This window comes from Lissotriton vulgaris, chromosome 3_1 (genome assembly GCF_964263255.1).
Source record: "Lissotriton vulgaris chromosome 3_1, aLisVul1.2, whole genome shotgun sequence".
Classification (NCBI taxonomy): domain Eukaryota; kingdom Metazoa; phylum Chordata; class Amphibia; order Caudata; family Salamandridae; genus Lissotriton; species Lissotriton vulgaris.
Window position 1 is genome coordinate 1,283,617,097 of NC_141689.1, and position 1,153,433 is coordinate 1,284,770,529.

A 1,153,433-nucleotide genomic window follows, 5' to 3' on the forward strand; every position below is an offset into this window, starting at 1 on the left:
GGGACCTTTGGGTAATTGAACTTTTTTCTAAAGACAGTGGTCCCCAGACAAAAAGTAGTTGAAAGACAATAAATATAGACTCAATCAGTACTATATTTTAGAAATCTGTCCAGCCGGACAGATATTTAATGTGCAATCAATTCAATATTTACAAAGAGTAAACAAGAAGCAGTTTTAAGTCGGACACAAGCCTGTATCCAACTTTAGAAGCACCTAACAATGTTATTCTTTGGCAGTATTGTAGAGGCAGATCATTAGGTACGGACAGAGGGACAATAGACATGTGGCCTGGAATGTTCTTTGGCCGTCAAAACACTATTTCATGTTGGCTGAGCTTTGTTACTCTCTCTGAGATACTTCTCATGGACAACAGAGCAAGCGGCAGAGCATCAATCCATGTCCATTCAGTGGATGCACAAATCTTTCCTCTTAATTTTCAACACTTTGTTTTTCCCATCAACAGCAACCGCTGCTGGTGGATGATAGGCACAATGTAGTTTCTGTGTAGCTCCTAGCCCCCTGTATAACCCCTCAATCACATCTGAGATAAAAAGCTGATGCATTGTCAGAACAAAAAAGCAAAGGCACTTAAAAGCATGGAATTAACTCTTTCAGAAGGAATTTGGCAACAGTTTGTGCATCACAGTTCTTGGATGGGTAGGACCCAGTCCTTTTGCTGAACATGCACACAATAACCAACACGTACTTGTACTTTTGAGTAGGGGGGCATGTTGATGAAGTCCATTTCATGTGGGGAAGGGAAGTGGCCTTGGACAGTGGAAGTACCCTTTCCAATTTTACCATTGTACCAGCATTAGGAAAACAGTCTATGTTACAGGGGCAAGATGGCCGCTGACAGGCCGTAGGGAGCAGTCGCTCCTCTCTTTGCTCCTGTGGAATGGTGAAATGGTGAAAAGTGTATGGAAATGGCTATGAGAGCAGCTGATCGCTGCTGCTACAGATTGTGGAGGAAGGAGGAATATGATTTATCCATCTAACCTGATACAACGCTTTTCCCTTTGGATAGTGAAAAGCGCACCAAGACTGTCAAAAGTGCTGTGCTGGCTTAACACGCTGAAAGTTGGCACCTCACGCCCAAGACATATAGAGAAACAGAATATGGCTCCATCGCCTCCGAAAAAACAAAAGGATTCGCAAAACGAGAAGGAAACAGACAAGGCTGTCTCTAGTGACCCAAGCAAGACCACAATGACGGCTAACCTGAAATCTACGACCCAGATGCTTAGGAGGAAAAGGCAAGACAATGTGGAAGCTACTGAGAACTCCGCGATGCCAAAAGAAAAGGAGAATGAAAAGAAAGCTGCGATAATCAGAAAAGGCGCTAAGCGCCAGAACAGTGAAGTTTCCAATAAGGAGGGAAACCTGCGGCAACCTACCCTCCGTGAGTCTTTTGCGATCCAAGTACCAGAGCCGGTACTCTCCCCCTCACGAACAGTCCCGGTGGCGAGCGGGAACACGGGCGAGCCAGCCGAGTTGGGAGAGGCGAGCCCAGGTCTGCCTGATGACGGGTTGGGGACGGGGACAGGAGTCGCAGTCAGTGAGAGGGACGTGCAGATCCCAGAGGAAGCGCTTTGCTCAATGTCTCCCTCAGCAGCCTCATCGGGATACGCTCCGGTTTCACAGGCTGAGCAGAACGAACAGACTTCTGTGGGGGGAAGCCAACCTGCTCTGGTAGCTGATCGGGAGAACTCGGTGGCTGGTGCTGAGGTCAATGCTGGAGGAACACAGCTACAACAAGCAGACTTTCTGGACTTTCTGGACATTTCTTATCACCGCGGTAAGGAGGGCGCCTCTGGGGGAGGATTACTGCCTCTGCTTGGGCCCGATGCTGAGAGAAGGGATGCTGTTAGTGAAAAAGCGCCAGGGGCAGATAATATTATGTTCCCCCCTGTATGATTAATGCCTGTGCATGTATCAACCAAGGCACAATGCATCCCCGCAACATCCGAGAGCATGACATATCCCTCTGGCCTTTCCAAGGGGGGTTTAGAGGTCACCACACTTTCACCTAATGGCACAGAGCAGGTAACGCATCCCAAGGTTATTATCTCTGAAATGCATAGTCGTGACCATGGGCCAAAAAAGCACAACGAAGACTATGGGCAACGCTCAGGAGGTGTACTTCTGAATCCTGGTTCTCCCAGCGACGACTGTGTTTTTTCTGTGAACGATGAGGAGGAATATGAGGAAAAGACCGCCTCGGGCTCTACAACAGAAATTGATCCTGGCAGCTCAGAATTTGAGGGGGGCTCAGACTCAGCAGTATCATCTCTAGAAAGTGACCTAACGCATAAGGCATGCACTAAACGGAGGGCCAAGAATTTGAAAAGCATCAAGAGCAGATCTCATAACAGGGCAAAGTTTAATGAGAGTCCTTCACACCCGGAAGTATCTACAAAACTGGATTGGGATTATTCAGCCACTTTCCAGCTCTATCAAGAGGGGGTACCATCACATCTCAAACCCAGATTGATACCCCAGGACAGGCGACCACCATGGATATGCTATACGCTACTCTGAAACAAAGGCAGGGGGAGGGCCAGAAGTGAATCCCGGAGGGCAAAGCAGGCCAATCAAAAAATACAGGGTTCACTACATGAGGTGAATAAACTCTATGCAGAAATGGCAGCCAGGGTCACTGAGGTGGAAGCAAGAACTGAGAGACTGGAAGAGGATGTTGGGAAGTGGAACGAATTTAAAAATGAACAGGAAAAGATGGTGTTGGTTGTGCATTGGACGATTTACAAAAAGGGGGTGGTGATGAACAGAGTGTCTGAGTTAAACAGACCACTCTTACTCAGTCCAAAGATCAGGGCTTGATCCATCACCGTTATTTATCTCACTGCCCCATCCCAGCTCAGAACCTGGCTATATGCAAATCAGTCTGTCCCTGGCCCAGTGCATCATGGGAACAGGGCAGACTAAACTACCAAGCCAATTCTTCACCAGAAAGGAGACAAGCTACCGGGGACCGGTTTCTGGCATTTCAGCCTTCTTCGGCCCGGCTTGCTGGGGATGCTCAGACCCAGGGTCCCAGGCACTCCACACCTCTGGAGTCAAGCTAGCCAGGCTGATGAGAGTTGTTACCTCGAAACCGGTCCGGTCCCCGGATGCTTGATTCCCTTCTTGGGAAGGACATGGCTTTTGTAGTTCGGACTGGACTGTTCCCATGGGGCACAGGGTCAGAGCTGATTTGCATATTGCCATTGTCTAACCCGGGGTGGTGTGGAGTGCAAGAAAACGATGGATTTGGGCCCAGATCTATGGACTGGGGTGAATGTTTGACATTGATCCACATTCTGTCCATCACCTGTTTTGTTTGCAAGGGTTATTTGGAGGGGCAGTAAGTGAAGGATTTGATGAGTTAGGAACCTTATCAATCTACTCATTAGTGCTAGGAGATCATGCTGAGAACCTCTTCCTGAAATTTACGGAATACAGTTACTTTAAGAGAACTAAATTTAAAACGGTTATGGCCGCCCATAAGATCTGGACCTCCTTTGCGAAAAAATTTGGCCTAGGCAGGTATAATGCCTACACTAGGCTGAGTAATAATCCTAATTTCCCTGGTGATATATTTTCAGGGGCAGTCTTTTCTGAATGGGGAAACCATAGGATCATCAAAATGGGTGATCTGATAGGATCGCAGGGGTTGATGCAGTTTAACAGTTTACAGGCAATATACGGATTAGACTCAGCCCATTTCTTTAAGTATCTGCAAATTAGGAGCTTTATCCTGACAAAAACTGGAGGGACAGCGGGATTAGCAATGAAATCCATCCTGGATATCATACAGGCCAGTACAGACTGTACAATTAAAAGACTTTATGCTGAACTAATAGAGCACCAACCAGATGATTTGGAAAAGTATGAAGGTAAATGAATGCAGAAGTTGGAGGCAGAGAAAGAAAATTTCCATTGATCACTGAAACTAGGTCAGAAACTATTGTGTTCAGCATCGTTTCAGGCACAACATTTTAAGACATTGTACTTTCTATATTACACCCCATCCAGGATAGCACAATTGGGAGGGCTAGCTGGTATCACGTGTCCAAGCTGTGATAGCACCGAGGCTGACTTACCCCATATGTTTGCTACTTGTACTCACTTAAAAATGACCCAGGAGGAAATCAAAGTATTTCTTAAAAGATCACTAAGGATAGAGATCACCTTAACGCCACCAGTTGTATAGAGGACAATGTTAGTCAGACCAAGCATGAATATTTCATTTTTGTGGCTATGGCTGTCTTAAGGCTCTGCATAGCCATGGCATGGTTGGACCGTTTACCACCTACGTTCCACCAATGGCTAACGAAATTACTAGCTGCATTTTAATCTTGAGAAAGCAATCTATGCAAGGAGGGGTAGAAATGGCAAGAAATGAGGAAAGGAAATATGGGAACCTATACAAAGGTGGAAGGAGAGAGACCTGGTGTAGGATAAAAAATTAAGGGGCCTAGGACTTAATTTATTTTTCTTGCTTTGCTTTTACTTGTATTTTGTTCTATTTGTATATTTTGTATGTTTTGTCACAAACCTTGCATGTTAAACTGTAATGAATTTTCTTATATGCTCTGTACAACACAAAAATGGGGGGGGTGGAAATCAGAATAAAAATATTTTTTTTAAAAAGAAAGCAGTCTGATCATTTCATCACGTCCTACAAAAATTGACAGCATCGACAGAGGATTATTATGCTCGAAGCTTGCTCGAAGGGGAATTCCTCCTCCCCTCCTGAACCAACTCATTTTATTACATACTGAAACATGGTTTCAAATAAAGCTAGGGAGCAGCACTATCGTGTCCAGGCGGATTCCAACGACCAGAGGCCTAAAACAGGGCTGCGTCCTCGCTCTAACTTTATTTAACCTTTTCATAGTTGACCTCTCGTCTGAATTTGATAAATACAAACATCACGCACCAAATCTGGGTGGCCTCCCTCTTTCAAATCTATTGTATGCCGACGATCGGGTATTAATCAGCCAAACCCAAGTATGCTTACAGCACTCACTCAACACCACAAATGACTTTGCTATAAACAACGGGCTGGAAATCAACTTAGATAAATCAAAAATTATGGTATTAAACCACCGAGGTGCAAAAACACGATTGAAATAACAACTGGGAGATTGTAATCTCTAAGTGGTTAAAGAGTACAAATACCTAGGGATAATCATTGATAACAAAGGGTTGTACGACCAACAAAAAGAGGCAATACAAAGGCGAGGGACCCTCCGAGCTATCACCTTGAAAAATCTTAAAAATAAAATAACCGGTCCAAACCTGCTCCCATTGCTCGAAGTACTCTGAGCTAAGCTCCTCCCAACGATAACCTACGGCAGCGAGGCCATGAGAGGGAAGGACGAAACAACCTTAGACAAAACAGTCTCCAAAGCGCTGAGAATAATATTTAAGCTGCTAAAATATACCTCTGCAGCGCAACTAAGACTCTAATTCGGATTCCCAAGGCAGGCAATAAGCCGGAAAGGTGCGTACCTTAAAACCTGGTACAAAATAAAGAGGTCCGCTGCTCGATCACTGAACTAATTTCTATGGAAAGAAGTCACACGGAAAAACAACTCCCCGGCCAAGGCATATCTTCAATTAGGGATCAGTGAGCTGGCCCTTCAGAACATTTGGGAATCCGGACTTCCTTACAACAATGTCAAAATCCTGGTCAATAAGTTAATTAACCTTGTCTCTACTCAAAAAGATTGAGCAGACTTAAATAGGAGGGCACATAGCTGGTTTGTGATTCAAAGTTACTCAAAATGCTCACCACAATTGTATTTGGGCACCAGCTTCTCCAGAATAGTGAAGGAATGCTTTTTGGCAATGAGGATGGGGATTTTACCTGTTCAAACTCATATTCCCCCTTGGAAACGTCCACCTATAATCACCCTCTGCAGATTATGTGTAGAAACCTAAGAAGATATGTTGCACCTTCTGTGTATCTGCAAGACTCTCGACCTGGAGAGGAGAGAACTGTTAAAACCACATATAAACAAACTGCATATTCAGTCCTGCAGACAGGCAGTGAAGGCGTGCTTCGAAGGGGCCAATGTAAGATTATTCTGCAGCTTTGTCTGCTTTATGGAAGCAGTGCAGAAAAATATCAGAGCACATTCAACTACGTCTGTTGTTTCCCTGCCAGGTGCCTACTTATGAACCTAATCCCGCAGAGACACTAAAACAAGCGAGTAATGATCAATTAAATAACTATTAAGATCCATAGGTCCAGGAGATGATGTAAGATCCGGATTCACACACAGTCTCTGCCTGAATTAATGAAATTCAATATAATTTTAATACATGTATTTTTAACTAGTTTAAATTCTTGCTTTTAGAATACAGTGTTTTTGCTTTTAAGGAAATATGAAATTGTGCTATATAAGTGTTTGATCATACAGACTGCTAATATTTTAATTAATCAAGCAATAAAGATTACCATTACCAATTAAAAAGAAATCCATTACCTCCAAAAGCAAAAGGAGAGTTAAAACATTGTACTATAGCGTGTCCCAACAGCAAACACAGATGAAAATCTCTGTCACAGTAACATATTTGGGAATCAAAATACTCAAAGTTGTGAAACCGTGCCAAATACCTTATACCTTGAAACCTATTTGCAAACACCCTTAAAGACTGTACCTGTATACTAGAAGACATATTAAATCTGTACAAATTGTATTCTTAAATCATTATAATACGAAGCACAGTTATTCAATGCACACTATCCTTCTGCATTATCATATACTCATTACTAAAGATCAATATATAAACATAATTTTACTACTTTTGATCCTATCCTTTGTAGCCCCTGGCGAATGCACTGCATTAGAATGCATTTTAGCATATTCCACCTTACAATGTAATTTGTTATAATATTATTTTCTGCAACTCTGAAGAACCTAGAATCTAGAAATGAAAAACATTAATATACATACACATTATCTCTTTTAGATACATACATAAAATAGTACTTCTCCTTGCACCCTTTAATTAGGCAAAACCCGTTAAGAACTAAATATACCTTGTTCTATTCTATATGTGCTTGTGAGGTTTGAGGTGTTATACGTTAGGTGGCGGTCTGTGGAGTGAGAAATGGGGAAATCAAGCCATCCGCCTAACCTGACCTAATTCTGTGATCCAGGGCATTTTATTTCCATTAATACTTTTGGGGTACTATTTTCTTGAAGGTGATGCTGTGCAGGGCACTCTGGCTACCTCCCTTCAATAATATAACTTGACTTTTAAACAAATGTTTGCCTCCATATCTGAACCTCTCACTTATTCCAGCGCTTAGTCGTCAGAGTAAACAGCACCCTTCTACTTTTCATGGGCTCAGATATGACCGCCAAGAGGGCTGTATGTGCCCCCTCCCTCTCCCCAGGCACCACTTTCACTTTTGGAGTGGGTGTTGGCCCTTCATACATACTTGCTGTTATACCTGCTATAAAACCTGCCCCTGCTTTTTAATTAAGTCGCTATTTGTACAATGTAATGCAATCTTTTATTCTTTAAAACAGCGGATGTATCCTATTGTAAATGACTCAGGGAGATGAGGGTGGGGAACCTGTGGATGCCATCACTCTGGCCCTTGCAATGTCAATTGACAAGAGACATACCAGGAAGCAAGATAAAAAATAAACCCGTACGACAAACAAACATCTGAAAATGAAAATTGTAGGAGACAAACTGTTGCACCAAAACGTATTAAAGAGTGTATTCACAAAACAATACTTCTGTTCGTTAAGTATTTACATTCCTTTCCATTCTCCGCTGTGAAGAATACATTTTTTTAACCAGTTCTATTCATACCCACAGAAAACTATTGTAGTGTGTGGTTATATTTACATCCCTGGCATTAAATTGCAAAATTAAGACCATTCCCTCTCTGAACAATGACATACAGGCTATTGTTCTTGAACTTGGTAATCTCAACTTATGTCTAATCCATTTTTATAATGCTGTTAACAGGGGAAAAGGCTGTAAGATCGCAGAGCTGCATGAATTCATTAGAATGCATCGTGGCCTATACAGAAAGAGTATAATGATCATGGGGGATTTTAATATCCACCCATGTGGAAAACCCGGGCTAGCCAAAATGAATGAAATGGGCTGCCAGAGGGTGAAGGGCTTACACTTTGATCACTCAGTAAAAGGTGATGCTTTAAACAATATGTTTGATGATTTTGACCTCTTCCTAGCCACCAGCTTGTTACCCCCACTGAGTATACAAAAGGTACCCGCTTTTAAAGGAGGTCATTGTGGGTTCTTTATTGATCACATATTAGTATCTACCAACTTCCACACCTCGATTATGGGCTATACAACGCTTGAAAGCTATTTTAGTGATCACATCCCTGTCTGTGCCAAAATAAGTACTAATCTATTGCACAGAAAGGAGCTAGCGCAGGCATTGGGTACCCTCAAAACATCTAGCAATAGGCGGCGTCTTAAGTGGACCCAAGTAACTCCCCTATCATTTTATGAAAATCCGCAAGAATTATGCAAAGCAGAATTCTTGTACTGCCTGGATCCAGAGTCCTCTGCCTCAGGTACAATAACAGCCTTTGAAGGTATAATTAGCAAAGTAGGGACTCTGCTAACGGTTGGCTGTCAGAATAAAATAATTGATGATCCAAAATGGTTTGACCATAGCTGCTCAAAAGTGGCTAGGGACTTAAAAAAATGCACAAAAAAGCACCCCTAGGGACTATGTGTTAATTTGTGCGGCCCGAGCTACATATAAAAAACAGTTAGGCCTACGCAAGAGGGAGGTGAAGGAGGACATTTGGTGGGAACTTCTAGAACCTCAGACTTTATCATGTAGCTCTAGATTCTGGAACATAATTAATAGCCCGCTAATCCCACTTAACAAATCAGAAGAAATGGGAACAAATATAACCGAGGAGGAATGGATAGACCATTTTAGTGCTATATTTAAATGTACAACATCTGTCCCTGTGCCTCAAATTAATCCAGAGCATGGAAATGAGATTATATTTACAGCCAAAGAGGTGGACAATAGCATCAATAACCTTACCTGTAAAAACGCCCCAGGCCCTGATGGTGTTCCACCCGACCTTTACGAATCTAATTTATCATTGTGGGCACCTGTCTTGGTGGCAGTACTGAATGCAGCAGTAAAGGCTGGATGCCCTGAATCTTGGGGACTGTCTACAATAGTTCCTGTGTTCAAAAAGGGGGACGGGAATTGTACAATGAATTATAGACCTATCTCCCTGATTGATTCAATCGTTAAAGTTGTAGGGGGATTAGTGTTGAATAGATTGAGGGCTTGGGCTGAAGAAAACAGCATCATATCAGAAGTGCAGTATGGGTTTTGCCCGGGAAGATCTACTGTGGCCCAATGCGTTAATTTACATCTCATACTGGGACATGTTCAGACATGGCCATATGCAAATCAGTCTGACCCTGTGCCTCATGGGAACAGTCTAGGCCGAACTGCCAAGCCATGCCTTCCCTGGACCAGAAACAAGCTACCGAGGACCGGTTTCTGGCATTTCAGCCGTCTTCAGCCTGGCTTGCTTGAATCCAGTGGCAAAATGAGCAAGGGACTCACGTCTGAGCATACCCTGCCAACGTATGGCGAACAAAGAAAAACCAAAGGAAATGATGGACGGAGCGTTGACAATACAAGCACTCACCCCCAGTCAACTGATCTGGGTTTACTCCATCACTGTTCTTTAGCCCACTCTGCCACCCCAGTTCAGACATGGCCATATGCAAACCAGTCTGACCCTGTGCCTCATGGGAACAGTCCAGGCCGAACTGCCAAGCCATACCTTCCCTGGAACAGAAACAAGCTACAGAGGACCGGTCTCTGGCATTTCAGCCGTCTTCAGCCCGGCTTGCTTGAATCCAGTGGCAAAGTGAGCAAGGGACTCACGTTTGAACATACCTTGCCAACTTATGGTGAACAAAGAACAACCAAAGGAAGTGATGGACGGAGCATTGACAATACAGGCACTCCCCCCCAGTCAACTGATCTGGGTTTAATCCATCACAATTCTTTAGCCCACTCTGCCACCCCAGTTCAGACATGGCCATATGCAAATCAGTCTGACCCTGTGCCTCATGGGAACAGTCCAGGCCGAACTGCCAAGCCATACCTTCCCTGGAACAGAAACAAGCTACCGAGGACCGGTCACTGGCATTTCAGCTGTCTTCGGCCCGGCTTGCTGGACTCCAGTGGCAAAGTGAGCAAGGGACTCAGGTCTGAGAATACCCTGCCAACTTATGGCGAACAAAAAAAAACCAAAGGAAAATATGGACGGAGCGTTGACAATACAAGCACTCACCCCCAGTCAACTGATCTGGGTTTAATTAATCACCGTTCTTTAGCCCACTCTGCCACCCCAGTTCAGACATGGCCGTATGCAAATCAGTCTGACCCTTTGCCTCATGAAAACCATTCTAGGCCGAACTGCCAAGCCATGCCTTCCCTGGACCAGAAACAAGCTACAGAGGACCGGTTTCTGGCATTTCAGCCGTCTTTAGCCCGGCTTGCTTGAATCCAGTGGCAAAGTGAGCAAGGGACTCACGTCTGAGCATACCCTGCCAACTTATGGCGAACAAAAAAAAACAAAGGAAATGATGGACTGAGCGTTGACAATACAAGCACTCACCCACAGTCAACTGATCTGAGTTTAATCCATCACCGTTCTTTAGCCCACTCTGCCACCCCAGATCAGACATGGCCATATGCAAATCAGTCCGATCCTGTGACTCATTGGGAACAGTCCAGGCCGAACTGCCAAGCCATGCCTTTCCTGGACCAGAAACAAGCTACCAAGGACCGGTTTCTGGCATTTCAGTTGTCTTCATCCAGGCTTGCTTGAATCCAGTGGCAAAGTAAGCAAGGGACTCACGTCTGAGCATACCCTGCCAACTTATGGTGAACAAGGAAAAACCAAAGGAAATGATGGACGGAGCACTGACAATACAAGCACTCACGCCCAGTCAACTGTTCTGGGCTTAATCCATCACCATTCTTTAGCCCACTCTGCCACCCCAGTTCAGACATGGCCATATGGAAATCAGTCTGACCCTGTGCCTCATGGGAACAGTCCAGGTCCAACTGCCAAGCCATGCCTTTTCTGGTCTATAAACAAGCTACCCAGGACTGGGTTCTGGCATTTCAGCCGTCTTCAGCGAAGCTTGCTTGACTCCAGTGGCAAAGTGAGCAAGGAACTCACGTCTGAGCATTCCCTGCCAACTTATGGCGAACAAAGAAAAACCAAAGGAAATGATGGACGGAGCGTTGACAATACAAGCACTCACCCCCAGTCAACTGATCTGGGTTTAATCCATCACAGTTCTTTAGCCCACTCTGCCAGCTCAGTTCAGACATGGCCATATGCAAATCAGTCTGACCCTGAGCCTCATGGGAACAGTCCAGGCCGAACTGCCAAGCCATGCCTTTCCTGGACCGAAACAAGCTACAGAGGACCGTTCTCTGGCATTTCAGCCGTCTTCAGTCCGACTTGCTTGAATCCAGTGGCAAAGTGAGCAAGGGACTCACGTCTGAGCATACCCTGCAAACTTAATGCGAACAAAGAAAAACCAATGGAAATGATGGACGGAGCGTTGACAATACAAGCACTCACCCCCAGTCAACTGATCTGGGTTTAATCCATCACAGTTCTTTAGCCCACTCTGCCACCCCAGTTCAGACATGGCCATTTGCAAATCAGTTTGACCCTTTGCCTCATGTGAACAGTCCAGGCCGAACTGCCAAGCCATGCCTTCCCTGGACCAGAAACAAGCTACCTAGGACTGGGTTCTGGCATTTCAGCCGTCTTCAGCAAGGCTTGCTTGACTCCAGTGGCAAAGTGAGCAAGGGACTCACGTCTGAGCATACCCTGCCAACTTATGGCGAACAAAGAAAAACCAAAGGAAATGATGGACGGACCGTTGACAATACAAGACCTCACCCCAGTCAACTGATCTGGGTTTAATTCATCACCGTTCTTAAGCCCACTCTGCCACCCCAGTTCAGACATGGCCATATGCAAATCAGTCTGACTCTTTGCCTCATGGGAACCGTTCTAGGCCGAACTGCCAAGCCATGCCTTCCCTGGACCAGAAACAAGCTACCGAGGACCGGTTTCAGGCATTTCAGCAGTCTTTAGCCCGGCTTGCTTGAATCCAGTGGCAAAGTGAGCAAGGGACTCACGTCTGAGCATACCCTGCCAACTTATGCCGAACAAAGAAAAACCAAAGGAAATGATGGACGGAGCGCTGACAGTGTAAGCACTCACCCCCAGTCAACTGATCCGGGTTTAATCCATCACCGTTCTTTAGCCCACTCTGCCACCCCAGTTCAGACATGGCCATATGCAAATCAGTCTGACCCCATGCCTCATGGGAACAGTCAGGCCGAACTGCCAAGCCATGCCTTCCCTGGACCAGAAACAAGATTACAAGGACCGGTTTCTGGCATTTCAGCCGTCTTCAGCCCGGCTTGCTTGAATCCAGTGGCAAAGTGAGCAAGGGACTCACGTCTGAGCATACCCTGCCAACTTATGGTGAACAAAGAAAAAACAAAGGAAATGATGGACGGAGCGCTGACAGTATAAGCACTCACCCCCAGTCAACTGATCTGGGCTTAATCCTTCACCATTCATTAGCCCACTCTGCCACCCCAGTTCAGACATGGCCATATGCAAATCAGTCTGACCCTGTGCCTCATGGGAACAGTCCAGGCCGAACTGCCAAGCCATGCCTTCCCCGGACCCGAAACAAGCTACCGAGGACCGTTCTCTGGCATTTCAGCCGTCTTCAGTCCGGCTTGCTTGAATCCAGTATCAAAGTGAGCAAGGGACTCACGTTTGAGCATACCCTGCCAACTTATGGCGAACAAAGAAAAACCAATGGAAATGATGGTTGGAGCGTTGACAATACAAGCCCTCACCCCCAGTCAACTGATTTGGGTTTATTCCATCACCGTTCTTTAGCCCACTCTGCCACCCCAGTTCAGACATGGCCATATGTAAATCAGTCTGACCCTTCGCCTCATGTGAACAGTCCAGGCCAAACTGCCAAGCCATGCCTTCCTTGTACCAGAAACAAGCTAATGAGCACTGGTTTCTGGCATTTCAGGCGTCTTTAGCCCAGCTTGCTTGAATCCAGTGTCAAAGTAAGCAAGGGACTCACATCTGAGTATACCCTGCCAACCTATGGCGAACAAAGAAAAACCAAAGGAAATGATGGACGGAGCGTTGACAATACAAGCACTCATCCCCAGTCAACTGATCTGGGTTTAATCCATCACCGTTCTTTAGCCCACTCTGCCACCCCAGATCAGACATGGCCATATGCAAATCAGTCCGATCCTGTGCCTCATTGGGAACAGTCCAGGCCGAACTGCCAAGCCATGCCTTTCCTGGACCAGAAACAAGCTACCAAGGACCGGTTTCTGGCATTTCAGTTGTCTTCATCCAGGCTTGCTTGAATCCAGTGGCAGAGTGAGCAAGGGACTCACGTCTGAGCATACCCTGCCAACTTATGGTGAACAAGGAAAAACCAAAGGAAATGATGGACGGAGCACTGACAATACAAGCACTCACGCCCAGTCAACTGTTCTGGGCTTAATCCATCACCATTCTTTAGCCCACTCTGCCACCCCAGTTCAGACATGGCCATATGGAAATCAGTCTGACCCTGTGCCTCATGGGAACAGTCCAGGTCCAACTGCCAAGCCATGCCTTTTCTGGTCCAGAAACAAGCTACCCAGGACTGGGTTCTGGCACTTCAGCCGTCTTCAGCGAAGCTTGCTTGACTCCAGTGGCAAAGTGAGCAAGGAACTCACGTCTGAGCATTCCCTGCCAACTTATGGCGAACAAAGAAAAACCAAAGGAAATGATGGACGGAGCGTTGACAATACAAGCACTCACCCCCAGTCAACTGATCTGGGTTTAATCCATCACAGTTCTTTAGCCCACTCTGCCACCTCAGTTCAGACATGGCCATATGCAAATCAGTCTGACCCTGAGCCTCATGGGAACAGTCCAGGCCGAACTGCCAAGCCATGCCTTTCCTGGACCGAAACAAGCTACAGAGGACCGTTCTCTGGCATTTCAGCCGTCTTCAGTCCGACTTGCTTGAATCCAGTGGCAAAGTGAGCAAGGGACTCACGTCTGAGCATACCCTGCAAACTTAATGCGAACAAAGATAAACCAATGGAAATGATGGACGGAGCGTTGACAATACAAGCACTCACCCCCAGTCAACTGATCTGGGTTTAATCCATCACAGTTCTTTAGCCCACTCTGCCACCCCAGTTCAGACATGGCCATATGCAAATCAGTTTGACCCTTTGCCTCATGTGAACAGTCCAGGCCGAACTGCCAAGCCATGCCTTCCCTGGACCAGAAACAAGCTACCTAGGACTGGGTTCTGGCATTTCAGTCGTCTTCAGCAAGGCTTGCTTGACTCCAGTGGCAAAGTGAGCAAGGGACTCACGTCTGAGCATACCCTGCCAACTTATGGCGAACAAAGAAAAACCAAAGGAAATGATGGACGGACCGTTGACAATACAAGACCTCACCCCAGTCAACTGATCTGGGTTTAATTCATCACCGTTCTTAAGCCCACTCTGCCACCCCAGTTCAGACATGGCCATATGCAAATCAGTCTGACTCTTTGCCTCATGGGAACCGTTCTAGGCCGAACTGCCAAGCCATGCCTTCCCTGGACCAGAAACAAGTTACCGAGGACCGGTCTCAGGCATTTCAGCAGTCTTTAGCCCGGCTTGCTTGAATCCAGTGGCAAAGTGAGCAAGGGACTCACGTCTGAGCATACCCTGCCAACTTATACCGAACAAAGAAAAACCAAAGGAAATGATGGACGGAGCGCTGACAGTGTAAGCACTCACCCCCAGTCAACTGATCCGGGTTTAATCCATCACCGTTCTTTAGCCCACTCTGCCACCCCAGTTCAGACATGGCCATATGCAAATCAGTCTGACCCCATGCCTCATGGGAACAGTCAGGCCGAACTGCCAAGCCATGCCTTCCCTGGACCAGAAACAAGATTACAAGGACCGGTTTCTGGCATTTCAGCCGTCTTCAGCCCGGCTTGCTTGAATCCAGTGGCAAAGTGAGCAAGGGACTCACGTCTGAGCATACCATGTCAACTTATGGCGAACAAAGAAAAAACAAAGGAAATGATGGACGGAGCGCTGACAGTATAAGCACTCACCCCCAGTCAACTGATCTGGTCTTAATCCTTCACCATTCTTTAGCCCACTCTGCCACCCCAGTTCAGACATGGCCATATGCAAATCAGTCTGACCCTGTGCCTCATGGGAATAGTCCAGGCCGAACTGCCAAGCCATGCCTTCCCTGGACCCGAAACAAGCTACAGAGGACCGTTCTCTAGCATTTCAGCCGTCTTCAGTCCGGCTTGCTTGAATCCAGTATCAAAGTGAGCAAGGGACTCACGTCTGAGCATACCCTGCCAACTTATGGCGAACAAAGAAAAACCAATGGAAATGATGGTTGGAGCGTTGACAATACAAGCCCTCACCCCCAGTCAACTGATTTGGGTTTATTCCATCACCGTTCTTTAGCCCACTCTGCCACCCCAGTTCAGACATGGCCATATGTAAATCAGTCTGACCCTTCGCCTCATGTGAACAGTCCAGGCCAAACTGCCAAGCCATGCCTTCCCTGTACCAGAAACAAGCTAATGAGCACTGGTTTCTGGCATTTCAGGCGTCTTTAGCCCAGCTTGCTTGAATCCAGTGGCAAAGTAAGCAAGGGACTCACATCTGAGTATACCCTGCCAACTTATGGCGAACAAAGAAAAACCAAAGGAAATGATGGACGGAGCGTTGACAATACAAGCACTCATCCCCAGTCAACTGATCTGGGTTTAATCCATTACCGTTCTTTAGCCCACTCTGCCACCCCAGTTCAGACATGGCCATATGCAAATCAGTCTGACCCTGTGCCTCATGGGAACAGTCCAGGCCGAACTGCCAAGCCATACCTTCCCTGGAACAGAAACAAGCTACCGAGGACCGGTCTCTGGCATTTCAGCCGTCTTCAGCCCGGCTTGCTTGAATCCAGTGGCAAAGTGAGCAAGGGACTCACGTTTGGACATACCTTGCCAACTTATGGTGAACAAAGAACAACCAAAGGAAGTGATGGACGGAGCATTGACAATACAAGCACTCACCCCCAGTCAACTGATCAGGGTTTAATCCATCACAATTCTTTAGCCCACTCTGCCACCCCAGTTCAGACATGGCCATATGCAAATCAGTCTGACCCTTTGCCTCATGGGAACCGTTCTAGGCCGAACTGCCAAACCATGCCTTCCCTGGACCAGAAACAAGCTACGGAGGACCGGTTTCTGGCATTTCAGCCGTCTTTAGCCCAGCTTGCTTGAATCCAGTGGCAAAGTGAGCAAGGGACTCACGTCTGAGCATACACTGCCAACTTATGGCGAACAAAGAAAAACCAAAGGAAATGATGGACGGAGCGTTGACAATACAAGCACTCACCCCCAGTCAACTGATCTGGGTTTAATCCATCACCGTTCTTTAGCCCACTCTGCCACCCCAGTTCAGACATGGCCATATGCACATCAGTCTGACCCTGTGCCTTATGGGAACAGTCTAGGCCGAACTGCCAAGCCATGCCTTCCCTTGACCAGAAACAAGCTACCGAGGACCGGTTTCTGGCATTTCAGCCGTCTTCAGTCCGGCTTGCTTAAATCCAGTGGCAAAGTGAGCAAGGGACTCACGTCTGAGCATACCCTGCCGACTTATGGAGAACAAAGAAAAACCAAAGGAAATGATGGACAGAGGTTGACAATACAAGCACTCATCTCCAGTCAACTGATCTGGATTTAATCCATCACTGTTCTTTAGCCCACTCTGCCACCCCAGTTCAGACATGGCCATATGCAAATCAGTCTGACCCTTTTCCTCATGTGAACAGTCTAGGCCAAACTGCCAAGCCATGCCTTCTCTGGACCAGAAACAAGCTACAGAGCACCAGTTTCTGGCATTTCAGCCGTCTTCAGCCCGGCTTGCTTGAATCCAGTGGCAAAGTGAGCAAGGGACTCTTGTCTGAGCATACCCTGCTAACTTATGGTGAACAAAGAAAACTAAAGGAAATGATGGATGGAGCGTTGACAATACAAGCACTCACCCCCAGTCAACTGATCTGAGGTTAATCTATCACCGTTCTTTAGCCCACTTTGCCACCCCAGTTCAGACATAGCCATATGCAAATCAGTCTGACCCTGTGCCTCATGGGAACAGTCCACACCGAACTGCCAAGCCCTGCCTTCCCTGGACCAGAAACAAGCTACTGAGGACCGGTTTCTGGCATTTCAGCCGTCTTTAGCCCGGCTTGCTTGAATCCAGTGGTAAAGTGAGCAAGGGACTCACGTCTGAGCATACCCTGCCAACTTATGGCGAACAATGAAAAAGCAAAGGAAATGATGGACGGAGGTTGACAATACAAGCACTCACCTCCAGTCAACTGATCTGGATCTAATCCATCACTGTTCTTTAGCCCACTCTGCCACCCCAGTTCAGACATGGCCATATGCAAATCAGTCTGACCCTTTGCCTCATGTGAACAGTCTAGGCCAAACTGCCAAGCCATTACTTCCCTAGACCAGAAACAAGCTACAGAGCACCAGTTTCTGGCATTTCAGTCATCTTCAGCCCGGCTTGCTTGAATCCAGTGGCAAAGTGAGCAAGGGACTCTTGTCTGAGCATACCCTGCTAACTTATGGCGAACAAAGAAAACTAAAGGAAATGATGGAGGAGCGTTGACAATACAAGCACTAACCCCCAGTCAACTGATCTGAGGTTAATCTATCACCGTTCTTTAGCCCACTCTGCCACCCCAGTTCAGACACAGCCATATGCAAATCAGTCTGACCCTGGGCCTCATGGGAACAGTCCAGGCCGAACTGCCAAGCCATGCCTTCCCTGGACCAGAAACAAGCTACTGAGGACCGGTTTCTGGCATTTCAGCCGTCTTTAGCCCGGCTTGCTTGAATCCAGTGGCAAAGTGAGCAAGGGACTCACGTCTGAGCATACCCTGCCAACTTATGGCGAACAATGAAAAACCAAAGGAAATGATGGACCGATCGTTGACAATACAAGCACTCACCCCAGTCAACTGATCTGGATTTAATCCATCACCGTTCTTTAGCCCACTCTGAAACCCCAGTTCAGACATGGCCATATGCAAATCAGTCTGACCCTTTGCCTCATCTGAACAGTCCAGGCCGAACTGCCAAGCCATGCCTTCCCTGGACCAGAAACAAGCTACCGAGAACCGGTTTCTGGCATGTCAGCCGTCTTTAGCCCCGCTTGCTTGAATCCAGTGGCAAAGTGAGCAAGGGACTCACATCTGAGCATACCCTGCCAACTTATGGCGAACAAAAAAAACCCAAAGAAAATGATGGACGGAGCGTTGACAATACAAACACTCACCCCCAGTCAACTGATCTGGGTTTAATCCATCACCGTTCTTTATCCCACTCTGCCACCACAGTTCAGTCTTGGCCATATGCAAATCAGTCTGACCCTGGGCCTCATGGGGACAGTCCAGGCTGAACTGCCAAGCCATGCCTTCCCTGGACGAGAAACAAGCTACCGAGGACCGGTTTCTGGAATTTCAGCCTTCTTCAGCCCGGCTTGCTTGAATCCGATGGCAAAGTGAGCAAGGGACTCACGTCTGAGCATACCCTGCCAACTTATGGCGAACAAAGAAAAACCAAAGGAAATGATGGACGGAGCATTGACAATACAAGCACTTACCCCCAATCAACTGATCTGGGTTTAATCCATCACCGTTCTTTAGCCCACTCTGCCACCCCAGTTCAGACATGGCCATTTGCAAATCAGTCTGACCCTGTGCCTCATGGGAACAGTCCAGGCCGAACTGCCAAGCCATACCTTCCCTGGAACAGAAACAAGCTACCGAGGACCGGTCTCTGGCATTTCAGCCGTCTTCAGCCCGGCTTGCTTGAATCCAGTGGCAAAGTGAGCAAGGGACTCACGTTTGAACATACCTTGCCAACTTATGGTGAACAAAGAACAACCAAAGGAAGTGATGGACGGAGCATTGACAATACAAGCACTCACCCCCAGTCAACTGATCTGGGTTTAATCCATCACAATTCTTTAGCCCACTCTGCCACCCCAATTCAGACATGGCCATATGCAAATCAGTCTGACCCTTTGCCTCATGGGAACCGTTCTAGGCCGAACTGCCAAACCATGCCTTCCCTGGACCAGAAACAAGCTACCGAGGACCGGTTTCTGGCATTTCAGCCGTCTTTAGCCCAGCTTGCTTAAATCCAGTGGCAAAGTGAGCAAGGGACTCACGTCTGAGCATACACTGCCAACTTATGGCGAACAAAGAAAAACCAAAGGAAATGATGGACGGAGCGTTGACAATACAAGCACTCACCCCCAGTCAACTGATCTGGGCTTAATCCATCACCATTCTTTAGCCCACTCTGCCACCCCAGTTCAGACATGGCCATATGCAAATCAGTTTGACCCTTTGCCTCATGTGAACAGTCCAGGCCGAACTGCCAAGCCATGCCTTCCCTTGACCAGAAACCAGCTACCGAGGACCGGTTTCTGGCATTTCAGCCGTCTTCAGTCCGGCTTGCTTAAATCCAGTGGCAAAGTGAGCAAGGGACTCACGTCTGAGCATACCCTGCCGACTTATGGCGAACAAAGAAAAACCAAAGGAAATGATGGACGGAGGTTGACAATACAAGCACTCACCTCCAGTCAACTGATCTGGATTTAATCCATCACTCTTCTTTAGCCCACTCTGCCACCCCAGTTCAGACATGGCCATATGCAAATCAGTCTGACCCTTTGCCTCATGTGAACAGTCTAGGCCAAACTGCCAAGCCATGCCTTCCCAGGAACAGAAACAAGCTACAGAGCACCAGTTTCTGGCATTTCAGCCGTCTTCAGCCCGGCTTGCTTGAATCCAGTGGCAAAGTGAGCAAGGGACTCTTGTCTGAGCATACCCTGCTAACTTATGGCGAACAAAGAAAACTAAGGGAAATGATGGAGGAGCGTTGACAATACAAGCACTCACCCCCAGTCAACTGATCTGAGGTTAATCTATCACCGTTCTTTAGCCCACTCTGCCACCCCAGTTCAGACATAGCCATATGCAAATCAGTCTGACCCTGGGCCTCATGGGAACAGTCCAGGCCGAACTGCCAAGCCATGCCTTCCCTGGACCAGAAAAAAGCTACTGAGGACCGGTTTCCGGCATTTCAGCCGTCTTTAGCCCGGCTTGCTTGAATCCAGTGGCATAGTGAACAAGGGATTCACGTCTGAGCATACCCTGCCAACTTATGGCGAATAATGAAAAACCAAAGGAAATGATGGACGGATCGTTGACAATACAAGCACTCACCCCAGTCAACTCATCTGGATTTAATCCATCACCTTTCTTTAGCCCACTCTGAAACCCCAGTTCAGACATGGCCATATGCAAATCAGTCTGACGCTTTGCCTCATGTGAACAGTCCAGGCCGAACTGCCAAGCCATGCCTTCCCTGGACCAGAAACAAGCTACCGAGAACCGGTTTCTGGCATGTCAGCCGTGTTTAGCCCCGCTTGCTTGAATCCAGTGGCAAAGTGAGCAAGCGACTCACATCTGAGCATACCCTGCCAACTTATGGCGAACAAAAAAAACCCAAAGAAAATGATGGACGGAGCGTTGACAATACAAACACTCACCCCCAGTCAACTGATCTGGGTTTAATCCATCACCGTTCTTTATCCCATTCTGCCACCCCAGTTCAGTCTTGGCCATATGCAAATCAGTCTGACCCTGGGCCTCATGGGAACAGTCCAGGCCGAACTGCCAAGCCATGCCTTCCCTGGACCAGAAACAAGCTACCGAGGACCGGTTTCTGGAATTTCAGCCGTCTTCAGCCCGGCTTGCTTGAATCTAGTGGCAAAGTGAGCAAGGGACTCACATCTGAGCATACCCTGCCAACTTATGGCGAACAAAGAAAAACCAAAGAAAATGATGGATGGAGCGTTGCCAATACAAGCACTCACCCCCAGTCAAATGATCTGGGTTTAATCCATCACCGTTCTTTAGCCCACTCCGCCACCCCAGTTCAGATATGGCCATATGCAAATCAGTCTGACCCTGTGCCTCATGAGAACAGTCCAGGCGGAACTGTCAAGCCATGCCTTCCTTGGACCAGAAACAAGCTACCGAGGACTGGGTTCTGGCATTTCAGCCGTCTTCAGCAAGGCTTGCTTGACTCCAGTGGCATAGTGAGCTAGGGACTCACGTCTGAGCATACCCTGCCAACTTATGGCAAACAAAGAAAAATCAAAGGAAATGATGGACGGAGAGCTGACAGTACAAGCACTCACCCCTAGTCAACTGATCTGGGCTTAATCCATCACCATTCTTTAGCCCACTCTGCCACCCCAGTTCAGACATGGCCATATGCAAATCAGTCTGACGCTTTGCCTCATGTGAACAGTCCAGGCCGAACTGCCAAGCCATGCCTTTCCTGGACCAGAAACAAGCTACCGAGGACCGTTCTCTGGCATTTCAGCCGTCTTCAGTCCGGCTTTCTTGAATCCAGTAGCAAAGTGAGCAAGGGACTCACGTCTGAGCATACCCTGCCAACTTATGGCGAACAAAGAAAAACCAATGGAAATGATGGACGGAGCGTTGACAATACAAGCACTCACCCCCTGTCAACTGATCTGGGTTTAATCCATCACCGTTCTTTAGCCCACTCTGCCACCCCAGTTCAGACATGGCCATATGCAAATCAGTCTGACCCCATGCTTCATGGGAACAGTCCAGACCGAACTGCCAAGCCATGCCTTTCCTGGACCGAAACAAGCTACAGAGGACCGTTCTCTGGCATTTCAGCCGTCTTCAGTCCGACTTGCTTGAATCAAGTGGCAAAGTGAGCAAGGGACTCACGTCTGAGCATACCCTGCAAACTTAATGCGAACAAAGAAAAACCAATGGAAATGATGGACGGAGCGTTGACAATACAAGCACTCACCCCCAGTCAACTGATCTGGGTTTAATCCATCACAGTTCTTTAGCCCACTCTGCCACCCCAGTTCAGACATGGCCATATGCAAATCAGTTTGACCCTTTGCCTCATGTGAACAGTCCCGGCAGAACTGCCAAGCCATGCCTTCACTGGACCAGAAACAAGGTACCTAGGACTGGGTTCTGGCATTTCAGCCGTCTTCAGCAAGGCTTGCTTGACTCCAGTGGCAAAGTGAGCAAGGGACTCATGTCTGAGCATACCCTGCCAACTTATGGCGAACAAAGAAAAACCAAAGGAAATGATGGACGGACCGTTGACAATACAAGACCTCACCCCAGTCAACTGATCTGGGTTTAATTCATCACCGTTCTTTAGCCCACTCTGCCACCCCAGTTCAGACATGGCCATATGCAAATCAGTCTGACCCTTTGCCTCATGGGAACCGTTCTAGGCCGAACTGCCAAGCCATGCCTCCCCTGGAACAGAAACAATCTACCGAGCCCAGTTTCAGGCATTTCAGCAGTCTTTAGCCCGGCTTGCTTGAATCCAGTGGCAAAGTGAGCAAGGGACTCACGTCTGAGCATACCCTGCCAACTTATGCCGAACAAAGAAAAACCAAAGGAAATGATGGACGGAGCGCTGACAGTATAAGCACTCACCCCCAGTCAACTGATCCGGGTTTAATCCATCACCGTTCTTTAGCCCACTCTGCCACCCCAGTTCAGACATGGCCATATGCAAATCAGTCTGACCCCATGCTTCATGGGAACAGTCAGGCCGAACTGCCAAGCCATGCCTTCCCTGGACCAGAAACAAGATTACAAGGACCGGTTTCTGGCATTTCAGCCGTCTTCAGCCCGGCTTGCTTGAATCCAGTGGCAAAGTGAGCAAGGGACTCACGTCTGAGCATACCCAGCCAACTTATGCCGAACAAAGAAAAACCAAAGGAAATGATGGACGGAGCGCTGACAGTATAAGCACTCACCCCCAGTCAACTGATCCGGGTTTAAGCCATCACCGTTCTTTAGCCCACTCTGCCACCCCAGTTCAGACATGGCCATATGCAAATCAGTCTGACCCCATGCTTCATGGGAACAGTCAGGCCGAACTGCCAAGCCATGCCTTCCCTGGACCAGAAACAAGATTACAAGGACCGGTTTCTGGCATTTCAGCCGTCTTCAGCCCGGCTTGCTTGAATCCAGTGGCAAAGTGAGCAAGGGACTCACGTCTGAGCATACCCAGCCAACTTATGGCGAACAAAGAAAAAACAAAGGAAATGATGGACGGAGCGCTGACAGTATAAGCACTCACCCCCAGTCAACTGATCCGGGTTTAATCCATCACCGTTCTTTAGCCCACTCTGCCACCCCAGTTCAGACATGGCCATATGCAAATCAGTCTGACCCTGTGCCTCATGGGAACAGTCCAGGCCGAACTGCCAAGCCATGCCTTCCCTGGACCCGCAACAAGCTACCGAGGACCGTTCTCTGGCATTTCAGCCGTCTTCAGTCCGGCTTGCTTGAATCCAGTGTCAAAGTGAGCAAGGGACTCACGTCTGAGCATACCCTGCCAACTTATGGCGAACAAAGAAAAACCAATGGAAATGATGGTTGGAGCGTAGACAATACAAGCCCTCACCCCCAGTCAACTGATTTGGGTTTATTCCATCACCGTTCTTTAGCCCACTCTGCCACCCCAGTTCAGACATGGCCATATGTAAATCAGTCTGACCCTTCGCCTCATGTGAACAGTCCAGGCCAAACTGCCAAGCCATGCCTTCCCTGTACCAGAAACAAGCTAATGAGCACTAGTTTCTGGCATTTCAGGTGTCTTTAGCCCGGCTTGCTTGAATCCAGTGGCAAAGTAAGCAAGTGACTCACATCTGAGTATACCCTGCCAACTTATGGCGAACAAAGAAAAACCAAAGGAAATGATGGACGGAGCATTGACAATACAAGAACTCATCCCCAGTCAACTGATCTGGGTTTAATCCATTACCGTTCTTTAGCCCACTCTGACATCCCAGTTCAGACATGGCCATATGCAAATCGGTCTGACCCTTTGCCTCATGGGAACAGTTCTAGGCTGAACTGCCAAGCCATGCCTTCCCTGGACCAGAAACAAGCTACCGAGGACCGGTTTCTGGCATTTTAGCCATCTTTAGCCCAGCTTGCTTGAATCCAGTGGCAAAGTGAGCAGGGGACTCACGTCTGAGCATACCCTGCCAACTTATGGCGAACAAACAAAAACCAAAGGAAAGGATGGACGGAGCGTTGACAATACAAGCACTCACCCCCAGTCAACTGATCTGGGTTTAATCCATCACCATTCTTTAGCCCACTCTGCCACCCCAGTTCAGACATGGCCATATGCAAGTCAGTCTGACTCTGTGCCTTATGGGAGCAGTCTAGGCCGAACTGCCAAGCCATGCCTTCTCTTGACCAGAAACAAGCTACCGAGGACCGATTTCTGGCATTTCAGCCGTCTTCAGTCCGGCTTGCTTAAATCCAGTGGCAAAGTGAGCAAGGGACTCACGTCTGAGCATACCCTGCCGACTTATGGCGTACAAAGAAAAACCAAAGGAAATGATGGACGGAGGTTGACAATACAAGCACTCACCTCCAGTCAACTGATCTGGATTTAATCCATCACTGTTCTTTAGCCCACTCTGCCAACCCAGTTTAGACATGACCATATGCAAATCAGTCTGACCCTTTGCCTCATGTGAACAGTCTAGGCCAAACTGCCAAGCAATGCCTTCCCTATACCAGAAACAAGCTACAGAGCACCAGTTCCTGGCATTTCAGCCGTCTTCAGCCCGGCTTGCTTGAATCCAGTGGCAAAGTGAGCAAGGGACTCTTGTCTGAGCATACCCTGCTAACTTATGGCGAACAAAGAAAACTAAAGGAAATGATGGACTGAGCGTTGACAATACAAGCACTCACCCCCAGTCAACTGATCTGAGGTTAATCTATCTCTGTTCTTTAGCCCACTCTGCCACCCCAGTTCAGACATAGCCATATGCAAATCAGTCTGACCCTGTGCCTCTTGGGAACAGTCCACGCCGAACTGCCAAGCCATGCTGTCCCTGGACCAGAAACAAGCTACTGAGGACCGGTTTCTGGCCTTTCAGCCGTCTTTAGCCCGGCTTGCTTGAATCCAGTGGCAAAGTGAGCAAGGGACTCACGTCTGAGCAAACCCTGCCAACTTATGGCGAACAATGAAAAACCAAAGGAAATAATGGACGGAGGTTGACAATACAAGCACTCACCTCCAGTCAACTGATCTGGATTTAATCCATCACTGTTCTTTAGCCCACTCTGCCACCCCAGTTCAGACATGGCCATATGCAAATCAGTCTGACCCTTTGCCTCATGTGAACAGTCTAGGCCAAACTGCCAAGCAATGCCTTCCCTAGACCAGAAACCAGCTACAGAGCACCAGTTTCTGGCATTTCAGCCGTCTTCAGCCCGGCATGCTTGAATCCAGTGGCAAAGTGAGCAAGGGACTCTTGTCTCAGCATACCCTGCTAACTTATGGCTAACAAAGAAAACTAAAGGAAATGATGGACGGAGCGTTGACAATACAATCACTCACCCCCAGTCAACTGATCTGAGGTTAATCTATCACCGTTCTTTAGCCCACTCTGCCACCCCAGTTCAGACATAGCCATATGCAAATCAGTCTGACCCTGGGCCTCATGGGAACAGTCCAGGCCGAACTGCCAAGCCATGCCTTCCCTGGACCAGAAACAAGCTACTGAGGACCGGTTTCTGGCATTTCAGCCGTCTTTAGCCCGGCTTGCTTGAATCCAGTGGCAAAGTAAGCAAGGGACTCACGTCTGAGCATACCCTGCCAACTTATGGCGAACAATGAAAAACCAAAGGAAATGATGGACGGATCGTTGACAATACAAGCACTCACCCCAGTCAACTGATCTGGATTTAATCCATCACCGTTCTTTAGCCCACTCTGAAACCCCAGTTCAGACATGGCCATATGCAAATCAGTCTGACCCTTTGCCTCATGTGAACAGTCCAGGCCGAACTGCCAAGCCATGCCTTCCCTGGACCAGAAACAAGCTACCGAGAACCGGTTTCTGGCATGTCAGCCGTCTTTAGCCCCGCTTGCTTGAATCCAGTGGCAAAGTGAGCAAGGGACTCACATCTGAGCATACCCTGTGGTAAATAAAATTACCGGGACAATTTTTCTATACATTAAATGACAATAAGGATAGCTCATAAAAAATGAGAGGCAGAGTCCGTGGTATCAGAGTCATACGGGCTTTAATTAAGATGACTCGAGTCATTAAGAATCGGGTTCCATCACCACTAAGGTTCAGGAAGGGATATCTAATGCTTTAATAACATCACACATTATATATAGTAAAACTGTACAATTGCAATGAATACAGTAGGCGTAACAAGTGAAAAGAGAGATAAGAACACATGGGCGTAAAAGAAGGCGTGTAAAGGGGCGTACACGGAGGTGTGTACTGGATGCGTCACAGAAGTGTCATAGGTGGGTGGATGCATAGAGAAAATTTGCAGGGTCAGCAGAAACCTTTACCATACATGCGCGCGCAACTGAATATGACGTGGGATTGACGTGTAACTGGAAAGAGCTTGGGGGCTTGACTTTAGCACTAGTAGAGGAGTCTGGTGTCTGGGATGTTAGAACAACCTGCACCTATAGCATATCTGATATCTTGTGTTTGGAGGATGTGTTGTCTGAAGTAAAAGGTCTCTCGGGCAGAGGCCGTTCATCACTGAATACTAGTGTGTGCATATATTTCTTTCGTGCAATGCGCGGGGCCATGGGCCTACTATGGCTACGGGTGCAGTAAATTACTTGCAGGAAGACAGGGAGGCCGGGCCCTTTGCTCTGCAGGCGGGAATATGTTTACCTATTTCACTAGACTGGAATGTGTTTTTGCGGAGGCTGAGCAGATAACTGTAGGCAAAATACCGTCTTGGCAGGCAGGCAGACCAAGCCGGGCACCGCTCGGCTGGGCAGGGAGTAAGGTAGAGGTCAGGGATGCATACCTAAACTGCAGTTTTCTGAGACAGAATTGGCTCGGAGCCCGAATTCAGGGCTTGGCTCGAATGAGCCACAAAAACGTGTGCTTCGCGATATTTAAAAGTGCACCATGTAAATACATTGGAAACGTAGGCCTGGATGCGGAATTGACATTAAAACCATGAAGGGCCTAATAACTGACATGCTAACATTTGACGGAAATGCAGGGGCATTATTAAAACAGGCACAGGAAAGGAATTACATGATAACAGGGACATACATGGGACATAGCTACATGGATAGGGTGTGGGGGGGGGCACACTGACTACCTAAAAATTTCTGTTTCCTCATTCCCTCTTTGGCCCCTACTGCGCCCTTTAGGATATTTCTATTTTCATGAGACCATCTATCTGTTCGTATAACATCATTTGCTCGTCTTTTTTCATTCGAGCACGGGAACGTGAACGTGGGCGGGGAATACAAGCCGTGGCGCACAAGCCGCAAATCGCTGGGCCACATTGCAGACAGAGACAGCAACTGAATACTATAAGCAATACTAGTCCTAAGAATGACAATACGGTCCAGCCCCATCCTGCTATTACACTCCAGAGCCAGCCGGACCAAGACCATGGGTCCTGATGCAATTCACGGGCTATCTTATGGAGTCTTGTTATTGCAGCATACACTGATGGTGCGTTATTAGGAATGAAAACACAACAACTGGAGCCAATCACTCTACAAGCTCCGCCCCTATCGGCCAGGATGACATCAAGAACAAGGCGGTTCTGAAGAACAACAAGTCTCATAGCAGACTGCTCTTCGGTTAAGTTTCCTAAGGCAAAAGTAGTTTCGTTCACTACTTCTTCAAGAGTTTTTGTTAACCTGCATATTATTTTACTATTTTGGACGGGACCTATGAACCAGAAGTATCCTTTAATGTAATCTTTATACTGGTCCCTCGCTGACTCGGAGTAATCGATAACAGGAGGAAGGTCTCTCTTATGTCTAACATGCACAAGACGGGTATCTCGGTGATAATTGGATGGGGCTTAGAAAACTGGTGGCAGTAGAAATGCAATATAACATGTTCCACCCCAATCTAAGGGCAGACGTACATAAGCTGTCTGACCACAAATAAAATAAGAATGGCGGGAAGCTTTGAAAGTAGACTTTCCTTTATCACTGAATTCGACCACAGTATTACAATCACTGTGTCCTAGGTGTACTGAACCATTTTTTCTAACGCATAATTCACCTTTCACGGGTAAAACTGTTATAAACGGTAAGTCCGAATTAGTCTCGGACTGGACGTTCAGAATCATGAGGTTAAGGGAAAAATTACCTAAATCATACACTTCATTTTCTAGATCGGTCCCTGTCCTTTGGGGAAGACCGTCTTTGTCCGGGAAACAGGCTTTATTCATAACTGTATTCAGGTCTCCCCATATCCTATTGCTCTGGGAAACTGTGGACTTACTGCCTAGTGAGAACATTAAAGCAAACCATGCTCCGTACGAACCATTGTGCGAAAACGGATAAGGAAAGAGGGGCAGAGCTCCCTTCATTTTTTGGTAAGGTGAGAGTCGGCCACATACCCAGCAATTCGTGACATTGCTGGTCTGGTGAGAATGGTGTAACATACGGATAAAAGTGTTGTTGCGCAGTGCGAGTCGATAGGATAGTTCGTGAGGTGGCAGGTCACTGAATGTGTGCTCTACAGTATCATTGAAAGAAGAATGTACATATGAACCAAGAGGAGGAAAGAAAACATGTAGTGTCAAGCTTATACATATAATCGTAATACTTAGAAAAAGCATAATAAGCAAGGTAACGATGCATCTACTACGTAGATTTTTACAATATTTCATTTTCATTATTTCCTGTCTATCTCTCTCACTATTTGGGTCTACAGTCTCATACATATCAGGAACCTGTCTAACCGCTTCACCCGAGGGGGACTTAAACAATTAAACGCTGCCTGACTTACTAGACCGTAGCTTGGATCTGTACTCCTGCTGCGGAGTTTTTTCTAACAAAGGGAGTTTAGTGTCATTATCAGAAATGTTCTCAGAAACCTTCGTGAAACAGTCTTTGGAATCTGAGCCAAGTCTATGAAGTTTTTTTTACATGATGGGCATGGATCCAGCCCTTACGACCTTCCACTTTTATAGCCGTCCTCGTTGTTAGCAGCACAAGTTTCGGTGACTTCCAGCGCGGCTCCAGGGGGCTTGACCGGTCGAAATTCCTTACAAATACGATGTCGCCCGGGACAATGGCGTGATCCTTAACCTGGGTTTTGTCTTGAAAGGCGGCGGCAACCTGTGAACGACAAGAGAGTAGTGCAGACATCAAGGAAGCCAGGTAATCTGTCAGCATATTACTGTCAACGTCGGTAATTTTCCTAGGCATCGGTGTACCCCAAATATTTGGGGGTCTACTGAAGACAACCTCATAAGGAGATAGTCCGGTTCTGGAATGAGCTACCATACGCATGTAAAAGAGGGCAACCGGCAATGCTACCATCCAATCTACTCCTTTTTCTGCACAGATCTTTGCTAGTCGTGTTTTCAGAGTCTGATTGTGTCTTTCGACAAGGCCAGCTGCCTCTGTATGTCGTACGCAATGGAACTTCCACTGGTACCCTAACAGAAGAGATACTTGTTTCATTAGTTCAGAAGAGAATGGCTGTCCATTATCTGAGTACACGACACGGGGCAAGCCGTATCGCGGGAAGAATTCACGGACCAACTGTTTGGCAGAGGTCACAGCAGTGTAATCTGGGACTGGGTACACTTCTGTCCATCTGGATAGGGCACATACAACTACGAGGACATACTTGAATCCTCGACATCGGTCCATCTGGATATAATCCATCTGGAGGACTTCAAAAGGGTGGTCAGGAGGATGAAATCCACCTTGTTCCACGGGAATGCCTTTGCCTGGATTGAACTGACAACAGATCATACAGGTACGTACTTTCTGTTTTGCTGCTGCACGTAAATGTTTGTTGGACCAAATGTTCTGTATGCTGTCTAACATAGCTTTTTCTCCTAAGTGTGCTGGACTATGTGCTGTATTAATGATAACTTGAACCATAGAGTCGGGGAGAAACCATGTGGCTTTTCCCTTTGTCATCCATCCCTTGTCTGTCTGGACCCCTACTTGTTCAGTCCATTTCTTGATTTCGTCTGGAGTGGCATGTGTCTGTATGTCGAGTACATCTTGTGTGGGATCCCTGACTGTCATGCAATTCGCCAGTGATGGTACTTCGGTCTTTGTCGTGTCAGCTGGAATGTCTGTATGAGTCTGAGCTGTAAGCTTGGCTGTTCGATCTGCCCTGGGAAATAGTGTGAGTAACTTTCGTATGTGCTTTGCACTTCATGATGGCTATGGCTGTAGGCAAGTGTATTGCATCTAACAGAGCTTGAATGAGGGGACCATGCTGTATCTTGGCTCCATGAGAAGTCAAAAAACCTCTCTACTGCCAGAGGACACCGAAGTCGTGAACGACTCCGAATGCGTACTGTGAATCTGTGTATATGTTTACTTTCAAGTTTTTGGCTCGTATGCAGGCTTGGGTCAGAGCGATGAGCTCTGCTGCTTGGGCAGACAAGGTGTCAATACGATGTGTTTCTATGACTTCAGTTTCAGTGGTCACTGCATATGCGGCCACTAACTCTCCTGTGTTTGTTCTCATACATGAACCTTCCACATAAAGTGTCAGGTCTGGGTCGGGTAATGCAATGTCTGTCAAGTCTTGTCTTGGCTTCGTCATGGTGTTAATGACTTCCACACAATCATGTGGCGTAGGGTCTGCTGTAATCGAGGGTAACAGTGTAGCAGGGTTTAATATGTTGCAACGTCTGATCTCTATGTGTGGCTGAAACAATGTCAGTTCGTATCCTGTCAGTCGTGCTATGGTCAAGTGCTGTGTGTCCTATTTAAGAGAACTTCCACGGAGTGTGGAACCTGTACTGTCAGGGGATGTCCTAACACTATGGAGTCGCTTTGTCTGATTGCTAGAGCTGTTGCTGCAACTGATTTTAAGCATGCATGCAAAGCCTGGGCTACTGGATCCAATGTACTAGAAAAATAAGCACACGGCTTGTGTCTTCCTGCTTGATCTTGTGTGAGAACAGATAATGCTGTGCCATCGCGCTCAGTGACAAAAAGTGTAAAAGGTTTGCTGTAACATGGTGTCGCTAAAACAGGTGCTTGACATAGGGCTTTTTTCAATTCATCAAAAGCAAGTGTATGTTCCTGAGTCCAAGGGAGGACAGTCGAAGTCGCTGCCTCCTGTGTTGTCAACTGTATGAGTGGTTTGGCTAGATATGCACACTGGGGAATCCATTGTCTGCTGTAAGAAGTGAGGCCAATGAAGGCCCGTACTTCCTTTTGTGTCTTGGGCTGTGGAAGATGTGCTATTAACTGAATGCGGTCAGGTGTCAACTGTCTACCCCTCTTGGACAGCAAGTGTCCAAGGTATACCACTTGCTGGGCACAGAATTTTAGCTTCGAAGGGGACACTTTATGCCCCTTTTCGGCCAGGAAATACAAGACTGTCAGTGAAGCACGTTCGCAGTCTCGTTCTGTTCGCGCTGTGATCAATAGATCATCAGCGTACTGGAGTAGGGCAGTGTCAGTAGGCATGTGAATACTGTCTAGTTGTCGTTTCAGTGCTTGACTGTAAATACTGGGGCTTTCTGTGAACCCTTGAGGAGCCCTTGCAAATTTGAAGCTTCGGCCATTTAAACAGAATCCGAAGAGATACTGGCTTTCCGGATGGATGGGGACACTAAAGAAGGCGTTCTTGAGATCAATTACACTGAAGAACGCAGCTTCGGAATCAATGGCAGTCAATAGGGAGGAAATGTCTGGGACCACTGGGTACTGGGGTATTATGCATTTGTTTAATTCTCGAAGGTCAATCACCAGTCTGTAGACCGGTGGTGCATTAGGGTCAGTTCGTTTAAGAATCGGGATGATAGGAGAATTACATACATTGGAGTCAGTTTCTACAACCACTCCTTGTGCAATTAGTTCGTCAATAATTTTCAGTAAGGCCACTACTGCCTCAGGTGGTAACTTGTATTGTCGGATTCGGGGCAGTACAACTCCTTGTTTGAGAGTGACACAGTATGGTGTAATGTGCATGCAACCTACATCAGTCGGACCTTGCGCCCATAAATACTGTGGTACATTCTGTAATCTGGGATCAAAATCTCTCAACACATAATGTCCTTTAAAATCACGTAAAAACAATCTCACTCCTTCCGGAGAACAACAAATCACTGCTCCTAGTTCTTTCAACGTTTTTATACCAAGCAAGTTTTCTGGACATGATTTCGTAAGTAACAAGTCTGTAGTGCGGGACAATGGACCAACTTCTAGGGAAACTGGCTTTGACACTTCGTTAACAATAGGCTTTCGTGAAAATCCCAGGGAAACATTTCATGAGCCTGAGAGGGGTGCCCCTGGAACCTCGTCATGACTGATGGTAGTCCTGCTCGCCCCTGTGTCAATCAACAATTTTCTGTCTGTCCCTAATACATGGCTATGTACATAGGGACCCTCTTGATCTACAGGAATCTCGATAAGGGGCAAGCAAACCTCCCTCTCTAGGCTGTTTCATGAATACTGTTGATAATCTGGGTAATCTGACTGAGCGTACTGGTACATTTGCTGTGTAACATGTTGTGTGGCAGCTATGGGCTGGGGTACGGCTACTGTCTGTTGGGCGTTCTGAGGAGGTTGCGTGTTCTGCGGAATGTGTTCCTGTCTAGGAGGACGCGGTCTTTCTTTCGTCTTGCCTGTAGCTATATTGTGTTTCAGGACGGCACATTCTTTTATATAGTGACCTGGCTGTTTACAATAGTTGCACGTCCCTTTTACAGGTGGCGCGCCTTTTCTCTGACCATCAGCTGCCGGAACAGTTTGGGCAACTAATACTTTCATTTTCGTGTCTTCCATGCGTCTCTTTTCGTGTTCCTGCTCCTCTCTAATTCGGTTCTGATGATATTGTAACATTTGTAACATTTGGGAAGGGGTATTAGCTTGCCAGGTACTCTCAACCTTCAGTACTCTATTCTTAACCTGGGGTAAGGAATTCTCTACTAATTTGGACACAAACAGATGTGGATACGATTCACTACTTGTTTTTAGGCCGCTATTTATAATGAAACATTTTTCAAATCTAGAATAGAAATCACTAGTGTCTTCATCTTGTTTCTGTTTGCAGGCTGAAATGGCATCCCAATCTTCCTTTTGGTAACCAATAATCTCGGCAAAACCTGTATCAATAACTCTGGTAATTCTTTAGCTTTATCCCCGAGACCATTACCAGGGACACGTGTATTGTCTTCGTTTTCTAATTCTGTCCAGTTAATCTTTTTCTCTCCCACCTCCCATTCTTTTTCTTTAAGTTTTTCGTAAATGCCTGCAGGTAACAGGACTTTTAACATTTTAATTGTATCAGCATATGTATATTCTCCCATGCGGAGCATGTCCTTTAATTCACGGTGGAACCCTGCTGGATCTTTATCATGGCAGGGCAGTAATTTTTTCATTTCCAATAATTCCATTTTCGTCAGGGGTGTGTATACGAATACTCGTTGAAGCGCACCCCCATTAATTCTGATTGGATGAACCTCACGTAAAGGATTCTGTCTGTCTATGTAAAAGGTCTTCCTTTCTGGGTGTGAAACAGGAACGAAATGTGGAGTCAGGAAAGTCCTGTATTTGTGTCGTTGTTCTAGAATGACATTAATTAATTCAGTACCTAGACCTCTCCATCTTGCTAGGAGTAAATTGTCCAATAATTTATATAGGGGACCTGGATCAGAATGCTGACTCTTGTACAATGTAATGAGATGTTGAATCATGTACATACCAGCCAATCGCTGTTCTTCCGGAGGAAGACTCAAAAATGTTTGCGCTACTATGTCATCTTTATATACGCTAGTGTTGCCAGCCCATTGTACTGCTGACCGGGCTAGTTCCTGTTCATGCATGGTACTAAGTTCACTACTCCCTATTCGTCTTTTTAATGCTTGGTCAGTAGCTTGAAATATGTGTTCGAGGGAATACTGTTCTTGTATGGGAGAAAGAGAACGTTTCTTGTATTCTAGTCGTATGGGTCTATCAAGGGTCTTGCCCTACCTACGTACTGTATTTTACTCGGGTTCTCAATTGCTAAGTCATCGTCCTCTGAGACTTCATCATCCTCTTTCTCGGCCTCTCTCTCCGCCCGTTCCCTCTCGTGTATTTCAAGGATTTCTTTACGAATCTTTCTGTACATGGCTTCTATACAACTCTGTTTATCATGTTTACCATCAGCTATGTTGTCACTCCAGTTTGTCAGGATTCTCATCTCATCTTTATCTTTACCTGGCTGATCTTGTTCCCTTATTAAACAATTAATCAAAAACTGTAAGATCATACGTTGAATCTCCGCTTTCCTATGTGCCATGGCCTCGTGAATACTTTCTGGTCTCTCCCCCGTTCTAATAAAGTGATATATGTCGTCTAAATGTTCCTTCATGTCTGGTAGAATACTCAAATAGTTTGTAACACGTCTTACACGTAATGAGTATATAAGCATTTGACCTTCACCTGGTACTGGATCATATATGCAATCAGTAAGGTACTGTCTAAGGGTTGTGTGAGTAGCTGCTTTTGGCGTGCGCTGTAATGCTAGTTCTCGTAGTGATGTTCATTTTAACTGAGGCGGGGTGGAGGGGCCTCCTTCCGCTGCTCCCATACTGGGATCGCCTAGGCCTGCATCGACCTTTACTGGCTGTGCTGTCGCTGGTAGTGTAGCTGTAGCTACTGGTACCGTTGTCACTGGTAATGGCAGGTTGATCTTGGACTACAGGTGGTGGGAGAAAAGGATTGGGAGGGGGGTTGGTATCAGGAGGAACAGTGGGGGAAGTCGTGTTAACAGGGTGGAGAGGAGGATTAGTAGGTGGTACATGTACATTTACATACTCTGGAGCAGCGTTATCTAAATAGGAAGAAAGGAAAATGTCCGCTGCGGTCTGTTTATGACGGAGCTTAGTCGGGATCAGTGGTTGCGGCAAGTTACTGGGTACTTCCGGGGTCGCCTTAGGTAGGCCCTCTGCGAGAAGGGGGTACATGCCTTTAATAAGGGCATTTCTTTGTCTGTCTAATTGTTCTGCTCTGACTCGTTCACCTTCTTCTAGTAATTCTTTTTCTTGGGCCTTCTCTGATGATTCTCTACTTCTCTCTGCTTTCCTGATTTCTTTCTCTGTTCTTCTATGCGCTTCTTTGCGCCACAATTCTATGGCATCCTTCTGGGATTGTCTGGCTTTCTTTTTCCACAGTGCTTCTTCTACTCTCATGATGCAATCAGCATCCCATGTCCCTGAGACAGGCCATCTTTATTTCTCTTCCAGATCCTTAGTGTAGTCTATCCATAAATCTAAGTACAGTATGGCATCTAAGCCATGTTTATGGTACATAAAATGTCCGGGAGTATCCCTAGGCGGGACGGGAACTGCCTCTTCGAGTATCCCTTTCCTGGTTTCTATCTGACGTAATTTCGAAAACAGCGGCATATTTGAACTGATTTGAACAAAAACACATTAAACACAATAATAGACTGCAAACAATCATTCATACCATGACATTAAAACATTGCGAACAGAGATTACCTGGTACATAGAATAACACAAATTTTGAGAATCTCGAAAAAACAATACTAGAATACTGGATGTACTGCTAGAACAGTGCAGTCATACCGGTCCCATAAAGAGACACGTCATACCGTATCCGCCTAAGTGGACACGTCTATACCGGGTCTGTGTACCCAGACCCGTCTTGACCGGGCTCGAATAAATGAACCCATCTATATGCGTTCCCAACAACGGTACTCACCGGGAAGCAAAACTGAAGGCCTCGGAAACTCGACACTGGACTGGACTGGACTGGACTGCTACGGCTTTTGACTGCTACGCATGCGCTTCGGAACAGGTGGGCCTCCGGATACCTCGGACCTTGCTCTCTCGGCTTGGGCTCTGGTCGGGACAGTCCGCATTCCTCACCGCCTCGTGTGGATGCCTGGTCGCAGTCTCCGTCTCCTCCGTGGGCCTGAGGGAGTTAGCAGGAAAACTCGCGAATGTGCACAGAAGGGGGTCCGTCACGGCTGTAGAAGGGGTCAGGGGCCTGCGTTACATCGCCGGCGCGTGGGGAAGGGGACTCGTCCCTGTTCGGGCGCCAGATTATGTGGTAAATAAAATTACCGGGACTATTTTTCTATACATTAAATGACAATAAGGATAGCTCATAAAAAATGAGAGGCAGAGTCTGTGGTATCAGAGTCATACGGGCTTTAATTAAGATGACTCGAGTCATTAAGAATCGGGTTCCATCACCACTAAGGTTCAGGAAGGGATATCTAATGCTTTACATCACACATTATATATAGTAAAACTGTACAATTGCAATGAATACAGTAGGCGTAACAAGTGAAAAGAGAGAGATAAGAACACATGGGCGTAAAAGAAGGCGTGTAAAGGGGCGTACACAGAGGTGTGTACTGGATGCGTCATAGAAGTGTCATAGGTGGGTGGATGCATAGAGAAAATTTGCAGGGTCAGCAGAAACCTTAACCATACATGCGCGCGCAACTGAATATGACGTGGGATTGACGTGTAACTGGGAAGAGCTGGGGGGCTTGACTTTAGCACTAGTAGAGGATTCTGGTGTCTGGGATGTCAGAACAACCTGCACCTATAGCATATCTGATATCTTGTGTTTGAAAGATGTGTTGTCTGAAGTAAAAGGTCTCTCGGGCAGAGGCCGTTCATCACTGAATACTAGTATGTGCATATATTTCTTTCGTGCAATGCGCGGGGCCACGGGCCTACTAGGGCAACGGGTGCAGTAAATTACTTGCAGGAAGACAGGGAGGCCGGGCCCTTTGCTCTGCAGGCGGGAATATGTTTACCTATTTCACTAGACTGGAATGTGTTTTTGCGGAGGCTGAGCAGATAACTGTAGGCAAAATACCGTCTTGGCAGGCAGGCAGACCAAGCCGGGCACCGCTCGGCTAGGCAGGGAGTAAGGTAGAGGTCAGGGATGCATACCTAAACTGCAGTTTTCTGAGACAGAAGAGGCTCGGAGCCCGAATTCAAGGCTTGGTTTGACTGAGCCACAAAAACGTGTGCTTCGCAATATTTAAAAGTGCACCATGTAAATGCATTGGAAACGTAGGCCTGGATGCAGAATTGACATTAAAACCATGAAGGGCCTAATAACTGACATGCTAACATTTGACGGAAATGCAGGGGCATTATTAAAACAGGCACAGGAAAGGAATTACATGATAACAGGGACATACATGGGACATAGGTACATGGATAAGATGCGAGGGGGGGGGCACACTGACTACCTAAAAATTTCTGTTTCCTCAACCCTGCCAACTTATGGTGAACAAAAAAAACCCAAAGAAAATGATGGACGGAGCGTTGACAATACAAACACTCACCCCCAGTCAACTGATCTGGGTTTAATCGATCACCATTCTTTATCCCACTCTGCCACCACAGTTCAGTCTTGGCCATATGCAAATCAGTCTGACCCTGGGCCTCATGGGAACAGTCCAGGCCGAACTGCCAAGCCATGCCTTCTCTGGACCAGAAACAAGCTACCGAGGACCGGTTTCTGGAATTTCAGCCGTCTTCAGCCCAGCTTGCTTGAACCCAGTGGCAAAGTGAGCAAGGGACTCACGTCTGAGCATACCCTGCCAACTTATGGCGAACAAAGAAAAACCAAAGAAAATGATGGATGGAGCGTTGCCAATACAAGCACTCACCCCCAGTCAACTGATCTGGGTTTAATCCTTCACTGTTCTTTAGCCCACTCTGCCACCCCAGTTCAGACATGGCCATATGCAAATCAGTCTGACCCTTTGCCTCATGTGAACAGTCTAGGCCAAACTGCCAAGCCATGCCTTCCCTAGACCAGAAACAAGCTACAGAGCACCAGTTTCTGGCATTTCAGCCGTCTTCAGCCCGGCTTGCTTGAATCCAGTGGCAAAGTGAGCAAGGGACTCTTGTCTGAGCATACCCTGCTAACTTATGGCGAACAAAGAAAACTAAAGGAAATGATGGACGGAGCGTTGACAATACAAGCACTCACCCCCAGTCAACTGATATGAGGTTAATCTATCACCGTTCTTTAGCCCACTCTGCCACCCGGGATCAGACATGGCCATATGCAAATCAGTCTGACCCTGTGCCTCATGGGAACAGTCCAGGCCGAACTGCCAAGCCATGCCTTCCCTGGACCAGAAACAAGCTACCAAGGACCGGTTTCTGGCATTTCAGTTGTCTTCAGCCCGGCTTGCTTGAATCCAGTGGCAAAGTGAGCAAGGGACTCACGTCTGAGCATACCCTGCCAACTTATGGCGAACAAAGAAAAACCAAAGGAAATGATGGACGGAGCGTTGACAATACAAGCACTCACCCCCAGTCAACTGATCTGGGTTTAATCCATCACCGTTCTTTAGCCCACTCTGCCACCCCAGTTCAGACATGGCCTTATGCAAATCAGTCTGACCCTGTGCCTCATGGGAACAGTCCAGGCCGAACTGCCAAGCCATGCCTTCCCTGGACCAGAAACAAGCTACCGAGGACCGGTTTCTGGCATTTTAGCCACCTTTAGCCCAGCTTGCTTCAATCCAGTGGCAAAGTGAGCGGGGGACTCACGTCTGAGCATACCCTGCCAACTTATGGCGAACAAAAAAAAAACAAAGGAAATGATGGAGGGAGCTTTGACAATACAAGCACTCACCCCCAGTCAACTGATCTGGGCTTAATCCATCACCATTCTTTAGCCCACTCTGCCACCCCAGTTCAGACATGGCCATATGCAAATCAGTCTGACCCTGTGCCTTATGGGAACAGTATAGGCCGAACTGCCAAGCCATGCCTTCCCTTGACCAGAAATAAGCTACCGAGGACCGGTTTCTGGCATTTCAGCCGTCTTCAGTCCGGCTTGCTTAAATCCAGTGGCAAAGTGAGCAAGGGACTCACGTCTGAGCATACCCTGCCGAATTATGGCAAACAAAGAAAAACCAAAGGAAATGATGGACGGAGGTTGACAATACAAGCACTCACCTCCAGTCAACTGATCTGGATTTAATCCATCACTGTTCTTTAGCCCACTCTGCCACCCCAGTTCAGACATGGCAATATGCAGATCAGTCTGACCCTTTGCCTCATGTGAACAGTCTAGGCCAAACTGCCAAGCCATTTCTTCCCTGGACCAGAAACCAGCTACAGAGCACCAGTTTCTGGCATTTCAGCCGTCTTCAGCCCGGCTTGCTTGAATCCAGTGGCAAAGTGAGCAAGGGACTCTTGTCTGAGCATACCCTGCTAACTTATGGCGAACAAAGAAAACTAAAGGAAATAATGGACGGAGCGTTGACAATACAAGCACTCACCCCCAGTCAACTGATCTGAGGTTAATCTATCACTGTTCTTTACCCCACTCTGCCACCCCAGTTCAGACATAGCCATATGCAAATCAGTCTGACCCTGTGCCTCATGGGAACAGTCCACGCAGAACTGCCAAGCCATGCCTTCCCTGGACCAGAAACAAGCTACTGAGGACCGGTTTCTGGCATTTCAGCCGTCTTTAGCCCGGCTTGCTTGCATCCAGTGGCAAAGTGAGCAAGGGACTCACGTCTGAGCATACCCTGCCAACTTATGGCGAACAATGAAAAACCAAAGGAAATGATGGACGGAGGTTGACAATACAAGCACTCACCTCCAGTCAACTGATCTGGATTTAATCCATCACTGTTCTTTAACCCACTCTGCCACCCCAGTTCAGACATGGCCATATGCAAATCAGTCTGACCCTTTGCCTCATGTGAACAGTCTAGGCCAAACTGCCAAGCCATGCCTTCCCTAGACCAGAAACAAGCTACCGAGGACCGGTTTCTGGCATTTCAGCCGTCTTTAGCCCAGCTTGCTTGAATCCAGTGGCAAAGTGAGCAAGGGACTCACGTCTGGGCATACCCTGCCAACGTATGGCGACCAAAGAAAAACCAAAGGAATTGATGGACGGAGCGTTGACAATACAAGCACTCACCCCCAGTCAACTGATCTGGGTTAAATCCATCACCGTTCTTTAGCCCACTCTGCCACCCCAGTTCAGACATGGCCATATGCAAATCAGTCTGACCCTGTGCCTCATGGGAACAGTCCAGGCCGAACTGCCAAGCCATGCCTTCCCTGGACCAGAAACAAGCTACCAAGGACCGGTTTCTGGCATTTTAGCCATCTTTAGCCCAGCTTGCTTGAATCCAGTGGCAAAGTGAGCGGGGGACTCACGTCTGAGCATACCCTGCCAACTTATGGCGAACAAAAAAAAAACAAAGGAAATGATGGAGGGAGCTTTGACAATACAAGCACTCACCCCCAGTCAACTGATCTGGGCTTAATCCATCACCATTCTTTAGCCCACTCTGCCACCCCAGTTCATACATGGCCATATGCAAATCAGTCTGACCCTTTGCCTCATGGGAACCGTTCTAGGCCGAACTGCCAAGCCATGCCTTCCCTGGAACAGAAACAATCTACCGAGCCCAGTTTCAGGCATTTCAGCAGTCTTTAGCCCGGCTTGCTTGAATCCAGTGGCAAAGTGAGCAAGGGACTCACGTCTGAGCATACCCTGCCAACTTATGCCGAACAAAGAAAAACCAAAGGAAATGATGGACGGAGCGTTGCCAATACAAGCACTCACCCCCAGTCAAATGATCTGGGTTTAATCCATCACCGTTCTTTAGCCCACTCTGCCACCCCAGTTCAGATATGGCCATATGCAAATCAGTCTGACCCTGTGCCTCATGGGAACAGTCCAGGCCGAACTGTCAAGCCATGCCTTCCCTGGACCAGAAACAAGTTACCGAGGACTGGGTTCTGGCATTTCAGCCGTCTTCAGCAAGTCTTGCTTGACTCCAGTGGCATAGTGAGCAAGGGACTCACGTCTGAGCATACCCTGCCAACTTATGGCAAACAAAGAAAAACCAAAGGAAATGATGGACGGAGAGCTGACGGTACAAGCACTCACCCCTAGTCAACTGATCTGGGCTTAATCCATCACCATTCTTTAGCCCACTCTGCCACCCCAGTTCAGACATGGCCATATGCAAATCAGTCTGACCCTGTGCCTCATGGGAACAGTCCAGGCCGAACTGCCAAGCCATGCCTTTCCTGGACCAGAAACAAGCTACAGAGCACCAGTTTCTGGCATTTCAGCCGTCTTCAGCCCGGCTTGCTTGAATCCAGTGGCAAAGTGAGCAAGGGACTCTTGTCTGAGCATACCCTGCCAACTTATGGCGAACAATGAAAAACCAAAGGAAATGATGGACGGAGGTTGACAATACAAGCACTCACCTCCAGTCAACTGATCTGGATTTAATCCATCACTGTTCTTTAACCCACTCTGCCACCCCAGTTCAGACATGGCCATATGCAAATCAGTCTGACCCTTTGCCTCATGTGAACAGTCTAGGCCAAACTGCCAAGCCATGCCTTCCCTAGACCAGAAACAAGCTACCGAGGACCGGTTTCTGGCATTTCAGCCGTCTTTAGCCCAGCTTGCTTGAATCCAGTGGCAAAGTGAGCAAGGGACTCACGTCTGGGCATACCCTGCCAACGTATGGCGACCAAAGAAAAACCAAAGGAATTGATGGACGGAGCGTTGACAATACAAGCACTCACCCCCAGTCAACTGATCTGGGTTAAATCCATCACCGTTCTTTAGCCCACTCTGCCACCCCAGTTCAGACATGGCCATATGCAAATCAGTCTGACCCTGTGCCTCATGGGAACAGTCCAGGCCGAACTGCCAAGCCATGCCTTCCCTGGACCAGAAACAAGCTACCGAGGACCGGTTTCTGGCATTTTAGCCATCTTTAGCCCAGCTTGCTTGAATCCAGTGGCAAAGTGAGCGGGGGACTCACGTCTGAGCATACCCTGCCAACTTATGGCGAACAAAAAAAAAAACAAAGGAAATGATGGAGGGAGCTTTGACAATACAAGCACTCACCCCCAGTCAACTGATCTGGGCTTAATCCATCACCATTCTTTAGCCCACTCTGCCACCCCAGTTCATACATGGCCATATGCAAATCAGTCTGACCCTTTGCCTCATGGGAACCGTTCTAGGCCGAACTGCCAAGCCATGCCTTCCCTGGAACAGAAACAATCTACCGAGCCCAGTTTCAGGCATTTCAGCAGTCTTTAGCCCGGCTTGCTTGAATCCAGTGGCAAAGTGAGCAAGGGACTCACGTCTGAGCATACCCTGCCAACTTATGCCGAACAAAGAAAAACCAAAGGAAATGATGGACGGAGCGTTGCCAATACAAGCACTTACCCCCAGTCAAATGATCTGGGTTTAATCCATCACCGTTCTTTAGCCCACTCTGCCACCCCAGTTCAGATATGGCCATATGCAAATCAGTCTGACCCTGTGCCTCATGGGAACAGTCCAGGCCGAACTGTCAAGCCATGCCTTCCCTGGACCAGAAACAAGTTACCGAGGACTGGGTTCTGGCATTTCAGCCGTCTTCAGCAAGTCTTGCTTGACTCCAGTGGCATAGTGAGCAAGGGACTCACGTCTGAGCATACCCTGCCAACTTATGGCAAACAAAGAAAAACCAAAGGAAATGATGGACGGAGAGCTGACGGTACAAGCACTCACCCCGAGTCAACTGATCTGGGCTTAATCCATCACCATTCTTTAGCCCACTCTGCCACCCCAGTTCAGACATGGCCATATGCAAATCAGTCTGACCCTGTGCCTCATGGGAACAGTCCAGGCCGAACTGCCAAGCCATGCCTTTCCTGGACCAGAAACAAGCTACCGAGGACCGTTCTCTGGCATTTCAGCCGTCTTCAGTCCGGCTTTCTTGAATCCAGTGGCAAAGTGAGCAAGGGACTCACGTCTGAGCATACCCTGCCAACTTATGGCGAACAAAGAAAAACCAATGGAAATGATGAACGGAGCGTTGACAATACAAGCACTCACCCCCAGTCAACTGATCTGGGTTTAATCCATCACAGTTCTTTAGCCCACTCTGCCACCCCAGTTCAGACATGGCCATATGCAAATCAGTCTGACCCTTTGCCTCATGTGAACAGTCCAGGCCAAACTGCCAAGCTATGCCTTCCCTTTACCAGAAACAAGCTACTGAGGACCGGTTTCTGGCATTTCAGGCGTCTTTAGCCCGGCTTGCTTGAATACAATGGCAAAGTGAGCAAGGGACTCAAGTCTGAGCATACCCTGCCAACTTATGGCGAACAAAGAAAAACCAAAGGAAATGATGGACGGAGCATTGACAATACTAGCACTCACCCCCAGTCAACTGATCTGGGTTTAATCCATCACCGTTCTTTAGCCCACTCTACCACCCCTGTTCAGACATGGCCATATGCAAATCAGTCTGACCCTTTGCCTCATGGGAACCGTTCTAGGCCGAACTGCCAAGTCATGCCTTCCCTGGACCAGAAACAAGCTACCAAGGACCGGTTTCTGGCATTTCAGCCATCTTTAGCCCAGCTTGCTTGAATCCAGTGGCAAAATGAGCGAGGGACTCACGTCTGAGCATACCCTGCCAACTTATGGGGAACAGAAAAAACCCAAAGGAAATGATGGACGGAGCATTGACATTACAAGCACTCACTCCCAGTCAACTGATCTGGGCTTAATCCATCACCATTCTTTAGCCCACTCTGCCATCCCAGTTCAGACATGGCCAAATGCAAATCAGTCTGACCCTGTGCCTTATGGGAACAGACCAGGCCGAACTGCCAAGCCATGCCTTCCCTGGACCAGAAACAAGCTACAGAGGACCGGTTTTTGGCATTTCAGCCGTCTTCAGTCTGGCTTGCTTGAATCCAGTGGCAAAGTGTGCAAGGGACTCACGTCTGAGCATACCCTGCCAACTTATGGTGAACAAAGAAAAACCAAAGGAAATGATGGACGGAGGTTGACAATACAAGCACTCACCCACAGTCAACTGATCTGGATTTAATCCATCACTGTTCTTTAGCCCACTCTGCCACCCCAGTTTAGACATGGCCATATGCAAATCAGTCTGACCCTGGGCCTCATGGGAACAGTCCAGGCCGAACTGCCAAGCCATGCCTTCCCTGGACCAGAAACAAGCTACTGAGGACCGGTTTCTGGCATTTCAGCCGTCTTTAGCCCGGCTTGCTTGAATCCAGTGGCAAAGTGAGCAAGGGACTCACGTCTGAGCATACCCTGCCAACTTATGGCGAACAATGAAAAACCAAAGGAAATGATGGACGGATCGTTGACAATACAAGCACTCACCCCAGTCAACTGATCTGGATTTAATCCATCACCGTTCTTTAGCCCACTCTGGAACCCCAGTTCAGACATGGCCATATGCAAATCAGTCTGACCCTTTGCCTCATGTGAACAGTCCAGGCCGAACTGCCAAGCCATGCCTTCCCTGGGCCAGAAACAAGCTACCGAGGACCGGTTTCTGGAATTTCAGCCGTCTTCAGCCCGGCTTGCTTGAATCCAGTGGCAAAGTGAGCAAGGGACTCACGTCTGAGCATACCCTGCCAACTTATGGCGAACAAAGACAAACCAAAGAAAATGATGGATGGAGCGTTGCCAATACAAGCACTCACCCCCAGTCAACTGATCTGGGTTTAATCTATCACCGTTCTTTAGCCCACTCTGCCACTTCAGTTCAGACATGGCCATATGCAAATCAGTCTGACCCTGTGCCTCATGGGAACAGTCCAGGCCGAACTGCCAAGCCATGCCTTCCCAGGACCAGAAACAAGCTACCGAGGACCGGTTTCTATCATTTTAGCCATCTTTAGCCCAGCTTGCTTGAATCCAGTGGCAAAGTGAGCGGGGGACTCACATCTGAGCATACCCTGCCAACTTATGGCGAACAAAAAAAACCCAAAGAAAATGATGGACGGAGCGTTGACAATACAAGCACTCACCCCCAGTCAACTGACCTTGTCTTAATCCATCACCATTCTTTAGCCCACTCTGCCACCCCAGTTCAGACATGGCCATATGCAAATCAGTCTGACCCTTTGCCTCATGTGAACAGTCTAGGCCAAACTGCCAAGCCATGCCTTCCCTGGACCAGAAACAAGCTACAGAGCACCAGTTTCTGGCATTTCAGCCGTCTTCAGCCCGGCTTGCTTGAATCCAGTGGCAAAGTGAGCAAGGGACTCTTGTCAGAGCATACCCTGCTAACTCATGGCGAACAAAGAAAACTAAAGGAAATGATGGACGGAGCATTGACAATACAAGCACTCACCCCCAGTCAACTGACCTTGTCTTAATCCATCACCATTCTTTAGCCCACTCTGCCACCCCAGTTCAGACATGGCCATATGCAAATCAGTCTGACCCTTTGCCTCATGTGAACAGTCTAGGCCAAACTGCCAAGCCATGCCTTCCCTGGACCAGAAACAAGCTACTGAGGACCGGTTTCTGGCATTTCAGCCGTCTTTAGCCGGGCTTGCTTGAATCCAGTGGCAAAGTGAGCAAGGGACTCACGTCTGAGCATACCCTGCCAACTTATGGCGAACAATGAAAAACCAAAGGAAATGATGGACGGAGGTTGACAATACAAGCACTCACCTCCAGTCAACTGATCTGGATTTAATCCATCACTGTTCTTTAGCCCACTCTGCCACCCCAGTTCAGACATGGCCATATGGAAATCAGTCTGACCCTTTGCCTCATGTGAACAGTCTAGGCCAAACTGCCAAGCCATGCCTTCCCTAGACCAGAAACAAGCTACAGAGCACCAGTTTCTGGCATTTCAGCCGTCTTAAGCCCGGCTTGCTTGAATCCAATGGCAAAGTGAGCAAGGGACTCTTGTCTGAGCATACCCTGCTAACTTATGGCGAACAAAGAAAACTAAAGGAAATGATGGACGGTGCGTTGACAATACAAGTACTCACCCCCAGTCAACTGATCTGAGGTTAATCTATCACCGTTCTTTAGCCCACTCTGCCACCCCAGTTCAGAAATAGCCATATGCAAATCAGTCTGACCCTGGGCCTCATGGGAACAGTCCAGGCCGAACTGCCAAGCCATGCCTTCCCTGGAGCAGAAACAAGCTACTGAGGACCGGTTTCTGGCATTTCAGCCGTCTTTAGCCCGGCTTGCTTGAATCCAGTGGCAAAGTGAGCAAGGGACTCACGTCTGAGCATACCCTGCCAACTTATGGCGAACAATGAAAAACCAAAGGAAATGATGGACGGATCGTTGACAATACAAGCACTCACCCCAGTCAACTGATCTGGATTTAATCCATCACCGTTCTTTAGCCCACACTGAAACCCCAGTTCAGACATGGCCATATGCAAATCAGTCTGACCCTTTGCCTCATGTGAACAGTCCAGGCCGAACTGCCAAGCCATGCCTTCCCTGGACCAGAAACAAGCTGCCGAGAACCGGTTTCTGGCATGTCAGCCGTGTTTAGCCCCGCTTGCTTGAATCCAGTGGCAAAGTGAGCAAGCGACTCACATCTGAGCATACCCTGCCAACTTATGGCGAACAAAAAAAACACAAAGAAAATGATGGACGGAGCGTTGACAATACAAACACTCACCCCCAGTCAACTGATCTGGGTTTAATCCATCACCGTTCTTTATCCCACTCTGCCACCCCAGTTCAGTCTTGGCCATATGCAAATCAGTCTGACCCTGGGCCTCATGGGAACAGTCCAGGCCGAACTGCCAAGCCATGCCTTCCCTGGACCAGAAACAAGCTACCGAGGACCGGTTTCTGGAATTTCAGCCGTCTTCAGCCCGGCTTGCTTGAATCTAGTGGCAAAGTGAGCAAGGGACTCACATCTGAGCATACCCTGCCAACTTATGGCGAACAAAGAAAAACCAAAGAAAATGATGGATGGAGCGTTGCCAATACAAGCACTCACCCCCAGTCAAATGATCTGGGTTTAATCCATCACCGTTCTTTAGCCCACTCCGCCACCCCAGTTCAGATATGGCCATATGCAAATCAGTCTGACCCTGTGCCTCATGGGAACAGTCCAGGCGGAACTGTCAAGCCATGCCTTCCTTGGACCAGAAACAAGCTACTGAGGACTGGGTTCTGGCATTTCAGCCGTCTTCAGCAAGGCTTGCTTGACTCCAGTGGCATAGTGAGCTAGGGACTCACGTCTGAGCATACCCTGCCAACTTATGGCAAACAAAGAAAAACCAAAGGAAATGATGGACGGAGAGCTGACAGTACAAGCACTCACCCCTAGTCAACTGATCTGGGCTTAATCCATCACCATTCTTTAGCCCACTCTGCCACCCCAGTTCAGACATGGCCATATGCAAATCAGTCTGACCCTGTGCCTCATGGGAACAGTCCAGGCCGAACTGCCAAGCCATGCCTTTCCTGGACCAGAAACAAGCTACCGAGGACCGTTCTCTGGCATTTCAGCCGTCTTCAGTCCGGCTTTCTTGAATCCAGTGGCAAAGTGAGCAAGGGACTCACGTCTGAGCATACCCTGCCAACTTATGGCGAACAAAGAAAAACCAATGGAAATAATGGACGGAGCGTTGACAATACAAGCACTCACCCCCAGTCAATTGATCTGGGTTTAATCCATCACCGTTCTTTAGCCCACTCTGCCACCCCAGTTCATACATGGCCATATGCAAATCAGTCTGACCCTTTGCCTCAAGTGAACAGTCCAGGCCAAACTGCCAAGCTATGCCTTCCCTGTACCAGAAACAAGCTACTGAGGACCGGTTTCTGGCATTTCAGGCGTCTTTAGCCTGGCTTGCTTGAATACAGTGGCAAAGTGAGCAAGGGACTCACGTCTGAGCATACCCTGCCAACTTATGGCGAACAAAGAAAAACCAAAGGAAATGATGGACGGAGCATTGACAATACTAGCACTCACCCCCAGTCAACTGATCTGGGTTTAATCCATCACCGTTCTTTAGCCCACTCTACCACCCCTGTTCAGACATGGCCATATGCAAATCAGTCTGACCCTTTGCCTCATGGGAACCGTTCTAGGCCGAACTGCCAAGTCATGCCTTCCCTGGACCAGAATCAAGCTACCAAGGACCGGTTTCTGGCATTTCAGTCATCTTTAGCCCAGCTTGCTTGAATCCAGTGGCAAAGTGAGCGAGGGACTCACGTCTGAGCATACCCTGCCAACTTATGGGGAACAGAAAAAACCCAAAGGAAATGATGGACGGAGCATTGACATTACAAGCACTCACTCCCAGTCAACTGATCTGGGCTTAATCCATCACCATTCTTTAGCCCACTCTGCCATCCCAGTTCAGACATGGCCAAATGCAAATCAGTCTGACCCTGTGCCTTATGGGAACAGACCAGACCGAACTGCCAAGCCATGCCTTCCCTGGACCAGAAACAAGCTACCGAGGACCGGTTTTTGGCATTTCAGCCGTCTTCAGTCTGGCTTGCTTGAATCCAGTGGCAAAGTGTGCAAGGGACTCACGTCTGAGCATACCCTGCCAACTTATGGTGAACAAAGAAAAACCAAAGGAAATGATGGACGGAGGTTGACAATACAAGCACTCACCCCCAGTCAACTGATCTAGATTTAATCCATCACTGTTCTTTAGCCCACTCTGCCACCCCAGTTTAGACATGGCCATATGCAAATCAGACTGACCGTGGGCCTCATGGGAACAGTCCAGGCCGAACTGCCAAGCCATGCCTTCCCTGGACCAGAAACAAGCTACTGAGGACCGGTTTCTGGCATTTCAGCCGTCTTTAGCCCGGTTTGCTTGAATCCAGTGGCAAAGTGATCAAGGGACTCACGTCTGAGCATACCCTGCCAACTTATGGCGAACAATGAAAAACCAAAGGAAATGATGGATGGAGGTTGACAATACAAGCACTCACCTCCAGTCAACTGATCTGGATTTAATCTATCACTGTTCTTTAGCCCACTCTGCCACCCCAGTTCAGACATGGCCATATGGAAATCAGTTTGACCCTTTGCCTCATGTGAACAGCCTCGGCCAAATTGCCAAGCCATGCCTTCCCTAGACCAGAAACAAGCTACAGAGCACCAGTTTCTGGCATTTCAGCCGTCTTCAGCCCAGCTTGCTTGAATCCACTGGCAAAGTGAGCAAGGGACTCTTGTCTGAGCATACCCTGCTAACTTATGGCGAACAAAGAAAACTAAAGGAAATGATGGACGGAGCGTTGACAATACAAGCACTCACCCCCAGTCAACTGATCTGAGGTTAATCTATCACCGTTCTTTAGCCCACTCTGCCACCCCAGTTCAGACATAGCCATATGCAAATCAGTCTAACCCTGGGCCTCATGGGAACAGTCCAGGCCGAACTGCCAAGCCATGCCTTCCCTGGACCAGAAACAAGCTACTGAGGATCGGTTTCTGGCATTTCAGCCGTCTTTAGCCCGGCTTGCTTGAATCCAGTGGCAAAGTGAGTGAGGGACTCACGTCTGAGCATACCCTGCCAACTTATGGCGAACAATGAAAAACCAAAGGAAATGATGGACGGATCGTTGACAATACAAGCACTCACCCCAGTCAACTGATCTGGATTTAATCCATCACCGTTCTTTAGCCCACTCTGAAACCCCAGTTCAGACATGGCCATATGCAAATCAGTCTGACCCTGGGCCTCATGGGAACAGTCCAGGCCGAACTGCCAAGCCATGCCTTCCCTGGACCAGAAACAAGCTACCGAGGACCGGTTTCTGGAATTTCAGCCGTCTTCAGCCCGTCTTGCTTGAATCTAGTGGCAAAGTGAGCAAGGGACTCACGTCTGAGCATACCCTGCCAACTTATGGCGAACAAAGAAAAACCAAAGAAAATGATGGATGGAGCGTTGCCAATACAAGCACTCACCCCCAGTCAAATGATCTGGGTTTAATCCATCACCGTTCTTTAGCCCACTCTGCCACCCCAGTTCAGATATGGCCATATGCAAATCAGTCTGACCCTGTGCCTCATGGGAACAGTCCAGGCCGAACTGTCAAGCCATGCCTTCCTTGGACCAGAAACAAGCTACCGAGGACTGGGTTCTGGCATTTCAGCCGTCTTCAGCAAGGCTTGCTTGACTCCAGTGGCAAAGTGAGCAAGGGACTCACGTCTGAGCATACCCTGCCAACTTATGGCGAACAAAGAAAAAACAATGGAAATGATGGACGGAGCGTTGACAATACAAGCACTCACCCCCAGTCAATTGATCTGGGTTTAATCCATCACCGTTCTTTAGCCCACTCTGCCACCCCAGTTCAGACATGGCCATATGCAAATCAGTCTGACCCTTTGCCTCATGGGAACAGTCCAGGCCGAACTGCCAAGCCATGCCTTTCCTGGACCAGAATCAAGCAACCAAGGACCGGTTTCTTGCATTTCAGCCATCTTTAGCCCAGCTTGCTTGAATCCAGTGGCAAAGTGAGCGAGGGACTCACGTCTGAGCATACCCTGCCAACTTATGGGGAACAGAAAAAACCCAAAGGAAATGATGGACGGAGCATTGACATTACAAGCACTCACTCCCAGTCAACTGATCTGGGCTTAATCCATCACCATTCTTTAGCCCACTCTGCCATCCCAGTTCAGACATGGCCAAATGCAAATCAGTCTGACCCTGTGCCTTATGGGAACAGACCAGACCGAACTGCCAAGCCATGCCTTCCCTGGACCAGAAACAAGCTACCGAGGACCGGTTTTTGGCATTTCAGCCGTCTTCAGTCTGGCTTGCTTGAATCCAGTGGCAAAGTGTGCAAGGGACTCACGTCTGAGCATACCCTGCCAACTTATGGTGAACAAAGAAAAACCAAAGGAAATGATGGACGGAGGTTGACAATACAAGCACTCACCCCCAGTCAACTGATCTGGATTTAATCCATCACTGTTCTTTAGCCCACTCTGCCACCCCAGTTTAGACATGGCCATATGCAAATCAGTCTGACCCTGGGCCTCATGGGAACAGTCCAGGCCGAACTGCCAAGCCATGCCTTCCCTGGACCAGAAACAAGCTACTGAGGACCGGTTTCTGGCATTTCAGCCGTCTTTAGCCCGGCTGGCTTGAATCCAGTGGCAAAGTGATCAAGGGACTCACGTCTGAGCATACCCTGCCAACTTATGGCGAACAATGAAAAACCAAAGGAAATGATGGACGGAGGTTGACAATACAAGCACTCACCCTCAGTCAACTGATCTGGATTTAATCTATCACTGTTCTTTAGCCCACTCTGCCACCCCAGTTCAGACATGGCCATATGGAAATCAGTCTGACCCTTTGCCTCATGTGAACAGTCTAGGCCAAATTTCCAAGCCATGCCTTCCCTAGACCAGAAACAAGCTACAGAGCACCAGTGTCTGGCATTTCAGCCGTCTTCAGCCCAGCTTGCTTGAATCCACTGGCAAAGTGAGCAAGGGACTCTTGTCTGAGCATACCCTGCTAACTTATGGCGAACAAAGAAAACTAAAGGAAATGATGGACGGAGCGTTGACAATACAAGCACTCACCCCCAGTCAACTGATCTGAGGTTAATCTATCACCGTTCTTTAGCCCACTCTGCCACCCCAGTTCAGACATAGCCACATGCAAATCAGTCTGACCCTGGGCCTCATGGGAACAGTCCAGGCCGAACTGCCAAGCCATGCCTTCCCTGGACCAGAAACAAGCTACTGAGGATCGGTTTCTGGCATTTCAGCGATCTTTAGCCCGGCTTGCTTGAATCCAGTGGCAAAGTGAGCAAGGGACTCACGTCTGAGCATACCCTGCCAACTTATGGCGAACAATGAAAAACCAAAGAAAATGATGGATGGAGCGTTGCCAATACAAGCACTCACCCCCAGTCAAATGATCTGGGTTTAATCCATCACCGTTCTTTAGCCCACTCTGCCACCCCAGTTCAGATATGGCCATATGCAAATCAGTCTGACCCTGTGCCTCATGGGAACAGTCCAGGCCGAACTGTCAAGCCATGCCTTCCCTGGACCAGAAACAAGCTACCGAGGACTGGGTTCTGGCATTTCAGCCGTCTTCAGCAAGGCTTGCTTGACTCCAGTGGCATAGTGAGCAAGGGACTCACGTCTGAGCATACCCTGCCAACTCATGGCAAACAAAGAAAAACCAAAGAAAATGATGGACGGAGAGCTGACAGTACAAGCACTCACCCCTAGTCAACTGATCTGGGCTTAATCCATCACCATTCTTTAGCCCACTCTGCCACCCCAGTTCAGACATGGCCATATGCAAATCAGTCTGACCCTGTGCCTCATGGGAACAGTCCAGGCCGAACTGCCAAGCCAAGCCATGCCTTTCCTGGACCAGAAACAAGCTACCGAGGACCGTTCACTGGCATTTCAGCCGTCTTCAGTCCGGCTTTCTTGAATCCAGTGGCAAAGTGAGCAAGGGACTCACGTCTGAGCATACCCTGCCAACTTATGGCGAACAAAGAAAAACCAATGGAAATGATGGACGGAGCGTTGACAATACAAGCACTCACCCCCATTCAACTGATCTGGGTTTAATCCATCACCGTTCTTTAGCCCACTCTGCCACCCCAGTTCAGACATGGCCATATGCAAATCAGTCTGACCCTTTGCCTCATGTGAACAGTCCAGGCCAAACTGCCAAGCTATGCCTTCCCTTTACCAGAAACAAGCTACTGAGGACCGGTTTCTGGCATTTCAGGCGTCTTTAGCCCGGCTTGCTTGAATACAGTGGCAAAGTGAGCAAGGGACTCACGTCTGAGCATACCCTGCCAACTTATGGCGAACAAAGAAAAACCAAAGGAAATGATGGACGGAGCATTGACAATACTCGCACTCACCCCCAGTCAATTGTTCTGGGTTTAATCCATCACCGTTCTTTAGCCCACTCTACCACCCCTGTTCAGACATGGCCATATGCAAATCAGTCTGACCCTTTGCCTCAAGGGAACCGTTCTAGGCTGAACTGCCAAGTCATGCCTTCCCTGGACCAAAACCGAGCTACCAAGGACCAGTTTCTGGCATTTCAGCCAGCTTTAGCCCAGCTTGCTTAAATCCAGTGGCAAAGTGAGCAAGGGACTCACGTCTGAGCATACCCTGCTAACTTATGGCGAACAAAAAAAAACCAAAAGAAGTGATGGACGGAAGGTTGACAATACAAGCACTCACCCCTAGTCAACTGATCTGGGTTTAATCCATCACCGTTCTTTGGCCCACTCTGCCACCCAAGTTCAGACATGGCCATATGCAAATCAGTCTGACCCTTTGCCTCATGGGAATAGTCCAGGCCGAACTGCCAAGCCATGCCTTCCCTGGACCAGAAAAAAGCTACAGAGAACCGGTTTCTGGAATGTCAGCCGTCTTTAGCCCGGCTTGCTTGAATCCAGTGGCAAAGTGAGCAAGGGGTTCACATCTGAGCATACCCTGCCAACTTATGGCGAAGAAAAAAAAACAAAGGAAATGATGGACGGAGCGTTGACAATACAAGCACCCACTCCAGTCAAATGATCTGGGTTTAATCTATCACCGTTCTTTAGCCCACTCTGCCACCCCAGTTGAGACATGGCCATATGCAAATAAGTCTGACCCTGTGCCTCATGGGAACAGTCCAGGTCAAACTGCCAAGCCATGCCTTCCCTGGACCAGAAACAAGCTATCGAGGACTGGTTTCTGGCATTTCAGCCAGCTTCTGCTCGGCTTGCTTGAATCCAGTGGCAAAGTGAGCAAGGGACTTACGTCTGAGCATACCCTCCAACTTATGGCAAGCAAAGAAAAACCAAAGGAAATGATGGACAGAGCGTTGACAATACAAGCACTCACCCCCAGTCAACTGATCTTGGTTTAATCCATCACCTTTCTTTAGCCCACTCTGCCACCCCAGTTCAGACATGGCCATATGCAAATCAGTCTGACCCTTTGCCTCATGGGAACCGTTCTAGTCCGAACTGCCAAGCCATGCCTTCCCTGCACCAGAAACAAGCTACCGAGGACCAGTTTCTGGCATTTCAGCCAGCTTCAGCCTGGCTTGCTTGAATCAAGTGGCAAAGTGAGCAAGGGACTCACGTCTAAGCATACCCTGCCAACTTATGGCGAACAAAAAAAAACAAAGGAAATGATGGACGGAGCGTTGACAATACAAGCACTCACCCCCCGTCAACTGATCTGGGTTTATTCCATCACCGTTCCTTAGCCCACTCTGCCACCCCAGTTCAGACACGGCCATATGCATATCAGTCTGACCCTCTGCCTAATGGGAACAGTCCAGGCCGAACTGCCAATCCATGCCTTCCCTGCACCAGAAACAAGCTACCAAGGACCGGTTTCTGGCATTTCAGTTGTCTTCAGCCCGGCTTGCTTGAATCCAGAAGCAAAGTGAGCAAGGGACTGACGTCTGAGCATACCTTCCAACTTATGGCGAGCAATGAAAATCCAAGGGAAATGATGGACAGAGCGTTGACAATACAAGCACTCTACCCCAGTAAACTCATCTGAGTTTAATCCATCACTGTTCTTTTGGCCACTCTGCCACCCCAGTTCAGACATGGCCATATGCAAATCAGTCTGACCCTGTGCCTCATGGGAACAGTCCAGGCCGAACTGCCAAGCCATGCCTTCCCGGCACCAGAAACAAGCTACAGAGGACCGGTTTCTGGCATTTCAGCCAGCTTCAGCCTGGCTTGCTTGAATCAAGTGGCAAAGTGAGCAAGGGACTCACGTCAGAGCATACCGTGCCAACTTATGGCGAACAAAGAAAAACCAAAGGAAATGATGGACGGAGCATTGACAATACAAGCACTCACCCCCAGTCAACTGATCTGGGTTTAATCCATCACCTTTCTTTAGCCCACTCTGCCACCCCAGTTCAGACATGGCCATATGCAAATCAGTCTGACCCTTTCCCTCATGGGAACAGTCTAGGCCGAACTGCCAAGCCATGCCTTCCCTGTACCAGAAACAAGCTAGCGAGAACCGGTTTCTGGCATGTCAGCCATCTTTAGCCCGGCTTGCTTGAATCCAGTGGCAAAGTGAACAAGGGACTCACGTCTGAGCATACCCTGCCAACTTATAGCGAACAAAAAAAGCACAAAGGAAATGATGGACGGAGCGTTGACAATACAAGCACTCACCCCCAGTCAACTAATCTGGGTTTATTCCATCACCGTTCTTTAGCCCACTCGGCCACCCCAGTTCAGTCTTGGCCATATGCAAATCAGTTTGACCCTGGGCCTCATGGGAACAGTCCAGGTCGAACTGCCAAGCCATGCCTTCCCTGGACCAGAAACAAGCTACCGAGGACCGGTTTCTGGAATTTCAGCCGTCTTCAGCCCGGCTTGCTTGAAACCAGTGGCAAAGTGAGCAAGGGACTCACGTCTGAGCACACCCTACCAACTTATTGCGAACAAAGAAAAACGAAAAGAAATGATGGATGGAGCGATGACAATACAAGCACTCACCCCCAGTCAACTGATCTGGGTTTAATCCATCACTGTTCTTTAGCCCACTCTGTCACCCCAGTTTAGACATGGCCATATGCAAATCAGTCTGACCCTGTGCCTCATGGGAACAATCCAGGCCGAACTGCCAAGCCATGCTTTCCCTGCACCAGAAACAAGCTACCAAGGAACGGTTTCTGGCATTTCAGTTGTCTTCAGCCCGGCTTGCTTGACTCCAGTAGCAAAGTGAGCAAGGGACTCACGTCTGAGCACACCCTACTAACTTATTGCGAACAAAGAAAAACCAAAGGAAATGATGGACAGAGCGTTGACAATACAAGCACTCACCCCCAGTCAACTGATCTGGGTTTAATCCATCACCTTTCTTTAGCCCACTCTGCCACCCCAGTTCAGACATGGCCATATACAAATCAGTCTGACTCTTTGCCTCATGAGAACAGTCCAGGCCGAACTGCCAAGCCATGCCTTCCCTGGACCAGAAACAAGCTACCGAGAACCGGTTTCTGGCATGTCAGCCATCTTTAGCCTGGCTTGCTTGAATCCAGTGGCAAAGTGAGCAAGGGACTCACGTCTGAGAATACCCTGCCAACTTATGGTGAACAAAAAAACCACAAAGGAAATGATGGACGGAGCGTTGACAATACAAGCACTCACCCCAAGTCAACTGATCTGGGTTTAATCCATCACCGTTCTTAAGCCCACTCTGCCACCCCAGTTCGGTCTTGGCCATATGCAAATCAGTCTGACCCTGGGCCTCATGGGAACAGTCCAGGCCGAACTGCCAAGCCATGCCTTCCCTAGACCAGAACAAGCTACGAGGACAGGTTTCTTGAATTTCAGCCGTCTTCAGCCCGGCTTGCTTGAATCCAGTGGCAAAGTTAGCAAGAGACTCATATCTGAGCATACCGTGCCAACTTATGGCGAACAATGAAAAACCAAAGGAAATGATGGACGGAGTGTTGACAATACAAGCACTCAGCCCTGTCAACTGATCTGGGTTTAATCCATCACCGTTCTTTAGCCCACTCTGCCACCCCAGTTCAGACATGGCCATATGCAAATCAGTCTGACCCTTTGCCTCATGGGAACAGTCCAGACCGAACTGCCAAGCCATGCCTTCCCTGGACCAGAAACAAGCTACTGAGTACCGGTTTCTGGCATTTCAGCCGTCTTTAGCCCAGCTTGCTTGAATCCAGTGGCAAAGTGAGCAAGCGACTCACGTCTGAGCATACCCTGCCAACTTATGGCGTACAATGAAAAACCAAAGGAAAGAATGGACGGAGTGTTGACAATACAAGCACTCACCCCCAGTCAACTGATCTGAGCTTAATCCATCACCGTTCTTTAGCCCACTCTGCCACGCCAGTTCAGACATGGCCATATGCAAATCAGTCTGAGCCTGTGCCTCATGGGAACAGTCCAGGTCGAACTGCCAAGCTATGCCTTCCCTGGACTAGAAACAAGCTACCGGGGGCCGCATTCTGGCATTTCAGCCAGCTTCTGCCCGGCTTGCTTGAATCCAGTGGCAAAGTGAGCAAGGGACTCACGTCTTAGCATACCCTCCAACTTATGGCGAACAAAGAAAAATCAAAGGAAATGATGGACGGAGTGTTGACAATACAAGCACTCACCCCCAGTTAACTGATCTGGGTTTAATCCATCACCTTTCTTTAGCCCACTCTGCCACCCCAGTTCAGACATGGCCATATGCAAATCAGTCTGACCCTTTGCCTCATGGGAACAGTCCAGGCCGAACTGCCGAGCCATGCCTTCCCTGTACCAGAAACAAGCTACCGAGAACCGGTTTCTGGCATGTCAGCCGTCTTCAGCCCGGCTTGCTTGAATCCAGTGGCAAAGTGAGCAAGGGACTCACATCTAAGCATACTGTGCCAACTTATGGCGAACAATGAAAAACGAAAGGAAATGATGGATGGAGCGTTAACAATACAAGCACTCACCCCCAGTCAACTGATCTGGGTTTAATCCATCGCCGTTCTTTAGCCCACTCTGCCACCCCAGTTCAGACATGGCCATATGCAAATCAGTGTGACCCTGTGCCTCATGGGAACAGTCCAGGCCGAACTGCCAAGCCATGCCTTCCCTGGACCAGAAACAAGCTACTGAGGACCGGTTTCTTACATTTCAGCTGTCTTCAGCCCGGCTTGCTTGAATCCAGTGGCAAAGTAAGCAAGGGACTCACGTCTGAGCATACCCTGCCAACTTATGGAGAACAAAGAAAAACCAAAGGAAATGATGGAGGGAGCATTGACAATACAAGCACTCACCCCCGTCAACTGATCTGGGTTTATTCCATCACCGTTCTTTAGCCCATTCTGCCACCCCAGTTCAGACATGGCCATATGCAAATCAGTCTGACCCTTTGCCTCATGGGAACCGTTCTAGTCCGAACTGCCAAGCCATGCCTTCCCTGCACCAGAAACAAGCTACCGAGGACCGGTTTCTGGCATTTCAGCCAGCTTCAGCCTGGCTTGCTTGAATCAAGTGGCAAAGTGAGCAAGGGACTCACGTCTAAGCATACCCTGCCAACTTATGGCGAACAAAAAAAAACAAAGGAAATGATGGACGGAGCGTTGACAATACAAGCACTCACCCCCCGTCAACTGATCTGGGTTTATTCCATCACCGTTCCTTAGCCCACTCTGCCACCCCAGTTCAGACACGGCCATATGCATATCAGTCTGACCCTCTGCCTAATGGGAACAGTCCAGGCCGAACTGCCAAGCCATGCCTTCCCTGCACCAGAAACAAGCTACCAAGGACCGGTTTCTGGCATTTCAGTTGTCTTCAGCCCGGCTTGCTTGAATCCAGAAGCAAAGTGAGCAAGGGACTGACGTCTGAGCATACCTTCCAACTTATGGCGAGCAATGAAAAACCAAGGGAAATGATGGACAGAGCGTTGACAATACAAGCACTCAACCCCAGTAAACTCATCTGAGTTTAATCCATCACTGTTCTTTTGGCCACTCTGCCACCCCAGTTCAGACATGGCCATATGCAAATCAGTCTGACCCTGTGCCTCATGGGAACAGTCCAGGCCGAACTGCCAAGCCATGCCTTCCCGGCACCAGAAACAAGCTACCGAGGACCGGTTTCTGGCATTTCAGCCAGCTTCAGCCTGGCTTGCTTGAATCAAGTGGCAAAGTGAGCAAGGGACTCACGTCAGAGCATACCGTGCCAACTTATGGCGAACAAAGAAAAACCAAAGGAAATGATGGACGGAGCATTGACAATACAAGCACTCACCCCCAGTCAACTGATCTGGGTTTAATCCATCACCTTTCTTTAGCCCACTCTGCCACCCCAGTTCAGACATGGCCATATGCAAATCAGTCTGACCCTTTCCCTCATGGGAACAGTCTAGGCCGAACTGCCAAGCCATGCCTTCCCTGTACCAGAAACAAGCTAGCGAGAACCGGTTTCTGGCATGTCAGCCATCTTTAGCCCGGCTTGCTTGAATCCAGTGGCAAAGTGAGCAAGGGACTCACGTCTGAGCATACCCTGCCAACTTATAGCGAACAAAAAAAGCACAAAGGAAATGATGGACGGAGCGTTGACAATACAAGCACTCACCCCCAGTCAACTAATCTGGGTTTATTCCATCACCGTTCTTTAGCCCACTCGGCCACCCCAGTTCAGTCTTGGCCATATGCAAATCAGTTTGACCCTGGGCCTCATGGGAACAGTCCAGGTCGAACTGCCAAGCCATGCCTTCCCTGGACCAGAAACAAGCTACCGAGGACCGGTTTCTGGAATTTCAGCCGTCTTCAGCCCGGCTTGCTTGAAACCAGTGGCAAAGTGAGCAAGGGACTCACGTCTGAGCACACCCTACCAACTTATTGCGAACAAAGAAAAATGAAAAGAAATGATGGATGGAGCGATGACAATACAAGCACTCACCCCCAGTCAACTGATCTGGGTTTAATCCATCACTGTTCTTTAGCCCACTCTGTCACCCCAGTTTAGACATGGCCATATGCAAATCAGTCTGACCCTGTGCCTCATGGGAACAATCCAGGCCGAACTGCCAAGCCATGCTTTCCCTGCACCAGAAACAAGCTACCAAGGAACGGTTTCTGGCATTTCAGTTGTCTTCAGCCCGGCTTGCTTGACTCCAGTAGCAAAGTGAGCAAGGGACTCACGTCTGATGACAGGTAAAATACCATCACTCCGCATTTTTTACTCCTCATACTTTCACTCCTCATACCATTAGTCCGCAGGTACCTTTACTCCGCATTTTTTCATTCCGCATGCCTTCATATATTATATGCTTTTATCTCGCATGCTTTTATGACGAAAATCATTTTAAAAGCATGATTGGTAAAAGTATATGTTTTAAGGTAAGTTGTAAGGTAAGTATATGGGTTTAAGTTATGGGGTGCAGGGGTATTTAAGGGTTAAGGGGTACAGGGGTATTTTTAGGGTTCAGGGGTAGGTTTGCGTTTTGGGGTACAGGGGTATTTTTAGGGTTCAGGGGTAGGTTTGCGTTTTGGGGTACAGGGGTATTTTTAGGGTTCAGGGGTAGGTTTGCGTTTTGGGGTACAGGGGTATTTTTAGGGTTCAGGGGTTGTTTTGGGTTTTGGGGTACAGGGGTATTTTTAGTGTTCAGGGGTTGTTTTGGGTTTTGGGGTACAGGGGTATTTTTAGGGTTCAGGGGTTGTTTTGGGTTTTGGGGTACAGGTGTATTTTAAGGGTCAGGGGTTGTTTTGGGTTCTGGAGTACAGGGGTATTTTTAGGGTTCAGGGGTTGTTTTGGGTTTTGGGGTACAGGGGTATTTTTAGAGTTCAGGGGTTGTTTTGGGTTTTGGGGTACAGGGGTATTTTTAGTGTTCAGAGGTTGTTTTGGGTTTTGGGGTACAGGGGTAGTTTTAGGGTTCAGGGGTTGTTTTGGGTTTTGGGGTACAGGGGTAGTTTTAGGGTTCAGGGGTTGTTTTGGGTTTTGGGGTACAGGGGTATTTTTAGGGTTCAGGGGTAGGTTTGGGTTTTGGGGTACAGGGGTAATTTTAGAGTTCAGGGGTTGTTTTGGGTTTTGGGGTACAGGGGTATTTTTAGGGTTCAGGGGTTGATTTGGGTTTTGGGGTACAGGGGTATTTTTAGGGTTCAGGGGTAGGTTTGGGTTTTGGGGTACAGGGGTATTTTTAGGGTTCAGGGATTGTTTTGGGTTTTGGGGTACAGGGGTATTTTTGGGGTTAAGGGGTTGTTTAGGGTTTTGGGGTACAGGGGTACTTTTAGGGTTCAGGGGTTGTTTTGTGTTTTGGGGTGCAGGGGTATTTTTAGGGTTCAGGGGTATGTTTGGATTTTGGGGTACAGGGGTATTTTTAGGGTCAGGATGGGTTAGTGTGTAAGGGTGCTGGGGTATTTTAAGGGACTAGGGTGGAATTCGTTTTTAGGGTTTTATATATATATATATATATATATATATATATATATATATATATATATATATATATATATTTATATATATATATATATATATATATATATGTGTGTGTGTGTGTATTATTAATATAGTTCTAAATATAATGTAAATTTAAAGACTAAATTCTTTTTATTTAAAATTATATATATATATGTGTGTATACATATATATATATATATATATATATATATATATATATTCACTGAAAAAACCATAGGTTTCACACCAGTTATAGTTAGGAATTAGCATTTAAAAAACCTATTAAATTCACTGAAAAAACCATAGGTTTCACACCAGTTATAGTTAGCTGGAAATTTTACTGATATAAAACCATTGAAATTCCCACGTTATAGTTAGTCGGACTCACTATAACTTGCGCGTGCAATGCACTGCTGATGACATCACATATTACATCACTCATGACATGGTCAGTGACATCACTCATGACATCACTGATGACACCATCCAGTGAATATGTGTCTTTCTGAAAAATAAATATTAGTGAGTTATGTTTAAATATTTAAATACATATATTAGTGTTTCACTTTGTGTATAAGTGACTACATGTGTTGATAAGTAGCTACATGCGTATGTATATGGGTTATTTTATATTTTTATTAGTATCACTATGAGTGTCTATATGGTTTGGTGGGGGTATTACTTAGCACATAGATGCATGAGTGACTGACTCTTTGTTTGTATGTGTTTTGAAGACAGCATATGTACAGGACTGTATGGGTGGATGAGTGTCTATATGTGTTTGTTAGTGAGTGAATGACTGTCTCACTAGTGTCTTTATCAGTAACTACATATGTTTTAATCTAGTATATATGAATATTGATGTATATAAGTGAGTATATGTGAGAGTAAGAGATTGTAAGATTTCCTGTTTAAATAAGTATGTGTTTCTATAAGTGATTGTTTAAGAGAATAAATATGTGTAATTTTCAATAAAAGTAAGGTGGAAGTGTGTGTATAACTCTATATTCAAATAAATGGTTGTTCAATAGTTTATTTGCACGTGTGAATATGTGTGTGAGTAACTTTTGGATGAATGTCGGTGTGTAACAGGATGTATAGGTGTATCTCTTCATATGATGAGTGAGTATATGTATGAGTGACTATATAGAACTGTTGGTGAATGAGTGGATGTGTATATAGATAGTGGAAGTACAGAATTGCTTGTTGTAACTGATATAGGTATGTCCATTTTTTAAAAATTTCAGTTTCTATTTTTGAATATGTGTCTCAAGGGTTACTTTACACTGAGAGGAGGTCTGTGACTGTGTCACAAGGATGGTGTCATCAGTGATGTCATGAGTGATGTCACTGACCATGTCATGAGTGATGTAATATGTGATGTCATCAGCAGTGCATTGCACGCGCAAGTTATAGTGAGTCCGACTAACTATAACGTGGGAATTTCAATGGTTTTATATCAGTAAAATTTCCAGCTAACTATAACTGGTGTGAAACCTATGGTTTTTTCAGTGAATTTAATAGGTTTTTTAAATGCTAATTCCTAACTATAACTGGTGTGAAACCTATGGTTTTTTCAGTGAATTTCAAAGGTTTTTTTAATGCTAATTCCTAACTATAAGTTTCACTTTATAAATAAGACTGTTAGCACTCTAGTTGTTCTTTTTAACACTCTGGTACATTTTCTCATTGGGCTACAGTTGGGCTACATCTAGTTGAATTTTGGGCTACATTTTCAATTTTTGATCTCTGGTGGCCATCTTTGGGCTACATTGGGCTACTTTGGGCTACATTTGGGCTACATTTTGGCTCTAACATATATTAAGCCCAATGTAGCACAATACATATTTTTCTAAAGTTAATGTTTTTTACAAACCACTTCAGAATAGAGCTACCTGTCCCTACAATTTTCCCAATTTTTTTAAAAAAAATTATTTTGGGGAGCGCTCCCGGAGCGCGCCCCGGGGAGCGCCCCGAAAAGCGTATTTTTACAAAGCGCCCCGGGGCGCGCTCCGGGGAGCGTCCCGTAAGCGCCAATATCGCAAACGAAAACATAATCGTGACGTATCGCGTAGCCGCGACCGCGTGATACGCACGGCGTAAGCGCACCCGGAAGTACTCGAGCGAATACGATCGCACAACGTAAACTTCCGACGCGCTTACGCTGCGCGACCCGGGGCGCGCCCCCGGGCGCGCCCCGGGCGCGTAGCGTAAGCGCGTCGGGTCATGTGAGCAGAAAATAACACTTTTCATTGGTTCATAACAGTTTTGGTTTCATAATGATGAAGCCCCTGGTCTTGTGACCTGAAAATAACACTTCTCATTGGTTCAGGACAGTTTTTTTTCTAAATGATGAAAGACCCCACCTTTTTTCCTTATTCTGACTTTGTCCTTTGACTGAGGAAGACCTGTTTGTTGCTCTCTCTACTTTTTTGCTCTTTGAGTAATATTTTGTACTATAAAATGGCTTCATTAGTAGCATCAGCTGGTGCATCTGCCCCACCACCACCACCACAACCACCAAGAGGACCAGCTCCAAATTATGTTGGTGGTCAAGAACAGGAGGAGGAAGAGGAAGAGGAAGAGGAGGAGGGGAGAAGAAGATGGCTGCCTGAAGAAAACACACCTTATCACCTTGGCTGCTAGGTGTTTTCCCCCCCTGTGCTGGAAATTGCTCTTAGTATGTATTCATGACGAGCTCAGCTCGTCATCAGCACAGCTCAACTGTGCATCATGACGAGCTGAGCTCGTCATCAGCATCGAAAGGGTTAAAAACCCAAACCACACTTCATTTGGGAGTTTTTTTCAATTCCAGAGGGGAAAAAAAAGGTGAATGCGCCAAAAGTCACTTGCCTCATCTGCAATGATGAACTTTCACGGGGCAACCCAAATAAGAAATATTCTTTTGGTAACTATACCATGATTCGGCACATGACAAGAAAGCATCCAAACAACTACTCTCGTGCAGAGTTCCGGGAACTGGCCAGTAACCTCCCCCATTCATCAAGGACCCCCTCCCAAAGAAACCAACCCACTTCCTCGCAACCAGAAACATCTGAGGTGATGCCTTGCATTCAGCCGAGGTTTGCTGATTTTAAAATTACTTGCAAAGCTTGTGGCAAACTTATCTCCTATGGGGAACAAAGTGTGAAACTCATCGTCCTTGCAGGTGATAATCACAAGTGCCCCAAAAAGAAGTAATTTTTTGGGTTTTTTGTTTTTTTGCTCCAGTTGAGCCAGTTTCAATTCCCTTTTTTTGTTTCTCCCCCAAAAAAATACAAAAAAATATATAAAACTGTTTTGAAAAGCCAAAAAAAGTACAAAAAGTTCAAAAAACACAAAAAAAATATAAAACAACAAAAAGAAGAAAAAAAAAGTTCTTTTTAGAACTACCTCCAATTTCTAAATCAAAACTTCATTTTTTAAACACTCTGTCACCTTTTTTCATCATAGTGCGCTCCCAGGGCCGCTCCCCGGTGCGCGCACCGTGCGCTTCCCCCGCGCAAAACGAAAAAAAAAAAATATTTTAAATGCCCCGCGGGGCCCTTTTATAGCCCCCACATCAAACCTAGGGGGTCAAAGGGGTCTATCCCTGACGCCTTATGGTCAGTTCCCACTTTGTTTTAGCCACCTCTTATGTCTCGATTTTACCGAGACACAAGATGGCGACCGCTCTGGACTGTTTCGAATGTTTACAGACACCCGAGAGCCAATCAGCTTTCCATGCGCACCTCGCGTGGCGCGCCTGGAGCGCTCCCCGGTGCGCGCACCGGTGCGCTGCTATAGATATATATATTTTTTTTAACCTAAATTACTCAAAATCCACTGGAGCACATATCTTGAGACATAGCAAAGGCACATCGGGCTACCAGTCCCTACAATTTTGCCAAGTTTGGTGGAAATCCATTCAGCCGTTCGGGCTAAAAGTGAAATCGACCGCCCTATGGAAATTAACATGGGGAAAACGCGTTTTGGGACCCCCCTTTTATCTCGGCCCCCGCTTGACAAATCCCCCCCAAACTTTCAGGGAAGGACCGGAACGCCGCGAGGCCATTTTCAGGAAATTTTCAGGCAGATTCGTCAACCGGCGCAAAAGTTATTCCAAATAGAATTTTGAGATTTAACATTGAAAAAAATCCTAACTATAACTACCTACTGGCGACCGCCAGTAGGTAATATATATATATATATATATATATATATATATATTAAAAGATAAAGTACTTTTACAAAGTATATGACTTCACCACACATGCATTTGCGTTATAATTGCATGCGGAGTGAAGTCATATGCTATGTGAAAATTTGCGGAATCATGGCATGAGGAGTAATGGTTTTTGCGGAGTTAAAAATGCGGAGTGATGGTATGCGGGATTTTTTTTGGCGGAGTGGAAAGACATATTCCTGATGACACCCTACTAACTTATTGCGAACAAAGAAAAACCAAAGGAAATGATGGACAGAGCGTTGACAATACAAGCACTCACCCCCAGTCAACTGATCTGGGTTTAATCCATCACCTTTCTTTAGCCCACTCTGCCACCCCAGTTCAGACATAGCCATATGCAAATCAGTCTAACCCTGGGCCTCATGGGAACAGTCCAGGCCGAACTGCCAAGCCATGCCTTCCCTGGACCAGAAACAAGCTACTGAGGACCGGTTTCTGGCATGTCAGCCATCTTTAGCCTGGCTTGCTTGAATCCAGTGGCAAAGTGAGCAAGGGACTCACGTCTGAGAATACCCTGCCAACTTATGGTGAACAAAAAAAACACAAAGGAAATGATGGACGGAGCGTTGACAATACAAGCACTCACCCCAAGTCAACTGATCTGGGTTTAATCCATCACCGTTCTTAAGCCCACTCTGCCACCCCAGTTCGGTCTTGGCCATATGCAAATCAGTCTGACCCTGGGCCTCATGGGAACAGTCCAGGCCGAACTGCCAAGCCATGCCTTCCCTAGACCAGAACAAGCTACGAGGACAGGTTTCTTGAATTTCAGCCGTCTTCAGCCCGGCTTGCTTGAATCCAGTGGCAAAGTTAGCAAGAGACTCATATCTGAGCATACCGTGCCAACTTATGGCGAACAATGAAAAACCAAAGGAAATGATGGACGGAGTGTTGACAATACAAGCACTCAGCCCTGTCAACTGATCTGGGTTTAATCCATCACCGTTCTTTAGCCCACTCTGCCACCCCAGTTCAGACATGGCCATATGCAAATCAGTCTGACCCTTTGCCTCATGGGAACAGTCCAGACCGAACTGCCAAGCCATGCCTTCCCTGGACCAGAAACAAGCTACTGAGTACCGGTTTCTGGCATTTCAGCCGTCTTTAGCCCAGCTTGCTTGAATCCAGTGGCAAAGTGAGCAAGCGACTCACGTCTGAGCATACCCTGCCAACTTATGGCGTACAATGAAAAACCAAAGGAAAGAATGGACGGAGTGTTGACAATACAAGCACTCACCCCCAGTCAACTGATCTGAGCTTAATCCATCACCGTTCTTTAGCCCACTCTGCCACTCCAGTTCAGACATAGCCATATGCAAATCAGTCTGAGCCTGTGCCTCATGGGAACAGTCCAGGTCGAACTGCCAAGCTATGCCTTCCCTGGACTAGAAACAAGCTACCGGGGGCCGCATTCTGGCATTTCAGCCAGCTTCTGCCCGGCTTGCTTGAATCCAGTGGCAAAGTGAGCAAGGGACTCACGTCTTAGCATACCCTCCAACTTATGGCGAACAAAGAAAAATCAAAGGAAATGATGGACGGAGTGTTGACAATACAAGCACTCACCCCCAGTAAACTGATCTGGGTTTAATCCATCACCTTTCTTTAGCCCACTCTGCCACCCCAGTTCAGACATGGCCATATGCAAATCAGTCTGACCCTTTGCCTCATGGGAACAGTCCAGGCCGAACTGCCGAGCCATGCCTTCCCTGTACCAGAAACAAGCTACCGAGAACCGGTTTCTGGCATGTCAGCCGTCTTCAGCCCGGCTTGCTTGAATCCAGTGGCAAAGTGAGCAAGGGACTCACATCTAAGCATACTGTGCCAACTTATGGCGAACAATGAAAAACGAAAGGAAATGATGGATGGAGCGTTAACAATACAAGCACTCACCCCCAGTCAACTGATCTGGGTTTAATCCATCGCCGTTCTTTAGCCCACTCTGCCACCCCAGTTCAGACATGGCCATATGCAAATCAGTGTGACCCTGTGCCTCATGGGAACAGTCCAGGCCGAACTGCCAAGCCATGCCTTCCCTGGACCAGAAACAAGCTACTGAGGACCGGTTTCTTACATTTCAGCTGTCTTCAGCCCGGCTTGCTTGAATCCAGTGGCAAAGTAAGTAAGGGACTCACGTCTGAGCATACCCTGCCAACTTATGGCGAACAAAGAAAAACCAAAGGAAATGATGGACGGAGAATTGCCAATACAAGCACTCAGCCCCGTCAACTGATCTGGGTTTAATCCATCACCGTTCTTTAGCCCACTCTGCCACCCCAGTTCAGACATGGCCATATGCAAATCAGTCTGACACTTTGCCTCATGGGAACCGTTCTAGTCCGAACTGCCAAGCCATGCCTTCCCTGCACCAGAAACAAGCTACCGAGGACCGGTTTATGGCATTTCAGCCAGCTTCAGCCTGGCTTCCTTGAATCCAGTGGCAAAGTGAGAAAGGGACTCACGTCTGAGCATACCCTGCCAACTTATGGCGAACAAAAAAAAATACAAAGGAAATGATGGACGGAGTGTTGACAATACAAGCACTCACCCCAGTCAACTGATCTGGGTTTAATCCATCACCGTTCCTTAGCCCACTCTGCCACCCCAGTTCAGACTCGGCCATATGCATATCAGTCTGACCCTCTGCCTAATGGGAACAGTCCAGGCTGAACTGCCAAGCCATGCCTTCCCTGCACCAGAAACAAGCTACCAAGGACCAGTTTCTGGCATTTCAGTTGTCTTCAGCCCGGCTTGCTTGAATCCAGTAGCAAAGTGAGCGAGGGACTGACGTCTGAGCATACCCTGCCAACTTATGGCGAGCCATGAAAAACCAAGGGAAATGATGGACGGAGCGTTGACAATACAAGCACTCACCCCAGTCAACTGATCTGGGTTTAATCCATCACCGTTCTTTAGCCCACTCTGCCACCCCAGTTCAGACATGGCTATATGCAAATAAGTCTGACCCTGTGCCTCATGGGAACAGTCCAAGTCGAACTGCCAAGCCATGCCTTCCCTGGACCAGAAACAAGCTATCGAGGACTTTTTTCTGGCATTTCAGCCAGCTTCTGCTCGGCTTGCTTGAATCCAGTGGCAAAGTGAGCAAGGGACTCACGTCTGAGCCTACACTCCAACTTATGGCGAACAAAGAAAAACCAAAGGAAATGATGGACAGAGCGTTGACAATACAAGCACTCACCCCCAGTCAACTGATCTGGGTTTAATCCATCACCTTTCTTTAGCCCACTCTGCCACCCCAGTTCAGACATGGCCATATACAAATCAGTCTGACTCTTTGCCTCATGGGAACAGTCCAGGCCGAACTGCCAAGCCATGCCTTCCCTGGACCAGAAACAAGCTACCAAGAACCGGTTTCTGGCATGTCAGCTGTCTTTAGCCTGGCTTGCTTGAATCCAGTGGCAAAGTGAGCAAGGGACTCACGTCTGAGAATACCCTGTCAACTTATGGCGAACAAAAAAAACACAAAGGAAATGATGGACGGAGCGTTGACAAAACAAGCACTCACCCCAAGTCAAGTGATCTGGGTTTAATCCATCACCGTTCTTTAGCCCACTCTGCCACCCCAGTTCAGTCTTGGCCATATGCAAATCAGTCTGACACTGGGCCTCATGGGAACAGTCCAGGCTGAACTGCCAAGCCATGCCTTCCCTAGACCAGAACAAGATACGAGGACCGGTTTCTTGAATTTCAGCCGTCTTCTGCTCGGCTTGCTTGAATCCAGTGGCAAAGTGAGCAAGGGACTCACATCTGAGCATACCCTGCAAACTTATGGCGAACAATTAAAAACCAAAGGAAATGATGGATGGAGCGTTAACAATACAAGCACTCACCACCAGTCAACTGATCTGGGTTTAATCCATCACCGTTCTTTAGCCCACTCTGCCACCCCAGTTCAGACATGGCCATATGCAAATCAGTCTGACCCTTTGCCTCATGGGAACCGTTCTAGTACGAACTGCCAAGCCATGCCTTCCATGCACCAAAAACAAGCTACCGAGAACCGGTGTCTGGAATGTCAGCCGTCTTTAGCCTGGATTGCTTGAATCCAGTGGCAAAGTGAGCAAGGGGCTCACGTCTGAGCATACCCTGCCAACTTATGGCGAACAAAAAAAAAACAAAGGAAATGATGGACGGAGCGTTGACAATACACGCACTCACCCCCAGTCAACTGATCTGGGTTTAATCCATCACCGTTCTTTAGCCCACTTTGCCACCCCAGTTCAGACATGGCCATATGCAAATAAGTCTGACCCTGTGCCTCATGGGAACAGTCCAGGCCGAACTGCCAAGCCATGCCTTCCCTGGACCAGAAACAAGCCACAGAGGACCGGTTTCTGGCATTTCAGTTGTCTTCAGCCCGGCTTGCTTGAATCCAGTAGCAAAGTGAGCAAGGGACTCACGTCTGAGCATACCCTGCCAACTTATGGCGAACAATGAAAAACCAAGGGAAATGATGCACGGAGTGTTGACAATACAAGCACTCACCCCCAGAAAACTGATTTGAGTTTAATCCATCACCATTCTTTTGCCCACTCTGCCACCCCAGTTCAGACATGACATATGCAAATCAGTCAGACCCTGTGCCTCATGGGAACAGTCCAGGCCGAACTGTCAAGCCATGCCTTCCCTGGACCAGAAACAAGCTACCGAGGAACGGTTTCTGGCATTACAGCCAGCATCAGCCCGGCTTGCTTAAATCCAGTGGCAAAGTGAGCAAGGGACTCACGTCTGAGCATACCCTCCAACTTATGGCCAACAAAGAAAAACCAAAGGAAATGATGGACGGAGAGTTGACAATACAAGCACTCACCCCCAGTCAACTGATCTGGGTTTAATCCATCACTGTTCTTTAGCCCGCTCTGCCACCCCAGTTCAGACATGGCCATATGCAAATCAGTCTGACCCTCTGCCTCATGGGAACAGTCCAGGCCGAACTGCCAAGCCATGCCTTCCCTGGACCAGAAACAAGGTACCGAGAACCGGTTTCTGGAATGTCAGCCGTCTTTAGCCCAGCTTGCTTGAATCCAGTGGCAAAGTTAGCAAGGGGCTCACATCTGAGCATACCCTGCCAACTTCTGGCGAAGAAGAAAAAAACAAAGGAAATGATGGACGGAGCGTCGACAATACAAGCACTCACGTCCAGTCAACTGATCTGGGTTTAATCCATCACCTTTCTTTAGCCCACTCTGCCACCTCAGTTCAGACATGGCCATATGCAAATAAGTCTGACCCTGTGCCTCATGGGAACAGTCCAGGCCGAACTGCCAAGCCATGCCTTCCCTGGACCAGAAACAAGCTACAGAGGTGCGGTTTCTGGCATTTCAGCCGTCTTCAGCCCGGCTTGATTGAATCCAGTGGCAAAGTGGGCAAGGGGCTCACGTCTGAGCATACCCTACCAACTTATCACGAACAAAGAAAAACCAAAGGAAATGATGTACGGAGCGTTGACAATACAAGCACTCACCCCCAGTCAACTGATCTGGGTTTAATTCATCACCATTCTTTAGCCCACTCTGCCACCCCAGTTCAGACATGGCCATATGCAAATCAGTCTGACCCTGTGCATCATGGGAACAGTCCAGGCCGAACTGCAAAGCCACGCATTCCCTGGACCAGAAACAAGCTACCAAGGACCGGTTTCTGGCATTTCAGCCGTCTTCAGCCCGGCTTGCTTGAATCCAGTGGCAAAGTGAGCAAGGGACTCACGTCTGAGCATACCCTGCCAACTTATGGCGAACAATGAAAAACCAAAGGAAATTATGGACGGAGTGTTGACAATACAAGCACTCACCCCCAGTCAACTGATCTGGGTTTAATCCATAACCGTTCTTTAGCCCACTCTGCCACTCCAGTTCAGACATGGCCGAATGCAAATCAGTCTGACCCTTTGCCTCATGGGAACAGTCCAGGCCGAACTGCCAAGCCATGCCTTCCCTGGACCAGAAACAAAATACCGAGGACTGGTTTCTGGCATTTCAGCCGTCTTTAGCCCGGCTTGCTTGAATCCAGTGGCAAAGTGAGCAAGGGACTCACGTCTGAGCATACCCTGCCAACTAATGGCGAACAAAAAAAAACAAAAGGAAATGATTTACGTAGCGTTAACAATACAAGCGTTCACCTCCAGTCAACTGATCTGGGTTTAATCCATCACCGTTGTTTAGTTCACTCTGCCACCCCAGTTCAGACATGGCTATATGCAAATCAGTCTGACCCTGTGCCTCATGGGAACAGTCGAGGCCGAACTGCCAAGCCATGCTTTCCCTGGACCAGAAACAAGCTACCGAGGACCGGTTTCTGGCATTTCAGCCCTCTTCAGCCCGGCTTGCTTGAATCCAGTGGCAAAGTGAGCAAGGGACTCACGTCTGAGCATATCCGACCAACTTATGGCGAAGAAAGAAAAACGAAAGGAAATGATGGAAAGAGTGTTGAAAATACTAGCACTCACCCCCAGGCAACTGATCTGGGTTTAATCCATCACCCTTCTTTAGCCCACTCTGCCACCCCAGTTCAGATATGGCCATTTGGAAATCAGTCTGACCCTGTGCCTCATGGGAACAGTCAAGGCCGAACTGCCAAGCCATGCCTTCCCTGGACCAGAAACAAGCTACCGAGGACCGGTTTCTGGCATTTCAGCCGTCTTCAGGCCAGCTTGCTTGAAACCAGTGGCAAAGTGAGCAAGGGACTCACGTCTGAGCATACCCTGCCAACTTATGGCGAGCAAAGAAAAACCAAAGTAAATGATGGACGGAGCGTTGACAATACAAGCACTCACCCCCAGTCAACTGATTTGTGTTTAATCCATCACCGTTCTTTAGCCCACTCTGCCACCCCAGTTCAGACATGGCCATATGCAAATCAGTCTGACCCTGTGCCTCATGTGAACAGTCCAGGCCGAACTGCCAAGCCATGACTTCCCTGGACTAGAAACAAGCTACTGAGGACCGATTTTTCCATTTGACACCCCGATTGTATGCCCAGATGTGGGTCCCTTGCTCTCCATGCCACTAGAATCAAGCTATCCTGATTAAGAAGGGTGAAACTCCGAAACCGGTACTAGGATGCTTGTTTCCAGTCCAGGGAGGACCTGGCTTGGCAGTTCGGGCTGGACTGTTCCCATGAGGCACAGGGTCAAGACTGATTTGCAAGTGCCTGGATTCAAACTGGAATGGCAGGGTAAGCAAAAAAATTATGGATCGAGGGCCAGATCTCTGTACTGGGGTGAATCTATAACATTGTTCTGCATTCTGTCCATCAACTGTTGTTTTTTCATTTGTCACCTCGATTAGGACGTTTATGCCCGGACGTAGGCCCAGTGCTCTCCATGTCACTGGAATCAAGCTATCCTGGCTGAAGAGGGGTGAAACCCCGAAACCAGTCCTAGGATGCCTGTTTACAGTTCTGGGAGGGCCTGGCTTGGTTGATTTGATTTGGACACTTCATCTGCTGTGTCGAATATTGCCGCTTTGATTCTTTAGCGCTTAACTGGTTATTTCCACAGCGCTTTCAGTCCTATTAGCGCGCTAGACTGTAGCGCTACGCTGTGCCCCCCCCTCCGCCTCCATTTTGTTTGTTGTTGTCCTCGTGTGCCCGCCCCGCCTCCCAGCTGTGACGCCCTCCCACAGAATAGTAAGAGCGCTCCACTCCCCACATTCGACATGACTCGCTCCTCGCCTACAAGCTGAGTGGTCGCTCCCAGTGTCTCTTGCAGGCATCTGGTTTTATCGCGCTGCATTGTTAGAAGTTTGAGCTTAAAAGCGCCTTCATTTGCTTTTCATATCGCCTGCTGTAGTAATCATTTATTAGCGCTGCCTGTTTAAACTGCTTTGTGACTGCATTCCGCCTGCTATATTAACTTTTACGTAGCGCTGACTTGCCTGCACTGTTTAAATTGTGTAATTGATTTGGACACTTCATCTGCTGTGTCGAATATTGCCGCTTTGATTCTTTAGCGCTTAACTGGTTATTTCCACAGCGCTTTCAGTCCTATTAGCGCGCTAGACTGTAGCGCTACGCTGTGCCCCCCCCTCCGCCTCCATTTTGTTTGTTGTTGTCCTCGTGTGCCCGCCCTGCCTCCCAGCTGTGACGCCCTCCCACAGAATAGTAAGAGCGCTCCACTCCCCACATTCGACGTGACTCGCTCCTCGCCTACAAGCTGAGTGGTCGCTCCCAGTGTCTCTTGCAGGCATCTGGTTTTATCGCGCTGCATTGTTAGAAGTTTGAGCTTAAAAGCGCCTTCATTTGCTTTTCATATCGCCTGCTGTAGTAATCATTTATTAGCGCTGCCTGTTTAAACTGCTTTGTGACTGCATTCCGCCTGCTATATTAACTTTTACGTAGCGCTGACTTGCCTGCACTGTTTAAATTGTGTAATTGATTTGGACACTTCATCTGCTGTGTCGAATATTGCCGCTTTGATTCTTTAGCGCTTAACTGGTTATTTCCACAGCGCTTTCAGTCCTATTAGCGCGCTAGACTGTAGCGCTACGCTGTGCCCCCCCCTCCGCCTCCATTTTGTTTGTTGTTGTCCTCGTGTGCCCGCCCCGCCTCCCAGCTGTGACGCCCTCCCACAGAATAGTAAGAGCGCTCCACTCCCCACATTCGACGTGACTCGCTCCTCGCCTACAAGCTGAGTGGTCGCTCCCAGTGTCTCTTGCAGGCATCTGGTTTTATCGCGCTGCATTGTTAGAAGTTTGAGCTTAAAAGCGCCTTCATTTGCTTTTCATATCGCCTGCTGTAGTAATCATTTATTAGCGCTGCCTGTTTAAACTGCTTTGTGACTGCATTCCGCCTGCTATATTAACTTTTACGTAGCGCTGACTTGCCTGCACTGTTTACATTGTGTAATTGATTTGGACACTTCATCTGCTGTGTCGAATATTGCCGCTTTGATTCTTTAGCGCTTAACTGGTTATTTCCACAGCGCTTTCAGTCCTATTAGCGCGCTAGACTGTAGCGCTACGCTGTGCCCCCCCTCCACCTCCATTTTGTTTGTTGTTGTCCTCGTGTGCCCGCCCCGCCTCCTAGCTGTGACGCCCTCCCACAGAATAGTAAGAGCGCTCCACTCCCCACATTCGACGTGACTCGCTCCTCGCCTACAAGCTGAGTGGTCGCTCCCAGTGTCTCTTGCAGGCATCTGGTTTTATCGCGCTGCATTGTTAGAAGTTTGAGCTTAAAAGCGCCTTCATTTGCTTTTCATATCGCCTGCTGTAGTAATCATTTATTAGCGCTGCCTGTTTAAACTGCTTTGTGACTGCATTCCGCCTGCTATATTAACTTTTACGTAGCGCTGACTTGCCTGCACTGTTTAAATTGTGTAATTGATTTGGACACTTCATCTGCTGTGTCGAATATTGCCGCTTTGATTCTTTAGCGCTTAACTGGTTATTTCCACAGCGCTTTCAGTCCTATTAGCGCGCTAGACTGTAGCGCTACGCTGTGCCCCCCCCTCCGCCTCCATTTTGTTTGTTGTTGTCCTTGTGTGCCCGCCCCGCCTCCCAGCTGTGACGCCCTCGCCCCTCCCCCTCCACCATCCATATATGACAGGAGTTCCCGTGCGCAGCGTTTACGCGCAGCGTTCGCGCCCAACCCGCGCCGAAGGTGCGCCAAAGGTAAGCCCGTCTACGCCCGTCCGCGCCTGGACCGCGCCCAGCGCCAGACCCCCTGCCCCTCGCGCTGCCCAGCCCTCCCGCATTACCTACGATGCCGCCACCCTCCTAGCCCTTAACCCCGGTCGCGCCCCCAACTGCGTCCAAGCAGCTCCTGGACGCACCCATGGACCATTCTCCTGCCTCTCCTGCAAATTTAGCGGCACCGACATCTACACTGCTACGACCACTCCACAGACTCCCGACCCCAACCACCTAGAATGCATCCTTCTCAACACCCGCTCGGTCCACAGGCACGCCATTAACCTTTGGAACCTACTAGACACCATCTCTCCTGACGTCGCCTTCCTAACGGAAACATGGATGAACACTTCCTCCGCCCCTGACATCGCCATCGCTATCCCTGATGACTATAAGATCACACGCAAGGACCGCACCGACCATACAGGAGGCGGAATCGCTATCGTCCATAAGAAATCAATCCGCATCTCAACCAGCTCTGACGCCAACCTCGCTAACTCCGAACACCTTCACTTCCAGATCCACATCGACCCCAAAACCACACTCAGAGGCACCCTCCTCTACAGACCACCAGGACCCCGCGCAAAATTCAGTGAAGACATCACAGACTTCATCACCCCACACGCGCTCCCCTCCAAAGACTACATCCTTCTGGGAGACCTCAACTTCCACCTTGAAAAGATCAACGACCGCAACACCGCCACCCTCCTGGACAACCTCGCCAACCTTGGACTTAAACAACTGGTCACTTCCCCCACCCACATCGCAGGTCACACACTCGACCCCATCTTCACCTCCAGCAACCATGTCTCCTTCAACCACACTACGGATCTCCTCTGGACTGACCACAGCTGCGTTCACTTCACCTACAACAAGCCGAAACCCATCTACCACCTCCAACCAACTCTACAAAGAAACTGGAACAAAATCACCACGGAGCAGATCTCCTCATCGCTCCTTCAAACCTCCCCAGCCCTCTCTTCTAACGCCAACGAAGCCGCCTCCAACCTCACCCTTTGGTTATCCAACACCGCCGACACCTTAGCACCACTGAAAAAACGTCAACACAAACTTGGCATCAAGAAGGCCTCATGGTTCAACGATGACCTCAAGAAGTCCAAGAAACTGTGTCGCTCCCTTGAAAAGGCCTGGAAAAAAGACCCATCCACCAGCAACAAGGACGCCTTCAAAAGCACCATCCGTACTCACCACCAACTGATCCGAAAAGCCAAGAAAACAGCATTCAAGGATCGACTTGACAACAACGCCCACAACAGCAAGGAACTTTTCAACATCGTCAAGGAATTTTCCAACCCCTCGGCCAATTCCAACGACATCACCCCCTCTCAAACCCTCTGCGATTCCCTAGCCTCATTTTTCCACAACAAGATTGCTGACATCCACAACAGCTTTGACAACCAACCCGGAAGCCAACCCACCCTACCATCAGCTGACCATCTTCCCCCCGTTAACACCCTTAACGCCTGGAACCCAATCTCCACTGAGGACACCATCCGCCTGATGAATTCCATCCACTCTGGATCCCCCACAGACCCATGCCCTCACCACATCTTCAACAAAGCAGACTCCGTCATAGCTCCGCACCTCCGAGACGTCATCAACTGCTCCTTCAACTCCGCTACCTTCCCAGAAGACTGGAAACACGCTGAACTCACCGCCCTTCTGAAAAAACCAACAGCAGACCCCACCGAACTCAAAAACTACCACCCCATCTCGCTTCTTCCATTCCCGGCCAAAGTCATCGAGAAAGCTGTCAACAACCAGCTCGCCGCCTTCCTCGAAGCCAACAAATCACTCGACCCCTCACAATCTGGCTTCCGAGCCAAACACAGCACTGAGACCGCCCTCATCGCAGCAACAGACGACATTCGAACTCTACTGGACAATGGAGACACAGTCGCCCTCATCCTCCTCGACCTCTCTGCAGCCTTCGACACAGTCTGCCACAGCACCCTTTTACAACGCCTCAGCAACATCGGAATACAAGGAAAAGCACTCGAATGGATCACCTCGTTCCTCACCGGAAGAACCCAGAGAGTCCGCCTCCCACCTTTCAAGTCCGAGGCCTCTGAAATCATCTGCCGCGTACCACAAGGATCCTCACTCAGTCCCACCCTCTTCAACGTATACATGAGCCCCCTCGCGGCCATCGCCCGCCAACACAACCTCAACATCATCTCTTACGCGGATGACACTCAACTGATCCTATCTCTCACCAAGGACCCCAGCACCGCCAAAACTAACCTACACGAAGGAATGAAAGAAGTCGCCGAATGGATGAAACAAAGCCGTCTGAAACTGAACTCAGACAAAACAGAAGTCCTCATCTTAGGTAAATCCCCCTCTGCATGGGACGACTCCTGGTGGCCGGAAGCCCTCGGAAATGCACCCATCCCGACAGACCACGCACGGAACCTTGGCGTCATCCTGGATTCCTCACTCTCAATGAACAGACAAGTCAGCGCCGTATCCTCTTCCTGCTTTAACATCCTTCGCATGCTCAGAAAAACATTTCGTTGGATCCCCTCCGAAACAAGGAAAACAGTCACCCACGCTCTAGTCACGAGCCGACTGGACTACGGAAACACCCTCTACGCAGGTACCACCGCTAAACTCCAGAAAAAACTACAACGAATCCAAAACGCCTCAGCCAGGCTCATATTAGACATCCCACGCAACGAACACATCTCTGGTCACCTTAAAGACCTCCACTGGCTACCCGTCAATAAGAGGATTACTTTCCGACTGCTTACCCACGCACACAAATCACTCTACGACATCGGACCAGACTGCCTCAACTCTCGACTATCCTTCTACACCCCCTCCCGCCAACTTCGCTCTTCCAGCCAAGCCTTCGCCACTGTACCTCGCATCAACAAGACCACCATGGGAGGCAGATCCTTCTCATACCTAGCTGCCAAAACATGGAACTCACTCCCCGCTTACCTTCGCCTCACCCAGAATCACCTAGCGTTCAGAAAGCAGCTTAAAACATGGATATTTGACAAATAATCCTCCTCCCCTTCCTAAGCGCCTTGAAACCCTCTGGGTATGTAGTGCGCTATATAAATGTTATGACTTGACTTGACTTGACATGATGCACAGGGTCAGGACTGATTTGCATATGGCTGGGTTTAAACTGGAATGGCATGATGAGCAAAATAAATGATGGATTTAGGCCCATATCCCTGTACTGGGGAGAATGTATGACATTATTCTGCATTCTGTCCATCAACTGTTGTTTTTCCATTTGACACACCGATTGGGACGGGTATTCCCAGACGTGGGCCCTGTGCTCTCCATGCCACTGGAATCAAGCTATCCTTGCTGAAGAGGGGTGAAACCCCAAAAACAGTGCTAGGATGCCTGTATCAAGTTCTGGGAGGACCTGGCTTGGCTGTTCAGGATGGGCTGTTCCCATGAGGCACAGGGTCAAGACTGATTTGCAAATGGCTGGGTTCAAACTGAAATGGCAAGATGAGAAAATAAATGATGGATTGAGGCACAGATCTCTGTACTGGGGTGAATGTATGACATTGTTCTGCATTCTATCAATAAACTGTTGTTTTTTCATTTGTCACCTCGATTGGGACGGGTATGCCAAGACATTTGTCCCATGCTCTCCATGCCCCTGGAATCAAGCTATCCTGGCTGAAGAGGGGTAAAACCCCGAAATAAGTCCTAGGATGCCTGTTTCCAGTACTGGAAGGGCCTGGCTTGGCAGTTCGGGCTGGGCTGTTTCCATGAGGCACAGGGTGAAGACTGATTTGCATATGGCTGGGTTCAAACTAGAATGGCATGATGAGCAAAGAAATGATGGATATGGGCCCTTATATCTGTACTGGGGTGAATGTATGACATTGTTCAGCATTCTGTCCATCAACTGTTGTTTTTGCATTTGTCACCCCGAGTGGGACGGGTAAACCCAAGAGGCATAGGGTTCAAACTGGAATGGCAGGTGGGTAAAGAAAATGACAGATTTAGGCCAAGATCTCTGTACTGGGGTGAAAGTTTTACATTGTTCTGCACTCTGTCTATAAACTGTTTTTTTTCATTTGTCAACCCACATTGGGACGGGTATGCCCAGACGGGGGTCTTGTCAAATGATGCCTGTTTCCAGTTCTGGGAGGGCCTGGCTTGGCAGTTCAGGCTGGACTGTTCCCATGAGGCACAGGTTCAGGACTGATTTGCATATCTCTGGGTTTAAACTGGAATGGCATGGTGAGCAAAAAAATGATGGATTTAGGCCCATATCTCTGTACTGCAGAGAATGTATGACATTGGTCTGCATTCTGTGCATCAACGTTTGTTTTTCCATTTGACACCCAGGTTGGGACAGGTATATCCAGACGTGGGTCCCTTGCTCTCCATGCCATTGGAATCAAGCTATCCTTGCTGAAGAGGGGTGAAACCTCGAACCCCGAAACCAGTCTAAGGATGCTTGTTTCCAGTTCTGGGAGGACCTGACTTGGCAGTTAAGGCTGGACTGTTCCCATGAGGCATAGGGTAAAGACTGATTTGCAAATGGCTGGGTTCAAACTGGAATGGCCTGGTGAGCAAAGAAATGATGGATTGAGGCCCAGATCTCTGTACTGGGGTAATTGTATGACATTATTCTTCATTCTGCCCATCAACTGTTGTTTTTCCATTTGACACACCGATTGGGACAGGTATGCCCAGACGTGGATCCTGTGTTCTCCATGTCACTGGAATCATGCTTTCCTGGATAAAGAGGGGTGAAAGCCCGAAACTGTCCTTTGATGCTTGTTTCCAGTCCAGGGAGGACCTAGCTTAGCAGTTCGGGCTGGACTGTTCCCATGAGGCACAGGTTCAAGACTGATTTGCAAATGGCCATGTTCAAACTGGAATGGTATGGTGAGCAAAAAAATTATGGATCAAATCGAAACTTGATCAGTAGGAAGCGCTTGTGAGCCGACAAAGGCCACGAGAGATATTGCTCCATATCTAGAGTGGTTTTGAGCATCATATGCTTAGGAACACTATTTTTTAACAGTTCCAACTCCTCTCTTTTTACTTTCTTTTGCAAGATAAAAGTTTGTTTCACAAAAGCCACATCTGTTCTGGTAATATGATCAGGTATTAAAAAAAGTTCTGGACGCCCTAACTCGCTAAAGCACCCCTTTAGATACTTCAACCACGGTATTTCAATCATGAGGTCCAGGCTCAAGATCTCTTTCAATAACTCTTGTGTATAGGCAAGATCTTAATTCAGCCAACATTTGAGCCAAAAAAGCAATGGGCGCATACCCAGAATATCACAAATATATGTAAGACCAGTCTCTTCATGCACTATTAAAATCGAGGTCCCTGTAGGAACCGCCAGCAGCTGTTTAAAAAAATAATTTTCTGTCACTTGAATACCCTCCAAACCTATATAACCCCACAATTCACTGCCATAGCTGGCAACCGATACACTCTTTGTTTGATACATTTTTAACATCGCAGCTATTGGACGCTTGCCCATTTTAGTAGCAAAGTTAAAAATTGCTGCATTGGACCTGTGCACCTCCCCATTTTCTTCTTAATTATGGGGCCCCAGTCAAGTCGGTTGTCCAGTAGAACATCCAAATAGGAGATGGTCGAAGATATGGGCACTATTTCTCCGTTCACCTTAAAGGCATACTGCCTCTTGGGGCGCAGCCCGACCTGCATTATGTAGGATTTCAAATTATTTATGGCCAGATCTCGCTAGGCCATAAACCTACGAAAGGTGTCGAGCTGGATCTGTAAACCTTTAGGGGTACGTGCCAGGAGAATTGCATCGTCTGCACAAAGCAAGATGGGTAGGCCCCTGTGTCCCACATACGGAAAGTCAGCCCCAGTTTCTGACAAGATCTTATTTAAGTCATTGATATAGAGGTTAAAGAGAAACGGGGATGAAATACACCCCTGACGTACTTCCCTTTCAGTACTAAAGTCCCTAGTAACCCTCAAATCCTGAGCGTATCTAATGTTTGCTCTAGTATCTCTATGTAGGTCCAACAGAAAGCCCACTAAATTTGCCTCCATCCCCATGGCCCTCATTGACTGCCACAACCTCCCCCGATTGACACAGTCAAAGATGGAGGGGAGGTCCATGAAGGCCATGTAGATTGTCCCCTGGTGGGCAACAGTGTACTTCCTGAGGATCAGGTAGAGATTAAGGCATTGTGCCATAGTAGAGTGACCTAGGCGGAATCCATACTGAATGTCAGAGATGATTTAATTTTCTTCCGCCCAGGCTGTCAATCTATTTAGTACGACTCCGCCTACAACCTTAACCACAGAGTTGATAAGGGAGATTGGTCTGTAGTTCATAGTGCTGTTACGATCTCCCTTTTTAAACACAGGAACAATTTTAGATACACCCCATGACTCTGGACACCCGTCCTTAGCGGCGGCATTAAGCACTGCCATCAGGATAGATGCCCAAAGGGAGGTATTGGATTTAAAAAGGTCCGGCGGGATACCATCCGGACCTGGTGACTTATTACTGGAAATGCCTTCTTCCATCTCTCTTTGAGTAAATACAACTACATCCATATTCTGAGTTCTCGCTTGTATCCGAGGTAAGGATGAGGCACTTTTAAAAATACTGCTAAAATGGGACACCCATTCCTCTTTGTTATGTTAGAGCCCAAATCATCAGATCTATCCCTTTCAAAAAGGGGTCTGTTAATAAGGCTCCAAAATCCAGAACTACTAAATAGAGTTGAGGGATCCAAAAGTTCCTGCCATATGGCCTCCTACAATTCTGTTTTACGGTTAGCCAGTATTTTTTTATAATTAATGCGGGAAATGCGGATCTGAGCTTGGTCCCTAGGATTCGCTTTCAATGCGGTCTTTAGTTCTCTAGCAGCTTTGGAGCAAAATGAGTTAAACCACTTAGGGTCAGCAATAATCCTTCTTTTGGCCAAGACAGAAAGCAGTGTCCCCGCCTTAGCGACAATCCCAATAAAAGCATTAAGAATACCCTTAGTAGTAGAATGTGAATACACACAGTAAGAGAGTTCTGTCGCACAAGATTCATAAAGCTTTTCATAAAAAAGGGACGGGGTAACTTGGGCCCATTTAAGACGTCGCCTACCATCAGTAAGCTTCAGCGTACCTGAGCATCACCCTTTCCTGTCTTATCAATAAACTCCCCCCCCCTCCCCCCCAGGTACACACACACGGGATTATGATCACTAAAAGCGCTTTCTAATATTGTAAACCCCAATAAAAAGGACTGGACACTACTAGAAATCAGGATATGATCTATGAAGGATCCTCCTCTACAACTTTTAAAAGATGGATCCTTTTCTTTACTAGATGGAGCTACAAAGCCCATGGCTGAAGAAAGATCATTTTCATTAAGCAGTTCATTAAGAACACCTCCCTGAGTAGTGTGCTCGATATGGAGACCCCTGATCCTTGGACAACCCAAATCACCCATTTTAGTAGATTCAGAATCCCCACACGGGTGAACGTTAAAGTCTCCTACTATCAAGAGGCTATTTCTTATGGGGCTGCTATGCTGCTTTACAAAGTTGTCCAACTGAGTTATCTTACAGACAGACCCCTTGTTTGTGCACTGCATTATAAAAATGTATCAGACACAGGCTAAAATGTTGCTGTCTCAAAACAATTTCTTGGAAATCACTATAAGCAGAGGAGATATCCTTAATCCTACATTTCAAAGACAAGGAAATACAAATAACCAGGCCACTCCTTGCTCGTCCACTGGTTGCTCGAATTGCAGGGACACAAAAATATTTATACCCCTCCAAAAAAAGATTACAGTTAACTAACCAGGTCTCCGGCAGACAGATCACAGGAAGTGCCTAACAAACTGCATCCATAGTGGGTCTCCTATCTTCTCTGGTAGCCCAGCAATATTCCAGGACAGCACATTATAATCCTGGATCTTTATTTGGTCCTCATAGAGTACATTAGAAAGATCCTGCAGCGACACAGGGGATGTCATTCCTGGCAGCTCCTGAACCAAAGGCCCCTCGCCCATAATAACCTCTAATGACTCTGCATTTGATATCACTGATGGTAATTGGGTTTGGAGCTCAACATCCGGCATAATAAATTCAACATTCGCTGGCATCTGTGCTATTGGATCTAGAAGAACTACATTTTTGCTCAGTCAATCACAATCCTTCAACCCTGGGAGAACTGTATATCTATTTTGCCCTTGAGCAAAAGAAGAGAGATAACGAACCACCCAGGGATTATTCCTTTATACACAGGGGTTGAGAGAAACGGTCCTAAACTGCACTATTTGGTCATCGGGTCAGGTAGAGCACTCTGTGTGCAGAAAATTCTGTCTAAGATTCTCTGCCTTATAAAAATATCCCAGAAGCAGTATCTGAATACCTTGGCCCCTGTCTGCTGGACCCACATTGACCTCCCTGAAGATTCTCTCTACAGGCAAAGGGTTGTTAAAGTTCACAACAATGCAGTCCCTCCTCTTTGTTTTCCTTGAGCTTCCCAACCAGGCAACACGACGGACCATAATGATATTGTGTACGGTTATTGGGCCAGGTCTGTTAGTCAATTCGACAGTTTGTATCAACATAGTATTGTGACATTTCAAAGTAACATTTGTATTAAGGCAGGCTGGTAATTAGTCAATGGGCATACAATCAGCATATGAAAAGTTAGTCGCAAAATACCTAGAATCTCAATAAATTAAAATACATTATGTGACAATCAAAGACAGCATATCAAAACAAAGAACTTCAAATAAATGCATACAATACAATAACTTATTGTCTGAAACAGTGGTTCCTGTGAAATAATAGAACCAATATAGATATGTAAGGTGCACAATTGCAATAAAATGGCTAAAATGATGTCAGAGGGTAAAGAAACCACATACACCTATGGTTTTTGTTGGATACAATCATATTTTATATTTTACAAACAAAATTCTATATATAATGAAAAAGAAAAATGTGCATAGTGTCTCCAGTGAGAAACATGAACCTAAAATATTGGTGACATAAATGTGACAGTATTGTATAAGGTTTCCAAGGTATTCAAAATAGTCAACTATTTCAAGTTTCAAGTTTCAAGTCTGTTTATTTATGATGACGGAACTCTCACGAGATCCACATAAAAGACGTAGTAATACCTCCAATAAGATCATAGATGAAAGTACAAACAAGTACATAAAATGAGAATACAGAGAAATCAAGACATCTGAATTACCACTTAATACAAATCCAGGAAACATTTGAAAAATGTGTACAGTTTAAAGCAAAACATTTCATTATGGGGATTAATCATAGCCGAACTAAAAGCGGAGGCAGACAGAATATTCAATTGAAGGCAAATGGGTCTTAGCCATTTTCGCCTATAAGACATCAGAGCTGGGCAGACGAAAATAACATGGAGCAAGTCCTGATCTTTCATATGACAAAAATCACAGACAGCTGATGAACCATACTATCTGGATAAGAGCAATTTCAAAGGGAGTAAATCCTGTCTTACTAGAAACAGTAAGCGTCTGACACCATGAGGAATGTTCCAAAGAACATATGGTTGTGCTTTCCTCACCAGACAGGAGTCGCTAACTGGAGTAACACCCTTCAAAGTGCGGAGCTCTCTATCCAGTCTAAACCCTAATTGAATTGAATTGAAAGGAAATTTATAATGCGCAAAACAATAACCCGCAGGTATCAAGGCGCCTAGCAAAAAGATCAGAGAATGATCAGGAAAAAGACATGAAAACCCTTCTCATATGCTTGCTGAAAGAGAAGGGTTTTTAAGGCAGTGCGGAAGTTCTGTAAGGACGGGAGAGATCTCAGATCCAGAGGAAGTTCGTTCCACCACTTAGGGGCAAGAGTGGAGAAGGCTCTGCCGCCCCATTTGGCTCTTCGTACACGGGGGCTGCCAGAAGCAGTTTCCCAGAGGAGCGCAAGTTCCTTCGGGGGACATACTGGGAGATGATGGATCCCATTCCAGTGTCGCTCTTTTTGGCGATGGCTCTGTAGGTCATACATAGGACTTTAAACCGGATACGATATTCTACCGGCAGCCAGTGCAGCGTTTTCCTGGCTGCAGTGGCAGAGGAGCGTCTGGGAATATCCAGAACAAATCTGGCTATGGCGTTTTGGACTACCTGTAAGCGCTGCAGCTGTCCTTTGTTGAGACCACCATACAGCGCATTACAGTAGTCCAGACGCGAGCCGATAAGAGCAACAGCTATTTGTTTTCTTGCCTGGAGGGAAAGATATTTCCTGATCCTTCCTAGGGTGTGAATCAGGCCCCAACAGGTGGAAACGGTTCTGCTCACCTGGCTGCCTAAGTCAAGGGCAGGGTCTATTAGCACCCCGAGATTTTTAGCAGAAGATGTGGGGGAAGGGCATGTTCCAAGAGAGTCAGGCCACCAATTGGCTGACCAGATGTTTTCTTTCCCCCCAAACACCATCACCTCCGTCTTCTCCCCATTCAGTTTCAGAGAGTTCTGGATCATCCATTTACCAACCGCCTCCATGCAAGATCTAAACTTGGAGGCGATTAGTTCATCTGAGTGGGGAAGAGAGACGAGGATTTGAGTGTCGTCTGCGTACGAGGCTACCTCCATCCCAAATGATCTTATTAATTTGGCTAGTGGGGTAACATAGATATTAAAAAGGGTCGGGCTGAGTGCTGACCCTTGAGGAACCACGAGGAAGACTTCAAAAGGGTTTTTAACTGATATGGTTACAAAGAAAAAGGGTTTTTAACTGATATGGTTACAAAGAAAATAAAGCAGCTTTGTCTAGTTGTAAATTACTGACAGCATATCTAATTTTTTTTATATTTAATGAATAATCGTTAAAATTTCCCAGCAACTCAGTTTTTAGAAGATAGCGTGCCTGGCTCAACCCTTGCTAGGCTAAAAACCCAGCGCAAGATCCCCACCAAACTTTGGACCCAGCTACTGCGCAGGCCGAATTCCTGTCTAAGAGCAGCCGTTGAACTAGCTGTATTGACGGATACAAGGCTACGTAAAAATTTTCCTTACGAGGAATTTAAAAAGCCCCAGTTTTTTATATAAATTAGCTCTATTCCATAGAGTAAGGAGGCAGGGATTTTTGCTCGAAATACATCTAGCAGTATCGAAAAATGCCTTCTACCTGTAGCCTTATATAAGGATACCAAACTCTTTCCCTGGACAATAGCTTTCCGGGAATTATTAGCTATATGAGCTTTTTCGCTTAAATTACTCATAACAATTTTACCAAGGAAGGTATAAGATTTCACTGTTTCCAATTTTTGGCCCCCCACAGTCCAAAGAAAGTTCGCAAATTTAGTTTTCTTCCTACCCGACATACACATCACTTTGCTTTTTGCAATATTTATCAGCAGAAAATGTTTTCCTGCATACTTATATAAGGCATGCAGGCGATTATTCAGTCCCTTAGGCGTTAGGTCAAGAATCAAAATATCATCAGCATACAGAAGGCATACAATTGGGGAACCCCCCAGGATCGGAGCAATACCTGAACATGCAGAAAGGACCTGAGGTAAATCAACTATATAAAGGGAAAACAGCAGAGGAGCCAATGGGCAACCCTGCTTTAACCCGTTGGACGTGGGAATGGTTCTAGATAGTCCTCTTTCCCCGCCTAGCAACACTCTGCACCAGGTGTCCAAATGCAGGGCACGGACTAATGTCTGGGCACGGACTAATTTAATAAGAAGGGATGGAATCCCCAAATCGAGCAACTTTCCTCACAGCAATGATCTGTCCACTTTATCGAAAGCTGTGGAGAAATCGATGAAGGCGCCATAAACTCTCCCTCCACGAACTTTAACATATTTCTCCGTTATAACCTGGAGTGCAGTCAAGTTATCTACAGTACCGTGCTTTTGCCGAAAACCTGTTTGTTCAAAGGGCAAAATATCGGCCTTAGATACCCAATCGGTAATTAAAGTAAGAAGACATTTTGCAGAGACCTTGCCAATGGCATCTAGCAAAGCGATTTGACGATAGTTTTTGGGTAGGTCTCTGGCCCCTTTTTTAAATAAAGGGACTAGAATGCTCCCCTTCCAGGATGGGGGGACGGTGCCACTAATAAAGCAAGATTTAAACAATGGAGGAAGAATTTTGCTCCATAATTCGCTCTGTTACACAAGTTGACCCTGCACACCAAAACAGTTAGTGAACACAATATTAATGCTTAGTATGCATTTGTTCATAAAAGAAATCCAAATGTTCTCCCAAGAAAGTCCAAAGTCAAGTGTCTTCTTTATTCAATCCTTTTATTCAAAATTGTAGATAATAGGACTCATGTAAGGAAGTAGTGGAAATCATGTTCAGTGTTATGTTCCTTGAGGACCGACTGCAATCTGCATATCCATTTAGATTCGGTTTGCCTAAGTATCGGATCCCGGTTGCCCCCGTTTGTTGGGGGAATGTGGTCAATTCCTTAGAAAGTGAAGGACTTATCCCCCACGTGAGCCATGTTGTATTGCTCGGTCACAGGGTATTGTGTGTCATTGTTGATGAGGGCACAGCGATGTTCCTGAATGCGTGTTTTGAGACATCGCACCGTGCTACCCAGGAACACTTTGCCACACGGGCACTCCAAACTGTACACTACATATTTAGTGTCACAATTAATGAAGTGCCATGGGCCAGATGTAGGTAGACATTTACCGACCGGTAACGGCCGATTCGGCCATTACCGACCAGTAAATGGCTATTCCAGATGTAGGTGGCCTCATTTACCGATTCGGTAAATTTACCGAATCGGTAAAATACCGAATCGGTATTTTTACCGATTCGGTAATTTTGAAATGTAGGTGGGACACTTTGGAGTCCCACAGGCCTTACCGAATCAGTATTTTACCACCCAGTCCAATTGGGTGGTAAAGTACCGATTCCAGGTGTGCATGCACATGTGTGTATGCACACCTATGGCATGTGACAGACGGACATGCCCTTAGGGCATGTCTGTGTGCCACATGTCACACATGCCTTAAATCGGGGTGCTAGAGGGTGTCAAAGTGACACCCCCTGCACCCTTGCAAAATTCGATATTTACCGAATAGGTAAATACCGATTCGGTAATGCCCATTGATTCCTATGGGCTTCAATGCCCATAGGAATCAATGGGCATTACCGAATCGGTATTTACCGATTCGGTAAATACCGATTCCTACAGAATCGGTAATTCAATTACCGATTTTTCCTACATCTCCCCCCTTCTATTTTACCAATTCATAAATACCGAATCGGTAAAATTCGGTATTTATGAATCGGTAAAATATACTTACCTACATCTGGCCCCTAATGTGGTGTACCCTGTTTTTGCACTTGTCACAACCAAAGGTGCATACATTACATGTACTGCAAGTGTAGAAGCCAGTGTGGGGGAGGTGTGGGAGGCAACCAGGTGTTGTTGGTTTTCTGTGTAGTGACATAACTGGGACACAAAGTGTTCCTGAGCATGCGTCCCCTTCTATACACAAGGGAGGGTTTTGCACTAATAAGGTCATGAAGTCTAGGAATGGCCAACAGTAAGTGCCAGTGCTTCCTAATTGCTTTGAAAGTTTTGTCACTATGTGCAGTATAGTTGGTGAAAAAAAAAACCCTGTCTTGAAATCTGCAGTTTGTGCGGGCGCTATTGAGGATACTAGTTCTAGCGTGTTTTAGGGTTTGAGTCCTGGGTAGCTCCAGGGCCCGGTGTTCTGCTCTGATAAGGATGGTTTGGTCGTACCCCCTGTGTGTGAAACCTTGTTTAATGTCTGTGATGTTCTCCGTGAATCTCTTCTTTTCACTGCATATGTGCCGAGTCCTTACCATCTCACCATGTGGGATATTGGAGATGACTGAGCTTGCATGTGTGCTGGATGCATGCAAGATGCGGTTGTAGGTGGTTTGTTTCCTAAATAAGGTGCTGTGTATCCGGCCCTCTTTGTGTCCCAGGCCAGATCGGATCTTCAGGATTCATTCAATGCTCTGCGGGATCCACCTCTCAACCGCCCCAAGTCTGGATTTGAACAATACACAGACTAAAGTATGGTTAAGTGAGGGAAGGATGGGAAAAGGTAGGGCAGGAAAGGATGGGAACAGCAGGGAGGGAGTCTGTGGGAAGACACAAGAAAAGAGAGGAAATGATTACTAACAAGACTTTTATCTCTCCCTGTAAACTGTATCACACCACCCTTTACTTTACTAACCTGTAAAAGAAAATAATGAATACTGTATTTCAGGAGTAATTTGTATGGGACTTCTATACCTTCAAGAAGCTGCTAAGAGGTGAGGAACCACTTCTGCTCATACATAACCCCTGTAATAAGAAGGAACAGCGTGCACTGAATGAATAAAGGTCTTAAGCATTGTGCCTTTCTTTCATGGCAGCATATCGCAACATCAGACATCAGGCAATAGAAGCAATACACATTTGAGTAATAAGCAAGCAAGAGTTACGTTACTCCTACTAATTACTGCATGAACCGGAATCACGAGAAATAATCTCTTTTCCACAAAGATCAACTGGTCTAATAATTCTTTTCCTTGCATGAACTCGTATTCAGCAAATGAAAGAGGGAGGTCGCCAACGTAGTGAAATATAGACCCAAAGTACCAAAAGTACTGTTGCGCATCTACACCAAGCAACAGCTTGGACTGGATCAGCCAGCCCTAGTGTCAAATCAATGAATGTACTCCCAAATATCCGATACGGGGAGAAATATGGCCCAGGGCGGAAATCCAATGAAGCAAACAATAATGAAACTTGGGCGCAATTCCAATGAGTCTGGAAAGAGGATGAGCGGTGCCAACGGCACCCGAACCCTACGATTGACTCCACCGCTACGCCCCTGCAACTTGGAACTCCTCCAGAATAATCGGCAGCAATTCTCCTCGCTGTCCGATCTAAAAGCGCTTCCACATCACGTGATGTCGGAAGCGTTCCGACCACATCGTGCATCGTGCTTAGGGCTCTGGGTAGTGTAGTTCCTACCGCATCAGCGCCGGTCTGCGCGATCATCGCCTTCGTGTCCCTTGACACCTTGACATAGAAATGTATATCAAGTAAGTCAGTGCTCTCCTTACTGTATGACATAGTGAGTAGTACATTGTAGATGTTGTCATTCAGGTATGTGAAATATTCTTTGACCTGAGTTTCTGAACCGGACCATAGACAGACAATGTCTTCTATGTACCTCCTCCAAACACAATGTTGTTGATCCAGGGGGAGGCACTTTTGTTCCAGGCATGCTCCCTCTCATACTAGCCCAAGAAAAGACCAGGGAGCAAACCTGAAACCTGGAACTGTTCAGGTACAGGACAAAGTTGTTAAATTCAATCTCACTACCGGACCAGATAAGAAAAATGTCATCTTTTTTTTTTTACAATCTTGTACCGCGCAGACTTAGCCCGGTGGGCATCAAGGCGCCTAACAGAAAGAGTGGAGTAGGAGCCGGGAACCAGGTTACAGATAGGCCTCGGCAAAAAGCCATGTCTTTAATGCCTTCCTGAACAGCGAGATGGACGGTTGAGTTTTTAATTAAGAGGGGAGGGTGTTCCACAGTTTAGGGACCAAGGAGGAGAAGGCCCTTCCTCCCCATTTGGCTCTGCGAAATCGAGGCACCGACAGGAGGTTCTTCCTGGAGGAGCGAAGGCTCCTGCAAAGGACATAGGGAGCCAGCAGAGCCTTCACGCCCGAGCTCATTCGCCGCACAGGGCCCCATAGACCAGGCACATGATCTTAAAAGAGATCCTTGACTGGATCGGGAGCCAATGCAGGCTCTTCCTAGCGGCTGAAGCGGACAAAAGCCTAGGGGCATCGAGCATATATCTGGCCGCGGCGTTCTGGACAGACTGCAGGCGTTGTATAAGGCCTTTAATTAACGCCAAAGTATAGCACATTACAATAGTCCAGCCGCGAGGCGACTAAGGCAACCACGATCTGTTTGCGGGCTTGCAGGGAAAGGTAGTGGGTAATTTTCCTGAGAGTCCTATTGACACCCCAGCAAGTGGCGACAGTCCTGTACACCTGCTGTGTCATAGAAAGTGAGGGGTCGATCATCACGCCCAAATTACGTGCTGAGTTTGCGGGTGATGGGCAGGTTCCAAGGGATGATGGCCACCAGTCATTAGACCAAATGTCCTGATTTTCACCGAAAATCAGGACCTCGGTTTTCTCTCTCCATTCAGCTTCAGTGAATTTAAGATCATCCACTGTGAGACTGCCTCCATGCAGTTCCTGAATCTGACGGCGGAGGAACTAGCCGAGTGGGAGAGGGACACCATAATCTGGGTGTCATCAGTGTACAATACCACCTCCATCCCATAAGATCTTACTAACCTGGCAAGTGGGGCCACATAGATGTTAAATAGCGTGGGGCTCAAGGCTGACCCCTGTGGGACCCTACATTGCACAGGTATGAACGGCGATAGAAATTCCCCCAATTGGACCTTCTGTTCACTCTGGTCAAGAAAGGAGGCCAGGAGGCTCAGTGCTGGGCCTTCTACCCCTATCCCCCTGAGGCGGGATGTTAGAATGGGGGGGACAGGGTATCAAAGGCTGCTGTCAGGTCAAGCAGGACCAGAAGGGTGGTATGGCTCTGGTCGACCTTAGTGCAGATGTTATTGAGCACTACAGTGAGCGCTGACTCCGTGCTGTGAAACCTCCGGAAACCATCTTGTGACTGGTCCAGGAGGCCAGAGGTGTCCAAGAAAGCCGTCAAATGCAGGTTGAGGTTTGTCTCAAGCATCTTTGCTGGGGCGGGAAGCAGGGATATAGGTCGGACGTTCTTTAATGTCTCTGGGTCTAAAGTCGTTTTTTTAGCAGAGGCTTAACCTCTGCACTATTCCAGGAAGATAGAAAGATGCCCTCCATCATGGCACGATTCATCACGTCGAGCAGGGGGGGCAGTAAGACTTTCCTACAGTCTTTAAGGATTTTGAGGGGACATAGATCCAATGGGGAACCAGATTTAGTCTTACTTAAAAGCAGGTCTAATTGCTGGAGGGTAAGGAGAGGGAAATTGGACAGGCTCGCAGGCGGATCTTTTGTCCGAGATTCTATGGGTAGAGGGGTCAAGGGGCGAGGAGAACCCAACAGGTCCCTTTGCGATTCGAGGGAGGCATGAATGTCAGCTATTTTAGAGTGAAAGAAGAAGGAGATCTTGTCACACAGCTCTTGGGAGCCAACAATGGGGTCGGGAATTTGCATGGTGCACAGGGAATCTACAATTTTAAACTGTTCCCTCGGGGAAGTAAGGGAAGCGGTTAGGTTGGAAAAGTAGGCCTGCTTTTTATTAATTACCTTTGCTTTGTACTCTCTAAGAAGACGTTTATGCTTTTTCCTCTCCTGGCTATCCCAGCTCACTCGCCAGAGCCTATCCTGTTTCCTACAGCCCTGTCTTAGGAGTCTGAGGGTTTCTGAAAACCAGGGGGCCGAGGCTCTCTTCCTCGCAGAATAGCGGTATGAGGCAGGGGCTAGGAGATCCACTGCAGTAGCAATAGAGTTGGAGAATTCAAGTGCAGCCATATTGACATCCTTCAGTGAGGCTGGCATAGCGTTCGGGAAAAGGGGGGCTAGGGTGTCATTGGAGATTTCCTATAGTTCCGCTTAGGTTCCAGTTTCCTGGGAACACTCAACCTAGTGGAGGGGGGCGATTTCAATTCCAAGGGGACAGCTAGGTGGGCAGACCATACCAGGGGGATGGGAGAACCTGTTGTTAGTCTAGGGTCATTTGTAAATACCCCGTCTAGAGTGTGTCCTGCCCGATGGGGAGGGCTGTTGACTAATTGCCGAAGACCGCAAGCGGCCAGGGAGTCCAGAAGGGAGAGGGTTTCACTGGAGCCTGGGTCTTCGAGATGGAAGTTCAGGTCTCCCATAACCGTCATATGGGGGTAGCCAAAATAGGGTTCTAGGATATTCAGTAGATTCTGACTGAACTCAGACCGGGGTCCCGGGGGTCTGCAGATTAATATACCAGCAAATGAGACAGAGAAGAGGGAGGTTATGGAAAAATAAAGGGCCTGGAAATGGTCAGAGGGAGAGGAAAGGGTGTTGATACGATATGTGGAGGATACTTTGAACAGGATCCCCAGCCCTCCTTCCCTACGTCCCACTCAGCCCATCCTGGCTAGGGCATATCCATCAGGGATAGCGTTCACCAGTTCAGGACCAGAGGAGTCCGAGGCCCATGTTTCTGTGATGAAGACCCAAGAGGGCTTCCTGACAGAAACAAAATCACTAAAGGCGATGTTATTCTTTACCAGCGACCGAGCGTTGATAAGGAAACCACTCTTTGTAATGGCCGTAGGTGTAGGAGACGATTTGACAGAGGGCTGCATACTCAGGTTATCAGCTGTTGTGGAAACATTGTTTCTATAATAGCAGCAGCAGCCGGGAGACCCCAAGAAAGCTTCAGGAGGGAGAGTGTGGTGGCAGAACAAACAGGGGGGTTTAAGGGAAGTTAGGTCATGATGGGAGTGGTTATAGCTTACTCAATGGGCACCGAAAGCTCTATCTTCCCCCTCGCCTGCCCCGTCACCATGCGCGTCCTTAGCGCGGACGGTCACAGACGGGCTGGACTTTGGCGCGACTTCGGCACGCGTCCGCTGGTCGCGGAGAAAGACATCTGGATTAAGTAGCGGTGCAGCTAGAGAGCAGGGCCCACATGATCCTGTGCATCCAATCAGGCAGGGGTGCTCAATATTTGCCTGCACCCTCCACAACAAGTGGGATATCCCATGGTGGACCGGGGTGCTGACCGGGGGGACGTGGATGTGGTAAGAAGCGCGATGTTACACAGAGTGAAAATATTGCATTACAAGTTTTTAAAAATTAAAGTGTATCAGTGCGACATGGCATTCATGCAGCACAAAGTTATACAATTTCAGTTTCAAAGATTAAAAGCGTTTAGATCGCATTAAAAAGCACAGCACAGAACGGGACATCAATCTCATGCACCAGGCACCTTGGAATCAACCGGCCCAATTTTAGACTTCCGGGTTAAGTAGCGGTGCGGCTACATAGCAGGGCCCACGTGATCCTGTGCATTCAATCAGGCAGGGGTGCTCAATATTTGCCCACGCCCTCTACAACAAGTGGGATATCCCGTGGTGGACCGGGGCGCTGGCCGGGGGCACATGGATGCGGTAAGAAGAGAGATATTACACGGAGTGAAAATATTGCATTCAAAGTTTTTAAAAATTAAAGTGTATCAGTGCGACATAGCATTCATGCAGCACAAAGTTATAAAATTTCATTTTCAAAGATTAAAAGCGTGTAGATCGCATTAAAAAGCATAGCACAGAACGGGGCATCTATCTCATGCACCCGGCACCTTCGAATCTATGTATATTTTCCAAAATTTGATGTTGGAGCAATACATATTGGTGATACTTAGAGCAAATTTTCGTTCTATATGGTTCATGTAAATGTTAGCCAGGTTGGGCGCAAAAACGGCTCGCATGCTGGTCCCAGAGCATTGTTGATAGTAATTACCATGGGAAACAAAATAATTTCTTTGCAAGGCGATGGGTAGGATAGAGATAATGAAGGAAGTGGGTACTTGAATCGGTCTAGGTCTAGTGTCTAGGAGCTCCTCAATGACATGAATGCTCTCGGTTTGTGTGATGTTAGTGCAAAGCGATGACATTTCTAAAGTCGATAGCCAATCAGTATCTATGTTGTAAAGCATGCCATCAACCAGATTAATCATGTACATTGTATCTCTCACATACGTTTCTTGTACGGGTACACATTCTTTGAAAAAGTGATCTATATATCTCCTAATGGGCTCTAGAATGGACCCGCACCCTGACAAAATTAGTCAATCAGGGGGATTGGTGGTGCTTTTGTATATCTTGTTGAATGTGTACAGTACTAGTGTCCTCGGGTTCTCTGCATTCAAGAATTCAAAATCTTTCTTATTTATGTAACCTCAGTCATGATTTCCAGTATCTCCTTTCTAATGTCAGCTGAAGGGTTACTGGGCAATTTAAATATTGTCCCCTTCCTGTCCCCCTCTTTTGTTGTTAACAATTTCTTGTAGTGCCTTTCTTCTCCTATTTGTTTCAGGATTTCAGTGACGTAGTCTTTGCGGTCCTAGAACCCTATCCCACCCCCTTTGTCAAAGGGTTTACGAATTATGGTTTTGTCATTTTTGAGTGTGTTTAAAGCTTGGGTTCCTCTAATGTAATGTTGTAAGGTACGTATTCTCTGTTGTTTTTTATCCCATCCAGGCCCACTAGCACTGGTCTTTCAAAGGTAAGCAATTCTGATGCCATCAAGGCATTGGTGGGATAGAAAGTGGATGGTGGTCTCAACCCTGTCACAGAGTCTTGTGTCTTAAGCTCTCTATCTTTAAAGAAAATCTTCAGGCGTATTTTCCTGAAATACTGAAACTATTTTGCCTTTATGTTAATGAAATCTGTCCTTTACGTGATCACATAAGACAGACTTTTACTTAAAAGTGATATTTCAGATAATGATAATCTATGTTGGGACAGATTGAACATTGGAATGACTTCCATTCCACTTTTGTTTTGACTTAGTTTGGTTGAGGACCCCACTGTTAGTGTTTCCTCCTTGTTTTTCTCTCCCCTGGGTATTGGTACAAAGTCTTTGCTTTTGCTTTGCCGCCTGATCTAAATAAGGCTGACCTGGGTGATTGTCTGACCAGCATGGATCACAATAACAGCACTTCAAATAATGCCTATAAGGCAATACCAACTCACTTCTTGTTGTGAGTAGTTGGACACCTATTAAAATCTGGAGACCACCCTTGTTATCCAGCAGAAGGCAGTGCACCAGAGCAGACCGCTCTCTGGCTACACTGTGGTGTGGCTACCAGCACAACACCAGGGATGTCACAAAAAACAGAACAAAAAATGTGGTGCAACAAACGGGGGGGGAAGCACCACCTGCGCCCCCTACGATATTGTCATGCAATCAATACCAATGCCAAGCCAAGTAGCAATTCCTGCATCAACCCTAATCCTGGGGAGCATTATCTGCTACTGCTACAATGCTAAGCAATGACTGCTACCACCCAAAATCTGAGGAGGGTAAACCTCCTCCAGCACTCTACTAGTGATGTCCCACCCGGAATGCCCATCAACCTCTTGTGTTAATCATGGCTGAAGCCTTCAGCCCCTGGCTGGGGAGTCTCTGCTGGCAAGACTGGGGAACTGCGGTACTTCACCCTCTCTGACACGCCATCAATCAAAAGGCTGCTTAGAATCAGAGAGCCACTGCTAGCAAGGAAAACATTGCAGAATATTTGCCCTCTCCAGTGCCCTGGGGGGAAGGCAACAGCTCAGTAACTAAAATCCGAACTGAAACATGACTGAGTAAATATGGAAACATATGGTTATGTGGCATAGACTGAGAGAACTGCACCAGTAGTGCAAAATCAATGGGGCCAGGCAGTGGATCAATGGTGAATGCAATGCAAAAAGTTACCTATGGTATTTCTGCGCAGCTGCATAAGATCTCCTGCAAAGTGCGACCATGCACAACATCGCAGATTGCCTGCAAATTCTAATTGCCGCTCCAGCATTCGAGGAACATTACTGTCCCTTCAAGGATAAGAATTGGATTGCTTCGCTTTTCTCACATGATGGCAACAATAGCCTTTTGGAACATTATGCATCTCAAGCCGCTGAAGAACTTCTGGACTGGAATCTTGAAGACTTGTAAAAAACTCACATTATTCTTGGATGGATTTTTTCCATCTTTTTTCAATTTTTCCTTGAATTTTTTTTAATACACTTCAATTGTACTACTTTGATATAATAACTTACATACTCAGACATTTGAGCTTTGTCTTCATTACTGCCACTTATATCTCTACTCTAACTAGGGATTGTTGATGTATGGCCTATGCAAATACGCAATTTACTTGCAAAATTAGCCTAAACCCGACACCCATTTAGAAACTACGTCTATTCTTTGTGCACAGGTCTCTCTGCCTGCCTCTTATCCACGAAGCCCTTTCACACAAATTTACTCATCCTCAGCCTGTGCTCACAACCTGGCAATCAATTGAAATAGGACGACATTGTTTAGGAACTGGTTGGTACAGTGTGGTAATCATATCCTCCCTTTATTTTCATTATACAATTTAGTCATTCATGTCTAATAGTTATTGTTTATGTCACACAGAACTGTAACATGTAATGGGGAATTCACTGATGCAGGAGCTTATGTTTAAATACAGCAGAAGTGGTTCAAGTTTGTATCAGCTGGGTGCCTTAGCTCTTGCACCAGTGGGTCCATTTATGCCACTTAAATAAAGACACTTTCTATATAACTTGCAAACTCCATTGCTTTATTACACACTGCCACTTTCTTAGACACAGCTCATTTCACCATTTGTCTTCTGTGGCATTGCAACATTCTGCATTATATTCTTCACAATTATTTCTTTATTCTTGCTTGATAAAACTCTGCATTTGAGTCTTCAGACCGGTAGGTGTGAGTAGTTCACTTCCCACTCCCTGTATATTATAAAGGCATAGTGACACTACTTACACACATATGCTACAGCGGCAAGTATGCTACAGCACCCACAGTACATGAAATGAAAAATTATATTTGTATAGCGCGTAAACTACCCGGAGGCCTCGCAGCGCTTCAACTGAAATCCAAGCAGTAGGCAGGGGTGATTTACAGGCTCTTCCGAACAAGTGGGGTTTTAAAGACCTCCTGAATGCCATCCGGTTGTTGTTCTCTCTAAGGTCAAGCGGGAGGGAATTCCATATTCTCTCAGCATTGTGTGAGAATGAGCGACCGCCCCAGCGAGCTTTGTTTATCTTAGTCGTAGTGGCTAGATGCAATGTACTGGAGCGGAGAGCTCTGAGGGGAAGGTGGGGGTGGCTAGAGGATACATTATGGCTGGACCTGTTCTGTGAATTGCTTTTTGAACAAGGCACATGGCCTTAAATTGTATCCATTGCCGCCACAGGAAGCCAATGTAGCTTCTTTAGGGCATGTTTGGCCGACTGCCAGCGAGGAATATTGAAGAGCAGTCGGGCTGCGCAGTTTTAGGTGACCTGAAGTTTGTTGATCACTGCCACCGGGGCTCCTAGGTAGAGACCATTGCCGTAATCCAGGTGGGAGAGTATCAGGGCCTGGACCATGACTCTCCTCGTCTGGAACCGGAGCAGAGGGAGCACTTTCTGGAGCATTTCATCATTCCAAAACTTGTGGATGCAGTTTTAGTGGCCTGGAAGGTGAAGTCCAGTGATTTGTCAAGCCACACTCACAGGCTCTTTATCTGACGCTTGGGGGGGGGGGACCTAGACACGTGGGCCAGATGGAAGCCAGAATGGTAGGTGAGGGGTTGCCCAGTAGCATGATTTCTGTCTTATCCCCGTTTAGTCTGAGGCAGGAGGATTCCATCCATTTAGCCCCTGCCTCTAAACATGGGCCCAATGTGATAGACGACCCCTCAGTGTGGTCCAGTGAGACCACCAACTGAGTGTCGTCTGCGTAGGTGACAATACGCACGCCAAAAAGATGGACTATCTCAGCTAAAGGCCTCATGTAAGCATTAAAAAGTGTGGGGCTCAGTGCAGAGCCCTGAGGGACTCCACAGCTGAGTGGCTGCTTGGTGAATACTGCCTCCCCCTCAAACACCTGGAAGAAGCGCTCGTCCAGGAAGGAGGTTAGCCATGACAGGGCCGCGCCCGACACTCCCATGCCCTTAAATTGATGTAATAGGGTGGCATGGGTAACCGTGTCGAACGCGGCGCTGATGTCTAATAGTATGATGGCTGATTTCCCTCCCCGGTCTAGCACAGTTCTTGTTTCTTCGGTAACTGCTAGCAAGGCTGTTTCAGTCCTGTGTTGGGGGAGGAATCCCGTCTGGGATGTGCATAGCAGATTATTAGATTCTAAATAATTTACTAGGATATTATTAATGTGCTTTTCCAGCAGTTTACTCATCCAGGATAGTAAGGAGATGGGACAGATGTTGGCTAGATTATTTTGGTCTAGGGTGTTTTTTTTAAAAGGGCTTTAACCATTGCACATTTCCACGAGGTCAGGACAGTGATCGAGGTGATAGACGAGTTGAGAACGTCGAGGATGACTGGGCGGATAACATCAATGGCCAAGGTGAGGACCTGAGGGGTGCTGGGTCACTAGGGGATCCTGAGATGACTTTCGGAATTATTTTATCCAAAGAGGTGGAGTCTAAAAGAGGGAATTTGTCCAGCAAAAATGGGGATAACGTTTTGGGGCCTGCTATGGTGGCAGCATCTAGGTCAGTTCTATCAGTGGCAAAAGAAGAGTAGATGGTCTGGATCTTCTGAAAGAAGAAAGTTGCTAAATTGTTGCAGCGGGCTGGTGCCCCTTCTGGTGACATTCGTTCGGGGGGGGGGAGATCAAAGATTTGGCTATTTTAAAGATTTCGTTTGGGCATTTGCAGCCAATTTAGTTTTTGATTCATACAATTGGGCTTGGGCTGCCTTAATTTCCTTTTTATATAGCCTGATTGCGGCTCTGTGGTCTGCTTTCTTAGGCTGTGAGCGGTCCTGTCTCGAGGCTCTTTCCAATTTGCGACAGGATTGTTTCATGTCCCTTAAAGTAGGAGTATACCAAGGGGCTACCTTTTGCCTTTTTATAGAATGTAGAGGTTCTTTCGGGAGGACTAGATTAAGGGAATTGATAATCCAGTTATCAAAGTTGGTATTGGCTATATTGGGGTTTGTGGCTATCGAAGGTTTGAGTTCCGCAAGCACCGATTTGCATTTGGAGGAGGGAAGTGAGGCCCATTTCCTGCCCCAATGATTTTTTAGAATCATTTATAAGAGGGGGATTTCTAGTAGTCCATGTGAAGGGTATTAAGTAGTGGTCGGTCCAGGGCAGTGGCACAGGCGACTCGGTGTCTAGACTGTCAAGATTACTATAGATATGGTCTAGAAGATGACCTTTGATATGTGTAGGGAGGAATTCTTTTTGGGTCAGGTCGATAGCTTGAAAGTTCAGTCGAAGACTGTTAGTTGCTGGGTCAAGCGGGTCATCTAAATGCAGATTTAGGTCACCTAACACGGTAAACTTTGCCGAGGTGAGCACTAGGTTGGCGACTAGGTCAGTCATGTTCACGACAAATTGACCTGGTGTTCCAGGCGGTCGATAGACCAAAAGGCCTGTGAATGTGTTGGCTGTGTAAAGAGTAAACTCTCACAGACTGGCGTAGTGGAGGGGGTGATGAGGCATTTATACTGTTCTCTGTAGATGATGGCTAGCCCTCCTCCTCTACCCGTGTTGCGATCTGATCTCTTTATGGTATAACCTTGTGGGGTAGCCCATACAGTGGTAGTATCGGCGTCCAGCTGGAGCCAAGTCTCTGTTAGAAAGGGAACATCAGGCTTATGCTCTTCTATTAGCAGGGCCAGCTCTGTGTAATGTTTAGGCATCAATCTGCAATTGAGAAGAAGCATCTTTCAACAGTGATCAGAGGAATATTTCCCTGTGGAATTAGGAGGGAGTTTCCAACTACAAATAATGCAGCTGGCCTTGCTACCTACAGGGCGGACCGAGTACAGACATTGGGGGTTGACGGTAGGTCTTAGTTCATGCAAAGATGAGGAGTTGTAGGAAATTAAATTACCCACCATAATGCCAGGGGTCTAGGGAACTGGGAGCGGATGGACGCGGACGGGCGCAGACTGGCTTCTCTTAGGCGCCTCTTCGGCGTGTCTATGGCGTGGCCGGCTGGGCGTAACCGCTTCGCGGTAAAGACAGGAGGTTTAGGTAGACTGGGCTCGAGCGTCACCCTGCTAAGATGGCCGCCCGCCAATGGCACCACAAGGAAGTAAAAGCACTCATCTCACACTTTAGACACAAGTTTTCATCCCGGACTGTACCAACAACTCACCTCAGCACCATCTCACTCTTGGCAAAACACCACTTTCACACTGGTAAGGGTAATACTTCTCTTCACACTCCCTTAATCGCACACCCTAACCACCCTATAGAGCTCACAGCGATCCTACCCTCCTCTTTCCTACTCTTTTTGCCCTTTTTACCCCTTAATCGCTTCAACCGAATCACAAAATGGCGGCCAACACATCCTAGTTGCAACCGCTCTCAGCCAAAAAGGAGCAAGCTCGTGCTTGTAACTCCTCATACAATCAGATGGCAGAATTCCCAAATATCAATATCTGTAAATTTCAATATTTCTCTAAAACTACTGAACAAATTTACACCAAAATAGACAAACGTGTGCTTTCTGGACCAAGACCATTCTCGCTGCCAAATTTGGGATAAAACCGTTCACCCGTATGATCTGTAGCCTTGTCTAAAGTTTCCTATAAAAATTAACATTGAGAAAACACCTTTTGAGATCTCCCTTTTTTTCTCAGCCCTCCCTTACCGAACCACCCCAAAACTTTCAACATAAGAGCTGATATAAACAAATAATTAGTTTTGAAAGTTTCATGAGGATTCATCAAACCAAGCTAAAGTTATAAGCAAAACAAAAAAATTTCTTCCTATGGAAACTTGGTCCTAACTATAACTACCTACTGGCGACCGCCAGTAGGTAATATATACATATATTTCCAATTCCTTCCCTCTTCTATACCTCCCAATCCTGTTCAATCCAAATAAAAGACTAACATGTCCACCACTCAAACTAATTCCATATTTTACTACACTAATTTGCTACTAATCCTTCATGGGTTCCGGAAAAGCGCACTACTCACAAAAAAGGCACTTCTACACCTCATATGAGATAGCAAACGGTATATAAATATAAACCTTTTTACCTCTTCTACCCTTTTGCTATCCTTCTTAATCCAAATAACTGACTAACATATATACCACTCAAATTACTTTCATATCTCACTATACTAATTCCCCACTAACACTGTATGGGTTGCGGAGTAGGGTGCTACTCACTGAAAAAGCACTTCAACACCCCATCAGGGGTAGCAAGTGCTATATAAATGCAAACTTTTTTTCCCTTTTCTATCCCTCCACTATCCAAATAACTGAGTAACATATCCACCACACAAATTACTTTGACATTTTTACTATGCTAATTCACCACTAATTCTTTATGGGTCCTGGAGTAACGCGCTACTCGCCCAAAAAGCACTTTGACGCCTCGTCAGGGGTACTAAGCACTATATAAATGCAATTACAATACAATAGAATACAATTCACTGTATTTTTCTGGAGTCCCCCTGATGTGTCCATGCTGCTCAAGTGATGAGGCAGACTTGTATTATATGGTCTGGGATTGCCTCGAGAACTCTTGTTTATGGGGAAGGTTATTCAGGCTTTGTCAAAAGTTATGGACCTCACTCTGATGTGCAACCCGTTACTCTGCCTAATTGGCATGCTTCCATGGACACTTAAAAAAAAAAATTGTTGCCCTGACAACGTTAGGGCTATTGAAATGCTGCATACTATGGTTTGGAAAGTGGCTGCAGCGCTGTCATTATCCCTTTTGGTTAAAATATCTCCTTAAATGTATCACAGTCGACGGTGCAATATAGGTATCCCTCCTCTTGATGCTAGGGCAGCACCACCTCTAGATGCACGGGGTGCATACCTGCCCTAACTGTTGTCCGAAATGATGAGCTCCTTCTCTTGACAGTATAGGGATTTACCAGTGTTCAGACCTATTGATGCGTGACACAACCACCCTCCCTTGGGTGATTACATTAATCCTCAGTCCCTGAATCAGAACGAGAGGGGTTTCATAACTTTCTACCACACACAGGACTCTGGCTGGCACCGACACTGTTGTCCTCGCATTCCTGGTTTCCCCCTTTTCCTAGTCCTGCTCCCCTTGGGGATTATTATTTGGTCATTCAGTCTACAATGCTATGGCGGGTGTACTGCAGACTGTAATCCTTGTATGTTGTACATAGTTTTGGTATCACTGATATTCTGTGAATTAGTATTGCATTACCTGTATGATTACTTTAATGTGTGGTTTCCCTGTGCTGGGCGCTATGTTTGTATTTGTATTCCTCTTCATTTTAATAATAAAGAGCCACTCGAAAAAAATAAATTAATACCATGGGTAATCCCATGCACTTTTATTCAATACATATTAAGGAGATTACAAGAATGATTTTACCACATTGAAAACACTTCTGTGGTGAAAATGCTGTTAATAAAATCAATGCTATACCCTGATTTTTTTTTCATAATTGTCTTTGGTTAGAGTTTCAATATTTGTGAAATTTGCACCACTTTATGCTCTGCATAAAAATACCCCCTATTGCACAATGTACCTATTTAATTACACATTGTAAGCACTACTGGACCACAGGTGGATCCCTGTGATCAAATACAAATTATATACCAATATTTCCAAAATACTTTATTTCGGCAACGTACCATAAAAGATTCCTCCATCAATGCTCATCACAAATTGCCATACAATTTTTTTTCCCAGTCCTAGTTAATTGTTTCAAATGCATCCACTATAGTTTGATAGTTAAACACAGTAGCTAAAACATGCCTCAACTATTAAAAAAAAATTGCAATACAATATCAAAAAGACATACATCACACATAGCATCTTTGTAATAAAATTGATTGGTAATTCCCTGTAAAGTAAAAGGGAGAGAAAACTCTCTTGGAATCAAAGTTAATCAACGTTAAACTAATAATATTTAAACACCCACAATCATCAAACAGGCATTTTCCCAATTTGCATAGAAGTTACTCTCTGAACCCAAAATAACTGTAATGCCCATGAAGGGCAGGGAACTAAAAAATCCACATTAAAAAATGTCATTTATTAATGTACATTAATTGCAGTTAAAACAAAAAAAATATTTTACAATAAAAATATGATTCATAAAATACATCAATTTCAAAGATCAACAAGCAAAAACATTGAGAGACAAAATATCATTAAGAAACAAAAAAGGTGCAAAGTGATCAATACATCAGAATGCGGTTGCTCCAAAAAAGGAATCACTAAAAGACCCTTCTTTTGGTTTTGGGTTGCATTCAAGGAGCCATTCTAAGTCCACTGATATTATGACATAGTGGACTGATAAAATTATCATTTAGTGATTCCTTTTTTGGAGCAACCGCCTTCTGATGTATTGATCACTTGCACCTTTTTTGTCTCTTAAAGTTTTTTTGTCTCAATGTTTTTGCTTGTTGATCTTTGAAATTGATGTATTTTATGAATCATGTTTTTATTTGATTTGATTTAAGCTTTATTTCGATATAGTACATATCATAAAAGCAATACAAAACATCAGTAATAACAGTTCAACAGTACTCATATAAAATGTCCTAAGGGATCAGCAGTAAGAAGAACGATAAAACATTAATGGGCGAAATATAAAAGACAGTACAAGCAGGGAGCTCATTACTGGATCAACAGCTTCTTTGCAGTTCTTATTCGCCATGCCCAGCCTAAGAATTTTGCCATACAGCAGGAAAAAAAGGGGCGGGCATCTGTACGCAATATGCGTAAGGCTTCCGAATGTGATCTCGTTCCCAGGCTCCTACATAAGGGCTTTAACCATCTCGATCTAGGCGCTGCATAAGCATTGCACTCGAACAGCAGGTGGGCGACGGACTCGACCCTTGAGTCACAGAAGGGACAATGTGGTACAGTTTGTAGTGGTGGTTTCCAGGTGGAAGTTAACAGTCCTAAAGGGAGTACACCCACCCTGAATTTGAAGTACAATGATCTGTCGCCCGAGTTATGGATTAAGTCCAGATAGGGTTCCCTATAGGGGAGCTCCTTAACTAGCAGAAACTGGGCAACAGATTTACAATGATTTGGATTGCACATTCTCTTATTGTCCACCCATGACCAATAAGCCTTCTTTAGGAGTTGTTTAGGCGGTGCCGATTTATTGACCCAAGCGTCTCCTAAACCCAACTCATAGAGAAGCCGTTTAACCTCCCTGAGCCAGGTTACCTTATAACAACCCGAAAGGGACAAAAGTTCACTTAGGGCATCTGCGTAACTACACAGTTCAGGGACATTCCATATCCTGGACCATAATAACAGGGGACGCAGTTTTGCTTGCTCACATATTGGGCGGGTGCCTGCATCCAGCAGGAGGGGGATTGTAGGGGTACTGTGGGGTAGCCTCATAAGATCTTTATGAAAATTATTTTCGAGGTGGGCCAAGGTGTCAACTCTCTGAGTACCCCACAGTTCTGCGCCGTACAATGCTGCACTCACAACCCTTGCCCTGTAGATGTCTAATAGTGCCCCGACTGGTTTTATAGATGAGGCACGTTGTTCCTTGAGCAGGGCACCTGCGACCCTCTTATGAGTCAGAAACACCTTTTGGTGGTGTGCCTTCCAACTCATTGTGTCGCAAAGACGTATGCCCAGATAGTCAAATTCTTTGACTCTTTCGAGGGGAACAGAGTCTAGGACAGGAGGGGAAACAGATTTCTTAGGGGGGTTAAGGACAAGGAATTTGGTCTTGCCTATATTTATAGCCAGGCCCTTGGTGTCACAAAAGGTTTTGAAACTAGAAAGCAATTTCTGAATGCCCGCTGGTGATTTCGAGATTAGAAGGGTGTCGTCCGCAAATAGGAGCGTCGGAACTTTCCTTCCAGCCAGGGAAGGTGCATCCGATGGATGTTGAAGGAGATGCTCCACCACTCCGTTAACGTAAAGAGAGAACAGAGTGGGGGCAAGCACACACCCCTGGCGGACGCCCCTATCTACAGGGATACAGGATGTTTTTTCCCCCTGGACACCCCATCTGATCTGGGCGAAATTGTTTTCATGGAATTTTATAAGCAAGGCCAGCAAATAAGGTGGTAGACCTAACCCATCGAGGACATTCCATAATAGGGATGTTACAAGTTATCTGTTGGTCAATGGGCTTATTCCTGGCTCTCAGTAAATCCCAGAACCCCTTTGAATCTTTCCTGGTACTTGCCTCTACTAGCTCCCACCAAAAATTGGATTCGTAAGCCTCCTTTGCCTCAGCCACAGTTTTTTTGTAAAATTTCCTCGCGGATCTAATACTAACTGGGTCCTTATTCTTTACTGCAGAGATAAGTTCCCCCTTAGCAGCTCGGCATTTAGGGAATACCATTTGTCTCTAGCCTTGGAAACGCCTTTCGGTACAACCCTGGCACTGGATTGGGGAATGGTAAACAATTCACTCAGTGCCGCTATAGTCTCTGTGAACATTGGTAAAACTTTTTTACTAGAAGGACTTAATGCGTCAAGCCGAGGCTCCACCACTGACAAGATGGTCCCGGCTTGCGCCATCCTTGCCTCGTCCGCTACTACTTTTGCCCACTTTAGACGCCTGCCACAGTTTGAGGGAACAATTTCATGGGATGATTTCCACTTGTGGACAGTCTTATCTTGTTTCCCCACCTGCCAAGGGGGAGTAAGGGTTAAGGAAAGAGGGTTATGGTCGCTATCACAAGACACTATGACCTCCATGTCTTGATGGAATGACCAGAGATTATAATTCAGCATGATGAAGTCAATTCTGGAGGTGTGACCCGTCCTGTTATACGTATGAGCACCCATAGAGTCCGATTTCGATCGACCATTTGTTGGTCTCAAGTTGTGTTCCATGCAAAGAGCATTGATGTCTATCGCACTTTGCATCCATTTGGGAATCGGGTCGAGGGTCAGGATAGGGATACCTCTCCTTGTATCCTCATCAAAGGTATCCAAAATGTCTTCCCTAGCCAGTGGCTCAAAACAGCAATTGAAGTCGCCTGCAAGAAGTACGTAGGAATCGATCTTGCAAGCAGCTAGATCGTTGCTTAGTCCTGTTGAGGTTAGACATGATGCCCCGCCCCTGGCGCCCCTCAAATAGATGTTAAATACTTCTAAGTTCCTTCCCCCTTGACAGTGATGGTTATTCTCTGGAGGTCAGGAGATTGGGTAGTCCTTTGACTTACTTTTAAACCCAGAGCAATGCTGACCCATATAAGAAGGCCGCCAGACGGGCGACCTTTGGATCCATGTTGTTGGGAAGCTGGGACAAAGTAGGTTGAGAAGCCTACTCTGTGCCTGGGTTCTTGGCACCAGGTTTCCTGTAGGATGCAGATGTTGTAGGGTTCCAAGAACGCGTTCCATTCTGGGTTTTCAAGGTTACGGGCAAGCCCTGCCACATTCCAGCTTACAATCTTTAGCAGGGGTTCACCTGGGGTAGACTGCCTAGAAGAATAGATAGGTGTAGGTGGATTGGTCACAGCCACTCTAGATGGCCTTTGTGGTGGCTCAGTCTGAGGGTAGTTAAGAGCCATAGCTGCCCCAGGCAGCTTTCTCTCTAATAAGACAGACTGAGTGGGTGACAGGGGTAGCATATAGGGTAAAACCAGCTGATCTTCCACACCTTGAAGATCCAAACCGCCTGGAGCAATCAACCCCCCTTGAGGATCTAAGCCGCTTGGAGCTATCAACCCCCCATCAAAAAGCAAACTATTTGGTGTTCCTACTGGACCTGCTGGAGGGTCAGGAGCTAAAGGTTCGGTTAGCAAACAGGGAGATTCTAGAAGCCCAAAAACCTGTGGTGGCGGTGCTTTTCCCATTGGTTGATGAACAGGTTGCCTAGAGAGTCAATCTACCTCCTCCAGGCCACCAAACCTATTTGAGGTTGGAAGGCCATTCCAATGTGAGAGGAAATCCTCATGGTTGTTAGGGCGGCTTTTCCATGAATGGTGATGAACCAATGACCAGTCATCCGCCTGGTTATGTCTGGGGCGTGGTGGGTATTAAAAGGACAGCGGCCTAGGTATGACAGAAGACCCTTCACTGCTGGGCCATGAACAGATATGCTGTGCCGTATGTGGGTCGTCAAAGGTCACCACTATACAATCCCCAGGACTGGTTTTCCTTGTAGGGCCCACCCAGGGAGTTCTACGAACCATCAGGACTCTGGTTCTGCGGTCATTAGGGATAGGTCTATTCACGTTAAGCCAATACATTATCTTGTTTTTCAGAGACCAGTGGTTCTCGTGTTGGCAGTTACCAATCTGGGGGACGCCCGTCAGCACGACCACATAATCATTGGCCTCTGGGGGAAGATCAATGTAACCCTCTCTAAAGTTATTCTTTGCAGGAGGGCCCTGAATAGGCTGGTAAGCCACTTCACTAGAATGGGGTCTAAGAGGGACTCCAGGGTTAGGGTTTACTGATTGGTGTGTGGAAGCCCGTTTGGGAGCCTTAGGTTTTGTGGCAGTGGAAGTTTGATCCACAGCCACGGTCCTTGGTTTAGGAACCGGCCGTACAGTGGCTGGTACTGGGGGGGGAGGTTGCTGGGCTTGAGGTGTAGGAGCTAATGATGTTGGATCAGCTACAGGGAGACCCTGATTTTCAAGACTTCTCAGGCCGAGAGTGGCCAGAGCAATGATGCTCTTTTCCATCTCGAGTAAGTTGTTTTCAATCCGTGAGAGTCTGAGGTCTAGGGAGGAAAGGAGTTTTTTAAGGGTTTCCCAAACCAGATCTATAAATTCCCTTTCATTCTTGCCCAACCCCTCTGCCTGTGAGCCCTCAGCCTCTAGGGTAATGGTAGATGAAGCAGCAGTTGTTCCCTCCCCCCCTCCTTCCCTTGATGGCTGCTTCCTAGGGGTACGCTCTCCTTTTGCGTTAGGTGCCGGGACACTCGTCAATGCCAGATGTTGTGAAACCGCAATTTTCGCCTTCTTGCGGGAATAGGCAGAGCGGGAGTGGCGTTTTCTTTTGGGTTGTGTGCCACTAGTGGCGTTAGAAAATGCCGGGGGGGTGGGTTGAAAGTAGCATTCTGATTGCGAGAAGCGACAGATACATTTGCTTCGTCTAATTTAAATAGTTGCTCTAGGGGCGGGGAAAGGGCGGAGGGAAGCGGGGTCTGGTGAACATCAACCTGCGTGACTACACAGTGGGGAATAACAGGACGCTCCGGGGTAACCGCAGCGGCTATGTGGCCTAGGGAGGATTTTTTAGAAGTTGCAATAACCTGGGACAGTCTTCTAGCAGCTACCAATTCTAGGGAGACCCGAGTTTGGAGTTTAGATATTTCTTGGTCTCTAGCTAGATTGGTACGGGTAATGAAGTCATCCATGGGGCCACTAATTGGTGGGCCACCTTTGGAAGCCTTACTCCGGGTTAACCTAGTACACATAGCTTGGTATAAGAAGGGAATTGCCGATCTAGCAGTGAAAATGGGATAGTACTCGAATGAGTTTACCTTTTTAGGCTCAGTAGAGGTTGATCGAGGAACAATGGCGAAAGAGGGTGGGCCAGTCCAGTCCGCTCAGTCCTCGAACGGCCTCAAACGGCCCGCTCTTAGCCCGGTCTTCGCCCCGGCCTTTGCCCCGCGTGCGTCCCGCGTGCGCGTGGCTGTCACAGATTATCAAGGGGAGGGACAGGTGGAGGGGGCGGGAAGAGGACCAGCTGCGGCCGATCAGTGCCGCTCAGCAGGCTGGTCCTCGCAGTCCCGCCTCTGGCCTTAGTGTGTGGAAAGTTGATTACAGCAAGGGCGTTGGTGCTCCAATGCACATACAGGGACCAAGAGTCCAAATCCCTGGCAAAGTCTTCAGCCTACGCGCGGCCCCCGCAGAGCGGGGGCCGCGAGGCGTGGCTTAACGGCCAGCAAGATGCGGGCAAAACCGGGACAGCACTCCCGAACAGAGCCAAAAATACATTTTTTTGTTTTTAACTGCAATTAATGTACATTGATAAATGATTTTTTTTAATATGGATGTTTGAGTTCCCTGCCCTTTATGTGCATTACAGTTGTTTCAGGTTCGGAGAGTAATGTATATGCAAATTTTGAAATTGCCTGTTTGATGATTGTGGGTGTTTAAATATTTTTAGCTTAACATAGATTAACTTTGATTCCAAGAGAGTTTTCTCTTTCTTTTACCTGTGGTACACTGCCTCTTGGCAAGTGAGGTTACACCCTCTTTTGTGTATATTCCCTGTAAAGTGTTAGAGCAACTTCATAACCTTCTGGCCAAGGGCCCCTCGCCTGATGTGCCACACATGGCAAAGAAATTTGGCAAAGGCATAGGTGAAGAAGGGTCTAGCATCTGAGTTAAAGATTCTCATGGCCATCAGGAAATCTCATGTGCCCATTTGCCTACAAAAAGGTTTTAGCCCCTTCAGTCTGGACTGTAAGTAAGCCGGGCAAGCAAACATATCGTGAAGCATGGATTCTTTTTGGGACACACAAATCAGGGCACATTTTTAGCAATGATGCATTGTTTTGCCACCCGCTTTGGAAGTCAAGCAGAGGCAGTGAGCCAAACCTGAAATGAAAATACAGTTTTCTATCAAGAGGCATTGTGATTAGGTCTAAGTAGGGCTCCAAAAATGTGGTCTCCTTGTGGAGTCTAAATTCCATCATATGCCTCCCCCAAGAGCATTCCTGGTGGGCTGTCTGTGTAACCCAATCCCAATAATGTTCCTTAATTATACTCCTTGGTAGCAGGTTGTACTAGGGTTGTCTCAAGCTTCATGCATTGCGCAACCAGCTAATCTCTTTGTTTTTATCAAGGCAAATTAATTCTGTCATAGCATTTGTGTACGAGGAGAGTTCCTGGACAGTATTAAGTCTAGCTCAGAGTAGCAGTGACCGGAACCTGGCAGTGTTGAATGTTGATCTCCTGCCCATATCCAGCATTAAGGGGTGAAGTGGGGTTCTTCGGGGTAGCAATACCAGATATCTCAGGAATTTATGCTCAGATTTGGTCAGCTCCTCTGGGTTCTCAAAGCCCTATAGTTCTTACCCCTACAAGGCAGAATTACTGCCTTTGCATCATAAACGTGTAGGGCCATGGCTACTGTTTTGCCTGATGACTGGTGGTGTTATTTTCCAAGTGCCCCTATCTGTTTGTGTTTTAAAACCATCATGAAGTTTCCACAACATATTCTCAATTTGATGCCTAGATATTCAAACATATCTACCCTTTCTAGCGATACTCCTCCCAATGATGGGCTGCCTCAGTAGGAGTTATGGGGGTTTAGCGTCATGAATTTGGTTGTGGTGGTATTTATCATTAGGCCCAATGTATCAGAAAAGCTTTTGAATCTGTCCAGGAGTAGCTGAAGCCCACTTGGGGTTTTGGACACCAGCAGGGTATCGTCTGCAAAAAGGAGGGGCACAATATTTTCCATATCTAAGATTGGAGCGTTGGCAGGTTTTAAGGGTAGGAATTGTACGTCATTCATTATAGAGTGAGAAGAGTGTGGGCACTAAAACGTATTCCTGCCGGACTCCCCTGATGACAGGAATAGGTTCCGTAAGTTTCCCGTGGGTGCCTCACCTCACTCTAGCAAAATTATCTTGGTGTAACCATATGACTAGGTTTAGAATTTCAGCTGGGATTCCAATATCGTTGAGTGCCTGTCACAGCTTCTGCCTTGGGACAAGGTCAATCACTGTCTTCAGGTCGATGAAGGCAATACACAGACTACCCTTGCCAATTACCACAGTCTTCCAATAAAGGGGAGGAGTCGGAACACTTTGCCAATGGTCCCAGTTTTTTCCCTGAAGCCCGCTTGAAAAGGGGTTAAGAAGGCATTTTCATTAGCCCACACTGAAAATTTTCTGCAAGAACGCTCAGCAGAATACTTTCTAAATTCAAATTACCTTTATTGTATGATTAGTTAAATTCTTTACAAAAAGCAGAATTCATAAAATGCTCCATTATGTACATTTTTGGATAGCAATAAGTCCCTAAAATTACATATATCTTTAGTACAAAAAGTTTGTAATAAAATTAATGTGTTTAAGACTTTAATAGAAAAGTAATCATTCTTATTTTACAGTTTCATGCAGTTCTAATTTTTCCCATACTTTTACTAAAAATGTTGTCAAAGCAGAGTTGATGAGTTTATCATCTGCACAGAGCCATTGAATCAAGGCTTGTCTGCATGTCCTTATCCCTCTTTCGGTAAATATTCTTTTTAATATAATTAGTCTTTCGTTTTTTAGTTCTGGACAGAGACACAAGAGATGGATAATATTTTCCTCACCAGATTTACAAAGCCTACACAACATGGTGCCTTAAAGTTTCTTCCCGGTGGTGCATGGGTTTGGCCAGGCCATACTCCAAATCGTGCTTTAATAAAAGTCTGTTTGCTTTTCAATGACCATGCCTTCTCAAGATATTGCTGAACCATCTTTTTGAAATAGCCATTGATTACAGACCATGCATGTTTTCTTTTGACAAAAATGGCCTTATCGCTTATCAATGATAGGTAATCAGTCATTTTGTTAACAACTTTCTTAAATGATTTCTGGGTTATAGTGGAGTCCCAGACCTCCCTAAGCTCAAATTCGTCCAGAGCTGCGTCCGGAAATTTCCAGGCAGATGATTTGTTATTTCCGTTAACTTCTTTCCACAGTAAGTGGGACATTAAATTGTCTTGGTCATTTTTCACTCTATTCCAAACCTTGATTGCATGGGCCTTTTGTACATAGAGCTGATTGTTCAAACCAAATTCAAGCCTAATCTGAGCTTGCGATGCATTGTTAGGAAGATGGAAAAGAGATCTAAAAGTTTTGAGATAGCATTGTTGATGGTGACAGCATCTTTTCCATTTAGGGCCTCACTGCCATATGTTAAAGAGGGTAACAATTTGGCAGGTATCACCTTAAGGAGAGGTCAATATGTTAGGTCGCTATTTGATTTTTGGATGTTCCTAAATGCAGCTGTTAAAGCATTAGCTTTCCTATTGATATTGAGTTTCTGATGGATAAAATTTCCATTTTTGTTAAATATGACACTAAGATATCTGTAGGTTTCTACTTGTTCCAAGTGCTGCTTTCCCAAAAACCATTTGGAAATATGTTTCCGTCTTAAGTTTTTAGTAATGACCATAACTTTAGATTTTTTTTCGTTTAATACCATCCTATTTTTCATTGCGTACTCAAGCATGCGTGTTATTAAGCGTTGTAAGCCCACCTTTGTATTGCTTAGAAGAATAACATCATCTGCATAGAGAAGATTTGATATATGTTTGTTTGCAATCTTTGGTGGATGAGCATTTGTACCATTCAAGGCCTCCGTCAGGTCAGCTAAGAACAAGTTAAATAATAAAGGAGCCGATACACACCCTTGCTTTAGTCCGCATGTTGTTAGTATTTCATTGGTGAGTGACCCCCCATCCCCAATGCGCACTCTGACCCAGGTGTGTAAGTGCAAGAGACGTATCAGGTACAAAAGTAAGGGTGGAATATAATCCCCTGAGTTCGTAGCTTATCCCATAAAAATTCTTTATCCACACAATCGAAAGCCGATTTAAAATCGATAAAGCATAAGTACAATAGTTGTTTTTTAAAAATTGCCTTGTCGATTGGAACGGAAAGGGTTAAGATGTTAGTAGCTGTTCCTAGGCCTTTAATAAAACTGGTTTGGTTAGGTGGAAGAATGTTGTTGTACTTCGCCCAGTCAGATAAACTCGTCTACAAAATCCATGCAAGCAATTTTGCATCAGTGTCCTGCAGGGTTATTAAACGGTAAATCTCAGGGAGGGCTCAATCTCCCTTTTTAAAAATGGGGGATATTAGAGACCCTCTCTAAGATAATGGTATAACACCTAACCGGACTACTTCTTTAAAAACCTTGGTGAGATGTTCTGCCCATATAACTGGATCCTCCTTGTACAGGGCAAAGGGGATACCATTAAGACCCGAAGCCCCGTCTTTTTCCTTTTTTTTTTAGCTTAAGTACTTGATCTTGAGTTATTTCAAGTCCGTTTTCTTGATCAGGATTAGAACTTTCCTTCCTTTTACAATTGGTTTCATTTTTTTCTTTTTTTTTTTTTAACCTGCAATCCGGGTTCAAATGGTGCGCCAGAAAGTTCCCCCATTCGATCTCGGTTAATACTGATGCTACTACAACTTTATCTGTTCTTATTAAGTTGTTTATCATCTTCCAGAACTCCCTTGAGTTTCCTTGATTACAGGCATAAAAAATCTTGGTCCATAGATCGTTCTTAGCTATGGTTTTTTCATTCCAGATTAATTTCCTTATGTTTTGATTTAACTCCTTTAAGTGTGTTTTTGTTTCTTCTTTGTTAGGTAAGTTCATCAGTTGTTTCCTGAGTTTATCTTGAGTCCGTTTCATTTTCCGCACAGTGTAGGTAAAGTTGATTTTCGTTTCCTTTTTTCCTGTGCGTGATTCGTATCTCTCCCTAACTTCAATATAGTTATCCTGTTGTTTAACTAACTTACATATAACATTTACCCACTGATCAATTACTGATATAGAGGTTTTTCCCTGGAAGCATTCAATAAACAGTTTTTGTGCTGAAGCACGGATAAGACCTTTATTATTTGGTTTCTATATTAATTTCCGATAGTTGATGGTTCCAACCTGACCTTGCATTGATAAGTTCAATTGATGTTTTGTGTTGGTGAATGTTGTACTAATTATTTGTTGGCAATGATCGCTCTCAGGGACCTTCTTTAGGTAATATGCGGTACAGTTGTTAAAGATGTTCAGTGATGCCATTGTATAATCAATTCGAGATTTTGTATTTTGAGAATGACAGGACCTTGCTGGAGGCGAATCAGTTGGAAATCAACCATTGAGTATTCTTAAACCCAAAGCTTCCATATCCCTTACTAGGTTTAGGCATGTTTTAATTTGCCTGGGCTTGATTGTTGCGTCCATTGCCTGTACAGGGATAAGCCATTGTTGATCTTGTGACTGTGTATCGTCATCCCATGTAAAGGGTACCAACAGGCTTAAGTTAAAATCTCCTGAGACTATAAAGTCCGTGAAGGGGTCCTCTACCATTTGCTCAAGTAAGTAGCTGGATAAGGCAGCGCACATTGTTTTTCTTGAGTTAAATGAGGGAGGGATGTATATGTTGACCAGCTTTACGTTTTTTTCTTGTTCATGCCTCTTATATTGTAACATTACCGTTTGAATGTTACGGTTGTCTGTGACCAATTGCAAATGTTCTGCTTTTAAATCAGTTGACATAAATAATGCTAGGCCACCACAAGGGCGTCCGTAATTGTTCTGCCTGATCGCAGGTTCAAAGTATCCTTTGTATCCATGCATGATAAACGGAACCATTGCCCAAGTCTCTTGTAGTAATATTATCTGATAGGGCTTAAATAGTTGAGATGTATTATCCAGTTTTTTGCCTACTCCATTTATGTTCCATGAGCACATTGTATGGTTTCCTTATCCTTACCTACATTTTTAGTTGTTATTTTGTGTTTTTTTGCCATTGTTTATCATTTCCATGTAAGGCCATCGTAATCCATTCCCGTTTATCCCGTTGTGGTTCTCTGTCATTTTGTCGCCCGGTGGATTTGCGAAATCTATATCTAGTTCCTTTAACGGATTTATCAGTACAGAGAAGGCTGGTGCCCCCTTTTTTTCTTTTCCATTACTTAACAATTTTTCTGTTTTTATCTATGGTGTAGGATATTCCTTTGGCGCTACTTTGCTAATCACTATTCCCGAACTACGAAAAGTTTCTTTTTCTTTCATAATTTGTTCCACAGCCGATGGGGATGTTATTGTTATTACTGTTAGTGGCAGTGAACCTTTGGGATTTTGTAAGAAGCCAACGCATTCAATGTCTTTAGTTGAGACATTAACTAAAGATGCAACAGAGTTGAATAGGCACAAGAGATTACCTCTATTTAAGATGTCTTGTTGCCCCCTGGACTCATATACTGGTTTAAAAATTATTTGTTCTGTCCTTTGAATTAACAGGTCCCTTCCAATGCACTTATTTGGATCTTGATGGACTATATTTATACAACGTTTGTTCATACCACTTCTTACTATAACTAGATGATCTTGTTTTATCGGTTGGATTGTGTCTTCTATTTGGTCTATTACCTCTGGTTGGTTACCTAATTCATTGTTAGAGGAATCATGATGGGTTGATAGTTGCGTGTGGCTCAATTGTGTGTTTGTATCTTTATTAAGATCTCGCAGACTTGATTGTAGTACCGTGATGCCACTGCTTGATAGACCTATATCCCTTTTATCTACCGTGATTGTAGTTATTTGTGAGCTTACCGAACTCATCGGTTGGTCCCCCTTTGTTTGTATTCCTCTTAGGTTATCCTTCTTTGCCCTATTTTCCACACAGCCAATTCCAGGCTTATCATGAGGGGGCTCCTTTGCTATAGAATTTTTCCATACTTCAGAAGGATCATCAGGTATGAGATCTGGGGTATCGTTTAAGGTTACTTTTTCCATTTGGATCTTACTTTTTAGTTCTTTTTGAGAATTCAATCGATTTCCAGTTTTTGCAAAAATATCAAAATACTGAATGTTTGTTGTGATGGTTGATATTGGCAGGTCACTACCTATATCTGGATTTTCTGTTCCAAGTGTTTCTTCCGCGAGCAGTTTTACCTTAAGATTCTCATTTAGTTTTGTTCCTTTGAATGGGTCTGACTCTATTAGTTCCAGCGCCTTAGCTTTATTTCTTGCCTTGCGCAGTTTTTTCCTATTCCTTTTGGTCATTATAAATGGTGATGTCGGGGCCACTTCTCTATCTTCTTGTTCATCCTTTCGTTCTTCTAAAGATTGATCTGATGGTTTACTGTCTATTGGTTTACTGATGATCTGTAGATTATTTAGGATTATTGGAAGGCATGATCGATCATTTGCATGTATATCACTTTGAGTGGGTTGATCATCGGCTTAGTTAGTTTACTTTCAAATGTTAAACATGTGCCTTCTTTATCATTTAGTGTACTGTTTCCATTCAGTTGAAGGCTTTCCTTGACATTTTCCAATATAGCACTGATTACTGCAGGTATTGTTGTAAGTTTATTAATTATTGGCACACAAGAACATTCTAGATAGGTAGTTGAGGGGTCTGTTTGAGCTCTAGTTATCAAATAATTAAGTTCAGCTAATTTGTGATCTATTCCTGCGACCGCATTTGCCATTGTTCCCAGTATTTCAATGTGCATGTCCATTTTATTTGACTGAAGTGTCAATGCATCAAGAGTAAGGGATAAAGTTTGATAAAAGGTATCCCAAATGGAGCCCAGGTCCTGATTTTTTATTGTGTTAGTGTTTTTATCCCATTGAGGTTTCTGTTTGTTGGTGTGGGCATCTTTTTGATAGCTGCTGTTTTCACTATCCAATTGTGCCGATGCCGATTCCTTTCTTAATTTATTTCCTGGGAATTTTATTAATTCTTCACCCAGGCTTAATTTTTTGGGTTGCGTAACTAGGTTACTAGACAATAGTTTGGGTGATTCATTTCTCTGTGCAGTAAGATCCATGCAATGAGTTTTCAAATTTATAACCTCATCAGAATCTCCTCTGATCTATCACTAGCGCTGGGACGCTCATGGGCAGCCATGCGCTTTACAAATCTGTAAGATAAATAAATAAATATATACATTATCTAGGTGCATGGTTATCTCTGACAAAGGGAAAGCATATCCTTTTTTCCTAAGTTGGCTTTTGTGTAATGGATCATCTAAGTTTGCACTCTTATCTCCTGCTATATTCTGGTTAACAGATACCAGAACCAAGCTTTGAACAGTATTTTTTTCTTATTTCAACTTGGACCTCTATAGATAACCTAAGTGGTGTTCTTGCAATTCCAGATTTCATGTTCATTTCTTCAAGTGACATCTCACTTTTTGCAGGGTCAACAATATTTTCTACGTTTAAATATTTTTGACACAGGGATGTTATACTTAGTAATTCATGGTCACTAATTTGAGTAGCTGTTTGATCCATTGATTTAACTGGCATATTTGGCTCTATGACCACATTGTTTGTTATCTTCTCAAGATATTCATCTTCATCTTCATCTTGATTTTGCCCACATTTTTCTGTCATTTCACTCAGGGTAGTAAACAGCTTACTTGGTGCCTATAAGTTTCTTACTTCTAGGTCACTTTGTATTGACATCATGACCCTCGTCGGGTCCTTTAGAAAATCAAATTATGAGGGACTTTTAAGGATTTTTCTAACATCCTCCCTATTGGAGATATGAGCGTCTGATTCAAATCTCTGGGTTGAGCTTTAACTTTCCTTAAAACACTTGGTACTTGAGATTTTTGGGACCTTCGTACTGGGGCGCCGATTGCCCTTTCCTTTCCTGAGCGCATTTTTTGTGCATTTACAAGATCAAAATCCACTGAGGGTTTCCACGGATCCTAGTAGATAGCACTCTGCTAACTCAGAACACTAAACACTCAATATGTTCACCCTAAGCAGCTTGTGCTCAAGGAACACCCTCAGTGACTTGAGGAATGTGCATGCAGTTTTTTTTTAAGGGCTTCAAAGTTATCCAAGAACAAACGTGAACCCAAGTTATCGGAGAACCAATTTACCAAGATTTATCAGGTTTTGTCATGTTTTGTCAGAGAGTTGTGGCTAGGTCCACTCCCACACTTCCCTCACCTCACCTGTACTGAACCCCCACTTGAACCAGAACCAACGATGCACACTCTTTCTCTCTATCTCTGTACGTTCTGCACCGCCTCCGTCTGGGTGTGCTACCGGAGCTCCGGAGCCACCCCTCCGACTCTCTGCTCACTGCTCCGAAGCTTGTTACCCCCGCCGCAGCCTCATGCCGTATGGGCCTCCAGACTCCGGGCCAGCCGCGGATCAACAGCGGCAATGGCGGCAGGCAGCAGCGCAGGTATCAGTAGGGACGGTAGCGGTGGCAAACAGTCTCTAATCAACTCTAATCATGGGAGCACCAAACAATGTGGCAACTGGCGGCAATGAGCAGCAACCACAAATGTGTGTGGCTCTGCCCACTGATCAACAAGCTGTCGGGCAACACTGACACTGTATACGGCTGTAGGTAGTAGGTAACTGTAGGTGGCTGAGAGAAGACTGTATGAGGCTGGGGGAGGCCCAAGGACATGAAATTGCTGAATTATCACAGGCCCCCAGGCTCCACTAGTCTCCCACTGTTCCCACCGGCTCCGCCGGCCCCGCCTAGGTTTTTTTACCGATTTCCGCTGCTCCGATTTTGCTCCGGTTTTTCGAAGCCCCCGGTGCTTCCCGCATCTCTGCTAATTTCCCAGGAGGGGGGGAAGAGCAGTGGAACAGCATTGAGGTTGTAGATTTCCAGGCTCACCGCATTGCTTTCCCTTGCCTTGCCTTTCTCGCTTTTCACTGCGTCTTCAGCGTCTCTTGGTGCAGTTTCTAGCTGGCTCCGCAGGCAGGCAGTTCCCTCTCTGCTCGCTGCTCTCTGATCTGCTCTGCTGGTCTGCTGGTCTGGCGCTGAGGCGAGATTGCAAGCCCTGACAGGTTTCCTGGATTCCTGGATTCCTGGAACTTGCTTCCTCCTGTGTGTGGTGCACTCCTGTATCAGGAGCAACTCACGACCTACTACCTCACTGGCCCAGCACGCAAGAAATTTGCGCCGTCACCAATGTAGTTTCCAGCAGCGGCCCTCCCTGAAGTCAAATGTCTACACATAGCATACTTGTCAAAAGTGTTTCTTTCTAAATAGCTTCAATTAGGCTGATGGGCCTATCATTACATGAGAGTTCTTTTTTTCCTTTTAGTAGATGGGGACTATCTCAGCCCCTCGCCAGGAGCTCAGAATCGAAGCACCTATTGCTATGGCATTTGAAAGCAATAAAATATAGCGGGACCAGTTTGGGCTATCAAAAAGAAAAGATCATCCGGTATACCATCTGGGCCTGGGGCTTTCGACTGAACAATTTTACCAACATCGGCTTCCATGTCCTTTATTGTGAATAGGTCACTGCCTAGTAGCACAGCCAATGTGTTTGGAGCTTCCATAGTCAGTGGGTGTCCGTCGTTGCCTTGGTAAATTTGGTGGAAGTTGTCATAAAAGACAGATGTCAAGATATAATTCGGTGGAGATAGCACTCCTGGTTCGTCGCCCCAGACTATTAGTGCCCAAAACATATATATATATATATATATATTTTTTTAAACTTATAATGCGCAACAGCTACCCGCAGTAGGTTTCCCGGCGCAAGGGATAGACTGAAGAAGAAAACAGACCTCTCAAACAGCACCATAAGACAGCTAAAGCGGCATGAAGATCATTGGAAAGTATGGTTTTCAATTTTTTCCTAAAACAGAGAAGGTTGGTTTCTGATTTCAGAGTGATGGGTAGCGCATTCCAGTATTTGGGGCCTAGATGGGAGATGGCCCGACCCCCCATCCTTACTAGCTTGAATCTTGGGACAACAAATTTGCAGTTGGCAGAAGATCTTAATGTGCGACTGGGCTTGTAGGGTTGGACCAGACTCTGCAAGTATTTTGGGGCCGCACCCTGCGTGATTTTAAAAAGTTAGCATAGGGCTTTGAATTTAATATGGCTGGGGATCCTAAGCCAGTGTAGATCGCGCAGGGCCTGTGTGGCCGATGATCTCCTTCGGATGTTACAAAGAAGTCGGGCCGACGCGTTTTGGACAACCTGGAGCTTGTTAATGGTAGCCGCGTCGGCACAGAGATAGAGTACATTTCCATAGTCCAGGCGAGATGTTACTAACGCCTGGACAACGGTTCTCCTGGTGGCATGAGGCAGCATCCATAGAATTTTCTGGAGCAATCGCAAGGTGGCAAAGGAGATGGCAGCCACCTTGGTGGCCTGCTGTCGCATGGAGAGTTTGTCGTCTAAAAGAAATCCGAGGTTGCGAACCACAGAAGTTAGCTGGGGAATGGGTCCCATGTCACTGGGCCAATGTTGGGGGCCCCATAAATCTTTATGCTTCCCTAGGATGAGAATCTCGGATTTGTCACCGTTTAGTTTGTGGAGATGATTCTGCATCCACTCAGCTAAACGTGACAATCCGTTTTTCAGAAACGATACACTGTGTTGAATTTGTTGTATTTGAATCTCTTATTTCACAGGCTTCCTTAAGGTGCTACCAAGCGTAGTTTGCTCCACGCTTTTTTAACTTTTTGTAGGGATGATTTATATTCCTTGCTCACAAATTTCTATACAGATTTAATTGCCTTAGATAAGTGGGTTTGGAAGGTTCTACACTCTTTGTTAAACTAGGTTGGATGGTCCTTGTGTTGTTCCTATATGTTGGTCACTACCTGGCTACTGTGAAATATGACCCTAGTTGCTTAAAGATGGCTGTTTGGACATTAATTACCTCAACTAGGCCTCCAGTTTTCTCTTGTAGCAACTCTAGTTTAGAGACACCTTCCTTGAGATCATTGTACAGCCCGAATAATTTGTCTTCATGCAGAATTGCCTTATGCCACTTTAGGCGGAGTTTGTCATCGGATGCCTGGCTTCTTTGGTCATCAGGTGGTCTACTTTCTGAGTGATAGGTCCTACCCAAGATACTCTAATACTTAGGCTCAATGGGTTATGGTCGCTGTCGACTGTATCATCAACAGACATGCCAATAACTTAGCTCCATAGCTGCAAATTTATAGGGATATAGTCGATTCGACTCGGGCTGCTTGCCCTATTGAAAGTAAGGGCACCCGTTTTGTCTGAGCTAGTTCATCCATAAGCTGCCCTTAGCCCATACTCAAGCGTTAAAGCTTTTACTTGGAGCATCACCTTGGACATTTCATAATAGGGGGCGGTCTAATTGGGGGACAGACCACTGGGCGTCTTCCTCGCTTGATTCAATCATATCACTTCCATCTAGAGGCTCGAATGTGACATTCAGATCCCTCGCTATCAACAATGGATTTTGGGTGATACTTTTATCCAGTTGTTCTTCTAGCAGTTAATAGTGGCAGATGGATGACACCCCCTTGTTACTCTTGCATATATGTTGTAGATGTCAATGGATTTGGCTTCAAGGCCATTCAGGCAGATTCCAAATATGTCTAGGCTGTTTGGGCAGATGGATATAATCTTGCAGCCTAGGGCTATTTTGACCCATATTAGCAACCCTCCAGCTGGGCGGCCTTTCCCTGTTGATATGGTGGGGCAGTGATAGCTAACATACTCCGGCTTGTGTAGGTGAACTAAACTCCAGGTTTCTTGCAAAAGGCAAATGTTGTAGCCCTCCATTAAGTTATTCTGATGGGGGAGTGACAGTTTATTGCTCATCCCTGCCACATTCCAAGAGATATGCCTTATGTTCATCCCTTCGTCTGTGCTGGCGTGAGGTATGTTATTCGGGCTTGCCTGGTTTTCTAAAACCAATAGGTATTACTAGCCCACCATGGGCTGCTATGCTGGTGTCTAAAGGGGTTCTCCTTATGAATGGGTGTCCCCCTTCTGCTAGTTACCACTTGTCCTTCGTTAGACCCACCCCTAATGCCTAACAGCAGGCTGTCCTCAATGTGAAGGCGACTTGTAGGTAAAGAGAGCTCAGTAGTATAATGGCCAACAATTCCTAAAGTTGGATTTGGGAGTCAGTCAATTGCTCCAGCGGGGTGGTCTGGCTGGGACAATCAGTTGTGCGGGGATAAAGTGCTTTTGCCTTGCCTTTAGGCATGTACTGCTTAAATTGAATGATGAATGTCTCTGGTGGACAGGTTCTGGTGTAAAGGAATATTAGATTTTCGACTAGTTCTTCACTTCTTAGCAATAACTCTATGATGTGAAATGGAGAGTCATGGAGGTTATGATGCCTTGGTCTTAGGATGTCATCTCTTATGAGTGATCGGCACCCCCTTACGTGTCTGATCCAGTGTATCGCTTTATTTTTAGGTGATTCCCCACCCTCTTTGGGCTTTTTTTCCGTGTGACAGATTGGCTTCCTGTCTTACTTAGTGCAACCCCCTTCCACTGGCTGTGGCTATTGGCCCCTGGGGTGGTCCAGCCTGATCTTGGTGTAGTTATGGGGTTTACTTTAGGGCATCTTGTATCAAATCCCCAATGAGTGTTATCCTTATTTATCTGGGTAAGTTCTGGTCTAGAAAGTGTAGGAAGGGCCACTCAGGACTTAGTTGGTGGCTCGGTGGTATGCAACCTATCTATCAATTGGCTAGCCAGATTTAAACTTCTCATGGCATTTTTGAAGGAGCTACAACTGGCTTCCAAAAGCTTTTTCATTAACCCTTTAAGTTCAACTATTATAGATCTAAGAAACATCTACTCCTCCCTGAACTCATGAGTAGCCTGATTATTGTACTTCCCAGGTGATTGGGCGACTGTTGGTAAAATCCTGATACATTCATTATGGGGCACACAAGGCCTCTTGAGGACTGTTGGTCAAGTCTGAAAGGGGGGAAATTCTATTGCTGCAGGGGAAGTCTGTCGCATGTGGGCTCAACCAATCTTTCTCTGGCGTTGGCAGAACACCCTTTCTTTGGAGCTTTCTGCCATAGAAGGGCATGATGCATGACTCTTATTTGTGGACTTGTTGAACATTTTGGAGATGACTGGTAAAATGCTAGGGCCTGTATTTGCAGTTAGCACGGAGCGGCTATTACTAGGGGGGACGCAACTGTTTGAGGTTCTAGAATGTTTTCACAAGTGTTGGTGCGATCAAGGGCGTAGTTGCTACTAATTGACATTTTACAATAAAGAAAGCTTGCATGAGTGAAAATAGGTTGAATTTACTGCTCTCGTGTGTGTTGTCTTATTACAAGTGCAGAGGAACACTTGGACAGGCAGTGGTGGCATTTGGGCATGAATAGTTTGAAGTGCATGCTTAGCCAGATGAGAGAGCTTACAGCTCATGAAAGGAACCTAGAGCAGACGATGGACACTGCGGGCTGCTTTGGAAGATAAGCAGGCATGAGCACTCGATTACAGGAAGGTCTGCACCCACCTGAACCCATTAATATTCAGATTCCCTGAAACTCAGTGTGTATAGATGATTTGTTTTTTTTGCGGAAGTGTAAATTCTATTAACGTTATTTAAGAGTTTCATGATTATAGTGTAACGCACTTTTAATTTGCAATGGGACTGTGTACACATCGGCCCACATGCATCATTGTGTCATTTTGCATTTCTTAATTTGCGAAAAATAAGGAATCGCAAATTAAGAAGTGCAAAATGCTATGCATCATTTTTTTCGGTATTTCTTTGTGATTCGGTAAAAATCGCAATTTTTACCGAATCCCAAAGAAATACCGAATTCCTAAGTTAATTTTCGCAATTCCCATTGATTCCTATGGGCCAAAAGGCCCATAGGAGTCAATGCAAATTGCGAGTGGCACTTAGAAAATTTCATGGGTGCAGGGGGGGTCCAAAGGACCCCCCCGTGCACCCCTGAAATGTATTTTTCGCATCATGTTGCACACACACATGTCCTAAGGACATGTGTGTCCGTAACATGAATGTTGAAAAAAAAGCATTTTCAACATTTTAAACACTTTTTCCAAATTTACCGAGTGGTTCAACCACTCGGTAAATTTGGCACCCTATTTGCGAATTTTCACTTTTTAAAATAATGATGCATTGCTTTTAAGAAATCGCACATCTGCGACTTCTTAAAAGCACCAGCAATTTTAGAATTCACAAACATGTTACGAATTCTAAAATTGCTTCATGCATCCCAAAAAGCACTTTTGCATTCGCAAACGGCCGATTTTAAGGAATCGCACCGTTTGCGAATGAAAAAGTGCTTGATGCATGTGGGCCATTAATTCAATGAAGAGAGTCTGAAATTACCCGCAATTGCACTCTCTGGTGACTCCTTTTCCTCTTTTTAGGTGGCTTCTTTCTATCTCATCCGGAAACAAGCATGTTACAAACTATAAAACACCGTAAGTGCAATATATAATCATACAGTGCAGAAACTTACAATTCACTTTGAATACAATTTCTGTGACTAATACTCTGAGCAGCATCTTCATTTCTCCTAGCAAATAAATGAGCTATGTCGTCTCAGCTAGATCCAGCAATGATAGTAAAGGCCATTGAATTGAAAATCCAAACTTGACGCAGAAAAGTTCAACATTTATGGATGGAATTGCTTGAGCCAAAGCTTCTTATCCATTGGAATTCCTCTCGGCAGCAATCCAAGACCTTGAATTTAAGCTCATCTATTACATTAATGAAGGAGACCAACACGGGCTGAGTAGCCTTAGCTCTGCTATAAAGGACAGTACAGCCCGAGTGGTCAGGTCATCCTATAGGGCAGGGGTCTTAGCAGGGACAATAGCTGTATTCTGTCGGGAAGGAAGATTGAAGGACACGTTTACTTTTATAAAGGCTGATAAATTAAACAGGAGGAAAAAGTATTAGGGACTTACAAAAAAATGGGAGAAATTATTTGCAACAATGCTAGGTTTTCATTTACAACCAACTAATTGGTTGTATCCTGTAATAATAAAGTATTTGACCAGTTTGTGTTTGTGTATGAGCTTTTAGATTAAAAAATGCTTATGAAATACAGGCATCTAGTTTTATAAAAAATTGTGCATTTAGTTTCACATTGTTACATTTTTGACAATGTGATACCCTCTAGGTAAAACATGTATATTATAGTAAAAGAGGATTCGTTTATTTGTAGGTGGGAATAGGACCTGCAATAGTGTATTCATTGTGAACTTTGAAACTGCCTTGGAACTCTGGGGCTTTGTGCTTGCTATTTTGAATCGTCCATTAGAACTGAAATGGCTTATTTTCCCAACACAAAACTATCGCCAACTGAATTATTTCATTCTCCTTCTTTTGATAACAGGGACATTGGAGTGGAGAAGATGGAATGGCCGTATCCACTCCTATGGTGTAAGTGTTTTTTTATTGATATAAGCCGGTTACAATTGCTATTTGCATATATGTCATTAGTGAGTCTTACAACACTTGGCCGAGGGTATGAGTTCCATTCAGAATATGTTGCCACATTCATAGCTGAGAAATGTAGCAAGCACAGTTATGGCAGACAGCTGCAGCCCGTGCAGGTAAACGCAGTGGGGCATTGCGGCCGGGTGTGGCGGTATTTCGACAGACGATGACAAGGGAAAATTAACTATTAATTAATTTTCCCTCGCCATCGTCTGTCAAAATCTCTCCCCCACCCGGCCCCACATCCCCACCCTGCTTACCTGCATTGGTCGCTGCTGTTGGCAGAGGTCTATTGGGTGACAATAGTAGTTCAGTTCAATGGGCCGATTCCACCACAAAGCACCACAAGGTAAGTAGACAGTTCCTTTGGCCAGAGAGGGGCATGGGTTCAAGTCTCAACAAATTGTTCAGGTACTTTACTTTGGCTCCTTCGTGAATACTCGGTATATATTGTTTGCTCTGACAGTATGTAGTCTTTGCATGCTCAACATTTCCTACAGACTCCTAAATGACCAAACTAACTGGTTGGCTGTTCACTGAAGCTCCAGGACTGTGTCCTTCAAAACTACAGCGATCTAAGAGCCAGATGTATGACCATAGAATTGTGCGCCTCGGAAACTGCAACAAAAGGCGTGTCACAATTTGCCAGTCGCAAAATTCAATGTACAATAGTGTCTCAGACACAGTTCGCAAATCCCAATGGGGTAGCACATTGCATGCCTTATTAATATTAATGAGGCTGTCGCAGTTTGCTACCCCATTGGGAATGGCTGGCACTCCCAGGGATGGTGGCCTGGTGGGCTCAGCAGACCACCATTTCAGGGACTGCTTTGTCAATAAAGCAGTTTTTTTTAAATGCAGCCTTTTTTACTTATAGGGAAACAGGATGTATTGAAAAACTAAAATGAAACTGTTGTAACTTTATCTCCATAATGGTATGTCCCATCCACCCCTACCCCTTGACCCAGTTGGTATTCCCTGCCCTGGAGCTTGCCTTGGAATTCTGAGACACTCTCCCGTGAGGAGAGTGGATGGTTAATAAACAGACGTGCTTCAACTGATGTCTGTGTCATTGAGCTTTTTACTTTCTAACACTGGCGACGGAACTGCGCAGGGGGCAGTAGTTAACCATCTCCTCTTTGAGTGCTCTCTCTACATGCACACAAGATGAGGAAGAAGTACTTGTGTGGGAAAAAAACTATTCTGGAAGGTCAGCCACCGATGGGAACTATGCCATAAGACAGTGCATATCATTTCAAGACAAGCGGTTGGAAGGACTACATAAGTAAACAAGGTCAGGAGTGTGAGAGCCAACCTGCTGTCTGTGGCGTCCTGCAAGTCATATGTGCGTAAAGAACCACAGTTATAATTAACCTATCCTGCCCTGTGTGACAGAGGCTTGTGGCGTACCAGGCAAGACACGCATTTTGGAAATAAAGGAGGATGTGTGATTATGTCCACGCTGTGAAGGAGAGGTTAGCGTGAATTTCACCTTCATGTCGCGCCTCGCATTTATAGACAAAAGACAGTCTTAAAATAGCCTCCCTGCCTTTGTAGAGCTTCGCCTCCAATCTGGAGAGTGTGTGCGGCGCCTGGGGTGTTCACGGAGCCCAAGCTGTGGTGGAGAGGAGCTGTGCTGCGTGAAGTGGGAAGGAGCCTTGCTGCGTTCTGTTCGCTCTGTGTGCCTGCATCCTTGGGGCGAGCATGGAGGAATTATGAGGCCATGTGTCGTCGTTCGGTGAGCAGAAACTGACGATTTCCGCAGTGTTGTGCTGGGTGTGTGAAATTGGTGCTCCGGTTTCCCCACGGATCGGTGTCCACCGGAGCCTGGCGTGAAGATTCGTTTCCAGTCAGGTGGGCTGTTCGCTCGGAGTGCCTGCATCGTTGGGGCGAGTGTAAAAGAAAATGAAGTGGCAAAGTGTCCTCGTTCGGCGCGGTGAAGCTGACGAGGCTGCAGTCTTGATTCCAGTCAGAAGGGCAGTACATCCTGCCTAGCCGGTAATCCAGGAAGCTCCCGGAACACACGCAGCTAAGGGCCGTACCTGGAGGAAAAAATAAAAATAACTCTTTCCACTGGCGCCCGATGTGCCTGCTGCCCTGTTAGGCTGCCTAATGGGCCTTTTGCAAAGTACTCTCTCTCTGTTTCAATTGGAAGCGAGCAAATTATTCAGGAGTTCAGGGACTAAAATAGTCTTCAGGTCGTGGTGGAGAGTGTGATAGCCTACATACAGTGTGGAACTGGAGCAGCTATTAGAAGACATTACTATTAACTGTATTGTGACCTATTTCTTCTGTTGGGAAGTATATATGCTCTATATGATAGAATTTCCCAAGGTGAAGCGTACTCTCTCAGGCGTCATTCCTGTAACTATAGTTTTTGTGGTGGTTTAATTCAAATTTATATTTCCTTTATGTGTGTAAGTGTGCAACCATGGCAGCAGCTAGCATTAGCCACCCCCCACCCTTTTTGAATGAGATTGGCGACCCAGAAATCAGTTGGAAGGAGTGGGTAAAAGTATTTGAATCATATTTAATAGCTGTTGAGGGCGAAAAATACAAACCAGAAAGGAAAAAACACATATTATTACACAATTTGGGTAGGCAAGGATGCAAGGTCTATGAATCTCTACCCATGCTAGAACAGGAGGGAGAGAATGAAACAGGGGTTGATGTCTATGAGCAAACTATGGAAAAGCTAGAAAAACATTTTGGGGACAAGATAAATGTAGTGTTGGAACACCATATGCTTTTCAAAAGATGTCAAGGTAAGCAAGAGTCTGTGCAAAATTTTATTGCAGCATTGTGGGGTCTAACACAACTATGCGAGTTTGGTAATTTACCTGATTCCCTTATAAGGGACCAACTTGTAAGATGCACGAATAACCCACGCATCCAGGAGAAGCTGTTAGCAAAAAACCCAGGGTTAAGAGAGGCCATTGAAATTGCCAAGTCTGTAGAACACACGGCAAGATGCATAAAATAAATAAAAACTAATGGGGAGGAAATAGCCGCTGTAAAGGATGAAGAAGATTGCAATGAGGTGTGTAAGATTAGGCCCAAAGAAAATTACAGTGCGAGAGGGGAATCTAAGGAGAAAGGTCCTAAATGCTACAGGTGCAGCAGCAATAACCCTTTTGCAAACTTTTACCAGTGCCCTGCCAGGTTTGTCACGTGTAAAAAAATGTAATAGAAGGGGGCACTTTGCGAGAGTATGTAGAGATGGTGAACAACACATTAGAAATGAAGGGAAACATATGGAGAAGAGTACAGCCAGGGAAGTTAAGTGTATAGAACAAAGATGTGAGAAGATAATTTTGCAAGTAAAAGACATAGACAACACTGTAAACTCTATTTACCCTAAATGTGATGTCTACCTCAATGACCAAAGTGTAGAAATGTACGCAGACTCATGCTCTCCATATACCTTACTGAACAAAGATGACTTTGTATCCATGGAAAATTGTAATGTGAAGCAGCTGAAAATGCCTGACATTTCTCCCACAGCGTAAAACAAGGGAAAATACCATTGCTGGGCATGAAAAATGTACAATTACGCTTTAAGGACAGGGAAACATATGGGACAGTGTATGTGGTAGAATCAGGATCCAATTTACTGGGATGGGTTCACCAAAAAAGCTGGGTATCATCCTAGATCCAAATAGTCCTGAACAAGTTTTGCTCACTGACAAGTTCCAGGGAAGTGAAAACATTTGTGAAGAATTTGGGCAACTATTTAGGGATGAGCTTGGTTGTCTTCACAAGTTCCAACACAGAATCAAGTTGAAACATAATGCTAGACCGGTTGTACATAAACTACGTCCAATGCCACAAAAGTTGAAAATACCCCTAGAAGAGGAATTGCGCAAGCTCTGTGAGTTACATATAATCCAAACCGTAACATGCACAGAGTGGTTGGCCCCGATTGTTATCGCAGCCAAAGCCAATGGGGAAGGCATTCGTCTTTGTGTGGACTTGCACAGTCTCAACGATAATATATGGGTGGAAAGACATTCCTTGCCGATAATTAATGAAATGCTGAGCACCTGTTGCGTGCTTATCTAGGTTCCTGATCGATACTGTGACCTTATGCCCCTATTCGGCTATAAATCCATTTATTCCCTATATTGGCATAACCGTTCAAGTGCGATTTTCTGTAAAGTCATCTCTGGCCTCACACGAACAGAGCCACATTCCAGCATGACTCTCTGCTACTTCCTTTGCGACCAATTAGTGCAATGACAGAGCAGCAGTCACTATCTGATATTCCTAGATAACACTCCGAGTTCTTCAACAAGATAAAAACTTAGCAAACCTGGAAATCCCCGCTTGCTATGTTTTGATTAGTAATGGAACTCTAATGAGCAACTGATAACTGTCACTTCCTAGTGACATCTTTAATTGACGTCTTATGTCCAGCAAACTTGCGTCAAACCCGGCACCTGTCAGGTATAAATATTACCAACGTTGCCTTAAGCAATGTGCGGTTCGTTGCCTGTTGCTGATGCCAGCTGCCTGCATGACCCCGTGTTGGTAGAAACTAGCACTCTGTCGCTGCAGCCTGCTATCCAGTGGTGGTGAAGCTACTGATTACCATTATCGCCGCTACAGCGCGAACTGTGGTTCAGTACGCTTGAGGAGCCGTGCAGCCGTCCTCTGCGAAGACATCCAGCCCAGCTGCCCGCGGACGCTGTCACCCCTCCTTCCTCCCGACGCGCTGAGAGAAGCCGCTGCCTTTCTCGTGCAGAGAAATCCAGTCCCGGCGCTTCCAGTTTACCCTCGCGGGTGACTGGGATATCGAGAGAGACCCCTGAAGGAGATACCAATCCTCCATCATTCTATTCAGAGGTATGGTGTTGACTAAACCCTTAGACGAGAATTCTTGAAACAAACCTTGGCAAAACCAACTTAACTTAAGCTACTTACTTACTCCCCTTTTCACGTGTTAGGCCTAGGTCAGGCACACTGGGGTAGGCTTAGTTAGAAGCACCAGTTGAGTATGTTAGCCTAATGTATATATGACTGTATATATGTTTTATTCCTTTTAAACCATTGTATGGCTAAGAAACCATATCAATGCTTTTACAGTTCTATTTCGCTATTCTTATCTTACTGTACGTACTTTTTATAATAACAGTTATTGCAATTGTGGCAATACATTTCTCTTGTACGAGAAGAAAGACTGTTCAATAAATGTTAACCTTTATTGATACACGCCCGTCTCTCTATTCTCTACATACTGTGAAAGTAAACTGCACTAGACTGACTGAGTGAAATCTATGTCTATTGTTTCACACGACCCTAGAGATCGACTCTTGATCTGAGGAGCAAAGTTGTCATGTTGCACGGTTGTTGGAAAACTGAATCCCTTCTTGTCTGTGCCAAGGAAGCTGATCACTTCCTATGCAGAGAAGAAAGTTTCCAGTGACCTCTGAGCTAGTTGGTAACACAACCCAATTAAGTTTAGCATAGTCAGTGGAGGCCTGGAATATCCGCAGTTCCACGTCGATACTACTGTTTATGTTATTCCAATGCGCAGGGCCTAGTGGGAAACTAGGAACTACACTACATGGCGCCCTAACGTTTGGTAAGGCGATAAACTAACGCAAGACTTGTAGAGTAACTCAGTCGTGCATATTTCACACCCCTTTCTCCCGTAAATACTCCAATAGACGTCTGGAGTGGGTGAAAGGTTAAAATCCGCTCGACCTTAGTAGGAAGAGATTCCTATGTAAAGCTCTGGTTTATTCAACGTTGAAGGATACAGTGTTCCAAAATATTGTGCATCTAATCTTTGTCTCCTTGGAGACCTACTCTGCAAACCTCGCATTTTTACAATGCCAGGAGAAAATAACGGAACCAATGGGGCCGCAGTAGATGCGAATCAGCAGGATTCCGAACACACAGACCCGGATGCTATTATCATCCCGGTCCACTTAAGAAGATCTATAACTTTAAAACTTATAGAACATGGACTGACACCTCAAGGTGGTACAGTAATTTTCGTGATAGAGGCTCACGAGTATCGGCAGACAGAGGTATTCTATTCATGGATAAACTTTCCAGCGGTAAACGCTATAACACAAGAGTTTCACTATTACAAAATAGAGGAACCTCCGGATGAGTACGCCCCTTTCGAGGAGGTTGAAATTCCACTTAAATTTCAAGAGCACCTGCTCTGGTTTAATGGCGCCCTAAAACATAATGATCACATAACTAGGCTCGGTCCACTAGGTAGACCAGGAGCCACGTGGCCGGTTCTAGCCAGCTACACACCACATCCTGACATTACAAGAATGTCTAGAGAAGAGCTTTTAGCACAGCTAAACACATTAATAAAAATACATAGGCAATTAGTCCAATATGTAATACGGACTGCAACAGTCCAGCCAGCTGTTAATACTCCACAGCTGACCCCTCATCAGGGGAACACAAATAAAATTACACCACAGAACATACAGTCATGTCTTGGTAAAACACCCGTAAAACGGGAACAAATTCCTTTCTGGTTAGCCCAGAAAATCACTCAAATAGAGGCAGTATTTCCTGATACTACCCCTATAGAGAAACACAGAATCTTGACCATCTGCCTTCCTATAGGAATCGCACCACACGTGGAGAACTGCAACACTTGGGGTACAGTCTTTGCTTCCATTTACACAAAAACACACGGTGTTCCGTCTATGGCGGTAATACCAGACGTGCTAAAACAGATTCAAAATGAATTCGGTCCAGAACCCGCTTTAAATCTAGGTATGAAATTACTGAAAGACTTCAAGCAGGTCACGGCTATATTATTAGCCAACGTAAAGGGAGAAGCAGCATCTGTGGCGATTCGCCAGAAGTTGAAGGAAACAGATATAAAAGATCCTGTTGAGCTTGCAAAAATCATAGAAAAATGCTATGAAGAATTAGGTAGAGACAGCTTGGGTGGAAAACCGGTAAAGCCCCAACTGCTCGAAAATCCTGAAAAATTATTTATTAAAAATAATTCAAACACTCCTAAAAAGAGCTGGGATGGAAATAAACAATCCACTCCCAAGGAAAAAGTTTTCCAGTCCAGAGGAAGGTCTCCTCGACGGAGGGAAAGAACTCCGACTCGAGAACGCCAGTCTCCCCAATGGGAGCCCTCTGAGAAAAGATATAACCTTAGAAATAGGGATAATCTAAAAAAACCTGATAGATATCAAAGTATTGATACACGTCCCTCTCGATCTCTTCCACAGACTTCGGAAAGAAGAGGACGGTCAGACCCAGGAGAGCACACCAAGTCCAAAGACAAGGAACCTGCTCAAAATAAGAAATCTCAATTTCAGACAAAGAAGGTAGCCAGTATTAGAGTAATCAACCATGCCGAGAATACTGAGGACACAGTTGAAAAACGGGGAGTGGGCATTGACAATGTTGGACAGTGCAGCAGAAATCAGTATAGCGCGCAAGATCTTGATGAGTCATCTGGAGACAGTGGACACGAATGAATACATTCAGGTCGAAACTGCCGACGCCAGACTTAGCGAGCCCCATAAAATATACGAAATAACATTGCGTATGGAGGGTGATAAGGCTAGGAAAATTAAGGGTCTATTTTGGGATAAGCTCTCAAAAGGCTATGATATTCTGTTAGCTGAAAAAGATTGGCCCCCGGAGTTTGTCAGGGAGTGCCCTCGTGGCGAAGAGGTAATTATGCCTGCCTTCTCGAATCACATACCGATTCACAAAAAATACACATATGCAAGGAAATGGGCAGTAGCCCAGGCACCTGCATTGTATAAAAATCATGTAGGATGGGATGAGGATTCACCGCCTCACAAAATCCAATTAAAAAGTGAACCAACTGCCCAACGGCAGTATCCCATAAAGCAAGAAGCTAAAAAACAGGTCAGGGAGATCTTAGATCAACTTGAGTACCAGGGGGTGATTGAAACATGCACCTCTCAAATGAACAATCGTTTGTTTCCTGTCTCCAAGCCAGACAATTCATATCGTCTAGTTTTGGACTACAGACACCTTAATACATGTTGCAAAACTTTTGCAGTACAAAACTCGCATAGTGCAGCCCTAATGAATAATATGGTTAGGAAAAAATACAAAACGACATTAGACATTTCTAATGGCTTCTTTTGTCAAAACATTGCACCGGAAAGCAGATACTTGACCGCTTTCTCCGCATTTGGGTCGCAGAAAAAATTCTGTCGACTCCCACAGGGGTTCAACAGCCCAGGACTATTCTCAGCTAGGGTAACAGAGTTACTACAAATCTATGATGATGAAGCATTATCTTACGTAGATGATATTTATCTCACAGACGATGACTTGGATACTCACTTGAAAAGAGTGAACACCATTATACTTGGGTTCGCAGCAGAGGGTTACAAATTCAACTTTAAAAAGTCCCGAATTGCCCATCTGACAGTACTATTCTTGGGGTACGAATTATCAAGTGAAGGGAAGAGCCTAGCGGACAACTTCTTAGAGAAGTGCGCTGTACTCCAAGCTCCAAAAACGCTGAAGAATTTACAATCAATACTAGGTTTTCTGAATTTCGGAAGAACTTACATTCTAAATTACGCAGAGAGGGTTAAACCTCTCTACGAACTAATTAAACCTGATTTAAAACAAATCAATTGGACTCAAAAACACACAGAAATTTTGAGATCACTGCAAACAGACATGTTAGCAAAAACAAAATTAGATACACGTGACAACACACGTGATCTTGTAATCCGAGTCATCCCAGGAAGATGCGGATTCACGCACCTAACCTCTAATGAGGGAGAAAAGGTACCTATTTCAATAAAATCTCACTTGTACACACAAGCAGAAAGAACATTCAGTCGCACAGAAAGAACTGTGAACGCAGTGCAAATCGCATTAGCAAATGAAAGAGAACTAGCACACGGCAAACGGATTAATATCCTTACAGCGGAATCCGCCTTCGAGGCGCTATTCAGCCCAATAAACCTGCCTTCAGTGTCACTGGATCCGAAATGGATACAGTGTATAGATTCTCTAGGAGCGGAAGACGTGAAATACTATTTCGCCCCGCAATACGAAGAACTGAATGATTTAGAATATGAAGAAGAATATCCTCTGCCAATCGAAATCCTGCCTCTCCCACAATACGCATGTATAATCTATACAGATAGCTTTGTACAGCATTTTAATGTAGAGAGTAAATCCTACAATGCAGCATGTGCGATTATTAAAGGTCGTTGGCTGTGCGGTAAATTCAGACTGAAAGTAACAAAAACTGAATCAGTAAAATACTGTTCGGTTCAAAGAACTGAAATCAGATGTTTAAAGATGGCGCTCGAAAATGCAGAACGCGAATTCCCCACACTTATCGTGTGCGATTCTCATTTTTGCGTCAATTCTTACAACAATAAACTGCAGAGTTGGATCGAAAACGACTACAAAGATGACACAGGTGCCACAATAAAGCATAAAAAGCTCTGGAACGAGGTAGCTCTTTTACACAAAGAACTACGAAAGACTCACGTGATTCACGCACAGAGTCTTCAACGTGATGGCGTTCACGTTGCAGGGAATTCATTGGCTAATACAGCCACCGCGGAAGCAACTAACCCGGCTTCCGTAGCCACAAAAAAGCGTACAGATAAGTACATAGACGGGGAAACCATGCTAGCAGTAAAAACGACCGTAAAAGGCGACTGTGCAGCACTACCCATAAACTATCCACTCAAATATGCATACATAATCGATGCAAACTCCGTTCCTTTTGCTCGAATCCCTGGAGTGGGGGATAGAGTAATTCCAAACATGAACAGGAGAATATTTTTAATAGCAGACGCACATATGGGTTTGGGTCTTAGGCACAGAAAGATCAAGGAATCACTGACTGAATTACAATCAGTATTCTGGTGGCCGGGAATGAGTGTAGAACACCAAATATATGCAAACAACTGTGAAAACTGCAATAGGGATCGCAGTAGCGAACCTTGCTACCGGCTACCAATCAGAAAGAGCGTAACGCTGCCTACACCCCGCCCTGCGTCCTATTAATAGTTGAGACGAAATACACTTAAAAAATGAGGTCTCCAGCGCTCGGCTGACGCTAGAACGGTTATAAAAGATTAGCGAGTCCATATCGGCATATACGCAATTACCACGTTCCATTCTGACCAGGGTCCTGCTTTCAGCTCTTGAGCTTATAAGGAGGCCATGGCCAGCATGGGAATTGGGTTGTGGTATTCTTGTCAGTCATACAATAGTGTGATAGAAAGAAAAAACCGGGGCATAAAGCAATCTATAACAGCGAAGGTATTAGGTTCAGGCGCTGGGTGGGTCAAACATTTAATAAGTGTCCAGACTAGTCTTAACAACATGCCAAGAAATTCTCTAAAAGGTTTCAGCCCATACGAACTATTGTTCGGAATTAGAATGAACGTTCAGGACCTCGATAGTCAGATGTCAGTGGTACAAGAAGAAACAAAGCAGTTTGATGTAAAGGATCGTTTGGCTGTTTTACAGGAACTGAATGAAACAAGAAAATCATTAAGCAACATAAAGTTAAAGCAACAACCAAGTACCACTGAAGAGGCACCACCCGCAACAACCCCAGCAAGGCCTGTCTGGATTCCAAAGATTGGGGATCTAGTCAGAGAAAAGATCGCGGTTAAGAAGGAATTTGGGCCTTCTTACAGAAAAGCAGTACCTGTCTTAGCAGTCACCGGAACAAGATCAGTTGTGCTACCGCCCCTTGCTGGTAAAAAGGAGAACAGAATCGTGTCCATCGATCTGGTAAAACCACAAGCATGTGGCCTATAATCAACAGTAGGCCCAGTGGACTCCCAAGAAACAACAGAATACCCAAACTTGCAACAATCCAAGAGGTTCAAACTGAAAGACTCATCACATTCGATCAGCCTGCAGTGCACAATGAAGGACTATGCAATAATGCCATGGAACTTGTGCCTCTTGAAACACAGATTGAAACAGTTCGTCAAGAAACAACACCAGTCTACAATGATGTGGCATCAGAAAATGCTACCGAGAGACAGATTGAAAGAACAATCCCATCAATTGACAGAACTGCCTCTGGTTATTTCATCAACTTCGACAACTTCTCTGAAGATTTAAACGACCCCGAAGTGATGCCAGAAACAAAAAAAGTATTCTAAAGAAAATACAACAGGACTCCTTCAACAAATCAAAGAACTATATCTGGATTCACCGTTGATTGAGCATTGGATAATTTCAGGGGTATTCATACTCCTACTCTGCCTAATTTTAGTTTTAATTTTAGGAAAGTTCATTACAATTGAATGGACACAGCAAGTCAGAACATCCACCTAGTCCTGAAACCACACAGATCATCCCTCGTGAAGAAAAGAGAACTGTCAGCAGTAAATGTCACAGCAATTCCAATACCTGGTGGGGTAGTATGGGAGAAAACAGACTATGAGATCTATGGTCCGGTCGAAATCCTGAAGTATCCTCATCAACTAAAGGTTTCCTTAAGTGACTTTGTTACACCTAGTACATTCTCTGATGATTGGGACTTTAACAGTATTAATGACATGATGTCTGATTTAGTAATGTCAGCTAGATTCACAGATCATGATTATTTACAAGGTTCATCTAGTTATGAGCAGTTATTCTGTTACACCCACTATGGGGATCATTACTTGCATAAATCTGCACAGCCTAGAAATGTTTTTATGTATAATCAATGGGAACATTGTTCTACACCACCTAAAAGCAGTTCTAAAGCATTTTTTGAGAAATTCAAATACTTCTCAGGTTTTAACACAAGTGATGCAGAAACGTTTTATTATAAACTGTTAGATAAAACAGGAATGAAAACAATGCTGACAAATTCTAAATTGATATATTCAGAAGCATTTTATGACAAAATGATGACATTTGGTTTTGATTATAGGAAAAAAAATATTGAAACGAAAACAATTTGGGGTACAAAAGATTGGCAGGTGCAAGGCATAGAAGCACTATTTAGAACCTGCATGATACCAGAACAAATGTTGTTTTTAAATGACACTGTACACCAAACATCTTGTCTTGGCCTAGCTAAGAACAAAGACCTTAAAACACCGTCTATACCAAAGCCAATAGCTGAGAATGCAACTGCAGATAATGAGTTAGACGTGTCACACATTTTACATTTCAACAGAACACATCCTGATTGGAAAAAGTGGTTAATCTGGCCTACAGACACAAATAGCTGTCAAGATAGATTCCTGAATAAAACACAGGGTTTAAAAATGACCAGATTAGACTCAAGATACTCCCAGAGACAACATCCGGGAATAATAACGACATACAGTGTAGGGAAACTCTGCCTAGAATGGCTAACTACATCCACACTGGCTGAAATTAAGCAACACTTGTCTTTATTAAAAGATGGTGCTGATTTGCGCGATTTCATTCTTGGACCACGCAAACAGCGTCAAAAGCGTTTCATAGCGACCAGCATCTATGCTGCTTACAACGAGGCTTGGAAAGTAAAGCAAATTGAAACTGCTGAAAAAATACGAGAAATTGATCGTATTAATTTGGAGAAATCACTTTCTGTGGTAGACAATGGGTTAATGACTCTGTCTTCCAGAATATATTCTTTGGACAATATTGTATCCTCTGCCTTTGATGTGATAGACAGAGATTTGCTAATGTTACAACATGGCCAGTCTCAATTACGCTCTATTATAGAACTAGGCTGGACGCTGCAAAATCTTCGTTCAGGCTATGTGCCTTGGCGTCTGATAAACACAACGTCATTATTTACCATTTTTAACCTTACTGATAAACAGATCAGTTTGGCACAGAAAGGAGCAGACTATACAATCTTGAGCATCGAGAAACTCGAGAGATTACCATTGACAATGTCAGAGAGTCCTGTCATTGAATGGATAATACACGGAATTATCACAATTCCGATAACAACTTTCCGCTTTAAAAAATGCCTTGAATACATACCTGCTGGCCAGTATGAACAATTGGGTAAGGGATATGTTAAATCCAAATGGAAATTACCATACACTCATTCTTGCTATAGTGACAGTGACAAAAATGTATTTCTTAGTGGTGACAACTGTAAACACTCACTAAGCGGTATACTTTTGTGTCAGGGTATTAATTTACACGGAGCATGTGATGGAAATTCAAACAACCTTTCATGCCACCAGCTAGTCACACCTGCAACTCAGATAGAGCCCTTCTTTATGCAACTCGCAAACGGGAGTTACATTCTAAGAACGGATCACAGGTGCTGTGGCCTCGCGCCCGGACTAAGTTATCTAGTAGAAGTAACGTCCATGGTCAAATGTTGTATGCAAGCATTGTTTCCGAGCGGGCCTCCAGACATAGTGACTCCCATCTGGCCTCGTCTGAATCTCTATTCTATACGAATTGATACATTAAGCAAAATGACATCTGTGCTTTTACAGACAACAGTGCCTATAACGTCATCTAAAGAGACGTATGATCTTCTAGTCGCAAGGACGGCTACTGAGGTCCATGACCTTTTATCAACAAATTGCCCCGTGCATTTCGTATAAATGCTCGACCAACTCCTTAACATGTCTAGTGCTACAAGCATCCCAGGCATATTTAAGACAGTCTTTACGGGACTGCTAACACCCTTCCAGGCAATTTTGGGAATCTTTCCTAATTTTGTGCACTCCATCTTTGGTGGTATTCCACTATTTTTTGGACTCATCGCAGGGATTCTATTTTTGACCCTCCTGCTTCGATATGGCAAGCCTCGGCTCAGACATAGCTCCCATGGGAATGGAAGAGACAATCCTAGCAATGCGCTACAGGGACAGGATAACTAACGTCCTTGGATTGGCCAGGCTGAGAGATCTAAACATGACCTGGTTCCTTTCATTCAGACCGATATGGCAAAATTGCATTTTACCTGTGCTACGGTGTATGCTTTGCGGCGATGAATGCGTGTTGGACATCTGTCTTTCACTTCCATCAGCAGTACCAATGGACGTCGATACTTTGCTCAGTCCAATAACGGCTCACGCATTGTGTTGTCCCCAGCGGCTACCAATCCTGATGACGGCATTCGTGGAGACTCCTGTACTACAGCCAAGTGGTAACAGTGGAGCGAGTGACAAAAGCAACATCATCCAGGTACAACGTTCTGTGAGCATTGCTGGTCCTACCTTCGATGACAGCAATCATTCTCACACCTGCCAAGTTACAGCGCTATCTAATTTGGTTGAACTATCACCTGATTTTGTAGACCAATTCTTTGCGAGCCTGTCTGATACGATGTTCTCACCCACAGAGAAACAATAACTTTTTGAGAAGCTTTCCGACACACAGCGTTCCCATGAACTCTGAATTCGGCCTTCAGTTTTGATCAACAAAAAACTGCCAGGAGCTTTGGTAAACTGATTTTTCTTTGAATTGGACAATTTTTCAAATATTGACCCTTTTCTTTTTTGGCACGAACAATTCTTTGCTTAACGTAAAAACTATTCTTAGAGAACAGAAGCTTCACACTTCTATTCCTAAACACATCTAGAGACATAACAACATAACACCAGCCTCTAGCACACATGTTATTACAATACATTTTTATGTGATGATTTATCTCGCATTTCTTCTGTCAGAGATACTTCATGTGTAATTCTTTTTTGCATAATCGTTCATTGCTTTCATATGCATTACTTTTTGAATGATTACTATGTTTTAAAAAACGTACAGTACCTAAATTCCATGTATTGCAAGTACGCCTATTTCGAATGCATTTATGTATTTTGGGGTGGGCAATGTTACACATACACCTAATTGCTTAGTTTTTAGTAATTTTGATGGACATGTATACGTGGAGTGGGTGTTGCGTGCTTATCTAGGTTCCTGATCGATACTGTGACCTTATGCCCCTATTCGGCTATAAATCCATTTATTCCCTATATTGGCATAACCGTTCAAGTGCGATTTTCTGTAAAGTCATCTCTGGCCTCACACGAACAGAGCCACATTCCAGCATGACTCTCTGCTACTTCCTTTGCGACCAATTAGTGCAATGACAGAGCAGCAGTCACTATCTGATATTCCTAGATAACACTCCGAGTTCTTCAACAAGATAAAAACTTAGCAAACCTGGAAATCCCCGCTTGCTATGTTTTGATTAGTAATGGAACTCTAATGAGCAACTGATAACTGTCACTTCCTAGTGACATCTTTAATTGACGTCTTATGTCCAGCAAACTTGCGTCAAACCCGGCACCTGTCAGGTATAAATATTACCAACGTTGCCTTAAGCAATGTGCGGTTCGTTGCCTGTTGCTGATGCCAGCTGCCTGCATGACCCCGTGTTGGTAGAAACTAGCACTCTGTCGCTGCAGCCTGCTATCCAGTGGTGGTGAAGCTACTGATTACCATTATCGCCGCTACAGCGCGAACTGTGGTTCAGTACGCTTGAGGAGCCGTGCAGCCGTCCTCTGCGAAGACATCCAGCCCAGCTGCCCGCGGACGCTGTCACCCCTCCTTCCTCCCGACGCGCTGAGAGAAGCCGCTGCCTTTCTCGTGCAGAGAAATCCAGTCCCGGCGCTTCCAGTTTACCCTCGCGGGTGACTGGGATATCGAGAGAGACCCCTGAAGGAGATACCAATCCTCCATCATTCTATTCAGAGGTATGGTGTTGACTAAACCCTTAGACGAGAATTCTTGAAACAAACCTTGGCAAAACCAACTTAACTTAAGCTACTTACTTACTCCCCTTTTCACATGTTAGGCCTAGGTCAGGCCCACTGGGGTAGGCTTAGTTAGAAGCACCAGTTGAGTATGTTAGCCTAATGTATATATGACTGTATATATGCTTTATTCCTTTTAAACCATTGTATGGCTAAGAAACCATATCAATGCTTTTACAGTTCTATTTCGCTATTCTTATCTTACTGTACGTACTTTTTATAATAACAGTTATTGCAATTGTGGCAATACATTTCTCTTGTACGAGAAGAAAGACTGTTCAATAAATGTTAACCTTTATTGATACACGCCCGTCTCTCTATTCTCTACATACTGTGAAAGTAAACTGCACTAGACTGACTGAGTGAAATCTATGTCTATTGTTTCACACGACCCTAGAGATCGACTCTTGATCTGAGGAGCAAAGTTGTCATGTTGCACGGTTGTTGGAAAACTGAATCCCTTCTTGTCTGTGCCAAGGAAGCTGATCACTTCCTATGCAGAGAAGAAAGTTTCCAGTGACCTCTGAGCTAGTTGGTAACACAACCCAATTAAGTTTAGCATAGTCAGTGGAGGCCTGGAATATCCGCAGTTCCACGTCGATACTACTGTTTATGTTATTCCAATGCGCAGGGCCTAGTGGGAAACTAGGAACTACACTACACACCATGGGCCCTGCTAGATACTTCAGTGTGATTGACCTGTCCATGGCTTATCACCAGATTAAACTCCATCCAGAATTGAGGCCTCTCACGGCGTTAATCACCCCATCAGGAGCTTACATGTTCAAACGGATGCCTTTTGGCCTAGCGTCTGCAGCAGCTATTTTCCAGAAAGCGATGCAAGAGGTATTGGAAGGAGTAGAACACACCATGTGTTTTCAGGATGACATCCTGGTCTACGGGCAAACAGAGGAAGAACATGATGGGGTCGTGAGACAGGTGTTCAGCAGACTTATGGAGGCCCGTCTGACAGTGAAGAAAGAAAAATGTAAAATAAAGGTGAAGGAAGTTGAGTATTTAGGCCACAAGATTACAGAAGACGGTTTCAGACCGAAAGGCAGCTTAATTCAAGCAGTAAAGGAAGCACCCAGCCCCAAGAACAAAGAAGAACTAAGGTCCTTTTTAGGACTTTTAGAGTATATGTCAAAGTACGTAGAACATTTTGCCACCAAGTGTGACCCAATGAGAGAGTTATTGAAGAAAAACTAGGATTTCCAATGGAACAAAGAGCACGATGAAATGGTCAAGTCACTAAAAGAAGAATTAATAACCTCCCCAGCATTAGGAACATATGATGCTTCAAAGAAAACCATCCTGGCCACAGATGCTTCTAACAAAGGCCTAGGTGCAACCCTGATACAGAAGGATGGAAATGAGAAGAAAATTATTGAATTTTCTTCCCGGAGTCTCACTAACCCTGAACGGAATAATTCTGTAATTGAAAGGGAGGCTCTGGCCTGTTTTTGGGCTGTTAGACATTTCAGGTTTTTCTTGTGGGGCTTAAGGTTCTCCATCTGGACTGATCATAAACCCCTCACCTTCATCTTTTCCGTGAAGAGACTAGAAAATTGCACACCATGCATCAGCAGATGGATCCTAGGGCTGGAGCACTATAATTTCAATGTGGAGTATGTGCCAGGAAAGGAGAATAAGATCATGGATTTCCTGTCAAGATCACCGTTACCAGATGTGGGGGAAAGAGAAGAAGCCCTCGACAGTCCGATACTGATGACAAAGATTCCTGCAATCACAGAAAAGGTACGGGAGAAAGAGACGGAAGATGATAAGGAACTAAATGTGCTCAATGAATACATGGAAAAAGGATGGCCGAACAAGAAGAGTGAACTTGAGGCTGGCATACAAGAGTATTGGGAGGTGAGAAACGAGTTAAGTTTCATAAAAGGCAGAATCTATCGCAATCATAGAGTGGTTCCACCCAAAAGCCTCAGGAAGACGGTCATCGACTTGGCACACGAAGGCCACCCAGGGCGCAGCCTTACCAAAGCCAGTGTCAGATCCAGTTTCTGGTTCCGCAGGATGGATGCCTTGACTGAACAAGCCGTTAAGGATTGTGGAGAGTGTGCCAAAAGCAGAAAATCTAAGGTGGTACAGAGGTCTCCATTATCTCCAGTGATTGTGCCAACCAAACCATGGAGCAAGCTGGCCATGGATATTATCGGACCTATGAGGGAACTAGGTGAGAGGAGGAGGTTCATGCTGGTTTTAATCGATTACACTACCCATTAGATCAAGCAGAAGTTTGTCCACACTGTCACCACAAGGACAGTGATCCAATTCCTGAAAGGAGTATTTGCTGAGGAAGGTATTCCTGTGACTTTGGTGACAGATAACGGAGTGCAGTTTTGCTCAGAAGAGATGTGTGCTTTCCTCAAGGGTTTGGACATCAAACATGAGACAACAGCTTTATACTGCCCAAAAGCCAACTGCCTAGTCGAGCGGGCAAACAGAATCATAAAAGAACATATCCAATTAGCTGCAACCAATGGGCATGACATCGAAGAGTCCCTTAGAAGGTGTCTGTGAGCTTACTACACCTCCCCTAACAAGGTCACAGGAATTTCACCCTTTGTAGCACTGCGAGGAAGAGAACCTTGCACCAAGCTGAATCCTAGTTGACTGAGTGGGGGTGAGCCCAGAGTAGTGGATCAGGAAGCAATGGCAGAGAAGGTTCAACTCCACCAAGTCACTTATAAGCAGTGGTATGATAATAAACATGGGGTGAAGGAGTCCAAGTGGGTGGTAGGTGATAGGGTAAAAGCCAGAAAGAACACCAAAGTGGGAGCCACCCAAAGCAAATACTACATGTCCTGTAAAATTGCTAAGGTGTATAAGAATGTGGTTCAACTTGAAAATGGTCAATGTTGGAGCTTTGACAAAATTGTAAAGGCACATGAGTAATGTTGTGTGTTCCAAGTTACCCTCTTATGTGTCTTAGTACAGTTCCATCCCACCTCCGTGGGTCCTATTCCATGCCCTGTGTCAACCCTATGGAAAGGAGATGTGTTGTCACTTTATCTCCATAATGGTATGTCCCATCCACTCCTACCCCTTGACCCAATGGGTATTCCCTGCCCTGAAGCTTGCCTTGGAATGTTGAGACACTCTCCAGTGAGGAGAGTGGATGGTTAATAAATAGACGTGCTTCAACTGATGTCTGTGTCATTGAGCGTTTGACTTTCTAACAGAAACATTTCCATTTCATTTTTTAAGGGCAGGAAGTGGTCCCTTTGAGCACTGCCTACTCTTAAAAAATATTTGCTCATCCATTCCCAAAGTGGAAGGGGTCCACTGGACCCCTTCCCATTTGCGAGTGTCATACCACCCTCCTGAGAAGGGTGGTAAACTGTGAGTGTTTTGCAATTGCGGTCTCAAAACATTTATACATAGGTTATGGTCTCACTAGTAGGAAGGGGCGCCACGCGCCCCTTCCTAATAGCAAGTCGCTAACCCTATTTTGCGAGTTGCATTGTTTAGCTACCCGCAAAATAGGGTTAGTACATTGCGCTGACCTATTTTGCGATCGCAAAGGAGCCGAAATCCCCTTTGTGACTGCAAATAACGGTTGCACATCTGGCCCCAATTGTATTCTAGCAGCAACCCAGACCTCTTCACCTCCCAGGGCTTCTCCGCGTCTGCTCTCCAAATGCAGGCCAGCCTGGTGCCATCTCAACCCCTCCCTTGTGTCAAGACCTCCCCCGGCTCCTCTCAGATCCAGACAGAGGATGCACATTCAGCATATGCAAACAGAAATGCTTAAAAAACAAAACTCAGCATCTTTCTAAAAGAGTGGTTTCTGAAAACACAGTGACAAAGCCACTTTCATAAAAAGATGTGTTATGACACTGTGAGTTCATACATACTAAACATCACCTCTCCATTATAAACGTATAGGAAACTGGGCTAAAAAATGCAATACCCAGCCTCCCCCATTCTGTTCAAAGGGCAGAATGGCCTTTCATGAGTGAAAACGAAAAGGAGTGTTTTTCACTTTCAGGACATAGCATACATCTCACTATATGCCCTGCCGGGCTGAAGACGGCTGGAATGCCAGAAACCGGTCCTCGGACGCTTGTTTCCGGTCCAGGGAAGACATGGCTTGGCAGTTTGGGCTGGACTGTTCCCATGAGGCACAGGGTCAGACTGATTTGCATATAGCCATGTCTGAACTGGGGTGGCAGAGTTGGCTAAAGAATGGTTATGGATTAAACCCAGATCTTTTTTTCTGGGTGTGAGTGTTTGATTGATGCAGATGCTCCGTCCTTCACCACCCCCTTTTGTACCGAATTAAGCAAGGGGTCATGTGTGTAAATCCATCAAGGTTTCTTTATAGAAACTAACAGTTAAATATTGGAAATATGGAAAAATAATTGAAAAAAACAGTGTTTTGTGTCAACGTTTTCACCTGTAACTTCTTCTAAATATGACAGCTCTTTGAAAGCAATATATACCATTACATCTACTGGACCTTACTGGTTGTGGGTATATATAGGACTTGTAGTTTCACCAAGAACCTGACAAACCCAGAACCAAAAACTGAGCAGCGTCTTGCAATGGTTTTTTATTATGTACCTTTTATATAGCAATTTTTGTATAAATGTATACATCGAAAATTTGGTATGAAAGACTCCTTTGTATTCTTCAATGGAAACAAAATATATAGTTTAGAAACAGTAGATATTTGCATATTTCCAAAATTGTTACCACTCATACTAGCATGAGAATTTTCTGTCATTTTTCAAAATGATTGTTTTTTTTACATATTGTCTTTCATTTGGAAGGCAGAAATGCATCGCAATTCAATAGGTAAAAAAAGTTGTTTTACAAATCTGAATTACCCTGTCTCCCGATAAAAATGGTACCTCACTTGTGTGGGTAGGCATGGTGCCCCTGACAGTAAAGGGGTGAAAATGCAACGTGAACACTCCACATTTTCACAATAAAAAAAATATCCCTTTTTTGCAAAAAGCCTAGCTGTAGCTTTTGAACCCTTGCTCTGCCGGCACCCAGGGAAACCAAGCAAACTTATACATTTTTGAAAACTAGACACCCATGGGAATCCAGGATGGGGTGACTTAACTGGCTCTCACCAGGTAATGTTACCCCAAATCCCTCACAAACCTAAATATTTGTCCAAAAAAATTGATTTTCCTCACATTTCTGTGGTGGAAAGTTCTGGAATCTGCATGGATCCACAGATTTCCACCCACTGCGAGTTCCCCAAAGTCTTCCGAAAAAAATGGTATCTCACTTGTGTGGGTAGGCCTAGTGCCCCCAACAGGAACCGGCACAAAACACAACATGGACACACCCCAATTTCACAAAGAAAACTTACCCTTTTTTGACCAAGTGCCTAGCTGTAGCTTTTGAACCCTAGCTCTGCCGGCACCTAGAGAACCCTAGCAAACCAATATATGTTTGAAAACTAGACACCAAGGGGAATATAGAATGGGGTGACTTGACTGGCTCCCACCAGGTTCTGTTACCCAGAATCCCTTGCAAACCTAAAGATTTGTCAAAAAAACACATTTTCCTCACATTTCTGTGGTGGAAAGTTCTGGAATCTGCGTGGATCCACAAATTTCAACCCACCCCGTGCTCCCCAAAGTCTTCCGTACCTCATTTGGGTGGGAGGCCCAAGTACCCGGGACAGGAAAAGGCCCAAAGCGCAACGTGGACACACCACATTTTCGCAGTGAAAAATGACCCTTTTTCAACAAAGTGCCTAGCTGTAGATTCTGAACCCTAGCTCATCTGGCTCCTTGGTAAACCCATCAAACCTATACATTTTTTTAAACTAGAAACCCAGGGGAATCCAGGATGGGGTGACTTGACTGTCTCTCTCCAGGTTCTGTTACCCAGAATCATTTGCAAATCTAAAGAAAGTATAAAAAAAAACAAATTTTCCTCACATTTCTGTGGTGGAAAGTTCTGGAATCTGCGTGGACCCTAGCCATTATCGGGTACTAGGGCCTCCCACACGAGCGAGGCACAATTTGTTATGGGAGAGCTTGGGGATTGCTGGGTGGTAGGAAATGTGTGTCTGTCCAGCAATGCCACAACTTTCCTACACAAAAATGTGTGGAAAAAGAGATTTTTTCAGCTAAATTTGAGGTTTGTCGGGGACTATGGGTAAGAAAACATCAAGGGATCCACGCAAGCCATACCTCCCAAGAACCCTCCTGGTTTCTAGTATTCAGAAATGTGTACGTTTGGTAGGTTTCCCTAGCTGGCCGCCGAGCACAGGGACAAAATCCGAGGTGACCCCCCTTCGCAAAATAAGCTTTGGGCTCTAGCCTGTCGCGGGTACTAGGGCCTCCCACACAATTGAGGCTCCATTTTTATCGATAGAACTTGTGGAAAGCTGGGTGGTAGGAAATTCATGTCTGCCTGTGATGCCACAACTTTCCCACGCAAAACTATGTGGAAAAAGTAATTTTTTCAACTAAATTTGAGTTTTGCAGGTGATTCAAGGTAAAAAAACGTTGGGGGATCCATGCAAGCCATACCTCCCTAGACCCCCCCCCGTGTGTCTAGTTTTCAGAAATGTGTGGGTTTGGTAGGTTTCCCTTGCTGGCTACCGATGACGGGACCAAAATCCCAGGTGACCCCCTTGCTAAACAAGGTTGTTTTTTGATAGGCAATTTTGATGTTGCCTCAATATGTTTTTGGGCCCTAGCCTAATGTGGGTATTAGGATATCCTACACGAGTAAGGCACCATTTTTAACAGGAGCCAGGTAGGAAATTTGTGTCAGCCTGGTGATGCCACAACTTTCATACACAAAAATGTGTGAAAAAAGTGATTTTGTTCAATTAAATATGAGGCTAGTAGGGCATGTTGTGTACAAAAATGCAGTGGGAGCCATGCAAGTCATTCACCCTTGTACTTCTCCCATCGTCTACTACTCAAAAATGTAAAGGTTTGCCTAGGTGACTACTGAGGTAGGGCAGAAAGTCCCCTCCCACCCATTTTGACAAAAATAGAAATCTTACAAAAGGCCATTAAACCGACACAAATATAAATCTAACACTAATTTGATAAAGCTAATTCACCACTAACACTAGTTGGTTTTAGCACCTCCAGAAACGCTGGCTTCAAAGCACAAATAGTTATCAAAGTATATAAATATTGAAGCCAAGCCTTCTGAAGGGGAGCCATGAAGCTACTTCACGGCACCAACCACTTTATGGTCCATTCACATGCCATTCACACACCACACACAAGACTGCCATACCGTAAACCATAAGCCCAAACAACCATATCACTTGCACTCACACAAACATACTGCCACCATGCAAGGGCCCATCATATTCATGTGCCACAAGATATAATGGCGTTGACTACATTTTACCACCTGTCAAGTCACCACCTCCTTCTTACAGAACGTTAAGAAACACATGCCCAGGGAACATTTACTAATGGCTTCCATGACAGCCACATGAGGCTCAGAAAGTCATGTCTTTCATGCACCTTTTAGTGCACTCACAATGCTAAATCTAACTCCCACCAGTTTGTGGATGCAAGTTGGGGGTGCCCAAGTATGCTGCAAAGCCCATTCCTCAAGCAGAGCAAGCATATCTACCTTTGAAACTATGGCAAACATGCTGGAAATTTTCAAAGGATAACATCATACATTATGAATGGATGAATGTGAAACAAGGGTAGTAGTGAAAACGTAGCATATGTCCAATCCACCGATATGTGCAGTGACTGTAATGCACTTATCATACAGCAAACTGACCATCTACTAAGTTCTAACAGAGGATGAACATGGCAAGCAGCATTGACCCATAAGTACAACAGTAATATCAGTGTGAGTGTGGCAGCAATGGATTTGAATCCATGGGTGAAGAAGTCAGGACATGTATCTATACTACCTTTACTATCTGCCTTCTACCTTTGCAATATTCCTCGAAAAACATACCTACCGTAAGCTGTTCTTACCCGTTCGTGTGTCTGTCATCAGATTCCTGACTAACCCTGTCCAATTGTTAAGAGACCCAATACTAATGCCTTCTGTTAGACCTGACACCCTTGGCGTGGTTTTCCCCCATCTTTTTGCCTCTGCCTCCTGTGTATTTGATGCTGTGCTGGATTTCGTTTTTTGCTGGTTTAGATGCTTTGGTTACTCTGCCACTGCTGATAAGTGCCAGAGTGTAAGTGCTCCCTATGTAAATTATCATATTGATTGGGTATACCTGATTGGCATATTTTTTATCACCATGAAGTCCCTAGTAAAGTGCACTGTGTGTCCCAGGACTGGTGATGACAGATGCTACTAGTGGGCCTGCAGCACAGATTGCGCTACCCACATAAGTAGCCCAAAAATGGTGTCTCAGGCCTGCCAGCGCAGTGCCTGTGTGCAGTCAGTGGACTGCCATGTCCGCCTGGCCAGTGTCCCCACTGGCTGGGCCTAACTCTTTTTTTATTTTTTTATTATTATTATATTTCTTATATAGCGCCAGAATCGACCCCCGAAGGGGTATCTCCGTGCTTGCCTTGGGAACCCGTCCTGGTTTTTCCTTGTGAGATAGCCCCTACAGGGCATCCCCTAGGTGAAAGCCAGGCATCCCGCCGTGGGGGGGCCGTTGTGGAGATTAAGCAAGCTTAATGCCCAGAGTTGCAGAGTGTGAACCCATGATTAGGTCAGGCACCGAAGCGAGAATGATCGAGTCCGTGGACATTTGAGCTCAACACCCTGCCGCGTCGGGAATCGAACCCTGGTCCAAGGTCTGACCTCTGCTTCAGGGTCTGCCTGCTCTAACCAGTGAGCCACACTTCTCCAAGAGTTCTCCATAACTCTTCCCTGTCTGTGCACATCAGTCACCCTATGAACGGCTCAAGGTACCCCACTGGGCAGGGTGCAGTGTATGGGTAAGGGAGAGCATGCACTAGTGCAGGTAACATGCTCTGGTAGTGAGCAGCAGCCATTTTGTGTGCTCACTGCTGCAAGGTTATCTTGCTCCATAGACTAAAATGGGGGAGGCTGGTCCCAATGGATACCAGCCTATCTTCCCATAGGAGCAAGATGGGACATAAGTGATTGATATCCCTGAACTCAGAATTTAATAACACATATTTTAGGAAAGGTTATTTTTAAACTCTGTGTTTGAGAATAGTACTTTTAGAAAGTGGCTGTTCTCTTGTCTAACCTTTCTGTGTGCCTGGGCCTGCTTGTGGATTAACTGTCTGGTTTGAGGGTGACAGAGGCTGCAGAGCCCTCAGGAGGTTTTCTGAGTCAGCCTGTGGTTGAAAGGATGCATATGCTGCCAGGGAAGTGGGAGGAGATAGCACCTGGGAGTGAATAGGGCTGTACCTGCCTGACCACAATGCTGGCTCCACCTCCCGCTGGGCAACTGTCACCTCTGTCCCTCACACTGAAAGAAAGAAGGAAGCCAGGAAGCCCAAGGGCTCCAGCAACATCCAGAACTGGTTTGGACCGGGCTCAGAGCCCACTTGCACAAAGACTTCAAAGACTTTTAGGGGTATAAGAGAAGGACCCCTGACAACAGAAAATCAGATTCTACAATCAAGAGGAACCTCTGCTGGAAGAAGGACCGCTGAAAAACTGAGGAAGATTGCCTTGCTGTGTGCTCTAAGGCAGGGGTCTTCAAACTTTTGTAAGTTGAGCCCCCCAGCTGGATTTTTTGAAATGTCGGGCCCCCCCACCACCTGACAGAAATATCTGGAATCTGGTACACTACATAATTCCACATTCACTCACTCATCCATCAATCCATCCATCCATGCGCCCGGTTCCTGAGCTCCCTAGGAGTCTATTTCCCATTCACTCACATATCCATCCATGTGCCTGTTTTCAGCGCTCCCTGGTAGCCAGCTTCCCACAGTTGCTTCTAAGCCCTCCCTGCCCACAGGCTTTCTGCACCAGGGCTTGGAAGGGCTGCAGGTTGAGAGATCATTCACTCATCCACCAGTGCGCCTGGTTCTTGCACTTCCTAGGAGCCGGTTTCCCAGTCACTCGCTCATCCACCCATCAGTGCACCTGGTTCCTGCGCTACCTAGGAGCCTGTTTCCCATTCACTCATCTATCCATGTGCCTGGTTTCTGTGCTCCCTGTGCGCCACCTTCCAAGTTTCTTCTAAACCCTCCGTCCCCAGAGGCTCCCCCGCACCAGTTCATGTCTGCAACAAGTCCCTGCTCGACTCGGGAAAGCAGTTTCGATCAGGCTGCCCCTCCAGGGGCGAAAGGGTGGGGAGGGTGACGGGCAGACTTGTGTTCCAGCCTGTCCCTTCTCAAGGGACATGGCCACTCATAAAGCTTCACTGAATTATGCCATCATGTGAAAGTAATAAAAAGACAAGCCTAGGAAAAACCAACAGTTTTGTATACTGAATGGTTTAAGTGCCATGATCATCTCAGGACGATGCAGCAGTACACGTCTCTCCTACCCCAGCCGTGGCGGCAGACGTGCGACAGACAGACACACACACACACACACTCAGACACACAGACACACCTTCCTTCCTCCTACAGGAGGGGAGATATATATGTTTTGAATTGAAGCACTCTGTTGTGGCCCCACTCAGCAGGGAATGATTCTAACGTTTATGACTTAATGATACCGAAGAAAAAGTCAGTCTCATACTGAAGAAAACCAGACTGCATTGTGAAGGCCCCAAGAGAAAGTGAACCACCAATAGCGCAAGAAACCTTAGGAGAAATATTATCCTACAGCAGAAAACCAAGTCAGCAGAGTGGAAGAACTGCCACAGAAACAATGTCATCTTTAAGAACCCACAACCAGCCTGTGGGATAGAAGGCTCCTTTGAGAAACCCCCCTTGAGGTTAGAGACAGACCAATCAAAGAGGAGGAAATATGCATATACCCCACTAAACAAACATGTATGTATGCTATTCACAGATCTACTATTTTTCATTGACCTTCCCACAGTTCATCAGTACTACCATTACCGTCCGTTGTATTTAGACACTCCTTTTTTTGACAGTACCCACTCTAACCCAAGCGTTGGCACTTCTTCCCTCAGCACTGCCTTTTGTATCCCTTTCCCTTAATTCTTCCACTTTTTGCTACACTACTATCCCCCCTTCCATCAGTGCTCCTTCAGCCGTCCGTGCTTCCATCCCTGCTCTTTGACACTGCTTGAGTTTCCCTCAGTGGCTTCGCTCAGAGTAGTCACCATCCTCCCCCCTTCCCCCCTATCATCACTATCTGCACTTCCCGCAGCCACCATTATGCTTTTATGAATTCACACAGCGAAAAGGACCAAGAGAGAAGAAGGGAGGGGGCAAATTGGACCACCGCTCGAGATGTTAATTCCTACAGCTGAAATGCTCCAGCTGCACTGGGAGGCACGGACCGGTTCAGTTTTAGCAGAGGAGACTCCGTGCCTCCCAGAGCAGCCGGAGCATTTCAGCTGTAGGAATGAACCCTGTGAAACTCCAGAGCAGCAGCACGACCATTCCCCCTCCCTCCAACCCTCCGTTATGGGGACACGGACGAACATAAGCCCAACATCCAGAACACCCCTCCCCCCACCCCCGATCTTTGAAAAAGCCCTCTTATCTGTCTAGATTTTGAGAATCCGCTTTTCACAGCAAGGAAGAAGAGGCAACCAAAGTATAATGCAGGAGCTTTATGCCCGCAAATTTCGTGTAACTTCCTGCGACCTCAGCTGCTTCCCCCCCTCATTGGTAGACCGCCACTGTTGATATTCCTGTGCTGATTGGTTGCTGCTCCTACTTTAGCCAATCAAAAATCCCCATTGGAAATGGGTGGTTATTTGCGATGTAGAACAGAGGGAAAACTAAACAACAAACGTGAGCTTTTAAGTGGAGCCGCGCACCCCCTGGGATGGAGCCGCGCCCCCCCAGGGCGGCGCGCCCCACAGTTTGAAGAACTCTGCTCTAAGGGCTGACCTGTTCTGCCGACCAACTGAAGCTGAGAAGAGGGACTTTGCTGTGTGCTGTGACCCTGCCTGCTTGACCTACAAAGACTTTGTTGTGTGCTGTGTCTGTTAACTGAATCTCCAAGGGCCTTAGAAGAGCAGGCCTCCTGTCCTGGAACCCAGGGTCAAAAGGTTCCACTGCAATTGAAAACGCTGTGAAGATTGTGCTGCAGTTTGTTTGGGAGCGTGAGTTTTAACTGCGGGCCTGGGGCCGAGATCGGTGTGCTCATCGGCACGCATTCCCCGAGGTCTGGGAGATTGTGGTGTCTCTGCTCGTGGGTTGTGGCCCGAAGAAGATCTGTGATCATGAGGGCGGTCTATTGCGACCTACACCCCCAGAAACCCTGTGCCGCCAAGTTCCGATCTTGCCCGGGGCCTGGGAACACCCTACCCAGCCTGCTGTACCTTGCTGGTACCAACGAAGCCGATAACGAGCCCGCTTCTCCCTGATTGGAGGAGAGAGCCAAGCCCCCTCACTAACGCCGTGACGGGATTGGCCCGTGCGCGTAGCGTCATCACTGAGGCCGTGTTGTGGTTGTTTGCCTGCGTGAGCTTCATTGAGGGCCTGCCCCGGGAGCCGCACTGCCATTGGCTGACTCCCGGGTGAGTGTGGAGGCTTGTGGAAAACGCCGCGACCAGATTGGCCCACGGCGTCATCACCATCGAGAGCTGCAACCAGAGAGGGATCAAACGTCGAGTCCTCTCCTGGACCCGATCTCGCCGATGGAGCCGCGTGTGAGTTCACAGCCCCTGGCCTGTTGTCCCTGCAAAAGAGTGCTGCTCAATCCCCAGCCGCTCATTGGATTGTAGAGAGCGGGCGGGAGAGCATTCGGGACCGGCCGGGGCTGACGTCGAAGGCTCTACCCACATCGAGGCTCCTAGAGTGAGTGCATCAGTAAAAGGAGCAGGATATTAAACCCCTAGCGTCAGCGAAGAGCTGATTTGGGCCAATAACATGGTGGCATTGTTTTTAGTATTGATTTAAATAGACCTGAGGCTATTTTACCTTTGAGAACTTCCTGATTTCTTAAGCAACCATCAAGACAAAGTGCAACATTTGGTGAAAAGAGCAATCACCCTGTAACTGAATATTTTTACTGCATAAACTAGATAAAGCTATATTTTGAAATATACTTACCTGTGTGGTCTCAGTTTGTGGTGGATTGGGGGTCAATGATTGTGTTAAGTGCATTTATTATACACATTGCCTTGGGGATAAGCCTGTCTGCTCGAGCCAAGCTACCTAGAGGGTGAGCAGGGGTTATCTACTGTGTGTATTCCTTCACCCTGACTAGAAGCAAGGGTCCCTACTTGGTCTAAGGTACTTACTTCTGCCAATTAGAGACCCCCAGATCTAACATTGTTGGACAGCGGTGTGGATTTTGAACTAATATTTGCACTAAACCTGCAGTGATTTCTTGTACATCACTAGTCTAGTTTAACAGCACAGATTGCACAAGATTTTTCTTTTTGGTGAAACCTATTTTTGAAAGACTAGGAAGCATCATGTCTCAGAAAGCAGTAAGCGAAGGAGTAGAATTGGAATTTGAAATTCAGGAGTTGCTCATCTATAAAAAGGAGCAGCTGAAGCAATTCTGCAAACAGCTTGGATGTCCAGTGAAGGGCAGCACAAACTACAGCTAGAGAAAGCTCTAAGGGCCTGGTGGGAGGCTAAACATGTTGTTTCAGAAGAGGTTACTGGAGAGGGAGGCACACAGGAGAATGCTTTTGAATCCGGTGATTTGCCAGTGAGTAGGCCAACTTTTAGGGTTGGCAGCAACCACTCCAGTAGGGTTATTTCTCCAGAAGAGCTGGAGGATAATCAGAGAGCTAGGCCCATGAGATTGAGCTTTTTAAACTCAAAGCCCAAGCAGAAGAGAGGAGACTGCGCCTTGAAAGTGATAAGAAGGCGGAGGAGAGGAGGAATGCTCTTGCTTTTGAAGAGAGGAAACTCCATTTGGCCCATGAGTTGAGCATGAGGGAACTGGACATTAAAGCTAAACAGGTGGAGTCCAGTCCTAATGGTGGCAGCACACAACCAGTACAGGCGGGTAAAGTATACATACCAAATGATCTGGTACAGAATTATCAGAGGGGTGAGGATATTTATGCGTGGTTTAGATCGTATGAGCTTGCCTTGAAGATGAATGAAGTGCCAGAGAAGAGTTGGGGGCAGGTTTGTGGAAGCATTTTGAGGCCTCTGGGAGGGATGTCTTGGCACCCTTAGAAGCAGCGGGTACTTTAACCTACCCCACTATGAAGGAGGCTTTATGCCTCAGGTATGGGCTCACTCCAGAACAGTACTGCCAGAAGTTTAGGAACCTCAAGAAGCTTGATTCTAGTACTTTGGTGGAGTGTGTGAGTATGTACATGGGTGCACTGGAAATTTGGATAAAGGGCAGCAAGGTAACTGATTATGTGGGGTTGTGTCTAGGGGTGGGCGTAGTTCGCGAAGTAGCACTATGCGAAGCTACGCGAAGTGCACTTCGCACTACGTGAACTTCACGTAGCACTACGCGAGCTGCGTAGTAGCATGTTCGCACTCTGCAAGATGCGTTTTCAATGATTGGACAGTGCGGACAAGCATCCTGCACTGTGCAGTCATTGAAAACGGCAACTTGCACAGTGCAAGCTGTAGTTTCCTGCTGCTTGAGTAGATTATTACTCGAGCTGCAGCTTTCTCAATGCCAACTGGTAGTTTCTCATTGAGAGCGGTCGCGAGCATGCGCAACCACTCACAATGAGAGACCTTACCTCCCCGCGTTGAGAATCTTGCCGGGATGTCATTTTGCTTGCTCGCGTTCGCGAACATGACGTTCAGGACCGCGAACAAGCAAAAAATGAGCACTGCACTACGCTAAGCTGCACTACGCGTGTTCACACTGTGCTATGTGCAGCTCGCGTAGTGCGAAGTTGCGCAAACTTCGCAAACTCCGTGAGCGTAGCGTAGTGCTTTGCCAGGCCTGGTTGTGTCACTTGATTAGTTTTGAGCACTTGAGTAGTCTATGTGTTCCAAAGCAGCGCCACCATCTTTTAGACAGCAAGTTAACTGATCCCAGTGAACTTGCTAAGGAGGCGGACCGCTGGACTAGCACCAGGGTCCACAAGGGGGTTTTAAGTACCCCAGCCAAAAGTGGACAGGGTCCCCAGCAAAAGACTGGGGGAGACAAGGGTAATCAAAAGGAGTCTTCTAAATGTCCCAAAAATAGGTCCCATGAGAAGGAGTCTCAACCCCCCAAGCCTAAGAAGTCCTTGCCCCATAAGGGCAAGCAGGACAACAGGTCCCCGCCTACTTGCTATGCATGTAGGGAGGTGGGGCACATTGCCCCCAAATGTCCAATCAAACCTCCCACACCCACTGGTGCTCCAACCCCGGGGTTAGCCAGTGTAGCTTTGGGAGGGGATTTGATTTCCAGTGGGGAGGAGGGGTTAGCAGTGATGACCCTTGTCTCTTAAGGAGAACAAGAGATGGCACAGGAAACCTTACTGCCCCTCAACACAAAAAAATATGGGCAGAAGGTGACCATCAATGGAAAAGAGATAGAAGCTCTGAGAGACACAGGGGCCAGCGTGACATCTGTCAGGTGTCAGTGGGTGTCTGAAGAGCCGATCATTCCCAATGTACTCCATCCTGTGGTGGCAGCTGACAGTTCAGTGCGCCTCTGCAAGTTGGCAAATGTTCCCTTTGAATGGAGAGGAGTCTGCGGTATTTTGAAAGTTGTTGTAAGCAATGCCTTGCGTGTAGATTGTCTATTAGGTGACGACCTGGAGAGCTCTCCATGGAAAGATGTGGAGCACAGAACTCGTTTGGAAATGTTGGGTTTGCCTGCGTGGATCTGTGTGACCACAGTGCTATGGCAGCCAGTAGGGGTGGATTAGCAGAACTGGAGCCTGGAACAATGGCCCAGGGACCTGCCAAGAGAGGAAGGGGTAGAGGGCGTGGGAAACCAGCCCCCACCGTTCCCACAGTCCAGAAGGAAGCAGAACCTGAGGGGGATGCCCTGGAACCTACAGGGGAGCAGGTGGCCGAACTGGGGAAATTGCCTGAGCTGTCCCAGTGGCAGCAAGATGGTGGTCCCTCCAGGGAGGAATTCTGCCACGCTCAGAAGGAGTGCCCTTCTCTCATTGGTGTTCGGCAGCAGGCTGCAGACCAGGCAGCAGGCCTGGGGTCCAAGGAACATTTGATTTACTAGGAAGATGACTTACTTTATAGTGAGCCTAAGTTCGCTGAGCCCGGTGCAGCCCGTGTGCTGGTGGTACCCGAGCGCTTCAGGAACTTCCTACTGGGTCTGGCTCATGACGTGCCCCTTGCAGGACATCTGGGGCAAGACAAGACCTATCACAGGCTTGTCACCCACTTTTACTGGCCCCAGATGAAGAAGCAAGTTGCTGCCTTTTGTAAGTCTTGCCAAACTTGTCAGGCCAGTGGCAAGAGTGGAGGGAAGTGCGTGGCACCCCTCCAACCCTTTCCTGTGGTGAGCACCCCTTTTGAGCGGGTGGGCATTGACATCGTGGGGCCCCTGAACCCCAAGACAGCCTTAGGCAACAGGTTTATCCTGGTCTTGGTGGACCATGCCACCCGGTACCCGGAAGCAGTCCCTCTCAGGACAGTCACGGCCCCCGTGGTGGGCCGTGCCTTAAAGGGGATCTTTTCCCGTGTGGGGTTCCCCAGAGAGGTGGTCTCCGACCGGGGTACAAACTTCATCTCTAGGTACATGAAGTCTCTGTGGGAAAAGTGTGGGGTGACATATAAGTTCACCACTCCTTACCACCCTCAAGGAAATGGGTTGGTTGAAAGATTCAACCGCACCCTAAAAGGCATGATTATGGGCCTAGAAGAGCCCATGAGGCGGAAGTGGGACGTCTTGTTACCATGCCTGTTGTTTGCCTATAGGGAGGTGCCTCAGAAATCCTTAGGGTCAGTCCCTTTGAGTTGCTGTATGGCCACCCCGTCAGAGGACCTCTCACTCTGGTGAAGGAGGGGTGGGGGAAATCCCATGGGAAAACCCCTCAGGATGTGTTCAGCTATGTGCTGGCCATCCGCAACCAGACCAAGTGCTTCAGGAAGCTCGCTTAAGAGAACCTGGAGGCTAGCCAGGAGGAAATGAAAAGATGGTATGACCAGAACACCTCTCTGGTTGAGTACCACCCTGGTCAGAAAGTGTGGGTGATGGCGCTGTTGGAGCCTTGTGCGCTCCGTGACAAGTGGACAGGGCCATATGAGGTGGTGGAGCGCAAGAGCGAGGTTACCTACTTGGTTAACATGAAGACTCCTAGGCAGCCCCTGAGAGTGTTGCACGTGAACCACCTCAAACCCCACTTTGAGAGGTCTGAAGTGACTATGCTCATGGCTACAGATTAAGCATGGGCGGAAAATCCTTTCGCTCGCGGATTTTGCGGATTTTTGGTAAATTCGCAATCCGCGAGATCCGCGAATCTCCCGCAAAATCCGCAAATCCGCGAGCAGCGGATTTTATGGCTTGCTCGCACTGTTCGCGTGAGTTCGCGGCTTGCCAGTACAACTTCGCACCCCGCGAGTAAGTGCTAAATTGCAGAAATACGATCTTAGCAAAACTGAAACTACTTACCAGGTTCAAAAGTTCAGGCTCATCATTAGTACCCATTTCCTGTAGTGCTTCCTGAGGGGCCCCTCCAGAGTTCAGTTGCCAGTTGCAACTATTATGTGACCCTGCTCTGAACCTCAGAATAGTTACACATATGCCACAAAGGTCCTGAATTACAGCTAAGGGAGACAAACAGGAGCCAGGCTGGAAGTTAAAATCCATTAATCAGCCCCTAATTCATTATTGTCAGTTGGGGCAGGGCAGGTGTTGTAACTAATTTTGCAACAATGAAAGCACTTAGCAAGTGCAAAAGATCACTAATCAGGAAGCACTAAGGAAGCAGGTGCCAGCTAAAAAAATATTCTGTGACACATTAATCAGCCCCAAATTAATTCAGGTCACTTGAGGCAGGGAAGGTGTGCTTTGCTTTGCCGAAAATAATGTACACTGGACAACCAGAGGGTGTGGTGATGAAACAGAGGGTGGCATGGGTGGGCCAGAGGGTGGCATGAGTAGTCAGAGAGTGGCAGTGGTGACAGAGAGTGGCAGTGATGAAGAAGAGTGTCCCAAACAGGCTGGACACGTAGAAACAACAAGTTCGCAAAACTTGCGACCCGACAGGTAAGTTCGCAAATTGCGAAATTGTAAAAACCCTCGCGAACTGGCAGAAACACGCGCGAACACAAAAAAAAAATCCGCAAATTCGCGGGAATTCGCGGATTTTGCGGATTGCGAGTTCGCAAATCCGCAAAATTCGCGAACGCGAGATTCGCAAAATTCGCCCATGCTTACTACAGATGCTGGAGGGGAGGAGGATAGTGATCCTCTCCCTGACCTCCTGGCAACCAAGGAGCAAGACGGGTCAGTGGATGGTGTGATACTCTAACCCACCCTGACCCCAGAGCAGCAGAAGGACTGTCACCAGGTCTTGGGTCAGTTTGCCACCCTGTTCTCCCTGACCCCAGGTGTCACCAACTGGTGCGTCCACGATGTGGACACTGGAGATAGTCTGCCTGTGAAACAGAAGTTTTACAGGGTGGCTGACAAGGTCAGAGCTAGCATCAAGGAAGAAGTTTCCAAGATGTTGGCGCTAGGGGTAATTGAGCCCTCCAGCAGCCCCCGGGCTAGCCCAGTGGTCTTAGTGCCAAAGAAAGCTGCTACCCCAGAACTCCGTTTCTACGTGTACTACCGTGGGCTCAATGCAGTCACCAAGACTGACACAAACATCATCCCCAGAGCTGATGAGCTTGTGGATCAGTTGGGAGCTGCCCAGTACCTGAGCACCTTTGATTTGACTTCAGGGTACTGGCAGATTGCCTTAACTGAGGGGGCCAGGGAGAGGTCAGCATTTTCAACGCCAGAGGGGCACTTCCAGTTTCGTGTCATGCCCTTTGGGGTGAAAAATGCCCCTGACACATTCCAGAGACTGGTCAACCAGGTATTAGCAGGGCTGGAGGAATTCAGCGCAGCATACCTGGATGACATTGCTGTGTTCACCTCCACTTGGGAGGAACACCTGCAACACCTCTGTGAAGTGTTGAAGGCTCTGCAGAAGGCAGGCCTCACTATCAAGGCCAGTAAGTGCCAGATAGGGCAGGGATCAGTGGTGTACTTGGGACACCAGGTGGAGAGCGGCCAGGTGGCGCCCCTACAGGCAAAGATGGATACCATTCTGGCTTGGGAACCCCCCAAGACCCAGACTGAGGTGAGAGCCTTTCTAGGTCACTAGCGCGGCAGGAGCGTGTCCTGAGGCGGAAGCCGGGACTGTACTTTCCTCCCGTTTTTACTGTGTAATTGCTGCTAATTTTAGAATACAGATTGCGTGTATTTTATGTTGTTCCTGACTACTTTAAAAACGTACTTGCACATTGTGTACCTAGCAGGGCGCGAACCCGCGTTCCCGCCTCACCAGACCCGCCATCTTGGTTGAGGGGGACGAGCTGGGCGAGCACTCTAGTGCTCCACCCCGCCCGACCCTGCCTGCATAAAAGCCCATTGTGACCTCCAATCGCGCTGATCACTAGTGCGGCAGGAGCGTGTCCTGAGGCGGAAGCCGGGATTGTACTTTCCTCCCGTTTTTACTGTGTAATTGCTGCTAATTTTAGAATACAGATTGCGTGTATTTTATGTTGTTCCTGACTATTTTAAAAACGTACTTGCACATTGTGTACCTAGCAGGGCGCGAACCCGCGTTCCCGCCTCACCAGACCCGCCATCTTGGTTGAGGGGGACGAGCTGGGCGAGCACTCTAGTGCTCCGCCCGGCCCGACCCTGCCTGCATAAAAGCCCATTGTGACCTCCAATCGCGCTGATCACTAGCGCGGCAGGAGCGTGTCCTGAGGCGGAAGCCGGGGCTGTACTTTCCTCCCGTTTTTACTGTGTAATTGCTGCTAATTTTAGAATACAGATTGCGTGTATTTTATGTTGTTCCTGACTATTTTAAAAACGTACTTGCACATTGTGTACCTAGCAGGGCGCGAACCCGCGTTCCCGCCTCACCAGACCCGCCATCTTGGTTGAGGGGGACGAGCTGGGCGAGCACTCTAGTGCTCCGCCCGGCCCGACCCTGCCTGCATAAAAGCCCATTGTGACCTCCAATCGCGCTGATCACTAGCGCGGCAGGAGCGTGTCCTGAGGCGGAAGCCGGGGCTGTACTTTCCTCCCGTTTTTAGTGTGTAATTGCTGCTAATTTTAGAATACAGATTGCGTGTATTTTATGTTGTTCCTGACTATTTTAAAAACTTACTTGCACATTGTGTACCTAGCAGGGCGCGAACCCGCGTTCCCGCCTCACCAGACCCGCCATCTTGGTTGAGGGGGACGAGCTGGGCGAGCACTCTAGTGCTCTGCCCCGCCCGACCCTGCCTGCATAAAAGCCCATTGTGACCTCCAATCGCGCTGATCACTAGCGCGGCAGGAGCGTGTCCTGAGGCGGAAGCCGGGACTGTACTTTCCTCCCGTTTTTACTGTGTAATTGCTGCTAATTTTAGAATACAGATTGCGTGTATTTTATGTTGTTCCTGACTATTTTAAAAACTTACTTGCACATTGTGTACCTAGCGGGGCGCGAACCCGCGTTCCCGCCTCACCAGACCCGCCATCTTGGTTGAGGGGGACGAGCTGGGCGAGCACTCTAGTGCTCCGCCCCGCCCGACCCTGCCTGTATAAAATGTCATCTGGCACCAGGGAGCGCAGCGGACGGGCGCAGCGGGCGCGCCGGACGCGCGCCAAAGCCGCGCCTAAGCCAAGCCCGTCTGCGCCCGTCCGCGACCAGACGCGGCCAAGGGCCACCCCCCCTGGACCTGCCACCCGCATAAGGTGGAGTCGGAACAAGCTTGTTAACCTATACACCATTATATGCAACCCCGGTCTCCACACCATAAAGATAGGGGAGGAAACTGGCTGTAATCACTGTCAATTTCAATGCACTACGTCTATAGCTGACTCCCGGGGCTGCTCTACCCTGTCCTGTGGCCTACTCAATGTGAGATCGCTACGACGCCATAAATTTGATATCCATGACCTACTTATGAATAGACAGCCAGACCTATTATTCCTCACAGAAACGTGGCTGGATGGTCAATCTGACCCTGACATCATTCAGGCATTACCGGAAGAATACCTATTGGTGAGTTGGACAGACCTGATGGCAGAGGAGGAGGCATTGCCATTGCATTTAAACAGCAACTGGCCTGTCAACTGGAACAAGTCCACAAGGCAGACTGCGAGGCAGGTGTTTTCACCGTAAAAGTCAATGGGGGCACCACGGTGAAGGGCTATTTAATCTATCGCCCCCCTGGCCCCGTGGCAAGGTTCAAAAACAACTTGATAGAGTGTGTTACTGAGATGGCGCTGAGGAGGGATAAGCTTCTATTACTAGGAGACTTAAACATACATTTAGAGGATCAGATGGACAAAGGAGCAATGGAGTTTCGACAAGAACTCCAGGCCCTACAACTAGAGCTAAAGGGCCAACTCCCAACCCATCAGCATAATCACCTGCTCGACCCAGTGTTTGCTAACTGGGAGGAAGTAATAGCGGCTTCCCCCATACCTCTCCCCTGGACTGATCATTTCCTGGTTCCATTTAAAATTTCCCTCCCAAAACACAAGGCGACAGACTCTACTCCCCTCAACTACCCCAGGCGTAATTGGGCCAGGTTCTCCCTACCAGACTTCAATGAAGCTCTCATGGCAGAGGGCCCCCCTGGAGGAGATGACGCGGACACGGCAAACAAACTGCTTAATGCCCGCATTACGGCGGCGCTTGACCAGACGGCCCCTCTCGGCAGGCCAAAGGTGGGCGGTCGCAAATAGAGAACGGCCCCATGGTTCAACGAGGAACTACGGAGCGCAAAGAAAAACTGTAAGCAAGCAGAAAGGCAGTGGCGGTCAGCATATGACAGCCAAGTAAAAGAAAAGTACCTCGCTAATAGACGAGCATACCACAACCTTATTAAGAAAGTAAAAAAGGCCTACTACTCCAGCAGGATTATGGATGCAGAAAATTCAGCTAAGGAATTATTCTGCGTCTACAAATCTCTGGCAGTCCCTAAGTCCTCGACAGGTTCAGAGGATCGCTCAGGCGCTGCATGCAACCGCATTGCTGACTATTTTATCAACAAAGTATCTAAAATCTATTCTGCCTTCCCTGTCCAACCCATAGCAGGAGGGGAAGTTAAAATACCAGCTAGAGAGGCTGACGGACAAAATATGCTACTCAACTTCTCCACCCCACCAACAGAAGACCTGATCAAAATCTGCAAATCCGTAAAATCAGGCTCCCCCCCGGGACCCAGCATCTCCCAAACGGTTGGGCGACAGCTTGACAACACTTGAACCATACATTAGGCATCTGCTGGATGTCTCCTTCAGCTCCAGCTGCATGCCTATGGAATGGAAACAAGCTGTGGTGCTCCCCCTCCGCAAAAAGCCAAATATTAGCTTCGATAAGTTGGAGAATCTGCGTCCCATCTCCCTTCTACCCTACTTCTCAAAAGTGGCGGAGAAGGTGGCCAATCTGCAGTTAATGCAATTTGTGGAGAACACGAGTCTCCTACACCCCACGCAGTTTGGATTCCGGCCCCGACACTCTACGGAGTCGGCTCTTCTCATGGCAACCGAATCCATCAGGCAGGGAGTCGATGAGGGCCACACGATGGCCCTGATCCTACTGGATCTAAGCGCTGCATTCAACACTGTAGCTCATTCCATCCTGCTACAGTGTCTGAACAAAGGAGGGGTAGGAGGAGCAGCCCTAAAATGGATCCAGTCGTTTCCATCTGGCCGTGGGTTCCAAGTCAGGCTAGGTGACTGCTACTCCGAAAGAGTTGCTCTAGACCAGGGGGTCCCGCAGGGCTCGTCCCTGAGCCCAACTCTTTTTAATCTTTATGTTGCCCCAGTTGCCACCATAGTGGAGAGTCACGGCTTGCGCATGGTAATGTACGCTGACGACGCGCAGCTGGTCATCTCCCTATCACGAGCGCCCGGTCTTGCGGCAGACATCTTCAGAGCATGCTTGCAAGACCTAGCGGCCTGGATGTCTGCCAACTGTCTCAAGCTCAACGGAGGCAAGACCGAGGTGCTGGTGGTAGGGGGAGACCGAGCGGCCTGGACGTCAGAGTGGTGGCCACCCTGCCTCGGACCCACACCAATCCTTTGCCAGGAAGCGAGGAATCTCGGTGTTTGGTTCGACTCCAACCTCAATTTCGGACCCCAGGTCAACCGTGTGGTTGGCTCATGTTTTGGGACTTCCAAGACCCTCAGGAAGTTCTTGGAGTTCCTCCCCATCAAAGCCCGCCAAACACTTGTGCACGCACTAGTCACATCCAAAATGGACTACGGCAACCTGCTCTACTTAGGGACTCTCGAGAAGAACTTAAACCGCCTGCAGGTCCTACAAAACGCCACAGCTCGACTGGTCCTCAGACAGCCCAGAAGATCAGCAGCAAAATCCGCGCTCCAGACGCTGCACTGGCTCCCGGTGAGACACAGGGTGGAATTTAAAGCCGTCTGCACGTGTCACCGGATCATCAACGGCAAGGCACCTCTCCCCTTGCAGGATCTCCTGGCACAATATGAACCCAAGCGTTCTCTCAGATCTTATGGCATGGGCCGCTTGTCCATCCCAAAAGTGTCCAAGGCCAGGATGGGTGGCAGGTCCTTCAGGTACCTGGCCGCGTCCAGCTGGAATGAACTCCCTGTGGCGCTTCGCCTGGAACCCTCAGAGTCCATCTTCAGAGCTAAATTTAAAACATTCCTTTACAACCAATAGCGACCCTCCTCTTCACCTCTCCTGCTAGTACTAGGATCTTCAGTGCGGGGACACGCCGTAGGCGTCACCATGCGCTCTATAAATCCCCCTATTATTATTATTAGGTCTCACCAGGTATTACAGACGGTTTGTCAAAGGATATGGCACCCTTGTGGCCCCTTTGACAGAACTGACATCTAGAAATCAGCCCTGGAAAGTAAATTGGACCGAGGCCTGTCAAGCTGCTTTTGATGCCCTCAAAACTGCCATGTGCATAGCACCGGTGCTTAAGGCACCTGACTTTTCCAGTGAGTTCATTGTGCAAACTGACGCTTCAGTGCAAGGCGAGGGAGCAGTACTCTCACAAATCAATGAGAGGGTGGAGACCAACCAGTGGCTTTCATTAGTTGGAGGTTACTCCCCAGGGAACAGAGATGGAGTGCAATTGAAAGGGAAGCTTTCGCTGTGGTCTGGGCTCTGAAGAAGCTAAAGCCCTACCTGGTTGGGACTCACTTCCGTGTTCAGACCGACCACAGGCCCCTCAGATTGTTAATGCAGATGAGGGGTGAGAATCCAAAACTGTTGAGATGGTCCATTTCCCTACAGGGGATGGACTTTACGGTGGAGCACCGCTCTGGTACAGAACACGCCAATGCTGATGGTCTGTCCAGATTCTTCCGCCTTAGTGATGAGGACTCCCAAGAGGTTGGGTAGTTCTCCCCTCTTTCAGCTAGAGGGGACACGTGTTAGACCCGACACCCTTGGCATGATTTTCCCCCATCTTTTTGCCTCTGCCTCCTGTATTTTTGATGCTGTGCTGGATTTTGTTTTTTGCTGGTTTAGATGCTTTGGACACTCTGCCACTGCTGATCAGTGCCAGAGTGTAAGTGCTCCCTATATAAATTGTCATATTGATTGGGTATACCCGATTGGCATATTTGTTTCACCATGAAGTCCCTAGTAAAGTGCACTGTGTGTGCCAGGGCTGGTGATGACAGATGCTACTTGTGGGCCTGCAGCGCAGATTGCGCCACCCAGATAAGTAGCCCCAAAATAGTGTCTCAGGCCTGCCAGCGCAGTGCCTGTGTGCAGTCAGTGGACTGCCATGTCAGCCTGGCCAGTGTCCCCACTGGCTGGGCCTAACCCTTCCCTGTCTGTGCACATCAGTCACCCCTATGGGAGGCTCAAGGTACCCTCCTGGGCAGGGTGCAGTGTATGGGTAAGGTACAGCATGCACTAGTGCAGGTAACATGCTCTGGTAGTGAATGAGCAGCAGCCATTTTGTGTGCTCACTGCTGCAAGGTTATCTTGCTCCATAGACTAACATGGGGGAGGCTGGTCCTAATGGATAGGAGCCTATCTTCCCATAGGAACAAGATGGGACATAAGTGATTGATATCCTGAACTCTGAATTTAATAACACATCTTTTAGGAAAGTTGGTTTTTAAATTCTGTGTTTGAGAATAGTACTTTTAGAAAGTGGCTGTTCTCTTGTCTAACCTTTCTGTGGGCCTGGGCCTGCTTGTGGATTGACTGTCTGGTTTGAGGGTGACAGAGGCTGCAGAGCCCCCAGGAGGTTGTCTGAGTCAGCCCGTGGTTGAAAAGATGCATCTGCTGCCAGGAAAGTGGGAGGAGATAGCCCCTGGGAGTGAATAGGGCTGTACCTGCATGACCACAATGCTGGCTCCACCTCCCGCTGGGCAACTGTCACCTCTGTCCCTCACACTGAAAGAAAGAAGGAAGCGAGGAAGCCCAAGGGCTCCAGCAACATCCAGAACTGGTTTGGACCGGGCTCAGAGCCCACTTGCACAAAGACTTCAAAGACTTTTAGGGGTATAAGAGAAGGACCCCTGACAACAGAAAATCAGATTCTACAATCAGGAGGAACCTCTGCTGGAAGGACCACTGAAGAACTGAAGGAAGATTGCCTTGCTGTGTGCTCTAAGGGCTGACCTGTTCTGCTGACCAACTGAAGCTGAAGAGAAGAGGGACTTTGCTGTGTGCTGTGACCCTGCCTGCTTGACCTACACAGACTTTGCTGTGTGCTTTGTCTGTTAACTGAATCCCCAAGGGCCTGAGAAGAGCTGGCATCCGGTCCTGGAACCCAGGGTCAAAAGGTTCCACTGCAACTGAAAACGCAGTGAAGATCGTTCTGCAGTTTGTTTGGGTGCGTGAGTTTTGACTGTGGGCTTGGGGCCGAGATCGGTGTGCTCACCGGCACGCATTCCACGAGGTCTGAGAGATCGTTGTGTCTCTTCTTGTGGGTTGTGGCCCAAAGATGATCTGTGATCGTGAGGGCCGTCTATTGCGACCTACGCCCCCAGAAACCCTGTGCCGCTAAGTTCCGATCTTGCCCGGGGCCTGGGAACACCCTACGCAGTCTGCTTTACCTTGCCGGTACCAACAAAGCCAAGAACGAGCCCGCTGCTCCCTGATTGGAGGAGAGAGTGGAGCCCCCTCACTAACACCGCAACGGGATTGGCCCGTGCGCTGTAGCGTCATCGCTGAGGCCGTGTGGTGGTTGGTTGACTCCGTGAGCGTCATCGAGGGCCTGCCCCGGGAGCCGCACTGCCATTGGCTGTCTCCCGGCTGAGTGTGGAGTCTTGGCCCACGGCGTCATCACCATCGAGAGCCGCGACCAGCGAGGGATCCAAAGTGGAGTCCTCTCCGGGACCCGATCTCGCTGAGGGAGCCGCGTGTGAGTTCACAGCCCCTGGCCTGTTGTCCCTGCAAAAGAGTGCTGCTCAATCTCCCTGCCGCATTTTGGATTGTTGAGAGCGGGCGGGAGAGCAGTCGGGACCGGCCAGGTCTGACATCGAAGGCTCTACCCACATTGAGGCTCATAGACTGAGCGCATCAGTAAAAGGAGCGGGGTATTAACCCGCTAGCGTCAGCGAAGAGCTGATTTAGGCCAATAACATGTTGGCCTTGTTTTAGTATTGATTTAAAGAGTCCTGAGACTATTTTACCTTTGAGAACTTCCTGATATCTTAAGCAACCATCAAGACAACGTGCAGCATTTGGTGAAAAGAGCAATCACCCTGTAACTGATTATTTTTTACTGCATAAACTAGAAAAAGCTATATTTTTAAATATACTTACCTGTGTGGTCTCAGTTTGAGGTGGATTGGGGGGTCATTGCTTGTGTTAAGTGCATTTATTATACACATTGCCTTGGGGATTAGCCTGTCTGCTCGAGCCAAGCTACCTAGAGGGTGAGCAGGGGTTATCTACTGTGTATATTCCTTCACCCTGACTAGAAGAAAGGGTCCCTACTTGGTCTAAGGTACTTACCTCTGCCAGTTAGAGACCCCCAGATCTAACACCTTCCATCTCTAACTACTTGAACCTTGATTGAACATTTCTGTCACAAGTTATCAATGATCTCACAATGCTCTATCCAACTCCTTCCAGTTTGTGGATGCAAGTTGGGGGGTGCCGAGTATGCCGAGTATGCTGAGTATGCCACAAAAACCTTTCTCGAGCTGAGCAAGCATATCTACCTTTGAAACTAAGGCTAACATGCTGGAAATTTTCAATAACTTCCTACTGAAAATATCATAAACTACAAAGAATGGTTGAATGTGAAATATGGGTACTCTATAATAACGTGGCATATGTTCTATCCACCGGTATGTGCAGCGTGGGGACTATAATGCACTTGTCAATTGACGAACAGAACAACTACCAAGTTCTGAAAGCCGATAAAGATGATAAGTCCATATCCTGAAGTAGAGTAAGAAAAATCCTGCAGCTGCTTGCGTAGTGAAGGAGTGGCCCATAGACAGTAGGTATCCATTCACACCAATTGAAAGTTTATCCTATTGGAAGCTCCACCTCAGTCAATTTTCCAGTATTTTGCTTTAGTGTGATACAACATAAAGCAAGTAGGAAAACAGAAGGAAGGCTTAATTGGGAACTGGGGACAGTAGACAAGAGTCTCCTACATCTTTCCCTGCATTGAGCTCACTTTACAAGGACGACATGGTCACTCCTTTTTGGGTGATGCAGGAATTTTATCTGCAAAGTGGCGCTCCTACAGCCTTGCTATGTCCTCCAGAACACATGAAGTGGAGGCTTCAGCTTCTGTAGCAGTAAGACTTTCAATCACAAAAAACTGAACGGCAAGAAAAGACATGAGTCTTCCTGTAGTGGTCTCACGATAAACAACATCATATTGTATGTTGCCATCTGGATTAGGTGCGTAAACAGTTTCTTATAGCAAGTGCGAGTTTTACGATTCGCATTGTATGGCTGAAGAACCTGGTCATTCTTGTCCATTCCGCCCATGTACTTGTTGTAATCAAGTATACAGGTGGGCTTGTGGACTTCGGCCATCTGACCCCAAACCGTAAGGTAAGTACTCTCAGCATGAATTGTAGTGAGCACGGACTTGTCATGCCTATCTGAGAACTTGACTGGAAGCAGTTTGTTGGAACGCAATGCAGTGCTCTGGGATTTATGGAGCTTCTTGCAACCAAGCTCCTGCAGGAATCCTTTGCGTCGACAACAAATTTTACTGCAGGCCATGATGCAAGCTTTGTAGAGCTCACTGAACAGCTCTACTCCTGTATAAAAAAATTCCACATGAAGGTTATAACCTTTGTGAAGAAGTGGCTGGACAAGCTCCCATATGATCTTTCCTGTGATCCTTAGCGTGGGAGGGCAATCTACAGAGTTAAGAGTTGTACCCTTCCCTGTATACACTCTCAAGCTGTCCACATAGCCAGTGGAGCTCTCACACAGCATGTAGCATGATGCTGAGCGCGTTTGCTCGGAATGTACTGCCTAAACAGCATCCACCCTTTATACAAGATCAAGGACTCATCAAAGGCTATATTCCTTCCAGGAGTATAAACCTCTGGAAACCTGGCAGACAAGTGTTCCACGACAGGCCGATTTTTGAACACTATCCTACGTAAAAGGCAGATAGATTCCTGGTTTTAAAGTATAGGTGGGTATGTGCGTGAGTGAAGAGTTTAAATCAATAATGACTAAGTGACCGTACCTTTGCAAAATCAGTACGCTCTACAAAAAGACTAATAAAGAGAGAAAAAAGACACAGTATTACTTTACCTTGCCACATACCCATCATCGCAGCCTTTTAGCGCTGGTGGGAGCCAGTGGGACGATCATTTGGGTGCCAAGATGCCTACAGGTGAACGTGTGCTTTATAATTGCACAGTATGACCTCCTTTGATGCGCCCACTACCATCCTTGCAAACGTGCTCCGCATCTCTCCATAGCCCCTCTCTCACATACATTTATTCTGTTACAAAGTGTTTCTACTGTGCAGCTTTACTAATCCATTTAGCTGTCTACATAATACAGATCTGTTCATTTCAGCATACCCTTTATGGCATTAAAACTGCCACTACACAAAAGTCAGATATCTCTATCCAGCAGAATTTTTTTTTGTACTCTGCAGCAGTACCACATTTAACTGCCTTTCAGGTAACTTCAAAGAGACTCATTATAGTTCTTTCACAGTCTCATAATTTCAGCACTGAGAAATATCTCTGTAAATAAATATTTATATATATATATATATATATATATATATATATATATATATATATATATATATATATATATATATATATATATTTATATATATATATATATATACCAATTAATTCCCAATATCAGCGTGCTAAATACCTGGTGCAGGCAGCAACGGGTAGAATCCTTACCCTATATTTAAATTCAGAAACACAAAGGATGCCGCACTCCAGAGACAGGTTTCAGAGTTGCTTTATTTTTACCACCACCAGTCGTGGTGAAAATAAAGCAACTCTGAAACCAATCTCTGGAGTGCGGCATCCTTTGCGTTTCTGAATATATATATATATATATATATATATATATATATATATATATTCTTTCACTCCTTCTCCACAGCATACAAAGTAGGCACCGACTCTGTGAAGTAAATTTTCAAGGATTATTCTTTATTCCATACCGTAGGCGCGTTTCGACTGACCCAGCCGCCTTGGTCACTACATCTACTACTCCCAAAGTGCATACATGTTTTATAGTGTTCACAGACACCATGTGACTCAAAAATAAAGAAAAGTGAAAACAGTTCTAGTGAGCGAAAAATTAGAAAGCAGACCATTGATTGCCATGGTAATAGGCACCTGAGTGATAGACATAGTGGAGTTGGAATGATTCAATTTTGCAAGTCACGGTAAATTAAATCAAAATTAGACACAACTTCACAGTATCATTTGCAATATTCAATTAGCATAATTCGACGTTTACTGTTTGTGAATACAAGACAATAGATAGATAAATTTACTATATCGAAATCTGTAAGTTAAGACTATTTTTGGGCGAGTGATGGAAAGTGGGAACATATTGTTGGCCCCTCGTATAAAGTTCTGCTTGCGCGCGCAGTCTGTAACTTCATTCTGTAATAACCTCAGCTTACAACAGAGAGGTTAGTGCTGCAGTGTGTTTACAGGGCGCTTTGCAGGGAATTCAGCCGTGTTTAGGTGAGACGCCGATTTTGTTAATACTGAAATAGTAGGGCACTCGTGTGTGTGAGTGGATGTTTGGGCGTATGGCCATGTAGCTTGGGACCTCGTTCGGGACTATACGCATATGGGTTCCTGGTGGATTCACGCATTTGGAGAACCCGGGTCCGGGTCAAGCAATTGTTTGTTCGTTTAGTGACATATAATTTTGTATGATAGCGGGACGCCTGCCTGCCTGTTGATACGCATGCTAAGGGAAACTATGGAAGCCGTTAGTCCGGATTTCTGCTAGTTTTTAGAAAGTGCAGCGTTGAGTGACGTTAATGTCTATGAAGTGAGGTGCCTGGTCCTGCGGTGTTTAGTGATTGTGATATCCTTGTGCGGTGCAGATATTTACAAGAGATGGTGAGTTTCAGATGTTTTAGGCGGAGGAGGAGCTGTCAGGACGTGGGATAGTGAGTACTAATCAGAATGGTGTTCTCAAAACGGGGGATCTGTCAGAGATGTACGTTTAGAGCTTCATCTGCATTAAGCCCATGTGGGGCTCTGCTGTTTAGTAAAATATATATTTAGATTCCAGTCTCCTCAGTGTCAATAGTCTGATTCCCCCCCTCCGAAGTTTTTGGACACTGTCCAGCACATAGTAGTTCAGGTCTCCTGCTCTGCCATGGTGGTCTCTGTTTATGTGTCTCGCTACTGGGTAGGCCGGATCATCATTGGCCATCGCCCTGAAGTGTTGTAAGATCCTCACATGTACAGGGTGTAGTGTGCTGCCTACATAAATTTTGTTGCAGGTGCAGCGCAACACATATACCGCGTAGTCTGTTTTGCAGGTGAAGTGGCCTTTGATTTACACTGGACTTTTTCTGAGAGGTGTTGTTATGGAGTGGGTATTTTTTGCATGTTTACAAGCCTTGCACTTAGTGCACTTGAAAAACCCTTCTTGTGCCTTAAGCCAATCTGGTTTGGGTACCTGAGTTGGTGCATTGTTCACCAGTTCTTCCCTCATCGATTTGGCTTTCCTAAATGTGAGTTGTGGCAATTTGGTACACTTTGCACCGATCACAGTGTCACATTGGACAATCGGCCTGTGCCGGTATAGGATCTTCCTTAGGTTTGTGTGACATTTGTTGTAACCTGTGATCATGCGTGGGATGGTGTTATCTTCCTGAAGGGGTGCTTTCTTGTTGTGGACCTTATTTTTTAGAAGTTCTTCTCTGGTGTATTTCCCGCTTCTCTCTTTTGCTTTGATCAATGTGGTGTCCTTATACCCTCTCTGTCTGAGTCTTATGAAGAGACTGGAAGTGCAGGTCTCTAGATCTCTGGTGGTGCTACAGTTTCTCCTCATTCTTAGGCATTCTGCGTAGGGAATGCTCTCAACTAGGCTTCTAGGATGTGAACTTTGTGCGTGGAGAATGAAGTTGGCCGCAGTCTCTTTTCTGTATGTACGGGTCTGAATTCTATTGTCTTCATGGTAGATTTCTAAATCTAAGAATGTGATCTTGTCTTTGCTTGAATTGCAAGTAAAGGTCAAGTTTAGGGCATTGCTGTTGATTTTGTCAGTGAAGTCAAGTACTTCCTGTTCTGTCCCTCTCAATAGGATGAAAACGTCGTCAATATAGCGACGGTATATCATCACTTTTTCAGGCATCTCATCCTGGAATTGTACCCTGAGAACCTGCTCCTCCCACCAGCCCATAAGCAGATTCGCATAGCTGGGGGCAAATCAGGTACCCATGGCTGTGCCCTGTGTCTGTCTGTACAGGAGTTTGTCAAAAAGGAAGGCGTTGTTCTCCAAACACCATTTTACCATGTGTAGGAGCATTTGTGAGTGTTTGTAGAATTTGATCTCTCTAGTGCCCAGGTAGGATTGTAGTGCTTTAAGGCCGTCCCTGTGCTTAATGCTAGTATATAGGCTTTGTATATCAAGTGTTACCAGTACATAATCATCCTGCCATATACAATCAGAAATCAAAGAAAGAAAATGACCAGTGTCTTTTATGTAAGCAGGTAGGGCATTGACAAGTGGTTGGAGAAAAAAGTCCACATATTGGCTTGTTTTTTCGAAAAGACTTCCTATAGCTGATATGAGCGGCCTTCCAGGTGGTTGTAGGCGATCCTTGTGGATCTTCGGGATCAGGTATAGTTGGGGTGTTATAGGGTAATAGTTTTTTAAGAAATCAAATTCTTGTTTTGTTATCAGTCCTTGTCTTATCCACTCATATAGGCTCACATCAAATCTTTCTTTGATATTCACGATGTTTGTGGATGTAGTCCTTATGTAGCAGTCCTTGTCCTGTAGTTGGAGTTGTGCTTCATGATTATACATTTTCAAGGGCCATAGCACAACATTACCCCCCTTATCTGCACAACGTACCACAATATCTGTTCGTGATCTTATTTTTTCCATCAGTTTACTATACTTCATACTTTGATTAGATGTTTTCCTGTTAAATTCATTGCTACTAGATAAGGCCAATGTTTTTAGATCCTGTATCACTTTGTCAGAGAAATTGTCTATGCTATCCTTTGGCATGAGAGGGGTAAATACTGACTTTGGGCTGAATGGTGTTTTACAAATCGCCCCAATTGAGGTTTCAGACGTTCTTGCTGCCTGCGTGTAGCTCATGCTCTCATATGTATTGGCAGCATCTAAATGTATTTCAGTTAAATCTCTCAGAAGTTCCATGTCTGTGACGCTTAGAGTTTCACCCTCTGTTTCGCCAGTTGTAGGTAGTTGTTTTTCTTGAGTCCTTTCTTTTGTGTTAGAGAAATATTTTTTCAATTTAAGTTTTGGTGTGAATTTGTACAAGTAGATCCTGGTGTCTGTGTAATTAAAAGTTGCTTCTTTACAAAAAGATAAACCTAGAGCCAATGTCTTTTCTTCCTCGTTTGTCAGAGCCATATCAGTTAGGTTTAGGACTGTGTTGCCTGAATCCTGTGTGTCTATCATTGTCTCGTGTTCCTTCTGTAGGTATTTCTGGTTCTTTGAGCTATTTCTCCCCCAATGCCTGTTTTTCTCCTTCTGTTCTTGGAGGGGGCGTAGTTGTTTGCGCCTGTCCCTGTCTTCGCGTCGATGGTATATATCCATATGAATCATGATTAGAAAAGGCGCCCTTCCAGGTGCACCATGGCATCGTAGCGACATCGCCTCTTTACTATTCCAAATGAAAATCATGCCGTATTATAGCACAAACTAAGCCCATCAGTCGAGAAAGCAGGTAACAAAAGTTGTTTTAATTAATAACCAGCAGTCAAAGAGTACGTGTGTATATATATATATATTCACTGAAAAAACCATAGGTTTCACACCAGTTATAGTTAGGAATTAACATTTTAAAAACCTATTAAATTCAATAAAAAAAAAAACATAGGTTTCACACCAGTTATAGTTAGCTGGAAATTTTACTGACATAAAACCATTGAAATTCCACGTTATAGTTAGTTGGACTCACTATAACTTGCTCGTGTAATGCACTGCTGATGACGTCACATATTACATCACTCATGACATGGTCAGTGACATCACTCATGACATCACTGATGACACAATCCAGTGAATGTGTGCCTTTCTGAAAATTAAATATGTTATATATATGTATATGTAAAGGTCGATGGAAGAATAAATGTTTAAATAAGTGTCTAAATGGATGTTTTTTTTAAAACAAAATGATTGGTTAACTGGCTTATTAAGTGTATCTTAGTGAATACATATATTAACGAGTAATGTTTAAATATTTAAATGTTTGTAGCAGTGTTTCACTTTGTGTATAAATGGCTGCGTGGGTTGGTGAGTAGCTACATGTGTGTGTATATGGGTTATTAGATTTTTTTTTAGTATCAGTATGAGTGTCTTCATGGTTTGGTGGGAGTGTTACTTAGCACATATATGCATCAATGACTGACTCACTGATTGTATGTGTTTTGAAGACGGCATATGTGCAGGACTGTATGGGTGGATGAGTGTGTATATGCGTGTGTTAGTGAGTGAATGACTGTCTCATTAGTGTCTTTATCAGTAACTACATATGTTTTAATCTAGTATATGTGAGTATTGATGAGAGTGAGAGATTGAAAGAGTTATTGTTTAAATAAGTATGTGTTTCTATAAGTGATTGTTTAAGAGAGTAAGTATGTGTAAGTTTCCTTAGAAGTAAGGTGGTAGTGTGTGTATTGCTGTAAATGCAAATAAATGGATGTTCAATAGTTTATTTGCATGTGTGAGTATGTGTGTGAGTAACTTTTTGATGATTGTCGGTGTGTAACAGGATGTATAGGTGTATCATTACATATGATGAGTGAGTATATGTATGACTGACTATATAGAACTGTTGGTAAATGAGTGAATGTGTATATAGATGGTGGAATTATTGAATTGGTTGTTGTAACTGGTATGGGTGTCTCCATTTTTTGAAATTTTCTAATTTATATTTTTCAATATGTGTTTCATGGGTTACATTACAGTGAAAGGAGGTCTGTCACTCTGTCACAAGGATGATGTCATCAGTGATGTCATGAGTGATGTCACTGACCATGTCATGAGTGATGTAATATGTGACGTCATCAGCAGTGCATTACGCGCGCAAGTTATAGTGAGTCCAACTCACTATAACGTGGAATTTCAATGGTTTTATGTCAGTAAAATTTCCAGCTAACTATAACTGGTGTGAAACATATGGTTTTTTTAGTGAATTTAATAGTTTTTTTAAATGCTCTTTCCTAACTATAACTGGTGTGAAACCTATGGTTTTTTCAGTGAATTTCATAGGTTTTTTAATGCTAATTCCTAACTATAACTGGTGTGAAACCTATGGTTTTTTCAGTGAATTTCATAGGTTTTTTAAATGCTAATTCCTAACTATAACTGGTCTGAAACCTATGTTTTTTTCAGTGAATTTCATAGGTTTTTTTAATGCTAATTCCTAACTATAAGTCTCACTTTATAAGCAAGACTGTTAGCACTCTAGTTGTTTAGAACACTCTGGTACATTCTGTCATTGGGCTACAGTTGGGCTACATCTGGCTGATATTTGGGCTACATTTTTTTTTGTCTCCGGTGGCCATCTTTGGGCTACATTGGGCTACATTTGGGCTACATTTTGGCTCTAACATATATATAGCCCAATGTAGCACAATATATATTTTTTCAAAGTTAATTTTTGTAAAAACCACTTGAGAATAGGGCTACCAGTCCCTAAAATTTTTCCCAATTTTTATTTTTTTTGCTTTGGAGCGCTTCCGGTGTGCGCCCCGGGGAGCGCCCCGAAAAGCGTACTTTTATAAAGCGTCCCGGGGCGCGCTCCGGGATCGTTCCGTAAGCGCCAATATCGCGAACGAAAACATGATAGTGACGTATCGCTTAGCCGCGTCCGCGTGATTCGCACGGCGTAAGCACACCCGGAAGCACTCGAGCGAATACGATCGCACAATGTAAACATCCGATGCGCTTACGCGACGGGACCCGGGGCGCGTAGCGTAAGCGCGTCGGGTCATGTGACCTGAAAATAACAATTTTCATTGGTTCATAACAGTTTTGGTTTCATAATGATGAAGCCCCTGGTCATGTGACCTGAAATAACACTTTTCATTGGTTCAATACATGTTTTTTTTCAAAAGGTTGAAAGACCCCACCTTTTTTCCTTATTCTGACTTTGTCCTTTGACTTAGGAAGACCTGTTTGTAGCTCTCTCTACTTTTTTGCTCCAAATAATGGCTTCAGTAGTAGCAGCAGCTGGTGCATCTGCACCACCACCACCACCACAACCACCAAAAGGACCTCCTCAAGATATCATTGGTGGTCTTCAAGAAGAGGAAGAGGAGGAGGAGAAGGTGACTTCAAGACGGCTGGTAGAACACAATACCCCATACCAGCCAAGACCACACATTATTTGGGAGTTTTTTACTCTCCCAGAGGGGAAAAAAAAGTAAATGTACCCAAGGTCAGTTGCAAAATTTGTGGCATGGAACTTTCCAGGGGGAAACCCAAATAAAAAATATTCATTTGAGAACTACACAATGATACGCCACATGCAGCGCAAACATTCTATAAACTATTTTCTAAATATATTCCCACCAGAAGCTCTCTCAAGCCTACCATTAGCCATTGTTAGCTCAGTGTTGTGTTGGACGGATTCTTCACTTTCCCTATAGCGCCATGAAGCCCACGGGCGTACGAGCGCTTTACAAATTGATTTTAACATAACATAACATAACATTCTGCTGCAGAAATGAGGGAACTGGCCAGTAACCCTCCCTGATCCACAAGAACCATCTCAAAAAGGAAACAACCCACTGCATCTGCACCAGAGGAAAGTGAGATGATACTGTGCATTCAGCCCCGATTTGCAGATTACAGAATTATCTGTAAATATTGTGGGAAGACCATCTCCTACAGAGAACAGAGCGTGAAGCTCATCGTCCCTGCTGGGCACAACCATAAATGCCCCAATCAACCCTCATTTTTTCTTTTCTTTTAGTTTTTTGCTCCAGTTGAGCCATTTTCAATTCACTGTTTTTTCGTTTTTCCCCATGAAAAATACAAAAAAAATCTAAAACTGTTCAGAAAATCCAAAAAAAGTACAAAATGTTCAAAAAAACAATATAAAAAATATAAAACAACAAAAAGAAAAAAAAATTGTTCTTTTTAGAACTACCTCCAATTTATAAAAAAAAGGCAACATTTTTTAAAAACTCTATCATTCATTTTTCCTCATGGTACGCTCCCCGGTCCGCTCCCCGGTGCGCGTACCGGGGACGCCCCCCGCGTCAAACCAAAAAAAAAAAATGTTTTGCCCCGCGGGGCCCTTTTTAAGCCCCCACATCAAACCTAGGGGGTCAGGGGGGATCTACCCTGCCCCCTTATGGTCATTTCCCCCTTTGTTTTGGCCACCTCTTGTGTCTCAATACTACAGAGACACAAGATGGCGGCCGCTCCGGAGTGTTCAGAAAATCCAAAAAAAGTACAAAATGTTCAAAAAAACAATATAAAAAATATAAAACAACAAAAAGAAGAAAAAAAAATTGTTCTTTTTAGAACTACCTCCAATTTATAAAAAAAAAGGCAACATTTTTTAAAAACTCTATCATTCATTTTTCCTCATGGTACGCTCCCCGGTCCGCTCCCCGGTGCGCGTACCGGGGACGCCCCCTGCGTCAAACCAAACAAAAAAAAAAATGTTTTGCCCCGTGGGGCCCTTTTTAAGCCCCCACATCAAACCTAGGGGGTCAGGGGGGATCTACCCTGCCCCCTTATGGTCATTTCCCCCTTTGTTTTGGCCACCTCTTGTGTCTCAATACTACAGAGACACAAGATGGCGGCCGCTCCGGACTGTTTCGAGTGTTTAAAGACACCCGAGAGCCAATCAGATTTCCGTGCGCAACTCGCGTGTCGCGCCCGGTGCGCTCCTCCGTGCTCGCACCGGAGCGCGCCTATAGATATATATATTATTTTTAACCTAAATTACTCAAAATCCACTGGAGCACATATCTTGAGACATAGCAAAGGCACATCGGGCTACCAGTCACTACAATGTTGCTAAATTTGGTTGAAATACATTCAGCCGTTCGGGCTAAAAGTGAAATCCACCGCCCTATGTAAATTAACATGGGAAAAACGCATTTTGGGACCCCCTTTTATTTAGGCCCCCGCTTAACGAATCCTCCCCAAACTTTTAGGGAAGGACCGGAACGCCGCAAGACCATTTTGAGAAAGTTTTCTGTCAGATTCGTCAACCGGCGCCAAAGTTATTCCAAATAGAATTTTGAGATTTAACCTTGAAAAAAATCCTAACTATAACTACCTACTGGCGACCGCCAGTAGGTAATATATATATACATATATATTCACTGAAAAAAAACATAGGTTTCACCCATGCTATAGTTAGCTGCACATTTCACTCATATAAAACCTTTGAAATTTCCCCGTTATAGTTAGTTGAGCTAACTATAACTCGCGCGACCACAGTGCACTGCTGATGACGTCACATATTACATCACTCATGACATGGTCATATTTTTGAAACATAATAAATGTTTTTATTGCCCTTTCGTGGTCCTTTAGGGACCCCCTGAGAAGGCCTAGGGGGTCAGGGAGACTCTACCCTGCCCCTTTTTCAAGTTCTCGACTTTTGTTTTTTACTCTCTTCTGCCTCATACACAAAATGGCGGCTAAAGGGTGCGAGTGATGGAGCGGTAATTTCTTCTGGTAATTTCTCATTGCAAAACCCTCATGCTACCTCTAATTTACCGCTCAAAAGGTGTTGGGCCCTTCACACCATGTATTACCTTCAGGAGACTTTAATAATCATGAACAGTCAAAAATGCAATTATTATTTAAAGTCAATAAAGAGAGTTGTTGAGTATTTAAAGGGTTTTATTTTCTAGTTAAAAGTTAAGTTTTTCTGACCCTTTATTCATCAGTAACATCAATCAGGTTACAGAATTTGGAAAACAGAAAAAATAGCATTAATACAGAACATTTTACAGTCTGCATATAATCATTACCTATAGGATAGAAAATGTGGCGCAATATGTCATTCAAAATTCTTAAGGAGTTTCTAAGAAAAAATAGTCTTGCAAGGCTAATCAAAAATCAAATAGTTTGCAAAAATCTCCCATTAAGAAAAATAAATGCATAAGACAAATAAATAATTTCAGACCTAATTAATTAGTAAAGCATAACTGAAAGTTTAGCATCTAATTCTATTTAATCAGCTGTTCTTCTGCATCTGTCTGTGTCTAAAGAGCAAGCAGGGAGTGAGATAGCCCGCCCTTCACAAGACCTCAAAGGAATGTGGCCAAGATATGACGTGGAAGCAAGAAACCTCCCCCTGATTCTCCTCGGACGCCCATGCAGCACCCGTGACGATCTCGTACCTAACCCATAGGCTGTCTGGCCTAATCTGTTCCTTCTCTTCAAGAGCTCACACACCCCCTAATGAGCCTAGAAGCCAGCTGAGCTGAGAAAAGCCCGCCCGTGTCAGTTTTTATACACAAAATTTTGGCAGACTACACAAAATGTTGCATTTCAGGAAAACCTGTATGTTGATTGGTTAGTCATGGTGGCATGAGTTCTCATCACCCTGACGCATTCTAAAAACCTGACCATGCCAGTTTTTAACAAATGAAGCATACATAATAAATACATTTTATAAGTTTGCAACAATTGCTAGGGAAAATTTTCAATAGTCTTCCTTCCTTCCTGCCAAAGCGCAGTCAGATGGACACTTTTAACTAACACTGGTGCATTTGGCAGAATCACAAGGATGTACAGTTCAAGGTGTTCTTGACTTCTTGGCATGAGGAAAGCTGCCACGGTCTGCGCATGCTCCCTTCTCATTCAAAGCAAGCCATAGCTTTTGATGGTTTCACAGGCAGCCATTTAATGGTAGGCCCCAAAAATAAAATAAACAAAAAGATAATATTAATGTCATGTATAAATGTTTACCTAGCCAAGCTACTAGTGTAAAGCAGCTTTTCTATTATTTATGTCAACATGCAAAATAAAGGTGCAATGTGCAACATAGAAAAATAGGTGTTATTAACTGAAAATATTTATCAAAATATGCAACAAGTCAAAGTTTATTAAGACAGAAATAGTGAATGTAGATTGCATGGGATGAGCTGGGAAGAGAGAAACATATTCTATTAATCTTCAAAGCTAAAAAGGCCACTTTTCTCTACATTGCAAAAACACATGTTAATTCAGCAGAAGCATTTCAGACTAAATAGGCCTCACTTTCATGTTTATTTTACGTGCCATGTTTTTAACTTGCACCAAAATGTGCGTGGCAATTTAAATGCAGTCTGTCTGAAGCACAAAAATAAAACAATGCCTGACTGCAGAGGAAATCTGCTCCATCAATCCACCCTTCTGATAATTCAAATCATAATAAAATGATTTATAATTAATCACACATATTTCCTTTTCACAAGTGACATTTTTTTTTTAAATTGCAAAAGCTGAGCATATAACAATTTTAAATCTATTTCTAAGGCAAACACAAGTCTATCTGTAATCAGATCATATATATAGCCAAGCTCAAATGTTTTAGTGCAGAGTTCTGTAAGTAGCTTCTTGAAACAGTTAGTCTTCTTTAAAATAAGTAACTAAAATAATAAAAAAAGGAATTCAACAGGACAGTTTCAGCATTTCTTTTCTCTTTGTCATCAGCTTGCCATCAGAATGGCTCATTGGCATTCTGTACCTTTTTCAATGCAAATTAGACTACTTAGGTGCTGAGAAACTCGGACAGAGCACCATCAATCCTTGGCACTTTTTCAATCAATGCCTTTCACTCTTATTTTCACTTTGATCAGATTCAGATGATTCACCACTTCATCCCTCAGACCAAAGCCGTTGCACCATCCATTATGCAGATCTTGTGTAGCAGCTGCAATCTGGTGAGAAACTGCACACTGTACATCAACCAGACCTACACAGCCATGGCTAGTGTTCTCCTCAGTGTTTTCCACAAGTGCATTTGCATATGCATTTTCAAGCCACTTTGGTGTTGGTGAGACACCGTCTTTGGCAAAAGGTAACTCAGTGCTGCCATTGTGTTGCTTTATTATGCTTGAAACTTTAGGCAGATAGCTGCAATCCATTCCTTGTCCAATCTGTTGTTCTGCACTCATTATCTTTGTGACCACATTATAATCTGATTTCAGAGAAACTGGCAATCTATACCTGGGCATCAGTCTTTGCAATAACACTTTTGCCACTATGCAGTTGTCACTTTTCTCAAAAACAGTTCTGATACAACCCTGTTGTGCTGCTTCAAAAACATTTTCTTGAGCCTCTTTTAATTCACCTGTGAAGATTCCATAGAATGTGCATGCTAACAGAACACAAATGTGTGCAACTGAATAAGCATTTCTCTCTCCCATGACAACAGTGACTCTCATTTGAGCAGATATACTGCATGTTATGGTAAGGGCAATCAATTTCGAATTTTGGACTGGGGTAATTACTAAAAGCCATGAAGCTTTGACAACATAATGCATAAGGAGCACAGCATGTGCTGCTTTTAATGTGTCACCTTTCAAACATGGGCCATCTACAAAATGGACATTGTTGGGCTGACTCAGACATTCATCATTAAAGTCTGATTTTGGCTTTATGCATATTTTCATGATATTTAGACACTCATATTCAGTTTCATCACAATCCAATTCATTTGCTGACATTTTTGTGAAGTTAGGGACAAAGGTCATTGGGCAATACATCACAGACCTTTGAACACAGTCATCTTTTTGAATAGGCAATGAGAGAGTGCAGCCCTCCCTCTCACTGCAAATTGGTGTATTTTCTTTTAAATAAACTTTCATTCCTAGTGCTGGGGCGCAACATTCTTTCTCTTTCAACTCCAGGAATGCTTTTGTGCAATTGTTGTCCAATGGAAGCGGATCAGACACATCTTTGTGTGTCAGCCTCAGTAAAGGCTTAGCCACTAGGGAAAGGTTTAGTAACCACTCTCTACAGCAGCTAACCATCCCCAAAAATGTCCTGTCTTCTTTCTGAATTTGAGGTGGATTTTTCTTGGAAATCATTTCCACCCTCTCTGGTGACACCTTTCTACCTCCCTTTCCAATTTTGTGTCCCAGATATTCATCTGCTTTTTGACAGTACTCCTGACTATTCTCATGCATTGGCACTGTGACATGGACTTTGCAAAAATCAATAAAAGTAAGCCATTCTTCAGCACATGGAATGTGAAAAAACATATTGGCTGGATTCGGTACCACAGGACAACATGAAAAAAATATGCTTTTAATCTCCTGCACTATTCTGTTCTTTTCATTTATTTTCTGTGAGCCTGTGATCAGAAAGTTACACAAACTTCCAATCAATTCCATCAAAAATCCTTTTATTGGTAAAATTTCTGCAACTGATGGTGTACCTGCATGCATGTCATTTGGTTCTAATTTTAATAAGACATGTTCTGCACATGTTATTAATCTGGCATCCTTCTCTGTGAACTCTCTAATTTCTGTTTTTTCCAAAGCAGAAGGTAATTTTTCAACTGTCTTTTCTGAAAATAACGCTACAGCTGTTTCTTGTTGGGCCATTTTAAAATGCACATCCTCATCAGGAATCTGAAAAATAACATTATCTGATGTACAGTAATCTGTGCTGTTTAATTTGCAAAAAAAATGTTTTTCTGCTAGGCCTGAATCACAGACAACAGTTTTGCAATCTTCCTCAAATGGGCCTAATTTTGGTTCAAATTCTTCTAAAACTGGGTTTATAATTTCTTTCCTTAAAACTCTTGAAATTAAGTCTGGACTTTCCACTGCCTCCACAATGCACTTGGTAAATTCTGAATTGTGAGGGTTAAAACTCTCATTTTCAAACACAGCAACCTGTTGGACTGGGTTCTGATTTTGCCTCTGGAAATAATTCACATTTGCTCTGGTCACCTTATTTAAATTAATTTGAGCTTTTTCCATATTTTGTGAGACCATCTTTGCTTGGAAAATTCCTGCCATAGGTACCTGTTTCTGAACTGACATTTGCATTTGCTTAGCTTGCATATTTTGCATCTGCATGTCTCCATGTTTTTGTGCATCATGTTTAAATTTACTTTTCTTCTTCCAATGCTCAAATCTGCTATAAAGATGGCAAAAGGACACATTTTCCCGCAGTACAACATCCATACCTGAATTTTCACATACCAAACCAACTTTACTTCCATCCTGTGTTCTTTTAATCTGTATCCAATCAACATCCTTTACTGGCACTCCACCCTTAAGGAAAGTAATCACTGCTATATTTTCTTCCATAACAACAGAAAATAATGGTGCATTCATGCAAACCCTTTTCACTGTCTCCTCACCTGGCCTTTGCAAAACTTTAGATTCAAACCACAATTCAGTCTGCATGGCAATGTAAAAGAACATTTCCAAATTAATGCACAACTCTTTTAAAATTTCAACAAATCCCTCAACATTTGGGTACCACAGCATAATTCTGTCTCTCAATTGTGGGATTGTGTTCAGAAATGCTGCAAGTTCACTTTTATTCGGTGGCATAGGAACATGCACTTCTCCCACCTTTTCTCTCAATGAGTAAGCAAAAGCTTCTCCCTCATTCTGCTTATTATTTTTCTCAATTAAATCTGGTGGCTTCTTTTCCTTATCCAGTTTCCTAGCTAGGTCTGGTGGTTTCTTTTTCTTCTCATGTTTTCTTTCCCATTTGTCTCCTAATTTCTCAAACCCATTGCATTTAAAAATATACTTTATTTCTGCAATGTGCAATTTCATTTCTGAAGAACATATTTTCTCATTTGCTTCATCATCCATATGTACCCTAAAACTTTTCTGAGATGTAAAACTTCCTGAAACATCAGTTTCATATTTTTGAGCCAAATCTGTCAGGCCATTATGGGTAGTTAATGCACATGCAACTGTTTCCTTACTCAGGGAAATTAATTCTTTTTCCTGACACTTGTTCACATTTTCATTATTTAAACAGCATGGACTGTTATTTTCTTCATGTTCAAGTGCTGAGTTTAAAACACTACGCTGTCTCTCTTTTTCAGGGCCTGGGCTAATATGTTCTCCCATGTTTTCTATCTTTTTAATCACTGCTGCTTCCTCTAAGCAGGTTTGAAAAATAACATTTTCAATTACATTTATTTTATTTGGGGCTGCAGATGTTGTAAATACCATGTTTCCCTCTCCTTTCAGTGCTTGGGGTAATTTCTGTTCAATAATCTGTGTATTCTGAGTTTCTGAAATAAACTCTGCCATAATCACTCCTTCTGCAGTTCTTTGAACCTTTTCAGTAGGGACCATATTAATTGTGACAGTCATAATTTTTCTATGCATTATCTGTGCATCTGCAGTTAGCAATTCTTGGACTGAATCGGGCACATTTGAAGCAGTAACACCTGGCGGTATCACTGTCAGTGCTGAATCAACAGGTAATGGGTCAATCTGAAATGTTTGCACAGTTTTCTCAATCTGTGTTTTTCTCTGCTCAACAGAAGCAGTAGCCACTGTAGTGCTTACTGGTACACTATTTTCTGTATTTTTAATGGGAACCACATAAAGTGGTGGACACTCAGTTAACCATGCATCCATTATTTTATCCCCTGAATCAATATTTATTTGAAGCTCTTTATCATCATTAATTCTCTTCTCCTGTATTTGGTGCTTTACCTTTTTATCCTCACTTGCTTTCTCTCTTGCTACCTTTTCCCACAGACTTAAGGCCTCAAATTGTGTAGCTTTAGATGGTGTCTTTATTTCACATAAGACTTCCCTTAATTTGTCAATAATTTGCAATTCAAAAGTACCATCTTTTGGAAACCTCAAAGCACCTTCTTTTTCAGTAATCTTGCACCATTGGTGAACCCACATACATGTATTTTGTCCCAAATTGGTAGACATAAAATGCACAGGTGTTCCTTCAGGAGCATCACCAATAAAAAACGAATTTTTCACTTTACCTCCTAACAGCTTCTTTAAACCTTCAAACATTTTCATTTTTGTAATAGTTCAATGCAATGTCTTTTTTCCAAAGCTGTCAGTCTCAATATCAGTCAGTTTTACTCCCACTACTGACCCTCCACAAAATCTTATTGCAATATTTTCTTAATCAATAACTCTGTTAGTAACAACATAAATACATTCGCTACTCTGTCTGTTGTGCTAAATAAAGGATAGATTTATATTCACTGCGAGTAACACATTCCGCTTACCCTTCACAAAGTAAGACTTTCCGTTTACTCTGCAAACACTACAGGTAAATCCCTTCCGCTTACCCGTCACACAAGCTCAGAAGAACCTGCTACTCCTTTGGACTTATCCTTCAGGATATATCTTAGTCCAAAGTTTCACCAGCGAACCCTTTTGCTGTCAATCAAGTTCAGAAGAACCTGCTACTCCTTTGGTGTGACCCTTTCTAGGTGATATCAGACCAAAGTTTCACCAGCGAACTCTTTGCTATCAATCACTCACACAGAAAATAGTCCCTAATTTAACACTGCCAGCCCTACCTAGCTTCTCAGTGCTATTCCAACAGACGAGTAACCTCAGTGCAGTGTGGCTTCCATTTACCACCCGCTATTCCTTCCCGGGATTCCACAGGTGTACATACCTGCGTGTTCAGACAACATAGAACAAGACACTCACTTAACACGGAGAGTTAAAACATGTAATCAATAACCAAAAATTATGTCCTATGAAAGTACCAATATAATCAATAACACCATCAATTCAAAATGAGCAAAATGTCACCAACAGTAAAAAATCCTTACTATTTTCAACACTTGAAAAAAAACATCCTAGCATATTAACAACATTTCACAACCCTATTCATACTCACACCACTTCTTGCATCACCTTCGAGTACTGCTTTGCCAATCTTCAGGTTCTGAGCATTGGAGTCAGGAATCAGGACTTGGACATTTATCTAACTTGGGCAATTATTTTACTTCCCTCTTAAGGTCAATGATCCATTAGTTGAGTAGTTGATGGTGAAATCAATAATCATTAATCACCAAACTAATCAATAATGACCATCCTCTGATTACCAAAAACTGATGGAGCGGTAATTTCTTCTGGTAATTTCTCATTGCAAAACCCTCATGCTACCTCTAATTTACCGCTCAAAAGGTGTTGGGCCCTTCACACCATGTATTACCTTCAGGAGACTTTAATAATCATGAACAGTCAAAAATGCAATTATTATTTAAAGTCAATAAAGAGAGTTGTTGAGTATTTAAAGGGTTTTATTTTCTAGTTAAAAGTTAAGTTTTTCTGACCCTTTATTCATCAGTAACATCAATCAGGTTACAGAATTTGGAAAACAGAAAAAATAGCATTAATACAGAACATTTTACAGTCTGCATATAATCATTACCTATAGGATATAAAATGTGGCGCAAAATGTCATTCAAAATTCTTAAGGAGTTTCTAAGAAAAAATAGTCTTGCAAGGCTAATCAAAAATCAAATAGTTTGCAAAAATCTCCCATTAAGAAAAATAAATGCATAAGACAAATAAATAATTTCAGACCTAATTAATTAGTAAAGCATAACTGAAAGTTTAGCATCTAATTCTATTTAATCAGCTGTTCTTCTGCATCTGTCTGTGTCTAAAGAGCAAGCAGGGAGTGAGATAGCCCGCCCTTCACAAGACCTCAAAGGAATGTGGCCAAGATATGACGTGGAAGCAAGAAACCTCCCCCTGATTCTCCTCGGACGCCCATGCAGCACCCGTGACGATCTCGTACCTAACCCATAGGCTGTCTGGCCTAATCTGTTCCTTCTCTTCAAGAGCTCACACACCCCCTAATGAGCCTAGAAGCCAGCTGAGCTGAGAAAAGCCCGCCCCTGTCAGTTTTTATACACAAAATTTTGGCAGACTACACAAAATGTTGCATTTCAGGAAAACCTGTATGTTGATTGGTTAGTCATGGTGGCATGAGTTCTCATCACCCTGACGCATTCTAAAAACCTGACCATGCCAGTTTTTAACAAATGAAGCATACATAATAAATACATTTTATAAGTTTGCAACAATTGCTAGGGAAAATTTTCAATAGTCTTCCTTCCTTCCTGCCAAAGCGCAGTCAGATGGACACTTTTAACTAACACTGGTGCATTTGGCAGAATCACAAGGATGTACAGTTCAAGGTGTTCTTGACTTCTTGGCATGAGGAAAGCTGCCACGGTCTGCGCATGCTCCCTTCTCATTCAAAGCAAGCCATAGCTTTTGATGGTTTCACAGGCAGCCATTTAATGGTAGGCCCCAAAAATAAAATAAACAAAAAGACAATATTAATGTCATGTATAAATGTTTACCTAGCCAAGCTACTAGTGTAAAGCAGCTTTTCTATTATTTATGTCAACATGCAAAATAAAGGTGCAATGTGCAACATAGAAAAATAGGTGTTATTAACTGAAAATATTTATCAAAATATGCAACAAGTCAAAGTTTATTAAGACAGAAATAGTGAATGTAGATTGCATGGGATGAGCTGGGAAGAGAGAAACATATTCTATTAATCTTCAAAGCTAAAAAGGCCACTTTTCTCTACATTGCAAAAACACATGTTAATTCAGCAGAAGCATTTCAGACTAAATAGGCCTCACTTTCATGTTTATTTTACGTGCCATGTTTTTAAATTGCACCAAAATGTGCGTGGCAATTTAAATGCAGTCTGTCTGAAGCACAAAAATAAAACAATGCCTGACTGCAGAGGAAATCTGCTCCATCACGAGCACCGTGCGCGCACCTCGTGATTTCTTTTTAAACAAAATAAATGTTTTTATTGTCCTTCGTGTTCCTTTAGGGACCCCCTTAGAAGGCCTAGAGGGTCAGGGAGACTCTACCCTACCCCCTTTTCACATTCTCCACTTTTAATTTTTGCTCTGTTTTGCCTCTGTTAGCCGGAATCATATGCAAACCTAAAGAAAATATAAAGAAAACATATTTTCCTCACATTTCTGTGGTGGAAAGTTCTGAAATCTGCGTGGACCCTAGGCTTTCGCGGGCACTAGGGCCTCTAACACGAGTGAGGCACAATTTGTTATGGGAGACCTTGGGGATTGCTGGGTGGAAGGAAATTTGTGTCTGTACAGCAATGCCACAACTTTTCCACTCAAAAATGTGTGGAAAAAGTGATTTTCTTCAGCTAAATTTGAGGTTTGTCGGGGATTATGGGTAAGAAAACATTGGGGGATCCACGCAAGCCATACCTCCCTAGAACCCCCCTGGTGTCTAGTTTTCAGAAATGTGTAAGTTTGGTAGGTTTCCCTAGCTGGCCGCCGAGCACAAGGACAAAATCCGAGGTGACCCCCTCCGCAAAACAAGGTTGTTTTGTGATAGGCAATTTTGATGTTGCCTCAATATGTTTTGGGCCCTAGCCTGTAGGGCCTCCCACACAAGTGAGGCACCATTATTTTTGGGAGACCTTGGGGAACACTGGGTGGTAGGAAATTCGTGTCTACCCGCAATGCTACAACTTTCCCACACAAAAATGCGTTGAAAAAGAGATTTTTTCAGCTAAATTTAAGATTTGCAGGGGATTTTGGGTAAGAAAACGTTGGGGGATCCACGCAAGCCATACCTCCCTGGAACCCCCGGGCGTCTAGTTTTCATAAATGTGTGGGTTTTGTAGCTTTCCCTAGCTAGCCGGCGAGCACGGGGCCGAAATCCCAGATGGCCCCCTAGCAAAACAAGGTTGTTTTATGATAGGCAATTTTGATGTCGGCTCAATACGTTTTGGGCCCTAGTCTGTCACGGGTACTAGGGCCTCCCACATGATTGAGGCACCATTTTTATCGAGAGACCTTGTGGAACGCTGGGTTGTAAGAAATGCATGTCTGCCTGTGATGCAACAACTTTCCCACACAAAACTATGTGGAAAAAGTAATTTTTTCAGCTAAATTTGAGTTTTGCAGGCAATTCTGGGTAAAGAAACGTTGAGAGATCCATGCAAACCTCCCTAGAACCCCCCGGGTGTCTAGTTTTCAGAAATGTGTGGGTTTGGTAGGTTTACCTTGCTGGCTACCGAGCACGGGCCAAAATCCCAGGTGACCCCCTTGCAAAACAAGGTTGTTTTTTGATAGGCCATTTTGATGTCGCCTCAATACGTTTTGGGCCCTAGCCTGACGCGGGTATTAGGATCTTCTATACGAGTGAGGCACCATTTTTAACAGGAGACCTGGGGGAACGTTAGGTGGTAGGACATTTGTGTCCGCCTGGTGATGCCACAACTTTCCTACACAAAAATGTGTGAAAAAAGTGATTTTGTTCAACTAAATATGAGGCTAGTAGGGCATGTTGTGTACAAAAGAGCAGTGAGAGCCACGCAAGTCATTAATCCTTGTACTTCTCCCATTGTCTACTACTCAAAAATGTAAAGGTTTGCCTAGGTGACGACTGAGGTAGGGCAGAAAGTCCCCTCCCACCCATTTTGACAAAAAAACAAAACTTACAAAAGGCTATTAAACCGACGCAAATTTAATCTAACACTAATTTGATAAAGCTAATTCACCACTTACACTGGTTGGTTTTAGCACCTCCAGAAACGCTGGCTTCAAAGCACAAATAGTTATCAAAGTATATAAATTTTGAAGCCAAGGCTTCTGAAGGGGAGCCATGAAGCTACTTCACGGCACCAACCACTTTATAGTCCATTCACATGCCATTCAAACACCACACACAAGACTTCCATACCGCCAGCCACGGGCCAAAACAATCATATCACTTGCACTCACACAAACATACTGCCACCATGCAAGGGCCCATCACATTCATATGCCACAAGATATAATGACCTTGACTACATTTTACCACCTGTCAAGTCTCCACCTCCTTCTTCCAGAACGTTACAGAACACATGCCCAGTGAACATTTACTAATGGCTTCCATGACAGCTACATGAGGCTCAGAAAGACATGTCTTCATGCACTCGCTATGCTAAATCCAACTCCTTCCAGTTTGTGGATGCAAGTTGGGGGATGCTCGAGTATGCTGCAAAACCCATTCCTCAAGCTGAGCAAGCATATCTACCTTTGAAACTATAGCAAATATGTGGGAAATCTTCAAAGGATAACATCATACATTATGAATGGATGAATGTGAAACAAGGGTAGTAGTGAAAACGTAGAATATGTCCAATCCACCGATATGTGCAGTGACTGTAATGCACTTATCATACAGCAAACTGACCATCTACTAAGTTCTAACAGATGATGAACACGGCAAGCAGCATTGACCCATAAGTACTACAGTAATGTCAGCGTGAGTGTGGCAGCAATGGATTTGAATCCATGGGTGAAAAAGTCAGGACATGTATCTATACTACCTTTACTATCTGCCTTCTACCTTTGCAATATTCCTCGAAAAACATACCTACCGTAAGCTGTTCTTACCTGTTTGTGTGCCTTTCATCAGATTCCTGACTAACCCTGTCCAATTGTTAAGAGACCCAATACTAATGCCTTCCATCTCTAACTACTTGAACCTTGATTGAACATTTCTGTCATGAGCTATCAATGATCTCAAAAATACTCTATCCAACTCCTTTCAGTTTGTGGATGCAAGTTGGGGGGTGCCGAGCATGCAGAGTATGCCGCAAAAACATTTCTCAAGCTGAGCAATCATATCTACCTTTGAAACTAAGGCAAACATGCTGGAAATTTTCAAAAACTTCCTACTGAAAATATCATAAACTACAAAGAATGGTTGAATGTGAAACATGGGTACTCTATGAAAATGTGGCATATGTTCTAGCCACCAGTATGTGCAGCGTGGGGACTATAATGCACTTGTCAATTGACGAACAGAACAACTACCACGTTCTGAAAGCAGATAAAGGTGATGAGAAGTCCATATCCTGAAGTAGAGTAAGAAATATCCTGCAGCTGCTTCCGTAGTGAAGGAGTGGCCCACAGACAGTAGGTATCCATTCACACCAATTGAAAGTTTATCCTATTGGCAGCTCCACCTCAGTGAATTTTCCAGTATTTTGCTTTAGTGTGATACAACATAAAGCAAGTAGGAAAACAGAAGGATGGCTTACTTGGGCACTGGGGACAGTAAACAAGAGTCTCCTACATCTTTCCCTGCATTGAGCTCACATTACAACGACGACATGGTCGCTCCTTTTTGGGTGATGCAGGAATTTTATCTGCAAAGTGTCGCGCCTGCAGCCTTGCCATGTCCTCCAGAACACATGAAGTGGAGGCTTCTGCTTCTGTAGCAGTAAGTCTTTCAATCACAGAAAACTGAAAGTCAAGGAAAAACATGAGTCTTCCTGTAGTGGTCTCACAATAAACAACATACGCATTGTATGTTGCCATCTGGATTAGGTGCGTAAACAGTTTCTTATAGCAAGTGCTAGTTTTACGACTCACATTGTATGGCTGAAGAACCTGGTCATTCTTGTCCACTCCACCCATATACTTGTTGTAATCAAGTATACAGGTGGGCTTGTGGACTTTGGCCATCTGTCCCCAAACCGTTGTAGGGTATGTACTCTCAGCATGAATTGTAGTGAGCACATACACGTCACGCCTATCTGAGAACTTGACTGGAAGTAGTTTGTTGGAATGCAATGCAGTGCTCTGGGATTTCTGGAGCTTCTTGCAAACAAGCTCCTGCAGGAATTCTTTGCGGCAGCAACAAATTGTACTGCAGGCCACGATGCAAGCTTTGTAGAACTCTCTGAACAGCTCTACTCCTGTATAAAAATTGTCCACATAAAGGTTATAACCTTTGTGAAGATGTGGCTGGACAAGCCCCCATACGATCTTTCCTGTGACCCTTAGCAAGGGAGGGCAATGTACAGGGTTAAGAGTTGTGTCCTTCCCTGTATACACTCTCAAGCAGTACACATAGCCTGTCGAGCTCTCATACAGCATGTAGCATGATGCCATAGCGAGCGCGTTTGCTCAGAATGTACTTCCTAAACAGCATCCACCCTTTATATAGGTCAAGGACTCATCAAAGGCTATATTCCTTCCAGGAGTATAAACCTCTGGAAACCTGGCAGACAAGTGTTCCACGACAGGCCGATTTTTGAACACTATCCTACATAGAAGGCAGATAGATTCCTGGTTTTAATGTATAGGTGGGTATGTGCGTGAGTGAAGAGTTTAAATCAATAATGATGAAGTGACCATACCTTTGCGAAATCAGTACGCTCTCCAAAAAGACTAATAAAGATAGAAAAAAGACACAGTATTACTTTACCTTGCCACATGCCCATCATCGCAGCGTTTTAGCGCTGGTGGGAGCCAGTGGAACGATCATTTGGGTGCCAAGATGCCTACGGGTGAACGTGTGCTTTACAATTGCACACTATGACCTCCTTTGTTGCGCCCACTACCATCCTTGTAAATGTGCCCCTCATCTCTCCACAGCCCCTCTCTCACATACATTTAATCTGTTACAAAGTGTTTCTACTGTGCAGCTTTACTAATCCCTTTTGCTGTCTACATAATACAGATCTGTTCATTTCAGCATACCCTTTATGGCATCAAAACTGCCACTACACAACAGTCAGATATCTCTATCCAGCAGATTTTTTTTTGCACTCTGCAACACTACCACATTTTACTTCCTTTCAGGTAACTTCAAATAGACTCATTATAGTTCTTTCACAGTCTCATAATTTCAGCACTGATAGATATCTCTGTAAATAAATATTATTTTATATATATATATATATATATATATATATATATATATATATATATATATATATATATATATATATTCACTGAAAAAACTATTGGTTTTACACACGTTATAGTTAGGAACTAGCATTTGTAAAACCTATGAAATTCACTGAAAAAACCATAGGTTTGACACCAGTTATAGTTAGCTCGAAATTTTACAGATATAAAACCAATGAAATTCCATGTTATAGTTAGTTGGACTCACTATAACTTGCGCGTGTAATGCACTGCTGATGACATCACATATTACATGACTCATGACATCACTGATGACACCATCCTTGTGAGAAAGTGACAGATATCATTTCAGTGTAATGTAACCCTTGAAACACATATTCAAAAATAGAAACTAACATTTTCAAAAAAATGGAGATACCTATACCAGTTACAACAACCAATTCAGTAATTCCAACATTTATATACACATCCACTAATTCACTAACAGTTCTATATAGTCACTCGTATATATGCTTACTGATTATATATAGTGATACAGTTATACATCCTATTATATACCGACAGACATCCAAAAGTAAATCACACACATATTCACACTTGGAAATAAACTAATAAACATCCATTTATTTACATATACAGATATACACACACTAACACCTTACTTCTAAGTAAACTTTCACTTACTTACTCTTTTAAACAATCACTTATAGAAACACATACTTATTTAAACAGGAACTCTTTCAATCTCTCACTGTCACATATACTCAGTTATATATATCAATACTTACATAAACTAGATTAAAACATATGTGGTTACTAATAAACACACTAGTGAAGCAGGTATTCACTCACTAACACACACATATACACACTCACCCATCCATACAGTCCTGCACATCCATTAACCCCTTAAGTGCTGCCTCGGTGCGTTGGCCGACGGCAGCACTACCTCCCCAGTGCTGCGCACGACCATTGGACGTCCATTCAGCACTAGTTCCAATGGACAGCGCAGCACTGGGGAGGGATGTTTATTAGCATCTATGAGGTTAAGACACTTATTTAAACATTTATTTTTCCATCAACCTCTACATATACATATATAAAACATATTTATTTTTTAAACAGACACACATTCACTGAATAGTGTCATCAGTGATGTCATGAGTGATGTAATATGTGATGTCATCAGCAGTGCATTACACGCGCAAGTTATAGTGAGTCCAACTAACTATAACGTGGAATTTCATTGGTTTTATATCAGTAAAATTTCCAGCTAACTATAACTGGTGTCAAACCTATGGTTTTTTCAGTGAATTTCATAGGTTTTTCAAATACTACTTCCTAACTATAACGTGTGTAAAACCAATGTTTTTTTCAGTGAATTTCATAGGTTTTTCAAATGCTACTTCCTAACTATAACGTGTGTAAAACCTATGGTTTTTTCAGTGAATTTCATAGGTTTTTTGAATGCTAGTTCCTAAGTATGAAGGATATACCTGAAATAAATATCGACATACCAATCTTACGTGCACAACCGAGTGCACTCACCCACCTATTTATTTCATGAAGCTTTCCAATTTAAACCTAATGAATTTCTTCATAGACCAATGAAAAAACTTATAGTACGTTAAAGACACTGAACCTAGGCTTTTTTTCTCCTATAAACTTTTTAATTAAATGGAGCCGAATTTTTTTTAATCATTCGTGCGTGACTGATTGTACACACCTTAATATTTATTTTGAAAAATATAACAGATTTTATAATTTATTAATTGTATACTTAAATCGAGCTGTAAAAATATGTCAAATCCGTATGTGTTTGAATTCACTTCTTTTCACGTTTTTAAACTTCAGTAAAGAACATCGCTACTTCCAAATCACGTTTGTAACTAGATAGTGTCACCGCCTACACGTCCTGAGAAGCGCATGTAAAGTCATGTGACTTGAAAACAAGACTTCCAATTGGTTCTTAGTAGTTTCTGTTCTGTAATTTACACGAAGCACTCCACCCACTTTCCTCACAATCTTTTCTACTCTCAAGAGACAACAACGTCGAGCATCTTCCGGAAGACTTTGCTGAAATGGCTGCCCTTCCACATTCATCTTCCGAATCTGAAGGAAATGAGCACCACCGTTAAGAAGAAAAAAGGAATCTTTCATTTGGCAATTTTTTACTTATCCTGAAGATCAAAAGAAAGTGAATGCGCCAAAAGTAACCTGCACGATATGCAATTCGGAGCTCTCAAGGACAAATCCAAATAGAAAATATTCCTTTTCTATACACACCATGCTGCGGCATGTTAAACAAAGGCACCCTGAGCATTATGCAAAAGCATCGACAAGAGCCCTGGCAACGCTATTACCATCAGAGGTGGCCAGCACATCTTCTGGTGGAGGACCTGTATCTCCATCGAGTGCTGAGATGGACTTGAGACCATATCTTGCGAAGGTACACATGAAATGCAACCAGTGTGCAGAAATTCTTTTGTATGGAGAGCAGAGCCTTGTTCTTATTAAACTCAAAATTGAAAGTCATAAATGCCCGAAGAAAAAATAAATTTCTTCACTTCATTTTCATAGTATTACATACTGAAAAATGTAGTAGCAACTTTAAGAAATCTAAAGCATCATAACACTTGTTTCCAAAAAAAAAAAAAAAAAAGTTCTTTTCAGAACTAACTATTTCTACGAAAACATGCTCCAAGAGCATCTTATGACATGTTTTTTCGGCGCTTCATTGTAGTGCGCGACCGGGTGCGCGCACCCTCCTATTGCGTGCAGGACCTGAGACTTGCATGTGAAGTCATGTGACTTCAAAACAACACTTCTAGCTGATATTTTCTCGCCGCTTTCATCTTGTGCGCGACCGGGTGCGCGCACCCACCTATCACGTACAGGCGTCGAGACACGCATGTGCAGTCATGTGACTTTAAAAGAACACTTCCAATTGGTTTTTACTAGTTTCTATTCTGCAATTTACACGGAACACTCCACCCACTTCCCTAGAAAACCAGTTTATCGAAAAACTTTTAAAGCCTCCCCTTATGAAACATTCGACATCGTTCACATAGCAGTGTAGTAAATAGCACTACATACACTCCGTCCCTTAATTATAAAAGACTTATCAGTATGTGAGAAAAACTTTTCTTTTCACGTGATAATGTGAAATTCTGAGCCTGTTACCGAATTTTTTTTCACATATGTTACTATTCTCCTTCGACCACTAACACCATAGAAAATACCACCAATAGCGGTGATATTTTGTACACCGACAACGGTCGATTTCTATTGCTTAGAGCCCTTGCCATTATAAAGTTTTATTTCCTAAGTCTCTGATCTCCAACTGTGGAACGTGACTCCCCTGTGTCTCTTAATGAGGTGCTAGGAGCAGCACGTACACTATACTGCGACTAAGCATCCATAAATTCCGCTGACATTTCTACCCTGCTATCTGCAATTATAAACATCAAAAGGAGCTACGCTGCCCCCCTCTCTGTAGCCCGCCCCGCCTCCCAGCTGAGCCGCCATCCCACTGACCAGAACAGCGCTCCATTACCTGATAGCGCCGTGACTCGCTCCTCTCCCTCGGGCTGAGTGGTCGCTCCCCAGTGTCCCCTCATGACACTCGGTATCGTTGTGCTGCTTTGCCTTGTCAAAACTGCCTAATTATTATTGCCTGCTGTGTGCCTGGTTGCCGATTTGAATTATTTGCACTTTCCGAAATTTAATCTGTTGCTTTGACTGTTTTTGCACGTTTGCCCTAGCGCTCCGCTGTGCTCCCCCCGCCTCCATTTTGTTGTTGTTGTGATCCCTGTAGCCCGCCCCGCCTCCCAGCTGAGCCGCCCTCGCCCCTCCCCCTCCACCTTCCATATATGACAGCTACTTCCGCGCGCAGCGTTCACGCGCAGCGACCGCGCCCAATCCGCGCCGAAGGTGCGCCAAAGGTAAGCCCGTATACGCCCGTCCGCGCCTGGACCGCGCCCAGCGCCAGAGCCCCTGGCCCTCGTATTACCCAGCTCCCCCGCGTTACCTACGATGTCACCACCCTCCTAGCCCTTAACCCCGGCCGCTCCCCCAACTGCGTCCAAGCCGCTCCTGGACACACCCATGGACCTTTCTCATGCAACTCCTGCAAATTCATCGCCACCGACAACTACTCCGCTACGCTCATACCACAGATTCCCGACCCCAATCACCTACATTGCATCTTGCTCAACACCCGCTCAGTCCACAGGCACGCCATTGACCTATGGAATCTACTAGACACCATCTCTCCGGACGTCGCCTTCCTAACAGAAACATGGATGAACGCCTCTCCTGCCCCAGACATCACCATTGCCATCCCAGAAGATTATAAGATCACACGCAAGGACCGCACCGGCCACACAGGAGGAGGTATCGCTATCGTCCATAAGAAATCCATCCACATCTCAACCAGCTCTGATATCAATCTCGGCAACTCTGAACACCTTCACTTCCAGATCCACATCGACCCTAAGACCACACTGAGGCACCCTCCTTTACAGACCCCCAGGACCCCGCGCACAATTTAGTGAAGACATCACAGACTTCATCACTCCACACGCGCTCCCCTCCAAAGACTACATCCATCTAGGAGACCTCAATTTTCACCTTGAAAAGAACAACGACCACAACTCCACCACCCTTCTAGACAACCTCGCCAACCTCGGACTTAAACAACTGGTCACTTCCCCCACCCACATCGCAGGTCACACATTCGACCCAATCTTCACCTCCAGCAACCATGTCTCCTTCAGACACACTACGGCTCTCCTCTGGACCGACCACAGCTGCGTTCACTTCACCTACAACAAGCCCAAACCCAACAACCACCCCCAACCAACTCTGCAAAGAAGCTGGAACAAAATCACCATCGACCAGATCTCCTCATCGCTTCTTCTTAACCCCCCAGCCCACCCCTCAAACCCCGACCTAGCCGCCACCAACCTCACACTATGGTTATCCAACAGCGCCGACATCCTAGCACCACTGAAAAAACGACAAACCAAACTAGGCAGCAAGAAGGCCTCCTGGTTCAACGATGATCTCAAGAAATCCAAGAAACTCTGCCGCTCCCTTGAGAAGGCCTGGGAAAAAGACCCAACCACCAGCACCAAGGACGCCTTCAAAAACGCCACCCGCATACACCACCAACTGATCCGAAAGGCCAAGAAAACTGCCTTCAAGGACCGACTAGACAGCAACGCCCACAACAGCAAGAAACTTTTCAACATCGTCAAGGAATTTACCAATCCCTCGGCCAACTCTAACGACATTACCCCCTCTCAAGCCCTCTGCGACTCCCTAGCCTCATTCTTCCACAACAAAATTGCAGACATCCACAACAGCTTCGACAACCAACCCGGAGACCAACCCACCCAACCACATGCTGGACCTTCACCCCCCCCGAACATCCTTAACGACTGGAACCCAATCTCCACTGAGGACACCATCCGCCTGATGAACTCCATCCACTCAGGATCCCCCACAGACCCTTGCCCTCACCACATCTTCAACAAAGCAGACTCCATCATAGCACCACACCTCCGAGACGCCATCAACTGCTCCCTCAACTCCGCCACCTTCCCGGAAAGCTGGAAACACGCTGAACTCAGCGCCCTTCTGAAAAAAACCCACACCGGACCCCACCGAACTCAAAAACTACCGTCCCATCTCGCTCCTTCCATTCCCGGCCAAAGTCATCGAGAAAGCTGTCAACTACCAGCTCGCCGCCTTCCTCGAAGCCAACAATTCCCTCGACTCCTCACAGTCCGGCTTCCGAGCTAAACACAGCACGGAGACCGCCCTCATCGCTGCAACAGACGACATTCGAACTCTACTGGACAATGGAGACACAGTCGCCCTCATCCTCCTCGACCTCTCCGCAGCCTTCGACACAGTCTGCCACAGCACCCTTCTACAGCGCCTCAGAAACATCGGAATCCAAGGAAAAGCACTAGAATGGATCACCTCGTTCCTCACCAGAAGAACCCAGAGAGTCCGCCTTCCACCATTCAAGTCGGAGGCTACTGAAGTCATCTGCGGCATACCACAAGGATCTTCAGCCAGCCCCACCCTTTTCAACGTATACATGAGCCCCCTTGCGGCCATCGCACGCCAACACAACCTCAACATCATCTCCTACGCGGACGACACCCAACTGATCCTATCACTCACCAATGACCCTAACACCGCCAAAACTAACCTACACGAAGGAATGAAAGAAGTAGCCAAATGGATGAAACACAGCCGCCTGAAACTGAACTCAGATAAAACAGAAGTACTCATCCTAGGTACCTCCCCCTCCGCATGGGACGACTCGTGGTGGCCAGAAGCCCTTGGAAAAGCACCCATCCCAACGGACCACGCTCGGAACCTGGGCGTCATCCTGGATTCCTCACTTTCAATGAACAGACAAGTCAACGCCGTCTCTTCATCCTGCTTCAACATTCTTCGCATGCTCAAAAAAACTTTTCGTTGGATCCCCACCGAAACTAGGAAAACGGTCACCCACGCTCTGGTCACGAGCCGACTGGACTATGGAAACACCCTCTACGCCGGTACTACAGCTAAACTCCAGAAAAAACTCCAACGAATCCAAAACGCCTCAGCCAGGCTCATACTAGACATCCCACGTAAAGAACATATCTCTGGTCACCTGAAAAACCTCCACTGGCTCCCCGTCAATAAGAGGATCACTTTCCGGCTCCTAACCCACGCACACAAAGCACTCTACGAAATCGGACCAGAATGCCTCAACTCACGATTGTCCTTCTACACCCCCTCGCGCCAACTACGATCATCCAACCAAGCCCTCGCCACGGTACCTTGCATCAACAAAACCACCATGGGAGGCAGATCCTTCTCCTACCTGGCAGCTAAAACCTGGAACTCACTTCCCACCCACCTTCGCCTTACCCAGAACCACCTAGCATTCAGAAAGCAACTTAAAACCTGGATATTTGACAAGTAATTCCCCACCCCTTCTCAAGCGCCTTGAGACCCTCTGGGTATGTAGCGCGCTATATAAATTCTCTGACTTGACTTGACTTGACTATTATCAAGGGGGTTGATCACCGCTTTTTTGGCTTTAAAAGCCAAGAAAGCGGAGATAAAATTATCTCCCTATTATGAAGCTGTCGCTAACACCAATTAGTGACAACTAATAGCAGATAGCAACCATCTTGGGCCCCGCTTTACATGTCGGTGATATTTATCACTAATGACATCCAAAGTGTGTATGCCAAAATGTTAGCCACTGCAAACAGTCCCTAACATCGCTATCTCCTATTATCAACTTTCGGAGATACTCGCGCGAAGCGCAAATATCTCCGAAAGCTAAGACCTGCCCTGAGCAGTTCTTAGCCATGTTATCCAATAGGAGGTGGATAACATGGCTAAGAGCATTTGCTCGATAATTCATGAATATCTGTGACTTTTCATCGATATTCATGCATTGCGGCCGTTTTTTAACGCATTTACGATAAACCTTGCTAATAGCAAGGTTTATCTGCGATAAAATTCGCCAATGTGCGGCGATAATTTTTGTCTCTAAACAAGTTAGAGACAAAAATTATCGCTAGTTCTTGGTAATATGCCCCTAAACATTTACCGCAGCGCTGCAGCGATTTCTTCCGCAAATAAACCTTGGTATTAATAAGGTTTAACGCAAATGCGGTAAAAAACGTTGCAAAGCATAAGTATCACAAAAAAATCAGGATTATTCATAGATAGCGACCTAATGCTATTAGCCATGTTATCCACCCCCCATTGGATAACATAGCTAAGAACTACTCAAGGCAAGTCTTAGCTTTTAGAAATATTCCCGCTTAGCGCAAATATCTCCAAAAGCTAGTAATTAGAGATAACGATGTTAAAGACTATTTTCAGTCGGTAACATCTTGGCACGCCCACTTTGCATCTCATTAGATATAAATGCAACTGACATGCAAAGTGCACCCAAAATGTTCACTATCTTCTACTAAGTGTTCCTAACTGGTGTTCGCAGCTGCTAGGTAATAGAGAGATAATTTTATCTCTGCTTTCTTGACGTTTAAAGTAAAAAAAACACAGATAAACACCTTTCATAATATACCTCTATATTCAAATTGAAGTAGGCGTAGGTCTTCACGCAGCAATCACATGTACAGATTTGAAAGAATATGGCCCAGAAAGTCACTGAGTAAAATCTCATAAATGACAGTCAACCAATTTCAATACGTATTAGTTCAGAAGAACAGTTCTTTATGATACAGGGCTCTAGAATGACAAACATATCTCGTCTTTATAAAAACCCTTCAGGTTTTTTTAACAGCTGTTAAATGGTTACATACTCATCACAAACGTGCTCCATCATGAACATTGTCTGATCTGTCCTCAGGACGAACAACATTTGTGATGAACTTGCCGCTATGCATGCACAACACTAACATTGTGCTTCCTGAACACGTTCTATTCACTAAGCAGAACCATGACGGAACCACTCTATCATAAACACATCTGAACCATGGCTCATAAAAGGAGTACCTCAATCATGACCATGCAAGTCCCACTAAGCCCCCCAGACCCCTAATCTTGAGTAAAATTGGAACTACAACACAGGATTTAAAGTCCTGCAAAGAACACCATGTAACATTTAATACCATATACACCATCGTTTTCATATATCACTTTTCCTAAACTCACTCAGTGAAATATCGCTCATTTTATTTAATCACTTTTAAACCATACCTTCCAACAATGCACCCAATCCTATGTGGAAGTGTTCAATATAAAAGATGACATTGTTTTAAGAAGGATAGAGAAATAAATAACACAATGTTGTAAAAATGTCTTTATTATATATACTTACCTAATAAAAAGAAAAAAAAATTAAATGTCTTATAAAAACGTAGCACCTGTGGAAAGAAATTAAAAATAAAATTATAAAGTATATTATTTATAGAAAAAACAATACGAAACAATAAGACAGGTGCAAACAAAACTGTCAGATATTATTAATTAAACTTACCTTATAAATATAATATCTGTGAAGGAGAGTAAAAAAAAATCTGTTATAATACATATTTCTGAATGCAATGTAGCAAAATAAGTAAACAACATATTAAATGATTTATTTTTGCTGTCCTCAGAAAACATTGATTTTCACTATCAAGAGTGATTTCAACATTAATCATCATATAACAGCGGGGAAAAAAAAACACAATCAAAATGATTGTGTTTAAAAAACCCATACAAAATCTGCATACATATTATAAATACTTGAAAAAAACATGTCTTAAATGTTTTCCTCAAATTCGCAATTTCTTGAGTAAGCACACTACATCTTCCACAGTTACAACCTAATTAAAGTATTTTTCAAGATATCTCAACAAAATCCCGTGCAGCAATCTCCTATAAAAAATGTATTTGAAAGACACAGTTTCTTCTCTCATACCTTTCCGCGTGGCCAAATTGTATAAGCTAACTCATTATCTTTTAAATACCTCTCCGAAACACTTACGTCCATATAAGTTTCTAAATAATTCTCAAAAGTACTCATTTTCTTCTCTCATATTTTTCCACGTGGCCAAATACTATGGGTTAAGTAGTTTTTTTCTGAAATTTTGTAATCTTAGTCTCATCCATTATTTTCTGTACTTTTACAATCAAAATTTGTACCATATTTTATACCATCAAACATTAAGTAAATTTGTACCTGATGTTATCAATATGCAAAACACAAATTTCATGTATAGATTTGTACACCCTTATTTACATGATATTTCTAAACTAGTAAGTTTCGGATCTTTATAGTATACATATTCCTACACCAAACCACTCTACTGAAATTTGGGTTCCAAAAATAACAAATAAGAGTTACTTAAGGCAAAAGGCAAACGTTTTTTAAAAGTCAATTGGCTATCATTGCAAAGTGTCCAGCCAGTAGCACACTTCAAATAAGCCGTATAATGTCCTGATGATGTAGATTGCCATTCATGATAAATAATGGCTACAGTTACAAATGTTCTTCTAGAAATAGAAACTTGAGAAGCCACAACATTTTTAATTAAAGTGGATACTTTACTCCCATCAGCTCTGAATCGTTGAAACATTAAAATTAAATATTGTCCGTATCTATGGATAAATAAAGTTGATAAAATTTCAGACTTGCATTGAGAACAGACCATATTTTGATGCGCATCTTTAACTAGTTCATTAAAAGGCACTTCTTTGCAGTCTGGTAATGTCAAATATAAAAATCTTTCGCTGGGTATCTCAGTACTACTTAAAAATGAACAATTATCACACTTATGTTCCCATTTATAAGAAAGCCCAAAAAGACTATCAATATCTACACCTTCATCTTCCAAAGCTGTAAACATATACATAATAAATTCCTGACAATCTTGCTGTATATTCTGAGAAAACTGATTTACTTCTGCACATATATCTAAAACATTCCTTAATTCCGAAACACTTCCTATTTCATTATCACCACTACTACACGTTTCAAATATAGAATTTAAAGAATGACAAAAGGTATGCTCCTGATTTTCTATAATCTGTTCCTTAACATTTTTCAAAAAGAAAACAACATTAACTACTACATTTGCATAGCAGTTGACACCACACCTATTTTCCAACTTAAATCCAACAATCTCTTCAATACTAACAGTTTTCCTAGAGCTACCAACAACAGCTACATCTTTTTTTCGTCGTTTCTGGACTACTTCAGCACATTTGTCCTCATTTTTCCTTTTCTGACCAACTATACGCCTTTCAATTAAAGGATATTGAGGTAAACTTGGAGCATATTCTCTTCTTAACCTATTGTACTCCTTCACACAATTTAAATCTGCACTAATCTTTGTCTCATCATAATCAATTAGATAAAGTCCACATAAAGTTCTAACACGCGACAGAGCAACATACGCCATACCCTCTTTGAATACAGTACTTCCAATATTTACCAAAGCACAATCTACACTTAAACCTTGCGATTTATGTATAGTCACTGCATATGCCAAACAAATTGGAAATTGCTTACGACGGACATATAAGTCTTTCACAAGCAAAAAACGAGTTGAACATCGACTAATTTGTTGAACTTCATCAATCCCATCAAATTTTATCCTCAAAAATTCAATCTCATCTCTATTGGTATAATTCACAAAACCAACAACATTACCCATTGCTCCATTTACCAATCCTCTTTCTACATGTAAATTTCTTCTTAAAATTATCCGACAATTTAAACATACATACAGATTTTTCTCTAAACCAGCAGTTTTAGAAATAGTTTTTTGAAGAGAATCCAATTTCAATTTCAACTTTTCAGACAAAACAATAGTACTACCTTCATGCTCTATTCTATCTTTAGCTTCCAGTTTCTTAATTTCTTGCTTTTCTAAATTCAACATTTTCTCATTAAAAACTGAACATTCTTTCAGAGTTGGCATCAAGCATATCACTGACTTATCTACAACCTCTTTACTATATATTCTCTCAGGAACATTATCTTCATTAGGAAACAGCTTGGAAAGTAATCGCGTTCGTAGAGTCTGTTTCGCATCTTCAGTTAATTTTCCAATCCTAACATCTTGAAGAATACTTCCATATTTAGTATCCTTTGCCTGTCGCATATTTTGAATCAGTTCAGTATATTTGAAATGTGACCATATATTTACATTTCCAACACTGCCCAGGCACTTTCTGGTCTCCTCATGTGTAACAGTTTCAAATACAGGTTGTCCTTTGACAGGAGTCAGCTGGAGTAGATCTCCAAAAACTATGACATGTTTACCTCCAAATAACACATCATACTCTGTCTTAAGTGTCTGTTGCATTCTTAAATACACAAAAGCAAGCATTAAATTAGAGACCATGCTTACTTCATCAATAATAAGAAGTTTCATTTTTTAAGGACTCTAGAAACTTCAAAACAAGCTTCTCCAGAAAGCTTCTGATATTGTAATTTATTTTCATGTTCAACTGGCAGCATCAGCAAACGATGTAAAGTTACACCTTTTATATTATGTGCTGCCAATCCAGTTGGAGCAGTAACAACACACGACAGTGTTGATTGAGTTGTTTGCTGTAAATATGTAGTAATTCCTTTAATTAGGAAACTTTTACCAGTCCCAGCTTCTCCACTTACATATAATCGAATAGGCTCAAATGATATACATGAGCAATCTTTTCTCTCATGACGAAAGCCATGCTCAATGTGCTCTGTCACTTCATCATATATCTGTCTTTGCTCAACATTAAACTGCTTCTTTAATTCTTCTAAGTCGATTACTTGCTCTTGACCTTGCTGCATTGCGCTTTCCACCTCATCCATGGCGGTGGCTGCTTCATTTTGAATAATTGGTTGTCCCAGTGGATCTTGACTTAATGATGCCGAACTTTGACTATCTTGTGAACTATCTCTAGCAATCTCTGCTGCAATTGTTGCTTCTTCCTCTATTTCGTCATTCAACATTTGGAGATAATTGGTGAAAACAGGACATTCAATAGTACTTTTAGATGCGTTGAATGAATCTTCATAACTATCAAAGTCTCCAAGTAGTTCCTCTTCTCTACGCCATGGTTTAAAGAGTTGCAAAAGAGCAAAATAGTAAAATTCTCTTTTATCAGGTGTTTCGCAACTCAGTTTCCGATGATTTATCAAGTGTCTTTTTCTTTGTTTTACCAGACATCCTTCATGTCCAATTACAGCATGTACACCTTTATCAATATTCTCGGTAACATTTCTCTTAAAAGTATAATTTTGAAGTATTTCATACAGACAAATGTTTTCAAGCAGAGTACTTCTATTTGGATAGTATGTATCCAACATATTTTGTTTTCAAAATGTCTGTACTGTTTGGTTCTTTCTGGGCTAAGTACTCAATTTCTTGCACAGGTTTTAGAACACGGTTTCGTGTTTCTGCTAGGCCCAAACTCACCCAGAGAATAGTCCTTGACTTCGCATAAAGACTTGCTGATGATAATCTATCACAACATTCATATGCTCCAATTTCTCGATGAGACAGCATCTTCAAACTGTACGTATATAATTTCGTGCTCAGGCTCTTTTCATGAGAAATGTCTTCCCACATCTCCTTCAGTTCCATCTTTTCAGATTTCGTAATGTAAGACGTTACATATCGAGCCACAGCAATAGAGTTGTCTGCAACATATTGTATGTCCATGTTAGCATTCCACATGGACAAAATGACTGGATTATAGTCATTAATATATTTCGATTCTTCACCTCTTCTTAAATTGTACGTATTTTTAGGTGACCTCCTTCTGATATTATGTCGCAAACATGACATCAAATTGTTGACTCTTCCTTTTGAAAGTACCGGTCGTGCAAATCCAAAGCGACATTTGGTATAAAATTTGCTCTTTGATTTGAATTTTCGCCGACAATATTTTCCACAGCGATGACTTTGGAAACGTAACACTTTTCCTCTTAAGTCCTTATCATTGGTACTATTAGGTATGTCACAAGTGGCATACTGTTCAATAAAAGACAGTACAGTCTCATCAGAGTCTATTCCAAATTTAGCAGCATCCTTGATCCATAGTAGCATATGAATATGAGGAGCACCTCTTGCTTGATATCCTTTTCTCCAAAAGAAATCCAGTACTTCACCAAGAGGCGGATTTTTCTTGTTAGTAATGAAAGACATCATAGCTTCAAATCTATGATTAAAATACCTGCAAACATTAACTGGATCTAATGAACACAGTTCTCCAGGTGTCTTGTAGTTTATATTTTCTATATTTGCATTCGCCTCCCGAAGAAATTCAATTAAATCTTCCCAAGCATACTCGGCACAGCTTAGAGTTAAAAACCATGTTGGTGCTCCTAAGTTTCTAAGCATACACTTTAAATCTCCATGACGACGGTACCAATACTCATTAGTACCCCGCTGACAGGCCATTAAATTAATTAAATGAGAATCCAAAACACTATCTTTCTGATGCACTCTATCCATAAATTCCTTTGCTGAAATATTTTGCAGATGTACACCACTTTTTAAGATATGATTTACTGCATAAGACAGACCAGATAAGTCACTCTCAAACAAAAGATGAAACAGATATGGAATACATTGCTGAAACCTTGGATCTTCTGCATATAATCTAGTTGTCCGGTACTCAGATGCAGGAATCTGCATAGGTCGATCATCATATCGTGTACCTTCACCTGTAGGAAATAACTGTGGGACACAACGACCTTCTAAACTTTCTTCCCAGACACTAATCAGATTTTCTTTTGCCTTTCTCATCTGAAATAATTCAATAGCATTCCCTATTGCTTCTTTGGAATGCAGTGGATGAACACTGTAATGTTCATAAATTTCTTCAGATCTAGATACATCAACTTTTTCAATTTGTCCACTACACAAATCACTATCCTCTTCTTCACTTACATCTTCTTGTTCTACGTATATATCTTTGTAATACTTATTATTTTGCACTAAATACAACGTTGCCTTTTTCACTTTCCTAACATCCACTAAATCTTGCCAGATTTTCTTACTCTTTGTGGGTACACCATTCACTAGAATAACTAGAGGTCCCTCTTCTACATTTTCAACACCAATTGTTTCCATATTTTTTTTAAGATCAAGAGGCAAATACACAACTCTACCCTTTAATCCTCTTAGTAAATCTGAAGGATTTAATTTACCAGTCTTAGGCTCCATTCGAACAATAGCCTGAAAAGGATGTACACATTGAATCAGAATCGTCTCATAAGTATTTAAATTCATCAATTAAGATGGAATATTTACCAACTCTAAATTATTGTGAACAGCTCTAGCAGGCATTTTATTTTCAGCTAATTTATTATAACAATATTTACAAACACTTTGCTCAAAACCCAAATCAAAATAGTTTTCCACAAACAAATAAGTTGCAAAATCTTTCCATTGACCATTACTTTCATCTTCACTTTTTGAATATAAATCAACTAACCTCGTTTGACTTTTGTAATGAATTCGTCGACAACAGACACAAGAAAAATTTGGTTTCTCACATGCAATTACCTTAAACTTTATTATTTCTTGTTCAAAGTTTTCAATATTTACATGCCCAACATTTTCTAACACATTTCCTTCTGTAATTATATCACCTTCTGCATTATCTTCCTCGGGACCAAAACAACTTACCTCAATTTCTGCACAAATCTTCTTAACATCTAATTCACATCCATACAAAAGAGCACTATTTAACTGTTTAAGTTTAAGTGCTGGACTTTTTGCATAGTACAACTTTCTCACTAATTTTCTCATTTTAGTGTGATGCACTGCTAACATCCGGAAGTGATGAAATACACTCTGACATATTTTTTTAGAGAGACAAGCCAGAGAATGGCCTTGCAGACCTATTTTCTAACGCACTCTGCATTCATCTAATTCTTGCAACATTTTAATTTTTTTCTTTAGACTTTCTTTAGTGTACTTACGTAAGAAATTGCGAAAGAAATTAATTGAATCCTGTCGTACACTACAAATGCTACTACAATTCCAACTGTAAACAGGAGCATTAGGACGTCCCTGTAAAGCTTCTCTAACCATAACATCTTCTGCATTTCTAACCACAATTTTCTCTTTCTCAATAACACAACCATCCTTCACCTCATACGCTCGACCAGTGGTGTCAACTGCATGCAACAGATCGTTACTTTGAAAGTAACTCTCTTCATTAAAAAATGGCTCAGAAGTTGAAGTATGCATCCACTTCCCAGAAAACACTTTACAAACATTACTCCTATTTATATGTCTCTTCCATTTACTTTTACTTTTGAAAACTCGAATCGCCTTATTTAAAATATTTATTCTATTAAGTATTAAAATAAATAACGTTCGTTTTGTCTCAAATGCACGCTCAACAAAAGCCTCTATGTATAGTTTTTTTTTAAGAAAAACAGATCTTTTTTTAGAAACTTTTTCCTTTTGTAATAAATTCGCAACGACTCTGTTGTAAAACATACGCTTCCTGATTTGGCTAAATTGATTGGTCCGGGTTTTACTGTACTAACTTTCATCTTTCCTAATTGCAGTAATAGTAGTTTCTTTAACTCCAGATGTCTTTTTAGATGATGAAATCGTTTTCTCCTTCTGAACTTCAATAGTTACATTTTTCCTCCCCAAAATACTTTTCACAAACTTTTTAGTTTGCTTACCAGGAGTACTCTTCTTTGTAACCGTCCTCTCAGTCTTTGAAAATAATTCTGTAGTTTTCTTCTTTAAACTGTACGTCCGCTTGTAGAGTTTCTTTTTTTCAATTCTGGTCGGCATCTTAATTTAACATTTTGATGAGATTGTGAACCTGTAAGACACAAAAATAACAAATATTATAGTTCAGTACTACCATATACCGTACAAATTAAAACCACACATTCATTTTTTAATAAAATACACATAATAACAGAAAATCTCTGAACAAAGTAGTAAATCCTGTAGTTAATTTTCCTTGTAAATTTATCACACTATATATTTCTTTAAACTTCATAGACAATTTTAAAAAATGTTTTAAAAGCATACAAACAGTACACTTTTTTCAAAAACTATCGGTCATCATAAGTGTTTTAGTCTTTTTTTCTACGATCTCTTTTACACTTCATGAGAACATATCTTATCACTCTCATGAAGCATTTCATCGACGAATATATCAAGAAAACTGTCATCACGAATGCTTTGCTATCATTTTTTTTTTATTTATTCAAAACTTCATAATTTAAAAGAACTTCCAACATTAATTCATCAGGGACTTCTTCAAGTCCATTGTCCTCATCTTCTTCTATCAGCTCTAAATAGGCTGAATCTAAGGATATGTCCATAAAATAATAATTTTCATCAGCTTCCTCTTGAACAACCACGTCTAAAATTTCCTCCATCAGTTCATTAATGATGTCAAAAGGAATTTCATTCTCTTCTGAACAATTCTCCATAGTTATTTTGATTAAATTCTTCTTTATTTAGACACTAAATTATATCTTTTTCCATAAGTGTATAACTAAAAACTACCTTTACTAATTTTTAAACTACAGATCATTTTATAATCTCTAACTTATTAACTCTATAATTTGTAATATACCACATTCCTCTTGTTTTGAAAAAGAAATTGGCAATATAACTCTAAACATTGACACTTTGTTTTTTTAAAATTGAATAATTACTGTTGATAAAAGACATTTCACTGTAAAATTTATTTTTAGATTTTCTACATATTTGAAATATTTATTACCTGTACAATAATTTTTAGAGACCCATTTCTTTTATTTCATCACTACAAAGTGCAATATAAATATATGCACTCTAAAGAAAAGAATCACACTATACAAACCATTTAATTCACTTTACAGATTACTACTTCCCACAGAGACAGTTCCATTTATATTACAACAGTATACTCACCATGTCAATGTCTTACCATATGCAAAATATCATACTTACCATGAACAACCACCTCATAATAAAACTCTACATTAATATTTAAAAAACTGCCTATACATAGTATATTCACAGATATACAGGAAAATAAGCATTACATTTCGATCCATATCATAATACCTCTCTCTAATTAAAAATAGAACACTACCAAACATAATACAACAAGATTTTACAAATAATAAGCACTTCACAAGTATTACTAAAACAAACCTAAAAGAATTATACTCCAATGATTTCTAAATCTCAACTCCTTGTAAAAGATCACATAGCCCAAGCTCATTAAAACATAATTTGAACTGTCAATGGAGAACATCTCAAAAAACATATGTACTATAAGCAGATAGAACCACATGTAAAAAATGTGAGATAAAATCATATTCAAAACATTTACAAATTACTCTTTATTATTTTCATCACCACCCACAGAAATTGCCAAACCATAAAAAGAAACTCACCTGAAAAAAAGAATATATATTCTCAATATATAACTTCGACAGGTTAATCCTTACAGGCATCAAACACTCTAAGAATAGAAAGAATAAACTTGTATTAACTTATAACAAACTTATTTCCTACACAATATACAATCATTATAGCATTGAACAAGCATAAGTAATAAGATTCCCAAAATACTCTCCATTAAAAATAAATACAAAATTTCTCATTTATAAAAACATTCTGCCACAGATATGTCACTTTTCCTTATGTTAAAATTTATGCACCTACAACAGTAGGCTTTGAAAAGTAAAAGGCCAACTCACAAAACAAAAAAAGCCTTATTAATGAAACATTGCGTCGCCACTGCGTCACTTTTAGCATGGGAAAAGTGACGCACTAGTGGCGCAAGGCCGTCATAAATAAAGCCCGATGTCCATACAGAAAAACTACAGGGCCAGCATTATACACATGCAAGCAATACACTTGCACAGAACCACAAAACACCAGGAGCCACCATGTTAATATATATCCTTAATATAATAAACCTCTGAGAATGGATACATATTTCCGTGGCAAACTCCTTAGCAATATTTAAGTGACTAAGGGCCCAATGTAGGTAGCCCTTTACCGATCCGAATCGGCCGAAAATACTGATTTTTGGCCGTTTCCGATCGGTAAAGGGCTAACGAGATGTAGGGGCACATTTTCGGTAATTTTACCGATTCGCTATCATTACCGAATCGATAAATTTACCTATTCGGTAATATTTACCGATTCGGTAATGATAACGAATCGGTAAAATTACCGAAAATGGAATGTAGGTGGGCAATGTACCATCAGCACATGGCTTACAGAATCGGTATTTTACCATGGAATACAAATCCATGGTAAAATACCGATTCCTGTGTACATGCACATCTGTGCATGTACACATGTGCCATGTGACAGACAGACGTGCCCTTAGGGCATGTCTGTGTGCCACATTGCACACATGCCCGTTTTGGGGGTGCTAGAGGGTGTCAAAGTGACACCCCCTGCACCCTTGTGAATTCTTTAATTACAGATTCGGTAAATACCGAATCGGTAATGCCTAATCATTCCTATGGGCTTCAAATCCCATAGGAATGAATGGCCATTACCGATTCGGTATTTACCGAATCGGTAATTAAAGAATTGTTAAGGATTCGGTAACGAATCCAGATGTTGGGACCTACATCCCATTTACCGATTTTGAAATACCGAATCGGTAGTATTCGGTATTTCAAAATCGGTAAATGGGATTTACCTACATCGGGCCCCTAAGACTCCTAGAAAATTAATCAAGTCATTATGCTCCTCTCCACTGCATAGCCGGCAACCTAATTCTGTGGAGTTCCTATACGACCGGCAATACTGCAGCATCCAACAGATTACATACATGCACCTCTCGCCATTTTGTCGCTTTTGGCGCCTTTTTTTTCCCCCTCACATACATTCACCTCTCGCCATTTTGTCGCTTTTGGCGCCTTTTTTTCCCCTCACATACATGCACCTCTCGCCATTTTGTCGCTTTTGGCGCCTTTTTTTCACCTCACACAGTAACATAACACAAACTTGATAGTGCTTCGCATGTAGACAGCTGATTCATAAAGTAATGATGTATAACAACTTGCATTTTCATATATCCTTCCTAAACTAAAAGACCAGAGACCTTCTTCCACTTATTAAAATATAATATACTTCCTTATAAGAGTGTACAATGTTTTTTTCCAACTATATTCATTTTTCTTCAACTATAGCGTTTGTATTCCATGTACTACTGACAATACCAATTACTGTGTTTTTTGCAATTTCTGTACTCATGTTACATAATGATTTGCCTTTAAAACAGTACATTTCTAAATAAACATTTCAAATATTCACGGTTTCTCTTTTAATCCATAATCTCAACTGAAATGATTTCGTATTGAAAAACTATTCATGGGTTCCACATAACCTTAACTGTAGACACGGAGGACCTTATTTATGAAGACCTTCCGCCGCCGGTGCCTCATTTTTTAAAATAAGAAAAAGTAACGCACCGGTGGCGCAAGGCCTTCGTAAATAAAGTCCTGAATGTTTTCTTTTCTCGACCTCACTTACTGATACTAGAACCTGCAAGCCAATTACGGCCCGTGAACTCTTTCTTAGTAGGTCGCGCACCGTAAAGACAGTTATACCACTGTTAACATTTTTTTTACTGTTACCAAGCACCGCCACAGTTCCACTTCACTCAGACTTAATCACTGCTCCCACGCTTCTACAGGCCAAACGCTATGTCGTATTTCTCTCCTTATAACCCTTTCATCTCCACAATAACAAACAGTTTGCCGCCAGCCACCAGAGAACAGACTCAGATGCAGAGGCACCAAAGAGTGAAATACGACATACCCTCTGCTCTGAGAAAGCAACCGAGCGGTAATTGTGAAACAAAATATTCAGTAGCGCTTTAAAAATACCAATGCAATTATATAATTATTTTTTTGAAAACGTTCCAATCACTTTAATAGGACTATCTGTGTGTGCCTCCACAGCAACACACAGACAATAAGATAACACAGGGCAACGGAGATGCAAAACAGAAGGGACATGAAGATGGAGTCAAACAGCAGAACTGAGAGAGATATTTTTATGCTCCGTTTCCAACCTCAATGTACGAACACATTTACTACACAAATCTCTATACAACCTCATGGTCAAAACTTTTCATTTTATTTCACTCGACCACCTCCCTCACCCCACCAGTGCAAACGACGACCAGAAACCGCACTATAATTTTGACGTCTAACAGAAACTTTGTGAATACCTTAATCATTACCACTTTAACCCCCTTCCCCGATCCTCCCGCCCCACCCCCACCAGTGCAGGCCACGGCCACCAACCAGCCTAAAATGTTGTCGACTGACAAAAAGTTTACGAATTCAATAACCATTACCATTTTTTCACAACGGTATCACTAGTAATTTACCATTTCTCTCTCTCTCTTTCTGCATTCTCTGTGTCTCTGCTAATATTATTTCTTCATATCCTCAACAACTTCTCTCATTATATATAAACGCTTCAAAATTACAAAAATAATTACTCTATATTAAAAATATTTTTTACTGCGTATTCAACATTTAAATGGAAGAAATTACTTTTACAAATACAACACATTACGACATTACGACAGCCATAAATTAGTTTTCACATGGAAAATCAATGATTGTTTCTGATTAAACTATATTATACGATACATGACAAAACAAACAGTTACGCACTTACCTTTACAAATGCTTTGAACGATGTAGAACAGTGAAAGTCACAAAACAGATATTCGTTAGCGGAACTCTGAATATTGCTTCTATCACTGCAACCAAAATTCAATGGCACAGATATCCAGTCAATACACACTCATATAACTCTCTTCAACCAATCACATTTCCTGACGGAAAATTGTAAAATCAAATTTACATTTCAATTGGTTGTCCTTAACAATATTTTCAGACTCACGTGAGAGACACCCATCACCAACTGCCATCTCCGGCTGTTTCCATGGTAACACCTCATTCTGCACCTTGCTGAAGGCACAGGTCAAAAGTTCATGTCTCAACGTTCTACAGCAAACTAAGAAGACTGTTTTCACTCCAGAAACACCTGCCAATCCACAACTCAGTTACATGTCTTTTTTTCACACCCAATAATACTTTTCGTTTAACATAAACATTAACATGCAACGTACTCTTCAATCTCCACTTATTATAATCAACCAATCATTTTTATTTTATTAACCACACCCAGCCTCTTCCATTTTTTTATTTAGAATTTCAACTTGTAACTACCATTCCACTTCCAGAACCGATCGGACGCCGACTACAAATCCATTAAAAATGAAGGTCTGGCTAATAGGACACAGTTATATTCACTGGAGTGAAAAATATGCACTAAGGAGACGAATTTGCAACCTCGGCTTACCAAATGTACACATAACATGGATTGGCAAAAGAGGATTGAAATGTCACCAATTGATTCCATTGGTGAAAACTTTTATGCACCTCCCAGAACCAGACCTTATAATTGTGCACTTTCGTGGGAACGATCTAGGCACAATCACTGGGGTATACTTTCGTGGGAACGATCTAGGCACAATCACTGGGGTAGGTCTAGAAATGCTAAGTGTGCACTTTGGTAGGAACGATCTAGGCACAATAACTGGAATAGGTCTGGAAATGCTTCTAAAAGACACCTTTCGACAATTGATAACACTTTTTCCTCGAACTGCCTTGGTATATTCCAATATATGCCAAAGACAGAAATGGAATTGGTCCAATCAACATTGTGCACAAATTGAGAAAACAAGGAGACATGTAAATAAATCTATTTCTGCTTTCCTCAGAGATTATAGCATGGGTTCTATTTACCACAACAACTTGCGATACCACATGCAAGACGTCTATAGGAGAGACGGTGTTCATTTCACGAATGAGGGAAACACAATCTTCCTCTGCAACATCAGGCTCTGCATCGGTACTTACTTATAAATGCAGAAAACACTCAATTAACACAAGGGCTCTTTTCAGAGCCACTTTATATCTAAGCACTCAAACTTCTAATTTATCTCCATTTTCACACTCTTGTGAATAGGTGTGCGCGACCGGGTGCGCGCACCCCGTTATTTTTTTCGGGAAAAAATATATATTTTTTCGCGTTTAAGGGCCTTACTACATACCCCGAGAAAACCTACGCAGCAAGACAATCACTACCTTCTCCCCTTTCCATGTTTCAACGCTATGAAATGAACAATATATTTACTCGCAGTGACAAAATGGCGGACACAACTTCCTCATTTCCTTTGAATCGAACGTTAACAGACGTCACGCCGCCAAAAAAAATTCCGCTCACGCGCAGCCGCTTGGGTGCGCGCACGTGTGCGCGCCTATAGATATATAATTGACTTTAACTTTAATTTTCTCAACAACTACTGAACGGATTTACACCATTCCAAAGAAAGCGTAATCTGCGAACAGGACTTTACAGTTTTGCCAAATTTCTTATAAATCCATTCAGCCGTTCGACCTGTAGCCGAGTCTAAAGGTCCTATGGAAAATAACATGGAGAAAACACGTTTTGGGACCCCCCTTTTATCTCAGCCCCCACTTGACCAATCCCCCCCAAACTTTCAGGAAATGAGCGCAGCGGACCGAGCCATCTTCCTTGAGAAATTCACAAAGATTCATCCACCAGGGCCAAAGTTATTCCAAATAGAATGTTGAGGATTTCCTATGGAAAACAATCCTAACTATAACTACCTACTGGCGACCGCCAGTAGGTAATATATATATATATATATATATATATATATATATATATATATATATATATATATATATATATATATATATATATATTCACTGAAAAAACCATAGGTTATAGACCATATATAGTTAGGAATTTGCATTTACAAAACCTTGAAAATTTACTGAAAAAACCATAGGTTATAGACCATATATAGTTAGGGATTAGCATTTACAAAACCTTATTTTACTTGCACAAAACCATTGAAATTCGCATATATAGTTAGTTGCACTTTCAAGGTTTTGTAAATGCTAATTCCTAACTATATATGGTCTATAACCTATGGTTTTTTCAGTGAATTTCAATGGTTTTTTAATAGCAAATATCAAAAGCTGTAAAATGTCAAGTACGTGGTAGGTAAAATTATTTTCGTATTTATGCACGCTGATGTGCTTTGAACGCTGCCCCCCCTCCTCTTTTCTTTTAGGAATATTCTCTCTTTGCAGATAGTGAAGGGTAGGTAACACAGGCCTTTGTCCCCGTTGTAATCCGTCGTGCCAGCTTCCATCTCCATTTGATTGATTTTTATCCTAGCATTTATTGTTTTGGAATTGGTTCTCTTTGGTTCATTCTCTATTTACAAACAAGCACAGAGTCGCAATACTCTATTTAGTCTTTTGCAGATAGTGAAAAATCGTTAAAAAACAAAAGGAATCAAGCAAAATCAGTAGGCCACTAATGGGATCTCTTTTTGACCTCGCTAAAATAGAAACATTATGAACAACCCCTCATGACAAATACGAAACTAGTGAGAGGAACTGAGCTCGACACCCTGATGGCTGCAAGACAGCTCGGCTCCGCCGCCCACCCCACCCAAAATAACATCAAACCCTATGCAAATATTATACATATACACAACACACCAGCAAAGTAACAGGGTAAAACGTTTTATTAAATAACTATTTACATGGCAGCCTGCTGCAACATCCATCACTGTTCCTGTCGAGGTAGCATAGCTGGCGGCCTAGGGGTCGAGGACCGTTGTGCAAATTGCCCGGGGACGACACCATACGCCAAGACTCGTCCACAGTACATCCAGAGCTGATGTCCGACAAGTTGTGGGTGAGGAAGCCTTGCTGATGCCGCCACCCCCACCACCACCTTTTTGTTGCCTGATCCGGCTAGCTCAATCGATCGAGCATTAGACTCATGCACTCTGATCTCCTTGGCCTCAGTCAAGCATCAATAGTAAGATTTTCATACGTGAGTGTAGGTTCATGGTTTTCCATCCACAGACTAAAAGCCTGGAGTGGGAGTGAAAGAACAATAACTAGGTAAGAAGGAAGGCAGAGGTTGTGGGAAAGACTCTGGATATGATATGTTGCTTGGTCTCTGAGATGCTTCGATGTCACTGCCTTGCACAAATGGCATAAGTCCTGGATGTTGTGTGCCATAGTTGAGGGTTCGGAGCAGTGCTTGTAACACTGTCTGAAGCTTATTTGCACCTGCTGCAGCTTCACTATTCTCAAAGTAAGTGGGGGCTGTTTGTGGACCTGACTGCATTGGAAAACAATGTGATGCGGTGCCTCCCTGAACCACTTGACGGAGGCCACCGAGATATATATAGTTAGGATTTATTCTCTAAGGAACTTTTGAAAATTCTATGTCTAATAACTTTGGCGTTTGTGGACGGAATCAGTTGAAATTTTCAGGAAAATGGCACATTTTGTTTCTGATCAGCCCCTAAAAATTTGGGGGGGTTTCGTCAAGGGGGGGGGCGAGAAAAAAGGGGGGTCCCAAAACGCGTTTTTCCCATTCATTTTTCCATAGGGCGTTTGGCCTCACTTTTAGCTCGAACGGCTGAATGGATTTGCACAAAACTTGGCAAAATTGTAGGGACTGTTAGCCCGATGTGCCTTTGCTGGATCTCAATATATGTGCTCCAGTGGATTTTGAGAAATTAACATTTAAAAAAATGTATATATCTGTGGCAGCGTCCTGGATAGCGCACCAGTTCGCGTACTTTTCGCGTAACGGAGCTTTGCGAAGCGAAGCTGATTGGCTCTCCGGTGTCTGTCAACATTCTAAACAGTCCAGAGTGGCCGCCATTTTGTCTCTCGGTAGGATCCAGAGACAAGAGGAGGCCAAAACGAAGGGGGAAATGAAGGTAAGGGGGCAAGGTAGACCTCTTCTGACCCCCTAGGATTGATGAGGGGGATATTAAAGTGGCCCGTGGGCAAAAAAAACAAAAAAAAAGTTGCGATTTTTTGTCATAGAGGCGCAAATCGGTACGTGAACCCAGCAGCTAACCGGGCAGCTAACCGGCAGCGTAACGGGAGTCTGAGGAAAAGCTGATTGGCTGTCAACATTGTAAACAGTCTGGAGCGGCCGCCATCTTGTCTCTCGGTAGGATCGAGAGACAAGAGGTGGTGAAAAACAAAGGGGGAAATGAAGGAAAGGGGGCAAGGTAGACCCCTCCTGACCCCTCCTGACCCCCTAGGATTGATGAGGGGGATATTAAAGTGGTCCGCGGGGCAAAAAAAAAAAAGAAAATTGCGATTTTTTGCCGTAGAGGCGCGTCCCGGTACGCGAACCGGGCAGCTAACTGGGCAGCTAACCGGCAGCGTAACGGGAGTCTGAGGAGAAGCTGATTGGCTGTCAACATTGTAAACAGTCCGGAGCGGCCGCTATCTTGTCTCTCGGTAGGATCGAGAGACAAGAGGTGGTGAAAAACGAAGAGGGAAATGAAGGAAAGGGGGCAAGGTAGACCCCTCCTGACCCCCTAGGATTGATGAGGGGGATATAAAGTGCCCCGCGGGGCAAAAGAAAAAAAAAGAAAATTGCGATTTTTCGCGGTAGAGGCGCTTCCCGGTACGCCAACCGGGCAGCTAACCGGCAGCGTAACGGGAGTCCGACATCTTGTATTTTTGGAGTGTCCGGTTTGTGTACCGGGTAGCGTTCCGGTAAGCGTAACAACGGGAAAACCAAGAGAAACAGTAAAATAAAATTTAAAGGAATAGATTTCCACCAAACTTGGCAAAATTGTAGGGACTGTTTGTTTGATGTGCCTTTGCAAGGCGTCAAGATATGTGCACGTGTGGATTTTGTCTAATTAAGGTTAAACAAATATATATATATCTGTAAGCGTGCTCTGGCGCGCTTACGTTACGGGTTTTGTTTGCGCTGCAGAGACGATACGTCACATTTATGCGACGCGTCATGAGGCGTCTCACGTGGCTACGTGATACGTCACGTAATAAAGAATATATTTTACAGCTATAGATATTAGCTTTTAAAAAACCAATGAAATTCACTGAAAAAACCATAGGTTATAGACCATATATAGTTAGGAATTTGCATTTACAAAATCATGAAAATTCACTGAAAAAACCATTGGTTATAGACCATATATAGTTAGGGATTAGCATTTACAAAACCTTAATTTACTCGCACAAAACCATAGAAATTCGCATATATAGTTAGTTGCAATAACTATATATCGCGCACCCGCAATCCATTGCTGATGATGTCACATATTACATCATTCATGACATGGTCAGTGACATCACTGATGACATCACTGATGACATCTCAAATGACATCACTGATGACATCTCAAATGACATCACTGATGACATCACTGATGACATCTTAAATGACATCACTGATGAAAAAACTGATAACATCTCATTTGACATTACTGATCACATCACTGATGATATCATTCATGTGATAATACGATGAACCTCTTCAGACTATAATATAACCTTAGATACAATCAGTGTAAACAGACACTCACAGACTGTCACTCATCCATGGAGTTACTCACACACCTAGTCAGTCATGCAAAGAATCAATCACACCTCCATTTCCTCAACTATACAGTTATACACACCTTACTTAATCAAACATATACTAACACATATTTACCCTCTTATACAATCACTGATACAAGTTCACAATGATCCATACAGCCACTCACACATTTACTGGCTCTTATGCACAGTTATTTATATATGTCAACTCTTACATGTACTGTGTTTTACATATGTACTTACTTTGATATGTAGCACTGAGAAATCCAATCACTCACCAATACACTCATGCAGACAGTCAACCGCCCATACAGCTGTTCCACATGCAATTTTGAACCCATACATCTACTGAATCAACTGCTCACACATCTATGCACAGAGTCACATACCTCCCAGCCACCCCCACACACACACTCACTCTCCCATACAAATATTTGGGCAACCAATCAATAACCCATATAGTTACTCATAGAGCTACTGATCAACACATGCAGCAGTTTACAGAACTACAGAAATAATGATGCACAAATTAAGACAGTTTAGTCACTAACCCATGCACTCAGTGAGACACATTTAATCATTCTCTCATACAGTCAGTCATGCACCTACTAAATCCTTCATCCAAACACTTATACATCCACTCATTCTTCAATATGTAAGACATATTTTAACTTTACAGAAACATACAGTCACTGGATGTTGTCATCAGTGATGTCATCAGTGATGTCATTTGAGATGTCATCAGTGATGTCATTTGAGATGTCATCAGTGATGTCATCAGTGATGTCACTGACCATGTCATGAATGATGTAATATGTGACATCATCAGCAGTGGATTGCGGGTGCGCGATATATAGTTATTGCAACTAATTATATATGCGAATTTCTATGGTTTTGTGCGAGTAAATTAAGGTTTTGTAAATGCTAATCCCTAACTATATAGGTCTATAACCAATGTTTTTTTCAGTGAATATATATATATACATATATATATATATATATATATATATATATATATATATATATATATATATATATATATATATATATACATAAATATATATATATATTACCTACTGGCGGTCGCCAGTAGGTAGTTATAGTTAGGATTTTTTTCAATGTTAAATCTCAAAATTCTATTTGGAATAACTTTGGCGCCGGTTGACGAATCTGCCTGAAAATTTCCTGAAAATGGCCTCGTCGAGCTCCGGTCCTTCCCTGAAAAATTGGGGGGGATACGTCAAGCGGGGGCCGAGATAAAAGGGGGGTCCCAAAACGCGTTTTCCCCATGTTAATTTCCATAGGGCGGTCGATTTCACTTTTAACCCTAACGGCTGAATGGATTTCCACCAAATTTGGCAAAATTGTAGGGATTGGTAGCCTGATGTGCCTTTGCTATGTCTCAAGATATGTGCTGCAGTGGATTTTGAGTAATTTAGGTTCCAAAAAATATATATATCTATAGCAGCGCACCGGTGCGCGCACCAGGGAGCGCTCCGGGCGCGTGACGCGAGGTGCGCATGGAAAGCTGATTGGCTCTCGGGTGTCTGTAAACATTCGAAACAGTCCAGAGCGGCCGCCATCTTGTGTCTCGGTAAAATCGAGACATAAGAGGTGGCTAAAACAAAGGGGGAACTGACCATAAGGCGTCAGGGATAGACCCCTTTGACCCCCTAGGTTTGATGTGGGGGCTATAAAAGGGCCCCGCGGGGCATTTAAAATATTTTTTTTTTTTCGTTTTGCGCGGGGGAAGCGCCCGGTGCGCGCACCGGGGAGCGGCCCTGGGAGCGTACTATGAGGAAAAAAGGTGACAGAGTTTTTAAAAAATGAAGTTTTGATTTAGAAATTGGAGGTAGTTCTAAAAAGAACTTTTTTTTTTTTCTTTTTGTTGTTTTATATTTTTTTGTGTTTTTTTAACTTTTTGAACTTTTTTTGGCTTTTCAAAACAGTTTTATATTTTTTTTGTATTTTTTTAGGGGGAGAAACAAAAAAAGGGAATTGAAACTGGCTCAACTGGAGCAAAAAAACAAAAAACCCCAAAAATTACTTCTTTTTGGGGCACTTGTGATTATCACCTGCAAGGACGATGAGCTTAACGCTTTTTTCGCCATAGGCGATAAGCTTGCCACATGCAGAACAAGTGATTTTAAAATCAGCAAATCTCGGCTGAATGCAAGGCATCACCTCGGATGTTTCTGGTTCTGATGAAGTGGGTTGGTTTCTTTGGGAGGGGGTCCTTGATGACTGGGGGAGGTTACTGGCCAGTTCCCTGAACTCTGCACGAGAGTAGTTGTTTGGGTGCTTTCTGGTCATGTGCCGAATCATGGTATAGTTACCAAAAGAATATTTTTTGTTTGGGTTGCCCCGTGAAAGTTCATCATTGCAGATGAGGCAAGTCACCTTGGGCGCATTCACCTTTTTTTTCCCCTCTGGGATTGAAAAAAACTGCCATACAATGTGTGGTTTGGGTTTGTAAGGTGTATTTTCTTCTGGCAGCCATCTTCTTCTCCCCTCCTCCTCTTCCTCTTCCTCCTCCTCCTGTTCTTGACCACCAATATAATTTGGAGCTGGTCCTCTTGGTGGTTGTGGTGGTGGTGGTGGGGCAGATGCACCAGCTGATGCTACTACTGAAGCCATTATTTGGAGCAAAAAAGTAGAGAGAGCAACAAACAGGTCTTCCTCAGTCAAAGGACAAAGTCAGAATAAGGAAAAAAGGTGGGGTCTTTCATCATTTAGAAAAAAAAACTGTCCTGAACCAATGAGAAGTGTTATTTTCAGGTCACAAGACCAGGGGCTTCATCATTATGAAACTAAAACTGTTATGAACCAATGAAAAGTGTTATTTTCTGCTCACATGACCCGACGCGCTTACGCTACGCGCCCGGGGCGCGCCCGGGGGCGCGCCCCGGGTCGCGCAGCGTAAGCGCGTCGGAAGTTTACGTTGTGCGATCGTATTCGCTCGAGTACTTCCGGGTGCGCTTACGCCGTGCGTATCACGCGGTCGCGGCTACGCGATACGTCAGGATCATGTTTTCGTTTGCGATATTGGCGCTCACGGGACGCTCCCCGGAGCGCGCCCCGGGGTGCTTTTCAGAAATACGCTTTTCGGGGCGCTCCCCGGGGCGCGCTCCGGGAGCGCTCCCCCCAAAAATAAAAAATAAAAATGGGATAATTGTAGGGACAGGTATCCCTATTCTGAAGTGGTTTGTAAAAAAATTAACTTTAGAAAAATATGTATTGTGCTACATTGGGCTTAATATATGTTAGAGCCAAAATGTAGCCCAAATGTAGCCGAAAGTAGCCCAATGTAGCCCAAAGATGGCCACCAGAGACCAAAAATTGTAAATGTAGCCCAAATTTCAACTAGATGAAGCCCAACTGTAGCCCAATGACAGAATGTACCAGAGTGTTAAAAAGAACAACTAGAGTGCTAACAGTCTTATTTATAAAGTGAAACTTATAGTTAGGAATTAGCATTAACAAAACCTATGAAATTCACTGAAAAAACCATAGGTTTCACACCAGTTATAGTTAGGAATTAGCATTTAAAAAACCTATGAAATTCACTGAAAAAACCATAGGTTTCACACCGGTTATAGTTAGGAATTAGCATTTAAAAAACCTATTAAATTCACTGAAAAAACCATAGGTTTCACACCAGTTATAGTTAGCTGGAAATTTTACTGATATAAAACCATTGAAATTCCCACGTTATAGTTAGTCGGACTCACTATAACTTGCGCGTGCAATGCACTGCTGATGACATCCCATATTACATCACTCATGACATGGTCAGTGACATCACTCATGACATCACTGATGACACCATCCAGTGAATATGTGTCTTTCTGAAAAATAAATATTAGTGAGTTATGTTTAAATATTTAAATACATATATTAGTGTTTCACTTTGTGTATAAATGGCTACATGTGTTGATAAGTAGCTACATGCGTATGTATATGGGTTATTTGATATTTTTATTAGTATCAGTATGAGTGTCTATATGGTTTGGTGGGGGTATTACTTAGCACATAGATGCATGAGTGACTGACTCTTTGTTTGTATGTGTTTTGAAGACAGCATATGTACAGGACTGTATGGGTGGATGAGTGTCTATATGTGTTTGTTAGTGAGTGAATGACTGTCTCACTAGTGTCTTTATCAGTAACTACATATGTTTTAATCTAGTATATATGAATATTGATGTATATAAGTGAGTATATGTGAGAGTAAGAGATTGTAAGATTTCCTGTTTAAATAAGTATGTGTTTCTATAAGTGATTGTTTAAGAGAATAAATATGTGTAATTTTCAATAGAAGTAAGGTGGAAGTGTGTGTATAACTCTATATTCAAATAAATGGTTGTTCAATAGTTTATTTGCACGTGTGAATATGTGTGTGAGTAACTTTTGGATGAATGTCGGTGTGTAACAGGATGTATAGGTGTATCTCTTCATATGATGAGTGAGTATATGTATGAGTGACTATATAGAACTGTTGGTGAATGAGTGGATGTGTATATAGATAGTGGAAGTACAGAATTGCTTGTTGTAACTGAGATAGGTATGTCCATTTTTTAAAAATTTCAGTTTCTATTTTTGAATATGTGTCTCAAGGGTTACTTTACACTGAGAGGAGGTCTGTCACTGTGTCACAAGGATGGTGTCATCAGTGATGTCATGAGTGATGTCACTGACCATGTCATGAGTGATGTAATATGTGATGTCATCAGCAGTGCATTGCACGCGCAAGTTATAGTGAGTCCGACTAACTATAACGTGGGAATTTCAATGGTTTTATATCAGTAAAATTTCCAGCTAACTATAACTGGTGTGAAACCTATGGTTTTTTCAGTGAATATATATATATATATATATATATGTATATATATATATATATATATATATATATATATATATATATATATATATATATATATATATATTACCTACTGGCGGTCGCCAGTAGGTATATATAGTTAGGATTTTTTCCCTATGGGATTTCTGAAAATTCTATGTCTAATAACTTTGGCGTTTGTGGACGGAATCGGCTGAAGTTTTCAGGAAAATGGCACATTTTGTTTCTGAGCAGCTCCTGGAAATTTGGGGGGGTTTCGTCAAGGGGGGGCTGAGAAAAAAGGGGGGTCCCAAAACGCGTTTTTAACATTGAGTTTTCCATAGGGCGGTTGGACTCACTTTTAGCTCGAACGGCTGAATGGATTTGCACGAAACTTGGCAAAATTGTAGGGACTGTTAGCCCGATGTGCCTTTGCTAGGTCTCAATATATGTGCTTTAGTGGATTTTGAGAAATTAACGTTTAAATCAAGATATATATCTGTAACAGCGCTCCGGGCAGCGCTCCGGTTCGCGTACTTTTCGCTTATTGGAACTTTGCGAAGCGAAGCTGATTGGCTCTCCGGTGTCTGTCAACATTCTAAACAGTCCGGTGCGGCCGCCATCTTGTCTCTCGGTAGGATCGAGAGACAAGAGGAGGCCAAAACAAAGGAGGAAATGAAGGAAAGGGGGCAAGGTAGACCCCTTCTGGCCCCCTAGGATTGATGAGGGAATATTATAGAGCCACGCTGGGCCCAAAAAAAAAAAAAAAAAATCAGTTTTTTTCGCCGTAGAGACGCGTCTTGGTACGCGAACCGGGCAGCTAACCGGGAAGCTAACTGGCAGTGTAACGGGAGTCTGACGAGTAGCTGATTGGCTGTCAACATTGTAAACAGTTCGGAGCGGCCGCCATCTTGTCTCTCGGTAGGATCGAGAGACAAGAGGAGGCCAAAACAAAGGGGGAAATGAAGGAAAGGGGCAAGGTAGACCCCTTCTGACCCCCTAGGATTGATGAGGGGATATTATAGAGCCACGCTGGGCCCAAAAAAAAAAATTCCGATTTTTTCGCCGTAGAGACGCGTCTTGGTACGCGAACCGGGCAGCTAACCGGCAGTGTAACGGGAGTCTGAGGAGAAGCTGATTGGCTGTTATCATTGTAAACAGTCTGGAGCGGCCGCCATCTTGTCTCTCTGTGGGATCGAGAGACAAGAGGTGGAAAAAAGGTGTAAATGAATGAAAGGGGTAAGGCAGACCCCTCCTGAACCCCTAGGATTGATGAGGGGGCTATTAAAGTTCCCTGGGGGGTGAAAAAAAAATGCAATTTTCGCGGTAAAGGTGCTTCCTGGTACGTTAACCGGGCAGCTAACCGGCAGCGTAACGGGAGTCCAACATATTGTGTTTTTTGAACGTTTGTGATATGTGCACGTGTGGATTTTGTCTAATTAAGGTTAAAAAAATATATATATCTTTAAGCGTGTTTTGGCGCGCTTACGTTTTGGGTTTGGTTTGCGCTGCAGAGACGATACGTCACGGTTATGCGATGCATCATGAGGGGTCTCACGGGCTACGTGATACGTCACTTAATAAAGAATATATTTTACAGCTATAGATATATATATATTAGCTTTTAAAAAACCAATGAAATTCACAGAAAAAACCATAGGTTATAGACCATATATAGTTAGGAATTTGCATTTACAAAACCTTGAAAATTCACTGAAAAAACCATAGGTTATAGACCATATATAGTTAGGGATTAGCATTTAAAAAACCTTATTTTATTTGCACAAAACCATTGAAATTCCATATATAGTTAGTTGCACTAACTATATATCGCGGACCCGCAATCCACTGCTAATGATGTCACATATTACATCATTCATGACATGGTCAGTGACATCACTGATGACATCACTGATGACATCTCAAATGACATCACTGCAACATGTACATAAGACTAAATGCTTTTTATATGCAATTTCAAACAGTGACCACCCCTTCACAGTGACATAGTGAGTCATGTGACTTAATAGATATAGAAAACATACTGCCACAGTAAGTGTGAGTACATCTAATGGTAACATACCAAAAAGAAACATCACTGGTTAAATCCATATTGAGACCATAATAGACAATAATAAATAACTGGTTGAATCCAAGAATGTAGATATACATTTAGTGCTGTCAATATGTATTTTGCTAACATTTTTACATCATGTCATATCTAAATATGACCCAACTTAGTTTCTTTGGGTGAATAATGACCAGCTGTAAATGTCAGGAAACTTCCTCATCCACAAATGTACAATTAATGTGTCTGATCTCATAACCATGGCAGTTATGATAAAGTGCTAAGTGAAGGTTAAAAAATAAAGTGCAAAGTTTATGAAAAAAGTGCGCGGAGAGAGAAAAAGCTGTATAAGCTAAAGTGCAATACCATTAATTATCTCAAGTACGAAAAGAATATATCTAAACACACTTCATTCTCATATGGGTTTAGATAGCCACAAAATTCTATGTGCGTATTTCGTACCTTAATAATAATAAATAGTATAAATAGTTAAAAACCTCCATGAACATCATTAAATACACCTAGATTTGTGGTAATCAATTGATGATATATATACACATAAGTTTAAATAGCATATATACACATCTATATAACATATCCACAACCCACAACAATTTGTGTGTGGTGTTTTCATGTTCATATCTGAGATATCTGTCATCCTATCAAGAAATACCCGATGTAAAAAAGTAGAAAAGTAGAAAAGTAGAAAAATTACAAATATACATATACAAAAAAATATATATATAATGAGATATCTACACAATCATATTTACGAAAAGGAAAGATTTCATATGATTATTTACAACAAGCAGCAAGAACTATGCTCGGACCCATCCTCAACCTCAAAATAGGGAACCTAACTAAGAGGGAGGTGAAGATAGTGGGTATGGGTCTGGGGCAGTATACAGGAAATATGGGCGGAAGGACAATATTATATTTTACAAAAAATGATGCATCTCATCAATATTGTTCAATCCGTTCGGCCAACGTGTATCAAGCTCCAATATCATTCTAGTCTCCAGCTGTCTTAAAAGTGCTTCCCTGTCTCCTCCTCTTTTCAGTGGCGGTACGGCACCGATCACAAAGTATTTTAAGCACGAAAGATCTTTGTTGTGCACTCTTTTAAAATGTCGGGCCACCGGATAGGCAGGGTCACTGTGCAAAATCGTACGCAGATGTTGCAGAATCCTGACGTGCACCTGCAGCTTGGTACTACCAACATATTGTAAACCGCAGGTGCACGTCAGGACATACACGGCAAAGTCTGTTTTGCAATTAAAATTGCCTGTAATCTTTTTTGGCTCTGTAGAAAAAGGAGTCAAATACTGTGAAGTAATAACGCCAAATCTACAAGCGCGGCAGCTGGAGCATTTGAAGAAACCTATTGAAGGTTTTAACCAAGGGGTTTTAGCTAGGTATGGGCGGAAAATCCGTTCCGCTCGCGGATTTTGCGGATTTTCGGGAAATTCGCAATCCGCGAGATTCGCGAATCTCCCGCAAAATCCGCAAATCCGCGAGCAGCGGATGTTGCTCGCACTGCTCGCACTGTTCGCGTGAGTTCGCGCCCCGCGAATAAGTGCTAAATTGCAGAAATACGATCTTAGCAAAACTGAAAGTAACTACTTACCAGGTTCAAAAGTTCAGGCTCATCATTAGTAGCCATTTCCTGTAGTGCTTCCTGAGGGGCCCCTCCAGAGTTCAGTTGCCAGTTGAAACTATTATGTGACCCTGCTCTGAACCTCAGAATAGTTACACATATGCCACAAAGGTCCTGAATTACAGCTAAGGGAGACAAGCAGGAGCCAGGCTGGAAGTTAAAATCCATTAATCAGCCCCTAATTCATTATTGTCAGTTGGGGCAGGGCAGGTGTTGTAACTAATTTTGCAACAATGAAAGCACTTAGCAAGTGCAAAAGATCACTAATCAGGGCGCACTAAGGAAGCAGGTGCCAGCTAAAAAAATATTCTGTGACACATTAATCAGCCCCAAATTAATTCAGGTCACTTGAGGCAGGGAAGGTGTGCTTTGCTTTGCCGAAAATAATGTACACTGGACAACCAGAGGGTGTGGTGATGAAACAGAGGGTGGCATGGGTGGGCCAGAAGGTGGCATGAGTAGTCAGAGAGTGGCAGTGGTGACAGAGAGTGGCAGTGATGAAGAAGAGTGTCCCAAACAGGCTGGACACGTAGAAACAACAAGTTCGCAAAACTTGCGACCCAACAGGTAAGTTCGCAAATTGCGAAATTCTAAAAACCCTCGCGAACTGGCAGAAACACGGGCGAACACAAAAAAAAAAATCCGCAAATTCGCGGGAATTCGCAGATTTTGCGGATTGCGAATCCGCAAAATTCGCGAACGCGAGATCCGCAAAATTCGCCCATGCTTAGTTTTAGCTTTCAATTCAGGGGCAGGTATGTCCAATGTGGACCTCATACTTTTCGCCCGTCTGAAAGTAATGATGGGATTGGCTGGTAACCTAGTATTTAATATATGGTCACTTAGTACAATAGGCCAATTCTTCTTAAAAATTGCTTTTAATTTCCTGTCTTCGCTGCTAAAAGTTGTGATCATTCTTGGGCCATCTTGTTCAGTATCAGGACTTGCGCTATTTTCTGACTGTGGCTGAGGGGAAGGGAATAGACTTTCTCTAGGTCTAAGTTTAGATTTTTCCACCGCTTCCCTGAGAATTTTGTCAGAATAACCCCTGACTTTTAGTCGTGCCAACAATTCATCTAAACATTGTTCAAAGTCAGTAGGGGAACTGCAGATTCTCTTTAATCTTAGTATCTCTCCATAGGGTATCCCCATGATGGTATGTTTAGGGTGCATACTGGCAGCATGTAAGGTCATATTACCAGCTGTAGCCTTCCTATGGAGTGTAGTGCTAAGTTTGGCATCGGACACATAGATCTCCACGTCCAAAAATTGCATTCTGATTTGGCTGATGTTAACAGAAAACTTGAGATTCATGGAATTATCATTCATACTGTCTATAAACGACAAAGCCTCATTTTTAGACCCTTTCCACACCATGAATATGTCATCTATATACCTCAGATAACAAACAACATGTTCCCTCATGGTAATGGAGTGTAAAGCGGTGAGGACCTGCTCCTCCCACCAGCCTACGTGTAAACACGCATAGCTGGGGAAGAAACAGGCCCCCATCGCCACCCCTCTCATTTGTCTATAAATGTCTTTGCCAAATGTGAAAAAGTTATTGTGTAGACATCAATTGATTAGTCCCACTATGACCTTGTTGTGCTCATAAAAGGCCATGGGTTTCTTGTCCAAGAAATATTTAATTGCATTCATGCTTTGTTTGTAGTTGATACTCGTGTATAACGATTCAACGTCCAACGATATCAGCCACATATTATCTTCCCAATCAATGCAGGCAATTTTGTCCAAGAAATCACTGGTGTCACAGACATAGCTTTCAAGGTTTTTTGCAATGTCTTGAAGAAAGAAGTCAATATATTGGCCAACGTTTTCGCCCATGCTTTTAATGGCAGAAACAATTGGCCTACCAGGCACTGGTGTGACTCCTTTGTGCACCTTCGGAATCAAATACAAAGATGGCATTACATCTGTCTCAGTGTCGTTAGTAGAGGTATTCAGGTCATTTGCATCCAGAAAAGTATGTACATCCGAAGCTGATAGCATATTTAAGTTGTCAATGATTGCTTCCTCACATGTATCATCAGTAGAGTCTTTGATGGTCTTGAGCGCAAAATGTTTTTTTAGTTTTAATTTTCTTATGAAAAAGAACAGATCAACTCTGGTCATTGTATAATTAAAACTCTGAACAGGACAACAATTCAAGCCTAATGACAGTAGTTGTTTCTCTGCCTTAGTTAATGTTATATTTGAAAGGTTTATTATCGTGTTATCATTTAGCGGCGTCTCACCCATGGTTTCTTCTTTCTGGTTTGTGTTTGGGTGCCGTTGTTGCCGCTTATATATATATATATATATATATATATATATATATATATATATATATATATATATATATATATATATATATATATATATATATATAAATAGATATGTATATTGATATGTATATAGATACAAATATACATATATATAAATCCTTCCCTCCAGGGCCAGCATTAGCGCTTGTGAAGCACTGTGCGACAATGTCTGCTGATGCCCCACCAATGACCACCTCTGCCATGGATTCCCTTACTAGCACAATTTAACAGTGCCCATCAAGTCTCAATAGCCACTGTCTCTCAGATTTATTTAGTTTTATAGCAACACTCACACCAGTGTGCAGTGTCTGAGCACTTTACACCTCACACAGACATTACACATAGACATTCGTACATCAGTTTATAGGAAATGCTACATCAGACAGGACAGGGTGTAGTGTAGCAGTAACATGCCATCTATACTTGCAGGCAATATCGTTTTAGTCCTTATTCTGGGAAAGCACAAATCCAGAATTTAAAATGTATCATCATTGTTAGAGGTTATCTTTCATAATAAGAATTATTTTCTACCCAATTGAACCCTTTTCACAAGATTAAGATGATGAAACACTGGGCAAAAAAACATAAAGCTCCAACATAGCCATTGAAGTTTACATACAGCATTAGTATGACAGTTTAGATCAAGAAAAGCACGAAAAACAAAAGGGCACAAAAGCAGTAAACCACTAACCTCTTTACAAAATATGCACTGTTTTATTTGCATGTCTATGGCTCCCCTGGGGGCTGATTGTGGACCCCACCGAAATGCCCATATTTTTATAAATAAATATTTGCTCCCACAGGGGGACCGGCCACTGAGCAGAAGAACCGACCCCCTGCCAATATGCCAATATCACTGCCATTCTTTTTTTTTTTTACTTTTTGTTTTAATAGCCAGGTAAATTAATTTTTAAATATGCCTGTAAAGCATTGCATTTCCCCCACTGGGGGTTGGTCACTGAGCAGAAGGACCGACCCAATGCCAATATCACCGCCATTTTAAAAAAAAGTGTTTTTTCTTTCATTATTGTGCGGCGATCGCGCCCCCCATGGAAAGCCAGGTAAATTAATTAAAAAAGGTGCCCCCGGGGGAGGGGGGGGCGACCCATCACCATGAGGGCCGACCCCCCCAAGACATCCCTGGTGTCTAGTGGGGTTTCCTGGCCGGATCCATGGCCAGGAAACCGTTTCAGGAAGGCCTCGTTTGAAAGGGGAAACACTGACTGGAAAAGAATCCCTGTTGATTCAGGCCATGTTTCTTCCCTACCAGCCCAAAAGATTCCTAAGATCAGAGGGCAAATATCTATTAACAGTTCCAAAAATTAAAGGAACAAGGATTGGAGGTCGCCTGTTTTCATATAGTGTTGCCAAGTTTTGGAACTCCATTCCCTTTCATATTTGTTCCCAATCTAACTACCAGCACTTCAGCAAACAGTTAAAAACCTTCCTCGTTCCCTGATACGTAATGAATTCAATTTAGTGTACTCCTTAGCGCAGGGATGCCCTCGGGTAACCGGGCGCTTTACAAGTGCTTCCTTATTTATTCATTCACACAGGAAGTAACATACAGCACCAGCCAGTTCAATTTCACATCTCATCAGTGTCCAACACGTCTGGCACATAATCCAGCACAGGGCCCGGCATCCCATTCTCTGATTCAAAGTCAAAGTCAAAAGAAACTTTATTCGATTGAATTTACAATCATAAAAGTACATATATAAAATATTTACAACATTTTGTTTTTGTATAGGAATGTGCGTATGAACAAGAATTGGCTGTTATATACAATAAAATCGGTTTAATCGTTAAATGAGTCGGCTTTACGATGGTACCCAAAACAGAATAAAGATAAATATTTACTGTGCAGAGGCCGCAAGTTGGGTGCGAATTTTTATACAAGCTTTTAAAAAATAGGCGACTGATTTGGCAAGAAAAGGGGAGTCTAAGCATTGTAATGCCAGAAGAGCAGGTCTGCATCTTCTCAGTCCTAATAGTCTAAGCAAAGGGACCAACCAACGTTTGCGAGGGATTTCATAAAAAGTACAGAATAAAATTACATGTAGTGTAGACTGAGGAGAACAATCGTCACAGGGGCATTTGATCAATTCTTGCGACCAGTCAGAGGGCACAGGAAATGAGACAAGACGATAAAATGAGTCAAACCTATATCGAGTTAAAACATATCTATCATGATTTGACAAATAAAAAGACAGATAATGTTGGAGGCCAAATGAGGGTTGGATCATCATTAAATGTGTAGTCGACTGTTCGCCAATTTCAGAGCACAAGCGCAAATCACTCAAATGCGAGACACATAAGTTCTTTAAAGACTTTCTTGATATGGTCGTGAGTGATGTAGGATTTGTGAAAAACACTGGACAGTTCAAATCATTCAAAAAATTAAAAACGTACAATAGCCAAGGAATCTTTTTCCAATGGGTCAGAGTCAGACAGTCTGTTATTAGCGACCGGGTTAGGAGACATTGCTCCTTGGTCCATATACGGTGCCAAAGGAGAATCGGTTGGTATCTAATGATGTCGGATAGGTAGTCCCAACCGAGCTCTGTGTGGCTACCGTAATTTGGGGCACTTCGGGGGAGAGCTAATACGTATTTCAGAAAGTCATTTTCAATTACTTGGAGCTCGTTGGCAGGAGCGTAGCTCCATACACCTGCTCCGTAGGTTGCCACACTCATGCATTTGGCTTGATAGATTTTTAGTATTACAGCCGGAGCGGGCTTACCCAACTTCCTTGAGATTGAGGTCAGTGCTGATGTTGTGCGCTGGAGCTGCAGTGTCCTGCTGGAGATAGCAGGTTTCCATGACATTTGATGATCAATGAGGATTCCTAAATATGGATAGTTTCTAGCGCTATCTAACCTAGTGTTCTCAATATAAATAGGTTTGCATTTCTGGGCTTTCTTGCCAATATGCATGACAAAAGTCTTGGATTTATTGACTTTAAGGCCAAGAGAAAGCATATAATGGCAGTACTTGTCCAGTTGCAACTGGAGCTGATTAGGTGTCCTTGCTAAAATTACCGAGTCATCAGCATAGAGCAATTCTCTGATTCAGTCATGAGGGGAGACCTGTTTCCCAGTGATGTCTCTAGTCCCCCCTTGCCCTGCACCCACATAGTGCCATCCTCCTGAATTGTCATCCACTGGGTGCCCATGGGGTCAGAATCCCAGCAGTCCCCTCTGGCATGGTCACTTCTGGGGACCTGACGAGGCCTGGATCTCAAGTTCCTCTGCTTGCTCCCAGAGTTCCAACCGTTCCCAAACTTCCTCTGGGTGGTCACAGATGTGTGCCTTCCCCTGTGAGATAACCTTCAGCCTCAAGGGATTCAGGAGCATGTACGTTAGCTGCATCACTCGCAGTTTCTCTTTCACACTCAGGAAGGATTTACATTGACCCTGCATTCGTAGTGTAGTCCAGGCAGATGGCAAGTCTACAGTTCTCGAACAAGGGCACTGCCTGTTTGTGGAAGGCATGAAGAATGCAGTCCCTGTTACAATAATTCAAGATCCTCGCGAAGATGCCCCTCAGTGGGGCCACCAGCGTCAGGGGAGGGAGTGTACCAGGGCCCTGTGTGCCCTTTCCACCAGGAAAACGTCAAACAGACCCTTTTCCCCCAGTAGCCTTCACACCCAGTTTTTCACGAAGTTCTCCACTGAAGTCCCCTACACTCTCTCCAGGATCCTCAGGGACCCTCCGCATCCTCCACCTGGCATTCAAGAGCACTGGAAGCCATGGGCAACAGGGCCATCTGGAACTTGAGGGTGGCGACCTCTCCCTGCAATGTCTCAATGTTACATTTGACTGTTGTGACCTTGCCCGCCACCTTCCTCAGATCAGTGTGCAATACATTGATGTCTATGGAGACAGTCTACATTTTATGTTCAGTGCAGTCCGAGAGTCATTTATTGCCATCTTTGGAGAGCCCTCTGCATTGCCTGACTCATTACGGCATGCAATTCGCTGAGGCTGCTGTCATAGTGTCATATACTGCATTATAGTGTCCTCGGGTGCAAACGCGCTGGGCCTCTCCTTCCCAATGTCTTCTTCACTGGAATGCCAATGTGCACCCACTGCCCCTCTCCAGTGAAATTACGGGCAGTCAAATGACACTTGCTCACCTGCGCTGAACCTCACAGCCCCCAAGCCATGCACCAGGCAGTGTCCAACTGCAAGCACTCCATTCCGGGCAGCGTTGTTTCCCCCCCCAGTCTCTAGCAGTTAGTCTCATTGAGTGTTCTTCTCTGATACATCTACCAGCTGCCTCGGTGCCCACGTTCCAGCCAACCGGTGTCAGTGACTGCAGGATGCCTCCTGCCAGCAGCACCAATACTGTCCCAGTACCAAGAGATCTCCCAGTCGAGGCGCTTACCTGTGGCTCTACATCACCTCCTCGGCCCAATATCACTAGTCTGGGCCCTCCAATGGCATCCCTTAGGCCACCTCCCTGCTGAGCTTGCACTTCACCTGGCTAGGCCTCATTTCCTCCTTGTGGTCACTCATGGGTCTCCATTCCTAAGGCATCCACGACTTCCCACTTAGGAGGCTCACAGGTGCCATGCCCTGCCCCTCTGAACTATCATCCAGCCTACAATCCACCACTCACTGTGATTGATCAGGCCAGCGCAATGAGTGACCTCTGCACTCTTCCAGAATCCTCTGGGGGTCCAGGGCCCTCTGCTTCTCAATGGAGAAGCAGGGGGCTAGATGAACTTGCCTACTTGCGTCAGCCGCCCCTGGCTGAGCTGTGGCACCTCCAATGGCTCATGCAAGGATCGACACAGCCCGCCGCGCACCTTGTAGAATGGGCATCCTGACCCCTACCGCCACAGGGCCTTCTGGATAGTTTCAGCCCCTGCTCCCATAGTGCCAGTTGGCAAACTTGTGCAATCAACAGCACCGCCCATGTTGCTCTCCTCCTGAAGTGGGCCCCATGACTCCCACTGCTGCAGAGCGCCCAGGCGGTTTCTCTACCCCCACTCTCAGGGTCACCAGCCAGCTGCAGGCCACATGATTAGTAGCCGGGGAGCTGGCTTGATTGCTGCAATGCACCTCAGTGGGCTAGCTGGCACTGCCTGTTCACCGCCTTGGCGATTCTGTCCTCTCTTCCGCATTAGGCCTCTGTTCTGCGACGGGGCTCGGGATCTCGTTGCAAGGAGATACAAACAGCTCCAACTACCTGCTGTTTTGTGGCTATTCTGCTGGGGGTCCTCACAGCCGTCTCGTCATGTTCTGGTTGGGGGGATTATGCAAGATTACAGTGGGTAAACTGGGAGCTTGGAGGCTCATGTCCTGTCAGTGACATTGTTTGGCCAAACAACCGTTTACTTTGCATTTAAGCTCATTATATGTTTTCAACTAGCAAATCTTCACGCCAAAATTGTGATCTGGCCCACATTCAAGATTATTACGGACTGCCCAAATATTGAACACTTCAGATGGGCTGCACTCAATTATTTGAGGGCATTTCAAGACACTATTTGTCCTCAGCCCTACATGTGTTTAATTGTTATTTGTGGCAGCTTTTTGGCACGTTTTGTGTTTGTTGCCTTGGAAGCTTTCTAGACAATAGGATCCTATGGTAGTATTCATATTCTTTTCTCCACCTGTTCTGCCATGACTAGTTTTCTGCATGTTCAGGACTCACTACTTCATCCATCATTCTCTCCTTATAGAACTATCCTGTTCCTTACTCCCTGAAGCCATTGCTCACCAGACCACTTTTGGGTAAGGACTGTGCTCTTTTTCTGTTTTCCAGGTGAGTAACTTCTTATTTCTCACTTGTTTTAGCAGTACAATACAATTTGGATGCTAGCTTTGGTAAGGTCGTCTAGACCATCTGTGCCAACTGTTCTACCTCCTTCATCCATTGCTGGATTAATTGTTGCTGCTGAAGATTAAGGAGAGTCAGCAGGTTCTTAGTTGGCTTCTGCTCCACCGAGCAGTCCATTCCTGGGTTTGGCATTTATTCTCTTACACCAATTCATCAAAACATCACCTGCACATATGGTGTATTATAATTCCTGTCTTGCTTTTTTTAATGTGCGGTATTACAATGTATATCTTCCTCTGCCTGGCCACCCACCTGGTTACAATCTACTGCCTCCGCCATCCTCAGTCAGCAAGCCTAGCTGCTTCACCCGTGGCACCATATGCTAACCCACACTATCTACTGCCTGCAGTCACGTTCTAACACTATTTCAAATCCTTGCTTTCAATAATGACAGACGGCGGCGTGTGGGACAGCGTCTATTTTCATAAATGTTGCTGTAGTATTTGACTATGCATGCACCCATCAGCCCACCCACCCTAAGTTTTCTCTGATTTCCCATTGCTGTTTATTTGTGCCTGGGCTTTCACCTTAAGTTGTTTTTTGACTTGTGCTTTTTTCTAGGCCCCCACACTTTCCTTTCCCTAAAGAAGAAATTCTTCTTCTCAGAATTACCAGAGAGCCACAAAGAGTGAGTTCACTACAAAAGTACACACGGTTGCATAGTGTTGTCCTATTTTCTCTGTTTTATTCCGTATTTGTTTTTATCTTTACTACTCCATTCAGCTCTCCATTTAAGTATTTGGCAATTGTTTGTCACACAATCTAACTGTAACCAATGTATACTCGTTAGTACTTTAAACACTAAAATAGGAAATAAAACAATAAAATGGGATAGGGCAAGGAAGGTGGTAGAAATAGCCTTGAAGAGAAAAGAAGCTGGGGATAGTCTTAAGGAAGGATAAGAGAATAAATAGCATTTGGAGGTGGAAAGATAAGAGATACCAATAAACACGAACTTGCGCCACTAGAAAGTCACTTTTTAATGCTACAGTGGGGCAAGACTCTCAATTATATCTACGCGGCGACACAAAGTCGCCTTGCATGGCTTTGCAGGGCCTCATTGATAGGGAGTAAAGATACGGAGTAAGACAAAGCAGCGCAAGTCGCTGCCTTGCCTAACTCTGCGTCAAGAAAGAGTTCCATGAGTGTTGCAGTGGCTTTTCCCACACAGCACCTGTTGGACTTGGCCGTTTTGGCAGGTTCACCCCGAAACGTTTTGTGTTCTCCTAGCCTGTTTCTCTAACCTGGTGTTGGTGATCTTAGGTCTTTGCACACATTAGCACTGTGTTCCAGTGTTAAGTGCGTGCGCTCTCTGTGTATGTGTGGTGAGATGGACCTGCCCTCCCATAGGAATACATGGGGGATATGTGTCTCCCTGGTAGTTCCTGATATGAGAGGAGTGCAGGGGCGAGTTTGGTATGTGCGAACTCTTGAGAATAAATGCTGTGCAATGGTGTGCAGATTTATTGTGACTAGTGGAGAAATGTCACTTTGTGAATTTGGCACTTCTGTGTTTTGTGTGATGTGAATTGCCTGTCTTGCTTGTGAGTGACAGGTGCTGGATGGTGTGGCGACTCCAGGTGCAAGTAGGATGAGTCTGCCCGGTGGTGAATAGGGAGATCTGCATGTAGATGGGAGGGAGGAGTTGCACCTGGGTCCTGAGTAGGGCTGTGCCTTTCCTCCACAATGCTGGCTTCGCCCCCTGTGGTGCGCCTGATGTCCCTGGCCTGTCTTGTGAATAGAAGTGAGGAGCTGAGCAAAACAAAGTGCTTAGGAGCTCCCCTGAACCAGTTGTATCTGGTTCTCTCATTATCTGCACATTTAGAACAAAGGAAAATGTGGTATAAAAGAAGGGGCTGTGACCCCATGAAGATGTTCTGCCTTTGGATCCTAACAGAGGGGGGCTTTATGCTGGTGGGGACCAGGAGGGACCGCCATGGGGGCTGCCTCCCTGCTGGAGGGCCCTGTGTGCTGGCCCCTGGGCCCTACATTGCCCCCTGATACCTCCAGGACTTCTGGAAATGTTGGATTTTCCCTTTTACTTTGCTGCCTTTTTGTGCCATGTGAACGCGATGCTGTGATTTGATTCCCCCCCCCCTGCTGGAGAAAAAGAGGGTTCTGCAGCGTGGCATTGCAAACTTCCCCCTGCTGGAGAGGAGAGAGGCAAGAGCCCACCCCGCATAGTCGCCTATTTTGGGATTTTAATTGCAGGTGCCCACCCTGCATAATGGCTGCGTATTTCTATTTTTTTATTGCGCGGGTGCCCTCCCCGCTTTCCATGTTTAATAGAGGGAGCCTACCCCTCATGAAGCCTGGAGTGAAGTGACTGCCGCATCGGCTCAGCCGTGGCCTCCCAGAAGTCAGGCAAGTCTGCCTGTGACCTGGGCGGGCCCAGCGGCTGGGCTGGAAGGAGTTGCAGGGTTCCCATGAGCTATGAGGAGCCCCGTAAGAGGAGTCAGCCCAGAGCCTCGTGGGCTCCAGGTCCCAAGTCCCAGTCCCGAGACAGGGGACCGGGTAAAGCAAGGCAGGTAAATCAGGCAGGGCTCCCATGAGCGGAGAGAGCCCCGAATTCGCCGCAGCCTGTCTCCTGCGGAGATGACGCGAGGCACATTGCCAGTGCCTGCCCCCGCCACATCCACAATGAGGAGCCATCCCCCTCCAAGATCCGTTAAGTTGCCAAGGCTAGAGGGGGGAGGGCACTCGACTGCACATGGTGCCAATTTAATGAGTGGGCCAGCAGTTGCAGGCCACTCCACGGCGGGGCATCTTTTGTTTAAGCACCCGCGTGGCCCTATTGATGGGTATAATTATTTTGGAAGCAAGTGCGGGCAGGTTTATTTTTTGTGCCAGTGCTCGCCCTTGGGGCATATTTGTTTCCGAGCAGTGTGGCTCCAACGATGGGGCTAATATGATTTAAAAGCCCCCAGTGAGTAGTGAGGCACATTGTTGGTACCTGCGCGGTCCTGCCATTGCGGGCCACCCCAACAAGGGCACAGTTGGTGTCGGAGCCCCCAGAGGCTCCAGCATGGGGCATGTTTTGTTTCTGAGCCTGTGGACCGCAATGATGGGCGTAAGTATTTCCCAGAGGGCCCATGTTCTCCCATGTGGTGGGGCACAGTGGGGCCCACGGTTTTGCAGTTATTAAGAGAGTCCCAGCGAGGGACAGAAGTGGCACAGTGGTGCCAGGCCTGGAATGCTTACTACAGCTGCCCAGCAAGTAGTGGGCAGCTGCACCGTTTAGGCGCAATTCTTTGAGGGCATGTCTGAGTTAGGAGTGAATTGAACTCCTGTGCCCCGGATATTCCCAGCTGCCGAGCAAGTAGTGGGCAGCTGCAATGTTAAGGTTCGCGCAGTGGCGCACCCTTGACTTTCGCTGTATTGGCAGCACGCCCTGACTCGGGACATAGGGCATTTGAGCCCCTTTTTGAGATGGCCAGTTGGCCAGGGGAATTGTTAGGGTTGTAGGGCTCCAGGCCCTAATGTGATGTGGTGCTAGGAAATGTAATGTGTGTAGTATGTTTCATGCACCCTGTGTTATACCTCTAAACTGTGGTTTATGATTATGAGGTTGTTCTGAATATCATGGCTTATGCTAGTGAGATTATGTTTCACTGTGTGATTTACGCCCCTAATGTGAGTTATACTTAGGAGGTTAGGGTCTAATGCGTTTAGACTTGTGAGAGAGTGCTCAATGTATTCATGCTGGTGAGGTTGGCACAGAATGTAATTTGCGCCTGATGTGATACTGTGCATAATGTAGTTATGTTACAGGCTGGAGCTAAGTACAGTGATTACCAGTGCTTACTGGTTGTATGCTTATGATCTGTTTAACTTTTACCAAGGTAGCTTTGTGATGGTTCTGACAGAGGTCCATGTGGCCCTGTCCTGTATATATCATCCCTTGTGAATATTGCCAGTGCCAGTTGGCACAGTGTATGCTATCTCTTTACTATTCTAATGTGTTTATGAGAATACAAAGCCTATTTTTTATATAACCTTGTGTGGAGTCCCGTTTGTGGTGTACCTAGTGTGTTGCTGCTGTGTGTGTCTGTTGCACAAATGCTTCACACATGGCCTCCCGGATAAGCCTGACTGCTCTTGCCAAGCTACCAAGGGGGTGAGCAGGGGTTATCTTTGGTGTGCAACTCCCAAGACTTGACTAGAGTGGTGGTCTCTGCCTGGCTTTGTCGCAAGCCTTAGCCAGCCAGAGATCCCATTTCTAACAGCACCCATGGATAAACTGGGGCAGTGCTAAACCCTTATGCCTCCTCAGAGCAGGCGTTAAAAGGATAAATATTTGTATTTCTCACCATTTTCTCTGCTTTCCATGTGTGTTGCATTCTGGATTCTTCGGCATACATATGAAGGGAAAAACTCCTTTTTGGATTGTTTTTATGCAGTAAGGTCGTGGATTGTTTTTATGCAGTAAGGTGCCCCTTCCTGTACAAAAACAATCCTGCTTGCAACTGTGGCACCCATGCACCATTGTGGTGCTAGGCAGAAAATTTTGCACTTGCGCTGGGGAGAAAGGACATGAATGCACCACATTTCATAAACACAATCTATTCCTGCCCTTTGACTTTGGTGTAGGGAAGCGCAGCAAGAGGACTTGTGGTGCTGCTCTATGCCATTTCCTCATAAAAGAGGCCCATGAAACTTTGATTGATTGGAATCTTACCGAGCTGTCTCACTAATCAAAAGAGAAAAGTTTCTTTATTAGTTAACCGCATCGCTGCGGCGGTAATTTTTCCCTTGTGCGGCAAAATTTAAATGGCAATGTTACATGACGAGCTCAGCTCGTCACCCGCACACAACCACCGTGGCTGATGATGAGCTGAGCTCGTCATTAGCAGCGAAGGGGTTACAGAGTTTAAAAGCCCACACCAATTTTAAACCGGCCACACTAATACAAAAAAAAGAACCCTTGAAATTTGTATTTTACTTTACTTAATGATTCCCAATTTGTTGGAATTCTGTTTTATGGCTTCTATAGATGAAAACGCTTTTATCAAGCAGGAGCATGCTTCTTTATCCCCATGTGATTCCTGCCCCAGCCGCCTGTAAGAAAAAGATACCCAATACAATCGATCTACTAGATGCAATCGTAGGTCAAGCAAAGTACCAATCCCTGTAGAGAAAGCTATGGTACTTCCACTGCTGAAGAAAACAGCACTGGACCTAAACGAGAAAGCATCTTATCAACATTTTTTGAATGTGTTGTATCTTGCAATAACTGCTGGATGCAATGGTTAGCTAAGAACTGAGTTCCATTCTTTTGGTTCCTAGTATTTTCTGCAATGCGCCAGATGCTTTTTTTCCCTCTTTTTTTCAGAGTTTTATATAGCGCGAACTTGACCCGAATCGGGTATCAGAGTGCTTTATACAGCACCAGTTGCATTGCATTAGGCACGGGGAGATTAACTGATTTGCCCAAACTCACTGGATGTTCAGCGTCATTGCCAAGACTCAAACCCGGTTCCCCAAGTTTGAGGTTGACCGCCCTACTGGTTAGGCCAACTCCTCTCCTCAACTCCCCGACTTTAATCCCAAAGCAGAAAAACACTTCTATCACCCACTAGAAAGTTAAGAATGTTTTCCTCTCCAGCCACTGCTTGAGACTAGAGAGATACAAGTCCACAGCTGCATCCAATAGGTGGCAGTAATTTGATGCTACTGTTGAGTACCATCTTTAACCGTGTTAACTCAGGTTTCTGCCAAACACTCTCCCTAATTCCCCTGGGTGGGCAGTCCACTTTGGCCACTTGGAAAAGTCATAGGGGAGTTTTATATGCAATCTCATGAAATTTCACAAAGGTAGGATTGTGGCACTCCTACATCAGATCTCTCAATAATTGTGAAATGTGTGGATCCTCAATAACGTTTGAGCCTGGATTGCTAATAAAATTAGCCCGAACATTAATATCTTCACACACCTAAAGAAAGAGCAAGCTCCATAATTTTCTTTGGGGCAATAGACTACGATAGATTTGATTTTAGTCAATGTATTGCTAAGGCCTTCATCAATTTATGTTCAATCGAGCCTCAAATGTTCTGATATGGTTCTTTACTACCAAGAGTGCTATCTATTGAATATCATTCTGGGATTCCAAGAGTGGCTGTCGTGCCACTGCCATCATTTAACAAGGTCTCAATGTCTTTGAACGAGGTTTCAGTTTTACACAAATCCAGTTGTTTTATCCTGCCGTCTTGGAAAGCACTAATCCGTTATTGCCTTCTGCCAAAGCATTCAGTCAAAACTGCTAAAGAAGGAAAAGGGTAAAAATCAAGAAAAGTTAACTGTGGCAGATTTCTAATAACTTAAAAGGCAAAGAAAGATAAGGAAATAAACACAATAAGGAAGCAACAAGAATAAGGAAATTCATCCAGATGTTCAGAGATTACCATTCAATTACAGGTGCAGAAAATGACATATTGGGAACCGTAAGAAATGTGGTATATGTATTTTACATTCTACGTCACATTAACATGAAACAAAGGTGTTTTACGTACGTTTTTCCAGAAAGTCCAACCTTAGGAAGTAGGATATATACAATAATGTCAACGGCATACATCAGACTACTCAGGGATTGTAACAGGCAACGTTATTGCGCAAACGTTTGCAGGGGATGTCATATTGTTATCTGTTAGTATCAGTCAGTTCTTTTAGGACACCGATTGTTCTAAATACATTGATCTTATTTTTAATTTTTGTTGTCTTTATCCTTTACAGTCGAGGAGGAGGAGGATGAGGATTATGACACCGAGGTAAAGCAATTATGTTTCACTTATTTATTGTTTGTTTAATCTTTATATATTGTCAACAGTACCGGTGAGGTAAAAGATCGTTTTACATATAACTCGAGAACAAGATGGCGTGATGAATTAATATTGCACTGAAGGGAAAGAGCAAAAGCTTAAAGACTCAATGCAGCATCCGTGAATGAGAGGAAATCACCCAGGATAACAGTCGAATTGGAATGCAAAGCTTTTAACCACAGCAGCGTAACCAGCTGCGGCCCGTGGAGGGAGTTGCGGTGGGGCAGAGAGGCGGGGCGGGGGAGGGCCAGGGTGGGGGGTGCTAAAAACCGGCATAAGGATAACAAAATTTGTTTGCTATCCTGCGTCACATTTTGCAATGCAGATCGCGCTATGAAATTCGTTTTATTTATTAAATTGTTTACTTACCTCCAATTATCCATATGCCGGTTTTTGAGCCGCCTATATCTTACAGATATTCCTTGTGTTTGAGCTCAATGAGGGGCTCCCTTGAAGTGTTGAGGGCCTTCTGGAGGGTGTGGGGCTCTCTACCCTGCAGGGCCTGGAGGGGCCTTCATAGCTGCCAAGTTTTTAGATTGCATATTTGTGAAATTGTCATGCTTTTAGTGTGCATATGAGTGACATTCAACAGCCAAATAGGTGACAATTAGAAAGATAATTTTTTGCAACTAGATCCACGCAAAGAGATAAATGTCAGGCATTATATCACAGCACTTAAATACAGCAATATGACCTAGTTAGGGCGACTCGTGGGGTAGCACCAAGGAGTTATAAATGCATGTTTAATGCATTTTAGTGCGATGATGCAGACACCAACACTACAATTCATTAGTCTAACCCTCAATGAGTGGTACTTGGCATGGGTGTCACTACTGCATCAAATGATTTATCAGTTTGGAGCTTTAGGGCACCAACATGAGATTCAGCAATACACATATACATCGAACATATTTAAGACCTGAATGTTTCAGAGTCAGAGTCAGAGTCAAAAATACTTTATTCGATTATTTTAAAATCATAAAAGTATACTACACATACAAATACACAGATATACACAAATATATACAAATTAACAATACAATTCAATTTTAAAAAGATTCAATTAATTAATGGACAATGTAGACAACTAATAAAAACAAATAAAAACAGTTACGTAGGAAAAGTAGGAAACAATTAAAAACATTAAAAGACTTCATGTACCCTAAATCTGTCATATTAATGAAGGTTACATATAATTTCATTTTACCGAGTTACTTAATCCCAAAAAATCGACAACTCTAGTCAGTATAAAGTTAAACTAGTCCTTTATACATTCCGTCATTGGGGTTGTCTGCAGTCTATTCCGTTTAGCACGTATAGATGTTACCAAAAAGTTTGCAACCCCAAACATCACAATAGGGGACACCATAAGTTGTGAAAACATCAAAGCGGGTTTCACCTGCTTGAATCCCTTGTCCCTTAAAAGTGGTATGATGTATTTCTTTCTGCCCTCAGCAAAAAAAGGGCAGAAAAAGACAAAATGTATCAAGTCTTGATCAGTAAAGTTATCACATTTGCATTGGACATTTTCACTTGGAGTACACCATTTCATATATTCACCCAGTAATAGATTTGAATGTTTCAATTATTCAAACATGAAACTACACTTCTCAGCAGCTAAGTGAAGGTGTTTCATATGAGGTCTGAGCATGAAGTTATTGATATGATGTAAGGCTGGCAGGTGATGCCACAGTCATTGCCCTAGCAGAGTTTCTCATAAGACCTCCCATACATGTGCTAAAGGAAGCCACTATGATTCCTGTGTACACCTTCCCTAGAATGTACTTCCAGCAAATGCTCTAAGGTGACAACACTGGTTTAAGCCAAAATGTGGTGGTTATTTATTCCAAGTAATACCTGCTTGGATGAAGAAATGGTGCCTGCCTGAGGAAGTCAGTTTGAACTTGGTGTCTATACATTAAATTAACCAGGACAATTTGGAAATATAGTGAAAGAGTATAATGAGTGATCTTCCAGTAATGTAATAGAAATCATCTGCATCCGAGCGTGTAACTTCAGGAGGGATTGAAACGAATAACGAGGAAGGGGATGCACCAATACTTGAATAGATCTGCCAAATTTAACCTAGTGATTAATGGAGGAATTATAATGAATTATAATGTCCATCACATCCAACCAGATTTCTCTAGGGAGTAATGTTGTCACTACCGTCCCTCAGGTCCCACCTCTTACGGTATTTTGCATACAGAGGCAGCCTGGTACGCAACTTTCTACTTAACCTCTGCCCACAATGTGGAGAAAATCCCAAGGCCACGCCCCGTAACATCATCATGTGATTAGAAGCATTTTGTATGCTTCCCAAATTTTTTTCTTTATTTTAACACAGTCAAAAATAAACCAACAAATATGTTGATGTTTCACTAACTACATTAACCAACAAGGACATGATTAAGAATCATTATAGACTATTGCGATCATTACAACTGTGACTTCAAACTTTCTGTGGTGACCAATGTGGTAAGTATGCAGCATGCCTTGTCCAACAAATGGTTATAGGTGTTCGCAAGGGCAATGAGGGTTGAGGTACTCCATTGACTAAAACAAGGACCTTCTCTGACTTAGTGAGCCATGCACGTCCCTGCCGACACTGTTCCAGAAAACCAGCGTTTCGGCACTTTCAGCTTCCCGGCTGGTGATTGTTCATGTTTGCAGCCCACGTTTACGTCTCTCCATCCTCTCCTTTGTTTCTCACCTTACCTCACCATAGCCCATCAGCTCGTTGCCTACTTGTCCACTGCTTAGTCTCTGCCTCCTGTGGCTGCTGGAGATAGACTCAGAAGGCTATATTTGGCAGTGGTTTTAGCCTGCCTGCCAGCCTTCTCTACTCTCTTTCCTTGTTTTGCTGCCTGGTGAGGTAGTCTTCTACACCCTTGGGGAACTGATGGTGATTGGGAATATTGGTAGCTGTGGCATCCTGGGGTATCATTCAGAGAAGAGGAGACTTCTGTATTCTGGTGCACTGGAGGGTGCTGAGGGCTCAGTTAGCACCTGAGATCACTTAGCTCCGTTTCAGGTCGATCTCGTGCTACATTAAAAAGCAAAAAACAGCGGCTGTAAAAGAAAGCTCTTGGTGGGGTTGTGGTTTGAGGTGGAGGTGGCAGATCGAAAGAACAGCAGGGAGGTGGTAAGAAGCATGGTGCAATGTGCATTTGCTAGTGATATTGAACTGAACTGGGTTGAAGTGAGGAAATAGAAATTTTCAGGTAGTCAGTGTGTCCCCCCCCTCGCACCCTATCCATGTACCTATGTCCCATGTATGTCCATGCTATCATGTAATTCCCTTTCCCGTGCCTGTTTTAATAATGCCTCTGCATTTCCGTAAAATGTTAGCATGTCAGTTATTAGGCCCTCCATGGTTCTAATGTTAATTCCGCATCCAGGCCTACGTTTCCAATGCATTTACATGGTGCACTTTTAAATATCGCGAAGCACACGTTTTTGTGGCTCATCCAAACCAGACCCTTAATTCAGGCTCCGAGCCTCTTCTGTCTCAGAAAGCTGCAGTTTAGGTATGCATCCCTGACCTCTACCTTACTTCCTGCCCAGCGAAGCGGTGCCCGGCTCGGCCTGGCCTGCCTGCCAAGACGGTATTTTGCCTACAGTTATCTGCTCAGCCTCCGCAGAAACACATTCCAGTCTAGTGAAATAGGTAAACATATTCCAGCCTGCAGAGCAAAGGGCCCGGCCTTCCTGTCTCCTTGCAAGTAATTTACTGCACCCGTTGCCATAGTAGGCCCATGGCCCCGCGCATTGCACGAAGACACATATGCACCCACTAGCATTCAGTGATGAACGGCCTTTGCGCGAGAGACCTTTTACTTCAGACAACACATCCTCCAAACATAAGATATCAGATATGCTATAGGTGCAGGTCATTCTGACATCCCAGACACCAGACTCCTCTACTAGTGCTAAAGTCAAGCCCCCAGCTCTCCCCAGTTACACGTCAGTATACGTCATGCTCAGTTGCGCGCGCATGTATGTTAAAGGTTTCTGCCGACCCTGCAGATTTCCTCTATGCATCCACCCACCTATGACACTTCAGTGACACATCCAGCACACACCTCCGTGTACGCCCCTGTACACGCCTTCTTTTACGCCCATGTGTTCTTATCCCTCTCTCTTTTCACTTGTTACGCCTACTGTATTCATTGCAATTATACAGTTTTACTATATATAATGTGTGATGTTAATAAAACGTTAGATATACCTTCCTGAACCTTAGTGGTGATGGAACCCGATTCTCAATGACTCGAGTCATCTTAATTAAAGCCCGTATGACTCAGATACCACGGACTCTGCCTCTCATTTTTCATGTGCTATCTTTATTGTCATTTAATGTATAGAAAAATAGTCCCGGTAATTTTATTTACCACATAATCTGGCGCCCGAATAGGGACTAGTCCCCTTCCCACGCGCCGGCGATGTAACGCAGGCCCCTGACCCCTTCTACAGCCGTGACGGACCCCCTTCTGTGCACATCCGCGGGTTTTCCTGCTAACTCCCTCAGGCCCACGGAGGAGACGGAGACGGAGACCAGGCATCCATACGAGGCGGTGAGGAATGCGGACTGTCCCGACCAGAGCCCAAGCCGAGAGAGCAAGGTCCGAGGTATCCGGAGGCCCACCTGTTCCGAAGCGCATGCGTAGCAGCCAGAAGCCGTAGCAGTCCAGTCCAGTTCAGTGTCGAGTTTCCGAGGCCTTCAGTTTGCTTCCCGCTGAGTACCGTTGTTGGGAACGCATATAGACGGGTTCATTTATTCGAGCCCGGTCAAGACGGGTCTGGATACACAGATCCGGTATAGACGTGTCCACTTAGGTGGATACGGTATGACGTGTCTCTTTATGGGACCGGTATGACTGTACTGTTCTAGCAGTACATCCAGTATCTAGTATTCTAGTACTGTTTTTCAGATTTGTGTTGTTCTATGTACCAGGTAATCTCTGTTTGCAATGTTTTAATGTCGTGGTATGAATGATTGTTTGAAGTTCATTATTGTGTTTAATGTGTTCTTGTTCAAGTCAGTTCAAATATGCCGCTGTTTTCAAAATTACGTCAGATAGGAACCAGGAAAGGGATACTCGAAGAGGCAGTTCCCGTTCCGCCTAGGGATACTCCCGGACATTTTATGTACCATAAACATGGCTTAGATGCCATATTGTAATTAGACTTATGGGTTGACTATACTAAAGATCTGGAGGAGAAATATAGATGGCCTGTCTCAGGGACATGGGATGCTGATTGCATCATGAGAGTAGAGGAAGCACTATGGAAAAAGAAAGCCAGACAATCCCAGAAAGATGCCATAGAATTGTGGCATAAAGAAGCGCATAGAAGAACAGAGAAAGAAATTAGGAAAGCAGAGAAGAGTAGAGAAGCATCAGAAAAAGCCCAAGAAAAAGAATCACTAGAAGAAGGTGAACGAGTTAGAGCAGAACAATTAGACAGACAAAGAAATGCCCTTATTAAAGGCATGTACCCCCTTCTCGCCGAAGGCCTGCCTACGGCGACCCCGGAAGTACCCAGTAACTTGCCGCAACCACCGGTCTACAGACTGGTGATTGATCTTCGAGAATTAAACAAATGCATAATACCACAGTACCCAGTGGTCCCAGACATTTCCTCCCTATTGACTGCCATTGATTCCGAAGCTGCGTTCTTCACTGTAATTGATCTCAAGAACACCTTCTTTAGTGTTCCCATCCATCCAGAAAGCCAGTATCTTTTCGGATTCTGTTTAAATGGCCGAAGCTTCAAATTTGCAAGGGCTCCTCAAGGGTTCACAGAAAGCCCCAGTATTTATAGTCAAGCACTGAAACGACAACTAGACAGTATTCACATGCCTACTGACACTGCCCTGCTCCAGTACGTTGATGATCTCTTGATCACAGCACGAACAGAACGAGATTGCGAACGTGCATCACTGACAGTCTTGTATTTCCTGGCCGACAATGGGCATAAAGTGTCCCCTTCGAAGCTACAATTCTGTGCTCAGCAAGTGGTTTACCTTGGACACTTGCTGTCCAAGAGGGGTAGACAGCTGACACCTGATCGCATTCAGTTAATTGCACATCTTCCACAGCCCAGGACACAAAAGGAAGTACGGGCCTTCATTGGCCTCACTTCTTACTGCAGACAATGGATTCCTCAGTATGCATATCTAGCCAAACCGCTTATACAATTGACAACACAGGAGGCAGCGACTTCGACTGTCCTCCTTGGACTCAGGAACATACACTTGCTTTTGACGAATTGAAGAAAGCCCTACGTCAAGCACCGGTTTTAGCGACACCATGTTACAGCAAACCTTTTACACTTTTTGTCACTGAACGCGATGGCACAGCATTATCTGTTCTTACACAAGATCAAGCAGGAAACCACAAGCCTTGTGCTTATTTTTCTAGTACATTGGATCCAGTAGCCCAGGCTTTGCCTGCGTGCCTGAAATCAGTTGCAGCAACAGCTCTAGCAATCAGAAAAAGTGACTCCATAGTGTTAGGACATCCCCTGACAGTACAGGTTCCACACTCCGTGGAAGTTCTCTTAAACAGGACACAGATTCAGCACTTGACCATAGCACGACTGACAGGATATGAACTGACACTGTTCCAGCCACACATAGAGATCAGACGTTGCAACATATTAAACCCTGCTACACTGTTACCCTCGATTACAGCAGACCCTACGCCACATGACTGTGTGGAAGTCATTAACACCATGACGAAGCCAAGACAAGACTTGACAGACATTGCATTACTCGACCCAGACCTGACACTTTATGTGGATGGTTCATGCATGAGAACAAGCACAGGAGAGTTAGTGGCCGCATATGAAGTGACCACTGAAACTGAAGTCATAGAAACACATCGTATTGACACCCTGTCTGCCCAAGCAGCAGAGCTCATCGCTCTGACCCAAGCCTGCATACGAGCCAAGAACCTGAAAGTAAACATATACACAGATTCACGGTACACATTCGGAGTCGTTCACGACTTCGGTGTCCTCTGGCAAGAGAGAGGTTTTTTGACTTCTCATGGAGCCAAGATACAGCATGGTCCCCTCATTCAAGCTCTGTTAGATGCAATACACTTACCTACAGCCATAGCCATCATGAAGTGCAAAGCACATACGAAAGTTACTGACACCATTTCCCAGGGTAACGACCTGGCAGATCGAACAGCCAAGCTTACATCTCAGACTCATACCGACATTCCAGCTGACACGACAAAGACTGAAGTACCATCACTGACGAACTGTACGACAGTCAGGGATCCCACACAAGATGTACTCGACATACAGACACATGCCACTCCAGACGAAATCAAGAAATGGACTGAACAAGGAGGGGTCCAGACAGATCAGGGATGGATGACAAAGGGAAAAGCAACATGGTTTCTCCCCGACTCTATGGTTCAAGTTATCATTAATACAGCGCATAGTCCGGCACACTTAGGAGAAAAAGCTATGTTAGACAGCATACAGAACATTTGGTTTAACAAACATTTACGTGCAGCAGCAAAACAGAAAGTACGTACCTGTATGATCTGTTGTCAGTTCAATCCAGGCAAAGGCATTCCCGTGGAACAAGGTGGATTTCATCCTCCTGACCACCCTTTTGAAGTCCTCCAGATGGATTATATCCAGATGGATCGATGCCGAGGATTCAAGTACATCCTCGTAGTTGTATGTGCCCTATCCAGATGGACAGAAGCTTACCCAGTCCCAGACTACACTGCTGTGACCACTGCCAAACAGTTGGTTCGTGAATTCTTCCCGCGATACGGCCTGCCCCGTGTCGTGTACTCAGATAATGGACAGCCATTCTCTTTTGAACTCATGAAACAAGTATCTCTTCTGTTAGGGTACCAGTGGAAGTTCCATTGCGTACGACATCCAGAGGCCGCTGGCCTCGTAGAAAGACACAATCAGACTCTGAAAACACGACTAGCAAAGATCTGTGCAGAAAAAGGTGTAGATTGGATGGTAGCCTTGCCGGTTGCCCTCTTTTACATGCGTATGGTATCTCATTCCAGAACCGGACTATCTCCTTATGAGGTTGTCTTCAGTCGACCCCCAAATGTTTGGGGTACACCTATGCCTAAGAAATTAACCGATGTTGACAGTACCATGCTGACAGATTACCTGGCTTCCTTGATGTCTGCACTACTCTCTTGTCGTTCACAGGTGGCCGCCGCCTTTCCAGACAACACCCAGGTTAAGGATCACTCCATTGTCCCGGGCGACATTGTTTTTGTACGAAATTTCGACCGGTCAACTCCCCTGGAGCCGCGCTGGAAATCACCGAAACTTGTGTTGTTAACTACGAGGACGGCAGTGAAAGTTGAAGGACGCAAGGGCTGGATCCATGCCCATCATGTTAAACGATTTCATGGACTAAGCTCAGATTCCAAAGACTGTTTCGCGAAGGTTTCTGAGAACATTTCTGATAGTGACACTAAACTCCCTTTGCTAGAAAAATCTCCGCAGCAGGAGTACGGAACTAAGCTACGGTCTAGTAAGTCAGGCAGCATTTAATTGTTTAAGTCCCCCTCGGGTGAAGCGGTTAGACAGGTTCCTGATATGTATGAGACTGTAGACCCAAATAGTGAGAGAGATAGACAGGAAATAATGAAAATGAAATACTGTAAAAATCTACGTAGTAGATGCATCGTTACCTTGCTTATTATGTTTTTTCTGAGAATTACGATTATATGTATAAGCTTGACGCTACATGTTTTCTTTCCTCCTCTTGGTTCACATGTACATTCTTCTTTCAATTACACTGTAGAGCACACATTTAGTGACCTGCCCCCTCACGAACTATCCTATCGACTAGCACTGCACAACAACACTTTTATCCATATGCTACACCATTCTCACTAGACCAGCAATGTCACAAATTGCTGGGTATGTGGCTGACTCCCACCTTACCAGAAAATGAAGGGAGCTCTGCCCCTCTTTCCCTATCCGTTTTCGCACAATGGTTCGTGCGGAGCATGGTTTGCTTTAATGTCTTCATTAGGCAGTAAGTCCACAGTTTCCCAGAGCAATTGGATATGGGGAGACCTGAATACAGTTATGAATAAAGCCTGTTTCCCAGACAAAGACGGTCTTCCCCAAAGGACAGGGACCGATCTAGAAAATGAAGTGTATGATTTAGGTAACTTTTCCCTTAACCTCATGATTCTGAACGTCCAGTCCGAGACTAATTCGGACTTACCGTTCATAACAGTTTTACCCGTGAAAGGTGAATTATGCGTTAGGAAAAATGGTTCAGTACACCTAGGACACAGTGATTGTAATACAGTGGTCGAATTCAGTGATAAAGGAAAGTCTACTTTCAAAGCTTCCCGCCATTCCTATTTTATTTGTGGTCAGACAGCTTATGTACGTCTGCCCTTAGATTGGGGTGGAACATGTTATATTGCGTTTCTACTGCCACCAGTCTTTCTGGCCCCATCCAATTATCATCGAGATTCTCAACTCTTACACGTCAGACACAAGAGGGCGATCAAATCCCCAATTGTCGATCAGACTGAGACAACATTGGAGCAATATACAGATTTCAATAAAGGTTTCTTTTTCTTCATAGGTCCCATTCTAAATAGTAAATTAATACGCAGATTGACCAGAACCCTTGAAGCAGTAGTGAATGAAACTACTTCTGCCCTAGGAAACGTAACCGAAGAGCAGTCTGCTATGAGACTTGTTGTTCTTCAGAACCGCCTTGTTCTTGACGTCATCCTGGCCGATAGGGGCGGAGCTTGTAGAGTGCTCGGCTCCAGTTGTTATGTGTTTATTCCAAATAACGCACCATCAGTGTATTCAGCAATAACAAGGCTTCATAAAATAGCTCACCAGATACACCAGAATCCAGGCACCTGGACTTGGTCCGGTTGGCTCTGGAGTGTGATATCAGCCTGGGGATGGAAAGTACTGTCGTTCCTAGGACTAGTATTCCTTATAGTATTCAGTTGCTGTCTCTGTCTACAATGTGGCCCAGCGATTTACGGCTTGTGCGCCACGGCTTGTATTCCCCGTCCCCGTTCACGTTCCTGTGCTCGAATGAAAAAAGACGAGCAAATGATGTTATATAAACAGATAGATGGTCTCATGAAAATAGATATATCCTGAAGGGCGCAGTAGGGGCCAAGGAGGGAATGAGGAAATTGAAATTTTCAGGTAGTCAGTGTGTGTCCCCCCTCGCACCCTATCCATGTACCTATGTCCCATGTATGTCCATGCTATCATGTAATTCCTTTTCCCGTGCCTGTTTTAATAATGCCTCTGCATTTCTGTCAAATGTTAGCATGTCAGTTATTAGGCCCTTCATGGTTCTAATGTTAATTCTGCATCAAGGCCTACGTTTCCAATGCATTTACATGGTGCACTTTTAAATATCGCGAAGCACACGTTTTTGTGGCTCATCCAAACCAGACCCTTAATTCAGGCTCCGAGCCTCTTCTGTCTCAGAAAGCTGCAGTTTAGGTATGCATCCCTGACCTCTACCTTACTTCCTGCCCAGCGAAGCGGTGCCCGACTCGGCCTGGCCTGCCTGCCAAGACGGTATTTTGCCTACAGTTATCTGCTCAGCCTCCGCAAAAACACATTCCAGTCTAGTGAAATAGGTAAACATATTCCAGCCTGCAGAGCAAAGGGCCCGGTCTTCCTGTCTCCTTGCAAGTAATTTACTGCACCCGTTGCCATAGTAGGCCCATGGCCCCGCGCATTGCACGAAGACACGTATGCACCCACTAGCATTCAGTGATGAACGGCCTTTGCCCGAGAGACCTTTTACTTCAGACAACACATCCTCCAAACATAAGATATCAGATATGCTATAGGTGCAGGTCGTTCTGACATCCCAGACACCAGACTCCTCTACTAGTGCTAAAGTCAAGCCCCCAGCTCTCCCCAGTTACACGTCAGTATACGTAATGCTCAGTTGCGCGCGCATGTATGTTAAAGGTTTCTGCCGACCCTGCAGATTTCCTCTATGCATCCACTCACCTATGACACTTCTGTGACGCATCCAGCACACACCTCCGTGTACGCCCCTGTACACGCCTTCTTTTACGCCCATGTGTTCTTATCTCTCTCTCTTTTCACTTGTTACGCCTACTGTATTCATTGCAATTATACAGTTTTACTATATATAATGTGTGATGTTAATAAAACGTTAGATATCCCTTCCTGAACCTTAATGGTGATGGAACCCGATTCTCAATGACTCGAGTCATCTTAATTAAAGCCCGTATGACTCAGATACCACGGACTCTGCCTCTCATTTTTCATGTGCTATCCTTATTGTCATTTAATGTATAGAAAAATAGTCCCGGTAAGTTTATTTACCACAGAAGGACTGCTTTTTTAATGGTCATTTTTCAATCACTTTAATGTGTTCCCTGCTCTGGAGTTGTGGATCGAAGTAAATTGTAATTGTATTTACAGTGTAGAGAGTTGGAACATTGTGGAACAATGAGGGTCCTGTATGGCCAGGAAATCTTAAATTATTATTTTATGATTTAGGCTCTTCGCAGGTTTGAGGGGGGAACTGTCTGAGATATCAACCAAACTTTGCCAGCTGTCATATTTAAAGCCTTAACAGCCTCAACAGCCTTAACGTCTGGTGACAATGGGGGGTCCTTACTATTTGTCCCAGACGGCCCGGACTTCATTGTTCTTGATGGGAGAAGATGTCATTGTCAGAGCCGAGTGGACACTTATATCATACCTGTCACGTGAGTGCCAGGGCCAAGTGTAGGTCCTATTACGGCCGGCTGGTGGAGGCTCTGCTGGGTTCCTTATCGCTCTTCTAAGTACAACTTACCTTAAATAACAGCTAGCACTCATGGTGAAAAGAAAGCTCTCGGGGGGGTCGCAGAAACAAGATTAGGTCTAGAAGGTTCAAAGTTTTTTATCAGCTATTGGGGTGATTTCTAAAGAAATAGAATTAGCTGAAAGGTGCTAGTCCTTGTTAACTGAAAAAGTTGTAACCAACCCAGCTGCTCCTGTGGCCCCTGTTGCCCCATCTATCTAATTCGTTAACAACTGTAGTGAAAGTAATTCATGTTTTTTTCTACTGACTCGCATGTTGACACCCATTTTCAGTCTGTATCCTCTGCCTCTGAACCTGGCCCTGTCCCGAAAAAACAGAATAAGTCAGTTAAGGCACAGACTATTAAACCCGAAAGAACACTCACTCTTCGCAAAAGAAATAGCCTTGGATTTTTTCACAAGTGACATGAATGTCTTTATAGATGTGCTCTGTGGTAAACCTATGTCAATCTTGCAAGAGAGTTTACAGACTCTATATGATGGCTAAGTGGTCATCGACCTGGTGCTCGTAAGTTTAGAGAGAATAAGCTAGCAGAGTCTCATACTGGGTGGGGGCTCAGGAGTTGATCAACAAGGATTATCTTTGTTCTTTTTTAATGCTAAAAATACTGCCCATTGTTCTCGAGAACCCCCTTGTGCTGTAAGTTACCTTTGGGGTGTAATCAAGCTCCTTGCCAGACTTTAGTGCCTTGACTCTTTGGGTAGGAACTTGCTAGGTTTGAACTTGCTGCTCTAGAAAACATCAGTTTGGAGCTAAGTGTGTTGTCTATCAGTATTCCTGCTGGTAATCTCCCCCCTCTGCTTATCCATATGTTATAATTGTATTTAATGTTCCCTCTTTAGCAGCCTTTGGTATGGTAATAACAGAACAATTAAATAATAAACTTGTTTATTGGCTAAGTAGGCCAATTAGTAACAACAGCTAAAACCCCAGTGATATTGTCAGGTCTGGGTGTCCTCAGGATCGTACGATGCTCAATGGGTTCCACCACAAGACAGCCCCTAGGTCTGAATTACCACAGACTCAAAGGAGTGGTCAAGTGAGGCACAAAAAACAGGGAAGGGCAGGATGGGGACAGCAGGGAGAGAGAGCTGAAACGCTGAAACGAGAACAAGGCACTATGAGTCAAGCCCACACAATGCGACCACTTACACATAGATTAAAAGTGTTACAGGCTATCTTTCTGTACATAAACAAATACGTTGCAATACCTGTAAAGGAAAATAATTGTGCTTTGCCTGGCAATCTGGAGAAGCAGAGAACGTCCAATTCTAAAATGCAAAGAACTCTATGATATACTGCTATCAACAGATCAATGACATGTCACTGTAAAAGGCATCGCCACTACATACCAAAAGGATAAATGCAATAGGCTTCAACAGGGGGCTTGGGAAAAACAGCCTGCCAGGCGAAGCTCAAGTACCCCTGTTGCAAAGAGACAAAAGTGCGCAATAAGTCATTCAATAATCCAAGCCTAAGTATTTCGCAATGGGCTGAACTCACCCTTAAATATAGGACATGAAAAAGGTTCCAATGAAACTCAGGGAGCACCTAAAAAAGATGCTTCTTCCGTGCCCGCAGGCTAGCACAGTAATTTAAAGTCACGAGTGCTCTCTTACATCAGAGAGTCGCTCCAAGTCACCTCCTAAGCGTTCGAAGGTGAGCACAGTATTTCAAGGCCACTTATACTCTCTTAACGCAGAGAGTCAACCAATGTTCCCAATTCCGTGCCCAGAGGTGAACACAGCAAACAAAGTCATAAGTTTACTTGTAATGTAAACTGTCGTGCCCGGAAGGAGCACAGCAAACAAAGTACTGAATACCCCCTATTGCAGAGAGGCAAACCAAATGCCAATGAGGAAACAGCTCTCCCACTGCTGGAAGATCGGGGCGCCACCTCACGTAATTGAATCAAAACAAACAGACTTCGGGTTAATGAACCTTCGGAATAATGCCTTCAAAATGAAAACCAACAAGGAACTGGAACCGGAATGGCAACTGATAGATGATCAGTAGAGGAATAAACATAGATTCGGTGCAAACACCCCTACCGTACTCTTCCTAGGTGAAAGTAGAATCAACGGCAGCGCTCCGCAGTTCCCGGCTTCCTCATGAAGGTGTGCGCGATGACGTCACCTGCCTCTTCCGCCGCGCGCTTCCGCTTAGGAGCCTGGGAATTGTAGTAGATCAGCAAAAGACTTGTCTCAAGGCAGTGTTCGAGGCCGCACTCCGCCATGGGACACAACAGTACATCCCCCCCCAGAAAATCACTGACAGAGACATGGTTTGAGCGGGAACCTGTTGTGAAATTGTTTTACATACCTGGGAGCATGAACACCAGCTGCAGGCTCCCATGAATTCACCTCATTGCCATACCCCTTCCAAGCCACCAAATACCACAATCTGGTGCGGTGTTTCTTTGAATCCACAATACCCCTTACTTCATGTTCTTCCTCACCATCTATCGTGACCGATGCAGGGCGGATTCTCTTCGTAGAGTGTGTGGGTTTGACCAGAGAAACATGAAAGGCTGGGTGTATCCTCAAAGTGGAAGGGATGGCCAGCTTGACCACCACAGGGTTGACGAGCTTGATTATTCTATAGAGACCTATGTATTTTGGGTTGAATATGCTGTATCTTTTGAAACGATGTTCTTTGTCGAGAGCCACACATAATCCCCCTTTTTATACACCGGAGCCGGTTGTCTGTGCTTGTCAACATAGGCCTTGTAACTCGTTTTGGCATGTCTCAGATTATCCCTGACCTCCTTCCATGTCTCATGAATGGCCTGTACCCTTTCCTGTCCTTCTGGGACTGGTGTTGCTGATGCAGGGTGTTTGAAAGGTGTGAAATTGGGATGGAAACCATACGTCCTATAAAAAGGGGCATGTTTTGTGGAGCCATGCACTGCACTATTACAAGCTATTTCAGCCAACCACAACCTGTCCACCCAGTCCTCCTTTGTAACATCCACATAGCATCTTAAATACTGCTTTAAAGTTTGATTAACCCTTTCGGTTTGGCCATCTGTTTGGGGGTGGAAACTAGTGGAAGTGTTCGATGTAATTCCTAGGGCCTTCCACCAGGTCTTCCAGAATCTGGCTGTAAATTGACTGCTGTAAAGAAAATGTAAGGAGGGTAATAGGGCATGTTTAACGACCAGAGCTATTTGTGCCCTAACTACAACTAGCAAAAAAGAAAAAATAGCCTGGTCTAGATGACTGTAGGTGTGCCGTGTTGAGTCTAGAACCCGGAATCCATTAGTAGCACTGGAGTGATAGCACTGGGCAGGAGAAAATTCCCATCAGCCCACCCGTCTGGTGGAGGATCGTCACTTGGGAGATGTATCATCAATCCAGATCTCAACCAATGCACATATTGATGGTGCACAGATGGATTATGTGATGTAAACTCAGACCACAGTGCTTCACTGGTGATGCTAATGGGGTGCAGTGCAAATGAAAATTAATGTGTGAGAAAAGTGAGGATAAAATTGACTCCTAGGACCAAAAATAAGTTTAATAGGTACGGTACTATGGTCAAAATTAAAATACCAAAAATAGTTTTAAATAATAACTATATGAAGGCAGAGTTGGTGAAGGTCGACATGTTTCAGCTAGATGGACTCTCTGATCCAAGCTTTCGTCAGGACCAAGTGAAAAATGCGACTGCAAAAACAAAAAAGTGACTATGTACACTATATATTGGATAAATCCTACCAGCTCCTCTGAGCCCAGATGTATACAGGTGGTACTCCAAGTCTTGTTTTGTCTTCTGAAGTGAAAAAAGAGAGAAAAGTGTACAACAGAAAAAAGTTAGTGTCTAACGGTATCAAAGATACAAGAAACAAACACTAAGCACACAAACAGTACGGTGGAGAAATTATCTCCCCGCTACCACAGTAAACGCTAGGATTTACCGGTTTCAGTGCGTCTAAAATCACTGACAGTTTAGACAGATATGGACTCACCCAGCGTTGTGTGGGAGTCTGCCTCACCTCACCCGGCACCCACTTGAGAAGAAGGAGGCCCCGCTCTGTTAGGGTGGAAATGTAATAAACATCCTCAGTGAGATATCAGAGTTGTTTACATGCATGTAATTACATATTTCCAACAATCCCCTAACAAATACCAGTTGTATGAAAAAGAGACTCGACCTCAATTGAGCTAGTGGCTAAGACCATGCAGGGAAAGTTTAAGGAGAAATTAAAGCTAAGAAAGCTGGATTTGTCAATGTAATGAATACGAAAAAGGGGGGGAGGGCAGCAAAGATTGAATAAAGTGCCCTACCTGTCCGTCGGTACCTCTACACCAACATCCGAGAGGGAGTGGAGGTAGCTGGCTAGTGAACGCGCAAGTCCTTTTATACCCGTAATGATGGAATAATTGACTACAGCTGTAACAGGTATTGTCGATAGACTAATGCGCAAGGTCAAAAAAGGAACCCTATCGCTGATGTGCGCTTGCGCCGAAAGAGATGTCATAACACCTGCGCATGCGTGTGCCATGAGATCTCTATGTGTATTAACTTCACCCAAAAGAATATTATGTTACAGTGGTAGAAATTTAGACACATCACTAATTTCTATTCAAGAAGGAACGAAAGTGGGTGTTTCTTTTGAAAAACCATTTTCAGGGCCTGAATGACGACATACCGTGGACATCGCTGTAAACATCTAGTTCCGGTATGTCGTAGTTCACCACTGTAACATAATATTCTTTTGGGATTCAGAACAGCACTATATGAGTCGATCCAACATCTCTTATAACAATCTACACACACCGCTCCAGGCATGGCGCCCTTAGTGTAGAGCTGCATGGTCTATCATTTCACTACGCATGCGTGAAGTTAATACACATAGAGATCTCATGGCACATGCATGCGCAGGTGTTATGACATCTCTTTCGGCGCAAGCGCACATCAGCGATAGCGTTCCTTTTTTGACCTTGCACATTAGTCTATCGACAATACCTGTTACAGCTGTAGTCAAGTATTCCATCATTACGGGTATAAAAGGACTTGCGCGTTCACTAGCCAGCTACCTCCACTCCCTCTCGGATGTTGGTGTAGAGGTACCGACGGACAGGTAGGGCACTTTATTCAATCTTTGCTGCCCTCCCCCCCTTTTTCGTATTCATTACATTGCCAAATCCAGCTTTCTTAGCTTTAATTTCTCCTTAAACTTTCCCTGCATGGTCTTAGCCACTAGCTCAATTGAGGTCGAGTCTCTTTTTCATACAACTGGTTTTTGTTAGGGGATTGTTGGAAATATGTAATTACATGCATGTAAACAACTCTGATATCTCACTGAGGATGTTTATTACATTTCCACCCTAACAGAGCGGGGCCTCCTTCTTCCCAAGTGGGTGCCGGGTGAGGTGAGGCAGACTCCCACACAACGTTGGGTGAGTCCATATCTGTCTAAACTGTCAGTGATTTTAGACGCACTGAAACCGGTAAATCCTAGCGTTTACTGTGCTAGCGGGGAGATAATTTCTCCACCGTACTGTTTGTGTGCTTAGTGTTTGTTTCTTGTATCTTTGATACCGTTAGACACTAACTTTTTTCTGTTGTACACTTTTCTCTCTTTTTTCACTTCAGGAGACAAAACAAGACTTGGAGTACCACCTGTATACATCTGGGCTCAGAGGAGCTGGTAGGATTTATCCAATATATAGTGTACATAGTCACTTTTTTGTTTTTGCAGTCGCATTTTTCACTTGGTCCTGACGAAAGCTTGGATCAGAGAGTCCATCTAGCTGAAACATGTCGACCTTCAGCAACTCTGCCTTCATATAGTTATTATTTAAAACTATTTTTGGCATTTTAATTTTGACCTTAGTACCATACCTATTAAACTTATTTTTGGTCCTAGGAGTCAATTTTATCCTCACTTTTCTCACACATTAATTTTCACTTGCACTGCACCCCATTAGCATCACCAGTGAAGCACTGTGGTCTGAGTTTACATCACATAATCCATCTCTGCACCATCAATAGGTGCATTGGTTGAGATCTGGATTGGTGTAAATTGACTGCCCCTATTAGAGACTATCAACCTGGGCAAACCATGTACCATCACTATGTGTGATAAAATTAAACGGGCTAACAAACTAGCAGAAGGAACCTGTTTACATGCTATGAAGTGAGCCATTTTTGTTAAATAGTCAAAAACTACCAGGATTGCTGTACACCCTTGGTTGGCAGGCATGCCCACCACAAAGTCCATAGAGATGTTTTCCCAGGGCACCTCAGGAGTAGGAAGGGGCTGCAACAGTCCAGTTTGTTTGGTATGTAGATTCTTCATTTGACTGCATATAGGGCACTCAGCTACCCAGGCCGCAACGTCTTTTTTTATATTGGGCCACCAGAATTGTCTCGGTATCCTTTCCAATGTCTTAACGGTCCAATTATGTCCTGCACAAGGAGCACTATGACACCACTGAAACGCCTGTTTCCTTAACGCCTGGATGGGTAGTAGAAGTTGTTTCTTACGCATAGGGAGTCCCTGGACCATCTTCCACTCTGTGTTGTCCTTTAGCCATTTCTTCCATCCATCCTGTAAAATGTTCCTGGCAACACTACGCAGAAACGTTTGGGTACATGTTACACCGATAACCTTATCCGGACCGATGATAGAGTTTTCGTGTACTTCGTTGAGTCTGGACTTGGCTGACTGTCTAGTCAATGCGTCTGCTTTTTTGTTCTCCTTCTCTGGTTGGTATGTCACAATAAAATCGCACTCAGCAAAGAACATCATCCACCTCATCTGCCTAGGTGTTAAGTGATGGGCTGCGGCCATGAATTGCAAGTTCCGGTGGTCAGTATACACCGTCAGAGTATGACGGGCTCCCATGAGATGATGTCTCCATTCCAAGAATGCAATACGTATCGCCAGCAGTTCCTTTTCCGAAATGACGTAATTCTGCTCAGCCTGATTTAGTTTTCTTGATAAATATGCAACAGGATACAACTGGCCTGTGTCACTATGGCGTTGAGATAGGACAGCTCCTACAGCTGAGTCCGAAGCATCTGCTTCAACTATGTATGGTTTGTCTGGGTCCGCATGTACTAAAACGGGTGCTGAAACAAAGGCCTCCTTGAGATTCTCAAAACCCTTTTGGGCTTCTTCTGACCATATAAGCGGCACCTTCTTCTTTAACAACCTTGTTATAGGAGTAGCCAAAGCCGAGAAGTTCACAATAAATCTGCGATAAAAATTCTCGAAGCCGATGAAACACTGGATATCCCGGACTGTTTTGGGAGTAGGCCAATTCTTCACTGCCATAATCTTTCTTTCGGACATCTCTTGTCCCTTTGGGGTGAGCATAACCCCTAGGAATTCCACGGAGGTGGTATTGAACTCGCACTTGCTGAGTTTGCAATATAGACGATGTTCCAGCAATGTTCTAAGGACAGTTTTCACCTGCTCTGTGTGTTGTTCCCTTGTGGACGAATTAACCAGAATGTCGTCAATATAGACTACAACAAAACGCTCCAAGTATTCTTTGAGCACGTCATCCAGGAAGAATTGAAATGCAGCAGGCGCATTACATAGCCCGAAGGGCATCACTAAGTACTCATAGAGCCCGAAGCGAGCTTTGAAGGCAGTCTTCCACTCATTCCCGGGTTGCATTCTAACTAAATGGTAGGCTCCCTTCAGATCTAAGCGAGTGAATATAACAGTTTTCTTCACTTGCTCCAGCAGCACGTTTATAGTGGGAGCGGATATCTGTTCTTTATAGTGATTGTGTTCAACGCTCTGTAATCCGCACAAGCACGAAGTTCTCCATTTGCCTTGGGAATAAAAAACAGAGGCGAGGCCGCTGGGGACTTGGATTCTCTGATGAAACCCAGCTCCAATAACTTGTCCAGATATGATCGCAGGTGTACAGTTTCTGGCTCGGTAAGCGCATAAACTCGCCCTACTGGTATCTTCGCCCCTGGAATCAAATCGATTTGACAATCATAGGGCCTGTGTGGTGGTAGCACTTCAGCCATAGCCTCACTAAAGACTTCCGCTATCTCCTGATACTCCGATGGAAGCTCCACGTCCTGTTCCACCGCGGTTGCGATATAATGTATACAGGCTAGACCAGAAGCGGGACTGTATTTAGAGGGGTAGCAGTTTTGCTGACAGTAGTCCGATGTGAATTGAAGGGTTGGCCTTCCCAATCCACCGTGGGATTGTGTTTTCTTAACCACGGAAGCCCCAGGATCACCCCATATTGGGGGGCATGAATAATGTTGAAAAATAAGGTTTCTTGATGTTCCATACCCATGGTCATCCTGAGGTCCCCTGTTTGTAGCCAGATAGGACCAGCATCTAACTTTCTACCGTCTACTGCAAATACTGCTTCTGGTACTTCTTTTTCATACAATATGAGCCCTAACCTGATAGCCTTGGATTTGTCCATGAAACAGCCCGTGGCCCCGGAAACCAGCAGAGCACGGATCATTGACCATTCATTCCTTATTCTCAGCCGAATGGCAACATAAAAATGCATTCCTTCCTTTATTACTTCTCCGTCCAATGAAGGGATGAACAAACAACTTGAAGGGGTCTCTTCATCCTTCTTTAAGTTCTCTCGTTTCCCACCACATGGTCTGAAGCTACTACAGATACCTTTTTATACTCATGTTTGGGCCTTGACCTCGAAGGGCAGTCCCTGATAAAATGTCCCTTTCTTCCTTCAGTACTCTCTTTCCTCGTTGGTTAAAGGAGATCTCACCGCTCCTATTTCCATGGGTTCTGTCTTCGACACGGTATTCCCCTCTGGGATCCTAGACTGTTCATAACGTGGAGGTAGATTTTCCTTCCTCCTATTGTCCCCCTTCCTGTCGCTAAGACGGTGATCCAACCTGATTACTAGGCTAATCATCTCTTCACACGTGGTGGGCTGAGGATCAATCTGAGCCAATATGTCCTTCATCTCATCCTTCAACCCTTTGTAAGAGATAGCGAGGCATTTCTCCTGTGGCCAATCGGATTCTGCGATGAGCCTTCGGAAATCATTGAGGTAAGCTATCAGATCTCGGCACCCCTGTTTCAGATCCAACAATTCCCTATCCGCTGACAGAGTGGCTGCCCTACGATTGAATGTTTTTTCAAAGTCTACCAGAAAGGCCTCCCAATCCCTCAATATGGGGTCGTCTCTCTTTACCAGCGGTACTGCCCATTGAGCAGCATCCCCTGCTAAGTACGAAATAAGGAATGCTACTCTGGCATGATTGGAATTGAAGACTTTAGGCTTACAGGAGAAGTGGAGCAAAACCTGTGTGAGGAATACCTGTACCTTACTGCTATCCCCATAATATTTTTCCGGTGAGGCTAATGGTATCGGAGCGGGAACCTCCACCACCACTGAAGAAGCCGGTGGTGTACCTGCATCAAAGGGATTTCGGGTCATCCTATCCACCTGAGCTTGTAGCGCCGCTGTCTCAGCCCTAGGAGCCTGCAACTCTGAATGCATTAGTGCTAACGCTGCCATGAAATCCTCTATGGTAGACATAGTATCTTATGATCAGGAGGACTATTATTTGTGGGCCGTTGATTCTGTCAGGTCCGGGTGTCCTCAGGATCGTACGATGCTCAATGGGTTCCACCACTAGACAGCCCCTAGGTCTGAATTACCACAGATTCAAAGGAGTGGTCAAGTGAGGGACAAAAAACAGGGAAGGGCAGGATGGGGACAGCAGGGAGAGAGAGCTGAAACGCTGAAACGAGAACAAGGCACTATGAGTCAAGCCCACACAATGCGACCACTTACACATAGATTACAAAGGTTACAGGCTATCTTTCTGTACATAAACAAATACGTTGCAATACCTGTAAAGGAAAATAATTGTGCTTTGCCTGGCAATCTGGAGATGCAGAGAACGTCCAATTCCAAAATGCAAAGAACTCTATGTTATACTGCTATCAACAGATCAATGACATGTCACTGTAAAAGGCACCACCACTACATACCAAAAGGATAAATGCAATAGGCTTCAACAGGGGGCTTGGGAAAAACAGCCTGCCAGGCGAAGCTCAAGTACCCCTGTTGCAAAGAGACAAAAGTGCACAATAATTCATTCAATAATCCAAGCCTAAGGATTGCGCAACGGGCTAAACTCACCCATAAATATAGGACATGAAAAAGGTTCCAATGAAACTCTGGGAGCACCTAAAAAAGATGCTTCTTCCGTGCCCGCAGGCTAGCACAGTAATTTAAAGTCACAAGTGCTCTCTTACATCAGAGAGTCGCTCCAAGTCACCTCCTAAGCGTTCGAAGGTGAGCACAGTATTTCAAGGCCACTTATACTCTCTTAACGCAGAGAGTCAACCAATGTTCCCAATTCCGTGCCCAGAGGTAAACACAGCAAACGAAGTCACAAGTTTACTTGTGATGTAAACTGTCGTGCCCGGAAGGAGCACAGCAAACAAAGTCCTGAATACCCCCTAATGCAGAGAGGCAAACCAAATGCCAATGAGGAAACAGCTCTCCCCTTGCTGGAAGATCGGGGCGCCACCTCACGTAATTGAATCAAAACAAACAGACTTCGGGTTAACGAACCTTCGGAATAATGCCTTCAAAATGAAAACCAACAAGGAACTGGAACCGGAATGGCAACTGATAGATGATCAGTACAGGAATAAACATAGATTCAGTGCGAACACCCCTACCGTACTCTTCCTAGGTGAAAGTAGAATCAACGGCAGCGCTCCGCAGTTCCCAGCTTCCTCATGAAGGTGTGCGCTATGACGTCACCTGCCTCTTCCGCCGCCCGCTTCCGCTTAGGAGCCTGGGAATTGTAGTAGATCAGCAAAAGACTTGTCTCAAGGCAGTGTTCGAGCCCGCACTCCGCCATGGGACACAACAGATATCCCGATGGTGAGAAGATCTACCTGGGTTGGTCTGCTGCACAAGCCATTTTCTGGGGATTGTGCGATAGTTACATTTAGGGACCCCCAGATGATGGTCTGCTGCCTGGAATTAGCCAAGTTTGGTTTTCTGTCTCCGTCTTCCATAAAGCTTTTTACTTTAGGCTACTTTTTCCATAATGTGAATCAATGGTCTAGGAGGATGGATCCTTTCTTATGTCCCTCCATATCAGAGAGGCCTTTAGCAGAACTAGTCCCAACACTTAGGATTCCTACCTCCAAATGGTATGCCCCACTTGCCAGTTTAACAGCACTGGATTGACTTAAACGAAACGGTCATTGTAACACAAATGTCCCTATTAACCTAGGATCACAGAGAGTGGCAGGAATATCTTCTAAATTGAGCAATACCGACTGGCATTCTGTCTTCCAGAAACGTGGGCACCGAATACCTTTCATGTCTATGGCTTTGCTATATATGCCACTGTTGCCCAATTTTCTAGAGCAGGGTGTGCAAAAAGAGGTCTAGCTCCTTTTGTTTCTAATCCCTTACCATCCAAATTGAACTGGTTTATTAATGACTCTGTCTATTTTCATTTGCTCTCTTTAGGTCTCATCAAAGGAGCTGATTTAGTTTTAATTAGTTAATATAAAAACTGCCTGGATATAATATTTATGGCTGCCTTGGAAGCTTTAAGTTTAGGTCTTGATATACACACTTCCTGCATTAAGCACCATATGTTCCTTTCTTGGGTGGGAGATTTAAACATTCAGCCACATAGATATGACTCAAAGATAGTTTGGGGATTTGAAGATGAATTGGATGAAGGGCAAGGTCAATTTTACATACAACTCATGGTGATTCTTTAAACGCCCTATTTACCTCATTTAATATGAGATTTGTGAGTGATTTTTGTTATAACTCTGAGGTATTCCTACCAACTTTTACAGGTACAGACGACACAAGTGCTATGTATCATATTCTCATCTCATGAAGTTTAACACTTTATAGGTGTTCCAACATGATTGTGCGATCTTAACATAGTAGAAGGAAAGCTCAATCTGAGGATGCTTGGGACAGATTACTTCCTAATAGTAAGTAATATAATTGTTGATAGACTTAATGGGGTATGCAATAAATGATCTGTCATTGATACCAAGAAGCATCTTTGTGACAAAATCTTAGGAAATAAGGAACGTTTTGAGCAGACAATTGTAACTCTACCGACGTAGTCAAGTCCTTTGAAGCTATCTGTTCAGCCATTAATGCAAAGCTAACAAAAACAGAAACCATTTAAAGTAATTGCGATAAAGCCTGGTTTGATAAATTGTCTAGATGGGAACACATGAAGTTAAAAAAAATCCTTGAAAGCTGATCCTAAAGACCATGCTAAAATGCCTCGATGTAGACTGTATTACAATCAAGTGATAAAGAAGCGCAATCTGTGTATTAGAGAAGAGGCTTGGGACAACCTGATTAAAGCAAGTGTTTTAAATGATTCTAGGTTATTTTGATCTTTCTATAATTCCCCATCTTCAGAGAGAACTATCTTTCTCTCAAACAGGGAGTTTTAGAAGACCAATTGATAACCCGTCACAGTAATGTGTTTTCGGATGACATAGACACTGACAGGCAAACAACTCTTGCATCTAACGAATTTAGTGTCAATTTTTGTATTGTTGAAATATAACTGGTTGTAAATAGGAGTCAAATAGGCAAGGCAGTAGGGCCTGGTGTTGTTCCTGCTGGTTTGTTTAACCCCTGCACTGTGGCAGCTATTCCGCCGCAGTGCTAAGGGGACGGGGCGGAAGAGCAGGGGGCGCATGCTGGTGATGGAACCGCACTGTCACCAGCTTCGGTTGTGCTGTGCTTATGACGGAGCTGTACCGTCATGACCCCGCCCGCTCGATAGAACGCTCCGCGCAGGCGCGGAATTTGCGCCGCGCATGAGCGGCAGGCGAGCCATGGCGGAACCGCTCCGTCATCAGCACAGCGCCACCGCAGCTGATGACGGAGCGGTTCCATCATCAGCGCACAAGGGGTTAAAAACAATCTAACACTTTGGGCTCAGCTATTAACTAATGCTTTTAATGCTTTAATAGGGGTGGGTTCCCTTCTATTTGGTCAGTTACACCAATTGTCCCTATTTTTGTAAAGCGGGATAGAGTTCAGTTAAAATTTTAGGTTACAATTAAGGCAAAGGAACATTCTATTATTCCTGACCTGCTCTACGGATTTAGGAAAGGCTTAGGTACTTTAGAACAATGTCTGAATCTGGATCTGCTGGTGGACAAATACATTAAGGCTTCCTATTTTTGCCCTTTATAGACCTCACCAGTGCGTTTGACTGTGTTAATTATACCTAATTGTGTTAAACTATGTATACAATGGGTTGCTGATGTTCATATTATTAGTTTAGCTAGTCACCTGTAAAAAGTGCTACTACGAGAGTCTGGTTTGGCCCGGGAGTAAAATCTACAAGACCTTTTAGAGTAAAGAAGGGTGTCAGAACAGGGTGTGTCTTAACCCCATTTTTATTTAATCTGAATATAAAAGGCCTGGAAAAAACCTCTTTCAGTCCTCTGTTGAACTATCTATGATTGGCTATTGATTGATACCATCCCTGCTAAATGCAGACAACGCGGCTCTCCTGGCTCGTACTGCAAATGATCTTCAGTTGCTGCCAGACTCAAATACACTGTATATGAAGTAATTACACCACAAAACTAATGTAAAAAAGACCTACGTAACGATTTGAAGGAAGAGAAATGCTAAAACGAGGATGTCACAATGTCAAAAGTACCTTTGTTTTCGTACTTGGGGCTGTTATTTGATAGACAGGGGAAATGATCCACTCAAATACGAGTGAATGTTAATGTTAATGTTAACTAGACTAATATAGCGCACAGCTGCCTCAGCGAAGAGGTGTCCCAGCGCTGAAAGCAGTGTAACATAGAGGCTAAGAACTAGGCGTCCCGGCACTAAAGTAGTGAACATAGAGAGTCAAAACTAGGCCACGGGGAAAAGGTATGTCTTAATGGCTTTTCAAAAGGCCAGCAGGCTATCCAGACTGCAAATCTCAAAGGGCAGGGAGTTCCACAATTTGGCTGCCAAACAACGAAAGGACCGTCCCCCAGCATGGAGACGGTTTACTTGAGGGACAAAAAACAAGTATTGCCCCAGAGAGCGCAGCTGGAGCATAGGGACGTATGGTACCTGCAAGTTGGACAAAAGTCCGGGAGACGCAAGCTTCAGAATTTTAAAGGACAAGCAGAGAGCCTTGAATTCGATCCGCTTGGCCATAGGCAACCAGTGTAACTGCCGGATGGCACTGACTGTTGAGCAGCTTTGTGGGAGCCCCAGCAGGGCTCTGGCTGCTGCATTTTGAATTTGCTGCAGGCACACTACCTCTGTCTGATTAGCTCCTAAGAGGAGCGAGCTGGCATAATCCAGTCTCGATAAGATAGCTGCTTGAACGATCAACTGATGGGTGGTTGAATCAAAAAAAAAAACAGCAGGGGCCTAAGTCCCCGGAGGAAGCGAAACAGATGCCGGCCACTTTCTTGGTGTGATTGAGGAAGCTGAGTGTAGAGTCCATCCATACCCCTAAGTTTTTTTACCACCTCCTTAGGGGTGGGTGCACTGCCAAGGGTGATGGGCCACCATTGCTCACTCCATAGTCCAGAGGTCTTCAAACTGTGGGGCGCACCCCCCTGGGGGGGCGCTGATGGGTTCTTAGGGAGGCGCAGATGCCTCTGCAAGTATTTGTAAATGAAGATGGCCTGGAAGTGCAGCGATGTTTATTTGCTGCATTTCCAGTCTGCCTTCATTTACTTGGAGCCAAGAAGTGTGAATGGCGATCAGAGTGGTGGGGGTGGGGGTCAGTGAGGGTGCTGGCAGGGTCAAGAGGTTGCTATAAAAACAACGCCCAATCTAGCCTCCAAGCTGTAGCAGTGTAGGCTATTTTTGTATTGACATGCTCTGAAAAAGGTAGAATGTTAGCTCTGTGTGCTTTATTTTTTTCTATTGTAGTGTAATGTAGTAGTTAAAAGGGGTCTGGGATTCCAAGGTTTCACAGATGTGAATTCTGTTTTGTTGGTGCTATCCAAACAAGCTATTTAGCGCCTAATAATCTTCATTGGTGCCCCTTAATGTGGTGCAGCTGTTTAGAGCAGATTCATGCCCTACATGTCGGGAGAAGAGCACTCACCAGGGAGTCCAAGGCCTCATCTACATGTACTGTCTCACTCGAGAGGGCCATCACTGAAGTGTGTGAGCAGGCCCACAGTCAGTGGTTGCATGTGAATAACACATTTTGAACTTTAGGAAAACAGTGTGTTTCTTTCCGCAATTGAGTCTGGAACATTGTTATTCCATAACAAGAATATTCTAGCCACTGCGTTTTGTTTTGGAACTCATTGCCCTAATTTGTGAGCATTATTTTGGGCTCTTCAAAATGAAAGAAATATTCTTTTTAGATTATTGGCAAAAATAATTAAATGTGTGCCGGAGGTTTTCTATTTGTGACAGAAAACATTTGACCCATGGAATAATTGGACTGAGATTAAACTAACCTAGAAAATTACTGACTTGAGTAAACTGAGCTGCATCCACCATACGAACTTGCTGGTAGAAAACGAATATTACATATTTACCGGCTTTCTTCATACGCCAAAGCTTCCATCTTATTCATTTATTTATAAAGTTTTATATAGCGCTTGCTGATTGTATCACCAGTGTCTGTACCATGTCAAATGTTTTCTTTTTTTTGATTATGACCGAAACCGAGTAATATTATATTGAATGTTCTGTAAAATGAAATACCACCTTCTCTAGGTGCTCTTCTACAACTGTATTCAACACTAGGCCTTTTTCAATGCTCCACATCTGAATGCAAACTAAGCAAGTGTGAATTTTCCTTGGTTTTACCACACTCACCTGTGTATTTCATTGGGAGTGGCAGAGCTGGCACACATTGGGTGCACACCGGGGTAACTTCTGCTTGTTTCCTGCCACGAGTAAGCTAGCAGGGGGGGGGGGGGGCGGTGGATTGTGGGGGGGGGGGGAGAATCAGCGGATTTAGAAATATGTGAAAGGCAAATCGCTCCCTCCGGAAAGCAATGCTGTGTCTGGTGGCTTGGTGGACTAGAGCATTCTCTGCAAGGGCATGTTTTTGCACTCACCCCCTCCACCTCCCTTTTACTCATACCTAGCCTCCTACTGCTATGAGCTCCAAAACAAAAAAACAAAACCAAAAAATTCAATCACTCCATCTTCTATCCCTCCACTATCCTTTTCAATTCAAATAACAGAGTAACATGTCTACCACTCAAATAAATTTCATATTTCACTATACTAATTCACCAGTAATCCTTTATGGTGTGCAAGGTAACGTGGTACTGCTGAAAAAGCACTACAACACCTCATGAGGTGTAGCAAGCACTATATAAATACAAACCTTTTTCCCTCTTCTACCCCTTCGCTATCCTTCTCAAACCAAATCACTGACTAACAGCCCACCACTCAAATTACTTTCATATTTCATTATACTAATTCACCACTAATGCTGTATGGGTTCCAGACTAACGTGCTACTCAATGAAAGAAAACATTTCAACACCCCACCAGGGGTAGCAAACGCTATGTAAATGCAATTACAATACAATACAAAGGGTTTCGTGTTTTCACCGTCATTTAAGTGAGCATAAAATATTGCAATAACAGCTTAATAATTATGTGGAAAACGCTCCTGCTGCAGAAACCCATAGTTCATGTTGCCCTGACTTTAAGGGACTTCATCAATTAATGGCTGGTAAGAAGGTTGGTTTCTTCAATAACTTTCTGCACTACCACCACACCTGTCACTTTCAGGCAGAGTCTCCTAAAAGTCAGCATCAACCATTCAGGGGCAGTTTTTTTGTGAAAGCGGAGTCCATGGGTGCAGGCAGAAGGCCAGCAGGGTTGCATTCAGATGCAGAGCTCTAATCCTCTCAACACGTGGGGCCTCACAGTAATGGTCTATGAGACAAAGGAAAGGATTGAGATACTAGATATTGTCAAAGAGAATGCCCAGAATAGGGCACACTGTATGGGGGCTCATTTTTATGTTTACAAATGGGCAGAGACAGCTTCTTCAGAGAGATACTCCAAAGAAGGGGACAATATAAGTGGACTCTTTTTTTTTTTTAAAGTGCCATTCATTAGTGAACCTGGAACTGCTGCCAGGTGTGTAAGTGGCCACTTCTGGTTATCATTAAGGAAGCAATTGAGCAATTGAGGCCGGACTGGGGTCCAGACGTTTCAGGGGCCCACTGCATCACAATTAAGACTGTGTACCTTTAAAAAAAGGGCATGGTAGCTCATTTTTCTTTCTAGCATTAGGACCGAGGTGATGGTCCGTCATGGTGGGGAAGAGGTAAAAGATTCAGAGGCTATTGCCTGCTACTCAGGACTGCAGTTATGATTAGTGCAGCAGGTGTGGTTGCATTGGGGGTCCAAGAGAGTGAGGGGCTTATAACACCCCAATTATGGGGATAAGTATGTTTGGGATAATACATGTTTTTGTTTGATGCATTTGCTTTTTATAAATCTCATAGTTAGTGCAGTTTATAAGCTATAGAAATAGTACTCACGAAAGTATGTCATAAGCCCCGACCCCTGCACGCAGCCATGTCCCTCCTGCTACCCCAATCCTTGCCATAAATTGTGGCCGTGAGGCCCGACTTTAAAACATTTTACTTAGGGGGGCTCTGAGCAAAACATTTTGAAGACCTCTGCCATAGTCCCTTGTGAGGCAGTTGGTGGTCATCCACACCGCAACTGCCACCAGCCATTCCCAAATTTGGAGGCGTCCTGCATGGAGTAGTCGGAGAGGGCCACCACCAACTGCATGTCATCAGCATACGAGACCATGGTAAGGACTTTGGGCCATATTATCAAGAAAGGGCGATACATTATCACAGCTTTTATGGGCAGGAAACTGCCACAAAAGCGGCGATAATGGGCATGATAATATGCCCTTGTGAATTCCCATAGAAGTCTAGGTTAACACCAGAACCTGGGCTTCTATGGGAATTCACAAGGGCATAGTATCAAGCCCATTATCGCCGCTTTAGCAGAAGTTTCCTGCCAAGAAAAGCGGCAATAATGTATAGCCCTTTCTTGATAATATGGCCCTTTGTCCCTAGCCACTGTAGTAAGAGGTTAAACGTACAGGTTAACTAGTACAGGACTCAGAGCAGAGCCCCGAGGAGGCGCATCCTGCCTGATGGACTGGGCATGGGAGTGAAAAGGGGGGTAGTCACTTGGAATGTTCTCTCTGGAAGGAAAGATCTGAACCATTCTAGAGCTAGGCCAACGACACCGGCCTCCTCCGGACAATGTAAAAGAATCTTGTGGGAGACCGTGTCAAATGTGGCACTGAGGTCAAGCAGTATCAGTGCCGCAGTGTGCCCTGCATCGAGAATGGTCCGTAGATGTTCGGTCACAGCCAAGAGAGGAGTCTCCGTACAGTGACCAGGCCGGAAGCCATTCTGGAAGGGGTCAAGGTGCCAATAATATTCAAGAACCCCCTTAAGATGCTATTTGTGTAAGCCTCAGCAATCTTGGCTACCCATGGTAGGAGAGATATAGGATGAAGTTTTCCAGCTTAGCCGGGTCCAGTGAAGGTTTGTTGAGTAGAGGAACTACCTTAGCCTGCTTCCATAGCTCAGGGACAACAGCTGTGGAAAAAGAAGTAATAATAATCTGGCACAAAGGTGCCAGGAGCATAGATAGGGAGTCCCTGAACTGGGCAGGTTTCAGAGGGTCTACCAGAGAGCCAGATTTAACTTTACCACTCAGTAGTAAAAACTCATCCTGCGAGATGGAGGGAATAACCTCCAAAGAATGAATAGGAGGGGGTCCGTGAAGAGCAGTAGAAGAAGGAGGTGCCAGAGGGAAAGACCTATAGATTGTTTTCACTTTATTTACAAAGAAAGTGGCAAGGCCTTCACAATGTTGCTCAGACATTAGGCAGTAGAGTTTTTCCTAATTTGAGATCCTTAAGTATTTTGAAGACACACTTGGCCGGGTTGCAGCTTAACTTGACTTCATTGGCAAAGTAAGCCGCCCGGACAGAATGTATAGTCCTATGGTATCTCTTAATAGCAGCCTGATAGCATATTTTTCCCACAGGGTCATAGTTCTTTCTCCAGGCATGCACCAGCTTTTTACAAGATTTACATATTGCGGCTAGAGAATCGTTAAACCATGGGTTAGGGTCAGAGTTACACCCTTTAGACCATTTGGCTGGAATAAAGGAATTAAGAGCATGAAGAATCCAATTACAGAGTGATCTATAGGTCAGATCGGGGTCACTATGCAGTTTAGGAGGGTGTACAGAAAGAAGGGCATGGAAATCCTCAAGCTTCAATCTACACCAAGGGCATTTAAAAGAGGGCTGTTGATAGGCTCTATACGGGGGCTTGAAGGCCGGGAAAGACATAGAGACCAGAGAGTGGTCAGACAAACAAACTGGACTGGGCGGATGGAATATTTGAAAAGATGGGGTCAAGCAATTGGCCGGCAATGTGGGTAGGACCTGAAACCAATTGAATTAATTGGCAAGCCGCCAGATCTGCAAGCAAGCTGTCGATTTCATTATCATGTTGGAGGTCATAGTGCAGATTAACATCTCCCAAAGTACTGGTGACATCAATAAGAGCAGATTTAAACTCCTTAGCTGGCCCAGGGGGGGCAATAGACTATCAACCCTGACATGGCCGAATGAGCGCTAAAAGTGATTACGAAACCGGTGCATTCGCAGCCCGCCACAGACTCTTTGACAAATGAGTAGGTGCAACAGGACCTAATGATCCCCTCTAGTCTCCATGTTTAAGGTCAGGATCCTATAGCCTAAAGGAAGCACTAAGCTGGGTTCTGCCACCATATCATCCCTAAGCCATGTTTTCGTTAAGTTCAACACTACTCACCCGTTTAGTTAAGAAAACAACATCAGGGGACTCCTCCTGTACCAAATCATAAACATCCAGATAATGTTTGGCCAGGGAGCGAACATTAAGATGAAGAATTTTCATTAAAAAACAGGACGAAGGAGGGTGGTGTGAAGGGGGCGGAAGCGTGTGTAAATCCAACCCACAGCAAAGACAGCAGAAGGGCCCTTTCATGGAACCTAACAAAGCCGAGCTACAAGGACTTACCAGATTACTGATAGCCAACAGCTCGGCCCTGGAATGAGTACATGATCCTGTCGTGCCACTGCCAGCTTTTCTGGCGTCTGGCGACGTCCAGGCCCAGACGGGCGCAGACCGGCTTGCCTTTGGCGTGCCGCCTGTGCGCCCGCTGTGAGCGTCCGCTATATCCCGGGCCATGGCTCGAATAAATAAAGGCTATGGGGAAGTGGCCAAGAAACTAGACCGCCTCACCAACAATATGGCGGCAAAAAATGGCCCTCCAGAAGTAGGAGACTCGGGCATCAGCAGTTTAATGCTCCCTGCACAACATTCAGCCCGCTAATGGCTGAAGTGGACCAGGGAGTCAAACAGCCGCCAAAATACTCCAGGCCAAATTTGGAGCTAAAAACAGGTCAGAAACAGGCTTAGGTCAGTAAATAAAAATACAGAACACTAAGTACTGTTAATTTACACTTTAAAAGTAAAAACACTTTTAAACACTAAAACAATGCGCAGCACGATCTTGTAGTGGAAATCCTCGTAGAAAGCTCCCAGGTTATCAATTGTGCTCACGCACCATGGCCCAAATAAATATCGCATCAGGGAAGTGGCCAAGAGACTACAAAGCCTTATCACCAATATGGCGGCAAAAAATGGCCCACCGAAATTAGGAGACTCCGGCGTCCGCAGTTTAATGCTCCCTCCACAACAATCAGAAACAGGCTTAGGTTGGTAAATAAAAATACAGAACACTAAGGTTCATTTACACTTTAAAAGTAAAAACATGTTTAAACACTAAAACAATGCGCAGTGCGACTCTGTAGTGCTTAGCCTCGTAGCAAGCTGCCAGGCCATCCTGACACTGCGGTTAAAGAATACAGCTATCTCTGTATTCAGATTTGGGGCTAAATTAGGGGGTAGGCCCATTAAGGGGGTGCTCACAAGCTATAATGGGATAAGCATCTCATCAGCCAGTTATGGAGCTCATATCTGGGCCTATGCTGATTCTGATGCATTACTACGGGCTGAAAATAAAATCATTGGAAAACTCTTAGTAGTTCCCCAGGCTAGCCTTGCGGTTATTTGTCACATGGAACTGGGTTAAATAATGTAAACAACAGGGACCCCCTGCAAGTAATAAGATTCCTAGGGCAGGGCAAAATGTGCAATCAAAGGAAAAATCCCTGGGCAATGGATCGGCCTTCCTAATTAACAAACCAATGCAATGACCTCAGTGTAACAGAAATTATTTTAAAGTGCAATATCTTTAATTCAAGGTTGCTAAAAGGTGTTGGAAACAATCTCATAGGAGATTTTAAAATAAAGCAAGTTTGCATCAGGATACAAAAATACAATTATGACAATGTAACAAAATTAAGCAGTGACAAAAAATGACTCATCTATATATAAAAACGAATGTATGTCTGTCTGTCTGTCTGTTTGTCCTTCATGCATAACTACACCAGGCTTTCGATCGCCATGAAACTTTGGGAAGTTGTTGAGTACACTCCTGCGAAGGTTTCAGGCATATAATTTTTTTAAATATCGTCCCCCAGGGCCCTCATAATCTATTGAATATTGATGTACCGAACAGACTGAAAAACAACAAATTGTGTATCCACGAGCACTCGAATAAGTAAATAGAATTAAAACACCATTCATCCGATCGCCATGAAACTTTGGGAAGTTGTTGAGTACACTCCCGCAAAGGCTTCTGGCATAACAAGTTTTTAAATATCGGCCCCCCCCAGGGCCCTCATAATCTTTCAAATACTGATGTACGCACAAGATGGAAAAACTAAAAATTGTGTATCCACAAGCACTTGAATAAATAAATAGAATTAAAACACCATTCATCCGATCGCCATGAAACTTTGGGAAGTTGTTGAGTACACTCCCACAAAGGTTTCTGGCATAACAAGTTTTTAAATATCGTCCCCCCCCCCCAGGGCCCTCATAATCTTTCGAGAACTGATGTACGCATCAGATGGAAAAACAAAAAATTGTGTATCCACAAGCACTCAAATTAATAAATAGAATTAAAACGGCACTTTGAAATATTTTCCACATTAAAATGAATATGTTTCAATAACAATTACACAATGTAAATTGACTGTTATCATAACGAGTTTCCTTGAATTTCCTTTCTTTGGAGATCGCAGCAACGCGCAATGGGTAAGCTAGTTACATATAAATACCAATGAGGAAACATTTTCCAAATCCATTGTGTAGCCATGCTTTTTTTCCTGATACTGTTTTGTATGTCTCTGAGTATTTTTCACTTTGGAAAATGTTTGTTGGTTGTATTTGTATTGGATTTTTCCTTCGATTGCACATGGAACTGGGTTTCCATAAATTAAGTACACTGTAAAATAGTGCCCGTTGCAGATATGGCACTTACTTTGGGATGAAAGCCAAGCCCAACTTAAATAGGGCTTTAATTTTCAATTTTCTGTTCCTACAAAATACTATGGTTGAGCTTTATTGGATCGACCTATTAACTTTTAGTCTTTATGATGGGCAATTTCGAAGGAAGCTTACTCTCCGCGGTTCTGAAATATGCAAAAAACAATCATAAGGAGAATTTGATAGCCAAGATGACTCTGGCTAGAGACTAACGTGAACATGTCAAGAGCTCTGTGAAAGCCAACGCCTTTATCCCTCCCTTTTATCGCTCACACATTTATCTTTTTTATATGCATCAATGTTTTATTGTAACTCGATTTTGTTTTGGTGCAATCCATTTTATAGTGACCCATCCCACACCAAGCTTCTGGTTCAAGGACATTAGAGTGTGCCCATTTGATGAAGTGTTTGCACAACGCACTTTACATACTGTCATTTTTTGCAAGTTTTATACATTTCCAATAGCTTGATTTTTAAAACAATTTGTTTATGTTTATGTTTATGTTTACAGATTTGTAAAGCGCATGGCTGCCCATGAGCGTCCCAGCGCTGATGATAGAGCAGAAGAGGTTGAAAGGGGGAAGATTAAGGGAACAGCCATGTCTTAAGAAGTTTACAAAATAAAGCAGATTGGGCTGGGTCCGGATGTGTAATGGCAGTGCGTTCCACAGTTTGGAGGCATTATATCAAAAGAGACGGCCTCCAGATCGAGCCCTCTTGATCCTGGGTATTGACGTCAGGTGTACGTATATTGAACGGAGGGTTCTATTAGTTTTGTGGGGGACGACAAGGTCCTTTAGAATGGGAGGGGCCTTCCCATGCAGCATTTTATGACTGGTACGAAGGGCCTTAAAGTGCACCCTTTCTTGAATAGGCAGCCAGTGGAGTGACTTAAGGGCTGGTTTGGCTGAGCAACGGCTGTTCGTGCCCGTGAGAAGTCGGGCAGTAACGTTTTGCACAACCTGGAGCTTTACCATCACCTTGTTGGGGGCCCCAAGGTACAGGGCATTGCCGTAGTCCAAACGGGACAGTACCAGGCCTTGGATCAGCAGCTTTCGGGATTGAGTGGGGAGTAAAGGTAAGATTTTTCAGGAAGTGCGTAAGAGGCCATAGCAGGTTCCAGCAGTTTTTCTGGCTTGGGTGGTAAAGGTAAGGCCTTCGTCCAGCCAAATCCCCAGACTTTTAATTTCACACTTAGGGATGGGGTTTTTTTCCCATGCAGGGAGGCCACGGGTTCTCTGGGCGATAGTGTGATCGGTTGCCCAGAACCAGGATCTCCGTCTTGTCGCCATTTAGCTTCAGATGGGACCTGTCCATCCATTTGGTAATGTCCCCAAGACAGGAATAAAGATTGATAGGGTAATGATCGTGCTGACTTAGGGATACAACCAACTGGGTATCATCCGCATAGGTTAATAGCTTGATACCAAATGGGATAAACAATCTTCTCAAGGGGGGACATGTAAACGTTAAAAAAGGTTGGGCTCAGGGAAGAGCCCTGAGGAACACCACAGTGTATCGGTGTTATTTTAGAAGTGAAATTACCATCCGCCACCTGAAAAGACCAGACATTCAAAAAGGATACCAGCCAGGATAGGGCAGACCCTTAAATGCCCAGACCCTCAAGTCTGTGGACCAGGGTAAGAAGGTTAACGGTGTCGAAGGCTGCACTCAGATCCAGCCTACCCAGCCGGACTTTGGGTAGACCTGGACCCAAGCACATACTATAAGGTTGTGATTATTAGCAAATACTAAATGAATGGTCTATTGTAGAACTATTTTCACAATCTTGGGCCAAATGTATTATTTTCTCATCGCAAAATACTGGTTATAATTTAGGACCAGTATTTTTTCGACCAGTCAACATTTTTATGAACCGACCTAAAGGCTGTTAGGTCGTTTTGAAACAAAAAAAGCGATTTAGTCACAATCCTACAAACATACGTCCGACTCATCAGGTAGGTTCAAAATTACGATTCAGTTTGATTGACAAGCAAATACAGAGATGATGGCATGTGGTAACCGGGTCTGGTGGATCAGCGGACAAATGCGTCTACTGCAGGGTCAAAGGTACAAATCTCAGAGGGTTCAATCAGCCTTTCAACCATCTGAGGTTGATAAAATGAGTTCAAAGAGAAATGTTATCCCGATGAGTACCATTGAGTTGGGTAAAAATAAATAACTGTTATTCAGTGCCAAGATGCCTGCGGGTAAACATGTACTTCAAATACACAAGTTATGATAAATACATTTCCATAATTACATTTATATTGCTATTAACATGTAACCTGCAAAGGTACTGAGTGTGATTTTCCTATTTGACTATACCTACTCTAGGCTTCATTTTAACATGATTGTCTTTTGGTGGCTATCTTGCTCTTCAAATATATCTATTTATTTCAGGAGAACCTAACTCCATGCATATTATCTCAATGTGCCCATGGTGTTTTGCTGTCATGTCAAATGTTTCTTTTACACAATTCTTGTACAATGTATTAACATGCTGTTGCAATGTACTTACAGAGCACCAATGTAACTGATGATGTTGCAGATCACTGTTAGTTTGAAAGACGTTTCGAATAGTCTCATTATGTAGTGGCTTGGGAAAAATACTGAGTGTTTATCATCTGCAAGTTCCTTAACCTGATTGGGCATTTGTGTAGGAATCATGATTAAAGGTATCAGGTGTTGGAACCTTGTTTCATGCTTATGCAATGTAGATGGAGATTCATAAGCCTTTAGAGTTGATGCCCTTCCAGATGCCTTTAAAGCTGATGCCTTTTCAGATGCCTTCAAAACTAATGTAATTTCCCGTTACTTTAAAGCAAATGCTTTTCAGATGCCTTTATGGTCGAACTACTTTTTCTTGACTTATTGGTAAATCTTTTCCCGACTTAATAAAGTAGGGTGTTCTCCTTGTGGGAGAGTCGATCTTGCTTATCTTTCCTTTTGACACAACTTTATAACCCCCAGAGCCCTTTGCGGGGGACGCCGCTCCTGACGTTTCTGCGCCCGGAGGCACTTGAAAAAGCGAGGACAGCTCCGGTGGAGCGGGCACTGTCATTACTCCTGAGGGAGCACCTACCTGCTTTCCACGATTTCTGCTGCTTTGCTGGGCCTCCCTCCCTCCCGCCGTTGCAGTATTCCATCCCGCGACCGCTGTGCGGAGGGGGGACTACAACCCCAAGAGCCCTTTGCGGCGGACGCCGCTCCTGACGTTTCCGCGCCCGAAGGCGCTTGAAAAAGCGAGGACAGCCCACGTGTCGCGGAAGCGCATGGGCAGCGCCGGGCTAAGCCCGGGCAAGGGCGGGCCGTCTGTGGACGTACGGGGCCAGACGAGGCCGGGCAGGACCCCATCCCTAACATCTGCATAAAAAGACTTCTATCGCTAAAAACTGTAAGAGGATCTTGTTATTTTCTTTGTGACTGTTAGCGGTTGGGGTTTAGTTGTCACCTTGTTTGTATAAGCAATAACTGTTAATATCTAGGCCCCACGGCGAAACTCAATCAATGGAGGGGGGGAAACGGAACTGGTAACCCTTCGAATCTCCGCAAAAGGAAGAGAGTATCAAAAAGGTTAACTCAGTCAGCTGGTAACAGTGTAATGGATCGTATTGATACTCTTGTGGAGAAGTGCAGGGAGATTCTTGTGACTGATCAAGGTCACATCAGTGAGGTTGCCACGAGTGATAAGGATGGGGTTCCCTCAAAGCTAGCAAAAGATCCTGTCGAACCTCCAACAATCCCAGATATGTTTAAAGCAAAAAGGAAATGTGAGGATGGTACGGGTAACTCCACTGGGGTGTTTGGACTAGGGCCTGCGTGCCCTTAATGGTAGAACACGCTCTGATAGGCTTGGCAAAGACACCTTTGGTAGATATAGCAGCAGAATTGATTATGTACTACTGGATGTTAAATTGTGGCCCGTGGTGGTGGATATGGAGGTAACATCACGCCCAGAAAGCGATCACGACCCCCTGGTGGTGGAACTAAGGGACTCAAGCTTTACAGGCCCAGACAACTGTGTGCCTAACATAGTACTGGATGAAGTAATACTCACCAATGATACGAGGAGAGTACGCTGGCCAAAAATCTGTCTCGATCCTGAAGCTTGTAAAACTATCAGATCTTTGGTTTCCGATTCCCTTGCTGTTATTACCAAATGTGAGTCTCAGGAGGCGATTAATTCAATGATCACCGATACTCACACCTCCTTGTTTAGGTCTTTAAAGAAACTTTTCATTAAATCCCTCTCTAAAAGGGGTGGTAGGGGGAACAAGAAAAGGCTAAACTGGTTCGATGATGAGTGCCATCAGACTCATACAGAATTGTTTAAGGCCCTTAAACTTAAAGATCTGTGTTTAATAAGGGCTTGTAGGAAGGCATTTAATGTTGCCAAACATAGAGCTAGGGTGAACTGGGATGAAGACAGGTGGATAACTCTAGCAGACGCATGTAGCTCCAAGAACTTTCAGCAGTTCTGGCACTTACATAAATGGGGCCTGTCCCAGGATGACCGGCCAAGCCCTTCATCGGTAGGTCAGCAACAATGGGCCAGCTACATTGAGAACCAATTTAAGGGTCCAGTTAGTACACAGGAGAACATCTGCTGGCCACTATCGGTTCATCCCCTAGTGTTTACATGTACTGAAGTAAAATCTGTTCTGCAATCTATTTCAAAGGGGAAGGCACCTGGTCCAGATTGCATTCCAGCTGATTTATTTCATCAAGACCAAGACCTTTGGGTTCCATATCTGGTTCAGTTGGTTAATGCCTTGGCCACTGGTGCCAGAGTCCCTGAATCCTGGGCCGGGGCTGAAATCTTGCCCATATATAAGAAAGGTGATCGGTCGGTTCCCTCTAACTATTGGCCGATCAGCCTTATAGACGTGGAACATAAAATCATAGCCCGTCTTGTCCTTGCCAGGATTCACGAATGGATAGATGTATATAATATCTTAACACCACTACAGGCTGGATTCAGGTCTCATGTGAGCACCTTAGATTAGGCCTATCGTTTTATGCTTCTTTTCTAGAAGACTTTTTTTTAGGAAAGGGCAATCTATATGCAGCCTTCGTAGATCTTAGGTCTGCTTTTGACCTTGTGCCGAGGGCTGGGTTATGGAAGTGCTTATTAGCCTACACAGGAATACCTTTGCCCAAGTGCGCTGGGGCAAACCAGGGGAGGTGACAGACAGGTTTGCTGTGGCCAAAGGTGTTAGGCAAGGCTTTGTTCTAGCCCCTACCCTTTTTTCTTTATATATTAACAGGGTTGTTAATTATTTTGCTAATCACCCCACAGACGCCCCGTCATTAGCAGGAATGAAAATTCCTCTACTCATGTTCACTGACGATACTCTTCTGATCTCTAAAACCAGACAGGGTCTCCAGCAGGCCCTGTCTAGGTTTGAGTTATTTTGTCACGAACATGAGCTTGAGGTAAATGTTTCCAAGACTAAGTTTATGGTCCTAAGATGCAACAAACAGATCAGCGCAAGGGTCACTATGGGGGGTATGCCCCAGGAACAAATGAAGCTGTTCACATACTTAGGAGTTACATTTAGTGAGACCTTAAGTTGGACCCCCCAGGTTGAGTTTATGGCCTTGAAACATATGCAGATAGGTGGTGCGCTGATCAAAGAGCATAAAGGCTCTTTTACTCGGCCTATTTCACCCTTAATTAAGATTTATGGTTCCAAGGTTCTTCCTTCTATTCTTTAAGGGGCGGAACTATGGGGCTTTAGTAATTTGGACCCGTTGAGAATAGCCCAAAACAAATTCCTCAGGGTGGCTACGGGTTTGCCGCAGTCTACCCCAAGGATCCCGCTTATGTATGATCTTGGGTGTCTACCGGTTGAGGATCAGGCTAGATTTCGCCCATTGGCATTTTAGAGGCGCCTATGGATGACGCGGGAACTCAACCTGTATGCTAGGGCATGCTTAGATGTCAGAGACCTTTCTGGCTCATCGAACATAAGCTGGTTTAGGGATTTAAGATCAACCCTCCATGCTCTAGGGTTAAGCAAACTGTGGTTAGCTCCTGAATCAGCAGCTTTTCCTTCAAAGAAAACTTTAAAAGTGCTCTATTGGGACTGGGTGACCTCAAACAGACATCGGAGATTGCCTGCAAATAATCTTACTAGTACATTTATTGACTTTAAAGATGCCCCCAAGCTCGCAAAATATTGGGACTTGATTACTAAACCAGTGGATCGTAAATTGTTCCACCAGTTCAGATGTGGTACGCTTCCATTAAGGGAGTTTACCAAAAAATGGTGCTCGGGTGGGTCAGGGTGCTGTCCACATTGTCATGGCCAGGGTGAAAGTTTAAATCACTTTTTGTTTGTATGCCCTTTGTATGCTGCCCCTAGGTCTAAATGGCTTAGCCCGGTCTGCAGAAGCTTGGGTACTCGCTCAGCTATTGAGGCCAGTAGAATCCTAAGAACCAACCTAACTCCACTTATTGTAGTTGGTGTGGCAAAATACCTTGGCTGGGCGTGGCTGATCAGAACTAGGTTTATCAAAAGCAAATAATTAGAACTAGGTTTATCGAAAGCAAATAACCAGTCCTTGTAATGATTGTGTTATGTTCACTCATATGTGATTAGTTATTACATTTCTATGGTCTTCCAGGTTTTAGCTTGTGTTCTTTTTTTAAACTCTTGTACCCATTATAAAAATGTCTGTTCAACTGATTTAATACGTATTAATGTTTTAAAATTATATATTTTTTCTTTTTTTTTATCATGTATATACTGTATGTATGTCTTTTATGATGAAACAATCGAATAAAGACTTCTTAAATGGACAATGGACTCCACTGGGGACCTCCTAACTACATCTAACGAGTCTCTTAACAATGAAGGTCCAATTATCCACCTTGATCCCGAGAGTGTGAACCTGTTATCGCCACCTGCCTCCCATGTACTACTTGGCAGCAGGTTCGCAGTCCTGGCAGAAATCCATAATGAGCCCCCGCCCCCTTAAATACCAACATTAGCATGGACAAGGCAATGACCGGGGAAGTTGGTGCTTTGACTAATCTTGTTATTTTATTGCGGGGCGAAATAGAGTCACTGAGGGCACTGATCATTAATCTAACTTCCACGGTCAATGAAAAATGTGAGGGCCTAACAAGGTCCACATCTAATGTGACACCTGCAGCACGTAATTTCTTCCCTACAAAAACTCATGAAGTAAGCAAAGTACATCTAGCCAAAGCCTTGAACAAGCATAGTGATCATTCGACTGTGAAAGTTGCTGTTCTTAGTCCTGGCCTCCCACCTCTGAAAGCCAGAAAGGAAGGGCTGCCTACCGAACAATCTAGTGGAGAGGGAAGTGGACAAGAGTCAAGACAAAAAAATACTGGTCTAGCAGGACAACAGATAAAAGCAACTGGGGTGGCTACGGGGTTGACGGGGAATATCGCTTCCAATAAAACTCTCCCCCAAAGGAACAAAATATATATGACTAACGTTCCTAAACTAAAGAATGTGAAATCTGGTAATAGCGAGCACCCAGATTCTCTAACTAACAAAGCCATTCATTGGCTGCGCCATGTTAGAGGATGCCGCTCGGTGATCAGGGAGGATATCTTAGTTGCAAAAAGGTTGAGTTCCCCAAATTTAACATGTGACTCTATAGAGTTAACTTTGAAATCTGCATTCCTTGCTGACAATCTCTTTACACTGGAGTTTAGATCCAGTGCCCCACCCAATCCCAGATCCAACTAAGGAAAACATGTCCCCATAATCTGGTGCCCACTTCCAACGCTATAGGTAGAGTAAGTGCAAGGAGCTGCTCTGGGTTAGATAACAATGATTGACAAACAACTGTCTCTCCGACAGCAGGAAGTGGAAACTTGGTGGACCTGAAAGGTGGGGTATGCTTGGAAGTACAAGAAACAATAGAGGTAGCGGGGATTGTACTATGGGATGCCACTCTTCCATTGAGCCCCAATCTAGAGGTTAACACTAGATGCACGGCTGGTTCTAAAATCAACCAGTACCAAGGGATGCCATGTGAATTAGATCAAGGGCAAACTATAGATATCCCTGTAATCACTCTGTCAAAGCCATCTGATGGTATCAAGGATGGTGTGGGGAAGTTAGTTTCACGGAACGTTGCTGGGTTGCGTTCAAAACAAGATTCCCAGGATTGGCTAAACTTTGTTAATAGTTTTGATATGTGTATTTTTCAGGAGACATGGCTATGTGAACCATCTTTTGTCCAGGGATATTTAAACTACTCTGTGCCAGCATCCATGGGTACAAAGGAAAGACCTATGGGTGGCCTAACGATTTGGGTCCGCCAGAGCCTTCCGTTAACTATTAAGGTGATAGATACCAGAAACAGAGACATCCAATTTATTAGATTAAACTCAGGTATTCTGGGTCAGTTCGATATCTACAATATCTACGCAAGAGGTAGTAAGGGTGGAAGGTCGGAAGTTTTAGCGGCTCTGCGTCTCCTCCTTGAAACTCACTCCCAAGACAATAATATTGTTATTGCTGGTGATCTAAATCAAACCTTTGAACCCCGGGCAATTGACGACGATTTCCTTGGGGACAAAGAGGACAGACAATGGGAAGTCCCCAAATTAGATCTGAAACCAGTTTCTCGCTGGCCTGAAGATGTCATTTGTCTGAATGCCATATGCTATGAAAGGTGTCTAAGAGCACTAAACGGGCAGACTCTGAGTGATAAGACTGGGTCCAGTACATTCGATAACGGGTGGCACAGAAGTAGAATTGATTATGTTTTATGCAGTTTAAAAATATGGACCCTGGTTTGAGACATGGAGGTTAAATGGAGGATCGAAAGTGACCACAACCCATTGGGCGTAGAGCACAAATGGTGGTCACCTGTTAACCTGATCACAAACACTGAGGGGGTTGTCTCACTTTCGATTGACCCTACAAACGACACGCGCAGGTTAAGATGAACACACGTTGAAACCAATCAACAGGCCATTGCTACTATTAATACTGAAGCTGACAAAGCAATACTGGTCATCGCACAAATTAATCTGTCCAATCCCGAAACGAGCTGTGTCACTGTAATCCATTATACCCTGTTTGGTGCCATCAGGAATTGTTTTTTGAAACCTACTAAAAACAATAGAGGGGAAACCCGCAAGCAGGCAAAATGGTACAACGCCCAATGCAGGGAGGCACGTTTAGCCCTAGGAATTGCTATCAAAGGTAGACAACCTATGGCTATTCGTTCTGCCTGGAAAGAATTTAAAGATAGTGTAACAAAGGCTAAAAAATTGTGGGACGAGCTCCATTGGTTAGAGTTAAAAGCAGCTAGCAATAGGAAAGACGCTAGGTTCTTTTGGAACATCGTAGAGTGGGGCAGAGAGGGAGTACCCGACCCTTCTAACAATAACGCACCCAAGGAGGATTGGGTCAATTATTTTGAACCTCAGTATGCCGAGACAAAGCCTGCCACCGTGGCGGTCAACATGAATCCTGTTTACTATAAAGATAACTCTTTTAGTACCAGTGTGGTTATGAGGGCCCTCAGTACAGTGCCCAGTGGTAGAGCCCCAGGTTTAGATGGCGTGCCAGCAGACGTCTTCATAAACAACAAGAGCGTTGGTGTAAGTACATATATCTCCTTACCAATGCAATAGCTCAGGGTGCATCCATTCCAACATCCTGGCAGGGTGCAGTAATAATATCTGTATACAAGAAAGGTGACAGATCCCACCCGGGCAACTATAGGCCCATGAGCCTTATCGACACCATTCAAAAGGTAGTTGATCGATTGGTTGTAAACAGGCTCCTTGACTGGGCTGAGAAGATCAACACTCTGTCCCCATTCCAAGCGGGAGTTCGTAGGTTTACCAGTACGGTGGATCAGGTGTTCTGTTTCACCTTACTGCAGTGGAGGACCGTGTTGCTGGGCGGGGGTAGCCTGTACGCGGCTTTTGTCGACTTGCGGCTGCCTTCGACCTAGTACCTAGGTCAAAGCTGTGGAAGGTGCTGAGGAACCAGGGTCTACCAGGAGAGTTGCTGACAATGATCATGAGGCTCCACGAAGCTAACTTCCCTACGATCCAGTGGGGGGCCCGGGAGTGGTGACTGCAGACTTCCCGGTGGAGCGGGGCGTCTGATAAGGGTGCTCAATGGCGCCCACACTTTTTACATTATATATCAACGGGGTTGTGGCTCATATGCTGTCTTCGAACGTGGATGCTCCCTCATTAGCTGGCACTAAAATACCTATTTTAATGTTCGCAGACGACACGCTGATTTTATCTAAGACCCCGAGTGGACTACAGTGTGCTCTGTCTATTTTAGACCAATATTGCGGGGAGCATGGCCTAGAAGTGATTGTGGCTAAAACAAAACTTATGGTCTTTAACCCCCACCGTAGCTTCAAATCTAAATTAACTATGAATGGTCGTTCTTTAGAAGTAGTGAATGCCTTCACATGTTTGGGTATCCATGTATCTAATGAACTTATTGCTACAATAAGGCATAGGCAATTGGCTGGAGCTCTTGGTTCGGAACACAGAAAATCTTTGACGAAACCAATTAAGCCAGCCCTGCAGGTATACGAAGCGAAAGCTCTCGGTTCTGGCGCTGAGCTGTGGGGATTCGAGAAGGTAGTGGCACTCCAAACCTTGGAAAACAAGTTCTTTCGGGCCATTACCGGTGTCCCTAAGAGCACCCCACTGCTGCCTCTCTGGTATGACTTGGGCAGAAAAGCGGTTGCAGATTTTGTCAAGCTCCGCCCGATTCTATACTGGCAAAGGCTTTGGACTACGCCTGAGCTTTCCCATTATGCCGAGGGGTTTCTAGATATCATCAAAGCGGACGTGTTTCACAAAATCGGATGGCTTAAAATACTAAGAACAATTCTGAGCGAACTTGATCTCCGGTCGCTTTGGGATGATCCAGCAGGAACCATCTTTCCTACTAAAAAAATCATAAAAGAAATCTATTAAGAGATGGTGGTTGCTCGGAACTGGAGTAGCTCTAGTGCAGCGACCATGGCTGGAGGTTTTTTAGAAGCCAAGTTTTACCCCTGCCTCGAACCCTACTGGGACGCTATAACTAGACCGGGCGACAGAAAGCTCCTTTTCCAACTAAGAGCGGGTGCACTTCCCATTAGATCTCTGACAGGAAGGTGGGGAAGCGGATCTACTGATAGCTGCCCCGCTTGCGGTGCCGCCAAAGAAACAATTGGACATTTCCTATTTTCTTGCACAGCATATGCTGATCCAAGAAGCATTTGGCTAACTCCAACGTGCAAGAACCTGGGTACCACTAGTAGCAATGTAGCTCTACGTATTGTATGCACTAGCACTTTAATGCCTCTAGCAATAGCCACAGATAAGTACCTTGGATGGGCGTGGTCTATTAGACAGAGATTGTTAGTCACGTGATTGTTTTTTATTGTTAGTCTGTCTTCATTTTATATTTGCTATTTTCGTTTTTTTAATTTTTTTATTATATAAATTTTACTCTCCATCAGTATCTAATTTTTAATCTGTTTTATAGTAATCAAGTCCTACTTTTTAACTGAATGTTTTATCTTGTCACAGAAACGATTGTTCATCTGATTTTATGTTCTTGATTGTTCATGCTTTTATGAGTGAAACCTCGAATAAAGCATTATTTGACTTGACTTGACTTGACAACTTTATAATAGTTTGTCCCTGCTTTTGTGACTTTGAATAGTATTGAACTAATCAATGACTTTTGCATTAGTGTATTGATTATCAATTTAACCCTAATTTGAGGATTCGAGTATTTAACGTGTTTAATCCATTAATAAACTTTCATGGTTTTTAACTTAACCTCTCTCTGTCTACTTGTGGAACCAAATGTTCTTCACATGAATGAAATCGATCTGATGTTACTTTTAGCCTCAATTACAAATAAAGATTAATCGCAGAGCACTTTCTGAACTTGTACCAGAATTTGCATGGAACAAAATGCTCTATCACCTACCAGGGTCAGTTTTGAACAATGTCTGTGACTGATGCAGCCTAACACTTAAGAACATCGCACACCCTTATCTATGCCAAAACAGACCCACCATCCACACACAACTCCACAGCCCAACCCTTCCATTTCAATCAGACTCACCACCCCCCACACTACCAGAACCAAAAATATATCTTCTAAACATTTTGGAAGAACATAATGATAACCATAACCATCACTTCCTCTCTCCCCGACAGTTAACACCACTAACAGTAGCACACCACCCATAACGTCAATAAGTAATACTCACCCTCCTATAGCACAGATTCTCTTTACCTCCACATTAAATTATTTACACTGCCTACTGGTAAATGTGTTTTCCATGTCAAAAACCAAGTACCACATGTTTAACCTATTTGTAAAAGATCAACCAGACTTTATTTACAGAATCATGGCAGGAAGAAGACATGGCACCGATATTGCATTAACCTGTTCCACGAAGATATACAATTGTTGCATAAAATTGCATAGGAAAAGAGGAGGTGGCTAAGCCATCATACTCCCAAAGCTGTGGATGTTTCTTTACAAGGTGTGAGACCCTTCTTGTCAGATGAACCCTACAGCACATGTACATGTTACTTTCTTCTCTACAGACAACCATCTAGTAATTCTACATTCAAAGACACATTGCTAGACACAATCTCTAACATTCTTACAATGTACTCAAACCTATGCATCCTTTGGTTTGACAAACCTAATATGCCACACCCCAGGACAATCCTTATTGGCCTAGGCACAAACAACCAACAACAACTTGTTGCTAAATTGATACACATCCCTGAACACACATTAAATATCATGTTTCCTCTCCCAAACCTAGTAACACTCCAAAATGTTACCCCTTTTATGTGGTGAGGCCACTTTCTCATTGCCTTCCAACACAAGACACCAAAGCCCACCACAACTAAAACTTTCCTGCCCCAAACCAAATACAGACCATGGAACAAGCTGAATTTGGAAGAACTAAACAAATCTACTTACCTCCAACACAGATTTGGACCCAACAATTCAGCTCAAAAACTTTATGGATGTTCGCAGACGGTGAACCGTGGGCGGTCTCCTGCGCATCGCCTAAAACCCAAAGCCCACATCTTCACGCAGGAAAGAGCAACGGCTGTCGCGGAGGTGGCCAAAGAAACATAATCCTCTGACTCATTTCTACACCCAATGGGGGGTCACTTATCGCATACAACATGCTAACGGGCTGGAGGGGTGATGAGCGGGGGCCACATTGGTTGCCGCTGAACACGACCCTTGTAAGTAACTTTACCACGGCCCTGTGTGAACTGGCAGGACTGAGACTATGCGTTCTCATGGTTGGGGGGCTCAGAGGTGGTTGGGGGAGGGGGATGTTGAACTTTCGGGTTTGGGAGTTGGGGTTTCCGGGGGGGGCAGGAGGAGGAGGGGGCATGCTGGGGCAGAGTTGGGGTTGGGGTCGAGAGGTGGGGAAGGCCTGTTGGGGTGCAGTTGGGGCGGGGATTGGGAGTGGGATTGCGGGTGGGATCCAGTGTGCCGGGGGGTTATTTGGGGCTTGGATGCTCATTGCGTCTTCATCGGGTCCGACAGTGGGATTGCATTCATATAGCGCACAGTTCACCTGTCCTCCTATGATGGACTCCAGTTTGAAAATATTAACCCTTAATGTGAAGGGCTTGAACAATCCTGTTAAGCGGAGTGCTGTGATCTCGTACCTGGAGAATTCCAGGGCCAACATCTGTTTATTGCAGGAAACCCATCTCCTGCCTAAAGACTGGCACAGAATGCGCTCACGTGCCTTCCCCCAGCAGTTTTTTCATCTCTCCCGTCAAAAAAAGGCAGGTGTGGCTATTCTGGTGTCCGGGTGATTTCGGGGCAGCGTGGGAGATAAGTTGGGGAAGATCAAAGGCAGGCTGTTAGCATACACCTTCTTAGTTGGGGGCCAGCGCTTCACAATCGTCTCCCTCTACACCCCGAACTCGGGACAGGAAGCCTTTTTAAAGGGCGCAATTTCCGAATCACTTCAATCCTCTACTTTCCTCTTGCTCATTGGGGGGGGACCTCAATCTAGTGATGGATACAAATATGGACAGGTTGGGGTACCGCTATGGGGACATCAGCGCCATTACGTCCACTAGTAGGGAATGGTTACAGGAGAGGGACCTGTTAGATCTATGGAGGGCTACACATCCCAACACACCGCACTTCACGTTTTACTCCCACGTACATCACACGTATGCCAGGTTGGATCACTACTTGGGTTCCTCTGAACTACTTGCCACACTCAGAGACGTGAGCATTGTCCCACCAGCTTTGTCTGATCATGACGCGGTTGAGTTGACACTTCGGGTCCGAAGGTACACCCATCCCCCTAGATCGTGGCGATTGCGCGAAACCCTCTTACAACGACCGGATGTCGCCAAGCAGCTTCACGCATGCCTCACCGAGTATTTGACTAATTATGACACCCCCAAGACGTCAGTGTCGGCCCTTTAGGGGCCTTGAAAGCGGTGGCCCACAGCGAACTTATTGCGAATGCAGCGGCAGAGGCCAAGGACCGCAAAGCCAAAAGGGATGAACTCACTGCTCAGGTCTCTGAACTGGAGAGGGTTTATAGCCGCACCAGTGCTGCGTGGGTCTGGTGACAGCTGAAGGCCGCCAGAGCCCAGTTAGCTAGCCTAGATACAGATAGGGTGGAATTCGCCACTCTTCACCTCCGTCATACCTATTACGTTGGGGGGAACAAAACTGGCCGCTTACTTGCTAGTGCCCTGAAGGCGAAAACCCAACGTTCCAAAATCTCTAATCTCACGGATGACTCCAGGTCAGCTATCACTGGGGAGACCCAGGTTCCACAGGCGTTCCGGACTTTCTATGCCACTTTATATAAAGCTGACTCTGTATCGTCGGAGGACGTTGACGTCTACTTGGATTCGGCAGAGATCACGGAGCTGCCTTAAGCCTACGCGGACGCCCTAGATGCCCCTATCCGCCTGGATGAGGTGCTCGCTGCTATCTCCTGCCTTCGCCCTCTCAAATCCCCGGGGCCTGACGGCTTCTTGGCCGGGTTTTACTAAACAGTCAGTCAGCTTTTGGCTCCTGCTCTCACCCAGCTCTTCAATTCCTTTAAGGGTCCAAGTTCCATCCCACCAGATATGCTTGCATCTGAGATAGTGGTGCTGCCTAAGCCGGGTAAGAAACCCACACACTGCTCTGCGTTCCGCCCTATATCGTTACTTAATCTGGAACTGAAACTCTTTACGGGTGTCCTAGCGGCAAGTCTTGGTCCATGTCTGCCCGGTATCTTGGAACCCGACCAATCAGGCTTCGTTCCAAATCACCAATGCAGCGATTACATCAAGAGGATACTCCATTTGATTGACAAAGCTCACTTCCAGAACTCGGACTCTGCACTGCTGGCTGTTGACGCTGAGAAAGCGGTTGACCGGATCGACTGGATTTACCTACGATGGGTCCTACGGCGCTTTCGGTTAGGAGACCGCTTTCAGGCCTGGATCGCGAGCTGCTACCACCATCCTCAGGCTCGGGTCCACCTGGGTGGCCTACGTTCGGACCCTTTTGAGATCCAGCGCGGCACGAGACAGCGGTGTCCCTGTATGTAGAGCCCCTTGCGCAAAAGATTCCCGACAACCCTGCTATCCACGGCATTACATTTGGCCGGGAGCCTCATGCGATCGGCCTTTACACCGACGACATCATAGCCACTCTGGATTGTCCGGTCCACTCTGTTCCCCCCTTCCTGGCGGAGTTGGACTCCTTTGGAGCTGTCTCCGGCTTCAAAATCCACCGGGGTAAATCCCTCATACTTCCATTGGGCAAAAATGCCCAACTACCGTCAGATACACCCGTTTATTGTCCACCGCACAGCTCCCGTATTTGGGCGTTACTCTTACCTCATCTACAGAGTCAACGGTCACCCTCAACTATGCAGCCCTCACCTCCCAAATTCAAACCGACCTCGCGCGTTGGTCCAAACAACCCCTTTCCCTGCTAGGACCTGTTGCGGCAGTAAAGATGTCGGCTCTGCCCAAAATTCTGTACATTTTTCAGACCCTCCCGGTGTTCCCTCCAGCTGGAACCATTGCGCGTCTGCAACCCAACTTCCACCATTTTATCTGGGAAGGTAAGCGAGCACGCTTACATAAACAACTAGCATACAGGACCGCGAACGAGGGGGGCCTTGGGATCCCCAACCTTTTGCAGTACTTCCAGGCCTCGCAACTCCGATGCCTGGTGGAGTGGTACAGGCCGGAATCCGAGAAGCGATGGTTATTTCAGGATAGGGTGATGGCCCAGACATCCCTTTGGAAAATTCCGTTCCTCCCCCGGCAGCATCGGCCACGCTACCTCTTGCGCTCCCCCATCACTCGCACCGTCATGCAGGTCTGGAACGTGGTCGCTGTCAAGAGGGGGTTGACAACCTTCCCCTCCCCACTTACCCCTCTCCTGGACAACCCGGAGTTTCCACCGGGCAATGTCCCTCATGCATTTCCGCAATGGCGTGGTATCACCTGCCTCTCCGCCGACCACCTGTTTGACCTACGGGGCTTTCTCCCCCTCTCGGACACAATTCAGGGCTATGACGTTGTCTCCCCCCACTTATTTCAGTATTTGCTCACACACCCAGACGTCGCTCCCCTGGTTGGTAGACCTATGACGGACTATGAGAAGTGGCTGGTGGCAAAAGAATTGGATAGGCATCTTATCTCGGACCTCTACAAAATGCTCACACCCTCAGCCATCTCGGGCAAGACAGCAGGCCAGAAACGTTGGGAAGCGGAACTAGGGAGGGCCCTAACGCCCAAGGAATGGAGTTATGTATATTATAGAGCCTCTCATACCACTCGCAACACCGCAGGTAGGGAAGCGGCGACGAAGTTGGCCATGTACTGGGATCTCACTCCGGTCCGGCTCAACAAGAGCAACCCGATGCGTAGCGTGCTGTGCTGGAGGGTACCTTGACTCACCTCCTCTGGGAGTGCTGTGAAATCCAGGACTATTGGAGGACGGTCCTGGATGACATTGATTCCACCTTTGATACTGAAATCCCTAGATTCCCATCTTACAACATTTTAGGCCTACCTAACACACTCACCTTTCCCATAAAATTCCCCAGAGGCCGTCAAATGGGAATCGCCATGCAAGCTGCAAGACAACATGTTCTGTCTCTATGGGGCTCGAATACCAGGCCTACTCACACGGGATGGCTACACAAAATCTGGTTCACCTTGGGGATGGAACGTCTCCAAGCCACGCTCACACATTCAACGACTGCATATCAGAAGTTCTGGCTCCCACTGCTTTCCCTCCTGTCCAAAGAATTTAACGAGATCACATGCCCCAAGTACCTTCGCTTACTACGACTCACAGAGCCTATACATGCTCCTTCATGACCCCATGGATAACTATGATACTTACTCTATGAATGCATCTGTGAGTTCTTTACGAATTCGGTACACTGGGTGGGGTGGGAAGGGTGGGGGGAGGCTGGGAATGGGGGGGAGTTCTGGTTTTTGTTCTTACAATTTTGTTACATCACTACGCTTGACATTTGCAGCCTTGGCACTATACCTCTGTTATGGCAACTGAACCTAGCTTGCTCTTTGCTTTGTAAAGAAGACGTACTTATCTGTATCGACTGCCCTCTATGCCTGATGCATTTCTTTTGTACTGTAGGGCCTACTGTTGCTCTTAAACTCAATAAAACAAATTTTAAATAAAAAAGTTTATGGATGGCTCCAGAAAGCTTTTGATCTCTTAAGTACTTTGAAGATATCTAAGCATATCAAAAGAACACATGTCTTACATGAAAGCATAATTAAAAATGATCAAACAACAAAATGCTAAGCTTCAACTCAACTGGCTCAAAACAAACAACCCTGAAGATAAGATGTGCCTACACAGACGCAACGGCATCTGCAAGCCAACAATCAAAAAAGAAAAAAACCTATTCTATTCAAGCAGAATCCACAATGCGAAGTGTGCAAATAACGCATTCAATAAAATGATCACCGAATTCCGTAAGTCAAAATGCCCAAAAGCTACCATTGCTGAGGAGTTTTCTGACAAACTGGCTAACTATTACACATCAAGGCAAATATGATGGATACCAACTTCAACAACAAAAGAAAAAAACAGTCCCAACCCATTTTCCACAATAGGTAACTGCAAAAGGCAAACACAGCAACTACTACGCTACCATCAAAGAAATATCACACACTTAATTTCGGGATCTTGTCAAAGAAAACAAGACAACCAACTGCTACACTGACTTGTGTCTACCTGAAATCTTAAAAAACATCCCACAATCAGCTTTAGCTGCCATCCCAATAAGAATACTCGTCAACAACTCTTTGACAACATCATGTTCTTTAGAAGACCTTTTTCAAAAGCATACGTATGCCCTTTTAAAAAGCATAACCTGGATCATCAAGACCCCAACAATGGACCTATAGTGAACTAACCATTCCTATGCAAACTTATAGAAAGAGTAGTTTCCACCCTGATGTCACAATTCATTGAAGACAATTCCATTCTTTCTGACTTCCAAACTGGATTCCTTCCAGGTAGAGGCACTGAATCAGCCCTACTCTTTATCTAGGATTACCTCAAAACCACCGTGGATAAGAATGGAGTTGCTGCCCTTCTTTTTGTGACCTTTCAGCAACCTTTGACACAGTGAATCATTATACACTCTTCCAAAGTCTTAAGTTAGCCAGAATAGAGGGCACAGCTATCTACACAACAGAACACATTTTATACATACCCCCATTTTCTTCAAAACCATACAACATTAAAGCAGGAGTCCCTCAAAGCTCATTTATCTCACCAAATCTTTTCAATATCTACATGAAATATTTGCCAGATCTGCTCAATAGGTTTGACATCACCTCCTATAACTATGCAGAGGGCATGAAGATGCTCATTGAATTGGAAACACCAAAGGGCATTAACAACTTCAACACTCTTTCATTGCCATTGGGCTGTTGACCACAGTTTGAAATAGAGCCTCCTCAAATTTGATGCCTCCAGAACTGAGACTGGAAAACCTATGACCCTCTCTGCACCTGGCCTGACAATCTAGGACCACCTCCTAAAATATCTAAGGAGGTACAAAACCTTGGCTTTACCATGGAAGCCAAACTGTCAATGAATCTATAAGTGGGTAAAGTAGTCATATCAAGCTTTATCACAATGAAAAACACTGCAATGCATTTCCGCACACCTAGGATTCCCACACAAGGTGCAAGCTACTAGTCTGTATTATGGTTCAGCATTGTCAACTATGAGCAAACTTCAAAGAATTCAGAGCACTGCTCCTAGATTCTTCCTATATGTAAAGCCACACACATGCATGTCCCCGGCTTTGAGGGTGCTACATTGGTTACCAATTACAAGAACATTATCCTTCAAACTGCTTTGTATCACACATAAAGCAATCAATGCATGGCAAAGGGCCACTTTACAGAAAAACAACCAACAAATAAAAAACAAAAGAACATTAACTCAAGAATGGCTCCGTGGCCTCATCACTCCTACTTACAAGAAAAAAACAATGAGTGGGACATTTTCCTCTATTCAAGTAGCCAAACTATGGAAATACCTATCCACAACCAAAAGATCCACAGACAACCACTTCTATTTCAGAAGACGAGTCAAGAGCTGGCTCTTCCCCATATGACCACTATACTCACAATTAAATATATATCACAACAGTATATTTATATATGAAAAACTATACTTCTCACAGTAAAGGAAAGGAACAGTTGCTATGCAAGTACACATCATTGTAGTTTGAACAATACCTTTACATATAGGGAAATCTAAGTGTTCCGCATATACATGTGTATATCAGACCAGGTGTATTGCTTCAGAATTGAAACAACAGGGCACACGTGCACCCAAAATGTAACTAAATACTTTCAAAACCAGGTAAATGTATTTATCACTGCACCGCTAAATGATGTACATAGAAAAGGAACTCGGCACTCTCAAAATGAGGCATGAAAACTCATCAAGGTGCTTTCAAAATGAAGTGCATATATTTATTTTATACAGCACTTGTATAAGAAAGACAAAATACACGTATTACTGTTCTGTCCGAGATCTCAACTGAAAGGACTCAAACATAGATAACTTGTACACAAAGCATGCAGCGGGGAACATGGCTGCTGCGAGCTAGACGCTCACGGCTGCGGGCGCCATTGGGAGCAGCTGCTATCTGGAGAGGGCTGCTTGGGAGATGCTATCTGTTGAAAATAATTTAAAAAAACATATTGCATTGCTGAAATGCTTCAGATGTGTGAGCCAGGCGGGCGCGCAGTGTGCCGGGGAGAATTTTGGGAGGCAGCAGTGGAGATCCGATGCTCCTGGGAGGCTGGCATTAGAACTGGGGGCAGAGCAAGTTGAGCCTGCCAGCAGCACTCTGTTGAAGTGAGGAAGATGGCTGGAGCACACTAGGAGCGTGGAAGGGAGGAGAGCTGTGCGAGAGAGCGGGGCAGCCCTCGCATATGGAGACATGTACTACCAAGCAAGGTGAGGCTTCCTCCAGGTACACTTTGAGGACCAGGAACACTGGAGGTAAGACAAATTTTGCATCTACTTCGTCTGATACATTTCCAGGATCAAAGCAAAAAACTAAAGTAATTGTTAAGGCAAAGAGGGGCGGCAAGGAGGAGGGAGTCTCCAGGGTAGGGGAGCAGGGAAATCACCAGGACAAATCAAGGAGGGTAAAATAAAAGGTAAAACTGTAAACTAGCCGACCAAAATAAAAATTACTCCCTCACTTAAATAAAGTTTTAGCGTGCTTCCAAGTATGCAGAAATATGGCGCAGAACATGCAGGTCTCAGTATTGAAGTAGCTACATCAGGTAAAAGTGCTACTCAGAGGAAATCGTAATAAGAACAGAAAAAATACCAAATTGTGTTGGTGGTCCCTTGCAATTGAATGAGCCAGCTGTAATACTTCGGCACTTCAAGAGGAAGCTATAATAATTCCCGTGAGCAACAGGTTTACGGTGCTGGCACTATCCAATGACGTAGGAAATCCTGTTCAAGGTAATACTGGAAATAGATAGGACAGATCGGATACAGGAATATCTGAAGTAAGCCATGGGGACCTGGAAGCTTCAGAAGCCAAGCTGGCAAGTATTCTATTGGGTCTAAAAAATGAAATCAAGCATCAATTTGAGGTCTCAGAAGCAAATCAGTTGGGCAAACAAGCATCCTGCTTGGAGTTAAGTCAAAAACTGGATGACGTAACCCTTCATACAAAGAAATTAGAGGAAGAGGTGGTCATTGTAAAGCAGAATGTGGAGAAGAACGCCACGGAGATCACTAACCTAGCAACACAAAACCAAGTCTTAAGGAAAGACATTGAGAGAGTGGAAACTCATTCCCAGAGGAATAATTGAGTTTTCTGAATGTCCCGGAAACCAAGGAAGGGTTCGATATGAAGCCTTTTATCATCAAGTTATTACGGAATACAATATTGAAGGGCAGGGAAGAAATCAATCTTGAACACATAGTTCAAAGCGCACACAGAGAGCCTTTTCGTCGTAACCCTCAAAGGGCCAAACCTAGGAAGATTCTTATGAATTTTCTCTCTTACACTACAAAAGAGGAGATCCTTAGAGGGGGCCTAAATATGCCCCATACCTAGTAGACGGCTACTCACTGCTAGTCAGGTTAGGCTTGTGTAAAGCTACAAATCATAGGCAGTGGAAGCTAGGAAACAAGATGGAGGAGTTACGGAATTTGGAAGCGAAAGGTCCAGTTCAAATTTCACGCAATGCTGCGCATTATTTGGGATAATAAAATGTAAATTTTTCCAACAGTAGAGGATGTCCAGTCACTAATCAATAAGGTAAAATAAAAGGGAGATACTGCCAAGTGACCAACTTCAGAATACTGGGATAGTTTTCTCTCTTGTATATTTCTGAAATAGTTTAAATTCACCCAATGGTGCAACCATAGGCATTGTTTTGCCTAAAAAGAGAGGGAGGATTCCCTGGGGTTGGTTAAAGGGGATGGGGTGGGATGGTGGTGGGGAGTGGGCATGGGTGGGGTGCAGTGGTTTAAAGAAAACAAACAAAGTCCTCAGAACCTCTTACGTGGGATAGTTTGAATAATCAGTAATGAAGCAGAAGGTGGAATATGAGAGGAAGTACTATGGTCAGAATCCCAAGTATTGATATATTCACATGAAACGTCAATAGCCTTAGGTCCAAACCCAGACAGAGAAAAGTGCTGAAGTACGTAGAATACCAACCAGGCACAAATCATGTATTTACAGGAGACACACTTACTAGCAAATGAAAGTAAGGAGCTCTTTGGCAGCTGTAGCTGGGTCCAAAATGTCATTGCCTCTGATCAAGCACAATGTTGTAAGGGGGTTGCAACATTAATTAAAAATGGCAGTGGGATCAAGCTTAAATCATCTAGCATGGAAAGATCCAATAGATGGGCTCTAGCTTGAATGAGATGGACAGATAGTGATGATATATGTGTCAGGTTTTATGAACCCAATGAGGATGATCCACAGAATATTATAGATTTGGAATTGAGATTGGCGGATGTTTCAACACCTGCAATTTTGGGCGGGGACTTCAATGTACTGTTGGATCCTATAATGGATCGTTCAACGCGAAGAGAGAGTACTTCTGTTCCCAGGATGAGTAATGCGTTGAAATGTCTGATGCAGGATCTAGATTTACTAGATGTATGAAGGGATCTGAGAGGGAAGTTGAGAGGGTACACTTACCATAGTAAAAAATACCATCACTTCTCAAGATTAGACTACTTTTTGGCTGATAGATGCTTTGCAACCAATATTAAAAAGATTGAGCACCATCGAGCCCAAATCTCTGATCATTCAGCAAGCATCATTACTTTACAGGCTCCAGGACCGCGGCCTTGCAAGAGATGTACGCTAAAGCGCATCCTTCTCCTAGGTGGGGGAGTAGACATAACCCTGAAAATGACTGCACTGGAATACTTTATTAATAACCAGCTTACCCGTCACGCGTTGCTGCGATCTCCGAAGAAAGGAAATTCAAGGAAACTTGTTATGATAACGTTCAATTTACATTGTGTCCTTCTTATTGAAATGTATTCATTTTAATATGGAAAACATTTCAAAGTGTCCTTTTAATTCTATTTATTTATTTGAATGCTTGTTGGGTACACCATTTTTTGTTTTTCCGTCTGGTGCGTGCATCAGTATTCGAAAGATTATGAGGGCCCTGAGGGGCCGATATTTTGAAAAAAATTATGCCAGAAATCTTCGCCAGAGTGTACTCAACAACTTCCCAAAGTTTCCTTGCGATTGGATGAATGCTGTTTTAATTCTATTTATTTATTCGAATACTTGTTGATACATGATTTTTTTTTCCGTCTTGTGCGTATATCAGTATTCGAAAGATTATGAGGGCCCTATATTTAAAAACATTTTATGCCAGAAACCTTTGTTCCTGGCGATCGGAAGAATGCTGTTTAAATTCTATTTATTTATTCGAGTGCTTGTGGATACACGATTTGTTGTTTTTCCATCTGGTGCATACATCAGTATTCGAAAGATTATGAGGGTACTGGGGGGGGCCGATATTTTTAAAACAATTATGCCAGAAACCTTTGCGGAAGTGTACTCAACAACTTCTCAAAGTTTCATGGTGATTGGATGAATGGTGTAGTAATGCATGAAGGACAAACAGACAGACAGACAGACATACTTTTGTTTTTATGTATTTAGATAAATATACTGCCTCCCCTGGAATATTATTGAATGCCTTTAAGGCATATATACTCGGGGTCCTAAAGGGCCTTGCCTGCATGATAATAGAGAAAAATGGGTGGAATTAATAACCATCAAAAAGGAAGTGGGGGACCTTGAGGAAGCGTTGTATTTTATAAGTGTGGGAGAGGAAAGGGAGAGATTGGAAAAGAGGTTAGAAGAGGCCTAGCTTAAATATAAGATCAGGTTGGAGTTAAAGTGTAAGGTAAGGTGGCAAGCTGCAAATGACAAGGAATTTGAGCAATGAGAGAAGGCGGGGTTTTCCTGGACTGGAAGTCTAGGGTTGAAAGAACCAGAAATGAGATAAAGGAGCTAAGGGGTGAGTCAGAAGAGGTGTTTGACAGCTGAGATGCTATGAGGGAACATCTAGTGACACTTTTTCACAACTCTACAAGGAAGATATTACCCCATACTGCCAAAAGATCAAAAGTTGGGTTAGTACGCTTGGTCTCCCTGTTCTGAATGGTTAAGGGGCAAAAATGATGGAAGTTCCATTAACTCAGGAGGAGATTAGGGGGGCAATAAAATGAGGTAATTATAGGAAGGCCACTGGTTTAAATGTTGTCCCCTCAAAAGTATATAGAATTTTAGTAGAGAAAGTATTGCCTGTCTGGGAAAGCCTGTGTATTATGTTATATATGGGGGAGATACAGGCCACAGAATCATGAAGAGAGGCCTCTATAGTTCTGATATTAAAACCAGTCAAGGACCCGGCAAAAACAGTCATATCGACTGATATACCTGCTACATGCAGACTATAACATATATGTTAGCATTTTAGCAGGGAGGCGGGCTATAGTTTTCCTCAGCTCATACATGAAGATCAGAAGGGACGTATCCATGGGAGGAAGATGCACAAACTGACCCAGCAGCTGATTGGCTGTATCAATATAGCTACATTAAGGTCGGTACCCTTGGCGGCGGTCACACTGGATGTCGACACAGCTTTTGATTGGGTTTGCTGGGAGGATGTATGGGCTGTATCGAAGACATGGGGTTAGGGCCACATTTTATAACAATACTAAAGGCTCTATATCATTGCTCTACATCCAGGATCCTCTTAAGTGGCTCTCTCACTAGGAGTGTTTTCCTTTAATCGGGACGAGACAGGGATGCCCCATTTCCCCATTATTGTTCGATATATATCGAACCATTTGCCCAGATGCTTCACCAAGATGATGAGGTTATCGCTTTTCGTACAGGTATATATGAAAAGAAAATTGTGATAAATGCAGACGACCTAATAATATACACAGCAGATCCAGCTGGTACAATCCCCAGGGTGGAGATGTAAGCAAAAGAATTTGGAGCTTTTTCAGGCTACTTTTTAAATAATGAGAAAACCGGGATAATGTGCTGGAATGTCTCAGACTGGAAAGTAAGTGTCCAGAGAGAGAACAGGTATCTCGGAATAGGTATTATTAATTCATTAGAGAGAATCCCTCAGCACAATCTAGAGAGGGTAGAAAAGGAAATCGAGAAAAGACCTACCAGATGGAAGAACTTGCCTTTGTCATTATATGGAAGAGTAAACTTAATCAAAATGGTGTTACTTCCCGAGTTGACATTCCTTTTTAATTCGTCCCTCTTACTTTTCCCAAAGGCTTGATCGATAAAATACAGGCCAAATTGGGCAGTTTCGTCTGGGCAGCCAGGTGAGCACGGTTGTCTTGGAAAAAATTGAGGCGTAAATTGTGAGAAGCTTGTTTTCGGTCCAGAAAAGACATGGCTTGGCAGTTGTAACGACCGGATTTTCAGACCAGATATCACCAGCTCACCAAGACACCACCAATCCAGCCGAAACGTAACCATCTCCCTCCCCAGAGCCTACTTACCACAGTACCTAGGTACCTTCCTGGGGATGGGGAATTAGCAATGTACAAGCTTATATAATCAAAAACACCACTAAATCTATAGGATTACTAGGAATACTCACTGATTACTAAGGAATTCCATGTCACATCCTATGATCTCGCCTTATAGTCTCACGGCAATCTGGCCCAGACTATGCTACTCTCTTCCTCATGGTGGAGAGCAGTTCTAATGCACCTACCATTACACACTGACCTCAATCAGTGCTCACGCCAGCCACAATCCTGTGGGTATACACACCGTATCATCCCGGTGCTCTCTCAAGCTGCAATTCTGTGGGTATACACACCGTATCCTCCCGGTGCTCACGCTGCCGCTACAATCAGGTGATGATACACACCGTATCCACCCGGTGATATCAGTAACGCCACTACACAATGGCGATCACTGTCCTATTGATACCTTCAACTCTCTCTCTCTCTGTTGGGAAGTTTCTCTATATGTCTAATATCTACTGGGGATGTCTCCTACACAATTGTTATCCCTTATGTGGCGAATAGGAGATCCAATCCTCTCACACAAGAATGGCCAAATTGTAGCATGTAAAGGTTATCTCCCGACCTGATCTACGCACAATCTTCCATGCTCAATTATCTGCAGGGAAGGGAATGTCACATCCTTCTCCTGTCAGCATTTGGGTAAAAAGAAGGGTTAGCTCTGTCCTAGAAGATAACAACCAAATGTAATTACTATATGCAAAGGTTATTCCCTGATTTAGACGCTCCTTGCTCCCTTGATCAGTTACCACTTACCTGGACGGGAAACACATCCGTCCACATAACATCATCTGGCTAGAAGAAAGGTTAGTCATGAAGAAATAACACCTGCACAGCTGTTCACTAAGAACTGGGGTCCCTTTATTACACAATAGCATATTATAACATCACAATAACTAGCAATCTAGACATAGCCTGAAAAGTAAAGGGGAGTAGACACATCTAAGGAATACATAGAACTGCGGGGTCTCTTTATTACAATGGAAAGCTTTATTACTAACACATCCACATATAGCTGAATAATAAATTATAACAGGACTGCACCCCGCTGAAAGAAAAGGGATTAATCAGTGTAACAATACAGTAGGGAATATGGCCTAGGAAATAAAGGAAAGTGAATGATTAAGTGTAAAGAAAACTAGTTTAGAATACCTCACCCTATAAGAAAGGAATGTTTCTCTCTCTCTGACGGACCAACTGACTTCTACCATTCCAAGATCCATCTGAATGCTCCAAGATCCATCTGAACGCTCCAAGATCCATCTGAACGCTCCAAGATCCATCTGAACGCTCCAAGATCCATCTGAACACTCTGCCTCTCTGCACTTCGCTAATATAGAATGCTCTCTCCTCATGGAAATTTCCAACAGAAACTACTTCCCACCGAATTCCTGTGCCAGCTCCAAGGCTCTCCGCACAACTGCAGTGGCCATCTGCATGGACCCAAGAGACAAACTGTGACGGTTAGCAGCGGACAAGTAATCCCAATGAAGAATACACAAGCCACTAACCTGAAGTGTCCAGCTAGCGGGGACCACGGCGAGATGATAGTCTTCCCTATTCCCGATAGCACTGACCCTCCCCGTGTGACATACACACCGGAGACAGGTGGTCCTCCAGGCAAGGGGAAGGATAGTTGATCGGGGAAGGTTGTTGTGAAGACACCCCTCAAGGTCTGGTCTGAGACTTCGGAGGACTTCAAGGCACAACAATTGTCTGGAGACACAAGAACACTTGTTTAGCACTACAAATGGGCAAATACTATAATTGTTACCTTTAGACATATAACCAAGTATTCACTTACGGATAACCACCGCTTGTAATATCCTGAAGTCTGGGTTAGAAGAGACTCAAGTTCAAGCAAATGGGTTGCTGTTAACTCACAGCTAGATCCACAGGAAAAAACAATTTTCTGAAAATACCAACGCGTAGTTTGAATCACTACTGGTGGGATGAATTTGTTTAGTATCTGAATATCACAACTATCCTCAGGGGTGATCCGAAGGTCAAGTAGAAAACTATACTCTAATAGCACGGCCGTGCTAAATGTATGTACCTGAATTCTACTTACTGAAAATAAACAAAGTATCTCGGTGTCCTCAGCGGGAAGGCAAGCGTCCGCGCACCCTTGGCTCTCGGCGTCCTCAGCGGGAAGGCAAGCGTCCGCGCACCCTCGGCTCTCGGCGTCCTCAGCGGGAAGGCAAGCGTCCATGCACCCTCGGCTCTCGAATCCTCAGCGGGAAGGCAAGCGTCCGCGCACCCTCGGCTCTCGAATAGCTAGTTCCCAACACGATCATAAAACCGGGAGGATTGAAAAGCATCTGGTGATGGGACAAGAGTGTTTTTATACACTCCCAGAGGGCCTGGACAGTTTCGCCAGGCTTCCCTGGATTCTGCAGATGAAATTGTGTCACCAATTCGGGGCATTGGAGATTCTGCTCTGGTTCCCAAGTTCTCTCCTCAACCCCAAATCCCTTCCAACCAACCAAATACTGCACTCTGCCCCGATGGATCCGTGAATCCAACAACTCTTCTACCTCGTATTCCTCCAATCCCTCCACCAACACAGGGGCAGGATGAACGGGTTATCTAGTGTCCAAAGGACAAGGCAGGAGCAGGGAGACGTGAAAAACAGGATGGATTCTCCAGTTCTGGGGAATCGACAATTTCAATGCCACAGCGTTGATGACTTCCTCAATGCTATAGGGACCAATGTATCTAGGTTTGAGTTTGTTAATACCCCGGAGATGAATGTTTTTAGTAGAAAGCCATACCTTGTCCCCCACCTGTTAGACCGGTTCTGGGGTGCGTTTCTTGTCGGCGTAGCGTTTCTGCGAGGCCTGAGCTTCCGCCAGGTGGCGTTTCGCATCGATCCTTACAGCCTGTAAATGCGCATGATGTTCTTGAATACTGGGCAGGTTGGTTGATACCGGCCAATCGAATGGAAGTATGTTTGGATGATATCCAAGCAGGCAAAAGAAAGGGGAACAGCCCAGGGTGGAATGGTCAGAGTTATTGTACGTGAATTCCGCTAGCCATAAGAGGGTAACCCAATCCGTCGAGTTTTGCAAAGTGAAGCAACGCAGCTATTGCTCAATAGTTTGGTTGAGCCTTTCCATTTTGCCATCTGTCTGCGGGTGGTAACTGGTAGAGAGCCTGACATCTATAGCTAACGATTCACAAAGGGCTTTCCAAAAACGGGATGTGAATTGAGACCCTCTGTCGGTAATGAAGACTCTCGGAATGCCATGTGCCCTGATGAGATGCTGCAATATTACCATGGATAATTCCGCAGATGTGGGTAGACCCTCCAAAGGTACAAAATGACCCATTTTGGTTAAGTGATCCACAATCACCAGTACGGTCGTTTTTCCTTGACACACAGGCATTTCCACGATAAAGTCCATTGAGACCGTATGCCACGGTTTAGGGGGTACTGGAATTGGACGTAGCAGCCCCGTAGGTCTGGTGTGTTTTGCTTTACCTTGGGTACACACTGAACAGTTCCTTACATATTTCTTGACATCAGTTCGTAAGGAAGGTCACCAGAATGATCGCTCTATAGTCGCAATAGTCTTGTACACCCCCCAATGCCCACCTAACACAGAGTCATGTGCCCAATTGAGCACTTTCATTTGTAACCCAGGGTCCAGCACAAACAAGGCTTGCCGGTAATATAGGAGTTCGTCGGTTTGTGACCGCCATTGGGGATCTTCTTGCAGCCATGTTTGGACATCGACATCCGTTAAAGCTACTCTTATATCCTCGATAAAGTCTGTGGAGGTGAGCAAAGCAATGGTGTTTTCGGGAAAGGATTTTTCAGGCAGGATTGATGATGGTTCAACGGGGACTTCTGACTGGGTTTCTTGAGTGTCTAGATTCCTCGAGAGGGCATCGGCTTTCCCATTTTGAGGGCCGGGATGATACTTGATAACAAAATCATAATCAGAGAAAAAGAGAGTCCATCTCAATTGCCTAGGAGTTAGAGCCTTTGCTGTTTTTAAGAACAACAAGTTCCATGGTCCGTATAGATTTCAATGGTATGTCGTGCTCCTAGCAGGTAATGTCTCCATTCCTCACAACCTCTCTTGATGGCAAGCAGCTCTTTGTCTGTAATGGAATAATTGATTTCACTGGGACTGAGTTTCTTTGAGTAGAATGCCACCGGGTGGATCTGTCCTGTTTCAGGGTGGCGTTGCGAGAGCACCCCTCCCAAAGCATACTGTGAGGCATCGGTTTCCAGAATGAATGGAAGTTGGGAATCGGGATGTCGCAATATGGGGCCTGGGTGAAACTGTCTTTTAGAATACAGAAAGACTGTTCGGCTTCCTCACCCCACTTGAAGGGAACGTTTTTCCGTAACAGAGTGGAAATGGGGTGGATGATTTTAGAGAAGTCCTTAATGAAACGTCTATATTAGTTAGCAAAGCCGAGGAAACTCTACACCGATTTCACGTCTTTTGGGGTTTTCCAATTCGTGATGGCTTCAACCTTCCCACTTTCCATCTGAAAGCCCTTGGCGTTGATCACGTACCCCAGGAAGGAGACTTCTGTGGCATGAAAGAGGCACTTTTCCAGTTTGGCAAACAGCTGGTGTTGTTGTAGACGACTCAGAACTTCCTTGACATGCTGTTCATGTTCCTGGAGAGTACTGGAGTATACCAGGATGTCGTCGATGTACACCATACAGATGGTATCCAGAAGGCCCCTGAGCACTTCGTCCATAAAAAATTGGAATGCTGCAGGGGCGTTGCATAAGCCAAAGGGCATGACATTATATTCGAACAAGCCGAACTTTGTTCGGAACGCTGTCTTCCACTCGTCACCCTTCTTTACTTGGACCAGATGATACGCTCCCCTGAGATCTAACTTGGTGAAGTAACGAGCGCCCTTTATCTGGTCCATCATGACTGGAATCAATGGAAGGGGGTATCTATTCTTCACCGTGATGTTATTCAAGGCCCTGTAGTCTATGCAGGGTCTTAATTCTGCACAATCCTTCTTCGGGATGAAGAATAGGAGCAAAGAAGCAGGTGACGTGGAATGGCTGATAAATCCAGTAGCTAAGTTCTCCTCAATGTAGCTCTGTAGATATGTGTTTTCATGTTCTGTCAAGGCATACACTCGACTACACGGAATAGCCGCACCAGGGAGGAGTTCGATGCAGCAGTCGTAGACCCGGTGTGGGGGTAAACCGGTAGATTTCTGTTTGTCGAACAGAGAACGGAATTCATTATAAATCTCTGGTAGACTGGAAGTACTGCATAGGTTTTTCTCTACACATGCTACAGCCAGATGGCGGATACCAAGACTCTCTTCTTCTCCAGTTGACAAAGAAAAAGGGTGGTAACAATGTTCCATACAGTAGAAGGAGGTTAATGCTACTGTGCGAGCAGACCAACTCACCACGGGATCGTGTAGCGTGAGCCATGGCATGCCTAAGATCAGACAAAACTGGGGAGCAGCAATCAAATCAAACTGGATATACTCCGTGTGTTTCCCATGCTGCATTTGCAAAGGGATTGTAAGTTTGATAACAGGCCTAGATGACAAGGTGGATCCATCCACGGCCTTCACATGTTCTGGTTCCTCCTTCTGTTCCCACGATATCCCAAGGGACTCTGCGTAGTCCATGTAATTTCCTGTGGCTCCTGAATCTAACAGCGCATCCATCTGCGTCACGTTATCCCTCGTTGTCCATAGGGACACAGGCAAGTTCATATGAGCTACAGCGGGCATCATTGTATTGGCAAGTAAGGTGGAGATCGTTGATTGTTGTCGATCCTTCCCAGAGATCTCAACCTGGGTTGGACATTCTAGTTTTCAGACGTCTCTCTGGTTCCAAGAGCTGCCGATTTTCGTGGGGCGGAATTCCTCTCTGATTGTGGGGCTCTGGCTCTGCACTCTCGTATGAAGTGTCCCCCTTTGCCACAATAGAGGCATAGTTTCATCTTCCGCCGTCGCTCTCGTTCCTCAGAAGTCAAGGGACCTCGAATACCCCCGATCTGCATGGGCTCAGTACCATCAGAACTTTTGGCACTGTCTTCTTGTGGGAGTTTGAATTTAGGGTACCATCCACGTCCATCACCCCTGCTCCTATCTCCTCTTCTCTCCAACAGCCTATGATCCAATTGTACCGTTAGGTCGATGAGTTCTTCACAAGTTGCAGGCAGTTGGACTACCTGGGACAAGACGTCCTTCAATTCACTCCTCAGGCCTTGATAGAACAGTGAGGTCCCTTTTTCTTGTGGCCAATCTGTTTCGGCTAAAAGATGATTAAAAGAGGTGATGTATGACAATAAGTCCTGTGACCCCTGTCTCAGTGTCAAAAGCTCTTTATCCAAGGACAAAATGTGGGTTTTTCTATCAAATAGTTTCCTTAAGGCAGAACAGAAATCGGTGAACTGGTGCAAAACGGGATCGTTCCTTTCCATTAAAGGGATAGTCCAACTTGCAGCGTTTCCACCCATATATGACATCATGAATGCGGTTTAGGCCGCGTCGTCCTAAAACACAGAAGGTTTACACAAAAAGTAGAGGCGGCACTGGTTCAGGAATGTCTCAAATTTCTTTGGATCTCTGTAGAACCTCTCAGGGGGAGCCAAAGGAATCCCTGTATTCTGTATGACGTGCACCATTGGAGTATGGTCCATAGAGGACGAAGGTATGGCAGAAGGAGAAAAGAACCCACCCCCAGCTGCCATAGCGGTTGTAGGCTGCAATACGGTTTGTACGGGAGGGTATAAGCGTGGCTTCTCTAATATAAGACCCTGCCCCGGGATTCTTTCGTGACATGCCAGCGACTTCCCTACGCATGGTATTCATATCCTTTCTGAGCTCTTGGTTCTCAACTTGAGAAGCATGCACTTCTTGCTGTAGTAAGCTAAACCCCACAAGCAACGAGACCAAAGTCGCACTCGTATCCATGGCACAGGCTAGTCTTCTTTCTTGGGCTTGTTAATCTGTCACGGTTAGCAGCGGACAAGTAATCCCAATGAAGAATACACAAGCCACTAACGTGAAGTGTCCAGCTAGCGGGGACCACGGCGAGATGATAGTCTTCCCTATACCCGATAGCACTGACCCTCCCCGTGTGACATACACACCGGAGACAGGTAGTCCTCCAGGTAAGGGGAAGGATAGTTGATCGGGGAAGGTTGTTGTGAAGACACCCCTAAAGGTCTGGTCTGAGACTTCGGAGGACTTCAAGGCACAACAATTGTCTGGAGACACAAGAACACTTGTTTAGCACTACAAATGGGAAAATACTATAAATGTTACCTTTAGACATATAACCAAGTATTCACTTATGGATAACCACCGCTTGTAATATCCTGAAGTCTGGGTTAGAAGAGACTCAAGTTCAAGCGAATGGGTTGCTGTTAATTCACAGCTAGATCCACAGGAAAAAACAAGTTTCGGAAAATACCAACGCGTAGTTTGAATCACTACTGGTTGGATGAATTTGTTTAGTATCTGAATATCACAACTATCCTCAGGGGTGATACGAAGGTCAAGTAGAAAACTATACTCTAATAGCACGGCCGTGCTAAATGTATGTACCTGAATTCTACTTACTGAAAATAAACAAAGTATCTCGGCCTCCTCAGCGGGAATGCAAGCGTCCGCGCACCCTCGGCTCTCGGCGTCCTCAGCGGGAAGGCAAGCGTCCACGCACCCTTGGCTCTCGAATCCTCAGCGGGAAGGCAAGCGTCCGCGCACCCTCGGCTCTCGAATAGCTAGTTCCCAAAACAATCATAAAACCGGAAGGATTGACAAGCATCTGGTGATGGGACAAGAGTGTTTGTATACACTCCCAGAGGGCGCGGACAGTTTCGCCAGGCCCCTAGGCATTCTGGGAGATGAAGTGCTGCAGCGGTATTTTCTTACACTAGCTCTCCAGGTATGGGTAATCGCTACACAAACCCATTTCTTCGATAGGAACCAGTCTCCGATGGCTCTTCTCTAGCACACAACAGGCTTAACTATAAACATTACCTTTACCCTGCAAGCTCCTCAGCCAGCAGAGGCAGAAAGCACAATGGAGTCTCTCTGGTTCTGGGCCTTATAGGCCCGAAAAGGATGAAATGGACACACAGCTCTATCAGAGTACATACACAAACCTACCAATAGGTAATATAAAGTCAGAACTACAGGATCCACCCTCTACTATAGGTCTTCAGGCCTGGGAATGATGAAAGGACACATAAATATGTCAAAGCCAATAGGCAATAGATGGATTAGAGTCAGAAATAAGGGATCTATCACCATATAAAGCGGCTATCCTCTAGTTTATGCTTCAAGGTCTGAAAAGACTCCTGAAAAGGACCAAAACAAGCTAAGAATAGGGATCTAGGATGGTAGCAAGCTAAAGTCACCATCACTCAGAAATAGAACCAAAAACCCTGTCACTACATTAGTTCGGGCTGGACTGTTCCCATGAGGCACAGGGTCAGACTGATTTGCATATAGCCATGTCTGAACTGGGGTGGCAGAGTGGGCTAAAGAACGGTGATGGATTAAAGCCAGATCTTTTGACTAGGTGTGAGTGTTTGATTGATTCAGATCCTCCGTCCATCACCACCCCCTTTTGTACCGTAAATTGTGAGAAGGCGGGTTGGCACTTCCTGACTTAAGAAAAGTTTGCATGGCCTTTCAGTTCAAGAATTGCAGAGCTCTCTTAGGTACACTGCGCCCTTGGAGTGGGGTGGACTATTGGAGGAGATGGTAAAGGAGTGGGGCTCAAAAGGTTTTTTTTTACAAATTTGGGGCAAAAACATTCAAAAAGGTTAGACTGAAGAGGCTTAAGGCAGCACTCACCTTATGAGTAGGAATTAGGAACATACTTGAAATGGGGTATTTGTCTGATGGTGCACCAATATGGGACTCACCATTTACAGCAGAATGTCTGTAGGACCAGTTAAGTATCCCACAAAGGAGGGCGGGAATTGAGTTATGGGGGATCTAGTGGTGATGAAAGAGGTGGTGTCATGGGAAATCTTGACGTTAAAGACAAGGTGTTCCCTCTCAAGGTTTAAATACCTGCAGTTGCTATCCTGCAGGGAGGCAAACAGGCAAGAGATTGGTGGAATCTGGGAGTTTGAAAAGAAGATACAGAATGATGCCCGAAAAGGAAGGAGTTTACCGACTGGTATTGGACTCTGGTGTTCTCTGAAGATAAGAAGTTGAAAGCACCATATGAGTTCTGGGATGGTGCTATTCAGATGATGGACCCACAGAGAATGTGGCAATGTACTTTTAAACTACTCTATAGGGTGGTCAAGCCAGCAAATCCTAAAAGGAATCTTTTTTTTTACAGTCAATAGGCTATATCGTGTACTTTTAAACTACTCTATAGGGTGGTCAAGCCAGCAAATCTTAAAAGGGATCATTTTTTTTACAGTCAATAGGCTATATTGTACACCCCCAACACTGGCAAAATTCGTAACAGCCGTAGCCCCAATATGTCATAAATGAGGTATCTTAAGTGCAGATGAATGGCACAGGTTTTTCGAATGCCCCTGATACAGGCCGATTGGTCTTCGTCGAGAAAGTAATAAACATTTTTCTCTGTACTCATTTTAAAATGAGCTTAATGTTGACCATGATAGGGCTGCAGGATTAGCTGACTTTGTCCATATCTGCGAACCAGAGGCCCCTACTCTTCTATCTGATCCTTCTAGCTAGGAGAGAGATTTGTAAAAAATGGATAGACTCTGCACCACCTCATGGTTCAGACTGGCACCAGGCAGTCAAAACTATTTGCAAAATGGACATAGGAACTGAGGCCAGTACACATACTAAGATCTGGGATGATTTTTTGAACTGGGATGTTATAATAAGAACTTGGTCTCTTGCGTCCTAGGATTACACCAGTGTAGAATCAGCAACCCGGAAACTATTTGGGCTGGAACACAGGACTATATGTGTTATTGCAAATAGCCTGGGTGGTACAGGTCGGGTGTCAGGCTTGATTTTGCAAACAATGGTGGGAGGAGAACAAAAATAAATACATAAATATACATAAAGCAAGAAAACATATGTAATATCTACACAGAGCAAGGAAACGTATGAAATATATACACAAAGTAAGCAATAGAAATAAATCACTGATAGACTGTCTTTCAACATTCTGGCCAGCTCCTATCCATTTCACATTGAAAGGATATAGAACTGCAAGACCCCCTTATTTAAATAAAATGTATCTTATTTAAAAATACCGGGTTAGCCCCCACAGGGATGCAGTGACATGAACAATGAATGGTGTAATGATTTTATACCACAACTACATCTGTTAGGAATTAGCCGTATAGACCAGCTAAAAGATTGGGGGCCGTTTGTATCAAGCAAAATTGCTATCGCAAATGCCGAAATTTGCAGAATTTCAGCGTTTGTGATAGCAATTTTGCTAAATGGTATGCATGAAGGCAACTCTGCATGCCAAAAAAGGAATCTCAAAATTTGCAATTCCTTATTTTGCGATTGCATTTTAGGAATCGCAAATTTTGCGATTCCTTAAATGCAATGTAAGAAGCACCAAAAAATTGCAATTTGGCCTTAAGTGATCGCAAATTACCACCAATTCAAATTGGTGGTAATTTGCAATTTCTTTGAAAAATTTACTTTTTTGCATTTTTCAAAGTGCATTGTGAAGCACATTCATTCCCTAAGGACATTTATGTGCACCACTGTGCTCCCATACTTATTTCAGGGGTTCAATTGCATTGCACAATTTTGAATTGCATTCACAATTTGCGAATCTCTAGTTGCTAATCGCAAATTGAGAATGTCTTCCCAATCCACCCATAGGAAAGAATGGGAAGTACTCCTTAATTGCGAATCGCAATTTGAGATTTGCAATCAAGGGATATGTAGGATTCGCAAAATTCATTGCAAATTCTACATACAAACAGGCATATGCATCAAGCAAAGAAATAGAGAATCCTTATTTGCGATTTTTAAGGAATCGCAAATAAGGACTCACTATTACCTATTCATAATGCAGAAAGCTATAAATAAAGAATCGCTAAATTACATTAGCAATTTTGAAATAAAGAATCACAAATGTAAAAAAAGATATTATCGTAATTACCTAGTTCACAAATTGCGAGATCGCTAATTGCAAGTTCGCTGATTGCGATAGCACAAAACTACAGAGTCGAATTGGGAGCAGGCGGGTGACCTCACAACCAGGAAGTCAATCAGCCCATGCTGCTTTCTGTGCACAGAAGAAGTGGGAGCTAGAAGCAGAGTGCTGGGGGAGAGAGTGAAAAATGCAAACTGTGGTTTGCAAACAACAGAAGACAGCCAAAATGTCCCAAACACCAACAGAGGAGGGTGCAGTGGCCAGGAAGAGAAAGTTAAAGTTCAGTGAGCGAGAACTGCAAAGAAGTCATTGAGGAGGTGACAAAGAGCCATGATAAGCCCTTTGGTAAGCTCTCACTAAAAGTACCTGAAGCAGAACAATGAAGAATATGGTACAGGATCAAAAACAAGGTTAATGATGTGCGGGTGACACACCGCAGCATAGAAGACTTAAAGAAAAGATGGTACGACCTGCACAGTCGTGCCAAAGAGCGGATTGCACGAAGGCTGAAGGAGGCTAAGGGGACCTGAGGAGAAACTTCAACCGTCCCAGACAACACAGCCCTGGAGTACCTGGTTGAGGGCACAATCCAGCCAGAAGCAGTGGTGGGAGTAACACAGCTGGAGGCGGGGCGGCCTGTGGTACACAAGGTAAGATGCATGAAAATCAACATATCAATGGACATACTAATTGTGCCCAATCTGTAATTTACTGCCAAAATCACAGTAATAAATTCCAGTCCACATTTTACATAGGGACCCAAATGCATTCTGGGACTTGTAGGCTGCAGAACTAAATTGGTAGTTAAAATACAACATGTAAGCCTAAATGCCACTAAAATGCATTACAGTCAGTGATTCGAGACAGTGAGAGCTTAAATGTAAAATAATTTAATGTGGCACAACTTTAGCACCAACACAAAATAATGGGAAACATCACTTACAACGCAAGCATTACAACGTACTACCATTACATCGCAACCATTACAACGCAAACCATTACAACGCATTGCGCTGGGGGGCGCTCTAGGATAGGGAATATATTTAATTTACTATCCAACACCTTCCCTACTATCCACGGGGACTGAAGTTGGAATAGTAAATTAAATAATTCACTATCCAGCGCCTAAAAGCACTATGCGTTGTAATGGTATGCGATGTAAAAACCGCGTTGTAACTGCAGGCGTTGTAATAGCCTGCGTTGTAACGTCATAGATCCCAAAATAATGTTGCACTGTTTCACATCACAGATGCTGCAGAAGTAGACACTGATGACAGTGAATGTGGAGACAGCACACATGCTACCGAAGACGCTGCCGAGTCGACACCTGTGACACCACAAACCCCACCCTACCGCCAAGATGCATGGCCACAGTCACACCTCTGGAGCCAATGGAGACAGATCAGGATCATGAAACAGCTCCTGAGAGAAGCCAGCCTAGTGTAATCCCCACAACTACACCTCAGGCACATGTCCGGATGATTCGAAGACGCAGGTCAAGGGTCCGCATCGGGGCACAGGAGGCAGAAACTCCCAAAGTGTAGGGTGGCGTGGAGTCCCAGATGATGAGGTTGCAGTGCCTGCAAGCGAGGCATATGGGAGCCATCAATATTCAAATGACAAAAATGAATAAGAACATATCACTCATGGCCGAGTGTGTGAGAGAACTAACTACAGCAGTTGTGGAAGGAAACAGAAACAGACAGACAAACAACACACTGCAGGAGCTGGATCGTGTGATGCAGGAGGGACACAAGACACAGAGGAGGAGGCATTGCCAGTTCATAATGTGCATGGCTGGCTATACCAGGTCTAACAACAAGATATGCAACAGCATTGCACAGCTGTCCCGTAGGTCGGTGTCAATGCAAATAGATATGGGCCATTGTTGTGGGGATGTGGCCAAAGCACTTGCCAAATAACCACTGCCGTAAAACGGATGAAGGATGGTACTGGTGAGGACAGCACTGGTACAGGGGAAGAGGGTAGTGAGGCATCCAGTCTTAGCTGCATGTCAGCACTGGCAGGAGGTGCAGTACCAGTAGATCAACACCTACCGCTGCATCCGGGAGTGATGATGCAAATGCAGATGAAAGATGTTTGGGTGTGCGTGGGAGAAAACGCTAAACAGATCTATACTCCTGGATTTTAACATGGTAACGTAACCATGTCCAAAACATTCATTGTGACTGAGTGTCAATTCCATTCTATTGTGTGTCTCATTTGTCATTTAGTGCATGCAGTTATTGTGCTAATAGCCACCAGCGATGTTTATCTAAACACCACTACTGGTTCACGTGCTAGAAAATAATTTTCCTTTCCTGAAATTAGGTGTAGTGTCTCCTCATTACATACCTTAGAAATAATGCTGGGTGATGTCTGTACGTTTCCTTTGCCCCTCCGTTGAACTTGCAAAATGCGCCCGTCGTGGGTGTGCCTGGGGCTGGTTATCCTCAGTGTCGGACACCTCTATGGGAATACGTCTCATTTTTGCTATGTAGTGCAACATTGCACATGCAGCCACTATCCTACAGCATGTATCCGGCTGGTACAGCATTGCTACTCCAGTTTTATGCAGGATACGGAAGCAACCTTTGAGCAATACAAATGTCCGTTCAACCACATTACGTGTCCTGATGTGGGCTGCATTGTACCTCTGTTCTTGTGCGATGGCTGGGTTCAAGAATGGAGTCATGATGTAGTTCCTCGCGGTGTATGCAATGTCACCTACAGGGTACTAAGCAAAGTGTTAGTGTCAGGTATGCATTGCCATTTCATACTTCAGTAATGAGTATATGTATTTCATTTTACCTAGCAGGTGTCCTTCGCCAAATTCTCCCTTGAGCAGACGGGTGTGAATGCCACTATGGCGAAAGATGTATGAATCATGGGTGCTCCCAGGGTATTGATCTACAATGTCGGTTATGATGTTTATCGCATTGCACACTGCTTGAACATTGATGGAGTGATACGATTTCTCGTTCCGGAATATATATTCATTGTGTGCTGAGGGACATATGGCTACGTGGGTGCAATCTATGCATCCGATCACTTGTGGAAACTGTGCAACTTGGTGAAAGTAAAGTTTTGTTTGGGTCAGTTCCTGTTGGGTTGTGGGGAAGGTGATGTGGTTGTGGATCATAGCCATCATGGCGGCCAGGAAGAATTTGAAGATCTGTGAAAGGGAACTTTGTGATACCCCTCCTGCTTCTGCCACTACCCCCTGGAAATTGCCTGACACAAGCAGGTGCAGGCAACATAGCACCTGGACATGAGTTGGGATGGCATGGGCCCTAAGTGTCCGGCGCTGTATTAGTGAATCATTGCAACATTCAGCCTGCACTTATCATATATTTGCTCTGCTGTTTGTCCCAACAAAGTGATGTGCAGTCAGAATATCCTCTCCTGTATTCTCCTTCTGGCCTGGCCTGCTTCATGGATCCTCATACTCCTCGCAAACACATAGAGTGCTGCCGTTGTGAAAGGCCTCTATTGCCTCATGGGTCAGTTTAAATAGCATTCTGATGATTTGCAGCTGAGTAAAGTTTTTTTTTTAACCTCCTGATTGTGATTTCCTTTAATCTGCACTTGCTAAATAGCGATTTTGAGGGGAATGGCTATTTGCGATTTTTCATGCATAGTATTGTGATTTATTTTTGTGATTCCTTATTTGCTATTGCATTTTTGTTTTCTCGCTATTATGGAATCGTAATTTCTTGTTTCCCTATTTTTGAGACTCTGTATTTTGCAATTCTTTTTTTTTTTTTATTTTTGAAACCTTTATTGTGCAACATAAGCATACAGATACGGGCCCACAACCATACAGGCCGGCCTCGAAAGCAATTGGGAGCACAAAAAAGTAAGGATAGATCGGCCCAGCAGTCCTAAAGATAAAAGGCAGCAAGTGTCCAAAACATGACATGTGAAAGGAGGGACCGCCGGGTAAAGGAGAAATTAGGTTAAGTTTTAAATTTTATAAAAACGAAGGATCAGACGCATACAATCAATCGAAAGTGCATTACAGGCAATGAACCCGGCAAGTTGGCTACAAAACGAAGGATGATAATCAATAAGCAGCATACAATAACACTAATCAGGATGATAGCACAGTCCAACAGAACATACTGGCCATTGCCCGCCCCCCGGACGTATAACATCTAATTCCCCAAAGGCACAGGACTATCAGCGGAAAGAAGAAGCAGCTCTACACCCAAGAATCCTACTGACCCGAAAGGAAGAAAAAGTGAAAGAAAAACAAGAAGAGAAAATAGAAAGAAGGCCCATAGAAACTGAAACAAAACAAAATCCCCACCCCCCGACCCCCACCCTGCACGCATGCGGAGGCTACGGCCTACCCCCCCCCTAGCAGTGTGCCTGTCGCCCATAAGAACCCGAAATGTAGAACAAGAAAAGGGAAGAAGAAAGAAAAAGAAATAACACAGTTCACATAAGCCCGGGGGAGGGCCATACGGGTATACCCAAAACTACCTGCATGTATTACTCTGGCCTCCCTTACCCCGACCCCATTACCAATACAATACCAATGTGCAATATCCCCGGCAGACCATCAGCATCTCAGCAGTACAAGGAGAACAGTCCTGACTTGAGAGGGGACACCCTCAACCTTGCCCCCTACGGTACGGTGCAGCGACGCAGTCCAACTGCATTATAGACATCCTGGAAGAAGTGAATGAATGAGGGGACCACATCAGAATGGGAAGACGGCCACCAAAGTCCATCCGACACACAGCAATGTGGTCAGCAGTGGTATAAGAAAAAGCATCACGCGGCAGTGGTCCACCAAAATCAGCTAGTCCAAACAATAGCAACCGCTCCAGGAGAAGGGAATGAGTCCCGCCAGTAGTCCGCGAAGAAGCCGCCAGACATGGCGTCCAGTGACGTCTCCCCAGCCATAACACAGCTCCAGAAACTTCAGACCTCCTTAAGGGTGCTCCTGCCGGCACCTCAGCAGTGTAGGGGTCTCTCAACCCCAACGTTTCAATGGCGACCGGGGCGGAGGAACCACAGGATTCAGATACAGGGTGTGGCGCAGTGTCCGGCTCTGGAAGGCATCCGCGGTCAGGCAAGGGGGTTGCAGACAGAATTGCATCCAGCCGATCCCCCAATTCACAGGCAACAGTACACAGGGCAGCTCTCAAAGTGCCTAGGGCGCCCAGAATGTCGCCAATCAGCAGTGGCGCCTCAGGGAGAGAGGACGCAGCATCATCCTGTACACGGGGTGAACAGATGCGGAGCTGTCCCGATAGTCGGCCGCCATCACCCCTCGCAAACCTCTGATCACCCTGCCAATGCTCAGCATGGCGAAACCAGTCTGCGGGTACAGGGGCAGCATTTTCCATCTCCCACAGTGTTGAAGTGGCGTGGGCAGACGCCCGCGTCCGCAGTAGCAGCCCTGAGCCCACACTAGCAGGAGCTGAAGGCAGGCAGGAAGATGGCGCCCACCTCAGCGCTCGGGGAGACAATGTATCAGCGGAGCTGTCCCCAGGCCGGAGAGACGAAACAATGTTTCCCCTTCAGCGGCGGTGCCCAAAGCCCATGAAGCGGCAAAACAGGATGCTGAGATCGCGATGCAGCTGCCACGTTACACCGGCCGGTCCTGTCCTGCCTGTAATGGCCGCCGTCGTTATGTGCAGGGCCGGTCGCACTCGAAGAACTAAGACCCGGACCCAGCCGTGCGGCGTCAGGAGGAGGTGAGGGCGTCTCGGCAATCCACTGCCGGGATCAAGCAGAGAGGCACATCGGTATGACCGGGTTCGCCTCCTGATTCCGCTGACGCCACGCAATATGAGGATAGTCAGCAGGATGAAGCGGAAAACGGGAGAATGGCGAGAGGGTCAGCTGAGCCGAGGAGTCAGGCGGCCATCATGGTTGCGAGCCAGGCTCCTCCCCCAATTTTGTTTTTTTTGGTTGATGCATTGGAAAATGCTTAAAAGTGCTCACAAATAACTATTCACTGCTGAGCTACCCAATTATGCTGCGGCCCTCAGCGAATTAATAACAGCTGATACAGGGAACAGGATTAAATGGATATCTAATCTTAGGCAGCTTTTAACTGACATAGGATTTGGGGAGGCTTGGGTCAGTCAGATCCCGCCATCAAAGCAGGATCTAAAATGTGCCTACTGGCAATGGGTACAGGCAGAAGAGATACGCAACCCCAAAATAGGGAAACTCACTGAGGATAAATCCATCCGTAAACTAGAACCCTACCTTGATTTTATACAAGCACCCAGGGACAGGGTGCTCTACATGAACATGAGATTAAGGACCCTCCCGCTCAATAATGTGACAGCAACCTGGAAGGGGCACAATTCACCATCTGCACCGTGTCCAGGTTGCGCAGCTCCTAAAGAGTCTACTGCCCATTTCTTCTTTGCATGCCTAGCTTATCGGATGGCTAAAGCCAAATGGCTCAAACCGGTCTTTAAAATGCTGGGCTCATCAAAAAATTGTGTCGCATTACGCATTTTAAAAACTGACACTTCCTCTCTTACTATGATTTGCGGTGTGGGTAATTATCTGGGATGTGCATGGCTGATAAGAACAAAGCTCCAAGCGAAAAATTTGTAGCGCAATATCCATTATGCATGTTATCCGATGTATTTGCTTGAATATTGTTATTTTTGTTGCAATGGAATCTCCCTTTTTATATTTTCAAATTGTATGAAGTACGTTGAATAGTATGATTTATTTTTTGACCTGTTACATGATTTTAAAACAAGATTTTTGGATGTGCATGCTTTTATGATAATTTTTATCGAATAAAGCTCATACTACTACTACTATTGCTATTCGCTATTTTTGCGAGAACTTTTTTGCTTGATGCATGTGGCTGATTTTTTGCAATTCTCAAATAGCGATTCGCAAAAAATCACTATTTGAGAATCGCATAAGAGGATTTTGATACATATGGACACATGTGTATGTGAAACTACTAACCTTACTGAATAAACAAAACTGTAGCCCCAACTAGACAAACAAATGAAATATGTACATCAAAATAGAGAACGGACCGGCTTCAGGATCATGTGTTTTTGAAACAAATAACGTTATTGAACAAATAAAACTATAGTCAGTGCAGATAAAAATATATACAAATAGATGGGAAATTATCACAACACCATCTAAATCCAGGGCCGATCATACATTTTCGATGTCAAAGAAAAATGTCTAATTAAAAAGCAAAAAAGTATGGCATATGCAGATATGAGTTTCAAATCGAGAGACTCCATTTCCCAGGTTTGCTGATATGGCATTTGTGTGACGCAAGGGGATGTCGACTCCACAACGGTATACTGGGTAAAAGCAGACCACCACTTTGGATCTAGTCACCCGGTGGCAGTCTGCGAAGAGAGATAGGTAATCCCTCAGTGCCCGGTCATTGAGGAAGTATGTAAGTATGAATGGGAGATAGACTGCCGATGTATGAAAAAGCTGTTCATGAATTAGGCCCTAAACCATTACAGAGAAAACTTTTGTGGTACTTGCCTGCAAGAAATCTCTGTTCCTCCTCAGCCTATCTAGTAAATACCACAAAATTCAAAAGATCTAGAACAGGAGGGAGATCCTTCAGTTCGGTGGCCATTCTGGTTATAGAACAACCTTCAGATGGATATTAGACAGTGTGACAATCTCAGGCATTTCAGGAAAAAACTGAAAACTTGGCTGTTCCAGAGAGAGGAGTAACATGCAGTTCTATCTTGTCCTCCCCTACCTAGTACTATCCTTGCATGACTAGTATGTAGTTAATGGTATCAAGATACAAGGGAACCCGTAATAGTGGCCAAGGACCACGGGTAGTACTACTTATGTTTATTTAACAAAGGTCCTAGGCTTCAGTAATACTCAAAGGAATTTTCACAGGCTTGAAATAAGGACTGTGTGTTTTTTCTTCTTCAGTGTCCAGCCGGACATAGAAGTGTTTATTTTGAACATGAATTAACGTTATGTACAGAATAAGGTGAGACAAGTCACACATTAATAACTGGGCACAAGCCTGTACCAAGTCAAAGAAGGACAATACATGGGGGAAAATTAAAGAAAGGAAAGAAATAACAGGCAAACGAGGAGAACAGGGTGGCTTATAGAACAATAGAAAATTTAAATAAGCTCAAACCCACAGTAACTGCCATAGAAAATACAATTCATGGAAAGAGCAGTACTGCACAAACAGTCGACGAACGTTTCAATCCCTATCTCCAAAAATATAGTGGGATCATCTTCAGGACTATAATGAAGAACTTTGCCTGATTGGTCGAGTGAGCCTGTAGGGTTTAAACAGGAGGAATGAAGAAGGGGAAACAAAAAGAAAGGTTTCTCATGGATTATTTACATAGTAAAAAGCTAAACAGCTAGTCAGGAACCACTCTTCAATGTGGAGTGCAGCAAGTGCACATGCAGTTATTTGTTCCAAAGGGCACGGGTGGCGAGGTGCTCATATTTGGAGTGTATAAACTTGCCGTTTTTTTGCGGCATACCGCGTTGTGCACTAGGATTTTGTGCTCAGTGACGGAGTGCGCAGTGTTTGAGCAAAAAAATGACGTGGTGGGGAAGTGTTGGCCAATTATCGTCAAGATTATGAACTAACCATAACGCAAAAAATCGCGTTCCGGTTTCAACGGACGGTGCACCGTACGCAAGACCTGGCTGTCACGCATCAGTTGGCGTTCAAGTTCCAATTAGTTGATGCGGATTATATCCTATAAGGAAGGAGTTATAACGTGAGAATTATGAATAACAGATTACATAATGAAACGGAATTAAAGTGGCTGAGTTGACCGTGTTAGCCTAGCGAAATCGCGTAGGCATCCGGAAGGATTAATGGCAAAACCAATTTGGTCGGTCCAATTTGACCTGTAAAAAGGTAGGTTAGGAATTAGACCATATGAGGTGGAGTGAGAGCAGTGATTAAGGGCGATGGTAGCAAGAACAAATATTACCATTGGAGCCTAGCGTTTATAGAGTAGGCTTGATCCGTGCGTACTGACAGGGAACTATAGTTGATCCTCAATAAAGGTGAGCCTGTGAAAAAATATTAAGGTGAGAATTAGGTCAATGGTGGTGAAAAGTGAGTGAAGGTGAAGGCGGCGAGTGCAAGCAGGTTATTACAGTAAGATAATACTTATGGTCTGAGCAGGGCGCTAGATAGCGTGGACCTTTTCCGTGCGAGCCTGCAAAAGGAAAGTGAAGGGTGCACATGAGTCCTATGGAAATATAACGGACCCTTGTTGTACCAAGGTCGGGTAAGTTCGCTGGATCAAGGCTTACCGCAAGGTGCTCGTAGAGGGGCCGAAGTTGGATCCTGTCTGGAGGCACAATGGCCGAGTACTGGGTGCCGGCATGCAGGGCTGCCTAATGTGGTCCTCGGTAGTGGTGATTGAAAGGGCAAAAGGACTAGTGACAAGTGATAGGCGTCACTCGAGTGTGGGCGCCATCTTGGAAGGGTGTAAACGGGGAGTGAGTGAAACAGTTGCCAAGGGTGCATTAAATTTGCGGGTCTTTAGAGTGACAAGGTCGCAAGTTATACATGTTAAAATCAACTGACATTTTTTGGAAGAGTTAAAATGAACACAGACAGTTATATATGGGCTCATGCAAAAAGGAAAAACCATAGATAACCAGCCTAAATTAAGCTAGTCCAGTCCTCGGTTCGGTTGAGACCATCCTGGATAAAGTTGAACTGTATGATGGACTTCAGCTCTTCTTTGTTGAGTAGCTGTCCCATGTTGCCACCTCTCGGTGGAAGTTTCAGTACTTTCAAGACAGTCCATTTTAGGTCGTTCTCAGAGTGTTTTTGGGCAGCAAAATGTTCCACCAAAGGTGCATTGGGGGTCCCGCATCGGATGCGACTTTGGTGTTGCCCAATGCGGATTTTTACTTTCTGGCTGGTTTGTCCAATGTACACTTTTTGGCACGGGCATAAGATTAAATAGATGACATTGCAGGTGTTGCAGTTTGAAAAGGAACAACATTGTACATTTACATTGTTAAAGGTGAAACTTTTTCCTTCTATAGTGCTGTCACAGTTATTACATCCACCACATTTAGCATGCCCAACAATGGGGGACAGACCCCATACAGTATCAAGTGTAGCAGAAGGTGGGGGACTGGGTAAAATAGCCCTCACAAGGTGGTCTCTAAGGTTCTTACTCTTTTTGAAGGCAAAGACTGTTTTTTTTAATGGAGAGGACACCTGTATTTAGTATTTGCCAGTGCTCAAGAATAGATTTTCTTAGTTGGCTAGAAATTGGTGAGAAGGTAGAGACACAAGCTATGCGTTTTGAGTCAGTCTTTTCTTTGGGTGTAAGCAAGGCTTCCCTTGAGCAATACCAAGCGCGCTTAGTAGCATTCTTCACTAATTTCTTTGGGTACCCCCTCTCTTTGAGTTTGGATGCTAGGGTGGCAGCTTTTCGGAAGTAGTCATCCTTACAGGAGCAATTCCGTCTGATTCGCAAGAATTGCGAGTAGGGGAGGGAATCGCGCAATGCCCTTGGATGGTTGCTGTTGTAGGCCAAGAGGGTGTTCTTTTCCATGGGTTTGCGATATAGGCGTGTAAGTAGGGAGCCTTCGCTGTGATAAATTGTAAGATCCAAATAGGAAATGAAATCATTACTGGTGGTAATGGTGAAGGTGAGCCCTGAACAGTTATTATTCAGCCAGTGTAAGAATTGGCGCCAAAACTTTATCCCTGAGAGGAAGGGGTTGGTGGGATTAATGATCACATTGGTCTCTATCTCATCCATGAATAGTACCACCAAATTTGGAGCAAAAATTGAGCACTGCCATGGTTGCAATTTTTGCTCCAAATTTGGCGGTACTAACTGTTTAGGGCTCACCTTCACCATTACCACCAGTAATGATTCCATTTCCTTTTTGGATCTTACAATTTATCACAGCGAAGGCTCCCTACTTACACGCCTATATCGCAAACCCACAGAAAAGAACACCCTCTTGGCCTACAACAGCAACCATCCAAGGGCATTGCGCGATTCCCTTGCCTACTCGCAATTCTTGCGAATCAGACGGAATTGCTCCTGTAAGGATGAATACTTCCGAGAAGCTGCCACCCTAGCATCCAAACTCAAAGAGAGGGGGTACCCAAAGAAATTAGTGAAGAATGCTACCAAGCGCGCTTGGTATTGCCCAAGGGAAGCCTTGCTTACACCCAAAGAAAAGACTGACTCAAAACGCATAGCTTGTGTCTCTACCTTCTCACCAATTTCTAACCAACTAAGAAAATCTATTCTTAAGCATTGGCCAATACTAAATACAGGTGTCCTCTCCATTGAAAAACCAGTCTTCGCCTTCAAAAAGAGTAAGAACTTAGAGACCACCTTGTGAGGGCTGCTTTACCCAGTCCCCACCTTCTGCTACACTTGATACTGTATGGGGTCTGTCCCCCATTGTTGGGCATGCTAAATGTGGTGGATGTAATAACTGTGACAGCACTATAGAAGGAAAAAGTTTCACCTTTAACAATGTAAATGTACAATGTTGTTCCTTTTCAAACTGCAACACCTGCAATGTCATCTATTTAATCTTATGCCCGTGCCAAAAAGTGTACATTGGACAAACCAGCCAGAAAGTAAAAATCTGCATTGGGCAACACTGAAGTCGCATCCGATGCGGGACCCCCAATGCACCTTTGGTGGAACATTTTGCTGCCCAAAAACACTCTGAGAACGACCTAAAATGGACTGTCTTGAAAGTACTGAAACTTCCACCGAGAGGTGGCAACATGGGACAGCTACTCAACAAAGAAGAGCTGAAGTCCATCATACAGTTCAACTCTATCCAGGATGGTCTCAAAAGAACCGAGGACTGGACTAGCTTAATTTAAGCTGGTTATCTATGGTTTTTCCTTTTTGCATGAGTCCATATATAACTGTCTATGTTCATTATAACTCTTCCAAAAAATGTCAGTTGATTTTAACATGTATAGCTTGCGACCTTGTCACTCTAAAGACCCGCGAATTTAATGCACCCTTGGCAACTGTTTCACTCACTCCCCGTTTACACCCTTCCAAGATGGCGCCCACACTCGAGTGACGCCTATCACTTGTCACTAGTCCTTTTGCCCTTTCAATCACCACTACCGAGGACCACATTAGGCAGCCCTGCATGCCGGCACCCAGTACTCGGCCATTGCGCCTCCAGACGGGATCCAACTTCGGCCCCTCTATGAGCACCTTGCGGTAAGCCTTGATCCAGCGCACTCACCCGACCTTGATACAACAAGGGTCCGTTAAATTTCCATAGGACTCATGTGCGCCCTTCACTTTCCTTTTGCAGGCTCGCACGGAAAAGGTCCACGCTATCTAGCGCCCTGTTCAGACCATAAGTATTATCTTACGGTAATAACCTGCTTGCACTCGCCGCCTTCACCTTCACTCACTTTTCACCACCATTGACCTAATTCTCACCTTAATATTTTTTCACAGGCTCACCTTTATTGAGGATCAACTATAGTTCCCTGTCAGTACACACCGATCAAGCCTACTCTATAAACGCTAGGCTCCAATGGTAATATTTGTTCTTGCTACCATCGCCCTTAATCACTGCTCTCGCTCCACCTCATATGGTCTAATTCCTAACCTACCTTTTTACAGGTCAAATTGGACCGACCAAATTGGTTTTGCCATTAATCCTTCCGGATGCCTACGCGATTTCGCTAGGCTAACAAGGTCAACTCAGCCACTTTAATTCCGTTTCATTATGTAATCTTTTATTCATAATTCTCACGTTATAACTCCTTCCTTATAGGATATAATCCGCATAAACTAATTGGAACTTGAACGCCAACTGATGCGTGACAGCCACGTCTTGCCTACGGTGCACCGTCCATTGAAACCGGAACGCGATTTTTTGCATCACGGTTAGTTCATAATCTTGACGATAATTGGCCAACACTTCCCCACCACGTCATTTTTTTGCTCAAACACTGCGCACTCGGTCACTGAGCACAAAATCTTAGTGCACAATGCGGCATGCCCCAAAAAATCGGCAAGTTTATACATACCAAATATGAGCACCTCGCCACCCGTGCCCTTTGGAACAAATAACTGCATGTGCACTTGCTGCACTCCACATGTAAAGAGTGGCTTCTGACTAGCTGTTTAGCTTTTTACTATGTAAATAATCCATGAGAAACCTTTCTTTTTGTTTCCCCTTCTTTATTCCTCCTGTTTAAACCCTACAGGCTTACTCGACCAATCAGGCAAAGTTCTTCATTATAGTCCTGAAGATGATCCCACTATATTTTTGGAGATAGGGATCGAAACGTTCGTCGACTGTTTGTGCAGTACTGCTCTTTCCATGATTTGTATTTTCTATGGCAGTTACTGTGGGTTTGAGCTTATTTAAATTTTCTATTGTACTATAAGCCACCCTGTTCTCCTCGTTTGCCTGTTATTTATTTCCTTTCTTTAATTTCCCTGCATGTATAGTCCTTCTTTGACTTGGTACAGGCTTGTGCCCAGTTATTAATGTGTGACTTGTCTCACCTTATTCTGTATATAATGTTAATTCATGTTCAAAATAAACACTTCTATGTCCGGCTGGACACTGAAGAAGAAAAAACACACAGTCCTTATTTCAAGCCTGTGAAAATTCCTTTGAGTAATACTGAAGCCTAGGACCTTTGTTAAATAAAAATAAGTAGTATGTAGTTAACATCAAGGTAACTCTTTCAGCGCCAGGATACCCATAGGGTGACAGAGCACATTTTACTTTACATTACAGTACATTACATTATGAGAAAGGGGTTGAACACACTCACCCGGGCATTTACAAAAGAAATTTTGTGGTTGATACGACTAGTCAAAACAAGTAAGCCTGATGTGTGCGCATGCATCATTGGACAGCCAATGCCAACATTATAGTTATTAGAGAATTAACCAGATATGACCTCTGGCAGGAGCATACCCCAAACACGCACAAAGGAAGTATGGGGGGATGACAAAACCTGAGAACGGAGTCACTTTGAGCTGTGTAAAATCATAACCATCGACTAGAAAGTGCCCGTGGTTTAGAGAAGAGGAAATAGGGCTAGGAGGGAAGGAAAAAAGATCTGGGGATCTTTAACTTAATGGTTAAACCAGGATGAAAGTCTAATTTCGGTCTGAATGGAAGTATGTACATTTTTGTTTTTCTTTTGTTTTTAATTTTCCTCTTTTTTTCGAGGGGATCCACAAGGGTGGGGGGAGGGCAGTGTGAATAATGTTAAAAAGTGGTTTTGGATATAGTTGTTCATTCTTTTTCTTTCCCATATTATGTTATATTGTGTATCTATGTCTGATGCCCTAATCAAGAATAAAAAAAATAAAAAAATAAAGTGCCCATGGTTTAACAGAGCACATGTAAAAAATGAAACCACCAGTACAAATCACCCCTGCCAGGAGCACATGAAAAGGAATGAATGATTCGACCACTAGCAGGTTGATCGGTACATGGATGTGTGTTCTCACTATCGGCTCAACTACAAAACTAACAATATTCAAGTGTGGAATGAGGGGATCACTACCTGACAAGTAAAATCGCTGTTTTTTCTTAATCAATTTCAATAGACTACCCAACACTTGTGCCTTTTGCACCCCTTGCCCATCTTTCCTTTATTTTCTCCCCTAAAAAAAGTGTGACTGCAAGACGACACCTCCTGCGAGAACTGCATGACCCTTGTCTTTATTAACTATTGGATAAGACTTTATTTTGTAAGCACATGTGAGACACTATATAGGTTTCCTGAAATAATCATTACACATAGCACAAGAAACCTATTATATTTGGACCAGTATCCAAACAACCAGGTACAACCAAGTGTCATAGGAAATTTGAAAAGAGAACAGATAAATAAAACACTCTGCACTTCACATGAGAGCACCACAGCCACCATTTTATTAGGGATATAGTTAGTATCAAAACTGATATATATAAAAAAAATGTTTTATAGTGTCACAAGAATTCTGGCAAATGGACATGTTCCAGACCTTGAACACAATTCTCAAGATATACATCCAGTAAAAATGACACCTCGTATTTGTCTTTTGATTGTTCTTTCTGCCTTAAGGAAAAACAGCTCTGGACTACTGACCAAGACAGGTGAGAGCTGTAGGACTCACAAGTGTGCATGGTGCATGTGCACATAAGATCAGGGATACAAATAAAACACAGCCCTGGCAAAGGGCCCGGACCCGATCGGGCATTTGGAGTGGGCCGAAACATGTGGGTACAATTGAATGAATATATATGTTTTAAAACACAACCTTTTGTTTTTATTTCATACACCAGGTACCCTTTAAATAAAGAATTGTAATTGGGTATACTTAGAGGTATTTCTTAACCACCCTTCTGGATCCCTACTTATCCAGTTTGATATTATCTAAAAACTCCCATTCCGTCTAGGGTTGATTCTGTCCTGGTGGTTCCACCTTACCAGGGTCTGGATAGGCGCCAGAGATTAAGCATGTCACGATAAGTGAGTGAGGCATCTACTCCAATATCTTTGGATCTTGTAGAGAGGTGAACTAATATCCTGAGGTAGAGGGCCTACTCCACTATTTGAAATTCTCTAAGAATATCAGTTGCTCCTGTGTGTGAGTATTGTTAGTGGGAGAGTGCAAATGGTTGAACTGTCTCTCGCTCTCCTTTGTGGTAACCAGCCCTCACACTTAGACAGAAGTCTCGATGGGATAGCCAAAAGTCTCTGTGGCAACATGTCATTCCACAACAACCTCCTGTCTGAGAGCCAAGATTCCCCATCTTTAATACTGTTACTCAACCCAAGGAGAGATTTCTAGAAACCTTTCACATTTCCTTCTGTTGTGAAAACCGAGCTAACCATACCGGTCTGCGTTGAGGGCACTCTAAGAAGCAGGCCAGGCCCCCATATTTTCAACAAGGCAGAGGTTTACATTCCGCACATTTCTCTGGCAAAACAATCTCAACCCTGTAATCTGCAACAGGTGCATATCCCACATTATAAGTTCTAGCTTACTGTGCATGTTCAAGAACGAAAATCGTTGAAGAGGAAAAACAGGTAATGAGCAAAAATCTCTCTTTGGTACCCAGTAACTGTGTGAGGGCACAGAAATATTGGTCAGTTATATAAAATGGAGTTGATGGTGAACATGTTATTCCTTATAGAATCACATTCCACCCTTTGACCATTGACTCTAATAACATATAAGTCTGAAATCAACAGTTTTAATCCAAAATATAGATATCAAATTAGGCACTCGTATACAATAGAACACAAATATCAGAATACATATTGGCATTATTATCCCACCTAAGAGAGAGTGAAGTTACCAAAATCTGGTAACCATCGAAGTAAACAGTCCAACCATCCTTTATCCACATCCTGTCTCACTCCCTTGAACAGTTCAATTAAAACTCTAATGTGAGAATACATTGATTTAGAGTGATCTGGAAGATTAAATAAACACATTCCTTTCAATTCTGAACATACATGATAATGTTTTAAAAGCAAATAATCAAGTGCTGCTCTATTTTGCAAGATGACCTTTCTTCCCAACTGCAAATCTAATAGCAATTCTGCCAAAGTAACAGTGGTGTGATTAATATTCATAACCATCAAACAGGCTAATTAATTAAAAATCCTAGCATTATAAATGGTTAAGGCTTGGAAGTCCTACTAATAAAGCGCCTAAGCTTATATATTCCTTCCTAGATACTAAGGAAACCTCATAGTCACAATTTTCATCAGGCTAGACAATACCCCCAGTACTCTGGATAGCCGATGCTGTATTCAACTGAAACATCAAAAGCCCCAACCGTATGAAAACACACGGGCTGCCTATTACATTTGATAGAATGTATGTATACGTAACATTACCACAAGAAAGTTACCATCCCATAGGCAATTTAACATGCTTGATTTGACTGGCTGCAGATACTACATTTTTACATGACATACTATTATGTACATTTTTACAGAAGGTTTCATTTTGACTCTCACACTCGTTTGTTGTTCCCCAATCTTCTTAGAATTTTTCTCTTCAAATCACATCTGAACACATTTAATAATTTTTGCTGGATCACAGGTCAAAGTATAACAAACCTCACCTATAGAGACATTGTACGTTATTGTTGGAGGCTGGCTTAGTATATGCTGCCCACTAATTTAAGAGAATCACCTTGCACTATTCCTGGCAACCCTAATGGGGTTTTTAGCGGTCCTAGACAACCATAGAAAGCTCTCTTAAGTGGTAGCTGTGGAGAGCAGCCTTTAGGCTTCTCCAGAAGTGTTAAGCAGCTTGTTTTGCGAGATCTAATCCTAAAGTGTAGGTTAAATGAAAAGGAACCACACAATGTATATATAAAAATATAACAATGTATCCCAACATGAGATAGTAGGATACGACGAACTCCACATCAAAATGTACAAGCAAAGGTTTATTAAAGCGTGTGCAGAGTGACTGTCTTCAAGTTTCAACTGCTCACAGCAGCCTTGATCACAACAGTGATCACCATCATTTACAAAGCATATACAGTGAAGTAAGTGAATCATAGACATGAACAAATCATGCAAAGTACATAAAAAACATATCCAATGGAATTGTGTACATGCTCAGGCAAAAAAATAAATGTAATTCAATTCAGAGGACTTGCAGTAATTCCTTGCCTGGTTCATATAGTACTAAATGAATGTAAACAGAGTCGGATGGCTGGGTGATAATTGCTCTGAGTTGTGGCAACAAAGTCTCTATATCTATTGTAAGGCAAGCTCAAAGGATAAGGTGATGGCCATCCACCAACAACCTATCAGGTAGAGAATAAATCAATACCATGTATAGTGCTAACACAAAATATATCCTGAGCTAAAAACAAGATGTGAAATGTATACAATTAATTTCAAGTAGAGTATTTTTAATTTCTTCATTTATTCAAAAAGTGATCTTCTCAACACAGTCTAGATGCCAACACGTGTTTTGTCTTTAGTGGTATCATCCACAGACTTCTTCAGGGCTAGAATATCATAATAAATACAGTCAGACAATTTCATGACACAATCTAAAAAAGTGACCTAAATTCATCAATCAAAACAAACCAGTTTTTTACAAAAAGAAATCAAAACAAGAATGAACATTTAGAAGGTGGCTAAGTGCTCAAAGATAAACAAATAAAGTTCCATTTTACAGTACACAAAAAAATAACAACTGATGGGCTGTGTCAAGTGGTGGACAGACAAGCATGAAAAATTACAAAGATCTAACACAGAACACGTGTCACTATTAAGTCAACACATCAAAACTGTGATATAAAATAGTAGTAAAGAATCAAAAATAAAAGCCAAATCACCCAGTGTGAGAGAAAAAGAAAAAATACTCAAAGAGAACGAGTCACCGTTGATGAGGCATAAACCTAAGAAAGCTCACCTATAGCTAGGCTACCTATTCTTTGTCATCAAACAGTAGATGTCGATAAAGTAATGGTACATCTCATATGATCTATATATAAATCAAAATAAATATAATCTGTTTGTGATAGTGACTAGGAATGTATGGTGGAAGTATTCATAAATAAGTCAACTAATCATAACTCACCAAAAAATCGGAAATTCCAAGTTCAATATGTCAAACATTCCAGTGCGAACTCCAGCGTCAGGAGGAACCAAAAATCACCTGGTAATTGAGAGCAGAAGTAAAAAAAACACATCACTATGATGAACTCGAACTGTCATATTAAATGAGAGTCATCTCTAAAAGTGTATAGAATTAAAACGCTAATATAAATCATTCTTCATCGATCCAATTGTAACCCCACACAATTTTCAGAAACCTAATTATCAGTCCTGTCTATGATATAAATTAATAATATGGAAAAGTGGTGTAAGCAGTTTAATGCTGTGCCGCGGACACGCACATATTCAATTTGTGCCATACTTAATTCTACAAACGAATAACTCTAAAGTGACAGTCTTCAATATTACCCCAAAATTGCCTACTTTTTCAATACGGTAGGTCACAGCCTAAAGGTCGCAAACCCCAACGACAAGTGCAAAAGGCAAAGGAAACACCCAAGGAGTCAGAAACGTACTGAGGACCGAGTATAGTCTGACACGAGGAGTGAGAAACGGCATCTAGCATCGGCGCCATGTTGGTAAAGCGTTTAAGTACTCTCCGTGAAATAACATCAAAAAGGGACAACTTGTCCCAATAGCATCATTGTTGTGGGTAAACCAGATTGAGCTCCCTAATGTGTAAACCAAGCGGACTCGCCCGTCTAACAGTAACGAAAAGAGCCACTTTACTGTCATCAAATTCACAATCTAGATGGACGATTCCTATAACGATCCTTTAAAACATACACAGATAGGTGTAACCATGCAATTATTTCGAAGAGCTGTGTGTTTCTAACCATCACCAAGGTTCGCCACATATAAAAAGAAAAAAGTATCAGCAAAGTTCAGTGGGGAGTCTTACAATATGATATAATTGAAATACTCCTCTTATGTATTATTCAAAGTAAGAACTTATTATACATTGTATTGAATTTACATGTCTTTTGAAAAAAAATCTTTGCTCGTTTCTCTCATGGTTTGTGTTTGGAATGTATGACTTATCATATCATGTAGGATTATATCTCTCATATGACTTTCTTTATGCTGTTTAAATATCCACACTGTTCTCCTTTTCAAGATACAGCTCACTCATTGAATACATGGATAATTGTGATTTTAAATATCCGCGGGAATTACTGTACTTTCGGCTAACTTACTTCAGATCTACTTGTAATGGTTTTACATGTATGTCTTAACACTTATGCAAGAGATAAAATAGATATCCCACAATGGAACATTGTTGTTGCAGAAACTCAGTATGTATTTAATCATGAAACGATGTTTACAACACTATTTAGGAATAGGGTGATTTTATTCCTTTCTTGTTGGATTCACTTCATTTCCCCCTATATGGTCTCTCCACACTGAACTTTGCTATTACTTCTTTGTTTTTATATGTGGCGAATCTTGGTGATGGTTAGAAACACTCAGCTCTTCGAATTAATTGCATGGGTACACCTATCCATTTATTTTTAAAGGATGGTTATAGGAATTGTCCATCTAGATTGTGAATTTGATGACAGTAAAGTGGCTTTTTCGTTTCCGTTTGACGGGCGAGCCTGCTTGGTTTACACAATTTGGCGCTCAATCTGGTTTACCCACAACAATGATTCTTTTGGGACAAGTTGTCCCTTTTTGATGTTATTTCACAGAGAGAACGTACTTAAACGCATAACCAACATGGCGCCGATGCTAGACGCCGTTTCTCACTCCTCGGGTCGGATTAAACTCGATCCCCGATAAGTTTCTGACTCATCGGGGGTTTCCTTTGCCTTTTGCACTTGTCGTTGGGGTTTGCGACCTTTAGGCTGTGACCTACCGTATTGAAAAAGTAGGCAATTTTGGGGTAATATTGAAGACTGTCACTTTAGTGTAATTCGTTTGTAGAATTAAGTATGGCACAAATTGAATATGTGCGTGTCCGCAGCACAGCATTAAACTGCTTACACCACTTTTCCATATTATTAATTTATATCATAGACAGGACTGATATTTAGGTTTCTGAAAATTGTGTGGGGTTACAATTGGATCGATGAAGAATAATTTATATTAGCGTTTTAATTCTATACACTTTTAGAGATGACTCTCATTTAATATGACAGTTCGAGGTCGTCTTAGTGATGTGTTTTTTCTAATTCTGCTCTCAATTACCAGGTGATTTTTGGTTCCTCCATGACGCTGGAGTTCACACTAGAATGTTTGATATATTGAACTTGGAATTTCCGATTTTATGTTGAGTTATGATTAGTTGACTTATTTATGAATACTTCCACCATACATTTCTAGTCACTATCACAAAGATTATATTTCTTTTGATTTATATATAGATCATATAAGACGTACCCTTACTTTATCGACATCTACTGTTTCATGACAAAGAATTGGTAGCCTAGCTATAGGTGAGCTTTCTTAGGTTTATGCCTCATCAACGGTGACTCGTTCTCTTTGAGGATTTTTTCTTTCTCTCTCACATCGGGTGATTAAGCTTTTATTTTGTATTCTTTATTACTATTTTATATCACAGTTTTGATGTGTTGACTTAATGGTGACACAGTGTTCTGTGTTAGATCTTTGTAATTTTGTCATGCTTGTCTGTCCACCACTTGACACGGCCCATCTGTTGTCATTTTTGGTGTACGCAGAAAGACTGCAAAATTGAACTTTATTTGTTTATCTTTGAGCACTTAGCCACCTTCTAGATGTTCATTCTTGTTTTGATTTTTTTTTGTAAAAAACTGGTTTGTTTTGATGTACTTAGGTCACTTTTTTAGATTGTGTCATGAAGTTGACTGTATATATTATGATATTCTAGCCCTGAAGACGTCTGTGGGTGATACCACTAAAGACAAAACACTTGTTGGCGGCTAGACTGTGTTGAGAAGATCACTTTTTGAATAAATGAAGAAATGAAGAATACTCGACTTGACATTGATTGTATACATTTCACATCTTGTTAGCACTAAATGATTGTCATGAAATATCAGTAAAAAGAAGAAAAACTCACATTATCCAATATGGTAAATGATATGCTACCATACAAATTCATTGGCCTTTTTAGAAGGAAGGTAGTAATTCATATATACACACAAATATCAACCCTTGCTGAGGCAGTACTAACTTCATTGCATGAACCACAGTTGGTGCAGAACCTCAAAATCTGAAGCATGGGTCAAGGACTGAACACAAACCAAGATCTATACAAAGATCAATCATCCAAAGGAATGAGTAAGGAAGACATGTTAATGGGCAAGTGCCCCTATGCCATACGATGTGTCTATAACACATATCATAAAGTGCACTAGTGTAAAATAAATAAAAAAACACAGGTATTTACAAATTCAACTAAGGGCATTAACCCAATCATTCCAGGTAATGAGCCGTCAGTGAATAAATGGAATAAATGGTATCCCTTTATATTGTCATTGGACCCTCTAATACAGTCAAAAGGATGTCAAGGAAAATAGGAGTATAGGATAGTGATTTAGAAAAGAGGTCACAGATACTGTTAGACATGGCTGTCTCTAGTTGGCAGAGGTATACACTTCTGACAAATAGGGACTCACCTCCTCTAGTCAGCGCAAAGGGATCACACACTTAGATAACCCCTGCTCACCCCCTTTGTTAGCTTGGCAAAGCAGACAGGCTTATCTCAGAGGCAGTGCGTTAAGCATTTATGACCACATACAGTAATAAAGTGAATACACTACAAATGGACACAACACAGTAGTGTTATAAAAATACGGATGTTTATATAAGGCTTAGCACAAGACCAAATAATGAAAAAAAAATATACCACAATCTTAGTAAATACACTTGGAAGGAAAAATAATAGTTCAATTGTAGTTTCTTCTTAGCACAAAAGTCTTTAGTAACAAAAGCAAGTCTTCTTCTTTAGATTACAGTTCTTGGTAACAATGTAACCCACACAGTAGTCACACGATGCTGAGGCAAAGTTAATCCAAAGGTTCGGCGTCGACGGCTAGGAGCGCTATGTCGAGCCTGGAGTCACACGGACCCCCCACAGCACAGTACCTTGGAAAAACGAAGCACATGATGATCAGCGGAGTCGAGATGTCCGGCGTCGCGTCTTCGGTGTCAATCAGGCCTCGGAGTCGGGGCGATCTGCAGCGGCGTCGACAGATGTCAAGCAGGAGCAGCGCTCACGAGGTGAAGCAGGATACGGCGTTGTCATCAATGTTGATGATGATGTTGCAAGAGTGAGCAGCGCTCACTGCGTCGAGAGGGCTCGGGATTGAGGCGTCGGCAGCAGTTTCGCTAGTAGCGTCGATCGGACCCAGCGGCCGGCGTTGAAGATGCAGAACACGGGAGCTGCACTCACGATGTCGAGCTGGATTCGGCGGCGTCCGTCCGTGTCGGGATTGCTGGATTTCTTCAGAGGTGCTAGACTTTCAGGTTCCAGCAACAAGCACTTTCAGCAAATGGTGAAGTCCTTTAGCCCTGTGACTTCAACAGGAGGCTGGCACTCTTCCTGCCCTTGGAGATTTCCTCGGCAAAGTTTGAAAGTACACACTCCGTTCCTCTCTCCTGGTTCCTTGGCAAAAATAAAGAAGCGACTGCAGGATTCCCCCCAGCAAACAGCAGGCTTCTTGTCCTTGGTTCAGGGTTCCTTGTCAGAATTTATCTAAAGTCTTGGTTCAGGGGTCCTTCTCTAATACCCCTTTTTGGCTTTGATCCCTTTGTCCATGCAGGGGAACTCCCCTCATTCCGGGTTTGTTGTGGGTGTAGCCGAGCAGAAGCACCTGGCCTATTCACTGTGCGGATTCAAAAAAGGGGGTTGTGATGAACAGAGTGTCTGAATTAAGCAGACCACTCTTACCCAGTCCAAAGATCAGGGCTTGATCCATCACCGTTATTTAGCTCACTGCACCATCCCAGCTCAGAACCTGGCTATATGCAAATTAGTCTGTCCCTGGCCCAGTGCATCATGGGAACAGGGCAGACCAAACTACCAAGCCAATTCTTCACCGTAAAGGAGACAAGCTTCAGGGGACCGGTTTCTGTCATTTCAGCCGTCGTCGGCCCGGCTTGCTTGTATCCTGATGGTGCAGTGAGCAAGGGACTAATGTCTGAGTATACCCTGCCACACCTATAGTGGCCAAAAACGATTCAAAAAAGGGGGTGGTGATGAACAGAGTGTCTAAATTAAGCAGACCACTCTTACCCAGTCCAAATATCAGGGCTTGATCAATCACCGTTATTTAGCTCACTGCACCATCCCAGCTCAGAACCTGGCTATATGCAAATTAGTCTGTCCCTGGCCCAGTGCATCATGGGAACAGGGCAGACCAAACTACCAAGCCAATTCTTCACCAGAAAGGAGACAAGCTTCCGGGGACCGGTTTCTGGCATTTCAGCCATCGTCGGCCCGCCTTGCTTGAATCCTGATGGTGCAGTGAGCAAGGGACTCATGTCTGAGTATACCCTGCCACACCTATAGTAGCCAAAAACGATTCAAAAAAGGGGGTGGTGATAAACTGAGTGTCTGAATTAAGCAGACCACTCTTACCCAGTCCAAAGATCAGGGCTTGATCCATCACCGTTATTTAGCTCACTGCACCATCCCAGCTCAGAACCTGGCTATATGCAAATTACTCTGTCCCTGGCCCAGTGCATCATGGGAACAGGGCAGACCAAACTACCAAGCCAATTCTTTACCGGAAAGGAGACAAGCTTCCGGGGACCGGTTTCTGGCATTTCAGTCGTCGTCCGCCCGGCTTGCTTGAATCCTCATGGTGCAGTGAGCAAGGGACTCATGTCTGAGTATACCCTGCCACACCTATAGTGGCCAAAAACGATTCAAAAAAGGGGGTGGTGATGAACAGAGTGTCTGAATTAAGCAGACCACTCTTACCCAGTCCAAAGATCAGGGCTTGATCCATCCCCGTTAATCTGGCCTCGGACTTGGGGCGATCTGCAGTGGCGTCGACAGATGTCAGGCAGGAGCAGCGCTCACGAGGTGAAGCAGGATACGGCGTCGTCGTCAATGTCGATGATGATGTTGCAAGAGTGAGCAGCGCTCACGGCATCGAGAGGGCTCGGGGTCGAGGCGTCGGCAGCGGCTTCGCTACTCGCGTCAATCGGGCCCAGCGGCCGGCGTTGAAGATGCAGGACATGGGAGCTTCACTCACGATGTTGAGCTGGATTCGGCGGCGTCCGTCCGTGTCGGGATTGCTGGATTTCTTCAGACGTGCTGGACTTTCAGGTTCCAGCAACAAGCACTTTCAGCAAATGGTGAAGTCCTTTAGCCCTGTGACTTCAACAGGAGGCTGGCACTCTTCCAGCCTTTGGAGATTTCCTTGGCAAAGTTTGAGAGTACACACTCAGTTCCTCTCTCCTGGTTCCTTGGAAAAAATAAAGAAGTGACTGCAGGATTCCCCCCAGCAAACAGCACTCTGGCAGAAGGGGTAGGCAAGTCCTTGGATCAGCCGGCTTCTTGTCCTTGGTTCACGGTTCCTTGTCAGAATTCATCTAAAGTCTTGGTTCAGGGGTCCTTCTCTAATACCCCTTTTTGTCTTTGATCTCTTTGTCCATGCAGGGGAACTCCCCTCATCCCGGGTTTGTTGTGGGTGTAGCCGGGCAGAAGCACCTGGCCTATTCACTGTGCAGGGCTGGGTCCTCAGATGCCCAGCAGGAGGTGGAGCAAGTATTGTTACTGGCAGGAGCAGAGCTATCCGTCGCTCGGCAGGAGGTGGAGCCAGCATTGTATCGGGCAGGGTCGGCTATCAAGAGCTAATCTCAACGCAAATGCCCCACTCACCCCACACTGATTCATTCAGAACTCGGGAGCCACCCAGCCCCTGTCACACACACACCAAACCAGCAGAAACCAGTAATAGTTAGACAGGAAAATAGCCACTTTCTAAAAGTGCTATTTTCAAACCAAGAGTCCAAAAACCATCCACCCAAATGGATACATTATTAAACCCTGAGTTCAGGGATACTAAACTCGACATTTTGCCATGCTCCCCGAGCCCGCTAGGATTATACCATTAATAATCCCGGCAGCCCATTCTAAGTTATGGAGAGCAGGCAACCTTACAATAGTGAAAAACGAATATGGCTGTAATTCACTATTGGGACATGCCAACTTCATCAGGCTTGTCCTACCTTACTCTTACAATGCACCCTGCCCTCGGGCCTACCATAGGAGTGACTAAAATGAAGTTAAGGGAAGGTTTGGGGACTGGCAAGTAGGTCTACTCGCGCAGTCTGCGTGACAGTACCAGACTGCACGTATGTCTAGCAATGGCAGACCTTTAGACATACTTTTACTAGGCCGCTCATCTGGGTGGCACAACACGTGCTGCAAGCCCACTAGCAGCATTTGTATTTACAAGCCCTGGCACTCCTCAAGCGCTAGACTAGGGACTGCTAGTAAACCAAATAAGCCAAACATGGAATTCAATCAATACAGTAATTTAACATAGGAAGCACTTGCACTGCGGCACTGATCAGCAGTGGCACAGTGCCCAAAGCGATATACCAGCAAAAACATCGTAAACAGAGGAGGCAGACAGGAAAAAAATGGAGGAGAGACTCAGGCCAATGATGTCAGGTCTAACAGATACAATTAATCATATATACATATATACACACATATATGGGGTATCATAGTTCAAAATAGTCCTACAAAAAGAGATACTACATCATAGCTCTCATGACATACAGAAATGTGAAACATGCAAAAGGGACTGATATTTCAAATAAAACATGCTCGACATTTACACAAATACCATAAGCACAAAAACACCTCATAACGACAGAACTAAGTGTTGCGTACTAAGGTAGTTCCCTCATAGAAGGAAGGTGTGCAATTTCTCGTCCATATTGAGGCCCATGTGTTCCGGGCTATCTAATTCTAAGATGAACCATGTTTCAGGTTTACTTACTTCTTTCTCCGCCACCCCCTCTTTTTTTGGGGGGGGGATTTGTGCCACACAGCTGTATCTCAAGGCTGTTGGAACTTACTGATGGACATTTTTTGAATTGGGGGGCATCAGGGTAGCTCCGATCTCTGTGTATGATGGCACAAATGTGTTGCAATATTCTTTTGTGTGCCGGCAGCATGGTGCTCCCTACATAGATTTTCTTGTAGAGACACAAAAGAATATATACATCAAAGTTGGTTTTGCATGTTAAATTGCCCTTAACTTAATGACATTGTTGCATGGTGTCTCTATGCAGGTCGGGTTCTCCCTGTTCCTACACGCCTTACATTTAAAGCATTTGCTGAAGCCATCATATTTTGTCAGCCATTATTGTTGTCTGGCTTTTCTTTTGAAATCCTTTTTGACTAAGCTGTCTCTCATGGCCTTTGATTTCCTATAAGTAATCATAGGGTGTGTGGAAATTGAAGAACCTATGATGTGATCTTCTCTCAGAAAATGCCAATGTTGCGACATAATTTGCCGTACCTTTTGATTTTCTTGATTGTATACAGTAATACATCTAGGTGTATTACTGGTGTTCATTCTTTTTATACTGGTTTTTGTACCTTCAAATAGTGCTTTCTCCCTATTCATACTTCCAGTTCTTTTGCATGCTCTATCTAGGATTCTATCTGAGTATCCCCTTTGCTTAAATCTTTTAAGCATCTCACTTTCTGTAGCTAGCAAAATAGGATTCCTAGCTGCTACATATTCTCTTAGCTCGATATAATTGCCCGAAGGGAATACTTCTGATAAGTGGTACAGGTAGAAGCTATTGCCGTGAAGTATAGTGTTACCCACAGTAGGCTTTCTTAATACCAAGGCGTTGGTTCCCACCATAATGCGGATATCCAGAAAGTGCACTGTGGTAGGACTGATATTCGCAGTACATTTCTCATTAAGATTGTGTCCTGCCACAGCAGAAAGTGGTCATCAATATACCTGAGCCATAAAACTATGTGTTGCAGCCACTGGTCCATCTCTTTACCCCCGAGCACCTGCTCCTCCCACCTGCCCATGTGAAGATTTGCATAGCTGGGGGTGAAGCAGGTGCCCATTGCAGTCCCCCTCTGCTGTTGATACAAGTGTTTATCAAAGATAAAATATTATTGGTGAGGCACCATTTTATCATCTCTAAAAGTATATTATTATGTAAGGTGAATCCCAATGACCTCATACGCAGTAAATGATGTACCGCCCTTAGGCTAGCTGCATCATGGATGCTCATGTATAGGGTAGAGACATCCAACATTATTAGTCTCATATCACTTTCCATTTGACATCATATATTAGTTTGAGGAAATCACAGATGTCTCTGATATAAGAGGGCAACAAACTCACAAAAGGTTTGAAAAAGAAATCAATATACTTAGAAGTGTTTTCAAAGGTACTGTCCTGGGCTGATAATATTGTTCTCCCTGGTGGTTTAGAGCTGACTTTATGAACGTAAGGGATCATATAGAACATGGGTATGACAGGATGATCTTTTCTTAAAAAACAATATTCATCCCAGCTCAAGTATCCCAAGTCTTTCCAAAATTGTAAACATTCATGAAAGCTCTCTTAGATTAATACATAATGTTGCATTGGGACTGGAATAAAGCAGTCCTTATCTTTTAATTGGGACAAGCTTTTTTCTCATTGAGGTCTCGATCCTAGAGGACCACATTCCCTCCTTTATCTGAAGGTTTCACTATAACCTCATGCATTTGTTTTAGTCTTCCCATAGTTTCAAAGAAGTCTTCATCTCTCTGATTGTATATATTGGGAGTCTTTGTGGCTTTCATGCCCCACAGTTCTGAGGTGACCATTCCAAACAGGTAAATGTAGAAACCATATGTTTATTGACCGTTCGTATCCACATCTTTCAGGGAATTAACAACAGTCCCTGGCAATTTAAACATCAACATTCCATAACAATAGAGATAGGTTCACTGAACTAGTAATAGTATTACTACAACATCTCCCTTCTTTACAACCCAAACAAAAAGGGAGAAACAGAAAGCAAAACTATGCAAGAAAATAAGCGAAAGAAAAGACACAAGAAGGAAAGAGAAAAAAAGATGCAAAAAAGAAAAGAAGCACTCAATGCATAGCAAATATCAAATGATAGCACAGGATAACAGAATGTGCACTATATTTCATTTTAAAAGGAACAAAGACAATATCACAGATTCATGTGTTGTGTTGGGACTCTCTTTCTTCCTCTTCTCTGCAAAAACGGAACATGAGCAGGACTCCCTGGGACACTAGAATTAAAAACACCTTGATCAGACTTGTCCAATGAGCGTTTTAGACTGAAATCCAGTCCCATTTGGCATACAGTTTGATTAGAAACCTGTAAATCCTTGATAAATTCAACCAACACTTCCCGTTAATTCTTACAGCATAGCGAGAAGTAGCATTCACTCGAACAGGGGTACCTAACTTTGACAAACCCTTAGGTACATTATGAGGAAGTTTGATTTTCACCCAATCACCCACTTGAACTTAAGAACACCATTCCCTCTTCTGCTTGTTACTCTTGAAGAGATCTTCAACATGAGATTTGCTAAGTTACCCACCACCAGCCACACCTGACATAGGGGTGGTAATCTTAGAACACAAACCCCAACGCCTCATCCACGCCGGACACATACCAAAAGTGGCCACACTCCATCCCAACAATTTAAAAGGACTCTTCCCAACAGCCTCACAAGGGGTAGTGCAATAAGCCCACAACATGCTCTGCACAGCTTCTCTAACCACCACTCTGTTTGAAACAGCCCATTGAACACATTCAAACAAAATGTGATTAATTCACTCGATAAAACCATTGGCCTGAGGGTGATAAAGTGCGGCACAGCGATAAACAATACCAGACTGACCAAGAAAATCTGACATTTTCTTGGAAAAAGATTGTACCCCATTATCCAACACTAATTTGTTAGGAAATCCCTCTCTGGCAAAAAGGCTCTCATCATTTGATAACTTCTTGAGTGTTGGGATCAATCATAAAATGTACCTCCCACATCTTGCTATAGTAGTCGGCTACCACCAATGCAAATTTATATTGGTTGGGTAGAGCAACAACATCAACAACCAACTTCATCCACAGTCCAGATGGGAGCTCTACAACTTATTTTGAAGGAGTAACAGTTTTGACAACTTTATCACTAGAGCGACAAATAACACAACCTCTGACTGCATCGTTGATTTGACAATCAATGGAACGCCACCAATAGACTGCACAAATTCTACATTTGGTGTTGGTATGTCCAGGATGACCCTCGTGGCCAGCATTAACGATGCAATCTCTCAGACAAACAGGAGGTCCAAACTTGTCACTCCAAAAATGATTTCACAACCCTCAAGTGACAGTTCATCAGCAATTTTAGAAAACGGTTGGAGATCACTAGCAAGATGTTTGTCCATAAGCCAACCATGGAGAATATCATCCTTAACTTTTTTGAGTAAACAGAGTCCAAAGCCTCAAACCATTCCTTTTCATTTAAAAAAACAAAATTACAAACAGCTGCAGTTAAACATTCCTCATCTTCATCACCAGGTAAATCAGTCTCACAGCAAGGTAACGGTGATTTGGATAGAAAATCAGGTCTGATATTTCTTCCACCAGGAATATAATCAACTGAAACATTGTATTTACGCAATTTAGAAATAAGGCTGGCAATCCTTGGGGTGTGCTCTTTCACCACAAGCCCATTCAAAATGGGAATGAGAGGCTTGGGATCAGTTAACAATTTGAAAGTCTTACCCCACAAAAAGATCTTAAATCTTTTTACTGCCCAACAACAAGCTAGTAGCTCCCTCTTAATAACAGAGTTGTTTTTTGACTTTGATGTAAAGAACAAGAGACAAACCCACTGGTGTGCTCAATCAACAGCTTGATTTGCGTAATCATACCACCAAGACCTTCCAAACTGATGTACCTAAAAATCCTCATACTCCTTCTCAGGGGTCTTACCAATAAGCAGTCCATTCAAAAGCAGCCAAGAAATCAACTGAGAATCTGAAATATGAAAAGACATCTTTATTACAATTAATTGTGAGGCTACGTCGCCCAGTCACACCTAAAGCAACTGAATGAGATAGCCTCCTGAATGGTCTCCGCACAGACCTTTTATACTGTTTATTATGCCCTAGGCAAACATTCCTCACTTTACAGTGTATCATACAAATATTTTTACTACAAAGAAAAAGCAGAGTCATGATGACAAGTCCCCATTGCAGTTTATCCAGTTCATGATAGATTACGCGGCAAGGCCCAACATTTTTGCATCAACAGAGACAATGCACTGTAACAAAGGATCAAAAGGAGATAGCATTTCACAAACACTAATTTTGTAATGAATCTGATCAAATTCATTTTGACACACCAGATCCCACAAGAAGGTAACTCTCCTTTTGAGGAGATCACGTAGATTAGCTGTTTTGACAGCAAAATTAGGGATAAACTTAGAATTAAATTCACCCCCCCTCAAAAAGAAAGATACTTGTTCCTTCGATTTAGGACATGGTGCCTTAATGATGGCAGCAAGCAATCCCTCTATCTGTATAATTCCTCACCGGTGATACAATGGTCCAGGTACTCATTGGAATCTACGCCAAAATAACACTTATCTTTATTGGCAACAATCCTTTTCTCTTGTAATCTGCTCAAAACTTCAGTAAGATTCTTATCATGCAAATCTTTACATTTTCCAGATACCAGAATGTCATCCTGGAACACAATGGTGTCTTCAATTCCCTCCAACACCTTTTCCATAAACCGCTGAAACATGTATGCTGCAGCAAACGGCATCCTTTAAAACTGAAAAGTTCCAAACAGAGAGACAAAAGCAGTTAGATGCTTTGAAGACAAGTCCAGCTCGACCTGATTGTACCCTGAGAACAAATCAAGCTTAGAAAAACACTTAGAACCTGCAAAGCTTCAAATTAGGAAACAAATTCATCGACAATGGGTAGAGGGTGTGAATAGGCTCATATCTCCTTATTCAAACTGTGCAAGTCAATGCAGACCCTACGATTACCATTTGTTTTGCTGCCACAACTTATGGGGATAACCACAAAGATGATTCAACCAGCTCAATGACTCTAGACTCACTCATTCTCTTGAGTTGCTCTACCGAGTCATCTCTTACACTGAACGGTACATTCTGCAGCTTATATTTCAGAGCCACAGCTTGATCCTTCACCTTGATAAGATGTTTGAAACCCTTAATGTGCCCCAAATTGTCATCAAAAACACTACAGGACTTACGACCCCAGTGAAACACAATCACCCTTGATCATTAGAATCAAATCATTCATGGAACTAACCACATCCACAGACTTGTCACACTTATCTTCATAAATCCACACTGTGTTGACATTTCCCCTGGAATTACACACTTTGGCAAAATGACCTTGTCTGCCACATTTTTGACAAGAAGCACTCCTCACAGGGCACAAACAAGAGTTTGGAAAACTACACTTCGGACAAAGATTCCTTAGTTGACCATTTTTTTTTCCGGCTTAGTGAAAGGAACCTTGTTTCCCTTTTGTTCACTAACATGTTTTTCCCCCTGGTCTTCTCCTCCTTTATTGCGCCAATAGCTGCTTTGTTGGGTTTCAATTCTCTAGAGGTCCTATGTGACATCACTACTTTTAACAATAGAAATGGTTTTTTGTAAAGAGGGGTTTTTCAACATGAGAATTTTTTCTTGCACTTTTGTATCCCTACAACACACCACAACTTGATCTCTGATCAGCTGTGAGCTGAAATGCTCAAATTTGAACTCAGATGCCAAGTACGCAAAAAAGCTACATGAGACACAATATTTTCATCTGCTTCTTGCTCTCAAGTGAAGATCTTACCCCTAGCCACAACTAAACTACCCTCAACATCAAATTGTATTTCTAACATAGCGACAGCTTGATGAAAATAACTGAGAGGCTCTTTACCTTCTACTACTGCAAGAGGTGGTAAATGTTCCAGTACAGACTTGTCTTTCAAGCCCAAGTTTGTGCTCCAGAATATATTTGGTTTGTTCCACACTAAACCTAATACCCTCAATAGCCCCTAAATACTTTGTAAAAGCCCTATACCAAACTTTCCACCTGACAGGTGGGTCTCCTGGAAGATGTAAAAAGGGGGAGGAGCTTGTAGATTTTGCATGCTGTAAGTAAATGAAATACAAATGTGTGAATACAGAAGAAATAACAGTACTTAAAAAACCAGCACAAATAATAATACACCAAAACTAAATTTGGAGATGACCTAACTTCCACCCCTCTTTTTTCAAATCCTGAACATGCGAATATGCAAAAAGAAAGCCAATGTCATACACTCTTTAGTATTAAAGAAAATAGTGCAGAACAAAAGATTCCCCTTTATACATACTAAATTGCCACAAAATCAATTAGATCTGAGCTCTAACTGTCCAAATGCTCGCATTGATACATGTGATAAGATGAAAAGGATAATCCAAGTGTGTGTCTCACTGTATAAACATGTCCTAAGGTCTTAGACAAGATTGCCAAAAACAAAAATAAGAGAATGTCTCACCGCCGATTTTCCTAAATCTGATAAAGAGTCAAAATCCTAACTGCGACGCTCACGTGTAAATCCAATAGGAGAATATTGAAAACTTTGCAGTAGATTCCTCTGCGCATACAGCTGTGAAGAAGGGAATTTACTTCAACGGCATGTGTGAACATAGCAGATGGCTTACGTCACACACAACAATCAGGAAATCAGGAAATAAAAGACGTACGTGAATGTAGCTGACGGTGTACATCAACAACATCACCAATAGCGGCACAGCACCTGAAGGGAACAGATGGATCAATTCCCTTACAGCACACCACTGCAGGCCATGAATGGACGAGTGCAGACCAGAAGACCCCTTTTACCGGTAGGATCTCCTGATCAGCATTGGCAATACCGGATCACACCCAGATTAAAATTGGCCAGCCAAACCGAGCTGAGACTCGACATCCCATCAGCTCAACAAAACCTTCCTGGGCAAACTAACTCTGGCAGACAGCTCAGCAGAGAAACATAATGAAGACTTGATTGGCCCAACAGACCTATCGGTATCATAAGGCCCAATGCAATGTTGGCTACTGAATTTGCGATATTTGCACATTTTACACCTTGACCACTCTTTACTCCTGGGGACCGCTGTTTTAACGTGGGAACGCCATCTTGAGAGGAGGCAGGTCAGTGGGCTAGTCTTTCAGCCCCTAACTGTACAAAGAATGCGGCTGGCGTGAACGCATAGCTGACGCGTGTAGTGGGCACGGCAGCGGGTGCGATGAGGGCGCACCTGAGGCAGGCCCGTCTGTGCCCGTCCACACTCGCCTTGCGCTCAGCGCCAGTCCCCCTGCACAGTTTTGCTCAGGGAAACTGAGCTCAACAGCCTATTCAAGTAGAACACTACACAGCCTCAACACCAACAAACACACCAGCTGTTAATGTCTCCATCCCAGTCACTGTCTTCCACACTCCCAGCTTAAATGCCTGAGTTGTGGAACTAAACTACCTGAACTAATACTACAACCAATTAAATCCTTAACTAAAATAGGCAGGAACATAGCAAGCATAGTGCCTAATCAAGTTTGGAATTGTGTTGTTTTTAATGCTCAATCTCTAGTCAAACACAGTTCCGAGTGTGCAACGTTAATTGAGGATGTGGAAATAAATATTGCTTTTATCACTAAATCTTGGATGGATGATGCCTCAGGTCTAGACTTGGTTAAAGCCACTCCTCCTGACTATCTCTGTTTCACACTGAATAGGCCAAATAGGAAAGAGGGTGGCCTTGTGGTTATCTACCACAATTCAATAAGGGCATCTTTTAACCCACTTGTTAATTCTGAATATGAAGCATTAGATTTCTGTTTCTATCTTTCACATTACTTTACCTTCAGAAACACCCTCATGTACAGGCCGCCAGGCCCTAGAAGTCATTTCCTAAGGCATGCGAACAGCATGCTGGAAAATGCACTAAGCGCCAACTCACACATGATAACTTCCACTTGGAATTACTCTCTGATTTAGATACCTCAAACTTGCAGTACTTGGTGAGCAATGATGGTCTAAAGCAACTGGTGTTAGGCGCCACGCACCAGGCTGGTCATACACTGTATGGCATCTTTTCAAACGATACACAACTGCTCTTTATGGGTGTTTTCAGATCACAAGGCGGTGATATCTGAGCTTACTGCTCCCGACCAACACACTTTGAGACCAGCAAAAAACAACTGGTGAGTAGAGCCTGGAAAAAGGTAAAAGCTGTGGAACTTCAGGAGCTATTAATTGTGACATCTCCTTCCTTCCCCACAGATCTAGATGAGGGTACCCAAACATATACTAATTGGTTAGAGGCAGTTGGTAATAAACTTGCTCCCAAAAAAACTCCTCCACCCCAATAGGGCACGTCCATCCTCCCCGTGGTACTCCCAAGAACCTAGAGACCAAAAAGTGGTCTGCAAGCACTTAGAAAGAAATTGGAGGAAGGAAAACAGTGATAGAGATAGGAATGAATACAAACTAAGCTTAGCTCACTATAAACAGCTGCTTCAATAAACTAAACAAGAGTTCTTCACCAAACGAATGAATCTTGCAAATAACTGTTTAAAACGGTAACATCCATGAGACACCCAGCTACGCTGACTATCACGGCTAGTCAGGAAGTATGCAACAAAATTGCTAAATTTTTCCTGGTCAAAGTGGATTCAATCTTTTCCATATTTACGAATGCAACAACCAAATCTATTTCCACACAGACCAATGTCTGTAAATCAGGAAAGGGCTCCAAGGCACTTTTTGATACGTTTGCCCCAGTTACACCTATATACTCTTTAAAACTCATTGCCAAATCAGGCTCCCCTTAAGACCCATGCCCAGTTTCTCTACTGTAAATGGCATCAGAGCAAGTCGCACTGGCACTGACCTCTGTTATAAATTCTATGTTTTTGGAAAGTTACTTTCCTAAAGTCTGGAAAAGCACCTCAATATTGCCTCTGCTCAAGTGATAAACTCTATACCCTAAAGATCCAAATAACTTTAGACCGATCTCTAGGCTCTCCCTCCCTGGGAAAGTGGTAGAGAAATTCATGAACACACAACTTAGTATGTTTGTGTTAGAATCGCAGGCGCTGGATCCACTCAGTACGACTTCAGAGCAGGGCACAGCACCAAGTTAGCCCTCATCAAGTCCACAGAAGAGATTAGGGCCGTACTAGACCTAGAAGGCAAAGTTGTGATGATCATGTTGGATCTCTCGGTGGCCTTTGATACGGACCGTCACGTCTTATTGATGGACCGACTACAGGAGATTGGAATCCAGGGCACCACCTGGAAACTACTTGAATCCTTTCTCTCTAATAGAATTAAAATGGTCGCACTGGGGGAATTCCAAACAAATCTCCTTGCCATGTGGAGTTCCCCAGCGTTCTTCCTTGAGCCCAACACTCTTTAATACTTATGTCTCATCAATGGCTACACTGATTGAATCAGACAGCTTTACTCTAACCTCCTACGCAGACAACACCCAAATTGTGGTATCGTTGATGCCAGGGTCTGTGATGGGAACAGCATCACAGCTCCAAGACTGCATGTCAGCCGTGGGTGGTTGGATGGCTCAAAATTGCCTTAAGCTTAACTCCGGAAAAAATATTGTGGTGTTGTTTGGCAATGACTCCAGCTTTTGGACTGCTGCCTGGTGGCCGGACACACTGGCTCCCCTCCCCACCCCAATAAGGAGGCAAAAAAAGATTGGGGTATGGACAGATAACAAACTCAGCTTTAAAGACCATGTGAATACGGTGGTTTCTTCTACCTCATACTTCCTTAGAGCATGCAGAAAAATTATGCCATACCTACCCAAAGACAGTATTCAAACAGTTATCACTACCCTATCCTTGTCAGGGCTGAACTATTGTAATGGTCTTTACATCAGCCTGCAGGAGGGGCTTATGAATAAACTGGAACTCCAACAGAATGCAGTGGCTACACAGCTCACCGGTATACCAAAATATGCCTCTATCTTGGCTGAGATTAAAACATTTCACTGGTTGCCGATAGGAAAACTGGTACAGTTCAAAGCCATGTGTCTGGTCTCTAAAGCTCTCCAGGGAGCTGGCCTGAGTTCCTCAAACAACAACTTCATTGGTATGTACCAAAAAAGATCATTACGCTCAGCAGAGTGAAAACTGATATCGTTACCCAGGGTATGTAAAGCCAGCTGGGGGGGCAGAAGTTTTGTAGCCTGCACATTGAAGGCCTGGAATGGCCTTCTGCTACATCCTAGATGCAATACAAATTTACTGTCTTTTACAAAGGCCTTAAAAACTTGGCTTTTCTCTATTTAAACTCCATTGATAGTCTCTCTGTCTTTAGGCCTCTATAGGACTTCACACAGCGCCAGGACACCTTTGGGTAACAGTAGCGCTCTGTAAATTGCAATAACATTAACATTAACACACACAGGAAAACAACCCCAGATGAACTCGAAGGTAAAGTCCAGGACCCTAGATCTTCACTCAGCAGCAGCCACACGAGTGGGTGGAGACACGGAACGGCAAACCAACTCGTCGCCAAATGAGGTGACCACTCCAAACAGGTAAGTGGAGAAACCATATGTTTATTGACCATTCGTCTCCACAACTTCCAGGAAATGAACAACAGCCCCTGGCTGTTTGAATGTCAACATTCCATACCCATAGAGGCAGGCTCACTGAACAAGTAATAGTATTACTACAAGTTCCCTGATAATAGTATCTGAGAATGCATCTATGTTACCTCTAGGTATATTAGGCATGTAGCTGGATCTCGGTCTAAATGAAGTAATACAAGCTCCTTTTATCAATCCTGCAGTTCTTTCTTCAGTTGTATCCGTTACCCCTTTGAAATTTGACCCCCTTTCTCTCGTAGGGCGAAATGATTCTCAAAAATGTCATCCTCAGACCAGTGAGGGCTCCTGGAGGGAGTGCTGCCGGGAGGTGGAGAGGGGGAGGGGCAAGGTGGGATGTAGTCAACTCCGACATGCGGCGGAACAGAGTTGAGTAAATAAATAAATAAAAAAAACAAATTATATTGTGCGTGCTGCAACACCAAATCAGCAATGCAGCGCACAATGTCATTTCTTTTATTTATTTATTTACTCAACTCTGTTCGGCCATATGCCGGAGTTTACCACACCCCACCCTGCCCACCCCACACCACCCCACAGCCCTGCAGAACTCCCTCGAGGAGCCCCCACTGCATCAGAAATATCATTATCTGTCGGTTGTACATCCATGTCCGCCTCTCCAGGGATGTGGGGTCTGTGAGATCACATGCAAAGCATGTGTGTTTTAGTTAAATTAGGTTTCCTTGTGAATTTGTAGAGGTCGAGTCTGATGTTGGGGCAAACAAAAATATTTCTATGACAATCCCAGTTCTAATGTCTTCAAGTCCTTGTCCATTAGGGGGGCTGTGCTTAGGTTGACAACAGTATTGTTGTTGTTCGTCACTTGCCTACTTTTTTCCTCTAAGTACTTGTGACTCACTCTGTTAAGTCTCTTTGGATTCCTTCGTAAACCTTAACCAACCCTCCTTTGTTTGTGCCTCCTCATCCTCTTCCCCGTCCTCTCTCCATCTTGAACTCTTTGCCCCTGTTCTCCTGTAAAAAACGCAATACATCTTATGTTGAGAATTTGGCTGTCGCTCCTTCTTTCCTGGTTTGATCTTCTGATTCAATCTCCGATCCAGTTTCTGAGCTGATTTCACTTTCCATTTGCAACTGATGTGTTTTAATAATATCTTGCTGTTGTTTGCGCCATATACTTTCAAAGTGCTTGGCAAATGTGTATATCTGCCCCCTTTGGAAATGAAGTCGGTCCCTTAGGAATTTAGTTGCTTTCCTATCTTTAATGCGTCATTCGAACTTTCGCAATCGTTCTTTCAGTTCCCATTTGAATTTCGTAACTCATTCTTGATTACTATCTTTCTCCAGTTGGACATCAAGTTCTTAATTCTTTCTATCCCGCTGTCCCGCCTTGATTACTGCAATAGTCTCCTCCTATAAGCCCAGCAGGGGCCGCTCAATAAAGTACAGATGCTGCAAAATGCGGCTGCTCGACTAATTACGGGCTTGCCTAAGTTTGCACCGGTGGCACATGAATTGAGAAAATTGCACTGGCTCCCGGTACGCAAGCGGAAAATGTTTAAATCATTATGTATGATATACAAGGCAGTAAATGGACTAGGTCCCTCCTTTCTTCAACAGCACTTTCAAATGTATACGCCAGCTAGACAGTTAAGGTCGGCCAACCAAGGGCTGGTTAACACTTCTCGGATCAGGAAAGCACGATGGGGAGGCCGTAGTTTTATCTCAGGAGCCTCCAACGTTTGGAATACACTGCCATTGGCTTTGAAACAAAGTACTAATCTGATGGCCTTTAGGAAAAATATTAAAACCTGGCTCTTTGGCCTTTAGAAACCGATGAACATCTGAGGGGAGATATCATATAATTTCAGCGCCAGGACACCGTGCAGTAACAGCGCGCTTTACAAATGGTAAAAATAAATAAAAATAAAATATCACATCCACCCATTCAATCTCAGCATATTTGATTAGCATGTGAATCATCCCCATTGAGCATTATGTATTATGGTCTGCGCATTCTTTGAGGAGGTGTGGGTGTGTATTCTCATAGGTGGGCGTGATCATGATTCGCAGTCCCCTTGGCACATGGCAAACTTGGACATATTGCTTGAGGGATGCGCTTTCCCACCAGCGCAAGAGTTCTCTCTTTTTTAAGTTTTTCAAACAAATTGAGATTCTTTTCCAAATTGCTTGTGATTATAATTCCAGTATTGCCCTCACTTATCCACTCTGTAATGTTGTCATTAAATATTTTAAGGGGTTCCTGTTCCCTTGCGGCACATTCGTCCTCACTCATAGCACGCTGTTTCCAGTGCTTGCTTATGCTTTATCTAGCACGGGTCTTTGAGTTAACACCAAAATATGTCTATTTATTACACAACACTCACAAACACACTGGTATATCACCTACCCGGCGATATCAACATAATTACACAATAATACTTCAATAGCAAAAATGTTAAGTAGCACAAAATACAGTGGTCTTCAGGGGGAAAAAAGTGGAATGCAAACTTGTCCCAAAGTCAAGATTTGGACCAGGAGGCTCAGAAGAGCTGGGGACAAAAGGAACCACCCTAGAATGCTGATCTTGGCAGGAAGATGTGCTGGTGCTTCTTGGAGCCAGAAGATCTCTAAAGTGCAGAACCAGCAAGGATTGGCAACAGCAAGTTGACAAAGTGCACAGCGGTTCAATCCCAATGGTACTGACGAGGGATACTAACCTCAAAATTGCAGGGAGGATAGGTCAAGCCTTGAGGGAGTTCCAGAACCCACCACCTGTGTTGCGGAGCCTTTTGTAGTCTGTTAGACGTCAGGAGCAACAGACCAGTCAGCTTTGTTGCAGTGCTTCACTCCAAGGGAGATTACTTCAGGTGCCCTTGATGGCCACCGGTCTGTTGAATATCGTGGAAGAAGCACAGACATAGATGACAAAGAAGACTTGCAGAATGGTGATACCAGGAGCAAAAGGACTCTTCTGTGATGCAGTTTAAGTTCCAGGCAAAGTCTAGCAAAGTCCAAGTATCCTGACACTCATCATCATCTTCAACTTTATTCATTTTTTACGAGAAACCCGTAAAAGTCAAAAAACATCATTAAAAAAGACTTTATAAAATATTTTAACACAAACAATTCATAATGCCGAAGTAAATAGCAAACACTTTTGATGAATCCAAAATAAAACATTTTATATTACCTCAGTGACTCAGATTAACTATAAAAATGATTCACAGCCTGACCTAAGCTTTATTGCAGCCCTTAAAAAGCTAAGGGCCATATGTAGGTAACTAAATACCAGTCTGCAACGGCCGAAATTCTGTAAATTAGCCAATACCGACCGGTGTTTAGTCCTTCGAGATGTAGGAAACCAAAATTAAGGATTCAGTAAATATGAATCCGTAAATACCGATTCATTTTAACCAAACCAGAAATACCGAATCGGTAAATACCAAATTCATATTTACTGAATCGGTAAATAAGAAATGCAAAAGATGAGATTCTAGATGTAGGTAATTTCTAAAATACCGAATTCCATGAAATTCGGTATTTGAGAGTTGGTAATTACCATGGATTGAAAGCAGGTGGTAACCAAGTGCAGGCCATAAAAAAGCCCCCAAAGTGCAACAGTGTGACCAGAATGATGGCATTCAATGTGATAGCGAGGCGACTACGGCTACAGGCAGCAGGAGAAAGGATCTGGAGATGGGAGGAGCAAGTCTACAGACAGCGGATCACACTCTTTCAACTTACTTAGGCAGAGATCCATGAAAGGTACAGGCTACACCCCCACACCATACTGGACTGCACCCACTCCTGGAGCACCCAGCACCAAGGGCGCACACCATACCACCACATGTGCAGGTGCTCTGTAGCCTACACCTGCTTGCATCTGGCAGTTAAAAGGGGGTGATAGCTGCGATAGGTGGGGTGTCCCAGAGCTGCCTGTCCCGTTTCTTCAGGAAGATCCTGGAGGACATGATGCAGAGAATGCATCATTACATCAGCTTCCCTGACACACATGCGGAACTGTTAAAGACCAAGACTGACTACTACCAAATAGCAAACTTCCCACATGTGATCGGCTGCATTGATGGCACACACATCCCAATCTGCCCACCTGCAGCCACAGAATACGTTTACAGGAACAGAAAGTCCACCCACTCAATAAATGAGCAGGTAATCTGTGATGCCAACAACATAATCACAGACATTGTGGCCAAATTCCGAGGAAGCACCCACGACTCCTAAATCTTTCAGAACAATGGGATCTACACACGCCTGACAGCGGGGGAATTTGGAGAAGGATACCTGCTTGGTAAAACACTGTGACACACCTTGATATATATTGCATATGTAGGTTCTGTTGCACATGTGATTAATGGCTCTCTCATTTCTCCATAGGTGATAGCGCATATGCCGTCTGTTCGTTCCCCCTAACACCCTACCTGAACCCATCAACCCCGAGTGAGAGACGATACAACGTGGCACACGAATCTACTCGCAACGTTGTGGAGAACACATTTGGGCTGTTAAAGAGCAGGTTCCGCTGCCTCCACAAAAGTGGAGCTGCACGTCAGTACTCACCCCTCCCCTCATCTCCTGTAAGATCATCGCAGCTTGCGCAATGTTGCACAACCTTGCTACAAAGAAAGAACAGAAGTAGAATTAAGTGATTGTGAAGACCACGATGATAAATGTGCACAGCCTGAGCCCAACACAGCAGGGGTGGTGCCAGCAACAGATGGGAGACAGAGACGGGTAGAGATCACACAAAATTACTTCTAAGTAAGTAAGGAGACACAGCCAGGAGCAGTATGTACACAACGTAGTTTAATTGTTTGGCACTACGCCAGTACACAAAGGATCATATGTGCAGAACAATTGTATGGCATCCATTCTGGAAGTCCTGGGTTACTTCACCCATTCCATGTCAGGGAGTGTGGGCAGCATCAGTTTTTGCCGCCACGCCTACCGGTGCAGGTTGACATTGGCTGGCTGTCCTCACTGGGTGCGTGGGCAGTGGCAGCCCCATGGAGCCTGCTGCTCCTCCGTATATCAGGAATAGGGGGTGTTGTCATGTTGCTTCTACTGGGGCTCTCCTTGCTCTCACCCACATCCAGAGCAACAGTATGTACCAACTGCACAGTCAGCAGGACCTCAACAGCACTTGTCACCCTCACAAGGCCCTTGGAGACTTTACTGCTGCTGTGTGCCAGTGCCTCCTGCATGTTTACACATCACCTGCAAAGCAGGGAAGTGGCAGTGGCCAGGTGGTTGACTGCCCTTGTATGTCGTACTGCCCACTTCCTCTCCTTCCGCCTTGCTGCCCTGTCCTGGTCAAGCTTGCTGCACAAAAGCAGTACAGACTGGGACATGTCTTGTATGCCAGCAGTCATCTCTCGTATGCCCGCAGCCATCTCTCCACTCCCCTCCACCATTGAGCTGATGCCCTTTTCTATGTTTGCCATGTTCTCATTCAGGTGCCTCATCAGGTATTGCACCGACTGGATGGCCTTCCCCTGAATGTGCTGTACTTTCACCATGCTACTCTCCAAGCCTCAGAAGACACTGGGACCTTCACCATGCGGCAATTCACTGCTGTCTCTGGCCCTACAGTGTCTGACGCCTGTGCAGGCCCCCTCGGCGCTGGATTGCTGATTGACATTGCTGTCCTCACCGGCCACGGTTGATGTTCCACCCCCCACCGTGTCTCCTGCTGATGACTCCATTCCTATTAGTGTGGCAACTACATGCCTCTTGCTTTTTTGGACTGCAGGTAGTGTGACAGCCGGTGACACAAGCAGTTCAGGTGAGGACAGGAGTAGAGGGAAGCCAAAATGCTCTGGGGAGGCCTGCAGCTGCAGTGACACTGGAAGGTCTTGGGAGGCTGGCTGTACTGGCGGTGCAGAAATTTCCTGGGTGGTATTCCCTGCACTTGTACTTGCCTCCTATGTGTCTTCCCTCTGTGGTGCACTGCCTTCCTCCTCCTTGGTAGGTCTGCAAGATGTCTCGCCTGTGGACAGAAATCCATACATTAGCTCTGTGGCCCTGCATCCCTGCTTATAAAATTAAATTCAGATCTCTGAAACACTGTTGCTATTGCCTCAGCTTGATTATCACTGATCTGTGTTGCATGCCTTGTTGTTTGCTGTGCTGTCGGACATGGTTGACTACATCTCCCATAATGCATTGCTGGTGTATGTTGCTACCTGTACTGGAGTGGGGTTAACACTACCACATAGGGGAAGGGAAGAGGGAAGAGGATGGGGTGGGGGTGATTGCTGTGCATGCTTCTTACCTTTTCTGGTGGCAGCTCGGGCTAAGCTGTCTGCATCCCAGTCCACAGACACTGTCTAGTTCGATGGTGAAATCCACCAGCTCCTCCAGCTCAGTCAGGGCAGGTACCCTGTTCTTCCCTCCTCCAGTCAGGTTTGCCTGTTTGTGGGGCTCAGCTATCTTGCGCTTTGTCAAGCTCCGGACGTCGTAGCACCTCTTCTTCAGGTTGTCAATCTCCCATGTGGTTACTCCTATGGCATTAACTTTGGACTGTATTGCCAGCCAAATCTTCCTTTTGGCAGATTCTGCCACCAGCAGGGACTACTTCCCAAACAATTTAGTGTGCTCCTTCACAACCTCCACCAGGACCTGCAGCTCCATGCTGCTGAATGTGATCTTCCTCTTCCTCTCTGCAAGTTCACTTTCTGTGTCTTTGTTTGCCATTTTTTCACTTTCCAAGGAGTAAAGTTTTCAAGTGGCTCACTGGCTCTGCTCTGCTCTCACAACCTCTCCAGCAGCTTCAGATTGCTTGCACCTGCCTGGTTGGGGCCACTTCCTGATTGGGAGGAGGGGTGGTTGCACCTGATTGGCTGAATCCTGTTTTTTTCTGATTTGAAATAGCTGATTCGGTATTTACCGATTCAGAATTTACCGATTCTGTATTTTCCGATTTGGTATTCCCCAATCGGTGTTGGGGATTCGGTATTTATTTACCGAATTGTACCGATTCGGTAAATTTTACCGAATTATTACCAACATCCCAAATACCGAATTCTTAATACCGATTCGGTAAAATTTGATAAAATTCGGTATTTAAGAAATGGTATCTGGGATTTACCTACATATGGCCCTAAGAGTGTTTAATACCAAGTTGCTTGAAAGCAGTTGTAAAAAGATAAAAGCAAGTCCAACCTGCCTACAACTGACAGTCTGAATCAATCAGTCCTCCTAACACTTGAATGCCTTTGAGAGCCAATCCAGATTGGGGTGCCATCAATGCCTAGGGGAATCTGTTTTCCGCCCCTGTCTCAATGAGTACCATATCTATTCCTTTGAGTCTGTACAGTTTTAAAGCATGCAAATCAAGACCTGCAACCTCTAATGTCGCCTGGTATGGAGCCAAGGCTCCGGGAGTTGGTCTACCCATACAAGATAGTGTCACTGGCCACATGAGGCTGAATCTGCAGAGCTGGGGTTAGCATCTGCATCAAGGAGATATTTGTTGTTGCCAAGGGTCTATTGTTAAAAATTTGGAATGCTTCATTCATATTACCGCTCCAATTTTTCAAGGACCCATCTGACAATTTTTTCCCTTTGCTTTCAACAATCCATTCATCCTTTGGATGATACCCGCAGGCTACGGGTAGTAAGGAATGTGAAAGTCCCACTCTACATTGTGCTGTTCACATTAATCCTGCACCAATTTGCCTTTAAAATTAGATACATAATCACTTTGGTTCTGCAGTGGAATTCCATAGTACGGAATCAATAAGTCTAACGTTTTGAGTGTTTTCAACTGAGTAGCACATTTACATGGAAATACTTTCAAATAGCCAGAACAAGTATCCACCGCTGTGCATTCATATTGACATCATAGACTATTTGGCATGGGCCCAATGAAATCAATCTACCATATCTGCGCTGGTAATTTTCCTCTACCTGACTGACCTCTCACAACTTGTGGGACTGGTCTGTGTTGTGTATGCTGACAAATAGGACATTGCATGATCACAGTTTTGATCAAATCTAGAAGAATAGCTCTGCTAATCTGTTAGTGGTTTTCTCTCCCCGGTGTCCACATTTGTTGGTGTGCCAACTGAGCCATTCCCACCAAATCAGAATCTTGTGTTGCCAACCTCACCTCCGAGATTTTAGCCTTTTCATTAAGGGTGGGCAGAGTTCACTGAATTTTTGACCCTCCGTGCTGCGCTTGGAACGCGGAGTTCTGCAAAACTGAGCTGACCACTGCGTAGCTGAGTTTACTGACCCCTCCCACTCATACTTACCAGATCACTCTCTCTGCCGTGTGAGCTTGACCCATGGTTAATGCTCCCTTCCAGCTCATTCTTAATGCTTCCTGCTATTCCCCTCGGGTGCTAGGCTCACCACAGAGTTTAAGCTCCTGGGCCACGCAGACCAGTAAAGGAGCGGAAAAGGAAGGAGCAAGAGGGCATCGGCCAGTTCAAGAAGGCACAGTAAGAATAGCACCCATAGTTTATTAGCAGGTTTTTTTGTTATTGGTTTTATTTATTTCTGTTGCATTCTTTAACGTAATGATTACGATACTGGCATAACGTATAATTTGAATTCAGAAATCCTGAATTAGTGAAACGTTTTAGTAAATGCGTGAATATTTGATTTTAGTTTCATAAAGTTTATGATGTGTCTAATAATAATATACTTATTAAAATATAACAAACACAATTATTACTTTGTAACTTTAAAATGTAGTAAAAATTATAGTAATGAAGGTGTGTGGTCATAGTTATGGCAAAACGAAAAAACATCGAAAGCATGTGCATACGGTTAAGAAATGTTGGTGTCACTAATCAAGCTCAACCAGGACCAAATCCTAAACGTTTTTCTGCCCACAAACTTGTGTCCCATTTAAACACCACCATTACTGTTCACTCTTGGTTAGGTTACCTTGAAGTTTCCCTGAACCCTTATCCTCAGTGAGAGCTTTCCCGCTTATCATTAATGCTTCCTGCAATTCCCCAGGTGCGCTCGACTCACAGAGTTGATGTTCATGGGCTCTTCCGGGGATATGGAGGGGGCAGGGATCATGGAAGGAAGGAGCAAGGGGGCATTGATGAGTTTGCAACAGCACGGTAAGAATGGTGTCCCATAGTAAATGAACTGCATTCTACAGCTCCCTCACATCCATTGTTTATCAGTACTGTACTCTCCAGCAGTGCAGAGCGGAACACTGCGGAATTCCGCTGAGTTTTTAAGCAACGCTACGAACTCCATCCACTCCTACTTTTTTATTTCTATAGGAATAAAAACATCATTCTAATGAATCAGTGGGACATTGGGCATCTACATGATCCACAGCAAATGTGCTTTGCTGTAATATTCCCCAGAATTATTGCCACAACTCCTTACCCAACACCTCATGTAAATGTATCATCCAGCTATGGGCATGGAATGTGTGAAGCTAGGTGGCTAACTCATTGGCAGCAGACCACAAATCTGTATTGATTTGGTACTTTCCCAGCACCTTTTGTTTCAAGGTTTGATATACAGCATATAGTTCTGCAAACTGGCTACTCTTTCCCTCTCCAGTAGTAGTCAACAATGTCTTGGTCAACAGGACTGCATGACACTGCTCTCCAATTCCCCATAGCCCCTACATACCTGGCTGAGCCATCATTAAACCACACATTTTTCTTGTCTTCTGAAAACATTGCTTTAACCACACGGCTGCTGCCGAGGATACCTCTGCTGTGCTGAGAGCCTTTGAATCCCATGGTTCATAACAACCTCAGCTCGTTATGAACACAGGAGCACTGTACTGCATGACGGGCTCAGCTCGCCATGAGCATGGAAGGGGATAAAGGGCTTACTCCATGTCACAGTGGACTCCTGTATCTTAGGCAAAACCTGTAACAACTCTGTATTTTCCACTGGGGTCTGTGCCATCCTCTCATACAACAATGCAGTACCTTTGGGACCTAATCGGGCTCTATCTTGCATGTACCACTTCCGCTTGATTCTGCTGGCTTCTTGTGCTTGCCCTATTGTATGACTCTTGGTGCAACTCATCACCCATTATAATATATGAATCTCTGGTCACAAAATCACATTGTGCCCCAAGGTCAACTGATCAGTGTCAATCAGGACCAAATATTATGCAAGCAGCTACTTTTCAGAAGTAGTGTACCACTCTCCAGCATCTGCTAACTTCTTTGCCCAAAAACCTAAAGGCACCCTCCTCTTTCCTTGTTTCTGCCACAAACTCCAATTGGCATACTGTCCCTGTACTGTCACATCAACCTCAACATCCCCCTCTTGTGCTGGCCACAAATCCAATATATAGCCTCCTTTGCTAATTCAAATGCATTCGGTTTCTGCTCTCACAACTCAAAGTCATTTTTCTTTCAGATGGCTTTGAACAAAGGGACCAAAATCTGGCTTAAGGGAGGGGTATGCTGTCTCCAAAAGCCAAACAGGTGTGTCACCACCTTTCTGTGTCCCTGATGCCATTGGATACCCAAAAGCGTCACATTTTGAGAGGGTCCTTGTACCTTTGTAGGAATTACCTCCTGCTATGTACTCTGCAATTGCTCAACAATTCTGTATAGTTGGATCTACACATATTCTATCATCACAGCATCAATGTAATGGAAAAGCTACACCCTGTGAAAAACCAATACCTCATCCAAGTGCTCCACTATCAGCTGGTGACAAATGGTAGGACTATGGAAATATCTATGAGGGAGTCTTTGGAATATAAACTGCCTACAATGCTAGAAAGCAAATTGTTCTGGGTTCTCAGGGGTTATTGATATAGAGAATAAAAAATTTGCAATGTCAAAAATTACCTACCATGTTGCAGTGTGTTTCTATATTTTCCGAATTAAGGTAATCATGTCTGAGACAGCAGCAGTCAGAGGAGGAGTATGCTTATTCAATTCAGGATAATCAACTGTCTCATGCCAACCATTATCACAATTGCGCACAGGCCACACAGAATTATTCCACTCAGTGCTGATTGAAATCATCACCTCTGCCTCTATCAAATCTCATATGGTTTCACTAATCTCCTCATGCCCTCCTGGAAGTCTGTACTGTTTCATATGAATTATCTAAGTAGCTTGGGCACCATTACTTGAGGAATCTTTAAATGGTCCACTCTTGCAGCGGCAATTAAGATGTACCTTTTTGATCCAAATTGATAGCACCCGTCCTCCAAATACAAAGTCATTCCCTTAAAAATTTTGATTCCAATAATATATTCAGAGAGGGGCACTTTCAATACAGTGTACTATTTTTTTGGTATTCTCCCTATTTTCATTTGGACCTTGGTTTGCACAGCTGGTGTTACCTTTCAGCCCAAACCAGTAATAGTGAAGTAGGGTCCTTTCAACTTTTTTGGGTTTCCATATATCAAAGTGGCCTCTGCTCAGGTGTCTACTAGGGCTAGGGCCTCTGAACATTATGATTTATCCAATACATTTCTATAGGTTCTATTATCTTTGCGAGCTCATTTCTGTACCTGATTTTGGTCTATTCCCTAATCCGCTTTTAATCTGTCAACTTTTGGCCAACTCAAATTTAGGTACAAGCTGTCATACTATTGGGGAAACTCCTCCCCCCTCCTCTTCTCACTGAGCCACTCATTGTCAGAATCGTTCTTCCCCATCACCTTCAAATGGACAGTTCTTTCTATCTCTTTTTCCTCTTCCACCTCCTCTGGTTTTTTTTGACTCACTTGCTTCTTGTCCTGTTTATTCCCCTTCCTTCTTTCTTATTTTTTGTCCAGCCTTCACTTCTGATACATCTCCTACAGACTCCTAGTCTCTATTCCATCTAACTGTTCTTTCTTCATTCCATCCTTTAACAGGGCCTTAAACATATCTGTCTAGGACACCCTATTGTTGTCGGTACTGGTCCCAGACTGGGGGGCTCTTTCAATCTTCATCCAGTCCCCTAACTCTCCCAACTTATGGACTACCTAATCAACCTATGCTACATTATTACAGGTCTGGGTAATTAGCATGGTCATCATTATCTGTTTGTAGGCTGGGAGAGCTGAACTAATGATGTGCAAATTATTTTATTTCACACTGATACTGTCAACAGTCCATTCATTAACTCAAGTGAATTCCTGAGGAAAATAGACATTTTCATTACTTTTTCCTAAAGTCCCTGCATAGCATCTCTCAATGTAAGCCAACGTGTGTCCTTCAGTGGTCAATCTGACTCTGTAGCATACTTACGGCTTCCTTAACTCTTCCTGTTCAGTGGGGTTGGTGCTAAGTGTACAAAATTTTACTGTATGTCTGTGATCCGACATCACCCTAGAGGCTCCCATATCGAAATGTCGCACCATCCACGTAAAAACAAAAGGGGCTTTTAGGCAACACAAGCCTACTGGACTCAAGTGCGCACAACGTTAAGAAATTAATTTGATCTCACTAAATTAACCATGATGCTTAGCACCTTATGCGTGCCTATTTATTCATAAGTAAACAATCAGTTCACAATTTCTAGAACAATAATTATACATACAATTGAATTTGTATAAACAAACGATTAAATCAAGAAATACATAAACTCGTTTTCATTTGAAGATGTTGATAGCCCAATGCATTTCGGGACAGAAATGAAGTCCTTTGTCAGGGGAAAACTCTAGAGAAACTGAAAATATATTGCACCTTAAAGTAATTCATACATGTACTCACCTAAATACTATTTTTTGTATGAATGACTTCAGGATACACTGCTAAATGTATACTAAATGCCAGTGACCTGTCAGCTCACTTTGTTTGCCTGATAACTTTCCCCACTTACCCTTACCCTCTTGCCCTCCCCTTTCTTGAATGGCACAGGACTGTGCCCCTATTTAACCCTTATTGTTTGGGTTAAATGCTGTAACTTTGATAATCCAAAAAACTTGAATCAATAAATATTCCGTGGCCGGCTGGTCATGGAATTTTGAGACTATATAGAGTTCCATTGTGTCCTATATATATCCAGTTTTCCTTATTCTTGTTTGCTCAGGACCTTTTGTTGTTTTGATAAATGAAAATATATTGCAAGCACATAAGTACAATTCTGGTACATATGGATGGAGTACTTTCAACAGATCGATTATTCAACCATATAACAAACATTAAAAAGTAATCGAAAATAGTCAAAAATAGTGAAAGACCATCACCAAAAGGCAATCCCCCTAAAGTGATAATAAGCAATTCATAAACTCACTCAATGAATGTAGAACACACTCTTCTTGAAGAATGAGACAAAATATGGAATATGGAAAATACCTAAAACCCAAAGATATATACAATGCAACATAAAACGGTGTGTCAATATTGTGCACATCTCATCTAAATTACAAACTAAAAGATACTCACGACCTAAGACGATGCGCTATCTGCAAATTGAATTAAAAAACTATCAATCAATGAGATTCCTGCCAGCGTTTAGAAAGGACATTTCTTAGCCATTCCAACAGTATCGGCTGTCACATACCATAAGACTTGGAATCCAGGCCTCTCATAATTCTGCCAAAATTACACAGCTACAGGAACCTACACCAGCTGCCAATATACAAAAAGAATCTACATCAACATTCCGAACGACCCTACTTACTTAAGACTACTCTCTTGAGTTGCGTGTAATCAACGCTTACCTTGAAGACACAAGTAAAGCCCTCCTTGTTGCCACGTTCTGAGAAGCTCACCCGATGATCATCACGAAGAGTTTAAGAGCGTAATGCGTCATCCCATAACTAATTCTAATTGGTTAAGCACTGTAAAGGTAACTATGGTAACGTTGAACAACAACGATACACCGAGCTGCCATACTATCGGGTTTCTAACAGAATCCATGCTAGGAAGTATTCAACAATGAAACCTGGACCATTTCAACATAACTTTACGCGAACAAACATAAGCGCTGCTTCTGAATCCCAGCAATCAATCCTCTCATTTTAAGGGAAAATGTCATTAAATAAACGAAACAGTTGTGAAAGCCATCATAACCAATAGTACTGTGCCATGATGTGCATATACATCTAGAAACACCATCAATAAGGATATACCTTGCTCAAGATGTGAAAAGTGAGTTAGAAAGAATGAAAAATGTCGAGAAAAGAACAATTTAGGGAAAAGAAAATGAAGAGAAAAGAAAACAATATATAAACAGAATCATTTTTCAAAGATTATAGAATTAAGGACAATTACATAAAATAAACATCGATCCTATAAATCCATTGTACAGCCACGTAAGCAAAGCCTCCACAGGGCTCAGTCAGAATCTATCTAAAATCTCATAACTTCTTGCTGGGTAAAATCCTCCATGGAGTCCATCACACCTCCCAGCGAATATTTGGACCACCCTGTATCTATGAAGTATGTTTTGTGCATGGAGAACATTTAGGTCTTCAGACTCACCCTGGTTACTAGTTTGGCCATACACTCACCTAGAATCTGAAAAAATCAGAAGAATCCCATATGTTATCATTCCATTTCTCCGGGCCCAAGTCTGTTCCTGCCTTCCCAATGGCTAAGTGAACTTTTATCTTATTAACCTCCCCCCTCCATTTCTTGTATTTATATTGCCCTACATACACAGAAGCTCTCCTAGCCATAGTCTGGTAAGTTTCCAATTTATCTTGCAATAGCTTATTCTGGCAGGTTAGCATAGTGGAAATATATTTGGGTTCCACCAGCTGCTTTTCCATTTGATCATATTCCTGCTGTAACTATTTCATGCAAGTAACATTTTTATGCATTTTATGATAAGCACATAACATGATTCAGACTCTCAACCCTAATGTGCTCAACTCTTTCCCTTTCATGATTGGCTGTTTCTGCAGACATGCCACTACTAGGGCTGGCTCAGCATCAGCTATAGATACATTCCAGTTTTCACTCACCCCAGCACAACAAGACCACTCATGCAAAAGCATACTGTATCTCATTTGGTACCTGGGAATCTGTCTTTATCTTTTTAGAAAACATTTTCCCCTTTCATTTTGTTTCCTGCCGACTACAACAAAAAAGCCTATTGCTTCAGACTTGAACCAATAGGACACACTTGCACCCAAAAAGGAACTCAATACTTTCAAAATGAGGCAAATGTATGTATCACTGCATCTCAAATCGATGCACATAGAAAAACAACTTAGCCCTCTTAAAATTACACAAATAAACTTATCAAGATGCTTTTGAAATGAAGCGAATATATTTATTAATACAGCAATTTAAAAAATAATTATCAATACATTTTCCAAAAAATCAAATAAAAGAATTCAAATATAGATACATTGCACACAAAGCATCAAAACATATGATATATGTACACATCATGCTATTTAAAAGAAAAAGTGCATCCTTCTCTTCCCTCAATCTCCCCTTGTGTCTCATCCTAAAACATTCTGACTACTATTCTTCTCAATCATTTGCCCATCCTTTAGCTATCCCACCCAACAAACAGGCACACATTGTCAGACGTGGCGTTTCCCTCAGGATCTGCACGATGATCGTTGTGGCCCATCTCCTAGTAGCTGCTAAAGATTAAAGAGGCCAGGTGATGGGAAGGTATTAGGAGTGATTCAGCACTTGCACCCTTCAGGGTATAACAAGGGTTGGTCACTATGTAAAACAGGAACATGAACTATAGAATTGTGGGTGTCTCAGGCAAGTCTTTTCTAGAATGTTTGATCATAGGTATAAAAGATGTGTCTCATGAATACACACTCTGACACTCTCATGATTCACATTCTGAGACTCTCATGAATCACACTCTGACACCTTGTCAAGAGTTTACTCTAGGCATTATATTGTGTGGCTTGTGGGCAATCCTGAACACAACTCTAATCCATCTTACATTCGCAACATGCTTGTGGTGACCAATTAAATATATAGCACGTCGTTTTTGCAGTAAGAGTCTTGAGAGAATGTGGCAAGATTATATTACAGTTACTATGCAAATAAAACACCAATGCTGCCCAAAATGGCACCCCTATTTTGCCATCGCACTACCAAATACCATGTAGGTCAAATGCAACATGTTCATGGAAGCACTCGATGGCCATCCAGTGAAGCATTGAGAAATTCTTAAATTCTTAAGAAGCCCTGCGTGAGCAGTGATTCCACCAGTGCGCCACCACCACAGCCTCATGGGCCTTCTTGCACTATAGACCAGTGCCTAGTGGGACTTGGCACAGGGTAGTTTGTATTTGTGTAGAGACAATCCATCCAAGGGATTGTGTGGGGTGGGCAATAGATCGTACACCGCCTAAAGTCTGACACACACGACCTAAAAAAACTGTTACTCTTATCTCTAGACTCCCCCTTCTCAAACCCATTCCTATAATTCTACCCCTATTCCAAACTCTAGTAAACATGCATGAAATCAAGAATACAAACCTAAATACTAAGGCACAAGTAAAAAATAAAACAAACCTTTTTACTAACTGCTAATCTCGCAGACAAATAGCTTCACTGCCTCTTTAGGGATTGTAAGAACTATATAAATATGTTTACAATTACAGGTACAATTGATTTCTGATGAACGTTTTTAAATGTAGCTCATTTTCCTTTAAAATAACATAGCTGTTTAAAACAAAATGTTTACTTTTTGAAAAAAACTGTTTCACATTTGGCAGTGGACCAGTGGACAATTGCCTACTCCTTAACAAACTTTTTTAAAGATTCCAAAATTGAAAGGGCCTTCAGGGACCCTTCACCTTGAATTAATGGGGTACCACTCCTGTTTGTGGGTCTGCACGTTTCAAGGGTTTTCAACTGGTGTTTTCATCATAAACCATTGATACATGTGAATAGGAATTGCTATTCCAGAAAGCAAATCCTTATCATCATCATCAAATAACTTTATTTCCCATTTAGGAAAAAATGCATAAAAGTACATAGGGCAAATAACAGTTCAATAAATTAAGCTAAAAGGACATCATAGGGATACATTTGTCCTTAAAATCCTAAAGCAATAATAAACATCCCATCAAATTTATGTCTATATAAAAAATATACATTCAATCAATGATTAATTAAGTTGCTAGTTTTTATGGCTGCACATAAAAAAGAGGCAGTTACAAAACCCACATAATGCGTCTCTAGCTGTTGCGTAATGGACAATCTGTGATAAAGCTGCAGAGGTAAAAAGGTTTTAAAGAGGGGATAATACATCTCTTTCTTTCCTTTGCATACAATTGGCAAAAAAATAAAATATGTACAATTGATTGTTTTGACATTTTGTCGCAAGGGCAACAGTCCAGCTGATTTGGGGAAAATACATTTGCAGGAGATCCTAACATTAAAATTACATGATTGAGATTGAATCTTGTCAAAATAAATTGATGACGTTTATTTCCTACAAAAGTAAGATATGAAGATGGTCCATGTAAAGTAGGTGGAATCACGGTATAAGCAATTACTATAGCTTTTTCTTTGTCTCTATTCCACCTATTGTCTGCACATTTCTCTAAGAAAATTCTTTTAAAACCCTACTCCTCCAATTTGAGGGTACACCTTACATATTGTAGCCAAATGACTTTTGAGGCGTGCTCCATTTTCATTATGTCCCTCAAGATGGATTGGTTTGGCTGTACCTCCTTCTGTTTCCATATAGACAACCACAATAGCAAATGAGCTAATTTGATTGTATCCGTAATATATGGTAATGCAAACTCTTTGTGGACTATGTCATTGGAGGAAGCCTTTGGCAAAACTGTCCTCTATCATTTGTAGACTATCCACTCGAGTTGTGCCCCAGATTGCAGTCCTATTTGTTGCTACGGAAACTGTTTTTGCCAAATAAATTTTAAATATCTCATGTATTGGTTTATTACCCAAGTTAGAAGCAAATCTAAAAATTGCAGCTATACTTTTCCTCATCTTTGTAGCTCTTGAGGTCACCATAACATTCCAATCTAACTTATTGTCAAAGGGGAGCCGCTGCGCTGTCTGTTTTCTGCCAGCAAGGACCGGAGGACTGCTGACAACAGGTCCCACGGGGCCTCAGGAGAGGACACACCTACACTGCATTGCCCGCACCTAATCGGCAGCAGCGTAAATGCAGCTTGCCGCTCCCGCTCCCGCTTCGCGGGAGCCATTGCGCTGTCTGTTTTCTGCCTCCAAGGACCGGAGGACTGCTGACTACAGGTCCCAGGGGGCCTCAGGGAAGGACACACCTGCACTGCATCGCCCGCACCTAATCGGGTGCAGCGTAAATATAGCTTGCTGCGCTGTCTGTTTTCTGCCCACAATTAACGAAGGCCTGCTGACAACAGGTCGCAGGGAGCCTCAGGAGAGAACACACCTGAACTGCATTGTCCGTGCCCCACAATAGAACATCGTCACTACAGCTGCGTGGTACGCGCACGGGCGCCTGCCGGGCGAAGCCAGGGCCAAGGGCGGGCCCGTCTGAGCCAGTCAGAGACTGAAGGAGGCTAGGCTGGGCCACCCCTCGAATTTTGGTGTATCTGTAAGACTGTTAATTATTGGTTTATAGTATTTTTAAAACTGTACTTTTGACTTCTGATACTTGTTATATTATTTGAGAACATCATTGTCTGGGTAAAGGTATAATTTGCTGTATTTAAGAATAATGGCGCAATGTGTAGGGAAAGGGAGGAAGGCAGCATTGGGCTCAATAGGTGGTAGTGTCACTGAGACATTGGAAAATTATAATCAGGGTCACATCAGTTCTGGAGCGTGAAATTGCGCTGACAGAATGGTGGTTATCGTTAGAACCCTTGTATAATAAAATATCATCACTGGGTGCAATTATGCTGGCCACTACACCAGAACAACCGGGAGTAGGAGTAAATAATTGCGATATTAATGAGGGAAATAGCAATGCCCATAAGCCGTTGGTATTGATCAATTTATCACCAACAATAGAGGCCAGTATTATTATTGCAAGCGATGACTCTCTTTTGGATAATACATCCAAGGGAACTACTTCGCGTTCTCCCATATGGTCCACAGCCAAGAATATTTGTCAGGATAAAAAACAATCCTTAGGATTGGGAACAACTGGTAAGAGGAAACAAGGTGGGGGTCCTCAGATGGGAAGGAGCCCAAAAATAAACAAAATGTCCAACAAAACGTTAAAAAAAGCTGGGAACTTGGCAATGGTGACACACCCATTACCAATTAGCACCCCCCGACATTAAGCTCCACTCCAAGGCTCTGCCCGTCTAGTTGTCTGAGCCTCTTATGCCTCCGCCCCAAATTTATGATAGCTTGATAGAGAAAGTTGAGCATTTAATGAAGTCCTTAATGTTACCACTGTTTGAGAGAATCAAATGGATAAGTGAAAGACTAGGGATGGTCGAACATGCAATTACAGCCAATACTGATGTTTTGAAAAAACTTGCTGATAGTACAAATAATCAAGGTACAGTAGGATATAATGTAACAAGGGATCCTATAAGTACTACTACCCGATCACCAAGCCTGACAACATCTAATATCCCCTTCATGTTATCTAAAGGAACCAAGCAAGATGAGAAAAACATGGGAACAAAGAGATCAATTCCAGAAGGGGAGAGATGAAACAACAGGGTGGGAGAGGTCGTAAAGGACCTTGGGGATTTAGTACGGGACAAAAAGGCCATATATACAGCTAAGGAACACACAAGTATTGCAAAACTAAAGAGTATTCACCCACGCATTGATTTACCACCAGATTCTTATCCATATACTTTGGTGCTGTCTGGGGTACCGGAGATAAGTAATGATAAAATTGAAACTTACCCTGAACTAAAAAATAAGGTTACCCACTGGCTAAACAAGAATAGGCCCCTCCCGGCTAACATACATGGTGAAATTCTGTATGTGAGAAGAGTAAGCTGGGTGTGATATAGGTCAAATGACTTAGTGACTGCATCATTGTTAATTTTAGGGACAGACAGGTGGTCAATCATATTTGCGATTGGTATTATCGAAAAGGACATGGTGGTATACAAACCCTTAATTTAATCTTCTTTTACCCTTCTTCTTCTTTTGTCCCACCAAATATTCATCTGGCACGGTGTGGAGGTTTTATGGCTGTACATAGAAATGACTTCAACATTCCAACATTTATTAGATATGATATGCTCAGTGGGCTAGAGGGGGTAGATTGACTTGGATATGGTCACACCACCGCTAAACTAGTGCCTAACTTTGTAAATGAAAAACCCCTTAATGTGAATGCCCCTGAAGTAGTAGACTGCCCTCGGGCAGATCTCAGGGTGAGATCTGGGCCAATTAACTTCAAAGAGCCTGGCGTATTGAAGGTAAGTGGAGTAGTCGTGAACAAATTGCCAGGAAATAAAAATGATATTCCTGGCCCTATGGGTAGTCTGGATATTTTAGCTAACACGGGCAGGTGGTCGATAATGTTTTGGAATGTTGCAGGACTAAAAACAAAACTGTCCAACCAAACGTTAGTTAACCTTGTGAATAAGTACGACATTGTGAGTTTGCAAGAAACTTGGATTACAGAGGCTCTCCATTTGTGTGGTTTTAAAACTTTGTTTTAACCAGCAATGAGCTCAGTACATGGCAGGGCCAAAGGGGGTTGTGTACTTATGTATCGAACCTGTTTAATTGTAAGAAAATCGAGATTGTTTTTAATAAGAGGTATTACCACATGGTTAAGATACATATTGATATTGCGTTTTGCTTGATTATTGTTAATTTTTATAATAATGTTCCTGCAGGAGATATGGAAGAAACAATGAAAGCGTTGGGTATTAACATCAAATGTTTCTTGGGGGGAAGATCCAAAGAAGCCTGAGTTATTTGGGGAGGGAATTTTAATTGCTCTCTATATAAACTAGAAGATTTAGGGACATGTGGTATAATGCTGAATAATGACATTAGTGTAATCCATTTTTGAACATACTACATGTGGGTACCTCCTGAACGAAATTATGTTTTGTTGCGATATGGGTTTCACAATTGGAATTTGTAAAGCAGAGGTCCCTTTTTGCCCCACCTTTAACGGCATAGGAGTCTTCTCAACCATAGATTTTATATTGATATCGGCTAGTTAATGAGGACATGTTCAAACCTTTAATACTCTAGACTCTCCATTGAGTGACCCTTTTCTTCTGAGCATGGAAGTTTCAAATGTATACAATAACCATGATAAAGTCAAAACACCAAGCCAACATGTACACAATATTGCCTTGAAGAGACAAAATGGCTACTCCCTAAAGTAGACCAAAGTGGTTTTTGAGGATTTTCTTTATAATTTAATCAAGAAATGAAAATCCAATATTGATCTTTGCCTGGATGAAAATTCGGATGATTTTGCAATTATTAATAATTTTATGGTTATTGCCTCAAACATTAAAAGTAGCCTTTGGGTGGATATGAACCTTTTTCATGAGAAATCAGTGAGCTGGTTTATACAGCTTGCACCAAAGCTTATTCCAATCTTAAGCATGCCTTTAACGCCCCAGTTAAAGATCTGATTTTAATCAGGGAGTTGCGAAAGGTCTATAAGAAGATATTGAAGAAGAGAAAGGATATCCTTAAAAAGGAAGCCTGGGATTCTTTGTGCGAGGCATCTTTGAACAGAGACACTGCAGCTTTTAGGCTAGCAGTTAATGCCCCTTTTTTAACTGATAAAAAAAAGGCAAGGGTTGATTTAGCCATTATTGATAATGAATGGATAAAGCATTACGCAGACTTATACAGTGCCCCGAGACCTTTGGAGCCAATATTACCTCAGAACCTTGTGGTTGATGAGACCACACATGCCAACATTAAATTGGATCTGGCTGTTACCCTGAACAAAGTAATTTTAAGTATTAAAGCTAGTTTGGTAGGAAAGGCCCTGGGCCCCGAAGGGGTTCCGGTTGACCTGTATAAAAGTAATATGGACATATGGGGCCCATTTCTTACACAGTTGTTTAATGCATCCTGCTCTAATAGTTTGCTACCAACATGGTATGAGTCTAATATTGTCCCTATTTTTAAAAAGGGAGATAGGGCAAGTTGTTTATGCTATCGTCCTATATCACTATTGGACTCAACCATCCAGATTTTTGGCCATGTGATTTTAAATAGACTAAAAACTTGGGCTGAGGAACACTCAATAATTAGCGATCTTCAATGGAGAGTGTACCAAGACTCTCCCCATCGCAAGAGGAGTGCGGCAGGGATGCGTCCTTGCCCCTTTTTTATTTACAATCTTTATAAATGATTTTGGAAAAACGCTGTTACGGGAGTGCAGGGACATGCCGATGATAGCTAATAGATCTGTCCCTGCACTCCTATATGCTGATGGCGCGGTCTTGATGGCCAGAATGCCCTTGGCCATGCAAAGGATGGTCACCTCTTTTTCACAATTCATGACCAAGCTAGACTTGAGAATGAATTGTACTAAGACATTCTGCATGAACTGTGGACCCAGGGCAGATAAGAAGAAAAAAATAATGTACAATAATTCAAAACCATTGGATTTTACCCCAACCTTCCCATACTTAGGTGGATTTTTGATCAATCTGGCCTATGGACTAGTGCAATAAAGACAAGGAGGCTGTTATTCTGTAAATCTATAATGGCCTTGAAAAATGTTAGTAAAAAGATGGGCAAAAAAACAATTAGTGAACTTTTAACTATTTATAGAGCAATGTGTTTAGCAATCGCTATATATGGGGCAGGAATATGGGGTTACGCAAATGTTCAATCGTTGCAGTTGGTGGAAAACATTATTATGAGATACCACCTAGCAGTCCCTGATAGTGTTTCAATGTACATTTGTCACACTGAACTAGGTCAATCATATATTGAAGATATTATTAAGGTGGCACCGGTTCTTCTGTGGCATAGGGTCTGGACCATCGAGGAGTGCGTTCTCTATCGCTCTCTTCTGAGGGACGTGATGAGCCTGGATAATGGTGGCAAGATGGGATGGTTAAGCTATGTAAAGATGTTTCTTATACATATAGGCCACCATGATTATTATGAGAATATTGTATTGCTGTGTCAGGTATCTAGAAAAGACCTAAGGAATACATGCATGAAGTATTTCGGTGAGCACATAATCAATGCTAAAATGACAAAAAAGACTGTGGTTGCGCACCAACTAATAATGACCTCAAATAACATGCAACCTTATGTTAAGCTACACATGAGCGACTTTGAACGTTTTTAATGAATACATTTTAGTGTAAACCGTGTATTCAGATTTTTAAGTTTTCCAGATAGGAATAATTGGTCGAAACAACTCAGTAAATGCCCATGTGATGATTTGTCTGAACAAACAGGCATCCATATCTTGTTTTTCTGTAAATTTTATACAGTTCCTAGGAAAAGATGGATTGTTTCCATTTTGAAGATCATGGAAGTAAATCAGTGCCGTTCTGCTTTTTTAGCTCTCCAAAGATTAGATAATATATTAACTGTTGCATCTGTCTCTGTGTTTCCTAAAAATGTTTTTAGATTTCGGAAATCTATTTATTAATGAAATGTAACAGGATTATTTTTGTCATGTCATTTTAAATGTGATATTAAATGTACTTTTATGGTTGTACTTTTTATTGTAACCGGAGAAAGTAAATAATGTATGAATGTATGAATGAGTGTCAAAAATCAGAACTAGATATGATAAATTGTCCACATTTTCAATTTTCCTTGCTTCAATAATATAATTTGCTTTTTTTATACTTCTTTTCTCATTTGACATAACAAAAGACTTTGTTTTGTTGACATATTGATCTAGGTTTTTCATGAAAAGGGCGTTGCTTGCAATACTCTTTTGTAAGGATAGGGCTGTTCAGGCAAGTATAACGGCATCATCTGCATACAATAAATTGGAAATTGGGTTGTATTCGCTCTCTGCGTAGCTATAGACCTTTCGACCAGGATGTTGTTTGGGCAATTAGTAGATAGTGAGAACGGAAAGGGTGCGAGCATGCAGCCCAGTCTTCAACCATTTGCAATAGTGAATGGTCTTGTGCATTTTCCTTGTTTACCATGACTTAGCCTTGTAGTGGTTCCTATATACAATTGTCTGATAAAGCAGATAATAACGCTGTTCCCACCCATCTGCTCCATATGATGCCACAACATATTAGGATTGACACAATCAAAAGGAGACAAAAGGTCCATAAATGCCATATAGAATACTTTCTTAATTGGCCTGCATATATTTGCTGCTAGAAGAGCCAGGTTCAGGCATTGGTCCAGAGTTCACTGCCCTTCCTGAACCCATATTGCACTTAAGCAAGTATCCCCTTTTCAGCTGCCAATTCTTTCATTCGGTTTAGCAGTACTTGTCCCATTAATTTAACAGTGTTGTCAATTAAGGCTTTCGGATGATAATTTACAGGAACCGAACCATCACCTTTCTTATATATTGGCACAATTATTGATTCTTTCTATGACGGGAGAGGACCTATAATACTGATGGTGTTAAACACGAGTGTAGGAAAGGGTACCCAGAGTGATCTGTTTATTAAAAATATGTCAGCAGGGACCCCGTCTCGGTCAGCTGCTTTAAAAGGCATAGTTTGAGTCAGGGCCTGTTCTATCTCTTCCATTTCAAATACCAAAGGGGTAATTGCTACAGAGTGTTCGGGAATTTGTCAGTACTACCTTCCTTATCTTTTTGGAAAATGTTTTTAAAGTGATTTTTTACCAGTCTTCCTCGTCAATGAACACATCTGTTGACGCACCTCCCACCACCTTTATAAAGGGAATATTTACATGCTATCTCCAACTCAGCGATACTTCCATGGGAAACTGTGCTGCACCAACCTACGCCAATCTCTTCATGCACCATTTCGAACAACACAATATCCTTAATCTACCCCAATGGTAGCAACATGGAAAACTATTTCTAAGATACATTGATGACATTTTCATTTTATGGTCTGGATCATGCATTGAACTAATGGAATTCTTACAATTGTTAAACACCATCAACGATCGTATTCAATTCACGTGGACATTCTTTTTTTTTTATTTTTTTTTTTTATTATTTTATTGCAAGGAAATACAGCAATACATAACAATGCCATAAACTGGTAAACAAAGAAACAAAGGAAAAGAAAACAAAAACAATCTTCGTAAAGAACATAGCATCTTATAACAGAGAAATGAAAATAGATCAGGCAAACACGTAGCTTAAATCCATTCGGCAATTGGTGCCCAAATTTTCTCCCCCAGAGCTCTTTTTTTTACCCCCTTCAACTTGTATATGGCGGATTCAATATTATACATAAATAATAACTTTTCACGCCACATAGAGAAAGACGGCGGAGCTAAACTAATCCATTATTTGGTAATGCAAGACCTGGCTGCAGCCATGCAAATAAATAGAAAATATGAAGTTGATCTTGGCCTAATAACTGCATGATCAAAACCTAATAACAGCAGCTCTGCTGTAATCTTAACCTCATGTTTAAGAATAAGAAATAAAAAAAATTCAATGTGTAGGAACAAATTAGAAAGTTTAGAACAAGAGAAAAACATATGTAAAGCATCACCTGAAAATAGACCACATCGGCTGCAGTTCGTACCGGTCGTGGTGCTCCACTTAGCAACCTTACTGGGAGTATAGTACAGATTGTGAATACACATAAAGTGTTGTGATTTCATCATCCCTGTTATTAAACACTCTGATGCCATTTTAATTGATAACAAAATATCAACTTCCGGTATACCGAAAGTATTAGCCCATTTCTGCTGACAATGTCCTAGATCGGTACCATATTCCTGAATTAAACTTGTACAGATTGCTCCTATGCGGGGTTTTTTTTGCAAGAGTTCTAACAGTGAAACTTTAGATGGGGGAGTAAAAGGATAATTAAGTAAGTAACTTCATAATTGAAGAAACTTAAAGAAATCTCTTCTTCCCACAGCAAATGTGTTCATAAGCTCCTGAAATGACAACATTTGATCATTACTAAACAAGTCTCCCAAATAGCATATTCCTCTCTGTTGCCATCTATACATAGTTAAATCACAAAAAATTTCTGGTAGCAGACCTTTTGATATGAGAGGGGTATAAAAGTTCAATTTACATAATTTCAGATGTTTTCGCACTTTTTGCCAAACTCCAAAGGCAGCATTCAATATGTTGAATTTAGTTTTTTTATGATAACTGGGTTCTACAATCTTCAGAAAGCTACCCTTAACTTTTTCACCTAGGATCATTTCATAAATTGACGGGGTTTGATGTCTCTCCATCTCTACTCTATCTCCCAAAATCAAGGGGCTTATATATTGCAGTGCGGCAGATAAATAATACAGAAGAAAATAAGGAACATTCCATCCACCACATTTATTGCTCAGTATCATTTTCTTCGATGATTTCCTATGGCCTTTATACCCCCATAAAAACCGAAAGGTAGTTCTTTCTAAATTTTTAAAACAGCGGTTGGAATTCTAGTGGTATTGTACGATAAAAATACAGCACTTTTGGTAGGACCAACATTTTTAGAATATTAAGTCTGCCATAAAGTGATAAATGTAGGTGGTCTAGGCACTGTAATGAAGCATTCATTTATGTTATTATGGGATTTATATTGCGTTCGGGTATCTTCTCTATGGGGAGGGAGATCTTAATTCCTAAATAAGTAACCTCTGAGGAAGTGGAAATATTAGATGTTGGTTTATCTCCGGAGCAAAGAATTTGAGTCTTCTCGAGATTGAGCTTGTACCCCGAGAAAGATTCAAATTGCCTAGCAATATCATCAATCACCGGTGGTAGTTATCACTATATCGTCAGCATAAGCTAAAACTCGGTAATTAACATTAGCTAGGACATTAGGTTTAATTTTCTGCTCCAAAAGAAAACGATTAATTAACGGATCAATGTAGAAAGCAAAAAGTAAGGGGGAGCAGGGACATCCTTGTCGGGTGCCTCTTATAATCATAAAAGGCGTAGAGATCTTCCCATTAATTCGAATATGCGCTTTAGGAGCAGCATACAATGTTTTTAAAGCTCTTATTATACCGGAGCCTAATCCCTTCCTAGATAAAACATTCCACAGATAGTCCCAAGAAACCCGGTCAAAAGCTTTTTCAGCGTCTAAAAATACAAGTCCTACATTAGACCGAGTTGCTTGAGACCAGTCCAAAAATGAAATCACTCTCCGAATATGGTCAGCAGTTTCTCTAGTGGGGATAAAGCCATGTTGGTAAATAGAGACTAAAGGGGAAATAATGTTAGACAGTCGTATGGCTAGGATTTTAGAAAAAATTTTACTGTCTGCATTTATGAGCGATATGGGGCGAAAAGATGAAGGTAATAGCGGAGGTTTGCCTTTTTTAAGAAACACAGTGATTATGGAATCATGCCATGATTTAGGGGCATTTCCCTGCTGAGCTCTTAAACACAGGTCCATTAACTCTGTTTTAAGGATAGATCTAAACTGTTTAAAAAACTCTAGAGGGATAGCGTCTGGACCCGCTGCTTTTCCTGATGCTAAGGACAATAGAGAGAGTTCAATTTCTTCCCAGGTAAGTGGTGAATCTAATTTCTCCTTTTCCTCACTAGATAGCTTGATATCAAGAGCTGAATCAGCAAACGGAGTGATCCGATCTGAACCGAATACCCTAACATCTTCTGTATACAATTTAAAATAAAAATCCTTAAATACTTCAAGAATGTCTTCTGTTTTATTAACTGTTGTTCCTGTCAGATTATTTATTTTATCAATATTGGCAAACGTTGCTTTCTGTTTTGCCCTCTTAGCCAGGTGTTTACCGGTATTTTCTCCCACCTCATAAACCTCTGTCCTAAAGGCAGAGATTTGTTGAGCAAATTTTGTAGCAAATCCTTGATGAATCTTAACTCCTTTAAAATGGTTTCAGTAGCTAATCCTTTATTATACCCCTGCATAAGTTGGATCTCTAATGTTCTTAAATTTTTCATTTCTGCTGCTTCTCGCCTTATAACCTCTTTTTGTTTTCTTATTGAATAACTCAGTGTTTCTCCCCGAACCCCACAGTTAAAAGCATCCCACACTATTTCTGCAGACGCAGTGCCTCTGTGTGTAAGAAAAAATCCGGGATCCAATTGTTCATATATTCAACATAAGATAAGTCGTATAGTAATTTGCGATCAAAAGACCATGATCGAGGAGTGATAGGAGTAGTTAATTCAAACTTAAAAATAATAGGGTTATGGTCTGAAATGATTTTCGGTGACACCTCATATTCCACTTGGGTAAGCTCGTTATATAAGCATTTGGAAATAAAAAAATAGTCTAATCTAAAAAATTTCTGATGCGGGACAGAAAAGAAAGTATAGCCAGACTTCGCATCCCTATTCATAAACCCCACATCTAGCATTCTGAAATCCTGAATCATCTCTTTAAGTGCACCAAACACTTTCCTCTTCCTACCTTTATATGGAATGCTGCCATTGATATCATAGGTTTCATCTAGGTGTAGATTAAAATCTCCACATAATATGATATTAGATGACCATTGAGCTAACTCCACGTTTAGAAGATTAAAGATGGTGGGGTCGTCCAATACCGATGCATAAATTGAACAAATAGTAGTGATTAATCCTCCCAATTTTGATTTCAACAATGACCCATCATCCTAGTAAGTCTTCTTTAATTTTTTTAATTTCCCCCAATCCAAATTGCTTTAGAATTGCCACTCCTCTTATAGTAAAGCTTTGGCGAGAACATCCTACCACTTCCACTCCAAGATCTCTTAACCACTTTCTATTAGACCAGGCAATATGGGTCTCCTGTACACAAACTATATCCAACCGCATAGTTTTAAGTATCTGAGCCATTATACCCCTTTTTCTTTTATCATTTAAACCGCACACATTGATGGAACATATATTCAGTTTAACCATTATTTGTTTTTAGTGATCTAGAAACATTAAACACATTGGACACACAATAACAAAAACAGCAAAATATTCCGAAATTCGGCACCTGCCCTAAATGGATCATAAGTTTGCATTGACAACATCTTCCAGCTGTATGACCTTGCACCCCAAAACAAAAAAATGTTGCCCTCCCCCAACCCACCCAGCACACCCCCCCCAAACCCACCCACCCCACCAGTCCCCCCCACCAGAAGCGTAAGGGCTATTGCCCTCATTGATGGAAAGTGAGTATAGGCTGTGAGTTCCGCCTGAGCCAGTCCGACCTAAGAAATAACAAATACCTACTAGAAAGAGAAGAGAAAAAAAAAAAGACATCAAGATAAAGCACAACTATAAGGACAGCCGATCAGTCTACGTGTAGTTCTGGTCTTCATCATTGATCCTATAAATCATTATTGCATAGTTTCTAGAAACTGTTGTGCCTTGATTTCAGAAACAAAAAAAATCGTTCTCCCCTTATACACAACCTTAAGCTTAGCAGGATTTAGAAGGAAGGCTTGTCCCCCTTTAGATTGTATTGGTGTCATTAGCTGTTTAAGTCTCCAGCGTTGTTGCACTGTTGCAGAGCAGAAGTCTGGTCAAACAAAGAATTCATGCCCCAAACCCTTTCTAGTCTTAGATGGTCTTGCCAGATCATATAGAATCTCACAAAGTAAATAGTTCTGTAAGTTTATAAGAATAGCTCTTGGGTTTTTGTTTCCTGACTCCTGATCTTGTTTTGGATTGAAAGGAAAGCGAGGAGCTCTTATAATTTCTTTGTCCCAATCCCATCCAGTAAGATCCGGAAAGGCATCTGAGAGCATCTCTACTACAAATCGTCGGGTGTCTTTTCCCTCTGCCTTTTCTGCCACTCCCAGTATACGGAGGTTATTGCGCCGAGCGCGGTTTTCCAAATCAGTTAGTTTCCAGTCAATATCTTTTCTAGTGCCATCAAGTTCTTTGATTGAAGTTTTTTGTGTGGCTAATTCGTCCTCAACCTCAGATATACGGGTCTCAGTCTCTTGTACTCTCAAATTTATGTCAGTACTGGACTTAGCCAGCCGGCGAACAGCATTCTGAAGTTTACGCACCGCTCCTTGAGTGCAAAGTCCCTCTGCCTTGGTTTCCTCTCTATGAGTCACAATCATTCTATACATGGAAGTCTGTAACTGATATATTGATTTCAGAGTTACCTCGTCATCTCCCTCCAATAGCTCAGGGGAATCAGGATCATTTCCAGCATTCGAATCTGCTCTTTCCCATTGCGGTTGAGTTATGGGATCTGAATTTTCAGCCGATTTAGCTTCTATGACCCTGCGGACAGTGCTTCATTCAATAAAAAATCTGATCCGAGTACATCTTCTTCAGAGACTAGATTGCAGTCATCAGCCCAATTCTCAACAGGAAGTCCGCCCTCAATAGGCAATTCGTCATCCAGGTCCCCTTCCGACGTGATTGAACCATCAGACATTGAAAATAATTGACCCCCAGATTCAATCGAGTCTGCATCGTGTTGTTCGTTTGGTTCATTTGGTCTAGGTGAGACTCTGACTCCTTCAACGGCTTGACATAATTCAGATAATGCATCATCCGCCGCTCCTGATCCTGCCCCACCTCCTTCCCCTATCTCTTCAACTATCACTGCTGAATTTACAGAGGTTAAAGGGGAGGTCAGCTGGCTGAGTTACGATTGATTTTTTGGAAGTAGCACCGGATGAAACTTTAGAAGGAGTCTGCTCACTATTTCTAGTTTTAGAAAAATTGTCTGTGTTCTTTTTTCTAAATAGCTCCGGTATTACAGGCTCTTTAGTGCTTCCATTTACAATCACTGTCGCTGAAGCTGCCGTTTTCTCCATCATAGAGTTGGAATTAATTAAGGTGGTAGTATTTTTTTTAGCACCTCCCTTAGGGGCCATGACTAAGCCTTCAATTATTGCAGTTTGGTTAATAAGTGCCTTTAACACAGCAAATTATGCCCCTTATAAAGTTTTTCAGTAGCAGTTTGTGTTTGTTTTCAATTATATGTAACTTGCAAAAGTCTGCTACACTCGCTTTCCCACTTTGTCTCAATTTGAGTTTTTTCCCCCCTTTTTTTTTTTTCAAGAGTCAAAAGTCACAAACTCGGGGCAAGCACTAGAGAAAACTCACAAACTCCACTTGAATTCCAGACATATGATTCAGTAGTTGGCAGACCTTACCGCTAGTGTTACCGCTGCCGCTGCTGATACAATGTTGCTGCAGTGAAAAGCAAACACAGAGACGGGCAGGAAAGCTCGCGTCTCACAGTCTCTCAGGCTTTCAACTCAGCCCAGCTCTCCGATGCAATCCTCGATCCTTCTCCGCAGCTCTCAGCCTCTCTTCGGTCCCATCAGCGCCCTCCACCTTTCCAGCGAGGACGCCACAGATCGCGTCACTGCTGCTGCCGGTCTAGGTCAACGCCCTGCCACGAGGGAGCGGCGGCTCCTGACTCTGACTCGCCACGGGGAAAATGTAGCAGCGCTTCACGCCTGACGATATAAAATAATCACACACTGTTGGTGGTAGCGAGGAGGGCACTGATAAACCGAAAAACTGCCAGGAGCACTACTACGTGCAACAATCTGAAGACGGCAGGGAACAAACGCTGATTAGCACCAGGTCGGCTGGGTCCTCAGGTGGAAACGCCGCAGCTCCTCACACGGCTGCAGTAGCAGCCGCCATCTTGCTTCTCTCAGTCCCTCTAATTCACGTGGACATTCAAAAGTTGATGGTTTTTTGATCGAACGTGGACATTCGATCAAAAAACCATCAACTTTTTGGACGTCAAAGTTCTACTGATCGATAACAAGTTTCAAACTTCTCTGTACCGAAAAACCATGGTTCGCAACAGCACCCTACACTATTCTAGTTTTCACCGACCCAGCCTGAAACACAATTTACCTCTGTCTCAACTCATGAGAGTAAAAAGAATTATATCGGATCCTTCAGACAGCACCTTACAAATTGAATCTATGTGTCAGAGATTCCAAGACCGGAGTTTTCCTGACAACATTCTAAACATTGCCAAGATGAAATGTAACAACATGAACAGAGAGGAATTGCTCTCCACCAAAACTAAAACTGACAACAAACGCATGATGGTGGTTTCTAAATATTCCACATTAAGCACTAAATATCGCAAAATCATCTTAAAACACTGGCAACTCCTCAGCAGAGAATCAGACTTTCAAGGTCTGTTTGAACAACCTCCTATTTTCTCTTATACTCGTGGACCTAACCTCAAAGGAATACTAAGTCACCCCAAACACCTCAAACCTCATGACACATATAAAGCATTTAAACCGTGCTACAACTGTAGCAATTGTAACAATATAATCAAGGGTAACACATTAAACCATCCAATGAAAGGGAATCCTATCAAATTGAAGGTGAACACCACGTGCAATACCAACAATGTGATTTATTTGCTTAAATGCCCTTGTGGCCTCTGCTACGTAGGGCACACTGAACACAAAATTCGGACAAGAATTCTGGAACATAAAAGCAACATCAGAACCAGCAACATGAAATCCACTGTTGCATCACATTTCACTGAAAATAGACACAATGTTGCACAATTTAAGTTTACTGTACTTGAAAACGTACAACCTACAACTACCATGAACATGAAAGATAAACTGCTCCAAAGAGAGAAATTTTGGATTAGATACCTGTGCACGATGCAGCCCACTGGGCTCAATGATAGAATGGAATTTCTTTGCTACCTATGAACCGTACCATCGACATTACAATTGTTCTTTTCATTTTTAGATTTGTTATGGCTTTCTGAATTATCCTATATGTACTTCATATCTCTTTCACCTGCTCTGCACATTTACCACACATTTTCTATCTCTGTTCTATATCTTCCACTGTTGACTTTTTCACCCCTTCAAGATGTCCGCCACACTTTCACATCCGCAGGCCGCTTTCTATATTTATTAACCTGCTACGTTACTCGCACACTTGTTTTTCATATTCACCAGAACGCTAGCCGCATGGCACCCGAATGGCAGTTTGTCTGTCCCTTGAATGCTTGAAGTAGGTACTAACTCTCCAATATCGCTCATATTCACCCTTGGTGGACCATGTTTCTACTCGTTACCTTACTGACACTACTTCGTATACTCTTTGGGCTTTTCCGACTTAGACTATTCTTATGCTTAATGTCAGTACCACGTTTTCCACGCACATGCATTTACAATTTTCACTTATACTTGTTTTTTAACACATTCTGTTTTGTAATTTAATGCAATTTGTATCATTCCGTTTGACTCAACTTTGAAGCACATGGCACATAATGATGGTGATTATCCACTGTGTTTTTTTAAATTATGATTGCTTCAGTATTATGTTCATGATATACTAAATGGATATATATTTTCGATTTATCAGACCGCTCATTTGTTTTTCATTTTAGATTTTCCCTGACGAAGGGCTCACTGGACAGCCCGAAATGCATAGGGATTTACAATTCAAGCATTTTGGACATTGTTTGTTACATATAATCTATTATCCATGAATGAACTTTTGAAACCATTAATGAGATTAAATCAATAATGGACTAACCTTTTGATTTGGATTCAATGTATTATACCCTTGGTGGGGTATTTTGAACGCTGTGTGTAGGTGGACAATTCCAACTCTGGATTTGCAATTTTGATATTTACAACCTCCCAGAATGACTTGTTATTGTTGCTAATGGCTGCTGCCCTTAATTTCCCCCATTCTTCCCATCTCAGTTGTTTTTCCGCTGCTCTTCATTTGATTGATACATTGCTCAGAGATTTGGGATTAGTAACTTATCCCTAGATTTCTCCTTTAGACCCTTATGTAAATTCCTCAAAGCTTTCGATCACGTTTTGTCAAACCGGCGATTATCTTTACTGTTTCGTACTGTTTTAATGCAATCTAGAATTTTAATAAATGCTTTGACTACCTGCTCCTTATTTGTTAGCAAATCTAAACATAACAAGATTTCATTATAATTAGTGGATATTAACCACTTGAGGAGAAGATCTTCATCAACTTTATTGGACCATAATGAATATCCATTCTGCCTGGCCAGAATGGGTTTATGGATTGTGGCACTCCTTCCTATAGGCCCTTGATCATTCTACAGGAGGGTAGTGAAAATGATTGCATGATCACTAAATTACATCATCTTGATGTTTATTTTATTAGAGATATTTTCCTGACTTTTAGTTGTTATTATATGATTTGTAGTCAACGAGAGCCCTCCTCTATAGAATGTAGGGACCATTTGAGTGTTGTTTTTACGCTTTGAATTCTAAGCTCTAAGTGCCAGACTACTAATATGTTATTCAAGACATTTCCATATGTGGAATGTATAAAATGGCCTCCTAGCTCATCAGGATGTGCAAATTGTGGGCACACATGGTGAGCTTCATTCATGCATTTTGCTATATTAAAATCACCCGCCCAGAAGATATAGACTGGTTTTACTTGAGATAGGATTACATCCTCCCGGGCATTTTCGAGTTCCTTAGCCACCAACATTGGGTTTTCAAAATTGTTATTATAGTAATTTATTATCAACCAATTGGTCTCTGGTTGATATTTATCACAATAATATGGAAATATGTCAATTTATTAATAAAACTTACCAATTTAAATATCGTTAGTAATACATGTTAATAGGCCACCTTTTGCTCTCCCTTTCGCTGATGGTAATGCTGGGGTATGAAAACAACAATACTGTTAAGGTAGATTGGCTTTACCTCCCATGTCTCTTGTAGACATAGTATTTGATAATGAGAGACTGTTTTTTGCCAATCATTATTATGTTTTTTACTCTTGTAACTTGCTATATTCTATGATAGTAAAGAATAGTAGTTGTTGGCTCTTATGGTGTCACTTACTTGGTTTGAGCTATCTGTGTCCTTTCTACGGATAGACAATGAGGTGGTGTATAAAGAGGGAACTGTATCAGTACTGTATCAGTACTGTATCTCTTATCTGAATTTGCATTTTGCATTATTAAAGTAGTCATCAGTGCATCAGGCCCGTTCTAGTTCGGGACTAATTTCAGGAGGAACAGAAAAAAAGTAGTTAATTGCAGCTATTCAAATCTGTTTGCACCACATATTTCTGCTATTAACAGTGAGAGTTTGACATTCCCCCCTATCTGAGCAAATCATTGCTTTGTTACCCTGATGATAAACACTGTTGGGAGAGAAGAATCCATGTGTTTGTAAAGGTCGGTAGAAGAAACCTAATGAAACTAGATATATTTGTGAACTGGAAATGCGGCCTATTGGGAGTCGAGCTAACAATTTGCCTACAACAAATCTATTTTCAAAGTTTAGCACAACACAGTCGTCATCAATTACTTTCTCAGATGTACCTACCCAGGGTACCCTGGCTATGATTAAATGATCATAGATAGACAGTGGAAATGTGGCGGTCTTACCTAGCCAATACCTCTATTTATCCATCAACTGGGGGGTTGTTTCTTGCTGCTCTGCTTTAAGGGATGGAACATTTACCATTACTATTACTTGCGGGCAGGCTGCTGGTGGAAGACTTAAAAATGTGATTTTGTTGGGGCCTTTTTTGTTCAACGAGCTATTATCATTGGGCAGTGAAGTGCCTGCCATAGAGCTTAACCTGTCGCCCCTTCGAGCGCCAATCGTGCATGCCATGTTTTGAGAGGTCTTACCCGACTCAGTGCTTTCTATTACCATAGGTGCCCCCTGTCCTAGCTTTGACTCAGAAATTGAGTTGCTCGCAACTGGGGCTCTACCTCCTCCTTTTTCAAATTGCTTTTCGGGAGGGCAAATTGACATGGGACGAATTTATTATTTGGTGACGTGCTTATATTACAATTACATTTGCATTTACATTTAGTTAGAATCACCCTTTTACTCAATGGCTACTTGTTCAATGCTGATTCAACTATTTCTTCTAGTGAAGTCAATCGTGCCAGTACTGGTAAAAGGGAGGATAATATTTTTTCTCCCACAATTTTTTCTAAAGAACGTTTATTCCATGGCGGGTGGCATAGGAGGCGTCTTTTTGAGATGTCTTTGCTTTCTTAGGTGAGAGTAAACTATTTGTCTCCCTTTTCAGCTTAGGTGGATCCTTTTTCAGTACTGGGTCAGGCGGGTCAGGTATAGGGCAAATTGGGGGTTGTCTGTTCACTACAGATGAATCTATAATAGGGGTGGTCTGATGATACATTTTCATTCAGTAAATTATCTACTTCCAATGCAAGTTCATTTATAGCGTCATTCCCAACAAATCACAGCCTTTTTTCAGTTTGAGCAATATGTTTTGAGGTAGCTGTAGTAGCTTTCAGCAGAAATGAGTCTAATGTTGAAACCCCCCCTGCTCCCATTGACGTTATCTTTTTCTTTCGCATGCTAGTTCAGAAGGCTCACTGGGCATTAGATGTTAGAGGGGTAGCCCAGCTTTCTTAGAGCTCCGATGGGCGTGGACGGGTCGGGCATGACCTTGTGCGTCTCGCGCCACTGGAGCACTGAGCAGATTTATAGCACATCCTGGCGGGTACTGGCATTGTCGGCGGCCGTGAGGGTCAGACAGGTGCCTGGAACCTGTAGTACTGGTCCTCCCTCTGGTAACACAGAAAGCGGACAACTGGCAGTTACGAGCTCCCACACCGCGGGAGCCCCGAACAGATTTATAGCATGTCCTGGTGCATACTGGTGTAGGCGGCAGCCGTGAGGGTCATACAGGTGCCTGGGAACTGTAGTCCTGGTTCCACCTCTGGCAATACAGCAAGCGGGCAACTGTCAGTGACGGGCTCTTGTGCCACAGGAGCCCTGAACAGATTTCTAGCGCCTCCTGGCTCGTACTGGCATCTTAGGCAGCCGCGAGGGTCACACAGGTGCCTGGGACCTGCAGTCCTGGTGCACTCTCTTTCAACACAGCAAGAGGGCAACTGGCAGTGACAGGTGGATGCTTATCCTGTGGTACGGATGGTAGATTCCTTGTTGGCATTGCAAAGTTAGCATGTGCTTCACTGATTCTAAGATGTAAACCTTTCTTCTAGCTCCTGAGGTACGGGGCCTGCTGACAAAGCCCAGAGGTCTTCTTTTTTATAATAAACTATATCCGATCACGGGGATAGTGGTTAGGTACTGTTGCAAGGATCCTGCTCATACACAGAACTGTACACAGAGACCTAGGACATCAGTCAATTGTGGTGTACCACAAACTCACCTCAGTGCCTAGAAAAACCCCAACCAGCTAGCATCAGTGTTAGATTTGCTCTTCGTCCTATAGCAAAGTAACCAATGATTAGACAACCTAGAACATGCGACTTAGTATGAAACTCAGGAATGTTGGGAAGTGAGAACACTCTTTCATTATACTCTCATACCAGTCCACAACAGGAATAAATAAGAGACACAGTAAGGTTAAAATATTTATTTTAACGACGTGATCTCAGGTGCAGAATCTTAGCCAACATAAGCAGACATATGATTAAAAACAATATGTTCAGCATTGTTACAATTCCATAAAATACAAAAGGAGAAATATTACAATGATGGTGAAAACAAGTCTTATAGCACCTAGTTTTAACACCCTCCCCATATAGGAACTATGTATTATAAACTAAAGAAGGATTCTTAGGCTTGTTTGGGGGACCCCATTACCTTTCCGCTCAGTAAGAGTAAATCACATCAGAATCAGCTAAAACTCTCTACATCCCTGGAAACGGAAAATCTTCCAAGTGTGTGAAATCATGGCAACTGTGCGATAATAAGGGTGCCAGAATCTCAGTTGGCTCACAGCTGCCAAATTGTTGTGTCTAAAAAGCATTTCTTGATCATGTCGAACAACAGCTATGTTATGATAATCTTGACGACTACAGCACTTACTGTGCAGACTAGCGTCACAATGTAAGTCTAGAGATGTCGAAAACAAACCTTTTCCCATGTTCAGACCTTCATGAAGCCTAACTTACAAAAACAGCTATGCAGTGTCGTGTGCAAAAGCGGAAACATTTAAATGACATTTAAACTTCTAATAAGACATTCTAACATAACATGCTTGCAAAGCAGGCCTTAGGCCACACGACACCCTCACTTGATCCGAGAACGCATAATAAAGGGGGCCAGAGTCATAGTACGCAAAGTTCATGTTTGAATTAGACAGAACCAAGTTCAGAAATGTTGCCAAAGTTGATAATTGGGAATAGTAATCCAAATTAAAAAGTAACCAAGTCAGTGAAAACATCCACGGGTGGCCATGTTACGAATAGGAACTCCCCCAAAAATTGTAAAAAACAACAATACATTAGTGAAAAAAAAATCACGAGTTCAGTACGTGTCTATACAGCAGAAAAAAAATTCACACTTCAATCCAACAGCGTGTAGGCACTGTATGTCGCAACTGCCTCCAACAGGAAGTCGTTATCATCAAACAAGAACATTTCAGCCATCCAATTAGGTAATGGAAATGAACATACATGTTCTTTAACTGCCGGAGCCTCTAGCACCATCAGAGGACAACTCTGGATTTCTTCAATATAATTGCGTGCAAGAAAGTCATTGACCGCAGTACAGATGTTCCAATTGCCCAGGACGGCTAAACTAAAGGACTCATTAGTAGATTAAAATCCAGGTCAGGACACAAGTGTTGCAGATACACAAATCCAGGGCCCATTCAAATTCACAATCCAGGCAATGGAAAACAGGCTGCACGCAAGTAACGTATGAGAACCAGAAAAAAGAAGCATATGCCACACTCGGAGTCGGCAGAGGCAGCGATCCATAGTATTCAAGCATCCGTTTATGAAGCTGGAGCAACCGGGGCAGATCGTCGTGGGGCACAGAATGTGCATCCATTTTGGAGTAAACAAATTAACAGCAGTACGCCCTCTCCCAAAGCAAGAATTAATGGGAAATCACCGAAGACACTCGAAAAATTTGAATGAAAAAATGCTGGGATCATACCAAATATAGCTTAGAACAAGGTCACAAGGCCAGAACTTGCTACTTTAAAAAAGTGGGCCAGGCCCATGGTCGATGAGGCATTAAAGATTGTATGAATCAAAGCACCGAAATGCAGGGGCAGGTCTGTATTTAATAAGGCATGTACCTCAGTATGTGTGTTTGCAATGTGAAGGACAAATGTTTCACACGCAGACATAAGGGCGACTTCCTTCTGGGACAAAAGATCTCTTATTCAACCCATCTTTTTGAACTCTGCTTTTTAAGGTCAGGATTGACGGCCAGATGAAACATCGAGCCTCCCATGTGGAGGAGGAAACAGCACATTCTTACAGCAAACTACATGTTGGGAAACTGTAACGATATACAGAATGCCAGCAAGCATATCACAGCAATCTTTATTATTTAATAACAAATAACTTTGTGAAAGTTGGTGAAATAGCCGGTGTGGGGGTGCCTTTCAAAACACAAGCAAGATTCGGTGCCATCACATTATAAGAACCGTGCAATTGCAGATTTCTAAGGACTAATGAGTGATTGGGTGTGGATGTGCAGTCTTCACCTTTTAAAAAAACTTCCTTTCCTTCCCTCAAGCACCTATATGTAGATAAGCGCCACCTAAAGGTTCAAATCTACCTATGGCATAGTGTTTCAAACATGACTCAAATTTAAACAGGGGAAAAGGCAAAGTTATTAACCCATGGATGAGCCAAACTGCCAAATTAGACTCAGCCACTGAAAATGGTAACGGCTCCAGTTTTTCAGTATGCAGCAGTGAAAATGTGGCATCTTTCATTGACATAAATTGTGGTTTAACAGTCAAACAGTCAAATTAAAAGCCAAAAATAAAAAAGTTGTGTTCATGTAATCCCAAGGCACCTTCACAGATTTTAACTTTGAAGATTCTGAGCAAACTGCATTATAGAACACAATAGATTTTGTCAGTGGTACAGAACTGCAACGTCTTCTTGTACAATATCAACAACAGATGAAACAACATTATCTAATGTGTAAATACAGGAAGAAAGGGTGTTAATGCTATTGTCTACTATGTAAATATGGGGTATTTACAAAAGCGCACTGTTACTCTAACCGAGTGTCCTGGCGCTGCAGACCGCTGAGGAACCCGTCCTGGTTTTTCCTGTGAGATGGTCCCTTTCTGGGTATCTCCAGGGTGAAACCAGGTATCCCCAGCGTCTGTGGGGGGCCGTTGTAGAGATGAGGCAAGCTTAATGCCCAGAGTTACCGAGTGTGTTCCCTGGTTAGAGTACGCACTGAGGTGAGAATTATAGAGTCCATTGACCCCAGGTCCACGACCCTGCCGCGTCGGGAATTGAACCCTGGTCCCGGGCCATTCTCTGCTTACAGGTCTACCGCCTCTAACCAGTGAGCCACCGCATTATAGAACACAATAGATTTTGTCAGTGGTACAGAACTGCAACGTCTTCTTGTACAATATCAACAACAGATGAAACAACATTATCTAATGTGTAAATACAGGAAGAAAGGGTGTTAATGCTATTGTCTACTATGTAAATATGGGGTATTTACAAAAGCGCACTGTTACTCTAACCGAGTGTCCTGGCGCTGCAGACCGCTGAGGAACCCGTCCTGGTTTTTCCTGTGAGATGGTCCCTTTCTGGGTATCTCCAGGGTGAAACCAGGTATCCCCAGCGTCTGTGGGGGGCCGTTGTAGAGATGAGGCAAGCTTAATGCCCAGAGTTACCGAGTGTGTTCCCTGGTTAGAGTACGCACTGAGGTGAGAATTATAGAGTCCATTGACCCCAGGTCCACGACCCTGCCGCGTCGGGAATTGAACCCTGGTCCCGGGCCATTCTCTGCTTACAGGTCTACCACCTCTAACCAGTGAACCACACCTCTCCACTATGGCAAGCACTTTTTCTAAATTGGCCTGATCAATAGCTCTGAGACTAAAAGCATCCTCAATTTGGGACAGTTTCCAAACCTCAATGTAAATAGCATATATCCATCTTTTCGATCTGCCTGCCGTAGGCCCTTTCACCAAATCAACAAAATCAACGGCGTTAGTCAGTTTAAACAAATGTGATTTAACTGATGCTAAGGTAGATATTTTGAGCCAACTTTGACACAACTTGCAGACAGAATAGGTGGCGACCGAATGTTGACTCTCGTATCAGGGATCTACTCTAACCTCTGTATAGCCAGGGGTCAGACCCAGAAAACAGTGCTGACATGAATCTGCACTTTTTAGCCACAGCAACCAGCCTTCAAGATTAATGCGAGAAACATTAAAAGAGGAATTTCTCAACAGGGCTCGTAAATCAGTAAGGGAAGTACTAGTGTATTTATTCCAAAGGGGGTGTTCACCTAAATCAGGAAGTGAAGGAGCATTTAATTTTTTAGAAGTAGCCAATCCAAAGCAGATGGTTTGTGAGATAGTATCATTCAGAAACAACATGTGGTTCAGGATGAGACATGCACAATGCAAAGCCTCTGAGCCTCGCACTTGCCAACTTTTAGAACCCCAAACAGATTTAGGATGAACGGTATCTTTCCACAGCTCATAGCCCCCAACAGCCAACTGGTCATAAAGGATTTAGGGCCTGATGTAGGTAGGCAAATACCGGTCGGAAACGGATGAAATTCGGTAATTTCAGCCATTACCGACCGGTATTTGGAAAATTAGATGTAGGGGCATGTTAAATTACAGAATCGGTAATTTTACAGAATCTGTAATTTTTCCGATTCTGTAAAATACCGAATCGGTAAAATTACCGATTCTGCAATTTATCATTTAGGTAGAACTGTAATCAGTGCTACAAGGGTTTAAGAATTCGTTATTTACCACCAACTAGAAGTTGGTGGTAAATAATGAAAACCCTTCTAAAAGCATTTTTCTTGCTTTAAAAAATTTGCCATGTTGCAAACATACATGCCCTAAGGGCCTGTATGTCAGCAACATGTGCACCCATGCACAATTGAGGGGTGCAACAGGGTGTCAAAGTGACACCCTGTCCCCCTTGCAAATTCGATAATTTTACCGAATCAGTATTTACCAATTCGGTAATTGGCATTGATTCCTATAGGCCTCAAGGCCTATAGGAATCAATGGCAATTACCGAATCGGAAAATACCGATTCGGTAATTACCAAATCATACAGATTCGGTAATTTTAAAAAAGAAATTACCTACATCCCATTTACCTACTCTTAAATTCTGAATCAGTATGATTCAGTATTTAAGAGTAGGTAAATCGAGATTACCTACATCGGGCCCTTAAAGAACAGTAATTTTGTGTGGGTAAGTCTAACCTTGGAGGAGGACTACTGAGTCATCTTAAAATAAAATGCATCAGGGTTTGATTGATAAAAATCTGTAAAATAAGAAAACTATTTTAAAAGACTTTTTGAGCTGCCTTTAACAGGTGCGGGACAATGTTCCCCCTTGTGTAGTTAACCACATTTCTAAATGTATTTGCTTTTTGCAGAAGGTGATTTCCAAATTGCTGGTAACAAAATAAATCGCCATAGTTAGCCGAATCGAGATACAAATCTTCAGCATCAAAGACAGCATAATATTTAAAATCAGAATATAGAGCCTCTATGGCGTGGATGTCCCAATCATCAGAGCAAATATTGTGTTTAACCACACCCCCCATAGAAACACGGACTACATTGGGAACATTAATAACCTCTGTGGGCCTATGAATTTGGAACTTTGCAGCATCCCATACAATCCCATCTAAATTGGGCCAAGCAATTATATTCACAAATGTTTGGTCCCTTTTCATGATGTGTGAAGAGGAGTGGGGAGCCAACGTTTCATCAATTAGTCTAGTTGAAGTTCTTTCCTGAACGTAGTGTCTATTTATAAAATGAAAAAAATACACCACAAATCCAATGGACATGAATAAAAAAATTGAACAGAGCACCAGCCAATTGTAAGTTGCGCCTTGGGACCCTCCGGGTAAGTAGTGCGCTATATAAATGCCTATACATTTACATTTACATTTACATTTACATATACATTTACATTTAAGTCAAAGGGGGAATCCAAAAATGTTTTTTAAACCAGGTAGCAAAAATTGAAACTTTAAAAGGGGACTTTGATGTGGTTGAGCCAGTGTCAAATCAAAAACGTGATTGATTAGCCACACAGGTCTCCATGTGAGGCATAGACAAGTCAGTGGGGTAAGTATATTCAGTATGATTAAGAGGATCACCAGCAGGTGGATTCAATAAAGAATTCGCAACTTTATTCATCTCAATGGCAACATCAGACCTGATGGCAGGATCCGGAGCCAAAACAGAGTGTTGCACCAATGCTGGACACAAAACCGCTAGCGTCATACTAAGAAGAATCGGCCACCCTGTGTAGTTTGACATTTTCAATGGAGAAGTACCTGTTTACCTTTCGCCCAGGAAGAAGAGATAAAATGACTCTTCTTGTACCCTGCACGGCAAGCGCAGGAATTGGAGCTCGATAGGAGGGACCAAATTCCTTCTTGTTCTCGATCTTCTCTTGGACCAGTTCTCCAACTTGGGGTATCCAGCCGACTACTGGAATCAGCAACACAGCATCAGATGTGGACAGCAAATGTTCCTTTGCAAGACTGACTCTGGTCTTTTGTATATTCTGTAAAACATTAGAATGTTCATCTACGTCAAAGGATGTGGCAGCCACCACCATGTCTAGACCCTCAAGGTCTGTAACAAACATTTTGATGCCAAAGAGAATTTCGTGTGGGGTCCGCCCACCCAGAGACCTTCTAGGAAAATTATTTAGTGCATGCTGTATGGTATTGAGGTGGGTTAGCCAGTCTCGGCCAATACCTTAGCTGTCAAGGATTGCTTTAAGTCACTGTTCATTCGCTCCACAACACTATCACCCTCAGGCCGGTATGGAGACGAAAGCTTGACCTGGACCCCAACCAACTCATGGCATCCTTGTACGCCTAAGAGGCAAACGCTGGACCCTGGTCTGAATGGAAGGAACCAAGCGCACAAATTCCAACAAAGAAATGCAAATCCCTTACGACAGTTCTGGAATCAGCACTGTGCTGAGGCCACAACCACACAAAGCGTGTGCACGAATCAACTGCAACTAAGATGTACTTATAGGCAGTATCAGATGAGAAAGGACCGCTGTGATCTAAATAAACACACACAAGCGGTTTATTAGATATGTACAACTGAGTTTGGGATGAGGGTGTAGCAGTAGAAGGTTTAACTCTGAAAAAAACAAGGACCCCCTGCTATGGATCAATATCCCGGGACAGGGAAAACAATATGTGAGGTAACAATCCCAGGCATACAACCAAGGTAGTGGCACACTAGACTAAGGCAAACACACAACTAATTCAATATGAAAAAATACATTTTTAATATGATAAAGACATACGATAAAAATCAATACATTGATCCAAATCGATAAAATAACATTGTACTAATACATATGTTGTCACAATAAAAAGTAGTTTTTAAGAAAAATATATGGTTTCCTGTCAACCATCTATTTTTCTTAAAAACGACTTTTTATTGTGACAACATTTGTATTAGTACAATGCTATTTGATCAATTTGGATCAATGTATTGATTTTTATCGTATGTCTTTATCATATTAAAAATGTATTTTTTCATATTGAATTAGTTGTGTGTTTGCCTTAGTCTAGTGTGCCATTACCTTGGTTGTATGCCTGGGATTGTTACCTCACATATTGCAGTAGAAGGTTTAATCTGCTGACAAATGCCACATTGAAGTGCATAATCATGCATCTGTCTGTACAAACCCCACTACCATTATCGTTGCTGGAGCAGAGATACAGAAGCTGACACGCCGGCATGCGGTGAAGCCATCCCAGCATGGGCTGCTGTAATCAAAGTCTGTAAGGGAAACCTCCAGGGTAATTACCTCCCTTCTTTGCGGCTTCATATGCAAGACAATTTCCAACAGCGTGAACTCCAACACGCTGGTGACCCAGAGTATGAATTACAAAGACAAAGTGGCAGCCATTGTTTAAGCTCAGCCACTCAAACCCAGATCACTTTATGTTTTATTGTGTGACCCTTGGAGTCACGGTAATCATTTTGAGTCCAGAAGGGTACATTGTCATTGTATGATTGAACACAGTAGTAAGAGTCACTTACGATAAGAGTAGTCACACTGGGATCTGCCTACTCCAATTCAAGCATCAGAGCACAAAGCTCTGCCAACTGGGGGGTACAGCTCCCTAATGTCTGTGCATGCATGACATCAGACTTGAATTCACCATCCACCATAGAACCAACCACAATTGCGCAGGCCAAAGAATATACATGCTTTGAATCCATAGCCGCTTGCGCGCTACTGTCAGTGTAAATGATACAACAAAAATCCTCAAGTAGGCGCATGGTCAGAGGAGCAGGATGAACAAATTCATACAGCAAGAAATCTTGAGTCTGCAGAGAGGAATCAAAAATGAATGTGACATCCCGGGATGTCAAGGACGTGGCCCATTGTATCCATTGTGGGTGCAAAGCCTTTGAATTTGTACACTGGCTTTTGTCACTGCCTCCAAAGCAGAATATGGAGTAACAACCAAAATGCGCTTTCCCTGCGACACTGCACGTTCCTTAAAAATCACCATTTGCACTGCTGTCAAAACTTTTTCCACAGAGTCAAGTCAAGTCAAATAACTTTATTCGGTTGTTCGAATTGACAACCATAAAAGTATTTACATTACAGAAAATAGCATGACATACACATAAACTTAAAAGGTCATAATCAATTACAGGTAAAAATCACAGAATTAAAAATACATCACTATTTCAAGATATTGAAGTATTGTTATCCTTCCATACTGTTTCTGAATTTGATCGCCATTCTCAAAAAACCGCATACAAATAAAGTGTAATCACAATTTAGCAGCTGTAGAAAAAGTTGTGCAGGACGATATTGATGAAAGTTCAATTCTTTCAAACAGGGTTTCAAGCATAACTTCCTTGGTACAACATAAAAGGGGCAAAAAAACAAAAAGTGTGCCAGATCTTGCGGAGACTTATCGTCGCAGCCGCAAGCTGGCAACACTTGACCTCGATGAGAACCCCTGGGTACCGCCAGCAAAAGGTGAAACAGGTTGAACCTGAACCTTGTTAACAAAAATCGGTCATAGCTTGACATTTGCCATGTCAGGTAGGGTTCCATAAGCAAAGTGCTTTTGATTAGTATGTGATTGCGTACACTTTCTTTTTTTAATTCACATGATTCCCTTTCCTGTTTTCTTAAGTCAATAAAGGCATTTTTGACAGAGATGAGATCCAATTTAGTAATGGATTCCGGGCATAAAAAGAGTTCAGGACGGCCTAAATCAGAGAAACATTTAAGTAGATATTTAAGCCAAGGAATCTCCAACCTGTTATCCCATGTAAGTGCTTCTCTTAGAATAAGCTTGGTCAGAGGAATATTGTCATTTAACCAGCTATTCATCCAGCATAACATGGGATTCAAAGCAAGTTTATCACTGACATACGGAACCCCCAGTTCTTCATGCACAGAAAAATTTGCTGTACCCCTTGGAACCCTTAAAATCTGTTTTAAAAAATTGTTTTCAACTATCTGGAGTACATCCAAGGGAACATATCCCCATATCTCACTGCCGTAACAAGCTGTGGTTACACTTTTGGCTTTGTATAGTTGGAGTAGCGCGGCAACTGGACTATTTCCCAGCTTTTTAGAGAAATCTAATATAGCCGCGTTTACCCTTGAAACGTCTCCCTTTTTTTTCTGAATCACGGGTCCCCATTTAAGTTGATTATCAAAGAGGACCCCGAGATAGGAGAATGTGTGCGTTACAGGTATTTCCACTCCATCTACATTTAGGCGATTTGGTTTCTTAAAACCTTCTCCGACCTTCATTATGTAGGATTTGGTGTTATTAATACTTAAATCTCTGGTTTTCATAAATGTGTAAAAGGAGTCTAATAAAGTTTGAAGTCCATTGGCCGTTCTAGATAAAAGGACTGCGTCATCCGCGTATAATAAAACCGGCAGACCTTTTCGGCCAATGTATGGATAGTCTATGTTGGTACTTAAGAGGGTCTCTTCCAGGTCATTAATATATAGATTGAAGAGGAACGGGGCCAGAATACACCCTTGCCGGACGCCCCGAAACACTCCAAAATCTTTGGTCACTTTTAGGTCCTGGGTATATCTAACATTCGCTTTGGTGTCTGAATGTATATCTTCTAAAAGGTTTACTAAATTTTTGTCTACGCCCATTTTTTCCATGGCGCCCCAGAGTTTCCCACGGTTCACACAATCAAAGGCCGAAGAGAGATCCATAAACGCCATGTGAATCGTTCCTCTTCGTGCCTTGGTGTACTTCCCGACTATGAGATACAAGTTCAGACATTGAGAAATGGTAGAATGTCCAGGCCTAAAGCCATACTGGATTGGCGATATTATATTATTTTCCTCTGCCCAACTAGTCAATCTATTTAAAATTACTCCTCCTATCACTTTTGCCACAGAGTTTATTAAAGATATCGGTCTGTAGCAGGCCGGACTGCTACGGTCTCCCTTCTTGAATATAGGGACTATTGTAGATACCCCCCATGATTTAGGGCATCCACAAAGCACAGCTGCATTAAGTACTGCTGTGAGTACCGGCGCCCATAGTGCCTCACGTGACTTAAAGAGATCAGGCGGAAGTCCATCGGGACCCGGAGCCTTATTATTTGACAAGCCTTTAATTCCTTTAACTATTTCCTCATTTGAGAAACATAGAGAAATATCTCTGCCTATACCAGGATTGTGTTCTGCCTGTGATGTATTATTTATAAAAATAGAACTGAAATGGTCTATCCATTCGTCCTCTGATATATTTGTGCCCACATTTGGAATGGTAGGACAGTCAAATATTGGTTTGTTAATTATCTCCCAAAACTTCGAGCTATTTTTTAAAGTCTCGGGCTCTAGGAGTAATTCCCATACACTTTTTTTGACTGCTCGCTTACGAGTGGCCAGTGATTTCTTATACTCATTCCGCAAGCCCCTGATGATCAGTGGATCTCTTGGTTTTGTATTTAGGGCTTTCTTGAGCTCGCGACTGGCCTTTGAGCAAACACTGTCAAACCATTTTGGATTGCAGTTTGAATTTATCCTTCCCTTATTAGGTACCGTTAAAAGAGACTCCACCTTTTTAGCTATCTCCTTAAAGGATGTCAGGATTTGCGACGGGGCTGATGCAGAGGATGTACAAATCATTAATTCTTGATTACAAACTGCACTAACAGAGGTATAAAATTGATCGCTATCCACCATAGCCCATTTTAAGCGACGCTTCCCATTTATGCATTCTAAAAGGCCACGGTCCTCGCGAGGGATGTGTTTTTCAAGTAAACTCATGCCCAAAGTAATGCACAAAGGGTTGTGGTCGCTATAAATACTCATGAGGATCCTAAAATCCTCGATGATATTAACAAAGTCAGCTGAAATGAGGATGTGGTCTATATAAGTGCCTGTTGCATGGCCTTTATAAGTAGGGATTGGGAATACAGCTTGATCGGGTACAGTCGACATTGCAGTGAACAGGTTGTTTTCATTCATTAATTCGTTTAACCCTGTAACCCTGTACCCCTCCGCGAGTGTTCAGAGGAAAATCGCAACTTAGACGGTATACAAGTGTGACTTGTAAGCGATAGGGACTGTGCCACCCTCATTAAAAGTGAGGTACGTGAAACCCACCGCCCTGGCACGATTCTTATCACCAGGTTAGTGTGGTTATCACGTGTCAACAAGAATTTAGATGCTAGAAGATTAGCCTGCAAAGATTGCAAGATGGCTGAATTTTCAGGCAGCCAGCACGATTTGGAAACAGAAGGTTGTATCAAGGCGTAAAGAGGCTTGATGCGCTGGGCATATTTGGGAACTTAAGTACGGCCGAAGTTCAATAAGCCCAGTAAAGATTGTAGTTTTTTCAGTGTTGTGGGAGCGCACAAAAGTGCATATTCCTCCAGGAAGTGAGGTGCTAAACCCCAAACTTCATTCTTGAGCTCATAGCCCAGGAACAACAATGTGTACTCTGCAATGTGACTTTTCACAAAGATAAATTTATAGCGAAAATCTGCAAAACAGCAAATCATAAGGTCCACACGGCACAGATGCGGCCATAATTCATCGTCCGTGAGATAGATGTCATCCACATATGAACATGCATCTGCGCCGAGCCTCTCCAAGAGGGAGATTATGCGGGCTGCAAAGTCGCCTGGACTGTTTTTGTAGCCCATAGCCAAATGGCGAAATTGGCGCTGTTTACCGCCACTTGTAAAAGCAGTCCATTGACTACTAAGAGGGGACAGTTTGTGGGCAAGAAAACCATTGGATATGTCAAGTGTTGTTTTTAACCTTTTACGCACACGTCTATCCACAAGAGCTGAACTGTGAGTATTCTGCACCGCACACGTACGACAATGGGAGTTTAAGTGGCTCTAATCCAATACCAAACGGTACAAGCCATCCAGCTTGGTCACAGTAAAAAAAGGGTTATTCATCAGGGAAACAGATGTTTCAATTACACCTTGATATTCCAATTTTTAAAGGACTTTCGCAACAGACGCCTTTGCTTCACGTCGCATGGGGTATTGGGGTTGAGGTTGTGGCATTGACTGCAAAGGAATCTCATGTTGAGGGGAAAATTTGTCCCACCCACAGTGAGTACGGTACAAAGCCAGCGCTAGAGCCTTAGCCCAATCTTCTGCAAAATGCATTGCCTGCTCTTTCTGCACTGTGTGCGTGAAACTAGGGAGGATTACCTCCTCCCCTTGGGAAGCAGCTAAGACAAAGGGTGGGGGCCAGTCGACCATCGCCAACAAAATATCCTAGGTAGTTGTTAGATTTTCCCAAAATACCCCTTTTATGGTATGTTCTATGTCACCTTCAATCATAAGGACAATTTCATAAAGTCTTTCAGGGGGGGCCATTCTAGTGTCATCTGTCTCCACTACAACGGTGTCAGTCACTGTCCCCTTCAGTAGTGGACGCAACGCCTCTCAAGTTATGGTAATCTCCGCCACGCTGTCAAACAGTGTCAGCGCCCATTTTTAGATTCCGAAGCTGCGTTCTCACTATCTGTGGCACATCTCGTCTGATACTGCAGCAACTTTCTTCTTTTGAAACTGGGGCCTTTCACAAAGTGACTAGTCCTGCTTGCCTTTTTCGTCAGCCTTGCTTGGCTGCTCATGTCTCTGTGGGAACCTTGTCCTCTGCCGCCGTCTCCTCCACCTGTGAGTGAGACTGATGTTTCCTGCAAAGAGCAAGGAGAACGTTGTTCAGGAACCTGAAATCTATCAGGTGACTTAATTGTAGTGCGGTCGCGCAACTCATATGTATGCTTAGTAGAGGCAGGTGTAGGTGAAGCCGGACAGGACCATTGTTTCTGCTGCTGTTTCCCCTGTTTTTTGTTCTTACTCCAATTTTGTGTTGGAACTTTCTGGTGTTCATCTTTATCAGAAGACGCCTGCTGAGTTTGCCACTTTGTTTGTTTTTTAGCAAAAGGCTTAACACATAAACTATTATGGCAGATGGTCTTGTAAGCCTCCGTAATAGTTCTCGGTAACTGACGGAGTCTCTTGGCCTCGAGAACATCGCACAAAGCATTTGACACATGGAAAATCACTGCATCCCCCTTAACATTTGCAAGGCCGAGATCCCGAACCATGTCAAATGCTCCCACGAGTCGCATTCCCAACTCTACAGCTGCCTCCGCTCCGTGTTCATCCTGAACACGCTTAATGACGGACGGCAGGACAGCAATTGACGGGGTGCCAAAGCACCTAGTATAGACTGCCGCAAAAATCACAGCCCAGGTGGTACAGTCATTTACGTCCGGCACTAAGTCTTTCGGCAAACTAATAGTAAGGATCCTGTGTTTCACCACAGGAGGGGTATGCAGGAATTCTGCCTCCAGTTGGTCAAATTTCTCGGCAAGCCAGAAAGGCATTGCATCCTTATCCTGGAGACGATTGCCCATTAACGGGACTAAGCATCAGCCCTTTGGCCCAACTGGATGCGCCGCACCACCCGGGGCCCCACCAGGGAAGTTGCGGGAAATGTAATGAACCAGACCCCTTATCACTGACACTGCAGAGGCATAAAGGGGCATTAATTCAACAGCTGTAAACGTGCCACATTAGGGTGCGGAGTGTAACCTCCTATAATAGGCCAAGAAGCGCCTGCAATTGACAACGTTCCCATTCTGACCGCCATCAAACTGTGGGGAAGGGCGCCTTTAAACCAAACGGCATGCTGCCAAACAGAAATTGGAACTTTCTGTGTCCGATACGGAGCGTACTCTGAAGGTACGGCAGCTGGAGTCTAAGTTTGAAAAACACCAGTATTAGCATCAACCGCAGGAAACGTGACCCATGAGTAATACAACTCAAACAGGTACGCTGCATCCGCAGATACAAGAAAAACCACTGCCTGGCCATTTACAGAGACTTGGAAATCCTGCAAATTATTGTCCACAGCCAATAGGCTGTGTACTGGAATATCAACCGCAGCCATATCGACACAGTGAAAGATAAGTACAATGCAATTGAAAAAAATCACAACTTGGTAGTAATTCATTAGAAAACTGTTTTGAAATATCAAGCTTGAAAAGACCTATGTAAATATAGGTATGTTTATCCGTCACCACTGTCAACTGGAAACAATAGTGATGGGGTTGTGGACTGATACAATCACTACACAAGAATCTCACAATAAGACCACAGCGTTGGTGGCATCATGTTCGAAGGATCCTGCTCATACACATCACTGTGCTCAGAGACCTAGGACATCAGTAAATTGTGGTGTACCAGAAACTCACCTCAGTGCCTAGAAATACCCCAACCAGCTAGCATCAGTGTCATATTAGCTCTTTGTCATATAGCAAAGTAACCAATGATTAGACAACCTAGAACATGCGACTTAGTACACACTCATGAATGGTGGGAAGTGATAACACTCTTTCATTATACTCTCATACCAGTCCACAACAGGAGTAAATAAGAGACACAGTAAGGTTAAAATATTTATTTTAACAACGTGATCTCTTGTGCAACATTTTAGCCAACATAAGCAGTCATATGATTAAAAATAATATGGTCAGCATTGTTACAAATCAATAAAATACAAAAGGAGAAATCATATTGCAATGATGGTGAAAACAGGTCTTATAGCCCCTAGTTTTAACACCCTCCCTATATAGGAACTATGTACTATAATCTAAAAAAGGTCTTGTTTGGGGGACCCCATTACCTTTCTGCTCAGTAAGAGTAAATCACATCAGGATCAGCGAAAACTCTCTGCATCCCTGGAAACAGAAAATCTTCCAAGTGTGCGAAAACATGGCAACTGTGCAATAATAAGGGTGCCAGAATCTCAGTTGGCTCACAGCTGCCACATTGTTTTGTCTAAAAAGCGTTACTCAATAATGTCGAATAACAACTACCCTGTTATAATACCCTTGATGGCTTCAGCACTCACTGTGCAGACTAGGGGCACAATGTAAGTCTAGAGATTTCGAAAACAAACCTTTTCCCATGTGTAGACCTTCACGAAGTCTAACTTACAAAAACAGCTATGCAGTGTCGTGTGCAAAAGCGGAAAAAGGTAAAATGGCGTTTAAACTTCTAATAAGCCATGCTAACATAACATGGTTACAAAGCAGGCATTAGGCCACACTATAGTAATATATAGCCCATTTCCACTGTCTTTATAATATGACATCCCCTTTTCTATTTTATAGAATTGTAACAGTGCTAACAGTATTGTGTTTATGCATTTTGCTGCTAGTAATGGCACGTGTACTGCACCATAGAGCATGTTAGTTAAAATAAACATTTTAAACTATACAGTCACTCTGATTACTTTTATGTGAACAAGTATGAGTGAGTGAGCACAAGAGTTGTCTTGCTACCACGATTTTTGAGAGAGTTGGGATTGTCATTTTCTGGGTTCGTCTAATCATTGTGAGCTTAGCTATTGATCAGAGATCGAATTAGACATGATAGCTAGTTGGTTTTGAGATTTGGGCATATACAGTCACTCTGATTACTTTTATGTGAACAAGTATGAGTGAGTGAGCACAAGAGTTGTCTTGCTACCACGATTTTTGAGAGAGTTGGGATTGTCATTTTCTGGGTTCGTCTAATCATTGTGAGCTTAGCTATTGATCAGAGATCGAATTAGACATGATAGCTAGTTGGTTTTGAGATTTGGGCACAAAGGTGATAGGTTGGTACACCACTATACACCGAGGTTCTGGTTTCCTGTGCATAGTTCTGTATATGTGCTGAATTCCTGCAACATGGCGCCACCAAAATTTGGTCTGGTTCTTGTCTGTAAAACGCTTGAGTAGTGCTTGTGCTTGTCCACAATCCCTCATTCTGTTTCTGGAGGCAGTTGTGATGGTGTATCCTCCTATAATAAACGCTTTTATAGGTTTTTCAAACTTGAATTTAAAAAGGTCTTTTCATTTACTTGTTATACTCACTATTGTGCTGCCCGCATAAGTTGTCTTTCCCTATTTCTTGAGCATGGCTGCTGTTAATATTTCAGAAAGTGAATGTGGATTGCGCACACCTATGATGTAATGTGAGTTCTCAATGTTCAATTATTTACAAAATAGCCACTTTCACGGCTGTTAATATTCCCCCACTAAGATAGGGCTGCTGTCAGAGCGTTTTTGGCTCAACATGGAGGGCCTGATGGTGATGTTGCGCTCATTTTTGTGGTTGAGGTAAATGCAGCTTATCCTTTTGAGGTGGGTCGCATTTCTGGCAGTTTGACGGAATGGATAATCTGTTTCACGGATATTCTGCCACAGCACTTCCTGTAGGCTATTGCCTTTACATGTCTCTTGAAGCTTAGCTAATAGCTTGGCAACACCAAATATGGTTTAATGGCGCCCTTCCTCACCCCATAACGCCAGTACGTTTTGGCCACTTATCGAAACATCTGGCCACGTGGCCCATTTTCGCTGGCTATACTCCACAGCCGCATAATGCTACAACAGAATTTCCTTCTTCAAAGTTACATTGAAGATCACACAAGTTATCCGGTAATGCTCATGTAGGCACCTGATTGTGAGTAGCATGCTTGTTCATTCAGCTTGCTGAATTGGATGGCATCCCTTTTTTCTATTATTGACAATAATGTCCTTTTGGAAGGGGTTGCATCTTTTGCTCACACACTCTAATGGGTTGGCTGCCCTAATGCACCAACGGTATCTATCAGGTTCTTATGCTTCAAAAACATTTTTCTGATTTTTTCCCAGATGTTTTTTTCATTATTTTTTCTTCTCATATGAAAGCGCTTTTGAACTCTGCTTGTCTTTTTGTATTATGTCTTTATACTATGGACTTACCAGGGGGAGGGTGTGGTATGGATGGTAGATTCATTGTCGACGTTGCTAAGATAGCATGAGCTTCACTGCCATGAAGCTTCTTTTGGGCACCTCACTACACGCCTTTATCTCATAAAAATTATGTTTGTGCCTTTCACATGAGAACTGTCTGCTTTCCATGTTCTCTGCTGCTCTCCGGGATTTAGTCTGCAAACAATGTATAAGGTCAATAAACAATGCCCTTTGTTATTATGCTCTGGTCGGTCCCTCGCACCTAGACATAGCATGACACACAGCTGCACAAGTGAAAGTTGAGTGCTTTTATTACTGCAGGCATTCATGCTAATCACACACTTGGAGAGACACCTATCCAGAGAGAAGAGCAGTGCTGATCCTGAGACATAAACCTTTCAACTAGGCCTTGAGGTATGGGGTCTGCAGACAAAGCCCAGAGGTCTCTTTTTTATAATAAACTATATACTATCATGGGGAGGGTTGTTAGGTACTATAGCCCTTTTCCAATGTCTTTATAAAATGACATCCCCTTTTGCATTTTATGGAATTGTAACAATGCTGACGGTATTGTGTTTATGCATTTTGTTGCTAATAATGGCACATGTACTGTACCATAGAGCATGTTAGTTTAAATAAACATTTTAAATTATACCGTGACTCTGATTAATCTTATTGTGGACAAGTATGAGTGACCAAAAGAGTTGTCTTGCTACTGCGATTCCTGAGACACTCTGGAGTATTGTATTCTGGGTTGTCCAATCATTGGGAGCTTTGCTACTGGTCGAAGAACGAATGAGACACTATAGCTAGTAGGTTTTGGGGGATTTTGGGCACTAAGGTGATAGGTTGGCACAGCACTATACACCTAGGTCCTGGTTTCCTGCTCATAGTTCTGTATATGTGCAGAATCCCTGTAATAATCCATATTAGATTCTTTAGAACCACTGTATCTCTCTGACTTTACTGCCCCAGATAATATCACCAACAGGTAGTAGGAGGGGCAAATGCGAAAATAACCACCTTACTGAACACAATGACAAGACATTCTGATAAAGAAGCATTATGTTAAAAAGGGATAGAGCCTCGTGTATAGGAAGCACCCGATAGGTGAGCGTTGTAGAGCCACAAAGCACTGCATAGGCCAACGTAAACTGTGCCAGGATAGAATAGGGTGTAACACTCATTATTGGGCCCTGGGAAGACAACATGTCACTACCAATTTCTAAATGTATACGAAATTCACCTTTCCTCTTTCCCTCTTAGTCCCCCATCCACCAGGTGACTTCTATGTGCGCAGGTCACCCTCACTGGTAAGGAGTGTGTCAAGAAAGTGTGGTGAAGTGTGATGAACCACATGAAGCAAGTTGGCGATAGGATAATATGATTTTTCACATGTTAACATTAAAGACCAGGAGCACTGTAAGTCATCTGCAAGTTAAGCCCAAGCGTGTATGTCATTAATTTTTACTGAAAGACACGCTTTTCAGTGAGCACAATGTACAACTGACATACATGTTGGTTAATATGGATAGGTAAACATATGTGGGTTACAGAAAAAGGAGGCCTTTTTAAAGCCTTTTATATGATCTGTGAACTTGTTCATTGCCAAGTGTGATGTGAGAAAAGTGACATTTTGCTTCCAGTCTGCCAGCGTTCAGAAGTTTGTTGCTCAAGAATGGCTTTGCAAATGTATCCCTATTGGTGAGTGCTAGTGTATGTCAGTTTGTTGATATCACAGTGTGTTATGCCTGCTTTGATAGATGGCATTCGAATTCACTGCTAAACACTGTGGTTTCCATAATGTGCGACAGTGTACACTTTGTTTTGTCCAGGTTTGTAATCACCAAATGAATTGCATAACAAAGTTGTACTGGTTAAGGCACTAGATTTGGTTAGCTACTAAATTCACGGAAACCGGTCCACTTTATTCTGGTAGGTCATCTACTGGGGCAGATTAAGTCGAAATTATGACAAAGCCAATACTTTCCACCTGTACTATTACATACCGGGTATTAAACAGGGAGCGTCCGTCAATGTATGATACTCCTTAATAGCAATTTGGGGTTGATGCCGGGCACGCACATATTCTTTGTCTATATTCTATTAAGGCATGGTTATAAATGATCCCATGGTCTTGTTACATTTGATATGTTGATGTACCGGAGGGTGGACACAGCCTGTACCCCTGTCCTGTTGCATGGTGGGAGCAGTGATTATGGTAATAGTCAGGGCTGTTTGTATGACCATTTCAAGATTCACAATTTGGAACAAGCATAGTCAAGATTGGCGGGTATTTGTCCCTGTCAGTAACATAAAGTGTATTTGTAAAGCGAACGTATCACCCAGGGGTATCAAGGCGCTGAACAACAGATGCTTATTGTTACCCATCAATAGTCTTCATTTTACAGACCTCACATGGATGAAAAGCGGAAGGACCCATCCAGATTAAAACCTGTAACCACGAGACCAAACACAGGCCCCTACAGTGGGCGCATTGATCCACTGAGCCACCAGACTAAGGACAAAGAGAAACTCCAAATCAGGAGATGGAATGCGCCACTGTTTTTCTGTTACAGTAACATTTCAGAAACGTACCCCAGTCAGAGACACTTCGGTGCTCTCTGGGTGAGACGGGCAGGTGTTGACAGACTCAAGGGCTTCCCTCCCCCAACAGGTAGGTTGCTACCCGCAAAAGCTAATGATGCCGTTTATCTTCATATACACATGTCGGGGCATATTATCAAGAAATGCCGTTAAAATTGATGCCACTTTAGCAGCAGAAAACTGCCGCTAAAACGGCTATAATGGGCTTGATAATATGGCCTTGTGAATTCCCATAAAAGCCTATGTTCTAGTGTGAACATGAGCTTCTTTTGGAATTCACAAGGGCATATTATCAAGCCCATTATCACAGTTTCCTGCCGCTAAAGCGGCAATAATTTTAAAACCGTTCTTGATAATATGCCCCGTCATGCGCCAGCAAGGTTTCTTGCTGGCGGCTGGTGAAACTGAATTACTGAAGTAAATCAGTAAAGGAATTATCAGTTTTTCTGGAATGTATTGATTTCTATTATTCCTCTGTTATTAAGAATGCAACCAAGGTCTTAAATCTGCTGAGTAAATCAGGCACACTCCTAGCCTTTTCATTATTTAAAAACTCTTCCTATTGTTGGTGAGTACACTGCCCTAAGTACCACATAAACCACAGGGCTGCAAATGGTGCGATTTAATAGCAAGCATTGTTTTTGAAAAGATAGTAAGTTCCAATAGGCATGCAATAACTGAAAATATAGGGGCATATTAGCAAGAACCTAATTTCCTGCCGCTAATATGGCGATAATGGGCTTGCTAATATGCGTTATAGAATGCCAATAGAAGCCCAGGTTAGATGTGCAGGACATTTAAACTGGGCTTCTATCGGAATTCTATAAGGCATATTAGCAAGCTCATTATCGCCGTTTTAGCGGCAGTTTCCTGCCACTGAAACAGCGATAATTTTAACGTGGTTCTTGCTTCATGGATCCTAAGCATGTCAAATAACATCCAGTTAACAGTCAGTGTTTGCAAAAGCAGTACTAATTTGAATCTCTCATGTATCTATTTTATTTCAGGCTTCATATGAAGACGACGATGCCGTTTTCATACAGTAAGAATCGTATAATCTTCCAACACTGTTTTTTGATTCATAAATTCCTGTATGGCTTCTCAAAATAATCCGAGCTGCTTGTGATGGATGTGTTTTATTTGTCTTGAGGATGTTCTGAACTCAGTGGCGGCTCCTCCGCTAAGGCAAAGGAGAGCCACCCCTTCTCACAGAGAAGTGTAAAATAAAATAATAATAACTGAAGTCATCATTTTATTCTTAGTATCATCATGGGATGGGAGCGGCTTGACTCCTCTGACGTCGGGGAGGATGAGTGGTTTCTGTACTCTGAGTGCCCATGACGCTTTGGCAGATCGTTTTGGGCCGGCCACAGCTCCATGCACACTTTGCATGCTCTCCACCCAGGCTGCATTACTGCCTGGGCGAAGAGCATTGATCAGGCCCCAGCTCCTGTCTGAGCACCAAACCATTGCTCTCAGACCAATCACAACACTGCATTGCAGCTTGTGATTGGCTGTGGGGAGCCAGAGTGTTTACTGGAAGAGACATGACATGGGAGAGACGGAGGAGGTATGACGCAAGATCAGGTAAATAAATTAAACATTCTTTTCAATTGCGCTATCCAACCCGACCCCTGCCCTCACGCTGTGGCAGTGCAAGCCTGCTACACATAATAAAATTGCATTTATTACCTTTTTCTGGATGCGTGTGCCTGCTGCGCTGGCCGCAGACGGGGCACGCTCCTCCGCCATGACGAAGGATCCGCCTCTCTATTTCGATATCATGCAGGAGCATGGTACTGCTTGTCGAACTTTGGACAAAAAAAAAAAAATTCTGAGGGGTACCAGAAACTCTGTGACCAGTAGTCCATTTCTCTTGATTAACTTATACAGTGCTGTTGTTACACCTGAACCCACAGGAGGAGATAAATGTATGTATGTATGTGGTATTTGTGTGGTCCAAACCTAGTCAAAAGGCAGCAAAGCACTGCACAGGGGCAAAGACAAACATACAGTCAACAACAGAGAGCAGAAGGATACTGTTAATGCATGGTGGTGTAGCAGGGAACAAGTCCTTAAGAAGCATTTGCAATGCAATAGGTCTCACATTACTGAAAGTTTGACCTAGTGCCATTGCACATAATAATGCAATGAAATAACTCAAACTTTCAGTGATGTGAGACCTTTTGCATTGCAAATGCTTTTTATGTGTGCCTCTAAGTAGCTGGGGAAGACAGCCGGGGGACAAAGTTTGAACTCCTTTGCAGATAGCTGCATATTAAGCATTTGGAAAGGTTAGATAGTCTCACCATGCTTGAGACCTTTGCATTAGTAAGGATACTTTTGGTGTTTATCTCTAACAGTCTGTAAAAAGCTGGATCGCTCCTAACTGGCAAGGGTTATTATTATTTTTGAAAGTGTGTAATTTTGGATGCATTTAGAAATGTTTACCAGCTGTACCAGAAATGGTGCTCATAATTCGCTTGTACTTGTTTTAAAACAAGATAAAAGTAGCTTAAAAGTAAACATTGTTATCTTTATTGCAATGATGTGTGGAATGGAGATTAGGGGGCATATTCTCAAGGACTTACCGTCGAGTTATCAGCACTTTATCAAAGCCAAAGTGGCGATAAATGTTTCGCCATATTCACAAGCTGGCTAACATCCAATATTACCAGTTTCCCTGTGATAGCAACTGCAGAAAACATCGCCACAAATGACCTCGGCAACTAACGCTAGTGATATGCAGAGTAGGAGTCCCCTAACCTCATAGCTGCTATTACACATTCCTCCCCAGTGCTGCGCTGTCCATTAGAACTAGTGCTGAATGGACGTTCAATGGTCGTGCGCAGCACTGGGGAGGTAGCGCTGCTGACGACCATTGGGCGCCAGCAGCACTTAAGGGGTTAAAAGCAAAAAAAAAGCCTTGACAACACCACTTCACAACATTCTCAATGACCAGCCAGATTGGCGATAAGATCACAAAACAGACGATAACGTGCAGGAGCAGTAGGGACTTAACACCTGCTCTTACCTGGTGTAAAGTCGGACGACAACCTGCACCATAAAAGGGAGCCCAGCTCAGAGCCAAACCTGAAGAACAACAGATGCCATGCAGCTACTGATCATGCAGCTCGGAGACCCAAGAGGGCCACAACACCCACCAGTACCATCCCCAGGCCCGCCACCCCTCCCGATTCCCCCTGCTCCTGCTCCCGGACTACCACAGAAGCAGCGCAGACAAAGACAGCGGGTCTTCAGAAAATGCACCAGCCTCACAGACTTAACACCAGAGGTTGTCATTTCCCATGATAGGCTCAAAAGGACAACCATCCTCTGCATCCTGGCCATCATTGCACACAGGCTGTTGGTACCAACACAGCAGGCAAGCAACATCCCTCCGCAGACAAAGCTGCTAGCAGTGCTGCACCTGTTAGCTACTGATACCTTCAAACCATCAACTGCCAGAGTCGGAGAAGTCTCACAGCCAGCCCTATCAAAGTTCCTCACACCTGTCTTGTATTCCATCATCAGCTTGGTACCCCAGCACCCTCACTACCCCCACACTGCACAGGAACAGCTGGAGACCAAGCAAGGGTTCTATGCTTTAGCTGGCTTCCCGCACGTGTTGGGGGCAATTGACCGCACACATGTCCTACTTGTGCCCCCTGCCAACACTGCACACAATTAGAGCAATGGAAAGCAGACACATTCCATCAATTTGCAGGCATAGTGGACCACTGGGGGCTCTTCACCAATGTCGTCGCCAACTACCCAGGCAGCGTGCATGATTCCATCATCTTCTGACAGTCCATCATCAACCAGCGCTTTCCAAAAAGCACATATGGAAATGCGCTGCTTGTTGATAAGTACCAAATGAACACATCACACGCCTCAACTCCACAATCATGCAACTCACAACTCAGAGAAACTCGCATTCAACTTGCCGAACAACATGCCCACCTACCAGACACAACAGTACAACTTACTGTGGTAATCTGGGCTAGACATGTACACAAGCCATCAACGGCATGGCGACTCAGCCACAATAGCAGAATGTGGGGAGAGGTGGGACCCAGGGATGTGCGAAGGAGGCGAGTGACCCATGAATAAGAATGTACACAATGCCAAATGCGGCGTGGATGTGCTGGCCACACTGCAGTATGCAGACCACGGACATGTCCATGTCAACATATACAGCGGGTGTTTTGAGTGCAGTGGACAGTGGATGCAACCAAGTTACCCCAGGCTGTGGGGAAGATTGTGGAAATGTAGCTTGTTACACCCCCCTCGTAAGGGTGAGTAAGGGTGAGCGGAGTGGGCCAGCCCCGTGTACATCAGGCCAGCAAAGGGGTGTGAATAAAAATCCTGTTGCACTGAGTGTGTTTCTTTTATATAAAGGCCAATGTGTCTGCCAGGGTGATGCCTCTCACCCCGCCACAATTCTGACGCTATGGGCAGTGGTGCCTACGATCCTGTGCGCCTGCTGCACCCGAGGCTGCTGGTCCCCTGACCCATCTTGGCCACCGTGCGCACCCAGGCTTCACTGCTCACCTGCCGACACCAGGGTGTGTCAAAGAGGGCCCACCACATGCTGGTGCAAGCCCCAAGCCAAAGGCGCGCAGTATTGGCAACCTCCTCAAACCATTGCTGGCCTCCACTACACAGGTCCCCAGCACTCCTTTCTCGCAGATGCACCCCACTGCTGCCTCCGGCATACACTGTGGTCTAGTAAGCCCCATATTTGGAACTGAGTCTTGATATCAAAATGGCGGAGTTCATATGTTAATGAGACTTTTGATATCACTGTACTCCCTCGATGTGGTGCCACCAACTCTGTGCATAGCATTCCAACGACACGTGTCTGTGGTCCCTTGCTGACTACTGCATTCGACCTACACTACGGTCAAGTAGGTCACACATTAGGAAATGATTCTTGATTTATTTAACCCAGAGTTTGTATCATTGTAAGCAAGGAGAGGAGTAAGATGAAGACGCGGTTCAGTCCGGAGGAAAAAAGGATCATCGTTACGGAGGTGATCGAACACTACCAACAAATGCTTTGGTGCCACTAACTCTGTGCATCTCTTGCCAACGACAAGTGGCTGTGGGCCCCTGCTGACTGCTGCCACCGGCCTACACTGTGGTCAAGTAGGTCACACATTTGGAACTGAGTTTTGATTCACTCACGGCAGAGTTTATATCATTGTACAGACCTCTTTGCAGGCTGCATCCCCTTTCAGCTCTGGTGCCAGTAACTCTGTGCTATTATCATTTTTTGAACGCTTGTCTGACGGACACTCTTCCTTTGTTTATTTGCTATTGACTGGGGACCGAGAGTGCCCGAATCCCTTTCTCTCCTTTTGTTGATTGGCAATGTAGCATGCCCCTGAGTGTGGGCTCGGCCAAAGGTGTAAATGAAGGAGTGCCAGCCCGCTCAGGGACCAGGATCATACATGCCAACTGGGTGTGTGTCGCTATTACGGCAGCATAAACCAAAGATCTCCCCTCAACCACATTGCGAGTTCAGCCAGCAATGAACTCTAAGTCTGTGTCCGCCCTATCCTTACCATAGGCCTACAAACACGTGGGCGCCCACCTTCAATGCACAACATCACAGTGTCATTGTCAGGCTTGCAGACAGGCATGATAATGGTATGCCGTAGGAATGCAAGTGATGCAACCCGCTGCATACACTATTAAATAGGCTCTGGGAGAGAGGAGCAGCAGTGAGGCTACGTAATACACATTGGTGATGCTCATTTGCTACAAGCAGTACATGTCAAACAGGAATCACTAAGTCTCACATATCACACACCAATGAGCCAGTGAGCCTGCCAATACATTGTGCAGAACCAACTATTGACTCATGTCTCTCTGCACTGTCACAGGTGATCAAGGATATGCACTCTGCCCTTGGATGGTGACACCCCTCTGAGCCCCGAACACACTGTAATGTAATGTAATTGTAATGTAATTTTATTTTTGTAAAGCGCAGCTTACACTCCAAGGAGCATCCTGGTTCAGGCCACTCATGTCTAGAGGTGGTTTAACAGGGAGCTAGTGGGGCACCGGTAGAACAATGTCTGGTGTCTCTGGGGGTTAGTTTTAGACTAAGGCTAAACAGGCTGTGTCTGTGAGTTTGAAAATCCATATCTTTAGAGCTTTTCGGAAAAGAGTCTCTGACGGGATCTGACGCAATTGGAGTGGTAGTTTGTTCCAGGCCCTGGCTCCCAGTACTCCAAGGGATTTTCCTCCTTTCATAGCCAGTCTAAATTTGGGGGTCACCAGCAGGTTCAGGTTGGAGGATCTAAGTGGGCAGGAGGGCACATATCTTCTAAACCTTTTTGACAGGTAGGTAGGGCCTAGCTGGTGGTAAGACCTAAAGGTGATTACTAAAATTTTGAATAGCACCCTTTTGTGGATGGGCAGCCAGTGCTGGATCTTAAGTGCTGCTGATGCTGACGACTTCCTGGGCCATCTCAGCACGAGGCGGGCGGTGGCATTTTGGACCATCTGGAGTCTATGCAGTAGCCCAGAGGCAGTACAATGCGGCCCACAATTGCACCACGGGCATCCTGGAATGCACATTTGGCGTGTTAAAGTCATGTATCAGCTGACTGGACATCACAGGTGGAAGGCACCTGTACAGGCCAGACATTGTGTGCAAGATGTTCGTTGCATGTTGTGTGTTGCACAACATATGTGTGCGCACCTATGCCCCATGGATCCAAATGCCAGATGCATGAGGAAGATGAGGCAGATGGACCACACCCCACTGCAGGGGCAGGAGGAATAGCCCGTAGTAACGCCATCATAGACAATTTTTTCACAAGACCACGTCGCATTCTCACAGTACTTAGCAATTATGGGACAGTACACAATGACCACAGGCACAGCATGTACAAATAAATGCATTACAACACACATATATCACTCCTCTGTACAAGCACATCACTCTGACAAGTGTAAGTGCAACATGCAGGGCCAACAATTTCATAATTTGAAAATAGATGGGTGTGTCACCTCTGTACAGAGAGGCTGTTTAGGGTGTTACATACTCGAAATGCCATTTCTGTGTGTCAAAGATAGTACAGAATCCCACTCATCAGCATTTCACATGGGTCCCAAATCATTACATATAGGCTGTCATCTGTGACCTACAATTCACAACAAGCCTTCTTTTGGAGTCAAATATGTACCACCATGATGCAGGGATGCACCCTGTGACTCAAGTCCCACAACATGAGCAACATGGATATAAGGGGGAATCACTGCCCCTACATGTGTCCATGCTTTCATGCTGATTAATCATAGACATGACACATCTGTGTGTATCAGAATGTATTATTCACGTTAAGTGGAGTGTTGAAGCTGTCTTAGTCCTGGCCATGCAGACAACACTTTACAATGTGGCACCGTGGAGGACAAGCCAGAGTCCTTTAGGGATTGACAAGTGACTCGGAAGGGGAAGAGGAGGAGTCCAGCCTGCTGGCTGATTGCTGTGTCATTGTCAAGCAAACAAAATATGGCAGTCCCTGTCGAGGTCCAAGGTTTGTGTCGCAGAGTGTATTGGGGGATGGTGGAAGGTGTTAATCCATTGCATACCAAGCAGAAACAAGCCATATGGTGGAGATGAGTGCTACTGCTTCCTTCTTAACACGAAGGCAGATTCATCATCATCTAAGTCCTCTGACTGTGTGACACTGACACATCAGGGGACGGAGTTGTGGATGTAGAAGTAGCAGCAGCATTCATCTGTGCAATGTCTTGTGGGGCATGGAAGATCCCATCTACAGATTTATAGTGTGCAGCCACAGTGGCCATTCTTAGCGCCTGAATCCACTCCATATTGTCCATGCTCCTCCTTATGGTTCCCAAATCATGGATAACATCACTGTAGCCACTCTGACTAGACAGTTGTTGTTGTCTCCGGGTCACGACTCCAGCGACTCCAGCCATGGATTGATGGAGGGCATGGGGCGGACTGTGGGTGTCCATTAGGGAGTGTAAATGGTCCCTGATGAGACTTAGAAACCAACGTATGGCATCTAGTTTGGATGCCATGAGGTCAAACACCACTGCACCTGTTCAGCCTGCTCCTTCTAGTGGTCTATCACATGGCGTTGGAACGCCATGTGTTCTTCAGTGAGGTGCTGGGATCCAGACGTGGTGGTGGGTGCTTCCTGCTGTGTGGTCTGTGCAGGAGGTAGTCTCAACTTGATGGTGCTGGGCTGCCCTGCTACTGGAGGTGGGGTGCAGAGGCTGTACATGGACTATTGGAGTTTGTCCTACTTGTTGTCCTGGGGGTCATCTCCATCATTACTGACATGATGTAGGGTCTGCTCTGCAGGTGGTGTTGATTGTCCCTCTGCAATGTAAAGGGGAGATGCAGTTTCACAGTGTGTTCCATGTATGTTTACACATTGGTGAACTTTACATACAGACTGCATAACAATGTACATTGTGACTATTTGTGAGGAAATGCTTATTTAATGCGGGACAGTGGACATTTGTACTACATCACAGATATGAAGTTGTACTCGTACATTGTCCTTCCACAGTTTTTATTCTCTGCTTTTATGGTGCATTTTCCAGCATGACGCGTGGGAATTGCAGGCCTGTCTGTGGTTATCGCTGAATTTTGTATCGCAGTTTGGGACATCGCAGCATTTTTGCGTTCATATTTCGCATTTTATAGGCGTTATTTGATGCATTATCGTGAGACTATCGCATGGTACCGCCTTGTTGAGAATACAATGTTAACACAGAGTTTTTTCCTCGTGATAGACTGTGATATGAAATGTTGCGTTACGCTAATTATCACAAGTTCTTGAGAATATCCTGCTAGATCTGAACCTAAAACAGCCAGATGTGAAAAACTGCATAGAAAATAAAACATAGTCACAAAGCTAACAAACTATTTTAAGGAAGAAAAATGCAGCGACCATCAAAGAAAAAATGCATTTAAAATGCACTGGAATCAAGTACTGTAACCCTGTGAAATAGCAGTGGTGCTCAATATAATTCATAGAACATTTTTACTTTTAAAAGGTGAAACAGGTAAACTTTGCTTGGAAAAGGTCATCAACAGGGGCACTTTAACCCTCCAGACAATGTGTCTATTTTGACTGCACCTTGCTGGGGGAGAGAGCCTGGAGCATGGCATCTATAACAGGAAAGTGATGCCTCCTTTAACAAAGACAAAAGGAGTGCCTTCAAAATCACATTAATTTAAGACAGCAGAAAACCACGTTTAACAGGGGCTGTCCACAGGAGTTTCTAAATGACCAAAAGGTGGGAGTAATTGGCCATGCTGATGAAACAGAAGCATGCATTTCTGAAATGCAGAACCAGGAGCCGATGAAAAAAAGAGGAGGGCTTTCAATTCCCAATGTATATTACAGCATGCCTCGCGGAGCAGTGCATGTGCTGCCCAGGCTCAAAATAAAAAATAATGTGGAGGGGACTTACCAAGTTGGGCTGTATGCAAGTGCCATAACATTGTGTGGCATCAGGGTGAGTGACATCGCACGTAGCATCCCAGAAAGTGGCATCACGACCCATCACCTCATAGGAAGTGACATCACAAGAAATGACACTAGATTTAAGCCCTCCCACATATGTTTAGCAGGTCTATCATGAGTACATTTGAGCACATTACAATATCTAAAACTGAGATTTTGTGTCAAGGTTTTGCTAAAAAAGTGTGCCAACTCTGACGCAACATCTGAGCCTCAGCTTGTACATTCAGTTTTTTAAGACACTGCCAAAAATACAAGAAGAAACGTGCAGTAAATCTGTTCTACTTAATTGGTTGTAAAATTAGTATTTTAAAATATCATATATCATATAGTTGGCACACAAAGATCTCTGCAGCCGCCTGCTGCAGAGATCTTTGTGTGCCAACTAAATCTCAGGGAATAATAACAATGATAAGACAACTCTGGAGGTTAACAGTTGTTCTAGAGAGATCTGTGTGTTGTCTAGTCCCAGTTTTGAATCAAAGAGTTAAAATGTCTACTGCAAAGCACATTATGTAACACGCAGATGACAGATTTTTACTTTATGTTAATGGATAAGTGGGTCACTGCTTTTAGCACTGAGATCCTTTTGTGACTTGCAGTTCATAAATTGTAATCCTTCTAATATAGCAAAGTGAGCTACGAAGGAGGCGTGGCTCCTACACCGTGTAACTCCCACTGCCTAATGTAACATGTCCTACACATTGATTTACACACAAGATTTTGTGTTAATGTATAATTTGTCCGTGTGATGTAAAGCACTCTGACACCCTGCATTGGGATGAGTAGCACTATAGTGCTATGAAAAGGTAAAACAAAATAGTGGCATTTTAATTGGTATTTTTGTAAATACTGGGACATACCAGCACTTCTGACTTTCTCAGAATGCATGTATATGTCTTATATAGTGGGACTGAACAACTTCGTCAAAAGCACGCCTCTCATAAGTACCTGTGAAGTGGCTTTGTGTGGCTTTGTTTCCCTTCCATTACATTTAGGTGTAGGCTCCTAAAACCTCCCAGGAAGGATACTCCAACAAAAGGAGGCCTGATAGCTCCTTAACTTGGGCCTTTGTTATGGGCCCAGCTAGAATCTGATAATCCCTCTCCCCGCCTTCAAGTTGCTGCTCAGAAGGAAAGCTGGCAACATGCAGGCACCTCTGAATATTGAATCTGTTTTTCCCTGCACTTTAACTATCCAGCTCACTTTTAATCTCAGCTTGAGTTTTATCACTGCTAATAATCTGTTTGTACCTTCACTGTAACTATCCCGCTCCCCCGGTCCGCCACGGTTTTACAGTTTGTGTGGAGGGAAGCAATAATTACCATTTAGCTTGCACGCCAAACACACTACCAGCTGGGTTAGTATTCTAGTGCACAGCAAGGCGTCCTGCTATATCAGTCAGTCGATGGGCCAGACGTGCAGCGGATGTGTGCAATGGGAGTGTCACAGGCACACCGAAGGTGCGCCAAAGTCAAGCCCGTTTGCGCCGGTCCACGCTCGGCCCATGATCAGCGCCAGCCATGCTGCCATTTACAAGACAGAAATTTCTTCCTTTAATTCTAAAATCCAATATACTAGGGAGTTCCTAATGGACCTAAAAGACACAGGTAGGAGATGCAAGGGTCTGCTCTTTGACCTCCTCTCAGCTAAAGGTGCCACATACTGCTCCCTTTGTGATCAGATGCTCCAGTACTCCCTACTGCCCAATGGGCTTCTGCAGGCTCCCTCCTCATCTCCAAAAGGGGACTTAAAACTCTTGATTGCATGTGCACTTATTAATACAAGATCACTATTAAAAAATACTATTGTTTTCCACAATTGTTTAGAAAAACACCAAATTGATATGGCCTCTGTTACTGAAACATGGGCTGATATCTCCGCTGACTCAGATTTACTACTGGCCATACCAGCAGGTTTTAGTATACACAAGGTTGCCAGACTGGGTAGAAAAGGGGGTGGCATGGCTCCTATTCTTAAGTCCAGCTTCAGGTCATGCATTAATAAGCTACCTGATAACCTATTCTGTGAAGCCTTGAATTTCAGGATCAAATTAGACAGTCAATACATGCTCAATGGTATTCTACTCTATCAGCCACCGAATACCAAAGGTCCATTTATTGATAGCCTTAGTGATCTCCTACCACACAAGGCCAATCTTTCTGACTTCCCTATCCTTGGTGACCTTAATTTTCACACGGACAATGTCACGGAATTGGACACAGAAGCGCTCCTTGATCAGATGGCCAGCACAGGACTATGCCAACTTGTCAAAGGGTAAATGCATACTGCTTGCCACTGCCTTGACGGGATTTTCTTAGATAATCCCCATATAAGTTGGCCAGCTCTTCCTTTAACATGGTCTGACCACAAATCTGTCCTCTTGAAACCTCAATACCTCGAAGGTCATGCCCCAATCATTCTCGGGAACTGTTCATTACTCGCCACTGGAATAAAATACGGGCAAATCAGCTACATTTTCACCTCTTAGAAACTCTTCCTAAAATGTCTGCTGAGTTTGAATCTGCAGAAGAAAACTACCACTCTTGGCTCAAAATGGCAATGACAGACCTAGTCCCACAAAAAAATATCTGCCGCCTTCAGAGCCCTGGTATAATGATACACTCAAAGTTCAGAAACAACTCTGCTGTAAACTGGAGAGGAAATGGAGACTTGAGGAAAGTACTTTAACAAAAAGCAAATGCAAATCTTCCCTTAAAGTTAATAAAAATCTTATCATCAGGGAAAAAGCTGCATATATTTAACTGAGAAAATTAGAGCGGCCAATAAATGACCGAAAACTCTATGTAGCACAATAAAAAACCCTGCCAACCTCCCAATTCCACAGGACACCAATGCTAGTCAGGAATTCTGTAATGTCCTTGCAGAATCCTTTCAACACAAGCTCAAGGCTGTTTTTGAAACATTTATAGACCAATCCAATGGCTCAGCACAGTTTCCCGCTCACCTCAGTAGGATATGACTCGAAGCTGGTGCAGTTTCTGCAACTCTCTCCTCTTTTACTGCCTTGACAACCAAAATAATTGGTGCAATTAAATCTGGCTTCCCCTCAGACCGCTGTTCCCCAAAAATCTTGCATCTATTTCCAGAAACTGCAGTTATTCCCCTCCCTGAAACTTTTTATGCTGTGTTTTGAGGTGGCCGCATTTCAGTGGATTGGAAGAAAGCTTCTATACTCCCTCTACGGAAAAGAAAGTTTGGACGCTAAGGACACCATGAACTATAGGCCATTATCCATACTTTCCTTCCCTTTGAATGTGATTGAAAAGGCCATTAACACTGAATTGTCCTTCTTTAATAATCAGAACTCAATCCTGGACCCCTCCCAATTTGGCTTTTGTGCCCATCATTGCACAGAACTGGCTAATTTCAGCCACTGAGGAGCTCAGACAGACGCTAGATGGAGGTGAGAGCACAGCCCTGATCCTCTTAGATCTGTTAGCAGCTTTTGATACGGTGAATCATGAGCTGGTGCTGGACCGTCTGGCCGCCATTAGAATAAGGTATAAAGTGCTCTCCCTATTGAGCTCCTTTCAGTCTGGGCGGTCTTGATGGGTTGAGTTGGGTAGCTATCAGTACCCCTTATTCTCATTGCCCTGTGGCGTCCCTCAGGGCTCTTCCCTGAGGCCAACACTTATAAAGAAGAAGAAAAAAGTGTTTAGGGGATAGTGTCAGTAAAAGGTAAAGCCAATACAGAAAAAAGCCAAATGTCCTCAATGTGTCTTGCCTACCTTTATAACTGTTTGGCCATGGTGCATAGATACCACTTAATCAATCAATGAAGGACACTGAGCATACTGAATTATAGTAGTGAAATATGAAGGTGAGGGTTTTTGTGTGCCTGCCTTCTTTTCTAAAGTGCTTCCTGGAGGTTCAAAGAAACAGATCTCTGGTTTATTTCAAGTGTAAAGGGATCAGGGTATTAGTAAATAAAGGCATATTGTATATGAAGAATGCGTTCAAGAAACAGTTTTCAAGGTTTGGAGTTTAAAGAAGGCTTTGTAACTACCTGATTGATATGATAAATATTAATATATAGATCTATTGATAGCACCCTAGGCCCAAATTCTTCTTTTGAAAGCCATAATTAAGCTTCATTCATACTTTGAATGTTGCTTGCATGTATTGTGAAATATCCAACATTACTCACACCTTTTATTGCTTCCTAAATCGATTTCATAATTAGATGCCCGTCAAAGTATTAATAACTTTTATATATCTCTAGCATGCGTGTAGAATTACGTCATAAGTGCATTCGATTTACAGTTTGTTTATCTCAAGTAGAAGGTTATTTCATGTCTTTTATCACTGAATGATAAGTAAGTAAATCAGAATATTGATGAGAATACTATTCTTTTCGATTTTGATGCTAAATTAGGTCTTTTGTCACATTAGTGTCCTATAGTCAACTATTGAGGTCATCTGTGGCTTATTTTAAATTGAGAATTGCTCTTGATTTACTACAGTGTTTTCAATAATTGCATTTATCACTGAATCTATAACTTATTTACGAAATGTGTCATTCATTCCTTTGAGGTGGCATACTGTGTATAAACCACTGAAACCTAGTTGGTATATGTACTCAGTTCAACTAAGACTTTGCAGTACTGGTGGGACGTTAGTGTGACTATAGGGTTGGAGCTCGCCCTGCCTCCACTGTTTTTATCTCCTTAGAATGTTATTTGATCTAAAACTGAGAGTCTGATGCACAAAACTATGCGATAATCAAGTTTCAACATGACAGCAGCTCATGGATTACATAGAAATGGCATGATGTTTGTCAGCAATGGAAGTTTGAGTAGCCATGCAAGCGATATCCCTGCAACATATGTCACCCTGTTGGGTTCCATCTTTGCTTTGGATATAAAGCTTAACACATTTAAGCTTTCTTTACCCATTATTGCTCCATGTGCACCCTTAATCAAGCTGTGTTCTTGATAGTTTTGGGTGGCTCTTCTGTAAAAGAAGTATTTGCTCCAGTCTGTCTCCAGGGTATTATAAGTGCTACGCTCCCTTCTAGAACCTCCAAACATGTCTCATAAGCCAGTTGCAGATGCAACTGATGATAGTCAAGCTCCAAGTCTTCAGGCACATCCAAATGAGGCGCTTTCTTTAATTGTTCCTGAACAATAAATTGGAAACTCTGAACACAAAAGCGACTACGCCACCAGCATCATCATGAATTGCCCGGTATGGGCAGCATTGTCCATTCCAAATGATGGCTTCAATATTAAATAGTTTTATCAAGTGTCTCTGGCGTCAACACTCTTTCATAACTATTTAAATTACTGAGTGAGCATGACGTTCGTATTATCATCCAGGAGTGAATGAAACAAAATTGATGTAATTCAAAAGGTCTACAAGAGAGAAGCTGGTGGTGTAGTCCTGCTTTGTATGTCCTGAGGGTCTCTTTACTTGGGTTTTCACCTTGGGTGTTATGCCCCACCAGCTCCTGCTGCAAAATGCTGGAAGCGATGCTTTGGGCCTGAATTTCCCTTGACATCCTTTTGAACAGGATAGGAAATAAAGCCATTATGAAATTCCATTGCTGATAGTCATCACACCATATCTGCCTAAGAACAAGCAAATCTAGCTAGTCAGAACAGTGTCCTCTCCAAGATCGACCACAGCGATGTACTTCCCATGGGTCATCTCCAAGGACCTCTAGGATAATTGTAGTAATATTTAATAGTGGAGCTAGGGTGATCTTCAATCTCATGAATTGACGCTATAATACGTTTGAGGTGGAGATGCAGAATCACTAAGGTTTTGGCCAAATTCAGAGCCATAGAAGGCCTTGTATTCGAATACCAGCGTAAGAAACACTTGCATAGTGGCAAAGCTTGCCATATACAATTAGACAAAAGTTTATTTTTTTAATTGCATATTCAAAGAAGAATAAGAATCTTATTTCCCAAAAATTAATTAAGCTTAAAATTTTCCATAAATTAACAATGAGCGGAACATTGAATTCACCACATTTTTTGTAATACTTCACTTTTCAGAGTTTAGGATGTCATGGATTAAAGTCATCAAGGGTGAATTAGTTTTAGAATCCTATTCGATAAGGAGATAAAAAAGAAGAAAAAAGTGTTGGGGATAGTTTAATATTTATGTCACTTCTTTGGCTCAATTGATAGAAAGTTATGGATTTGACCTTGTTTCGCATGCACACGATACCCAGATTATCGTCTCAGTGAGCAGCTCAGTCAACTCTACAGTCACCATATTTCATGATTGTATGAGCCACATTTGGAGTTGAAGGGCAGACAACTGTTTAAAACGTAATTCCTCAAAAAGAGAGGTCCTCATATTTGGTAATAATCCCACCATCTGGACAAACAACTGGTGACCTGTCCAGCTTGGTCCCCTGCCCACGCCAGTACCTAAAGCAAGCTCTCTTTTAAAAACACAGATCAACTCCACCACTTCGGTCTGTTTCTTCACCCTAAAAATTCTCAGGAAAATACTCCCCATGATTCAATGGTGGTATCTGTCATAATATCACCAAGGCTGGATTACTGCAATGCTATGTTCACCAGCGCTTCCAAACACAGTATCCAGAAGTCACAAACTGTTCCAAACACTGCCACAAGAGTACTATTAGGAAGCTCTCAATTTAATTCTGTGACCAAAGCCCTAGTCTACCTCCAATGGCTGCCGGTAGCAAAGCGGATCCAGTTGAAATCCCTCTGCATTGCAACTGGCCGACCACTTTAAACCCTACATCCCAGCAAGATCCCTCCGATCCACCAAGCTGTGGAATTTTGTTGTCTCAAGAATAAAAAGGGCCAAGTGGAGTGGAACGAGCTTCTCCAGTACAGCAATCAAACTGTGGAACTCCTTACCAACATCACTCAAAAAAGAGACAAAGTTGCTAAAATTCAGGAAAGGTTGATACCATGGCTGATTGGGCATAATGCTTCGTCTATTGAGCCAAATCTTTCTGCTTTCACATCTAGCGCCTAGACACCCTAGGGTATCAGCGCGGTGTCTTAAAATTACACAAGACAAGTTTAGAGTATTTCTGTGGGCCCAACCCCGTAGCTGGGTATACGGCGTTCACCCTTCGAAAAGAGTGGGTAGATGCTTTCTACCTGTGTGTACCCTTGATTCTCGCCTTGTGATGTACTTTTCCTGAAAGAGGTGTGCCTCAAATTTTACCTAAATTGGAGCAGCGTTGAGGAGTTCCTGAGGGATATGTGGATGTTATTCTAGGTCCTGGGTGCTTTAGATGGAAGAGCCTTGCTGCCTTATTTTTTATACCACTTCTTAGTTTAGAGTCTGACACTGATCTGGCTAGGGGTTTGGTGAACCTTTATTAATGATGCAGAAGATTTTGAAGTATGTTGTCTGTTGTGGATGGTGGAAGAGATCTAAAATGTGCTGCTAGCAAAGCCTGTCACATCTTTACCTACCACACCAGTGAGTAAGGAAAAGGAACATCCTCAAGCCTCTTCCATAGATTCTATGAGACACAGGGACAAAAAAACGATTGTCAATGACATCATTGATGAAGACAACTGTTAAGCTCTATACCATCAACAAAAGCCTCTTTAACTAAGAGCCATCAACTGTGAGCATTCTGACACCACTGACATTTTCGGCAACAACAGCACTGTCAACGTCAAGCCCATCGACGACCATTCAGTCAACGTAGACCCTGTCCACGAAGACGCCATCAATGAAGACCCCATCCGCGAAGACCTCGTCAACGGCAGATCTACCAATGACCCCATCAATGATAACACCGCCGATGACAGCAATTCTTGTATCATTGATTACAGTACCTTCGAGGCAACCATTGACAATGGTAAACATTGCTAGGGTGATGAAAATCATTTTGCATTTGGAGATATCTTCATTCAGTAAGACTTCTGCTTTGCTTCCTTCACACCTGTTGGCCTTATAAGAATCTGATGATTAGCATGATGATGGAATGTATGGGGTAGCTCACAGCCTGTCTGAATTACATGTTAAATGTCAGGAGGAAGACAATGATTATGAGGAGCAATATTATCAACCGTATCTTGTTCCAACATCACATTATCAACCTTATGTATATCCTCCTGAGCTGTGTCCCAGAGAAATGTCACACTAGCCACTTTCTCTCATTCAGGACCTTCAGGCGCTGCTCACTGACTATAGACAGAGGTTTCCACCTCAGGATGGCCAAAGTGAACCACCACCACCTTACATGGAACCTCCAGGAACACCGGCTTTACCACCACCAGTGATACTTAAAATAATGCAGTGCCATCTTATACTGGCTCCTGTTATGAAACAGGCTTCCTCCTCAGATGAGGATAGAGAAGGAGAGATCTTGAATCCTGACCCACCTACAGATCTTTTGGATGATTACATCATCCCCACTCCCTCCCCTTCATCATCTCATCCAGCGGACTTGCCCCTCAAAGACATTGGGGGGTTCCACAATTTAATGGAAATGGCTACCACCAGATTTCATCTCCCAATAACTATGAATCATACAGACTGTTCCCTGTATGACTTCAAAGAGGAAACTAGAAAATCCATAAGATCAATCCCCATAATTGACTATATTTGACAGGAGGGAGTAAAAATAATCTAGACACCGGCCACAATATTGTCAGTGTTCCCCCGTGGATTGATCAGAAATACAGGGCCTCCGCAGATTCCCCTTCTTGCTTGACAGGCCATCCGAGACCAGATTCTGTCTTTTCACAAGCAGCACAGAGGAGATAAAAAAATCCAGGCACTCCCATTTCAAATCTCCCTGATACGGAGAGGTGTAGGCTAGGCATTATGGCGAAGCATTTTTCCGGAACGGCTGCTGTCACATTTTGGGTGGTCAACGCTCTTGCAATCAGCTGCTATGATTATCAGATGTGGCCTGACATGACTTCTATCCTAGACCTCATCCCAGAAGATAGGAGATCAGAGGCTTGGAAGATCCTACTGGAGGGTGAGCGAGCGGCCTCAGAGACCATCCACTGTGCTATGGATAGAGCCAATACAGGTTTCCACCAGCTGACAGGCGTGGTCCTGTTAACGTCCCAGGATTGGTTAAAAAGCACTACCTTCAGACGTGACGTGCAAACAAAGATATTAGACATGGCTTTTGATGGGGACTCTTTCTTTGAAAAACATATTGACGAGGCGCTCTTGTCTATTAAAACGGACACTGGTACAGCAAAGGCATTGGGAACCCTGCAATATAGAATAATGCTTTTCAGAGGAGCACAGGGATGAGGTTTTATGGCATACAGAGGCGGTTATCAGAGAACCCATCAGTACCAGGCCTATCAACCGCAATATAGACAAAAATACCAGCCTCCTACATATCGTCTGCCCTCTACGGCTGGTTTATCTCATCAAGGGGGCCGCAAAAGAACACCAACCCAGGGGCGAGACACTGAAATAAAGAAATGATCTAGACCGGGTACCAACTCGCCCCAGTTTACACTCCAGTGGGTGCAAAAATTTCCAACTTTTTGCGTCAATGGGAGAACATAGCAACGGACCAATAGGTATTAGATCTGATCACCTTTGTCATACTCTAGAGTTCACTAATAGACCTCCCACTACTTCACCCAAAGGAGTCCCTCCCCATTGTCTTCACTTATTGCACAAGGAAGCAAAAATCATGCTCTCAAAAGGAGTAATCAAGGAAGTGCTAACTCTACAATAGGATACCAAAGGGGATGATGGACGGAGCCTTTGAGCAAATCAAACACTCACCCTCAGTCAACTGATCTGGGTTTAATCCATCACCATTCTTTTTTTTTTAAACAAAGTGTCAGCAAAAAAATCACAGTACAGAGGTAATGCCATACAACCAGTGTCTCATCAGGAAGTAAAGGAAGAGTACATAAATACATGATTCGGGACATCATGGGTAAGAGGGTACAACTAATTCAACAATTCTTAGTGGCACTCAAATCTCACCTCAGTAATGATTCCAGGGTCCCCATATCAATGCCCATTTTTTGTGGCGACCCCTCGCAAGATAAACAGTTTTTTTCCCTAAACATACACCAGTCTAAGTTATTTTCCCATATTTCCAGGGTGGGAGGTTGTGCGGCTCCCCATAGTTGAACAATGTTTCTTTTTAGAATCATGAAGCCCAGTGTAGCCCACTGTATTTGTGCAGAATTTAGGTCAGTTGGCTCCCATATATCAAGGAGACACCTCCTTGCCTCCAGCATCAGAGAGACCCCCAACACCCTAAGCATAGTGTCATGAATTTTGCTCCATAATTTGATGATATGCGTTAATTCCTAAAGAATGTGATAAAAGGAGCCAGTCAAGCCACACTGACGTCTACACAGACCAGAATCTGACAGACCCATATGGACCAGCCGGGGTCCCTTGACATAAACCCTATGCAGTACCTTTAGCTGAATCAGCCTCAGTTGAGCCGGAATAACAACCTTTCTTGGGGAGGATACCGCCGTCTGTCAGTCCTCATCATCTAATTCTATACCATCTTGGACCCACTTTGTTCTCAACGTTTCAAGGGGATCAGGTCTATGATGGATTAGCTTCTTATAGATTAGGGAAATTGTTTTTTTGGAGAGGTGGCCATCGAGGATTCTATCCTCAAGTGGTGAGGCCTCCGAGGGCTCCACGTCTCTGGGCAGAGCAGCCTGGATCGAATGGCGGACTTGCGCATAGCAAAAATATTTAGAAATAGACAATTTGTACTCCGCCTGCATTTCTGCAAACAATTTAATCCTCCCCTTACTCCAAACATCCCCAATGGTGGAGATCCCTATTCGGTCCCATTTGTCGAAACCTTTCGTTCTCCAAAGCTTGCCCAGTCTTTCGGAATCAAAGAGTTGGGTAGCCAAGGTCAGTTTATCTTTCCATCCTAAGGAACTGGTGGCATCATGCCAGATTCAAACAGCATGCTTAGTCAGCCCGATCAATTTTAGTTTTGTCGGCTTCCAATATAGCGCCCTGCTATAAACACCCCACCCGGAAGAAGCCATTTGTCCATGGCATAGACCGGGTTAGTCGCCGGACCGTACGTGCAGTGGTTAATCGCAGCCAGTTGGGAAGCCCAATAAAACCATCTAATATCCGGGAGGGCAAAGCCTCCGTCGTACCAGGAAAGAGTCATATAATAATAGATTACGCTGCAGCCCCTTGATCTCGCGAAAATAGCTAGCCAGCAGGATATCCAAGGTGTTCTGAAGGGCGTAAAGGAAACGAGGCAGAGCCATCATTTTGAAAAGGGCTGCTCGAACCTAAAGAGAAAGAGGGAGTCTCCTCCAGTTAACAATATCTCTCCCAAGCCTCTGCAGAGGGGGAAGAAGGTTTCGGACATACCTAGCAGCGGGGTCAAGAGAGATGAAGATTCCCAAATATTTGAACCCATCCGAGTTAATTTGTATAGGACAGTTCTGAGCAGGGACCGGAGGGTCACCCTTTAACACATACACCAGGGACTTCCCCCAATTAATGGAGAGCCCAGAATTCCTACCAAAGGAGGCCAAAATATCAAAGACAACAATAAGGGACTTCAGGGCGAGGTAAGATAAAGCAGAATATCATCTGCTTATAGTGATACTCGGTCCTCCCACTCCGCGGACCATCGCAGACCCCGAATAGACGATTCCCAGCGCAGCCAGGCGGCAAGTGGCTCCAGTGCCAGCGCAAAAAGAAGGGGGACAGGCGGCATCCCTGACGGGTGCCCCGACCAAACAGAAATGGTGCACATACTCTATTGTTTATGGCTATTTGGGCCATTGGTTTAGAATACAGCAGACACACCCATCTAATGAATTTGGGGCCAAACCCGAACTTGGCCAGAGCTGCCGACAAATGGAGCCATTCCATAGTATCCATGGCCATGGTTGCATCTAGTGAAGCAATCACGGCCGGCTCGACCAGTGTATGGGCTCTTGCTATTACACCGTGGAGCCTACGTACATTTAGTGCCATATTTCTGTGGGGCATGAAGCCCGACTGATCAGGGTCAATAAAGTCCTGAACCACTTTTACCAATCTGTTAGATAAAATCTTGGTCAGTATGTTTGGCTCAGCATTAAGTAGAGAGATGGGGCTGTATGATGCACAGTTAGTCTTGACCTTACCCTCCTTGTGAATGACCACCACTGATGCCACTCATTGGTCTCTAGGTAGTATCCCCTTGTCCAGTGACTCAAGATACATGTTTTTCAAGTAGGGAGCTATTTTATCTGGCTTGAGTTTGTAGAGCTCGATTGGGAGCCCGTTTGGGCCCTGCGCCCTCCTTGAGTTAAGGGAACGAATAGCTTGTGCAATTTCGTCAGAGGTTAGGGCACTATACATAAAGTCCCGATCATCCGAGGAGAGACAAGGAAGCTGGTTTTCCAGAGTAGCAGACGAGAGTCACCCTCCGACCGAGAAGAAACTGGGGTATAAACTTTCTGAAAATGAGCCGCAAACCTATCAACTATATCTTGTGGGTTTGTCAGCAGAGTTCCCTTTTCGGTGAGGAGTTCAGGGACAATGCGGCTTGCCCAATCCTTTTTGTCTAACCACGCAATGAGTTTCCTGGCCTTATCACCCAGGTCATAAAGCATGCCCGGTTGTTCCCTACCTAGAGCCTTGGCCCTATCAGTTGCAAGTAATTTATAGTCGTGTCGCTTAAGGCTCAGGAAATGTAATGTGGCCTGCGTCACTCCCCGCTCCAATTCTCCTTCGAGCGAACCGATCTCAATCTCTAAGTCCACCAACCCCTTATTCCTTTCTTTTTTGGAGCCCGCAATAAGTGAGAGGGCCTGACCCCTAAAAACTGTTTTAAAGGCCTCCCAGAGGGTCACTGAAGAGGCTACTGATCCCTCGTTCATAAGGAAGTAGTCGTCCAATGCACCAAGGAGATCCTTACGAATTTTGGGATTGCGGAAGTTGCAAGGATTAATGGGGGCAACTTTGCCAGCCCTGCCCTGTGTAATAGTAATGTGGATCCACAGTGGAGAGTGATCCGAGATACCCCTAGCAAGGTGTGTGACCTCAGTTATGTAAGATGCTTGTGAAGCTGGGACCAAACAGTAGTCAAGTCTGGAAAGGCTACTGTGTTCCCTCGAGTGGAATGTGTATTATTGTTGATCGGGTGCAGTAATCGCCAGCCATCGACCAGTCCCAATGCCTCCATAAATTCCGGCAACCACCGCATAGCACCTCCCATGTCACACAGGGGATGTCTGTCAAGAGCTCCAGAGACACCGGGAGATTGAGGAAAAGTCTCCCCAAATCAGCAATTGTGGTGCTCTGCAGTCCTGGTGGAATATAGACCGAAAGGAGGGTAACCTTATGTCCTTCCCACCTGCCCATGAGCCCAACATATCTACCCCTGTCATCCTCCCACACCAAAGCTGTTGCCAATGGGAACGACCAGCAAATCAATATGCCAACACCTTTGGATCCTGATGTGAAACCAGAGTGTGCAACTAACTGATAACCCATTCTATGTAGGGCCTTGCATGAGTTTTTTACCAGATGCGTCTCCTGGAGTAGAGCGACGTCTGGTGAGTGTCGCTTGAGATATTGAAAGACCAAACCACGCTTAATTTTGTCCCCAACCCATTCATGTTCCAGCTGAAAAGCTTGATTTCCCTACCCCCCATCATCCACATAGAACAATCGACAATCCTCTGTACGCTGCAAACAATCAAGTGCAATTTGCTGACAGAGCTTGCAAACCATCCTACCGATGAAACAAAGTGCCCCTCCCAACACCGCCCCACCCCGCTGCCCTGCCCAATAGAATTCGAACTGCCTCTTGAAAACTGCAGAGTGCCTGTCGCTCTAAACATTCAAAAGAAAGAACCCAAAGTTACCTAGGGGGTGAAAGTCCAAAAGTCCGAGTCAGCACCCTATTCTAAAGCAATACCAAGCCCGTGGTCCTGACCACCAGTGCCCATTAGGAGTCCCCAGGCACCCATCAAACAAGTCAGTGATACATTCCCATCTCTCCCCCACACGCCCACATACCCCACACACCGCCTCCAGCAATCACTCAATCATCCCACTGGCCGCCTATTTAGGAAGGCAGAGTGTCTGCATCGTCACGGTATCCCTTGTCCGCCGGGGCCCGAGAACCCCGATATTCGAGCCACTCCATCACAGCCTCCAGTTGGTCAAAAAACCATGCTTGGCCCTCTGCCTCGACCCTGAGACGGGCCGGAAACAGCATTGAGTACTTCATGCCTCTCTCCATCAGGTCTTGTTTTACGAAGAAAAAGGATTTCCTCTGCTCTTGCACTCTTTGTATAAAGTCCAGGAAGAAGGAGATGGTAGCGTTGTCATACTTGAGAGGGGCGTTGGCCCGTGAGCTCCCAAGGATTGCGTCTCTGTCTCGATAATTAAGAACTCGAGCCAACATGGGCCGCGGGGGAGCGCCCAGACTAGGACGGCCGCCTGGGACCCTGTACGCCCGTTCAATGACAAAGAACTTGCTGAGACCCTTTGGTTTCAGGTATTTCAGGATGAGTTCCTCCACGAAGAGATCCGGGGTTTGACCCTCTGTTTTTTCCGGTTCCCCTAAGATGCGTAGATTATTGCGGTGGAGGCGGCCTTCATAATCAACAAGCTTGAGGCTGAAATTAGCACAGGAGCCTCGCAACTCCTTGACCTCCAATTGCAGTTGGGAGACATTGTTAACGAGGCTGGAAGTAGTGAGCTCAACCTGCTTCAACTTCTCATTCAGCTTCCCCATATTCGTGCGAATCAAGTTGATGTCGATAGCCATGGAGTCCACCTTATGTTCAAGCGATGTTTTGACCCCTGTTATCGCGTCCATGACGTCTTTTAGGGAGAGTTCAGGCTCCTCCACCAGCAGCGCTCCCTTCAAAGAGTCCTCCGAGGGCCTCCCCATTTGCGTTTCCTTCGAGATCGTGTACCAATCCAATTTTTTAGTCTGGACCGGCTTTAGGCCCCTGGGGCCAAGGGTCCTTCACCCGTTTCATTATTCGAGCAGTAGTACTCAGCAGGGGGCCAGCCGCAAGAGGCAGACAAATAATATTCCCCATACAGCGCACCAATTATCAGACCACCAACCCAGCGAGTAGTCAATGCGTCCACTCTGTACAGAATAATAACTAAAAGCAGAGGGGAAGCTCTGTGGGAGGGTTCACCACCTGCGTCCCTGCGGTGATAGTATTTCTTCAACCACTGAGGCAGTAGCGGCGGTGCAGCTTCTTCACTACCAATCATACTCCTAGGTGCCCAAATGCTCCAAGCAGAAAGAAACCATGATGCAGGGAATGTGGGCAGATCAAACGTAGCAGAGCTCACCGTCCGGTCCGAAGCATGCAACCCAGGGGTGGTGCTGGGGAGTCGACGCACAACTCCAAAACACTCCAGTCACCGAGATCGTGCCCCTCAGGATCGATGTTTTAGAGTCACACCTCAGACCTACACTCCGGGAGACCCCTACCCCAGCATCCAAAAGCAGCACCCCAACTCCGCCGCCCCAGCGTCCGCAAGAGTAGCAAGAAAGTCACTTACCCGCCAGCAAATGTTCAGCGGGACCAATGAGGAGGAGGAGGAGGGGGTGGGGGAGACACCAATAGTCCCTAGGGCGGCCGGCAGTCTACCCGGGTCTCGCGGCAGTCCGTGTGTCCAGAGACCGCTGTAGGAAGGTGGATATCTGACTATGGTTACCCCCAAACTTTTTGCCTGGTGTTTAGCTGGTTTTTGACTTAGTTGGCCTGGGATCCTGCTATTCAGGGCCCCAGGCTGATTGCTCTCTCCTTAAAATGGACTCCATGTACCTTAGGTGCATAACACAATTGGAATTGGTTCACCTTGTTGGCCCCTGTAACAGTGTACCCTAGGTACCCAGGGCATAGGTGCATCCAAGGCCTACCAGGGGCTGCAGCACATATTGTGCCACCCCTGGCCTGGCCTCCATATTTGACACAACTGGCTGATCACTCAGCTGGGGTAAGTTGGTGTAATCACCTCTTACTTAGATATAGTACCGCTATATCTAACCCTAAACTGGACACATATGTTCCTATCAGCCACTCCTATGGAAGGCCTCTTCAATCCTGGAGGCAGAGTGCTTGGAAATATGTGAGATGGTGCTCTAGCATGAGCTGAGCCTGTCTGCATCTGTCGGGAACCACTCCCTAAGCTGTTCCGGGATATTGCCATACCATATACTCTTAAGTGCATTATAATCCTCGCAGTTATATGCTATCTTTGGTTTGGCTTTATCAAAACATGTTGAGTAAGGTGTCATACGAATTGGAATACTATCCCCTCGACAGTTCTGTCGACAGTGATAGCATTCCACCCTTCTAGAGGGACACGACATGTGTGTAGACTTAACCCCGGTTAAAGTTAACCAGAGCCTCAGCATCACAAAATGGATGCTGCCACCACAGACACAAGTCTGGCCCCCTGCTGCTGGGAGTCCTTCCAGCGGGGAAGCCTAGACAAAGGGTTTCCTGCCTTGGGAGGTGCGAGCACCTCCCCAGACAGGGTTTATGTATTGGGTAGGACAGGGCTGAACAGAAACAGACATGCCCGGGGCACACAAGGTGTCCCCGTGCATAAGCCAGTCCAAACCGGTCCTGGGACTTTCCAGACCCAGGCCTGGCAAGGAGCTGGACAAAGGAAAGGAGGTGTAACCGCCCCCCTTCCTGGTTCCTCCCAGAGGAGGGACCTAGTAGGTGATTCACCTCTCAGATTGGGAATAAGAGTGGGAGCAGTGCCATTGCACAGCAGATCATCCTGAATCAACTTTACACGAAGAAGAAGACTGGACTTTGACATTCTGCTGCACAGAAGACTGAAGAGAATCTCCCTTGTGGCTTAGGAGTGGCCACCCTGTGAACACAGGCACCAACCAGCAACTCGACGTCTGCTTTGCCGCCGCCTCCCGCCGGAGCCCGAGCCCAGGGCCTGACAAGACCCAGACTCCCAGACCTCTCACAGCCCGATCCACAGTCCCTGCAAAGAAGGGACCCGTGGAGGCACCGAGCGACATGGGACCAGACCTCTTGGAAGACACTTGAAAAGCTGACTGCGCAGCAACCGAGGCATTGTCGATGTTGTACTTTGGGGACTGAAAACCCCCACCACCGAGCAGCCCTTGCACCCAAGATCAGCCCCCTGCATCTCCACGATCTGCGTGGGGCCCTTTTGCATTGTGCCACTCGACGCGCCATCCTGGCCACTAGCCACATGGTCAGCGGCCATCTTGGCGACGAAACCGACAAACTACACTGTGGGTCTGGTTGCTCCAGACTTGCCCAAGCTCCTGCAGAAAGGAGCCCCGCTCTGACCTTGCTGGTCCGAGTGTTAAGCATTTTTTTATTCCTGCGTGGCTTGCATTAGCCAAGGCCTGTTTGCTCCGATCAAGTTGCCGACACCGCCAACAGCGAGAAGCCTGCGTGGGACAGCTCGTGACCGACTCCTGGACGTCCTCGACCCCCGGTGTCCACGTGGCTGCAGAGAGAAGCTACACCTCAACGCCTGTTTGCACCCGACATCGCCTGGTTCCAATCTGGTTCCACGGTAGTCACTGGCTAGTGACTTTGAACATTGTCCCCTCTGCTTTCACGTCTTCACATCTTCAGATCCACCCTTGGATCCACCGGAACTCTTCACATCGAGCCTCCTGCAGCCTCTTCAGCTCCAAGCACCATCGACCAGCGTGACGAAACCCGACACTACTTCGACCCTGTGCACCCGCTTCCTGTGGGTGAGGTAACTCAGCTCCGCCGGTGTTCCTACACTGGTACACATCTCAAGGGCCTGTGTCTTAAGTTTCAGCTTTCTAGGTCACTCGGAAGGTTCCGAACTAACTAACTTTGTACTTTTTATGCACCATAGACTTTACATTGGTGAGTGCGTGCACTTTAAACACTGCACCCGAGTCCCGCGGGCCTTTCCCGACTTAGTCACTGCTAGTCTCAAATAGCTCCAGCGATTCCCAAGGCCCTAGGCCTGTTTCCGTTCTGATTGGTATCTCTTATACCACTTTCTTAGTATATGGTTTAGGTGGCCCCGAGGGCTCATCCATATTGTGCAACTTTTGTGTATTTTAAACTGTCATGTGTTTAACGCTTGTGCTTCTGTGCTCATAAAGAGTCCCGGGAATACTTTTAGTTAATAAACCAATATATAATTTCAATATATATCTGTGTGGTGTCCTTTCATTTGGTATTCAAGGGGGTTGTGTATGGTAATACAGCTGGCTTCACATGCCTTTCAGAGTTTAGCCTAGGACTGCTTTGTCCACGTTACCACTAGGATAACTGGTCTATAAGGTTGACTTACAACCAATCATCATAAGGGTTGCTTGGCATGGTACAAAGTGATCACTAGAATTAATGAGCATTATATACCAGGCCAACTTCTCACAACCGCTGAGTATGATCAATAAGAGACTGTAGCAGAAGCTGATGATTTTCAGGCAAAGCTGAAGCAGTGAATTTCGTGTTTCTCCAATCCAATTCCCTCCTCATCCACCTCTGCACGGTCTGCTCCGCTCCACTCTGAATCCAGACCCAGTCTTAACCTGCTCCAACTCGAAAACCACAAAGTAAGCCTTTTTCCCGCTTCTTGCTCCTGCAAGAGTAAAACTGGCATTCACCTTCTCTTTACACTCTGCAGTAAACCGGAGTCAACTTCCATTGAACACAGCTCAAATTTTCTGTTACTGCTCCGAGTCCGTTCCAGCCAGCTCCAGTCAGCGTGAACCCGGGGTATTTAACGCTCATACAGCCAAAAGGTCTAAACTCGGCATCAGACTCCTTTTCCAGGCCTGCGCTGTGATGGACCTAGCAGCTCAGAAAACGTCAAAAACTCCATGCCGCCACTGCAGAGGAGAGAGGTGTAGTCACAGCAACAGTATGCACAGGTCCTACCCTTCCTGAGCAGCGCTTTCTCGCTCCAGTTGATCGGGGCGTTCCGTTGCCAAAAGGGGCAGGGCCGCGGTCCAACCACCGCTCGGCATCCGCCGCGACTGCGGCCTCTACTGCCCAGCCGACCGGAAGTTGACTCCGCCGGGCACCGACATGCACTGTGGGGCCCGGTCTGATGCCCAGTTTCGGTCTCGATCCACGATCAGGCCCAGCGCTGCAACGAAGCCCGTCGAGGACCTCGGGATGAGTGGTCTTAACTCCGCTCCCTCTCCGGCACCAGGGGGGGACACCGGGCCACAGGATAGTTTTCAGGATCGTCAAGAGGGCTCACTGCCTACAGAGCTCCCATGTTACGCGGCCATTCCTGTTCGTGCTTGGCCACTCCTCCACCCATCACCATTCTTTAGCTCACTCCACCACCCCAGTTCAGACATGGTCATATCTAATTCAGTCTGACCCTGTGCCTCATGGGAACAGTCTAGCCCAACCTGCCTAGCCATGTCTTCCCTGGACCGGAAACAAGCATCCTGGGACCGGTTTCGGATTCATAATCCTCATCAGCCAGGCTATCTTGAATCCAGTGGTAGAGTGAGCAAGGATCCCACATCTGGGCATACCCTGCCAACTTAGGGTGAACATAGCGATACCAAAGGGGATGATGGACGGGTATGCTCAGACGTGAGTCCTGCGCTCTCCACGCTACTGGAGTCAAGCTATCCTGGCTGAAGATGGTTGATGGCCAGAAACCGGTCCTAGGATACTTGATTCAGGTCCGCGGAAGACATGGCTTGGCAGTTCGGGCTGGACTGTTCTCATGAGGCACAGAGTCAAGTCTGATATGCATATGGCCATGTCTGAACTGAGGTGGTGTGGTGAGCAAAAAAACGAGGGATTTAAGCCCAGATCTCTGTACTGGGGTGAATGTATGACATTGTTCTGCATTCTGTCCATCAACTGTTGTTTTTGCATTTGATACCGAGTGGGACGGGTATGCTCAGACATGAGTCTCATGCTCTCCACGCTACTGGAGTTAAGCTATCCTGCCTGATGATGGCTGATAGACAGAAACCGGTCCTAGGATGCTTGATTCCGGTCCAGGAAAGACATGGCTTGGCAGTTCGGGTTGGACTGTTCCCATCAGGCACAGGGTCAAGGCTGATTTGCATAAGGCCATGTCTGAACTGGGGTGGTGTGGTGAGCAAAAAAACAAAGGATTTAGGCCCAGATCTCTGTACTTGGGTGAATGTATGACATTGTTCTTCATTCTGTCCATCAACTGTTGTTTTTGCATTTGTTACCCTGAGTGGGACGGGTATGCTCAGACGTAAGTCCCGTGCTCTCCACGCTACAGGAGTTAAGCTATCCTGCCTGATGATGACTGATAGCCAAAAACCAGTCCTAGAATGATTGATTCCGGTCCAGGGAAGACATGGCTTGGCAGTTAGGGCTGGACTGTTCCGCTGAGGCACAGGGTCAAAGCTGATTTACAAATGGCCATGTCTGAACTTGGGTGTTGTGGTGAGCAAATAAACAATGGATTTAGGCCCAGATCTCTGTACTGGGGTTAATGTATGACATTGTACAGCATTCTGTCCATCAACTGTTTTTTTTTGCATTTGTCACCCCGAGTGGGATGGGTATGCTCAGACTCGAGTCCTGTGCTCTCCACACTACTGGAGTCAAGCTATTCTGGCTGATTACTGCTGATAGCCAGAAACCGACCCTAGGATGCTTGATTCTGGTCCAGGGAAGACATGGCTTGGCTGTTCGGGCTGCACTGTTCTCATGAGGCACAGGGTCAAGGCTAATTTGCATATGGCCATGTCTGAACTGGGGTGGTGTGGTGAGCAAAATACCGATGGATTTAAGCCAGGATCTCTGTACTGGGCTGAATGTATGACATTGTTCTGAATTCTGTCCATCAACTGTTGTTTTTACATTTTTCACTCCTGAGTGGGACGGGTATGCTCATACATGAGTCCCATGCTCTCCATGCTACTGGAGACAAGCTATCCTGGCTGCAGATGGCTGATAGCCAGAAACCCATCCTAGGATGCTTGATTCCGGTCTAGGGAAGACCTAACTTTGCAGTTCGGGCTGCAGTGTTCTCATGAGGCACAGGGTCAAGGCTGACTTGATTATGGCCATGTCTGAACTGGGGTGGTGTGGTGAGCAAGCAAACGATGGATTTAGGCCCAGATCTCTGTACTGGGGTGAATATTTGACATTGTTCTTTATTCTGTCCATCAACTGTTGTTTTCGCTTTTGATACCGAGTGGGACGGGTATGCTCAGACGTGAGTCCCGTGCTCGCATTGCTACTGGAGTCAAGCTATCCTGGCTGATGACGGCTGATAGCCAGAAACCGGTCCTAGGATGCTTGATTTCCAGGGAAGATGGCTTGGCAGTTCGGGCTGGACAGTTCCCATGAGGCACAGGGTCAAGGCTGATTTGCATATGGCCATGTCTGAACTGGGGTGGTGTGGTGAGCAAAAAAACAATGGATTTAGGCCCAGATTTCTGTACTAGGGTGAAAGTATGACATTGTTCTGCATTCTGTCCATCAACTGTTGTTTTTGCATTTGTTACCCTGAGTGGGACGGGTATGCTCAGACGTAAGTCCCGTGCTCTCCACGCTACTGGAGTTAAGCTATCCTGGCTAAAGATGGCTGATAGCCAGAAACCGGTCCTAGGATGCTTGATTCCGGTCCAGAGAAGACCTGCCTTGGCAGTTCGGGCTGGAATGTTCTCATGAGGCACAGGGTCAAGTCTGATATGCATATGGCCATGTCTGAACTGGGGTGATGTGGTGAGCAAAAAAACGATGGATTTAGGCCCAGATCTCTGTACTGGGGTGAATGTATGACATTGTTCTGCATTCTGTCCATCAACTGTTGTTTTTGCATTTGATACCGAGTGGGACGGGTATGCTCAGCAGTGAGTCTCTTGTTGTCCACGCTACTGGAGTTAAGCTATCCTGCCTGATGATGGTGATAGCCAGAAACCGGTCCTGGGATGCTTGATTGCGGTATAGGGAAGACATGGCTTGGCAGTCCGGGCTGGACTGTTCCAATGAGGCACAGGGTCAAGGCTGATTTGCATATGGCCATGTCTGAACTGGGGTGGTGTGGTGAGCAAAAAAACAATGGATTTTGCCCCAGATCTCTGTACTGGGGCGAATGTATGACATTGTTCTGCATTCTGTCCATCAACTGTTGTTTTTGCATTTGTTACCCTGAGTGGGACGGGTATGCTCAGACGTAAGCCCCGTACTCTCCACGCTAATGGAGTCAATCTATCCTAGCTGATGACAGCTGATAGCCAGAAACCGACCCTAGGATGCTTGATTCTGGTCCAGGGAAGACATGGCTTGGCAGTTCGGGCTGGACTGTTCTCATGAGGCACAGGGTCAAGGCTGATTTGCATATGGCCATGTCTGAACAGGGGTGGTGTGGTGAGCAAAATAACGATGGATTTAGGCCTGGATCTCTGTACTGGGGTGTTATGAATTCTATCCATCAACAGTTGTTTTTGCATTTGTCTCCCCAAGAAGACGGGTATGCTCAGACATGAGTCCCGTGCTCTCCACGCTACTGGAGTCAAGCTATCCTGGCTGAAGATGGCTGATAGCCAAAACCGGTCCTAGGATGCTTGATTTCCAGGGAAGATGGCTTGGCAGTTTGGGATGGACTGTTCCCATGAGGCAGAGGGTCAAGGCTGATTTGCATATGGCCATGTCTGAACTGGGTTGGTGTGGTGAGCAAAAAAACGATGGATTTAGGCCCAGATCTCTGTACTGGGGTGAATGTATGACATTGTTCTGCTTTCTGTCCATCAACTATTGTTTTTGCATTTGTCACCCTGAGTGGGACGGGTATGCTCAGACATGAGTCCGTGCTCTCAACACTACTGGAGTCAAGCTAACCTGGCTGAAGATGGCTGATAGCCAGAAACCGGTCCTAGGATGCTTGATTCAGGTCCGCGGAAGACATGGCTTGGCAGTTCGGGCTGGACTGTTCCCCTGAAGCACAGGGTCAAAGCTGATTTACAAATGGCCATGTCTGAACTGGGGTATTGTGGTGAGCAAATACACAATGGATTTAGGCCCAGATCTCTGTACTGGGGTTAATGTATGGCATTGTACTGCATTCTGTCCATCAACTGTTTTTTTTGCATTTGTCACCCCGAGTGGGATGGGTTTGCTCAGACGTGAGTCCCGTGCTCTCCAGGCTACTGGAGTCAAGCTATCCTGTCTGATGACAGCTGATAGCCAGAAACCGACCCTAGGATGCTTGATTCTGGTCCAGGGAAGATATGGCTTGGCAGTTCGGCTGGACTGTTGTCATGTGGCACTGGGTCAAGGCTGATTTGCATATGGCCATGTCTGAACTGGGGTGGTGTGGTGAGCAAAATAACGATAGATTTAGGCCCAGATCTCTGTACTGGGGTGAATGTATGAAATTTTTCTGCATCCTATCCATCAACTGTTGTTTTTGCATTTGTCACCCCGAGTGGGACAGGTATGCTCAGACATGAGTCCCGTGCTCTCCACGCTACTGTAGTCAAGCTATCCTGGCTGAAGATGGCTGATAGCCAGAAGCCGGTCCTAGGATGCTTGATTCCGGTCCAGGGAAGACCTGGCTTGGCAGTTTGGGCTGGACTGTTCTCATGAGGCACAGGGTCAAGGCTGATTTGCCTATGGCCATGTCTGAACTGGGGTGGTGTGGTGAGCAAAAAAATGATGGATTTAGGCCCAGATCTCTGTACTGGGGTGAATGTATGACATTGTTCTGCATTCTGTCCATCAACTGTTGTTTTTGCATTTGATACCGAGTGGGACGGGGATGCTCAGACATGAGTCTCATGCTCTCCACGCTACTGGAGTTAAGCTATCTTGCCTGATAATGGCTGATAGCCAGAAACCGGTCCTAGGATGCTTGATTCCGGTCCAGGGAAGACATGGCTTGGCAGTTCGGGTTGGACTGTTCCCATGAGGCACAGGGTCAAGGCTGATTTGCATAAGGCCATGTCTGAACTGGGGTGGTCTGGTGAGCAAAAAAACAATGGATTTAGGCCCAGATCTCTGGACTTGGGTGAATGTATGACATTGTTCTTCATTCTGTCCATCAACTGTTGTTTTTGCATTTGTTACCCTGAGTGGGACGGGTATGCTCAGACGTAAGTCCCGTGCTCTCCACGCTACAGGAGTTAAGCTATCCTGCCTGATGATGGCTGATAGCCAAAAACCAGTCCTAGAATGATTGATTGCGGTCCAGGGAAGACATGGCTTGGTAGTTCGGGCTGGACTGTTCCCCTGAGGCACAGGGTCAAAGCAGATTTTTAAATGGCCATGTCTGAACTTGGGTGTTGTGGTGAGCAAATAAACAATGGATCTAGGCCCAGATCTCGTTACTGGGGTTAATGTATGACATTGTACAGCATTCTGTCCATCAACTGATTTTTTTTGCATTTGTCACCCCGAGTGGGATGGGTATGCTCAGACGTGAGTCCTGTGCTCTCCACACTACTGGAGTCAAGCTATCCTGGCTAATGACTGCTGATAGCCAGAAACCGACCCTAGGATGCTTGATTCTGGTCCAGGGAAGACATGGCTTGGCTGCTTGGGCTGGACTGTTCTCATGAGACACAGGGTCAAGGCTGATTTGCATATGGCCATGTCTGAACTGGGGCGGTGTGGTGAGCAAAATAACAATGGATTTAGGCCAGGATTCCCTGTACTGGGGTGAATGTATGACATTGTTCTGAATTGTGTCCATCAACTGTTGTTTTTACATTTTTCACCCCGAGTGGGACGGGTATGCTCAGACATGAGTCCCATGCTCTCCACACTACTGGAGTCAAGCTATCCTGGCTAATGACTGCTGATAGCCAGAAACCGACCCTAGGATGCTTGATTCTGGTCCAGGGAAGACATGGCTTGGCAGTTCGGGCTGGACTGTTTCCCCGAGGCACAGGGTCAAAGCTGATTTGCATACGGCCATGTCTGAACTGGGGTGGTGTAGTGAGCAAAAAAATGATGGATTTAGGCCTAGATCTCTGTACTGGGGTGAATGTATGACCACCCCAGTTCAGACATATCCAGTGAAGTAGTGTGGCTCACTGGTTAGAGGCGGCAGACCCGAGAGCAGAGGACGGCCCGGGACCAGGGTTCGATTCCCGGCACGGCAGGTTTCTGGACCAGAGTCAGCGGACTCGATAATTCACTCGCCTCGGTGCCCACTCTGATCAGCGATCACACTCGGCAACTCTGGGCATTAGCTTGCCTCGTCTTCACTAACGGCCCCACCAGACCGCCGGGGATGCCTGGTCTCACCCTGGAGATACCCATTAAGGGACCATCTCTCAGGGAAGCCAGGAAGGGTTTCGCAGCGGTCGAAGCGCCTTGGGACCCTACGGGTAAATAGTGCGCTATATAAATGCCAATACATTTACATTTACATTCTGCATTCTGTCCATCAACTAGTTTTTTTGCATTTGTCACCCTGAGTGGGACTGGTATGCTCTGACATGAGTCCCGTGCTCTCCACGCTACTGGAGTCAAGCTAACTTGGCTGAAGATGGCTGATAGCCAGAAACCGGTCCTAGGATTCTCGATTCCGGTCCAGGGAAGACCTGGCTTTGCAGTTCGGGCTGGACTGTTCTCATGAGGCACAGGGTCAAGGCTGATTTGCATATGGCCATGTCTGAACTGGGGTGGTGTGGTGAGCAAAAAATGATGGATTTAGGCCCAGATCTCTGTACTGGGGTTAATGTATGACATTGTTCTGCATTCTGTCCATCAACTGTTGTTTTTGCATTTGATACCGAGTGGGACGGGTATGCTCAGACGTGAGTCCCGTGCTCGCCACGCTACTGAAGTCAAGCTATCCTGGCTGATGATGGCTGATAGCCAGAAACCGGTCCTAGGATGCTTAATTCTGGTCCTGGGAAGACATGGCTTGGCAGTTCGGGCTGGACTGTTCTCATGAGGCACAGGGTCAAGGCTGATTTGCATATGGCCATGTCTGAACTGGGGTGGTGTGGTGAGCAAAATAACAATGGATTTAGGCCAGGATCTCTGTACTGGGGTGAATGTATGACATTGATCTGCATTCTGTCCATCAACTGTTGTTTTTGCATTTGTCATCCCGAGTGGGACGGGTATGCTCAGACATGAGTCCCGTGCTCTCCACGCTACTGGAGTCAAGCTATCCTGGCTGAAGATGGCTGATAGCTAGAAATCGGTCCTAGGATGCTTGATTCCAGTCCAGGGAAGACCTGGCTTGGCAGTTCAGCCTGGACTTTTCTTATGAGGCACAGGGTCAAGGCTGATTTGCATATGGCCATGTCTGAACTGGGGTGGTGTGGTGAGCAAAATAACGATGGATTTAGGCCCAGATCTCTGTACTGGGGTGAATGTATGACATTGTTCTGCATTCTGTCCATCAACTGTTGTTTTTGCATTTGTCACCCTGAGTGGGACGGGTATGCTCAGACATGAGTCCTGTGCTCTCCACGCTACTGGAGTCAAGCTAACCTGGCTGAAGATTGCTGATAGCCAGAAACCGGTCCTAGGATTCTTGATTCCAGTCCAGGGAAGACCTGGCTTTGCAGTTCGGGCTGGTCTGTTCTCAAGAGGCACAGGTTTAAGGCTGATTTGCATATGGCCATGTCTGAACTGGGGTGGTGTGGTGAGAAAAAAACGATGGATTTAGGCCCAGATCTCTGTACTGGGGTGAATGTATGAATTTGTTCTGCATTCCGTCCATCAACTGTTGTTTTTGCATTTGTTACCCTGAGTGGGACAGGTATGCTCAGACGTAAGTCCCGTGCTCTCCACGCTACTGGAGTTAAGCTATCCTGCCTGATGATGGCTGATAGCCAGAAACCGGTCCTAGGATGCTTGATTTCAGTCCAGGGAAGACTTGGCTTGGCAGTTCGGGCTGGACTGTTCTCATGAGGCTCAGGGTCAAGGCTAATTTGCATATGGCTGTATCTGAACTGGGGTGGTGTGGTGAGCAAAATAACGATGGATTTTGATCAGGATCTCTGTACTGGGGTGAATGTATGACATTGTTCTGCATTCTGTCCATCAACAGTCTTTTTTGCATTTGTCACCCAGAGAAGACGGGTATGCTCAGACATGAGTCCCGTGCTCTCCACGCTACAGTAGTCAAGCTATCCTGGCTGAAGATGGCTGATAGCCAAAAACCGGTCCTAGTATGCTCGATTTCCATGGAAGATGGCTTGGCAGTTTGGGCTGGACTGTTCCCATGAGGGACAGGGTCAAGGCTGATTTGCATATGGCCATGTCTGAACTGGGGTGGTGTGGTGAGCAAAAAACCATGGATTTAGGCCTAGATCTCTGTACTGGGGTGAATGTATGACATTGTTCTGCATTCTGTCCATCAACTGTTGTTTTTGCATTTGTCACCCTGAGTGGGACTGATATGCTCAGATATGAGTCCCATGCTCTCCACGCTACTGGAATCAAGCTAACCTGGCTGAAGATTGCTGATAGCCAGAAACCGGTCCTAGGATTCTTGATTCCGGTCCAGTGAAGACCTGGCTTTGCAGTTCGGGCTAGTCTGTTCTCAAGAGGCACAGGTTCAAGGCTGACTTGCATATGGCCATGTCTGAAATGGGGTGGTGTGGTGAGCAAAAAAACGATGGATTTAGGCCCAGATCTCTGTACTGGGGTGAATGTATGACATTGTTCTGCATTCTGTCCATCAACTATTGTTTTTGCATTTGATACCGAGTGGGACGGGTATGCTCAGACATGAGTCCCGTGCTCTCCACGCTACTGGAGTCAAGTTATCCTGGCTGATGACAGCTAATAGCCAGAAACCGGCCCTAGGATGCTTAATTCTGGTCCAGGGAAGACATGGCTTGGCAGTTTGGGCTGGACTGTTCTCATGAGGCACAGGGTCAAGGCTGATTTGCATATGGCCATGTCTGAACTGGGGTGGTGTGGTGAGCAAAATAACAATGGATTTAGGCCAGGATCTCTGTACTGGGGTGAATGTATGACATTGATCTGCATTCTGTCCATCAACTGTTGTTTTTGCATTTGTCATCCCGAGTGGGACGGGTATGCTCAGACATGAGTCCTGTGCTCTCCACGCTACTGGAGTCAAGCTATCCTGGCTGAAGAAGGCTGATAGCTAGAAATCGGTCCTAGGATGCTTGATTCCAGTCCAGGGAAGACCTGGCTTGGCAGTTCAGGCTGGACTTTTCTTATGAGGCACAGGGTCAAGGCTGATTTGCATATGGCCATGTCTGAACTGGGGTGGTGTGGTGAGCAACATAACGATGGATTTAGGCCCAGATCTCTGTACTGGGGTGAATGTATGACATTGTTCTGCATTCTGTCCATCAACTGTTGTTTTTGCATTTGTCACCCTGAGTGGGACAGGTATGCTCAGACATGAGTCCTGTGCTCTCCACGCTACTGGAGTCAAGCTAACCTGGCTGAAGATTGCTGATAGCCAGAAACCGGTCCTAGGATTCTTGATTCCGGTCCAGGGAAGACCTGGCTTTGCAGTTCGGGCTGGTCTGTTCTCAAGAGGCACAGGTTTAAGGCTGATTTGCATATGGCCATGTCTGAACTGGGGTGGTGTGGTGAGCAAAAAAACGATGGATTTAGGCCCAGATCTCTGTACTGGGGTGAATGTATGACATTATTCTGCATTCCGTCCATCAACTGTTGTTTTTGCATTTGTTACCCTGAGTGGGACAGGTATGCTCAGACGTAAGTCCCGTGCTCTTCACGCTACTGGAGTTAAGCTATCCTGCCTGATGATGGCTGATAGCCAGAAACCGGTCCTAGGATGCTTGATTCCGGTCCAGGGAAGACTTGGCTTGGCAGTTCGGGCTGGACTGTTCTCATGAGGCTCAGGGTCAAGGCTGATTTGCATATGGCTGTATCTGAACTGGGGTGGTGTGATGAGCAAACTAACAATGGATTTAGGTCAGGATCTCTGTACTGGGGTGAATGTATGACATTGTTCTGCATTCTGTCCATCAACAGTCTTTTTTGCATTTGTCACCCAGAGAAGACGGGTATGCTCAGACATGAGTCCCGTGCTCTCCACACTACAGTAGTCAAGCTATCCTGGCTGAAGATGGCTGATAGCCAAAAACCGGTCCTAGTATGCTTGATTTCCATGGAAGATGGCTTGGCAGTTTGGGCTGGACTGTTCCCATGAGGCACAGGGTCAAGGCTGATTTGCATATGGCCATGTCTGAACTGGGGTGGTGTGGTGAGCAAAAAAACTATGGATTTAGGCCTAGATCTCTGTACTGGGGTGAATGTATGACATTGTTCTGCATTCTGTCCATCAACTGGGTTTTTTGCATTTGTCACCCTGAGTGGGACTGGTATGCTCAGACATGAGTCCCGTGCTCTCCACGCTACTGGAGTCAAGCTATCCTGGCTGAAGATGGCTGATAGCCAGAAACCAGTCCTAGGATGCTTGATTCCGGTCCAGGGAAGACCTGGCTTTGCAGTTGGGGCTGGTCTGTTCTCAAGAGGCACGGGTTTAAGGCTGATTTGCATATGGCCATGTCAGAAATGGGGTGGTGTGGTGAGCAAAAAAAATGGATTCAGGCCCAGATCTCTGTACTGGGGGGAATGTATGACATTGTTCTGCATTCTGTCCATCAACTGTTGTTTTTGCATTTGAAACCGAGTGGGACGGGTATGCTCAGACGTGAGTCCCGTGCTAGCCACGCTACTGGAGTCAAGCTATCCTGGCTGAAGACAGCTAATAGCCAGAAAATGGCCCTGGGATGCTTGATTATGCTCCAGGGAAGACAAGGCTTGGCAGTTCTGGCTGGACTGTTCTCATGAGGCACAGGGTCAATGCTGATTTGCATATGGCCATGTCTGAACTGGGGTGGTGTGGTGAGCTAAATAACGATGGATTTAGGCCAGGATCTCTGTACTTGGGTGAATGTATGACATTGTTCTGCATTCTGTCCATCAACTGTTGTTTTTGCATTTGTCACCCTGAGTGGGACGGGTATGCTCAGACATGAGTCCCGTGCTCTCCACACTACTGGAGTCAAGCTATCCTGGCTGAAGATAGCTGATAGCCAGAAACCGGTCCTAGGATGCTTGAGTCTGGTCCAGGGAAGACATGGCTTGGCAGTTCGGGCTTGACTGTTCTCATGAGGCACAGGGTCAAGGCTGATTTGCATATGGCCATGTCTGAAATGGGGTGGTGGAGTGAGCAAAAAAATGATTGATTTAGGCCCAGATCTCTGTACTGGGGTGAATGTATGACATTGTGTGGCAGTCTGTCCATCAACTGTTGTTTTTGCATTTGTTACCCTGAGTGGGACGGTTATGCTCAGACGTAAGTCCCGTGTCTCCACGCTACTGGAGTTAGGCTATCCTGCCTGATGATTGCTGATAGCCAGAAACCGGTCCTAGGATGCTTGATTCCGGTCCAGGGAAGACATGGCTTGGCAGTTCGGGCTGGACTGTTTCCCCGAGGCACAGGGTCAAAGCTGATTTACAAATGGCCATGTCTGAACTGGGGTGTTGTGGTGAGCAAATAAACAGTGGATTTAGGCCCAGATCTCTGTACTGGGGATAATGTATGACATTGTCCTGCATTCTGTCCATCAACAATTTTTTTTTGCAATTGTCACCCCGAGTCGGATGGGTATGCTCAAACGTAAGTCCTGTGCTCTCCACGCTACTGGAGTTAAGCTATTCTGCCTGATGATGGCTGATAGCCAGAAACCGTTCCTAGGATGCTTGATTCCGGTCCAGGGAAGACATGGCTTGGCAGTTCGGGCTGGACTGTTCCCCTGAGGCACAGGGGCAATGCTGTTTTACAAATGGCCATGTCTGAACTGGGGTGTTGTGGTGAGCAAATAAACAATGGATTTAGGCCCAGATCTCTTTACTGGGGTTAATGTATGACTTTATACTGCATTCTGTCAATCAACTGGTTTTTTTTGCATTTGTCACCCCAAGTGGGATGGATATGCTCAGACGTGATTCCCGTGCTCTCCACGCTACTGGAGTGAAGCATTCCTGGCTGATGACAGCTGATAGCCAGACCCCGGCCCTAGGATGCTTGATTCTGGTCCAGGGAAGACATGGCTTGGCAGTTCGGGCTGGACTGTTCTCATGAGGCACAGGGTCAAGACTGATTTGCATATTGCCATGTCTGAACTGGTGTGATGTGGTGAGCTAAATAACAATGGATTTATGTTAGGATCTCTGTACTGTGGTTAATGTATTATATTGTACTGCATTCTGTCCATCAACTATTTTTTTTGCATTTGTCACCCCGAGAGGGATGGGTATGCTCAGACGTGAGTCCCGTGCTCTCCACGCTACTGGAGTCAAGCTATCCTGGCTGATGACAGCTAATAGCCAGAAACCGGCCCTAGGATGCTTGATTATGGTCCAGGGAAGACATGGCTTGGCAGTTCGGGCTGGACTGTTCTCATGAGGCACAGGGTCAATGCTGATTTGCATATGGCCATGTCTGAACTGGGGTGGTGTGGTGAGCTAAATAACGATGGATTTAGGCCAGGATCTCTGTACTGGGGTGAATATATGACATTTTTCTGCATTCTGTCCATCAACTGTTGTTTTTGCATTTGTCACCCCGAGTGGGACAGGTATTCTCAGACATGAGTGCCGTGCTCTCCACGCTACTGTAGTCAAGCTATCCTGGCTGAAGATAGCTGATAGCCAGAAACTGCTCCTAGGATGCTTGAGTCCGGTCCAGGGAAGACATGGCTTGGCAGTTCGGGCTGGACTGTTCTCATGAGGCACAGGGTCAAGGCTGATTTGCATATGGCCATGTCTGAACTTGGGTGGTGCGGTGAGCAAAAAAATGATGGATTTAGGCCCAGATCTCTGTACTGGGGTGAATGTATGACATTGTTCTGCATTCTGTCCATCAACAGTCTTTTTTGCATTTGTCACCCAGAGAAGACGGGTATGCTCAGACATGAGTCCCGTGCTCTCCACGCTACAGTAGTCAAGCTATCCTGGCTGAAGATGGCTGATAGCCAAAAACCGGTCCTAGTATGCTCGATTTCCATGGAAGATGGCTTGGCAGTTTGGGCTGGACTGTTCCCATGAGGGACAGGGTCAAGGCTGATTTGCATATGGCCATGTCTGAACTGGGGTGGTGTGGTGAGCAAAAAACCATGGATTTAGGCCTAGATCTCTGTACTGGGGTGAATGTATGACATTGTTCTGCATTCTGTCCATCAACTGTTGTTTTTGCATTTGTCACCCTGAGTGGGACTGATATGCTCAGATATGAGTCCCATGCTCTCCACGCTACTGGAATCAAGCTAACCTGGCTGAAGATTGCTGATAGCCAGAAACCGGTCCTAGGATTCTTGATTCCGGTCCAGTGAAGACCTGGCTTTGCAGTTCGGGCTAGTCTGTTCTCAAGAGGCACAGGTTCAAGGCTGACTTGCATATGGCCATGTCTGAAATGGGGTGGTGTGGTGAGCAAAAACACGATGGATTTAGGCCCAGATCTCTGTACTGGGGTGAATGTATGACATTGTTCTGCATTCTGTCCATCAACTATTGTTTTTGCATTTGATACCGAGTGGGACGGGTATGCTCAGACATGAGTCCCGTGCTCTCCACGCTACTGGAGTCAAGTTATCCTGGCTGATGACAGCTAATAGCCAGAAACCGGCCCTAGGATGCTTAATTCTGGTCCAGGGAAGACATGGCTTGGCAGTTTGGGCTGGACTGTTCTCATGAGGCACAGGGTCAAGGCTGATTTGCATATGGCCATGTCTGAACTGGGGTGGTGTGGTGAGCAAAATAACAATGGATTTAGGCCAGGATCTCTGTACTGGGGTGAATGTATGACATTGATCTGCATTCTGTCCATCAACTGTTGTTTTTGCATTTGTCATTCCGAGTGGGACGGGTATGCTCAGACATGAGTCCTGTGCTCTCCACGCTACTGGAGTCAAGCTATCCTGGCTGAAGAAGGCTGATAGCTAGAAATCGGTCCTAGGATGCTTGATTCCAGTCCAGGGAAGACCTGGCTTGGCAGTTCAGGCTGGACTTTTCTTATGAGGCACAGGGTCAAGGCTGATTTGCATATGGCCATGTCTGAACTGGGGTGGTGTGGTGAGCAACATAACGATGGATTTAGGCCCAGATCTCTGTACTGGGGTGAATGTATGACATTGTTCTGCATTCTGTCCATCAACTGTTGTTTTTGCATTTGTCACCCTGAGTGGGACAGGTATGCTCAGACATGAGTCCTGTGCTCTCCACGCTACTGGAGTCAAGCTAACCTGGCTGAAGATTGCTGATAGCCAGAAACCGGTCCTAGGATTCTTGATTCCGGTCCAGGGAAGACCTGGCTTTGCAGTTCGGGCTGGTCTGTTCTCAAGAGGCACAGGTTTAAGGCTGATTTGCATATGGCCATGTCTGAACTGGGGTGGTGTGGTGAGCAAAAAAACGATGGATTTAGGCCCAGATCTCTGTACTGGGGTGAATGTATGACATTATTCTGCATTCCGTCCATCAACTGTTGTTTTTGCATTTGTTACCCTGAGTGGGACAGGTATGCTCAGACGTAAGTCCCGTGCTCTTCACGCTACTGGAGTTAAGCTATCCTGCCTGATGATGGCTGATAGCCAGAAACCGGTCCTAGGATGCTTGATTCCGGTCCAGGGAAGACTTGGCTTGGCAGTTCGGGCTGGACTGTTCTCATGAGGCTCAGGGTCAAGGCTAATTTGCATATGGCTGTATCTGAACTGGGGTGGTGTGATGAGCAAACTAACAATGGATTTAGGTCAGGATCTCTGTACTGGGGTGAATGTATGACATTGTTCTGCATTCTGTCCATCAACAGTCTTTTTTGCATTTGTCACCCAGAGAAGACGGGTATGCTCAGACATGAGTCCCGTGCTCTCCACACTACAGTAGTCAAGCTATCCTGGCTGAAGATGGCTGATAGCCAAAAACCGGTCCTAGTATGCTTGATTTCCATGGAAGATGGCTTGGCAGTTTGGGCTGGACTGTTCCCATGAGGCACAGGGTCAAGGCTGATTTGCATATGGCCATGTCTGAACTGGGGTGGTGTGGTGAGCAAAAAAACTATGGATTTAGGCCTAGATCTCTGTACTGGGGTGAATGTATGACATTGTTCTGCATTCTGTCCATCAACTGGGTTTTTTGCATTTGTCACCCTGAGTGGGACTGGTATGCTCAGACGTGATTCCCGTGCTCTCCACGCTACTGGAGTGAAGCATTCCTGGCTGATGACAGCTGATAGCCAGACCCCGGCCCTAGGATGCTTGATTCTGGTCCAGGGAAGACATGGCTTGGCAGTTCGGGCTGGACTGTTCTCATGAGGCACAGGGTCAAGACTGATTTGCATATTGCCATGTCTGAACTGGTGTGATGTGGTGAGCTAAATAACAATGGATTTATGTTAGGATCTCTGTACTGTGGTTAATGTATTATATTGTACTGCATTCTGTCCATCAACTATTTTTTTTGCATTTGTCACCCCGAGAGGGATGGGTATGCTCAGACGTGAGTCCCGTGCTCTCCACGCTACTGGAGTCAAGCTATCCTGGCTGATGACAGCTAATAGCCAGAAACCGGCCCTAGGATGCTTGATTATGGTCCAGGGAAGACATGGCTTGGCAGTTCGGGCTGGACTGTTCTCATGAGGCACAGGGTCAATGCTGATTTGCATATGGCCATGTCTGAACTGGGGTGGTGTGGTGAGCTAAATAACGATGGATTTAGGCCAGGATCTCTGTACTGGGGTGAATATATGACATTTTTCTGCATTCTGTCCATCAACTGTTGTTTTTGCATTTGTCACCCCGAGTGGGACAGGTATTCTCAGACATGAGTGCCATGCTCTCCACGCTACTGTAGTCAAGCTATCCTGGCTGAAGATAGCTGATAGCCAGAAACTGCTCCTAGGATGCTTGAGTCCGGTCCAGGGAAGACATGGCTTGGCAGTTCGGGCTGGACTGTTCTCATGAGGCACAGGGTCAAGGCTGATTTGCATATGGCCATGTCTGAACTTGGGTGGTGCGGTGAGCAAAAAAATGATGGATTTAGGCCCAGATCTCTGTACTGGGGTGAATGTATGACATTGTTCTGCATTCTGTCCATCAACAGTCTTTTTTGCATTTGTCACCCAGAGAAGACGGGTATGCTCAGACATGAGTCCCGTGCTCTCCACGCTACAGTAGTCAAGCTATCCTGGCTGAAGATGGCTGATAGCCAAAAACCGGTCCTAGTATGCTCGATTTCCATGGAAGATGGCTTGGCAGTTTGGGCTGGACTGTTCCCATGAGGGACAGGGTCAAGGCTGATTTGCATATGGCCATGTCTGAACTGGGGTGGTGTGGTGAGCAAAAAACCATGGATTTAGGCCTAGATCTCTGTACTGGGGTGAATGTATGACATTGTTCTGCATTCTGTCCATCAACTGTTGTTTTTGCATTTGTCACCCTGAGTGGGACTGATATGCTCAGATATGAGTCCCATGCTCTCCACGCTACTGGAATCAAGCTAACCTGGCTGAAGATTGCTGATAGCCAGAAACCGGTCCTAGGATTCTTGATTCCGGTCCAGTGAAGACCTGGCTTTGCAGTTCGGGCTAGTCTGTTCTCAAGAGGCACAGGTTCAAGGCTGACTTGCATATGGCCATGTCTGAAATGGGGTGGTGTGGTGAGCAAAAAAACGATGGATTTAGGCCCAGATCTCTGTACTGGGGTGAATGTATGACATTGTTCTGCATTCTGTCCATCAACTATTGTTTTTGCATTTGATACCGAGTGGGACGGGTATGCTCAGACATGAGTCCCGTGCTCTCCACGCTACTGGAGTCAAGTTATCCTGGCTGATGACAGCTAATAGCCAGAAACCGGCCCTAGGATGCTTAATTCTGGTCCAGGGAAGACATGGCTTGGCAGTTTGGGCTGGACTGTTCTCATGAGGCACAGGGTCAAGGCTGATTTGCATATGGCCATGTCTGAACTGGGGTGGTGTGGTGAGCAAAATAACAATGGATTTAGGCCAGGATCTCTGTACTGGGGTGAATGTATGACATTGATCTGCATTCTGTCCATCAACTGTTGTTTTTGCATTTGTCATCCCGAGTGGGACGGGTATGCTCAGACATGAGTCCTGTGCTCTCCACGCTACTGGAGTCAAGCTATCCTGGCTGAAGAAGGCTGATAGCTAGAAATCGGTCCTAGGATGCTTGATTCCAGTCCAGGGAAGACCTGGCTTGGCAGTTCAGGCTGGACTTTTCTTATGAGGCACAGGGTCAAGGCTGATTTGCATATGGCCATGTCTGAACTGGGGTGGTGTGGTGAGCAACATAACGATGGATTTAGGCCCAGATCTCTGTACTGGGGTGAATGTATGACATTGTTCTGCATTCTGTCCATCAACTGTTGTTTTTGCATTTGTCACCCTGAGTGGGACAGGTATGCTCAGACATGAGTCCTGTGCTCTCCACGCTACTGGAGTCAAGCTAACCTGGCTGAAGATTGCTGATAGCCAGAAACCGGTCCTAGGATTCTTGATTCCGGTCCAGGGAAGACCTGGCTTTGCAGTTCGGGCTGGTCTGTTCTCAAGAGGCACAGGTTTAAGGCTGATTTGCATATGGCCATGTCTGAACTGGGGTGGTGTGGTGAGCAAAAAAACGATGGATTTAGGCCCAGATCTCTGTACTGGGGTGAATGTATGACATTATTCTGCATTCCGTCCATCAACTGTTGTTTTTGCATTTGTTACCCTGAGTGGGACAGGTATGCTCAGACGTAAGTCCCGTGCTCTTCACGCTACTGGAGTTAAGCTATCCTGCCTGATGATGGCTGATAGCCAGAAACCGGTCCTAGGATGGTTGATTCCGGTCCAGGGAAGACTTGGCTTGGCAGTTCGGGCTGGACTGTTCTCATGAGGCTCAGGGTCAAGGCTGATTTGCATATGGCTGTATCTGAACTGGGGTGGTGTGATGAGCAAACTAACAATGGGTTTAGGTCAGGATCTCTGTACTGGGGTGAATGTATGACATTGTTCTGCATTCTGTCCATCAACAGTCTTTTTTGCATTTGTCACCCAGAGAAGACGGGTATGCTCAGACATGAGTCCCGTGCTCTCCACACTACAGTAGTCAAGCTATCCTGGCTGAAGATGGCTGATAGCCAAAAACCGGTCCTAGTATGCTTGATTTCCATGGAAGATGGCTTGGCAGTTTGGGCTGGACTGTTCCCATGAGGCACAGGGTCAAGGCTGATTTGCATATGGCCATGTCTGAACTGGGGTGGTGTGGTGAGCAAAAAAACTATGGATTTAGGCCTAGATCTCTGTACTGGGGTGAATGTATGACATTGTTCTGCATTCTGTCCATCAACTGGGTTTTTTGCATTTGTCACCCTGAGTGGGACTGGTATGCTCAGACATGAGTCCCGTGCTCTCCACGCTACTGGAGTCAAGCTATCCTGGCTGAAGATGGCTGATAGCCAGAAACCAGTCCTAGGATGCTTGATTCCGGTCCAGGGAAGACCTGGCTTTGCAGTTGGGGCTGGTCTGTTCTCAAGAGGCACGGGTTTAAGGCTGATTTGCATATGGCCATGTCAGAAATGGGGTGGTGTGGTGAGCAAAAAAAATGGATTCAGGCCCAGATCTCTGTACTGGGGGGAATGTATGACATTGTTCTGCATTCTGTCCATCAACTGTTGTTTTTGCATTTGAAACCGAGTGGGACGGGTATGCTCAGACGTGAGTCCCGTGCTAGCCACGCTACTGGAGTCAAGCTATCCTGGCTGAAGACAGCTAATAGCCAGAAAATGGCCCTGGGATGCTTGATTATGCTCCAGGGAAGACAAGGCTTGGCAGTTCTGGCTGGACTGTTCTCATGAGGCACAGGGTCAATGCTGATTTGCATATGGCCATGTCTGAACTGGGGTGGTGTGGTGAGCTAAATAACGATGGATTTAGGCCAGGATCTCTGTACTTGGGTGAATGTATGACATTGTTCTGCATTCTGTCCATCAACTGTTGTTTTTGCATTTGTCACCCTGAGTGGGACGGGTATGCTCAGACATGAGTCCCGTGCTCTCCACACTACTGGAGTCAAGCTATCCTGGCTGAAGATAGCTGATAGCCAGAAACCGGTCCTAGGATGCTTGAGTCTGGTCCAGGGAAGACATGGCTTGGCAGTTCGGGCTTGACTGTTCTCATGAGGCACAGGGTCAAGGCTGATTTGCATATGGCCATGTCTGAAATGGGGTGGTGGAGTGAGCAAAAAAATGATTGATTTAGGCCCAGATCTCTGTACTGGGGTGAATGTATGACATTGTGTGGCAGTCTGTCCATCAACTGTTGTTTTTGCATTTGTTACCCTGAGTGGGACGGTTATGCTCAGACGTAAGTCCCGTTTCTCCACGCTACTGGAGTTAGGCTATCCTGCCTGATGATTGCTGATAGCCAGAAACCGGTCCTAGGATGCTTGATTCCGGTCCAGGGAAGACATGGCTTGGCAGTTCGGGCTGGACTGTTTCCCCGAGGCACAGGGTCAAAGCTGATTTACAAATGGCCATGTCTGAACTGGGGTGTTGTGGTGAGCAAATAAACAGTGGATTTAGGCCCAGATCTCTGTACTGGGGATAATGTATGACATTGTCCTGCATTCTGTCCATCAACAATTTTTTTTTGCAATTGTCACCCCGAGTCGGATGGGTATGCTCAAACGTAAGTCCTGTGCTCTCCACGCTACTGGAGTTAAGCTATTCTGCCTGATGATGGCTGATAGCCAGAAACCGTTCCTAGGATGCTTGATTCCGGTCCAGGGAAGACATGGCTTGGCAGTTCGGGCTGGACTGTTCCCCTGAGGCACAGGGGCAATGCTGTTTTACAAATGGCCATGTCTGAACTGGGGTGTTGTGGTGAGCAAATAAACAATGGATTTAGGCCCAGATCTCTTTACTGGGGTTAATGTATGACTTTATACTGCATTCTGTCAATCAACTGGTTTTTTTTGCATTTGTCACCCCAAGTGGGATGGATATGCTCAGACGTGATTCCCGTGCTCTCCACGCTACTGGAGTGAAGCATTCCTGACTGATGACAGCTGATAGCCAGACCCCGGCCCTAGGATGCTTGATTCTGGTCCAGGGAAGACATGGCTTGGCAGTTCGGGCTGGACTGTTCTCATGAGGCACAGGGTCAAGACTGATTTGCATATTGCCATGTCTGAACTGGTGTGATGTGGTGAGCTAAATAACAATGGATTTATGTTAGGATCTCTGTACTGTGGTTAATGTATTATATTGTACTGCATTCTGTCCATCAACTATTTTTTTTGCATTTGTCACCCCGAGAGGGATGGGTATGCTCAGACGTGAGTCCCGTGCTCTCCACGCTACTGGAGTCAAGCTATCCTGGCTGATGACAGCTAATAGCCAGAAACCGGCCCTAGGATGCTTGATTATGGTCCAGGGAAGACATGGCTTGGCAGTTCGGGCTGGACTGTTCTCATGAGGCACAGGGTCAATGCTGATTTGCATATGGCCATGTCTGAACTGGGGTGGTGTGGTGAGCTAAATAACGATGGATTTAGGCCAGGATCTCTGTACTGGGGTGAATATATGACATTTTTCTGCATTCTGTCCATCAACTGTTGTTTTTGCATTTGTCACCCCGAGTGGGACAGGTATTCTCAGACATGAGTGCCGTGCTCTCCACGCTACTGTAGTCAAGCTATCCTGGCTGAAGATAGCTGATAGCCAGAAACTGCTCCTAGGATGCTTGAGTCCGGTCCAGGGAAGACATGGCTTGGCAGTTCGGGCTGGACTGTTCTCATGAGGCACAGGGTCAAGGCTGATTTGCATATGGCCATGTCTGAACTTGGGTGGTGCGGTGAGCAAAAAAATGATGGATTTAGGCCCAGATCTCTGTACTGGGGTGAATGTATGACATTGTTCTGCATTCTGTCCATCAACAGTCTTTTTTGCATTTGTCACCCAGAGAAGACGGGTATGCTCAGACATGAGTCCCGTGCTCTCCACGCTACAGTAGTCAAGCTATCCTGGCTGAAGATGGCTGATAGCCAAAAACCGGTCCTAATATGCTTGATTTCCATGGAAGATGGCTTGGCAGTTTAGGCTGGACTGTTCCCATGAGGCACAGGGTCAAGGCTGATTTGCATATGGCCATGTCTGAACTGGGGTGGTGTGGTGAGCAAAAAAACTATGGATTTAGGCCTAGATCTCTGTACTGGGGTGAATGTATGACATTGTTCTGCATTCTGTCCATCAACTGGGTTTTTTGCATTTGTCACCCTGAGTGGGACTGGTATGCTCAGACATGAGTCCCGTGCTCTCCACGCTACTGGAGTCAAGCTAACTTGGCTGAAGATGGCTGATAGCCAGAAACTGGTCCTAGGATTCTTGATTCCGGTCAAGGGGAGACCTGGCTTTGCAGTTCGGGCTGGACTTTTCGCATGAGGCAGAGGGTCAAGGCTGATTTGCATATGGCCATGTCTGAACTGGGGTGGTGTGGTGAGAAAAAAAAACGATGGATTTAGGCCCAGATCTCTGTACTGGGGGGAATGTATGACATTGTTCTGCATTCTGTCCATCAACTGTTGTTTTTGCATTTGATACCGAGTGGGACGGGTATGCTCAGACGTGAGTCCCGTGCTCGCCACGCTACTGGAGTCAAGCTATCCTGGCTGATGACGGCTGATAGCCAGAAACCGGTCCTAGGATGCTTGATTTCCAGGGAAGATGGCTTGGCAGTTCGGGCTGGACTGTTCCCATGAGGCACAGGGTCAAGGCTGATTTACATATGGCCATGTCTGAACTGGGGTGGTGTGGTAAGCAAAAAAACTATGGATTTAGGCCCAGATCTCTGTACTGGGGTGAATGTATGACATTGTTCTGCATTCTGTCCATCAACTGTTGTTTTTGCATTTGTTACCCTGAGTGGGACGGGTATGCTCAGACGTAAGTCCAGTGCTCTTCACGCTACTGGAGTTAAGCTATCCTGCCTGATGATGGCTGATAGCCAGAAACCGGTCCTAGGATGCTTGATTCCGGTCCAGGGAAGACATGGCTTGGCAGTTCGGGCTGGACTGTTTCTCCGAGGCACAGGGTCAAAGCTGATTTACAAATGGCCATGTCTGAACTGGGGTGTTGTGGTGAGCAAATAAACAGTGGATTTAGGCCCAGATCTCTGTACTGGGGATAATGTATGACATTGTCCTGCATTCTGTCCATCAACAATTTTTTTTTGCAATTGTCACCCCGAGTCGGATGGGTATGCTCAAACGTAAGTCCTGTGCTCTCCACGCTACTGGAGTTAAGCTATTCTGCCTGATGATGGCTGATAGCCAGAAACCGTTCCTAGGATGCTTGATTCCGGTCCAGGGAAGACATGGCTTGGCAGTTCGGGCTGGACTGTTCCCCTGAGGCACAGGGGCAATGCTGTTTTACAAATGGCCATGTCTGAACTGGGGTGTTGTGGTGAGCAAATAAACAATGGATTTAGGCCCAGATCTCTTTACTGGGGTTAATGTATGACTTTATACTGCATTCTGTCAATCAACTGGTTTTTTTTGCATTTGTCACCCCAAGTGGGATGGATATGCTCAGACGTGATTCCCGTGCTCTCCACGCTACTGGAGTGAAGCATTCCTGGCTGATGACAGCTGATAGCCAGACCCCGGCCCTAGGATGCTTGATTCTGGTCCAGGGAAGACATGGCTTGGCAGTTCGGGCTGGACTGTTCTCATGAGGCACAGGGTCAAGACTGATTTGCATATTGCCATGTCTGAACTGGTGTGATGTGGTGAGCTAAATAACAATGGATTTATGTTAGGATCTCTGTACTGTGGTTAATGTATTATATTGTACTGCATTCTGTCCATCAACTATTTTTTTTGCATTTGTCACCCCGAGAGGGATGGGTATGCTCAGACGTGAGTCCCGTGCTCTCCACGCTACTGGAGTCAAGCTATCCTGGCTGATGACAGCTAATAGCCAGAAACCGGCCCTAGGATGCTTGATTATGGTCCAGGGAAGACATGGCTTGGCAGTTCGGGCTGGACTGTTCTCATGAGGCACAGGGTCAATGCTGATTTGCATATGGCCATGTCTGAACTGGGGTGGTGTGGTGAGCTAAATAACGATGGATTTAGGCCAGGATCTCTGTACTGGGGTGAATATATGACATTTTTCTGCATTCTGTCCATCAACTGTTGTTTTTGCATTTGTCACCCCGAGTGGGACAGGTATTCTCAGACATGAGTGCCGTGCTCTCCACGCTACTGTAGTCAAGCTATCCTGGCTGAAGATAGCTGATAGCCAGAAACTGCTCCTAGGATGCTTGAGTCCGGTCCAGGGAAGACATGGCTTGGCAGTTCGGGCTGGACTGTTCTCATGAGGCACAGGGTCAAGGCTGATTTGCATATGGCCATGTCTGAACTTGGGTGGTGCGGTGAGCAAAAAAATGATGGATTTAGGCCCAGATCTCTGTACTGGGGTGAATGTATGACATTGTTCTGCATTCTGTCCATCAACAGTCTTTTTTGCATTTGTCACCCAGAGAAGACGGGTATGCTCAGACATGAGTCCCGTGCTCTCCACGCTACAGTAGTCAAGCTATCCTGGCTGAAGATGGCTGATAGCCAAAAACCGGTCCTAATATGCTTGATTTCCATGGAAGATGGCTTGGCAGTTTAGGCTGGACTGTTCCCATGAGGCACAGGGTCAAGGCTGATTTGCATATGGCCATGTCTGAACTGGGGTGGTGTGGTGAGCAAAAAAACTATGGATTTAGGCCTAGATCTCTGTACTGGGGTGAATGTATGACATTGTTCTGCATTCTGTCCATCAACTGGGTTTTTTGCATTTGTCACCCTGAGTGGGACTGGTATGCTCAGACATGAGTCCCGTGCTCTCCACGCTACTGGAGTCAAGCTAACTTGGCTGAAGATGGCTGATAGCCAGAAACTGGTCCTAGGATTCTTGATTCCGGTCAAGGGGAGACCTGGCTTTGCAGTTCGGGCTGGACTTTTCGCATGAGGCAGAGGGTCAAGGCTGATTTGCATATGGCCATGTCTGAACTGGGGTGGTGTGGTGAGAAAAAAAAACGATGGATTTAGGCCCAGATCTCTGTACTGGGGGGAATGTATGACATTGTTCTGCATTCTGTCCATCAACTGTTGTTTTTGCATTTGATACCGAGTGGGACGGGTATGCTCAGACGTGAGTCCCGTGCTCGCCACGCTACTGGAGTCAAGCTATCCTGGCTGATGACGGCTGATAGCCAGAAACCGGTCCTAGGATGCTTGATTTCCAGGGAAGATGGCTTGGCAGTTCGGGCTGGACTGTTCCCATGAGGCACAGGGTCAAGGCTGATTTACATATGGCCATGTCTGAACTGGGGTGGTGTGGTAAGCAAAAAAACTATGGATTTAGGCCCAGATCTCTGTACTGGGGTGAATGTATGACATTGTTCTGCATTCTGTCCATCAACTGTTGTTTTTGCATTTGTTACCCTGAGTGGGACGGGTATGCTCAGACGTAAGTCCAGTGCTCTTCACGCTACTGGAGTTAAGCTATCCTGCCTGATGATGGCTGATAGCCAGAAACCGGTCCTAGGATGCTTGATTCCGGTCCAGGGAAGACTTGGCTTGGCAGTTCGGGCTGGACTGTTCTCATGAGGCTCAGGGTCAAGGCTGATTTGCATATGGCTGTATCTGAACTGGGGTGGTGTGATGAGCAAACTAACAATGGATTTAGGTCAGGATCTCTGTACTGGGGTGAATGTATGACATTGTTCTGCATTCTGTCCATCAACAGTCTTTTTTGCATTTGTCACCCAGAGAAGACGGGTATGCTCAGACATGAGTCCCGTGCTCTCCACACTACAGTAGTCAAGCTATCCTGGCTGAAGATGGCTGATAGCCAAAAACCGGTCCTAGAATGCTTGATTTCCATGGAAGATGGCTTGGCAGTTTGGGCTGGACTGTTCCCATGAGGCACAGGGTCAAGGCTGATTTGCATATGGCCATGTCTGAACTGGGGTGGTGTGGTGAGCAAAAAAACTATGGATTTAGGCCTAGATCTCTGTACTGGGGTGAATGTATGACATTGTTCTGCATTCTGTCCATCAACTGGGTTTTTTGCATTTGTCACCCTGAGTGGGACTGGTATGCTCAGACATGAGTCCCGTGCTCTCCACGCTACTGGAGTCAAGCTATCCTGGCTGAATATGGCTGATAGCCAGAAACCAGTCCTAGGATGCTTGATTCCGGTCCAGGGAAGACCTGGCTTTGCAGTTGGGGCTGGTCTGTTCTCAAGAGGCACGGGTTTAAGGCTGATTTGCATATGGCCATGTCAGAAATGGGGTGGTGTGGTGAGCAAAAAAAATGGATTCAGGCCCAGATCTCTGTACTGGGGGGAATGTATGACATTGTTCTGCATTCTGTCCATCAACTGTTGTTTTTGCATTTGAAACCGAGTGGGACGGGTATGCTCAGACGTGAGTCCCGTGCTAGCCACGCTACTGGAGTCAAGCTATCCTGGATGAAGACAGCTAATAGCCAGAAAATGGCCCTGGGATGCTTGATTATGCTCCAGGGAAGACAAGGCTTGGCAGTTCTGGCTGGACTGTTCTCATGAGGCACAGGGTCAATGCTGATTTGCATATGGCCATGTCTGAACTGGGGTGGTGTGGTGAGCTAAATAACGATGGATTTAGGCCAGGATCTCTGTACTTGGGTGAATGTATGACATTGTTCTGCATTCTGTCCATCAACTGTTGTTTTTGCATTTGTCACCCTGAGTGGGACGGGTATGCTCAGACATGAGTCCCGTGCTCTCCACACTACTGGAGTCAAGCTATCCTGGCTGAAGATAGCTGATAGCCAGAAACCGGTCCTAGGATGCTTGAGTCTGGTCCAGGGAAGACATGGCTTGGCAGTTCGGGCTTGACTGTTCTCATGAGGCACAGGGTCAAGGCTGATTTGCATATGGCCATGTCTGAAATGGGGTGGTGGAGTGAGCAAAAAAATGATTGATTTAGGCCCAGATCTCTGTACTGGGGTGAATGTATGACATTGTGTGGCAGTCTGTCCATCAACTGTTGTTTTTGCATTTGTTACCCTGAGTGGGACGGTTATGCTCAGACGTAAGTCCCGTGTCTCCACGCTACTGGAGTTAGGCTATCCTGCCTGATGATTGCTGATAGCCAGAAACCGGTCCTAGGATGCTTGATTCCGGTCCAGGGAAGACATGGCTTGGCAGTTCGGGCTGGACTGTTTCCCCGAGGCACAGGGTCAAAGCTGATTTACAAATGGCCATGTCTGAACTGGGGTGTTGTGGTGAGCAAATAAACAGTGGATTTAGGCCCAGATCTCTGTACTGGGGATAATGTATGACATTGTCCTGCATTCTGTCCATCAACAATTTTTTTTTGCAATTGTCACCCCGAGTCGGATGGGTATGCTCAGACGTAAGTCCTGTGCTCTCCACGCTACTGGAGTTAAGCTATTCTGCCTGATGATGGCTGATAGCCAGAAACCGTTCCTAGGATGCTTGATTCCGGTCCAGGGAAGACATGGCTTGGCAGTTCGGGCTGGACTGTTCCCCTGAGGCACAGGGGCAATGCTGTTTTACAAATGGCCATGTCTGAACTGGGGTGTTGTGGTGAGCAAATAAACAATGGATTTAGGCCCAGATCTCTTTACTGGGGTTAATGTATGACTTTATACTGCATTCTGTCAATCAACTGGTTTTTTTTGCATTTGTCACCCCAAGTGGGATGGATATGCTCAGACGTGATTCCCGTGCTCTCCACGCTACTGGAGTGAAGCATTCCTGGCTGATGACAGCTGATAGCCAGACCCCGGCCCTAGGATGCTTGATTCTGGTCCAGGGAAGACATGGCTTGGCAGTTCGGGCTGGACTGTTCTCATGAGGCACAGGGTCAAGACTGATTTGCATATTGCCATGTCTGAACTGGTGTGATGTGGTGAGCTAAATAACAATGGATTTATGTTAGGATCTCTGTACTGTGGTTAATGTATTATATTGTACTGCATTCTGTCCATCAACTATTTTTTTTGCATTTGTCACCCCGAGAGGGATGGGTATGCTCAGACGTGAGTCCCGTGCTCTCCACGCTACTGGAGTCAAGCTATCCTGGCTGATGACAGCTAATAGCCAGAAACCGGCCCTAGGATGCTTGATTATGGTCCAGGGAAGACATGGCTTGGCAGTTCGGGCTGGACTGTTCTCATGAGGCACAGGGTCAATGCTGATTTGCATATGGCCATGTCTGAACTGGGGTGGTGTGGTGAGCTAAATAACGATGGATTTAGGCCAGGATCTCTGTACTGGGGTGAATATATGACATTTTTCTGCATTCTGTCCATCAACTGTTGTTTTTGCATTTGTCACCCCGAGTGGGACAGGTATTCTCAGACATGAGTGCCGTGCTCTCCACGCTACTGTAGTCAAGCTATCCTGGCTGAAGATAGCTGATAGCCAGAAACTGCTCCTAGGATGCTTGAGTCCGGTCCAGGGAAGACATGGCTTGGCAGTTCGGGCTGGACTGTTCTCATGAGGCACAGGGTCAAGGCTGATTTGCATATGGCCATGTCTGAACTTGGGTGGTGCGGTGAGCAAAAAAATGATGGATTTAGGCCCAGATCTCTGTACTGGGGTGAATGTATGACATTGTTCTGCATTCTGTCCATCAACAGTCTTTTTTGCATTTGTCACCCAGAGAAGACGGGTATGCTCAGACATGAGTCCCGTGCTCTCCACGCTACAGTAGTCAAGCTATCCTGGCTGAAGATGGCTGATAGCCAAAAACCGGTCCTAATATGCTTGATTTCCATGGAAGATGGCTTGGCAGTTTAGGCTGGACTGTTCCCATGAGGCACAGGGTCAAGGCTGATTTGCATATGGCCATGTCTGAACTGGGGTGGTGTGGTGAGCAAAAAAACTATGGATTTAGGCCTAGATCTCTGTACTGGGGTGAATGTATGACATTGTTCTGCATTCTGTCCATCAACTGGGTTTTTTGCATTTGTCACCCTGAGTGGGACTGGTATGCTCAGACATGAGTCCCGTGCTCTCCACGCTACTGGAGTCAAGCTAACTTGGCTGAAGATGGCTGATAGCCAGAAACTGGTCCTAGGATTCTTGATTCCGGTCAAGGGGAGACCTGGCTTTGCAGTTCGGGCTGGACTTTTCGCATGAGGCAGAGGGTCAAGGCTGATTTGCATATGGCCATGTCTGAACTGGGGTGGTGTGGTGAGAAAAAAAAACGATGGATTTAGGCCCAGATCTCTGTACTGGGGGGAATGTATGACATTGTTCTGCATTCTGTCCATCAACTGTTGTTTTTGCATTTGATACCGAGTGGGACGGGTATGCTCAGACGTGAGTCCCGTGCTCGCCACGCTACTGGAGTCAAGCTATCCTGGCTGATGACGGCTGATAGCCAGAAACCGGTCCTAGGATTCTTGATTTCCAGGGAAGATGGCTTGGCAGTTCGGGCTGGACTGTTCCCATGAGGCACAGGGTCAAGGCTGATTTACATATGGCCATGTCTGAACTGGGGTGGTGTGGTAAGCAAAAAAACGATGGATTTAGGCCCAGATCTCTGTACTGGGGTGAATGTATGACATTGTTCTGCATTCTGTCCATCAACTGTTGTTTTTGCATTTGTTACCCTGAGTGGGACGGGTATGCTCAGACGTAAGTCCAGTGCTCTCCACGCTACTGGAGTTAAGCTATCCTGCCTGATGATGGCTGATAGCCAGAAACCGGTCCTAGGATTCTTGATTCCGGTCCAGTGAAGACCTGGCTTTGCAGTTGGGGCTGGTCTGTTCTCAAGAGGCACAGGTTTAAGGCTGATTTGCATATGGCCATGTCAGAAATGGGGTGGTGTGGTGAGCAAAAAAAAATTGATTCAGGCCCAGATCTCTGTACTGGGGGGAATGTATGACATTGTTCTGCATTCTGTCCATTAACTGTTGTTTTTGCATTTGAAACCGAGTGGGACGGGTATGCTCAGACGTGAGTCCCGTGCTAGCCACGCTACTGGAGTCAAGCTATCCTGGCTGAAGACAGCTAATAGCCAGAAAATGGCCCTGGGATGCTTGATTATGCTCCAGGGAAGACAAGGCTTGGCAGTTCTGGCTGGACTGTTCTCATGAGGCACAGGGTCAATGCTGATTTGCATATGGCCATGTCTGAACTGGGGTGGTGTGGTGAGCTAAATAACGATGGATTTAGGCCAGGATCTCTGTACTTGGGTGAATGTATGACATTGTTCTGCATTCTGTCCATCAACTGTTGTTTTTGCATTTGTCACCCTGAGTGGGACGGGTATGCTCAGACATGAGTCCCGTGCTCTCCACACTACGAGTCAAGCTATCCTGGCTGAAGATAGCTGATAGCCAGAAACCGGTCCTAGGATGCTTGAGTCTGGTCCAGGGAAGACATGGCTTGGCAGTTCGGGCTTGACTGTTCCCCTGAGGCACAGGGGCAATGCTGTTTCACAAATGGCCATGTCTGAACTGGGGTGTTGTGGTGAGCAAATAAACAATGGATTTAGGCCCAGATCTCTTTACTGGGGTTAATGTATGACTTTATACTGCATTCTGTCAATCAACTGTTTTTTTTTGCATTTGTCACCCCGAGTGGGATGGATATGCTCAGACGTGAGTCCCGTGCTCTCCACGCTACTGGAGTGAAGCATTCCTGGCTGATGACAGCTGATAGCCAGACCCCAGCCCTAGGATGCTTGATTCTGGTCCAGGGAAGACATGGCTTGGCAGTTCGGGCTGGACTGTTCTCATGAGGCACAGGGTCAAGACTGATTTGCATATTGCCATGTCTGAACTGGTGTGATGTGGTGAGCTAAATAACAATGGATTTATGTTAGGATCTCTGTACTGTGGTTAATGTATTATATTGTACTGCATTCTGTCCATCAACTATTTTTTTTGCATTTGTCACCCCGAGAGGGATGGGTATGCTCAGACGTGAGTCCCGTGCTCTCCACGCTACTGGAGTCAAGCTATCCTGGCTGATGACAGCTAATAGCCAGAAACCGGCCCTAGGATGCTTGATTATGGTCCAGGGAAGACATGGCTTGGCAGTTCGGGCTGGACTGTTCTCATGAGGCACAGGGTCAATGCTGATTTGCATATGGCCATGTCTGAACTGGGGTGGTGTGGTGAGCTAAATGACGATGGATTTAGGCCAGGATCTCTGTACTGGGGTGAATATATGACATTTTTCTGCATTCTGTCCATCAACTGTTGTTTTTGCATTCGTCACCCCGAGTGGGACAGGTATTCTCAGACATGAGTCCCGTGCTCTCCACGCTACTGTAGTCAAGCTATCCTGGCTGAAGATAGCTGATAGCCAGAAACTGCTCCTAGGATGCTTGAGTCCGGTCCAGGGAAGACATGGCTTGGCAGTTCGGGCTGGACTGTTCTCATGAGGCACAGGGTCAAGGCTGATTTGCATATGGCCATGTCTGAACTTGGGTGGTGCGGTGAGCAAAAAAATGATGGATTTAGGCCCAGATCTCTGTACTGGGGTGAATGTATGACATTGTGCTGCAGTCTGTCCATCAACTGTTGTTTTTGCATTTGTTACCCTGAGTGGGAAGGGTATGCTCAGACGTAAGTCCTGTGTCTCCCAGCTACTGGAGTTAAGCTATCCTGCCTGATGATTGCTGATAGCCAGAAAACGGTCCTAGGATGCTTGATTCTGGTCCAGAGAAGACATGGCTTGGCAGTTCGGGCTGGACTGTTCCCCTGAGGCACAGGGTCAAAGCTGAGTTACAAATGGCATGTCTGAACTGAGGTGTTGTGGTGAGCATATAAACAGTGGATTTAGGCCCAGATCTCTGTACTGGGGTTAATTTATGCATTGTACTGCATTCTGTCCATCAACAATTTTTTTTGCAATTGTCACCCCGAATGGGATGGGTATGCTCAGACGTGAGTCCCGGGCTCTCCACGCTACTGGAGTCAGGCTATCCTGGCTGATGACAGCTGATAGGCAGAAACCGGCCCTAGGATGCTTGAGTCTGGTCCAGGGAAGACATGGCTTGGCATTTCGGGGTGGACTGTTCTCATGAGACACAGGGTCAAGGCTGATTTGCATATGGCCATGTCTGAACTGGGGTGGTTTGGTGAACAAATTAACAATGGATTTAGGCCCAGATCTCTGTACTGGGGTGAATGTATGACATTGTTCTGCATTCTGTCCATCAACTGTTGTTTTTCCATTTGTCACCCCGAGTGGGACGGGTATGCTCAGACATGAGTCCCGTGCTCTCCACGCTACAGTAGTCAAGCTATCCTGGCTGAAGATGGCTGATAGCCAAAAACCGGTCCTAGTATGCTTGATTTCCATGGAAGATGGCGTGGCAGTTTGGGCTGGACTGTTCCCATGAGGCACAGGGTCAAGGCTGATTTGCATATGGCCATGTCTGAACTGGGGTGGTGTGGTGAGCAAAAAAACTATGGATTTAGGCCTAGATCTCTGTACTGGGGTGAATGTATGACATTGTTCTGCATTCTGTCCATCAACTGGGTTTTTTGCATTTGTCACCCTGAGTGGGACTGGTATGCTCAGACATGAGTCCCGTGCTCTCCACGCTACTGGAGTCAAGCTAACTTGGCTGAAGATGGCTGATAGCCAGAAACTGGTCCTAGGATTCTTGATTCCGGTCAAGGGGAGACCTGGCTTTGCAGTTCGGGCTGGACTTTTCGCATGAGGCAGAGGGTCAAGGCTGATTTGCATATGGCCATGTCTGAACTGGGGTGGTGTGGTGAGCAAAAAAACGATGGATTTAGGCCCAGATCTCTGTACTGGGGAGAATGTATGACATTGTTCTGCATTCTGTCCATCAACTGTTGTTTTTGCATTTGATACCGAGTGGGACGGGTATGCTCAGACGTGAGTCCCGTGCTCGCCACGCTACTGGAGTCAAGCTATCCTGGCTGATGACGGCTGATAGCCAGAAACCGGTCCTAGGATGCTTGATTTCCAGGGAAGATGGCTTGGCAGTTCGGGCTGGACTGTTCCCATGAGGCACAGGGTCAAGGCTGATTTACATATGGCCATGTCTGAACTGGGGTGGTGTGGTAAGCAAAAAAACTATGGATTTAGGCCCAGATCTCTGTACTGGGGTGAATGTATGACATTGTTCTGCATTCTGTCCATCAACTGTTGTTTTTGCATTTGTTACCCTGAGTGGGACGGGTATGCTCAGACGTAAGTCCAGTGCTCTCCACGCTACTGGAGTTAAGCTATCCTGCCTGATGATGGCTGATAGCCAGAAACCGGTCCTAGGATTCTTGATTCCGGTCCAGTGAAGACCTGGCTTTGCAGTTGGGGCTGGTCTGTTCTCAAGAGGCACAGGTTTAAGGCTGATTTGCATATGGCCATGTCAGAAATGGGGTGGTGTGGTGAGCAAAAAAAAATGGATTTAGGCCCAGATCTCTGTACTGGGGGGAATGTATGACATTGTTCTGCATTCTGTCCATTAACTGTTGTTTTTGCATTTGAAACCGAGTGGGACGGGTATGCTCAGACGTGAGTCCCGTGCTAGCCACGCTACTGGAGTCAAGCTATCCTGGCTGAAGACAGCTAATAGCCAGAAAATGGCCCTGGGATGCTTGATTATGCTCCAGGGAAGACAAGGCTTGGCAGTTCTGGCTGGACTGTTCTCATGAGGCACAGGGTCAATGCTGATTTGCATATGGCCATGTCTGAACTGGGGTGGTGTGGTGAGCTAAATAACGATGGATTTAGGCCAGGATCTCTGTACTTGGGTGAATGTATGACATTGTTCTGCATTCTGTCCATCAACTGTTGTTTTTGCATTTGTCACCCTGAGTGGGACGGGTATGCTCAGACATGAGTCCCGTGCTCTCCACACTACTGGAGTCAAGCTATCCTGGCTGAAGATAGCTGATAGCCAGAAACCGGTCCTAGGATGCTTGAGTCTGGTCCAGGGAAGACATGGCTTGGCAGTTCGGGCTTGACTGTTCCCCTGAGGCACCGGGGCAATGCTGTTTTACAAATGGCCATGTCTGAACTGGGGTGTTGTGGTGAGCAAATAAACAATGGATTTAGGCCCAGATCTCTTTACTGGGGTTAATGTATGACTTTATACTGCATTCTGTCAATCAACTAGTTTTTTTTGCATTTTTCACCCCGAGTGGGATGGATATGCTCAGACGTGAGTCCCGTGCTCTCCACGCTACTGGAGTAAAGCATTCCTGGCTGATGACAGCTGATAGCCAGACCCCGGCCCTAGGATGCTTGATTCTGGTCCAGGGAAGACATGGCTTGGCAGTTCGGGCTGGACTGTTCTCATGAGGCACAGGGTCAAGACTGATTTGCATATTGCCATGTCTGAACTGGTGTGATGTGGTGAGCTAAATAACAATGGATTTATGTTAGGATCTCTGTACTGTGGTTAATGTATTATATTGTACTGCATTCTGTCCATCAACTATTTTTTTTGCATTTGTCACCCCGAGAGGGATGGGTATGCTCAGACGTGAGTCCCGTGCTCTCCACGCTACTGGAGTCAAGCTATCCTGGCTGATGACAGCTGATAGCCAGAAACCGGCCCTAGGATGCTTGATTTTGGTCTAGGGAAGACATGGCTTGGCATTTCGGGCTGGACTGTTCTCATGAGACACAGGGTCAAGGCTGATTTGCATATGGCCATGTGTGAACTGGGGTGGTGTGGTGAGCAAAATAACGATGGATTTAGGCCCAGATCTCTGTACTGGGGTGAATGTATGACATTGTTCTGCATTCTATCCATAAACTGTTGTTTTTGCATTTGTCACCCCGAGTGGGACTGGTATGCTCAGACATGAGTACCGTGCTCTCCACGCTTCTGGAGTCAAGCTATCCTGGCTGAAGATAGCTGATAGCCAGAAACCGGTCTTAGGATGCTTGAGTCCGGTCCAGGGCAGACATGGCTTGGGAGTTCGGGCTGGACTGTTCCCATGCGGCACAGGGTCAAGGCTGTTTTGCATATGGCCATGACTGATTTGGGGTGGTGTGGTGTGCCAAAAACAACAATGGATTTAGGCCCAGATCTCTGTACTGGGGTGAATGTATGACATTGTTCTGCATTCTGTCCATCAACTGTTGTTTTTGCATTTGTTACCCTGAGTCGGATGGGTATGCTCAGACGTAAGTCCCGTGCTCTCCACGCTACTGGAGTTAAGCTATCCTGCCTGATGATGGCTGATAGCCAGAAACCGTTCCTAGGATGCTTGATTCCGGTCCAGGGAAGACATGGCTTGGCAGTTCGGGCTGGACTGTTCCTCTGAGGCACAGGGGCAATGCTGTTTTACAAATGGCCATGTCTGAACTGGGGTGTTGTGGTGAGCAAATAAACAATGGATTTAGGCCCAGATCTCTTTACTGGGGTTAATGTATGACTTTATACTGCATTCTGTCAATCAACTTTTTTTTTTGCATTTGTCACCCCGAGTGGGATGGATATGCTCAGACGTGAGTCCCGTGCTCTCCACGCTACTGGAGTGAAGCATTCCTGGCTGATGACAGCTGATAGCCAGACCCCGGCCCTAGGATGCTTGATTCTGGTCCAGGGAAGACATGGCTTGGCAGTTCGGGCTGGACTGTTCTCATGAGGCACCGGGTCAAGACTGATTTGCATATTGCCATGTCTGAACTGGTGTGGTGTGGTGAGCTAAATAACAATGGATTTATGTTAGAATCTCTGTACTGTGGTTAATGTATGATATTGTACTGCATTCTGTCCATCAACTATTTTTTTTGCATTTGTCACCCGGAGAGGGATGGGTATGCTCAGACGTGAGTCCCGTGCTCTCCACGCTACTGGAGTCAACCTATCCTGGCTGATGACAGCTAATAGCCAGAAACCGGCCCTAGGATGCTTGATTATGGTCCAGGGAAGACATGGCTTGGCAGTTCGGGCTGGACTGTTCTCATGAGGCACAGGGTCAATGCTGATTTGCATATGGCCATGTCTGAACTGGGGTGGTGTGGTGAGCTAAATAACGATAGATTTAGGCCAGGATCTCTGTACTGGGGTAAATGTATGACATTGTGCTGCAGTCTGTCCATCAACTGTTGTTTTTGCATTTGTTACCCTGAGTGGGAAGGGTATGCTCAGACGTAAGTCCTGTGTCTTCCCGCTACTGGAGTTAAGCTATCCTGCCTGATGATTGCTGATAGCCGGAAAACGGTCCTAGGATGCTTGATTCTGGTCCAGGGAAGACATGGCTTGGCAGTTCGGGCTGGACTGTTCCCCTGAGGCACAGGGTCAAAGCTGAGTTACAAATGGCATATCTGAACTGAGGTGTTGTGGTGAGCATATAAACAGTGGATTTAGGCCCAGATCTCTGTACTGGGGTTAATGTATGACATTGTACTGTATTCTGTCCATCAACAATTTTTTTTGCAATTGTCACCCCGAATGGGATGGGTATGCTCAGACGTGAGTCCCGGTCTCTCCACGCTACTGGAGTCAGGCTATCCTGGCTGATGACAGCTGATAGGCAGAAACCGGCCCTAGGATGCTTGAGTCTGGTCCAGGGAAGACATGGCTTGGCATTTCGGGCTGGACTGTTCTCATGAGACACAGGGTCAAGGCTCATTTGCATATGGCCGTGTCTGAACTGGGGTGGTTTGGTGAACAAATTAACGATGGATTTAGGCCCAGATATCGGTACTGGGGTGAATGTATGACATTGTTCTGCATTCTGTCCATCAACTGTTGTTTTTCCATTTGTCACCCCGAGTGGGACGGGTATGCTCAGACATGAGTCCCGTGCTCTCCACGCTACTGGAGTCAAGCTATCCTGGTTGAAGATAGCTGATAGCCAGAAACCGGTCCTAGGATGCTTGAGTCCGGTCCAGGGAAGACATGGCTTGGCAGTTCAGGCTGGACTGTTCCCATGAGGCACAGGGTCAAGGCTGTTTTGCATATGGCCATGACTGAACTGGGGTGGTGTGGTGAGCCAAAAAACAATTGATTTAGGCCCAGATCTCTGTACTGTGGTTAATGTATGACATTGTACTGCATTCTGTCCATCAACTGTTTTTTTTGCATTTGTCACTCTGAGTGGGATGGATATGCTCTGACGTGAGTCCCGGGCTCTCCACGCTACTGGAGTCAAGCTATCCTGGCTGATGACAGCTGATAGCCAGAAACCGGCCCTAGGATGCTTGATTTTGGTCCAGGGAGGACATGGCTTGGCATTTCGGGCTGGACTGTTCTCATGAGACACAGGGTCAAGGCGTATTTGCATATGGCCATGTGTGAACTGGGGTGGTGTGGTGAGCAAAATAACGATGGATTTAGGCCCAGATCTCTGTACTGGGGTAAATGTATGACATTGTTCTGCATTCTATCCATAAACTGTTGTTTTTGCATTTGTCACCCAGAGTGGGACTGGTATGCTCAGACATGAGTACCGTGCTCTCCACGCTACTGGAGTCAAGCTATCCTGGCTGAAGATGTCTGATAGCCCGAAACCGGTCCTAGGATGCTTGAGTCCGGTCCAGGGCAGACATGGCTTGGCAGTTCGGGCTGGACTGTTCCCATGCGGCACAGGGTCAAGGCTGTTTTGCATATGGCCATGACTGATTTGGGGTGGTGTGGTGAGCCAAAAACAACAATGGATTTAGGCCCAGATCTCTGTACTGTGGTGAATGTATGACATTGTTCTGCATTCTGTCCATCAACTGTTGTTTTTGCATTTGTTACCCTGAGTCGGATGGGTATGCTCAGACGTAAGTCCCGTGCTCTCCCGCTACTGGAGTTAAGCTATCCTGCCTGATGATGGCTGATAGCCAGAAACCGTTCCTAGGATGCTTGATTCCGGTCCATGGAAGACATGGCTTGGCAGTACGGGCTGGACTGTTCCCTTGAGGCACAGGGGCAATGCTGTTTTACAAATGGCCATGTCTGAACTGGGGTGTTGTGGTGAGCAAATAAACAATGGATTTAGGCCCAGATCTCTTTACTGGGGTTAATGTATGACTTTATACTGCATTCTGTCAATCAACTGTTTTTTTTTGCATTTGTCACCCCGAGTGGGATGGATATGCTCAGACGTGAGTCCCGTGCTCTCCACGCTACTGGAGTGAAGCATTCCTGGCTGATGACAGCTGATAGCCAGACCCCGGCCCTAGGATGCTTGATTCAGGTCCAGGGAAGACATGGCTTGGCAGTTCAGGCTGGATTGCTCTCATGAGGCACAGGGTCAAGACTGATTTGCATATTGCCATGTCTGAACTGGTGTGGTGTGGTGAGCTAAATAACAATGGATTTATGTTAGGATCTCTGTACTGGGGTGAATGTATAACAATGTTCTGCATTCTGTACATCAACTGTTGTTTTTGCATTTGTTACCCTGAGTCGGATGGGTATGCTCAGACGTAAGTCCCGTGCTCTCCACGCTACTGGAGTTTAGCTATCCTGCCTGATGATGGCTGATAGCCAGAAACTGGTCCTAGGATGCTTGATTCCGGTCCAGGGAAGACATGGCTTGGCAGTTTGGGCTGGACTGTTCTCCTGAGGCACAGGGTCAAAGCTGATTTACAAATGGCCATGTCTGAACTGGGGTGTTGTCGTGAGGAAATAAACAATGGATTTAGGCCCAGATGTCTGTACTGGGGTTAATGTATGACATTGTACTGCATTCTGTTTATCAACTGTTGTTTTTGCATTTGTCACCCCGAGTGGGATGGGTATGCTAAGACGTGAGTCCCGTGCTCTCCACGCTACTGGAGTCAGGCTATCCTGGCTGATGACAGCTGATAGCCAGAAACTGGTCCTAGGATGCTTGATTCCGGTCCAGGGAAGACCTGGCTTGGCAGTTCGGGATGGACTGTTCTCATGAGGCAAAGGGTCAAGGCTGATATGCATATGGGCATGTCTGAACTGGGGTGATGTGGTGAGCAAATAAACAATGGATTTAGGCCCAGATCTCTGAACTGGGGTGAATGTATGACATTGTTCGGCAATCTGTCCATCAACTGTTGTTTTTGCATTTGATACTGAGTTGGACGGGTATGCTCAGACGTGAGTCCCGTGCTCTCCAAGCTACTGGAGTCAGGCTATCCTGGCTGATGACAGCTGATAGCCAGAAACTGGTCCTAGGATGCTTGATTCCGGTCCAGGGAAGACCTGGCTTGGCAGTTCGGGATGGACTGTTCTCATGAGGCACAGGGTCAAGGCTGATATGCATATGGGCATGTCTGAACTGGGGTGATGTGGTGAGCAAAAAAACAATGGATTTAGGCCCAGATCTCTGAACTGGGGTGAATGTATGACATTGTTCGGCAATCTGTCCATCAACTGTTGTTTTTGCATTTGATACTGAGTTGGACGGGTATGCTCAGACGTGAGTCCCGTGCTCGCCACGCTACTGGAGTCAAGCTATCCTGGCTGAAGATGGCTGATAGTCAGAAACCAGTCCTAGGATGCTTGATTCCGGTCCAGGGAAGACCTGGCTTGGCAGTTCGGGCTGGACTGTTCTCATGAGGCACAGGTTATAGGCTAATTTGCATATGGCCATGTATGAACTGGGGTGGTGTGGTGAGCAAGAAAAGATGGATTTAGGCCCAGATCTCTGTACTGGGGTGAATGTATGACATTGTTCTGCATTCTGTCCATCAACTGTTGTTTTTGCATTTGATACCGAGTAGGACGGGTATGCTCAGACGTGAGTCCCGTGCTAGCCATGCTACTGGAGTCAAGCTATCCTGGCTGATGATGGCTGATAGCCAGAAACCGGTCCTAGGATGCTGGATTTCCAGGGAAGATGGCTTGGCAGTTCGGGCTGGACTGTTCCCATGAGACACAGGGTCAAGGCTGATTTGCATATGGCCATGTCTGAACTGGGGTGGTGTGGTGAGCAAAATACGGATGGATTTAGGCCGGATCTCTGTATTGGGGTGAATGTATGACATTGTTCTGAATTCTGTCCATCAACTGTTGTTTTTTCATTTGTCACCCCGAGTGGGACGGGTATGTTCAGACATGAGTCCCGTGCTCTCCACGCTACTGGAATCAAGCTATCCTGGCTGAAGATAGCATATAGCCAGAAACCGGTCCTAGGATGCTTGATACCGGTCCAGGGAAGACCTGGCTTGGCAGTTCGGGCTGGACTGTTCCCCTGAGGCACATGGTCAAAGCTGATTTACAATTGGCCATGTCTGAACTGGGGTGTTGTGGTGAGCAAATAAACAATGGATTAAGGTCCAAATCTCTGTACTGGGGATAATGTATGACATTGTACTGCATTCTGTCCATCAACTGTTTTTTTTGCATTTGTCACCCCGAGTGGGATGGATATGCTCAGACGTGAGTCCCGTGCTCTCCACGCTACTGGAGTGAAGCTATCCTGGCTGATGACAGCTGATAGCCAGACCCAGGCCCTAGGATGCTTGATTCTGGTCCTGGAAAGACTTTGCTTGGCAGTTCGGGCTGGACTGTTCTCATGAGGCACAGGGTCAAGACTGATTTGCATATTGCCATGTTTGAACTGGTGTGGTGTGGTCAGCTAAATAACAATGGATTTATGTTAGGATCTCTGAACTCGGGTTAATGTATGATATTGTACTGCATTATGTCCATCAACAATTTTTTTTTGCAATTGTCACCCCGAGTGGGATGGGTATGCTTAGACGTGAGTCCCGGGCTCTACACGCTACTGAAGTCAAGCTATCCTTGCTGATGACAGATGATAGCCAGAAACCGGCCTAGGATGCTTGATTCTGGTCCAGGGAAGACATGGCTTGGCATTTCGGCCGGACTGTTCTCATGAGACACAGGGTCAAGGCTGATTTGCATATGGCCATGTCTGAACTGGGGTGGTGTGGTGAGCAAATTACCGATGGATTTAGGCCCAGATCTCTGTACTGGGGTGAATGTATGACATTGTACTGCATTCTGTCAATCAATTGTTTTTTTTGCATTTGTCAACCCGAGTGGGATGGATATGCTCAGACGTGAGTCCCGGGCTCTCCACGCTACTGGAGTCGAGCTATCCTGGCTAATGACAGCTGATAGCCAGAAACCGGCCCTAGGATGCTTGATTTTGGTCCAGGGAAGACATGGCTTGGCATTTCGGGCTGGACTGTTCTCATGAGACACAGGGTCAAGGCGGATTTGCATATGGCCATGTGTGAACTGGGGTGGTGAGGTGAGCAAAATAACGATGGATTTAGGCCCAGATCTCTATACTGGGGTGAATGTATGACATTGTTCTGCATTCTGCCCATAAACTTTTGTTTTTGCATTTGTCACCCCGAGTGGGATGGATATGCTCAGACGTGAGTCCCGGGCTCTCCACGCTACTGGAGTCAAGCTATCCTGGCTGATGACAGCTGATAGCCAGAAAGCGGCCCTAGGATGCTTGATTCTGGTCCAGGGAAGACATGGCTTGGCATTTCGGGCTGGACTGTTCTCATGAGGCACAGGGTCAAGGCTGATTTGCATATGGCAATGTCTGAACTGGGGTGGTGCGGTGATCAAAAAAATGATGGATTTAGGCCCAGATCTCTGTACTGGGGTGAATGTATGACATTGTGATGCAGTCTGTCCATCAACTGTTGTTTTTGCAATTGTTACCCTGAGTGGGACGGGTATGCTCAGACGTAAGTCCTGTGCTCCTCCACGCTACTGGAGGTAAGCTATCCTGCCTGATGATGGCTGATAGCCAGAAACCGGTCCTAGGATGCTTGATTCCGGTCCAGGGAAGACATGGCTTGGCAGTTCGGGCTGGATTGGTCTCATGAGGCAAAGGGTCAAGACTGATTTGCATATTGCCATGTCTGAACTGGTGTGGTATGGTGAGCTAAATAACAATGGATTTATGTTAGGATCTCTGTACTGGGGTGAATGTATGACAATGTTCTGCATCCTGTCCATCAACTGTTGGTTTTGCATTTGTCACCCCGAGTGGGACAGGTATGCTCAGACATGAGTCCCGTGCTCTCCACGCAACTGGAGTCAAGCTATACAGGCTGAAGATGGCTGATAGCCAGAAACCAGTCCTAGGATGCTTGATTCCAATCCAGGGAAGACATGGCTTGGCAGTTCTGGCAGGACTGTTCCCCTGAGGCACAGGGTCAAAGCTGATTTACAATTGGCCATGTCTGAACTGGGGTGTTGTGGTGAGCAAATAAACTATGGATTTAGGTCCAGATCTCTGTACTGGGGTTAATGTATGACATTGTACTGCATTCTGTCAATCAACTGTTTTTTTTGCATTTGTCACCCCGAGTGGGATGGATATGCTCAGACGTGAGTCCCGCGCTCTCCACGCTACTGGAGTGAAGCTATCCTGGCTGATGACAGCTGTTAGCCAGACCCCGGCCCTAGGATGCTAGATACTGGTCCTGGGAAGACATGGCTTGGCAGTTCTGGCTGGACTGTTCTCATGAGGCACAGGGTCAAGACTGATTTGCATATTGCCATGTCTGAACTGGTGTGGTGTGGTGAGCTAAATAACAATGGATTTATGTTAGGATCTCTGTACTGGGGTTAATGTATGAAATTGTACTGCATTCTGTCCATCAACTGTTTTATTTTCATTTGTCACCCCGAGTGGGATGGGTATGCTCAGACGTGAGTCCCGTGCTCTCCACGCTACTGGAGTCAAGCTATCCTGGCTGAAGACAGCTAATAGCCAGAAACCGCCCCTAGGATGCTTGATTATGCTCCAGGGAAGACAAGGCTTGGCAGTTCTGGCTGGACTGTTCTCATGAGGCACAGGGTCAATGCTGATTTGCATATGGCCAAGTCTGAACTGGGGTGGTGTGGTGAGCTAAATAACGATGGATTTAGGCCAGGATCTCTGTACTGGGGTGAATGTATGACATTGTTCTGCATTCTGTCCATCAACTGTTGTTTTTGCATTTGTCACCCCGAGTGGGACGGGTATTCTCAGACATGAGTCCCGTGCTCTCCACGCTACTGGAGTCAAACTATCCTGGCTGAAGATAGCTGATAGCCAGAATCCGGTCCTAGGATGCTTGAGTCCAGTCCAAGGAAGACATGGCTTGGCAGTTCGGGCTGGACTGTTCTCATGAGGCACAGGGTCAAGGCTGATTTGCATATGGCAATGTCTGAACTTGGGTGGTGCGGTGAGCAAAAAAATGATGGATTTAGGCCCAGATCTCTGTACTGGGGTGAATGTATGACATTGTGATGCAGTCTGTCCATCAACTGTTGTTTTTGCATTTGTTACCCTGAGTGGGACGTGTATGCTCAGACGTAAGTCCCGTGTCTCCACGCTACTGGAGTTAAGCTATCCTGCCTGATGATTGCTGATAGCCAGAAACCGGTCCTAGGATGCTTGATTCTGGTCCCAGGAAGACATGGCTTGGCAGTTCGGGCTGGACTGTTCCCCTGAGGCACAGGGTCAAAGCTGAGTTACAAATGGCCATGTCTGAACTGGGGTGTTGTGGTGAGCATATAAACAGTGGATTTAGGCCCAGATCTCTGTACTGGGGTTATTGTATGACATTGTACTGCATTCTGTCCATCAACAATTTTTTTTGCAATTGTCACCCCGAATGGGATGGGTATACTCAGACGTGAGTCCCGGGCTCTCCACGCTACTGGAGTCAAGCTATCCTGGCTGATGACAGCTGATAGCCAGAAACCGGCCCTAGGATACTTGATTCTGGTCCAGGGAAGACATGGCTTGGCATTTCGGGCTGGACTGTTCTCATGAGACACAGGGTCAAGGCTGATTTGCATATGGTCATGTCTGAACTGGGGTGGTGTGGTGAGCAAAATAACAATGGATTTAGGCCAGGATCTCTGAACTGCGGTGAATGTATGACATTGTTCTGAATTCTGTCCATCAACTGTTTTTTTTGCATTTGTCACCCCGAGTGGGACATGTATGCTCAGACATGAGTCCCGTGCTCTCCATGCTACTGGAGTCAAGCTATCCTGGCTGAAGATGGCTGATAGCCAGAAACCAGTCCTAGGATGCTTGATTCCGGTCCAGGGAAGACCTGACTTGGCAGTTCGGGCTGGACTGTTCTCATGAGGCACAGGGTCAAGGCTAATTTGCATATGGCCATGTTTGAACTGGGGTGGTTTGGTGAGCAAAAAAAGATGGCTTTAGGCCCAGATCTCTGTACTGGGGTGAATGTATGACATTGTTCTGCATTCTGTCCATCAACTGTAGTTTTTACATTTGATACCGAGTAGGACGGGTATGCTCAGACGTGAGTCCCGTGCTAGCCATGCTACTGGAGTAAAGCTATCCTGGCTGATAATGGCTGATAGCCAGAAACCGGTCCTAGGATGCTTGATTTCCAGGGAAGATGGCTAGGCAGTTCGGGCTGAACTGTTCCCATGAGACACAGGGTCAAGGCTGATTTGCATATGGCCATGTCTAAACTGGGGTGGTGTGGTGAGCAAAATAACGATGGATTTAAGCCGGATCTCTGTACTGGGGTGAATGTATGACATTGTTCTGAATTTTGTCCATCAACTGTTGTTTTTGCATTTGTCACCCCGAGTGGGACGGGAATGTTCAGACATGAGTCCCGTGCTCTCCACGCTACTGGAATCAAGCTATCCTGGCTGAAGATAGCTGATAGCCAGAAACCGGTCCTAGGATGCTTGATACCGGTTCAGGGAAGACCTGGCTTGGCAGTTCGGGCTGGACTGTTCACTTGAGGAACAGGGTCAAGGCTGATTTGCATATGGCCATGTCTGAACTGGGTTGGTGTGGTGAGCAAAAAAAGATGGATTCAGGACGAGATCTCTGTACTGGGGTGAATGTATGACATTGTTCTGCATTCTGTCCATCAACTGTTGTTTTTGCATTTGATACCGAGTAGGACGGGTATGCTCAGACGTGAGTCCCGTGCTCGCCACGCTACGAGAATCAAGCTATCCTGGCTGATGACGGCTGATAGCCAGAGACCGGTCCTAGGATGCGTGATTTCCAGGGAAGATGGCTTGGCAGTTCGGGCTCGACTGTTCCCATGAGGCACAGGGTCAAGGGTGGTGTCGTGAGCAAAAAAACGATGGATTTAAGCCCATATCTCTGTACTGGGGTTAATGTATGACATTGATCTGTATTCTGTCCATAAACTGTTGTTTTTGCAACTCTGCAAAGGAGTCAGGGTATCTACGCCTGGTTTTTCTTGAAAACAAATTAATCAGGGGAGTGAAGACCAATGCTCGATCTCAGGAATCTAAACAAGTTCCTAAGAAAGCAAACATTCAGAATTGTAATTTTTGCCGAGATCCTGTATCGCCTATACAGAGGAGATTTCATAACCTCTCTCGATTTGGAAGACGCATATTTCCACATCCCCATCCAATGAAAACATTAAAAAAATCCTCAGGTTTATTGTAGGTGGTATTCACTACCAATTCAAGGTCCTCTCTTTTCGTCTCAAATTGGAACCCAGAATACTTACCAAATACCTCACTCCAGTAGCCGCAGCCCTAAAGTTTCAAGGTCACCAAGTATTACCCTACTTAGACGACTAGCTGATGAATGCCCCAACAGCACATCAGGCTACCAGAACTACAAAGGCTTGTCTTCAATTGTTCAACAAGCTAAGACTGATAGTGAACTTCACAAAGTCATCATTTCTTCCTAGCCTAATCATATTTCTGGGAGCTAAACTAGATACAGTCCAATGCAAAGCCTTTCAATTGGATGAACTCCAGATAAGACTACAGCTGTTGGCGCTGGCCATCTCAAGAAAAAAGTCTGTTTCCGTAAGGAGGTACAAATCGCTCCTAGGAATGCGCTCATCATCAATACAGTCTGGCTGTATTGATGATGACTCATCTTGATCATGTATTGATGATGACTCATCTTGAGACTGGCTTTTGCCAGACTCAAAGTCAGTCAAAGTCAAAAATAGCTTTATTCGGTATTTGACAAAACACCATATAAGCAAACATTACAAAAATACAGTTTAAAACGACATTGATGAGTATTTATACACTATAAAAGAGTGTTACACAAGAGTTGCACAAGTTCAGGAACTTACCCTGGTCATCACTACATTAGATATTAAAAACCGTTTTTTTTAAAAAAGAACTTTTTCCTCTAGAGAGTGATTAATGCATGAGACTTTGCAATTTCATGATCATTGGGTCGAGGTAAATATGACATATTTGTGTATTATATGATGTTATTAGGCACATGATAATACTCCAAAAACCCTCAACCTATTAATCATTTCTCATAGACCCTCTACATTTTATGATGGACGACAGAAATGTTATCATTACTCTAATAGTACATTCATCCTGAAGCAAATACAATCTGTGGAGGGCTGCTTTACAGCTTCTTAGGCCCCACAGTTTTAGCAGGGGTAATAAATGTTTTTTTCTCCCCCATTGGTAGTATTTGCAGAAGAGTATGCAATGTATGTTGGACTGGGTGGCTATTCCATCACACGGGCACTTGATCATTTTCACTGACCAATCATTCGGGGCAGGGAACGTTATTAGCCTAAAAAAGCAGTCTGTCCTCATACGAGCTAGCAGCATTCTATGGTAAGGGGAGATATTTGGTGCCAGATAGGGATGTAAGCCATGTTCATACAAAATCTGGCGGTGAGCTATAATGGTGGACTTACTCCCGTCTAAATAATGTCTCCTGTCCTCCAGTAGGGCTAGACACATCTCTTTTAGTGCTTTTTTGGGGATTTGGGCACATGATGCTGGGTCCGAGAATAATTCTGGGTTGCCAATGGAGTTCAGGAATTTTTTTACATAGGTTAGCCAAGGTTGGTTAGCCCCATTTCCTTGTTGCATGCAGTCCTGAATCACCTCCCTGTTAAAAGTCGTGTCCTCACATGTCCAGATCTTATGCCACAACATGACTGGCGCTATCTTTATGATGTCGCTGATGTGGGATCTGTCCAGTTCTTTGTGGCAGATGGTGGTGGATGTGGAACGTGGGACTCCAAGGAGGTACCTCAGGAAGGCATTTTCCATCCTTTGGATTTCGGAGCTATCTGCAATTCCCCAAATCCCCGCCCCATAGACAGCTGTGGACACGCATTTTGCTACATAGATCTTTAGTAGTGTGTCTACGGGTTTCCCTCCCAATTTTTTGGCAAATTGCTTCACCGCCCCTATTGTGCGGGTAAAGGCCAGGTTACGGGAAGTGATCGCTGCAGCCCAAGACCCCCTATTGCTAAAAATGATACCCAGGTAGGAAAAAGTTTTCGACATCGCTATCTTTGATTTATTAACGAATGTTTTGCACTCTGGGGCTTTTAGTCTCATTGTGCATGACATCGTGAATGTTTTACTCACATTTATTTTAAGGCCTCTTGAGCTCATGAAGGTTGCAAAACCTGTTAGTGCCTTTTGGAGTCCCCGCTGAGTGCGGGCCATTATCACCGCGTCATCGGCATATAACAATAGCGGGACTGCAGATCCGTTTATCTTGGGGTAGTCCACCTCTAGGGCATTCATCGAGTCCGCTACCTCGTTTATATATAGGTTAAATAAAAACGGTGCGAGAATGCAACCCTGGCGGACTCCCTTACCAATTGGGAATTTTTTCGTTCGCTCGCCATTTTTGCCATGTCTCACCGAGGCTCCTGCATCCCTATAGAGTTCCTGGATAAAAATTAGAATATTTTTATCTATCCCCATTTTGATCAGGGATTTCCATAGGGTTCCATGGTCCAGACAGTCGAAAGCCGAAGTTAAGTCGACAAATGTCAGGAACAAGTTCCCTTTTTTTGATCCTATATATTTATTAATTATAAGGGACAGGTTTAAGCCCTGCTCTATGGTTCCCACCCCCGACTTAAAACCATATTGAAATTTCGAGAGTAACCCGTTGTTATTGGACCAGATTTGTAATTTAGTTAGTAGAACCCTGCCAGCAACCTTCATTAAGTTGTCTAAAAGAGAAATGGGGCGGTAGCATTTTGGATCTTGTCTATCTCCTTTTTTAAATATTGGGATGACTATCGCTTCCTTCCATGTATTGGGGAAGCCTGATTTCGTATATGCGTTTAAGACATTTGCTAGTAGGGGTGCCCAGAGATCTATGTTCCCTTTAAAGAGATCAATGGGTATACCATCAGGCCCAGGAGCCTTTAGGCTCGCACTCTGTGATATTGCTTGTTCCAATTCAACAGGGGTAAACTTTACATTTAATGGGAAATTTCCCTGTGGCTGTAAGGGGATCTCACTCTCCTCAGCCAACTCTTCTTGTGGGGTCAGCAGGAGTGAGTCTTTCTTATAGAGTGCAGTAAAATGATTGACCCAGACATCTTCGGCTATGCCAATTTCCATAGTGTCCACCTTCCTATCCATAAAGAAAGGGGCGTTTACCTCTTTCCAGAAGGACGTGTTGTCCCTTAATGCACTTGCCTTTATCAGGGCTTCCCATGCTGCGTTTTTAAGTTCTTTTTTCCTTATCAGGATAGTGAGCTTGTAAGCTTGTCTAGCCTTTTTGATTTGATTGCTATCCCTGGGAGCAGTCTTTAATGCCTGTAGAAGTGTTTTATGAGCACTAGTGCAGGCTCGGTTAAACCAGCCATGTTTTCTCGTTGCCTCCCTTGCCTTTAATTTTTTAGTTAGCTTAGCATTTATTTCTACTTTAATCTCGTCAAATGCTTGTATTATTTGTTCTGGGTTATTACTTAGTTCCAGGCAGATGTTAAATTGTCTGGTTTCTTTCTGTAATAGCTCTTTCAGAAAGTTCGTGGGTTCGATTTTTGCCCATTTAATGGCATAGCCGTTTTTCCTAGCCAGTGCCACTGAATGGCCATGTAATATCTCAGCGGTACTAATTTTTTGGGCACCCATTATCCCTAGTTTAAGGGAAGTACTAATGGGGTAGTGGTCACTTATTGCTAAGGCCTCCGTTTCAAACCCACCCACCCAGCCCTGGTTCCTATTTGAAACCAGGATAAAGTCTATTACAGTGCCTGCCCCGTGGCCAAAAAAGGTTGTTTGAAACTGTACTGGTGGCTGACAAAGTTCATTAGCGAAAGCCAGATCCCATTCGTGCATGAATTGATTTAGTAAATTTCCCCCTAAGGAGTGTTCGAAGTGTGTGGTGGGATCCCCTTGCGCATCAAGAATACCACAGTTTTTTGTTTGGCTGTAGGGACATAGGTGACAATTAAAATCCCCTGCTATCAATAGGCAGTCTGCCGCCTGGCCGCCTTTCTTTAACAAGGAGTCCAATTCCGCAATTAGACTTTTTACCTCTACTTTTGGCATGTTATTATAGAGGTTTATCAGGAAGAAACAGCGCCCATTTAGTTTAAAGGACACGCCTTGTAGTGAACTCCCTGCGCCTGTTTTTTGCCCGTTTACCTCATACTTATTCTGTTCTATGTTACAGAGGTTAGAGGTGAAAATACAAAGTCCCCCCGAGCCTCTGCCTCGGTTGCCCTGGGTCGAGGGAGTGTAAAAAGTACTAAACCCCTCTACTGATGTCTCGTATGGGTCCCAGCACTCCTGTAGACAGACTATGTCCTGCTTTTCCATAAAAGTTAGGAATAGCTGGTCCTGCGCTTTTTTTGCAAGACCAGCAATATTCCAGGAAGATAGCTTGAGCATACAAGACCCCTGCACAGCAGCACGGGATTCTTCCTGTCTGGGCTGTGAGACCAAGCACATATCTTGGGCTGATATAGTCTTTGGACTCAGGTGATTAAAGTTTTCTGCTGGGGTAGGACCATCATAGATTTTTTGAGGGGGAATAATGACTTCTAAAGTCCCTGTGGTAACCTTTTTTGGTCAATCGACCATGTCTAGACAGTCAAATCTGTTCCTCATGGGGACCCCCTCCCAGTAGTCGGAATTTGGGTTGCCTCTGCTATGGTGCCAGGTGCGGGGGTTCCAGCCTCTGTTCCATCCGTTATTATTATTGTACCTATTTCTATTTCTGTTAGTGTAGCCCACCTGGGTCCAGGGCCAATCCTGCACATCATTCCAGCCATTTCTATTTTCATAATTCGGGGTATTTAACGGGGGATAGAAGAAGGAAAGGCGTTGTACATCCACCCCCCCCCTTTTTTCAAGTGCTGGCCAAGAGGAGATATAATCAGCCATAGCAGGGTCGTCGCAGTTGATTATAACGCAATCGCCCTGTAAGCTTTTATCTGTATCCCCTATCCAGCAGACTCTTCTGAATGAATTAATTCTGCTCTGGTGCGATGGCTGTATGGGTCTATTTTGGCTAAGCCATTGCATAACTTTATTTCTCAGAGACCACTGGGGCTCGTCCGCGCCCTCTGGTAATTCTGAGACCCCTGTTAGGACAACAGTGAACGGGGTAGCCTCAGGTGGAAGGTGGAACGGCCGTCTAGGTCTAGGTCCCGTCCTCTGATTCCCCTGCGCTTGATGGGGCTGCGATTTTTGGGATTTTTGTGTATTCTCCTTTAAATTTGCTAGTTGTTTGTTTAATGACTCTAAGGCTGGGGTAGGTTGTGTGCAGTCACTCGCGGTGACGAGTTGTCTCTTACCCTCTACAGTTTGGCTCTTACCCTCTACAGTTTGGGGTTTGGGAGTATTTTGGAGATTCTGTTTTGCATTTTTCGTGGGCTGGGAGTTACCTTCTTTAACTGAATCACAGGACTTTGGGCCTACGGCTGGTGTTGTAGATGGCTGCGTTGGTGTAGTCGATTTGGCCGGTTTACTTGGTTGTTTGGTCTTCCCCCCCCCCATATCTAGGATACTAAGTGACTTCTGCGTAAATGCAGGAGTATTTAGTTTGGCGAGTTGTTTTTCTATTACCCTTATGCTTTTCTCCAGGGGTTTCAGGTGGTATTTTAAGAGTTCTCCCATGCTATTTGTGAGGAAATCGTGTAGTGTCACACATGAGGTACAGGGTTTTTGTTTGCCCCCCATTGCGCCTAGAGACTCTTGGTTCCCCAGTGTCGTGCTGTTTTGTGCAGGCGTGTTTAAGACCACACTATTAGTTAGCGTTGGTGTTTGTGACACTATAATGTTATTGCTGTTTGTATTCAGGTTATTAGAAGTCTCACCAGTTGGAGGAGCTAATAATTGCGCTTGTGGCTTCGCCCCCTTGTTTGATTTCTTGGGTATAGCACCCTCCCGGGCCCCCATAATGTTAGATTCTGTAGGAAAATCATGACTTTGTATGAGTTGTAAATCTGGTGTTTTTTCCAGATCCACCCTAGAGTCAGAATCGGAGCTTAATGACAGCTGTGTTGCTGACAAATCCACAGTGTTTGGAACTGTGTGAATTTGTGCACTTGTGGGATTCAGCAAGGGTATAATCGACCCCTTTTGTATGGGGGTCTGTGCTGAGGCCAGCGGGCCCATAGACGATCTTTTTCTGGCCATCTCCAATTCGTGGGACACCCGCCTATCTATCAATTGGATAGTGTTGTCAATGGCTGCGTTGGCCTTGTGTAGAAATAAGTCAAGTGGGCCCGTAATGTCTGTGGTTTTGTCAGTTTTTTTGCTTCTCGTGACTCTAGACATAATTATAATTTATGATTTTATAGTTAGGGGCTCTGCTTCACGGGGACTATAACTAATGGGTCTTGAGCAGTCAGGATTTGTATCGCTGTTACAAGTAGACAAATTGAGACCCAGTGAGTTACAACCACACCGTGCAACGGGTGGACGGAAGGAAATGCAACAATGTTAACAAAAATGAAATGAAAATACCGTGGCCCAGTCCAGTCTCTCACAGTCTGGAACGGGCTGAAACGGGCCCGCCCTTGGCCCGGGCTTCGCCTCGCGCTTCTCCTCGCGCGCGTCCCGCGTTGCGTGAAGTATAGTTTAATTTAAAGGTGGAGTGAAAGGGCGTTACCGCCGGGGGAAGAGGCACCAGGTGTTGGAAGCAAAGGCTTCTGGTCCTCGCAGTCCCCCGGTGCAGGCAGCCAAGCAGAGTGGGGTCTAGCGCACGCTGGGAGCTGTTGGACACTCCGTCGACCAAAGGAGGAGCTCCCACCAGCAGCGCGACCTCGAAGGGAATTTCAGGCAAGTTTGGCGCTAGTTCGCTTTCAAGCGTCCTCCAGCACAGCAGCAAAGACTGTTTAGTGAGTGGCACCCGCGAAGCGGGTGTCACGAAAGGTAAATAGGAAACCGCAGGTGATGGGCGTTACCGCCGGGGGAAGAGGCACCAGGTGTTGGAAGCAAAGGCTTCTGGTCCTCGCAGTCCCCCGGTGCAGGCAGCCAAGCAGAGTGGGGTCTAGCGCACGCTGGGAGCTGTTGGACACTCCGTCGACCAAAGGAGGAGCTCCCACCAGCAGCGCGACCTCGAAGGGAATTTCAGGCAAGTTTGGCGCTAGTTCGCTTTCAAGCGTCCTCCAGCACAGCAGCAAAGACTGTTTAGTGAGTGGCACCCGCGAAGCGGGTGTCACGAAAGGTAAATAGGAAACCGCAGGTGATGGGCGTTACCGCCGGGGGAAGAGGCACCAGGTGTTGGAAGCAAAGGCTTCTGGTCCTCGCAGTCCCCCGGTGCAGGCAGCCAAGCAGAGTGGGGTCTAGCGCACGCTGGGAGCTGTTGGACACTCCGTCGACCAAAGGAGGAGCTCCCACCAGCAGCGCGACCTCGAAGGGAATTTCAGGCAAGTTTGGCGCTAGTTCGCTTTCAAGCGTCCTCCAGCACAGCAGCAAAGACTGTTTAGTGAGTGGCCAGACTCAAGATGAGACCTCTTCGGGAGGAACTTCAACAACATACATTCTTCGTGTCAACCTGATCATGAAAGACTCAATGCAATGGTGGTACCACAGACCAAACCTCTTGAAGGGCCTCACTTGCTTGCATGAAATTCCAGGTAACATCCTGACAACAGGTTTCTTTACGAAGGGTTAATGTGGACACATATAGGATCTCCAAATTCGAAGCAAAAGTTCCAATTCTCAGAAACAAAGCACATTAACAGTTTGGAATGAAAAGCCATGTTCCCCTCTCTACAGGCTTTTCAACTGAGGGTTGCAGGTGCCTCTGTGCTGGTTCATACGGACAATATGACCAGTATGATCTACATAAATGAATGGGGGAACAAAGTCTCTCATGCTTTTGCAGGAAGCTCAAGACTTATGCAACTGGACAACAGAGCATGGGATCTCTCTCAGAGCCAAACACTTTCCAGGCCTGCACAACACACTTGAGGATGTTCTCAGGAGAGCAACAGACAATTGCCATGAATCAGAGCTCACATAAACCATGTAACCACTTTTCGCTCATTGTTTTCTGGATTTTGACTGGTCTTAACGACACCATGTAACGTTTGTTTTTCATCGAGGCCATTGATTACCTGTGCATGTAATAGATCGTTTGGGTAACTAGACTTCCTTAAGCCTGATTGGAATGTGAACCTTTCGTTGTATTATCTTAAACATTAACACTTTCTGCATGTCATGAAAGTTATATGACCTTATAATATCTATATCTGACTGCTTCTGGACCGTTTTTAACACTGTTCTTTCACTAAGTAATAATGTTTTGCTTTTTGTGCATCGTCCGGGTTTTTACCCTTCTCCATGAATGAAATGTTGATTGCATTTCTCTGTCTAACTAGCAAATCTGCTTGTTCTTTTGAATGGAACGTCTTTTTGATTTTTTCATTTATGTTGCCGGTATAACCAATGAGACTTATTTTCCAGACTGTATGGTTGTCTTTTTTCTAAACCTATATAATTCTTACTGTTGATACTGTTACCTACCAGTCCAATTCTCACCATCTCACGTGTCACGTTATCCTCTTTTTTGGGTTCCTAGTCAGAGTACCGACTCTGTTCTTCTAGATTATTGATATTGTTTGTTTTATGATTTCTTGTGTTTCCTCTCAGTATTCACGGAACCATATTTTTATATTTGCTCACCTGGTTTCTACCTATCTCATGTGTGATGTCACTACCTTACATGTGAGATGTATTTATTTTTTTCTCCCTTTCACACCCATAAGGGTTTTTCACTCATGTAATTTGATCTTCTGCGCTATGCCCCATTTCACAGACAATACGCCATGTACATATTTTTCCATACTGTACTATGTTTTTCATCTCACCCCCAGCCCTGAAGAGTCACAGGCTCCTTGCCCACATGACGAAACACGTGTCAGATGGTCATTTGCTTTTGAAGTTACCTTTCAACAAAGGAAGGTCAAATACAATCCTTTGAAGAACAAAAAGACTTTCTATCGTGTCTACTTTGTTTCATTTACTACCTATTGTGTTCTTTTGATTAAGCATGATACATGTATACACCTCGCTTAACGTGTGCACAGGATTCTTGTCACAAATCAGAGCTCAGTCAACGCCATCTGGATAGAGTATTAGGGGAAAACCAGCACTAGACCTATTTGTCACAGACGTCAACATCAAATTCCAAATCAATGCCAGCAGTTTCTCTCTCCCAGGGTCTCAGGGTAATGACATTTTGATTATATATTTATTTATTTTTATTTATATTCTTATAGCGCGCCTGAATCAGCCCCGAAGGGGTATCTCCGCGTGTGGCTTCTGTAAGAGTCGGACAAACTTATTGAGGGGATGACAGAGAGGAAAAATAAAAGAAAAATTAATCTTGGGTGAATAGGTATGTTTGCCTTTGCCCCATCCCATTGATCCCCAAAGTGCTGCCCAAAATGAAGAGTGAACATTGCCACCGGATACTCATAGCTCTCAGGTGACCCAGTAAACATTGGTTCCTGGAACTTTTTTACCTTTTCAGCCCAGACCCAAAGGCCGTCGCTTTCTCTTCTGACCAGGAACAACGGACAGGTGTGCCATCCGGAACTGGCGTCACTGCACTTGCATGCCTGGCTCCTGAGCTCTTAAAATTCAGGGACATGAACATCTCACAGGAATACACGAACATCCTTGCAAACTTTAGAGTTGAAAGTACCACCAAAACATACAGGCTAAAATGGAAAGGTTTATACTATTTCTTCTAGCTTTGACAAACAACAGTAATTCTGTTTTACTGATGATGTGCTAGAGGTAGGCGCTTACTATCCAGGCCTGGGTGAGGTACAGTCATTGTTGAAGGCATTGGATGTCAGGAGTGGAGGAGACTTTCAAATACAGTTGAGTATCATTGGCATATTCGTCAATTTGGAGGCCGTTGACTCAGATTTCTTGCTCCTTCTGCAAATACAACACCATGGATATGCTGTATTTACAATACAGGGCTCCATGGCACGTGGATTCACGGATGCATCCGGCATTCTGACACACTTGTTGGCTCTGCAGTGATGCATTGCTGGAGTTGGTCATAAGACTGGCAAAACACCAGAAATGTGTCAGAACACAGAAGTGAGTCCCATATTAAAAGCCCTGTGTCAATTTGAATGCCTGCTTTGAGAATGCAGAGGGATTTTGACGCTGTCAAGTCGTAGAGTGATGCAGGGAAAAGTAGTAAATTTCACAGTATTAGTTCTACATGGCGTTTAACATGGGAACTCCTACCCTGCATATATTATACCTGGTGCAGGTATAATGCAACGCAGGCCTCTACAAACGGATGCATTGGACGCAATGTGTTGTTTTTTGTAAATATGGAGCAATGTGGAGCACTGATTGCGCTGCCACTGCAAAAACAAAAATGATGCTGAGTAGTTCTAGCTCCTTGTATATATCCGCCTGAGGATGTTCCCCATCTGAATGTTTACTGTTTGGGGTAAAGATATGGTTGTATTCGGTGGAGGAGCAAAGGGAGATCTTTGGAAATGTGTTGAGTATATACATATTCTCAAAAATGCAGAAGTGTGCAAATTAGATTTGAATAGGCACTTTACACAGGTAAATCTGTGAGCCATTGTACACAGAAAACTGCGAGTTTGGGATAGTACTCTATGATTTTCATAGATGTTTGCACATCCACTAAAAGGCTTGAAATCCCCAAATGAAATAAATGTTGAGAAAGTGTGGCATAAATCAGTAACTCACACAACTGCTTTTTTTTAATGACTATTCCTTGCCTTCCACCTGAAATAGGCTTCAGAGGGGAAATAAAACATGGACAATGATGCACAGCTCTGATACTGTTGGTCCTACTCAATAGGCAGAAAATACGATCCTTAATTGACGACTAAACTTTGTTTTAACACCATCATATTGATCTAACTTGGAAATGGATATAATGCTGATAAAGGATGCCTTAGTATTATCCTTGGTGCAGTTTTGTACCTTACTTCTTACTTAACATCAACCTAAATAGATCATGTACAGAAACATCTCACGATAGAGATGTAAAAGATTTCCAGGTTTAATTATGTGAGGTTATCATCAGAAAACCTAGGCAGCGGCCTATAGGAAAATACCTACTTTTCAAGAAGCCGCTGCAGCTGCTTATGGTTTAATCTATGAGGACTATTGTTCACCTTCATAATAAACAAACAGGCAGCAATGTATGAAATAATGTCACAGTGCAACTGTTTTGTCTTAGGTATCAATGCTGGGTATGGCCTGAGGTTTATGAAACCATGTCCACGGGATCGGGTTCGGGTTCGGGTGAAAAATTGGCCTGGGCACGCAAAAAAGAATAACCCACATTTGAGAATCACAACTTTCCATGAATCATTGTGTGATTCGTATTAGGGTCTTTTTTTGGGGAGAAATTAGTGCTACATTATGTTTTTAAACACTGAAATTCCATTACACATCATCTACGTATTCTGATAAAAACCTTCAGGTGGATAAAGCTCTCACTGTCAGGTCCATGAGCCCATTGTTCTCTCTCTCCTAGATCTCCAAGCCCTTTCTCACTTTCGGATCTCTAGATCCCCTGTCAGGACCCAAAACATCTGCTCATCCTTAGGGATTCTCAGTCACTTCTATCCAACATGGCCCCAGAGGTTCACATTCATCCTCAACTGTATGGGCTTCTGCTCTTCTAAGGACCCATGGGATCTGCAAATCCTAAGGACACAAGGCTCATATTCCCTATCAGTTGGTCCATAAACAACCTGCTTCCCGTTACAAATAGGACCTTTCATCTAATTTCTACTCTTTGACCCCCTGAGGATTCTGCTCAGGCTCAGATCTCTGAGGCTCCGGCTGATTCTTGGGAGCCTTTGGATCTTAGCTCATTTTATGATCACCTGATTTCCCTCTTTATCCTTAGGCTCAATAGCTCTTGCTCACTCAGCTTCAGGGTACTTTCCATTCACTGAAAACCATGTTCACCAGGAGAGTTTGCAAAGCTTATATTTCGGTGTAGTTCTCTTGCTGCTTGGCATAAAGTCACCACCAGATCTCTAAAGATCCTGATAACTCTAATTGTGCATTGATGGGGGTAAACATGTTTTCGCTGATATGCCTTAATTTTGATTCCTGAGCCTGTAGCACACCTGTAGCTTCCTGAGGTTCATACTCACTCTCAGTTACCCAAAGCCTTGCTCATTCTTAGGTCTAAAAGGCTCCTGATTGCACCAATGACTCATGCAGTCAGTATCTACCTGCTTTAGTAAACCTTAACATTTTCAGAAGACCACCATTATTCATAGAAATTCAATGGATTGTGCTCTTTATGGGTACTTTGGTTTCTGCAGTCTTCCAAAGATGATTCAAGGAAGTATATTTAGCACTTTCTCTAGTTGTCTGCCAACTTCTAAATCAAGTCATAGACTAGTGGATCTGTCTGGGGGAGGACTAAGAAGTTTTTCTGAGGCTCTAATCTGCCTGTTCCTTATTCTCATCAACCAGGAAACTTCGGACATCCTCTTCTCCATCAAGTCTTTGCTTTATCATTTTCTGTGCACTCCCCTTCTCCATTTGCCATATCCTTTCTCTCCCCTTTTGTTTCCCATCTGTCACTCTCAATAACAGTCTTTTCAAACGCGTTGCTCATGAGCTAGTAGTAGCTCTCTCGGTACCAATAGGTAGCTCCCTTGTGTGCACCCTAGTCTGCCAAATTAGAAGCTTTTGCTTTGTTGAATTAATATATGTCCACCAAAACTGAAATCATGTATTCATGATGAAAATGTTGTTATTTTCAGAACTCGTAAACTGATGTTTGGAGAAAAATTATTGAATTTCCAAAATATATTTGAAGCTGGTATTTGAGTAATATATCATGTGGTGTTGAGAAGACTTGTTTCTAATGGTACCTTGATGCCAGGGAAATTACTGCTATGGCAGTTATGTATTACTAATGTAGAAGCATTCTACATTGGCAAAGCCTGTATTATGTTACTGCTGGCAACACAGAAGTAGCTCTTATAGAAGGAAAGTTTGCAAAGCCTGAGCCAATCTGACATTCAATCCTTTTCGCCACTCCATCTATCCTCTCCCTTCCCGTGTTTGTATCTCCGCCCCTCCCCCCTCTCTCATTTTCGTTTGTCTCCTCTTCTCACGTTTTTTTATCTCTCCCCTTTCATTCCAGGATGGAGGATGAATGTTTTTTTTTACAGCAAAACTGCCAAAAAAGGTGGTTTCCTTTTAACCCATTTCTATTCGATTATTTTTTAAACAAATTGCACAGTTATTTAAAACTTTTGTGGTTCATGGTGTTTTTCTTTCATTTGATTGCACAGTATTTAAATAAAACTCCAAATCTCGGTCCGAGAAAACTAGCAGCAGGCACCTGCAGCTTCTTTGTGAAATCATTGTGACCTGCTGTGGATGACAAAAGTCTCCTCCGTAAAGCGAAAACGTGTTAATTGCCTTGCCAAAAGACCCATCTCGAGCAAAGGCTCACTGACAACCTCTAAGGCCCGGGATGGAAGGAGGTGCACCACTTGGCGTCCTCCGTCCGCCCAACCGTCATTCTGCAAAGAAAAATTAATGGATCTCATTCATGGCTCGCATGGATTACATCTCACTAGCAGCTGCACTAGTCTATTGGTTAGAAAAATCAGCCCAGGTACGTGAGGCTGCTTTAGCCACAGGCAAATAAAAAGGCCCACTAGCTCGCCTCAGCCACAGGACCCGCCTTGCCAATCTAACTCTGCATTTCCATGTATGGATGTCTGGTTATTGTAGTAGAAGCGCCTCTGGAGTTAATGCTACGAGACTATGGAATGTATCTAAGAAGCAGCAAATAAGACCCTCAATAGATGATCAAACTGTATTTGATAGGTGAATAAGTTGTACTACTTGGAATTGGATGCTAAGCCCAATAAATATTTATATCCTCACTACAGTTCTTTGATTCAACTCGAATCAAAAGGAATCGTGTTCAGAGAAAAGAATGGGATTTTAATTATAGAGACATATTCAGAGGCCTGAGTTCTTTATGTTAGATCATAATCCAAATATGTAGGCCTGGATCCATTGAGGAATTGTTCTGCTTCACAAAGTCACTGCTCGTCATTAGGCAGCATTACTTTAGTCTGCCCTGCATTATATTCAAACTGAAGGCAAGTTTAAATTGTATTTATTTCAAAATCAAACCCCTCACATGTTTTATACAGGATAAGAAAGTACATCTCATTGAGGGCTACAAATAGATGGATTATGAATTTAGGACAGTGGCTACAGGTGATGTTATTTTGAGTTATTGTATCTGTGAAGGTATTTATGGTATTATCTGTGTGTGATTTCGAGCTGGCATTTTAAGAATTTTAGGAATTTGCATGTTTGTTGTGTTGCATATGTTGTGGTGATGGTGTGCTGGTTTGTTTTTTGTGTTTTTTTTGTTGCATTACTGCAATGTGATATTGTGTTGTACTGTGGTTGTTGCTCTCTGTTCTGACAGATGTGTTGTTTTGTGCCTTATATCATATTTGTGCTGATATGGTGGTGTGTTTTATATTTCTGTAGTTAGTTCTGTTCTTTACTTTTGAGATTGCAACACATGCATCTACCTTTCCAGACAGGCGCAGCACATGGCATCACAATTCTTGTGTTAAGTAACGGGTTGCCACCTTCAGATGCCCTTATCACAAGATGAGTGGAATTGGGTGGAGTATTAACACAGATGGTAAGGCGGCAAATACCATTACCTCATGGTGAAGAATTTACCAGATAGGACAAATACTTTCAATAATGGGCCTCATTTATGTGGTTTTGCCATAGGGAATTGCTGCAGACCTTCTTTTTGCACTGCCCTATGCCAAAAGAAAAGGGCAGGAATACGCCATATCTATCAGATACAGCACATTCCTGTCCTTTTCCCCCTGCACTGGCACACAATGGGATGCCCTTCACAACACAGGCACCTTTGCACTATGGTGCAAGGGTGCCTGCTTTGCAGGAATGAATTTTTTTGTGCAAGAAGGGAAACCTTCCTATACAAAACAATCAAAAGAGGCTTTTTCCTATTTCTATGTGTGCCTCTGATGTTGGAAAAATTACTTAAAGATCTACTTGTTAACTTTCTTCTCTGGGATCTCAGGAGAGGCCATGTCCTTTTCAAGCCTACTGTAAATTCACTGAAAAAAAACATAGGTTATAGACCATATATAGTTAGGAATTTTCATTTACAAAACCTTGAAAATTCACTGAAAAAACCATTGGTTATAGACCATATATAGTTAGGGATTAGCATTTTCAAAACCTTAATTTACTCGCACAAAACCATAGAAATTTGCATATATAGTTAGTTGCAATAACTATATATCGCGCACCCGCAATCCACTGCTGATGATGTCACATATTACATCATTCATGACATGGTCAGTGACATCACTGATGACATCACTGATGACATCTCAAATGACATCACTGATGACATCACTGATGACAACATCCAGTGACTGTATGTTTCTGTAAAGTTAAAATATGTCTTACACATTGAAGAATGAGTGGATGTATAAGTGTCTGGATGAAGGATTTAGTAGGTGCATGACTGACTGTATGAGAGAATGATTAAATGTGTCTCACTGAGTGCATGGGTTAGTGACTAAATTGTCTTAATTTGTGCATCATTATATCTGTTGTTCTGTAAAGTGCTGCATGTGTTGATCAGTAGCTATATAAGTAACTATATGGGTTATAGATTGGTTGCCCAAGTATTTGTATGGGAGAGTGAGTGTGTGTGTGGGGGTGGCTGGGAGGTGTGTGACTCTGTGCATAGATGTGTGAGCAGTTGATTCACTAGATGTATGGGTTCAAAAGTGCATGTGGAAACAGCTGTATGGGCGGTTGACTGTCTGCATGAGTGTATTGGTGAGTGATTGGATTTCTCAGTGCTACATGTCAAAGTAACTACATATGTAAAACACAGTACATGTAAGAGTTGACATATATAAATAACTGTGAATAAGAGCCAGTGAATGTGTGAGAGGCTGTATGGATCATTGTGAACTTAAATCAGTGATTGTATAAGAGAGTAAATATGTGTTAGTATATGTTTGATTAAGTAAGGTGTGTATAACTGTATAGTTGAGGAAATGGAGGTGTGATTGATTCTTTGCATGACTGACTAGGTGTGTGAGTAACTCCATGGATGAGTGACAGTCTGTGAGTGTCTGTTTACACTGATTGTATCTAAGGTTATAATAGAGTCTGAAGAGGTTCATCGTATTATCACATGAAAGATATCATCAGTGATGTGATCAGTAATGTCAAATGAGATGTTATCAGTGATTTCATCAGTGATGTCATTTGAGATGTCATCAGTGATGTCATCAGTGATGTCATTTGAGATGTCATCAGTGATGTCATTTGAGATGTCATCAGTGATGTCATCAGTGATGTCACTGACCATGTCATGAATGATGTAATATGTGACATCATCAACAGTGGATTGCGGGTGCGCGATATATAGTTATTGCAACTAACTATATATGCAAATTTCTATGGTTTTGTGCGAGTAAATTAAGGTTTTGAAAATGCTAATCCCTAACTATATATGGTCTATAACCAATGGTTTTTTCAGTGAATTTTCAAGGTTTTGTAAATGCAAATTCCTAACTATATATGGTCTATAACCTATGGTTTTTTCAGTGAATTTCATTGGTTTTTTAAAAGCTAATATCTATAGCTGTAAAATATATTCTTTATTACGTGACGTATCACGTAGCCACGTGAGACGCCTCATGACGCGTCACATAAACGTGACGTATCGTCTCTGCAGCGCAAACAAAACCTGTAACGTAAGCGCGCCAGAACACGCTTACAGATATATATATATTTTTTTTAACCTTAATTAGACAAAATCCACACGTGCACATATCTTAAGGCCTTGCAAAGGCACATCAAACAAACAGTCCCTACAATTTTGCCAAGTTTGGTGGAAATCTATTCCTTTAAATTTTATTTAATGTTTCTCTTGGTTTTCCCCTTGTTACGATTACCGGAACGCTACCCGGTACGCAAATCGGACGCTCCAAAAACACAAGATGTCGGACTCCCGTTACGCTACCATTTAGCTGCCTGTTTGGCGTACCGGGAAGCGCCTCTACCGGGAAAAATCGCAATTTTTTTTTTCTTTTTTCTTTTTGCCCTGCGGGGCACTTTAATATCCCCCTCATCAATCCTAGGGGGTCAGGAGGGGTCTACCTTGCCCCCTTTCCTTCATTTCCCCCTTCGCTTTTAACCACCTCTTGCCTCTCGATCCTACCGAGAGACAAGATGGTGGCCGCTCCGGACTGTTTAAAAAGTTGACAGCCAATCAGCTTCTCCTTTAGACTCCTGTTACGCTGCCGGTTAGCTGCCCAGTTAGCTGCCCAGTTTGCGTACCAGGACGCGCCTCTACGGCGAAAAATTTCAATTTTTTTTTTTTGCCCCACGGGGCACTTTAATATCCCCCTCATCAATCTTAGGGGTTCAGGAGGGGTCTACCTTGCACCCTTTCCTTCATTTCCCCCTTCGTTTTTCACCACCTCTTGTCTCTCGATCCTACCGAGAGACAAGATGGTGGCCGCTCCGGACTGTTTACAATGTTGGCTTCTCCTCAGACTCCCGTTACGCTGCCGGTTAGCTGCCCGGTTAGCTGCCCGGTTCATGTACCGATTTGCACCTCTACGACAAAAAATCACAATATTTTTTTTTTGGCCCCCCGGGGCACTTTAATATCCCCCTCATCAATCCTAGGGGGTCAGAATGGGGTCTACCTTGCCCCCTTTCCTTCATTTCCCCCTTCGTTTTGGCCTCCTCTTGTCTCTCGATCCTACTGAGAGACAAGATGGCGGCCGCTCCGGACTGTTTAGAATGTTGACAGACACCGGAGAGCCAATCAGCTTCGCTTCGCAAAGCTCCGTTACACGAAAAGTACGCGAACCGGTTGGCTATCGGGGACGCTGTCACAGATATATCTGTTTTTTAAACGTTGATTTCTCAAAATCCACTGAAGCACATATATTGAGACCCAGCAAAGGCACATCGGGCTAACAGTCCCTACAATTTTGCCAAGTTTCGTGCAGATCCATTCAGCCGTTCGAGCTAAAAGTGAGGCCAAACGCCCTATGGAAAAATAAATAGGAAAAATGTGTTTTGGACCCCCCTTGTTTCTCGGCCCCCCCTTGACGGAACCCTTCCAAATTTTTAGGGGCTGCTCAGAAACAAAATGTGCCAATTTCCTGAAAATTTCAGTCGATTCCGTCCACAAACGCCAAAGTTATTAGACATAGAATTTTCACAAGTTCCATAGAGAAAAAATCCTAACTATACATACCTACTGGCTATTGCCAGTAGGTAATATGGCGCTAGCATAGAGACACTCTTTCTCTGGCATAATTTCAATAAGGCACAAGCTTATTAAAAAATAGGCTCAAGTTATTGGGTTAAGGTAAACCTAAATGAATAAACGTTCCAACATAGAAAGGGCCTTTAACTGAAAACTGAAAAGGAATAAGCCCTCTAAATTGACTTTAAAAAATATCTATCTGCCAAATCTTATCACAAGTTTATTCTAAGGAAGTAAAAAGATATTAATCCCCTAGTGAGGCAGAGTTGCAGGATGTTGCCTGCCATGCTGCCAGATGATTAGCTGGTTGCCGGAAGGGCTGAAAGCTATGATTTGAAGAAAATTGTTGTGTTTTTTTAAAGCTTTTCATGTAAGAGGTATGCATGTGCTGCAGTGGGGTCATGTATATCTGTCTATATGACACTACTAATCATTTCTCTAGCACTTACGAATAAGTACTTATTACTATCTAAAGGAACCATTTTAGCAACTTTAGAAAAAAAGGAAGATTAAGGGAAAAACAGTACGTTTCTACTCCTAAGGCTTTTAGTTAGCATGCAGTTCTTTCAGGCTGTTTCATAACTCACTCAGCTATATTACGAAGAATTATTACTTATTACTGGCAAGAAACATACACATCTCTGCAGCAACAATTGAAGGCCACTGAAGTGTCTACATAAAATACAATTATTTGACCTTCACGTTGTACTTTGTGCTTTGTGACAGGCTCATTTATGCTCAATGCTATTTTATGTAACACCAAAACTGCTCTGAATATAAACACCAAAAACAGCTGGGAATAAACTGGAAGATGTTTCCATAGATTGGAAACCAAAGTAATGTTAAACAAACTAAGTTAGTAGCAATAGCAATATGATAAGCTTGCTAAGATAAAGAAGTACCTATCTGAGTAAGAAGCAGCATTTAAAAGAGGAAGATTGTTTAGTGCATGGATTACTCATACTGAGTGGATATTCTGTTCTACAGTGCTTTTATTTTATGATGTAATGTTCTTTTAAGTGCTGCGTGGGATTGCGTTAACCGAATAATGCATAATGATAGCTTCTGGTCTTGTAATGAAATTTATCAAGCCACACAAGGCCCTTGTGCGTGTACCTAAGTGACTTGACAAATTCAGAGTAATTGCGAAGCTGCACATATCGTTGTGCTGCATTGCTCTGCCGCAGTCGTTTCATGGGGGGTACCTGGGTGTTCCTACACATAACCAATCGATTTTAAAACACTCCCAGATTTACCATAAGTGGTATACCTGGGAATGCTCCAAAACTGCTAAGCTCCCAGATGAGGCATAACAAGCAGAAATATGTTCTTTTCCTCGTTTTTTCCGCTTTCTATATGTGTTGAATTTTGCAGCACACATAAAAAAAGGAAAATGCCTCAGAAGGCGCCCAGCCCTGAACGAAAGTAATCTTGCTAACAACTCAGGTGAGAGAGTGCCTGCATGGCACTAGCCAGCACATTGTGCGCTAGCAATGGTAAAAGGCAGCAATGCACCATACAATGTTAACTATGGCACATTCCTGCTCTTTCCTTATCATGCAGCAAGGTGACTTGCAAAGCGTGATTGGAGTGCCTTAGGTTTAATAATAAAGCTACTTAATTTTTTTCACTGTTTAAGACACCAGTCAGCACACAACTGTGACACAGTTAAATTAATCCAATTAATTTAATCTTAAATTAGCAATTCAGTTCTCAATGTATGTGATTCTCCCAAATGGTGGAGATTGAGTTGCTGCTCATGTAAACGCTAAGGCTTGCTACTCCTTTGTAAATTATGCTCTGCTTTCTCTTTTGGCAACAGGCACTTTAGTCCAACTCCAGCAGAAGGCTGGACCTATAAAATAGCCGGCATGGATCGACCAATACGAAGAAGCTTGAGTTCTGATTTATCGTCTCCAGAGATGGATGAAGGTAAAAAGATTTTGTACAATTAATGCACCCATATGCCATAATGATAGATTTATAGAATAGGAACTTCTACCAATGATTTTGTCAGGAACTGAAATAACGTTTGGGATTTCATGACAGCTACTGCTTACAACCTCATCTACTGAGAAACAGTGACACAAGATTTGAAAACAATTAATATTTACAACCTGCATTAGAACAATGGTCCCATGCATAGTTTTACATTAGTGACATCTCATTGTTAAACCTGCCTTTTTCAGCAAGTTTACCCCCAGACATTTTGCTTTTTTGTCCTCCTGTTTATCACCCTGTTTTTGTTGGTTTTAGGACTCTGGGCACTTTCCCACTGCTATTCAATGCTAAAGGGTGTTTGCTCTCCATGAAAATTGTTTTATGGATTGGCGTTTCCATGATTTGCATATTTGATTTACTGGTAAGTCCCAACTTAAGTGCACTGATAGTGCCAGGGCCTGAAATCAAATGCTGGTAGTGGGCCTACAGCACAGATTGTGCCACCCACATGAGGAGCCTTTCAAAGGGTTCTCAGACCTGCAACTGCATTGTCTGCGTGCAGTTGTGACTGCCATGTCGACTTGGCAAGTGCACCCACTTATCAGTCTCTAATCTACCCTTGTATTACATGTGAACCACCCCCAAGGTAGGTCCAAGGTACCCCTGTGGGCAGAATGCAGTGTATGTGCAAGTTAGGACATGTTCTGGTGTGTGTGACATGTCCTGATAGTGAAATCTGTGTATTGTTAGTGTTCAGTATTGAAATGCTATCTGTCTTATAGGATAGAATGGGAGACAGTTTGCAACATTTTACAAGTATATCTTCCCATTGGGCCAAGATAGAGAAATGGAGTTTAACACCTTGGCTGTGGTTCAAATTCCGCTGTGGTGCTAAGGTTCTAATCAGTGGACGTGGTTCGGACGGCCCTCGGCCATTGTGTGTACACGACCACAGTGATTCATGATGGCGAGGGGCCGTCATGAGCATGGAAGGGTTAATATGCCTTAACTCAGAATGTACAAAAGATGATTTTTATGATTTGGGCTTAAAAATACTACTTTTAGAAAGTGGTTATTTTCTTACTTAACCATACTGTGTGCCTTTGCTGGGTTGTAGATTGACTGTCTTGCTTTGGAGTGACAGGGGCTGAGTATGTGCATTCACTGCAGACAGCTACTGGGGGAGTTGAGGCAAGTCCTGCCTTTTCTTCAGAGTAGTGGGAACAGTTTCACTATCACCTGAATAGTCCTGGTCTACATTTAGAGTGGTGGGAAATTTCCCTTGCACCTGAATGGACCTGGTCTGCCTTGGACAATGCTGTCTCTGCCTCCTATTCAGGAAGCTGGACCAGAGAAGACAGCACTGGTTTAGGCTAAGCACAGACACTCTCTGCTCAAAAGAACAAAGAGAACTGAGTATAAATATTGAGGCCCAGACTCTAGAACTTCAGATTACTGATGAACTAGGGAATCTGCCAGGAAGATGAGATGAAGAAGCTGTCAGGGGGGATGCTACTTTGCTTCATGCTCTGCAGTGTTGGCCTTCTGCTTGTTGCTTCTGTCTCGGGCAGGGAAAGGACTACATTGTACTTTCATCATCCTGCTGTTCGTGCTTTCTCCAATGACTTGTAGTAGAATTTTCCTCCAGTTGGAAGTCTCAGGGAGTTAAAGATTTCAGAGAACTTGCTTGGATCAAGGAACCTGCCAAGTAGAAGACATGTAAGAACTGCCAGAAGGAGTACTGCCCCTTTGCTGTATTGTTGCTTTGTTTGGTTGGCCTTCAGTTGCTGCTTCTGCCTTGGGCAATGAAAGGAATGGACTGATCTTTCTGCACGTATTGCTGAGTATCTCCAAAACGCTTGAGATAGAGCTTACCCCCTATTCAAGAAGTCTCAAGTGTAGCAAAAACTTTACTTACAACAGGGTACCACCTCTAGAACCATGGGTTCAGTTGTCACAGAGTGGACAAGCATTTGACACCCTCACCGCTGTGGGCACCCTGTCCTGAAGGCACTGCAGAGGCCACTGCCACATTTTGCACCACAACCCTGGCATCACAGACGACGATGACCCCCACTGCCACTAAGCCCCAGTTTGCCCCGCGACCTGTGGGCACCACACTCCAAACTGCCTTGCCTCACTTCACTGCCCTGGTCTCACAAATGATATTGCTGTCCGCAGACCTCAACACCTGTAATTGCGCCATGGTTTGGGGGCAGCGCTCATAACTCACACAATGCACCGCCCCATCCCACATCCCAGTCTAGGCCGACCGACGCAATTCCCATCAACCAGGACTGTCACTTGCACAATGTGAATGTAAATTTGAATGTGTTTGTATTTATACAGCACCTTCTACCCTGAGGTCTCGTAGTGCTGTATTCATACCGCTGTGGAACCCTTACTGGCTTTCTTGTGAAATTTCCACACCCCCAAGGTGAAGCCAGGCATCTAAGCGCTGCTGGGGCCGTTGTGGAGATTATGCAAGCTATTGCCCAGAGTCACAGAGTGGGACCCATGTTTAGACTAGGCACCGAGGAGAGAATTATCAGATCCGGGGAAATTGTGTCTAATAGCCGCCGTGGTGGGAATTGAACCCAGACCTTTGCATCAGGGTCTGCCGTTCTAACCATTGAGCCACGCTTCTCCACATGACCTGTCAGCACCGCCACAAACATTGCCTCACTTCTCACCTCAGCCCTGGTCTCACCAATGCTGCTGGATGACCGTCACCGAGCCACTGGCTGATTCTCTTTTTTTTTTGGAACTTTTTATTGAAGTAGGCACAGTACAACAATACAATCAAGTAAAGATGCATCATAAAGAGGCTCAGTACAGAGTGGCAGAATACAAATCAGGATTAGTACATAGCAGTCGGTCCTCGACAGTGCATTGTCCATGGCATAGAACAACCAAACTTCACCCAAGAGATGGCATTCCTGACATGGCCTCTCCAACCGGAGGAAACACCGGGACGACTACCGTCAACAGCCAGCACCGGTGGTCGCCGCGGACCAAGGGCCTGCGGGGAGCGCGGGAGAAGCAGTGGCGGGAATGAAGGGGAAATGGGGCAGCAAGAGGAGCCCACTCGGCCCGCTATGGGACAGGGTGAGTGCGGGCCTATGTGTGACGCCATGGCTAATGAAACCCCCCACCCTCCAAGCAGGCGGGAAGACACCAGCATGAAAATCCCTCATGATGCAGGGGCAGCAGGAACGTGAAGAGGGGGGCTACTCATCAATCGAGGCAGCAGCAGCTTTGGATGCAGGGGCAGCAAGGGAGGCAGGTTCGCTAGAGGGGGAGCGGTATAGGAGGTAGGCAACCAGGGGGCCCCAGATATCAACTGCGCGCGACCTAGCCTGTAGCAGGTCCCAGAATTCTGATAGCAGTGTTTGGCAACGAAAGCATCTTCCAGCCATGCCGACACCATGGGGGCCGGCCGTCTGCCCCAAGACATAGCCACCCTGTGCCTGGCCAGCACCAGGAGCATCGAAATCAGCCGGCGTGACGCATCCGGACAGGGCTTAACAAACCTGAGAAGACAAAGAAGGGGGTCCGGAGTGATGGCGGTGCCAGCAATTTCAGAGATTACGGAGCTGACCTCCAGCCAAAACACCTGCACCCGAGGGCAAATCCAAGACAAATGGGTGAAATCCGCAGAAGGGGCGGAGCACCAAACACAGAAATCCTCAGGTGTAAGTCCTAGACGGTGAAGATGCCACGGAGTGCGATAAAACCTGTGCAGAAACTTGAAATGAATCAATCGGATCCGGTAATTTGGGGAAAGTTTAGTGGTTTGATTACAGCAATAAAGCCAATCAGCGTCCGAGATGTCCAAACCCAGGTCGGCACTCCACGCCTCGCGCGCCGACGGCTTGGAGATGGGGAAAGACAACAGAGCGGAGGCATACAGTCTGGTGACAAGCTTGCGTGGGGACGTTGAAGTATATAGCAAATCCAGAGCGGTAAAGGTGGGCGGAGGCTGCGGAAAGGTCGGGTGCAGTTTCCAGCAGGTAGCATGCAGCTGATAGTACAGAAGTGTGTCCATCAAGGATGGTGACTCTGGAGGTGAGTAGAAGGAGTCGTCGGGGTACAGGTCAGCCACAGTCTTGAGGCCTCCCAGCGCTGCGTGCCGAGACATACATGATGACTGAAGTGGGGGGAAAGTCCGGGTGTTTAGTGATAGGCATAGTGCCAGCAGACAGAAGAGATAGCCAAGCCAGCCTGCGCAGATAAGACCACGCCCAGTGCAGCATCCCCACCACATTCACCTCCGACCCTGGGCGCACCGCAGGGGCAAACAACGCCGTGGTGAGGGGCCAAGGGGTAGCCACATCAGACTCAACTGCGATGTGAGGCTGGTAGGGGGTGGGATGCAGCCAGAAGTGCAGAAAACTGGCCTGAGCGCAGAGGGCGTAAAGACGGAGATCGGGCGCACCCAGACCACTGGCAGCTATCGGCAGGGTTAGGACATCATAGGAAATCCTGGGCTGTCTTATCAAAAAAGTACTCCAAAAATACTATACCTGGTAGTGTAACAAACGTGGAATTTAGACCTTGTATGCGGTAATGGGGGCTGAACACTTGACCACTAATGATGTGTTGGACCTGATAGTCATGTCCACATGTATGGGGGGAAAGCTAGTTCTTTTTAGTTACCCTCACACACCCTAGTGGTGTCATGCTTCATCATTGGGTCACCCGACCCCTAGAAGTCGGGGGGCTCAACCACAGTGTTGGGTAGCTCTTTGATAGATGAGGGATTATAAAATAAAATACCTCAATCAGACCCCTGGTTTCCCTTTATTCGTGGGTCTGGTTGGGTCACTAAAAATTATTTAAAAACGGGTCTTGTTTGGATTTTAAGGGTCCTATGACCCTAGTGCCGACATGTTTCAGTCCATACAAAGGGGCGTAAAGGTCCAGGACTTTCTTCAGGGCTGGGAACAATCCCCCTCTATGTGTAGGGAATGTTCAGGATGGGAAGTCCCTATCCTAACAATGTAGCTAGGGAAGAGTAGTTTCTCCTCATGTATGTTTCGTGTATGTTTCAAGGTATTTCTGTAATACCAGGCTCCATCCAATTTGGGGGGCTTCAGGCTTCTCGACGGACCGAGAGGTGCTGGTGAGAGGTCTCAATTTGTGAGTTCCTCGGTCATCTCATTGTATGGTGGTCTCGGTCCCCTGCTCGATCTGCTATCGCCTCGCCCAAATCAAGAACACCATGAGAGAGCGCAACCTGCGGTAAAAATGAGCAGTCAGGGGGATAGATATGTTAGAAAAAAGATAAAGGAATTTGGGGAGGAGTACCATCTTGGCAATGGCGATGCAGCCAGCGAGGGAGAGAGGTAACCGATTCCACTGGGGGAACTTAGACTCTAGCCAGTCCACAGCGCGGCCAAAATTGGACCTCCCGAGGTCGTCCGGGTCCCTGCTCAACCAGATGCCGAGATAGCGAGTGGGACCAGTCGCCCACTCGAAGGGATAGTCAGATATAAACGGAAGAGTTGCATCCGTCAAGGGGAAAAGAACACATTTATTCCAATTAATCTGGACCCTCGTGAGCCCTCCGAACCAAATAATCTCACGCACCAAGGGGCTGAGGTTTTCCTGGAAATGACGAATGTAAAGGGTAATGTTGTCCGCGTACATGGAGACTAAGAGGGACGGGACGAGAAACCAATATCCCTTTGGGTGTGGTGCTTACGAAGGTGGGCGGCCAGAGGCTCCATAGCAATGACACAAAGCATGGGGGACAGCGGACAACCCTGCCTCGTGCCACGCATGATACAGATAGGGTCCGAGATCTGGCCATTGATGCGCAACCGGGCGAGTGGGTCAGTATATAGCAATTTGATATTTCGCAAACAGTGAGCGCTAAACCCCATGCGTGAGAGGACATAAAAAAGGAAAGGCCACTCCAGCGTATCAAATGCCTTTGTGGCATCTAGCAGCGCGGCCAAGGTCGGGAGGTCAGGGTAAATTTGATGCAGAACAGAAAAGATAGTACGAAGATTATGGGAGGTTGCCCTGCCCTGAATAAAGGCAAATTGGTCAGGGAGGGCGATGGTTGGCATTAAAAGGAGCAGACGGGAGGCAATGAGCTTGGTGAAGTTTTTATTGTCTATATTAATAAGGGAGAGGGGGCGGTAGGAGTCACACCAGTCAGCAGGTTTGTCCGGTTTGAGAAGTAGCGTCAGCAAAGCCTCGCGAAGCGACGGTGGGAGCGGACCAGTGTCAAGGGACTCGTTGTACATGGCGGCCAGATGTGGAATCAGATTGGGGGCGAACTGTTTATAGAAGGCGGCGGGGAGGTCGTCTAGGCCGGGCGCCCTGTCACTCGGTTGGCAGTTTATGGCCGCCAGTATTTCCTCTTTAGAGAATGGTTCATCAAGAAATTTGCGGTTGTAGTCCGCCAGCCAAACCAGAGCGATGGACTCCTAAGTCCGCCGTGGAGGGGGGAGTGCCGGCAGAATAAAGCCGGAATAGAAGGCGAGAAAGCGGGACTTGATCTCTTCGGAAGAGGTGGTGCGGTCCGGTCCCCCGTCGATGAGGGCCGTAATGTAAGAAGAAGCACGCAGTGGGCACAGCAAGTTGGTGAGGGTGCGTCCCGGGTGGTCACCCTCCACGAAGCGGCGAGCACGGCCCTCTCTTACCAGAAACGAGAGCTCACAACCAGCCTCTTCAGAAAATTCAGAGTGCTTTTGACGCAAATGCGCCAAAGCGTCGGGGCCAGCGTCGTTCTCAATGGAGGCATCAAGGTCCCGGATCTCCCCCTCCAATCGGATAAGAGTGGAGCGAATGGCCCACAGGACACCGGCCTGCTTGGATATGCACTCTCCCCGAAAGAATGCTTTGAACCCCTCCCATAGAGTAGAGGCCGAATCCACAGAGCCTACATTAAGCTCAAAGTAATTAACGATGGCAGTTTGAATCTCATCACAAAATACAGGATCCCGAAGAGCGTTGGAAGGAAGGCGCCAGGTGAATGTGCGGCACTAGGAGTCGGGAGGGCGAAGAAGTAGACGGACCGGAGAGTGGTCGGAAAGTGTGCGTGCCATGTGAGTGGCGTCAGTAGTCCAGGACAGTACATGCGGTGATACCAGCCAGAGGTCAATGCGAGACCATCAGCCCCTAGCACCTGTAACGCACGTGCCCTCTCAGGCATCGGGGCGAAGGTGACGCCAAACATGAACTAGCGAGTTGGTCAATAATATGGAAGATAGAGCGGCGGCCGCAAGTGGGTGAGCTCGGTAGGAACCCAACCTGTCCATATCCGCAGATAGCGTGACAGTAAAGTCGCCACCCCAGACTACCGCCTCAGGGCCACAGGAGGAAATCAGCCGCCAAACATTATAGAAGAACTCATGGTCAACTGTGTTTGGGCCATACACCGCAGCGGTGGTGACAGACTTTATCCCTTCTTTATCCCTTCTTTTCTCCCTATACCTTTCCCTGCGGCTGCTGCCCCGGCGGCCCCTCCCCCCAGCGCGACCGGCCCAATCCAGCTCCTCTCCCCGCTCCCGCCTCCCAGCTGTCCAGCCCTCCCCGACCCCTACTTAATGGCGGCCACTGCAGGGACAGGTGAGCAAGACCACTGACTCATTGTCAGTGAAATTGCTCTCCCACCCTCGCAGCTACACCATTAAGTGAGGTGCCCCTGCCCCTGCACTCTTGAGTTGACCTCTGTCTCCTTTCTCTCACTCTGCTCCTTCACTCGTTTTTCTATCCTTTCTATCGTTCACCCTTCTGCACCTTTCTGCATCTCTGCTCTTTTGTGCCTTATTTCTGCCCATTTTCCCTTTCTCTCCCTCTGCTCCTTCACTCGTTTTCACTTGTTTTTCTACCCTTTCTATCTTTCACCTTTCTGCACCTCTTCTCTTTTTTGCCTTATGTATGCCCATTTTCCCTTTCTCTCCCTCTGCTCCTTCACTCGTTTTCACTGGGTTTTCTACCCTTTCCATCTTTCACCTTTCTGCCCTTTTCTGCATCTCTGCTCTTTTGGGCCTTATTTCTGCTTATTTTCCCTTTTTTCTTTATCCCTTTACCTTTCCCCGCCGCTGCTGCCCCCGCGGCCCCTCCCCTCCAGCGCGACCGGCCCAATTCAGCTCCTTTCCCTGCTCCTGTCTGAGGTTCCGTGACGATTTGAACCCGTGTTTTCAACATTGTCGTAAATACATAATTAACAGCTGAGCTTCAGGCGGATCGTCTCATGACGTTGCAGAACCGTATGGTTCTAGACGTAATACTTGCTGATCGAGGTGGGGTATGCAGAATGATCCAATCGAGCTGCTGTGTTTTTATTCCCAATAATGCTCCGACCGTCTACGAAGCGATCTCTAAGCTACACAAGATATCCAACTCTATACACGTAGACAAGGGAAACTGGTCCTTCATGGAGTGGTTTTGGACTCTGCTATCAGCGTGGGGATGCAAGGTTCTGATGGTCATTGGTGTCATCCTAGTATTCCTGTTCTCGTGCTGCCTTATTATCCAATCTGGTACCGCTTTGTGTAGTCTCTGTGCTGCAACCTGTTTCAGAAAACCACTTGTGTTTGGAGAAAAGGCGCGAGAAAGAATGATGATGCAACAACATGTCACTGACCTGATGAGCATAGAGATAGACTCGGACATAGAGTAATTGCCTATGTAAGGGCAAAAGGAGGGTCTGAGGTTCCGTGACGATTTGAACCCGTGTTTTCAACATTGTCGTAAATACATAATTTTGGTATCAGTGAACCGCAAATGATCCATTTAGCATATCCTGGTGTTTTCGCTATGCTACGAGCAAGAGCACTCCTGTTATGAACACATTTCTGATCTACCCATGGCATCCATCTTAGATTACGGCAGCCATTTTGTATTTCTTGCCCTCACATAGTCAATGGACACGCAGTGACCTCTTTCACCTAAGGACACGTAAGCTTTAGCCGGAGATTCACCTTGCTAGTGACACGTGCACCTTAGAGCAGAACACACCATGGCTGCATGACTCGACAGAAGTTGCCTCCTCTGCCTGAGGCCAGTCCTGCTATACTGGTTTTTGTGTTCGTTGGCCTGATCATGATTAGGCGGCCAAAGCTGGTAGCCTTGCCCATTTACGACCCACAAACATTTCTTATCCTGCTTTTCTATCTTCTGCACCTGGATCTGCTCCTTTCCTTCTGGGCCTTTATTAGGGGGAGGTAATGAAATTTACGATGAGGCGGTCCGGCTCTTGAATGAAAAGTTGACATGGGATTATGATGGAACAGTGGGAACCCCTCGTTCGTAATGTTTTGACATCAGATATTGTTGACAATTCCTGTGCAACGCCAAATATTTATTGTTTAAGACACAAAGGTTTAGGAATGTACTAACATGTAAAGAATTTGCCCGAAGCCTAATATTTAATATATAAGGAACAACCCTCTTTGTACAAATCGAACAGGCTCCTAGATACTGCCCGTGTGTAGTTTCTGTGACTTCTGTGTCCCTGCAGTAATAAACCTTTGGTCTTTGACGCCACCATCGAGAAGCCCGTGTTTCTGTTTATTTGTGCACCGAGACAGGTAGAACTCCGGGGTCTTCGGGTGTTATCCCTGACACCTCTGGACGGAACCAAAAAGTCCAGAACTCCAATTGGCGCCCAACGTAGGGCGACGTCATTCGGTACCGGTCCAAAAGCCTGAGGAGTTCGAGAAGCTTCGTCTGAAGATTCCTGAGGGAGGCGCCCCACTTCATCGATCCCGGCATATCACAAAAGTGGCCCGACGTTCTCTTCCACGAGGGTTCCCGTTCGGACGGCTGCAGTGGTCCGTTGCCTTGACCGTCGCCCTGTCTTGGACCCGAGGTGCAGTCCTTAGTACGGCGAGACGTGACGAGTTTCTCCTTGGTGACGTCTTCAGTGCCTCAGTTAAGTATTAAGTGGTTGCTAGTTGGTTACTTCGTAAGGGTTGTTCCTGTTCGGATAAAATCCTTTTTAGTTCTTGGTTTGGTTTGGTTTCGTAAGATTATCACTGGTTGTTCTAGTTACGATAATCATTTGGTTTAGTTTGGGTATCGATACATTTGTTCGCTTTGGTAGGCCTAAGTTCTTGGTTCGAGTGCGTACCTTTGTTTGTGTTTTTGTCTGTTCTTTGTTCCGGATTATAAAATGGTAAGTCGGAAAAATTGTATGTTGTCGTGTTTTGGTTGTAACAGTGATTCCCGGTTGGAGGACTCATGTCTGGTTCCTCCGATTGGAACTCCTCTTTATGATCTGTATTGTAAGTTTGGAGTGGGTCCTATATCTTATAATGAGGTGTGGGTCCGATATACGGAGAAAGACGGGTTCCTTAGTTGGCCACTGCATGGTAGTTTTGAACCCAAAGTTATTGATAATTTAGAAATGGAATTGTTTAAGAAGAAAGCCCGGCCGGCAATGTTTGATTCTCTCCGTTATTGGCGAAAAGAATCTAAACAGAGAGAAATTAAAAAGTTGAAGAAAGAACAGAAAGAGCAAGAGTTGACTCTAGAACAGTCTGCTAAGCAGCTGCAACTCAACGAGTCTGAGAAAGCAATGGAGGTGGCCAATAGAGAGCGTAATTTAGCGATAGACAAGTGCTATCCTGCCTTGCCATCGAGTACAGCTAAGATAGTAGAGGACCCCGAAAACGATCCTCTGTTGTCTTACTTGTTACGGTCACCCCCACCGTATGCACAGGGTGCTACGGCTCCACCTTTACCGGTTGCTGGACAGCCTGGTATTCCTGCTCCTGCTCCCCTGAATCAAGCTCCTGTACCTCCTGTGGTCAATGTTAATGTTCCTTTGGCACCCCCTCTTCCAGGGTTGCCGGCTTCTTTACCTATACCTGTATCGCTTACACCTGTTGTTTCACAAGCTACTTTGCCAGCTACTTCTACTGCTCCTGTTTTATCTGTTCCAACTGCTACCTTATTTACTGCTTTTGCTAGCATCATGACTCCACTTTCTGTTCGTCGGAGAATCACTGATTCTGTCTCTAATATTTTATCTCCCTTCTATAAAACTTTAATTAAGACTCCTGCCTCTGACTCTGTGCAGAGACGTAGTCAGCTTCCCAGTACTGAAGAACGGGGAATATTAGATTCCACAGCTCTTAGATGGATTTCGAAAAGTGGAAGATATAGTACTAGAGATGTATTAGATACATTTATGCAATGGAATGAACCGACACAACGATATGTGTTCGATGAAATGTGCTCCCTTTTGCGTGAGGAATTGGAAGAGGATGACTCTGAATCAAATCTAGAAGAATTAATTAATGTTCAGAAAGAATTTGCTGCAGGTATGATAGTTGGTCAAAATATAAAAGAAGCAATGGAACTGATTTTAAGTTATAGGAATGATCCATCCCTTCGTTTACCGAGGGAGTTAGAAAACCGTAGTACGAAGCAGAATCGCCAATATCCAATGAGGGAGGTTCCTCCAATTTGGCGCGAAGCTGTGCAAGCTGATGCGGTCCATGGTATTGCTGCCGCTCCGGCCCAATTCCAGAGAGGGTGGATACACATTCCGTCGGAAGCGAGCCGAAGTGTTAGCAGTGAAACAGGCCTTGCCTGATCCGCGTAAGAATCCAGCCGGATATTACAAAGAGTTAGAGCAGACAGTTGAAGCTTGTGTGATGAATTTAGCGGACATTGACATGGGATTTGGGAATGTAGTTCCGCAACCAATTTGGGCTAAAATTCGTAAAGAGAATCATCCAGTTGCCCTAGGTGGTGATTGGGCGGCTATAATTGCAGCGGATGGTCAACAAATAGGTGGTTCCAAACCCGAACTTCTAATTGCTGATTTACCAGGTAGAATTATTGACTTAATGAAGACTCTGATGCCAGCATTGCGCGTTAACTGGGACAAGTTGTCCGCATGCAGGCAAAAGAAGGACGAAAGTGTTTCCGACTTTTTCACAAGGTTTGAAGAGACTTTCGTAGATCATAGTGGTCAGGATATGAGTACGGAAGGGGGACAGAGACTATTTGTTGATAAATTTGTGCACAATCTGTTGCCAGAATTTAGTAATAAATTGAAAGATTCTGAGAGTGCGTGGGCTGTCTCTACGACTGCGCAAATACTTGCAACGGCCCAGTACTGTGAAAATAGGGAAAAGGAGGAGAAGGAAAAGTCAGAGAAGAAGACAAAAGATTTAAAAACCAAAGTTCTTTTGCAGCAAGCGTATCCGCATCGCACGAATCAGACTAATACACAGCAAGGGTCATATCAAAGGACAGATTATAATTCTCAGAGACCGCAATACCAGTGGAATCAGTGTGCATATTGTAAGAAAGAGGGTCATTATAAAAATGAGTGTCCAGTCTTAGCGCAAAATAATGCTGCAGCAGCTCAGAGAGGTCGTGGTGGTTCTATGCAAAATTCTAGGGGTCGAGGACGAGGTGCTATGCCTCCACCAACGAATGATCGCCCTTCTAATCATTTTGATCAACGAAATGGACAGTCTGCTCAACAAAATAGATCTCAACAGTATCATGTTGAAGACTATTGTGAAGTTGGTGAAGAATTTCAGCAAAGTGAGTATTAGGACAGCCATGGACAAAGAGAGGAAGTAGTACCAGTTCCAGTAGATCAGAGTGGGCCTTATGTCGCAGTAGCAACATCAGGTATAGTCGAACCGTTTCTGTTGGATACTGGTGCAGCAAAAAGTTCTATCATACATGAGAAACTCCCTGGCGCACCTTTGTCTGTCTTAACAAATGTTTCTGTAGGTTTTTCAGGCGCCCCTGTTTACAACCCCGTATCTGGTCCTTTGTCTATTTCTGTTGGACCCCGTCAATTGAAAGCACCCTTGATTTTGACGACGGGTTGTAATGAAAATCTGCTTGGTTTAGACTTGTTAAAACGCCTATATGCGATACTGTACTGTTCTCCGGCAGGAGTACAGCTTACATTGGGTAAAAGAATCACCTCCCCGATGTACTTGTCGATGGATGCGCTCCCACCAGAGCTGCGTTCTCTCCCTGATACTCTTTGGGCGACTGGTCCTAACGATGTAGGTCTTTTAGAAATTCCACCATATGTAGTCACTTTGAAAGCGAATGTCAAATTTCCACGAATACCACAATACAAGATCTCTAGTGAAGGTGAACGTGCACTTTTATTGATTGTGCAAGATTTGATCAAGAAAGGCGTAGTAGAAGAAACTAGAGGAAATGTCTGTAACAGTCCTGTATTGCCAATTCTAAAACGCACTGATCCTTCAAAGCCTCCAGTCTATAGGTTTGTAATTGATCTTAGAGAGGTTAACAAAATTGTGATTCCACAGTTCCCTGTGGTTCCAGACATAACTGCATTGTTAACGTTGATTCCTGCCACAGCCACATGGTTTTCAGTTATCGACTTGAAGAATGCCTTTTTCAGCATTCCGATAGCCGAGGAAAGCAGGGATATTTTTGGCTTCTCTCTAGGAGGTCGAAGTTTCAGGTTTAAACGTGCTCCACAAGGGTATTGTGAGAGTCCGTCCATTTACAGCCAGGCATTAAAAAGTCAGTTAGATTCCTTTGTACTTCCTCCTGTTTCCGCTTTAGTGCAATATGTAGATGATCTTCTAGTGGCTGCCGATGACAAGGAAACTTGCAAAGCAGCTACAATTTCCTTATTGCATCATTTGTCTAGTTTGAATCACAAGGTGTCACCTTCGAAAATGCAATACTGTTGCCAAGAAGTGACCTACCTAGGTCATCTCTTGTCAAAGGAGGGAAGAAAGTGGACCCCAGAGAGAATAAAAGCAATTACGCAGATGAATGTTCCTAGCACACAGAGAGAAGTACGTGCCTTTTTAGGTATTACCTCATACTGTAGGCAGTGGATCCCAAATTTTTCTCTTTTGGCAAAACCGTTGGTAGCTTTGACTGGTAAAAATTTTCCGAGTCTGGTGCCATGGTCTGCCGAATGTCAGGAGAGTTTTTCTGAGTTACGAAATGCATTGTGTTCAGCTCCTGTGTTGGGTACACCTGACTACAGTAAGCCATTCACGCTCTATGTTCACGAAAGAGAAGGTTGTGCGTTGAGTGTTCTGACACAGAGATTTGGTGATAAACAACGCCCTTGTGCGTATTTTTCATCAACATTAGATCCGGTAGCTAGAGCGTTGCCTAGTCGTTTGAGAGCTACAGCGGCAGCTGCGGCTTCCATTCGACAATCTGCTGGTTTGGTGATGAACAACATGCTAGTGGTCATGGTTCCTCATGCTGTGGACACACTCATGAACCGAACTAAGACGCAACACCTTACCAGTGCTAGATTATCTGGCTACGAGCTGACATTGCTAGCGAGTCATATTCAGATCAAAAGATGCAATGTATTGAATCCAGCAACATTGTTGCCGACTAGTCAAGAGTCGAGTGATTCCGAACCACATGACTGTTGCTTCAGAACCGAGGAAGAGACAAAAGGACGAATTGATCTTAAAGACACTCCGTTGTCAGATCCGGATGGCACGTTGTATGTTGATGGGTCTTGCTTTAAATTGGAGAATGGTGATGTGACTGCTGCCTATGCAGTAACGACTTTGAGTACGATTGTGGAGACTGCAAGAGTGAGTCAGAATTCTGCCCAAGCTGCGGAATTGATTGCACTAACGAGAGCGTGTGTTTTAGCTAAGGGAAAGAGAGTGAATGTGTTCACAGATAGTCAGTACGCGTTCGGCGTGGCCCATAGTTTTGGCCGTTTGTGGAAAGAGAGAGGTTTCATTACGTCCCATGGGACTAAGATTCAACATGGTCAGCTAGTTAACAACTTGTTGGAATCTCTAACCTTGCCGACTGAAGTTGCGATTGTGAAGTGCAGTGCTCATAAAGCAATCACGGATGATGTTGGTCGTGGAAATGCTTTTGCTGATGAGACCGCTAAACAGACAGCTAGGAATATGATGAGCAGAATGTATGTTGCAACGTCTGCAAGATGGCTTTCTGAGTCTGGAATGTGTGAGGACACAATGGAAAGTGTGAAAGAAATTCAGAAAGAGGCGACTGAGGAGGAAAAGCTTGCATGGAAAGAGAATACGGGTAAATTGGACTCGAGTGGGTGTTGGATTGATTTGTCGGAACAACAGCGTTGGATGTTGCCTGATGCGTAAGTGCTTGCAGTAGTAACGATGGCACATGGAGCAGCGCATATCAGTTCTAAAGGGATTTGTAAGATGTTGGCTCCAGTCTGGAAGAATGATGGGATTAGTAAGTGTGCAGAGAGAGTGGTGAGAAATTGCATGGTATGCCTGATGCATAATCCTGGCAAGGGAATCCCCACACCGCTGGTCATTTCGCTCCTCCTTCTTGCCCCTTTGAAGTGATTCAGTTAGACTTCATTCACATGGATCGTTGCAACAATCTCAAGTATGTCCTAGTGGTAGTTTGTGCTTTTTCCAGATGGATCGAAGCATATCCACTGAAGGACAATACTGCCTTGTCCACTGCCAAAATCCTTCTCAAAGAATATTTCCCCAGATATGGCATGCCACGGATTGTATGGTCAGATAACGGAAGTGAGTTCGTAGGGAAAGTTATGCAGAGTGTGTGTGCCGGTTTAGGGATAAAACAGAAGTTCCACAGTGCGAACCATCCCCAGTCTGCTGGTTTAGTTGAGGGTTACAATGGCACCCTCAAACTGAAACTTGCTAAAATACAAGCATCCACGGGTTTGCCCTGGCCAGATGCACTACCTTTGGCTCTGTTATCCACAAGAGCAACTGTACATTCTAGAGTAGGGTATAGTCAGTATGAAATAGTATTCGGTCGTCCTGCAAATGTTTGGGGGGTACCTAGGCCAAAGGAATTTAAACAGCTGGAATATCCAATGTTAATTGATTACCTTTTCGACTTGACTGCTAAATTGAGTCTTATTCACCAACAGGTTTTTGATGCATTGCCAAAGCCACCGGAGAGTCCAGGTCATCAGCTGAAACCAGGTGATCAAGTGGTCATCTGTAATTTTGCAAGGACGAAAAATCTCCAACCCAGATTCGTTGGCCCATTCCAGGTGTTGTTGGCAACGAGAACTGCTATTCGTGTGGCTGGACGAAAAAACTGGATCCATACAACGCACGTCAAGCGTGTGCCCCTGCCGCTTCCTTACGATAACTGGGTGAAGAAAGGAATTGGTGCCTCTGAAACTGAGCAAATACCCAGGTTTATCCCTTTCAGCGATGCAGAACTAATCACTGATTCATCGAACTTTGACTCTCCTTCTGAACCTGCTCTTTTGAACTCTGAACATTTGTCATCTGCATCAAAAGAACATTTGCCATCTGCGAACTTGAACATTGCAACGTCTGCTGAAAATACACTGTTTCCAGATCAAACAGCTCCTGCAAAACTGAGATACAATTTACGATCTCGCAATATGGACAAATAAAGCAGGAAACTGCCTATTTTACACATTTAAATTTTGATACATTGCCTCCAGCCAGGAAGTTTGCTAATACTTTGTATTGTTTTGTTGTTTTAAAATTGCCTTGCCGTCTGGGTAGCCGTAGGGTCGTGGCTGTGTGCCTAGTTGAATCTGCGGGGGTCAGACACAAGGTCGATCTTTCTGTTAGTTCTGGGAACTCCCAGGGCTGATAGAGGCATTTTCATCTACGTACACATCATCAGTGGTCGCGAGCGGATTGTAGAAGATGGAGCTTCCTGAGCTGCAACGAGAGAATGTAATTTATGTTCGCAGAAATAGACTGTACAAAATTCTTCACAGCAAATGCTTTCTAATGCAATGTGCAGTTACGTTTTTGATTGTTTTAATAACGTTGGTGGGTGGAATCGTCTTTGGTGTGCATTTGATTTTTACGCTGGTAACAAACACAGTACCTCCCCTTGATCTTGCTACTTCTACTGTTTCTTCTATGCATTCTTTTCACTCGTTTCCTGAACACGAGCAAGCTCGACACTCAGAATTTATTAATAACACTTTTGTACAGCTCTTGCATCAACACCAACTGGTAGTTAACACTACAAACTGCTGGGTGTGTGGCTTGATACCCCACACTATGGATAAAGGCATTCCCTATTTAGTCTTGCCTTTTAGCTATAATGGATCATTTCAGGCCTTTCAGACCATTTTTGCCTATGCCCTTGAGACCTATCCTCCGCGTCCACCACGTTCCACTAAATACAACTCTGCCAACAAAGCTTTAGTCCAGGGAATTATTGACATGATTAACCGGATGCGCGCTACGGGTTTTCCCGCTGTGCGCGGACTTTTGAAAATCGCGCGGTTCGTGACAAAGCCAGCTAGTCATCCGCGCAGCGCAGGTAACGCCCATGACGAGCTGGCGTGTTATCCGCAGCGAAGGGGTTAAAGACGTCAATAATACTCCATCTTACCCTAGAGATGAATTACGGGTATATTTGAGTTGGAATTCTACAGAGTATCGCCTTAGTTTGGGAGAAAGCAAGCGTAAAAGCTCCACTCCAGTCTGGGTCGTGCCTCACCGAGGTCAAGTCTGTTTGCAAGGAAATGGGAGAAATCCGAGAGCTCAGCTAGGGAGGAGTGAGTGCGTTGAGACTTACGTGTTTCCGTCTAACTCTTCCCCTGCCTTTCTTACTGCTAGGGGTACCTACTTCATCTGTCAAGACAGAGCGTATACATGGCTGCCTGCTGACTTTTCAGGTTCATGTTATATTGCTCGACTGTTGCCTCCAACGTACACTGCTTCTTCAGATTATCACAAGACCAGAGTAGCAAGAGGTGTTTTCAGCAAGGAAGATACCGCTGGTCAGGAAGCTGGAGACTTCTTCAAAGGTTTCCTTCCGTTTTGGGGGCCTATGGCCAATAGTAGAAATCTACGTCAGCTAACACGGGTAGTTGAATCTACTATTACAGAAACTGCTGGTGCCCTTAGTAACTTAACAGCTGAGCTTCAGGCGGATCGTCTCATGACGTTGCAGAACCGTATGGTTCTAGACGTAATACTTGCAGATCGAGGTGGGGTATGCAGAATGATCCAATAGAGCTGCTGTGTTTTTATTCCCAATAATGCTCCGACCGTCTACGAAGCGATCTCTAAGCTACACAAGATATCCAACTCTATACACGTAGACAAGGGAAACTGGTCCTTCATGGAGTGGTTTTGGACTCTGCTATCAGCGTGGGGATGCAAGGTTCTGATGGTCATTGGTGTCATCCTAGTATTCCTGTTCTCGTGCTGCCTTATTATCCAATCTGGTACCGCTTTGTGTAGTCTCTGTGCTGCAACCTGTTTCAGAAAACCACTTGTGTTTGGAGAAAAGGCGCGAGAAAGAATGAGGATGCAACAACATGTCACTGACCTGATGAGCATAGAGATAGACTCGGACATAGAGTAATTGCCTATGTAAGGGCAAAAGGAGGGTCTGAGGTTCCGTGACGATTTGAACCCGTGTTTTCAACATTGTCGTAAATACATAATTTTGGTATCAGTGAACCGCAAATGATCCATTTAGCATATCCTGGTGTTTTCGCTATGCTACGAGCAAGAGCACTCCTGTTATGAACACATTTCTGATCTACCCATGGCATCCATCTTAGATTACGGCAACCATTTTGTATTTCTTGCCCTCACATAGTCAATGGACACGCAGTGACCTCTTTCACCTAAGGACACGTAAGCTTTAGCCGGAGATTCACCTTGCTAGTGACACGTGCACCTTAGAGCAGAACACGCCATGGCTGCATGACTCGACAGAAGTTGCCTCCTCTGCCTGAGGCCAGTCCTGCTATACTGGTTTTCTTGTTCGTTGGCCTGATCATGATTAGGCGGCCAAAGCTGGTAGCCTTGCCCATTTACGCACACAAACATTTCTTATCCTGCTTTTCTATCTTCTGCACCTGGCTCTGCTCCTTTCCTTCTGGGCCTTTATTAGGGGGAGGTAACGAAATTTACGATGAGGCGGTCCGGCTCTTGAATGAAAAGTTGACATGGGATTATGATGGAACAGTGGGAACCCCTCGTTCGTAATGTTTTGACATCAGATATTGTTAACAATTCCTGTGCAACGCCAAATATTTATTGTTTAAGACACAAAGGTTTAGGAATGTACTAACATGTAAAGAATTTGCCCGAAGCCTAATATTTAATATATAAGGAGCAACCCTCTTTGTACAAATCGAACAGGCTCCTAGATACTGCCCGTGTGTAGTTTCTGTGACTTCTGTGTCCCTGCAGTAATAAACCTTTGGTCTTTGACGCCACCATCGAGAAGCCAGTGTTTCTGTTTATTTGTGCACCGAGACAGGTAGAACTCCGGGGTCTTCGGGTGTTATCCCTGACACCTCTGGACGGAACCAAAAAGTCCAGAACTCCATGCCTCCCAGCTGTCCAGCCCTCCCCGACCCCTACTTAATGGTGGCACGCCGCTGGTGCACCAAAGGCGCGTCAAAGGCAAGCACGTCTGCGCCCGTCCGCGACCCGTCTGCGACCAGCACCAGGAACCCTGGACCTCCGCCCGCCAACGCTACGACCCAGCAGCACTCCAAGCACTCAACCCAGGCTGCAACAACAACTGCAAGTTAGCATCACCAGCCGACACCATGGACCCTTCAGCTGTCACCGCTGCCAGCACACCTGCAGCACCACCAAGAACACGGATCCAGCACAACCCGCCCACAAGAACACAACCAAACCGAAGACCCTGCCATGCATCCTCCTCAATGTCCGATCCCTCCACAAACACGCCACAGAAATCTGGGACCTCCTTGACAGCACCACCCCGGATGTAGCATTCTTCACCGAAACCTGGATCACCGCCACCTCAGGACCGGACAGCGCCATCGCCAGCCCCCAAGGATTCAAGATCTACAGGAAGGACCTCCCCACCCACCCAGGAGGAGGAATCGCCATCATCCACAAATCCAGCCTCCGCCTGAGCACACTCCCTGACGAGTCCACAGAACTGATGGAACACCTTCACTTCAAGATACTGGCCAGCCCCACTGCCACCCTCCGAGCAACCCTCATCTACCGACCCCGTGGACCCTGCGGACCCTTTGCCAACTCCATCACGGACATTATCCTCCCGCAGGCCATCCCATCCACCAACTACACCCTGCTGAGAGACCTCAACTTCCACCTCGACAATCAACTGGACCCCAACACCACATGCCTCCTGGACAACCTCCACAACATTGGACTCTGCCATATCGTGACCGAGCCCACGCACTCAGTAGGACACACCCTCGACCCCCTCTTCACTACAGGAAACTCCATCACCTTCAGCCACACCACCGAACTCCCATGGACCGACCATCGTTGCGTCCACTTCACCTTCAGAACACCCACCATCTACAGACACCAGCACCTGCTTCTACAAAGAAACTGGACCAAAATCACTGACGACCAGCTCATCTCCTCACTCAACAACTCCACCCCAACGATCGCAGAAAACGACGACCCCAACACCGCAGCCCGAACCCTGCATAGATGGATCTCCGACAGCACCAACACCATAGCCCCCCTCAAAAAAATCAACAATACCCGTGCCAAGAAAGCCAGATGGTTTACCACTGAACTTCGAGAGCCACCAACGCTCACCATCAACTCATCAGAGAAACGAAGAAAAAAGAGATTGAAGACAGAATCTCCACCCACGCACACAACAGCAAAGAACTCTTCAGCATCATCAAGGAGTTTGCCCAACCCACCAGCGAGTCTACCGACATCCCTTTCTCACAAGACCTCTGCGACAAACTCACCACCTTTTTCCACCACAAAATCAAGAGCATCTACAACAACTTCGACGAAGACAACCAACACACTGAACCCTCACCAACCACCCCGACACCCGGAAACCAGCGATTGATGATTTGACAGCCCTCACCACCAAAGACACACTGAAGACAATGAAGTCAATCCACTCAGGGGCCCCCACAGACCCCTGCCCCCACCACATCTTCAACAGAGCCGCTGACACCATCGCACCCATGCTCTGCCACACCATCAACGGCTTCCTGGCGACTGCCTCATTCCCCGACGACTGGAAACATGCCGAGGTCAACCCCCTCCTTAAGAAACCCTCAGCGGACCCCACCGACATCAAAAACTACAGACCCATCTCCCTGCTCCCTTTCCCAGCGAAAGTCATCGAGAAAGCCATCAACAGCCAACTCGCCACATTCATTGAAGAACACAACATCCTCGACTCCTCCCAATCTGGCTTCAGAAAAAACCACAGTACAGAAAGCACCCTCCTCGCCGCAACAGACGACATCCGCACCTTACTGGACAAAGGAGAAACAGTAGCCCTCATCCTCCTAGACCTATCAGCGGCGTTCGACACAGTCTCCCACCGCACCCTAATACGCAGACTCTACGACGCAGGAACCCAGGACAAGGCCCTCGACTGGATCTGCTCCTTCCTCTCCGGCAGGACGCCATGGGTCAGACTCCCCCCTTTCCTCTCAGGTCCCACATTTCCTCTCAGATCCCACACCTACCACCTGCGGAGTCCCCCAGGGCTCCTCCCTCAGCCCGACGCTCTTCAACGTCTACATGGCTCCACTTGCCCCCATCGTCAGAACCTACGGACTCAACATCGTGTCATACGCAGACGACACCCAGCTCATGCTCTCCCTATCCAACGAGCCCCACACCGTCAGACGCAACTTTCGAGAAGGCATGGAAGCTGTCGCCAAATGGATGAAAAACAGCTGCCTACAACTAAACACCAACAAAACAGAAGTACTCATCATGGGCCTAAACCCCGACGCCTGGAGCGACACCTGGTGGCCCACCTCCCTCGGAAACCCGCCAACCCCCACAGACCACGCACGCAACCTGGTAATCATCCTGGACTCTGAGTTCAAAATGGACCGCCAGGTCAACTCTGTCTCATCTTCCGGCTTCCACACCCTCCACCTCCTTTGTAGGACCTTCAAATGGATCCCCCTCGAACACCGAAAGACAGTCACTCACGCCCTGGTCACCAGCAGACTCGACTACAGCAACGCACTCTACGCCGGAATAAACAAAAACCTCATCCGCAAGCTACAGAACATCCAGAACACCGCCGCAAGACTGGTCCTCAACCTGCCAAAACACTGCCACATAACCCAGCACCTGCGCACACTCCACTGGCTCCCCGTCGAGGCGAGAATCACCTTTAAGATGCTCACCCATGCACACAAGGCCCTCCACGGCACCGGACCAGAATACCTGAACAGCCGGCTCAAATTCCACGCACCCCAAAGGACCCTACGATCAGCCCAGCTCTCCTACGCCGACGTCCCCCGCACCAGAAAGACCAGATCGGGAGGCTGCTCCTTCTCCTTCCTCGCGGCCAAAGCATGGAATGCCCTTCCGCTCCACCTCAGACAGACAACATCGCTCCCCATCTTCGCAAGAAACCTCAAAACCTGGCTCTTCGACAGACCCCCTCCTTGATGGAATGGAACCTGCACCCCCCACCCCTAGCGCCTTGAGACCCTTACGGGTGAGTAGTTGCGCTTTAACAAACTCCTGATTGATTGATTGAGACTGAGCAAGCAGCAACCCATGAAGAATTACATAACAACCGTCGGGGTCAACTATGGAGCGAGAGGTCTGCCAGGGGAGGCCGTGACGTAACAGGATTGGGATTCCCCCCAATACATTGCGCAAAGCCTGGAGGACGAATTGGGGAGTAGGTGAGTCTCCTGCAGGAGACAAATGTCAACCTTGTGGCGCTGCAGGTGAGCATGTGTCAGCCGGGCCTTGCGATGGTCATTTAGGCCGCGGACATTCCAGGAACAGCGGGTTAAGTCATCCATATCACCAGAGATGTGGCACAACCACACACAGGACACGAGACAGGAGGCCAAGCAGCCCTCAACCCAGTGTTGCCATAGCGGGAATGTAGGACCCGTGGAGGAACCCTGATGCAGCAGGGGAACAGAACAGGAGGGGACCACAGCAGAGGAATTGCCAGCTCAGGAGAGGGGGGGAGAAGCAAGAAATGCGGAAGGGGGCAAGCACATCAAAGGCAGTACATGGGAGCGAGGAAACAGACAGGGCGCCATGCCAAAGACATAGCAAATTACAAAGTATTGTGTATTAAATGCCAAAAAGATCAACCATAAAGGGTATGCTGTATCTGCACAGGAACCTGCATTGGTAAGATGAAGCAAGAACACAACAACAAGAAGAGCAAACCACCAGTTCACCTGAAGAATAACCCCACCTACCCACCCCCAAAAACCCCTTGACGAGTCACATACAGAACATGAAAAACTGAGAGTCCTTCAGCACCCCACCCATCCCCACCTCCCACCTCCCCCCAAATAGGCGGGGACACGCCTCCCCCCAGCAAAACCTAACCAGAAATCCAGAAAGACAACCTCCGACCACCCCCCACCCACACCAGCCCCCCAATAAGGTTGAGCACACCACCCATCCCACCCCAGGGACCCACAACAGGGAGGGGAATACAAAAGAGTAGAACTGGAAATCATCCCGTGGGGCATGACAGGACCCAGCATACACCCCTGCAGGGAAGCAGGGTGGCCAAGCCGAGAATGAACAGACATCAATAAAGAAGAACTATACTCAGTTATCCAGTAAGGGTAGCACTACTTATTCAATGTCACTAAGGTGCCCGGACCCATCAGGCTGGGACGGCAAGGTGGCAGAGTGGGACTCCTTGTCCAGTTTTTTGGCAAAAGCCATAGCCTCCCTAGGATCCTGAAAGACCAGTGTTTTGGACCCCTGGCGAACTCGTAGCTTAGCCAGATAGGCCAGCGAATATGAAACTTCATGTTTTAGAAGAATTCGTTTTGCAGGGAGAAATTCTCTCCGGGCGGCCTGCACGGCAATGTTGTAATCTGGATAGAAGGAGAGGTTGTTACCCTGGTGGGTGATGGTCCCCCTCTCACGAGCCATCCGGAGAATGATCCCAAAATTTTTAAATCTTCGCTATTATCGGGCGCGGGCGAAAGCCTGGGCAAGGTCGAGGCCCCAGCAATCGATGTGCCCTCTCCACAATGAAGACGGTGGATAGTACCTTACCAAACAACTCCTTGAGCAGCTCCTTCACAAAGTCCTCCATCTTGGTAATGTTTGTGGACTCCGGTAGGCCCGTGATGCGCAGGTTGCACCTCCGAGAGCGGGCCTCCAAATCCTCATTCTTTTCCCGGATCACTGCAAGAAGCATGTCCATTTGCAACAGTTTTTGCCAGTCCTGGGTGGCAGAATCCTCGGCATCGGAGACCTGGGACTCTACGTGCAGCAGGCGGTTGTCATGAGAATCCACGCGGGACTTCACATGATCGAGGCGGGCCGAGAGTTGATCCAGCTGAGCAGCAATTCCCGTTACCGTTGAATTGACTTCCAGCATTATGGATTTGAGGTCTTCATCTCGGGAAGGCGAGTTCTCAGTGGCCCCCGGAACAGAGTCCACACGCTCAGCACCCGCAATGTCCTGTCGAGAAGATCTGCACAGTTAGAAAGCAACCTTGGGTTGCCTGTGGTTGTTCTTCCCCATTGTGAGGAGCAGTGGTGAGTTCGTAACAGGCTGCAAGCCCACGGGGGCTACAGATGCAGGGCCACTCCAGACGCCCACAACCAGGTAAGAGGCGCAGCAGCGGTGGGTTGAGAGCAGCGGCCAGCAGTCACCAGCTACCACACAGGCCCCACCGGGTCAGGCAACACGCACCCTAGAAAAGAAACTTTCAGTTCGCTGGTTAGGGGGGTCCAAAGAGCACCAGAATGCGGAGCCGGCGCATCGCAGCCCAACAAGGCACACCCCCGCGTGAACCAGAGGGCAATGGCGGCAGATGAAATTGACCCCCAGTGGACCTTGCAGACAGCTCAAGAGGAACGTCACGGTCATAGGCCTGGCGCTCACGAGACACCCCCGGCAGAAAACTTGAGGAGAGGGAAGAGGAACATGGCACCCCGGGCCCAGCAGGCCGCGGAGACAACCATGGCCCCCATTGGGCAGTCCATGTCGAAGGCAGAGAGAAGGGGGCAGGTGTCGCCACAGATAGGAGGCCTGGGGGTAGGCACCACAAGTGCGAGCAGAGGCCAGCAGGGATCCTGTGTAGCAGTCCCTATGGCGGATGGCTGGTCCACAATGCAGGAATGGCGTAACTACGGGCAGTCAAAGGAGAGAGGGCCCACACAATGACCCACAGACGAGCTCCAGCTGGCAAGGAAGAAGCAGGTATGGCCCAGAGGGAGACGCCCAGCGCAGGTAGGAGGATGCGGGGGTCTGAGAGCAGTAGCAAGGCCTCCCCCGTTGCAGGTCTGGAAATCTAGGCCGGGGCTCAGTCCGGATCCCCAGCAGGCCCAGGCCGAGAGCAGGTGCCACCAGGGCCAAGAAGAGGCGGGCAGCAGGGCACTTCTTGCGCCGGGAGGCAGCAACAGTAAATGTGAATGCGCACTCAGAGGGGGCCGCTAGCAGAGGATCACAAGGGGGACCTCCGCTCCCACAGCACCGGTCGGGCATCGCGGAAAACACGACAGCCCGGAGGAGGAAGACCGGGCCACAGACCAGGCCGCAGCGTCCGTGAGCCGGCCAGCACAACGGGCGGCCCCCAACCCTGCCAGCAGCCCCCACAATGGCAGCGCAACTCACCCGGTCACAGCAGCGTCAGCAGGCCCTCCACACCACTTGGGATCCGCCGGCCTCCATGGCCTCCGGGCCGCACAGGGGTAGGCCTCCAGCGCAGGATCATGGCGCCAGTCACGAGGCACGGAACTCCGCCGGCGGGGCTCGCAGTGAGTCCAGGATCGGTTCAAAACAAGCCTCAGGACATGCGGGGATAGGAAATCGCCTTTTTGTACAGCTGAAAATTCTGTTGGATGATGACGGATGTCTGAGCTTGGCCGGCAGAGCCCACTTACAGTGCCGGCATCTTGCCGCGGCCAAGCCACGCCCCAGTAGCTGCATCTCTACTTGAAGGCACTGCATGCCACACCGCTGCGCTTCACATTGCACCACATGGGATTACACAACTGGCCCGCACCAAGGCTGTTGGCCAGACCCAGAGGTAGTGTTTATGAGTCTGCTGACAGTAATGCAGCCCTGCATGGCCCGGTCAGCCAGATCTGTTGAAGTCTGTTGTTTTCAGCACTGTGGTAGCCCCGGACAGAGCTGCAGGCTTCAAGGAACTGCGTGTTTAAGTCATACTTGCAAAGTGCCTATTTTTGTTTAAGACTTTATGTTAGTCTTTTATCGTTTTGGTCATGCTTGAACAGATAAATAGTGGTTATTTTTCTAAAACTGGTTTGGTCTCCTTTTGTAGTGTTCTCACTGTGTTTTTGTTGGTTATGTGCAAATGCTTCACACACTGCTTCTGAGATAAGCCTGGCTACCAAGGGGGTGAGCATAGGTTATTTTAGGAGTGTATCCCCTTATCCTGACTAGAAGGAAGGGCCCCTATTTGGACAAAGGTGCAAACCTTTGCCAACTAGAGACCCCCATTTCTAAAACCATCATATGTTGTTCATTTTTCCATTGTTGTTGTTTTGTTATGCTCATTGTTCTTATCCTGTGTATGTACATCTAGTTAAAATAATTTTCTATTTTGATTTAAGTACTTGTGTAATGCAATATTTCTAGGTTTGGGTCATCAAGGCACTGAATATTCCATGTTTAATACACAGCTAGGAAGACACAATGAAATTCGGGAAACATCCTTCACAACGCAACTTTTACCACGCAGTGCCTTTACATCACAACTTTTACAACACAAACCATTACAACGCATTGCCCTGGGGGGTGCTCTAGGATAGAGAATAGATTTAATTTACTATCCAAAACCTTCCCTACTATCCACGGGGACTGGAGTTATAATAGTAAATTAAACTATTCACTATCCAGCACCCCTCAACACTATGCGTTGTAAAACTTGCGATGTAAAAGCATGCGTGGTAAAAGCATGCGTTGTGATGTCATACATCCATGAAATTCAGTCGTCTATTTCCAAATTCCCATTAGAGATTTCAACCCTCTAGCAGTCATTGAAGTGCCATCTGTTTCAGGAAGTTGCAAGAGAACATTTAGCATGACATTTCAGCCAATATATTTACAGATGTTAGACCCAGCTCAAGCTGCAAACCCTGCACAACTGCTCCTATGTGCCGACCTAGTCCCTTTCATTATGGTTGAAATTTTCATGTAATCGAGAACTACACTTCTTGGACCAGGTACCAACTTAAACCATGTAGAAATTTGCATTCCAAATAACATTCATAGGCAAATTAGTTCTTACCTGTCAGATTAGTGTTCTTTCCATGATGATCTAGAGCTGCTAATTGCCTCTACATTTCACTTCATGTTTTATCTCCATTAAAAAGTGTGTCCGGTTATACACATTTAAATGTCTCCTGTTCAATGAAGTGATAATGCTGATTTATCAGATTGATAAGACATGCAAAGTCTTCACTCTCCCAGGGCAGACTAGAGCTTCAATGCCCAGCAGCCTCATCAGCAAAATCCCTTTATTCAACTTATAAAATATTAATTCATACAGGCACAATAAATGCACATCTCAGCCAACAATACAGTTCATAAAAACAAAAACATAATTAAAATCAGAGTAAATAAAAAATCATGCTTAAAATATTAGATTCAGGCACTCATATAACGACTATGCAAACATCATTAATATCCTCTATTTAACACGCTATCTCAAAGACTATCAACAGAAACACATTTATACTGTGTGTAGACAATAATAGTAAAAACAGTAAAGTGAATCTGGCTTGGGCAAATGTACCCCATCCAATTTCAAATAGATCCTTATAAAATCCTTATTGAGTTATATCCTGCATGATACCCAAATGGATAATCATGGTACCAAGGAGCAAAGAGCAAGGAGATCAGAAATAAATCCTATCCAAAGTTCCTCATAGGGCTAGGCATTTTGGGGTAGGGTGGGGCAGGGACAAGAGTCGCCTCAAAAAGAATCCTCCACAGTTTATAAATTGAATAGATCTTCAAACTATTGCTCTCAAAGGTTGCAGCAGAGAAGCATGTGCCTTGATATCTTTTAATCATAGTAGGCAGTGACTTATTACCCAGCCTGAGAGCAAAATCACAAAAGTCATAGATTGACCTGGTCAATGAGTGTTTTAAAGACAAGACAAGAGTGTCTCAGACACTGTTTGTGTTTCCTAAGGGGGTCTCTAAAGACCTAACTCATTAAATTTAATGACGTAGGTCACAATTTGTGACCCTTTAGGAATCTCAAATAACATGGACGGTGGCCTGCTGGTGACAGCAGACCATCATATCTGTCTTTGCTTTTTATATAAAGCAACTTTTTTTGCAAATGCAGCCTGTTTTCCTTAAACGAAAAATGGATACTTTTAAAAGAAACAATTCTGGGAGCCAGGTGAGGTGGTAGAGGTGTTAAGTGATGTAGCTTCGCCACAGGATTTTAAGGATTAGTCTTGCTGCAGCATTCCGGACATTTTGGGGTCTTTATAGGAATTTCTGGGTGATGCCATAGTCGAGTCGGCTGCTGGTGAGGGCAAGGGTGACTGTCTTCCTGGATCTGGTGGGGATTCGTCTGAAGGCCTTTCAAAGCAGGCAGAGTGTGTTGAAGCAGGCAGAGGAGACAGTGCTTATCTGGCGGTCCATTGTGAGCAAGAAGTCCAGTACATTGTTGAGGTTTCAATGGTAGTTTGCAGGGTTTGTGGATACTTTGTTGAGCAAAAGACCTAATCGAGTCAGTCCATGCGGAGGCTTCCAGGATGAGGACGCTTCTGAGTTAGCTTCAGTCAAGCTGTCCTTCACCCAGGCGGTGTCGGCTTTCATTCCTTTGTAGAAGTTGTCCCTGGAGACAGTGGGTTCTTTGGTGAGAGAGAGGATCAGCTGGGTGTTGTCGGCATAGGAGACCATTTTGAGGCCAGGGTTTCTGACAATGTCTGTAAGGAGGGCCATATACATGTTGAAGGCAGTTGGGCTGAGGGAGGAGCCATGGAGTTCTCCACAGCTGATCCCTGTCAGTTCTGAAAGGTACAGAGGGAGTCTAATCTGTTGTGTTCTGCCGGTGAAGAAGGAGCAGATCAAGTTGAGAGTCTTGTCTTCAATGCCAGCATTGGGGACAGTGGCGGCTGGTGACATTTGAAAGTGGCAGGGTGTAAAATTCCTGGGTGAGTGAGATGGTGGTGAGCGAGAGAGCAAGCCCAACTGTCATAAGGGGAGCACGGGTGGTTGTCCCCCTGAGAAAATTGTGAAAAAAGAGTGGGCATACGGTAAATTTCAAGCACATTTGAGAGAGCAAGAAGGTTAAGGTAGTTGTTTAAGTATAGTTATGACATCAATAAAGGGATTGTATATAATAATAATATGGGTCGCTGCTTATTCAGTATAACCAGAGAACTTCATAACAGACTTGGAGATAACAATGCTGAGTATCTTTTGCTCGGATCCCATTATGTTTATTGCTGCCTGCTGGGCCCTTTCACATGATAAAATTTGAAAACAGATCCTGACAACCAATGCTGCACACCTTCATCTTTGGCTCATTACGTTTCAACACTGTATTCTCAGATGGCGCAAGGCCGTCTGTATCAGTGTCCAGTAGTGAATAGTGACTGACACTCGGCTGCTTTGGGTTACACGTGTTGGGTCGGGGCTGATTTACTGCGCAGCGGTATAGTGAGGGGACAATAAAATGTTACTCAATTAACATTAACTCTATAGAAAGAAAGACGTTTACCAGGGCCATCCTTTGTCTACGTTTCCTGTCCCGTGGTAAAGAGATGGAAGACGTGCAGACTGTTCCAGGCCGCCTGTCCCATCAGGATACTGAGGTTCCGTGACGATTTGAACCCGTGTTTTCAACATTGTCGTAAATACATAATTTTGGTATCAGTGAACCGCAAATCATCCATTTAGTATATCCTGGTGTTTTCGCTATGCTATGAGCAAGAGCACTCCTGTTACGAGCACATTTCTGATCTACCCATGGCATCCATCTTAGATCACGGAAGCCATTTTGTATTTCTTGCCCTCACATAGACAATGGACACGAGTGACCTCTTTCACTTAAGGACACGTAAGCTTTAGCCGGAGATTCACCTTGCTAGTGACACGTGCACCTTAGAACAGAACATGCCATGGCTACATGACTCGACAGAAACTGCCTCCTCTGCCCGAGGCCAGTCCTGCTATACTGGTTCTCGTGTTCGTTGGCCTGATCATGATTAGGCGGCCGAAGCTGGTAGCCTTGCCCATTTACGACCCACAAACATCTCTTATCCTGCTTTTCTATCTTCTGCACCTGGCTCTGCTCCTTTCCTTCTGGGCCTTTATTAGGGGGAGGTAACGAAATTTACGATGAGGCGGTCCGGCTCTTGAATGAAAAGTTGACATAAGATTATGATGGAACAGTGGGAACCCCTCGTTCGTAATGTTTTGACATCAGATATTGTTGACGATTCCTGTGCAACGCCAAATATTTATTGTTTAAGATACAAAGGTTTAGGAATGTACTAACATGTAAAGAATTTGCCCGAAGCCCAATATTTGGTATATAAGGAGCAACCCTCTTTGTACAAATCGAACAGGCTCCTAGACACTGCCCGTGTGTAGTTTCTGTGACTTCTGTGTCCCTGCAGTAATAAACCTTTGGTCTTTGACGCCACCATCGAGAAGCCCGTGATTCTGTTTATTTGTGCACCGAGACAGGTAGAACTCCGGGGTCTTCGGGTGTTATCCCTGACACCTCTGGACGGAACCAAAAAGTCCAGAACTCCAATTGGTGCCCAACGTAGGGCGACGTCATTCGGTACCGGTCCAAAAGCCTGAAGAGTTCGAGAAGCTTCGTGAGAAGATTCCTGAGGGAGGCGCCCCACTTCATTGATCCCGGCATATCGCAAAAGTGGCCCGACGTTCTCTTTCACGAGGGTTCCCGTTCGGACGGCTGCAGTGGTCCGTTGCCTTGACCGTCGCCCTGTCTTGGACCCAAGGTGCAGTCCTTAGTACGGCGAGACGTGACGGGTTTCTCCTTGGTGACGTCTTCAGTGCCTCAGTTAAGTATTAAGTGGTTGCTAGTTGGTTATCTCGTAAGGGTTGTTCCTGTTAGGGTAAAATCCTTTTTAGTTCTTGGTTTGGTTTGGTTTCGTAAGATTATCACTGGTTGTTCTAGGTACGATAATCATTTGGTTTAGTTTTGGGTATCGATACATTTGTTCGCTTTGGTAGGCCTAAGTTCTTGGTTCGAGTGCGCACCTTTGTTTGTGTTTTTTTGTCTGTTCTGTGGTCCGGATTATAAAATGGTAAGTCGGAAAAATTGTATGTTGTCGTGTTTTGGTTGCAAAAGTGATTCCCGGTTGGAGGACTCATGTCTGGTTCCTCCGATTGGAACTCCTCTTTATGATCTGTATTGTAAGTTTGGAGTGGGTCCTATATCTTATAATGAGGTATGGATCCGATATACGGAGAAAGACGGTGTCCTTAGTTGGCCACTGCATGGTAGTTTTGAACCTCAAGTTATTGATAATTTAGAAATGAAATTGTTTAAGAAGAAAGCCCGGCCGGCAATGTTTGATTCTCTTCGGTATTGGCGAAAAGAATCTAAACAGAGAGAAATTAAAAAGTTGAAGAAAGAACAAAAAGAACAAGAGTTGACTTTAGAACAGTCTGCTAAGCAGCTGCAACTCAACGAGTCTGAGAAAGCAATGGAGGTGGCCAATAGAGAGCGTAATTTAGCGATAGACAAGTGCTATCTTGTTCTGCCATCGAGTACAGCTAAGATAGTAGAGGACCCCGAAAACGATCCTCTGTTGTCTTACTTGTTACGGTCACCCCCACCGTATGCACAGGGTGCTACGGCTCCACCTTTACCGGTTGCTGGACAACCTGGTATTCCTGCTCCTGCTCCCCCGAATCAAGCTCCTGTACCTCCTGTGGTCAATGTTAATGTTCATTCGGCACCCCCTCTTCCAGAGTTGCCGGCTTCTTTACCTATACCTGTATCGCTTACACCTGCTATTTCACAGGCTACTTTGCCTGCTACTCCTACTGCTCCTGTTCTATCTGTTCCAACCGCTACTTTATTTTCTGCTTCTGCTAGTGTTATGACTCCGCTTTCTGTTCGTCGGAGAATCACTGATTCTGTCTCTAATATTCTATCTCCCTTCTATAAAACTCTAATTAAAACTCCTGCCTCTGACTCTGTGCAGAGACGTAGTCAGCTTCCCAGTACTGAAGAACGGGGAATATTAGATTCCACAGCTCTTAGATGGATTTCGAAAAGTGGAAGATATAGTACTAGAGATGTATTAGATACATTTATGCAATGGAATGAACCAACACCACGATATGTGTTCGATGAAATGTGCTCCCTTTTGCGTGAGGAAGTGGAAGAGGATGACTCTAAATCAAATTTAGAAGAATTAATTAATGTTCAGAAAGAGTTTGCTGCAGGTATGATAGTTGGTCAAAATATAAAAGAAGCGATGGAACTGATTTTAAGTTATAGGAATGATCCATCACTTCGTTCACCGAGTGAGTTAGAAAAGCGTAGTACGAAGCAGAATCGCCAATATCCAATGAGGGAAGTTCCTCCAATTTGGCGCAAAGCTGTGCAAGCTGATGCGCTTTGTGGTATTGCTGCCGCTCCGGCCCAATTCCAGAGAGTGTGGATACACATTCCGTGGAAGCGAGCCGAAGTGTTAGCAGTGAAACAGGCCTTGCCTGATCCACGTAAAAATCCAGCCGGATATTACAAAGAGTTAGCGCAGACAGTTGAAGCTTGTGTGATGAATTTAGCGGACATTGACATGTTATTCGGGAATGTAGTTCCGCAACCAATTCGGGCTAAAATTCGAAAAGAAAATCATCCAGTTGCCCTAGGTGGTGATTGGGCAGCTATTATTGCAGCGGATGGTCAGCAAATAGGTGGTTCCAAACCCGAACCTCTAATTGCTAATTTACCAGGTAGAATAATTGACTTAATGAAGACTCTGATGCCAGCATTGCGCGTTAACTGGGACAAATTGTCCGCATGCAAGCAAAAGAAGGACGAAAGTGTTTCCGACTTTTTCACAAGGTTTGAAGAGACTTTCGTAGATCATAGTGGTCAGGATATGAGTACTGAAGGGGGACAGAGATTATTCGTTGATAAATTTGTACACAATCTGTTGCCAGAGCTTAGTAATAAATTGAAAGATTCCGAGAGTGCGTGGGCTGTCTCTACGACCGCGCAAATACTTGCGACTGTCCAGTACTATGAAAATAGGGATAAAGAAGAGAAGGAAAAGTCAGAGAAGAAAACGAAAGATTTAAAAACTAAAGTTCTTTTACAGCAAGCGTATCAGCCTCGCACGAATCAGACTAATACACAGCAAGGGTCATATCAAAGGACAGATTATAATTCTCAGAGACCGCAATACCAGTGGAATCAGTGTGCATATTGTAAGAAAGAAGGTCATTATAAAAATGATTGTCCAGTCTTAGCGCAAAATAATGCTGCGGCAGCTCAGAGAGGTCGTGGTGGTTATATGCAAAATTCTAGGGGTCGAGGACGAGGTGCTATGCCTCCACAAACGAACGATCGCCCTTCTAATCATTTCGATCAGCGAAATGGACAGTCTGCTCAACAAAATAGATCTCAGCAGTATCATGTTGAAGACTATTGTAAAATTGGTGAAGAATTTCAGCAGAGTGAGTACTAGGACAGCCATGTGAGGTTCCGTGACGGTTCCGTGACAATTTGAACCCGTGTTTTCAAGTTTGTCGGAAATACATAATATTGGTATCAGTGAACCGCAAATGATCCATTTAGTATATCCTGGTGTTTTCGCTACACTACAAGCAAGAGCACTCCTTCTATTGATATATTTCCGATCTACCCACGGCATCCATCTTAGATCATGGCCGCCATTTTGTGTTTCCTTGCCCTCACATATGCAATAGCCTCTGATCACTCCACTTTGATTAAGGACACGTAGCCTTAGCCGGAGATTCACCTCTTACATGACACGTACACCTTAAACCAGATCACGCTGTAGCTGCATGACTCGACAAAGGCTGCCTCCTCTGCCCGAGGCCAGTCCTGCCAAACTGGTCTTCGTGTCCATTGTACCTGATCATGATTAGGCGGCCGAAGCCGGTAGCCTTGCCCATTTACAACCCACAAACATCCCTTATCCCGCTTTCCTATCTTCCACACCTGGCTCTGTTTCTTTCTTTCTGAATCTTTATTAGGGGGAGGTAACGAACTTTACGATGAGGCGGTCCGGGTCTTGAATGCAATATTGACAGGGAATTGTGACAAACTAGTGGGAACCCCTCTCTTCGCAATGTTTGGCCTCAGATATTATCGACGGTTCCTGTGTAACGTCAAATATTTATTGTTTTAGACACAAAGGTTTTGGGAATGTTTTACATGTAAAGAATTCGCCCCCAGCTTAAAATTTAGTATATAAGGAGCAACCCACTTTGTACAAATTGAACAGGCTCCTGGTTACTGCCCGTGTGTAGTATCTATGACTTCTGTGTCCCTGCAGTAATAAACCTTTGGTCTTTGACGCCACCATCGAGAAGCCCGTGTTTCTGTTCATTTGTGCACCAAGGCAGGTTGGAACTCCGGGGTCTTTGGGTGTTGTACCCTGACACCTCTGGACGGAACCAAAAAGTCCAGAACTCCAATTGGCGCCCAACGTGGGGCGACGTCATTCGGTACCGGTCCAAAAGCCTGAAGAGTTCGAGAAGCTTCGTGTGAAGATTCCTAAGGGAGGCGCCCCACTTCATCGATCCCGGCATATCGCAAAAGTGGCCCGAAGTTCTCTTCCACGAGGGTTTCCCGTTCAGGATGGCTGCAGTGGGCCGTTGCCTTGACCGTCGCCCTGTCTTGGACCCGAAGAGGTGCAGTCCTTAGTACGGCGAAACGTGACGGGTTTCTCCTTGGTGACGTCTTCAGTGACTCAGTTAAGTATTTAGTGATAGCTAGCTGGTTACTTTTGTGAGGATTGTTAAAAATCCTTGATCGGTTCTTGGTTTGGTTTGGTTTTGTCAGATTATCACTGGTTGTTCTAGTTACGATAATCTATTTGGTTTAGTTTGGGTATCGATACATCAGTTCGTTTTGGTAGGCCTAAGTTCTTGGTTCGAGTGCACATATTTGTTCCGTGTTTGTTTGTTTTGTGTTCCGGACTGAAAATGGTAAGTCGGAAAATGTTGTCTTGTTTTAGTTGCAACAGTGACTCACGATTGGAGGACTCTTGTCTGGTTCCTCCGATTGGGACTCCCCTATATGATTTATATTGCAAGTATGGCGTGGGTCCTATATCTTATAATGAGATATGGGTCCGTTATTGCAAGAAGGATGGTGTCCTTAGTTGGCCACTGCATGGTAGTTTCGAACCAGAGATTCTCGACAATTTGGAAGCGAAATTGTTCAGGAAGAAAGCCCGGCCGGCAATGTTTGATTCTTTCCGTTATTGGCAAAAAGAATCCAAACAGAGAGAAATGAGAAGGTTGAAGAAAGAACAGAAAGAACAAGAAGAGTTAACTCTAGAGCAAGCGACTAAACAGTTGCAGGCTAACGAGTGTGAGAAGGCTATAGATGTAGCCATTAGAGAGCATAACTTAGCGATTGACAAGTGCTATCCTGCCTTGCCATCGAAAATGGCTAAGATATTGGAGGATTCCGAAAACGATCCTCTGTTATCTTATCTGTTAAGGTCACCTCCACCGTATGCACAAGGTGCTGCGGCTCCACTCGTCCCGAATGTTCAATTGCCGGTTGCTGGACAACCTGGTGCTCCTGCTCCTGTTCCCCAGAATCAAGTTCCTGTACCTCCTGTGATGAATGTAAATGTTCCTACAGCTCCTCCTCTTCCTACACTGCCAGCCTCTATACCTACTTCTGTACCCACTGTTCCTCAAACTATTTTTCTCGATACTCCTACTGTTCCGTTATCTATTCCTACCTCTACTGCGTTCGCTACGTCTGCGAGTGTGCTAACTCCACTTTCTGTTCAATCACTGATTCTGTTACTAATATGCTGTCTCCTATATATAAAACTTTGATTAAGACTCCTACTCCTGACTCTGTACAGAGACGGAGTCAGCTTCCAAGTACTGAGGAACGGGGAGTTTTAGATTCCACGGCTCTCAGATGGATTTCGAAGGGTAGAAGATATAGTACGAGAGATGTGCTAGACACATTTATGCAGTGGGGGGAACCAACGCAACGGTACGTCTTTGATGAGATGTGCTCGTTGTTACGTGAAGAGATAGAAGAAGACGATGTTGAATCAGATTTGGAAGATTTAATTAGGGTTCAAAAGGAGTTTGCTGCTGGAATGATAGTGGGTGAGAATATAAAGGAAGCGATGGAACTCATTTTAAGTTTTAGGAATGATCCATCTCTTCGTTCACCGAGAGATTTAGAAAAAGGTAAAGTGAAGCCAAGTCGCCAATATCCTATGAGGGAGGTTCCTCCAATTTGGCGCGAAGCAATACAACGTGATGATAATGCAGGTATTGCAGCTGCTCCAGCACAGTTCCAACGAGTGTGGATACACATTCCATGGAAGCGAGCAGAAGTATTAGCGGTGAAACAGGCCTTGCCAGATCCACGTAAGAATCCAGCCGGATATTACAAGGAATTAACACAGACAGTTGAGGCTTGTATAATGAACCTAGCCGACATTGATATGTTGTTTGGTAACGTAGTTCCGCAACCAGTGTGGGCTAAAATTCGTAGAGAGGATCATCAAGCTGCTTTAGGTGGTGATTGGGCAGCTATCACTGCAGCAGATGGTCAACAAATAGGTGGTGCGAAACCCGAACGTTTAATTGCTAATCTGCCAGGTAGAATAATTGATCTAATGAAGACTCTGATGCCAGCACTACGTGTAAATTGGGACAAGTTGTCAGCATGCAGGCAGAAGAAAGACGAAAGTGTCTCCGACTTCTTCACGAGGTTTGAAGAGACTTTTGTGGATCATAGTGGTCAGGACATGAGTACAGAAGGAGGACAGAGATTGTTTGTCGATAAATTTGTGCATAATTTGTTACCTGAATTATGCAATAAATTAAAAGACTCAGAAAGTGCGTGGGCTGTATCTACGACAGCGCAAATACTTGCAACTGCACAGTACTACGAAAATAGAGATAAAGAGGAAAAGGAAAAATCAGAGAAGAAAACGAAAGATTTAAAAACTAAAGTTCTTTTGCAGCAGGCGTATCCGCCTCGCGCGAATCAAACTAATACGCAGCAAAACTCATACCAAAGGACAGATTATGGTTCATCAAGACCTCAATATCAGTGGAATCAGTGTGCGTACTGTAAGAAAGAGGGTCACTATAAAAATGAATGTCCGATCTTAGCGCAAAATAATGCAGCAGCAGCTCAGAGAGGTCGTGGTGGTTTTGTGCAGAATTCTAGAGGTCGAGGGAGAGGTGCTATGCCTCCACAAACGAATGATCGTCCCTCCAATCACTTTGATCAACGAAATGGACAATCTACTCAGCAAAATAGATCTCAACAATATCTTGGCGAGGACTATAATGAAGTAGATGAGGGTTATCAACAAAATGGGTACTAGGACAGCCATGGACAGAGAGAGGGAGTAGTATCAGTTCCAGTGGATCAGAGTGGGCCTTATGTCGCAGTAGCAACATCAGGTGTAGTCGAACCGTTTCTGTTGGATACTGGTGCCGCAAAAAGTTCTATCATTCATGCGAAACTCCCTGGCGCACCTTTGTCTGGCTCAACAAATGTTTCCGTAGGTTTTTCAGGCGCCCCTGTTTACAACCCGATATCTGGTCCTTTGTCTATTTCTGTTGGACCGTGCCAATTGAAAGCACCCCTGATTTTGACGACAGGTTGTAATGAAAACCTGCTTGGTTTAGATTTGTTAAAAAGACTATATGCGACATTGTACTGTTCTCCGGAAGGAGTACAGCTTACATTGGGTAAAAATATCACCTCTCCGATGTATTTGTCAATGGACGCACTCCCGCCGGAGCTACGTTCACTCCCTGATTCTCTTTGGGCGACTGGTCCTAATGATGTAGGTCTCCTAGAAATTCCACCGTATGTAGTAACTTTGAAAGCGAATGTGAAATTTCCAAGAATTCCTCAATATAAAATATCGAGTGAAGGTGAGCGTGCACTTTTATTGATTGTGCAAGATTTGATTAAGAAGGGTGTGGTTGAAGAAACTAGAGGAAATGTCTGTAACAGTCCTGTATTACCGATTCTGAAGCGAACTGATCCTACAAAACCTCCAGTTTATAGGTTTGTCATAGACCTTAGAGAAGTTAATAAGATTGTAATCCCGCAGTTTCCTGTAGTGCCAGACATTACTGCCTTGTTAACATTGATTCCTGCCACAGCTACATGGTTCTCAGTTATTGACCTAAAGAATGCCTTTTTCAGCATTCCGATAGCCGAAGAAAGTAGGGATATTTTCGGCTTCTGTCTAGGAGGTCGCAGTTTCAGATTTAAACGCGCTCCACAAGGCTATTGTGAAAGTCCATCAATTTACAGTCAAGCTTTAAAAAGCCAGTTAGATTCTTTTGTCCTTCCTCCAGGTTCTGCCCTAGTACAGTACGTAGACGATCTTTTAGTGGCTGCCGATAACAAGGAAACTTGTAAAGCAGCTACAATTTCCCTATTGCATCATTTGTCTAATTTGAATCACAAGGTGTCTCCTTCGAAAATGCAATACTGCTGCCAAGAAGTGACCTACCTAGGTCATCTCTTGTCAAAGGAGGGAAGGAAGTTGACCCCAGAAAGAATAAAAGCAATTACGCAGATGAGTGTCCCACGCACACAGAGAGAAGTACGTGCCTTCCTAGGTATTACCTCTTACTGTAGGCAGTGGATTCCAAATTTTTCTCTTTTAGCGAAACCATTGGTAGCTTTGACTGGGAAAAATGTTCCGAGTCCGATGCCATGGTCTGATGAATGTCAAGAGAGTTTTACTGAATTACGAAAAGCATTGTGTTCAGCTCCTGTATTGGGTACACCTGATTACAGTAAGCCATTCACGCTCTACGTTCACGAAAGAGAAGGTTGCGCGTTGAGTGTTCTGACACAGAAGTTTGGTGATAAACAACGCCCTTGTGCGTATTTTTCATCAACATTAGATCCGGTAGCCAGAGCGTTACCTAGTTGTTTGAGAGCTACAGCGGCAGCTGCAGCTTCCATTCGACAATCTGCTGGTTTGGTGATGAACAATATGCTAGTGGTCATGGTTCCTCATGCAGTGGATACACTCATGAACCGAACGAAGACACAACACCTTACTAGTGCGAGATTATCTGGTTACGAGCTGACATTACTAGCGAGTCATATTCAGATCAAGAGATGCAACGTATTGAATCCAGCAACATTGTTGCCGACTGATCAAGAGTCGAGTGATTCTGAGCCACATGACTGCTATTTCAAAACGGAGGAAGAGACAAAAGGACGCATCGATTTGAAGGATACTCCGTTATCCGACCCAGATGGTACGCTGTATGTGGACGGGTCATGTTTTAAATTGGAGAATGGTGATGTGACTGCTGCTTACGCGGTAACGACTTTGAAGACGATTGTGGAGACTGCAAGAGTGAGTCAGAATTCTGCCCAAGCTGCAGAATTAATAGCTCTAACAAGAGCGTGTGTTTTAGCTGAGGGAAAGAGAGTGAATGTGTTTACAGATAGTCAGTACGCATTTGGCGTGGCCCATAGTTTTGGCCGGTTGTGGAGAGAAAGAGGTTTCATTACGTCCCATGGGACTAAGATCCAGCATGGTCAGCTAGTTAACGACTTGTTGGAATCTCTAACCTTACCGACTGAAGTTGCGATTGTGAAGTGCAGTGCTCATAAAGCAATCACGGATGATGTTGGTCGTGGGAATGCCTTTGCTGATGAAACTGCTAAACAGACAGCTAGAGACACGATGAGTAGAATGTATGTTGCTACGTCTGCAAGATGGATTGCTGAGTCTGGAATGTGCGAGGATACTATGGAAAGTGTGAAAGAGATCCAGAAAGAAGCGAATGAGGAAGAGAAACGTGTATGGAGAGAAAGTACGGGCAAGTTGGACTCGAATGGATGTTGGATTGATTTGACAGAACAGCAGCGTTGGATGTTGCCCGATGCGTATGTGCTTGCAGTAGTGACGATGGCGCATGGAGTAGCGCATATAAGTTCTAAAGGGATATGTAAGATGTTGGCTCCAGTCTGGAAGAATGATGGGATCAGTAAGTGTGCAGAAAGAGTGGTGAAAAATTGTATGGTGTGCTTGATGCATAATCCTGGCAAGGGAACTCCAACTCCAGCTGGTCATTTCGCTCCTCCTTCCTGTCCCTTTGAAGTGATTCAGTTAGACTTCATTCACATGGAACGCTGCAACAATTTAAAGTACGTCCTGGTGGTAGTTTGTGCTTTTTCCAGGTGGATAGAAGCATACCCACTAAAGGACAACACTGCCCTATCTACTGCCAAAATTCTTCTCAAGGAATTTTTCCCTAGGTATGGAATGCCACGGATTGTATGGTCAGACAACGGAAGTGAGTTTATAGGGAAAGTTATGCAGAGTGTGTGTGCCGGTTTAGGATTGAAACAGAAATTTCACAGTGCAAACCATCCCCAGTCTGCTGGTTTAGTCGAGGGTTACAATGGCACCCTCAAGCTAAAAATAGCCAAAATACAAGCATCCACAGGTTTAGCCTGGCCAGACGCACTTCCTTTGGCCCTGTTATCAACGAGAGCAACAGTACATTCTAGAATAGGGCTTAGTCCATACGAGATTGTGTTTGGCCGCCCGGCAAATATCTGGGGTGTGCCAAGGCCTAAACAATTTTGCTCCATTGAATATCCTATGTTGATAGACTACCTTTACGACTTGACTGCTAAATTGAGTCTTATTCATCAACAGGTTTTCGATGCCTTGCCAAAACCTCCGGAGAGTCCAGGGCACCAGCTGAAACCGGGTGACTTCATTGTAATCAAGAACTTCGCGAGGACGAAGAACCTTCAGCCAAGATTTGTGGGGCCTTTTCAGATCTTACTGGCAACGAGGACAGCAGTTCGTGTAGCTGGCCGCAAACACTGGATTCACGCTTCTCATGTAAAGCGTGTTCCGTTGCCGCTCCCTTACGACGACTGGGTGAAAAAGGGAATTGGTGCCTCCGAATCTGAAATCACACCGAAGTTCATCTCTTTCAGCGATGCCGAATTGATTACTGACACTTTGAAACCTGACTCTCCTCCTGAAAAAACTCCTTTGAACATTGAACATTTGTCTCCAGCATCAGAAGAAACTTTGCCATCTGCGAACTTAAACTCTGCAACAGCTGCTAGTGATACACTATTTTCCGATCAGACAGTACCAGCGAAGCAGAGATACAACCTAAGAAGCCATAAAATGGACAAATAAAGCAGGCAACTGCATATTGTGATTTTGATATATATATATATATTGAACTTTTGCCTTCAGCCAGGAAGTTTGCTATTGTTTATTGTTTTTTTTAAATTGCCTTGCCGTCTGGGTAGCCGTAGGGTCGTGGCTGTGTGCCTAGTTTGAATTTGCAGGGGTCTGACACAAGGTCGATCTTTCTATTGGTTCTGGGAACTCCCAGGGCTGATAGAGGCATTTTCATCTACGTACACATCATCAGTGGTCGCGAGCGGATTGTAGAAGATGGAGCTTCCTGCGCTGCAACGAGAAAATGTGATTTATGTTCGCAGAAACAGACTTAATAGAATTCTTCATAGCAAATGCTTTCTGATGCAATGTGCCATTACATTCTTGATTGTTTTAGCAACATTGGTGGGTGGAATCGTCTTTAGTGTAAATTTGATTTTTGTGCCAGTTTCTACAGTACCTCCCCTTGATCCTGCTATTTCTACTGTTTCTTCTATACACTCTTTTCACTCGTTTCCAGAACATGAGCAAGCCCGACGCTCAGAATTTACCAACAACACTTTTGTACAGCTCTTACACCAACACCAACTGGTAGTTAACACGACAGACTGCTGGGTGTGTGGCTTGATACCTCACACCATGGATAAAGGTATTCCCTATCTGGTTTTGCCTTACAGCTATAATGGATCATTTCAGGCCTTCCAAACCATCTTTGCTTATGCCCTTGAAACCTATCCCCCACGTCCACCGCGTTCCACTAAATATAACTCTGCCAATAAAGCTTTAGTCCAGGGAATTATTGACATGGTCAAGGACGTCAATAATACTCCATCTTACCCTAGAGACGAATTACGAGTATATTTAAGTTGGAATACTTCAGAGTATCGCCTTAGTTTAGGAGAAAGCAAGCGTAAAAGCTCAACTCCAATCTGGGTCGTACCTCACCGAGGTCAGGTCTGTTTGCAAGGTAATGGGAGAAATCCAAGAGCTCAGCTAGGGAGGAGTGAGTGCGTAGAGACTTATGTGTTTCCGGCTAACTCTTCCCCTGCCTTTCTCACTGCTAGGGGTACCTATTTCATTTGTCGAGACAGAGCTTATACATGGTTGCCTGCCGACTTCTCAGGATCATGTTATATTGCTCGACTATTGCCTCCGACATACACTGCTTCACCTGATTACCACAGAACAAGAGTAGCGAGAGGTGTCTTCAGCAAGGAAGATACCGCTGGTCAGGAAGCTGGAGACTTCTTCAAAGGCTTCCTTCCGTTCTGGGGGCCTATGGCCAATAGTAGAAACATACGTCAGCTAACACGGGTAGTTGAATCTACTATTACCGAAACTGCTGGTGCCCTTAGCAATCTAACAGCTGAGCTTCAGGCGGATAGGCTCATGACGTTGCAGAACCGTATGGTTCTAGACGTTATACTTGCAGATCGAGGTGGGGTATGTAAAATGATCCAATCGAGCTGCTGTGTCTTTATTCCTAATAATGCTCCAACAGTCTATGAGGCGATCTCTAAGTTGCACAAGATTTCAGACTCCATACATGTAGACAAGGGAAACTGGTCCTTCATGGAGTGGTTTTGGACTCTGATCTCAGCGTGGGGATGGAAGGTTCTAATGGTCATTGGTGTCATCCTAGTATTCCTATTCTCATGTTGTCTGATTATCCAGTGTGGTCCTGCTCTGTGTAGTCTTTGTGCTGCGACTTGTCTCAGAAAACCACCTGCGTTTGGAGAAAAGACACGAGAAAGGATGATGATACAACAGCATGTCACTGACCTGATGAGCATAGAACTAGATTCTGACATAGACTGAGTAATTGCCTATGTAAGGGCAAAAGGAGGGTCTGAGGTTCCGTGACGGTTCCGTGACAATTTGAACCCGTGTTTTCAAGTTTGTCGGAAATACATAATATTGGTATCAGTGAACCGCAAATGATCCATTTAGTATATCCTGGTGTTTTCGCTACACTACAAGCAAGAGCACTCCTTCTATTGATATATTTCCGATCTACCCACGGCATCCATCTTAGATCATGGCCGCCATTTTGTGTTTCCTTGCCCTCACATATGCAATAGCCTCTGATCACTCCACTTTGATTAAGGACACGTAGCCTTAGCCGGAGATTCACTTCTTACATGACACGTACACCTTAAACCAGATCACGCTGTAGCTGCATGACTCGACAAAGGCTGCCTCCTCTGCCCGAGGCCAGTCCTGCCAAACTGGTCTTCGTGTCCATTGTACCTGATCATGATTAGGCGGCCGAAGCCGGTAGCCTTGCCCATTTACAACCCACAAACATCCCTTATCCCGCTTTCCTATCTTCCACACCTGGCTCTGTTTCTTTCTTTCTGAATCTTTATTAGGGGGAGGTAACGAACTTTACGATGAGGCGGTCCGGGTCCTGAATGCAATATTGACAGGGAATTGTGACAAACTAGTGGGAACCCCTCTCTTCGCAATGTTTGGCCTCAGATATTATCGACGGTTCCTGTGTAACGTCAAATATTTATTGTTTTAGACACAAAGGTTTTGGGAATGTTTTACATGTAAAGAATTCGCCCCCAGCTTAAAATTTAGTATATAAGGAGCAACCCACTTTGTACAAATTGAACAGGCTCCTGGTTACTGCCCGTGTGTAGTATCTATGACTTCTGTGTCCCTGCAGTAATAAACCTTTGGTCTTTGACGCCACCATCGAGAAGCCCGTGTTTCTGTTCGTTTGTGCACCAAGGCAGGTTGGAACTCCGGGGTCTTTGGGTGTTGTACCCTGACACCTCTGGACGGAACCAAAAAGTCCAGAACTCCACATGGACAAAGAGAGGGAGTAGTATCAGTTCCAGTAGATCAGAGTGGGCCTTATGTCGCAGTAGCAACATCAGGTGTAGTCGAACCGTTTCTGTTGGATACTGGTGCAGCAAAAAGTTCTATCATACATGAGAAACTCCCTGGCGCACCTTTGTCTGGCTTAACAAATGTTTCTGTAGGTTTTTCAGGCGCCCCTGTTTACAACCCCGTATCTGGTCCTTTGTCTATTTCTGTTGGACCCCGTCAATTGAAAGCACCCTTGATTTTGACGACAGGTTGTAATGAAAATCTGCTTGGTTTAGACTTGTTAAAACGCCTATATGCGACATTGTACTGTTCTCCGGAAGGAGTACAGCTAACGTTGGGTAAAAGAATCACCTCTCCAATGTACTTGTCGATGGATGCGCTCCCACCAGAGCTGCGTTCTCTCCCTGATACTCTTTGGGCGACTGGTCCTAACAATGTAGGTCTTTTAGAAATTCCACCATATGTAGTCACTTTGAAAGCGAATGTCAAATTTCCACGAATCCCACAATACAAAATCTCTAGTGAAGGTGAACGCGCGCTTTTATTAATTGTGCAAGATTTGATCAAGAAAGGTGTAGTAGAAGAAACTAGAGGAAATGTCTGTAACAGTCCTGTATTGCCAATTCTGAAACGTACAGATCCTTCAAAGCCTGCAGTCTATAGGTTTGTAATAGATCTTAGAGAGGTTAACAAAATTGTGATTCCACAGTTTCCTGTGGTTCCAGACATAACTGCATTGTTAAAGTTGATTCCTGCTACAGCCACATGGTTTTCAGTTATCGACTTGAAGAATGCCTTTTTCAGCATTCCAATAGCCGAGGAAAGCAGGCATATTTTCGGCTTCTCTCTAGGAGGTCCAAGCTTCAGGTTTAAACGTGCTCCACAAGGGTATTGTGAGAGTCCGTCCATTTACAGCCAGGCATTAAAAAGTCAGTTAGATTCTTTTGTACTTCCTCCTGGTTCTGCTTTAGTGCAATATGTAGATGATCTTCTAGTGGCTGCCGATGACAAGGAAACTTGCAAAGCAGCTACAATTTCTTTATTGCATCATTTGTCTAGTTTGAATCACAAGGTGTCACCTTCGAAAATGCAATATTGTTGCCAAGAAGTGACCTACCTAGGTCATCTCTTGTCAAAGGAGGGAAGGAAGTTGACCCCAGAGAGAATAAAAGCAATTACGCAGATGAGTGTTCCTACCACACAGAGAGAAGTACGTGCCTTTTTAGGTATTACCTCATACTGTAGGCAGTGGATCCCAAATTTTTCTCTTTTAGCAAAACCGTTGGTAGCTTTGACTGGGAAAAATGTTCCGAGTCCGGTGCCATGGTCTGCCGAATGTCAGGAGAGTTTTTCTGAGTTACGAAATGCACTGTGTTCAGCTCCTGTGTTGGGTACACCTGACTACAGTAAGCCATTCACGCTCTATGTTCACGAGAGAGAAGGTTGTGCGTTGAGTGTTCTGACATAGAGATTTGGTGATAAACAACGCCCTTGTGCGTATTTTTCATCAACATTAGATCCGGTAGCTAGAGTGTTGCCTAGTTGTTTGAGAGCTACAGCGGCAGCTGCGGCTTCCATTCGACAATCTGCTGGTTTGGTGATGAACAACATGCTAGTGGTCATGGTTCCTCATGCTGTGAATACACTCATGAACCGAACTAAGACGCAACACCTTACCAGTGCTAGATTATCTGGCTACGAGCTGACATTGCTAGCGAGTCATATTCAGATCAAAAGATACAATGTATTGAATCCAGCAACATTGTTGCCGACTAGTCAAGAGTCGAGTGATTACGAACCTCATGACTGTTGCTTCAGAACCGAGGAAGAGACAAAAGGACGAATTGATCTTAAAGACACTCCGTTGTCAGATCCAGATGGCACGTTGTATGTTGATGGGTCTTGCTTTAAATTGGAGAATGGTGATGTGACTGCTGCCTATGCAGTAACGACTTTGAGTACGATTGTGGAGACTGCAAGAGTGAGTCAGAATTCTGCCCAAGCTGCGGAATTGATCGCGTTAACGAGAGCGTGTGTTTTAGCTAAGGGAAAGAGAGTGAATGTGTTCACAGATAGTCAGTACGCGTTCGGCGTGGCCCATAGTTTTGGCCGTTTGTGGAAAGAGAGAGGTTTCATTACGTCCCATGGGATGAAGATTTAACATGGTCAGCTAGTTAACGACTTGTTGGAATCTCTAACCTTGCCGACTGAAGTTGCGATTGTGAAGTGCAGTGCTCATAAAGCAATCACGGATGATGTTGGTCGTGGGAATGCTTTTGCCGATGAGACCGCTAAACAGACAGCTAGGAATATGATGAGTAGGATGTATGTTGCTACGTCTGCAAGATGGATTTCTGAGTCTGGGATGTGTGAGGATACAGTGGAAAGTGTGAAAGAAATTCAGAAAGAGGCGACTGAGGAGGAAAAACTCGTATGGAAAGAGAGCACGGGTAAATTGGACTCGAATGGATGTTGGATTGATTTGACGGAACAACAGCGTTGGATGTTGCCTGATGCGTATGTGCTTGCAGTAGTAACGATGGCACATGGAGCAGCGCATATCAGTTCTAAAGGGATTTGTAAGATGTTGGCTCCAGTCTGGAAGAATGATGGGATTAGCAAGTGTGCAGAGAGAGTGGTGAGAAATTGCATGGTATGCCTGATGCATAATCCTGGCAAGGGAATCCCCACACCCGCTGGTCATTTCGCTCCTCCTTCCTGTCCCTTTGAAGTAATTCAGTTAGACTTCATTCACATGGATCGTTGCAACAATTTAAAGTACGTCCTAGTGGTAGTTTGTGCTTTTTCCAGATGGATCGAAGCATATCCACTGAAGGACAATACTGCCCTGTCCACTGCCAAAATCCTTCTCAAAGAATATTTCCCCAGATATGGCATGCCACGGATTGTATGGTCAGATAACGGAAGTGAGTTCGTAGGGAAAGTTATGCAGAGTGTGTGTGCCGGTTTAGGGATCAAACAAAAGTTCCACAGTGCGAACCATCCCCAGTCTGCTGGTTTAGTTGAGGGCTATAATGGCACCCTCAAGCTGAAACTTGCTAAAATACAAGCATCCACGGGTTTGCCCTGGCCAGATGCACTACCTTTGGCTCTGTTATCCACGAGAGCGACTGTACATTCTAGAGTAGGGCTTGGTCCATATGAAATAGTGTTCGGTCGTCCCGCCAATGTTTGGGGGGTGCCTAGGCCAAAGGAATTCAGACAGCTGGAATACCCAATGTTAATTGATTACCTTTTCGACTTGACTGCTAAATTGAGTCTTATTCACCAACAGGTTTTCGATGCATTGCTAAAGCCTCCGGAGAGTCCAGGTCATCAGCTGAAACCAGGAGACCAAGTAGTCATTCGTAATTTTGCAAGGACGAAAAATCTTCAACCCAGGTTCGTCGGCCCATACCAGGTGTTGTTAGCAAAGAGAACTGCTATTCGTGTGGCTGGACAAAAAAACTGGATTCACACAACACACGTCAAACGTGTGCCCCTGCCACTTCCTTACGACAGCTGGGTGAAGAAAGGAATCGGTGCCTCTGAAACAGAACAAACACCCAGGTTTATCCCTTTCAGCGATGCAGAACTAATCACTGACACACCGAACTCTGACTCTCCTCCTGAAACTGCTCTTTTGAACTCTGAACATTTGTCATCTGCAACAAAAGAACATTTGCCATCTGCGAACCTGAACATTGCAACGACTGCTGAAAATACACTGTTTCCAGATCAAACAGCTCCTGCAAAACTGAGATACAATTTACGATCTCGCAATATGGACAAATAAAGCAGGAAACTGCCTATTTTACACATTTGAATTTTGATACATTGCCTCCAGCCAGGAAGTTTGCTAATACTTTGTATTGTTTTGTTGTTTTAAAAATTGCCTTGCCGTCTGGGTAGCCGTAGGGTAGTGGCTGGGTGCCTAGTTGAATCTGCGGGGGTCAGACACAAGGTCGATCTTTCTGTTAGTTCTGGGAACTCCCAGGGCTGATAGAGGCATTTTCATCTACGTACACATCATCAGTGGTCGCGAGCGGATTGTAGAAGATGGAGCTTCCTGAGCTGCAACGAGAGAATGTAATTTATGTTCGCAGAAATAGACTGTACAAAATTCTTCACAGCAAATGCTTTCTAATGCAATGTGCAGTTACGTTTTTGATTGTTTTAATAATGTTGGTGGGTGGAATCGTCTTTGGTGTGCATTTGATTTTTACGCTGGTAACTACAGTACCTCCCCTTGATCCTGCTTCTTCTACTGTTTCTTCTATGCATTCTTTTCACTCGTTTCCTGAACACGAGCAAGCTCAACGCTCAGAATTCATTAATAACACTTTTGTACAGATCTTGCATCAACACCAACTGGTAGTTAACACTACAGACTGCTGGGTGTGTGGCTTGATACCCCACACTATGGATAAAGGCATTCCCTATCTAGTCTTGCCTTTTAGCTATAATGGATAATTTCAGGCCTTCCAGACCATTTTTGCCTATGCCCTTGAGACCTATCCTTCGCGTCCACCACGTTCCACTAAATACAACTCTGCCAACAAAGCTTTAGTCCAGGGAATTATTGACATGATTAAAGACGTCAATAATACTCCATCTTACCCTAGAGATGAATTACGGGTATATTTGAGTTGGAACTCCACAGAGTATCGCCTTAGTTTGGGAGAAAGTAAGCGTAAAAGCTCAACTCCAGTCTGGGTCGTACCTCACCGAGGTCAAGTCGGTTTGCAAGGAAATGGGAGAAATCCGAGAGCTAAGCTAGGGAGGAGTGAGTGCGTTGAGACTTACGTGTTTCCGTCTAACTCTTCCCCTGCCTTCCTTACTGCTAGGGGTACCTACTTCATCTGTCAGGACAGAGCATATACATGGCTGCCTGCTGACTTTTCAGGTTCATGTTATATTGCTCGACTGTTGCCTCCAACGTACACTGCTTCTTCAGAATACGGGTAGTTGAATCTACTATTACAGAAACTGCTGGTGCCCTTAGTAACTTAACAGCTGAGCTTCAGGCAGATCGTCTCATGACGTTGCAGAACCGTATGGTTCTAGACGTAATACTTGCAGATCGAGGTGGGGTATGCAGAATGATCCAATCGAGCTGCTGTGTTTTTATTCCCAACAATGCTCCGACCGTCTATGAAGCGATCTCTAAGCTCCAAAAGATTTCCGACTCTATACACGTAGACAAGGGAAACTGGTCCTTCATGGAGTGGTTTTGGACTCTGCTATCAGCATGGGGATGGAAAGTCCTGATGGTCATTAGTGTCATCCTAGTATTTCTATTCTCATGCTGCCTGATTATCCAGTGTGGTCCCGCTTTGTGTAGTCTCTGTGCTGCAACTTGTTTCAGAAAACCACCTGCGTTTGGAGAAAAGGCGCGAGAAAGAATGATGATACAACAACATGTCACTGACCTGATGAGCATAGAGATGGACTCGGACATAGAGTAATTGCCTATGTAAGGGCAAAAGGAGGGTCTGAGGTTCTGTGACGATTTGAACCCGTGTTTTCAACATTGTCTTAAATACATAATTTTGGTATCAGTGAACCGCAAATGATCCATTTAGTATATCCTGGTGTTTTCGCTATGCTATGAGCAAGAGCACTCCTGTTACGAGCACATTTCTGATCTACCCATGGCATCCATCTTAGATCACGGAAGCCATTTTGTATTTCTTGCCCTCACATAGACAATGGACACGCAGTGACCTCTTTCACTTAAGGACACGTAAGCTTTAGCCGGAGATTCACCTTGCTAGTGACACGTGCACCTTAGAACAGAACACGCCATGGCTACATGACTCGACAGAAACTGCCTCCTCTGCCCGAGGCCAGTCCTGCTATACTGGTTCTCGTGTTTGTTGGCCTGATCATGATTAGGCGGCCGAAGCTGGTAGCCTTGCCCATTTACGACCCACAAACATCTCTTATCCTGCTTTTCTATCTTCTGCACCTGGCTCTGCTCCTTTCCTTCTGGGCCTTTATTAGGGGGAGGTAACGAAATTTACGATGAGGCGGTCCGGCTCTTGAATGAAAAGTTGACATAAGATTATGATGGAACAGTGAGAACCCCTCGTTCGTAATGTTTTGACATCAGATATTGTTGACGATTCCTGCGCAACGCCAAATATTTATTGTTTAAGATACAAAGGTTTAGGAATGTACTAACATGTAAAGAATTTGCCCGAAGCCCAATATTTGGTATATAAGGAGCAACCCTCTTTGTACAAATCGAACAGGCTCCTAGACACTGCCCGTGTGTAGTTTCTGTGACTTCTGTGTCCCTGCAGTAATAAACCTTTGGTCTTTGACGCCACCATCGAGAAGCCCGTGTTTCTGTTTATTTGTGCACCGAGACAGGTAGAACTCCGGGGTCTTCGGGTGTTATCCCTGAGACCTCTGGACGGAACCAAAAAGTCCAGAACTCCAATACCCAGCCACCTTATTCCATCCACAACCAACCACACTCCATTTACTTCATTTTCAAGCTAACGTATATGCAGCTAATATTAGTGCTCTGCAAAGTGAAATAGGTAAAACATAATATTTTCTTAATGTCTTCTGAAACCAAAATATAACAAGACCGCCGCACAGGATCATATTATTGCTGCCTTCAGGTCCCAGAGGGAGACGCACATAGGCATCACTACTGCACTATTTTAGCAGAGGCAAAAAGAAGACAGCTCAGGCTGATTTCAACGTGTCTAGACTTGTGACTATGTGCTATTAACCTTAATATTAATTTCGGATTTGTAATGCGCATAGCTGCCTTGACCTCGTACGGTTACACCAAACCATCTGGCCTTTCAAAACGCCTTAAAGACCTGGCTTTTCCCTTCGCCAGCTGTTTATTCTCAATGCTGCTCTCCGAGTCTGCTCAGGCTTTGGGTCTCTGGTTACGCTGGGACAGCTATGATGCGATGGCGACTCTCTCGATGGCGTCATGCTTCTCTGGTGATGCAACAGCAGGCAGCTTCGATGAACACACGCTTCCAGGGAGATGCCGCAAAGGCTTGCTTCTCCGGCAATGCAACTATTTCAGCTGCGGCGGCGGCACGCTTCCTCTCAATGCGCCACGCTGCACGCTCCCAGCTACAAGCAAATGTCTGGAATTTAGAATTCCCAGCAAAGAAATCCAGAGGGGAGCTGGAGATGAGCTCTTTTGTCCCTGAGACTTCAGCAAGAGGGAAGCACAGTTCAAGCCCTTGGAGAATATTCTGTAAATGATGAAAGTCCTTAAGAAGTTCCTTCTCATGTCCTTGGCAATGAAGCAACCACTGCAGGCCAACCCAGCAAACAGCACACTTGCAGATGTGCAGCTTCCTTGGTTGTTCTCCTTGGCAAAAGATTTCTTTTTCCAGAAGTGATCTAATTTCTTGGGATCAGGGTCCCAATATTTATACCCCAAAATCCTTTGTTCTCTGAAGGCAGAGAGGCCTCTGTCTAGTCCAGACCAGTTCCTGAGCACTTTGTTTACATGACTCTCTTCTTCCTTTCACTGTGCAGGGCAGAGACATCAGCCGCCCCACAGGAGGTGGAGCCAGCACAGGGGAGGGATGATACAGCTCTAGAGCACTTTGTTGACAAGATTTCTTCTCTCCTTTCACAGTGCAGGGCAGAGACATCAGACAAGCCACAGGAGGTGGAGCCAACATTGTAGAGGGAAGGCCAAGCCCTAGTCAGGTCCAAGGTGCAACTCCTCCCTCCCATCTAGATGCAGATCTCTCTATTCACCACCGGGTTGCCCCAGCCTGTCTCCTGGAATCCCTCAGCCCTGTCACTCACAAACCCAGACAAGGAAGACACACCCTAGTAGAGGCAGGCCCGGACAGTCAGGCAAGAAAATACCTACTTTCTAAAAGTGGTATTTTCAAACACAGAATATTAAAGCCAACTTTACTAAAAGATGTATTTTATCATTCTGAGTTCAGGCATACTAAATTCGAATTTATACCATGTTCCCTGAGTCAGGATTATAAGAATGTAATAATCTAACTGCCCATTCTAGCCTATGAAGAACAGGTAGCCTTCAATAGTGAAAAACTTAAATGGCTGTAATTCACTATTAGGACATGCTACACACATCAGAGTATGTCCTACCTTATACTTACAATGCACCCTGCCCTTGGGCCTACCATTGGGGTGTCTAACATGAAGCAAAGGGAAGGTTTAGAGACTGGCAAGTGGGTGCACTTGGCCAAGTCGACATGGCAGTGCTAGACTGCACATAAGCTTTGCAATGGCAGGTCTGAGACTCACTTTACAAGCTGCTTCTGTGGGTGACACAACCAGCGCTACAAGCCCACCAGCAGCATTTGAATTACAAGCCTGGGTGCACAGGGTGCACATGGTGCACTGTACTAGGGGCTGATAGGTAAATCAAATAACCCAATCATGGAATCACTAATTAGTACATCAATTTAACATAGGGAGCACTAGCTCGGTGGCACTGATTAGCAGTGGCACAGGGCCCAAAGCATAAAACCAGCAAAAACATATCAAAACAGAGGAGGCAATCTGTCAAAATGGAAGGGAGACTCATGCCAATGATGCCAGGTCTAAGAGCTATGTAAAGGTAATCAAGCTATATTATTTTTTTAGTTTACTTAATCTAAATACTGAATAATGTAGGATATTGTATAGAGTGATATATGGAATGATGAACAACTCATGTGTTAATCATACGTAAACCATTTAAATTACTCACCTTCCTCAATCTAAGTGTAAAATAATATGCACACATATGAGTAATTGGTAAAACATATTACAAATAAGCATATTATTACGCACAAATAAATTATGACTTTTCACCATCAGAAATGATAATGGTCTCTCCAATTGAAGCACCTAAAATGTGAGCTCAATGGAATATAAGGACTTATGCCTGGATTTCATCATCCCATTTGAAGTAGCACTTAGGGGGGATGCAAAGTGGGAAGGCCCTGCCTAAAAGATTCCCCATCCTTAACAACGGAATTTGTTGACTCACTTTCCCTTCCCCACTTTCAACCCGAATGGCAGTCCTTATGACGAGGTAATCATCCAACCTGTCCTAACAAGTCAATCAATCAATTTACCACAACTTAATTTGGTTTTTAATAGAAACCCATAAAAGTCAAGCAAACACAGTAAAACACTAGCATAAAGGACTTAAAGAGGCAATACAGTGGATCCATAATTTCCCCAAAACGTGTATCAAGAGGTAAGCGAAGTCGGGGAATAAAAGCAAATGACATCATCGCAGCCCCGAAGAAATACAGAATACACAAAATGTCATATCAAACACAGGAAAATCGTTCACCAGCGCCCCATAGAATACAGGATAAATCCTAGGCACTATATGAGAAACAATCTCATCAAGGCAATAAAACCAGCCCGCATGGCTCCTTAGAGTGCAAAACAAATAAGGGATCTCATATCATAACAATACATCCAACCATTCTGGCCCCCTAAAGTGTCAAGTAAATAGCAGGGACTTTAATTAAGAAACCTCTCAAGTAATCACTGTGCCCGAGATTTGGCCATAAAGTATGCATCACAACTGGGCCGAAGTCAAATTGCAGCCCTTCAAAAACGGAGAATTTTTAATACAGTATTCTCAGAGTACAGTTCTTCAATCTGTGGGGCGTGCCCCCGGGGGTCGTGACACCATCTCAGGGGGGGCGCGCACTCTACTGCATTCTGACCTTCGTTCCCTTGAAGAACTCCGTTATGGTTGGAGGGGAGAGGGAGGGGAAATCGATGGGGCACTACATGCCCATGCTTTTGTTATGTTAACCCTCCCAGGAGGGGGTTAATTCATGGCACTGAAATGCTTCAGCTGCAATGGGAGGCAGGAAGTCTCCTCTTGGAGTTCTGGACTTTTTGGTTCCGTCCAGAGGTGTCAGGGTACAACACCCAAAGACCCCGGAGTTCCACCTGCCTTGGTGCACAAATGAACAGAAACACGGGCTTCTCGATGGTGGCGTCAAAGACCAAAGGTTTATTACTGCAGGGACACAGAAGTCACAGAATCTACGCACGGGCAGAAACTAGGAGCCTGTTCGATTTGTACAAAGTGGGTTGCTCCTTATATACTAAAAATTGTGCTCTAGGCAAATATTTCACATGTCGGTACATTCCCAAACCTTTGTGTCTCTAAACAATAAATATTTGACGTTACACAGGAACCGTCGATAAAATCTGATACCAAAACATCTACGAAGAGGGGTTCCCACTAGTTCATCACAATCCCCTGTCAATATTGCATTCAGGACCCGGACCGCCTCATCGTAAAGTTCGTTACCTCCCCCTAATAAAGATTCAGAAAGAAAGAAACAGAGCCAGGTGTGGAAGATAGAAAAGTGGGATAAGGGATGTTTGTAGGTCGTAAATGGGCAAGGCTACCGGCTTCGGCCGCCTAATCATGATCAGGTACAATGGACACGAAGACCAGTTTGGCAAGACTGGCCTTGGGCAGAGGAGGCAGCCTTTGTCGAGTCATGCAGCTACAGCGTGATCTGGTTTAAGGTGCACGTGTCATGTAAGAGGTGAATCTCCGGCTAAAGCTACGTGTCCTTAATCAAAGTGGAGTAAATGAAGTGATCAGAGGCTATTGCATATGTGAGGGCAAGGAAACACAAAATGGCGGCCATGATCTAAGATGGATGCCGTGTGTATATCAGAAATGTGTCAATGGAAGGAGTGCTCTTGCTCGTAGCGTAGCGAAAACACTAGGATATACTAAATGGATCATTTGCGGTTCACTGATACCAATACTATGTATTTCCGACAAACTTGAAAACACGGGTTCAAGTCGTCACGGAACCGTCACGGAACCTCAGACCCTCCTTTTGCCCTTACATAGGCAATTACTCAATCTATGTCTGAATCTAGTTCTATGCTCATCAGGTCAGTGACATGCTGTTGTATCATCATCCTTTCTCGTGTCTTTTCTCCAAACGCAGGTGGTTTTCTGAGACAAGTTGTAGCACAAAGACTACACAGAGCAGGACCACACTGGATAATCAGACAACATGAGAATAGGAATACTAGGATGACACCAATGACCATTAGAACTTTCCATCCCCACGCTGAGATCAGAGTCCAAAACCACTCCATGAAGGACCAGTTTCCCTTGTCTACATGAATGGAGTCCGAAATCTTGTGCAACTTAGAGATCGCCTCGTAGACTGTTGGAGCATTATTAGGAATAAAGACACAGCAGCTCGATTGGATCATTCTGCATACCCCACCTCGATCTGCAAGTATAACGTCTAGAACCATACGGTTCTGCAATGTCATGAGTCTATCCGCCTGAAGCTCAGCTGTCAGATTGCTAAGGGCACCAGCAGTTTCAGTAATAGTAGATTCAACTACCCGTGTTAGCTGACGTATGTTTCTACTATTGGCCATAGGCCCCCAGAACGGAAGGAAGCCTTTGAAGAAGTCTCCAGCTTCCTGACCAGCGGTATCTTCCTTGCTGAAAACACCTCTAGCTACTCTTGTTCTGTGGTAATCCGGTGAAGCAGTGTATGTCGGAGGCAATAATCGAGCAATATAACATGATCCTGAGAAGTCGGCAGGCAACCATGTATAAGCTCTGTCTCGACAAATGAAGTAGGTACCCCTAGCAGTGAGGAAGGCAGGGGAAGAGTTAGCCGGAAACACATAAGTCTCTACGCACTCACTCCTCCCTAGCTGAGCTCTCGGATTTCTCCCATTACCTTGCAAACAGACCTGACCTCGGTGAGGTACGACCCAGATTGGAGTTGAGCTTTTATGCTTGCTTTCTCCTAAACTAAGGCGATACTCTGAAGTATTCCAACTTAAATATACTCGCAATTCGTCTCTAGGGTATGATGGAGTATTATTGACGTCCTTGACCATATCAATAATTCCCTGGACTAAAGCTTTGTTAGCAGAGTTATATTTAGTGGAACGTGGTGGACGTGGAGGATAGGTTTCAAGGGCATAAGCAAAGATGGTTTGGAAGGCCTGAAATGATCCATTATAGCTGTAAGGCAAAACCAAATATGGAATACCTTTATCCATAGTGTGAGGTATCAAGCCACATACCCAGCAGTCTGTAGTGTTAACTACCAGTTGGTGTTGGTGCAAGAGCTGTACAAAAGTGTTATTAATGAATTCTGAGCGTCGGGCTTGCTCATGTTCTGGAAATGAGTGAAAAGAGTGTATAGAAGAAACAGTAGAAATAGCTGGATCAAGGGGAGGCACTGTAGAAACTGGCACAAAAATCAAATTTATGCTAAAGACAATTCCACCCACCAATGTTGCTAAAACAATCAAAAATGTAACGGCACATTGCATCAAGAAACATTTGCTGTGAAGAATTCTATTAAGTCTGTTTCTGCGAACGTAAATCACATTCTTTCGTTGCAGCGCAGGAAGTTCCATCTTCTACAATCCGCTCGCGACCACTGATGATGTGTACGTAGATGAAAATGCCTCTGTCAGCCCTGGGAGTTCCCAGAACTAACAGAAAGATCGACCTTGTGTCAGACCCCTGCAAATTCAAACTAGGCACACAGCCACGACCCTACGGCTACCCAGACGGCAAGGCAATTTTAAAAACAATAAACAATAGCAAACTTCCTGGCTGAAGAGCAAAAGTTCAATATATATATATATCAAAATCACAGTATGCAGTTGCCTGCTTTATTAGTCCTTTTTATGGCTTCTAAGGTTGTATCTTTTCTTCGCTGGTACTGTCTGATCGGAAAATAGTGTATCACTAGCAGCTGTTGCAGAGTTTAAGTTCGCAGATGGCAAAGTTTCTTTTGATGCTGGAGACAAATGTTCAATGTTCAAAGCAGTCTTTTCAGGAGGGGAGTCAAGTTTCAAAGTGTCAGTAATCAAATCGGCATCGCTGAAAGGGACAAATTTCGGAGTTATTTCAGATTCGGAGGCACCAATTCCCTTCTTCACCCAGTCGTCGTAGGGCAGCGGCAGTGGAACACGCTTTACGTGAGAAGCGTGGATCCAGTGCTTGCGGCCAGCAATACGTACAGCTGTCCTCGTCGCCAGCAGGACCTGGAAGGGGCCGATGTAGCGAGGCTGAAGATTCTTTGTCCTCGCAAAATTTCTGACCACCACGTGGTCGCCGGGTTTCAGCTGATGCCCTGGACTCTCCGGAGGTTTTGGCAAAGCATCAAAGACCTGTTGATGAATAAGACTTAATTTAGCAGTCAAGTCGTAAAGGTAGTCTATCAACATAGGATATTCAATGGAGCAAAAGTGTTTAGGCCTTGGCACACCCCAGATATTTGCTGGGCGGCCAAACACAATCTCATATGGAGAAAGCCCTATTCTAGAATGCACTGTTGCTCTCGTTGATAACAAAGCCAAGGGAAGTGCGTCTGGCCAAACCAAACCTGTGGATGCTTGTATTTTGGCTATTTTAAGCTTGAGGGTGCCATTGTAACCCTCGACTAAACCAGCAGACTGGGGATGGTTCGCACTATGAAATTTTTGTTTCAATCCTAGACCAGCACACACACTCTGCATAACTTTCCCTATAAACTCACTTCCGTTATCTGACCATACAATCCGTGGCATTCCAAACCTAGGGAAATATTCCTTGAGAAGAATTTTGGCAGTTGATAGGGCAGTGTTGTCCTTTAATGGGTATGCTTCTATCCACCTGGAAAAAGCACAAACTACCACCAGGACGTATTTTAAATTGTTGCAGCGTTCCATGTGAATGAAGTCTAACTGAATCACTTCAAAGGGGCAGGAAGGAGGAGCGAAATGACCAGCTGGAGTTGGAGTTCCCTTGCCAGGATTATGCATCAAGCACACCATACAATTTTTCACCACTCTCTCTGCACACTTACTGATTCCCTCATTCTTCCAAACCGGAGCTAACATTTTACATATCCCTTTAGAACTTATGTGCGCCACTCCATGCGTCATCGTCACTACTGCAAGCACATACGCATCAGGCAACATCCAACGCTGCTGTTCTGTCAAATCGATCCAACATCCATTCGAGTCCAATTTGCCCGTACTTTCTCTCCATACACGTTTCTCTTCCTCAGTCGCTTCTTTCTGAATCTCTTTCACACTTTCCATAGTGTCCTCACACATTCCAGACTCAGCAATCCATCTTGCAGACGTAGCAACATACATTCTACTCATCATGTCTCTAGCTGTTTGTTTAGCGGTTTCATCAGCAAAGGCATTTCCCCGACCAACATCATCCGTGATCGCTTTATGAGCACTGCACTTCACAATCGCAACTTCAGTCGGCAAGGTTAGAGATTCCAACAAGTCGTTAACTAGCTGACCATGTTGAATCTTAGTCCCATGGGACGTAATGAAACCCCTTTCTCTCCACAACCGGCCAAAACTATGGGCCACGCCAAATGCGTACTGACTATCTGTAAACACATTCACTCTCTTTCCCTTAGCTAAAACACACGCTCTCGTTAGAGCTATTAATTCTGCAGCTTGGGCAGAATTCTGACTCACTCTTGCAGTTTCCACAATCGTCTTCAAAGTCGTTACCGCGTAGGCAGCAGTCACATCACCATTCTCCAATTTAAAACATGACCCGTCCACATATAGCGTACCATCTGGGTCGGACAGGGGAGTATCTTTTAAATCGATACGTCCTTTTGTCTCTTCCTCCGTTTTGAAATAACAGTCATGTGGCTCAGAATCACTCGACTCTTGATCAGTCGGCAACAATGTTGCTGGATTCAATATATTGCATCTTTTGATCTGAATATGACTCGCTAATAACGTCAGCTCGTAACCAGATAATCTCGCACTAGTAAGGTGTTGAGTCTTCGTTCGGTTCATGAGTGTATCCACTGCATGAGGAACCATGACCACTAGCATATTGTTCATCACCAAACCAGCAGATTGTCGAATGGAAGCTGCAGCTGCCGCTGTAGCCCTCAAACAACTAGGCAATGCTCTAGCTACCGGATCTAATGTTGATGAGAAATACGCACAAGGGCGTTGTTTATCACCAAACTTCTGTGTCAGAACACTCAACGCGCAACCTTCTCTTTCGTGAACGTAGAGCGTGAATGGCTTGCTATAATCAGGTGTACCCAATACAGGAGCTGAACACAATGCTTTTCGTAACTCAATAAAACTCTCTTGGCATTCATCAGACCATGGCACCGGACTCGGAACATTTTTCCCAGTCAAAGCTACCAACGGTTTCGCTAAAAGAGAAAAATTTGGGATCCACTGCCTACAGTAAGAGGTAATACCTAGGAAGGCACGTACTTCTCTCTGTGTGCGTGGAACACTCATCTGCGTAATTGCTTTTATTCTTTCTGGGGTCAACTTCCTTCCCTCCTTTGATAAGAGGTGACCTAGGTAGGTTACTTCTTGGCAACAATATTGCATTTTGGAAGGTGACACCTTGTGATTCAAATTAGACAAATGATGCAATAGTGAAATTGTAGCTGCTTTGCAAGTTTCCTTGTCATCGGCAGCCACTAAAAGATCGTCTACGTACTGTACTAGGGCAGAACCTGGAGGAAGGACAAAAGAATCTAGCTGACTTTTTAAAGCTTGACTGTAAATGGATGGACTTTCACAATAGCCTTGTGGAGCGCGTTTAAATCTGAAACTGCGACCTCCTAGACAGAAGCCGAAAATATCCCTACTCTCTTCAGCTATCGGAATGCTGAAAAAAGCATTCTTTAGGTCTATAACTGAGAACCATGTAGCTGTAGCAGGTATCAATGTTAACAAGGCAGTAATGTCTGGCACTACAGGAAACTGCGGAATTACAATCTTATTAACTTCTCTAAGGTCTATGACAAACCTATAAACTGGAGGCTTTGTAGGATCAGTTCGCTTCAGAATCGGTGATACAGGACTGTTACAGACATTTCCTCGCGTTTCTTCAACTACACCCTTCTTAATCAAGTCTTGCACAATCAATAAAAGTGCACGCTCACCTTCACTCGATATTTTATATTGAGGAATTCTTGGAAATTTTACATTCGCTTTCAAAGTTACTACATACGGTGGAATTTCTAGGAGACCTACATCATTAGGACCAGTCGCCCAAAGAGAATCAGGGAGTGAACGGAGCTCCGGCGGGAGTGCGTCCATTGACAAGTACATCGGAGAGGTGATGTTTTTTCCCAGTGTAAGCTGTACTCCTTCCGGAGAGCAGTACAATGTCGCATATAGTCGCTTTAACAAATCTAAACCAAGCAGATTTTCATTACAACCTGTCGTCAAAATCAGGGGTGCTTTCAATTGGCACGGTCCAACAGAAATAGACAAAGGACCAGATATCGGATTGTACACAGGGGCGCCTGAAAAACCTACGGAAACATTTGTTGAGCCAGACAAAGGTGCGCCAGGGAGTTTCGCATGCATGATAGAACTTTTTGCGGCACCAGTATCCAACAGAAACGGTTCGACTACACCTGATGTTGCTACTGCGACATAAGGCCCACTCTGATCCACTGGAACTGATACTACTCCCTCTCTCTGTCCATGGCTGTCCTAGTACCCATTTTGTTGAGAATCCTCATCTACTTCACAATAGTCTTCAACAAGATATTGTTGAGATCTATTTTGCTGAGCAGATTGTCCATTTCGTTGATCAAAGTGATTGGAGGGACGATCATTCGTTTGTGGAGGCATAGCACCTCGTCCTCGTCCTCTAGAATTCTGCACAAAACCACCACGACCTCTCTGAGCTGCTGCTGCATTATTTTGCGCCAAGATCGGACATTCATTTTTATAGTGACCCTCTTTCTTACAGTACGCGCATTGATTCCATTGATATTGAGGTCTTGATGTACTATAATCTGTCCTTTGGTATGAGTTCTGCTGCGTATTAGTCTGGTTCGCGCGAGGCGGATACGCCTGCTGCAAAAGAACTTTAGTTTTTAAATCTTTCGTTTTCTTTTCTGATTTCTCCTTTTCCTCTTTATCCCTATTTTCGTAGTACTGCGCAGTCGCAAGTATTTGCGCTGTCGTAGATACAGCCCACGCACTTTCTGAGTCTTTTAATTTATTGCATAATTCAGGTAACAAATTATGCACAAATTTATCGACAAACAATCTTTGCCCTCCTTCTGTACTCATGTCCTGGCCACTATGATCCACAAAAGTCTCTTCGAACCTCGTGAAGAAGTCCGAGACGCTTTCGTCTTTCTTCTGTTTACACGCTGACAACTTGTCCCAATTAACACGCAATGCTGGCATCAGAGTCTTCATTAAATCAATTATTCTACCTGGCAGATTAGCGATCAAAGGTTCGGGTTTCGCACCACCTATTTGTTGACCATCTGCTGCAGTGATAGCTGCCCAATCACCACCTAAAGCAGCCTGATGATCCTCTCTACGAATTTTAGCCCACACTGGTTGCGGAACTACGTTACCAAATAACATATCAATGTCGGCTAAGTTCATTATACAAGCCTCAACTGTCTGTGTCAATTCCTTGTAATATCCGGCTGGATTCTTACGCGGATCTGGCAAGGCCTGCTTTACTGCTAACACTTCTGCTCGCTTCCATGGAATATGTATCCATACTCTTTGGAACTGTGCTGGAGCACCTGCAATACCAGCATTATCATCACGTGGCACTGCTTCGCGCCAGATTGGAGGAACTTCCCTCATAGGATATTGGCGACTTAGCTTCATTTTACCTTTTTCTAAATCTCTCGGAGAACGAAGAGATGGATCATTCCTAAAACTTAAAATGAGTTCCATCGCTTGCTTTATTTTCTCACCCACTATCATTCCAGCAGCAAACTCCTTTTGAACCCTAATTAAATCTTCCAAATCTGTTTCGACATCGTCTTCTTCTATCTCTTCACGTAACAACGAGCACATCTCATCAAAGACGTATCGTTGCGTTGGTTCTCCCCACTGCATAAATGTCTCTAACACATCTCTCGTATTATATCTTCTACCCTTCGAAATCCATCTGAGAGCCGTGGAGTCTAAAACTCCCCGTTCCTCAGTACTAGGAAGCTGACTCCGTCTCTGTACAGAGTCAGGAGTAGGAGTCTTAATCAAGGTTTTATATATAGGAGACAGCATATTAGTAACTGAATCAGTGATTCTTCGACGAACAGAAAGTGGAGTTAGTACACTCGCAGACATAGAGAATGCAGTAGAGGTAGGAATAGATGACGAAACAGTAGGAGTATCGAGGAAAATAGTTTCTGGAGCAGTAGGTACAGAGGTAGGTATAGTGGCTGGCAGTGTAGGAAGAGGAGGAGCTGTAGGAACATTTACATTCACCACAGGAAGTATAGGAACTTGATTCTGAGGAACAGGAGCAGGAACACCAGGTTGTCCAGCAACCGGCAATTGAACATTCGGGATGAGTGGAGCCGTAGCACCTTGTGCATACGGTGGAGGTGACCGTAACAGATAAGATAGCAGAGGATCGTTTTCGGAATCCTCCAATATCTTAGCCATTTTCGATGGCAAGGCAGGATAGCACTTGTCAATCGCTAGGTTATGCTCTCTAATGGCTACATCTATGGCCTTCTCACACTCGTTAGCCTGCAACTGTTTAGTCGCTTGCTCTAGAGTTAACTCTTCTTGTTCTTTTTGCTCTTTCTTCAACCTTTTCATTTCTCTCTGTTTGGATTCTTTCCGCCAATAACGAAAAGAGTCAAACATTGCCGGCCGGGCTTTCTTCTTAAACAATTTCGCTTCTAAATTGTCGAGAATCTCTTGCTCAAAACTACCATGCAGTGGCCAACTAAGGACACCATCCTTCTTACAATAGCGGACCCATATCTCATTATAATTTATAGGACCCACGCCATACTTACAATATAAATCATATAGGGGAGTCCCAATCGGAGGAACCAGACAAGAGTCCTCCAATCGCGAGTCACTGTTGCAACTAAAACAAGACAACATTTTCCGACTTACCATTTTCAGTCCGGAACACAAAACAAACAAAACACGGAACAAATATGTGCACTCGAACCAAGAACTTAGGCCTACCAAAACGAACTGATGTATCGATACCCAAAACTAAACCAAATAGATTATCGTAATTAGAACAACCAATGATAATCTAACAAAACCAAACTAAACCAAGAACCGATCAAGGATTTTTAACAATCCTCACAAAAGTAACCAGCTAGCTATTACTAAATACTTAACTGAGTCACTGAAGACGTCACCAAAGAGAAACCCGTCACGTTTCGCCGTACTAAGGACTGCACCACTTCGGGTCCAAGACAGGGCGACGGTCAAGGCAACGGCCCACTGCAGCCGTCCTGAACGGGAACCCTCGTGGAAGAGAACTTCAGGGCCACTTTTGCGATATGCCGGGATCGATGAAGTGGGGCGCCTCCCTCAGGAATCTTCACACGAAGCTTCTCGAACTCTTCAGGCTTTTGGACCGGTACCGAATGACGTCGCCCCACGTTGGGCGCCAATTGGAGTTCTGGACTTTTTGGTTCCGTCCAGAGGTGTCAGGGTACAACACCCAAAGACCCCGGAGTTCCACCTGCCTTGGTGCACAAATGAACAGAAACACGGGCTTCTCGATGGTGGCGTCAAAGACCAAAGGTTTATTACTGCAGGGACACAGAAGTCACAGAATCTACGCACGGGCAGAAACTAGGAGCCTGTTCGATTTGTACAAAGTGGGTTGCTCCTTATATACTAAAAATTGTGCTCTAGGCAAATATTTCACATGTCGGTACATTCCCAAACCTTTGTGTCTCTAAACAATAAATATTTGACGTTACACAGGAACCGTCGATAAAATCTGATACCAAAACATCTACGAAGAGGGGTTCCCACTAGTTCATCACAATCCCCTGTCAATATTGCATTCAGGACCCGGACCGCCTCATCGTAAAGTTCGTTACCTCCCCCTAATAAAGATTCAGAAAGAAAGAAACAGAGCCAGGTGTGGAAGATAGAAAAGTGGGATAAGGGATGTTTGTAGGTCGTAAATGGGCAAGGCTACCGGCTTCGGCCGCCTAATCATGATCAGGTACAATGGACACGAAGACCAGTTTGGCAAGACTGGCCTTGGGCAGAGGAGGCAGCCTTTGTCGAGTCATGCAGCTACAGCGTGATCTGGTTTAAGGTGCACGTGTCATGTAAGAGGTGAATCTCCGGCTAAAGCTACGTGTCCTTAATCAAAGTGGAGTAAATGAAGTGATCAGAGGCTATTGCATATGTGAGGGCAAGGAAACACAAAATGGCGGCCATGATCTAAGATGGATGCCGTGTGTATATCAGAAATGTGTCAATGGAAGGAGTGCTCTTGCTCGTAGCGTAGCGAAAACACTAGGATATACTAAATGGATCATTTGCGGTTCACTGATACCAATACTATGTATTTCCGACAAACTTGAAAACACGGGTTCAAGTCGTCACGGAACCGTCACGGAACCTCACTCTGCTAAAACCGAAAGCAAACAAACAGACAGTCCTGTTCCTTCGCATTCGATATCATAGCAGAGGAGACCCCTTGCCTCTAACTGCAGCTGAAGCATTTCAGCTCTATGAACTAACCCCCTCCTGGGAGAGTTAGATCTTCACAGAGAGGAGACAAAGCTTCCAGGGATGTTTCAATTCATGGGCAAAGTGGAATCTGGGCAAGGTGGGCTCTGGGCAAGGTGGGCTCTGGCCCAGGGCCCCAGTCTTTCGAAGGGGGTAGGGGTGGTTGGGGGGTGGGGGGGGTGACTGAAAGAGTCAGCTCTGTTCTACAGAGTCTTGAACTCATGACCTTGACATTTTTTAAACACACGGTTGTAAATAGCATTTTTCTATCATTAATTTTTAATGAATGTGTAAGTGTAAGAAGAGTCTATTATAGACATTTTGCAGACAATTTTATGCGTCATGCAACATCCATATAAAAGGTTTATTTTAGATCAATACAGAACCTCACATATGAGAAATGGGAGGGTGTGACAGAGATTATTTGCAGTAATATTAGTGAACTGCTGTTGTGTTACATACTGAAAACACACATCACTGTACCTGAATATCAGATGTACACACATTTAGTATTTGACCAAAGAAGGCATGAAAGATCTGAGACTGGATAATAAAATGAAAGCTGGTCCGAATTGGGGCCCCCAAAATATATTTGGCCCAGGGCCCCCAAAAACCTTAAAACGTCTCTTAAAGTTTCTTTTAAAATTACACATGCAGGCGCGCAAAATGCCAACCAGCCATGTGTTGTTTAAACAGCCTTCAAATTGCTTGTCTTGACACTAAATAGTATGTATTCAATACCGGCTTTAGCGCTGGTGGCGCCTGGTTGCAGAATCATTTTTGGTGCCCCCACACCCCATGACTGCCTCCTCGGATTCTCTCACTACCACCAGGCATATGTGCCATTCATAAGTTATTGCTAAACACAGCGCCTCCCCATGAGGTCGGCGCCCCCTCCATAGGTCAGCGCTCAGTGCCCCGCACCTGTTGCACTTCCCTAAATCCGGCCCTGTATGTATTCATTTGTAATGTGACTTTTCTGTCTTTGTTCCCTTTTATTATCAGTCATGGATCATTCAGGCAACTCTAGAAAACAATTAAAAGTTCTTTCTATTTATATTTGCTGTTCAAAGCATGCACGGACAAGTGCTGAAAATACAGCTTTAAGTGACTACTTATTTTTATACCATCTGTGACATCAAAATAATGAGCTGGCGACCCTAATCATAAGACTGGTAGTATGTTGACGGATGAGCACATTATTTTCATCCACCACCCTTATCCTTGGTTACTGCCATAATAGCAATAGTTTAACACATTCTAAACCCTACATTGCCGTCAATAACATGCTGAGTTATTTCAAGTGTCTGGGCTTGCACTTCGCATTTAGACAACTCGCTCTTCATTCTCGCCCTTCACTTTCACCATCACCCTGCACTCACACTGATCCTGATACACTCACACCATTCACCCACTTAGCCTCCCCTCACAGTGATCATTCTGTACTCACAGCGATCACAATGCGCTCACACTGATCACAGTGCAATCACACCATTCACCCACGTAGCCTCCCCTCACAGTGATCATTCTGCACTCACAGCGATCACAATGCACTCACAATGATCACAGTGCACTCACACCATTCACCCACTTAGCCTCAACTCACAGTGATCACTCTGCACTCACAATGCACTTGCGCTGTTCACCCTGGACCTCACCCTGCAGTCACACGAGCACTCTACTCAACCTGCACTCATGACACTTCACTCACCAGTCTCCCTCACTGCTCAATCTGTAATCTCACTCAATTAAGCCCACCACTAACCATACATTCATTAGTCCCACTCTGCACTAACACGCGCACCCAAATTCATATGGTCACCTCACTAACCCCTATACACTAGTATGTGAATGTCATGCCCCATCAAGGTTTTCATCCTAAATTACAAAAGGAGACATCTAAATGCACTTCAATCCAGCCTTCCAGTTGCCCCTTGATAGAGACAGTTCTGTTTTTGCCCTGATGGCCTGGAATAATTCCTAAATAGATTTTTGCAAATACTGTTTTGTTTAATTTCTTTTAAATGTGATTGATGTGAGGGAGTCTATTACTATTTGCAGAAAAAAAGAGTTTGTTTCATACAACAACCATGAAAAGTTAACTATAAAACGTTAGATCCATTTGGGTCCTCACATGTGAGAAATTGGAGGATATAACAGATATTATTCACTGTAACATTAGAGGGGTGCTGCTTTGTTACAACAGTGAAAACACATCACTATCTCTGAATATTAGATGTAAACGCTTTTAGAATTTCGACTACAGCGCCTGTGCACCGTTAGTAGTCTGGCTAAATAGGGTATGGCAGAGCTGAAAGTTAATCATTTAAATTCAAATATGTACTGAACAGGGGCCCCAAAAATAATTTTTACCCAGGGCACCCAAAATCCCAAACATGTCCATGCCATCACAAAGTCTGTCAGACAACCTATTTCTGAAGTAAAATAGACAACATCATTCATTTATTATTAGTTTTATTTTTTTTTAAACATAAGCCTGACGTGTCCTAAACCCCCATTGCTTCAGGCAAGCAACTTATGTTACCACTAAGGAATTCTCAAATAGGTGTTCGTTCAGCGCCCTCTCTGCAGACTTTCAACTGTCTTCAGATCCATAACTGGTTGGTGGGCAATTATCCCATTATAATGCTGCCTAAGATGTTTGTTAATGATTTCTAGAGAAGATTTGTTTCTCGTCTATCAGCTCTGAGCTAGGGAGTGCTTGTAAAATCTGACACCACTGTCTCCCTTACAGTCCCTGTCTTGGCTTAAAATGTCTGCAGAATATTCAGCTTTGGGAGAAACTGCTATCAAAACTCTCTTGCCTTTCAGCTCATCCTATTTATGTGAGATTGGGTTCTCAGCACTTGCAATATAAAAGGCTAAGTACCGTTCAAGACTGGATGTGGAGCACAACCTGAGGATGGCAGTATCAAAAATCCATCCACAGATTGACTGTCTCTGAAAAAAAGGCACACCTGTCACATTTATGTTGGTTGTGTTATTATTAATCTATGTCCTGTGTAAAACAAAGCATTCTAGTAAAAACAATTTGCACACATTTTATCTTGGAAAGTGGTGTTTCGAGCTGTGTAATAAGCCTCTGTCATTTCACCACACCCACTCACAAACCTGCAGTTTACTAAACACTCTTATTGAATTGAACATTATTTGCTGGATATGCCCGGAATTATGCGCGTGGGGGTCGATTCCAGAAATTTCCGCCAGGTGGTGGGGGGCCCAACATCTCAAATAATTCAGCTGGGGGAGGCTCAGCCTACAAAAGTTTGAAGACCTCTGTTCTAGAGTAATTGTAAAAAGATAAAAGAGGATTTAACCTGCCTAAAATTGGCTTTTTTAAGAATAGGAACAATAAAAGAAGTTATTAGTTCCCCATTAAAGCTACAGAATATTAAGAAGTGCTTCATGTCCTGTGGATACCTCCTGTCTCAGCCAAGGGGTGAGAGGAGTTGCCCTTTGTGTGACCCACAAGGGTGCGCCAGAAGGTAGTGATGGAGGTCCAAACGATATCTGGACAATAAAAAACTGTCATTGGTGCTCTTAAACCATAAAAGATAGAGCACCGTAAAAAGGCCCTCTTTTCAATAAGGAATACACTTGGACACTGGGCTTCCTCAGCTCTATTTCTTCCCTGTCCGAAGCACGCTTATTAAAACAATTCTCCTTCACACTATGCAGGTCCCTCCTGCAGATTTTCTCTGGGTTCTCAAATAGGTTTGACCTTACTATGCTGGTAAAACTTTCTCTGAGGAACATGAGCCCGCAAATGCAGTTAGCATTATCAAGTGAAAGACAATCACTTGAGATGTCCTTGGTTAGGAAAATTCCCTTTTTGAGCCATATTTTCAACCACAATGATAAAGGACGAAAAGCCAATAAGTCTGAGAGGAAGACTATACCTAATTCTTCATGTGTTACAAATAATTGTGTGCTGTGTGGTAAGCAGAGTATCCGGCTCAAAAAGATATTTTCAACAACTTGCAATGCATCATGCTTAATGTAACCCCAGATCACACTACTATAAATAACCTTGGAGATACATTTAGCATTATACATTTGCAAAAGGGCCCTTTGGGTCTACTACCCAGTCTTGAGGCAAAGTTAAAAGCAAATGCAATAGCCCTAACAAAGTTCCCTTTCCTACGACGTAACAGCGGACTCCAATTCAAAGCTACATCAAACACTACTCCCAGATAAAAAAAAAAGTTCAGTCATAGGGACCGGAAAACTGTGTAAGTCTTAGCTGTGCGAGGGCCCATCTGCATTATAAATGATTTACTACTAGTCACAATGAAATAACCAAGGCCGCCAGGTTTGCATCCTTACCACATTACACAATAGTCTGAGTCTACACCCTCTGAGTTAGGAATGTAAGCCATACGATTGACTGTATGCTAAGACAGTACCTCAACCTCCATCTTGTAATATTTTTTACCAAGGGTATCCAAAATGCATTTAAGTGGGATCTGTAGTCATAAACTGACAAACAACCTGGAGTCCTGTCACATGTCACCAGTCATACAACATGCACAGGACAAGCACACAGGGATGGCTGTGCATGGTCTGGGGATTACATTCAAACAGAACTACAGACGTGGGTTCTATAGCAAGCATACTTATTCCTGAACTGAAGAAAATTGGTAATACTATCACAAAAATAGTGTGCCACCCACAGTAGTTCATGTATATGATATAGGACATAGACAGTAGTCCTATGTCGACTTAAGAACACACTTTGTGAGCCCTCCAGACACTGAGGTGAGCCCTAGGTCTCAGAACCATGATGAAAAGAGTAGTCCTCAGCATACATGTATGACTGTTGTAGTGCTAGGCTGAAAAAGTTGTTACGGAAGGCATTTCTTAACGCTAAAGATGACTGATCAATCCCAGAGGCAGCAATATAAATGTTGTGAACAATATGGTATTTACTGCTTGAATAATTAAGTATTTTTACAACCAGGGAAGCAGGATCATAGTTTTCTTACATTTTCATTAGAGTTACACTATAGGATGTACAATGCATACAAAATGCTCAGTTTCATACAACAGACAATTCTGAAATTCATCGTCACAGGTAACTTACTTATTCAAACTTTGTTCTGCTGATGTGACACGGATAGCACTCAATAATTAGACAAGACTCTGCATTTTTGTATGTCCATTGTTCTTACACAATTTTTTTTCCTATTTGTAGATCAAACTTACATAGAGGACGAATCAACGGCCTTTCCTTTCCCAGATGTAGCAGCTGAGGTAAAATGTCACCTATCATAACAAACTAGCTTTAAATCAAACTCTTTGGGTGAAAAAGTGTTGCATTCTTGAAAGTTTTTGGGATAACACATTTTTGTGGCAGGTAGCTTTCAAAAACTCATAGGTGGGTTACTCTAGCAATTATTGTACACAGGAATCTACTCCTATTTGATAAGAAAACAATCTATTTTTTATCATACATGCAATTGTGAATGCACCATTGTTAAAAAAGAAAAAGGGGGAGAAGAAAACATACATGTCTTGGAATTACTTGCAGTTGCCATTCAGAACAATGCATAAGAGGCACGATGTTTCGTCAGAATATTGTTGATTCTATTGCAGATTATACTACGACAATTACCTCCTTAATATATTTTCTATCAGAGAGGGAAAAAGTGCAAGCGCATTCAACTTGGATCACAACTATAATCCATTTCCCCTATAATCTCTCAAGTACATTGAAGTTATTACCATTGTCAGCAGTCATTGGTCAGGCCACTCTTCAAGAACCCTGGCTAACTATTACGATCCACTCATCCTTTTCTTACAACAGTTAGGCTCTATTAAAAGGTTTGCCGAATAGGGTGGTGTATATATTTATCATGTGTGGTAAATGCCACTACCTCAATGAAACGGAGTTATCACATGTGGAAAACACTTCCTAAGCGAGTTTTCAACTAGAAAGTGAGACATCACGTGCTGAATCTGTTTTCACCACACAGAATTCTCCATGCTTTACCTTTTTTCTGGGCGTCTTTCCCGAACAATTTCCCCAGAATTAATCATAGGGAATCAATAGGGGTAAAACTGTGACGCTGTGATATTTATCACACAACTCATAATTCCACTCCGTGTGCAAACTCTTAATCGGACAGGGATCAGAACTGGTAATGAGGGCCTAACAGATTAGCATTATGTAATGGGTATGGTGAGTGACGAGGCCGTAATGCAAAATCATTGTTTTTAAAGAGGAGGACAGGGGTACACTCTACAGATAGTGGTCACATGGGGTGACATGTGTGGTGTCTTGGGCCCTAGGCCCACATGCCGGGACAAGGACCACACAGACACAATAGTATGTTACTGAGACTGGCCACGAGCACGTGCACCCGGGCCCATTTATTAGCCGGGTCACGTCACTCGTGATGCCGGTGGTGGATGGGTGTGGGGTGTGTGTGCCCACTCACATAGGGGGAGTGGTTATTAAACCAGTGCCTGGCAAGACACTAGAACGTGTCTCGCAGGGCATTACATTCCTTTCCAACTTTATTAAAGAACAAACAAAATGTTGGTCCGCCCTGTGGGGACAAAACAATTAACTAAAACACCACAGGGTCCATCAGTCTTCTGAGACAGGTGGCCAGAAGACGCCAGACGTGGGCTGATTACTCTATCTGCAGCAGGACCTTCTCAGTTGGCACTCGTAGTTTAACCTGAATGGTTCAGGACATGACCTCTGGCTTGGAGACGTCCACTGCATAGCGACAGTTCACTTGTGATGGCATGTCTGGCATGACTTCCTTTTTGTTGACGTCGGTGATGGTCTGTGGTGAATTCACACAGTTCTTTCAATGGGGTGCTTCATGAGCATGGACGGAGTTCATGGTGACGGTTCTTGGAGGTGTTGCCTGATCACTTGTCTCTGTGGACCATTTTGGCTGTAACCACTGAGCCGTCGGTGGGGCAAACTCTCTTTTCACTCTCCTGTCTGGAGAGGCCCATTGCCAGGGTTGCCGCAGGACTGCAGGAAGGCTATGCTGGGGCCACTTGTGTGCCGACTGGGGCAGCTCCAGGACCACCTAGGAGCCGTTGCTTGTTCGCACGCACAACCCTCTAGGGTAGAGGTGTCTTGGCCGATGCTTGCTCTCGCTACAGCGGTTCAGGGGTGTGCCCGGTTCATAAGTAGCCTCTGGTCTCTTCTCTCGGCTGGTGTGGCAACAGCATGTGACTCCAGTCCATTGGTACTCTGGGAGTGGTGTTTGACGCATGTGGTGATGGCTGGCGTAATGGCGGTTGCCAGCCCTATGGTGACTCAAGATGACAGGTGGTGGTGACGTGCTGGGAGGGTTGGATGTCAGGAGGGACTTGGTAGCCCTGTGTCTCCGCCTTGCTGAGGTTGAGTTTCAGTGAAGGCATGTCACGTAGTGTGTGGATCCTCTCTTGCCTGGCTTGGGGCCACTGCCGACTCCTTCTTGAGGCGGTGTGAGGAAAGACACTTGGTACCGATCTTCACCATTGGCATCTGCATTCAGGAGCAGGGATGCCATTTGACTTAGACTGCTGACACTCTGGGGAGGACGATCGTCTGGGAACACGTTGGTATGATACATGGTTTGTGTTTGCTGTGACTTATGTTCAGCTCTCCCATGAGGCTGTAACCAGGGATGCCGGTTGACGCTCTCCTGGGGAAACATTGGGATGATACTCTGTCTGCGCTCGCTGCTGCTTACTCTTGGTTCTCCGTGGAGGCTGTATCCAGGGACACTGATTGACGCTCACCTGGGGACGCATTGGGATGAGACTCAATTTGCGCTTGCTGCGGCTTACTCTTGGTTCTCCCTTGAGCCTGTGTCCAGAAACCCTGATTCTCCAGCAAGACATTAGGCGCCCAGTACCTAGTGGTTTTTGAAAAAATTGTGTTAACTGTTAAACAAAATTGAATTGTTTGATATACCACTTTGTTTTTAATCACTGTACATATTTATCACTATACCTTGCGCCGCTCACGCTGTTCTCACGGTCACTTGTGTCGCCGTAGTGTCACTCACTTTTGGCACTTTTGGCACTCGTGCACCTTGTACACCTTTGGGCTGTCTTGTTATTTATTAATTACAGTGCTGATATCAACTGTAACCACAATTTCCCCCCAAAAATTTGCGGTTTGAATGCTGATAAAATGATGCCTCAGGCACATATGAAAATCAATATGAGTTTCCTTGTTCTTTGATGGATAATACTGTATAGATATCCTGTCTACTTGGCCGAAAAAAATACCAGTGGGGATATTGTTTTCTGTATATATCTCTACCCCAATCCCAACAAGGTTGAAGGGTTTTTCACTTCTGTCCTATGTACAACAACAGGGATGCTGATTGACGCTCACCTGGTGAAGTGGTGGGATGAGACTCGGTTCTCACTTGCTGCCGCTTTCGTGTGTTTATCCTTGGGACTGTCGCCAGGGCTGTCGGTCCGCCTTGGTGTCTGTCTGGTGTCTTTGGAGGTGTTCTTGGATTGTGGTGCTACGAGTCCTTGTGATTCTCCTCTTGTTGTCTTTGACGCACCTGTGTGTGTCCAGCTCTTCTGGGTAACAAGATTTCCACTTTTCTTCTTCTTCTGGGGCAGTGACATGCCACATGTTCTAACAAGGCCAACGGGCCTATTGACTTTAATAGTCTCGAGACTATTCAGGTGCACCTTCAGTCGCTCTTCTCGGCTGCATGGCAAGCAGCCACTCGTCTTGGTTGCTCCTTCTTCAGGGAGTAGCTACCACGGGCAGTGGTGGCCTGCGGTGGCGGCTGGCCACTAGTGGTGTACGACTCTCCTCTTGTCAGCCTCAGATCACGGATGACTTCTGCGTGAGGTGGTGTGAGGGAGGACACAGTGCTGCGTTGTGCACCTTCCGGGCTCCGTTGCTGCTGTGGAGATGTATGAGATCTCCCTGCTGATTCTAGCAGTGCTTCTTTTCTTTGGAGATGTATCCTTCTCTCCTGGGCCTTTACGCGCGCATCTTGGACTTATTCTTGGGCGCCCTCTTCTGGCACCTTGTGTGCCCGTTTTTCCTTCTTTCAGTGGTGTTTCTCTATGGAGATCTCTCTATCCCCGAGTACCTGCCTGTGCTGTTACCTTCGCTGGGGCGTCGTCCTGCGCCTTCTGGCATCATGTCTCCTTGGAATTTGCTGCTCTCGTCTATTTGATGCTTGTCTGCGCTGGTGCAGCTTAGGGCTCCTTGGGGCTCTTGACTGTGGCGTGACAGTCTTTCTCCTTCAGACGGAGAGGCAGCCCATTGGGGGCATGTGGTGCATGCAGCAGAATCACTGGAGAGACTGCTTGAAACTCTTGGTTGCAGCCTAGCCGGGCGATGTTCATTTTGGAGGTTCCTGCTTCTCAGTGACTGTCTGCCAGAATTGATGCCTATACTGCAGGGTGTGGATAGCTCTCAGCCTTCAGCACTGCAGGCCAGGGGCAAGAGGAGTATACCTAGTGATGCCTTGCAGTGAGCTCAGCAAAAGTCTGGTTGCACCAGCTCTTCTTCGTGGTAGCTCTGTCAGTGTGTCACTCCTGCTATGTGATTCAGAGGACACGTGTTTGTGGAAGGAGTGATCCCTGGATGTGGTCACTTCAGGTGCTGGCTGGCTACTTGAAGTGCAGGATGCTGTACCGCTCACTACAGTTAGGAATGTGGTGGCTACTTTCTGTGATGTGGCAGCATTGCTGAAACTGGAAGCCACACTGGCCAGTATTCCTTTGCTGAATTGGGGAAATATCTCTCCGTCCCTGGTTTTTGTTCTTGAGCCTTCATCTGTCATTCTTTTGGGGAAACAAACATTAGTTGCCACCCCTTTGACACAGATTGCAGGCTACATCACTCAGTCCTCCATTTGCTGCAGGCCTGTCCACGCTAAGCATTGTCAGTATTCAAGCGCAATACTGCAAATGACCAATAGATGGCAATGCTGCTCTTTTATTTGCAGTCGGCGGCCTTGCATTCTGTGTCCTTTTGATTCAGCCTGTTTTCCTAGCTCCGGTTGCTCTCTCCGAGCTCATGACTCATGGATGGGGCAAGTTCCACCTGGCCACCACTCGAGATTATTCACCAGGACACCTCCAGGCAGCCGGATAGTTCTTTCCAATGCAGTATTTTTTTGTTGTTGTTGTTTATTTCATCATTGGGAGTGTGCTGGGCCCTCACGCTGCCTCGAGCTCAGCCGCGTAGCTAGGGGGATGCGGGGGGGGGGGGGGGGGGGGCGGTCCGCCCCAGGCGGCACCACTTTTGAGGCGGCTGAGGCCGCCGCCGCGCGGGCGGGCCGGCACTGGAGGAGGCCTGGCCGACGAGGCCCGTGCCTGTGAGCTATGATAGGGCGGCGCGGTGGCCTGTGGCCGGTGGCGCAGGAAGGCGCCTGATTTACACATAAAAATCAGATCGCATCATCAGGCACAGTCAGTAGCGCACGCACACACCATGATGCATTTAAATGTACAACACCTGTCGGTTAACTTTCACTTCCGATTATTTAGCAGCACAACGTCATCAACAGGGCCCCCACCCCACCTCCCAGCCTCGCTCACAGAGACCAGGGCCGTCAATCAGGTAGCGTATGCGCGGTGCGCACAGCCGCAACCAATGATGGCCCTGTACCATTTTGGGCCAGCCTTCTCGCCGTCGCGCCAGTGTGACCTGTGACGCGTTGCGCCGCCCTGCGGCTGCGCGCTCACTGCCCCAGCCCCTCCCGTGACCTGTCGTGTCGAGGAGGAGTGCGCGTGGACTGTGGAGAGAGACGACGACGACCACTGACCACCACCATTCTTCTTGCCTGGCCTGGCAGGGGCCCTGCTGCCCTCAGCCCTGCCCTGTTCAGCTACAGTACTCTGTGTCACCCTGTGCTGTGGGCTGTCACTGTGTGGCTGCGGGCGGGCGGCACTCTGCGCGACACGACACACACCAAAAATTGAGGTGAGACTAGAGAGAGAGTCGGTCGCAGCGGGGGAGGGGGGGGGGCGTTGCGGGGAGTCGAGTCGAGTCCAGAGAATGCCTTTGATGTATATTCCAGAAATGCTTTTGTGACAAATTGTGCCATCATCAGCCAGGATCGAAAATCACAGCCGTGATGACAATGATATCTTCTTTCTGACTTCACAATTAGAAGCAAGACCGTCGGTGGACGAGCTTGAGGATAATACGGTGCTTAGATAAGGTCAGGCTTGCATTCCCAAGAACAGCTCTGCCAACACAGCAGTGTACTTGGCAAACATAAATGAGATCTTTGTGAGGCATCGCCAAACACTCGAACTGTGAAATCACCATGCTTGAAATCAACAACTTCTTCCCCCAAGAATCTGCATTTACATGACGTTTAACTTTGGCATTTGCAAAACACATAGCTGCCATAACCTGGGAGTCCTAGTACTAGGGACTGTACTGAAAGATATACATTAACTGGGGCAGCTTTTTAGAACAGCCAGGTTTGTAACTGTTTCTTGAAAACAGCTTCGCTGCTTCGGACAAGTGTAGGCAGTGATGGTTCCAGAGTTCTGGGGCCAGATATTCGAAGGAGCGTCCCCATTTGTCTGAGCTGCTCCACGCTCAAGGCGACGCCAGGTGAAGAATTCTTAGATCGACGTGTAGTAGTGGCGGCATAAGGATGAATCAAGTGCTGGATACATCCTTGGCCAGAGCCTGTTTTTTGTAGCTCGTGCCAACTGTTTTCTAACAGTGTGGTTTATTTTCTACCTGAAACCAGAAGGCAATATGGATTACATTACTGACTTCTTGCTTTCACGGGTGTCGAGATGGGGGCCGACATACCAGGGTGGTGGGGCTTGATTTTATAGCTGAGTTTCAAATCGCTATGTGTGACTGTGACATCTTCATCATTTCAGTGTAATTATGAGTGACATTTCAACCACTATAAGTGACACTGTCTTGCAAGCATAGCTGCCAAGGTTTCAGATTGCTATGTGTGACACTGTCATAATTTTAGAGCAATTATGAGTGACATTACGAGGACTACTAGTGACACATTATTGCGAGCAAAATCAAGCAATGAGGACAAGGAAAACATTTAAATATCAGATATTATCCCCATTTGAACAACGAGAAACTCTATGATCATCTTAAAACTTAGGTAAAACACCAGAAATGGAAGGGCACTAAACAGACACAGACTATGTGGCTACCGTATCAGAGGTCATACAGGCACAGCAGCTGTTAATAAGATGATATCATTGATCTGCTCATTCATGACCTGCGCTAGCCTAAAAAAGAGAAATTAATAGCATAGCAAGTGCAACTAGGTTGGTTATACCATCACTCATTCTCAGGCATTATTGGTTGCTAGTGCAATAAGATCAAAAAGAATGCTGGGAAGTGTCAGCGCACAACCCGGTGGTGTTTTGCTCTTAACATGCGATCGTGCAAATAAATGAATAAATACAAATTGCACTATCACAAAGGTGTAAAGTGAAGTCCGAAAAAAAAAGTTACAAGTGTAACTTTCATGATCGAGGTAACTGTTAGCAGCAATACTACGTGTCTCTCCTCGTAGACTCGGACCTCTTTCAAGTGCTCACCGTCCTTTTTCCCCAACAGCCGCCGCCCCCCCCCCCCAAGGGGCGGCACTCTGAGGGGTAGCCCCGGGCGCCACGAGCTCTAGCTATGCCCCTGCTCGCGCTCTACTGGGGCTGCCCACTCATTCCATGTCTCTCGCATGGCCCTCCTCAACAGCATGGGGCTCTCCCTTCCTGCCGATGCACCATTGCGTCCAGCCCTGCGCTTCTTCCCGGCACTTTGTCTGCACGGCTCCCTGGGGTGGCACGTCGTCTGCAGTGCCAGTATTGGTCCATCCACACGGACTCACTTGCGCTGCCACAAGTGCCTCGGGCAGTTACCCTCTCTTTCCTCTACCCCGCCGCCGCATCCTCTCTCTGTTCTCACGCTGCGCGCGGGAGGGGGCTGGAGCAACTGCATGGAAACTCCAGAACTATGGTGTTGGGCAGTGTTCTTCATGGGGGCGGAGGGAACGGGTCGCCGCTCACTTTCGTCCTACCCCATCAGGTTTTCTTCACTGTCCCCGATGTCTCGCAGTTGAGCTGACCTTACGTCCGCCGGGCTTTGTAGGCAGATCAAACGCGGGTCGGGCTCCCGCTCTGCCCCATTGTCTATTTGTGCCCTGGACAGGCCTTCACTCCCTGCTAGTCTCGCTGGTTGCTGCTGGTGCACCGGTGTTTCTGCGGTCAGCTACGGGCCGCTTCTGCTTACTTTGCGGGGCTTCATGACCACCCAGTCCAGCACTTGTCGACGGCTCGATCTCTGCTCAGGCGTCTCTCACCTTGTGGCATTCTGCAGAGGCGGCCGGCGTCTCAGCAGTCCGGCCTCGCTCACATTACCTCTGCCATCGCTGGGCATGCTCCATGCAGGATGGCACAGCTGCAGGTTCTTCGATGCGGGGTGGGCTACTGCCACCTCACTTTCCCACATACCATGGGTCCTCAGATAAGTTTTCACCTGCTGCAAGGGGCGCCCTCGACACGGGCAGCACACATTCCCCCTTCAACCCACAAATGAGGCAGCTGCATATGCGGGATCAGCCCGCTCGTCGCCAATGTGGTGTCTTGGGCCCTAGGCCCACATGCCGGGACAAGGACCGTACAGACACGATAGCATGTTACTGAGACTGGCCACAAGCATGTGCACCCAGGCCCAATTATTAGCCGGGTCACGTCACTCGTAACAACGGTGGTGGATGGGTGTGGGGTGTGTGTGCCCACTCCCATTGGGGGAAGGGTTATTAAACCAGTGTCTGGCAAGACACTAGAACGTGTCTCGCAGGACACTATACAACATGGGATGAGCAGGAGAGGATCAAGCGTTCCCCGAGAAGCAGTAGTTCACTTATGGCTGCCGAAGTGGGACATATGCTGGTCCCGTAGGTGAAAGGTATCAGTCCTTGCAAAGGTATGAATCCTAATCATCCCTCAAGCCAAGAGTGAATCTGCCAGGCATCTTAGGCCTTCTTTACAAAGCGGTTGGAATAGAATGGGCTATTTACCCCACGTGGTAACTACCAATACCCCAAGGTGAGGTTTACCACTTATGGATAATAGCTCACATTCAAAGTTTGTGACTTTAGATTGAGGCAGATCATGCGGGAATCCGTATTTATCACACAAAATTCCACTTAGGTAACAGAATTAACTTATAATGGGGCATTGGTGGAATATCTCACCTGTGTCCAGAACCTACAATGCCACCACTGGATGCTTATATACCTACACCCACACTGACGTTTCAGCCTTTGCTCCTCCTTTTTTGCTGCAGTGCTCCTGTGCTCATTTCAGAAGTTTGTGCCTGTGGAATCACATAAACACAAGTGTTTTAATTCACAACTAGACATAGAGTCAGCAAGGCCAAAGCCTGCTTCTTCAGATGCAGAATAAAATGACCACCAGACACTAATGTTCAATCTCAGGATTGTGATGATTGGGGCACAGTGCTGCTGTCCTAGAAGGCTGGATCTATAAGCAGACTCATCTGGGTAGCCTTCAGTCACGGCGCTGGCTCTCAAGGATTTCTTCTCTCAATCTCTTCCCGGAATTCTCTCCCTCTTGTCATTGTCTTAGATCCTCTGCATCTTCTCATGTAGGATATCACTACATTTGTTTCTGTTATTTTCCCTTTCTGTACCTCTGCCTTGCCCAATAGTAATATTCATCCCTGTAAGACCGCTTCCAACACTACAGTTGCTTGTGCCTCACTTAGATGTATAGGTGGTGCCAGACTTCTACTATGCACTAAGTTCGAAATCTCTTCTTGAATAACTGTTGGAGGGAAATGCCAGTTTGATTCAACAGGAATAGTGAAACACTCCTAGCTCGTGTCCTTTGCTGACCAACAGAAGCAGAAGGGACTCATATAAAGAAGAGCGCCATATATTGGAGGGTCATCTAGTGAAGCAGGGTTTCGAATCAATGCTACGTTGAAGGAAACCACTGGAGAAGGCAAGCTCTTGTCTCCCTGTGTTGTGGAAGCTAAGTCGGAGATACATGATCAGTAAAAAAACAGAAAGGCTAGCCCAGTAAGCAGCACTGGAGATAATGAACAGCCCACGTTGTGCCTAAACTCTCTAGCTCTAATCTGGAACAGAGGGGATCTCGGGAAGGGAGCTTGCAACTGCTAAAAAAGCAATGGTCAATCATCTTCATATACCCAGTTGAGATAGTGCTGCCTCTAGGCCAAAACCAAGGTCATCAATTTTCTAAATAAAAAGGTTTTTGGAGATCAGATGCTTTATATCGTTGCCATCAACGCTGATGTATATTAAGGCATCTTCCAACTACAAATGCAAAATTTGCCAAATTCCAACAACTTGTATTGTACAATCTTGACCCCTAACACACCATGCACATGCCAACATGTCCATTGGAAGCACAAATTAAACGGGGATGCGAGACAGTCCTGTTGTATCCCTCGTTCTATCTCTTCTGGGGCAGATACCATTTCACTCCTTCGTTCTCTAGCCACTGAGAGGAGTAAAGCAATGTTACCCAGGCAAGGAATACAAAGCCTATCCCTGACTTCTGGAGCACTGTGAGAAGGTACAACCAACCCAAGGTGCCGAAAGCCTTCTCAATGTATAGTGATGCCACCCCTGGTCAGGTCCTCGACACTTGGGTGGAATCCTTGATCATAAACAGTTGGCAAAAATTTAAGAAGGTATTTCTATCTTGGATAAACCCATTCCGATCAAGATATATTATTGTTTCTGCTAGAAATATCAATTGATTCACTAATATTTCCCCCAAGGTTTTATAGTTCACATCTAATATGGATGCTGAACGATTAAAGCAGACTTTATGAGGTTTCTTGTCAGGTTTTGAGAGAAACCCCGATAGAGCCTCCCTCCCAGAGTGTGGAAGAATCCTTATTCATGATCCTTCATTCACAAGCAGTAGTTTGAGGGTCCGTTGCAGGCCAAATGTGAAAAATAATTCCTTTGTTAGAACCTATATACCTGGGATTTTTCCTCTCCCAATTTAACTCATCTTGGCTTGATGGAGCCTCCACTTCATGTGCTGGGTGCCCTGTTCCTCAGTTAAGTGCCAGCATTATGTGTTGTAGTCCGACAGCAGTGGGCCCAAATGTTTTTGTTTTTTACTCTTAAATCAGCTTCAGAGCCACAGTTGTAAAGAACTTCTCTGGTGAGTAGGTCAAATAGAAATAAAACGAGTAGTCTCTTGTTTCTGGGTGAATGAGACACCAAATATTGTATACCCCAGAGGATTCTTTCTTTTGTTGCAGTTTTCTACAGGGAGAACTCGACCCAAAGGGTATTGGATCCCTTTACATGACCACCAGTTACATTACACAAGGACACATTCACTTTTTGTAGGCACAGGGAGATTAATTGTTTAGCCCAGAATCACAGAATATTGAGCCAATGCTGAGACTTGAGCATGGTTCCCCAGTTTGTTTGTGAATGTACTTTGTTGTTAAACTGCCCTGGAGTCACCGTTTGGATGGGCGCGACCTATCCAGAGTTACATATGGAGCACTATTAAAGTCTCCACCCCATATATAAGGTACAAACGTATTTGTGATAAGAGATGGTGAGCGTCCATCCAAGGTAATTGACTGAATTATGTTGGGGCATAAATAGAGTAACCAGTGAAGGACAGTGCTTCCCCATTTGAAACCCCCTACAGTACCACAGACCTATCCTTATACTCAATTTTGGAGTGTTGCACTATGAAGGGGTCCGAGAAGCAGTCCATATCAACATCCTACTGACGTATCCTGATTATGTAGTCCCCACCACATGTCCCTTCACCTCCTGAGGAGCTTTAGTAACTTATTTGAGGAGAGGTGTGTCTCTTGGAGACAGACAACGTGTGTAGGTTAGTATTTTAGATAAAGGTGGAACCTGTACCGTTTGATGTGGCTGGCCATGCATCTCACATTCCAAGTCAGAATATTATATCTCTGTGATTCTCTGTGAATTTCTCACCCATTTCAGGAACAAAGTAACAGTAGTCCCCAAATACCATTTACATCCAAGATGATTCCACCTCTTGACCCCTGCCTGAGGCCATTTTGTGTATCTGTTAATAACAGAAAGAAGCAAGAGAATAACCAAAACATTTACGGTATCCCAGCTCCTAATCCCAGGCCAAGGCATCAACAGGCGCTAGGCCAGATGCACTTTATCGCATCAACTTGCGCTCCACCATCCCATTTTGGATATTGCAGGGACAAGGCATATAGCAATGTCCTACTGGTAGACATAGTAGAGTCCCCACCCCCGGCCTGTATTACTGCAATTAAGTGCCAATGTTTTAGAAAGGGATCCAATGTTGCATGCATCACAGCAAAGGCAGAGAAAGAGAGAAAAACAACGTCAACAAGATTCCAGCCTGACCCAGGCCTTCTCTGGTATCAGGTTCTATCATTCTAGCCACTCGTGGATACAGCCCAACTGCCAAAGGACTTACTCTCTGCACCAGCTGCCGTTTTCCGCTACAGGAGTAGCTTATCTCACCACCAGAAGCCCCGCAGCGCGACTGGGAGAGGGAGGCCGCAGAGGAGGACGAGGCGCCGGCCCCAGGACTGCGAGGACCAGCATTCACCATCTCCAGCTGGTCCTCTTCCTGCGAGAGCCGCGCCCCCTTCCAGTGCCCCGCCCCCAGCGAAGCGCAATAACTTCTCGCGGCACCCGCTGCGCGGGACGCGCGCGGGACGCAGCCCGGGGCGAAGCCCGGGCCAAGGGCGGGCCCGTTGTTGCCCGTTAGTGCCCGATAGAGACCGGACCGGGCCATCCCTCTTTCATCGACAACCCGGCAACAAACATCATGCCACCAAAAACCAGAAGCGCCTCCAAACCTAAATCCAAACATGCGCAGGAGGTAGCACAGGTAACAGGCCCCATCGACCTGTTCATATCGCGGGTCCACGAAACAATAAACCAAAGCATAGCCTTAATGGAAAAGAGAGTCTCAATGGATCTCATGAGCGCAAACGCTAAGCGCTCTTCACTTGGTGCCATAGCGAACGCTGCATCCCCAATCAATCTGACCTCCCAAAACAGCTCACTCCCAGTGCCTCTTTCAACTACAGAACTTAACACCGTTCCCTCAGTAGTTGATCTGTCAGTCACGCACTCTGAGTCGGATCCCTCATTAACATCAGAAGATTTGGAAGCAACCCCAGACCTAGCTGGTTGTCAAACGCAAGGAGACATCCAAACCTTCGACAACCTACCTCAGCACGGTGAGAGGGAAAGGGCAACATCGGAAACCCGACTATTACTCAGCGAAAAAACACAAAGCTCACCCGCGACCAACTCAAACTCTCCATGCTCTAACAGCATATTGCACATTCCTGACTGCACTCTCCCACACAAGCCAATATCCAGCAACAATAATGCAACCGAGCAATGCAAGACCTGCAGAATCACATCACAAGTGCTAACCACCACCAAAGACCTACTCTACCAATATCTAAAGCCTATTCAGCTGAGCGTTAGAAACCTCGAGGCTCAACTAACAATAATATCAGCTACTCTCCTAGATACAAACACCAGGATAGACGTAAAGGGCCAGCGAAATACTACACACCCATCAAAAAAGCAAAACCAAAAACACATTCAGAAAGTAGCTAACCCCACAAATGCAACACCTACAATACAAAAGAACTCTAATCCATCGTCTATCACACCCAAACTAATAGCTAATACGCTCCATCCCCAGCAGGAGAAACTACCACAACAGAAACCACCACAACAAAAAGTGCAGCAGCCAGAAACCAAAGGAAAGGTCACGGCACGAATCCCATGTCCAGTACAAAATCTAGACTCTAGCAGAATCCCCCAGGAGAAACCTGACTCCCAGCCTACGAATTCCCTACCCCCCCAAAAAACACCCAAGAACGCATCGGAAACCACCCCGAAAAAATACCCCGCAGTTAGACGTCCTGCTCATTTGCCCCCTGAAGCTACTCCATACACAATAGTTCTAACAGGAGTACCCGAGTTAGTAGATGACACTCCAGAAACTGCATGGTCACTTAAAAACAAGGCCATGCAGTGGCTTAGCATAAATAGACCTCTTGAATCCCACTTATCAGGAGGAATCACGTCAGCACGTAGGGTAGCCTGGATAGGCAAAACCAAGAAAACAATACGCGGTGATTGCATCATTGTAACATGCAAAGATCCCGCAACGGTTGACTATATATGTGCCTGGCCCAAAAAAAGGGGGAATAGATGCCCGCCACCTTTCCCTTTTTTACCCCCCAATGAAACAACAACACAACCCCCCTCCCTGGGAATGGCACCATCATCCTAAAGGCCCGCGGAACCAGGATCCATGGCGTCAAACACCATGGAACCGGAGGGACTTCCCACGCGAGTACCTAGACAGGGGGGGGCCAAGAGAAAGGTATGTCGATAGCCAAGTTCCATACTGGCAGGACAGACCTTACCCTGCATACGAGGGCTGGCAGGGTTTCCCGACCCAAAACCGTTACGAGTGTCTCGACATGGTCGATTGACCACCCACGGTTGATTTCAACCAACCCATAGCTGCCTCCTTACACTCAGTTGTCGCCTTATACTTCCCAGTCTCTGACAAGCACCAGATAATTCCACCTAAACAACCTGAAGCATCAGAGACCCCAACGACCCAACAAAATAACCTCTTGACCCTCCCCCCCCCAGAGAACCGGGACACGAGTGCAAGACCACTCACTGAACAAGTTTTAGTCACTGAAATCCCTACCAACAGTGAAACAGTACTCGCCACCTCGACTGACAATGAGGCCATGACCGTAGGCATAGCTTTCTGGAACGTTGCAGGTCTAACCGGAAAAATAACATGCCCTCAATGGCTGGAAATTGCACGAAGCCACCAAATCTTGTGCCTACAAGAGACCTGGCGTCTATCCCCCCTTCACCAAGACATTCTTCACCAAAGCAACGCCAAGCACAATGGGAAGACCAAAAGGTGGTCTCATGATCTACTTCTCCAACACCCTAGCAGTCACGGTAAAATTAACAAAAGAAACACCTGCCTTTCAAGTTATCCAAATCACACACCATACCACCGCATCGAGGAATATCTACATACTCATAAACTATTATAATAACATAGGCACACAGGACTGCTGTACAAATCTGGACGAAATGGTGGCTCATATATCTACACTTCAAAACGCGAATCTAAGCGCGACAATAAAATATATCTGGGGAGGCGACTTCAACCATCCAATATGCCCAAACCACAAAACCGGGACTTGTGGCCTACAATCTGAAACCGGTAACCCGATTCCTCACTTCGCACACACTCAAAGTGGAAATAAGCTGAATGAAATTGTATTTACTCTGGACATAGACTTTGTAAACGAGCTAGTGGACCCGGCCCAGGAATTTCGACCCACCTTCCATGGGCGAGGTTGCACATCCACCATCGATTTTATCCTAGCCTCCAATACCTGTAAGAACTCGCTAAATAACTACAAAGTAGGGTCCAGTCCGATCAGCGACCACTATCCCCTAAGTGTGGAGATTACAATGGAGAAAGTAGGTCCTTCCACAACGAAAATTAGTTCTCTCGATCAACAAACAATAACACTAAAGAAGAGGAACGGGTTTGCAATTAAATGGGCCAAAGTCGATCCCGAGGTGACTTCGCAAAGGATATTTGAAAAAACGCACCCCTGGCTAAGGGACTGTCTGTCCGCAGAGGCCTCCCCTGAACTAATCATCACCTCCTTCCATAAAATTCAAGGGGCAATAAGAGATGAGTTAGTCAAATACAGGACAAACAAACCAACATCCCAAACTAAAAGATGGTTCAACTCAGACTGTAGAAAGGCCCTCTCGGCTTTAAAAGAAGCCCTCCGGCAGGAACCAAGAGATGCCCAATTAATTTCATCCCGGAGGAAAGCGTACAACGAAGCCAGGAAAAATCGAAGGCGCCAGATAAAGAGAGACCTTTGGTGCCAATTACACGAGAGCGCACTAAAAAAGGATAGCATCACATTTTGGCAGACCATTAGATCACCCTTTTTGGATAACGATACTGATCCAAATCACCTCGACGTAGTAGTAACTGAGAACGAATGGGTCCGCCACTTTACAAAAATTTTCGGCTTGCCATCTGACACACCTCGAATAGAACACGAGGACGAAGCAGAGAAACATTTTCTTCCCATTAATCTACGCTTCACCGTAACCGAGGTCAGAAAAGCAATCAAAGCATCAAAAACTGGCAAGGCTCCCGGCCCAGATGGGGTACCCATGGACTTGTTCTTATATAACAGTGACTATTGGTCGCTAATAATAACCCGGGTAATGACCGCAGTCGCTGAAATCGGTCTCCTTCCATCATGGTCATCATCTACTCTCCTGCCAATATTCAAGAAAGGGGACCGTAACGACCCCGCGTGCTACCGGCCGATCTCCCTTCTGGATTCCACGGGTAAAATTGCAGGTCGACTACTCCTGGACCGATTACAATCTTGGGCCCAGGCAAATAACATCTTTACAGACCTGCAATACGGCTTCCAGAAGGGGCTCGGTACGGTGGAGCAAGCCCTAAATCTGACCCTCCTGGCCGGAAAATACGCTCACGCAAAAGAAGGAAAAATCTACCTGGTCTACGTAGATCTGAGCGCGGCTTTCGACTGCGTTCAGCATGCAAAGCTGTGGGAAATCATGTCGAACCTCGGAGTAGATCCAGCGATATTGGCCTTTCTCAGGGGTCTATACACCAACGCAGAAGGCCGAGTGCGTTATGGCATTGGCGGCGACCTATCACGTCCTTTTAAAATCACGCGAGGAGTAAGGCAAGGGTGCGTACTGGCTCCCTTCCTATTCAATCTATACACCAACGGGATTGAAAAAGCAATGTTGGCAGGGAGCCAGGACCTCCCGCAAATAGCACGCCGCCCTATACCCATCCTACTCTACGCCGACGACTCGGTCATCCTGGCCCGAACAGCCAACCAACTCCAACGACAGCTGAACAAATACGTGACGTTTATGGACTCTTTGGGACTAAAAGTAAACACAAAGAAAACATTCACAATGTCCATAGGACCCAAACCCGGTAACTCAAAATCCATATATATAAACAACACCAAGCTGGAAAAAACGTCAGTATATCCATATCTGGGTATACTTGTGGACGATTCAATGACCTGGCGAAAAGCCATTGAAGCCAGAAACCTTAACTTTCGTCGAGCAACATCAGCACTTTGTGCCTTCTCCAGGAAACTAGGCAAACCAGCTCCGTCGGAACTGTTAACTCTATACTACGCAAAATGCCACAGTGTGGCGAGTTACGGAGCAGGCATCTGGGGTCACGGAAGCATCAAACAACTACAGGCAACGGAGAACGCCTTCATTAAGTACGTTCTGGCCCTTCCCCAAAGCTCCCCGATCTTAGCTTCACATCGAGAGCTAGGGATGGAATTTGTGACAGACACCATACGCTGCCAGCCTCTCATTCTATGGCACCGCATATGGTGCAATCCAGAAAGCCATGTAACACGCTCCCTTATCACAGATTGCCAGAGCCTAGCTCACTGGAGAAAAATCCCCTGGCTCAACTACGTTTTTTAATTTTTTCAAGATCTCAACCGTGAGCAATACTTTCTTGATCCACCTTCAATCGAAGATATATCAAAGAAACAGCTGAAAGAACTGTGTATAGGCCACTTGAGAGAACTTCGCAATCAGGCGGAGATAGTGAAAATGCAAAATGGAAAAATCTCCCAATTGCAAACAGAGAAACTGATACAGCCTTACCTTACGTTCTTTCTCTCGAACTATGAAAAGTTTCTACTGACTAGACTCCGGTTCGATCTCTTCTTTCGCTTGGTCTCATTTCCAGAACAGAACAATTGGTCACGGAACATGACTTGTTGTCCGTGTGATGGGGCCTCCAAGCAATCAACGGTCCACGTCACATTGTTCTGCAAATACTACAGTGTGGCCAGAAAAAAATGGATTCTTCCCCTTCTACGCTCAAGCGGTTACAGAAACACATATCCAGCGCTTGCTTATCTCCAGTCGCCGGCAAACCCGCACGAAGCCAAAATGACAGCGACCTTTTTAAAAAAAGCAATGAAAACCCGACAGGGCATTGTTTTATAAATTGTAATATGTGAACTTCAGTACAAAACTGATGGATTTTTAAAACTGTACTTTTTATGATTATGCAAATTTTTATAATCGAATAAAAGTTTATGAATTGAATTGAAAAAATTGACTATCATCATGTACCACTTTAAGTCTGCCAGAGAACATTAGAGTGTAGCACATCCAGCTGTCCAGGCTCTTTTTCACTTCTAAAAATACTGTTTTCTTCTGAATTTCCAAGGACTAATCGAAACACATTTTGACCCTGCTTTTCAACATTAACCATGGCCTTGCCACCTGGAGGATATGGTCTCTGTCCCAATAATTGAGAAGCCTTGTTACAATTAGTCTGGAGGAGTCCCTGAAGGGGGTAGACTGTTCAGGACCATGTGACCACGCTCCAGCAAGTATAAACACCTTCCAGAAATTATATTTTGGAGAGTTTTGATTGATTCTATATAACCCTTCACTGAACCATCTATCTTAGTATGACAAGGAAAGGTCCTAATCTCTTTGAGTCCCACTCGCAACTTATATATGCCATCAGCCTAGAGGTAATAAGGGTCACTTAGTAGGAGAAGATTCCTTTGGGAAATTTGACTCTTGTGAGAAACTCCATCAGAAAACTGGCGAGAATACTGGTGTTAGTATTCTGGATCGAGGAAGCCTCCAGGTAAGCAACAACATAGTCCAAAACTGCTTATGTTTGCATATATCTTTTATTGGAGAGTATAAAGTGTCTGACTAGGTCATTCTTATTTGATGAAAAGGTTGCTCATGATTGGCTAAGATTGGAAGATAGCCTTAAAAATGTGAAAAGGATTATTTGGATTCGGATTTTGTAAAGTATTCCATTTTGCACCCTTAATTACTTTACCCCATTGACCAATTTCCACCATAGTTGGAGGACATGGAGTTCAGTAAGGAATCTAATAGCATACCAGCTGTGATGCAGATTGATGAAACTATTCAAACTTTTTATGGGCGATCCCAAAATATTTGTTCTATTGCAAATAAAATGGGGTTTGAAAAAGATCTTTCTCTAACTGCAAAACTGTAGTGCAAATATTCACCAAATATTATGACACTGAAGCAATGTCATTGTTCCTTGCTTTTTTATTGAGTCAAAATATTTCAAGCAGTTAGATGATATAGGAAAAAAAATTCAAGTTGCTTATGGCATGTCAAAGTATCTCTATATTTTGAATTGTATGTGATTTAGAAGGTCACTGACAAAATGACACAGTATGCCTGCACAACACTGTGCATATTCACACAAGGCACTCATTTTGTCTTATTTATCCATGAATCAAAAACACTGATAGTGAAAACTAAAAGAAAGAAAGCACTGTGGGATATCCACTGTTGCATGATTTTATAAGTGGGTGAGCAAGTCAACTCAGTTATAAATGAACCCCCCACCCCCTGTACTGATCAGACTAGTATGGCTAAATGTAGCCTCCCTTTCATTGCCCAAGTGTGAGGAGTAAACATGTCCCTCCTTGTGTGATGTGCAAATAGGAGTGGGATTCACAAACACCCACCCCTTGACTTGCCTAAGGTTGAGGAAGGAAATGCAGAGTTCCTTCTCCTCATTGCTCAAGTGCAGTTGGCTCTATTCACTGAACAATTCTTCACCTTGCCCAAAGACCAGGGGTAAAATACAAACTCTAACTCTTTATTGACAAAGTGAGTGAGGGCTTTTCAATCTTTTCCCCTCTTCTTGCCTTATGGTATGTCAAGTCAAGTCAAGTCAGGGACATTTGTATAGCGTACATATCACTACCAAGAGTCTCATGGCGCTTGTAGACAGCTCTAAAATAGAGATGGGCTCAGTTGTCAAATAGCCATGTCTTCAGCTTCATGTGAAAAGAGCTGTGACTAGGGATGGCACTAAGGTATATAGGCTTTTTTTCCAGAATTCCAATGCGAGAAAGGAAAAAGATCGACCCCCTTTCCTGACAGTACGCGATCTCAGGGTAATAAGCAGTGCATCATTGCTGGATCTGAGAGTTCTGGGTGGCTGTTACCAGCATAGTTGATGTGACCAGTATTTTGGACCATTACCATACATATGCTTGTGTGCTAGGCACAAAGCTTTAAAAAGGATTCACTTTTTCACTGAAAGCCAGTGGAGAACTTTCAAACATGGAGCGGAAGAGGATCTTTGTAGAAGGTCAAAGACTAGCATGGCTGCGGTATTTTGCAGAACCTGATGCCTGCGTAATACATTTTCATTTATTGAAAGCAGTGGTGCATTACCGCAGTCCATTGTATTTATAATAAGTCCCTGAATTAATGGTTTCTCGCCTCCATAGGAATCCATTTAAAAACATTCTGCAAACTGCGCATTACGCTGAAGCAGGTGCCTATAACATGGTTTGTTTTGTTTTTCATGGACGATTTGCTGTCCATGTAAAAACCAAGGTTTTGGACCGTTTCCTTGGGATTTGGACAAGGACCTAGATTGAGTGGCCACCAATCCTGTGACCAGTATTCCACAGCCTTACAAAAGAGCATAATCTATGATTTGGTACCATTCAGTTGAAGATGGTTAGTCCTCATCCACTTGTTGACATGACTTATACAGTTTTTAAAATGCTGCTTGGTTTCAGTGGGTTCAGGACCTACGGTGATCAGGATCTGCATGTCATATGGGTAAGATATGACATAAAATCCATAGGCTCTGATCACCTTCGCCAGTGGAGTCATGTACATATTGAAAAGTAAAGGGCTCAAAATAGAGCCCTGCGGTACTCCCATCTCAACCGGTCTCTCACATGAGATGCTGTTTCCTATCTGGACAGTTTTTACCCGGTCAGATAGGTAGCTTTTGAACCATTTAAGGGGCTTTCCTCTGATACCAATCTCCCAGCCTGAGAAGTTCATTTGACATAATCATTCCATCAATAAACAACAACTCCATGAGAGATAAAAAGATTTAAAAAAAACACTTGGGAAAGTTATAAGTGAATTAAACTACCTCAGCTTTGATACAGAATAAATACAACATTTTAAAAAGTCTTCAACCTGGGCATAGCGCCTTTGATCTTCTGACCCTAGCCAAGCTAAGTAATTTGGCCACCCCACAAGCAAAGGTTGTATTGGTGTCTGCTTTCAATATTCTAAGTGCTTCGCAGTGATTCCTAGTTCCTAATTGCCAACATATAGGTTTTAACCATCTAGTTCTTGGTTCTTGGTTTATTATAAGCTGGGCATGCAAACAGGAGATGCGGGACGCTTTCGACCACTCCTTCACAATGTGGACAAGTTGGGAGTGTTTGATGGGGAGGTTTCCATTTATTTGTGTTTTCACGAACAGGAAGCGTGCCCAATCTAAACTGAATAAAAAGGGCCCTATCCCTGGGTTTCTGAATAAAATCTAAGTAGCGCTCCAAGCTGGAAACCTGCTTGTGCTGACAAAACTCGCCGGTCAGTCTGCCTGGGCTAGGATTTCTATTTTCCTGGCAGTCAACCCATGCCCAGTAGGCTCCGTTGATATCTAACTTAGTCAACGAAGTCCCTGACTCCCAGGCTGTTTTGAATCCCAATGCTAAAAGAAGCTTTTTTATATTTGTTAGCCAACTACATGTGGGATCCCTCAAGATTCATCACTTCTCTTAGGCCATCGGCGTATTTAGATAACTCGGGTGTGCGCCAAAGACGAGCCCAATAGAGAAGAGGACGTAAGATAACGAGATCCTTAATTGAGCGGTGTCCCAGGTCGCCCAGTAGTGGCTTAGTGGGTGTTCCCTGTGGGAGTGAGACCAATTCTGTAAAGAATTTGTTTTCCGCTTTTACAATGTCATCAACTTTGTCGAAGCCCCAAAGTTCAGCACCATATAGTGCTGAACCTACGGCCCTGGCAGCATAAATCTCAAGAGCAGGAGCAATTGGCCTGGATTTTGAAGCGCAATGTTCCCTTCCAATCAAACCCACAACTCGCTTGTGATTCAGGGCCATTTTATGAATATGTGCTTGCCAGCTTAAATTATCTGAAATTTTGATTCCCAGGTAATCAAATGTTTTAATACACTCTAAGGATGCCCCATCAAGTATAAGGGTGGACTTGGCCGACCTACTAGGATTAAAATAGAGGAGCTTTGTCTTAGAGGTATTAATTACGAAGCCCTTCGAATGACAAAAAAGATAAATCTTGTTTAACAGTTTCTGCAGTCCGACAGGGGTTTTAGATATTAATAAGGTGTCGTCCGCAAAAAGTAAGGCAGGCACCTTATCACCCGCCAAGACTGGGCAATCAGCATTTATTTCCAATAGATAGGAAACCGCCCCATCCACAAAAAGCGAGAAAAGGGTGGGAGCCATAACAAATCCCTGACGGACGCCTCGATTGACAGGGATTTTATCTGTTTTCTGTTCCTGTGTGCCCCACCTGACTCGGGCGTATTTGTCCTCGTGCATGCGGACCAAGAGACTTAAAATGGACTGGGGGAAGCCCATCTCCTGTAAGACCGACCATAGGCGGTCTCGAGGGACCAGGTCAAAGGCTGTCTTTAGGTCGATAAAGGCGAGATAAAGACTGCCCTTGCCAATAGTCACCACTTTCTAGTGCAAAAGGGCCAGCCTAAAGGCCTGATGTAATTTTAAAAACATGGCAGTGCTATCCCACAACCGAAATTATGACAGCTGACTTTAGTTATGGCCGGGATTACCTTCACGGTAGACGTTAAAAACAGCGGGTCATCAAGATAACAGAGCGCCGATGGCGAACTAATGACCCCTTACTCTCTCGCCAAGTTGAAGGATGACAGCAAGATTATTCTTTTTTAAGGACAACGCAGGGCAGCTAGTGGATTTACTGCCCATGCAGATTTCGATCAGCTGGAACCAGCTTTTGCGCCTGTTCACTATTGCATACTGGGTAAGGGGGTATTTTCTGGTGTTCCTCTTCGCACGTTATAGGTCAACACACCCATCATCGTATGCCAACACAAACAGCATTGTATGTCCTCACAACCCACATCATACACCCATACAGTCATCATCATACAGAAAAAACAAAAAACACAAAAAGGAAACATTTCTAAAATAGAAAGCCAGCTAAGGTTGACAAAAGAACCACAACTTTCAGCCATCTATCTAACACCGTAAGTGATCTCAATCCAACTATTATTACCCTATAAAACAACTATTTTTCAAACCTGCAGACAACCACATACCCATGTTCCATCATCCACATGCAGTAACATATGGCTATAAACCTCTCATTAAATGCCCAAACAACCGCCATTACACATTTATAGAGAAAACAACATGCTCAAAAATCTAATATTGTGCATCCAAATTTCCAAGAACATTTACAAACACATACAATTACACACCAACCTTTGTATGTCAATATACCAACTATCATGAACATATGTACCTTTTCCTAATTCGCTACAGTGTTATTGCAAAAACGTATTTTATCCACTACACAAATGTTGGTACATGGGGAGCATCCAGGCAAGACAGCTGAGTGTGGCTAAAAGAGAGAAGCTCTGTCCCTATGATAGGAATACAGTAAGACCTTGGGCTCAGCATGGAATAAAACAGGATGCCATTGCCATTGGACGTGCCCCTTCACCTGCCCCTCCTAAATGGGGGGGAGCCCCCACTTAGCCTGATTAGGGAAGAGTGGCCTAATTGTAAGCCAGACAGCTGTTGCAGCCTAGTGGACTGGCCAAGACTGCATGATGTGCAGTGGGGGATGACATCCAGTCACCCGCTCCAAGACAGGACGCAGGAGGGGGCCAAGACTTCGTACACTGTCTGCATTGGTGAAGGTGGGAAAAATGAGGAAGTGTGATGTGTTGGGCCCTCAGGTAGCGGACATGTCCAGCACAACGGGTTCCACCCCAACAGTGAACCTGATGAGAGCACATGCTTGGAGCGACAGTGCCTAATGGCCCTGACTGATTGCCTGTGGATGCAGCAGGGGATGCCTTACCTGCAGCCGAATATTTCCTTGGGCAAGAAGGGTTGTTGGCATGTTGGCCCAAAGGTAGTAAGCATAACACACCCTCTGGGGCCGCTGGGAGACAGGCACCTTAAGCAGTGTGTCTGCAAATGGATCATCTCAGAGGAAGGACCTGCTCAAATTTGGTATACCATTGCACATTTTGACTCTGACGCTGGCTGGGAGCGAGAAGGTGGTGTCCCTTGCACACACCAGGAGACTCCATGGGTTTATGGGTGCGGGCTGTCTGAGTGCCCACATAAGCTGCAGCGCAATGGGGAAGGATAAGAGAGGGCAACCACATCAAAGAAATACAACTGCACAATATACTACTCCCTGCCTGCTGTACCAGAGAAACACCAGGCAGACGGACCTGATGGGCACAGGGTGAGGAAGCAAAGTGGTGGATACCCTACTCAGAATGGACTTATTCAAGATAACAGGCAGAGTACACAGAGAGGAAGGTGCAGTTACGGACCTACAAACAGAAATGAAGGCTCTAAAATCCCAAGTGGCACAGCTGACATCGAAAGCGCAAATTTTGAAGGACAAGGTTGAAGATTGGGGAAAATCAAGCCAGATGCACTAATAGGTGATTTGTGGGATTCCCAGAGCAGGCGGAGGATACTGGGATGGAAACATTCCTAGAGAAGTGGACTAAACAGAAATTGCGCCCTACCTGGTTCTCTGTACTGTTAGGAGTGAAGTGGCTCAATGGGTGCTGGGGGCGAGCCTGCCCCCGATGCCCCACCATATGCTTTTATAGCCAGAATTATCAAGCATCAAGATTATATTCTGGTTACAATGAGAGCTGGGGAGTGATGTTCCTTTGAGAAGTACACCATAGCGATATACCTGTACTACACCAGAAAGGTACAAGCGCAACGTAAATGCTATGTAACAATGAAGGCAACATTTGAAGCTATGTAACTCTGTTATAGGCTTTTGTTCCCTGTGTGCCTGAAAGTTATGGTTCAGGGGAAGAGTTACTTATTCGAAACCCTAAAGGAGGTCTGGACATGACTTGAGATGCGGGATCAAATGGGGGTCTGCCGAGCTGGTGGGATCTGCACTCTGAAACAACACTCCGACTGGCAAGAAGTGCGATCCTGTTGCCACCTGGGGGCATGGGTCGGGGGCATCTGCGAGGCGGAAGGCCGACATAATCATCTTTGAAGGCTGAATAATGGACAAAGTCAGCAAGGCCAAGGGCAACTGCCCAAAGCCTCCTGAAGATGGTCAGGTGACAGAGACAGAAACAGATGCAAAGATGCCTGGCAATCCAATGACATGGGAGGACTAACAAGCCTCCACAAGCTGCGTCTTCTGTGGGACCTTGGTTAGGATGGAAGGGATACATATTGTGTGATGAACAACTGAGCCCGATAGACAGGCATTGCGGGTGCTTCGTGCTGGTTGTTGACCAGCTTATTCCACTCAATTAGCCATTCCTTGACACCCATTTCCCCCATACCTTTGGAGGAGAGCCTGCAGAGGTGTGCAAAATGCCTACTTACGTTAAGGTTGTTTAGTTTATGGACAAGGGGTTTAGAGTTGACTTTGGAGACATGGACAATTTGATCTATACTACAGGGGATTTTGATGTTACACTTGGGCGAACCAGCTTTTGAGAGGGTTTAGAAATTTTCCAGAGGATGGGGAACGGGCAGGTTATGATTTGTTTGTCAGCATTTACACTTACACTGTGAGCTAGGAGGACCATGTGAAATAGGAGGTCTGCACTGGAACACAGGCAACACAACATATGGGAGACTTCTAGAATCTGGGAGAGGTGGGAGGGACTGAATGGGTAGGTATAGAGATCGACTATGAATAGAATGTTGATATTTTGGATCGTAAGAGGACCTAAAAAATACACATATAACTAGATAATTTACTCCTACCTGCAGTAATATAAAGCCCATATAGCAAATTTGCAGGAAATCCACCTACTGCTCTCAGAACTTACTACGCTGGTGAAAAGATGGAGGAGTCACATGTATGGCTCCGTATACTCTAAGTATGCCAGATGTTAGTGAAAGAGATAGCGTCTGGGGTCTTGTTTTTTGAGTGGCAAGTGCTTATTGACTCTACTGATCGTATGTGATAGTGGCAAGGGTTTTAAATGGCTGCAACACATGCGTTGTGACATCCAGTGCCCTGCACATGGATGACCGGTCCTTTTTCCTTGAGATATTCAGGGCTATGACTCCCTTTATGGAGATATGGCGTCTATGGGACTTTAACTGTGTCCAGGATTGGAACAGGACAAATCCATGCAACAGGCCCTGTGGGAGGGTATGGGTGATGTTCCCCTTGTGGACATCTGGCAACACCCCTACCCATGAACTAAGGCACAATTCTACCACTCAAATGCACACAGGGTATACGTTTGAACTGATTTCATGCTGGGCTACCTATTTCCAAGGCAGGCATCATTGCACCATAGTGTAAGTGTGCCTGCGTTGTTGGAAATTATTGTTTAGTGCAGGAAGGACACCTTCCTGTACATAAACCATCATACATGGCATTTTGCTGTTTTAATGTGTGCTGCACAATGCAACACACATACAAACAGCAACAGATAGGAGAAATAAAGCATTTCTCCTAATTATTCCGTGCTAAGACCAGGTTTTCCCTGGTCTTAATGTTAGCAATACCTCCTATTCATGCCCCCCTTGTAAATAGGTGTCAGCGTCAAAATCACTGGGTGTTGCGGTGGAACGCCCACTACAACACCCTCTGCCCACCCCTTTCACGCTAAGTATAGCATGAAAGGCTGCCTTATTTACAAGGCTGTGTTAGGCCACGTTAACTGTCGTAACGCTGCCTTGTAAATAAGGCAAAGCCTGTTTCGCCACCACAAAGTTAAAAAAAGTGACATTTTGGTGGTATTACGGGCTTGTAAATATAGCCAGTGGAGAGAGAAATGAGATGCAGGGTTGCACTATTAGGCGTGCTTAGTCAATCAACACAGGTGCACACAAAACGTAGGAGACAGCTGGCAGACACTGAATTAAATCTGGAAAAGTTGACATGGACAATCAATCAATCAATCAATCCATCTCTTATAAAGAGCACTACTTACCCGCGAGGGTCCTAAGGCGCTGAGGGGAAGGGGTGCCGCTACTGCTCGAAGAGCCAGGTCTTGAGGAGTCTTCTGAAGGTGAGCAGGTCTTGGGTCTGCTGCAGCTGGGTCGGGAGGGTGTTTCCAAGTTTTGGCGGCTAGGAATGAGAAAGATCTGCCACCGGAGGTCGTTTGTTGGATGCGGGGGACGGCGGCGAGGGCGAGGCTGGAGGAGCGGAGTTGGCGGGTGGGTGAATAGAAGCTGAGTCTGCTGTTTAGGTAGGCTGGGCTGGTGTTGTGGAGTGCTTTATGTTCGTGGGTGAGGAGCTTGAAGGTGATCCTCTTGTTGACTGGGAGCCAGTGCAGGTTTCTTAGGTGGGCGGTGATGTGGCTGTGACAAGGGATGTCGAGGATCAGGCGGGCGGAGGCGTTTTGGATGCGTTGCAGTCATCATAGGTGTTTGGCCTGGATTCCTGCGTAGAGTGCGTTGCCGTAGTCCAGCCTGCTGCTCACGAGGGCTTGGGTCACCGTTCTTCTGGTTTTGGTTGGGATCCTTTTGTAGATCCTGTGGAGCATGCGGTTGGTGTTAAAGCAGGAGGAGGAGCTGGTGTTGTTTTTTTTATGACATGGAGATTGAAGAGTCTAGGATTAATCCTAGGTTGCGTGTGTGGTCCGTGGGTGTCGGTGCTGTTCCTAGTGTGGTCGGCCACCAGGAGTCATCCCAGGCTGAGGGGGTGGGGCCAAGGATGAGGACCTCCGTCTTGTCCGAGTTCAGTTTCAGACGGCTGCTTCTCATCCACTCTGCGATGGCCTTCATTTCCTCGTGGAGGTTGGTTTTGGCGGTGTGCGGGCCCTTGGTGAGGGAGAGGATGAGCTGGGTGTCGTTGGCATAGGAGATGATGTTCAGGTCATGCTGGCGGGCCACTTGTGCGAGGGGGGCCTTGTAGACATTGAACAGGGTCGGGCTGAGGGATGAGCCCTGGGGTACGCCGCAGATGATGTCGGTGGTCTCGGATCGGAGGGGTGGGAGGCGTACTCACTGGGTTCTGCCAGAGAGGAAGGAAGTGGTCCAGTACAGGGCCTTCTCCTGGATTCCGGCTTCTTGGAGGCGTGTCCTTTGTATGCGGTGGCAGACCGCGTCGAAGGCGGCTGACAGGTCCAGGAGGATGAGGGCTGATGTTTTGCCTTTGTCTAGTTGACGCCTGATGTCGTCTGTGGCAGCAGTGAGGGCTGTCTCGGTGTTGTGGTTTCGTCTGAATCTGGACTGGGAAGGGTCTTAGATTTTGTTGTCCTCGAGGCGGCGGGCGAGGTGCATGTTGGCGATTTTCTCGATGACTTTCGCCGGGAAGGGGAAAAGGGAGATGGGCCAGAAGTTCTTGAGGTCCTTGGGGTCCGCCTTGGGCTTCTTGAGGAGGGTGTGTTTCCAGCTTTCCTGGAATGTCGCTGTCTCGAAGGAGATGTTGATGATCTTCCATAGTTGGGGTGCGATGGTGGTGTCTGCTTTGTTGAATACGTTGTGTGGGCAGGGGTCTTACTGTGATCCTGAGTGGATGGAGTTCATGACCTTGCGTGTCTCATCATCGTTGTCGTAGGTCCAGGAGGACAGGCGGTTGGTGTTAGTGGTGTTCATTGGGGGCGGAGTCTTCCGTGGTCAGGCGGTGGGGGTGTTGAAGCTGTTGTGGATGTCAGCGATCTTGCAATAGAAGAAGGTGGTCAGTGAGTCGCACAGCTCTTGCAAGGGCGGGATGTCGTTGGTGTTGGCTCTTGGGTTGGAGAGTTCCTTTACTATGCAGAATAGCTCTTTGCTGTCGTGTGCGTTGTTGTCCAGGCGGACTTTGAAGGAGGATATCCTGGCTGTTCTGATGAGTTGGTGATGTCTGCGGGTGGCGTCCTTGTGGGCTGCGTGGCTGTCCGGTGTGTGGTCATGGAGCCTTTTCTTCTCCAGTTTCCGGCATGTACTTTTGGAGGTCTGGAGCTCTTCGGTGAACCAGGTGGCTTTCTTGCTGGTGTGGTTGAAGGAGGGTTTCTTGTACGGGCGAGGGTGTTGGCGCAGTCGTCAATCCACTGTCTGAAGTTGCAGCCGGCGGTGTCTGGATCGGTGCGGTCGGTGGGTGGGTTCTGGGCGAGGGTGGAGGTCAGCTGGTCTTCGGTGACTTTGCTCCAGCAGCGGAGAGGCACCTGTTGGGTGTGGTGGTGCGTCGTTGGTTTCTTGAAGGTGAAATGGATGCAGCGGTGGTCGGTCCAGTGGAGTTCGGTGGTGTGGTTAAAGGTAAGTATCCACAAACTCGCATGAAAGGACAAAAAAATCTGCGAGATCACGGAAAAATCCGCAAATTCGCAGATTTGAAGAAATATATACTGGAGTACTTTCTACTGGCTAATCAGTAAGTGCTAGCTCATTGGGTAAATGTATAGTGTTTTTCCTACACTGCAGCTGCATAAAGGGCCAGAAGGTTTGTCCCCAGTGACCATGTGTGCCTGTAACTTAACTTTGCCAACGTGCCAAAAGGATCAGAGACGGTATGAATCCTCTGACATTTGGAGATTACACATACACTATTAAAAGTCTCATTCCTATGACCGCCTTCGGCCAGGACACCACCAAGGTGCATTCGGAAACAGAAGCTCCCAGAGGCCCTTGTCCGGAGCATGCCAGGCTCTGTACAGAATCCAAACAGAGCCAAGAGCTCATTTCCTTTGCTCACAGGCCAGCCAACCTGGGACGGGAGCGGTGGGCGGGGGCACAGGGCACTTATCGGAGTCCAGAAGGTAGGGCGGCACGGCGCTGGCCGCCAGGCTTCACCAGACAGCGTGCAGCAGCCAGAGCCGGCCCCGGGGCCGCCCCTCCGTCATGGTCCCTCCAGCAGGGCTCTCATAAGACCAGGCCGTGGCCCGCGAGGGGGCCTCTTCATGCGGGGGGGCCTCTCTCTGGCCCTCGATGTCCCTCTCCATGCCAAGCGAGCCATGGATTCCAGCACAGGCTCCTGCATCCCTCCCGTCCTCCAGCCCTCCGTGTCTGGGTGACTCACAGCTGAGCACCGAGCAGGGGAATAGGAAACGTTCAACTTCGCAAACAGCTGGCCCGCTGCTCCCAGGTCTCAGGCACATTTTTACTCTTTTTTTTCTTCCTTGCATAGAAAACCTCACCCCTTCCTGTCTTCCCCACAGAGACGGCCCATTTCTAGTGGCAGGCCCCCTCGCAGCACAGACATGCCTCGACGAACCATCCTGCTCCTCGCCGTGCATTTTTCAGATGCCTCCGGCTACACTCAGTTCTTAGGTCCACGGGCACGGGCGAGCACGACCATTTCCACATTACAACTAATTTTCGACGGCAGATATGGGGATAAAGAACACTTGCCCTGCCTCGACCCTGCTCACTAATTTTTAGGGCTGATTAATACGCTACTGAATTTGAGCTTCAACTCGGGCACCTGCTTTATTTAAATCTGTAAGTGCTTCCTGTTGAGGTTTAATTTTTGTGACAGGAGCATCGTGCCAGAATGAATCCTGCCCTGCATATTTGTCCACAAAGATGCCACCGTTTTGTGCAATGCCTCTACTCAAGTAGAGTAATTTCTACTGGCTAATCAGTAAGTTCTACCTCGTTGGGTAAATGTATAGTGCTTTTCCTACGCTGCAGCTGCGTAAAGGGCCAAAATATTTGTCTCCAGTGACCATATTTTCCTGTAACTTTGCCAAACCTGCGGGGCTTCTAAAACAAATCTGCCCGCGAGCAGGTTTCAGATATTTTGGCAATTTTGAAGTTTGCGTGTGGAGCGGGTGTTGAGGAGTATGCAGCGAAGGTGGTTGGGTCCGGTCCTTGGGGGTTTGGCGGTTCTGTCATAGGTGAAGTTGCAGGTGTGGCAGGGGTAAAACACCTTCGCTCCCCAACTTTCACAATGCATACCTTCACTCCTCATACCATTACAACGCAAGTACCATTACTCCGCAATACTATTATAACGCATACCATTACATTTTATATGCTTTTACCACGCATGTTTTTACAACAAAATTAGTTGTAAATGCATGAATGGTAAAAGCATATGTTTTTAAAATGTAAGTTTAAGGTAAGTATACGGTTTTAGTTTGGGGGTGTTGGGGTATATGTTTTAGGGGTTCAGGGGTATTTAAAGGGTGGGTTTGGGTTATGGGGTACAGGGGTATTTAAGGGTTAAGGGATAGGTTTGGGTATTGGGGTACAGGGGTATTTTGTGGCTTCAGGGCTAGGTTTGGGTTTTGGGGTACAGAGGTATTTTTTATGTACATGGCTAGGTTTGGGTTCTGGGGTATAGGGGTATTTTTAGGGTTCAGGGCTAGGTTTGAGTTTTGGAGTACAGGGGTATTTTTAGGGTTCAGGGCTAGGTTTGAGTTTTGGGGTACAGTGGTATGTTTAGGGTTCAGGGCTAGGTTTGGGTTTTGGAGTACAGGGGTATTTTTAGGGTACAGGGCTAGGTTTGGGTTCTGGGGTATAGGGGTATTTTTAGGGTTCAGGGCTAGGTTTGAGTTTGGGGGTACAGGGGTATTTTTAGGGTTCAGGGGTAGTTTTGGGTTTTGGGGGGCAGGGGTATTTTTATGGTTCAGGGCTAGATTTGGGTCTTGGGGTGCAGGGGTATTTTAGGGTCCGGGGGTAGGTGTGGGTTTTGGGGTACAGGGGTATTTTAGGGTTCAGGAGTAGGATTGGGTTTTGCTGTACAGGGATATTTTTAGGGTTCAGGTGTAGGTTTGAGTTTTGGGGTACAGGGGTGTTTTTCGGGTTCAGGGCTAAGTTTTTGTGTTTTGGGGTACAGGGGTATTTTTAGGGTTCAGGGCTAGGTTTGGGTTTTGGAGTACAGGGATATTTTTAGGGTTCAGGTGTATATTTGGGTTTTGGGGTGCAGGGGTATTTTGGGGTTCAGGGGTAGGTTTGGGTTTTGGGGTACAGGGGTATTTAAGGGTTAAGGGATAGGTTTGGGTATTGGGGCACAGGGGTATTTTTAGGCTTCAGGGCTAGGTTTGGGTTTTGAGGTACAGGGGTATTTTTAGGGTACAGGGCTAGGTTTGGGTTCTGGGGTATAGAGGTATGTTTTAGGGTTCAGGGCTAGGATTGAGTTTTGGGGTACAGGGGTATTTTTAGGGTTCAGGGCTAGGTTTGAGTTTTGGGGTACAGGGGTGTATTTAGGGTTCAGGGCTAGGTTTGGGTTTTGGGGTATAGGGGTATTTTTAGGGTTCAGGGCTAGGTTTGGGTTTTGGGGTACAGAGACATTTTTAGGGTTCGGGGCTATGTTTGGGTTTTGGGGTACAGGGGTATTTTTAGAATTCATGGCTGTGTTTGGGTTTTGTGGTACAGGGGTATGTTTAGGGTACAGGGCTAGGTTTGGGTTTTGGGGTACAGTTGTATTTTTAGGGTTCAGGGCTAGGTTTGGGTTTTGGGATGCAGGGGTGTTTTTATGGTTCAGTGGTAGGTTTGGGTTTTGGGGTACAGGGGTATTTTAGGGTTCAGGAGTAGGTTTGGGTTTTGGGGTACAGGGGTTTTTTAAGGGTCAGGGGTAGGTTTGAGTTTTGGGGTACAGGGGTGTTTTTAGGGTTCAGGGCTAGGTTTGGGCTTTGGGGTACAGCTGTATTTTTAGGGTTCAGGGCTAGGTTTGGGTTTTGGGGTATAGGGGTATTTTTAGGGTTCATGGGTATGTTTGGGTTTTGGGATGCAGGGGTATTTTAGGGTTCAGGGGAAAGTTTGGGTTTTGGGGTACAGGGGTATTTAAGGATTAAGGGATAGGTTTGGGTATGGGGTACAGGGGCATTTTTAGGTGTCAGGGCTAGGTGTGGGTTTTAGGGTACATGGTATTTTTAGGGTACAGGTCTAGGTTTGGGTTCTGGGGTATAGGGGTATTTTTTAGGGTTCAGGGCTAGGATTGAGATTTGGGGTACAGGGGTATTTTTAGGGTTCAGGGCTAGGTTTGAGTTTTGGGGTACATGGGGTGTTTTTAGGGTTCAGGGCTAGGTTTGGGTTTTGGGGTACAGGGGTATTTTTAGGGTTTAGGGCTAGGTTTAGGTTTTGGGGTACAGGGATATTTTTAGGGTTTGAGGCTAGGTTTGGGTTTTGGGATACGGGATATTTTTAGGCTTCAGGGCTAGGTTTGGGTTTTGAGGTACAGGGGTATTTTTAGGGTACAGGACTAGGTTTGGGTTCTGGGGTATAGAGGTATGTTTTAGGGTTCAGGGCTAGGATTGAGTTTTGGGGTACAGGGGTATTTTTAGGGTTCAGGGCTAGGTTTGAGTTTTGGGGTACAGGGGTGTATTTTGGGTTCAGGGCTAGGTTTGGGTTTTGGGGTATAGGGGTATTTTTAGGGGTCAGGGCTAGGTTTGGGTTTTGGGGTACAGAGAAATTTTTAGGGTTCGGGGCTATGTTTGGGTTTTGGGGTACAGGGGTATTTTTAGAATTCATGGCTGCGTTTGGGTTTTGTGGTACAGGGGTATGTTTAGGGTACAGGGCTAGGTTTGGGTTTTGGGGTACAGTTGTATTTTTAGGGTTCAGGGCTAGGTTTGGGTTTTGGGATGCAGGGGTGTTTTTATGGTTCAGTGGTAGGTTTGGGTTTTGGGGTACAGGAGTATTTTAGGGTTCAGGAGTAGGTTTGGGTTTTGGGGTACAGGGGTTTTTTAAGGGTCAGGGGTAGGTTTGAGTTTTGGGGTACAGGGGTGTTTTTAGGGTTCAGGGCTAGGTTTGGGTTCTGGGGTATAGGGGTATTTTTTAGGGTTCAGGGCTAGGATTGAGATTTGGGGTACAGGGGTATTTTTAGGGTTCAGGGCTAGGTTTGAGTTTTGGGGTACATGGGGTGTTTTTAGGGTTCAGGGCTAGGTTTGGGTTTTGGGGTACAGGGGTATTTTTAGGGTTCAGGGCTAGGTTTAGGTTTTGGGGTACAGGGATATTTTTAGGGTTTGAGGCTAGGTTTGGGTTTTGGGATACGGGGATATTTTTAGGCTTCAGGGCTAGGTTTGGGTTTTGAGGTACAGGGGTATTTTTAGGGTACAGGGCTAGGTTTGGGTTCTGGGGTATAGAGGTATGTTTTAGGGTTCAGGGCTAGGATTGAGTTTTGGGGTACAGGGGTATTTTTAGGGTTCAGGGCTAGGTTTGAGTTTTGGGGTACAGGGGTGTAGTTAGGGTTCAGGGCTAGGTTTGGGTTTTGGGGTATAGGGGCATTTTTAGGGTTCAGGGCTAGGTTTGGGTTTTGGGGTACAGAGAAATTTTTAGGGTTCGGGGCTATGTTTGGGTTTTGGGGTACAGGGGTTTTTTTGGAATTCATGGCTGTGTTTGGGTTTTGTGGTACAGGGGTATGTTTAGGGTACAGGGCTAGGTTTGGGTTTTGGGGTACAGTTGTATTTTTAGGGTTCAGGGCTAGGTTTAGGTTTTGGGGTACAGGGATATTTTTAGGGTTTGAGGCTAGGTTTGGGTTTTGGGATACGGGGATATTTTTAGGCTTCAGGGCTAGGTTTGGGTTTTGAGGTACAGGGGTATTTTTAGGGTACAGGGCTAGGTTTGGGTTCTGGGGTATAGAGGTATGTTTTAGGGTTCAGGGCTAGGATTGAGTTTTGGGGTACAGGGGTATTTTTAGGGTTCAGGGCTAGGTTTGAGTTTTGGGGTACAGGGGTGTAGTTAGGGTTCAGGGCTAGGTTTGGGTTTTGGGGTATAGGGGCATTTTTAGGGTTCAGGGCTAGGTTTGGGTTTTGGGGTACAGAGAAATTTTTAGGGTTCGGGGCTATGTTTGGGTTTTGGGGTACAGGGGTTTTTTTGGAATTCATGGCTGTGTTTGGGTTTTGTGGTACAGGGGTATGTTTAGGGTACAGGGCTAGGTTTGGGTTTTGGGGTACAGTTGTATTTTTAGGGTTCAGGGCTAGGTTTGGGTTTTGGGATGCAGGGGTGTTTTTATGGTTCAGTGGTAGGTTTGGGTTTTGGGGTACAGGGGTATTTTAGGGTTCAGGAGTAGGTTTGGGTTTTGGGGTACAGGGTTTTTTTAAGGGTCAGGGGTAGGTTTGAGTTTTGGGGTACAGGGGTGTTTTTAGGGTTCATGGCTAGGTTTGGGCTTTGGGGTACAGGGGTATTTTTAGGGTTCAGGTCTAGGTTTAGGTGTTGGGGTATAGGGGTATTTTTAGGGTTCATGGGCATGTTTGGGTTTCGGGATGCAGGGGTATTTTAGGGTTCAGGGGAAAGTTTGGGTTTTGGGGTACAGGGGTATTTAAGGATTAAGGGATAGGTTTGGGTATGGGGTACAGGGGCATTTTTAGGTGTCAGGGCTAGGTTTGGGTTTTAGGGTACATGGTATTTTTAGGGTACAGGTCTAGGTTAGGGTTCTGGGGTATAGGGGTATTTTTTAGGGTTCAGGGCTAGGATTGAGATTTGGGGTACAGGGGTATTTTTAGGGTTCAGGGCTAGGTTTGAGTTTTGGGGTACATGGGGTGTTTTTAGGGTTCAGGGCTAGGTTTGGGTTTTGGGGTACAGGGGTATTTTTAGGGTTCAGGGCTAGGTTTAGGTTTTGGGGTACAGGGATATTTTTAGGGTTTTAGGCTAGGTTTGGGTTTTGGGATACGGGGATATTTTAAGGTACAGGGCTAGGTTTGGGGTACAGGGGTATTTTTAGGGTTCAGGGCTAGGTTTGGGTTTTGGGGTGCAGGGATATTTTATGGTTCAGGGGTAGGTTTGGGTTTTGGGATGCAGGGGTATTTTAGGGTTCAGGGGAAAGTTTGGGTTTTGGGGTACAGGGGTATTTAAGGAATAAGGGATAGGTTTGTGTATTGGGTACAGGGGCATTTTTAGGTGTCAGGGCTAGGTTTGGGTTTTAGGGTACATGGTATTTTTAGGGTACAGGTCTAGGTTTGGGTTCTGGGGTATAGGGGTATTTTTCAGGGTTCAGGGCTAGGATTGAGATTTGGGGTACAGGGTTTTTTTTAGGGTTCAGGGCTAGGTTTGAGTTTTGGGGTACATGGAATGTTTTTAGGGTTCAGGGCTAGGTTTGGGTTTTGGGGTACAGGGGTATTTTTAGGGTTCAGGGCTAGGTTTAGGTTTTGGGGTACAGGGATATTTTTAGGGTGTGAGGCTAGGTTTGGGTTTTGGGATACAGGGATATTTTTAGGGTACAGGGCTAGGTTTGGGTTCTGGGATACGGGGATATTTTTAGGGTACAGGGCTAGGTTTGGGGTACAGGGGTATTTTTAGGGTTCAGGGCTAGGTTTGGGTTTTGGGGTGCAGGGATATTTTATGGTTCAGGGGTAGGTTTGGGTTTTGGGGTACAGGGATATTTTAGGGTTCAGGGCTAGGTTTGGGTTTTGGGGTATAGGGGTATTTTTAGGGTTCAGGGCTAGGTTTGGGTTTTGGGGTACAGAGACATTTTTAGGGTTCGGGCTATGTTTGGGTTTTGGGGTACAGGGGTATTTTTAGAATTCAGGGCTAGGTTTGGGTTTTGGGGTACAGGGGTATGTTTAGGGTACAGGGCTAGGTTTGGGTTTTTGGGTACAGTTGTATTTTTAGGGTTCAGGGCTAGGTTTGGAATTTGGGATGCAGGGGTATTTTTATGGTTCAGTGGTAGGTTTGGGTTTTGGGGTACAGGGGTATTTTAGGGTTCAGGAGTAGGTTTGGGTTTTGGGGTACAGGGGTTTTTAAGGGTCAGGGGTAGGTTTGAGTTTTGGGGTACAGGGGTGTTTTTAGGGTTCAGGGCTAGGTTTGGGCTTTGGGGTACAGGGGTATTTTTAGGGTTCAGGACTAGGTTTGGGTTTTGGGGTATAGGGGTATTTTTAGGGTTGAGGGGTATGTTTGGGTTTTGGGATGCAGGGGTATTTTAGGGTTCAGGGGAAAGTTTGCATTTTGGGGTACAGGGGTATTTAAGGATTAAGGGATAGGTTTGGGTATGGGGTACGGGGCATTTTCAGGTGTCAGGGCTAGGTTTGGGTTTTAGGGTACAGGGTATTTTTAGGGTACAGGTCTAGGTTTGGGTTCTGGGGTATAGGGGTACTTTTTAGGGTTCAGGGCTAGGTTTGAGTTTTGGGGTACATGGGGTGTTTTTAGGGTTCAGGGCTCGGTTTGGGTTTTGGGGTACATGGGGTGTTTTTAGGGTTCAGGGCTAGGTTTGGGTTTTGGGGTACAGGGGTATTTTTAGGGTTCAGGGCTAGGTTTAGGTTTTGGGGTACAGGGGTATTTTTAGGGATCAGGGCTAGGTTTAGGTTTTGGGGTACAGGGGTATTTTTAGTGTTTGACGCTAGGTTTGGGTTTTGGGATACAGGGATATTTTTAGGGTACAGGGCTAGGTTTGGGTTCTGGGGTATAGGGGTATTTTTAGGGTTCAGGGCTAGGTTTGGGTTTTGGGGTGCAGGGATATTTTCTGGTTCAGGGGTAGGTTTGGGTTTTGGGGTACAGGGATATTTTAGGGTTCAGGAGTACGTTTTGGTTTTGGGGTTACAGGCGTATTTTTAAGGTTCAGGGGTAGGTTTGTGTTTTGTGGTACAGGGGTGTTTTTAGGGTTCAGGGCTAGGTTTGGATTTTGGGGTACAGGGGTATTTTTAGGGTTAAGGGCTAGGTTTGGGTTGTGGGGTACAGGGGTATTTTTAGGGTTGAGGGGTATGTTTGGGTTTTGGAATGCAGGGGTATTTTAGGGTTAAGGGGAAAGTTTGGGTTTTGGGAAACAGGGGTATTTTTAGGGTTCCGGGGTATATTTGGGTTTTGGGGTACAGGGGTATTTTTAGGGTTCAGGGCTAGGTTTGAGTTTTGGGGTACAGGGGTATTTTAGGGTTTAGGGCTAGGTTTGGGTTTTGGGGTACAGGGGTATTTTAAGGGTTTAGGAATAAGTTTGGGTTTTGGGGTACAGGGGTATTTTAAGGGTTCAGGGATAGGCTTGGGTTTTTGGGTGCAGGGTTTATTTATAGGGTTAAGATGGGTTAGTGTTTGAGGGTGTTGGGGTATTTTAAGGAGTAAGGGCGGGTTATGATTCTGGGGTGCAGGTGTATTTAAAGGGACCAGGGTGGGATTCGTTTTTAGGGTGTAAAGGGTAATACAAAAATAATAAAAATAATAATAATTCAAATAATGCAATTTAAAAGAATAAATGTTTTATTTAAATAAAAAAAGTGTGTGTATATATATATAAACAGTTTTTAATATGCTATTATTGAGGCAGAAATCACGGAACCCACTGGAGGGTGAAAATTACTTTGCACACACTTCGAATCCCAGCATGCAACATCAGCGCAAAATAACAGAGACCCACCGGAGGGTAATGAACTAATTAAATATGAAGAGGGAAGGAGAGGGTGTGTCAAGCCTCGTGAACTGCCAGCATGCCTTTGAGAAAGGAGCAAGCTGCTCTGAAACGCGTCAGGCCAAGCTACAAGAATTATTGGGAAGAAAGATGCCGGTTTTTGAAATAAAAGTTCGTGAAGAACACATCTACAGTGAGTGCGTCTTCAATTACGGGGCATCTTGTAGAGAATATATATATATTTATATATATATATATATATATATATATATATATATATATATATATATATATATATATATATATATATATATACTTCCAAGACCTTCTTTGCAGAAGGAATTCAGTCCACGCAGTTTCACAGGAAAACTTTCAATTTATTACAGCAGCTCAGGGTCGGCATGACCGGTTTCGGCTCCTATGCCTTTTTCAAATGCCTTTCACCTTCTCAATTATCTGCTGTCCGCTTTTAAATCAAAGTGCCCCGCTTCCATTGGTGCAGGCACTCTGAAGGATGGGGAAGGTCTCTGAACTCAATGCCCCTGACCTCGGTGCTCCGTGCTCAGCTGCTGCACATACATGTACGCAAGTGCTCCCCCAGTGGGCCGTGCCTGCAGTTTCACTTCTCCCTCCTTGTTGGTATTCGTGGATGAACTGTAAGTAAGCCTGTGTCCATCATCCAGCCTCCAAATCCCACAAGGCACCTTTGCGCGCTGATAGTACTTTTGTTACAATGTCCATGCAATCTCCATTTGTACAGCATGCGCCTGCAGTGTTTTAGCTGTCTGTGCAGTCACAGGTTTCCCAGCATGTGCCTTGAGGTGAATGGCGGCGGTTCGGCGTATATCCCAAGCACTTTGAGAATATCCATAAGAGTTGCCACTACTTACGCTGAACTGCTTTAGGAAGGGGACTTCACGGCGCGCGTGGCCTCGCACCTTAAAATACTTCCAAGACCTTCTTTGCAGAAGGAATTCAGTCCACGCAGGTCCACAGGAAAACTTTCAATTTATTACAGCAGCTCAGGGTCGGCATGACCAATTTCGGCTCCTATGCCTTTTTCAAATGCCTTTCACCTTCTCAATTATCTGCTGTCCGCTTTTAAATCAAAGTGCCCGCTTCGATTGGTGCAGGCACTCTGAAGGATGGGGAAGGTCTCTGAACTCGATGCCCCTGGCCTCGGTGCTCCGTGCTCAGCTGCTGCAGATACATGTACGCAAGTGCTCCCCCAGTGGGCCGTGCCTGCAGCTTCACTTCTCCCTCCTTGTTGGTATTCGTGGATGAACTGTAAGTAAGCCTGTGTCCATCATCCAGCCTCCAAATCCCACAAGGCACCTTTGCGCGCTGATAGTACTTTTGTTACGATGTCCATGCAATGTCCATTTGTACAGCATGCGCCTGCAGTGTTTTAGCTGTCTGTGCAGTCACAGGTTTCCCAGCATGTGCCTTGAGGTGAATGGCAGCAATTCAGCGTATATCCCAAGCAATTTGAGAATATCCATAAGAGTTGGCACTACTTACGCTGAACTGCTTTAGGAAGGGGACTTCACGGCACGCGTGGCCTCGCACCTAAACATACTTCCAAGACCTTCTTTGCAGAAGGAATTCAGTCCACGCAGGTCCACATATATATACATATCCTTCACCTCCATCCAAAGAACGAGCAGCAACCCCAAGGTAGGTATGAAGAAGCACTTTATTGTTCACATGTCAAATGGCGAATGCATTTCGGCGTGTCTGCCTTCATCAGTGCCCCTCCTCAAAAATGCTTCACAGCTGCGATGTAGAAAGTCCTACCTTTAGCGCTGTTGAGCCCACCATGCTCCGCCCCCAGTTATAGAACGGCCATCTGATGTAGTCCAAAGTATGAGGACTGCATGTCCCACAAGGTGGAGCTGTGTGGCAGCGTTCTGGGAAGAAGGCACGTAAACAGTCCAGTGCCCCCTCAGTTCCACCTTGCTACCCCCGCAACCCTTCAGCTAGGCGTATTCCACGGGGGCAGCACAGGAGTCCCGGTTGCCCAAACAAGAGAGTGAAATCACCTCCTTACCGCAGTCATTTTCCATCTTTGTGGTGGGTTGCGAACAATATTCCCAACGCAATGAGTCGAAGAAATGCTCCGCAGAGCCTGCCAGAGTGTTCGCACCACTTTACACGGCGGGAGAACGCTGATATGCGCACTGGCCTAGCGCATCAAATTGTATCCTTCACTGGAGTTCTGGACTTTTTGGTTCCGTCCAGAGGTGTCAGGGTACAACACCCGAAGACCCCGGAGTTCCACCTGCCTTGGTGCACAAATGAACAGAAACACGGGCTTCTCGATGGTGGCGTCAAAGACCAAAGGTTTATTACTGCAGGGACACAGAAGTCACAGAATCTACACACGGGCAGAGACTAGGAGCCTGTTCGATTTGTACAAAGTGGGTTGCTCCTTATATACGGTTTTTTATGCCAGGGGCAAATTCTTTACATGTAATACATTCCCAAAACCTTTGTGTCTAAAACAATAAATATTTGGTGTTACACAGGAACCGTCGATAATATCTGAGGCCAAACATTGCGAAAAGAGGGGTTCCCACTAGTTTGTCACAATTCCCTGTCAATATTGCATTCAGGACCCGGACCGCCTCATCGTAAAGTTCGTTACCTCCCCCTAATAAAGATTCAGAAAGAAAGAAACAGAGCCAGGTGTGGAAGATAGAAAAGCGGGATAAGGGATGTTTGTGGGTTGTAAATGGGCAAGGCTACCGGCTTCGGCCGCCTAATCATGATCAGGTACAATGGACACGAAGACCAGTTTGGCAGGACTGGCCTCGGGCAGAGGATGCAGCCTTTGTCGAGTCATGCAGCTACAGCGTGATCTGGTTTAAGGTGCACGTGTCATGTAAGAGGTGAATCTCCGGCTACGGCTACGTGTCCTTAATCAAAGTGGAGTGAATGAAGTGATCAGAGGCTATTGCATATGTGAGGGCAAGGAAACACAAAATGGCGGCCATGATCTAAGATGGATGCCGTGGGTATATCAGAAATATGTCAATGGAAGGAGTGCTCTTGCTCGTAGCGTAGCGAAAACACTAGGATATACTAAATGGATCATTTGCGGTTCACTGATACCAATATTAGGTATTTCCGACAAACTTAAAAACACGGGTTCAAGTCGTCACAGAACCGTCACGGAACCTCAGACCCTCCTTTTGCCCTTACATAGGCAATTACTCAGTCTATGTCAGAATCTAGTTCTATGCTCATCAGGTCAGTGACATGTTGTTGTATCATCATCCTTTCTCGTGTCTTTTCTCCAAACGCAGGTGGTTTTCTGAGACAAGTCGCAGCACAAAGACTACACAGAGCAGGACCACACTGGATAATCAGACAACATGAGAATAGGAATACTAGGATGACACCAGTGACCATTAGAACCTTCCATCCCCACGCTGAGATCAGAGTCCAAAACCACTCCATGAAGGACCAGTTTCCCTTGTCTACATGTATGGAGTCTGAAATCTTGTGCAACTTAGAGATCGCCTCATAGACTGTTGGAGCATTATTAGGAATAAAGACACAGCAGCTCGATTGGATCATTCTGCATACCCCACCTCGATCTGCAAGTATAACGTCTAGAACCATACGGTTCTGCAACGTCATGAGCCTATCCGCCTGAAGCTCAGCTGTCAGATTGCTAAGGGCACCAGCAGTTTCAGTAATAGTAGATTCAACTACCCGTGTTAGCTGACGTATGTTTCTACTATTGGCCATAGGTCCCCAGAACGGAAGGAAGCCTTTGAAGAAGTCTCCGGCTTCCTGACCAGCGGTATCTTCCTTGCTGAAGACACCTCTCGCTACTCTTGTTCTGTGGTAATCAGGTGAAGCAGTGTATGTCGGAGGCAATAATCGAGCAATATAACATGATCCTGAGAAGTCGGCAGGCAACCATGTATAAGCTCTGTCTCGACAAATGAAATAGGTACCCCTAGCAGTAAGAAAGGCAGGGGAAGAGTTAGCCGGAAACACATAAGTCTCTACGCACTCACTCCTCCCTAGCTGAGCTCTCGGATTTCTCCCATTACCTTGCAAACAGACCTGACCTCGGTGAGGTACGACCCAAATTGGAGTTGAGCTTTTACGCTTGCTTTCTCCTAAACTAAGGCGATACTCTGAAGTATTCCAACTTAAATATACTCGCAATTCGTCTCTAGGGTATGATGGAGTATTATTGACGTCCTTGACCATGTCAATAATTCCCTGGACTAAAGCTTTGTTAGCAGAGTTATATTTAGTGGAACGCGGTGGACGTGGAGGATAGGTTTCAAGGGCATAAGCAAAGATGGTTTGGAAGGCCTGAAATGATCCATTATAGCTGTAAGGCAAAACCAAATAGGGAATACCTTTATCCATAGTGTGAGGTATCAAGCCACACACCCAGCAGTCTGTAGTGTTAACTACCAGTTGGTGTTGGTGTAAGAGCTGTACAAAAGTGTTGTTGGTGAATTCTGAGCGTCTGGCTTGCTCATGTTCCGGAAACGAGTGAAAAGAGTGTATAGAAGAAATAGTAGAAATAGCAGGATCAAGGGGAGGTACTGTAGAAACTGGCACAAAAATCAAATTAATGCTAAAGACGATTCCACCCACCAATGTTGCTAAAACAATCGAAAATGTAACGGCACATTGCATCAAGAAACATTTGCTGTGAAGAATTCTATTAAGTCTGTTTCTGCGAACGTAAATCACATTCTTTCGTTGCAGCGCAGGAAGCTCCATCTTCTACAATCCGCTCGCGACCACTGATGATGTGTACGTAGATGAAAATGCCTCTATCAGCCCTGGGAGTTCCCAGAACCAACAGAAAGATCGACCTTGTGTCAGACCCCTGCAAATTCAAACTAGGCACACAGCCACGACCCTACGGCTACCCAGACGGCAAGGCAATTTCAAAAACAATAAACAATAGCAAACTTCCTGGCTGAAGGCAAAGGTTCAATATATCAAAATCACAATATGCAGTTGCCTGCTTTATTTGTCCTTTTTATGGCTTCTAAGGTTGTATCTCTTCTTCGCTGGTACTGTCTGATCGGAAAATAGTGTATCACTAGCAGCTGTTGCAGAATTTAAGTTCGCAGATAGCAAAGTTTCTTCTGATGCTGGAGACAAATGTTCAGTGTTCAAAGGAGTCTTTTCAGGGGGAGAGTCAGGTTTCAAAGTGTCAGTAATCAAATCGGCATCGCTGAAAGGGATAAATTTCGGAGTGATTTCAGATTCGGAGGCACCAATTCCCTTCTTCACCCAGTCGTCGTAAGGCAGTGGCAAAGGAACACGCTTTACGTGGGAGGCGTGAATCCAATGCTTACGGCCAGCGACACGTACGGCTGTCCTCGTTGCCAGCAGGACCTGGAAGGGGCCGATGTAGCGAGGCTGAAGATTCTTTGTCCTCGCGAAGTTTCTGACCACCACGTGGTCGCCGGGTTTCAGCTGATGCCCTGGACTCTCCGGAGGTTTTGGCAAAGCATCGAAGACCTGTTGATGAATAAGACTTAATTTAGCAGTCAAGTCGTAAAGGTAGTCTATCAACATAGGATATTCAATGGAGCAAAATTGTTTAGGCCTTGGCACACCCCAGATATTTGCCGGGCGGCCAAACACAATCTCATATGGAGAAAGCCCTATTCTAGAATGCACTGTTGCTCTCGTTGATAACAAGGCCAAAGGAAGTGCGTCTGGCCAGGCTAAACCTGTGGATGCTTGTATTTTGGCTATCTTAAGCTTCAGAGTGCCATTATAACCCTCGACTAAACCAGCAGACTGGGGATGGTTTGCACTATGGAATTTTTGTTTCAATCCTAGACCGGCACACACACTCTGCATAACTTTCCCTATAAACTCACTTCCGTTATCTGACCATACAATCCGTGGCATTCCATACCTAGGGAAAAATTCCTTGAGAAGAATTTTGGCAGTTGATAGGGCAGTGTTGTCTTTTAGTGGGTATGCTTCTATCCACCTGGAAAAAGCACAAACTACCACCAGGACGTACTTTAAATTGTTGCAGCGTTCCATGTGAATGAAGTCTAACTGAATCACTTCAAAGGGGCAGGAAGGAGGAGCGAAATGACCAGCTGGAGTTGGAGTTCCCTTGCCAGGATTATGCATCAAGCACACCATGCAATTTTTCACCACTCTCTCTGCACACTTACTGATTCCCTCATTCTTCCAGACCGGAGCCAACATCTTACATATCCCTTTAGAACTTATATGCGCTACTCCATGCGCCATCGTCACTACCGCAAGCACATACGCATCAGGCAACATCCAACGCTGCTGTTCTGTCAAATCAATCCAACATCCATTCGAGTCCAACTTGCCCGTACTTTCTCTCCATACACGTTTCTCTTCCTCAGTCGCTTCTTTCTGAATCTCTTTCACACTTTCCATAGTGTCCTCACACATTCCAGACTCAGCAATCCATCTTGCAGACGTAGCAACGTACATTCTACTCATCGTGTCTCTAGCTGTCTGCTTAGCAGTTTCATCAGCAAAGGCATTCCCACGACCAACATCATCCGTGATTGCTTTATGAGCACTGCACTTCACAATCGCAACTTCAGTCGGCAAGGTTAGAGATTCCAACAAGTCGTTAACTAGCTGACCATGTTGGATCTTAGTCCCATGGGACGTAATGAAACCCCTTTCTCTCCACAACCGGCCAAAACTATGGGCCACGCCAAATGCGTACTGACTATCTGTAAACACATTCACTCTCTTTCCCTTAGCTAAAACACACGCTCTCGTTAGAGCTATTAACTCTGCAGCTTGGGCAGAATTCTGACTCACTCTTGCAGTCTCCACAATCGTCTTCAAAGTCGTTACCGCATAAGCAGCAGTCACATCACCATTCTCCAATTTAAAACATGACCCGTCCACATACAGCGTGCCATCTGGGTCGGATAAAGGAGTATCTTTTAAATCGATACGTCCTTTTGTCTCTTCCTCCGTTTTGAAATAACAGTCATGTGGCTCAGAATCACTCGACTCTTGATCAGTCGGCAACAATGTTGCTGGATTCAATACATTGCATCTTTTGATCTGAATATGACTCGCTAATAATGTCAGCTCGTAACCAGATAATCTCGCACTAGTAAGGTGTTGTGTCTTCGTTCGGTTCATGAGTGTATCCACTGCATGAGGAACCATGACCACTAGCATATTGTTCATCACCAAACCAGCAGATTGTCGAATGGAAGCTGCAGCTGCCGCTGTAGCCCTCAAACAACTAGGTAACGCTCTGGCTACCGGATCTAATGTTGATGAAAAATACGCACAAGGGCGTTGTTTATCACCAAATTTCTGTGTCAGAACACTCAACGCGCAACCTTCTCTCTCGTGAACGTAGAGCGTGAATGGCTTGCTGTAATCAGGTGTACCCAATACAGGAGCTGAACACAATGCTTTTCGTAATTCAGTAAAACTCTTTTGACATTCATCAGACCATGGCACCGGACTCGGAACATTTTTCCCAGTCAAAGCTACCAATGGTTTTGCTAAAAGAGAAAAATTTGGGATCCACTGCCTACAGTAAGAGGTAATACCTAGGAAGGCACGTACTTCTCTCTGTGTGCGTGGAACACTCATCTGCGTAATTGCTTTTATTCTTTCTGGGGTCAACTTCCTTCCCTCCTTTGACAAGAGATGACCTAGGTAGGTCACTTCTTGGCAGCAGTATTGCATCTTGGAAGGAGACACCTTATGATTCAAATTAGACAAATGATGCAATAGGGAAATTGTAGCTGCTTTGCAAGTTTCCTTGTCATCGGCAGCCACTAAAAGATCGTCTACGTACTGTACTAGGGCAGAACCTGGAGGAAGGACAAAGGAATCTAGCTGACTTTTTAAAGCTTGACTATAAATGGATGGACTTTCACAATAGCCTTGTGGAGCGCGTTTAAATCTGAAACTTCGACCTCCTAAACAGAAGCCGAAAATATCCCTACTTTCTTCGGCTATCGGAATGCTAAAGAAAGCATTCTTTAGGTCTATAACTGAGAACCATGTAGCTGTAGCAGGAATCAATGTTAACAAGGCAGTAATGTCTGGTACTACAGGAAACTGCGGAATTACAATCTTATTAACTTCTCTAAGGTCTATGACAAACCTATAAACTGGAGGTTTTGTAGGGTCAGTTCGCTTCAGAATCGGTAATACAGGACTGTTACAGACATTTCCTCTAGTTTCTTCAACTACACCCTTCTTAATCAAGTCTTGCACAATCAATAAAAGTGCACGCTCACCTTCACTCGATATTTTATACTGGGGAATTCTTGGAAATTTCACATTTGCTTTCAAAGTTACTACATACGGTGGAATTTCTAGGAGACCTACATCATTAGGACCAGTCGCCCAAAGAGAATCAGGGAGTGAACGTAGCTCCGGCGGGAGTGCGTCCATTGACAAGTACATCGGAGAGGTGATATTTTTACCCAGTGTAAGCTGTACTCCTTCCGGAGAACAGTACAATGTCGCATATAGTCGTTTTAACAAATCTAAACCAAGCAGATTTTCATTACAACCTGTCGTCAAAATCAGGGGTGCTTTCAATTGGCACGGTCCAACAGAAATAGACAAAGGACCAGATATCGGGTTGTACACAGGGGCGCCTGAAAAACCTACGGAAACATTTGTTGAGCCAGACAAAGGTGCGCCAGGGAGTTTCGCATGCATGATAGAACTTTTTGCGGCACCAGTATCCAACAGAAACGGTTCGACTACACCTGATGTTGCTACTGCGACATAAGGCCCACTCTGATCCACTGGAACTGATACTACTCCCTCTCTCTGTCCATGGCTGTCCTAGTACCCATTTTGTTGAAAACCCTCATCTACTTCACAATAATCTTCAACAAGATATTGCTGAGATCTATTTTGCTGAACAGATTGTCCATTTCTCTGATCAAAGTGATTGGAGGGACGATCATTCGTTTGTGGAGGCATAGCACCTCGTCCTCGTCCTCTAGAATTCTGCACAAAACCACCACGACCTCTTTGAGCTGCTGCTGCATTATTTTGCGCTAAGATCGGACATTCATTTTTATAGTGACCCTCTTTCTTGCAGTACGCGCACTGATTCCATTGATATTGAGGTCTTGACGTACTATAATCTGTCCTTTGGTATGAGTTTTGCTGCGTATTAGTCTGATTCGCGCGAGGCGGATACGCCTGTTGCAAAAGAACTTTAGTTTTTAAATCTTTCGTTTTCTTTTCTGATTTTTCCTTTTCCTCTTTATCTCTATTTTCGTAGTACTGCGCAGTCGCAAGTATTTGCGCCGTCGTAGATACAGCCCACGCACTTTCTGAGTCTTTTAATTTATTGCATATATCAGGTAATAAATTATGCACAAATTTATCTACAAACAGTCTTTGTCCTCCTTCTGTACTCATGTCCTGACCACTATGATCCACAAAAGTCTCTTCGAACCTCGTGAAGAAGTCCGAGACACTTTCGTCTTTCTTTTGCCTACATGCTGACAACTTGTCCCAATTAACACGCAATGCTGGCATCAGAGTCTTCATTAGATCAATTATTCTACCTGGCAGATTAGCGATCAAAGGTTCAGGTTTCGCACCACCTATTTGTTGATTATCTGCTGCAGTGATAGCTGCCCAATCACCACCTAAAGCAGCCTGATGATCCTCTCTACGAATTTTAGCCCACACTGGTTGCGGAACTACGTTACCAAACAACATATCAATATCGGCTAAGTTCATTATACAAGCCTCAACTGTCTGTGTTAATTCCTTGTAATATCCGGCTGGATTCTTACGCGGATCTGGCAAGGCCTGTTTCACTGCTAACACTTCTGCTCGCTTCCATGGAATGTGTATCCACACTCGTTGGAACTGTGCTGGAGCAGCTACAACACCATTCGGTGCGTCAGCTTGCACAGCTTCGCGCCAAATTGGAGGAACCTCCCTCATAGGATATTGGCGACTTAGCTTCATTTTACCTTTCTCTAAATCTCTCGGTGAACGAAGAGATGGATCATTCCTAAAACTTAAAATGAGTTCCATCGCTTGTTTTATTTTCTCACCCACTATCATTCCAGCAGCAAACTCCTTTTGAACCCTAATTAAATCTTCCAAATCTGATTCGACATCGTCTTCTTCTATCTCTTCACGTAACAACGAGCACATCTCATCAAAGACGTATCGTTGCGTTGGTTCTCCCCACTGCATAAATGTGTCTAGCACATCTCTTGTACTATATCTTCTACCCTTCGAAATCCATCTGAGAGCCGTGGAGTCTAAAACTCCCCGTTCCTCAGTACTCGGAAGCTGACTCCGTCTCTGTACAGAGTCAGGAGTAGGAGTCTTAATCAAAGTTTTATATATAGGAGACAGCATATTAGTAACCGAATCAGTGATTCTTCGACGAACAGAAAGTGGAGTTAGTACACTCGCAGACATAGAGAATGCAGTGGAGGTAGGAATAGATGAGGAAGCAGTAGGAGTATCGAGGAAAATAGTTTCTGGAGCAGTAGGTACAGAGGTAGGTATAGTGGCTGGCAGTGTAGGAAGAGGAGGAGCTGTAGGAACATTCACATTCATCACAGGGAGTACAGGAACTTGATTCTGAGGGATAGGAGCAGGAGCACCAGGTTGTCCAGCAACCGGCAATTGAACATTCGGGACAAGTGGAGTCGTAGCACCTTGTGCATATGACCTTCTCACACTCGTTAGCCTGCAACTGTTTAGTCGCTTGCTCTAGAGTTAACTCTTCTTGTTCTTTCTGCTCTTTCTTCAACCTTCTCATTTCTCTCTGTTTGGATTCTTTCCGCCAATAACGGAAGGAATCAAACATTGCCGGCCGGGCTTTCTTCTTGAACAATTTCGCTTCCAAATTGTCGAGAATCTCTTGCTCAAAACTACCATGCAGTGGCCAACTAAGGACACCATCCTTCTTACAATAGCGGACCCATATCTCATTATAAGTTATAGGACCCACGCCATACTTACAATATAAATCATATAGGGGAGTCCCAATCGGAGGAACCAGACAAGAGTCCTCCAATCGCGAGTCACTGTTGCAACTAAAACAAGACAACATTTTCCGACTTACCATTTTCAGTCCGGAACACAAAACAAACAAAACACGGAACAAATATGTGCACTCGAACCAAGAACTTAGGCCTACCAAAACGAACTGATGTATCGATACCCAAAACTAAACCAAATAGATTATCGTAACTAGAACAACCAGTGATAATCTAACAAAACCAAACCAAACCAAGAACCGATCAAGGATTTTTAACAATCCTCACAAAAGTAACCAGCTAGCTATCACTAAATACTTAACTGAGTCACTGAAGACGTCACCAAGGAGAAACCCGTCACGTTTCGCCGTACTAAGGACTGCACCACTTCGGGTCCAAGACAGGGCGACGGTCAAGGCAACGGCCCACTGCAGCCGTCCTGAACGGGAAACCCTTGTGGAAGAGAACTTCGGGCCACTTTTGCGATATGCCGGGATCGATGAAGTGGGGCGCCTCCCTCAGGAATCTTCACACGAAGCTTCTCGAACTCTTCAGGCTTTTGGACCGGTACCGAATGACGTCGCCCCACGTTGGGCGCCAATTGGAGTTCTGGACTTTTTGGTTCCGTCCAGAGGTGTCAGGGTACAACACCCGAAGACCCCGGAGTTCCACCTGCCTTGGTGCACAAATGAACAGAAACACGGGCTTCTCGATGGTGGCGTCAAAGACCAAAGGTTTATTACTGCAGGGACACAGAAGTCACAGAATCTACACACGGGCAGAGACTAGGAGCCTGTTCGATTTGTACAAAGTGGGTTGCTCCTTATATACGGTTTTTTATGCCAGGGGCAAATTCTTTACATGTAATACATTCCCAAAACCTTTGTGTCTAAAACAATAAATATTTGGTGTTACACAGGAACCGTCGATAATATCTGAGGCCAAACATTGCGAAAAGAGGGGTTCCCACTAGTTTGTCACAATTCCCTGTCAATATTGCATTCAGGACCCGGACCGCCTCATCGTAAAGTTCGTTACCTCCCCCTAATAAAGATTCAGAAAGAAAGAAACAGAGCCAGGTGTGGAAGATAGAAAAGCGGGATAAGGGATGTTTGTGGGTTGTAAATGGGCAAGGCTACCGGCTTCGGCCGCCTAATCATGATCAGGTACAATGGACACGAAGACCAGTTTGGCAGGACTGGCCTCGGGCAGAGGATGCAGCCTTTGTCGAGTCATGCAGCTACAGCGTGATCTGGTTTAAGGTGCACGTGTCATGTAAGAGGTGAATCTCCGGCTACGGCTACGTGTCCTTAATCAAAGTGGAGTGAATGAAGTGATCAGAGGCTATTGCATATGTGAGGGCAAGGAAACACAAAATGGCGGCCATGATCTAAGATGGATGCCGTGGGTATATCAGAAATATGTCAATGGAAGGAGTGCTCTTGCTCGTAGCGTAGCGAAAACACTAGGATATACTAAATGGATCATTTGCGGTTCACTGATACCAATATTAGGTATTTCCGACAAACTTAAAAACACGGGTTCAAGTCGTCACAGAACCGTCACGGAACCTCATCACCTCCTTCCAAAGAACGAGCAGCAACCCCAAGGTAGGTATGAAGAAGCACTTTATTGTGAAAGTCCTGCCTTTAGCACTGTTGAGCCCACCATGCTCCGCCCCCAGTTGTAGAACGGCCATCTGATGTAGTCCAAAGTATGAGGACTGCATGTCCCACAATGCTCCGTATTGTCCATTGCAGGAACTTGTGATGTACCTAGGGGTGACACATCCAGAGTAGGTGTAACAGGCAGGCCGCAGGTGTGGTAGCTTTCTATATATTACATATATATATATACAAACATATATATAAGTTTTTTAATAATGTACTTTTACAATGTATATGACTTTACCACACATGTATTTGCATTATAATGCCATGCGTGATAAAGTCATATGCGTTGTAAAAGTTTTAGGAATGATGGCTTTTAGGAGTGATAGTCCCGCGTTATAGAAATTGCGGAGTGATGGTATGCGGGATGTTGGATTGCGGAATATTGTCATATATTCGTGGCAGGAGAAGGGTCCGTGGGTGTGTTTTGGGGCAGCCTGGAAGCAGCATTGGTCTCGGCCGGTGTTGAGAGCGTGGAGGGTGTTGGCGTCGTATCAGAGTCTGACGTGGTGGCATCCGCGGGGTCCAGGGGTACGGCGCTGGGTGCGGTCCAGGCGTGGACTGGCGCAGATGGGCTTGCCTTTGGCGCTCCTCCGCCGCGCTAGTGGTGCGCCAATGGTGCGGCCGCTCAGCTGATGCCATTTCAGAAGGGGAGGGGGAGGAGCAGGAGGCGGGGTCGCAGGGGGCAGCGGCAGGAGAACGGGGTACAAAATAGAAAGGGGGGATGGAGGGAGCGAGCTGGGCAAGAGAGCGAAGGCACTGACGGCACAAGCAGAAAATACGCTAAATACAGGAATAAGAGTGCAAAACTGGAACAGACCAGAAGGGCACAGAGGTGAGCAGGGGGCACAGCTGGAGCGAACTCACGCTCGGAGCGGCAGCAGGGGCAGACACACAGGTGGAGCTGTGCAACAGTAGGGGAGCGACTTGGTCGGCAAGCAGGGTCAGGGGAAAGAATACAGGCAGCGCCTATACCAGGAGGAAGATTGAGCAGGAAGGATCTTGAAATAGTTGCTGATGAGGGATAGGCCACGCACACATATACTAGCCCTGTGCCAAGAAGGGGGGCCCAACCTGCTAGACAGGGACTATATCAACAGGTCAGGGTTTTTGTAGGTGCAAGATTTAACACTAGATGTGCTGGAGTAATATCTAATACAAACCAATCTGCATCACCTCTTTGAAGAACAGTGGCTCTCCATAGAGAGCTGTTGCAAGGTAAAGTGCTGGGGGGATGGACTATTCGATGAGCTGCTTCAGACTCTGCTGTTCTTAGTTCTTGACAGTGCATGAGGTCCTTTCAGAGGCCTGGTAATGGGGAACACTACCGCACTCAATGTGAGAAGCGGTAGTGGTCTTCATCCCAAAGGAGGGCAAAGATCTGAAGAACCAGCCTCTTATATGCCCGTATCAATTCTGAACATAGATATCAAGATATTGTGTAAGATCCTAGTGATGAGATTGTTGAGGGTGGCGGGAAAATTGGTGCACTAGGATCAAATTGGATTTCCTTTATGCCAGGTAGAAGCATCATGTGTAATGTTGAACTATGTTTTGAGTGTGGGGGCAGATGGGGAATACTGGAAAATAAGTTGGAAGGTTCCCCTGGTTCAGTAACAGGGAGGGGAGCGAATACCAAAAAAGTGTGACAAAACCCTGTGTGTTAGATGGTCGACAAAATTTGACCCTTAAGTTTAATGTTTACGACAGTGTAGTCTTAAGAATTCGGGGTAAACTCTTAAGGAGACTAGGGTATCTATGCAGTGATTCTAAACTTCATGGTCTTAAATGGCACAGGAAGAAACTAATAAAACTAAAATGTGTTATAAAAATATATAGAGAAATGTATTGGGTACCTCCCATACAGGGTTACACTCTAAAATTAAAAACGTTAAAAACAATAAAAACAATGCTTTTATAATTTGCAAATAACATAGTATACATAATCACAAGAAGTCAAAAAGACAAAAGTCGACGCGGCGTTTCAGTGATTGCTACAATAGTTTTCACCTTCTTCAGGACGTTTTTTGACTAGGGTTACACCAAAATCTGCAAACAGAACGACATGTTTTAGATACTTGTTCCTGTGCATTACTACAAATTCATTATCTACCCACTCTATAGTTCTATCTCTGTCATTTCATTTTATCAACTGAGACTCTCAATACACGTTACCAATACATTCTCTACCCCCTGCATAGTGCTGTCTCCATACTCATTCTTTTATTTAGAAAGGCTCTCAATGTGTTCATGCAACCTATTTATCTAAACTTCATCTACACGTACTTTGTGTACCTTCAGATCGAAGACTTCAATGCTGCCAAGACGCTCTGTGATAATAGTGCCTTGTTCTGGTAAGCATCCGTTAAAAAATTGGAGCAAGACCTTATGGAAAGATTAAAGGACACCAAATACTAGTAATTGTATAAAATTGTACTAGAGGTTTGCTATAGCTTATGGTGGTTATCAGACTCTGTGATTATTACCTTCATTTACTTGCTTATTCCTTTTCAATTGGTGCAGAGGAGCCACCGATACTTGGTCTAATAGAATATTCACTGTTGCGGCTTTTCTCTGATTCCTTTTTTCAATTGGAATCTTTAAAGGAAAAAATGATACAGGCAATGTATCTAGGCTGTTTATCCTGATTTTCCGCCTATGTAGTGTAGTATAAATTACTTACCAGAAAGGAAGCAATTTATTACTCCGTTTAGTACACTCTTCAGTTGGATGCTCAAAGGGTGACTTGTTTGGAGATTTTTTCTCTCTCTGTTGGGTAAATATATGAAGCGTATTACAAGGATTGTTTAGCCCTTGGTTCACACCTTATTTGCATTTTTTAGATATACTGGGCTTTTTCTACTATATAAGCCTCTAGTGCTTTTGGTTTTGTCTCATTTACCAAACAGTATGTCTCTAGGCATCGTTAAGTAGTTTGCCCCGAGTTGTGCCTCTCCCCCCCATTGGGATCCAATTGTTCATATAGCCAGGTTTTGACCTGGGATGGTGCAGTGAGATAAATAACGGTGATGGATCAAGCCCTGATCTTTTGACTGGGTAAGAGTGGTCTGCTTAATTCAGACACTCTGTTCATCACCACCCCCTTTTCTGAATCGTTTTTGGCCACTATAGGTGTGGCAGGGTATACTCAGACATGAGTCCCTTTCTCACTGCACCATCAGGATTCAAGCAAGCCGGGCCGAAGACGGCTGAAATGCCAGAAACCGGTCCCCGGTAGCTTGTCTCCTTTCTGGTGAAGAATTGGCTTGGTAGTTTAGTCTGCCCTGTTCCCATGATGCACTGGGCCAGGGACAGACTGATTTGCATATAGCCGGTAAAGGCCCGCAGAGCAACATTCCAATGTTCTACAAAGGCTTCTCGAAGCTCCAGGGTATTTATATCCCCTTGAGCTTCGAGAACCCTTTGTTTCATTTGTTAGAACATTCTGCCCTCTAGTAGCAGAATGTTCTAATAGCCTTATAGCCCTTCATAGCAGGGCTATACCGGCAATTAAAGTCCTGCTGTCTCGTTAAAGTCCCTCGCCTTCGGCTCGGGCCTTTAACGATTCAGCAGGCCTTTAATAGCCGGTATAGCCGGCTACGGTGGGCTATAAGGCTATATTTAGAGCATTGGAATTTTGAGAGCTCAATTGAAAAAAATAGAGTACTCAGGGCTTATAATGGCTGATATAAGCCTGGAGCTCCAACATTCCAATGATTCTTTGTTCACATCTCTGGCTGTGAACAAAGGCTTAAAGGACCCTGAGGGGATTCCAATCCCCTCACGCTCCCATAAGGCTTTGTTCTTTTTTGTTAGAACATTCTGCCCTCTAGTGGCAGAATGTTCTAATAGCCTTATAGCCCTTCATAGCTGGGTTATACCGGCTATTAAAGTCCCTCTCCCTTGTTAAAGGCCCTCGCCTTCGGCCTTTAATACCTGGTATAGCCCTTTATGGCGTGCTATAAAGCTATAATATGAGCTATTGACATTAGAAACATATTCCACTTTGTGAATTTATTTTTATCACAGAATGTCCCAAAAATGCTTAAAAGTGAAAACACACTCCAGGGTCCTCACACAAAGCCTTCATTTTTGGCTCGTGTACACGCGCCCCATTGTTGGCGCCATCTCAATTGGTTTTCGGGCATTGACCTTGCGAACCCCGCCGTACAGGTGAGTCTCGCTACTACCGGCCTGCTATCATCATTTTTTCACTTCCTGTTTGGCCCCCCGTGACCGCTTTGGTTCTTATCTCCTTTCCACTTAGGCCATTGTTTACGCGCCTTAAATCCGGCGCCGTCACTGTTTCCCTACGAATTACGGAATTATGATCCGAACTTAACTGGACACGGATGCCACATATTGGTGTTCCACACCCGTCTTGAAACCCCGGTGACACCACGATTATACCACTGTGTATCTTACCTATACCCAGTACACTTTATGTACATGACCTGAAGGCCCTGTGGGTACAAACCCTGTACAGTAAGCCATCGTTACTACATACTTGGAATTTAATTGAGCCCTCTGACATTGTTCGTGCTACCGGCTACTGTGTAAAACTCTTGAGGCTTTAATGATTGTCCTGATGATGATCCCATGTATTGTTGTTAAGGGATCGAAACGCCGTTGACTTGTTTAGACACCGTATTGAACGATTGTGCTATACTTATAATGGTGTCATTGAATTTCTGTCACTCATCAATTCTCAGAAATCTCTTACTCTTTGCCTAAAAAACTCTCTCCCTTCTGCCTTTTCTATTTCCTTCACTTTGCCAATTTGTAAACGTTTGGGCACAGGCTTGTGTCCCACTCTCTTGAATGTTAGGCAATTCCTTGTTGAAACCTTTTTACAAGTAAAAATTAGTGATCCCTGTCCGGCTGGACAAATCACAATACTCAATATAGTTCCACTGTGTCTATATTTATTGTTTTTCCTATACCTATTAATGCATGGGACCACTGTTGCTTAAGAAAATATGTTCCCCGAGGTCCTATGCTGACTCGTTGGGTGCCCTTGTTGTTTTTTGTTATATAAGGCTATATTAGAGCATTGGAATGTTGAGAGCTCCGTTGAAAAAAATAGGGTAATAATAATAATAATAATAATACTGGTATTTATAAAGCGCGAACAGCTGCCTCAACTAGGAGGCGTCCCGGCGCTGTGAGGGCATGGCAAGAAAGCTAGCTGGGAGTCTGCGGCTTAGAGAGGCTCCGAGAACAGCCACGACTTAAGCTGTCTCCTAAAGCTTGTTTCTGATTGGGCCTTTCGCAGCTCAGGAGGTAGGGAGTTCCAAAGACGGGCCACGTTGGCTGAAAAGGTCCGGCCGCCCAATCTAGCCCTTTTGACTCGCAGCACACTCAGTAGCACCTGATCGTTTGAGCGAAGGGAGCGGGTCTGTATGTATCTGGGCAGACGGGCTCTCAGATAATTAGGGCAAGTACCGTAGAGGGACCTGTAGGCCAGAGTAAGAGTTTTAAATTTTATTCTACTGGCAATCGGGAGCCAATGCATAGCCCGAAAATGGGGGGAAATGTGCTCTTTGAAAGGGATATGCTTAAGCAGCCTGGCTGCCGCATTTTGCACAGTCTGCAGCCTTTGGACCAAGTATTTCGGGAGACCGCTATACAGGCCGTTAGCATAATCCAGTCTCGATGTGAAGGTGGCATGGATCATGGTTTTCCGGCATGACTCAGGCAAAAGTTTCAGGTCTGGGCGGAGATTCCTCATTTTGCTCAGGCAGCACCCTGTGACCTGATGGAACTGGGGCACAAAAGAGAGATTTTCATCCCACTTGACCCCCAGATTTTTTGCCCACTGGGAGGGGGGAGGTGGGGTACCCATCTCAATCGGCCACCAGAGCTCAGCTGGAGGGTGACTGCCTTTGCCAAAGAAGATCACTTCCGTTTTTCCCGGATTCAGTTTCAGCTTATTAGTATTCATCCAGGATGCCACATCCTGAAGGCACCACTTAAAGTTTGCAAATGCCGCTTCTGAAACCTCTGAGTAGGGAAAAACCAACTGGGTGTCATCGGCATAAGATATTGCGGTGACTCCCCAGTTGGCAATGAGGGAGAAAAGAGGGGCAAGATAAACATTAAACAAAAGGGGGCTTAGGGCAGATCCTTGCGGGACCCCGCATCTCAGCAGCTTTCGCTTTGAGGCACATGTGCCTAGAGTGACCCTCTGCGTTCGGTTTGACAAGTAGGACTGCATCCAACCAAGTGCCTGATCTTGTAGACCAATTTCTGCCAAACGTTGGACCATCCTAGCATGATGCACCGTATCAAACAACGGCCAAGAGATCCAGGAGCATCAGCATAGCCGAGTCTCCTGAATCTAACGACCACCTCAAAGAATCAGCCACCTCAATCAGCGCTGTCTCCGTGCTGAAGCCGGGTCTGAACCCGGACTGAGTCTCATGAAGGATGTTATTAGATTCGACATGAGCATTCAGCTGGCGCTGAATTAGTTTTTCCAGCATTTTCCCGGGAGCTGCCAGCAGAGAGATAGGACGGAGGTTAGTTAAAGCCTCTGCATGCCCGTTTGGCTTCTTCTTCAGTGGAAGGAGCGTCGCATGCTTCCAACTCTCCGGAAATTCCCCAGTGTCTATGGATGTGTTCCAGATGTGTTGAAGCATAGGTGCAATAGCGTCCGCTAAAGGTTCCCACAGTTTAGGTGGGCATGGGTCCTCTGGGGAGCCTGACTTACACCGGGTTATCTCTTGCCTTGCCTCATCTTGCGGGATTGGTTGAAATTTCCTCAAGGAGACTGGGGACCGGCCCCCACTCTCTCTATCCTCCTTGGCCGTAGGTTTATGCGGGCCAAAGGAGTCATAGACCATCTGTATTTTATTGTCAAAATAGATAGAGATCTTGTCACAGAGTGCTACGGATGAAGGAATATCCCTTTCAATACAGTGGGGCTTCAAAAAGGATTGAACCAGTTTAAACACTTCTTTGCTGGGGTTCTCTGCCTGTTGAACAACGGAGGCATAGTAGCTCTTTTTTTCTTTCCTAATCTGCTTATGAAACAGCTTGGTGGCCTCTTTGAATTGTTTTTTTGCTAGGGGCAGTAGTTTAATCGCCATTGTCTTTCATTTTTCTTACAGGCTCTTTTTTCCAGTCGTAGATCAGCGGAGAACCATGGGGCAGTGGGAGAGGTTCTCTGCGCTGTCACCCTTTTTGCTGGTGCTGCAGCCTCTACCATGTTGCTAATCCAGTTACTTAGTGCCTGGGCATCCAAGCTGGCATTCATAGTACGCTTATGCGGATCATGGGACAAAAACGGGCTCATAATGGCCGGAGTGAGATTTTTCCATTGCCTCTTCATATAAGAGTGTTTGCTTTTTCTAGGCTCTACACCATTTAATGCTAGTGTGAATGGTATAAGCCAATGATCTGACCATGCTACTGGAAGTGCATCATCCACTACTATGCTTTCTAATGTGGAGAAAATTAAATCAAGCGTGTGTCCAGATCTGTGTGTGGGAACTTTATTATGGAGCATCAAGTTTACAGCACTCATTGCAGCCATCAGGTGCTCTGCCGCTGTGTTGCCATCCCTATCAATGTGGACATTAAAATCTCCCACAACCAGGAAGTGCTCGTGCTTCAGCGCATTCAGTGTAATTGCATCTATAAGTCGAGCAGTGCTGCTCTCAGCGCAGTCCGGGGGGCAATAAACCACCATCCCAGCAATGGCTAGTTGAGGGTTTAGGAGAAGGCAGAAGTATAAGCATTCCATTCCTGGGATTGCAACTGATGCTGCGGAAGATAAGGAGAAGCAGTCTTTAAAAATTACTGCCACCCCACCCCCGCGCCTGCCATCCTCGCGATTCGAGATGCACATGGAAAAGCCCGCCGGTACAGCTAAACAAATGGCTGTCACTTTATGCTTATTTAACCAAGTTTCAGTTAAAAACAACAAGTCCCAGGCCTGGCTCTCCAAGAGCAGCCAGATGTCGGTGCTGTGTTGAGGCAATGATCTACAATTCACAAGTCCCGCTCTGAGACCTCTAGCTACTTGGGCCGAAGCAGCCCCTGGAGTCGGCTTAGAAGGAGAAACGGCCCTGGCCCACGCGATACCACATTCTGAGCAAGTAAGTGGGAGTGTGGCTTCCACAAGGGAGTGAGTTTTACAAGGCCCCCTTCGGTTAATGGCCATTAGATATTGCCTCGACCAGACAGTCCTATCGGGATCCGATCCCGCTGGGGCAACATGCTTGGCCTTGGCCCGGCCGCGGACGGGCGCAGACGGGCTAGACTTCGGCGTGCCGTCGTCGCGCCCGCTGCGCTCGTCCGCTGCGCGGCCGGATGCACATCGCCTCTAGTGGGGGACTGGCCCGGAAGTGATGCTAGCTGGGGGAGGAGTGGCGTCCCTCCGCTCAATCGGCACAGAAAAGCCGTGGCAGAACGGGGACGGACCGGGACACTGCAAGGGGTTAGTACGATCAGCCCAACAATGTCTGTATCCCCTTAAACAATTGAAGCTCCCACCAGCAGTAAATTTTAAAAATAGTGACACGCTTCTACAAAGATAAAATAACCCAAAACAGTTTTTAAAATTGCAGGTTTCTCAATCACATCGCCCAGCGCCGTACTCGCGCTGCTCTCACCAAGCGCAGCGGGATCAGGTGTGGCTTTTAAATCTGGATGCTAGCTGGGGGAGGAGTCGCGTCCCTCCGCTCAATCGGCACACAAAAGCCGTGGCGGAACGGGGACGGACCGGGACACTGCAAGGGGTTAGTATGATCAGCCCAACAATGTCTTTATCCCCTTAAACAATTCAAGCTCCCACCAGCAGTAAATTTTAAAAATAGTGACACGCTTCTACAAAGATAAAATGACCCAAAACAGTTTTTAAAATTGCAGGTTTCTTAATCACGTCGCCCAGCGCCTTACTCACGCTGCTCTCACCAAGTACTCCGGGCTTATATTGGCTGATATAAGCCTGGAGCTCCAACATTCCAATGATTCTTTGTTCACATCTCTGGCTGTGAACAATGGCTTAAAGGACCCTGAGGGGATTCCAATCCCCTCACGCTCCCATAAGGCTTTGTTCTTTTTTGTTAGAACATTCTGCCCTCTAGTGGCAGAATGTTCTACTAGCCTTATAGCCCTTCGTAGCTGGGTTATACCGGCTATTAAAGTCCCTCTCCCTTGTTAAAGGCCCTCGCCTTCGGCTCGGGGCCTTTAACGCTGAAGAGGGCCTTTAATACATGGTATAGCCCTTTATGGCGTGCTATAAAGCTATAATATGAGCTATTAACATTAGAAACATTTTCCACTTTGTGAATTTATTTTTATCACAGAATGTCCCAAAAATGCTTAAAAGTGAAAGCACAAGCCATTTGTTTCCAAGCCATGGATTTTCTGTTGTCAGCAATATACACAGAGATAATCAATTTTACGTGTGTAAATGACTGTATAGGAAATGTTACATAAGACCAAGGACTACAAGGTGTAGGAGTCACATGATAACCATACTAGTAGACAGTATAGTTCAATAGTGATTGGCCTGGAGAAAAACAAACTCAGAATTTAAAACCTAATACCATGATTGGGGGTTCTCTTTAAAAATCATTATTGATTTGTATAAAAAGTAACACTTTTCGCAACATTAGGATAATCAAAGGCTTAAGGAAAAAACCATAATGCTCTAGTTTATACCTTGCAGTTTGTATGCAGCTCTTAGATTACATTTAATGGCTCACTGTTCTTTGTTAGGATTTTAACTTATAAACTGCAAATAGCAAAAGGATCTCACTGACAAAAGCAGTAACCCACTGACCTATTTACAATATGTGCACTTTGTAATGGGCCTGGTACATTTTCTTTGCAGCAGGCACATTAACCCTCTGCGCTATCTTTCCATGAGTCAAAACTTCCACTAGCCAAATCTCCGATCTCGCTCTAGGAAGAAGTTTATTCATCAATTATCATGACATTTTTATTATTGCCGAAAATAGCTGGCGGCCAGGAAGGAGGCAGCAAGTGCTTTTAAAACCATAATATACGATGCCCCCACTCAAAGTCCGCGCCCGATGCGGTCACACCAGTCGCACCACCCTAGAGCCAGCTCTTCTAAGGGGTCCTGTGACCTCAGTGACAGAGTCACTGTTACTCTACGGTCTGCTACTTCGTAGGTCTGCCCGCAAGACTGGAGGTGAACTTCAGTATGGATTGTGGTTGGCAAGCCTTCAAGGTGAACCCACACTTGCCACTGCTATAGTCCACCTACTGGTGCTAACACACCAGGGCTTTTCTGGTGCCTTCTAAGGTCTGGCATGGGAATGTGCTCCCTCAGGAGAGTTGTCTGAGGGACTGTTCATGAAGGCTGAACCTCGTTCTTCAGTTCTAACTTTAGCAGCTCTGCCCCCAGTGCTACATCTGCTCCCTCACTGAACACCATATTGCCCCACTGAGAGAAACTCATACTGCCTTCAGCTACAATCCAATTTGACCTGCTATAAATAACTGGATGTGACTAAATTCAAATTACACACTAGGCAAGAGCAATATGCTGCCTAAAAGAAAAGGTAACAACATCCTGGAAAAAGCCAACCCTCATAGGGAATGAAAGATTTAATAAAGCACGTAAAATATAAGCAGGAACATGGTGAACTTAATGCTTTTACAGTCATTATTCAGAAATCAACAAGTATTTTTGCCTGAAAAGTTAAGGACATAACTACAGGGCCCAGAAAGGACCGATTTCAATGTCCACTGCTTATATGCTTACAAAACATAAGCAGTATGGTTTCAAAAGACCACATTTGTGAACACAAAGCCACAGTACACATTTTGTTTTCCAATCCACCCATCAACAAGGTATTGCAGTACCTCCAGGCAGGGCTGGTCCTGGGATTTTCGGGGCCCTGGGCAAAAGGGAATGTGGGAGGCCCCTGAAATCTACATAAGCGACACCTTTTGATCTCGGGGAAGCTGCTTTGTGCAGACTCCACTCGGGCCGCAGCTCCTCTTCTCAGCCACTACAGCACATTTCGAACTGAAGGTGTGAGAATTGCTGAGTTAAACCTGTGAGGGCTAAAGTGCTCACAATTGGCACCCTGCCGAGTCTCTGAACTGGCGGCCTGAAAGGTGTACCCTCCCCTAGTCCTTCCCACTCCATCCATTAGAGGCTGCAGGAAGGGGTCCCTCCCATGAGCCCGTTTGTGAATCATTTCTTTCACTCTGATCGGCAGACATACACGCGGACTAGTGGGGTGTTAATTGCCATTGTGGGGGACCCCATCCTGGCAGGCAGAGTGTCAGGCCCTGGGCAGCTGCCCACACTGCCCATGCCTAGCGCCGGCCCTTCCTCCAGGTAGGAGGTACTTGAGGAAAACAATGCTCTTTAAAGAAAGACAAGAAAACAAAAGTAGCACTTTACTGGCAAACTGTATAAAGTGGCGTTAATGTGTTGGGGATTGAAAACAATTATCTGGCCTCTTTAAGAACACTCCATCTTGCTTTATTTATTTATTTTTCAGAGTTTGAACATTTTATTTCTGAGGCTGCAATTTGGAATAGAAAAATGTCAAAACAGCATTTCCAGCAAAAGTGTTTTTCTTTTTTCCATCCATTTCACAGGGGTACAAATGGACGACAGGAAGAGGCGGTGAGAACCATTCACTGATTCATGATTTTTGAAAAAGTGAGAAGGAGTTAGACAGAACGAGAGGGAATAGGAGTAAGAAAGAGGGGGCAGCTGCCAGCGGCAGAGCAGAAGCGGACACCTTCCTTGTCTTGTCTGGGCAGCAAGTAAAAGAGAGAGACCTTTTCCTTCTCTGCTCCCCGCCCGACCACGAACAGAATATTTCTGACGTCCAGGGACGCATGTTTATAATAAAAAAGTAGAGGAACGGAATCTACATAATTAAAGAAGTAGGGGCACAACGTGCCCTGCCGTTCCCGCCCCCTTTGACCACTGGTTTTAATGGAATAAAGCCAATAAACTTGGGGGGCATGGCAGGATAAGTTGGCTGAGTAGACTTCTCTACCAGCAATCCCTTCATCCTAGAATTAATCTGGCATCATCCTGGAAAGCCTGGAAGGCAATTTTTCTTCTGAGACTCGGGAATGATTGGCACCACCCTAGCACGTGCCAGCTGGCATGCCTGATAGTTTGTTAAAGCCCATGATACAGAAAGAGAGGCGGTGTGTGTGAGTGTTGGCTGCCATTTTCCTTGCACCATACTGAGCCGCAGAGGTTTGCTCACCGAATCAGCATAGGACTGATGGCCTGGAGCAGAACAGACACTGAGTTTTACCTCCCCGCTGGGAAAGTCAACCCCGGTCACATAGCAGGTGGGTACCATCCTGCGTCGAACTTCAGACTCATTATAGGCAAGTAGAGCACAGGAGAAGACAGTGTGTTGGGCAGGCCAACAAAATTAGGTGAGCAGGGCTAGTGGAGCTGAGGCGCTCTCTAAAAAAACACCTGCTCTCGAAATGTAAGGTGAGGTGGAGGGCCAGAGAGCAGTGACAGAGCTAGATACAGCTCCAATCAGGCAGGAACTTCACTGTGGAGCCTGGAGTAGCGTAAGGCCACAGTCTACAAAATCAGATGAGCAGCGGTAGCAGAGCTGAGGCGCCCTAAGATAACCCTGTGCTCATGATATAAGGTGAGCTGTGCGAGCCAGCAAAGGCAGTCTGTACGTTTGACACTGCCAACAGACAACATTTGAGACTGTTATATATCCCTCTGCCTCATTGCCATATAAGTGGAAGATAACCATAGTTGCATTGGGCAGGGTCGCAGGGGCTCTGATGAGTCTGTGCTGAGGTACATCAGCGACCAGACTCAGGTGGGGGAACAAGCTGGAAGCATGATTAGAATCCTCACTTCTCACATTTAAGTATTTTGGAATCGTTGGTGCCAGAGGGTGCAGGGGAAGCAGACTGTGCCTAGCAACCTTCTGGGCCCATGGATAGTAGAAGAGCTGGCATCAAGGTCAAGTAGAAAGGAAACTGAGTAACCCAAGCCAACCAAATCCTGAATTATGGGCACCCTCTTCCCCCTGACTATGGAGCACAAGCGTAGTCCTTGATGGAACAAGCTGATGGTGCAGAGACCGCCACAGATCACCCCCTTCTATTGCGGATGTGCTGGAGGCAATTCATTCCATCCATAACGAGATGGTACACAAAACAGACGCTGTCACCTTTGAAGTCAACCCGCTCTGCTGTGACCTTCACAAAGGCTCAGACAGAGTGACTACCACTGAACAAAAGGTTCATACCTTGCAGGAAGAGGTTCATACTCTGTGGAACACTGTAATTGACCTCCAAAAATATGTGGTGCTACTAGATGAATGTGCAGAAGATTTAGAAGGGAGGTCCTGCTGAAACAACTTACACTTTGTAAAATTCCCCGAGAAATTGGAGCGGCCCTCTACCAAACTATTACTAGCAGATTGCATAACTTCCACTTTAGCCTCCAAGAAGCTCTCTAAGTTCAGGGTCAACAGATTTCAATGCATCCAGATTACACACAGCAAATACAAGACCAAAGGAATTCTTTCCTAATGGTGAAACAACGCCTCAGGGATCTAAACCTTAAATACAGCCTCAAGTTGAGGGTTGAAAGTAATGGCAAAGCATTGTTCTTCTTTTCAGTGACGGAAGCAAGGACTGTTTGGACTCCAGAGTTAATCTGAGAATGTGTTTATGCCATCAAAGGATTTGGCCCAGCCCACTGGTTCGAGCTGGCCACCACAGAATTGGAGGAAGCAGAATACCTAGAAGAACCGTACTAAAATGGGAAGCCCCAGAAGAATCTGAGTATGCCCTGATGGAACACTGCAGTCATCGGATGCCTAACTCAGGGCACTCATCTCCAGCGCAGCAGATGCACAATGGCCCGAAGGGTGTCCCGTCCAGGGAGACCTAGAGACACATGCTTGGCCTAGAGAAGTATAATGTTGTTAACTGTGGAAAATGATAGAGAGCACATGTTACCACGTGTGAGGAAAACAAGCATAGGTGTTGTATGGGATTGGAAGTTTCTAGGTCCAGGATGAGAGCAGTCAACTGGGGGCCTACCCCCCAGAGGCAGGCACCTGGTTGTAGGGCTGGAGGCTTGAACTTGCACTAGCGAGCCTACCTCTAGCGTTGCAACATGTTTTGCAGGTAGTTCTTTACTGACCAATGCTGGAAATTAGAGCTACCAGGAAAACCGGAATGAATATCAGACATTTTTGGTTCTTTGTTATCTAATGTTTTGGGATTTGTGGATGATGGGGCGGCGACTGCACATCCTCACCTCATCTCTTTTGGGAATGTGGGGGTACGATAATGCCCATGGGGGGGATTGTTTCTGTTGGGGTTTGGTCGGGATTTAAGTCCCCACTCTTGTGCCGCATCACTGAGTCTGAAATGATGCAAAGGTTTTAATGGCAATAAGTGAAGCAAGAGAGTGCCTGGCTGCGGAATCGTAGCGAGAATGGAGTATGTGCTTTAAGGCAGCCCCCATGACAAAATCGATTACATAGGATGTCCTTTGTATAGCCACCTTTGAAAAATGCAGAAGAGTATTTGACTACTTAAAACAATGTAAAGTAGCTGTGACATGCCTGCAGGAGACACACATTTGGGGGGATTCCTTACAATGTTTAAAGAAGTGATGGAGAGGCCAACTTTATGCCACCTTTTACTCTGGATTTGCTAGAGGGGTGCCCATTTGGGTGGGCCCTCAGGTTTCCTTTCAACATTTACATCATATTGTGGAGCCAGAGGGGAGATTCTGTACCCTGCATGGGAAGTTCTACGGTAAAGAAATGTGCATTCTTAATGTGTAATTCCCTTGTGAATTTTTCATTTTTTTTTAATTTGAATTTAAAAACATTTATAGAGCGCTCGTATACTAAAGCAGTTTCTTGGCGCTGGGAGCTACAGTGGTAAAAACAAACAAACGGGGGACACGGCTAACCAGTAAATGCTTGCTGGAACAAGAGGGTTTTTAAGGCCCTACGATATTCCATATAGGATGGTAGGAGTCTAATTGAAGGGGGAAGGGCGTTCCAAAAAGTGGGGGCCAGAACTGTAAATTTCTGACCACCGGCTCTTTTCTTTTTAAAACGGGGTACTACTAGTAGGCCCAAAGAAGAGGAACGAAGGGCTCTCGGCGGGCAATAGTTTGTAACGGCAGAGTTGATAAATGCCGGAGCTGTGCCCGCTCGGGCTTGAAATGTAAGGCATCCTAATTTGAACAGAGCCTGTTGCTTGATAGGGAGCCAGTGAAGGTTTTTTAAAAGGGGGGTGGAATGGTGTGACTTAGCCAGGCCATAAACCAGGCGGGCTGCCTGGTTCTGGACCAGCTGTAGACGGTGAAGGGCGTATGCGGGGGCACCATTGAAGACGATGTTCCCATAATCAATTTTTGACAGTACCATGGCCATGACGATCAGTTTAAGTGCTGACACAGAAAAAAAACGGGAAATTTTCCTAATAGTCCGTAGGGAAAAGAAACAAGAGGAAACAACTGAACTAATATGTGAATGTAAGGTGAGTTGGTGATTAAGAGTAATGCCCAGCGTTTTAACTGAAGGGGAAGGAATGGGAGGGGTGCCTAAGGATGGGGGCCAAAAAAGAGGTGACCATGGATTTGCGACCCCGCCCGTCAGAACCAGCTCCGTTTTGTGATGATTATTCCTTCTTTTTTCCCACTCTGATGAAAGTGGCAGCTCCATACCTGAGAGCAATGATATTACCGACTGTAGATGTTAATTGTGTCCTTGATGGCTCCCTGGACTGTGACCCCCCTGGAGCCCATACTAAGCTCTGGCTGAGTGGGACAATACTAGACATTTTAGATGGGAAATGCAAAAAGAGGAAATCTTGTTCACTATCCAACATCTTAAGACGGCTAAGAGCCACGGTACAGACGGAATACCCACAGAATTCTATCAGAGGTTTGCCCCCTTGTGGGCCGATCACTTATTGGGGGTCTATAGTGAGGCACTAGGGGTGGGCACTCTACTGCCCTCCATGCGCGAGGCACTGGTGGTCATGATACCAAAGCCTGTTAGAGACTCTCAGATAGCCAACATCTGCAGTCTGATTTCCCTATTAAATATAGATGTAAAAATACTTAGTGGAATCTTGGGGGCGGGCCTTCACACAAGAATATCCCACCTTGTCCATACAGACCGAGCATGGCTGAAACCTACGTGCCGTACCAGTCATATTCTGCGACGCCTGAAACATATATGGCATGCCCGTGCTTAATGGAAGAGGATTATGCATTGGCGCGGTTGGACATCACAGGTCTTTGATTCAGTAGATTGGCTCTATCTGTGGCAGGTCCTCCAGTGGGTTGGTGCTGGGAGGGAGTTCCTTAAATGGGTCTGGTTACTTTACGTGGCTCCTACGGCCAGAACTAGAGTTGTAAACTAGGGGCTAGATGTAGGTAAATTATATTTACCGATTCTAAAATACCGAATTTAACCGATTCTGTATTTTAGAATCAGTAAATCTGATGTAGGTAATAATTCGGTATTTTTTACTGAATTGTTAAGATTCGGTATTTACCAATACAGTAAATACGGAATCGGTATTTGCTATTGAATCCTATGGGCCATGAAGCCCATAGGATTCAATAGCAAATGCCGATTCCGTATTTACAGAATCGGTAAAAATACGGAATTGCCAAGTGGGACAAGGTGTCACTTTGACACCCTGTTACACCCCTGTTTCTGGCTTGTGTGCCATGTGGCACACATACATGTCCTAAGGGCATGTATGTGCGTGACATGGCACAGGTGTACATGCACAGATGTGCATGTACACAAGAATTCGTTATTTACCATGCAATTGTATTACATGGTAAATAACGAATTCTAAAGGCCCTGTACAACTGTTAGAAGTGCTACCTACATAGGAAAATACAGATTCGGTAATTTTACCGATCGGTAAATTTACAGAATCGGTAAAGTGTACCGATTCTGTAATTTTACAGAATCGGTAATTTTACCGATTCGGTCAAATTACCGATTCGGTAAAATTACCGAATCTGTAGGATTTTCAATGCCCTACATACCAATTGACACCTACATCTGGCCCTTGGTATCTAACCCTTCGCTCTTTGCAGAGGCACCCATCAACGATGTCAGTTCTCTATACTTTTATTCACAGTGGCCATGGAACCACTGGCAGCTGCCCTACAAGACAGACTAGGACACTGGGTGATCAGGATTGGGGAGATCAACCATGTGGTATCCCTTTGCGCCACTGATACTCTGGTCTATTTGTACAGTGTGCAAGGCCTCGAGCTCAGTGTTTGAGGCATCATGATACTGTTGGGAGCAGCAAAATATGAAAGCCAAGCAGCTTTAAGAAACAAAACTAACATTGTTACACACATAAATGCTTGTAAAAGGTTATTGTAAATTGTTATTGTGCAGAAAGTTGGCAATGTAAGGAAATGAGCAGCGTTCCTACATGGGCTTAACTCAGGCACATAACACCAAGAAGTCCAGCTGAACAGGTTTTGCTGCTGCAGAAATGAACATAGTGTAAGCTAGCAAAATGTTTGGCCGACTGGCAATGGACTTGGGTGTATCTGCTAGCAGGTAGGTTCCGGTCTTCTGTCAGTTCTCATGGCACTTTTTGTTGATAATTTTTCCATGTCACTAGTTTTAGAGTTAGGAGGCAGTAGCAGTACCACCAACACCACTACCAAGGGTACACCACTTCGAGGAGTAGGACTCACTTCAGTAGAGGCCAGGTGCAGAGTTCAAAGTCCCTGGTGATTGTAGTCTGTGTAGCTCATACAGAGGCCAGCCAACTAGCCCTTGGAGTCACTTCTAGAGTTCTTGGGTCTAAATAGATGGTCTATTTCTCCTTCAACCAGCAATGCAGACCTCCTGTAGCAGAGCAGTCCTCTGGAAGCAGCAGGGCAGTCCTTTTGAAATCCTCCATAGGTCCAGAAGCATACTGAAGAGGTGTTCTGTGGGTCCAGTATTGATAACTGGTGCCAGTCTTTGAAGTGAGGGAACACTCTAGCCTAATCCTACATCTGGTTCTGGAATGTACTTCCCTTCCCTTGCCAATGCTTCAAGAAGTCTGTGGTGACAAAAGGTCAGTGCCAGGTTCCTTTGTTTATTTGCTGGACGCTGCCCTTTGAAGTATAAGTGGGCAGAGAGCAGCTGCACCCCTGCAATCCTGGCAGGACAGATCATTCTGCCAACATCTGGTATCTTTTTGTCACACTGTCTGGAAGCAATTCAGAAAATCCAACAGCAGCGACTTTCACTATCATGTGACCAGGGACACTGTCACCTGGCACCAAATATGTAGGAGAAGAAAATGCCAACTTTCAAAATTGGCATTTTCAGAATTGTGTCTTAAAATCTGATTTTAACATTGAAGAGTATTTTAAATCACAATGTATTTCAATTCAAACTTGGCCTCCCTATCAGATTCTAATCAAAAGTTAGTACTTATTAAACATAATTAATTAACCCAATATTCGCCAATGGGAGTGATAGACCTCACAATAGTAAAAACAAATGTATAGGTTTTTCACTACCAGGACATGTAAATCTTAAGAACACATGTCCTACTTTTTAACCCCTTCAATGCTTGTGACAAGGCCAACTCGTCATGGGTGTTACCTGCGCTGTGCGTTTGACGAGTTGACCTTGTCACAAACAATGGGATTTTGAAAATTGCAGCGCACAGCGGGAAATGGCAGTAGCAATGATGCGGTTAAATACAATGCATCCTGCAATATGATCCTTTAGGTTGAATCTTATTCGTGATGTATATGTATTAAAAAGGAAGGTTTTGGCCTTGCAAAAAGTTTATTTTGCCAGGTCACATTAGCTGTCTAAAATTGCAATACAGGCTGTAAGGGCAGCCTTGAGGCATGATTTAAAGGAGAAACGCATTCAGGATGAAGCCGGAATCACACTTTGCCTTCACAGCACTTGTAATAGATCAAACGTGTCTAAACATGCATTCGTTTAGTATGCAAGTTGTTACAACAACTTGCTTTAGGGAGGCGCATTGGTAGAATGGTGTTGGATTTAAAGTCCAACACCTTCCTTACTGTTGCCCGGACTTTAGATGGAATAGTGAATAAAACTATTCCAAAATCCAGTGCCCTCCAAGGTAAGTCATAATAACACGCGCTAAAGACCTGTTTCTACTAATGACGGCGTACAGAAGGAAAGCATAAAAAACGCATGCAGAATAGCATCATATAATCATTTTAAAGTGCTACTTAAGTAAGTGGCACATGGATTGCTGCAAGACCACACGTAGCAGTTACTTAGCAGGCCTTGGGCATGTGTAGTACTACACAATTGGTAATTATAAGTAAATACATGTGCCAATCAGGTGTAGGCCAATTTGCCATGTTTAAGGACAAAGCACAGGCATGTTAGCACTGGTTAGCAGTGGTAAAGTCCGAAAGCCAGCAAAATTGAACTCAGAAAACTGAAAGGATAAAAGTAAAAGGTTTGGTGGAAGACCACACCAAGGATGTAACACCCACCTCCCCCCCTTGTCCCCCAGACCATGACTGAGACAGCACAGAGAAAGACAGTGACCCTCAGAAAACGCACCTCACAGACCCAACACCAGAGAATGTCATTGCCCACTACAGGCTCAAATAGACAACCATCCTCCGCACCCTGACTACCATTGTCCACAGGCTGATGGTACCAACACACCGGACACCCAACATCCCTTCTCGGACAAAGCTGCTGGCCGTGCTGCATGTGTTGGCCCCTGGTACCCTCCAATTAACAACCACCGGAGTCGGAGGAGTCACACAGCCAGCCAAATACAAGGTCCACACAACGGTCGTGGGCGATATTTTCAGCTTGGTACCCCACTATCTATACCTTGCCACACTGCGCAGGAACACCTAGAGACAAAGCATGGTGTCTACGCCATAGCTGGCTTCCTACACAAGTGAGGGGGCAATTGACTGCACACAAGTCCTACTTGTGCCCTCTGGCAACACTGCACACTATAACCGCAACAGAAAGCACACGTATTCCATCAATGTGCAGGTAATAGTGGACTGCCAGGGAATCTCCACCAACGTCGATGCCAACTACCCAGGCAGTGTACATTATTCCTACAATTGCCACTAGTCCATCATCAACCAGTGCTACCAAGATGGCAGCTACGGAACAGCACTGCTCATTGGAAAGTACCAAATGAACACATCATACACCTCAACTCGACAATCATGCAACGCACCACTGGGAATGTAACCAACTCACATACAACATGCCAAACAACATGCTCACCGACCAGGCACGCAAGAACAACTTACTATGGGAACTTGGGCCAGGCATCTACATAAGCCATCAGTGGCACCTCAGCCATACAATAGCAGATTGTGGGTAGAGGAGGGGGCCAGTCATGTGTGAAGGATGCAAGAGACCGATGAATGAGAATGTACACAATGCCAAGTGTGGCATTGATGTGATGGACAGACTGCAGTATGCAGACGACACACATATCCATGTCGACATACACCACTCGTTTTTGTAGTGTAGTGGACCGTGGATGCAACCATGTCACCCCAGCCAGAGGGGAAGATCAAGGAAATGTGGCTTGTTACATCCCCGTCATAAGCGTGAGCGGAGTGGGCTGGCTCGGCGTATGCCAGGCCAGTGTAGGGGTGTGAATAAAAGGCACGTAACTCGGTGTGGTCCTCTTCCGGAATGCCCAACGTGTCTGCCAGGGCGGTGCCCTTCACTCCGACATGAGGCCTACAACGTCTCCATGAGCGGTGTTGCCTGCGATCCTGTGCACCTGCTGCACCCGGGATACTGGTCCCCAAACCAGACTTGGCCATCCCTGCACACACAGGCCTCAATGCTCACCTGCCGACCCTGGCGTGTGTCCAAGAGGGCCCACCACGTGCCGGTGCAAGCTCCAAGCCCACACCCCGTGACCTCGGCAGCCTCCTCAGACCATTACAGCTGCAGCGACACAGGCCCGCAGTACTCCTTTCTCATAGACGTACTCTATCAGCATACATAGCGGATTAGTAGGTCATACATTTGGAACTGAATCTTGATTACACGTTTCCAGTGGACGATGTTAACGGCTGAGTTGAAGTCACTATACTGCCTTCGATGTGGTGCCACCAAGTCTGTGTATAGAATTCCAACAACTAGTTTCTGTGAGCCTACGGGGACTACTGCCTTCAGGCCACACTGCGCTCGAGTAGGTCATACATTTTGAACTGTGTCTTGATTTCTTCATGGCAGAGTTCATATCATTGCACGCAAGGAGAGGCGTAAGAGGAGGATGCATTTCAGTCAGGAGGAAAAAAGGATCATCGTTACGGAGGTGATCGAACACTACCAACTAATGCCCTGGTGTCACTAACTCTGTGCATCTGGGGCCATTGACACGTGGCTGTGGGCCCCTGCTGACTGCTGACTCTGGTCTACATTGCGGTTGAGTAGATCACACATTGGGAACTTAGTCTTGATTTATTTATGGCAGCTTTCATATCATTGTACTGGCCTCATCGCAGACTGCATACCCTTTCAGCTCCAGTGCCACTAAGTCTATTCCCCGACATTCATGGAAACTCTATGGTAGAACTTTGGTGGTGTCTGAGTCTATAGACGGGGTTGTCTTTATCCTCAAGTAGCTGAAACCGAAATGGTGGTGAAAACGAGGCTGAAGCATTCCACTCCTCCATTTGCTGCTTCCGGGTGGCTTATGCCCTCTGCATCATGCCCTGGAGGACAGCATCCACTGTCCCCCACAGCCCTCTGCTACATTCTTCTTGGACATCGATGAGGACCCGCTCAGTCAGCGTAGCCCTGCCTCAGTGCTCCACAAGGCACCGTCCTGTGGTGGGGTGCCTTTGCAGGCCGCTGTGCATTCAGGGCCACTATCTCTGTGCAGCTTAAGTCTGGGACCCGGTCTTCTGAATTATTGGATGCCCTCTGAGATGATGGCCTTGGTTCATCAACGCCATGTGTCTGTGGCCCTGCGCTGTCCGCTGCCTCCGGCCTCAGCTGTGGTCCACCAGGGCTCACACAACAAATCAAGTCCTGACTGGCCAGGATGTCGCATCACCGCAGGAGGCATACGCCACCACCGCCAGGACAACCTCCAACTGCCAACTGCCAGTGTTTAGACGGCTGTACTGTCAGAGTAACGTAGTTGCTCACACCTGTCGTGGATGCTATCATTTGGCTGGTACCTTGCTCAGAACTCCAGCACTAACTCAGTGCACCAGAGTCATCATCCATTTCTGTTTTGGGTATGGGCTGTGGTGAGCTCATGCAGCAATTTCACCTCAGGCAGTGTGTGAGACCTGGGACGATGATGAGAAACATAATGCACGTGTGACACACCCCACTGAAGTTGCATCATGAATATCCCGAAGTGATCCACTCCTAGATATTTTCTTCACATGGGTGCCCTCAGCTCTAGTTCCTCAAACTCAGTGCCATACAACTCATGGACACTGCTGTTTGCTCATTGGGTGACCTCTGTACTTGCTCCGGCTACCACCATAATGCTCCGGTGTTGTCTCTGTAATGCTGGTGTTTTCTGTTTCCGTTTGAATAGTGTTATATTTGTTGCCAGCACCAACAACTCCCTGAGGCCTGGCTTACACTCACCCCACACACATCCAGCACAGGCGTCACTGTACATGTGTCCCTGCCAATAAAGGGGCTAGGCGTACATGCCCGTAGCCAGTTCCAAAAACTATCTGCGTGTTTCCGTTTTGTCATAGTGTGTGCATGAGAGCCCTGGGCCCTACACAATTTTATTGTGCTGTGTACAGCGGACGCAGCCATGTCATCGCAGGCAGTGCGTTAGAGCTTTGACATGTCGCTTTGTCATCAGCCACTCAATATGTAAGAGGACTGGACTGGGCCATCAAACGGGGGTCCAGCATGGGTGTGTGAATGGTAATTTGAAGGCTCTAGGCATGGTTCCGTACAGGAAATGTGCAAATGCATGTGTCCCTGATGGGACTTAGACACACTGTATGTAATGTCATTCGGCTTCCATGAGCTCTCACCCTACCCGCACCTGCTGTTCAGACACCTCCTTTTGGCCTTTTGTAGCCTGGATGCTCTGCTCCTTCTGGTGGGTTGCCTGAGAAATCCATGAGCTGTTGTGGTACGTCAGTGTCGACGGTGTAGTGGTCCTCTCCAGAATCACTGATGGGTTGTCTGGTATGCTCTGCTGGAGGTGTTGTTTGTCCCTCTGCAATGTGAAGGGAAATGCATGTTGACATTGTGTTGAAATGTATGCTGGCACATTTTTCTTGTTGACATGCAGACTGTATGCCAATGTACATTGTGACTGTTTGGGTGGTGCTGGCAATTTGATGCAGGACATTGGACATTTGGACTTTGTGACATATGTGAGGTTGTACACATTCATATGAATCTCACAGTTTCCTGCTCTGTTCGATGTCATTAGCCTGTTTCTGCGCATGAGCGGACCCAGTTGTGTCCCTGTTCTGCAGTGTCGATGTTGCACTTTGTACCACATTGTCGTGGGATGTGCTGTGATTGCTATGTGTGTGTGCTGCAGTGTGCCACGGGGATCAGGGACATGATGCAGGGTCATTGTGGGTGTGCAGTGTGCTACACATCAATGTGCATCTGTGTCATTGTGCCCATCTTCACCCGTCCCCCCAGTCCCTTTGTTTTACTCACCCTGTTGATATTGTGTCAGGTCCTATCGAGTTGTGTCCGTACTCCCACCTTCTTGCACTGTCTCCACACTGATGACTTGGGCCTCCATTCCCTCCAGCTCCTCCTGTGGGGCAGGACTCCCACCTCCTGTCGCTGTTGCTGCCTTCCTGTTAGCTGCGGGTTTGTGCTTGACGTGGCCTTTCACGTTATGCCAGAGCCTTTTGTCCTCCTCGACCCACCGACTGCATTCAGGTTAGTCTCATTTTGGGTCAGTTGATGGTAGTGTACTGTCACCACCGTGACGCTGATCTGGTTTTGCTGTGGACTGCACCCCGTCTTCCTCTTCCTCTTCTCCTTAGCCTCCCCTGACCCCGAAGTAACTTGCTGGTGGTCTTTGAGGCTACTGGGGTTGCGTTCGCCTCAGCATTCGGTCAGGGTGCATCCATGTTGCTACACATTTGAAATGTTTTTGGTGAGTTTTTTAGTTGCTTTTATAGTGTATTTTCTTGCCAGATGCGTGGGATTTGAAGGCTTGTCGCTGCTTTTTACTGTTTTTTATATCAAGATTGGCCACATCACAACTTTTTTTGTGTTTCGCATTTTTGTGGCTTTGTGTTGGCTTTTTTGCTTACATTTGATGCGTTGTCGGTGGCTTATTGAATGGTGCCTCCGTGTTGTGAATACTTGGTTAACACAGCGTAATTTTCCCGCAACAGACAGCGATGTTGGAAGTTGCGTTATGCTGATTTTGCGATTGTTATCACACGTTCGAGAATATCCCCTAGAGTAACTCATATTTAACCTTTGCACTGTGATATTAAATGTGTGAATGTACTTAGTACAATTATACTAAACATCATATGTGATTGAGCCACGTTTATTTCGACCTCCATGGCATAAACTGGGCTAGGTCCAATTGAAACGCTTTGGATATGGAGTCGCACGAGCACATGAATCAAGATGGCAGCATTGGAGTGAGCTCTGTGACATCAGCCCATTATTGGCAATATTTAATACACTTATTAGGCTGCATTTACCTTCAAATGGTTTCCAGAGACCCCTGAGAGCGGCGCATTCCATGGTGGGGTGTTTTTTGCATCTTTCCAGCTACGTGGAACAGAGCTTTTACAGCAGCACCTTTCAGCAGTGCTTTCATTCAGGTACTGCCAATTTTCTCTGTCTGGAGTGTGGAACCACAGGGAGGAAAGGGCGCGGTTGAAGCCTGGTCACTCCGACAGCCGGTTTTATCCGCTGCACAGTATTAAATTGTACTGCTCCTGCTCTAAGTGGTTGGAAATTAGAACCTTAATTGCATATAGCCTTATATTTTATATTCTCAAATATGGAAGGTAAAATTACTCTTTTGGTAATCATGAAGCGTAAAAGAAATGCTACTTCATCTCCATCAATCGAATTTAAATTGGTAGACTCTAGTGAACGTCCCTTAGCGGAACTGTTTGATGAAATGCTGATGATTTATTCTAACACAGACATTATTGCGTCGGAAATAAACAAATTACGTAAAGACATGGCTAATATGTCAAAGAAAAGTTTCTGACAATTCAATTAAAAGTCAAATCAGCAAGCCAAATTAGATGTTTTTATTCCTATCACAGCTAAAATAAAAACAAATGAACAAATTATTGCTGAATTTGGAAAATAATAATCGGCAGTACAACTTAAGAGTTTTTAACTTGCTAGAAGATGTGAAGGGTACTGACTGCAGGATGCACTTAGAAAACCTATTTGCTGGCCTTTTATGTTTACAATTTCCTGAGAAATTCAAGATTGACAAGGCTTATAGAATTCCTTCCCATAAAAGCCCAAATCAAACTAAAGCGTGTCAAAGGATATTTAAGGTATTGTGTCATCATCATCTTGTGCTAATACGGAAAACATCAAGAGACAGTCTATCTTCAATGGTCAACAGAAATAAAATCTTTATTCATCTAGACTTTGCCAAGAAGACTATAAAAATTTGCAAAGAATTTGCTGATCTTCGTCCAACATTGAGAAGTTGTGGCTTCAAATACGGCCTGTTTGACCCATCTACTAAGCGAATACCCGGATGATCTTTGTCTATACTTAGATCAGCACTCGCACTGCTCCATGGAAACCAATAGGGATGTCACCTGAGATCTTGGCTTGCTACTTTCTTCTAATGACCCTAAATTGATGTATTTCTTTAATGGGCATGTTTGGATCAGATATTCTTGGTATGCATTTGTGCGATTAAAGATTTCTATTAATGTCTCTATGTTGTCTTTATTTATATGTTGGTCCATTTCTTTCTCATAATTATTTTCTTTTTTGTAACAGAACTGCTTATTTTCTGTCACTTATTTTGAATCTTTCTACTTCTCTTCTCAATTTTTCTCAATGATGTCTGATATCCATGGTATTATACTTGTTTCTTTGAATGTTAAAAGTTTACGACATCCTGTTAAACATACTAAATTTTTGTATTATTTGCCAGGGCATGAGGCTGATATTTGTTTATTCATATTGATGACACTATCCATTCTTACATGAACAAAAATGGATTGGTAATATTGTATCTTCACCTGCTATCAAAAAGAAAAACTGGAGTTGCTATTTTATTTGCAAAAAACGACTTCTTCAAATTTTACACAAATATTGCGATTCTAATGGTCTTTTTCTAATAACTAAATATAACTGATAACATGGTCCTACACTTGTTCAATATGTTTGGTCTCACAAAGGATGACCCTGATTTTTGGTCTCTTTTTACATCAGACGTTCTATAATTGGGTAATGTCCCACTTATTATTGGAGGTGACTTTAATCTAAGTGTCCTATATTGGATACATGATTCCAAATCAAATATTGTCTGTTAAAAACATATTTTGCTCGTAAATCATTTTTTAGATCAACTAAATTAGTGGATATCTGGTGTTTGCATCATCCAACAAATAAACAATTTACTTTTTTCTAATCCTCACAATGTATATACTCAATTAGATTTTTATTAAAATACCGTCATTTAATCCCCTCTGTTTCTGATCCTAATATCCAAATTACTGATATTTTGAATCAAGCTCTTGTCTCATATATTTTACATCCTACAGTTTCTCAACAGTCTCAAAGTAGATGGCACATGAACGCAAATGTTATTTTTAATAATTCGACCAAACCTAAAATATTATCATAAATTCATCAGTACTTTCCATTGAATCTGGATGGTTCTACATCAATTGTCAATCGATGGGATGTTTTTAAGGCATAAATCAGGGGGGACTACATTTTCAGTTATGGCTCACAATAATAAAACATTTAATGCACAAATTCAAGAATTAGACAAGCAAGTTGGCAAGTACGAACATCATTTCATTACATCTAATCACAATAAATACAAAATACACACATAAAATCTTCATTTTTAGGAGTAGTGGGCATAGATTTAGAAAAATCTCTGGATTTGGCTAACTGGATTTTAATGAACGGTAGATTAAGAAGTCAGCACTATATATCTCTTTTTGATTTGTATTATTCATCTGGTAAAATTGCTAAATGGGGGTCAACAATGGGAGACACGTGTTATAGGTGTGGCTTATGGGCTGCAGACTCAGTTCATATGTTTTTTTCTTGTCACAGATTAATGCTTTTTATTCAAGATATTTCCTGGGTCTAATTTTGGGTGTTCCGATGAAAATTACCAAGGAATTAGTAATTATGGGCGTAGGTTTTGATAGAGAATCCAATGTAAGACCTAGAGCCCAAAATGCGTTCCTATTTATTGCTATGGCGCTGGTACAAGCATGTATAACTAATGAATGGATTAGCCAGGACCCACCTACCTTCACTAATTGGCGATCAAGACTGTTAGCCACTTATAATTTAGAGATGTCAATCTATAGAACCAAAAGGAGTAGAAAAAGGGCCATGGGCTGTACAATCTGGGCACCAATCTCTGATTGGATATATAAAATGTATGATACATAGTGTTTAACTGCTCGTTCTAAATTGCTCTAAAGTGAGCGGGTTTTGTGTGTTTGCAAGTTTGAAAATCATGTGTCCAAGTTTTGATAGAATGAAGGATTATTATCCTGCTCAAGCTACTTCCTTGTAAATGTTTTGGATTTGATTGTATCATAACCCTGTAATGTTTTTTTTTCTATTTTGTATAATGCCTCCTACCAAGTAAAGAGGAAGAAACTCAATAAAAATATTTAAAAAGTAAAAATAAATCTTCTTTGTGAATTAAACACTATCTTCAGTGCTAGAGCAGGCATACAAATCTCAAATCCAAAAGCTATATTTTGCTTTAATGCTAATAGATCTGGAAGATTTTTTGCCAACTATCTTCGTATTAACCCCTTCGAAGCTAATGACGAGCTGGGCTCGTCATGGCGCTTACCTGCCGTGCGCGGATGACAAGGCCAGCTCGTCATGATGTATGGTGTTTTATATTTTTTAGCGCAGGACGGGAAAACGCCTAGCAGCCATGTGGTTAAGAAAGATACAACTCGAAGCAATTATATCTGCAAATCTGATGGGCAAACAGTTATATCTCGGACAGAAATAGTGAATGAGTTTATGACTTTAATATTCAAAGTTATTTAATAAGCCTCTGTCTAATGATTTACCACTTATTGATAATTTTTTAGTGAAGTGTGGTTTACCTCAAATTGCACAGTCAGCTAGAGATTAATTTATAGAAATGGAAATTTCTATAGATGAAGTACATTCAGCTATTAAATCACTTAAGTTGTGTAAATCTCCAAGTCCAGATAGTATTCCAGTGGAATTTTATAGAGAATTTGCTTCACTCTTGTCACCACACATATTCCAATTATTTACTCATTTTAGTATTACAAGGAGCAGCAGCAGGGTCCTTTACGGAACCTTTGATTATAGTCCGTCCAAAATTGGATAAAGACACCTCACTTGTTCCTTTCTTTTTGATTAACCAGGACAATAAACTTCATGCAAAGATCCTTGGAACTAGATTGGCAGCTGTACTCCATACCTGTCAGGTCCCCTTCCAGAATCCTCAGGATCATGCTGATGCTCAATTGGGTCTACATCTCGACTGCCCCAAGTCCAGAATAATATACACAGGGACTAGTGGAGATATCAAATCAAATCAAATAAGCTTTATTCGATTTTATCAAAAAATCATAAAAGCGTACAAGTACAATTTATGCAAAAGAATTAAAAAACAATTTTCACTTGAGCAAAGTTACAAAATAGATAAAACATTTCTCTAAAAGTTAAAATCTACAGCAGTCATGGACAAATGGCCTCGTATTACACTAATCAGTCAATATTGACGTGTACTACCTAACTCATTGAGTTTCAAAATTTCATCACTGACATCAAAAAGCGAGAAACAGCAAAGATAACATCCACATCTTCCAAAAGCAATAATTTCAAATATGCAGGTTTACATGTTCTTATACCCCAGCGCTTAAGTAAGGGTAGAAGGAATAATTTCCTCGGGCTGGTATACAGATTACAGAAGAACATGATATGAATATTACTTTGTGTTGAATGGTCATCGCATGAACATATTAATTTCAGCGAGGTCCAATCATTCTGTTTCGGTAGAGTGACCATGCGGAAGAAAATCCCTAGGCGCAGCCTAGTCAAAAGCATGCGAGGATAGGGTGCTATTTCAATCCCAAGATAAGGTTGTAAGCCTTCAGTAGGGGTAATTTGCTGATAGCTTAGGATTTTACCTTTAAGTTTCTCTATATCCCATCTTGCACTTTCTAGGTGTGTGATTAGTAGTTTTTTAAGGGCCGGCCTAGTCGTGCTTTGTAAAGTCTCTGGATCATCGTAAAATTCAGAGTATCCAATGTTAGAGAACATCGTTTGTACATATCGCAGCCATTTGGCTTTTGCTGCACCATCCAGAGCCATGCAGTCTTTAATGAGGTTTCTATTCAATTTACACTCCTCTGTAGTCCAGATCTTATGCCAAAGCAGACAGGGTGATATTTTTATGATGTCACTAAGGTACTTAACGCCAGTCTCAATATGAGTCATAAAGGTCGACGTAGTTTTTGAGACACCCAGTAGGTAACAAATGAAAATGTTCTCACAAGTTTGTAGCGAGGACACATTCTCAAAGCCCCAGAGACCTGCGCCATATGTAGCCGTGGCTATACACTTTGCCCGGTAAATCTGTATAATTTCTCGGATGGGTTTACCCCCAATTTTGCCTGCAAAGGTTCGTAGAGCACCTATGGCACGACTGAAGGCGAGTTTCCTAGCTGACACTGCATGTTTCCACCTTCCCCACCTGTCAAACACGATGCCCAGGTAGCAAAATGTGTCTGTTATGGCAATCTTTTGCTGGTCCAGATATATTGAGCAAGGGGGTCTACTGTTCTTTTGGGAGCAGGACATGGAGAAAGTTTTAGAAATGTTCACCTTCAAGTTTCTTTTACCCATATAAGATGAAAATTTGTTTACTGCTCTCTGCAAGCCTACCTTTGTCCTTGACATGATTGCCGCGTCATTGGCATATAAAAGAATGGGTACGGGCCTACCATTGACAGCCGGGTAATCGCTTGACAGGGTTATTAAACTCTCAGCGATAGAATTTATATAAAATGTAAAAAGCAAGGGCGCAAGTATGCAGCCTTGCCTCACCCCTCTGTTTATGGCGAATTTTTGTGAACATTCCCCCTGGGTCCCGAATCTTACTCTAGCCCCTGCGTCTCTGTATAATTCTTTAATGAATGTGAGAATAGTTGAGTCCACCCCAATGTCCTCCAACGTCGACCAGAGCAGCACGTGGTCCACGCAGTCGAATGCGGAGCTGAGGTCGACGAAGGTTACAAATAAGTCCCCTTTTTTGGCCTGCGTGTATTTAGAGACTAATAGGGGCAAGTTTAGACATTGCTCAAGTGTCCCTAGTCCCTTTAGGAACCCATATTGGAACTCCGAGATGACCTTTTTCTCTTCTTCCCAGTGTTGTATCTTCTTGAGGAGGATCCTGCCTGCGACTTTCATAAGTCCGTCCAATAGCGATATTGGACGATAACAAGCAGGGTCGTCCCTGTTCCCTTTTTTAAATATGGGGACTACAATCGCGTCCGACCAGGTGGTAATGAAACCGCATTTATTTCCCATATTCAATACATTAGTTAACAAAGGAACCCAAAAATCCGGCTCTGATTTATAAACATCCACTGGGGTGTAATCAGGACATGGGGCTTTGCCTAAGGCACATTCCCTAAGGGCATCTTCCACTTCTAAGGTAGTAAATACCAGTTCAATCGGGTAAGGGGGTGCTGGGGAAACAGCTGATTATCCTGTATTATACTATCTACAGATGAAATCGCCCTACATGGGTTCGGGGCATTCCCCTGGGTATTGTTTGAGTAAAGATTACCATAGTGTTCTACCCAGAGCTCACCCGTTATGGCTACTTCCACGGAGTTATCTCTATCTCTTGAATTATAGACCGATCTTATGACTTTCCAAAAGGCATTACTGTCCTTATTCCTAGCGGCTTCGCCCAAAGCTTCCCAGGCCTCCTTCTTCAGTGTCGCCCTCCGCTGTTTGATAGCCAGCTTATAATCTTGTCTCGCCTGACGAATTTGAACCCTATCTTTTGGGTCAGCGGACAGGGCTTTCTTTAAATTTTTCAATGTAGATGTGCATCTAGAGTCAAACCACCCACGAGTATGCCTCCCATTGTCCTTGCGGTTCCTAGTCGGTGCATTTTTTATGTGACGCTGTATGTTAGAATATGCAGCCATAATGCTCTTTGGGTCAATATCTTCCTATAAGCAGGCAAGAATGTCCGTGGAACAAGAGGATAGGAGGTTTTGAAAGAAAGATGTTGGGCTCATTTTCTCCCATTTAATTACATACCCGTTAGTCTTAGTTAGGGTAACCTCATATGGGTATGAAACCCTACTAGGTTCCTTTGCTTTGCCCCCCATCAGTTTTACCCCGAAAGTGATTGGATAATGATCGGGATGAGTTGGTAATATCAGCGCAAAATCGATTGTGGTATTACAACCTCTTCCATTATACGTTGGGGCAAAGGGAACCGGGGGGGAGCATGCCTGGTTGATAAAAGTGAGGTGAAAGGTAAATATAACGTTGTTAAGAAGAGACCCCATGTTGGTATGGGAGAAGTGCAAAGGACCATCCTCCCCGGGATCTGACAGGCCGCACAAACCTAGCTCGGAAGACGGGCAGATGGTACAATTGAAGTCACCCACCCACAGCATTATATGATCCCCTGTACCTTGATCTCTCAATTTGTGGATATGATGCATCATAATGTTCATATTTGATTCCACTTCACTAATTGGCAAATTATTATAAAAGTTCACAAGAATCACCCTTTGCGAAGTGCCCCATATAAGTGATATGATTTGAAAATACTGACTGGATTGAAAATTGCAAACTTTTACATCCCCTACATTCGAGATGTATGTGCACAAGCCCCCCTTGTTGCGACCCTGGGCTGATGGCACAGCAGGAGAATGAAAGGTTCGGTAGCCCAACAAGTGGGCTTCCTCTGTAAGCCAGGTTTCTTGAAGGCACAGGATGCCATACTTCTGCACAATCTCCAGCCAAGGTTTGTGGGTGATCTTACTACCAAGGCCTGCTACATTCCAGGAAAGAAGAGAGTGCATTGGGTTTCTATGTTCCTGTGGATGATGCCCTCCATTCCCCGTTGTGCCTTTCAGATCTTGCGAGTGTGCAGGCTCTGCCTGTCGTGTAACCTGGGCAGTAAGAGCGTGGTGTTCAGGGGGGTTTAAGTCTAGCCCAATGTGACTTGGAACATGGGATCTAGGCATTGATTTTTCACTCGAATCAGTCTCCATTGGGGGATTATGAGCATTGGTAGGGATTGAAGCAACACTCATTCCCAGTCAATCCACCTGATCCAGACACTCAAACCTATTCATAGTGGGCGCTCCTTCCCACCAGTTATTAATGGGTTGCCAACCATCCCTGTGTCCTTTCCATCTACGATTGTGAACTATTGACAGTCTGTTTTGGAGGATAGAAAAAAGTAAGGGGTCTGATGACAACAGATTGATCAGTATCACCTGAATCCCATGAAGTGATATGTTGGGCTGTGTGGGGGTCTGCAAATGAAACCACTATGCAGTCGCCAGGGATGGATTTATGGGTACGACCCACCCATGGCACTCTCCTAACCATTAGAACCCTACTCCTAAGAGTGTTAGGAAGCTGCCTATTGACGTTAAGCCAGTGAATCACCTTATTCTTTAGGGACCACTGGGACTCCATAGAATGTGGGTCAAGTGCTGGTACGCCAGCCAGTACGACGACATAGGGTCCGGCGTCAGGAGGGAGATTAATATAACCCCCACAAAAGTTCTGGTGACCATGGTACTGATTGGCTATGCGCGCAGTAGGGGGCATATTAATCTTATTGGGCTTGTGGGCAACCTTAGGGACTGGTTTGGGTAAGGTTAGGTTCTCGGGCCCTTTGTCACTGGTATTGAGAGTTTTGGTATGACGGGAACAGGAACATTTGGCTTAGACTGGGATTTAGATGTTGGGGTAGGTTTAGGTGGGGGTAGAAGCAAGACAGGGGGCACCATTTCAGGGGCAGGGGAACTAGCATCAGTTACTGGAGGCGGATGAATGCCATCATCACCATCCTGGGGAGTACCTTCAGCAATACGAGGATAACTTGCTTCCATTTGCTTTAGGCTAAGAGTGGCCAGGGAGACTAAGGTCTTATCCATCTCTAGGAGATTATTCTCGATACATGAAAGTCTGAGTTCCAAAGGTGACAGTAACTGTTTTAATGTGACCCAGACTGTTTTGAGAAAATCTTCATCATCACCCCCCTTATCTCTATCCCTCCCTGGCTCATTTAGCCCTCCCTCAGTGAGTTTCTCGCCGTGTGTGGGGAAAGGCCCTAAAATAGGGTCAAGGACCACGTTAAAGTTGCTGTGTTCCTTGCCCCCCCCTGTTAGTTGGCTATCCAAGTTTGACACTTCTATGGTCTCCCCCGTGGTGGGTAGTGTTCGCCTATTGTTAAAGAACTGCAACCTTGCAATTTTGGCTTTTTTGCGAGCGTAGGCAGACCTCGCGTTGGTTTTCTTTTTTAGAGTTGGACCATCTTTATTTTTATTTTTCGCTACAGGGGGAGGGGAGTCGGGACTGTCAGGCAAAATATTGGCAGTTCCAGGGCCAGTAGGCACGATTCCCTCGGAAGTTTTAGGGGGCACGGCAGTTAAGGTGGGTATAGGCTCTAGTGGAAGGGAAAAAGAAAGGGGAACATGGTGAACATCAGCATTAATTAACAGTGGGGGAGGGAGAGAAGCTTGTTGTGGTGATGCAGCAGACGCAATTTTCCCCAGAGAAGATTTTTTAGAATGGGCAAAGGTCTGTGAAAGCCTACGTGCAGCGTCAAGCTCAACTAACACCCTCTTCTGCATTTTAGTGATTTCAGCGTCAATTGCCAAGTTAGTCTTCACAAGAAAATCATCCAATGTCCCATTGGGCTTACTCAGCCCCATTGCAGTTTTACTGCGGCTGCCCTGTGTACTCATGGTAAATCTGAATTACAGAACCGACAATGTGCCTAATGATAGCTATAGGCAAGCCAAATTAACACGAACCAAGGGGGGTGGGCCAGGCCAGTCCTCTTTGTCCTCGAACGGCCTCAAACGGCCCGCTCTTTGCCCGGTCTTCGCCCGCTTCTTCGTCCGCGCGCGTCCCGCGTTCGCGTTCAGGGCGGAGTTAAAATGGAGGATGAGAGGAGGGGGCAGGAAGAGGAACCAGGTGCGCGCGGTGGACGGCGCAAGCACTTCTGGTCCTCGCAGTCCCGCTCCCTAGGCAGGTGATGTTTGTGGCTCTCCCCCAGCAAGACAGCAGCGACGGTGACCGAGCTGGTGTGCTCCCATGTCACTGGAAGGGCTCCTGAAGGTGCTCCGCAGTGCAAAAGTGCCCCAAATACGGCCAGAACAAAATCCACACTCTGATGCAAATCATGAGCGGCGCCCGCGCCAGCGGGGGCCGCGAGGAGTCTATGTAGCCTGCAGGAAGGTCGGAGGGAGGAGGGGCGGGAAGAGGAACCAGGTGCGCGCGGTGGACGGCGCAAGCACTTCTGGTCCTCGCAGTCCCGCTCCCTAGGAAGGTGATGTTTGTGGCTCACCCCCAGCAAGACAGCAGCGACGGTGACCGAGCTGGTGTGCTCCCATGTCACTGGAAGGGCTCCTGAAGGTGCTCCGCAGTGCAAAAGTGCCCCAAATACGGCCAGAACAAAATCCACACTCTGATGCAAATCATGAGCGGCGCCCGCGCCAGCGGGGGCCACGAGGAGTCTATGTAGCCTGCAGGAAGGTCGGAGGGAGGAGGGGGCGGGAAGAGGAACCAGGTGCGCGCGTTGGACGGCGCAAGCACTTCTGGTCCTCGCAGTCCCGCTCCCTAGGCAGGTGATGTTTGTGGCTCTCCCCCAGCAAGACAGCAGCGATGGGGACCGAGCTGGTGTGCTCCCAGGTCACTGGAAGGGCTCCTGAAGGTGCTCCGCAGTGCAAAAGTGCCCCAACTACGGCCAGAACAAAATCCACACTCTGATGCAAATCACGAGCGGCTCCCGCGCCAGCGGGGGCCGAGAGGAGTCTATGTAGCCTGCAGGAAGGTCGGAGGGAGGAGGGGGCGGGAAGAGGAACCAGGTGCGCGCGGTGGACGGCGCAAACACTTCTGGTCCTCGCAGTCCCGCTCCCTAGGCAGGTGATGTTTGTGGCTCTCCCCCAGCAAGACAGCAGCGACGGTGACCGAGCTGGTGTGCTCCCAGGTCACTGGAAGGGCTCCTGAAGGTGCTCCGCAGTGCAAAAGTGCCCCAAATACGGCCAGAACAAAATCCACACTCTGATGCAAATCACGAGCGGCACTAGTGAGATAGTCAAGCGAGGGAAGGAAAGGATTGGAACTGCATGGAGTGAGACCTGTGGATAACACTATAAAACACAGTAAGTATACAGTTCCTTGCTCCGTAGAACTAATAAAACAGTAGAACTGACTGAAACACCCTACCCTTAAAGGAAAAGAAGGAGCTGCATCAGGAGAGAGAGGAGGGTGTTTTTGCAATCTTCTGATACAAATACTATTGTGAAAAAACAACAAATAACATGGGTACAGTAAACATAACACTCTTACTAAAGAAGATGAGAAAAGAGTTATGAGACAGTTTCCACCTACCCCCACTTAGTTGTGGTATAGACTGATATGCAAAAGGCTGAAATACTCCGGGACACCCCTTACTAATGATGAATCCATAGTACAATAGCAAACTTTTAGTATTACAAATGCGAGTGATGCTTAGTTGCAATCAAACTTCAAGAACACCAAAGTAGGAGACTATTGGGATCATAAGTCATGCTCTAAACGCAGCCATGAAAGGAAGCAAGTATAAAGTTTAAAAATGCTCTATTTGGTAGAGCACAGCGTCATCATGCATGCTGTGTAAAGCTGTAGGCTGAGTTTTAAGTTAACAAGCACTGAAAACCACAAAGCAAGCGTATCCAAAATAAGCTCTAAATGATACGAACAAAATGTCACATAGCAAAGAAGGGTAACTGTACAATGCGCCTCCTGCTCTACATACAACTGTAAGCATGCGCCAAAAGAAGGAGTTTCATAAACAAAGTATGTTACTACAAATTGTATTTCCCTGCATGAGACCGCGGACTATCACAGGTCTCGCCAACAGGGAAACAACGTAATCACTGTCCAAGAATAGCTTGAGGTTCTCCTCCACAAGAGACACAGTTTCGCCAAAGGAGGAGACGAGAAAGGAGCTTCACACCGGACACAGTTTAGCATGGAGAAATACCCAGAAAAGGGGGTGTTGGTGCCAAAAGCACCCTTACCACCTCTGGTCTTCGAAGGAGCATAGCAAACGCTGAGCCAAGAATCAGTAAAATAATCGGCAGCTCTTGGACTTCTCCTTCGCCCTATATCCGGTTACCTGCTGTAGCTTTAGGATCACGTGGGACGTCGCAGAAGTCAGGCATGCCGGGAAATGTAGTTTTATGGCTCTTTTCCTGTGTATAATGAGATATGGAAGTCAGTGTGCTCGAGACCAGTGCCCCATGACAATACCATCATACATTTTGATCAATTTGGTTTAATAAAAAACAGACATTCAACGAATAATGTTAGATTATGATATTATGCAATTGAGAGAGGTGCATCATTAACTCATCCTAGCTTTGGATGCAGAAAATTATTTTGATAAATTGCATTGGCCGTATCTTTTCTGTACCTTGACTGCAATGAATCTGGGTTCCGTAATTATTTGCATGATTTGAGCTTTATACTCAGGTCTGTCTGCTTAACATTTTATCAATGATCCGATAGCTAATACATGTTTACTTTACAGATAGGCAAGGCTGCCCGTTATTGCCTTTACTTTTTTTACTTGCAATAGAACCTTTGTTACTGACCATTTGAAATTCTATGGCAATTGAAGATCTTACTATTAATAATATTCCTATTAAAACCTCAGCCTATGCTTATGACGCATTTCTCTATATTGTTGATCCAGCTTTGTCTATTCCTCCATTAATACATTTAATTAACACTTACTCTCAATTTTTAGGATATTCATCAAGTACTACAAAAACATACTTTTTTCCTTTAAATGTTCACTGTTTCCTGGTTATGGTTCCAATCAAAAACATTTTTCGGGGTAAAGACCAAATAAAAAACCTTGGTATATTGTTTTCACACAACATAAAATAATCGATGTCCTTAAATTGCTACTGCATTTTTTACTATATTAAAGTCGAATTTCAAAAGTGATCTGCACTACATTTAACTTGGTGGGGGAAGTTGGATGCTGTTAAAATGGTATTGCTCCAAAAAATATTTCTATCTTTTCTCTATAATGTCTACACAGCTCGTATGGATAACATCATTAACAAATCTCCTCGTATAAGCTATAGGAAATTGAAGTTGGTTTAGAGCAATGATGGATTAGGTTCACCTGATTATTTTAAATAATCATAAGCGTTCATTTTGAATAAAAGTATGTAATGGTTTCAATATATGACACCAAACAATACTCCTGCTTGGCTCCGTATTGAACAACATTTTGTTGCCCCGTTTCCACTGCCTGCATTAGTCACTATGTCTATTTCAATGAGTTTGCTTCAGAAATCAGTAATTGTGAAATCTACAAAATTAATATTGAATTATTTTAATTCAATTTTTCAATCTCCAATGTCACTTATATTACATTTATCGTTATGGTATAATCCTAGGCTTGAGCTGCCCCCGAACAGGACGATACTGCAACACAATCTCCAGAATATTACATACCTGCACAGGTCAAGAATTACCTTTTGAAAGGCCAGTATATCTGCTGCACCAATTCAGGAGGACGGCTGCCACCAAAGTAATGCCTAGGATCCTAGATTTAAGGATAATAGTAGCTTAAAGGGTTCTAACTAAGCGATGGAAAGCGGCAGACCCGCCACATGCACGAGCCTGGCGACGCTCATTGTTGGCATGGGCCAAAGCTGAAAGCATCTCCATTAGGCAGGAAGAAACGTTAGGACTGCATCCAGACCCCATAGCAGTATTTTGGGACAACCTCTTAAAAGAACTGCACCAGATAGAAGATGGCGAGAGGGTATATGTAGCGAACCACACACAGTGCAAACGGACACACCACGATATTCCATGGGCACATATAGAATATATAAAAATGTAAACAAGCACGGGCATCACATGCACAGGACATTGAGTAATGCGTCGGCCAGGAGATGGGGGATGTTTCATAAACTTACGCAAAATTGGAAAGGAGAGGATTTTATGGGCAGGTCATTGTTCTTGTTGTTCTCATTACTTTGTTCATGCTTGATTCATCTGTTCATAATATCACGATGTCGAAACAGGAAGAACTCTTTTAGATCACTACATCTGTAACATTTATGGCTCGCTGCGAGCTGCCATGGCTCTACATAACATTGAGAGATAACTGAAACTCTAGTAATGTATGTCTGTTTTCTGTTGAAGAAACAGCTGTCAGGACTCAATGGACAGTCTGTCATGTAGAGTGTGAACACCATTTGATGATATATTGAAATGATAAGTAATGCACAAACATGTACCGGTACAAATATACCAAATGTATGAAAAGACAACTGAAATACCTGTTTCCCTGTACATTGTTGGACTCAAAAAAATCAATAAAACAGATTTCAACAAATACAATGGTATAATCCTAGGCTTAAATTAAATCTCACCCAAAAAAACTGAATTCCTGCAATAAAGCTGGTATTTTTTATTTGAAAGATAACTATCATAACAATGCTTTGTTAACCTTTGATGAATTGCAAAAACTGTTTAAGCTAAAATCAGCAGATAGCTATAAATATGAACTTTGTGTAATTCAATACTTGACTCCTTTCCGAATAATTTTCCTCAGAATGAGACCTCTTACTTGGAAGTGTACATCCAAATTATGGCCTACTCCTCTCATGCTGTGTCACTCTTTTATAAAAATTATTGAATGGATATGCAGGTCATATTAGTAACTTATTAACTTCTTTTTGGAAAAAAGAGTTTGATATTTCATTTTCACTGGTTATTTTGAGGAAAATCTGTCTGAATAACATTCCCCGTTTCTCTCTATCAAACTAACACATTTATTTCATTCAATTACCTGTGGACTCCTTTTAAGTTATTTAAGATGAAGGTATTGAATTCATGTGAATGTTGGAATTATTCTCAGCATGATGGATCGTTGAGGGACCTGCTATTGACTGTCCTGTTATTGGTAAGTATTGGAAGGATGTTTGGAATATTGTAACAAAAGAATTACATATCACATATAATTTGCCCTATGCTATATTGTTTTGTAAATCAGTCTCTCTTACAACAAAACTGACTGATCTTAATGGCAAACTATTTCAGCTGCATTCAAATCCATTACTGGCAATTGGAAAAATGCTTCATTATTGTCAGTATATACATGGTGGGCATGGATATTTTTTCCCAGAAGAGGAACCAATCTGTCTCTTACAGGTGTTACCCATAATGCTTCCCATTATCATTTATTTTGGAAACTAATTGTTGATTATGTAGCTATAATTAATCTTCGTTTGTTGTTCCTTTAGTGCTTAGAAAACTACTTTATAAATACGTAGCTGTATTCAAGATGTATATGGGTTCCGACAATTTGTTCTATTTCTTTCTTTTTAAGTGGTTCTTTTCTGTCTTTTCTTTTATTGCCTTATCCAATTGTATTTCTTGGTACTTGAAGGTTTCTTACTCAGTATTAAGCTGTTATATAACTGTTAGATAATTAATTTATTATCAAGCCTAGAATTACCTGTACCTCTCTCTGATGCTCTTTTTTGAACAATCTTTTCTATTTCCTATAAAAAATCAACAAAATATTTGAACACAAAACTCTAGTGATGTACGGCTTAAACCTAAATGACACAGTGAATATCAACATATACATTCAATCGCAATGCATGATTGCATAGTTCCGCAAATATGTGAAATACTATTTAAAGGTTGGTGACCAGTATATAAAATACAAACTTAAGACTTTATATTTCCTATTTTTCTAGGATTCAGAAGATGACGGAGAGTAAGTATAACATAATCTCACATTCTTATTTAAATTCTGATAAATTGTTGATTGACTTTCCAAAACAAGCGGACGTGATTGTGAGGGATACAATTTTGTTTGTCTTGCTGAAACACACGTATGCAGATATTCTGTTTCCCTTAGGACATTTAAACAACATGCTAAATTTGTATTGAAAAGCAAGTGGTCTATTATTCTCCCACTGCCTAAAGACCATTTTCATTGTTAGACTCTCTTGCAAAAGTATGTGCCACAAAATTGCTAGTCAGGGTATGGCTGTCATTGAGAAGAATGTTTTGTCTCATTTCAAAATGTTTCAAAAATGGAAAAGTGACCTGAGACTAGATGTGCAATTTTTATGACATTTGAGGTGAGTAAATTTAGAGTGTCGCTGGTGTTGAGTTCTCTATATTGGAGCTGCTTTCTACCTAAACTTGAGAACTACCCAGAGTTCTCTGCTTCTATTTTGCCTAATTTATGCGACACTTTATGCCTGAAAAGGTTTTGTTTTGATATATATATATATATATATATATATATATATATATAATATATATATATATTACCTACTGGCGGTCGCCAGTAGGTAGTTATAGTTAGGATTTTTTTCAATGTTAAATCTCAAAATTCTATTTGGAATAACTTTGGCACCGGTTGACGAATCTGCCTGGAAATTTCCTGAAAATGGCCTCGTTGAGCTCCGGTCCTTCCCTAAAAGTTTGGGGGGGATACGTCAAGCGGGGGCCGAGATAAAAGGGGGGTCCCAAAACGCGTTTTCCCCATGTTAATTTCCATAGGGCGGTCGATTTCACTTTTAGCTCGAACGGCTGAATGGATTTCCACCAAACTTGGCAAAATTGTAGGGACTGGTAGCCCGATGTGCCTTTGCTATGTCTCAAGATATGTGCTCCAGTGGATTTTGAGTAATTTAGGTTAAAAAAAATATATATATCTATAGGCGCTCTCCGGTGCGCGCACCGGAGAGCGCTCCAGGCGCGCCACGCAACTTGCGCGCAGAAAGCTGATTGGCTCTCAGTTGTCTGTAAACATTCTAAACAGTCCGGAGCGGCCGCCATCTTGCGTCTCGGTAGGATCGAGACACGAGAGGTGGGCAAAACAAAGAGGGAAATGACCATAAGGGGGCAGGGTAGACCCCCCCTTGACCCCCTAGGTTTGATGTGGGGGCTATAAAAGGGCCCCGCGGGGCATTTAAAATATTTTTTTTTTTTTCGTTTTGCGCGGGGGAAGCGCCCGGTACGCGCACCAGGTAGCGCACCGGGGAGCGTAAAATGAGGGAAAAAGATGACAGAGTTTTTAAAAAATTAAGTTTTTATTTAGAAATTGGAGGTAGTTCTAAAAAGAACTTTTTTTTTCTTCTTTTTGTTGTTTTATTTTTTTTGTGTTTTTTGAACTTTTTGAACTTTTTTTGGCTTTTCAAAACAGTTTTATATTTTTTTTGTATTTTTTAGGGGGAGAAACAAAAAAAGGGAATTGAAACTGGCTCAACTGGAGCAAAAAAATAAAAAACCCCAAAAATTACTTCTTTTTGGGGCACTTGTGATTATCACCTGCAAGGACGATGAGCTTAACGCTTTTTTCACCATAGCCGATAAGCTTGCCACATGCAGAACAAGTGATTTTAAAATCAGCAAATCTTGGCTGAATGCAAGGCATCATCTCGGATGTTTCTGGTCCCGATGAAGTGGGTTGGTTTGTTTGGGAGGTGGTCCTTGACGACTGGGGGAGGTTACTGGCCAGTTCCCTGAACTCAGCACGAGAGTAGTTGTTTGGGTGCTTTCTGGTCATATGACGAATCATGGTATAGTTACCAAATGAATATTTTTTGTTTGGGTTGCCCCGTGAAAGTTCATCATTGCAGATTAGGCAAGTTACCTTGGGCGCATTCACTTTTTTCTTGCCCTCTGGGATTGAAAAAAACTCCCATACAATGTGTGGCTTTGGTTTGTATGGGGTATTTTCTTCAGGCAGCCATCTTCTCCTCCCCTCCTCCTCTTCCTCTTTCTCCTCCTCATGTTCTTGACCACCAATATAATCTTGAGGTGGTCCTCTTGGTGGTTGTGGTGGTGGTGGTGGGGCAGATGCACCAGCTGCTGCTGCTACTGAAGCCATTATTAATATCAAAAAGGTACAGAGATGTACAAACAGGTCTTCCTCAGTCAAAGGACAAAGTCAGAATAAGGAAAAAAGGTGGGGTCTTTCATCATTTAGAAAAAAAACTGTCCTGAACCAATGAGAAGTGTTATTTTCAGGTCACAAGACCAGGGGCTTCATCATTATGAAACTAAAACTGTTATGAACCAATGAAAAGTGTTATTTTCAGGTCACATGACCCGACGCGCTTACGCTACGCGCCCCGGGGCGCGCCCGGGGGCGCTTCGGGTCGCGTAGCGTAAGCGCGTCGGATGTTTACGTTGCGCGATCGTATTCGCTCGAGTACTTCCGGGTGCGCTTACGCCGTGCGTATCACGCGGACGCGGCTACGCGATACGTCATGATCATGTTTTCGTTCGCGATATTGGCGCTTACGGCACGCTCCTCGGAGCGCGCCCGGGGGCGCTTTATAAAAGTACGCTTTTCGGGGCGCTCCCCGGGAAGCGCACCGGGAGCGCTCCAAAGCAAAAAATAAAAAAAATAAAAAATGGGAAAAATTGTAGGGACTGGTAGCCCTATTCTAAAGTGGTTTTTACGAAAATTAACTTTGATAAAATATATATTGTGCTACATTGGGCTATATATATATGCCAAAATGCTAAAATGTAACCCAAATGTAGTCCAATGTAGCCCAATGTAGCCCAAAGATGGCCACCAGAGACCAAAAAATGTAAATGTAGCCCAAATTTCAACTAGATATAGCCCAACTGTAGCCCAATGACAGAATGTACTAGAGTGTTCTAAAGAACAACTAGAGTGCTAACAGTCTTATTTATAAAGTGAGACTTATAGTTAGGAATTAGCATTAAAAAAACCTATGAAATTCACTGAAAAAACCATAGGTTTCACACCAGTTATAGTTAGGAATTAGCATTTAAAAAACCTATGAAATTCACTGAAAAAACCATAGGTTTCACACCAGTTATAGTTAGGAATTAGCATTTAAAAAACCTATTAAATTCACTGAAAAAACCATAGGTTTCACACCAGTTATAGTTAGCTGGAAATTTTACTGATATAAAACCATTGAAATTCCCACGTTATAGTTAGTCGGACTCACTATAACTTGCGCGTGCAATGCACTGCTGATGACATCACATATTACATCACTCATGACATGGTCAGTGACATCACTCATGACATCACTGATGACACCATCCTTGTGACACAGTGACAGACCTCCTCTCACTGTAAAGTAACCTTTGAAACACATATTGAAAAATAGAAACTAACATTTTCGAAAAAGTGCATATACCCATACCAGTTACAACCAATTCAGTAATTTCACCATCTATATACAAATTCACACATTCACCAACAGTTTTATGTATTCACTCATACATATACTCATTCATCATATGTAGTGATACCCCTATTCATTCTGTTACACACCGACAGTCATCAAAAACTTACTCATACATATACTCACACATGCAAATAAACTAATAAACATCCATTTATTTGCATATACAACTATACACATATTAGCACATTACTTGTAAGGAAACTTACACATACTTACTCTCTTAAACAATGACTTACAGAAACACATACTTATTTAAACAGAAACTCTTTCAATCTCTCACTCTCACATATACTTACTTATATACATCAATGCTCATATATACAAGATTAAAACATATGTAGTTACTCATAAAGACACTAGTGAGAGAGGCATTCACTCACTAACACACACATATACACACTCATCCACCCATACAGTCCTGCACATATGCTGTCTTCAAAACACATATAAATAATGAGTTTTGCATTCATGCATCTATGTGGTAAGTAACAGCCCCACCAAACCATACAGACACTCATACTGATACTAAAAAAACATCTAATAACCCATATACACACACATGTAGCTACTCACCAACCCATGCAGCCACTTGTACACAAAGTAAAACACTGATACATATATTTAAATATTTAAACATTACTCGCTAATATATGTATTCACTAAGATACACTTAATAAGCCAGTTAACCAATCAATTTTTTTTTTAAAAACATCCATTTAGACACTTATTTAAACATTTATTCTTTCATCGACCTTAACATATACATATATAAAATATATTTATTTTTCAGAAAGATACACATTCACTGGACGATGTCATCAGTGATGTCATGAGTGATGTCACTGACCATGTCATGAGTGATGTAATATGTGATGTCATCAGCAGTGCATTGCACGCGCAAGTTATAGTGAGTCCGACTAACTATAACGTGGGAATTTCAATGGTTTTATATCAGTAAAATTTCCAGCTAACTATAACTGGTGTGAAACCTATGGTTTTTTCAGTGAATTTAATAGGTTTTTAAATGCTAATTCCTAACTATAACTGGTGTGAAACCTATGGTTTTTTCAGTGAATATATATATATATTACCTACTGGCGGTAATTAGTAGGTAGTTTCACTTTCAAATTTCTTTATTTCAGTTTAGCAAACTATAAAAGAAGCGACCATAGGGATCATGAATTACATTTACAATTAAAAGAGCGTGTCAATAAACAATGGGCAAGTAAGAAATAAAAAATCTCAAAGTGGCATTAAAAGGATGCAGCATCATATAAATAAAACAATATCCACAGCGGTCATGACTTGGGTCTCAATAACATAATTATTTTGGAAAAGTGTCATTAATATTTATACAACTCAATTTCCAAATCGATACCCTATGCATTAAACCCTTAATCAAAAAAGGCAAGGTGCCAAAACTAATCATAGAAACCTGGTTAATGCATAAAATCGAGTCCTAAAACAATTTTAAGGTCTTAGAAATGTAAAAAGGAGCATAATTTGATTAGAACAATCTTAAGTGTTCAGCACAACATATTTTAAGTATTCATGCCAGTTGGCCTTAGGAGTTGTGCCCTTCTTCTAGTCGCCCAGGAGTAGCCTAGAAATGTTGCAGTGGCACAGTCGAAGAGAGGTCTAGAATCTAATTTTAATATCCGTAGAGTGTCTTTAGAGCTCAGGGTCCCCAATTGTCTGCACACAGGAGCTAACCATTTGCTTTTTGGCTTTACGTATGCTTTACAGACAAAAAGTACATGGCCGATAGATTCAAGTTGACATGAACCTGAAGGGCAGCCCTTAGGATGAGATCTGCTATTCTGCCAGGAGCTAATAAAAGCATTAATTGGTAAGCGACCATGTCTAAATTGTTTGTACAGCTTCCTGTCAGCTGGGACCTTAATATTATCAAGGTAGCTTTCTAAATGACAATTAGGTTTCAGGTTGATGAAAGCGTATGTTAGGCTGCCAAGATGGTTCCTCCGAAAGTTGTTATTATCGACCCAAGCCCAGTTCAAAAGTTTGACTTGACTTCTGGAGTATGAGGGTGATTGACTGATGGCCTGGATTGGTAAGCCAATATTGGACCGTAAGGCATTCACTTGTTTATTTCCAGGCAATTTTATTTGCGATGTCCAAATTTGAGACCTCGCAAAAAGTAGCTGCATAATGTGCCAGATCAGGGGTGGAAACCAACCTATGCCAAAACAAGAATGGGTGAAGCCTCGCAAGAACGTTAATAGAATTGATACCCAGATCAAGCTTAAGAGGGAGAAGCGGTATGCTTAGAGGGAGGGATATCAGGTTCCTAAGGAACTTGTTTTCCACAATAGGAGGCTCGTAAGAGGATGCTAGCCCCCACAGCTCTGCTCCATAAATGGCACTGGTCAGAACCTTGCAATTAAACAATTTGAGAGCTGGGGCTACAGGCCTGGTGTAAGACAAGCAATGCTCCCTACTCAGCGCCCCAGTGAGCTGAGAGAACTTCAAGGAGGCCTTCTCTTGGACTATCTTTCAGGCCATTTCCTCCGATAGTCTAATTCCCAAGTAATCAAATGAACTAACCCTCTCCAGCGGGACATTGTCCATGAGTATATTTCTCGTAAAAGATATATGCAGGTTAAACATCATTGACTTGGTTTTGGAGGTATTGATAACCAGGCCCCTCTCCTCACAAAATGCCTTAAAATGGTTTAAAAAATTTTGGAGACCCATGGGAGTTTTGGAGATCAATAGGGTATTGTCAGCAAATAGCAGTGTGGCGATTATTTTGGTTCACCAGAGTTGGTGCATCAGATGGTAAGCAACACAAACGATCTGCCACCTGATTAACATACAGGAAAAAAAGGGTTGGGACTAATACACATCCCTGACGAACCCCCGCTGGATCTTAATAGGCTCTGTAAGTTGTCCCTGGTTTCCCCAGCTCACCCGGGCATAATTCCCATTGTGTAGCCTAACTAATATTTCCAGGATCTCCAAGGGCATTCCCATATCCCTAACCACTCGCCATAATGAGTCTCTAGGCACAAGTTTTAATGCTGTTTTTAAGTCAACGAAGGCAAGGTATAGGCTTCCCTTGCCCAGGACAACAACCTTCCAATATATCATCACTAAACGAAAAGCTTGATCCACCGTGCCGGTTCTCCGCCGAAATCCAGCCTGGAGTGGAGAGAGGATGTTATTCTCATCCATCCAGTCCTGGATTCTAGTCAGGACAGAACAGCAGAAAAACTTTTACGCACAGTCGATCAAGATGATCTGGCGGCAATTGGAAGGCATTGACCTATCTCCTTTCTTGAAAGTGGGTACCACTTCAGTACCTTTCCACAAGTTGGGGATCCTCCCCCCACCGGCAATATCATTGGCCAAATTCATAAAATATGTAGCCCATTTTTCCATATCTACGCAGAAAAGGTCACCTGAAATACCATCTGGGCCAGGGGCTTTCGCGGATACAATGGCATCCAGGCAAGATAACATTTCCTCTCTAGTGAATGAGAGGGTAAGCCCTGGGAAGCCTATGTCCAGAATTAACTGATTTCTGTCATGTTTTCCCATGAGAGAATAGAGGTCACTGAAGTGTTTGTGCCACTCTAGGGCTGGGATGTTATTGGCCAAAGGGGGTGTTCTTTCAAAATTTCCCTTTGTCAAAAGGGTCCAGAACTTCCTGCTATGTGGATGACAAAATGCCTCCCCTCTATTCGCTTTGGCCTATACTTGTTTATATTCCTTCCTGGCATCTCTAATACAGGGTGCATCCCTATTTCGAATTGCTATGGACAATCTCCCTCATGTCGCTTGACACTCTCTATTGAACCATAAGTTGGAACGCAGCTGTCTTGCCTGTTTTTTCCCAGTTCTGTGGCTGTTGGCAACAAAGAAACCAGTCAGATGGTCAAAGAAATCTTTGTGTGAGCTACTACAAGAGAATGTATTGGGGGACTCTCCAGCCTCTGCACCTATGGTGTCCAGATGCTTTTCTAGATAATTTGTGCTCGCCCTACTTTTGGTTTCGTCTGCCATAATGGCAGGCCATTTAAGTCGACGTTTATTATTGGAGGGAATTACCACCTTAGTACTTAATGGGATTAATCCAACCTTGGCCCTCTTGCCCCATGGATGTTCAATAATCAGGCTAAGGAGATTATGGTCACTGTCACAGGATGGGATAATAACCATATCATGTACCAATGGCCATAGAGTGAGATCTACTAGAAGGTAATCAATACTGCTTGTCCATTTAGGGCCGCTAAAAGTCATCCCTCTTCCTTTACTGTGCTAGTTCTCCCATTTGCTGCTCCTAGCCTATGTTCCAGGGTGATGGCATTTAATTGTAATGCTGCTTTTGTCCAGTTTTTAATGGGGATAAACTCCAATAGGTAGTTATAGTTAGAAGTTAGAACCTAGTTTCCATAGGAAAAGCATTTTTTGATTTGCTGATAACTTTGGCGTCGTTTGACGAATCTTCGTGAAATTCTCCAAAAAAAGGTTTATCCAGGTAAGCTCCTATCCAGAAAGTTTGGGGGTGATTAATCAAGCCGAGGCTGAGAAAAGAGGGGGTCCCAAAAAGTGTTTGCTCCATCCTAATTACCATGGGAACCTTTAGCCAAGGCTACAGCCGGAACTGCTGAACGGAACTACACCAAATTTGGCAAAAAGGTAGCGCTTAGTTTAGAAAGCGACCTTTTTTTCAAATGGTGTAAATCAGTAGTTGCTGAGCATTTAAAAAATGATGGTCAAAAAATCTATTTCCCATAGGAAACTTTAGCCAAAGCTACAGCCCGAACTTCTGAACGTAATTACACCAACATTGGCAAAAAGGTAGTTCTTTGTTCAGAAAGTGACCTTTTGTAAAATGGTACAAATCCGGTCAGTAGTTGCTATGAAAATCAAAAATCAAAATATCGATATCTATGGCCACGGGGATTCACGACCCCTCCCGACCATGATCTTCATTCTTTTTGACTGCGAACACTCCAAACCAGGAAGTGTTGGCAGCCATCTTGTGATTCGGTAGAACCTAGTCACAAGAAAATAGTAAAATGAAATGATTTTATTTTAAACGTCCAAATGCGCGCTGGGTGCGAGAATTCGGACAATTTTTGTTTTAAATTAAGCAGGGACGCCCCCACCTGGGGGCAATTATATAATCATACCGCCACCTCTTTGGGGCTATGTAAATTAGGTGTGGGAGGGCACACAACCTTCCCGCAGACCTGGGGACCACCACCACTCCAGGGTTTGAAAATAGAGGGAAGGGGGCCTCCTGGAGCGTTTGATGGCCCTTGGGACCGTCACTGTCCAAGGCCGGGTGATGGGTCCTGCAATGTCCCGGGGTGTCCAACCCCGGGACTTTGACGTTTGCTATGACAGGGCAGGGGCATTGCTTCCACCTTGTGATAGCAAACCAAGCAAGAGGAGGAAAATCTCCTCTTGCTTTAACAAAGGAAAGGAGAATTACTTTTGGGCAAGGGAAGCTGCATGTTAGCAGCTCCCATTGTCCAAAAGGAATGCCGGCTCGAAGGAGCCGTGAAGCCGGCCGGACCATGGAGGCATTGGGGCTTACCCCACTGTCCCCAACTGAGAGGCCATGCCCCGGGAGATGGGGTCCCAGGGGCCAGAAGTGGCTCCTTTGAAAAAAAATATGTAGATGTGGGCATGCCTCGGGGATGGTGTGAATGTAAATTGATGAAAATCAACGCTTTTTATTTTTCAAAAAAATTTGGAGTCGCGACTCTGGAGCGGCCCCCTGGAGTGAACACAAAGAGTGCGTGGCTCTCAACGCGGCCCCCTGGTATAAATACAAAGGGTAAGCGGCTCTCTGGGCGGCCCCGTAGTGTGAACGCGCTGGGTGCGCGGCACTCGAGTACTTCGCAGGTCTTTAAAACACATGCAGGCATATTCTCAAGGACACATCACTGAGTTAACGGCACTTTAATGCAGCGAAAATGGTGATACATTTAACACACCATTCACAAGCTGGTGCAAACTGCGCATATCACCAGTTTACCAGCGACAGCAGCCTCAAAACATGGTCACAGATGACCCCGGCAAATATCGCTAATACGATGCAGAGTAGGCGTTCCTGTTCAAAAAGCATCTAACACACCACTTTGCAACTTTTTCAACCACTAGCACAATCGGCGAAAAGAATGTAAAACAGGTGATAAGCTGCGTTAGCAGCAGAAAATGTACACCTGCTCTGACCTGGTGTAAAGTCAGACTACAACTTAAAATATGAAAAGGAGCCCAACCCACAGCTATACCTGAACGACAACATATGCCATGGAGCCAACGATAATGCAGCTCAGACACCCAACAGTGCCCTGTGTCCGCCATTCCCCCCTGACCCTTGACAAACAAATGTGACAGCAATCTTCCAAAATCTGGAACGTAACAAATCGGCTGATGTTGCACAATTAAAAAAAAAGATGCATGTGAGGTTGGACAAATGAGAATCACAGTCATCTATGGATTTACATATAAAACATTTTATTTTAACAAAACAACAAGTAATAGTAGGTACAGCCATGGCGTGTCATCCCTTGACAATTTGTGAAACAGAGCCTGCAAGACAAAAAGTAAAATAGGAATCTGCGTCATACACCCATCAAAGGAGAGAGAGAGAGAGAGAAAGAGTGAGAGACAGGAAGAGAGAGAGAAGGAAAGAAAGAATGAGAGGGAGAGGAAGATGGAGAGAAAGAGTGAGGGAGAGAGGAAGAGAGGAAAAGAGATAGAGAGAAAGAAAGAAAGAGAGAAGAGAGAGACAGTGTGAGAGAGAGGAAGAGAGCGAGAAAGAGTGAGAGAGAGAGAAAGAGTGTGTGAGAGAGAAAGGAAGAGATGGAGAGGGAGAGTCCCAACAATGTGGACAAAACTCTCACAGCTCACCTTTCCGCCACCGGTGTGTCTCCAACCACATGCTGGGACATACTGCAGCCCTCAAGCTCACTCATCTGAAACATAGTGTAGAATCAGTAATGGCAGCACACGCTTAAATCGCTGTCCCGCCACTGTGCACCCAGGCTTCTGCAATCCATCCACTTCCATCACCCAGAAATGTCTTCCTGTCTCTGCACACCCAGGCTGCTGCACCCCATCCACTCTCCCTGGCCAGAGGTGTCTGCCTGCCCCTGCACACCCAGGCTGCTGCACCCCATCCAGTCCTGCTGCCTAGAGTTGTCTGCCTGCCCCTGATCACCCAGGCTGCTGCACACCATCCACTACCACCGCCCAGAGGTGTCTGCCCGCCCCTGCGACTGCCCCTGCACACCCAGGCTGCTGCACACCATCCACTCCCACTGCCCATAGTGACTGTCCGCTGCTGCACAATCAAGTCTCTCTGCTCACCTTCTGCCACCTGCGTGCGTCCAAGAGGGCCCACCACGTGCCGAAACAACCTTCTCAGCCGTGGCGTACACGCGCTCCAGCCGAGCTCACAATTCAAATCCAGTTATGATTGCCAGGATGGTGTATCGAGGCCACACATCATTGCAGGCTGCATACCTGCTCAGCTCTGGTGGCACTAACTCAGTGGAAATCAAGTCATCGCCACGTAGCTGGAGGCCGATGTAGGGAAAAGTGCCTCAGCTGCCACCAACTCTGTGCACTTCAAGACATGGGAGACAATGGAAATGGCATCGAGCATGTGCGCACGGCCCTTTTTATTGACAGGATCGGATGTTCTGTGATGCTTGTGCTGCATTGGTGTGGTGTGGGGGTAAAGCAGCTGTGAGGGAGTGGCTCTGGCATGCTGACAACTAGGCATGTGATCAGCAGATCACTAGAGGGAAGACCTTGGACATGTAGCATTGTCATTCCTCCCTGTAAGCATAGGGGGAGTGGGCTGGTCTGGCGTATGCCAGTTCTGCGTGAGGCTGTGAATAATGACCCCAGAGCTGTGGGTGTGGTTCCATCCTGGGCTGTATGAGGAAAGAACTGATGCAGGTGTCTCTGTTGTAGTGCTGTTGCCATGCGGCCCGCGAGCGCCAATGTGTCACCCTGTGACCCAAGTCCCACAACATTGCCAAAATGGAAGGTAGGGGGAATCACTGACCCTACATTCATCCATACTTACACACATAAAAGATTGTGGACATGACATATGTGTGTGGATATGAACATTTATTGCACATTCAGTGGAGTGTTGCAGCTGTAGCAATACAGGGCCATCCAAAGCCCAAATTTCATTTGTTAGCACATGGAGGGTAGACAATTAGAGCCAAGCTCGTTCTCGGGGGTTAGGCTCCGCCAACATATGTACTTATCCAATCACTCCTCCAATCCACAAGCACTTATAAATTCACTATACACTCTCCTTATAGAACTCTAATGATCCGGTCTCCACCTCAATACTTGTACAATGACGAGACAACATTACATAACCAATGTTTTCCGCGCTGCCAGAGGTAACATGGTTGGGTGCGCTATGCATAGCACAATGTAATGTGGTATGGCCCAGGGGCAGCATCATGCACACATAATGAACAAACGGACACATTTAGATAGATAGTGGAACTCGGTATGAGCACGTGCGCTCGGCCCCTTTTTATTACCATGGTCATATGTCCAGTGACGTCAGTGCTGGATGCGTGTGGAGTAAGTGTAATCCTGCCTTCAGGGAATGGTTGGTGCTGGCAACAAGTACAACAGTAATTATCAGATCATACACAGATATTCGATCATAAAGGGTCTATGACTTGTGCTACACTAAGGTAGGGGCAGCAGATGTGAACTAATACACAAAAGATTCTATCATTAAGGATCCATGACTTGTGGTGCACTGAGGTAGGGGCAGCAGATCTGAAATCATATACAAACGATTCTTTCATGAAAGGTCCATGAGTTGTGCTGCACTGAGGTAGGGGCATCAGAAGCATTTGGAGTGTGCAAAGCCAGCAATGATACGTTGTCCGGACGGCCCGCACTGGGAGCGATGTCTGTTGCCTACTGGACTGCGTAATCTGCAATCGTGACTCGATCTGAATTGCGAGCCCTGCTTTAGATTGAAGGTAGTAGTCAGCACAGACATCGAGGAATGCTTTTTATCACTTCCTCTTGACAAAATCTGAGGACATAGAGTACAATTTTCTCTGCATTTCATGAATCAAGACTGAATTCAAATTGTGATCTCAGCTAACCACAGTGTGGCGTATGGAAAGAAAGATGAAATATGTATGGAATACATTGTCGAAATATGTAGGTTTCAGGGACGCTATAGTTAGTTGTCCACTGGACTGTGAAATTAATGAATCGAGACTGAATTTAAATTGTGAGCCCAGCTGACCACAGTTTAGGACTGAGGCAGTGGTTAGCAAAGGTCCACAGCCATGTGGCCTTGACTTGAGCTGCACAGATTGGGAGCATTTGGTCTTCTCAACCGATTATAGTCTCTTACACAATTTGCATCGGTACTAATCTTGAATTGTGAGCCATACTAACTGCAGTGTAGGCCAGTGGCAGCTGTCAGGAAGGGCCCACAGCCATGTGGCGTTTACTTGAGCTGCACAGTTAGTGGCACCTGAAGCACTCAGCATGTGCGTAGCCAGCAATTATGTATGCTCCGGACAGGCTGCTCTGAGAGCAATGTCTGTTGCCTTCTGGACTGCATCATCTGAATTTGCGACTCTATCTGAACTGTCAGCCCTACTGACCACAGTGTAGACTGGAGGCAGCGGTCAGCAAGGGCCAAGAGTGATGTGGTATTGACTTGCGCTGCACAGAGTTAGTGGCACCTGAAGCACTCAACATATGCACAGCCAGTGATGATGCGTGCTCCGGGGGAGCCACACTGGGAGCAATGTCTCTTGCCTATTGGACTGCGTTATCAGCATGCACGACTCAATCTACATTGTGAGCCCTGCTGTCCGCAGTGTAGATCGAAGGCAGTAGTCAACAAAGACATTGAGGAATGCTTTTGGTCACTTGCTCTTGACAAAACCTGAGGATATAGAGTACATTTCACTTTGCAAATAATAAATCAAAGCCGAATTCGAACTATGTGCTATGCTGTCCACAGTGTAGACTGTCATTCAGTGTTCTTTTGGACTTGCAAAATAAATTTGGTCATTGTAGTAAAGCTATAACTGATATAAAACAATTTTTTGAAGCAAGGATACTAAAAGGATATTATGTAGGTTTTATAGATGTTATACTTAATTGCCTACTGGACTCTGCAATTAATGAATCGAGACTCAATTTTAATTGTGAGCCCTGATGACCACAGTGTAGGCAGGAGGCAGCAGTAAGCAAGGGCCCACAGCCATGTGGTATTGAGTTGAGCTGCACAGTTAGTGGCAGCTGAACAAACAAGCGTGTGTGGAGCATGCGATAATGCCTGGTCCAGGGGGGCCGCACTGGTAGCAATGTCGTTTGTCTAATGAATTCTGCCTTAATAGGGCTACCTGGTGATGACTTGTGGTGCACTAAATTAGTGCTACCTGAAGCACTCAGCGTGCGCGCACCCTGCGATGATGCGTGGTCCGGGCGGGCCGCACTGGTAGCTATGTCTGTTGCCTGCTGGACTGCTTCGTCTGCAATCGTGACTTGATCTGAATTGTGAGCCCTGCTGTCCACAGTGTACATAGCAGGCAGTAGTCTGTAGAGACATAACTCTGCTGTGCTGTGCTGCTGGGTTCGCAGGGGGTCTATGTTGAGGAGCCCCGCGGTCACAGCAACGGCCTCATGGCAGGGTGAGGGCCACCATCTGGGAGACATGTTGTCCTTCCCAGAAGTGAACCACACCCAGAGCCCTGAACCTATTTATTCACACTCCTACACTAGAGTGGTGTATGATGGACCAGCCCACTGCCTGAGGTAACATGGTTGCGTCCACTGTCCACAACACTACAAGCACACATAGAGAGGTCTGTGCTCTGCATAGTGAGGTCTGTCCAGCACATCACCGCTACACTTGCCATTGTGTGCATTGGTATTGATGGGTGACTGGCGTCCTTTACACATACTTGGTTCCCACATCTCCCAACATTCAGCTATTGTGTGGCTGAGGGGCCATGCTGTTTTCAGAAGGTGCGCTGTCCTGTTCTGCACAGCCTTAGTGGTAGTAGGGGGTTGTGGTCTGGGAGGAGGTCCTGGGGGTGATGACGGGGGATGTTTTGGCCTTCTTGGCTGTCAGAGTTGCACGATCAGTAGCTCTATGACATGTGCTTTTCAACAACCAGTCAAATCTGCGATCCAAAACCAGGTGAAAAGCTGCGTAACCAATAAGAATTTAACATCTTGTGGTAAAATTAATTACCTATGCATAATTTATACGGCGAAATCAATAAGAATAACTCAGGTAAATAAGAGGCAAAATCCGGGATATTGAGGTTTACTCAAAAGGGTTTTATTCCTTAAAAAGGAATTGGGTTATTGGCTCGAGCCAAGGTGGCATACCATTCCGTCACCACATAGGTTCGGGAAGGGACAGACAGACAACATATTATTTACAGAAGTTCATATATATAGTCAATGCATTACATTAAACGAATAGCCAGTGGGCGTAACAGCTGAAAAAAAAGTGAGATAACATATGTATACGTCATAGAAAAGGCGTTGCAATAGGCGTGCATAAGGGCGTGTACTAGAAACGTCATTCATCATGAGGTCACAAATGGGTGGATTCATAGGGGAATCTTGCAATGTCAGCAGAAATTCATGGCAGAGATGCGCGCGCAGCAGCTTGACGTGTGTCTGACGTGTAACTGGAGGGTGAAGGGGACTTGACATTTGAACACCACAAGTGTAGACATAAGTCTGGGATGTCAGATCAACCTAATCCCAAATCGTATCTGATATCGTATGTTTAAGGAACTGTAGTGTCTAGAAGGGAAAGGTCTCTCGGACAGAGGCTACCCTATACTGGCTGTGAGTGTGTGTATATGTGTCTACGTGTCTGCATGCGGGGTGAGGGGGCATGGGCCTACCATGGCAACGGAGTCTATGAATTACTTGCACAGAGACAGAAAGACCGGGCCCAATGCTCCTGCAGCTGGGAGGATGTTTACTTGAACTACGAGACAGGAATGTATTTTCGAGGAGTGGAGCAGATTATTCGAAGGTTGAATACAGTCTTGGCAGGCAGTTGGCTGAGCTATCCGGGCCGGAGCCGCGCAGGGAGTAAGGCAGGGGTCACTGGTACAGAGGCAGCCTGGGTTGAGGCCCTCAGAGTCGAAAGGCAGGAAGAGGCTCGATGGCAGAATCAGGGCCTACTCGCCTGAGCTGAAAAACGTGTAAAGTGTACCACAAAAAGACGGTGGCACGGCATATATAGGAACTGAATATTCAATCCGTTCATGGCGGATCTGAAAGAGGACATGTTAAAGATGGACGCAAATGTATTTGCGTCTTCATAGCTGGCACAGGAGGGAAATCACATGCACTGCAAGCTAGTACATGGAGACGGTGGGGTACGCGCTGGGGAACACTACTCGATCAAAAATTATATTTCCTCATTCCCTCCTTGTTCCCCACGGACCCTTCATGATACATCGATTCTCATCAATTGATCAATCTGTTCACTTAACATCATTTGCTCTTCTTTCTTTTCGCGTTTTGAATGGAAACTTGGATGTGGAATGCATGAAGTGGCACACAGGCCGCAAATCGCCGGACCACATTGGAGACACAGGCAACAACTGAGTACTATGAGAAGGCCAATACCTAGGAGGGATAGGATCTTCCACCCCCAGGCAGATAATGTTGTCCAGAACCAACCGGACCAAGTCCAGGTGCCTGGAGTCTGATGTATTAAACTTGCAATTTTATGGAGACGTGTAATAGCTTTGTACACGGTTGGCGCGTTATTTGGAATGAAAACACAGCAACTTGACCCGATGACCTTACAAGCTCCACCCCTATCTGCCAGGATGACGTCAATAACGAGACGATTTTGAAGAACAACAACCCGCATGGCGGACTGCTCCTCCGTCAGATTACCTAGAGCTGAAGTGGTCTCAAGCACCACTGCTTCGAGAGTTCTGGTTAATCTACGGATCAGTTTACTATTAGAAACAGTACCTAGGTAGGGGAAGAAACCTTTGTTAAAATCCGTATAATGTTCCCATGTTGTTTCAGTATAATCGACAAGCGGGAGATCTCTTTGGAGTCTATGCTTTACCAAATTAGTGTTTCTATGGTAGTCAGGAGGGGCTAGAAAAACAGGCGGCAAAAGGAATGCAATGTAACAAGTACCATCCCAATCTAGAGGTAAACGGACATATGCAGTATGGCCGCAAACAAAATAGGAATGACGTAAAGCCCTAAATGTGGATCTACCATAATCACTGAAATCGACCACAGTAGTACATTTACTATGACCTAAGTGTACGGAACCATTCTTGCGAACACAGAGCTCACCAGTAACTGGCAGTACTGCCATAGCAGGTAGAACAGGAGCAGCTTCGGATTCAACAGATAAAATCATGAATGTAACTGTGTAATTACCTAATCCATATACTTCATTTTATAGATCAGTTCCAGTATCTACGGGGAGTCCCTCCTTGTCAGGGTAGCATACTTTGAGCAAAACTAAGTTCAGGTTTCCCCAAACCCAGTTACCTTCGTAAATAGCAGCATCAGAAACTAGGGAATTGAGTATTTTGAACCATGCACCACATGTGCCATTGTGAGTGAACGGGTACGGAAAAAGGGGCAGAACTCCCTTGTTTTCTTGGTAGGGAGGGAGTCGACCACATATCCAACAGTTTGTAGCATTGGTAGTCTGATGGGAGTGATGTAACATACTAATGAAAGTGTTGTTGCGCAGCGCAAGTCTGTATGACAATTCGTGTGGGGGTAATTCACTAAAAGAATGTTCGTCAGTAACATTATGAGCAGATTGTGCACGCTTGAATATAGGATAATATATGTGCAATAAGACACTAGCAATAATAATCAGAAGACTTAAAAAAAACATAATAAGTAGTGTCACTATACAGCGACTGCGAAGTGATTTGCAATATGCATTCTTCTTGTGTTGTCTTTGTCTATCTCTCTCTCTATCTCGATCTAGGGGATACATGTCAGAAACTAATTTAACCGATTCACCTAGGGGAGGACTTAAACAATTAAACTGTCTGACTTGCTAGATCGTAATTTCGTTCTGTATTCCTCAGAAGCGGATTTCTCAACCAAAGGGAGTTTTGAGTCAGTTTGTGTAGGAGGGCAGGGCTTAGCGACCAAGTCCGAAGGAAGTCCGTAGTATTTCTTAATGTGGCTGGAATGCAGCCATCCCTTCCTGCCCTCTATCTTCAAGGCTGTCCTCGTTGTGAGCAGAACCAATTTCGGGGCTTGCCAGCGGGGCTCCAATGGGCTTCTCCGATCAAAGTTGCGGGTGAACACGTAATCACCCGGGACCACCTCGTGGGGCTTCACCTCGGTGTTATCGGGAAAAGCTGCAGCTACCTGTGAACGACAAGATTGTAGTGCAGACATCAAGGAGGCAAGGTAATCCGTCAGTATAAGACAATCAACATCAGTTATTTTTCGTGGAATAGGCGTCCCCCACATATTCGGTGGTCTACCAAAAACCACTTCGTACGGGGATAGCCCAGATCGGGAATGGACCACCATCCTCATATAGAAGAGGGCGACCGGCAAGGCAACTATCCAGTCCACACCCTTCTCTCTACAGACCTTGGAAAGTCGGATTTTTAAAGTCTGATTATGGCGCTCCACGAGACCTGCTGCCTCAGGATGTCGGACACAATGGAACTTCCACTGATAGCCTAACAAAAGTGTAATGTGTTTCACAAGCTCGGATGAGAATGGCTGGCCATTATCTGAGTACACAATACGGGGCAAACCATACCGGGGGAAGTATTCACGAACCAGCTGCTTGGCAGTGGTCGGAGCAGTGTAATCGGGAACTGGGTATGCTTCGATCCATCGGGAAAGAGCACATACGACTACGAGGACATACTTGAATCCTCGACAGCGTTCCATCTGGATATAATCCATCTGGAGTATTTCAAAAGGATGTTCGGGAGGCTGAAATCCACCTTGTTCTACGGGGATGCTTTTACCTGGATTGAACTGTCCACAAATCATACAAGTACGCACTTTCTGCTTGGCTGCTGCCCGTAAGTTTTTATTGGACCATATGTGTTGAATACTGTCTAGCATTGCTTTCTCTCCTAGGTGTGCGGGACTATGTATCGTATTAATGATGACTTGTACCATAGAGTCGGGGAGAAACCATGTAGATTTTCCCTTCGTCATCCAACCCTGGTCTGTTTGGATCCCTCCTAGTTTAATCCATTCCTTAATTTCATCTGGTGTTGCATGTGTCTGTATGTCAATCACATCATGTGTGGGATCCCTGACTGTCATGCAGTGTGATGGTACAACTATTTGTGTCTGGTCAGTTACATGAGTTCGGTTCTGAGCAGTTTGTTTTGCTGTTCGGTCTGCCAGGTCGTTACCCTGGGAGATGATATCAGTAACCTTTGTATGTGCCTTACATTTCATGATAGAGATTGCAGTGGGTAGATGTATTGCATCTAACAGAGCTTGAATGAGGGGACCGTGTTGAATGTTGGCACCGTGAGAAGTTAAGTAACCTCTCTCCCGCCAAAGGACTCCAAAGTCGTGAACGACTCCGAACGCATAACGTGAATCAGTATATATGTTAACTTTCTTATTTCTGGCTTGAATACATGCTTGTGTCAGAGCAATAAGCTCTGCTGCTTGGGCTGACAAAGTGTCAATACAATTGGTTTCAACGATTTCCGTGTCTGTCGTGACAGCGTAGGCTGCCACTAATTCACCTGTCTTTGTTCTCATACAGGAACCATCCACATAGAGTGTCAGGTCTGGGTCTGGCAACGGAACATCTGTCAAGTCTTGTCTGGGTTTTGTTGTGATAGTAATAACTTCAATACAATCATGTGCCAATGGATCTACTCCATTTAGTGGCAATAACGTGGCAGGATTTAATGTGCTGCAGCGTCTGATTTCAATGTGTGGTTGAAACAACGTCAGTTCGTAACCTGTCAATCTTGCTATGGTCAGATGTTGGGTCTGAGTTCGATTCAAAAGCACTTCCACTGCATGTGGAACCTGTACTGTTAATGGATGACCTAACACAATGGAATCACTCTGTCTGATTGCTAAAGCTGTTGCTGCAACTGATTTCAAACACGCCGGAAGGGCCTGGGCTACTGGATCTAATGTGCTAGAAAAGTAAGCACAAGGCTTGTGTGAACCTGCTTGTTCCTGAGTGAGGACTGACAAGGCAGTACCATCACGTTCTGTGACAAAAAGTGTAAAAGGCTTACTGTAACATGGTGTTGCTAAAACAGGAGCTTGACATAAGGCTTTCTTCAAGTCTTCAAAAGCTTGTGTATGTTCCTGAGTCCAAGGGAGGACAGTCGAAGTCGCTGCCTCCTGTGTCGTTAACTGAATGAGTGGTTTCGCTAGAAAGGCATATTGGGGAATCCATTGTCTACAGTATGAAGTTAGGCCTATGAAAGCCCGTACTTCCTTTTGTGTTCTGGGTGGTGCCATATTTACAATCAACTGAATGCGATCAGGTGTGAGCTGCCTCCCCACTTTGGACAGCAAGTGACCTAGGTACACAACTTGCTGAACACAGAACTGTAGCTTCGAAGGAGACACCTTGTGTCCCTTGTCGGCCAGGAAGTTCAAAACAGTCAGTGAAGCATTTTCACATTCGGGTTCGCTTCGAGCGGTGATCAGCAGATCATCGACATATTGAAGCAGGGCAGTGTGAACTGGCATGTGGATACTGTCGAGTTGCTTTTTCAATGCTTGACTATAGATGCTGGGGCTTTCTGTGAATCCTTGAGGTGCGCGGGCAAATTTGAAAGATCGTCCATTTAAACTGAATCCGAACAAATATTGGCTTTCCGGATCAATAGGGACACTGAAGAAAGCGTTCTTGAGGTCAATTACAGTGAAGAACGTCGCTTCTGAATCAATAGCAGTTAGTAATGAAGAGATATCTGGGACCACGGGGTACTGTGGTACAATACATTTATTCAATTCGCGCAGATCAATAACCAATCGATAGACAGGTGGAGCATTTGGGTCAGTACGTTTAAGAACAGGAATGATAGGTGAGTTACACACATTGGAGTCAGTTTCCACAACCACTCCTTGTGCAATCAGCTCGTCAATGATTCTCAGTAAAGCCACTACAGCATCCGGGGGTAACTTGTATTGTCGAATTCGTGGTAATACCACTCCCGCCTTGAGTGTGACTCGATATGGGGTAATGTGCATGCAACCTACATCAGTGGGGCCCTGCGCCCACAAGTGCGCAGGGACGTTCTGTAGCCGGGGATCCATATCTCTCAATACATAATGGCCTTTAAAATCTCGCAAAAACAATCGTACTCCCTCCGGAGAACAGCATATAATAGCTCCTAGAGCTTTCAATGTTTTTATGCCTAACAGGTTTTCTGGACATGATTTCGTGAGCAATAAATCCGTAGTCCGTGTCAAAGGACCTACTGCAAGAGGGAGGGGTTGTGATACTTCATTAATAATGGGTTTTCCTGAAAATCCCAGGGACACGTTCTGTGAGCCTGAGAGGGGTGCCCCTGGTACTTCGTTGTGGCTTATCGTAGTTCTGCTTGCCCCTGTATCAATGAGAAACTTTCTGTCTTTTCCTAATACTTGACTATGTACATAAGGACCATTTTGATCTACAGGAACCTCAATAAGAGGCAAGCGGAATTCCCTCTCCAGGCTATTTCATGTGTATCGTTGGTAATCAGGGTAATCGTTCTGTGCATACTGGTACATCTGTTGTGTTGTGTTCTGTGTTGCAGTAATGGGCTGTTGTTGTGGTATCGCTACGGTCTGTGTGGAAGCTGGCATCGGTGCAATATGTTGTATGTTCTGGGGCACTTGTTGTAAAGTCTGATCTTGTCTAGGAGGACGGGGTCTCTCTTTGGTCTTACCCGTGGCGATATTATGTTTCAGAACTGCACAATCATTTATATAATGACCTGGCTGTTTGCAATAATTACATACTCCCTTTACAGGAACTGTCGAATTACTGTGTTGGGTCGCACCCTTTTTCTGACCGTCGGCGGGAACCGACTGAGCAACTAACATTTTCATTTTTGTATCTTTCATACGTCTCTGTTCATGTTCCTGTTCTTCCCTAAGCCTATTCTGGTGGTACTGTAACATTTGCAACATCTGTGATGGAGTATTAGCTTGCCAAGTGCTTTCTACTTTCAGTACTCTATTCTTAACCTGAGGCAAAGAATTCTCAACTAGTTTTGTTACAAAAAGATGTGGATATGACTCGCTACTTGCTTTCAGACCGCTGTTAATACCAAAACATTTCTCAAATCGTGTATAAAAATCACTAGTATCTTCATCAGGTTTCTGTTTGCATGCTGAGATGGCACCCCAGTCTTCCTTTTTCGTACTCAATAAACGTGGCAACACTTGTACTAATAAACCTGGTAACGCTTTAACTTTATCTCCAAGCCCTAGGTCTGGCACTCGGGTGTCTTCTTCATTTTGTAATCCAGCCCAATCAATCTTTGCCTCTCCCACCTCCCACTCTTTTTCTTTGAGTTTCTCATATATGCCTGGAGGCAGTAATACCTTCAGTATTTTCATAAGATCGGGATAAGTGTAATCGCCCATTAATAACATATCTTTTATTTCGCGGTGAAACCCTGCGGGGTCTTTATCATGACTGGGTACTAGTTTCTTCATTTCCAATAATTCCATTTTAGTTACAGGTGTATACACGAACACACGTCTAAGCGTGCTGTCTGCGTTCTGTACGGGGTGCACTTCTCACAACGGATTCTGTCTATCCATATAATACATGGTTTTTCGTTCCATAACGGGTACTGAATTGATCTGCGGACATAAGAATGTACTATACTTGTGGCGATGTTCTAGGATTACTTTAATTAGATCGGTACCTAGACCTTTCCATCTGTTCGTGACCAGTTCTATTAATATGTCAGGCAGAGGGCCTGGATCAGAATGTTGGCTTTTATACAATAAGAGCAGATGTTGTATCATGTACATACCAGCTAAACGCTGTTCACTCGGTGTCAAGTTCAAGAACGTATGTGCTAACGCATCATCACCATATTTCTCAGAGCTGTCAGCCCATTGCACGGCTGACCTGGCTAATTCTTGTTCATCCATAGAATCGAGTACATGGTACCCCATTCGTTCTTGAAGTATTCTATCAGTTGCTTGGAATAAGTGTTCGGGACTTCTCGTATTACACATGGCTTCCTGATATATCCTTTTACTTTCTGGGCGCACTGGGCGCATCGAATTATTAAATGGTCTTCCCCTACCCACATAAGCTATCATTTCTCGGGCCGGCAACTGTGTGTGTTCCGGTGTCTCGGCTTCCTCCTCTGCCTCCTCCTCCGTGGACTCATGTTTGTCTGAATCTACTTCCGGTGTGGGCTGTCTTTTCTCATGCATTTTATTTTTTGCAGTTCTGATTCTTCGATACATATTATCTACACAGGCCTCTTTGTCATGCTGTCCATCTGCTATATTCTGACCCCATCTGTGGAGTGCTTTTACGTCCTCCGGGTTCATACCCGGCCTATCCACTTCTCTAATTAAGCAGTTTATAAGAAACCGCAATATCTTGGCTTTTGTATCCACTTTCTGATAGGCCATGGCCTCCTTAATACTTTCAGGCCCTACTCCTGTCTGGACAAACCTATATATTCGATCTAGGTGATCTGTCATTCCAGGTAGTGTCATTAGGAAGTTCGTGACTCGCCGTAAACGTACCGATGCGAGTAACATTCTTTCGTCACTCTTTTTACCAGGTACTGGATCATATCTACAGTCTGCAAGGCGATCTCCATAAATTGTAATATCTGTTCTAGGTGTACGCTGTTGCGCTATTTCTCTAAAGGTCATGCGGTGGGTGGGTGGCGGGGTCTGGAAACCTATCGCTCCTCCGGATGCGCCTCCTGAGGCGCCGGCTCCGAAGGGGTTTGTCGGGTTTGTATCGAGGGTAGTAGGGGGTGCAGGGATCGGGGGAGGAGTAGCTTGTCGGGGAGGAAGTGCATAATCGTCCTGACCGTTGGGCGCAGGCACTCGTGGCAATGCGGTATTAACATATGCGGGAGCTACATCGTCTAGATAAGAGGAAAGAAAAATGTCCTTTGCTGTCTTCTGGTGTTTTTTAGTCGGAAGCAATGGGGGTGGTAGGTCGTTCGGTACTTCCGGAGAGGCTTTAGGCAAGCCCTCAGACAAGATGGGGAACATGCCATTTACGAGTGTATTTCGCTGCCTGTCTACTTGTTCTAATTTTTTTCTGATACCTTCCTCAACTAATGCGTTTTCTCGGGTCTTGTCGGATTCCTCCTTACTCTTTTCTTCTAGTCTGTGTGCTTTTTCTGTGCGCCTATGCGATTCTTTACGCCACAACTCGATGGCATCTTTCTGTGACTGCCTGGCTTTCTTTTTCCATAAAGCTTCTTCTACTCTCATGATGCAATCTGCATCCCATGTCCCAGCAGCGGGCCATCTCTGATTCTCTGACAGTTCTTTAGTGTAATCCACCCATAAGTCGAGAAATAAAACGGCATCTAGGCCGTGCTTATGGTACATAAAGTACCCTGGAGTGTCCCTAGGTGGAATGGGAACAGCTTCTTCTAGAACCCCTTTACGGGTTTTTATTTGTCTTAGTTTGGAGAACAACGGCATTCTGTAATCTGGCTATTTGGTTCTTACTCAAATATGAACACACTGAACATGAACACGTTTAAGCACAATAGATGATTGAACATTCACTCATACCACGACATTTGAATGACACATCAAAAACATTTCAAGAATGAACCACATTAATTACAATGAAAACCTACCACTTACAGGAAACAGGATGTACCGCTGAACGGTACAGATACACCTTACGGATGCAAACTAGATATACTGCTAAACAGTACAGATACACTGCTAAACAGTGCAGACCAGGCTCGTGTACCCGAACCCGTCTTGACCGGCACAAATTAATGCGCACGTCAGGATGCGTCCCTAGCAACGGTACTCACCAGGAAGCACGGAAACAGAAGGCCTCGGAAACCCTGGACTGGACTGGGCTCGGACTGGATTCGGACTCGACTCGTGACGCAGATACTTCGGAACTTCGGAACCTGGTGGGCCTCCGTATACCTCGGATCTTGCTCTCTTAGCTAGGCTCAGGTCGGGATCCTCCGCACTCCTCACCGCCTCGTCTGGGTGTCGATCGCAGCCTCAGTCACCTCCGTTGGCCTGAGGGAGATACAGGAAATCCTGCGGGTACGCGTAGTTGTCCGTCCGGCTGTGGCAGGGGGCTAGGCCTGCAACGCACCTCCGGCGCGTGGGGTGGGGGAGGGGTCCCTATTCGGGCGCCAGAACTGTGGTAAAATTAATTACCTATGCATAATTTATACGGCGAAATCAATAAGAATAACTCAGGTAAATAAGAGGCAAAATCCGGGATATTGAGGTTTACTCAAAAGGGTTTTATTCCTTAAAAAGGAATTGGGTTATTGGCTCGAGCCAAGGTGGCATACCATTCCGTCACCACATAGGTTCGGGAAGGGACAGACAGACAACATATTATTTACAGAAGTTCATATATATAGTCAATGCATTACATTAAACGAATAGCCAGTGGGCGTAACAGCTGAAAAAAAAGTGAGATAACATATGTATACGTCATAGAAAAGGCGTTGCAATAGGCGTGCATAAGGGCGTGTACTAGAAACGTCATTCATCATGAGGTCACAAATGGGTGGATTCATAGGGGAATCTTGCAATGTCAGCAGAAATTCATGGCAGAGATGCGCGCGCAGCAGCTTGACGTGTGTCTGACGTGTAACTGGAGGGTGAAGGGGACTTGACATTTGAACACCACAAGTGTAGACATAAGTCTGGGATGTCAGATCAACCTAATCCCAAATCGTATCTGATATCGTATGTTTAAGGAACTGTAGTGTCTAGAAGGGAAAGGTCTCTCGGACAGAGGCTACCCTATACTGGCTGTGAGTGTGTGTATATGTGTCTACGTGTCTGCATGCGGGGTGAGGGGGCATGGGCCTACCATGGCAACGGAGTCTATGAATTACTTGCACAGAGACAGAAAGACTGGGCCCAATGCTCCTGCAGCTGGGAGGATGTTTACTTGAACTACGAGACAGGAATGTATTTTCGAGGAGTGGAGCAGATTATTCGAAGGTTGAATACAGTCTTGGCAGGCAGTTGGCTGAGCTATCCGGGCCGGAGCCGCGCAGGGAGTAAGGCAGGGGTCACTGGTACAGAGGCAGCCTGGGTTGAGGCCCTCAGAGTCGAAAGGCAGGAAGAGGCTCGATGGCAGAATCAGGGCCTACTCGCCTGAGCTGAAAAACGTGTAAAGTGTACCACAAAAAGACGGTGGCACGGCATATATAGGAACTGAATATTCAATCCGTTTATGGCGGATCTGAAAGAGGACATGTTAAAGATGGACGCAAATGTATTTGCGTCTTCATAGCTGGCACAGGAGGGAAATCACATGCACTGCAAGCTAGTACATGGAGACGGTGGGGTACGCGCTGGGGAACACTACTCGATCAAAAATTATATTTCCTCAATCTGCCTTTACTTGTGTTAAGTAGGATGACTACCTACAGTATGAAAGGGAGCCCAGCCCAGAGCCACACCAGTAATGTCATGAGTGATGTCACTGACCATGTCATGAGTGATGTAATATGTGACATCATCAGCAGTGCATTGCGGGCACGCAAGTTATAGTTAGCTGAACTAACTATAATGGGGGAATTTCAATGGTTTTGTATGATTGAAATGTCCAGCTAACTATAACATGTATGAAACCTATGGTTTTTCAGTGAATATATATATATATATATATATATATATATATATCCGCGTTCCTTTCTCCTGGAAATTACCGGAGCTCCGTGAGGAAATTTTCAGGCAGATTCGTCAACCGGCGCCAAAGTTATTCCAAATAGAATTTTTAGATTTTGCATTGACAAAATGTCATGTGATCAAGGTGCTTAGAGCACCGAAACGCGTCGTGGTGGAGTGGTGGTAAGCTAATGAAAACCACTTTTCACTATACCTGGGTTCGCCTTGTCTTTTGCTGCCAGACCGCTGCAGGACGTCTTATGCCGAATATATATATATATATATATATATATATATATATATATATATATATATATATATATATATATTCACTGAAAAAAAACATAGGTTTCACACCAGTTATAGTTAGGAATTAGCATTTAAAAAACCTATTAAATTCACTGAAAAAACCATAGGTTTCACACCAGTTATAGTTAGCTGGAAATTTTACTGATATAAAACCATTGAAATTCCCACGTTATAGTTAGTCGGACTCACTATAACTTGCGCGTGCAATGCACTGCTGATGACATCACATATTAGTACGCAGCGTTCTGGGCAGCGTACTATAAGGATAAAAGAATGATAGACTTTTCTAATACTGTATGTTAATTATTTGTTGTTTTTGTTCGTTTTTTTTATTATTTATTTATTTTGATTAAAAAAAAATGTATGGGTCAGAATTTTCATAGTTCATTAAAACTTCCAGCATTACATCATCTGGAATCTCCTCAAACATGCATGTTTCTATGTCTTGTAAGCTTTCAATAAATTGTTCATCAAAAGATTCATCCGTAAAATCTTCATCCAAAATTTCTTCAGTTAAAATCTCTTCTGTTGTAATGTCGAAGGAAACATTGATTTTTTCGTGCTCCCCTTCCATTTTTTTGCTGTAAATTGCATAAAAAAATAATTATATTAGAAGAGTTAGGGCACTGTTGGGTTTAAGTTCAGAGAGGTAGTTCTGTTTTTTTAACAGTGAAGTTAAAGTAAGTAAATTCATAATTATAGCAGAGAAGTGTAAGTCAATCAATAAATATAACAGAGGAGCCTATCTGTATGTATAACTATAGCAGGGGGACAGTAAATAATTATCAAAAAACGTTTTTACAAATTAATTTAAAGTGCCACGTACAAATTATCAATTTACTTTACAGGGAGGTGAAAAGGCTCTTGAAATGTAGTTCAGGAAGTAGTAGTGAAAATGGCTGTGTTTCCTTCTCTTCCTTCATATATATTCAGGTATATAACCAATCAAATGTCAGGTAATAAAAGTAGAAAATGAAAGTAACATTTTCATTGGTTGTCAATTCCAACACTTCAGATGTGTTTTGTGAAGTAATTTACCTCAGGGTACTTAGAGAGGTCTACAGGCTAAATGGCTAAATGAAATTTCAATCAAATTTGTGAAAATGAAAGGGATTGTTATGTAGTATGAGCTAATCTATATTTGGTGAGAGTGTCTCTAGTCGTTTTTCTGTAAATTACTTTCCCACCTTTTTTTAGGACCGCTTTCTGGAAAGCGGCCCGGTTAGCGATCATGATTTGGGAAAAGCAAAAGTTCTGAACCAATGAAAAGTGTTATTTTTAGGTCACATGACCTAGTCATACATCATTTGGAAACCAAAAGTGAAATGAACCAATGAAAAGTTTGATAAACAAGTCACATGACCTGTTCCGCTTACGTTACGCGGTGCGCGCCGCGTCCCGCATCGCTTCCGGTTCGCGGTCCAGAGCACTTTCGGGAGCGCTAACGCGGCGCGTCATAAGACGCATTACGCGAGAACGTGATATGTCGCGCTTCCGCGACGCGTCACAGTTCCGCTAACGAAAAGTTTACCGGTTCGCGTACTAGATCGCGGCATCAAGATGAGCTAACGGAAAGCTTCCCGGTTCGCTTACCGGAAGCGAAGGAAAAAAATATTTTAAAAAAAATTATCAATAAACATATAAAATATATTTTGGGTTTTAAAGAAGAATACATTTTACAGCTACAGATGTTAGCTTTTAAAAAACCAATGAAATTCACAGAAAAAACCATAGGTTATAGTCCATATATAGTTAGGAATTTGCATTTACAAAACCTTGAAAATTCAATGAAAAAACCATTGGTTATAAAACATATATAGTTAGGAATTTGCATTTACAAAACCTTATTTTACTCGCATAAAACCATTGAAATTCCATATATAGTTAGATGCGCTAACTATATATCGCGCACCCGCAATCCACTGCTGATGATGTCACATATTACATCATTCATGACATGGTTAGTGACATCACTGATGACATCACTGATGACATCTCAAATGACATCACTGATAAAATCATTGATAACATCTCATTTGACATGACTGATCACATCACTGATGATATCATTCATGTGATAATACCATGAACCTCTTCAGACTCTAATATAACCTTAGATACAATCAGTGTAAACAGACAGTCACAGACTGTCAGTCATCCATGGAGTTACTCACACACCTAGTCAGTTATGCAAAAAATCAATCACACCTCCATTTTCTCAACTATACAGTTATACACACCTTACTTATTCAAACATTTACTAACACATATTTACTTTACTCTCTTATACAATCCCTGATACATGTTCACAATGATCCATACAGCCACTCACACATTCACTGGCTCTTATGCACAGTTATTTATAGATGTCAACTCTCACATGTACTGTTTTACATATGTACTTACTTTGACATGTAGCACTGAGATATCCATTCACTCACTAATACACTCATGCACAGTCAACCGCCCATACAGCTGTTTCCACATGCACTTTTGAACCCATACATATAGTGAATCAACTACTCACACATCTATGTACAGAGTCACACACCTCCCAGCCACCCATGCACACACACTCAGTTTCCCATACAAATACTTGGACAACCAATGAATAACCCATACAGTCACTCATATAGCTACTGATCAACATATGCAGCAGTTTGTAGAACAACAGATATAATGATGCACAAATTAAAACAGTTTAGTCACTAACCCATGCACTCAGTGAGACACATTTAATCACTCACTCATACAGTCAGTCATGCACCTACTAAATCCTTCATCCAGACACTTATACATCCACTCATTCTTCAATATGTAAGACATATTTTAACTTTACAGAAACAAACAGTCACTGGATGTTGTCATCAGTGATGTCATCAGTGATGTCATTTGGGATGTCATCAGTGATGTCATCAGTGATGTCACTAACCATGTCATGAATGATGTAATATGTGACATCATCAGCAGTGGATTGCGGGTGCGCGATATATAGTTAGCGCATCTAACTATATATGGAATTTCAATGGTTTTATGCGAGTAAAATAAGGTTTTGTAAATGCAAATTCCTAACTATATATGCTCTATAACCAATGGTTTTTTCATTGAATTTTCAAGGTTTTGTAAATGCAAATTCCTAACTATATATGGACTATAACCTATGTTTTTTTCTGTGAATATATATATATATATATATATATATATATATATATATATATATATATATATATATATATATATATATATATATATATATATATATATATATATATATATATATATATATTCACTGAAAAAACCATAGGTTATAGACCATATATAGTTAGGGATTAGCATTTAAAAAACCTTATTTTATTTGCACAAAACCATTGAAATTCCATATATAGTTAGTTGCACTAACTATATATCGCGGACCCGCAATCCACTGCTAATGATGTCACATATTACATCATTCATGACATGGTCAGTGACATCACTGATGACATCTCAAATGACATCACTGATGACATCACTGATGACAACACCCAGTGACTGTATGTTTCTGTAAAGTTAAAATATGTCTTACATATTGAAGAATGAGTGGATGTATAAGTGTCTGGATGAAGGATTTAGTAGGTGCATGACTGACTGTATGAGAGAATGATTAAATGTGTCTCACTGAGTGCATGGGTTAGTGATTAAAATGTCTTAATTTGGCAATCATTATTTATGTTCTTCTGTAAACTGCTGCATGTTTAACCCTTTCGATGCTGATGACGAGCTGGGCTCGTCATGGTGCACAGTGGTCGTGTGCTGATGACGAGCCCAGCTCGTCATAAAACAATGAAAATAGCAATTTCCAGCACAGGAGGGGAATTGCCTTAGCAGCGAAGGTGTTAAATCAGTAGCTATATCAGTAACTATATGGGTTATTGAATGGTTGCCCAAGTATTTGTATGGGAGACTGAGTATGTGTGTGGGTGGCTGGGAGGTGTATAACTCTGTGCATAGATGTGTGAGCAGTTGATTCCCTAGGTGTATGGCTTCAAAAGTGCATGTAGAAACAGCTGTATGGACAGTTGACTGTGTGCATGAGTATATTGGTGAGTGAATGGATATCTCAGTTCTACATGTCAAAGTAAGTACATATGTAAAACACACTCCATGTGAGAGTTGACATATATAAATAACTGAACATAAGAGCCAGTGAATGTGAGGGTGGCTGTATGAATCATTGTGAACTTGTATCAAGGATTGTATAAGAGAGTAAATATGTGTTAGTATATGTTTGAATAAGTAAGGTGTGTATAACTGTATAGTTGAGGAAATGGAGGTGTGATTGATTCTTTGCATGACTGACTAGGTGTGTGAGTAACTCCATGGATGTGTGACAGTCTGTGAGTGCCTGTTTACACTGAGTGTATCTAAGGTTATATTAGAGTCTGAAGATGTATTATCACATAAATGATATCATCAGTGATGTAATCAGTAATGTCAAATGAGATGTCAGTGATGTCATTTGAGATGTCATCTGTGATGTCATCAGTGATGTCATCAGTGATGTCACTGACCATGTCATGAATGATGTAATATGTGACATCATTAGCAGTGGATTGCGGGTCCGCGATATATAGTTAGTGCAACTAACTATATATGGAATTTCAATGGTTTTGTGCAAATAAAATAAGGTTTTTTAAATGCTAATCCCTAACTATATATGGTCTATAACCTATGTTTTTTTCAGTGAATTTTCAAGGTTTTGTAAATGCAAATTCCTAACTATATATGGTCTATAACCTATGGTTTTTTCTGTGAATTTCATTGGTTTTTTAAAAGCTAATATCTATAGCTGTAAAATATATTCTTTATTAAGTGACGTATCACGTAGCCCGTGAGACGCCTCATGATGCATCGCATAACCGTGACGTATCGTCTCTGCAGCGCAAACCAAACCCAAAACGTAAGCGCGCCAAAACACGCTTAAAGATATATATATATTTTTTTAACCTTAATTAGACAAAATCCACACGTGCACATATCACAAACGTTCAAAAAACACAATATGTCGGACTCCCGTTACGCTGCCGGTTAGCTGCCCGGTTAACGTACCAGGAAGCACCTTTACCGCGAAAAATCGCATTTTTTTTTTCACCCCCCAGGGAACTTTAATAGCCCCCTCATCAATCCTAGGGGTTCAGGAGGGGTCTGCCTTACCCCTTTCATTCATTTACACCTTTTTTTCCCACCTCTTGTCTCTCGATCCCACAGAGAGACAAGATGGCGCCCGCTCCAGACTGTTTACAATGATAACAGCCAATCAGCTTCTCCTCAGACTCCCGTTACACTGCCGGTTAGCTGCCCGGTTCGCGTACCAAGACGCGTCTCTACGGCGAAAAAATCGGAATTTTTTTTTTGGAGCCCAGCGTGGCTCTATAATATCCCCTCATCAATCCTAGGGGGTCAGAAGGGGTCTACCTTGCCCCTTTCCTTCATTTCCCCCTTTGTTTTGGCCTCCTCTTGTCTCTCGATCCTACAGAGAGACAAGATGGCGGCCGCTCCGAACTGTTTACAATGTTGACAGCCACTCGTCAGACTCCCGTTACACTGCCGGTTAGCTTCCTGGTTAGCTGCCCGGTTCGCGTACCAAGATGCGTCTCTACGGCGAAAAAAACAGAATTTTTATTTTTTATTTTTTGGGCCCAGCGTGGCTCTATAATATCCCCTCATCAATCCTAGGGGGTCAGAAGGGGTCTACCTTGCCCCCTTTCCTTCATTTCCTCCTTTGTTTTGGCCTCCTCTTGTCTCTCGATCCTACCGAGAGACAAGATGGCGGCCGCACCGGACTGTTTAGAATGTTGACAGACACCGGAGAGCCAATCAGCTTCGCTTCGCAAAGTTCCGATAAGCGAAAAGTACGCGAACCGGATCGCTGCCCGGAGCGCTGTTACAGATATATATCTTGCTTTAAACGTTAATTTCTCAAAATCCACTGAAGCACATATATTGAGACCTAGCAAAGGCACATCGGGCTAACAGTCCCTACAATTTTGCCAAGTTTCGTGCAAATCCATTCAGCCGTTCGAGCTAAAAGTGAGTCCAACCGCCCTATGGAAAACTCAATGTTAAAAACGCGTTTTGGGACCCCCCTTTTTTCTCAGCCCCCCCTTGACGAAACCCCCCCAAATTTCCAGGAGCTGCTCAGAAACAAAATGTGCCATTTTCCTGAAAATTTCAGCCGATTCCGTCCACAAACGCCAAAGTTATTAGACATAGAATTTTCAGAAATCCCATAGGGAAAAAATCCTAACTATATATACCTACTGGCGACCGCCAGTAGGTAATATATATATATATATATATATATATATATATATATATATATATATATATATATATATATATATATATATATATGTATATATATGTATATAATATATAATATATATATATATATATTACCTACTTGCGGTCGCCAGTAGGTAGTTATATTTAGGATTTTTTTCAATGCAAAATCTCAAAATTCTATTTGGAATAACTTTGGCGCCGGTCGATGAATCTGTCTGAAAATTTCCTCAAATTTGCCTCGCGGAGCTCCGGTCCTTCCTTTAAAGTTTCAGGGGGATTCGTCAAGCGGTGGCCAAGATAAAAGGGGGGTCCTAAAACGTGTTTTCCCCATGTTAATTTCCATAGGGCGGTCGAACTCACTTTTAGCCCGAACGGCTGAATGGATTTCCACCTAACCTGGCAAAATTGTAGGGACTGGTAGCCCGATGTGCCTTTGGTATGTCTCAAGATATGTGCCCCAGTAAATTTTGAGTAATTTAGGTTCAAAAAAATATATATAGCTATAGGCGCGCTACGCGACTTGCGCACGGAAAGCTGATTGGCTCACGGGTGTCTGTAAACATTCTAAACAGTCCGGAACGGCCGCCATCTTGTGTCTCGGTAGGATCGAGAAACAAGAGGTGGCAAAAAAAAAGGGGGAAATGACCATAAGGGGGCACGGTAAACCCCCCCTGACCCCCTAGGTTTGATGTGGGGGCTATAATAGGGCCCAGCGGGGCAAAATAAAGTTTTTTTTCCGTTTTGCGCGGGGGGAGCGCCCGGTACGCGCACCGGGGCGCACACCAGGGAGCGTACCATGGGGAAAAAAGAATGACAGACTTTTCAAAAATTGTATGTTTAATAATTGTTCTTTTTGTTGTTTTTTTTTTATTAAGTACCAGCATGTAGGTACCAATGCAGAGTCAAAAATTGAATATACACCGTCTTCTTTGTAGATATTTTTATGTTGTTACAGAGGTTATTGTGGTATATGGAATTCGAACCATAGTCTGTCAGGAAAGCAGAAACAACATGGAGGCAGGAGATGATAAAGAGATGTTAATTACACATTGGAGATAATATAGTGGGAGAATGGAAGTAACTATGAGCAAAATTACTATGTAACATAAAAAAGTTGCAGAGTATTTTTTAAGTCTAACTTTATAATATATCTATTTTGGTACTATTTCATATTTTACATATAAAAAAGAATAATGTCTCAAACAATTTTTAATTTTTAAATAAAAATGTATTGCTGTGATTTTTCAAAATCTAAAAGAATTTCCAACATTAATTCGTCAGGTATGTCCTCATTTAGATTCCATGATTCAATTTCTTCTACACAATTGAGTAAGTCTTGGTCCAGTGAGTGATCCAAAAAGTCTATTTCATCAATGTCTTCCTTAGGATTGTTTTCCATATTAATTTCAAATGAAATATTCATTTTATTTTGTTCTCCTTCTATTTTCTTGCTGTAAATTGCATACAAAATAAATATATCAGTAGAGATAGGGCACTATTGGGTTTAAGTTCAGACAGGTATTTGTGAGTTTTTAACAGTGAAGTTATCTTTGGGCAGTGTATGGTTTCAGGCAGGAAGTAGAACTATTAAAAAGTGCCTATGATGAAGCCTAAGTAAATTCATAACTATACCAGAGAAGCCTTAATCAATCCATAATTATAACAGAGAAGCCTATCTCAATCTGTAACTCTTACAGAGGGACAGTATATAACTATCAGAAAACATTTTCCCAAATTAACTTAAAGTGCATAACATAGATCTCCTTTCAAATTAACAACTTACCTATTTCAAAGTAGTTGAAGTTTTCTGTCAAAATTCTTTCCAAATGTACTTTAGGTAGTGTTAGTCAAAATGGCTGTGTTTCCCTCTCATTTTTCATATATATTCATGTACTTAACCAATCAAACGTCAGCACATAAAAGTACAAAATGTAAGTAACATTTTAATTGGTTGAAAATTCAAACAGTTTCATATGTGTTTTTTTTCATGTAATTTACCGCAGGATATTTAGACAGGGCTACAGCCCAAATGGCTCAATGGAATACCTCCAAATTTGGGTAAATGGTAGGGACTACTATGTAGTAGGGCCTATTCTATATTTGGTGTAAGTGTCTCCAGTGGTTTTTATGTAAATTACTTTCCCACATTTTTTTTGGGAGCGCCTACCGATGCGCGCCCCGGTACGCGCACCGGCAGCGTCATGGGAATCTTCCATTTTGTGTTTCGGTACAATTGAAACACAAGATGGAGGACAAACAACGTTGGGAATGGGTAGAAGGGGGCACGGTAGACTCTTCCTGACCCTCTAGGTTTTCTGAGGGGTGTTTAGGAGGCCGATTTATGTCCCCCCCCAAAAAAACTTTTTTTAATTTTTCACGGGGGGAGCGCCCGGTACGCGCACCGGGAAGCGTACCGGGGAGCGTACGGGGGAGCGTACTTTGGTGAAAAATAGCGAAAAAAGTTAGAAAAAGAAAATCATTATGAGTGATCAGAGGTAGGGTAGCCCTGAAAAGAGCTTTTGGGTTCTGTGGCTGATTTAAGTACCTACAAGAAGGTTCCAATGCACAGTCTTAAATTCAGGAGGAATATTCTATTCCCCTCATCTGAGAAGTGCACATCATCTCCTGTAGATGTCTTGCATGTTGTAACGCAAGTTATTGTTGTATATTGAACCCATTCCATAGTCTCTCATGTAAGCAGAAACAGATTTATTCACATGTTTCACCCAAAAATACATACAATTTAAAAAGATCGAAGAGTCCAAGTACATCAACGACTACAACCCAGTGATTTTGTCCATGTGGAATGCTAACATGGATATTCAGTTCGTTGCTGACAACTCTATTGCTGTGGCTCGATATGTGACATCTCACAAAAAAAGAAAAGACAGAACTGAAGGAAATGTGGAAGGACATTTCACATGAAAAGAGTCTAAGCAAGAAATTATACAGTTTCAGTCTGAAGATGTTGTCGCATCGAGAAATTGGAGCATATGAATGGAAAGGGGCGACCACTCGGTCCCCCCGAACGTATGGTGGAGTACCCCGATCCCCCCGGGAAGCCATTTTGGGCGGGAGGCGAGTCTCGTCTGGTATGCCCGAAGCGGCGTAGCCGGGGCGCGCCTTTTCCCGCCCAAGAGGGGGTTGTCCTAGACACCAACGCTGCTAGCCACGCCCTGGAGGCGGATTGGAGGTGGGTCCACGCCCGCCCGAAGAAGGATAAAAGGAGCGACAAGCCAAGGAAGCATCCTCTTGTTCCTGTGCTCTGAAGCTGCACCTCCCCGTTGCACGTGAGCTCGAGACGGAACGAAGAGCCAATTTTGAGAATTTAATTTTGTGTTTATTCTTTCAGTGAGTTCGGAGTTTCCTGGCCTAGGACCTCGAGGAGCATACGTGGACGATGCCTAGCAAGAAGGTCGGAAAGAGGGTCGGGACCGATCAGATGCTTCATATACTGATGAAGGACATGTCGGATATGAAGAAACAGATGGTGGCAATGAATGGTGCGGGGGGACCTAAGAGAGTCATCGGACCAGCATTGCCGGGAGTGGTCCCTAACGGGAGAGGTAGAAGGGCCAAGAGGGGAGCGTCGGGTGGGGAGGCCCCGGTTCCCGAAGCACCCCCAGCGCACCCGGTCACCCCGATCGAGGCCCCGACTCCGGTCCCAAACGCGGGGCAACCAATCCCTGTGGTGGTCACTCCTGTGAACGGGGAGGATATGCCTCCTGAGCTGGCTGCCCAGTTGGCGGCATGGTTGGGCAAAGAGAACGAGGGGGCCACGGCTGATGAAGCCAGGGCGATAATGAAGCAGTTGCGGCAATCGAAAGATGCTGCAAAGGCACCGTGTCCTTTTGTTTCCCCGCAGGCTCCCGTGGAACAACCAGTATCGGGCGTTGGTTCGGCAGGGACTACGGTCACAGTTACCGGTTCAGGTAAGCAGCCATTGCCAATGGCGGGGGAGGGATCGGTACCTTCAAGGAGGGAGAAAGTTGTTCAGCATATCCCGATTGAGGTAAAAGAAAGGATATGGGCTGATAAATATGTGAACATGTTTTCCTTGCTGACCGATTGAGCATATAAAAAATCAAAAAGAGTTTCTGCATCCTAGTGTATGGCGCGCCAAGATGGCCGGTTTCAGAGTTGATGAATCGATAGGCAATTGGGGCAGAGCGTTTGGAATGTTCACTGCAAATATGGGGGAAGGTAGGCCCGAATTATTGGTGGAATTATCCGTGTATCAGACACGTATCATGGAATTTTATGAGACATATGGTGGCAATCAATGGTTTTGTTACGATAGCATATTTCGTAAGTCCAAGGAGCACGACACATCCCTGACGTGGGATTGTTTCCACTCCATTTCCTGGCAGAAAATGGAGAAGTCAGGCACGGCGAAGTCGCCATCTTTAGGGGGAAACGTGGTCGAGTTATCCCGCCATTCGTCTGGGGCGCCCTTTCGGGCGGGATCAAGCAATGATCAGCACACAAGGAATAATGGCAACTCAGGTAAAAAAGGGGCATGCTGGAGCTTTAACAGAGGCAAATGTACTAGGCCACAGGGGTCTTGCAGGTTTAGGCATGAATGTGCAGGGTGCGGGCAGTCCTCGCACCCCGAGACCATGTGCAGAGCCAAGACTGGTGATACGGGGAGTAGAGGGGGCGCCAAACAGGTCTGAAATAGTCTGAGGGGCGCCTCTCCCTACCCCGGTTGATATCATGGCAATGATTCCTTGGCTGAACGAATATCCGGATCATATCTCCACTGGGGTGTTGCGAGATGGTTTTTCGTATAGTTTCCGCATCCCGGCGGGGGATTTTCAGGGTAAAGCACAATGTACGAACCAACTGTCGGTTCTGCAGAATACGGCGGTGGTACAAGCAAAGATTGTGAAGGAGGTGACCCGAGGTCGGGTTGCCGGACCATATGACATGCCACCAGTTGCTAATTTTGTTTGTTCGCCTCTGGGAGTGGTCCCCAAAAAGGACCCAGGGGAATTCAGGTTGATACATAATTTGTCAGCTCCAAGGGGTCTTTCGGTGAACGATGCGATTGACCCGGAAGTTTGTTCGGTGCGGTACGCATCTTTTGATGAGGCCGTCGCCATGTTGAATCGCCTGGGGCCCGGAGCGCTGATGGCCAAATCAGACATTGAGTCGGCGTTCCGGTTGCTCCCGGTACATCCAGATGATCAGCGTCTCCTTGGTTTCATGTTTTAGGGACGCTATTACATGGATAAATGTATGCCAATGGGTTGCTCCATCTCTTGTGCGTATTTTGAGAAATTCAGTAGTTTTTTGCAATGGGCGTTCACAAGAACAACGGGGTTTACACATGTTATGCATTATCTTGAGGATTTTCTATTCCTGGGGGCAGCCGGGGACATAGAATGTGCACAGGCTTTGAATGAATTTTGTGATCTCATGACTCGCTTTGGCGTGCCATTGGCACCAGGTAAGACAGTGGGCCCGGCTACTTCGCTCGAGTTTCTTGGAATAGAGCTCGATTCCGAAGAGGGGTGCTTCCGTTTGCCTAAGGAAAAGGTAACGAAATTTAAGGCATCGCTTGAAACATGTATTAGCGAGACGAAGGTGAATTTGCATCAGTTGCAGCAGGCTGTGGGTCAGCTGAATTTTGCCCTTAGAGTAATACCGATGGCTCGCCCCTTTTCCCGCTCTATTGCTCAAGCCATGGTCGGCCTTAAGGAAGGGCACCACCGCACAAGGCTCTCGGCAGAGGTTTGCCAGGACATGCGCATATGGTTGGCATTTCTGGCGGATTTCAACGGTCGTGTCGTGTGGAACAAACCAGCGGTTTCCTCCGAGGAGCTGGGGTTGTGGACTGACTCGGCAGGGAGTATGGGCTTTGGCGCCATCTTTGGTAATCATTGGTCAGCACGAACCTGGTCGACATGGTGGCACAAGAGTGGGCTGACAGGTAACATTGGGTTTCTCGAACTGTTCCCTATTCTGGTGGCCTTAAAAACATGGCCTGAGGGGTTTCGTGATCGCTCTGTGGTGTTCTGGTCTGACAACATGACCGTGGTTGAGTGTATCAATAGTCAGGCAGCCCGCTGCAAATGGATCTTGAGACTGTTGAAGGAAATTGTCCTGCTGTGTATGAGACTAAACGTCCACTTTAGGGCAATACATGTGCCTGGGGTGTTGAATCAGGCAGCTGATGCGCTTTCTCGTTCCGGTATGCAGGCCTTCTGGGGTTTTCTGCCCTCAGCGGACCCGGTGCCGGCACCATTTCCCGAAGCTCTCTGGTCTCTCGGTGCCCCGGACTACAAGACCTCGTGGGAGAGAGTCTAGCACCCAGGACAAGTAAGGCTTATGAAGGGGCATTCTGTTCTTATTTGTCCTTTTTGGGTTCAGCTAGGGGGAGCTTTGGGGCCAAGAGGAGTATGTCCTGAATTTTTTGTTATCATTACATCAGGCAGGGAAGTCAGTGGCTACGGCCAATAGGCACCGGGCCGCCATTTCCTTCATGGCACGGGCCCATGGCATACAGGACCCCACAGCGTCTTTCTTAGTACAGAAGGCGCTGCGTGGGTGGCAACGCCGTGAGGGTTGCAGAGTGGATGAGAGGCACCCGATAGGTCTGGAAAGGTTGGCCATGTTACTGTCCGTACTCCCTGCGACATGTTCATCTCAATCAGAGACAGTGCTATTCCGGGCCGCTTTTGCATTAGCATTCCATGGGGCTATGCGGGTAAGCGAGCTGGTAGCGAGGAACAAGCAGGATACGGGGGGAGGTCTGTGCCGAGGGCACATTCAAATTAAGGGGGAGACAATGGTAGTCTCATTTGCCAGGTCCAAGACCGATCAGAGAGCGATCGGGGACAGCGTAGTGGTTCAGCGGATTCCGGGATCTCCCATGTGCCCGGTAGCATGCGTTGAGGAGTATTTGACGCAGAGGGAGGCATCATGGGGGGGAAGCTTGCTGAGGCACGCCGAAGCCACCCCACTGACTAGGTTTCAGTTCCAGCGGGTGCTCACGATGGCAATCGCAGCGGCGGGCTTGAACCTGTGCGAGTTTGGGACCCATTCCTTTCGGATAGGGGCTGCTACAGAGGCTACAGCCAGGGGTGTGAGTGTGGAAAAAGTGAAACAGTTGAGGCGTTGGTCCTCGAATTGTTATAAAAGGTATGTGTGGTTGCACATGTTGTGAAGCTTATGTCATGCACTCACGCTTCGTGTTTTGTTTGGTTTACAGTGTCGCGAGCTTACGAGGCGGGGCGGACTGTGCAGTCGACCCGACACCTGGGAACCAGCGGTCAAAAATCACCGGCTGAGGAAAGAGTGGTGTGGGTCGTGGGCCACTCATACGTGAGGCGTGCCGCAGACGTATTCAAAGCAGGTGACATGATTCACATGGCTGGGGAATACGGGTACAGGGTGACCTTCTACGGAAGGGGCTGGCTCTGTATTGACCAGTTCCAAAGTTTTATTGAGGGTTTGTTAGGGCGGACAAGGTCACCGCCATCTGTAGTCATAGTGCATCTTGGGGGCAATGATTTGGTGACCACTGGTCGACGAGTACTTCTCGAGTTGATACTATCCACGGTGAGTTGGTTGGCGAGAAGGGTTCCGGGGTGCACGATTGCATGGTCCCATATGATTCCACGGAAGGTGTGGCGGGGGGCTAATTCTGTGTCTGCTATAAATCATTCGGTGAAGAAAGTGAATAACAAACTTGGTAGATTGTTCCGTACAAGTACATTGCATTCTATTCCGCATGGATGTATCAGGGGGGACCATATGTATCTAGAGGATGGGGTCCATTTGTCCCGGGTGGGGAATACTTTACTCATAGGAGACCTCGTAGCTTGGTTAAAGAGTTTGAAGCCATGACCTTTTAAGTAGGAGTTTTTTGGGGGGTCCGGATAGCCGGTCAACTATCCGGCCTGTGGCGGTAAGGTCATGATCGGTGAGCAGGAATTAGAAGATCCCTAGAGGTGGGGCGTCACCCATTATGGATGGGAGCACCCGGGGGGAGGCGGCCATTGGCCCCTCAAACAGGGAGGCGGTCCCCTCTAAGGATGGGGACGCCGAAAGGGAAGGCGGCCATAGGCCCCTCCCTGGGGAGGAGGGGCTAGGGCCCCTCCTGTGAATTTCCCGGGGCCAGGACATCTGCGACGGCAGATGTGGTAAGTTGTGTGGGGTGGGAGGGGGGTCTACGCTACCTTCTAGACACCTCACACGAGTCCTCGGACGACCACTAAGATGGCGTCGAGTTAACAGGGGGCCCCCGCTAAGACTAGGGAAATTGGAAATAGGCACAGAGGTACAGTCCTCTGTGCGACCGCCCCTCACAAGTGAGGGGGGACTTCTGGTATTAGGGATCTGACACCGGTTACGACCTTGCCCTTGGCCCGTAATGTTAGGATGTACAATTTCAATTTTGAGTAATGCATTTGCAGGATGTTTAGTATCGGCTAGGAGAACCTTTGTATTAGAGATGTGTTAAGGTCAGCCAAGAACATCGGAATGTGTAAATGAAATTGTACATGATATGAAACTGTTATTTTAACGTTTTTAATTTTGTTTCATATTTTAATAAATACAGCCGGGAGGGTAACTTTCTCCCGCCTTCCAAAAGTTTAGAACCGTTTCCGTCTTCCCATCTTTGGGGATTGTGTTGAAAGGGGGTGGCGGGTATCTCAGCCATATGGAAAGGGGCGACCACTCGGTCCCCCCGAACGTATGGTGGAGTACCCCGATCCCCCCGGGAAGCCATTTTGGGCGGGAGGCGAGTCTCGGCTGGTATGCCCGAAGCGGCGTAGCCGGGGCGAGCCTTTTCCCGCCCAAGAGGGGGTTGTCCTAGACACCAACGCTGCTAGCCACGCCCTGGAGGCGGATTGGAGGTGGGTCCACGCCCGCCCGAAGGATAAAAGGAGCGACAAGCCAAGGAAGCATCCTCTTGTTCCTGTGCTCTGAAGCTGCACCTCCCCGTTGCACGTGAGCTCGAAACGGAACGAAGAGCCAATTTTGACCCACCCACCAGCCCCTGATGACAGCGATTTGTTGGAATAAAGTCGAGTGTCGTGATATTGTTTCTCTTACAGGTTGTTTTGAATAAAAGTCGGTAATTTGGTGTGTAATAAAGTTGATAATTTTTTCCTTTTCAGCATGTTTTATTCAATAAAGTAGTGGCACCAGTGCTCAGTAGAGATTATACTTCGAATTGCTTAAGTATAAATAGTCTTTTCTCCACTTTAGTCTTAGATTGTCGTATTTATTTTGGTCGGGCGGTAAGGTCATGATCGGTGAGCAGGAATTAGAAGATCCCTAGAGGTGGGGCGTCACCCATTATGGATGAGAGCGCCCGGGGGGAGGCGGCTATTGGCCCCTCAAACGGGGAGGCGGTCCCCTCTAAGGATGGGGACGCCGAAAGGGAAGGCGGCCATAGGCCCCTCCCTGGGGAGGAGGGGCTAGGGCCCCTCCTGTGAATTTCCCGGGGCCAGGACATCTGCGACGGCAGATGTGGTAAGTTGTGTGGGGTGGGATGGGGGTCTACGCTACCTTCTAGACACCTCACACGAGTCCTCGGACGACCACTAAGATGGCGTTGAGTTAACAGGGGGCCCCCGCTAAGACAAGGGAAATTGGAAATAGGCACAGAGGTACAGTCCTCTGTGCGACCGCCCCTCACAAGTGAGGGGGGACTTCTAGTATTCGGGATCTGACACCGGTTACGACCTTGCCGTTGGCCCGTAATGTTAGGGTGTACAATTTCAATTTTGAGTAATGCATTTGCAGGATGTTTAGTATTGGCTAGGAGAACCTTTGTATTAGAGATGTGTTAAGGTCAGCCAAGAACATCGGAATGTGTAAATGAAATTGTACATGATATGAAACTGTTATTTTAACGTTTTTAATTTTGTTTCATATTTTAATAAATACGGCCGGGAGGGTAACTCCCTCCCGCCTTCCAAAAGTTTAGAACCGTTTCCGTCTTCCCATCTTTGGGGATTGTGTTGAGAGGGGGTGGCGGGTATCTCAGCCATATGTTCTGATCGGTTATCATCAGCAAGTCTCTATGCCACATCAAGAACAATCATTTGGGTGAGTCTAGGTCTTGCTGCAACATGAAACCGAGTTTTGAAATCTGTACAAGAAATTGAATATTTGGCGGAGAAAGAACCAAACAGTACAGATATTTTGAAGACAAACATGTTGGATACATACTATCCAAATAGAAGTACTCACCTTGAGAACACTTGTTTGTATGAAGTTCTGTAAAACTACAGTTATAAGAGGAACATCATAGAAGATATCAATAATGGAAAATATGCTATCATTGGGTATGAAGGATGTCTAGTGAAGCAGAGAAAAGGCCATTTGATTAATCATCAAAAATTGAGTTGCGAATCTCCAGACAAAAGAGAATTTTACTATTTAGCTCTTTTGCAACACTTTAAGCCATGGCGTACAGAAGAGGAACTACTTGGAGATTTTCTCTGTTATGAAGACTCTTTTAATGCAACCAAGGATACCATAGAATGTCTTGTTTTTCCAATTATCTGCTAATGTTGAACAAAGAAATAGAGCAATTAACCACAATTGCTGAAGAGATTGCTAGAGATACTTCTCAAGACAGTCAAAGTTCTACTTCATTGAGTCAGGATCCACTAGGAGGACTAATTATCCAAAATGAAACTGCAACTGCCATGGATGAGGTGGAAAGAGCTATGGAACAAGCTCAAGAGGATGTAGTTAACTTAGAAGATTTGGTAAAGCAACTAAACGTTGAGCAGAAAATGATATATGATGAAGTCACAGAACAGATAGAACATGGATTCAGACATGAGAAAAAAGAGTGCTCATGTACATCATTTAAGCTTGTCCGACTGTACGTAAGTGGAGAAGCGGGAACAGGAAAAAGTTTTCTGATTAAAGCTGTTGCAACTTATTTGCAGAAAAGGACTGAATCACCGCTGTCTTGTGTTGTAACCGCTCCAACTGGACTGGCAGCACATAACATTAAAGGGATTACTCTACATCGTTTACTGATGCTGCCAGTTGAGCATGATAATAAATTGCATTACAACAAGCTATCTGGAGATGCTTGTTCTGAAGTTTCCAGAGTCCTGAAGAAAATGAAACTTCTTATCATTGATGAAGTAAGCATGGTCTCAAATCTAATGCTTGCTTTTGTGCATTTGAGAATGCAAGAAATTCTTAGAACAGAGTATGATGTATTATTTGGAGGAAAACACATTATTGTTTTTGGAGATCTACTGCAGTTGACTCCATTAACCCCTTCCATGCTGGTGACGAACCCCAGCCGTCACGCTCTGCAGCGCTCGTGTGCTGATGACGGCTAGGGTTCGTCACGGCCCCGCCCTGTTCTTTTGTTTACCGCACAGCGACGGAAACGGCCCAGCATGGAAGGGGTTAAAAGGACAACCAGTGTTTAAAATGCTCACGCATGAAGATACCAGGAAGTCACTTTGAAGCACTGGAAACGTTAATATATGGTTAAATTTTAAATATGAAGAACTGCTTCAAAATTTGCGACAGGCAAAGGATGAAGATTATAAAAATATTCTACAAGATGTAAGAATCGGAAAAGTAAGTGAGCTTGGGAAAGAAGCTTTACATGCTTGATTAATTTCAAATTTGTATCCAAATGAAAACATTCTTCCAGAGAATATTTTTAAAAAAATTACTGAGAAGAAATCTGGGATATGTTTGATGCCAACTCTGCAAGAATGTTCCATCTTCAACAACAAAATGTTAAAGTTAGAAAATGAAGAGATTGTGAAAGTGGAAGCAATAGATAAAATAGAGCATATGGGTGCAACAATTGTTTTGTCAGAAAATTTGAAACCAAAATTGGATTCATTAGAGAAGAGTATATCTAAAACAGCTGGTTTTGAAAAGACTCTGAATGTGTGTTTAAATTGTCGTATCATTTTGAGTAGGAATTTAAATGTTGAGAGAGGTCTGGTAAATGGAGCAATGGGTCATGTTGTTGATTTTGTGAATTATAGAAATAGAGATGGAATTGAATTTTTAAAAATAAAATTTGATGGCATTGAGCAAGTACAACAAATCAGTCGTTGTTCTGCTAGATTTTTGTTTGTAAAAGACTTATATGTTCGCTGAAAACAGTTTCCTGTTTGTTTGGCATATGCGGTGACAATTCATAAATCTCTTTTTTTAAAAAATATTTTTATTATGTTTTTAACATCATTTTTTTTCCCCTCTAACCCAGTGGTGTGGAGCACATCAATATTTACAAAAAATAAAGAAAAAACAGATATACAATACATACAGGAAAAATAGAATAATGAATATTGTCTAATATTCAGTTATCACTAACCTGTAAAAAAAAAGCAGAGAAAAGAAAGAAAGCACTTGTATTTAACACAAGCCCAGGAGGCCAATCATCGGTGCACAGACAAAATATCGACTCCAAAATATCGACTGGACATAATATCGACTTTTAAATATAGACTGGACAAAATATCGACTGGACAGAATATCGACTACAAAAATATCGTTTTTAAGGTAAGTGAAGTAATATCGACTGTATAAAATATAGATAGCAAAAATATCGAATTTTTCATAATATATAATATTTTATAGTGTATTTTTAAGTAATAATATGTGTGAAAAGTGTGTATTAATGTTATAAAATATTTTATTAAATGAATTTTGTTTTTATAATAATTGCGTAATGTAATTCTGTTGCGGGTTGTGGGTTTATAGGGGAATAGGGTGGGAAGTAATTTAATAATAATTAATTAATTAATATATGTTTGTAAATATTTTTAATTAATAATTAATTGATAATTAATTAATAATAATTAGTTAATTAATTATTATAATTTTGTACATATTTTTTATTAGTAATTAATTGGTAATTAATTAATTGTAATTAGTTAATTACATTAATTAGAGTACATTTTTAATATATATAATTTTGTGTTATTGTTAAGTAATTAATTGGGAAAAATAATATTAATTATGAAATTAATTACAGCTAATGTGCTAATATATTTACTTTGTTGTTATTGTTAATTAATAATTAATTGGTAATTAAATAATATTGATTAATTTTGGGTAAAGGAGTATTTTTAGGGTTCAGGGTCAGTTTTCAGTTTTTGGGTAAAGGGGCATTTTTAGGGTTCAGGGTCAGTTTTCAGTTTTAGGGTAAAGGGGTATTTTTAGGGTTCAGGGTCAGTTTTGGGTTTTTGGGTAAAGGGGTATTTTTAGGGTTCAGGGTCAGTTTTCAGTTTATGGGTAAAGGGGTATTTTTAGGGTTCAGGGTCAGTTTTCAGTTTTTGGGTAAAGGGGTATTTTTAGGGTTCAGGGTCAGTTTTCAGTTTTTTAATGATATTTTAGCAAGTTGATAATGTGACCGTCGATACTCTTTGGAGTGGGAATAGTATTTTTTACACTTCTGGTATTGTACGGTAATATAATAGCATCCTATTTCATTATAGTATGTTACTATATATATATGTTTTAACAAATATGATTGTAAACAATTATTTTAATTAATTTCATTTATTATTTAATTAGTATAAGTTAATTTAAGTATGTTTAAGTATATTTTAGTAATTAAAATTTAATATTAATTTAATTAAACACTGTTTTTAATAAAGCCGATATTTTTTATAACTATATTATTGTAAACGATATTTTGTACTCAATATTTTTGTACTCACCTGTTTGTAGATACAAACTCGATATTTTGACTGTCGATATTTTGTCCACGATATTTTTGCAAGTCGATATTTTGTCCCTCAATATTTTTTCAGTGATCCCCAATCATCATATGCTTCTAATCAATCCAACCAATTATTCCCAAATAATGGCTTATACTTCTTCCTTCCAAATTGATATTGGCTCCCATATTTTCAGTCCCAGTTTCCTCCCCTTTTTTCCTTTTCTAGCATAGATTGCCTTTTCCAAATTATATATGTTTAAAATCCTGGCTAACCACTGTTGAAATGTGGGTGGTACCTGATCGAGCCACGCTGAAGCAATACTTAATCTCAATACAGCCATTGCTACGAAAATAAAATAAGCTCCTTCTCACAGAATACCATCTGAGTTCACCCCAAGTAATACTACTGAAGGGGTTAAATTAACCGTTAATTTTAAAGCTCCCTGCAAGAATTTTTTTATTTCTTCCAATATTGGTGATAAGTGGGGGCAGGTTGCAAATATATGCACTATATCGGCCTGGTTACTTCCACATCTTGGACAATTAACTTCAGTAACCGCTCCCCATTGCGCAAGTTTTGCCGGGGTATAGTCGAGGCGGTACAGTGTCTTATAGTGCTGTGCCTGCAATGCTGCAGAGCATAGTACATTCTGTCCCAGCTCTAATGACATTTTGAAGCATTCCACTTTGACTTCCAGCTTACTTGCCCAACTTTCCCCCCCACTTGTCCATATCATCTTGTCTTGATTTAAGTAGTTCAGCATAAAACATTTTAATTGTACATGTAACACCCTCCTGTACCACCTCCAATATAGCGTTTTTCTCAAAACCACAAGGGCCCCCCCTTTTATTTGCCAGAAAGCTTCTTACCTGTAGATATTTAAAAAAATGTCTAGTATCAATACCATATTTCACTTGGATCTCGGTAAACTGCATCATACCATGGATATCCATCAAATCTCCCACCCTCACAATTCCCTTTCTTTGCTATATCGCAAACACCGCATCAGAAAAAATATCAGCAGGGAATACTGGGTTATTCTTAATTCTTGAATATCTATTAATTTTCCCCAAGCCATACTTTTTACAAAAGGCCTTCCAAATACTGTGTGCAGCCATAAGAGTCTTAAACTGAGTCCTTTTAAAGTAGGCTGTATCAAAATGCCTGAGAAGTATATTATTTACCTCCTCTCTCATTAAAAGACCATATATTGCTAATGTTCCTAGTTCATCCTCCCCCTCCGCTCCTCCTATCAAACCAACCATGTATTGTAAGGCAGCAGCCCAATAATATAATTTCAAATCTGGTAGTGCCCAACCTCCTCGTTCCCTTGGTAATGCCATACATCTTAGTGCTCTTCTAGTCTTACCTTTAGACCAAATAAATCTGTTAATCATAACTTCTAATTTTTTAAACCAAAAAATATCAAACATAAGTGGGATTGCCCTAAAAATATACAAACATTTGGGAAGGATGAGCATCTTAATAATATTTGACTTGCCAACTATCGAGAGATGGAGATTATGAAGTCTATCTAGATCCTTACCGACTTTAGTCATAATAGGGTCAATATTTAATTCCACCACCTTCTCCAAATCTGCTGTGATTATAATTCCAAGGTATGTTCCCAACTGAACCACCCGTTGATCCTGACATATTGTTTTGTCATTTTTAATTATTTGGGTCTTATTACTATTTAGGGAATACCCAGATATTTTTCCAAATTTCTTGGCCTCCAATTCCACCTCCCTAATAGCCTCTGTGGGTGATGATGTTATAACAGCCACGTCATCGGCATATGCAAGTATTTTACAATCCCCTCTATGTGTACTTATAGGGATTATATTCTCGTTCAGTTCCATCCTGCGGATTAGTGGATCCAAGTACATAGCGAAGAGCAGCGGGGAGCACGGGCAGCCCGGTCTGGTTCCCCTATTAATTTGTATTGTTTTAGTTAATCCTGAGTTTATCCTTACAACAGCAACCGGGTCCCTATATAACACTTTTATTGCATTAACAAAACTCGCCCCAAATCCTGCCCTACTTAATACACTCCATAAATAGTTCCAGGAGACCCGATCAAATGCCTTCTCGGCGTCTAAGAGTAATGCCGCAATCGGGTCTCCTGTGACTTCCATTTTATCAAAAAGGGTTATAAGTTTCCGTGTATGGTGGGTAGTTCCACGGCCTGGTATAAACCCATGTTGATTATTGGTGACTAGCGGTGTTATAGTACTCGCGAATCTTGTTGCTAAAGCCTTTGAATAGATCTTTGTATCAGTGTTCATAAGAGTTATTGGTCTATATGACCCGGGTTCCGTGGATGGTATTCCTTTCTTCAGGATAACTACAATTTCTGCAGCTGACCATGAGCCTGGTATCAATAACCCCGACTGAGCCTTTTGCATAGTAACCACCATGTCCTTCCCCAACACTTTCCAAAAAACTTTATAGAACTCTAGATTATCTTGTCCAGTCCGGCTGCTTTCCCAGAGGGGAGATTCATAAGGGCCATTTCAACCTCTTGTAAATCAAGTGGAGTATCTAATCTCTCCCTTTCTTGGTCTTCCAGTTCCACTCTTGGAGTATCATTCAAGTATGCTGTTATTTCGCCTATATCCACCTCTTGCTGCTCTTCGTACAATTTCATATAGAATTGTCTAAAAACTTCTCTAATCTCCTGGGTGTCTGTCACCACCTTCCCAGAACTATCTTTAATCGCTTTTATCTCCCCATGCGCTGTTTTTTGCCTTGCTCGGACTGCTAACGTTCGTCCTACTCGTTCTCTTACCTCATGGCACTTCTCCCTGTTTGATACATATATTTTTGCCACCTTAAGTGCAATATATTCCTCTGCCTCCATTCTTATCTTAGCTAATTTGATTATGGCAAGCTCCACTGAATTGTCAGGTGGTGTTGTTGTTGTTGTTACTACCCTTGCTGCATTTGCTGCACATTCACTCAACTCTTCCTCAGCTAAGAGTAGCTTTTTTCTTAAGGTTTGGTTTCTATGTTGTTCCTGCTTCCTTTTATTTACGCTATAGCTTAGAGTCTCCCTCCGCACTCCAGCCTTAAAACTGTCCCAGACCATACCTTTGACTGTAGTCCCCCTATTTACTGCCAGATATTCTTCAATCCAGCACATCATATGTTGAATGTACATCTCGTCCTGTAAGAGTGCTCTCTCAAAAGTCCATACTATGTCCCCTCTTGAGGTTGCTGTCTCTTTTATAGTTATAATTAGGGGATTATGGTCAGCCAATAAGCGTGGCAACCTTTCAGTCTGTAAGTTTGCGATATAAAAACTACTAACAAAAAAGTAGTCCAATCTTGTACTCACCCCATGCGGTACAGAGTAGTACGTATATCCCATCTCTTCTGACTTTAGGACGTCCCAAATATCTAGCAGACCATTATTCCTTGCCAAGGAGAAAACTGCTCGGAAAACTCTTTTTTTTCTTCCTTGGTATCTTACAGATGGTCCTAAGCCTAATCCCAGCCCCCCAGCCCCATTAATATTAAAATCTCCTCCACGCACGATACGGGGTGCCCAAGTAGCCAATTCTACATCTAACTGTTCAAGAATTTCTGGGTCGTCCCCTGTAGAACCATAAATAGAACCAAGAGTTGTCCATTCACAGCCCACTAAACATTCTATCAAAGCCCATCTCCCCCAAACATCTTCCAATCTCTTCCTAGTAGTGACGACCCTCTGTCTTGATAATATTGCAACCCCCCTATTCCTGGGCGTCTGTCTTGAAAAGGCTAAAACAGTAAACCCCAATTTCTCCAGCAGCTGTACTTCAGATGCCTGGATATGCGTTTCCTGTAGGAGCAAAAAATCCAATCTCAGACTTCTTAATAATACAGATACTTTCTGTCTCTTTTGTCTATCATTTAAACCACACACATTCCATGTCATTATCCGTAAAGCCATCAGGGAGAATCGAGTATTTGGTCAGATCTTATTTTACCCCTCAAATCAAACATTATATTAGACAAACATAAATTCCACTTCTGTTTAATATTCGACATCTTTTGATTTCTCTTTTTTGTTCCCCTGTAGTAACTTGTTACGTTGTGCCCCACACCCCCCTCGCAGCCCCTCCCCCTCCCCTGTGTTCCCACCCCAATGATCCCACCCCCCCCTACTGGCAAATAGGTCCGCGGGACCTATGTGTGACAGCTGTGACCATGTGGGAGCCTCGTGTCCTCCCCCTGCCCTACCGTAATATCTACCATAACACTTAAAGGAAAACACACCAAGTCCCTAAAACATACACCTCCCTCAAGTTATTATTCATCATTATTCCCTTCCTCTCATTTTCCTACCTCAAGACATCTATATCACATTTAGTTCTTTTTACCTCCTCGTGACGCCAGTACCACTGTACACTCCTTATCAGCATTTGACATATTCTCTTTTAACCATGTCAAAAATTCTTGGGCTTTGATCTCAGAATAAAAGATCTTAAACTGGCCGTCCCTTACCACTTTCAATCGACTAGGAAACAATAAATATGCCTCGCACCCTAACCTTTGAAATGGTGAGATCAGCTCATGCATTCTCCATCTCCTTTCCACTGTCGTGTGGCAAAAGTCTGGTCTTGCAAAAAATTCGACGTCCATATACCTAAATTTAGCCTGTGGTTTTGCCTTTGCCATAATCTCCTCTCTCAAGAGATAGTTGACTACGTATATGAGAATCGCTCTAAGCTTAACTGACCGGTTTCCCTTACTCTGTGAAAATGGGAACCTGTGTGCCTGCTGTATTTCTGCTTCCCAGTTCCAACCTGTCATCTCCGGGAACGCACCTTTAAGTAGTTCAATTACAAATGCCCGCACATCCTGCCCCTCCTTCCCCTCCGCCACACCCAAAAGTCTAACATTGTTCCTTCATTGTCTATTTTCGAAGTCTTCCAACTTCCATAAGACATCTGACGTGGTCTTCTCTTGTTCTTCTTTAAACTCCTGCCATCTCCTGACATCGTCCTCCAAGTTCCAGTTCGCTCCTCAACTTCTGTGACCCTTCCGACCAAGTCTGCATATAGTCTATTCACTTTCCGGAGAGAGCCTTGTATCTTTTTACTTTCTTGTCTTGCTCTTTGACTCTCCACTCTCTCTTCCACCTGTATCTGCTTTAGCATTGAGTACATCATATCAAACCCCGGAGATGGTTGCCCATGCCTCTACCTCTGTGCCTGATCTGCCAGAGAGGGGCCCACTGCCCCTGCCCCTGCCTCTGCCCCCTCTTGATACAGCTGTGATGTCGCAGAATAATCCCAGTCCAGTCTTTTTATCACCTCTGTGTGTAGAGGACTTGTATCCATTCTTTTTTTGCTTCATCGCTTTTTCGTTAAATTCTTTGACCTTCTGCAAGAGGGCGATCTTTGGATGGTATCCTCTCCTGAACCTGAAGTGTCATATGAATTTGAAACCGATCCAGGTGCTTTTGAGCCACTTTCCGTGTCTGAGAGGTCTGGTGCAGATATAGAGACAGTTTCTTCCCACGTATCCCCTTCGTCCTCCTCACCCTCTCCCTCATTCACAGAGTAGAAACAGTCATCACTGGGTAAACCCTGATTTATACCCTGGTTTGTACCGGAGGGAATGAAAGGGCCCTCATTTTCAAGCTCAGAGTCCCTGATACACTCATCAAACTGAAATTGGGATGGCACTGGTATCGATAAAATAGTCTGCCCCAAGTAAATGCCAGATTTATCATGATTTCCCCGAGTAGTCTGGTCATTCCGTTCAATAGTTCCTAGGTTAGCCCCCATACTCTGGGGGCATTGCCCCATCAATTAAGCCTGCACAGATATTTTATCCATTCTCGTTGTTGTGCCTGTTTGATCAATATTCACTTTTTCCACCAAGTCTATTACTTCCGAGGTTGTCACAGTGCATATGCCCACAGCCCCTCCCTCTGCTGCCGCCTCCGCTAGGGGCTCCACATCATCTGGCACAATGTGTGGCAAATCACCTTCCAGCTGTTGAACTGCCCCTTGTAAGCCTGCCACCTCCACAATTGCAGCTGCAACAGGAGTATCACCATTGCCCAAAATCTGCTTCTGCTTCTGCTGTTCTTCCAGGAGGTGTGTATCTGGCACCACTTTGAGGCTCATACTCGCCACCGTTACAACTTCCCCCTTTGCTAGCATATGCATGCCTCTCTCAGCTGAGTTCTCTAGTCCGGTCCACACAATGCGTGATGAATCGCCTCCCAGCTGCAGCACCGCCCCCTGTAAGCCTGCCGTCCCCGTACCTGTAGCCACAGTCACTGCAGACGTATCGCCGCACTCCGGAACCGAACTTTGCTGCCCCTCTGAGTGGTGAGTGTCGGGGGTATCTTGACCAGGGTGTCGGGTTAATCCATCTGTAATTTTAGCGCCCGACATCAGTCTTAGGTTCGCGTTTGGATTCAACATTACGGGTGAGAACGCCTCGAGGACTGAAGGCTGTCTCATACCCGACTGCTCAACAGCTTTAGCTCCGGGATTCTGCCTCCGAGTAGCGAGGGGTTTCTCCTTGTTTTTTCACCCTTCTTTTCCCCCTTCTGCTCCACTAGGGTTGCCCCTCCAGTCACCTCGTTGGATTTACCATAGTCAGCACCCCGGGAAGGTGCCCGCTCCTCTTGATTTCGGAGCACTTTCTTCGCCCGTAGATTAGCAGCAGGCACATCAGAGCCACTCCAAACAGCCTTCTCCTTGTCCTTATCCTCCCTCGTATTTCTCGGCAGTTTCAGAGCCATTACTACCCACAGTGTCGAAGTCCCGTGCCAACAGTACCAACCCCAATCAGCGATTTCCACCAACAGCAGGAGGGACAGGGCTAAATTCGTTCCACGTTTTCCTTAATATTCCGAAGTAACCAAATCTTTGCTGGGGAAAACAGCAGCTTATACTCCTCTAAACTTTCGATGTAGAATCTCAACACCTTCAATATCTTTAAATCAATCTTGGAGCTGAGCAGCATAACTCCCAGGGAGTTTAAATCATCCAAACGTCGACAATTGGTGTGTTTTATCGACCCATTTCCTCCTCAGGGGAGAGCAGAGAGTTACACGACTTCACCCTACAGCCCACCAGCGGCCATCTTGCCACGTGTGTTTTATCGACCCATTTCCTCCTCAGGGGAGAGCAGAGAGATACACGACCCATTTAGAAATAGAGATGGAATTGAATTTTTTAAAATAAATTATGATGGCATTGAACAAGTACAACAAATCAGTCGTTGGTCTGCTAGATTTTTGCTTGTAAAAGACTTATATGTTCGCCGAAAACAGTTTCCTGTTTGTTTGTTATATGCGGTGACAATTCATAAATCTCAAGGTTTAAGTGTAGATAGTACTTTGGTGAACATTGGAAGTTCTGTGTTTAAAGAGGGTGTGGCATATGTGGCATTATCACGAGTCAGAACTTTATCAGTATTGTACTTGATTGAGTGTGATAAGACAAATATTTGTGCAGATCTAGATTGTGTTAAAGAATACAATAGGTTAAGAAGAGAGTATGCTCCACATTTGCCTCAATATCCTCTGTTTGAAAAACGTGTGGTAGGCCGATAAAGAAGAAATGAAAATAATTGCAGTGAGGTAGTAGCAAAAAGACAAAAAGTAGATGAAACTGTAATTGTAAGCAGAAAGAAAAAGCATTCTGTTCAAGATGTTGTTGGATTTCAATTTGAAAACAGTTCTGGTGTCAACTGCTATGCTAATGTAGTGGTTAATGTTGTTTTTTTTCTTAAAACTTTGCAAGAACAGATTGTTGAAAATCGGGATCAAAGATTCTGCGGTTTATTGAATTCTGTGTTTCAGAAATGTAGTAGTGATAGAGCAGAAATAGAAAGTGTAACAGAAATTCGAAATATTTTAGACATGTGTTCTGGTCAAGAAAAATTTTCACAGAACATTCAGCAGGATTGTCAGGAATTTTTAATGTATATGTTTGGTGTTTTGGAAGATGAAGGAGTAGATGTAGAAAATCTTTTTAGCCTTTCTTATCAATGGCAGCATGATTGCCACAATTGTAGTTTATCAAGTAGTACTAGAATAGACACTGTAAGATGTATATATTTGACTTTACCAGACTGCAATTCAGTGTCATTTAATAATCTAGTTAAAGCAGCTGATCATAATATGGTGTGTACCCAATGTAAGTGTCCAATGCTGTCCATATTATTTATACAAACTTATGGTCAGTATGTCATTTTAGTTTTCCAACGATGTAGACCTGATGGAACTAAATTGACAACTTGTATCAAAAATGTTGTGGCTTCTCGGTTATCAATTTCAGGAAGAACATTTAGAACTGTAGCTATTATTTATCATGACAGTCCTTCGACAACATCAGGACATTATACATGCTACTTAAAATGTCAAAAAGGTTATAGTTACTGCAATGATTCTCATTTGACTTATAAACAACTTTTGCCTTTTGACTTAAAAAATTCTTACCTAATGTTTTTAGAACCAAAGTTTTAGTAAAGGTAATTGGCCTTTGAAAACGGAAGCAGTTAATAAAAGGTAGTTAGTTAGTTAGTCTAATGTTTAAAATGATTTATCTCATATAGGTACTGTAAGTGGATCTCATAGTAAGTGATATCAGTTTTATAGGAAATGTTGAACATGAGTGATCAAAAAAGAGAATATGAATTTTTAAACATTGTGAAAATGTCATATGAGCTTTTCTTTGAAAACTTCGGGTAAACGGTAATTTCAGAGTTTAATTAGAGTAAATTCAAAATATACTCATATATCTGACACTATTTGGCCGTAAGGAAAAATCAAGGTATGAGTAATAGGTCATAACTTAACGCAAGGACGAAAATGAAAATGTTGAGAATTATTTCAGATGTTCTTAGATATTTTTCATAGAAAGTCGATGAAATGGAACTTTTAGAGAACAGCAAATTATTATCCTACGAAAAGGACCTTCACTATCTACTATTTGGCCTCAAGGAAAAGTAAGTGAATCAAAGATTAGTGTACATATATGATTTGTAAGTTTATATGTTTTTTTTTAAACACAATCTTTTAGATTGTGTTTTTTTTCCCGCTGTTATATGATGAAGAGTTTGAACTCACTGTTTTAAGTGAAATTCAATATATTCTGAGAACAGCAAAAATAAACAATGTAACATGTTGTATAAGTCATTCTATAGTATGCATTGTGTAATTTATATTGTATTCCCATTGTCTCACACTCCTTTTCCTTTTTCCACCCTTTTTCAGCTCTCTTTACTCACTTACACTGCCTTTCTTTCACTTTGTTTCATCGCTGTTCCTTTACTCCACTTCTTTCACAACTCCTCAATTCAATTTCATCTGTCTGCATTTCCTCTCTCCCTTGCACTACTGTTCAGCTTTCTCACATTCTCTCAGTACCACTGCTACTCTTTTTCCTTTCTTCACTCATTGTACTGCACTTTACTCAGTCCTTCTCTTTGTCTTTCTGTGTACTTACTTCCTCACTCATTTTTCCTCTATTGTTCTATATTAACCTCATTCCTTTCATCCCTTCACTCTGTGACTCCCCTTCACTCACTCTCAGTCATCTTCAATTCCTCTTTCTTGTAAATAGATCCTCATTTAGGCTCCTTTCCCTTTCACTCATTTTCCTTTTAGTTACTTCTCTTTCCTGATTTCGTTTTGGTATGTCACATTCTTTTAGTATCTTACTTACCTTCAGTAATTTGTTCTCCTTCTATTTCTTTTACCCTCTTTTTTGTCTTTCTTCATTACTTTATTTACGTTTCTGTATCCTTCACTCTTGCTTTATTTCTTAGTACACTTTTTTGATTTTTTACCTCTTGACCTGTTTCTTCTATTTTAAAATATATATTTTACTAATTATAACTTTTTTTTCTTTTGTCTTTCACAGATATAAAGTGTAGTTTAAACATGCAAGTAAGTTTTCATTAATTATATGGTAAGTGTGACTAAAAAAATGTAGTTTGTCATCACCCTTTGCTTTAACCTCACTACTTTTCTCACACCCTACCTCACCTCTGTTTCCTCAATCTGCTTCCCTCACTTATTCTTATCCTCCATGTTTATTTCCCTTTTGCTTACTTTCCTAACACAATCAACTTCTTTCAGTCTTCCCGCTCACCCACACTCCCTCACTTTCCTTTCATTTCTGGTTCACTCAGTCCCTTTCTATCCTTCCTTCCTTTACTCTCTCTGATCTTTCTCTCTGTCACTCCCCATATCTTACCCTTATTCACTTGTATCCACTCTCTTTCACTTCTCTTTACTTACACTCACTGCTCTTTTCTTTCCCTCCGTTACCGCTGTTCCTTTTGTCTGATTTCCGTCACAGCCTGTCATTCCCTATCCTTTACTTTCCTTCCTTTTACTTTCATCACCCATTCACATTCTCCCAGAACCTCTGCTTTAGTCTTCTTCCTCTTTCTTCTCTTCTTTTGCTCCCTTATTCATTTTCCTTTTCTCAGTTACTTCAATGTATACATTTTCTCTGTTTTACTATCTATTACATAGTGCCTCTGTGTTCTTCCTTCTATCTCTCTTTCTCTTTACACCACTATCTCTGTCCCCTTTGCTCATGCTCACTCCTTCATTACTTTTTTTTGGGGGGGTATGCTCCCGGGACGCGCCCCTGTACGCGCACCAGGCCGCGCACCGGGAGCGCTCAGGATGAAACATTAAAAAAATGTATATACTTTAAAAAAAAATGTATTATATTAATATACATATATATTCACTGAAAAAAGCATAGGTTTCACACTAGTTATAGTTAGGAATTAGCATTTAAAAAACCTTTGAAATTCACAGAAAAAACCATAGGTTTTACACCAGTTATAGTTAGGAATTAGCATTTAAAAACCCATTTACATCAGTGATGTCATGAGTGATGTCACTGACCATGTCATGAGTGATGTAATATGTGACGGCATCTGCAGTGCACTGCAGGCGCGCAATTTATAGTGAGTCCAACTAACTATAACGTTGGAATTTCAATGGTTTTATGTCAGTAAAATTTCCAGCTAACTATAACTGGTGTGAAACCTATGGTTTTTTCAGTGAATTTAATAGGTTTTTTAAATGCTAATTCCTAACTATAACTGGTCTGAAACCTCTGGTTTTTTCAGTGAATTTCATAGGTTTTTTTAAATGCTAATTCCTAACTATAACTGGTGTGAAACCTATGGTTTTTTCAGTGAATTTCATAGGCTTTTTAAATGCTACTTCCTAACTATATTATAAGGCCCTAAACCTATGTTTTTTTCAGCGAATTTCAAAGTTTTTTATTAGCAAATGTCTATAGCTATGAAGTGTAATATTTCTTTTATATTTTTTTTGCTCTGGAGCGCTCCCGGTGCGTGCCCCGGTGAGCGCACCGGAAAGCGCACTTTTTCGGCGCGCCCCGGGGCGCGCACCGGTGAGCGTCCCGTTAGCGCTATTGCCGCGAACGAAAACATCATCGTGACGTAACGCGTAGCAGCGTCCACGTGATATGCACGGTGTAAGCGCACTCGGAAGCACTCGAGCGAATACAATCGCGCAACGTAAGCATGCGACGCGCTTACGCGACGTGCCCCTGGGTGCGCCACGGGCCGCTGCCCGGACCACACACTGGGTCGCATAGCGTAAGCGCGTCGGGTCATGTGACCTAAAAATAACACTTTTTATTGGTTCACGACAGTTTTGGTTTCAAAATGATGAAAGCTCTGGTCATGTGTCCTTAAAATAACTTTTCATTGGTTGTTATCAGTTTTTATTTACAACTAATGAAAACCCCACCCATTTCCTTAATTTCTTCTTTCACTTTGGAGACAGCAAGACCTGTTTTTTTCTGTCCTACCATTTTGTGCAAAGAATGGCAGCTAGACCCTCAAGCAGTAGTGAGGACTCAGATGGCTTCATTCAGGAAGAGCCTCCTCAGCCCAAGATCAAGGAGCATTTTATTTGGAAATGTTTTTCAATACCTGAAGGATTTAAAAAGGTGAATGCTCCCAAAGTAGAATGCCAAACCTGCCATACTGTGCTTTCCCGAGGAGACCCAAAAAGGAAGTACAGTTTTGGCAATTCGACAATGATTCGCCACGTCCAACGCAAGCACCCCCAGAACTATGCCCGGGAGAGTGTCCGAGACCTGGCACTTAATCCCCCAAGGGATGGTGCGTCTACATCTTCAGGAGGACCCACAACATCAGGGAGAGGACGTGCAGTGGAATTGGAGATGATTACGAACATTCAACCTGTTTTTAGTGACATTACTATAAAGTACAAGCAATGCGATTAACTGCTTTGCTATGGGGAGCAGAGCATCAAGCTCATTGCACGAAAGAGGTAAGAACACTGCTGCCTTCCCCAGCCCTACTTTGCCCCCTTTTTTTTGCTCCTGTTGAGCAGTTTTGCATTCCCTGTTTCTGTTTTTGTTCTGAAAAAAACAACAAAAAGAAAAAACAAACAGTTCTTTTTAGAACTACCTCCAACTTATAAAAAAAGGCAAAATTTTTTAAAAACTCTGTCATTCTTTTTTCCCCATGGTACGCTCCCCGGAGCTCTCCCCGGTGCGCGTACCGGGCGCTCCCCCGCGAAAATCATTATTTTTTTTGGGGGGCCCTGCGGGCCCTTTTATGGCCCCCACATCCAACCTATGGGGTCAAGGGGGTCTACTCTGTCCCCTTATGGTCATTTCCCCCTTTTTTTTGCCACCTCTTGTGTCTCGATTCTACCGAGACACAAGATGGCGGCCGCTCCGGACTGTTTTGAATGTTTACAGACACCCGAGAGCCAATCAGCTTTCCCTGCGCAAGACGCGTAGCACGCCAGGTGTGCTCCCCGGTGCGGGTCCCGTGGCGCTGCCATAGATATATATATTTTTTTGAACCTAAATTACTCAAAATCCACTGGAGCACATATCTTGAGACATAGCAAAGGCACAGTGGGCTACCAGTCCCTACAATTTTGCCAAGTTTGGTGGAAATCCATTCAGCCATTCGGGCTAAAATTGAGTTTGACCGCCCTATGGAAATTAACATGGGGAAAACACGTTTTGGGACCCCCTTTTATCTCGGCCCCCGCTTGATGAATCCCCCCACATTTTTAGGGAAGGAGCGGAGCGGGCCACAAAGTTTGAGAAATTTGCGAAGATTCGTCTACCGGCGCCAAAGTTAATCCCAATAGAATATTGCGGATTTCCTATGGAAGGTAGATCCTAACTATAACTACCTACTGGCGACTGCCAGTAGGTAATATCTATATATATATATATAAAAATACATATATATATTACCCACTGGCAGTCGCCAGTAGGTAGTTATAGTTAGGACCTGTTATCCATAGGAAATCCGCAACATTCTATTTGGAATAACTTTGGCGCAGGTTGACGAATCTTCGTAAAATTTTCAAAATTTTGGCTCGCTCCGGTCCACTCCTTTCCTGAAAGTCTTGGTGTGATTTGTCAAGCGGGGGCTAAGAAAAAAGGGGAATCCCATAGGAGCCGTTAATCCCAGCTACAGCCCGAACTGCTGAACGTCATTACACCAAATTTGGCAAAGAGGTAGCCCTTGGTTCAGACTTGTGCTTTTAGTTAAATGGTGTAAATCCGTTCAGTAGTTGCTGAGAAAATCAAAAGTAAAATCATAGATATATCTATGGCCACAGTGGATCCACGCATCCTGAGCGCAACCTTACGATCATGAGCTGCATTCTAATTGGTGGTCAACTGTTTGTCAACACTCCACACTAGGAAGTGTTGGCAGCTATTTTGAGCCTCACTAGAAGTAAGGCTCAAGAAATCAGTGGAACAAGTGTGCAAAACGTATAACGGGGGCAGGGTAAAAATATCCTGACCCTTTAGACCTGCTTAGTAGGTCAGAATTTTTTTTTAAAAAATTCAAACTGAAAAATTTGCGCAGGGTGCGCGTATCCGCCGTAAAAAAATTTAAACGAAGCACGGGCTCCCGCGCTTGTTTAAAAATTAGCCCCCGGGGGGCAAAATCACGGGAGCTAAAAAGTTACATTTAATGGGGGTCCCAGAGGGGCCCCTTAGCCCCGGGGACCACACCCCTCGGGCTACAAAATAAATGGGTGGGGGCTCAAAGGCCACTCCCCCAGTAAAATACATGGGTGGGGAGGGCTCAAAGGCCCCCCAGCCCCCGGGGACTGCTACTCCTCAGGGCTTTCAAAAAAATGGTTGGGGGGCTCAAAGCCCCCCCCCCCCAAGCCCTGGGGATCACCCCCGGGGCTTTTAAGATTATGGGAGGGGGCCTTGTGGCCCCCCTCTTGGAGCAGTCGAGGGCCTTTGGGACCACCATCCCACAGGCGCAGCAGCTGCAGTGTCCCCGGGTACCCACCCTCGGGACACTGCTATTTGCTATGGTAGGGTGGGAGCCGAGGCTCCCGCCCTGCCATAGCAAACTTGTTTTGGATTTTGAAACAGAGAGCAGGGAAACCTGCTCTCTCTTTTAACTGCTTCTCCACACGAGGAGCTACATATTAGCAGCTCCCCATGTTGAAAAGCAATGGCGGCTCCCTCAGTACACGGGGAACCAGCTGGGACCATGGGGGCATTGGGCCCCCCATGGTCCCCAACGTTGTATATATGCCTCGGGGCATGGGCTCCTTGGGGAGAAATCAAATTAGTGGTAGGTGGTACGTTTTTTACGGTAAAATTAGGAGTCTCTAAGTTTTAGAATGTCGACAATCCCGTCTCCCACTTAAATAGCCACAAAGTATTTAGTGAAGCCCACACTGTGAAGCGTTTCACAAAATGTAAAATAGCAGTGTTTGACTGGGATCAATAAAGAATTGACCACTGACGAGCATAGAGTACACAAATTGTACATGGGGTTTTGTAACGCCAGCGGCTGCTGCTCGCGCCCTCCCTTGAGGCCAATTCGAAGAGTTGGGTACTCCTTTTGCTCCTAATGTACACAGCGCTCCATCATCTCTGTTTGCTTTCCCCTCTGTCTTGTAGAGGCCCCTGGGGAGATAAGACGGCTTCCCTACAGCCAGCACCTCTGAAAAGGTAGAAGAGCTGGTAAAGAGTCAGCCTGGGTATTACACTTCCTGTTATAAAAACCATTTTTTTAAGTAAAACTCTGAGCCCTGGCACTTATTATTTTACAAATGAAGTACTGTATTAATGTTACATGTGAATTGGGCGCAGAAGGGTACAGAGACATTTGGAGTCTCGAAGAGCACCACCTTCCCGGGTATTGTTTACTAATTGTTAGAGGAGTTCAAGGTCAACTTAAGTCAGGGGATCATCATACTCAGAATCTTTATTTAAATATGCAGGGTGGGCCACGGCAGTCCCTGAAGCTTCGGTGTTCCTAGGCAGTGCCTTATTTGTTCTGCAATCACACGGGCTGTACTTATGGTGTTATAAAGTGATACACTCGTAGTACTCTTGCAGTTGTTTAATTACACAGGGTTCATGTGCCTAACAGTTAGTTACATTATTTTTTGTAGGTGCACTGTAATGTTAAAAAGAATTGACTTTAAAATCTTCTATAAACAGATGATAATCACAATAAATAAAAGTCAAGTGTTGTCAGAAAAGAAGGCCTATACACTCAGTTATTTATTCATGTTTTAAAAGTAACCTTTATTAAAACTGAAATAAAAAGGCATGCAATTTTAAATGAACAGTATAATAAAAAAAGTGGGTTGGACTCCAGTGGAACAGCGTAGGTAACCTGCAAGATAAAAATGAAACATAGGTATGTGTGCTATGTGGTAGAGGTAAAGAAAGCTAGTTCGAATGAAAGGACCATAATGAAAATGGAAGGGAGGGGCAGTGGGTTGAAGTGAGAAAGGGAGGGAGAGGTAAAAGAAGAGAGGGAAGAGGAGACAGAGCGTCAGCCTATTGTACTCAGCCCCTAGTGTTTACCCTCCGTCACCCATGTGTCTAGGATGGAGGGATCTGCAAGATAGTGGTTTAAGAAGTCCTTAAAATTAAATACACAAAGCCAGAGATAATGGGCCATATTGTTGTAATTTCGCAGCAATTGGATTAGCATTAACAGAAGCCATCCTGTATTTAGTAGTTATCTTATCCATTTTGTGGAATCCATTTTGTATTTCTGGCAGCCATTTTGTTTGCCATGTGCTACCACGTGTGTGCCATGTGCTCTGTCCTACCTTGCTGTTCTCTGCTCTTGAAATCTGCCTGGAGATAGGTTATATTTTTCTTCTTTTGCTTTGCACATGCTCAGTTGAGCTTGCAGCTGTCCATGCAGCTTCCCCTAGTCTGTAACTGTCAGGATGTGTTTACTAGAATTAGCAACTGTTAGCTCCAACCACCTGTTTACTGTAGGTTTTCTGTATGACCATATATGTACCTAAAACCTGCATTTTTTACTTGTACCGCCTTCTTTTGAGCCCCTGTGTGGGTATAAAAGGACCAAGCTCCTTCCATTCAATGTGCTACTTCATAGGGTGTTGTGTGAATGTGGTTCGACCTCATGAGGTTTAATAAACTTTGTATTTTCTATTACAGTTTCCATGCCAACTTCTATTCATTTGGTCTGAGGACTTGTGCAGAGAAGGGCGAACCCCTTGCACTTGTAGACCTTTCTGAGGCTTACCACGACAAACTGGCGCCCAGCACGTGGGGCTCATCGGCAACTCGGATGCCCGAAGGAGTGGTCTAAACGAAGGATTGGAATCTCGCTACGGATGTACATTGCCCGAGGAGACCCGCGTCTTGGCAAACCACGCCATTTTTCCTATCTTTCTGATCTGACCATCCAGGTGGTGCTGGTCCTCGATTGAGATCTCTTCTGTTGATTCGCCGTGCAGTGACCATTTGGTCGATTTTGAGAACTTGGCAGTTGGAACCTGGACACCAAGAGATTGGTAAGAGTCGTTATGCGGCACTTGCTGTTGGTATTGATGCCTGGGATTGGTAAGGTAGTTTAGTAACGCTTAGTGTGGCTCTGGAATTTGTGTTGGCCAACTTGAATTTGAATGTGATTGATATATGAATTGCTATTTATATAGGCAGGTAATGAGGAGAATTTTCTCTATTTGAATTGATTTGAACGGCACACAGTACAAGAGTACCTTAAGTGCTACTTTGCGTATTATCCTGCATATTCTGCACTATTTTTGGCATGCCTGTTTCTAGCACACTTCATAGGATGTGTTGCTTTTGTAGTGGAACCAGTTTGAGACTCGGAGGGGACGCCTAATAGGGATATGTATATTAAATATGGTATTTCTTCTATAATGTACAGCACGTTATGGAATAAATATACTAGTAAGGATCCTGTGTTGCGTTGACCTATGAATGGGTCATTTGATTTACGAAACATTCAGTATATAGAACAATGAATGTTTGAGCGAAAGACTAGGCAAGATATGTTTGAATGTGTACAAATGTGGTAGAAAGAAGTGCGTGAACGAATGAAGCGTGAACAAGCCTTGATTGAAAAAGAACAGCAAACGAACATCCATGCGAAAGCATAAGAAATGAAAAATAGAGAAATGAAAGAACTTAAAGAGAGAGAAGATAGGTAGCACCATTTACAGGTAACTGGCCAATACGCTGTTTGGCGGCCCCTCTATCCTATATTGAATAAACCACAAGATGATTTCTTGTTATTAGATCGTTCTCCGCCTCTGTATACTTTTTTCCTCTGCTCCTTAGGAATCATATGAAGATTCTCCTACAGAGCAGGATAAAGCACGAGAAACTCATTCTATGTTGTCCACTGCACGTTCTGCTGAGCTTAGATCTGCTGATCGCAAAGCCGTTCGTAGTACTGCTTCTGCTTCTGAACTTTTAGATAACATGAAGGATTGGCAGGAAAGAGCGCAAGTATATTTTACAGAAGTGTTTGCCGCAGAAGTTGTTAAACGGTTTAGGAAACACTCCGATACTTTGGAGCCTGATGATAGAGCAAATAATTGTAAGCAAATGCGTGATGGTCTTTTTGTCTTTTCTCAGGTGGCTAACTCTATCTGGCATTTGGTTAAATTACGTGTTAAGGCCGTCCGTTTGCGAGAGGCAAAAAAGGCAGCAGACGCAGCTGCACAAACATCTCAGACCGGCATGAAAAAAGCTTCTATCTTCGGATCAGATAAGACTATGATAGTTCAATCAAAACGTATGCGGGAAGTTTCACCCTTGTATGTTCCTCCTAAAGGAGCGGGTACGAGTGCTGATAAGGATTTCGCTGATGCAAATAGTTATTTTATTCATAATTGGGTTTACGCTCCCTGGAATAGAGCGGATGTTATGGCTCTTAAAACTGCAATGCCTGATCTGCGGAAAAATACGTCCGCTTTTTATGAGGAAGTTGAGGGTGCCTGATATTGAGTTATTTTTCGGTTTGATATTATCCTCTGATATGTGGAGAATTGTACTTAAAGTTGATGATTATGCGACCTTTGGAGCATTATGGAAAGAATTAGAATGATTAGATGTAGAAAGGGAACCTACACAGAAACTATGTCAGTAGATTTTAGACCTTCCCACAGCCAAATTAGTAAAGTTAAAGACGATTATCCCACCTAATAAGATAGATTGGACTGTATTAGCGTCTTGCAAGCAAAAAGTAGATTCATCGGTGTCGGATTTCTTTACACCCTTTGAGGAGGCCTTCCACGATTTTAGTGGCCAGTCATTAACGGATGACACAGGCAGGCATCTGTTCATCGACAAATATGTCGCAAACCTGTTGCCAGGAATAGCTTGTAGACTAAAGGCCAGCAAGAGTACATGGACTCCCTCTTCTCCGGTTTCTCTTTTGACTATGGCTCAGTATTATGAACAACAGGAATTGGAAGCGAAGGGTAATGAGGATAAGAAGACTAAGGAGTTAAAAACCAAGGTTATGTTAGCTTCAGGCTTATGGTCCGCCTTTTAGAGGTAATGATAGAAGTAGCGATAAAGGTGGATGTGGCTCTTACGGTTCGTCTTTTCCTTCTTATACTCGTTTAAATCTGTCTGTTGATCAGTGTGCGTACTGCAGGAAATTTGGACATTGGGCTTCTGATTGTCCAGCGTTGCGTGCTGAGCAGTATCCACTTGGTCAAGGACAAACGAGAACTTGTTCGGAATATTCAGAGCCTAGAGAAAGCACGGATAATCATGCTAGGTTTGATGCTAATACACGTGCACTGAATGGGTTTAACAATTTTGATAGACGGAACCAATATCAAATGTCCAATTATGTGCCGTCTGATTTTAAAGATTCCGACTATGCATAGGATTGCCTAGGATGGGGTAAGGAGTCAGTTGAAGTTCCAGTAGATCAGAAGGGTCCCTATGTTACAGCACATGTTGTGGGTTCTACTGATCAGTTTCTGGTTGATACAGGAGCTTCTCGTAGCGCCTTATCTAAACACTTGGTTCACAGGGCTACCCTGTCTGGCTTAACCATTACAACAATAGGTTTTGATGGAACACCTTCCCTTAGCAGGCTGTTACAACCACTTGCATTCCATGTTGATAAATTTACTGATCCATGTCCATTTTTGCTTTCTCCGAACATACCAGACAATATTGTGGGTCTTGATATGCCCAAGCATTTCAGGGCTACGATACGATGTTCTCCTGAAGGAGTACGTGTTATTTTGAATGACAACTACCCCGTGATTGAGAGATCTTGTCCTGTGAAAGAGGATACTGCATTAGCTTCAATCCCTAGTACTCTGTGGGCTGCTTCAGATACCGATGTAGGACAGATGCTATCCCACCGGTACATATTAGTGTCAAGGAGGGTGCTTCATTGCCATGATTGCCTCAATATAAAAATTCTTAGGAAGGCGAAGAAGCACTTATACGCATTGTTCATGATTTGATTAAAGTGGGGGTTGTGGAAGAAGTTCCCTATAATGATTGCATCAGTCCTATTCTTATTATTTTGAAAAACAGACACTGACACTAGGATTTACAGATTCATTATTGAGTTGCGAGAAGTTAACAAGATTGTAGTACCCCAATATCCTGTGGTTTCTGATATAACGACACTTCTTACTCTGGTTCCCCCGACAGCGACTGCATTCACTGTAATAGACTTGAAGAACGCCTTCTTTTCGATTTCTTTTCATCCTGATAGCCGATATTTGTTCGATTTCACTTTGAATAATCTATCGCGTAGATTTTATAGAGTTCCTCAAGGGTATACTGAGAGTCCTAGCATTTACAGTCAAGCACTGAAAAGACAACCTGATTCTTTTGTTTTACCTAAAGGAGTGGCTCTCATACAATACGTCAATGCCATCTTGTTGGCAGCCGATACACCTGAAAAGTATGAAGAGTGTACTTTTTCTTTGCTTTCTTTTCTTGCTACACACCATCATAAAGTGTCAGGGAAGAAATTACAATATTGTAGACCGAAGGTAACCTACTTAGGTCACCTTCTGTCTAAGGAAGGCCGTGCACTGACACCAGATCGCATTCAAGCATGTTTTGATACACCATTGCCTTCCACTCAGAAAGATGTCAGTGTATTCATTGGTTTAACTTCGTTTTGTAGGCAATGGATACTAGGGTTTTCACACATTGTTAAACCCCTGCTAGCACTTTTGACGAAAGGTACTCCAATCCAGATGAATGTGAGAATACTTTTCGTCAGTTACGACAAGCTCTTTGTTCTGCACCAGTGTTAGGTACTCCAGATTACACAAAGCCTTTTACACTCTATGTGCATGAGAAACATGGTTGTGCATTGTCGGTTTTAGTGCAGACACACAGTGATAAGCAGCATCTTTGTGCATACTTTTCAGCAGTTCTTGATCATGTTGCTCGTGCATTGCCTGGATGCTTCCGTTCAGTTGCAGCAACAGCTGTGTCCATACTTCAGAGTGAGGGGATAGTTTTGTCACATAAACTGTTGGTGCTATTACCCAAGCAGTCAATGCGCTCTTAAATCAGACTAAGACAAAACACTTGACTAGTGCTCATTTGACAGGATAAGAAATGACACTGTTAGCACCTCTCATTACACTAAAGAGATGTGCGACACTAAACCCAGCTACTTTGTTACCATATCTGGCGACTCAGCCTCAGTCAAAGGAGTCTCATGATTGTATATTCCTTACTGAGGAAAAGACAAAGGGTTGCCTCGACTTGAAAGACACGCCCCTTTCAGATATAGATTGGGAACTGTGGGTTGATGGGTCCTGTTTGAAGTTACCATATGGTACGACCTCAGCTGCATATGCAATTATGACACTTGAGACAGTAGTGGAGACAGCTCACATACCACAAAAGTCGGCTCAAACAGCTGAGCTAATACCTTTGACACGAGCGTGTGAACTTAGCACTGATTTGTGTATGAACATCTATACGGACAGTCGCTATGCTTTTGGAGTGGCCCGTGATTTGGGCCTACTTTGGAAAGAAAGAGGCTTTCTTACGTCCCACAGGATGCAGAAAATGCATGGAAAATTAGTGCATAATCTCTTGACTGCACTTACATATCCAAAGAAGATAGCTATTGTGCAGTGTACCGCACACAAGAAAGTGACTGACAAGATAGGATAAGGTAATGCCTTTGCAGATTGCGTAGCTCGAGAGATTGTGAGGCAACAGAGCACTACTTCCATGTACATGGTGAAGCCAAAAGCTGAGCGCTGGCATAATGCTAGAAAAGAAGTACTAGATGTACGGAGATCTGCTTCTGTAGCAGGGCTTGAGCAATGGGCCAAAGAGGGAATAATGGACGATGAGGGTTGTTGGTGCAACAAAGACTTGGATAAATGGAAACTGCCTGCAGCCTATGTACAACCTATGGTTCAAATGGCACTTGGGCTGGCACATGTTGGAGCTCTGGCAATAATGAAATTGCTTACGCGAGTTTGGGAGCATCCTGAGATTGCCAGTACAGCTAAGAGAGTATTACAGTCCTATTTGATCTGTTGGCAGTATAATCCTGGTAAAGGGACACGGCCTCCTACAGGAGGGTTTGCTACACCGATTGCACCTTTTGAAGTTTTGCAGATGGATTACATCCAACTTGAACGCTGCAATAACTTTAAGTATGTCCTAGTGGTGGTATGTGCCTTCAGTAAATGGATAGAGGCATACCCACCAAAAGGATAATATAGCTCTCACTACAGAGAAGGTACTTCTAAAGGAGTTTTTCCCTAGATATGGTGTTTGTAAACTTTAGTGGAATGACAACGGACCTCATTTTATTGGGCAAGTTGTTGAGTATATCTTGAAAGGATTAGGGGTCAAACAGAAATTCCATGCAGTCTTCCACCCGCAATCAGCAGGATTAGTGGAAAGGTACAATGCTACTCTGAAAGTGAAGTTAGCGAAAATACTGGCTTCCACATCCTTGAAATGGCCAGATGCACTACCATTGGCACTGTTGTCCATAAGATCGATGCCACATTCACGATCTGGGCTCACACCATATGAAGTGGTATTTGGGAGACCGATGAACATTTGGGTAGTTCCTAAGCCACGCCCCATACATGATGTACCTTGTGTTCTGATGAATGATTATTTGGCACAGTTAACCGACAGTTTGATCTCTATTTATCAACAGGTTTGAGAAGCTCTTCCTGACAGATCAACAGGTGAGGCTCACGATCTATGACCTGGCGACCAGGTGATGGTGAGGATATTCGAGAGGTCGAACAGCTTGGAACCGAGGTGGCAAAGACCAGAGCAAGTACTCCTGGCTACGAGGACAGCAGTTGGAGTGGCAAACAGAAAGAATTGGGTGCATAGAACACACTGCAAGCGTGTGTTGCCTATTTTGGTGAAACCTGCTGTGCTGACCGACCATCGAGAGATCCTGATACAGAGAAAAACCAAGCAATCCAACCTGATGAATCTGAGGAAGTCTTCCCAGACCACACGATTTCTGGAGTATTGCGATACCAACTGAGACCAAGGACCAAGGAAAGAGCCTGCATTGTCGAATAGGACTGGTTGAGCTACCGCCCAGGGTTAGTGAAACGAAGTGCCGATGTGACAAGGGGGGATCAGTCCTGCAAAGTGACACCCGTCTTGACCCTCAGTGAAGAAATCAACGGCTGCCCAGGTATAAGAGCTCCAACGATTGTTTTTGACGACAAAGTAATCATGTCTGCTGCGGGATCAAAAGCTGCTATGATCTGCACTAAGAAAATAATTTGTGCTGTAGGGTTTGTTGGTTCTATGATGGTTATGGCAGCAATAACCTGGTATGTTGAGAAGGTGGCTCCTGTTTGAGAGATTTTGATCGCCACTACTCCAGTACCAGTTGAACACCACTACTGTATGCTTCCCTATCATGAGCAGAAGCATCAAAAATTCTACTTAAATAATACGTCCATCAAGATGTTGCATCATACACATAATGCCACGAATACCACCAATTGTTGGGTGTGTGGGATGATACCTGCGCACCAAAATAAAGGAGGTACACCTTTCATTCCTCTTCCATTCTCACATAACGGATGTTGCCAAGCATGGTTTGCACTTTTGTTTGCCTCTGAAAGGCAATAGTGGCTCAATGGTTAGAGCGGCAGACCCTGCTGCAGAGGTGTAGCCCGGGACCAGGGTTCAATTCCCGCCTTGGTGGGTCTTGGGCTCAATTTCCGCGGACCTAATAATTCTCACCTCGGTGCCTATTCTAATCATGGGTACCACTCTGCAACGCTGGGCAATAGCTTGCTTAATCTCCACAACTGCCCCAACAACGCTAGGATGCCTGGCTTCACCTTGGGGGTGCCCAGGAGTGGACACTTCACAGGGAAAAACCAGGAAGGGTTCCACAGCGGTATGCGTACAAGCACCTGAGATACCCCTTTGGGGGTTGTTTCGGTGCGCTATACAAATACTACTACATTTACATTTACATTTACAAGGTCCAACATTACAGAGATGACAGTAGGACAGATCAATTATCAACTTAATAAAGAATGTTATTCTTTTTTTTTTTACAAAAGATTTTTTTAATATGTTCCCCAAGGAATAAACCCATAAATGTTACAGCACATTTATACATTTTAAATCATTACACTGACACTGTTATTACAGGTTATTACAAATGAAATCTTGACACAGCAAAGGATTAGAACCTTAATAAGATCAACAATTTGCGTACTTTTTACCCCGTGTCTTCATCGGTATTGGCCCTAGCATCAGACTCCCCTTCCCGGTATATCCGCCCGTTTTTCCAGTTTACCACTGGATACCAAATCTTCTTACCCAGAGTTCTACCTCTTTTTCCCTTTCTATCATATATTGCTTTTTCTAAGTTATAAGTTGACAATAACCGAGCAATCCACGTTTGAAAGGTTGGTGGGACCCCTATCAAGCCATGATGTAGCTATGCATATACGGTAAACTGCGGTTACCATAAACATAAACTCCAAAGGAGCATCCTCTGCACCTACCAAAACTCCCAACAGTAATAAGTCATCTGAGAGCTTAATTTTGAGACCCAGCGATAGATCAATACATTTCTCGATCTCTTTTTTTAAAGAATACAGTTGTGGACATTGAGAGAACATGTGAATAATATCTGCGTTCGCTGAATCACAATGGGGACATGTTATTCCTGAGTTGCCTCCCCATTGTGCAATTCTAGCTGGGGTGTGAAAGAGCGAGTACAGGGTCTTATAGTGCTGTGACTGTAAGGTTGCAGAGCATAAAACTGTGTGGCCCAGATCTAAGGACAACTGGAATCCTTCTGGCTTTAAACCCACTTTTTCCGCCCACTTCCTGACATATTTCTCCCTATCATCGCTTTTATATGTACACAGTTCTGCGTATAAATATCGAATTGTACAATGAGTACTGCGCTCTATATAGTCCATTATACGGCAAGTACCAAAGCCCAATGCTCCTCCCTGTTTATTTGAAAGATAACTTCTGATCTGAAGATATTTAAAAAAGCTGTTATTTGCTACCTTGAATTTGCCTTGGATCTCATTGAACTGCAGTATTCCCCCCTGTTGGTCCATAAGGTCCCCAATCTTCTTAATCCCTTTAGTATCCCAGTCTCTCATCACCGAATCCCTAAAGATATCACCAGGTAGAGATCTATTTGTATACAATCTTATATAGCTATTGTATCTTCCTAAACCTATTTTCTTTGAGATCACCTTCCAGATGCTATAAGCAGCATGTAAAGTTTTAACTCTTGTATGTTTAAAATAGCTACAGTCGATTGTGTTCAGAAAACCGTTTTCAGCCCGTCTCCCAATAGTGCAATATAAACGTTAGTGAATTCCTGTGCAGCTTCTCCCTGCTCTGTGCCACCACTCCCAATTAGTCCCTGGAAATACTGCATAGCTACGGCCCAATAGTAAAACCTAAAATCGGGTGCCCCCCATCCCTCTTTTTGCCTTGGTGCTCTCCTGGTCTTACCGTGTGCCCAAATAAATTTGTTTAGTATTGCTTCTCTTTTGTTAAACCAAAGATGATCAAAGATGCGTGGAGTAGCTCTAAACAAGGACAAGAACTTTGGGAATGTAATCATTTTAATCACATTTATACGACCCATCAAAGTCAGGTGTAGTTTATGTATCCTTTCTGTATTTTCTTTTACTTTATTTAGTAGGCGTCTCATATTAATCTCCACCAGGTTATCTAAATCTGCAGTGACTTTTATTCCTAAATATGTTGCTTCATTGACAACTCTGTTGTCTTGATATGTCATATGGCTATTCTGTACTATTTGGGTTTTCTCTCTATTGATTCGGTATCCTGAGATAGCTCCAAATCTTAATGCTTCCCTCTCTACCTCCGGGAGAGCTATATCTGGATTATTTGTGATGATGGCCACATCACCCGCATACGCGAACACTTTATAACTAATATCATGAAGCTTAATTGGAGAAATCAAATAGTTTTTTTCAAGTCTACGCAAATAGGATTGATATACAGAGCGAAGAGCAGCGGGGATGCAGGGCATCCCTGCCTTGTCCCACACTTTATCTGCACTGCCTCAGTGTATGCTTTATTGATTCTTATTCTAGCAGTAGGTTCGGAGTACAGTGCCTGAACTGCCTTAATATAGCCATTACCAATCCCAAACCACTTCATAACCTCCCATAGGTATTTCCAGGAGACCCTGTCGAAGGCCTTCTCCGCGTCCAGAAGTACAGCCGTGACAGGGTCCCCTGCAACCCCCATGGCATCTAAGATAGTGATCATTTGCCTCATATGCTGTGTGGTCCCCTTCCCTGGGATAAACCCGTGCTGTGATGTGCTAACCAAGTGCTCTATAATCCTACTTAGCCTTTGTGCAAGTGTTTTAGAATACATTTTTGCATCCGCATTCATCAACGTTATCGGACCGTAAGACCCTGGTTCTAGCGGGGGTTTATTTTTCTTCAATATAACAATGATATCAACCCCTCCCCAAGATTGTGGGATTGATTTCCCTGTCTGTGCCTGAATAAGGGTTTCATGCATATCCTTCCCCAGTATGTCCCAAAACGTTTTGTAGAATTCTGCTGGAATTTGGTCTGGGCCTGCAGCTTTCCCAGAGGGGAGGTTGTTCACCGCTCCATGTATTTCTTGTGCTGTGAATATGAGATCTAGTTTTTCCTTCTCGTCATCTTGTAGCCCTAGGTGTATTATATCTTTCAGGTATTCTGTAATCTCCACTTTTGTATTGCTTAGAGTCTGTTCATAAAGCGTAGTGTAAAATTTCCTGAACACATCCTGTATATCCGCTACCTTATTCACTACAACTCCTGCCTCATTCTCTACTTCCTTTATTTTCCTTGCCGCTAAGTTCTGTCTAGTCCGAATCGCAAGAGGGTGTCCAATTCTCTCATTATATTCATAGCTTTTCTCTCTTTTAGCTAAGTAGTTAGCTGCTGTTCTCCTAACTATACTTTCGCTTGCATCTGCCTTATTCAGCTCTATTTTAAGTAATAAATCTTCCAATGGGTCTCGTTTAGTAATAGCTAGAAGTAGGCGATCTTCCAGGTCTGATAAATCCCTTCGCTTTTTATCCATTTCCTCTTTTTCCTTCTTGGTCCTTTGTAGTGTATAGCAAAGTGTTTCCCCCCTAACACCTAAAGAATGTTATCCTGATGAGAATGGTTACCCTCAAGCTAGAGGAACAAAATGGGAATGGGAAGCGTACCAACCTGACAATATTTCTATGCCACATGTTTTCACAAACACAAGGATTATGAAGAACAATGGACCTTTTGTGATTTCTGTGACTAGAGCTAAAGCAGACTTAAAGTTACCAATAACAGCAGCTTTATTTCGTCACATAATACTTCGTTTGGGGTGATAAAGGGTACTACCAACTACCTGTTGTGTGGTCAGGGGTCTGCTACGTGTACTTTCTGTTGCCCCCTGTGTTTCTGCCACCTGCATTGTATTATCTCAATTTGAGGCTGTACAATGACATTCCAAGAACAGAAATAAGAGAACAATCAGTATGGATGAAGTTGATGAGACTGACACTGCTTTGCAACATCATGTCGACTTTAACTTAGGCTCATTCTTTTTCGTGGGTGCTGCATTGAACAGCAGAAAGATAAGGTAATTGACTCGTAATGTGGAAGCTGTTACTAATCAGACAGTTATGACACTTGGGAACATTACAGAGGAGTTGCAAGTTGCGAGGATTATAGCACTTCAGAATCGTATGGTACTTGATGTGAATCTGGCAGATCGAGGTAGTGCATGTCGCATCATTGGCAGCAGCTGTTGTGTTTTCATTCCGGATCACTCGCCTTCAGTATTTGAAGCAATCTCTAAACCACATAAGATTGCTGCAGAGATTCATCCAGAGACTAGTACATGGACTTTTTCTAACTGGTTGTGGACACTCTTTATTACTTGGGGCTGAAAGCTACTGACTATTTTATTTATACTATTGGTGATACTGTTTACATGCTGGCTATGTATACAATGTGGTCCCATGCTTTGCTCTATTTTCATCACTGCTTGTACAACTGCCAAGAGAAATGTTGCAGAAATGAAAGTTCAACAAATGCTAAATAAAGAGGTCACTGAACTGATGGGCATCGATGTACAGAAAGCATATCTATTACCCCAGATAGACAAATGTCTTCAGCTAATGCTAAAAGGATTGTCAGTTGTAATTTGGCAGCGATTGGGTTAGCATTAGCAGAAGCCATCCTGTCTTTAGAAGTTATCTTATCCGTTTTGTGGAATCCATTTTGTATATCTGACAGCTATTTTGTTTGCCATGTGCTACCACGTGCGTGCCATGTGCTCTGTCCTACATTGCTGTACTCTGCTCTTGAAGTTTGCCTGGAGATAGGATATATTTAGCTTCTTTTGCTTTGCACATGTTCAGTTGAGCTTGCAGCTGTCCATGCAGCTGCCCCTAGTCTGTAACTGTCAGTATGTGTTTACTGGAATTAGCAACTGTTAGCTCCACCCACTTGTTGACTGTTGACCATATATGTACCTAAAACCTGCATTTTGTACTTGTACCGCCTTGTTTTGAGCCCCTGAGTGGGTATAAAAGGAACAAACTCCTTCCATTCAATGTGCTACTTCATACATTACCGAAGGGTGTTGTGTGAATGTGGTTCCACCTCATGAGGGTTAATAAACTTTTTATTTTCTATTACAGTTTCTGTGTCAACTTCTATTCATTTGGTCTGAGGAATTCTGCTGAGAAGGGAGAACCGCTTGCACTGGTAGGCCTTGCTGAGGCTCCACACGTCAATATTATGAAGGAAGGGCAATTATATTATTGCTGTTTTAGTGGCAGGAAACCGCCACTAAAGCAGCGATAAGGGGTTCATAATATACTGTTGTGAATTCCCTTAGAAGCACAGGTTTTGGTGTGAACCTGGGATTCTATGGGAATTCACAAGGGCATATTATCAACCCCTTATCGTCACTTTAGCGGCAGTTTACTGTCGGAAAGTGGTGATAATGTTATCGCCGTTCTTTGATAATATAGTCCTACATTATTAGCTATGGGAAAATTGCTTGCAAGCACCTGTGCACCCAGGGTGCTGCACCCCTAGTCCCTTTGCCCGCAATGTACTCAATTGTAGGTCTTCCACACTGAGGCTTCACAGCTCACCTGCCACCACTGGTGTGTCCCACGACGTGTTGGTGCAAGCTCTGAGTCCGGGGTACACTTGTATGGAAGACCAGGTCTCCAAAATGGAACGGTGTCTTGATACTACCATGGAAGATGTTAGAATGCTCAGGGCATCATTGCGGGAGAGAGTTCCCGCTCAGCCCCTTTTCCGCCAATCAATGAATTTCTGTAACGGGAGAATTAATTTAATGGTGGAAACATCTGGAGGTAAATGAAGGTTTATTTTAAGCTCAATAGAAAATAGGAGTTGAGTGCATCCTTTGTTTTTGAAGTACAATTAACCGTTAGTGGTAATCGTGGTCCAAAGAGGAATTGGAGTGCACAAAAATACTCATTGCTAAATAATAATATGTTGTGGTAAAGTTTACATAGAAAGGAATACAGCGCATGCTAGTAGCATAAAGTTTGCGTGTAATGCAGTGGGGGGAGCCTGTGTGCATGTACACTCAGTAAGAGCTAACTACAGTGTCCTAAAAGCCAACACCACATGTCTGTAGGGTAGCGCTGCCTGCTGGCCCAGATCTATAATACAGTCCAGTAGGTCCGTAAAATGAGACCGATGTGACTGAATGAGGTCAGAGATCACAACATAACACTTAGCAATATTGCTTATTCGCATGTGCGCAGTCTGCCTGATGCATTCCACCCCTCTCGCAGCAATGCGCTGAATAGGCATCCTTAGGGCAGCGCTGCCCACTGGCTCAGGTCTTCAGTATGGTCTAGCAGCTCTTTAACATGAGACAGAGATGACACTGAATGAGGTGAGAGATCACATCAATATGCAGGGCAATATTGTTTGTTGACACCTGCACAGTGACGCTAATGCACCTTACCCCTCTTGTTGCACCGAGTAGATTTGGAGGCCCTGTGCATCTAGGCCACTATGCTTACCTGCTGCATACACTACAGGCAGCACTCACAACTTGGATTCAGCTTTAGAATTATACCGCTGACAGCATTTAATTTAGCCTTGATTTATCAATCTGCACTGTGGACAGCAGGGTTCACAACTTGAAAAGAGAAAGAGAAACAGTGTGAGAGAGGGGAAGAGAGAAAGAGACAGAGAGGAGAGGGAAAGAAACAATGAGACAGAGAGATGAAGAGACAAACAAAGAGAGAAAGGGTGAGAGAGATGGAGTAGGAAAGGAGGAGAGGGAGTGTTCACACTGTAGAAAATCTTTGCAGCTCACCTTTCTGCCACTGGTGTGTGTCCAACCACGTGCTGGGTCATAGTGCACCCTCAAATTTAGTGATCTGAAAGATAGTATAGAATTAGTTATTGCTGAGTATATACAACTGCACATGCATATTTCTGTGTTACGACTCTGCGCACCCAGGCTGCTGTATTCCATCAACTCCCACTGCAATGAGGTATCTGTGTGCTCTTTTTCTCCCAGGGTGCTGTACCCCATCCACTACCACCGCCCAGCGGTGACTTCCCATTACTACGTACCCAGACTGCTGCACCCCATCCACTCCAGGTGCCTGGAGGTGAGTGCTGATTTCTGCGCACCCAGACTGCTGCACACTATCCACTCCCACTGCCCGGAGTTGAGTGCCCGTTTCTACGCACTCAGGAGATGATGTTGTCTATGCGATCTGACGATGCTGGCCAGAAATGTTCACTCGAGCACTTGAATAAATGAAAGTCCTGAGCAGCAGAGATAGTAAAAGGAAGCAGGAAGGACCTTCCACTGCATTAAGTTTGTTCCTGCAGCAAGTAGCTGTTCAAGTTAGCCAGGCAGCAGTCTACTACCTTTAGCAAAGACAGAAATGATGCTTTTTATAATCACCAGTCCAGACTCAGAAAAAAGAGCAGGCTAACATGAGCCTGTCAGCACACCAAGCCTGCAAATTTGAAACACAGTACAGAGTGCTGTGAATCAAACCAGAACTAGCTTTGTTTGTGGCCACTGCCTGACAGATTCAACCACCCCTCCCTTTCTGAGGCTCACCGGTGCAGGGGTTCGCCCTTCTTTGTGAACTGGTCCTTTAGACTGACAACATGGAGATTGGCATGGAATCTGTAATATTAAAAGAAATAGATTTATTAACTTCACATGAGGGAGAATACGTTGATACGGTACCCTCAGGCCACTGTATGAGATAGTCCAAGGAGAACAGAAACCATAGGTCTTTTATGCCCAGTTTGTAGCTGAGTTAGCATGAAGACTCAAAAAGAGGCGATACAAGTATACAAAAGAATAGTTATTCACATATAAGGACTGACAGAAAATACTTAGTCAACAAAGTAGGAGGAGTAACAGAGTTGCTGACATTAGTTAAAATAGCCTGACAGTTACTTTAAGAGCAGGTGCAGTGCTGAAGGAGTTAACTATAGATGATGGCTGAGGCGTAATAGAGAAGCAGGCAACAGTGAAGACAGGGAAGCACATTGCCAGGACATGGCTAACTAAAATGGCTGCCACATACAATATGGCTTCAGCTCATGCTAAATGTGATTTCTGCTAGTTTCCACAGATGTCGGTTTTAGCATTAGCTGAAGACATCCGCTATGAATTAATAGAAGCATGGAAGTCATCCTGCACATTAATCCTCATAAATCCATCAATATCCTGATTCATTGCTAGGCGGGCATTTACATTTTAAAAATTTTGTTTAACTGGTGAAATACAAGTAGAAATACATGGGGAACAGAGCATTGGGTCATAATGAACACACAAATAGCAGGAGAAAATATGGCTATTATTGCAAACAGAACTATCAATATTTTCCAACCCCAAGCAGAAAGTAAATCCCCAAACCACCTAATCCAATTCCAAGTTTCAGGGTTTCGTTGTAGCAAAACTAGAGTACCAATGATATGCTCAGGAGGAGGGCACAGTAGTATTTATCAAACTGTTCTCAAAACGTTTCTCTTGCAGAATAAACATCACTCCAAATATTAGATTTAAAGAGAACACACAGATTATCACAAAAACAATTTTAACTTCAAGGGACCAGGAGGACCGATCGGGGTCCTGGGAATTAGGATGAGGAGCCGCAAAGAGCTGCTTGTCCTCAAAAATGGGACGACCAAAGGATTACATAGCTAAAAAGTACTTGAAGAATAAAAGCAGTTATACAACAAGCCAGAGGGGAGTCTTCTCTCTGTGTCGATCTGAGCCTCACAGTCAGGTTCCTACCATTCATCAAAAGTTATTTTCCAACAGTGGAGCTGCCCAGCTTGCATCTCAAACAGACAATCATGGCCCAAAGTTTATTTTTTCATTCAGGATAGAGCACCCACCCTCTGGGGCAAATACCCTCAGCGATCCTGTCCAGTGCCTCAGGCAGTGCACCAGTATTCTTCACTTTAATCTAACAGGCACCAAAGGCACAGCACCTGTACCCTGAACTCAAGTTCTTCCCTAACTCCTGTGTTTTCCACTGGCACACTGCTCTTCCGTCAGGGCAACCGATTGTACCCAGTATGCCCTGGCACCTCTTGATCAACAAACAGAGGTGCAGACTTGCAATTACTTGCGGACCAAAACTCATAGGCCTGATGCTGGAGTATCTGAAGCAACCCTTGCTTTAAAGGGGGTCACCTCAAGCAAAAACCTCATTGTGTGCCTTGTCGGTTTGTGACTCTCTCAGCTGGGCATCAAAAACTGGATCCAAGCAAATAATTCTTCATCCTCATTTGTGACCCTGTCTTTCATCCAAGACAGTGGCAGGGGTACACACTTCATGTTGTGTTACTGGACCCAGTGCTTCCGGCCCTTCTGCCATAATTGTGGTCCTAGTTGCAAGCGATGCCCTTGAGGGTTCCCTTTATCTCGACTCTAAGCTGGATCGGCACTGACTTCCCAGGCTGGATCTGATGTCCAGGTCCCTCTGGCAATGGTTGTAGGGCTGCAGATTTCTATTGGTGGTCAGAATAAAAAATCTTTAGACAAGGCATACAAATAAAAAATCAACAAAGAGGATACACTATTTCAGAAAACTTCTTTAGTCTTGGGGCGCTCCATACATTAGCAGGGCACCTATGAACCACTTCATCTATCTGACTGTAAAAGAAAAAAAAAAGTACCCTGACCTATTAACGATTATTTGGGTGAACTGACAAGAGTAAAACGTATAGTTCACTGCACTTCTACTTATGAACATTCCATTACTTGTACAGGACTGCAGACACTTCTACAAAAAAATTTCTTACATAAAAACACCTACATTTTACTCTTAGGACCATGCTCTCATGTTATAGGTGCGGCAGGATAATCTAAAAACTGCTAATTTAACAGTGATCCTTATTACATAAATGACTAACAAAACCTCAACATAGTGGGTACATGATTTTCTCCCGCAAAACCTGTTGCAGCAAACAAACTCCCATACAGCAATAAAAATGTTTGCTGAGGATCTCACGGGCGTCTTACCTAACATTGTGAACCCTGTGCATTCTACTTTTTATGATCTGGTCTAGGTAACATCATTTTCAAATAAAAAAAACTATTCACCAGCTCTAATAGGGGCTGCCATCTCAATTACACAGACTAACGAATAAGAGACTAGTAATGCCCTTGCAAAACTGTATATAGCATGAGAATAACATAAACAATAATGGTGTTATCACCTGAGAATTTTAGAACAAAAACCACCCACATATAGTCCCCCTTAAAGGCCAAATAAGGAAACATCAATCTATTCTACTCATCCTTTCATAATTTCATCAGACAGGATGGGCAGTAACATGGCATATTTATTTATTAATTTTATTAATTCTAACAGTATTAAAACCGCATTACAGAATAGCCAATTAGATGTGCACTGGTGAGGTGCAGCATCCCGTGGAATGAATGAATAAAGTGACCCCAACCAATGATCTCATGGTCATTCCTAGACAGCTTAGACAGGCTCCAGAGAGAGTGAAAAAAAGAGAGAGAGAGAGCACATAAATCAAGAAAAATGACAATGTGTTGCTCAATTTTGTTTACCCTTACTTAACTTGCCCAGGAGCTAGTCTCCTCCCTCATTCGACAGCTTATTTATTTTATTTAATTAAAGATTTGTAAAGCGCCTGGTGACCCGGAGGAGTCCCCGCGCTGTGAGAGCTTGAAGTTGGCCAAGAGGGGAGAAAAAACGTATTTAGGGAAAAGCAGAGTTTTGAGCTGCTTGCGAAAACGCAAGTAGCAGGGTTCCAACCGCACACTGCGGGGGAGCGAATTCCAGTGTGTAGCTGCCTTTACAGAGAAGCGACGGCCTCCAGTACGTACCCTCCTAAACTTGGGGACAGTTGCCAGTCGCTCATTGTCCGAGCGCAAAGTTCTCGAGGCTTTGTACGGGTAGATCACCGAAACAGCTGACCTCCTGTCGACAATATTTACCCCCATTTTTGGCAGCTGGGCACAAACAGACTTGTAGGAGGTAAATAGCACATTGAGCTAACTATAACACATTATTAACCAACTACCAATTCCTGTAGCTTATTGAGCTGTGTAATATAATAGCACATTATTGCAAACTTTATTTCATAGCCTTTTGATTTGGCCCCAACACGACAATTTTGAGTGAAAAACACGTATTTCTGTATGCATGTCAGAGCTATTCTCTGCATATTGCCTTCAGAGGCTGATGCCCCTCAATAATGTTATTCAATAAGATAACCCCCACCTGCATATCTCCTACACATGTATTATTTCTCAGGAAAACAGTGATATCCCCATTTGCTCCTAACAGAATATGCAATATTTCCTTTAGCTATTGTTAACTAAAACAGATCTGTGGAGTTCAATCTTGTTCCAGGAAGGCTTAATCAAGGCCATAACTGTATTGAAAAAACTAAGTAAGTTCTTCCATTTCTTAAATGTGGATACATTTCTAATGATGAGATCCTAAATATTATTAACATGAATTGAGAATTATTTTTACCCTAATTTTGTTAGGCACATTATAGCCCCAGCTATTAGAGCAACATATATATTACCTGTGGTGTTTTACCCTACAATGTTAGAATCAAGAAATGTAATTAATACAAATAATTCAGTTTATTAAACTACTTTTCAACATTACAAGCTTTCATAGTGTGATGTAGAAATCACATACAGTCACAGTGGCTCCCTGCTTGGACATTTTATGTTCAGTAGTGCTGGTCAGTTCTAAATACAGAACTTTGCCTCTGACCCTTAAACCTGTTGTCCCCTGTCTGAGAAATGCTATTCCCATACAGATCTCACATTTTAAAGTAAGCACAGCTGAAAAACAACCAGATTCTGTGCCTGTGTGCTGACAATTTTAAAGGTAGAATGCACTTTTGCTGTCTTATTAATGTTTTTATTCCTATGAAATGTGCGTTTAGCACCTAAAGAACTTGCTAAATCTTGACACACACTTTGCACAAGGTAATTTTCTGTAGTGCTAAATATTATTAAATTTTCGCAATAGTGGTATTAGACATTATGAAACTCCTAAAAGTGAAAAAACAATTTTTAATACAATGACTTATATCAATTTTTTTCATATAGCATTTTTATTTTAATAATGATCACTAACCCTTTTGATATTTCCACATATGAAAAGCAAGCCTTATTCCTTTAAATACATTTATTTATAACACTAAGCGCAGAAGCTTTACTGACACATAAAAAGTTTGTGTCACTTATCTAAAGGGCAGTAAATATTTACCGTCATATCCACAGATGTGCTTATTTAGAAAAGCAACAAGAAGGAAAGTCCTTACCTTTAATCCTTTCTTTTTTATCCAAAATAATGAAACTGTATTTCTAACTTTTAAGATCAGTAGTTTTTAATGCACGTGCCTTCATACCATGTTGTACTTATTTAAAACCTTTATCCCACAGCTTGATCTGAAGCTTGTAGCCAGGCATAGCCATATGTTTTTTACTCAGCTGTGCTTTACGACCAGCAGGCTTCAACTTCTTACGCTTTTTCAGGAGAAAAACCCTTTGCTGTATTCCAATGTCCTCAGAAAGTTTGCAAACTATTGATTACATTCGTCTGTTCAGACTGACAGCTTCCTTTGGACAGACAGCTTTGAAAACCTGTTTAAAAGCTTTCTTTCTAGCGACAGAAATTGAACACATTTCAGTCTATTTACAACCAAGGCTTCCAAGCCAGTACAAATCTATCGTTTTGCAATGTGGTCAAAGAGGCGTTTTTCTTTCAGCAGCAATCAATTATTCAGATGATGTGAATGCCTTTTAATATTAATATCTAAGGATAATGCTGTAAAATGTTGTATTGAGTCCTAGTTGTGTAAAGCACACACATTTTTTTCTTTCTATGAGGCCTATTTTCTGCCTATTGAGTGTTAATTCTAATGTTTCTTTACCATTGTGTCAATATTCACACATCTATACCTTGTTACTGCTTTACTGTTAATGGTAGCGTGCAGCAATTTAGCATATATTATACAATTTATTCTTGTGTCAGTCCGCAAACCACATAGACACTCAAACATATCAACACTTAGGACCCACAAACCCACAAATCAACAAACCTTACACTTAGGACAAAAGCAAGCACCCAACCTATGGAGCTAGCGGAACACTCAAAAGCGCTCCTTATCACCTATTTATGAAATTTACTAAGCGTGTAGATCAGGATCCTTTTTTTATATATATATATATTTGTTCCACAGTGTACTATACATTATGGAAAAAATACTGTATTTAATGTACATAAACCTATTAGGTATCCCCTCTAGGGCTGTCAGCTGAGTAGTTTCTTAATCCATATTAGTACCATCAACACAGCAACACTTTCTACAAAGTGTTCTAGGAGTAGGCATGCGAAAAATATGACAATGCAATATAATAATATAATCAAAAATGTATTTATCCTAAGAATTATCCAAAAGCAGAGAACAAACTCCGCATTACCTGCCTTTATTTGCAGCAGCAAACAAACAAACAAACCAAAACCGGGCCAAGCTATACAAAAGTGTTGCATTGGGAACTTACCAAATAAAAAGTCTCCAGCTTCCAACTGCCAAGTTCTGAATCGACCTAATGGTCACTTTGAGACGAACGCCAAAGGGATCTCAGTCAGGGACCGGTCACCACCTGGGGGGGTCAACTCGGGAAAATCGAAAAAAACACTTTGGTCTGCAAAGACAAGGGTCTCATTGTCCAGTGTACATCCTCAGCAAGATTCCAAACCTCTGACGAGACCACTCTTTTAGGCGACCGTGTCTCCTGATGAGCCCCACGATGGTGCCAATTTGTGTGGGTGAGCCTTTCTGAGGCTGACAGGTGCATGGGTTCGCCCTTCTTTGCTCAATGGTCCTTTAGACTGACAAAATAGAGATTGGCACCGAAACTGTAATTTAAAAAACCTGATCTAAAGTGCTAATATTAGCACAGAATCCTGCCCGGAAGGGAGTTAAAATCCTCTCATCTTACATCCACTCCTGCAATCTCTTTAAAAACTGCCTGGCAAATATCGTTTGAAGATTGTCTACTAGGCTAATAGGCCTATAATTTGAGGGACAGTTAGCATCTCTGTTTTTAAATATTGGGATTATTACCGCCCCCCTCCAGGTATTCAGTATCTCCCCACCCCTTTACGATTGCATTAGAGACGATGTTCACATAACTAGCCCACAGCCTAGGTTCTAATTTTAAAAAATCACTTGCAATGCAATTGGGACCAGGGTCCTTTAGAGCCTTGAAAGTTTTAGTATAAGAAAGAGTATCCCCTATACTGAAAAAATGACATTGGTCTTCCCAAGTCCCATCTTGGTAATATCACCCTCTGAGTACTAGTCAACCACATTGGTGGGCAGTTTTGTAAGTGAAGCCTGAGCACATCGTTTTGCAAAATGTTCTTCTCAACTTTCTGGTGGGGCATTATTCTTTATTGGGATGAAGCTTCCAATTGTCCGATGAGCAATAATATCCCAGAATGTCTGGCCATCATTCATTTTAAGGGCCTGGAGCATGTCTTGCCAATTACCATCCTTCCATTCTTTTTTGCTTAATCTATTACACACTTATATTTCTAATGGGCTGTGCAAATCTTGAGTTGATTACCTCCCCTAATAGCACTTCTAAGTGCTTTCTTTTCCTGCTCACAGTCGGGCAAATACCATTTTGTGCATTTAGGGTGGGCTTGCATGTGGCCGGTAAAGTTTTTATAAAAAATAATGTTGTTGTTTAAAAACCTACCATGAATATCTAAGATTGTTATAGCCTCCTAAGGGCAGTGCTTATAAATGGATAAAAAATATATAAATGACTGATATATCTCAGCTTAGAGGTTCTCATTAGGCAACCCCTAGGCCAGGAGACTATTTTGTAGTTATTAGCCACAACCAGTTCCTAGACCAGAGTACTGTGTTTAGACAACGATCTTGAAAGGTCCTTTCCCCTAAGTGTGACTATCAGGGGGTGTGGTCACTACCTAGTCATGGCAAAACCACCATATTAAGAAGAAGTGGCCAGAGACTGACTCTCAGAAAAACAAAATCAATCACACTAGTGGTGACTAGCCTTTCCAATGTGGCAGCTCTCCTTTGGTCCGAGTGGGTTCTTCCGTTAAATGCTCTCAAGCTCCGCCCAACCACCACAGATGCAATTTGTAGAGCAACATTGGAATGACGGTGATGAGAATTACCCTCAAGGCAACGGATGGCCCATTGCTCATCATTCTTTTCTGTTATCATATTAAGAGATTGCAAAGGTTCAAATGAAGAATTAAAATCACCAGCTACAATCACTTTAGCCTTCTCCTGGAACTGGATAATCAAATCGTCCAAAAGAGATATAATCATTGTTTCACAATTTGAAGGCATGTACCTAGCATAAATATTTAGTGACACCAATTTAAAACTAGCTGGGATTTCAAAGATTGGTCTGATTAAATTAGGTGAGTCTACATGCAACAATTAATGAGTACACTTAAAATAGGTCTTTACCAGTATTAAAGAATCCCCCACCACCCGCCCAGAGTTCCTCGATGGTAAAGCTTCCCTGCCATATGAAACAAACTCCTCAATGAAGATTTTGTCAAGCACCCAGTTCTCCTGGAAAAAAAACCAACCTGAGTCCGTCCGCCACCAAAGAGTAGGAGGGAACCTCCGCATGGCCTGCGGAGTTCCCTCCTGTGCAATTAGGATGTGACCGCCACCCTGGCGGTCACATCCTCTATTTTTACCATTGCGGCGGGTACGGCTTCAAGCTGCATCCGCCGCAATGGTAAAAATGCATACATTGCATTTGTATGCAGAAAGCGTCCTGCTGATTTCTGCATACAAATGCAGGGGGGTGCCATAGGTACCCCCCATGTGCACCCCTCACCTCCCCTTCACCCAGGGGGCCCGCAACGGGCCCCCGCAGTGAAGTTACACATGCTTTTCCACTGCGGAAAACCGGCAGCGGAAAAGCATTTTTGACAGCCCATACTAATATGGCGACGGTGTCTGAGAGACACCGTCACCATATTAGAGCTTTTCCGCCACGGTTGTAAGCCAACCGCGGCGGAAAAGCTGCGGACGGAAACCAGGACCCACCAGCCATCCTAATGTGGCGGTGGGTCTTTGGTGGGTCCGCTGCGGTTTTTCCGCATCCACCAGGCCGGCGGTGGCTTCCGCCGGCCCGGAGGATGCGGAAAAAACGCAAACGTAATAGGACCCTTAGTTTGTGATTAAAGCATGTGCAAACCACGCTGAGAGAAATTTTGAAGATGTGCATAAATCACAATACAATACACGCCCAGGCCACTGACGAGGAAAAATAATGGGGAAACAAGCACCCCAAGATGATAAGACATACCAATAAGGCACCCCTCATATGGTAATCTGTTCAGTGAATTGACTAAGGGGGTTGAGAAGCACGTGGGTGAAGCCATCCTTGGAAATTGTGCATGGGGAATGTCCAGTTTCTCCTAGATATGTCACCTGCAATGCTTTTACAGCTAAATAAATTATTCAAAGAATGTTATCCGGTTTTGTTGCAGTTCAGTGCATAGTAGAGTGGTACTCATGCTTTTTTGTACTGCTCAGACAGAATGACTTCTTCCCCTTTTTTAACATAACATAAGTCATACATATTAAGAACATATGAATCAACATTGTGCCTTATGATTATCCGACCAATGATGGAGTTCCCTCATGCTACCTTTATTTCGTCAACCTGGATGTTGTCCTTAAAACCAAGGCACAGTAGTTAAGTAAGCTGTTAGATGTTATATTAGTATTGCACTGCACAACTAATTTATATTCACACCCTACCTATTATTAACAGAGTAGATACATACAGGTAGGTCAGAACACAACTGGACCAAGGCTGTGTAGTCTTGATTTCACTTCATGCCTCTATTTTCACCACCATACTCTCCCTGTATTTTTATCTAACTCTTGTATGCTCATTTACAACCCTGCGTTCTTTCTTTTTCACTGTCTTCCATTTTTCCAGATCTTTCCCCCTTTGCTCCATTTTGCTCTCTTATGCTGGGCCAAAAGCTGATGAACAATGTTTTCGGTCCCTAAAAAAAGAGAACTGGTAGGCTCCACTTGCACCCACCAGCTCAAATTAAGCACCGGATGTTAATGATGAGTGACCCCCGCTAATATAAAAATGCAAACGATATGTGCCTTGTCAAATCTCAAGTATTGATGAAGAGGATGTGGTATTTTTGCCAGGGCAGCATTCTGTGATTAGGGGTCGATTACTTAATCTCCCCGCGCCTGCAAAAAATATAATTTGACCTTGTGTAAAGTAACTGGTGCTTCTGTAAAGCGCTACAATACCTTCTGGTAAAGTCAGAGCTGTAGTGAGTAAGTCAATCGATAAACATTATTCGGTCACAAAAATGTAGACCATAAAAGTTAAATACACAGATATACTATAAAACACTAATTCTAATACAATGTGCCTAAACACCTTCATTTCAGATTACATCCTGAAAAACGTAAACACTATTAAACCCCCCAATACGTTTAACAGTTCACAAAGTTCATACATTTAACAGTTCCAAAAGTTCATGCCCTGGAATGACTTTTATCTTGGGAGCCGTACTATGCAATCTTCCAGCGTCGGGCACAAACCTCAACACAATTTCATCTACCACCACAGATTTTCAAAAGGTGCATTATTTACGTATAATGTCATAAAAAAATGTTTATCTAGAGGGACTAGGTAGTACAAAGTCTAAAATAAAAATGTAAGAAAAATACCTTAAATAACATTCAACCTGAGAGCCAACCCAAGCAGTTTTCTAGCCTTTATCACCAGCCTCTGGTGGGTATACAAAGTTGACAAATGTCATCTGAGGCCTGGAATCGCAAGAAGTGCAGTGCTTCTGTACAGTGGTGCATTACATGTTTTATCAGGAGGGGCTTGATGGTACAGGATATGCCGTTAGAGTAAAAAGTGCAAAAAAAGCTTAGGTGTAAAGTGGTCTGTGCTGATTTCTGATCACATGGACAGGGTAAAAGATCATGCGTCCATTCCTTACATTGAGGGAAAGTGGCTTGCCTATTAAATAGGTTAAGCCAAAACCTGGATAGTATAAAGTGCTGATATTGTTGTGCATCAAACAACAAAATTTAAATACCCCTAAGTGGATTAGGCTACATGATGTATCAAGCAACAGACGGGGACTCAGTTGCCTTTACTCACCACCTCTTGTCTTCCCATTAGGAGTAACAAATAGCCCTGAGCGTCCTTTAACCCACCGAAATGAGGGGTGTAGATGGTTCTTCAAACAAATCCCGTCTACCCAGAGCCACAGACATGCCCCTGATTCCCCTCAGCCAGAGAACCTCTAAAGCCAGGTTCAGAGACAGGCAAGCCTGGTAATATTTCTATTTAGTGATAAATCCTCATTAATCTACACCCTGCACCAAAAATATTATTGTAGTGTATCTTTAGAGTGGCCTTAAAGTTTGGTAAACCTAACTCTGTATCACAGCTAAAAGTGGAAGTGTACAGGAGGAGAGACAATAGATGACAATAGATAGATGTGTTTTCCCTAACCTGTAAAGATGGGGCTGCCTGTATACCAAATTCCTCTGCCCCATAAAATGCCATGCTAGTATATATGCCCGGTTGACGGTCAATATATGTGCAACTGATCTTTTACCTAGTTTGGCTGCGAAGAAGTAAAGGAAGTTGTTACTGCTCGCTAGTTGATTTTGTCCAACATCCAACTGAGGATGCCACGGGCCTCTACGATTAAAGGTTACCCCTATAGCTAATGGTGCCTGTGTTTTTAAATGGATTGGCATGTAGCTTAAAGATTGGTCTCCATTTACTTTTATATCTGCAGGACATTACAAAGAACGTTGTTATGTTAATCTTCAAATCTAGCCCTTCCATAAAAAATCAAAAGGTGTCCAATAGTTGCTGCAGGGATATAGGTGTACGGCTCATAAGGACAGCATTGTCAGCATATAATAATGCTGGTATGGGCCGCTGTCTAATCTGGGGCAGGTCCTACACCTTGATATCGACTCATTCTACAAATGATCGATGTTAAAAGCGAAGAGGTGAGGCGCAAGGACACACCCTTGCCTCACCCCCCTGCTCACTCCACAGGTCTCCAAATACTCTCCGCACAGCCTAAACCTGCAGCAGCTTTGGAACCACTAGAAAGTCCTCTAATTGTTTAAGTATCTGCATGTATAGACACATTTGGCTGGTCTCCTAATCCCCAAGTCTGACTCGGACCCTCAGCTACTTTCCTCAGTATGATTGGCCTTGTTACAATGGCAAAACTATCACGTCTGGCCAGAGCATGCACACCCTATTCACTGAGTTCTCTTTAAAGATGAATGTCCGGCTTTTTGTAAATCTGTTTCAGGTATCTCAATGTGATGGCAAAGTAACCATAAAACTATGGGAGATCTATTCAGCAGTGCGAAATTCAGGATGTTCCTAGAAGTACAACTTTGACTACCAAAAACACAATATCTACAAAAATACTGTTATCACAAAGGTGTCCAAATTCACAAATCCAGTTTTAACTAAAGCCCCCACCCACGTTCCTAACTGCTGAATACCATATGTGGCTTATGAGCAGAAAGAATTGCAGTAACATAGTCATTTATATATGTAGAGATGTTCATCGCCCAAAACTGACTGCCTAGATCAAAATATACAATTATTATTCTATTCTTATAACTGACAAAGAATGGTTAAAAGCATGGTAGAAAATCACAAAACCCTGAAGGAATGTGAGTTTCAAATTAATCCAATTCAACACATTGAGCTTTTCATGTATGACCCTGATAGAGTTACATCACATTGTAATTTTAATTGCATTTACGTAGCCCTTACTATCCCTGATGAGGTGTTGAAGCGCTTTTCGGTGAGTAGCACGCTATTCCAGAACCTAAAAAGGATTAGTGGTGAGTTAGTATAGGGAAATATGACATTTATTTGCGAGGTGAACATTTGAGTCTGTTATTTGGTTTGAAAAGGATAGAAGAGAGATAAAAGATGGAGGGGTTTGCATTTATATAGCACTCGGTAAAACTGAGGAGGCATCAAATAACTTTTTGAGGAGAAGCAGCATACAGGATTAGTGGTGAATTAGTATAGGAAAGTATGAAATAAAATTTGAGAGTTGGACATGTGAGTCTGTTAGTTGGATAGAAAAGGAGAGTGGAGGGAAAGAACAGGGAAGGGTCTTGACAGTGTTTATTTGGAGATCATAGCACAAGGAGCAGGTTTGGGAAAAGTAGCGGGGAGAGTTAGAGGGAATGGTTTAGAAAAGTTGTTTGAGAGATTTGAATATCACCAGAGGTTTAAGATGATGCAAGAGAGGGGTATAGGAGAGATCAATGTAAGAGTAGATGATGGAATAGTCTAGAAAATATTTATTAGAGGGATCATAGTAGTCAGAGCATGGAAGTAGAGGATATATTGAGAGATGTATACGGTGAAAATTATGGTAGTGCATTGGATAGAGTAGTAGAGTGAAGTTTAGGATGAATCAGAGTTGAGGTAGAGGATATATTGAGGGAGGTAGGCGTGAGATATAGGGTAGCGCATTGGAGCTGCTGAATTAGGAGTAAAGTAATAAATATAAAGATACATAATGTTATGTTATGTTAATTGGAATTTCTATAGCGCATTTTCACCTACTGTTCTCTAAGCACTTGAGAGAAAGCCCAACCTTGGCACCTCAGATAGTGTGCACCCTAACTGGCCTGGATTGTGCCCCAGGCATCGGTAAAAAGAAGGGTTTTACATTTTTTCCAAAAGGGAAGGAGGTCAGACTCATTCCAGAGTTGGGGAATCATAGTAGAAAAGGCTCTGCCCCCTATGGAAGAGGTCGAGAAGCGGGGGCAGGCAAGCAAGCCCGCATCCGAGGACCGGAGCAACTGGCCTGGAGTACACTGTACCAGGCACTCCTTAATATATGCTGGAGCCTGACCATGAATGGCTTGGTGGGTTATGCATAGCCCCTTGAATATGGTTCTCTGGTTAACCGGGAGCCAGCGAAGTTGCTGCAACAGTGGGGTGGCATGGGCTCGTCTTGGGAGCCTGAAAAACAAACTGTCAGCGTTGTTCATGACTCCCTGGAGTTTAGTAAACAGTTTATCCGGGAGGCCCAGATATAGTGAGTTCCCATAATCCAGACGGGAGATAATTAAAGCTGATACTGCCATACTAAGTGCTGCAAATGAGAGTAGAGGAGCCACTTGAGGTTCTGCGATTTCTGACTTCGTCCCTAATCTAGCCGCCATTTTGCGTCCGTCGCCATTATGTGTTGCTTTTACTCAGGCAGCACGGCAAACAGTGTGTTTTTGCCTTCCCAGCTGCTACGTGTCCTTTTAGTTGAAAAGTAACTCCATTGCTCTTTGCGAACCCCGTTTGTTAATCCATATCTGGCTCGATTGATCCCTGTCTCGACTGACTATTTGCCTTCTCCTATTCTTTCCTTAAATTATCTTATCCGACTGGCCTTCACTATTCTCTCCTTGTATTCTCTTGTTACACAACTGTCCTTTGAGGTATACAAGCATGTACTGCCACCTGCAAGAAGGGGATTGTAGACACCATCACTGAATAATTTGTTGGGAGGGGTAGACACGGGGTCTGAGGAAAGTGGCATATTTGAGATACCTGATAGCTTGTTTTTCAACTTTTCTCATTGGTCCATTTTATATGCGATAGAAGTAAATGATTGTAAACATGTTACTATAAGAGACTGCGCACCACGGATTGAAGTGGCAGTCTCCTTAGAATCCACACTTGTGTGTAACTACTAGGATAACTGTGATTAGCTGCTGCTAAATAAACCTTTTATTTACAACAAGGGGTGGTGAGGGACAGAGTCTCTGAATGAAGCAGAAACCTCTCACCCAGTCAAGCGATCAGGACTAGATCCAACACCGTTTTTTAGCTCACTGCACCATCCCAGTTTCAGAACCTGGCTGTATGCAAATCAGTCTGTTCCTGTCCCAGTGCATGATGGGAACAGGGCAAACCAAACTACAAAAGCCAATTCTTACACTGGGAAGAAAACAAGCTCCCAGGGACCGGTTTCTGGCATTACAGCCGTCTTCGGCCCGGTTTGCTTGAATCCTGATGGTGCAATGAGCAAGGGACTCATGTCTGAGTATACCCTTCCACGCTTAAGGTGGACAAAAATATTTACAACAAGGGGTGGTGAGGGACAGAGTCTCTGAATGAAGCAGAAACCTCTCACCCAGTCAAGAGATCAGGGCTAGATCCAACACCGTTTTTCAGCTCACTGCACCATCCCAGTTTCAGAACCTGGCTGTATGCAAATTAGTTTGTTCCTGTCCCAGTGCATGATGGGAACAGGGCAAACCAAACTACGAAAGCCAATTCTTACACTGGGAAGGAAACAAGCTCCCGGGGACCGGTTTCTGGCATTACAGCCGTCTTCGGCCCGGTTTGCTTGAATCCTGATGGTGCAATGAGCAAGGGACTCATGTCTGAGTATACCCTTCCACGCTTAGGGTGGACAAAAATATTTACAACAAGGGGTGGTGAGGGACAGAGTCACTGAATGAAGCAGAAACCTCTCACCCAGTCAAGAGATCAGGGCTAGATCCAACACCGTTTTTTAGCTCACTGCACCATCCCAGTTTCAGAACCTGGCTGTATGCAAATTAGTCTGTTCCTGTCCCAGTGCATGATGGGAACAGGGCAAACCAAACTACAAAAGCCAATTTTTACACTGGGAAGGAAACAAGCTCCCGGGGACCGGTTTCTGGCATTACAGCCGTCTTCGGCCCGGTTTGCTTGAATCCTGATGGTGCAATGAGCAAGGGACTCATGTCTGAGTATACCCTTCCACGCTTAGGGTGGACAAAAATATTTACAACAAGGGGTGGAGAGGGACAGAGTCTCTGAATGAAGCAGAAACCTCTCACCCAGTCAAGAGATCAGGGCTAGATCCAACACCGTTTTTTAGCTCACTGCACCATCCCAGTTTCAGAACCTGGCTGTATGAAAATTAGTCTGTTCCTGTCCCAGTGCATGATGGGAACAGGGCAAACCAAACTACAAAAGCCAATTCTTACACTGGGAAGGAAACAAGCTCCCGGGGACCGGTTTCTGGCATTACAGCCGTCTTCAGCCCGGTTTGCTTGAATCCTGATGGTGCAATGAGCAAGGGATTCATGTCTGAGTATACCCTTCCACGCTTAGGGTGGACAAAAATATTTACAACAAGGGGTGGTGAGGGACAGAGTCTCTGAATGAAGCAGAAACCTCTCACCCAGTCAAGAGATCAGGGCTAGATCCAACACCGTTTTTTAGCTCACTGCACCATCCCAGTTTCAGAACCTGGCTGTATGCAAATTAGTCTGTTCCTGTCCCAGTGCATGATGGGAACAGGGCAAACCAAACTACAAAAGCCAATTCTTACACTGGGAAGGAAACAAGCTCCCGGGGACCGGTTTCTGGCATTACAGCCGTCTTCGGCCCAGGTTTGCTTGAATCCTGATGGTGCAATGAGCAAGGGACTCATGTCTGAGTATACCCTTCCACGCTTAGGGTGGACAAAAATATTTACAACAAGGGGTGGTGAGGGACAGAGTCTCTGAATGAAGCAGAAACCTCTCACCCAGTCAAGAGATCAGGGCTAGATCCAACACCGTTTTTTAGCTCATTGCACCATCCCAGTTTCAGAACCTGGCTGTATGCAAATTAGTCTGTTCCTGTCCCAGTGCATGATGGGAACAGGGCAAACCAAACTACAAAAGCCAATTCTTACACTGGGAAGGAAACAAGCTCCCGGGGACCGGTTTCTGGCATTACAGCCATCTTCGGCCCGGTTTGCTTGAATCCTGATGGTGCAATGAGCAAGGGACTCATGTCTGAGTATACCCTTCCACGCTTAGGGTGGACAAAAATATTTACAACAAGGGGTGGTGAGGGACAGAGTCTCTGAATGAAGCAGAAACCTCTCACCCAGTCAAGAGATCAGGGTTAGATCCAACACCGTTTTTGAGCTAAATAAACCTGGCTTCCACGCTCAACGGAGTGTCTCGTGTCTCTGTTTTGTACAAGGCAGGTGAACTCGGGGATTAAGGCGTGCCCTGCGCCGCCCGGCCCATAAGGCCCGGTTCTCCAACTGGCGCCCAATGTGGGGCGGCTTCAGTGGTAGTGGTTCAGCCCGAGGGTCGTGAGAAGCCCCGCAAGAAAATTCCGAAGGACTCGCGAACCACCTAGGCGACCCCTGTATGTCGAAGTGGACCAAAGGTCTTTTGCAGCGCTGCTACTCCTTTCCGATGGCTGCTGACAACTGCTGCCCTGACTACCACCCTGACTTGGACCCTCTGGTGATGACTGGTATTGCGAGACGTTAGACGGACCTCTGTTGGCGTGAGAAGACCATTTAGTTAAGTATTCGTGGGTAGCGGCCACTTCTTTGTTTTGTTTTTGACTTTTGTTATTCGACTGTTGCAATAGCCGAAGCCGAGGGGTGAGTACATTTGTATTGTGTTCCTTGCTTTCACTCCTTGAAGTTGGTAAGCGGATCAGTGTGCTTAACATGCCTGGTCTGAGTGGATTTAGGAAACTTTGTTGTACTAGGGATTCCCGGCTTGAGAATTCATGTCCGATTCCTCCGGTTGGAACTCCCACTTATGAACTCTATTATAAACATGTTGATGGCCCCATTGCCTTTAACGAGGCATGGATCCGATACACGAAGAAAGATGGTATTTTGCGATGGCCACAATATGGTAGCTTCGAGCACAATATTTCAGATAATTTGGAATCAATTCTGTTTAAAAGAAAAGCCCAGCCGGCAATGTTTGACTCTTTCCGCATTTGGCGTAAGGAAGCCAAACAGAAAGAAATTAACAGGCAAAGAAAGATAGGAAAAGGAAAGAAATAATGATTATACAGGCTGCTCAGCAGTTTAAAGATGATGAGACTGATCGAGAGACTGAGGTATTAGATAGACAACATCGGATGGCAATTGATAGGTGCTATCCTGTGTTGCCTCCACAACGTAACGATCTTGATGAAGATCCCTTAATGTCCCATTTGTTGAAATCACCTCCGCCTTGTGCGCCAGGTGCTAATGCACCCGCATTGTTGCCACCCGTGCAACAACCTGTTGTTCAGCCAGGAGCTCCAGCTCCTACCAAATTGCCTCTCCCTGTATTGCCACCTGCACCCCCTTTGCCACCTACTTCTGTGCCTCAGTCTCCTTCACCTTCAGCTTCTTTGGTAACGGTTAGTTCTTCTCTTCCTTTGCCTAATACTGCGTCTCCAGCGTTACTTCCTACTTCTTCCCCGATTCGTAATCGGTTAGTTGATACTGTCTCTGGTCTTTTCTCCCCCCTCTTTGTGCCGTTTAATAGGACTCCTGCTTTTTCTTGAAGGCAATCCCTTAGTCAGATTCCAGCTTCCGAGGAACAAGCTGTGTTTGACCTTCTTGCTCACAAATGGATGATGAATGGTCCACTGTATAGTGTACCTGATATACTGAGTACATTTCTCCAGTGGAATGCGCCTATGCAGTGGTACGTTTTTAATGCTATGTGTAACGTACTTGTTAAAGGATGGGAGGATATGGAGTTGGATTTAGCTCCTCAGGGTCTATTGGATATACAGGACAGGTTTGATAGAGGACTCATTGTGGGTCCTGACGTTGAGGGTGCTATAAAAAGGCTTGTCACTTTCAGGTCCTTGTATTCTTCCCAGACTATTTCTGAACCTGATCCTGCAGTTAGACAGAGAACAAAGAATTATCCTATGCAGGAAGTTCCTCCAGTATGGAGAGAAGAAGTTCTGCAGGTAGGTAATGTTCAATTTGTCCCTGCTCATTGCCAGCATATATGGGTACATGTTCCTTGGAAACGAGCTGAAGTTTTAGTACATAAACAGTTTTTGCCGGACCCTCGTAAAAATCCAGCCGGATATTATAAGGAGCTGTCTCAGACTGTTGATGCCTGTATTATGAACCTGACCGACATTGATATGTTTATGGGGAATGTAGTTCCACAAGCATTGTGGGCTCAGATTCGTAGAGAGGATCATGACCAAGCTTTAGGTGGTAATTGGGCTGCCATAATTGCTGCAGATACAGCACAAGTGGGTGGTGCTAAGCCAGATGATTTGATTACACAATTGCCTGGTAGAATCATCGCTTTAATGAAAACAATGATGCCTGCCTTACGTGTTAATTGGGATAAGTTGGCTGCATGTAAGCAGAAGAAAGATGAGAGTGTCTCCAATTTCTTTACTCGGTTTGAGGAGTCATTTATCGATCATAGTGATCAAGATATGAGTACTGAGGGCGGACAGCGATTATTTGTGGATAAATTTGTATTTAATCTACATCCGGAATTGTTGCTTAAATTGAAGAATTATGAAAGTTCTTGGGCTCTTTCTTCATCTGCACAGATATTGGCCACTTCCCAGTACTAAGAGAATAGAGAGAAAGAAGAGAAAGATAAGGCTGAGAAGAAAACTAGAGATTTAAAAACGAAGGTTCTTCTTCAGCAGGCTTATCCTCCCCATTTCACACAGGGCCAATTTCAACATCCTCCCCAGTTTCAGAGGTTGCTACAGAAACCTGAGCCTTTTGCTCCGCGACCTTTGCTTGGTCCTAATCAATGTGCCTATTGTAAAGAGTCAGGTCATTTTAAGAATAGTTGTCCGGTTTTATTGCAGCGTAATGGTGGATCTCAAGGATCACGAGGCCGTGGTGGTTCTCAGTCAGCATCTAGGGGTAGAGGGCGAGGTGCGTTGCCTCAAGGACAGCGTTCCTTCACTCCTCAGATTTCTCCGAATTATTTCTATCAACGGAATGTTCAGTCTGCGCAATATTACAATGATGATTACTGTGTTGAGAGTGAGGTTCAAGATTTTCATTCTAGTTAGGACAGCCATGGACAAAGTAAGGGAGTTGTATCAGTTCCAGTTGATCAGAATGGACCTTATGTTGAAGTAGTTGCATTGGGTGTTGCAGAGCCATTTCTTTTGGATACTGGTGCAATGAGAAGTTCAATCATTCATTCCAAACTACCTGGGGCACTTTTGTCTTGCTTAACGAACGTTTCTGTAGGATTTTCTGGCGCCCAGTTACTAACCCGGTTTCTTGTCCTTTGCCTCTTTCGATTGGTCCTTACGATTTGGAAGCTCCACTTATTTTAACGACTGGTTGTGGAGAAAACTTGTTGGGTTTGGATTTATTAAAATGTCTTCATGCAACTTTTTATTGTTCCCCCTCTGGTGTGCGTCTTACTTTGGGTGAGAAACTGGTCTTTCCTATATACCTATCAAGGATAGTTTTCCGCCTGAGTTGCAGTCCCTTCCTGCTACGCTTTGGGCTACAGGTCCGAATGATGTTGGTTTGCTGCAAATTCCTCCTTAAGTGGTTACTATTAAGCCAAGTGTTAAGCTGCCACATATTCCTCAATACAAGATTTCTAATGATGGTGAATGAGCTTTGATGGCTATTATTCATGATTTGGTTCAGAAGGGTGTGGTCGAAGAAACAAGAGGTAATGTTTGTAACAGTCCTGTTCTGCCAGTCCTTAAATGCACAGATCCCTCTCAGCCTCCTGTGTATCGTTTTATGATTGATCTTCGGGAGGTCAACAAGATTGTTGTCCCCCAGTTCCCTGTTGTCCCAGATATCACTGCCTTGCTTACTATGATACCTGCCTCAGCGGCATGGTTTCTGTTATTGACCTCAAGAAGGCTTTCTTTAGTATTACTATTGCTGAGGAGAGCAGAGATATTTTTGGCTTCTCTCTCGGTTCAAGCGTGCTCCTCAAGGCTATTGTGAAAATCCCTCCATCTACAGTCAGGCTTTGAAATCTCAACTTGATGCTTTCATTTTACCTCCAGGTGCCACTTTGATTCAATACCTTGATGATCTATTAGTTGCTGCCGATTCGAGGGATGTTTGTAAGGATGTGACTGTTTCTTTGTTGCGACATTTGTCTGACTTGCATCACAAGGTGTCCCCTTCCAAGTTGCAATATTGCCGCAAAGATGTTACCTACTTAGGTCATCTCTTGTCGAAGGAGGGAAGACGATTGACCCCAGAACAAATTCAGGCGATTGCACAAATGTCTGAGCCATCTACGCAGAGAGAGGTACGTGCCTTTCTGGGCATTAACTCCTATTGTAAACAATGGATTCCAAATTTGTCCTTGCTGGCTAAACCTTTGCTGGCACTTACGTTGAAAGATACGCCACAACCTCTCCCTTGGACTGATGAATGTCAGAAGTTTTTCTGACTTACGCGCTGCCCTGTGTTCTGCTCCTGTATTAGGTACTCCAGATTACAGTAAGCCTTTTACACTCTATGTTCACAAAAGAGAAGGTTGTGCGTTGTCAGTTTTAACGCAACAATTTGGAGACAAACAATGGCCATGTGCCTATTTTTCAGCAACGTTGGATCCAGTAGCTAAGGCGTTGCCTAGTTGTCTCAGAGCTACAGCAGTGGCAGTGATTTCTATTTGTCAATCTGCTGGATTGCTATTAGACAACACTCTTGTTGTTCTGGTACCACATGCAGTAGTTACTCTCCTGAACAGAACAAAGACACAACACCTCACGAGTGCTCATTTGTCTGGATATGAGCTGACGCTTTTAGCTAGCCATATACACATCAAGCGGTGTAACACTTTGAATCCAGCAACATTGTTGCCCATACCAGATGAGAAAGGCATTCAAGAACAGCATGATTGCTTTCTCCGAACAGAGGAGGAAACGAAAGGGAGAATAGATTTAAAAGACACACCACTTGTGGACCCAGATGGGATCCTATGGGTGGATGGGTCTTGTTTCAAGCTTCCAAATGGTGAGACAACTGCAGCTTATGCTGTTACCACTTTGCACACTGTAGTAGAAACAGCAAGCATTTCACAGAATTCAGTCCAAGCAGCTGAATTAATTGCTTTGACAAGAGCATGTATATTGGCCAAAGGAAAAAGAGTGAACGTTTACACCGACAGCCAGTATGTTTTCGGTGTGGCCCATAGTTTCGGCCGTTTGTGGAGGGAAAGAGGATTCTTTACCTCCCATGGAACTAAGATACTGCATGGTCAGTTGGTGACTGACCTTCTCGAATCACTTACTTTGTCTACCCAAATAGCAATCATCAAGTGTAGTGCTCATAAAAAGATTATTGATGATGTAAGGCGCGGGAATGCTTTTGCAGATGAGACAGCGAAAGAGACGGTAAGAGATGTTACAAATCGCATGTGTGTTGCGGGCCCTGCAAGATGGATCAGAGAAGGAGGAATGTGTGAGGACACAATAGAAAGTGTGAGAACGATTCAGGAAGAAGCTACTGAGAAAGAATTGAGTAAGTGGAGAGAGAGTAAGGGAATGTTGGATGCGACTGGGTGTTGGACGGAATTGTCAGAACATCAGCGATGGTTGTTACCAGATGCCTATGTACTACCTGTAGTTACTATGCCGCATGGTCCAGCCCATATTAGTGCGAAAGGCATTTGTAAGGTTTTGGCTCCGGTGTGGCAGAATGAAGGAATTCCTAAATGTGCAAAAAACGTGGTGAAGCATTGTATTGTTTGTTTAATGCATAATCCAGGAAAGGGAACCCCAACTCCAGCAGGCCATTTTGCGCCCCCTACGTATCCCTTCGAGGTGTTACAAATTGATTACATTCATATGGATCGTTTTAATACCCTCAAGTATGTTCTGGTGGTGGTGTGTGCCTTTTCCAGATGGATAGAGGCCTACCCCCTAAAGGACAATACTGCTTTGTCTACTGCCAAAGTCCTTTTGAAGGAGTTTTTCCCGAGGTTCGGTTTGCCGCGCATTGTCTGGTCTGACAATGGGAGTGAATTTGTAGGCCAAATTATGCAGAAAGTGTGTACCGGTCTTGGTATTAAACACAAATTCCACGCGGCAAACCATCCCCAGTCAGCAGGATTAGTAGAATGCTATAATGGGACTCTCAAGTTCAAATTGGCAAAGATTCAGGCGAGCACAGGTCTCGCGTGGCCTGATGCCCTACAATTAGCACTTTTATCTACGAGAACTACTGTGCATTCTCGATTAGGTTTGAGTCCATATGAGGTCGTTTTTGGACGCCCAGCAAATGTTTGGGGAGTTCCTCGACCTAAAAAGTATTCTGACATCCCATATCCAATGCTGATTGACTATTTGCATGACCTCATCACTAAATTACTGGTTCTCCACCAACAGGTTCAAAATGGTTTACCGGAGGCCGCCACAGATCCAGGTCACAACATCCAACCCGGTGACTGGATCTGTCTGAAGAACTTTAAGTGGAAAAAGAATCTGGAACCTCGTTGGGGCCCGCCGTGCCAAGTCTTGCTTGTAACACGTACGGCAGTAAAAGTTGTTGGGAAAAAGAACTGGGTCCATGGCGTGCACTGTAAGAGAGTACTATTGCCTTTAACTTTTGATCAGTGGACTCGTAAAGGCATAGGCGATAGTGAAAGTGAGAAAGTACCTAGATTTGTACCATTTAGTAGTGCACGCCGGGACCAAACGAACTCTGAGAAAGAAGACGACGACGTGTTACAAGAGGCTGTACCATCGCATCTACGTTTGAATACAGCAAATCCAGAGGTTTTGTTTAAAGACCAGACGATCCCAAATAAGACTCGATATAATTTGCGACCAAGAAAAAGCAACGACAATTGAACTTTCCTTTTTCTGATTTTTCTGAGTATTCCTCTTTTTGAAAGACATTATTGTATGTTTTTCTCCCACCATCCATCAAGTTGCAGGGTCACGGTAGGAGTCTTAAGCTGTGACCTGAGTAGTGACCTAGGTTCCACAGGACTTGCAGTGTCATAGGACGGCTAACAATCACAGCAAAGTGATCTAGGAATATTATCGTGAGCAACGCCTTAGAGTAATGGATTTTAAAGTGGGAAATGATGATAAGAATGTAAAGATGAAACAAAAATGTATGGAACTAGTGATTAGTCCATATGGTATAATTTTATGTATTTTAATATGTTCAAGTATTTCATTAGCCTGTGTAAGCTGGGTTGTTTATAGTAGACAGCAAGCACCTGTCTCAACCTCTGACTCTTTATCTGTTTCTACTACTGCCTCCCCACACCAGTTCTATACCCTTTCAGAACACGAACAGATTAGGAGAGCTGATTATTTCAACAATTTGTTTATTCAGTTATTGCATCATCATCAGTTGGTAATGAATACTACTGATTGTTGGGTTTGTGGGCTTATGCCTCATAATACAGAGAGAGGTATGCCGTATTGAGTCTTTCCATTTTCTTATGAAGGCTCAGTTTGGGCTTATTTGGCTATGTTCTCTATCATGTATCAGAATCAGCTACGATATCCTTCTGGTAGTCCATATGGTGGTGGAGCAGATTTTAGTCACAGTTCCTTGATTAAGGGAATAGTGACGATGGCTAAAATTGCTCAGATTAGTAAGATTCCCATAGATGAGAAAAGAGCATACGATGGTTGGAATATAACACAATATGTTACTAGCCTCACAGAAAAGGCTAAACGAAGGAGCTCTCAACCAATTTGGACTGTACCTCATCAAGGTAATTTCTGTTTACAAATTAATGGGCCGAATCCCAAAAATCAACAGGAGAAGAGTGTTTGCTCTCATACTTATGTCTATATACCTCAGATTCCCTCACCACTAGTGCCATCACAAGGTACATATTTCATTTGTCACAATAGAGCCTATACTTGGCTTCCTACTTATTTTTCGGGAACCTGTTATGTGGCTTTTCTTCTTCCCCCAACGTATACTGCTCCTTCAGGTCATTTCAGGAAAAGACATGGTAGAGGAGTTATTGATCAAAAAGATACGGCTGGACAGGAAATAGGAGATTTTATTAAAGGATTTCTTTTTTTTTGGGTCCAATAACCAATAGCAGAGACATTAGACGATTAGCTCGTGTTGTCGAGGCTACCATAAATGAAACCGCTGGAACCTTGAGTAATTTGACAGCCGAACTTCAGGCAGATCATCTTATGACGTTACAAAATCGGATAGTTTTAGATATTATCCTTGCAGATTGTGGAGGAGTCTGTAAATTGATTGGGTCTAGTTGCTGTGTTTACATTCCTGATAATGTCCCTACAGTATACCAAGCTATCTCTCAGCCCTTAACCCCGGCCGACCACCAAACTGCCACCAAGCCGCCCCAGGACACACCCATGGACCCTTCAACTGCCACTCCTGCAAGTTCGACTGCATCAAGACCCACACCAAATCCTCCAACTCCAAACAGAGCTCCGACACTAACCACCTGAAGTGCATCCTGCTCAACACCCGCTCGGTCCACAGACACGCCATTGACCCTTGGAACCTTCTCGACACCATATTGCAGGACGTTGCCTTTCTCACAGAAACCTGGATGAACGCCTCATCAGCGCCCGACATCGCCATAGCCATCCCGGATGGGTACCAGATGATCCGAAAGGACCGCATCAACCAAACAGGAGGAGGCATAGCCATCGTCCACAAGAACACCATCCGCATCTCGACCAGTTCCGACGATAACCTCGCAGCCGCCGAACACCTTCACTTCCAGATCCACACCGACCCCAAGACCACACTCAGAGGCACCCTCATCTACAGGCCACCAGGACACCGCACACAATTCAGCAAAGACATCACTGACTTCATAAGCCCACACGCCCTCCCCTCCGAGGACTACATTCTACTGGGAGACCTCAACTTCCACCTGGAAAAGAACAACGACAGCAACACCACCACCCTTCTGGACAACCTCGCCAATCTTGGACTCAAACAACTTGTTAACACCCCCACCCACTATGCCGGACGCACGCTCGACCCAATCTTAACCTCCAGCAAGCACATCTCCTTCAATCACACCACAGCTCTCCATTGGACAGACCACAGCTGCGGTCACTTCAACTACAAAAAGAATACGACCCACAATCACCCACAACCAATTCCCCACAGAAACTGGAACAAAATTACCACCGACCAACTCTTCACATCGCTTCACCAAAACCCTCCTGCAAAATCATGAAACCCAAACCTTGCAGCCACCAACCTCACACAATGGATCACCCACAGCGCTGATGAATTAGCACCCTTGAAAAAATATCAAATCAAGCAAGGCAGCAAAAAAGCCCCCTGGTTCAACGATGACCTTAAGAAATCCAAAAAGTTCTGTCGCACCCTCGAGAAAACATGGAGATAAAACACAACCACCGACAACCTGGCCACCTTCAAGAACGCCACCCGTAAACACCACCAACTGATCCGATCCACCAAGAAATCAGCATTCAAGGATCGACTTGACAACAACGCCCACAACAGCAAGGAACTATTCAACATCGTCAAAGAATTTACCAACCCCACCGCCGGCACCAACGACATCACTTCCTCCCAAGACCTCTGCGACTCCCTAGCCTCATTCTTCCACAACAAAATCGCTGACATACATAACAGCTTTGAAAACCAGTCCGGAGACCAGTCCACCCCACCCACCTCCGAACTAAAACCCCCCTCCAACAACCTCTGCACCTGGAACCCAATCACCACTGAAGACACCATCTGCCTGATGAACTCCATCCACTCAGGATTGCCAACCGACCCATGTCCCCACCACATTTTCAACAAAGCAGACTCCATTATCGCACCCCATCTCCGAGATGTCATCAACTGCTCCCTCAACTCCGCTACCTTCCCGGAAAGCTGGAAACATGCCAAACTCAGTGCCCTCCTGAAGAAACCTACAGCAGACCCCACTGAACTTAAGAACTACCGCCCCATCTCGCTCCTCCCATTCCCTGCGAAAGTCATTGAGAAAGCCGTCAACAGTCAGCTCTCCGCCTTCCTTTTTTTTTTTTTTTTTTTTTGGTATCTTCATACACCTTGCGCAGTACCGGCGCATAAGTCTATGAATGTCTTGTAAAATTCAATAGGAATGCCGTCCAACCCAGTGGCTTTACCCGATTTCATGTGCATGATAGCCTCCCGTATTTCGTCTAATTCGAACGAGGCACTCAGAAAGGCCCTCTGTGAATCGCTCAGCCACCCCAATGATACATCCGCCAGGCAGTCATCCAGTGCCAGTTCCCCCGTTCTGTTTGAGGAGTATAGCACGCTGTAGTGTTCTACAAATTCATTCAATATGTGTGTAGTGTCCCTGAGTAGCATCCCCTCAGCAGTTTCCAACTCGAGTATGACAGTAGGCGAACGTATAAGTCTAATTGTTGCAGCTAAGGCCTTCCCAGGCCTCTCACCCTCCCCATATCTTCTGGCTACCCAGTGTTTATTCCTGAACTTCACCTCCCGAGTAGCTTCATCAGTGTATTCCGACAGTTTTGCACGGATCACAGCCAGGGTAGCACTCCCTGGGTTAACGCGGAGTGCATCCTCCGCGTGTCTAAGGTCTGATTCCAGAGTCTTCAATCTATTCAGTATACTCTTGAGCACTCCTGAGCCCTTCGAGATGCAGAGACCCCAGAGCGCGACTTTAAAAGCATCTCATATAGTTTCGACATCCTGGACTGAGTCTTTATTACGTTTGAAAAAGTCTATGCATTCATCTCGAAGCTCATCTTGGAATTCTGTGTCAAGCAGCATCGTGGGTTGCATACGCCATGCCGTAACAGGGGGGCCCAATTCAGTTCCTCTCAACGTGATGATGACAGGTGAGTGATCTGAATATGTTCTGGGGGGATGTGTTGAGCGTTCTAGGGACGTGTAGAGCTGTGGCGTCAAGAGTATATAATCCAACCTGGCCCATGAGCGTGCCTGCGCAGTGGAATGTGTACCTTCCCCCCTTGTCCCATGCATATATCTCCATGCATCTATGAGATTATTATCCTCTATAATCGCACGGAGGACCTCCCTCTCATGAGTATAGTGATGGGGAGCGGGGTGCGTCCTGTCCAAGACAGGATTCAGGGCCGTGTTGAAATCACCCGCCCCATGTGAGGTGTTGTGGTGCAGTGCCCACTATTGCAACCCACAAGTCAGTAAAGCACTGTGGATCGTCCACATTAGGCCCGTAACAGCAGGCCAATGTCACAGCCATGCGACCCAATCTGCCCCACATTAAGCAAAACCTCCCCTGGGTGTCTGTCGTAGAGCCAGCCAGATGGAAAGGTGTGTTTCTTTTTATCAAAATAGCTGTACCCCGTGCATATGATGAATATGAGGAGAAGACTGTATACGAGGCCCACCATTTCCCAAATGAGTGCGTCCATGAGGTTTGAAATGTGTTTCCTGAAGGAAAGCAATATGAATTTTATGTCGATCAAGATAGCCCAGAATTTGCCTTCTTTTTCTAGGATCACCAAGCCCTCTCACATTCCATGTGATTATATTCAAGTTTGTGTCCCCCATGTGTGTAAGTGTATACATAAACCAGAAATAGAGTCATCCGGCATGGCGTATCCACCACCAGCAGGCCTAGGGTCCCGCTCAAGTCATGCGCGCCCTGCACTCCCCAGGGAGAGTGGAGGGCCTAGCCCATGAGCAGTGTTTCCGTCCCCAGGGATGTTTCGTTGCAACATATAATTTACACATCCCACAATAGGCCCATTCACCCCCCCGACGCAATCAGAGATCCTCACATCTAGACATAGAAGTAATTCTTCGATACCTGGTGCACATGTTATGAACGTAAACCAAACAGTCCTCCCAATTGTGCCCCCCTCCCGCCCATCCCCAAGAATCCCCAGCAAGCACATTATGCACGCAGAAAGAGCATGCAGCAACCGACTTCCATCCCCGCTTGTGCAATCTATACGGCTCCTCCAGAATGAGCCTGCTCTGCTGTCTGCATTCCTCCCATACAAGGCATCTCGCCCACCACCCCCCACCCACTGAAGCATCCCCAACTTGCCAGCATTACAAGCCCACCCCCCACCTAAATAGCAACTAAAACAACCAAACATCAACAGAATTGGAGTCAAGTTCCTTGGGATATACCCATTAGGGGTCATTAGAGGTGCACGTCCTTCCACCCCCTACCTCCCGCTCCGTACAAGTCCGCCCCCGATGTCACTATCCAGAGGGAAAAGGGAGTAGGGGGTGGGTGCCAGGCATACGTTACCGCCTGCAGTCCGGTACCCGTCCCTGGTACCCCAGGAATCTGTCGCAGCCTCCAGTCGCAGTAGGCACACCGAACCTTGCAGTGAGACAGGTAGTATGTTCCAGTAGTATGCGGAATCTCAGCAACAGAGGGCCGTCGGTTACCTATTTAGAACTCGAGTCATGTTGGCCCTCAGCTTCCGCAGGTCATCGTCCCTGTTTAGGCAAAGTTCTAATATAATCCTCGACTTGTTGCGGGTTGAGAAAGAAATGTTGTGTGCCCTGATGAGTCACTCTCAATTTGGCCGGGTATAAAAGGGCATAGTCGATGTTCAGGCCTCTAAGTTTCCTTTTAACAGCAAGGAATTTACGCCGTTGTTCTTGCACCACTGGGGTAAAGTCAGGATAAATAGAGAATGCCACACCATTGTGCGTGAGGTTCTGGTTCGCTCGGGCCGCCCGCAGTGCCGCATCACAATCTCTATAATTGAGCAGGCGCGCAATTATGGGTCTCGGCGGGGTACCAGGCTTGGGCTGAGGTCCAAGGGAGCGATGAGCGCGCTCCACAATAAATTGGTTCGAGAAGGCCTCCGCCCCCACTGCCGCTATAAGTATCTTCTCAATGTAGAGCTCCATCTTCCCCGTGTTGGTCGTCTCTGGTATGCCCGTGACGCGGATGTTATTCCTTCGGCTTCTCGCTTCCAATTCCTCATTTTTGGCAGCAATCACTCGCAACACATTGTCCATCCTCGAGAGTCTCGAGGTGTGCGCCGCCGTGGTGTCGTCGTTCTTGGATATTCGGCGCTCCACTTCCGTAATGCGCTCCTCGTGGATATCCATCTTCTGGACTATGCCGTCCATTCTGGCCGAGAGTCTATCAACTTTATCGACAACAGTGGCAAAGCCCTGGCACATCTCATGCAGCATTGTGGCAATGTACGGCACCGTGGGGGCTGATGTGGATACTTCCGCAGACGGACTCCGAGGCTGCCCGCTGTCCACAGTATTCCATGTCACTTTTTTTTGCACTGCGGGCTCAAAGTGCAGTTTGGGCTGTTTGTTGTCTCGTTTCCCCATTGCGCCGAGGATGTAAAAGGGCTCTGCCCCAGGTGAATGCTGATCCCACCTGGTGCAGTTGAAGTTAAAATGGCACCCCTCCATCAATGTCGCGCTGTTCAGCAGATGCGTTGCCTCTTCTACGCCACTGGCCGGCAAGGAAAGTCTTGGTAGCTTCTACAGTGGAAACTTGTAGGAAAGTAAAGCTTGGCGCATGAGTTGGCGCAGGCAACAGGACTCCGAGGGCTGGAGTCGACGTCGCTGTGGTGAGTGGCACAACGCTGGGCAGCTGGCAGCACCCCCAGGCCCACCGCGGAAGCTCGGGGAGTAGGAAAGTCTTGGTGGCTTCTACAATGGAAACTTGTAGGGAAGCAAAGCTTGGCGCATGAGATGGCGCAGGCAACAGGCTCCGAGGGCTGGAGTCGGCGTCGCTGTGGTGAGTGGCACAACGCAGGGCAGCCGGCAGCACCCCCAGGCCCACTGTGGAAGCTCGGGGAGTAGGAAGCCCTCATACGCACAAAATTGCTCTGTTGACGTGCCCGCAGGGGAGCTCGTGGCTGTAGCACCCTTCGATAACCGTCACACAGGCTAGGGCAAGGCTCATATAGCGTGGAGGCAACAAGTCGGTCGCTACGGTGCTATGACAATGAGCCAGCCACGGTGATGAAAGCGGGGCTCTTTGGAAGCGGAGGCGCTGCTATCAGCGCACACTATGTCACCCAGTCGCAGCAATTAGTGTTCCCACAGGGATTCTCACCAGTTCACCGTTGTCGGTCGAGGCAGGGGGGGGCGATGAGAGGAGTCCTCGCCCGCCTCCGCAAGCGAGACGAGGAGCACGGCACGCCTCCGTTTTTCAGGCCTGTATGCCTCGTGGTGAGCCTCGGTGTCACGCAGCTGCACAAGCCATCTTAGAGTTCCTCTGCGGCAGGGTGCTTCCCGGGCTGGATATTCAAAGGGTTCTAACTCCGTCACCTACGGAGGTAGAGCCACCAAACTCGCACCGAGTGCCCAGCGACACTCACTGTCCTTGAGTGGAGAGTTTCGGACGGGTGGGAGCAGGGTAAAAAGGATTAATTTAGGATAACAGTGCCAGGCTGCCGGAGCCTCACTGGAGTGCGGCCATACAGCTTGTGCACCCTCTAGCGCCCAGAGCTCTCCGCCTTCCTTGAATCCAACAAATCCCTCAACCCTTCACAGTCCGGCTTCCAAGCCAAACACAGCACCGCGACCTCCCTCATCGCAGCAACAAACGACATTCGAACACTACTGGACAATGGAGAAACAGCTGCCCTCATCCTACTTGACCTCTCCGCAGCCTTCGACACAGTCTGTCATAGCACCCTTATACAACGCCTCAGCAACGCCGGAATACAAGGAAAAACATTGAACTGGATCATCTCGTTCCGTGCCGGAAGAACCCGGAGAGTCCGCCTCCCCCCTTTTAGATCAGAGGCCACCGAAGTCATCTGGGGCCTACCACAAGGATCATTACTCAGTCCCACCCTCTTCAACGTATACATGAGTCCCCAAGCATCCATAGCACGCCAACACAACCTCAACATCATCTCCTACGCAGATGACACCCAACTGATCCTCTCCCTCACCAAAGACCCAAACACCGCCAAAACCAACCTACACGAAGGGATGAAAGAAGTAGCCGAGTGGATGAAGAACAGCTGTTTAAAACTGAACTCGGACAAAACGGAAGTCCTCATCTTAGGTTCATCCCCCTCCGCCTGGGACGACACATGGTGGCAACCGGCCCTGGGAAACGCACCCACACCTACGGACCACGCACGTAACCTGGGCTTCATCCTGGACTCCTCCCTCTCGATGACCAGACTAGTCAACGCCGTCTCATCATCATGCTTCAACATCTTACGCATGCTCAAAAAAATCTTCCGTTGGATCCCCACCGAAACAAGAAAGACTGTCACCCACGCACTGGTCACAAGCCGACTGGACTACGGAAACACCCTATACGCCGGAACCACAGCCAAACTACAGAAAAAAACTCCAACGCATCCAAAACGTCTCAGCCAGACTCATACTTATGTGCAATAGAAGTGAATGATTGTAAACATGTTATTATAAGAGACTGTGCGCCCCGGATTGAAGTGGCAGTCTCTTTGAATCCACCCTTGTGTGTAACTTCTAGGATAACTGTGCTTAGCTGCAGCTAAATAAACCTGGCTTCCACGCTCAACGGAGTGTCTCGGGTCTCTTTTTTGTACAAGGCAGGTGAACTCAGGGATTAAGGCGTGCCCTGCGCCGCCCGGCCCATAAGGCCCGGATCTCCAAACTTTATGCAGCAATCTCAGTAGGCTTACACATATGCCTACCACGGTCGAAACCTGGTGGGACATAGCGAGTTTGGCCTCTATTTTTATACCCAAACTCTTTACAGCAGGGGTGGGTTCAGGAGTGGGGCCAAGTTCTTGTGGCCAAAAGAGGGCGCCCCAAGGATTAGCATTCATGGTGATAGCCAGAACCTCATTTTTAGCGGTTTTATTTTGAGGTGGTTAGCTGTCATCCAGTTTACTGTGAATTTTAGAACATTCTGCAACCGGGTATGTGCCATAGGGGAGTTGTCAATCTGGATGAGGATCTGAGTGTCGTCCGTGTAGTTGAAGACCTGGCACTCCATACGGCACAATGCAGTCACCAGGGGCTGGACGTACACATTAAAAAGAAGGGGGGGACAGTGCTTATCCCTGGGGGACGCCGCATGTTAGCTCACCAGCATCGGAAACCTAGTCGGCAACTTGGATCCTTTGAGATCGGCCTGACAGAAAAGATGCTAGCCATTGAAATGCTACCCCCTGGACTCCTAGCTCCATAATCTGCGACAAGACTAGGTTGTGATTGAACATATCAAATGGCGCAGAGAGTTCCAGGAGGACCAGGGTGCAGGGTTTCTTCCTGTCTGCCCTCAATCTCAATTCACCCAGGACTGCCAACATGACCAGTTCGATGCTGTGGTGTGCCTGGAAACCCGCCTGTTTCGTATGGAAGAGGGGGGTGCCTTCTAGGTGGAGGGATAGGGTTTTCAGCACATGTTGTTCCTGTACCTTTGCTAAAAAAGGGACCTGGGAGAAAGGCCTGTAATTTTTAAAGTTTGTTGTATCAGCACCAGGTTTTTTCAACAGGTGTATAACTCTTGCCTCTTTGATGTTGGTCAGTGCTTGGCCAGCGTCAAGTGACCCATTTAATAGGTTCAAAACCTCGCTCTCCAATCCAGGAAGTGCCATGCGGAATACTCTAGGTGGGCAAGAGTCCGCAGGTGACCCTGATTTGGTGCAGGCCAGGAGGAGACTTAAAGAGTCATGGTTTAATTTGGGAAAAACTGAGAGGGGTTTGTCATAGGCAAGAAGTTTCGGGGTATCCACTGGGGTAATGTGAACAGCGGGGGCATGGTGAATGATCAACAGGAGGTCTGTGACTTTTTGTACGAAGTAGGACTGAAACTTGTTGCAGTCTTCGGGGAGGGGACTGGGGGTTTCTGTTTTTGTGGCTGTCTTAGTTCCGTCAGTATCCGAAAGGTCTCCTTCTGTTTATTGTCAGTGGTTAGAATCCTTGATTCATAGTAGTCAACCTTCCCGTCTATGATGGCTTTTTTGTAGGAGATGGACATAGCTTTATATTTGGAGAGAGCACCTGGGTCATAGGCTTTGCGCCAAGCTCTTTCCAATTGGAGCAGGGATTGTTTCAACTCTCGCAAGGTCTCATTGAACCAGGGAGCCACTTTGCTTTTGTGCCTGACTCTTTCCCTACGTGATGGAGCGACTTTGTCGATGGCATTTCTCAACCTAAGCGAAAGGAGTTTGCTTTCCTGGTCGAGATTACCTAGTATTGGTCTTTCTATTGCTGAGTTATGTAGGGAATTATGGAATGTGACCCCCACAAGGTCACATTAATAATAATAATACAGAATTTTGTATAGCGCGAACAGCTACCTCACGAGGAGGTGTCCCGGCGCTGAGAGAACAAGTGTATCAGACCATGGAGGCTGGAGACTTAAAGAGTCATGGTTTAATTTGGGAAAAACTTTCCATTCTGGAGATGGGGGGCGCCTGGGCTTCAAGCGGAATCACGCATCTGATCAAGAAATGATCGGACCAAGCACAAGGGCTGATGTCTACCACATTGGCTGAGAGATGGGTAGTCCACACTAGGTCAAGGATATGACCTTTGTCATGGGTTGGTGCCTTAACGAGTTGGTTAAGCTCCAGGGTAGTCAATGCATCATCCAGTTGTTTTACATACATGTCTCTGGGGAACCCGGTCCCAGTGGAGTTGAAATCCCCTATCACCATGATACATTAGTAGAGGGAGCGAAGGTCCGCTATTAGTTTGGTAAATTTCTCCATGAATTTGGGGGAGGTACGGAGGTGTAAACCACAACTAGAGCAAGGCAGGTTGTTTTAATAGAGATCTTGGCTCCCAAAATATCTGCACCCTCTATAATTTTGGAGACAATCGTGTCAATCCTCAGTTGCCGGTTGTGTAAGATAGCTACCCCCCACCTCTCTTGTTCCCCTGTCTATTGTGCCATATAGCCGCGTAGTCCCGGGGTAGGGCTGCCACTATGTCAGGTGTAGGGGAATCCTCGAGCCAAGTTTCCGAGACCCAGGAGATATCTAGTGAGTTGTCCTGGAGGAGAGTAAAGACTTTCAAGCTGTGCTTCTGCAGGGAACATATATTCAGGATAGCTACTCGGAGTCCCTGTGTACTAGCATGTTTGTCCTGACTAGAGTGGTGCAGTGGGGTACCTGTAGCTCCCACTGTATTTGGGCCCGTAAGCAGGTTTTCTGCTCTGAGGATATCAGCTACATTGTTATTTAGGACAACTGAGCTGTGGGCTAAGGCTCGAAGTTCTTCTGCCAGTTAGTAGGTGTGCGGCCAGGGTACAGGCCCCTGGTCCCGGCTGGACGCGGATGGGCGCAGATGGCTTTCCTTAGGCACTCTTCTGGCGCGCCTCTGGCGCACGCTGTGCACTTCCTCCAGCATGGTAGATATCGTGTTTGATCCTCCCCCCACCAATCAGCCCTGCTGTGCAGTAGCTGATCGTCCCTGAGACAGCTTTGTTGCAGCAGAAGTGCCGTATGGGTGAAAGGAAGTGAGGATAGCCAGAGGAGTTCTCAATTTTAAAATAAACAAATTACAGCAGCACCGCAAACATGAATGTTGCCAAAGTGTTTAAAATATTAAAAGGTGCAAATCACTATTTTGCCGCGCTGTTAGCAAACCCACCAGCAAGGAGGTTAGTGCATGTCTACATAAGTACTGGAAGGTATGTATGTATAAGTAAGGTAATATAGCTAGATTTAAGTTGTATTAAGAAACTCAGACTTTCAAGTGTTGCTGTACTTTAAGCTAATGTATTTGTTGTTATTTACATATATATATATTCCCTCTCTATAGTGAAGCAGTTTTAGATGAATATTTATTATAAAAATATACGTATTTATGCAGTGCTCTATGTACATATTAACATAGAAAAATGTAACCATAAATATTATGTACATTTTTTAAGCAGAACAAATGAAAATCTAATAATTTATAAACAAGAATATTATACACATTTACACAAAGGAATACACATTTCTAGGTGCACATATATAATCCAAATAACTGCTTATTATATTACAGTGATATTACAGTGATATGCTGTATATTTATGTTTGAGTATGGTGGTTATGTGGGGAAGAGACAACTCTTGAATAGTCTTCTGAAAATAAGGTAGTTATTCATAAGTCTTGTTTTTGGGGGTAAAGAGTTCCATAGTTTGGCTGCTGGAACAGAGAAGGATGTGCCACCTAAGGTTTTTTCATGTATGGTGGGATTTTGAGGCAAGAAGCCAATCTAGTGCGGAGGTTACTTTGTTGTGCGCATTTGGTGATTTTATTAGTGATGAAGAGCGGCCCTTTTCCATGTATAGCTTTGTGGGTGATGCAAAGAAGCTTGTGGATCTTCTTGTAACCAATGTAGGTTCCTCAAAGCAGCAGAAATGTGGCCATGTGGCTTTATACCTAAGAGTTGTCTGGCAGCAGAGTTTTGAATCCGTTGTAGTCTTTTCATAGTTGTTACAGATGATTTGCCATAGAGGCTACTGGCGTAATCTAGATTTGGAAGAAAAAGATAGACAGTAGCCTGCACCTTATGTGAAATCCCATGTAAGGGAAATACATCACAGAGTTTATATAGTAACAAAGCTGGATCTTGCTAGTTTATCCACATGAGCATTCATCTGTGTATTTCTGTTTTAGTAGCTTAAGATTTGAGAATCCATGCCATCCACTGATCAACATCTCTAGGTCAACTCAAAAATTGTGAGTTTCCAATGTCTTTGGGGCTTTCCAGTTTAAGGAGTATTCGTGTGTCATCTGCATAGTTATAGTCTGTGAGGCGAACTTGATTGATCGGTGACGGAAATGACCTCATGTAGATGTTGAAAAGCATGGGTGAAATGAGAGAGGACTGAGGGACCCCTGCTTTTGTGAAGTACAGTTTGGATGAGAACAGGGGATATGGATGATATTAATTATGTTTTGAAAGTAGGATGTGATCTAGTCGAGAGCAGTCCCTTGTATGCCATGTTTTTAGAGTCTTTGTATTAAAGTGTCATGGGCATCTGTCTCAAAGGCGGTTGAGAGGTCCAAGAAAAATAGTTGAGCAACCCTGCTGTAGTCAACTATGTTCTTAAGGTCAAACCAGATGGCAATGAGGGCAGATTCTGTGCCTGGTACTGGATGGAACCCTGTTTGGAAGTCTGAAAGAATGGAATTATAATCAATGAATTGTAAAATCTAGGTGAATACTGCTCTTTCAATCAGTGTGCCCAGGAAAAGTCCATTTGTAATTGGTCTGTTCTTGTCGGGGCTATGGGTGTCTAGGATTGTTTTCTTTAGTAATGAGCATATGTATGAATTCTTCAGGTCTTATGGAAATATTTATATAGTTAAGGAATTGTAGATGATTCCTCCTACTAGTGTGGCAGCAGAGGTAGGTAAAAAATGTTTCATGAAGGTTTGTGGTGGGTTGGGTCATAAGGGTTGCTGGCCGGCCGGCCTGCTTGCTTTGACCAGGTCCATAAATGATTTGTGTGACTTTTGTTGGAAGGAATGCCGAGGCTGGGTTAGCCTACTCTTGGAGGTTTGTTTTGGAAAAGGGGCAGAGCTGGTGGTTTTTCTTTTTTTAAAATAAGAGGCCAGAGTGTGTGCTTTGGGTGTATAATCATTTGCCAGTTTGTCTGTGAAATCTTGAGTGATGGGATTACCTCCTTTTAGGCAATTTGGTTTACGAAATTCAGTGAGAATTTGATAGAATTCTTTATTAGCAGATGTAGCATTTTGAATTCTGTGTGAATATTATCTTTTCTTTGTTTTTTTTGCTGACTTGTATTATCTGGTAAGTTTCCGTGGTGAGGTTTGTCTTTATTGGCGTTTGTTTTGAGCCAGGCACGTTGCAGCTTTCTAATTTGCTGTTTATTCTCTTTTACCTCTGTATTTCTCCAAAGTGCTTGCTTTTGTTTGTTCTTTTGTGTTGCTGTGAATGGTATTAGGTTATCAAAAGATTTCTGTAGCCACTCATAGTTCTTGAACAGAATGTTTTGGGGCAGATTTACAAGCCCCTTTGCGTCACTTTTGCGCCGCCGCCCCGTCACTATTTGTGATGCCGCAGCAGCATAAAAATGTGGCTCATTTACATTATGATGCATCGAGGGAGATGCTTCACATTGTAAAGCCCTGCGTCACATTATACCTGCATCAGGTACAATGTATGCAAGGTGGGCATTCCAATGCAAAAAAGCCTCGTAGAAGTGATGCATTGAAAACTACAAGATTGCACTGAACCACTTCACGGATTCCACTGCGTCAAATTCTTATGCTGGCATGAAGCAGGTGTAAGGAGTGACACAGCAAAATGAGGATAGGCCTCCCCCTGCATTGCTGGAGTTGCGTCCTGCTTGCAACACGACTCCAGCAATGCGTGACTTTTGTGTCAACAGATACATCAGCATTTCTGACTCATCTGTCAATCCATGCACCATGGTGCACCATGTTTTAAATATGATGCAAGGGTTTCTCAGGGAGGCAAAGAGAAAGTGACATATCTTCACCAATGCGTCACTTTCTTGTAAATCTGCCCCAATGTATTGCGTCATCGAAATTGAGTTTGTTCCACTGTCGATAGGTGGATGCAAGTACAGTTGTTTTTGGGTGTGTTGCTTTGTGTTGCTTTATGTTGGAAAGCAAGCAAATGATTGTCTGACTATGTGACTGGAGTAATTGTTTGAAAGGTATAGTTCTGGATTTGCAAAATGACATAATGTATGTGTCCAGCGATGTGTGTGTGTCTGTAGGCGATCTGACGCACATTCACTGCATCTAAGCCTATGATAATTGTTGTTGATGGGGCATATTTTGCTAGTCAAACTAAATGTGTTGGTCACCAAGAATGCATAGGTTGGAGTCACTAGTTATTAGGTCTGAAACTGGGTCTAGAAGTGTGTCTGGCACTATTGCATTGCTAGGTGGAGGTCTGTGAAGTAGAAGTAAGTTACAGGAGGAGGATAGTGTACGGCTGGCTGCAACTTGTGAAGAGGGCTTCACAACCTTCCATTGAGACATTGCCCGCTTTAGTGATATTAAATGTTTGCTTGAAAACAACAGCTTGGCTACCTCCTCTAAGGCCTATACAATTTTGTGTGATAGATTTATAGCCTAGAGGAACAGCTTCATGCAACACTGGAGCTATGTCATCTTACAACCATGATTAAGTTATGAGGAGTGTTGGAACCTGGGATGTCAGGTCACCTAGGGTAGCCTGGCCTAGGGTAAGACACATTCACTAAAGGCACATGTGTGAAGGTTGCAGACCACCCAGCAGTAAACCAACGCAATAACACCCAAAAATTACACTACACCAATGTTGGAAAAATACGAGCTTGTTTATAAAAATAATATTTGCTCTCTTGTCTTTAGAAATCACAGTTTAGTGTATCACATTTACTTATGAAATTTTGAAGCTTTTCAAAAGATGCTAAATTATGAAAATTAAGCAATTTCTCAACTCAACAGCACAGTACATTTAGATATAAGATTTCTAAATTCCTCACAAGTTGTTAAACCATTCACGTTACTCGGCTGGTCACATTTGCATCACAGGGCAGTAGTTCCCAAGAAGCAGAGTTAGTACTCCTCTAGAAAAAGGGGTTTAAAGACTCCCTCCCTCTCCACCACTGTTTCCAGCAAGATCCGGCCAGCCCTTCAAACTCCCCTTTGCGTTAGACTGGCTCTCCTGGAGAAATAACCCACTGAAGGCAATGAACCGATCTGGGGATTTCCAAAGTAAACAGCAGACAATGTAAACCCTTCAGGGATTTCCTCAGGGGCGCTGCACAAACTGAGTCAGTTTGTCTGTTAAAGTGACTGATGAATCTCACTTCCCTGCCCTCGTTTTACTTTTCCTATGAAGACCACTTCCCCTCTGAACCGCCTTCTTACTTGTGACTGAGTTTGCTGGCTTGGGTCTCGGTATGCCAGAGGGAGCGAGGGAAAAACAGGCAGGAGAGAAGAGCCGAATGACGTTTAGGCTCTCCCGCCTCTAGGGGTTCCTCCGCTCTCCCCTCTCACTCGACCCAGCTCCTCCATGTGGCGCTGAGGGGAAAAGGAAGATTCCGCACTATCTTCGAGCCGCTGCTGTGCTTCAGGCGCTTCCCCGTCCGGTCCCGCCTCCGCCTTCCTGAAGGGAAGCGGCGCGACCGGGCATGCGCGGAAGAACAGCGGCTCAGCTTGGAGTCTGCTCGCACTGCGGTACTGCCTCCTTCGGTCCCGCCCACAAGCGCCGGCTGGCGCTTTCCTTGTGCCGGACCAGCGCTGACAGGAGACAGCTAGGGAAGGATGATCCTCTTCACGAAGCGATCGCCGCACCCACCGGTTTCAGTGCAACACAGGCGGGCTGAACAAGGCGGCCAGTGCACTCTGTGGTGCCTCGCTGAATACACGTTACCAGGCCCACTACAGTCACTTGGATATCTCCTTAGCAAGGGCGGCCCCAGGTAACAGGGAAAGGGGGAAATAGGCTTGAGATGTATGGCGATTGACTCCTCTCCTGCTCCCAGTCCTTATAGCCACTGTTAGTAGTATCCTGGAGTCACTTCCCTCAAGTTCCATCCTAAAGCCTCTATTCTTACTGGGTAGGGGGGGGAGGCTTCCCTCAGGAACAGTCTCCCTCACCCACGCCTTATACCGGGACCAGGGAGGAAAGTTGGTGCCCAGGGTCTCCCAGATTTCTCACCTAGCGGGGTCAGGTCAAGTAACCAAAGGGAGGTCGGGTGGTGAATCAATAAGGAGCGTCCCTAGACTGGGAGGTCAACCCTTTGACTATCCTACCCCCACCTTCCGCTACAGCCTGTCCTACAGCCAGCCTACACTGCAGGACAAAATGGCTGACCAGCATTCTGCCTTTTATAGGCTGACCCTCAGAGGTCCAGAAGGGACCAGAAGGTTCTGGAATGCCCTACTCTATCCTATGGGACAGATTCTAGGTTTGTCAGTTTGGACAGTTGGTAGCCACCATTTTGTGACTCCAACTATATTCCTGTCAGGAAAGGCCTCTAGGCCTGAGGTGAAAGATTATGAGGGTGAAAAAGCACCTATCCCCTAGACCAACACCTTGAAAAAGCTAGTGGACACAAAAATTAATAAAGGTATGAGGGGCAAAAAGGGGACAAAATAAATAATAAATTGGAGGGACTACGCAAAAAGCCAGACAGGTCTAACACGTCCCCCCCAGCTGAAAGTGGGGAGAACTACCCAACCCCTTGGAAGTCCTCATCACTAAGGCGGAAATACCTGGATAGACCGTCTGCATTGGCGTGGTCCACTCCAGGCCGATGTTCCACCCGGAAGTCCATTCCCTGTAGGGAGATGGACCACCTCAACAGCTTGAGATTCTCCCCCTTCATTTGCATCAGCCAACAAAGAGGTCGGGGGTCAGTCTGAACCAGGAAGTGCGAGCCAAAGAGGTATGGCCGCAGCTTCTTCAGAGCCCACACCACCGCAAAAGCTTCCCTCTCAATTGCACTCCACTTCTGTTCCCGGGGAAGCAGTCTCCTGGATAAGAAGACCACAGGCTGATCCAGGCCCTGTTCATTTAGTTGCGATAACACTGCCCCAATGCCATGTTCTGATGCATCTGTCTGGACAATGAACTCCTTGGAGAAGTCTGGGGCCCTCAGGACCGGTGCCGCACACATTGCCTGCTTCAGTTTCTCAAAAGCTTGCTGACAAGCGTTCGTCCAAACTAGCCGTCGAGGTTGTTTCTTAGAGGTGAGCTCTGTGAGAGGCGCTACAATAGTGCCATACCCCTTCACAAAGCGACGGTAGTAGCCTGTGAGGCCCCGGAAAGCTCGGACCTCAGTCTGTGTCTTGGGGGGTTCCCAGGCCATGATTGCCTCAATCTTTGCCTGCAGGGGCTGCACTGTCCCCCTACCCACCAAGTGTCCAAGGTACACAACCGACCCCTGCCCAATCTGACATTTGCTGGCCTTGATGGTCAATCCACCTTGTTTCAGGGCCTGGAGAACTGCTTGCAAGTGTTGCAAATGGTCCTCCCAACTGCTACTGAAGACAGCAATGTCATCCAGGTAAGCAGCAGAGAAACTCTCCATTCCAGAGAGGACCTGGTTCACCAGCCGCTGAAATGTGGCAGGGGCATTTTTGAGCCCAAAAGGCATTACACAATATTGGAAGTGTCCCTCAGGCGTGGAGAAGGCTGACCTTTCCTTTGCTCCATCTGTCAAGGAGATCTGCCAGTACCCAGAAGTGAGGTCAAAGGTACTTAGGTATTGGGCAGCTCCTAGCCGGTCAATTAATTCATCTGCCCTAGGGATCGGATGAGCATCAGTCTTTGTAACTGAGTTCAGTCCCCGGTAGTCCACACAGAACCTCAGTTCTGGGGTGGTGCCTGGTGGAGCGGCTTTTGGCACTAGCACCACCGGACTGGACCAAGGGCTGTTGGAAGGTTCTATAACTCCCAGCTCTAGCATCTTGGCAACCTCTCCATGGATGCTAGCCTTCACCTTGTCGGACAGACGGTAGGTCTTCGACTTCACTGGTGGGCTGTCCCCTGTGTCCACATCATGGGTACACAGGTGAGTCCTTCCCGGGACAAGGGAGAACAACGTAGAGTACTGCTCCAGTATCTGGCGGCAGTCCTCCCGCTGCTCAGGAGTTAGAGTGGGAGAGAGTATCACTCCCTCCACTGACCCATCCTTCTCTTGAGACGAGAACAAGTCCGGGAGAGGTTCGCTTTCCGCTTCCTCTTCCCCATCAGTCACCATCATCAAAATGACCTCGGGCCTCTCATGGTGGGGTTTGAGTCGATTGGCATGCAGCACTCGTAGGGGCTGTCGAGGGGTCTTAAGGTCCACCAGGTATGTGGCCTTACCCTTCTTCTCCAACACTTCAAATTGGCCTGTCCAGCGATCCTGAAGGGCACTAAGATCTCCAGGCTCCATCACCCACACTTTCTGGCCAGGCTCCAATTCCACCTGGTGAGCATTGTGGTTGTACCACTCTTTCATGACTGCCTGTCTGGCCTCCAAGTTGTCAGAAGCCTGCTTCCACAACTTCGCCATTTGGCTCCCGAAGGCCAGCATGTAGCTCACCACATCCTGGGGGGTTTCCTGGGAGACTTCTCCCAACCATCCTTCACCAGGCCGAGAGGACCGCGTACAGGGTGCCCATACAGAAGTTCAAAGGGGCTGAAGCCCAATCCCTTCTGTGGCACTTCCCTGTAAGAGAATAGCAAACAGGGTAGGAGGACGTCCCATTTCCTCCGCAGGCTTTTGGGCAGACTTCTAATCATGCCCTTCAAGGTCTTGTTGAACCTCTCAACCAGTCCATTCGACTGGGGGTGATAGGGAGTGGTGAACCGGTAGGTCACTCCACACTCCTTCCATATTGCCCGCATATAAGCTGACATAAAGTTGGTCCCCCTGTCAGACACAACTTCTTTGGGGAAACCCACTCAGGTAAAGATCCCCATTAGGGCTCTAGCCACCACAGGTGTAGTGACTGTCCTCAGAGGAATTGCCTCTGGGTACCGTGTGGCATGATCTACCAGAACCAGGATGAACCTGTGACCAGCTGTTGTTGGTGGATCTAAAGGCCCTACAATGTCGATGCCCACCCTTTCAAAGGGGGTGCTAACGACTGGGAGTGGTTCCAGGGGAGCCTTCAGCTTCACCCCTGTTTTCCCACTGGCCTGGCAGGATACACATGTCCGACAGTAGGTGTTGGACGCCACTTTCATCTGAGGCTAGTAAAAGTGGAGGACAAGCCGAGCAAAGGTCTTCTCCTGACCTAAGTGTCCTGCCAAGGGTATAGCATGAGCCAATTCCAGCAGAAAGGCTTGGTATTGTTGCGGGACTACCAAGGCCCTTGACGAACCAGGTAAGGGTACCTTGGGTTCACTGTAGAGGAGTCCATCCTCCCAGTAAATATGGTAGTGCCCCTTAACATCACCTGCTGCCTGGGCTTCAGCCTGTCGCCTCAGTCCCTCAAGGGTAGGGCACTCCCTCTGCCCCTTACAGAATTCCTCTCTGGTAGGACCTCCCTCCACATGCCACTCAGCAGGGATGGGTAAATCCTCAAGAGAGTCTACTTCCCCCTCCACGGACTCCTGGTCCACCACCGCAGGTGGCCGATCTGTCACATGGGGTGTGGAAGCCGAAGCAGGCTCTTCCTGTCTCGGGCTCTGTCCCTTTTTGGCAGCGGGTTGGGCCATTGTTCCAGGCTCCAACCCAGGCGAACTCCCTCTCCGGGCAGTCGCAGACCGTGTGCTCACACAGGCCCAGTCAGGTGTACCCAGCATCGCAGAGTGCGTCCGGTATTCCACCTCTCTCCAAGTATTGTGCTCCATGTCATTCCCCAGCAGACAATTAACTGGCACGGCAGGGCTTACGGCAACTCGAAGTGAACCTGCAACCCCCTCCCACTCAAGGGAACCTCAGCCACTGGATAGTGGCCCATTCTGCCGTCAGCCATCGCGGCGGGGTGGAGTACATGGGGAACCACCTGCTCTGGAGACACCAGTTGACTTCTCACCATAATCATACTGGCTCCTGTATCTCTCAGAGCCTCCCCTCTCTGGCCATTGATGGTGACCCATTGCCCATACTTTGCAGTATTTGGGGGCACCTGGATCTTAGGAACCATCTCCTGTTCTCCCAGGGACACTAAGGTGACACCCGCCCACTCACCCCCCTCATCTAAGGGCAACTCCTCCCCGAGCGCTACACTAGCTACTCCCGGTGGTTTTCCTCCGGTGGGAGGGGGTGGTCTCTTTGGGCATCTGACATCTCCCTTATAATGTCCAACACCACCACACTCAAAACAGTGGAGAACCCTTGGCTGCTGGCTTTGGCCAGGATTAGGATTTCTGGGTGGGTTTGCCTTAGGGGTGAAACCTGTTCCCTTTCCTTGGAAATTGTTTTGGGGACCTTTAGAGAACTCCCTCTTTTTATCTCCCCCCTCCTTCTTCTGGGGGGCGCCCTGTCCGGCCTTTTGGGAATCCCCTCCAGTCCCCTTTGAGGACACCCGGGTACTTGCCCAGATGTCCGCCTCCTCTGCAAGCTTCCGGGGATTGGTCAGCTTGCTGTCCACCAGGTGTTGGCTCAGCTCGGGAAAACATTTCTCGAGGAGGTGCTCTTTCAAAAATAGATCATACAACCCCTCATAATCTCTCACCTCACTGCCCTTGACCCAGCCCTCTAAGGCCTTTCTGGCGTAGTCAAGGAAGTCCACCCAGTTCTGGGTGCTTAATTTGTGGCTCCCCCTGAACTTCTGACGGTACCTTTCTGGGGTAAGCCCAAACTTCCTTACCAACGCCAGCTTCATGGTGGGGTAGTTGGTTTGTTCCTCTGGTTTAGGGCCAGCAAGGTGTCCCGACCAGCAGGGGGCATGTACTTATACAAACCACCCCCCCAGTGCTTCTCCTGTACCCCATGGGCTCTTAGGGAGACCTCATAGGCAGCCAACCACTTGGCTATGTCGTCCCCCTGACTAAAGCTAGCTATAAGGTCTTTTGGTAAATAGGGTCTGGACTCCCTGGCTGTCTCTTTTGTTTTGCTGCCACCATTCATTACAGGAGAGGACCCCCGTCATAGGTTCTGGAGTTCTAATTCCTTCAACCTGAACTCATGGGCCATCCTCCGCTCCACCTTCTCCTGCTCCAGCTTAGCCAACTCCCATTTTAACTGTCTCATTTCCCTCCGGTCAGTGAGCTCGGCTTCAGTCCGGCTTCCCCCGGAGACACTACTGCCCCTCCGGGAATAGGACACTGGTCCTGGGAGTAGGTTTTCCCCCTCTGATGGAAATAAGCCTTCTATCTCCACAACCGTGTCCCGGTCTGTCCCTTCATCCTCCTCCTTCCCTTCTTTGTGTGCCTCCACCCAAGCCCTTAGACTGGTTTGGAGCTCCCCCTTCCTGGCACCATGCTTAAAAAATACCCCCATTTGCTGGCAGAAATCTTTCAGCTGAGCCACAGAATAGGTGTCTAGTTTTTCTAATGCAAACTCCATTTTGAAATAGGCAAAACCAGATTATACACACAAGGAAATTAGAGTTGCAAGGGCAACCTAAAGCCACCTCCACCCTACCACCAGGAACAAATTTGGAAAAACAAAAGTAAAATAAGGAGGGCCGTTAGGAGAAAACTCCTGGTGTAGGCTAGTGTATTACGTTCAATTACTACTGAGTAGCTGAAACCACAGTCAGGATCCCACCGTTAGACACCAACTTGTTGGAACCTGGGATGTCAGGTCACCTAGGGTAGCCTGGCCTAGGGTAAGACACATTCACTAAAGGCACATGTGTGAAGGTTGCCGACCACCCAGCAGTAAACCAACGCAATAACACCCAAAAATGACACTACACCAATGTTGGAAAAATACGAGCTTGTTTATAAAAATAATATTTGCTCTCTTGTCTTCAGAAATCACAGTTTAGTGTATCACATTTACTTATGAAATTTTGAAGCTTTTCAAAAGATGCTAAATTATGAAAATTAAGCAATTTCTCAACTCAACAGCACAGTACATTTAGATATAAGATTTCTAAATTCCTCACAAGTTGTTAAACCATTCACGTTACTCGGCTGGTCACATTTGCATCACAGGGCAGGAGTTCCCAAGAAGCAGAGTTAATACTCCTCTAGAAAAAGGGGTTTAAACACTCCCTCCCTCTCCACCACTGTTTCCAGCAAGATCTGGCCAGCCCTTCAAACTCCCCTTTGCTTTAGACTGGCTCTCATGGAGAAATAACCCACTGAAGGCAGTGAACCGATCTGGGGATTAACAAAGTAAACAGCAGATGATGTAAACCCTTCAGGGATTCTTCAGGGACGCTGCACAAACGGAGTCAGTTTCTCTGTTAAAGTGACTGATGAATCTCACTTCCCTGCCCTCGTTTTACTTTTCCTATGACGACCACTTCCCCTCTGAACCGCCTCCTTACTTGTGACTGAGTTTGCTGGCTTGGGTCTCGGTATGACAGAGGGAGCGAGGGAAAAACAGGCAGGAGAGAAGAGCCGAATGACGTTTAGGCTCTCCCGCCTCTAGGGTTTCCTCCGCTCTCCCCTCTCACTCGACCCAGCTCCTACGTGTGGCGCTGAGGGGACAAGGAAGATTCCGCACTATCTTCGAGCCGCTGCTGTGCTTCAGGCGCTTCCCCGTCCGGTCCCGCCTCCGCCTTCCTGAAGGGAAGCGGCCGACCGGGCATGCGCGGAAGAACAGCGGCTCGGCTTGGAGTCTGCACGCACTGCGGTACTGCCTCCTCCGGTCCCGCCCACAAGCGCCGGCTGACGCTTTCCTTGTGTCGGACCAGCGCTGACAGGAGACAGCTAGGGAAGGATGATCCTCTTCACGAAGCGACCGCCGCAGCCACCGGTTTCAGTGCAACACAGGCGGGCTGAACAAGGCGGCCAGTGCACTCTGTGGCGCCTCGCTGAATACACGTTACCAGCCCCACTACAGTCACTTGGATATCTCCTTAGCAAGGGCGGCCCCAGGTAACAGGGAAAGGGGGAAATAGGCTTGAGATTTATGGCGATTGACTCCTCTCCTGCTCACAGTCCTTATAACCACTGTTAGTAGTATCCTGGAGTCACTTCCCTCAAGTTCCGTCCTAAAGCCTCTATTCTTGCTGGGTAGGGGGGGGAAAGGCTTCCCTCAGGAACAGTCTCCCTCACCCACGCCTTATACTGGGACCAGGGAGGAAAGTTGGTGCCCAGGGTCTCCCAGATTTCTCACCTAGCGTGGTCAGGTCAAGTAACCAAAGGGAGGTCGGGTGGTGAATCAATAAGGAGCGTCCCTAGACTGGGAGGTCAACCCTTTGACTATCCTACCCCCCACCTTCCGCTACAGCCTGTCCTCCAGCCAGCCTACACTGCAAGACAAAATGGCTGACCAGCATTCCGCCTTTTATAGGCTGACCCTCTGAGGTCCAGAAGGGAACAGAAGGTTCTGGAATGCCCTACTCTATCCTATGGGACAGATTCTAGGTTTGTCAGTTTGGACAGTTGGTAGCCACCATTTTGTGACTCCAACTATATTCCTGTCAGGAAAGGCCTCTAGGCCTGAGGTGAAAGACTATGAGGGTGAAAAAGCACCTATCCCCTTGACCAACACCTTGAAAAAGCTAGTGGACACAAAAATTAATAAAGGTATGAGGGGCAAAAAGGGGACAAAATAAATAATAAATTGGAGGGACTACGCAAAAAGCCAGACAGGTCTAACAAGGAGTATGTCAGATTTTGTGTCAGTGAGAAGGTTGCAGATGTGATACTTGCTTTTTGAGAGTGATCGAGCATCTATTATTAGGCAGTTTAGAGAATGTCTTTTGGTGATGGTGTGACTTTGTTTTGTAGAAGAGTGAGCAGTATTTTGTAGACTTGTAGCAGGTGTATCCTTAGTGCTGGCATTAGCTGTATGGGAATAGCAATAGTGTAGTTCTTCTGTATTGTATTCCTCATTCAGCAGGCTAAGAAGGACTTTTGATTGGTCTGCATGTGTAGGAAGTTCAGATGCTGTTTAAAGGTGAGTTGGCGAGCTGCATTGTTTTTGTAGAGTAGCGTTGTTGTGCAGTAGACATGATAATATGAATTTATGAAGAATGGCACATTGTTTATTTTGTCTGTGTCTGTTTATGGTTGAAGGTGTATGAGTTAGGGTTGGTCGAGCAGCATGTGGGTCATGTTGCAAGTTTCAAATTATCCAGTTGATGAGAGGCAGTTAAAAGGGAGTTGCTCTATTGTTGTATATGTGTTAGGTGCCGGGGTAGAGAGAAGGCTTTGCAGTAGAGTTGGTTAAGGATGTGTATTGTTTTTGTAATTAGCTGGGTAGGAGTGGGTGTATGTTTCTGGTTTGTGACTGAAAGTATTATGAGGTAGTGTGTGTGTGAGATTTTGTTGTATTGGTGTGTGTGTGTTATGTTTTATTTTCATCATTAAGATCAATGGAGTCACCCTGTCTCCCTCGGAACCTGGGTGTGTATTTACAAAACTACAGTGGTTCTGTTGGGTATGCACCATGGCGTGCTGGTTCAGAAACAAAGCATTTCTTCAAAATCACTAGTGAATTGTACTAAACATTCATGAATGTACCACATCTACAATAAGTTAGCAAAAATATATAAATGTATTACCTTTTTTGTTTGATTTTTCTGTTCTTCAGAGAAATTTCTTAAACACTTCGCACAGGAAATATTAACAAAATAACAAGTAGGTAGACACTTCAATGGGTTACTGTGGTGACACGAAGTGAAATGAGGGACCTTTCAGATTCAGGCAACAAACAAACCAATAACATAAATTCTCTGTCCTTCTCCAGTCTATCACTTTAGCTTGCCCTATTTACTAAATTACTCCCTATAATGATCCTAGACATGAGATGGTTACACGTCAACGTTTCAACCATGTGGTTATATGAGTTTGTAGATACATCAAAAAGGGTCCTCTTCGGGACAAAAGCAAACTAGTGACATCCCTTGTTAGTTAGATTTTTAAATCAATAAATCTCCTCCTGTGGATCCAGATGTAGCTTGTCAACAAACAACTCTTTATTAGAAGGTGATCATTAATTTGCCTCCATTTGTGAATCTATAAACTGTTATCTGCTGTATTCCAACTTTCAACTGTATGCCCCACTGGTTGTGCTCTTTGGCCTCCAGGTGACATAGAGAAAAAACTGTACTAGTGGCTGTTCTTAAACCCAGTAGGGATTAATATAAGGATGCCCAAGTCCATTAAACTCAATTCCCCGTACCACCATGAGTTTTCGGTTGTCGGGTGTGTCTCTCATTCATAATGCATATTTGTGTTCGGTAAATGGCAGTTCAATGAGCAAAAGTTGATGCTGTAATGCATGCATGTGGATACAATGGCCAACCATGCTTTTCCCTATTTTGTTTTATCCTTTGTATTCTGCATCCTTTTTATGTCCATTCTAAGATAAATAAAAATGATTTAAAGCAAAAGAAACACGTAACACACCAACATTCTTCGCCTGCCATACAATGAATATGAAACATGAAATTTGACTGTGGGAAACTCCATGTCAATAAAGACATTTTTGCTACATAATTAAGCAAGTTTATCATGAGCTGTATTTATCTTCATACTTAGTATTTGTTGTGTGTATTTTATTTAGCCTTGCAGGATTTATTTATGATTTTTTGTATTTTTGGCTTAAGAATAAACGTTGTTAAACAATCCCATTTGCAATTGCAATACAAAAGTGTAGCCATTTCCAAAACACACATCTCTCTCCTAATGTAGAAGCCTATAAATAATGCAATAAAAATAGGAAAATGTACAGTTAAGTTTAAAATATTTAACGTTCACCAATTCTAGCTTTGCATTATAACTACATAATTTGTTTTAGTTTGTTGGACTTCACACTACTATGTTTTGCCAAATAATTGTGTGACAGATACACGTATTAACCAGGGGCGCAACTAGGTCTTAATTTCGGGGGGGGGGGGGGGGGGGGGGGCTAACATGGCAACTGAAGGGGCATGGCTAATGTTAATCTATGGGGCGGGGCTAAAATGGCAGATATTCAGGATTGATTAATGCTCATGTCAAGCAGAGAAAACATGTGATGAATTCTGCATTTGAAACTGGACAACAATTAGAGCACACATTTGCTAGTCAAACAATGGGCATGGGATGCTCTATATTATTCTTTATGTTTTGCAGGTAACCTCCTCTAGCTCCAATAGCTCACACTTACAGTAACAAATGCTTGTATGTCTTGTTATGTAACATGGCACAGTTCCTTTTGCAAGTATGTGGTTCTCTCCCCTGGCAGAATGACACATTTTGGGCCCAATTATGATGTTGGTCGGAGTTACCTCCAACGGACAACATCGCGGATTTGGGACTGACAGACCTTCAGTTGGCAGTCCCGACCGCATAATTACGATGCGACCACACATGGTGCGATCACATACTCCCATTTCTCTATGGGAGCTTGAGCTGTGGCCGTAAACCTGACGTAGCACAAGCTCCCATAAAGAAATGGGAGTTTGTGCAAATCCCTGAACCAAATGGCAGGCACCTCCCGGCAAATCTCTGTACCAAACGGTGCCTGCCACACGGTGCAGGGATTTACAGGCCACTCTACCAAGCAGACTCTGGCCACAAGGTCAGGCCCTTGGGTCTTTCACTGAACCCAAAGTAACTTTAGTCATATCATCAATGATGTTAATAGAGACTTTATATATTGTATCATTGAGGATTTATTTGTGCTGTAATGTGTCAGGTCATGAGGAATGCATTTCAGGGGTGGGAGGTAAAATAGTGTGGGTTCCTTTAAAGGAGAATTCCAAGCGTTTTGGATTTTGTGCCATATATGTTATGTCAAGACAAGCAGATTGCTTATGTTGTCAGTCTATATTCAACACATCCTTAACCTTAACAATGTTTTTACTTTTTTACGAATGTCTATGGTTTTTGCAGGGTATACTCTTTTATGAGCCCACTTAATCCACTGGGCAGGACCTTTGTTCTGAACCTACTGTGTAGGGCCTTTGGACATGCGCAGCAGGCCCTGGATGTCAGATGTTGCCTTGTTTGAGTGCAGAGGCCATTGCAAAGAGGGTATGATTTTCGGCCCCCTTTATTGATTCACAAAAAAGGAGCTCAGCAAATATACGCAAAGGCATAAAAAATAACTTTTTTTTTATTTGTGTGTGTGCACTGTTCAGAGCAAATGTAGGTAGAAGCTCAATAGGGTAGTTGGGAGAAACAGTAGGAAAAAGGTGAACATTCGTTTTGATGTCTATATGTACATGTCTGTGTTTATCACAGGACCACCTGTGCAGGCCTACAGCCCTTACACTACATTTGCAAACAGCTCAGATGCGCATTCTCCTACAGCTTTTCAGATTTTGAAGTAACACACACCACATTTTCGAAATTTACAGAGCAGGTGTATAAAAGGGTTTCTCTGACATAGCTGTATGAACTGTCAATATATTTTACAGCTTTAATATGATTAAAGACACTTTGCATGCTGGGCCTCGAGGACACATAAGTAGAAAACTAAAGCTGCAGGACCGATAATTATTCTGTAGCTGGCTTAAAGCTGGGAACGGCTATGGTGACCCTCAGGACAAGGGGATAGGCAGCTACGGCTACCCAAGCGTTGTGCTGCAACAGTACGCACTGCCAGAAAGAAATATAAATGGCTTCTACCTATTCAGGTAAAAAGACGCTGAAACCTAGATTAAGAGCGAGAATTTTACCGTCTCACCCAGAGGAAAGCAAACCCGTGCATACATTTAGTTTGGAGACTAATATTTGTGGGCATGATGGTTTGACATAACATAGGAGGCTTTCGTAAAGTATTTTATTAAATTTTACAGCAGAGATATACAGTGGTAAACAAAATAAATACACAGCTTTCGTAAAGTTTTGGGTTTTGCTTATTCGTAACCGTCTTTGCTTTCATAGATTCACAATTTAATATTTAAAGTAATGGTTGTCTGCACCGCAGTCATTCCATTAGGTCCAAGATTGGGTAGACTTTATTTCAAGCTGTGAGATTCTGAAAATGTTTTTAAAGAATACTGTCGATTTGGAAGGCAGATTAACAGACGGATTATATCTAAATAAGCTTGCCCCCTCAAATTGTGAGATGAGTATTCCTCAGTCATATCTGTACAAACTACAATCGAGAAATTCGTACATGGACATTTCAGCTTCCTAACCTGCAAAGTTACTAGCACTGCTATCTGAAGGATCAGGATGGAAGAGTACGTAACATCTGTAGAAATTGTGTTGAGTCTCTGTAAAGTGTATAAAGTCTATTCTACTGGATTACTCTGGCTTGTTAAGCATTAAAAAAGGATAGATGTGGGGACTTCATTACTTGGTAGGCTCTTTCCCAGGATGTGGAGAGGGTTCATTAGTGTAATGCAGAGTGTTTGCACGTCATTAGTGTGTTACATGCATAAATGTGCATATGTTGTTTGAGCCCAAGCCACATCCCTAGCCATATGCTTGCCGCTTTCCTTTAATTTAAAAAAGAGCCAATCAGTGTTTCTGACAGATGGACCAGGGGAAGGCGGGATGTCGTTAATAATGGGAACAAGCCTATGGACTAAGGGGCAGACCCCTTTATTCATTTAAAAAGAACCAAACGCCAACTAATCAGCAGAATGCATTGATAAGCTTAGTCGTATTTGCAGGACTTCCAATAGACGGAGGAAGTCAAAAACTGCCACAGAGTTAGATTCTTTTCAAATGATGGGAACAGGTAACATAAGTGGAAACGTTTACAGCCTAAGGGCTATGTTTAACATTAGACTTTATTGTAATGATACTGTGGGACTCCAAGCTCGACGATGGGGAAGGTTCACACATGTGAATCCATGAAAGATCCAATACTGGAGAACTGTCCACACAGAGGCATCTGCATCTGGGACCAAAGGCAGAGATGGTACCCTGTATCAGGACAGTGATACCAATTGAGTCCGCTGCCCTGGGACCAAAGGATGATCTCAGGAGCTGCATGGGTGACTGTGAGAGTTGCACCAAGGAAATTGGGAGTTACCAGGTGCTGTGACAGTTTATTGGGCCAAGGGGTGTCTCCCAGCCTTTCAAATATGCATACAAAGCATCCAGGAAGAAATCTGTGAAGGATGACGGCATACAGGCAAATCCTGCAGCTGGATCAAGGAGAAACAGGGAGTGTTGAAGCAGCAGCTACTTGCTGTCTCAGGGTTAAGATGAATCTGGTTGGTCTGCCATAGAGTCCACTGCCCTTGAAGAAGGGATTGCTGCTGGTGACTGTGTTCTGATGCAACAGGCTGCAAATTCCAGATAAGACTCCTGAGAGGCAAATTATTGTGCAGTGTTGGTGTCTGCTCCTCAAGGAAGTGGACCAATGAAGTAGATTGTGCGGTCACGTACACTTTGGTGCATTGCTCCTCTAGTGTCAGGGCAACTTCTAAGAAGGACTGCAACTGAGTTTTCAGACATGGCTGTGCCTCCAAGTGCTTACGTTTTGTGCCTTCTGTACCTTGGTTGGGTACTGGGTGTGTCTGATCACTGTGAGAGGCCTGCCTTCTGCACTGATTGCTAGCTTCCTGGGATGAACCCCACCCCAACAATCATTTGCCCAGGACAGAATTTGGGTTAAACCACAGGGCAGAGGCGGGTCAGGAGAAGGGATTATGCTAGACTAGGATTGCAAGAGAGCCTGCATTTAGGAGGAGCGAGGCTCAACTACCCGGCCTTCGGACCATGGAGCGCCAGACCACTGTGATCCCAAATACACACTCCCTCATTGAGATGGACTCAATGAGGGATATGGAGTCAGTAACTCAGTGCAGTGTGCCTGGGAGGTGCTCTTGGGAGGGACTGGCTCTATCTTTAAGTGCAGCACTTGCTTATTGCTGAAAGCATAAGAGGCATAGAAAGAGAACATGAGTCTGCAAGGCGCAAGTGAGAGCCACAAGAAAAAGCTAGAAAGGATAGTGATTGTTACCCTAACCTCCAGTATAGCAGAGTTTGTGGCCCCCACTGTTTTAGCTTCTAAACTGGAATGAAGGGGGCAATGGGAGAAAAGTAAAAAGAGCAGCAGCAGAAATGTATCTATACAGGTTTGTGATGTTGGAGAGAAATATTAGCAAGTGATATTTTGTGTGTGTGAGAATGAATCCATTTGGTTCCCTAATCCAATTGCCAACATTCCGCCTATTTAGAGACCTGGTGTTTCTCTCTCTCGCTCTTCTCCCCCTCTCGCCCTTCTCTCTCTCGCTCTCTCATCCTCTCTTTCACTTCCCTCCCTCTCCCCCCCACCTCCCTCCCAGATACCTGGACGTGCATCAAATTGATTTAGTGCATTGAAGCCACGTCAATGCTCCAGTACCGATACCAGTGTGCACTGCGACATGTGCACGCAAACATAACTCCACTGCAAAAGTCCCTATGCTGACACATTGACACCCAAATACAACCTCTTCTTAACACAAACATTCATTTCCAAGCCTAATACCGCACCCATGTCTATTTTCAACATACACAACAATGACATCACAACTGCTCAGCCACAGACCTCATTAGTCGTGTCGGCTTAAGCAGCACACCTCAGTGGAGCGTCAACTCTTTGCCCCTGGCCTTCGGGCTATGCTTAAATTACTCTTGAATGAGACGTCTGTCCCCATTGCATCCACTATCCTGGGCCCCAGCAGCAGAGGAAGGCAGCTGGGTAAAGCACAACTCACGGCTCGGACACTCTAATCAGATGACAAGAGGTGGGGGCAGGGGGTTCACTGAAACTGTTCAGAGGCTGGCTGACTCCTGCTGTTGGGCCTCTCAGAAAGCATCATGAAAATGACTTTCTCGGCTCCGATGCGCAGCCTTCTTTCATCATTTCGGTGCGTGTCACATTAGCCCGGGCTGGAGAAGACGACGATGTGGGGGGCTGAAGCCCAGTGAGCCCAATGGGTGTTGCGCGCCTGGTATTAACTCATTACTTTCAGGTGGCATTGAGGCCAGCAAAAAAAATGGTGTTTGCTTGTGAACATCTTTTTTGCCTTTTAACTCTGTGGCATTTTTATGGGCAACTTTTCTCTGCCAATCGAACTGACGCACACCCTAAGCATTGATGGCTGCTAACTACATTCTGCTGTTCTCTTTCTTTTTGTTACAGGGGCATGTTATCAGCTGCTGCACAATCTGCCTTAGGTAAGTCCATAATGATAAAGGATGAAAAGGATGAGCAGTTGTTTCCAGAAAGAGGGGATTATTAAGGGAGCACATCTGCCATAATTGTAGTTGTGAGAAAGGTATTCTTTTTAGGTCGAGCATTCAAAACCTCTTGTATATACTTTAGTATATACTTATTATATACTTATGTGTATGTATTTTGTTGGCTCTGGAGATCAGCACTAGGACTTGTCTGCTTCCGCTTAGGACTTTTTTCTGTTCAACTGCCTCTATTTACCTGTCTTGATAGAAAACGATCAGCAGAGGTCAGTAAAATACCAGAATTGCTTTCTGCTGAGGGACTTTCTTTTTTTATTTTTGTGACAACTGCCTCCATGTAAATTTATTGATGGAACACGACCAGCAGAGGTCAGTAAAATACCAGAATTACTTTCTGCTGAGGGACTCTATTTTGTAAAAAAAATTCTGGCAACTGCCTCTATTTAACTTTCTTGATAGAAAACGACCATCAGAGGTGAGTAAAATACCAGAACCACTTTAGCATTCTCTAGATTCCAGTCCATAGAAATTGTCTTCCACAAACACCTGTAGACAATAATATTTTTTTCAATCTTGTATTTTCAGTGTTCTGACCATCAAAGGCCCTGATTTTTTTTCATTAACAAGCATTAAAAATGCAAAAGGTCTCGCCTTTTATTAAGTTAAAGCCATTTGCTTTGCTATACAATACCATCAGCAAAGCAAATAGCTTTAGCTTAATCAAAAGCCAGACCTATTGCATTTTCAATGTTTGTTACCCTAATTATTGCAATGTATTGACTGATACTGCTGGAAAATGACTCTGGTTTTTCTATTGGCTCTGCTAATCAGACTGAGGACCTGTGGAAAAGATATATGTTAATTAGGTGTAATTACAATTGTTATGACAGCCTACCTGTAAGCCACTAGTATATGGTAGGACATGCAGGTTTAAAGGCCCAGTAGATTTAATGCACTTAAGTGTGCACTGCTGCTTTGCCTGATGTTATTTTAGAGGTAGCCCTACAATGTAGGCTGCTTTTAAAAGAAAAGAAATATGCAAAATTTACAAAGTCTTAAACAACCGTATTTATAAAAAAAAGTATAACTATTGATAGGAGTGAGCGCAAACATACTGTTATTTTTATTAAAATTATAGAATAAATCCAACAACATGCCAGGGTTAGATTTATGATAACTATCACAGAAAAGAAGTAACACAAATTTATTTTCTGATGAACTAAAATCCAGCCTTCCAGCAGACTCTACTGATTGACCAGCCAAACTGCTCGGATGAGGTGTGACATGGCCTGCATTGAGACAAAGGACATCAGGTGGGAGGAGATCTGCAGCTGTAGATCAAAAGGCAGGATGACAGTGGAGTAGTCAAACAGGTCTTCAAAGAGGGAATGACAGTTAGGACAGGACACAGGCTCAACCCTACTTCATGCACACCAACCAGACAGGAAACCCAAGTAATTGAATTAGAAGAGGGGTGGAAGGGGAGAGTTAGGGAAATGTAGCCACAGTAATGTATTGGCATGGCAAGATCTTAACCTCCAGGGGAAAGCTTCTCCATTTTTCATTTTAAAGGGAGTGTGCTTTCTAGGACAAGGATATGCCAGATTTTGGAGTAACGCTTTGGAGGTTCTGGGTGGTACCCTGTATCCCTTTGGTCAGGCGATCCTCCCTCTTGTCACCCAAGAACACTGCTCAGCAACTTAGATACCTGCCTCAAAACTACCAGAAGAAAAAAGAAGGCCCTGCTGGACATTTGGACTGCACAAGAGAGGAGTGCACTAGGGGGCATAACAAACTGCAGAAGATGGCGGATGCAGGAGTGCTGAGCTCCGCATCGGACCAGTAATTCTCCTGCACAAATGGAGGATACCGGCTGGCCTGCTATGCCGGACGTGGTAAACCTGACATGGAACACTGGGGTGCAGCACTCTTGGCTGAATCAGGTGCCTGGACCCCACCGCCAGCGAGCAGCAGTTGAGCGCAGTAACAGGCCTGAAACCCTGACCTCAAGTGTCAGTACGAGGCAGAGCCTGCCCAGGCCCTTCATCTAAATGGGTAGCGTGACTGCGGAGGTCAGGCTGAAAGTGGGATCCGCCTCGAGGTGGGAAGCAATCAGCACGCCCATAAGGGGAGCTGGACCACCGAAGTGGAGTGACTGTGCCCAGAGCGCTGAACGCAGACTCCAGAAACTGCAGAGCAGCGGAATCTGCTAGAGCTGCTTGGCAGAGAGTGGGGAGTAGAGTGGTCTTCTCCCAGAGGAAAGGGACAAATGCTTGCTGGCCCTGGAGAGGTGACGGCGCAGCGAACTTCCCCGTAGCTGTGACGCAGTACTGTGGTGGTGAGGACCGATACTGCCCCTGAGCTCCCAGGGGACACAGGTACAATACATGGGGATCTGCGGTGGCTGTGGGCCCCCTCCTTGGAAAATAAATATGGCCTCTGCCACAATCGTGGGCCCATCAGAGTGCTGTGAGGCCTGTTCACCGGGGATTGGCTGGCACCGGGTGCTCCCCCTAAAGAGAACTGAAGTGAGCAAGGCCTGCAGGGGCTGCCTAAATACCAGCGAGACAGCTGAGTCATTGATGTGGACTGCTGACCCCACTGGAAGGTACCGAGGAGCGGCAGTCGGAACGGAGGCACATTGAGATGGGGCTGGATGATGGAACACTGCCTACCCATTTGCGGTGGCAAGACTGGAGGGGGGTGAGAGCTTGATGACGATGGGGCTGTAAGGGCACAGTCCGCGGACAGACCCAGGGACAATGCTTTGCTGTGTAGGGTGGAGTGACCTGGAGGAGCCAGTAGATTACCTACCCCTGTTAGATTGCGTAGATAGTGGCCACCACTCATAGGTGGGCTATGCACCTGTTGGGATTTGGCCCTCAAGCATGGCTACACACGGATCACTGACATAATATCGACTACAAAAATATAGGCATTTAAAATATCGACTCCAAAATATCGACTACCAAAATATCGAAGTCCTATCTACAAACAGGTAAGTACAAAAATATTGAATCAAAAAAATCGTTTAAGAATATGTACTTTTTAAAAATATTGAATTTATTAAAAATAATGTAAAACTAAAAAAATATTAAAAATAAATAACTAAAATATACTTAAAATACTTAAATAACCTTAAAAATATTAAATAATTAATTTAAGTAAAAAAAAATAATACAATTGTATTTGTTAAAACATATACATATATAATAACATAATGTTATTAATAAATATACAATAATATTACCGTAGCATAGCAAGAGTGTTAAAATTACTATTCCCACTCGAATGAGAGCAACAGTAGGGAAAGCGTTGGATAGCGTAGGGGTAAAAATTACTATTCCCAATCCAAAGAGTGCAACAGTAGGGAAAGCGTTGGATAGCGTAGGCGTTACAATTACTATTCCCACTCCAAAGAGTGCAACAGTAGGGAAAGCGTTGGATAGGGGTAAAAATTACTATTCCCACTCCAGTGGGTGCAACAGTAGGGAAAGCGTTAGATAGCGTAGAGGTAAAAATTACTATTCCCACTCCAGTGGGTGCAACAGTAGGGAAAGCGTTGGATAGCGTAGGGGTAAAAATTACTATTCCCTCTCCAGTGAGTGCAACAGTAGGGAAAGCGTTGGATAGCGTAGGGGTAAAAATTACTATTTCCACTCCAGTGGGTGCAACAGTAGGGAAAGCGTTGGATAGCGTAGGGGTAAAAATTACTATTCCAACTCCAAAGAGTGCAACAGTGGGGAAAGCGTTGGATAGCGTAGGGGTGAAAATTACTATTCCCACTCCAAAGAGTGCAACAGTAGGGAAAGCGTTGGTTAGCGTAGGGGTAAAAATTACTATTCCCGCTCCAAAGAGTGCAACAGTAGGAAAAGCGTTGGATGGCGTAAGGGTTAAAATTACTATTCCTACTCCAAAGAGTGCAACAGTAGAGAAAGTGTTGGATAGGGTAGGGGTAAACATTACTATTCCCACTCCAAAGAGTGCAACAGTAGGGAAAACGTTGGATAGCACAGGGGTTACAATTACTATTCCCACTCCAAAAAGTGCAACAGTAGGGAAAGCGTTGGATAGCGTAGGGGTAAAAACTACTATTCCCACTCCAGTGGGTACAACAGTAGGGAAAGCGTTTAATAGCATAGGGGTAAAAATTACTATTCCCATTCCAGTGAGTGCAACAGTAGGGAAATCGTTGGATAGCGTAGAGGTAAAAATTACTATTCCTACTCCAGTGGGTGCAACAGTAGGGAAAGCGTTGGATAGCGTAAGGGTAAAAATTACTATTCCCACTCCAGTGAGTGCAACAGTAGGGAAAGCGTTGGTTAGCGTAGGGGTAAAAATTACTATTCCCGCTCCAAAGAGTGCAACAGTAGGAAAAGCGTTGGATAGCGTAAGGGTTAAAATTACTATTCCTACTCCAAAGAGTGCAAGAGTAGAGAAAGTGTTGGATAGGGTAGGGGTAAACATTACTAGTCCCACTTCAGAGAGTGCAACAGTAGGGGAAGTAAATACTTTATATATTATTATATTATATATAAATTAATATCTATAAAAAATAATCAAAATTAATTACCAATTTAATATAATATATTAATTAATCAATTAAAATTACAAATTAAAAATATTTATTACGATTAGTTAACTATTAATACAAATTAATTACAAATTAACAATTAATTAATTAACAAATAAAAATTAATTAACAATTAATTCACATTAAATACAATTAAATACATTTATTTATTTAATTAATTATGAATAAATTACTTCCCACCCTATTCCCCTATTAACCCACAACCCGCTACAGAAAATAAATTAGTAACATTTACATAATTAGCAATTAATCAATTAAATAAAATTAATTGGCAATTAAAATGTAATTAATTACCCATAGGAAATTAATTAGCAAGTAATTCTAAATAAATACCAATAAATAATTTTACATATTTAATTAATTATAAATAAATTACTTCCCACCCAATTCCAATATAAACCCACTACCCGCTACAGAAAATAAATTAGTAAAATTTACATAATTAGCAATTAATCAATTAATAAAATCAATTGACAATTACAATATCATTAATTACCACATATAAATTAATTAACAATTATTTAAAAATGAATACCAATAGATACATTTACATATTTAATTATTTATAATTAAATTACTTCCCACCCTATTCCCCTATAAACCCACATCCCGCTACAGAATTAAATTACGCAAACATTTTAAAAAAAATCATTAATTAAAATAAATTATAACATAAATACGCACTTTCCACACATATAATAACATAAAAACACTATAAAAAATTTGATATTATTAAAAATTCGATAATTTTAACAACCTATAATATATCCTTCGATATTTTAACTTTCTATATTTTTAACATTCGATATTACATTACCTACCTTAAAAACGATATTTTTGATGTGTATATTCTGTCCATTCGATATTTTGTCCATTCTATATTTTAAACTCGATATTATGTCCATTCAATACTTTTTTACTCGATATTTTGACTGTTTACCCTACACACTGTTCAGGAGTTGCCCTGAACCTTGGTGAGCTGTCTACTGCTGGCAACTGCTGAGCCTCCTTCCTGCTCCCGTGAGGGACAATAGAGAAATCAGGGAGGAAACACACTGGAACCACCCCTGACCATGAGAATGGCCTAGTTGATTAGGCACTGGGTAACTCTGACCCCCAGATGGGGCTGGACCCCATCCCGCTACAGCTTTCCAAGATACTGGAAGCCATTGCGGATACGAAAATCACTCTCTATCAAGACATAAGCACAGTGTCGGTGGGCCTTGGCCTCCTTCGCGCAAATACCAGAAGCTCAATGAGAGGGTGAAGGTGGTGGAGTCTGGATTTGAGTATCTAGCACCTGGCCATAGAGCCCTTTCCCTGTAGGTGGCGGAATTGACGGATAGAGTTCGGATCCTGGAGCGGCAGGCAGATGAAGGCAACGGTTGTAACCGCTGCAATAATTTGCACATTTTTGGCATACTGGAGGGGATTGGAGCGTACCTGGAGCCGTGGGTTCGAGAGGTGACAGCCCCAGGAGTGTTGACACAACTCTTCCCACTGGAAAGAGCACATCGTGTGCGTGCCCGCCCGGTAGCACCGGGCCACCCTCCGAGATCAGTAGTGGCCAGTCTGTTGCATTATAGGGACAGGGATATCTTCCTAAAGAGGGTCCACTCAGGCAGCCCCTTTGTGGTTTATCAACACCAAAGTTTCCATGTTCCCAGACTACACGCTGGAGCTCCTACGATAACGGGCCTCCTCTTTTGAAGTTAAAAAGGCACTCCGTTCAGATGAGATTCAGTACTTGCTCATGTTTCCAGTCAAACTCCCTATTGTGGGGTACGGTAGCCACCGGCAACCCCAGAAGATAAGAAGATGGCCTATTCCCTGCTGATGAGGGGTAAATACCCCGAAACACGTGTCCAGGGATGGCGAAGAAAGATACATCGCGGAATACAAAACTACACTGACCATAGTCCTTAGGGGCGATCCCGCTGGTGAGTGAGTGGTGTGCGACCCCACCCCCTTTTTGAAATACGGTAGGACCCACTTCTGCAACACCCCCCAGGAGGCAACACCGTGCGGTAAGCCTCAAACCAGTCCCAGACTGGTTTGAGGCTTACCGCACGGTGCAGCCAGGTTGGGCGCGGAAACCACAATGGATGATGAAGGACGTATTGGGGCAAAGAAACCCACCTCCTCGCAGACGGAGATGGAGCGAGCGTCAGGGCTGCAGGCTGTGTTGGAGATAGCTAGAAAGGGGACTCCCCGTTGGACAAATGTTGGAGGTCTACAAAGGGATCGGCAGCCTCTGGGTAAGACTCTTCAGGTAAAGGTAGTTTGGAATTTCTGTGGTGACCCCACACACGGGGGATGATATCGTTTAGTAAAGAAGACCGGCCTGCATAGCTTTGAGCGTGGGCCGGTGCTGGAGATTGTGCACCGCTGTTCATATTAACTGGTTAGGGCACTTCTGGTTGCAGGAGGTTGGCAGTCTAGTCGACCAGCCTCCACTACAAAACCGGAAGCAGACCGTAACACGCACAGCCAGCGCACCGAAACAAGCCCATCTGTGCCCATCCATGCTCTTCCATCCCCAGGATCCAGGAACTCTGCTCCTAGGACTCCAGAGAAAGAAGTAGGTCCCAAGAGAGTATGTATCAGTAGCAACCTACTGAAGCTAAGAGGGCAGCTACATGCTGGGTGTAAGCTACTCAAGTGAACAGCGACCATTAACAACCTAGAGGGCCCTTTCGCATGCAGAGCCTGCAGGTTTCAGAGTAACATTATGGACCACGTTTAAATCAAGCTGGGTAGTTGCCCTGATTTTGGCTGGGCCGAAGCAGCTATAGAAACCATATCCATCTTTAAAGAGACAGGACGGGAGACGGGTAAAATCCACAAATTTTCCAGACCAGAGTGGAAGGGCTTTCTCTGTAATGTAAGATCACTTCCGAAACATGCTATAGAAATGTAGGATTTTCTTGTCTCGGAGAAACCGGATTTAGGTTTCCTGACTAAGACATGGGTAAAACCTGGCTCCACTCCTGCAATAACTATAGCCCACCCTGAGAGATATAAGATTCAAAGACTGGACAGACAGCCTAAGGTGGGGGAGGGATAGCTATTGTTTATAGAGATGAGGCCACTGTGAACATTTTGGAGCAACGGAGTAATGAAAAAATTGAAATCTTAATATTCTGGTTAGATCTAACCCCACAGCATAGCTGGAAGGGAACCTTAGTCTGCCGTCCCCAGGGCCCCATAGGAGATTTTTCATTAAAGCTATTGCAATTGATAGCTCGGTATGTAATCTCTACCCAGAAATGTCTCCTACTTGCAGATTTTAATGTGCACAGTGAGTGTGTGGAGAATACCGAGGCAGCGGCTCTTCTGACCGACCTCGCAGCTTTAGGCATGACCAAGATCAATGAAGGCCCAACCCATACATCTCCAACCCATACATCTGGACACATCTTAGATATTATTTTCTCAAACTCGCCCCATATAATTTGTGAAACCCCACGTCCCGTGACTTGGTCTGACCATGTACTTGTTAATATTCAGATTCAGGGACCTAGATATAAGGAAAAGACTGACCTTGATTCCAAACACTCATTTAGACATGGTACAAAATCAATCATGGGGCTTTTTCAGCGACCTTTTCAGTGACATAGGAGGGAAGACACATGAAGGTCGAGGATAAACTAGCCCACTTCAATGCCTTGGCTAAAGCTCCAATTGACTAACTAGCACCGCTAAAAATCTCAAGGAGCAAGCCAAGGCAGGCTCAAGCAGCTTGGTACACCACTGACCTACACAGTGATAAAGGCCGCTGCAAAAATCTGGAGAGGCGGTGGAGACGGACCCATAATACAAGGGATAAAGAAAAATATAGAACATCACTAGCCCCACATCACAAAAACATCAAAATAGCCTGGAAAGGTTCCATCGCTCAGCAGTTAACCCAGCCAAGGAATGCCCCATAAGCCTTATTCCAGATGCTTAAATCTTTTAGGAACCCCAAAGCGTGTGATCTGGATGAACCTACAACTCAAGCTCTATGTGACACTATAGCGGATTATTTTGAGCGGAAACATTATCTGATTTATAAAAAGACCAACACAGCCAATAACACGGAGTCAATCAGAACTTATGAGCACAGCTCCCACTGACGGGGGAAGAAGTGGAAACTTGATTACACACTGTAAAGTCAGGCTCTCCACGCAAGGTAATACAGGCCAAAATCTCTGCAGGCCTCGTTAAACAACTTTCTGCCCCAATTTGCTCCCTCATGAATGCGTCATTAAAGGAAGGCCACTTACCATCAGAATGGAAAGTAGCATAGGTCATCCCATACCCCAAAAACACCAAGGCCTCGATGAAAGACCTTTTGAATTTTAGCACACAGTATCCCTCTTACCTTTACCGAGCAAAATCATGTAAAAACACATTATTAAACATATGTCAGCTTACGTTGAAGAGTTAGGTAGCCTGAATGTGTCGCAGACAGGCTTAAGGCCTAAACATAGCACAGAGACAGACCTGGTGGCTGTCACAGACAACATCAGGTTAGCACTAGATAGAGGGCAATCCACCTTGCTGCTGCTGTTAGAACTCTTGGCGGCTTTCGACACAGCCAGTCACAAGATTTTGCTGAGGAGACTATAGGAATTTGGGGTAAAAGGAGAGGCTTTGCGGTGGATAACTAGCTTCCTTTCAAACCGTTCCCAGACAGTCAACCTGGGACCATATAGATCTAGCACCAAGAGGCTGACCAAGGAAGTACCCAGGGCTCCTGTCTAAGCCCTACCCTATTTAATATCTATGTTGCTCTTCTGGCTGATCTCCTCAGGATGTACAGATTCACGTCAATATCGTATGCAGATGACACCCAGCTTAACTTTTCTTTCGATAAATCCTCTCAGAAGGCCAGACCACCTTCTCCTCCGGCATGCTAGCAATATCTCTGTGGATGTATAACAACTATTTACTATTGAATGCTGGGAAAACAGAGATTCTGCTCTTCGGAGAAGCAGCACTGATGTGGATGCCAGAATGGTGGTCAACGGAATTGATGTCTCGTCCGCCCCAAAGTCATCAGTGAAAAATCTGGGGGTGCGAATTGAGCAGAGCCTGAACATGAAGGAGCAGGTGGCCCACATGGTGGGCACATGTTTTTATGTGCTGAATCTATTGAGGTGAGTACTTCCTTCCCTTCCAGACCACACATGGACGACTCTCATTCAGGCGCTAGTTTTGAGTCAACTGCACTACTTGAATTCTCAACTGATCTCGGCTAACAAGGCCTCGCTAGATCGCTTACAGGTAGTCCAAAATACAGCAGCATGGCTGGCACTGAACGCACCTCACAGGTCTCCGTCACTCCTGCTGCTGTGGAAACTTCACTGGCTGCCGGTACGCAAACGCAGAAAATTTAAGGTTTGCTGCATCATTCATAAGATGGTGTTTGGCAATGGTCCAGCATACCTTGCAGAGAAAGTACATCTATACAATCCCCTTAGGGAGCTGCGATCTAGCTCTAAATCCCTCCTTAGAGTCCCCTGCATTGAAAAGTCTAGGACAGAAGAAAAAGCTTTTTCGTATGTTGCCCCTCGACACTGGAATTCGCTCCCTATCATACTGAGTCAGTGCCCGGACCATTTTCAGTTTAGAAAATCTCTGAAAACACATTTGTTCTAGTTGTTCCCATAGTGCCAGTATTCTCATGTCAGTGCACGAGCGCAGAGATACCCCTTCGGGGAGATTCAGGTGCTATACAAACTTGAAATAAAATACATTTGCTACAGCTCACAATAGCTTTGCTAAGATAACAGTCCTGCGATCCCCCTGGAGGTCTTCACCACGTTTGGTTTTGGCCTTCATTACTTGACTTTGTAAGGGTGAAGTTTGGGCAGATGACTGTTGCCAGAATGCCCTGGGGCCGGGGAGTTGTTTTTTGTTTGGGGTTGGTTACAGTCTATTAGTCATGTCTCACATGCGGGTGGAAGTGCCTTGTTAATGGTTCCTGCTGTCTTGGGGTGGGGGGGTGTCTGTGGGGGGGGGGGGTTGGACACATTGAGAAACAATGGTGCAACTTGAGGTGAAAATACTTACCTGGAATATCAGTGGTAGGGGATCCATAGGTAAGCGTTATAACATTTATAACTATTTGAAGCGCTGGGGAGTGCAGATTGCTCTGTTGCAGGAGACTCACTTGATGCATGAAGAGGTGGGCCAGTTGAGGAGACAATGGAGAGGGCTACTTTATGCCAAAGGATATTCTGCATTTGCCCGGGGGGTATTAGTGTGGGTGCGCCCAAGGGTTCCTTTAGAGATGACTCGTGCCCTGACAGACGCTGCAGGAAGGTATGTGCTTGAGGCTGGATAACTATTGGGACGGGAAGTGATTATTTGCTGCTGTTACGCTCCTAATCATGACCAATTGACATATTTGACATCCCTCTCGGCACACATAGCGGACATAGTGGTGGGGCAGATAGTGGTGAGGAGTGATTTTAATTGTGTGGCAGAAGGGCATCTGGACCATTCCCATTGCCCCTGGTGGGAGCACAGATGTATTGGACAACAGCGCGGTTACGAGAGTGGATGGCACACTGGGACCTACACGACATATGGATACAGAGGGAACTTCACGAAGAGCTTACCGGGATTGAGGGGGACCTGCGAACCCTAGAAGGTGCACAGGGGCTGGATCCCAGAACCTGTGAGCAACTGTTGGCTATGCGCAAGCAGCATGATGAGGCTTTGGAGAGGCGTCTTATCACATGAATATAGAGCACATATGGACAGAGTGCAGAGCGGGGAGGGAACAGCGGGACAATTATTGGCGTGGCTTATTAGACCAGAGTCTAGAGCATCATGCTTAATGTCACCCCAGGTCACACTACTATAAATAATCTTGCAGATACATTTAGCATGATAAATTTGCAAAAGGGCCCTTTGGGTCTACTGCCCAGTCTCGAGGCAAAGTTAAAAGCAATGTTAATGACCCTAACAAAGTTCACTTTCTTACGACTTAACAGCGGGCTGTAATTCAAAGCTACATCAACCACTACTCCCAGGTAAGAAAAAAGTTCAGTCCTAGACACCGGCATGACCCCTATAAAAAATGTGTAAGGCTTATTTGTGCCAGGGCCCACCTGCATTATAATTGATTTACTACTAGTCACAATGAAATAACCAAGGCAGCCATGTTTCCATTCTCCCACATTACACAATAGTCTGAGTCTACACCCTCTGAGTTAGGAATGTAAGCCCTACGATTGACTGTATGCTAAGACAGTACCTCAACCTCAATCTTGAAATACTTTTTTGCCAAGGGTATCCAAAATGGGTTCCACTGGGATCTGCGGTCATAAACTCACAAACAACCTGGAGTCCTGTCACATGTCACCAGTCATACAACATGCACAGGACAAGCACACAGGGATGGCTGTGCATGGTCTGGGCATTACACTAAAAAAGAACTACAGATATGGGTTCCATAGCAAGCATACTTATTCCTGAACTGAAGAAAATTGGTTAATCATATCACAAAAATGGTGTGCCACCCCCAGTAGTTCATGTATATGATATAGGATATAGACAGTAGTCATATGTCGACTTAAGAGCATACTTTGTGAGCCCCGGGTCTCAGAACTATAATGAAAAGAGTAGTCCTCAGCATACATGTATGACTGTTGTAGTGCTGGGCTGAAAAAGTCGTTATGAAAGGCATTTCTGAAGGTTAAAGATGATCGATCAATCCCAGAGTCAGAAATATAAATGTTGTGAACAATATGGTATCTACTGCTTGAATAATTAGGCATTTGTTACAACCAGGGAAGTAGGATCATGGTTTTCTTACATTTTCATTAGAGTTACACTATAGGATGTACAATGTATACAAAATGTTCAGTTTCATACAACAGACAATTCTGGAATTCATCACCACAGGTAACTTACTTGTTCAAACTGTGTTCTGCTGGTGTGACACGAACAACACTCAATAATTAGACAAAAGTCGGTATTTTTGTATGTCCATTGTTCTTACAAAATATTTTTTTCTATTTGTAGGTCGAACTTTCATTGTGGAAGGACCATCTGAGGTAAAATGCCACCTATCATAACAAACTAGTTTTACATCTAACTCTTTGGGTGAAAAAGCATTGCATTCTTGAAAGTTTTTGGGATAACACATTTTTTTGGCAGTTAGCTTTCAAAAACTCATATGTGGGTTTATCTAGCAATTATTGTACACAGGAATCTACTCTTATTTGATAAGCAAACAATCTATTTTTATCATACATGCAATTGTAAATGCACCATTAGTAAAAAGGAAAACGATGGAGAAGAAAACATACATGTCTTGGAATTACTTTCAGTTGCCATTCAAGAACAATGCATAAGAGGCACGATGTTTCTTCAGAATATTGTTGATTCTATTGCAGATTATACTACGACAATATATTTTCTATCAGAGAGGGAAAAAGTGCAAGCGCATTCAACTTGGATCACAACTATAATCCATTTCCCCTCTAATCTCTAAGGTACATTGAAGTCATTACCATTGTCACCAGTCATTGGTCAGCCAACTCTTCAAGAACCCTGGCTAACTATTACGATCCACTCAACCTTTCCTTACAACCGTTAGGCTCTATTAAAAGGTTCGCCGAATAGGGTGGTGTATATATTTATCATGTGTTGTAAATGCCACTACCTCAATAGAAGGGAGTTACCACTTATGGAAAACACTTCCTAAGCGAGTTTTCAACTTGAAAGTGAGAAATCACGAGCTGAATCTGTTTCCCCCACACAGATTTCTCCATGATGTACCTTTTTTCCGGGCGTATTTCCCGAACAGTTTCCCCAGAATTGATCATAGGGAATCCATTGGTATGAAACTGCGACGGTGTGATATTTATCACACAACTCATAATTCCAAACCCTGGAAACTCTTAATTGGAAGGGGATCAGAACTGGTAATGAGGGTCAAACAGATTTGCATTATGTAATGGGCATGGTGTGCTGCAAGGCAGTTGTGCAAAATCATTGTATTTAAAGAGGAGGATAGGGGTACACTCTGCAGATAGGCGTCGCATGGGGTGACATGGGATGAGCGAGAGAGGATCAAGCGTTCCCAGAGAAGCAGTAGTTCGCTTACCTGCCATTCCCAGAGTGGACTGAACATGTCGGTGAATACGATAGATCCCTGCAATTGAACAAGCGTTTTTTCAAGAGGAATTCACGTTACGCTTCACCTTGGATGAGTACACTTGTCTGTTTGGATCAGACTTACGTTTCCTACGCACTGAAGGAACCCACTCATACAGTTCATTAATGAGGACCTGACTATGAACTGGAATGCCAATGCAATTACCCTGATTAACCCACGGGTACAACACCCTGGTACCTAGGTTACCCACTGTCCTGAAAAAGACCCGCAGGCTGAGGCACCCACTTACCCCTAAGCCCCTAAGCCGGGTCAAAACATCGACCCCATCTACACCTTACCTGGACCATGCTCCCCCCTACCAATTACGAGCTACACAAGAATTTTTATTGTGTGTTGTAAACTAAATGGAATTATAATTATACTTGAAACAAATGTGGCCAGTCGTATGAAGGACTTAAAGTGCATAATAGGTCACCCCTTGAACTGTTTATCTTTGCCTTCACTTTTCTCAAAACCTTGTTCACCCCTCCATCACTAGAGCGCTCTTTTTCTCCCTTTGCACGTTCTAGGAGTCACCACTCTTGTACCCCCTAAATTGTACGAATTCATGTCCTCTCTGTGAACCTTAATACTATGGAATTAAAAATGCTTGTTTGCAAATAAATTGTCTGGTTGTTGCACTTCTAGAAATAGGAATGTATTAATACAGTGAGCGGGAAGCCTGCAGCTATAAAATGATTTGTCTTAAATAATGATTGCAGGTTGGTGCTTAGATCACTAGTGAATTAGGTTGAGGACCATTTTTTTTCATACCTTACCTTTTTTCTGGACGTATTTCGCAAACAATTTCCCCAGAATTGATCATGGGGAATTTTTTGGGATAAAACTGCGACAGTGTGATATTTATCACACAACTCATAATTCCATACCCTGTGCAAACTCTTAATTGGACAGGGATCAGAACTGGTAATGAGGGCCTAACAGATTAGCATTATGTAATGAGTATGGTGTGCGACGAGGCAGTGATTCAAAATCATTGTAATTAAAGAGGAGAACAGGGGTACACTCTGCAGATAGGCGTCGCATGGGGTGACATGGGATGAGCAGGAGAGGATCAAGCGTTCCCCGAGATGCAGTAGTTCGCTTATGGCTGCCGAAGTGGGACATATGCTGGTCCCGTAGGTGAAAGGTATCAGTCCTTGCAAAGGTATGAATCCTAATCATCCCTCAAGCCAAGAGTGCAATCTATCAGGCGTCGTAGGCCTTCTTTACAAGATGGTTGGAATAGAATGGGCTGTTTACCCCACGTGGTAACTGCCAATACCCCCAAGGTGAGGTTTACCATGTATGGATAATACATCATATTCAGATCATGTGGGAATCTGTATTTATCACACAAAATTCCTCATAGGTAACATAATTAACTGGTAATGGGGCATTGGTGGAATATCTCACCTATGTCCAGAACCTACAATGCCACCACTGGATGCTTATATACCTACACCCACACTGACGTTTCAGCCTTTTCTCCTCCTTTTTTGCTGCAGTGCTCCTGTGCTCATTTCAGAAGTTTGTGCCTGTGGAATCACATAAACACAAGTGTTTTAGTTCACAACTAGACATAGTGTCAGCAAGGCCAAAGCCTGCTTCTTCAGATGCAGAATGAAATTATATTAGACACCAATGCTCAGTCTCATGATTGCGATGATTGGGGCACAGTGCTGCTGTCCTAGAAGGCTGGATCTATAAGCAGACTCATCCGGGTAACCTTCAGTCACAGCGCTGGCTCTCAAGGATTTCTTCTCTGAATCGCGTCCCAGAATTCTCTCCCTCTTGTTATTCTCTTGGATGCTCTGCATCTTCTCATGTAGAATATCCCTACATTTGTTTCTGTTCTTTTCCCTTTCTGCACCTCTGCCTTGTCCGAAAGTAATATTCATCCCTGTAAGACCGCCTCCAACACTACAGTTGCATTATCCTTACTTAGATGTATAGGTGGTGCCAGACTTGTACAATGTACTAAGTTCCAAATCTCTTCTTGAACAACTGTTGTGGGGAAATGCCAGTCTGAATCAACAGGAATCCTGAAACACCTCTAGCTCGTTTCCTTTGCTGACCAAGAGAAGCAGAAGGGAATCATATGAAGAATAGCGCCATATATTGAAGGGTCACCTAGTGATGGAGGTTTTCGAATCAATGCTGCGTTGAAGGAAACCACTGGAGAAGGCAAGCTCTTGTCTCCCTGTGTTGTGGAAGCTAAGTCGGAGATACATGATCAGTAAAAAAACAGAAAGGCTAGCCCAGTAAGCAGCACTGGAGATAATGAACAGCCCACGTTGTGCCTAAACACTCTAGCTTTAATCTGGAACAGAGGGGATCTCGGGAAGGGAGCTTGCAACTGCTAACAAAGCAATGGTCAATCTTCTTCATATACCCAGCTGAGATAGTGCTGCCTCTAGGCCAAAACTAGGGGCATCAATTTTCTAAATAAAAAGGTTGTTGGAGATCAGTCCAGGAAACAACAACTGAGCTACAAACTTTGCGCCTCAGTGTTTTTAATGCTTGTGCAGTGATTTAAGAAAAGAGATGGTTTAGAGTGTGCTTCTTTCATTGTTCAGTTGTGGTAGTTGCTGTAGGGGCATATTGGGGAATGTAACATATTTAGCAATCAATGCCAGGATGGAACATGGACATTGTTTACACTGGAAACATAAATGGAAGTTTAATGAGACTCTGATCAGAGTGTTGGCAGGTGGGTGACTTCAGTAGCATCTAGTAAAGTTTTTTTAGGACTATTGTGTATTCCTGCCTGGTTGCTCCAAGAGCCTTTGGAACGTCGCTGGTGTCCCATACAGTCCAAACTGTACCACAGTAACATTATATAAACCAAAGGGAGTGGAGGCAGCATGTTGAGGATGTGCTTGTTACCCCTTTTTATAGTCTATAGTGAAAAGACAGGTAGTCTATAGTGGAAAGACAGGTGGCTGACCCTGACTTCCACCTTCTTATGATCTCAGTATTTCTTTATTAATTTTCAATAGGTTGGACAGTATCATTCCAATATTATCTACACCACCAATATGGAAGTGGTAACAGTTATTACAGAACTATAATACACACATAGTTGAACGGGTACTGATGAGCATACTGAATTTTTTCTATTAATTAATGAAAGACATTTCTAGAGCGCGTGGTTACCCAGGGGCGTCTCAGCGCAAACACAGAACCACTTCAAGTTCAAAATGAGTTAAGGGAACAGAAAGGTCTTTAGGTGCAAACAACATAAACAACCTTCTAACTGAAGATAGTAAAACCAAATATGGATCAGGGTTCTGAAGTCAAATAATTCTCTGTTTTCGTCCATTCACCCACCTGTGGTGCAAAAGAGGATTCACAGCAACGCGCTTTTGGTGATTATCAAAGAAAAATCTGTGTCTTCAAACCCAGCAAGTAATGCAGATTCTTCTTTGATAGCAATCTGCCGAAGTTGTCTGAGTTATGCACAATTACTTCATCCCAATATCGACCATCATCATCAAAAATCTATATTTCGATCACATGATCATAAAAGATGTACAAAATTGTCACATTGATTAAAAAATGCAGAGGATGTCATTGTATCATTAGTATAAAATGCATTTAAAAATTAAAACATATAGTGATCAAAATGGGCACCAGCATATCAGGGATTCAGGTCTGTCAAGAGTCCCCAGCTCTCTTAATCAAACGAGTTCGGGCATACCAAATTGCAGTTAAAAATTATGATAGGGCAAATACAATGGGTGGGGATAGATCAGTCTTTAAAACTCTGTATGCAGGTAAACATTTTCTAAATCCCATATTTTTAAGCAGAGGGACCAGCCAGTATTTCCTGCTTTTCTGATAGGCTCGGCAGAAAAAAACCACATGTACATCATTCTCCTTTGTATGGGCAATGCAGGGCAGATCACTGTAGAAGGTCGACAAGACCATGCTGCGGTAAAAGATGCCAAGGGAAGGGACACGTACCTCCATTGCAGGAATAATTTCCTAGTTAGCACCAGAGTCATGTCATCTAGGACACTTTCAAGTTTGCATAAGTCTTTAGTTTTTATGAATTGATGAGTCAAGGTTCCTTCACGAGTGCTGTCCACAGCTCGGAGGAGCGTTTTATCATAGTACGCTCTGGATAACGCCTTTCTCGGCGTCCTGTTGCTTGTATTTGCCGGATCTGACCATAAATCTGGTAGACCAATTATCTCGGAGGTTCTCTTGATATAATTTAACCATGGTGTCCTAGTGGCGTTGGGCAATGATAAGAATTCCTGCAACTCAGCTCTGTAGGTTGAGAGGTCCAGACTGCTCCAGAGGCGGCGCCAGAAGGTTAGAGGTTTGAGCCCTAGTTCCTCCGTTATGGGCCTGAGGCCCATATCCAGCCTTAACAGCAGGAGTGGGGTACTCAACGGAAGAGCTGTGAGCTGCCTACGGAATTTATTCTCTGTGGTCAGCAATTTTGGCGATGGAATATGGCCCCACAACTCTCCCTCGTATGTGGCACCCCCCGCGCCTGGGCCTTGTAAATTTGGATTACAGGGGTGAGTGGGCGATATGGTGACTTGCTCGCTATTTTCATGATACCACCCGCCATCTGTGTCAAATTGATGTTTACTTTTGACTGATGTGCTGACCACGTTAAATTATCATTTAGGGTTATCCCCAGATACTCAATTGTGTGGACTCTTTCCAAGCGTACTACACCCAGCAGGGGGTTTGGACGGTTTAGGGGCATGGGGTTAAGAATCATAAATTTGGTTTTCTGGGGATTGATTTCAAGTCCCCTTTCTGTACAGAACTCCAGAAAACCGTCTAACACCCGCTGTATACCCATCGGGTATTTGGACAGCAGCAGGGTGTCGTCCGCAAACATAAATGCGGGCACCCTGCTGCCAATCAGTTTTGGGGCATCAGTATTGGCAATCCTAGTCAGGTGTGCAATAACCCCATTCACAAAGAGGCAGAACAGGGTCGGTGCAAGCACACAACCCTGTCTCACCCCTTTGCGAACGGGGAACCTTTCGGTTAGGTTGCCACTTTTCCCGCACCTGACAAGTGCGAAGTTGTTGTGATGTAATCTCATCAGGATTGCCTAGATGTCTTTCAGGACGCTCATTTCCTCCATGACGTACCACAATTTTGCTCTTGACACCAAATCGAAGGCGGCACGTAAGTCCACGAAAACCGTGTATAGAGTGCCGCCCTCGATTAATGCTGTCCTCCAATATATGAGGTTCAGTCTAAAAATGTGATCAATTGTGGACACCCGCCGCCTGAATCCTGCCTGGAAAGGGGTTCAGGGTATCTGTCTCCTCCAGCCAGTTCTGCAACCGGACCAGGATCAGCCTACCGAAGAGCTTTTGGGATACGTCAATAAGGCTAATCAGACGATAGTTGGATGGGAGCAGAGGGGATCCATTTTTAAATATTGGAACCACCTCTGCGCCCAGCCAAGTATCCGGGATCTTCATCCCCTTGAGGATCGCGTTGAATATCAGCAGGAGATAGGGGGCCCCTACCCCTGGTTCCTGCTTGAATAGGTCACCCCGTACCCCATCGAGCCCCGCAGCTTTCCCTGTTGACAACCCCGCAATGGCAGCCCGAACTTCTTTTTCTGTAAAGAGTTCACCTTCAGGGTAAATCACTATCGTGTTTTGGGATACACTCGGAACCTCGTCCTCTGTTGCGTACAATGACTGGAAGTGATTTTGCCATGTACTCGAGGCAATGTTGGGCTCAATTGCCGAGGAGAGATCCTCCGTGTCAGGCACCAACGCAATTCTCCTCTGGGCTGTGCTGAAAGTCCTATACCCTCACCCGCGTAACAACCCTGCGGCCTGACTTGCTTATCACAGACCAGACAGAGCAGTCCCGTGAGCGCGGGAAAGGAAGGGGACAGCGGGGAAGGAGATTTGTAACGACAAACACAGAGTATTTAGAATAACACCCCCTCCCTAATAACCACTGGACTCCTATCTATAATAGAGATACACCTGTACTACACCAGAAGGTACAAACGCAACGTAAATGCTACGTAACAATGAAGGCAAAATGGTTCAGAGGGAAGAGTTACTTATTTGAAACCCTAAAGGAGGTCTGGACATCTTGAGATGTGGGATAAAATGGGGGTCTGCCGAGATGGCGGGCTCTGCACTTTGAAACAATACTCAGACTGGAAAGAAGTGCGATCATGTTGCCACCGGGGGGGCATGGGTTTGGGGGGGGGCATCTGCGAGGTGGAAGGCCCACATAATCATCTTTGAAGACTGAATAATGTCCAAAGTCAGCAACGCCAAGGGCAACAGCCCAAAGCCTCCTGAGGATGGTCAGGTGAAAGAGACAGAAGCAGATGCAAAGATGCCTGGCACTCCAATGACATAGGAGGACTAACAAGCCTCCACAAGCTGCGTCTTCTGTGGGACATTGGTTAGGTTAGAAAGGATACATATTGTATGATGAACAACTGAGCCCGATAGACAGGCATTGCAGGTGCTTCGTGCTGGTTGTTGACCAGCTTATTTTGGTCAATTAGGCATACCTAGACACCCATCTCCCCCTTACCTTTGGAAGAGAGCCTGCAGAGATGTGCAAAATGCCTACTTATGTTAAAGTTGTTTAGTTTATGGACAAGGGGTTCAGAGTTGACTTTGGAGACGTGCACAATTTGTTCTATACTACAGGGGATGTTGATGTTACACTTGGGAGAACCAGTATTTGAGAGGGTTTGGAAATTGTCCAGAGGGTGGGGAAGGGACAGGTTATGTTTTGTTTGTCTGCATTTACACTTACACTGTGAGATAGGAGGACCATGCGAAATAGGAGGACTGCACTGGAACACAGGCAACACAACATATGGGAGACTTTTGGAATCTGAGAGACGTGGGGGGACTGAATCGGTAGGTATAGAGATCGACGATGAATAGAATGTTGATATCCTGGATCGTAAGAGGACCTCACAGTTACACTGATAAATAGAGAATTTACTCCTACCTGCAGTAATATAAAGCCCACATAGCAATTTTGCAGGAAACCCACCTACTGCTCCCAGAACTCACTACGCTGTTGAAAACATGGAGGAGTCACATGTATGGGCCCGCATACTCTAAGTAAGCCATAGGTTAGTGAAATAGATAGCGCCTGGGGTCTCCTTTTGTGGAGTTGTGAGTGCGTATTGACTCTACTGGTAGTTTGTGATAGTGGCAAGGGTTTTAGATGGCTCCAACACATGCGTTGTGAACTCCAGTGCCCTGCACATGGATGACCAGTCCTTTTTCCTTGAGATATTCAGGGCTATGACTACCTTTATGGAGATATGACTTCTATGGGACTTTAACTGTGTCCAGGATTGGAACAGGACAAATCCATGCAACAGGCCCTGTGGGAGGGTATGGGTGACGTTCACCTTGTGGACATCTGGCAACACCCCAACCCATGAACTAAGGCACAATTCTACTACTCAAATGTACACAGGGTACAAGTTTGAACTGATTTCATGCTGGGCTACCTAGCACCAATGCAGGCACCCTTGCACCATAGTGCAAGTGTGACTGCGTTGTTGGAAATGATTGTTTATGTGCAGGAAGGGACACCTTCCTGTACATAAACAATCATACATGGCGTTTTGCTGTTTTTATGTGTGCTTCACAATGCAACACATATACAAACAGCAAACAATAGGAGAAACAAAGATTTCTCCTCGTTTTGCCATGCTAAGACCAGGTTTTCCCTGGTCTTAATGTTAGCGCTACCTTCTATTCATGCCACCCTTGGAAATAGGGGACACCGTCAAAATCAATGGGTGTTGCGGTGGAACGCCCACTACAACACCCACTGCCCACCCCTTTCACACTAAGTATAGCATGAAAGGGTGCCTTATTTACAAGGCAGTGTTAGGCAACGTTAACTGGCGTAACGCTGCCTTGTAAATAAAGCAAAACCCATATTGCCACCACAAAGTTAAAAAAAGTGACATTTTGGTGGCATTAGGGGCTTGTAAATATGGCCAGTGGAGAGAGAAATGAGATGCAGGGATGCACTATTAGACGTACTTAGTCAATCAACACAGGCGCACACAAAACGTAGGAGACAGCTGGCAGACTCTGAATTGAATCTGGAAATGTTGGCATGGACAGAATACAGGCAGCGCTGATACCAGGAGGAAGATTAAGCAGAAAGGATCTTGACTTTGTTGCTGATGAGGGATAGGCCACACACACATATACTAGCCCAGTGCCAAGAAGGGGGGCCCTACCTGTTAGACAGGGACTATATCAACAGCTCAAGTGAGAACTATCTAAGACAAGGGTTTGTGTAGGTGCAAGATTTAACACTGGATGTGGTGTAGTAATATGTAATACAAACCAAACTGCAGCACCTCTTCGAAGAAAAGTGGCTCTCCATAGAGAGCTGTTGCAAGGTAAATTGCCAGCGTGGATGGACTATTGGCTGAACTGCTCAGACTCTGCTATTCTTAGTTCTTATGACAGTGCATAAGGTCCTTTAAGAGGCCAGGTAATGGGGAACACTACCGCACTCGATGTGAGAAGAGGTAATGGTCTTCATCACAATGGAGGGCAAAGATCTGAAGAACCAGCCTCTTACATGCCCGTATCAATGCTGAACACAGATATCAAGATATTGTGTAAAGCCCTAATGATGAGATTGCTGAGGGTGGCAGGAGGACTTGTTCACAAGTACCAAATGGGATCTTCGTTATGTCATGTAGAAGCATCATGTATAATGTTGAGAAATGTTTTGTGTGGGGGGGGCAAATACAGACGGGAATACGCACCAGTGTCACTGGACCCAAATGTGTGTACAGTGGACTAGCAGTATATGTGGGTGAAGCTGTGGGCCACGTTTTAGCTCTCGTTTCATAGCCTGGGTAGAATTGTTATACACTGCTCAGTGTATAACAGTTCTATCCAGGATATGAAACGAGAGAGGACAGGTGTTCTGGTATCAGACTGATGGCACCTGGGCAGACGGGCACAGCATGGATGCCTCTTATCGACAATGCTTGGGACAGCTATTGGGAGATCTGCATTGATTGGCTTATGTCTGGTTTACACTTCCTTTATCTGTTATGGGACGTAAAGCAGTAGCCAAAATGGTATTCCTGTCCTGATGCTTATATCTATTGCAGAATCTGTTCTGCCCTGCTCCAAATGCTACATTTGCTCAGTTGGACCAATTGCTTTTATAGAATGGTTTGGCCAGGGAAAAGAAGCAGGGTCAGGCTAGAGACATTAAAGCTCCCTATGATGATGGTGGGAGGGGACCCCCCTGGCTTACCATACCTTTTACGCTTGATGGCAGAGGTTTGGCACAGAGTGGTCTGTGACGTTCTCCAGCGAGCACCCTTTGTGGATGATCTGACCCAATGGACCTTAAAAGTCTTTTACAATTTTCAAACAAACATGTTATTTGGGATGGAGTGAGGGCGGCTGCGACCATGCAGGGTATTTGTATATCAACAGTAGTTTCCTGCCCTTTACACAATCACGGGACAATTGGGGTTGGGGCTGGGACACTTCCTGCATTTTGCTAGATTGGCATATGCGACCCACAGTATATGGCCCTCTTTCCAGACAAACCACAGAAATATACGGTAATGCAGCAACTGCTGATACTGACCGGATGTAGATACTTAATCACCCACCTACTTTAATACTACTGGAGGACAATGCAGGCAACACTACAGCACACATGAACGTTGGAGGGCGGATTGCCCGGAGGAGTTTATTGACTACAACTGAAAGAAAGCTAGTGAGAAGATCTGGCAGGTGTCTCCCAATGCCCAGCTTAAGTTTAGGCTGTGCCTCCTGGGAATGCTGGCAGCACTCAACAATTTGAAAATTCAGACGTGAATGTTAACATTTGAGCTGGTCTTGGCTAAGAGACATGTGGTGATTCACATAGAAACAAGATCTCCTTGAGTGGGTTATAGCAATGAGCAACATGGTCGCCGTACCAGGAGAAGTGATAAACTGGATGAAGACTTGACATTTTGGGTGGGAATGGATGGTGAAATTATAAACCCACCATGGTATGGGACATGGCGAAGGCTGGAATCACAGTTGCTTTGACTGCATAGTAGGGCAGCAAATGGCCTCCTGGGATTTTGGGAGCCATGAGCGGTGATTTGAATGTGTTACTGTGCTTATCCATTGTGATTGCCATTATGTTTCTTGTCAATCATTGTTGAATATGTGTAACAGTATGAAGATTTAGAGTTTTGAGTTTTAATGGAATAAAGGCAATAAATTTGGGGGGCATGGCCCGACAAGTTGGCTGATTAGACGACTCTACCAGCAATCCCTTCAACTTAGAATTAATCTGGCATCATCCTGAGAAGCCTGGATGGCAAATTTTCTTCTGAGACTCGGGAATGATTGGCGCCACCCCGGCTCCTGCCAGCTGACATGGCCTGATAGTTCATTGAAGCCCATGATACAGAAAGAGAAACGGTGTGTGTGAGTGTCGGCTGCCATCTTCCCTGCCCCATACTGAGTCACAAGGTGTTCTCACCGAGTCAGCATAGGACTGGTGGCCTGGAGCAGAACAGACACAGAATTTGAGATTCCCGCTGGAGAAGTCAACCCCGGTCACGTAGCAAGTGGGTACGATCCTGCGTCGAACTTCAGACTCCTTATAGGAAAGTGGAGCGCAGGAGAAGACAGTGTGTTGGGCAGGCAAAATTAGGTGAGCAGGGCTAGTAGAGCTGAGGCGCTCTCTAAAAAAACCACCTGCACTTGACATGTAAGGTGAGGTGGAGGGTCACAGAGAAGCGGCTGAGCTAGATACAGCTCCAATCAGGCAGGAAATTCCCGGTGGGCCACACTCCACAAAATCAGATGAGCAGTGGTAGCAGAGCTGAGGTGCCCTAAGAAAACCCTATGCTCATGATATAAGGTGAGCTGTGTGAGCCAGCAAAAGCAGTCAGTACGTTTGACACTGGCGGCAGACAACATTTGATACTGTTATATACCCCTGTGCCTGGCTGCCAAATAAGTGGAAGATAAAGTTTCATTGGGCAGGGTTGCATGGGCTGTGATGAGTCTGTGCTGAGGCACATCAGTGACCACACTCAGGTGGGGGAATGAGCTGGAAGCATGATTGGAATCCTCACTTCTCACATTTAAGAATTTTGGAATGGTTGGCACCAGAGGGGGCAGCTGAAGCAGACTGTGCCTAGCAACCTCCTGGACCCATGGATAGTAGAAGAGCTGGCATCAAGGTCAAGTAGAAAGGAAACTGAGTGGCCCAAGCCAAAAACATCCTGAATTATGGGCACCCTCTTCCCCCTGACTATGGAGCACAAGTGTAATCCTCGATGGAACAAGCTGGTGGTGCACAGACCGCCACAGATCAAACCCTTCTATTGCGGATGAGCTGGAGGCAATTCATTCCATCCATGATCAGATGGTACACAAAACAAACACTGTCACCTTTGATGTCAACCCGCTCTGCTGTGACCTTCACAAAGTTTCTGACAGAGTGACTACCATTGAACAAAAGGTACATACCTTGCAGGCAGAGGTACATACTCTGTGGAACACTGTTATTGACCTCCAAAAATGTGTGGTGCTACTAGATGAATGTGCAGAAGATTCAGAAGGGAGGTCCTGCTGAAACAACTTACACTTTGTAAGATTCCCAGAGAAAGTGGAGGGGCCGTCTACCGAACTACTCCTAGCAGATTGGATCACTTCCATGTCAGCCTCCAAGAAGCTCTCTAAGTTCAGGGTCAACATTTTTCAATGTATCTAGATTACATACAGCACATGCAAGATCAAAGAAAATCTTTCCTACTGGTGAAACAACGCCTCAGGAATCTAAACCTTAAATACAGCCTCCTCTTCCCAGCCAAGTTGAGGGTTGAAAGCAATGGCAAAGCATTGTTCTTGTTTTCAGTGACGGAAGCAAGGACTGTTTGGACTCCAGAGTTCATCCAAGAGCGTGTTTAGTGCCAGCAATGGATTTGGCCCAGCCCACTGGTTCGAGCCGGCCACCACGGGATTAGAGGAAACAGAATACCTGGAAGAACAGTCCTAAAATGCGAAGCCCCAGAAGAATCTGAGTATGCCCTGATGGAACACTGCAGTCATCGGATCCCGGACTCAGAGGACTCATCTCTAGCGCAGCAGATGGACAATGGCCCAAAGGGTGTCCCCTCCAGGGAGAACTATAGACAAATGCTTGACCTAGATAAGTAGAATGCTGTTAGCTGTGGAGAATGTAGAGAGCACGTTACCCCTTGAGAGGAAAACAAGCATAGGTTTTGCATGGGATTGGAAGTTTCTAGATACAGGATGAGTGCAGTCAACTGGGTGCCTACCCCCCAAGAGATGGGCACCTGATTGCAGGGCTGGAGGCTTGAACTCGCACAACATTAGTGAGCCTACCACTAGCGTTGCAACGTATTTTGCAGGTAGTTCTTAACTGACCAATGCTTGAAATTAGAGATATCTGGTAAACTGGAATGAATATCAGACATTTTTAGTTCTTTGTTATCCAATGTTTTGGCATTTGTTGGGTGATGGGGCGGCAACTGCACATCCTCACCTCATCTCTTTTGGGAATGTGGGGGTAGGATAATGCCCATGGGGGGGGTGATTGTTTTTGTTGGGGTTTGGTCGGGATTTAGGTCCCCACTTTTGTGCCGCATCACTGAGTCTGAAATGATGCAAAGGTTTCAATGGCAATAAGTGAAGCAAGAGAGTGCATGGTTTTGGAACGGTAGTGAGAATGGAGTATGTGCTTTATGGTAGCCCCATGACAAAATTGATTACATGGGATGTCCTTTGTATAGCCACCTTTGAAAAACAAAGAAGAGTGCTTCACTACTTGAAACAATATAAAGTAGCTGTGACATGCCTGCAGGAGACACACATTTGGGGGGATGCCTTACAATGTTTTAAGAAGTGATGGAGAGGCCAACGTTTTGCCACCTTTTACTATGGATTTGCTAGAGGGGTCCTCATTTGGGTGGGCCTCCAGGTTCCCTTTCAACATTTATATCATACTATGGACCCAGAGGGGAGATATGGTATCCTGCATGGGAAGTTCTAGGGTAAATAAATGTGCATTCTTAATGTGTAATCCCCTTCTGATGATTGTTCCTTCTTTTTTCCCACTCTGATGAAAGTGAAAGCTCCATACCTGGGAGCATCGATATTACCGACAGGAGATGTTAATTGTGTCTTTGATGGCTCCATGGACTGTGACCCCCAGGAGCCCATACTAAGCTCTTTTTTTTGGTTACTTTTTTTTTCGTCCTCATATATGCCACCAGTAGATATTAACTATAGAAAGGCTTACTCCAGCCCACTGACACAAACCAACCTTTTCCGCCCTTGTGTTATGAATAGCCGTTGGAGATTGCCCAGAGGTAGGTCAATTCCAATCCAACTCCCATTCTCAATGTTACTTGCCACTTTGGGAGGATCGGACCGTTTAACCTCTGGCATAATCATTGGACTTATGAACATCATTTCTTACACCATGTATTTAGTGCTGAACAAAATTTAGTAGAATTTGCCCCACCACACAACAAATCTAGGCGGCTTACTGCCATAATATTTCTTAGACAGTCTGCAAAATTTGGAGGGCTTTCAGATTTCCACTCCTTGCAGATCTCCCTCCTAGCAATGACAATTACGTAAAAAATAAACTGTGTAATAACAACTTTTTATGTTATAATCATGTGAGACACCAAATAAAACTAATCTGGAACTATAAATTATTGGTAATGATAATACTTCTTCAAGAAACCCACACACCTGCCTCCAATATTTGGCTATTTCTGAACATTCCACAAACATATGACCGTCGTCTGCTGCTGGAAATTTACATCTTGGGCATAAGTATTCTTCCGTTGCAATTTTAGAAAGTTTCGCAGGTGTCCAATATGCCCTGTATAACGTAAAAATAGGATTTCTTCGCAGGTTTGAGGGTTTTATAATTTTTTGGGACAAAGTAAAGGAGTCCATCCAAACTTTTAATAGGTCTCCTTTAATCTGTACTGTGGAATTATCCCATAACTTAATGATTTCCGCCTCTTGATTGTCTCTGGTTCCCACTAGGGTCCTATACCACAATGCAACCTCGCCTTTCCATCCCTTCTCTCTACTAATTGGTTCGAAAATGGAACTCTCCTCCTCGCTAGACCAGTTCTGATTTCCCCACCAGGCAGATAATTGATAAAATTTAAATCTAGTCATAGTTCCTCCCGTTAGATTAGATAGGGATTCCCAGCTCAGTAAAGTAGAATTGATATTCAATTCCCCCCATTTCGTAAAACCTGCTGTTTTCAGCGGAAGGGCAAGTTGATCCTGTGGGTACCAGGGGAATCCCATATTGGGGCGTGAGAATGGTAATATGGAATATCTAGAATTCTGCGTATTGATTGCCAGTTATCTAAGGCTGCCCGTAGAAGCTTCAAACGAATTTTCTTAAAGAACTTCTGGTCTCCAAATTTATAAAGAAAGAAGTCTGGGTCGTATATTAGATCTGATGTCATTGCCCAAAAGAGTTTACCGTGAGATGAAGAGTCCAATTTGCTGGCTAAGAGTCTGAAATTTTTAAACTGGAAAGCATAACAATAAGAAAGTAAATCTGGAAGAGCCAGGCCCCCCAATTTCAACCCCCTCCTCAACTTCTTCCAGGCTATTCTCGGGGATTTTGTGGCCCATATAAACGAGCCAATCCTCCCTTGTAGGTTAGAAATGTCTTTTTTTGTCAAATTTTAAGGGGATAGAGTTAAATAGGAAGGAGACCTTTGACAATATTATCATTTTACCGTAGATGTTGAGAGGCAAGGTGTTCCATCTAGTCAAAAGCTTCCTGATTTCCTTGATAACTGTTGACCAACTAGTTTTTGGGACCTCTTCCAAGTTGTGTGTAAGATAAATCCCTAAGTATCTGATTTTTAGTTTTGCTTCTGGGATTTGAACTGGGATATTCCAACTCATTATATCTGTTTTGTCTTTATTTATGCTGTATCCCGAGACTGATCCAAAATTTTCAGCCAATTCAAATAACCTAGGGATAGCCTCCATGGGATTAGATGTATACAGAAGGAGGTCATCTGCATAGAGGGCAGTCTTAAGGGTCAAATCTCCCATTATAATTGGTTTAATCATTGGATCCTGTCTCAGGGAACAGACAAAGGGCTCAATATAAATATCGAAAAGAAGGGGGGACAGGGGGCAACCCTGCCTTGTTCCCCTGGAGATGTTAAGCCATTCAGACAAGCTGCCATTAACTAGAACATTTGCCCGGGGACTCCTATATAAGGTTTCAATCCCTTTAATGAATATATCTAGGTATCCAAATTTTGTCATGCTCTTCCATAGGAATTGCCAGTTGACTTGGTCGAATGCCTTTGCGGCGTCAATGGCCACTATGGTGAGTGGCATCTTCTTTTAAATTGCTGTATCTATTGCACCAATTCTTGAAATGTCAGTTCATTCAGTTGACGGCCAGGAATGAACCCCCTTTGGTCAGGGTGAATAATAGACTTGATAATTGTGGCCAACCTGGATGCTAGTATACCAGAGAAGATTTTTGAGTCTGAATTTAAAAGGGAGATGGGTCGGTAAGATTCTATTTTTTTGGGATCTTTGTTTGGTTTAGCAATAAGGGAAATTGTGGCCTCTGACCATGAGGCTGGAATACATTCACCCTGCAAGAATATTCTATTAAAGAGTCTCGGTAGTGTAGCTATCACTTCTTCTAAGTTATCTTTATAAACTTCTGATGGCAATCCATCAGGGCCAGGTGCCTTATTTCTGGCCATTTTTTTCAGCTGAGACCCTACTTCTCCCTCAGTAATCTCAGTGGCTAAAAAAGTTCTATCTGAATGACTCAACTGAGAGAGATCTCTCAGAGCCCACCAGGTTTCTAACTCTTCCAGCCCTTGTGTATTCTTCTCCTGATAAAGTTCCTCCATAAAGCCTCTAGCCTCTTCCTTTATCTCTATGTCTTCTGTTAAAGGCAGCCCCGTGCTTCTCTGTGTTAAAAAGTTGATGTTATTTCTGCTGCGTTCCGACCTTGCCTTCCAAGCTAACATTGGACCACACTTCTCTCCGTACTCAAAATTACGGAGCTTACTTACTTCCCATCCGTCCTTAATTATCTTGTCCTTTCTAGCTTTGTATCTAATCTGTAAATCTAATATTTCTTTCTCAAGACCCTGTACACCGTTTCTATCATTTAACGCTGCTTGCTGCAATTGGAGTTCCTTTATTTTAATTAAGTCCAACTCCTGGGTATCTTTTTCTTTCTTAAGTTTTCTATTTAGCGCCATTTAAGAACTAAAGATCCCTCTGAGATATGACTTAAGTGTGTCCCATAGAGTTTGATCTGAGGCCGTACCCTCATTAAACAAAAGAAATTCCAACAAACAAGCCTTAATATTATGTTTAATCTCATTATCTAATAGAATGGTCCTGTCCAATGTCCACCTATTCTCTAGGTATCTGGTTTTAAAAATTATTTTTAGTTCAATCACTGAATGGTCTGACAACCCTACTGGAATAAGTGAAATTGAAACTATATTTGACAAAAACGATTGATCTAACAAAAAAAAGTCTAGTCTGGAGAACTGACTATACTTTTTGCTGTAGAAAGAATACTCTCTAAGATTGCCATACTTAACTCTCCAGACATCTTGTAATGAGAAATCTTTCATGATGTTCTTTAAAGCTAGAAGGGATTTGCTTGGAGTATTATATTTAGCTTTGGAGGTGCGGTCTAATTGCAAGTCCAATATAAGATTAAAGTCACCTCCCAGTATGACTGGGACTGTATATTGTATCAGGTATTGCTCTAACTTTTGTAGGAAACAGCCATTGTCATCATTGCGACCATAATAGACTGCACACAAAAAATTAAAACTACCAATTGAGAGAACTGCTGCTAGCCATCAACCGGTCTGATCCGTCCCCCAGTCATGAATCCTGATCCCCTTATTAGCTCGTACCATTAAAGCTACCCCTCTAGTAGACCCAGTTTGCTTAGAGCAGGGAATTTCCTGTACCCAGTTACATTTTTTAATACTTTCTTACACTCTTCTGCTTCCAGATGTGTTTCTTGCAAAAGATATACGTATGCTTCAGAATTTTTCAAAAAATCACAGACTCTGTTGTTTCGTTCGACTCCCTATACCGTTTAAGTTCCAAGAAAGGATTTTACTACTACTTAATGCCATATTTAGAATCATGTGACCATAATTCTGTACCTAATTGCGGTAGTGGCCTGTAATCAAATTTGAGATTAGAAATATAAGAACTTATGGCAGATGAGGACATATTTTTTTTTCCCTTTCCCCTTCTCCCCTGAGACCCCTCCCTACCCACCCTCCGAGGAACCCAACCCTTCTGTTTGGCATGAACACGCCATTGGGGGCCCCCGCACCCTTAGACAGCTTCTATGTATAATTAAACAACAGTGCTTTTCCCGAAACAATTCTAAACACAAAAAAAATTTAAAGCCAGAAGATTTTCTTTCAATTTTCAATATCGATCAATATTGATTTTTTTTTTCCTCAAGACTACAATCAAATGATTAAAGGAGATTAAGTAAGCTCGAATTAACTACTTCTCATTTTTACTAGTACATCGTCGACTTCTTCTGGAAAGTGGCAGGTGAACATCTTGTTGTTCCACATTATTTTCATTAATGCGGGAAATTTCAGTTGGACCTGGGCTCCTAATGAGCGCAACTCTGGCATCCTTGAGCCCAACTCCCATTGCCTCTGAGCAGTCTTACCCCCGATATCAGCTCTAACTTGATAAGGGTTTGCACGATAATGGAGAGAGGTACGTGCCAAACACCTACCAATAATTAATTCTTTTACACTGTAAGTCTGGAAATAGACTAAAATCTTCCTTGGTGCCTTACGATCTGGATGTAGTCTATAAGGATCTATATGTACTCGCTGGATTTCGGCTTCTAGATCGATATCCAGCCAATCCTTCAATATATCCTCCCGGAGTAATCTGCAAACAAAACCCTTAATGTCTTCCACCTCAGCCCCTTCTGGAATTTTGAGAATTCTGAGGTTGTTACGTCGCGTCTGTGTCTCCAATCTCTCTAAGTCCATCACGAGTGTCCGGTTCTGAGCTTTGATGACTTCTATGTCTTTGGAATAACTTTTGTTGTCTCTGAGAGTGTAATAAATTTGCTCTCCAATGTGGTGGTCCTAGCTGTGATCTCCTCTAGTTTAGTCTCCAAGATATCAAATCTGTCATGTAGCCCCTTTTGATTTCTCTCTGAGATCTCAAATTTACCCCACAAATCCTCTCTAAGTGATTTAAAGAGAGAACCAAGCCTGTCACTCCCAGTTTCAGTCTCAGTTCCATCTGATCCATTATCTCCATCAGGTTGGGAGGTCATACTATATGTGTCATGTATTGATTGTGGCTGAGGGAAAGACTCGGCATGGATAGTATGAAGGGCAGGAGAAGGGGAAATCACAGCAGGGCTAAATACTTTCATTATTGGAGCAGTATGTAGAGCAAGAGCTTCACTCGTCGAGACCGCTGAGAAGTCTGTATCCACAACTAGACCTACGTCTGGTCTTAAGCCTGACTAGCGCCCATGCTCGAGATTAACAGTAGTCTGTGCTGCTGCCCCCGGTTCTCCATCACTGGTAACTGACTCCAACACAGCGTACTTATTGCAAAGGGGTAAAGTCTGAGTTAGTGAAAGAGAAAGTACTTCATTCGGCGGGACATTGTCTTCTGCTTTAGTGCTTAAGTTAGCTCCTTCTTTATTTCTTAGGCTCTGCTTGGAATTTACTGCTTGCTCCTTTATTTTAAAATAACTTTTGAGTGAGGCAGTATTTTTAGGTGTCTGAAGCTGTAGTTGCTTCGTGACCTTTACTGTTCCACCCTTTCTCCCACCACCTTTCCTTTTTTGTTTATATGGGGTAATAGGCGTTGGTCCTCCGCATTCAGCAAAGTCCCAGTCCCAAACTCCTTGTTTCTTTAGCTCCAGTTTTGACCTTAGCTGGTACCTGTTCCTTACTTCCCCCACTCTGTACAGTCGGGGTTACGAAGACTGTAAACAGACGCCCCCTCTGCTACCTCCTCTGTAATGCCAACTTTAGTGCTTTTTACTCATTTTTCACACTCATTTTGGCGGCTTGGTTTAATGATATCTGCCTCCATACAATCCGCCCCTCGAAAATCCACCTTACCGCTGTTTAACGTTACATGGACTCCTCTGCCTACCGGACCTTTCCCTCGAAAGAGCGCCTCCCTCGAATGAAGCCAAAAGCCCCTGAGGCTTGCACAGAGCTCCTGTTTGTCTCGTTTATGCTTGCGGTTTGTTTGGCAACAGCCTCCCACAGCCTTCGACACCGAATCCGATGCTTGCGTAGTATCGCACAAGCTTTCTACTGGGTCCTAGCGCCCCTATGCGCTCGTTCGTTTTACCGGCCGCCAGACCTCTGAAGAAAACAACAAGAGGAAAATTCTCTTATATTTAATTAAATACTCCAAAAACAAAAGTGCTCGCCCATTCTCACCGCAAATTTAGAATCAATCGGCTCTTCTATTCAGGAAAAGACCGTCTGAATACTGCCAAAGGTGCTTTCGGGATGCAGGAGCACCTCAGCAGCCGTCAGCCTAACGCCGCCATGTTCTTCCGCCCCGCCCCGCCCCCACCGCATACTAAGCTCTGGCTGACTGGGGCACTACTAGACATTTTGAATGGCATGCACCTATTTGATATATGGCGACAACGCCACCTGACATTTTTCTTGCTATTCTTGCTATTCTCCTGTGTCTGGAACCTTCAGTCAGATTGACTACTGGCTTTTTTTGGCTGAACTCGCCCAGGTGTGGAGGGAATAATCTACTTACCTAGATACCTTTACAAACATTCACCTGTATTGCTAACCCTTAGTGGGGCTAGAGTTCCGTCCAACATACCCCGCAGACAACTTGGTACTGAGGCCTTAACAGACCCTCCATTCGTGGGTACACTCTTGGTAGCACTGGAGCGTTATTTTAAGGAAAACTGAGTATCCACCTTGACCCGAGCACTCAAATGGGAGGCCATCAAGGTGGTCATTAGGGGTGTATGTATTAAGATGTCCTACAAGGTGCGCCAACAACTGGAGAAAGACATAGCCTTACAGGAGGCAGTGCTGGGAAGGCTGGAAGTGGTGCTTTTGGTGGCCCCCACAGGACGACGTAGTGGTGTGCGGCATGAGAGGTGCTGTTGACGCACCCACATAGATTAGAGATACATGTACATGCTACATACCGACAAAGGCTACACATGGAGCGAAATAGAACCCAAGCTTTGTTGGCCTGACTGGTTAATTGATTGGTCCCATTTTTCAGCTTCGAGATGGCAGAGGGAATATTGTATACAAACAGAACGCAATCACTGAGGCTCTGGCGAAGTACCTCTGCGTTGTATATGTGGACCAAACCTCCGACCAACAGGAAGCGAGCCAAACTTTTTTAGACTCTGTCGGGCTCCCCCGGTGGACCAGGAAGCAAATGAGGTTCTGAACGCCCCAATGTAAAAATAGGAAATCTTGTTCGCTATCCAATGCCTTAAGACGGTTTAGAGCCATGGTACAGACGGACTACTGGCAGAATTCTATCAGACTCTTGCCTCCTTGTTGGCCGATCACTTATTGGAGGTCTATATTGAGCCGCTAGTGATGGGCACTCTACAGCCCTCCATGCGCAAGGCCTTGGTGGTCATGATACCAAAGCCTGATAGAGACCCTCTGATAGCCAACATCTAGAGTCTGATTTCCCTATTAAATATAGATGTAAAAATACTTAGTGGAATCTTGGTGGTGTGCCCTCACACAAGGCTATCCCACCTTGTCCATACAGACCGAGCAGGGCTCAAACCTACGTGCCATTCCACTCATAATCTGTGACGCCTGCCACATGTATGGCATGCCCGCGCTTAATGGAAGATGATGTTGCAATGGCGCAGTTGGACATCAAACAGGCCTTTGATTCAGTAGATTGGCACTATCTGTGGCAGGTCCTCCAGTAGATTGGTTCTGGGAGGGAGTTCCTATGGCCAGAATTAGAGTTGTAAACTTGGTGTCTAAACCCTTCGCTCTTTGCAGTGGTACCCGCCAACGATGTCAGTTCTCTACACTTTTATTTGCAGTGGCCACGGAACCACTGGCAGCTGCCCTACAAGACACACTAGGACACTGGGTGATCAGGATGGGGGAGATCAACCATGTGGTCTCCCATTGTACCACTGATACTCTGGTCTAGTTGAACAAGCCAACGAGTTCAGTGCCACTTCTCAGTGAAGAGCTGCAGACATTTGGAGAGGTGTTAAGACTCTTAATTGATCCAGGAAAATTCAAGCTGATTCCCATTGGCAAACTAGCTGGAGTGCTGCAATCCAAGATGACGTGAGGGAGCTGCAATGGGTAAGTGAGGGAACAAGATATGAATGAATGAATGAATAAAGCATTTTGTAAAGCGTGCAATACCCGAAGGTGTCTTAGCCCTAGGCTGATCAAGAACGGAAAAAAAATGAAGGCCAAATAAGTAAGTCAACAAACACATGCTCTAAGCTGGCGGAAACAGCCAGGTCTTTAGCTGCTTCCTAAACAGCTGCAAGCTGTGTTGGGAGCGGAGGGCCATAGGGAGCGAATTCCATAACTTTCCCGTCTGGAATGTCAGTGTCCTCCCACCCCATTTTTCTCAATTAATTATGGGGATATGGCTAGCAAACATGGCCTCTTCATATTTAGATCTTAACTGGCAGAGTGATTGATGGATTATCTGAATTACAGGAATAGGCATCGTCGTCGGGACCCACTGGATTAGATTGTGGTGAAGATTTCTACCTTTGCACTTAAGCAACATTTTGGAGGTCGAAGATTTCCAAGGGTTATAGCACCAGTCTTCAGCTGATGAGGGCTTCACAAGGCCAGATACCTTTACTGATGTCATGTATTTCCCATTAATCTATTGGATCTGCGCATTTGTGGACAACAGGACCTTTAGGTGAGGTGCTCCGACTGATTCGAAGCACCCTCGTAGTATAAGTTGACCTGAAGATCAGCTAGCTCACAGTGCCACCACAAGACCCCCTAATATGAACAGGGAGTGAATAGTTTCTGGCAACCACTGAACATGACAATCTTGATCCCTCACAATCTTGACAACAGATATAGAACCCTTTTGCCCAGTCACTTGTGCATTCTTGTTCTCAGAGAATTATACAGAGAATACACAATGGGAAGTTCTTCAATATATTTATTGAACCAACGTTATTCTTGTACAGAGTACATGTGCTGCAATAATCAATAGACAGAAGCATGTGAAAGTTAATATGAGCACCAAAAAAGTACAGAGCAGGCAGAATTCCACTATGGTGTTAAAAATAACATATACATGCAAGCATATAACACAATATGAGAATTGAGCGTACTCCTATTATGCAGCAGTCCATAAGATATGTGCGAAATGATGTGTATGTGTAGGTATGTATATCTATCTAGCTAAAAATTCTCCCCACGGTATGATCCAAACCCTTTACCTGGCTCAACAGAATTGTAGGACCCTGTCTTGGTCACAAACTGGACACCCCTCTCAGAGATTTTAGGCAGCTGCTTGGCTAAGCATCAGCATACAGGGACCTCTTGATGAAAGCAGAATTGTCTCTTGAAGCTAACCCCCAGGAATGCTTTTTTATGATTAAAAGAATTCTTGCAATGTATATACATTAGCATTGTTATGGGTGTGCAGATAGCCCTGTAGCAACGTGGATGACATTGTAAAGTGTGCAAGACCATGAGCTCAGTGTTTGAGGCATCATGATAATGTTGGGAGCAGCAAAATATGTAAGCCAAGCAGTTTTAAGAAACATATCTAACATTGTCACACACATAAATATGTGCCAAAAGTTATTGTAAATTGTTATTGTGCAGAAAGAGGGCAACGTGAGGAAACAGGTTTTGCAGCTGCAGAAATAGACACAGCGTAAGCTGGCAAAATGTTTGGCCGACTGGCAATGGACTTCGGGTGTATCTGCTGGCAGGTAGGTTCCGGTCTTCTGCAGATCTCAAGGCGCTTTTTGTTGATAATTTTTCCAAGTATGTAGTTTTAGAGTTAGGAGGCAGTAGCAGTACCACCAACACCACTACCAAGGGTACAGGATACAGAGGACACCACTTCGAGGGGTAGGACTCACTGCAGCCGAGGCCAGGTGTAGCTTTCAAAGTCCCTGGTGATTGTAGTCTGTGTAGCTCATACGGGAGGCCAGCCAACTAGCCCTTGGGGTCACTTCTAAAGTTCCTGGGTCTAAAGAGATGGTTTATTTCTCCTTCAACCAGCAATGCAGACCTCTAGTAGCAGAGCAGTCCTCTGGAAGCAGCAGTGCAGTCCTTTGGGAATTCAGGCAGTCTTTTTGAAATCTTCCATAGGTCCAGAAGCATACTGAAGAGGTGTTCTATGGGTCCAATATTGATAGCTGGTGCCAGTCTTTGAAGTGAGGGAACATTGTAGCCTACTCCTACATCTGGTTCTGGAAGGTACTCCCCTTCCCTTGCCAAGGCTTCAAGAAGTCTGTTGTGACAAAAGGCCAGTGCCAGGTTCCTCTGCTTATGTGTTGGATGCTACCCTTTGAAGTGTAAGTGGGCAGAGAGCAGCTACACACCTGCAATCCTGGAAGGACAGATCATTCTGCCAACATCTAGTATCTTTTTGTCTCACTGTCTGGAAAGAATTCAGAAAATCCAACAGCGGGGACTTTCACTATCATGTGATCAGGGACAGTCACCTTGCACCAAATAGGTAGGAGAAGAAAATGCCAACTTTCAAAAGTGGCATTTTCAGAATGGTGTCTTAAAATCTAATTTTATCATTGCGGAGGATTTTAAATCAAAATGTATTTCAAGTCAAACGTAGCCTCCCTATCAGATTCTAATCAAAAGTTAATACTTATTAAACATAATTAATTAACTCAATATTCGCCAACGGGAATGATAGACCTCACAATAGTGAAAACAAAATTCAGATGTTTTTCACTACCAGGACAAGTCAATCTTAAGAACACATGTCCTACTTTTTAAATACAATGAAGCCTGCAATATGATTTTTAGGTTCAATCTTAGTGGTGTCTTATATGTATTAAAAAGGAAGATTTGGGTCTTGCAAAAGGTTTATTTTAACAAAAGTTGAACTTGGGCCTTGGCACTCCAGTTGATAAATGTTTGCTGCGTTATAGACTCTAAGCGAAATTATAGTCCTCCTTTAGCGTGCTGCTCAGTGGCTGAGGGCTGCCTGTCCCTAAGATTATAAGGAATATTTTGAAGAAATGGTGTGTGATGGAAGTATCACGACCCTGCCGGACGCACAGCTTAACGTAAAGTGTTTCCACCTGTTCTAATTATTTTAAATAACTTTCTGTTACTCAATGATTTCAAGTTTTACTTGATTCTTACATTTATTTTAAACGGTTGTTTAGATTGCCCATAAACTGTGAATAATCACTTTTATATACACATTAATTTCATTGTGACATCTGGATACACTTGAAAATAGATTGATTGTATTAAACATCATACAAACAGTATTTCATATTGTAATTCATATGTTGACGATCGTTGAATAGATTGGCCCGATGCATTTCGGGACTCTCGTCCCTTCCTCAGAGGCCTCTGCAAGAAATCATATATTTACATTGATTATAAACTTTCAATATTCTACATTTCTACTTCTTTATACATATGCCACTACTCAGTTCTGAGTACACCACTCTTATATGTGTGATAACAAGCATACTATGCGAATTGAACATTACACTAGAATTTGCTAGAAAGATTAACAAAAGTTCTTCTGTTCATGTTATGTATCAGAGAACCACTCTAACATAGGTTACTGTTGCATCATGGTACAAATAACTGAACAATAGTCGAAAGTACATTGTTACAAAAAAACACTCACAATGTTTGCTGAAGTTTGAGTGTATACGCCTCTATGTGTGAGAAACTCGTCCGGGTCAATACTCTGGTAAAAAATTAGGGAAATGTAATGAGAAAACGCTAAAATGAGTTAACGGGTTTACGCAGTGACTAGCCTAACTGCCTGCGGGTATACGTGTCATTACCTGCACTTCGTGATGAATGGCGGCGTATCTATAGGAAAACGGAAAACAAAGCTTGTGTTAAAAAACGGACCTGTGGGAGATTAATCACAAATAGCGTGTGCAGACCGTCAGACACTTTCAAGACAAAAGCTTACCATAAGTTTTTACAAGGGTGATTCTCCTCTTCGTAAATCAGATTGACGGCTGGTTTCCAAATGTTTGGTTAATTCGAACCGTTCTCGCAAGTGTGTTATATATTGACGTACTGCGTGTGTTTGACTAAAGCATCAAACATAGAAAGCGGCCTGAAGAAGTAGCTAATAGTTCCGTCGGCCATGGTAGAATACCGACCGGTAGACTGATTGAAAGTTTAGAAAAGTAAGAGAAAATTGAAAAATTGCCTCGATAAGGTGCATTACACGAAAAATAATGTACTCGAAGAAAAGGCACTGAGAAATCGAAAAATACTACTAGTCACCTGATAGTAAAAGGAACTCCAATAGAATGAACTGGAGTTATAAAACGAGGTTTAGCTGAACTGTGTGTATTGTTCTGCCCGTGGAACTAGTGCTTAATATTGTTCTTACATGGTAAAGATCGAGTGAACATGGGTACTCTGTATATATGTGAATGTAAAACGAAAAAATGTTTGTGAATGTTCTAAACCGTGTTTAAAGTCATGTGATCAATGACAATGTAAACAATGTACTATGCATGTTTTTCATTATTCAATATCAAATTCTGAGACATTTCATAGAAAGCATCCTAAATCCAGTTTATCATTTAACCCCATGGGTTCCATAGTTTGAAACTTTTTGATTAACATCACTTCCCTTTGGGATAAGAGTTTGCGACTATCTGTCCCTTCTCTCATTTCAATCTTTTCCACAACCATAAACCGGACTTGGGAAATGTTGTGCTTGTGGGTTATCCAATGAGCTGCCAAATTAGACTTTGTGTTTTTATTGCGTATCATACTTTTATGTTCACCTATTCTTATTTTGAGTTTTCTTTCCGTTTTCCCTATATACATTAACCCGCAAGGGCATTTTATGCAATAAAGTACAAAATTGGAATTGCAATACGCTGTGAATTTCAGACTTATTTTTTCTCCAGTTCTTGGATGGGTTACGAAGTATTGTTGCATGATGTTGTTACAATGTTCACAATTATTGCATTTACGCATCCCTTTATGGTTGATGTTGCTAGGTCTTATGGTGATTTTCAGTTGTTCTTGTAAATTTCGACTTCTTGTGTACGCAAAGATGGGTTTTGACTGAAATATGTTGTGGAAGTCTTCGTCATTTTGGAGTAATTCCCATCTTTTTATGATCATTTTTCTGATGTTAGTGGCTCTAGTAGAGAATTTGGATACAAAAACGCTGCGGTTGGTGGTTGCAAGTTTGTTTTTACTCTTTAACAAAATTTCCCGGTTGATGGTCTTGACTCGTATTTCTGCTTTTTCTATGCATTTCGAGGGATAACCTCGTTCCATAAACCTCATTTTCAATCTTTGTATGTCCTCTTCATGAGCTTCTCGTGTGGAGCAAATTCTTTTGCTGCGTAACATCTGTGAAAAAGGCATATTTTCAATCAATTTGGGAGAATGGAAGATTTGATAAAGTAAAGTATTGTTTCGGTCGGTGGGTTTTACATATGTTTTAGTTGATTTTTTGGTTATTTTTACATCCAAAAACGATATCTCCGTGGCACTGACAGAGTGTGTGAATTTAATCCTTGGGTTTCTTTCATTCAATTCTTGTATGTTTTGTTCCAAAGCTTGTTGTGAATCTTTCCAAATTAGAAATATGTCATCGATGAATCTTTTATATAATATGAGATGTTCTTGCCATTTGATCTCAGACAAAATATGTAATTCCTCAAATTGAGCCATAAAGATGTTAGCGTAAGTTGGGGCTCCCCCGAATCCCATTCTAGTTCCACTTATTTGTAAGTAGAAATCTTCTTCAAATTTGAAATAGCTGTGTTGAAGGCAAAATGTTAAAAGTTCTAGTATCAGGATCTTGTTGGCACCTAGGTCTTCCAGTTGTAATAGGGCCCATTCCGTTGCTTCAATTCCTTCTCTTAAAGAGATCGACGTATACAGGGCAGTAACATCGATTGTGCACATTATCCATCGTTGACTGTTCGAGAGATCCAGATTATTCAGATGATTCAGAAAATCTGTAGTGTCTTTGATGTTAGTTTTCCAGTGTAAGACAAATTTTTGGAGAAAAAAATCTATGTATTTACTCAATGGTTCAAAGAGAGACCCTACACCTGAGATGATGGGTCTGAAGGGAGGATCATACAAATTTTTATGTACTTTGGGTAACATGTACATATGTGGCCTTTTCGGATTTTGTTTGGTTAAAAATTGTTCTGTTTTACTTGATATCAAATCCATTTCTCTTGCATGTTGTAAAAAGTTTTCAAGAGTTTTGCTAATCTCCTGGGTAGGATCTTTATCCAAATGTAAATACGTGGTTTCATCAGCTAGATGTTCCTTGACCCTGGTGTTATAGTGTTCTGTATCCATTACAATGAGGGCTCCCCCTTTATCTGCTCGCTGAAACATGAGATCCTCCTGATTAGACAGTTGTTGCAATATACTTTTCTCTTTCTTGGAAAAATTTGGTGTTTTTTTTATCGGAAATCCAGTTTGTGAATATCAAGCAGAACCAGTTTCTCAAATAAATCAACGGTTTTATGTGATACAGGAGCACCCGATCTTTACAGTGTAAGACAAATATTAAGCACTAGTGCCACGGGCAGAACAATACACAGTTCAGCTAAACCTCGTTATATAACTCCAGTTCATTCTATTGAAGTTCCTTTTACTATGAGGTGACTAGTAGTATTTTTCGATTTCTCAGTGCCCCTTTCTTCTAGTACATTATATTTCGTGTAATGCACCTTATCGAGGCCATTTTTCCATTTTCGCTTACTTTTCTAAACTTTCAATCAGTCTACCGGTCGGTATTCTAACATGGCCGACGGAACTATTAGCTACTTCTTCAGGCCGCTTTCTATGTTTGATGATTTAGTCAAACACACCCAGTACGCTAGAACGGTTCGAATTAACCAAACTTTTGGAAACCAGACGTCAATCTGATTTACGAAGAGGAGAGTCACCCGCGTAAAAACTTATGGTAACCTTTCGTCTTGAAAGCGTCTGACGGTCTGCACACGCTATTTGTGATTAATCTCCCACAGATCCGTTTTTTAACACAAGCTTTGTTTTCCATTTTCCCATAGACACGCCGCCATTCATCACAAAGTGCAGGTAATGACATGTATAGCCGCAGGCAGTTAGGCTAGTCACTGCGTAAACCCGTTAACTCATTTTAGCGGTTTCTCATTACATTTCCCTCATTTTTTACCAGAGTTTTGACCCGGACGAGTTTCTCACACGTAGAGGCGTATACACTCAAACTTCAGCAAACATTGTGAGTGTTTTTTTGTAACAATGTACTTTCGACTATTGTTCAGTTATTTGTACGTGTATCACCATGATGCAACAGTAACCTATGTTAGAGTGGTTCTCTGATACATAACATTAACAGAAGAACTTTTCGTTAATCTTTCTAGCAGAATCTAGTGTAATGTTCAATTCGCATAGTATGCTTGTTATCACACATATAAGAGTGGTGTACTCAGAACTGAGTACTGGCATATGTATAAAGAAGTAGAAATGTAGAATATTGAAAGTTTATATTCAATGTAAATATATGATTTCTTGAAGAGGCCCCAGAGGAAGGGACGAGGATCCCGAAATGCATCGGGCCAATCTATTCAACGATCGTCGAAATATGAATTACAATATGAAATACTGTTTGTATGATGTTTAATACAATCAATGTATTTTCAAGTGTATCTAGAAGTCACAATGAAATTAATGTGCATATAAAAGTGAGTATTCACAGTTCATGGGCAATCTAAACAACGTTTTAAAATAAATGTAAGAATCAAGTAAAACTTGAAATCATTGAGTAACAGAAAGTTATTTAAAATATTTAGAACAGGTGGAAACACTTTACATTAAGCTGTGCGTCCGGCAGGGTCGTGATACTTCCATCACGCACCATTTCTTCAAAAGGTTTATTTTGCCAGGTCGCGTTAGCTGTCTAAAATTACACTACAGACTGCAAGTGGAAGGCTTGAGGCTTGTTTTAACCCCTTGGGCGCGGCCGCGATTCTGCGCCTGTGCGGCTGTTTTTAAGAGTGGGCGGGATCATGACAGCCCCCAGCCGTCATCAGCACACACCCACCGTGGTGCATGACTGGCGGGGGCCGTCATCAGCATAGAAGGGGTTAAAGGAGAACCGTCATTTAGGATGAAGCCGGAATCACACTGTGCCTTCACAGCACCGGCAACAGATCAAACGTGTCTAAACATGCATTCATTCAGCATGCAAGTTGTTACAACAACTTGCTTTAGGGAGGCGCATTGGTAGAAGGGTGTTGGATTTAAAGTACAACACCGTCCTTATTGTTGCACAGACTTTATTTTTAATAGTAAATAAAACAATTCCAAAATCCAGTGCCCTCCAAGGCAAGTCATAATAACACTTGCTAAAGACCTGTTTGTACTAATGACGGCCTACAGTAAGCATGCATGCTAAACGCATGCGGAATAGCATCATATAATCATTTTTAATCGCTACTTAAGTCAGTGGCACATGGATTGCTGCAAGCCCATGAGTAGCAGTTACTTAACATTCCTTGGGCTTATGCAGTACTACACAATTGGGAATTATAAGAAAATAAATGTGCCAATCAGATGTAGGCCAATTTACCATGTTTAAGGACAAAGCACAGGCATGTTAGCACTGGTTAGCAGTAGTAAAATGCACAGAGTCCGAAACCCAACAAAGTTTAAAACAGGAAGTGTAAAAGCAAAAGGTTTGGTGGAAGATCCCACCAAGGATTTAAGATCTAACACTTGCCATTTACTTTAGTGCTCCATTAGATCAACATTCCAGTGGCTCCGCACGAGTAACACACTTGAGTGGTATGGGTACTGCTATTCTCATGAGAAAGCCCATATTTGACACTCAAAAATGTTTCCATATGTTATATATCCTTGTAAATATTTTTACCTTAAGAGATGTACCTATTAAATACCTAATCTGACATTATTTATAAGTCAACAACTTCACATCTATGCTTTAGCCACTGATAGGACAGGAATGTAAACATTTCTCACGCATATGCTTGAAATGAACAGAATGGCACACACAATTACAACAAATCTGACAATCATTCTGCAACTTAAACCATTTATGAGCCACGCATTGATAATACATTTTTCAACAATGTATAATGTCTCAGAATTTTTATTGAACTTCTGGAAATAAACATCTGCCCATTAAAAATTCTCCAGTTTATATTAAAATTGTTGAAAGCACTATATGACAACTCAGCTCTTTAATTTCAGCATGTGCACAGAAACCAACAAGTGAATGATGTATTGCCAACATAGGGCCTGATTCATACAGGTAAACTTGGGCAAAAGTCTAACTTTACTACTCCTAAATGCCCTTTGTGAATACTGAAAGCCTTAAAGTTAGACTTTCGTCTCAGTTTACCCGTGTGAATCTGGCTCATAACCTTTAGGTTTTCTTACATATTATGGCAAAAGGACTTGGATTTAAGCCACAACCTATTTGTAATGTATAAGTACAATTCACATTATTTGTGCTCTGTCCATACCTTTTTTGAATGAAGTACTACTTTTACATAACATTTATATAGTAGTTAAACTCAGCACCATGTACACTTTACTGTACAGGCAGGGTAGAGGGGACAGGGACAGGCGGCAGACATTTGACCATGCTAGGCATTTGGGAGTGGCAATGGCAGCTCAACAGAACACTTAGGGGGACATTAGTATGGTGGGCGGACTTTGTCTGCCTGCCATACCAGTGGAAGTGGAAATGCCTGCAAAGCTAGAGGTGGTACCACACATCCCATTAGGATGCGCCAGCCACACTGATGGGCGCATCCTGCATTTTAGCATTGGGGTAGGCGCTGCTGAAAGCACCGCCGCGGCAATGGTAAAAATGCATGTTGTGCTTTTCAATGCAGAACGTGACAGGCACCGAGCGGTGACTGCCACGTTGAAAGGCCATATGCACCCCCCACCCCTTAGGCCCCCGGGAGCCCCAAGCAGACTCCGCATGCCTTTACGTGGTGGCAATGCTGATGTAGATTGCTTAAGAAAAAGAGGTATAGATGTGATTTCTATTGTACCCCCTTGTCCAGTCCCATCTGAAAGTTCAGGAACGATTCTTCAGATGCAAGGGTAAGGGTTCTCTAATAACTGGGGCGCATAAAGTCCCTATAAACCTCAAAGACATTCAAATAACGGTAGGGAAAAATCTAGGAAACAGAGAAATTAACATTTTAGGTCCCGAAGCCCGAAGGCTTAGTAGTCCCAATGTGGAGGATGAGGTAGCTAAGTGGAGCTGGTTAGCTGGTACCCTGAATGGGTCAAAAATATCCGCTACAAAGCCCAAAGTGCGGGGTTAGCCAATTGGGAAGAATCCTATCCAGGAATGTAGCTGGGGAAGGAAAAAGGAGTTGCAAGCTGCAATCGCTATTAGAATAAGACCCTAAAATAATTTACCTCCAGGAAACATGGATGGGGGAGTATTTTCAGTTTGAGAACTTTTATGTATTGTTGTACAGCAAAAAAATCTGTAAAAGGGCATGCAAGAGTTGGTTTAGCTATTTTACTCAGCTGTGCCATAAGATGGGATCCTGTGATCTATAAGCACTCCTTAAAATGCTATATTGGAGTGAAGTTGAGAATTGGTGAAGATAACTTGAGGCAAGCAGTTTCTCTTTTACTGGTAAATGTGTATATTCCTCCAGGGAGAGAGTTAAACGCATTGGTCAATTCAATCTGTACTTTTGTGGAAAGGTTAAGTAACAACGAAGAATGCTCACGTATAATGATGGTGGGTGACTTTAACGCAAAATTATCCAACAGTGCCGGTAGGTCTTTTTCAAACCTTGAATTGGAGGAGGTATGGTTCATCCCAGATTCTGTATTGCTGGTCCATCTAAGATCAGATGAACAAGGCTTGATATTTCGGCATTATCTTAGAACTTTAGACCTTGTAACGTTAAATGATAGATTTCCATAGGACTCCTCTGCTGCTTATACCTTTCGGGGTTCATATGGCCACTCCCTAATTGATTACATGGTAGTATCGTACCAACTATTTAATGTATGTACACAATTTAAGGTATTTTCCACAAATATGAGTGAGCACAGTATTTTAGCTGTAAATATGGATATAGAAACTGAGAATCCTGAACTCTGGAATCAGAGGGATGAAAAGTTCTCATACAATCGCAATGATGGGCATAATTGCTGGTCAATTAATTTGCTTTTACATTTTAAGAGGTTCTTTGAAAAAACTGCCTTTGTTTCCTACTAAGAAACCCCGGTTCACAGGTTTGAGAGAGTCTTGGCTACAATTACAACCTTTGGAAGAAAGAAGCAAGTCATCAGTTTTGCACCATTAATAACAATACATGGGAAATTGAAAAAACTGAATCGGAAAATTAACGGTTTAATTTGAGACCAATTTAGGCAGCCCACGATACAAAGGCAAAGAGAAATTAATAGACTGAATCAAGTACGGAAAAGGAAAATTACATCAGATCGTAGAAGAGTTGAAGACTCAAAATGCGTTAGACTTTGTGAGATTGCTCTTTCTGGGGACACTAGGAATGTAGAGGTGGGCCTCAGCACGGCCTACCAGTTCTAGGGGTTCACCCTTCTCTGCACATAAGTCCTCAGACCAGTAAATAGAAGTTGGCACGAAAACTGACATATCAAAAGCGATATTTATTAAACCTTATGAGGTGGAACTACATTCACACAACACCCTTCGGTAGAGTATGAAGCAGCACAAGGAGTAGAAGAACCATGGGTCATTATATCCACACAGGGGATCAAAAGAAGGTGGTACAAGCACACATAGGAGAGTTACATACATAAATGGTCATACGGAAATGCACAGTCAACAAAGAAGAAGGAGCTAACAGTTGCTGACTTCAATAGAAACATCCTGGCAGTAACAGACCTAAACATGTGCCTGATCAGCTACAGACTTCTCTGCACATGTGCAGAGTAGCAGAAGCTAAGTATTACCAGTTCTTTGAACAAGGCACAACAAGGGCAAACAACAGAGAAAAAGGAATGAGCACATGGCCGACAAAATGGCTGCCGGAAACAAGATGGCTTCAGCTAAATGCTAACATCGATCTCTGGAAAATTTCCACAGACTACCCTTTTAGCATTAGCTGAAGACATTCACCTTCTAGAGGAGTCTAAATATATGTCATGTACATCGATTTGCACCAGTTGATCAATTTCTTTGTCTAATATGTGCTGGGCATTCATTTGTGCAGCATTATTATAACATTTATTGCTTAAGACTGCTCTTATTTATTTTATTTATTTATTTAAAGAGTTTTATATTGCTCTGGCTAGACCCAAAGTAATCAGAGCACTTTACAAGAGAATCAACAATGTAACAGAAAATGTTTAAGATTACAAATGAAAGATATGCTAGGCTATCCCATCCCCACCACTATAGCATGGATCCTCCTGGTGCTTCGAGATCCTGCTCTTGAACACCAGATCCGAGCTGACAAAATGATTATGTGGCTCTGCATTGACACGGCTAAGGTCACCCTGACGGCCGCATGGAAGAGAAAGGAGGCTCCGGCTATATCCCTTTGGCATTCTCGTCTTTTAAGATTACTAAGCCTGGAACGTATGACCGATATCTTTAGAGACGACTGTAAGAATGTTGAATTCAAATGGGGACCCCTGGTTTCCTTCTTCTCTCGGGACCTCCCTCCTGCAGTTTGCCCCCCTTCCATCAGAGCTCTCCATCTTTTTCAATTTTGATTATTGTACTAAAGTCATCCTGTCTCCTGGTTGTCTGATTGTTGCCCACACCACGGGTACAGTGGGGGGGGGGGGGGGGCGTAAGGGGATTTGGGTTGTTTCTTTTGTTGTCATATAAATGCATGTCCCATGTTGGAACACGCATTGTTGAGCTGGATTTCATTCCCCTACAGCACTCCAGATGTACACTCTGGAGACGGTACTGTCACAGACACATGCTACGTTTTAGGCTGACCTACCTGACTGCTTAGTAATATTGCATGATTGTTATGTCTTTACCTTGTTCAGGAAGAAGGAGACTCTCAGGTTGTATAGCAGCTGTAACTCTTATCTGGCCTCCTGAATATGAAACAGAGTTTGCTTACTCTGATTGATGCACTCAGCTTATTTACAAACTTCTGCTTGAGGATTTTGTTACCCTGTGTGGGATCTCGTCACGATAACATTTTTACTTGTGGAATGTATACACCAAAATTTCTAATAAAAATATCTTTGACAAGAACTGAAGGGGCATGATCCGGTTTGTAAACCCAGCAACTACTTCCGATAATGCGACATTCACCATCTCGATCAGCCAAGACTACATCTAGGACCATAAGGTTTTGGATCACCACAATCCTTGCAATGTGAAGTTCCTCTGTGATCTTTCCAAGTGCCATAGCTGTCTGGCTGGTCACAGATTTGACAACACGAGTCAATTGTCTGTTTTTCCTGCTTTAAAAGGCAGCACCAACAAAGAACAGTCCCAAATTGAAATCAACATATTGCTGTAGTGCAGTGTCAGTCTGATCCACCTCATCATTTATTATAGTTCAAATCAAATCAAATCAAAAAGGCTTTCTTCGGTACATTTCATATGACCGTAAAAGCATACTAAAAACATCAATAAAAATACAATATTTACACAGTCACATGTATTTACAAATACAGTCCATGTTTGACAAACAAATCCACAGGGGCAATTTGATGTGATTTCATTAAAATGTTAAAGATCCATTAATCACCACAAAAGATAAAAATACATATGCGTTTTTGGTATCTCATTTGAAATAATATGCGTTTTGTTATCCGACATCAATTCTCATAATTTCCATATGTCAGGGACTTCAAATGGGAATAAGTCTTTCTTTTCTTAATGGAAATTTGGATAAAAATGGAAGCAGCATTCATAATCTTTTCATCTTCCAAGCTACATATATAATTAAAAGCTTCTTTATAATAATAATATTTATTTGCCAGGAAAAGAGGTTTCAAAGCAAATTTGCTAATGTCCCTATAAAATTCACAAAAAAGTACAAAATGCAGCGTGGTTTGGGAGGATTTTCCATAAGAAGGATAATTTGGTAAGACATGATACCTTTTCCTAGTCCTAGGAAATGCAACTAAATAATGTAGGGTACCAAGTCCAAGTCTTAATCTAGTCAGAAGGAATCTGTGATGAACATTTCTTACTATAATAAGGTAGGGCTGTATACCCATAAGGAGCGGGCGCTCATGGTAAGAAATGGTACTTTGTTTTACACTAGATTCACTCTCCCTTCCTAAATCCATGGCGGTAATAAACCTTGTTTTCAGTTCTTTCTTGCTATAGTACTGAATAGACATTGGTTCCTTAGTGTCTAGGATTATTCTGCAGCTACTTAGTAAAGTTTGAATATATTCAAGTCACAGAATTTTCCTACTATTGTCTAGAGCCAGGCAGTCAAGTATTATACCCTTGGTGAACCTGGCTTCTTCCCGTTTCCAAATCCCATGCCACAATGTTAAACCAGCTGTTTTTATAAAATCACTAATATAGAAAACAAACAATTCTCTATGAACTAGTCAATTGGATGTATAGCTTGGGACTGCTAGCAAACGTTTTAAGAACTTATTCTCTTGTGTTTGGAGGATTACTGTATTAGCTCTCCCCCATAAGGCTGCGCCATAGCATGCGGTTGAAATTGCTTTACTTCTATATAGGGTGAGCATTTCTCCTATTGGTTTATTTCCCATTTTTTTAGCAAATCTAAAAATGCCCTCGATGCTTTTTGTACATTTTAAATTTGATAAATTATTATGTTAGCCCCAAGTACCATTTTCATTAAACAGTAAATCCAAGTAGGTAAAAGTTGATACTCTCTCTATCGCAATGCCATCCACATAATGCCTTTTAATCCTTTTTCCTTTTGTGCCACAAGTCATGACAAAAGTTTTGGTTAAGTTCAATTTCAGATCTTTTTCAATCATAAAATGGGCAATATTTTCAATCAGGCATTGCAAACCTTTTGCTTTCCTTGAAATAAGGACAGCATCGTCTGCATAAAGGAACACTGGAGTGACGTGGGGTCCTACTTTTGGTGCATCAGCCTTAAGGTTCTGTAGACAACAGTCAACATTATTTATGTATAGTGAGAATAGGAGGGGTGCTAAAACCCACCCCTGTCTTATCCCACGAGTTACCCTGAAGTCAGGCGTGCAATCTCCCTTTAAACCAAAATAAACCCTGGATAACAAAAAAGTGTAAATCTGGGCTAAATAAGCAATTATGTCTTTGGGGGCACCTAACTCAACCAGTGTTTGCCACCGTTTATCATGGTTTACTAAATCAAAAGCACTGGGGGGGGTCCACAAAACAGAGGTTTTAGGACCCACCTTTTGCTTGTGTATACTTTCCCACCAAAAGATCCAGGTTTATACATTGTTCTATTGTCCCTATACCTCTCCTTAACCCGTACTGGGCCCCCGAAAGGATGTTATTTTTAGAAGCCCAGGTCTCCAATCTTTCCAACAGGACCCTCCCCATCAGTTTTGAGGTAGAATCATGGAGTTATATGGGACAGTAACACTTGGCAATTCCTCTATCCCTTTTTTACATATAAGGACTATATAATAGTTTCAACCCATGAGGTGGGCAATTTTCCATCAAAGGTTGCATTAAAAAATTCAGTAGGATAGGTGACCAAAATTCAATGTCATGTTTAAACACGTCAATTGGGAGCCCATCGGGACCAGCCGCTTTACCACTAGCACTTTTATTAAGTGCTCCTTTAATTTCATCTAAAGTTATCCCTACAGGATCAACCGTTATAAAAGTATTTTTCACCCTTTGCGAGGTATTCACCCCGCCTGGGTTAAAAATGCCTTCAAAGTGAGTTCTCCAATCCTCCATTGGCGCTACAACGTCTATTTTTACCGCTGCAGCATCTCTAAAAAAGGGATAATTGATTGTTTTCCAGAATAGGATACTATCGAGCGTTGCTACTGCCTGTAATAATTTATCCCATGCTTCTTCCCAGATCTCAGCTTTCCTTGCTTTAAAGGCAAAGTTATACTTTCTTCTTAGGTTTCTTATTTCAGTGTTGTTCCTAGGTTTAGTTTTCAAAATGTTTTTCATCTCCCTATTCAAACCTGAACATTCCTGATTAAACCATCTAGGTTCCAGATTGGGCTTTTTATTCTTTTGTTTTATTTTTAGATCTTCCGCTATTTCAATGATAATATTTGAAAAAAGCACCAATAATATCCGAATTAGCTGGTGAGCTATCTAGGCAGGTGTCAACATCATCTTGCTTTTTTCTCTGTAAATTTTCCATAAATGTAGTGGGATTTACTACTATCCATTTCAATGAGACTCCGTTATTGCCCTTGGTCACAATGTTTTTTTTTTATTTATTTATGCAAAAACACATGAGTCGGTTGGTACAACAACAAAGAAAAAAAGGAGACATTTTGACGAGCAGATAAAAATTCAGATCATGTCATTTTGGCATATATAATTACAAGAATAATATAAAAACGAAATGAAGAAACACAAGAAAAAAAACAGCTGTTAGGTATACATTTCATAAGGGCAGCCACAATTAGATCCAGCAAACATTATAAACAATCCCCTCAATGGTCACAATGTTTACGTCTGCCTCCTTCCCTTTTTTAGTCCTGGGTAAATTAATTTTCAGAGACAAGACTAAGGGGTGGTGATCACTAAAAAAACTTGCATAGACTATAACTGATCCAACTACATCCCTATGTTGTTCTGTGACAATAAAATGGTCAATTGTTGAAGACGATCTAGCGCCTACAAACAAATGGATCAGTGTTAATTCATCAACATCATATGATTCTAAAATTACCAGATTATATTTATGGATAACAATATTAATAACTGCTCCATAGGTATCATGTGGGAAATGCAAAATGTTATCTCCAGAATTGTTTTCATACCCACATTGTTCCCCTACTATAACTGCTCATTTTCCAATGTTAAAGTCACCAGCCCATATGAGCATATAATCGCCCCCATCCCTTTCAGGAAGACATCAAGATCTTTTTCAAGGGACTCAATTACCTTGGATCTAGTATTATTAAAGATGTTGTTGTAAAAATTAATTTCAACGATTGGCTGTTTTCCCTCGATCGTAAAACAAAAAAAATGATAAAATTGTGATGCAATATACGATTATTTTAAAATCAGGGGAGAAGATACTGGAATTGCAACTGCTAGGCCACCTTTTGTGCGTCCCATTCGAGATGGCGTGGCATGTGTACAAATAATTTGGTAACCGTTTATAAAGAAGGGTTCAGTGTGCCAAGTTTCCTGGAATAAAATAAAAGCATGGGTTTCAATATCTTTTAACCATTCCTCATCGTTTAATTTAGCTTTTACCGCTGCCACATTCCAAGACATTATACTTAGATTCTCTTGCGAGGATTGATATCTATCGTCCTCTTGTTTAGTACTCATCACTTTCCTCTCACATGTTGGTTGCCACTGTTCCAGGGGTAATTTTCTGGCACAATCCTCTATAACTAACACCCCACCGTCTTTTTCAGGATTTGTCTTATTTTGATTAAAGTAGGGTTTCTGAACATCTGGTTGCAACCCTACAATTTCCATTTCCTGTCAATCTATTTCAGCACAGAACCTTAATGGGGTAAATCTATTAGATGTTGGGGTAATCCCCCTTACTTCAAACATTCCTAGATTGTCCAATTCATTATAGCAATGCTAATTTTTTGGCCTATAGAACTATCACAAAGGGACGGCGGTAATATATTCACCTGCATATGCAGTGGGTTCTTCTGTAAAATTACAAAATGAATTTAACAAATTACCAACCATTTCCCAACTGCGAAAATTCACTAACACACAGTCTCCTTGACATATTTTCCTAGAATTCCCTATCCAGCTCACTCTTCTCAACATTATGATGTTTTGCGGTAGGAGGTTGATATTACATTTGGACTTAGTAGCAATCCAGTGTACCACCTGATTTTTTAGTGTATCATATGATTCTCTCTTAACCCCTCTCACTTTAGGTACATTTTTCAAAATGTTCACATAGGGGGTTGCCTGTGGGGGTAAGTGTAAAACATCAGCCATGTTATTAATTGATCATTTTTCTCTGTCTGCGATTTCCGAGTGACTTTCTTTTGCCATATTTTTAAAACCGACCTTATCCATTTTTATTGGTCGGCCTAGTATCAAATCGTTCTGCTGTGATGGTACTTGGGGTATGGGTCTCAACTGTTTTTTGGTTGCAGCAATATGAAGCACACTTTCTATCCCAGAGCAATTTTTCCCTTTCTCAATGTTTGTTCTGAGACCAGTTCTAAGAGGTGGTGACATTCTTCTTCACTTGATCTATTTCTAACATTAGTCGACATTCAATACAGGTCATCTTCCCATGCAGTTTTTTAAAAACATTTTCAAGGTTTTATGATTTTTGGGCACAATCTGCCATATTTTCGTCAAATGTATGCCTTTGATTTTGTACCCCTTTTTTAGATTTCGGTTTGGGTTTAACCTTTTTCTGCTGGTTTAATGTCAGTATTTCTTTTGCTTTATGCGGTTGCTGTTTCAATTTTTTGGCCGGTGGTGAAACCATTTCCAAAGAGTCAGATAGTACGGAAATTTCCAGTGGATTTGTCATAATACAGGGATTTACCATGCCTGTGATGCTTGCTATGGTACCTTCATGGTGGCTAGCGGATTCAGTCACAGGGGCCTTTTTACTACCCTTGGCAGCATCTTTTAACTTTGTGACGCGAGCTCCCTGCCTCTAGATGTAACTTATTTATAACTGCTTCTAGAGCGTCCTTTGTGGCAGCAAGTTCTTCTTCAAACTGGTTTATTTTGCTGTTTATTTTCCCCACTGCACTTTTTAAGAAGTTTGTAATGTCGGCAACTTTGGTGCTCTTACTGGTCTTCCCACCATTTGACGCTAATTTCCTCTAACCCATCCTCTGCTATTTCCCTTCAAAAAATTATAGAAGGAGCAGCTTCTTACCAGTATGAAATTGTTCCTGATACCAAGGGGGGGTGGCCCAGCCCAACCTTGGCCTGCCGCGGACGGGCGCAGAAGGGCCCGCCCATGGTCCGAAATTAGTCTGCGCGTCCCGCAATGCGGGAGTCGAGTGCTGTTTTTAAAGCGTCTGCAGGTGCTGGTGGATTGTGTGGCTGTTAAGTGCCACGGACGGGAGGCAGTCTGGTACTTGCGGTCCTCTGGTGGCTCAGCATGGTAGGAGTCTCGTCTTCAATGGACCCACGCTGCGGGAGGCAGGAAGACAAGAAGAAGCTTAAAAATTACTGAAACTGCGCTGCGGGAGTCGAGTGCTGTTTTTAAAGCGCCTCCAGGCGCATGTGGATTGCGTGGCCGTTAAGCGCCATGGACAGGAGGCAGCCTGGTACTTGCAGTCTTCTGGTGGCTCAGCACGGCCGGATTCTCCTCTTCAATGGACCCGCGCAGCACGAGGCAGGAAGAAAAGAAGAAGCTTAAAATAACTGAACTATAGTTCTTTTGTATCTGTTTTTAGAAATGTCATTAAGAAAATCGATAGTCCTTGCGGTATGATGCAGGTGCCAGAAACACAGGAGGTAGCAAAAAGGACACATAGCAGACTTCTGACCATCCAACAGGTATATGGTAGTAACTCTTGTTTCCGCAGATGAAATACATATTATGAGAAGACGTGAAACTACTATTGTTACTTTCCTAAATGGTCAAAGCCTGAGTACATTCACTACTCCCTACTGAAATTTTCCCTACACTGCTCACACACAAATCTGCTCGAGCTCTAGTGACTGCTATTACAAATGACCTATTAACCTTGGTAGTCTGTGTATTTGGGTAAACATAATGTGTAGAAGCATTTCCTTGTTGGTACTCCCCCATCTACCACTTAGTCCCCTTAGCTTGTGGATCACCTTCTTCATCAGGGTAACACGCTTTATTGAGATAGTAGTTTATTCTCCCCACACCCATATCAGTGATATATTAGCCACTTGAGAAGCCAATAGAAGTGCAAACCAGGCTTGACAAGAGAGCCATTTTTGGAAAAGGGAAGAGGAATGAAAGGTGTTCCTCCCTTTTTCTGATGAGCTGATATCATTCCACACATCGTGCAGTTAGTAATGTTCATAGCATTGTACCTGTGGTGCAACATCTGGATGAACGTGTTGTTCAAATAAGATTGTCTATGCTTCTGCTCAAGGTAAGGGAGAGTAAAATAGTGGTGTTAAATGGGTGCTGGAGTAGTAGCAGACAGAACTTGTCTAGCAGAAGCACTTCCTCTACAACACAAGTTATCACTTCCATACTGACCAAAGTGACAATAAACCCAGTAGTGCACATTATCTTCTTATCACAGATTCTTGCAGCAGTTGTTGTTTTCTCCTTAGGCATTTTCATCTTGTTGTCGAAGTAACAAAAAACGTTGGAGCTCTAAAGTCCTGAGCAGCCGTTGGTTTCTTCACTGAGGGTTAAGATGGGTGTCACTACCCTAAAAGATCCCCCCTCTTCTATTTAATGTATGTACACAATGTAATGTATTTTCCACAAATATGAGTGAGCACAGTATTTTAGCTGTAAATATGGATATAGAAACTGAGAATCCTGAACTCTGGAATCAGAGGGATCAAAAGTTTTTATACAATCGCAATAACGGGCACAGATTATGCATTGTATGAGGGGTTGTCAGCAAGAGGGATCCTTCTTCCATAGTTCATGGGAGTACCCAGTGATTGGTTCATTGTGGCGGTGGTGACAGCAGTGATGTTGAGAGTCCTGGGGGTGGAGGCGCCTCTGGATTCCAAGTGGCTGCTACTGCTGATAAAGGGAGAGGAGGACTTGTCCGAAATAATGGACCCGGGCTAGCACTTGCTGCAGGAGTAGCAAAATGGAACATAGTGTGAAGATGGGGAGTGCACCTCTCCCTGTCGGTGGTGAAATGGGAGGCCGACCTGGACTGGTATCAACGAGCAGAGGAAGTGATATACAAGGGCAGAGGATGCATCAAAAAGTGGGAAAAGATATGGTCTTCCTGGCGGGGATACAGAGGCATGTTTTAGGAGTGGGAGATTTTTCTAACACACTATTCCACTCAGCAAATCACGTGATAAAGCAAGCTAAAAATGACTCATGCCCCACACAGTAAGGAACAAAAAGAGAAAAATCTTTAACTGATTCTTATGTAATGGAAAGGGGCGACCATTCGGTCCCCCCGAACGTATGGCGGAGTACCACGATCCCCCCGGGAAGCCATCTTGGGCGGGAGGCGAGTCTCGGCTGGTATGCCCGAAGCGGCGTAGCCGGGGAGCGCCTTTTACCGCCCTGGAGTGGGCTGGCCTAGACACTGACGCGGCCGGCCACGCCCTTCGGGGCAGGCAGGGGCGGGTTTACTCCCGCCCTGAAGACGGATAAAAGGAGCAACAAGCCAAGAGAGCATCCTCTTGTTCCTGTGCTCTGAAGCTGCACCTCCTCGCTGCACGTGAGCTCGAGACGGAACGAAGAGCCAATTTTGAGCGTGGTAATCTTTCTTTTTTGTCTTACAGATACTCTGTCGGAGAATGCCTAAGAAAGTCGGAAAGCGAGTTACTACCGACCAGATGCTGCGTATGCTCATGAAAGAAGTGACCGATCTGAAGAAGCAGATGGCGGCTAGAGACGGGGAAGGGGGACCGAAATGACCTTTGGCAGGAGCAGCTCCTGGAGGAAAAGGCAAGAGGCCCAGAAGGGGAGCAGCTGGGGGGGACATCCCGGTTCCCGGTGCCCCACTCGAAGAGCCAACTCCGGTGCCGATGGAGGGGAATCCGATTCCCGTGGTGGTCACTCCCGTGTCCGGGAAGGATATGCCGCCCGAGTTGGCAGCACAATTAGCAGTGTGGTTGGGGAAAGATAGCGAGGGCGCCACGGCTGACGACGCACGGGTGTTGATGAAACAACTGCGTGAAACTAGGGAGGCGGCGAAGGCACCATCGCCAGTTATCACGCCGTCTACCGCAGTTGAAAAACCAACAGGAGCAGGTCCAGCGGCAGATACAGCTTCCGGTTCAGGTAAGCGGCCATTGCCGATTGCGAGGGATGAGTCTGCACCCTCGTGAAGGGAAAAGTTGGGTCAGCATGTCCCTCTGGCTATTAAGGAGAAGATGTGGGCAGATGAGTATGTAAACATCTTCTCGTTGCTTACCGATCATTATGAGATGGAGCATGTTAAGAGCCAAAAGGAGCTCATGCATCCGAGTGTTTGGCGCGCAAAGATGGCCGCCTTTAAAGTTGATGAAAACATTGGCACTTGGGGCAGGGCGTGGGGAATTTTTACCTCCATCATGGGCGAACGTAGGCCCGAGTTGCTGTCCGAATTGCCGATTTATCAGTCACGGATCATGGAATATTCCGTATCATATGGGGGCAATCAGTGGTTCTGTTACGATAATATTTTTAGAAAAGCGAAGGAACACGATAAAAACTTAACTTGGGATTGTTACGATTCTGTTTCATGGTCAAAAATGGAGAGTACTGGTATGTTGAAATTGCCATTAGTAGGGAGTAGCGGGGGTGAATCCTCCCGCCAATATGCTGGGACACCCTTTCGATCAGGTACAGGTAACGACTACCACTCGAGGCCAAACGGCAACGCAGGTAAAAGGGGGATTTGTTGGAACTTCAACAGGGGTAAATGTACGAGGCCCCATGGGTCATGCAAATTTCGGCACGAATGTGGAGGGTGTGGGCAGCCATCCCATCCGGAGTCCATGTGCAGAGCCAAAACGGGTGATAACGGGGGTAGAGGAGGCGCCAAACAGGTCTGAAATAGTCCGAGGGGCGCCTTTACCTACTCCGGTTGATACCATGGCAATGATTCCTTGGCTCAGCGAATACCCGGATCACGCTTCCGCTGGGGTGTTGCGGAACGGGTTTTCATATGGTTTCCGCATCCCAGTGGGGGAGTTTCAGGGTATAGCAAAATGTAAAAACCAAATATCGGTCTTGCAACATACGACCGTGGTACAGGAGAAGATTGGGAAGGAGGTTACTCGAGGTCGAGTCGCCGGTCCATTTGATGAGCCACCGTGTGCTAACTTTGTTTGTTCTCCTTTGGGGGTGGTCCCTAAGAAGGACCCGGGTGAGTTCCGACTGATACATAATTTATCAGCCCCACGTGGTCTGTCCGTGAATGATGCGATAGACCCGGATGTGTTTTCGGTGCGGTACGCATCTTTCGATGAGGCCGTTGCCATGTTAAATCGCCTAGGGCCCGAGGCGCTGATGGCGAAGTCAGATATTGAGTCAGCGTTCCGGTTGCTCCCGGTACACCCAGACGATCAGCGTCTCCTTGGTTTCATGTTTCAGGGTCAGTATTACATGGATAGATGTATGCCAATGGGTTGCTCTATTTCTTGTGCCTATTTTGAAAAGTTCAGTTGTTTTCTGCAATGGGTCTTCACAAAGAAGACGGGTTTACAACATGTCATGCATTATCTCGATGACTTTTTGTTTCTGGGGGCGGCCGGGGTTCCGGAATGTGGACAGGCTTTGAATGAATTTTGTACCTTAATGAAGCATTTCGGTGTGCCATTGGCACCAGGTAAGACTGTCGGTCCCTCAACTTGCCTCGAGTTCCTGGGGATCGAGCTCGACTCTGTGGAAGGTTGCTTTAGATTACCTAGAGAGAAGGTGGTAAGATTCAGGGCAGCCCTGGAAGCTTGTATTAGCGAGTCCAAGGTCAGGCTGCATCAGTTGCAACAATTGGTGGGACAGCTGAATTTTGCCCTGAGAGTCATGCCGATGGCCCGCCCCTTTTCCCGCTCGATCGCTCAGGCCATGGTCGGCCTGAAGGAGGGTCATCATCGCACAAGGTTATCGGCAGAGGTTCGTCAGGACATGCGCATTTGGTTGGCATTTCTGGCTGATTTCAATGGTCGAATTGTCTGGAACAAACCGGCGGTGTCCTCCGAGGAGCTGGGGCTGTGGACAGATTCGGCAGGGAGCATTGGTTTTGGTGCCATATTCGGCACACGATGGTCGGCTCAAAAATGGCCGTTATGGTGGCATGAGTGTGGGCTGACAAGTAACATTGCCTTTCTTGAACTTTTTCCCATTCTTGTTTCCCTGAAAACTTGGCCCGAGGGCTTCAGAGATCACTCTGTGGTGTTTTGGTCTGATAACATGACCGTGGTTGAGTGTATCAATAGCCAGGCAGCACGATGCAAATGGATTCTGAGATTGCTCAAAGAAATTGTGTTATTGTGTATGTAATTGAACGTGCTATTCAAGGCAAGACATGTGCCAGGGGTAATGAATAAAGCGGCTGATGCGCTTTCTCGTTTTCGTATGCAGGCCTTCTGGGGTTTTCTGCCCACAGCGGACCCGGTGGCGGCACCCTTTCCCGAAGCTCTCTGGTCTCTCGGTGCCCCGAACTACAGAACCTCGTGGGAGAGAGTTTAGCACCCAGGACGAGGAAGGCATATAAAGGGGCGTTCCGATCCTACTGGGCCTTTGTGGGGGCTGCTAGGGGAGAGCTTTGGGGCCGGGAAGAACTAGTAGTAGATTTTCTGCTGTCCTTACATCAGGCAGGCAAATCAGTGGCTACGGCCCAGAGGCATCGGGCCGCCATTTCCTTTATGGCAAGGGCTCATGGGATCCAGGACCCGACTGCGTCTTTCGTTGTGCAAAAAGCGCTACGTGGGTGGCAACGCCTTGAGGGTCACAGAGTAGATGAAAGGCGCCCGATAGGTCTGGATAGGTTGGCTCTGTTGTTATCTGTACTTCCTGCAACGTGTTCATCCCAGTATGAAGCAGTGTTATTCCGAGCCGCTTTTGTGCTAGCATTCCATGGGGCTATGCGGGTAAGCGAACTAGTGACAAAGAACAAGCAGGATACCATGGGGGGACTGTGCCGAGAGCACGTTCAGGTCAAGGGGGAGACAATGACTGTCTCGTTTGTCAGGTCCAAGACCGATCAGGGTGCGATGGGGGACTGCATAATGATACAGAGGATTCCCGGGTCGTCCATGTGCCCGGTGAGTTGCGTAGAGGAATATTTAGCGCAAAGGGTGGCATCATGGGGGGGACCTTGTTGAGACACGCTGACGCCACCCCACTGACGAGGTTTCAGTTTCAGCGGGTGCTTGCGATGTCGATTTCTGCCGCGGGCTTGAACCCCGGCGAGTTTGGGACCCATTCCTTTCGGATAGGGGCTGCTACAGAGGCTACAGCCAGGGGTCTGAATGTCGAACAAGTTAAACGTGTGGGGCGTTGGTCCTCGAACTGTTATAAAAGGTATGTGCGTTGCACATGTTGTGAAGCTGTAATGATGTACTCACGCTTCTTGTTTTTTGTTTGGTTTTCAGTTGCGCAAGCCTACGAGGCGGGGCGGACTGTGCAGTCGACCCAACACCGGGCCAGCGGTCAGACATCACCGGCTGTGAAAAAGGAGGTGTGGGTCGTGGGCCACTCATACGTGAGGCGTGCGGCGGACGTATTCAAAGCAGGTGACATGATTCACGTGGCTGGGGAATACGGGTACAGTGTGTCCTTCTACGGAAAGGGCGGGCTCTGTATTGACCAGTTTCGATCATTTTTCGAGGGTTTGTTAGGGCGGACGAGGTCACCGCCGTCTATAGTCATAGTACATCTTGGGGGCAACGATTTGGTGACCACTGGTAGACGACTTCTTCTTGAGGCGATGCTTTCCACTGTAAGTTGGTTAGCGAGAAGAGTTCCAGGGTGCACAATTGCATGGTCCCATATGATCCCACGGAAAGTGTGGCGGGGGGCTCTTTCGGTTTCTGCTCTGAATCATTCAGTAAGGAAAATTAATAATAAAGTGAGTAGATTGTTCCGTTCAAATACACTGCATTCTATTTCGCATGGTTGTATTAAAGGGGACAGTATGTATTTGGAGGATGGTGTTCATTTGTCCCGGGTGGGGAACGAGTTACTCATAGGAGACCTGATAGCTTGGCTAAGGACTTTATGACATGACCTTTAGGCAGGAGTGTTGTGGGGGGTCCGGATAGCCGGTCAACTATCCGGCCTGTGGCGGTAAGGTCATGATCGGTGAGCAGTAATTGGAAGATCCCTAGGGGTGGGCGTCACCCATTACGGATGGGAGCGCTCGAGGGAGGTGGCCATTGGCCCCTCAACGGGGAGGCGGTCCCTTCTAAGGATGGGCCGCCGAAAGGAAAGGAAAGGCGGTCAAGGCCCCTTCCTGGGTAGGAGGGGCTACAGCCCCCTCCTGGGGAATTTCCTGGGGCCAGGACATCTGCGACGGCAGATGTGGTAAGTTGTGTGGGGTTTGGGAGGGGGTCTACGCTACCTTCTAGATACCTCACATGAGTCCTCGGACGACCTTTAAATGGCGTCGAGTTTATTGGGGCCCCCGTCAAGTCAAGGGAAATTGGTAAATGCACTTGAGGTACGCCTCTGTGCGGTCGCCCCTCACAAGTGAGGGGGATATGTCTGGTTTAGGGATCTTGACACCGGTTATGACCTTGCCGTTGGCCCTTAAACGTTAGGATGTACAATTTCAATTTAAAGTTTTGTAGGATGTTAGATCGGCTAGGAGAACCTTTGTATTAGAGAATATGTTAAGGTTAGCCAAACATCGCAAATGTGGAAATGAAATTGTACATTAATATGAAACTGTTATTTTAACGTTTTAATTTTGTTTCATATTTTAATAAATACGGCCGGGAGGGTCACTCCCTCCCGTCTTCCAAAAAGTCCAGAACGTTTCCGGTTTCCCATCATTGGGGATTGTGTTGAGAGGGGGTGGCGGGTATCTCAGCCATATGGAAAGGGGCGACCATTCGGTCCCCCCGAACGTATGGCGGAGTACCACGATCCCCCCGGGAAGCCATCTTGGGCGGGAGGCGAGTCTCGGCTGGTATGCCCGAAGCGGCGTAGCCGGGGCGCGCCTTTTCCCGCCCTGGAGTGGGCTGGCCTGGACACTGACGCGGCCGGCCACGCCCTTCGGGGCAGGCAGGGGCGGGTTTACTCCCGCCCTGAAGACGGATAAAAGGAGCAACAAGCCAAGAGAGCATCCTCTTGTTCCTGTGCTCTGAAGCTGCACCTCCTCGCTGCACGTGAGCTCGAGACGGAACGAAGAGCCAATTTTGACCCACCCACCAGCCCCTGAGGACAGCAAGTGGTTTTGAATAAAAGTTGATGTGATAACACTATTTTTTGCAGGTTGTAATGATTATCGTGATACCTTTGAATATGCAATAAAGAATGGATAAATTGTAGTATGTTTTTTGCAAATAAAATAATGATGCACTGTTGTTGACCAGTAATCATGCCTTTTATAAGTCGTAATTGTTACTGTCTTTAGTAATTTAGTCATTTAGTAATTTAGTTAGAATTGTCGTATTTATTTTGGTCGGGCGGTAAGGTCATGATCGGTGAGCAGTAATTGGAAGATCCCTAGGGGTGGGCGTCACCCATTACGGATGGGAGCGCTCGAGGGAGGTGGCCATTTGCCCCTCAACGGGGAGGCGGTCCCTTCTAAGGATGGGCCGCCGAAAGGAAAGGAAAGGCGGTCAAGGCCCCTTCCTGGGTAGGAGGGGCTACAGCCCCCTCCTGGGGAATTTCCTGGGGCCAGGACATCTGCGACGGCAGATGTGGTAAGTTGTGTGGGGTTTGGGAGGGGGTCTACGCTACCTTCTAGATACCTCACATGAGTCCTCGGACGACCTTTAAATGGCGTCGAGTTTATTGGGGCCCCCGTCAAGTCAAGGGAAATTGGTAAATGCACTTGAGGTACGCCTCTGTGCGGTCGCCCCTCACAAGTGAGGGGGATATGTCTGGTTTAGGGATCTTGACACCGGTTATGACCTTGCCGTTGGCCCTTAAACGTTAGGATGTACAATTTCAATTTAAAGTTTTGTAGGATGTTAGATCGGCTAGGAGAACCTTTGTATTAGAGAATATGTTAAGGTTAGCCAAACATCGCAAATGTGGAAATGAAATTGTACATTAATATGAAACTGTTATTTTAACGTTTTAATTTTGTTTCATATTTTAATAAATACGGCCGGGAGGGTCACTCCCTCCCGTCTTCCAAAAAGTCCAGAACGTTTCCGGTTTCCCACCATTGGGGATTGTGTTGAGAGGGGGTGGCGGGTATCTCAGCCATACTACTGTTGCTCAACCCCACAATGCTGTAATTCACCATGTGCGGTCATAAGTGGTAAGGTGTGTGTGGACACTTTCAGCCTTGTGATGCACAATGAGCGTGTTTAACAAAAGATTTATATAAAAAATACTTTTCACTATTCAAATAGCATATATTTACGGTCACAAATAATAGAATCGCTAAAATATAAAACTGCTGATAACAAAATACCCACTGTCATACTAAAAGACATATTCCTTGATTTATAAACAATTGAATGTCATCTAAACATTTAACTGATAAAATACAATGACATAATCATAGACATGGAATAACAATTTGGACACATTGGGACAGATGTTTTAAAATGTCACACATCGCAAGTTGCTGTGCTGTGTTGCATGATGGAGAGAGCAGAAATTCCCAATATCAACTAAGATATGATTCCTTCCTGCTCGCTGCCTGCTCTGGAGTGCTGAATGTTGCCTAGCACAACATAGACACCCATGTGCCATAGTGCAAGAGTGCCTGAGTTATTATCAAAAATGTTTACGTGCATGACTGAACACATTACTGCAGCAAAAAAATAAATAATTGAGGCAATTTCTTTTTTATGCTTGTGCTTCTAAGAGAAAAAAACAGGTAGAAATAAAGGTATTTCTCCTCTTTATGCCTCTTTTGGGAAGGCAAACAATTTTGACACAATCATGTGGTTACTAACCTTAGCAAATCGGGAACTGTGTCAAAATACATGGGTGGATGCATGGAAACACTGTTTTTTCACCCAACCCAAGGAATTCCTTCCCAATGCAGAGTAATGCAAGTCAGTTATGGATTTGGATAGCTTTGTAAATCCCACTAAAAGGTTTTTGCTGCCTTGGATAGCATAAGGGAAAGGCAAGCCATTTGTAAATCTGGGCCATTGAATGGTTCTAGACCAGGGTGTGACTTTACAGGGTATATAGGGTATTTCTGCATTTGCAGAGGTGGACAAAGTTTCCTAGCATTGCCTGGGTTCACTGAAGCAAAGGGAGACCCTTTTCCTTCCAACGGTATGTACCATATGAGAAGTCCAAGGCAATAGCTGCATTCAATTGGCTTAAGGTCCCCCTACTATAACTCAGTAATACCTCTATCCTTGTGGTAACTTTTCACAACCCTAGTCAAAGCTGATTTGCAAATGATTGCACCTTTTCAGTAGAGACTGAGTGAATCTCAACTTGAGGTTACATAATGCATCTAGAATATATAGCAATGATTAGGATTAACTAAAGCAATTCCATTCATCATTTGGTGCTGTACATTGATTCATGCAAGTGTTCAGTAAATGTTAAGGGATATTTCGTAAGGAATTTCTTTTCTTTGCAACAAGATGCATTCCTGTCACTCAACAATATAGAACTTATTGCATCAGCAAGACTCCTAGTGTTTGCTTGTGCTCTTAGAAATAGGGCATATGGCTGCTAAGTTTACACCTACAGATTCTATAGGAGACAAAGTATTACTTAATCACATATTGGAAGGAAATGTATTGTTTTTTATTCTCCCTTTCAGGTTCAACTCACATCCCACCATTTTCATTTAAATGTTTTTTGTGATCTGGAAACCGTGTTACCAGACTAAATGGAAATTACAGGATATGTAGCAATACCACATTCTTAATTTTACCTCACAAATATTTCGCCTGATAAAACCTGGTGTCATTTCCTGTATGAGGAAATAGATAAAATCATTTTGGCTTGATTCTCCCAATACCCATAGGGGCATAATCTCAAGGAGCTAATGCTGAGTTATCTGCATTTTATCGCAGCCAAAGTCACAATAATATTAGCTCCCTATTTACAAGCTGGTGCTAACAGCCCATATCACCAGTTTACCGGCAATAGCAGCTGCAAAAAACATCGCCACAGATGACCCCTGCAACTATCGCTAATGGGATGCAGAGTAGGCGTTACCGTGCAAAAAGCTGCAACAACACCACTCCACAACATTTTGAACGACCAGCCAGATTGGCGATGAGAACCCAAAACAGGCAACAAGGCGCTTTAGAAGCAGGAAACTAACACTTGCTATGACCTGGTGTAAATTCGGACTACAACCTGTACCACAATATGGAACAAGGCAAGAGCCACACATGAAGGGCTACAGATGCCATGGAGCCCCTGACCATGCAGCTGAGAGCCCCAACAGGGCCACAATACCCACCTCCACCTCTCCGGTCCCTCAGACCAACACCTAGACAGAATAGAGATAGACAGCGACCCTCAGAAAATGCACCAACCTCAAAGACCCAACACCAGAGAATGTCATTGCCTCTACAGGCTTAAAGGGACAACCATCCTCCGCACCCTGACCACCATAGTCCAGAGGCTGATAGTACCAACACAGCGGACAACCAACATCCCACCTCAGACAAAGTTGCTGGCCGTGCTGCATGTGTTGGCCTCTGGTACCCTCCAACCAACAACCACCGAGTCGGAGGAGTCACACAGCCAGCGCAATACAAGGTCCACACAACGGTCGTGGGCGACATTATTAGCTTGGTACCCCACTATCTATACCTCGCCACACCGCGCAGGAACACCTAGAGAACAAGCAAGGCATCTATGCCATAGCTGGCTTCCCGCAAAGGTGAGGGGGCAATTGACTGCACACATGTCCGAATTGTGCCCCCCGGCAACACTGCACACAATAACAGCAACAGAAAGCAAACGTATTCCATCAATGTGCAGGCAATAGTGGATTGCTGGGGAATCTCCACCAACATCGATGCCAACTACCCAGGCATTGTGCATTATTCCTACAACTGCCACCAGTCCATCATCAAGCAGCACTACAAGGATGGCAACTATGGAACAGCACTGCTCGTTGGAAAGTACCAAATGAACACACCATACACCTCAACTCCACAATCATGAAACGCACTACTAGGAATGCACACGTAACCAACTCACTAACAACATGCCAAACAACATGCCCATCCACCAGGCACGCCAGCACAACTTACTATGGGACCTTGGGCCTGCCATCTACGTAAGTCATCAATGGCATCTCAGCCACTCAATAGCAGATTGTGGGGCGAGGAGGGGACAAGGCATGTGCGAAGGATGCAAGTGACCGATGAATGAGAAAGTACACAATGCCAAGTGTGGCATGGATGTGATGGAAAGACTGCAGTATGCAGACTACACACATATCCATGTCGACATACTCCGCTGGTTTTTGTAGTTTAGTGGGCAGTAGATGCAACCATGTCACCCCAGCCAGTGAGGAAGATCAAGGAAATGTGGCTTGTTACGTCTCCTTGTAAGCGTGAGCAGAGTGGGCTGGCCCGGCGTATGCCAGGCCAGTGTAGGTTTGTGAATAATAGGCACGTAACTCGGTGTGGTCCTCTTCCGGAATGCCCAACGTGTCTGCCAGGGCGGTGCCCTTCACCCCCCACGAGGCCGACGACGTAGGTGTGAGCGGTGTTGCCTGCAAACCTGTGCACCTGCTGCACCCTGGGCCACTGGTCCCCAAAGCATTCTTGGCCGACCCTGAGCACACAGGCCTCAATGCTCACCTGCCGACACCAGCATGTGTCAAAGAGGACCCACCACATGCTGGTGCAAGCTCCAAGGCCCGTGACCTCGGCAGCCTCCTCAGGCCATCATGGCTGCAGCGACACAAGCCTGCAGTTCTTCTTTCTCATAGACGCACTGTACCAGCATACACAGTGGAGTAGTTGGTCACACATATGAAACTGAGTCTTGATTACACGTTTCCAGTGGACAAGGTTTATGGTTGAATTCACTATACTCCCTTCGATGTGGTGCCACCAAGTCTGTGTATAGCATTCCAACAACACATGTCTGTGAGCCTACGCGGACTACTGCTGTCGGACCACACTGTGCTCGTTTAGGTCACACATTTGGAACTGAGTCTTGATTTCTTCATGGCAGATTTCATATCATTGCACAGAAGGAGAGGCATAAGAGGAGGATGCGTTTCAGTTAGGAGGAAAAAAGGATCATCATTATGGAGGTGATCGAACACTACCAACAAATGCCCTAGTGTCACTAACTCTCTGCATCGGGAGCCAATGACACGTGGCTGTGGGCCCCTGCTGACTGCTGACTCCGGCCTACACTGCGGTTGAGTAGGTCACACATTGGTAACTCAGTCCTGATTTATTTATGGCAGCTTTTATATAATTGTACTGGCCTCATCTCAGACTGCATACCCTTTCAGCTCCGGTGCCACTAAGTCTATTCCTCGACATTCATGGACACTCTCTGGTAGAACTTCGGTGGCGTCTGAGTCTATGGACTGGGGGTTGTCTTTATCCTCAAGTATCTGAAACCAAAATGGTGGTGAAAACGAGGCTGAAGCATTCCACTCCTCCATTTGCCGCTTCCGGTCGGCTTATGCCCTCTGCAACATGCCCTGGAGGACACCCTCCACTGTCCCCCACAGCCCTCTGCCACATTCTCCTTGGACATCGACGAGGACCCGCTCAGTCAGCGTGGCCCTGCCTGAGTGCTCTGCAAGGCACCGTCCCGTGGCGGGGTACCTGTGCAGGCCGCTGTGCATCCTGGGCCACTAACTCTGTGCAGCTAAAGTCTGGGACCCTGTTTTCTGAGATATTGGATGCCCTCTGAGACGATGACCTTGGTTTATCTATGCCATGTGTCTGTGACCCTGTGCTGTGTGCTGCCTCCGCCCTCAACTGTGGTCCACCAGGGCTCACACAGCAAATTGAGACCTGACCGGCCAGGATGTCGCAACACCGCAGGAGGCACATGCCACCAATGCCAGGACAACCTCCAACCGCCAAGTGCCAGTTTTGAAACGGTTGTACTGGCAGACTTACGGAGTTGCTCACACCTGTTGTGGATGTCATCATCTGCCTGATACCCTGCTCAGCACTCCAGCACTAACTCAGTGCACCACGAGTCATCATCCTTTTCTGTTTTGGGTATGTGCTGTGGTGAGCTGCACGTGTGACACACCCCACTGGAGCTGCATCATGAATATCCCGAAGTGATCCACTCATAGACATTTTCTTCACATGGGTGCACTCAGTTCTAGTGCCCCAAACTCAGTGCACTGCAACTCACAGACACTTCTGTTTGCTCATTGGGTCACCTCTGTACTTGCTCCAGCGACCACTATAATGCTCCGGTGTTGTCTCTGTAATGCGGGTGTTTTCTGTTTCCGTCTGAATAGCGTTATATTTGTTGCCAGCACCAACAACTCCCTGTGGCCTGGCTTACACTCACCCCACACACATACAGCACAGTTGTCACTGTACATGTGTTCCTGCCAATAAAGGGGCTGGGGGCACGTGCCCGTAGCCAGTTCTTTGACATGTCGCTTTGTCGTCAGCCACTCAATATGTAAGAGAAGTTGACTGGGCCATCATACAGGGGTCCAGCGTGGGTGTGTGAATGGTAATTCCGGGGCTCTGGGTGTGGTTCAGTACAGGAAATGTGCAAATGCATGTGTCCCCGATGGGACTTAGACACACTGTATGTAATGTTGTTCGGCTTCCATGAGCTGTGACCCCACCCGCACCTGTTCGGACACCTTCTTTTGGCAATCTGACACCTGGCATTTGAATGCGATGTGTGCCTCAGTGGCGTGTTAGGACCCAGACGGGGTGGCGGGTGCTTCCTGCTGTGTGATCCATGTGAGGGCTGGGGTCTCCTCTATGTAGCTTGGATGCTCTTTTTCCTAGGGGTGGGTTGCCTGAGATGTCCATGAGCTGTTGTGGTGCATCAGTGTCGAAGGTGTAGTGGTCCTCTCCAGCATCACTGATGGGTTGTCTGGTATGTTCTGCTGGAGGTGTTGTTTGTCCCTCTGCAATGTGAAGGGGAGGTGCATGTTGACATTGTGTTGACATGTATGCTGGCACAATGTTCTTGTTGACATGCAGACAGTATGCCAATGTACATTGTGACTGTTTCAGCGGTGCTGGCAATTTGATGCAGGACATTGGACATTTGGACTACGTGACGGATGTGAGGTTGTACACATTCATATGAATCTCAGTTCCCTGCTCTGTTTGATTTGATTAGCCTGTTTCTGCGCATGAGCAGACCCAGTGGTGTTCCCTGTTCTGGAGTGTCGGTGTTGCACTTTGTACCACATTGTTGTGGGATGTGCTCTGATTGTTATGTATGTGTGCTGCACTGTGCCACGGGCATCAGGGACATGATTCAGGGTCATTGTGGGTTTGCAGTGTGCTGCACATCAATGTGCATCTGTGTCATTGTGCCCATCTCCCCCCGTCCCCCCAGTCCCTAGTTGTTACTCACCCTGTTGATATTGTGTCAGGTCCTATCGAGCTGTGTTCGTACTCCCACCTCCTTGCACTGTCTCCACACTGATGACTGTGGCCTCCATTCCCTCCAGCTCCTCCTTTGGGGCAGGACTCCCATCTCCTGTTGCTGTTGCTGCATTCCTGTTGGCAAAAACAAATGATGGACTGACTGTGGATCAATGTCACACACTCCCCCAGTCAAAAGATCTGGGCCCAAATCCATCATTTTTTTGCACTCCACACCACCCTGGGTTAGACAATGGCGATATGCAAATCAGCTCTGACCCTGTTGCCCCATGGGAACAGTCCAGTCCGAACTACAAAAGCCATGTCCTTCCCAGAACGGAATCAAGCATCCGAGGACCGGACCGGTTTCGAGGTAACACCTCTCATCAGCCCGGCTAGCTTGACTCCAAGTGGTGTGGAGTGCCTGGGACCCACGTCTGGGCATCCCCAGCGCACTTAGGGCGGCAATTGCAAAAACAACAAGTGATGGACTGACTGTGGATCAATGTCACACACTCCCCCAGTCAAAAGATCTGGGCCCAAATCCATCATTTTTTTGCACTCCACACCACCCTGGGTTAGACAATGGCGATATGCAAATCAGCTCTGACCCTGTTGCCCCATGGGAACAGTCCAGTCCGAACTACAAAAGCCATGTCCTTCCCAGAACGGAATCAAGCATCCGAGGACCGGACCGGTTTCGAGGTAACACCTCTCATCAGCCCGGCTAGCTTGACTCCAAGTGGTGTGGAGTGCCTGGGACCCACGTCTGGGCATCCCCAGCGCACTTAGGGCGGCAATTGCAAAAACAACAAGTGATGGACTGACTGTGGATCAATGTCACACACTCCCCCAGTCAAAAGATCTGGGCCCAAATCCATCATTTTTTTGCACTCCACACCACCCTGGGTTAGACAATGGCGATATGCAAATCAGCTCTGACCCTGTTGCCCCATGGGAACAGTCCAGTCCGAACTACAAAAGCCATGTCCTTCCCAGAACGGAATCAAGCATCCGAGGACCGGACCGGTTTCGAGGTAACACCTCTCATCAGCCCGGCTAGCTTGACTCCAAGTGGTGTGGAGTGCCTGGGACCCACGTCTGGCATCCCCAGCGCACTTAGGGCGGCAATTGCAAAACAACAAGTGATGGACTGACTGTGGATCAATGTCACACACTCCCCCAGTCAAAAGATCTGGGCCCAAATCCATCATTTTTTTGCACTCCACACCACCCTGGGTTAGACAATGGCGATATGCAAATCAGCTCTGACCCTGTTGCCCCATGGGAACAGTCCAGTCCGAACTACAAAAGCCATGTCCTTCCCAGAACGGAATCAAGCATCCGAGGACCGGACCGGTTTCGAGGTAACACCTCTCATCAGCCCGGCTAGCTTGACTCCAAGTGGTGTGGAGTGCCTGGGACCCACGTCTGGGCATCCCCAGCGCACTTAGGGCGGCAATTGCAAAAACAACAAGTGATGGACTGACTGTGGATCAATGTCACAAACTCCCCCAGTCAAAAGATCTGGGCCCAAATCCATCATTTTTTTGCACTCCACACCACTCTGGGTTAGACAATGGTGATATGCAAATCAGCTCTGACCCTGTTGCCCCATGGGAACAGTCCAGTCCGAACTACAAAAGCCATGTCCTTCTCAGAACGGAATCAAGCATCCGAGGACCGGACCAGTTTCGAGGTAACACCTCTCATCAGCCCGGCTAGCTTGACTCCAAGTGGTGTGGAGTGCCTGGGACCCACGTCTGGGCATCCCCAGCGCACTTAGGGCGGCAATTGCAAAAACAACAAGTGATGGACTGACTGTGGATCAATGTCACACCCTCCCCCAGTCAAAAGATCTGGGCCCAAATCCATCATTTTTTTGCACTCCACACCACCCTGGGTTAGACAATGGCGATATGCAAATCAGCTCTGACCCTGTTGCCCCATGGGAACAGTCCAGTCCGAACTACAAAAGCCATGTCCTTCCCAGAACGGAATCAAGCATCCGAGGACCGGACCGGTTTCGAGGTAACACCTCTCATCAGCCCGGCTAGCTTGACTCCAAGTGGTGTGGAGTGCCTGGGACCCACGTCTGGGCATCCCCAGCGCACTTAAAGCGGCAATTGCAAAAACAACAAATTTGGCAGCACGTTTGTGCTTGATGTGGCCTTTCATGTTATGCCAGCGCCTTTTGTCCTCTTCGACCCACCGACTGCATTCACGTTAGTCTCATTTTGGGTCAGTTGATGCTAGTGTACTGTCACCACAGTGACGCTGATCTAGTTTTGCTGTGGACTGCACCCCGTCTTCCTCTTCCTCTTTTCCCTAGCCTTTCCTGACCCTGAGGTTTCTTGCTGGTGGTCTTTCGGGCTTGTGGGGTTTGCGTTCATCTCAGCACTCGGTCAGGGTGCATCTATGTTACTACACACTTTGAAATGTTTTTGGTTTGTTTCTTGGTTGCTTTTATAGTGCCTTTTCCCACCAGACGCGTGGGATTTGCAGGCCTGCCGCTGCTTTTCACTTTTTTTGTCACAATTGGCCGCATCACAACTTTTTTTGCGTTCGTGTTTCGCATTTTTTTGGCTTGTTGTTGGCTTTTTTGCATACATTTGATGCGTTGTCGGGGCCTATCTCATGGTGCCGCCGTGTTGTGAATACTTAGTTAACACAGCATAATTTTCCCGCAGTAGACAGCGATGTTGGAAGTTGCGTTAAGCTAATTTTGCGATGGTTATCACACGTTCTTGAGAAAATCCCCCAGAGTAATTTATATTTAGCCTTTGCACTGTGATATTAAATGTGTGAATGTACTTAGTACAATTATTCTAAATATCGTATGTGATTGAGCCACGTTTATTTCGACCTCCATGGCATATACTGGGCTAGGGCCAATTGAAATGCTGGGGATGTGGAGTCGCACGAGCGCATGAATCAAGATGGCAGCCTTGGAGTGAGCTCCGTGACACCAGCCCATTATCGGCGATATTTAATACACTTATTAGGCTGCATTTACTTTCAAATGATTTCCTGAGGCCCCTGAGAGCGGCACATTCCATAGTTGGGTGTTTTTTGCATTTTTCCAGCTACGTGGAACAGAGCTTTAACAGCAGCACCTTTCAGCAGTGCTTCCATTCAGGTACTGCCAATTTTCTCTGTCAGGAGGTTGGAACCACAGGGAGGAAAGGGCGCGGTTGAGGCCTTTTCACTCCCACAGCCGGTTTTATCCGCTACGCAGTCTTAAATTGTACTGATCCTGCTCTAAGTGGTTGGAAATTAGAACTTTAATTGCTTATAGCCTCAAAATTTTTATTCTCAAATATGGAAGATAAAAGTACTCTTTTGGTACTTGTGAAGCGTACAAGAAATGCTACTTCATTTCCATACGTTTAATTTAAATTGGTAGACTCTAGTAAACATTCCTTAGCTGAATTGTTTGATGAAATGGAAATAAACAAATTACATGAAGACATAGCTAATATGTCAAAGAAAAGTTTCTGACAATGCAATTAAAATTCAAGACAGTAAAGCCAAATTAGATGGGTTTTAAAAAAAAGGTTTTTATTAAGAACAAGAATAGGGCATTTGACAGGCAATTGATTCATATAGCAAAAAAAGGTAATTCAATGCAGAAGTGCAGAAGACAATATCAGTACAGTTCGTAGAGCATTCCAATCACATTGTTCCAAATCCATCGGTACATTCTCCCAGCCCCCCCCCCTCTAACGATCAGAATTGCTACCTTCATCAGGCCTCAGTGGATCACACAAATGTCCCCTGTATTCATTCCAGGCACCCCAGATCTTATCCATTTTCGGGAACAACCCCGGTACAGATATACCACTCTCTCTGCCATCATGGCCACATCCAAATCCACGCACCAATCTGTCAATTTTTGGAACCTCCTGAGCGCCCCAGTATTTGGCAATATTGCGTTTGGCAAACATGATGTCGAGCGTCACCCAGTCCTGAGCAGGGTGGGTAAGGTCATTAGGGTCCCAAATATTCAGTAAACAGTACCGGGGATCAGGCAACCAGATGCATTCACTACCTGCGACATCGTTCTCATAACCTTTGCCCAGTATGGTGCGACTCGAGGGCATTGCCATATAGTATGGAAGAATGTACCCTCCTCCCCTAACCCCCTTAGGCAAAAACGGTGTGGGGCGCGTCCTATAGCATGTAGAGTAGTCCTAGTGAAGTACACACGATGAAGTATTTTTAACTGTATCAGGCAAAGCCTAGAGGGTATGGCCACTTCTCTCAGGGAGGATAGTGCTGTCTGCCAGTCCGCCTCATCAAATTCCCCCAAGTCTTCAGACCAATTGTGCCTTAATTTCAGGGTGGGATCTGGTAAATTGTTAACTAGCTTGCGATATGTAAAAGACGTCGCGTTTTTGTGCATATGTTCCGTGAGCAACCTGTCTTCAAGTGGGGTTGATTCTGGCAGGGCAGTATTGGGTGGGATAACTGACCGTAGGGCCTGGCAGACCTGCAAATATCTAAATCAAAGTCAAAGTCAAATAAGTCTTTATTTTGACAATTAGTCTTAAAAGACAACACAATAAAAACAGTAAAAATCAACATTTCATACTTGTTACATCCAATGTTCACAGTTTACAGGGAAATTTAATTAATTAATCTATCCAATCGATGCCATGTACAGGGTGTTCCAACACAACCATTTAAAAAAATAAATACTGTGTGAATATAAAATCCATTGAAATTTAGTACCATTTTTACTTATCATACATTTTTAGGTTTTGGGGACAGATTAAAATAGTGCAGACTACACTAATTTCAATTTATCCCTGCGTATGGACCACATCCAATTTAAAAATTTTGCAAGTGCAATTACCATGCTATCACTGCAAACTGTTTTAACAATTCTTAGTGCAGCAGTGCCACCTTGGATGCCTTTCTGTATGCAGATTGGTCTAATCCATTTATGGTGCGTGGCTTTGTATGCTGGACATATAAACAAAACATGAGCTAGACTTTCAGATTGGGCTACACAAAAAGGACACAGATGGTGATGTTTGTTACTTGACCATTTGCTAGTAAATGTATTGATAGGAAGGGTTCCCACCCTGTATTGATGGAAAAGTTTCCTATCATTTGGGATGGTAATGAGGTCCCAATATCGCTCATAAACAGGAGTGTGTTTTTGTTCCAGAAAGGTCCTGGTGAGTGATGGATCAGTATGTTTCTGAAACTCCTTTTGGGTTATGTACGCCCAGTACAACTCTTTTAAGGTCTTTTGAGAGGGGAAGATATTTTCTGAAGGATTTTCCCATAGTTCCATCATTCCCAGGGCCTTAAAAAGTGACTTGACCTGTCTGAACCATAGTATTTTACCCCCTGAATCCATATTTCTGGTTTCCAGAAGCGCTAAAGCATAATGAGAATGTTCGGGTGTAACCCATAGCCTCCTCCAATATGCAATAGGTCTAAAACTAGATATGTCCTGTATTTTCCGGCATCCCAGATCCATGAACAAAGGTACCAATGGTGTAGATTGCGGGAGCCTTGTTAGGCACCGCAATAATTTGTTTTGTGCATTAGTCAAGGCTGTGACGTCGGAAACCCCCCACAGTTCAGCCCCATACAGCATTGAGGCCCTAACTTTTGTGTTGTATATTTTAAGGGCTGGGGCTATTGGTTGTGTGGCTGAGTATTTGAACTCTCTCAGTAGGACACCAGCCAACTGTGCATGTTTAGTGGATAAATAAGTCATGTGTGGCTTCCACTCTAACCGAGACCCCAGTGTGATACCCAAATAACTGAAACTATCTGTTTGTTCTAAAAGCTCGCCATTCATAAGAACTGTGCCCCTTACTTTCTTGTGTCTTTGCATTACCATCAATTTTGTTTTCGACACATTAATGATTAGGCCATGATCATTGCAGAACATATCAAAACAACCAATTGCTTTCTGAAGCCCTTCTTGCGTTTTAGAGAATATGAGAGTGTTGTCTGCAAACATTAACAGGAGAACTGGGATGTCATGTTTGGGTGCATCTGTGTGTACTTCCCTATAATATTCGGTGACCCTGTTTATATATAACATAAACAGTGTTGGTGCCAGGACGCACCCTTGTCTAACTCCCCTTTCTGTTGCAAATTTATCAGTAACCTGGCCCTGGTTTCCCCACCTGACCTGAGCGTAATTATTTTCATGAAATTGGATCAGGAAGGCAAGGAGTTCATGTGGCATACCTTGCTCATGAAGCACTCGCCATAGCCTAGTGCGTGGCACAAGATCAAAAGCCGATTTCAAATCGACAAAGGCTGTGTAAAGGGTGCCCCCTCCAAGGATAACCCATTTCCAATATATGGCAGAAAATCTAAAAACTTGATCCACAGTACACGTAAATGGGCGAAAGCCTGCCTGAAGCGTGGACATGACCCCTGAATCGTCTATCCAGTTCTGAATCCTAAGGAGCACGAGCCTGGCCACCACCTTCTGAATACATGCAATTAGGCTGATTGGCCTATAGTTCGGAGGATCGGCACAATCCCCTTTTTTAAAGATTGGAATTATTTCAGCTCCTCTCCAAACTTCTGGTAATGGCGAGCCCCTGGAAATGGCATTCACCAGCAGCACAATATACGGCACCCAGACCTCTTTGCTATGAAGAAAAAGGTCTGCCCGAATCGTGTCCGGACCCGGGGCTCTTCCTCTCGGTATTATGTTTAGAGCTTGTTCAATGTCTCTCTGGCTAAACACCAGCGGAGTAGTAGCTGTGTAATTTATAGTAGGATCCAAACTTGCTACGCCTGCCCCATCGGGGCGTGCAAACTGTAATTTAAAGTGCGATACCCAGCGTTCAGGAGGGACAGAATTTTCTGGCTGGGGCCTATGGTTCCCTTTGCCCCATCTCACTAGATTCCAGAAGCCTGTCATATTTTTCTAAATCTATCAGTGGACGCTAAGTCATACTGGGTTTGAAACTGGTGAAAAGTTATGATTGTACACCTCTTCCATAGGTCACCTACCGTGGAGATTCCTATCAGGTCCCATCCTTTAAACCCTTTACAGTTGCGAAGTTTGCCCAGTCTACGTGTGGTCCTTAGCGGAGTCATTTGAGTAATTGTGTCTTTGCATTTGAGACGGGTCTGTGCAGTGTGCCATATGCCCACCGTGTGTGCCGTCAGGCCCAAGATGGACGCTGTGCCCTTTTTATCATACAATACAGAAAGAGTTCCCTCCTCCCCAATCTCGTATCGGTCAGCTTGAAATGCTGGTTCCGTGTGTGATGCGCGCAGCCATTGGTTTATTGTTTTCAAATGGGCAGCCCAATAGTACAGCTGTATGTCTGGGAGGGCGACGCCTCCGTCATGCCAGCTCCTAATTAACTTGCCACGTGAAATCCGTGCCGTCTTAGTACCTCAGAGTACACCCGAAACCAGGGTGTCAATTTGCTAAAAATACTTTACCGGAACAGGGAACGGGGTGTTTTCTAATATATATAACAACTGCGAAAGTATCATCATCTTGTAAAGGGCCGCTTTACCTAGCAGCGTCAAAGGCGTCAAAGGCAAAGTATACCAGTGCTTGACATAGGATTGGAATCCCTCAAGGGGAGATTCTAGATTTTTAAGGAGAAAGAGACTAGAATCAGGCATTATCCACACCCCCAAGTATTTAAAGGAGTCCTCTGTAACCCTTAGGGGGCATTCTGCCGGGAGTTGAGGAGGCGGGCCTTTGAGGACTAATAAGAATGACTTGGACCAGTTAATAGTATAGCCCGACACCCATCCGAAAATCTCACAACTATTTAGAAGCGCCATGATAGACCGTTTTGGGGACGTCAGGTATACAAGGATATAATCTGCATATAGGGAAATGCGGTACTCCCGCGATGCGATCCAATGCAGCCCCCTGATCATGTGATCCCATCAGATCCATGCCGCCAATGGCTCCAAAGCCAAAGCAAATAGCAAGGGTGACAATGGGCAGCCCTGGCGCGTGCCTCGTCCCAGTAGAAAGTCCCTGGAAATATGACCATTTGCCACCACGTGGGCCAGGGGGCTAGATTATAATAACTTCACCCAGGCACAGAACTTGGAGTCATAGCCCAGATGCTCGAGAACTGCAAATAAATAAGTCCATTACACCATATCAAATGCCATTCGAGCGTCTAAGGAAAGGATGACTGCTGGTTCTCGAAGACAGGGCATGCGTGCCACAACGGCGTGGACTCTCCGCAGGTTAAGTTCAGTACTCCTGTTGGGCATGAACCCGGATTGATCCAGATGGATCAACGTTTCGAGGTGTGGGGTTAACCATACAGCTATCATTTTAGCCAATATCTTCACCTCGGCATTTAGCAGAGATATTGGTCGGTAAGAAGAGCATTCATCTGGGGCCTTTCCTGGTTTAGGCACCGTAATTATAGTGGCCCTACGTTGGTCATGCGGCAGGTCACTAACCTCCAAGCTATGCCAAAACATGGTCAGAAGATACGGGGCAACTGAATCAGACGTGCGTTTATATAGCTCAATGGGGATGCCATTGGGCCCACCGGCCTGTTCGGATTGCAAAGAGTGAATGGCGGCTGTAACCTCGTCAACCGTGAAGTCATCCTCCAAAGTCGGTGCTGCCTCCTCTGTAAGAGTCGTACAAAAGGGGGTGGTGATGGATTTTACCCAGATCTTTTGACTGGGTGTGAGTGTTTGATTGATTCAGATGCTCCGTCCATCACCACCCCCTTTTGTACCGCTTTTGGCCACCATAAGTGTAGCAGGGTATGCTCATACGTGAGTCCCTTGCTCACTTTGCCACTGGATTCAAGCAAGCCGGGCTGAAGACGGCTGGAATGCCAGAAACCGGTCCTCGGAAGCTTGTTTACGGTCCAGGAAAGAAATGGCTTGGCAGTACGGGCTGGACTGTTCCCATGAGGCACAGGGTCAGACTGATTTGCATACAGCCATGTCTGAACTGGGGTGGCAGAGTGGGCTAAAGAACGGTGATGGATTAAACTCAGATCTTTTGACTGGGTGTGAGTGTTTGATTGATTCAGATGCTCCGTCCAACACCACCCCCTTTTGTACCTCCTCTGTAAGAGTCAGCATTTGAATGTCTTGTATGTATGTACAAGCTTCTTTCACCGTCATAGGGGAACTAGAGGTGTATACTTGCTCAAAGTAGTCATCCAAGGTGCACACTATGTCTTCAGGGGTGGTAACTATAGTACCAGTCGGAGTGTGGAGTTGCGCTATTGTCCTCTGCATTCTATCCCTCCTGTCTAACCATGCCAGGAGCTTGCCTATCTTGTTACCAACATCGTATATGGTATGCCGAGTAGCTAGGAGCCGCAATTTAACTTGCTCAATCTTATATTCCTTAAGGGCGCTTTGTTTGAGACGCAGGCTTTGCGCCGTGTCTGGAGATGGGCATCGGTTGTGTTGTTCCTGAAGACCTCCCAGGTCAGCCTCTAGGGTATCTAAATCTTTTTTCACCTCAAGCCTGTAGCCCGTTATAGAAGCAATAGCTTGCCCCCAAACCACTGTCTAGTATGCCTCCTATAGAATGCCCGGGGACTGTACAGAGTGTTTATTGTCTTGGAAGAAGTGTTTTGTGGCCCACACTACGTCTTTACGAATCTTGGGGACTTGTAATTAACCCGGTGGAATAGGGAAAATACGCTTCCTTGTCTTGACATGCAATGTATAAGTCAGGTGCACTGGTGAGTGGTCTGATATACCTCGAGGGCGTATCTCTACATCGGTTACATGGGAGAGGCCTTCTGCAGAAAGGAGAAAATAGTCAATACAGGAGAGAATATTATGCATCCCTGATTGATAAGTGTATTGTAGGTTTGTAGGGTGTCTATGTCTCCAGGTGTCAGTGAGACCCAAGGCGTCAAGAAAACCAATCTATGGAGGAACCACTCGCTCCCGTAGGCCTACTCGGGTAGCGATCCCTGGAACCATCAGCCACTGCATTAAAATTGCCCCCTATAAGAAGTTCTCCTTCAGGCAGGTCTAGTAGGAAGGCGCTAATCGCCGGGAAGCCCACAGACTGAATAACGGGGGGAATATAGACTGACACTATTAAATCTTTTCCCTTCCCACTGACAGGAGACGGCTGCAAACCGCCCTTGAGTATTCGACCAGGTGCGATGTATGATCAATGGAAATAGTTTTCGAACTAAAATTCCTACTCCTCTCGAGCCCGATGTGAACTCAGAGTGTACCAGCATTTTGAACCCCCAGCGATCCATAGCTTTAAAAGCCGAGCCCACCAGATGCGTTTATTGTAGTATTACTACCGCTGGCGCGCAGCGCTTTAAATAGTGCAGCACTAGACTTCTCCTAATTTTATCCCCTAAACCGTGCACGTTCCAGGTAAGCAGTGTTAAAGGGGGCACTAGGGCCATATCGGGAACTTCAGTACCAATTTTAGAACATGCTGACATTGTCTCTCCTGCCATAGACAATACATTGTTGTGAATTGCTGCTGAGGTAGTGCAGCCACATAGCAGCATCATGCACATTTGTCTTCAGATTTTGCCCTAGCTTTAGAACTGATAAAACTTGAACATTATGCAAAAAACTCCCTTCCTCCTCCCTGCCTCCCTGCTCGAAATACTAGAACTGCCCGCCCCCCCAACAAAGCAGAGTGCTCAATACCCATTCCCATTCCTGAACGGTGACGGCGAGAGAAGATAGCTCCAGTCCGCCACAGAGCCCTTGTGCTACATCAATGACTATGACCCAACATCACAGCCAAATGGTGGCAGAAAACAAAAGACTGCAGCAGTCAATCATGCAAGTGTCACTAAAGCATAGCCATTGCAGATCACCCCTCAAGGTAAAGCCTCTCCCCCCCTCGGTATCAGACAGTGACCCAGGATGAACAACCAAGACTCAGTGCATCTATACACTCCTGGGCAAACCCAGACACACAATCTGGTGCAGCCTCGTGAGGTCACAGCGCAGGTTGGCTCCGCGGCCTCTGTGTTGGCTTTCCATCCTCAAAGTCTCGGCTGCATGTGACTCATATACCTGCTCGATCCACAATGCCTTCAAATTAGATGTTTTTATTCGTATCATAGCTAAAATAAAACAAATGAACAAATTATTGCTGGATTTGGAAAATAGTAATCAGCAGTACAACTTAAGAATTTTTAACTTGCCAGAACATGTGAAAGGTACTGACTGCAGGATGTATTTAGAAAACCTATTTGCTTGCCTTTCACGTTTACAATGTTCCTGAGAAATTCAAGATTGACAAGGCTTATAGAATTCCCATAGAAGCCCAAATCAAACTAAAGCTTGTCAATTGATATGTAAGGTATTGTGTCATCATCATCTTGTGCTAATACGGAAAACATCAAGAGAAATTCCATCTTTAATGGTCAACAGAAATAAAATCTTTATTCATCTAGACTTTGCCAAAGAGGGTGTAAAAATTTGCCTAGAAATTGCTGATCTTCGTCCAGCATTGAGAAGTTGTGGCTTCAAATATGGCCTGTTTGACCCATCTACTATGCGAATACCCAAATGATCTTCGTCTATACTTAGATCAGCACTCGCATCTCTCCATGGAAAGCAATAGGATTGTCACCTGAGATCTTGGCTTGATACTTTCTTCTAATGAGCCTAAATTGATGTATTTCTTTAATGGGCATGTTTGGATCAGATATTCTTGTTATGCATTTGTCCGCTTCAAGATTTCTATTAATGTTGTCTTTATTTATATGTTGGTCCATTTATTTCTCATAATTATCTCCTTTTTTCTAACAGAACTGCTTATTTTCTGTCACCTATTTTGAATCTTTCTACTTCTCTTCTCAATTTTTCTCAATGATGTCTGATATCCATGGTATTAAACTTGTTTCTTTCAATGTTAAAAGTTTACGACATCCTGTTAAACGTACTTAAGTTTTGTATTATTTGGCCAGGCATAAGGCTGATATTTGTTTATTCATATTGATGACACTATCCTAACTTACATGAACAAAAAATGGGTTGGTAATATTATCTCTTCACCTGCTATCAATAAGAAAAATGGAGTTGCTATTTTATTTGCAAAAAACGACTTCTTCAAATTTTAGACAAATATTGCAATTCTAATGGTCTTTTTCTTATCACTAAAATTAAAATTGATTACATGGTCCTACACTTGTCCTAATATGTTTGGTCTCACAAAGGATGACCCTGATTTTTGGTCTCTTTTTACATCAGAAGTTCTATAATGTCCCACTTATTATTGGAGGTGACTTTAATCTACGTGATCCTATATTGAATAGATGATTTGAAATCAAATATTGTCTGTTAAAAACAAATTTTGCTCTTAAATCATTTTTTAGATCAACTAAACTAGTGGATATGTGGTGTTTACATCATCCAATGAATAAACAATTAACTTTTTTTCTAATCCTCACCTTTCATATATTTATTAAAATTCCATCATTTAATCCCCTCTGTTTCTGATCCTAATATTGAAAATACTGATATTTTGAATCAAGCTCTTGTCTCATGCATTTTACATCCTACAGTTTCTCAACAGTCTCAAAGCAGATGGCACATGAACACAAATGTTATTCTTAACAATTAGACCAAACTTAAATTATTATCGTAAATTCATGAGTACTTTTCATTGAATCTGGAGGGGTCAATTTTCAATCGATGGGATGTTTTTCAGGCATATATCAGGGGGGTTACATTTTCAGTTATGGCTCACACTAATATAACTTTTAATACAAGAATTCAAGAATAAGACAAGCAAATTGGCAAGTACGAACATCATTTCATTAAATCTAATCACAATAAATACAAAATACACCTATAAAATCTTCATTATTAGGAGTTGTCGGCATAGATATAGAAAAACCATTGGATTTGGCAAACCAGATTTTAATGACCGGTAGATTAAGAAGTCAGCACTATATGTCTCTTTTTGATTTTTATTATTCACCTGGTAAAATTGCTAAATGGGGGCAACAACAGGAGACAAGTGTGATAGGTGTGGCTTATGGGCTGCAGAATAGTTCATATGTTTTTTTCTTGTCACAGATTAATGCTTTCTATTCAAGAAATTGAGAATTTCCTGAGTCTAATTGTGGGTGCTCCGATGAAAATTACCAAGGAATTAGTAATTATGGGCATAAGTTTTGATAGAGAATCCAATGTAACACCTAGTGCCCAAACTGCTTTTCTATTTATTGCTATAGCGCTGGTACAAGCATGTATAAATGATGAATGGATTTGTCAGGACCTACCTACCTTTACTAATTAGCGATCAAGACTGTTAGCCACTTATAATTTAGAGATGTCAATCTATAGAAACAAAGGGAGAAGAAAAAGGGCCAAGGGCTGTAAAATCTGGGCCCCAATCTCTGATTGGATCTAGAAAATTTATGATATATAGTGTTTAACTTCTTGTTCTAAATTGCTCTTAAGTGAGCCGGTTTTGTGTGTTTGCAAGTTTGAAAATCATGTGTCCAAGTTTTGATAAAATGTACTATTTTGTATGAAGGATTATTATCTTGCTCAAGCTACCCAGTCTATAATCGACTTGATAACCGTTTTTTCCTTGTAACTGTTTTGGATTTGATTGTATCATCACCTTGTAATGTTTTGTTTTCACTTTTGTATAATGTCTCCCTCCAAATAAAGGGGAAAAAAACTCAATAAAAATATTTAAAAAATAAAAATAAATCTTCATTGTGAATTAAACTCTATCTTCAGTGCTAGAGCAGGCATACAAATCTCAAATCCAAAAGCTACATTTTGCTTTAATGCTAATAGATCTGGAACATTTTTTGCCAACTATCTCCGTATTAAAAAAGATAAAACTCAAAAAAATTCTATCTGCAAATCTAATGGGCAAACAGTTATATCTCAGACAGAAATAGTGAATGAATTTATGACTTTAATATTCAAAGTTATTTAATAAGCCTCCGTCTAATGATTTATCACTTATTGATCATTTTTTAGAGAAGTGTGGTTTACCTCAAACTGCACCGTCAGCTAGAGATAAATTAGATATGGCAATTTCCATAGATGAAGTACATTCAGCTGATAAATCACTTAAGTTGCGTCAATCTCCAAGTGCAGATAGTATTCCAGTGGAATTTTATAGAGAATTTTCTCCACTCTTGTCACCACACATATTCCAATTATTTACTCATTTTAGTATTACAAGGAGCAACAGCAGGTTCCTTTACGGAACCTTCGATTATAGTCCTTCCAAAACCGGATAAAGACACCTTACTTGTTCCTTTCTCTTTGATTAACCAGGATTGTAAACTTCATGCAAAGATCCTTGCAACTAGATTGGCATCTGTACTCCATACCTGTCAGGTCCCTTTTCTGAATCCCCAGGATCGTGCTGATGCTCAATTGGGTCCACATCTCGACTGCCCCAAGTCCAGAATAATATACATACGGACTAGTGAGATAGTCAAGCGAGGGAAGGAAAGGATAGGAACTGCAGGGAGGGAGACCTGAGGATAACACAATATAAAACACAATAAGTATACAGTTCCTTTATTCGTAGAACTAATAAAACAGTAGAACTGACTGAAACACACTACCTGTAGAGGAAAAGAAGGAGCTGCATCAGGAGAGAGAGGAGGGTTTTTTTTTCAATCTTCTGATACAAATACTATTGTGAGGAAACAACAAATAACATGGGTACAGTAAACATAACACTCTTACTGAAGAGGACGAGAAAAGCGTTATGAGACACTTTCCATCTACCTCCACTTAGTTGTGGTATAGACTGATATGCATAAGACTGAAATCCTCTGAGACACCCCTTACTAATGATGAATCCTTAGTACAATAGCAAACTTGTACTATTATCAATGCAAGTGAAGCATAGTTGCAATCAAATTTCAAGAACACCAAAGTAGGAGACTATTGGGATCATAAGTCATGCGCCAAACACAGCAGTGAAAGGAAGCCAGTATAAAGTTTAACAATGCACTATTTGGTAGATCACATCGTCATCAAGCATGCTGTGTAAAGCTGTATCCTGAGTTTTCAGTTAACAAACACTGAAAACCACAAAGCAAGCGTATCAAAAATAAGCTCAAAATGATACGAACAAAAAGTCACGTAGCAAAGAAGGGTAACTGTACAATGCGCATCCTGCTCTACATACAACTGTAAGCATGTGCCAAAAGAACGAGTTTCATAAAAAAGTATGTTACTATGAATTGTATTCCCCTGCATGAGACCGCGGACTACAGCAGGTCTCGCCAACAGGGAAACAACATATTCATTGTCCAAGAATAGCTTGAGGTTCTCCTCCACAAGAGACACAGTCTCGCCAAAGGAGGAGACGAGAAAGGAGCTTCATACCGGACACAGTTTAGCACGAAGAAATACCCAGAAAAGGCGATGTTGGTGTCAAAAGCACCCTTACCACAAGAGACACAGTCTCACCAAAGGAGGAGATGAGAAAGGAGCTTCACACCGGACACAGTTTTGCACGAAGAACTACCCAGAAAAGGGGATGTTGGTGTCAAAAGCACCCTTACCACCTCTGGTCTTCGAAGGAGCATAGAAAATGCTGAGCCAAGAATCAGCAAAATAATCGGCAGCTCTTGGACTTCACCTCCGCCCTATATCCGGTTACCTGCTGTAGCTTTAGGATCACGTGGGACGTCCTGGACGTCAGGCATGCCAGGAAATGTCGCTTATGGCTCTTTTTCTGTGTATAATTTATTTTATTTATTTATTTATTTATTTATTTATTTATTTATTTATTTATTTATTTATTTGGCACATTTGTAGAGCGCTCTGTTACCCGGAGGTGTCCTGGCGCTGGGATGATAGAGCTAGCATGAGTGAGCAGGCTTACTGAGTGAAGAGCCAAGTCTTGAGTCCTCTTCTAAAGGCCATCGGACCCTGAGATTGTCTGAGCACAAGTGGGAGTTTGTTCCAGGCCTCTGCCGCCCTAAGGGAGAAGCTCCTACCTCCGCAGCGAGCTTTTTTGATTCTGGGGAACCGTGAGCAGAGCCAATTCTCCTGACCTCAGGGATCGTGCTGGTTTATGCCAGCGAAAAAGCAATTTCATGTGTCTAGGGCCCATATCATGAAGGGCTTTGAAGACCATGCATAGTGCCTTGAATGCAATTCTCTTACGAATTGGCAGCCAGTGTAGTGCCACCAGGTCCTGAGTTACCGAAGCAAATTTGGGAGTATCGGTGATCAGGCGGGCGGCTGCATTTTGCAATAGTTGGTGTTTATTGAGTACACTCTACTGGGCGTTTAACATCAGGCTGTTACAGTAGTCCAGGCGTGAGAGCACTAGACCTGTAACAATCGTTTTCCTGTGTTTCTTCTCCAGATACGGGAGAATTGTTTTGATGGTTTTGAGGGTATAATGGAGGGAGGAAGAGAGTGCATTAATCTGGGGTTTAAAGGACAGGGAGCTGTCCACCAGTATGCCCAGGTTTTTTACTTTGTCAACCGGCACGGGGAGTGGTCCCATTTTGTCTGGCCACCATCTCGGGGACCAGAAGTTCTCCCTAGCTCCAAAGAGCAGGACCTCTGTCTTCGAGGAGTTCAGTTTAAGGCAGCTTTGTGCCATCCAGCACCCCACTTCGTGCATACAGTTTTTGAATCTGTCTGCTGTATTATCAGTATTGCCGGGTAGGAGGGACACCACAATCTGTGTGTCGTCTGCATGAGCTGTGAGTTGAAAGCCGAACGATCGAATCACCGGTGCGAGGGTGGACACATACACATTAAAAAGGGTGGGGCTAAGCGAAGATCCCTGGAGGACCCCACTGGGTAGTACAAATGACTGCGATTCATGGCCTCCTAACGCCACTGTCTGGGTTCTATCGGACAGGAAAGCCTGTAGGATTTTTAATGCATTTCCCTGGATTCCACAGGCCCTCAACCGGTCCACCAGCAAGTTGTGGTGGACCGTGTCGAAGGCCGCGGAAAGATCCAACAGAATCAGGGCCGCTCTGCCTCCTGCATCCATCACCTGCCTAATGTCTTCCATTGATTTGATCAGGGCGGATTCCGTGCTGTGTTCCGCACGAAAACCGTGTTGGGAAGAGTCAAGATGATCCCCTGTTTTTAGAAAGGCGCTTAGCTGTGCATTCAGGCTACCTTCTATTATTTTGGCAGGGAGGGGGAGTCGGGCGATCGGGCGATAATTGTTCATCTCAGTGATGCCTAAGTTAGTTTTTTTTAGCAGGGGTAGGATGGAGGCTCGCTTCCATCTAGAGGGATATTCCCCTTTCTCCAGCATCTGATTAAAAAGGGGAGTGAGTCCCCTGGCAATGGCCTCTGGTGCTAGGTTGGCTAATGCAGTGGGACAGGGATCGTGAGGGGAGCCTGATTTAATTTTTAGTATGCGTCTCATCACTTCCTTTTCCGTGATGGGCTGGAAGTGTTGAAGTGTTACCACAGGTCTGAGGGGATCCGGGTCCTCGTTCGAGGAAGACGTCTTCACCTGACTGTCTAGGGAGATAAAGATGTTCTCAACCTTTTCACGAAAAAAGGTGGTGAAAAAATGAGATATGATAGTCAGTGTGCTCGAGACCGGTGCGCCATGACAATACCATTGTACATTATGATCAATTTGGTTTCATGAAAAACAGACATTCAATGAATAATGTTAGAATATTATTTTCTGCTATTGAGAGAGGTGCATCATTAACTCAACCTGCTGGTCTCCTAGCTTTGGATGCAGAAAAGAATTTTGATAAAGTGCATTGGCAGTATCTTTTCTGTACCTTGACTGCAATTAATCTGTCTTCCCTAATTAGTTGAATGATTTCAGCTTTATACTCAGGTCTGTCTGCTTAACATTTTATCAATGGTCCATTATCTAATACATGCTTACTTTACAGAGGTACTAGGCAAGGCTGCCCGTTATTGCCTTTACTTTTTTTACTTGCAATAGAACCTTTGTTACTTACCATTAGAAATTCTATGGCAATTGAAGATCTTACTATTAATAATATTCATATTAAAACTTCAGCCTATGCTTATGACGTACTTCTCTATATTGGTGATCCAGCTTTGTATATTCCTCCATTAATACGTTTAATTAACACTTATTCTAAATTTTTAGGATATTAATCAAGTGCTACAAAAACATACTTTTTTCCTTTAAATGTTCACAGTTTCCTGGTTCTGGTTCCAAACAATAACATTATTTGGGCTAAAGACCAAATCAAAAACCTTGGTATATTATTTTCACATAACATAACACAAGAGATTTCCTTAAATTGCTACTGCATTTTTGATTATATGAAAGTAAAATTTCGAAATTGGTCTGTACTACATTTATCTTGGTGGGGGACGTGGGATGCTTTTAAAATGGTCTTGCTCCAAAATACTTCTATCTTTTCTCTATGATGCCTACACAGCTCCCTCTTAAATTCTATAAACATATGGATAAAATCATTAACAAATCTCCTCATATAAGCTATAAGGAATTGGAGTTGGTTAAGAACAATGATGGACAAGGTTCACCTGATTTTTTTTAATTATCATAAAGCGTTCATTTTGAATAAAAGTATGTTATGGTTCCAGTCTACAACACCAAACAATACTCCAGCTTAGCTCCATATTGAACAACATTTTGTTGCCCCGTTTCCACTGCCTGCATTAGTCACTATGTCTGTTTCAATGACTTTACTTCAGAAATCAGTAATGGTTAATTCTACAAAATACATTTTGAATTATTTTAATTCAATTTTTCAATCTCCAATGTCACTTATTTTACATTCATCGTTACAGTATAATCCTAGGCTTGAGCCACCCCTGAACAAGAGAATACTGCTACACGATCGCCAGAATATTACATACCTGTGCAGGTCGAGAATTACCTTTTAAAAGACCAGTATATCTGCTGCACCAAGTCAGGAAGACGACTGCCACCAAAGTAGTGTCTAGGTTCCTAAAGGGATAATAGTAGCTTAGAGGCTTCTTACCAAGAGGTGGAAAGCGGCAGACCCGCCACATGCACAAGCCTGGCGACACTAATTGTTGGCATGTGCCAAATCTGAAAGGGTCTCCATTAGGCAGGAAGAAACGTTAGGACTGTGTCCAGACCAAAAAGCAGTATGTTGGGACAGCCTCTTAAAAGAACTGCACTAGATAGAAGGTGGCAAGAGGGTAGATGTCGCGAACCACACACAGTGCTAACGGACACACCACATTATTCCATGGGCACATATAGAATACATACAAATGTAAACAAGCACGGGCACCACACGCACGGGACATTGAGTAATGCGTCAGCCAGGAGAGGGGGGAAACTTCATAAACTTACGCAAAACTGGAAAGGAGAGCATATTATGGGCAGGTCATTGTTCTTGTTGTTCTCATCACTTTGTCATGCTTGATTCATCTGTTCATAAGATCACGATGTCGAAACAGGGAGAACTCTTTTGGAGCACTACATCTGTAACATTTATAGCTCGCTGCAAGCTGCCATGGCTCTACATAACATTTAGAGATAACTGAAACTCTAGTAATGTAAGTGTCTGTTTCTGTTGAAGATACAGCTGTCAGGATTCAATGGACAGTCTGTCATGTAGGGTGTAAACACCATTTGATGCTATACTGAAATGATAAGTAATGTACAAACATGTAACAATACAGATATACCGAATGTATGAAAAGACAACATAAATACCTGCTTCCCTGTACATTGTAGCACCAAAAAAAATCAACAAAACAGATTTGAACAAATAAAATGGTATAATCCTAGGCTTAAATTACATCTCACCCCCAAAAAATTGGCATTCCTGGATTAAAGCTGGTATTTTTTATTTGAAAGATATCTATCATAACAATGCTTTTTTAACCTTTTATGAATTGCAAAAAACTGTTTAAGCTAAAATCAGCAGAAATGAGATAGCTATAAATATGAACTTTGTGTAATTCAATACTTGACCTCTTTCTGAATAATTTTCCTCAGAATGAGATCTCTTACTCTGAAGTTTACTTTCAAAATATGGCCTCCTCCTCTCATGCTGTGTCACTCTTTTATAAAAAACATTGAATGGATATGCAGGTCATAATAGTAACTTTCTAACTTCTTTTTGGAATAGAGAGTTAGATATTTTATTTTCACTGGATATTTTGAGGAAAATCTGTCTGAATAATATCTTGAGATGAATACCCGTTTCTCTATATCAAACTAACACAATTATTTCATTCAATTGCCTGTGGACTCCTTTTAAGTTATTTAAGATAAAGTTATTGAATTCATGTGTATGTTGGAATTGTTCTCAGCATGATGGATTGTTGAGGCACCTGCTTTTGACTGTCCTGTTATTGGTAAGTTTTGAAAGGATGTTTGGAAAATTGTAACACACTCGCTACCAGTTTCAATGCTGCACCAGTGACCAGACTCTCACTCTGTTGTGTCCTGTGACGGATCACGCTGCTTGCCTGCCTTGTCTGTCTGCCCGCATCGAAGATTTTGAAAACGCCCGCGCCGAGCCGGAAACGTCCCTTGCTCATTGCACCATCAGGATTCAAGCAAGCCGGGCCGAAGACGGCTGTAATGCCAGAAACCGGTCCCCGGAAGCTTGTTTCCTTCCCAGTGAAAGAATTGGCTTGGTAGTTTGGTCTGCCCTGTTCCCAGGATGCTCTGGGCCAGGGACAGACTAATTTGCATATGGCCAGGTTCTGAGCTGGGATGGTGCAGTGAGCTAAAAAACGGTGTTGGATCAAGCCCTGATCTCTTGACTGGGTGAGAGTATTCTGCTTAATTCAGAAACTCTGTCCATCACCACCCCCTGTTGTTTAATTATTTTGTCCACCATAAGCGTGGAAGGGTATACTCAGACGTGAGTCCCTTGCTCATTGCACCATCAGGATTCAAGCAAGCCGGGCCGAAGACGGCTGTAATGCCAGAAACTGTTCCCCGGAAGCTTGTTTCCTTCCCAGTGAAAGAATTGGCTTGGTAGTTTGGTCTGCCCTGTTCCCATGATGCTCTGGGCCAGGGACAGACTAATTTGCATATGGCCAGGTTCTGAGCTGGATGGTGCAGTGAGCTAAAAAACGGTGTTGGATCAAGCCCTGATCTCTTGACTGGGTGAGAGTATTCTGCTTAATTCAGAAACTCTGTCCATCACCACCCCCTGTTGTTTAATTATTTTGAGCCGGAAAGGACTGTCCCGCAGTACCGCCCTCTACCCGCCTGACATCACACGCAGGGAGCAGAGCAGAGGGAGAGGGAGAAGGAAACACGGAGACGAGGAACCCGCATCCTGCGGTTGCCGGGAGTGCTGCGAAGTGCCGCAAGTGTCTCGAGCGCCGCGAGCAGATTCGCGAGTCATGTAGTAAGGAGCAGGAGCAACAGAAGTATGCCCTAAGTCCGCCCTAAGAAGAAAGAAGCATCCTGACAGCCTGGAGGGGGCCTCCCGGCTCCCTACATAACCATAGGACGCTGGGCACAGCATGGGCTTAAAGCTTGATCTAACAGACACACAGAGGTAAGTGGGGGAACGGCAAGGTGGGTAAAGCGCAGAACACAACCTCGCATTTTACCTGTTTTTTCTTTTTTTCACCTGAATCTTTAATCCTGGCTTGAAGAGTCACATGAATAAACATATGATGTATGGACCGCTCCAAATTTAAGTCAAGACATTTTACAGGGCACGTCTGAGGTAGAACAGAGCCTAAAAAGACCTTCTGGCCCAATAGACGCACGTAACTATCCTTCAGACTTCACCCTAATCAACTTTTATAGGGTAAGGATATAACAAAACTCATCAGGGGATATAGGGGAGACCAAGCCCCGGCGAGCTCTAACAGTGCTGGGTGAAAGCCAATCATGGCCACAAAAAAAGTGAAAAAACTGATGGAACACAACTTGAGACCAAGACTCAACGCAGCAAACACTATAAATGCGACAAGCCCGGGCTACTTGGAAGAGAGCAGCGAGTGTTTGGAAATAACACCGAAAACTAAAAAGAAAGGAGCCAAAAGACCAAAGGTGACGGACAAAACCCCGGGTAGTGCAGCGTCAAACTCAATAAAGGAGTTTATGGGGAAGCACTTTAAAAAGGTGTTTACACCTGCAAAAGACAAATACATTATAACAAGTGAAGTGGCATCCCTGAATGGAAGTCAAGAGGGGAAGAAGAACACAGGTGCCTCCCAACCCCTGGAGATACACGTTTCCAACTCCCTCAATTTGGCTAATCAATCTCTACAGCTTTTACTAGATCAGGGGGGCCTAATCTCGCCACAGCTGTCATCATCACCACGTCTATCCTTCTCCTATGAAGTGGAGGGAGGATCCTTGGACAGCCCAATCCCATTGGACAGCCCAATCCTTCATGTAGGAACAGAGAAAGGAACTGAACCCTCCCCGAAAAAAAGGTCAAGTCAGAATAGGAGTCAAAATAAATGTCCATCGGAAACTGGAAACACAAGTTCAAGACACTGTGCCAAACTGGATAAAACATCTGAATTAAACCTCGAACCTGATCGCGATCTTTCATCACTGCCAGCTACATCAATGCTGGACCTAATGTTAATGCTACAAAGGACCCTGCAAGGCCTCTTAGAGGTCACCTTGTCTAATAACTCTATTCTAAAAACTCAGAAAACATATCTTGCTAATATAGAGGGGGAGCTGCGGGGGATTAACTCACATATGCCAAACATGATAAGACAAATCCCCGATCCGGAGCCCCAAATTCAGGCACAGGGAGAAACCATAAAAAACCCAAAGGGAAATGAGCATACACCAAGGCAATATCCCTAACCCTGATCCTGCCCCGCGGAGGGAGGTCCCGCCTCAAACCGACAAACAACCCAATTAGGGCCACCAGATATATATTTCAAAGTGGCAAATGAGGATAATAAGAAGGGCAGAGCAGACAAGACGTGGGCCAATAAAGAGAGTAAGAGGAGCAGGAACTAAACTAGTAAGGAAGGTGAGCCCCTCCTCGGAGGAAGTAGTCATGATGGAAGAGGAAGATAGGATTACAGGAAAGGAAATAAAGGGTCCCTACCTGCAGATGAGCATCCCAAAATCTAACAAGGCTAGGGGAAAAAGCTAGGTTAGAGGCGGCCTCTGAATAGGTCTAAACTCCTGCAAGGCTTTTCCAAATGCCAGAAGCTGAAAGCAATAGGAACGAGCGACATTAGGGAAGTGGGTTTTAGACAAAATAGAGAAGGAAAAGAAATTACTAGAATCACGCTGTACTCAAACCTGGTAAAAGACATGATTGAAAAGGCAGTAAACGAGTTACAAAAAGAAGGTATCCGCCTGCTAAATGAGAATGAAGTTTCAGTAGAAGTAGAAGGAAAGGGAAGGCAGGGAAACAACTATCTAAAATGTCACGCAGCTATGGAAAGAGACAGGTTAGGATATGTGACCAGGAGGATGAGCAGGAAATGCCGCTAGGAAGCATAAAAATAGTCACAAACAACTCAGAGGTGGCACATGGGTGGGGAAACTGAAGTAAGGGGTCTAACCAGGCAGGACCCGCATCAAGACACACTAATGACCGCAGGGAGGAAGGTTGACTAGATAATATCGAATAGGGAAAAGGTATGCCACATAGCAGAAGGATAATCTCCTGGAATATAAATGGCCTAGGAAATGACCTGAAAAAAAATAACATAAGGGAATTGGGGGAAAATACAGAAATTATGTGTATTCAGGAGATTTGGCTATGTGGCAAGACCCCGATTTTTGATCGCTTCTACCAGCTCAACCGACCTGCAAAGAAATGTAGATTCGGGCGTTCTGCTGGTGGAAATATGACTCTGGTATTGACTAAGATCATGAAGAAAGTAATTGAAATAAATGTGAAATGCAATGGTTGTTGGCATGTAGAAAAATACTATCAGGGTGTATAAAATTGGATCCAATTCTAATGATAAATGTGTACATGCAATGGGCCACCACAGAGCAATATGCAGAGGAAATGGCTCTCTTCAAGGAGGACATAGATTACCTTGGTGAAAAATACGGCAGGGATATGCTTATTCTCGTGGACAACTTTAATCACAAACTTCACCCCAAGAAGGTAGATTGTTGGTTTCTAGACATATTAGAGTCCTATGAAATACCACAAGCAACTTTCCCTGAATGTATATTTAGTGCTAAAGATATGCAGTTGGGAAACCTCCTGGGAACTAAAAACCTGTTCTGTTTAAATGGAAGATGCGAGTTAGACTGCCCCGCCAAAAAAACATTTAAACCAGGCTCTCAAATCTGCCCCATAGATTATGCTTTTACCACACCTTGGAATTTTAGATTAATCTCAGGATTCAGAATTGTGAATCGAGATGGAAGTGACCATAACATGGTAGCCTTGGGAGATCCCGGCTGTGCACTTCGAATCTGTCTCAAAGGTTATGGAACAAGAGGTGGACTATCCCAGATGCCGCTCAACTAGGCTCACGGAAGAATATTTTGCCAGATTAATAAAATTACAACAGAACCTAGACCTGAAGTCCGCAAGGGGTCGAAACCTCGATTGGTATGTACGAAAAATCGAGGAGGTGGTCCAAACTCTTAGTATAGGTTTAAAAAATATAAATAGAGGCAAAAACAAAAATAAAGCGAAAAGTGAGAAGATAGAGAAACTTACTGGCTGGTTCACAAGGGAATGCCAGGAGAAAAAAAGGGAAGTTAGGAGAATGACCCGCCGCTTTCAGCAAAAGAGAGACCAAGATAGTGTAAAAACCCTAGTGGGCCTAAAAAGAGAATTCAACATGCTTATCAGAAGGGCAAAAAGGGAATTTAAAGAGGGATGCTGGATAAAATTACTCGAGGCAATCGAAACTAAGAACTTACAAAACTTCTGGAAGTTAGTCCACTCAGCAGCAGATTGCCAACCAGGGAAAGTGAACTGCATAGTAGAAGAGTCAGCATGGGAGGAATATTTACAGGATCTGTATAGCCCAGGGAAAGACTGGGAAGAAAATCTGTACACAGACTGGAGTGGTCTGGTAGCAGATATAAAACCCGTTTTTTCCACCCAAGAGGTTAAAACGACGATAAAGGGTTTGAATCTCAAAAGAGCGGCAGGCCCAGATAACCTCCCGGCTCAAATAATCAAAACTCATGTAGATTGGTGGGCGGAATTTTTTGCAAATATGTTTGAAGTCATTTTAGATACTGGGAAACTCCCCGATAACTGGAATGGGGCTATAATAAGGCCAATACATAAGAAAGGGGAGATGAACAACCCGAAAAATGATAGATTAATTAATCTACTGGACATCGGGGAGAAAATATTTGCAAAAATAGTGCTTGGCAAATTAAAGGACTGGGTGGAAGAGAACTCAATTATCCCGGTGGAACAGGGGGTGCTTAAAGAAGGGCACTCCACCGTGGATCACTGTTAAGCCCTGTGGGTCCTTGCCCGGAAGTCAATAGAACAAAAGGGGAACCTGTTTTGCTGTTTCGTCAACTTCCGGGCAGCCTTTGATTCAGTGGACCGGGGGAAATTATGGGAGTGCCTGATCAAATATGAAATCCCTGTGTGCTTACTTGAAATCCTGATAGAATTACACAGAGGGAACTGGGTCCAAGTCCAAGTCATTAAAGACACACAAGGGGCGCTGACAAAGAAAATTGAAATAGGGAATGGACTGAGACAAGGCTGCGTCCTAGCTCCGCTCCTTTTTTCAATATTTCTAGCTGATCTGCCAGCAGCACTAGAGGTGGAAAGAAGCGCGAGCCCGAGAATGAATAGTAGAAAGGTCTCATGCTTGCTGTATGCAGACGACCTTGTGATTACTGACCTGACAGAGCTCGGGCTACAAAGAAAACTAAATGCATTCCATGATTACTGTAAGGATAAATTGCTGACAGTGAACATGGAAAAAACAAAGATCATGCGCTTCGGTAAAGGGACTAAGAATTTTAGCTGGTACCTAGATAAAATTAAATTAGAAACGGTAAAAGACTATAAATATCTTGGCCTTTAGTTTGAATCCTCCTTAAAATGGGACATACATTTGGTACACCAAAATGAAAAAGCATCTTTCTCCATTTGTGGCCTAAAAAAAATCAATAAAAACTATGGGGATATGTCACACAAACTGATATTAAAAGCATATGAGGACATGATACCGCCCCAAGTACTGTATGGTTCAGAAGTGCTCCTTCTAAGCGGAAAGGGAGGCTGGGATTGGGAGGAAGGTAAGGCCCTGAAAACATTACTGTCAGTGCCAAAGTCATCAATGATACAGGCAATTAGACTGGAAACAGATATGATTGGATGGAATACTCAGGCCAAAATGGCGATGGTAAGATTCAGGAAACGCCAATCCCAGGGGGTAGGGGAAAAGGTCTCACATTGGTGTAGTGAGGAAATCCGCCACAGTAACCTAAGATGGGCATTAGACACAAAAAGAAAAATAAAGGAAATAATTGGGAACGTAAAAGTGGGAGTAAACCAAAATTCTCCAGATGAAGAGTTCACGAAGAGTGCACTCAGAGTACAAGGAAGGGAGTACTCCTGAAGGCAGGATATAGGATATCTAGGAAACAAAAAATCTGTGGTAAATATGACAGAATAATGGGAAAAACAGATGGGGTACCCATACTTAGAAACCCTGCCAAATTACGCATTTAGGTGGGAGATACTGAAAATCCGAATTGGCACCATTCCTTGGCTAATTGGGGGGAGAGTTAAGGCAGAATTGTTATATCCAGATGGTATATGTAAATGTGGCCTGAGGGTGAAGTGTGAAATGCTGCACATACAACTTGACCGCTTGACATGTCTAGAAGTGAGAAAACGGTTCTTACGACCTTTATTTATAAAACATGTCATAAGACAACGTGTACAAGCGACAAACTTATTGATAGGAATGGAAAATCTGGAAATGGAAATTGCACTTGGAAACTTTCTGAAAGAGGTGAATCGCTTAGCACAGATATAAGTAAAAGCTAAGTTACGAGGGATTGCAAGCCCATAAGATATCAGATAGTACTGTAATGAGAAACATATCAAAATTGCCTGTTTTAAATGTAATATCTTCCAGTTTTATTATGTATAGCATGGGTTTTAAAATTCTTTTTAACGATTTTATGTCTGTGCTACCCAAAGAATGCCTTTTTTAAAAATTTGTATAACATATAGAAAGCGGCATGGAGAGTAACAGTCTGATTTTGTAAATTTTGTACGTTTTGATATTGATGTGATGCATTTCTATTTCGATCTCATTGTTTAAAGACCACAGTCTAAATAAACAGAGTTTCCCTCTCTCTCAACAAAAGAATTACATATCACAGATAATTTGCCCTATGCTATATTGATTTGTAAATCAGTCTCTCTTACAACAAAACTGACTGATACTAATGGCAAACTTTTAGATTTTTTAATTTCAGCTGCATTCAAATCCAATATTGGCAATTGGAAAAATGCTTCATTATTGTCAGTATATACATGCTGGGCATGGATATTTTTTCCCAGAAGAGGAGCCAATCTGTCTCTTACAGGTGATACCCATAACGCTTCCCATTATTACTTATTTTGGAAACCAATTATTGATTATGTACCTATAATTATTCTTTGTTTGTTGTTCCTTTACTGCTTAGAAAACTACTTTATAGATACATAGCTGTATTCAAGATTTATATGGGTTCCGACAATTTGTTCTATTTCTTTTTTTTTAAGTGATTCTTATCTGTCTTTTCTTTTATTGCATTATCCAATTGTATTTTTTGGTACTTGAAGGTTTCTCACTTAGTATGAAGCTGTTATATAAATGTTAGATAATTAATTTATTTTCAAGCCTAGAATTACTTGTACGTCTCTCCGATGCTCTTTTTTGAATTATCTTTTCTATTTCTTATAAAAAATCAACAAAATATTTGAACACAAAACTCCAGTGATGTACAGCCTAAAGCTAAATGGCACAGTGAATATCAACAGATACATTCAATCTCAAAGCATGATTGCATAGTTCTGCAAATATGTGAAATACTATTTAAAGGTTGGTGACCAGTATATAAAATACAAACTTAAGACTTTATATTTCCTATTTTTCTAGGATTCAGAGGATGGCGGAGAGTAAGTATAAAATAATCTCACATTCCTATTTAAATTCTGATAAACTGTTAATTGACTTTTCAAAACAATCGGACGTGATTGTGAGGGATACGATTTTTTTTGTCATGCTTAAACACACGTATGCAGACATTCTGTTTCCCTCAGGACATTTTAACAGTATGCTAAATTTTTATTGAAAAGCAGGTGATCTATTATTATCCAACTGCCTACAGACCCCTTTTGTTGTCAGATTCTCTCAAAATTATGCGCCACAAAATTGCTAGTCAGAGTATGGCTGTCATTGAGAAGAATGTTTTGTCTCATTTCCAATTGTGACCTGAGACTAGATGTGCAATTTTTCTGTAGTCTCTGAAACATTTACTATATACAAAGGAGGGGCAGGGAGTGCATAAATGTCCAACATACCTTCTCCTAATAGTAGTTGATTAACCACAAAGGGTATGCAGTTTCTAAGGAAACCAAGAACAAAAACAAGTCAGTGTTTAAAACCCGTGGACCCAAACGGTAAGCATCTAAATGCTCTGGAGCAAGAGCCCTCATACACCAAGATGGGTTACATGCTTAATCATAGAATAGTTATATATATATATATATATATATATTTAACACCAAATGGTTCCCATTACAGCGCGCTCATGGTCGGTGCCAGCATTCGGGCAGAACCATGCCCTTTCTCACAATTTTGTCACCAATTAATTATATGCAGCACTCCAGAGTTTCTTACCGAAGTTGATTTATTTACACCACAATCACCAACGCGTTTCGACTAAGTAATCTTGATCGATCACGGTTGAGTGAGTCTTTTCTTCATTTCGCTTTTTATACAGAAATAAATGCCCACTTGCCTTATGATTAAGCATTGTGGGATATGTAGTTTCTAGAGAACATAGTTTCATAGTTTCAAACAATAGTTTCATAGTGCAAACCCACCTTGCCCAGTTAGGTGATGCACAAACGGAATTCATTCAGAAATTACATAATCACTATAACAGGAATTGACAGTCGACATAGGTCACTTAGTCCAAGATATGGGGTAAAAGAAAAGATGTTCAACATACTAATGGAACAATGCATGGAGGTTTACATAATTTACAATACTATCTCTCGATATAGATCAGAATAAATGACATGCCTACCATCAGAATAATGAACACATCCTAATCAGTCGCTTGCACATAATGAAGTAAGGTGAATCTGCATTTTGAAACATTTGTTTTTTAATGATGTTCTCTGGAAAGTTTATATTCCACAATGCTTGATTATAAGACATGTGGTTATTTTTTTGTATAAAAATAAAAATAAAGGAAGGACTCACTAAACCATGATCAAGCCATCTTAGTTGAAAAGCGTTGGCGATAATTTATTGGTGACAAAACAAATTTTATATATATATATATATATATATTCACTGATAGGTTTGACACATGTTATAGTTAGCTGGACATTTCAGTCATATAAAACCATTGAAATTTTCCCATTATAGTTACTTCAGCTAACTATAACTCGCGCACCCGCAATACACTGCTGATGACTTCACATATTACATCACTCATGACATGGTCAGTGACATCACTCATGACATCACTGATGACATCATCCAGTGAATGGGTTAGTTCTGAAAATTGAATATGTTTTATATATGTATATCTGAAAGTTGATGGAAGAAGAATTGAGTATATAAGTGTATAAATGGTTGCTTTTTTGGTGAAAAATAGATTGTATAACTGACTGATTAAGTATATCTTAATGAGTACATGGGTTAGTGAGTAATGTTTAAATATATACATATCTGTGTCAGTCTGTCAGTTTCTGTTTAAGTGGCTGCATGTGTTGGTGAGTAGCTATATGACTGATACATTATGTCTATATAGGTTATTGTTTGTTTGATTAATAGTTAGAGTGTCTGAGTGTCTAAGTGTTAATATGCTACATTAGGAGATCTTACATACTGCATACATGCATGAATGAGTGACATACTGTTTCTATATGTTGTAGGCAGCATATGTCCTACACTGTATGGGTGAATAACTGTATGTGGGTAGTAGATATATAGGGTATTACTTCTTTGTTTTCTGTATGAATGTATATATTAATGTGTAAGTGAATAAATTATGTTTGTAATAGTGTTTTGCTGACTAAGTACATATGTTTTAAATTAATACATATAAGTTATGTGTGAGTAACTCTATGGTTGAGTGTCGGTGTGTAACAGGATGATTTGGATGTATCAATGTATAAGAACATATGATGACTGAATACATATATGAGTCACTGTATTTAATATATGAGTGACTGTATATGTCTGTTCATGAATAAGTGGTTGTGTATATATATTTTCAAATTACTAAATAGGTGTGTTCTAAGTGGCATTGGTATGCTTATTGTATTTACAATGTTATTTTCTATTTTTGAGTGTGTGTAATAAAGATTATATTAGGGTGAGTAAAGGTCTGTCGCTCTTCTACAAAAATGATGTCATAGGTGATGTCATTTTAGATGTTATCAGTGATGTCATGAGTGATGTCACTGACCATGTCATGAGTGATGTAATATGTGAAGTCATCAGCAGTGCATTGCGGGTGCGCGAGTTATAGTTAGCTGAAGTAACTATAACGGGGGAATTTCAATGGTTTTATATGAGTGAAATGTCCAGCTAACTATAACATGTGTCAAACCAATGATTTTTTCAGTGAATTTCATAGGTTTTGTAAATGCTATTTCCTAACTATAACATGTATAAAACCTATGTTTTTTCAGTGAATTTCATAGGTTTTTTAAATGCAACTTACTAACTATAACGTGTTTAAAACCTATGTTTTTTTCAGTGAATTTCATAGGTTTTTTAAATGCTACTTCCTAACTATAACGGGTTTAAAACCTATGGTTTTTTCAGTGAATTTCATAGGTTTTTTAAATGCTAATTGTTAACTATATCGTGACTGCAACCTATAGTTTTATCAATGAATTTCAGCCAATGTTTTTATCCGAAAAAAACAGTTTTCTTGACTGGCAGAGTTGTTTAGGGATTTCTTGTAAAGCTCTAGTGGATTAGGGAGTCTCTACCTTGCCTTATTTTGGAATGTTTTGAAATTTGTCAGTAAAGGGAGGAGAACCCCTTTGTAAACTTTCTCGCGTGACCGGGTGCGCGCACCCCGCTATATATTTCAGAAAAATATTGGATTTTTTGACCCATCGAGTTTCTTCATAGACCCCCCAGAGAAGTTGTAGTAGGTCAAGGAGACTGTACCTTGCCTTCTTTTTAACGTTTTGGAACTTTTCACTAAATGGAGCCGAACGCCTTTTTAAACTTTCGTGCGCGACCGGGTGCGCGCACCCCGGTATTTTTTTTAAGAATAAAAAAGGTTTTATAGAGGAGGAGCTATGACAGCAAGCAAGATGGCCGCATAATCTCCCGGCTCCGCTGACCTCTGTCTTATGCTCCAAGATCCTGACACTTATCCTGATTTCCTGCCCCGGATCCGGGTGTGTGTGAGGAAAAGAAATTTTACATGGCCAATATGTCCCCTGCGTGTACCCCAACGTTTAGTGTATGTGCATGTCATCCATGCATTTTCCCTCTATGGCCTGCGATATGTTGCCTCCGCATTTACGTCCCACATTAGGATGCCAGTCACCAAGTCTTCCATAAAAGAAACGTTAATTTTGCACTGAGGCCCATGTGGCCCATGTGTTTGCATTGTGCACTTTAAATATAACACGAAGAACCCATTTCTCCATTTTGTGGCTCAATCAGCCAGTCCCCGAATTGAGATTTCATGCCTCCAGACACTCTGAGGCTTGCAGCTACGTATCCCTGACCTCGCATACTTTTGGCTAAGCCGAGAGGGGCCCAGCCCGGGGTGCCAAGACAGTATTGTGCACAACAGTTATCTGTTTGCTCTACAGAATCACATTCCTGCCTGGTGAAGAAGGTAAACAGAACCCATCTGCAGAGATAGGGCCTAGCCTTTCTGTCTCTGTTTAAGTGATTTACAGAGCTCGCGTCCATAGAAAGCCCAAGGCCCCCACGCAATGAACGAAGAAATAGATGCCCACACTGGCTCTTGGTGATGAGCGACCTATGCTTCAGATAATACATCCCCGGACCTAAGATATCGGATAATACCAGACGTGCTGGTCGCCCTGACACTGAAGGCCTCCCTACCAGACCGAAAGTCAGCTCCCCCCAGCTTCCCCCAGTTACACGTCAATTGCACGTCATGACCAAATTGCGCACACAAGAAGGGCGAAGTTCAATCTGGCCATGCAACCCCCCTCCATGTATCCACCCACCTATGACTCTCCTATGACTCCTCAAGTGAACGCCCACATGTACGCCCTCATGCACACCCACATGTTCTTATCTCTCTTTCTCTTGCTCTGCCTAGAGCGCTCCTCCTTATGATGCGAAATTGAATGTATAAATATTGTACTCTGTGAATAAAGTTTAGAAGACCCTTCCTGAACCTTAGTGGTGATGGAACCGATTCTCCCCTAACTCGAGTTATTGAAATAAAGCCCTTTTGAATCTGACACCACGGACTCTGCCTCTCATTTAATGCATGACCCTTTGTTTAACTATAGAAATTATGACAGGGTAATACTTTATTTACCACATAAATCTGGCGCCCGAACAGGTACAAATCCCCTTCCCCACGCTCCGGAGATGTAGGTCCAGCCCTTGCCCCCTTCTACAGCCGTGACTGACTTCAAAGTGTACACGCCAGCGGGACTTCACTTCCCGCTCACTCCCTCAGGCCCACGGAGGAGACGGACTGCGACCAGGCATCCACACGAGGCGGTGAGGATCGCGGATCATCCCAACCAGAGCCCAACCCGTGAGAGAGCAAGGCCTGAGGTTTCCAGAGGTCCACCTGTTCCGCGCATGCGCAGGATCAAGTATCCGAGGCCTTCAAGTTCTGCTTCCCGGTGAGTACCACTATGGGGAACGCATAAAGACGGGTTCATTTATATGAACACGGTAAAGACGTGTCCGTTCACACGAACACGGTAAAGACGTGTCTCATTTATGAGACCGGTATGGTTGTGCTGTATTCCAGTGCATAAAGTTACTTGTTTTCAAGTACATGTTTTTCAAGTCCATGCATCAGTTAAAATGTATCTGTTTAGTGTTTTAATGTGTTAGTGTGAATGATTGTTTCAGTCAGACTATTTTGTTGTGTATTGTGTTTTCGTTAAGTTGGTTTCAACATGCCACTGTTTTCAAAGTTACGTCAGATAGGGACCGGAAAAGGCATACTAGAAGAGCCAGTTAACATCCCGCCTAGAGACACACCTGGTCATTATATGTATAATAAGCACGGGCTAGATGCCATATTGTATTTAGACTTATGGGTAGATTACACAAAGGATTTAGAGGAGAAGTACAGATGGCCTGCCTCAGGAACGTGGGATTCTGAATGCAGTATGAGAGTAGAGGAAGCGCTATGGAAAAAGAAATCAAGACCCTCTCAGAAAGATGCCATTGAGTTATGGTGCAAAGAAGCACATAGGAGAACAGAGAAAGAACTCAACAAAGCAGAGAGAACTAAACAAGCAGTGGAAAAAGCCAAAGAAAAAGAAGTGCGGGAGGAGGGGGAACGGGTGAAAGCAGAGCAGGCCGATAGAGAAAGAAATGCCGTTGTTGCTGGTATTTATCCCGCCTCTCAGAAGAACTAGCTAGAGTGACCCCCTCAGAAACACCCCGTAGATCGCGAACGCCACCACCTGTACCCTATAGAGTACGTAGAATAAAGCTGACAGTATCCGAGGCTTTTATTTACTCCTATCTAGAAGAGTCCCCACCGGATTACGCAAACACAAACGCAAACGAAAACGCAGATTTCCCTCCGCCCCCACCGGCGGATCAGCTCCAACAGCTCCACCAGCTCGTGAAAGACGATGTAGGACAAGGGGCCCTAGGGGGAGGGGGGCCTACTGTAGATGTAGCAATCCCTCACTGTATATACGATCCAGAACCAGGAAAGGGCTCAATGCTCGTGATTTCACTAAGATTAAGACAGGCCGTCGCATATATGGACAAACTGCCAGACATGAAAGAGCACCTAGATAAAATATACCGTTTCATTAGGACGGGGGAGGGACCCGAGTGTATAGCACAGGCCATCGAAAAGAGAAAGGTGGGGGTTAAGAACAACATCCTCCGTTTTATTGTTAACTGCCTGATCAGGGAAAAAGACGAAGGAAACGGGGATGTAAAGCCTGGTTTGATAGAATGGAGTGATCACATAGATGCCGGTCGGCATGATAAAATGGGACAGACAGATAGCATGATACAGAAAGTACGAAAGGAAATATTAGCAACACATAAAGGAGAGTCTGATGAGAAGGGTGAGTCATCAACGGAAGAGGTAGACGAGACGATAGACAAAATGAATTATGTAGGTAACGAAATTAGAAATACTGGAAATAAAAAGATGTTGCCGTCCCATGATAAAGACCCGGGGGGTTTCACCGAGAATTAAAAGACATTCTCCGCATCGGAGATTATACGTACGCTGACATTCTGAAACTATTGAAAGTTCTATTGCCAGCAGGCATTTATGAAAAGCTTAAGGAAAAAGACTGGGAGGAGGGAGAGAAAAAGTTAAGCTGGGAAGCATTGGAAACAGAGGATAAAGGTAGGCTCCCGGGGGTTGGTCTTGGTGACAAAGCTAGAGAACTACCTGAACTCCTGATACAGGTTTTGCCGAGACTATTGATTACTAAAAAGGAAGATTGGGATGCTATTTCAGCCTGTAAACAAAAACAAGAAGAGGACACAAGCGATTTCTATTCTAGATTCGAGAAATGCTTTGCTATTAATAGTGGCCTTAAGCCCGGTAGCGAATCGTATCCACATCTTTTCGTGAGCAAATTAGTTGAGAATTCCCTACCCCAGATCAAGAATAGAGTACTGAAGGTTGAGAGTACTTGGCAAGCAAACAGCCCTTCACAAATTTTGCAGATGCTACAATATCACCAGAACAGGATTAGAGAAGAACAGGATCAGGAAAAGAGACGCTTGAAAGAAACGAAAATGAAGGTGCTGGTTGCCCAGACGGTACCGGCAAATACGAACAAAAATGGCGCGACACCTGTCAAGGGGAACTGTAATTATTGCAAACAACCAGGTCACTATGTAAAGGAATGTGATGTCCTGAAACACAATATAGCTACAGGCAGAACAAAAGAACGACCACACCCTCCTAGGCAAAATAACACTAGCACCCAACAGAGCACACAACAGACAGTAGCGACTTTTCCACCCCCACCACCGCCTGTTCATGCCACACCACAAATGTATCAGTACACGCAGTCAGACTATCCAGAATACCAAGCATTCTCATGAAACAGCCTTGAGAGGGAAAATGGCTTGCCCCTTATTCAGGTTCCTGTAGATCAAGAGGGTCCCTATGTACATGGTCGTGTACTGGGACAGGACAGAAAGTTTCTGATTGACACAGGGGCGAGCAGAACTACCATCAGCCATGATGAGGTTCCAGGGGCACCTCTCTCGGGCTCACAGAATATTTCCCTGGGATTTTCAGGAAAGCCTATTGTTAATGAAGTATCGAAACCAGTCTCCCTCGGGGTTGGTCCACTGTCACGTACCACAGACTTGCTACTCACTAAATCATGTCCAGAAAACTTACTTGGTATAAAGACATTAAAAGAACTAGGAGCAGTTATCTGTTGTTCTCCAGAGGGAGTGCGACTGTACTTACATGATTTTAAAGGTCATTATGTGTTGACAGATTTTGACCCCAGACTCCAGAATGTACAACAGCACCTATGGGCACAAGGTCCGATTGACGTACGTTACATGAACATAACACCACACCGTGTCACTCTCAAAGCAGGAGTAGTACTACCACGTATACAACAATACAAGTTACCACCTGATGCCGAAGTGGCCTTATTGAAAATTATTGACGAACTCATTGCACATGGGGTGGTGGTGGAGACAGACTCGAATGTGTGTAACTCACCTGTCATACCTATCCTTAAACGATCAGACCCTAATGCACCACCAGTTTACAGACTAGTTGTTGACCTTTGAGAATTGAATAAATGCGTAGTCCCACAATACCCGGTGGTCCCAGACATTTCTTCCTTACTGACTGCTATTGATTCTGAAGCAACGTTCTTTAAAGTCATTGACTTGAAGAATGCCTTTTTCAGTGTTCCAGTTCATCCAGACAGCCAGTATCTTTTCGGATTCAGTTTAAAAGGACGCAGTTTTAAATTTACAAGAGCACCACAGGGCTTCACAGAGAGTCCTAGCATTTACAGTCAAGCGTTAAAAAGACAGCTGGACAGTATTAATATGCCTACTGACACAGCACTGATTCAGTACGTTGACGACATCCTGATCACAGCACGATCAGAAAAAGACTGCGAAGATGCATCACTGACGGTTTTACACTTTCTGGCAGACAAGGGGCACAAAGTGTCCCCTTCAAAGTTACAATTCTGTGCACAGCAAGTGGTGTACCTTGGACACTTGCTGTCCAAGAGGGGTAGACAGCTGACACAAGAACGTATTCAGTTAATTTCTAACCTTTCACAGCCCAAGACACAAAAGGAAGTGCGGGCCTTCATTGGCCTCACTTCGTACTGCAAAAAACAATTTGATGGACAGAATGTAGATCAATGTCTTACATTCACCCCAGTACAAGGATCTGGGCCTAAATCCATCGTTTTTTGCACTCCACACCACCCTGGGTCAGATAATGGCTTTATGCAAATCAGCTCTGACCCTGTGCCCCATGGGAACAGTCCAGTCCGAACTACAACAGCCATATCTTTCCCAGACCGGAATCAAGCATCCGAGGACCGGACCGGTTTCAAGGTAACACCTCTCATCAGCCCGGCTAGCTTGACTCCAGTGGTGTGGAGGCTCTGGGACCTACGTCTGAGCTACCCCAGTACACTCAGGGAGAAAATTACAAAAAACAATTTGATGGACAGAATGTAGATCAATGTCTTACATTCACCCCAGTACAAGGATCTGGGCCTAAATCCATCGTTTTTTGCACTCCTCACCACCCTGGGTCAGATAATGGCTTTATGCAAATCAGCTCTGACCCTGTGCCCCATGGGAACAGTCCAGTCCGAACTACAACAGTCATATCTTTCCCAGACCGGAATCAAGCATCCGAGGACCGGACCGGTTTCGAGGTAACACATCTCATCAGCCCGGCTAGCTTGACTCCAGTGGTGTGGAGGCTCTGGGACCCACGTCTGAGCTACCCCAGTACACTCAGGGAGAAAATTACAAAAAACAATTTGATGGACAGAATGTAGATCAATGTCTTACATTCACCCCAGTACAAGGATCTGGGCCTAAATCCATCGTTTTTTGCACTCCACACTACCCTGGGTCAGATAATGGCTTTATGCAAATCAGCTCTGACCCTGTGCCCCATGGGAACAGTCCAGTCCGAACTACAACAGCCATATCTTTCCCAGACCGGAATCAAGCATCCGAGGACCGGACCGGTTTTGAGGTAACACCTCTCATCAGCCCGGCTAGCTTGACTCCAGTGGTGTGGAGGCTCTGGGACCCACGTCTGAGCTACTCCAGTACACTCAGGGAGAAAATTACAAAAAACTATTTGATGGACAGAATGTAGATCAATGTCTTACATTCACCCCAGTTCAAGGATCTGGGCCTAAATCCATCGTTTTTTGCACTCCACACCACCCTGGGTCAGATAATGGCTTTATGCAAATCAGCTCTGACCCTGTGCCCCATGGGAACAGTCCAGTCCGAACTACAACAGCCATATCTTTCCCAGACCGGAATCAAGCATCCGAGGACCGGACCGGTTTCGAGGTAACACCTCTCATCAGCCCGGCTAGCTTGACTCCAGTGGTGTGGAGGCTCTGGGACCCACGTCTGAGCTACCCCAGTACACTCAGGGAGAAAATTACAAAAAACAAAACACAATACACAAAAAACAATTTGATGGACAGAATGTAGATCAATGTCTTACATTCACCCCAGTACAAGGATCTGGGCCTAAATCCATCGTTTTTTGCACTCCACACCACCCTGGGTCAGATAATGGCTTTATGCAAATCAGCTCTGACCCTGTGCCCCATAGGAACAGTCCAGTCCGAACTACAACAGCCATATCTTTCCCAGACCGGAATCAAGCATCCGAGGACCGGACCGGTTTCGAGGTAACACCTCTCATCAGCCCGGCTAGCTTGACTCCAGTGGTGTTGAGGCTCTGGGACCCACGTCTGAGCTACCCCAGTACACTCAGGGAGAAAATTACAAAAACAATTTGATGGACAGAATGTAGATCAATGTCTTACATTCACCCCAGTACAAGGATCTGGGCCTAAATCCATCGTTTTTTGCACTCCACACCACCCTGGGTCAGATAATGGCTTTATGCAAATCAGCTCTGACCCTGTGCCCCATGGGAACAGTCCAGTCCGAACTACAACAGCCATATCTTTCCCAGACCGGAATCAAGCATCCGAGGACCGGACCGGTTTCGAGGTAACACCTCTCATCAGCCCGGCTAGCTTGACTCCAGTGGTGTGGAGGCTCTGGGACCCACGTCTGAGCTACCCCAGTACACCCAGGGAGAAAATTACAAAAAACAATTTGATGGACAGAATGTAGATCAATGTCTTACATTCACCCCAGTGCAAGGATCTGGGCCTAAATCCATCGTTTTTTGCACTCCACACCACCCTGGGTCAGATAATGGTTTTACGCAAATCAGCTCTGACCCTGTGCCCGATGGGAACAGTCCAGTCCGAACTACAACAGCCATATCTTTCCCAGACCGGAATCAAGCATCCGAGGACCGAACCGGTTTCGAGGTAACACCTCTCATCAGCCCGGCTAGCTTGACTCCAGTGGTGTGGATGCTCTGGGACCCATGTCTGAGCTACCCCAGTATACTCAGGGAGAAAATTACAGGCAGTGGATTCCCCAGTATGCCTATCTAGCCAAACCACTCATACAGTTGACAACACAGGAGGCAGCGTCTTCGACTGTCCTCCCTTGGAAACAGGAACACACTTTGGCATTTGAAGAATTAAAAAGAGCCTTATGTCAAGCGCCAGTTTTAGCGATTCCTAGTTACAGCAAACCCTTTATGCTTTTCGTAACTGAACGGGATGGAACAGCATTATCTGTCCTCACACAAGATCAAGCAGGAAAACACAAGCCTTGTGCTTATTTTTCTAGTACACTGGACCCAGTGGCCCAGGCTCTGCCTGCATGCCTGAAATCAGTTGCAGCAACAGCCCTAGCCATAAGACAAAGTGACTCGATAGTGCTGGGACACCCCCTGACAGTACAGGTACCTCATGCAGTGGAAGTTCTCTTGAACAGGACACAGACACAACACTTGACTGTAGCGAGACTGACAGGATATGAACTGACGTTATTTCAACCACACATAGAGATCAGACGATGTAACATTCTTAACCCTGCTACACTTTTGCCCTCAAGTACAGTAGACACCGCACCACATGACTGTGTGGAAATAATGAATATAGTGACGAAACCAAGACAAGACCTGACAGATGTTGCACTGCGTGACCCTGACCTAACACTCTATGTAGATGGATCATGCATGAGAACGAGTGCAGGAGAATTAGTGGCAGCATATGCCGTGACCACTGCTACTGAAGTCATGGAGACACAAAGAATAGACACACTGTCAGCGCAAGCAGCAGAGATCATCGCTCTGACACAAGCCTGCATAAGAGCTAAGCACTTGAAAGTAAACATTTATACAGATTCACAATATGCTTTTGGCGTAGTTCATGATTTCGAGTTCTCTGGAGGGAGAGAGATTTCTTGACCTCTCATGGGGCCAAAATTCAGCATGGCCCGCTTATTCAGGCCCTGTTGACAGCAATACATTTACCTGCAGCCATAGCTATCATGAAATGCAAAGCACACACCAAAGCTACAGACACCATTTCCCAGGGTAATGACCTGGCAGACCGAACTGCGAAACTTACAGCCCAGGCGCCAACAGACACGACAAAGACAGAGGTACCATTACTGACAAAAAGTATGACAGTCAGGGATCCTTCTCAAGATGTACTCGACATACAGACACATGCCACTTCAGATGAAATAAAGAGATGGACTGAACAAGGAGGGGTCCAGACTGACCAAGGTTGGATGACTAAGGGCAAAGCTACATGGTTTCTTCCTGATTCCATGGTACAAGTGATCATAAACATAGCACATAGTCCAGCACACTTGGGAGAGAAGGCAATGATAGACAGCTTACAGAATATCTGGTTTAACAAGCACCTGCATGCAGCAGCGAAACAGAAAGTAAGAACATGTATGATCTGTTGTGAGTTCAATCCAGGTAAAGGCATCCCGGTGGAACAAGGCAGATTTCATCCTCCTGACCACCCTTTGAAGTCCTCCAGATGGATTATATCTAAATGGACAGATGTAGAGGTTACAAGTATGTCCTGGTAGTTGTGTGTGCACTAACTAGATGGACAGAGGTGTATCCAGTCCCAGATTATACTGCTGTGACAACCGCCAGGCAATTGGTGCGCGAATTCTTCCCTAGATACGGATTGCCCCGTGTCGTTTACTCAGACAATGGTCAGCCTTTTTCTTCTGAATTAATGAAACAAGTGTCTCTTCTGTTAGGATACAATTGGAAATTCCATTGTGTGAGACACCCTGAAGCAGCAGGCCTTGTAGAAAGACATAATCAGACAATAAAGACAAAACTAGCAAAGATCTGTGCAGACAAAGCCGTGGATTGGATGGTAGCCTTGCCGGTTGCCCTCTTTTACATGCGTATGGTAGCCCATTCCAGAACAGGCCTATCTCCATATGAAGTGGTTTTCGGTAGACCGCCGAATATGTGGGGTATTCCTATGGCTAAGAAAATAACTGATGTTGACAGTAACATGCTTACAGATTACCTGGCTTCCTTGATGTCTGCACTACTCTCTTGTCGTTCACAGGTTGCCGCCGCCTTCCCTAACAACACCCAGGTCAAGGAGCACGCCATAGCACCAGGCGATTTTGTCTTCATCAGGAACTTTGATCGATCAAGTCCCCTTGAGCCGCGTTGGAAGGCACCGAAATTAGTGTTACTAACAACGAGGACAGCCATCAAGGTCAAAGGGAGAAAAGGGTGGCTCCATGCCCATCACTGCAAACGGTACTTTGGAGACTCTGGAACTTTGGTAAAGAATAAAGACATTACAGACTTTGAGCCCCTTTGCTAGAAAAGACTCCACAGCAAGAGTACAGGTCCAAATTACGATCTGGAAAGTTAGACGACGTTTATTCATTTAAGTCCACTAGGTGGTGAATCGGTTAGACAAGATTTCTGACATGTGTAAGATCGCGGACCACAATAGTAAAAAGAGCAAAATGAAAGAGAAATACTGCAAGATATTACGCAGTAGATGTATAGTAACTCTGATTCTTCTGTCTCTTCTGTGCATCACTATAATCTGTGTCAGCTTAATGCTACATGTTTTCTTTCCTCCTATTGCCTCACATATACACTCTTCCATTAATGACACCATAGAGCATACATTTAGTGATCTGCCACCCCATGAACTGTCCTATCGACTAGCCCTGCGCAACAATACTTTTATTCGGATGTTGCACCGTTCTCATCAGACCAGCAATGTGACAGATTGCTGGGTATGTGGCCGACTCCCGCCTTATCAGAAGACAAAGGGAGTTCTGCCCCTAGTTCCTTTTCCGTTCTCCCACAATGGTTCGTGCGGAGCATGGTTTGCCTTAATGTCATCAATAGACAGAAAGTCCACAGTTTACCAGGGTGACTGGATATGGGGAAACTTGAATAAAGTAATGAATGAGGTATGTTTTCCAGACGAAGACGGACTCCCCCAAAGGAAGGGGACCGATCTAGAAAATGAAGAGTACGAGCAAGGAAATGCTTCCCTCAGCTTTATAATGCTGAATGTTCAGCCCATGCAAAATACAGGTCCACCGTCTATTTCAGTCCTACCAGTAAAAGGTGATTTGTGCGTTAGAAAGAAAGGATCAGTACATATGGGACACAGCGAGTGTAATGCTGTAGTAGAGTTTGATGATAAAGGAAAGTCTTCTTTCAAAGCATCTCGCCATACCTATTTCATTTGCGGTCACACAGCCTATGTACATCTGCCCATAGACTGGGGTGGGACATGCTATATAGCGTTCCTGCTGCCACCTTTCTTTCTGGCCCCATCCGATTATCATCGAGATTCCCGACTAGAGCATGTTAGACACAGGAGAGAGTCAGATGCCTCAGAGATCGATCAGACTGAGACAGCCTGGGAGCAATATACAGATTTCAACAAAGGATTCTTTTTCTTCATAGGTCCCGTCCAAAACAGTAAACTCATACGCAGGTTAACAAGGACTCTGGAAGCAGTTGTGAATGAGACTGCATCTGCCCTGGCGAACTTGACCCAGGAGCAGTCTGCCATGCGATTGGTTGTTCTTCAGAGCCGCCTTGTTCTTGACGTCATCCTGGCAGATAGGGGCGGGGCTTGTAGAGTGATCGGCTCCAGTTGCTGCGTTTTCATTCCTAATAACGCGCCATCTGTGTACGCAGCAATAACAAGGCTCCACAAGTTTGCTCACAATATACATCAAGACCCAGGCACATGGACTTGGTCCAGTTGGCTCTGGGGTGTAATATCGGCATGGGGATGGAAAGTGTTGTCGTTCCTAGGAATGATACTGCTTATGATATTCGGCTGCTGTCTCTGTCTGCAGTGTGGCCCGGCGATTTGCGGCCTGTGTGCGACTGCCTGTGTTCCACATCCACGTATACAAAGGATCAAAGATGAACAAATGATGCTGTATGAACAAATATACGGTCTCATGAAAATAGATGTGTCCTGAAGGGTAAAGTAGGGGACAAGGAGGGAATGAGGAAAAGAAATTTTACATGGCCAATATGTCCCCTGCGTGTACCCCAACGTTTAGTGTATGTGCATGTCATCCATGCATTTTCCCTCTATGGCCTGCGATATGTTGCCTCTGCATTTACGTCCCACATTAGGATGCCAGTCACCAAGTTCTCCATAAAAGAAACGTTAATTTTGCACTGAGGCCCATGTGGCCAATGTGTTTGCATCGTGCACTTTAAATATAACACGAAGAACCCATTTCTCCATTTTGTGGCTCAGTCAGCCAGTCCCAGAATTGAGATTTCATGCCTCCAGACACTCTGAGGGTTGCAGCTACGTATCCCTGACCTCGCATACTTTTGGCTAAGCCGAGAGGGGCCCAGCCCGGGGTGCCAAGACAGTATTGTTCACAACAGTTATCTGTTTGCTCTACAGAATCACATTCCTGCCTGGTGAAGAAGGTAAACAGAACCCGTCTGCAGAGATAGGGCCTAGCCTTTCTGTCTCAGTTTAAGTGATTTACAGAGCTAGCGTCCATAGAAAGCCCAAGGCCCCCACGCAATGAACGAAGAAATAGATGCCCACACTGGCTCTTGGTGATGAGCGACCTTTGCTTCAGATAATACATCCCCGACCTAAGATATCAGATAATACCAGACATGCTGGTCGCCCTGACACTGAAGGCCTCCCTACCAGACCGAAAGTCAGCTCCCCCCAGCTTCCCCCAGTTACACGTCAATTGCACGTCATGACCAAGTTGCGCACACAAGTAAGGCGAAGTTCAATCTGGCCATGCAACCCCCCTCCATGTATCCACCCACCTATGACTCTCCTATGACTCCTCAAGTGAACGCCCACATGTACGCCCTCATACACACCCACATGTTCTTATCTCTCTTTCTCTTGCTCTGCCTAGAGCGCTCCTCCTTATGATGCGAAATTGAATGTATAAATATTATACTCTGTGAATAAAGTTTAGAAGACCCTTCCTGAACCTTAGTGGTGATGGAACCGATTCTCCCCTAACTCGAGTTATTGAAATAAAGCCCTTTTGAATCGGACACCACGGACTCTGCCTCTCATTTAATGCATGACCCTTTGTTTAAATATAGAGATTATGACAGGGTAATACTTTATTTACCACATGTGAACTAATCTGCACTCCGATGGTGTGATCCCGGGGTTTTTCTGACATTGTGCTGCTGAGTAATGTCGAGGACCGATTTGTGGCCTAACCCAGTCTGGAAGCCGGGGGCTCGAGTGCTGGCTTAGCCGGGTCTGAGTTGAACAACAGCGGACTGTTGAGGGCAACAGGGTCCGGTCTCTGGAACTTTCACATTTTTTTGGATTGCTTTGCTACCATCTGCAGCCTGGTGTTGTGTTGGAGGTGAGGAGACGAGTGACGCACGGTGCTGTGTTGCAGGGGTCCCTGCCCCGGAGGCCCGGCACTTGCATCGCCGGCGCACCTTGGGTTGGAGTCTCGTCGCGCACTATTGCATGCTGACGGTTGGTCCCTTACGGCTCAGTCCTGCTCCGGCTGATCTTACCCCAGAGAAGGCGCCTCTCCATGGGGATCATTATGCCTGAAGAAATATGGAACCGGGCAGAGCAGGACCAAAGTTGCCCGTCATTGCGGGATGTGCTGGTGGCCCTAGAGGCACTTCAGGCGACTGTGGCAGCTCAGACCTGCGGCCTGTTGTCGGCGGCAGATGGACTTAAAGGACTGAGACCGGATCCTGATCCGATGCCCGAGACCCGGCAGCCTGCTTGCCTTTTGATCGATGCCCCAGTGGTGCAATTAGACCCGGTGCTGGAAGCTGTGCCTGCCCCTACAGAAGTGGATCTACTTGAATGGGCTGTGATCGGTGACTTAACTAATTTTTTGGAATCCCCGGTTTTACAGCTGCCGGAAGATTCAACTGCTGTCCCTATCCTGGAACCTTTTAATTGGTACTGTGAACTGTTTTGGATTGTGTCGAACCCCCTCCCCAGTCGGTATATCAAGATGGCGGATGTGATAATGCCTGGCTTCGGAGACTGGGGACGGACATCGTCGGTACCAGCTGCTTACTTTGGGATCTACTGTTCTTTTTTCATCTACTGAACTATGTTCCGACCACTTCTGTGTATCTTTTGACATTTTGATGATGGGGCTTTATTCGTCTGAGGGACTCGGCGAATTCAATCGACGGGGCCAAGGCTGAGACTGTTCTTTGGGTTGTTCATTGTGGCTTTATCAGTAATGGGACTGCTTCATTAGCTTAACGGAGTCCGGGGCAGGGTTGGTGGTTCCCCCCGGGATGTTTTTTCAGTTTGGAATATTCAGATGTGACAGTTTCGGGGGGACCCTTTTGTTAGGGCGGGGGGGAGAGACCGGGAGCACGTAGAAGATAGCCCTCCTCCATTTCCCCTCTTTGGGTGGGGTTTAATTTCTTTCTGTCTTTCTCTGGGTCTTTCTATATTTCGGGTCTCAGTTCTTGGGCGACAGGCACGCTGCTAGGGGGGTAGGCCGCAGTCATCTGCAGGGGTGCAGGGTGGGGGGTTGGGGGATGGGTGTTTTGTTTTTCGTTTATTTCTATGGCCTTTTTTCTTCTCATCTTTCTTTGCCCTTTTCTTTTCTTCCTTTCCGGGTCAGTGTAATGGGTTCATTTTTATGGCCATCTCTGCTGTTTCATATGTGCCTCAATTCTGGCGATGTTTCAGTGCTACTAGGCGGACATTCAGCTGTATTTGTACGCTTGCTTAAATCCTGAATAGTATGTTTTAACGCCGCTGACTTACACGAAGATGATTTAACTGTGGACATATTGCTATTTCGCCCCCCTCCCTTTTTTCACAATTTGAGATATTGTATGGCACCTGATCCTTCTATCTTATATTATAAAATGGAACCTTTTTATCCTGTTACCAACTTGATATGTTTTACAACCAGTACGTATGGTGGACGTGGCGAATCCGCTCCCCGGGATGCTGAGTCTGGGTTTTGATTGTTTTATTGTGTTGCAACTGCTTAGCAGCCGGCCCTGGGGGTGGTAGGCCAGTGTTTTGTACTTGGTTGAAATGTCAAATAAAGGTTTTCCAAAAAAAAAAGAAAAAGGTTTTATACTTTAACAATATTCTTCTTGGAGCCCCCTGAGAAGGTGTACAAGATCAGGGTGTGTTTACCTTTCCTCCTTTTCACGTTTTGAAATTTCAGTAAATTAGACCGATACTTCAAAATGACGTACGTGACCGGGTACTGTCACCGTGTACACGTCCTAATGCGCGCATGTCAAGTCATGTGACTCGAAAACAACACTTCCAATTGGTTCATAGTAGTTTCTGTTCTGGAATTTTCCCGGACCCCACCCACTTCCCTCACTATCTTTTTTACTCTCAAGGGAGAAGAACGTTTTACATCTTTCCGAAGACTTTGGTCAAATGGCTGCCGCACAGAATTCATCTTCAGAATCTGAAGAAAATTATCGGCTACCTTTAACAAAAAGGAAGGAATCTTTCATCTGGCAGTTTTTTACTTTTCCTAAGGAACAAAAAAAAAGTGAATGCGCCCAAAGTTACTTGCACAATATGTAACACAGCTCTTTCAAGAGGAAATCCTTCGAAAAAGTATTCCTTTTCAATACATACGATGATGAGGCATGTGAGACAAGTGCATCCTGAGAAATTTGCACAGGCATCTACAAGAGCTCTGGCAACACAACTACCATCAGCTGTGGCCAGCACATCATCTGGAGGAATACCAGCATCTCCATCCACTGCACACTTGGACTTGAGACCATATTTGTCATCAGTGCATATGAAATGCAACTTGTTTTCAGAAAATATTGTGTACGGAGAGCAGAGCCTCAGTTTTATTGAAAAAAGAATTATTATCATCAATTCTCTGACAGAAGTTGATTTTTTTCAATTTATTTTGTTCCTGTTTCACAGTTTTACAGTTCAAAATTTCGGTTCGGGTTTTAAAAATCAAAAACAATATAAAACTTGTCAAAAAAAAGCAAAGTTATTTTCAGAACTAACTCATTGTACCAAAAAAAGGTCTATTCACAAGCTGAAGTATCAACGCTTTTTTTCAGGACAATTATGCAAAAAAGCGACGATACTTGGGGCATATCATGAAGGAGACGTGATACATTATCGTCGGTTTCATCGGCAGGACACTGCCAATAAAACAACGATAATGGCCTTCATAATATGTTCTATGAATTGCAATCGAAACCTATGTTAGATGTCTTTATATCTAACATTAGGTTTGATTGCAATTCATAGAGCATAGTATCCAGGCCATTATCGCCGCTATATCTGCAGTTTTCTGCGGATAAATGCGGCGATAATGTTTTGCCTATCCTTGTAAATATTCCCCAGCACCTTATTGAAAACGGTATTACAACGCCTGCCGTAAGACCACTTTGCATGTCTGCCGCACAGAAAGTAAATGACATGCAAAGTGGACGTATGTCAAACCACATGCAAAATGTGGTTGGAGGGAAAAAGACCCTATCAGGAAGACAGGCGTTGCGAGAAAAAGAGGTGGAATAAACTTGTTTATCGTAGGACTGCCAAAGCCTGCTCTGATCAAGCATTCGGCAGCGTTAACATGGGGGTGTGGAAAATTAAACTGAATCCACCCCGTCCCCTAATTACAAGGCACACATTAGTGCGTGAAAACAACGCTTGTTTTCAAGCAGTAATGTTAACTACCGCCGGCTGTTACAGGATTTACTATCACATATGTGTTCGCATTGATATTAACGCACTAACACCACGGAAAATTCCAGCGATAGCTGGCGAAAGTCACCTGTGCAATCTTCGGGGCATATTACCAACAACTAGCGATAATTATCGCTATGTTGGTTTAACGGCGATATTTTTATCGCTTAGGAGCCTTGCTATTATGAAGGTTTATCTCCTAAGTCTGTCGTTCCCAAACTGTGCACTGCGGCTCCCCAGTGCGCCGTAATGAGGTGCTGGGGCGCCGCGCACAGTCTAGGGTTACTAACCGTCCCTAAATTCCACAGACGTCCCTACCCTGTTATCTGTAATTGTGGCCATCACAGGGAGCAGCGCTGCTTCTCTCTGAGAGGCCTCACTCCCACTGCTGGAGCGGCCTCGCATTCCTCCAGGAGCACAGGAGTAGCCCCTCCCACCCATTGAAGTTCTGTATCGGGCTGATTGCCACTTACTGAATGAGAATGGGGAAGTCAAGAATGTTCAAGCATGTGGCGCACCTCCTGCCTCAGCGTACAGAAGGGATTGTATTAGGTATAAAAAAGTAAAACGCCCACGCTACAATGTTAGAGAAGACTTCATTTAAAGAAGCCTGTGAAATAAGTTTAAAAGAACAGGTTAACGTTCTTTCACTGTCTCATCATTTTTGAACATATGTATTTACAATATGATATTCAACAATGCCATGGTTGCTGCTTTTTTATTTTAAGAAACTAGCAACCTGACAAATCCAATAGTCATGGCTTGTTGCTGGTGAAAAAATACTTGCTATATTATATATCTGCATTGAATGACAGAAACAACATAACACCAGTCGGGCGCAACACTATGCTAAGCGCAGATTTTTAGCCTACGTGTTTTAAAGTGCCCTCTGAATTACATCCAACACCCCCTTTGAAGAGACCCCCCATTTTTTAAACACCTCTTAAAGCCCTGGAAACAACACCATTTAACATTAACCTCACATCCTGGCACTGTACATCATGTGTGACTCATGACTTCTACGTTTTCAGTCTGCCTATGTGCAGGGGCATAGGGAACTCTCCCCCACTGCACCCCACCCTTTGCTGTAGTTCGTTCTTGATAGGTCTCTTCGCCCTGCAACTCTGCAGACAAAGGCTCAGCTCATTATGTGGAAAGGTGGGTGAGTAAATAAGTATGGAAGGTCCAAATGGTTGGATGGATTACTGAAAGGATGAATGGATGAATAAAAGATGAATGGATAGATAATGAAAGAAAGGATGGATAGATAAGCGAATGAGTGGAAGTATGGATGAGAGAAAAGGTAAATAGATGGATGCATGGGACAAACGGTGGATGGATGGGTAAAAGGATGGATGGGTGTGTTAAAGGATGGAAAGAAGAGTGAAAGGGCACCTGATGGGTGAGTGAATTGGTAGATAGGTGTGTGAAAGGATAGATGAATGGATGAATGAAAGGGTAGATGATGGGCAAGTGAATGGGTGGATGGATTAATTGATAAGTGAAATGGTGAATGGATGGATGAGTTAAATGGTGAATGTAAGCATTGATAAGTTAGTGAATGGGGTACATGGACAAACGGATGGATAGATGAGTGAAGTGAAAGGGTGGGTGGATGAGACAGCGGAAGGCAGAATGCGTGCAGAGATGGTTGGATAAGTGAAAGAATGGGTCCCAATTACTTTAAGGAAGATAACAGGAGGTACATACCACCCACCCACCGGTGAAAAAAAATGGTGGGGAGCAACGGCCAACTGCCGATTAGGTCAAGGGAGCCACAGGTCAAAAAAGTTTGGGAACCACTGTGCTAAGCAATAAAAATCGGTTGAGATGCATGATTATTGCTGTAAAGTCAGCGATATTCATGCATTATCGAGCTACTGCTCTTAGTCATGTTATCCACCTACCATTGAGTAAAATAGCTAAGAAGTGCTCAGGGGGAGGTGTTAGCTTTTGGAGATATTCACGCTTAGCGCAAATATCTCCAAAGTGGGTAATTGGAGATAGCAATGTTACCGACTGTTTCCAGTCACTAACATCTTGGTACGCCCACTTTGCATGTCATTACTGATAAATATCACTGACAAGCAAAGTGGGGACCAAGATGGTTGCTATCTCCTACTAGATGTCGCTAACTGGTGTTTGCAACAGCTAGGTAATAGCGAGATTATTTTATCTCTGCTTTTTTGTTTTTTAAAGCCAAAAAAGCAGAGATAAACCCCCTTGATAATATGCCCCAAAGTTCTTTAACACACATCATTTACCTCCAATGTTTTCATATATCAGCGTTGGTGAACTGACTCAGTGAAATGTTGCTGATTTCATAAAATCACTTTTAAGGCGCACCTTGTGACAGTGCAGCCAATCCTGCGTGGAAGTGCTCACATAAAACATGACACTGGTATGACCAGGATAGACATAGAAATAACACAGTGATGGAAAAGTTTTTTTATTTTTTACACTTACCTGTGAAATAGTAACAAAGTAAAACTAAATTTGTTTAAAAATAATAGTATCTGTGGAAGAAAAGTAAAAATAAGGTTATAATGTACATTTCATAAAACAAAACAAAGTAGAAGTGAATGAAACAGAAAATGAAACAAAAAAAGACTGAGGGAGAGTGAGAGACAGAGACAGAATGTGTAGTATATAAATCAATGAGTAAGATAAATAATTGAAAGAGATAATAGCACTGAAGGAATGACTGTCTAAAAGAAAGTAAAGTGAGAGAGAAAATGAGAGTATGATCAGTGATAGTACACGAAATAAACAGTCTCTTAAAGAAACGGACTAAGAGTACGGGAATGTCGTAAGGAGATAGATAAAATAAAGTAAGAACAGTAAGAGAAACTGAGTGAAAAAGGGGGAGTAACAGAAGATGAACGGGGTAGAAACAGACAAGCACTGTAAGAGACAGATGCATAGAAATAAAGTAGGGTAAGGGAAGTAAACTATAGATTTAAGTTTAGGAATTGAGCATAATTAATGAAAGCAGAGTTAGGGAACAAATATTAAGGTACGGTAAGACAAATGAATTAAGATTCAAGAAACAAAAGTGATACAGGGTCAATAAAGGTGAGTCACCATGAGACAACGGAAGTAACAAACAGAAGAGATAGATAGACTGAATGAAATAGTGACAGAAAAGATGTAAGAGAAACAGGATAGAAAATTAAACAACGCAAAATGTGGATGAGTTAAAGGGAATAAGCGTGACTGAACAGCACTGACAAAGGAAGGGGATGAAAGGAATAAGGATAAGAGAGAGGCAGAGGAAACTCTCGGATGTTATTAGTTGTACTTACCTTATAAATGTAATATCTGTGGAAGACAATAAACAAATCAGTTATAATACATATTTCTAAATCCAATGTAACAATATAACTTAGACAACATATTACATGGTTTATTTTTGCTGTCCTCAGCATATATCGATTTTCACTATAAACAGTGATTTCAATAGTAATCATCATGTAACAGTGGAGAAAAAAAACACAATCTAAATGATTGTGTTTAAAAAACCCATACAAGATCTCTATACATAATATAAATACCTGAAAAAAACATGTCTTAAATGTTTTTCTCTAATTCGCAATTTCTTGAGTAAGCACAGTACATCTTCCACAGTTACAAACTAATTAAACAATACCATTTATTTTTAAATACCTCTCAATAAAGTACTGTGCAAGTATGTTCTTAAAACATTTATCTCAAGTACACATTTTCTTCTCTCATACTTTTCCACGTGGCCAAATAGTATGAGTTAACTCGTTATTTTTTAAATACCTCTCAACAACTTCCGTCCAAGTATGTTCTAAAAACATTTATCTCAAGTACACATTTTGTTGTCTCATACTTTTCCGCATGGCCAAATAGTATGAGTTAAGTCGTTATTTTCTCAAATTACTTAATCGTAGTCTTATCCATGCTTTTCTCAACTTTTTGAGTAAAAATTCTAACGTGTTCTGTACCATCAAGCATTAAGTAAACTTGTATAATAACAACAAAGCCCTTGCACTGTAGACAAACAGTAATTGCTTAGTGATTTACAGTATCAATGAGAAAATTAGAGCGAGCACATCAAGACTTAAGTAAGTAGGTCAATTGATGCAATGCAAAGAGTTCAAGAAGCTGTAAAGTTCTTGGTGTGTAACACCGGTTTTAATGTTCCTCTGTACTGGCCAACACGTGTTTCATCGCAGGGAACAGACTGCGAATCTTCAGGGCCTCATAGGTTGTTAAACGGTAATGGTGATTTGGCCACCCGGTTGGGAACAGAAGTGTAGATGAAAAAGAAGAAATAAACGAAGCTCGCGTAGTTGGCTGTCTCTCATTAGTATTCAATGGAGGCCTCAAACCGGGAGGAGAAGATTTAGCGCGGTAGCGCTCGAAATCAAAAACAGGCGGATACACCTGAATATCTGCATTCCCCCTCCTGTAGTTCCCGGCGCCGTGTTTCGAAAGACGGCGCCGGGAACTACAGGAGGGGGAATGCAGATATTCAGGTGTATCCGCCTGTTTTTGATTTCGAGCGCTACCGCGCTAAATCTTCTCCTCCCGGTTTGAGGCCTCCATTGAATACTAATGAGAGACAGTCAACTACGCGAGCTTCGTTTATTTCTTCTTTTTCATCTACACTTCTGTTCCCAACCGGGTGGCCAAATCACCATTACCGTTTAACAACCTATGAGGCCCTGAAGATTCGCAGTCTGTTCCCTGCGATGAAACACGTGTTGGCCAGTACAGAGGAACATTAAAACCGGTGTTACACACCAAGAACTTTACAGCTTCTTGAACTCTTTGCATTGCATCAATTGACCTACTTACTTAAGTCTTGATGTGCTCGCTCTAATTTTCTCATTGATACTGTAAATCACTAAGCAATTACTGTTTGTCTACAGTGCAAGGGCTTTGTTGTTATTATACAATTAGTGTGGATCCCCTGGGTCCCACCTTGAGCGGTTACGAGGGATTACCGCCCGCCCCCTTTTTGCCTGGACTGCTGTACTCTGGATTAGCATATACCTTGCGGTTACTCAGGTGTGCGCCTGGTCATTTCTGGAATAACCCCAAAACCCTCCCAGTCGTTTTCGATTAAGTAAACTTGTACCTGATACTATCACTATGCCAAATACAAGTTTCATTTCTAGATTTGCACACCCTCAGTCACATGATATTTCTAAACAACAGAGTTTCATATCTTTACAGTATTAATCTTCCTACACCAAGTAATTTTACAGAAATTTGGGTTGCAAAAATGGCAGATAAGAATTAGTTAAGTCAAAAGGCAAACGTTTCTTAAAAGTCAATTGACTATCATTGCAGAGCGTCCAGCCTGTTAGAGACTTCAAATAAGCAGTGTAATGTCCTGATGATGTTGAAGGCCCTTCATGAAAAATAATGGCTACAGTTACAAATGTTCTTCTAGAAATAGATATTTGAGAAGCCACAACATTTTTAATTGAAGTTGACAATTTACTCCCATCAGCTCTGCATCGTTGAAACATTAAAATTACATACTGTCCATATCTGTGGATAAATAATGTTGATAACATTTCAGTGTTACATTGAGAGCTGACCATGTTCTGATGCGCATCTTTAACTATTTTATTAAAGGACACTGCTTTACAGTCTGGTAATGTTAAATATATAAATCTTTCAGTGTGTATATCAGTACTACTTGAAAATGAACAATTATCGCAATTATGTTCCCATTTATAAGAAAGGCCAAAAAGACTATCAATATCTACACCTTCATCTTCCAAAACTGTAAGCATATACATAATAAATTCCTGACAATCTTGCTGAATATACTGAGAAAATTGATTTAGTCCTGCACATATGTCTAAAACATTCCTTAGTTCTGAAACACTTGCTACTTCCCTATTACTACTGCTACATTTTTCAAAGACAGAATTTAACGAACAACAAAATGCTTGCTCCCGATTTTGTACAATCTGTTGCTGTAATTTTTTTAGAAAAAAAACAACATTAACCACTACATTTGCATAGCAGTTGACACCAGACCTGTTTTCAAATTTAAATCCAACAATCTCTTCAATACTAACCTTTTTCTTACTGCTACCAATGACAGCTACATCTTTTTTTCTTTGTTTCTCTACTACTTCAGTACATTTTTCCTCACTTTTCCTTTTCTGACCAACCATACACTTTTGAATTAAAGGATATTGAGGTAAACTTGGAGCATATTCTCTTCTTAACCTATTATACTCCTTCACACAATTTAAATCTGCACTAATCTTTGTCTCATCAAAATCAATTAGATGAAGTCCACATAAAGTTCTAACTCGAGATAAAGCAACATACGCCATACCCTCTTTGAATATAGTGCTTCCAATATTTACCAAAGCACAATCTACACTTAAACCTTGAGATTTGTGAATAGTCACTGCATATGCCAAACAAATTGGAAATACCTTCCGACGGACATATAAGTCTTTCACAAGCAAAAAACGAGTTGAACAGCGACTGAATTGTTGAACTTCCTCAATTCCATCAAATTTGATTCTTAAAAATTCAATCTCATCTCTATTTGGGTAATTCACAAAACCAACAACATTACCCATTGCTCCATTCACCAAACCTCTTTCTACAAGTAAATTTCTCCGTAAAATAATCCGACTATTTAAACATACATACAGATTCTTTTCTAAGCCAGCAGTTTTAGAAATAGATTTCTGGAGGGAATCCAATTTTAACTTCAACTTTTGAGACAAAACAATAGTACAACCTTCATGCTCCATTCTATCTTTAGCTTCCAGTTTCTTAATTTCTTGATTTTCTAACTTCAACATTTTTTCATTGAAAACCGAGCATTCTTTGAGATTTGGCATCAAGCATATAACTGACTTATCTGCTACCCCTTTACTATATATTTTCTCAGGTACATTATCTTCATTAGGAAACAACTTGGAAAGTAATCGTGTTTGTAGAGTTTCTTTCGCATCTTCAGTTAGCATTCCAATCCTTATATCTTGAAGAATATTTCCATATTTAGTATCCTTTGCCTGTCGCATATTTTGAATCAGTTCAGTATATTTGAAATGTGACCATATATTAACATTTCCAATACTGCCCAGGCACTTTCTGGTCTCTTCATGCATAACAGTTTCAAATACAGGTTGTCATTTCACAGGAGTTAGCTGCAGTAGATCTCCAAAAACTATGACATGTTTGCCTCCAAATAACACATCATACTCTGTCTTAAGTATCTGTTGCATTCTTAAATGCACAAAAGCAAGCATTAAATTGGATACCATGCTTAGCTCATCAATAATGAGAAGTTTCATTTTTTTAAGGTCTCTAGAAACTTCACAACAAGCTTCTCCGGATAGCTTGTGATATTGTAATTTATTTTCATGTTCAACTGGCAGCATCAGTAAACGATGTAAAGTAATACCTTTAATATTATGTGCTGCCAATCCAGTTGGAGCAGTAACAACACAAGACAGTGTTGACTGAGTTCTTTGCTGTAGATATGTAGTAATTCCTTTAATTAGGAAACTTTTACCAGTTCCAGCTTCTCCACTTACATATAGTCGAATAGGTTCAAATGACATACATGAGCATTCTTTTTTCTCATGAAGAAAGCCATGCTCAATGTGCTCTGTCACTTCATCATATATCTGTCTTTGCTCAAGATTAAGTTGCTTCTCCAATTCTTCTAAGTTTATTACTTCCTCTTGACCTTGCTGCATTGCTCTTTCCACCTCATCCATGGCAGTGGCTGCTTCATTTTGGATAATTGGTTGTCCCAGTGGATCTTGACTTAACGAAGCCGAACTTTGACTATCTTGTGAACTGTCTCTAGCAATCTTCGCTGCAATTGTTGCTTCTTGCTCTATTTCGTCATTCAACATTTGGAGATGATTACTGAAAACAGGAAATTCTATACTACTTTTAGATGCGTTACACGAATCTTCATAACAATCAAAGTCACCAAGTAGATCCTCTTCTGTACGCCATGGTTTAAAGAGTTGCAAAAGAGCTAAATAGTGAAATTCTCTTTTGTCAGGTGTTTCGCAACTCAGTTTTCGGTGATTAATCAAGTGTCCTTTTCTTTGTTTGACCAGACATCCTTCATGTCCAATTACTGTAGTTTTGAAGTATTTCATACAGACAAATGTTTTCAAGCAGAGTACTTCTATTTGGATAGTATGTATCCAACATATTTGTTTTCAGAATGTCTGTACTGTTTGGTTCTTTCTGTGCTAAATATTCAATTTCTTGCACAGGTTTCAGAACACGGTTTCGTGTTCCTGCAAGACCCAAACTCACCCACAGGATAGTTCTTGATTTTGCATAAAGACTTGCTGATGATAATCGATCACAACATTCATATGCTCCAATTTCTTGATGAGATAACATCTTCAAACTGTACGTATACAATTTCTTGCTTAGGCTCTTTTCATGAGAAATGTTTTCCCACATCTCCTTCAGTTCCGTCTTTTCAGATTTGGTGATGTAAGACGTTACATATCGAGCCACACCAATAGAGTTGTCTGCAACATATTGTATATCCATGTTAGCATTCCACATGGAAAAAATGACTGGGTTATAGTCATTTATATATTTGGACTCTTCACCTCTTTTTAAATTGTAGGTATTTTTAGGTGATCTTCTTGTGATATTATGTCGCAAAGATGACATAAAATTGTTGACTCTTCCTTTTGAAAGTACCGGTCATGCAAATACAAAACGACATTTGGTGTAGAATTTATTCTTTGATTTGAAGTTTCGCCAACAATATTTTCCACAACGATGGCTTGGAAAGCGTAACACTTTTCCTCTTAAGTCCTTATCAGTTATACTATTAGGTATGTCACAAGTGGCATATTGTTCAATAAAAGACAGTACAGTCTCATCCTAGTCTGTTCCAAATTTGGGAGCATCCTTGATCCATAATAGCATATGAATGAGGAGCACTTCTCGCGTGATACTCTTTTCTCCAAAAGAAATCCAGAACTTCACCAAGAGGTGGATTTTTCTTGTCTGTAATAAAAGACATCATAGCTTCAAATCTATGATTAAAATATCTGCAAGCATTAACCGGATCCAACAAACACAGTTCTCCAGGTGTCTTGTAGTTTATATTTTCCATGGTTGCATTCGCCTCCCGAAGAAATTCAAGTAAATCTCCCCAAGCATACTCTGCACAGCTTAGAGTTAAAAATCATGTAGGTGCTCTTAAGTTTCTAAGCATGCATTTCAAATCTCCATGACGACGGTACCCATACTCATTAGTACCACGCTGACATGCCATTAAATTAATTAGGTGTGAATCCAAAACACTGTCTTTCTGTTGCACTTTATCCGTAAATTCCTTTGCTGAAACATTTTGCAGATGCACTCCACTTTTTAAGATATGGTTTACTGAATAAGAAAGACCAAATAAGTCACTCTCAAACAGAAGATGAAACAAATATGGAATACATTGACAAAATCTCGGATCTTCTGCATATAATCTTGTTGTCCGGTACTCAGATTCAGGAATCTGCATAGGCCGATCATCATATCGTGTACCTTCACCTGTAGGGAATAACTGTGGAAAACAACGACCTTCCAAACTTTCTTCCCATACACTAATAGGATTTCCTTTTGCTTTTTTCATCTGAAATAATTCAATAGCATTCCCTATTGCTTCTTTGGAATGCAGTGGATGAACACTATAATGCTCATAAATTTCTTCACTTCTGGATAAGTCAACTTTTTCAATTTGTCCAATAGACAAATCATTGTCCTCTTCTTCACTTACTTCTCTTCTTCTACATATACATCTTTATAGTATTTATTGTTTTTGACTGAATACAACGTTGCCTTTTTGACTTTTCTAACATGCACTAAATCTTGCCAGATTTTCTTACTCTTTGTAGGTACACCATTAACTAGAATAACTAGAGGTTCCTCTTCTACATTTTCAATACTAATTGTTTCCATATTTTTTTTTTAATCAAGTGGCACATATACACCTCTACCCTTTAATCCTCTTTGTAATTCTGAAGGATTTAATTTGCCAGTCTTAGGCTCCATACGAACAATAGCCTGAAAAGGATGTACACATTGAATCAGAATAGTCTCATAAGTATTTAAATCCATCAGTTCCGATGGAATATTTATCAACTCAAGATTATTATGTACAGCTCTAGCAGGCATTCTATTTTCATTTAATTTATTATAACAATACTTACAAATACGTTGCTCAAAACCCAAATCAAAATAGTTTTCTACCAACAAATAAGTTGCAAAATCTTTCCACTGACTATTATTTTCATCTTCACTTTTTAAATATAAATCAACTAACCTAGTTTGACTTTTGTAATGAATGCGTCAACAACACACACAAGGAAAATGCGGTTTTTCACCTGCAATGACCTTAAACTTTGTTATTTCCTGTTCAAAATTTTCAGTATTAAAATTTCCGACATTTTCTAACACATTTCCTTCTATAACTATATCAGTTTCTGCATTGTCTTCATCTGGACCAAAATAACTTACCTCAATTTCTGCACAAATCTTCTTAACATCTAATTCACATCCCTGCAAAAGAGCACTATTTAACTGTTTTAAGTTTAAGTGCTAGACTTTTTGCATAATACAACTTTCTCACTAATTTTCTCATTTTCGTATGATGCACTGCTAACATCCTGAAGTGATGAAACACACTCTAGCAGTTTTTTTTAGAAAGACAAGCCAGAGAATGGCCTTGCAGACCTATTTTTTCTCTCACTCTGCAATGGTCTAATTCTTGCAACATTACAATTTTTTTTTTAGACTTTCCTTAGTGTACTTACTTACGAAATTGCGAAAGAAATCAATTGAATCCTGTCGTACACTGCAAATACTACTACAATTGCACTGTAAACAGGAACATTAGGACGTCCCTCTAAAACTTCTCCAGATATCACCTCTTCTGCATTTCTAACCACAATTTTTCTCTTTCTCAATAGCACAACCATCCTTCACCTCATATGCTCGACCACTGGTGTCAACTGCATGCAACAAATCGTTACTTTGAAAGTAACTCTCTTAATTAAAAAATGGCTCCGAAGGTGAAGTATGCATCCATTTCCCAGAAAACACTTTACAAAAGTTTTCTTCTATTTATGTGTCTCTTCCATTTACTCTGATTGCCTTATTCAGTGTATTTATTCTATTAATTACTAAAATAAATAATCTTTTTTGTCTCAAACACGCGCACAACAACATCCTCTATATATTTTTTCTTCTTATAAAAAGCAGATTTCCTTTAAGAAACGTTTTCCTTTTTTTAATAAATTTGAAATTACTCTGTTATAAAACATACGCTTCCTGATTTCCGCAAACTGATTAGTACGTCTTTTACTGTACATATTTTCCTCACGGCTGATTTCAGAAACATTTTGCTTTTTTCTCGCATTTCTTTTGTAGATACTGATAACTGTTTTTCCTTTTGAAGATTATCCAATGTACTTTTCCTTTGACACAACTTTTTTATGAAATCCTTGCTTTTCTTACCAGGAGCACTCTTCTCTTTATCCGTCCTTTGTTGATTAGATAATTCTTCTAATTCTTTCCTCTTCAAATGGTATGTCCGTTTATACAGCTTTCTTTTTTCATTTTTGGTCGGCATACTGATTTATGTTTCTGATAAAAATGACAATCTGTTAAGAAAAAAGATAACAAATATTATAGACCTCTACTAGCATATAACATACAAATTATAACCACTGGTTCATTTTATAAGTAGAATAAAGACAAAGAAACAGTCTCTGAACAGAGTAGGAAATCCTATAGTGAATGTTGGTTCTAAATTCATGACAGTCCATAGCTGTGTCAGCATTATAGACGTATTTTCTGATTCTAATTTTTCAGGCATATAAACAGTACACTGATTTTCAAGGACTGTAGGTGATCCTAGTGCTTTTAATTTTTTTGACTATAATCTCTTATACACTTCATGAAAACATGTATACTCACTCTCAGAAAGCAGATCAACGACGAATAGTACAAGAAAACTGTCTTCTAAAAGGACTTGTAGCATAATTTCATCAGGTACTTCATCAGATTCAAAATTCTCATCCTCCAAATTCTGCTCTTCCCCTTCCACCATTTCTAAATAGGCACTGTCGAATGTATTGTCCATAAAGTCCTCATTTTCTGACTCAATTTCCTCCTCAAATACTCCATCTACTAATTCCTTGATTAGTTCATTAGCAATTTCAAAATTTAATTCAGTGTTCTCAGAGTAAAACTCCATTTTTGGAATCTTTTTAGTTTCTTCTGAATCCTTTTAAAAAAATATAAAGACTAAATTATATTGTTTTCATCAATAGATAACTTAAAACTACCTTTACTAATTTTTAAACTACATACATTTTTATACTTACTAACACATTAACTACATAGATTAAGATAGCACCTTCCTCTTGTTTGAAAACAAATTGACACTATGAGCCTAGACATTAACACTATTCTTTTTATTTTTTTAAATAATTACTGCTGTAAAAAGACATCTTACTGTGAATTTTTTTTTTAGGTTTTCTGGATATTACAACTGTTGATAGACTTTATAATTTATTTTTAGGGATCCATTTTCTGAGTTCACCACTACAAACTGCTATTCAAACTATATACAGTCTAAAGATGAGGCTCACAATGTACAAATCATAACATTCACTTAACAGATTACTACTTCCCACAGAGACAGTTGCTTTTATGTTTCAACAGCATACTCAGCATGTGAATTTCAGAGCATGTACAAAATTTCATGCTAACCATGAGGAACCACATCATAATAGACCTCCGCAAATGCATGTAAAAGGGTGCAGACAGATAGTACAGTCACATATATGCAGAAAAGATGCCCATCACACCAACAGCCATATCATAATACACCTCTGTAAATGAAGAAAAACGACTGCACATAGATGATACAGCATGACTTGGAGAAATAATGAAGACTTAGCAAGAATTAATTCACGCAAACAGCAAACTCTTACAGTCAAAGGATAGATGAACCAGAACTGCATAGAAAAGAACACATGGACCAGACCCATAAAAAGATAGTGTCAACAGACAGTGGAAAACTATGTCAAAATACATATCTAGTGTACGCAGATACAGACATGGCAAAAATAGAAGATAAAATCATCCAGCAAAAGAGAAACTTTGCAAATATTCTAAAAAATCTTACTTATTATTTTAATCTGCACCAAAAAAATTGCATTTAAAAAATACCAACTCACCTGAAAAAAAGAATGTGATTGTTGAAAAGTCTATCAAGTAGAAGACAGGTTGTTGCTGTTCAGCACCAAACACTATAAAAAAGAGAAATACTGAAATTTAATTAACATATTACAGACATATTTATTACACAACATACACCCATTGTAGCAAACAACAAGCCTAACAGATATATTCCCTAAGATTCGCTACCATTAGATATCCTAATGCCTAACTAAGTTCAATAATTGTTATTCAAACACATCAAATAACCAAATTTTTCACCCAGATTTATTTTAAATCAAACTTCATTTACAGTGTAATCTCCCACACATTTCCAGGATACTACGTGCAATATTTATGGTTTGCACTGCTAGACAATCTTACTTAGCATATCTGTTACCCACCTTACTTCCCAAAATAAATCACCATGGAACACCAACATCACACTGTGATTAAAGCCTCTTTTTATGTACTTTTGGGTGAATAATTTGCTTTCAAGTTTTATATTTAGATTCTGCTAATTATAGTGATTTGTTTTCTTTCCTACATTTTGACAATCACTAGTTGCACAAAACAAATAACAGAGATGGAGACAGATGTAGAGCAGAAAAGAGACACAGGACAGGAGGGATACAGACCACAGGAGAAAGAGAGAGACAGTAGCAGGGAGAGGAACATGCAGAGACAGACCAATTGAAAGCACAAATGGAGAGACAGAAAAATAACAGGAGCAGAGAAAAGTCAAGAAAGCGAGGGAAGGTACAAAAAAGAAAAAGATGAACATGGACAGGGAGTCACAGAGTAGAAACAACATACAGGACACAAAGGAGACAAACGGCAGGAGGCACAGGGACAGAGAGGACAGCAGGCAAACAGTACAATAGGAAGAGAGAGAGCAGAAGGAACACGGAGATGGACAAGCAGAGCAGAAGGGAGAGAGACATGGAGAGAAGGAGGGTGAATAGGAGGAGAGAGATATACACCACCATAGAGACAATGCAGGAGAAATACTGAGAGCAGGAGACAGAGAGAGATACAAAACGAGCACGGGAAGGAGAGAGATATCACAAGGGAGAAGGAAGGCAAGAGTGGATTCAGGCCAGAAAGGAAAAGAATGACAGAAGGGAAAAAAATGGTAAAAAGGACAACAAACAGAGGGAGAGCAAGACAAACAGAAAGAATAGGACACAGAGTAAAGGAGAACAAGAACTGCATAGAGAGAAAATGTATGAGAGACAGGAAGGGTAGAAATCAGAGGGTAGGTAACATGGAGAAAAATTGCACAATAGACAGAGATACAGAAGGCGAGCCGGACACACTAAAATATATGAAGTAAGCAGCACAAAAACAGTATGTTGAGAAAAGGAAAGCAGCAACACAGATATATGTATGTTGACTCCACTAACTTAGTGCATGAACGTATCTGTTGCAGGAACTTCTGCATACCCTCATAGTCACAACTCTTTGTTTCCCTTTAGCCCCAACCCTTTCCCCTCTGACCTCTCACCCACCAGTGCAGCCCTCGGCCACAAACCACACTGTAAATTTTGCCCTCCATATCATTGCATGTAGGTATGGTACAACAGGTAACATCATACCTACAGCAACTGAGGACTATTACCTTTGACACAGATTCATAGCTGCACAAGTTAAGTAAACCTAAATTATGACCTCTCAATAATTTTCTGAAAACTTCAACTTACAGTCCGGGTGACGCCACAACAATATTCTTGTACCTGACTTTTAATAAAAGGAGGGAATTCCACACTAAAAATGACTCTCTTTAAAGAATTTCCCTTCCTTTAATACACTCACCTACCATGATTTCATTGTGTCACTTCTCCACTACTCACAACTAGGCAGTGTCAAAAATATCAATACAGCACATAATCTACCTACAGTTTCTGAACGTGTCTGTATTGGGCTCTGTTTTTTGCTCTGCCACTTTTTCTTGCACTACTGCAACAGCAGGCTGTCACTACAGGCCGGCAAAAAAAACAGTCTGCCTATGCCAGGGCTCAAAAGTGGAGCCTGATAGACAGCGAGCCTACCTTTATGAAACTGCCTGTGCTGAGACCCGAAGAGACCCGGCCAACTTAAAGCCCTGAAACTATCTTAAGGTCTCCTCTCTCTTTAGACCTTTACATTTCACTTTCAAAGCACGTTTGCTTTTTATGACACACACTTCTTTTTCAGTGTTCCACATTCAACGCCTAGACACTTTTCCTTTTTTAGTATCAGAAGCGCAGCTGCAACATGGCTAATGAACAAATTAATTAGTCTATCTTTCGCGTTTTTCACTGTTCAAATTCCATAAATTCTTTTCACATAAATAGATACGAGCGGCTCAGTACCTCCTACTGGCATAAAACCAAGTCGCTCCCTTTCACTTACAAATGCCTTAGAGACGGCAAAAAATATGTCGGGCAGATTTACAAGCCCCTTATGCCACTTTAGCGTCATTTTTAACATGGTAAAAGTGACGCAAAAGTGGCGCACGGAGCATGTTAATTTGCCCCTATATCTGTATAGAGATGAGTATATCGAAACATGGGATTAGTCGTTCACATCCAGGCACTTCCAATTGCATGACTTATTTAACTAGAACCGCTTTAATGTTGCATGTGTTTTCAAAGATACACCAGTGCCTGCCATAATGCCGACTTTTACCTTATTGTTCAACAGAGGCTATTTATTTTCACGCAATGAGAATTGTTATTAGTTTTTAAACGACAAAGCTTACGCTGTAATAGTCCCTCTGCATATGCTTCCCTGTAAGAATGTAGTTTATCCATCCCCGCATGGGAACCTTGATGTTTCCATCTGGCCGCGAATTCCAGCCTTGAATTCAAAGTTCAATCACAAGACATGAACAAGAGCCTTATTGTCACAAAAACAAGTTACCCTAGCATCTGTTCACAAACATATCTCTTTCACTTAGCTAACATTCACAGAGAAGTGCATACCTTATGAAATAGTGACCTTCCTTTACAATTTGCTGAGGTGACTCCCATAATCTTTAACGCATCCTCCACTTCAGGGCAGGACTATTTTTTTTATAACTACTAAGCAATGGTTTAGTGACTTCTATGCCAGAAATTATTTGAAGTCATTCTGCTACTCTTCACTCCATAGTCGCCGACCTATTTTTGTGGACATCCTGTTCTACTACCAGTGGCAGCTGCTTTTGTGTTCCTATTTTGTTTATTACAAAATGGATGTCCATCCTGTCTTCGCAAACGAGCTGGAGCACTTAGAACTGTTTCGCCAGAGGATGCTTGAGTACTATGGCATCCTGCCACTTGCGACTTTGAGTGCATCATATGGATTATCATTTCGATTTTCCTATTTCACCTGTGTGCAGCCTGTATTTCATTGCCTGAGCTGTGATTTCATGTGGGCCCTGGACTTATGTCTCTGCAACTTGGTATCTCCTGAAGTGAATTACAATCATCTCATGAATCCGTTAATTGATCATGAACAGCTTTGTTCCGACGGAGGGATTATGGCCTTTGCAGCGATACATGGAGTTCTGGGTCATTGGAATATATTCGCCGCGGCGCAAGATTTTTTGACACACAGCTACATAGAAAAGACACCGAGTTGTCCTCTGATGGTACTAGAGGCTCCGGTAATTGAAGAGCATGTATGTTCTTTTCCTCTTTTCAATTGGATGGCTGACTTGTTTTCGGATGATAACAGTGACTTCCTTTTAGAAGCGGTAGCTGCTTATTTCGCCTACTCAGTTGTTGGATAACTCTTATGCAAGCCATTGACGTCTACATTTTTTTCCCTCCCTATCTTTTTCACGTTTTCTTGGACTTCTTTTTTTATAAAAACAGACCTATTGGCTTTACTAACAGTGGACATTACAATTTTGTGCTGGTCAGATTTTTGTGTTTTATGTGGACTAAATTTTATATCCTCACCTACTCGATTTCAAACTAAACTTTTCATTGAACTCTAATTTCAACAATTCAGTTGCTTATCTTATCTTATCTTATTTGAAACGTACTCGGAGCAAAGCAGGGTAATATATGCTACATGTGCCCTGATTATTGTGTAAAGTTAGCATGAGTTTTTTATAAGTTTAAACGCCATTTTCCCTTTCTGCTGCTTATTTGCGCCTGACACACATCTGCTGCTTTAGTTTTCCATCTACTGAAATATTTTCAATTCATACGAGAAAAATATGTTGTAACACTGATATTAGCCTTGCTTTTCGAGCTGTATCTCACATCCAGTACTGAAACCTTCAAAAGATATGTCAATACAGTGATTGTTCTCAACACTGATTTTCGAATGTTCCAATAGATAACATACATGCAGCTCCAGCCAACTTGTCGCTTTTGGCGCATTTTTTATTTCCTTACACAATAGCATAAAACAAAGTTGATAGTGCTTCGCATGCAGAGAGCTCATTGTTAATGAGGTGATGTCTAACCACTACATTTTCATATATGGTTGCTGAACTTAAAGTCAAGACACCTTCTTAGAATTAATAAAATGTAATATACTTCCTCAGGAGGGTGTAGAATAAGTTTTGGTAAACCGTATTCATTTTACATCATACTATGCTTGCACCGTTTGTATTCTATGGACTAGTGACTAGGCTGATTACTTTGTTTCTTACAATATCTTTACTCGTATTAGATAAGTAACTTCGCTTGAAAACATTGCATTAGTGAATAAACATTTCAAATATACAGGTTCTCTCTTTTAATCCATATTCTGAACTGAAATGATTGAATACTGAAAGTGTACCTATGTGTTTCACGTAACTTCAGCTGTACTAAGTTCAAGTTTTCTTTTGTCGACCTGAGTTACTCATACTGCAACCTGCAGGCCTGTGACGGCCCGTCAAGCCTTTCTTAACGGGTCGCGGACCATGCAAACAATCGTATCTCTGGTAAGAAAATAATTTATTACTGTTATCAAACACCGCCGCAGTTGCGCTTCACTCACACTGATAACGCTATGTCGTATTTAACTACTTATCACCCTTTCATCTCCACTATAACAAACACTTCTCCGCCAGCCACCATATAACAGAGTGGAAAAGCAAAGGCACTAATAAGTAAAATACGACAAACTCTCTGCTCTGTAGAGCAGTGCGAGCGGTAATTATGTATAAATGGTTTTATGTCAGTAAAATTTCCAGCTAACTATAACTGGTGTGAAACCTCTGTTTTTTTCAGTGAATATATAAAGGTTTTTTAAATGCTAATTCCTAACTATAACTGATGTGAAACTTATGTTTTTTTCAGTGAATTTCAATGGTTTTTTAATAGCAAATCTCTATAGGTATGAAAAGTAATATTTTTTATAACAAATTTAATATTGTATAATTATGTAATAATATTTTTTATATTCCTACTTTTTTTTTTTGCCCCGGGGCGCTCCCGGGGCGCGTACCGGGGAGCGACCCGTTAGTGCTATTGCCGCGAACGAATACAACATTGTGACGTTTCGTGCAGACGCGTGATGCGTCATATGACAAACTGTGTAAGCGCACCCGGAAGCACGCGATCGCGACCCTGGGGCGCGTAGCGTAAGCGCGTCAGGTCATGTGACGTGAAAATAACACTTTTCATTGGTGCAGATCAGTTTTGGTTTACAAATGATGAAAGCCTGGGTGATGTGACTTGAAAATAACACTTTTCATTGGTCCAGAACAGTTTTGTTTTCCAAATGATGAAAGCCCCCACCTTTTTTCCTTATTCTGACTTTGTCCTTTGACTGAGTAAGACCTTTTTGGAGTTCTATCTCCACTCTTTACTAGTTTGAAATGGCTACATTAGCAGCAGCAGCTGGAGGATCTGCCCCACCACCACCACCATCTAAAAGACCACCAGAAGATTACATTGGTGGTCAAGAGGATGAGGAGGAGAATGATGAAGAGGAGGAACAGAGAAGGGAATTCCTGCCTAAAAATAAACAGCCAAAAGAGCACTTTATTTGGAAGTTCTTCAAAATCCCAAGGGGTTTTAAAAAAGTCAACGCTGCAAAGGTGACTTGTTTAATTTGTGATGCTGAGCTGTCCAGGGGGAACCCTAACAAAAAGTATTCCTCCGGGAATCATACAATGATTCGCCACATGATGCGTTTGCATCCAAACAATTATTCTAATGCAGAGTTAAGGGACCTCTGCAGTAAGCTACCCCCATCAACGTCTAGACCCTCAACATCAAAACAACCCACTCCATCGGGTCCGGGGCCAAGAGACACATTGGCCACTATTCAACCTAAGTTTGCCGATTACAAAATCGTGTGCAAATATTGTAACAAGACACTTTGCTATGGTGAGCAAAGTATCGAGCTTATCATGGTTGCTGGTGACAACCCTAAGTGTCCAAGAAAACCCTATATGTTCCTGATTTTTTGTTTTGCTCAAGTTGAGCTATTTACAATTCCCTGTTTTTTGTTTCTACCCATAAAAAATACAAAAAAATATAAAAGTGTTCAGAAAAGCCAAAAAAAGAAAAAATGTTCCAAAAAACAATAAAAAAATAAAACACAACAAAAAGAATAAAAAATCAGTTCTTTTTAGAACTACCTCCAATTTATAAAAAAATGCTACATTTTTTGAAAACTCTGTCATTCTTTTTTCCCTATGGTACGCTCCCCGGTCCGCTCCCCGCACCCCCGCGCAATTCGAAAGATTTTTTTTTTTTTTTTGCCCCGCTGGGCACTTTTATGATCCCCACATCAAACCTAGGGGGTCAGGGGGGTCTACCCTGCCCCCTTATGGTGAATTCCCCCTTTTTTTGCCACCTCTTGTGTCTCGGTCCTGTTAATTAGGTGATGTCTAACCACTACATTTTCATATATGGTTGCTGAACTTAAAGTCAAGACACCTTCTTAGAATTAATAAAATGTAATATACTTCCTCAGGAGGGTGTAGAATAAGTTTTGGTAAACCGTATTCATTTTACATCATACTATGCTTGCACCGTTTGTATTCTATGGACTAGTGACTAGGCTGATTACTTTGTTTCTTACAATATCTTTACTCGTATTAGATAAGTAACTTCGCTTGAAAACATTGCATTAGTGAATAAACATTTCAAATATACAGGTTCTCTCTTTTAATCCATATTCTGAACTGAAATGATTGAATACTGAAAGTGTACCTATGTGTTTCACGTAACTTCAGCTGTACTAAGTTCAAGTTTTCTTTTGTCGACCTGAGTTACTCATACTGCAACCTGCAGGCCTGTGACGGCCCGTCAAGCCTTTCTTAACGGGTCGCGGACCATGCAAACAATCGTATCTCTGGTAAGAAAAAAATTTATTACTGTTATCAAACACCGCCGCAGTTGCGCTTCACTCACACTGATAACGCTATGTCGTATTTAACTACTTATCACCCTTTCATCTCCACTATAACAAACACTTCTCCGCCAGCCACCATATAACAGAGTGGAAAAGCAAAGGCACTAATAAGTAAAATACGACAAACTCTCTGCTCTGTAGAGCAGTGCGAGCGGTAATTGTGTATAAATGGTTTTATGTCAGTAAAATTTCCAGCTAACTATAACTGGTGTGAAACCTCTGTTTTTTTCAGTGAATATATAAAGGTTTTTTAAATGCTAATTCCTAACTATAACTGATGTGAAACTTATGTTTTTTTCAGTGAATTTCAATGGTTTTTTAATAGCAAATCTCTATAGGTATGAAAAGTAATATTTTTTATAACAAATTTAATATTGTATAATTATGTAATAATATTTTTTATATTCCTACTTTTTTTTTTTGCCCCGGGGCGCTCCCGGGGCGCGTACCGGGGAGCGACCCGTTAGTGCTATTGCCGCGAACGAATACAACATTGTGACGTTTCGTGCAGACGCGTGATGCGTCATATGACAAACTGTGTAAGCGCACCCGGAAGCACGCGATCGCGACCCTGGGGCGCGTAGCGTAAGCGCGTCAGGTCATGTGACGTGAAAATAACACTTTTCATTGGTGCAGATCAGTTTTGGTTTACAAATGATGAAAGCCTGGGTGATGTGACTTGAAAATAACACTTTTCATTGGTCCAGAACAGTTTTGTTTTCCAAATGATGAAAGCCCCCACCTTTTTTCCTTATTCTGACTTTGTCCTTTGACTGAGTAAGACCTTTTTGGAGTTCTATCTCCACTCTTTACTAGTTTGAAATGGCTACATTAGCAGCAGCAGCTGGAGGATCTGCCCCACCACCACCACCATCTAAAAGACCACCAGAAGATTACATTGGTGGTCAAGAGGATGAGGAGGAGAATGATGAAGAGGAGGAACAGAGAAGGGAATTCCTGCCTAAAAATAAACAGCCAAAAGAGCACTTTATTTGGAAGTTCTTCAAAATCCCAAGGGGTTTTAAAAAAGTCAACGCTGCAAAGGTGACTTGTTTAATTTGTGATGCTGAGCTGTCCAGGGGGAACCCTAACAAAAAGTATTCCTCCGGGAATCATACAATGATTCGCCACATGATGCGTTTGCATCCAAACAATTATTCTAATGCAGAGTTAAGGGACCTCTGCAGTAAGCTACCCCCATCAACGTCTAGACCCTCAACATCAAAACAACCCACTCCATCGGGTCCGGGGCCAAGAGACACATTGGCCACTATTCAACCTAAGTTTGCCGATTACAAAATCGTGTGCAAATATTGTAACAAGACACTTTGCTATGGTGAGCAAAGTATCAAGCTTATCATGGTTGCTGGTGACAACCCTAAGTGTCCAAGAAAACCCTATATGTTCCTGATTTTTTGTTTTGCTCAAGTTGAGCTATTTACAATTCCCTGTTTTTTGTTTCTACCCATAAAAAATACAAAAAAATATAAAAGTGTTCAGAAAAGCCAAAAAAAGAAAAAATGTTCCAAAAAACAATAAAAAAATAAAACACAACAAAAAGAATAAAAAATCAGTTCTTTTTAGAACTACCTCCAATTTATAAAAAAATGCTACATTTTTTGAAAACTCTGTCATTCTTTTTTCCCTATGGTACGCTCCCCGGTCCGCTCCCCGCACCCCCGCGCAATTCGAAAGATTTTTTTTTTTTTTTTGCCCCGCTGGGCACTTTTATGATCCCCACATCAAACCTAGGGGGTCAGGGGGGTCTACCCTGCCCCCTTATGGTGAATTCCCCCTTTTTTTGCCACCTCTTGTGTCTCGGTCCTACCGAGACACAAGATGGCGGCCGGTCCGCACTGTTTCGAATGTTTACAGACACCCGAGAGCCAATCAGCTTTTCGTGCACAAGTCACGTGGGGCGCCCGGTGCGCTCCCCGGTGCGCGTACCGGGGCGCTGCCATAGATATATATATTTTTTTTAACCTAAATTCCTCACAATCCACTGGAGCACATATCTTGAGACATAGCAAAGGCACATCGGGCTACCAGTCCCTACAATTTTGCCAAGTTTGGTGGAAATCCATTCAGCCGTTCGGGCTAAAAGTGAGTTCCACCACCCTATGGAAATTAACATGGGGAAAACACGTTTTGGGACCTTCCTTTTATCTCGGCCCCCGCTTGACGAACCCCCCCCACATTTTCATGGAAGGAGCGGAGCGGAGCGGGCCACGAAGTTTGAGAAATTCGCGAAGATTCGTCCACCGGCGTCAAAGTTATTCCCAAAGTTATTCCCAATAGAATGTTGCGGATTTCCTATGGAAAGTAGATCCTAACTATAACTACCTACTGGCGACCGCCAGTAGGTAATATATATATATATCCACCAAGTTTTCCTGTATACGAAACGCGTTCTTTGCACATCTGGTGCGCGTGTCGGGGCTGGACAAGCCTCGTAATTATTTCCTCCACCAAGATGCAAATAACACGCGCACTCTCACAGATGGCAGAATACCGATTTATTCCATTAGTTGCAGTGCCATTATCCCCCTTCACCAACGCGTTTCACCCTGCTGGACTTGATCACAGTGCAAAATATCATGCGTTGGTGAAGGTGAAGGGGAATAATGGCACTGCAACTATTGGAATAAATCGTTATTCTGCCATCTGTGAGAGTGAGCGTGTTATTTGCATCATGGTAGAGTATATATAGAACAAAAAATTATATCTTTTTATAGAGTTGTATTTGTACTATCTATTTATGGCAACTTTGCACTGAACATCTTTTTGCACTATTTTCAGATGTAGAGAAGAATCCCTTATATTTTGCTGCATATCATTGTCTTATAACAATGTTTCACTGACATTCTGTCAGTTACGATTCTACCAAAGTCTCTAGCACATACTGCTAAACATTATGAGGTTCTCTTATTTTTTTAGCAAAAAATGTGAAATATGAATAGAATATTTTGTTTGCAAACACAGAGAATTAATTATTTCCTATGTTTTCTTTACTAGCACCTATTCGCCTCTATTCCTTATGTAAATATTATTGTTTTTTGCACATTTTTTAACGGTGATGATGACATATTTTTTTATAGGATTGTGAACATTAGGACAGGTTTTATATCTGACAAATGTTATATCTGAACATACACAAGTGTCATCACACAGTTAGCTTTTTATAGTACTGTTTGCACAACAATGTTCTTCAATTTGCACTTTCTGGCACAGTTTTGCACAGTGACCATTCTTTGCTGCTATTTGTATTAAGAAATTGTGTATGTTATGCCCATCACCAGTTTTGATTAAGTTTTATTATCCCAGAGGAGTCTTGACATCAAATTATTGATTCTGATATGAATATGTTTTTATACTTTTATATATAATGAATTTTAGGATTTATGCCTTTTTTGATCTATTGGAACTATTTATTGTATTTATACAGTCATTCTAGTAATTCCTTTTTTCAAATTTGCATTTCTGCCTTTAAATTATTTACCAATACTGTTATTAGTGTACATGTAGCAGATTGCAATAACATGTCACTCTTTGTGTCGGGATAAGAGTATTTTTTCTGTGTTAAATGATCATGTGATCAGAACACAAAAAATGGTGATAGGGTTGATACCTCTTTAAATACGTCGATATGGCATCTGGTCAGTGTTCTCCGCTTGTGAACAAGGGCTTTTGAGCCCGAAACGCGTCTTGCGTAAAAACCTTCACTCACCTGATCCTGTGGTCCTTTTTACTGCTTCACCGTTTCTACCGGATTGGAGGTTGCATTGGAGCTGTCTCGCATATATATATATATATATATATATATATATATATATATATATATATATATATATATATATATATATATATATATATATATATATATATATATTCACAGAAAAAACCATAGGTTTTACACACGTTATAGTTAGGAAGTAGCATTTAAAAAACCTATGAAATTCACTGAAAAAACCATAGGTTTGACACATGTTATAGTTAGCTGGAAATTTTACTGACATAAAACCAATGAAATTCCGCGTTATAGTTAGTTGGACTCACTATAACTTGCGCGTGCAATGCACTGCTGATGACGTCACATATTACATCACTCATGACATGGTCAGTGACATCACTGATGACACCATCCTTCTGACATAGTGACAGACCTCCTTTCACTGTAATGTAATCCTTGAAACACATATTCAAAAATAGAAACTGAAATTTAAAAAAAATGCAGCTACCCATATCAGTTACAACAAGTAATTCGGTAATTCCACCATCTATATACACATCCACTCATACATATACTCACTCATCATATGAAATGATACACCTATACATCCTGTTACACACCGACAATCATCGAAAAGTTACTCGCAGACATACTCACACGTGCAAATAAACTATTGAACATCCATTTATTTGAATATAGAGTTATACACACACTTCCACCTTACTTCTATTGAAAATTACACATATTTATTCTCTTAAACAATCACTTATAGAAACACATACTTATTTAAACAGGAACTCTTTCAATCTCTTACTCTCACATATACTCACTTATATACATCAATATTCACATATACTAGATTAAAACATATGTCGTTACTGATAAAGACACTAGTGAGACAGTCATTCACTCACTAACAAACACATATACACACTCATCCACCCAATTAGTCCTGCACATATGCTGTGTTCAAAACACATACAAACAGAGAGTCAGTCACTCATGCATCTATGTGCTAAGTAATACCCCCACCAAACCATATAGACACTCATACTGATACTAAGAGAAACATCTAATAACCCATATACATACGCATGTAGCTACTTACCAACACATGTAGCCACTTATACACAAAGTGAAACACTAATATATATATTTAAATATTTAAACATTACTCACTAATATTTATTTTTCAGAAAGACACATATTCACTGGATGGTGTCATCAGTGATGTCATGAGTGATGTCACTGACCATGTCATGAGTGATGTAATATGTGACGTCATCAGCAGTGCATTGGACGCGCAAGTTATAGTGAGTCCAACTAACTATAACGTGGAATTTCATTGGTTTTATGTCAGTAAAATTTCCAGCTAACTATAACATGTGTCAAACCTATGGTTTTTTCAGTGAATTTCATAGGTTTTTTAAATGCTACTTCCTAACTATAACGTGTGTAAAACCTATGGTTTTTTCTGTGAATTTCATTGGTTTTTAAAATGCTAATTCAGAAAAATGTCGTGTATGCAACCTATACTTTTGGCAATAAAGTTCTGGCAATATTTTTTTCGAAAACAAGCCGTTTTCTTCACTGTTCAAGTTCCATAGAGACTCCTTGTAAAGCAATACAGAATTCGAAAGTCTGTACCTTGCCTTTTTTTAAACACATTAAAATTTGTCTGTAAATAAAAATAGCCTTACTAAACTTTCGTGCGTGACCCGGTGTGCGCACTCTCGGCAACAGTTGTCAATAAAATGAATATCGCATTTCCAGGCTTTCGGGCACGACCGAGTGCGCGCACAGGCCTATATGTTTCGTAAAAACGTTGCGATTTGAACTTATTGAAATTCTTCATACACCCCTCAAAGAACTTATAGTACGTCAAAGAGACTGTACCTAGACTTCTTTTTTATGCTTATGAAACTTTTCAGTAAATGGAGCCGAATGTCTTTTTAAACTTTCGTGCGTTACCGGATGTACACACCTTGGTATTTTTTTTAGAAATATAAAACGTTTCATACTTTAACAATTGTGCGCTTAAATCCAGCTCAGAAGATATACAAAATCATGATGGTAGTTGGTTCAACCTGGACCGTTTATTAGAGGTAGATCGTCCGACTCCACCGGAAGACACCCCTAATAAAAAGGACATATATATAAAATGCGGACTAGCCGCTGTATCGTGCTAGCAAACTATAACATATAAATCGTTAGAAAAAACAAAAGGAATCGAGCAAAATCAGTAGGCCACTGATGAGATCTTTTTTTGACCTCGCTAAAATAGAAAAATTAGGAACAACCCCTCAATAGAAATATGAAACTAGTGAGAGAAACCGAGCTCGACGCCATGATGGCTGCAAGACAGCTCGGCTCCGCCGTCCACCCCACCCAAAATAACGACAAATATTATAAAGATACACAACACACCAGCAAAGTAACAGGGTAAAACGTAGTATTAAATAACTATTTACATGGCAGCCTACTGCAACATGAAAACAACACTTTCAACTGGTTCTTAATAGTTTCAATTCTGGAATTTACACGCAGCACTCCACCCACTTCCCTCACTATCTTTTCTACTCTCAAGAGACAACAACGTCCTACATCTTTTGGAAGACTTTGGTGAAATGGCTACCGTATCTCATTCATCTTCCGAATCTGACCAAAATGATCGACTACCTTTAATAAGAAAAGATAAATCTTTCATCTGGCAATTTTTCACTTATCCTGAAGATCAAAAGAAAGTGAATGCACCAAAAGTAACCTGCACGATATGTGACTTGGTTCTCTTAAGAAGAAATCCAGCAAAAAAATATTTCTTTTCCATACATACCATGGTGCGGCATGTCAAACAAGTGCACCCTCTGCAATTTGCAGAGGCAACGACAAGAGCCCTGGCCACGCTATTACCATTAGAGGTGGCCAGCACATCTTCTGATCGACGACCTGTATCTCCATGCAGTGCAGAGATGGACTTCAGATATTTAACTATATATGGTCTATAACCTATGGTTTTTTCAGTGTTTTTCTTTGTTTTTTAATGGCAAATATCAAAAGCTTTTTTGTGGAAAATGACTACAATTAGGTATACATAAGCGGCGTTCATTTATGTTCACCACAGCCATTGTTAAAAGTAAAGTGAAAGTCGCGAAACAGTAGCCACGCCATCTAGTCCCTTTTAGGCCCCATCATGCACGTAAGTAACAGCCATTTTCTGTGTCATGGCCTCTCTGCCCACTGCCAATAGCCTATGATTGTTCAAAATTGGTTCTCTTTGGGTCATTCTCTGTTCACAAATAAGCATAAAGTCGCAATACTCTATTTAGTTTTTGCAGATAGTGAAGGATAGGTAGTGCACACTTTTGTCCCCTTTGTAACCCGTCATGCCTATCTCTGCCCCGTTTGTTGCTAGTTGGTTCAACCCGGACCGTTTATTAGAGGTAGATCGTCCGACTCCACCGGAGGACCCCCCTAATAAAAAGGACATATATATAAAATGCGGACTATCCGCTGTATCGTGCTAGCAAACTATAACATATAAATCGTTAGAAAAAACATGAATCTAGAGAGAGGAACTGAGCTCGACGCCATGATGGCTGCAAGACAGCTCAGCTCCGCCACCCACCCCGCCCAAAATAACGACAAACACTATGCAAATATTATAAATATATACAACACACCAGCAAAGTAACAGGATAAAACGTTGTATTAAATAACTATTTACATGGAACCTACTGCAACATGAAAACAACACTTCTAATTGCTTCTTAGTAGTTTCAATTCTGAAATTGAACACCCAGTACATCCAGAGGTCATGTCCGACAAGTTGTGTGGGGGGATACCTTGCTAATGCCGCCACCCCCACCACCTTCTGTAGGAAGGACTCTGGATATCCCTGCCTTGCACAAATGTCATAAGTTCTGGATGTTGAGAGCCATACTTCAGGGTCCGACAAGTTGTGTGGGGGGATGCCTTGCTAATGCCGCCACCCCCACCAACTTCTGTAGGAAGGACTCTGGATATACTTGGTCCCTGAGAGGCTTCGATGTCCCTGCCTTGCACAAATGTCATAAGTTCTGAATGTTGAGTGCCATACTTCAGGGTCCAAGAAACGCGGACTCGGAGGGGGCGCTTGGCTCCTGCCCCCTCCCCAAGTCTTGTTCCCCTGGTATGGCCTGAGATCGCCCACGACATAGGCGGCCGGCTCCCGGGGTCAGGCGGAACTTCTTGCCTTTTGATGCCTCTTCCATTCTGGACCTTGTCCCACAATCCGTTTGACCTGAAGACACGTCCTGCGGTGCCCTGGTCCAAACATCACATTTACACCGTCTCACCCGCCATCCGGCTGAATTGCACCCACTCTTCCGATACAGCGACAGGCGGCTGCCACGGAGCTCAGGAAATGGCGGTCGGCTCCACAGACTTGGGCCTGGCCTGCAAGGATGGCTCTGGGCAACCCTGGAACTCGGACGCTTGACTGCTAGGGCATGAGCCCCATTCCCAAAAGCGTCCCGTCAGCCTTGAAGATTCTACAAGAGTCATAGAGGCCCCCGACTCCTGCAGACTTCCGGTGGGCAGCGACTGCCATGATTGCTCGCGGAATGGCCACGACGTAGCCACGAGGTGCTCTCATGCTGACGCCAGCTTCAGTCTGAAACATCCAGAAACACTGTAGACTACCAATTCGATCAGTTCCGGTGGAGCCCCAACGACGTATCGCGTTCTTGCGTAATCCGTCATATGACGCGCCGCGTTAGCGCACCCGGAAGTGCTCCGGTGCGCGAGGCGCGAAGCGCAGCTTCCCGGAAGCAATGCGGAGCGCATAACGTAAGCAATTACATTTCAGTTGGTTCTCCCTCACAATATTTTCAATGTCACATAAAACTCACCCATCACCCACTGCCATCTCTGGCTGTTTCCATGGTAACACCTCATTCTGCACCTGGCTGAAGGCACAGGTCAAAAGTTCATATCTCAACGTTCTACAGCAAAGTAACAACACTGTTTTCCCTCCAGAAACACCTGCCAATCCACAGCTCTGTTACATGTCTTTTTTTTTCACACCCTATAGTACTTTTCGTTTAACATAAACATTAACATGCAACGTACTGTTCAATCTCCACTTCTTACAATCAACCAATCATTTTTATTTTTTAAACCACACCCAGCCTCTTCCTTTTTCTTTATTTAGAATTTCAACTTCTAACTACCATTCCACTTCGAGAACCGATCGGAGGACGACTACAAATCCCTTGAAAATGAAGGTCTGGCTAATAGGACACAGTTATATTCACTGGAGTGAAAAATATGCAGTAAGCAGACAAATTTGCAACCTCAGCTTACCAAATGTACACATAACATGGATTTCCAAAAGAGGATTGAAATGTCACCAATTGATTCCATTGGTGAAAACTTTTATGCATCTCCCAGAACCAGACCTTATAATTGTGCACTGTGGTGGAAACGATCTAGGCACAATCACTGGGGTAGGTCTGGAAATGCTTCTAAAAGACACCTTTCGACAATTGATGACACTTTTTCCTCGATCTGCCTTGGTATATTCCAATATATGCCAAAGACAGAAATGGAATTGGTCCAATCACCATTGTGCACAATTTGAGAAAGCAAGGAGACATGTAAATAAATCTGTTTCTGCGTTCCTCAGAGATTATAGCATGGGTTCTATTTACCACAACAACTTGCGATACCACATGCAAGACGTCTATAGGAGAGACGGTGTTCATTTCACGAATGAGGGAAACAGAATCTTCCTCTGCAACATCAGGCTCTGCATCGGTACTTACTTATAAATGCAGAAAACACTCAATTAACACAATGGCTCTTTTCAGAGCCACCTTATATCTAAGCACTCAAACTTCTGATTTATCTCCATTTTCACACTCTTGTAAAAAGGTGTGCGCGACCGAGTGCGCGCACCACGCAACTTTAAAAAAAAATATATATATATATATTTTCGCCTTTAAGGGCCTTACTGCACACCCTGAGAAAACCTACGCAGCAAAACAATCTCTACCTTCCCCCCTTTCCATATTCCAACGCTTTGAAATCAACAATATATTTACTCGCAATGACAAAATGGCGGTCAACACTTCCTGATTTCCTTCGAATCGAACTTTAACAGACGTCACGCAACAAAATTCCGCTCACGCGCGCAGCCGTATGGGTGCGCGCATGTGTGCGCGCGTATAGATATATAATTGACTTTAACTTTAATTTCCTCAGCAACTACTGAACGGATTTACACCATTCCAAAAAAAGCATAATCTGCGAGCCAGACTGTACAGTTTTGCCAAATTTCTTATAAGTCCATTCACCCGTTCGACCTGTAGCCGAGTCTAAAGGTCCTATGGAAAATAACATGGAGAAAACACGTTTTGGGACCCCCTTTTATCTCAGCCCCCACTTGACCAATCCCCCCCAAACTTTTAGGGAAGGAGTGCAGCGGACCGAGCCATCTTCTTTGAGAAATTCGCTAAGATTCTTCAACCAGGGCCAAAGTTATTCCAAATAGAATGTTGAGGATTTCCTATGGAAACTAGGTCCTAACTATAACTACCTACTGGCGACCGCCAGTAGGATATATATATATATATATATATATATATATATATATATATATATATATATATATATATATATATATATATATATATATTGTCACGAAAAAGGTTACCCTTGTTGGGAGCGCCGCGTGGAGAATTCAATTAGCAGTGAGGACCACAGTCACCTCGTGCTCACAGTTGGCATCCCAGATACGAGGCTTTACGCGTTTCGAATATCACTATTCTTGTTCACAAGCCATGCCGGGAGAAATGAACAACAAACTGCTTCGGGAACACTCGTTTTATTAATTGCACAGTCCCGCCCCACTGGGCGTGTGCCTCCGCCCGCTTGGGCGCTTGGTATTTGGAGTCCCAAAGTTCGATAAAACCCCTGTGGGTGTTTGTTGCTTCCCTGAATCATGCAGAATAAAATGTCCCAAGTGGGTTGACATCAGCTGTGTAGTTCACTGGATGAATGTATTAATTCAGGTCTCTCACGTTTGGATTCATCCACTCCTGTGAAGCGTCAGAGGATCTGAGCTTCGGTTCCGTAGAGTCACGGCGGGCAACTCCCGCGACCAGGCAAGCCGCTGCTAAATTGTCACGAAAAAGGTTACCCTTGTTGGGAGCGCCGCGTGGAGAATTCAATTAGCAGTGAGGACCACAGTCACCTCGTGCTCACAGTTGGCATCCCAGATACGAGGCTTTACGCGTTTCGAATATCACTATTCTTGTTCACAAGCCATGCCGGGAGAAATGAACAACAAACTGCTTCGGGAACACTCGTTTTATTAATTGCACAGTCCCGCCCCACTGGGCGTGTGCCTCCGCCCGCTTGGGCGCTTGGTATTTGGAGTCCCAAAGTTCGATAAAACCCCTGTGGGTGTTTGTTGCTTCCCTGAATCATGCAGAATAAAATGTCCCAAGTGGGTTGACATCAGCTGTGTAGTTCACTGGATGAATGTATTAATTCAGGTCTCTCACGTTTGGATTCATCCACTCCTGTGAAGCGTCAGAGGATCTGAGCTTCGGTTCCGTAGAGTCACGGCGGGCAACTCCCGCGACCAGGCAAGCCGCTGCTAAATTGTCACGAAAAAGGTTACCCTTGTTGGGAGCGCCGCGTGGAGAATTCAATTAGCAGTGAGGACCACAGTCACCTCGTGCTCACAGTTGGCATCCCAGATACGAGGCTTTACGCGTTTCGAATATCACTATTCTTGTTCACAAGCCATGCCGGGAGAAATGAACAACAAACTGCTTCGGGAACACTCGTTTTATTAATTGCACAGTCCCGCCCCACTGGGCGTGTGCCTCCGCCCGCTTGGGCGCTTGGTATTTGGAGTCCCAAAGTTCGATAAAACCCCTGTGGGTGTTTGTTGCTTCCCTGAATCATGCAGAATAAAATGTCCCAAGTGGGTTGACATCAGCTGTGTAGTTCACTGGATGAATGTATTAATTCAGGTCTCTCACGTTTGGATTCATCCACTCCTGTGAAGCGTCAGAGGATCTGAGCTTCGGTTCCGTAGAGTCACGGCGGGCAACTCCCGCGACCAGGCAAGCCGCTGCTAAATTGTCACGAAAAAGGTTACCCTTGTTGGGAGCGCCGCGTGGAGAATTCAATTAGCAGTGAGGACCACAGTCACCTCGTGCTCACAGTTGGCATCCCAGATACGAGGCTTTACGCGTTTCGAATATCACTATTCTTGTTCACAAGCCATGCCGGGAGAAATGAACAACAAACTGCTTCGGGAACACTCGTTTTATTAATTGCACAGTCCCGCCCCACTGGGCGTGTGCCTCCGCCCGCTTGGGCGCTTGGTATTTGGAGTCCCAAAGTTCGATAAAACCCCTGTGGGTGTTTGTTGCTTCCCTGAATCATGCAGAATAAAATGTCCCAAGTGGGTTGACATCAGCTGTGTAGTTCACTGGATGAATGTATTAATTCAGGTCTCTCACGTTTGGATTCATCCACTCCTGTGAAGCGTCAGAGGATCTGAGCTTCGGTTCCGTAGAGTCACGGCGGGCAACTCCCGCGACCAGGCAAGCCGCTGCTAAATTGTCACGAAAAAGGTTACCCTTGTTGGGAGCGCCGCGTGGAGAATTCAATTAGCAGTGAGGACCACAGTCACCTCGTGCTCACAGTTGGCATCCCAGATACGAGGCTTTACGCGTTTCGAATATCACTATTCTTGTTCACAAGCCATGCCGGGAGAAATGAACAACAAACTGCTTCGGGAACACTCGTTTTATTAATTGCACAGTCCCGCCCCACTGGGCGTGTGCCTCCGCCCGCTTGGGCGCTTGGTATTTGGAGTCCCAAAGTTCGATAAAACCCCTGTGGGTGTTTGTTGCTTCCCTGAATCATGCAGAATAAAATGTCCCAAGTGGGTTGACATCAGCTGTGTAGTTCACTGGATGAATGTATTAATTCAGGTCTCTCACGTTTGGATTCATCCACTCCTGTGAAGCGTCAGAGGATCTGAGCTTCGGTTCCGTAGAGTCACGGCGGGCAACTCCCGCGACCAGGCAAGCCGCTGCTAAATTGTCACGAAAAAGGTTACCCTTGTTGGGAGCGCCGCGTGGAGAATTCAATTAGCAGTGAGGACCACAGTCACCTCGTGCTCACAGTTGGCATCCCAGATACGAGGCTTTACGCGTTTCGAATATCACTATTCTTGTTCACAAGCCATGCCGGGAGAAATGAACAACAAACTGCTTCGGGAACACTCGTTTTATTAATTGCACAGTCCCGCCCCACTGGGCGTGTGCCTCCGCCCGCTTGGGCGCTTGGTATTTGGAGTCCCAAAGTTCGATAAAACCCCTGTGGGTGTTTGTTGCTTCCCTGAATCATGCAGAATAAAATGTCCCAAGTGGGTTGACATCAGCTGTGTAGTTCACTGGATGAATGTATTAATTCAGGTCTCTCACGTTTGGATTCATCCACTCCTGTGAAGCGTCAGAGGATCTGAGCTTCGGTTCCGTAGAGTCACGGCGGGCAACTCCCGCGACCAGGCAAGCCGCTGCTAAATTGTCACGAAAAAGGTTACCCTTGTTGGGAGCGCCGCGTGGAGAATTCAATTAGCAGTGAGGACCACAGTCACCTCGTGCTCACAGTTGGCATCCCAGATACGAGGCTTTACGCGTTTCGAATATCACTATTCTTGTTCACAAGCCATGCCGGGAGAAATGAACAACAAACTGCTTCGGGAACACTCGTTTTATTAATTGCACAGTCCCGCCCCACTGGGCGTGTGCCTCCGCCCGCTTGGGCGCTTGGTATTTGGAGTCCCAAAGTTCGATAAAACCCCTGTGGGTGTTTGTTGCTTCCCTGAATCATGCAGAATAAAATGTCCCAAGTGGGTTGACATCAGCTGTGTAGTTCACTGGATGAATGTATTAATTCAGGTCTCTCACGTTTGGATTCATCCACTCCTGTGAAGCGTCAGAGGATCTGAGCTTCGGTTCCGTAGAGTCACGGCGGGCAACTCCCGCGACCAGGCAAGCCGCTGCTAAATTGTCACGAAAAAGGTTACCCTTGTTGGGAGCGCCGCGTGGAGAATTCAATTAGCAGTGAGGACCACAGTCACCTCGTGCTCACAGTTGGCATCCCAGATACGAGGCTTTACGCGTTTCGAATATCACTATTCTTGTTCACAAGCCATGCCGGGAGAAATGAACAACAAACTGCTTCGGGAACACTCGTTTTATTAATTGCACAGTCCCGCCCCACTGGGCGTGTGCCTCCGCCCGCTTGGGCGCTTGGTATTTGGAGTCCCAAAGTTCGATAAAACCCCTGTGGGTGTTTGTTGCTTCCCTGAATCATGCAGAATAAAATGTCCCAAGTGGGTTGACATCAGCTGTGTAGTTCACTGGATGAATGTATTAATTCAGGTCTCTCACGTTTGGATTCATCCACTCCTGTGAAGCGTCAGAGGATCTGAGCTTCGGTTCCGTAGAGTCACGGCGGGCAACTCCCGCGACCAGGCAAGCCGCTGCTAAATTGTCACGAAAAAGGTTACCCTTGTTGGGAGCGCCGCGTGGAGAATTCAATTAGCAGTGAGGACCACAGTCACCTCGTGCTCACAGTTGGCATCCCAGATACGAGGCTTTACGCGTTTCGAATATCACTATTCTTGTTCACAAGCCATGCCGGGAGAAATGAACAACAAACTGCTTCGGGAACACTCGTTTTATTAATTGCACAGTCCCGCCCCACTGGGCGTGTGCCTCCGCCCGCTTGGGCGCTTGGTATTTGGAGTCCCAAAGATAACCCCTTAACACTCCTTCCAGAAATCTACAAAGCGATGGCAGGCAGCCAATGGAGATTTGCTTTCACACCCACAAGGGTTTATAATTGCATCTATTTTGCTGGGTGCGCACCTACCTGTATAATGAGGACTACAGATCCCAGAAACGCTAGTGATGGCAGACGCCCGAGAAGGGCGGGGACTGAGTATATTTGGTGAGTGCTCCAGCACCTGATGACATTTGGCCACTGAAGAAGAGAGCGTCCAGCTCTTGAAATGCATATGGCGATTTTACTTTGCTGAAAGGCGTCACCTTTGAAACCCTGCTGGCAAGGTTTTGGAAATAAAGGAGTTTCGAATATCGAATTCGTGTGTGGCTGATTCCAAAGGGGTTCCTGCATGTGTTTTGCATTGAAAACGGCCGTCCCGGTCGTGGAATCAGCTCGCTGCTGAGGCGGAGCCGCCCTCTTATTTCAGGGGAACCATGTGGACACGAACGTTAAGGGGTTTGCAGGGATAACCCCTTAACACTCCTTCCAGAAATCTACAAAGCGATGGCAGGCAGCCAATGGAGATTTGCTTTCACACCCACAAGGGTTTATAATTGCATCTATTTTGCTGGGTGCGCACCTACCTGTATAATGAGGACTACAGATCCCAGAAACGCTAGTGATGGCAGACGCCCGAGAAGGGCGGGGACTGAGTATATTTGGTGAGTGCTCCAGCACCTGATGACATTTGGCCACTGAAGAAGAGAGCGTCCAGCTCTTGAAATGCATATGGCGATTTTACTTTGCTGAAAGGCGTCACCTTTGAAACCCTGCTGGCAAGGTTTTGGAAATAAAGGAGTTTCGAATATCGAATTCGTGTGTGGCTGATTCCAAAGGGGTTCCTGCATGTGTTTTGCATTGAAAACGGCCGTCCCGGTCGTGGAATCAGCTCGCTGCTGAGGCGGAGCCGCCCTCTTATTTCAGGGGAACCATGTGGACACGAACGTTAAGGGGTTTGCAGGGATAACCCCTTAACACTCCTTCCAGAAATCTACAAAGCGATGGCAGGCAGCCAATGGAGATTTGCTTTCACACCCACAAGGGTTTATAATTGCATCTATTTTGCTGGGTGCGCACCTACCTGTATAATGAGGACTACAGATCCCAGAAACGCTAGTGATGGCAGACGCCCGAGAAGGGCGGGGACTGAGTATATTTGGTGAGTGCTCCAGCACCTGATGACATTTGGCCACTGAAGAAGAGAGCGTCCAGCTCTTGAAATGCATATGGCGATTTTACTTTGCTGAAAGGCGTCACCTTTGAAACCCTGCTGGCAAGGTTTTGGAAATAAAGGAGTTTCGAATATCGAATTCGTGTGTGGCTGATTCCAAAGGGGTTCCTGCATGTGTTTTGCATTGAAAACGGCCGTCCCGGTCGTGGAATCAGCTCGCTGCTGAGGCGGAGCCGCCCTCTTATTTCAGGGGAACCATGTGGACACGAACGTTAAGGGGTTTGCAGGGATAACCCCTTAACACTCCTTCCAGAAATCTACAAAGCGATGGCAGGCAGCCAATGGAGATTTGCTTTCACACCCACAAGGGTTTATAATTGCATCTATTTTGCTGGGTGCGCACCTACCTGTATAATGAGGACTACAGATCCCAGAAACGCTAGTGATGGCAGACGCCCGAGAAGGGCGGGGACTGAGTATATTTGGTGAGTGCTCCAGCACCTGATGACATTTGGCCACTGAAGAAGAGAGCGTCCAGCTCTTGAAATGCATATGGCGATTTTACTTTGCTGAAAGGCGTCACCTTTGAAACCCTGCTGGCAAGGTTTTGGAAATAAAGGAGTTTCGAATATCGAATTCGTGTGTGGCTGATTCCAAAGGGGTTCCTGCATGTGTTTTGCATTGAAAACGGCCGTCCCGGTCGTGGAATCAGCTCGCTGCTGAGGCGGAGCCGCCCTCTTATTTCAGGGGAACCATGTGGACACGAACGTTAAGGGGTTTGCAGGGATAACCCCTTAACACTCCTTCCAGAAATCTACAAAGCGATGGCAGGCAGCCAATGGAGATTTGCTTTCACACCCACAAGGGTTTATAATTGCATCTATTTTGCTGGGTGCGCACCTACCTGTATAATGAGGACTACAGATCCCAGAAACGCTAGTGATGGCAGACGCCCGAGAAGGGCGGGGACTGAGTATATTTGGTGAGTGCTCCAGCACCTGATGACATTTGGCCACTGAAGAAGAGAGCGTCCAGCTCTTGAAATGCATATGGCGATTTTACTTTGCTGAAAGGCGTCACCTTTGAAACCCTGCTGGCAAGGTTTTGGAAATAAAGGAGTTTCGAATATCGAATTCGTGTGTGGCTGATTCCAAAGGGGTTCCTGCATGTGTTTTGCATTGAAAACGGCCGTCCCGGTCGTGGAATCAGCTCGCTGCTGAGGCGGAGCCGCCCTCTTATTTCAGGGGAACCATGTGGACACGAACGTTAAGGGGTTTGCAGGGATAACCCCTTAACACTCCTTCCAGAAATCTACAAAGCGATGGCAGGCAGCCAATGGAGATTTGCTTTCACACCCACAAGGGTTTATAATTGCATCTATTTTGCTGGGTGCGCACCTACCTGTATAATGAGGACTACAGATCCCAGAAACGCTAGTGATGGCAGACGCCCGAGAAGGGCGGGGACTGAGTATATTTGGTGAGTGCTCCAGCACCTGATGACATTTGGCCACTGAAGAAGAGAGCGTCCAGCTCTTGAAATGCATATGGCGATTTTACTTTGCTGAAAGGCGTCACCTTTGAAACCCTGCTGGCAAGGTTTTGGAAATAAAGGAGTTTCGAATATCGAATTCGTGTGTGGCTGATTCCAAAGGGGTTCCTGCATGTGTTTTGCATTGAAAACGGCCGTCCCGGTCGTGGAATCAGCTCGCTGCTGAGGCGGAGCCGCCCTCTTATTTCAGGGGAACCATGTGGACACGAACGTTAAGGGGTTTGCAGGGATAACCCCTTAACACTCCTTCCAGAAATCTACAAAGCGATGGCAGGCAGCCAATGGAGATTTGCTTTCACACCCACAAGGGTTTATAATTGCATCTATTTTGCTGGGTGCGCACCTACCTGTATAATGAGGACTACAGATCCCAGAAACGCTAGTGATGGCAGACGCCCGAGAAGGGCGGGGACTGAGTATATTTGGTGAGTGCTCCAGCACCTGATGACATTTGGCCACTGAAGAAGAGAGCGTCCAGCTCTTGAAATGCATATGGCGATTTTACTTTGCTGAAAGGCGTCACCTTTGAAACCCTGCTGGCAAGGTTTTGGAAATAAAGGAGTTTCGAATATCGAATTCGTGTGTGGCTGATTCCAAAGGGGTTCCTGCATGTGTTTTGCATTGAAAACGGCCGTCCCGGTCGTGGAATCAGCTCGCTGCTGAGGCGGAGCCGCCCTCTTATTTCAGGGGAACCATGTGGACACGAACGTTAAGGGGTTTGCAGGGATAACCCCTTAACACTCCTTCCAGAAATCTACAAAGCGATGGCAGGCAGCCAATGGAGATTTGCTTTCACACCCACAAGGGTTTATAATTGCATCTATTTTGCTGGGTGCGCACCTACCTGTATAATGAGGACTACAGATCCCAGAAACGCTAGTGATGGCAGACGCCCGAGAAGGGCGGGGACTGAGTATATTTGGTGAGTGCTCCAGCACCTGATGACATTTGGCCACTGAAGAAGAGAGCGTCCAGCTCTTGAAATGCATATGGCGATTTTACTTTGCTGAAAGGCGTCACCTTTGAAACCCTGCTGGCAAGGTTTTGGAAATAAAGGAGTTTCGAATATCGAATTCGTGTGTGGCTGATTCCAAAGGGGTTCCTGCATGTGTTTTGCATTGAAAACGGCCGTCCCGGTCGTGGAATCAGCTCGCTGCTGAGGCGGAGCCGCCCTCTTATTTCAGGGGAACCATGTGGACACGAACGTTAAGGGGTTTGCAGGGATAACCCCTTAACACTCCTTCCAGAAATCTACAAAGCGATGGCAGGCAGCCAATGGAGATTTGCTTTCACACCCACAAGGGTTTATAATTGCATCTATTTTGCTGGGTGCGCACCTACCTGTATAATGAGGACTACAGATCCCAGAAACGCTAGTGATGGCAGACGCCCGAGAAGGGCGGGGACTGAGTATATTTGGTGAGTGCTCCAGCACCTGATGACATTTGGCCACTGAAGAAGAGAGCGTCCAGCTCTTGAAATGCATATGGCGATTTTACTTTGCTGAAAGGCGTCACCTTTGAAACCCTGCTGGCAAGGTTTTGGAAATAAAGGAGTTTCGAATATCGAATTCGTGTGTGGCTGATTCCAAAGGGGTTCCTGCATGTGTTTTGCATATATATATATATATATATATATATTTGGAGCACAAGGAGGGCGGCACAACCGGATACTTATTCAGAAGCCTTTATTAGCACTTCACAACACTCCACCGACGCGTTTCAGCCTCACGGCTTTTCTCACGGTCAGCAAGTCCTTTTTTGACTGATGTTGTGTCACTCTATACATCAATAAGACACAAAGTAGGCTTGAAAGCGTGTAGACATTTTTTACAACAACAAAGCATAAAGGAATCGGATCACACATCAATGCTTCTAAAAATGATAGAACTGTGTCTAACAAACAATGTGTTTCTTTTTAATAATGATCTGTACAAACAAGAATGTGGCACTGCCATGGGGATATCTTTTTCTCCCAATTACGCTAATATCACCATGGGATGGTGGGAAAAAACTATAGCATGGAACAACATTGACCAGGAAGAATTAGATCGAATAATTCTTTGGGTCAGATATATTGACGACCTCTTCCTAATTTGGAATGGTACGAATGATCAATTTCAGAAATTCTTTGCCACACTGAATCACAATGAGGTTGGACTCCAATTCACGTGCTCAACAAATAAGAAAGAAATAGACTTTCTAGACACTAAGGTCTATATCTCGGAGGGCAAATTGGAAACCACACTGTTCCGTAAAAAAACTGCTACAAATAGTGTGCTTCACGGCACCAGTTTCCACCCGAAAGCTCTACTAAAAAGCATCCCATATGGAAAATTTGTACGATTAAAAAGAAACTGTTCAAAACCAGAAGATGCCGAAAATAAAATACTCGAAAGCAAAACAAGATTCCAGTCAAGAGGATATAAGGACTATGTGCTAAAAGACTGTAAAAAGAAGGTATATAAGATCAGCAGAGCAGAGACTTTGATCGAAAAGCCAAAACCCCCACAAGAAAATATCCACCAAGATTCATAACCACATATAACAAGAAAAGTGGGCTAATAGCAAAAAAAATGAAAAAGTATTGGCACCTAATAACCAGTGATCCAGATATAGGGCCACTGGCTGGCAAACATCCTTCCATCACTTACAGAAAAAACACATCTCTTCAAGACCTACTAGTCAAAAGCCACTTTCAGATCAAACAACAACCCAAATGGTGGACAGAACAAAATGTAGGCTTTAAACCATGTACCTCATGCAAAGCATGTAAGATAGGCAAAAGAATGAAGAATGTAATGGAACCAGATGGAAAATATACGCCAATCAAACAGTACATCACATGCACATCCAAAAACGTGGTGTATGTCATTGAATGCAAATGTGGAATGAAGTACATAGGATCCAATACATGCAAGTTAAAGAAAAGAATACTGGAGCACATCCAGGCTGTAAAGAACGCAAACATGTTGTATGCTACAGCGAAACATCTAAGCACTTGTCAAAATGGGGATTGGCGAGCTATGAACTTCTATGGACTGAAAATGCTGACCAAACTGGATAGAGGAGGGGACACTGTCCGTCTTCTTCGACAGATGGAATCATGTTTCATTGTTCGATTCCGAACAAAACATCCTAGAGGCATGAATTTTGGAGAAGATCTCCACATACATCTGGAGTAAATATGAACTCAGCTTAACATCGATTAATGTAAAAGGGTACTAAACCCGATACCTGTGAACAAAGACTCAAAAATACACTTCATAATATATGCCCTAAGTGAAACTAACTTTGGACGCATAGTACTGTACTTGAACGATCGCAACACACTAGTCCTTTGTCTGTATTTATTGTTTCTTTTAATGTTTTGCTTTATAAACTACGTATCCCATAATGCCACTTAGAGGCTAAATGGGGCAGTATATAAATGAAAAGCAAAAAAGGACTTGCTGACCGTGAGAAAAGCCGTGAGGCTGAAACGCGTCGGTGGAGTATTGTGAAGTGCTAATAAAGGCTTCTGAATAAGTATTCGGTTGTGTCGCCCTCCTTGTGTTCCAAATTGAAATTCGGGCTTTGATCCAGCCCTTGGGCCGAGCACCCACTGTGGAGCGCTCTCTTGCATGAAAGGATCGTTTTTGTGAGAATATATATATATATATATATATATATATATATATATATATATATATATATATATATATATATATATATATATTACCTACTGGCTATCGCCAGTAGGTATATATAGTTAGGATTATTTGTCTATGGGACTTTTGAAAATTCTATGTCTAATAACTTTGGCGTTTGTGGACGGAATAGGCTGAAATTTTCAGGAAAATGGCACATTTTGTTTCTGAGCAGCCCCTGAAAATATGGTGGGGTTTCGTCAAGGGGGGGCTGAGAAAAAAGGGGGGTCCCAAAACGCGTTTTTTACATTGAGTTTTCCATAGGGCGGTTGGACTCACTTTTAGCTCGAACGGCTGAATGGATTTGCACGAAACTTGGCAAAATTGTAGGGACTGTTAGCCCGATGTGCCTTTGCTAGGTCTCAATATATGTGCTTCAATGGATTTTGAGAAATTAACGTTTAAATCAAGATATATATCTGTAACAGCGCTCCGGGCAGCGATCCGGTCCGCTTACTTTTCGCGTTTCGGAACTTTGCGCGCAGAAAGCTGATTGGCTCTCTGGTGTCTGTCAACATTCTAAACAGTCCGGAGCGGCCGCCATCTTGTCTCTCGGTAGGATCGAGAGAGAAGAAGAGGTGAAAAACGAAGGGGGAATTTAATGAAAGGGGGCAAGGTATCCCCCTCTTGACCCCCTATGAATGTTGTTGGGGTTATTAAAGGGTCCCGTGGGGAAAAGAAAAAAAAAATGATTTTTCACGGTAGAAGCGCTTCACGGGCCGCGAACTGGGCCGCAAACTGGTAGCGAAACGGGAATTCGCCATTTTGTGCTTCGTTAATTAAATTACTAGGTATAAGGGGGTGCGGGAGACGTATCCTAATCCCCTGTGTTTCCTGAGGGTGGCTGAGGAGGCTGATATATGTTGATACATCTCTTCCAGCGGCTGTGCGTGAGCTTTTTTTTTTTTTGCTGCGTGACAGTCCGGAGCGGCCGCCATCTTGTCTCTCGGTAGGATCGAGAGAGAAGAAGAGGTGAAAAACGAAGGGGGAATTTAATGAAAGGGGGCAAGGTATCCCCCTCTTGACCCCCTAGGAATGTTGTTGGGGTTATTAAAGGGTCCCGTGGGGAAAAGAAAAAAAAATGATTTTTCACGGTAGAAGCGCTTCACGGGCCGCGAACTGGGCCGCAAACTGGTAGCGAAACGGGAATTCGCCATTTTGTGCTTCGTTAATTAAATTACTAGGTATAAGGGGGTGCGGGAGACGTATCCTAATCCCCTGTTTCCTGAGGGTGGCTGAGGAGGCTGATATATGTTGATACATCTCTTCCAGCGGCTGCGCCATCTTGTCTTTTTTCCAATGCCACAATTTTGTCGTGCACGGCAGCCATTTTAGATGCCAGGCTGGTCCCAGGCTATCACCTACCCCTGCGGATGTAGTTTATGGCCCCAGCTGTAGAGAATTCAGACATGCCAACCCTCCCGATTCAGGCGTGAGACTGCTGATTTCAGTGCTAGTCTCCCGCCTCCCGATTTCTGCAAGCAAAAACCCGGGGGCATATTACGAACAACTAGCGATAATTTTTGTCTCTAACTTGTTTAGAGACAAAAATTATCGCCGCACAGATAAACCTTGCTATTATCGCAGAAAAGTCAGCGATATTCATGTATTATAGAGCAAATGCTCTTAGCCATGTTATCCACCTCCCATTGGATAACATGGCTAAGAACTGCTCAGGGCAGGTGTTAGATTGGGGTTCTAGAAGAGGTGATAAACCATTTAAGCCTCATGAACAAGCGCATGGTCTTTTAAAGATTTGTGAAGTACTCGGGGCGGCGGTGTGTGTGTGCCCTCTTTCAGGAGCGGGCGGGGGGGCACTGCCAGCAACTTGCCAGGTCAGGTAGTGTTCAACACGTGCATCACCCTTTCTCTGCCTGCTATTGCGCTCCATGCTTCGGAAAGGTAAGAAAAAGAACGTGCATTTGAGTTTGAAATGTCCGATCCTGCAGCAGCACACTTCCAAAGCCCACACATGACAATAACCCGATTCAAGGCCCCATTCACCCGTTTTTTAAAAAATAGATAACACTCCAACAAAGTAAGATTATAAAACTTTATTAACTTTTAAATATAACGAACGGAACAAAAACTGTAAAAACATTTAAACATTTTTCAGCCCAAAAAGAAGCAACAATGGTTAGAAGCTGTCTTTTGTGCGAATAGTCCCAAGGCAGCACAACGTGCAGAGTTCTGGACGGCACCCAGGTGATGTCGCCTGGGTGCCGCACTGGTTTTGGGATCCTACAATGCAGCACAGAAAAACAGCGTGGGGCGTCCCGGGTGGTGCGGGGGGAGGCCTCATCAGTAGCGGTCTGTTGTGTGAATAGTCACAAGGCAGCAGAACGCGTTGAGATGTTGATGGCACTGTGTCCAGTGTCCCATGGCTGACACAACATGTACGACAGGCACCCAGGTGATGTCCAGTAAACTGCCGCACTGGTTTTGGTATCCTACAATGCTGCTCCGAAAATTGGCGTGCGGCGGCCCGGGGGGGGGGGCGTGGGGGAGGCGGCGTGAACGGGCCTCCCCAGGTGGCGGCCATCCAGCTGAGTTGCGCCCGCTCTTGCGGCTACAGCGTCTCGTTCACCATGTTGTTGAGTTGCTCCCACTCTTGCAGTGCAGCGATAGGCGGCTGTCACAGGACTCTCAAAATGGAGGACGGCTCTTCGGTTTTGGGCCTGATCCACTGAAATGGCCCTGGGACACCTTGGAACTCGGACGCTTGCCTGCTAGGGCTTGGGCTCCATTCTCGAAAAGCGTCCCCTCAGCCGTGAAGATTCTACAAAAGTCTTGGGGGCCCCCGACTCCCGCAGGCTTCCGGTGGGAAGCGGCTGCCATGATTGCTCGGGGAATGACCACGATGGAGCCACGAGATGGTGGTGCTCTCATGCTGACGCCAGCTTCAGTCTGAATGATCCAGAAACAAGGTGGGGCTTTCATCGTTTGGGAAAAAAAAATGTTCTAAACCAATGAAAAGTGTTATTTTTAGGTCATATGACCAAGCCTTCCATCTTTAGGAAACCAAAAGTAAAATGAACCAATGAAAAGTTTTATAAACAAGTCACATGACCTGTTATGCGGCATAGGGCTACAAAAAGCGTAGAAAATCCGTTGGCACGTGAGGCGGCGTCAGTAGCGGACCGATGTGCGAATAGGCCGAAGGCAGCACAACGCGCCGAGATCCGGATGGCACCGAGGTGGTGTCCAGCAAATTGCCGCACTGGTGTGGCCATCCTACAACGCTGCGCCGAAAGACGGCGTGTCCAGCTGAGTTGCGGTCACTGTTGCGGTACAGTGACTCGAACGCGCCGAGATCCGGATGGCACCGAGGTGGTGTCCAGCAAATTGCCGCACTGGTGTGGCCATCCTACAATGCTGCACCGAAAGACGGCGTGTCCAGCTGAGTTGCGGTCACTGTTGCGGTACAGTGACTCGAACGCGCCGAGATCCGGATGGCACCGAGGTGGTGTCCAGCAAATTGCCACACTGGTGTGGCCATCCTACAATGCTGCGCCGAAAGACGGCGTGTCCAGCTGAGTTGCGGTCACTCTTGCGGTACAGTGAGTCGAACGCGCCGAGATCTGGATGGCCCCGCTGTTGTGTCCAGCAAGTTGCCGCACTGGTGTGGCCATCCTACAATGCTGCGCCGAAAGTCGGCGTGGGGTGCCCCGTTGGCTTATGAGGTGATGTCAGTAGTGGACCGATGTGTGAATAGGTCGGAACCAGCACAAGGCGCCAAGATCCGAATGGCAAGTCCTGGATGTTGAGTGCCTCAGTTGAGAGTTCTGAGCAGTGCTTGTAAGACTGTCTGAAGCTTATTTGCACCTGCTGCAGCTTCACTATTGCCCTGGTGTGGCCAAAGGTCGCACATGACATAGGCGGCCGGCTCCCGAGGTCCGGCGGAACTTTTTTCCTTTTCCTTTCTGCTTCTTTTCCTACAATCCGTTTCATCTGAAGACACGACCAGGTCCCTGAATGTGTGCAGGGGGACGCTATTGATTGAATGAAAATGGCGGCTTGACACAAAGCTGACTCAAGCGTTACTGTTGATGCTATACAGACAAAAATTGGTTTTCAGTTTGTACATTCTTCAGGTTTTTTTTTCTCCATCCAAGTCTGATTGAGAGTTTGTAGAAAAATGGCTTCAGATTTTCCACATACTACTCTTCAACATTCTTCCTAAATGTAACAATGTGAAACTCACTAGGAGAACGGCTGTTTCTGTTTCCTTTCAAAATGCTGCCAACAATATTTTCTGAATGGAAGACACCTTCTTGTAGCATAAAGGGCCGAAAGGGGTTCTGGTCTGGCCGATGGTTGGTGGAGACATTTTGACTATATCTTGGACCTGCCCGGCCTCGCCCAAAATGGCGCCGGTATAAATGGGACTCGTAACTCCTTGCCCGCAAATGTATATCTAGAAAATGTTATTGTAAGTGGCCCTGTCTTATTTTAATTACAAAATGTACGTCCACCGATTCCGCAACTGTTAGACACCTTTGTTCTTGCAACCTAATTGCCCGCTCGTTACGTTCTTCTACAGTGTAAATGACTCCTCATCATATACGATTTCAATTTGCTCCGTGGCCGGCCCACGTGGTTATAGGCCCGTATTTGTATACTGACATTTTCACAATAAAGGTTTTTAAAACAAAACACGGTAGTAGTATTTACATTGGTAAAGTTTTTACTTTTAGTCACTGTTTTCGAATCAGTAAAAGGCAAGTGAAATAAAGCAGTCCAATTACATGACGGATAAAAGGTATAATATGTAGGAACGCAGTAAAGATAAATGGTCAAGGGCAGTTGTGTTTTTCATGTCTGCAACATAAAGTGATCGATAAGAATCTGATAATCAGGCGTATCGGCGACTAAGACAGCAGGCCGAATCTCTTTTACTCAACGGCTCCGTCATGGAAGGAAGAAACGCCCTTTTTCTCGAAAAAGGAATAAATTTTACTTGCAAGACAGTTGTAAATTTTCCGGGAAAGTACATTAGCCTGGAATATTATAACATATGTTTGAAAAAAAAATATTGTTCGAAAACAATAAAAAGCGTAATTTTTAGGTCATATGACCAAGCTTTTCATCATTAAATTAACAAAAGTAAAATGAACCAATGAAAAGTTTTATTAACAAGTCACATGACCTGTTATGCTTACGTTACGCGCTGCGCGCCGCGCCTCGGATCACTTCCGGGTGCGCTAACGCGGCGTGTCATATAACGCATTACGCGACAACGTAGGTCAACAATATAGTCAAAATGTCTCCACCAACCAGCGTTCGGAACACAACCCCTTTCAGCAGTCCAAAAAGTTCTGTTAAATGACAACAGAGGGGACAGGCAACAAGAACCATCAGTCAAAGAGGGGAGGGCAAGTTCTTCTCTTCCGGGTCATGTTGGGGCGCTACCGGAACTGATCAAATTGGTAGTCTACAGTGTTTCTGGATATTTCAGACTAAAGCTGGCGTCAGCATGAGACCACTACCATTTCGTAGCTCCGTCGTGGCCATTCCACGAGCAATCATGGCAGCCGCTCCCCACCAGAAGCCTGCGGGAGTCGGAGGCCCCCAAGACTTTTGTAGAATCTTCACGGCTGAGGGGACGCTTTTCGAGAATGGGACCCAAGCCCTATCAGGGAAGCGTCCGAGTTCAAAGGTGTCCCAGGGCCATTTTAGTGGACCAGGCCCAAAACCGAAGAGCCGGCCGCCATTTTGAGAGTCCTTTGGCAGCCGCCTATCGCTGCACCGCAAGAGCGGGAGCAACTCAACTACATGATGAGCGAGACGCTGTAGTCGCAAGAGCGGGCGGTAAACAGCTGAATGGCGGAAGAGGCACAGTGTAGCAAAAGCGGGCGGAATGGCAACTGAAACGGTAAAGGGGCGCCCCACTACAGCGTGTCTTCAGGTCAAACGGATTGTGGGACAAGGTTCAGAATTGAAGAGTCATCAAAAGGCAAAAAGTTCCGCCGGACCCCGGGAGCCGGCCGCCTATGTCGGGGGCGATCTCAGGCTACACCAGTGCTATAAGACTTGGGGAGGGTGTCGGAGCCAAGCGTCTTCTCCGAGTCCATGGCCATCACACCGCCCCTCAGGGGCCTCCGTCAAGCTGTTTAGGAAGGTAACATATCACATTGTTTTCTAATGCAGTTAGGTCCACAAACGACACTCACTTACTTTGAGAATAGTGAAGCTGCAGTAGGTGGAAATAAGCTTCAGACAGTGTTACAAGCACTGCTCAGAACTGTTAACTATGGCACCCAACATCCAGAACTTATGCCATTTGAGAATGGCAGTGACATCGAAGCAACTCAGGGACCAAAACCATTAACGTACTTTCACGTATGAAAATCTTACTTGGGGAGGGGGCAGGAGCGAAGCGCCCCCTCCCAGTCAGCGCCACCACACCGTATGTTGAAAATTTGAAGCCATCGTTCTACAAAGTCAACCAAACTTGGATTGAAAAATCTAGAAAAATGTACAAACTGAAAACCAGTTTTGGTCTGCATAGCATCAGTAGCCACGCTTGAGTCAGCTTTGTGTCAAGCCGCCATTTTGATTCAACAAAGCACAGGCATTGAAAAAGGCTCAAACTCAGAACTCTGAACTATGGCACCCAACATCCAGGAGCTTGCCATCCGGATCTTGGAGCCTTGTGCTGCTTTCGACCTATTCACACATCGGTCCACTACTGACATCATCTTATAAACCAACGTTATGTAAATAGTTTTTTAATAAAATGTTTTACCCTGTTTCTTTGCTGGTGTGTTGTCTATATTTATAATATTTGCATAGGGTTTGTCGTTATTTTGGGCGGGGTGGGTGACGGAGTCGAGCTGTCTTGCAGCCCTCATGGTGTGGAGCTCAGTTCATCTCACTATTTTCGTATTTCTCATGAAGGGTTGTTCCTAATATTTCTATTTTAGCGAGGTCAAAAAGAGATCCAATTAGTGGCCTACTGATTTTGCTCGATTACTTTTATTTTTTTACACGATTTTTCACTATCTGCAAAGACTAAACAGAGTATTGCGACTTTGTGCTTGTTTGTAAATAGAGAATGATCCAAAGAGAACCAATTCTAAAACAGTAAATGCTTGGACAACAATCAATCAAATGGAGAGACAAGCAGGCACGACGGATTACAACGGGGGCAAAGGCTTGCGTTAACTACCGTTCACTATCTGCAAAGAGAGAGTACTACTAAGACAAAAGAGGGGAGGGGGGGGGTGCAGCGTTCAAAGCACATCAGCGTGCATAAATACGAAAATGTTTTTATCTATCACGTACTTGACATTTTAAAGCTTTTCATATTTGCTATTAAAAAACCAATGAAATTCATAGAAAAAACCATAGGTTATAGTGGATATATAGTTAGGAATTTGCATTTACAAAACCTTGAAAATTCAATGAAAAAAACATTGGTTTTAGGCCATATATAGTTAGGGATTTGCATTTACAAAACCTTATTTTACTCGCATAAAACCATTGAAATTCCATATATAGTTATAAGCGCTAACTATATATCGCGCACCCGCAATCCACTGCTGATGATGTCACATATTACATCATTCATGACATGGTTAGTGACATCACTGATGACATCACTGATGACATCTCAAATGACATCACTGATGACATCACTGAAAACATCTCATTTGACATGACTGATAACATCACTGATGATATCATTCATGTGATAATACGATGAACCTCTTCAGACTCTAATATAACCTTAGATACAATCAGTGTAAACAGACACTCACAGACTGTCACTCATCCATGGAGTTACTCACACACCTAGTCAGTCATGCAAAGAATCAATCACACCTCCATTTCCTCAACTATACAGTTATACAAACTTTACTTATTCAAACATATACTAACACATATTTACTCTATTATACAATCCCTGATACAAGTTCACAATGATCCATACAGCCACTCACACATTCACTGGCTCTTATGCACAGTTATTTATATATGTCAACTCTCACATGTACTGTGTTTTACATATGTACTTACTTTGACATGTAGCACTGAGATATCCATTCACTCACCGATACACTCATGCACACAGTCAACCGCCCATACAGCTGTTTGCACATGCACTTTTGAATCTATACATATAGTGAATTACCTACTCACACATCTATGTACAGAGTCACACACCTCCCAGCCACCCATACACACACACTCAGTCTCCCATACAAATACTTGGACAACCAATCAATAACCCATACAGTTACTCATATAGCTACTGATCAACATATGCAGCAGTTTGTAGAACAACAGATATAATGATGCACAAATTAAAACAGTTTAGTCACTAACCCATGCACTCAGTGAGACACATTTAATCACTCACTCAATCAGTCAGTCATGCACCTAGTAAATCCTTCATCCAGACACTTATACATCCACTCATTCTTCAATATGTAAAACATATTTTAACTTTACAGAAACATACAGTCACTGGATGTTGTCATCAGTGATGTCATCAGTGATGTCATTTGAGATGTCATCAGTGATGTCATCAGTGATGTCACTAACCATGTCATGAATGATGTAATATGTGACATCATCAGCAGTGGATTGCGGGTGCGCGATATATAGTTAGCGCTTATAACTATATATGGAATTTCAATGGTTTTATGCGAGTAAAATAAGGTTTTGTAAATGCAAATCCCTAACTATATATGGCCTAAAACCAATGGTTTTTTCATTGAATATATATATATATATATATATATATATATATATATATATATATTCACTGAAAAAAACATAGGTTATAGACCATATATAGTTAGGAATTAGCATTTGCAAAACCTTGAAAATTCACTGAAAAAACCATAGGTTACAGACCATATATAGTTAGGAATTAGCATTTACAAAACCATATTTTACTCACACAAAACCATTGAAATTTCATATATAGTTAGTTGCCCTAACTATATATCGCGCACCCGCAATCCACTGCTGATGATGTCACATATTACATCATTCATGACATGGTCAGTGACATCACTGATGACATCACTGATGACATCTCAAATGACATCACTGATGACATCACTGATGACATCATCCAGTGACTGTATGTTGCAGTAAAGTAAAAATATGTCTTACATATTGAAGAATGAGTGGATGTTTAATTGTCTGGATGAAGGATTTAATAGGTGCATAACTGACTGTATGAGAGAGTGATTAAATGTGTGTCACTGAGTGCATGGTTTAGTGACTAAACTGTCTTATTTTGTGCATCATTATATCTGTTGTTCTGTATACTGCTGCATGTGTTGATCAGTAGCTATATGAGTAACTATATGGGATATTGATTGTTTGTCCAAGTATTTGTATGGGAGACTGAGTATGTGTGTGAGTTGATGGAAGGTGTATGACTCTGTGCATAGATGTGTGAGCAGTTGATTCACTATATGTATGGGTTCAAAAGTGCATGTGGAAACAGCTGCATGGGCAGTTGACTGTGTGCATGAGTGTATTGCTGAGTGAATGAATATCTCATTGCTACATGTCAAAGTAAGTACATATGTAAAACACAGTACATGTGAGAGTAGACATATATAAATAACTGTGTAGAAGAGCCAGTGAATATGTGAGTGGCTGCATGGATCATTGAAAACTTGTATCAGTGATTGTACAAGAGAGTAAAAATATGTTAGAATATGTTTGAATTAGTAAGGTGTGTATAACTGTATAGTTGAGGAAATGGAGGTGTGATTGATTCTTTGCATGACTGAGTAGGTGCATGAGTAACTCCATGGATGAGTGACAATCTGTGAGTGTCTGTTTACACTGAGTGTATCTAAGGTTATATTAGAGTCTGAAGAGGTTCATCGAATTATCACATGAATGATGTCATCAGTGATGTCATCAGTGATGTCATTTGAGATGTCATCAGTGATGTCATCAGTGATGTCACTGACCATGTAATGAATGATGTAATATGTGACATCATCAGCAGTGGATTGCGGGTGCGCGATATATAGTTAGTGCAACTAACTATATATGAAATTTCAATGGTTTTGTGTGAGTAAAATATGGTTTTGTAAATGCTAATTCCTAACTATATATGGTCTATAACCTATGGTTTTTTCAGTGAATTTTCAAGGTTTTGCAAATGCTAATTCCTAACTATATATGGTCTATAACATATGGTTTTTTAGTAAATTTCAATGGTTTTTTAATAGCAAATATCAAAAGCTGTAAAATGTATTTTTATTCTAATTCAAAAATATATTTAAAATTTTTGTAATTTAATGTTTTTATTTATATATTTTTTTTAATTATTTTTTTTTGTTTCGCTGCCGGTTCGCGAACCGGGAAGCTTTCCGTTAGCTCAATTTAATGCCACGACCCGATCCGCTAACCGGTAAACGTTCCGTTTGCGCAACTGCCGCATTAGAAATCAACATCGTGACGCGTCGCGGAAGCGTGACATATCACGTTGTCGCGTAATGCGTCTTATGACGCGCCGCGTTAGCGCTCCCGGAAGTGCTCCGGACCGCGAACCGGAAGCGACCTGGGGCGCGTAACATGAGCGGAACAGGTCATGTGACTTGTTTATAAAACTTTTCATTGGTTCATTTCACTTTTGGTTTCCTAATGATGTAAGACTAGGTCATGTGACCTAAAAATAACACTTTTCATTGGTTTAGAACTATTTTTTCTCCCAAATGATGAAAGCCCCCACCTTTTTTCTCACTCTGACTTTCAACTTTGAGAAAGGAAGACCTATTTTGCTCTGTGAAAAAAATGGCTTCAGTAGTAGCTGCAGCTGCTGGACCCCCACCACCACCACCACCACCTCCTTATAACAAGAGAGGACCACCTCCACAGTTCCTTGGAAACCCAGAGGAGGAAGAGGATCCAGAAGAGGAAGAGGAAGAAGAGGCACCACGATTTTTGAAAGAGTTACCCCGGGTATCTCATTACAAAAATAGTTTTATCTGGCAGTTTTTTTCTATTCCAGCAGGAAAGAAAAAAGTTAATGAACGCTATGTTACGTGCCTTATATGCCAAGATGAATTATCCAGGGGCACTGAAAAAAAGTACAGTTATGGAAACTACACGATGCACCGACATATGCAGAGGTGGCATCCACTAAATTATAGCCGGGCAGAGATGCGTGACCTGCAAGAGAACCCTCCAACTTCTGTGGCCAGGACATCAGCTGATATTTCTCTGACGGTTGCAGAGGCACGCGAAACAGTGCCAAATATTCAAAAAAATGTTGTTCATATGAAGCTTACTTGTTTATATTGTGGCACTTTATTTCATGTGCTAATATGAGTGTTAAATTAATTAATTTAGCATTTGAAAAACACCAATGCTCTAAACGCCCCAAGCAATAATTTTTTTTTTTGCTCCTGTTGAGCCCTTTTCAATGCCTCTTTTTGTTCTTTCCCTTTCAAAAAAAAACAAAAAAAACATAAAATTGTTCAAAAAATACAAAAAAACAAATAATGTTCAAAAAAGAAAAAAAAAATATAAAACAACAAAAACATAAAAAACAGTTCTTTTCAGAACTACCTCCCCTTTATACAAAAATTGCTAGAAAGTGTAACCCTCTGGCAAGCTGTTTTTTTTTAGTTCGCTTTCCGGTTCGCTCGCCGGTACGCGAACCGGGAGCTAACCCCAAATTTTTTTAAAAAAAAATAAAGGATTAAGTACAAGGGAAGTAAACAGAGAGTAATGTTAAAAGAAAGACAGCTATAGGGACTAAACCAGAGATGGTGTTTAATAGATTTATTTACCGAAGAAAAGATGGAAGAGGATATAATTGTGGAAAACAAAATAGATAAGGAAGTGAAAGAATCAAGCATTGAAAATGCAATAGGTCTCACAATAGAAGAGTTTGTCCTTTTGGTTTTGCAAATGGATGAGTGGCGTTGTGTGGATGAGTGGCATTGCGTGGATGATTGGCGTTGTGTGGATCATTGGTGTTGCGTGGATGAGTGGCGTTGCGTGGATTAGTGGCATTGTGTGGATGAATTGCGTGTGTGAATGGCGTAGTGTGTGTGAGTGACGTTGTGTGTGTGAGTGGCGTTGTGTGTGTGAGTGGCGTTGCGTGTGTGAATGGCGTTGCGTGTGTGAGTGGCGTTGCGTGTGTGAGTGGCGTTACTCTGGGGGGGAGGAGAAATGCACACGGCGGACAGGGGAGGGGACGGAGCGGGGACAGCAGAATGAGGATGTAAAGCAGCCGGGGCGTTTGAAGTGAAGCTAAACTTCACTTCAAAGGTGTGGGAGGAGTACGCCTGAGGAAACAGACGGCGATTTGGTAATGTGCACACGCATTTTAGGTCAATGCAATTGCGTATTGAACTAAAAGCCACGGGCACAGCTCCAAATTTGCACATTTAGTTAATCTTTGTTTAAAGCTCTATAGTCTGAAGCCCTATTGTAGGTGAATGTGATAGAAATGTAACGAAAAGAGTAGAAAACATTTACCTTATAATTCTTGTTAACTTATTCAATTTTTTTTCATACTTTCAATCTGTGAAAGAGAGAACAAACATTTCAAAAATATTAAAACATGTATTTAAAAATTAGAAAAGACAAGGGAAAAGGTTCAAGAACAAACAGTTTTTCAACAACTTTGACATTTACAGAAGCCTCTGCTTCTCTACGTCCCCTACACAGTCCTAAAGATATATATTTTAAACTAACAGTATCTTGATGCTGATGAAGTGAGGCCTATTTCGGAACATGGTGCATCTTTTGCACTGCTGATGTCTCACAACAGTGATGCAATGGCAGCGCAAAAGAAATGTAAAGCCATCATAAAATTGTCTCTAACATTTTAAATGATTGTTTCAGGATGCAAATAAGATGTGTCCTTTCCAGAGGTTTGTTTGAGGTGAGGCCTATTCAGGTTTCAAAATAAAACAGTACCCAGAAGTGCAGCACTGTATGCATTATCTTTGACACTTACAGAAGCCTCAGTTTCTCCATGTCTACCTCACATTTCTAAATGTATATCATAAGTACAAAAAGTAGAGAATTAATTATACATGTTAAATGGTTTATTTTTGCTGTTCTCAGAATGTATCAAATTTCACTAAAATCAGTGACTTGAAGGTATTCATCATGTAACAGCGGGGAAAAAAAAACACAATCAAAATGATTGTGTTTAAAAAACCCATACAACATAAGAAATCAGAATTCAAAACTCCTTAAAATTAACTTACTTTCCATGACGTCGAAGGATGTCCTATGAACAGCTTACACTCTGTTGTGCTATTAATATTTTCAGCCCGCCACTTTCTGAACGAAAACCTCTATCGTTTTGAAAAATATGTTACATACAATAAAAGACTTCTCACATTCTACCACATGTTTCCACAAGGCCAAATCATGTTAGAGCTATTTACAACTCTTGGAATTCCGTCATTTTTTATTTTCGCAAGTTTCAGAAAGAAAACGTTTAAGATTACTTTCACAACCCGGGACTACTAATATCTTACCCTTCTTGCTCACTCATGTTCTACTTTTCCTATGACACTGATACTGCTTACTATGAAGCAGACTTACTTGCATCAGGTTTATATAGTTGGATTTTTAAAATGACATTATAATCAAAAGTTTTGACCAATAATCTAGACAGCATTGCAGACTTACATTCCCTCTACTCCATGAACCTCTTGAAATTCCTCAGAGCACATCCCGAGATTCTTTCCTTAAAATTTTGGTTTTAAAAACACCAGGTAAGAATTTTTAAGGTCATACGGCAATTTTTTTTGAAAGTTATAACAGAATCGTTGCAGAATGACCAGCCGTTTCTAGACTTTAAATAAGCTGTGTAATGTCCTGATGTTGTTGAAGGACCGTCATGGTAGATAATTGCTGCAGTTACAAAAGTCCTTCCTGATATTGACAACTGCGAAGCAACAACATTTTTTATTAAAGTTGTCAATTTTGTTCCATCAGGCCTACATCGTTGGAACATTAAAATGACATACTGGCCATATCTTTGCATAAATAATGTTGACATCATTTCAGATTTACATTGGCTACACTCCATGTTGTGATCAGCTGCTTTTACTAGCTTATTAAAGGACACTGATTTACTGTCTGGCAAAGTTAAATATATAAATCTTTCTGAGTCTACACTAGTAGTACTTGATACCCTACAGTTCTCGCAGTCATGCTGCCATTGATAAGAAAGCCCAAACAGGTGATCTACATCTACACCCTCATCTTGCAATACATCAAGCATATACATTAAAAACTCCTGACAATCCTGCTGAATATTTTCAGAGAATTCTGTTTGACCTGAACATTCGTCTAACAGATAACGAACTTCAGACACACTTTCTACTTTTGTTCTATCAGTGCTACATTTCTCTAACACAGAATTCAACAAACAGCATAAACTTGATCACAATCTGTTCTTTTAAAGTCTCTAGTGAAAAGACAACATTAACAACTACATTAGCATAGCAGTTGACACCAGAACTGTTTTCAAATTGAAAACCGACAGCATCTTCAACAGAATCCATTTTCTTTCGGCTTACAATTTTCGGTTCATCGACTTTTGGGCTTTTTGCTACAACCTCCCTGCTATTACTGATATTTCTTCGTTTCCGGCCTACCACACGTTTCTCAAACAAAGGATATTGAGGCAAATGTGGCGCATACTCTCTTCTTAACCTATTGTATTCCTTAACACAATCTAGATCCGCACAAATGTTTGTGACATCACAGTCAATCAAGTACAATCCCGATAAAGTTCTAACTCGTGACAATGCCACATATGCCATACCCTCCTTGAACACAGAACTGCCAATATTCACCAATGCACTGTCTACACTTAAACCTTGCGATTTATGGATTGTCACTGCATATGCCAAGCAAACAGGAAACTGCTTACGGCGAACATATAAGTCTTTAACAAGCAAAAACCTAGCAGAACAATGACCAATTAGCTGTACTTCCTCAATGCCATCAAATTTAATTTTTAAAAATTCAATTCCATCTCTACTTCTGTATTTCTCAAAATCAACAACATTACCCATTGATCCATTTACCAGACCTCTTTCAACATGTAAATTCCTTCTCAAAATGATTCGGCAATTTAAACACACATTCAAAGTCTTTTCAAAACCTGCAGTTTTAGATATAGTCTTCTCTAATGAATCCAATTTTGATTTCAAATTCTCAGACAAAATAATTGTTGATCCCATATGCTCTATTCTGTCAATAGCTTCCAGTTTCACAATCTCTTGCTTTTCTAAATGCAACATTTTGTTGTTGAAGATGGCACATTCTGCAAGAGTTGGCATCAAACATATTCCGGATTTCTTCTCAGTAATTTTCTGAAAAATATTCTCAGGCACAACGTCTTGTTCTGGATATAAATTTGACAGTAATCGTGCATGTAAAGCTTCTTTCTCATGCTCGGTCACTTTTCCAATTCTAACATCTTGTAGAATATTCTTGTAATCTTCATCCTTCGCGTGACGCATATTTTCATGCAGTTCAGCATAATTGAAGTTTAACCATATATTGACGTTGCCAATGCTCCCTAGGCACTTCCTGGTATCTTCATGCGTGAGCATTTTGAACACAGGTTGTCCTTTCACTGGTGTCAGCTGCAGTCTTACCTAATATTGTGAACCCTGTGCATTCTACTTTTCATGATCTGGACTAGGTAACATCATTTTCGAATAAAAAAAATATTCACCAGCTCTAACAGGGGCTGTCATCTCAATTACACAGACTAACTAATGAGAAACTAGTAATGCCCTTGCAAAACTGTATATAGCATGATAATAACATAAACGACAGAGAGTGAAAAAAGAGATAGAGAGAGCACATAAATCAAGAAAAATGACAATGTGTTACTTAATTTTGCTTACCCTTACTTAATTTGCCCAGGAACTAGTCTCCTCCCCCATTCGACAGTTGGTCACCGAAACAGCTGACCTCCTGTCGACAATATTTACCCCCGTTTTTGGCAGATGGGTACAAACAGACTTATAGGAGGTAAATAGCACATTGAGCTAACTAGAAAACACTAATAACCAAATACCAATTCCTGTAGCTTATTGAGCAGTGTAACATAATAGCACATTATTGCAAACTTTATTTCATAGCCTTTTGATTTGGCCCTAGCAAAACAATTTTGAGTGAATAACCTGTATTTCTGTATGCATGACAGAGCGATTCTCTGCATATTGCCTACAGATTAAGCATGGGCGAATTTTGCGAATCTCGCGTTCGCGAATTTTGCGGATTTGCGAACTCGCAATTCGCAAAATCCGCGAATTCTCGCGAATTTGCAGATTTTTTTTTTTGTGTGTTCGCGCGGGTTTCTGCCAGTTCGCGAGGGTTTTGTACAATTTCGCAAACGCAAACTTACCTGTCGGCTCGCAAGTTTTGTGAACTTGTTGTTTCTACGTGTCCAGCCTGTTTGGGACACTCTTCTTCATCACTGCCACTCTCTGTCACCACTGCCACTCTCTGACTACTCATGCCACCCTCTGGCCCACCCATGCCACCCTCTGTTTCATCACAGCACCCTCTGGTTGTCCAGTCAGTGTACATTATTGTGGCAAAGCAAAGCACACCTTCCCTGCCTCAAGTGACCTGAATTAATTTGGGGCTGATTAATGTGTCACAGAATATTTTTTTAGCTGGCACCTGCTTCCTTAGTGCTTCCTGATTAGTGATCTTTTGCACTTGCTAAGTGCTTTCATTGTTGCAAAATTAGTTACAACACCTGCCCTGCCACAACTGACAATAATGAATTAGGGGCTGATTAATGGATTTGAACTTCCAGCCTGGCTCCTGCTTGTCTCCCTTAGCTGTAATTCAGGACCTTTGTGGCATATGTGTAACTATTCTGAGGTTCAGAGCAGGGTCACATAATAGCTGCAAGTAGGCAACTGAACTCTGGAGGGGCCCCTCAGGAAGCACTACAGGAAATGGCTACTAATGATGAGCCTGAACTTTTGAACCTGGTAAGTAGTTTCAGTTTTGCTAAGATCGTATTTCTGCAATTTAGCGCTTATTCGCGGGGCGCGAAGTTGTACTGGGAAGCCACGAACTCACGCGAACAGTGCGGGCAAAATCCGCTGCTCGCGGATTTGCGGATTTTGCGGGAGATTCGCGAATCTCGCGGATTGCGAATTTACCGAAAATCCGCAAAATCCGCGAGCGAAACGGATTTTCCGCTCATGCTTACTACAGATGCTGATGCCCCTTAATAATCTTATTCAATAAGATAACACCCACCTGCATATGTCCTACACATGTATTATTTCTCAAGAAAACAGTGATATCCCCATTTGCTCCTAACAGCATATGCAATATTTCCTTTAGCTAATGTTACCTAAAACGGATCTGTGGAGTCCAATCTTGTTCCAGGAAGGCTTAATCAATCAATCAATCAATCAATCAATCAGTGACACTTATAGAGCGCGCTACATACCCGTAGGGTCTCAAGGCGCTGGGGGGGGGGGGGGAGCCGCTACTGCTCGAACAGCCAGGTCTTCAGCTTCTTCCTGAAGGAGAGGTGGTCTTGGGTCAGGCGCAGGTCGGGAGGGAGGGAGTTCCAGGTCTTGGCGGCCAGGTAGGAGAAGGACCTTCCTCCTGTAGTCGCTCTTCGGATGCGGGGGACGGCGGCGAGGGCGTGGTTGGCTGATCGGAGGTGGCGTTTGGGAGCGTAGAAGTTGACTCGGCTGTTGAGGTAGCTCGGGCCTTGGTCGTGTAGGGCTTTGTGTGCGTGGGTGAGGAGGCGGAAGGTGATTCTTTTGTTGACGGGGAGCCAGTGAAGGTCTCTCAGATGTCCGGAGATGTGGCTGGTTCGTGGGATGTCGAGGATGAGTCTGGCTGAGGCGTTCTGGATCCGCTGGAGTCTCTTCTGGAGCTTGGCGGTGGTACCGGCGTAGAGGGCGTTGCCGTAGTCCAGTCGGCTGGTGACGAGGGCCTGGGTGACGGTCTTCCTGGTCTCGGTGGGGATCCACCAGAAGATCTTCCGTAGCATGCGAAGGATGTTGAAGCATGCCGAGGAGACGTTGTTGACTTGCCTGGTCATGGAGAGGGAGGAGTCCAGGGTGAAGCCCAGGTTTCGTGCATGGTCTGTCGGTTTGGGTGCGGTGCCCAGGGCGGGAGGCCACCAGGAGTCATCCCAGGCGGAGGGAGAGGAGCCCAGGATGAGGACCTCCGTCTTGTCCGAGTTCAGTTTCAGGCGGCTGGTCGTCATCCACTCGGCTACCTCTTTCATCCCTTCGTGTAGGTTGGCTCTGGCGGCGGCGGGGTCGTTGGTCAGGGAGAGGATCAGCTGGGTGTCGTCGGCGTAGGAGATTATGCTGAGGTTGTGTTTGCGTACGATGGCCGCGAGGGGGCTCATGTAGACGTTGAAGAGGGTGGGGCTCAGAGATGATCCTTGGGGGACGCCGCAGATGACTTCGGTGGCCTCTGACTTGTACGGTGGTAGGCGGACTCTCTGTGTTCTTCCGTCGAGGAAGGAGATGATCCATTCCATGGCCATAACTGTATTGAAACAACTAAGGAAATTCTTCTATTTCTTAAATGTGGTTAAATTACTAATTTTGATATACTAAATATTATTAACATGAATTGAGAATTATTTGTATCCTAATTTTGCTAGCACATTATAGCCTCAGACATCATTAGAGCAAAATGTATATTCCCTGTGGTGTTTTACCCTAAAATGTTAGAATCAGGAAATGCAATTAATGCAAAGAATTCCATTTATTAAACAACTCTTCAACATTACAAGCTTTCATAGTGTAATGTAGAATTCGCATACTGTCACAGTGGCTCCCTGCGTGGACTTTTTACGTTCAGTAGAGCTGGTGAGTTCTAAATACAGAACTTGGCCTCTGAACCTTAAACCTGTTGTCCCCTGTCTGGGAAAGGTTTTTCCCATGTGTTTTTTACAATTCAAAGTAACTCTGGAGAAGCACAGCTGAAAAGCAACCCTTTTCCATGCATGTGTGCTGAAAATTTTAAAGGTAGGATGTACTTTTGCTGTCTTATTTTTGTTTTTATTCCTATGAAAAGTGCGTTTAGCACCTAAAGAACTTGCTAAATCTTGACACACACTTTGCACAAGGTAATTTTCTGTAGTGCTAAATATTATTGAATTTTCACAATAGTGGTATTAGAAATTATGAAACTCCTAATAGTGCAAAAACGATTTTAATACAATGACTTATAACTAAGAATGGGCTAAAAATTCGTTCCGCTCGCGAAATTTGCGGATTTTCCGCGATTTCGCGATAAAATCCGCAAATTAGGGGGGACGAATTTTCAGCCAAGCAGTTACAGGGTTACAGCAGCAGGTGCAAAAGTTGAAGCAAATTTTTTGTAACCTTTTACAAAAGGGTTACAAAGAAATTAACTTCAACTTGGGCACCTGCTGCTGTAAGCCTGTAAGTGCTTCCTGGTGCCTCGTTGCCTACTTGCAACTATTCTCTGACCCTGCTCTGACCCTTGAAGCAGGGTCAGAGAATAGTTACAAGTAGGCAAAGAGGTGCCTGTCACGAAAATTAAACCTCAACAGGAATCACTGACAGATATAAAAACAAGCTTTTGCAATGCAATAGGTCTCGCATTAGGAAAGTTTGAGCTATTGGTCTTGAAAATGACCATTTTTTTTATTTATGTGTTGGTTTTGAAAATAGCTAAATTAATAGCTTTGTCATTTACAATGCCAATAGTTATAACTTTCGCAAATGTGGCACCTATAGCATTTGTAATGCAACATGTTTTGTATTTACGTGACTTAGATGTATTGATATTACAAATTACAATGGCTTTTAATTTTTTTAAATAATTAATACTTAAATAAAAGTGATTTTAATTTATACTGGCAATAGCTTAAACTTTTGTAAATAACTTTTGTGAAGGTTATGTTCAGTGTATTTTATTGTGACGAAAATCCAAGAACAGAAGTGAAATATTAACATCTTTTTGTGACATTTGTAATAAAGTTTTAAACATTGAGAGAACATATTTGAACCAGTTGTTGGTTGCGCAGATTGATGCTGGGGTAGCGCTGAGTGGTGCTATGGTGCTGCTGAGTGATGCTGTGGTGATGCTGAGTGGTGCTGAGGTGGTGCTGAGTGATACTAGGATGGTCCTGAGTGATGCTGGGGTGGTGCTGAGTGGTGCTGTGGTGGTGCTGGGTGATCCTGTGGTGGTGCTGAGTGGTGCTGTGGTGGTGCTGAGTGATATTGAGTGGTGCTGAGTGATGCTGTGGTGGTGCTGAGTGATGCTGTGATAGCGCTGAGTGATGCTGTGGGGGTGCAGAGTGATGCTGTGGTGGTGCTGAGTGGTGCTGTGGTGTTGCTGAGTGATAATGGGGTGGCACTGAGTGATGCTGTGGTGGCGCTGAGTGATGCTGTGGTTGCGCTGAGTGGTTCTGTGGTGGTGCTGAGAGATAATGTGGTGGTGCTGAGTGATAATGTGGTGGTGCTGAGTGATGCTGGGGTAGCGCTGAGTGATGATGTTATGATGCAGAAGGCAGAAAGGCACAAAAAGCAGTCTAACAAAGGGCAGAAGGGCAGAAAAACAAGGGAAAAAACGAGTCTAACAGAGGACAGAAGGGCACAAAAACAATGGAAAAACGAGTCTAACAGAGGGCAGAAGGGCACAAAAAACGAGTCTAACAGGGCAGAAAGGCACAAAAACGAGTCTAACAGAGGGCAGAAGGGCAGAAAAAATAGGGAAAAACGAGTTTAACAGAGGGCAGAAGGGCACAGAAAATGAGTCTAACAGGGGGCAGAATGAATTCCGCCCTGCGTGTTTGTCCACGAAGATGCCACCTTTTTGTGCAATACCCCTACTCAACTGGAGTACTTTCTACTGTCTAATCAGTAAGTGCTCCCTCGTTGGCTAAATGTATTGGGGCAGATTTACAATAACTTACGCATCCCGAGGGATGCGCCAGTTATTGTGCACCGCAGCTCCGCCACCCAGGGTGCGCCACATTTAGAATGCGGCGCACCATGTGGCAAAAATGGCACAGATGTGTCACGCATCTGTGCCGAAAAAGCAGCGCATTGCTGGAGCTGCGTCAAGCTTGTGACGCAGCTCCAGCAATGCTCTGGGGGGCCCTATCTCCCCAATGCTGCATCAAGCCTTGCGCCTGCTTCAAGCAGGCGCAGGGTTTTAACGCAGCGTTGGCCTAAAAGTGACTTAGTGAATTCTGGTAGATTTCACTCAGCCACTTTTAGGAGGCGTTCCTGCGCAGGAACGCCCTCCACTGCGCCGGAACGTCTCCTGATGGCGCAGGGCTTTACAACGTGGCGCATCTCTGAGATGCGTCATGTTGTTAATACCCAGCACCATGGCGCATCTTTTGTGCTGCCGCTGCGTCACAAAAGGTCTCGGTAGAGGGTGGGAGTGGTGAACCAGAGGGTGGCAGTGATGAACCAGAGGGTGACAGTGATGAACCAGCGGGTGGCAGGGGTGAACCAAAGGGTGACAGTGCTGAACCAGAGGGTGGCAGAGGTGAACCAGACGGTGAAAGTTATGAACCAGATGGTGGCACGGTTGAACCAGAGGGTGGCAGTGGTGAACCAGAGGGTGGCATGGGTGAACCAGAGGGTGGCAGTGGTGAACCAGAGAGTCGCAGTGGTGAACCAGAGGGTGGCAGTGCTGAACCAGAGGGTGGCAGTGGTGAACCAGAGGGTGGCATGGGTGAACCAGAGGGTGGCAGTGGTGAACCAGAGAGTCGCAGTGGTGAACTAGAGGGTGGCAGTGCTGAACCATAGGGGGACAGTGGTTAATCAGAGGGTGGCTGTGATGAACCAGAGAGTGGCAGTCGTGAACCGGAGGGTGGCAGTGGTGTACCCGAGGGTGACAGTGCTGTACCAGAGGTTGGCAGGTGTGAACCAGAGGGTGCTGTGATGAACCAGAGGGTGGCAGTGGTGAACCAGAGGGTGGCAGGGGTGAACCAGAGGGTGGCAGTGGTGAACCAGAGGGTGGCAGTGCTGAACCAGAGGGTGACAATGGTTAACCAGAGGGTGGCAGTGGTGAACCAGAGGTGCTGTGATGAACCAGAGGGTGGCAGTCGTGAACCAGAGGGTGGCAGTTGTGAACCAGAGGGTGACAATGCTGTACCAGAGGGTGGCAGGGGTGAACCAGAGGTGCTGTGATGAACCAGAGGGTGGCAGTCGTGAACCAGAGGGTGGCAGTGGTGAACCAGAGGGTGACAGTGCTGTACCAGAGGGTGGCAGGGGTGAACCAGAGGGTGCTGTGATGAACCAGAGGGTGGCAGGCGTGAACCAGAGGGTGGCATTGGTGAACCAGAGGGTGACAGTGCTGAACCAGAAGGTGGCAGGGGTGAACCAGAGAGTGGCAGTGCTGAACCAGAGGGTGGCAGTGGTGAACCAGAGGGTGGCAGGGGTGAACCAGAGGGTGGCAGTGATGAACCAGAGGGTGGCAGTGGTGAACCAGAGGGTGCTTTGCCCATACACGACCGCATGGGTAACTTCACCATGCAAGCGGCCGAGAACACGCAAAAGCCCAGCAAACACGCAAAAAACCCGGCAAACAAGCAAAAAAACTAAAATCCGATTGCGAATTCGATTTCGCGCGAATTCGTAAATTTCACCCATACTTACTTTATAACAATTTTTTTCATATAGCAATTTTTTTAATATTGATGACTAACTTTTTGATGTTTCCACATATGGAAAGCAAACCTTATTCCTTTCCTTTTGCCTTTAAATACATTTATTTATAACACTAAGCGCAGAAGCTTTACTGAAACATAAAAAGTTTGTGTCACTTTTCTAAAGGGCAGTAATTATTTACCATCATATCCACAGATGGGCTTATTAAGAAAAGCAACAAGAAGGAAAGTCCTTATCTTTAACCCTTTCGATGCTGATGACGAGCTGGGCTCGTCATGGTGCACAGTGGTCGTGTGCTGATGACGAGCCCAGCTCGTCATGAGCCCCACCCTCGGGGGAAGCGCTGGCGCTCCCCCCGAGGTTCTCTGATCTTCGTTGTTTTGCTGGGGGCGGCAGCGGAAGACCTTCCGCTGCCGCCCCCGCCCCCCCCCATGGGAATCCCTGATGACGTCAGCGCGCACAGCGCGCGCTGACATCATCAGGGATTCCTAGCGCTCGGGAAGCCATCTGCTTCCTGCACGTCTGGGGAAAAGGTAAGATTGCAGTGTCTGGCGGGGGTTTGGGGCAGCGAAGAGGCATCAGGGGAGAGGAAAGAGTTTTTCCTCTCCCCTGATGTCTCTTTGCAGGGCATTTCTGCCTCACGATCGCGCACAGCATCGCGATTGTGCGGCGGAAATGCCCCCACTAGCACCAGGGATGTAATTTTAGATTATAGGAAGCGACCCCTTGGGCAAGGGTCGCTTCCAGGCGGGCTGTGATAATGTTTTCGTTTTTCTGCCCCCCCCTGGGGGCAAATCGGCCCTTTTTTTGGCCGTTTTGCCCCCAGGGGGGGCAGAAATTCCCCACTAGCACCAGGGTTGTTTTTTGGAGCTAAGATGGCGGCCATATTTTTTGTTTACGTTTTTCTGTCCCCCCCTGGGGGCAAATCGGCCCGTTTTTTTTGCTGTTTTACCCCCAGGGGGGACAGAAAATGCCCACTAGCACCAGGGATTTTGTTTTTAGCTTTTAGGAAGCGACCCCTTGGGCAAGGGTTGCTTCCAGGTGGCCTCACACTTAACTTTTAGTTTTTCTGCCCCCCCTGGGGGCAAATCGGCCTGTTTTTCGGCCGTTTTGCCCCCAGGGGGGGCAGAAATTTCCCACTAGCACCAGGGATATTTGTTGGGGCACTGTGTTTCTTTTGGGAAGCGACCCCTTGGGTAAGGGTCGCTTCCAGGTGGCCATGATTGTGTTTTGTTTTTCTGTCCACCCTAGGTGCAAATCGGCCCGTTTTATTTGCCTTTTTGCCCCCGGGGGGGGGCAGAAAATACTCACTAGCACCAGGGAATTTATATTTAGTTTTTAGGAAGCGACCCCTTGGGCAAGAAGTACTGCTTGGCTGGCGGTGTGTGTGGAGTGGCACTTGGCTTGCAGTGTGCGTGAAGTGGTGTTTGGCTGGTGGAGTGGCGCTTGGCTGGATGGTGTGCGTGGAGTGGTACTTGGCTGTCTGTGCACGGAGTGCTGCTTGGCTGGCGGTGTGTGTGGAGGTGCGCATGGCTGGATGGTGTGCGTGGAGTGGTACTTGGCTGTCTGTGCACGGAGTGGTGCTTGGCTGGCAGTGTGCGTGGAGTGGTGCTTGGCTGGCGGTGTGCGTGGAGTGGCGCTTGGTTTGCAGTGTGCGTGGAGTGGCGCTTGGCTTGCAGTGTGCGTGGAGTGGTGCTTGGCTGGCGGTGTGTGTGGAGTGGCCCTTGGCTGGTGGTCTGCATTGAGTGGTACTTGGCTGTCTGTGCACGGAGTGGTGCTTGGCTGGCGGTGTGTGTGGAGTGGCGTTTGGCTGGATGGTGTGCGTGGAGTGGTACTTGGCTGTCTGTGCACGGAGTGGTGCTTGGCTGGCGGTGTGCGTGGAGTGGTGCTTGGCTGGCGGTGTGCGTGGAGTAGCGCTTGGCTTGCAGTGTGCGTGGAGTGGCGCTTGGCTTGCAGTGTGCGTGGAGTGGCGCTTGGCTTGCAGTGTGCGTGGAGTGGTGCTTGGCTGGCGGTGTGCGTGGAGTGGCGCTTGGCTTGCAGTGTGCGTGGAGTGGCGCTTGGCTTGCAGTGTGCGTGGAGTGGTGCTTGGCTGGCGGTGTGTGTGGAGTGGCCCTTGGCTGTCGGTGTGCGCTGAGTGGTGTTTGGCTGGCGGTGTGCGTGGAGGGGTACTTGGCTATCTACGCACGGAGTGGTGCTTGGCTGGCGGTGTGTGTGGAGTGGCGCTTGGCTGGTGGTGTGTGTGGAGTGGCGCTTGGCTGGTGGTGTGTGTGGGGTGGCGCTTGGCTTGCAGTGTGCGTGGAGTGGTGCTTGGCTGGCGGTGTGTGTGGAGTGGCGTTTGGCTGGATGGTGTGCGTGGAGTGGTACTTGGCTGTCTGTGCACGGAGTGGTGCTTGGCTGGCGGTGTGCGTGGAGTGGTGCTTGGCTTGCAGTGTGCGTGGAGTGGCGCTTGGCTTGCAGTGTGCGTGGAGTGGCGCTTGGCTTGCAGTGTGCGTGGAGTGGTGCTTGGCTGGCGGTGTGCGTGGAGTGGCGCTTGGCTTGCAGTGTGCGTGGAGTGGCGCTTGGCTTGCAGTGTGCGTGGAGTGGTGCTTGGCTGGCGGTGTGTGTGGAGTGGCCCTTGGCTGTCGGTGTGCGCTGAGTGGTGTTTGGCTGGCGGTGTGCGTGGAGGGGTACTTGGCTATCTACGCACGGAGTGGTGCTTGGCTGGCGGTGTGTGTGGAGTGGCGCTTGGCTGGTGGTGTGTGTGGAGTGGCGCTTGGCTGGTGGTGTGTGTGGAGTGGCGCTTGGCTTGCAGTGTGCGTGGAGTGGTGCTTGGCTGGCGGTGTGTGTGGAGTGGCGTTTGGCTGGATGGTGTGCGTGGAGTGGTACTTGGCTGTCTGTGCACGGAGTGGTGCTTGGCTGGCGGTGTGCGTGGAGTGGCGCTTGGCTTGCAGTGTGCGTGGAGTGGTGCTTGGCTGGCGGTGTGCGTGGAGTGGCGCTTGGCTTGCAGTGTGCGTGGAGTGGCGCTTGGCTTGCAGTGTGCGTGGAGTGGTGCTTGGCTGGCGGTGTGTGTGGAGTGGCCCTTGGCTGTCGGTGTGCGCTGAGTGGTGTTTGGCTGGCGGTGTGCGTGGAGGGGTACTTGGCTATCTACGCACGGAGTGGTGCTTGGCTGGCGGTGTGTGTGGAGTGGCGCTTGGCTGGTGGTGTGTGTGGAGTGGCGCTTGGCTGGTGGTGTGTGTGGAGTGGCGCTTGGCTTGCAGTGTGCGTGGAGTGGTGTTTGGCTGGCGGTGTGTGTGGAGTGGCGTTTGGCTGGTGGTGTGCGTTGAGTGGTACTTTGCTGTCTGTGCACGGAGTGGTGCTTGGCTGGCGGTGTGCGTGGAGCGGTGCTTGGCTGGCGGTGAGTGGCGCTTGTTTTGCGGTGTGCGTGGAGTGGTGCTTGGCTGGCGGTGTGTGTGGAGTGGCGTTTGGCTGGATGGTGTGCGTGGAGTGGTACTTGGCTGTCTGTGCATGGAGTGGTGCTTGGCTGGCGGTGTGCGTGGAGTGGTGCTTGGCTGGCGGTGTGCATGGAGTGGCGCTTGGCTTGCAGTGTGCGTGGAGTGGCGCTTGGCTTACAGTGTGCGTGGAGTGGTGCTTGGCTGGCGGTGTACGTGGAGTGGCGCTTGGCTTGCAGTGTGCGTGGAGTGGCGCTTGGCTTGCAGTGTGCGTGGAGTGGTGCTTGGCTGGCGGTGTGTGTGGAGTGGCCCTTGGCTGTCGGTGTGCGCTGAGTGGTGTTTGGCTGGCGGTGTGCGTGGAGGGGTACTTGGCTATCTACGCACGGAGTGGTGCTTGGCTGGCGGTGTGCGTGGAGCGGTGCTTGGCTGGCGGTGAGTGGCGCTTGGCTTGCGGTGTGCGTGGAGTGGTGCTTGGCTGGCGGTGTGTGTGGAGTGGTACTTGGCTGTCGGTGTGCGCTGAGTGGTGCTTGGCTGGTGGTGTGTGTGGAGTGGTGCTTGGCTGGCGGTGTGTGTGGAGTGGCGCTTGGCTGGTGGTGTGTGTGGAGTGGCGCTTGGCTGGTGGTGTGTGTGGAGTGGCGCTTGGCTGGTGGTGTGTGTGGAGTGGCGCTTGGCTTGCGGTGTGCGTGGAGTGGCGCTTGGCTTGCAGTGTGCGTGGAGTGGCGCTTGGCTTGCAGTGTGCGTGGAGTGGTGCTTGGCTGGCGGTGTGTGTGGAGTGGCCCTTGGCTGTCGGTGTGCGCTGAGTGGTGTTTGGCTGGCGGTGTGCGTGGAGGGGTACTTGGCTATCTACGCACGGAGTGGTGCTTGGCTGGCGGTGTGTGTGGAGTGGCGCTTGGCTGGTGGTGTGTGTGGAGTGGCGCTTGGCTGGTGGTGTGTGTGGAGTGGCGCTTGGCTTGCAGTGTGCGTGGAGTGGTGTTTGGCTGGCGGTGTGTGTGGAGTGGCGTTTGGCTGGTGGTGTGCGTTGAGTGGTACTTTGCTGTCTGTGCACGGAGTGGTGCTTGGCTGGCGGTGTGCGTGGAGCGGTGCTTGGCTGGCGGTGAGTGGCGCTTGGCTTGCGGTGTGCGTGGAGTGGTGCTTGGCTGGCGGTGTGTGTGGAGTGGTACTTGGCTGTCGGTGTGCGCTGAGTGGTGCTTGGCTGGTGGTGTGTGTGGAGTGGCGCTTGGCTGGTGGTATGTGTGGAGTGGCGCTTGGCTGGTGGTGTGTGTGGAGTGGCGCTTGGCTGGTGGTGTGTGTGGAGTGGCGCTTGGCTGGTGGTGTGTGTGGAGTGGCGCTTGGCTTGCGGTGTGCGTGGAGTGGCGCTTGGCTTGCAGTGTGTGTGGAGTGGTACTTTGCTGTCTGTGCACGGAGTGGTACTTGGCTGTCTGTGCACGGAGTGGTGCTTGGCTGGCGGTGTGTGTAGAGTGGCGCTTGGCTGGATGGTGTGCGTGGAGTGGTACTTTGCTGTCTGTGCACGGAGTGGCGCTTGGCTTGCGGTGTGCGTGGAGTGGCGCTTGGCTTGCAGTGTGCGTGGAGTGGTGCTTGGCTGGCGGTGTGCGTGGAGTGGTGCTTGGCTGGCGGTGTGTGTGGAGTGGCGCTTGGCTGGATGGTGTGCATGGAGTGGTACTTTGCTGTCTGTGCACGGAGTGGTACTTGGCTGTCTGTGCACGGAGTGGTGCTTGGCTGGCGGTGTATGTGCAGTGGTACTTGGCTGTCGGTGTGTGCTGAGTGGTGTTTGGCTGGCGGTGTGCATGGTCTGGTGCTTGGATGGTGGTGTGGGTGGACTGGCGCTCGGCTGGCAGTGTGCGAGTACTAACTTTCTGTTGGTCACTACACACACTGCTAGTTGAGTGACACTCTACCCAGTCCATCATTTTGTGTAGTTGCTGTGGCAGATACGTAAGTGATGGGCCCTTGAATGGCGCTGTCTGCTGGTGTGAGTGTTGTAATGTGATGGGTCCGCGGCTGGCGGTGGGTGGGCCAAAGGCCTGTGACTAAGGCAGTGGGACTTAACTTGTAAAACTTACATGCTACTTTTTTAAAAATTCATTTTTGGCCTGTTCTGCTTTGGGGCACCCACGCAAGTGAGGTATCCTTTTACTCGGGAGAAAAAGGGGAACGCTGGGTGGTAGGACATTTTTGCCGGCACGGAGATCCCACGCAAAAAAGTTTGGAAAAGTGATATTTTTACCTAATTTTAAGGTTTGCAAGGAGTTCTGGGTAGGAAAACATTGGGGGACCCACGCATGCCATACCTCCTTGGAAGCCCCCGGGTGTCTACTTTTTAGAAATGTGTGGGTTTGGTAGGTTTCCCTAGATGGCCGTCTAGCACGGTGCCCAAAACCCAGGTAACCCCTCTTGCAAAAGCTGGTGGTATTGAATGTCAGTACCACCAGCTTTTGCAAAAGGGGTTACCTGGGTTTTTGGCCCTGTGCTAGACGGCCATCTAGGGAAACCTACCAAACCCATACATTTCTGAAAAGTAGACACCCGGGGGCTTCCAAGGAGGTATGGCTTGCGTGGATCCTCCAACGTTCCTTTACCCAGAATCCCTTGCAAACCTCAATTTTTGCTGGAAAAATCAGTTTTTTCACACTTTTTATGCGTGGGAAAGCGTGGGAAAGCGTGGCGTCACTGGGCTCACACAAATTTCCTCCCACCCAGCGTTCCCCCAGGTCTCCCGATAAAAATGGTACCTCACTTGCGTGGGTAGGCATAGTGGCTGCAACAGGAAACGGTCCAAATCGTACGGTGGAGAAATTACAATAACCAATAGCAACATTACCTTCTTTTTTGGGGGGTAGGATTGAGTTTTTGGACCGGGGCTCGGCGGGCATCTTTGGAAACTACCAAACCCAAACAGTTCTGAAAACTAGACACCCGGGGGAGTCCAGGGAGGTATGGCATGCGTGGGTCCCCCAATGTTTTCCTACCCAGAAATCCCTGCAAACCACAAATTTAGGTTAAAAAAACAGTTTTCCATACATTTTTGCGTGGGATCGCCGTGTCGGCACAAATGTCCTACCACCCTGCGTTCCCCTTGTTCTCCCGAGTAAAATGATACCTCACTTGTGTGGGTGGGCCAAAGGCCTGTGACTAAGGCAGGGGGGCTTAATTTGTTACACTGAAATACTACTTTGGGATTGTTGATCTTGACGCCGCGCTCCGCGCATTTACCTGCACTTTTCCTGGTCTTAGCCTTCTTTCAGCCTCCCACGCCTCGCCGGACCCGCTTCGCGGGTCCCGCATCGTGGTTAGAGGCTGTTCACATCTTGGGGCATCTTTTCTATCAACACCGACACCGGCAGGGCTGCGAGGCAGAGCGGAGGACTCCATTGTCCAGGAGTCTCCGCGCGCCCGTCTCCAGCTGGGCTCCTCTCCCTGCCGGCCGCGCCCCCATCACAGCAGGACTTAACGAGCACTTCCAGGCTCCATCAGTGGATTGTTGATCTTGACGCCGCGCTCCGCGCATTTACCTGCACTTTTCCTGGTCTTAGCCTTCTTTCAGCCTCCCACGCCTCGCCGGACCCGCTTCGCGGGTCCCGCATCGTGGTTAGAGGCTGTTCACATCTTGGGGCATCTTTTCCATCAACACCGACACCGGCAGGGCTGCGAGGCAGAGCGGAGGACTCCATTGTCCAGGAGTCTCCGCGCGCCCGTCTCCAGCTGGGCTCCTCTCCCTGCCGGCCACGCCCCCTCGGCACAACCTTCAAAAGGAACTACAACTACCGCTGCGCGGGAGCGCGCGGGAGGGCGCCGGGAGAAGCCCGGGACAAGGGCGGGACCGTCTGTGGCCGTCCGGGGCCGCAGGAGGCCGGGCTGGGCCAGGACATTTCCTTTTCATCTGCAGTAAGCAGTGTCTCTGCACTTTGACGTTCGGGACTGTTGCATTGTATTTGTGTTGTTTTCTAATCCCCTAACTTTGTTATTCTATCGTTAACATGAGCCATTCCGCTCCACCAGGTGTAAGTGTCTCTGTCTTGGGCCCCCTTGACAAATTCTTCAAGAAATCTGCCAAGGAGGTCGATATGGACCTGCTCTTGTCCGAAAGGAGAGCTGAGCGTAGACGCTCAATTGAGCAGCTAAAGAGTATTCCACTGTCTGTCCTTAATTCTACTAAGGACCTCCCAGCCCATGGTCTGAGTATTATTGACGCTGACACGACTGATATTAATCTCACCCCTAGCATATTCAGGTTCCCTGATATTTCTCCGCCGTGTAGTGGTGTTACCAGTGGAGGCCAGCTGATCTGTCCCCCTATAAATCACTCCAGCATAATTGAAATCAATATCCCTGAGTCACACAGTAGGGATGTAGATCCTACCCCTATGCGGTCCACCTTGTCTTTGGGTTGTTCAGTCCCAGGAGAGTCTATGCCGGAGGTGAATGGCCTATCTCCAGGACGACCGCCCATCATAGCTGTAGGGGTGGTTCACTCTCCTCCAAGGAAGAAGAGGCGTAAAGGGGGGGTAAAAAGGAAAGGACGCAGTCACCATATTCCACCCACACCGAAATCTACCACAAATAGTGCGCTGGGTCCTCCCCCCACAGTAGAGTCCCACCCCACTACTACCACTGAGCATGCAGCCCCCGTCGTAGTACCTTCTGAGTCAGTGTCTACAGGGGTGAATGAAGCGACTGTTGACATCATGGGGAAGCTCATTAAATCATACATGCTTCCCCTGCTGGAACGTGTAAGGGTTATGGGGGAAAAACTGGACCGCCTCGTGGCGTCCTTTGAATTATCTCAGTCCTCAGGCTTGGTTAAGATCATAAATCCCCCCAGTATCCCTGCAAGTCTATCTCATACTGCAGGTGTATCAACCAAAGCCACAAGTCTGTCCTCTTCCATTTCCACTAAAACACTCCCTTCTAAATCCACCAAATCTGTTTCCATATCTTGTAAAGCACCGTTAGTGGTTGCTAACTCTACATCACTAAAACCTCCAGCGGCAGCTACCCCCAGTGTTGCAATGACCAAATCATTGGCCAAGAGGGCAGTCCCAGCAAAAAAGAACGGGCTGGGTAAACCTGTTGACACTAATTGTAAACCGAAGAAATCTCTCCCCTCGAAAAGATTTGTTGACCTGCCACCTGATTCCCTAAATTTTGTAATTGTCATGACAGGTGTGCCACCTTTACAGGAAGGGGACAGGGAAAATGACGATAGTTTAAAAAATAAAGTCATCTTCTGGTTAAAAACAAATAGACCCCTTCCTCCGAACTTTAACGGGGACATCGTCACGGTTAGGAGATGTCAGTGGGTTGGGGTGCGGCCTAAGGACATTGAGGGGGACATTATCATCATTAACTTTAGAGATCATAGGGTAGTATCCCACCTCACAGACTGGTATGTGGGGAACAATGAGGGTGGAATTTCCACAAGGAATTTAGGTTTTTTTTACCCCGAAACCCTGACTAATCCACACAAAAGCCAGCTAGGTGGTGGTAGCAAATCCAAAAACCCACCCAAATGGTCCAACTTCACATCAAGCTTCCATGTTCCTCACTTCAACCCGGAAGCTTTATATCGCTCATATACCCAATCCACATACAACTGCCCCCCCCAAACACCGGGCTGGGCGAAGCCATATATTCAGCCCAATGGTCCTCCTATATCCATGGGAATGCCTTTTTTTAATAACCCTCCGTATCCCCTGATCCCTTCTACACCAGCCCTTAGACAGGCTCCGCAGCCTTCCAGCTTATTTCCATCCCTTTCTAATCCCTACAGGCCCCCCCACCCCAAGGATCTGTGGCATATTCCACTAAGAAACTTATACGATCCACTTTCTGGGCTGTCGTCGAACGATTGACAAACTAGGGGGAATAGCAATGACGCCCAGTTTACATCTCCCGTAGGATTGGTTTCGTGTTTCCTCCCTTGTAAGGCTGTAAGTGTTAAAGTTCCTGTTGTTGGTTGTGAGGAAGGTGACCCTGCCCTACCAACTAGGTGGGTTACTTCCCCACCGCCCCATGACATTCTGCCCTTCTGTGTGGCTTCAGCTACTGGTCCACACCCTGCACAGGCACCACGGGATGCGGTTTGTAGGTCGCCTATTGTTGGGGTTCCTGCTGTGGTCTCCGTTTCCATTGTAGGTTCCCAACAATCCTGCATATCCTCTCCCGCTGTTGTTACTGCTTTGGGTGCCCAAGCCCCTCCTAAGGGTACCTCACTGGGTTGCTGGAATGTTGCGGGTATAGATTCTTGTATATGTATACCTGATTGGGCTGACTTCATCAGACAAGGTGATGTCTGGTCCTTTCAGGAGACTTGGTCAACTCATCCGGTATATTTCCCAGGTTATCGGAGTTTTCACAAACCTGCAGTTAGAGGGCAAAGAGGCAGGGCTATGGGGGGTCTTACTGTTTGGGTGCGCCAATCAGCAGGAGTCTCTGTTAAAGAAATCCACATTGACTGCCCTGATATCCTCATTGTTAGCTTGACGCTTAATAGTGGACTGGTTATACTATTGTTTAATGTGTATGCCAGAGGTACCCCGGGTGGTCGTGTCTCAACCACCCTAACACTCTTAGACGAATTCCTTGGCTCCGCACAACAGAAGGGTCATGTGGTGGTTATGGGTGACTTCAATACCTGTTTTGAACCGCTAGGTGTGGATGATGGGATGCTAACGGTGGCTGAGGACTCAACCTGGGGTATCCCACAACTAGAGCTATCTCCGATCGCCAAATGGTCCCAAAATGCCACTTTCATTAAAGGCCTATGCCTGAACTGGGGACTGCGTGCCCTAAACGGTCGGACTAGATCGGACAGATTGGGCAATCCAACATTCTTTAATGGAAGATTTAGTAGTCGCATCGACTATATTTTAGTCGATGTAACTATGTGGCCCCTAGTTTCGGATATGGAAATTAGACCTCGGCCCGAAAGTGACCACGAGCCTCTCCTAGCGGAACTCAAGGATCTTAGTTTTTCCAGGTCCTCTGTGCACCTCCCCAATGTTGTACAGGAGGCCATGGTATTAACTAACGACATGAGGAGGGTCCGGTGGCCAAAGGTTGCTGTAGACATGGATGCTCGCTCTAAAATAAGATCCATGGTATCTGACTCCCTAAGATTAATAGAGCAATGTGATGACCCAATCCAAATATCCCTCAAAATCCCCGATATTCATGCCAGCTTGTTCACTTCCCTTAAGACCCTATTTATTAAAATAGTTGCCAATAAGGGCATTGGAAAACCGAGGAAGCCAGCGAACTGGTTTAATGATGAGTGTGGTACATCTCATTCAAACCTGTTTAAAGCCCTAAAATCTAGAAACACAGCTCTTATTAAATCCTCCAGGAAGGCCTACAATATAGCCAAGAGGCGGGCCAAAGCCGCCTGGGACGAAGAACGCTGGGCTCTCCTAGTTGAGGCATGCGGCTCTAGGAATCTTACACACTTTTGGCACCTCCTTAAATGGGGTAAGTCCCTGGACGATCGACCTAGCCCTGCTTCTGTCGATCAAGAAAAATGGGTGTCTTATTTTGAGGATCAGTTCAGGTGCCACAGTGAAAGGGAAACTCCCATTGGTTGGCCGCTGTCCTTTGACACGCTTGTGTTTTCAGCCAAGGAGGTTGAAAACGTTCTGAATTCCATCCCCAGGGGCAAAGCCCCTGGCCCGGATTGTATTCCTGCGGATATTTTCCAACAGGACCAAGACCTATGGGTACCCTATCTACTGTTCCTGGCTAACACGCTGGCCAGTGGTGCACAGGTGCCTGTTTCTTGGGCGGGAGCTGAGATTTTGCCCATCTTCAAGAAGGGTGATCGGTCGGTTCCTTCTAATTACCGGCCGATCAGCCTTATTGACGCTGTTCAAAAGTTAGTGTCACGTCTTGTCCTAACCAGGGTTCAGGCCTGGATTGAGGAATATAATATTCTTACCCCTCTCCAAGCTGGGTTTAGACCCCATGTTAGTACCCTGGATCAGGCCTTTCGGTTTATGTTACTACACTGGAAGACGGTCACTTTGGGCAAAGGTAACCTCTATGCGGCCTTCGTAGATCTTAGGTCTGCGTTTGATCTCGTACCAAGGGTTGGGCTTTGGAACAGTCTTTTGGAAATGGGTATGCCTCCCTCCCTAGTTCGTGTCATTGTTAACCTTCATGCGGAGACCTACGCCTATGTACGATGGGGCAAACCTGGTGAGGCGACCAAAAAGTTTCCTGTGCTGAAAGGTGTCAGACAGGGATGTGTTTTGGCTCCAACTCTGTTCTCCCTATATATAAACAGAGTCACCAAGTACTTTGAGGGATGCCCCACAGATGCGCCAAGTTTGGCTGGCAAGAAAATCCCTCTGCTCATGTTCGCTGACGACACTCTTTTGATTTCAAGAACCAGACAGGGATTACAGCTTGCACTGTCTAGGTTTGAGAGTTTCTGTAGCGAGCATGAGCTGGAGGTGAATATCGCCAAGACCAAATTTATGGTCATGAGGGGTCACAAGCAGGTCAAGGCTAGGGTAATTATGGGGAATACACCCTTAGAGCAGACCAACCACTTTACCTATTTGGGTGTTTCATTTAGCGACACACTTAATTGGTCTCATCAGATCGAGCTCCTGTCCCTGAAACATCAACAGTTGGGTGGAGCTCTGATCAAAGAACATAAAAGCTCTTTTACCAAACCCATGTCCCCGCTGATGAAGATCTACGGTGGGAAGGTTTTGTCATCAGTGTTATATGGTGCAGAGTTATGGGGAGGTAGTAACCTGGACTCCTTGAAACTTGCCCAAAACAAATTCCTAAGGATGGCAACTGGTCTGCCACAATCGACACCTTTAATTCCCCTACTATACGATCTGGGGTGCCACTCGGTGGTCGACTGTGCTCGATTTCGACCGATCTCCTTCTGGCGGCGTCTGTGGACTACCCCTGACCTACACTACTATGCTGAAGCCTGTCTGGAGTTAAAAAACTCTCCGGGAGCCCTAAAAATAGGATGGTTCAGAGTTCTTAAGGCTACTCTTCTATCTTTGGGCCTCCCTGAGTTGTGGCTGTCGCCTGAGACAGCCACATTTCCATCTAAAAGCGAGCTCAAGAAGTGTTATTGGGCCTGGGTGATGTACAACACCTTTTCAAAAACAAGCCCAAGTAGTCTCACAGGTTTATTTTTGGTCCATAAAGATCTGCCCAGGTTAGAGAATTACTGGGAGATCATTACCAAACCCCTAGACCGAAAACTTTTTTTTCAATTCAGATGTGGCACACTACCTATTGGGGACTTCACCACTAAGTGGGGAAAAGCTAGTCAGGGGTTTTGTGCAAAATGTCAGGGGTCCGGGGAAAGTTTATCTCATATTTTGTTTGTGTGCCCTCAATACTCTGCCCCCAGATCTAAGTGGCTCAAACCAGTCTGTAGCCAACTAGGCACACGTTCGTCAGCCGAGGCCCTGAGACTGTTAAAAACTAATCTGGATCCGATCATTGTGGTGGGGGTAGCCAAGTTCCTAGGCTGGGCCTGGATTATTAGAAGTAGGTGTATTAATCTAAATTAGCTGAGTCTGCTTTTTTTTATCTCATATTACTGTGGTAATCAGTATCTGTATCTTTTTTAAATTTTTGTATTCTTCTGCAAGAAGCCATTCGATGCCAATGATTTAATACTGATTTTATCTATGCTATTGTGTCTTTTTGTATTTATGTCTTTTATGATGAATTAATCGAATAAAGACTTCTTGACTTACTACTTTTTTGAACATTCGTTTTTGGCCTGTTCTGCTTTGGGGCACCCACACAAGTGAGGTATCCTTTTACTCGGGAGAACAAGGGGAGCCTTGGGTGGTAGGACATTTTTGCCGGCACTGTGATTCCACGCAAAAAAGTTTGAAAAAGTGATTATTTTACCTAATTTTAAGGTTTGCAAGGTGTTCTGGGTAGGAAAACGTTCGGGGACCCACGCATGCCATACCTCCCTGGACTCCCCTGGGGGTCTACTTTTCAGAACTGTTTGGGTTTTGTACTTTCCAAAGAATACCACCGAGCCCCGGGCCAAAAACTCAGGTGCCCCCCCCCCCCAAATCAAGGCTGTTTTGCAATTTGGTATTGTATATTCACCACCGTACAATTTGAACCATTTCCTTTCGCAGTCACTATGCCTACCCACGCAAGTGAGGTACCATTTTTATCGGGAGACCTGGGGGAACGCTGGGTGGGAGGAAATTTCTGTGAGCCCAGTGACGCCACGCTTTCCCACACAAAAATTGTGAAAAAACTGACTTTTTCTGCAAAAATTGAGGTTTGCAAGGGATTCTGGGTAAAGGAACGTTGGAGGATCCACGCAAGCCATACCTCCTTGGAAGCCCCCGGGTGTCTACTTTTCAGAAATGTGTGGGTTTGGTAGGTTTTCCTACATGGCCGTCTCGCACGGGGCCAAAAACCCAGGTAACCCCTCTTTCAAAAGCTGGTGGGATTGACATTCAATACCACCAGCTTTTGCAAAAGGGGTTACCTGGGTTTTTGGCCCCGTGCGAGACGGCCATGTCGGGAAACCTACAAACCCACACATTTCTGAAAAGTAGACACCCGGGGGCTTCCAAGGAGGTATGGCTTGCGTGGATCCTCCAACGTTCCTTTACCCAGAATCCCTTGCAAACCTCAATTTTTGCTGGAAAAATCAGTTTTTTCACACTTTTTATGCGTGGGAAAGCATGTCGTCACTGGGCTCACACAAATTTCCTCCCACCCAGCGTTCCCCCAGGTCTCCCGATAAAAATGGTACCTCACTTGCGTGGGTAGGCATAGTGGCTGCAACAGGAAACGGTCCAAATCGTACGGTGGAGAAATTACAATAACCAATAGCAACATTACCTTCTTTTTTGGGGGGTAGGATTGAGTTTTTGGGCCGGGGCTCGGCGGGCATCTTTGGAAACTACCAAACCCAAACAGTTTTGAAAACTAGACACCCGGGGGAGTCCAGGGAGGTATGGCATGCGTTGGTCCCCCAATGTTTTCCTACCCAGAAATCCCTGCAAACCACAAATTTAGGTTAAAAAAACAGTTTTCCATACATTTTTGCGTGGGATCGCCGTGTCGGCACAAATGTCCTACCACCCTGCGTTCCCCTTGTTCTCCCGAGTAAAATGATACCTCACTTGTGTGGGTGGGCCAAAGGCCTGTGACTAAGGCAGGGGGGCTTAATTTGTTACACTGAAATACTACTTTTTTCAACATTCGTTTTTGGCCTGTTCTGCTTTGGGGCACCCACACAAGTGAGGTATCCTTTTACTCGGGAGAACAAGGGGAGCGCTGGGTGGTAGGATATTTTTGCCGGCACGGTGATTCCACGCAAAAAAGTTTGAAAAAGTGATTATTTTACCTAATTTTAAGGTTTGCAAGGTGTTCTGGGTAGGAAAACGTTCGGGGACCCACGCATGCCATACCTCCCTGGACTCCCCCGGGGGTCTACTTTTCAGAACTGTTTGGGTTTTGTACTTTCCAAAGAATACCACCGAGCCCCGGGCCAAAAACTCAGGTGCCCCCCCCCCCCAAAATCAAGGTTGTTTTGCAATTTGGTATTGTAAATTCACCACCGTACAATTTGAACCATTTCCTTTCGCAGCCACTATGCCTACCCACGCAAGTGAGGTACCATTTTTATCGGGAGACCTGGGGAAACGCTGGGTGGGTGGAAATTTCTAGATCCACGCAGATTCCGGAACTTTCCACCACAGAAATGTGAGGAAAATGCGTTTTTTTTTCCAATTTCTTAGCTTTGCAAGGGATTCTGGGTAAGAGAACCTGGGGGTAGGCCGTCGAGTGACCCCATCCTGAATTCCCCTGGGTGTCTACTTTTCAAAAAAGTATAGGTTTGCTAGGTTTCCCTAGGTGCCCGCAGAGCTAGGGTTCAAAAACAAAAGGTAGTCTCTTTGCCCAAAGCGTGCACAATTTCACTGAAAAATTGAGTTGTGACCACGTTGCGTTTTGCACTGTTTCCTGTCGCAGCTACTATGCCTACCGAGGCAAATGAGATACCATTTTTCTCGGGAGACCTGGGGGAACGCTGGGTGGGTGGAAATTTGTTGATCCACGCAGATTCCGGAACTTTCCACCACAGAAATGTGAGGAAAATGCGTTCGTTTTTTTTTCCAATTTCTTAGCTTTGCAAGGGATTCTGGGTAAGAGAACCTGTGGGTAGGCAGTCGAGTGACCCCATCCTGAATTTCCCTGGGTGTCTACTTTTCAAAAATGTATAGGTTTGCTAGGTTTCCCTAGGTGCCGGCAGAGCTAGGGTTCAAGAACAAAAGGTAGTCTCTTTGCCCAAAACGTGCACAATTTCACTGAAAAATTGAGTTGTGACCACGTTGCGTTTTGCACTGTTTCCTGTCGCAGCCACTATGCCTACCCAGGCAAATGAGATACCATTTTTCTCGGGAGACCTGGGGGAACGCTGAGTGGGTGGAAATTTGTTGATCTACGCAGATTCCGGAACTTTCCACCACAGAAATGTGAGGAAAATGCGTTTTTTTTTCCAATTTCTTAGCTTTGCAAGGGATTCTGGGTAAGAGAACCTGGGGGTAGGCAGTCGAGTGACCCCATCCTGAATTCCCCTGGGTGTCTACTTTTCAAAAATGTATAGGTTTGCTAGGTTTCCCTAGGTGCCGGCAGAGCTAGGGTTCAAAAACAAAAGGTAGTCTCTTTGCCCAAAACGTGCACAATTTCACTGAAAAATTGAGTTGTGACCACGTTGCGTTTTGCACTGTTTCCTGTCGCAGCCACTATGCCTACCCAGGCAAATGAGATACCATTTTTCTCGGGAGACCTGGGGGAACGCTGGGTAGGTGGAAATTTGTTGATCCACGCAGATTCCGGAACTTTCCACCACAGAAATGTGAGGAAAATGTGTTTTTTTTTCCAATTTCTTAGCTTTGCAAGGGATTCTGGGTAAGAGAACCTGGGGGTAGGCAGTCAAGTGACCCCATCCTGAATTCCCCTGGGTGTCTACTTTTCAGAAATGTATAGGTTTGCTAGGTTTCCCTAGGTGCCGGCAGAGCTAGGGTTCAAAAACAAAAGGTAGTCTCTTTGCCCAAAACGTGCACAATTTCACTGAAAAATTGAGTTGTGACCACGTTGCGTTTTGCACTGTTTCCTGTCGCAGCCACTATGCCTACCCAGGCAAATGAGATACCATTTTTCTCGGGGGACCTGGGGGAACGCTGGGTGGGTGGAAATTTGTTGATCCACGCAGATTCCGGAACTTTCCACCACAGAAATGTGAGGAAAATGCGTTTTTTTTTCCAATTTCTTAGCTTTGCAATGGATTCTTGGTAAGAGAACCTGGGGGTAGGCAGTCGAGTGACCCCATCCTGAATTCCCCTGGGTGTCTACTTTTTCAAAAATGTATAGGTTTGCTAGGTTTCCTTAGGTGCCGGCAGAGCTAGGGTTCAAAAACAAAAGGTAGTCTCTTTGCCCAAAACGTGCACAATTTCACTGAAAAATTGAGTTGTGACCACGTTGCGTTTTGCACTGTTTCCTGTCGCAGCCACTATGCCTACCCAGGCAAATGAGATACCATTTTTCTCGGGAGACCTGGGGGAACGCTGGGTGGGTGGAAATTTGTTGATCCACGCAGATTCCGGCACTTTCCACCTCAGAAATGTGAGGAAAATGTGTTTTTTTTCCAATTTCTTAGCTTTGCAAGGGATTCTGGGTAAGAGAACCTGGGGGTAGGCAGTCGAGTGACCCCATCCTGAATTCCCCTGGGTGTCTACTTTTCAAAAATGTATAGGTTTGCTAGGTTTCCCTAGGTGCCGGCAGAGCTAGGGTTCAAAAACAAAAGGTAGTCTCTTTGCCCAAAACGTGCACAATTTCACTGAAAAATTGAGTTGTGACCACGTTGCGTTTTGCACTGTTTCCTGTCGCAGCCACTATGCCTACCCAGGCAAATGAGATACCATTTTTCTCGGGAGACCTGGGGGAACGCTGGGTGGGTGGAAATTTGTTGATCCACGCAGATTCCGGAACTTTCCACCACAGAAATGTGAGAAAAATGCGTTTTTGTCCCAATTTCTTAGCTTTGCAAGGGATTCTGGGTAAGAGAACCTGGGGGTAGGCAGTCGAGTGACCCCATCCTAAATTCCCCTGGGTGTCTACTTTTCAAAAATGTATAGGTTTGCTAGGTTTCCCTAGGTGCCGGCAGAGCTAGGGTTCAAAAACAAAAGGTAGTCTCTTTGCCCAAAACGTGCACAATTTCACTGAAAAATTGAGTTGTGACCACGTTGCGTTTTGCACTGTTTCCTGTCGCAGCCACTATGCCTACCCAGGCAAATGAGATACCATTTTTCTCGGGAGACCTGGGGGAACGCTGGGTGGGTGGAAATTTGTTGATCCACGCAGATTCCGGAACTTTCCACCACAGAAATGTGAGGAAAATGCGTTTTTTTTCTCCAATTTCTTAGCTTTGCAAGGGATTCTGGGTAAGAGAACCTGGGGGTAGGCAGTCGAGTGACCCCATCCTGAATTCCCCTGGGTGTCTACTTTTCAAAAATGTATAGGTTTGCTAGGTTTCCCTAGGTGCCGGCAGAGCTAGGGTTCAAAAACAAAAGGTAGTCTCTTTGCCCAAAACGTGCACAATTTCACTGAAAAATTGAGTTGTGACCACGTTGCGTTTTGCACTGTTTCCTGTCGCAGCCACTATGCCTACCCAGGCAAATGAGATACCATTTTTCTCGGGAGACCTAGGGGAACGCTGGGTGGGTGGAAATTTGTTGATCCACGCAGATTCCGGAACTTTCCACCACAGAAATGTGAGGAAAATGCGTTTTTTTTCCAATTTCTTAGCTTTGCAAGGGATTCTGGGTAAGAGAACCTGGGGGTAGGCAGTCGAGTGACCCCATCCTGAATTCCCCTGGGTGTCTACTTTTAAAAAATGTATAGGTTTGCTAGGTTTCCCTAGGTACCGGCAGAGCTAGGGTTCAAAAACAAAAGGTAGTCTCTTTGCCCAAAACGTGCACAATTTCACTGAAAAATTGAGTTGTGACCACGTTGCGTTTTGCACTGTTTCCTGTCGCAGCCACTATGCCTACCCAGGCAAATGAGATACCATTTTTCTCGGGAGACCTGGGGGAACGCTGGGTGGGTGGAAATTTGTTGATCCACGCAGATTCCGGAACTTTCCACCACAGAAATGTGAGGAAAATGCGTTTTTTTTTCCAATTTCTTAGCTTTGCAAGGGATTCTGGGTAAGAGAACCTGGGGGTAGGCAGTCGAGTGACCCCATCCTGAATCCCCCTGGGTGTCTACTTTTAAAAAATGTATAGGTTTGCTAGGTTTCCCTAGGTACCGGCAGAGCTAGGGTTCAAAAACAAAAGGTAGTCTCTTTGCCCAAAACGTGTACAATTTCACTGAAAAATTGAGTTGTGACCACGTTGCGTTTTGCACTGTTTCCTGTCGCAGCCACTATGCCTACCCAGGCAAATGAGATACCATTTTTCTCGGGAGACCTGGGGGAACGCTGGGTGGGTGGAAATTTGTTGATCCACACAGATTCCGGAACTTTCCACCACAGAAATGTGAGGAAAATGCGTTTTTTTTTCCAATTTCTTAGCTTTGCAAGGGATTCTGGGTAAGAGAACCTGGGGGTAGGCAGTCGAGTGACCCCATCCTGAATTTCCCTGGGTGTCTACTTTTCAAAAATGTATAGGTATGCTAGGTTTCCCTGGGTGCCGGCAGAGCTAGGGTTCAAAAACAAAAGGTAGTCACTTTGCCCGAAACGTGCACAATTTCACTGAAAAATTGAGTTGTGACCACGTTGCGTTTTGCACTGTTTCCTGTCGCAGCCACTATGCCTACCCAGGCAAATGAGATACCATTTTTCTCGGGAGACCTGGGGGAACGCTGGGTGGGTGGAAATTTGTTGATCCACGCAGATTCCGGAACTTTCCACCACAGAAATGTGAGGAAAATGCGTTTTTTTTCCAATTTCTTAGCTTTGCAAGGGATTCTGGGTAAGAGAACCTGGGGGTAGGCAGTCGAGTGATCCCATCCTGAATTCCCCTGGGTGTCTACTTTTCAAAAATGTATAGGTTTGCTAGGTTTCCCTAGGTGCTGGCAGAGCTAGGGCTCAAAAACAAAAGGTAGTCTCTTTGTCCAAAGAGCGCAAGATTTCACTGGGAAATTGAGGTGCGACCACGTTGCGTTTTGCGCTGTTTCGTGTCGCAGCCACTATGCCTACCCACGCAAGTGAGGTACCATTGTTTTTGGGAGACCTGGGGGAACACTGGGTGGGTGGAAATTTGTTGATCCAAGCAGATTCCAGAACTTTCCTCCACAGAAATGTGAGGAAAATGTGTTTTTTTTGTCAAATTCGTAGGTTTGCAAGGGATTCTGGGTAACAAGACCTGGTGGTAGGCAGTCAAGTCACCCCATCCTGAATTCCCCTGGGTGTCTACTTTTCAAAAATGTATAGGTTTGCTAGGTTTCCCTAGGTGCCGGCAGAGCTAGGGTGCAAAAACTACAGGTAGGCACTTTGCTAAAAAAGGGTCAATTTGTAACTGCAAAATTTAGGTGTCACCACTTTGCATTTTGCGCCGTTTCCTGTCGCAGGCACAAGGGCGACCCACACAAGTGAGGTACCGTTTTTATCGGGAGACTTGGGGTAATTCAGATTTGTAAATCAACTGTTATTACCAATTGAGCTTTTGCGCATTTCTACCTTTCAATGAAAGACATTGTGTAAAAAAAAAAATAATAATTTTGAAAAATGACCAATAATTCTCATGCTAGTATGAGTATTCCCAATTTTGAAAATTAGAAATAATATACTGTTTCTGAACTCTATATTTTGTACCCAATTCAGAAATACATAGGTGTCTTTCATACAGATTTTTCCATGTATACATTTTCCAAGACAAAGTGCTCTATACCCAGTAAATGAAAAAATACCATTGCAAGTTGCTGCTCAGTTTTTGGATCTGGGTTCGTCAAGTTCTTGGTGAAACTACAAGTCCTATATATCCCCACGACCAGGAAGGTCTAACGGATGTAACGGTATATTGCTTTCTAAGAGCTGTCAAAACTAAAAAAAGTTATAGGTGAAAACGTTGAGACAAAAGGCTGTTTTTTTCAACAAATTTTCAATTATTCCAATATTTAACTGTTAGTTTCTATAAAGAAACCTTCATGGATTTAGACAAATGACCCCTTTCTGAATTCAGAATGTTGTCTACTTTTTGAAAATGTACAGCTTTCTAGGATCCATTATTGCTTTCAAACTCATTTCTACCATTAACTGGAAGGAGGTGGAAAGCTCTAAAAAAAGCAAAAATAGGCTATGTCCCAGAAAAATGCCAAAACTGTGTGAAAAATGTCGGTTCTCTGACAAAAGACTGTCATTTCCTAAAAGCTGAGAAAATGGAGATTTCAGCCCCACAAACCCTTTTTTGATAACATTTTCAGGGAAAAACCCAGAGGCTTTCATTTGCAGCCCGTTTTTCCAATTTTTCTGAAAAAAACACAAAAATCACTATATTTTGGTTAATTTCTGGGACCCCTCCAAGGTAATCCACAAACCCTGGGCGCCTTTAGAATCCACATGATGTTGGAAGAAAAGGACGCAAATTTGGCGTGGATAGCTTATGTGGTCAAAAAGTTACAGGGGCCTAAGCGCGCACTACCCCAAATAGCCAAAAAAGGGCTCAGCACAGGAGGGGAAAAGGCCTAGCAGCGAAGGGGTTAATCGTTTCTCTTTTATCCAAAATAATGAAGCTGTATTTCTAATTTTTAAAATCAGTAGTTTTTAACGCACATGCCTTCATACCATGTTGTACTGATTTTAAACCTAGTTCCCACAGCTTGATCTGTAGCTTCTGACCAGGCATAGCCATGTGTTGTTTACTCAGCTGTGCTTTACGACCAGCAGGCATCAACTTTTTAAGGTTTTTCAGGAGAAAAACCCTTTGCTGTATTCTAATGTCCTCAAAAAGTTTGCAAACCATTGATTACCTTTGTTTGTTCTGACAGACAGCTTCCTTCGGACAGACAGCTTTGAAAAGCTGTTTAAAAGCATTTTTTCTAGCCCCGGGAAATGAACATATTTCAGTCTATTTACAACCAAGGCATTCCAAGCCAGTACAAATCTACCGTTTTGCAATGTGGTAAAAGAGGCGTTTTTCTTTCAGCAGCAATCAATTGCTCAGATGATGTGAATGCCTATTATCATTAATATCTAAGGATAATGCAGTAATATTTTGTATTGAGAACTAGTTGTGTAATGCACACACATTTTTTTCCTCTTTCTATGAGGCCTATTTTTCCCCTATTGAGTGTTAATTCTAATGTTTGTTTACCATTGTGGCAATATTCACACATCTATACTTTGTTACTGCTTTACTGTTAATGGTGGTGTGCAGCAATTTAGCATATGTTATACAATTTATTCTTGTGTCAGTCTACAAACACATAGACACTCAAACATATCAACACTTAGGACCCACAAACCCAAAAATCAACAAACCTACAAATCAACACTTAGGACAAAAGCAAGCACCGAAACAACGGAGCTAGCGAAACACTCAAAAGCGCTCCGTATCACCTATTTATGAATTTTACTAAGTGCGTAGTTCAGGATCCTTTTTTTATATATATTTGTTCTACAGTGTATTATACATTATGGAAAAAATAACATATTTAATGTACATAGACCTATTAGGTATCCCCTCTAGGGTTGTCAGCTGAGTAGTTTCTAAATCCATATTGGTACAATCAATACAGCAAAACTTTCTACAAAGTGTTCTAGGAGCAGGCATGCCAAAAATATTACAATGCGATATAATATTATAATCAAAAATGTATTTATCCTAAGAATTGTCCAAAAGTAAAGAAAAATCTCCACATTACCTGCCTTTATTTGCTACAGCAAACAAACAAACAAATCAAAATCTTGGCCAAGCTATACAAAAGTGTTTGCATCGCAACCTTACCAAACAAAAGTCTCCAGCTTCCAACTGCCAAGTTCTAAATCGACCTAATGGTCACTTTGAGATGAACGCTCAAAGGGATCTCAGTCAGGTGCTGGTCACCACCTGGGGGGTCAAATCAGGAAAATAGGAAAAGCACTTTGGTCTGCAAAGACAAGGGTCTCATTCTGCAGTGTACATCCTCAGCAAGATTCCAAACCTCCGGCGAGACCACTCTTTTGGGTTACCGCGTCTCATCATGAGCCCCAGGATGGTGCCAATTTGTGGGGGTGAGCCTTTCTAAAGCTCACCGGTGCAGGGGTTCGCCCTTCTTTGCGCACTGGTCTTTTAGACTGACAAAATAGAGATTGACATGGAAGCTGTAATATTAAAGAAATAGATTTATTAACCTCACATGAGGGAAACTACGTCAATACAGTACCCTCTGACCACTGTATGAGGTAGTCCAAGGAGTACAGAAACCATGGGTCTTTTATGCCCAGTTTGTAGCTGAGTTAGCATGATGACTCAAAAAGAGGCAGTACAGGTAGATACAAGAATAGTTATTCACATATAAGGACTAACAGAAAATACTTAGTCAACAAAGTAGGAGGAGTAACACAGTTGCTGACATTAGTTAAAATAGCCTGACAGTTACTTTAAGAGCAGGTGCATTCTAGCAGCTACAGGCCTTTCTGAGCATGTGCAGTGCTCTGGCTCAGTGCGGAAGGAGTTAACTATAGATGATGACTCAGGCGTAATAGAGATGCAGGCAACAGTGAAGACAGGGAAGCACATGGCTAAATAAAATGGCTGCCACAAGCAAAATGGCATCAGCTCACGATAAAATCAATTTCTGCTTGCTTCCACAAGTCTGTCTGAGAGAAAAACATGAGGTGAGTGTGCCAAGTAGCCAAACCCCTGCTTGACCTGCCTTAGTCCCTTAACTAAAGAACGATATCCTAACTCCATCCTGGACCTCAAAAATTCAGCGCCCTAGTGCAGACGATTACTGTAGTACTGAAATAGAACCAAGCCCCACTAATGATGCAACTATCCTAGCTTGAGCCTCAAGGGTGAATATTATGCTGCCCAGCATGGCACATGCACACTTCTCCTCATTTCCTCAAAAAGAGCAATACCATGGTCCGACATAGTCAGCAGTAGTGAACTACCTCTGCCCTTCTCCTACTCATTTTTTCTCCCATGATTGGTAAGCCACTGCCACTTACCACCATGAATACCAGCCACTCCTGTTGAGTGAGATTGTAGAAGGGAAACTGGGGAAAGCAGTGATGCTACTACCATCCTCCATCTCCCTTCTCTCCCTCTCTACCATCCTCCATCTCCCTTCTCTCCATGAAGAAAAGTTTTATTGAGCAGATGGATGTGACGAGAGAGGAGCTGGTAGCAGTGATAGCTGCACTTTGATCCTGTACTAACACACACTACTAGTCAATCCTGGAGCGGACCTAAGAAGGGCTAGGGAATTTCTCCTTGGTCTTTCTTTGCACGATTGCATGGAAAATCATGTGTGAATTCACACACATGTCAATGAGGTGAACCACTTCATTTGGGACTTTGCTAGCACCGAGAAGGGCATGGGCATCAACAAACCCCCTCCCACCACCTATGTCAACAGAAGGAGATTATCTATATTGAGGTGGGCAAATGTGTTTAAAAAATAAACAAATAGGAAGTCATGGTGAGTACATAAGAAATATATATGGCAACTATTTGTAATATGAACATTACATATGGGCTCCCTACATTAATTTACTATCTAATGAAATTGCTAGTGGAGCCCCTATCCCCGAAACTTGGAAGGGGGCAGGGATTGTAAAATTATTCATAAAAGGTGATAGGTCCAATCCCTCGCACTATCGTCCTATCAGTTTGATTGACGTGTTACAAAAAAATTTTGCCCGCCAACTTCTTAGTCGTCTTGCCTTATGGATCGAAGATCATTCTATTTTTACGAAGTACCAGGCTGGCTTTAGACCAAAAATAAGCACAGTGGACCAGGTTTTTAGATTTTTATGTTTAGTCTGGAAATACACTATCATAAGGAGCTCCCATATATATGTGGCTTTCGTCAACTTGAAAGCAGCCTTTGATATAGTTCCAAGGGCAGACCTATGGAAGACACTAAATAATATGGGCGTGCCCGGAAACATTCTACAGTTACTAATCAGACTGCATGAGAATAATTATGCCAGAGTCAGATGGGGACCAAATGGGGAGCTAAGTGAGAAAATAAAAATAGCTAAAGGGGTTAGGCAAGGGTGTGTAATGGCACCTACCCTATTCTCCCTTTCTGTTAACGATATTCCCGACAACCTTTTGGGCTGCGAGCATGACTCTCCCAAATTGTGTGGTGAAGCCGTTCCGGCATTGTTATTTGCAGACGACACCATTTTAATCTCTCAGACACCCAGAGGACTTCAGAACCTTTTAAATAAATTTAGTTTGTATTGTCATAACAGGAAATTGGAAATTAATTCCTCAAAAACAAAGGTCATCACAATCAACCCTCATAAAGGTTTTAACAAAGTTTTTAAAATAAATGATGAAATTATTGAAGAAGTCCCTAATTTTAAATACCTTGGTATTATTTTAGATAGCAAAATATCATGGAAAACTCAATTAGAAAATGCAAAACTGAGGTTGACTCAAAACCAGTTCCTGATTTTAAAAAAGCACAAGAATAGTCATTTTAAATCGGTGTCACCGGCCATTGAATTATTTAAATATAAAGCACAATCATCCTCCCTCTATGGAGCAGATCTTTGGGGTTATGTATCGAAGGACACCTTTCTAGTACGAGAGAATTCCTTCTTCAGACAGCTCCTAGGTGTACCTGGTTCCACGCCATTGAACCCCGTACTGTGGGACCTCAATTTTCGACACACAGATGATTATGCTTCTCTTCGCCCGTTGCTTTACTGGGTCCGTCTGTGGTCTACAGAGGTGCTGGTAGACTACAGAGAAGCACTGAAAGAGATAATGGCTATAAAAAATATCACTTATCTGCCATGGTTAGTGTACATCAAAAAATGGTTTGGAAAACTGGGCCTGAGTAACTTCTGGTCAGACCCAGATTCCCTCACTAATAGTTCAAAAAAGCTTCTGAAACAAAGGTACTGGGAGTTTATTAGTGACTCAGTGTTAGCCAACCCCAATATAGGGACTCTGACTTCAAAATTCTTTGAAGTAAAAATGAATATGCAACTAGAGCCCCTTATGGATGAAATCTACCCCCCGTTGGCTAAAAGTCTATATTTAAAATTCCGGTACAGCAGTTTGCAAACGAGGGACAGGACAATCAAATGGCACTGTAATAAGGGTGCAGACAGGAATACTGATTCAGTTCTATGTGAGCTTTGTGAAATGGGGTTGAAAGAGGATGAGTCTCATGTTTTATTTATATGTCCTGCATATCTTAACGCAAGGAAAAAATGGTTAAAGCCCATATGCAAAATGTTAGGCCTTCGCCACATTGGGGTTGGGCTTAGAATTTTTAAGGGAGACACCTCTCAACCGATATTGTTCAGCCTGAGCCGTTTCCTCTTATGTGTAGCTTTGATCAGAAAGAGGAAAGGCTTTAAAATCTAATTTTATCTACCCTTGTATTGCACTATCGCTGGCTAGAATTGAACGTATAAGTTAGGTGTAGACGTATAATGAACTGGCTAGCTTAACCTGATATTGGTTGTCAAATGACAAAGTGTTGTTGGTTTTAGTGATCCTGGTGCTGTTTTATATAGAAAATATTTGATTGTTTTATTCTGTATACTTATCAAGTGATCTCGTTAGATGAGGCAAGCTGACTATGATGAATTGTCTTCCAACCAAAAAAACTTTCAGGGAAATGTAATTACATACTCTGTATTATTTGATACAAGAAAACGTGCTGCTAATTGTACCCAAATTTTACTGTGACTTTGTATCCGCTTGTATTTATTAGTTATATGTATTGTATCTTACATTTTTTTTTAACCGAATAAAGATTGAATTGAATTGAATATGAACATCCTAAGAACATCCCTTCATGGCATGTGTATATGCTAGTAGGGGAGTCAGAACATTACATCATGTGAAAATGCCCATTTAAACCTATTGATGCATCTGGATCCAGTTTTTCATTCAGTTTCTCTCAGTTTAGATTTAGGTGTGACAAACATTTCCAAAATCATTACTGTACAATCAGTCAAGTTCTTTATTCGGTTTCATAACCATCAAAATACAGAACATCCATTTAATAAATATAACAGGTTTTGCTATAATCATAAACAATTAAACATGAATATAATATGATAAAGCAATTAAATACAGTTATAAAACTTAGTTTCAGCAATCTCGCATAGTGCAATTTCATTACAGATGTTAAACTTGGAATATCAAGATAATCCCTCAAACTAATCTTATCTCTGCAATGCCTAAATTATGATTCTAACGTTCTCCCCAAGTTCCTAGTAGGATAAAACTCATTATGAATATAAAAGTGCAATGTTCAGAAAAGTGCTTTTAGAAAGAATTAGCCATTAAATAGTAACTATATAAACATATATCCATGATGCATAAATACCTAATATTATTTCCACAGTGCACAAAATGCTAGATCTTACAATGATTTTAGAAACTTCTCCTGTTTTGTCCAGATGTTAAACAAGAACCAGCTCACAAAAAATAACCAGAGCAGATGTATCATTCATCAATATTGTTTTTGCCTATCTCAAATGTAGTATCACAACGGACAAAATGGATTGGGCACAACCATTTTGTGCATACACAACGATACTCAGGACATATAAACTTGATATGATCAAGGGACTTAGAATTCATGCCACAAGCTGGGCATGAACCAGACGAACAGTTATTATTCCAATTTTTACTGATCGATCAAAGGGGCAAATATTCTATCCTTAATCTAATAAACAAGCTCTTGGCCAGCGGTAAATAATAATGTCCACATAGCTGTCACAAGCTGGAGTAGGTTTAAATGGGTTAAATACCAAAAACTGCTCAGTAAGGTGACCTAGAGAGCCCCTAGTTATCTCTTGCTACACTGGGAACCAGAAGGTTGATTTTAAGATCTGTTTATCTGCCTTACACAGTAATTCAGGCGAGTCCCACATTCTGATCAAACCCAATTTTTGTACTAGTCACGAATAAACCTTAACCAAGGGATCTCCATGGTGCGATCCAAATTCCTTATGTCTCTCAAGAAAGGTCTATATATGTCAAATTCCAGAGTACCCTATTTAGAAATCCAGAATAGTAGGCGTTTTAAGTGCTCCTGATCAGATACTGTTTTCATTCACGTATCAAAATAAAGCTGGACCAAGGGGGTACTTACGAGGTCTGAGAGAAAAGCTCTGACAAAGAAATTCTTAGTCATTGCAAGCCTCATGTATCAGTGGAATCAGTGGAACCTCAAATGTCATTGCATACAGTGTGGGGCTTTGGCCTTTCGCTCGATAGGCTTCCAAGGCTGGGGGAGATAGAGCGCAAGTATATGTTCTTCTTGAAGAGCAGAATGGCCTTAGATTTACAGAAATATATTTGTTTTACCTTGTTGACAGGAAGAGTCATTTACACACTTTGCCTGTTCCTCTTCCACATTAGTTATATATAGGATGAACAAGGTGAAAACCAAATTGCACCCCTGTTGAACCCCTTTGCTGACTAGCATGTGCTTTGTCAGACCACCTCTAACACCCCACCTGACCTGAGCGTAGTTCTTTTCATGCAAACTAGCTAGTAACCCACCTAGAACGCCCAACCAGCTAGTACTTCCCATTGGCTCCCCCGGGGTATCAGATTGAATGCAGCCCTCAGATTGACAAATGCCACATAAACTTTCTGGTCATCCAACAAGACATATATCCACTAAAGGAGTGAAAATTTAAAAAACCTGATCTAAACGCCTACTATTCTGGATTTCTAAATAGGGTACTCTGGAATTTGACGTATATAGACCTTTCTTGAGAGACATAAGGAATTTGGATCGCACCATGGAGATCCCTTGGTTAAGGTTTATTTGTGACTAGTACAAAAATTGGGTTTGATCAGAATGTGGGACTCGCCTGAATTACTGTGTAAGGCAGATAAACAGATCTTAAAATCAACCTTCTGGTTCCCAGTGTAGCAAGAGATAACTAGGGGCTCTCTAGGTCACCTTACTGAGCAGTTTTTGGTATTTAACCCATTTAAACCTACTCCAGCTTGTGACAGCTATGTGGACATTATTATTTACCGCTGGCCAAGAGCTTGTTTATTAGATTAAGGATAGAATATTTGCCCCTTTGATCGATCAGTAAAAATTGGAATAATAACTGTTCGTCTGGTTCATGCCCAGCTTGTGGCATGAATTCTAAGTCCCTTGATCATATCAAGTTTATATGTCCTGAGTATCGTTGTGTATGCACAAAATGGTTTTGCCCAATCCAATCACCCCCCTGTGATTTCCCTTGCGCTCAGTGGCGCCTCAGACCCCTGTTACCCCCGTTATCCTTGATCCGGACCTGCTCTCGGCCGAGTATTGACGCCGAGAGCAGAGCATCGGTTTTGGCGGCCATCTTGGGTCGGTCTCACTTCGTGACGCGATTCCCAGCATTATAAAAGGGACGCGTAGGGAGAGTGCCAGTAATTCCTACCTGCACGCACTTTCACCCTCCTGAGGCGGAAGCCGGGAGGTCTCTTACCCTTTCTACGCTTTTTAATTGATTTTAAAAATTGAAAATCGTGTATTTTGTGTAATTGTTGCACCTGACCGGAATAGGTGTTTCATGACCCCCCTGTGATTTCCCTTACGCTCAGTGGCGCCTCAGACCCCTGTTACCCCCGTTATCCTTGATCCAGACCTGCTCTCGGCCGAGTATTGACGCCGAGAGCAGAGCACCGGTTTTGGCAGCCATCTTGGGTCGGTCTCACTTCGTGACGCGATTCCCAGCATTATAAAAACGGACAGGGATGACTCCGCGCAGCGGACGCGGTCAGCGGGCACGCCGGATCTGCGCCGGAGTCGTGCCAGAGTCTTGCCCGTTTGCGCCCGTTCGCGCACAGTCGGGCCCAGGGCCAAAATCCCTTGACGTTATCAGCTCAGGTCCTATAACATACTCCCGCTCACAGCTATTTACGCTCAGGAGGATACTCCCACCACCTTGCAGCCATTCGATCGACCTTGGTCTCGGCCCTTCCTCCTGTAATAACTGTCCTTTTAGTATCACCGAGGACGTCACTAAAACTACGCCAGTACAAGATAGAAAGACAGCAGACACTGTTCTAAAGATGGCACTAGTTAACTGCCGTTCTCTACCTAGGCACGCCACAGAAATAGCTCTTCTGATCGAAGATCTAAACGTGGACGTTCTGTTTTTAACAGAAACGTGGCTTGGCCCGTCCTCCGGCCCCGATATCACACAGGCCTTACCTGCTGGATATCTGATCCAACATAAAGACCGAGAAATTAAAGTTGGCGGAGGGATCGCCATTTTGTATAGGGAACACCTAACCTGTCGTCTGACTAACACAACTATCCAAGATTGTGAGAGCACATTATTCTCTATCTCCTACTCCCCTGAACAATCTATCTCTGGTCTCTTAATCTATCGCCCCCCCGGCCTGCTTGGCCAATTTATAGAAGGACTAATCGAAACCATCCTGGACTCGGCCACTAAGGTATCTAATTTTATAGTACTAGGAGACCTGAATCTTCATTTTAATAACCCCTCGGATACAATCGCCACGGAATTAACTAAAGACCTAGCAGCATGCCAACTCGATTTGATCGTTCAACACCCTACTCATTCCAAAGGCAATCTTCTGGACCCAATCTTCTCCAATGTCGCGAATTTGTCCACATCCACACCTTACTCTATCCCCTGGACAGATCACATGGTAGTACCATTCCTATGGAAAACTAACAGACCCTGTACCAATCAACCCCCTCATAAAATTCTAGGCAGGCGTTGGACAAAGTTAGAGCCTAATGATTGGATAGACCCGTTAAAACAGAACGAACCTATAATTGGCCAAAATATGGACAAAGCCAACTCAGATTTTAATCAATGGATAGAACAATCATTAGACAGTGTGCTTCCTAAAACACGCATCTCTAAGAAGAAAGGTCCGAATAAACAGCGCTGGTTCAACTCAGAATTGAGACTCCTTAAACAGGAATGTAAACGTGAAGAAAGACAATGGCGAAAACTTTTCGATGAGGAGAAAAAAACTAAGTACAAACTCGCTATTAAAAAATACAAGAGGGCACTGAACGTAGCCAAATCTACCTTCTATGCCGAAAAAGTTGAGAAATCCGCCAATGCTCCGAGAGAAATGTTTCAAATTGTAAAAACGTTGATCAAGGCCCCTGACCCTCCTACATCCGAACTTTCCCCGGAAGAATCCGGTGCTCGTTGCAATGATTTAGCAAGTTTCTTTGCCACGAAAATCGAAAAAATTCTACTTTCCCTCCCCCCATCCCCAGACAACATTAACCCCATCTCACCTGGTTTAGCATTTTTTCACCCCCTTAGCGACGAACTTTTCCCCTCCCTTTTCAACTCCATAAAGAGTGGTTCCCCTCTTGATCCCGCCCCTATGTCTATTTTGAAACTTGTCCTTCCCCATGTTAGTAGAAATATCACCGATCTTGTTAACATCTCCTTGGACTCTGGGATAGTCCCTCAAGATTGGAAACTAGCCATGGTAAAGGCCTTGTTAAAAAAACCAAACCTTAACCCTGAGGATTTCTCTAATTACCGTCCCATTTCCCTCCTCCCCGGTATTAGTAAGCTGGCCGAAAAGTGGGTCAACAAACAATTGGCATCTTACTTGGAGTCTCAAAACCTGCTCCATCCCACACAAACAGGTTTCCGGAAAGGACAGGGAACTGAAACGGCCTTGCTGAGGGTGGTTGAGGTATCCAGGAGGATTCTGTACGCAGGTGGCAGCGCGGCCATTATCCTCCTGGACCTCAGCGCCGCCTTCGACACGGTTAATCACCGTGTCCTACTCGCTCGCCTAGAGAGAATTGGAGTTACAGGCAAAGCTCTTGCTTGGCTTGAATCCTTTCTCAGTAACAGATTTTTTAAAGTCTTCTCGGACACCAACTGCTCCCTCCCAATACCATTGCAGTGTGGGGTGCCACAGGGCTCCTCCCTTAGCCCCACACTGTTTAATGTGTATATGGCCCCCTTGGCTGAGGTAGTAGCCCCCTTTGGAATCCAACTGGTGAGCTACGCTGATGACACCCAGCTAGTAGTCTCTCTCACCCAGGCAGACTCCCCTCAAAACAATCTCTGTAGCTGCCTGGTTGAAGTCGCAGGTTGGATGGATGCCTCCCAACTAAAACTGAACGGAGGAAAAACCGAGCTGATGTTGCTCGGAAGAAAGGCCTCCTTTAACATCCCCTCCATGTGGCCTACCTGCATGGGACCCGGGCCCACCCCCAAAACGGAGATAAAAAGCCTAGGGTTCTGGCTCGACAATGAGCTCTCTTTTAAAACTCAGGCGAAAAAGACAGTGGCCACGTGCTTCGGCCTAATAAAAACTATTCGGAAAATTCTTCCCCAGCTGCCGGAGACTGCGAAGAAAACCATAGTCCAGTCCCTCATTCTGTCCAGGCTGGACTATGGGAACGCCCTTTACTTGGGAGCCCCCATCTCAGTCATCCGTCAACTGCAGATAGCTCAAAACTCTGCAGCAAGGCTACTTACCGGAACTAGTCGTCGTACCACCGCAGCCCCTGCATTAAGGGCGTTGCACTGGCTCCCAATGAAGGAGCGAATCCATTTCAAGACCCTATGTCTGGTACATAAGACTCTCCGTGGGAACGGCCCCCCCATTCTGAAGGATATGATCAGACCTTACGTTCCATCTAGGCACCTTCGCTCTAACCACCAAAACCTCCTCATAACGCCCAGGACCAATAAAGACCGGTCTGGGGACCGCCTTTTCTCCCGAAACGCGGCACAACTATGGAACGCCCTACCACTATCACTTCGTCTAGAACCCAGCCTTCTGGTGTTCCGAAAACAACTAAAAACATTATTGTTTCCTAGGCCATAACCTGTCTTCCTCCTCCTAAACTCTGCATTATTTTCCATACTTCTTCAAGCGCTGGGATGCTTCCGAGTAGCCATGCGCTATATAAGAACCTTCCAATTCCAATTCCAAAGTGCTAATTTTAGAATGGAATCCTGCCTGGAAGGGAGTTAAAATCATCTCATCTTACATCCACTCCTGCAATCTCTTTACAATCTGCCTGGCAAATATTGTTTGAAGATTGTCTACTAGGCTAATAGGCCTTTAATTTGAGGGGCAGTTAGCATCTCTGTTTTTAAATATTGGGATTATTATCACCCCCTTCCAGGTATTCGGTATCACCCCACCCCTTACGATTGCATTAGAGACGATGTTCACATAACTAGCCCACAGCCTAGGTTCTAATTTAAAAAAATCACCTGGAATGCGATAGGGACCAGGGTCCTTTAGAGCCTTGAAACTTTTAGTATAAGAAAGAGTATCCCCTAAACTGAAAAAAATGACATTGGTCTTCCAAAGTCCCATCTTGGTAATATCACCCACTGAGCGCTAATCAACCACATTGGTGGGCAGTTTTGTAAGTGAAGCCTGAGCACATAGTTTTGCAAAATGTTCTTCTCAACTTTCTGGTGGGACAGTATTCTTTATTGGGATGGAGCTTCGAATTGTCCGATGAGCAATAATATACCAGAATGTCTGGCCATCATTCATTTTAAGGGCCTGGAGCATGTCTTGGCAATTACCATCCTTCCATTCTTGTTTGCTTAATCCATTACCCACTTGTATTTCTGATGGGCTGTGCGAATCTTGAGTTGAATACCTCCTCTAATAGCACTTCTAAGTGCTTTCTTTTTATGCTCACAGTCGGGCAAATACCATTTTGTGCCTTTATGGTGGGCTTGCATGTGGCCGGTAAAGTGTTTATCAAAAATAATGTTGTTGTTTAAAAACCTACCATGAATATCTACGATTGATATAGCCTCCTAAGGGGAGTGCTCACAAATGGATAAAAAATATATAAATCACTGGTATGTCTCGGCTTAGAGGTTCTCATTAGGCAACCCCTAGGCCAGGAGACTATTTTGTAGTTATTAGCCACAATCAGCTCATTGACCAGAGTACTGTGTTTAAACAACGATCTTGCAAGGTCCTTTCCCTTAAGGGTGACTATCGGGGGTGTGGTCACTATCTAGTCATGGCAAAACTACCATATTATGAAGAAGTGGCCAGAGACTGACCTCAGAAAAACAAAATCAATCAAACTAGTGGTGACTAGCCTCTTAAATGTGGCTGCTCTCCTTTGGTCAGAGTGGGTTCTTCCGTTACATGCTCTCAAGCTCCGCCCAACCACCACAGATGCAATTTGAAGAGTAACATTGGAAAGACGGTGATGAGATTTACCCTCAAGGCTACAGATGCCCCATTGCTCATCATCCTTTTCTGTTATCATATTAAGAGATTGCGAAGGTTCAAATTAAGAATTAAAATCACCAGCTACAATCACTTTAGCATTCTGCTGGAACTGGATAATCAAATCGTCCAAAAGAGATATAATCATTGTTTCCCAATTTGAAGGCATAGACCTAGCATAAATATTTAGTAACACCAATTTAAAACTAGCTGGGATTTAAAAATTAGCACCATTAAATCAGGTTAGTCTACATACAACAATTAATGAGTACACCTAATGTCGGTCTTTACCAGTATTAATTAATCCCCCACCACCCGCCCAGAGTTCCTCAATGGTAAAGCTTCATTGCCATATGAAACAAACTCCTCGATGAAGAATTTGTAAAGCACCCAGGTCTCCTGGGAATAAAAAACAATCATAATTTCTGATAAAAGAGTACCCTTCTTGCTCAATAAGTTTTGATTTGACTTCAGCCAGGTTCCCAAAAATGTGTGACCAGCCTTCCATATAAATATCCTTTTGGTGTGTCACCATGCCTTCCTTAGCTTTCATCCCCATCATGATAGCATTAACTAGGATGGGGTAAATACACTTCCCATCCTATTGGCATTAACTGGAGTGGGGTAAGTACACTGGATGTATTTATAAACCCTAAAATGGCAGACTGGCCAGAATCTGGGCAAGCCCCAACAGCCTAAGGTTGACTGCCACTGAGTAGCGATGAGTGGGTCTCTTTCAAGTCTCACTGGAATGTCACTTCAAGTCAGTCTATCAGGCTGAGATGAAAAGCAGGGCTATCCATATCTGCAGGGACATGAGGCATGGTATATTTGAACGGCATGTTGGAATTACTTGGTGGATTAGTTCTATGGTAAAGGTCAACCCGATTGTCAGCCAGATCAGAAGAACCTAAAACAAAGTCAAGGACATCCAGATCAGCGCTAGAAGAGCCTAGTTTGACGGAGCGACACCACAAAACATGACCAATTCAGTGGCGCCTCTTATTTTCTAAACTCTCTTCTTTCTCCACTATGGAAGGAGGAGTTAGCTTCAAGATGTATGTTATTGTGATATAGCCACAAACTAGATATTTATCCCTGCCTCGAGGTAATCTTTGCATGATTACCATGCGGGTTCCTAGGGAGCCTGAGCTGAATATGATATTCAAGACAACAGAGGGGGAAGTGGGCACATGAGAAGCAATAATATCTAATTGGGAAGAAGAACACAGTATCTGCGCAACTGTGGACAATTCCTGACCCTGACCCCTGGGGTTCAAAAACATTTCTTGAATTGTCCCATGGTTTCCTACCACATCAGAAGCTTGAAGAATAGGAGCAACTGGAGAGGGAGGTAAGGTGGTATCTTGAGTCAGACCCTGTTCACATTCCTTTAGAAGATCGATTATCTTGTCAAGAACCCAGTTGTCCCTGGTTTCCTTCTGTTAACCAGCCACTACACTCCCCTCTGTGGCCTTCCATTTTAACATGATCAATAAGCAGCAAAGGGGGAAAAAGGTATAGAGAAAAAATAAGAAAATAGGAAGCAGAAAATCCTGAAAAGTGTACAGACAGTATGCATGACCTCAGTGGCAGTGTGAGAAGCATCTGCTTGCCCCCGGGAACCCTGTAACCTGTAACAGGACTCAGGGAATGACTCAGGGGATGACTGAAATGCAGAGTAGGAACCAAAGAGAAGCCAAAGGCCAGAAAAATACAATTGACCACCAGGAACAGAAGGAAAATGCTAATAAAACTTTCCAACACTCACATGCTTATGTGCTTATGGAATGCGACAGCACAGCAAGTCCTGGCATGCCCGTTAAACAATAAAAATCCACAGTGCCACATCACAGTGCACAGCAACAAAGTCCACTTGCCTCCCATTGGTTTTGCAGCCACCGCCTCCACCCACCCAACTGATCAGTGATCATAATCCTCAATCCGTAGCCAAAAGGTTGTAAGGGGCTATACTAAAAGAGGAGGCTACAATTGCGGATGGTGTCTTGTAACTGTGATTAATCCAACAAGCGGGTTGTAATGAGAGGTTGTCTCAGTTCTAGAGCACAGGCCAGCATGAAAGAAAAGAGGTAAAAATCAGCTGCCCCAATAGAAGCCTGTTGCCAAGGCCTAACTTTTACCCAGCAAGACGTAGCCAGCAGCCGCTGCACCCCATCATATCCGCCCCGCTATACACCCGAGGCCTATCCCCTCCGCAAAAGGACCGGGAGCAGTTACAGGAGCCGGCACAGATGGACATTGGCATGAGCAACTGAGTATCTCCTTACTCGGGGACCAACCAAACTGAGTAAGGATTACTTTGCACTCAGCAGTGCAGAGGTGCAAAACCCCAGCCGACCCCCAGGAACGACCTCCTTCGTTCCCAATTTCCACCTTCCTCACTATCCCAACATGTGACATATTTGCTGTGCAGGGGGGGTCCATGCACAGAGTCAGGGGGAGGCTGCATACAGCCCTGTATTGGATTAAGCCATAGATAAAGTTTTAATTTAGAAGTGCATCTTCAGATGTATTGTTACCAGTAGCATCAATGGGGTGGGAAAAACTTAAAAACATGTGCAAACCATGCTGAGAGAAATTTTGAAGATGTGCATAAATCCCAATACAATACACACCCAGACCACTGAGGAGGAGAAATATTGGGGAAACAAGCACCCCAATATGATAAGTCATACCAATAAGGCACCTCTCATATGGTAATCTGTTCAGTGAATTGGCTGAGGGAGTTGAGAAGCACGTGGGTGAAGCCATCCTAGAAAATTGAGCATGGTGAATGTCCAGTTTCTCCTAGATATGTCACCTGTAATGCGTTTACAGCTAAATACAATTATTTAAAGAATGTTAACCAGTTTTGTGACAGCTCAGTGCATAGTAGAGTGGTATTTATGCTTTTTTTGGACTAAGTCCATTACTGCTCAGACAGAATGACTTCTTCCCTTTTTTTTAACATTGCATAAGTCTATCATATTAAGAACATGTGACTCAACCTTGTGCCTTGTGATTATTCGACCAATGATGTAATTCCCTCATGCTACCTTTATTTCGTCAACCTGGATGTTGTCCTTAACACCAAGGCACAGTAGTGAAGTAAGCTGTTAGATGTTATAGTAGTATTGCACTGCACAACTAATTTATCTTCACATCCTACCTATTATTAACAGAGTAGATACATACAGGTAGGTCAGAACACAACTGGACCAAGGCTGTGTAGTCTTGATTTCACTTCATGCATCTATTTTCACCACCATGTTCTCCCTGTCTTTTTATATAACTCTTGTATGCTCATTTACAACCCTGCGTTCTTTCTTTTTCACTGTTTTCCATTTTTCCCAATCTCCTTTCCCCCTTTGCTCCATTTTGGTCTCTTATGCTGGGCCAAAAGCTGATGAACAATCTATTTCGGTCCCTAAAAAAGAGAACTGGCAGGCTCCACTTGCACTCACCAGATCAAATTAAGCACTGGATGTTAATAATGCATGACCCCCGCTGATATTAAAATGCAAACGATATGTGCCTTGTCAAATCTCAAGTGTTGATGGAGAGGATGTGGTATTTTTGCCAGGGCTGCTCACTTAGAGCGAAGTAACAAGATTCGAGTCTTGACATTGGCTCAGCATTCTGTGATTAGGGGTCGATTACTTAATCTCCCCGTGCCTGCAAAAACTATAATTTGACCTTGTGTAAAGTAACTGGTGCTTCTGTAAAGCGCTACAGTACCTTCTGGTAAAGTCTGAGCTGTAGTGAGTAAGTCAATCGATAAACAGTATTCGGTCATAAAAATGTAGACCATAAAAGAAAAATACACAGATATACTATAAAACACTAATTCTAATACAACATGCCTAAACACCTTCATTTCAGAATGCATCTTGAAAAACTTAAAAACTATTAAACCCCCTCAATACATTTAATAGTTCACAAAGTTCATACATTTAAAAGTTACAAAAGTTCATGCCCTAGAATGACTTTTATCTTGGGAGCGGAACTATGCAATTTTCCAGCGTCGAGCACAAACCTCAACACAATTTCATCTACCACCACAGATTTACAAAAGGTGCAGTATTTACGTATAATGTCGCAAAATAAGTTTATCTAGAGGGAGTAGGTCAGGGGCGTAACACAGGTCCCTGAAGCCCCCGCAGTGCGGGTGGCCCTCACCCTCCAGGGGGCCCCGTCAGCACCGCACTTCTGCTGGGGAGCTCTAAATTGAGTCTGGAGGGGGCCCCTTCACGTACCCTGCAGGGGGGCCCCATCAAGGGTTGTTACGCCATTGGACTAGGTAGTAAAAAGTCTACAAATTTTTTTTAAGAAAAAGACCTAAAATAACATTCAACCTGAGAGCCAACCCAAGCAGTTTTCTGGGCTTTATCACCAGCCTCTGGTGGGTATACCAAGTTGACAAAATGTCATCTGAGGCCAGGAATCACAAGAAGTGCAGTGCTGCTGTTCAGTGGCGCATTAAATGTTTTATCAGGAGGGGCTTGATGGTACAGGATATGCCGTTAGAGTAAAAAGTGCAAAAAAAGCTTAGGTGTAAAGTGGTCTGTGCTGATTTCTGATCACATGGACAGGGTAAAAGATCATACGTCCATTCCTTACATTGAGGGAAAGTGGCTCGCCTATTAAATAGGTTAGGCCAAAACCTGGATAGTACAAAAAGCTGATATTGCTGTGCATCAAGCAACAAATATTAAATACCCCTAAGTGGATTAAGCTAGATGTATGAAGTAACAGAAGGGGACTCAGTTGCCTTTACTCACCACCTCATGTCTTCCCATTAGGAGTAACAAATAGCCCTGAGCGTCCTTTAACCCACCAAAATTAGGGGTGTAGATGGTTCTTCAAACAAATCCCGTCTACCCAGAGCCACAACCATGTATGTCCCTGATTCCCCTCAGCCAGAGAACCTCTAAAGGTAGGGTCAGAGACAGGCAATACGGGTAATTTTTCTATTTTTGTGATAAATCCTCGTTAATCTACACCCTGCACCAAAAATATTATTGTAGTGTATCTTTAGAGTGGCCTTAAAGTTTGGTAAACCTAACTCTGTATCACAGCTAAAAGTGGAAGTGTACAGGAGGAGAGACAATAGATGAGAAAAGATAGATGTGTTTTCCCTAACCTGTAAAGATGGGGCTGCCTGTATACCAAATTCCTCTGCCCCATAAAATGCTATGCTAGTATATTTTGCCCGGTTGACGGTCAATATATGTGCAACTGATCTTTTACCTAGTTTGACTGCGAAGAAGTAAAGGAAGTTAGTACTGTTCGCTAGTTGATTTTGTCCAACGTCCAACTGAGGATGCCACGGGGCTCTACGATTAAAGGTTACCCCTATAGCTAATGGTGCCCGTGTTTTTTAATGGATTGGCATGTAGCTTAAAGATTGGTCTCCATTTACTTTTATATCCGCAGGACATTACAAAGAACGTTGTTATGTTAATCTTCAAATCTAGCCCTTCCATGAAAAATCAAAAGGTGTCCAATAGTTGCTGCAGGGATATAGGTGTACGGCTCATAAGGACAGCATTGTCAGCATATAATAATGCTGGTATGGGCCGCTGTCTAATCTGGGGCAGGTCCCTACACCTTGATATTGACTCATTCTACAAATGATCGATGTTAAAAGCGAAGAGGTGAGGCGCAAGGACACACCCTTGCCTCACCCCCCTGCTCACTCCACAGGTCTCCAAATACTCTCCGCTCAGCCTAAACCTGCTGCAGCTTTGGAGTCACTAGAAATTCCTCTAATTGTTTAAGTATCTGCATGTATAGACACATTTGGCTGGTCTCCTAATCCCCAAGTCTGACTCGGACCCTCAGCTACTTTACTCAGTATGACTGGCCTTGTTACAATGGCAACAACTATAACGTCTGGCCAGAGCACGCACACCCTATTCACTGAGTCCCCTTTAAAGATGAATGTCCGGCTTTTTGTAAATCTGTTTCAGGTATCTCAATGTGATGGCAAAGTAACCATAAAACTATGGGAGATCTATTCAGCAGTGCGAAATTCAGGATGTTCCTAGAAGTACAACTTAAGTTTTGACTACCAAAAAAACGATACCTACAAAAATGATGTTATCACAAAGGTGTTCACATTCACAAAACCAGTTTTACCTAAAGCCCCCAACCACGTTCTTAAATGCTGAATACCATATGTGGCTTATGAGCAGAAAGAACTGCAGTAACACAGTCATTTATATCTGTAGAGATGTTCATCGGCCAAAACTGACCGCCTAGATTAAAATGTACAATTTTTATTCTATTCTTATAACTGACAAAGAATGGTCAAAAGCATGGCAGAAAATCACAACACCCTCAAGGAATGTGAGTTTCAAATGAATCCAATTCAACACATTGAGCTTTTCATGTATGACCCTGATAGAGTTACGTCACATTGTAATTATAATTGCATTGATGTAGCCCTTATTACCCCTGGTGAGGTGTTGAAGTGCTTTTCGGTGAGTAGCACGCTACTCCAGAACCCAAAAAGGATTAGTGGTGAGTTAGTATAGGGAAATATGACATTTATTTGAGAGGAGAACATGTGAGTCTGTTATTGGGTTTGAAAAGGATAGTGGAGAGATAGAAGATAGAGGGGTTTGCATTTCATTGCACTCAGTACAATTGATGAGGCATCAAATAACTTTTTGAGGAGAGGCATGCTACTTCAGGACCTATACAGGATTAGTGGTGAAAAGTATAGTGAAGTATTAAAAAAAAATTGAGCGGTGGACATGTGAGTCTGTTAGTTGGATAGAAAAGGAGAGCAGAGGGAAAGAAAATGGAAGGGTCTGGACAGTGTTTATTTGGAGATCATAGCAGCAGGAGCATGTGTGGTAAAAGTAGCAGGTAGAGTTAGAGAGAATGGTTTAGAAAAGTTGTTTGAGAGATCTAAATATCAACAGAGGTTTGAGATGATGCAAGGGAGGGGTATAGGAGAGATCAATGTAAGTGTAGATCATGGAGTAGTCTAGAAAATATTATTTAGGGGGATCATATTAGTCAGAGAGTGGAGGTAGAGGTTATATTAAGAGATGTATAGGGTGAAAAATATGGCAGTGCATTGGATAGAGTAGTAGATTGATGTTTAGGACGAATCAGAGTTGAGGTAGATGATGTATTAGAGAGGTATGCATGAGATATATGGTGGTGCATTGGAGCTGCTGAATTAAAGAAATAAATATAAAGATACATTATGTTATGTTATGTTAATTGGAATTTCTACAGCGCATTATCACCTACTGGTCTCTTAGGGCTAGATGTAGGCAATTGTAAATTACCGATTCGAAAATACCGAATTTTAACGATTCAGAATTTTCGAATCAGTAATTGCTATGTAGATAGAAAATCAGTAAAAAATACCGAAACGTTAAGATTCGCTAATTACCGAATCAGTATTTACTGATTCAGTAATTGCCATTCATTCCTATGGGCCTAGAGGCCCATAGGAATGAATGTCTATTACCGAATCGGTAAATACTGATCCGGTAAAATAGGGAGAGAGTCAAGGGTGGCAGGGTGTCACTTTGACACCCTGTTGCACCCCTGATTAGTGCTTGTGTGCACATGTGGCACATATACATGCCCTAAGGGCATGTCTGTCTGCCACATGGCACAGTTGAAAATGCATTGATTTGCCTTTTCTAAGGTATTCCTTATTTACCACCAACTAATAGTTGGTGGTAAATAAGGAGTGATCAATGATAGAGGATTGAGGGACCCCTATTTTTGTAAATTACAGTTTGGATGAGAACAGGGGATATGGATGATATTAGTTCTATTTTGAAGGTAGGATGTGATCTAGTCGATAGCAGTCCCTTGTATGCCATGTTTGTAGTGTCATGGTCATCTGTCTCAAAGGCGGTTGAGAGGTCCAAGAGAAATAGTTCAGCAACCCTGTTGCCGTCAACTATGTTCTTAAGGTCAAACTAGATGGCAATGAGGGCAGATTCTGTGCATGGTCCTGGATGGATTGAATTTTGAATTGAATTGAATTACTTTATTTGTGTAGTTAGTAAAAACCATTACAAAAGATAAAATGCCGTAATATTAAGAACAAGAAAATAAGACTGAACCGGAGGTACATACAGAATTAGAAGTTAAAATCAAGTAAAAAAGATGACGTTTGAAGTTCAGGAGACAGTTACAGAGGGAATAGTAACACAAGTATTATAAGTTCAGGGTATGGATTGGATCTTTACCAAAGTTCCTCTCTTTTCCTCAAAGATGGTGATGAATTTAACTCCTCTGCAGATCAACTGTGGGTCCCTGGAACACAGGACTTGTATGATCGCGGAATGACAAGTGCGAATACCATATTGTACAAACTTCGCTTTTAGCCTGTTCCTGCGTTCCTGGTCCAGTGCGGGACAAATGCAGATCAAGTGAATGAAATCTTGTTTTGCTGCGCCACATAGGTAGCACTCCTTGATCACTGGGGTTCTCCAATTGGGTTGATCGGCATTGGTCGGCAGGTTCCCCATCTTTAGGCAAAGGTATTTATGTTTGATATGTGATGAGAATGCGAGTTCCAGGTAGGCTGCCGGCATGGACTTTTTATATGAATGTATGGTCATCCAGGCATGTGAGCGATGGCTCAGGACTAACTTGTAACAGTAAAGAGTGCCTGTTAGCTGCCTTCTTTACTGCCTGTTTGAACGTTGGTACAGGAAGCTTGGTTTCCCAGAGTGCTGCTAGTTCAGTGGTTTCAAGGGATTGTCCTAGGTATTTGGCATACTGGGAATTCGGGCTGTTATGAATTGCTTCCCACATTGCACGGTAGACCTCATTGTCTAGGTTCATCCAGATGCCATAACAGAATTTAACAGTCTCATATTTTTTCAGCAGTACTTGAGACTGAAGGCCGAATTCAAGTTGCACTTGCGCAGGTGATGCGTTGTGTGGTTGACCAAATACGCGCTTGTAGACTTTTGTTTGAATATTGTCTATTAGGTGTGCGCTCTTTCTGTGGTGTAACACGCTTCCGTACGCTATAGTTGGATGTAGCTTGGCTTTCATTGTGGTTAATAGAGGGTTAAATAGAGGGCCTTTAAGTTTGATGGCTAGGGTACTAAAGGCGTGCAACAGGGCGGTGCCCTTCTTTTCGATGGCATTGAGATGTGTAGAGAAATTGATGCGCTTATCCAGTGGGATCCCCAAGCACTGGTCCTGGATGGAACCCTGTTTGGAAGTCTGAAAGTATGAAATTATAATCAATGAATTGTGGAATCTAGTTGAATACTGCTCTTTTTTATCAGTGTGCCCAGCAAAGGTCCATTTGTAATTCTTCTGTACTTGTCGGGGCTCTGCGTGTCTAGGATTGTTTTCTTTAGTAATGGGCATATGTATGAATTCTTCAGGTCTTATGGAAATATTTCCAGAGTTAAGGAATTGTTGATGATTCTTCCTACTAGTGTGGCAGCAGAGGTAGTTGAAAAATGTTTCTTGAAGGTTTGTGGTGGCCTGAGTCAGAAGGGTGGCTGGCCAACTGGCCTGCTTGCTTTGACCAGGTCCATTAATGATTTGTGTGACTTTTGTTGGAAGGGATGCCGAGGCTGGATTTGCCTATTCTTGGAGGTTTGTTTTGGAAAAGGGGCAAAGTGTCTGCTTTGGGTGTATAATCATTTGCCAGTTTATCTGTGAAATCTTGATGATGGGATGAGCTCCTTCTAGGTAATTTGGTTTACGAAATTCAGTGAGAATTTGATAGAATTCTTTACTAGCAGATGTACCATTTTGAATTCTGTGTGAATAGTATCTTTTCTTAGTTTTTTTGATTGCTGACTTGTATTATCTGGTAAGTTTCCGTAGGTGAGGTTTATCTTTATTGGTGTTTGTTTTGAGCCAGGCACGTTGCTGCTTTCTAATTTGATGTTTATTCTCTTTTAACTCTGTATTTCTCCAAAGTGCTTGCTTTCGTTTGTTCTTTTGTGTTGCTGTGAATGGTATTAGGATATCAAAAGATTTCTGTAGTCACTCATAGTTCTTGAACAGAATGTTTTGGGGCAGATTTACAAGCCCCTTGCGTCACTTTTGCGCCGCCGTTGCGTCACTTTTTGTGATGCTGCAGCAGCGTAAAAATGCAGCTCATTTACGTTGTGATGCATCTAGGGAGATGCTTCACGTTGAAAATCCCTGTGGCACATTATGCCTGCATCAGGTACAATGTATGCGAGGTGGGCGTTCCAATGCATAAAAGCCTTGTAGAAGTGACGCAGTGAAATCTACAAGATTTCACTGAACCACCTCAAGGATGCCAATGCGTCCAATTCTTATGCTGGCATGAAGCAGGTGTAAAGAGTGACACAGCAAAATGAGGGTAGGCCTCCCCCTGCATTGTTGGAGTTGCATCCTGCTTGCGACACGACTCTAGCAATGCATGACTTTTGTGTCAACAGATACGTCAGAATTTCTGACGCATCTGTCAATACATGCGCCATGGTGCACCATATTTTAAATACGGCACATCCAAAGTGGTGCAAGGGTTTCTCAGGGTGGCACAGGGAAAGTGACATATCTTCTCAAATGCGACACTTTCTTGTAAATCTGTTCTAATGTATTGCATCTAGATCTGTATTGAATGTCAGTTGTATTTCTAAGTCATCGAAATTGAGTTTGTTCCTCTGTCGATAGGTGGATGCAAGTCCATTTGCTTTGGGTGTGTTGCTTTGTGTTGTTATGTTGGAAAGCAAGCAAATGATTGTCCGACTATGTGACTGGAGTAATTGTTTGAAAGGTATAGTTCTGGATTTGCAAAAATGACATAATGTCTGTGTCCAGCGATGTGTGTGGTCTGTAGGCGATCTGACGCACGTTCACTGCATCTAAGCCTATGATAATTGTTGTAGAATGGGGAATATTTTGCTAGTCAAACCAAATGTGTTGGTCACCAAGAATGCATAGGTTGGAGTCAATTGTTATTAGGTCTGAAACCATGTCTAGAAGTGTGTCCGGAAATTTTGCATTGCTAGGTGGAGGTCTGTAAAGTAGAAGTAAGTTACGAGAGGAGGATGGTGTAGGGTTTCAACTGGTGAAGAGGGCTTCACAACCTTCCATGGAGATGTTGCCCGCTTTAGTGATATTAAATGTTTGCTTGAAAACAACAGCTTGGCCACCTCCTCTAATGCCTATACAACTTTGTGTGATAGATTTATAGCCTAGAGGAACGGCTTCATGCAACACTGGAGCTATGTCATCTTCCAACCATGATTCAGTTATGAGGAGTATGTCATAATGTGTATCAGTGAGAAGGTAGTAAATGTGATACTTGCTTTTTGAGAGTGATCGAGCATTTATTAGTAGGCAGTTTAGAGAATGTCTTTTGGTGATGGTGTGACTTTGTTTTGTAGAAGAGTGAGCAGTATTTTGTAGACTTGTAGCAGGTGTATACTTAGTGCTGGCATTAGCTGTATGGGAATAGCAATAGTGTCATTGTTCTGTATTGTATTCCTCATTCAGCAGGCTAAGAAGGAATTTCTGTGTCTGTAGGTGGTTCAGATGCTGTTTAAGGGTGAGTTGGCGAGCTGCATTGTTTTTGTAGAGTAGCCTTGTTGTGCAGTAGACATGATAATGTGAATTTGTGAAGAATGGCATGTTGGTTATTTTGTTTGTGTCTGTTTATGGTTGAAGGTGTATGAGTTAGGGTTGGTGGAGCAGCATGAGGGTCATGTTGCAAATTTCTAAATTGTCCAGTTGATGAGAAGCGGTTGAAAGGGAGTTGTTCTATTGTTGTATATGTGTTAGGTGCCGGGGTAGAGAGAAGGCTTTGCAGCAGAGTTGGTTAAGGATGTGTATTGTTTTTGTAATTAGCTGGGTAGGAGTGGGTGTATCTTTCTGGTTTGTGACTGAAAGTATTATAAGGAAGTGTGTGTGTGAGATTTTGTTGTATTGGTATGTGTGCTTTTTTTTTAATCATTAACATCAATGGGGTCACCCTGTCTCGCTCGTATCCTTGGTGTGTAATTACAAAACTACAAGTGGTTCCGTTGGGTATGCACCATGGAGTGCTGGTTCAGAAACAATTTAGAAAAGGGGTGGTGATGAACAGAGTGTCTGAATTAAGCAGACCACTCTTACCCAGTCCAAAGATCAGGGCTTGATCCATCACCGTTATTTAGCTCACTGCACCAATCCAGCTCAGAACCTGGCTATATGCAAATTAGTCTTTCCCTGGCCCAGTGCATCATGGGAACAGGGCAGACCAAACTACCAAGCCAATTCTTCACCGGAAAGGAGACAAGCTTCCAGGGACCGGTTTCTGGCATTTCAGCCGTCGTCGGCCCGGCTTGCTTGAATCCTGATGGTGCAGTGAGCAAGGGACTCATGTCTGAGTATACCCTGCCACACCTATAGTGGCCAAAAACGATTTAGAAAAGGGGGTGGTGATGAACAGAGTGTCTGAACTAAGCAGACCACTCTTACCCAGTCCAAAGATCAGGGCTTGATCCATCACTGTTATTTAGCTCACTGCACCATCCCAGCTCAGAACCTGGTTATATGCAAATCAGTCTTTCCCTGGCCCAGTGCATCATGGGAACAGGGCAGACCAAACTACCAAGATAATTCTTCACCGGAAAGGAGACAAGCTTCCAGGGACCGGTTTCTGGCATTTCAGCCGTCGTCGGCCCGGCTGGCTTGAATCCTGATGGTGCAGTGAGCAAGGGACTCATGTCTGAGTATACCCTGCCACACCTATAGTGGCCAAAAACGATTTAGAAAAGGGGGTGGTGATGAACAGAGTGTCTGAATTAAGCAGACCACTCTTTCCCAGTCCAAAGATTAGGGCTTGATCCATCACCGTTATTTAGCTCACTGCACCATCCCAGCTCAGAACCTGGCTATATGCAAATTAGTCTTTCCCTGGCCCAGTGCATCATGGGAACAGGGCAGACCAAACTACCAAGCCAATTCTTCACCGGAAAGGAGACAAGCTTCCAGGGACTGGTTTCTGGTTTTTCATCCGTCGTCGGCCCGGCTTGCTTGAATCCTGATGGTGCAGTGAGCAAGGGACTCATGTCTGAGTATACCCTGCCACACCTATAGTGGCCAAAAACGATTTAGAAAAGGGGGTGGTGATGAACAGAGTGTCTGAATTAGGCAGACCACTCTTACCCAGTCCAAAGATCAGGGCTTCATGCATCACCGTTATTTAGCTCACTGCACCATCCCAGCTCAGAACCTGGCTATATGCAAATTAGTCTTTCCCTGGCCCAGTGCATCATGGGAACAGGGCAGACCAAACTACCAAGCCAATTTTTCACCGGAAAGGAGACAAGCTTCCAGGGACAGGTTTCTGGCATTTCAGCCGTCGTCGGCCCGGCTTGCTTGAATCCTGATGGTGCAGTGAGCAAGGGACTCATGTCTGAGTATACCCTGCCACACCAGTAAAAGAATTGGCTTGGTAGTTTGTTCTGCCCTGTTCCCATGATGCACTGGGCCAGGGATAGACTAATTTGCATGTAGCCAGGTTCTGAGCTGGGATGGTGCAGTGAGCTAAAAAACGGTGATGGATCAAGCCCTGATCTCTTGACTGGGTAGGAGTGTTCTGCTTAATTCAGATACTCTGTCCATCACCACCCCCTTATCTGAATGGTTCAGAAACAAAGCATTTCTTCAAAATCACTATTGAATTGTACAAAACATTCATGAATGTACCACACCTACAATAAGTTAGCAAAAATATATAAATGTATTACTTATTTTGTTTGATTTTTCTGTTCTTCAGACAGATGTCTTAAAAACGTTGTACAGGAAATATTAACACAATAACAAGTATGTAGACACTTTAAAGGGTGACTGTGGTGACAAAGTGAAATGAGGGACCTTTCAGATTCAGGCAACAAACAAACCAATACCTTACATTTTTTGTCCTTCTCCAGTCTATCACTCTAGCTTGCTCTATTTACTAAATTACTCCCTGTATTGAGCCTGGGCATGAGATGGTAACACGTCAACGTTTCAACCGTGTGGGCATATGTGTTTTGTAGATACATCAAAAGGGTGTTATTCAGGACAAAAGCAAAATAGCGACATCCCTTGTTAGTTAGATTTTCAAATCGATGAATCTTCTCCTCCGGATCCAGATGTAGCTTGTCAAAAAACAACTCTTTATTAGAAGGTGATCATTAATTTGCCTCCATTTGTGAATCTATAAAGTGATCAGCTGTATTCCAACTTTCAGCTGTATGCCCCAATGGTTGTGCACTTCGGCCTCCAGGTGACACAGAGAAAAAAATGTTACTAGTGGCTGTTCTTAAACCCCGTAAGGATTAATATAAGGATGTCCAAGTCCATTAAACTCAACTCCCCGCACCTCCACGAGTTTTCGGTTGTCAGGTGCCTCTCTCATTCATAATGCATATTTGTGTACGGGAAAATGGCAGTTCAATGAGCCAACGTTTATGCTGTAATGCATGCATGTGGATACAATGGCCAACCATGCTTGTATGCCTATTTTGTTTTATCCCTTGTATTCTGCATCCTTTATATGTTCAATTTAAGATAAATAAAAATGATTTAAAGCAAAAGAAACAATTAACAAACCAACATTCTTCGCCTGCCATACAATGAATATGAAACATCATATTTGACTTTGGGAAACGCCATGTCAATAAAGACATTTTTGCTATATAATTAAGCAAGTTTATCATGAGCTGTTTTTATCTTGATACTTACTATTTGTTGTGTCTATTTTATTTAGCCTTGCAGGATTTATTTATGATTGTTTTTTATTTTTTTGCTCAAGAATAAACGTTGTTAAACAATCCCATTTGCAATTGCAATACACAAGTGTACCCATTTCCAAAACACACATCTCTCTCCTAATGTAAAAGCCTATAGATAATGCAATAAAAATAGGAAAACGTACACTGTTAAGTTTAAAATATTTAACATTCCCCAATTCTAGCTTTGCATTATAACTACATAATTTGTTTTAGTTTGTTGGACTTCACACTGCTATGTTTTGCCAAATAAATGTGTTACAGATACACGTGTTGACTTATTACTTTCAGGTGGCAATGAGACTAGCAAAAAAAATTGGTGTTTGCATGTGAACGTCTTTTTTGCCTTTTAACTCTGTGGCATTTTTATGGGCAACTTCTCTCTGCCAATCGAACTGTAATGGCCACTGACGCACACACTAAGCATTGATGGCTGCTAACTACATTTTGCTGTTCTCTTTCTTTTGGTTACAGGAGCATGTTACCAGCTGCTTCACAATCTGCCTTAAGTAAGTCCATAATGACAAAAGATGAGCAGTTGTTTCCAGACAGAGGGGCTTATTAAGGGACACATCTGCCATAATTGTAGTTGTGAGAAAGTTATTCTTTTTAAGTCGAGCATTCAAGACCTCTTGTAAATACATTAGTATACTTATTATATATTTATGTGTATGTATTTTGTGAACTCTGGAGATCAGCCGAAGGACTTGTCTGCTTCCACTTAGGGACTTTTTTCTGTTCAACTGCCTCTTTTTAACTGTCTTGATGAAACACGACTAGCAGAGGTCAGCAAAATACCGGAATTGCTTTCTGCTGCTAGACTTTCTTTTTTTAATTTTTCTGGCAACTGCCTCTATTTAAATTTCTTGATGGAACACGACCAGCAGAGGTCAGGAAAATACCTGAACAACTTTAGCATTCTCTAGATTTCAGTCCATAGAAATTGTCTTCCACAAGCACCCGTAGACAATAATATTTTTTTCAAATCTTGTATTTTCAGTGTTATGACCATCGAAGGCCCAGATTTTTTTATTAACAAGCATTAAAAATGCAATAGGTCTTGCCTTTTATTAAGTTAAAGCCATTTGCTTTGCTATAGAATACCATTAGCAAAGCAAATAGCTTTAGCTTAATCAAAGGCGAGACCTATTGCATTTTCAATGCTTGTTACCCTAATTATTGCAATGTATTGACTGATACTGCTGGAAAATAACTCTGGTTTTTCCGTGGGCTCTGCTAATCAGACTAAGGGCCAGTTCTCTTGTGGAAAAGGTATATGGTAATTAGGTGTATTTACAATTGTTATGACAGCCTACCTGTAAGCCACTAGTATATGGTAGGACATGCAGGTTTAAAGGCCCAGCAGATGTAATGCACTTGAGTGTGCACTGCTGCATTGCCTGCTGTTATTTTAGAGGTAGCCCTACAATGTAGTCTGCTTTTAAAATAAAACAAAGATGCAAAATGTACAAAGTCTTAAACAAACTTAATTATAAAAAAAGTATAACCGTTGATAGGAGTGAGCTCAAATATACTATTATTTGTATTAAAATTATAGAATAAATCCAACAACATGCCAGGGTTAGATTCAATATAACTATCCCTTAGAGGAAGTAACAGAACTTTCTTTTCTGATGTACTAAAATCCAGCCTTCCAGCAGACTCTACTGATTGACCAGCCAAACTGCTCTGATGAGGTGTGACATGCCAGCATTGAGACAAAGGATATCTGGTTGGATGAGAGTGGAGTAGTCAAACAGGTCTTCAAAGAGGGAATGACAGTTAGGATAGGACACAGGCTCACCCCCACATCCTGCACACCAACCAGACAGGAAACCCAAGTAATTGAATTAGCAGAGGGGCTGGAAGGGCAGAGTTAGGGAAACTTAGCCACACCAATAGATTGGCATGGTAAGATCTTAACCTCCAGGGGAGAGCTTCTCCATTTTTCATTTTAAAGGGAGTGTGCTTTCTAGGTCAAAAATATGTCAGATTTTGGCGGAACCCTTTGGAGGTTCTGGGTGGTAGGTACCCTGTATCCCTTTGGTCAGTCGATCCTCCCGCTTGTCACCCAAGAACACTGCCCAGCAACTTAGACATCAGCCTCAAAACTACCAGAAGAAAAAAGAAGGCCCTGCTAGACATTTGGACTGAACAAGAGAGGAGTGCACTCGGGGCATGACAAACTGCAGAAGATGGCGGGAGCGCTGAGCTCCGCATTGGCCCAGTAATTCTCCTGCACAAATGGAGGATACTGGCTGGCTTGCTATGCCGGACGTGGTAAACCTGACACGGGACACTGGTGTGCAACACCTGTGGCTGAATCAGGTGCCCGGACCCCACCTCCAGCGAGCAGCCTGAAACCCTGACCTTGAGTGTCAGGACGAGGCAGAGCCTGCCCGGGCCCTTCATCTAAATGGGAAGCGTGTCTGCGGAGGTCAGGCTGGAAGTGTCGTGCCTACAAAAGAGGAGCACACCTGGGATCCACCTCGAGGTGGGAAGCAATCAGCACGCCCAGAACAAGAGCTGGACCACCGTAGTGGAGTGACTGTGCCCGGAGCGCTGACCACAGACTCCAGAAACTGCAGAGCAGCGGAATCTGCTAGAGCTGCTTGGCAGAGACTGGGGAGTAGAGCGGTCTTCCCCCAGAGAAAAGGGACGAAGGTGGCATGGCACGGGAGCTTGGAGGAGCGAGGTGGAGATGAATGCTGGCTGGCCTTGGCGAGGTGATGGCACAGCGGCCTTCCCTGGAGTTATGACGCAGTACTGTGGTGGTAAGGACTGATACTGCCCCTGAGGTGTGCCAACCCCAGGGGACACAGGAACAATACATGGGGAACTGAGGTGGCTGTGGGACCCCCTCCTGGAAAATTGAATATGGCCTCTGCCACAATTGTGGGGCCCATCGGAGGGCTGTGAAGGCCTGTTCACTGGGGCTTGGCTGGCGCCGGGTGCTCCCTCTAAAGAAAAGCGAAGTGAGTGAGGCCTGTAAGGGCTGCCTAAATATCGGCACAACAGCTGAGGCATTGGCGTGGACTGCTGACCCCACTGTCAGGTAGAGAGGAGGGGCACTGGGAACAGAGGCACCTTGAGGTGGGGCTGGAATGGTGGAACACTGCCTGCAAATTTGGGGTGGCGAGACTGGAGGGGGGTGAGAGCCTGGTGACGATTGGGCTGTAAGGTCACAGTCCAGGGACGGACCCAGGGTCAATGCTTTGCTGTGTAGGGTGGAGTCACCCGGAAGAGCCAGTAGATTCCTCCCCCTTGTTAGACTGCGTAGATAGTGATCACCACACATAGGTGGGCTGTGCACCTATTGGGATTTGGCCCTCAGGTTTAACTACACACTGTTCAGGAGTTGCCTGAACCTTGATGAGCTGTCTACTGCTGGCGACTGCTGAGCCTCCTTCCTGCTCCGGTAAGGGACAATGGAGAAATCACGGCGGAAACACGCTGGAACCACCCCTGAACATGAGGATGACCTAGTTGATCAGGCACTGGGTAACCCTGAGCCCCAACATGCTACAGCTTTCCAAGATACTGGAAGCCATGGCGTATTCAAAAAACACTCTCCATCAAGACATAAGCACAGTGTCGGTGGGCCTTGGCCTCCTTCGCACCAAACACCAGAAGCTCAATGAGAGGGTGAATGTGGTGGAATCTGGATTCAAGTAACTAGCACCTGGCCATAGAGCCCTTTCCCTGCAGGTGGCGGAATTGACGGACATAGTCCGGATCCTGGAGCGGCAGGCAGATGATGGCGACGGTCGTAACAGCTGCATTAATATGCGCATTCTTAACCTTCTGGAGGGGATTGAAAAGGAGGACATGGTGGCGTACCTGGAGCCGTGGCTCCGAGAGGTGACGGCCCCAGGAGTGTAGACACAACTCTTCACAGTGGAAAGAGCACATTGTGTGCCTGCCCACCCGGTGGCACCGGGCCACCCTCCTAGATCAGTAGTGGCCAGTCTGTTGCATTATGGGGACAGGGATATCATCCTACAGAGGGTCCGCTTGGGCAGCCCCTTCATGGTTAACAACGCCAAAGTTTTCATGTTCCCAGACTACACGCTGGAGGTCCTACCATAACGAGCCTCCTCTTTAGAAGTTAAAAAGGCACTCAGTGCAGATGGGATCCAGTACTCGCTCATGTTTCCGGCCAGACTCCGTATTGTGGTGGACAGTAAGACCCACTTCTGCAAGACCCCCCCAGGAGGCCAGGGACTGGTTTGAGGCATATGGCACGGTGCAACCAGGTTGGGCGCGGAAACCACAATGGATGATGAAGGACGTATTGTGTCAAAGAAACCCACTTCTTCAAAGACGGAGATGGAGCGAGCGGCAGGGCTGCAGTCAGTAGTGGAGATAGCTAGAAAGGGGACTCCCCATTGGACCAAGGTTGGAGGTCTACAAATGAGTCTGCAGCCTCCGGGTCAGACTCTTCGGGTAAAGGTAGTCTGGAACTCTTGTGGTGACCCCACACACGGGGGATGATATCGTTCAGTAAAGAAGGCAGGACTGTGCAGCTTTGAGCGTGGGCCGGTGCTGGAGATCGTGCACCGCTGTTCATATGTCCATATTGACTGGTTAGGGCACTTCTGGTTGCAGGAGGTTGACGGTCTAGTCGACCAGCCTCCACTACAAAACTGGAAGCAGAACGTAAAGCGCGCAGCGGGCGCGCTCTTCTGTCGCCAGGAGCCAGGAACTCTGCTCCTCGGACCTGAGAGCAAGAAGTAGGTCCCAAGAGAGTATATATCAGTAGCAACCTACTGAAGCTAAGAGGGCAGCTACACGATGGGTGTAAGCTACTCAAGTGAACAGCGACCATTAACAACCTAGAGGGTACTTTCGTATGCAGAGTCTGCAGGTTTCAGAGTAAACATTATGGACCACGTTTCAATCAAGCTGGGTAGTTGCCCTGATTTTGGATGGGCCGAAACAGCTATAGAAACCATATCCATCTTTAAAGAGACAAGACCAGAGACAGGTAAAACCCACACATTTTCCAGACAAGAGTGAAAGGCTTTCTCTGTAATGTAAGATCACTTCCGAAACATGCTATAGAAATATAGGATTTTCTTGACTCGGAGAAACCGGATTTATGTTTCCTGACTGACATTGGGTAAAACCTGGCTCCACTCCTGCAATAACTATAGCACTCCCTGAGGGATAGAAGATTCAAAGACTGGACAGACAGCCTAAGGTGGGGGGAAGGATAGCTATTGTTTATAGAGACGATGCCACTGGGAACATCTTGGAGCAAAGGAGTAATGAAAAAATTGAAATCTTATTATTCTGGTTAGATCTAACCCCACAGCATAGCTGGAAGGGAACCTTAGTCTGCCGTACCCATGGCCCCATCGGAGATTTTTCATTGCAGCTGTTGCAATTGATAGCTCCGTCTGTAATCTCTACCAAAACTTTTCTCCTACTTGGAGATTTTAATGTGCACAGTGAGTGTGTGGAGAATACGGAGGCAGCGGCTCTTCTGACCGACCTCACAGCATTAATCATGACCAAGATCAATGAAGGCCCAACCCATACAGCTGGACACACCTTAGATATTATTTTCTCAAACTCGCCCCATATCATTTGTGAATCCCCACATCCCATGAGCTGGTCTGACCATGCACTTGTTACTTTTCAGATTCAGGGTCCTTGATATAAGGAAAAGACTGGCCTTGATTCTAAACACTCATTTAGACAGTGACACAAAATCACTCCAGAAGCTTTTTCAGCGACCTTTTCAGTAGCATAGGAGGGAAGACACAAAAAGGTAGAGGATAAACTAGCCCACTTTAATGCCTTGGCTAAAGCTGCAATTCACCAAATAGTGCTGCTAAAAACCTTAACGGGAAAGCCAAGGCTGGCTCAAGCAGCTTGATACACCACTGACCTACACAGTGCGAAAGGCTGCTGCATAAATCTGGAGAGGCAGTGGAGACGGACCCATAATACAAGGGATAAAGAAAAATATAGGACATCACTAGCCCAATATCACAAAACATCAAAACATCAAAATAGCCTGGAAAGCTTCCATCGCTCAGCAATTAACCAAGGCAGTGAATGCCCCAAAAGCCTTATTCCAGATCCTTAAATCTTTTACGAACCCCAAAGCGTGTGATCTGAAAGAACCTCCAACCCAAGCTCTATGTGACACTATAGCGAATTATTTTGAGTAGAAAATGTATCTGATTTATAACAAGACCAACACAGCCAATAATATGAAGTCAATCAGAACTTATGTGCACAGCTCCTACAAAAAGGGGGTGTAGCAGGGTTTCTGTTCTCCCACAGAACTGTGCACAGAGATCTAGAACCTGGGTGAGTTAGGGTATCCCAAAACTCACTTTGGTATCAGAAATCCCCTAAGGATCTAAGACATCCTTGTCTTGGGGCTTTTTGCCCATCACGGAATTCATCATGACAGGATTGATTTTAAAACCAGCCTGTTCTGCACGAAGCTGCGCACCTCTAGGGGCTGCGTCCTGAACATTACGGCTAGTGTAATGAACAAGCGCTCTAATCACAGACTCTGCGACCTCATGAAGTTGCCGCAGATCAGCCACGTTACAAGTGGCGTGATTAGGGTGAGGAGTGAATCCAGCCAAAGCGGGCCAATTAGTGCCCGGAATTGACAAAGGACCCAGGATATACTACTCGAGTGTCATGATATAAGGCCAACAACGGATGGGCGCCATGTAGCAGGGTTTCCGTTCTCCCACAGAACTGTGCACAGAGATCTAGAACCTGGGTGAGTTAGGGTGTCCCAAAACTCACTTTGGTATCAGAAATCCCCTTACCAAGCTAGCTACAGTGTCTCATTGGTACTAACAACTTCCCAATGACTTAGACAATCCAGAACATGAACGTATCGTGGAACAGATGAACACTCTTTCGCTATGTAATCATTTCAAACAAAAACTGGGAGTCAAAGAACACACGTGCAAGTTTGAAATATTTATTTCTCAATGCAAGGTTCTCAAACGCAGTATCTTATATAATATCAACATACATATTATAAAAACTAGAGTTAACAGCATAGTCACTAGTCCATAGTAAGCGAACGGTGATAGCATATTATAATGCAAAATCTATATAAAGTTTGTATCACCTATATTTCGCTCACCCTATTTAGCATATTATATTATATCTAAGAAGGTCTAATTTGGGTTTTTAGCAGGGCTGTTCAGTAGGAGCAGATCACATCAACAGCTACCAGCTCTCTGCATGCGAAGCATCAAGTGTGTTGATTCATTCCCTGTAACTCTATCTTAAACCCGCGTAGAGCCTAATGTTGGCAGCAACATTATTTGTGTTATGTCTAATGTGGTGCGAGGATCAGGCTCTCAGCAACCTTGTGTTAGGTTATTCTTAGAGGGTGCAGTTCTCAGTGTGCAGACAGTTGTACCAAGCACGACTGATATCAGAGCAATAACATATTATTCTCAAATAAATCACATCTTTCGTCTAGGTTGAAAGCTACAATAAGAATTAGGTGTCGTGTGCAAACTGAAGCCGAAGGAAAATATGTTGTTTAAACATTTAATAAACTCATGCTAACTTAACACAATATATAGAAACGCAGTAACCATATGACAGGGGAAGCCCTTGATGAGCTTTGCCCGACTGACTGGGGAAGAAGTGGAAACTTTATTACACACTGTGAAGTCAGGCTCTCCACGCGAGGCAATACCGGCCAAAATCTCCGCAGGCATCGCTAAACAAATGTCCACTCCAATTTGCTCCCTCCTGAGTGCCTCATTAAAGGAAGGCCACTTACCATCAGAATGGAAAGTAGCACAGGTCATCCCATACCGCAAAAACACCAAGGCCTCCATGAAAGACCTTTCAAATTTGCGCCCAGTATCCCTCTTACCGTTACTGAGCAAAGTCTTTGAAAAACACATTAATAAACATATGTCAGCTTACGTTGAAGAGTCAGGTAGCCTGGATGTGTCGCAGACAGGCTTCAGGCCTAAACATAGCACAGAGACAGCCCTGGTGGCTGTCATGGACAACATCAGGCTTGCGCTAGATAAAGGGCATTCCACCTTGCTGCTGCTGTTAGAACTCTTGGCGGCTTTCGACAAGGTCGATCATAAGATTTTGCTGAGGAGACTAGAGGAATCTGGGGTAAAAGGAGAGGCTTTGCGGTTGATGACTGGCTTCCTTTCAGACCGTTCCCAGACAGTCAACCAAGGACCAAATAGATCTAGGACCAAGAGGCTAACCAAGGGAGTACCACAGGGCTCCTGTCTAAGCCCTACCCTATTTAATATCTATGTTGCTCTCCTGGCCGATCTCCTGAGGGCATACAGATTTACGCCAATATCGAATGCAGATGACACCCAGCTTAACTTTTCTTTCAATAAATCCTTTAAGACGGCCAGACCACCTTCTCCACTGGCATGCTAGCAATATCTCTGTGGATGTATAACAACTATCTACACTTGAATGCCAGGAAGATGGAGATTCTGCTCTTCGGAGAAGCACCACTGATGTGGATGCCAGAATGGTGGCCAAGGGAGCTGGGTGTCTCGTCCGTGACTGGATTCAAGCTAGCCCGGCTGAAGATGGCTGCAATGCCAGAAACCGGTCCTGGGAAGCTTGTTTCCGGTCCAGGGACGGCATGGCTTGGCAGTTCGGGCTGGACTGTTCCCACGAGGCACAGGGTCAGACTGATTTGCATATGGCAATGTCTGAACTGGGGTGGCAGAGTGGGCTGAAGAATGGTGATGGATTAAACCCAGATCAGTTGACTGGGGGTGAGTGCTTGTATTGTCAACGCTCCGTCCATCATTTCCTTTGCTTTTGCTTTGTTCGCCATAAGTTGGCAGAGTATGCTCAGACGTGAGTCCCTTGCTCACTTTGCCACTGGATTCAAACTAGCCCGGCTGAAGACGGCTGCAATGCCAGAAACCGGTCCTGGGAAGCTTGTTTCCGGTCCAGGGAAGGCATGGCTTGGCAGTTCGGGCTGGACTGTTCCCATGAGGCACAGGGTCATACTGATTTGCATATGGCCATGTCTGAACTGGGGTGGCAGAGTGGGCTAAAGAATGGTGATGGATTAAACCCCAATCAGTTGACTGGGGGTGAGTGCTTGTATTGTCAACGCTCCGTTTATCATTTCCTTTGGTTTTGCTTCGTCCGCCCCAAAGTCATCAGTGAAAAATCTGGGGGTGCGAATTGAGCAGAACCTGAACATGAAGGAGCAGGTGGTCCATAGGGGGGGCCAATGTTTTTATGTGCTGAGTCTGTTAAGGCGAGTATTTCATTCCCTTCCAGAGCACACACGCAAGACTCTCATTCAGGTGCTAGTTTTGAGTCCACTGAACTACTGGAATGCTAAACTGATCTTGGCTAACGAGGCTTCGCCAGATCGCTTACAGGTAGTCCAAAATACAGCGGCACAGCTGGTACTAAATGCACCTCACAGATCTCCGTTGCTCCTGCTGCTGCAGAAACTTCACTGGCTGCCGGTACGCAAACGCATAAAATGTAAAGTATGCTGCATCATTCATAAGGCGGTGTTTGGCAATGGTCCAACATACCTTGCAGAGAAAATATTGCAATACAATCCCCTTAGGGACCTGCGATCTAGCTCTAAATCCCTCCTTAGAGTCCCCCGTATTGACAAGTCTAGTACAGGAGGAAAAGCTTTTTCATATCTTGCCCCTCGACACGGGAATTCGCTCCCTATCACACTGAGGCAGTGTCCGGACCATTTTCAGTTTAGAAAATCTCCAAAAACACATTTGTTCTAGTCGTTCCCATAGTGTCAGTTTTCTCACGTCAGTCCACGAGCGCAGATACCCCTTCGGGGGAGATTCAGGCGAAATACAAACCTGAAATAAAATACATTTGCTACAGCTCATGATAGCTTTGCTAAGATAACAGTGCCGCGATCCCCCTGGAGATCTTCACCACGTTTGGTTTTGGCCTTCGTTGCTTGACTTTGTAAGGGTGAAGTTTGGGCAGATGACTGTTAACAGAATGCCCTGGGGACGGGGAGTTGTTTTTTGTTTGGGGTAGGTTACAGTCTATTAGTCAGGTCTCACATGTGGGAGGAAGTGCCTTGTTAATGGGTCCTGCTGTCTTGAAGGGGGGTGCCTGTGGGGGGGGGTGGGTGTTCAGACACATTGAGAAGCAATGGTGCAACTTGAGGTGAAAATACTTACCTGAAATATCAGAGGTATGGCATCCATGGCTAAGCGTTATAACATTTATAACTATTTGAGGCGCCCGGGAGTGCAGATTGCTCTGTTGCAGAGAATCACTTGATGCAAGAAGATGTGGGCAGGTTGAGGAGACAATGGAGGGGGCAGGTTTATGCAAGAGGATAGTCTGCATTTTCCTGGGGTTATTAGTGTGGCTGCACCCAGGGGTTCCCTTAGAGATGACTCATGCCCTAACAGCTGCTGCAGGATAGTATGTGCTTGTGGCGGGATGACTATTGGGTCGGAAGTGATTATTTGCTGCTGTTACGCTCCTAATCATGACCAATTGACATATTTGACATCCCTCTCGGCACACATAGCGGACATAGTGGTGGGGCAGATAGTGGTGAGGAGTGATTTTAATTGTGTGGCAGAAATGCATCCGGACACCGTTCCCATCCCCCCCTGGCGGGAGCACAGATGCATGGGACAGCAGCGCGGTTATGAGAGTGGATGGCACACTGGAACCTACACGACATATGGCGCTTGCAGCACAGTGGGAATAGGGAGTATTCTCACTATTCACACTTACATCAACTTCACACTCAGATCGACGCATTTTGGTGCTCACAAACAATTGGGTCCCTCACTCATTCCACTGAATACCTGGGCCGTACATTTTCAGACCACAGTCCACTGTTGTTGACTCTCCACCCTCTGAGGCATAGACCCCCGATACCTGTGTGGTGCCTTAGCCCAGTGGCTTTAGAGACTGCACCATTTGCAGAATCACTACGTGCGGCAGTGGATACATACTTTACTGAGAATGCGGACACCGTATCTACGGCCCTGGTTTAATGGGAGTCTTTTAAGGTGGGGTGTGGGGACACTATGGGGCAGACAGTATGGATACAGAGGGAACTCCACCCCAAGCTTACCGGGATTGAGGGGGACCTGCGAACCCTAGAAGGTGCACAGGGGCCAGAACCCAGAACCCATGACCAACTGTTGGCTAAGCGCAAGCAGCATGATGAGGCTTTGGAGAGGCTTCGATCACATGAATATAGAGCATATATGACTGAAGAAAATTGGTAATCCTATCACAAAAAATGGTGTGCCACCCCTCAGTAGTTTATGTACATGATGTAGGACATAGACAGTAGTCCTATGTCGACTTAGGAGCCCACTTTGTGAGCCCCTCCAGACCACTGAGGTGAGCCCTGGGTCTCAGAACCATGATGAAAATAGTAGTCCTCAGCATACATGTATGACTGTTGTGGTGCTAGGCTGAAAAAGTCGTTACGGAAGGCATTTCGGAAGGTTAAAGATGACCGATCAATCCTAGAGGCAGAAATATAAATGTTGAGAACAATATGGTATTTACTGCTTGAATAATTAGGTATTTGTTACAACCAGGGAAGCAGGATCATGGTTTTCTTACATTTGCATTAGAGTTACACTATAAGATGTACAATGTATACAAAATGTTCAGTTTCATACAACAGACAATTCTGGAATTCATTGTCACAGGTAACTTTCATGTTCAAACTGTGTTCTGCTGTTGTGACATGAATGGCACTCAATAATTAGACAAGAGTCAGTATTTTTGTATGTCCATTGTTTTTACAAAATATGTTTTTCTATTTGTAGATCGAACTTTCACAGTGGAGGAACCAGCTGAGGTAAAATGTCACCAATCATAACAAACTAGTTTTAAAACAAACTCTTTGGGTGAAAAAGCGTTGCATTCTTGAACGTATATGGGATAACACATTTTTGTGGCAGCTAGCTTTCAAAAACTCATAGGTGAGTTTCTCTAGCAATTATTGTACACCGGAATCTACTCTCATTTGATAAGAAAACAATCTATTTTGATCATACATGCACTTGTAAATGCACCATTAGTAAAAAGGAAAAGGAGGGAGAAGAAAACATACATGCCTTGGAATTACTTGCAGCTGCCATTCAAGAACAATGCATAAGAAACACGATGTTTCTTCAGAATATTGTTGATTCTATTGCAGATTATACTACGACAATTACCTCTTCCATAAATTTTCTATCAGAGAGGGAAAAAATACAAGCGCATTCAACTTGGATCACAACTATAATCCATGTCCCCTCTAATCTCTACGGTCGATTGAAGTCATTACCATTGTCTCCAGTCATTGGTCAGGCCACTCTGCAAGAACCCTGTCTAACTATTGCGATCCACTCATCCTTTCCTTACAACCGTTAGGCCCTATTAAAAGGTTTTCTGAATAGGGTGGTGTATATGTTTATCATCTGTTGTACATGCCACTACCTCAATGGAACTGAGTTACCACATATGGAAAACACTTCCTAAGCGAGTTTTCAACTTGAAAGTGAGACATCACGTGTTGAATCTGTTTTCACCACACAGAATTCTCCATGCTTTACCTTTTTTCGGGGCGTTTTTCCCAAACAATTTCCCCAGAATTGATCATAGGGAATCCATTGGGATAAAACTGCAACGGTGTGATATGTATCACATAACTCATAATTCCACACCCTGTGCAAACTCTTAATTGGACAGGGATCAGAACTGGTAATGAGGGCCTAACAGATTAGCATTATGTAATGGGTATGGTATGCGACGAGGCAGTAATGCAAAATCATTGTATTTAAAGAGGAGGACAGGGGTACACTCTGCAGATAGTCATCGCATGGGGTGACATGGGATGAGCAGGAAAGGATCAAGCATTCCCCGAGAAGCAGTAGTTCGCTCACCTGCCATTCCTTGAGCGGACTGAACATGCCGGTGAATGCGATTGATCCCTGCAATTGAATGAGCGGCCCTTTTCTTCAAGAGGAATTCACGTTCCCTTTCACCTTGGATGAGTACGCTCGTCTGTTTGGATCAGACTTACGTTTCCTATGCACTGAAGGAACCCACTCATACAGTCTATTAAGGAGGACCCGACAATTAACTGGAATGCCAATGCAATTACCCTGATTAACCCATGGGTACAACACCCTGGTACACAGGTTACCCACTGTCCTGAAGAAGACCCTCAGGCTGAGGCACCCACTTACCCCTAAGCCCCTAAGCCGGGTCAAAATGTAGACGCCCATCTACACCTTACCTGGTCCATGCTCCCCCTTCCAATTACGAGCTACACAAGAACTTTTATTGTGTGTTGTAAACCAAATGGAATTACAATTGTTCTTGAAACAAATGTGGCCGGTCGTATGAAGGACTTAAAATGCATAATAAGTCACCCCTTGAACGTTTATCTTTGCCTTCACCTTTCTCAAAACTTTGTTCACCCCTCCATCACTAGAGCGCTCTTTTTCTCCCTTTGCACATTCTAAGAGTAACCACTCTTGTACCACCTAAATTGTACGAATTCATGTCCTCTCTGTAAACCTTAACACTATGGAATTAAAAATCCTTGTTTGCAAATAAATTGCTTGGTTGTTTCACTTCTAGAAAAAGGAATGTATTAATACAGTGAGCCGGAAGCTTGCTGCTATAACGTTATTGGTCTTCAATAATGGCTGCAGGTTGGTGCTTAGATCACTTGTGAATTAGGTTGAGGACCATTGTTTTTCATACCTTACCTTTTTTCTGGGCATATTTCTTGAACAATTTCCCCAGAATTGATCATGGGGAATCTATTGGGATAAAACTGCGACAGGGTGATATTTATCGCACAACTCATAATTCCACACCCTGTGCAAACTCTTAATTGAAAAGAAAAGGACACTTGTAACAAATCGTAACCATTGGTTAGATGGATTGAACACCCTCAAAAACTCAATGTTGTTCGTATTAAGCGGTATATGTGTTTCATTCGCCCCACATTAGAGTTTTGGCAGTTATCATTGGATGCTCCAATAACGTGCTCTTTGCCTGCCTCATCTAGAGGCACCTCTGGTTAAGGAATGCAGTGTCCAGAGATTGAGAGGTTTACCCCACAAAGAAAAGTTTTGTGAGTGTGAGTATCCATTGAATGTGTGTTAGTCCTGACGAAAGCTCCACAGACCCTGTAGGGCCAAAGGGAGCTGAAACATGTCGACAAATCAATGTTATAAATACTATTAGATCCAGTAACTTGATCTTTTTGTAGTATCAGTCTACTTTTAGCCAAGCAGAATTTCACCTCACATTAAAGCACATGGGTGACTTTCTTCTTTTTTAATTTACCTCTTGTCTAGTTCACAAAACTTTTCTTTGTGGGGGAAACCTCTCAATCTCTGGACACTGCATTCCTTAACCAGAGGTGCCTCTGGATGAGGCAGGTAAAGAGCACGTTATTGGAGCATCCAATGATAACTGCACCAACTCTAATGTGGGGCGGATGAAACACATATACCGCTTAATACGAACAACATTGAGTTTTTGAGGGTGTTCCATCCATCTAACCAATGGTTAGGATTTATTACAAGTGTCCTTTTCTTTTTGATTAATTTCATACTCACCCGGGGAAATAAAATGGACACTACAGTTTCCTCTTCCCTCCTAGTTGATTAACTATCAAACTCTTAATTGGACATGGATCAGAACTTGTAATGAGGGCCTAACAGATTAGCATTATGTTATTGGTATGGTGTGCGACGAGGCAGTAATGCAAAATCATTGTATTTAAAGAGGAGGACAGAGGTACACTCTACAGATAGTGGTCGCATGGGGTGACATGGGATGAGTAGGAGAGGATCAAGCGCTCCCCGAGAAGCAGTAGTTCGCTTATGGCTGCCGAAGTGAGACATATGCTGGTCCCGTAGGTGAAAAGAATCACTCCTTGCAAAGGTATGAATCCTAATCATCCCTCAAGCCAAGAGTGCAATCTATCAGGCGTCTTAGGCCTTCTTTACAAGACGGTTGGAATAGAATGGGCTGTTTACCCCATGTGGTAACTACCAGTACCCCAAAGTGAGGTTTACCACGTATGGATGATACCTCATGTTCAAAGTTTGTGACTTTAGATTGAGGCAGATCTTGCGGGAATCCGTATTTAACACACAAAATTCCACATAGGTAACAGAATTGACTGGTATTGGGGCATTGGTGGGATATCTCAACTTTGTCCAGAACCTACAATGCCACCACTGGATGCTTATATACCTACACCCACACTGACGTTTCAGCCTTTGCGCCCCTTTTTTTGCTGCAGTGCTCCTGTGGTCATTTCAGAAGTTTGTGCCTATGGAATCACATAAACACAAGTTTTTTAGTTTACAACTAGACATAGTGTCAGCAAGGCCAAAGCCTGCTTCTTCAGATGCAGTATGAAATGATATTATAGTCACCAGACATAAATGCTCATGATTGCAATGATTGGGGCACAGTGCTGCTGTCCTAGACGGCTGGATCTATAAGAAGACTCATCCAGGTAGCCTTCAGTCACGGCGCTGACTCCCAAGGATTTCTTCTCTGAATCGCTTCCCAGAATTCTCTCCCTCTTGTCATTCTCTTAGATTCTCTGCATCTTCTAATGTAGAATATCACTACCTTTGTTTCTGTTCTTTCCCTTTCTGCACCTCTGCCTTGTCCGATAGTAATATTCATCCCTGTAAGACCACTTCCAACACTACAGTTGCTTGTGCCTCACTTAGATGCATTAGTGGTGCCAGACTTCTACAATGCACTAAGTTCCAAATCTCTTCTTAAAAACTGTTTGGGGGAAAAATGGCAGTCTGAATCAACAGGAATCTTGTAAAACTCCTAGCTTGTGTCCTTGGCTGACCAACAGAAGCAGAAGAAGGGAATCATATAAAGAAGAGCGCCATATATTGGATGGTCACCTAGTGATGCAGGGATTCGAGTCAATGCTGCGTTGAAGGAAATCGCTGTTGTCTCCCTGTGTTGTGGAAGCTTAGTCGGAGATACATGATCAGTAAAAAAACAGAAAGGTTAGCCCAGTAAGCAGCACTGGAGATAATGAACAGCCCACATTGTGGCTAAACACTCTAGCTCCAATATGGAACAGAGGGGATCTCGGGAAGGGAGCTTGCAACCGATAAAAAAGCAATGGACAATCTTCTTCATATACCCATCTGAGATAGTGCTGCCTCTAGGCCAAAACCAGGGGCATCAATTTTCTAAATAAAAAGGTTGTTGGAGATCAGTCCAGGAAACAACAACTCAGCTACAAAGTCTGTGCCTCAGTGTTTTTAATGCTTGTACAGTGATTTAAGAAAACAGACGGTTTAGAGTGTGCTTCTTTCATTGTTCAGTTGTGGTAGTTGCTGTAGGGGCATATTGGGGAATGTAACATATGTAGCAACCAATCAATGCCAGGATGGAACATGGACATTGTTTACACTGGAAAAATAAATGGAAGTTTAATGAGACTCCGATCAGGGTGTTGGCGGGTGGGTGACTTCAGTAGCAAATAGTAAAGTTTTTTTAGGACTATTGTGTATTCCTGCCTGGTTGCTCCAAGAGCCTTTGGAAAGACGCTGGTGTCCCATGCAGTCCAAACTGTACCACAGTAACATTATATAAACCAAAGGGAGTGGAGGCAGCATGTTCAGGGTGTGCTTGTTACCCCTTTTATTATAGTCTATAGTGGAAATACAGGTAGCTGACCCTGACTTCCACCTTCTTATTTGCTAAGTATTTATTTATTAATTTGCAATAGGTTGGACAGTATCATTCCAATATAATCTACGCCCCCAATAGGGAAGTGGTAACAGTTATTACAGAACTATAATACACACATAGTTGAACGGGTACTGATGAGCATACTGAATTTTTTCTATGAATTAATGAAAGACATTTGTAGAGCGCGTGGTTACCCAGGGGCATCTCAGCGCTAACGCAGGGCCACTTCAAGTTCAAAATGAGTTAAGGGAACAGAAAGGTCTTCAGGTGCAAACAGCACAAACAACCTTCTAACAGAAGATAGTAAAACTAAATATGGATCAGAGTTCTGAAGTCAAATAATTCTCTGTTTTGGGCATGGCATCTAAAGGGAATAAGCTCTATAAGAACATGGCAACCACCCTGACAACAAAACACAGTACTTATGGGTATATTGTGGTTTGGAGCAGCGCCTTCCTACCAAACCACAATCTAGGAGCTGGGTGCATCTCAAGTTCGCTGATGAACCATTTTGCCTCCAATTTTTCTTGATAGACATCCCAGTACTTGACAGTCAGTCAAATTTGCTTTATTTGAGATAAAAAAAACTCATAAAACACAACAGATTTGTTCTATGTACAATACATTTGCAAGCTACAATAGATATGGCACAATTTAAAGTTAAAAAAGTTTAAAAAAATAGCAATTTTTCTAAAAGTAGATGTACAAAGAATTTTGATGGACTATTAAAAAACAGCAATAAAACAAGCAAGACACATAAAATCGCAAAATGACTCTCATAAGAACAGAAATAAAATTGGTCACAACTCAGGATACAAATTTCCTTCTAATTGCCCATGCCCACCCCAAGAATTTGGCAGCTGCCACTGAAATGACCGGCAAAGTGCTAGTGCAAATTAATCTTTTGGCCACCTTGCTGTCCCCTAGTGCCTAGCAGTTTCACATTGCTCTCAGCCAAACTCTCCGTGGCATTGAGTAGGCCCTACAGACAAAAAGTAGATGGGCAATAGTCTCAGGACCATTTTTTAAACGTCGGACAAACACTGGAATTTGCTTCAGCCCATCTGCCTGTTAATGATCTAATGGGGAGTGACCCCGCTCTGAGCTGGAAATAAACTTTCCGATCCCCAGGCTTTGTAATGTCATCCAAGTAGGACTCCAAACTGGGAGAGACTTTCACTTCCAGGTAACGACCTTCCAAAGAGGAAGGGTCAGCATCATTCCATTTCTGATAGGCTACCACTTCCCAGTACTTGATTTTTAGAACCTCTTTGGATGGAACTGGAATGTCTCGGAGTTCTCCCACAGCCCCTTCATGCCCATTATAACCAGTGTTTTGGACAATTCTTTCAACCAGATGATCTTATGAAATGTGTTGGTTTTAATTACATCCACGAAACCCTGGGCATAGTGCGCAAGGTTGGGGGGGTGACCCAGATACGACGCCAGTATAATATATGTCGTAATCTGGCCATGTCCTAAAGTGCTTTCCTACCTTATTCATAGCGCAAAGGCTTCATGGGTGTACTTTTGAGGAGACCGACAAGATTGCGCAGAAATTTATTTTCAACAAGTGTTAATGAGGCTAAGTTGTCATAGCCCCAGATTTCAGCTCCGTAAAGAGCTGAGCTGAGGGCTTTTGCCTCATACACTTGGAGTGCTGGCTGTATTGGCTTTGTCAAAGATTTCCTATGCTCAACAGTTATAGCACCTGCATTTTGGCGGAATTTAAGAGCTGCCATTTCTATGTGCTTCCCCCAATTAACCACCTTTGCTATATGCATGCCCAAGTAAACAAAGTCCGATACCATTTCCACTTTTTGGCCATCCATAAAAAAGTTCCCTTTAAAGCTGGGATGGGGATTAAAGACCATGAGCTTTGTCTTTGTTACATTAACTTCAAGCCTGCGGTCATTACAAAAATCCTCGAAGATCTTCAGAGCACTCTGTAGGCCACTAGGGGTTTTGGAAACTATAAGCGTATCGTCTGCAAATATTAGGATCGGGATCTTCACTCCAGCCAGGGTGGGGGCATCTACAGATCCTAACAGCATACGCTCCACTACCCCGTTGATATACAGAGAGAAGAGCGTGGGGGCCATGGCGCATCCCTGTCGAACTCCACGCTCAACAGGGAATTCGGTAGTGAGCTGCCCATGCCCCCCCACTGGATTTTTGCGTGGTTTGACTCATGCAGCCTCATCACTAATGATAAAATTTCCAGCGGCATACCCATCTAGCTTAAAACTTCCCACAGCTGGGACCGAGGAACTAAGTCAAATGCTGCTCGAAAATCGATAAAAGCAGCATAGAGGCTACCTTTCCTTAGCAGGAGCGTCTTCCAATGAAGTAAAGTGAAGCAAAATATCTGATATGTGGTGCTAGTTAGCTTACGAAAGCCTGCTTGAAAAGGAGACAGGATTTTTTCTTCTTCTACCCAGAACATTATTTTGTCTAGGGTCATTTTCCCTATCACCTTTTGTACCGTGTCTATTAGGCTAATAGGCCTATAGTTCCCAGGCAATGTTTTATCGCCTTTCTTGTGCACGGGAATTATAACAGCCCCTTGCCACGACTTTGGTACAGGGGCCCCTAGCGCCACAGCATCAGCCAACTTCACTATATACCGGCCCCATCTGACTTTATCTTGAAGAAAAACATCCGCTGGTACCACGTCGGGTCCGGGTGCTTTCCCCCGCGAAACTGAGTCAAGGGCCATTCCTACATCACTCTTATTAAAGGGAGGGGCAGAGAATACAATATTAACAGCAGCTTCTCTAGTCTTATCCTCAGGATGGCAAGTGTATTTGGGACCAAAGTATTCTATTCAACTACTCTGTGATTCAAAGTTACTTGGCGGCTCAGGATGGCCTCCTTTCCCCCACTTGACAATGCTCCAAAACAGTCTAGAATCCTTAGCGGTACTGGCAATTTTGAGATCTTGCCAGTGTTGCTCGTCCCATTGCTTCTTAGCTGTAAGTATACAGGTCTTATTCTCCTGTCTTGCATCCCTGACAGCAGACCGAACTCTACTTTTAATAGCCGTTCCTAGGGATGTTCTTGCAGATCTGCAAGCCTCGTTATACCACCCCCTTCTTTTGGGGCGTTTGGTGTTACCTACAGATTTGGAAGCTACCCTATAGAAATGCCCCTTTATAGTTTCAAAGAAGTTAGCATGTAAATTAGTATTTTCTTTCAGGTCACTTATATTCTCTGTTCCGCCCGTCAAGGTGGCTTCCAGGGTAAGAGTAGTTTTGTCTAGTTCCTCGCTAATGCTCTCTAGCACCTCGCTTTTGGTCGCAATTTGAGCCCACCTCACCCGCCTCATATCGTTAGTTGGGACGATCTCAGCCACGGCCTCCTCACAATTGCTTAGCCCCTCTGGGTCTCCACCCCATTGGAGGTGAGAAATACATAGGGGGTTGTGGTCACTCTCTTGCCTACCCACTACCTTCATGTCCTTCAGCTGATGCCAGATTGCCATGCTGCAGATAGCATAATTGATCCTACTTTGTGAGCGACCGTTATCAAAAGTGTTTACACCTTGACTGTCACTCGCAGTTCTTCCGTTTAAGGCTCTGAGCCCTCATTCGCTACATAATGCTTGAATCTGTATTATGCTATCTATCCATTTGTTAATGGGTTTAAGGTCCAGTTTGGGGATCCCCCACAGGGAATCCTCATCTTCCCCTGGATACCAGTCATCTACAGTGAGGGGCTCGAAGGTCATATTTAGGTCCCCTGCTATTATTATGTTATTCTCAAATGACTGGATATCAATCAGGTGGTGCAAGGCTGTCAGAACCTGGGATTTCCCACTACTTGCCCCTCTAACGTACAGATTGTAGATGTCTAATGTGCCCCCTGAACCCAAAGTAATCCTGATCAACTGAATGTCACTACTACCAGTCAGAAGCTCTATCACTCTATCAAAGAGTGCTTGCCGTGCCCAGATAGTTAACCCCCCTTTCGGGCGACCCTTGGGACCCTTAAGGGCCAGCAGAAAAAAGTTCAAGAAACCCAGGAGGAACTGAGGTTCACAGGCCCCGGTCTCTTGAAAAATACAAAGGTCAAAGTCGTTTATAAAAGAAACCCATTCTGTAGATAGTAATCTAGGGCCCAGTCCAGCTAAATTCCATGATACCATGCTTCCTCCTTTCCTACTGGTTTCACACAGAAGTACTGGGATGGCTGGGGCATGGATACTTGGACCCTTTGCATTTAGGGGTTCCAGGCCCATATTTGGGAGGGGGTTAGAATCACCAGAAATCACCCCAACAGTGTCCCGGGGTACAACATCATTAACAGGGCAGGCTCTCGTCAGTTCCATGAGGTTAATCCCTTCGACCAAACTACAGTTTAAACCCTGGTCTCCACCACTGGACCCCAAATATACAATTCTGTCCCCAGCTCAGTTACTTGGTAGTCAGTCAATGGAATCAAGCCTAGAGTTGCTAATCCTATGCCTGTTTTCACGTAGGGACATAGCAGGAGCCACTGAAAATGGAAAAGGGGGCATCTTCCTCAACTGTATACCCGAGTGGGGGGGAGGACTAGATCTAAATTCCAGCTGAAATAAATTCTCAGCTATATCATCCGAGGACAAGGTTAGTTCGATGACATTATGAGCAGCCCCAGGGTAACTCATTCTCCTTGCTTTGACTATATCGTCCCTTATAACTGATCCACACCCCCTGACGTACCATAGCCAATGAATGGCCTTGTTCGTCAGGGAGTCTACCCCTTCCCTGAAACCATCAGCCCTCCTTTCTTGCTTAGGGACATTAGTCATAAATATTTTGTTTGTTGGTAAATTACCCCTAGTATAAGATGGCCCCTGCCTGGCCCTAAGTTAGAGTTTAGAGACCCTTGGTTTTGGATTTTGGGGGTGCTAGGTTGGGATGCTCCTATCGTCCATTTTATCTCGTTTGGTTGGGAAACCCCTATCAATCCCCTGCCTCCACTGGGGCCCTTCTGCATACTAGAGCCGGGCTGCTTTGCTTGCTTGTTTTCCCTCGCGGAACCGGGTATCTTTTTACTAATAGCTGTGGGGATGTTTACAGAACGAATCTGGGGAACTTTGCTACTCATAAAGTCACTTTTCCCTACTAATGGAGGGGGACCTTGATTCAGTTTGGTTGGATAAGCTGCAGCTGTATTTTCAGAGGCTACTACTTGGGGCCAAGAGACAACAGGTTTTGGTATTGTGGCTACAGTTAAATTAATAATTAGTTTTTTCATGGCCACAATTTCGTCCCTAAGTATGGAGACTAATTTAGCTAAATCGCTGATTGTTTCAGGGCATTCTAAAGTGCTGGTACCGACATCGCCATCGTCTACAACAATGCTTGGGGGTAAAGTTATTTTCACACCTAGGATTGGTCTTGCTCTCCTCAGAACCGATCTCTGCTAATACCATGTATCTGTTGGAGCGGGAATAGGGTCGGTGTCGATTGCAATTATAGACGGGGTTTTATCAGTCTCCCTTTTCCCCTCCAAATGCCCTTCTTGACCTTGCGATGGGGATGAAGTAGTTTGATTGAGGGGTCTGGCCGCGGGCGGTTTAACCTGAGATCGAAACATTTCCGGGATTATAAAAGATTGGCCTTCAGTCTCATGAATAACAGGCTTTCGGCCCCCCGCCCCCGTAATAGAGCCCGACACCTCAGAAGACCCAAAGCCGTCAGTCAATATTTCACTCACAATTCGATCCATAACACAGTTCATAGCGGCATGCTTAGGCGCTACCTTCGCTTTTTTCTTTTAACACTGCTTTGGGTGCTTAGCTGCCTCGTTGCCCCCCCCACCATCCATAGTCTTTCGTTTACCCATGCATTAGCAAACTTCCTACACCAGTAGAACTATAACTAACCCTCTAACACTGTGGAGCTTGTAAGCATAATTACACTCTGTGATTTTTATAAAATTTGAGACCCACTAAGTACCGTACAGTACATGAGACCAGTCCAGATGAGAGTGACGTGGCCCGGCCCGACCTCCTTCGGCCTCGGACGGCCCGCCCTTTGCGCTGTACTGCGGGAACCGGTAGGCATTTTATTGGGCAGGTGGGCAGGTGGGCGTGTGGGCGGGCCTCAGCGCAGATGATACTTCCCACGGACTCCTGGACACTGGAGTCCCGTGCGTTGCGCTCTACTTGCCCCCACAACAGCAGATGATGACACACCCTCGGCAAATGTCCTCTCCGGGATAGCAGGAGAGGACAGGAGGGTTAGCAGGAGTTCTGGTGATGATGAGCAATTGCCGCAGCAGCTGATCCTTGATTCCACTGTCTGTAGCTAGGTATGCTGGAACATGTAGTCCTACCCACACTGCGGCCGCTGCCAAATATCCAAAGGCTGCGGCGGCAGGGGGGACTGCGAAGGAGCAACGAGCGTGGAAGACTGCAGAGAATAAAATACGGTGGGCAGCGAATAGGAGTAGGTGAGGAGAAACGGGAGTAGCAGCGGTCATAATTTAATCCCAAAGTCTGACAGATCAAATACCTCCGAGCTCTTCCGTTGTTCAAACGTATTAACACAAACGGCAAAAGGATCCAGTAGCTGTGCGCACATTTCCAGCATACAGCGCAGAATCTCAGAGTCTCGGAAGGAACTCGGCACACCTTAGCAAATGCCGCAGAAACGCCGACACGAAGCAAACGCCATCACCCTCATGGGGAGGGGGAGGAGCCACCCAATGTGCAAAACAAGAGTTATTAGTACTTACAAGGTCAGCTTGTCATTTCAGCATACCCTGCTTCTTTAGGCCGTTATGCCATTCACCCACCTGTGGTGCAAATAAGGATTTACAGCAACGCACCATTTGGTGATTATCAAAGAAAGATCTGTGTCTTCAACCCCAGCAAGTAATGTAGAGCCTTCTTTGGTATCAAACTGCCTAAGTTGTCTGAGTTATGTGCCATTACTTCATCCCAATATCTACCAATTGTCGGCCATAGCCAGACCATATTGTAAAAATCTGTCTCTTTCTCAGTACCGGTTGGGCATTTCTGAGAAGCCCCCGAGAACATGTGACCAATCTTATCTAGAGTCAAGTGAGCAGGGTGCACATCATTATATTGCCCATATTATAATCTTGCATTTATAGAAATTCATGTGACAGATTGTAAGGCCTCTGTCAATTCCTGTCCAAAACTGGTCTTCCACCTTTTATTGGGCTCAGGCAGCCTAACCCCCCTATTGTGTTGCAGTGCACTGTAGAGGCTTTTCACTGCCCTTTGGTTCTGCCCATGATTAAAAGGGATTTGCAGCAAAGAGGAGGTGTCAGGTGCATTTTAGGTTCTGTTCTACTTCTTATAGACGGGCATGTCAGTGCTGAGTGAAGACATAAAATCCCAGTGCCAGGTCACTTAATTAGATTCCATTACAATATCGAATGAATCAAGCATCACAAATTTAAACAAATCCCCCACGTATTGAGCCCTGCTTAGTCCCAGGGCTGAACATCGTATAATGTCAGTAATCCCTTACATCCAGGCAAAGCACACTTAGGAAGAACTGGAGCATAGGATGTCTGTCTTCTTGTAGAGTGAACTGAACTCTATTTAGCCACCCTCATCAGTACATTCCCTTCACTATTGACTAGAATTACACCTGACTGCAATAACTATAACAGTTTGACCCCCTCCCATGTATCAACAAACCAGTTCACGGCTCCTGACAATGATCGCTGCACTTTCCCCGTACCAGCCAATGCTAACAAAATAGAGCTTAAACGTAGGCGCCTCTAATCTGCCCTCAGCTAAGCGAACATATCATAATAATATTACAACCATGCGCCAATCTGTACCCTATATTCCTGTAATTAGCTGTGAATAGAGCTCCCATAATACGTCTTCGCTGAGTACCACTGGGATTCCTGCAAATACAATAAATACAGTAGTCTGGAAAGGACCAGGAACTTCCTTGTAGCATCCCTCCCATGACCAACAGCAGGAGGTTGAGCCAAAAAATGGGTTGTCTAATAGCAGTCAATGCAAGTTTCACGTTCCCATTCTTAAATCTTTCTCAGCATAATGTATGTGATTTCCGGAGAGTTAATTGTGTCAACTTTCTATGGAAGTGGTGTTGCAGGCAGCATGGTGCACTACTCTTCAAGTAATTTAGTCAATGGAAACAAGTACAATTTATCCCAATATATATTGAGGCCCAAACCTCTGCCAAATTCTTCTTATAGATCAATCGGATGCTTTATATTGTTGCCATCAACGTTGAGGTATATTAAGGCATCTTCCAACTACAAATACAAAATGTGCCAAATTCCAACGACTTGTATTCCACAATCTGGACCCCTAACACACCATGCACATGCCAACAGGTCCATTGGGAGCACAAAATAAATGGGGATGGGAGACAGTCCTGTTGCATCCCTCGTTTTATCTCTTCTGGGGCAAATACCAATTCACCCATTCGTACTCTAGCCACTGAGAGGAGTAAAGCAATGTTATCCAGGTAAGGAACACGAAGCCTATCCCTGACTTCTGGAGCACTGTGAGAAGGTACAACCAACCCAAGGTGCCGAAATCCTTCTCAATGTATAGTGATGCCACCCCTGGTCAGGTCCTCGACACTTGGGTGGAATCCTTGATCATAAACAGCTAGCAGAAATGTAAAAAGGTATTTGTATCTGGGATAAACCTATTCTGATCAAGATCTATTATTATTTCTGCTAAAAGTATCAATTGATTCACCAATATTTCCCCATGGTTTTATAGTTCACATCTAATATGGATAATGAACGATTAGAGCAGACTTTCAGAGGTTTCCTGTCAGGTTTTGAGAGAAGCCCCGATAGTGCCTCCCTCCCGGAGTGTGGAAGAATCCTTATTCATGCTCCTTCATTCACTAGCAGTAGTTTGAGGGTCAGTTGCAGGCCAAATGTGAAAAAATAATTTCTCTGTTAGAACCTATATACCAGGGACTTTTCCTCTCACAATTTAACTCATCAGGGCTCGACGGAGCCTCCACTTCATATGCTGGGTGCCCTCTGCCTCAGTTAAGTACCAACATTATGTGTTTTAGTCCGACAGCAGTGGGCCTGAATGTTTTTTAGTTTTTTACTTTTAAATCAGCTTCAGGGCCACTATTCTGGTGAGTAGGTCATATAGAAATAAAATGAGTAGTCTCTTGTTTCTGGGAGAATGAAACACCAAATATTTGATACCTCATAGGATTCTTTTTGTTGCTGCAGTTTTCTACAGCGAGATCTCGACCCAAATGTATTGGAGCACTTTACATGACCACCAGTTACATTACACAAGGACACATTCACTTTTTGTAGGCACAGGGCGATTAATTGATTAGCCCAGAATCATAGAATATTGAGCCAATGCTGAGACTTGAGCATGGTTCCCCAGTTTGCTTGTGAATGTGCTTTGTTGTTGAAATGCACTGGAGTCACCTTTTGGATGGATGCGACCTATCCAGAAATACATCCGGAGCACTATTAAAGTCTCCGCCCCATATACAAGGTACAAACGTATTCGCGATAAGAGATGATGAGTCTCTATCCAAGGTGATTGACTGAATTATGTTGGGCATAAATAGAGTAACCAGTGACAGTGCTTCCCCATTTGAAACCCCCTACAGCACCACATACCTATCCCTATACTCAATTTTGGAGTGTTGCACTATGAAGGGGTCCGAAAAGCTATCCATATCAACATCCTTCTGACGTATCCTGAATAGGTAGTCCCCACCACCTTGTCGCTTCCCCTCCTGAGGAGTGTCAGGAACTCATTTGAGGAGAGGTGCGTCTCCTGGAGACAGACAACGTGTGCATGTTAATATTTTAGATAAAGGTGGAACCCGTACCTTTTGATATGGCTGGCCATGCACCTCACATTCCAAGTCAGAATATTATATCGGTGTGAGTCTCTGTGAACCTTCTCACCCATTTCAGGAACAAAGTAATAGTACTCCCCAAATACCATTTGCATCCAAGATGATGCCACCTTTTGACCCCTGCCGGGGCCATTTTGTGTATCTGTTAAGAACAGAACGAAACAGGAGAATAACCAAAACATTTACGGTATGTCAGCTCCTAATGCCCGGCCAAGGCATCAACAGGCGCTCAGCCAGATGCACTTTATCGCATCAACTTGCGCTCCACCATCCCATGTTGGATATTCCAGGGAGATGGCATAGAGCAATGTCTTAATGGGAAACGTAGTAGAGTTCCAACCGCCCCCCACCCTGTATTATTGCAATTAAGTGGCAATGTTTTAGAAAGGGATCCAACGTAGCATGCATCACAGCAAAGGCAGAGAAAGAGAGAAAACAATGTCAACAAGATTCCAGCCATACCCACGCCTTCTATGGTGTCAGGTTCTATCATCATGTACAACTGTAAGTCTGCCAGAGAACATTAGAGTGTAGCGCACATCCAGCTCTCCATGCTCTTTTTCAACAATAACCATGGCCTTGCCACCTTGAGGATAAGGTCTCTGTCCCAATAATTGAAAAGCCGTGTTACAATTAGTCAGGAGGAGTACCAGAAGGGGGCAGTTTGTTTAGGACCCTGTGACCATGCTCCAGAGAGTTTTTACCACCTTCCGGAAATTATTTTTAGGATTTTTTATTGATTCTATATAACCCTTCACTGAACCATCCATCTTAGTATCACAAGGAAAGGTCCTAATATCTTTAAATCCCACTCGCAACTTATATATGCCATCAGCCTAGAGGTAATCACTTAGTTGGTTAAGATTCCTTTGGGAAATTTGACTTTCGTAAGAAACTCCATCAGAAAATTGGCGAGAATACTGGTGTTAGTATTCTGGATGGGAGAAGCCTCCAGGTAAGCAACAACATAGTCTAAAACTGCTTATGTTTGCATATATCTTTTACTGGGGAGTATAAAGTGGCTGACTAGGTCATTCTTATTTGATGAAAAGGTTGCTCATGATTGGCTAAGATTGGAAAATAGCCTTAAAAACGTGAAAAGGATTATTGACATCGGATTTTGCAGAGTATTCCATTTTGCACCCTTAATTACTTTACCACATTAACCAATTTCCGCCATAGTTGGAGGACATGGAGTTCCGTAAGAAATATAATAGCATACCACCTGTGGTCTAGATTGACGAAACAGTTCAAACTTTTTGTGGGCGATCCTAAAATAATTGTTCTATTGCAAATAAAACGGGGTTTGCCATAGGATCTTTCTCTAACTACAAAACTGTTGAGCAAATGTTCAGCAAATTATTATGACACTGAAGCAATGACATTGTTCCTTGCTTTTTTATTTGGTGAAAATATTTCAACCTCTTTGAAAATATAGGAAAAAACTGCAAGTTTCTTATGGCATGTCAAATTATCTCTATATTTCAAATTGTATGTGATTTAGAAGGTCACTGACAAAAAGACACAGTATGCATGCACAACACTGTGCATATTCCCACAAGGCACTGATTTTGTCTTATTCATCCACTAATCATGAACACTGATAGTGAAAACTAAAAGAGAGAAAGCACTGTTGGAGATCTACTGTTGCATGATTTCATAAGGGGGTGAGTCAACCCAAAAAGAACCCCCCCACCCCCTGTACTGATCAAACTAGTATGGCTATTCATAGCCTTCCTTTCATTGCCCAAGTGTGAGGGGGAAAAATTGCCCTCCTTGTGTGATGTGCAAATTGGAGTGAGATTTCCAAATATCTGCCCCTTGACTTGCCTAAGGTTGAGGAAGGAAATGCATAATTCCTTCCCCTCATTGCTCAAATGCAGTTGGCTTAATTCCCTGAACAATTCTTCACCTTGCCCAAAGACCAGGGGTAAAATACAAACTCTAACTCTTTATTGACAAAGTGAGTGAGGACTTTTCACTCATCTCCCCTCTTCTTGCCTTATGGTATGAAGAACAAATGACCCCTAACTCTCTCCCCAAGTTAAAGGATGACAGCAAGGTTATTCTTTTTTAAAGACAACACCGGGCAGCTAGTGGATTTCCTGCCCATGCAGATTTCAATCAGTTGGAACCAGCTTTTGCACCTGTTCACTATTGTGAACAGGGTAAGGGGGTATTTGATGGCGTTCCTCTTCACACATTATAGGCCAACACACCCATCATCGTATGCCAACACAAACATCATTGTATGTCCTCACAGCCCACATAATACACCCTTACTGTCATCATCATACAGCAAAAACAAAAAACACAAAAAAGGAAACATTTCTAAAATAGCATCTAAGGTTGACAAAAGAACCACAACTTCCAGACACCTATGTAACATCATAAGTGATCTCACTCCAACTATTATTACCCTGTACAACCACTATTATTCAAACCTGCAGACAACCACATACCCATGTTCCATCGTCCACATGCAGTACCATATGACTACAAACCATTCGTAAAATGCCCAAACAACTACCATTACACATTTATAGAGAAAACAACATGGTCAAAAATCAAATATTGTGCCTCCAAATCCCCAACAACATTTACAAACACATACAATTACACACCAACCTTTGTATGCCAATATACCCACGATCATGAACATAGTTACCTTTTCCTAATTTGCTACAGTGTTATTGCAAAAACGTATTTCCTTCACTACACAAATGTTAGTACATGGGGAGTGTCCAGGCAAGCCAGCTGAGTGTGGCTAAAGGAGAGAAGTTCTGCCCCTAATATTGGAATCCTGTAAGATCTTGGGCTCAGCATGGAACAAAACCGGCTGTCATTGCCATTGGACGTGCCCCTTCACCTGCCCCTCCTAAACAGGGGGGAGCCCCCACTGGGCCGGATTAAGGAAGAGTGGCCTATTCCTAAGCCAGACATATGTTGCGGCCTAGTGGACTGGCTGAGACTTCATGATGCATAGGTGGTATGACACCCAGTCGCCCGCTCCATGAGAGGACGCAGGAGGGGGTCAAGACTTGGTACACTTTTTGCATTGGTGAAGGTGGGAAAACTAAGGAAGTGTGAGGTGTTGGGCCATCAGGGAGCGGGCATGTCCAGCACAACGGATTCCACCCCAACAGTGAACCTGATGTGAGCACATGCTTGGAGCGAGGGTCCCTAATGGCCCTGACTGACTGCCTGTGGATGCAGCAGGGGGATGCCTTAACTGCAGCCGAAGATTGCCTTGGGCAAGAAGGGTTGTTAGCCCAATGGTAGTGGGCATAACACACCCTCTGGGGCCGCTGGGAGACAGCACCTTGTGCAGTGTGTCTGCAAGTGGACCATCTCAGAGGTAGGGTCTGCCCAAATTTAGTACACCATTGCATACTTTGACTCTGACGCTGGCTGGGAGGAAGAAGGTGGTGTCCTTTGCACACACCAGGAGACTCCATGGGTTGATGGGTGTGGGCTCTCTGAGTACCCACATGAGCTGCACCGCGATGGGGATGGATAAGAGAGGACACCCACATTACAGAAATACAACTACACAATATACTACTCCCTACCCGCTGCAACAGAGAAACACCAGGCAGATGGACCTGAGGGGTGAGGGGTGAGGAAGCAAAGTGGAGGATATCCCACTCAGAACAGACTTATGCAAGATAGCAGACAGAGTACACAGAGTGGAAGGTGCAGTCACGGACCTACAAACAGAAGTGAAGGCTCTGAAATCCCAAGTGCTACAGCTGACATCGACAGCACACATTTTGGAGGACAAGGTGGAAGATTGTGGAAAATCAGGCCAGATGCACTAATATGTGATTTTTGTGATTCCCAGAGCAGACGGAGGATGCTGGGATAGAAACATTCCTAGAGAAATGGACTCAACAGAAGCTGCGCCCTACCTGGTTGTCTGGACTGTTAGGAGTGAAGTGGTTCCATGGGTGCTGGGGGCGAGGCTGCCCCCGGTGCCCCACCATATGCTTTTATAGCCAGAATTTTCAAGCATCAAGATCATATTCTGGGTACAAGGAGAGCTGTGGAGCGCTGTTCCTTTGAGAAGTACAAGCAAAAGAACCTTACAGAGGTAAGGTGGCACTCTTGAGCACACCAAATTATGTAGCGTAAGGTATCCAAAATTGTAGTACAAAAGCTTTGTATCCATCAATTTATTCAAAATTTCGATTTGTCAACTGTAGAAAATGCGTATTTCCAATGTAATTCTTGGTCGCAAACAGTCATGAATATATCAAAAACGTGGACATAATTTTTTTTATAGCAGTGCTAAATAACCCTGATGCATTTCGAGCCAAGCTTGGCTCTTCTTCAGGGGGTACGATGTCTAAGGAGAAAACAAATAAAAGAACTAATGGTATCAGGAGTCCGAGGCTACACAAGTTTAACGAAAGTCAATGTAATGTGGACATGCTGGGTTAACAAGAGAGCAGGTGACATGCTTAAACAAACTTAATTATTGGCTGTTATAAGTTTGTGATATTGCCTAGTAAAAAAATAAGAATAAAGATAACAATGGTGCCTAATAGAAAAAAGAGTAAAGGGTGTATTAAGGTAGCGTTGTGCACAAAACTAAGAGGGTTGATTGAACAGAGTGGCGAAACAGTTAGTGAACACTGATAAGTGAGGAAGCGTGGTCAAGAAAGCATACTGGGTGAAAAAGCTAAGTTCCCTGTATCCCTAGTTCTTAACAAATTCACGGCGTGGTGAATCAAAACCATGCTTTACAAAATTGTTTCCCAAGAGAACTATATAAGAATTCACCGATGTGTTCGTCGCGCAAATAAGGACTCCCACACGACTCTGCTTACTAGCATAAAAAGTCACCTTTATTACTAGGACAGCCAAAGACAGACCCAGCAACATTAACTTTATTCAACAATACATTGTACTATTTTCCCCAAAACCTTTTTCCAATTGTATACATTTCCTTTCCCCAATGCTTTATTCTTTGCAAAAATCCATAACTTGTTTTCAATAACCAGCAGTTTTATTTCCATCTTTCCTTTTCATTCCCACCTACCCCCCCAAACCCTCCCCCTAGAGAAAGGATGAATCTGCTCTAGATTATCCTAACCCTTAAAACACGCCAACAACACAGAACAAATAGGAGTCTGCCCATAGTGCCCTAAGGTGACATCTTTTTTCTGATTGTCAACAAACAAGACCAAAATACAGCCACATATAACAAAAAACACCTTCCCCGACTTCTTTCAAAGCCAGGGTGGGTGGGTGGGTCAAAAAACGACACCACCGCTCCTTCACTCGTACAGAGTGACGTCGCCCTCCCTCTCCCTCCCTGCGCCTAGCCAGCCCCTCCCACCCTCCCGAATCCCCCTATCAGCTCGCGTTAGGACATCCCTCGCGCGAAATACCCCAGGGGGACATCGGCTCGTGCCCAGTCCCCCTGGGGCCCATCGCGCAAATAAGGACTCCCACACGACTCTGCTTACTAGCATAAAAGGTCACCTTTATTACTAGGACAGCCAAAGACAGACCCCGCAACATTAACTTTATTCAACAATACATTTTACTATTTTCCCCAAAACCTTTTTCCAATTGTTTTCATTTCCTTTCCCCAATCCTTTATTCTTTGCAACAATCCATAACTTGTTTTCAATAACCAGCAGTATTATTTCCATCTTTCCTTTTCTTTCCCACCTACCCTCCCAAACCCTCCCCCTAGAGAAAGGATGAATCTGCTCTAGATTATCCTAACCCTTAAAACACGCCACCCAGGAAAACCAACAGAGTTTTCCTGCCCCACCCAAACACTCATCAAAACCCAATTTGTCGCCTATGTGTTCCCATTGCACATCTTTTGAGCAAAGCCATTTTTTTCTATATTTCTTTCTGAGAGCACCATAAATCTAGCCAATGCATCACACAGTTCCATGAGATAGTATGCTTGGCCCATCTGTGATAGGCGTACACCATCACTTCGCAATAGATGAAGCATTTTGCTGGTAAAATGCTCGTGAGCCAGTACAGTGATACCCATAGCTGTGCAGAAATGTTTTAGCGCTCTATTCACCTTGCGGCGAGCTCTCTCAACAGCTGCATGAACAAGGGCACCTTTCCATTGACTTCTGTACAAAAATTTCATCCAAACCACCCGCGTACCCACCCAATTGTCTTTAATTACCGCTAGATCCAGCTTCATTTGCTTAATGAGCATTAGTCCAGACAAGTCCACCAGATCGTTTTCACCCAGGTGAATTATAAACAAATCTGGAAAGCCCCAGGCCGCAGCTAGTTTGTATAGCGAAGGGAATAAATCCTTCCATTTCATGCCCCTCACACCTTTCCATAACACCTCATGTTCTTTTCTATGCAAACCTAAACCCCGTCCACAAATTTGCTGTTCAGCAAAAATTGCTGCACATATAGCTATGGAATGTCCAACAATCCAAGTCCTCTTTTTGCGAGGGAAATCCAGAACTCGACCTATGATACAAAAACTAATATTACTCCGATAAACAGTGACCGTTGACATTATAATCTCACATATCTGTAGCAACAATTAGATTTCCAGCTCCCTATGTGTTGTAAATCCTCCTTCCCCAACCCAACCTAGCAGCTTCCGTAGCTGCGCCTATTCTAAAAGAGTGCGTACCAAAACTTTTTGGATTCACCCCCACCAATGACAATGTTTTTCTCAGGACTGCCAAAAATTGAAAACAAGTCAACTGATCTCCTTTCTTATGACAAAATATTTTTCCCTCCCGAAAAACTGCAGACTTTAGAAAAGATTCCCATTCTTCCACCGGGCAACAAACCCCCACCCCACTCCTTCCCAATCTCACACACATCACATTCCCCATTTGGTCTGTCTTTGACTGTCTCAACTTGATCTGCAAAATCCCCCCCCCCCCAATAGGTGAATATCCGATGTCTGAATCCCAACCTGGTTCTGCAACCCCAGTAATACCGAGATGCGGAACGCTCCAAAAAACAGCCACACCGTGCATAACCTAAAACAAAACAATTCCCATGCATTATAACAAAAAACGGGCAGGACACCTAAAATCCGTTGTAACAATTCAAAGGTAATAGGATCCCTCAACTGTTTTGCATTCAATTTGTTTTTCCCAAAGCCTTTCAACATTTTCCTCAAAATGAAACCTATCCGAACCTCTTTCCCCAACAAAAGCTGGCTATAAAATGAAATACCTGCCAGCTTGCCTGAAATCGTCGCATGGGACAAAACTTTGTCCATCAAATATAATACAAACTCTAACATAAACTGTTCGCTTTCCACTGCTGTACCGTCCATCTCACGCTGCAAAGCATAGCATAAAAAAACAGACCACGTCAGCTGGTATCTTCTTCTCGTGGATTCCGCTAATGACTGTTCAACCAGTTCTGCAATCCTCAGTCTCCCAGGTCCCAAATGCTCGAAGGGATCGCTGTCTTGTGTCTGTCTGCTCTGGGTGCCAACTCCCGGAACCTCTGCCACTGGCAACGACATAAAGCGTCAGCAATTGAGTTGTTCACCCCAGGAATATGCTTTGCCTTAAAAACAATATTCAACTGAAGGACTCGCAACATGAATGCCCTCAACAAATGTAGCACCCTCACATCCTTTGCCCGTTGCCCATTGACCAGGCTCACCACTGCTATGTTATCTATATGAAACAAAACACAGCGATCCTTAAATTCCTCCCCCCAGACATGCAGTGCAACCAAAAGTGGAAAGAATTCAAAGAAAGCAATGCTACGACCATGCTCGAACCAGTGCGACGGCCAAAGCTCCGCACACCACCGTCCTTCCCAGAACAACCCAAAACCTAAGGCTCCAGAGGCGTCTGAAAAAAATGTAACTTGCCACACCGTATCTTCATCCACATAATTGACAGAAACTCCATTAAAGTCATCCAAAAATCTCAACCATATAAGCAAGTCCTCCTTGATTTTGTTTGTCAAGCGTATAAGATGATGATGAGGCAATGAAGCCCCCGCCATTGCAAAACCCAAGCGCCTGCAAAAGGTTCTACCTGCTCTAACTACTCTGCATGCAAACGTAAGGTAACCCAGAAGCCTCTGTACCTGACGCAGTTGTACTTTCTTTGCACCAATGATTTCCTGTAGAAAAGACCTGATATCTTGCACTTTAGCAAAAGGCAAGTGAGCCACCATTGCTGTGGTATCGATCTTTATGCCCAAAAATACCAATGTTGATGTCGGACCTTCCGTCTTGTCCTCCGCCAAGGGCACTCCAAATTCACTTGCCATATCCTGGAAGCAGGCCAAGACCTTAGAACACTGTTCAGTACCAGCTTCCCCAACAAACAAAAAATCGTCCAAATAGTGGCAGACTGCAGAATGCCCGGATTGTCGAATGACACACCATTCCGAAAATTTGCTAAATGTTTCAAACAGGGAACAAGAAATAGAACATCCCATTGGTAACACACGGTCCACACATGCCTATTCAAAGTACATACCCAGCAATTCAAAATCCATGGGATGTATGGGTAACAGGCGAAAAGCTGCCTCAACATCGCACTTTGCTAGTTCCGCTCCTACACCAGCCTTGCGAACCATCTGCAAAGCATCGTCAACTGGCGGATAAGACACAGCCGAGTCATCCGTTGAGATAAAGTCATTCACTGACTGCCCTTCCAGCCAAGACAGATAATGAATAAGCTGAAACTCACCTTCCGCCTTCTTAGGAATAAATCCCAGAGGCGAAACCATCAGATTTGGCAAGGGGCAGTGTGAAAAGGGGCCAACTATTCTACCTAAGTCCAGCTCTTTTTGCAACTTACACTGAACCACCTTAGGCAATTCCTTCGCTGATTTGAGGTTATCAGCACAGCGCAAAACTCTAGGACCTTGATACCCAATTTGAAAGCCCAGCCTGAAACCCCAAATCAGTTTAACTGCCGCCTCAGTATCCGTGTACATCTCCAGGTACCGCATCATCGCTTGCAACTTAATTGGGGTAGGAGCCTTATGGAATAAGAGGCTGCAGTTCACAACAACTTCTCTGTCCTCTCCCATGGTCTCCGTGTTGCTGATTAGGAAAGCACTGGAAGATGGCATGTCTACCCCCACACTGTGCACATTTGTGTTTGAACTTACAATATTGGCGCACACAGGAACCTCTATTGAAACCGCAACAGGCTCCCGTGGTTGGAAACTGTCCTCTCCCCAATCCCCCCGCCCCCATCGTGGTGGGACGCTGCAGAAAGGGCCGATAAGTTATTGGTAAACCACTGGCTGTCGGGATCCAGCTGAGGCGCCTGCCTAGATCCTGAAACAGGACGAACGATCAAGTGAGGACTACGGGTCCCAGAATGCTTAGGGGCAGGAGGAGGTTATTTTAGAGACACGTGTACACGAAGCAATGCGTGTAATTCTTGGAATTTTGAATCACTCGTCGGTCGGCGAGGAAACGCCGACATCAGGAGAAACCCGTGTGCTCAATGGGGGGGAAGAAGATTCTAAGCTCGGCGGTTCCTGATAATTGCTCGCTTTCCGTGGTGAGCCGTTGGGGAAATCAGGGGCCGTGGAGAACTCGCCGAAGAAAAGATCGGCTTCAGGTAAGAGAGGGAGCGGCTGCTCTTACTCTCTGGGACTAGACCTCAGCGGCTTGATTCGTCGTATCTGTCTGATCGCTTCGTGCTGCAACGAGGGGTCAGAACAGTGAACTAAGCTTAGCAGAGCAGAAAGAGGATCCGGTGGGAACGTCTTCGTGATTTCAACGGAGGGTTTCGGAGTTTGTTTTCAATCTTCATTTCTTAGACATTATAAAAAGCGTGTTGATCCCCTGGAGAGGAGGAGCGCTTGGAATTAGTACTCAGCAATCACCCTTGGAATGCGTGTTTATTCCCAGTGAGGAGGAGCGCCCACGTGTTGGTATTTGAAAGACTGCACCCCTGGAAAACATTGTACATTGGCACACGCTAAGGGAGAAAGACCCTTGGGGCAATTGATTGCGCATTACTGGAGAGCTTTTGATTTAAAAACATTAAGGAGGGATAAACTATTGGGGCTCTGATGAAGTAATCAGATTATAAGCAGGTTTATTTTCCTTGCATGGAGTGTGCTGTCTTTGGAATTGTTGTGTGTGGAGGATCTGCAATTAAGGTACCTGATACTAGCGAGAAATTAATGCGAGTAGCTATGATAGGGGGAAAGTGATAAGATTGCTAATTGTTTTGTGCTTGTGTTTTGCAGATCCTTTGTCCCTGCTGTCCCTGTCCCGTCCTTTGTCCCCTGTCCGATCTGACCGTAACTCAGTGGTATTCATAGTGAGTTCGGAACGATCGGGAAGCGGAACCCTTATAGCATCACACCAATCCTGAGGAGCAAGAGGAGCATAACACTGGCCGTATCAATCGTGTTAGAAGTCGGGTGCCTCGACAACCATTGCAACCACAACTCCTGGTCCACTTCTCCCCACGGTTTATCGTTAAAGAGACTCACCCTAGCCCGAAACTCCTCATCATAATTCAACCAAGCATAGCCTCCCACCTGTAAATGCGCCCTTCTAATGATATCTATGTATTTAAAAAGTGAAACTGCCCTTTCAGGATAACGCTCACAATAAACGCTGGCATAAATAATGAAGGCAGCCGTCCAATTCTCAATCGTTTTTGGCACTTTGTGGCGACGGGACAATTCCAACTCCTCCTCCTTAGACCCTTCCCTGGCTTGTAAATCTCTATGTAAAAGGCGGTAAATATCCACATAATCGTGGCTCCAAATCCTCTGCCTAGTTCTCTGAGACAAATGGGTGCCCAAGGGCATAGTTACCCCCATATATGGCATTGGATTCTCACTGTGCACTGAACTAGCTACTGATGACACAGGGCTCCACCCTCCCTCCTTGTTCTTCTGCCCCCCAGACCCCGAATTGGACCGCGGCCTCTCCAATGCCCTTTCACCCAACTCCTGACCCGTTACCAATACCCAATTTCCACCTTCCACAGGCGCAATACCTGGTCCGCCTGCCAAAGGCCGTGTCCATGCAGCCCACCAGTCTGTCTTACCTGCTGGTAGCTGCGAAGCTCGTTGCCGAAAATCTTCCAGACCATCACGCTGATGATGTCTGCCATGTTGCCTATGTTCTGTTGAGAGAACAGCTCCAGATCTCTGAAATATACTAGCAGAGGTGAATTGGCCTTCCCTCCTCCCTTCCGACACCTGGCCGCCCAAACCAGCCGCCAACTCGGAAGACACCCCAACTCTTGGATACATGTCATTTTCTTTATCAGAATCCTCATACTCAACATCATGCACATTTCTACATTGAGCAATTTCAAAACTTGTACCTGGCCTATCGCCAGACGCAATGTTGACATCTTGATAAACTACCTCAGACTCAGGCTTCCGTGTAAAGCGCCTGGTCGCAGGCCTAAAATCCGCACCAGATCCGCTTCGAGAAACTAACCCCGCCCTTAAAGCCGCACTGTTGTGAGGAAAAGAAATCTGAACTTCAGGATTAAAACCTGATGACGCCGTAAAGTTCCCGCCGCTCCAGCGAGGAACCGCTACATACCTACCTTTGACCTGATTTGCTGGGGTACCAGACCTTTGCTTCTTGGGTATCTCAGCATGGTTGACCCAAACCCACTGCCCTTCCTGTGGACCCAAAACAGACTCAAAATCCATTTGTGGGTGACGAGGCGGAGGCCTAGATTCCGGAATCACCTCAGAACTTCCAATGTCGTTACTACCAACCCCACTCCCACCCCGTCCCCCTCCCCCACAACTTTGATGTTCCCCAACTTGTTGATCCCACACAGCACCCCCCACCTCTTGGAAGTCATACATGACACCAGAAGAATAAGGTTCTTCATAACTGAAGTCTGTGTCATTAAAAACATTCGGGGGGCCTCTTGGCTGAGGCACTATAACCTCTTGGCAGTCCACAAACTCACTCTGCTGCATTGGTTCAGCCGACGCCTGTTCTCCACCCATGGAGCCTTCACATTCCAACACATCTAATTGCCCATATTCCTCTTCTTCACTGTCACTTGAATAGTCTACCAAATTATTCTTCTGTCCGTCGAAGCAAACTTGAGGCGCAATGTCTATTCTATTGCTGACTTTGGATACCACATAAGACCTTTGAGGAATCTTTCCTGACAACACCTTATCAGGTTGCACAACAGACACCTCTGGCGTCTGTGACGTGAATTCAACTCCAGCAGCTATCCCACTGCCAGAAGCTTCTTCATTCAACTGAATATGACTCATTCTGGTATCAAATGTACCACTGGCTCTACCTCCTCGCCTCCCAGCCCGCTTTCTGGCTTGTGGTATAAATACGAGCAGACCTCCCCTCACAACACACGGAGCAGAAGCTGAACGCAGGGGTGGGGGCTTCTTCCCTCGGCTGCCCCTGCTCGAAGATCGCGCTCTCCTCGCACGAACAGCTGGCACTTTCTCCCCACACATAGTCTCATTGGAAATACCTGCCCCCGACCTGCAGGCGGCAACAGCGCGACCAACTCCTTCCGCTGCCAAGCGACGAGGACACTTTACCTCAACAGAAGTGTCCACAATAGCGCTGGGTCGTAACAGGTCACTACGCCCCACAGCCACCAAGGCTCGAATTGCCTCTCTGGCAATCTCCTCTGCTGTCATGACTCAGCTGACTCGAGAAACCTCCGTCGAAAACCACTTGAAAATACCAATTAACAAGCTGACAGGAAATTCCTCTCAGCTGCGTGTCAAAAAACGACACCACCGCTCCTTCACTTGTACAGAGTGACGTCGCCCTCCCTCTCCCTCCCCACGCCTAGCCAGCCCCTCCCACCCTCCCGAATCCCCCAATCAGTTCGTGTGAGGACATCCCTCGCGTGAAAAACCCCAGGGGGACATCGGCTCGTGCCCAGTCCCCCTGGGGCCCATTAGAACGGGTACTAGTTCATGCAAGACGCCATGGGGAGCGCTCGAATCCGGTAACCAAACAAGTGACAACAAATGAAACGGGCAAGTTCATACGCATGGAAATAGGACTAAAACATTTTTTTATTAACTAAGGCAAGCTGACGACAGCGTAAACGCACAGGGGACAAACCAAGGGGTAAAGAATGGGAACATTCTGGTTAAAAGAATAACAAGTTATAATAAGAATAAGTATAAATATGGAACAAAACATGGTGAAACAAGTCAAAATCAAGGAGCTGCGAGTGAACATAATCAAAGGAAACAGACAAGCTTGCGCTGAATACGCTACAAATGCATATCGAGGGAACAGCATGATTGTGAAAAAAATAGATATAAGTTATAGGAAAATGGAAATAAATGGATGTGATAGATAGGTAAGCTAGAATGTGATAGTAAAATCGTAATATGTGTCCACTGAGGGAAGCTAAAATCATAACGTAAGAAAATAAATTTGATGAATACAAAGCTTTTGGACTACAATTTTGGATACCTTATGCTACATCATTTGGTGTGCTCAAGAGTGCCCCCTTACCTCTGTAAGGTTCTTTTGCTTGTTTATCTTCAACGCCTCTGGGACAGGAGGAGAACCTCCTGAGCACCCACACCCTATTTTACGTGTTTACCTCCCAATTCATCCTAATTACCCAGCGAGTGTAGCGGATTCTCATCATTGTTGCCTAAGCTATATACTTGTACTACACCAGAAAGGTACAAGCACAAGGCAAATGCTACGTAACAATGAAGGCAACATTTAAAGCTATGTAACTCTGTTATAGACTTTTGTTCCCTGTGTGCTTGAAAGTGATGGTTCAGGGGAAGAGTTACTTATTCAAAACTCTAAAGGAGGTCTGGACATGGCTTGAGATGTGGGATAAAATGGGAGTCTGCTGAGATGGCAGTGGAGAAGTGTGGCTCACTGGTTAGAGCAGGCAGACCCTGAAGCAGAGGTCAGACCCGGGACCAGGGTTCAATACCCGATGCGGCAGGGTCTTGAGCTCAAATGTCCATGGACTCGATAATTCTCGCTTCGGTGCCTGACCTAATCATGGGTTCACACTCTGCAACTCTGGGCATTAACCTTGCTTAATATCCACAACGGCCCCCCGGGGCGGGATGCCTGGCTTTCAGCTTGGGGATGTCCTGTAGGGGCTATCTCACAGGGAAAAGCCAGGACGGGTTCCCAAGGCAAGCGCGGAGATACCTGTTCGGGGGTCGATTCTGGCGCTATATAAGAAACATAATAATAATAATATTGGCGGGCTCAGACTGGCAAGAAGTGCGATCATGTTGCCACCTGGGGGCATGGGTCGAGGGGGGGGGCTACTGCGAGGCAGAAGGCCCACATAATCAACTTTTAAGACTGAATAATGGACAAAGTCAGAAACGCCAAGGGCAACAGCCCAAAGCCTCCTGAAGCTGGTCAGGTGACAGAGACAGAAACAGATGCAAAGATGCCTGGCACTCCAATGACATAGGAGGACTAACAAGCCTCCACAAGCTGCGTCTTCTGTGGGACATTGGTTAAGTTGGAAGGGATACATACTGTATGATGAACAACTGAGCAAAATAGGCAGGCATTGCTGGTACTCCGTGCTGGTTGTTGACCAGCTTATTCCATTCAATTAGGCATTTCTAGACACCCATCTCCCCCTTACCTTTGAAGGAGAGCCTGCAGAGGTGTGCAAACTGCCTACTTACGTTAAAGTTGTTTCGTTTATGGACAAGGGGTTCAGAGTTGACTTTGGAGACGTGCACGATTTGTTCCATACTACAGGGGATGTTGATGTTACACTTGGGCAAACCAGTATTTGAGAGGGTTTTGAAATTGTCCAGAGGGTGGGGAAGGGGCAGTTTATGTTTGTCTGCATTTACACTTACACTGTGAGATAGGAGGACTGTGTGAAATCGGAGGACTGGACTGCAACACAGGCAACACAACATATGGGAGACTTTTGGAATCTGAGAGAGGTGGGGTGGACTGAATCGGTAGGTATAGAGATCGACTATGAATAGAACGTTGATATCTTGGAACGTTAGAGGACCTCACAGTTACACTGATAAATAGAGAATTTACTCCTACCTGCAGTAATATAAAGTCCACATAGGAATTTTGCAGGAAACCCACCTACTGCTCTTAGAACTCACTACGCTGGTGAAAAGATGGAGGAGTCACATGTATGGCCCCGCAAACTCTAAGTATGCCAGAGGTTAGTAAAATAGATAGCGCCTGGCGTCTCCTTTTGTGGATTTGTAAGTGCTTATTGCCTCTACTGATAGTTTGTGATAGTGGCAAGGGTTTTAGATGTCTGCAACACGTGCGTTGTGAACTAAGTGCCCTGCACATGGATGACCGGTCCTTTTTCCTTGAGATATTCAGGGTTATGACCCCCTTTATGGAGATATGACTTCTATGGGACTTTAACTGTATCCAGGATTGGAACAGGACAAATCCATGCAACAGGCCCTGTGGGAGGGTATGGGTGACGTTCACCTTGTGGACATCTGGCAACACCCCTACCCATGCACTAAGGCACAATTCTACTACTCGAATGTACACAGGGTACAAGTTTGAACTGATTTCATGTTGGGCTACCTATCACCAATGCAGGCACCCTTGCACCATACTGCAAGTGTGACTGCGTTGTTGGAAATGATTGTTTATGTGCAGGAAGGGACACCTTCCTGTACATAAACAATCATACATGGCGTTTTGCATATTTTATGTGTGCTGCACAATGCAACACACATACAAACAGCAAAAAATAGGAGAAACAAAGATTTCTCCTAGTTTGCCCTGCTAAGACCAGGTTTTCCCTGGTCTTAATGTTACCGCTACCTTCTATTCATGTTACCCTTGTAAATAGGGGGCAGCGTCAAAATCAATGGGTTTTGCAGTGGAACGCCCACTAAAACACCCACTGCCCACCCCTTTCATGCTAAGTATAGCATGAAAGGGTGCCTTATTTACAAGGCAGTGTTAAGCCACGCAAACTGGCGTAACGCTGCCTAGTAAATAAGGCGAAGCCATATTGCCATCACAACGTTAAAAAAAGTGACATTTTGGTGGTTTTAGGGGCTTGTAAATATGGCCAGTGGAGAGAGAAATGAGATGCAGGGATGCACTATTAGGTGTGCTTAGTCAATCAACACAGGCGCACACAAAACGTAGGAGAAAGCTGGCAGACACTGAATTGAATCTGGAAAAGTTGACATGGACAGAGTACAGGCAGCGCCGATACCAGGAGGAAGATTAAGCAGGTAGGATCTTAACTTTGTTGCTGATGAGGGATAGGCCACACACACATATAGTAGCCCTGTTCCAAGAAGGGGGGCCCAACCTGCTAGACAGGGACTATATCAACAGGTCATGTGTGAACTATCTGAGACAAGGGATTGTTTAGGTGCAAGATTTAACACTGGATGTGCTAGAGTAATATCTAATACAAGCCAATCTGCAGCACCTCTTCGAAGAAAAGTGGCACACCATAGAGAGCTGTTGCAAGGTAAATTGCCAGAGGGGATGGACTATTGGCTGAACTACTTCAGACTCTGCTGTTCTTAGTTCTTGTGACAGTGCATAAGGCCCTTTCAGAAGCCTGGTAATGGGGAACACTACCTAGGTATGGGCGAATTTTGTGAATCTCGCGTTCGCGAATTTTGCGGATTTGCGAACTCGCAATCCGCAAAAATCCGCGAATTCCCGCGAATTTGCGGATTTTTTTTTTTATGTTCGCACGGGTTTCTGCAAGTTCGCGAGGGTTTTGTACAATTTCGCAAATTGCGAAATTGTACAAAACGCGTGCGAACTTGCAGAAACCCGTGCGAACACAATGTGCCCAGTAGGGTATGTGCCTCTTGTGTGAATAAAAGGTCAGAGAAAGATCAGTTCAGCAGATGAAGAGAAAGAAGCTCGGGTATTGCGCTCGTGAAAGTCAAGGATGCAAAGCCTATCCAGCATCACAGCTGATTTTCCACGGTAGATTTGGGAAGAAGGCACACCTGTCCAGCCTCGACGACGCTCACGATTGTTTTTCGGCTAATGAATGAGTCACTGAATTTGAGCATCAACTAGTTCGAGCGACCATGTGTGTGTTACTATGCAATCGCCCCGAAGGGCGCAGGGGTCCCTTGAGTGAGCTGCAGACCTGACCTGTGCCCAGCCATGCAACTATTTTACAATGGCGCCAGCAAGCTGCCAGCGCTGTTGTAAAATAGTTACAAAGTTAGCTTGCACAGGAAGCACTGAGATAAAATAAAGCAGCACCTGCTTCGTTTTATCTAGTGGTTCCTGTGCAAGCTAACTTTGTAACTATTTTACAACGGCGCTGGCAGCTTGCTGGTGCCATTGTAAAATAGTTGCATGAGTGGGGGTTCAACTTTTGAACCCGTTACGTTCGAGGTTTTTTTTTTGAAGATTTTGCGGGAAATCCGCAAAATTCGCGGATTGCTGGTTTCCCAAAAATCCGCAAAATCCGCGAGCGTAACGGATTTCCCGCTCACACCTAACACTACCGCACTCGATGTGAGAAGCGGTAATGGTCTTCATCCCAGAGGAGGGCAAAGATCTGAAGAACCAGCCTCTTATATGCCCGTATCAATGCTGAACACAGATATCAAGATATTGTGTAAGGCCCTAGTGATGAGATTGCTGAGGGTGGCAGGAGGACTGGGACACCAGGACCAAATGGGATTTCCTTTATGCCATGTAGAAGCATCATGTATAATGCTGAACTATGTTTTGTGTGTGGGGGAAGATGGAGAATATGCACTAGTGGTACTGAACCTGAGTGTGTGTACGGTGGACTAGCAGTATATGGGGGTGAAGCTGTGGTCCACGTTTTTCCTCTCGTTTCATAGTCTGGGTAGAATTGTTACACACTGCTCAGTGTATAACAGTTCTACCCAGGATATGAAACGAGAGAGGACAGGTGTACTGGTATCAGACTGATGGCACCTGGGCAGATGGGCACAGCATGAATGCCTCTTATCGACAATGCTTTGGGCAGCTATTGGGAGATCTGCATTGATTGGCTGATATCTGGGTTACGCTCCCTCTATCTGTTGTGGGACGTAAAGCATTAGCCAAAATGGTATTTCTGTCCTGATGCCTATATCTATTGCAGAATCTGTTCTGTCCTGCTCCAAATGCTACATTTGCTCAGTGGGACCAATTGCTTTTATAGAATGGTTTGGCCAGGGAAAAGAAGCAGAGTCAGGCTAGGGACACTGAAGCTCCATATGATGATGGTGGGAGGGGACCCCCATGGCTTACCATACCTTGTCTGCTTGATGGCAGAGGTTTGGCACAGAGTGGTCTGTGAGGTTCTCCAGCGAGCACCCTTTGTGGATGATCTGATCCAATGGACCTTAAACGTCTTTTACAATTTTCAAACAAACAGGTTATTTGAAATAGAGTGAGGGTGGCTGCGACCATGCAGGGTATTTGTATTTCAACAATTGGTTACTGCCCTTTACACAAGCACAGGACAATTGGGGTTGAGACTGGGACACTTCCTGCATTATGCTAGATTGCCATATGTGACCCACAGTATATAACCTTTTTTCCAGACAAACCCCAGAAATATACGGTAATGCAGCAACTGCTGATACTGACCAGATGTAGATACTTAATCACCCGCCTACTTTAATACTACTGGAGGACAATGCAGGCAACACTTCAGCACACAAGGACGTTGGAGGGCGGATTTTCCAGAGGAGTTTATTGACTACAACTGAAAGAAAGCTAGTAAGAAGATCTGGCAGGTGTCTCCCAATGCCCAGTTTAAGCTGAAATACTTTCAGTATGTGCACAAATCTACTTAACACCAGCTAAACTAACCAGAATATACCTGGCTAGCACAGTGGTGTGGTAGAGGTGTGGACTCCTCCCAGCAGATTTTCTTCATATGACAAAGACCAGCTCTAGGATAGCAAACTTTGGGGGGAGAGTAATGTCACAACTGTCCCAGGTGGTTGAATTGGAGCTAAAGGGATGTGCCTCCTGGGAGTGCTGGAAGTACACAACTATTTGAAAATTCAGACATGAATGTTAACAGTTGAGCTGGTCTTGGCTAAGAGACATGTGGTGATACACATAGAAACAAGATCTCCTTGAGTGGTTATAGCAATGAGCAACATGTTCGCCGTACCAGGAGAAGTGATAAACTGGATGAAAACTTGACATTGTGGGGGGGGGGGGAATGGATGGTGAAATTAGGAACACACCAGGGGATGGGACACGGTGAAGGCTGGAATCACAGTTGCTGTGACTGCATAGTAGGGCAGCAAATGGCCTCCTGGGATCCGGGAAGCCATGAGCGGTGATTTGAATGTGTTACTGTGCTTATCCATTGTGATTGCCATTATGTTTCTTGTAATAGTGTGAAGATTTAGAGTTTTGCGTTTTAGTGGAATAAAGCCAGTAAATTTGGGGGGCAAGGTCGGACAAGTTGGCTGATTAGACGTCTCTACCAGCAATCCCTTTAACCTAGATTTAATCTGGCATCATCCTGGAAAGCCTGGATGGCAACTTTTTCTTCTGAGACTCTGGAATGATTGGCGCCACCCCGGCTCCTGCCAGCTGGCATGGCCTGATAGTTCATTGAAGCCCTTGATACAATTTTTGGCACAGGCTCACTGCACGCCGTCAGGGAAACGGCATCAGCTCTTCACCGCCAGCGCCGTGAGGGGAACGGCAGGACTTGCCAGGACTCGCCGCGGTGTAGTTCAACCAGGTGAACTACACTTCCCACAAGCCCCGGGGGTGACGTACAACCCTGACGCTCTCCACGCGCCCGGAGGCGCTTTAAGAACTCGGAGCGCCGAACGATCCTGGGGGCATTTTTTGGCACAGGCTTACTGCACGCCGTGAGGGCAACGGCATCAGCTCTTCACCGCCAGCGCCGTGAGGGGAACGGCAGGACTTGCCAGGACTCGCCGCGGTGTAGTTCAACCAGTCGAACTACACTTCCCACAAGCCCCGGGGGAGACGTACAACCCTGACGCTCTCCACTCGCCCGGAGGCGCTTTAAGAACTCGGAGCGCCGAACGCTCCCGGGGGCAATTTTTGGCACAGGCTCACTGCACGCCGTGAGGGCAATGGCATCAGCTCTTCACCGCCAGCGCCGTGAGGGGAACGGCAGGACTTGCCAGGACTCGCCGCGGTGTAGTTCAACCAGGCGAACTACACTTCCCACAAGCCCCGGGGGTGACGTACAACCCTGACGCTCTACACGCGTAGAGTTTAGAAACTAAAACGCCTCCCGCATCGCGGGACGCGCGCGGGCAGCGTCGGCAGAAGCCCGGGACAAGGGCGGGGCGGTCTGTGGCCGTCCGGGGACGGCCAGGGAAGGGACGGGTCACCCCGTTGGCTTCACATGTGAGTACGTGCCCAGTTTGGCCGGGCTAGTGGCAAATTGTGTTTAAAACTTTGTTTGTGACCTCATAACCGTCCGTGACTTTTGAACTACCCCCAATATGTCTCTTCAATCTACCCTACCAGACAACTATCTATTGAAAGTAGTCACTTGACTTAATAGCGATAGAAGGAAATCGCTAGGTAAATGTAATTTACCAGACCTCCCTTTGGCTTCATTTTCGGATCCCAATAATGCTGATATAAATACCACCAGCTACACTGTTATAGCAGTTGAGACTGATAACATCGGTATCAATGTTGAATTCACTGAGGCCCCTGATGACTTGACTGTGGTGGAAGATATATTGAACCGATCTGAGACCCTTGAAGGTACCCCTCAGCAGTCCACTAGGGCTACAAAATTTATGAGAGCATGCAGGAAAACAGCTCTTAAACGGGGAAACCATTCTGCAAGAAAAAATAAAAAAGACACCATACACAAGGAGAACATTGAGGAAAAAGGGGCACCATCTAATGACAGTCGTGTTTCCATTAATACCACCCAAATTGACTTGTTAGTGAGTACTATCGATGATAAATTGAAAATGGCTGTAGAGCCTTTGTTAGTTAAAATTGATGATTTGTGGGCAGAAGTATTGAGACTGAGGGCTGTGGTGGATCAGCATCCAGTTAATTTGGATAAATCCATATCAAATATTAAAGATACTACGTGCCCACACGCAGCACCTAAACAGGATAAGGTACAACCACGCCATACAAATAGTGCCCCCCCTACTGCCAACGTAGGGAAACAACTACCTAAAGAGTTACCTGTATTGGCACGGCCATTAGTACAGGATACGGGCCGACCTTTGCAGGTACCGGCAGCTGGGTCAACAAGCGTAGTGTTGGGTGGTTCACATCATGGTGTAAGAACATTACCAGCACCAAACAGAGACAAGACTGTTTCGGTGCCAGTTGTGTCAGCTATGCCTGCTGCCATAGGGAGGACTGATGGGGTACCTGTAAGGATATGTAGGCGCCCAGTAGACCTTCCCCATGAATGTGTACCCTATGTCGTGGTCTTAACTAATGTCCCGACTCTAACTCAGGCCTCATATACCCAGGAGTCGGCGGATTCCCTAAAAAACAAAACAACCTCATGATTAAACCGCCACTGCGGTTACCCAGTTGACTACTCTGATCAAATTATTTATATCAGAAGAGTCAATTGGATTGGTAATACCAGGAAGACCTGTGGGGGTGATTGTGTGATTATACATTTTAAACATCCGTAACATGTTGCGACAGTCTTGCTCAGAGCAGCTGCACTCACGCAGTCAGAGACAGATGTCGTCGCAAGACCATTGGGCTATTTTTATAACCACCTTAACAGGTTGCCTTCTGCTAATTGTAGGGAGGGGGCAAAGAACAATTTCAATTTTCCATCTATTGGAAATAGACCTGTGTTACCCACCTTTTGCCCTGGTTTTTCGGATGGCAGACCTATTCTGCCGATGCACATGCTGAACCCTGCCCCCGGCGGGAACAGATTTATAACACACACACCCAACCTAGTACCCACTTGCGATAGTATTTTTTCACCTGCTAATGGGATGGTCTACCAAGTCCCAATCCAGAATAGGTACCAGACATTGAGTTTTCTGGACCAAAATGATTGACATCAGATGGGCCGGGAATCGGGAGGGATGTAAACAGAAATAATATTGGAGAGTTAACTACGCCCAAAATCGAACTGGTTAATAATGTGACTGTAGATTGTATGCCTGTTGGAGGAGAAAATGAGAATTTTATGTACAATATAGATGTAGATGAGAACATGTTCGTATTTAGTGATGGACAGCCATCATAGGAAAAGGGAAACTTGTTATATCGCTAGCTGGAATATTGCAGGCCTGATGGCCAAGGAGGACATGTTAGGATGGACAGATTTTATTAGTTTATTTGATATCATTTGCCTACAGGAAACCTGGTGCAAAAATTTTAAGGGCAGTGATGGCTTTGTATCCTATGAACTTCCTGCCTTGGCATCGCCCTTTGGCAGAGCAAAAGGAGGGCTGTTGGTTTTGATTTCAGCCAAGTTACCAATTTCTGTGAAAAAGCATGTAGTAGTGAGGGCTCACTCCCAAATTTCATGGCTAGCACAAGAAGCGGGTAGAAATATACTTCTGATTAATTTTTACAATAATATATTTGATGGTACTAGGCACACAGTAATTAATGACTTAGAAAATGCACTAAGTAATATTGTGAATAATTTTAACGGTGTTTATGAATTTATTTTTGTGGGGGATTTTAATATTTCAGTTTGTCCCTTATCATCTCAGAAGTTATGTGGTGTCTATAATCGTTCAGGGGATGCTAATGTTCATTTTCCCCATAACTTGAATGGAGAAACCCTGAATAACTTTCTGATAGATTATGACATGGAAATCATGGAAAATGAAAAGAATGACCTGGGAGAAAGTTTACCAACTTTCAAATGGAGGGGGGCTAATACTGTCATTGATTGTATGTGCATGTCCTCTAACCTAATCCCTCTGTGCTCAGAGCCCAAGGTGGTTGATGTTATGCCAAGTGACCATAACTGCTTAACTATTGAAGCCATGATCTGGAAACCTGTCTCCACTCTCGATCTGGGTACTATTGTTAATATCGAACCCTATAGACCAAATGGTTTTAGATTGAGGTGGATAGGAGATAAAGCCGAAATAACATCTGATTCCATCATCCATCATCAATAGCTGTTTGACAGAAATTACGGCGATCCTCGAACAGGATGAAACCGTGGCTGTCAGTATTGATCACTTTGGTAGAATTAACGCAATCATCAATAGGAAGTTCACTAGAGTAGCGGGGCACAAGAGTAGACAAAAAAGGGGGTGGTTTGACCATGCTTGTTCTACCGCCCGGAGAGACCTCAAAGAGGCTTTAGCAGTTAAACCTAGAGATAAGAGTCTGGTGATTCAACTTAGGCAGGATTATAATTTGATCCTTAAATGCAGAAAGGCTGAACTCCAGCAGGAAGCATGGGATAACCTTAGCCTTAGCCAAGCAGCATAATTGAAGAACTGCACACTTTTTTGGACCACTGTGAACAGTCCATTTCTTAAGGACGAGAAGGTGCCAGAGCTTACATCAAATGTGAGCATGGAATCATGGATTCAACATTTTTCCATTATTTTTGACTCTGGTAATAGACCGGCCTCCTTTGAAGATGGCTGGCCCATCGTTGCCTTAAATATTACTACAGCTGAGGTCATGGATAGTATAAGAGCCAGTAAGGGAGGGAAGGCCCAGGGACCTGATGGGGTACCCATAGATGTGTACAAGACTGCCCCGGAGATTTGGGGCCCATTGCTGGTCAAAATCTTTAATGCAGCAGTTAGTTGCAAGATACCGTCAACATAGGCAGAATCAATAATTGTCCCCATCTTTAAGAAAGGTGACCGGGGCGACGCAAAAAATTACCGGCCAATATCCTTACTGGACTCATCTGTAAAAGTTATGAGTCGGGTCCTTTTAGTCAGATTAGAGGAATGGGCAGAGACCAATGAGATCTTAACCAATAGTCAGTTTGGGTTCAGAAAAGGTTGTGGCACCATTGAGCAGTGCTTGAATTTAGAACTTTTGGTAGGGAAATATACCCAGGCCAAAAAAGGGTCAATTTACTTATGCTTTGCTGACCTTAGCAGCGCTTTCGATATGGTAGACCACGCTATACTATGGGCTAAACTGATCGAAATGGGAGCTCCTGAAGGAATAGTTTACTTTTTGGTCCGCCTGTACGAAAAACTTTGCACCAGTGTTCGGTATGGACCTAATGGGGAGTGTACGAGCAAGTTCAGGATCGGGAGGGGAATTAGGTAGGGGTGTGTTTTAGCACCCCTGCTCTTTACACTCTTCATTGATGAGGTGGATTCTGCTCTGCAGACAGTTACGGCAGACGTCCGAAGAGTTAACAACCTTAACATCCCTGTGTTACTCTATGCGGACGACACCGTGCTGCTGTCCAGGACCCCTCTGGGTCTCCAACGCTTGATGGACAGGTTTGTACAGTTCATCAAAAGTAGGAAACTGGTGATTAATAGGTCGAAAACTTATGTGATAGAGTGCGGGCCTGGACGAGCTAAAACAAGAGTTAATTCCCATTATTCCATAGAAGGTGAACCGGTTCAAAAAGTTGATAACTTTTGCTATCTGGGGATCACATTTTCTAAAAATGGCAGCTGGGATACCGAACATAAAGCTGTTAAAACAAAGATGATTAGGAGTGCTAATGGGGTTTTTGTATTTGCCAAGAAGTTGGGGAATAGAAGCATTAAGGACATGTTAAAAAATGTTCAATCTAGATGTCTTTCTGCGGCCCTGTACGGGGCTGGAGTTTGGGGTGTGTCACCAGCCGGGAGTCTACAGGTAGAGGAGAATAATTTTCTGAAAAGGCTCCTGTGCTTACCCAAATCTACCTCCAACAACTTGGTTCATAAGGAAACATGGATTCAATTCCTGAATTATATGATTATGTTAAGACCCTTACTATTGTGGCGCTCGGTATGGCTGAATGATGGTACCTCTCTGAACAGAGCCATTATCGAGGATTGCCTCACTTTGGACCAGCACTTAAAGATCCCTTGGATCAAATATATTATCGATTGCTTTCAAAAGGTTTTTGGGTTCAATATGACCAATGATCGTTATTGTGCCTCTGACATCTCCAAGTCTAATTTGAAAATCACTTTTCTGAACTATTGTGCAGAGAGGCGTGCTTTGGAGGAATCAAAACTTTCTACTTGTATGCTGTACAATAGCATGAATGATTTTATCGGACTCCATCCCTACTTGACACAGGTGACCAGAGCTATGCACCAGTTTGTGCTGACCAGAATGAGGATGGGAACAGTACACTATCTGGTCGCGTGCCCCAATGTAAAAATGCGCCCTACTGGACCCTGTGCCTGTGATAACAATGCGGAGCAGAGCACTACGCACTTTCTTTTATCATGCCAATTGTACAGTGAGTTACGCAAAATCTTCTTAAAACCCATGTTGAAAAGATTTGGGGTAAGAACAATTACTGACTCTATGAAACTGCTTTTTAATCTGCACCATCCGGACATTTGCTTCTTTATGGCTACTTTCCTGCTTAAAGCAATTGGTGCCAGGAAAAGTATGTGTTTTTAATCATCTAATTATTTATTCCATCCCCTTCTGGATAATAACGCATTATGTGTTTCTTTTTTTAAATTGATGAAATGTTTTGTATTTGTAATTGTGTGTGCTTTCATGGACATGTTTTTTATGCTCCGAATAAAGCTTTATGAAATTGAAATTGATACAGAAAGAGAAACACTGTGTGTGAGTGTCCCCTGCCATCTTCCCTGCCCCATACTGAGCCGCAGAGGTGTGCTCACTGAATCAGCATAGAACTGGTGGCCTGGAGCAGAACAGACACAGAGTTTGAGCTCCACGCTGGAGAAGTAAACCTCGTCACTTAGCAAGTGGGTACCATCTGGCGTCGAACTTCAGACTCCTTATAGGCAAGTGGAGCGCAGGAGAAGACAGTGTGTTGGGCAGGCCAACACAATTAGGTGAGCAGGGCTAGTGGAGCTGAGGTGCTCGCTAAAAAAACACCTGCACTCAACATGTAAGGTGAGGTGGAGGGCCACAGAGAAGCGGCAGAGCTAGATACAGCTCCAATCAGGCAGGGCCTTCACTGTGGAGCCTGGAGTAGCGTAAGGCCACAGTCAACAAAATCAGATGAGCATTGGTAGCTGAGGTGCCCTAAGAAAACACTGTGCTCATGATATAAGTTGAGCTGTGCGAGCCAGCAAAGGCAGTCTGTAACTTTGACACTGGCTGCAGACAACATTTGAGACTGTTATATATCCCTGTGCCTTGCTGCCATATAAGTGGAAGATAACCATAGTTGCATTGGGCAGGGTCTCAGGGGCTGTGATGAGTCTGTGCTGAGGCACATCATTGACCACAGTCAGGTGGGGGAATGAGCTGGAAGCATGATTGGAATCCTCACTTCTTATATTTAAGAATTTCGGAATGGTTGGCGCCAGAGGGTGCAGCGGAAGCAGACTGTGCCTAGCAACCTCCTGGACCCATGGATAGTAAAATAGCTGGCATCAAGATCAAGTATAAAGGAAACTGAGTGGCCCAAGCCAACAACATCCTAAATTATGGGCACCCTCTTCCCCCTGACTATGGAGCACAAGTGTAGTCCTCGATGGAACAAGCTGATGGTGCACAGACTGCCACAGATCAAACCCTTCTATTGCGGATGTGCTGGAGGCAATTCATTCCACCCATGACGAGATGGTACACAAAACATACACTGTCACCTTTGACGTTAACCTGCTCTGCTGTGACCTTCACAAAGGCTCAGACAGAGTGACTACCACTGAACAAAAGGTACATACCTTGCAGGCAGAGGTTCATACTCTGTGGAACACTGTAATTGACCTCCAAAAATGTGTGGTGCTACTAGATGAATGTGCAGAAGATTCAGAAGGGAGGTCCTGCTGAAACAACTTACACTTTGTAAGATTCCCCGAGAAAGTGGAGGGGCCGTCTACCGAACTACTCCTAGCAGATTGGATCACTTCCATGTCAGCCTCCATGAAGCTCTCTAAGTTCAGGGTTAACATTTTTCAATGTATCCAGATTACACACAGCACATGCAAGATCAAAGGAAATCTTTCCTACTGGTGAAACAACGCCTCATGGATATAAAACCCTAAATACAGCCTCCTCTTCCCAGCCAAGTTGAGGGTTGAAAGCAATGGCAAAGCATTGTTCTTGTTTTCAGTGATGGAAGCAAGGACTGTTTGGACTCCAGTGTTCATCCAAGAGCGTGTTTAGTGCCAGCAATGGATTTGGCCCAGCCCACTGGTTAGAGCCGGCCACCACGGGATCAGAGGAACCAGAATACCTGGAAGAATAGCACTAAAATACGAAGTCCGAGAAGAATCTGAGTATGCCCTGATGGAACACTGCAGTCATCGGATCCCTGACTCAGAGGACTCATCTCCAGCGCAGCAGATGGACAATGGCCCGAAGGGTGTCCCCTCCAGGGAGAACTAGAGACACATGCTTGGCCTAGATAAGTAGAATGCTGTTAGCTGTGGAGAATGACAGAGAGCACATGTTACCCCCTGAGAGGAAAACAAGCATAGATGTTGTATGGGATGGGAAGTTTCTAGATCCAGGATGAGTGCAGTCAACTGGGTGTCTACCCCCTAAGAGGCGGGCACCTAGTTGGAGGGCTGGAGGCTTGAACTTGCACAACAATAGTGAGCCTACCACTAGCATTGCAACGTGTTTTGCAGGTAGTTCTTAACTGACCAATGCTGGAAATTAGAGATATCTGGAAAACTGGAATGAATATCAGACATTTTTGGTTCTTTGTTATCTTATGGTTTGGGTTTGTTGGGTGATGGGGCGGCGACTGCACATCCTCACCTCATCTCTTTTGGGAATGTGGGGGTAGGATAATGTGACAACAAAAGGAGAGAGTAAGGGAATTTTTTACCAAAAGTGAACAGGGATTACTCCTGTTCCCCTGGGTAGGTGTGTAGCAAACAAAGAAGGAGTATCACCATAGAGATTCATAGACTCTTAATGGGATGTGTGTTTGAAGAAAAGGAAGGAATATTTCCTTTTATAAAAACCCCTCACTCACCAGCCTAGGGGTGACATGCTTCATCATTGGGGTCCACCCTGATGACCGAGTGCCATCAGGGTATGTTACAACACCTGAATTACAGTGGAGCTGGTTTGTGAATGTTTGAGTGCAAAAAAGGATGTTAAAAATTGTCCTGGTATGAACTCAAAAAATAAATTGTATTAGTGAGTAACTGGACAATGTTAAAAGAGGTGTGGAGATACTTTGAGGGTAGCTATGACCAAGAGTATCTCTGTAGGTGGTCTGGTCTACATGTTTCAACCTTATGGCGGAAATTACCAGTTTTTCTTCAGGACCAAAAAAGCAAGAAAATGGACGGTCTACACCCCCTAAAAGGCGTACCCAATCCTATATTCTTGTGGGAAGCAAAAAGATTTCTGCTTGAGGCGTGAACACCTGCCAAAATGGGCGGGCTAAAAGAAAAGAGAGATTCCTATTGGATGTCGTAAGGCATCTGGGGCAACGGAGGAATTGTCCTCAGCTCGAACGTATTAGTTCCGCTGTGATAAGGACGGCGAAATACCTATGAGCTGTACCCGCTGCCCTGCTACTTGGTAATGAAGTGACGGAGAGGCTAACGTTATGCCGCCTTTTACTCTGGATATGCTAGAGGGGTCCTCATTTGGGTGGGCCCCCGGGTTCCCTTTCAACATTTACATCATTCTGTGGACCCAGATGGTAGATATGGTATCCTGCATGGGAAGTTCTACGGTAAAGAAATGTGCATTCTTAATGTTTAATCCCCTTCTGAAGATTGTTCCTTCTTTTTTCCCACTCTGATGAAAGTAGCAGCTTTATACCTGGGAGCACCGATATTACCGACTGGAGATGTTAATTGTGTCTTTGATGGCTCCCTGGACTGTGACCCCCGGGAGCCCATACTAAGCTCTGGCTGACTTTGGCACTACTAGACATTTTGAATGGCATGCACCTATTTGAAATATGGCAACAACGCCACCTGACAGTTTTCTTGCTATTCTCCTGTGTCTTGAACCTTCAGCCAGTTTGACTACTGGCTCTTTTTGGCAGAACTCGGCCAGGTGTGGAGGGAATAACCTACTTACCTAGATAGCTTTACAACCATTCACCTGTATTGCTAAGCCTTAGTGGGCTAGAGTTCACTCCACTATACCCCTCAGGCAACTTGGTACTGAGGCCTTAACAGACCCTCCATTCGTGGGTACACTCTTGGTAGCACTGGAACATTATTTTGAGGAAAACTGAGGATTCACCTTGACCTGAGCACTCAAATGGGAGGCCATCAAGGTGGTCATTAGGGGTGTGTGTATTAAGACGTCCTACAGGGTATGCCAACAACTGGAGAAAGACATAGCCATAGAGGAAGCAGTGCTGGGCAGGCTGGAAGTGGTGCTTTCTGGGGCCCCCCACAGGAGGACATAGTGGTGTGTGGCATGAGAGGCACTGTTGACGGACCCGCATAGATTAGAGATACATGTACATGCCACATACCAACAAAGGCTACACATGGAGCGAGATAGAACTCAAGCTTTGTTGGCTTGACTGGTTAATTGATTGGTCCCATTTTGCAGCTTTGAGATGGCAGAGGGAATATGGTATACACACAGAACGCAATCACTGAGAACCTGGCGAAGCACCTCTGTGTTGTGTATGCATACCAAACCTCCGACCAACAGGAAGCGAGCCAATCTTTTTTAGACTCTGTCGGGCTCCCCCGGTTGACCAGGAAACAAATGAGGGTCTGAACTGCCCTCCATGCGCGAGGCCGTGGTGGTCATGATAACAAAGCATGATAGAGACCCTTTGATAGCCAACATCTACAGTCTGATTTCCCTAATAAATCTTGAATTAAAAATACTTAGTGGAATCTTGGTGGCGTGCCTTCACACAAGGATATCCCACCTTGTCCGTACAGACAGAGCAGGGCTCAAACCTACGTGCCGTACCACTCATAATCTGCGACTCCTGCCACATGTATGGCATGCCCACGCTAAATGGAAGATGAATATGCATTGGTGCAATTGGACATCAAATAGGCCTCTGATTCAGTAGATTGGCGCTATATGTGGCAGGTCCTCCAGTGGGTTGGTGCTGGGAGGGAGTTCCTACGGCCAGAATTAGAGTTGTAAACTTGATGTCTAAACCTTTTGCTCTTTGCAGAGGCACCCGCCAACGATGTCAGTTCTCTACACTTTTGTTCGCAGTGGCCATGGAACCACTGGCAGCTGCCCTACAAGACACACTAGGACACTGGGTGATCAGGATGGGGGAGATCAACCATGTGGTCTCCCATTGTGCCACTGATACTCTGGTCTATGTGCACAAGCCGACGAGTTCAGTGGAGAGGTGTCAGGACTCTGAATTAATCCAGGGAAATTCAAGCTGATTCCCATTGGCAGACTGGCTGGTGTGCTGCAAACCAAGCTGACGTGGGGGAGCTGCAATGGGTAAGTGAGGGAACAAGATATGAATGAATGAATGAATGAAATAATTTTGTAAAGAGTGCAATACCCAAAGGTGTCTTAGTCCTAGGCTGATCAAGAACGGAAAAAAATGAAGGCCAAATAAATAAGTCAATAAATACATGCCCTAAGCCGGCAGAAACCGCCAGGCCTTTAGCTGCTTCCTAAACAGCTGCAGGCTGTGTTGGGAGGGGAGGGCCATAGGGAGCGAATTCCATAACTTTCCCGTCTGGAATGTCAGTGTCCTCCCACCCCATTTTTCTCAATTAATTATGGGGATATGGCTAGCAAACATGGCCTCTTCATAATTACATCTTAACTGGCAGAGTGATTGATGGATTACCTGAATTACAGGAATAGGCATTGTCGTCAGAGACCCACTGGATTAGATTGTGGTGAAGATTTCTACTTTGACACTTAAGCAACATTTTGGAGGTCTAAGATTTCCAAGGGTTGAAGCACCAGCCTTCCGCTGATGAGGGCTCCACAAGGCCAGATACCTATACTGATGTCATGTATTTCACACTAATCCATGGGATCTGCGCATTTGTGGACAACAAGAACTTTAGGTGAGGTGCTCTGACTGATTCAAAGCACCCTCGTAGTATGTGTTGGACTGAAGACCAGCTATCTCACAGTGCAACCACAAGAACAGGGAGTGAATAGTTTCTCGCAACCACTGAACATGACAATCTTGATCCCTAACAAATCTTGGTAACAGATATAGAACCCTTTTGCCCAGTCACTTGTGCATTCTTGTTCTCATTCTTGTTCTCAGAGAAGTATACAGAGAATACACAATGGGAAGTTCTTCAATATATTTATTGAACCAACGTTATTCTTGTACAGAGTACATGTGCTGCAATAATCAATAGACAGAAGCATGTGAAAGTTATTATGATCACCCAAATAGTACAGAGCAGGTAGAATTCCACTATGATGCGTACTCCTATTATGCAGCAGTCTATAAGATATGTGTGTCTATGGTGTGTATGTGTAGATATGTATATCTATCTAGCTAAAAATCCCCCCCACGGTATGATCCAAACTCATTACCTGGCTCAACAGAATTTTAGGACCCCTCTTGATCACAAAATAGACACCCCTCCCAGAGATTTTAGACAGCTGCTTGGCAAAGCCTCAGCATACAGGGACCTCTTGATGAAAACAGAATTGTCTCCTCAAGCTAACCCCCAGGAATGCTTTTTTATGATAATAAAAATAATTATTGCAATTTATATACATTAGCATTGTTATCGGATTGCAGATATCCCTGTAGCATGTGGATGACATTGTACAGTGTGCAAGACCTTGAGCTCAGTGTTTGCGACATCATGATAATGTTGGGAGCAGCAAAATATGTAAGCCAAGCAGTTTTAAGAAACAAATCTAACATTGTCACACACATAAATATGTGCAAAAGGTTACTGTAAATTGGTTTTGTAAAGAAAGAGGGCAATCTAAGGAAATGTGCAGCTATATGGGACTAACTCAGGCACATAACACAAAGAAGTCCCGCTGAACAGGTTTTGCTGCTACAGAAATAGGCACAGCGTAAGCTGGCAAAATGTTTGGCAGACTGGCAATGGACTTCAGGTGTATCTGCTGGCAGGTAGGTTCTGGTCTTCTGTCAGTTCTCAAGGCATTTTTTTTTAATAATTTTTCCAAGTCTTAGTTTTAGAGTTAGGAGGCAGTAGCAGAACCACCAACACCACTACCAAGGGTACAGGATACAGAGGACACCACTTCGAGGGGTAGGATTCACTGTGGCAGAGGCCAGGTGTAGAGTTCAAAGTCCCTGGTGATTGTAGTCTGTGTAGCTCATACGGGAGGCCATCCAACTAGCCCTTGGAGTCACTTCTAGAGGTCCTGGGTCTAAAGAGGTGGTGTATTTCTCCTTCAACCAGCAATGCAGACCTCCAGTAGCAGACCAGTCCTCTGGAAGCAGCTGTGCAGTACTTTGAGAATTGAGGCAGTCCTTTTGAAATCTTACATAGGTCCAGAAGCATACTGAAGAGGTGTTCTATAGGTCCAATATTGATAACTGGTGCCATTCTTTGAAGTGAGGGAACACTCTAGTCTACTCCTACATCTGGTTCTAGAAGGTACTTCCCTTCCCTTTCCAAGGCTTCAAGAAGTCTGTGGTGACAAAAGGTCAGTGCCCGGTCCTGCAGTTTATGTGTTGGATGCTGCCCTTTAAAGTGTAAGTGGGCAGGGAGCAGCTCCATCCCTGCAATCCTGGCAGGACAGATCATTCTGCCAACATCTAGTATCTTTTTGTCTCACTGTCAGGAAGGAATTCAGAAAATCCAACAGCGGGGACGTTCACTATCATTTGATCAGGGACACTGTCACCTGGCACCAAATAGGGAGGAGAAGAAAATGCCAACTTTCAAAAGTGGCATTTTCAGAATTGTGTCTTAAAATCTAATTTTATCATGAGAAGGATTTTAAATCAAAATGTATTTCAATTCAAACAGATTCTAATCAAAAGTTAGTACTTATTAAACATAATTAATTAACCCAATATACGCCAATGGGAGTGATAGACCTCACAATAGTGAAAACATATTCAGACGTTTTTCACTACCAGGACATGTCAATCTTAAGAACACATGTCCTACTTTTTAAATACAATGGAGCCTGCAATATGATCTTTAGGTTCATTCTTAGTGGTGACTTATATGTTTTAAAAAGGAAGGTTTGGACCTTGCAAAAGGTTTATTTTGCCAGGTCGCATTAGCTGTCTAAAATTGCACTACAGACTGTAAGGGCAGGCTTGAGGCATGTTTTAAAGGAGAAACGTCATTTAGGATGAAGCCGGAATCACACTGTGCCTTCACAGCACCGACAATAGATCAAACGTGTCAAAACATGCATTCATTCGGAGGCGCATTGGTAGAAGGGTTTTGGATTTAAAGTCTAACACCTTCCTTATTGTTGCGCAAACTTTAGTTGGAATAGTGAATAAAACTATTCCAAAATCCAGTGCCCTCCACGGCAAGTCATAATAACACGTGCTAAAGACCTTTGTAATAATGGCGGCGTACAGAAGGCATGCATGCTAAACGCATGCGAATTAGCTTCATATAATCATGTTATATTGCTACTTAAGTCAGTGGCACATTGATTTCTGCAAGCCCACGAGTAGCTGTTACTTAACATGCCTTGGGCATATGTAATACTACAAAATTGGGATATTATAAGTAAATAAATGTGCCAATCAGGTGTAGGCCAATTTACTATGTTTAAGGACAAAGCACAGGCATGTTACCACTGGTTAGCAGTGGTAAAATGCACAGAGTCCGAACCCCAACAAAATTGAAAACAGGAAGTGTAAAGCAAAAGGTTTGGTGGAAGACCACAACAAGGATGTAAGGTCTAACACTTGCCATTTACTTTGGTGCTCCATTGCATCAACATTCCAGTGGCTCTGCAAGAGTAACACACTTGAGTGGTATGGGTACTGCTATTCTCATGAGAAAGCCCATATTTGACAGACACTCAAAATATTTTCCATATGTTATATATCCCTGTAAATATTTTTACCTTAATGAGATGTACCTATTAAATACCTAATCTGACATTGATTTATAAGTCAACAACTTCACATCTATGCTTTAGCCACTGATAGGTCACGAATGTAAATATTTCTCACATATATCCTTGAAATGAACAGAATGGCATACACAATTACATCAAATCTGACAATCATTCTACAACTTAAACCATTTATGAGCCACGCATTGATAATACATTTTTCAACAATGTATAATGTCTCAGAATTTTCATTGAACTTCTGGAAATAAACATCTGACCATTAAAAATTCTCCAGTTTATAAAACAATTGTTGAAAGCACTATATGACAACTCAGCTCTTTAATTTCAGCATGTGCACAGAAATCAACAAGTGAATGATGTATTGCCAACATAGGGCCCGATTCACACAGGTAAACTTAGGCAAAAGTCTAACATCACTACTCGTAAATGCCCTTTGTGAATACCGAAAGCCTTAAAGTTATACTTTTGTCTCAGTTTAGCCTTGTGAATCGGGCCTATAACCTTTAGGTATTCCCACATATTATGGCAAAAGGACTTGGATTTAAGCCACAACCTATTTGTAATGTATGACCACAATTCACATTATTTGTGCTCTGTCCATACCTTTTTTAAATGAAGTACTACTTCTATATAACATTTTTATAGTAGTTAAACTCAGCACCATGTAGACTTTACTGTACAGGCAGGGTAGAGGGGACAGGGACAGGCGGCAGCATTTGGGAGTGGCAATGGCAGCTCAACAGAACACTTAGGAGCACATTATTATGGTGGGTGGACTTTGTCCGCCCGCCATACCAGTTGGAAGTGGAACCGCCTGCAATGCTAGATGTGAACCTGCACATCCCATTAGGATGCGCTCGCCACACTGGCGGGCGCATCCCGCATTTTAGCAATGCTAAAAATGCATGTTGTGCTTTTCAATGCACAACGTGACAGGCACCGAGTGGTGCCTGCAACGTTGTTTATTGGCAGGCCATGTGCACCCCCTAACCCCCCCCGGAGTCCAAGGAGGCCCGCAAAAGGCTCCCCAAGCAGACCCCGCATGCCTTTACGTGGCTGCAATGCTGCCACTGAAAGATATGTGAAAGGTCACATTGTAATATGGCTGGCAGTGTCTTTCAGACACTGCTACCATATTAAACCCTTTACAGCCCGGTCGACTTATTGACTGGGCAGAAAAGCGGTGGACGGTCTTTCCTTCCGCTGCAGACTCCCCGCCATGGTAATATGATAGGGGGTCTTTAATGGGAGGATAGCGGGCTGATCACCCCTGCTGAGCCAGCGGTGGCTACCGCCGGCCTGGCGGGGGAAATCCGGCCACCATCCTAATGGGGCCCTAAGTGTAGATAGGAGGGGCACTCGCAGGTTAATGTAATATTGTGGGCAAAAACGAAGGAGCAGGGATGTGAACATAGACATTGGACTGCGAGGGGAAGGGGAGAAGGGTCAGAAAGCTAAGTGCATAGGCTAAGCATGAGGCAATAATGGGGTATAGAATTTAGAAATGGAGGGCATAAAGAGTGGGCGGGACATCAAGATACATTTAAGGAAGTGCTAGCACATTGGACCATACAGAGCAGGAAGAAAGGAGCTGGTGCATGGACTCAGAAAACAGAGCATAAGGAGGAGGTAGATGGGGCTGCAATCTAAGTGTTAGGGGCAGGGTGGAAGGAGCAGGGTCATGGCCTCAAACAATGAATGGCAAGGAAGGGGAGCAGGCGCAGCAAGCTTCAATGGGGCAGCCCAATGCTAGGCCAAGCCTTGTGTTCACACATCCTCCACCATGCATTGTGATGGGGATCTTGCTCGGTTTCAACGTTAGTAATAGCCAATGTAGATTGCTTAAGGAAAAGAGGTATAGATGTGATTTCTAGTGTACCCCCTTGTCCAGTCCCATCTGAAAGCTCAGGAACGATTCATCAGATGCAAGGGTATTGGTTCTCTAATAATAAGGGTGCAAAAATCACTATAAACCTTAAAGACATTAAAATAACGGTAGGGAGAAATCTAGGAAACAGAGAAATTAACATTTCAGGTCCCGAAGCCTGAAGGCTTAGTAGTCCCAATGTGGAGGATAAGGTAGCTAAGTGGAGCTGGGTAGCTGGTATCCTGAATGGGTCAAAAATATCCACTACAAAGCCCAAAGTGCGGGGGTAGCCAAGTGGGAAGAATCCTTTCCTGGAATGTAGCTGGGGAAGGAAAAGGGAGTTGCAAGCTTAAATCACTATTAGAATATGACCCCAAAATAATTTGCCTCCAGGAAACATGGATGGGGGAGTATTTTCAGTTTGAGAACTTTTATGTGTATTGTTATACAGCAAAGAAATCTGTAAAAGGGCATGCAAGTGGTGGTTTAGCTATTTTACTCAGCTGTGCCATAAGATGGGATCCTGTGATCTATAGGCACCCCTCAAAATGCTGTATTGGAGTGAATTTGAGGATTGGTGAAGATAACTTGGGGCAAGCAGTTTCGCTTTTACTGGTAAATGCGTATATTCCTCCAGGGAGAGCGTCAAACGCATTGGTTGATTCAATCTGTACTTTTGTGGAAAGGTTAAATAACAACGAGGAATGCTCACATATAATGATGATGGGTGACTTTAACGCACAATTCTCCAACAGTGCTGTTATCTCTTTTTCAAACCTTGAATTGGAGGAGGTATGGTCCATCCCAGATTCTGTATTGCGGGCCCATCTAAGATGAGATAAACAAGGCTTGTTATTTCTGCATAATCTTAGAACTTTAGACCTTGTTACGTTAAATGGTAGATTTCCTGAGGACTCCTCAGCTGCCTATACCTTTCGGGGTATATGTGGTCACTCCCTAATTGATTACGTGGCAGTATCTTACCAACTATTTAATGTATGTACACAATTTAAGTTATTTTCCACATATATGAGTGGGAACAGTATTGTAGCTGTAAATATGGATATAGAAACTGAGAATCCTGAACTCTGGAATCAGAGGGATGACAAGTTCTCATACAATCAAAATGATGGGCATAATTGCTGGTCAATTAATTTGCTTCTACATTTTAACAGGTTCTTTGAAAATACTGCCTTTGTTTCCACCCAAGAAACCCCGGTTCACAAGTTTGAGAGAGTCTTGGCTACAATTAGAACCTTTGGAAGAAACAAGCAAGTCATCAGATTTGCACCATTAGTAACATACCATGGGAAATTTAAAAAACTGAATCATAAAATTAACGGTTTAAATAGAGACCAGTTCAGGTAGCCCACGATTCAAAGGCAAAGAGAAATGAATAGACTGAATCAAGTACAGAAAAGGAAAATGACATTGGATCGTAGAAGAGTTGAAGACTCAAAATGGGTTCGACTTTGTGAGGTTGCTCTTACTGGGGACACTAGGAATGTAGAGGTCGGCCTCAGAAAGGCCTACCAGTGCTAGGGGTTCGCCCTTCTCTGCACACAAGTCCTCAGACCAGTAAATAGAAGTTGGTACGGAAACTGAAATATGAAAAGAGATATTTATTAAAACTCATGAGGTGGAATCACATTCACACACACCCCTCGGTTGAGTATGAAGTAGCACAAGGAGTAGAAGAACCATGGGCCATTTATACCCACACAGGGGCTCAAAAGAAGGTGGTACAAGCACACATAGGAGAGTTACATACATAAATGGTCATACAGAAATGCACAGTCAACAAAGAAGAAGGAGCTAACAGATGCTGACTTCAATAGAATCATCCTGACAGGTGCCTAGGCAGCTACAGACTTCTCTGCACATATGCAGAGTAGCAGAAGCTAAGTATAACCAGTTCTTTGAGAAAGTCACAACGGCAAACAACAGAGAAGAAGCAAAAAGCACATGGCAAACAAAATGGCTGCTGGAAACAAGATGGCTTCAGCTAAATGCTAACATCGAACTCTGGCAAATTTCTACAGACAACCCTTTTAGCATTATCTGAAGACATTCACCTTCTAGGGGAGTCAAAATATATGTTATGTACATCGATTTGCATCAGTTGATCAATTTCTTTGTCTAACATGTGCTGGGCATTCATTTGTGCAACATTATTATAACATTTATTGCTTTAGACTGCTCTCTTTCCGCGCCCTAGATACATGTCCATGTGGGAGGGCTTGGTTCAGCGCCAAATTTCCGATGAGGAATGGGCCCACCTCTGGTCAGATATTTCCCGCTTTAATCACTCCACGGACCTCAGGGAAGCCCATCTCAAGACCATGATGGATTGGTATTTACATCCTTCCAAGCTCCGACAGTTCTTCCCCACTTCCTCGGACAGATGCTGGAGAGGTGCGGACTACTGGGTGATTTTTGACACATATGGTGGGACTGCCCAACTATACCCCCATTTTGGGAAGAAATGTTAGCTCAAATGAAGGATATGCTAGGCTATCCCATCCCCACCACTATAGAGGGGATCCTTCTGGGGCTTCGAGACCCTGCTCTTAAACACCAGACCCGTGCTGACAAAATGATTATGTGGCTCTGCATTGGCGCGGCTAAGGTCAGCCTGGCGGCCGCATGGAATAGAAAGGAGGCTCCGGCTATTTGCCTTTGGCATTCTCGTCTCTTAAGATTACTAATCCTGGAATGTATTGCCGATATCTTTAGAGGCGACTATAAGAATTTTGAATTCAAATGGGGACCCCTGATTTCCTTCCTCTCTCAGGGCCTCCATTCTGCAGTTTGCTCCTCTTCCATCAGAGCTCTCCATCTTTTTCAATTTTGATTACTGTACTAAAGTCATCCTGTCTCCTGGTTGTCTGATTGTTGCCGTCACCACGGGTAGGCTGGAGGAGGGTAAGGGGGGTAGGGTTGTTTCTTTTGTTGTGATATAAATGCATGTCCCATGTTGGAACACGCATTGTTGAGCTGGATTTCATTCCCCTACAGCACTCCAGATGTACACTCTGGAGAAGGTACTGTCACGGACACATGCTACATTTTAGACTGACCGGCCTGACTGCTTAGTAATATTGCATGATTGTTATATCTTTACCTTGTTCAGGTAGAAGGAAACGCTCTGGTTGTATAGCAGCTGTAACTCTTATCTGGCATCCTGAGTATGAAACAGAGCTGACTTACTCTGATTGATGCATCACAATACCATTTTTACTTGTGGAATGTTTACACCAAATTTTCTAATAAAAATATCTTGACAAAAACTGGGGCATGATCCGGTATATGCACCCAGCAAATACTTCTGATAATGCGACATGCACCACCTTGATCAGCCAAGACTACATCTAGGACCATACGGTTTTGGAGCACCACAATCCTTGCAATTTGTAGTTCTTCTGTGATGTTTCCAAGTGCCATGGCTGTCTGGCTGGTCACAGCTTCGACAACAGAAGTCAATTGTCTGTTTTTCCTGCTGTTCAAGGCAGCACCAACAAAGAAGAACAGTCCCAAAGTGAAATCAACATATTGCTGTAGTGCGGTGTCAGTCTGGTCCACCTCATAATTTCTTATAGTTCAAATCAAATCAAATCAAAAAGGCTTTATTCAGTACATTTCACATGACCATAAAAGCATACTAAAAATATCAATAAATATACAATATTTACACAGTCACATGCATTTACAAATACAGTCCATGTTTGACAAACAAATCCACAGGGGCAATTTGATGTGATTTCATTAAAATCTTATAGATCCATTAATCATCACAAAAGATAAAAAAACATATGCGTTTTTGGTATCTCATTTTAAATAATATGCGTCATGTTATCCGACATCAATTCTAATAATTTTCATAGGTTAGGGCCTCCGAATGGGAATAAGACTTTCTTTTCTTAATGGACATTTGGATAAAAATGGAAGCAGCATTCATAATCTTTTCATCTTCCAAGCTACATATATAATTAAAAGCTTCTTTATAATAATAATACTTATTTGCCAGGAACAGTGGTTTCAAAGCAAATTTGCGAATGTCCCTAAAAAATTCACAATAATGAACAAAATACAGCGTGGTTTGGGAGGATTTCCCATCACATGGACTATTTGGTAAGACATGTTACCTTTTCCTAGACTTAGGAAATGCAACTAAATAATGTAGGGTACCAAGTCTTAATCTAGTCAGAAGGAATCTGTGATGAACATTTCTTACTATAATAAGGTAGGGCTGTATACCCATAAAGAGCGGGCGCTCATGGTAAGAAATTATATTTTGTTTTACACTAGATTCACTCTCCTTTACTAAGTCCATGGCGGTAATAAACCTTGTTTTCAGTTTTTTCTTGCTATAATCCTGAATAGACATTGGTTCCTTAGGGTCTAGGATTAATCTGCAGCTACTTAGTAAAGTTGGAATATATTCAAGCCACAGAATTTTCCTATTATTGTCTAGAGCCAGGCAGTCAAGTATTATACTCTTGGTGAACCTGGCTTCTTCCCGTGTCCAAATCCCATGCCACAATGCTAAACCAGCTGTTTTTTATAAAATCACTAACATAGGAAACAAACAATTCTCTATGAACTAGACAATTGGATGTAGAGCTTGGGACTGCTAGCAGACATTTTAAGAACGTATTCTCTTGTGTTTGGAGGATTACAGTATTAGCTCTCCCCCATAAGGCTGCACCATAGCATGCAGTTGAAATTGCTTTACTTCTATATAGGGTGAGCATTTCTCCTATTAGTTTATTTCCTATTTTTTCAGCAAATCTAAAAATGCCCTCTATGCTTCGTGTACATTTACAATTTGATAAACTAATATGTGAGCACCAAGTACCATTTTCATTAAACAGTAAACCCAAGTAAGTAAAACTTGATACACTCTCTATTGCAATGCCATCCACATAATGCTTTTTTATCCTTTTTCCTTTTTTGCCACAAGTCATGACAAAAGTTTTGGTTAGGTTCAATTTCAGATCTTTTTCTGTCATAAAATGGGCAAAATTTTCAATCAGGCATTGCAAACCGTTTGCCATCCTTGAATTAAATACGCCATCATCTGCATAAAGGAGCACTGGATTGATGCTGGGTCCTACTTTTGGTGCATCAGCCTTAAGGTTCTGTAGACAATAGTCAACATTATTTATGTATAGTGAAAATAGAAGGGGTGCTAAAACGCACCCCTGTCTTATCCCACGAGTTACCCTGAAGTCAGGCGTGCAATCTCCATTTAAACCAAAGCGAACCCTGAATAACTAAAAAGCGTAAATCTGGGCTAAATAAGCAATTATGTCTTTGGGGGCACCTAACTCAACCAGTGTTTGCCACAGTTTATCATGGTTTACTAAATCGAAAGCACTGGTGAGGTTCACAAATCCGAGGTTTAGGGACCCACCTTTTGCTTGTGTATACTTTCCCACCAAAAGATCCAAGTTTACACATTGTTCTATTGTCCCTATACCTCTCCTGAACCCGTACTGGGCCTCTGAAAGGATGTTATTTTCAGAGGCCCAGGTCTCCAATCTTCCCAACAGGACCCTCCCCATCAGGTTGGAGGTAGAATCAAGGAGTGATATGGGATGGTAACACTTGGCAATTCCTCTATCCCCTATTTTTAAATATAGGGACTATAATACTTTCAACCCATGAAGTAGGCAATTTTCCATCAAAGGTTGCATTAAAAAAATTTAGTAGGATAGGTGACCAAAATTTAATGTCATGTTTAAACACGTCAATTGGGACCCTATTGGGACCAGCCGCTTTACCACTAGCACTTTTATTAAGTGTTCATTTAATTTCATCTAAAGTTATCTGAGGTATCACTACGGGATCAACCGTTGTAAAAGTATTTTTCACCGTTTGCGAGGTATTCACCCCTCCTGGGTTAAAAATCCGTTAAAAGTGGTTATCTCTATCTCTGACCAAAATTCAATGTCATGTTTAAACACGTCAATTGGGAACCTATCTAAAAATGCCTTCAAAGTGGGTTATCCAATCCTCCATTGACACTACAATGTCTATTTTTACAGCTGCAGCATCTCTAAAGGGGATAATTGATTGTTTTCCAGAATAGGATTGTATTGCGAGTTGCTGCAGCCTGTAATAATTTATGCCATGCTTCTTTCTGGATCTCAGCTTTCCTTGCTTTCAAGGCTAAGTTATACTTTCTCCTTAGGTTTCTTATTTCAGGATTGTTCCTAGGTTTAGTTTTCAAAATGTTTTTCAACTCCCTATTCAAACCTGAACATTCCTGATTAAACCATCTTGGTTCTGGATTGGGCTTTTTATTTTATTTTATTTATTTTGAGAGTTTTATTTATTTATTTATTTATTTGGGCATTTGTAAAGCACCTGGTTACGCCACTGGCGTGTCCCCGCGCTGTGATAAGTGAAGTAGCTGCCACCCCCCCTCTCACAGAAGGCTACCTGCTGGAAAGGTATGTTTTAAGTTTACAGTATACAGCGCGAACAAGATCTTTGCAGATATCAGAGCGCTTTACAGAAAACAAAAGCAAGGGATAAGAAAAACAAGCAGGTATTGAACAAAATCCCTGATCACAGAATAACAAAGGTAAATAAAAGGTCATCTAAAAGGGGGGGAAGTTACATCGGGGAGCATACTAACTCAAACAGATACAGATAATCCAAAGGTGCAAAAATGTCCAGGGTCAATGTTCAAGTGAATTTAGCCATGAGGATAGCTTTTACTTCCTTCTTGAAAAATGCAGTGGAGGAGATAAGCCTGGTTTCTGGGGGGAGTGCATTCCATATCCTGGGTGCCTTTCCTGAAAAGGATCGTTTATAAGTTTTTTCCTTCCGGAATCTTCGAGGTTTCAGAAGAAGATTTTTTGTACTTCTAGTGTTTCTTAAGCCACCTGAGATGGTCAGCTTCTGAGTGAGGTAGCTGGGTGAGTTATGGTGTACAGCCCTGTGAGTCATACACGTTATGTTCAAATAGATTCTGGCTTCGAAAGGCAGCCAGTTCAGGGATCTCAAGTCAGGGGAGATGTGCAAGCATTTTTTTGATCCAGTGATGAGTCTAGCAGCAGAGTTCAGTGAGGCTTGTAGGGGTGCGGTTGTTGATAGGGGGAGTCCGCAGAGGGCAACGCTTCCATAGTCTATCCGAGGAATGACTAGGGCTTGTACTGCAGTTTGGAAGTCTTTAGCTGGGAGGAAAGGTTTAAGTTTCCTCAGAGTATTTATTTGGACGACCTTTATTGCCTTGCTGATATGGTGTTGCATATTGAGATTGGTGTCCAGGGTTATGCTAAGGGATTTCGCGGAGTCCACAATGGTAGGTTGGATGTTGAGTGCAGTTAGGTGTTTAAGCCAGGTTTGAGTGGTGGAGATTTTTGCGGGAGGTTTGATCAGAAGGAACTCAGTTTTCAGCGCATTAAGTTTGAGGTGATTTTCGGCCAGCCATGTTTGGGTGTTTCTGAGCGTTGAGTTCAGCAAATTGATGTCTTCGGGAGATTGAACTTTGAGATAGAGCTGGGTGTCGTCAGCATACATATGAAAGTGTACATTGGACTCTTGTAACAAGGTGGAAAGAGGCTCCATGAATAGGTTGAACAGTGTTGGGGATAGGGAAGAGCCTTGTGGGACGCCTAATGTAACAGGCATAGGTGAGGACATCAAGTTGTTGCTCTTGAATTTCTGTGATCTGTTATGCAGAAAGGAGGTAAACCACTTGAGAACGGTCCCTGATAGACCCATTCTGGTATTTAACAGCTCGAGTAAGTTCTCGTGTTTGACAGTGTCAAATGCTGAGGAGAGATCAAGTAAGATGAGGAGGCAGGTATCGTTATGGATAACGATATTAATAGCTTCTCAATAGGTATCATGTGGGAAATGCTAAATTTGATCTCCACAATCGTTTTCATACCCACATTGTACCCCTACTATAAATGTGCATTTTCCAATGTTAAAGTCACCAGCCCATATGAGCATATAATCGCATCCCATCCCTTTCAGGAAGACATCAAGATCTTTTTCTAGGGACTCAATTACCTTGGATCTAGTATTATCAAAGATGTTGTTGTCAAAATTAATGACAACGATTGGCTGATTTCCCTCGATCGTAAAACGAAAAAATTGATAAAATTGTGATGCAATATACAATTTTTTTTAAATGAGGGGAGAAGATACTGGAATTGCAACTGCTAGGCCACCTTTTGCATGTCCCATTCTAGATGGCGTGGCATGTGAACATATAATTTGGTAACCGTTTATAAAGGAGTGTTCAGTTTGCCAAGTTTCTTGGAATACAATTAAAGCATGGGTTTCAATATTTTTTAACCATTCCTCATCGTTTAATTTAGCTTTTACCCCTGCCACATTCCAAGACATTATACTTAGATTCTCTGGCAGGCATTGATATCCATTGTCCGCTTATTTAGGACTCATCACTTCCCTCTCACATGTTAGTTGCCATTGTTCTTGGGGTAATCTTCTTGCACAATCGTCTTTAACTAACACCCCACCATCTTTTTCAGGATGTGTGTTATTTTGATTAAAGTAGGGTTTCTGAACATCTGGTTGCAACCCTACAATTTCCATTTCCTGTCAATCTATTTCAGCACAGAAACTTAGTGGGGTAAATCTATTAGATGTTGGGGTAATCCCCCTTATTTCAAACATTCCTTGTGCACTTCATTATAGCAATGCTCATTTTTTGGCTTATAGAAATATCCCAAAGGGACGGCCATAATATATTCCCCTGAATATGCAGTGGGTTCTTCTATAAAATTACAAAATGAATTTAACAAATTACCAATCATTTCCCTACTGCGAAAATTCACCACCACACAGTCTCCTTGACATATTCCTAGAATTGCCTATCCAGCTCACTCTTCTCAACATTATGATGTTTTGCTGTAGGAAGTTAATTTAAATTTGGACTTAGAAGCAATCCAGTGTACCACCTGAATTTTTAGTGTATCATATGATTCTCTCTTAACCCCTCTCACTTTAGGTAAATTTTTCAAAATGTTCACATAGGGGGTTGCCTGTGTGGGTAAGTGTAAAACATCAGCCATGTTATTAATTGATAATGTTTGTCCGTCTGGGATTTCCGAGTGACTTTCGTTGGCCATATTTTTAAAACCGACTTTATCCCTTTTTATTGGTCGGCCTAGCAAGAAATTGTTCTGCTGTGATGGTATTTGGGGTATGGGTCTCAACTGTTTTTTGGTTGCAGCAATATGAGGCACATCTTCTATCCCAGAGCAATTTTTCCCATTCTGAACAGATGAATTCTTCGCCAATGTTTGTTCTGAGACCAGTTCTAAGCGGTGTGTGACACAATCGGCCATATTTTAGTCAAGTGTATGCCCTTGATTTTTTATCCTTTTTTAGATTTCGGTTTGGGTTTAACCTTTTTCTGCTGGTTTAATGTCAGTATTTCTTTTGCTTTATGCGGTTGCTGTTTAAATTTTTTGGCCGAAGGTGAAACCATTTCCAAAGAGTCAGATAGTACGGAAATTTCCAGTGGGATTGTCATGATACAGGGATTTACCATGCCTGTGATGCTTGCTATGGTACCTTCATGGTGGCTAGCGGATTCAGTCACAGGGGCTTTTTCACTACCCTTGGCAGCATTTTTTAACATTGTGGGGGGCCGGGCAGGTGGCGAGCTCCCTGCCTCTAGATGCGACTTTTTTATAACTGCATCTAGAGATTCCTTTGTGGCAGCAAGTTCTTCTTTAACCTGTTTTATTTCGTTGTTTATTTTCCCCATAGCACTTTTTGAGAAGTTTGTAACGGGGGGAAACTTTGGTGCTGGTACTGGTCTTCCCACCATTTGACTCTAATTTCCTCTTACCCATCCTCTGCTATTTCCCTTCACAAAATGATACAAGGAGCAGCTTCTTACCATTATGAAATTGTTCCTGATACCAAGGGAGGTGGCCCAGCCCAGACTTGGTCTGCCGCGGACGGCCGCAGACGGGCCTGCCCTTGGTCCGGACTTCGTCCGTGCGTGCATCCCGTGCTGCTGGAGTCGAGTGCTGTTTTTAAAGCGCGTCCTCTGGCGGCTCAGCACAGCAGGATGCTCCTCTTCAATGGACCCGAGCTGCTGGAGGCAGGAAGACAAGAAGAAGCTTAAAATAACTGAACCCGCGCTGCGGGAGTCGAGTGCTGTTTTTAGAGTGCCTCCAGGCGCTGGTGAATTGCATGGCTGTTAAGCGTCACGGACGGGAGGCAGCCTGGTACTTGTGGTTCTCTGGTGGCTCAGCACTGCAGGAATCTCCTCTTCAATGGACCCGTGGTGCGGGAGGCAGGAAGACAAGAAGAAGCTTAAAATAACTGAACCCGTGCTGCAGGATTCGAGCGCTGTTTTTAAAGCACCTCCAGGCGCTGGTGGATTGCATGGCTGTTAAGCGCCACAGACGGGAGGCAGCCTGGTACTTGTGGTTCTCTGGTGGCTCAGCACTGCAGGAATCTCCTCTTCAATGGACCTGTGATGCGGGAGGCAGGAAGACAAGAAGAAGCTTAAAATAACTGAACCCGTGCTGCAGGATTCGAGCGCTGTTTTTAAAGCACCTTCAGGCGCTATTGGATTGCGTGGCTGTTAAGCGCCACGGACGGGAGGCAGCCTGGTACTTGCGGTTCTCTGGTGGCTCAGCACGGCAAGAGTCTCCTCTTTAATGGACTCGCTCTGCGGGAGGCATGAAGACAAGAAGAAGCTTAAAATAACTGAACTATAGATCTTTTGTATCTGTTTTTAGAAATGTCATTAAACAATTGATAGTCCTTGTGGTATGATGCAGGTGCCAGAAACACAGTAGGTAGCAAAAAGGACGCATAGCAGACTCCTGACCATCCAACAGGTAGATGGTAGTATCCCTTGTTCCCACAGATGAAATACGTATTATGAGAAGACATGAAACTACTATTGTTACTAGTTACTACCCTCAATGGTCAAAACCTGAGTACATTCACTTCTTCCTACTGAAATTTTCCCAAAACTGCTCACACACAAATCTGCTCGGGCTCTAGTGATGGCTATTACAAATGGCCCATTATCCTTGGTAGTTTGTGCATTTGGGTAAACATAATGTGTAGAAGCATTTCCTCGTCGGTTCTCCTCCATCTCCCACTCAGTCCCTTTAGCTTGTGGATCACCTTCTTCATCAGGGTTACACACTTTATTGAGATAGTAGATTATTCTCCCCACACCCATATCAGTGATATTAGCCACTTGAGAAGCCAATGGAAGTGCAAACCAGGCTTGACAAGAGAGCCATTATGGGAAAAGGGCAGAGGAATGAAAGGTGTTCCTCCCTTTTTCTGATGAGCTGGCATCATTCCACACAACGAACAGTTAGTAATGTTCGTAGCATTGTGCGTGTGGTGCAACATCTGGATGAACGTGTTGTTCAAATAAGATTGTCTATGCTTCTGCTCATGGTAAGGGAGAGTAAAATAGTGGTGTTCAATGGGTGCTGGAGTATTGGCAGACAGGACTTGTCGAGCAGGAGCACTTCCTCTACAACCCAATTTATCACTGCCATAGTGACCAAAGTGACAATAAACCAGTAATGCACAATATCTTCTTACCACAGATTCTTGCAGCAGTTAATGTTTTCTCCTTAGGCATATTCTTTTTGTTGTCGAAGTAACACAAATCGATGGAGCTCTAAACTCTTCAGCTCAGTCTCTCACTAACCCAAGACAGTTGCTCAACCAGTCTTTTTCGACAAGGAAGTTTCTTTCTGGGGTCGCAGTTGGTATCGGGATACACCAGGGATCATGTGGCCCGGGAAGACTTTTGCATGTTCTTCAGGGGATATGACTTGGCCTTTTTCTCCATATCTTGATGGTTGATCAGGACAGCAGGTTCCACCAGGGTAGACGGCACCGTCTTGCAGTGGGTAGAATGTATCCAGTTCCTCCTGTTCATCACTCAACCGCCATTCTCGTTGTGAGGAGTACTTTCTCTGGGCCGCGCCACCTGGGCTCCAAGCTGCTCGACCTCTGGAAGGATCGGACCCTTACATGGTCCCCAGGCCGGAGTCCAGAACTCTCACCTGCAGACCTGTCAGGAAGAGCTTCTCGAACATGTTGATGAATATAAATCAAGCTGTCATTCAACTGTGATAGGTAGTCACTTATCAAAACACATAGTACATCATGTATGGAGCAGGGCTTAGGAATTACCCAATTATTCATAAGTCTTCCAAGTACCACCTCACATGGTGTAAGACCAGATCGTGAATGTGGCACTGATCTAATGGACAACAAGGCCAAAGGTAATGCATCGGGTAATGCATCAGGCCATTTCAAGGATGTGGAAGCCTGTATTCTAGCTAGCTTCAACTTGGGAGTAGCATTGTATCTCTCCATTAGCCCTGCTGATTGTAGATGGAACGATTTACAAAAGGGGGTGGTGATGAACAGAGTGTCTGAGTTAAACAGACCACTCTTACCCAGTCCAAAGATCAGGGCTTGATCCATCACTGTTATTTATCTCACTGCCCCATCCCAGCTCAGAACCTGGCTATATGCAAATCAGTCTGTCCCTGGCCCAGTGCATCATGGGAACAGGGCAGACTAAACTACCAAGCCAATTCTTCACCAGAAAGGATACAAGCTACCGGGGACCGGTTTCTGGCATTTCAGCCTTCTTCGGCCCGGCTTGCTTGAATCCTGATGGAGCAGTGAGAAAGGGACTCATGTCTGAGTATACCCTGCCACACCTATAGTGGCCAAAAACGATTTACAAAAGGGGGTGGTGATGAACAGAGTGTCTGAGTTAAACAGACCACTCTTACCCAGTCCAAAGATCAGGGCTTGATCCATCACCGTTATTTATCTCACTGCCCCATCCCAGCTCAGAACCTGGCTATATGCAAATCAGTCTGTCCCTGGCCCAGTGCATCATGGGAACAGGGCAGACTAAACTACCAAGCCAATTCTTCACCAGAAAGGAGACAAGCTACCGGGGACCGGTTTCTGGCATTTCAGCCTTCTTCGGCCCGGCTTGCTTGAATCCTGATGGAGCAGTGAGAAAGGGACTCATGTCTGAGTATACCCTGCCACACCTATAGTGGCCAAAAACGATTTACAAAAGGGGGTGGTGATGAACAGAGTGTCTGAGTTAAACAGACCACTCTTACCCAGTCCAAAGATCGGGGCTTGATCCATCACCGTTATTTATCTCACTGCCCCATCCCAGCTCAGAACCTGGCTATATGCAAATCAGTCTGTCCCTGGCCCAGTGCATCATGGGAACAGGGCAGACTAAACTACCAAGCCAATTCTTCACCAGAAAGGAGACAAGCTACCGGGGACCGGTTTCTGGCATTTCAGCCTTCTTCGGCCCGGCTTGCTTGAATCCTGATGGAGCAGTGAGAAAGGGACTCATGTCTGAGTATACCCTGCCACACCTATAGTGGCCAAAACCGATTTACAAAAGGGGGTGGTGATGAACAGAGTGTCTGAGTTAAACAGACCACTCTTACCCAGTCCAAAGATCAGGGCTTGATCCATCACCGTTATTTATCTCACTGCCCCATCCCAGCTCAGAACCTGGCTATATGCAAATCAGTCTGTCCCTGGCCCAGTGCATCATGGGAACAGGGCAGACTAAACTACCAAGCCAATTCTTCACCAGAAAGGAGACAAGCTACCGGGGACCGGTTTCTGGCATTTCAGCCTTCTTCGGCCCGGCTTGCTTGAATCCTGATGGAGCAGTGAGAAAGGGACTCATGTCTGAGTATACCCTGCCACACCTATAGTGGCCAAAAACGATTTACAAAAGGGGGTGGTGATGAACAGAGTGTCTGAGTTAAACAGACCACTCTTACCCAGTCCAAAGATCAGGGCTTGATCCATCACCGTTATTTATCTCACTGCCCCATCCCAGCTCAGAACCTGGCTATATGCAAATCAGTCTGTCCCTGGCCCAGTGCATCATGGGAACAGGGCAGACTAAACTACCAAGCCAATTCTTCACCAGAAAGGAGACAAGCTACCGGGGACCGGTTTCTGGCATTTCAGCCTTCTTCGGCCCGGCTTGCTTGAATCCTGATGGAGCAGTGAGAAAGGGACTCATGTCTGAGTATACCCTGCCACACCTATAGTGGCCAAAAACGATTTACAAAAGGGGGGTTCCTAATCCTTTCAGGACATATTCAACAACTTGCCCAATGAAATCGGGTCCGTGATCATTCCATAAAAGTTTTAAAACACCGAATCTGGGGAATAATTTTTTCAGAAGCACCTTTGCTGTAGTAAGAGCTGCATTATCCTTCGTAGGGTAGGCCATTTACTGAAGGCACATACCACTACTAGAAAATGCTACAGATTGTTACAGAGTTCAAGCAGGATGTAATCCATTTGCAAAACTTCAAAATGTGCAGTTGGTGTAGCAAACCCTCCTGTAGGAGTTTGTGTCACTTTACTAGGATTGTGCTGCAGAAAAATCAAGAAGAACTGTACTGTCTTTTTAGCTGTGCCGGCAATTTCTGGATGTTCCCAAACTTGCTTAAGCAATTTCATTATCAAGGAAGCTCCAACATGTGCCAGCCCATGTTCCATATGAATCAATGGTGTAAATAGGCTGTGGGAATCTTCCACTTAGTCATGTCTTTATTTCGCCAACAGCCCTCATCATCCAATGTTCCCTCTTTAGACCATTGCTTAAGTTCTTCAGCAGAAGCAGATCTCTGCATGTCTAGCACTTCCTGCCTAACATCATGCCAACGTTCAGCCTGTGACTTCACTACGTACGTGGATTTGGTTCTTTGCTGCATTGCAGTTTCACGGGCTGTGTGATCTGCGAAGCCATTGCTTTTCCTATTTTATCGGTCACTGTCTTGTGTGCGCTACATTTAACAATTGCTATTTTCTTCCGGTATGTCAAAGCAGTCAAAAGATTATGCACCAATTCTCTATGCATTATTTGCATCCCATGGGATGTAAGAAAGCCTCTTTCCTTCCAGTGTAACCTAAAATCATGAGCCACTCTGAAAGCAAAGCGGCTATCTGTATAAATGTTCACAGACAAGTCAGTACTAAGGTCACATACTTGTGTCAAAGCTATTAGCTCAACTGACTGAGCTGACTTCTGCGGGATACAAGCTGTCTCAACTACCGTCTGAAGTGTTGTAATTACATATGCAGCTGATGTCGTGCCATCTGGTAATTTCAAACAAGACCCATCAACTCATAGTTCCCCATCAGCATTTGAGAGGGGCGTGTCTTGCAAATCGACACAACCCTTTGTCTGTTCCTCATTAAGGAATATACAATCATGAGGCTCCTGTGACCGAGACTGAGTCTGAGTCGCTGGGAATGGCAACAAAGTAGCTGGAATCAGAGTTAAACATCTTTTCAAAGAAACATGAGGGGCCAAAAGTATCAATTTGTATCTTGTCAACCTAGCACTTGTTAACTGCTGTGTTTTGGTTTGATTCAAAAAGGCATCAACGGCATGGGGTACTAACACTAACAATCTTTGTGACAGGACTATCCCTTCACTCTGAGGTATAGACACAGCTGCCGCTGCGACAGAACGAAAACACCCAGGCAATGCATGGGCAACTGGATCGAGAACAGCTAAAAAATGTGCACAAGGAAGTTGTTTGTCACTGTGTGTCTTGAAGTACTGGGTTTTTAAGAACCCAGCGGTGCCATGGACCACACCCTAAGACTTCGAGTCCTTCCTGTTTCAGACTACAGAAACACAGAGTCTTCTTGGTGAAGTCAAAGATCGTATTTATTGGCTGCAGCCAGTAACAGGTATCCTAGAAGTACAACACGGTGTATATTCTCAGGAGACTGCTCCATCTTACAAAGCCAGCCTTCTCTTTTTATACAAAATATTATGCTTTAGGCAACATTCCTTATTTTACAGTTGACCATTCACATATTTTCACTACAAATGAAAAGCAGAGTCATGATGACAAGCCCAAATTTCAGTTTGTCCAGCCCACAATCAATTACCCGGCAAGGCCCAGAATTTTCATCAGATATTGACCCCCAATAAAAACGGGCACCTCCTCCTCGTAAAGTAAGTCATAAAGCAAGAAACAGGGACAGGTGTGTGTAAGATTAGGCATGGTTTGTGTGCGATGAAAGGTTTATGATATGTTGTGCTTTGATACTAATCTCATTCGGCCACTGGGAAAGGAACTGGCCGAACAGGTTTGGCTTCAGGCAGTGGAGTCAGCTTGCCCAGGTCACAGAGGAGTCATCAAAGGTATTCGTGTCCTTCAGACTCGTTTTTGGCCTTAGTCATTGGCCTATGTGAGGGCAATCACAAAATGGCTGCCGTTCATAAAATGGAACCCGAGGGTTCAGGACGGAAACTCTGATTTCAGGGTGATTTTGTCACCCGAATATGACGAAAATGCTTGTGCATAGTATTTTAATCATTCTCGGTCTGCTGATACCAAAATAGTCATGATACGACGATGTTTATTACACGGGTCCAGAATTTTCAGTACCACAGCCCCTCCTTTTGCCCTTACATAGGCAATAACCTATACTCACGCTAATCTGAGTCCAGGTCTATATTCATAAAGTCACTGAGATGTTGCTGTAGCATCATCTTATTACTTAGCTCATCTCTTGATACAGGTTTCCTTACACACGATGTAGCACAGAGGCCACATATTGCAGGAGCACACTGTACACACAGACAGAACAGGAAAAGAATGGCTAAGATCATCACAATGACTATCAGAATCTTCCATTCCCAGTCGGATATCAGTTCCCAGAACCACCCCATCAATGACCAATCTCCTTTATCCTCGTGAATAGATTCAGAGACCTTATGCAGTTTGGAAATGGCCTGGTATACTGTCGGAGCGTTATCTGGAATGAAAACACAGCAACTTGATTGGATCACTTTACATACCCCACCTCGGTCTGCAAGTATGACGTCTAATGCGACCCTGTTCTGAAGAGTCATAAGGCGATCCGACTGGAGCTCAGCAGTCAAATTACTAAGGGCACCGGCGGTTTTCAACTACAGTGGATTCAACCACCCTTGTCAATTGCCTTATGTTCCTGCTTTTAACCATAGGCCCCCAAAACGGCAGAAAACCCTTTACGAAATCTTCAAATTCTTGTCCTGCAGTGTCTTCTTTACTGATGACACCTCAAACTATCCTTGTCTTATGGTAATCTGCCGCGGCCGTGTAGGTGGGAGGCAACAGGAACAAAACAAAGCATGTGCCCGAAAAGTCAGGGGGCAACCATGTATAGGCTCTATCATGGCAGATGAAATAGGTACCCTTAGCTGCTAGGAACGATGGGGAAGTCTGAGATGCAAAAACATATGTTTCAGTGCAGACACTTCCCTAACTGAGCTCTGGGATTTTTGCCATTACCTTGCAGACATAGGTGACCCTGATGGGGTACAATCCAAATTGGGGAGGATCTCTTTGCTTGCTGGTTCTCACTCAGAGTAACTCCATATCCTGTTATGTTCCATCTAGCGTAAGCTTGTGACTCATCTCTGGGAATCGTTCTATACAAGTCAATGTTTCTGCTCATATTTGTGATTCCCACTACTAATGCCTTGCTGCTCGAGTTACTTCTCGTGGAACGTGGGGGATATGGTTCGATGGCATATATGAACATCGTCTGAAACGCCCACAAAGAACCATTGTAGCTAAATGGTAAGACCAAGTATGGGATACCCTTATCTGTCGTATGTGGCATAAGACCACACACCCAACAATTAGTTGTGCTCACTACTAATTGGTGTTGGTGCAAAAGCTGAATGAATGAATTATTGACAAATTCTAGTCTTTTAGCGGACTCGTGTTCAGGCAGAGGGTGAAAAGAATGCGAGGAAACAGTAGAAGGAGGTGTGGGCTGTGTAGTGGGTGCAAATGTCACTTGAAAAGAGAATACAACATATCCTATTAAAAACGTCATTACACTAAGCAACATGAAAACACATAATATCAAAAATCGTTTCTTTGTAATCATCATACACATTCTGGCATTAAAGTCCATCTGTTTGGCAGGTCTCTCCATCTAGAAAAACTCCATCCTCTCTTATTGCTGCTTGCGGTGGTAGGGTGTTCTATGCTAAGGAATGCTTCAGTCAGTCCAGGGCAACTCCCTTAGACCAACCAGAACTGTCGACCTAACCTCTTCAGCTACACTCCAAAGACTTGGGCAACCATGACCCTACAGCTGAACCCGGATGGCGGTTCGAAAAACAAAAATTAGAACGTTTCTCAGATGAGAGAGCTGCACTTTCAAAAATAGCAAAGAAAAGAGAAAAAAGTTTTTTTTTGTCCATAGCTCTCGGCCTCAAATTATAACGGCTTTTTCCAGGTATTGTCTGGTTCTGAAACAAGAGTTCAGGTTCGGTAGTGTCCAATCGAATTGACGGTGGCACAGCTTCTTACAAAAGATTGTTACTTTCTTGTTCAGAAATTGTTCCTTTTACACGTGCATCGCTAAAAGGCAGAAAACAAGGCAAAGTCTCAGTCTCAGAGTCAGCGATCCCCTCCTGGACCCACCGGTCGTACAGTAGAGGCAAAGGGACCCTCTTGCAGTGTACGCTGCGGATCCAGTTCTTTTTCCCTTCCACTTGAACAGCGGATCTTGTTGAGAGAAGGACGAGGTGGGGGCCGGTCCAACGGGGCTGGTCATTCTTTGTCCGCTGGAAGTTCCTGACCAGCACCCATGAGCCAGGATGGATAGGATGTCTTGGAGCTTCGGAGACCTGAGGCAGAGTATTGTGAACCTGTTGGTGTAAAACACGCAATTTAGCCGTCAATTCATACAAATAATTAAGCAGTACAGGGTGTTCGATCTCACTGAATCTTGTTGGCCTTGGCACTCCCCATATGTTGGCGGGGCAGCAGAACACGATTTCATAAGGACTAAGTCCCACTCGCGAATGCACAGTCATTCTTGTTGACAGGAGTGCTAAGGGCAAAGCGTCAGGCCATTTAAGACCAGAGCTCGCTTGAATCTTGGCCAGTTTAACTTTTAGCGTGCCATTATAGCACTCTACTAGTCCAGCTGATTGGGGATGATTTGCAGCGTGGAATTTTTGTTGGATACCTAGCCCGTCACATACTTTTTTCATCACTCGACCCACAAATTCACTCCCATTATCACTCCAGACCATTCTCGGCATTCCAAACCTAGGGAAAAATTCTTTGACAAGGGCTTTAGCTGTGGATAAGGCAGTGTTGTCTTTTAAGGGATATGCTTCAACCCATCTTGAAAAGGTACAAACAACAACGAGTACGTATTTCAAATTATTGCACTTTTCAATGTGGATGAAATCTAGCTGCAAAACCTCAAATGGATACGTTGGAGGCGCAAAATGACCAGCTGGAGTTGGGGTTCCCCTACCAGGATTGTATTTCAGACACACCATGCAATTCTTGACCACATTCTCTGCACACTTAGGAATTCCAGCATTCTGCCATACTGGAGCTAACAATTTACAAATCCCTTTCACACTGATATGAGCCATTCAATGGCTCATTGTAAACAATGCAAGCACATACGCATCGGGTAACAACCATTGCTGATGTGCTGACAATTCAACCCAACAGCCATTTGCATCCAATTTACCCGTACTCTCTCTCCACACACTCAACTCTTTCTCTGAAGCTTCAGCTTGAATAGACTTCACACTCTCTATCGTATCTTCACACAATCCAACGTCACCAACCCATCTTGCAGGGCCTGCAACATACATTCGATTCATCACATCTTTTGCTGTTTCTTTTGCAATTTCATCAGTAAATGCATTTCCACGAACAACATCATCAGTAACTTTTTTGTGTGCACTGCATTTCACAATCGCAACTTGTAATGGCAAGGTCAGTTACTCAAGAAGCTCATTCACCAACTGACCATGCTGTATCTTAGCTCCATGCGAAGTCAGGAACCCACGTTCTTTCCACAATCGTCCAAAACTATGAGCCACACCAAATGCATACTGGCTGTCAGTGTACACAGTCACTCGTTTTCCTCTCGCCAACACACACGCTCTCGTCAATGCAATCAACTCTGCTGCTTGCGCTGAACTATGTGGGATACGTGCAGTTTCACCAATCGTATGCAAAGTCGTAACAGCATATGCCGCAGTCGTATCACCATTCGGAAGCTTGAAACATGAACCATCAACCCATAAAGTACCATCACACTCTGGAAGAGTCTATCCTCCCTTTCGTTTCTTCCTCAGTTCTAAGAAAACAGTCATGTTGCTCAACAACATTATCTGTCTCAGCTGAAATCGGCAACAACGTGGCTGGATTCAACGTGTTGCATCTTTTAAAATGGACATGACTCACTAACAAGGTCAATTCGTAACCTGACAACCGATCACTAGTTAAGTGCTGTGTCTTGGTCCTGTTTAACAAAGTGTCCACCGCATGTGGAACCATCACAATCAACATGTTATTCATCACTAATCCTGCAGACTGTCGAATATAAACAGCTGCTGCCGCTGTGGCTCTCAAGCAACTTGGCTACCGGATCCAAAGTCGACGAAAAATATGCACATGGACGTTGCTTGTCCCCTAGAGATTGTGTCAGCACTGACAATGCACAACCTTCTTTCTCATGGACATACAATGTAAAGGGCTTACTGTAGTCGGGGGTACCCAACACAGGAGCCAAACACAATGCATCACGCAATTCGGAAAAACTTTTCTGCCACTCTTCAGACCACGGAATGGGATTCGGTGTATCTTTACAAGTTAATGCCACCAAAGGTTTGGCCAACAAAGAAAAATTTGGTATCCATTGTCTGCAATATGATGTAATGCCCAAGAAAGCACGCACTTCTCTCTGTGTCCTTGGCACACTCAATTTTGCAATTGCCTGAATTCTTTCTGGAGTCAGTTTCCTTTCCTCCTTCGATAAGAGATGACCTAAGTAGGTCACTTCTTGTCGACAATATTGCAATTTTGAAAGAGACACCTTGTGATGCAAATCAGACAAATGACGCAACAACGGCAAGGTGGCTTCTTTACAATCTCCTCAGTATCTGCAGCGACTAGCAAATCGTCGACGTACTGAATAAGAGTAGCGCCATCAGGTAAAACAATCGTATCAAGCTGTGTTTTTAAAGCCTGACTGTATATCGATGGACTTTCACAGTAGCCTTGAGGAGCGTGTTTGAAGCTGAAGCTTCGGCCTCCTAAACTGAAGCCGAAAATATCCCTGCTCTCCTCGGCAATCGGGATGCTGAAGAAAGCATTCTTCAAGTCAATCACCGAGAACCAGGTGGCGGAAGCTGGAATCATAGTCAATAGGGCAGTGATATCAGGGACAACTGGAAACTGTGGCACAACTATTTTATTTACCTCCCTAAGACCAATCACAAACCTGTAAAAAGGTGGCTGGGAAGGGTCAGTACGCTTCAAAACAGGCAGAACAGGACTATTACAAACGTTGCCTCTTGTCTCTTCAATTACATCTTTTTCGATCAGATCATAAATGATTGCTAACAACGCCTTTTCAGCTTCGCTAGAGATCTTGTATTGGGGAATGCACGGCATTCTAATATTGGCTTTCAATGTCACAACATATGGCGGTATTTCCAAGAGACCCACATCATTAGGACCAGTAGCCCAAAGAATATCCGGAAGAGAAGACAATTCTGTCGGAAGTTTATCCTTTGACAAATACATTGGAGAAACCACTCTCTTGCCCAGTGTAAGTTGTACACCCGAAGGAGAACAATATAACGTCGCATACAATCTTTTCAACAGATCCAATCCTAACAAGTTCTCACCACAACCTGTTGTAAGAATAAGGGGTGCTTCGAATTCACAAGGTCCAACAGAAAGAGACATAGGACTAGAAATCGGGTTTCTAACCGGGGCGCCAGAAAAACCTAATGAAACATTCATTTCGCCAGACAGAGGTGCGCCAGGGAGTTTTGAGTGCATAATAGAACTCTTTGTAGCACCAGTATCCAACAGAAAAGGCTCTGACACACCTGATGTAATCACCTCAATATAAGGTCCACTCTGATCTACTGGAACTGAAACAACTCCCTCTCTTTGTCCATGGCTGTCCTAACAATCATTACCATTCATTTCCTCACCTTCATTATAGTAATCATCCGTATAGTACTGAGGGGTCTTACCAGATAAACTCTGTTGCTGATCAAAACTATTCATTGAGTTCTGTGGGGGCAAAGAACGTGTGTTTTGCGGGAACGCGCTGCGTCCCCTACCTCTAGGCGTTTGTTGAGCACCACGACCTCTGGCACCAAACCCATTTGTGCGCTGTAACAAAACCGGACAACTACTTTTAAAATGGCCCTCTTCTTTGCAATAGGCACACTTATTGGGTCCATATGGAAAACGTTGTTGAGAAGACTCGTTTCTTTGCGAGTTTCTCCAATATTGCTGATTCTGCTGATAATCGCGTTGATTATTAGTACGGGGCGGGTAAGCTTGCTGTAGAAGAACTTTAGTTTTTATTCCTTAGTCTTTTTATCCGCTTTTTCTATCTCATCTTTGTGCCTATTTTCATAGTGCTGGGCAGTAGCCAAAATTTGTGCTGACGTGGAAACAGCCCAAGCACTTTCAGAATCCTTCAACTTCTTGCACAATTCAGGAAGCAAATTATGTACAGATTTGTCAACAAACAATCTCTGACGCCCTCTCTAGCCTTATCCTGACCACTATGGTCGACGAAGGTCTCTTCGAACCTTGTGAAAAAATCAGACACCGTTTTGTCTTTCTTCTGCTTACATGCAGGCAACTTGTCCCAATTGACACGCAATTCGGGCATTAAAGTTTTCATATACGTAATACTCTTATCAGGAAGTTCAGAAATCAAATCCTCAGGCTTAGCACCGCCTATTGCCTATTGTCGGCATCTCTAAGATTAACCCACGTATAACCCAATTCAACTGCATGATCCGTATGATGAATCTTACTCCAAATAGGTTGTGGAACAACTTTGCCAAACAACATGTCGATGTCCGCCAAATTCATAATACATGAACCCACAGTCTGAGTCAACTCTTTATAGTACCCTGCTGTATTTTTGTGCGGATCAGGCAAAGACTGCTTAATAGCTAAAACTTCAGCACGTTTCCAGGGAACATGCACCCAGACACACTGAAAATGAGCCGGTACAGCTGGTGGATTATTATTTACACCAGCAACCACTGCTTCGTTCCACGCCGGAGGAACCTCTCTCATTGGATATTGTCGTGCCTTTCTCCTAACTGAAGGATCAGGCTCAAACAATTGTCGAGAAGGAGACTCACTCCTAAATGACAACAACATCGCAACTGCTTTCCCAACATCAGACGGACTTACAATGGTTCCTTTCGCAAATTCGGAACGTATGCGGTACAACTCGTCAGGAGCTTTCCCCACTTCCTCATCCCATTTTTCAACAAGAAAAGCACACATCGTGTCAAAAACGTACAGTTGCTTTGGTGCTTCCCATTGTAGGAAAACATACATAACACCCTCAAGATCATATTGTGTATCGTACATAATCCATTTACGCGCCATGTGATCCAAAATCGTACGCTCATCCATATTCGGCAACTGACTACGTGACTGTCTACGCTCAGTAACAGGAGACATACCCAATTGTCCCAACAAAGAGAGAAAAGAAACCAGTAACTGCAGTAGTCATTCGTTGTCTAGCAGAAGGAGAAGGTGAAAGAATAAGAGAAGACGGAACAATAGCAGAAGAATCCAAAGTTGGAACAGAAGGAGTATTATAGATAGGCGTAGGAGTAGCAGACAAAGAAGGAGGCAAAGTTGGCGGCCCCTGAGGAGGCTGCGCCAAAGGAATAGAAACCAACATAAAGGGAGCTGGCTGTGGTGGAATCACTGGTGGCACAACAACTGGGTGTTGTGCAACCACAGCTGGTGGCGGTGGCGCCGTAGCATTTTGTGCATAAGGGGGTGGTGAACTCAAGAGATGCGACATTAAAGGATCTTTCTCAAGAGCTTCCTTTGCTTCCTGTTCTTTACGCGGCAAAACTGGGTAGCACTTATCTACCGCCAAGTTCCTAATCCTAAGCATGTGCTCGCTCTCTTGCTCTTCTTCATTATCCCTATATGCTATAGCAGCTTGCACCATTGACAAACCTCGTTCTCGTTTATTTTTCTTTGCTAACTTAATGTCTTTCTGTTTGGCTTCTTTGCGCCATATGCGAAACATTGCCGGCCGGGCTTTCTTCTTAAAAATTTTAACCTCCAGATTATCCAAAATCTCCATGTCAAAACTACCATATTGGGGCTATTTTAAAACACCATCTTTCCTGGTGTATTGGATCCATACTTCATTATATCTGATGGGGCCTACGCCATGTTTCACATAAAGTTCATAGGTTGGAGTTCCAATCGGAGGAACCGGACACGAGTCCTCCAATCGGGAATCCTTATTACAACCAAGGCAAAGCAAATTTCCAAGTCTGCTAAGACCAGGCATCTTCGCTCTCTAGTCTAGCTTCAAACTTCAAAGGATTATCGAATACGATAGTCTCGTGTATACACGAGTCCCTTGGCTTTGGCACTTGCAAGTTCCAAATTAAAGATCCCAAGGGGATACCAAACTAAGAACCAAACTAAGGACTGGGAGACGCTCCACTTATACATAACTGAGGTATCGATGACGTCACCAGAAGACTCGTTTAACGTTTCGCTCTACCAATCATCAAGGGTCCAAAACAGGGCGATAGTCAGGGCAGCAGTCCTTCATAGCCGTCGGGAAGCGGGGAACCTCGCAGCAAAGACTTTCGGACCACGTTGACATACAGAGGTGGATGAAGTGGCGGCCTTCCTCCAGAATTTTCACACAAAGCTCCTCACGAACCTATGGCTTGGACCGGTACCGCTGAAATTGCCCCACGTTGGGTGCCAACTGAAGTACTGGGTTTTTAAGAACCCAGCGGTGCCAGGGAACACACCCTAAGACTTCGAGTCCTTCCTGTTTCAGACTACAGAAACACAGAGTCTTCTTGGTGAAGTCAAAGATCGTATTTATTGGCTGCAGCCAGTAACAGGTATCCTAGAAGTACAACACAGTGTATATTCTCAGGAGACTGCTCCATCTTACAAAGCCAGCCTTCTCTTTTTATACAAAATATTATGCTTTAGGCAACATTCCTTATTTTACAGTTGACCATTCACATATTTTCACTACAAAGGAAAAGCAGAGTCATGATGACAAGCCCATATTTCAGTTTGTCCAGCCCACAATCAATTACCCGGCAAGACCCAGTATTTTCATCAGATATTGACGGACCCCCAATAAAAATGGGCACCTCCTCCTCGTAAAGTAAGTCATAAAGCAAGAAACAGGGACAGGCGTGTGTAAGATTAGGCATGGTTTGTGTGCGATGAAAGGTTTATGATATGTTGTGCTTTGATACTAATCTCATTCGGCCACTGGGAAAGGAACTGGCCGAACAGGTTTGGCTTCAGGCAGTGGAGTCAGCTTGCCCAGGTCACAGAGGAGTCAGCAAAGGTATTCGTGTACTTCAGACTCGTTTTTGGCCTTAGTCATTGGCCTATGTGAGGGCAATCACAAAATGGCTGCCGATCACAAAATGGAACCCGAGGGTTCAGGACGGAAACTCTGATTTCAGGGTGATTTCGTCACCCGGATATGACGAAAATGCTTGTTGCATAGTATTCTAATCATTCTCGGTCTGCTGATACCAAAATAGTCTTGATACGACGATGTTTATTACACGGGTCAAGAATTTTCAGTACCACAGTCTGTACTAAAACTGAGAATGCGCACCCATCTCTCTCGTGTACATAGAGTGTAAAAGTCCTAGTATAATCTGGAGTCCCTAACACTGGTGCAGAACAAAGAGCTCGACGCAACTGATGGAAAGAATTCTGACATTCATTCATCCATGGATGGGGCATTGGAGTGTCTTTAGTCAAAAGGGCCAACAAGGGTTTAACAATGTGTGAGAAGCCTAAAATCCATTGCTTACACAAAGAAGTAAAACCAATGAATGCACGGTCATCTTTCTGAGTACGGGGCACTGGTGTGCCAAAAATAGTTTGAATTCGATCTGGTGTAAGTGCACGTCCCTCTTTAGACAGGAGGTGACCTTAATAGGTAACCTTCTGTCTACAATATAGCAATTTCTTCCATGAAACCTTATGATGGTGTGATGCAAGGAAGGAAAGCAATGACAGCGTTCTATCTTCACACTGTTCAGGCGTATAAGCTGCCAACAAGATGTCATCGACATATTGTACGAGAGCCACTCCAGTCAGAACAGGGAAAGAATCAAGTTCTCTTTTCAATGCTTTGCTGTAAATACTAGGAGTCTCTGTATCCCCTTGGGGAACTCTATAGAATCTAAAAGATTGGCAATTCAGAGTGAAGCTGAACAAATATCGGCTATTGAAATAAATCACATCGAAGGTAGTAGCAGTCATTGGAACCAAAGTAAGAAGTGTCATGATGTCAGAGAGCTGGTGCTGTGGCACTACAATCTTGTTAACCTCTCGTACATCAATGATAAACTTGTAAATCTTAGTATCAGTATCTTTCTTCAAAAGAAGAAGGATAGGGCTATTGTAAATATTGTAAGGAACTTCTTCCACAACCCCCACTTCAATCAAATAATGAACAATGCGTACAAGTGCCTCTTCACCTTCTCGAGAAATTTTGTATTGAGGCAATCATGGAATTGAATCTCCTTCCTTGACATGAATGTGCACTGGTGGAATAACCATTTCCCCCACATCAGTGTCTGAAGTGGCCCACAAAGTACTAGGAAGTAAAGCCAATGGAATATGCTCCCTAATGAGACATGACTACTCAACCCTCAGATAGTTATCATTCAAAATAACATGCACACCTTCTGGGGAACAATGTATTGTAGCCCTAAAATACTTAAGCATATCAAGACCCACAATATTGTCTGGTGTGTTAGGGGAAAGCAAAAATGGACATGGGGCAGTAAATTTATCAACATGGAGTGCAAGTGGTTGTGACAGTGGGCTAAGTGAGGGTGTCCCATCGAAACCTATGGATGTAATGGTTAAGCCAGACAGGGGAGCCCTTGGAACAAATTGTTTAGACAAGGTGCTACGAGTAGCTCTGGTATCAACCGGAAACCGATCAGTAGAACCCAAAACATATGCTTGGACGTAGGGACCCTTGTGATCGACTGGGACTTCAATTGATTCCTTACCCAATCCTAGGCATTCCTATGCATAAGCAGAGTCCTTCAAATCCGAATTAAAAAAATCAGATATCTGGTATTGGTTACACCTATTTAATGTATTTAAGGAATGCAGAGGATGCCCAACAGTCTCAAATCTAGCACTATTATTCATACCTCCCCTATATCCTAAATTCCCCAGGCGGCCTCTCATTTGTCCCCAACATGCTTATACTGCTGAGTGTGCGAATGAGGACATTCAAAAGCCCAGTGTCCAATCTGCCTGCAGTAAACTCACTGATCACCAGACGAAGTAGCTCGGGAAAAAGAGGGTGTACCTGGGCGATACATTGCACGTCCGCCTCGACCACTATTTCCTTAAGATGGCTCATAAACCTAGTTCAAGTTCAAGTTCGGAAATTTGTATAGCGCACTACTCACCCAGAGGGTCTCAAGGCGCTTGGGGGAGGGTGGGTGCATTACTTATCGAATAGCCAGGTTTTTAGCTGCTTTCTAAAGGAGAGGTGGTTCTGTATAAGGCGGAGGTGAGTGGGGAGAGAATTCCAGGTCTTGGCCGCTAAGTAGGAGAAAGATCTTCCTCCCATAGTGGATCTATTGATGCGCGGAATTGCGGCGAGGGCTTGATTGGATGAACGTAGTTGGCGGTTGGGTGTGTAGAAGGACATTCGTTTGTTGAGGCATTCGGGTCCCAGGTCGTAGAGGGCCTTGTGTGCGTGGGTGAGGAGAAGGAACGTTACTCTCTTGTTGACGGGAAGCCAGTGGAGATATTTCAGGTGACCAGAAATGTGGGCTTGAGGGGGGATGTTGAGTATAAGTCTGGCTGAGGCGTTTTGGATGCGTTGTAGTTTTTTCTGTAGTTTGGCTGTGGTTCCGGCGTAAAGGGTGTTTCTATAATCTAGTCGGCTAGTGACTAATGCGTGGGTGACTGTTTTTCTTGTTTCGGTGGGGATCCAGCGGAAGATTTCTTTGAGCATGCGTAGAATGTTGAAGCATGATGATGTAACGGCGTTGACTTGTCTGGTCATTGAAAGGGAGGAGTCTAGGATGAAGCCCAGGTTCCGTGCGTGATCTGTAGGTATGGGTGCTGTACCCAGAGCCGGTGGCCACCATGAGTCGTCCCAAGCAGAGGGGGGTGATCCTAAGATGAGGACTTCCGTTTTGTCTGAGTTTAGTTTTAAACGGCTGTTCTTCATCCATTTGGCTAATTCTTTCATTCCTTCGTGTAGATTGGTTTTGGCGGTGTTGGGGTCTTTGGTGAGGGAGAGGATTAACTGGGTGTCGTCAGCGTATGAGATGATGTTGAGGTTGTGTTGTCGTGCGATGGTTGCGAGGGGACTCATGTACACGTTGAAGAGGGTGGGACTGAGTGATGATCCTTGTGGTACGCCGCAGATGACTTCGGTGGCCTCTGATTTGAATGGGGGAAGGCGGACTCTTTGTGTTCTTCCGGCGAGAAACGAGATGATCTAGTCCAAGGCTTTTCCTTGTATTCCGACGTTGTTGAGGCGTTGTATGAGGGTGTTATGACAGACTGTGTCGAAGGCGGTTGAGAGGTCAAGTAGGATGAGGGTGACTGATTCTCCGTTGTCCAGTAGCGTTCTGATGTCATCCGTAGCAGCGATGAGGGCGGTTTCGGTGCTGTGTTTGGCTCAAAATCCGGACTGTGAGGGGCCGAGTGAGTTGTGGGATTCAAGGAAGGCGGCGAGCTGGCTATTGACGGCTTTCTTGATGACTTTGGCCGGGAAGGGGAGGAGTTAGATGGGGCGGTAGTTCTTGAGTTCAGAGGGGTCCGCTGTGGGTTTCTTCAGAAGGGCGCTGAGATCGGCATGTTTCCAGCTTTCTGGGAAGGTAGCGGAGTTGAGGGAGCAGTTGATGAGATCGCGGAGATGGGGTGCGATGATGGAGTCTGCTTTGTTGAAAATGTGGTGTGGGCATGGGTCAGTTGGTGAAGCTGAATGGATGGAATTCATCAGACGGATGGTGTCTTCGGTAGAGATTGGGTTCCAGGAGCAGAGGTTGTGAGAGTGCTGTTTTGGATCGGAGGTGGGTGGAGTGGGATTTTCTTTGGACAGGTTTTCAAAGCTGTTATGAATGTCAATGATTTTGTTGTGGAAGAAAGAGGATAGGGAGTCGCAGAGGTCTTGGGAGGGAGTAATGTTGTGTGCGCCGGCGGTGGGGTTGGTAAATTCTTTGATGATGTTGAATAGTTCCTTGCTGTTTTGGGCGTTGTTGTCTAGTCGATCCTTGAATGCTGATTTTTTTGGTGGATCTGATCAATTGGTGGTGTTTGCGGATGGCGTCCTTGAAGGTGGTCAGGTTGTTAGGGGTTGGGTTTTTTTTCCAGGTTTTCTCGAGAGTACGACATAACTTCTTGGATTTCTTAAGGTCATCGTTGACCCATGGGGCCTTTTTGATACCTTGTTCGATCTGATGGTTTTTCAAGGGTGCTAATTCGTCAGCGCTGTGGGTGATCCATTGTGTGAGATTGGAGGCAGCTTGGTTTGGGTCCGATGATATGGCGGGGGGGTTATGGGTAAGCGATGTGAGGAGTTGGTCGGTGGTGATTTTGTTCCAGTTTCTTCGAGGAATAGGTTGTGGTGGGATGTGGGTTGTGGTCTTTTTGTAGCTGAAGTGAACGCATCTGTGGTCCGTCCAAAGGAGAGCTGTGGTGTGATTGAAGGAGATGTGTCTGCTGGAGGTAAAGATAGGGTCGAGCGTGTGTCCGGCGAGGTGGGTGGGGGTGTCAACAAGTTGTTTGAGTCCGAGATTCTTTTTTTTAACACCTTCCCTCAGGGTGATTGTTTTAGTCCGGTTCTATCCCTACTTCTTATTCCACATTCTTTACTCTCTTTTTTTTTAATTTGAAGATTCATTCACATTCTCCAAGTAACTCTTCTTTATTATTCTTCTACACTCTTTTTTTCTTTCACATCCTTTTCTATTTTCTTTTTCTCAATTTTTCCCTCTTACAACTTTTCTTTGTATAATTATCTATTATACAGTATCTCTGTGTTACTCCCTCTAGCTGTCTTGCTTTTAACATTATTCTCTCTGTCTCCTCCCCTTATATACACTATTTTTTTTCATTCTTTGTTTTGGTTCGCTTCCGGTTCGCGTACCGGGGCGCGAACCAGGAAGCGAATCAAAAAAAAAAGAGAATGCAAGACTGCTAAACATTTTAGCAATTTTTTATAAATGGGAGGTAGTTTTGAAAAGAATTTTTTTTTTGTTTTTGTTGTTTTATATTTTTTTATTATTTTTCTGAACATTTTTAATTTTGTTTGTATTTTTATAACAATTGAAAAATATCTTTGTTTTTTTTGAGGGGGAAGAACGAAAAACAGGCATTAGAAACGGCTCAACAGGAGCACAAAAAAAAATTACTTTTTGGGGTGTTTTGAGCACTTGTGATTTTCAAATGCTGTGTTCATTAAGTTTACACTCATCTCGCCGTAACAAAGCAATCCCCCACAATAAATACACACCAGCTTGATGTGTGCAAAGTTGCTTTGGATAGTGGGGACCGTCTCCCTCGCCTCTGGTCCCGAAAGACTTTCCTGTGTTGAGGTGGTGGCCACAGGAGTTGGTGGGTTTTCACGTAGGTTACGCATCTCAGCCACACTGTAATTTATTGGATGCCACCTTTGCATGTGGCGATGCATAGTATAGTTCCCAAAGCTATACTTTTTATCTGTGCCTCAGGACAGAACTTCTTTACAGATCAGGCATGTAACATGACGGGCTGTGGACTGGGCTTGCTGGACCGGGGCAACAGAGATAGCAGTTTGTGGTGCAGAAACGATTGGGACAGCGGTACGTGGGGTTAAAGAGAGTTTTATTGGAATTCCTCGGGTTGCTTTTAACATCAATGTTCTCCTGGTTCTAAACGTGAGTCTCTCTTTTGCGAACTGGCTGGGATCCATCTTGGCGATTGGGGGTTCTTCTGTTTCCTATCCTGGGAGCAGCGATGCCTTCTAGGTCTGGTCAGGGTCCTGGGGTTATGCAAGTCCTTGGCTCCGGTGCACCATGAAAAGAGAAGACCAACAGAGAGGGAGCCGTTAGTTCAGCTGTCCGCCGGGGACTTTATGCACCGAGGGGACCAGGTGAGGTGTGAGGGAAGAGTAAACACCAGTGAACGTGCAGCTCACTCCTATGTCAGTGCAGTGTGGAGGGAACGTACATAGACGGTGAGGGAAAAACGCGGGGTAAAACGGAAACAAGAGGGTGGGGAGCACGCAGGACACAAACAGGGGCTATGTACACTATTACACAAGCTTGCTTTCTACCCAAGCCGCCATACGCTGCTGTACCTGGGAAAGCCACGCTCCTCCCCCGGGAGAGTGGCACGGCGGCTCGCAGGGTCGTTGGCCTCCTGGCTTTCCCTCGGACTTTCCTCCGCTTGCTTCCAGGGGTTCCTCGGGTTCTCCGCTTCTCTCCTCGGTATCGTCGTTCACCGGCTCTTCGTCTCCGTCTCCGCTCCTCGCCGCCTCTCCTGTGGTGATGTCACACGCCATGTAATACACTTCCTCCTTCTTATCCAATCCGTGTCTGTTGACGAGTGCCGAAGGCGGGTCCCCGTCCTCCGTGTACGCCCACTTAAAGGAGCCAGGTTCTTCCTCGTCCTGTTCGTCGTGATCCGTCCCCCATGTCTCAGTCTGCAAGGAAGGAGGGTGTACTTGATCAATCCCGGGGGCCCACCACTCTTCACCAGTACGTAACCTCACCTCGTTACACAGGCATTCACCTTTTTTTGGCCTTGAGGAAATGTAAAAAACTGCCAAATGAAATTGTCCTTGCGGTGGGAATTCCGGGGCTGTTCAGGCAAAAATATTCTGTCATGCACATCCTGTTCCTCTTCTTCCTCCTCTTCCTCAGGGTTGGGAATGAACTGGGGAGGTGGCCCTTCCTTCCTAGGAGGTGGTGGTGGTGGTGGGGGTCCACCAGCTGCAGCTACTATTGAAGCCATCTTTCAATAATCAAAATAGGTCTTCCTCTCACAAAGTTGAAAGTCAGAGTGAGAAAAAAAGGAGGGGGCTTTTATCATTTGGGAAAAAAAAATGTTCTAAACCAATGAAAAGTGTTATTTTTAGGTCACATGACCTAGCCTTACATCATTAGGAAACCAAAAGTTAAATGAACCAATAAAAAGTGTTATTTACAAGTCACATGACCTGTTACGCTTACGTTACGTGTCCCGCTATGCACCCGGACCGCTTCCGGGGTGCTGCGCTTCGCGACTCTGTTCGCGTTCCAGAACGCTTCCGGGTGCGCTAACGCGGCGCGTCATAAGACGCATTACGCGGCAACGCAATTTGTCGCGCTTACGCGACGCGTCACGATGTTGTTTTCTAACGCGGCAGTTGCGCTAACGGAACATTTACCGGTTCGCGGACCGGGTCGCGGCAACAAATTGAGCTAACGGGAAGCTACCCGGTATGCGGACCGGTAGCGAAACAAAAAAAAATAATTTAAAAAAATATATACATAAAAATATTCTATAAAAAACATAAAATATATTTTTCGATTAAAAGAAGAATACATTTAACAGCTTTTGATATTTGCAAATAAAAAACCATTGAAATTCAATGAAAAAACCATAGGTTATAGACCATATATAGTTAGGAATTAGCATTTACAAAACCTTGAAAATTCAATGAAAAAACCATAGGTTATAGACCATATATAGTTAGGGATTAGCATTTACAAAACCTTATTTTACTCACACAAAACCATTGAAATTCGCATATATAGTTAGTTGCACTAACTATATATCGCGCACCCGCAATCCACTGCTGATGATGTCACATAATACATCATTCATGACATGGTTAGTGACATCACTGATGGCATCACTGATGACATCTCAAATGACATCACTGATGACATCACTGATGACATCTCAAATGACATCACTGATGACATCTCATTTGACATTACTGATCACATCACTGATGATATCATTCATGTGATAATATGATGAACCTCTTTAGACTCTAATATAACCTTAGATACACTCACTGTAAACAGACACTCACAAACTGTCACTCATCCATGGAGTTACTCACACACCTAGTCAGTCATGCAAAGAATCAATCACACCTCCATTTCCTCAACTAAACAGTTATACACACCTTACTTATTCAAACATATATTAACACATATTTACTCTCTTATACAATCCCTGATTCAAGTTCACAATAATCCATACAGCCACTCACACATTCACTGGCTCTTCTGCACAGTTATTTATATATGTCAGCTCTCACATGTACTGTGTTTTACATATGTACTTACTTTGACATGTAGCACTGAGATATCCATTCACTCTCCAATACACTCATGCACAGAGTCAACTGCTCATGCAGCTGTTTCCACATGCACTTTTGAACCCATACATCTAGTGAATCAACTGCTCACACATCTATGCACAGAGTCATACACCTCCCAGCCACCCACACACATATTCAGTCTCCCATACAAATACTTGGGCAACCAATCAATAACCCATATAGTTACTCATATAGCTACTGATTAACACATACAGCAGTTTACAGAACAACAGACATAATGATGCACAAATTAAGACAGTTTAGTCACTTACCCATGCACTCAGTGAGACACATTTAATCACTCACTCATACAGTCAGTCATGAACCTACTAAATCCTTCATCCAGACACTTATACATCCACTCATTCTTCAATTATGTAAGACATATTTCAACTTTATAGAAACATACAGTCACTGGATGTTGTCATCAGTGATGTCATCAGTGATGTCACTGACCATGTCATGAATGATGTAATATGTGACATCATCAGCAGTGGATTGCGGGTGCGCGATATATAGTTAGTGCAACTAACTATATATGCGAATTTCAATGGTTTTGTGTGAGTAAAATAAGGTTTTGTAAATGCTAATCCCTAACTATATATGGTCTATAACCTATGGTTTTTTCATTGAATTTTCAAGGTTTTGTAAATGCTAATTCCTAACTATATATGGTCTATAACCTATGTTTTTTTCATTGAATATATATATATGTGCTTCTGAAAGGCTTGTTGGGAGTGCACTCCAAAAAGGCAACTTGTGAAACTGTATAAAAGCCGGCCTGCCAAGTCGGGGAGAGCACCTTTGCAGGAATCTGTGCAAATCCTGTACATTCACATTTTGAATGATGCATTGGAACTACAAGCTGCGCTTTACTTTTGGAACAACTTTCCGTGTTTGTGCAAGTAATGCTAAATAAAAGGAAAAAAAGTATGCTGTTTAAATTTCATCATGTTCTGTGTTTCTGGGCCCACGAGGGTTAAACAAGGACTCCAACTCCCGTGATTCATTTCATTCAGGCCCAGCTGGGCAGGATATAAATTAAAGGGAATATGCTAGTTGGAGTGATTACAGAAAGAACATGGTTTGGCATGCTGCCTCTGAGGAAAGGGTTGTTTACTCTGAAACGCGTCAGGCAAGGCATGTGACTATTATTTTATTTGTGCTTCACGAAGGCTGTTCCTGTGCTTCTGAAAGGCTTGTTGGGAGTGCACTCCAAAAAGGCAACTTGTGAAACTGTATAAAAGCCGGCCTGCCAGGTCGGGGAGAGCACCTTTGCAGGAATCTGTGCAAATCGTGTACATTCACATTTTGAATGATGCATTGGAACTACAAGCTGCGCTTTACTTTTGGAACAACTTTCCGTGTTTGTGCAAGTAATGCTAAATAAAAGGAAAAAAAGTATGCTGTTTAAATTTCATCATGTTCTGTGTTTCTGGACCCACGAGGGTTAAACAAGGACTCCAACTCCCATGATTCATTTCATTCAGGCCCAGCTGGGCAGGATATAAATTAAAGGGAATATGCTAGTTGGAGTGATTACAGAAAGAACATGGTTTGGCATGCTGCCTCTGAGGAAAGGGTTGTTTACTCTGAAACGCGTCAGGCAAGGCATGTGACTATTATTTTATTTGTGCTTCATGAAGGCTGTTCCTTTGCTTCTGAAAGGCTTGTTGGGAGTGCACTCCAAAAAGGCAACTTGTGAAACTGTATATATATATATATATATATATATATATATTGTTGCTCCAGGTTGTCCTCCTCTTGAGTAGCACACAAGCAGCAGCTTAATTTATGTGTAGGTGAGGACGGGGATCTGCTTGTAGATGCCGCTCCGTAATGGATCTGCCCGACGCGTTTCGAAACTCCTTCTGCTTCTCTTCAGGGGCTTTAACGGAAGCGGTGTGCGCACCACCTGACACACTTCTCCAATTTCCATATGACACGCCCGCCGATGGGAAGCTCCGATGAGACTGTGCATTATGGGAAGTGTGGTGCGGAAAGCACACAATCAAGTCCTGTATGGACCCTACAAGTGGGCCCATCCCCGATCCCATGTACGGCTGCTGTTTCACTTCCGTGACCCCCAAGGGTAATGGGGTGGTGCATACTCCGCAGCTGGACTGCCGCGTTTAAATTGTGGCTCCAGGTTGTCCTCCTCTTGAGTAGCACACGAGCAGCAGCTTAATTTATGTGTAGGTGAGGACGGGGATCTGCTTGTAGATGCCGCTCCGTAATGGATCTGCCCGACGCGTTTCGAAACTCCTTCTGCTTCTCTTCAGGGGCTTTAACGGAAGCGGTGTGCGCACCACCTGACACACTTCTCCAATTTCCATATGACACGCCCGCCGATGGGAAGCTCCGATGAGACTGTGCATTATGGGAAGTGTGGTGCGGAAAGCACACAATCAAGTCCTGTATGGACCCTACAAGTGGGCCCATCCCCGATCCCATGTACGGCTGCTGTTTCACTTCCGTGACCCCCAAGGGTAATGGGGTGGTGCATACTCCGCGGCTGGACTGCTGCGTGTACATTGTTGCTCCAGGTTGTCCACCTCTTGAGTAGCACACGAGCAGCAGCTTCATTTATGTGTAGGTGAGGACGGGGATCCGCTTGTAGATGCCGCTCCGTAATGGATCTGCCCGACGCGTTTCGAAGCTCCATCTGCTTCTCTTCAGGGGCTTTAACGGAAGCGGTGTGCGCACCCGCTGACACACTTCTCCAATTTCCATATGACACACCCGCTGATGGGAGGCTCCGATGAGACTGTGCATTATGGTAAGTGTGGTGCGGAAAGCACACAATCAAGTCCTGAATGGACCCCACAAGTGGGCCCGTCCTCGATCCCATGTACGGCTGCTGTTTCACTTCCGTGACCCCCATTGGGTAACGGGGTGGTGCATACTCCGCGGCTGGACTGTCGCGTGTAAATTGTCACTCCAGGTTGTCCACCTCTTGAGTAGCACACGAGCAGCAGCTTCATTTATGTGTAGGTGAGGACGGGGATCCGCTTGTAGATGCCGCTCCGTAATGGATCTGCCCGACGCGTTTCGAAGCTCCATCTGCTTCTCTTCAGGGGCTTTAACGGAAGCGGTGTGCGCACCCGCTGACACACTTCTCCAATTTCCATATGACACACCCGCCGATGGGAAGCTCCGATGAGACTGTGCATTATGGGAAGTGTGGTGCGGAAAGCACACAATCAAGTCCTGTATGGACCCTACAAGTGGGCCCATCCCCGATCCCATGTACGGCTGCTGTTTCACTTCCGTGACCCCCAAGGGTAACGGGGTGGTGCATACTCCGCAGCTGGACTGCCGCGTTTAAATTGTGGCTCCAGGTTGTCCTCCTCTTGAGTAGCACACGAGCAGCAGCTTAATTTATGTGTAGGTGAGGACGGGGATCTGCTTGTAGATGCCGCTCCGTAATGGATCTGCCCGACGCGTTTCGAAACTCCTTCTGCTTCTCTTCAGGGGCTTTAACGGAAGCGGTGTGCGCACCACCTGACACACTTCTCCAATTTCCATATGACACGCCCGCCGATGGGAAGCTCCGATGAGACTGTGCATTATGGGAAGTGTGGTGCGGAAAGCACACAATCAAGTCCTGTATGGACCCTACAAGTGGGCCCATCCCCGATCCCATGTACGGCTGCTGTTTCACTTCCGTGACCCCCAAGGGTAATGGGGTGGTGCATACTCCGCGGCTGGACTGCTGCGTGTACATTGTTGCTCCAGGTTGTCCACCTCTTGAGTAGCACACGAGCAGCAGCTTCATTTATGTGTAGGTGAGGACGGGGATCCGCTTGTAGATGCCGCTCCGTAATGGATCTGCCCGACGCGTTTCGAAGCTCCATCTGCTTCTCTTCAGGGGCTTTAACGGAAGCGGTGTGCGCACCCGCTGACACACTTCTCCAATTTCCATATGACACACCCGCTGATGGGAGGCTCCGATGAGACTGTGCATTATGGTAAGTGTGGTGCGGAAAGCACACAATCAAGTCCTGAATGGACCCCACAAGTGGGCCCGTCCTCGATCCCATGTACGGCTGCTGTTTCACTTCCGTGACCCCCATTGGGTAACGGGGTGGTGCATACTCCGCGGCTGGACTGTCGCGTGTAAATTGTCACTCCAGGTTGTCCACCTCTTGAGTAGCACACGAGCAGCAGCTTCATTTATGTGTAGGTGAGGACGGGGATCCGCTTGTAGATGCCGCTCCGTAATGGATCTGCCCGACGCGTTTCGAAGCTCCATCTGCTTCTCTTCAGGGGCTTTAACGGAAGCGGTGTGCGCACCCGCTGACACACTTCTCCAATTTCCATATGACACACCCGCCGATGGGAAGCTCCGATGAGACTGTGCATTATGGGAAGTGTGGTGCGGAAAGCACACAATCAAGTCCTGTATGGACCCTACAAGTGGGCCCATCCCCGATCCCATGTACGGCTGCTGTTTCACTTCCGTGACCCCCAAGGGTAACGGGGTGGTGCATACTCCGCAGCTGGACTGCCGCGTTTAAATTGTGGCTCCAGGTTGTCCTCCTCTTGAGTAGCACACGAGCAGCAGCTTAATTTATGTGTAGGTGAGGACGGGGATCTGCTTGTAGATGCCGCTCCGTAATGGATCTGCCCGACGCGTTTCGAAACTCCTTCTGCTTCTCTTCAGGGGCTTTAACGGAAGCGGTGTGCGCACCACCTGACACACTTCTCCAATTTCCATATGACACGCCCGCCGATGGGAAGCTCCGATGAGACTGTGCATTATGGGAAGTGTGGTGCGGAAAGCACACAATCAAGTCCTGTATGGACCCTACAAGTGGGCCCATCCCCGATCCCATGTACGGCTGCTGTTTCACTTCCGTGACCCCCAAGGGTAATGGGGTGGTGCATACTCCGCGGCTGGACTGCTGCGTGTACATTGTTGCTCCAGGTTGTCCACCTCTTGAGTAGCACACGAGCAGCAGCTTCATTTATGTGTAGGTGAGGACGGGGATCCGCTTGTAGATGCCGCTCCGTAATGGATCTGCCCGACGCGTTTCGAAGCTCCATCTGCTTCTCTTCAGGGGCTTTAACGGAAGCGGTGTGCGCACCCGCTGACACACTTCTCCAATTTCCATATGACACACCCGCTGATGGGAGGCTCCGATGAGACTGTGCATTATGGTAAGTGTGGTGCGGAAAGCACACAATCAAGTCCTGAATGGACCCCACAAGTGGGCCCGTCCTCGATCCCATGTACGGCTGCTGTTTCACTTCCGTGACCCCCATGGGTAACGGGGTGGTGCATACTCCGCGGCTGGACTGTCGCGTGTAAATTGTCGCTCCAGGTTGTCCACCTCTTGAGTAGCACACGAGCAGCAGCTTAATTTATGTGTAGGTGAGGATGGGGATCCGCTTGTAGATGCCGCTCCGTAATGGATCTGCCCGACGCATTACGAAGCTCCATCTGCTTCTCTTCAGGGGCTTTAACGGAAGCGGTGTGCGCACCCGCTGACACACTTCTCCAATTTCCATATGACACTTCTCCAATTTCCATATGACAAACGGCTCTGGTTGGGTCGAGACATAAACAAAGGACCTCAGTAAATTCAAGCGTGTGAAAGGTTTGCGCATACTTGGGACGATTAAGGATACATTGTCTCACACGGACGTTGTATGTCAATGGCTATGGTATGCGAAGCATGATGATGACATGGACGTAAATTCACATCTGAGAGTCGATGACTATCTATGCAAATAATAAATGCAACAACTTGCAAGCCATATTCAATGTTACATATATACCATATGATATGTAAGGAATCACAGTTGTCAGTCAATTATAATTCACAGAAACGGAAACTCTATATATATACATATATTACCTACTGGCGGTCGCCAGTAGGTAGTTATAGTTAGGATTATTTTGTATAGGGATTTCGCAACATTCTATTGGGAATAACTTTGGTGCCGGTTGAGGAATCTGCCTGAAATTTTCTTCAAATTAGCCTCGGATTCGTCAAGTGGGGGCCGAGATAAAAGGGGGGTCCCAATACGTGTTTTCCTCATGTTAATTTCCATAGGGCGGTTGGACTCACTTTTAGCCCGAACGGCTGAATGGATTTCCACCAAACTTGGCAAAATTGTAGGGACTGGTAGCCCGATGTGCCTTTGCTATGTCTCAAGATATGTGCTCCAGTGGATTTTGAGTAATTTAGGTTCAAAAAAATATATATATCTATAAGCGCGCCCCGGTACGTGCACAGGGGCGCGAGTTCGCAAGCGGGAAGCTGATTGGCTCTCGGGTGTCTGTAAACATTCCAAACAGTCCGGAGCGGCCGCCATCTTGTGTCTCGGTAGGATGGAGACACAAGAGGTGACAAAAAAAATGGGGGAAATGATCAAAAGGGGGCAGGGTAGACCCCCCCTGACCCCCTAGGTTTGATGTGGGGGCCATAAAAGGGCCCTGCGGGGCAAAAAAACATTTGTTTTCCGATTTTCACGGGGGGAGCGCCCGGTACGTGGACCGGGGAGCGTACCGGGGAGCGTACCATGGGGAAAACCCAGTGAAACAGTAAAATAATAATTTAAAGTGCTTAGAGATAGGGTAGCTCTGAATAGAGTTGTTGTGTTGTGTGGGTGATTTAAGTACCAACATGTAGGTACCAATGCAGAGTCTTAAATTTAATGTACACCGTCTCCCCTGTTGATATCTTGCATGTTTTTACAGAAGTTATTGTGGTATATGGAATCCATACCATAGTCTGTCAGGAAAGCAGAAACAGATCCTTTAAGCACTCCCTGAGAAGGCCTAGGGGATCATGGGTAGTCTATCCTGCTCCATTATGATGTTTTCAAGTATTACATTTTATTCTCTTCTGAATCTATACGAAATTGGAGGTGATATGGTGCATTAGAGACAGACAGTGAGAGAAAGGAGGCAGGAGATGAAAAAGAGATGTCAAATACACATTGGAGATAACATAGTGGGAGAAAGGAAGTAACTATGAGCAAACTTACTATGTAACACAAAAAAGTTGCATAGTTACTATAAGTCTCACTTTATATTATAACCATTTTGGTACTACTTCATGATTTACATATAAAATTGAATAATGTCGCAAACAATTTATAATTATTAAATATAAATTTATTCTTCATTATTTTCAAAATTTTATAAAACTGCAAACATCAGATTGTCTGGAATGTCCTCATAATTTTGATTGCATGATTCTATTGATTCCAAACAGTCAATTAATTCTTGGTCCAGAGAGTCATCCATTAAATCCAAGTCATCTATATTTTCTTCAGGATTGTTCTCAACCATAACTTCGAAAGAAATAATATTGGATTCTTCTTTCCCTTCCATTTTCTTTCTGTAAATTGCATACAAATTAACTATATCAGTAGAGTTAGGGTACTTTTGAGTTTAAGTTCAGACAGGTACTTTTGAGTTTTTAATAGTGAATTAATTTTTGGGCAGTGTATGGTTTCAGGCAGGAAGTAGAACTATTAAAAAGTGTATGTGATGAAGTCTAAGTAAATTCATAATTATACCAGAGAAGCCTAACTCAATCCATAACTATAACAGAGAAGCCTATCTCAATCTATAACTATAACAGAGGGACAGTAAATAACTATCAGAAAACGTGTTCCAAATTAACTTAAAGTGCACAACATAGTTCCCCTTACAAATTAACAACTTACCTTTGTTAACCCCTTCAGTGCTGATGACAAAGCCAGCTCGTCATTGGCGTTACCTGCGCTGCGCGCATGACAAGTTGGCTTTGTCACGTAACGCGGGTTTTTTAAATTTTCAGCGCGCAGCGGGAAAACCGCTATCGCGCATGGGGTTAAAGTAGTTGAAATTTTGAGTGAAAATCCTTTCCAAATGTACCTCAGGTAGTACAAGTCAAAATGGCTGTCTTTCCCTCTCATTTTTCATATATATTCATGTACATAACAAATCAAATGTCAGCACATAAAAGTACAAAATGAAAGTAACTTTTTAATTGGTTGTAAATTCTAACATTTTCATATGTGTTTTTGTCATGTAATTTACCTCATGATATTTAGACAGGGCTACAGCCCAAATAACTTAATGGAATTCCACCAAATTTGGGAAAATGGTAGGGACTGGTATGTAGTAGGGCCTATTCTATATTTGGTGAAAGTGTCTTCAGTGGTTTTTATGTAAATTAACTTTCAAAATTTTTTGGGAGCGTTCTCGGTGCGCGCCCCGGAACGCGCACTGGGAGCGTTACGGGAGTCCGCCATTTTGTGTTTCTGTAGAATTGAGACACAAGATGGAGGACAAACAACTTTGGTTATGGGTAAAAGGGGGCACGGTAGACACCCCCTGACCCCCTAGGTTTTCTGAGGGGGGCTTAGGAGGCCCATATAGGCCCCTAAATTATTTTTTTTGTTTTAACTTTTCACGGGGGGAGCGCCCGGTATGCGCACCGGGGAGCGTACCGGGGAGCGTACTTTGGTGAAAAATAGTGAAAAAAGTTAGAGTCAAATAATCGTTTTGAGTGATCAGAGGTAGGGTAGCCCTGAAAAGAGCTTTTGGGTTCTGTGGCTGATTTAGGTACCTACAAGTAGGTTCAAATGCACAGTCTTAAATTCAGGAGGAATATTCTTTTCCCCTCATCTGAGAAGTGCACACCATCTCCTCTGTAGATATCTTGCATGTTGTAACGCAAGTTATTGTTGTATATTGAACTCATTCCATAGTCTCTCATGTAAGCAGACACAGATTTATTCACATGTTCCCGTGCTTTCTCAAATTGAGGACAACATTGGTTGGACCACTTCCATTTCTGTTTTGGACATATATTGGAATATACCAAGGCAGTTTGTGGAAAAAGCGCCATCAATTGAACAAAGGTGTCCTTTAAAAGCATTTCCAGACCAACCCCAGTCAAAGTGCCCAAGTCATTTCCACCACAGTGCACAATTAAGAGGTCAGGGTGTGGCAGATGTAAAAAAAAGGTTTTCACCAATGGTATCAATTGGTGACATCTCAATCCTCTCTGGCCAATCCAATCAAGGTTGTGAAAATGTCTGATAGCTGCATACCTTTGAGCCCAGTGGATGTAGCTATGTCCAATATTCCAGACAGAATACATGGTGAGAGAAGGTTCTGGTGCAGTCAGATGAACTGTGGGAATGAAATGGCAGTTGGAATAGTAGGAGTTTGCTGAGTTGATTTGCAACATTTTAGAATAAACATTTGAACCTGAGAGTTCAGTGAGGAGGGAGTGGCTATGGTAACAGGTAGAAAGGGCTGAGGGGGGAAGGGTGTTGGTTTGAAAATAGTGAGGGAAGAGTTTTAATTGGTTGACATGAGGCATATGTGTGTAGAATTAGAGGTTTTCTGTGCCAGTCATGGTTGCAGTGTCTGGAGTGCATACCTTTTGCTCTGCTAAAGAAATATTGGTGTGTGTGTCTGACACTGTTCTCAATCTCCCAAAGCATTTGTAAAGGTAAGTCATGATTCATTTAATATAGATAGAGACTTGTATGCTTTATGGAGAAGATTTGGAAGCAGATTGTGGTTTTTTAATGTTGCTTTGTGTCATGTTTTTGGATAATGCTTGGTAAATAAATGTTGCTGCGTAGAGGAATTGTATTTTGTAAAATTGAGAAGCTTCAGTAGTGACATGGAATGCTTGTATATAGGACCTGTGCTGTGTTTCTAAAATGTTATTTAAAAAACGATTTTGGGGTAAATGAATGGCTTTTATATTTTTGAGAAGGGAAAAATAGTGTCTGCATGATTAAATAAATATATTTGAACCTTTCACAATGATGTCACCTGCGTTACCTCAGATTAGGAAGCAGATTGAGCTTCTTTCTTGTTGGTTTGTGTCATGTTTTTTGATAATGCTTGGTAAAAAGATTTTGCTGCATAGAGGAATTGTATTTTGTAAAATTGAGAAGTTTCAGTAGTGACATGAAATGATTGTACATAGGACCTGTGCTGTGTTTCTAAAATGTTATTTCAAAAACGATTTTGGGGTAAATTAATGGCTTTTATATTTCTGAGAAGGGAAAAATAGTATCTGCATGATTAAATACATATATTTGAACCTTTCACAATGATGTCACCTGAGTTACCTCAGATTAGGAAGCAGATTGAACTTCTTTCTTGTTGGTTTGTGTCATGTTTTTGGATAATGCTTGGTAAAAAGTTTTTGCTGCATAGAGGAATTGTATTTTGTAAAATTGAGACGTTTCAGTAGTGACATGGAATGCTTGTACATAGGACCTGTGCTGTGTTTCTAAAATGTTATTTAAAAAACGATTTGGGGGTAAATAAATGACTTTTATATTTTTGAGAAGGGAAAAATAGTGTCTGCATGATTAAATAAATATATTTGAACCTTTCACAATGATGTCACCTGTGTTACATCAGATTAGGAAGCAGATTGAGCTTCTTTCCTGTTGGTTTGTGTCATGTTTTTGATAATGCTTGGTAAAAAGATTTTGCTGCATAGAGGAATTGCATTTTGTAAAATTGAGAAGTTTCAGTAGTGACATGGAATGCTTGTACATAGGACCTGTGCTGTGTTTCTAAAATGTTATTTAAAAAACAATTTTGGGGTAAATGAATGGCTTTTATATTTTTGAGAAGGGAAAATTTGTGTTTGCATGATTAAATAAATATATTTGAACCTTTCACAATGATGTCACCTGCTTTACGTCAGATTAGGAAGCAGATTGAGCTTCTTTCTTGTTGGTTTGTGTCATGTTTTTTGATAACGCTTGGTAAAAAGATTTTGCTGCATAGAGGAATTGTATTTTGTAAAATTGAGAAGTTTCAGTAGTGACATGGAATGCTTGTACATAGGACCTGCGCTCTATTTCTAGAACGTTATTTAAAAAACGATTTTGGGGCAAATTAATGGCCTTTATATTTTTGAGAAGGGAAAAATAGTGTCTGCATGATTAAATAAATATATTTGAACCTTTCACAATGGTGTGACCTGCGTTACCTCAGATTAGGGAGCAGATTGAGCTTCTTTCTTGTTGGTTTGTGTCATGTTTTTTGATAATGCTTGATATCAACATATGCAAGATAGAGGAATTGTATTTTGTGAAATAGCGAGGTTTCAGTAGTGAAATGGATTGCTTGTACATAGGACCTGCGCTCTGTTTCTAAAATGTTATTTAAAAACGATTTTGGGGTAAATGAATGGCTTTTACATTTTTTAGAAGGAATAAATAGTGTCTGCAAGATTAAATAAATATATTTGAACCTTTTACAATAATGTCACTTGCATTACCTCAGATTGGGTAGCAGATTGAGCTTCTTTCTTGTTGGTTTGTGTCATGTTTTTGGATAATGCTTGATATGAACATATGCAAGATAGAGGAATTGTAATTTGTGAAATAGTGAGGTTTCAGTAGTGACATGGAATGCTTGTACATAGGACCTGCGCTGTGTTTCTAAAATGTTATTTAAAAAACGATTTTGGGGCAAATGAATGGCTTTTACATTTTTGAGAAGGAATAAATAGTGTCTGAATTATTAAATAAATATATTTGAACCTTTCACAATGATGTGACCTGTGTTACCTCAGATTAGGGATTGTGCAGATGAGGTAAGGCTTGTCCAGGGGTACAGATGAGGTGAGGTCTGTTCATGGTTGCAGATGAGGTGAGGCTTGTATAGGGGTGCAGAGGAGGTAAGGCCTGTGTTCAAGAGTGTAGAGGGAGAGAGGCCTGTCCAGGGGTGCAAAGGAGGTGAGTCCTGTGTCTAAGAGTGCAGTGGGGGAGAGGCTTCATGAAGTCCAGTCCACTGCACTCTAAGACACAAGCCTCACCACCTCTGCTCCCCGGGTCAGGCCTCACCTCCTCTGCACCTCTGGACAGGCCTCACCTCCTCTACAACCTTGAACAGGACTGATCTCCTCTGATCGCTGGACAGGTCTCACCTCCTCTGCACCCCTGGACATGCCTCACCTCATCTGCAGAATCTGCTTCCTAATCTGAGGAAACACAGGTGAAACATGCAAATATATTGATTTAATCATGCAGACACTATCTAAACCTTGTAAATAATGTAAAATAAAATCATGTGCTCTAAATCGATTTTTAATTAACATATAAAAAAGAGCACAAGTCATATGTACAAGCATTTCATTACACTACTGAAACCTCACTTTTTAACAAAATACAATTCCTCTAAGCACTAACATTTCTTTAACAAGTATTTTCAAGAAATATGACACAAAGGAAGAGTAAAAAAGCTTAATCTGCTTCCTAATCTTAGAAAACACAGCTGACATGTTTGTGAAAAGTGCAAATATATTTTTTTAATCATGCAGACACTTTCTAATCCTTCTGAAAAATGCAAAAGCCATTCATTTGCCCCTTAATCATTTTTAAATTAACATTAAAAAACTGAGCACAGGTTCATATGTATAAGCATTCCATTTTAGTACTAAAACCTCAGTTTTTTACAAAATACAATTCCTCTATGCAGCAAATTTTTTTTACCAAGCATTAACAAAAAACATAACAGAAAGCAACAATAAAAAAACACAATCTGATTCCTAATCTGAGGAAACACACCTGATATAATTGCGAAAGGTGCAGAGGAGGTGAGGAAAGCCCAAATGGCTTTCATGATTGTGAAAGGTGCTGAGGAGGTAAGGCCTGTCTCTAAGAGTGCAGTGGGGGAGAGGCTTTATGAAGTCCGGTCCACTGCACTCTAGGACACAGACCTCACCTCCTCTGTTCTCCTGGCCAGCCTCACCTCATCTGCACTCCTGGTCAGGCCTCACCTCATCTGCACCCTGTTACCATCAATTATACAGAATACATTAAGGCCTGTCCAGGGGACAGAGAGGAGATGAGGCTTGCCCAAGGGTCAGACGAGGTGAGTCCTGTCCATTGCACTATTGGACACAGGCCTCACCTCCTCTGCACCCCTGGACAGTCCTCACCTCATCTGCACAATCTGCTTACTAATCTGAGGAAACACAGGTGACATGATTGTGAAATGTGCTAATATATTTTTTTAATCATGGAGATACTATCTAATCCTTGTCAATAATGTAAAACCAATTCATGTGCCTGAAATCTTTTTTTTTAATAACATTAAAAAAACAGAGCACAGGTCATATGTACAAGCATTTCATTACACTACTGAAACCTCACTCATTTACAAAATACAATTCCTTTATGCACCAACATTTCTTTACCAAGCATTAATATTGTTTTTCCACCTGTCCCCTTCCAACACCCTCTCTCTGACTTATTCCTTTTTACATCCTGACTCTGTGTTACACTCTCTTACACTCTCTCGTTGACTTACTTTCTCTTACACCCTGTCTCTGATTTATTCCCTCTCTCTCTTTTTTACAGCAATTTCTAAGTCATACTCTCTCTTACATCCTCTTCCTGATTTACTCTGTCCTACAACCTTTCTCTTTATAACATTCTCTGCCTGACTTACTCCCTATCACATCTTTTATCTGTTTTACACCCTCTCTCCCTCTTTCTGACTTTTTTATTCTCTTCCTCTCTTCCTGTTACACCCTCTGTCTGACCTACTCCTTGTTATATCCTCTCTCTGATTTACTTCCTCTTACACCCTCTCTCAAACTTGCTCTCTCTCTCTCCCTTTTACAGGCTCTCTCTGTTTTAGTCTCTTTTACATCCTCTTCCCTTCTAACGCCCTCTCTCTGTCTTACATCGTCTTACACCCTCTCTCTGTTTTACACCCTCTTACACCCTTTTTCTGACTTACTCCCTTTCTCCCTTTCTTTGACTTACTCCCTCTCCCTATTACATCCTTTCTCTGTCTTACAACATATTATACACTCTCTCTGTCTTACTCATTCTCTATGTTTTACTCCCTCTACCTGTTTCTTTGTCTGACTCTCTGTGTCTGTTTGTGTTACTCCCTCTAGCTCTTTTTCTCTGTCTTACTCCTAGTTTTATAGTTGCTGTGTTATAAAATTAGATATGTTGTAAACTAGTGTTTATATCGTTTGCTTATTGTCATTGCTTTGTTGTTTGGTAATAGTGGTCTATAATGTGTTATTTTTTTCTTTACCACAGATGAAAATCAAGACTTCAATAGTAAGGAAATATGCCCTCAAGGCAGAGGAGAAGGAAAGATGCCAAGCGGAAAAATACAAAAGCAGCAACAGAATTAAAGCACTCCCCTACAACAAGTACTTCAAAAAACACAAAAAAAGCTCGTGGTAAGACAACTAAGTCTTTTTTTTCGGAACATATGTAGATCAAAAACAAATGTTACTGGGAATGTGAACATACAGAAGCAGAGAGCAAATGTGAAAAGGAAGGAGAGCCCCCCAAAAAATGTTACTACTGGAACAGGAGAGAACAGTATGTATTGGAATAGAAGGCAAAATCAATTTAGGGACATTCTTCGACGAATGTTTCGCAATAGGGTAGTTTTAAATTTGTTAAGAAATGTTAAGAAAGGTAAACAGAGAGATGCTTTTTACAAGGAAAAGAAAAGTGTAGTGAAGATTGTTGATCAGGCTTTGGAAGTTAAGAAAAAATTATTTATGTGAGTAATCTATAGAATTAGGATACTAAACAAGGCAATTGATGTTTTCAAATCGAACAGTAGATGGAAAAGAATAATTAATTGGACTAATTTTTGTGAAGTTTTTTCTGGAGAATGGACGCATAGTTCAAGTTCTGAGCCATTTTTTAATGAGGAGAGTTACTTCCAGGAGAATGTTTTGGTGCATGTAGTTGACACCAGTGGTCGAGCATATGAGGTGAAAGACGGTTGTCCGATGGAAAAAAAGAAACGTGTGTCTAGAGATGCAGAAGAGGTGTTAGCTGATGAACTTTTAGGGAGACGTACTAAGGTTCCAGTCTACACATGGAAGTGTAGTAGTATTTGTAGTGTGCGACAGGATTCAATCAATTTGCTTCGTAATTTCTTACGTACATTTAGTAAGAAAAGTCTAAAACAGAAAATGAAGATGTTGCAAGACTTAGATCATTGCAGAGTGAGAGAAAATACAGGTTTGCATGGGCATTCACTGGCTTGTCTTTCTAGAAAAGTATGTCAGAGTGTTTTTCATCATTTTAGGATGTTAGCAGTGCATCATAATAAAATGAGGAAATTAGTGAGAACGTTGTATTATGCAAAAAGTCCAGCACTTAAGCTTAAACAGATAAACAGTGCTTTTTTGCATGGATCTGAATTAGATGTGAAGAACATTTGTGAAGAAATTGAGTTTTGTTATTTTGGTGACAAAGAGGACAGTGTAGAAATTGATACAGTAATAGAAGGTAATGTGAAAAACAATGTACAGATTTCAAGTACAGAAAAGTTTGACCAGGAAATTACCAAGTTTAAGGTGAAATCAAGTGAAAGGCCTAATTTTTCTTGTGTGTGTTGTTGACGGACTCATTATAAGATTCAGACTAGGTTAGTTGATGTATATGCAAAAAGTGAAAAGGAAAATAATAGTGAATGGAAGGATTTTGCTACTTATTTGTTGGTAGAGAATTCTTTTGATTTGAAGTTCTGATCAGCGTATTTGTAATTATTGTTTTAAAAAATTAAATGAAAACAGAATGCCTGCTAGAGCTGTTCATAATGATCTTGAGTTGGTAGACATTCCTTCTGAATTGATGGATTTAAATACCTATGAATCTATTTTGATTCAATGTGTCCATCCTTTTCAGGCAATTGTTCGCATGGAGCCTAAGATAGGGAAATTGCCTCTTTCAGATTTACAGAGAGGATTAAAGGGAAGAGTTGTTTATTTGCCTCTAGTTTTCAAGAAAAATGTTGATACAATTGGTGTAGAAACAGTGGAAGAGGAACCTCTGGTTATTCTAGTTAATGGGGTTCCGACAAAGAGTAAGAAAATCTGGCAAGATTTAGTGGATGTTAGGAAAGTTAAAAAGGCAACGTTGTATTTGGTCAAAAACAATGAGTACTACAAACATGTATGTGTTGGAGCAGAGGAAACAGCTACAGAAGAAGACAGTGATTGTTCAGCCGGCCAAATTGAAAAAGTTGATGTGTCTAGAAGCGAAGAAATATATGAACATTATACTGTTCATCCTTTGCATTCCAAAGAAGTAATGGGGAATGCAATTGACTTGTTTCAAATGAAAGCAGCAAAAGGAAGTCCCATTAGTGTATGGGAAGAAAGTTTGGAAGCCCGTTGTTTTTCACAAATATTTCCAACAGGTCGAGGTGGACGATATGACGATCGACCAGTTCAAATTCCTGCAGCTGAATACCGGACTTTAAGATTATATGCTGAAGATCCAAGGTTTCGTCAATGCATTATGTATTTGTTTCATCTACTGTATGAAAGTGACTTGTCTGGGCTTTCTTATGCTGGGAACCATATACTGAAAAGTGGAGCACATCTGCAAAATGTTTCGTCGAGGGGCTTTATGGAGAAAGTCAATCTGCAAGACGGTATTTTGGAATCTCAGCTAATCAATCTCATGGCATCTCAGCGTGGTACAAACTAGTATTGGTTCCATCGTCATGGGGAATTGAAATGTATGCTAAGAAACTTCTACATGGTTCTCCACTCTTAGCTGTGCTTAGTATGCATGGGACGACTTACTTCAATTTCTACGAGAGGCAAATGGAAGCATACAAAATATAGTATTCAAAACACCTGGAGAACTGTGTTCTTTGGATCCAGTGAATGTATGCAGATATTTCAATCATAGATTTGAAGCTATGATGTCTTTTATTACCAACAAAAAAAATCCTCCCCTTGGAGAGGTTTTGGATTTCTTTTGGAGAAAGGAGTATCAAGCGAGAGGTGCTCCTCACATACATATGTTGTTATGGATTAAAGATGCACCCAAATTTGGAACTGATTCGGATGACACAGTGATGAGGTTCATTGAAGATTGAAGAATATTCAACATGTGCTGTTCCGAAAACTACCGAAGAAAACAGTTTAAGGCAACAAGTTTTACGCTTTCAATCCCATTGTTGTGGAAAGTACTGTCGTCGAAAATTCAGAAACAAGGACAAGTTCTACATAAAATGTCGTTTCGGGTCTCCACGACCAGTGATTTCTAAAGGAAGAGTAAATAATTTGATGTCTTCTCTGCGACATACTGTGACCAGGAAATCACCAAAAAAATACATACAATTTAAAAAGAAACGAAGAGTCCAAGTACATCAACGACTACAACCCAGTGATTTTGTCCATGTGGAATGCTAACATGGATATTCAGTTCGTTGCTGATAACTCTATTGCTGTGGCTGGATATGTGATGTCTTACATCACAAAAAAAAGAAAAGACAGAACTGAAGGAAATGTGGGAGGACATTTCACATGAAAAGAGTATAAGTAAAAAATTATACAGGTTCAGTCTGAAGATGTTGTCGCATCGAGAAATTGGAGCATATGAATGTTCTGATCGGTTATCATCAGCAAGTCTCAATGCCAAATCTAGAACAATCCTTTGGGTGAGTCTAGGTCTTGCTGCAACACGAAACCGAGTTTTGAAATCTGTACAAGAAATTGAGTATTTGGCGGAGAAAGAACCAAACAGTACAGATATTTTTAAGACAAACATGTTGGATACATACTATCCAAATAGAGGTAGTCATCTTCAGAACACTTGTTTGTATGAAGTTCTGCAAAACTATAGTTATAAGAGGAACATCACAGAAGATATCAATAATGGAAAATATGCTGTCATTGGGTGAGAAGGATGTCTAGTTAAGCAGAGAAAAGGCCATTTGATTAATCATCAAAAATTGAGTTGCGAATCTCCAGACAAAATGGAATTTTACTATTTAGTTCTTTTGCAACTCTTTAAGCCATGGCGTAAAGAAAAGGAACTACTTGGAGATTTTCTATGTTACGAAGATTCTTTTAATGCAACAAAAGATACCATAGAATGTCCTGTTTTTCCAAATTATCAGCAAATATTGAACGAAGAAATAGAGCAAGAAGCCACAATTGCTGCAGAGATTGCTAGAGATAGTTCTCAAGACAGTCAGAGTTCTACTTCATTGAGTCAGGATCCACTAGGAGGACCAATTATCCAAAATGAAGCTGCCACTGCCATGGATGAGGTGGAAAGAGCTATGGAACAAGCTCAAGAGGATGTAGTTAACTTAGAAGATTTGGTGAAACAACTAAACGTTGAGCAGAAACAGATATATGACGAAGTCACAGAACAGATTGAACATGGATTCAATCATGAGAAAAAAGAGTGCTCATGTACATCATTTAAGCCTGTCTGACTGTATGTGAGTGGAGAAGTGGGAACTGGAAAAAGTTTTCTGATTAAAGCAATTGCAACTTATCTGCAGAAAAGGACTGAATCACCGCTGTCTTGTGTTGTAACTGCTCCAACTGGGCTGGCAGCACATAATATTAAAGGGATTACTCTACATCGTTTACTGATGCTACCAGTTGAACCTGATAATAAATTGCAATACAACAAGCTATCTGGAGATGCGTGTTCTGAAGTTTCCAAAGTGCTGAAGAAAATGAAACTTCTTATCATTGATTGAGTAAGCATGGTCCCAAATCTAATGCTTGCTTTTGTGCATTTGAGAATGCAACAAATTCTTAGAACAGAGTATGATGTGTTATTTGGAGGGAAACACATTATTGTTTTGGAGATCTACTGCAGTTGACTCCAGTGAAAGGACAACCAGTGTTTAAAATGCTCACGCATGAAGATACCAGGAAGTCCCTAGGAAGCATTGGAAACGTTAATATATGGTTATATTTTAAATATGCAGAACTGCTTCAAAATATGCGACAGGCAAAGGATGAAGATTATAAAAATATTCTACAAGATGTAAGAATCGGAAAACTAAGTGAGCATGGGAAAGAAGCTTTACATGCACGATTAATTTCAAATTTGTATCCAAATGAAAACATTCTTTCAGAGAATATTTTTAAGAAAATTATTGAGAACAAATCTGGGATATGTTTGATGCCAACTCTGCAAGAATGTTCCAAAATGTTAAAATTAGAAAATGAAGAGATTGTGAAACTGGAAGCTATAGATAAAATAGAGCATATGGGAGCAACAATTATTTTGTCAAAAAATTGGATTCATTAGAGAAGAGTATATCTAAAACTGCAGGTTTTGAAAAGACTCTGAATGTGTGTTTAAATTGTCGTATCATTTTGAGAAGGAATTTAAATGTTGAAAGAGGTCTGGTAAATGGAGCAATGGGTCATGTTGTTGATTTTGTGAATTATAGAAATAAAGATGAAATTGAATTTTTAAAAATTAAATTTGATGCCATTGAGCAAGTACAACAAATCAGTCGTTGTTCTGCTAGATTTTTGCTTGTAAAAGCCCTTTATGTTCGCCGAAAACAGTTTCCTGTTTGTTTCGCATATGCAGTGACAATTCATAAATCTCAAGGTTTAAGTGTAGATAGTGCTTTGGTGAACATTGGAAGTTCTGTGTTTAAAGAGGGTATGGCATATGTGGCATTATCACGAGTCAGAACTTTATCAGGATTGTACTTGATTAAGTGTGATGAGACAAAGATTTGTGCAGATCTATATTGTGTTAAAGAATACAATAGGTTAAGAAGGGAGTATGCTCCACATTTGCCTCAATATCCTCTGTTTGAAAAATTTATGGTAGGCCGAAAAAGAAGAAATGAGAATAATTGCAGTGAGGTAGTTGCAAAAAGACAAAAAGTAGATGAAACTATAATCCTAAGCGGAAAGAAAAAGGATTCTGTTGAAGATGTTGTTGGATTTTAGTTTGAAAACGGTTCTGGTGTCAACTGCTATGCTAATGTAGTGGTTAATGTTGTTTTTTTTCTTCAAACTTTACAAGAACAGATTGTTGAAAATTGGGATCAAAGATTCTGCGGTTTATTGAATTCTGTGTTTGAGACATGTAGCAGTGATAGAGCAAAACTTTTAAGTGTTTCAGAAATTTGAAATCTTTTAGACTTATGTTCTGGTCAAAAAAAATGTTCACAGAACATTCAACAGGATTGTCAGGAATTTTTAATGTATATGTTTGGTGTATTGGAAGATGAAGTTGTAGATGTAGAAAATCTTTTTAGCCTTTCTTATCAATGGCAGCATGACTGCAACAATTGTAGTTTATCAAGTAGTACTAGAATAGACACTGAAAGATTTATATGTTTGACTTTACCAGCAGTGTCTTTTAATAATCTAGTTAAAGCAGCTGATCATAATATGGTATGTACCCAATGTAAGTGTCCAATGCTGTCCACATTATTTATACAAACTTATGGTCAGTATGTCATTTTAATGTTCCAACGATGTAGACCTGATGGAACAAAATTGACAACTTCTATTAAAAATTTCGTGGCTTCTCAGTTATCAATTTCAAGAAGAACCTTTGCAACTGTAGCTATTATTTATTATGACGGTCCTTCGACAACATCGGGGCATTATACAGCTTATTTAAAATGTCAAAAAGGCTGGACCTACTGTAATGATACTCATTTGACTTTCAAACAACGTTTGCCTTTTGACTTACAAAATTCTTACATAGTGTTTTTAGAACCAAAATTTAAGTAAAGGTAATAGGCCTATGAAGACGGGAGCAGTTAATAAAAGTTAGTCTACTGTTTAAAATTATATTGTGAGTAAAAGTGATCAACATAATATAAAACATCAAGTTCTCATATAGGTACTGTAAGTGGATCTCATAGTAAGTGATATCAGTATTATAGGAAATGTTGAACATGAGTGATCCAGAGATGGGAATATGAATATTTAAACATTGTGAAAATGTTGTAAGAGCTTTTCTTTCAGAACGTCGGGAAAACGGTAATTTCAGAGTTTATTTTGAGTAATTTGAAAACATACTGATATATCTGACACTATTTGGCCGTAAGGAAACGTGAAGGAATGAGGAAAGAGTCATGACTTAACACAAGGAGGAAATGAAAACAGTGAGACATATTTCAGATGTTCTTCGAGCTTTTTTTATAGAAAGTCGATGAAATGGAAGTTTTAGAGAACAGCAGATTATTTTCCAACGAAAAGGACCTTCACGATCTACTATTTGGCCTCAAGGAAAAGTAAGTGAATCAAAGATTAGTGTACATATGTGATTTGTAAGTTAATATGTTTTTTTTAAACACAATCTTTTAGATTGTGTTTTTTTTTCCCGCTGTCATATGATGAATAGTTTGAACTCACTGTTTTTAGTGAAATTCAATATATTCTGAGAACAGCAAAAATAAACTATCTAACATGTTGTACAATTTATTCTATAGTTCACTCCTTTTCCCTCAATCCTTCTATATTATCCTCACTCCCTTCATCCCTTCACTCTGTGACTCCCCTTCACTCACTCTCAGTCATCTTCCATTCATCATTCTTGTAAATGCATCCTCAATCAGACTTCTTTCTCTCTCACTTATTCCCCTTTTATTTACTCCTCTTTCCTGTTTTAGTTTTGCTAACTCACATTCTTTTAGTATCTTACTTACCTTCAGTTCATTTCTCTCTTCTTCTCTTCCTCTTTGTCACTGAATGTATCTGCTTTACTCTTAGTAATTTGCTCTCCTTCTATTTCTTTTTCCCTCTTTTTGTCCTTCTACATTACTTTAATTCCCTTTCCGTGTCCTTCACTCTTACTTCATTTTTAAGTACACTTTTATGATTTTTAACCTCTTGACCTGTCTCTTATATTTTAAAATATATATTTTACTAATTATAACTTATTTTTTCTTCTCTCTTTCACAGATATAAAGTGTAGTAAAAACATGTAATTAAGTTTACATTAATTATATGGTAAGTGTGACTAAAAAATGTAGTTTGTCATCGCCCTTTGCTTTAACCTCTCTACTTATCTCTCACCCTACCTCACCCCTGTTTCCTTACTCTGCTTCCATCCCTTATTCTTATCCTCCATGTTTACTTCTCTTTTCCTTACTTTCGTACCACATTCAACTTCTTTCATTCCCCCTGCTTTACTTCCCTTACCCTGTGTTCGCTTTGTTCACTCCCTCACTCATTTTCTTTCCCTTACTCACTTACTCCAGTCCTCTCACTTCTTCTCTCAGTCCCTCAGTCCTCACAGTTCCTCACTCCCATTCCCTCACTCCGTCTCTGTTACCCTCACTGTCTCTGTCTTCTCACTCTGTCACTACTCTTTCTTCATGCTCACTCCCTATAACTCACCCACACTCCCTCACTTACCTTTCTTTTCGGCTTCACTCAGTCCCTCTCTGTCACTCTTTCCTTTACTCTCTCTGTATTTTCTCCCTGTCACTCTCCATGTCTTACCCTTATTCACTTTTATCCAGCCTCTTTCACCCCTCTTTACTTACACTCACTGCTCTTTTCTTACCCTCCCTCACCGCTGTTCCTTTACTCCGGTTCCGTCACTACCCCTCATTCCCAATCTTTTACTCTCCTTCCCTTTACTTTCAACACCCACTTACATTCTCCCAGTACCTTTGCTTTAGTCTTCTTCCTCTCTCTTCTCTTCTTTTGCTCCCTTATTCATTTTCCTTTTCTCAGTTACACCCTCTTACACCTTTTCTCTGTCTTACTATCTATTACACAGTCCCTCTGTGTTCCTCCCCGTAGCTCTATTTCTCTTAACATCACTCTCTCTGTCCCCTTTCCTCATGCTCACTCCTTCATTATTTTTTTTTCTTTTTTTTTGGGTGCGCTAACGGGACTCGCCCCGGTACGCGCACCGGGGCGCGCCGGAAGACTGCGCTTACCGGTGCGCTCACCGGCACGCGCACCGGGAGCGCACCAGGGCAAAAAAAAAAATCATGAACAATATACATAAATAAAATAATATTACATATATATACAATATAGGATTCATTATATAAAATATTACATTTCATAGCTATAGAAATTTGCTATTGAAAAACCTTTGAAATTCACTGAAAAAAACATAGGTTTGAGGCCCTATATATATTTAGGAATTAGCATTTAAAAAACCTATGAAATTCACTGAAAAAACCATAGGTTTCACACCAGTTATAGTTAGGAATTAGCATTTAAAAAACCTATGAAATTCACTGAAAAAACCATAGGTTTCACACCAGTTATAGTTAGGAATTATCAATTCAAAAAACCTATTAAATTCACTGAAAAAACCATAGGTTTCACACTAGTTATAGTTAGCTGGAAATTTTACTGACATAAAACCATTGAAATTCCAACGCTATAGTTAGTTGGACTCACTATAACAAGAGCGCCTGCAATGCACTGCTGATGACGTCACATATTACATCACTCATGACATGGTCAGTGACATCACTCATGACATCACTGATGACACCATCCTTGTGACAGAGTGACAGACCTCCTTTCAGTGTAATGTAACCCGTGAAACACATATTCAAAAATAGAAACTAACATTTTTCAAAAAATGGAGATATCCATACCAGTTACAACAACCAAATCAGTAATTCCACCATCTATATACACATCCACTCAGTTCTATATAGTCACTCATACATATACTCACTCATCATATGTAGTGATACACCTATACATCCTGTTACATACCGACAGTCATCCAAAAGTTACTCACACACATACTCACACATGCAAATAAACTATTGAACATCCATTCATTTGCATATATAGCTATACACACACTACCACCTTACTTCTAAGGAAACTTACACATACTTACTCTCTTAAACAATTACTTATAGAAACACATACTTATTTAAACAGGAACTCTTACAATCTCTCACTCCCACATATACTCACTTATATACATCAATACTCACATATACTAGATTAAAACATATGTAGTTACTGATAAAGACACTAGTGAGACAGTCATTCACTCACTAACACACACATATACACACTCATCAACCCATACAGTCCTGCACATATGCTTTCTTCAAAACACATACAGACAGTGAGTCAGTCATTGATACATCTATGTGCTAAGAAATACCCCCACAAAACCATACAGACACTCATACTGATATTAAAAAAACATCTAATAACCCATATACACACACATGTAGCTACTCACCAACCCATGCAGCCACTTATACACAAAGTGAAACACTGATACATATATTTAAATATTTAAACATTATTCGCTAATATATGTATTCACTAAGATACACTTACTAAGCCAGTTAACCAATCAATTTTTTTTAAAAAAAAACATCGATTTAGACACTTATTTAAACATTTATTCTTCCATCGACCTTTACATATACATATGTAAAACATATTTGTTTTTCAGAAAGACACTCATTCACTGGATGGTGCCATCAGTGATGTCATGAGTGATGTCACTGACCATGTCATGAGTGATGTAATATGTGACGTCATCAGCAGTGCATTGCAGGCGCGCTTGTTATAGTGAGTCCAACTAACTATAACGTTGGAATTTCAATGGTTTCATGTCAGGGAGCACCTGCCCTTTATCACATGTCAGCGCACCTTCTGCAGCGTGATGTAAAAACTACAGGTCCCAGAGTTCTCTTTGCCGGGACTGACATTGCTGGGGGGGGATTATTTCAGGGTTGAAAGGTGCAGGCTTCCAGCTGTTGCCCCCGTGTTTTGCAGCATGTCCTCAAGCCTCCTTTGGTCCCCACAATCGTTCTAGCCCCTCAAACAGACATCCGGTGGGATTTGCGACAGGATACAATGATTCCCACCGCTTCGTGCAGCAACAAACTGCTTGTGGCAGAAGCCCTGTCCTTCGTCCGTCCTCCGGGGCGGTCCAGAGTTAACCAAAACCTTGGTAAAGTCAAAAAAGAACAGCCTGAGCTGGACCAGCAACACTCTGGACTCTTTGCAGAACTTGGGCCTCCCGCACACCACTGGCAGCATGCAAATATCAAAGACAGCACCCCTCCAATAAAGAACGGTGAGAAGCCACACAGGGAAACCTTTTGGAGGCTTTATTTAGAACACTGCGGCATGACTCATTTCGCTCGACACGCGCCTTCCTCAGATGCCCGTTGAAACACAGTCTACTCAGGTCCCACACCTTTGAATACCTCATGATGCGCTCCCATTGGTCGGGGAGCACCTGCCCTTGATGACATGTCAGCGCACCTTCTGCAGCGTGATGTAAAAACTACGGGTCACAGAGTTCTCTTTGCTGGGACTGGCATTGCTGGGGGGAGATTATTTCAGGGTAGAAAGGTGCAGGCTTCCAGCTGTTGCCCCCATGTTTTACAGCATGTCCTCAAGCCTCCTTGGGTCCCCACAATCATTCTAGCCCCTAAAACAGACATCCGGCGGGATTTGCGATGGGATACAATGATTCCCACCGCTTCGTGCAGTGACGAACTGCTCGTGGCAGAAGCCCTGTCCTTCGTCCGTCCTCCGGGGCGGTCCAGAGTTAACCAAAACCTTGGTAAAGTCAAAAAAGAACAGCCTGAGCAGGACCAGCAACACTCTGGACTCTTTGCAGAACTTGGGCCTCCCGCACGCCACAGGCAGCATGCAAATATCCAAGACAGCACCCCTCCAATAAAGAACGGTGAGAAGCCACATGGGGAAACCTTTTGGAGGCTTTATTTAGAATAGTGCGGCATGATGCATTTTGGCACGACACGCCCTTTCCTCAGATGCCCGTTGAAACACAGTCTACTCAGGTCCCACACCTTTGAATACCTCATGATGCGCTCCCCTTGGTCGGGGAGCACCTGCCCTTGATCACATGTCAGCGCACCTTCTGTAGCGTGATGTAAAAACTACAGGTCCCAGAGTTCTCTTTGCCGGGACTGGTATTGCAGGGGGAAGATTATTTCATGGTTGAAAGGTGCAGGCTTTCAGCTGTTGCCCCCGTGTTTTGCAGCATGTCCTCAAGCCTCCTTGGGTCCCCACAATCGTTCTCGCCCCTCAAACAGACATCCAGACGGGATTTGCGACGGGATATATATATATATGTACATATAGTGTAGTGCGACTCCAATTTCTTCAAGCGGAGGAAGAAGAGTTCTGAATATATATATATATATATATATATATATATATATATATATATATATATATATATTACCTACTGGCGGTCGCCAGTAGGTAGTTATAGTTAGGATTTTTTTTAATGTTAAATCTCAAAATTCTATTTGGAATAACTTTGGCACCGGTTGACGAATCTGCCTGAAAATTTCCTGAAAATGGCCTCGTCGAGCTCCGGTCCTTCCTTAAAAGTTTGGGGGGGATTCGTCAAGCGGGGGACAAGATAAAAGGGGGGTCCCAAAACGCGTTTTCCCCATGTTAATTTCCATAGGGCGGTCGATTTCACTTTTAGCCTGAACGGCTGAATGGATTTGCACCAAACTTGGCAAAATTGTAGGGACTGGTAGCCCGATGTGCCTTTGCTATGTCTCAAGATATGTGCTGCAGTGGATTTTGAGTAATTTAGGTTCAAAAAAATATATATATCTATAGGCGCTCTCCGGTGCGCGCACCGGAGAGCGCTCCAGGCGCGCCACGCGACTTGCGCGCAGAAAGCTGATTGGCTCTCAGTTGTCTGTAAACATTCTAAACAGTCCGGAGCGGCCGCCATCTTGTGTCTCGGTAGGATCGAGACACGAGAGGTGGGCAAAACAAAGAGGGAAATGACCATAAGGGAGCAGGATAGACCCCCCCTTGACCCCCTAGGTTTGATGTGGGGGCTATAAAAGGGCCCCGCGGGGCATTTAAAATATTTTTTTTTTTTCGTTTTGCGCGGGGGAAGCGCCCGGTGCGCGCACCGGGGAGCGGCCCTGGGAGCGTACTATGAGGAAAAAAGGTGACAGAGTTTTTAAAAAATGAAGTTTTGATTTAGAAATTGGAGGTAGTTCTAAAAAGAACTTTTTTTTTTCTTCTTTGTGTTGTTTTATATTTTTTTGTGTTTTTTGAACTTTTTGAACTTTTTTTGGCTTTTCAAAACAGTTTTATATTTTTTTTGTATTTTTTTAGGGGGAGAAACAAAAAAAGGGAATTGAAACTGGCTCAACTGGAGCAAAAAAACAAAAAACCCAAAAAATGACTTCTTTTTGGGGCACTTGTGATTATCACCTGCAAGGACGATGAGCTTAACACTTTGTTCCCCATAGGAGATAAGCTTGCCACAAGCAATACAAGTAATTTTAAAATCAGCAAATCTCGGCTGAATGCAAGGCATCACCTCGGATGTTTCTGGTTCCGAGGAAGTGGGTTGGTTTCTTTGGGAGGGGGTCCTTGATGACTGGGGGAGGTTACTGGCCAGTTCCCGGAACTCTGCACGAGAGTAGTTGTTTGGATGCTTTCTTGTCATGTGCCGAATCATGGTATAGTTACCAAAAGAATATTTCTTGTTTGGGTTGCCCCGTGAAAGTTCATCATTGCAGATGAGGCAAGTCACCTTGGGCGCATTCACCTTTTTTTTCCCCTCTGGAATTGAAAAAAGCTGCCAAACAATGTGTGGTTTGGGTTTGTAAGGTGTATTTTCTTCTGGCAGCCATCTTCTTCTCCCCTCCTCCTCTTCCTCTTCCTCCTCCTCCTGTTCTTGACCACCAATATAATTTGGAGCTGGTCCTCTTGGTGGTGGTGGTGGTGGTGGTGGGGCAGATGCACCAGCTGATGCTACTACTGAAGCCATTATTTGGAGCAAAAAAGTAGAGAGAGCAACAAACAGGTCTTCCTCAGTCAAAGAACAAAGTCAGAATAAGGAAAAAAGGTGGGGTCTTTCATCATTTAGAAAAAAAAACTGTCCTGAACCAATGAGAAGTGTTATTTTCAGGTCACAAGACCAGGGGCTTCATCATTATGAAACTAAAACTGTTATGAACCAATGAAAAGTGTTATTTTCTGCTCACATGACCCGACGCGCTTACGCTACGCGCACGGGGAGCGCCCGGGGGCGCGCCCCGGGTCGCGCAGCGTAAGCGCGCCAGAAGTTTACGTTGTGCGATCGTATTCGCTCGAGTACTTCCGGGTGCGCTTACGCCGTGCGTATCACGCGGTTGCGGCTACGCGATACGTCACGATCATGTTTTCGTTTGCGATATTGGCGCTCACGGGACGCTCCCCGGAGCGCGCCCCGGGGCGCTTTTTAAAAATACGCTTTTCGGGGCGCTCCCCGGGGCGCGCTCCGGGAGCGCTCTCCAAAAAAATTAAAAAAAAAAAATTGGATAATTGTAGGGACAGGTAGCCCTATTCTGAAGTGGTTTGTAAAAAACATTAACTTTAGAAAAATATGTATTGTGCTACATTGGGCTTAATATATGTTAGAGCCAAAATGTAGCCCAAATGTAGCCCAAAGTAGCCCAATGTAGCCCAAAGATGGCCACCAGAGATCAAAAATTGTAAATGTAGCCCAAAATTCAACTAGATGTAGCCCAACTGTAGCCCAATGACAGAATGTACCAGACTGTTAAAAAGAACAACTAGAGTGCTAACAGTCTTATTTATAAAGTGAAACTTATAGTTAGGAATTAGCATTAAAAAAACCTTTGAAATTCACTGAAAAAACCATAGGTTTCACACCAGTTATAGTTAGGAATTAGCATTTAAAAAACCTATTAAATTCACTGACAAAACCATAGGTTTCACACCAGTTATAGTTAGCTGGAAATTTTACTGATATAAAACCATTGAAATTCCCAAGTTATAGTTAGTCGGACTCACTATAACTTGCGCGTGCAATGCACTGCTGATGACATCACATATTACATCACTCATGACATGGTCAGTGACATCACTCATGACATCACTGATGACACCATCCAGTGAATATGTGTCTTTCTGAAAAATAAATATTAGTGAGTTATTTTTAAATATTTAAATACATATATTAGTGTTTCACTTTGTGTATAAGTGGCTACATGTGTTGATAAGTAGCTACATGCACATGTATATGGGTTATTTGATATTTTTATTAGTATCAGTATGAGTGTCTATATGGTTTGATGGAGGTATTACTTAGCGCATAGATGCATGAGTGACTGACTCTTTGTTTGTATGTGTTTTGAAGACAGCATATGTACAGGACTGTATGGGTGGATGAGTGTCTATATGTGTTTGTTAGTGAGTGAATGACTGTCTCACTAGTGTCTTTATCAGTAACTACATATGTTTTAATCTAGAATATATGAATATTGATGTATATAAGTGAGTATATGTGAGAGTAAGAGATTGTAAGATTTCCTGTTTAAATAAGTATGTGTTTCTATAAGTGATTGTTTAAGAGAATAAATATGTGTAATTTTCAATAGAAGTAAGGTGGAAGTGTGTGTATAACTCTATATTCAAATAAATGGTTGTTCAATAGTTTATTTGCACGTGTGAATATGTGTGTGAGTAACTTTTGGATGAATGTCGGTGTGTAACAGGATGTATAGGTGTATCTCTTCATATGATGAGTGAGTATATGTATGAGTGACTATATAGAACTGTTGGTGAATGAGTGGATGTGTATATAGATAGTGGAAGTGCTTGTTGTGACTGATATAGGTATGTCCATTTTTTAAAAATTTCAGTTTCTATTTTTGAATATGTGTCTCAAGGGTTACTTTACACTGAGAGGAGGTCTGTCACTGTGTCACAAGGATGGTGTCATCAGTGATGTCATGAGTGATGTCACTGACCATGTCATGAGTGATGTAATATGTGATGTCATCAGCAGTGCATTGCACGCGCAAGTTATAGTGAGTCCGACTAACTATAACGTGGGAATTTCAATGGTTTTATATCAGTAAAATTTCCAGCTAACTATAACTGGTGTGAAACCTATGGTTTTGTCAGTGAATATATATATATATATATATATATATATATATATATATATATATATATATATATATATATATATATATATATATATATATATATCCTTTCACTTGGCAGCTCTCTTTCGTCAGGGCTTTGGCACTTCTCACTGCGGTGCAAACTCCACGGCAGAGCCACGCCGTTCAATATTCTTCCACCCTTCTTTTGCAAGAAAGAACGGAGTTGCACTCACGTCGCACTCACGTCGCACTCACGAGCACTTTCCAAGTGTTCTAATTTAATTTCCAAGTTAATCGCACAACCAACGCGTTTCAGTGTCCACTGACACCTTGATCACGGTTGGAGGTAATCGCTCTGTTCATGGCATATATTATTCTTCAAGATAGGTATCACATGACTTCCTGTTTCTTCACAGGTGGAATTATGGTACATGTAGTAATATACAAGCAAGTGCTTTCCAATGTTATAACAATATACAATTCCCAATTTGTTCTCTCTTTTTTGGGGTTTTGATTTCAACATTTGTTGCACAAGCCATGTTTCATAGCTTATTAACTTTGTATTTGTGCCCTCTAGTGGGCTTTAAATATATTTAATCATATTGAAGCTATATATCCCAGTTCTATTGTGCATTAGGAATATTCATTCTCTTCCGGTGTTAATTCCCACTTGGTTTTTGTCATTGAGTATTTTTTTCATACAAAACTGGTTTTGAAAAAGCAAACCTGTCCTCTTTAAAAAATACATTTTAGTGTCTGTACAAAATTTTTAGAAAATCATAAAAAGAAGGAGAACAAAGAGGGAAATAAAGGAAAGGAGTGTGGAGTAGGAAAAGCGATTTTAAAAGAAAGATAAAAACAATAAGTTATACAATCATGAGTTAATTTAATTCTTTTCCAATGACCTCTTCATTATATGTCTTAATTAACCCTGGGCGAAGGACTTCGCTACGCCCACGGAGTGGGCGTAGTGTTGCCAACTTCACCCTTTGCAAAGTAGGCGTAACAGGCAACCCATCTCCCTCCCGCCCTCCCCTACATACCTTATTTTTGGTAAATAGCCTTAGAAAAGGAAAAAAAAAGCCCTTATCTTGTCCGCTGTGTCCGGGACTCCCTCTTCTAATCGCGCTGCGGTCTTGAATACGAATGCGCATGCGCGGGCGCCCGCGCATGTGCATTTCTCGCGAGAAATGCGCATATGCGTGGGCGGCCGCGCATGCGCATTGGTATCCAAGACGGCGGCGCGATTAAAAGAGGGAGCCCCGGACGCGGCGGACAAGGTGAGTGCTTTTTATTTACTTTTGTAAGTCTATTTAACAAAAATAAGGTATAAAGGGGAGGGGGGCAGGCGGCGCATAGTGGGGCTACGCGAAATGCATAGGTGGCCATAGTTTCTGGCCCACTTTGCGTAGCTTCGCGTAGCCCCACTACGCATACTACGCCCTGGGTTAGTCTTAATGTATTTCAATAATATGTCCATAATAATGTTCTTTTTCTCAGTAGAGGAAGTCATTGAAGTAACCAGTGCAAATTTTAAAAGGGTTGGTGAAGACTATTTTCATGAATTCGCTTTACTCCAGATTAACGTACATCTCCTCGTCTTGATTTAGAACATGAGGGGCAAATGTTCGTAAAGACAAAATCCAACGTGACTTACACTGCCAAAGTTTTTTTTCTCGGTTGCCTCCTCTGGCATGTTTCTCCACACTCTCTATATCATAGAATTTTAGGACTTTCCAGTCGCTATTGTGTTTCTCCTCCATGTGTTTGGCCACCGTGAGGTTCCGTGACAATTGTAAGTGGTGTTTTCGACTCACCCGAATATGGTCGAGTCTGGTATCTATGAACCGCAAATGACGAGTTTAGTGGGTGTACGCGTTTTCGCTGTGCTAACCTAAACCGTTTGTCTGTTTCGTGGGTTTCTTCATCTGAACCCACGGGTTCCATTTTAGATACGGCATCTGTCCGCTTCGTGACCCTGGGATTCCCAAACTCTTGTGGAAGACACGTGTTCCTTTGAGGGTGTCTTTATGATGAGGGGGATGACACTGTAAGGCAGATGGCCCCGCTCGAGGCTCATCTTGCCGTGCCGGTCTATTGTCTCAGTTTTGCATTCATTAGGCATGTCTCCTTTGATACCTGCAATCGTGTTTCCTGATACCACCCCCTTTACACTCTTTTCGATCTGTTCGCTATCCTCGTCTTCCTCTGCACCTGTTTCTGACTCTTCCTTGATTCATTTACAGCCGAACGGAATGCACCAATGGTGGGAAGATGTACTTTTACAGTTGGGAAATGGCAAATGCTACTGTAATTATGTTCCGGGCTCTGAATACATGAAAGTGACCCCCTATGAAATTTACTGTGGGAATCTGGTTGTAACCTTTTGTTTGCCATGTTGTCTTATGACGAAAAACTGTATAAAAGGAGCGATCAACAGATACAATTCGAAGCAGTCTCCGTGAACATACATGTTATGCACTTTTCGTGACTTCTGTGTTCCCTGCAGTAAATAAACCTCCAATCTTTGACGCTGAAGGAAGTGTCCCGTGTCTCTGTCATTTGTACGCCGGAACAGGTAACCCACGAAGGTTTCAGGTGTTATCCCTGGCACCGCTGGGTCTTAGGAAAACCCA